At 37.2% G+C, this 1,042,663-nt stretch overlaps 35 protein-coding genes and 7 long non-coding RNA genes across 80 annotated transcripts; 21 read left to right on the forward strand and 21 right to left on the reverse strand.

Moving 5' to 3' along the window:
* Positions 1–637: 637 nt before the first annotated feature.
* Positions 638–27,719, forward strand: LOC123872406 (CCR4-NOT transcription complex subunit 3). Of its 5 annotated transcripts, XM_045916665.1 has the most exons (16): positions 638–996; positions 1,391–1,623; positions 11,855–12,010; positions 12,815–12,994; positions 14,326–14,536; positions 14,980–15,077; positions 15,414–15,553; positions 16,231–16,313; positions 19,945–19,967; positions 20,001–20,060; positions 20,859–21,073; positions 21,360–21,531; positions 22,345–22,500; positions 23,234–23,359; positions 24,076–24,285; positions 24,904–27,719. In XM_045916665.1, the coding sequence occupies exons 1-16, from the start codon at positions 972–974 to the stop codon at positions 25,000–25,002; spliced, it is 2,187 nt and encodes a 728-aa protein (XP_045772621.1). In that variant the 5' UTR covers positions 638–971; the 3' UTR covers positions 25,003–27,719. The 5 variants fall into 5 exon arrangements, with proteins under 5 accessions (XP_045772621.1, XP_045772620.1, XP_045772618.1 ...); XM_045916664.1 differs by having other exon boundaries at positions 19,945–20,060; XM_045916662.1 differs by lacking the exons at positions 19,945–19,967; positions 20,001–20,060 and adding an exon at positions 20,099–20,247.
* A 3,468-nt stretch (positions 27,720–31,187) lies between these two features.
* LOC123872422 (probable ATP-dependent RNA helicase DDX47) lies at positions 31,188–37,081 on the reverse strand. Its single transcript, XM_045916699.1, has 8 exons — positions 36,838–37,081; positions 36,136–36,394; positions 35,322–35,488; positions 34,577–34,813; positions 33,652–33,875; positions 33,098–33,230; positions 32,410–32,538; positions 31,188–31,407 (listed from the first exon to the last, which is right to left on the reverse strand). Exons 1-8 carry the CDS (start codon positions 36,952–36,954, stop codon positions 31,261–31,263), a joined length of 1,413 nt encoding a protein of 470 aa, XP_045772655.1. The 5' UTR covers positions 36,955–37,081; the 3' UTR covers positions 31,188–31,260.
* Positions 37,082–37,341: 260 nt separating this feature from the next.
* LOC123872434 (PHD finger-like domain-containing protein 5A) lies at positions 37,342–38,991 on the forward strand. Its single transcript, XM_045916718.1, has 3 exons — positions 37,342–37,505; positions 37,585–37,775; positions 38,374–38,991. The coding sequence occupies exons 1-3, from the start codon at positions 37,454–37,456 to the stop codon at positions 38,461–38,463; spliced, it is 333 nt and encodes a 110-aa protein (XP_045772674.1). The 5' UTR covers positions 37,342–37,453; the 3' UTR covers positions 38,464–38,991.
* LOC123872411 (kinesin-like protein KIF12) lies at positions 38,874–54,504 on the reverse strand. The gene is made up of 13 exons (XM_045916673.1): positions 54,331–54,504; positions 53,751–53,910; positions 48,078–48,176; positions 47,388–47,541; positions 46,441–46,572; positions 44,204–44,344; positions 43,775–43,916; positions 43,198–43,434; positions 42,844–42,959; positions 42,535–42,639; positions 42,246–42,363; positions 41,472–41,694; positions 38,874–39,957 (listed from the first exon to the last, which is right to left on the reverse strand). Exons 1-13 carry the CDS (start codon positions 54,476–54,478, stop codon positions 39,819–39,821), a joined length of 1,914 nt encoding a protein of 637 aa, XP_045772629.1. The 5' UTR covers positions 54,479–54,504; the 3' UTR covers positions 38,874–39,818.
* A 10,295-nt stretch (positions 54,505–64,799) lies between these two features.
* On the reverse strand, positions 64,800–67,016 carry LOC123872606. Its single transcript, XM_045916986.1, has 2 exons — positions 65,552–67,016; positions 64,800–64,813 (listed from the first exon to the last, which is right to left on the reverse strand). The coding sequence occupies exons 1-2, from the start codon at positions 66,930–66,932 to the stop codon at positions 64,800–64,802; spliced, it is 1,395 nt and encodes a 464-aa protein (XP_045772942.1). The 5' UTR covers positions 66,933–67,016.
* A 3,657-nt stretch (positions 67,017–70,673) lies between these two features.
* On the forward strand, positions 70,674–90,795 carry LOC123872421 (TATA-binding protein-associated factor 2N). 2 transcript variants are annotated; one of them, XM_045916697.1, is made up of 5 exons: positions 70,674–71,020; positions 86,435–87,144; positions 88,684–88,803; positions 89,674–90,048; positions 90,516–90,795. In XM_045916697.1, the coding sequence occupies exons 1-5, from the start codon at positions 71,000–71,002 to the stop codon at positions 90,724–90,726; spliced, it is 1,437 nt and encodes a 478-aa protein (XP_045772653.1). In that variant the 5' UTR covers positions 70,674–70,999; the 3' UTR covers positions 90,727–90,795. The 2 variants fall into 2 exon arrangements, with proteins under 2 accessions (XP_045772653.1, XP_045772654.1); XM_045916698.1 differs by having other exon boundaries at positions 88,690–88,803.
* Positions 90,796–91,876: 1,081 nt separating this feature from the next.
* LOC123872396 (unconventional myosin IC) lies at positions 91,877–152,907 on the forward strand. 6 transcript variants are annotated; one of them, XM_045916636.1, is made up of 22 exons: positions 91,877–92,508; positions 135,476–135,632; positions 135,779–135,894; positions 137,379–137,449; positions 137,974–138,365; positions 139,689–139,901; positions 140,306–140,568; positions 141,010–141,179; positions 141,547–141,701; positions 141,796–141,936; positions 142,175–142,316; positions 142,458–142,575; positions 142,679–142,792; positions 143,160–143,401; positions 143,858–144,127; positions 144,508–144,635; positions 145,016–145,234; positions 145,424–145,524; positions 145,846–145,948; positions 146,539–146,557; positions 147,284–147,291; positions 152,895–152,907. In XM_045916636.1, exons 1-20 carry the CDS (start codon positions 92,246–92,248, stop codon positions 146,551–146,553), a joined length of 3,393 nt encoding a protein of 1,130 aa, XP_045772592.1. In that variant the 5' UTR covers positions 91,877–92,245; the 3' UTR covers positions 146,554–146,557; positions 147,284–147,291; positions 152,895–152,907. The 6 variants fall into 6 exon arrangements, with proteins under 6 accessions (XP_045772592.1, XP_045772590.1, XP_045772591.1 ...); XM_045916635.1 differs by lacking the exons at positions 147,284–147,291; positions 152,895–152,907 and having other exon boundaries at positions 91,884–91,993; positions 92,182–92,508; positions 146,539–146,618; XM_045916634.1 differs by lacking the exons at positions 147,284–147,291; positions 152,895–152,907 and having other exon boundaries at positions 146,539–146,618.
* On the reverse strand, positions 151,937–169,861 carry LOC123872397 (cyclin-dependent kinase 12). 4 transcript variants are annotated; one of them, XM_045916642.1, is made up of 18 exons: positions 169,577–169,861; positions 169,085–169,224; positions 168,412–168,817; positions 163,308–163,462; positions 161,718–161,835; positions 161,185–161,301; positions 160,571–160,694; positions 159,916–160,047; positions 159,349–159,582; positions 158,795–158,962; positions 157,922–158,039; positions 157,236–157,399; positions 156,560–156,679; positions 156,135–156,362; positions 155,392–155,588; positions 154,570–154,774; positions 154,003–154,271; positions 151,937–153,533 (listed from the first exon to the last, which is right to left on the reverse strand). In XM_045916642.1, exons 2-18 carry the CDS (start codon positions 169,176–169,178, stop codon positions 153,299–153,301), a joined length of 3,084 nt encoding a protein of 1,027 aa, XP_045772598.1. In that variant the 5' UTR covers positions 169,179–169,224; positions 169,577–169,861; the 3' UTR covers positions 151,937–153,298. The 4 variants fall into 4 exon arrangements, with proteins under 4 accessions (XP_045772598.1, XP_045772597.1, XP_045772596.1 ...); XM_045916641.1 differs by having other exon boundaries at positions 168,412–168,820; XM_045916640.1 differs by having other exon boundaries at positions 168,412–169,224.
* A 1,174-nt stretch (positions 169,862–171,035) lies between these two features.
* On the forward strand, positions 171,036–183,698 carry LOC123872408. Of its 2 annotated transcripts, XM_045916669.1 has the most exons (9): positions 171,036–171,681; positions 173,607–173,896; positions 174,531–175,373; positions 177,459–177,721; positions 178,375–178,483; positions 180,010–180,123; positions 180,999–181,079; positions 181,749–181,961; positions 182,543–183,698. In XM_045916669.1, exons 1-9 carry the CDS (start codon positions 171,441–171,443, stop codon positions 182,582–182,584), a joined length of 2,196 nt encoding a protein of 731 aa, XP_045772625.1. In that variant the 5' UTR covers positions 171,036–171,440; the 3' UTR covers positions 182,585–183,698. The 2 variants fall into 2 exon arrangements, with proteins under 2 accessions (XP_045772625.1, XP_045772626.1); XM_045916670.1 differs by lacking the exon at positions 180,010–180,123 and having other exon boundaries at positions 182,543–183,697.
* A 9,800-nt stretch (positions 183,699–193,498) lies between these two features.
* Positions 193,499–226,403, reverse strand: LOC123872423 (GATOR complex protein NPRL2). Its single transcript, XM_045916700.1, has 8 exons — positions 225,908–226,403; positions 224,376–224,532; positions 224,074–224,200; positions 217,623–217,759; positions 196,991–197,134; positions 196,570–196,654; positions 196,142–196,311; positions 193,499–195,274 (listed from the first exon to the last, which is right to left on the reverse strand). Exons 1-8 carry the CDS (start codon positions 226,132–226,134, stop codon positions 195,095–195,097), a joined length of 1,227 nt encoding a protein of 408 aa, XP_045772656.1. The 5' UTR covers positions 226,135–226,403; the 3' UTR covers positions 193,499–195,094.
* On the reverse strand, positions 207,585–216,586 carry LOC123872438. Its single transcript, XR_006797475.1, has 3 exons — positions 216,576–216,586; positions 207,847–207,851; positions 207,585–207,637 (listed from the first exon to the last, which is right to left on the reverse strand). It is a non-coding gene; the product is annotated as an uncharacterized LOC123872438 (long non-coding RNA).
* A 1,099-nt stretch (positions 226,404–227,502) lies between the features above and the next one.
* LOC123872431 (phosphopantothenoylcysteine decarboxylase) lies at positions 227,503–230,255 on the forward strand. The gene is made up of 3 exons (XM_045916714.1): positions 227,503–227,704; positions 228,055–228,258; positions 228,523–230,255. Exons 1-3 carry the CDS (start codon positions 227,588–227,590, stop codon positions 228,787–228,789), a joined length of 588 nt encoding a protein of 195 aa, XP_045772670.1. The 5' UTR covers positions 227,503–227,587; the 3' UTR covers positions 228,790–230,255.
* LOC123872400 (formin-like protein) lies at positions 229,612–307,200 on the reverse strand. Of its 3 annotated transcripts, none has more exons than XR_006797472.1 (18): positions 306,803–307,200; positions 252,490–252,660; positions 249,349–249,428; positions 248,772–248,911; positions 248,221–248,444; positions 247,601–247,849; positions 247,295–247,438; positions 246,991–247,107; positions 246,012–246,140; positions 245,611–245,722; positions 245,082–245,437; positions 244,307–244,514; positions 243,000–243,572; positions 242,316–242,479; positions 241,782–241,883; positions 240,977–241,078; positions 237,641–237,784; positions 234,324–234,455 (listed from the first exon to the last, which is right to left on the reverse strand). XR_006797472.1 is itself a non-coding variant. In XM_045916650.1 (18 exons), the coding sequence occupies exons 1-17, from the start codon at positions 306,953–306,955 to the stop codon at positions 238,852–238,854; spliced, it is 3,042 nt and encodes a 1,013-aa protein (XP_045772606.1). In that variant the 5' UTR covers positions 306,956–307,200; the 3' UTR covers positions 234,328–234,455; positions 238,839–238,851. The 3 variants fall into 3 exon arrangements, 2 of the variants coding, with proteins under 2 accessions (XP_045772605.1, XP_045772606.1); XM_045916650.1 differs by lacking the exon at positions 237,641–237,784 and adding an exon at positions 238,839–238,869 and having other exon boundaries at positions 234,328–234,455; XM_045916649.1 differs by lacking the exon at positions 237,641–237,784 and having other exon boundaries at positions 229,612–234,455.
* Positions 307,201–310,494: 3,294 nt separating this feature from the next.
* Positions 310,495–354,937, reverse strand: LOC123872420 (CBP80/20-dependent translation initiation factor). Of its 8 annotated transcripts, none has more exons than XR_006797473.1 (12): positions 354,754–354,937; positions 339,944–340,009; positions 336,827–337,645; positions 335,258–335,339; positions 334,211–334,342; positions 331,063–331,192; positions 315,912–316,062; positions 315,178–315,439; positions 314,070–314,260; positions 313,552–313,746; positions 312,552–312,936; positions 310,495–312,428 (listed from the first exon to the last, which is right to left on the reverse strand). XR_006797473.1 is itself a non-coding variant. In XM_045916692.1 (12 exons), the coding sequence occupies exons 3-12, from the start codon at positions 336,956–336,958 to the stop codon at positions 312,715–312,717; spliced, it is 1,464 nt and encodes a 487-aa protein (XP_045772648.1). In that variant the 5' UTR covers positions 336,959–337,645; positions 339,944–340,009; positions 354,754–354,937; the 3' UTR covers positions 310,495–312,714. The 8 variants fall into 8 exon arrangements, 7 of the variants coding, with proteins under 7 accessions (XP_045772648.1, XP_045772646.1, XP_045772647.1 ...); XM_045916692.1 differs by having other exon boundaries at positions 310,495–312,936; positions 334,211–334,259; positions 334,293–334,342; XM_045916690.1 differs by having other exon boundaries at positions 310,495–312,078; positions 312,673–312,936.
* Positions 316,828–327,762, forward strand: LOC123872439. The gene is made up of 3 exons (XR_006797476.1): positions 316,828–316,838; positions 318,113–318,116; positions 327,663–327,762. It is a non-coding gene; the product is annotated as an uncharacterized LOC123872439 (long non-coding RNA).
* Positions 341,662–344,673, forward strand: LOC123872410. The gene is made up of 2 exons (XM_045916672.1): positions 341,662–343,968; positions 344,066–344,673. Exon 1 carries the CDS (start codon positions 341,662–341,664, stop codon positions 343,822–343,824), a length of 2,163 nt encoding a protein of 720 aa, XP_045772628.1. The 3' UTR covers positions 343,825–343,968; positions 344,066–344,673.
* Positions 354,938–362,347: 7,410 nt separating the features above from the next.
* LOC123872402 (SWI/SNF-related matrix-associated actin-dependent regulator of chromatin subfamily A containing DEAD/H box 1 homolog) lies at positions 362,348–376,534 on the reverse strand. The gene is made up of 15 exons (XM_045916653.1): positions 376,245–376,534; positions 374,791–374,987; positions 373,872–374,185; positions 373,166–373,334; positions 372,641–372,825; positions 371,978–372,171; positions 371,284–371,419; positions 370,798–370,933; positions 369,984–370,121; positions 369,298–369,537; positions 368,513–368,740; positions 367,257–367,468; positions 366,316–366,471; positions 365,626–365,756; positions 362,348–364,954 (listed from the first exon to the last, which is right to left on the reverse strand). Exons 1-15 carry the CDS (start codon positions 376,360–376,362, stop codon positions 364,878–364,880), a joined length of 2,631 nt encoding a protein of 876 aa, XP_045772609.1. The 5' UTR covers positions 376,363–376,534; the 3' UTR covers positions 362,348–364,877.
* Positions 376,535–377,219: 685 nt separating this feature from the next.
* LOC123872418 (palmitoyltransferase ZDHHC8) lies at positions 377,220–409,111 on the forward strand. 2 transcript variants are annotated; one of them, XM_045916685.1, is made up of 9 exons: positions 377,220–377,389; positions 378,817–378,935; positions 384,736–384,893; positions 390,839–391,011; positions 391,651–391,845; positions 393,223–393,397; positions 395,714–395,913; positions 396,749–396,907; positions 402,918–409,111. In XM_045916685.1, the coding sequence occupies exons 1-9, from the start codon at positions 377,298–377,300 to the stop codon at positions 403,288–403,290; spliced, it is 1,644 nt and encodes a 547-aa protein (XP_045772641.1). In that variant the 5' UTR covers positions 377,220–377,297; the 3' UTR covers positions 403,291–409,111. The 2 variants fall into 2 exon arrangements, with proteins under 2 accessions (XP_045772641.1, XP_045772642.1); XM_045916686.1 differs by having other exon boundaries at positions 402,845–403,013.
* A 524-nt stretch (positions 409,112–409,635) lies between these two features.
* Positions 409,636–411,934, forward strand: LOC123872433 (60S ribosomal protein L27). The gene is made up of 3 exons (XM_045916717.1): positions 409,636–409,733; positions 410,082–410,311; positions 411,727–411,934. Exons 2-3 carry the CDS (start codon positions 410,093–410,095, stop codon positions 411,910–411,912), a joined length of 405 nt encoding a protein of 134 aa, XP_045772673.1. The 5' UTR covers positions 409,636–409,733; positions 410,082–410,092; the 3' UTR covers positions 411,913–411,934.
* A 1,040-nt stretch (positions 411,935–412,974) lies between these two features.
* On the reverse strand, positions 412,975–418,594 carry LOC123872424 (dynactin subunit 2). Its single transcript, XM_045916701.1, has 9 exons — positions 418,429–418,594; positions 418,139–418,341; positions 417,520–417,655; positions 417,069–417,175; positions 416,678–416,794; positions 415,695–415,770; positions 414,637–414,795; positions 413,888–413,984; positions 412,975–413,606 (listed from the first exon to the last, which is right to left on the reverse strand). The coding sequence occupies exons 1-9, from the start codon at positions 418,462–418,464 to the stop codon at positions 413,425–413,427; spliced, it is 1,113 nt and encodes a 370-aa protein (XP_045772657.1). The 5' UTR covers positions 418,465–418,594; the 3' UTR covers positions 412,975–413,424.
* A 305-nt stretch (positions 418,595–418,899) lies between these two features.
* Positions 418,900–421,052, forward strand: LOC123872430 (B-cell receptor-associated protein 31). Its single transcript, XM_045916713.1, has one exon. It carries the CDS (start codon positions 419,057–419,059, stop codon positions 419,723–419,725), a length of 669 nt encoding a protein of 222 aa, XP_045772669.1. The 5' UTR covers positions 418,900–419,056; the 3' UTR covers positions 419,726–421,052.
* On the reverse strand, positions 419,895–442,079 carry LOC123872414 (venom carboxylesterase-6-like). Of its 3 annotated transcripts, none has more exons than XM_045916680.1 (11): positions 441,787–442,079; positions 438,967–439,063; positions 436,247–436,432; positions 435,753–435,938; positions 432,158–432,348; positions 431,474–431,642; positions 426,191–426,375; positions 425,593–425,743; positions 424,201–424,324; positions 423,199–423,370; positions 419,895–422,142 (listed from the first exon to the last, which is right to left on the reverse strand). In XM_045916680.1, the coding sequence occupies exons 1-11, from the start codon at positions 442,012–442,014 to the stop codon at positions 422,122–422,124; spliced, it is 1,710 nt and encodes a 569-aa protein (XP_045772636.1). In that variant the 5' UTR covers positions 442,015–442,079; the 3' UTR covers positions 419,895–422,121. The 3 variants fall into 3 exon arrangements, with proteins under 3 accessions (XP_045772636.1, XP_045772634.1, XP_045772635.1); XM_045916678.1 differs by having other exon boundaries at positions 423,142–423,370; XM_045916679.1 differs by lacking the exon at positions 419,895–422,142 and having other exon boundaries at positions 422,611–423,370.
* LOC123872426 lies at positions 426,608–428,484 on the forward strand. The gene is made up of 3 exons (XM_045916703.1): positions 426,608–427,210; positions 427,803–428,108; positions 428,207–428,484. Exons 1-3 carry the CDS (start codon positions 426,755–426,757, stop codon positions 428,387–428,389), a joined length of 945 nt encoding a protein of 314 aa, XP_045772659.1. The 5' UTR covers positions 426,608–426,754; the 3' UTR covers positions 428,390–428,484.
* LOC123872443 lies at positions 428,489–429,085 on the forward strand. Its single transcript, XR_006797479.1, has 2 exons — positions 428,489–428,564; positions 428,919–429,085. It is a non-coding gene; the product is annotated as an uncharacterized LOC123872443 (long non-coding RNA).
* A 21,143-nt stretch (positions 442,080–463,222) lies between the features above and the next one.
* On the forward strand, positions 463,223–481,802 carry LOC123872416 (venom carboxylesterase-6-like). Its single transcript, XM_045916682.1, has 10 exons — positions 463,223–463,804; positions 473,401–473,497; positions 475,888–476,073; positions 476,319–476,504; positions 476,828–477,018; positions 477,636–477,804; positions 478,086–478,270; positions 479,263–479,413; positions 480,101–480,224; positions 481,264–481,802. Exons 1-10 carry the CDS (start codon positions 463,610–463,612, stop codon positions 481,454–481,456), a joined length of 1,677 nt encoding a protein of 558 aa, XP_045772638.1. The 5' UTR covers positions 463,223–463,609; the 3' UTR covers positions 481,457–481,802.
* Positions 481,803–482,490: 688 nt separating this feature from the next.
* LOC123872436 (venom carboxylesterase-6-like) lies at positions 482,491–491,275 on the reverse strand. The gene is made up of 10 exons (XM_045916720.1): positions 491,090–491,275; positions 489,370–489,466; positions 488,631–488,816; positions 488,136–488,321; positions 486,877–487,067; positions 486,284–486,452; positions 485,744–485,928; positions 484,852–485,002; positions 483,498–483,621; positions 482,491–482,719 (listed from the first exon to the last, which is right to left on the reverse strand). Exons 1-10 carry the CDS (start codon positions 491,273–491,275, stop codon positions 482,536–482,538), a joined length of 1,659 nt encoding a protein of 552 aa, XP_045772676.1. The 3' UTR covers positions 482,491–482,535.
* A 5,020-nt stretch (positions 491,276–496,295) lies between these two features.
* On the reverse strand, positions 496,296–506,412 carry LOC123872415 (venom carboxylesterase-6-like). Its single transcript, XM_045916681.1, has 10 exons — positions 506,149–506,412; positions 503,690–503,786; positions 502,856–503,041; positions 502,222–502,407; positions 501,597–501,787; positions 500,275–500,443; positions 499,385–499,569; positions 498,683–498,833; positions 497,379–497,499; positions 496,296–496,650 (listed from the first exon to the last, which is right to left on the reverse strand). The coding sequence occupies exons 1-10, from the start codon at positions 506,344–506,346 to the stop codon at positions 496,455–496,457; spliced, it is 1,680 nt and encodes a 559-aa protein (XP_045772637.1). The 5' UTR covers positions 506,347–506,412; the 3' UTR covers positions 496,296–496,454.
* A 10,800-nt stretch (positions 506,413–517,212) lies between these two features.
* Positions 517,213–617,748, forward strand: LOC123872413 (adenylate cyclase, germination specific-like). Its single transcript, XM_045916677.1, has 15 exons — positions 517,213–517,452; positions 558,805–558,930; positions 577,248–577,383; positions 587,159–587,265; positions 602,768–602,857; positions 607,373–607,402; positions 607,693–607,803; positions 608,490–608,699; positions 609,396–609,542; positions 610,400–610,529; positions 613,253–613,494; positions 613,972–614,066; positions 614,433–614,651; positions 616,523–616,614; positions 617,554–617,748. Exons 2-15 carry the CDS (start codon positions 558,812–558,814, stop codon positions 617,674–617,676), a joined length of 1,851 nt encoding a protein of 616 aa, XP_045772633.1. The 5' UTR covers positions 517,213–517,452; positions 558,805–558,811; the 3' UTR covers positions 617,677–617,748.
* Positions 605,604–614,312, reverse strand: LOC123872440. Its single transcript, XR_006797477.1, has 3 exons — positions 614,264–614,312; positions 606,397–606,399; positions 605,604–605,627 (listed from the first exon to the last, which is right to left on the reverse strand). It is a non-coding gene; the product is annotated as an uncharacterized LOC123872440 (long non-coding RNA).
* Positions 617,749–631,363: 13,615 nt separating the features above from the next.
* Positions 631,364–675,334, reverse strand: LOC123872435. The gene is made up of 15 exons (XM_045916719.1): positions 675,116–675,334; positions 670,319–670,416; positions 667,690–667,824; positions 660,869–660,991; positions 653,254–653,367; positions 652,265–652,390; positions 650,889–651,017; positions 649,191–649,320; positions 643,986–644,108; positions 643,013–643,102; positions 642,093–642,216; positions 641,732–641,820; positions 640,772–640,901; positions 639,631–639,722; positions 631,364–631,947 (listed from the first exon to the last, which is right to left on the reverse strand). The coding sequence occupies exons 1-15, from the start codon at positions 675,332–675,334 to the stop codon at positions 631,789–631,791; spliced, it is 1,881 nt and encodes a 626-aa protein (XP_045772675.1). The 3' UTR covers positions 631,364–631,788.
* Positions 642,365–656,455, forward strand: LOC123872444. The gene is made up of 3 exons (XR_006797480.1): positions 642,365–642,375; positions 644,476–644,485; positions 656,399–656,455. It is a non-coding gene; the product is annotated as an uncharacterized LOC123872444 (long non-coding RNA).
* On the forward strand, positions 668,624–693,184 carry LOC123872445. Its single transcript, XR_006797481.1, has 3 exons — positions 668,624–668,670; positions 674,948–674,952; positions 693,138–693,184. It is a non-coding gene; the product is annotated as an uncharacterized LOC123872445 (long non-coding RNA).
* Positions 693,185–694,013: 829 nt separating this feature from the next.
* Positions 694,014–700,276, reverse strand: LOC123872441. Its single transcript, XR_006797478.1, has 3 exons — positions 698,724–700,276; positions 695,433–695,435; positions 694,014–694,035 (listed from the first exon to the last, which is right to left on the reverse strand). It is a non-coding gene; the product is annotated as an uncharacterized LOC123872441 (long non-coding RNA).
* A 1,561-nt stretch (positions 700,277–701,837) lies between these two features.
* On the reverse strand, positions 701,838–717,197 carry LOC123872419 (membrane-bound alkaline phosphatase-like). Of its 2 annotated transcripts, none has more exons than XM_045916688.1 (10): positions 716,692–717,197; positions 709,032–709,114; positions 708,228–708,401; positions 707,560–707,752; positions 706,600–706,763; positions 704,481–704,814; positions 703,974–704,182; positions 703,610–703,718; positions 702,906–703,108; positions 701,838–702,332 (listed from the first exon to the last, which is right to left on the reverse strand). In XM_045916688.1, exons 1-9 carry the CDS (start codon positions 716,780–716,782, stop codon positions 702,918–702,920), a joined length of 1,548 nt encoding a protein of 515 aa, XP_045772644.1. In that variant the 5' UTR covers positions 716,783–717,197; the 3' UTR covers positions 701,838–702,332; positions 702,906–702,917. The 2 variants fall into 2 exon arrangements, with proteins under 2 accessions (XP_045772644.1, XP_045772643.1); XM_045916687.1 differs by having other exon boundaries at positions 701,838–702,326; positions 702,888–703,108.
* A 5,136-nt stretch (positions 717,198–722,333) lies between these two features.
* LOC123872417 (membrane-bound alkaline phosphatase-like) lies at positions 722,334–758,377 on the reverse strand. 2 transcript variants are annotated; one of them, XM_045916684.1, is made up of 8 exons: positions 758,297–758,377; positions 751,390–751,691; positions 745,629–745,821; positions 741,547–741,716; positions 739,706–739,876; positions 736,870–737,035; positions 723,630–723,950; positions 722,334–723,076 (listed from the first exon to the last, which is right to left on the reverse strand). In XM_045916684.1, the coding sequence occupies exons 1-8, from the start codon at positions 758,346–758,348 to the stop codon at positions 722,793–722,795; spliced, it is 1,659 nt and encodes a 552-aa protein (XP_045772640.1). In that variant the 5' UTR covers positions 758,349–758,377; the 3' UTR covers positions 722,334–722,792. The 2 variants fall into 2 exon arrangements, with proteins under 2 accessions (XP_045772640.1, XP_045772639.1); XM_045916683.1 differs by lacking the exon at positions 758,297–758,377 and adding an exon at positions 755,477–755,615.
* A 5,975-nt stretch (positions 758,378–764,352) lies between these two features.
* Positions 764,353–970,059, reverse strand: LOC123872428 (calmodulin-A-like). 5 transcript variants are annotated; one of them, XM_045916708.1, is made up of 9 exons: positions 970,006–970,059; positions 822,386–822,427; positions 790,644–790,728; positions 790,079–790,263; positions 779,738–779,771; positions 778,380–778,481; positions 772,725–772,860; positions 772,189–772,337; positions 764,353–771,057 (listed from the first exon to the last, which is right to left on the reverse strand). In XM_045916708.1, exons 1-9 carry the CDS (start codon positions 970,042–970,044, stop codon positions 771,026–771,028), a joined length of 804 nt encoding a protein of 267 aa, XP_045772664.1. In that variant the 5' UTR covers positions 970,045–970,059; the 3' UTR covers positions 764,353–771,025. The 5 variants fall into 5 exon arrangements, with proteins under 5 accessions (XP_045772664.1, XP_045772662.1, XP_045772661.1 ...); XM_045916706.1 differs by lacking the exon at positions 970,006–970,059 and adding an exon at positions 835,864–836,171 and having other exon boundaries at positions 822,395–822,427; XM_045916705.1 differs by lacking the exon at positions 970,006–970,059 and adding an exon at positions 835,864–836,171.
* LOC123872432 (troponin C-like) lies at positions 789,860–815,682 on the forward strand. Of its 2 annotated transcripts, XM_045916716.1 has the most exons (8): positions 789,860–789,871; positions 793,978–793,988; positions 804,272–804,281; positions 804,537–804,576; positions 806,697–806,840; positions 810,376–810,492; positions 814,175–814,306; positions 815,515–815,682. In XM_045916716.1, exons 3-8 carry the CDS (start codon positions 804,279–804,281, stop codon positions 815,541–815,543), a joined length of 465 nt encoding a protein of 154 aa, XP_045772672.1. In that variant the 5' UTR covers positions 789,860–789,871; positions 793,978–793,988; positions 804,272–804,278; the 3' UTR covers positions 815,544–815,682. The 2 variants fall into 2 exon arrangements, with proteins under 2 accessions (XP_045772672.1, XP_045772671.1); XM_045916715.1 differs by lacking the exons at positions 789,860–789,871; positions 793,978–793,988 and having other exon boundaries at positions 804,174–804,281.
* LOC123872409 (uncharacterized protein K02A2.6-like) lies at positions 930,548–934,392 on the forward strand. The gene is made up of 2 exons (XM_045916671.1): positions 930,548–931,381; positions 931,686–934,392. The coding sequence occupies exon 2, from the start codon at positions 931,757–931,759 to the stop codon at positions 933,893–933,895; it is 2,139 nt and encodes a 712-aa protein (XP_045772627.1). The 5' UTR covers positions 930,548–931,381; positions 931,686–931,756; the 3' UTR covers positions 933,896–934,392.
* A 12,406-nt stretch (positions 970,060–982,465) lies between the features above and the next one.
* LOC123872395 (von Willebrand factor A domain-containing protein 8) lies at positions 982,466–1,017,619 on the reverse strand. Of its 2 annotated transcripts, XM_045916633.1 has the most exons (24): positions 1,017,285–1,017,619; positions 1,016,860–1,016,983; positions 1,016,298–1,016,433; positions 1,015,674–1,015,841; positions 1,014,967–1,015,131; positions 1,000,692–1,000,850; positions 998,757–999,096; positions 998,051–998,297; positions 996,430–996,570; positions 996,182–996,317; positions 994,787–995,684; positions 994,074–994,279; positions 993,219–993,406; positions 992,282–992,441; positions 991,604–991,759; positions 990,823–990,931; positions 990,205–990,325; positions 989,344–989,524; positions 988,470–988,615; positions 988,227–988,328; positions 987,379–987,493; positions 987,213–987,219; positions 985,992–986,002; positions 982,466–982,476 (listed from the first exon to the last, which is right to left on the reverse strand). In XM_045916633.1, exons 1-21 carry the CDS (start codon positions 1,017,466–1,017,468, stop codon positions 987,385–987,387), a joined length of 4,176 nt encoding a protein of 1,391 aa, XP_045772589.1. In that variant the 5' UTR covers positions 1,017,469–1,017,619; the 3' UTR covers positions 982,466–982,476; positions 985,992–986,002; positions 987,213–987,219; positions 987,379–987,384. The 2 variants fall into 2 exon arrangements, with proteins under 2 accessions (XP_045772589.1, XP_045772588.1); XM_045916632.1 differs by lacking the exons at positions 982,466–982,476; positions 985,992–986,002 and having other exon boundaries at positions 986,811–987,493.
* LOC123872425 lies at positions 1,011,844–1,014,548 on the forward strand. Its single transcript, XM_045916702.1, has 2 exons — positions 1,011,844–1,012,005; positions 1,013,273–1,014,548. The coding sequence occupies exon 2, from the start codon at positions 1,013,391–1,013,393 to the stop codon at positions 1,014,402–1,014,404; it is 1,014 nt and encodes a 337-aa protein (XP_045772658.1). The 5' UTR covers positions 1,011,844–1,012,005; positions 1,013,273–1,013,390; the 3' UTR covers positions 1,014,405–1,014,548.
* A 471-nt stretch (positions 1,017,620–1,018,090) lies between the features above and the next one.
* On the reverse strand, positions 1,018,091–1,033,334 carry LOC123872398 (zinc finger protein 569-like). 5 transcript variants are annotated; one of them, XM_045916645.1, is made up of 10 exons: positions 1,032,657–1,033,334; positions 1,030,575–1,031,841; positions 1,029,778–1,029,996; positions 1,029,280–1,029,446; positions 1,028,728–1,028,887; positions 1,027,893–1,028,086; positions 1,027,010–1,027,110; positions 1,025,224–1,025,346; positions 1,024,193–1,024,347; positions 1,018,091–1,019,292 (listed from the first exon to the last, which is right to left on the reverse strand). In XM_045916645.1, exons 1-10 carry the CDS (start codon positions 1,033,052–1,033,054, stop codon positions 1,018,825–1,018,827), a joined length of 3,252 nt encoding a protein of 1,083 aa, XP_045772601.1. In that variant the 5' UTR covers positions 1,033,055–1,033,334; the 3' UTR covers positions 1,018,091–1,018,824. The 5 variants fall into 5 exon arrangements, with proteins under 5 accessions (XP_045772601.1, XP_045772604.1, XP_045772602.1 ...); XM_045916648.1 differs by lacking the exon at positions 1,018,091–1,019,292 and adding an exon at positions 1,022,628–1,023,829 and having other exon boundaries at positions 1,025,224–1,025,334; positions 1,027,016–1,027,110; positions 1,032,657–1,033,333; XM_045916646.1 differs by lacking the exon at positions 1,018,091–1,019,292 and adding an exon at positions 1,022,628–1,023,829 and having other exon boundaries at positions 1,027,016–1,027,110; positions 1,032,657–1,033,333.
* Positions 1,033,335–1,033,725: 391 nt separating this feature from the next.
* LOC123872394 (arginine-glutamic acid dipeptide repeats protein) lies at positions 1,033,726–1,040,367 on the forward strand. Its single transcript, XM_045916631.1, has one exon. It carries the CDS (start codon positions 1,034,095–1,034,097, stop codon positions 1,039,585–1,039,587), a length of 5,493 nt encoding a protein of 1,830 aa, XP_045772587.1. The 5' UTR covers positions 1,033,726–1,034,094; the 3' UTR covers positions 1,039,588–1,040,367.
* The last annotated feature ends 2,296 nt before the right edge of the window (positions 1,040,368–1,042,663 follow it).

The following is a 1,042,663-nucleotide window of genomic DNA, read 5'->3' on the forward strand; positions in this document are numbered from 1 at the left end:
CGTAGTCACTGGTTTCTATTAACCATATTATATATTTTTATAAATGCAAAAGCTGTCTTCCAGCTTTTTACGAAACTTCCATTATTTACCTAACCGTTTTTAATGAAAGTTGAATTATAGATACCTTTGCTTCCCTTGCTTTCCTAACTTGCATCCCAAGGAAGGGAAGCAAGGGAAGGAGATAGGCTATTTTTGTCCTGGATATTTACAGGACATAGGTACATCATATTTTCAGATTTGTGTTCAGATTTCACTGTGCAAGGTTAGGTCCACGTACAAAGATGAAACTTGAAAGTTGAAACAATCTTTAAGTTAGTGCCATCTGTTGTCAAGTAGTAAAACTATGTCGAAGACTACAGACTACCTACCAAGTTACAGTGCCCTCTATTATCATTTTCTTAAACTAAGTTTACATGCAGATCACAGAGTCACATAGAGTACCGTTATATAAATCTTACATAAAAAATTATACCTAATTACAAAATTAATAAGCTTGCTACAAATAGTAATAAGCTTCATTGAATATTCTATTATTAAGTTATAAAATTTATTAAATACATAGATTATAGAAAATTATCTACTTCCGAACAAAATATGTCATCTTGTTAATTTCTTGTCTATGCTTTGCTCTATTATTTTGCGCCTGCGCATTTGACTGATGGTTTACGCGACGTAAAATCTTATTGTGGAAATTCTGAAGTTTGTTGTTTTAGTGACAACTTATCCATAATTATTTATGAAAGCTTCGCGCTAATTACCATTTCAGGCGCGAGGCAGATTAATTCTGTAGCGGTCAGCCTGGATGCGTTCAGTCACTAACAGTTCGAGCGGTGTACGGTAGCCATCTTGGATTCGAACAAAGCTTCAGATGTGTAGTTTGTCTGTTTATCAATAATTTTTGTGCATTTCACTGTAAATAGTTTGTATGTTTAGGATATGTACGGAACGTTCGTCCACATGTGTAAATAGCTATGGCTGCGACAAGAAAGTTACAAGGTAATTGACAATGTTATCAGGTTAGAGATTGATTGACCCCAACCTATGTAGATACGTGTTCTAGAGTTCTATTGTCCGTTCGCTGAGACCTCGGCTACTCGGCTTGCACTGGTGGCGAGGTGATAATCGTATTGCATTTGAATGTTATTGAACAGTGGACGATATTCGTGAAACTTGACAGTGCGACAGCTCGCTACGTGCTTTCATAAGCAGGTCTTCTTTCACGGTTTTTATAACGTGATATTTCATGAATTTCTAAGGCGAACAGCGCTTGAATATGTATAATAACTTGCATAAACCGTGTTTAGTGCACATAATTGCGTGTTCGGTGGAAAACAACGTTCGTGAAACAGGTTTTTTGAGTGCATTTGTTCAGTGAATATGTTTGTTGCAGGTGAGATAGACAGGTGTTTAAAAAAAGTAACAGAAGGGGTGGAGACGTTCGAGGACATCTGGCAGAAGGTACACAATGCGACGAACAGTAATCAGAAAGAGAAATATGAGGCGGATCTCAAGAAGGAGATTAAAAAGCTTCAGAGGCTACGAGACCAGATCAAGTCATGGATCGCATCGGGCGAGATTAAGGATAAGAGTACACTTTTAGAATATAGGAAACTAATAGAAACGGTGAGTGTTTGCTATTTATTTACTATGTAAAAACTATTTCTATCATTTATTGTTTTTTGTAATTTAAATGATTATGTACTTAAAGCTGTGGCAATTAATGTTTATATGACATTTAATTTAGTTGTCTATATACTCAAAAGAAATCCAGATTAGATTAGGTAGTTTAATCGAGAGAAGGCTTTTGTCCAATTTTTCCACTTTTTTTTACCTCATTTTTATTAAGTACTTCTATTGCCATTTTATACATTCTTTGATTGTAGGCAAATCAGAATTGCATTTCGAATTTCTTTACTGAAACAATGGTATTGTTTACATTTCTATAATCTTGAAATCTGAGTTTAACATATTTAAGTGCTGTTAAAGGCTTGATGGTATGAATGCAATGTAATGAATGACCAAATGAAATGAAATTATAAAAAGGGTTAGGTGAAAGTCAAAATTTATTCGTTGAATTTTGAGGTTGAAATGACCTATTTATGTAAAATATTATATTTTTCATTGAGCTGTGGGCTTATTCCTTTTGTCTACTCTAAAACAGTCACCCTTTGCTGTACAATTCGAAAAGTCTGTCTGTCTATCCACCCTGGCCAGTGAATTTGTCTATTTTTTAGTAAGGGATAGATAGAAATACATGAAACATGTTTCTGAGTATACACCCTCAAGTGACTGCCCAGTGTTCGGCTTGGTGAGCACCAAGGGTGAATAAAAAGAATAAGCTCAAGTGTGCTGCAAGGCTAGTACACTGACAATCACAAATTCAAATTCAAATTATTTTTATTCAATTAAACTTTTAAAAGTGCTTTTGAATCACAATCTCCTCTTGGTTGGTTCTATTGGTTTTTGCAACAAGACTACCATAAATTGAAACAATCAATTGCAATCATAGCTATGTATTAATCACAACTATTGACCAAGCCATGTAGGCAGAAAAATAACTATTTTTGCCAATAAAACACTTAAACTACCAAAGTTCCAATAACACATTGGTTTGAGAAGAAAAAATAAATATTTATTATGTATATCAACGTATATTATAGGTGTAAAGTGAGAAAAATTACTGTTAGTCCAATCATCATCAAATTTTATTGTTATCAACTGATATTGACTACTGGATATAGGTATCTTGTAAGGACTTCTACACACCACTGTTTGCCCCGCCACCATCCAATGGCTTCCTGTGACTCGTTTGACAGTAGCCTTAGTATAATAGGGTATCTTATGATTAAGCTATGATTTCTACCCAACACCCTTATCTTTAACTCAAAGTCATTTATTCAAAATAGATACCATTGCACACTTTTTTCTTGGTTGCCTCTCTTTGATGCTCTTGTAAAGTATTTGAATTGACTAGGTAAGTTTTGAATTTGAATGTAGTCTACATGCTAAGGTAGAACTTAAATTGAAGCATTTCTTGAAGTTACAATCACACATTAGATTTAACTGCAAATATCTAGAAGTACAGATAGGAACAAGATATTCAAATCCCTAACACTTAGTTGTCACTCTGTAGTATAATTTTTGTTTGAATAGAATACTCAGATTGGTCATGAATTGATTGACATCAAAATAGGCTAATGGGAATTCAGTGACTGGTGTTATTTTACTGTTAAGTGCTGCTCTATTTTTGGAGCAAGAAAAAGCTGTTTTGCATGGAAATATTCAATCTTTGTATGAAGACATTGACTATGGATGAGATAGTACGCAAAACTTAAAATTTGATTAAAAAAAAGGTAAAACAAACAACTAAGGTATTCATGTATTGAGAAGTTATCATCATTATCGACTGATAGATGCCCACTGCTGGACACAGGTCTCCTGTAGGAACTCCCTCATACCACAATCCCTCCAGCTGCCTGAATCCAGCAGTTCCCTTCTTTGCTCTGGTTCTCCTATGGATCTCCTCATTTCTGATGTAACACATAGAGAGCTCCAAGTATCTCCATCACCCACTGAGTGAATCCGAGCTTTCTTATGAAGCCCATACTTAGGGACTATGTCTCTGTCCCATATGAAAGTGATCAGTCCTAATTCTTATAGCTATATTAGAACTTTTCCACAATTCCTAATTGTTAAGACATAGTTTTTATATCCGTGCAGGGCAGTAGTATAACAGTAAGTGTTTCATAAATCATAAACCTTCATAACATACCTTAATATATAAAATGTTAAATGTGGAAATCCTTTACATCGCATCACATCCCACTTAACATCTCTATTGAAAAAGCCTTACTTTAATATCCACTAGCCGATGCCCGCGACTTCGTTCGCGTGGATGTAGGTTTTTAAAAATCCTGTGGGTACTCTTTAATTTTCCAGGATAAAAAGTAGCCTATGTGCTAATCCAAGATATTATCTATCTCCTTTCCAAATTTCAGCCAGCCAAATCCGTCTAGTAGTTTTGCGTGAAGGAGTAACAAACATACACACACACATACATACACACAAACTTTCCCCTGTATAATATTAGTGTGATTAGTATACTTAATGAAAAATATATTTTAAACACTTCAATAATAATAATCAATCAATAAATCATTTTTTTTATATTGTAAGTGATTAGCACCATTGCTAATTATATTATTTTCGTTAACATAAAGCTATTACTACGAGGGTTCCAAACGCGCCCTGGTCTGCGAAGAAGGCTAGTAAAACATTAAAAACATTTGGTAAAATGAGAAAGTTAATTTAGTCACACTATCTGTTAGAACTTAGGAGTTCGTATCTGCCTTATCTCTAGTTATTCATGATAAAGATTAGGCATGCATGCATACAAAGTTTATTTCCAAACTGACAATGTAAAAATGCATATTGCACTTCAATCCTGGACGGTTGCCAGATTATACAACTGGTCATAATAATTCACTGAAGTTATGTTACCTATGTCCTTGATCAGTTTGGTTGTTTTGGGCGTTGAGACACCTTGTAGTAAAATTTTATTATCATTTTACTATTCAGAAATTGTAAATACAATATTAAGGTACAACACTTACCTATGGAGTGGAATGGAGGCAAGGAGCAGTGGTGGTGTTATACTCGTAAATCAACTTAAACTCAGCTTTATTTACTTTGATATATGGTTGAAATTAATTTTTTTTAACAATATCTTTATTTGCCATCGGCTTTCTAGCCATAACCAAATTTTGGGTAAGTGTGAGTTTGAAATTTATGAGTTTAGGTGGCATTCCAGTAAATATCCTCCCCTTTCGTGTTGTAGATTATGGATTATGTTCATAACATACTCCAAAACAAAACATATAGAAGATTGGAAAGGCTTGCAGCATGCAGTAGCTGCCACTACTTAAGAAAACTTGTGCTGACTGAGTGACTGACTGACTGACTGATCTATCAATGCCTAAACCAATAGGGAGAGGAAACTTGTTTTAATGATAGGTTCCTTTTATTACATAAGCACTCACCTTTACAGATTTTTTTGAGTAATTGAAACATTTGTTTAAAACAATATAATTTATGCTGTTTATTAGTTATTTTGACTAAAATATACTCATATCAAGCTAAGGACAGCATATTTTAATTTGTCATAAACTTTTTTCTTTTTATTCCTTAATATTTCCTAATGAAGTTATTTAATGAAAAATTTCAAGTGATGTTATAAATAAAAGTTGTGCTAGCAGTAGTTAGAATTAAGATTTTGTAGTTAAAATTTACTAGTTTTAATTAGTTCATTAGGAATTCACAAATGCATTTAAAACTTGCCTCTGTATTTTCTGCAGTTAAAGTATTCTTATCATTTATTTATTGATCTTGTTATCAAAGCCATTGTTTTTGTTCTCATTATAAATATTATACGTAAATGATATTCACTTTTTGTTAATGAAAATAATGAATTTGACTGATACAAGATTTTCTACTACCTACATAAACAATTTTTGGTTTCTGTAAAAAACCATCGCCCCCCTTTTTTATAAGAAATAGCGAGCAAACGAGCAGGCGGGTCACCTAATATTAAGTGATTACCGCCGCCCATGAACATTTGCAGCAGCAGAGGTACCGCCGATGCGTTGCCGGCCTTTCAGGAACTTGTTAGGCCGCCCCTTGAATATCCCCATGATTCCCTTCCCTTTCCTTTGATGGCATTCGCTTACTTATTATCTCTTCTGACAGAGAGAGAGACAGAGGGGATAAGAGTTATGCCATAGAAAAAGGGATCTTTTGTAGGTTAATAATTTATATTAAGATGCAGTGCTGTGTTGCGAGCTGAAATGCATTTTATTGCGTCGTAACGAAGAGTCGCTATTTATTTGAACGTCTTGGGGTGAAATCTATATAGCGTACTTTGACTTTGCTTAGACTTAAGTTTCAGTTAAAACGAGACAGATTTACGCCAGGGGTATAACGCTGTCTCGTTTTAACAGTGACTTAAGTCTGAGCAAAGTCAAAGTGCGCTGTGTAGATCCCAGCCTTAGTGGAATGATTCTTCTGTACCTGAAAGTTGTATGTATGTATTCTGTGTAGCAGTAGGTAGGGTAGGCCATTTCACCATTTTTCCTTACGTGCATGCGACGGGTCTGCCCGCAAAATTCAAATTTAATTTGGTTTTTCGCAATTTGTAAACTAACACGACAAAGCAGACGAAAAACCAAATTAATTTTGAATTTCGCGGGCAGACCCGTCTCATGCACCTTAATGGGCATCCACAGGCAAAACTGATCTCAGAGGGGACCACCAGAGGTCCGCCCAATGTCAAATTAAAATCAACGTTGTACATTTTGTTTGTTAGCTTTGCTAAGAATTGTAGATATTTTTTTGATATTTTTTTTTAATTCTACAAAATATCGCAAAAGTAAAAATAAAATAATACATATATACACATAATACTCTACAACATTTGAGACCTCTATATATGAAGACGCATTTAGTTGGTCCGCTATGCACGTTTGTTATTGCCTTTGATCATCTCGGGTGCCCTTTACGCACATATCAAATAACCTATAAAATCTTTATTGCAACTGAAACGAATAATTAGATCTCAAAATAAGGCGTTTTTGCGTTTATGAACATATTTATGATCGCTTTCGAAACTATTAGCTAAATAACTGAAAACACTTAAACGTTCACGCCTATTCTCGCGTTGCGCACATGTAATTTTTAAAACTTATCAGCTTACCTCACTCGTCACACATTTTTTGACAACAGGCAACGTTCACCGCCTAATAGAGTGTTGCCACTACCAAAAAAATCACTCCGGCCGATTATTTTTATTCTGGAGGTATTAACAACAAATATTTTTTTCTATTACGCACGTGTTAAAATCGAGAGACAAATATATGTTAAAAGATATTGAATAAACGACAAGTACTTAATTCATATACATATTAACATGTAGGTTTATCTATTCTTTCACCAACAGTGCTTAACAATTCATTTCCAATAAACCCATTTTGTATTATTAACCCCCAACCCAAAAAGAGGGGTGTTATAAGTTTGACGTGTGTATCTGTGTGTCTATGGCATCGTAGCTCCTAAACGAATGAAGCGATTTTAATTTAGTTTTTTTTGTTTGAAAGGTGTCTTGATCGAGAGTGTTCCTAGCTATAATCTAAGAAAATCGGTTCAGCCGTTAGTTATCAGCTCTTTTCTAGTTTTCTTATAGTTTTTTTTTGTGTCGGGGGTTTTTTAAATTGAGTTATTTTTGACTTGTGTGAAAGGTCGTTTGCCCTTTTGTATGAAAAGTGAAATCGCGACTTTTTTCAAAAGTGATGCTACGCCTATTTTATAAACCTTACTTCGTTACCCTATTTCAACACAATAATATACAAGATTTATTTACGTATATTCCGATACAAGTAAATACGAGTAAGTGCTCGATACATTTGTTTCGATGCTGAGTACTTTTAGCATCGAATCAAAATTTCTGAACGCATCTGAGTGATCAAAATTCCAATCTCTCACTCGCACGTAAGGTCGTGCGCTTAGACAGAAAGTGATTTTTTCTGTCTACGTGGCACGCGCCGGCACCGCCAGCAGAGTGAGCCGCCATATTGTCAATATACAATATTGACTGCGTTTATGGTTTTGTGAGTGAGTGAGTGAATGGTTCTTATAACTAGCGACCTGCCCCGGTTTTGCACGGGAGAGGAACTATTCCACTATACGTTGTTTTCGGGTAACTTTTACTATTTACCGTGCCGTGATACCCTTCTAGTTAAGCCGTCTGTGTCCTATTCGGGAGGTCGGGGGTTCAATCCTAGGTACGCACCTTTAACTTTTCGTTTCCTTTAATATCACTTGCTTTAACCGTAAACGAAACCATCCTGAGAAGACCTCTCAGTAGTGCGCCGGCGATGGGTTGATAAAAAACAAAAATATTTATTTTGGTACAATATTTTTACATAGAATACATAGCAATTGGGACCATCCCAGTAAGTGCTTAGTATTGCTACTAGTACTTGTGGTAGGCGGCCCCGCCCTTCCATGACATCTCTTACAATTGAAAAAATAATTAGTTTCTAATAGTAGGCAAGTAATACACGATCTCACAATATAAGACTGTAAGGTTATTTTTAAAAACTGATTTAAATTGTCAGAAATGACATAAAATTATTAATTTATCTAATGAAGGTAGTTTAATAAAATCCATAATTGACTCATTCGATGTCGTACGATCTGTAGGTACATAGGAGGCCAACAAGAGTGAATGTGCATAAAACGGGTGTTTTGTTTTGAATGTCTTTATTTTAGTCTCCTTCCGAGATTCGGAGCAATCTATACATATAATAAAACTAGTGTTTCGCTCGGTGCGCGAGCTGCTAAAGCAGCTCGCGTGACGTGGTTAGGTTGAATTTATTTATTAGGATACACAATTCACCCCGAAAACCCCGTAAAACGACACCCATATCGATTTTTTTCTTAAAAAGTGCATGTCCGCCATCTTGGATTTCAAAATAAATGTCATCATCAAAATCAGCACTCTGGAAAACCCTGAAAACGACACCCATATTATTTTTTGTAAAAACGGGGTAGTAAAAGATAATAATTTAGTAGGGTGCGTGGGTGCGCGGACCACTAAAGTGGTCCGCGAGCATGCAGAGTAGACCTTCGGACCCTGATCATCTTTTGATAAGAAACTACTCTTCCATCTTTTATAGCCTCCGAGATAGACACCGACGAAGTTTGTACGGCGGCCATCTTGTTTTTTCAAAATTTTCCACGTTTTCTATTAATCGTTTACTACATTCTTCAAAGATTGTGAGTTTCAACGAAGTCGGTTGGAAAACAAAAGAGTTGCAAAAATCACGTCGGTCGCCATCTTGTTTTTCTGAAATGTCATAATTTTTCCCTACTCATATCACGCATTTAAACATATCTCCCATACATCAATATATCGTTTTCTGTCTCTTTCTAGGAGAATGAGACATTCAATATTCGCCATACATTTTCTATGGGGAAAAAAAATCCGCCATTTTGAATTTTTTTTCTATTCATCGAGTAGACCTTCGGACCCTGATCATCTCTTTATAAGAAACCATACTTCCATCTTTTATACCCTCCGAGCTGGACGCCGGCGAAATTTGTATGGCGGCCATTTTTTCTTCGCCATTTTGAATTTTTTTTCAGCTTTTTGGCAATTGGATGATGTCATGAATGACATTTGGTCGAGCACCCCCCACCTATCTTCAATACCTTGAGCGGACCCTCCACCCGTCTCCGACATCCTCGATCATCAGCTATTTCCAAATTTTTCCTCGATTTTTTTTTTGTTTTCTATACGAAACCATCAGTGAAAAAAAAATTTTTCATACAAAATTTTACAGGAGGAGTTTTTGGGGAAAATCTCGAAAATCTCCCCAAATGTGGCAACACTGTTTACATATTTCGATACTGCTGGTTGAGTCACACAATCGATTGATACATGTCGACTTTCCTAAATGTTGCCAACTGCCTCAAAAACGTGATCAAAATTTCGGAAAATTTGAAGAAAATACAAAATGGCCACCAACTTTTTTTGCAGACGCAAATTCGATAATTTTACAACTTTCTCATTAACAACAGGATATACCGCTCCCGATGACGTTTCAATCTCTCATCTCGCTCGCACCCACGCAAAATGATCGTCCCTGAAAAAAGACCATGTCAAAAATCACTTTTTCTTTGATGAATTCCAGTGTTGCCCGTCTCCGGCAACAAAAATACCCAAATGTCATTTGTACGAGCAAAACACATAATCGCTCATAATCGGATTTTGCACAAAGTCCTTATTTCGATTTTTTACAATTTCCCGAAAATCTTGAAATTTCCCTAAAAATGGGGTAATTTTTTCCAACCGAACTATACCTCGAGTCTATACGTACAACCGCTTCATAGAAACCGAAACGGTCTGACGTCGTCGACTGGGAGAAATTTTAATTTTAAAATTGCGATTTTTCGTACCTTTAACTTAACGGCCGCCATGACAGCCGCCATCTTGAATTTTTAAAAACCACTCCCGTTTTGTCAAAATACAGGATAATTGTGGGCGAAACACGAAAAAATAATTATCCTCGACTTCTCCGTCTTGGATCAGTGGCGCCGCGGTTAGGGATCGAAAAATGAAAATTTTGAAAACTCTCCAGCTCGGCCGCCATTTTGTTTTTCCAATTTTTTCTACCTTTTCTATTAACTGTTTTTTACTTTCCTAAATAGTTGCGAGTTTAAACGAAATCGGTTGGAAAACAACGGAGCTGCAAAAATCACGTCGGCCGCCATCTTGTTTTTCCGAAATGTCATAATTTTTCCCCAGAGGGTTCCCGAAACCGAACACAACTCCCCCACATCATTATATCATTTTCCGTCTCCTTCTAGGAGAACAATTATGTCAATGAGTCAGTGAGTCAGTCAGTGGTAATTGAGCTATATATAGTATAATTATTGTAGAAAAGTGGTGTCTGTACAATGGAAATATATAAAAAAAAAGTAGCAGGGGTTGTTATTATATCCATGTCGAACCCGAAATTGTAATTAATTTTTTTTTTGTCTGTTTGTCTGTTTGTCTGTGTGTTTGTGCACGCTAATATCAGAAACGGCTTATTCGATTTAGATACGGTTTTCACTAATATATTGTAGTAAGCTTCACTTAGCATTTAGTGTTTATTTCATGTCAATCGGTTCATAAATAAAAAAGTTATGTCAATTTAAAGAATCACGGCGCCTCGCGCCTGAGCGTCCGTGGCTATATAAAGCGCGAAAAGTCACTGTTCCACGCGAACGAAGTCGCGGGCACAGCTAGTTATGAATAATCTCGGTGTTTTGATCGTGGAACTGTATAATTAAGGGGCATAAGACGGTTCCGCCCGCGAAATTCAAATTTAATTTGGTTTTTAGCTATTTGTAAACTAATACGACAAGGTAGGCTTATGGCATTTTAATTGCGACAATGGCAGTATCATTCTCACAGGTTTATATAAAAATCTTTACTTGGAAGGGTATCAACTAATTCTCACAAATTAGTCGATACTAAAGCTAATTTCTTAAACTGGACCCTTTCAAGTAAAGATTTTTATATAAACATGTGAGGATGATACTGCCATTGCTTGTCGCAATTAAAATGCCATAAGCCTACGTTGTCGTATTAGTTTACAAATTGCGAAAAACCATATTAAATTTGAATTTCGCAGGCAGACCCGTCACATCCACCTTAAATGTTGTGATAGCAGTCTCACTAACTAATTAATTTATTTGCCATTATTAGTTTTTCTTTAGATTAAAACTCTCAAATAACCTCTACGTGTTGTGATTTGCATCTCTCGCGTAGGTTTTTGGGAGGACATTCCAATAATTCGTTAAATATTTCAACAATACCTGTTTTTTACCCGACTGTGGCAAAGCTAAAAGGAAGGGTTATGATTTTAGCAGTCTATGTATATGTATGTATGTATGTATGTTTGTATTCAAATTCTGTGTGTTCCACCGTAGTGTCTAAACTACTGGACCGATTTTGATGAATGAGGTGTCAATTGATTTGTTGTAAAGGTCCGGGTTTATTGATGTTACATCAAAAAAAGTAGAGGTCTCCAAAAGTTTGTATTGAGTGGGATGTCAAATGAAAGAGGAGGAAATTCTGAGCTCATTAATACAAATGTACAACAACATTGAAATATACCAAGCGACAGAAAAACAATTTTACTCAAATATTTCAGAGTTTATTAAGACGATCACAGTCGGGTTTTAGTTCCCAACTTTATCTTGTCAGAGTGTCGCCTTATATGACATAACAGTATGACTTTTTGTTTTCCAGCAAATGGAAAGGTTCAAAGTGGTAGAGCGCGAAACAAAAACCAAGGCATACTCCAAGGAAGGGCTGGGCGCGGCGCAGAAGCTGGACCCGGCGCAGAAGGAGCGCGAGGAGATGTCCTCGTGGCTCATATCTTCCATTGATGCACTTAACTTACAGGTAACACATATTTTGTATACAAGCAGGCGTTACTTTGCAGAAGTCCCTGATATACAAGGAACCAAAAGCTTAATCACACTATCACACTAATATTATAAAGGCGAAAGTTTGTATGTGTGTGAGTGTGTGTGTGTATGTTTGTTACTCCTTCACGCAAAAACTACTGAACGGATTTGGCTGAAATTCGGAATGGAGATAGATAATATCCTAGATTAGCACATAGGCTACCTTTTATCCCGGAACACTAAAGAGTTCCCACGGGATTTCGATAAACCTAAATCCACGCGGACGAAGTCGCGGGCGTCAGCTAGTATGCTATAATCTGCCAAACCAAAGAAATCTGTATGGTACAATATGCAGCATGCAACATGTCTAATTGCAAAGTAATACATAAGTAGACATTGCAAGGACTACATCTCCTGAAGATGCTCCGGTGTCGGGGCGAAATGTGGTGTTGGGATTTGTGTGGTGCTGTGTGGTGGTGGTGCGTGTGGCTTGCTTGGTGGCTGGCTTTTCCTGCATGTTTATCAGTGGGAGGGCGGGCGGTGCATGTCGTATGCTGCATGTTGCACCATACAGATTTCTTTGGTTTGGCGGATTATAGCAAATTAAGCTTTTGGTTCCTTGTATTTCTTGTATGATTGTATGGTGCGAGTCCAACAGGCCTCTTGGCTGATTTTTCATTATTCAAATCAAATCAAAATCATTTATTTGAAGTATCTTATAAGTAAGTACTTTTGATCGTCTAAATTGTTAGATTTGTAAGATGATATAGTGGTGATATTTATTTGTTTCACATTTCAGATTGATCTTTTTGAATCGGAAGTAGAGTCACTGTTAGTTGGTAAGAAAAAACGTCTTGACAAAGAGAAGCAGGATCGAATGGAGGAGCTCAAGCTAAAGCTGGAAAGGCACAGGTTTCACATCAAGAAGCTGGAGACTTTGCTGAGGATGCTTGACAACATGTCTGTAGAAGTTGAACAGGTTCCCTTTTTTCCACTACATTATTTTTTAATTTAAGAAACTCATGAACATTATCAAAGGTCTCGGCATAGATCTAAAGGAATGAATGCGCAGACGTCCCAGTGGCATGTTGTGACCTGTGACAGACGCACTGACCTCTACCACCTGCTATTGCTGGTCTATTGTTAGAGCAACTTAAATATCGGCATTTGCGCTAATAACAGCACTGAACGTTATATGAGCGTATTCTTATTCGTAACTAAATGTTTGGTGTGTCAACCAACGCGTGGACCTTTTGACATAAAATGTCAATTTTAATTCCCAAAGTGAGCCAGTCATTTTTATGGCTCCCTAGCCCATATCTAGCGTACTTGTATAATACTATGTCCATATCTGTTGGCTATCATACTATCACAGCATACCCGCATTGGTACGTCTTCGTATATGATGTCTTCTTTGAGCGATGTACGCATGCGCTAGTATAGCCAGTATTTTCGCTCATGCCTTTAGAATCTAGATCCATGCCGGTACCTACATAATATAAGACATTCCTTAGATTATTTCTATATCAGTCAATTCCGTCAATCACGATGAATGATTGATAGAGCAGAGAATTATCCAGATATTAACTGTCATGGAAACTTCAGTCATCACATTACATGGTTGGCTATACGTCAAAACTGACAGCAAAACCTATCCTCTAATGATCGTCTAATACTGATGATTATAAGTTAACATTTGTAATGATTGTTACAGTTCTACCACTTTTATAAGTTACGCTGATGTACCTGCGCAGAAATCTTATTTTTGAATGGCTTGAAAATATCTCGACCAATCATAGCGCGCGTCCGTCCGCTATTGGTTGTTTGTTGCCTATGCGCCATATTTTGTTCGCGCGAATTATGAGCGAGATAGCACGAGTCTTTTGTTCTTGTGTTTAAACTTTAACTTCAAGCAATAAGGTCTGTATTTCATTGGTGTACATTCTGGTTTAGTCGGCGTTAGGTTGCGCTTTCCTACGCAGACTAATTTTGCCGATGTGACTTATAAAAGTGGTAGTAGTAATGTCATTTATGTGAATGTCAGAAATTTTTTGATTCTCTGAACTTAACCTAAGATGGTAGCGGGCTAACTTGGAAAGGGTGTGGCAGTTTTTATTACACCCATATCCCTTATCGGTTTCTTCACGGCATCGTATCGGAACGCTAAATCGCTTGGCGGCACGGCTTTGCCGGTAGGGTGGTAGCTAGCCACGGCCGTAGCCTCTGAATTTAGAAATGACCACTATGCTAGGGAGGACGTCGAAATGTAAACACCAACATTACATTATAGTTTATTTATTAAAATTCCAGATAAAAAGAATAAAAGAAGATGTGGAGTACTACATAGTGTCGTCACTAGAACCCGGCTACGAAGAGAACGAATATATCTATGAAGACATCAACGGTTTGGACGAGATAGAGCTGAGTGGAGTCGGCCTGCCTTCCTCCGCAACCACAGACAGCAACAACAGCAATGACTCGCCCGGCTCACCCACTAGCATACTATCAGGTGACTTTAATGGTTCGCTAGTTCCGATATATATCAATCCATACTAATATCCATTCTTACTAACTAATATTATAAACTAACTCATCCCTGCGACTTCGTTCTGGGAATTCGCGGAAAATTGTGCGAACTCTTGGATTTTCCGGGATAAAAAGCAGCCTATGTGTTAATCCGGGGTATAATCTATCTCAATTTTAAATTTTAGCCAAATCCGTCAAGTAGTTTTTGTGTGAAAACTATAACAAATATGCACATACAGACAAACTTTCGTCTTTATAATATTAGTGTGATGCTAAAGTGTATCTGTCAGTCAGCTTTTAAAATGTTATTTTAAGTAATTTAAGTTGGCACATCTATTGTATTCTTTTTTGTTCTAATTAAATAAATAACTAAATGGTTTTAATATTTTTGGTAAAAAAAAAAAAACATTTTTCATTTTCATTTCCTTTTCATTCCAGGAACAAGTCCAATCACCTCCCCAGGATTAGACGCTCTCAATCACACGGCAGACTCCATAGACATAGAGAAGAAGAAGAAAGAAGACCTTACGGCGAAAGTAAGTTCCATCTCACCACTGTCACCAATATACTTATATGTCACACTTTTTATAACCGATTGGAACAGTTGCTTGTTACTTTAAAAAGTAATAAAAGTTGGTAACAATCATTACAATGCCAACTAAGATATTGCGTCAAAACTCTGCAGTGCTGTACCCTGCAGTGCCTGGAGTACGTGCCAGAACTCTGCAGTGTGCGTCAGTACCCTGGAGTATGTTTCCAGTACCCTGCAGTGTGCGTCAGTACCCTGAAGTGTGCGTCAGTACCCTGGAGTGTGCGTCAGTACCCTGCAGTGTGCGTCAGTTATCCTGTAGCTGGTGTGTGATTGGTTGCAGCCGGTGAAGCCGCTAGCGTTGCGAGCGTCGTGCGTCAGCAGCAGCCCCGCCACCGTCAGCAGCAGCTCCTTCCCGCTCGGCCTCAGCCTCAGCTCGCAGCTCAACCTGAACCACTCGCACTCCAACCCGCAGAGCAACAGGTCAGTGTCCCGCTTACCCACTACACGTCATACGCCGCTGTGTCCTGCGCAACTGCGTATCAGCACGAATCCAAGAAATCATAAAATGACACCCGTATCAATTCTTGAAGCAAACCTTTAGACGTTATGTGCTTGAATTCCCGGTAAAATGAGCAAAAATCCACTGCTGGGGAGATACATATTCTCTCACTATCTGTTCCCTTTGTCCTCGTTCCCTTTATGCTCTGGTCGGCACTGTTTACAAAGAGGTCGCCAACACGGTGAACAGTGAACACTCTACTTCCTCAAAGTTAACGTATGAAGAGATTTGCTTCCTCATTTTTAATTCGAACCGCTAGGATATGGAACACCCTTCCAGTATCAGTTTTCTCCATCAATTTTTATATGGGTACCTTCCAGTCGAGAGTGAATTGGTATCTTCTAGGCAAGCTCGCTCCATCTTAGGCTGCATCATCACTTGCCAGCAGGGCTGATTGTAGCAAAGCGCTAGTCTATAAATTAAAAAAAAGAACCCTTCTTTGCTGGTCATTGGATATACTCTGGCTGCCATTGTTCACATAGACAGAGATGAAAATACTGGGTGTTGTGATTCTTAGAGTCCGTTCTCAGTAGTGGGCCGGCGATGGGTTGCTGATGATAAAAGATGAGTGTTGGTAATGATGGTGTTGTTTCCGCAGTATAAACAACACGGGCGCGTCTGGTACGTCTACTCCCATCAAACAGCCCGCACCGCCCTCGCCACACCTGACCAGGCCTAGCGGTGAGTACAAAAAAATAACAATGATACTCATTCAGAGCGTAACCAAATTTTAGAGTATTCGCATCGTTTTATTACCAATGTAATAAGAATAGGACAGACAAACTTAATTTAATTTAGAACTGTCAAAAGCTCGTGAATTTATTTAGGTGTCGCGCTTTCGTTCGCGTGGATATAGGTTTTCAAAAATTTTCTGGGAACTCTTTGATTTCCCGTATAAAAAGTAGCCTATGTGTCAATTCATGGTATAATCTACCTTCATTCTGAATTTCAGCCAAATCCGTCCATTAGTTTTTGGGTGAAAGAGTAACAAACATACGTACACATACATACACGCAAACTATCGCCTTTATAATATTAGCGTATGATATTCAATGCCTAGAACAGTCACCAATCACCAAGTCGGAGAAAAATTGCAATTTCCACTAAGTGTGACTAATAAGTTATATTAGTGTGTATGTTACAAATGCAATTCTTCCGTTCTATAAATCGATTAGTCACACTTCCACGTTTATCAATACAGAATTAGCAATTTGATAGGATATATAATATATTACATATACAAAACGTTATTTTCTGTTATCAGTTATCACTCTCTTGGTAATCATACGTTGTTCTGTTTACACAACAAGTACGCTTATCAAACAATGAATGGTACAATTGTCCCGGCTTACGATTAACTTGCATTGGCAGACCGCCAGTTTTCATACAACAAATCTCACTTACCTTCAAACGAATAACAACCTTGTGTTTACAAAAATAGAGATTAATTCCGTTTAATTTAAAACAGTTAAACGTTCACGTTGCAAAGAATAAATTGGCGCTAACCCAACACGATGACACAGCCACTTCGTTCAGTCGTCAAACCTTATCTGAGTCAAACTCAAACTCGATCTGTGCCTGGAAAATATTAAAAAAAAAAATAACAAAAGAATGCTTTCCCGCGCAAATGTCGGATAAATATGGACGATGGTAAAATCGATTTTTCGGTGTGCATGTTTTGTTTTTTTTTTATTCGCCGCGGCTGTGAGGTGTACTGCGTAGTTTCTATGTGATTCTATGTGAAGTTCAATGCCGATTATGTAATTTTGTTTTTTTTGTTTGTTTGTTTGTGTGTGTGCTAGTGTGAGGGATAGGAATGTGTAAGTAAGTGTGTGTGTAAGTTTATTATTTATTTAGTGAGGTTGGGAAAGGTTGGCCTTAGGTCATGTATTTGGCATGTAAATATAGGTAAATGTAAACGTCATATCTTTTGAATTACTTTTGCGCTTTCTCTAGGGCAAGCACCGGATGTCGGATTGTAATATATAAATGTAACTGGGCATCTATGCATTTTACCCAATATTAATGTGTTAGCCAATCAGAGGCGATTGCGATCATGACATTGTAGGTTAGGTTTGACGTCAATTTAATGTTGCAAAAACTATGTTGCATGTTATAAAAAAATAAAGTATAGTTTTTGTTGTTAATATGGTGATTTGGATAGTACTTATTTGTTTGTAAATATTTTTTTTTTAATTTTCTAGTATTTCTGTAAATGCTTTATTTATTAAAAGTGAAACTATTTATTGTAAGGACTAACTACTATTTAAAAAGTTTTATAAGAATTTCTATCTCTGACCTAAGCGCTATTTGTTTTGTTTATCATTTATCACTACTTTTTTTTAAACTTAACTCATTTATTTAAAGAGTGCAAGTTATAAATTGTTATTTGTCAAAAAAACCCATATAACTTTTGACATAACGGTAACTTATCGGCAGATTAATTATTATTATTTTCGTCCGTTACTTTAGAATGGTGATTTCTTAAGCTTCGTAATTTGTATCATGGTTTTTGAAGTATAAATGATAATGAGAAATATCATTTTTCATGTTAACTGTAACTTTTTAATTTTGAACAACTTATTTTATAAAATTCTGGAAACAGACGTCCGTCCACTGCTGGACATGATCTCTTTTAGGGACTTCCACGCGCCACGGTCTTGCGCCGCATGATTCCAGCGGCTCCCTGCCACTGTTCGATGTCGAAAAATTAATTTTCTGTTACTTTTAAGTTATCGCAAAATAAATAAATATGAAAACAATAAATTGCGGTAACATAGGTATTATTTTACAAGCGACCTCTATCGCGTAGGCGTAGCAAGTAGGAGGAACACCATCTGTTACCTACTCGGTGTCATTGACCTCTCTACTAGTATTGACGGAGTACTATTAGTCACCCTACTGTTTCGCTATATTTAGACACGTGTGATTTGTTTTTACTCTTATAAAACATTACAATGTTTGCTTCCATTGATGTCTGATACAATTTTAGTTAGCAGTAAGTATGTAGTTATTTATCTTTGTGTTACTGCTTTATTGCTTTCTAGGACTCCGTACCCGTTACCCTTGTTACCAAGCCTCCGTTGTCCGTCCGTCTGTTTGTCAGCGGGCTGTATCTCGTAAACCGTAATAGGTAGAGAGGAGTTAAAATGTGTGTTTCTATTGCCGCTATAACAACAAATACTAAAAATTTCAAAATGGCCGCCATGAAAATAAAAAAATATGTTTTTCTTATCCTATCCATTCTTGTCACACCACGCATCCATTTCAACATTCACATTTCGGTCTTTCCCTTTCCTTTTATCGCCCTACATTCGGAGCCATAAAACTAATCTCTCAAAAGCTACTAATTAATTATCCATATTATGTTAAAGTTATGAAATCGTATCAACACAGTGATCGGACGACCTTGCGTCCTTAGTCGGCGTCAAACCTCGTCAGTTCAATGTCAATGTCACCCGCGCGGATTCGCGTTGTTGCTAAAAATACGTTGCACGTGGATGTGTGAATAAATCTAAATAGTAATTTAGAATTTTAGACCAGTGTTACAGGATATTTTCGTGAATAATTTGGGCTAGCGTATGCGACCTTAATGCTAAATGTTCGCTAATTTTATCTACTATTCTATTCTATCCGAATTCAATGTCAAAGCATGAAGTACGCGCGTTTGATGTACGACGCTTACTTCACATCAAACTTGACTAAGTATAATTATACCATTTCACTGACGCTGGCCATACATGATGAAGTTTACCGTCAAGTGTGCATGACATCATGCACACTGATAGTCAAACACCGTCAAGTTTACTGGACGCAGCTTCCAAGTCCGTTGCTAACTTGACGATAAATTTGAACTCGTGAGGCAGGGTGCGGATTGTGGAAGGTTGACATTTGACATAAAAGTCCAGGACCTGTCACCCTCCCATATGAATGTATACCTAATTAAGGTGGATTGGGTGCTACGAATACCCACTTGAAGCAACTACCTACTTATCGCTGTTCCAATTTGACTAACAAATTAGAGGGAGAAATCAAATTTGTCTATCTCTAGCTCTCGCTCGGTCGTCGAAGTGGGATAGTGGATGAGTAGGTATTTGCGTCAAATATGTGTTAAGAGTGCAGTGGGATGGATAAGATCCATAGTATTGTATAGACTCATGCTCTCCCGTAACCCGCAGCCTACGCCACGTTTCAGTCAAGCGGTACCTCCAATACCAATCGCTTGAGGTGCGACGTCGTGTTTGCGTTACGACGTCGCACCGCAAGTATTATGGGAAGGCCCTTAGTAAGGGTGTATTCTGTGTGGGCGCAGAAGTAGTGGAGAATGGTCCGGTCCCGAGTGCGGCGCTGGGCGCGCACGCGCTGGCGCCGCACCTGCCTCCGCCCGCGCTCTCGCTGCTCTCCAGCCACGCGCTGCAGCCCGCGCCCGTGAGTGCTCAGCTTTACGTGACCTTTGTTCCCTTTAGACCACATCTCCGCTCTGCTGCAGTGGCCAGGCGCGCTCAGCGAGGACGTTTCGAGTGTGGGCGCAGAAGTAGTGGAAAATGGTCCGGTCCCGCACCTGCCGCCGCCCGCGCTCGCGCTGCTCTCCAACCACGCGCTGCAACCCGCGCCCGTGAGTGCTCAGCTTTACACGGCTTTTGTTGCCTTCAGACCACATCTCAGCTCCGTTCCAGTGACAAGGCACCCTTAACGAGGGTTTTTCTGTGGGTACACAAGTAGTGAAACGTCCGGTTCCGAGCGAGGCGCTGGGTACACATGCCTTGCAGCCTATGTCCGTGGGTTCTCAGCTTTACATGAACTACACACGTAAATAAACCGTAGGCCTTTCACTCAGGTGTCAGGTAGGATTGCTTGATTTCTTTGCAGTACTAAAGTTGGATGGTATATGGTCATATAAATGCATATGAGCTCAGTAAAGATCGGTAGGTTTAATGCGGTCGACTTACAATGTTGACGCCAACAGGGGTTTTTTTTTCATTTATTAGGTTTACTAGGATGCCTACTATTCAAATTAGCAAGCTTTTATCAAACGTCCAAACGCTCGTTTCATAAGAGAACTTGTATAAAATACATAGATGTGACATACTTTTCTAGTTAAATGCCAAGAATTTCAGAAAATTAATATTTCTTAAGAAATCATTTATTTTTGTCATCTCAATTGCGATTTGATAAATGCGCAAGTTTTGCGATAGATGAATTTAAACTTGATTCATTCCAAATCAGACGTCAAAAAGCGTGTCGGCGACGTCAATCGCGCCGAGCCTCGTCAACACGACGTCGGTCGCGAGCGTCGTCAGCGCCAGCATCGCCAGCATCGCGGCCACGCTGTCCGACGCGCCCTCACCGCTCACGGTCAACGGGCCCACGCACGCGCCGCACGCGGCACACACGACACACACGCCACACACGCCGCACACGCCACAACACATCGTCAACAAGTAAGTGCAATGTAACGAGCGGTACTTCATGTAGATTTTAATTCAATGTATGAAACTGCCTTCCCTTCCAAGTTAGCCCGCTTCCATCTAAGACTGCATCATTACTTACTACCAGGTGAGATCGCTGGGACAGAGTAAAAAATCGTCATTCGCCGATACCTCTTTTAATATTGATCAACTTGATCGCAATCCTTTGTTGCTCAAATTGTTGTTTTTAATCATGCGCTGACACGTCTTATCGGAATCAGTCCCACAGTGTCCGTAATAGTTTGTCTCTGTCACACAGTGGTAGAGTAAGCGAAACGCCGAGTACGCCATCGCTTAATACACTAAACACACTCAACTCGAGCGCGTCGAGCGTTAGCTCTGCGAGCGTGGCGAGCGGGGTGGCGGCCTCGCTCAAAAGCATGGCGCAGGAAGCCGTGCAGCGCGCGGGGCTCGACCACCATCACACGCAGGTATGCACCGTCTCTCTCGCATATTGGCATAATGAGCGAGACGCTGAGCACTCCGTCCGCGTCACCATGAATGTATAGTAAAGGTGGATCGAGTTCTCCCTTCAAGCGAATGCTTATCCCTATTCCAATTGAGCGAGGGTAGAAGCAGGCGTTACTTTACAGAAGTCCATGACATATAAGGAACTATAAGCTGAATTCAGTATAATCCGTCAAAACAGACAAATTTGTATGGTGCAACATGCAGCAAGCGACATGCACCACCCGCCCTCCCACTGCTAAACGTGCAGGAAAAGTATGCATCCAAGCAAGCAATACACCGCCACACCACACAAATCATCTAAAACACTATTTACGTTCAGTGACACGGAAGCATCTTCAGGAAAAATAGACTATAAAGTCTAACTTCAGTAATTGCAATTTTGCTTGCAATCGCATTCTGCGCGCAACTGCCACACAGATTTGTCTGTTTTGACGGATTATATCGAACTATATGGTGCCTGCGAATTCGTCCGCGTAGATTCAGGGTTTTTTAAATCCTGTGGGAACTCTTTAATTTTCCGGGTTAAAAAGTAGCATATGTCCGTCCCCGGGATGTAAGCTGACCCTGTACCAAATTTCATCAAAATCTGTTAAACTGTTGGGCCGTGAAAAGCTAGCAAACAGACAGATAGACAGACACACTTTCGCATATTTATGATATGTATTAAGCCCTTATATACGTATATTTTTAATACTTGACATATATCCCTTAACGATTACTTCCTCAAAGTCTAATTGCTTGTAAATATTACAGGATTGCTTTGAATATTGCAGGAAGACGAGGAAAAGAACGACGCTGTGTTACGGCTACAAGCCGGCTTCACGGTCGGCGGCGCCATCGGCAGCGCGAGGCGCGGCGCGGCGGTGTCGCACGCGAACATACCACCGATACTGGGAGTTGCGCCGCTAGGGCCTCTACCTTTGAATAACGTGAGTATTTGCGCATTAAAGCCCAAATTGGAGTCGCCTTGCTCTTCAAGTTTGTCATTAAATGTTCCAAAAAGTTGGCCATGTTATTTTCTATTGTTTTTGCTTCTCCAAAAACTGGGCCATGTTATTTTCTCCAAATGGTCATGTATGTTTTAGAAATTGGCCATGCTGTTCTGAATATTGGTCCTATTATGTTCTATAAATTGGTCATGTTAAGTTCCAGAAAGTTGGCTGGCGTTGTCACTGTTCTAAAAATCAGTCATGCATATTGGTTTGGAGGCAAGGTCGGTCGGCATATTGTAAAAAAATCTGCTTTGTTCTTCAAGTTGACTGTTTTATGTTCCAGAAAGTTGGCCTTGCTATCTTCTAAATATTGGTCATGCTATTTTTACAAATTGGCTATGCTACTCTAGGAAGTTGGCCATGCTTTTCTCAATATAAATCATGCTATGTTCTACGAATTAGCCATGCTATGTTCTTAAAAGTTGGCCATGGTATGGTTCTACAAAGCCATGATGTTTCAGAACTTGACCATGCTATTTTCTCAAAATTGGTCATGCTGATCTACATTGCCCATGCTGCGCTCTATATATTGGTCATGCTAGGGTATGTTCTACAAATTGGCCATGACTTATTCTACAAATTAGCTGTGAGCAATACTACCATTTGAAGCCTATACTATTTTAAGTGATTAATTGTTAAATTGGTTTTTTTTTTTTTTCAATTGAAACAGGACCACCAAGTGCAATTCCAGATGATGGAGGCCGCGTTCTACCACATGCCACACCCTTCCGACTCGGAGCGCACGAGGGTCTACCTACCCAGGAACATTTGCCAGACACCCGTCTACTACAATCAGGTAACTAACCAACTTTCAGCTTTCGGGACCGTCGTGTACGCTTGTTGTTTTATTTTTGTTCCACCACATGCAATATCAGAATTATTAATGTGTGCGTATTCTCTATGAGTGATATTAGATGAAAATAAAAAAAAAATTTACTAACCAAAAGACAACTTTGTCAATTTTTTCCTTGTCCAGTGGTCCAAATCTACATGAGGATTACCTAATATCTTGTTTTGGGTATCTATCTAATTCGCAATGTAACGTTTACAATAATGGACGCTCGGTTCACTAGATGTTTATTTCGTTAGCGAATCACACCTCAGCGACGTGGTTTTTCATATAAAGAACACGGGAGTGGATCATGTTCTGTTTGAAGACGGCATTCGCGAGTTCAGTTAAAATTGTTCACCCGTGCTGGGAAAATGTATGTCTTGTATTATGTTGGTATGTCGTAATTTTAAATGAGATAGGCGTCCGAAAGGTTTTGTACGATGTTTACCTTCACCGTTAAATAAAGGCTATCACTGCTTTTGTTGACCCTAGTTGTTGGTAAAACAACCTGTATACTGTCCGAGTTTCTTGCTGGTTCTTCTCGGTAGGAAAGGCATTCCGAACCAGTGGTAAATGCTTTTGACGATTCAAAAGAACTTGTAAAAAGTCTAATAATTGAATAAAAATATTTTGATTTTTTTTTGAATTTTGTATGTCTTAGTTAAAAATCTTTTCCTCAGGTGCTGTTACCCCACTCAGACTCGGTGGAGTTTTTCCAGCGGCTGTCGACGGAGACATTATTCTTCGTATTCTACTACATGGAGGGGACGAAGGCGCAGTACCTAGCTGCTAAAGCGCTGAAAAAGCAGAGTTGGCGCTTCCACACAAAGTACATGATGTGGTTCCAGAGGCACGAGGAGCCTAAGGTTATCAATGAGGAGTATGAACAGGTATATTACATTTTTGTAGCAGTGCTCACTACTAGACGCGTGCACTGATTTTAAAGATTTTTGGACCTATAGAACTGCGTGAGCTACTAAATATATTAAACTAATGAAAAAACAATATGCTACCTATTAGATACATGAAAGTCTATGAATTACAGCAAGTGGGGTGTCATTGAATAGGGCTTTTTAAATCATGTTTATTATTTAGGTTCCCTACATCATTTTTATGTTAAAGTACTATTTAGCATTTATGAGGCTTCAAAGTTTGGATTTGATCTCATTCCCTCGTGGCATAGAAATCTAAATGTGTTGACCAATTTTAAGGATTCATATTTCACGCACCACTAGATTTGTCTTAATCTTGCGAATGTCACTTTCGCCTGGGTTTACTACGGCGTACAATTCATTTTATATTTTCAAACTGGAAATGTTTTGTCATAAATATGTCTTTTAACACTTAGCACAAAATATGTAAATGTTACCCAAACAAATTGTCAACTTGCCAAGTGTAAAATGAATAGTTATGATATTATTATTATTTATTCATGATCTTCACATTGACTTTTAGTGGTGTTATTTGGGTTTGTTTTGTTGTGACAAAATGATTATTCGTTGTTTCAGGGCACGTACATATACTTTGACTATGAGAAGTGGGGCCAGCGGAAAAAGGAGGGCTTCACATTTGAGTACAAGTACTTAGAGGATCGCGACTTGAACTGAGCGCGCCGCGACCGAAGCCCCCCCGCCCGACCCGCGCCCCTCCGCTGCCCCCGGCCGGGGCCCCGAAGCTCCGAGGACCGAAGGACCTGCGAAGGCGCCACGAAATTGTGAAATTTCTCCGTCATTCCGTTACCGAGTATTAATTTATAATATTCGCGACCGGTTCGTCCGATCTCTGTGATGATTGATGAACCGACGCCACAATCGCGAGTGACCAAAGTGAAAGTGAAAAGAAAAAAAAGTGAAAGTGAAAAGTGAAAACCAAAAATGAAAAAGTATAAAACTTACAAGTGCTCAACGGTTTCCACCTGTCGGTGTGAAGACTCAGTGCGCGGCAGCCGACCGGAGCCACCGGACCTTTTGTATGATAGTTTCACTCTTCTGGCAGTTTGTTTTTATTGTTGTAAAAGTAAACGTAAGTAACGAATTTGTAAAACGAACGATGATGCGAAAGATATCATGTGATGCAATAAGTATAGTGCGGCCGTGACCGTCGAACCATTGTGATATCGTTATAGGCACCCGGAGCGCGCTCGGATGAGCATTGTGACCCGTAAAGTACCCCCAAAGGCGCTTAGATGATTAGACAAGTTAATGGGATGTGATCGGTGACAAAAATCGCATATTTGCAATGTATGAAGCTCATATTGCTACTAGACCCATCACATTTATATAAAACGTGGTTGTGGGGTTATTGTATGTGCTATGAAAGTTGATTAAACTCAAAATATTTTATGACATGTCAAGATAATATGGTTTAGAAAACATAACCTACTGACGAAAATGCAAGAAACTCAGCAGTAACTCTTTTCAAAGGGCAAAATGTTACAATAGCTATGTCATTGTAACAAATCATATTATCTTATGGTTTAGTCAATTATTTATCATCAAAAGTATAGTGAGCAAGGCCTAAACTATATGTATAGCGCATATGCCTTTTCCAACTTTCATAGCGCATACCATAATATTTTATTGGACTTTTTTAATATCTCTGTTATGTATTAAAAAGTATAGTATATTAGTAAAGTACAGTATAGTAGATCATATTCAACTTAAATGATGTTCTTTAAATTGGAGAATCTCATTTTAATAAGACTTGAATTTCAAAGAGGGTAAAAGGCTTGTTTGAATAAACCAACATGCTATAAATGACATGTATACTTTTAAATCATTTGACTTAATTATTGCAATCAAAATAATTCACTGAATTAAGGCACTAAATGAAATACTTTAATTTAAAAAAAAAATAGTACCCTTAATATATTACTGGTGAGTTTAGTTTTAATTTCATTCATTAAAATCTACCTATTATAAAACACAAAAATTATGTCTAAGTCCATTATGGATTTTAATACCATCCAACTGATGTGTCTTAAACCGGTTTCATTAGAAAGGCAATAATGCGAAGATGGTTTTAGACCACTAAAACAACAATTTTTTAGCATAATGCTGTCCATGTTATTTGAAGTTGGGGCTGTTCTATAATATTGTTAGTAATCTAGTGATTTGGCATCCCACCTTTTTCTAATGGCAGCTTCTTTAAACTTCTCATAAACTACCTTAGGTACAATGGGATATTTTAAAATTATGAATTGAAATATATTTTTACCTATTTTTATTAATATTTATTTAATCATATTTTATAAATATAATTTTACTTACACATGACTCATATAATATACCAAATTTTCTTCTTCCATATAGAACCCTATAATCAGATTTAAAAAAGTCTGTGGCTGCAAAAGCCAACAGCAGATAGATGTATTGAAAAAAAAAAGTAAGTTCCCTATATTTTACTAAGCTTTTTATGTAAGAGCAAAGTAGTTTATTAGAACCATTACTAAGTATATATATATTTATAAATTTTATATTATAATATAAGAGTCCAATAAATTTTATGCTAGTCATAGTATTTCAATGAGGCAGATTAGATTTATCGCTGGGTACAAAATGTATTGTCAAAATATATTCAGTTTTTGGATATATTCCTGTACGCAGTGTTCCGGTCACAAATGTTTAAAAAATCTGAGAGCGCTTTGGGAGAATTGTTTTTTAATCTTGATTATAGCTACTGGATTAGTTTGGAATAACTTTAAGTACTGACTTGGCGGGTACTAGGAAACTATAATCAGACATTAAAGTTTTATATGGAATCAATAAGTTTATGTATAAAATATTGGTTGATTTAATAAATTAAACAAGTACAAAATTTTCAAAGTCAATAAAAAAAAACTGGTCAGGTGCGAGTCTGACTCGCACACAAAGGGTTCTGTACCATCATACAAGAAATTACACTTTTTAATTATTTTTTCAGATTTTTGACTTGCCGAATAATACATGTCTCAATACTTCCAAGAATCCAGGCTGATTGAATATAGAAACACCTGGTTTCTATATTGTTTTTAAATAAATAGTATAAAACAGTCTCCACCTGTATGTCTGTGTATTCACTTATGGCTTCCCTAAACTTAGTAAATTACTATACGGTTTGATCACCACTTGGGCCTGCACAAACAAGGGACTATTGTCTGCGGAGGACAAAAGTTGGGCCTGCACAAACAAAAGTCCTCCACAGACAGGACCTGATCTTTCTTCTTCAGTGTTTCGCCATACCATAATATAAAGAGATACAAGTAGTCCAACACCTTTGATTCATGCTAAATGACAACCACAACTGCTTTGCAACATAGGCCCCTTACTATGCCCATTCCAATTAAGGTTCCATAAAGGTCCATTTGGATTGCCCCTTTGTCTTGCACTTACTTAACTACTCAGCAGTAAAATGTGAAGCCTCAATCAGGTCAATTGGTTGCAAAAAGTACAATGCTTAGATTTAGAAAGACATGTTAGAAAATCAAACTGAAAAATCTTCAGGCATTTTTGGTTAATTGTATTCCTAGTACAAGTCAGTCAGAGCTAACCATAGCTAGGGATCTCCAAGGATGTGTTTTAATTTACTTTTTCACCTCCGATATATAGTATATTTATTAGTACATAAAAGAACTGTGTATCAACATTTAGTGCATTTAAATTGAACAAAATTTGATATGGGATTAAAAAAGTTATACAAGCGTGCATATAATCACTGCCAAATGTGTTTATTTATATTGTGTATTGGAAAAGTAAAATAGGACTGCTTGGAAAACGTACTTATTTATTTTTGTGATATTGTTGTCCGAGTGCTGGTGGGATATTTTAAAATCTGCGAAATTGTAATATAGACTTTATTTTTATTGATGAGAAACATGTACACAGTTTGTTTAGAATCAGTTATGTAATGAAGTGCAATAATTGTAATCTAAATGTTACATTTTATTCCTATTTCCATTTTAACCTAAATGTATTAAAAATATGTAAAGTGGGATACTATCTTATTAAAATCCAGCTGCGCGTGGTGGCTAATATTTTATTATTATACCCACAAACGCGCGCAAACTGACGCTTGGTCACTAAGAGTACCTATTCGTGATTTTTTTATTAAAAATAATACAGATTAATAAATAAAAAAAAATATAAAAAAGAAGATAATGAAAAAATATTTTTGACATTTTTCAGCTTTTCTATTAACAAAAAATAACATTGTATATTATCTGAGTATGATAAATTAGACTTACCAGCCGAATCCTAGCATATTTACGAATTTTATACATAGCAGGTCTACTAAAAATTCATGAAATATGTTTCTATGGATTAGCTGACAGGTCTAGATTGCAATATACAAGTATGATAGAGGTGCTATATGACAGTTTCACATGATAAATACATATTCAAAATTTCCCACCAGCTCTGGCTATACATTGTATAGGGGAGGTGAAAAAGTATAATTATGCGTTGTTCGGTAATCTAGTGGAACGGAATAGTGCTGCCAGATTCACCGCCGATATTATGCGATCAGTAAGAGACGATTGCATTATACACTTTGTACAAATTTAACTTAATTATACAATGAATATTAAACAAAACTATATGCTTATGTTTGCGATGAGGCTGGAAACCACTATGACCAGAATACAAATACATATTCTTACAATATGTTTGGTGTTTGTATTGTTATTTTGGCCATAGATTTGGTCACATTATAATATCTATGCTTCAGTCTGAGTAATGACTAAATTAGCGGAATTCCGCGCCGATTTGCTGTCGCGGAATTCTGCTAGCTTTTTCCCTGGCCTCAAAATTATTTGGTCATGTATCAAGTATAGGTCAAGTATCAAGTATATGTGTATGTTTATTAGTTTTAACATAACTATTGAACTGAATGAATTTGTGGTAATAGACATTTTAAGCATGTCATGTATTTAAGGAATCTGCTTATCGTTTTAATTTAAGTATAAGATTATTTATATGGGATAATTTTTATCTCACATTTTAACTAGGTAGGTATGGCTGAAATGGACATTCTAAGAATGTTAGTAATAATAAACGGAGCCTAAGACTTGATCCTGAATTTTTTTTTAACAAGATCGATTACCACAAACTATTTCTTTAAAAACATTGAATTGTTTTTTTTTTTATCAATATGCATACTTGATATTCTGAGAAATGCAAAATAGGTCTTTGCCAAAGATAAGCATATGTTTTATACATTTGTGCTTATTCGGTTCAAAAATGAACTAAATTGACCAGACAGCATGATTTTTAGTGTGACCAACTTAGTTCGCGAAAAACCGAATGAGCACTAGAGAATATTAAATTTGTACGAGGTTTGAGTCAGGATGACGGCAAGTGAGAGTGTGAAGGTGTAAGTAGAGGCTGGTCGGTGGCCGCGCGGGTGGTTTTGCGCGCGCGGCGGGACGCCTGGGGCAGTGGGTTCGAGTCCGGGCTGGACGGGGGGCGATCTCGTTAATTCCGTGCGTGGTATTGATAGTTTTCATTTTTGTAAAAAGTCTATCGTGAGAGATGAAAAATGGTAAATAATTTAAAAAATTATCTGTACAGTTCTATTTGTATAGAAATAATAAATAATGATTAAAAATTTAAAACCATGTTGTGATTTCTTCTTGTGCTGCTAACAGACGAGCCGACTCTGTTGGCGCCGACAGTCCGACTGAACTCGTTGAATTGCGTATGGTAATGTTGAATGGTCCATAGTTGTTGAACTTGGCCATTGATTCGATATGCAATGAATAAGCATGAAGCTTATCATAAGTATGAAAAGTTTAACTAAAATGGCTATGTGTGTGCTAGAGATTTTTGTATAATCAAATTAAAAACCAGTGTCAAGTCTGACGTAAAAATACGTAGCATGCGTGGCATTACATTATCAACATTGCCATACGATGATGGTGTTGGTCGACTGGTTGGCGCCAACCCGGCTGGCTCGCCTGTTAGCCGCATCAACGCTTAGCTGTAAGTGGTCGGTTTGGAGCGCTGCCCCGTATTGGGGTGGGAGCGTTTCGTCGCATTTCTTTTACTTATTTATTTTTTTTATTTGAAAGAGATGACTGTTTACTTTGTAGAATAAACTGTAAGAAACCATTGAGACATTTTGTTTGCTTGCAAAAAACACTGAATCTCCAAATCTATGAAAAAGCTCACAGTACACTACTCTAGCAGATTTAATTCTAAACTTCTTAGGTAGTTCTATACCGGACTACGGCAAAGCCAAAAGGAAGGGTTATCATTTTAGCAGTTTGTATGTTTATATCAGATTCTGTGTGTTCCACCGTAGCGCCTCAATTACTGCGCCGATTTTGAAGAATGAGGTGCTAACTAATTTGTTATTATGGTCCGGGTGACATAAGCTACATTTTATACGAAAAAAAAAACTTTCCAAGTGCGAGTCGGTTCCGTACTCGGGTTTTTTTTTCGACATTTTGCTTCATAAATCAAAAACTATTATGCATAAAAAGAAATAAAAATCTGTTTTAGAACGTACAGGTGAAGCCCTTTTATATGATATCCCACCCTATAGGTTCTCTTGACAGTGATCCTTTTGAGGTATGGAACCCTAAAAATGACCTGACGGATGTAACATCCAAGAATGGGGGTCTCCCAAAAAATTGTTTGCCATTGTATCGAGTGGGATATCAAAATGAAAGGGGAAAAGTTTATAAATATAGTACAATGTTAACAGCCAAACAATTTTACTATATACAACTAGCGCTATCTATTGGCAGTTCTCGGGTAGTAGTTTGGTTTTAGTGCTTTTCTCGATAAAAGGCGTGAAAATAAAACAATTGACATAATATTACAAATTTCATAATTTATTCAACGTCTTTTACATCAATTTTAATTACCATCAAGTGTATTATTTATTCATCGCCTCTTCTTGCCGCCGTGTCGGGGCTTCCCCTTGCCCTTGATGCGTCGGCGCACGCCGGCCGCCTCCTCCGTGTCGTCGTCCGACTCCGCGCCGCGCTTCTTGCCTTTCGAACCTTTCTTGTCTTCTAGCTCTTTCATTTCCTGTTGAAAAAAGATAAATACATCACACAAATATTTTAAAGGCGAAAGTTTGCGTGTGTGTGTGTGTGTTATTTTTTCACGCAAAAACTACTGGACGGATTTGGCTGAAAGGAATTAATCAATAGATTATACCTTTAAAAAAAAAAAAAAAACATTAGCCATTTTTTAATCATGACTAACATTCCCATTTCCCCTCCAACTAAGCGTAAAGCTTGTGCTAGGAGTGGGTACGACAATAGTGCAACGGGTGGGATTTGAACCGCCGACCTTTCAGTCCGCTCCTATAACCGTTGAGCTATTGAGGCTATACCTTGGATTAAAACATAGCCTACTTTTTCCCCATAAAAATCCATAGTTCCCGTAGGATTTTACATCACGCCGACGAAGTCGCGGGCATGATCTAGTTTAATATACAGCATGAACTTTTGATACGAGCAAATCTCATGTATTTTATACCCTAAATGGCCATACACGATCAAGTTTGCCTTCAAGTTGGCAGCGGACTTAGCGCCATCCAGCAAACTTGACGGTGTATGACTATCAGCGTGCATGATGACTGGCCGCCGCTTCAAGTCCGCCGCAGACTTGACGGTAAGGTAAACTTTTTTTTAATAAAATAGCGAGCAGGCGGGTCACTTGATGTTAAGTGGTTAGTGATCACCGCCGCCAATGAGCGTTTGCCGCACCACAGGTACCGCCGATGCGTTGCTTTCAGGAATTTTTTGGTCCGTCCCATGAATAACTCCACATTGTAATCTAATGGAACACCGCCGATGGGAGTTGATTCTAGTTTGTATGTGCGTGGGAAAAAGTATCTAGCACCACGGGCGGTCGAAATGCACCAGGCACCCAGTTGGTGAGGGTGACATTGCTTGCGGTGGCGTGCGGTGCGGTTGTAGAAAAAGGAGGGTGGAATGAGGCCAAACAACTCTACAGAGACAGAGCTCTTTGGACGGCAGACTCAATTTAATAGGTTCAGCTATAGTATAATGTAAAACTTACAATTTTGGTGAGTCGTTGCGCCTCGGCTACTCTTTCCTGTAGTACCATCACTTCATTCTCTTCCGTTTTGTAGAGCGGGAGTTGTTTGCCGATGAGTTGCTCTATACGCTGGTATAACTCCACATCATACTGTAATAGAATGTTTCAAAAATTATTCGAAACCCGTCATACATTTATTTATTTTATATATTACGTTCAAATCTAGTGAATCTATCTTCTAGACGCGCTCGAATCTAGCGCATCATTGCTTTTTTACCCGACTACGGCAAAGCGAAGTGTTATGATTTTAGCACTCTATTGTATCAGATATTGTATTGTATCAGATACTGTGCGTTCCATCTTAGCGCCTAAATTACTGGGCCGATTTTGATGAATGAGGAGTCAATCGATTCGTCAGTATGATCCGGGTGACATAGGCTATTTATACGTTAAAAATCAACCTGACGGATGTTATAATGCCTGCGACTTCGTCCGCGTGGATTTAGGTTTAAAAACCCCGTGGGAATTCTTTGATATTCCGGGATGAAAAGTAGCCAATGTCAATCTCTAGGTCCAACTATACCCATTACGTCGATCCGTTGCTCTGTTGCGACGTTATTGAAGGACAAAAAACCAACAAACACACTTTCGCATGTGTAATATGGGTAGGTATTGATCGAGGTGTCAGGGTCGGTTTTGGTACACTTGCCTGTGTAACGAATGTAATGGCTTTCCCGGCGCGGCCCGCGCGCGCAGTTCTGCCCACGCGGTGGATGTAGTCTTTACTGTGCAGTGGGATGTCCAGGTTTATTACCACGTCCACATGTGGGATGTCTAGACCTCTGTCAACAAAGTTAACAATATAACCTTTTTATGGATTAACCATTAAATTGATTTTGAAGATAATTGAAAGAAAGAAAAGCTTTGACCAAAGAGATTCAAAGTGGTTTTGATCAAAGTATTTAAATTTTTCTGTGTGTGTGCGTGTGTGTCCCATCTAGTGAAGTTGCTTTCCATCTTAGATTCGTATAGCTTGATTGAAGTTTGTATGAGTGTGAGAAGCGTTAGTGTCAACGTGTGGGAACTTTTTGTGACAACAAAGTCAAAGTCATTTATTCCAATTGGGTACTATTGTACACTTTCTGATTGTCAATGATAATAATTAGTTACGTTAACTTAAAACTAAAGCTACGAGGCTGAGAAGAGCCCACAACAAACTCAGCCGGGTATTCTTTTTTTTTACTTTTAATCAAGCGTACCAACCTGGAAGCGACGTCGGTGCAGATGAGCACGGCCCTGTTCTTGGTCTTGAACTTGTTGAGCGCGGCGAGGCGGCGCTGCTGCGACATCTGGCCGTGCAGCGGCACCGCCGACACGCCCAGCGCGCGCAGCAGCAGCGCCGCGCGCAGCGCGCCCGCGCACGTCGACACGAACACGATGAACGAGTTGCCCGACAGCTCGTTCAGGATGTGCACCAAGTATACATCCTATAACCAAAAACAAATTCGGCTTAAAACAAAATCAAATAACATGTTTCATGTCAAATTGAAGTACATGTCTGCCATCTTGGATTTCGAAATGGACGTAATTTTTATTATCAATGCGCTAAAAATCTCTGAAAAACACAGTTCACTTCTATCAAATAAACATGTCTGCCATCTTGGATTTCAAAATGAACATCAATTTTGTATTCTGAAACTAGAAAAACCTAAGAAACAATGACCACACCTGCAAATATTGATACCTTTCTAACCATTGTTCCTGAACTTAGTCAAGTCACTTTAAAAATATTTATTTTACTAGCTGATGCCCGCGACTTCGCCCGCGTGGATTTAGGTTTTTCGAAATCCCTTGGGAACTCTTTGATTTTCCGAGATAAAAAGTAGCCTATGTGCTAATCCAGGATATTATCTATCTCCATTCCAAATTTCAGTCAAATCCGTCCAGTGGTTTTTGCGTGAAGGAGTAACAAACATACACACACACACACACACACACACATACAAACTTTCGCCTTTATAATATTAGTGTGAAGTGTGATTTAAACATCTTTATTTCTATTCTAATACAATATTACAAATAATAAAAATACAGGATACACTTGAAAACAAAGGAACATCTTATCATTACATCTTATCAAACTTATAGAAATGTAAAATGGAGAATTGCAATGGATTTAAACCCTTACCTTATATTTCACAGGTATAAAAATATAGTACTGCTGCAGTTTCTCCACAGTCTGATACTTGGTTGACACCTCAACTTTGACGGGGTCTTGCAGGGAGGCCCTCTGTAACTTCTGTACTTTCTTGGTCATTGTGGCTGAGAATAGGTAAGTGCGTCGCTCGCGCGGGATCACGCGCAGGATCTTGTCCACTTCCACTTCGAAATCCATGTTCAATATACGATCTGCTTCGTCCATTACCTGGAAATGGATTTCTACTTCAGTTACATAAATATATAAGTATATTTTTTTAATGTTAATATTTGTGGGTAATAAAGAGTTTTAAACACTTGGGTCATATTTGTAGACTGCTATCTTTCTTTTACAGGTTTTGTATCTACCAAGCACAAATCACATAATACTACCTGATTCCTGAGACCTCATCTGTGTGGATTTATTTTTATAAATTCAGTGAGAACTAGGTATAAAAAGTAGCTTATGTCACTCTCCAGGACTTTTAACCATATCCATGCAAAAAAAATTAAGTGCATAATTGAAGGACTAACCATCAAACCAATGAACCAACAAACAAACACAATTTCGCATTTATAATATGGGTAGTGATGCCATGTGATATGAAAATAACATACCTATAGTACAGTCAGCAACAAAGCTTGGTGTGCAAACCTACCTTTGTTGCTGACTGTACAATGTTAGAGTTTATTCGCCTAATCAACCAACTACAATTAATTTTTTTGTTGATACTCACAAGATACTTCAGAGCCTTCAGATTGAAACCCTTAGTATTCTGCAGGTGGTCCACCAGTCTGCCCGGGGTGGCTATGATGATGTGGGGCTTCTTGGACAGTGCGAGGGCCTGGGCTACCATGTCCATGCCTCCCACTATCACTGCACATTTTACCCCTATGCTGGCACCTGACAAATATATTTTTTTTAATCAAATAGTGAATAGGCTGGAAGTTTTAGGGGAGTTTTTTAACTGAAAGAATACTAATATTATAAAATGAGCAAGTGTCTCTGTCAGTCTGCTAGCTTTTCGCACCCCAACCTGTCAACCAATTTTCACAAAATGTAACAATATAAATAGCTTGCATCTCAGGGACAGACATAGGCTCCTTTTTATTCCAATAAATGAAAGGATTCCCACAGAATATTAAAAACCTATATCCCCGCAGGCAAAGCAGCAAGCATCATCTAGTTTTGTATTAATTTTTCTCAAGTAAAAATTATAATTATAAAAGATGCACAGACAAAAATACTTTTGCATATGATTACATAAAGTGAGATAGGAAAAAAATGACAAGTCTAGACTCTGCCAATGGTTCTACAAAATTTACTTAGCAGATTTTAGTCTAAGAAAACATTGCAAGGAACCCTACATAACTTAGAGTTCCCCAAAATGTTCTCAAAGGTGTATGTGTCAATCTAAATAAGCCAATCTGCACTTGTTTTCAGTAATGGACTAGCAATATTTTGATGATGATGATAAAACTTTACCAGCAAAAAACACTCTACTATTAATCGACAAAAGTTTTTTATATTAATTACAAAACAAAACTTACCTAGTGCTTCAAACTGTTCTGATATTTGGAATGCCAATTCTCTCGTAGGTGTCAATACAAGTGCAAAGTATCTTTGTGGGTTTTCTAGCAGGGACTGTAAGATTGGCAGGGCAAAGGCCCCAGTCTTGCCTGACCCTGTCTCAGCAAGTCCTATTATGTCTTTGCCCTGGAGTGCTACAGGTATTGCTTCTTTTTGGATCTTGGATGGATTTTTCCATTTTAATTCTGTGCATGCTTCACACAGTATGTCTACAATTCCCTAAAAATAAACGAAATACAATAAAAAACCTCCTTTATTTGATAACAAGACAGGCCTATCTCACCTGGTGGTTTGTGATGATGCAAACTAAGGTGGAAGTGGGCTAACCTGATAGGGGTCCAAAGTTTTTATATTAGGCCCAACCCCATTAATTTTATTTTGAAAACTTAAAATATTTCAAATAGTTCATAAACATATTTGACAGTGCCCATATGATATGAAAAGTAATTATAGCCAACCCAAGCTTTAACATAATATAATTTAGATCTAGAAATGAAAAGAATCAGTCTAACTCTAAAACGACCATAACCTATAAAAAGGGTTATAAATAGTCTTTTGAAACAATAAATCATCAGTAACTGCATTAAATTCAAAATAGTCTGAAAATTGTAAAGGAAGCAATTTTTATCAATCTTTACCCCAGGATTTGAGGTTAAACTCACCAAATCTTTAAAAGTTACTGTTTCTTCTACATTTTCTTCGGTTTTAGTTTCCTCTTGTTCTTCTTCAGGCCCTGAATCTTGATTAATACTTCCACTTTTATCACTGTCCGCAGTCATGATTTCAGAATTACACAAATATTGGAAGAGTTTTGTTTTTATTTTGCAAAATTGTTTCAAAAATCTACAAATCTACAATTTCCATGCTTGCTGCTGTCGTGCAAACTGCAAAGAAAATAATGAAATATTATAATCACTACGTTACGTTCTGTCGTGCTGCTGCCCATTGTTGTCATCTGTGTTGTCGATGTCAAAAGTACAAAATATACTCTGTGGTCAATGTCAATGGCTCAGACTAATAACCTAGAATTTTTGTAAAACATTCAACTTGATATTTTAATTTTGGTACCATTACATTCTCGGCGAGGCAGGTCGGTAGACTTGTAACTATACAGAATATACTACGAATGGTCTATTCTCTATGGTTGATGTAACCTGTGCTTGATTATTACTCTACTCTATGGTTTTGACTTTTGAGGTTATAGATTCCTATTTTGTTTGTTGATATTGTTAAAATTTCTATTAAATTAAGTTTTTGAATTAATAATCCGAATAAAATATGGCTAAACATCATCCAGATCTTATTTTCTGCAGAAAACAACCTGGCGTTGGTAAGATAGTTTTAAGTTTAACCAATTTAACTCAAAACAGTTTTCAAAGCTGTGTTAAATTATCATTGTTTTATTGCAGCTATCGGTCGTTTATGTGAGAAATGCGATGGTAAATGTGTAATTTGCGACTCGTACGTGCGGCCTTGCACACTGGTCCGTATATGCGACGAATGTAACTACGGCTCATATCAAGGAAGGTGCGTGATTTGCGGAGGTCCCGGCGTCTCGGACGCTTACTATTGTAAAGAATGTACTATACAAGAGAAAGATGTAAGTTTGCTTATATTGTTCGCTTCGTGTAGCTATTGAAATTGAATAGGTCAGCTAAGGATGTTGTCTATTGTTTACACTACTGTACTCTCGTTTCTCTCCTCTGGCAAGGATCAGCAGCAGCATAATAATCTTTTTATTTCAAGCTACTATGGCTCACTTTGTTAGTATACAGAGACACTTAAAAACCTAATGTTAGTACCTAAAAACAATATTTGTAGCAACAGACAGAAATATTACAAAGGTAGGCCACCAACACTTTAACAATGTGTTTAAGCAGTTTAAGTTTATATCCAGTGACTTGCTGGAAATGATCCATCGAATTAAATTAGGACACTTCATATCCCTTCATTATTAAAATGTCTTGCCAACCCTAATGACATTCGGGAGGGGTTAGAGTTTGAACCCTCAAAACCCTATCCCTGCCTGCAGAGTACAGCCATTGATCTAAGCCTTTTCTTAGACCATTTTATAAGAGTGTTATGCTTTATGTTAGTCCTTAAAATGAATATTACTCAACTAATTAACACAGCTCCGTGACTATTCTATTTGTTTCTACTTAAATAACTGTTTACTTATCATTATTTTTTCATTTCAGAGAGATGGATGCCCAAAGATTGTCAATTTGGGAAGCTCAAAGACAGATCTGTTTTACGAGAGAAAGAAATATGGGTTTAGGAGGCACTAGCAGTAACTTATTTACTAATTTACTAACAATAAAATTATAAGACTTTGGGACTCTGTGTTCTCTGGTTTATAAGTGTAATTGTTTGAAGTGAGTGTAACAGTTTGGTATATTTTAATAGTTCTTTGGAAAAATGTAGTTCTGTGTTTAATAGTGAGATAAAGAAATTTCTTGGGTGTACAGTGTACATGAAATTTTAATGATCTAAATTGACTTCCGTTTTAATTGTCTCAGTGTTACTTTAAGTTAAAAAACATTAAACATGTGAAAGTGTGACATGTTTTGGTGAATTTTCATTCATACTGCAGAAAATTAGTTTGATGAATTGTCAAACAAGTGACTCTTCCATAAATTATATGACAAACTCAGTTTGATATGTATTATGGAAAACAGAGTTTTCTACTTGTTTTAAAGTGAATGTTTAGTCAGTGTAAACTCACATTAATAATTTTGAGTTCTATAATCTTGATTGTATATTGACCATAAAATTTCTTTCCACCCTTGGTGACGTTTTGATTTACTGCAACTTGTGAAAAAGGGTAAAGCAATTTTATGGTCTTAGATACTTTTTTTGTCAACTTTAGATGTAACTCGTAAAAGAGATGTTATATAACTTAAAAATTAAGTATTTAGTTTACAAATAAAAGTAAATAAACTAAACATTGTTCTCACATACTTATGAGATCAATATTTAATTTAACTTATTTACTGTTTGTATATGTACAAGTTTGTGTAAAAATAAATTTTTCTGAACTGTATGTTATGTAACATTTTTGGATACAAAATAAAACAAATATTCCATACACACAATTAAGCAGTTTTATTTTAATTTACAAGCACAATTATTCTAAAATTCTATAATTTAAGTATTGTCGATATTTTTCTCTAATTTATTCATGTAAGTACCTACTTACTACAAAAACTAAACAGTGATTTTTAAATAAGTACAAAAAATAAGTTAATAGCACAACCAATTAGGTAATATTTAAGGTAGTTTTACACAAAATGATTTGCACAGCCAATTCATAACAAAATTATTTATTTTTTAATATAACTGATATTTCTGTACCTTGAAGGAGTATTCTGTGGCGTAAGTTAGCCTCTTTTAGTAGTGACTTGCTATTATAAACGCAAAAGTGTGTCAGTTTTTTGGTTAGCCTTAAAATCGCGTCGCAAAGGAGCAACGGAATGACTTGATTTTTTTGCATGGATATAATATTAGTTGAAGACCTAGAGTCCTGGTATAGGTTATTTTTATTGCAGAAAATCAAAAAGTTCTTACGGGATTTATTAAAACCTAAATCCGCATACGGGTGAAGTTGCGGGGATCAGCTAGTTCTCTATAATTTATCGTAAGACTAGCTGCCTCCACTAAACGTACTGCTGTTAGCAGATCTAACATGGTTCGTCCAGACGTCCGCCTCGGGAGCGCTGGCACTGGTGCTGACTTCGGAGTACGCAGCCCTCGCTGGTATTATTGGAGATCGGGTGCAAACGCTGGAAAAGGCAAAACGGGCAAATGAATTTCCTCTTTGCATCGTATTTCTATAGGGTCTCAACTCTCAAGATGCTAGAATGGCGCTTTCGCACCGGATAACGTAGCCTAGGAACATCCCCACTAGATGGGCAGACGACATCAAACGAATCGCAGGGAGCCGCTGGATTCAGGCGGTGCAAGACCGTGGACTGGAAGTCCCTACAAAAGGCATGTCCAGCTGTTAGTAGACGTTTATCGCAGGTTGATAATGATGATGATGATCATATTTCTTATATCTGAGGGATGTGACCCTAATCGATATTCATTAAATAACTATGGTGATAAAGATTTTCTCGGGATAGTAATGCGGTGGGCTCTCAGATCCTGCTGCATAAGCTACAGCCACACCTGCGCGTCATAAACGCGGGATGTATCGGTAGCCTCGTAGGTTTCAGTGCTAATGGTGCCAACCATTAGCACTGAAATTCATAGTCAAGATAGGTTCTTATTTAGGAGACCATTGAGACGACACCGCTATATTCAGTCATTATGCATTGCACAAAGATTGAATATGACGTCATGTCGTCTGAATGGCCCCCTAGATAATCGAATAATGATAAATAGAAGATATCTTGACTATGAATTCCAGTGTTAATACCATGGGAGTCGCCGCGCGGCTGACGTTCCCGCTTCGTAGTCGCTTTGATCGTGCAGATTTGCATGATGCTTAAGTAGGATGGTGCCTTAGCTTGAAAACGATAGGTAGAGTGGAGCAGAAGTTGAATACAAAAAAAAAAATGCACTCAAGTTTGTGCATAATATGGAGCAGTACCCAAACCAATTTAAATAAATATTGTCCGTTTTTAGTAACACGTTTCGTGGTGGGCCAGTTTGTAAGTCCTAGATAAAAAAACCCTAAACTAAAATGTATTAAAAAATGTGATTGTGACAGCAGTGTAAGGATTCCGATCCATATTTAGTGAAAATTTAAATTTTTAACTGTTTCTATTTAGAGTATTTTTTTAAACTTGTGACTGCATGCAGTGTCGGTCATGCACGTTCGTTGCTCCACTGACCTGAAATTCATCAGCTTTGTCCAAATAAAGTCCTATGAAAAAGAAATTTTGAAAACACGCCAATTATACTACGCTTAATTAACTTACACTTAATACTACTTAACATTTCTACTGGACAATAAGTATGTAGGTACCTAGGTACTTAATGACATCTCATTGTAAAAAATGTTTCTGCAAATAAAAATCTTGAATATAAAATTACTGTACTTACTGTAGGAATAAATATAAATTGCTATTTGCTCATAATTTAAGCGATCACAAATTTTGAGCAATTTTATCTACGTAATTTCTAATAAGTATAGTTTTTAGAGATATTTTTGTAAAACGAAGTATAAAAATATACTTATACCCATCACCAAGTAAATAAAGAATGTTACAACATTATTAACTTTAATTTAACATGACCTATAAAGAACTTTCAGAATTTCGCTTAACATTTAACATCAAATTATACTTACGAGTTAACATCCTCGAGTTTCTTTAACAACCGCTCGTTTTCTCTGCTTAGAAGCTCCTGATCCCTCAACAGTTGATCTCTAACGACAAACAGCTCTGTGTTCTCTTGTCTGAGCGCAGAGTTCTCTGACATGTGCAGTTGGACCAGCTCTACCAACTCCTTCTGTGGCAGCTGGTAGAGCTTGTTGGCTTCTATCGGAGGCGGCGTGCCGCGACTCTTTTGACCTGTGACATTAACATTATATTGTAACACTAGCTGTGCCCGCAACTTCGTTCGCGTGGAATAGCTGTCAGCGCGCTTTATATAGCCACGGACGCTCAGGCGCGAGGCGTGTAGTACGTCCTCTGTACGTTAAAAATGTTCGCCGTGATTCTTTAAATTGACATAACTTTTTTATTTATGAACCGATTGACATGAAATAAACACTAAATGTTAAGTGAAGCTTACTACAATATATTAATGAAAACCGTATCTAAATCGAATAAGCCGTTTCTGATATTAGCGTGCACAAACACACAGACAACAGACAAAAAAAAATTAATTACAATTTCGGGTTCGGCATCGATATAATAACAACCCCTGCTACTTTTTTTTTATATATTTCCATTGTACAGACACCACTTTTCTACAATTTTATTATATGTATAGGTTATCGAATTAGGCTAAGTTAGTTTTAGGGCTTCTTGTCAGGCAAGGGCACCATTGGAACCCTGTTATATTTAGTTTTAAGTTGACGTAAAAGTTATCGCCATTAACTTTCTTTTCTTGTACTTACTATAAGAATCAGCATTGTAATCGGAGTGAATTTGTAGAGCTGTCCTCAAATGGTGGTTCTCAGTTTGCAGCGCCTCCACTTCCCTCTTCAAACTCAGTATCAAAGCGTCTCTGGCGTCCTAATGTGTATAAAATTATAATGAATAAAATGTGAATATATTTTCCCAATTAATCTTATCCTAGTATTTATTTATATTAATAGGCAGGGCCGTACATTAATTGGTTAATACGTTTTTTATAACATTAATAACGATTATTTATTTATTATCTACTAATCTACCAATGCTTACCATTTTAACAATAGGCTTGGATTTTATTTTCTTAGCGCGAGCGGCGTATCGCAGCGTGTTGATAGTTTCATTCAAATTGGATTTTGTAGGCGCTATACAAGCAATCTGCAAAACATTTTTTCGTTAGGTACCTTAAAATAAACTAGTGTGAAAAATTAAATTTGGTTGGTAAAAGACTTCCTAGAGATTAGAAACTTATTCTCTCTACACTACTCATATCAATCATCTATTAAACGATTGTTATTTATAAATTAGTGAGTTTCAATTTACATAACCTTTATATCTTGTTTATATCGCTAAAATACTTACCATTAAAGTTACCCCATTTCCAGACAAGCTATCGGCTAACAGCTTTGTAAGCTTGCTGTCCCGGTATGGTATGTGTCCTTTCTTCTTACCGTCGCTTAGTTGTGCTATGCAGTACCCTGAAAAAGCAACATTGAAATAAATAGAAACGTAGTTACGACATGAAACGATAGACTTTCACTGCTAGAAATAAATCTCTTTTAGGGGCTTCCTGCACATACCACGGTCATGCACGTCGCTGCCAGCTAAGTCCGTAGAGTTCATCCTACCGTTTGTTGAGCGCGCAGTACTTACATCACGATGGGTTCTCACGTGAGAGTGAGAAAGAGAGAGTGTGGTGTAAGCAATATCTCTTACCTAACACCATAAGGCTCCTGTTGATATTATTGGCTTCCTCCAGAGTCTTGCCGCTGCTCTTGGTGCGCTTGGTCATCTCGCTACCAGCCAAGTCCACGAAGTTCATCTTGCCATGTGTGGAGCACGTGATATCGCGGTCGGAGCCAACATCGCGACGTATCCTCACGCTGAGTAACGTGTGGGATCGGGACGAGTGGGCGTTCATTGCGTGAGCGCCGACCGCTCGGTTCCGCATCCCTGGGGTAAAAGATGGATGCCTATACTTCGCGTTCACGTGGAAAGCGTGAATGGAGGTGCGATGGCGACTACGTTAATGATTGTAGCTATAGCATCGCAAGATGTAGTCCTTGATCATACTCATACGTTTGATATTTCGTGACAGCAATCGAGCTTAAGTAAAAATACTTTTACATTCGCTGTAACGCGTAAAAATATTCTGTTTCCGTAAAATTCCGTTCAGAAACTTACTCGATATACATATATGCTAGCTGTACAATATGAATTTCAATTAATAACATTAACATGCTGGGAAAAAGAATAATAATCGACATCATACTATACAAATAGTAAGACCTACCCTCCTCTAATACAGCAAAAAGGTCGTCCAGCTCTTCACAATCCACTGTGAAAAGGTTCTCCACGTAAAAACTCCGACTCTCTTTCGACCATCTGACTTGCTGTGGTTTTCTAGCACTACCCGGGTTTAAAAGGTCTATTACCTAGAACATATAACAATGGTGTTATTTTAAGCATGGTATCTCATAAGTGAACGTTCGTAAAAAATTGAAGATGTTAACTTACGAGTAATGTTAAATTTTCTAGAGATTCTTAACTTAATTTTTGAGTATTCTTTTTTAACCCCCGATCCGAAAAAAGGGGTGTAATAAGAGGGATGTGTGTATCTGTGTATCTGTCTGTGGCATTGTAGCGCCTAAACGAATGAACCGATTTTAATTTAGATTTTTTTTTGTTTAGTGTTTAGTTTAGTTTAGTGTTCAAAACCTACCTTCTCATTGTATATTTCCAAAAAGGAAGCTTTCAATATGTAGTGGCAGTCGGGGCGATCGCGGATAAGTTGGTAGAGATACACGAACGACCGCACCACCAGGCCGTGCTCTGGGGAGTACGGGCTTGCTCCACTCTCCACCTAAATGTAAAAAGATGAGAGAATTTGTACCTACTAATGCGTAGTTATTAGGTAGATGGGACGATCTACTGTTTTATGGTTGCGTAAACAAAGGTTATAGTTTCGCCATATCCATCTGTTCCTTCGTCCATCCGCGACTAGCTTATGTAGCCTACTATTACTACTATAGTACTAGAAAGCTGTAATTTGCCATAATAAAGTGGTAAAATAAAATCTTGAAAATAATTGTTTTATGCTACCTCTAGGTACATGTAAAGTGCGCTCGATTTTAATAACATTGTAGTTAAGGGAGTAGCTATACACAGTGAAAATTTAGTGGTTTTAGAGCCCGGGCAATATGAACTACCAAAGCAATACTATCAACTAAAATTGTTTGTTTTGGAAAACTAAGCACTTTAATTATTTGATAAAAAAAATATTTACGCATGCGCTCTGAGTGCAGGTGCCCGCGCCGCTCCGAGTGCAAGCGCCCGCGCCACTCCGGGACAAAGCGACCTACTACTACTGGTTCGCGAATTTTCCCAAATAATAATTTCTTGATTCAATTTTTTTTATTTTAATACTAGGGTTAATATGAATGGTCGAAATGGATAGTACTGCTTGAGGCAATTCACTTCGCCACGGCTCCAAAACCACTAAATTTTCACCGTGTATAACTAAATAATACCTACTCCAATTCCCATACCTCGCTTGCTTCGGTAGTGTAGTAGACCCTAGGTACCGACTCGGTACCTATATGTACTACCTAGTGCTAATTGCCATGACATAGGGATATAATGAAACGTGTTACAACTTACATCACGCGATGTGTTGTTATGCTCGCGACAAATCAAAAAGCCGTTCGCAGCTCGTTCACACAGGCTGCGTAAGCGTAGACGTAGCGCGTACCATTGCGTTGTAATTTATCGAACTGTATGAGACATGGCATACCGCTTGCGTGGCGTGAACGTTCGCGTAGACGTAATGCGTGCAGTTATGTCAACGGATTCACGCGCGTCACTACGCACGTGTCACGTGTGCGTGCTTGGTGTGAATCGGCCTTTAGGTTAGAAAACACGTGGTAGATGCATTTGACGATTCAAAAGTAGATACTTACTTGTAAAAGTTTCATTGGATAAAAGTATTTTGATTTGATTTCTAACTTATATTACTATGTAACTAGGTGTGTTTTAAGCAATTAAATATCACTCGCTTTCACGTTCTCATAATTAATAATTCACCTACTCACTACTCTCACACTACTCTATCCCACACTTTGTGTTTCTCAGAAAATAAGGACCGTCTGGCGGCAGTGGGATCTTGGACCACCAGTTTTCAAGCTGCACTAGGCAAATCTAACATAATGCAAAGCAAAGCATAATGTAGGTAAATAGTAAATACCTACCTACCTATCTACAGTTATGAAGGCACCATCGATCGAATGACCCAGGGAATATAAAATATTTAAATAGACCTTCATAGATCGCGAAATGTATTTGCTTACTCTATATTTTGCAAACCACGGCCTCGTTGGACTAGTGGTTAGCACTTAACAAGTTCGACTGCTGATGACGAGGTCCTGGGTTCGATTCCAGGGGCGGACCAAACATAGCAATTGGGTTTTTCTGACAAGAAATTCTCAGTACCTACTAGCTCAAAGTTACGAAGTATGGAAAGAATCGAGATTAAATAATAAATAATTTATGAATTTTGAGATTTTTAACATATTATCAAACCTTTTTTAAAAACTTGAATCAATAAGTATTTAGTAGGCAATAGAATCTAATTAACACGTACATTAGGTACCTTGATGTACTTGTTGAGAAACTGGCGAACAAAACCGTTAAGGTAATTCGTTTGGTTACACTTCTGAACAAAAACACTGAATAAGTACTAGCCCAAGTAAGGCCTGTGTCCAAAATTTCTGATTTCGATTATTGAATAAAAAGAACTCATTTTCAACACTACTTCAAACTACATCGAAACGGGACAATTATCTACATAATAGTGAAGTTTCAACAGCTTTCATTAAGGTTTAATTGCTCCTGTAAAATTTAACACACCGTGTAAACATCGTTTCGTTCAGCAGCTTTGCTTGTTTTCTAATAAGAACTTACAAGCCCCGGTGGTCCAGTTAAAGTGTGCGTTTTGCCGCTGCCCGTCTGTCCGTAGCAGAAAGCTGTGCAAGAGAAGCCTTCCACCGCCATTTCTAGCAGACGTTTAATGCCACTGTATTCCAAGACATCCTCCTGTGAACATCAATAGAAAATAATGTTTACTATTAACTGAATAGACTTGCCAAAACGACATGTGCAGTCAAAGGCCGTAAGTCGTTTAGCACCTTAATGATCATATTCTCGTGGCACGGTTATGCACATGCGTTAGGTGTGTATGGCGTGTTTATAAAAAAAGGTCATAAGTGCGACAGGTTTTTGATGGAATAGTTTCGCGGAATTGCTACTCGAATTCTGAGGCCGACTGTACCTATAATATCACCTTCATCACCTGGGTGCTTAGTGTACTTCGACCACCCGTTGTCCCAGATCTTTTTTCTACGATGTTCCCACCAGATTTCAGCATGGGGTTATTCAAGGGGTGGATGAATAAAATTACTGAAAAGCCGGCAACGCATTGAAGGTTCTTCTGGTGATGCTACAGAGGGTCCAATTAACTAACTACCAAAAAAGTTTTTGTGGCGTAACTTACCTCATATGAGGGAGCGAGATAAAAGTTTACGCGATAGAAAGAGAGGTGTTAATTAAATCTTGTGTGAGCTGAATTGCACTTTATTGCGTCGGAACCACAGAAATCCAAGTCGGAACTATTTTAGCGTAGTCTTACGGGGTAATTTTTTAGTACTAGGACAGTTATACCCGGCAGGAAATATTGTACATCGACCTTTGGAAAGAGATAGCTGTTTCGTAGAGCGTTGTCACTCTCGTTGAGATCGACAAAATGTCACATAGGTAGGTATGAGTGACAGAGACATCGCTCTATGAAGCCGAAATCCCTTTCTAAAGGTCAATATTATCTGCTGGCTACTGTATATATTCTGTGCTCTAACTTGTGTGGCAGCAGGTTCGAAGACAACGTTGTAGGAGAACAGCTTAGGCTTCTGCGCGAGTGAGATGCCGTTGACGATGATCTGTCCTTTGCCGGGGAACTCCAACATGTCCCGCTCTTGCAGAGATCGCTCCCTCTCGTTTACAGGCCGGACTCTATGAGAAAAAACATACCTAATAATCTAAAAAGAACAATAATTATAAAGCTCAACGGCAGCTTTAGCCGGTTATAACTAGTTGCGGTTGGTAGCAATTGGTTAAACTTAGGTGTATCGGTTGCATTCGACTAAAAAGGCCTACGTTAGAAAATTCGCTTCGTAGACCCTTCATTCACCTTCACCAAATTTCCCCTGCCGAGACCTTTGGTGAAGGTTAATGAAGGCCTTTGGACCTCTCACTGATATTATGACCACTGCGCCAGCATTGTCGTCAAAAAACGGCACTGCAGAAATACTGTTATATGCTTCTTTCATCGTTATTCGTAGACCCCCAATAAATAAATATGCGTAACAACTATCGTGAGTTTCCATTATATGAGGATCCGGCTTCATTCACGTGTTTAGTCGACGTAAGCCCGACTAGTTTCTAACCTATCCGGGGTTCATAGGGACTCAGCTCGCAAGTAAATGCGGTTAAGATGGAGAAGCGGACCACTGTGAAATATTTAATCCTATAAAATGATTAAAGATTACCTCACAACTACGTTAATATTATCTTCTTCCCCATTGAGCGTTATACTGGAACTGGAGCCGTGGTTGCTTCGGTCCAGGCTCCCGGATCTACTGCTTGCACTGAAAGACGTTTTCGCGTTAGATATTCGTTTCGGAACATAAAATAGTTATCATCATCATCATCATCAACCCATCGCCGGCCCACTAGCATGGGTGTCCTCTCAGAATGAGAAGATTTTAGGAAATAGTTCACCACGCTGGCCAAGTTTGCATTGGCAGACTTCACACGCCATTGGGAATCTATACTAATATTATAAAGAGGAAACCTTTGTATTTTTGTATGTTTGTATTGAATAGGCTCAAAAACTACTGGACCGATTTCAAAATTTCTTTTACCATTACTTAGAGGGATTCTTCCGAATCCGTATAGGCTATATTTTATCCCGGAAAATAGAAAAATAAATGTCCACCCGTGCGAAGCCGGGGCGGGTCGCTAGTATTATATAAAGAAAGTTAGAGTTAAGTTAGTATTATATAAAGATAATTTTTCGGGTAAGCGAGAAACACTTATTGAATAAAAACCTCTACAATATTTGACTTACTTACTAAAAAAAATCCTAATGCAATTTTTTTGATTAAAAACCTATCAACAAACGAACTGAAAAACATGAACGTCGATTTACGCCTGGCAAATAAAACCTTCAGCTTTTCTACCTTGTGAAATGAAATTGTTTTTTCCAATACCTTGTGTACTTTCACCCTGTGAAGTCAATTTAGGCGGCCATAGAAAACTTTTGTTCGGAAAGTAATTAGGTACCTACCGGTGGCCATATTTGTTGTTTGTTTTGATGTTAGAGTCAATGTTAAGGGCTGTAATAGAATATTTAACGAGCTAGAACAATTTAGTAAGTATACCTATTTTTCATTTAAGACTAGACGTTAGGTATGTTTAGATACTAAAATAATTGCAATGCATCTTTAAACCAAAATTAAGTTGGTATCTTCTATGTAAACGTGTCCCATCTTAGGCCACATCCTCACTTTCCATAAGGTGTGATTGTGGTCAAAGGTGTGCATCTAATTAATTAACAAAAAGTAGAAGTGAGTCGAGCATTTAGCGATAGTAAGGTAAGTAATTATATTTTTTTACATCTTTCAAAAGTCCTTTTATGATTTATGATTATAATTTTACTACAGGTAGTACCTAATTTTATTTTTGCCAATACGTCCCACCCAGTACCCAATCTCAAATAAAGGTTGTCGCAAGTAATTCGTAGAGTTTGCGTAGACCCTCCGTAGACTGTTGATAAGATTTTTCCCAGGAACGTAATTCGCTTGGATTTAGATGGATTTAGGTTTTTAAAATTCCCTTGGCAACTCATAGATTTTCAGAGATAAAAAATAGCCTTTGCAATTCTCCAGCTCTTTAACTATAGGTATACATGCAAAAAAATTACGTAGATCCGTCGCTCTGATGCGGTGCGATTGAAGGACAAATTAACAAAATCTCACATTTATAATATGGGTAGGAAATTAGGAATACTATAATTTTACTGGCTTATAAAATCTCATCATTCACAGAGTACAAAATTCTCAAAAACCGTAATGTCTACGATATTTCATACGAACCTACGAAAACGGTTCGTTGAATATTCAAACGACTTCCCGCTGTCCGAATGAGTGACAGCTTAACCTCGTAGGTTCCGTTTTCGTTAAAAATGGCGGCCTAATGTCAAGGTCCAATGTAATACTCGGAATGAAGGCAGTCAAAATATTATTCCAATTTATGTTATATTATGTGGAGTAAATTGCAATATAATGCGTAACAAGTGTAAATTAAAAATTTTCATCACCCCCGACCAGTGAAGGTTACAGTAACTAGAAAAGAGCTGATAACTTTCAAAAACTTGGAGTTTTCCAAACATTTTCCAAAACATCATTTTTAAATAAATAATAATGTATATCTAGGCAACGTCCATCTTGACAGCTTGACATTTGTCAATTGACTTAATATTAAGAACCTAACGGTTATGTAACCTTCTTTTCTACAAGAAAACTAGAAAAGAGCTGATAACTCTTAAACGGCTGAACTAATTTTTTAGGATTATAGCTAAGAACACTCTCGATCAAGCCACCTTTCAAACAAAAAAAACTAAATTAAAATCGGTTCATTCGTTTAGGCGCTACGATGCCACAGACAGATACACAGATACACAGATACACAGACACACAGATACACAGATACACAGATACACAGATACACAGACACACAGATACACAGATACACACGTCAAACTTATAACACCCCTCTTTTTTGGTCGGGGGTTAAAAATGAGTTCTCACGCGCCGTTTTAACTTTATGTTTCAAATGTCATGGCAAAAATAGGTTTTTACGTTTTTAGTACTTATTTTAAAGTGAACCCGTACTTTTGACATGACAGTTGACCTTACTTTTGAACTTATCCGGTAGAACAACCAGGCTTTTGAGAGATAAGCAACGGAAACCTCTTGATGAGTAAGAAGATTCTTAGCAATGCCAAATGTCTAAAGTATCTGATTTCTAGGCACGGAGTTCTAACTTTTCGGAGTTATATGTGTTTTAAGCACTCACTAACTTACGATCACTAACGGTGAAGGGAAACATCGTGAGGAAACCTGTATGTCAGAGAGTTCTCAAAGGTTTATGAAGTCTGGTAATCCCACTTGACCAAAGTGGCAGACTATATTATACTCCTGAACATCGGTCTCTTGTAGGAACTTCCACAGTCCACACGCCACGATCTTGCGCCGCCGCCGCCATTCAGCTGCTCCCGTAGACTTGTTTGATGTCATCTGTCTACTTAGTGGGTGCCACGTGGGAGTGGTTTGGAGCGGAGGCGTGGGTACACACCGGGAACGTTGCTAACTGCGAAAAGTTAAAGGATAGAAACTCTTGGGAGCACGCGTAGCGAGCAGCCATAACCGTTGATGTGACCAATCCTTTACCTTGATTGAGTTGTAATTATGATCTAAACCTTTCTCATTCCAAGAGGAGACCCGTGCTCAGTAGTGCGGCCGACGCGGACGATGGGGCTCGAACATGACGATACGGTGTCTCGTAATATAAAGATAATGTAAAGGCTTTGCATCTAGTAAGCAATGGAAAATAGCTCAAGGCTTAGGATGAATAAGTCCCTAGCCTTGGCGTTACCCTACTGGTTTATCAATGGGTTCTACCTATTTATATTCTTTTTCTTTTTTTCTTTCAATAAATTCAATTTAACGTGAATACAACATACCATTGAATTAAAAGCGGCCTCGAGTTTTCTTTAACTTCATAGTAAAAGATATTATTATCTACTCATGCTGTAAAAGTAAGTAAGTAATGATTTGCATAATGGACAGGCAACGTTTAAAAGTGCGGAAAGGACCTGGACAGAAAAAAGGTGATATTCCTACCGACTCAAAACGGCCACAGTAGCCAATCTTAGCGGCACCTTTTTTTTTTTTTATTCACTATAGGCAAGCGCTTGACCACAATCACACCTGATGGAAAGTGATATTGTGGTCTAAGATGGGACGCGCTTACCTATAAGGTGCCTATTCACTCTTGTCTTAAAGATACCCGGATTGTAATTGGTAGGAAACACAGATCGCGGGAGAGTATTCCAAACCTTAGCCATGCGTATGAGGAATGAAGACGCAAAACGTTTCGTGCGTGTAGATGGAATGTCGACGACATAAGGATGGAAACTCGCCCTATGGAACCTACGCCAGATTTCCAATTTTCCAAAAATTCAGAACCGATCTACTAAAAAATAAAGATTATTATCATAATAGTATACCGGCATGGCGTGCCGGCGTCCGGAAAGTGATTCATAATAATTTAGTATTGTGTAAATTACGTTATTATGCGTTGGTCATTTTCACAAGAATTACCGAAATTCGCCCACAGTTGGCGTCAATATCCTGAGTCGACATTTAGGCACAAAAGGCATAAAAAAGCGGGTATGAAAATTATTACAATGTTTAACTTTTATAACAATACCTATATCCACGACTTTTCGCAAAAATGTCTATAGGTACAGTACCTACTCATATATTATATGTACCTATTATATTGTATATTATAAAATACATTTTATATAGTACTATATAGTATTTAGTAGTATAATACGTATTATATAGTATATTATATGTGTAGAGTTTCTCTACGTGATCAAATCAGAAATGAGAAAATTCGGAATTAGCTCAGCGGGTTGCGAAGCTGAAGTGGCAATGGAAGTGTGGACTTGCACAAGTCTTCATAGAGGTGTCAGTGACAATGTACTGTGAGAAGTTTATTTTGGTAGTGGTTAACATTGATTTTGCTTGTGTAAAGTCTATCTATGTCTTTTATTACTTAATATTTTAGTCTTGACTTTTATTTGTATTTAATTTAATTTAATTTAAGGTAATATTCAAACACCAGTTATAGTGGTAAAATGTATAAGGCTCATCAGACATTATTTCAACATATTATTCAACACCTACATTTTGTTGAATAAATCATTGAATTTGAATTTGAAAAATTTGGAGCGCCCCGGTTCAGGCGGTTAAAATCAACCGTAACCTTAACCGCCTGAACAGGAATGACGTGATACCGTCATGATCAACTCAACCCATCGCCGGATCACTACAAAGCACGGGTCTACTCTCAGACTGATAAGGGTTTTGGCCAAAGTCTACCACGCTGGCCAAGTGCGGATTGCCAGACATGATACCGTAGGAGTTAAGTTCAAAAGAGTTAAGCACAAATAAAAATTCGGTACACTGAAATATATCGGTAACACTGAAACAGGCAGTGCCTTTTAAAGTTCCATACCCGCAGAGTGCCAACGGGACCCTGTTACTAAGCCTCCGATGTAAGTCCGTCCGTCCGACGAAACTGAAAAATTTCAAAGTGGCTGCCATGCAAATTAAAAAGTACATAATCTTGTGCGATGGTACGGAACCCTTCGAGTACGAGGCTGACTCGCACGTTTTTGCCAATAATATGACGTGAATTTCACTGGCGACTAGAAAAGTGGTTGGGAAGTGGTCGCGTGTCCCGTCCACGCGAATTGATTGGTGCCATTAAATATTAACTTGGGGCTCTCACTTCACTTCCGTACACACTACACGGTGGAAAGGTTAGGGAGGTGTAATTTGATGAAAGTACATTACCCTCTCAGCCCTAATAAATAGCAAATAACCGGTGGGAGCCTTAGACGACCAGGAAGAGTGTCATAAGTAATGCAGCTAACTTACACTCGTACTCCTACGTTGGAATCCAAGGGTTCCTTATCATCGTACAAGAATAACTCTTTTCTATTTATTTTTAATTTACATGGCAGTCATTTCGATGTTGTGTAGCGGCGATAGATATTTATACCTACACACTCTTTGAAAATTTCAACTCTCTACTTATTGGTAGAGAGTCGTTCATAAGATTCGGCCAACTGGCAGACAGACGGACGGATGGACGGACAGTGGAGATCTAATAACAGGGTCCCGTTGGCACCTTTCGGGTACGGAACCATTAAAATCAACTTACGAATTTTCAGCTTACATCAGCAATTTCCCATTCCTTGTAGGCTCTTTCGGGCCATTACATTTAAAAACACTGAAGTAAGAATACAATAATTTACGATTTCAACAAATTCTTCCTCAAAGAAACCAAGAATAATCGCTTACCTGCCGTTTCTCGATCTGCTCCTAAAACTGTCGGTGTCCTCGCCCCACAGTTTGCCCAGCGCTGGGAGAGCAAGGGAGCTCCCGCCTTTGGACAAACTGCTCGATCCATTCGCACCCGGCTGGTCCGTGCTTCGAGCTTTGCGCGCCTTTATTTCTTTACCTTCGACAAAAAATTTAACATCATGAACTTTCTAATAATATAGTGATCATAAAAAACGACTTTTTCCACGTGGATCTAAAGAAAAAAATGCTGGTTTTGGTACCCCATTCTGCAATTCATGTGGAACAGTCTTAGTTGAACTAAAAGCAAGATACTCACCAACACCAGTAATAGCGGCCAAGGCCTCAGCACTTCAGAATATACCTAGAACTGAACAAGGAAGGCGGAGGTGCCTTCATGGACATCGTTTGCCGGTTCATTGGGAGGAGCGTCAGTAAAACCAGGACAATATACTCACCAGCACCAGTAGTAGTGGCCCAGGCCTTAGCACTGCGGAATATAGACCTGGACAAAGCAGATGGAGGTGCCTTCATGGGCGTCGCTTGCCGGAGTCAGTAAAACCAGGACTAAGATACTCACCAGCACCAGTAGAAGCGGCCAAAGCCTCTGCACTCCGGGATATAGACCTGGACAAGGCAGATGGAGGCGCCTTCATGGGCGTCGCTTGCTGTTTCTGATACCCCTTCCCACGGTTCATGTGGAACAGCTGCAAGTTCTTCAGCGCCATACTTTACACCAAACATTTTATGTTCCGATGGTATAAAGAGCACTTTCTTGGAAGCATACTTCGTTGAAAATTTTTTTTTTGGTTTTTCTGTTTATTTTATTTACATTCACTTGTTTTTGAGAAACTTCTTTACTAATGGACTCAGATTATATTATAGGCCTACTGCACACAGATAAATGCACATATTTAGTATTGAAAAAATAGGTCAAGAGGTCATTAGGAGGTCACTCTTAGAACTCCTGAACGAATGCTGCTCCAACTGTTGATGTCAAGCGATCCGATGTGAATTACGCGTGTGGATGACGTTTTTCTATTTTCAGTACAGAAAAATGTGGCGTTTGCTGCATAATTTATTGATAATTCAGATATATTCGAAACGTAGGTAACTCTTAACAGTTGTTTAGGGCGTAGATAAATCCAACCTAAGAGACAAATTTTTTTCATATTATTCCAATAAACTACTCAATTAATATTGTACTACGATGTAGCATAATTTATAACGAAACAATTACTTCAACCTAAGCTTGTACTCGTAAATGAAAGCCAATGATTGTAGAATTGGTCCGTTTGTCTATTTCAATTCTTGCAAAGTATGATGGAAAAAAATTAAAGATATGAGAATAATATAATATAGAACGGAGATACGCAATTTTATTATAGTTGTAAGTAATTTTGCGTTAACTGTATTGTTTTTGATAACGACTTAATAACGAGTATATAATTTTATAGATGCGGGCTTGCGGTGTTGTGCTTAAATGCCGGAAAAGCCTTTTCAGCCACTATCACTTGTTTGTTGTCTGTAATTATTTTTAGGGATCCGTACTAACGGGAGTCGAAACCCTATTACTAAGCCTCCGTCTGTCCGTCCGTCCGCCTGCCCGTCCGTATGTCTGTTAGCGGACTGTAAGATGTATGTAACAAATAAATCATTTCATAAATAAATCATTTCAAGTATCTCGTGAACCGTAATAACTAGAAAGTTGTAATTTTTCCAGAGTTTAAAATCGTCGTACTTTCGAATCCAGATGACGCTAGAAAGCTGAATTTTCAGGACAAGATTGTCCTTGGCAGACCTTTTTTATAAGACCAAAATTGAGATCAGTCTGTTCAGCGGATGTACTGAGAAAAGTGTAAAAGACACGCTTTCGTATTTATAATTTTAACGTATTTTTAATTGTAAGTGCTATGGATAACATGCCAAGCGATGATAGCCTCCTCTCAGAATGAGAAGGGTTTAGGTAGTCCGAAAAGATAGAGGTCCGGAATTGAGCCCTCACCCCCGAATAGGTGGACTTCTTAATCACTGGCCTATCATCGCTTCTACTCTACCTTATGGCTTTATAGCTATGAAAAGTTTACGAGACAAGACACCATCAATCGATGTCTTTTTTCCATGTGTTAGCCGTCCTATGGGACACGTTTATAAAAACGAATTAATCAACCAATTAAATTATTTTACCGATGTACTACGTTTTTCACTTATTAAAGTATTTAAAATAACCACGAGAATTATTTTTAATGTTAAATATGTGTTAAATAGTTTTTAATTTGACTAATTGCGAATGAAAAAGGCGGGAAAAGCCACAAAATGGCGGGTGATGAGGACGCGCGCGCGGCACTGACTGAATTACTGGCCACTGAATAGTTTCAGGTTTGTTAAAGCATTTCCAACAGGGCTTTTTCAACGATAAAGTATTAGTTTGTGGTAATGGCCCTATATTATGGGGTAGGATTATACGTTCTACCACATCGCGTGCGTTCTTTTAAAAAAAAATTATGATGATGTTTCCGCTAGTGATTTACATGATGCACTGATGCGAGTACGTACTTGATTTAAAGTTGCTGTTAAACATCTAGTACGTAATCTATACATTAAAGAGTACATAAATATGTATTTTATATGAAAGGAAACTATAAGCTTTATACATTTTTCATAGACAGGTTTTCTCTATAAAACATAGACTCCAACTAAGCAAGGATTTTCAAAAATTCCACACTAGTGAAGCCAGTAAAATTCAGCTACTGGTTAATAAAACTGTTCTCATGAACCTTCTTTATGGAGCTTTCCTTCGATTTTATACGTATACCTAGTTTCTGCCTGCGATTTGGACGAAATTTAGTGCAACAAAAATAGTTTGTACCCAGAGACAGACAAAGGCTATTTTATATGTCGGTAAATCAAAGAGTTTCTACGGAACTTTTATAAACCCACACTGGTGAACTCACGTAATAATAGCGCAGGCATAACAACGCACCTGATTTTCGTGAACGCGTATTAAATCACGAAAAGCGCTGAATGGAGTAGAATTACGCGTCGTGAATTATAGAGCAGCATTGTCTTTCACACTTGAGTCGTAATTGTACTGAATTAGTGATGAAGGACAAGGAGTGGACACCACGCGTGGACTGTGGAGGCCACGGTGATTGTATAATCTAAATCTATTTTGAATATTATTTTCATAATCTTTACCGGTGGACTAAGAGCGGTTACGCACTCATCCGATTCGAGTTCGTGAAAAAACGCATCATTATAAATCATTATAAGGTGGGTTCCCAACGAGTCACACTGTTACTCGTTGCAACTTTTTTATCCATTGTAATTCCCAACGAGTCACACTGTTACTCGTTGCAACTTTTTTATCCATTGTAATTCCCAACGAGTCACACTGTTACTCGTTGCAACTTTTTTATCCATTGTAATTCCCAACGAGTCACACTGTTACTCGTTGCAACTTTTTTATCCATTGTAATTCCCAACGAGTCACACTGTTACTCGTTGCAACTTTTTTATCCATTGTAATTCCCAACGAGTCACACTGTTACTCGTTGCAACTTTTTTATCCATTGTAATTCCCAACGAGTCACACTGTTACTCGTTGCAACTTTTTTATCCATTGTAATTCCCAACGAGTCACACTGTTACTCGTTGCAACTTTTTTACCCATTGTAATTCCCAACGAGTCACACTGTTACTCGTTGCAACTTTTTTATCCATTGTAATTCCCAACGAGTCACACTGTTACTCGTTGCAACTTTTTTATCCATTGTAATTCCCAACGAGTCACACTGTTACTCGGGGTGTGACTCGTTGGGAAGATTTATCTTAATTTATTGTGGGTTCCCAACGAGTCACACCAAAACGAGTAAGTGGATGGTGATGATATAATCAATTAATTATGAATTTTTCCTTATCTTCCGATATGAACAAAAAGGAGGGTACAAGAGGTAAGGAGGTAATAGTAAGGGAAATCGGATATCGGAAGTCGGATGTAGCGCGTGAGCTACCATACAAATAGTTCTACGACTACTTCGAAACGTATTTTCACGGACTCGGATCGGATGAGTGCGTAGCCGCCCTAAAACTTTAACTCAAAACTACGGTCTCCTATTCAGGGTGTCCGAAGTTCGATCCCGGGCCACGAAGCTCTAGGTTTAAGCTAAAATCCCGTGGAAAGTCTGTTATTTCCCGGGATAAAATGTAGCCAATGTCACTCTTCAGGCCTTTAACTATATCCAAGCAATAAATCACGCTGTTCCGTTGCTCCGTTGCGGCGCTTTTGAAGGACAAACCAACAAACTTTCGGATTTTTAATAGGTAGTGATACTAGAAATGCTTATTAGTTAGTATAGGTACGGGTACGTATGTATATAATATGTAAGTTGGTATAGAGTTGGTCAGCAATGGCGACAGTTGATAAAATAATTACATGGGTCAATGAACGCCACCCCTATATTTTAGATAGGATAGACTACCCTTTAGAAAAAAAATTTCAAATTACAATTAGATGACGCGATTTTACAAAATCTGTATTGGCGATTGTCTTTTACTTTTTTAGTCTTTTACTTTAACATATGTACGAGTAAAATTACACTTGTAGGTACCTACTTAATAATTTTTATGTATTTATTGTCCATTTCAATGGATTACTACTTATTATATTATATCTATATGTAGCTACAGTTACCTATTACGAAACGAAAACGTCTATGAATGGTTTGGACGTCCAATCGATATTTTAATCGGAATAGTGACGGGCGACATCAATTTGGTGGACGAATATGGAATTGGCTTTATTGCCTTCGTTTTGTCAGTGTGATTTTCCAATAATTAATTATTATTATTGGTTTTACAAAATACAGTAGTCCACCTACTTAATTATACCTAATTGTTATACCTCTTTACCTATTAGCTGCTTACCCTTCCCATCTACCCCAACCAACCCCAACGGACATCGGTGAACTGCAACAGACATGATTTGCTCACTGCCACTTCAGTTTTCTAATTTTCATCACTACTCATACTTATTATTTAAGTAAATAAATAAAGTGTGTTTGTTTATTGGTTTGTTCTTTAATCACATTGCAACGGATCGTGATTTTTTGCTTGATTATAGTTATGCTACTTTTTCCCGTAAAATCAAAGAGTTCCTAGGGGATCAAAAACATGAATCGACGTGGACGAAGCCGCGGGCATCACTAGTAAACAATACATAAAGCGGAATACACATTACGAAATTTGCGGCACGAAATTAGTTTCACGACATTAATTTCATTACCAATTGCAATTTGCACGTGTAAACGCCTGATTTCGTAATGCATGCATTTTACACGTGTCACTAATTTTGTCATGTAAATTCCGCTTAAAGAGTTTGAGTCAACGACCATCAGTGTTTCTATGTCCATTGACCGTTCAGCTAGGAGGTTCAACCATCCGTCATTCGTCCTAACTGCGAATTACGGAGTCGTTATATGCTAATGGCACACTTTATTATAGCGATGCGAAGGACATTATACTTTACATCCTAATTCAATTATATATAGATTTTCGTTAGTAAATAGATAGAACAATTAGGTAAGGTACTAACCACGCTGGTACCTACCTTCCAAACACAACGTAACACCAAAATCAAACTGAATATATTTTTTTTTTTTTTTTTTTTTATTCTTTATTTATTTTAAAGAACTTATATACAATTTGTACATGTCAGTTCTATAGTACTTAAACCTAGATTAAACTAATTAACAATTGACTTAATCAAATTTTTATATAACCTATTACTAATCTACAGGGTTACTGGTAATATGTCGGCAATCCGTTAAGGGGGTGTGGGCGAAGTAATTTGCAACCAAATGACCCCTTATGACCCCTAGGCAAATGTCAACCATTTTCGAGTAATTTGACTTTTTGTGTTTTTTAGAAGAATTTGAGGTATGCAACTTTGAAAATTTATAAAAAAAAAACCAATGCATGAATTTTTTTATTATTATTATTATTTGCTTGCTAACACTTCAATACATAATAATCAACCATAAAATGATACTTATCTTTTATAGTTTTTAAATCACAGCTACAAATCTGTACAAGTTTCATAATTTACGCCAGGTGGTCTGACAAAAATGGTCGATTTATGTAAAAAATTACTGAAGAACTTTATCGGCAGAACACATGAAAAACATGTACAACTTCTCAGCTATCCAACGAGATACAATATGGTACCAGAAATTAGAAATTGGCCGAAAAAAATGCAATTATTGTGAAAAAAATGAAATCGTCTTAAGAATACGAAATAATATCTCAACGTCGAATTTTATGGTAATATTCTTATTTCTTATTTAGGATGAGTAATGAGTTATAAATTAATCTTACAATTCATTTTCGAAGTATAAAACTCTAAAAATAACACTCTAAAAATAATGAGAGTTCCAAGAATGACATTTTTAATCCTTTGTGTGAACACGTGCACCAATCAGCGCTCTCGGATAAGAAGAGCTTAAAAACATTATCTAGTGACTGGATAGAAAAAACAAAGGCATAAATAGCCAGATTTGCCTAACATTTTTCAGAGAATAGGATAATAATTAAAGCACTGGCAAGTACAATAACATTAGGTGAAGGGTGGGATCCTTAACTTATTTAATTGTATTGTATTTATAAATTCTTAGACTTAAAAGATAAGACATTTAAAATGTTTCATAATTTGCGCAAAACTGCAAAAATTTACAGTTTTCTTGTGCCACTCGTACTGTACAGATCATCTCTACCTAAGTTGGTACCTACATCATTGTGAATTTGGAAGTGAATCGACCTGGCTTTTTCTTATGGACTGTTTCTGGCATACTCTGTGATTTGGCTTGTGATAATAATTTGAATGCAGACTCGTATGAGACTTTTTTGAGAGAACATTTATTTGCATTATTAGAAAACGTACCTCTGGAAATAAGAAGAGGAATGAGATTCCAGCACGATAGATGTCCAGCACACTGGAGAATAACAGTTCGGCAATGGTTAGATACTTATTTTCCCAATCGATGGATAGGCAGAGGAGGCCCAATTCCTTGGCCAGCAAGATGTCCAGACCTGACACCTATGGACTATTATGTCTGGGGACATATGAAGAGCCTAGTGTACGATGTCTCACCAGTGCCATCAGTCGAAGAATTGAAAATTAGAATAATAAATGCAGCTAATTCAATAAGAACCAATTTGACAAGTAATGTAGTAAAATCTCAATTAAGAAAAAGAATGCGCCTGTGCATAAGAAATAGAGGGTCACATTTTGAAAATGAACTTTAGAATTTAGTTTTAATGGCTTAGTGTAACTTATCTACGTAATTATTTTAAACTTCCTAAACGATTATTGTAATTTTTGATTGCAGACGATTTCGTCTTTTTAACAATAATTGCATTTTTTTTCGGCCATTTTCTGATTTCTGGTACCATATTGTATCTCGTTGGGTAGCTGAGAAGTTGTACATGTTTTTCATGTGTTCTGCCGATAAAGTTCTTCAGTAATTTTTTACATAAATCGACCATTTTTGTCAGACCACCTGGTGTAAATTATGAAACTTGTACAGATTTGTAGCTGTGATTTGAAAACTATTAAAGATAAGTGTCATTCTATGGTTGATTATTATGTATTGAAGTGTTAGCAAGCAAATAATAATAATAATAAAAAAATTCATGCATTGGTTTTTTTTTTATAAATTTTCAAAGTTGCATACCTCAAATTCTTCTAAAAAACACAAAAAGTCAAATTACTCGAAAATGGTTGACATTTGCCTAGGGGTCATAAGGGGTCATTTGGTTGCAAATTACTTCGCCCACACCCCCTTAACGGATTGCCGACATATTACCAGTAACCCTGTATATTCTATCTCTTAACTTAAAACATTTTATATAGTACCTAATCTATTTTTCGTACTTTTTATATAAAGGTTAAACAGGATTTTAGCCGAAACGGAATCCGGTTCGGCCAAAATACTATTTATGAATCCAACTTCATAGCTTTTAAAATTTAATAGTGACCAGGCATGTTCTCTCAACTCACTATTCTGAACACACTCCATTAACAAATGTTGCATATCTTCTAACTTATCACAAGACAAACAATTTGGTGAGTCTACTTTTTTCATCAAATATGCAAACTTTCTCAATGGAACGTGTCCAGAACGCAATCTCAAAGCAGCAACGATATACGGACGATTCAGTCGGGAATGAGTAAACCAGGGAATAATAGAAGGCAAGTTCTGAACAGTTTTATACCATATTCCTTTTTCAACCGATTTACTATCAAAATGATTTTTCCATAAAACAAAGCAAGATTTTTTAAACTTTGGTAATGTTTCCGAAACAGACGGTGTAATCAATACATCAATGCCGTCTTCTATTGCACACTTCGCCAAATTATCCACATGCTCGTTCCCAACAAGACCAATGTGAGACGGGATCCATTGAATCTTTATGTTCGAACCTCTACATTGAAGGTCATTCAGCATTTTAAGAATAGAAAAAGCTATCACAACACCTCTGTGCCCAGAGGCGCATCGAGCTAAATGCTGAATGGCACTTCGACTATCGGTAAAAATAACTATTTTGCTTTCTTCAATTGTGCTAGCATATTTTAAAGCCTCCAAAATTCCTAACAGTTCTGCGGTCATTATTGAAACATTAGCATTTGTCTTAAACTTGCCATATCTATTATTTTTGCGATCAAAATATGCTGCTCCTGAACCCTGAACAGTTTTAGAACCATCCGTATAAAGCATGTGCCACCCTTTGTACCGAGCATTAAGTTCTTCTAAAATATTAATTTTAATAGCCGAGTCAAATTCTTTTTTAGATGTATTAACACTTAAAAGACTATCCTCTAAAACATTCTTTATTTTAATTTTAGTTGTCCAAACGTCTAAAGAGAAGATTTCAATAGGATTTGATGATGATACAGTTTCATTTTTTAATTCATTGTATACTTTAACAAGCAAAGGTATTTTTTTCCTGTTCCAATATGCACCCTGGCAGAGATAATGTAGTTCATCAAGCAATGACAAGGTTTGATTATTACTGGTAGACTTTGCTTTCAAGCAGTACTTAATACCAAGGTATCTTCTTCTTAGAAATAAAGGAGGAACACCAATTTCAGACTCCATCACATGTATTGGTGTACTTTTAATAAAACTACCCACTATTCTTAATGCTTGATTTTGGATTTTGTCAAATTTTGAAATGTTAACATTAGAACTATTATCGAACAAAAAGCTGCCAAAGTCGAGTCTACTTCTTACGATGGAAATGTACAAACGTCTTAAATGTTTGGGATGAATCCCCCAAGATGGCCCGGCTAATACTTTAAGAAGGTTCAAAAATTTCGCACTTTTCCCGCAAATTTCATTGATGTGTCTTCTCCATCGTAAGGAGCAATCGAGCCAAAATCCTAAATACTTAACACACTCGGTTCTTGTCAATTCTATATCACTTATAGTTAATACAATTTGTTGTCTTCTTAAACCTCTACTAAAAATTACAAAATTAGATTTACCTGCAGACAAACTTAGACCAATATTTTCCAATAAAATAACAATAGTATTTAAAGCTGCTTGTATCTTACTAGCGCAGTCTAGAAGATTATAGCTACTTACATATATCACAAAATCATCTGCGTATTGTGAGATACGTACAGATTGGACCTGTCTACATATATTTGCTGTAACAATATTGAAAAGTAAAGGGGATATAGGATCACCTTGTGCCAAACCTCTATTTGTCCATCTACAAATATACTTCTCAGCATCAGCACCGACTTCGATTTTTAAATGCCTCTCATTAAGAAACTTCCAAAAGTACATACATATTTTTCTACCTACACCAATCTCATCAAGGCTTGTAACTATTTTTTCAACTGTCACGTTATTATACGCATTCTCTACGTCCAAAAAACAAGCCAAAGTGGGATGATTATTTGTATAACCAATCTGTATTTCCGTCACAAGCCGGGCTACATTGTCCAAACAAGATTGAGACCTTCTAAACCCTGTAGTGTTAGGAGTCAAAATTTTATTGCTCTCCACGAACCACTCTATGCGTCTAGATAACATAGTGTGAAAGATTTTGCAAACACATGAGATCAACGAAATAGGTCTAAGCTTTAAACCATCTGCTTTAGGTATTGGTATTATTTTGATATCACGCCATTGGACTGGAATATAGCCAGATGCATATATCATATTAAAAATTTCGAGAAGGTATAATTTAGCTATTTCTGGAATATTATAAATCATTGAATAAGTTATGTTGTCATCGCCAGGGGCGGTATCTTTGGTTTTGGTTAAGCAGTGGTACAATTCATCCAAAGTAAAAATAGATTCCATTAATGAATTTGATGACTCGAACGATGGGCATTTAGACGATACTGAGTCAGGGGAAAGACTACACAACAGTTGTTCATTTTTTTCGGACGAGAAGTAAACCTTAGAACGTTTGTATCCCTTGATCCACCTCATGCGATTGTACATTTCAGGAGCTGACGTCGTTTCATTTATTGAGCTACAAAAATTACACCAACTATTTGAACTAGCTTGTCGAATACGTTTTTTAACCTCCATAATTTTTCCTTCTAATGCAGTAAGATTTCCTGGGGTAGGGTTTTGCCTAAAGTGTTTTAACGCTAATCTGCGCTCAGCAATTGCCTTAGAAATAGATGGATTCCAGTATGGTTTTGGGCGAAATTTAGCTGAAGGATTAGTACAAATTTTTATGTTGGGGATATTTTCATCAGCAGCTTTATTAATGCACTCTAGTAAATTATTATATCTCTGTTGTATACCATTATTATCATTATTATTTTGAAACAAAGTATTCAAATAAAGCTCGACAGAATTACTGTAACCTTTCCAATCAGCTTTTTTAAAATTACGAAGTTTTGTACATCTATAATTATCGCGAAAGTTCATAGAATATTTTATGACTAAATGATCACTCCCCAAATTTTCGTTTGTAACTTTCCATTCAAAATTAATTGCGATATCTGACGAGACAAAAGTAACGTCAGGTGAAGTTTGCTGAAGGTTATTATTCACTAATTTAACCCTGGTTGGACTATTGTCATTGATAGATATGTAACCGTTCTCCAAACAGGAATCAAATAATTGTGTACCTCTAGTATCAACTTTACACGACCAATTTGAATGATGGGCGTTAAAATCGCCAGCTATAATAGTTTTGTGAGAAAATCTAGAAAATAATTCATCCCAGTCTGCTTGAGTGGTACAAACGGTTGAAGGACAATATATTGATATTATATTAATCAAATCTTTGACATTTAATATTTTAATATGTACTATTTCTATACCTGAATTTGAAATAGATATTGGGCATACTTCTATTTTAATAGATTTATGACTTATAATACAAACTCCACCATAACTATCATACCTATCCTTTCTACATATATTATAATCTTTAATACGCAATGCTGAATCTGGTTCTAGCCACGTTTCACTCAGAAGAGCTAAGTGTACCTTTTCCTGATATAATAAACACTCAAACTCGGCCACCTTAGGCTTAATACTTTGTGAGTTCCACTGAACTATATTCAACACAAAATCTTTTAATTTACTCATTTTTAAATAGTGACACTACTTTCTTCAAAATATCTATCTTCTCGAAATATGTAAAAATAAATTTGTAAATAATTTCAAAAATAAACTCCGCAACTGCTACCATCTTTTCTTCTAATTTTCTATTTGACATAATAATTTCTTTCATTTTGTTTAAAAATAGTGCAAGAGTAATTTTACCTTCATATATATTATTCTTACATTCTTTTGATGCTTCATTCTCTGTATGTTGATTGGGTTGCTCTTCATTATCTTGTGAACTCTGCTTAAACCGATCTTCATTTGAGGGTCTTGTCTTTGACTGTTTCTTTTTCTTCTTTTTATTTTTAGACTTTATAGTATTAGCAACAGAACCTTCTTCGTTATTCATATTGTCATCTGTATCAGACTTTTCTGCGTGTACTGTTGCCTCAGTCAACAAAATATCTCGATAAGTCCTTTTCAAAAAATCTGTGCCTTTCATTGTATGATCATCTTGATCAGTACTTTCACACTCACTTCCACTCTTGTCATATTCACTCTTGTCATATTCTTCATTTCTATTTTTGCTATTCCGATGTATCTCAAGAGCTCTTCGGTAAGTACAATTCTCCAAAAGCATTATTCTTCTTATCATTTTTTCTTTTAGGAATATTGGACATGTCTTGTCATTTGCCATGTGATCATTCTTACAATTAACGCATTTATATTCTGTCGTTTCACAATTTTCATGATCTGAACAGCATTTTGGGCATACGATTTTTTTCATTGGACAGAGACGGGTTTGGTGACCAAACCGCCAGCATTTCGCGCATTGAGTTACAGGAAACATATATGCTTTCACTTCAAATCTGCAACCAAACCCATATACGTACGGAGGTAAAGTCTGACTTTTAAAAGATATTCTTACAGTCTCACTATCTATCCATTTTCCGTCCGATAAGCGCTTAAGTCTTTTCACAGCCAATATTTCATGGTCACACTGAAGATTCTCCATCAATTCTTTTTCCTCTTCATCTAAATCAATTTCTTTAATTATGCCATAAGACACATTTATTTCATCCACTAATTGCATCCTATACCCCATATCACTTAACTTCTTATTCTGAATTAATTTCTCTGCATGTTCTTTGCATTCAAACTGTATGAGTACTTTGAATGGACTCCTGAACTTTATTCTAAGAATATTAGTAATATTTTCTGCTCTTAAAAGCTTAGCAAAAGCTATTTGTTTTGGCAAAACTTCTTTAGATGTAATACTCACTTGATACTGTTCTTCTAAGTTACTATTATTCGACTTGTGAAAGTCACTATGTTTTGTGATGTTTCTAGCAAATCGTTTCGAACGTCTAGTACGCACAGTAATAAATCCATCATCTATGTCATTTTCCTCTATTACATCACTGTTCGGCCGTCTTCTTTTTTCTGTTCCTTTCGGCGTAATATTACCCTCCATATACTGTTCGCACTCCATATTTCCGATTACTTCCATACTTGAAATCACATTTAAATTATCGTCTTCCACCCTTGAACATGTTTGAACTTGTTCATCACCGCCTACGTTCTTTCCACAAAACGACATCAACCTATTATTCACTTGAGGGTACCTTGTATAAAAGAATAGGCAAACGGTAAATAAACAAACAAAACGAGCGCTACTGACAGCGTTCGGCGCGCGACTCCTGAATATATTTTATAATCCACCATTGAAATGGACATAAATATTTACAAATACGCTAGATAAGATGTAGGTACATATCATACAAAATGACAGCTATGGACTTAATCGGCGTAATACGTGGTAATATGTTTGTATGTTTGTATTATATCAGCCTGTATGGGTCCACTGCTGGACATAGACCTTTCCAAGAACGCGCCACCAAACACGGACCTTCACCTTCCTCATCCACCCGCTCCCCGTCACCTTCTTCAAGTCATAGGTCCAGCGGGCTGGAGGTCGTCCCACACTACGCTTACCGGTACGCAGTTTCCACTCCAGAATATTGTCTGCACCGGCCTTCGATTTTACGACAGACATGACCTGCCCATTGCCACTTTAGCTTGCTAAAAACCTTTGAGCTATGTCGGCCGCTATTGTTCTTCTGCGGATTTTCTTGTTCTTATCCCTGAGAGTGATACCCAACATAACTCGCCCCACACTTCGGCGGGGAGGGGCAACGCACGCACAACAGACGGAAACGTTTAAGTGCGGAAACCAGCCCAGAGAGAAGAAAGAAAGAAAGAAAGAACTTGCCCCACAGTACGCTGAGTGACTTTTAGTTCATGGACATGGCCAACTGTCAGTGTTCACGTTCTGCTCCATACGTCATATCAGAGGTAGGACACACCCATTGAAGACCTTAAGTCTTAAGGCTTTGCATTATCTATGGAGAAGTAAGTCTTGGAGAAGTGTGTAACTATGTATCTATAATATCTTATTTAAAACTTTGACTCCCTGATCTAATTATTATGCAATGTAACCATAATGTAACGTGGGACATAGGTATAGGTACTTAGGTAGTCACATTGAGCGCAGGTGCGAGGTTCGTACAATGACGTGTTGGTTGCGGTTCGATGCTCGCTTGTTTTTTGGTTCACCTCAGCTCATCTGATTATATTGTGCGTTTCCATTGTTCCACGATACGACGACCTCACTGACGCAGTGGTGAGTCCCGAGTACGATTCTTAGCAGCGGCCAATTGAAGATTTAGAAGTTCTAAATTGTCTCTGATCTGGTGGGGTGGGAGCACAACGGTGCCGCCAAGCGGTTTAGCGTTCCGGTACGATGCCGCATGGAAAGCGATCAGGGGTATTCGGTTTGCACTGCATTTTATTTAGATTACACATTAAAACGCATAAAATCCGCCATTTTGATTTTTTAGGAATTTCACGAGTATATAGTACGTATTTATATATATACCCAGTGACACTGGGACCATTAAGTATTTAGAAGTCGTCTAGTAGTTACGAGCGGACATACATACATATCTACATACAGGTCAAACACATATAACCCCAAAGGAGGGTTATATTTTTCGCCGCAGTTGAATAAAAATTATGGAGCGGCAATTTCTCTTGTAGACCGTATACAGGCCTAATTAACAGGGCTCTCTCCGTCACTCGTTTCATACAATCGTAGTTCCAATTTCATTTGAATATTAAGCAAACAAAGACCATGAAATTTTGCAGACATATTCCAGAAACTAAATATCTGTGTCTGTGGTGTTTTAGATTTTTCTAAAAATATGTAGTTTTAAAATTACAGGGGCTCAAAGATTTGTATGAAAATTTTTAAGACTAACGCGTAACTTTGAAACCGAATATTTTAACAGAAATCTGGAAAACCGCAGACATAGATATTAGTTCCTAGAATATGTGTGCAAAATTTCATGGACTTTGGTTGCTTAATATTCAAATGAAATTGGAACTACGATTGTATGAAACGAGTGACGGAGAGAGCCCTCTGAAGCTACGTAATTAAAAGTATATTTTCAGTTACAAATCTGTATACAGACCATGTTAAAAATTAATTTTATTTACTCATCCTGGGTACATTAATTTGAAGAGAACATAATAATATAGTGGAAACCAGTTCAAACATTACAATAGAGCTTCCTCTTCCTGATTTTTTGTTCTAGCTCGATGCAGCTTCTTTTGCTTTTATATTTACCAATTCACGTCTTAATTTAATTGAATAGGTACCTACTACGTTGAGAATATTGTAACTGACATTTTATACTTACTTAATTTAACTAATAGCGTTGTTAATTTTGTGTAGGAAAATTACGAATTTATAAACCAGTTGATTTATCATAAGTAGAAAAAAAATGAACATAAAATTAAAGATAAAAAAAAATCTACATTACATTTTTCAAGTTTTCAGATTTTCGGTCTCCCACTACTAAAGAAACAGGAAAAACAAGCAACACACACACCGCATAAACTAAATAAAACACACTCAACCTACCTACCGGTCTGCGTTTCATTCCGACACCGGATCATCCTCAGGAGATGCAGACAACACAATGCACAATTGCAAAGCATTTTCTTTGTAACTAATTAAGAAGAAACGTAAAAAAAACTTTTCATCTCAGTGTTTCCTTTACAGTTTCTAAAGCAGATAAATATGCTGTAACTACATTCATATTTAGGTACAGTACAATTGTACAAACAACCACATTTTCAAAAGAAAAACCAGAAGAACACACAATAATTCTATCGCTAAATCAATTTTGTGTTGGCCAACAATAAACAAAAAATTCCCATGAATTAACCTCTAATCTTTACGCGATCAGTTAACAAAAGAATCATGATATTATTCTACGCTTGCCGATGTAAGTACATACCATTAATTCTTACATAGGTGATAACTGATAGGTATGATATTTGTTTACTAACGTGCATATGTACGTGTCTATATATTTGATAGCCGAGTGGTAAAGTACGTCGGCCTCCTATTCGGGAGGGGGAGGACTCGATCCCGGGCTTCCCGGACCTCTAACTTCTTGGAGCTATGTGCGTTTTAAGTAATTGAATATCTTTAACGAGGGTCTGCATGCCTGAGAGTTCTCCATAATGTTCTTAAATGTGAATGAAGTCTCAAGTCAATGCCAATCAACACTGGGCCAGCGGCTTCTCCTTCTGAGAAAAGACCCGTTCTTAGTAGTGGACCGGCGATAGGTAAATCATGATGAACGATGATGGTCTTTAAAAAATTACACGAGAACCCAAAACGTTTTGCTTGCAAGCCAAACGGTGCACCGCTGTGCTTTTTTTCATCCTAAGGGAATTAAGGCTTCTGAGGTATGCAATAAGTAACAGAGACCTCGTATTATATTTTGTGGATAAATATGTAGATTAAAGCCTCCAATTCTATTAAAATAATCATGATAATATTAGTTCTCATTCGTTGGAAAGTAGAATTACAGGCAAAAGGACTCCGTCACCAAAAACGTCAAATACATAGTTGGCATAGGACGATGTACCTATACAGCTGCACACAGCTATAGTTACTCGAAGTTAGAAAAGCTTTTCGGATGATGATCGCCAAACTTCGTTTCGAAAAAGGCACGCGATGATGGTGATAATGTTCGCGTGTTACGCACATTAATACGCCCAAACTCCGTCCGGTCACCTCGTACGAAGCGAAGCGTAAAGGGCCTCAAAACCCATGTACCACCATGCCTCTACCATGTATTTCCCATCCAACCATGAGAAACCTTCAAAATGGCATACAGGCCTCGTGTATGGACAAACAAAAAACAATTGCACTATAATTATTATAAGTGCCGGACGCAAGCGCGGCTGCCCAGTTTGACATACGCAGCCGCAAAACGCGCACCACTTCAGCTAAATCCATTTTTTAAAGTTTATCTTTTTTTTCATCTCTTTAGGCAAAGATCAAACACCATACAGCCTAATCAGTTCGAAATTAAACTTTTTCGATTAAATAAAATCGTGGTTATTTTTTAATGGAAACTCGCAAAGCGTAGATAAAACAATGCATCGGAGTTGACTACACAGGTTGTATGGTATAGTTTATAGTAATTTTATAGTCTAAACGGGTTTGGCATAGGTCAGTGCCTCGCTAAGTGCAGTTTGTCGAGTATCTACACAGAGGATGCGCCAGGCTGTTGCATTTTGATCAAAATGGATCGGTTCACTATATTGGTAAGTACCTACACACAACTAACTAGTATCACACTAATATTATCATGGCATCAGCTAGTTTAACATAAAATGTCCGTTACATGAAGATTATAGATGTGCAAACGAGTTGGAAAAAACAATAAGGGTTTCTTACTTTACTATAGAACTCTAAATGACGCAGACTAAGTAATGTGACTTTTTCGAATCAAGAATCTAATGTTATTAATAAAGGCAACAAACATACATACACACACACCCACACACATACACACAAACTTTCGCCTTTATAATATTAGTGTGAAGTGTGAAGTGTGATGTGATAGTGTGAAGTGTGAAGACTAGCCCGGTTCGGAAAGAATTCTACTGAGAAGAACAGGCAAGAACAGTTGCTCTTTTTAGGGTTCCATAACTCAAGGGGAAAAAAGGATCCCTTAAAGGATCACTTTGTAGTCTGTCTGTCTGTCCGTCCCGTGTCTATCAAGAAAACCCATTCGGTACTTCCTTAAAATCATAAAAGGCAGTTAGGTAGGTACTAGGTACACTGGGTAGGTCTTATAGCACAAGTAAAAGAATAAATCCAAAAATTGGAACTTGTGGTTACATCACAAAAAAATTAAAAGGTGTTCACAAAAAAATTAATTTACTAATTAATTTACTAACTACATTAACTTTGCAGTGGTCTATATAAAAGTGTTAGGTACGTATATCTAGTACGATGGCAGAACCCTTCGTGTGCGAGTCCAACTCGCACTTGACCGTTTTTTAGGGTTCTGTACCTAAAAAGTAAAAACCGAACCCTTATAAGATCACTTTGTTGTCTGTCTGTCTGTCTTTGTTGTCTGTCTGTTTGTCTGTCTGTCTGTCAAGAAACCTATAGGGTACTTCCCGTTGAATCATAAAATTTGGTAGGTAGGTAAATCTTATAGCACAAGTGCAGGAATAAATCTGAAACCCGCGAATTTGTGGTTACATCATTTTTTTTTAATTGTTTTTCAATTTTCAAAGAAAGATAACTATACTTTTGGGTAAGGTCTGACGAAATCACAAACACAATCTTTATGATAAATTATTACACTTTTATTTCATATTTAAATTTATTAACTTTTACATTTGTGTCAAATAAATGTTGTTCCTCTTACGTTAGTATATTTTTGAATGTCGTCGTTTTAAAACCACTCTTACAGGTAACCTCTCCACGTTTATTAGCCACTCCCCTTTTTATCTTATCGTTATCGGCCAATCCAAATTGTACAATGAATAAACTTAGTGACTAATATACAAATCATCAAGCTCGTTTCACAAATCATCTAAGTAATAAAGATGTTTTCATCTTATATATTGATTACAAATATTATCCTTTATTATGCTACAATTCATCAACTAAAAACTATAAGAATTTTATATACAGTACGTTTATCGATCAGATGTTGAACAACTTCAGCCAATCAATGACGCCTTCTAATATGATGTTATGATTTGAGTGGCGCCAACTATGTTTTATAGATAATTAATATGGGCCAAGCTTACAGCTCGGCCATCCTGTTTTAAGCGAGTCTCATCGCTTTTAAAAAAAAATTAAAACTTAAGTAACATGTAAACTTCACAACCAAAATGACAAAGACTTAGTTCCACAAAACAAAAAAAAAATTAAGATAGTAATTAATTAAATTAATATTCTTGCTAACTTAACTAGAAGGAATATACAGTTTTATTGATACATTGGTATTGATTATGATTGCAACTTAATTTTAGAGCACTCGCAGCACCCCTTTCCATCCGATATAATTAGAAAATAGCAGATAAACTCAATTCAATTCCAAACTATTTACCCTCGCAACTTTACCTGCCAGTCTACAGTAGCACTCAAATTTAGCCTTTAATCTAAAATTCATTTTTCTGTTCTCTTCCGCTAATATTAAAATAAAAAGATGCAGACACTCTAAATTTATAAATAATTTTTCAAAAATCATAAAGATATCAAAAATTGCGAGACCAGTAGCAACTAAAGGAGGCCTCAATTTAATCAAAGAAGGTAGGTATATGCATAAAGTCCGAAGCATCAATTATAACTCACAAGCCAATATTTTACAGGAACACTCAATAGAGATTTGGGGATGAGCATGTAAAACTAATTACTAAAAACTACTTTAAAGGGTTTCAAGTATCTCAAAATAAATTGTTAAAAGTTCTGTTCCAACTAGACTCTCCTTCCCACTAAAGAATTATATAAGAAAACTGATGAACTATATTATATAAGTCAATTATACAAATTCAAAATATGTCTATTTGTTAGGAAAATACTATTAAAGTCCGTACATACACGCATCACTTTAAAGCTAAATCTCATAAATATGGTACACAAAACGAACATACCTATTATGCTACAATTACATAAAGCTAGGACTAATTATGGTATGTAAACTACCTAGCTCTACTACATAATGTACTTGCCGAAACTCATACTGGAGGAAAAATCTTTTACAAAGTTTAAAGTTTAATCAAACAGTGTCAAACACCATAGATATCTTAGCTAGATGTAGGTATAGTTTGTTAACGAATATAACGTGTTTTGACTTTTTATATTATTGTATAGTCACCATACCTTTAAAGATTATGTTTTCTTCTATATTTATATTTAGAATCGGGAGCGATTCTTAATATGAATATGTGTAAGTGAACTTCTTGTCCTTTTGATAAAATAAACTCTCTAAACTTAAAGTTAATCGCCGCCAGTTCTCGATTTAAATCACAAAACATTTTCATACACTTTCAACGCAATAGTTTTACGCACATATTTTCTTCTTCCCTTCTTATTGGAAAATCGCGGATTCCGAGCCTTGGCGCGTCTCTCTTCTACCGGGATACATATGTGATTGTCCTTATTTCCCTCCAGATCCAAATTTTTAATGACCCTTATCCTAGGGTTCTTTCCCTCCAGATCCAAATTTTTAATGACCCTTATCCTAGGGTCTACCTCCTTCCTCCTATAGGACTTTTTGTCCATAGCCCGTAACCTCGGGGCTTTCCTTCCTTGGGACTTTGTGTCCCTGACCCATACCTAGTTTTGGGTCTTTCTTTTCCTCATTTATTCATTTCCAACATCCTTGGATCCTGCAAACATAAAACACTTTGAGTAGACCGTTCATTTAATTTTGTTTCATAAGCATCCATCATAATACAATCCGACCTAAGAGAAGTAATTTTACTTGGTAACCTAGAAAACCTATTATCATTATTATAATTTAGTTTTCTCCAGTTCCGTACCCCTCGAAGGGTGCCTACGAGACCCTATTTTCTAAACCTCTGCTCTCCGTCCGTCTGTCCGTCTGCACGTGCGTCACGGCCTGAACCGTGAACGGCGTATCGTGAACCGTGATAGTTAGAGAGTTGAAAGGAACGTGATTACGGATGTATGAAAATCCTATGCCTGGTTGCTTCCAATTCAAACTTTTTCTTTTAATGCAGATTACGCTTCCCATATTTCTTACAATTACCTATTGTTTTTTTTTTTTTTTTTTTTCTAGCAAAATCCACATTCTGAAGTACTAATGGACAATGTTAAACAAACGCCAGGGTACAGTAGTTGCGTCACTTGTGCCTCTTAACCATATAATATCTACATGCAAAAAGAATCTTTGATTTATAATTTCACATGATACTTATATATTTTATTTTAGCCATAATATGCACCATATGGCGTACTTTGTCGTTTCGAGTAACATAAGCAGAACTACCAAATTCGACCCTGGGAACGACACAGTCGCGACTCGCCGCCGAATGATACCTATTAGTTTATCATTAATTCCTTTTCATAGAGAAAAGCGATATCAACATAATAGCAGGAAAAAAAATGAAATAAATATTCCGTTCGATACATCTCTATTCTCTACGACATCAAGATCTCTATCACAAGCTGATCGATCATAAAGATTAGAAGAAAGTAGGTACCTTGTACATTATTTTATATGTTAACCGTAATGACCCGCATCTGTTCGATTTTCCTTTATTCGTTTCGTAAAAGATTCGTCCTCGTACGTCCATCATCATCATCATCGTCATCTACATCGTCATCATCATAAGGTCACTGTTGAACATAAACCTTCCCTAGTAAGCACCACACGTACTGTCCTCAGCCTTCCTCATTCAACCCCTGGTTCCTATTGATACAAACCACTAAACCCCCCCCCCCCCATCAAATGTGTACCTATCTACATCCATCCATCATACCCAAATGCCGTGCTGGTTGATGTGATGAGCGACAAAGTGTTAACCTCTTCAATACCTCATGGAACTGTAGGAATAGCCATGGAAGACCTCCAAACCGAACGTTGATATTTTGTGTAAGTGGTCCCACGAGTCAAAAAAAAATATTCTTGTCCATAAAGGAACAAGCCACGATATAGATTCTTCTATCGGAACTTAAATATTCCAATCACTGCATGTATTCCAACTAATCAGTTTGCTACTGTATATTTGAAGTTGATAATAAATAAAAATGTTAGCTTAATTAAATTCCTATGATAATTCGATTTTTGGTGCATCAACCAGCTTCACCTATTATGTAAAATTAAATATATATATTTTTTTTAAATTACCGGCTGTACATTTTAAACTAACCTAATCAAAATATACTTTCTTACTAATAACTTAATCTTAAAAATTTTCCAGAGGATCCTTCCGCCTCAAATTAACTCAATGATAAAAATGAACAGGAAACTTTAAATGTTGTAAAATCCAGCCAATGCTTCGTACCTTGCCTTATTAATCCAATAGGTACTTCTTTGGATTTTGTCAAAACAAAATACTTTTACTTGTTGAGTGTATAATAAATAAATAATGTAATAAATCAATTAACTGTTAAAGCTAATAACTTTTACAGAAAGCGAACCTCATGATATCTCTTATGAGTTTTAAGCGTAAAATTACCACGCCGAAAACAAAACATGAGCTGACAGTATTCTTATTTGATATACATAATCCAGTAATACTATATCTATCTACATAATTCGTAAATATGTATGTATAGTTTGTAAGTTACTATTTCACTTTATGCTGTTTCAATGCTTTAAGTTATTATTTTTATCTTTGTCTCATTTTTTTAGTTTAGCCTCATTCTATTTTTAAACTTACTATTTCGCTATAATATTTACAAGTAACCTCATCGAAGACTACACGGTCTTCTGATAACCCAACAAGCATTTATCCAACAGCTATCGCTTTCACCCGAACGGAGGTTCCCTGAAATATACTGAGATAACAATACCTAGTTGACACATGGATGTACAAGAGCGGCAACAAGCTATGACCCCCTCTAGTCATAACTATATCTTTATGATTGTAACATTTCAAACGGTGAAAGTATGTATAAACGATTTCGTCCATAGGACATGCGCTCTAAAGAATGTTAATATAATTATCAGCAACTAAAAGCTTGAAGAAACTAATAGGTACAACTTGTCTTTGAAGTATGAAAATATGCACATTTATCAAGTATACCAGTTCATCAAACATTAAAGTACGCATTTATAAAATGATAACTCACTTATTAATCAAGATAACTACCTGTTTATCAAACCTACCCTACCAAATATAAATAACTACTCACCAAATGTAATACTTTATAACTTAAGTAAAAATATGAAACAAATGTGCATCAACCACATACATACACTCTTCAAATTCATCCATTTATCAAAATGTTATATAATATAACCATTCACCAAATCCATTATATACTTTGTTCATTAAATAGCTTAGTCAAACTTTACTCCACTTGCCACGATTGCAAATTTTCCAAAATAGTCAGCCGCAAACATTGCAGCTCATCTCACTTGATAATGCATCCCTCCCTCAGAAAAACAGGCATTAGGAATGTCTTTCCAAGACGCGCGAGAGACAGCCACCGTGGCTTTTCGCGAGATTTAATCCAAATTGAACTAATGCCTAAATAAATGTTTTAATTAGAGGGCGATTGCTTTTGCAACCTCTAACCGTCCAATCAAACACCGAAAGTATTCAATAATCCGAGACGTAAATAAAAAACCCGTCAGAACACCGTATTTATAAAAACAGAGACAAGAAAAAGATTCCTCCTCGCAATGAGATCGCGCGACATCCAACAAGTGAATTATCGACTTTATTACACAACTTATCCTCAACATGTTTTACATCATTTCCTACAATTGAAATCTTTCTATTATAAATACCCTAACTACAACTTCATAATCCAACCAAAAATCACACTAGATTTATCCCTCGGTCCCACATCTTTAATGCTTTTTTTTTCTGTTTCGGTAACTAAAACAAAAAAAATATATATATACTCATGTTATAAAACGTTGTCAAAGCTTTCCTGAACGCGCTAAATAAGCAAAAACATAAAATCAGGCGAAATGCCAGACCAGCCGAAAAACCTTCAATGCTTAATCAGCCTAAAAAAAAAATTATGATCACTATTCATATTATCATGAGATGCTACCGGCGCTCCTAAGCGAAATTTATAAGGCACCGCATTTCGATTTTATCAAACAGACTGATCAATTTCGAGAGCACAACAAACGTGGTTTCCTGAGAGTTTCGTTAACTAAATGCATATCGAAACTGAACTATCGCGAAGCGAGTCAAGCGAGCGTGAAAATTTTTTTAAATATATTTCTGGGATAATGTCATGCCACAAACGCGAGCGTAGTGCAAAGATATTTGCCTAAAATTTCTTTCGTACAACAAAGAAAATAGTATTTTGGTAGTAGGTACTTATAATCGCGCCCTGCCCTAAGGGCAGTACTGTAGGTATATTACCATTAAAAAAAAACTTACTCTAATTTTAATAGAACATTTGCCAGGAATTTAACCCGCCAAGCGATGTTAATCCAATAAAAACAAAATCATATTGCATTTAAATGCGGCAGTACACAGTTAATTGCGTGAATACAGGTAAACAAAAAAAAAAAAAAAACCCCGCTGCCCATATACTATACCTACCTGCTACTCGTAGTACTCAAATTATTGTGCCAGTATTAAAAGTAAATTAGCTGTTATCTAGCGTGGTAGACTACGGCCTAAACCCTTCTCATTCTGTGAGGAGACACTTGTTGCTCAGTAGTGGGCCGGCCATGGGTTGTTCATGGTGAGCTGTTATCAGCAAAGTTATGTTTGAAACTCAAACATTACGCGTTTCAAGTGGTAAAAATAGATAAATGAAAACATTTCTCCTCACTTTTGTAAAAAAAAACACTTATTTATGCACCCCGTATTTTAAAACTATCTGACTACCTACCTACCATAATTTTAAATTTAGTTAAAGAATAACCAGATAAGATAAACCTACTTTTACACCCATTTTAGGATTTATATTTCTCAAAATGCTCAATTTATTAACCCTGGTCACTATTACTTTATTACAACGGATCACCTTCATTTTTATCAATTAACATTTTATATCCCCAATCACTTAGTAACCATTACAAGTAGAGACGGATTATTTCACTGGCAGGCGTAAAACGAAAAGCTATTTCATGTAACTTTTTCTACCTTATCCCAAAGCGGTTTACAAAAAATAATAATTTCACAAAACAACATTCAAGATGCCCAATGAGTGCTGTGTGATAATATCGCGTCACTGTGTGCTAGAAAAAGGAAAACATCTATCTATACAATGAGTGCAGCAAACGATTGAACCTAAATCCAGAACCTACCTTCCGTAAAACAAAACCACTATGTGAAAATAAATCCCTATCGTAACTCTTAACCAAACTAATTCGGCACACGATTACAAGTGTGAAGATTGAAATACCACGTTCCGTGAGATATTCACCTGTGAAATCATTTAATGAGAAATAAAACCCCGGCAGGACATAGTAGATACATCCTGAAAACTATTTAAAAGTAACAATAACGCCCATCATTAAGTAAACCACACTTTTTATATTGTTTAACACTATGTTCACTATCTATTCCATTGTACCCACGATACAGGATAACCTAGTGCGGGTACCACCACACAGACACAGGAAAATTGTACAATACTGTATTTTGTAAATAAACATTTTTCATTTTTCATTGTAAAATAAGCCTTCTAAATACCTCAATGTTATTTAAACCACAATTTGAAGGTCGATCGCATTTGTATAACCAATATACAAGATGAATTATAAACATGTGGGTAATTCTAGGTATCATAACGTTATATAATTTCCATTCCAACTCGGAGCAAAGCTTTCTAACAAAATGATAACTAAATGTAGAACAAACAAAACGAAAACCCACACAAATAAAAAAAAATTACCATTAATAGGTATCAATAAAAATAAAATCATGGAAAGATCCTACCCGTTTATCCAGAAATCCTTTGATGCCATGACTAGGTACTTTGATATATTGAGGCCCAAATATTGGCCTTGTGCTCCAAAATGTCTGTGGTCTACTAGACCTCCACTTCTTTCTCGTTCCTCTGTATATTTCCACTTGTTTCTCTGAGTCGTGAGCGTGACAAGAAAATATTATATTTTCTTGATGTCCCTCTTCTGACCTTTTGGGTAAGGTCTGACGAAATCACAAACACAATCTTTATGATAAATTATTACACTTTTATTTCATATTTAAATTTATTAACTTTTACATTTGTGTCAAATAAATGTTGTTCCTCTTACGTTAGTATATTTTTGAATGTCGTCGTTTTAAAACCACTCTTACAGGTAACCTCTCCACGTTTATTAGCCACTCCCCTTTTTATCTTATCGTTATCGGCCAATCCAAATTGTACAATGAATAAACTTAGTGACTAATATACAAATCATCAAGCTCGTTTCACAAATCATCTAAGTAATAAAGATGTTTTCATCTTATATATTGATTACAAATATTATCCTTTATTATGCTACAATTCATCAACTAAAAACTATAAGAATTTTATATACAGTACGTTTATCGATCAGATGTTGAACAACTTCAGCCAATCAATGACGCCTTCTAATATGATGTTATGATTTGAGTGGCGCCAACTATGTTTTATAGATAATTAATATGGGCCAAGCTTACAATACCAAGTGGGGTATCATATGAAAGGGCTTTACCTGTACATTCTAAAACAGATATTTATTTATTTTTATGTATTTTTTGATTTATTGTGCAAAATGTTGAAAAAATACCCGAGTAATACGGAACCCTCAGTGCGCGAGTCTGACTCGCACTTGTCCGGGTTGTTTAGGTCTACCTAACTTTATTATTATACTGCCTTGTGGGCTGCTGAATCCAAAGCCGAAAATCTGAAACCCTATTAGGTAAAACCCTATTAGGTACAACCCTAGGTGGCTCTTTCAAAATCAATGGGTAGGTACAACAATCTCACTGTTCTCTTAATAAGTATCTAAGTGGGTAGGTATCTTCCGAAATTCATTTTCAAAGTGGTTTCAAAATCATTTTCCTTAAACACGTAGGTATGCATGTAATATTTTATGCATAAATAAGTCTACATTCATCGCCATCATCGCAAAAAATTAAAATATTGTAACACAACATACCTACCACAGGTTCTAGAAACTTTAAATTCTGAAGGTTTTCTGAATAAGAAAGGACGTATAGACTCCTTCCCAATAAAAAAGATTTTTAGAAAATCCACTCTAAATAAGGCGGGGCGGGCTAGCTAGCAGTTATTAACCATAATATAATAAAAAAAAACCGGCCAAGTGCGAGTCAGACTCGTGCACCGTGGGTTCCGTACCGATATGTTTTCCGATATTTTGCACGATAATCAAAAACTATTATGCATAAAAATAAATAAAAATTTGTTTTAGAATGTACTGGTAAAGCCCTATCATAATGATACCCCACTTAGTATAGTTATCTCACTTTGAAAATTGAAAATTCTAATTATTATTTGTTCATGAACATATTTAATTTTTTTTTCCCCTGACACTTTCAGCTTTTATGAAATAACGTAGGTCTAGCACGCGCTGGCTCTCTCTCTATTGCATACCCGTTATTTTTAAAGCGTTTAGCTAACGCCTAATTTAGAATTATTTTGAGAAATCGGGGCTGAATTTCTGGTCTGGTCTGGTGGGAGGCTTCGGCCGTGGCTAGTTAGTGGCACCCTACCGGCAAAGCCGCCAAGCGATTTTACGTTCCGGTACGATGCCGTGTAGAAACCAAAGGAGTATGGGTTTAAGGAAAACTGCCATGCCCTTTCCAGGTTAGCATGCTTCCATCTTAGACTTTATCATCACTTACCACCAGGTGAGATTGCAGGTGAGGTGATCTGAATTTAAAAAAATCAGGTCACCTTTTAACAGGTAACAGAATAGAGACGACGAAGGGTCTTCCCGATCGACCCAAGTCAATCGGGGAACAAAACAGTAGACTAACTTCTTCATCTGAACAGAGATGGCGCTAACAATCTCTTATTTCGCGTTATAATGTCGTTCCTTCAGCGATATACTCGTAATACTGTGGATAAAACCTTGTTGCTATTGTAAATTATCACATTTTGCAAATTGATTTTTTTGGAAAGTAATATGATTCATATATTACTTATAATTGGAAGTCTGACTTTAGGATTCATAGTGGGTAAACTACATATTTATTGATCATGATGATTATCGTCGTCATGAATTCATGATCAACCCATCGGCGGCTCACTACAGAGTACGGGTTTCCTCAGAGTGAGAAAGGTTTAGGCCATAGTCTACCACACTGGCGATGTCACAGAATAATAACCCGCCAAAAACATTTCATGTAAATATGGTTGCCAAGAATCACGTCATGTTCATAATGCTTTCGGCGGACAAATCGGATCTAGAAAGCTTCAAATGAAAATCACAGAATCTCTATTATTGATTAATCTTACATTGAAATGATTGATCTCCAAACATTAATGGCGTCAGAGACATTTAAAGAATGTGCAAACGTCCTGCGCTGACGCAGAACGGTTTTCACCTAGGTAATTTAAATAAAATCTTAAAAATATTAGTCATCTACTCGTACTATTCTTAGGTGTATCTAGATTGGTTCTGAAAGAGAAATGTCAGCTTTGTTAAAAACCGGCCAAGTGCGAGTCAGACTCGCGCACTAAGGGTTCCGTATTCGGATATTTTTTCCGTCATTTTGCACGATAAATTACAAACCATTATGCATAAAAATAAATAAAAATCTGTTTTAGAATATACAGGTATATAATATTATTATGATCTTATATTATTATGATCTTGTTTCATATGATATCTCACTTGGTATAGTTATCTTACTTTGAAAATTGAAACACATTTCAATTTTTTTCTGTGATGTAACCACAAAACGGTTTTCGGATATATTCCTTTACATGTGCTATAACACCTACCTACCTGCCAAATTTCATAATTTTAGGTCAACGGGAAGTGCCCTATAGGTTTCCTTGACAGACACGACGGACGGATGGATGGACGGACGGGCAGACAGACAGACAGACAACAAAGTGATCCTATAAGGGTTCCGTTTTTCCTTTTGAGGCACGGAACCCAAAACAATGTATCACCGTCTGTCAGCTTGTTAATTTTGTTTAGCTTTTACCCAACATGTCGCTTTCACCTGATAGATACTAACATAGATTATTATTATTTTATTATATGTCCTTGAAGTTATATCAGCTCCCTCATTATCGTGCATTTCGTCCAAGGGTTGCTCACGGGCAATTGGTACTTCAATAATTTATCGGCATATGTTTACTATGTTAGGTATGAGAAAACCTGTATGCCGAGACAGTATGGAGACCATAATATAATGTTCTCAAAGGTGTGTGAAGTTTGCCTCTCCGCACTTGGCCAGCATGGTCTGCCAACGCAACGCTGCGCTTTTCAGTGCAAGGTCGCAATTCCAGCATCTTGAGACCCCAATTACTTCTATCGGTTCTTCGAAATATGTGCACCGCCCATTGCCACTTCAGCTTCACAACCCGTCAAACTATGTCTTTTTTTTTTTCTCTCTCGTCTGGCTTTTACAATGATTAGCCAATGTCAAGTTTGTAGTTATTTGTAACAAGTTAGCTAAACTATACAAGTATGGACCCCGTCTGTGCCGGCGCTCGCCGACATACGCACGGCACCCCCTTAGAGCGCTTTCCAGTCAGTTTTAACAAAAAAAAACACTCCAAAAAGCCAGCAAACGCCACCACAGACGAAGTCCAAACTATGTCTGTGACTTTAGTTATTTTACGGATCGCCTCATTTCTAATTTGATTCTGGGATTCCCCAGCGGAAATCTGGACTTCCTACTTATAAAACTGATCACTGTGCCGGGAGGTTGTTCTGCGTTTGTCGAATAACATTATTTATACTAGCTGTGCCCGCGACTTCGTTCGCGTGGAATAGTGACTTTTCGGGCAAAATGTACGTTAAAAATGTTCGCCGTGATTCTTTAAATTGACATAACTTTTTTATTTATGAACCGATTGACATGAAATAAACACTAAATGTTAAGTGAAGCTTCTTCTTCTTCTTCTTCTTTCTTAGCCTTTGTTAATCCATTGTTGGACATAGGCCTCCTCACGTGCACGCCATTCCTCTCGGTGTTGTGCGAGCCTCCTCCAAGTGAAGCTTACTACAATATATTAGTGAAAACCGTATCTAAATCAAATAAGCCGTTTCTGATATTAGCGTGCACAAACACACAGACAAACAGACAAACAGACAAAAAAAAATTAATTACAATTTCGGGTTCGGCATCGATATAATAACAACCCCTGCTACTTTTTTTATATATTTCCATTGTACAGACACCACTTTTCTACAATTTTATTATATGTATAGATGACGTCATGTGTCCTTCAAGTTATACACACATCATTAGGGTTGTGAGTTTGTGACCTCGCAACCGCCTACTCGATCCCATAGCCTTTCATTGTCAATGCAACAATTATAAGTCGATTAGGATTATTACACACGATTACAATTGACTAACACCTACTGGCGTGGTTCGTGTAACTACAAGCCACAGTATCTAGAGTCAAGGCTAACTTTTTAGAATTTGGATCAATAAACAAATACGTAAATATTATCGACAATAGTAGGTAATTTCTATTCTCACCTTGTACTCTACTTTATCTTATGCAATGATTTTCCCTTTTTTACTCCACTGCCCCAAAAAGGTGTGTAATGTTTTCAGGGTTCATGTAGGTATAGATATGTGAGATTCTTTATCATGGCCTGAGAGTTATTCATCATGTTGTCATTTACTTTTTATCCCGGGAAATGAATAAGTTCCTAAGGGATTTTTAAAAACCTATATGTAGGTATATATCCACGCGGATGAAGACGCTGGCATCAGCTATTGTGCAATAATTAAAATAGGAGCGGACTGAAATCCAAAAACTCAAACTTCAAGAAGGAGAACTTCAAAGTTCTTCGAGAAGGCAAACCTCAAAATTCAAACTTCAAACCTAACGGTGTGCTAACCCCACCCGCTGCACTAATAATAATAATTGTCGCACAATTAGTTTGAGGGGAAAGAGGAATATTAGTTATGATAAACAAGGCTAATACATATTCTTTAAAAAAATGTATATTACTAGATGATTTGGGTTTATTTAAAAATGCCGTGGGTTCTCTTTGCTTTTCCGGGATAAAAAGTTGCCGAAGTTAATTATTTCCGGGACGTAAGCTACCTCTGTACCAAATTTCATATAAATCGGTTCAACAGATAGATTCTTAAGAGTCCTGTAGGAACTCTTTGATTTTCCGGGATAAAAATTAGGTTATGTCCGTCCCCTGGATGTAAGCTAACTCTGTACCCATCAAAATCGGTTCAGCGGTTGAGCCGTGAAAACGTAGCAGACAGACAGACAGACAGACACACTTTCGCATTTATAATATTAGTATGGAAGTATGGATAAATATAATATATTTTGCACTTATTGAGCACGACCTCTGTAAACAATAGTATGACGTCACTTATTGTAGTTTAGGGCACTAACAACACTCCTCCAGCAGCCAATCTGGAGGCCTTGACCACTGCGCTGTTGTGAGTTTTTCGACCGTTTTATATTAATTACCTGCATTATTCATACGATAGCTGATTTTTTGTGATTTGTGAAAACCAGGGGCACTATTATGATATAACAATGAACAAAAAGGCGCCTAATTATGGCGCGATTACATTTCGTCGTAGTGTCGACGTGTCTACTTAGATCTAATTTAATGATTTGTAAAGCAAAATTAAGGTTTTATTTGCACGAAACATTCAAATTAAGTCATTCAGCTAATCCATACTAATATTATGAATGCGAAAGTGTGTCTGTCTGTCTGCTACCTTTTCACGGCCCAACAGTGTAACCGATTCTGACGTTTGGTACAGGGTTAACTTATATCCCGGGGACGGACATAGGCTACTTTTTATCCCGGAAAATCAAACAGTTCGCACGGGATCTTTAAAAACCTAAATTCACGCGGACGAAGTCGCGGGCATCCTTTAGTAAGCTTCTTAATATTATAATCACAATAGGTTCTCGTACATGAATTTTAAATTACATAAGTATATAATGAGTTAAAATATATAGATAGGTACATGAAAAAATCCCGGAAGTAAAATAAAACTAGAAGTGATGCACTCACGCAATAACCCAGTGCGATGTAAGATTATAATATCGAGCGATGTACAGATAAAGCAGTAGGTTCAAATACCACCTACCTACCTAACTTAGTACTAGTAGTGCTAGCTTATCAGTTGAAGTCATCAAGAAATTATTACAATTACTATATGATTACTTAAGAGATTTGTAATTATTCTGTCAATATAAGTAACGGACATTATGGCTATTATCACTAACTATTACCCTTACTATGCGTGTGTGCGAAAGTGCGTTTGTTCGTTGGTTTGTCCTTCAATCACGTCGCAACGAGGTAACGGATTAACGTGATTTTTTGCATGGCTATAGTTAGAGACCTGGAGAGATCCCGGGAAATCAATAAGTTCCAATAAGAACGCGGGCATCAGCTAGTACTTACCTTCAGGCAAAAAGGCTCACTCCGCCAAGATGTTGAAACAAAAAGCGGTCTTGTTACGACGTAATAAAGTGCAATTCAGCTTGCATAGCGCTGCGGACTAAAATTAAACAAACACCCCTCTTTCTACTGCGTAAGCTCTTATCACTTTCTTAAGTCTTTCCCTCGCTTTCTTTTATGAGATAAGATTTAGTACGCGAGAGTCGTAGGTAAGCATATTTCTCAGGTCAGGTGACCAAGTGAGCCCAGCCTGGTATTAGGTCTTAGCTCTTAATGACTATTTATTACCTTTGGCCGCAATTACATCTGTCTCATTTAGAGCTAAAACCTAATACCAGCCCGGGCTCACGTGGGCACCTGACCCAAGAATCTTCGCCTAAGGCTACGCACCTTTGAGAGAGGTGGCATTTGTCCATTTATATGTAGGCTACTGTCTTGGAAATATTCTAATGGTAAAATAATTTTGTTCCAGATTTGTATACTAACATGTATTATCCACTGCCAAGGAGAGGGAGAAACCGTTCTATCAGCTGTACTAACACCAGACGAAAAACCTGTACTGCGTCAGGAAAGAAGCTACTACGATCAATATGGCTATGATCGACCGTATGCGAGGCTAGATGATAGGCCTTCAAGATGCGGTCGATGTGATGATGATGAAGACGACGATGATGATGATTATGACAGAGGACGGGGTAGAGATGATGATAGACGTACAAACAGACCTACGTACGGCAGCAGGAATGATAGAAATGATAGGACCGATAGAAATAAGTACGACGATGACGATAACAGAAGATACGATGATAGAAGTGATAGAAACAACAGGAATGGAACTGACGACCATGATGATAAGAAACATGATGATGACAAAGACAGCGATAGACCGCACCGTAGGAGAAACAAGAACAGACATCGATATGATGATCGAAACAGATACAGGCCAGATTATTACGACCAGTTTCTAAGAGATCCATATAGAGATAGATACGATGATCCTTATAGAAGGCCTGCTTATGATCGGTATTACCCTGACAGATATGATGATTATGGAAGAGATGCGTATTACCCTTATTCGGGTTATAGACGGCCGTTGTATGAGGATCGGTATGATCGGGGTAGTGGATATTCAGACGGTTATGGAGGCTATGGACCAGGAGTTGGACGTGCACCTCATGACAGGTGAGATGCTTTTACTGGCACCAACTTAAATGTTAAGTGTAGTTCCGCGGCGATTACCATGTCATTCGCCTCATCTTTGCAGATCGTACTCAAAGCTTCGATTAAATCAGCCAAAAAAAGAAAAACTTTTGACTCACTGACTGACTGACTCATAATTGCCCAGCCTAAATCCTTGGACCTCGAAAGATGTTTTTTTCAGGAAGGTACTCTTTATAAGGATAAGGCCTGATTCTTCGAAATTTCAACGGGATAGAGAATAAAGAAAAATCAAATTTTTGCCTGCGAGCGATCGCAAGTCTTGAATAAGTGCAACAATTTCACTTATATTATTGTAGGCTCGTGTTAAGTGTAGGGCTATTTTAAGTATCTATTTGCACACCTAAAATATTTGTTCTTCAATTTTTCACTAGATCTTGTTCTTGTCACTAGGATCTTGTTTCATTTAATGTATATTTGTATGATTTTCGAAGCGCTAATGCCTTTCTGGGTGATTCATGTGGTTTACTTTATTAACAGTAAAATCATAGGTATTAGGTATAAAAAAAAACTGGCAATTTTCCACCGTTATGTTTCAATTAGGTCACTGAACATCGACCGTACCTATTATTGTCGTGCCAAACACATCAATGCGATTTTCATCGCTTTCCCTCAATCGTTTATACTTGCATGTTTCAATGATGGATTTTGGTTAATCTAACGTAACGGTGTCACATCCTGTGGTGTTTGGAGGCTTATTTTGCTGAGCTTTAGACCTGTTGAAATACAATACAATATCATCCTCATTATTTTCAATATTTCAAAGCTCTTTGATATTAGGTATTATACAGTTATCAATCTTCGGAATGCCTAAGATAACATTTTCTATTTCGGATTTGATTATTATTGAGCCCAATAATTGACAACGGTAGTCTCCAATTTTTGTAAAGTTTGCTAAAATTTAAACTGAAAAATCATTCTACCAAATTTAAACCAAACTGGCATCGGTAGAGTCTTCAATTGCGTTTTTTTTAAGTTTGCCAAAAGTTGAACAATTTCAAATTATATTAGTAGTGAAGATTGAAGATTACTACAATTTGACTGCAATAAATTGTATGTATATTCTCAACAAAGACAAATTACGCCTTACAATGTCCGATTCTAATTCCACCAATTATACAATTTGCTATGAGATTCTTGACACGTTGTATTACATACTTAGGTATTGTTAGCATTAGGTACACAACACATAATTTATTATCATCAAATATCTTTATAATGATGCTTGTTTTGTGTTCGTTGTATTATCTTCTTATATGTATGTTCACTTTATTTGGATTCATAAAATCTATTGCTTCAGCAAGTTTATCCGACATACCTAGGTACATACATTGAAATCTGTTCAGGCATTTAGAAGTTAGAATAAAGAAATTCACATAAATTAACCCTGAAACCACACTTTTATTGGGAACTTGTTTAAAAAGGTAGACCTGGTGACAAGAAAATATCCAAAAAAATATAAGGAAAGTTTTGTTCTGAAAAAAAAAATCTGATAAATTTCAGTTTCAGACCATGGGATGAGACGTACCGAGGTCAAGCAGGTTGGGACTCTGGTGGTCGCGGATACTACTTTGCATCAGGTCGACCGGACTCCACTTCTTGGGGACAGCAGCAATACGCTAGGTAACAATAGATTTTTTTCAATCTGGAGTAGGTACAGGACTGAGGACACCCTTCTCCTAAGCTTGTATCAACATTTTTTTTTTATTCCACTATAAGTTTGCCCTTGACTGCACTCTCACCTGGTTGTAAGTGATGATGGTAGCGGGCTAACCTGTTAGGGGTATGGCAGTTATATTACACCCACACCCCTCGGTTTCTTCGCGACATCGTACCGGAACGCATCGCTTGGTAGCACGTCTTTGTCAGTAGGGTGGCCACCATAACCACGGCCGAAGCCTCCCACCAGATAAAGAACATACAGAGATGGTAATCCAATAGATCCCTCCAGGCTCCGCTTGATTGATAGTTTAGCCAATAATTACTATCAGAAAAAATGTTGAAGAGACATCTTAGTTTTCAATACTATAATATATTACTAGGTGTAACTGTGTTAGTAGTTTCCATAATTTACTGTATGTAGCTGAGTGATATTTATAGGTAGAGATTATTGTTAAATTTACAGGGGGTAGTGGGGTGAACTCCCCAATCTGAACACTGAAACTCCCAAATCATAAAATTCGACATTGCGATACGCAATTGATAGATGTTAGAAGATGAGGAAACTTGCATGCCTGAGAGTTCTCCAAAATGTTCTCAAAGGTGTGTGAAGTCTGCCAATCCGCACTGGGACAGCGTGGTGGATCAGGACCTAAACCTTCTCATTCTGAGAGAAGACTTGTAGTGAGGCGGTAATGGGTTGATCATGATGATGCGAAATTGTAGGTAATATATTATGTAGCAACTTTGCCAATGCAGCCTTGTTATTTTTTACAATTTTTGTTTCTTTTTATTATTAATGAATTAATTTCACTATCGATTTTCATTTTCCAGGCCTGCAACATCTGGCGGTGGATGGCAGAATACCGGTTACTCAACTGGGTATGGTGGAGGATACAGGGATCCTGGATACCAAGGATCCGTGTACGCTGGTACCGCTGGAGGATACGCTGGAGCTGCTAGTGGATACGCTGGTTCCGCTGGAGGATATTCTGGCTCCACCGGAGGATACAGTGGTGCTGCTGGAGGATACAGTGGTGCGGCTGGAGGATACAGTGGTGCAGCTGGAGGATACAGTGGTGCGGCTGGAGGATACAGTGGTGCAGCTGGAGGATATGCGGGGGGATACCAGGATCAGAACTCCGGAGGATACGGCCAGTCCAGTGGCTGGCGTAATGTTGGAGAGAGAAGACCTTATAGAGATCAGAGGTAGGTAATTACGTACCTCATACGTCACAGATTTACAATAATTCGTTTTATCATTCGTAATTTTAACCGAATAAAAATCTGTCAATTTCTTTAATAGTATGTTAATGTTATATTTTCTAAAACAGACATTATCATCATTCTCGTCATCAAACCATCGCCGGCTCACTACAGAGCACGGGTCTCCTTTCAGAATGAAGAGGATTTTGCTGGCTATAATACAGCTTGGCAGATTTCACACACCTTTGAGAACATTATGGAGAACTCTCAGGCCAGCAGGTTTCCTCTCGATGTTTTCCTTCACCGTTAAAGCAAATGATATCTAAATTCTTAAAGCGTACACACTTAACTCCGAAAAGTTAGCGTTATATGCCCGGGATGGAACCCCCGACTTCCAAAATAGGAGGCCGACGTCTTAACCACTAGGATATCACAACTCCAATGTACTAAATATTGTTATTCTTTTTCAGTGGAGTGGCTCACTTAGACACCAAAGTTACGCAAGAACAAGACACCCGTTACGGACAGAACCGCCCGAGCTACCAATCTAATACTTACCCATCACAATCAGGGGCGTACGGACAAACCAGCTCATCTTCTTCAACTCCTGGCACCAGCTATCTGTTCCAGAGAGAGGATGAGGTGGTATCACAGTCTGAAACCACTGTGGCACCGTCTTAGAAGAATCTACAAAACACCCTTGCTCATGAGACTTTAAACGATTATGAAGTTATAGGCATCGATGTATATAGGTAGTACTCTTCTTTCTCTTGCCTTTTCATTCGGGGTGGGCCCCCGCCCTCGTTGTACATAAGCGTTAGGACTTTCTATCTTAGATTGTCCATACTGAATCGCCATCTGGTTGGGGATCTTTCTCTCCCCCTATACTATCTTTTTGACAAGAATTATACATTAGCGTTTTGCCTGAAAATGCACCTGGAATTCCAAGGTGTTTTAAAATTTTAAATTTTATGTTAGACTTGTCTTGTAAATTAGATTGATTTCATCAGCGCGTTTTGGCTTCAGGAGGGCCTATCCATAGATGGTTATAAGATATTGAAGACAGGATAAACTCCGTCATTGATAAAATATTATAAAATATTATGCTCTAAGTACATAGTATCTTTACTTTCTACCTGTAATAAAATAGGAATTTCACAAGTTCTTTTATGTGTAGCAATATTGCGTCAAGTCGGTCTTCAATATTGGGAAAGTTTATGTTGAAACGATTCCAAACGTAATTTTGTATGATTATGTTCTTTGAATAAGTTGTCATGTGATGTATGATGTACAAGTTTTAATTTTAAGAAGTGCCTTTTGATTATTAATAAACTAATTTTTAAGTATTTTTGCTTTTTTAACACAATTTTAGTCTATTATAAAATTAAGCTCTGAGGCAATGGCGATTGATCAGGCATATTTAGCCGAAGAGAGTAAGGTAAGGGAATTCTGCTCAAGTGGCGTTTTCAATGGCAGCTTGTCGGGCGATGGAGATCTGGTCAAGCAAAACCTACAAGAGGTCTATTGAGGCAGACCTTGAAAGAGTGGGACTCTCGTGGAACCATGTCAAGGCAGTAGCCGAAGACATGGAAAACCACTGCTACCGGTCTATGTTCCATGAGGGACTAAAAGGGAATAAAAGGACGTCATCAATATAAGTTATTATTCAAATATCAAGTATAAAACGTAGAAGGTAGGTACGTATCGACCTTGATGATAAAACGCATATTTCTGATATAAGCAAGCAACTGTACAGGCGACGATTGTACCCGAATCCACTTGGCACTTGATGATTTGTAATCAATTGATTCACAGATATCGATCAACAGTGTGAGACATAAAACATATCAAGCAATTAACGATATGATAAAGATTATTTGTTTCTACATCGATTAAAGTCCGACATTTTGCCTTCATATCCTTGTGGGTTTCACGTTGTCTGAGCATAGTGAGAGAATTTCTAAGGAACTTTACTGAAATCCTTTTGAAATTGTTCAAGACTTTTGTTGAATTTTTGTGATAACCTGATCTGTAGTTTCTCTTGTTTTTATTTGTCGCTTCATAATAAATCCAATCCCATCACTTTACATCACTTATATCTTTATGTAGTTCAATAATATAATCTTTAAATTTTAGTTAAAAACAGAGAAAATACGGATAATAAGTGTTTAGTAGTGTTAAAATAGAATATAAAACAAAAATGACTGAAGACTCAGTGCAAGTAGCAGAACCTTCTACAGTTAAAGTTCAAGTTAACCATGTGGAGCCAGCAGTCCATGCTCACGGGCATGGGGAAGTGGAGGTTCGAGTCAATGGGGAAGTCCAAGTGAGCAAGCATGAGGAATCCCCGGCTCAAGCACTTGGAAATGGGGACGCAAATGTTCTAGTCAATGGACATGGTGAGACTTCTCTACATGTTCCTGGGAATAGAGGATCATTGCTTCACCCAGCGACGAAAAAAGCGTAAGTATAGAAGTGTAAATTAAAAATTTTTAACACCCCCGACAAGTGAAGGTTACAGTAACTAGAAAAGAGCTTATAACTTTCAAACGGCTGAACCGATTTTCTTGGATTATAGCTAAGAACACTCTCGATTAAGCTACCTTTCAAACAAAAAAAAAAACTAAATTAAAATCGGTTCATTAGTTTAGGAGCTTCTTCTTCTCTCTGGGCTGGTTTCCGCACTTAAACGTTTCCGTCTGTTGTGCGTGCGTTGCCCCTCCCCGCCGAAGTCACGTGAAACTTATAACACCCCTCTTTTTGAGTCGGTGATTAAAAGTAGATATAATTCAAAAATTCAAGCCAGTCTAAGAATGCGCTGGCTAAACGTCATATAAAGGTAAAACCTGGCTCGATCGCGGTAGAACTATGTATTATTTCGTTAAACTGTGCTATTGCGCAATCATCTCTGATTGGTTGATGCTCGCTTACTATTGGCTAAAAGTGTTGTTTCAACAAGAATACCATAAAATCAGCCAATCACAACCATTGCGATTGTAATAATGATTGATGCAGTTTTCCCGCAATCGAGCAGCGGAGAGCTATAATAATAGGTAGCAGAGTCAAAAAATATAAATACTCAATTATTACCGGGCAAACCTAGGACAATGCTAAGTCGAAGAAAAGTGGGTAGCTATTCAAAAAATTTTGAGTTATACATTTTGTCTAAACTTTAATATTAGGGTACCTTACCTAGGTAGCTAATCGATGCTATAGAAAATTGCAGAGACGAGAAAGTTATTTGGCTTCAAATAAATACCTACTCGTATTTTATTTTTTAGCTCTATGCTGTTTGGAAAAGATATCAAATCTCTCAAATGTTAATTAATTCCTTAAAATTAATTTAGCAATTCCTAATTACCTAATTTAATTGGGTAAGTAGGTAGATAGGTAGGATATTAGGTATGCGCTTACCTAATATAATAGATATTTTGTGCTTATCATAATTATAATTTTATTATACTTTATCATATCTTCGAAAAAGATATCACAGATATCTAGGTAGGTATTTAATAAGTAGGCATTATGAACACGCAAGAGGCAGCTGTTGATGTCTGAGACTGAGCTTCTTTGGACTGCTGTAGGTAATAATAGTCCTGTAAAGCAGGCGTTATTTTGCGGAAGTCCATGATATACAAGGACCAAAAGCTTAATTTGCTATAATCCGCCAAACCAACGTTCTGTATAACTTATAATATATATGCAGTTAATAAAAAAGCAAATAGGAATTATTAGTCACTAGCTGATGCCCGCAGCTTCGCCCGAGTGGATTGGTCAGATCCCCTGCAGCATCAGGATTGAAGAGTTGGAATCCAAATTTTTTATGATACAATGTCGCAAAGTTCCTAAATCGATTAAAAAAGAAATGACGCAAATCGGTTCAGAAATCTCGGAGATTTCGGAGTACATAGGTACAAAAACACAACTCCCTTCTTGAAAGTCGGTTAAAAAAGTAGCCTATGTTACACCCTGGTCAATCCTCTACTTGTATGTGAAAATCCCGTTAAAATCGGTTCAGCCGTTCCGAAGATTAGCCTTTTCAAACAGACAGACAGACAGACAGATAAAAATTTTAAAAACGTGTGATTCAGTTATGGTATCGTTCAAATAACCATATGACCTTAATATGTGGTAGTTATTTCGAAATTACAGACAGACACTCCAATTTTATTTATTAGTATAGATTAGTGTTGAATTATTATGTATTTACATAATTATAGTAGTATGGTATTTCCTCAAAAGTTGTTAGCCCATGTTATTAGTCCTATATTGTAGAGCATCTGTATGGTACGCAGCACCACACAAATTCCAACACCACTCGACGCGCGTTTCGCCCCGACACCGGAGCATCCTCAGGAGATGTAGACAATGTCTAATTGCAAAGACAATTTGCAATGCAATTAATTGCTTTGCAATTAGACATTGTAAGGTCTACATCTCCTGAGGATGCCCCGGTGTCGGGGCGTAACGCGCGTCGAGTGGTGTTGGAATTTGTGTGGTGCTGCGTACCATACAGATTTCGTTGGTTTGGCGGATTATAGCAAATTAAGCTTTTGGTTCCTTGTAATAATAGTCATTATCAACATCAATCGATAGACTTCACAGCTGGACAAAGGTCAAGATAGGTCTCTTGTACTTCCACACGGTCTTGCGCCGCCTGAATTCAGCGGCTCCGCGCGACTCGTCAGATATCGTCTGTCCTTGTGATATCAAAAATTAACTAGGTATTTAAATCCGAACGAAGTCATAGCAATCATATAGCTTTTATTTTATTATCGCTCACGTAAAACCTAGGTTTGGAGTAGATACGTAATCAATAGAGATTCGAGTGTATTATTTACTAGTAATATCGACGTAAAATGCCTTTGATAATTCCCCATTACAGTACTTAAATACTTACATAAACTAATTTTTCCGTATGACTATAAACCCTTATGTGAAGAACTATTGTTAAGATATCTGAAGTGTCTTGAAAAATTTTATCTATCTACGAGTAGGTACTTAATACTTAGGTTCAGTCCTGTTTTTATAGTAGGTTAATAAAGTCGCATCGAATGATATCTTTTGTTAATTTATTAAGTAAGAGTGTTAATAAACTGCGTGTTAAATTATTATTGAAAAATAAAATAAAAAACTGAATAATCAGTGGAAAATTATATTGTTGATGATAAATTGACGAACATATTATTCTTAGATAGGTACGTTACGTACCTAATGGCCGATGAAAGGTTAGTTCAGAAATTAATTTAAATGAATACGTAACATTAGTTAATTATGTATAATTCATCAGGTTTAGCAAAGTGTTAGATTTAATTACTTGGGTTGAGAATAGAACGCACTTTGACATTACTCACTCTTACAGCGTAGCTAAAACTAAAGCAAAGTTGCAAAGTGAAAGTACGTGTACTACCCCCGTTTAGGAATACTTTAAGCTTTTATTCTGAGTTTTGCCTCTATCATAATTCTTCCTGCCTAAAAGGCATTTAAAATGATAAGCATATTTTTTAAATAAGTGTATGTAAAAAAAAGTAAGAGAGTTTTTACTCCACGAATTTTCGACTTGATTTGTGCCCATGCATTACCGTTTACCTCACCAATGCTAATTATGGAGAATATTTATTTGAGAATATTATGGAGAACTCTCAGTCATGCAGGTTTCCTCACGATGTTTTCCTTCACCGTTAAATGTAGGTACATATACTTACTCGTAACTTCCTAAAAGTTAGAGGTGCGTGCCCGGGATCGAACCCCCAACCTCCCGAAAAGGAGGCGGACGTCTTAACCGCGTAGATATCACTGCCTTATTTAATATTATCTGGAATATTATCATCAATAAAGAATTTAAAACCTGTTTCAAAGAAGGTCAATAAAGTTATTCGTAATCAAGACGATAACGCTACTTATCTGAAAATAATCTTGACTATCTGTAAATCATGAATTTGGTTACTACATAAGTAGATAAATTATATTATTTTGATCCGTAAATAGATAATAAACTGGAATTTTCATGAAAATGAGCAATATATTTCATATTTGAAAAATATACTTAGTTTGGAAAATTAACAAAAATCTAAGTAGCAGGCTTTCTGAAAGCACCCATACACTAAAAGCTCTTCATTATCTTAAAGTGTGTGTGGAATCAATCACCAGTGTTTTAACATAATATTATGTATTATTTATCTGCTACTAAATCTTAGTATTTATCGTAGTTCGGACATTTACTGCATCATTAATTATAACTAAAGAATGTCAACGAATTCATCCGCGTGGGATTACGTTGTCCAAAAAATTTAACTCTGATTTTCCGGGATAAAAAGTATTATAATAAAAAATCAGTAAGATCCCACCAAAAACATTTCATGTAATTTTGGTAGCCAAGACCCACAAGTTCATAATGCTTTCATTGTTAAAAAGTAATGAGATCTCTAGTAGAGCCAAGCTCCTAGCAGAGCTCCGATTTGAGCTGCCCATGGAGCTAGTCCCAAGTCAAAAGTATATAGCTCTTAAGTGCTCTTCATTGTACCACATTTATAACAACAAATAACATATATTACTACATAATAAATATAAGTCCTTACTTTACAAACCCTACATCTTGTTAAAAAAGATGGCTTGGCCGTTAAATATTACGCTTACGGGTACAGACCTTGAGGATGCCTTACGGTACGATAGTAGAAAGGTGAAGGACGGACCAGGTCAAACAGTTCTAGGGCGCACTCTGCGAACAAAGTTCCAAACTTTGAAGTTTGGAATTGTCCAGTGCTTCGTCACCAATGAGTCTTCTAGTAGTTTGTAGGATAAATAGGTACTTAATTTATGATCTTGAGAGACGACGATTGACAGAACACAATCATTATAGCTACATCTGCATACATTAAGCTCTGTCTCTAAACTTCAATTTGTATTAATTGAAGATCCATTTGCAGGTTTCAGGGTTGCAGCATTTTAGTCAGGCATTACATTTTTTTACATAAGAAGGACTTTCTCAATCTTAATGCAGTGCATATTATTTTGTGTGTTATATTTTTCAAAGATTTTTGACTTTTGAACCGATTTGTTGATACATCCCTAATTTTTATTATATAGGAACTTTATGTAATGCTTGCTGCTTCACTCAAAGCCAACTCACTTTCGTTCACAATACACTTTTTTAAATTTTCAATAAATGATACTCACGCCTTCATCCGTGTGGGTTAAGGATTTTAAAAATCCCGTGGGAACTCTTTGATTTTTCGGAAAATAAGTAGACTGTCACTCACCAGGTCTTTAACTGCATATATCTATGCAAAAAATGTCGTCGATCCGTTGCTCCGTTGCCGCGTGATTGAAGTTTACAAACACACTTTCGCATGAATGCGTAGTGTATTATATAATATGGGTAATGATTTCTGGTGTGGTGACAACCCTGAATGTTTCGTTGTTATTGACGACTTGATGAGATTGCTTGCGTTTGTATCGGTAATTGAAGACATTTAAGTAGGTTAATGATGATAGCCTATTGGTTAAGACATTGCGGCCGTCGATTCGGGTGGTCGGGGATTCGATCCCGGGCAAGAACCACTAACTTTTGAAATATCACTTGATTTAACGGTGAAGGAAAACATTATGAGGAAACTTGCATGCCTGAGGGTTCTCCACAATGTTTATTTTACCAAAAATCAATTAAAGCAAAGTGACAGAAGGGCTGGCTCATTTTTTGCGCAACGGACCAGACCGGCTGTCTAGCGCGGAAATGCAACCAGTATTTTTGATACCACTCCACGTGGGCATGATTTGTATAGTAATTTTTTTTTTTTTTTTTTTTTTTTTTTTTTTTTTTTTTTTTTTTTTTTTTTTTTAATAAAGAATATTAGCCATGTTAAATGACTAATATTCCCCTTTCCTCTCCAACTAAGCGTCAGGCTTGTGCTAGGAGTAGGTACGACAATAGTGCAACGGGCGGGGTTTGAACCGTCGACCTTTCGGTTTTCAGTCCACCCCTTTACCGGTTGAGCTATTGAGGCTCTAATTAGATAAGTATTTTCAATAAAAAAAGCAAAAAGATAAGAAATGAACAAGGAAGCACTTATTTCTGTAAGAGATCTTTACCATGACTTTTGACAGCGAGGTAGACAATGGCCAAACCTTTCTCATACTGAGAGGAGACCCGTACTTAGTAGTGTGTCGGTGATGGGTTGATCATGATGTTAATGATGATGAAGATTTTTTTTCGAACATTTTTATTGTTTAGTACTATGACAAAGAATAAACAAGTGTAAATTAAAAATTTATAACACCCCCGACGATCCAAAGTATTTGAGTTTTCCAAAACATCATTTTCAAATATTTAATTATGTATTTAGGCAACGTCCATCTTGACAGCTTGACATTTGTCAATTGACATAATATTATGAACCTACCGGTTATCTAACCTTCTTTTCTACAAGAAAACTAGAAAAGAGCTGATAACTCTTAAACGGCTGAACCAATTTTTTTAGATTATAGCTAAGAACACTCTCGATCAAGCCACCTTTCAAAATGTTTAGGCGCTACGATGCCACAGACAGATACACAGATACACACGTCAAACTTATAACACCCCTCTTTTTGGGTCGGGGGTTAAAAATAGACTTAAATTAAAAACAAACGGCGATTTTATCACTACAGAGTGATCTCTTCCAGGCAACCCATACCAGTAGGTAACAGCTTATAGAACTGTAAGACGGGGAGTCGCAATGCAACTTTATACATACATAGCTGTATATAATATGATTAATTAATTATTTAACTTAATAACATGGTGACAGGAATTATAGCGAACGTAAACATATTTTTACATATCAGTGGAGGTTTAATTTTTTAATTTACCTGTTAAAATAATTAAGTAAGTAATTGAAACCATTCGAAACTCACTCATGCTCAGACTCATTTATGTGTATATTATGTATTTTTAAATTTCATGGTCAATACATGTCTTTCATTGAACAGTTGTACAAACATTGTATTCTACTCAAGATGGCGCGCAGATAATATTACCATTAGCGAACACGTTAAGGCTCTTTCCTTGATGCTCTACTTGTCATTCAAAGCAGGTGTGGGTTTAGATGGGGATAATGCTGATTGTCACACTAACAGACATGCCCTGACTTCACTCGGGTGGTACCTATTGGCTATTTCTAAAAATCGCTTCTTATAGTGGAGCTCTACTTTATTAAAAGAACTTTAAAGGTTTAATGTATAATTAATCAATGATTAATTCATTACATATATATTATTTCGACCTACTGTTTTTTTGTTAAAAAAGCGCCGGTAGTTACTCATACGTTTGACTCAAGGGAGGGGACATGACCCTCGTGTATTCCCTTATCGCCCGTTAACTTTATTATTGTTAGACACATAAGTACCTCTACCTGTATGAAAATAATTTTCGCAGAATTTCATAGAATCCTTAGGCTGTTAACCGATACAATCATTTGATTTGCATAGACCAAATGTTTCAAAAACGGGCCATGTGCGAGTCGGACCCGCAGATGAAGGGTTCCGTACCAACGTGGACTATGGACTTTTTAATTTACATGGCCGGTCTTTTTTAATGTTATTTGTTGTTTTAGCGGCAAAGAAAATCACACTCTGCAGTGCAAATTTCTACTCTCTACCTATTACACGGTTCATTAAATAAACACAGTCTTCTGAAAGACGGACAGACAGACAGACGGACAACAGAGGCTTACTAATAGAGTCCAGTTGACTCCCTTCGAGTACGGAATCCTGAAAAAATGACCTTGTCTAATTACGTCTGGGCTCATAAGAAATGGTTTGTGTGGGATCGCTTAACTTTTACATATTTATTTATTACCGAAATTCTTTTAACTCGTATCCCAATGTAGTAAGTACGATTGTCGATAAATTCAGAATGCTGAATAAAGTTGTGAAGCGTAAAGAATAGGACGCGACTTTTCGGAAGAAAACTGTGTCGAACCTCCGCATAGAACCTTCTTGATAAAGAACTTTTAAATGTCCATGTTCCAATTAATGAGTTCTTTAATGTGTCGATGTTGACTGCAATTATTAAATTAAGTAGGATCTTTTTATTCTGATCTGTAATTTCTAATTTGCTTAGGTACCTGAAGTTCAGTAACCAGATCAAAACAAGAGCAAGCTTAGCACTGTGTGCTACAGTGTGACTAGTTGAAAAACAGAAAACGTGAGCGATGACACAATACGAGCTCTCACTTGACCGGTATCGTGTCTGAAGCCAGTTTACCGCCAACGCTTGCAAGGGTTCCATGTCAACCGCCTGGCGTCGTCGGTTACTGGCCGTTAGCGATACGTCAAAAAACATTCCATTTTTAAATTATAGTGACAGCGTGACTCAAAAAAAATACAAAATATTAATCGTTCGGAAATTTGCGTCATAGATTTATTATCAAGTGATAAGAGGTGATAATCGAAATCGATACTGTTTTCTCGATTGACTAAAAGTTTTTGGCAGTTTTTTCGTGAAGTGATGCATCGAGAGGAATGTGCATTGCCGAATGTGTTATAATCGAGTTTTGGCTTGATCGAGGTGAGTGCCTTGCGAATCCACATGCTTGAGGTCGATGACTCAAACTTCGGCACGACTTTATTTTTATAGCCAAGCTTAATTCATTTTGTTCTACGAAAAAGATTCACGAGAAATATTACTACCAACATGTGCTCGTCTTTTTTTTAGTTTTTAGAGTTCCATATCATCACCATCATCATCATCATCATCAGCAGCCTGTAGAAGTGTAGACGTCCACTGTTGGACATAGGCCTTCCCTATAGAGCGCCAACACACCCAGTCCTCAGCCTTCCTCATCCAGCCACTTCCCGCCAGCCGCTTTATATCGTCGGTCCATCGTGCTGGAGGGCGTCCTACACGGTCTCCACTCAAGGACTTTCCGGCTCCAACGGCCATCGCCTCTACGACAGGCATGGCCTGCCCGTTGAACTAGAATCATAAAATTTGCCACGACAGATAGACAGACAGGTAACGAAGTGATCTTATAAGATAAGGGTTACTTTGTTTCTCTGGAGGTACGGAACCCTAAAAAATGAATTGTAGAGAATGAGTGAATGAGTGACTGTATTGGTTCTAGCCTATTATCGTGTGGTATAAGCTTTTAAAAAATCATACTTATCAATAAATCAATCCTGAATTTCAATGGTTTCGGAAAGCTTCAAAGTTTGAATTGGGTCATACGCCATTTTGAGATGATATAAGTAATGCTTGCAACACCGTTAATAAATTCAAAATTAGAGCGAGGTAAATGTACCTAATAAACAATGCAAAAAGCATGAAGGCAAATGCATTAATGAGTTCAGCCTTCTGAAGATAAACAAACTTTTTCGTGCGCTGGTTTTTGGAGTTCCGTAGGTACGAAAAGGGTTAAACGTGCTGTCTGTCTGTCTGTCCGCGTGTCACGGGTCTTTCTCTAGCTCGTAAATATTACCTGATATTTTAGTATTTAATGTAGAACGTTGATCCAAAACGGAATTTTGAATAAGAAATTCAAGGATTTCGAACTACTAATTAATGAAACTGATGAAAAAGGAGCCGGAATTTTTTTCTTACCCGGTAATTTCGTTATATTCAATGTAACATTTATTGTATACTTAAACAACAAATAGGTACTGAAAACAGCGAATCTTAAATTAACTTGTAAGCTGTCACAAAAACAAACGATAATTTTTGCGGTTTTCTTTCAGGGTTCTTTTTTGTTTGTTGTTGAAACATTTCATATAAATGAAATATTTCATATACCCAAAATACATATATTGTTCATAAGTTATAATAATTATGCTCGGAACCCTAAAAGAGCGAGGCCCGACTCCCTCTTGGTCGGTTTTTATATGATATAGATAGGTAGGTACTTTGTCTTTCAAGATCATTAAAGTAAGAACAAAAAATTTTTGCGCGGTCTACGAGTATGTTCAAGATAAAGTCCATGGCCTTGAATGTCATACTTTTTACATTTACGCCAAGTAACAGCTTGGCTATTCAACGCGGAAATGCAGCCAGTAAACTTGGCACCATTCCACGTAGGCATGATTTGTACAGTAATTGGATAAGGCTACAGTTTCAAATACCTACATACATTTAAAAACATGACTGGAGTTGGCGGTAGTCTGTCAATTGTTCACTTTAATTTTCAGGCTAGAACCCAGAGCCGTAAAGGTAGTTAAAAAAAACATTTTATGTTTTATCATATAAAAGCCGCATTTATCATTATTAGGACTAGCTGCGATGTCCCGAAGGAGAGTAATGAGGGTGCAATAATTTGAATTTCGAATATGGATATACCCCTCCCTCCTGGCTCCTAGATAGAATCGCTTTTCCTATAACTAATCACAATACTAAGTTATTTACTGGATGTTGGAAATAAGTATTGGACGAAAAAAAATTGCCACGATGTCATATCTAATATAAATGCGTTCCTTTAAAATCGATTAGTCGCGCGAAAGACGTTTTTAGTTCTACCACTTTAATGATACGTAAAATTAACTCTACCTAGCAAGGCATTCACTTATTTCATTAATAGTGAACATTTTATAATTACAACAATTGGAACTGCAACAAAAGTTCTTAGGGTCAGCGCAAACAGGCTAAATATATTAGAACTGCATGTTTTATGTACTTTGATATTTTACCGTTAAAATTAGCATACTTACTGAAAACAATAACAAGGAGTACCTACTTATATGCGCGTTGCGCTTCGACGCGCAAAAACCTAATTTTTAAAAATCCCGTGGAAACTCTTTGATTTTTTGAGATAAAAAGCAGCCTATGTCACTCTTCAGGTCTTTAACTATACCTATTTAAAAAATCCATCGATGAAAAAATCAAGTCGATCCGTTGCTCCGTTGCGACTTGATTGAAGGACAAACCAACAAAATTACAAACATACACACACTTTCGTATTTATAATAGGTATGAGACATGGGTAGTGAATGTCATACCCACTTAATATCTCCAACTCAAATAAAGTTTAATAATAGTTTAGTTAAATATAATTATTTAAGGAATAAGTTATACTTTAATTACTAATTAAAGTAGGTTACCTATGAATTAAGTACTTGTAGAGCGAAAAAGGAGTCATCATAACCGCGTAAATAACCGCAATTGTCCTAGGGATTTTACCTTATATTAATATTTATTATCATTAAAAGTAAGAACCGCATCATTTGGTTGAAAAATTTGGGACACATTCTTTGTTTATAATATGGTCCAAAATAAAAGAATAATATGGTCCTATATATAAAAGAATAAGAAGACTTATTTCAGAGTGTGTGCCCAAGAACTTTTTGAACTTTTTGCCTGGTACATACAGAAAACAATAGTACAAATACCCATAAATAAACTAAAATAAATATATTACTTAAATTACAATTTTCTACTCATTTCAACCGAGAAAACTACCGCCACTACGTAGCTCTAATAAATAGTGTACTTGTATAACAAAGCCAGCGTGGCGATCTTCTGAGCTGAATTGCATAGAATTTCAATTACTTAATCTAAAAATAATAATTATAGTATGATCTAAAAAACCAAATGCGTGTCTATGGCGCAAAACTGTCCCAAAAAGGGAATCGTCTCAGCGTAATGCTGTGTAGTAGTGTATGTGGGTGCACTACCTCAGTACTGTTTTTAAGGCAACTCCTGAAAGAATTCGCTTGACGTACCGGACTGGTCCGGATTTTCAGCTTGCTTGAGTACTCACCATATTATTTGCTCTGTGTCCTGTCAAAACTAGGACTCAAATCGTACTTTTGACATTGACACCTAGAGCAACTATGGCGATACCTGGCGATACCTTTCTCATGCACTGTATTATGATCAATCACTTATGGTCACCCTACATTATCATGAAGGCAAGAAGTTATTTTAAAGGGCTATCAGCTTACGTGTCGCTAAATAATGTACATTATGATATCACCATGTAGCTTCTGTTTACTATTGATACTTGAACGCTATTGTTTAGGCGGTTTAGGCTATTACGGGCTGGAATTGTTAAGTAGAATTGTATAATGGCGGCTTCTGAGAATACTGAATTTGAGAACTGATCCAGTGTATTCGAGGATTGAGTACGTAGGGCATTTTAAGTAACATATTAATTTTAGGAGGTCGCTCTTTTTAAGAGTAACTCTAACTGCTGAGTTTCTTAGGAGCCGGTAAGGATCTCTTACCGGCTTTTCTCAGTAGAATTTTCCTTCCAAACCGACGGTAGTCTTGACATATTATAGTGACAGGAGTTGTCATCCCATGTAAAACTTGTCTGGTATCTCTAGACTCTTGAGTCTTGAGCAAGACCAACCACATTACTACGTAGGTAAGTTCTTCGCCCGTCACTGACCCCGTGCCTTATCAACCAGAAGCGTGGTCGAGTGAGGAAATAAAAGACGGTCTTTATTGCACACTGCTGCTTTATGACTCAGTTACAACATACGGTACCTCATTATTTTTTATTCATATTTAATAGTTACATATTTATTAGGAAATTTTCGTGGCGTGTCTACCGTGAACCGCGAAATAGATAGTTGACCGAGCGAGACGAGGTCTCTGTGTCTACTTGAATGAAATAAATAAATAAAAGTTTATTCGGCTCAACAAAATCACAAAAAAAAAGAATAAAAATAAACATACAATTCATACACATTATCAACTAAACTTAAAACTAGAAAATACTAAGATCAATATTGTGTCTGTGAGGTAAAAGAGCTCTGCCTCAGCATAATGCATTTATCCGTCCGTCCATCTGTCAGAGCCTTATAACTTCTGACAATCAGCCATTGAACTTCGATCGATTCTTCATCAATCGATTTATTTTCAAGCTCATCGAACTACTTTTCAGGAGAGCTATGTGCATGATAATGAACTAGGTCTTGGTAGATTACTCAAGGCTAACATTATAACCGATGCCCTCCTAAATATACCAGAATCCTTACACGTATTATTATACAAAGAAATGAATCCAGTTTTGGAGTACGTGGTCAAACAAAGGAAAAGCTACAAAAGGTAACAGAACACGCTCCACAAAGATCTCGTATCACATCGTGACGCAACGCATTCTGAATAAGCTTGACGCGAGATTAAGAGGGGTCTCTCCGTCACTCGCTCCATACAAATGTAGTTCCAATTTCATTTGAATATTAAGCAACCAAAGTCCATGAAATTTTGCAGACATATTCTAGAAACTAATATCTATGTCTGTGGTTTTCCAGATTCATGTTAAAATATTCGGTTTCAAAGTTACGCAGTCTTAAAAATTTACATACAAATCTTTGAGCCGCTGTAATTTTAAAACTACATATTTTTAGAAAAATCTAAAACACCACAGACACAGGTGTTAGTTTCTAGAATATGTCTGCAAAATTTCTAATACAACGAAAATGCAGTGACACTGCAACGTTATGTGTTTCTACCTTTATTTATTTCTGAATTCTGACACTCGCCTATTTAGCAACATGAAGTCGAAAAAGAATAACTAAGCAAACTTTTATCCAAATAACAATATTTTTTTTAACTTCTTGTGACTAAGTATTAAAATATAAATACTACTATATATAAGTAATCTATTACTGTATTGTGCATCTTGAACGAATTAAAATAATCCTAGATGTAGATTAAGTACCTACCTATGTAGGCGCATCATGATCTAACAATCTTGTCTTGTGCATTACGAGTATGTTAAATGAATGAGTCAGTAACGCATAAAATTACTTAAATACAAAACATTAGCGTTTTATGAGAACTCATCTGACCTTGGTCAGTGACAAGTCAAAGCTCGGGCGTTACCGAAAACAGCTAAGCGAACCGGCATGGCGTAATGCCGGATGAGTAAGCCCAAGCACGGATTTACGTGCTCGGAAGCTAAATGATTAATCGAAAACATATTTCAGGCTAGATCATGCCTCATGCCCGTGACTTCGTTCGTGTGGATTTAGGTTTTTGAAAATTCCATGGAAACTTTTTAATTTTCAGTGATCATCATCATTGTCAACCAATAGATCAATCTTGCCACGGTCTTGCACCGCCTGAATCCAGCGACTCGTTTAATGTCCTCTGTCCACCTATAGTGGAGGGTCTTCCAATGATACGCTTTCCGGTGCGAGGTCGCCATTCCAGACATTGGGACCCCAACCCAACATCTCTCTGGTTTTTGAACTATGTTCCCCTGCCCATTGCCATTTCAGCTTGAACCCCGTTGAGCTTGAATATTATATCAAAATTACGAAACCGGCACGATTCGAACCTTGCGTCTCAGGGAACCGCGCCTTTGACCGCTAGGTCACGATTCTCGGTCTGACTGATAGCGTCTAAAAACCACTCGTCTTTCGGGTTTCGTACCTGAAAGGTGCCAACGAGGAATCTATTACTAAGCCTCTGCTGTTCGTCCATCTCATGTCTGTCTGTCTGTCTGACAGCGGACTGTATCTCATGAACCATAAGAGGTAGAGAGTTGAAATTTTTATAGAGTGTGCTTCAATTGCCGCTATAACACAAATAATTAAAGCTTCAAATAAGAAAAATTTAAAAGTAAGTGCATAATCTGATTCGTCTTTCCTTCTTATGCGAGTCCACCTCGCACTTGAGCCGTTTTTAATTTTTTGAAGGCTTATTTTAGATACTTAATAAATAAAATGCGGAGTTCCCAATACCCAGTGCGACAACCCACTTGTCACATGTGGGCAGACCTACCTACCTGTACACATAATATGGGTCAGGCATCAGGCGTCAGCCACGCCCGGCCGCACCTTGCCACCAACCCATGACAGGCTTTTATAAACACATCCTTTTGTAGAAATTGTCTTCAATTCAATAAAATATGAGTATTTACCTAACTTCAATGTAGTAAATAATGAAGCCCATACTTGTACCGTAGTTAGTTACTTAGAGGTGTCTACCTACCACGAGATACCTTATACCTATTACCTACCAATACATAGTATATCTCCTTTTTTTTTCTAATATTATTTATTTAGGAAGTAAAACATGTAGTAATAGCAATAGGTATATGCATATCGCTTTCCTAACAACACCTTAATAGATAAGCATAAAGGTGGGAAAGTGGGAAAAAAGTTCATCATACTTCCCATGATTGTTTCTCTCTTGTGTGGGAAACAGGTGGATTAATAATAATAATTGAGAAGAGGAAGTACTTACTATAACTACTAAGCAACCGCCGAGTTTCTTGCTGGTTCTTCTCGGTAGGAACGGCATTCCGAACCAGTGGTAGATTTTTGACGATTCAAAAGAACTTGTAAAAGTTTAATTGAATAAAAACGTTTTGAATTTTTTTGAATAAGGGATCTTAGTTTTAACACCTAAGTTAGAGTACGAGGGTACAAGGTATTTTAATTTACATGGTGGCCATTTTGAAATTTGTACATCTTTTGTTGTTATAGCGGCAATAGGAAATAGAAATTCAGCTTTTTTGCGTCATCCAAACCGAAGCTATGACGGTTCGCAAATAAGTCGAAACGCTTTCAGAAAAGGTACGTAGTGCCCCATCCTTTAGTTTGGCTCGTGTTGACGGGGACAATGCCGTGCCCCCTGATACACACTCTGAAAATTTCGACTCTCTACCTAGTACCTACCTAATCTGTTCATGAGATACATGCCGCTGACAGACAGACGGACGAACGGGCGGAGGGCGAAGATTTAGTGATAAGGTCCCGTTGACACTTAGCACCGTTCGGGTACGGAACCCTAATAAAAACACTCAAACTGAGTAGCCACTATCTTTATCTGAAGTCGACATCACAGAGCATGCCTACATAATAATCGTCAACCCTACATGGAACATTATCCTATTACGATTAGGTAACTTGTTCGCCAATTTACCCTTTATGTCTTGCGGAGGTCAGATAGCAATCTCTGCGCAAAAACCACTGATTCTAGTAAATGTTTTTAGTATGTTAGTCAAACTTTTAACTCATAGGCTCTGCAATGCTGACACAAGTGACCTAAATTCTTGGCGATAACTTCTCTATCCATTAACCTAATGGCAAGTGATTTTACGATACATCGCTGGTGGATCTAACGGTATTCTCAATTTATACTAATTTTTTAACGTTAAAATTTCCAATTTTTTTATATTTTCTTCGGAATAGTATTAGAAATCACGACATGCATTGCCAGACACAGTGTACAGGCAATCCTCTGCCAGACGTTCTTAAAGTTTAAAAGGACGGCAGGTATAGTGAATTGTATAGTACTTTAGTTTTCCTCAGTTTGCTTAAAGGTTAGCATTGGAGAAACGCGTAAGCGACTCAATTTTCCCGGCGCTTTAGACCTTCTGGAGTTAGGTTTTTCAGCCGTATCATTATTTCATTGTCAGTTCGCGGTGACGAGGTCCTATGGGCCGCGTATTGTGCTCTCTATAAATTTTAGCGAAAAGCTACTTGTTTACTTATAAATAAACTAAGGAAAACTAAGGTACAGTACTAGGTAATAAACCGGGTACATTGGGAGCGGTTAGGGAGACGTAACTCGTAATATTGGATTAATTTGGTGTAAGGATTATCATTATCATATTATTATTACAAAAGCAGTTCTCAAATATTTAAAAAATACTATACACAGTTTGAAAATCGAAACTGTAATTTATCTCAAAAAAAATTAATTGTAAGCTTTTGCAATTTAATTTTTTTTAAAGATTTTTTTCGAAAAATGAACGACGGTGGGACGCGATTAGAAGTGGTGTGGTGGTGGTCCTCCTCGATGTTATATTTTTAACCCCCGACCCAAAAAGAGGGGTGTTATAAGTTTGACGTGTGTATCTGTGTATCTGTGTATCTGTGTATCTGTCTGTGGCATCGTAGCGCCTAAATGAATGAACCGATTTTAATTTAGTTTTTTTTGTTTGAAAGGTGGCTTGATCGAGAGTGTTCTTAGCTATAATCTAAAAAAATTGGTTCAGCCGTTTAAGAGTTATCAGCTCTTTTCTAGTTTTATTGTAGAAAAGAAGGTTAGATAACCGTTAGGTTCATAATATTATGTCAATAGACAAATGTCAAGCTATCAAGATGGAGGTTGCCTAAATACATAATTATTTATTCGAAAATGATGTTTTGGAAAACTCAAATACTTTGGATCGTCGGGGGTGTTATAAATTTTTAATTTACACTTGTCAGTAATACCGTATGTCAAAGTTGATAAAGCTTGTTGTCAGAAAGACTCGTCTGCACTCTTCTCCGCCTGTATGCGTCGTGACTCGTGTTATTTACACTGACGCATCGGCTACTGTTTACTTAGCTGAGTTAACCTGAGTCATTCGCATTACAATTTTTCACCAAAGTATAAAGTACCAATCAAGTATTTTATAATAAACTAGCTGATAGTTGACTTCTTCCGCGCCTAATTTTGGAAAAAGAAATAGTTCTATCCCATCACTTTTGGTGGTCAGGTCCCTTGCAGCATCAGAATTGAGAAATTGGAATAAAAAAAAATTATGGGGCAGTGTCGCAAAATTTATCTGTCAATTTAAAAAAACCAGCCAAGTGAGAGTCAGACTCGCACACTGAGGGTTCCGTACTCGGGTATTTTTTCCAACATTTTGCACGATAAATCAAAAACTATCGTGCATAAAAGTAAATAACAATCTGTTTTAAAATATACAGGTAAGTACTTTCATATGATACCCCACTTGGTATAGAATACCCATCTTACTTTGAAAATTGAAGTATTTTTTTTTTCTGCGATGTGACCACAAATTCAAGGTCTTCGGATTTATTCCTTTACAGCGATAGCTTGCATCATGCGCGTGAAGTGGGTACCTATTGATATTAATATGATGCCAGACCATTTTAATAGCTCTGGTTCGAATTACTTTGAATTTTTTGTGAACTGTTGAAAGTTGTTATTTATCAAAAATCAAATCAAAGAAAGTTTTCGACACTATTAAAACATGTTTCTGTAGGATATCCGGCATTACTCATAGATTTACTTTACATTCTGAAAGCACAGTAATAATTTTATTCTAATTAGATTTGTATTCTCACGAGAGTTATAATACCTTAGACTAGAGATCGGTATCAAAAATTTACCTAAAAACCTATAGGTTGTCGACGGACGGACAGAATATAGACACACAGACAGACAGGAAACAAAATGATCCTATAAGCGTTCCTTTATTAACCGACTTCAAAAAAAAGGGGCAGGTTCTCTATTCGACTGTATGTTTTTTTTTGTATTTCCTTTTGAAGTATGGCATCTTAACAAGTGTAAATTAAAAATTTATAACACCCCCGACGATCCGAAGTATTTGAGTTTTCCAAAACATCATTTTCAAATAAATAATTATGTATTTAGGCAACGTCCATCTTGACAGCTTGACATTTGTCTATTGACATAATATTATGAACCTAACGGTTATCTAACCTTCTTTTCTACAAGAAAACTAGAAAAGAGCTGATAACTCTTAAACGGCTGAACCAATTTTTTTAGATTAAAGCTAAGAACACTCTCGATCAAGCCACCTTTCAAACAAAAAAAAACTAAATTAAAATCGGTTCATTCGTTTAGGCGCTACGATGCCACAGACAGATACACAGATACACACGTCAAACTTATAACACCCCTCTTTTTCGGTCGGGGGTTAAAAATTAGAATAAGAACGAATTTTAGCCACGACGGCCAACCTCAATTACGCAGAAAATATTTATGTACATATAAATATAGTATATACCCACTAGCTGATGCCCGCGACTTAGTCCGCGTGAACTCCACTTTCAAACGCCTGTTTTACTCCCTTAGGGGTTGAATTTTCAAAAATCCTTTCTTTACGGATGTCTACGTCATAATCTATATGCATGCCAAATTTCAGCCCATCCAGTAGTTTGAGCTGTGCGTAGATAGATCAGTCAGTCATCTTTTCCTTTTAGATATATTTAGATTTAATATTGAGTCTTTGAAGCCTCAATATAATGACATGCTAACCATAAATGGAGTGCCGAAGGTAAAAACACCCGTCATCTCGTCTTTAAGCGCAGCAATAACCATTAAACAATAAAATATATCGATAGTCGATAGATTATTATCGCAATACATAATCGCTTCGATATGCCGCCGCCGCCGCGCGCCGCTCAATTAGAATACCTACATGGCTCCACTGTTCTCAATCGAATAGGTACGAATATGTTACAAGTAACGGTTTGTATCCCTGATTCGCCAAACTTTGATGTTATTGTTGAATATTTAAACAGTTTTCTCTTTTCCTTTTTGTATTTGGACGACTTCTCTGCAATATGGCGTTGGACAACGAGACCACTCTCCATCGAGTGTTGATGAAATTCAGAAGAAAACCAATACGGAGTATGGTAGCAGGGTGTCTGGCAGGTGTTGCCACGACTCTGTGTCTGGCAATGTCTGTGATTTGTAATGCTATTCTGAAGAAAATATAAAAAAGTACACTTAATACTTTGACGTAAGATTGTTTACGCCTTTTTTACCTGTTATCTCCCAAAGCCACCATGATCCAAACTTCATAGTCACTGATTGTTCTTCTCTGTTTTGGGGGCAATACGCTGAGAAACTTTCAGCTTTTAAAAAATAACAAAGGTCTGGCCCTCTCGGGGTCTCTCTCTATTAGGTATCCTATATCTTTTACAATGGTACGGAACCCATCATGTGCGAGTCCAACTCGCACTTGACTGGTTTTAGTTTTCTTTTTGCAAACGATAGTTCAAAACAAAAAATGTTAAGTAGTTATAGGCACTTAATTAATTAAATATTTAATTGCAATTTAACCTGTATCATTAACCAGTCGGTTCTTTAAGATTGTGATCTACAAAACGATAATATTAGCCAGTAATTTATGACATTACATTAGCAGTCGTTTACTACATAATACATCCGGCCCGGGCTGGGGCACTAAACTGCTAATAAAAGAAAGTCTACAGGCGAAAGTAAATAAACATGTTATCACCCATTAGTCATTTCGGGTGTCTTAATTTGATCGCATATCTCCTACAAGGCTAGGGGACACGTATTGGGCCGTAATAGCTTCAAAAAGCTCTGTGTAACGTAAGCGGCAATATTCTGTCGCTCCGGCCCGGGCTGAGGCACTAAACTGCTAATAAAAGAAAGTCTACAAGCGAAAGTAAATAGACATGTAATCACCTATTAGTCATTTCGGGTGTCTTAATTTGACCGCATACCTCCTACGTGGCTAGGCGATAAGTATTGAGCCGCAATAGCTCCAAAAACCTCTATATAACGTAAGCGGCAATATTCGATATCTTACGCATTTATATGACTTTGCCGACGTCATTTTCTTGCGGCTCTTGCGTTTTTTACGGCTCTTGTGACAGTGTGCGATCACCTTTACTTTACATACCAAAAAGAACAAGGCCAAGGAAAGCTCAACTTAATATTAATATTAAGTTTACATAATTACCATGAGTATTAACTACCATGCTATTAAAATTATTGTTTACGTAAATTTATGTAAATTATGTTGTAACTAGTAAAAGTATTGTACTTATCGGGGTTTTGTTTAGCATGTGAAAGCTATTTTTGAGCTCCCACAGTTAATTTTTGAGGCTATACCTATTATTTTTAACTGCACCTTAATCCATCCGCCTACGTTTACCAAAAGCTCCAATAAACTATATCAATAAGAGTGCGGAGGTGTTTTATTGTTTTATTGACTTGTCTTATTTGAATAATGAGATAAATCATTTAAATTACAAGATTTTTGGGGCTTTGGTCGTTACTATCAATCACGAGTAGGTCTCTACCTACGATAATAAATATGCGGCAGTAGATTGTGTTCGGGTCTAACCACAGAAATCCATATCTATGGGTCTAACTATTGTAGCTACCTAGTAACTCATTAGTAGCTACAATAGTTAGACATCTGTTATTTACCCACATTTTTGTAAAATAAATTTGATTTGATACGTAGGTTTGGTAGGCAGATACCTTAAACACTATGAAAGTAGTTTACAGTTTGGCCAAAAAAGTTTGTTTCGGTAAAAAGTTTACCCTGCTGCTGTTTACTAGGTAGTTTATATAGTTTATAAGGGTTTTATTAAGGTTCCACTTCAGTGCTGAGATATTGAAAACGAAGTTTTCAATATCTCAGCACTGACACCCACTGACAGTGGGAATTTACGTCGCATATTGATTATGGACACAAAAATCCCTACGAATTAAACATTGGTTAAAATTTGATTTTTTCGTACCTGAAGAGCCTACCCTTTCCCATCGATACCTATCTTGTAAACGTGAGTACTGAGTAGGTATAGTCAGGTCCTAGGTCAATCCTCAACATCTGAGATAGGTATTGTCTAAGTTTAAAGTGGATTTCAGTTTTTAAAATTCCGTAGGAACTCTTTGATTTTAAGGGACAAAAAAGCCTATGTGTTAATCCAGGGTATGATCTATCTCCACTTTAAGTTTCAGCCAAATCCGTCTAATAGTTTTTGCGTGAAAGAGTAACAAACATACAGACATACACAGAAACTTTCACATTAGTAATATTAGTGTGAAGTGTGATTAGGTACTTTATTTTTGTTTCCAATGAGCTAAGCTGGTTATTTTCCATGGCAACCATCACGTTTCCCATAAATCGTACATTTGTATACGACTGGTGTGTGACGGCATGTCTTTATTTAGCGGCCGCAGGGTGACTGACTCCAATGCCGCGTTTTTGGTAAGCGGTAAGCACTTGCCACAAATAGCCATGGAAAGTATGGAACGAAGACGTGTCGCAGGGTATATCCATGGCACTGAGTGCCCGAGTGGTTAAATGAGATTATTTAATCCCTTTAATTCAAAAAATAACGGTCGCACGGTAAAATTGTAAGTACAAAAGTTGTACGTCGGGTTTTACCTACTATTCGAACAAGTTACATTTTGTTCATAACAACAATGCTTTCTTTACTTTGACTTAAAAAAAGCGACGCAAGGTACGCCGCAGCCGTGCAATGTTTGAGTCTCCTCACTCATCAGTAGACATAGATCGTTTCACAGTTAGCAAGTGAAAGGATCCATCCTGCCAAAGTTGTATGGTTTTATAAATCAAGATGGTCTATGGTATATGGTATGGTATATGGTTTGTAGATCAACTGTCTATGGTACATATACATGGTCAATATTTAGTGTAGGTACTGTACCTATAGCTATACCTATAGATTAATTACAGGTTTCCGTTCATACTACAATCAGTACGCAGGGATTTCCGTTCTAAAGAGTGAATCTCCCAAAACTTAATAAAGCTTGCTTCCTTTTCTTGGTATTCTTTCTATTTATCATCAAGAACTGAAACCCAAACATCGCGTGTTGGTGGGCAGGCGTTGTCATTAGTCGGGCCGCAAGCACTTCCGCTGTTCGACACTATTATTATACCTATGCGGTATTGTTTTACTTTTACTCCATTGTCTGTTCTGACTTCATCAATTCTAATTGAATTGGAAAGATTGATTGATATTGAGATTGTAGAGAAAATAATACTATTGTGTTGGAGTATCTGCACATTTATCTAGTTTTACAATCGTTAGGTTTTACGCTGGATACCCATTAAGCAGTGGCGTGCAGCTCATAGAGGTATAAAAGAATTGCCTACCCTAGTTGTAATAAATCAACACTTCTTTTCCATTATGACCTGCCAGAAAATAAGTTTATACCTTAATGCTTAACCCTGGCAACCCCTATGCACACCACTGCCATTAGATAATGTCTACAGCTATCGCTTTTTTCAGCAGTAGATTTTTAGGTATCCGTAGTACCTGAAGAGTACCAAGAGGACCTTATTACTAAACCCCCGCTGCCGTTGATGTGAGTTGTGATTGTTGTAGGCCCAGAATCTAATACTAATATTTATTATGTGTGTCTGTCTTCTGCTAGCTTTAAGGCCCATTCGTTTAACCAGGATTAACCGATTTGTTAAAATTTAGTATAGAAATAGTTTGTATCCAGATCTACTTTTCACCCCGGAAAATATTAAAAGTCCCAAGTCCAAGAAGTTGCGAGCATCATCTAATAGCTACCTACTACCTACTTAATAATCCTACGTCGTATACCTATATGTGTATAGCACCTATTTATCGTAACCACTCTTTCCATACTTCCGAAAGGGGTCTTCCTATTATATCAATCACATAGGGGAATGCGTCAACGACGTAGGTACGACGATACGAACGGAACCCGGGCACTGGGTCATTGCCAGCCATCGCGCGAGGATGCGCATTGAATGGAGTATGGACTACGCTCTGCCTGCCATGATGTCACGGCAAGTCCTAGACAAACGGAAGGATGATTAACTAAATAGTATGAGCAATACTGTAATAGGGGAAATAACACAACAAACAAAATATTATTACATTTCATTTCTTTGCATACATTTAGGGGTACAAATACTTAGATGTTATGCTTATGGGTACAGTAACTACAATCATACAAAATAACTTCTTATTCTAATTCATCCATTAACAAAATAAAAATATCCAATTAATCAAAAAAAAAAAACATCAATTAAAATAGCAATAATAAATAGGGCCATGTGACGGGCCTGCCCGCGAAATTCAAATTTAATTTGGTTTTTCGCAATTTTTAAACTAATACGACAACATAGGCTTATGGCATTTTAATTGCAAGAATGGCAGTATCATCCTCACAGGTTTATATGAAAATATTTACTTGAAAAGGTCCAGTTTAAGAAATTAGCTCTAGTATCGACTAATTTGTGAGAATAGTCGATACTAGAGCTAGTTAGAAATTTCGCGGGCAGGCCCGTCGCTTCCACCACATTATAAAATACATATCTATTCTATTGTATGTCATCTAATGTCGATATTATGCTTACTCTCTAATTTTCAATATACATGTATGTATATGCCTAATAATATAAGGTTAAATAGTCTTGAACAAAAAAGAACAAATTAACTGCATAGACTTATGGCAAAGCCGTGACCCTGACCGCCACCCATGAACATTTGTAGCACCAGAGGACGTGGCGCTTTCTTTGGTTCGTTGCGTTGCGGCTTTTCAAGAATTTGTTGATCCGCTTACACGCGAAATACCGCTAAAGGCTACCTAGTAAATTAGATAGGTACCTATTAATCCAAAACTTAAAAATATGTAAGTAGGTACCTACCTTATGTACTTACCTACCTACTACTTACCTACGTATTACTTACTAAGAGTAAAGCTACGTTGAAAGTTTAGACACATTAGAGCATTATTTTTTGCAGCATCGGGGTCTCTCCGTCACTCGCTTCATACAAACGTAGTTCCAATTTCATTTGAATATTAAGCAACCAAAGTCCATGAAATTTTGCAGACATATTCTAGAAACTAATATCTATGTCTGTGGTTTTCCAGATTTCTGTTAATATATTCGTTTTCAAAGTTACGCGGTCTTAAAAATTCACATAGGTACAAATCTTTGAGCCCCTGTAATTTTAAAACTACATATTTTTAGAAAAATCTAAAACACCACAGACACAGATATTACTTTCTAAAATATGTCTGCAAAATTTCATGGACTTGGTTGCTTAATATTCAAATGAAATTGGAACTACGATTGTATGGAGCAAGTGACGGAGAGAGCCCTGTTAATATTTTCTTTTTCGCAAAATCAAAAGTCATTTAGTAAATGCGACCAATTTGCAGTTGCAGCAGCAGACCTACCACACTAAGTGTAAGTACCTATAGGCTATAGCTTTGCCACAGAGTAAGGACATATCTATTCATGTGGCTTTGCTTACCTGTTTACGTCAAGGGAAACGTTCAGGCTAAACATACATAGGTACTTAAACTGTTGCAAGCTGGTTGCAAGTAGGTTAAGCAAGCGGGTAGGTACCTATACGAGTACATCGGGAAAACGGCACACATTTGATATTAGTCACGTATTTACCGCGAAGGTAATGCCCAAGACTGAAGCCGTAGACTGGACGTGGTTAATCTCTTAAAGGTTACGCAAATAAAAATTAGGTACTTTACGTCATGTTAATGACGACCTATTTAATGACCTACGCTTGGCGAAGACAGGTCAAGGTCAAGGTTACCCAACATAACCAGATGCTTCGACAAAATAAGTAGGTACTACAAGTTGTATAAAAGTGTTAATGCACACCGGTAGAGTGGATTTAAAAAAAAATACTTGCCACGTTTATCATGAGTAATGATTAATATTCCGCTATCCCCTCTAAATAAGCGTAGCTTGTGCTAGGTATAAGTGCGACAATAGATTGAAGTTCAACCACCGACCTTTCAAGTTTCAGTCCGCTCTTTTAACTGTTGAGACTTATTGAGGCTTTAAGTTTAATCGAGACGTGGCGACTCTCTTAAATACAATTTAAACTAAGCTTTATTTACTTTAAACATACTACGGAGGGGGCACGCAGCTCGCCTAGGTGCCTATCCTCCATCCCGGAAAATAAAAGAGTTCCTACGGGAGATTTAAAACCTAAATTCATGCGCATCATGTGGGCATCATCTAGTAAAAAATAATATTCCCGTAAGTAACTATATAGGTTCCAATCGTCGAAGGAGCCCCAAAACTTCCGCCTTCACATAATCCCAATTTACGGGAAACCATAAAAAATATGTCAACCATCGCGAAGACGTGTAATGTCACGGTATTTACGAAGATAATGCCAGCGCGGCTGACATTCTGCCAAATACCAGATTTGTTCAGCTTTAGCAGGCTTTAGCGATTTGATCCTTCCTGATGAAATTGCAGGACACAAATACGCGATAGATTGTTTTTTTAAGGTTTACTAGCGATTTTAACATACAAACTTAAAAACTATAACAAATACATAGATTTTTCTATCGTGCACAACGATGTTATGATGTTATATCATTTAAAAAAAGTAAACACTGCATGCAAATTCCGTACAAATACCAAAGTTACAAATAAAATATGGCTGTATGGCTAAAGTAGTAGGGGATTCGCCGGTTCTGCCCCAGGCCCTGGCCCCCTCCCATGCCTCGCTGCCTCAGCCCCCTCCGTGCCTCGGTCAAGATCGAAGCCTAAAAAAAAAAAAAAAAAAAAAAAAAAAAAAAAAAAAAAAAAAAAAAAAAAAAAAAAAAAGGTTTTGGGGTACGCTGAATCGATTGCGCTCACTCCCGACGTCGTATCTCTAACGGTTGCAAAGTTAGCTTTTCGAAAAACTAATCCCTAGTTCGTTATCTAATTGCTTAATCACCTACTAATGACGCTCTATTGTTCGCTGGCTCGTTGCTTCATTCTATGGGTTTTAAAGGAAACGCATGAATCATAACTACTCTTTATTAGCCTTCAAATATTGATTTCATTCATTATCATTCTCTACTGTATTTCCATTGAATAAATCTAAAAAATCTGAACTTGTATAGTAACCCGTAAACATGAAATACAAATACATTATACAATATTCTCCACAAACTGATGTGTAATCATTCTGTATCCGCCTTGTATTATAATGCCATATTCTTGTGTTTCTTTCCAAGAACTGCTTATGATATTTTGGTGGTGCTCGTCCAAATGAATCAAAATATTGTCCAACACCATTTGTGTCTATATATATGGCTATCCAATGCGATCCTGGTTTATAATCGGGGTCTAGATTGCTTATTAAATAGGCGGGTGTTTCAACATAAATCGGTAACCGGTTTGCGGCATACACATTGTCTTGCAGACTTGGGTGGATTCTTCTTAAATATGTCTTTATCCCTATTGTATTCATATTACTTCAATACTACTGATCTTATCGCTGTCGAGGATCATACATGAATGGGACGTAAGACCATGTTATTTCAGATATATTATACATCATCATCATGATCAACCCATCGCCGGCTCACTACAGAGCACGGGTCTCCTCTCAGAATGAGAAGGGTTTTTTGGCCATAGTCTACCACGCTGGCTGAGTGTGGATTGGCAGACTTCGCACACCTTTAAGAACACTATGGAGAACTCTCAAGCATGCAGGTTCCCTCATGATGTTTTCCTTCACCATTAAAACAGTGTTATTTAATTAAGTACTTGAAACGCACAAGACTTCGAAAAGTTAGAGGTGCGTGCCTGGAATTGAACCCCGACCTCCGATTAGAAGGTGAAGGCTATCACAGCATAGTCTTATTAAAAATAATGGTCCATAACTTAAATAAAAACAAAAAATATTTCTTGTATCAGTGTTTTATTACAAACCTTAATAATAATGTAGGTACAAATTATAACTTAATCTATTTACAGAAATTAGGTTTCTTAGCTGCTATAGTCCACGCTTACATTACGATTTTTATCAATTTCAATAACATTGTCAAACTCTGCATATACGATGCAGTTTATCGTTTCAGGAATAGCTGAATCAAAGCGAACTTCTAGCCTCACACTACCGTGCTTTATAAGATTCCAATGACTAGAGTGAGCTGATAAATCAGGAGTTAAATCGAATGCTAAGAGACAATAGCCTTTTGCATATTGTTCCCTAGATATTCCGTTCCCTTCATTTAAAAAATGGATTCCCGTGCCTGAGAATAACGTATGATAGGCTGAACTGAAAGTATTATCATCGAATGATGGTTGCAAAGCTTTTGAAGGTATTTGTTGGCCATCAATATATAAACTAAATGTATTCATATGATAATTTTCAAAGTTGAATGGATTTTTCGTAAGAGTTCCATTAAATGCTGCGTTGTTAACAAATCCGACAATACATCTTTTAGGAACTTGACCAAGAAAAATATTATCGAGTGTTTTACCCTGAACCCCTGAAGGAATTGTTAAAACTTTAACTTCCGCTCGAGTTATTGGATATTTTGCAGTAGTAGATGCTAAAACTTTTTGATGTGCAAGTAATACAGTCAGAGCAAGTAGTACAGGCGCGTGTCGATTAGTCATTATTCATTCCAGGTATTTGAAATTCCGTAGGTCCGTCATTAGAAAATTCCAACAATACATCTTTATCTAGGTAGTTAGCTTATCACGTTCCTTTTGGCTTTGTTTAATAATTGTTACAATCACTAACCACATTTTTGAAATATTGATTACAAAACCTTTTTCGATAATATGCTGTTTAACTAGTTGTTATCGGTGCAAATACATTCTTCACTAACGATAATGGCATTGGTTTTACTATATAAGCTCAAAATAAATAATTTCTGTCATATTTACTACCTCGTTTCTACTGAAGAGTACTGAGAGAGTACAGTTTGACTTTAAATCTATATTGTGTTCATACAAGTGTTTATTAGCAGTGTGTGATTAAGAAGTGTCGTGTGATAAACAATGGAGGTGAGTGTGTAATTTATTTTCTTTTAGTTCCCTTTAAATTAATGTAAATATTTATGATATCAGTATGATAGTTTATTTTTATTGTTACAGAATATATCCTACTCCCCTTGCAATAGTCAAGAAAACAATACATATAAGCAATATTACTTTCCTGCGAATTTGGTAGAAGAAGAAACACAAAATTTGCTCATAGATCATGAAATGCCATCAAAGAAAATGAAAAGGAAATCTGAAAATATAGACATTTTTTTCGAGTCATCCCCAAAAAATAAAAACAAAACTAGTTCAACAGTAGCTCGAGCTAACAAAGATGGCAGTATATCGTATATATCTACGAACTCCAACGATGGTGCGACAGCCACACATCTCATTAAATTAGAGGTGTATGACCTAAAAAAACTAGCCAAAATACCTCAGTCTCAACACTGGAAACATGCTAATGTGAAAATCAAATATTATACAGAAAAGGCTAATGGAAATTTTGCGAACACGAATGAGATAATTTATAATATTACAAAAGAAATCGCAGAAACAGAGGGTTGTAAAAAATACTCATTTAATAATTAATAACTTAATCTATCATTAGTAAACTACCTCACATAAATACTTCACCATAATTTAATTTGTGAGATTAATTCGACGTAACACTTATACAAGCAGTATAAAAACACATTGTAAATCCTATAGTAATGTCAGTAAGCCACCTGGTGCTGTTAATGAATAAGTCTCCCTCTGTAGTCTTATAAACTGTTAGCAATGGAAGATACAATTGACAGCTGTGTTAGCACATTTTTCAACACTTCAATTAATGATGAGGAACTCATTGAGGCTTTAGATTATTTTGACTTACTGGATCCAGCATATGACAATGAATTGTATAATATATGTGAAGCAATTGATTCAATCATGTAAGTATTTAAACATTATTCTTTTTAAAATTATATAATGTGTATTATTGATTGTTTTTATATGCTTCTATTTTTAATTTCTAGCCCAACTAAACAGAAACTTCAAATTGGTGGAGCTTTAAAGCGGTCCAATGATTTCACTGTGAACAACTCTGCGAAAAAAGTGAAATATAATGAGGGAGCCTCAACTTCATCTATTCAACACTCAGAAAATAACTCCACTACACCATCTGCATATTCAGAAGGTAATAAAGTGAAGTGTGATATTTGCAATATTTTTATAACCAAAAGGTATTTTTCTAATCATTTAAAAAGTAATTTACATAAAAATAATCATTTAAAGTCGCACCCATCATTATCGAATGTTTCTGTAATTGATTCAGCTTTTGGACAAAGAATAATAACGTACATGATAAATAGTAAAAATGATGATTTATCGATTTTTAAGACCCCTGAATCATTTTTGAACTCAATAAAAAATGATATTTTATTCCTAGTTCAAGAGTCGATCAAAGAACATACAGTTTTTAAGGTAAACTTCATTTTACACGCAGACTTTATACAACAAACCAAACAATTGACAAATTCATTTGACTTTCAAACATCAAACTATATAGTTTTCCGTGGAGACGATCTAAATATTTTCCTGTCATCATTATGTGACACTTTTAAAAATAAAATTAGTTCTTTTGAAAGAAAAGACAGTGGCTGGAGTTTATCAAACATAAAATGCTTACATATGAATGTAAATAAATTTAACCCGCTTCGTGGTACATCTTATATTGATTTACCTCAAGATATTAGAGCAAAAAAAGCGGTGATAAATGTTAAAAATGCTGATTATATGTGTTTCAAATGGGCATTACTTTCTGCTTTATATCCTCCTGCTAATAACAAAACCGATAGAGTCTTGTCATACAGCATGCATTCAGATAAACTTAAATTTGATGGTATATCATTTCCAGTCAAATTAACGGATATACCTAAAGTTGAAAAGCAAAACAATATAAGTGTGAATGTTTTTGGCTTAGAATATAATAAAGAAAAGAAAAATCATAGTATTGTAGGTCCCCTCTATTTTACAAAATCTCGAAATAGTACTCATGTTAATTTATTATTAATCTCAAATCAAACAAACTCGCATTATTGCTATATTAAAAACATGTCACGACTAGTTAGCAAGCAAATTTCAAACCAAGAACATGCCATTTATTTATGTGATGGGTGTCTTTTACATTTTCCTACACAGGAGAGATTAGAAACCCACCAACAAAATGATTGCGTTCATATCATTACAGAATTACCAAACAGTGAACTATCTAAAAAAAATTGGTTTGGACAACCATCATCAAACAATAAAATAAAGTTTGATAAGTTTAATAAAAAGTTAAGAATACCATTTGTAATATATGCTGATTTCGAAGCGTTTTTAAAACCAATAAATTCATGCTCAAACGATCCCTCTAAACCTTTTACTGAGAATATTCAGAAACACGAAGTGTATAGTTTCGGATATTATATTAAATGTTCATACGATGATAGCCTTTCAAAATATGAAACATACAGCGGTCCAGATTGCACTAAAGTATTCATGGAACGACTCTATGAGGACATAAAACTAATATGCAGAAAAAATAGTTTTCAAAAACGCCCAAACCCTCTAACAAAAGATGATGAAATAACTATTGCAAATTCTCATAACTGTCACATATGCGAATCAAGACTTAATGGAGAATCCATTCTGGACTTTGACTGGCATACTGGAAATCTAAGAGGTGTAGCACATGAATCATGTGTGGAAAAATATCGCGCTCCCCGTCATATTCCTGTAATTTTACATAATCTTAGTAATTATGACGCACATTTCATTGTTCATTCATTAAATTTTACGGAAGGTGAAATCGAAGTAATACCTCAAAATAAAGAAAGATATATTTCGTTTTCAAAAATATTAAATGTTAATAACCAACAGATAAGTTTGAGATTCATAGATTCTTTCAAATTTTTGCCGTGCAGTCTTGATCAATTAGCAAAAAATCTCAATGACGATCAATTTAGATCGTTAAAAAGAAACTTTCCTCATAATGATGACTTTAGTCGTTTAAGAAGAAAAGGTATTTATCCGTATGAATACATGACTTCCATTGAATGTTTAAAATCATCATCACTCCCATCTCAACCTCAATTTTACAATTCGCTGTCTAATTCCCATGTTTCCGATGATGACTATAATCATGCAAAAGATATTTGGAGTCATTTTTCTTGTCAAAACATGTTAGATTATTCGAATCTGTATTTGCAAACGGATGTTTTGTTATTAACGGATATATATGAAAATTTTCGTGATATTTGCATCAAAACATATGGATTAGATCCAGCTCATTATTACACAGCTCCAGGTTTAAGTTGGGATGCCATGCTTAAATATACTCAAATTGAGCTAGAGTTATTGACCGACTATGATAAAATAGCTTTTATTAAAACTGGGATCAGAGGAGGCATATCTCAATGTAGCAATCGTTATGCAAAAGCAAATAATCAGTTTATGGAAGATTATGATAAGGAAAAACCCAAATCGTATCTAACATATCTAGACGCTAATAATCTTTATGGTTGGGCCATGTCCCAGTATCTTCCAACAGGTGGGTTTGAATGGGTAAACACTGAAACAAACTTTAAAGTATCAGACACATCGGATATTGGCTTTATTCTTGAAGTCGATTTGGAGTATCCTAATGAACTTCATGATTTGCATTCCGACTTACCTTTATGCCCTGAAAATCTTCGTATCGGGAATTCTAAAGATATCAAGTTAGTACCCAATCTTAATAATAAAACGAAATATAAAATTCATTATAGAAATCTAAAACAATGTCTTAGTATGGGTATAAAGTTAACTAAAATTCATAGAATATTAAAATTTAACCAAAGTCCTTGGTTACAAACATATATAGATTTAAATACGAATATGCGAACTTTGGCTACTTCAGATTTTGAGAAAGATTTTTACAAATTAATGAACAATTCCGTTTTCGGCAAGACTATGGAAAATATCGAAAAGAGAGTCAATGTTAAAATGTTAACGCATTGGGAAAATCGTGGTAAAGTCTTAGGGGCACAAGACTTAATTGCTAAACCTGAATTCCATAGCTTAGCCGTTTTCAGCGATAACTTGGTAGCAATACAGTTGCGCAGAACCAAATTAACTTATAACAAACCAATTTATTTGGGTTTTTGTATTTTAGACATTTCTAAAACTTTAATGTATGAATTCCATTATAATTATATGATGAAAAAATTTAACAAGAATATTAAGTTATTGTATACAGATACAGATAGTTTAATTTATCAAATTTTTACAGACAATTTTTATGAAGATATAAAATGTGATCTAATTAATTATTTCGATACATCCGATTATCCACAAGATAATATTTACGGCTATCCAAAAATAAATAAAAAAAAGTTAGGATTCTTTAAAGATGAAAATAATGGGAAAATTTTAAGAGAATTCGTAGGATTAAGATCAAAAATGTATGCACTGGATGTGGACCATAAAACTTTTGCAAAAGCAAAAGGAGTAAATAAAAGTGTCACAAAAAATATGACCATGGAAAATTACAGATCGTGTCTACTTGATAAAAAAATTCAGTATTGTAATATGCTAAGATTTCGATCCATCAAACATGCGATTTTCACACAAAACATTAATAAAACTTGTCTGTCGTATAATGACACCAAGCGGTATTTTTTACAAAATGATATTGACACATTAGCTTGGGGTCATTATAAAATTAGTAATAATGAGATATTTTAAGAAATGTAGTGTAAGGAATTTTTAATGTAATTTGATGTGTCTTTAATTTATTTATTTTTTACTTGTAAATATTTTAAGGAATTTTTATTGTAATTTGATGTGTCTTTTATTTTATTTTTTTACTTGTAAATACTATATAGTTTTAAGAAATTGATTTTAACTTTCGTCTTTATATGTATTTTATTACAACTTTCCTCTAGTTCATTTTTTTAAATAGATTAAAAAAAAAAAAATGTTTAATGTGATTTATTTCTTTTTGATTTTTATTTTGTTTCATAGAACTTTTATTCCATTGTATATAATGTATATTAAGTAAAATAAAATGTTATACTGTCACTGAAATGTCTCAGTCTTTTTTTAAACCTTTCAAGTAACACACGTTACAATGTTGTGTTTTATTCATCCATTTACTGCAATCGTAGCTGGTCCAAGTGGTTGTGGAAAATCAAATTTTGTTACAAATTTCATAAAATATGTGAAAGAAATTTGCAGTAGAGACTTTGCTGAAATTACTTGGTGTTATGATGAAATGCAACCACTATATAATTTATCAAATGTTAACTATCATCAAGGAATTCCTGATCTTACAATGTTTGATGGCAAAGATGCTCACCTTGTTATAATTGATGATCTTATGAGAGAATCTGATGGTCGTATTGTAGATATTTTCACTAAAGGTAGTCATCACAGAAACTTAAGTGTTTTTTATATTACTCAAAATTTATTTCATCAGGGAAAAGGACAAAGAGATATATCTTTGAATTCAAGTTACATTATTTATTTTAAAAATCCTCGTGATAAAACACAAATACGATACCTATCAAGACAAGTGTCACCAGAAAATTCAAAATTCATTGAGGATGCCTATAAGGATGCGACAAAAGAAGCACATGGATATTTGATGATTGATCTGAAACAAGATACAAATGACATGTGTCGAATTAAGTCAAAAATATTTCCCTCTGATGAATGTTGCGTCGTATATATCCCACCAAAAGATTATAAATATTTAAAGAATCATCAAATTCCTATCATTTACAAATAATGCATCGAAGCCTAAAGACACATAAAGAGCTGCTACAAGCGTTGCATACACTTAAACCTAAATATCAAAAAGCATTATTAAAATCCTGTGAAGAAGAAGAGATAAATTGCATTTGTGAGTGCATTCACAACGTATTACAAGGTAAAGTTCCACTAGAAGATAGACGAAAGAAAAAGTTAAAAAAATTTAAAAGTATACTTCGCACTTTGGTTCGCAAGGGAAAAAATAAACTAAGAAAAAAGATATTGATTCAAAAAGGAGGAGCATTTTTACCTTTAATTTTGGGTTCTATTTTGAGTGGATTAGTATCATCTATAGTTTAAAATGGAAAATGCTAAAAAAATGTTGCTTGTTGAGCCTAGTTTTATAGAAAAACTAAAGCAGCATACCAATACTGAAAATCCTATGTCCCGATTAGATGCAGAAATGCAAAAGATTTTAAATAGTAATATCGAAGATCGGAAAAAATGTATTTTATATCTACAAATTCTACAAAGATACCTACATTTTACCGAAGGAGAACGACAACCTATCGAGTTGCCAATCATTACTGACAATATAAATGAAACTAAGAGTTATAAAAATAACAACATGGAAAATAAAGACTTAGTATCGTTCGAGTCACCAACAGCTGAAGTGAAGGAAAATAAAAATTCGAATGAACATAGTCAACCACGTTACTCAACAACTCAAATACTAAGTCTTATACCAAAATCATATTTGAAAAAAGGTGAGCTGTTATTAAACTTGATTTCTTTGAGTAAAAATACAATTTATTGGGATGATGATGATGGTACAGTGATAATTAATAATGAAAAAGTCCCTGGAAGTAATATTGTTGATCTAATTAATGATTCGTTGAGACCACTAAAAAAAAGTGATCCAATAGGTTGGGAAAAGTTTGCCAAGGCATTACATGCAATCAAAGTACCATTGACTTACATCGGAAATTCTAAGAGGTCGGATTTTATTCATCAACTTCAGATGAAATCACTCGAAGGGAACTCTACATCTGATGAAAGAACTTTAAATACTCCACAAGGTAGTGGTGATAAATATATTAAAAAAATTAGGAAGAAAATTGATTGGGAAAAATGGACCCCTTATTAGAAATTAATAATATATATTATAATCCAAAACACCCAGCTGGGTTTAGTAGCATTGATAAATTATCAAAGACCATGAAAGGTAAAATGAGTAAAACGGATGTAAAGAAATGGTTACAATCACAAGAAACCTATACTCTTCATAAACCTGTTCACAGAAAGTTTTCTCGAAACAAATACATATTATCAAATCTCAATGAATTATGGCAGGCTGATCTTAGTGATATGAGAACTTATTCGAAATATAATGATGGTTTTAACTATATATTGTGTGTTATTGATGTCTTTAGTAAATATGCTTATGCTAGGTCGATGAAAAAGAAAAACTCTAAAACAATAATCGAATGTTTTGAAAGTATATTTAATGAATCTAATGCGACTCCTACACACATACAATCGGATAAAGGAACTGAGTTTGTTTCTAAAGATGTTAAAAAGTATTTTAAAAGCAAAAATATAAATTATTACACTACAAATAATCCTGATATAAAAGCAAGTATTGTAGAAAGGTTTCAAAGAACTCTGAAATCTAAAATGTGGCGCTATTTTACATACAAAAATACATATAAATACATAGATATTTTACAAGACTTGGTATATTCATATAACCATAGTTTTCATTCTAGTATTAAGATGTGTCCTTGTGATGTTAGTTCTAACAATATAATGACTGTTTGGAGAAATTTATATGATAGAAAAGCAACTAACAAACCATCATCACAAAATTCACTACCTACATTTCATGTTGGTGATAATGTTAGAATTTCAAAATATAAACACATTTTTCAAAAAGGTTATGAATCTAACTGGAGTGATGAAATATTTGTTATATCTTCAATAATAGATAGATCCCCACATGTAGTTTACACATTGAAAGATTTACAAAACGAACCTATAGTTGGAACTTTTTATGAAAAAGAATTACAAAAAGTATTTTATGACCCCTCCTCAAATTATAAAATAGATAAAATCATTAGTTCTCGATACTCCGGCAACAGAAAAGAAGTGTTAGTGAAGTGGAAAGGTTATCCTGATAAATTTAACAGTTGGGTTTTAGAGTCTAATTTAAATCAAATATGATAAAGGAAAACTTTTATTTGACTTTACTTAGTAATAGTTCAATGGAATACTTCCCGGAAAACAAAACAACTATGTTTTCAACGAAGTTACCAAAATCCCTTATATTAGAAGGTGAATGGTTTGTTGGAGTTGTAGAAATTCAATATCCTTGTACGGTATTTACTGTTCAAGAACATGAAAATGTTATTAACACATCTAAATGGGTTTTGATGCCTGATGATGACACACATTCATTAGTGCACTATAAAGGACGGATTCCGGCCATGAACTATGACAGCATTCAACATGTTATAGAAACTTTAAATAGATATACTTTTGAAGAAATAGTATTTCATTATGATGAAATAACCAAACACGTATCAGTATCAATTTTGGATAACTCAATTGACACACTTAAGTTGTCAACCAAATTATGTTTACAACTTGGATTTGAACCAAACAAAAATCTTGCAGTAAATAAAATTGGGAGCTATCCTTCTAATTTAAAATTAGGGTTGCCATCTCAATTGTTTGTTTATTGTGATATAATAGAACCGCAAATTGTGGGGGATGTAATGGCTCCTCTTCTCAGAATTGTACCTTTAGATACGGCAACATATGTATATGGAGCAAATAAAATGCATATTTTCTCACCACCTCACTATTTACCTGTTATGCGGCGGGAGTTTGATACTATTGAAATAGATATAAGGTCAAGCACAGGCAATAAAATCCCATTCCAGTTTGGAACTGTGTGTATTAAACTTCACTTTAGAAAATTATAATGGATCCTTATCAAAAGATAACTTGTCCTTACGAGCAATATTATTCACATCAGGCTGGGTCAGGTATTGGAGTAATTTATAAAGGTGTACCATATCAACGTGGTCATGGTATTGGGAGTTTTCTTGGAGGATTGTTTAGGTCTATTTTACCACTACTCTCTAGTGGTGCTCGAGCTGTAGGAAAAGAAGCATTAAATGCAGGTGTTGGTCTTCTATCGGATATGGTTAGCGCACGACCTTTGGAAGATTCTATCAAAACTCGTCTTAAGGAAGCTAGTTCAAACTTAAAAAGGAAAGTTCATGACAAGATAGACAGAATTAATATGTCTGGCTCAGGATATATAACTAAAAGAAAACGACAATCTTCATTCATTCAACCGCTGACAGCTAAAGTGAAAGCTATTAAAAAATCAAGGCTCAGTCAAAATAAAATAAAAGATATATTTTCTAATTAATTATGTCTTTTTTACATAATCATTCATGTGAGTGTATTAAATCAGAGTTAGATTTGTTTGCTTTGCCATCAACGCAAACAAGTATAGAAAATGGATTATGGATTCATTACAAACCCATTTCATCCCTTGCTGATGATGGACCGATAGAATTTCAAATACCTGGAACGAGCGAAGACTACATAGATTTGTCTCATACGTTGATCCATTTAAAAGCTAAGATAGTGAATCAAGACTTATCAAAACTTAGTTCATCTGCAGTTGTAGCTCCAATTAACAATTGGTTACATTCAGTCTTCAGTCAGCTGGATGTATACTTGAATCAAAAACTCATTTCACCTCCAAACAATACATACGCTTACCGTGCTTACATTGAGACATTATTAAACTATGCGCCAGCAGCAAAAGAATCTCACCTGACTTGCGGTCTTTGGTATGAAGATACTGCGGGGAATATGGATTCAGTAGATGAAAAAAATACAGGTTTTACTAAAAGACAGAGTCTTGCAGCCGAAAGTAAAGAAATAGAAATGATTGGACACTTACATGGTGATATATTCAACCAGGAAAAATTTTTGATTAATGGTGTTGAGATGTGTGTTAAATTAATTCGCTCAAGGGAAACTTTCAGTCTTATGGCTTCTTCAAATGATTTAAAACTTAAAGTGTGTATCACGGATGCAACCCTTATAGTTCGACGCGCGCGGATCAATCCGACTGTATTACTTGCACATCAAAAAGTTTTAGCATCTACTACTGCAAAATATCCAATAACTCGAGCGGAAGTTAAAGTTTTAACAATTCCTTCAGGGGTTCAGGGTAAAACACTCGATAATATTTTTCTTGGTCAAGTTCCTAAAAGATGTATTGTCGGATTTGTTAACAACGCAGCATTTAATGGAACTCTTACGAAAAATCCATTCAACTTTGAAAATTATCATATGAATACATTTAGTTTATATATTGATGGCCAACAAATACCTTCAAAAGCTTTGCAACCATCATTCGATGATAATACTTTCAGTTCAGCCTATCATACGTTATTCTCAGGCACGGGAATCCATTTTTTAAATGAAGGGAACGGAATATCTAGGGAACAATATGCAAAAGGCTATTGTCTCTTAGCATTCGATTTAACTCCTGATTTATCAGCTCACTCTAGTCATTGGAATCTTATAAAGCACGGTAGTGTGAGGCTAGAAGTTCGCTTTGATTCAGCTATTCCTGAAACGATAAACTGCATCGTATATGCAGAGTTTGACAATGTTATTGAAATTGATAAAAATCGTAATGTAAGCGTGGACTATAGCAGCTAAGAAACCTAATTTCTGTAAATAGATTAAGTTATAATTTGTACCTACATTATTATTAAGGTTTGTAATAAAACACTGATACAAGAAATATTTTTTGTTTTTATTTAAGTTATGGACCATTATTTTTAATAAGACTATGCTGTGATAGCCTTCACCTTCTAATCGGAGGTCGGGGTTCAATTCCAGGCACGCACCTCTAACTTTTCGAAGTCTTGTGCGTTTCAAGTACTTAATTAAATAACACTGTTTTAATGGTGAAGGAAAACATCATGAGGGAACCTGCATGCTTGAGAGTTCTCCATAGTGTTCTTAAAGGTGTGCGAAGTCTGCCAATCCACACTCAGCCAGCGTGGTAGACTATGGCCAAAAAACCCTTCTCATTCTGAGAGGAGACCCGTGCTCTGTAGTGAGCCGGCGATGGGTTGATCATGATGATGATGTATAATATATCTGAAATAACATGGTCTTACGTCCCATTCATGTATGATCCTCGACAGCGATAAGATCAGTAGTATTGAAGTAATATGAATACAATAGGGATAAAGACATATTTAAGAAGAATCCACCCAAGTCTGCAAGACAATGTGTATGCCGCAAACCGGTTACCGATTTATGTTGAAACACCCGCCTATTTAATAAGCAATCTAGACCCCGATTATAAACCAGGATCGCATTGGATAGCCATATATATAGACACAAATGGTGTTGGACAATATTTTGATTCATTTGGACGAGCACCACCAAAATATCATAAGCAGTTCTTGGAAAGAAACACAAGAATATGGCATTATAATACAAGGCGGATACAGAATGATTACACATCAGTTTGTGGAGAATATTGTATAATGTATTTGTATTTCATGTTTACGGGTTACTATACAAGTTCAGATTTTTTAGATTTATTCAATGGAAATACAGTAGAGAATGATATATTTTTATGTGAGTTATTTAAATCAATATTTGAAGGCTAATAAAGAGTAGTTATGATTCATGCGTTTCCTTTAAAACCCATAGAATGAAGCAACGAGCCAGCGAACAATAGAGCGTCATTAGTAGGTGATTAAGCAATTAGATAACGAACTAGGGATTAGTTTTTCGAAAAGCTAACTTTGCAACCGTTAGAGATACGACGTCGGGAGTGAGCGCAATCGATTCAGCGTACCCCAAAACCTTTTTTTTTTTTTTTTTTTTTTTTTTTTTTTTTTTTTTTTTTTTTTTTTTTTTTTTTTAGGCTTCGATCTTGACCGAGGCACGGAGGGGGCTGAGGCAGCGAGGCATGGGAGGGGGCCAGGGCCTGGGGCAGAACCGGCGAATCCCCTACTACTGGTACCCATCGCTGGCTCACTACTGAGCACGGGTCTCCTATCAGAATGAGAAGGAACAAGGGTTTTGTCATGAACATATCCACGCTTACCAAGTGCGGATTCATTTCTTCATACCTGTGAAACATTATGGAGAACTCTCAGGCATGCAAGTTTCCTTTACCGATAAAGCAAATGATACTTCTAATAAAAGCCTGAAAAAAATCTACTTGGTGGTAGGGGTCACAGTTCACGACCCTCAGTAATGGAAATACGATGCATAGAGACCGCATAGAGCACCCTTATCAAGCGTTTGCAAAAATACATTTTTATCTTATCCTGGATTCGTAATAAGCTGTTGGACATCCGTCAATGACCACATTATAACAACAGTTACATTGTTTATAGTTCCCAGGCTAGTTAGTGATATTTATATTGTAACGATTATTATTATTCGTACTTTATCAGTATTGCTACTGCAGTACTCTCTCAGTCTCCCTTTGACCACTAAATGGACCCCGTGTTTACAAATAATACATACTTGCAGTACCATAAGTTACTCGTAATTTTCGAAAAGTTATTTCTATGGTATTTTGGAATAGTTTTTGCGATTCATAATTTTCGATGAATAAGTCTCCTGGGATAAAAGTGAAGCCTCGTAGTTCATAAAAAAAATATTAGGTTTTTTGTAGTGTCCAGATTTTAGTTGTTTTTTTTTTTTTGTTATATTAAATAAAAAATAAAAATGGGGTTTGGAGAGGTTAAGGACTATGGGCTGTTGTTTAGGATTTTGCAACAGCGATCTAAGCGGTGAGTAATTAAATCACATTAAACTCAGTAGGTATAATTATGTGAGTTATTAAGTTTTTTACTAGATACGACAACTAAGTAAAAATGTTTCACTTGACTATTTTCAGTTTTTAGAGTTCCGGTTAGGGTTTTAAGGAAAAAAGGAACCCTTGTAGGGTCGCTTCGTTGTCTTTAAAATTAATTAAGTAAATATGTACTTTCTACGGCCCATTGGAGCTATAAAACATACGGCCATATTTATTTTGATGATACTCGCAAAAAAATAAAAACCTTTATCCCCTGCGATATAAAGTGGTTATTCCCGTATAGGTATTCCCGTGTAGGTACCTACTTGTCGTTGACGCAAAGTCTTGAAAAATGCGAAAATCATTGATTTGTTAGTAAATAAAATAAATATAGGTGTACCTAACTACAATTTAATGATTTTTGGATTTCGGAAAAAAAAAATAGATTACTAACCTATTTAACTACATATTATGCAATTTACGCTAATTTTCACAATACCTATTAGTATAATACTAGATAGTAGGTATTATAAACTGGAGATAATTTAAGCAAACTCATAATGTACGGTTTTTTTTGAGTCTTCGTTACTCGAAACATGCTAACCCTGGTCTTAGGAACATAGTTTTATAGACCATTATGCCTAAGTATAATCTCTTTCTGCCATGCTTGGACCGGAATGCTTCATAAATTCAAGTGTGACACGTCAATACAGTAATTATTTCGGCGATATCATATCTATTGTATTAATTTTTCGCTTTCATCCCACGCATAACCTTCCTCGTACGTTATGGTCCGTACATTGTAGGTAGGTATTTATCGCTAAATTAATATGAAAACGATAAGTTTAATCTCCAATTAAATGACGAACTAAACTTGTTATCAGTATTGTAACTGCAGGTGTTCCAAAACTCATTTTCGGACGCCAAAATAACTACTTGTCTGCAATTTTTTTGTTTGATTTTTTGAAGCCAAGCCTAATCTAGCCTTCTAATAGGTACCGATTTTTTGTAAAACTAAGCATGCCTATTTAGTATCGTTTATAATTAATATTCCCATAAACGTTCATGGTGCATGCACTGTAGTTTTTAAGATTCCGTACCCTATTAGTTACTAAGACTCCACCGTCCGTCCGTCCGTCTGTCTGTCACTGAGCTGTATCTCGTGAACCATAATAGGTAGAGACCTGAAATTTTCACAAAATGAGTATTTCTATTGCCGCTATAACAACAAATTCAAGGTTCCCGCCATGAAAATACTTCACTCTTTCTTTTATAAAAAGTTGTCTACCCTGGCTATAAGGTATCACAGAATTCACAGAGTCGATTCCTCATTTGGACTAAGGAAATTCAGGAAACCTAAAAGGTTAAAATGCCAGCCGATAAGAATTATTGCGAGTTTGCAAAGTTAGACTGTTAGCCTAGTTTCAAAATGTATGCATTTATCAACCGGATACATGTTTGAATGTTCTTTGCTTCCAAGTTTCCGAGAATGACGCGATTGTCTCAAAGTAAACCGATGACACAATATGAGCTTTGAATGTTGGTAGCTAATAGCTATGAAATCAAATAGGTATTACAGGTCTATAAACTAACCTAATTCAATGATTTTAGCAAGCAATTTACCCCTTTTCATCCATTAAAAAGTTACGTACTCCATGTCTCTCAACACATATCTGTCATGTCTAAGATATTCATCAGATCACCACCAAAAAACACAATCAGTTGGGTAGTTCTCTCCCATTCTCTCTAGGTCCAAGACAACGGAGCATATTAAAGTCTCAATCTCTCGATTGAGGGATGATGACTACTAGTCAAAGAGTACGTAATCACTACGTTACTACTAGTCAAATCAGCGATTTTTTATGAAACGTCAAAACGCTCGCGCTTGTATGAAATACATAGATGTGACTTCATACACACTTGACGTAATTGGGCGTACTTTTTTAGTTAACAAGTGTAAATAAAAAATTTTCATCACCCCCGACAAATCATTTTCAAATAAATAATTATGTATATCTAGGCAACGTCCATCTTGACAGCTTGACATTTGTCAATTGACACTTGAATATTATGAACCTAAGGGTTATCTAACCTTCTTTTCTACAAGAAAACTAGAAAATAGCTGATAACTTTTAAACGGCTGAACCAATTTTTTTGGATTATAGTTAAGAACACTCTCGATCAAGCCTCCTTTCAAACAAAAAAAAGTAAATTAAAATCGGTTCATTCGTTTAGGCGCTACGATGGCACAGACAGATACACAGATACACAGACACACAGATACACACGTCAAACTTATAACACCCCTCTTTTTGGGTCGGGGGTTAAATAGATAATTTAAAATGGTTAGCAAACTCTCTCTCTTTCTCTATTTATTAATTACCTACTAAGAAAGAATTTATTTTTGACTCCGGCATCATCCTCATTATGTTGGGTGGCAGCAGGTGGTCAAGCAGCAGACTCAATCTAATGTCACCAACCAAAAGCCTGTTACAGATTTCAAAGGATCCTTGCGTAGATGTGCCAGTTTTATCCGTTACTATAGTTGTTGCACTAAGAGTTGTTCCAGACTAATTGTCGGCTTCTCTTGTTTCAGGCTCCTGCGGCCGGAGTCGGTGCAAGGCGTGATGGAGCACGCGCTGCAGCACCGCGACCGCGTCGGCGTGCAGGACTTCGTGCTGCTCGAGGACTACCGCTCCGAGGCCGCCTTCATAGACAACCTTAGGAAGCGCTTCCACGAGAACATCATCTATGTGAGTGCATACAGTGGCACGCAGCTCATAGAGGCTTACACGCACTGCCTACCCGAATTTAAAGTTTGAATTGAGTTCAATTCACATTTTTCATTATTCATTATGAAAACTTCACATTCTTCATTATGAAAATTTACTCTTTGTAGACATATATTGGCAACGTGCTGATCTCCGTGAACCCCTACAAGAATCTGCCCATCTACACAGAGGAAAAGACCAAGCTCTATTACAAGAAAGCCTTTTTCGAAGCTCCACCTCATGTGTAAGTAATGACTGTTTAATTTTAAACTTTTCCACATCCACTATTTTTACAAACCCGTAGTTTTCCGTTATCCTTCGGAAGAATACTGTTCGAAACACATGTTCGGATAGTACTCATCGTAGAACATTTAGAGCTCTTTCGAACGGTTCTTTTATGTAAATACTAGCTAGCTGATGCCCGCAGCTTCGCCCGCGTGGATTGGTCAGGTCCCCTGCAGCATCAGGATTGAGGAGTCGGAATCCAAATTTTTATGGAACAATGTCGCAAAGTTCCTCTATTGATTAAAAAAAATTACGCAAATTGGTTCGGAAATTTCGGAGATATCAGTGCATAGGTAGAAAAACACAACTCCTCCATTTTTTAAAGTCGTTTAAAAAAGTAGCCTACGAGTATGTTACTCCTTGGTTAATCCTCTACTTGTCTGTGAAAGTCCCGTCAAAATAGGTTCAGCCATTCCGAAGATTAGATTGTGGATATCATATGGGTATCCACTATGTACTAAACTGTGAAGAAACTTTAAACAGGCGAAGTCAAAAACAGAGAATTAATTTGCAACATTTGCCAAGTCGCGTACAACAAAACCTACTACAAAATACCAGTAATATCGCACATTAATAAGGCTAAATACAACAATTAATTAATGTTGCTAATCTTATCGCTGTAGTATTAATAAATTAGTATACTCTGCTCATTTATAAATGTCTAATTACACAATAACGAGACTCGAGAGATTAAACAAACGAATTTTGAGTTGTTTAGTTATGTCATGTAAAAAATTAGAAGCCAAAATACCTAATGCAATGGCTAGTCATTTCCCATTTACGCATTATACCCTATACCTAATAGTTTCCTAACAGTAGTACAGAAGGATCACTCCAGAAAAACGTTTATCAAGAATATAAAAAAAATAACGAAGCATTAAAGTTCAATAATTCAACTACAAGAATCATGAAAGTTAATCGTGGTATCCATTGCCTCATGTTTCTTTGAATTGTTCGACACACAATGCTATCAGGTTATCAGCACTCGATAGCGATAATTTGTTGGTCAGTTATCTAAGATAGAGTGCCCATATGTTATTTACTGGGTTTAAAATATTACTAGTTGATGCACGCGACTTTGTTTGCGTAGATTTAGGTTTTTAAAAATCCCGTCGGATCTCTTTAATTTTCCGGGATACAAAGTAAACTATGGTCACTCTCCAGGCCTTTAACTATTACCCATGCAAATGTATCGACTAATTTGTGTGAATAGTCAATACTAGAGCTAATTTCTTAAACTATACCCTTTGAAGTAAAGATTTTTACTATAAACCTGTGAGGATGATACTGCCATTGTCGCAATTAAAATACCATAAGCCTACGTTGTCGTATTAGTTTACAAATTGTGAAAAACCAAATCAAAGAATTTCGCGGGTAGGCCCGTCGCTTCCACCTTAAGGTAAATAGCTGCTGATAATGATTTCAATTTGGCTATCTTTGCAGGTTCGCAATCGCAGATAACGCATACAGATCGCTGGTCTATGAACATAGAGAACAATGTATTCTAATCTCAGGTAAGGTTATCGAGGTCATCTCACCTATAACTCTTTCTTTTAACCTTCCAATAGGTTTAATTACCCGTGAAAAGGCCAAGCAATGAAAAAGATTCATGATATTATCTTCTCATCCGCAATTCTTTTATAACCTTCGAAAGATTAACAATTGGTGATGTTCAAGGCTGCTCAGTAAAAAGCTAAAAGAGAAGAATAAAGATCAAACTATATAGTTGCACGGATGTACCTGCGCAGAAATCTTATTTTTGAATGGCGTGCAAATACCTCAGCCAATCATAGCCCGCGTCCGTCCGCTATTGGTCGTTGCCTACGCGCCTTGTTTTGTACGCATGAATTAGCACGAGCCGCTGTTATTATTGTGTTTAAAATCTTAATATCAAGCAATATGGTCTGTATTTCATTGTTGTACATTCGGTCTGACTCGGTGATCGGTGATTAGCCCTTTTCTGCGCTAACGAATTTGCCGATGCAACTAATAAAAATCGTAAAATACCTAATGTTAAATCTTCCTCATTCTTTCTCAGGTGAATCTGGTTCAGGCAAAACTGAAGCCTCCAAAAAAGTTCTGGAATACATCGCCGCCCGAACAAAACACCTAAGCACTGTGGAAACTGTCAAAGACAAACTACTCCAAAGCAATCCTTTACTCGAAGCCTTCGGTAATGCGAAAACACACAGAAATGACAACTCCAGTAGATTTGGCAAATATATGGACATACAGTTCAACTATGAAGGAGCGCCAGAAGGAGGTCACATCCTCAACTATTTGCTCGAGAAATCGAGGGTTATAAGCCAGATGGCAGGAGAGCGGAACTTCCATATCTTTTATCAGCTGATAGCGGGTGGTGATGAGGAGCTGATGAAGCATTTGAGGCTACAGAACAGACCTGAAGTGTATAAATATACAACTGATCTGGTAAGTTCTAATGTATATTGTAATGGCTAGTAAAATACCTACTTTGTCAAATAATACCTATGATGTCCCAACATATTCAACGGGTCCATTAACAACTTAGGTACAGACACTTTAAGTAATGGTTATGGATGTTGCACAAATCAGTACTCAAACCTCTATGATTAAGATTTTGGTTTAAAGCTTAAGGGTAATAAAGTAACTTTTACCGAATAAAAAAAACCGGTACCTGCAGTCAGACAAGCTTAAAGTTCTTTTGGAGTCTAAGCTACAAATCAGTGAAAATTACTAAATCTACTAGTAAAAAAACAGGCCAAGTGCGAGTCAGACTCGCGCACTGAGGGTTCCGTATTCGGGTATTTTTCCAACATTTTTCGATATAGGAAAATCAGAAACTTACTATACATAAAAATAAATGAAAATCTATTTTAGAATGTACAGGTAAAGCCCTTTCATATGATACCCCACTTGGTATCTTACTTTGAAAATTGAAACATATTTTAGTTTTTTTTTAATGATGTAACCACAAATTCGCGGTTTTCAGATTTACTCCTGTACTTGCGCTATAAGACCTACCTTTCTGCCAAATAATAATTCTATGCCATTTCATAATTCTAGGTCAACGGGACTTTACCCTATAGGTTTCTTGACAGATACGACGGACGGACGGACGGGACGGAAAATTACTTTACAAAACTATTTATAATAAGTATATGTGCGAAATCCTTTATACTCTTGACCTACTAAACATGTAATGATAAACTATGCAGTTCACTTCACATGAGTGCAATTAGATTATTTTGACAGCGAAAGCCACATAAAGCACCCACGTAACTCATGTTTCTTCGTCTTAATTTACAAAATATTGCGGTTTACTAGTTAACCACAATATTTGAAACGAACATTGCCTATTCATTAATAACCCTTCTGAATACCTTGCAAGTAGGTACTCGCATGTTAATTACACATTCTGCATTTCCATTGAACTTTTGAATCTTGAATCTTAGTTCTAATTGCGATCATCAACACTTCAAAATCCTTTCGCTTGGATGTTGGATATTTAATCTTCATCCCGAGAACCTCGAGCTTCGATCAATATCTTTATAGAAGACTTTAATTTGCCATAGGATCAAGTATACAACCCTCGATCCAACAAAATATCATAAACAGAATAGGGCATTGAGAAGAGATTCCTCACTCTGCTGGATCCTTAAGCACATTGAATCCTCCTTCACGCCAAGAGGGAGTCATTTCTTATGATTTTTTAAGACGTTTCATTTCTTATAAAAAACAGTATGTATGTAAAATAAAATATGTTATCTTCAGGTGACACCAGCAAGCCAAAAACTGAATGACGCAGAGCAGTTCCGTACAGTCACAGGAGCAATGAAAGTGATCGAGATAGGAAATGACGAACAGAAGGAAATCTTCGAGATCGTGGCAAGCGTACTGCATCTGGGCAATGTGAAGTTCGTACAGAATGACAAGGGGTATGCGGAAATACTATCGCACGATACGAATAGTTCAAATGTTGCTGAGGTGAGACGATGAGATGATATACCTAAACAATTTCTTGGTGTCCTTTTGGCCTTCATTGTTGGATTTCTACAGAATTCATAGCAAAATCTTTGACTTCCTATTTCTCTTACACTTCTACGATCAATGAATTAATTAATAAATATACTTTTGCACCACAAAATTAATACAGAAAAAACACATACAAAGCTAAATAAAAATATGGGCAAAAATATAGACAACAATTCAATAGAACAATAATTCTAAGTGATTCAAAACTCTCAAAAGCTTATGCTGCTATTGAGCTAATAATCCCCAGTATTATTCTTGAGTCTTATGTTATTCTGAACCAATAAATTCGTATATTTAAAACTCGCAGTGAACCAACACCATTTTTGAAGAGACTAAAAGTACCAAATATCTTACAGCTCCTCAAAGTAAGCTCAAGTAAACTCCGAGAAGCGCTCACAAGCCGCACAATCGAAGCACGAGGAGACGTCGTGACTACCCCTCTAGACCTTGAACAGGCGCAATATGCACGGGATGCCCTCGCGAAGGCTATTTATGACAAGCACTTCAGTTGGCTGGTATCCAGGCTGAATGCCTCCTTGGCGCCTAAACATAAAGACCCGAGAGACTCCGTTATTGGCATCCTGGATATCTATGGATTCGAAATATTCCCAAAGAACAGGTTGGTAACGATAATTTTTTTTAAATCTATGATGCCCGTTTTTACAAATCCAGTGGGAACTCTTTAAATTTTCCGGGATAAAAGCAGCCATAAATCGTAATTGTAATTGTTGAAATATTTTTGGAACGACAGTGGGTCTTAAAATGTAACCTTCAACAACTAATCGCAAATCGCCAATTTGCGATTAGCTCATAATATTATTCCATTAACTAGAGATTAAAATTATATGATTGGATAATTTCAATTCCTCCTACCTTCTTACCTCATACGAACATTTTCATGTTTTCAATTATTTCACTTTTAATTTTTATGATAGTGTTTTATTAAGACCATGAATTTTTTTAAACAATAAAAAAATCCCTTGGAACTATAATAGCCTAGTAGAGCCATGTTCAGTGTATGGGCCGGTGATGGGTTGAGATGATGAACTATTCCTTTCAGTTTTGAACAATTCTGCATCAACTTCTGTAATGAAAAGCTGCAACAGCTCTTCATCCAGCTGACCCTAAAGTCTGAACAAGAAGAATATCTGCGTGAAGGCATCGAGTGGGTACCCGTGGAGTATTTCAACAACATCATCATCTGTGACCTTATAGAGGAGAGACATAGAGGTGCGTCAATACACATAAATTTTGTCATTTTCTTTATAGTTACCTTTACATCCTCAGTCATGGTTTACGCTTATCTAAACTCTCTTCAGATCTATTACTAATTTCAAAAAGCTGTCATTATTCGTTTTGATGGGAATGGCAACTTCACAATTTTTTGTTCCTATCATGTTCCTATACGCTTTTCATTTATTTTAATGTATAAACCGATACTATAACCTCGTCCTTGGTTTGGCCCATAAAATGCATCCTTGTTCTTTACTGAAAATTTTCCTTATTTTCGCCAATTTACTTTAACATCTATAGAACCATTCTTCTAATTCATTTCAAAATTATTTAAACTATTCAAATTATTTTGTCATTGAACCAGGTATAATTTCAATCTTGGATGACGAATGCCTTCGTCCTGGAGACGCTACGGATCTCAGTTTCCTCGAGAAGTTGTCCCAACGTTTGGACGGACACGCGCACTTCAAGTCCCACCAGAAAGTCGACAGCAAAACTCAGAAAATTATGGGAAGGGATGTAAGTTCTTCAAGATTTTTTCTATTATAATAACTAAAATAATGATCCCCCTTCTGAGCTAAAAGTTCCAATTAAATCATTTGGGGTTTTCCAGGAATTCTGCCTCGTTCACTACGCCGGCGAAGTGACATACAATGTGAACACCTTCATAGAGAAGAACAATGACTTGCTATTCCGTGACCTGCAGAGCCTAATGGCGTCAAGCGGGAACAAAATTGCTGGAACTTGCTTTAAGGTAATAATTTTGGTGCAGTTTAAGTTGTGTTAGTTGCGAGACCTTCGATTTCATTTGCAGTAGGGGCAATTTGGAAAATATTTTTTAACTTGTCTCAAGTCTTCTCTGGTGGAAGATTTCAGCTGTGGCTAGTCACCATTATACTAATAAAGATGTTTTCTGACAATTTGATGATATTTCTGAAGTTTTGGTTACCCCCGTCTCATAATGTTTGATAATGGATAGCAATTTATTTCAGGATCTAAACCTAGCATCGAAAAAGCGGCCAGAAACAGCCATAACACAATTCAAGAACTCACTAAATGAGCTTATTAAGATCCTCAGCAGCAAAGAACCATCTTACATCCGCTGCATTAAACCTAATGACTTCAAGGCACCTAGTAAGTTCATTCTTTTAATTCGATATGTGAGTGCTACACCTAACCGATTTTCGGCCATGGTAGTCAATCTCAACGAATAATAGCTAACTACGCGTGAGATAGTATAGTGTTAGCATAGTATAGCTGAATTTTTGTTCGCAGTGTCTTTCGACGACAAATTGGTGTCGCATCAAGTGAAGTACCTTGGCTTGATGGAAAATCTAAGAGTCCGACGCGCTGGCTTCGCCTACCGACGTACCTACGAAGCTTTCCTGGAGAGGTAAGATGATACTTTATTATTTGTCCTTTTCGTTTGTCCCACATCAATTTATTGCAAAAAAATCTCGTGATGCTATACTAATTGTGTTATTCTTATATTCTAGGTACAAGTGCTTAAGCCCAAACACATGGCCCAACTTTAGGGGACCCCCAAGAGAAGGAGTCCAATGCCTAGTCGAAACGCTCAAGTACGAAAAGGAGGAATATAGGATGGGCAAGTAAGTAGACGAATGCAATCTTCAATTTGATATAGAATTTTAAGCAATATTTAGAAAGGAAATGATGAGAGAACTGGCTGAATTCATTGATGGCAAATATTTATGAAAAAAGTTGGACAAGTATTTTTTTAACTATTGCATATTTCATATCATTAACATTAGTAGTCACTGAACTGACGAACAGACCAATAAAGCTCACCATATAATGGATGGATTCCATCTTACCGATTTGGTAAGGCCGTATCATCTTAAAACCTTATTAGCTGACGCCCGCGACTTCGTTCGCGTGGATATGGGTGTTTTAAAAATCCCGTTTGATACCAAAATGAAAGTAAATGAGAACAAAATTCCATTTATTCCATTTCAGCACAAAAATATTCATCCGCTTCCCCAAAACCCTTTTCGACACTGAAGATGCTTACCAGCTCAAGAAAAACGACCTCGCAACCATCATCCAGAGTCGCTGGAGAGGATACTGGCAGAGAAAACAGTATCTGAGGATGCGGGCCGCAGCTATCATCATCCAAAAGTGGATCAGGAGATTCCTGGCACAAAGGCTGAGAGCAAGGAGGAAGAAGGCTGCTGACGTCATAAGAGCTTTCATCAAAGGTGAGTGAGACAATAATTTACAACTTCAATCTTGTATTTATAAAAAAGAAACTGAAGATTATAAACATACAAATCTACCCACTGGGTCTAGAAGCTTGAGACTGCAGGTTGTAGATTTTCTTTGTGACGTAAAACTGACTAAGAAAAAGAAATTTGAGAAATTCCACCCAAGTGAAGCTGGGGCCGGTCAGCTCTCAGCTAGTCTCATATAAAAGGAGAAACTGACTGGCTTATGACAGATCAAAACGCTAGGTACTTAAGATTTTGTATGTAGGTGTTCTCGATAAGAAAAAATAAATCAGAAATTCTATATTCTGCTTGGGCAAGGCCAAGGGCATAAGCCGTCTTTTCTTCTTTGTCAGCCCTTGATTTTCGTCCATCGTTGGTTATTTTGGTACCGATACTGGAGTCAACATAATTATGAATATAATTAATCATTGAAACCAATTCCATCAGGTTTCATCACTCGCAATGGTCCAGAAACACCAGAAAACCGTCGTTTCCTGGGCATTGCAAAGGTCCACTGGCTCAAGCGGCTGTCCACCAGGCTTCCCACAAAACTCCTGGACATGTCCTGGCCACCCTGTCCCGCTACCTGCCAGGAAGCGTCCAGGGAATTGCACAGGCTTCATAGGCTGCATCTAGCGAGGAAGTACCGACTAGCCCTCACTCCTGCTAATAAGAAACAGTTTGAGCTGAAAGTCTTGGCTGAGAAAATCTTTAAAGGTATGAGTTTTATAAAGCCTTTGAGTGCAACAATTTATTATTATGCTGCCGGAAGTAAAGACTGGTTTGGTTTGACCACTGCGGTTGCCACCCATAAAGGTTAGGTAATGATTATATAATGGAGGGTCCGTTTCAGTGGGTGAAAATTGCAAATTACTCAATATTTCCTACTCAAAATCGGATGTCTTTCCGACTTTTATCGGTTAATTTTATAGGTCTAAACGGCTCCCAAAAAGTTTGATATCCTGGATAAAGTGAAGCAGCACTTCACGCTAGTACACGCCTCATAGTTTACCAGGCCTATTCAGCCTGTTCAGGACTACAAAGATATCCTAAGTGACTTATACCACAATAATTTAATAGTTGTTAACGTTGTTTAGGCAAGAAGAATAGCTACCCGAGCAGTATTCGCGAGCGCTTCGTAAACGACCGACTTTCGGAGGATCATCGCGTTTTGAGGAACACCTTCATGGCCTCGCCTTCGTGGCCCACGGGAGAAGAACTGATTGTAAGTTAATTTATATATATAAGGTACTCCTTCTTGACATTCCTCCTCCATAGCAATAAGTCAGTACTTAGTTTTACCAACTTTTTGCCTATCATCATGTCAGTCCGTGGATGCCCATTTTGGATAGGTTTTCTCTAGTGAGCGCCAGTACACTATATCTATTCACGATTTAGCCATGCTAAATCGTGACTGACATTCCCCTTTACCTTCCAAGCGTAAAGCTTGTGCTAGGAGTAGGTACCACAATAGTGTAATGGATGGGATTTGGACCGCTGACCTTTCGGAATCCAGTCCACTCCTCAAACGGTGAGCTACTGAAGCTCTTATTAAAAGGAAGGAGCACATTTTATACCTACTTATAATTTCTTTCTTTGTACCAGTACTCATGCGAAGCTGTAAAGTACGACCGTCGTGGATACAAACCTCGCGAGCGAGCGCTCCTAGCATCGGACAAGGCACTCTACGTCCTTGATGCAGCCAAGAGCAAAACGTACAAGCTCAAACATCGCCTACCTCTCGACGTACTTCGAGTCGTTGTCACCAATGAGACTGACGGGCTCGTGCTCATCAAAATACCACAGGAGCTGAAGAAAGACAAGGTAAGAACAAAAGAGACAGTACAAAGAGTATGTACAAAAGAGACAAGGCCAAAGGCAAGGGAACCGAGAATTAATCAAACTGAAATTCATATTCGTTCTTATTTACATCTTGTTTTCGATTTGAGTCTGACTTGCCAAGCAAGTGAAACCACATCAGCACCATTTTTTGACCAATAATTTTTGTTCCAGGGTGACCTGATAATTTCAGTGTCGCACGTCATCGAAGCTCTCACCATCGTGACGGACTACACCAAAAAGCCTGAGATAATTGAGATTGTCGACACTGGAAGGTAGGTTTCCTTTCAATAATTCAAAAAAATGTTTAAGCTCCGGCTACACGCTCAGTCTTGCCTAAGAGATTGATTTCCTGCATGCGTGTCTACGGCAAAATGTAATCTCGCGCAATTTCAAAACCTGCTAAAGATTGGACTTTGCAGTTCTCGGTGCAGGCAAGACAGAGCGTGTAACCGGAGCGTTATGTCCTGTGCACAGTTTTCCATGGCATCTCACTTTTATTTTAACTTTATGTTCTTCAACTTTCGCCAGAGGGTTTAAGAAGTATAAATTAATGTAGCTATAAGTAATAATATTATTGTCTGTGTTTATTGCAGCATCGTGCATAACCTCGTGAATGGCAAGCAGGGCGGCACCATCGAGGTGACCAACGGGCCGCAGCCCGCCATCCATCGCGCTAAGAGCGGGAACCTACTTGTTGTAAGTTATCTCCTTCTAGAAGATTAATAATAAAGTAAAAGCAGAGAAGCAAAATATTCTTTATTGTACACTAAATAAATTCACATACAAATGTATAACAAAATAGATTTTAGATTCAGAAAATAGCGATCTCTTCCAGGCAACCTTAGGGTAAAGGATGTAATAAAAAAAAGTGGCAGGGAAATACTAGATGAACCCACGACTTCAATCCCGTAAGAACTCTTTGATTTTTCCGGGATAAAAAGTAGCCTATGTTCATCTTGGAATTTAAGATCTCTGTACCAAATATCAAAATTGGTTACAAGAATGCGCCGTGAAAGCAAGCACATAGGCAGACGGACAGATAAACGTTCACATTATAATATCGGTATGGATTACCGTTATTTAACCAGAGATAAACGTCTAAGTCTGGCGATTTTCACGCCGAAGTCGCAAGCTGTTATTTTGCATCAAATCTTAGGCTGTTGCAGATTTACAGCTATAGTATGGTAATTGCAATCACTTCTGACTGGCTGAAACTCTCTCACTATTGCTTAATTGACTAAAATGCATTGTCTGATTATTCTCTCATTATTTTATTTTATTTTCAGGTGGCAACCCCGTGAAGATTATTTTGAAAAAAATCGCTTTAGCTATTTACTGATATTCGCCATAATTCAGTCAATTAAATTAAACAAATATAAAATACGATGATTCCAATTTGTATAGACCTACTATAATTTATTTGAGAATTAATTAAGTGTTATAATTTTTTGAAATACAATTAATAAACATTTTGTGGTTATAATATGAATTATGCTATAGTTGTCTTAATGGCGTTCATTCCATATTAATGTGTCATGGTCAAATGATCTGCAAAAGATGCAACCTCTATCATCACAGCTTCATCTATCATGGAACTTGAATAAAATATTGAGGACATAAGTGTTTCTATTTTATTAGGATGTTTGAATTGCAACACATTTTTTTGAGTTTTGAGACATCATTTTACAACGAGCAAGCTACAACTTATTGCATTTAAAACAATTACATAAAGGATTTACAGCTCATATAAAATCCCTTTTCTAGTAACATTAAGACGATAAACTTTGTTTATTTTATTATTATTGTCTAACAATAATTTTGTGGGACTTCGTCTGTGTTGGTGTTAGCTGGCGGGCGTGCTCTATCTTTTTGGAGTGTTTTTTTGTAAAGCGCTCTAAGGGGGTGCCGTGCGTATGTCGGCGAGCGCTGGCACAGACGGGGTCCATACTTGTATAGTTTAACTAACTTGTTACAAATAACTACAAACTTGACATTGGCTAATCTTTGTAAAGCCAGACCAGAGAGAAAAAAAAAATTGTGTTAAGTAAAGGCTTTACTAATAAACGGTTGCTTAGCGGCTGAATATTTAAAGTACAGAGTCACACCGATTCCTCTCTTTCTGTCATCAGTAATTTAGCATTCGAAAGAACATGACAAAGGACTGTGTAACTGCTGCTATACAACTGCTATACTACGTTTATTAGTAAGGGGATAAAAGTACCTAGGTATAATTAATATTTTTATACGCATTGTTATAAAATATAAAATAATTATTGTGATTAAAATAATGTCTTTTGCTTATAATAGGTACTAATTATTTTTGTAATATAACGATTGACGTACAAAGTACTTAGTAGTTTATGCTATAGAAAGAAATAGTGTATCTACCTACAATAAGAGAAATGTGTCGATTATATATACCTAAAATATATTTTAATATTTTCTACTACTCGTGTAAATTAGTAAGTAATAAGTTTCATTCAATTTATTTATTTTGGCAAGAGAACAAAAGATACAAGATGTGGGACTCGCCGGCCGAGAGTCATTCTACCAGACTACCCACTAAAACTCATCAGCGCTCCTGCACGTTCGCCTGGCCACTGGGTTATGGGACCCAGTCTAAACAACCCAACCCAACCCAACCACCCAAGCAGCAACCCAAGTCTAAAGCAAAGACTACAATATGGTCTAAAGCCTTACAAATGAAATCTTTAACTGGTAACAGGCTTCAAGTTGATAGGTGTTGCCATATTTACTAACGTTCCTAAAAAAAAAAATGAAATCACATTTTAGTCGACACATTTTTTTTGTTAATGTTTAAGCTGAATCGAAGGTGCCTATAAGTGTACGTAGAAGATAGATGTAAAAGCTTAACTTTTGAACAAGTCGAGTGATTTGAATACGCGTCATGAAAGTTGGGAAAAGGGGGAGTCGTTTTTGATCTCCGACAGTAGAATAAAATTACCTAATAAAGAGATCGCCAACTACTTACTACAGTTTCAACTTCTATGACGCGTAAGCAGTAGCAACCAGTCGAGGTTACCAGGGAGCTTGTGACGAACGGAAAGACCGCTTATTTATTGGTATACTTTAAGCTTGGCCATAAATAGAACTAATATACTACAGGCAAGAGTGCCTTATTTGTTATTGATTACGATTATATTATAAGCCAGTTCCTTTGTAGTCACTTTATTGAAATATACGTATTTTGTATAGAAATTGATATTTTTATTTCCTCACCCGAAGCTAAATAAAGCTGTGATAGCCTAGCGGTTAGTAGGACGTCCGCCTCCGTATCGGAGGTCGGGGGTGCAATCCCGGGCACGCACCTCTAACTTTCAGAGTTATGTGTGTTGTAAGTAATTAAATATCACTGTGTTTTAAGTAATTAAATATCACTTGATTTAAGGGGCTAGCGACGGGTCTGCCCGCGAAATTCAAATTTTATTTGGTTTTATTTGGTCCTTTTGGCTTTGCCGTAGTCGGTTAAAAAGCATCGTTTTTGGTGTTTTATTTACTTAGGTATATAGAACTTGAAGAAACTTGCACGTCCGTACGTACCTTTCATAATAATAATAGGTAATTAGATGCAGTCTCATCTCAATATTTCCCCAGGAATTAGGTATTGTCTAAATTCTAAATAATAAAAAAAAGGTTGTATTCGTAATTCATCGTAGTTTATTTAAAAAAAAGTTAGGTACATTTTTTTACAATAATTGTAATATTAATTATATTTATATACAGTAATATGCAACAATCCAGAGTTTGGCTACACACAATGATTCTTCAGTCACAATAAATAAAATAAAGACGTAAACATTTTAACTCACGGCAATGTAATGAGTTTCTTTAAGAATATTAGCCATGTTAAACATAACTTTTTTATTTTTTAAATAAAAATCGTGAGCAAACTAGCAGGCGGGTCACCTGATGTTAAGTGATACCGCCCGCCCATGAACATTTGCAGCACCAGAAAAGCCGCCAAATGCGTTGCCGGCCTTACTAGAATTTGTTGATCTGCCATTGAATAACCCCAAGTTGAAATCTAGTGGGAACCGAAGGGAGTTGGTTCCACAGTTTGTATGTGCGTGCTGCGATCCAGCTGCTTACCTCTACCAGTCCGACAAGGCTCTTTTGGCGCGTGGCCAAAATAACTGCTAAACTGCTAACTGCTGTGGAACTAAAGCCGCCATCTAGAGAAGTGAACTTGTGGATAGTTCGCTGTGTCGGCATAAAGCTACAATAGCGCCCTCACTCAAGTGCCAAAAGAGCCTTGTCGGACTGTACACTCCAATAGTTAAGAGGTAATACAAAAAAAAAATTGTTAGGAAAAAGGTTCGATGTTATCATTCTAAACTCCGGATTATTTTACATCTGGCAACATTACTTAAATCTATATAATACAAAGGATCTCTTGTTCAACGTTTATTAAAATTAAAATATTTATAAAACTCATTTACCTAGAAGAATTTCTGGAAAACTTTTGTGAAAATTAAAGTCTGACCGACAGAAACAAACTAGACATACCCAAATAATACATTTTTAAATCTTGATTTCGAGAAATTCAATTTATCACAATTTTTTGGAAGTAGCATGAATGTGTCTTTGATTTTTGGTATATTACCTAAAAGTTTGTAAAACTTGATACATTAATGATAATCCCTAACCATGGTGGAATACGATAATTTACAGTTAAAATTCAGATCAATTCCCCATGATTTTGGTACAGAATTGTACCAGAACTAAACTGATACGCTAAACCATTCTAGTCATAGATATTCTAGTACATTTTAAAATCAAAATACTAGTGAGACATTTTATCTTGTTATAAATGCTCAAATATTGTCAAAATAAAATAATTGATTTAAATATACCTATTTAAATCAATTATTTTATTTATTCCTTAAAAATGAAAATGATTTAATATTTATGACTACAGATAGTTTAAATGCAAACACTTGTGAGTGACAAAATATCGCTACAATATCTTTTAAAAAATAGAATAATTCTTGGCTTGATAGGTACCTATAGTACGCGACAAGTCGAGATGGCAATCGGAGTGGGGACGTCCCGCACTCCCGCACAGCCCCCGCGCTTGTCCGATGCGGAATAGTGCGGGTGTCCGGGGCGCGCTCGCCTCATACCCCGATTACCATTTCGACCAGTCGCGAACTATACGTATATAACTTTAACTAAGTATATGTATATAAAAAAATTAAAATTGTGACTTAGGTCACTTCTGTATAAAATAAAGGTGAGTAGGGTAAAATAAACCAAGTTTTTTTATATTAGTTTGTTTATATCTGTCAACTATAATAATTAAAATAAAATATAATAGGAAACCGCAAATCCATAAGTCTATTTACATCACAGAACTATCATAATATTATACAGTACCTATATTTTATATCATTGTGATGTATGTAAATAATTATTGCCTTTTATTTAATAAATAATAAAATTGTACTAGCATAAAACACAGTGTAACAAACCATAGAGAGTGGACACAGCCATACAAATATTATGGAATTGTTTGTTAGTTTTTTTTGCTACAACTAATTAATCAATCAAATTAGTAATGGGGGTCAATCTTAGTCAACGTGTGGCACAGGCTCCAAACTTTAAGTTTTCTAACGGCCCAATTGAATGATAATAATAAATCTGTATCTATAATTCGATAGGACTCCATTAAACTCGCATGTGAAAGCTTTTAGATTAGTTATTCATTTCATTTCATTTGTAAATGTCGATTAGTTGCTACTTCAATTAATTGATTATTACATATTTGTCAAAAATTATGTTATTCTTGACCAATAACGATTTTGCAAAGTCGAACAGTCGTTTATCGACAATTTAATTGATTAATTATTTATTTTTGGCCGTCAGACTTTTTAATTTTGAAACTAAAGTTATAACTTGAGTTAGTTTTGGCGTAACTAAAAGCGAAGCTAGGAAGAACTGTATGCATTTTTACACTGTGATAATTCATTAATGTTGCATTGCTCCTGAAATAATTAAAATAGGCAATAAATAACAATTAACAGTACGCGTCACGAATGTTGAAAATTCTGAAGTTACACACACAGTTAGACTGATGGCCAGTTGCATAATAGGCGGTTAAAGTAATAATATTATGATTACTGTTAAACTTTGACGGTCAATAAAAGGCAAAGTGGGTTGCACAATATAGTATTCATACCTTCGTTTATTACTCATGGTAAGATCTATTAATCGATGCGCGATTTATTTACCTTTGCTTAAAGTTACAAGCAAAGTGTATTATCGCACAACTGAGGAACTGCATGATTGAGTTAAAGGTAAAATTTTGATTCAAAATTCCAACCAGACTTGTGCAACCATTTTGCTTAACTGTAACGTAACTTTAACCACCTGTCATGCCCTCGCCTCATAACCGCAAACTAACAACGAAATCATGATTCGAGTAAAAACTGAACTCCAGGTCTAAAGCGCCAGGCAAATCACGTCGCTTACGCGTTTCTAAGAGACGATTTATCTTTTAAGTCAGCTAAGGAAAACTTAAGTATAAATGTTTCTACTTTCGTGACGCGAGCTGTAAAGGCGTAATAAAACCTCCTTATGTTTGGAAGAAATTAGCTTTATATTCACTAAAAATAATATTATTACACAAGAGACATTTCTCTCTGATAATTATAAACATTATTGTTCTTACACCGACAATTATGCTAAATCATTACTATATTTACATGTCTATATATACAAAAAAGCTTCTATTATACAATTTAGTTAGACATGGTGTAGACTATGACTGTTTAGAAACATCCAAACAAACATCTTTTCGTCTTATTTTTCGCTTTGACAATTTGCAACCGAAAGAGCTACAAAAATAACCAAAAAATATGAACAAATGTAAAGCTTGGAAACACCTAAACGGTCAAAGCATAGGTAAGTTGCACCATGCTTTCCTTTGGTTTAAACAAAATAATTTTGGTTCTGTCAACAATTTTTATACAAACACAGTTCATTTTTAATTCATTAAACGATACTTTTTGATTTTTAACATATCATTTGGAAATATGTATAGTGTATATAAACACATTTGAGGAAATGGCTAAAACATTAATTCCATAATCACAGTTTAGCGAACATACAGTTTAAATAACTTGAAGTCGATTTCGCAGGGACGCGAAACGATGGAAACTTTATAATTCTGGAAATTTATCTTTCCAGAATAAGTAGTATCTCAGTAGAATCTGTTTTCCGAACCGTTGGAAGAGGGTGTCTTGACTTATTACAATAAATAATAATGCCTACATGAAATAATTTGAATGTTTATTTTAAATGAAATTTGGTAGTCAAGATACAGGATAATTCGAACCGTCACCTAAAATATTAATAAAATATAATAAATTATTTATATTACTCATTGAGTCTAAATGCAAACTTTTTCAAACAAGATAACAGCGGCAGGTCGTCTATGTGGAGCTGTTTCCGAACTGTATTATTGTTAAACTGTGTTGCATTGTACAACTAACTCATTGGGAAGGCATCTAAAACATGGCATAGCCACAGAATAGTTTCGCGGACGCAAACTATTCTAAAAGTCAAGTTTTGCAAGCAAAGTCTACTAAATTATGATGTAAAACATGATTTTTGAACAAAGTTCAATAATAAATAAGTAAATCATTACCGCGAGCGCAGCGGGCGCAAGATTTTTTCCAAACAGGAGCTTTAAAAAATATCCGTTAGGGGCGCTGTTTTACCCATATATATTATTGACATTTAATGTTAGATCTAATGAACGAGTTTTCAAGCCAGCTACACTTGACACTTCTGCAAGATTTTGTCAATTTGCAACCCTAATCGCTACTCGGTCACAATCTGTCATCTCACACAAAACTGTCATATTGACAGTTTCGTATAAGATGACAGGTTGAGACTGTTGTGCGAGAATCGCTACTTGTCAAAGTCTGGTCTTTTGCATCTCATTGGTCATACTTCATCATAATAAAAACTCTTAAGCACCAAATTTCACTGATAATATCCGTAGTAATACATCTCCAAATACTATTTCACTTGGCCCACGGTCTCTGGGTTAGTCTCTGCGGGCTTGAAGTCAGATTTGTACGGTTCACTCTTATAACTGGAGTCCGACTGGTTGAAGCCGTCCGATTTGTCGTCTTGGTTGAAACCGTAGGGCTTTGGTTTGGACTGCTGTTCCTGCTCCCTTTGTTGCCGACGTCGCTGTTTGGACCACAGCTCGTGGCAGTCTTGCCACGTCGGTAGTTCGGGAGCTGGCATTCTGAAATTTTTTAATCATTACGTCAAATTTTTTTGCCAAATAGTCAAAGAAGGCGTAAAACAAGCAATCTTCGGGAAGTCCTAAGACAGCTCTAATTTTGAAGTTTTTTTTTTAATTTTTGTTTCTTTATATTATTTGAAATTAGAAATCTTTTGAAGAGGGGAAATAATTGTTATCAATAACTGTTAAAACAATATGTATATATTTAGGATATTCAGGAGCGGTAAAACGTTACGATCCCGTTGTGAGATTGTGGAGGACGTCAAATGCCATCAAATAACCCTTAAAAACCGAGGATTAGATAGCGTTTAACCTCCTCTACAACCTTCCACACGGCGCTTGACGTAGTATACCAGTTGATCTTGATCACCACACTGAAAACATAGCTTTGAGCGTATGCACGATGGAATGTAGTGACCGGGTTGACTACAAACTGAGCACTGATGTGTAAATTAAAGACAAGACTCACTGTTCTGGGACAACGTTCTTCAACCACGCGCTCTTCAAGGCCTCTTCAGCGGTGATCCTTTTATCAGGATCGAGTTCCAGCATGCGGTCGAGCAGCGTCAGAGCGGTGGGCGGCATGAAGGCGAACTGTTCTCTCACGCAGCGCTTGTGGAATCGCTTGGGCCGCAGCGTGTGCCAGAGCGGCAGTTTGACTACGTTGGGCCAAACACCGGGCGCGGGCGTGCCGCATACGCGCGAGATCATTTCTAGTTGCATCATCTCTATATTCGCCTGGAAGATTTGTAACACATGATAAAAGGAATATGTGTAGCTTGTTTATTTCTTTAAGAAATAGAGCAAAAATACTTAACGACAGTAGAAGGGAAGTGTCTGCAAATGTGCACATGTTTGTCCTGCCTTGTTGTAAATTGCGTGAAGCGTTAGTTTGCTGATGTTAGAGAACCAATGCGATATAGACAAGCACTACCAACATCGCCCTTCACTTATAATTATTAATAAATCACATACTGCACACGTTTAATTTAGGAGTTACAATTATTTTACGGTATAAGAAAATATGACATCTTACCTGGAAAAGCGGGTGTTTTAGGAACAGCTCCCCTAATATGCAGCCCATAGACCACACATCAACAGCAGGTCCATACCTCTCTTCTCCTAATAACAATTCAGGCGGCCGGTACCATAGGGTGATCACTTTATTCGTGTAAGGCCGCGCCCGGTCTTCAGAAGACCATAGCCTCGCCAGACCAAAGTCACCCAGTTTCACCTCCCCTCTGAAATTATTTTACACAATCATTATTATTTTCAATCCATACTAGTCTGTCTATTTTCTTTTCAGTGAATTAATCTTGATTAAATTTGGCACAGATGTAACTTTTTAACACAGAAAATTATGACGCCCCATGGGAAAGCAGAAAAATTTAAGAACCTAATTCGTAAAGTACGATATCCCAAACGGTATTGTTTGGGATTAATATCATTGATGTTGATGCAATATGGCGGTGTAGTTTAGATGATACCTCAGTTGTAATTAGATGGGAAGTCACTAATCAACTTTGAAGGAATTCAGCCTTTACCTTTTCTCTGTGCTTCAGAGAGCATGTTGAATTTGAACGTTACCTTTTTCCCGTGCTTTAGAGAGCACGTTACATTGTTATTTCCCGTTAGCATCACAATAGAAGGACATTTTTCTGGATTTACAATGAACGAAGCTACAGAAGCTTTGCTTTAATTGCTTTGTACACTATCTCTAAACTAAAATGACAGATCTAAATGTATTGCTATCCCTTTCTTAATGCTTACTTGAAAAAAGGATAGCACTGGATCTATTCCTGTCAAATCAGTTTCGATACTGTGCCAATGGAAACAGCCATGAAATACACACACTCACTTATTATTCATCAGTATATTACTACACTTGATGTCTCGATGTAAGAAGTTCTTTCTATGGCAGTAGGCTAGACCGTCCAGTAGTTGCCTCATTATTGAGGCATTGTGTGACTCTGTGAAGTCCACCATCTTGGATTCTAATAGGCCCATCAAATCATGGTCCATATACTCGAAGACTAGGTAGAATGATCCCTTGTCCTGTAACAAAAAGATGAATAATAGTTTCTAATGAGAACTTTTTTATTAAGACAGAACGGCGAAAGTAACTTAAAATCGCAGTAATTATTATCAATTTATTATACAGGTGTTGATATAAAACTTCATTCACTTTTGCCATTGCTTAACGTGAGCCACTGCTAGTCTAAGCATGACCATAGAGAAGGTCATTGAAGGTCATTGCTATTGACAGATTTTGTCCAAACAACAATTAATGACAAAAACAGTCACTTGGCTTTTGGGAAGTATAAAGTATTATTCGACCCGCCCCAGCTTCACACGGATAGCTTATTACAATTTCATAGGGATCTCTATTTTTTTTTTAACTGTCACTCAGGAATAAAGTAACTCTCTACTGGTGAAAGAATTTTCAAAATCGGTTCAGTGGTTCTGGAGATTACTTCCTACAAACTAACTTAAAAACTTTACCTCTTTATAATATTAGCATAGATTAGGATAAATTCTTATTTTAAAAATTACCAATATACTTTAATGTTACAAAAATTCATATTTTGGTATAAAACAAACCTTTCTAAAGTCCAAAGCATCCTGTTTATCCGTGACAATTTCTCTCAAATTCACGATATTCTTATGGTTGAGCTGCCGTAAGATCTTGATTTCTCTCACAGCTGTGATGGGGAAGCCTTCTTTCTCGTTTTCTAATCTTACTTTTTTTAACGCTACTAGTTGTCCCGTGTTCTTATCTCGCGCTTTGTACACTTGGCCGTAGGTTCCTTCGCCGATTTGCGTTATAACCTAAAAAAAAAACAACAAATGTTTAAGGACAGCACTTTTGGCACACAGACGTAAAGGCGTTAATAAGTTTCTTCCAAACCAAAGTTATCGGAAAATCAAAGCGTTTCCACGGGATATTTAAAAACCTACAATCTTGTTTATACATTGTCAGATTTTCCTCACTTGGTGTAAAATACCCTATTTATCCCAATAATTACCTGGAAGCCATCGACACATTTCTCCCCCCAATCCTTGGCGTGGTGCGTGGGCGTCGCAACGGGAACCACTTTGGAGCCACGCCGCTTCAATATCCGCGGCCTTTTTAGCTTTGAACCCGCCTGAAAATTATAGTGACTTGATTACATAAACCGACCTCCAACCAGCTGGACCGATGAAGGCGGAGGACCGTGTTTGGTGACGCACTCTTGGAAAGGCCTATGTCTAAGCATGGCTATAGCTGATGGAATGGAATGGATGGATAGATAAATGTGTGAATGTATATTGTTGTCATATTTCCGTAAAAATGTGTATTTCAAACTTGCTCATTGTTTTTAGAATGTGTCTACAAAATTTCACTGAGTTCGGTTCAAATATGAACCACACTACTATTGCATGGAAACTTCAAACTACTTTAGGCTAAAAAAAACATTATTGGAAATGAGATTTGTAATATTTAAATTACCATGATGTATCATCACAAATTAGTGATACTTTGCTAATGTTAAGGAAACGTCAATTTTTAACATCAGAAGTGGGATTTTGCTACTTCTAATCTTGAAAATTGTTTTTTAATTAAACTATAGAAAAAAGGGTCTTAAATAGATAAGACCTAGTTAAAATACAGCGTCGCATCGCAGTTTTGTGTTTTGGGCTGTATCATATACTATTACTTACCGAGGCGTCCCTTGATTTCCGATTGCTGAAAACATGTGAATACTGAGGTGCGTGCGAGTGCGGGATGACTGGTGTCGTTACAGTAGAAACTGTGGTTCGCGGCGCGGGCGGTGGCGTGGACCCATCTAATTCATCGCCGCTTAGCTCTTCAGATCCCGGTATAACTGGTATGAAAAGTGGTAAAATTTATATTGGTGCTTGTTTTATCGTATTCTATACTCTAACTTTATTAAAACAAAATGAAATGAAATAGTTTATTTGTTTGAATAAGGGATGTCAAGGTATACAGAGTTGAGCCAACACATTCAGTCAGGAAACCCTGAGATACAAATTTTTTGACAAATTACCATTGTAAATTATTATTGTAAATAGCTGTTGCCCGCGACTCTGTCCGCGTCCCAGGGGAACTGTCTTTTCCCGTGGATTTAACAAAAAAAATATTTCATATGAACCTTATCTTAACAATTACAAACACAACAAATAAAGAATTATCCAATTTGGTCCAGTCGTTATCAAGTTATAGCGCGACCAAGGGGATTCATTTTTAATTTTTATACTATAAGAATTTTACACGTTTGCCATGGTAATGTACAATACACACATAAATGACAAATATAAAAACTCAGTGGGCGTTAACTATTTTGAGTCACAAACCAATCCCAAACAAAACTATGTGAAAATCTCACCAGGTGGCATTGGCAAATTCATAATTCCTGTTCGCTTTGGCTTTTCCGGTTTCTTTACAGGACTAGGTGAAGGCGTGCTGAGTGGGCTGTCATTTGCGAGGGTTTTTAAGTCTTCAACCTGTAAATATATTATTATAAAATTTATAAAATATGTATATAAATTTTAAAAAATATGTATTTTTCTAAATATCTTTGGTTAGTGTAAACTAGTGTTGTTAGCTGCATTGAGACCCAAAAGGAAGACTAGGTAAAACGGCTACTCAATAGATGGTGTGGGGACACGCCATGCCCGGTCCAACAGAAAAAAAAATAGAACTTAATTGGTAGTGTAACACTAACATTAAAGATGGCGGCCTCAAAACAACTGATCTGTTTGGCGACCATGTCCGGCAGAATTGAGTTTTGAAAATTGCTTCCATCCGAAAAATCTGAGTTGTTCACAAATCGCTAAATAAATTTCATTTCAACAGACTGAGTGTGTGGAAATGGGTGTAAATGGGTATATGTGAATATGTGTGGGAGCGTGTAGGTATGCGTGTATGTGTAGCTTTCAAAACAACGTGTGTGTTTGGCGGCATGGGTAGTTTGGGAGCATGAGAGGGTGTGTCTGTGTATGTGAGTGGGGGTGTGTGTGTGTGTGTGCGTAATTTTCAAAACAACAAGTACCTAGCTCTGTCAGGCGGCATGGATATATGGATAGTTTGGGAGCGTGGGTAGTGTGTGAGTGGGTGTGTATGAGTGGGTGTGGGTGTGTATGAGTGTGTATGAGTGGGTGTGGGTGTGTATGAGTGGGTGTGGGTGTGTATGAGTGGGTGTGGGTGTGCGAGTTTGTGTGTAGGTGTGCGTGTGTGTAATTTTCAAACTAACAAGTACCTGTGTGTTAGGCGGCATGGGTAGTTTGGTCAGACTGCGCGGCTTGGGCGGCGCCGGCTGCTGGCTGGCCCCGAACACGGCGTCCACCACGCTGCCCCCTACTTTGGGGAGGGGGGGCAACGTTGGCGACGGTACCACTGGCGGTGGGGTCGACGGTTTTGGGGGAGGCTATAAACGGGGGGATTCTGTTTTAGATAACTGACACACGCAAGCACAGCGAGCACAAAAATATATTATGGTAACTGTACAACGACATTTTTGAAAACAAGCTGAAGTTTAGATACAAGATGTTACAAATGAAATGAAATAAGGCCGAGCGAAAGCGCTTACTTGAAAAAAGAATTGAGAGTAAGAGAATGGAGTGCACCTGTGGTTCCGGCGGCTGCAATGCCGGTTGCGGCGGTTGTATGGCCGCTTCCGGCGGCTGCATTGCCGGTTCCGGCGACTGCACGGCTGTTTCTAGCGCGGATTGGATCCGGCAGTAACTCACCGGATCCGGAGCTAATGTACCAGTTCTAGCACCGTTACCGTACCGGTTAGTTTGTTGTCCGTACCTCTGAACTGTTGCTGTCAGTCACTTCAGCAACCTCTCCGTTGGCAGTGGGCGTGGTCTCATCAGGCGGAGGGTCTTCTGGCGGCGGCGGTGGCGGCGGCGGGACCGGTTGCGGTGGCAACTCAACCGGTTCCGGCACCGGGTTTGACTCGCTATCTGACGGGGGCGGGCACGGCATAGGAATGTCTACTACGTCAGGCTTTGAGTCTATGTTTTCTCCGTTTTCTTTGGACATCTGTGAAAGTGCGAATTTTATAAAACAAATAAATACGGCATATTTTAATAATTTCGCTTACTATAAAAGAGGGAGACATTAAACAGAATAGTCAAAAGCAAATGTTATGAGCCTTATCAGAACTGACTCGAACAAGAGGTCTATCCTGCGGTGCGGGAGGGTGACAGTTGTTACAAGTTGACGAATCACTGAGCCCTCGCGTTACGTCATCACACCCATCCCGCACCGCTCCACTACCGCAGGAACTTACTCTTTCTTTTTTATTTTACCAATTTCAACCTTATGTCAAAGTTGATAATGTTGAGATCACCACGCCATACAAAGATTACTTACTTGCGTTAAACTGTCAACGGTGGCATTTGACAGCTCGTCGATGGTAAATGTTTCAGGATTATATGACATCGAGGCAGTGCTAGACGCGGCGCCTTGCGACTCCTCCTTTTGTTCCAGGATCTCTTGTAGTTTCTAATATACAAATAAAAACACGTTAATATCACTACCCATATTATACATACGCAAGAGTGTTTGTTTATTGGTTCAGTCATTCGATCACGGAGCAATGGATCAACGCGATTTTTTGCATGGATATATGAATCAGGTACCTGGAGAAGGATATGGCTACTTTAAACAAGAACAGGGATGCAATCTGAATTGCTAGGATATGGAACGCCCTTCTGGCATTAATTTTCCCCTCCACTTTTAATATGGATGCCCTTCATGTCAAGAGTGAATAGGCATCTTCTAGGCAAGCGCGCTCCAACTTAGGCTGCATCATCACCTGCTAGCAGGTTTAATTGCAACCAAGCGCTAGTCGTCTATAAATTAAAAAAAAAAGAGACTCATGCTATGGCGCGCTTTGTTCGCGTGTACAAAACATGGCGTAGTCAACAACCAATAGCGGGTGATTGGATATTATGGCGCCATTAATATTTCTGCGCAGGTACATCAGCGTAACTTATGTAAGTGGTAGTATTGTACACAGCATTACCTTGGCACGTTTGTGTTTGTCTTTGACGAGTTCGGCGAACAGGCTCGTATCGCTGATCTTCTCTTTGAAGTCGATCTTACGTTGTAGAGCCGTCGTTGGCGGACTTGGCGATTCGTGTTTACTCCTGCAAAACATATACGGTGTAAACTCTGTATAGTGTTTGTTGTCTGTCTGACTCTCTGTCTGTCTGTCCGTCTGTCGTGTCTGTCAAGAAAACCTATAGGGTACTTCCCGTTGAGCTAGAATCATGAAATTCGGCAAGTAGGTAAGTCTTATAGCAAACCGTGAATTTGTGATTACATCACACAAAAAAAAATTAAAATCTGTTCACGAAAAATTAATTTACTAAATCACATAATAATGAATGTCGCTGTTGTCATTAATTTGTCGTATTGCACATAAAAAATTTAAAATATCTTGTACGATGGTACAGAACCCTTCATGTGCGAGTGCGACTCGCACTTGGCCGTTTGTATTTGTATATTACATCACAAGCGCACTCTGACGTCTTCAAGGCCGAGTGAGGATTGAGATTTTTTTAAATAATTTTATTGCTTCGGGTTACGTAATGGGTCATAATCTAAACTTATATAGGCTATTTCAGTTGTTCGTACCTGTGCCTGTCCCTGGAAGCGTCGGCGTGTCTCTGTCGATGTCTCGGCGGGGACGACGAGCGTCGCCTGCTTCTTGACCTCGTGCGGCGACGTTTGAGAGAGCTGCGACTAGGCGATCTGAAACAGACATTCCTATTAATGAAACTCTATTAAACTTATAACGAAAGCCTATAAAACTGACAATAAAACCCTATGAAACTATTTAAGAAACCATATGAAACTGATAATGAAATCCAATGAAACCCTATGAAATTAATAATAATAATCAAACTTTATTAAACTAATAATGAAAGCCTATAAAACAAATAATGAAATTTTATGAAACTAATAAAGAAATCTTATGCCACTAATAATGAAGTCCAATGAAACTAATAATGAAACTCAGTGCAACTAATAATGAAACTCAATGAAACTATTAATGAAACACAATGCAACTAATGTTCTGTACTGTAATTATTTATAAAAAAGATCATACAATTTTTAACTTACCGACATATTACATGATATTATTGAACAACGAAACTGGGCGTTACCTGATGTGAGGGCGATCTCGATGCCGCTCTCGTTCGCGACTTTTGCGTCGACGCGGGCTGCGTCGACGATGTCGCCGCGGACTGTAATCGCGCGACCGACTTTCGTGCACCGGGGAATCTGGCCAAATTACAAAAAAGTTTTAGTTAAACTATTACAAAAACTGTGCATTTTTTTCAACATTCAAGCTACTTAATTTTTTTAAACTTGTAAGTAACTTTTCAATTTAACCTTAATCACGCATAAATCTGTCATGAATTATTATTATCGATATACGACTTCACTAAGATTGCTTGTGTGCTCAAGTAATAAGGTTTTGACCAATTCAAAACATTATTACTTAAAAATATTACAGACTAGCTGACGCCCGCGACTTCGTCCGCGTGGATTTAGGTTTTTCGAAATCCCGTGGGAACTCTTTGGTTTTCCGGGATAAAAGTAGCCTATGTGCTAATCCAGGATATTATCTATCTCCATTCCGAATTTCAGCCAAATCCGTCCAGTAGTTTTTGCGTGAAGGAGTAACAAACACACACACACACATACAAACTTTCGCCTTTATAATATTATAGTGTAATTGTTCGTATTTGTATGGCTATAAAACCATGGGAAAATTCAGTGCAGTGTTAGAGAAGTAAGTTATGGTAATATATTGTGCATTCAATTGCGTACTGACACCGATACGTAAATAAATCACTTAATAGTCCTCGCACAACATGAGCCTGAATATTTAGTTACATTTTTAGATTTCAATTTGAACAAGAAACACTACTGCTTTTAATAAATTAATAATAAAAAACAACATATTATGGCGTCGGGAACAAGAAATTCTCATTTTAATAATATTTTACTAATAAGGTAGAAGGAAATGACAGATTAAAAAAAACATCCTTTTCCTTTGAGGTATATGCAATATGTAATGTTTCTCTCCGACAAACTACTGGAACACATGTCTACTCCTTGGCGCGTTACTCTATGGAGCTCAGCTGAGATAACCATGACGTTAGCGATATGATGACATATGATGTGGCTCGTGCCAGTAATCGGAGGATGTACCTGTCATCTACATGCCTACTCCTCGACACGTCGCTCTATGGAGCTACCTAAGATAACCATGATATCAGTGGGGATGCGATGTGGCTCATGTTCTAACTCGCGCCGAATGTGCTCATAGTCTAGTCATCTATAAGTCTACTCCTCGTTGCGTCGCTCTACGGAGCTCACCTGAGATAACCATAGACGTCAGCGGACATGCAATGCACTCGCGTGAATAGTCGCGCCAAATGAGCTCAGGCTCGTCATCTAAAAGTCTACTCCTGGGCGCCTTGCTCTACGGAGCTCACCTGAGATAACTATGACGTCAGCGGGCATGCAATGCACTCATGCCAATGGTCGCGTCGAATGTTCTCATAGTCTCATCATCTAAGTCTACTCCCGGGAGCGTCGCTCTATGGAGCTCACCTGAGATAACCATGACGTCAGCGCACATGCGATGCTGCTCGTGCCACTAGTCGCTGCGGCTATTGTACTGATGTGCTCATAGTCTCATTGTCTTCATGTCTTCTCCTCGGCGCATTGCTCTATTAGCTCACCTGAGATAATCATGATGTCAGTGGACATGCGATGTGGCTCGTGCCAGTAGTCGCGTCGACTATGCTCATAGTCATCGTTGTCAGAGTCGATGGTGACAGTTTCATGGTAGGGCGGCGCCAGCGGCGTATGGGGTGTCGTCGACTTTTGCCTCCGCCTAGAGAACATGAATCGATTAACGGATCGAAATAGAAGTCTGACAAGTATGTGCTTGGATCTATTCTTCCTAGAAAATCACTTTTTCTAGAAGGAATAGATGGAAAATACATGACCCTGCGTATGCTGTCGCAACTGGCGGAGTCAGATGAAAAAGCAACACAAACTCAAACTGATAAGCTTACTTTTCAAGCTCTTATAAAGCCTGTGTTGTACTGTAAAAGTTTGAACTGTAGTAAATCCTAAGATTTACAAAAACACTAGAGTAAGAACAGACAAGACTGTGTGGAGTGGAGATAATATGGTTTTTTTACTACAAAGAAATTGAAAGATATTAGGATATAACAGAATCCAAGTTTTAATTATAATAACCATGCTAAAAAAGTTTATCTTTTTCTAACCAAAATACAGAGTATGCTTCTAGAATGTTTATTTTTGTTGAGCTGAACCAATTTTGATGTAATTTTCTGTAATATGGATTAGAAATAAGTACTTATAAAATTACGATACGATATTAAAAAAAAAATAGCACAACAGAAGAAATTACTCCCTGCACTTTAATAATAAAATACAGTGGTTCCCCGTAATCCGGCAAACGTTTTGCAGGGCAGTGTCGAACTACCGAAATTGTCGGATTATAGGCAACTGCCTAAGACCCCATATAGTGGGGAATTTTTTACAAAAGAGTAATATGACAAATTATCTGTAATCTGACAAATTACAGTACCAACGATAAGATTCTGTATTTATAAATATTGTGAAGTACAAATCATACTTCATTACGTAGGTCAAAAGTAAATTCAATAATAATAGACATCTTGGATTGCAGGGGATGCTGGATTAGACAGGTTCCGAATTACCGGGGTCCACTGTATTATAAATGATGATGATGGTAGTGATAATGATGAAGATGATGATGAATGGGCGCCAAGTTGAAGATAGGATCTTCATCTATTGATGATGATATAGAATGTTAAAACATTTAATCATGCATGCATGTTACAAAATGGAACGACTTACCTCATCAAGTCAATACTGAGAGCATGGAAACAAAATGACAGTTTGAACAGGCTGTTAGAAATTATCACACAATAGTACTAATTCTGAGCGCAACTAAATTTTAGAGTATTTGCATCTTTTTCTTACCAATGTAATAAGAAAGGAGATCATTCTAGCTCCATACATTTTTGGGCCTTTTCTGAAAGTGCCGGCCAACGAAAAAAAATGGTACGTATCGTTAGAACTAGCCATTTGGAGTAATAGTTAATATGGCAGAAAAGTTGTAGGATTGCTCTGAACCAAGTTATACAAGGTCGAAGATTCGTCATTTTCATACATTTTATTGATTTCTAAAAGTTCTGGGAAACATAAAATAATGTTAGATATTGCTAGAACTAATAATTTGAAGCAATTGTCATTATGACCCGAAGGCTGTGGGGCCATTATATGTCGTGTTATACAAGTTATACAAAAAATTAATATACTTTGTATAATTAATTGCAACCGATTTTATGATTTTGTTACAGTTCTGATTGTTTTATACGAATTTGAATACACGTACAATTATTTTGACTCCCACGAAGTGCTGGATCAGCTGCAATGTGGACAAAATTCGTTTATACATACCTGAATTGTATGCGGCCTTGTAATACTAGGTGATCTCTTCCAGCCATCTCTCAAACTTCTGCCACTGGGAAGTGGGATATCTCCGGCGAGCTCTGTGATGAATGCACTATTTGGTTATACGTACTGTTCACCATAGTAACTACGGGCTTGCTTCAGTCGATAGCTGCCCAAAGCAACCTGCGTCAATTCTTCTGAGCATCTAGGAAAGTCATTGAATGGAGGATGTTGGCTTCCATAGCCTGGAAATGAGCTCTCCTTCTATTATAATTACATATTGTTTGTGATAACAAGTTCTGCTGAACTGTTTTGTTCACTGCCCGTAATGGATTACGTCAAGAAAATCACGTGCATGCACGCTGTTGTCTATCAGAACATGATAGCCATTCAGCAATGCTGACAAAATCCTGAAATAATCGATCATGTTACTTAATGTCCGGATACAAATCCTGAATAACCCTGAGTAAACAAAAATCTCTTCCAAAGCGGTCGGTAATTATTTACATTATCCAGCAGCAAATGGTAAAAAGTCTAGATTTATTGGCTTCGTCAGTAGTTAGCTGGGTTTTTACTGATGTTTTGTTACTGGCATTTGTGCCACATAACCGCACACCTCAAGAAAGAAAGATTACCTCAAGATTGTTTATGGTATCTCTAAAACCATGGACTAAGATAAAAATCCACTAAAAATCTTCTATATCATTTAAGGTATCATTTAAAATCTAGGCATTGTAAGTTGCTGCAGCGTGTAGATTATTGTTCCATCGCAACAAATATAAAGGCTTTTAGTGGTTTCGGAACTTGTGGTTAGGGTATGATTTTCACTGAAAAAAGTAATTAGTGCTTTTCTGAAGATATATGTACGTGCCTGTATCTGTCTGTACATGCCCTTTATAGATAGCCTTTCTTTCTTGAGGCGTGCGGTTATGTGACACAAATGCTAGAAACAAAACATTTAAATGAAACCCAGCTAATTACTGACCAAACCAATAAATCTAAGCTTGTTACCATTTGCCGCTTGATGGTGGAAGTGATGAACAATTGCTTTAAAAGAGATTTTCGTTTGCTCAGGATTGATCAGAGTGACCGGGCATTAGTAACGTGATCGATTATTTCAGGATCGCGGTAACATCGCTAAACAGCTATCATGTTCTGATAGACAATAACGTGTACTACAGACGTGATTTTCTTGACAAATTCCATGAACTGGTCAATGCGCAAAACAGTTTAGCAGTTTTAGCAGCAGAACTTGTTATCACACACAATAATTATAATAGAAGAAGAGCTCATTTCCAGGCTATGGAAGCCGACATCCTCCGTTCAATGACTTTCCTAGATTCACAGAAGAATCGAGGCAGGTTGCTTTGGGCAGCTATCGACTGAAGCAAGCCCGTAGTTACTATGGTAAACAGTACTTATAACCAAATGGTACATTCATCACAGAGCTCGCCGGAAATATCCCAGTGGCAGAAGTTTGGGAGATGGCTGGATGAAATCACCTAGTATTACAAGGCCGCATACAATCCAGGTATGTATAAACGAATTTTGTCCACATTGCAGCTGATCCAGCACTTCGTGGGAGTCAAAATAATTGTACGTGTATTCAAATTCGTATAAAACAATCAGAACAGTAACAAAATCATAAAATCGGTTACAATTAATTATACAAAGTATATTAATTTTTTGTATAACTTGTATAACACGACATATAATGGCCCCACAGCCTTCGGGCCATAATGACAATTGCTTCAAATCATTAGTTCTAGCAATATCTAACATTATTTTATGTTTCCCAGCACTTTTAGAAATCAATAAAATGTATGAAAATGACGAATCTTCGACCTTGTATAACTTGGTTCAGAGCAATCCTACAACTTTTCTGCCATATTAACTATTACTCCAAATGGCTAGTTCTAACGATCCGTACCATTTTTTTTCGTTGGCCGGCACTTTCAGAAAAGGCCCAAAAATAATGATCTCCTTTTAAAATTCATAATTTTATTGATTCTGAGCACAACTAAATTTTAAAGTATTCACATCCTCTTTCAATCACACTAATATGTTTGTTACTCCTTCACGCAAAAACTACTGGACGGATTTGGCTGAAATTCAGAATGGAGATAGATAATATCCTGGATTAGCACATAGGCTACTTTTTATCCCGGAAAACCAAAGAGTTCCTACGGGATTTCGAAAAACCTAAATCCACGCGGACGAAGTCGCGGGCGTCAGCTAGTAATGTAATATGAAAAGGACAGATACAGTTTGACAGTTTTAAATTTAATTTAGAGCTGTCAAACCTCGGGACTTTAACTGCGAGTTGCAAGCCAAGTTTAAATTTGTAGCCTGCACAGTCTTTAAATGTAAAATTCATATGAAAATTACATAATGGAGGAGGATTACAAATACAAGGATATGACATCCTTTTTTAGCAATATTAAAAAGAAAAAGATACAGATACTCTAAATTTAATTCAGAGAAAAACATCAGAATCAACATCATTATTCATGAACTTTATATCAACTACATAGGTACTCTTAATGTATATGAGGCAGGGAATTCAACTTTATGTATTTTGAAACTTATGGAAAACAATTAGGTCAGGTGCCCAGTTACTTGCCAGTGCAATTAACTCAGTCCACTTGACAGTGCAATTAACTCCCAGTCCACGTGTAGCAAGTCAACTCCTGCAAGTTTTGTATACTAAAAACTTGCAGGAATTGACACTGACATGACATACAATGGCAAATTCTGCAAGTTTTATTGCTAGTGGACAAATAGAGTTAACAGTTAACTTTGAAACATTGTAAAAAAGATGCATGCCTGCACTACTACTCTGCATCAATATGCATTGAGCCTGTGAATATTTTTTTTTTAAAGTACTCCCACTCCTATAATTCACTATCTCTAGACAGTAATTTGACAAAGCACTCTTTGACTTTGCTCACAGTAGTATTGAAATAAGACAGATTAGTGTAGAGACATAAATCTGTCTTGTATTTACGAGTATATTACATCAGACATATCTGTCTCATTTTACCTCTAAGGCTGTTATATAGTGGTAATTTTGATTTTGCTAGACTTAGGGAAGTGTTAAAACAAGAAGGATTTATGTACAGACATAAATTTCTCTGTCTTAAGTCTGAGGGAATTCAAAGTATACTCTATAGAAATCTAAACCTAAGTCTGAGCAAAGACACTGAGCAAAGTCAAGGCGAGCTCTATAAATCTCAGTCTAACTACACAAATGATAAATTATATTATTAAACTTAAATACATTGACATCAATTAATGCCTATTTTAGACGAAAATATAAAGTTTACTTACCTAACGATTGGTGATCTTTCTCTATGTGGCGAGAAGGGTAGTATGGGGTTTTGTAGAGGTGGCTCTCTATGCATTGGCCTGTGCAGGGGTGACAGGTCATGCCTCATCAACGGAGGAGTTGTGGGTGATATGGGAGAGCAGGAACCGTTTCTAAGCGGAGACGAAGCCTTCTCCCATTCACTGATAGGCACATGGGTGTACCGCTGAGGTGTAACTGGCCGCATCGGTGTACCAGCTGGAACATTATCATCTGGAGAAACGCTTTCCAAGCTGGCAGAACGAGACCTATGCTTGGACTTCTTTTTTCTCTTCTTCTTTTCTTTCTTACGCTTTTCCTTCTTCTTCTTATAGTGGAGGTCCTCAAACTCGGGCACAGGATCTTCATATTCCCCGCGCCTCTTCCTTGCTGCTGAAGAAGAATCACGAGTCAGTGCGTATTCCTCCGCAGCCCGACGGCTCGTTGTGGTTACGGATATCTTGTTGTCAAGAAATGTTCGTATGGAATGCGACTTTCTGGTTCTATCCAGATCATCTGCAATGTGCCTGCCTATGGAGCTCGCTTCGCTCTCGATCTCTCCAGCCTCCGGGGCGGAAAGATCCTCCGAACTCACGTCGGAATACTCGACCAGGGGCTTAACCGAGTTAATAGTAGCATATGACTGTTCGTGGGTACCGCTGTGACTCCTGTACTTCTTGTGGGCGCGCTTCTTGTGTTTTTCCTTGTGGTGTTTGCTGTGCCGTTTGTCAGCGCGCTCATACCGCTCCATCGTGCCAGGGCGGCTGCCGCCCAACTTGCTCTTCACATTACATCAACTGGAACAGGCATTATTTAAAAATGATTAAAAACTTACTCGACTTTTTTGATGGATACATCCTGTAGGTAGGTAGGTAGGGACATAGTATATAGGTACCTACCTAAAGGTCATTAGAGTTCACGGATCCAATTATGGTGCGAAATATTTTCAATATTAATTAGATTCTACATTTAACATTCATTTATTGTTTATTGGCAAATATTTTAAATAGTTATAAAAGGTTCAGATAACTTAATCTAAAAATATCCACTTCAAAATCATGAATCGTGCATAAAATTAAATGGACGATAAAACACTCGCAATAAGCCATGCACGCTACAATGTAAATAAAATAAGTAAAAAGAACTTACCTCAATGAAAAACGGACGTGGGTCCGTCGAAGGCACGGTTCTTATTTTTGCAAATTGCTTATTTGGGTTAGATAGTATTTTCTATATTTCGATATTTTAGACGGGCTTTTGCCTCAAATATATAGTAATTCTAGTTATTTATTGCTTTAGCAGCTTTATTTTGCTAATCATGATCATAAATTGCGCATACTTCATGTAATTGAATCGGATTCTTTTTAGTGCAAATTCAAGACGTCGATTTCTAGTCGTCGGCCATTTGCTTTTTCATTTCATTTTAATTTCATCATTTTTGTATAGGGTTGCACAATGCACATGTGTCATACAAAGCAACATCCGATACAATCTGACTTGTGAAAATATCGATATTGGATCATTAATATCGAGAAATTGAAAACATCAAGAATGTGTAAATTGCAATCAATTGTGACTATAGATAACGTCTTAGTCAGTGTTTAGTTATTATGATTTTCAACATTCAATTTCTATACTAATAGTTAATTATAAGAAGAGGTGACTGTTGAATGAGTGAATTAGCTATTTAACTAGACTGCTTTGTGACTTCAACACGTAATCCGATTACAACTCACGAATAAACTAATTCAATCATGAATTACATTGCATCACGTTTTATAAATGTCCCAGTAGTTCGATTTCACAGTTAGTTTGTCATTGTAGGATGACGACAAATTTTTCTATTTGTTCAATCAGCGGCTCTTGAAGGCCATAAACAGCTATCTTTATTTAATTTTGATATTAAAATCTTCCAGCCTCGAATATTATAAAGTTCAGAATCTTACTGTTTTATGAAACTTTCGCACATGCATTCAATGACAGTATGCAGTCCTAACTAGGCCAACCTGATCTAAATCACACTATAACAATTATTATTATTACGTTTTGTAATTTAATAATTACAATTAGAAAAACTATGAATCGATAAAAGTATCGATACTGAATCGCTACTTTCGGATTATGTGGACAACACTCGACTTATAGTTAACTGTCAATGTGACACATATCTGCCATGGATGAAAAAACGCGGTTAATTTAAATTAAACACAGTGTTCTATGTTTTGTTGAAAATAATAGCGAAAATCATTTAAGTTATTAATGGGAAGTTTCTTTTGTGCATAAAATACTTTCTTTATTATTTTAATCTAGACGTTGGTCATAATAAGAAGCTATATCAATGAGCAATATTACAAACCATCAAACAACCTAACCTCCTTAATTTACGCATCCGGCGGAAGTGTTTATTTTGGCGTTAAAATGTTTTTGTAATTTTGTTCAATTTTTGATTAAATACTTACTCATGTACTTATCTTACTTACTTATATAAAAAATCAAATAAAAATATTTTAAATTGTAAGTTTAAAAAGCATTTTTTTCATCTATTATGATTTAGGCCACCATAGATAATAAAATTATGTAAATTCTCCACATGATTTTTTATCTGTGCTTGCGTGTTGCGTCCTCCGCGAGAAGGGATTATTTTCTAAATAAAATTAATTTAAACGTAGAAATTACTCCTCGTAATGTAACTACAAAATGTAAAAGTTAAAGTCGCCTATAGTTTAATATAAAACATTGCTTGTCGTTCCGAAAACCGGTCGTCGACTGCTCAGTTCAGAGGCATCAATCTTTATTCTCACAGTCTCCCAATATGGAAAAGAAATTCCAAATATCTTAATTGCCCGCTTTGTTTGTTGTTCTAATGTGGTTTATGCGAAGATTAACTAAAGTTTTATAAGTGGCTGTGCTTGTTAAAGTGTAATGATGATTGTGTGGATGGTTTCGAAGTCGTTGAACCTTTGTGCGGCGTGCTGACATTGTGAAATTGTGAATCGGAAGTATGTAAATAAACATGAACGATATAGGTATTAAAATAGTGGAATCTCCGAAGGACCGGTTGGCCGAAGTGTCCCCGGCGGAGATTGCCAGTGAGAATGAGGTGGACCCCCTTAGTATTGACGAAGTGAAAGACCCATTATTGATGAATGACAAGCTCGATGGAGACAAGGAAAGCTGTGATGAAGATGCCAAAGAGCCGATAGGCGAGACGAAGAAGGAATGCAACAATCCACAGCCCTTTGAGACTGTCAAAGGTATTATTGTAGAGAGTGGTATATTAGCATTTATAATATTATTAAGATAACACTAACTATAGGTTCCGCATCAATCAATTCCGTGTATCATGAGATATGAATAGAATAGAATGAGATAGAGCAGGGAACTTTTGTCTGGTAAGAGGCTATGGCTGTGGCTAGTTACCACCCTACCGGCAAAACTGTGCCACTAAGTGATGTAGCATTTCAGTATGATGCAGTGTAGAAACTGATAAGTGTGTGGATTTAATAAACCTGCCATACCCCTGTCCCCTTCCAAGTTAGCCCATTTCCATCTTAGACTGCATCATCACTCACCATCAGGAATAATAAAAAAAACTATCCAGATAGTAAAATTGCTAATGCAAAGATCAGTCATGTTCTTTCTTCTTTGGAGCTGTGCAAATCACCTGAGTCCCTGTATCACGTCAACCGTGTACAATCCATATCAGGGGTTCCCAAACCTTTCAGGGCAGGAAACCGCTAATTAGGGCGTCACATTTTATGGAACCTCAAAACAAATGTTTTGAAGACTGACTGCCTCAAGTCAATCAGCGATAATTTTAAAAAAATTTATAAACATATTACCTACCTTTGTTACCGTATGCATTGCATGCAAACTATTGCATGCATTTAATAAACCATTTTCAGCTTTGTATTTTTACTTTTTATTTGTATGTGTGTTTATATTTGTACTTTTTGCCTTATAATGGTGTTAATTCTTTTGTACGTTGTAACTAAATTGAGAGTTCTAAAGTAATACTATCCTTAAACTATAGGGAAAAAATAACACTATTAAGTTTCTGGTTAATTATTACAATATAATTTATACTATACAGTCTAAGTAAAATAAAATGGACAGGTCTAAAGGTACCTATTGCTATCACCCTCGCGATACTCACTACAGAAAATTATAAATAGAAATAGTTTTTTTTAATGCAAAAAAAAACTTAAAGTACTTTTGAATCCTCAATAACACTAGATTTTGAATTATTTAGTGATTTGTACTACAAAATTAGGCACATTATGTACAATCATAGGCACCCTGTAAGCTCTGTTATGTTCTATTCTAACCAGTCATAGAAACTTGTAGTTGCAGTTTTATGATTTTTTTGAGGCAGAGAATTTTTAAATTTACTGGAATACCAGTAGGGTAATTACGGCAACTAATGATTACAGGCATATATTTTTCAAATAGCATTAGAGAATGTGCCCGTAATTATTAGTAGAAAAGTATACCAAACCAATTATAGTCTTTATCAGAGGCTTTGGCGTCGTTTCCAAGGTGAAATTGTGGTGTAATCTACCACCCGTTGTGCCAGATCTTTTATTCCATGGGCATGCAAATTGTTTAACCAACTTCCTTCATAATTTTAAACACCTCAAAAATTGCTGAACCGACACATTTTGAACCAGTGTCTCCTCGGGGCATCGCGCCCAGTGCGCCTTAGACCATTAGATTACTGTTCCATTCAAGTGCATAAATCATTCTTATTATTATGAATGTGAGAGTTTGTTCATTTGTTGGTTTGTCCTTCAATCACGCTGCAAGGAAGCAACAAATCGGCGTGACCTGGAAAGTGACATAAGCTGCCTTTTTTCCCGGAAAATCAGAGAGTCCTCACGGGATTTAAAACTCCTAAATCCACACAGATGAAATCTCAGATATTGGCTAGTTTGATATATGTATTTACATTCAGCACTCAAGTGACTGTTAATGCCATCTAGTAGCGAAACTTTGCAGTTAGCGAAACAATTTTATACAAGCTTTTTAATATGAAATTAGCCTACAGGCAATGCATTATTTTTGAATTAAGTAACATAAACATAAAAAATTATAGCCCCTTAGAGAAAGTTGGTCAAATTCAGTTTATCACTTTTTATTTTTCGAATTTTGTGTCTAAATGCATAGTTTAAAATTACAGATGTGCAGCTAAAGGAAGCAGACAGCCCAGCAACTACACAAGAAGAAAACACAGCAGCTATAGAAACCAATAATGAAACAAGAAAACACGAGGTCACGGAAATCATAAGTGAAAAGGAGACAGAAGATCACTTAGATGTGAAAGAGACAGCTCAAGAAGTGAGTGAAAGTGTGCAGATAGAGGTGAAATTCCCAGCGGGGCCTGATGTGGAGATGACAGAAGTACCAGCAGAGAAAATTGAAAAGGATCTGAAGCCCAATATACAGCCCATAAATGGAGATATTAGTAAGGTAAGTTATATAATGTTATAAAAACTGCCTTTATGATTTAGTTAGGCTAGCATATTCTTTCAAGGAATTCTCAGTAACAGCCTGGATTCCGAAAGTTGTCAGTTTTACCCCCTGAGAGCACATAAAGGGTACACTTTCTACACGCTTCTCCATACAAACATATTACACCTATTATTCTATTCTATGTTGTTCTAGAACTAGATCTTGACTAAGCCATACATCTATTTATCTCTCTAATTTATCTATGCCCTAAAATAATCAATATACTAAAACTGTATTTACTTTAAAAGTTATGACCCTTGAAAAAATTCTGTTTTAGGGAAAATTTTGAGGTTACTTTGCTTAAATAAACTATAAAAACTAGAAAAATTAACAATTTCATGTCACACTTTACTTCATAATAATTTGATATATCTTTAGTTTGTGTAAAAAATGTTTTCTTTTGCCAAAAATAGGGCATAATTCCAAATGTCGATTTGCAATTTTCACTTTGCCGTTTTTAACTAAAAACTCTTGAATCTTAAGCAAAATTAATTCATCTGGCTTCTCTCAGGGTGAGAAGTAGTTAGAAGGAAAGGGAATGTTTAATCTTTTGTTTCATAAATTTCTATTAACTTCCTAAGGTTTTCTGCAGGATGAACAATCTATCAAAAGACGCGCCAGCGAAGAAGTGGACACGGAATCGCCCCTCAAAAAGCTCTGCGCGGAAGTAGAGAAGACCTTCCCTCAACATGACACCATGATAAATGACTACATACAGACGGCTACCAAGAACAACATAGACGAAATACAGAGGCATACTGAACAGCTACTCTCAGAGATACAAACATTAAGGGAACTAGCGCAAAAAAAAGAACATGAATGGAACAATATACTGCACCTAAAAAAAGTTAAAGAAGAAATTTTACTAAGGCTTTTGAGGAGAAAACAAGTGCTGTCATTTGAAAAAAGTGTGGATGTCAATGGTTCAGAACGAACCGACCCCTTTGATTATCTCAACCAAGCGAAAAATTTAGCCATAGACAAGAGCGATGAGATATCTGGATTGTCGATCAAACAGCCTGGATCTATGGTTAATCCTCTAATCCAACCAGTTATGCCTGTAACTTCGCATTTCAATCCTATGTCAGGACTACCTCCTCCTTATGATAAAGCAGCGCACATGCAAGCTATGCCAAAACCAGTGTTTCCTCAAGCGATGATGATGCCTGGTCATATGCCTGGTTTTCCTAGAGACATGAATGGGCAACTTAATAGTTTTGGTCTGCCGATGGGTCGGCAAGGCCCCACGAAGGATGTGAAGTCGATTATAGCGGATTATAGGCAAAGGAACCCCGAAATCACCCCGCGGCGCGGTAGAAGGATGAAGTCCATGATCAACCCTAACATGATGAACACACCCCGGCCTATTGCCCCGAAAATGGACAACATGAACAATCTGAGTAATCTCAATATGCTGTTCAATAATTTGGATATGGTAAGTTATAATTTTTATTTAAGCTATAGCTCACATTCTGTTCCTAATTTTGAACTGTTAGAAGAATTGAGATATTATAATAAATCTTATAAGTAGAATAGTTTTTTGTCAAAGTTTTCCAAAAATCTAGGGCAGAATTGCGATCTTAAGCTACTCTTAGCCGTAATCTATCAGTCTTTTCTCTCATAATTTTGGAAACACATTTATCCATACCAATATTATAAATGCGAAAGTATGTCTGTGTGCTAGCTTTCCACGGCTCAAGTATTATGATGCGTACAGCGCTAGCTTGCATCCCGAGGAAAAACATAAGCTACTTTTTGTCCTGGAAAATCAAATTGTTCTCAAAGTGTTTGTTTGGTGTGATGTTGTTGTTGTGGAATTTTTAAAAACCTAAATTCAAGTGGACGAAGTTGCGGCCATCATCTGCTTAGTACAGAGAAAGCTTGCATCCTGGAGACAACCTATTTTTTATTCCAGAACATCCAAGTCTTCATAGGAGTCTAGCGCAATTGCCTCTGTGTATTGCTTATCCATTGGGCTAAATAAGCGCCAGGTCTTGGGTCACCACTCATCTAACGCGTAGATCAAGTTCTGGGCAATGGCGGACAAATTCGTGTTCAATAACCTTAGAAATAGAAATAGACACAGAAATTCTTTATTTGCGTACCTAATGTATGTTACAAAAGGTGATAGTATATTATTACAAAAGTTCAACACATTAGTCGTAGCAACGTACAAATATTACATCGGGCGCGATGCCATACTTTCCGTCCTGCTCGGCACCCTTTGTCGATTGGGATGCGTCCGAGCGTCTTCCTGCCAATTTCTTATAAAAAGAGTTTGTTCTACACGCTGGCCGCCCCGCAAGACGCACCCGCTCCCATTTGGACCGCACACCTAGGCTCAGATCTATAGAAAGCACTTTGACTTTACTCAGACTTAAGGCACTGTTAAAACGAGACAGCGTTATACCGCTGGCATGAATCTGTCTCGTTTTAACTAGAACTTAAGTCTAAGCAAAGCCAAAGACGCGCTCTATAGATTTCAACCTTAGAGCCTCAAATGCAAGCGCTGCAAAAAACGTATTTATAAATGTATGAGTATTTACGGCCCTAAAGCGTCAGTCCAGTCAGCACCCTCTTTTTAAGAGTAAATATATTAATTTTTTAAAGAATTCAATATTGGAAGTAATGCTTGCATATAAATTGACTAGCTGATGCCTGCGACTTCGTTCGCGTGGATGTAGTTTTTTAAAAATTCCGTAGGAACCCTTTGATTTTCCGGGATAAAAAGTAGCCTATGTGCTAATCCAGAGTATAATCTATCTCCATTCTAAATTTCAGCCCAATCGGTCCAGTAGTTTTAACGTGAAGGAGTAACAAACATACACACACACACACACATACAAACTTTCCCCTTTATAATATTAGTGTGATAACAAGCTCTGGTACAAGTCGTCTAATTGAATTGATGCAACGGCTGAGACACGACCGCAAGAATTGGGTCAAGGATCGGGAGTAATGTAAATTCGACACTCAGATACTATTGAATAACGATATTGCTGTTTTGGTTACTTAGCAACGACAAAATAATTGAATTGTAAGGTAGTATATAAAAAAAACTAAAGATTAACTTTCGATACTACACGATAATTAATCGTAAAATTTTCTAGTATAAATATATAGGTACTTATATTTTACAGTATTTATTTTAAACAAGCTGAGGCCTGCGACTTATCTGTATGGATTTAGGTTTTAAAAATCCTGTAGGACTTTTCCTCAGGATAAAGTTGTATATGTCCAGGATGCATCATGCTACGTCTGTAACAAATATCAAAACTGGTTAAGCAGGTGGGCAGTAAAAAGATAAGAAACAGAAATACTTTTGCATTTATAATATTAGTATGGATGTTATATTTTAATTTAAAGGTCTCTACAAAAACTCTAGAACTTAAGAAAACTGTGATAAACTAAAAACAACATTGAGTATATATTATGCTATAAGTTGAACAGTTCTAAATGAGTTTAAGTATTAGTGTGTACTTCCTTCAACATCGTAAGAATGTATCTTCTCTCTTTCTAGAATCAGAAAGCTATGTTGGAGCGTCTCCAACAAATCCAAGCAGGTGGTCTACCAAATGGTCTCTCCTTCAAAGATGTGCTGGTACAATTCGCCAACATGCAGCAAAGCAATGCTGGTCTCATGCCCAATAGGCCAATGGAGCTGAACCGACCGGAACACCATAGACCTGACTTGAACAGACCAGAGAGAAGAAGAGAGAGGAGCCAAGAAGAAGCCCATATGTCTGTGAAACCACCTGAGAGGGTAGCAACTTCTAGTCCAAGGTTTGTACTACCTTCCAAGGAACTTAGCTTTGTTTTTCCATCCTATTGATCTCAACTAGAGAGCGATCTGTCATGCAACAGTCGCGAGCTGTCATTTTGTACAAAACTGATAACTGTCATGTTGACAAGCAATCGCCAACGTGCAGCAAAGCAATGCTGGTCTCATACCCAACGCTATCTTGCAAATATATTATTATAAATATATTATTGTTGACAATTCAAATCAATTTTTAAAAGTAACCTTACAATTGGCTTAGCTTCGCGGCAGGGCTATTGAGACAAAACTTGAGGTACAGTCGACCAGAATTTTACGTGAACAAAGTAGGTACTTACAAAAAGTTTTTGTCCACATAAACTCTTACAAAGTTCTTTTGGATAATAAAAAATTATATAATCAGTTGTGAAGTCCTGTCGAAAGGAACTAAGGAAACTGTAGTTGTTTCTATAAGTTGTCTGGTTTTAAGCCGTACCAATAACATCTTTGAAATAGAAATCTTTGAAAAGAACAACCACCGAGTTTCTTGCTGGTTCTTCTCGGTAGGAAAGGCATTCTGAACCAGTGACTTTTGACGATTCAAAAGAACTTGTAAAAGCCTAATTGAATAAAAATATTTTGAATTTTGAATTTTTTTGAATTTCCTATTTCTTTTAAGATTGCCGCCTCCGCCCCCGTACCCTGAAATCTCACTGCTGCCGGTCACCACGAGTCAAGACACTTCACAAACTCAGCAAAACTCGTTACTCCACGGCATATTAACCAAGGTATGAAAATATGTATTAAATATTGCAATAGGCACTTTCTTTTTTGTGTATTTTATAACGTCAGATGCTTAATGCTGAATACTGAAGCGCCATTAGAATAGTATAAAATAGAATATTTTTATTCAAAGTGCTTTTGAATTGTGAAAATAAATAATTTACTACATTGAAACTTAAGAGCATCCTTGAAACTGCTCCAGGAAAGTTGGTCCATTATTAGGCTCAATTTACATTGAACTTAATTAATTTATTAATTGGCTCAATGTAAATTAAGCCTAAGAACTCAACTTTGTATATAAGTATACAATTCCTAAAATTACGTGCATTTTTGAAAGGGGATGATTGAAAAATAACGCCTGTGTATGACACGGTCGAAATAACTGTGCACCTTAATGAAATGCGTCGCTCCCACTCTCTCGCTACGTCTGTCGTATTTATCTCTCTTTCGCTTGTATTGTGACGTCACGACTTCAGGTGCACAGTTAATTTGTACACGTTCTACCTACTTAGAGTGTCTTGTGGGCTTGTAAACGCGGAAAATGGCTGTTTTAAATATTATGGGCAGGATAAAAGATTTTCATCTATAGCTATATTAATAAGTATATTGTAGAAATAATGCATTTTAGTATGGTCTGTAATCAATGAATTTCTAAATCATTCGGCTAGGCGCACATGTCCATGACTAGATTGGTTTTAGTAACAACGAAGCACATTAGGGTGAACGCTTTAATAATAGAAACACATTTGCTACACGCGCTTCCATCCCGTTCACTTACAAGTTGCTGACGACGCATTAAATGGCTTTGGGTGAATGTACACGAAACGTCAGCGTGTCGTCACGTCTCTTCAATCTGTAACTCGATTCCGTAAAACCTGCATCAATCATTACAATCGCAATTGTCGTTATTTGCTTTTTTTTGCTCTCTCTCGTCTGGCTTTACACTGACTAGCCAATGTCAAGTTTGTAGTTATTTACAAGTTAGGGAAACTATATGTATAAGTATGGACTTTGTCTGTGCTGGCGCCCGCCGACATACGCGCGGCGCCCCCTTAAAGCGCTTCCCAGTTAGTTCCACCACCAATAAACACCAGCAGAACACAAAAACCGGCCACTTGTAACAAAAAAAAAAACACTCCAAAAGGCACAACACGCGCGCCAGCAAACGCAACCACAGACGAAGTCCTTATTTGCTTTTATGGTATTCTTGTTGCAACAATGCATTGTAGCCAATAGTGAGCGACCGTCATCAGAGGTGATTGCGATCGTCACATTGTTGCTTTCATTCTACCGCAATCGAACTGCGGGTGTGGCAAATCTGTTTCTAACTTTTTCCAGTAATGCCTTTAGTTATTTATAGTTACGATTTTCTAGGAGAACGGTCACTAATGATAATTATATTTTTGCATCAAAAAATCATGCGCGTCTAGCCTTAGTTCCACAACGCCCATAGACTACGCCCATGCCCATGCCGCTTCGCATCGTATTTTAAATTTGGAACTAGCTTGAATGGGTGTTGCCAACCTTCCAGCCGGCGCCCCCCGCGTCTCAGTGTTTCTCGCCGACGTTGGCTAAACTGCTCACGTCACCGGAACGGAAACAGAGTACCAACGCACCACCATTGCCAACTTTCGGTCAGGCCAAGGTACCAACCTCATTGTATGAGATTCAAAACAAATTGGTGTCCTGATTGGCCTCGATCTTTCCAAATTCAAAATTTAGATATAAGTGTTTTTTAATTTGTGACCTATTTTAATTTAAAAAAAGTCAATTGGAGGTCTAAATTGGATGAATGGCTTTTGAAAACGCGAAATATTTCAAATCAAAATTTAGATTTAAGTTAGTTTCAGTTTTTAAGTTAGTTAAGTTTTACTGAACGAATATTTAAATGCGCCATCTTGAATTTTCTAATATTAAAGAATGGCAATACTCATTTTATTTAATTGAACATGGCACTTCATTTTCATACAATTTTATACATTTGCAATATTGTGTAACTATTGAATTTGCATTTGGCATATTTTTGATATAGATCATGACTTGATATTAAACGCTTTCGAAAATAGATTTCATTGTGATTTTCTTAATAATATTATAGTAGGTCTATAGCAATTAAATAAATAGCTATTTTATACATAAGCAAATTTACGTAATTTTATTTCAGTGCGTAAGCAATAAGTATGGTACTACCACTTTTATAACTTACGCCAATATACCTGCGCAAAAATCTTATTTTTGAATGCACGAGTCTTTGAGTCTTTTTGTTTGTTTGAAATCTTAACGCCAAGCAATAAGGTCCGTATTTCATTGGTTTTAGTCAGCGTTAGGTTCTGCGTGAACGAATTTTGCTGATGCGACTTATAAAAGTGATAGTACTGTATCATAATGATTGTGCGGTTTTTTCCGCGGGTATTGATATGAAAAAGAAGGCACTACTGTTTTGCCTGTAAATGTAATAATTTAGTAAGTAATTTAATATTGAATGGGGCAGTAAATGATTGGTTGATCGTAATCGTGTAGAACTGCGGCGAGATCACGATCACGCCGGTGCAGCCGCCGGCACCCGAGCCGCAGACGGAGAAAACTGAGGTGGTGCAGTTGGTGAGTACATTTTACATACTATTTTTTTTTTAATTGGGATGAGGAAAATCCTCATGGATGCCGTCTGGCATGCCTGACTCTAGTGCAGGTGTTGCGCAGTGACCTACGAACTAAAAACCTCTTCCACTCTTCGATAGCTCCGCTCACGGCTTCCCGGTATTGCCCGAAGCATTGCATCACGAAGGCAGCTGTTTTTAGGGTGTGGATTTTTGTCATACGTTTACTCTATTTAAATGGGTTATAATTTTGCCGGCGACTAACAAATTAAAAGGTGCCTAACAATGGCGACTAATAAAATAAACTAGCAGCGTTTTAATTTTTTTTTTGCGACAAATGACTTAAATAGGCAGCTAAAGCTTAGCTTCATAAAAATATAAAAGCGGCGGAATAGAGGCAGCAAATATTTTATTAAGTAAGCAAATGGACATAAATCGTACCCATAAATATTGATTTGGCAACTTATATTGTACTACAGCGACTAGCCATATCGGGGAGGTGGGGAGAAGTGGGAGCAGGTCAGGATAGGTAGGAGATGGGATAGATGAGGGGGGAGATGATGGTTAGTCCGCAACGCTGTATGAGTTAAATTACACTTTATTGCAGAGTGATCCTTCTGTATCTGAAAGATACTAATTAGTATTCTCTGGTAACAATTCCTTGTCTCTATAGGAGGAGGAAGAGAGCGGGGCGTCCGAGGAGTCAGCTGGGTCGGGTGCGTCGGCCGCATCAGCAGCGTCGGGCGGCTCGGGCGCGTCTGGCGGCCGACTGGTCATAGATGAGGGAAGCGAAGACGCGCCCACGTGTCAGGGCTGTCGCTCTCGTCTCGCGCAGTTTGTATGCGCCGGGTGCGCCAACCAGTGGTACTGCTCACGGGACTGCCAGGTACGAGTGCCAACCCTGTTTAATAGCCTGGATGTGATGAAGGAAGCGAAAACGTATCAATATGTCAGGGTTGCCGCTTCTGCCTTGCACGTTTCGTGTGCGGCGTTCGCCAGTCAGTGGCGCTGCTCATGGGACTGCCAGGTACGAGTGCCAACCCTGTTCTATAGCATGGTCATAGATGAAGAAAGCAAAGATGCGCCGACGTGTCAGGGCTGTCGCTCCCGTCTCGCGCAGTTTGTATGCGCAGGGTGTGCTAACCAGTGGTACCTACTGCTCACGGGACTGCAAGATAACAACCCTGTTTTCTCAAATTATTAAAAAAAAAACAAGGTAATGCCATCAACAACATCTCATGGATTTAGATTTTTAAAAACTATTTCCTGAGATAAATGTAATGTCAGTCTCCGGGTTTGAAGCTGTACTTCAAAATCATTTTAAGGATGGACTAGGAAAAGTTAGATTTTGAATTGATTCTGGTTTGGGACGTTTTCCGGAAAATACTTGCATTCTAACTTTTTTGTAATTCTATGATGATATTTTTTTAAATTTTCTGTAATGACAAAATGGACACTCCTTTGCAGGTGGCGGCGTGGGACGACCACTCGGAAATGTGCTCTGGCTGATCATTATAAACTGGAAAATATACTAAAATAGATGATGTAACTTTATTATTACATACTAAGGTTCACAAGGTTCTCCACTTGAAGAATAAATTGTAGTAGTGTCCCTTATGGAGACTACACAGCAAAGGCGCCGGTCCGCCGGCCTAGGTCGCTGGCTTAACATCGTTCGAAAAGGCTGCCGGTTTTGGTCTGTAACCTTCAGAATATACCTATATTGGTATATGGAATCTCTTATTTCTTTTTATATTGTGACTCTTCTGGGTGCCATTAGGCTAGGGACAAATCTAAAGAAGGCACCTATATATGCGCCTATAAGAACGAGCTTTTACGCGCAAAAAAATGCTAATCTGAAACCGCTCTAAGGCTAAGATCTATAGGGCGCACTTTGATTTTGTTCATACTTACGACATTGTTAAAACGAGATAGCGCTATATTGCTGACATAAGTCTGTCTCGTTTTAGCTGAAACTTAAGTCTGAGCCAAGCCAAAGTGCGCTCTATAGATATCTGCTTAGTGAAACCAAAGTAAAATTTCCGCTCAGATTTTCGGATAATGGTTGAAGAGAAATTTCGCGCGTCAAATATTCGATCAGATAATCCCTAGCCTTAGTGTTGTTGGAAAATAGATTATCGAGGGGCTTGTATTACAAATACTATCGGTTTCGATAGGTAGATAGGGACCTATCCTTAGTATTTTGACGAATAAAAAAAAAATATAAATCAACTCGGTCACAAGTTATGAAATACTTTTTTTCAGTATTTTTTATACACCTCCAAATCAATTACTCAAAATTCGGTATTTTTACAAGGTTTTTGTTAAATAAAAGATCAATTAACCATTTTTGGTTGCTTTTTGGTAATATATTCCTAATAATGTGTTATGATATTAGGTCATTCCTTATAGTTGTATATGTATGGTAGATAACTTTATAAGACAAGTTTCTGAGACAGATCTATAGAGCGTTTAAGACTATTTAAGTCTTAAACGCTGGCTAACTACTAACTTTTACATTGAGTAAAATTTCTTCGTGATGCAATAAAAAATAATGAACAAGTGCGAGTCGGACTCGCACACGAAGTGTTCCGTACCATCGTAAAAGGTATACCTAACACTTATATGTAGAACACTGCAAGTTAATGATGGACTGCGCAATCTAGTAAATTAATTTTTTCGTGGACACATTTTAAATTTTTTTTGCGATGTAACCGCAAATTCACGGTTGTTGGTTTTTTTTGTGCTATTAAAGACCTACCTGCCAAATTTCTAACTAAGATTCTAGGTCAACAAAAAGTACTCTATAGATTTTCTTGACAGACACGGACAGACAGACAGACAACAAAGTGATCCTATAAGATTCCCTTTTTTCCTTTTGAGGTACGGAACCCTAAAAACATAAATGGGAATCAAAAAAATAATATCCACGAAAGTTTCCTATGTTGCTACGAAAGTAATATGTAGAATGTCGAGACAAAAATTGAATGGCTACATTTTAGCGCCATCTCTTTCGCTCTAGCTAAAAAATAAGAAGAGAGAAGAAGATATCCTACATTAGAAACATAATAATAATTAATTATTAAGCCTATATAAATGTAAGAATAAGTTTTCGCGTATTATTTAACTTACCAAATATTTTGTGCCTTTCTATGTATGTAAGCTATATTATGATTTTTGATGTACCTATATTATGATTGCGTAATTCAAAACTATGTGGTTAATTCTTTTGTACACGATCTCAATTAAAATGACAGGTCTAAATGTATTGCTGTCACTTTCATAATGCTCCCTGCGGAAAAAGATAGCACTAGAGGTTTAGTTTGGTTTGAGATTGTGTGCAACTGAATAAGCTATGTCTGATTTTATGTTCAGTAGGATTGTCTGTTTGTATAATATCAATGTACACAGAGTAAAGTGGAATCGAGACGCAGCAATTTGATAACAGTTTAAAGTCAACCTTACCTACATAGGCATATGGTTGAATTTGACTCTGCGCTCTGTTTTAGTAAAAAACTTATTAAAAATTTCAAATGTTTCTCCTATTACCCTTCATGATATACAGCCATCTGACAGATAGACAGACAGACGGACAGCGGAGACTTAGTAGTCCTCCTGGCACCCGTCGGGCACGGAACCCTAAAACAAGCTATAATATACATTGATATTGCACAAGCAGCCCTAAATCAAGTTATAGTTAATAGATATCATGTATTCGATAATCGCGAATGACGATCAAAAAAATGCGTGTAAAATCGATTCTCTTTACGCGCGAATCAAATCGATTTACATATTTTGTGTTTAGTGCGTCGATACTCAACCACGTATGTGAAACAATATTTTTCAAATACATGCTTAAGGTAGATTCGTAAGTATATTGTATTATGTGTACATAAATGTATTACTATTTTTTTTTAATAGTTTTTGCAGATCAAGTGGTAAATTGCGGCAAAATGCAAACCTAGCACCAAAGTATATACTTTGGTGCTAGGTAGGTACTTTATAGTGCGTACATATTTAGATCTATGGTTGAAATCTATAGAGCACACGTCGACTTTGCTTAGGCTTAAGTTTCAGTTAAAACGAGACAGATTCATTCCAGCGGTATAACGCTGTCTCGTTTTAACAGTGTCTTAAGTCTGTGCAAAGTCAAACTACGTTCTTTAGATTTTAAGCTTAGACTGCATCATCACTGTCACCAGTTGAGATCGCAGTCAATGGTTAACTTGTAATGGATTGAAAAGAAAATCTTGGATTGAAAAAAAATTACTTATTTGTTATATGTCAAAAATTGTACGGTTTTCTTTGGCAATCAAGAATGTCCTGTCGATAGATTTATTAATCTTTTCAGCCGTAAGACAATAACAGATGTATCAGGCGATCGAAACTGATTGCGATCGTAGCTTTCCAACTTTGGTGCTGGCGTCATCGGTCATTTCCATACAAAATTATTTACTGACGGTTGTGTAAAATACCGCTGGCAGAAGTTTTGTTTGGGGATACAGAATGCGGCAACAACTTTCACGAAAAACTGCAGACCTGACCTTGTCAATAGCGTTGTGAAGGTTGCCGCGAACGCTGGAATGAGGGTAGTCGCAATTTGTATCTTAATTTTATTTGCACTACCCTCATTTTTCTATTAATAGTAAAAATTAACAATGATAACATCGCGTGGTTGTGTATCTACAGTATATAATAGTGGATCAAATGTAACGAATAAAGTAATGAAATAGTATTTATTTTTACAATAGTACATAAATAAAGATATACCCACACTACATTAGACCCTACGATATTGTATTTAGTGGCGATTAAATAAAATTCTAATGTTTTGGTGGTCACTACTTTAAGGTAGAATGACGGTTAGTTTCGAATTACCTTGATTTTTGTTTACTTACATTGGCTTAGTTTAAAGCTTATGAGATCATACATTAGAAAAGATTAACATCGAACTTCTACTATATTTTTCAAAGTTTAAGAAAGAGATAACGGTTTTGTAGAGCGTTGTCTCTATCGTTAAGACCGACAAAACGTCATAGGTAAGAGAGACGACGCTTTTACGAAGTCGAAATCTCTTTCTAAAGGTCGATGTGTAATCTTTCCTGCCCGGTTCTGTGATTTCTTATTAGACATCACTCGTTTATGCAATACTAGCCAATAAAAGCAGTGTGGATGGTGGTCTCCGCATACAGATTTTAGATATCACTACCTACTCGAACTCACACACGTTGCATCGAAGTATCTTACAATACACAAACTAGATCTTCGAAGTTTTCTCTTCGGAGCACTATACAAGCTGAAACTTTAATGGTTGTCTTCCCGCCACAGAACAATTTGCCTTCAGTAGTACTATCGAAACAGTAACTCTGTTTCGATCGAGTAACTTTAAAACAAATGTTTTTTTTAAAATACCTAATTAAAAAAAAATCATCAATTCGAAAGCGTGAGAAACTATAGTAATTCACTAGACATAATGTCGATAGTAGGTAGGTACATCCAGTCGAACCGCACTGCCGATCAAGTGAAAATGTTTAGAGCAAAATAAGCTCTCATACGTAGTGATACGACATAAACTAGCCTGCGCGCACGCGGTATTACTATTGGTTCGAGGTCTCTTTCGAATTTTGTTTTTTCCGATTGTAAATTATGATTGTAATACCTACTATGGTGAAATCATTTCGCTTCCGGAAAACGGCCATTCAAATGTTAACGTGTAAATAAGTTCCAAAATACGATTGCCTATAATTAATTGTACCGTAGACAAGTGATATCTTGATAAGAAGTCTAAGAAACCTTACATAATATTGTAATCCTTGAAAATATCGCTCTTAAGGTAGCTTTGTCTTATTTAAGTAACATGTAAAGTATGTCAATAGAAATATTATATCAAAAACTGCCTATAAATAAAAAAGTTTAATTCTATATTTTTCAAAGTATATGCCTCGCTCGCGTTGTAAAAAAATAGCTCTGTTTATATTATATTGTGCTATATTGAACGGCAATTCTATTTTCATAAATATAACTAATCCTACCTACGTTTAGGGCGGTTACGCACTCATCCGATCCAAGTCCGTGAAAATACGTTCCGAAGTAGTTATAAAACTATTTGTATGGTAGATACACTACATCCAACTTCCGTCATCCGATATCTATCCGTCATCCGTGAGAATATATCGGATGTGCCTCGGATTCAAATCGGACATATGTCGTAGATATGTCAAAGATGTCCGCTGAATAAGCTTGGATTTGGATCAGAGATCGGATAGTGCGTAAGCGATATCCGAATTCGTTCCGTTTTTTTATATCCGTATTTTCATGGATTCAATCCGTATTTCAATTGTTCTGCCTACTTGAATTTACAGATAATTTTTTTTAAATCTTTAATTTAAGGAGTTTTTCCCTTTCGGAACTCGACATCGATCACTCGGTGAGGCAACTACATTTATTAAATTACCAACTTCTTGTACGTTAGAGAGCCCTAGCTCATCCGACAGAGGTTAGGATAGGGCTCCGTTACAGTCGCCAGCCTGGCGAAGCAATGGGAAATCGTGTAAATGCCTCCCATCTCTCAGCCTCGTTACGAACACATTCCACTAATAAGTGGTGTACGTACAGCATAATGATCTTCGGGTAGGTATGTGCAGTCGGGTAAAAATCCTGTTTTCTACGCATGCGCAATATAGCACACAATAAATAAACACCTATCATTCAAGTATTATGTATGTACATACAGACCGTCGCGTTCTATTTTCTATACGCCGTGCCAAAACTTAATTAAGTTTTTATACAGACCAACAGATCAAACAGTATCCTTACAGTTATTATTTTTTCTTCTCAGCTATTGACGCTAATTCGTTTATACACGACCACACTTTATGTACAACCGAATCAGCATCATTGTTTATATCTAAATTATTAAAAAGTTACTAAACTGTTCGTTTAGAAATTTCTAAATGTGTGAAAAAATCATGTGATGGATTTTTTCTTGATTTACTTATAAGTAGTGCGCGCATAAAAAGTAATCCTATTTGAAGTTGCATAAGTCGCTGAAGTTGTTTAGGCGGTCGTAGACTAAATATTGAATGCATAGTACGTATCGTGTTTAGGCTGGACTACTTTTTTTGCGCGCATTTTACCTAACTAGCTAACCTGTTGAACGGCTATTCCGAAAAAAATTGTGTTCCACAGCCATCAAATCAAACATGTTATTATCACAGACCATCAAGTTTGGCCATACCTATATAGGAGTTATATAAGGGGATTGCGCACTACACCCGATCCGAATACGTGAAAATACGTTCCAAAGTAGTCATAGAACTATTTGTATGGTAGCTTATGCACTAGCTCCGACTTCCGTCATCCGTGGGAATATCTCGGATGTGCCTTGGATTCAAATCGGACGTATGACGTAGATATGTTAAAGATGTCCACTGATTAGCTTGGATTTGGATCAGAGATCGGATTGGTTCGTAGGCAAAATCCGAGTTCGGTCCGAGTTTTTATATCCGCATTTTCACAAACTCGGATCGGATGAGTGCGTAACCACCCTAATTAAAGGCTGTCATCAATTTTTTTCTCTCAACAAGTTATCGCTTTTGTGGTTATGCCGTTTCTCCAACCGCAACCTGTAATATTTCATTGTAATCCTTGAAAATCATGAAAATTCCATATTTCATTTGCTGCCATTTGGTTGATTGTTAGGTGCCCTTTTTATGTATTGCTTCTACGTGCCAAACAATACACATTTCTGCCATACCTTACATTTACATACGTGTATACTAGGACATAGGGCAGATTTTTTTTTGATTGATGAATTTAATGTATGTTTGGAAATTTCTAAATCTTTGAACTATACATTAGTACATACATATTTTTGTATTAGATTTCTATGTGCTATGGACGCTTGCTAGAAATTTAGAATTTCGGAAATAAAATTTGATTGATTTTTTAGGCTATTTATTGATGCTAATGACTAAAATCGAATGTTTAAATGAAGTAAAATTAGTCTTTTTAGATTTATAAGGCATGTATGAAAAGTTGTAAAGCTATTAAAGAAATGTAGGCTAAGACATGGCGTCTGTAGCATGCAGTCTTCAAAGCATATTTTTTTTTCTTTTAAACGCTAGTCAAGTGTTTCGTTACCTACATACTGTTTATGTATTTTGTAACTTATATGATGTTATATAAGAATATATTAAATCAGTACTGTCTTTGAGTTTGGAATTTTTATTTCTTGTAAACCCAAGCCAGGTCCCACTGTTACAACCAACGAGTCTTTTTTTTAGGGTTCCGTACCTCAAAAGGAAAAACGGAACCTTTATAGGATCACTTTGTTGTCTGTCTGTCTGTCGTGTCTGTCAAGAAACCTATAGGTGCTTCCCGTTGACCTAGAATCATGAAATTTGGCAGGCATAAGTACAGGAATAAATCTGAAAACCTCGAATTTGTGGTTACATCATTAAAAAAAAAACAAAATGTGTTTTAATTTTCAAAGTAAGATAACTATACCAAGTGGGGTATCATATGAAAGGGCTTTACCTGTACATTCTAAAACAGATTTTTATGCACTATAGTTTTTGATTTATGGTGCAAAATATTGAAAAAATATCAGAGTACGGAACCCTCAGTGCGCGAGTCTGACTCGCACATTTCCGGTTTTTTTTATAACAATCTATTCACTTGCCTAATCGAAATATTTTTTAGTAGGTAGTAAAACAAAAATTGTGCGGTAGGAATAGGCAGGATTGCAGGCTGCATCCCTCTGGCTTTAATGTAATGTTTAAATGTTGCTACTAGATGTCGCTACCAGCTTCAACAATATGAATAATGATAAGACCATGCGTCTACCAGAGGGGTGAAGGTTTAACTCCTGCCGGTTCCGCAATTTTTGATATTGTATCATCATTATGATCAACTCCTCATCGATCCACCACTGGGCACAAGTCTTTCAGGACTAGGCCATAGTCCGCTACGCTGGCCTACTGCGAATTGGCGGACTTTATACACCTTTGAGAGCAATATGGACAACTCTCGCGTATGAAGGTAGGTACCAGGGACTTTAGAGCATCTCTGAAGTATGGCGCGTCACCTACATTATGATTCAAGACAAAGTACCGTCGTAATTTGTATGGGCTCTTCTGTCGCAAAACGGCAAAACGTTATCAGCTCTCGATCTGTTTAGTAGGTATAAGTCGATATGGCAATCGGGGTATGAGGCGCATCTATCCCGCATCGGGGCTTTGCCATCTCGACCCGTCGCAAGCTATAGTTATTTAAAGAAAGGTACACAACGTCGAATAAAAGATGTGTTAGAATTGGTAGAAAATTATGTTTTAATAAATCACTTAAATATATTATTACAAGATATAACAAAATAACATAAACTGACTATATTTACTTTTCAATATAGGTAAATTTTATACAACAATATAATCTCTTATAGAATTTAAACATACAGAATTATATATCTACTTACATTTTGACTTATATTCATAATCTTAGAAATATAAAAGGTAATAAAGACAATAACATACAACAAAGTGTCTACACCTTTGTGGATAACTCGCTATCTTATATTTTATGCGATTCCTTTTTTAAGGCACTAGTTTCTGACTAGTTAGTCACTAAATAATAAGTAATTACAAATATTTACAATAAGTACCTAATTATTACTTACACATTTCCATAACTTTTCGGAACATGATTGCTAATTCGGTTGTGCAAATCTATTCAAAACCCCCGATGGGATGCTTATTCTCGGGTCTATCTGCCCGAATTCCGCGTGACAGACGGATCCAGGATTAGCATCCAGTTCGCGATTCTTTTGATCTAGTATTTGAACTTTACTGGTCGGAGATTCACCCTTGTGGTCTGTGGTACAACGGAATTAGCACCATTGCTTTTACGTCATTTTACATTTTTACGTCATCGGTGGGGGAAAAAATTAAATAGATGTACGCCAACATTTACGCACCTTAAACCAAGTGTCCCTTGACAAGTTTTCTTGCAGAAGTCACTGTCCATTTTTGCAAAAATTGCAGAAGTTGATTTGCTGCGAGTGTTTGCAGTGTAAAAAGCTGATTTCTGCGAGAAATTTCGGCTTATTCAGTTTATCCACAACAGCGAACAGGGTGTATCCTCGGAAACCTTAATGTTCGTCTATCCACCCTGGACTAAAAAATAATAAAGATATAAATTCGTCGTCCGGGATAGATAGACACGCGTTTTTGAGAATACACCCTATCTCTAAATCACTCTATAAACGGAAAAAAACTTGAAATTGAGGAACTTACTAGCCAGGGATATTTGGCAGTTGGCCTTAGCAAATACGCGCCGCATATCAAGTTTTTTAAACTAAAAACTTGCAGAAATTGACATTGACATGATAATGACAGCGAATTCTGCAAGAAAACTTGCCAGTGGATACTTGGCCTTACAATAATACATATAATACATTAAATACATTAAACGTAACATAGCACCTTTACAATATTTATAATTTATTCTATGTACGTACAGTCAGTTGTAAATAGGTACAGAATGAACTATAACTAAGTATGAATATTGAGCAGTTCTTATATTTTAAGTTTATGTGAAATGATTTCGAGAAAAAATATAGTCCTACGAAAACTAAATCGTATTTAAATTCGAAGTAAAAAAGTAATGTTCTAAAAGCTATTTCTATTTTTTTATGGCAGACAGAGCTTTTCCATACACTTAGCTTGATCTAACAAGGTATTAAGTATAATTTTAGCAAGAAACAGTTAAAAATTATTTTGCTATAATCCGCCAACAGGATAAATCTGTATGGTCAAACATGCAGTTACAAGCTAAGCACCGCTTACCTCCCCAACCAAGCAATAAAGTCAAGTTCCCAAGCAAGCACTGCCACCACCATTCCCATGCAACACCACACAAGACTTTTCCACTACTCTCGACGCACGTTTCGCCCCGACACCGGAGCATCCTCAGGAGATTTCGACTTGACAATACAGCATTGTAAAGTCGAAATCTCCTGAGGATGCTCCGGTGTCGGGGCGAAACGTGCGTCGAGAGTAGTGGAAAAGTCTTGTGTGGTGTTGCATGTGAATGGTGGTGGCAGTGCTTGCTTGGGAACTTGGCTTTATTGCTTGGTTGGGGAGGTAAGCGGTGCTTAGCTTGTAACTGCATGTTTGACCATACAGATTTATCCTGTTGGCGGATTATAGCAAAATAATTTTTAACTGTTTCTTGCTAAACATGAACTTCCGCAAAGTAACGCCTGATTCTATCCAATATTATAATTTTGATGACAAGTCCACCTTGATTCTTTGTCGGAGTGATGGAACAATCCGGAGAAATGTCAGGGGGCCAATCGGCTAAAAATATATCAATCATTAAAGGACAGCATCAATGTCAAAACATGGTTTTTGGCCAATCCCATTGGCTAAATACCATGTTTTGACATTGATGCTGTCCTTTAATGATTGATACATTTTTAGCCGATCGCCCTGCTGGTCTGTGTCGTATATTGACTCAAATATAATCCTATTACTTTGTTTGCTTTTATTCGATTACAGTCAACACGAGTAACTTAGCCTGTCGTGGGATGCATCCGATCCGTTAGGGATGATTCACATTAGACAGTGCTGAGCCGGTGGCGATGCGATGCAAAGACGACATTCACCCCATGCAAGACATCTAAATCACAGAGTCCTATACGCCACATCGAACCTCCCGAGATCGAACACGTTAGACCGATAGCTTATGTTATCGACATTTCATCACACTAATATTATAAAGGCGAAAGTTTGTATGTGTGTGTGTGTGTGTGTGTATGTTTGTTACTCCTTCACGCAAAAACTACTGGACGGATTTGGCTGAAATTTGGAATGGAGATAGATAATATCCAGGATTAGCACATAGGCTACTTTTTATCCCGGAAAATCAAAGAGTTCCCACGGGATTTCGAAAAACCTAAATCCACGCGGATGAAGTCGCGGGCATCATCTAGTGATATCGAAAGTTTATGAGCTCGATCGTTCATGACATCGAATGCTTATGAAATTGAAAGTCCCATAAATCGAATTTATAAAATCGAAGCCTTAGCAAATCGACAGGTCGTGATATTGACAACGTTATTAGGGACTAGCTGACGCCTGCGACTTCGTCCGCGTGGATTTAGGTTTTTCGAAATCCCGTGGGAGCTCTTTGATTTTCCGGGATAAAAAGTAGCCTATGTGCTAATCCAGGATATTATCTATCTCCATTCCAAATTTCAGCCAAATCCGTCCAGTAGTTTTTGCGTGAAGGAGTAACAAACATACACGCACACACACACACACACACACACACACACACACACACACACACACACACACACACACACACACACACACACACACACACACACACACACTTTCGCCTTTATAATATTGGTGTGATGTACAAAAATGAAATAGACATGAAATAAAAATTATCGAGAATTGCATAATGATTTTTTTGCATCATGTAAGAGGTACCAAACATAATTTTACTATTTATTCTAACACTCATGTCATTAGTTCTGTTAATTTTGGTTTCCTTACAATACATGAAACAAACTGCGTTTATTTTTAAAATAAAGGTATAATATCATGTCTTTACGAAATCATATAATGCAGAAAACTGTAAAAGTCGCACAGCGTAAGATGCAAAAGGTTGACCGACAAGCCAATAGCACGGCAGCATGGATACTGCTGTCATGCCTCGTAGCTTCAAATAGATCGATATCGGTCGGTTCCGGTCTAGTGTGAATCATCCCTTAATCTTGTTTAGGTACAACAGGTAAATCTAGCAAAACTAAAATATTAGTTCTGTCTGTCTATCTATGTATAAATTTTTATGAAACAGAAAATTAACAATATTTTAACATATTAAGAAAATGTAGTCTATTAAAGTAATGTATTTATGCATTTTTGTACTTGAGGACTTTACAAAGTATTTTAGGTAATGTACGAAAAATATAGTATTCTTTATTTTAATCTTATATTCTATGAATTTCTTAAAACTATGCTAGAATAGTAAATTTTTAGTAAAATTATGTTCTTACGTTTGACATCTATTTTCTAACTAAATTCTTAAGTCTAGAAGTCCGCAAGGACTAGAATAGGTATAGTTTATAAGAAAAAACTTTTATTACGTACGCAGTTACATAATTACGATTATTACTTAGGTACATTAGATATTACGAACTTTCTTAGTGAACACAATTTCAATTTACTAAGAAATTTAAAAAATCAACTATCAAATCCTTGAATAATATAATGGATTGGCATCTTTTATTGGCTTCTGTAGTTAACTAGATAATTATGTCAAAATGTAAATAATCATTTGATCAAATCGCCTCAATAGCGGCATTAAAAACAGTTCGAAAAATTCCAAAGTCCTTATTTGATTGACTCAGCTGAAAACCTAAAAAGATTCATCATACATGCACGACGAAAGTTCTAAAAACCGAAGTACTGATTTGACGAAGTATATGACATGACGTCATCGTTCCTCCAGTCCAGCCAAATCTTGATTAGGAGCACTAGGAGGCAGGGAGGCGTCCCTGGCAGCACAACTCTTCTGTCCACATAAACACTGATTTTTATTCCAGGTTTTAGAATGTGATGTCATACAGTGCGAGCCATCTTTCCACATCCACAAACCTTTAAACAGTCAAGAAATTGCCCCGCTCCTTGGCCTCCGTAGCAGGACAGCATGTTGTGTGACTTCATTCATTAATCTGATTTCACAAAACCTTCGGAACAACTTTCCTCAGTCACTACTCACTGTACACATACATAAAGCTAGTGTCTCTATAAACATGACTTCACTGTCCCTCTCAAGTTGCTACTCGAGCTGCAAGGCGCAGAGGCCTCCCTGGCAGAATAACTCGTGGTTAGACCTCCTTTGATGATGAATGTGACGTCACATAACCTGTGAAACATCTTTCCTCAGTCACTACTCACTATATACAGTCATGAGGCCAGTGTTTCTATAAACACTCACTAGTCCTCATTTGACAATGAATATGACTTCACTGTCCCTCTCGAGTTGCTCCTCGAGTTGCGAGGCGGAGAGGCCTCCCTGGCAGCAGAGCTCGTCGAGGCACACGAGGCCGTTGTAAGTACGCGCTATGTACTGACTATGCTCGCTGCGGAGTGACGCGTTGTCGTTGTGCAGTGTCACTGGGAACTGGAAGGAGGGTACAGTGTTAATATTTTATCATTAAAAATTTAAATCAGCCCTGACAAGTCAAAACCCTTATATTTTTGCATTGTAGTCGGGATCGAGTCCATAAGTAAGTGCAAGTAATGTAAATATCAACTAGATGACTGAGATCCCTACACCAGCTGAGAAAACAGCTGTCAAAGCTTCAAACGGTTGAAGAGATTTTCATCAAACAGCTAAGGCGTTCTCTGTCTCTCGCAATCCGTTTGAAATTTGCGACACCACAGACAGACTCAGATACACAGACACACATGTTCACATATTAAACTTAAAAATCACCCTTTTGCGCGGGGGTTAAAAAATTTGCAAACTATATGCTGTAAGTGGTCATGCCAAAGTAAGTTGTATGTAAATTTATTTATTTATTTATTTTGACCACTTAAAACTATCATTACAGGCTAACCTAATGCGATAGCGAATAAAACGTATTATTTCTAAGGACCAGGGTATGACGAAGGAGTCGAGTAGAGCGGAGATTTTTTGATGGCAACTTAGAGTCAGCTTTATGTACGTTGATGTATGGTTGAAACTTATATACTGAAAACAAAACATGAAGCAGACTCAAGAGAAGGCAAAATAAATTTGAGTTGTTATTAAGAAAGACACGCGCCTCGGTTATACTCGACTCCACTTTTAATAAAAAACAAGTGCGTGCTTGCGCTAGTAATTTTTTCTCGTTTGCGTAGCTTGCAGAGTAGCAGTTGTTGTATTTGCAGATAAAAGGTTAGGGGTTGAAAATTGTATTTTATTTTACTTTTCTAGAACGATTTTCTATAACAAAACCAGGAAACAAAGTCCTCTAGATGTTGACAAGTGTCCTCAACTTCTCACCTTGTACACCCTGCGTATGAGCCCCTCCAGCACGCCGAACAGCACGAGCTTCCTCTCGTTGATGGCGAGCTCCTGCGGACGCATGCGGCGGCACAGGTCGCGCACCGTGCTGCCGTACGACATGCCCGCGTACATGCGGAACAGGTCGCTCACTCGGGGCAGCTGCCGAGCTGTGAGCAAGCGTTTACTAAAAGAATATTTTCTACGTTCAATGGAGAGATTCATGTACGACTAGCTAAGAAGGATAGCAAAATTTTGGGAGCTTGAAGTTGGCTTCCAACCGCCTTGTATGGAAAAAGGTTAAGCCTGGACTATAAGAGAATTGAAAGGTAGCTTCCAATAGTTTTTAATGGAGAAATGTTGACTTAGCGAAGGTGTACGCTGGGCAAATTACTGGCTGTGCGGGTAGAGTCAAATGGGTTACTTACGGGTTCTTGCACAGAATTCCACGCACTGTCGCTGCAGTCCCGCACATCGTGTGAGTTGCCTTAATTTTGGGGTTGCACTGTATACCTGGAACAAGGGATAGTTGCGTAAGTATGTACCTATAAAATCTACTACTCATCACCAAAATTCCCTCCGTATTTCTCGTATGACAATAATCTCAACTTGTTCCAGGAGCCTCTTTTGGCCTTTCGTTGAGTTGCAAGTCGTTGGGCATTGTTATTCCACTTTTGAGGCTCCGTACCCTCATCCCCTCCCTCACTCCCTGAGAGCTGAAGGATGGCTGCTAGCTAAATGATTGTTTTTGGATAAAGCAGTATACATAACGACAAAACGAAGTCTCTTTATTGAGTTCATGGATTCGTTTGTATAGTAATCGTTTGAATTATAGTGACAGCTACTCACAGCACAGTACTGGAAGATGGGCACCAGCGTGACCACGCCGTAGTAGACGAGGTTCTGCACGCACGCTCGCACCAGGCTGATCTCTACGTCCGTCAGCGCGGCGATCTTCGACACGTGGTTGAAACCGTCTATGTATGGCAGGATCTAGAACAAGGAGGAATTTATGAATAGCGACTAGACTGGGCATACTTTGGCAATTTTTTTTTCTCTTAGATATATGTTTATAATAATTTAGTAATTTAATTAGTGTAATTGGATCATGACCGTTCTAATTAAATAATAATAAAAAAATAAAAAAAATAGTGCAGTGAACTTTACACATTAATTGTCATCGCAGTGCGGCACTCCATGTTCATTAATTTCATTGATATCGCACATAATAGTCATCACACTGTGTGGTTGCAAGACAACACTGTGAATGTGTGAAGGGAACAGGTAGCTCAACTCCCGCTCCTTACTCAGCGCGTCCTCTTTTATGAATGTGTAAATAGGCCTTTATGATGTAACTAGCTTATGCCCGTGTATGTTTAAGGTGCATTTACGCACTTTCACATAAGGGGCGCGACAAGATGCGCAAAATCACACATTCGGCTCTGATCTCGTCTCGCATAGCGCTGTTGCGAAGTAATGCGCGTGACGCGCTGTCAGTCGATTACAAAACTGGAAGAGACACACGAGGGCGAATATGTAAATGCACGGTACCAATATCTTAGCACGAAGAGTGTGCTTGGATGTAAGTGTGAAGACGAGAGTCGGTTATTGTGCCCAAAGTGAACAACAACTCAATTTCATATTCGGCACACAAGGGCCTGGTTACCAATCCTTTGTGTAACTACATAACTACTTACTAGGCAAAGGCAAATTTGATCAGCAAATCGGTTTCTTGGACAAGGTTATCGTCAAAGAGTATTAAGTATATGAGCTTTAGGCAGACTTCATGGAAAAACAAAGGATTGGCTTACCTACTTTCCTTTGTTTTACTACCCATGTTAAACAGTTTTATTACACGATTACCCAAAAAAGGAGTGTAGTGTTTTCAGGGTTTATTGTATGTAGGTATGTAATATGTACCTATATTATGAGTTTCTTTACTCCATACTTCTAAATGCCTGAATAGATTTGGATTTATGAAGTATCGTTAAAATCTCGACCCTCGAGTGACTCTGGCTGTAATATTTTTGAAAAAAAAAAAATCTTCAATTATTATTTCACTTAAGCATTCTACTCACAACACTGCTGGCTTCGCTGATTTAGGGTGAAAAAGTGGAGAGGATCCTGGATTGTCTGATCGTGTCTGGGTCATTCTAGGCCAGATTTTAGGTCGGATCCTAGATAATTTTCTAGATCGGCCGGCAAGAGCAGATATGCATCCGATAGCGACAGACCCATATGCAGGGACCAACCTAGATTGCTCCAATCAAGCTGCCTCGTAAATCGGCCCTGCCGCATCATCGTCGTAGTACTCTTTTATGTCGTGAGTAGGATGCTTTAATAAACATATTAAGACCTGATGCAGTGCAAACCACAGTCGGGTTTTTTATTTCGTATTCATTTGTTTGAAATACGATGGAATGAATCGTTTATAGTTAAGTTTGAAAGTGGTTTAAACAAATGCACTGTCAGTCATTTCCTATAGCAGACTATTTTCCATACCAACGATTTACTGGTTTACTCTACTTGATTTTACAGAGGCAAACCTGTTTTGAATCCATTCAACTTCACAATATGCCCAATTCAAATAGTCTTTATACGCTGTATTGCGTCGTTAAGTTTAGAGGCGTAACATTTGAAACATAAAGGCACGCCAAGGGTCAAGTTCGTAACTTAACGTAGATAACGACTTCGCAGTAATATTAATTGCCACAGCGATATATTATCTTAAATTAAAAGACATTAAAACTCGTTAACAAGATTCAAAGTAAACATCATGTAAAGAGCGTCTTACAAATAAAAAACCCGGGAAAGTGCGAGTCTGACTCGCACGCGAAGGGTTCCGTGCCATCGCACAATTTTTTTTAATTTTTTTATGTAAATATATGTAAATTCACGGTTTTCGGATTTTTCCCTTTTTATGTATGAGAACTACCTGCCAAATTTCATGATTCTAGGGCAATGGGAAATATAGATTTAACCCTACAGGTTTCTTGACAGACACAAAAAACAGACAGACAGACAACAAAGTGATGCTAAAAGGGTTATCCTATCTTGTTAAACACCGACAGACAGGCAACCTTGCGCCGATGTTCCAAACTTCGAAGCTTAGAACTGACCAGCGCTTGGTCGCCAATGAGTCTTCTAGCACGACGATCCACCTAACCCAATGCATCAAGCTGATACTTGGCAGAGCCATCTCACAAATGGCTGTAGTACTCTGTCCAAATTCAAATATTTTTATTCAATTAGACTTTTACAAGTTCTTTCGAATCGTCAAAAGCATCTACCACTGGTTCGGAATGCCTTTCCTACCGAGAAGAACCAGCAAGAAACTCGGCGGTTGCTCTTTTCAAAGATTTGATATACAATATTATGCCATGTATAAAAGCAATTGACGTCCCGCGCATTGCTGGAGCGAATTGCAGGTCAAATCCACGCTCTTTTATCATTATTAATCTTCGATTGTATAATATACTTTTCTCAGGAGCATATTTTTAATAGATTTTTTGAACCTTTGTGTCCTGGCGTGAAGTACAATGTTGCCACTTTTTGGCAACCGCATTATGTTCTTGCTAAAAAGTCCACGTCCGGGCGCCGCCAAAAGCCAGGATGGTTAATTCAGCTGGTCGTAAACACCATTCGAGACCAATATGTGGGGTGTATCATGTACATTAATATTTCAACACAAAGATACGTTATAGGTTATTTTCTAGTCCATTTGGAATATTTCCGTTATTTCGGCATTCATAATGTATTTGCATTTATTATTATTATCAACTAAATGTCGTGAGACACTCCGATTTCCTTGACAAATCAAGAGTAGGTACGGTTAACAGAAAAAGTTAACTAGCTGGTAATTATTTCTTGATTGATTTTCATACTAGCTTTTTCCCACAAATTCATCCGCGTGATCAGAGATAAGTAGGTATTCTTGTAATGACTTATTAAGCTGCTCTGACGGGACATAATTTATAGCTATAACATAGCTACTCGTATTTATATGTTGACCGGTTTTTTAACTAATTTATCTACATGCTAAATACATAATACTATACCTATACCAAATAGTTGACGTATAAGTAGGTGTTCTCCATTAAAACTGTAGCTCGATTGCGTAAAACCTGCATCAATCATTATTACAATCGCAATTGTTGTCATTGGCTGAATTTATGGTATTCCTGTTGCAACAATGCATTGTAGCCAATAATGAGCGAGCGTCAACCAATCAGAGGTGATTGCTATCGTGACATTATAGCTGTCATTCTACCGCAATCGAGGGGCTGATTTATGAGTTTCTGTTATAAACTGTTTTTATCATTCGGTCGTAACCAGAAAATATTTCAACAAAAATAAAACTTAAGATATATATTTATTATGTTGATCGTACCTACAATAGCACTTGTAGCACATTGTAGAATCGCCATTCTATAGATAGTTTATTTTAAGTACTGCCTATTCAAAAACAAGCCAATAATATAAGATATTTATTGATATTTCATTTTCCTTGTTTGAATTTGAATATTTAACTTTATATTGCAGTTAAAACGACTTTTAACTTTAAAAACACATTGAAATGTTATATTCGAAAATGTTTGTTTAAAAAAAACTACAACCATATCTCGAACTTTTTGGGGTTATGTATATTTTATGGAATTAAATATCACTTGCTAATCGATGAAAGAAAACATCATAAGGAAACCTGCATATTTGAGGATTCTCCATAATATTCTCAACGGTGTGTGAAGTGTGCCAATCCGCACTTGGTCAGCGTGGTTGCTCACTGTAGCGGCTCGATTGAAGTAGAATGACAGCTACAATGTCTCGATAGCAATTACCTCTGATTGGTTGACGCTCGCTCACTATTGGCTACAATGTATTGCTTGTAATGTTGCGACGAGAACACCATAAATTTAGCCAATAATAACAATTGCGATTGTAATGATGATTGATGCAGGTTTTACGAAATTGACCTACCTACCTACTGCGTTTTTCCAAAACTTAGTCAAAATTCACAGCATTTATGTGAAATTCATAAGTGTGGAAATACACTAAACTATTCCGTGGAAAATAATTAATTAGTTCTACTTAAGTTGTTTTATTTATACACTTTATATAAGTACACAAATAATCTCTGTTTACATTTCTCGATGTACCTACCTACCTACTCACCACTTTGTAATCGTTCCACGTGTACGCTGTAAACTAATACTTGTTCGTACCTACTATTATACCGTAACCCCCCGTCCACACACTGCCCGTGTGGCATGTACAGAAGCGAGGAACGGAGGCAAAGACGTAGTGGACGCATTACTCGCATGTTCCTCGTTCACGCCCATCGCTCCCTATTTTGTTGGTAAGTATGCAATAGCCAGCACGCTGCCACAGTTTCGACGTCCATCGCGTTGCAAAGGCAAGCGACCTAGTGCGGCAGCGTCGCGATTAATTGCGCGAGTATAGCAGTGTGTGGACACACAGTTACGATTACTATGTAGGTACTAGATGCCCGTGATTTCGTCGGGAACCAACGTAGCGTATATATTCGTCTCCGAGATTCCATTACGCACCGTTCGCGTCGCTGAGGACGGCGCCGCATGGGCCGTGAAAAGTGAGCAGGCAGACATACAGACACACTTTCGCATTTATATAATTAAGTATGGATAAGCTGATTAAAAGTTAGGTGGTATAAGGTTGACTTTGACGCCTCTTGCAATATTCTTGTACCTAATTTGTTTGAATGAAAACAATTTCAGCACAAAAAGGAAAAACCAAGAATTGATTTTATTTTACATAAGTATTTATATGGTTACCAAATACATAATAATATTTGCTAATTAAAGTAATTGCCTTGGCTTTATGACAGACAGTTATCATAAAATATTTATTGTACATTTATCAATTCATGCATAATAGTCTGTTCTTACTTCTTATCTTATCAATATGGGTCGTCTATAACAGATATACATACATCTATCTATTTATATTTTACAAGCAAAACTGACTGACACATCAACGTATAGTTTGCGAAAGGTCGACATGGCAATCTAGGGGGAACACCCCGCACAACCGCACAGCGCCCACGCTAACCCGGTGCGGTATACTTAGCGCGGGTGACTGCAGGTGTGCGGCGCTCATATCCCGATTGCCATGTCGACCTGTCGCAAGCTATACAGCTCAAACTACTCGCTCCAGAAACTTAATTTTGCACGTATGACTCATAATTAAAAGCCAAGAGATGCTGATTGAGCTAATTAAGAAAATCTAGTTCTGGGTTTGCGGGACGTGTGACCTAGTTGTGATAACGCATATCAATCGGGTGCAATTGATAAGGAACGTTGACCCAAGTCGGTAACTGAATGGGTGCCAATTTTGGAAATACGATTTGGGCCTTTTCCTTTCCTCCATACCTGGAGAGCAGAAGTTTTTGGTCCCAGTTATTATCACTAATATAATATTATCACTGATAGGTAGATAGGTATAAAAATTACTGTAAAAATCTAAGAATCTATCTCGTTCTCTGAGTCGAGCTGTATGCGGAAGAATCTGGGAACCCACCGAATTATCATCGCAAAAAAAAGGTTTTTTTTTCACAGTTTACTGCGATGTTCTCGTTCTCGCCCGGAAAATAAATATTTCATACACCCAAAATATGACGTTCATAATTATGAACGGAACCCCAAAAAAAAGGACCAGACTCGCATTTGAGTGGTTTTTTAATTTGGTGGCAGCTATTTTGAAATATTTATTATATTTGCTATAACAGTAATAGAAATACTCACTCAGCGAAAATTTCAACTCTACCTATTACGGTTCGTGAGATACATACAGACTGACGGACGGACGGACAGCGGAGGCGTAATAAGGTCCCGTTGTCACCCTTCGGGTATGGATTATGGAAACCTAAAAATAAATTAAATCGTTCTCTCATTTTCACATTATTTTAACGACTTAACGCTTTATTAGCATGAGCAGCTATTCAGAGGATTTTTCACTATAAAACAATTTCATGGCCATCTGACTTTTGAGTTGAGACACCTACTCCCACACTCACGACCTTTTATTGTTGGCCTTCTCTTCCTTGTAACTATTCTGAGCGCTATAATAGGCTTTTTTATGACTTTTAACTTACTTTGGCGTATTTTTTGCAAATATTTTATAACATTTTTATAAATTGCTCAATTTCGCTAGCTGGACACATAGAGGGCATAGAATAATTAAATCAAATAAAAAGGGAAAAATTTTAGTAGGTAGACAACGAACTTACCTACCTTCTTACCTATTTTTTTATTCATAGATTAGTAAAAAAAATTAAGTAGGTAAGTTGATTTGAATCACATAATTTAACTTAAAAAGTTTTTAAGACTTTGCAGACTGTTCACTCTTTTTTAAGTTTTTTATAAACCTTTTTCTTCTGTTCTGCAAATCAATCGTTTCAGTCGTATTGTAGCTAACTAATAGCAATTTCTTGTGGTTAGACAGATATTTCAGAAAATATAACTATTTCCACTTCAATGGAAAAATACATTTTACAATACAAGTAGGTAAAACCCAGCTGTTATACATATCATGCGTAACAAATAAAATCTTTTAAACCAGCTGTTATGCGTAACAAAAATATGTTTATTTTTGATGTCGTAGGATAAAAATGTACGTAGGTACGATTGGATGATTATATCGTGACACTAAATAGAATTTATTAACGTCTGCCTGACCGAATTTCCGCCTTGGAAGCTTATCACAGAGGAGATGACTCAACTACGCAGGATAGGTATACTATAGTAAACAAGTGTGTGCGCCAGGTGCTCTGTCTATTCCCTCACTCTCATAGTCCAATGGGACGGCAAACCGACATGCATGGAGAGAGATCAGGCGTAAGACGACAGTGCTCTCCGAAGCATGAGTTATGGTATATAATTTTTAAATAATTAAATATCAAAAATTGCGAAACCAGGATCTATTGGTCAAGGCATCGGACGCGATTCCCAGAAGATGCAGGTTCGAATCCTGCCAGTCCCGTAATTTTTGATATTTATTTAAAAATATATAGCTTTAGCTTTAAGTGTAGGTAAAACACTATCATCCGTACTAATATTATAAATGCGAAAGTGTGTCTGTCCGTCTGCTAGCTTTTCACGGCCCAACAGTTTAACCGATTTTGATGAACTCTTACTTTCATCTTATTCATAAAGACTTCTTATTCTTACAGAGTTAGCTTACATCCCAGGGAAGGGCATAGGCAACTTTTTATCCCGGAAAATCAAACAGTTCCCACGGGATTTTTAAAAACCAAATCCACGCGGACAAAATCGCGGGCATCATCTAGTTTATTAATATAGTTCTGGCTCCACCTTGAACGCTAATGTATTCAAACTGCATCATGTCAACATAACGTACTTATACTGCATACACGTGGATGTATTAATCTGAGTGTACACGAGGTCTTCATTAGATATGCACGATCACGATCTATTGATCCCTGGATCGATCGATATAGATCATCTGTGAATAATTCGCATTTCACACCTATCGGTGTAAGAATTTTTTACAGCTTATTACAGAGGGACAATATTTAGGTAACCTATTATGGTTCACGAGGTACAGCCTGCTGACGGACAGACAGACAAACAGCGGAGTCTTAGTAATAAGTGTCCCGTTGGCACCCCTCAGGAACGGAACTCTAAAAATACTTCTAATCAGACAGTAGTTTGAAAAAGATGTAGGATAGTGAATAACAAACACATTAATTATAGTTTATATATGCCGTACTATCACATTAGTGGGATGAGATGAAGTGGTTTGTTAAAAATCCCGTTGTTTTCATCGCGCGGTATAAATAGATAGTTAATTCGGGCGAGATTCATTGCGCTCGATCTATATCAGTCGTTTGGACGTTTCGTAATTAGAGCAGGGGTTTTTTATATAAAAAAAACGTAAACACTTTGTAAGCACGTAATATGCAAATGTTTATTTTTTTAAGAGTGCTCTCTTCGGTAGCACGTGGTCATGCGTGAATCCACAGTACTGTGTACCATCAACGTACAATAGGTGTCGCGCGAGTCGTTCAATTACAATATACGTACAATATACATTGCAAGTTGCAACGCATGCCGGGCATTAGCTTCTTACACGGGTGAAACTGACTGATTGATATAACAGCACAGTTTAAACCACTGAGTTCATAAAGTCTGTCGCCACAGGGTCTTCAATCTTTCGTCTGAATACATCCCCAATCGCGCTAACGAAATTTTGTCTACGGAGAGATAACACACTGCACAACAGTAAGGCCGCATTCGCACAAGCGTTAAAATAGCGTTGCGTTAAAGAAAATATAAAGTGCGCGTTAAAAAAGCGCTGAAGTGTGAACAGATACTTGGCAATGCATTTGTTTTATTTGAACGCTTTTTTTAACGGACGTTAAAAAAATTCGCGTGCGAATGAGGCCTTAGGAAATTTCTAACAACACGTCGACGCTTAGACGTCACTGGCAGGCGTCAAATGTTGGTAGTTAGTAATAATGCGTAAAAAACGAGTTCTCACGCGCCATTTTACCTTTATGTGTCAAATATCATGCCAAAAGTACGACTTTCGTCCAGACTTCGTCTGTGTTGGTGTTAGCTGACGGGCGTTGTTCTGCCTTTTTGGAGTGTTTTTTTGTTAACAGGGCTCTCTTCGTCACTCGTTTCATACAATCGTAGTTCCAATTTCATTTGAATATCAAGCAACCAAAGCCCATGAAATTTTGCAGACATATTCTAGAAACTAATATCTGTGTCTGTGGTGTTTTAGATTTTTCTAAAAATATGTAGTTTTAAAATTACAGGGGCTCAAAGATTTGTATGAAATTTTTTAAGACTGCGTAACTTTGAAACCGAATATTTTAACAGAAATCTGGAAAACCACAGACATAGATATTAGTTTCTAGAATATATGTGCAAAATTTCATGGACTTTGGTTGCTTAATATTCAAATGAAATTGGAACTACGATTGTATGAAACGAGTGGAAACGAGTGACGGAGAGAGCCCTCTTAAAACTGACTGGAAAGCGCTCTAAGGGGGTGCCGTGCGTATGTCGGCGAGCGCCGGCACAGACGGGGTCCATACTTGTATAGTTTAACTAACTTGTTACAAATAACTACAAACTTGACATTGGCTAATCTTTGTAAAGCCAGACGAGAGAAAAAAAAGACTTTCGTCCTCATTTTAAAGGTGAACCGTACTTTCGACGTGACAGTTGACCCATAGAGTTAAAATGGCGCGTGAGAAGTCAATTTGTACGGGCTATACATTTGACGCAGGTAGCCCTAAAGTAGCTCTATTTTTCCATGATTTTATGTCACCATAACATAGCCTAATACTTGACATATTAATTATTGTTAACTAGAGGATGCCCGCGGCTTCACCCGCGTGGATTTCGGTTTTTTTTAAATCCCGTAGGAACTCTTCAATTTTCCTAGCCTATGTCCTTCTCCGGGATGTATCCCAAGTCTGTACCACATTTCTTAAAATCGGCTCAGTGGTTGGGTCGTGAAAACGTAGCAGACAGACAGACAGACAGACAGACACAAAGACAGACAGACACACTTTCGCATTTATAATATTAATTAATAATATGGCTTAAGGATCAAACCGAAAGTTCCCTCACTCCCGATAATATATTCATTTGTTCCAAGACCCAACGGCCGGACCAGCTGGCTTCCCCGAGAATAACAACAGTGTCGAAGAAGCTCTTTCCATTGTTACAGTTGTACGCAAATCAACTGCTTCCATACCTAGTTCCATATTCAAAGCAACTTCTGACTGTAAAAACATACCTACTTTGCATAATAAAGTAATAAGATAGACGGTTAGCCGTCCAAATTCTTTTATTATTATCAATTCAATTTACATAATATAGTTATTTATACTTAAATATAATTTTTACGACAGTATCATAACTCCAATAACAGTTGGTATGACGTAGCGTCTGAATAGGTATTAACTTTTAGTAAGTACTATTTTTGTTTTAATGTGAAAGAAATTACGAAACAAAATAGAATTATTTACAGGTAGATAAGTACATATTTCAATTCATTCGATTAGTCCACACTTCGCCAGTGCGGTGGACTATAGCCTAAACCCTTCTCATTCTGATAGGAGGCCTGTGCCCAGTAATGGTTTGCCCATACATTGATGAAGATGATACCAACTTAGTCTTAATTCTGTGATTGGGCGTGAAGCACCCAGCATACCTCGCAAAGCACTCCAATCTGGCGTTCGACAACTAGTCAAGTCAGTATCTTTTTATCAAACGTCAAAACACGCACTTAGTACCTATACCAGCTTCTATGAAATATTGGCACGTGACGTCACAATGATTTGACGTGCTTTAGAGTTATTATTACGCTTAAAACTAACAACGGAAGTGGATTTTACGTATTTTCGTGTGGTATTAATGGTGGGTCCATTTAATAATTCCTAAGAAAGAATTTATTTTTGGCATAGGCAAATACCGTATTCTGCGTAATATAATAACAGCCAATTTGTAACATAATAAACATGTATAACTAGGCTAGGGTTGCCAGGAGTCCAGCTTTAGTTAAACGTGTGGTTTTTTACGATCGAGTCCAGTCAAATATTTACGTATCTGACTTTTGAGCTATCCGTTAGATCTCAGATGAAAAGAAGCCTGAAAAAAAAATACATTTTTATTCAAATAAACTTTTACAAGTGCTTTTGAAAGGTCAGAATAATTTACCACTGGCACTGGTTTGGAATGCCATTCCTACCGAGAATATTTATCACATTCGTTAAAATCACGATAGAACTGATTAATTTTTATGGATTAGTCACGTCCAGCTTTAAAAACTTATGTCCGGCTTTTATATTTTAGGGCCTGGCAGCCCTATGTGTATAACCTAATCCACACATAATTACGTACTATCAAATTAGAAATAATTTGTTTACAAGCCAAAACGTGTTTGAATACGCCTTTATAGATACGATAGCTTTATTCAGTAGTAGGTAGCTCAGTAGGTACTATTTAATTACAATATAAGTAAGTACTATATTTTATTCTATGACAACCACAACAGAAGTTGGTTCAAAAATATAAGCGAAGCGGACGGACAAGCAAAAATAAATCGAAATTATTTTTCTGGTTGGGTGTTTTTATTGCAAAGCTATTTTTCTCGTTGGGTTTTTTACTGCGAGACTAGCTTAGAGCCTACGGCCGTGGAGGCTACGACCGTGACTAGATACCACCCTACCGGCAAAGCCGCACCACCAAGCGATTTGGCGTTCCGGTACGATGCCACGTAAAAACCAAAGGGGTAAGTACGGGTTTAATAAAACTGTCAATTGTCATACCCCTTCCGGGTTAGCCCGCTACCATCTTAGACTGCATCATGATCTACCACCAGGTGAGATTGCAAATAAAAAAACTACCAGTCGTTTGCCGCTTATGTATTAAACCTCTATAAATACAGATCAACCAACGGCGTAGTATATATAAACACTGGCGCCTTACTCAAGGTCTTCGTTCGTACTCAACGCCCATTTAAAGCATTATACATCCATTGTCCAATTTCACAGTTCACACTATTTGCAGATTCGTTGTTTTTATTATATTCAAGTTTTAACTGTAACGAATCGCTAATTAGCAAAATAATTAGATAATTATCATTGAAATAATACGTAGTAATGTTATAATGCGTGTCCGTCTGTGAACTTTACATAGCCCATCTGTTAAATAAACCGATTTTGACAAATTCCCGTAGCCGGTACACCCGCGAACCCCCGGTGGTAGCCGGGAACATATCTATTATCTAGGCTATTTTTATGTCCCGAAAAATCAAGAGCTCCCACAGGATTTTTGAAACTACGTGGATGAAGTCGCAGACATTATCAATTTGATTTGGAGATAACTTGCATCGGAAATGGATATACCTGGATTTTTATCCCGGAAAGTTAAAGAGTTCCCACGGGATTTTCAAAAACCTAAATCAATCAATCTAATAATCTTGAGTAAAAATTATGAAAATTGCTTGAGAGTTCACTTTTACGTACAATATAGAGAACGGCGTAGACCGTTAAGAGGGCTCTCTCCGTCACTCGTTTCATACAATCGTAGTTCCAATTTCATTCGAATATTAAGCGACCAAAGTCCATGAAATTTTGCAGACATATTCTAGAAACTAATATCTATATCTGTGGTTTTCTAGATTTCTGTTAAAATATTCGGTTTCAAAGTTACGCGGTCTTAAAAATTTTCATACAAATATTTGAGCCCCTGTAATTTTAAAACTACATATTTTTAGAAAAATCTAAAACACCACAGACACAGATATTAGTTTCTAGTATATGTCTGCAAAATTTCATGGACTTTGGTTGCTTAATATTCAAATGAAATTGGAACTACGATTGTATGAAACTCTGTTAAAAAGATTTTGTATGAGTAAATGTAAATAAACTATGTACTTTGATCTAGTATATATCACTAGAAACGTTGAAACAGCTAAGCGTAAATAAATACGAAGGTCTAACCTAATTCAAGGCCCATCAGTTATCGAATATTTCGTTTTAATTTAATTTCGTTATAATGTTTAAATCGATTTATTCGATTCCCGATCGTATCTTTTTCTAACTAAATATGCATGCGCTTGACCTGCTATCTCGCCCAAATAGGTGCTGATGCAGAATAAGATGGGACGCGCTTACCTTGCTTTGGAGGTTCCAATATTGTACCTAATTAAAAAACGAAAGCCGAAAGGGCCTTCCATATCCTAACAGAGCGTATTAGAAACGAGGAAGCGAATCGCTTCGTACGAGTCCGTAAAATTTCGACTACAGTACTTATGTAGCTGTAGTGCAGACCTATACGATGCCTTGCGGTCCAGTAGTAAAATGGCGAGGAGGGAACTAGATCAAAATATAGTTCCTTAGCACACTCTCCGAAGTACATCCTGTAGAATACCGACAGACTGGCAACTTTGTGCCGATGCTCTAAGCTTTGGAGCCTAGAATTGACCAGCGCTTGGTCGCTAAGTCGTCTGGCCCGACAATAGGTGGTCCTACATAAAGTAAATAAAAAAGTTTGAATATTTTAGTATGGAGCCTGGCCTGCCTACATATCCACCATTTTCTTTTTTTCAAAATAGCGGCCACCTTTATTAATCAAAAGCTGGCACCAATACAAACACAAGTAGGTCTTGTATGGTTCAAAATCATCGAAAGGGTCATGTATGCTATTAAGTTGTACTGGTGGCTACTGGCTAGACTGTTGTAAGTACTGATGACTCCACAAGTAATGAAAACTGCCATACTCCTTCCAAGTTAGCCCGCTTCCATCTTAGAATGCATTATCACTTACTACCAGGTGAGATAGCAGTCAAGGGCTAACTGGTATCTGATTGAAAAAAAGTACAGTTTTGATAGCTTGTAGGTATCTCGGAAACGTGACACTGTTGAAGATTTTGTCCCATACAATACTTATTTGTATCGATACCAGGTATTGATTGATACAGGTTTTATGTGTGGTCGCTATTTTAGGGGAAAAAGAAAAATGGCGGACTACTTACTAGGCAGGCCAGAATCATCAAAGTACTTTGAATTTGAAATAACATTCGCTGAGACGCAATAGGTCTGCAGGACGAAGGCAGATTTCGTAGCCCTCAGAGACAAAAAAAATCGTAATATTTTTAACGAAACAGTTATTTACGGTTCTGAGATCATTTTAATTTTAAATTCAGATTAGACAAGCATGGAGTGGAGTGACGCACTTGTGGTATTATTATTTACAAAGAATAACATCTCACGATCATCTAGATTCTGTTTGATTCGAATCGATTTGTTCTCACTTTAAATAAAAATAAATAGTTAGTATAGTAAAAGAGGAAAAGTTAATCACAGACCTTTGATTGGCCAACACTCGCTCATTATTGGTTAAAGTGCATTGCTGCAACAAGAATACCAAAAATACAGCCAATCGCAACAATTGAGATTGTAATAATGATTGATGCAGCTTTTCTGGAATCGGCCATCTTGTTTTACTATGGAACCTTATCTCACTATTTTATGAATTTATGGCAGGATTGAGTATGCACATATTGTAAGCAGACCATTTAAAATGATAATTTGCTGAGTGGCAGAAATAGACCGGGTTGTTTTGATGAATAATTCCATGCTTTTGTCATATCAACTAGTACTCACACAGTAAAGGAAAGAAAACTATCATTTCTTATGTAGGTTAGGATAAGCAATATAAATCAGTCGCGGTTTTAGGAAACCAGAATAACTTTGCATGGAAGCAATCTACATTCAGCCCAAGACAATTTAGACGTCTGCGTCGCGTTGTTTACGTAGACTTTTGTATTTCTTTAAACTTTTGCAGTATTTACTTCCTTCTCTACAAATACTAAATACTTATTAACAACTTGAAATTTTAGTGCTACCCTACAAATAAAACACCTGCTAAAATCCTCTTGGTATCGCCTGACAAACCGAGCATAGAATCTGGGACATTCGACGGAGAGATCATCTCTTGATGGTGAAACATTCAAGACCTTCAAGAATCTGGAACGGGTCAAAAATAAAACTATAGGAACAAAACGATCGGCTGACGGTGGTCGTTCAACCGGTCAGTCGGCCCACGTATTTGCTGAGAAAGAACCAATGCATTACGCACTTTTACTGTACTATCAATACTTTGTAATTAGGTGTGGTATAAACTAATAGGGCAAGAAACTTTTCAAGTTCAACTAGCTTGTAAAGTTTTACAAAAGTCTATTTAGGCAGTGTTATATTTACCCACAGAATTTCTATGTACATATTTACTAGCAAGAAGTATTAGGGAAGTAAATAATTCCCGAGGGAACTTCAGGACTATATAAAACACTCTTATACAATCATGGTTGTGTAAAAATTTCAACCCATCGCCTACTTTTCTACGGACAAAAAAAGAAACTGACTAGCTGACATTCCAACATGCAGCTCTATGAGCTCTAACCACTGGGCTTAGTAAAGCTTTAGTACTTTCTCATAATCAGGATATAGATCCTTCCTATAAAGGATTTTGAGAAATTTTTAAAAACTAAATCTAGTAGAGAAAAGGTAATAATCTATTTATATAAAAGGAAAAACTGACTGACTGAATTATCAACAACCAACGTGCTTACAGCTTAAACCATTGGGTCTAGAAAATTGAGATTTAGTATGTAGGTCCTCCTTATAACATAGACCAAAAGGATACAAAGTTCTAATCGAATGAAGCCGGGACGGGTCAGCTATTTAGGGACAATAATGTTAGCTATCTAGACACACACTAGTCACCATACTAGTTACTAGTCACCTGTGTGGCGACATCGCCTCTTGGTCACTTCTATACCAAATCTGAATTCTGTGATTGTCATATTAAACTCGTATACTAAATAAATAAAGACACAAAGGATGATGATAGCATTAATCAGGAATGACGATTGTCGAGTGCCCCACTGGGTACGAAATTGGTCCAGTTAAATTTGGGCGTGTGACCTCGTTCTATACATTGCTATTGATTGAGGTATCTACTTAGCACCTAGGCCGACCTATGATTTTATTAAATTGATCCCATAATGATCCCAAGTCATCATCATCATCATGATCAACCCATCGCCGGCTCACCACTGAGCACGGGTATCCTCTCGGAATGAGAAAGTGTTTGGCCGTAGTCTACACCGCTGGGCAAGTGCGGATTCGCAGACTTCACAAACACAGTGAGGTGTTTGCTGCCTAATGGTTCGATTATTATACACAAAACTAAAATGACAGGTCATTTTCAAACATCAAAATTTCATGCTCACAACTAGATTGTGTATACGGTATACCTAACATACTTTACCGAAGTACCTGTATTTTTTTTCATAACGTTACTAAAATACCGTTACGTTAACATTAAAAATTATCGGTATAAATAATCATAACCATTGCGTTATCTAGATACTATTATTCATACCGGTAAAAGTAACAATAGTTATACCGGTAATACACAGGATATAGATAGAGTTATACCAGTATTTTATACCGGTATTACTCTATCTATATCTATCTAACGATGCCTTGTACAAAGTAGGTAATATCAGCTCCACTCGACGAGCATTTACCGTTACGTAACGATAAAATATAACGTTAAATCATATTGATATGCCACTACTATTCATGTTACTTTTTTAACGAAATTTTGATTGGTTTAAAGTCCTAATTTTAGTAAAGGTAATTGTCTCTGATGGTAATCTTTGGAGTAGACTAAATCGCGTTATTTATAATTATAATAAATTATTCCTGTTTATTGTCATAACGACCTCGTTAAAGCTAGTTTGTTTGTTTTGTTGGCATGTCTGAAAATACAATTTTATCGCAACGGAATAGGGTCAATGAACTTTTTTATCTCCGCGTTCATACCTAAAATCTAGTTTATAGTGTCACTAATGACCACAATACGTAGGTACTATAATAGGAGCTTGTTAAGAGGAGTTTATTCGAAGCGTGCTCCATACAAACGTACTATAATAGAAACTTGTTAAGAGGAGTTTATTGGAAGCGTGCTCCATACAAACGTAGTTTGGTAGTCATTTGAATATTAACCAATCAAATTCAATAAAATTTGGGCACATCATTACATATACCGTTCGGTATACGGTCTCAACAACTCTGTAATTAAGATTACCGAACATTGCAGATGTTGGCGCGCTAACCTACGAAGAGACACGACAGCGCCCGAACATATACAAATAGTATTTGAACTCGTGTTACTTTGAAACTGCACATTTTAAAGGAAATCTGGCACAGATTTTAGTTTCTAAAACGTTTCTACATTAACTTTAAAATGAGAACCAAATTGTAAGCTGGGGAGTGCACTAGTACATCTCTAGTAAGTAGACTTTTAAAGCACATCACCACATAATTAATTATTATTATAAAACCAAGTCCCTCTATCGCTTTGTCTGTCTTTGCGCGTTAGAAACTACTGTAGGCATTTTTATACGGATTATGTCCAGTCCATATCCAAACATAAAATTATAACAAAAGTGGTCCAATTTGATCGGGCATAATTGCACAACCCTGCAGTTTGACTATCCAACATAATATGAGTATCACACTAATCACACTTATCACACTAATATTATAAAGGAGAAAGTTTGTAATATTATAAAGGCGAAAGTTTGTGTGTGTGTGTGTGTGTATGTTTGTTACTCCTTGATGCAAAAACTACTGGACGGATTTGGCTGAAATTCGAAAAGGAGATAGATAATATCCTGGATTAGCACATAGGCTACTTTTTATCCCGGAAAACCAAAGAGTTCCCACGGGATTTCGAAAAACCTAAATCCACGCGGACGAAGTCGCGAGCGTCAGCTAGTCTTTAATAATTCTGAATTTGGTCGTGTGTTAAAAAGAATTACAACTAAATCGATGCATGGCATTACAAATTGTATTTGAAATTAGATAGCTTGCTAATAATTCAATTTAATCTCGTAGGCAAAAACTCATAAGTACATATTTAAAATTTATAAGAAAAAAACAATCATGAATTATTTATTTAATTCTGTAGGCGGTCGGTGTCCCCAATCCGACTGAATTCAAAAGCTTTTGAAATCTTTTTATCTCTGTTAGCTGCTTTATTATTGAATTTTTATCATTTGCAAAATATTCAGGTTTATTACTTTTGTCGAGATAATTAATTACCCGTAGCTTTCTAGAATTAGGTATTCTACTACCGAGGTTAGTGTACATTTTACATTTTTTTATATATTCTTTAGAAATTCTTTAGGAATAGCATTTGTTAATTATCAAAAAAATTCGTCGTTAAAACGGTCATATGTATATTTCTCATATTTTTTCCACTAATACGTGTGATTGGGTACTGACTTGCTGAGCTCAAGATAGATCAGTCATCAGAAGTACCTACTCAGTTTGACCAGCCCAATAAGTTTAAATATATTAGATCTGCCCGTGACGTCTTCCACGGGGATTTAGTTTTTATGAAAATCCCATGGGAACTCTTTAATTTTCCAGGATAAAAATAAGCTTTTGTCACTCTCCAGCTCTTCAACAATACCCATGTAAACACCGATCGAGCGATCCATTGCTCTGTTGCGGCGTGATTGAAGGACCAATGAACACATTTTTGCGTTTATAATATTAGCAGAATCGAATATCGTCGAATACGGCAGCAACTAAATTTGAAGCACCTTTAAAGTTTTAAACCAAGAGATCCATGTACCTAACTGGAGGTAGTTTTACGCCAGCAAATTCTCAAATTGAAGACCTTCTTTTATAAAGGCTGTTAATTTTTTTTGTGCGGATGTTTGAATTCCAACAGAAACGCGTAGGCGTGGCACATAATTGAATTTAATTTAGCAGATTTTTTTCTGCTAAATTAAATTCAATTATCTGCTTTACACATTCTCAAGACCACGAGCAACTAGCTACTCGCTACTAACTAGTTATTCAAATCGTGCCATAAATAATGATTAATGAAGTAAGCAGACCATGACATTCTAGTCCCCCTAGTTGTAGAGATAACGAAAACAAGAAAAATTGAGTATTGTGGGTTCCAATGAGTTAACATCAGCTAAGTGGTAAAAATGCAATAACTGTAAATAACCATCTCAACACATCGCCGGCCCACTATTGAGCCAGGTCTCCTCTCAGGTCAAGGGTTTAAGCCATAGTCGGCCACTCTGGTTAAGTGCGGATTGACAGACTTTACACACCTTTGAGAACAATATGGAGAACTTTCAGTCATGCACGAACGATGTTTTCTCGTTTCGAAGTAATATTTAATCGTTTAAAACGCACATATCACCGCTTCTCTTATCAAACTACTTTGTAAGTACAATTATGTCTATGAAAGATATTTCCATAGTAAATAGTGAGATGTTCACGCTTGGCCGCGGACGCGAACGCAGTCTGTGCGAATTATCGTCGCGTATTCGTTCATGAATTTTAATGGTCGCCTCGCGTGATTGTTTATTACTTGATCGGAATTAATTGTTGCTATGTGCCAGGTGCCTATAGATTTGCAGGATTTTTGACGATCGTTATAGCTTATAATACTGGACAGGCGCGGAAATGCGTCAAGTAACTGGGCGGCGGGCACAACTTATCTCGAATTTACGACAGTTTCACTCATTACATGACGCAGCGTAAATAAATACAGTGAGATAACGCCTTAGTATTTACGGATGAGTTTGCTTTACTCTTAATACAAAACAAAATACAAGAGTACCTACTGATTCTGAGCGCAACAAAATTTCAAAGTATAAATAGTTAATAAGAAAAAGACAGATACACTTAATTTGATACAATCATACTTTGTGACTTTATAAATGCCAGTCTTGAGCCTAGTGTTTAATTTTGTAGAGTAGCACTTAAATTTTGAGTATTTAATTTAAAATTCACTTTGCGTTATTTTAGTACGAAAATTAACGGATGTAGATACCTATATCAAATTTAGTTTAGAGAAACATCAGAATTGACGCTAGTAATGGCAAATTGTTTGCTAAACACGTTTCCACTGGCAGCCGCCTTTGGCCAGAGACAAACCACACGGTAATCCACTACAATGTTCCAATTTCCAAAGTAAAACATTTCTTTGATAGTGTTTATTTATTCATATGTTTCAAGTTTCAACTGAATAAATTGTACCTGTTTATAATAGCTGTGCAAACGATAAATACGAATAAACAGACGTAGAACCATTGATTGCGCTATTGTTTTAAATGACAGCATTTTATAAATACCAACTTACTTGCTAATAATTAATTTACGATATTGCATAGGAGTCATTGCGCTAATCGGTAACTGAATGGGTGGCTCAACTTTGGAGGTCTATGTTTGCCATCGTGCTTCGAAACAGGGACGGTTGCCGTTACTAAATTTTTAAAGTTTAAACTACCACAACATTTCGTTAGGTTTCATATAAAAAGATAATGTTAATAGTAGCGGTATATCAATATGATTTAACCATAGATTTAACATTATAGATTTATCGCATCGAGCTAAGATGCTACTTTGTACTGGCATCGTTAGATAGAGACAGATATAATTACCGGTACAAGCATCGTTACTTTTACCGGTAACAATAATGTGGTCTAGATATCGTTAATACTTAATAGATGTATTGGTATTGTTATTTTTACCCGTCTGTCGCCGTTCTCATAAGAATTTTTTTCTTATTACAACTTGGCTGGACACACGTGCCGTGTGTCTTGATCGTTACTTATTAAATTTAACATAACGGTACTTTGATAACGCTATAAAAATACCGATAAGTCTAACACTAACTACAAACCGTCCTCCCAAATAAGAGTCGAAATCCCGTATTCTTAGTAGTCTTTTGCAGAAGGATCCCATTGGGCTGATATCCCAAAAAACATACTATTATGTGTATGATACAAAAGAGGTCAAGTCTCACGATCCTCGGCAATGAGGAATGCGACGAAGAGAGATAGGTACTTGGCTTACTTGGTTGGTAGTTAGGTCCCACTGGTCAGCGACGAAGGACTGCCGGCTATACAGGAACACGGGAACTTGGTGGTCCTTCACTGGCGCCGGATCGCTGTTGACGCGAACCACTGTTAGATGTGTCGTTGTAGTGCCCACTGTTGACAAACGCAACAATTATTGCATTGTAATTGTCAGAGGATCTGTCTTTCTCAAACTATGACTATCGCTTGCAGCATGGCTCGTGGGGCCTTGGATCTAATACCAGGCTAAGAAGTCGACGCCCTTAGCCAAGTCGGCAGCAGAGACCGATCTACCAGTATTTTTGTAACGTTACCGAAGTTTCGTAATGTTAGCGTTAAAAATAAGGATACTTTTATATCCATTAACGTTATTTAGATACATGCGGTTTTTAAAGTAGCATCTTAGCTCGACGCACATTTACCGTTAACTAACGATAAAATTGGTAAAACGCTAATCACTAGTCACTACTATTCAGTTTTTAATGTAACATAACGAAATATTTTTGACATTGTCTGGTTAATGTGAAGATTACAACTTACGAATCTCAACAATGACGAATACGACCAGAGAGAGAGAGGGAAAATTGAAATACGAGTAGTAGGGAAAAGCATAGCAATATTTAGTAGTAGAAAGGTAGCCAATTAATTAGCCTAAGCCAATCTGCGTTGAACCCGTTTCCCAAAAAAAAAAAAACAATACTCTGTAAATCTCGTCTAATGTAATTCTGCTCGCATAACAACTAAGGAGAAAACATTGTTCGAAAATTGTCTGTTTATTTACTTCAATTTACATAAAGCCTTTGTTTTCCCGGCTTTCAGGGTCTTAACTTTCAAAGCTAACAGATGTTTTCCGAATAACAAAGGCTACACATTGTCTTTATTTCATTTTTAGGGTTCCGTACCCGAAGGCTGCGAACGGCACCCTATTATTAAGCCTCCGCTGTCTGTCCGTCTGCTAGCGGGCTGTATCTCGTGAACCGTGACAAGCAGAGAGTTGGAATTTATAACAACAAAGTGTTATTTCTTGTACCATGGTACGGAACCCTGCATGTAAAAGACCGACTCGCACTTGGCCGACTTTTTATTCACCAATAATAATAGGTATTTATACCTAGACCTAAGAACAATACGGTCTTGTACTGGGACGTGATAATATTTTCAAGCATAATCATTTCTTTTGCTCGAATATGGCATAATTTTATTCAATCATAATATTATGTGTGGGCACTTGAGAGAAGGTTTCTGACACAGTATCATCAACGGTACGAACAATAACATACTAAGTCTTACGCGACTCCTAAAAAATTACAAAGAAAATAAAAGAGATATTGCAACGCATGCCGGGATCTACCTAGCTAGTATCATCATCTTCATCAACCCATCTCTACTGAGTACAGATTTCTTCTCAGAATGATAAGGATGTGGCCATAGCCTACGACGCTACCAAATGCAGATTGGCAAACTTCACACACTTTTGCGAACATTGTAGGGAACTCTTAGGCATGCAGGTTTCCTCACGACGGACGTTCCTTTCTGCACGAACGACAGGCGGGTCGCAGAGAGAGCCGCTGAATTCAGGCGGCGCGGCGTAAGATTGGGGCTTGTGGGAGTCCCTACAAGAGACTTATGTCCAGCAGTGGACGTCTATCGCTTGATAATGATGATGACGCATAGCTAGTATATTACAATTATCTAATACTTAATTCAGTAAGCTATGCTCTGCATAGTTAATCAACATTATTATCTATCTGGATTTGCTATCGCGCTCACTATCAGACGTTTAGGATAGACTTAGGTAGTCAATGCATGTATAATATATCATGTTATCAGAGATAAGATGAGCAACCGCCGAGTTTCTTGCTGGTTCTTCTCGGTATGAAGTAGGAACACATTCCGAACCAGTAGTAAATTATTCTGACGATTTAAAAGCACTTAAGTAAATGTTTACTTGAATAAAAATATATTCTATTCTATTATGTATTGCATGTAATACATATAATGAACGGGAATTAAATAAAAATCTAACTTAGTTATGATAAGAGCTACGTGCCTAGTCCGATTTTTGTCCGAGATCGATTTTATCGGTCAACGGCCGACTGAAACGATGGTGACACATGGTGTTCGAAATTATGCACAACACAATATTAATAAGGTATCCTATGTCTTTAAGTAGGTATATCCTCGCAAAAAATCAGGTCGATCCGTTGCTCCGTTGCGGCTTGATTGCAGGACAAACCTTAGTAGTAGGATATGCCTAACTAAACCGTCTCGCACAATTAGCCCATTATATAATAGCATGCTTCAGTATACAGAAAATTACATACCTAAAACAGATAGTTGTTATCAGTCCGTCTGACCGAATAATAACAGACACTTTTGACAGCTCTGTGAGTGTGGCTATGATAACAGGGTGTTATCAGAATTACACTGGTTTTTGCAGCTCCGCAACAAGATAAACTACCATTAGGTATACCTATTACCTACCGCAGTCTTGCAAAATATTCTCTAATCAGTCTGGTTCGAGATGATAAATTGTTCAAACATTTGCAGTGTCTCGCTACTCTCAGTCTCATCACACTAATATTATAGAGGCGAAAGTTTGTGTGTATGTTTGTTACTCTTGTTGTTATTTATAATAAAATTCCACAGTCAATATTAGACTTGCCTTTACAAAAGTTTAAAAAATCCATTAAAAGTATGCTCCTGGCAAAAGCATATTACACAATCGAAGATTATGTAAATGATAAAAAAGCATGGATTTGACTCGCTCCAGCAATGCGCGGGTCTGCAATTGCTAGAATATTATTGTAAATTGAACAATTGAAAAGAGCAACCGCCGAGTTTCTTGCTGGTTCTTCTCGGTAGGAACAGCATTCCGAACCAGTGGTAAATTATTTGACGATTCAAAAGCACTTGTAAAAGTTTATTTGAATAAAAATCTATTCTATTCTATTCTATTCTACTCTTTCACGCAAAAAGTACTGGACGGATTTGGCTGAAAGGAACGGAGATAGATTATAACCTGGATTGACATATAGGCTACTTTTTATCCCGGAAAGTCAAAGAGTTCCTGCGGGATTTTGAAAAACGTAAATCCACGCAGACGAAGTCGCGGGCATCAGCTACTACCTACATAATATTGATCATCATCATCGCGTCGTCAACCGATAGACGTCCACAGCTGGACATAGATCTCTTGTAGGGATTTCCCACGCCACGGTCTTGCTCCGCCTGCATCCAGCGGCTCCCTGCGACTCGTTTGAGGTCGTGTGGGGACCTCCAACCCGGTACGAGGTCGCCATTGCAGCACCTTGGAACACCATCGTCTTTCGGTTTTTTCGAAATGTATGCCCTGCCAATTGACACTTCAGCTTCGCAGTCCATTCAGTCACTTCAGCTATATCGGTTACTCTAGTCTCGAGTATTGTCTCTTGACTTGTTATAAGCGCCATACATGTAATAAATATTTCTCATAACGACCTATCATATAATTTTTTTTTGCCATCTTTGAAATAGGTTAGTCAACATATGTAGACTGTAACATCTAAAATGGTAGGTAGGTTATTGGAAATATTCGCGATCAATTTATAGAACATTATTATTATTTATCAATATTTATGAACTGGTTACCAGTTATAGGTATAGGTATAGGTACCTAGCAAGTTAAACACTAAATAGAAATACCAAATAGAATTAACATTAAGATTAACACACCAAAGTTGGTATGTATAAACTCGTTTAGTTATGGCTATGTAAGAGCGGTCGAATTAGCACTTATTTCATAGGCAGGGTTACCACACGTCGGAATTTTGCGGTCATATCGGGCTTTTAGGCACTTTGATTCCGTCTACAGAATTTGTTTAAAAATCCTATATAACAACCCTGTAAACAGCTGATCGCGTAAATTAACTCATCAAAAACTTTGTGAATTCGAAGGATCGAAAGAATCTATGGCACTAACTTTAGGTACTACTAATCTCATTTGCCATGTTATATGATTTAGCAAACACTCTGTATAATTTCATTTTAAATCAGGATTTTTGTCAGGACTTTTGAGTTTTACGTCTGGTAACCCTACCGATAGCAGAATAAGGTTATTAGTGTCGCTTAGCGGCCGCCAAAGCAGACGGGAAATTACATCATCACTCCTAATATTCTAATTCGATTTCGCACGCACTTTAAAGATTGCTCGTTTCGGTTACTAAGGTCTTCCAGATTTTGGTATAGGGATGTCAGCAATGAGACCTTGTTGTTTTTTAAAGCATCTATGTTATTCGTAACTTAACTTAATTTTTTTTTTAATTTTTTTTCTTAGAGAATTTTCTTTTGGAGTAAGTTGCTCCGTAAGGCCTCTATTTAAACTTATATTAAATTATTTTGCTAAGGCTTTCTTAACAACCGCAACAGAGACCAACGCGGCATCATAGCGGCAATAGAAATAGAAAATACTTCAATTTCAACTCAAAAAAAAATTCATCTCTCTACCTATTGCGGTTTACGAGATACAGCCCGCTGACAGATAGACAGATGGACGAACAAACAACGTAAGTAGGCATATAACCCTAAAAATCGATTCTGAATAGGATTTTCTAGTAGAAATTTCGATGTCATACCGTACTGGAAAAGAATTTACAATATGTATGTTTTTAATGTACATAACTGCATATGAATATTAACAATTTAAATGATAATATGCGCCGGCGCAGGTTGTTACTGTGCAATCGAGCAATTTACTTCTAATTTTTCAATCAAAGCATATTCAACCTTATGGTGCAGGTATTACTACAATCATAGTTATTAATATAAGTTGGTTTAGAAAACAATAGTTCGGCGTGCATAATTTACGCGTAATTATTTGAGAATAGTGTAAGCACAATATAACTTGTGTTATACAGAATAACTTGGTGATGATTGTACGATGAATAAATAAAATTATCAATAGATATAATATAATACCACAAGATCCATCCTAATGTTTATAAAACAGTGATTGCCTATTAGATGTCAGCCTCCTACTTACAGTCGAAGGTTCCATCCCTCTAACTTTTCGGAGGTATGTATGTTTTATGCAGTTAAATATAATGCACTGTAGATATGCATTTGACGATTCAAAAGTACTAGTAAAAGTTTAATTGAACAAAAAAATATTTTTATTTCATTTATTTACTTGGCTAACATGGAGTTACTAAGAACTTAAGCGATTGGTATGTATCATTAATGCTATTTGAGTTAAAAATATATTAGAAAAAGTCGAGTGAGACAGCCCTATTAATAAAGCGCGGTAAACAACGATACATTAGTTATTTATTTACTTTCATTTCATTTGAGCGGAGAGAATTGTACAAAGAATGTTGATTGAAGAAAATCTACTGGGAATAATATCAAAGCGATTCATTCAATACATTTTCCAATAAACCACTTTCGTTAGGGCTTCTGTTATTGCCAGAATATTCTTTTTCAGTAGTTATGTGAAGAAATTCGCAGAAATTGTAACAAGAGGCACTGAAGGAAGATTGTTACAAATGTAAATTAAAAATTTATAACACCCCCGACAAGTGAAGGTTACAGTAACTAGAAAAGAGCTGATAACTTTCAAACGGCTGAACCGATTTTCTTGGATTATAGCTAAGAACACTCTCGATTTATCGAACACTTTCGAAGATTATAGCTAAGAACAAGCCACCTTTCAAACGAAAATAACTAAATTAAAATCGGTTCATTAGTTTAGGAGCTACGATGCCACAGACAGATACACAGATACACACGTCAAACTTATAACACCCCTTTTTTTGGGTCGGGGGTTAATAAAATGCGCCTAAGAGCCTAACAAGACAGATGTTTATCCTTCACATATACCTGTCTCGTTTTAACTCTGAGGATGCTGGCTTGTCGCTGTTTTACAGGATATATTTTGGACGCTGTCTTCAAGAGCTTTTTTATCTTGTCTCTTCTACACCTTTTTACCACTGTACCGCAAGACACTGGTCAAGTTTCCACCCATATTATGTCGTCGACATTTCTTCTACATGCACAAAACGATCTGTGTCATAATTCCTTATACCTTGACATCAGTTCAGTGTTTTATACCTATTATAATATGAGTATCTTTAAAACGAGTGAATTCTAGGCATCTTCTAGGCAAACTCGCCCATCTAAGGGTGCTTGTATAAAGAAAATTTCCGATACCCACAAGTCGGTACGGGTAAAATAGTCCCATTTATCTTATGAGCTCTGATGTATGAGACAACATAATTCTATTTTACCGGCATCGAGCGGTACCGGACTGCACCGACCTGCCGGTACCGGAAACCAGCTTCTTCATGCAAGCACCCTCAGATTAAATCATCACTTCCCATCAGGTGTGATCATGGTCAAGTGTGTGCTTTAGTAAAAAAAGTCTGGGTAAAGTCAAGGTATGCTCTATAGATTTTAGCCTAATGATAAATTACCTGTAAGCGTGCACATTCGTCTACTGTTGATGTCCTGCATGACCTGGCGCATCAGCCCGCTGAGGTCCTTGGCATCACCAGACAGTGATTGCTTTGACAACCACTCCGTCTCTAGCTCCATTGATAACTGGAAAAAGGATTACCTCAATGGATTATCGCAGATATAGGAGGCCAATTCGATCGAAGACAAATCCATTTTATTTTTTTCATACGAATGTTGCAAATCCGAAAGTATGTCTGTCTGGTAGCTTTTCACTGCCATCAGCATAACTTATAAAATATGTAGGTAGTTCATTACTTACTAAATATTCTGTAAGCTTTTTAACCAGTGGCTCCAAGTGCACAGTCCGTGCCCAGGCATCGCACACAAAGCACAGGTTAAAGTAGTACGCGTTGCGAGCATACTTCTTGTTGTCTATCCGAACAGGAAACCCCAGAACCTTGGATCCTAGCAGTGTGCTGCAACAAAATTAATTATGAAATAAATTAATCAATAATTTATTACTTAAATTAGGTGCTATATTAAAGGCAGACTTTTATCAATTTTACCTAACTTATTTTAATTTACTTAATGGTGTTACCTGATTTTGATGAACTATTGCTCCTGTGATTTTCATTTTTAATATATTTATACTTAAGTCCTTAATATTATTTTACTTATGTACATAATATTAACGCTGGTCGACCAGGTTGACCAATCAACACCTGGAGAGGTCCATTGAAGCAGACCTTAAAAGAGTGGGACTCTTGTGGAACCATGTTAAGACAGCAGCCAAAGATAGGGAGACATGGAAAACAACTGCTGCAGAACTAAGTTCCACAAAGGAATAAAGGATTCCATCATCATCATCACATAATATAAAGCGGTGATATGAATAGTCTAGTGATTAGGATTTTTGCCTCCTATCAATTCTGGGTCTGATCCCGGTTACACATCGCTGACTTTTAAAATTTATGAGCATTTCAAGCAATTACTTCATTAGGTATCATTAATTGCTTTAATGGTAAAAAAAAATCGTGAGATAATACCTGCCTGAGAGTTGTTCTAATGTTCTCAAAGGTGAGTAAAGTCTGACTATCAGCACTTAGTCAGCAATGATGGACTATGGCCTAAGCCTGTGCTCAGTAATGGGCTGGCGCGCGATAGGTTGAAATAATGATGGTGATGATGAAAACCATGAGCCATAAATGAGTATAAAGAGTAAGGAAATACTAAAAAATTACTAAAGAACTTTTATTATAATAGCAGAACAAATTAGTTTAAATAAAGATAATTAAAAATTAACTACAAGTCATTAACTAACTTAAATAATAATTAAGTGGGTACTTAATACCCACTTAGTATTCAGTATTTTTAGAGTAAAAATGCCATTTAATATTTCTTGATTATTTCTTCTCATGACATTTTAACATAGTTTTTGACTGAATAACTAAGTACCTACTTAGACTTACTTACTTTATAAAAAAGTATAAGTTCAGATTTGATAGTTTAGTTTAGAGTGAAGTATAATAGATATTTTATTCATAAAAAACATACGTATACCTACACCTTAAATACCTCCATGTTTTTGGAAGTTAGTTTAAAATAAAATAATTTCAATAATTTCATGATAAGCCCTTGACAGGGTATGAGGACTTGAAGTGCCATTTCTCTTCCAAGTTTGACAACTTCCCTTGTGCAGTTGTTATCTTATAAATAGGAGCTCCTAGGCTCTATTCCCATGGCAATATAGAAATTTATATTTTTTTGTTGGAGGGAAATGTGGAATGTTTCCTAGTAGGTATATAACTCATATGCGACAAGTTCATCATTGTAAAAAAAAATGGTACTTACACAGTCAAAGTGCACCTCTGCAACTGCACTTTAGGAATGATATAATGACTGACTGTATCAAAAATATCTTTAGATATATAGTTCTCGGGGACCTGGCAGGTTATTCTCGGCCCAGCAGTGGGGTGGAACTCGCACAGAAATATACAACGGATGGGACCTTCCTGTCCACAACCCTCGTAATACTTCGAGTTCCCATCCATCACGAAAGAACCCACTTCTTCACACATTAAAACAAAAATTAACACTTAAACTCCCAAAAGTAACCCGTAGCACCCCTTCACTGATTAAACGACGATTTAGGTAATACAACAAAAGAATTTTATTTTTTAAAAGTTGATAAAACACTCGCAAAGTTTAAAAAATACAAAATAGAAACACGCGGCTACTTGCCTCCGCGGAATTTAATAAACTGTCATTTTTTTAGCCTTCTCCATTGTTCAAGTTTGACAGAAAGCGTACTTCCTCAAAAGCATAAGGCTAAGGCCACACTAGGTGCGACGTGTATGCGACGCGATGAAACGTGTGTCTGCACTGCAGGGGCGATAAACCAGCGAATCGCGATTACATTCGTTTTATAAATATACTAATCTATGGTGTAATGAATGGCCGCATAAGGTGGTTAGGATAAGACGTGATGCTCTTACCTAGTAGAGATTGCTGTGTAACATAGTTAGTGTAGTCATACCTAGTGTGAATATAACCAACGATATAAACAATTAATAAATGCACGTTGCTTAAGAGTGAAGCCACACGAGACGTTGCGTTAACGGTGCCGCTTTACATAGAAATCACTGTATTAAGCCACAGGTTGCGTTACGATATTGGACAGTGCCTCACCGCAAGCAAGCGCAACGGACTTGGGACCAGAAAGACGAGGCGGGGAGGGGTAGTGCGTTGCAACGTGAAACTTTTTGCAACTCAGTACCCGTGTGGCACCCAATATTCAAATCCACAACGGTGCGTTGCAGCTTCAATCTAAGTGATGCGTGCGGCAATCTCCACGATACGTATATTTATTTTAGAGCCATGTGTTTTAACGAAATCGTAATTTAGTGCGGCCGCAGCCTAACAAGTGTTGGCCCTCTCACGATAAATCTCACTTCTCAGTGTCACGACAAGAGAACGAAACGACTTTGTATGATTTGATTTAAACATCAATTTTTATTTTCTATTCATTTTAAACATTACTGACAAGTTAATCTTGAAACGCTGCAATCACTTGAAAATTGACTTAGTCTAATTTTGATATTTAAGATTTGTATAATAAGACAACAGTCAAAAAGCTAGAATCCATAGCCAGGGTATAGTAAGAAAAAAAGGACCCAACCACAGACTAATAACGTATGAACAAAAAGCAAAGATAAAAGCAAGGAACATTTATACTCTAGGGAGATAAAAGATTGAAGAGTAAAAAAGAAAATTATACACTGGAAAAAGTCATTACACATAAAAGACATTCAGATGAATCTTTAAAGAAAAAATATTTTATTAAAAGAAACGACTGAACAGGCTTTGCCTACATATACTTCATATAAGAATAATAAAATTCATCTACGACTTACCAGGCTGCATGGTCTACGACCTTTGCCTTTCCTGAAAGGGATAAAAATTAAAACTAACTAACAGGGAAAAAGACAAACGTCAACAAAAATCAAAACTTGTACCAAATTCTATTTTAAAATGACTGCATTTAATTTAATTATCGGGGTAACTGGTAGCGTCGCTACCATAAAGTTGCCTTTACTCGTCCAAAGTTTAATGGATTTGAATTTGACTGCCCAAGGATATCATTTTGAGGTTAGTCTCATGTTTGCTTTATGTGGAAAACATCGTGAGGAAACCGACATGCCTGAGAGTTCTCCATAATGTTCTTAAAGGTGTGTGAAGTCTGCTAGCATGGTACATTATGTCCAAATCCTTCCCATGATGAGAGGAGACCTGTACTCAGTAGTGAGCCAGCAAAGGGCTGATCATGATGATGAATGTTTATTTTTATTGTCACCAAGTCTCCTATAAAAATTAATTTTAATCATCAAGAGATCACAGCTTCGTTTTTGGATTTAATTGTTATTGGAAAACCAAGAAAAAATTACAATTTTCTATTTATGTACTAGTACACCACAGCTAATGAAGGTTTCTTTTTTCAGATAAAAATTGTTTGTACAGAACCTGCCAAGCATTTCTTCAAACAGGCTGACCTGCCAGAATCCTGCTCTGTATTAGATGATGCTACAGAGTGGGATAAATGGAAGGGAAGGGGGGATGAAGTGGTTCATATCGAACTGGGAAAGTGGGCTCATATGATGATTATTGCACCTCTTGATGCTAACACGCTTGCTAAAATATCACAGGTGATTCAAGTTTCAATTATCATATTTATCAATATAGTGGTGTCGATTCGGATGTCATCCTCTAAACTAAATTAAGAGTACCTATCTATATCCTTTTTTTAAAATATTGTTAAAAGAGGATGGAAAATTATAGTGCTGCTCTACAATTTTAAATATGATGCTCAAGACTGATAGGAGGTGGACATTTTAACCGATAGGCTATCATGGTTTACCTACTTTACTTATCCTAAAACTTAGGCCTAAAAATGACTGTTTTTGTTTCAGGGCTTATGTGATAATTTACTTACAAGTACAGTCAGAGCATGGGACATGTCCAAGCCACTATTATTCTGTCCAGCAATGAACACTAGAATGTGGGAGCATCCTATCACTTCCACACAGGTGACAACACTGAAGTGGTGGGGATACGAAGAGGTGCCTCCCACGAGCAAGACTTTGATGTGTGGAGACACAGGTATCGGAGCGATGGCCGAAGTTGATACCATTGTGAAAAGGATCAAATTGATAGCTGATAGTAAACTTGGAATTTGATGTGTGATGCTGATATGCAGGTATACAAGAGATGGCTGAATTTGTTAGTATTGGGAAAAGGATCAAAATAATAGTCGATAGTGATGGTGATATCAGATGGTTCATTTCTGTCTTTCAATTAGCGCCTTTCGAATTGAAATGTCTCAACACAAAATGAATCAAAAGTGCCAAAAGAAATGAAACAATCACTCAAGTGAAGATTTTTTGAATGAACCATCTAATATTAGCTTAAAGGATTATGTTGATAATGAAAGATGGCTTTGATGTGTAACTCTTCACTATTGCATGGGGTTTTCTGAAGTTCATAGTATTGTGAAAAAGGGTCAAGTATGAAAAAGTATATTGAAAAGGATGAATGAAAAGACAAGTTGAGAGACTTGCAAGGGTCGATGCAGGCCGAGCACACTAAATGGAGTTGAGACGACTCAGCGAGTAGTTGCAGCACAGCGAGTAGAATTGCTGAGGGGTATTTAGTGCACGGTAACATGGCTCCGCGTGCGCTTATTGTCTTGAATAATAAATTCCACCATAATGTCACTAATGCCACTTCACTCCGTCCGTGAGCGTTGCGCCTAAGAGATTATTTTGGTTCAGATATATTTGAAATGTATGTAGTTATCAAAGTGTTTTTGTTAGTTTTAATTTTTTTTTATAAATCATCAAAAATGTTATAAATCGACTAATGTATATTATCTTGTGGCCAGATTGTAGAATCATTGTTCATATAAAGTAGTCAAACATTTCATGACAGTCAGGGCCACAAAATACTCCTGATAACATTACTGACACACTGATATTTTGTTTAGAAATAAAACACTTGTGAAAATCGTAAATGTATGTTTATTGCATCACCGAATACTGTTTCTAAGCTAGCATACATGCAATGAACAAAACTCCCATGTACACATCACATACAAAAAACTATACAGTGGAAAACATTACTACAGTAATTATATTATAATGAAACTCTACTTGAATTGAATAATTAGTAATGATTTTTAAAACATACATGTAAAAAAAATTAGACGGAACAGAACATTTATGTCCCAATTTGAATGTGTTGTTGGAAAATATGTTTTTATTTTAGGTCTAATAAATAAATGAAAAATACAGTGCTTTTTTTGAAAGTAGGTAAGTCCATACTTGATTTTTTCCACATGTACATTTTAAAAATGGTTAAAAAATGGTAATTAATTAAAAATTCTTTTAAAGAATTTAATCCTAATAAAGTTAAGGGGGTTACATTTTAAACAAAGTTCAATAATATTATTATAATTTTTATTAAGAATTCAATACTCCATAATTTTTATTTTTCCACAATTGGAGAGCACTTTTTTATTGTTCCAAAACAACCCTGTAGTTTGTAAAATATTAAAATCATCCTGGTTCATGGATTGTACAATTTGTAATTTGTATCGATCAGGATATGTAAATTAATTTGAATAAAAGTGTGTTTGTGAACCTAATATTTTGTATTTGTAACTATATTTGACAATTATCCCTCTGACCAATGATGAATGAGATGAATAATCAGGTAGTCAGATATCCACTTGTGTTTAGACTATTGGTCAGCTTTATAACTTTAATCAATTCATTGCCAAGTGTACTGATTCGCTAGCCAGACACTGAATTAGCCACAGAGCTCATTTGACATTTATTTATTTAATCCATTGCAGGTACGAAAAATATTTTCATATCGCTCAGTATAGAACCAACCACTTGGTGGCTATCATTCAGTGTTAGACTCTGACGAATTAATTACCCTGCAGGGCATCTCTCTCTGACTGACGAAAATAATGATTCAACCCTAATAAAGCTTATGATTGGGGTAATAAATATTATAACCTTTAAAAATTTCCCACTGGAACTGAAGGGAATGAATGATTTGTGAAACATTTTCCATGCAAAAAAAAAAAAAAACAAAAACGCTTAATTAAGATTAAAATAATATATTATTTTATGTAACCATAAATTATATTTATTCGAATGATCATATAAAAATCTAACTGAGAAATATCAAACTGACATTTTAATATTCGATACAATTCTGAATATAACTTTAAAACCTCAAGCTTCTTGAGTTTTATAATATTACGAAACGAAAAAAAAGGAAATAAAATTCTATATTTACAATCAATATTGCAGAAGTTTTAAAATGACAGTGGGCACTTAAAATATTTACAAATGATCAAAAGCAACTGGATATAACAAATAACCAACCCAGATCTGTTGAATGCAATCATCCAAATTATAATCTATTTAAATTATTATTTTATCACTTAATAATTACAATCGTTAAAACTCAACTACTCGTATAAAAACTGCAGATCATTATAAAATGCTTAAGCTATGGAATTTGTCATGTTCTATTTTACAAAATACTCTACAAAAACATAAGCGCGATACCTAAGTTTGTTACGCTGGTCATACACGATCAAGTTTATCGTCAAGTTTGCAGCGGACTTGAACAAGCGTGGATTCACCGTTGTTGGCACGATGGTTATGCCCATAACTCTAATAGACTTGTGACGTCACACCTTCACTGTGTATCGTGTTCGGTGGTGTATGGAACTATATGCTGTACAAAATCTTGGTCCAAGCGTCATACCTACCTATTTTGTATTCATCTCCTTTGTATGAATGCACTAAATCAATCATGAGCGAGTTCATACTCCGACTTGCACTTGGTGGATTTTTGGGTGGCTGTGACCACAACCTTTTTATGAGGGCTGGATCCGTGCCGTGTCTATTCAAGTCCGTCACAAACTTGATCGTATAAGGCCAGCCTTACATAAATTTAATTTCTTGAACTAAAATTATTGTTAGCCGAAAAAAATAAAAATTAAATCGATTCAAAGCAGAGCAAAACTCAGCAACTGAAGAAAAGTTTTGCTTATTTTTACAAGTGCTGTCAAATCGTGAATAAGTATGATGCTACCAGAGTTAAAAAAGAAACTGAAATTACAAATAAAATCTGTATTTTAAATAAAACAAAGTTCGAATTATCGGTACAAAATAAATATTAGATCTAAATTTTGTTTAAAAGAAAATTGAATCCCTTACAATCATCAAAGTTGACATAGCCTATGGTAATACGATTATAAACGTGTAAAAATTACAATGGATACAAATTGGATAAAAATTGTGCGCATATAAAGGCCATTTTATACAATCTAGCGGTACTAAGGGTTTTTTCTACTTAAAACAAATGCCTTGTGTCGTGTCATCCCTTTCGTAAATAGTTTGCGAGATCGAGACGGCAGTATTGTGCAACGCGCAAGAGCAGGTCTAAGGGAAGGATGTGACAGCCTTCTCTTTTCCTCGTTCCGGAAAAGGCATAATATTTTTTTTCGAATAAAAATATTTTGAATTTGAAAACAATAATGTTTAGAATGAAACACTTCATTTCTGATTAAATAGGTAACCTTACTATTAGTTTGCACATCTCGACAACGGTGATAGATTTCGAATATCGAAAGACTATAAGGTCAGACTTTTACAAGTGCTTTGAATCGTCACAATAATTTACCACTGGTTCAGAATGCCGTTCTAAATGTAGCTTTGTTTTAAAGACGTATTTTTACCGATTTCTATTTAAAAAAAAAAAAAAATTAGGTCTATTTTATTGTGACATTATATCACATAATTCGAAATCTACCAATTTCGTCGAATAGTCAACTTGTACTAACTAGCTATAACTAATTTCGTAGCTAAATTGGTTAACAAAGTACATCTTTAGCATTTTTAAATTCGTTATTATTATGGTGAACTTCCCTTACCCTAGATCTGCTCTCAATCGACGCGAACAGACCATTCACTATAACTTGCTCCTTGCCGTCATGTTGGCGCCATTGCTTCTTTATCCTTAAAGTGCAATAGTGCCAACATGACGGCATGGAAAGTTATAGTGAACGGCATGTAAGTGAATCGTAAAAATCCATACAAGCTAAGCCTTTTCCTTGTAAAAAGAAAATACATGTGTATATTTACTTTAGCAAAATATCGTTGTACGTCGTGTTTCGTGGAATGAATAGTGGGCGTATCAAATGGTTCAATGTCTTTTATCAATATTACACTTATATCAAAATACAAACGCTCAAAACGGCAAATTAAGCTACTCACAGACGTAGCGTAGTATATCGTACTTATACTGATATAATATTATAGGTAAGTCTGACGAGCTCTATCCAATAAAAACTACATCACAGCAGTACTTTTAAAACACAAACGAACTGTAGTTATAGTTTTTTTACCTTACAAAGTCCTTTTAGCAATCTTTGTCGGCTACAGTGGTATGCGACCTGTTTTTTCGTATTTTATTCCAGTTGCATGCCCGGTTAAAGTTACTTTACGGTTACCGTTAAGTTTTAACGGCCAATAAAAAGCAGTTGCATAAGTCAATTTTCATATTTTCAAAATGTTGGTCCAAAGGTATTGATAGTTAAAGTTTACGGCGACCGTAGCATAACTTCCACCGTCTGTCATTCAACTGCGCTTAAGTGACCCTCAAAAATTGTAAATTGCAAAGATTTGAATCGATAGATTAGCCCTCTTATTGAATTAAAAAAGTTGAGTGAGCTCACCAACCGAAAGTGTTAGCGACCTTGGCAGGAGAGACAGAGACAACACTAATCTCTCAGCTGACATGTCTTGTTAATAGCGAACAATATGTTTAGACACAGTTATTTTATTTATAAATGCTCTTTAGTAGGAATCACTTACTGGGTTTAGCTTTTTAGCACACTCTAAATTGGGTGTCAAACTATATCTAACGATTTAAATCTTTGGTAAATTGTACACATTCATACAAAACGATTGAGGAGCTGGCGAACCAAAACGGAGTATCATGCGTAAAACATGACTTCTTACGCGCCATTTTTACTTTATGTGTCAAATATGTCAAAAGTATAATTTTTACCCTTATTTTAAAGTTGAACTGTACTTTTGACGTGATATTTGACCCATAAAGTTAAAATGGCGCGTGGTTTTTCGCAATTAGGCAAGGCGCGTAGGTAATTTGTTACTCAATTTTTAATATCGGTAAAATGTCAATACTGTAATCGGCAGCAAATAATACCAACGAAACAATGTTAGGCGTTTACAAAAACAGGCACTCAAACGACGGTTTCATTCTGCTTATCGAACATAGCCCTTGTATACTTCGATATGACTTCATAAGTCGATTTGATCAGTTCACACCGCTCTTCCACTTCGAAATCCGTCGGCGCGACTTTGTACGTGGACGATTTCGGTTTCCTGGCGCTGTTCGCGCAGAAATCCCCATTGGGCAAGTCGATGTTGTCTTCAATGTTGTACACGGAGATGGGTTTCTTGTGTACCATTTCCAAGTCTTTCCTTCTCTTTTTCGTGGTGAAGAACCCGCATTTCGCGTTGATGGACATCACTGCGTTCTGTACGGAGAAATCCAGCTGGTCGCCGGATTCTAGTTCGTATCATACGTCCAGTTCCTCGAGCCCTTTGGACAGCCTGTGCGAGTTGATCCTGCGTCGGTGCGAGCGGCGCACGGCGTCCGCGCGGCGGTAGGGCTCGCTCCGGAGCCCGTGTAGGATGTCTTCCAATGCTCCGTTGTACACTTCGTCCTGGTGAAGGAGTTTCTTTTCGCCGACAGCCTGCGACTTCGTTTTTAATTCGTTGATTACAGCCTCCTGGAAAATTTGACGAGAATTAATTTTACATATTTGAAAATTAGTGTAGTTTTTTTTGCAGTGTAGACGACCGTCAATACTTTGGCATGTCGTTTAGCTCGTACCACTTCGTACAAAGTGTTGTTCCGCGAGGAAAATAGTTTCAATGGGATATTCTGGCTGACTTTTGCACACAATCTCTAAACTGAACTAACTGGTACAATTGCACTGTTTTCATATGCGAAAATAGAAAGGACTACTACTCGGTCAAGCTAAGTTTGCACCTCACGTCGATTACGTCACACTGACGCTTAGGTACGGTATGCGAACCATACTGACGCGACAAGACGACCGCGGGGAGGTGAGCGGGGAAGTGGGAGACGCGCCGCATTCCAATGAGGTGCAAACTTAGCGCGACCGCGTAGTAGATTTAATTTAGTTTAGTTTAGGGATTGTATACAATAGAATAATTATCTTCAATGATTTATTATTATCGGAATGTAGCGGTTTTTTGTTCTAGAAGTTTCGATAGGTGCATAAAATTTTTGACGGTCGTCTTTCAAATTATTTTATTTACGGACGAAAATTCTTTGTACACACAGACACTTTAAGTAAACTGAAATCATACAAGCCTAAAATCATGCCGTCCATTTCCTTAGAGAACATTGCAAAAAGGGTGATATTGATATAATTCTGTCAATTCAGTTTATTTAAAGCTCAGATTGTCATTATTATTAGATGTAAATACAATTCAGTTAGGTACGAAAGCGCACTACAAACAAACACTATAGCTATAGGCCTACCGTTTAACAGAGATGCTTCTAAAGTTGCCTTCAAACTACGGAAATATAATTATTTGTAATTATATTTCCGTAGTTTGAAGGCAACTTTAACAGGGCTCTCTCCGTCACTCGCTTCATACAATCGTAGTTCCAATTTCATTTGAATATTAAGCAACCAAAGTCCATGAAATTTTGCAGACATATTCTAGAAACTAATATCTGTGTCTGTGGTGTTTTAGATTTTTCTAAAAATAAGTACTTTTAAAATTAAAGGGGCTTAAAGATTTGTATGTAAATTTTAAGACCGCGTAACTTTGAAACCGAATATTTTAACAGAAATCTGGAAAACCACAGACATAGATATTAGTTTTTAGAATATGTCTGCAAAATTTCATGGATTTTGGTTGCTTAATATTCAAATGAAATTGGAACTACGTTTGTATGAACCGAGTGACGGAGAGACCCCTCTTAAAGTATAGATACGGCTTGATTGAGACAGGTAGTGGTGTAGGGTGCAGGTTGCGCGTCCTACCTTATGAGCCGTCTCAGTGAAGCGGGATACCTTAGCTATTCTTTATTCTTTCTTTATTTGCATTCATGGCATACTACTCAATAATTGCTACATCAAGAACTGTTTCATCTACAGTCTACACGGTAGGTCTATACGTAGTGTTCCCTCCACAGAAAAACTAAATCATCTACTTTCTCATGCTCAAGACTCTCAAGACTTAAGAAAGAAGAAGAAAAATAACTAAACTATAATTACTTAAAGTTCTTCAACTACGACAATTAAGCGTTATATATAGATACTGTCTTATGTATGAAAAATATATAGCCAGAAAACAGTCAAATAGCATATGACTCTAGGAAAAGTACGTGAGATACGCTTTATAAAAAGACATGCCCTGTTAATTCCATGCATTTTGCAGCGTTCGCAGGAGAAACAACAAAATAATTAGATACTATATTATATAAATAATATAAAACATCAAAACAAAAACAATATACAGCTAAAGCTACGCAGAATTAATAAGTGAAAGTTTGTGATATTTTATCATGTTCTTAGAAACTGGTTTCTTTAATAACATCTTACAATAAATTGGTTCCTAAAATACACTCTGACATTGCTCCTGATTCAATAGAATATTAGGCACATCATAGACCAGCAGAGTGGAGTGGAACCGAGGTGGAACCCTTTTGATAACTTGATTTACTTTTGACGTACAGTTGAAATTAGTAGAATGAAAACAATACATGGAGGAAACTGAAAGCCTTGAGTGTCCCCTAGCAAAATATGCTGCGCCTTGACTCCACTCCACTCTGCAGATGTGTTGCGCCTTCAACTATTGAAATAACTTATAGCAGGACTAAAGCCGATATCTATAGAGAGTACTTTACTCAGGCTTGGGCGAGACCTATACCTACAGCATACCTTGACCGTGTTACTTGACTTTGCTCACACTTACGACAAAATTAAAACGAGATAGACTTATACCTCATACATAGATGTGACCCATTTATATCCGACTTAAGTCTCAGCAACGTCAAAGTGCGCTCTATAGATCTCAGTCTAAAGAAGTGCCGTCTTTTTTACATACCTACTTGCAAACGGAAAGGGACACCACTACTTATCGTCTTTTCTTTGGTGTTGAAAGTTCTCTACAACGAGTATGTATTACAGATAAGTGTTAATTTTATTATTATGTATTTGTTCGAGTGCTAAAAGACTTCAGGACCATGGTGATAACATGCGTCGTTGGCGTGAGGTTTTTAAATAAGCCTTTGGTTGTAAACACCATTGATTTCTTGATCACATCTCTCCATGCGCATTTACCATGTTTTTCTATTCCAATATTAGTCACTTTGCAACATGTTCCAAATTAATTCAATCAAATTATTATTTAATCGGTGTATCACAAAATCTAATTTTAGATTTTGATACTGTGTGCCACAGGGGAGTATTCTAGAACCATTATTTTTTTACTTTTTTATAGTTGATTTATGCAAAAAATAACGAAAGAATCTGTGATTGGTAAGGTACCTAATAATGCTGTGTTGTTATGTTACATAATTCAGTCAAGAAGAAAATAATCAGACATTAATCTGTTGTAAAACTCAAATAATAATGTCTAAGAACTTATTAAACCAAATATGGATGATTATTGGACATTTGTTTAGCTACATAATACACAAGAAAATAAATGATTAACTAAACTATCATTTGATTCCAAGAAAGACAAGGCTAAATCACCTAAACTATAAAGAGGTAGCGTTTACAAGTCAACAAAATTGTATAAGAATAATCTTAAATGGAATTTTACACCGATTAAATAATTTTAAATCCCCTTGGTTAGGAAAACCCGGTTAGTACACACGCACACAACAGAATAGGCCCCCATTTCTTAACAACTTCCAACGACTTACTCCTAGTCGTGTTAGGCCGTGACTTGGCGCTAAGCCGAGACCTAGGCTAAGTGTTGGCTAAGTCTAGGCTAGGTCCGGGCTGTGCCGCAACTGAGACAAGTGTTGCTGCAATAGGCCAGCGCTGACGGCCGCGTAGTTAAACCTCTGCGAGAATTGAGTCTGGTGTTACCATCACCTCTAAGTGTTGATTTATTTATTGATTAATATGGCAACTTTGGAAATCGGCGTCATTTTTATAAAACCAAAGGATCATGGTAAATAGACGGAGTTGAGTCACGTCTTTTTGATAACTATACTAAACTCAGCTTTATTTACTTTTAACAAACCGTTGAAGTTGGTATGAAAACAAAACACCAAGGACGCGTCGTCGCCGTTATGCTAAAGTAAATAAAGCTTAATTTTAGTAGTTATCAAGAAAGACGCCTCAACTCTGTCGGTGTACCTTGCGCCTAAGAATTAGACCAGGGGCAAATTTAGCGAAAAAAGAAAGGCAGAATCTCGCTGAAAATATCCCGTGATCAGTTGACGCGGAGTTTAGGCAACTTAATACAACTGCCACTTTTGTACCAAGTACCAACGTCAAATAATCGTAACAGGATTACCGTTCAGAATTTGTCGCTTACATACTTAGTGGTTGGAAGTTGGAACGGACTTCCGAATTTTCGCTTAATTAGTCTCTGGTCTAAATGAGTGAAAAAACCAAACCATAGTTTTTCATATTGTCATATTATTCATTGTAAAAATAAACAACCGTGAATATACTGTGAATCCGACACCGTTAGTTTAAGGAATCTAAAAAGTTGCTAAAAATATTACATCTTATTCAGTTTTAGGACTATACTTTCCTACTACTATGTACTATGTATCGAAAATGTGAGGAAACTAAATACTTCTTAAATCAAATAAAATAGAATAAATTTTTAACTGTCGTCTATAAAGAAGTCAAAAGAACGAAGCAGGCACAAAATGCAAGTATTTGAAAAATTAGAAGAAACAAGCATTCTTATTAGAAGTATTTATTTTCAAAACAACATTAGAAAATTTGAATAAATACATTAGTAGAATGGTACAACCCAGCGATACTTATAGCTATTAATTTACGATTTAGCTTCAAAGAATTTATTCAAATTGTATGCTCATGTGTCCCAGTAAACCAAATAAAAAGTGAACTTTTGAAAGAATTGTTATATTTAATTACCAATTTTGTTTCGTCAAGCGTTAATTTTGAGCTGAAATTAAAACAGAAAACCGGAAATTAACTAGACGTATTGCTGGGAACTGTAAATTAAATTGAGGCTACAGCTGAGCTTCGAGACACTGAACAAAACCCGTCACTAGAGTTGGCGATAATCTGTCTATTTGTATGGCAAACTACGGAAATTATTGTGATTATTACATAGTGACAATCGCAATTGTTTTAATTGGCTGAATTTACGATATTTTTGTCGCGACTGTGCATTTTAGCCAATAGTTATTTTTTTGGATTATCTTTTGTTTAAAAATTGAACCCTAATAGTTTGCATTAAGGAACATTTCAATATGTTCCTCGATGCAAACTATTAAGATACAATTTTTAATGGAATAACTACACTTATGGCCGATTTTTTTTTAAATCAAACGACTATTTGTGGCTGTCTATACACTTCCCTTTTTTTGCGCGGCTCCGGTGCTCTGCAGTGTGAACGGCTGCTTTACGCAGGCTGAGATCTATAGAGCGCTTTGACTTTGCTAAGACTTAAGACACTGTTAAAACGAGACAGCGTTATACCACTGGTATAAATCTATCTCGTTTTAACTGAATTTTAAGTCTAAACAAGGTTAGAGTGCACTCTATAGATTTCAACCGCAGTCCTTTGTATAACAAATTCTAGGATATATCGCTGTCATGCGATTTGGACACACCAAGTCCATGTTTTTTGTGCTAACTCTTAGTGTCGAGCTTTGATCCAAAAATATAATCGAAACTCTGATCGCAAAATAATGCATCTAAAATCTACTCAAAACGCATGACTCCATTCACCACTGAAGCGTTATGCAGAGCCATTGTTAATCGCAAAATAAACAAAATTGTGTTTATTATTAATTTCAATTGCGTAAAATTCTGTTTACTTTTATTATTTAGTCCTACAGAATTCAAACCTAGCATAAAAGAAAAACAATATTTGAAAAAAAAAAGGTTGTAGAACGTTAATTCAACACTTATTAAATAGAGTGTTCTTTGACTTTACTCAGAGTTAGAACGAGTCAGATTTATGTGAGAGACATAAATCTGTCTCGTTTTAACTGTGTCTTGTCTGAGCAAAGTCAAAGCACGCTCTATAGATCTCAGCCTTTCACTCCGGCTACACGCTCCGTCTTGCCTGCGCAGTTAAAACTGCACTGGCAAGACCATGAACTGCGCAGTCCAATCTTTAGCAGCTAGTGGAACTGCGCGGGGTTCAATCTTGCCAGCCACACGCACGCACTTAACTGCGCAAACTGACTTGTGCAGGTAAGCTTTCACGTAAGACAGAGCGTATAGCCGGAGTTTAAGATCTTGCGTGACTTCGGTATAGGTAACTTTTGTAAAGCCGATAAATAAAAAATAATTACTTTAAAAGCAGTATGCAGTTATTTTATATTTTTCGCAATGTGACTAATTCTGTTGAACACAATCTCTAAATTTACAGATCTAAATCTAGTGCTAGTCTTCTCTACAGGGGGGATTATGAAAGGGATAGCAATACATTTAGATCTGTCATTTTAGTTATGTACAATATAATTAGCCACAGTGTAAAGTGCGCGCAAAACAAGTGTCCAATCTGAAGTCGCAACATGGCGGGTTGCGTAGGTCATTGGCTAAGGAATATAAATAGATACACAAGCACGGCTTAGATCTGTCTTTAGCGCGGCAATTTCAAAAAATATCAGTATGGCAGCCAAAAATTAGTGTGACAGAACAAAAATAAAAAATTCCAAAGTATAGAATTAGAGCATTTTGAGCGCACTGTACAACTAAATTACTTACATATATAGTTCGCGACAGGTCGACATGGCAATCCGCCTCATACCCTAACTACCATGTCCATCAGTCACGTACTATAGTTTTCATTGCGGAAAAGGCTTACAGGCGTTACCTTTTGCTACACAAATAACTCGATTGAGGGCCGATTTTTCAACCGTCAAATAACTTTTATCCGAGGAATAAATTTGACGTATTGACAGATTTCCTATGCAAAAACTGTCGGACACTCAAATTTATTCCTCAGATAAAAGTTATTTGACGATTGAAATAGGCCCTTAGATATATTTTGAAGTGAAAAGTAATATAGGCGCGAATAAAGCAGCGAAGGTTACCTGTTGTTTCTTCTGGCTGAGTTTGGCTTTGTTTGGGTCGAGGTGGTCGGCGTGCGCGGCCGCTTCCAGTCTTCGTCTCTGTTCGTTTTCCATGTCAGCTTGCTGTACACAATACAATATATCATTATTTTTCCACTCTAGCTCTCAGTAAGGTTGATTTCCACTAAAAATATAAACAGCGAATCAACCAATCAAAGAGCAGAATTTTGTTGTCGATTACGATAAGTATGAATACTTTTTCTTACGCAATTGGGGGTCAACCCATTTACTTCTTGTAGAAGTATTTATGGCTTCTAGATTTAAGCTGTGCGTCGTCCGACAGTGTCAGTGTTAGAATGTTATTGAGTAAAAACTGGCCAAATGCGAGTCAGACTCGTGCAACGAGGGTTCCGTACTCGGATATTTATTCCGACATTTTGTACGATAAATCAAAAACTATTATGCATAAAAATACTTAAAAATCTGTTTTAGAATGTACAGTTAAAATCCTTTCGTATGATACCCAATTGGTATCTTACTTTGAAAATTGAAACACATTTTAATATTTTTGTGATGTAACCACAAATTCACGGTTTTCAGCTTACCTGCCAAATTTCATGATTCTAGGTCAACGGGAAATACCCTATAGATTTTCTTGACAGACACGACAGACGGACAGATGAACAAACAGACAGAGGGATAATAAAGTGATCCTCTGAGGGTTCCCTTTTTTCCTTTTGAGGTACGGAACCCTAAAAACTAAAAAAATATTAAAAACAAAGCCATTAAAATACTTAAAATACCTCGTAAATAAAACAAAACACACCTTGAATGCTCTTGTAAACCTTACAAGTAGCGAGAAGAAAGCGTTGGCGTCACAACTGCGTGGCGCCTCGCCGAAATACTCCACGCACGCGGCGAATGAGTCCTGGAAAAAATTCAATTTGTTCATTTTTATTATATAGTTATATAATAAAAATATAAGAAAAAATATATATATATATAAGTTCATTTTTACGTCGCAGAAAAAATGCACTTTATAATAATAGTAGCCTAGTGTCAAAATTTCAAAAAAAAGTAACTAGTAAGTTACTATGAAAAATATTTGTTAAAAAATTAGGTGTTTTTATTTCAGATTTTAAACGCAGATATCTCGAACTCGAAAAACTAGAGCTGATCAAAAACTTCCAGTTATATAATATTTGAACTTAGTATACCATAATATGTAGTCAACATCAGCAAACATTTTCCCGGCAACAGATGCGGTGTAAACTAGTGTCATAGTTTCTTGTTTTGTGTGAAATAAAGTCTTCTATCTATCTGTCTAATATATCTACCTATGATAATAATGTATGCCCACCTGAGCGTGCTTGGTCTCGGCGCGCAACCGCCGCAGCTTGTCGACGGCGTTGGCCACAAAGTCCCTCAGCACGTGCGCCGCGCCGCGCGCCTCCGCTTCGCGCCGCGCCGCTTCCATGCCGCGCTCCAGCTCACACACGTCCGCTACCACGTTCTCCAGAGACACTGTTGTAAACCCAACATCATGTTACAGCAGGTAAAATACTGTTTGTTTAATAGTATTGCCAAATGCTCTCCAAGAAAACGCACCAAACCAACCCCGAAAATGCACTAGATAGTTTTTAATTTGTTAAAAAAAGCGCTGAATTGTTGAAAATAAAATTATTTGAAGGAGCTTGACGATTATGGGATTTCTTTCTCCTTTGAAAAATAAAATTCGGTTGAAATAGCATGCTCGCATACATGACCATATCAGTAAGTAACAGGCACCAATATTGCCAGCCTGGACGATTATTTTAGAGGTGATAATTTGAAGCATAAAAAACAAGAAAAAATAAGATCGCCTAAGGTCAATCGATAAGGGTCAGTGGTTATTTGGTTTTTCAAATGGATTAAGTGATACCTCGTTAAATAGGTATTTCTAAATCATTATGTATGTGGCTTGTATAGTAGTTTTTGGAATCAGATTTTTGACACTAATAAAAACTAACTTAATTTTTCAACAATATGATATTGAATATCTTACCTTGAGCGGCCTTGTCAATGTACATCAGCTCTGTATCGAAGTTCAACAGTTCGGGGAAATTCTGTCGTATCGTCGCCACAATATAATGCAGCAACGACACCCGTTTATCCGTCGACTTTGTATCCATCAACGTATCCAAAGACTGCAGCTTAAACCCATAAGCAGGCCCTCTTTTACTGCTATTCAAGTAGTTCCCAAACGCTAGAATGATTTCTAGAACATTCCTCAACTTCTGGGATGATTTCACTGATGAAGAACCGGAGATAATAGCGTGGATTTGAGGGGTAATCAAATGTATGTTATCGTAGAAATTGCCCATGTAACTCATGATGGATAATTTGGCGGATATTCGCTCAACTTTGGCCAATTGCATGAGGAATTTATCTTCTTCGGTTAGTTGGTTGACGTTTTTCTTCTCTGCTACGTATTCTTTGTAGGCCTTCTGTTCGGCCTCTGTTGGGACCATGCGTTGGAGAATTTCAACGCTTTCGAGAGGTAACTGTTTTAAATCTAGTGTGTGGATGGCTGTGATCACCTTTTCTACTGGCGTGTCGAGTTTTCTTCTTGAAATTGCTGTGAAAAAAATAGATTATTACTTATGGGTGCCAATTTTTAATTGATCTGAGAAATTTTTCAAGTGAATCTATATACTGCTGTCTTTTCAATATCAGGGGAAAAGCCTGTTCAAGAATCAAAATTAAATTAGGAGAAATATAAAATAAGGAGATCAGATTTTTTTTATGCCTTTGGATCTTGGCTTTAATTTTACCAGGAGCTGATAAACTAACAGAATTCATGTGATCATATGCATTCAGTTTTGGGCTTTGATCACTCATGCTCCATTTGCTGGTATGGAACTTACCTATTCATTACACCAGGTGCTAATAAACTAAAAAGAGATTCAAGAAAGTTCTTCAGATACACATGTTTAAGTAAACAACACAATATCAGACCTTAGGAAACTTTTGTTGTGGAACGAAACTATAGGTACAGGCCCAGATGCCTCCGCGATACGGAATTTATTTTCATTGTACCAGGAACCAGTGAACTAATGAGAGGTCCAGAAATAATACTTCGCAACCTGGTAGGAATCTTCGAGTTTATGTTGGGGCTATTTGACCAGACATTGGCAGTTGGCAAATTATGAATTTGTTTGCTTTTACCAAGAACTAATGAAGTAACTTACCAATATTCCATAGCTGTATGTGTTAATTTATTACGGTCGTCCCTTTCATGATGCTCAATACGAATTTTTCTCCCATGTACCAAGAGCTAATAAACTAAGAAGAGGTCCAGAAAAGACTCACCAATATTCCTTAACCGTGCATGCTCGAGTAAGGACACGGTGTCGGGCCTTCGGAACCTCTTGCTGGGGAATGAAGCCAATGTATCGTCCGGTACATGGGCCACCCCTCCCCCCGCACCACCGATGCGGAACTTTTCCTCGAATTCTGCGAAATTGATACGTCTCCGAGGTCGCTCTTCGTCTAGCTCGTTGAATATCGTACCGCGCACCTAATAATAAAATACCAAAAAGAGTTAATGGAGCTAATAAAATTTAGATAAAATTACGAATCGCGGTCATACGTAGCATACGTGGGGAGCATACGTAGTCAAAATTACAAGGGTACGTACGAAGCGATTTGCCTCCTTGTTTCTAATTCGAACCGCTATTCTCCGTTACAATATCTGTCGCTATTTATTTAAACGTCTTTGCGGAGTTAAACTTCTTTACCTGGGAGATACTATTAAGTATTCTTTGCTCAAAGTACGCTTTATAGATCTCAGGCAGATTGTAAAACTTACTTGATTCGGCTTGGGCGCAATCCAGTTGAGCATAGGCAATTTGTACTTGGTGTCCACCTTTCTGTTGATGGATCATCAGAGTTATCACGTCAAAGTAGAGAGTCATGAGCTACGGGACAGGGAATTATAGGGAGAGCAGCGGGGTGGGGGTTGTACAAATACCAACAACGATGGTGGCACCGGCTACGCTGAGCACGGTTTTGCTATTGCAGTGCTCTCACATCAATTTGCTGCAACCTGACTCTGAATAAGGTTATGGAAAATCTATCAACTGACCTGGTTCGGCTTGAGCGCGATCCAGTTGAGCGTGGGCAGTTTGTACTTGGTGTCCACCTTCCTCTTGATGGTCATCGCGTCGGTGTGGTGCGGGGGCAGCATGAGGCCGGGCGCGGGCGGCGCGGGCGGTGCGGGTGGGGCGGGAGGCGGTGGCGCGAGCACGGGCGGCGGCGGCGGAGGGGGTGGGTGGGGCGCGGCGGGCGGCGGGGGCGCGGTGAGGGAGGCGGGGGGCGGCGGCGGCGGGGCGGGGAGGGTGTGCGCGTGTGGGTGCGCGTCGCCGTTGCTGAGCGGAGTGGGCGGTGACACGTGCCCGTTGACTGTGCCGTTGCATAGTGCGTGTGTTGATATAGCACCCACTGAGAAAAACATCAAAAATAAATCAGATCAAACTATTCATGCCAACTCATTTATAACCTATGTTTAAAGCCAATAAATAATTATTACATATCTCATAAAATTAAGACTGAATGTTACGTTATGAGGGATTGAGAGCTCAAATAGTAAAGGCTCGTTAGTACTCAGTACTCACTAGAAGCACCGCGCGGTAGGGATTTGGTGAGAGATTCCAGTTCTTGCACTTTGGACTCCAGCATCGACTGGCGATTTCTGGAGTCCTGCTGCGCTCGTCTAAGAGTGGATACCTATGTAGAAAACAAAATTATTAACTCAGTATTCATGTCACAACTAAATCAATATTTGTCAGAATGAGCTCAATATTTGTTACAATTCATAATAACGCAATATTTGCAAATAATTCAGTATTTGTCACAAATCAATGCAATATTGGTCACAAATAACTCAATATTTGTCACAATAACGCAATACTCCTCACAAATAACTCAATATTTGTCATTAATAACGCAATATTGTCACATATTACTCAATTTATCCAAATTTTACCTAAGACCAATATATAATTTGGTAGTTTACCTCTTCCACGACCTGTCTCCTAGCCTCAGCGAGCTGGTCGCGTTCGTGCCGTACTTGCGCCAGTTCGGCCTCCAGCGTCGCCTGCTTGGCTATCGCTTCCCGCTCCAACGCCGCGAGACGCTCGTGGGCCTGACAACAAATCATTAAGTTAATACAACGATGATTTAAAAACTTAATTTGCTATAATCCGCCAAACCAACGAAGTCTGTATGGTACGCAGCACCACACAAATTCCAACACCACTCGACGCGCGTTTCGCCCTGACACCGGAGCATCCTCAGGAGATGTAGACCTTACAACATGTCTAATTGCAAAGACAATTTGGATGTCAATCATGGACTTCCGCAAAATAACGCCTGCTTCAATAATACATTAAGTTAATGTTGTATAGAAACAGGCGTTACTTTGCGGAAGTCCATATATTTTGAACCAAAAGCTTAATTTGCTATAATCCAGCATATTAAGCAGTTTGCGTATCACATGCTGCATGTTCCAACATACAGATTTGTCTGGTTTAGCGGATTAATAGCAAATTAAGCTTTTAGTTTCTTGTATATCATTAAGTTAAGGCGTCGGCCTCCTCTTCGAGGGGTCGGTGGTACGATCCCAGGGACGACTTTTCTTTTCAGAGTTACGTGCATTTCATGCAACTTATATCATTTGTTTTAACCTGCATGCCTGAGAGTTCTCAATAATGTTCTCAAAGGTGTGTGAAGTCTGCCAATCTGTTCTTGGCCAGTGTGGTAGAATGGCCAAACCCCTTTCTTCTGAAAGGAGACTCGTGCTCGGTAGTGAGCCAGCGATAGGTTGATCATGATGATGATGAGTGCAGTCTTTTTTTACTCAGATACAAGTTGTTAGCCCTTGACTGCAATCTCACCTGGTGGTAAGTGATAATGCAGTCTAAGATGGAAGTGGGCTAACCTGGGAGTTTTTTTATAAAACCCCATACCACTTTGTAGTCACATTAAATACTTACGTGTCCCAACTCGTCCTCCAAGTCATTGACTTTCTCCAGCGCGGCGGTCTTGGTCTCACTGTCCTCCATCAGCGCGGCCACGTCGAACACGTTGTCCAGGTACGCTGAGATTTGGACCTGCTCAAACAAATATTTATTTAAAGACCTCTATTGCATAAAAAGGACGTAAATAATTTACATACAAAAAGTGACCTTATCGCTTATGTCTCGTTTTTACCACACAAACCTACTACTATACTAACGGGTCTTATAAAAGCCTATTTGTCTGAGTTCTATATAATGCCGCAGCAAGACATATCATTACCTGCAAATCTTCGCTCTCACACATCCTCAACCTTTCCAGGTAATCGTCTAACTTGAGCGCCGTGAACTCGTACTGGAGGTGCACCCTGAAGTTCATATCTTCCACCGAATGAACTATTATGTTGACAAACTGCATACACGCCACCTGCGAAACAATATTTCATTCTACATCAGAAGTGGGATGCGTGTATAAAAATAATTATGGTGGTACAGTAGACAATGTTGGTACAGTATTGTCGTTATGAAACATAAGGCAAAATACAAGGACTTGGGTCCTCAACGCAGTCACTTCTGAAATATGACTTACCATAAATTCTATATGAAAGGTATCGTAATTCATGAAGTACTCCATCAACGTGTGAAACCTCCTCGGCTCGCCGACCACTTCTTTGAAGTTGTCGAAGGCGGACAGTATGATCTGATGGCCGCCTTTCACCAGGCAGATGGCTGCAAGCAGTTCCAGCACCAGGGCTTTAGTGCGGAGGGAGTGGTGCACCAGGGACAGAGCTATGCTGTTTATAGCCTCCCTGTGCTGGATCACCATATTGAAGCCATACTGGAAATTAGAATCGAAATTTTTTAATTATTGCAAAAATTAAACCTACACACATTTTATGCCTACAAAATTGATTTGACGCTGCAGTCGGAACCAGCACATCATAAGACAAAGAATTAATACATGCTTGATGATTAGGAAAAGAATTGGTATTCTATAATTCTTCGTAACCGAGTACCATCTGTCAATATAAAGATGGTAAACTGCGCAGAACAACAAAATATGGGATATATTAATAACCCGGGCAAACATAATGAGCCTCCAAAGCTACTTTCTAGGCACGCCCTTCTTTTCAGCTAGTGGCCTTTCGACGCGGAACGGGTCCTTGCCGCCGAGGGTTCCGCTGAGCTCTGTTGTTGTGCATGTCTCACCTTGTTGTTCATGATGGCGCGCATGCACATGATGCACACGTGGATGTCATCGGTGGACGCGCCCATGTTGAGGCGCGCGGCGTGGCGCGTGCGGCGCCGCGCGGCCGCCGGGCTGCCCACCGCCTCCCCGGCCGAGTCCGCGGAGCGGGCCCGCCGCCGCCACGTGGCGCTGAGGGTTCCGCCCAGCTCCGTTGGCGCGCTGCAGTCCGACGTTGTTGTGTTCACTGAAAAACAAATATGTTTCATTGTACATGTAAATTCAAAAGCCCTTGACTACCATCTCACTTTGGTGGGTTGCAAGTTACAATGCAGTCTAAGATGGAAGCGAGGTGTGGTAATCTTATGCGATGCTGTGATTGTTTGTATGAGAGTATCAGGCTGTCAGTCAAAAAGAAAATCAGCGAAACCTCGTGTGACGAACAGCAATTGGCTCGAAAAAAGTTACGAGCATAACCATGACTGCTCTGGCAAGAGTGAAACTAAGAATCAGAAGTAGCATGAAGACTTGTTAAAATTACCCCAAAGATAAGGTTAAAGCTCAATAAGCTCACCCTGGTTGACAGCGTCGGAGGAGTGACTCCTGGCCAGCGCGATTCGCTGCTCGTGCCTCATCATGCTCAGCCTGAAGCTCAGGTAGTCGATCAGCACATCGAGCCCCTGGTTCTGCTCGTTTAGGAATTCCCTCACCCATCTAACGGAACAGAGCAAACTGATGTTATAGCACTTAGTGGCATTCGGATTTCCAATATTTACGATGCAGCATTTTTTGTTGCTTTCGATTTGAAACAAATAAGCAGCCGACTTGGCACATCTATTTTTTGGCTCTAGTACATATTATTGGATCCATGCGTTCGGCGGGTGCCGGCCAAAGTGCTAACTTTGCGTTTGAATTACGCCAAGAGCCTTTGAGTTTGTAAACTTGGTAAGCTGGCCGGTGCAGGCTGTACGAGGAAAGTGTACACCAAGTTGTCCTGTACACGTATCATGCATTGGCCGAGCAAGTTGAGCCAATATGTACTAAGCATTTTGTTAAGGCCCTGATAAACGTTTTTTATAGAGACGGACTTCTTCTTGATATAATAGTAAACGACTGAAAATATCATATAGGAAAATAGTTTGTATACTCACTCTATGTGATTGGTTCGTAATGATATTTCCAAATCCCTAAGAACTTGTGTTGATGTGGAGTCCCCAACCATTTTTCTTTTCTGCAAAAGTAGAAATGGATTTTAAATTAAAGGTTAAAGGGCAAAATTCACGTTTTAAGTATGTACTTTCCTACAGTGCGGGAAGCGAAATGTTGACAGAAAAACCAATAGCACAGGCACCTCTTCCGTCGTGCCTCATGCCACTTCATACTTCCAAACAGGTCAATCAATCAGCCATTGCGCAGGTTCAAGATCAGTTATTTTTATCCAACAACAACAATACAAGCTGAGGCAAGACACTTGAGCAAAGAAATGATGTAGTGGGAATAGGTTGGCGCATCATTGATCCGCCAAAGAGGCCTAAAAATTGATATTACGCAAATAACTTGAGTAATTTATATCGGCAAATAACTGGGCATTCACCCTCTTACTAATATCACAGTTTAACGAAATACTACCAGTTGTTCAACGCCTTTGAAGTCTAGCTGTGCTAATATCTAAACGTACAGCAGTTGTATAGTTAGAAAATATTTAGTCTTCTTCGTTCAATTAATGTCTAATTACCGATGACAGAAAGGGTGAAATCGTTGTGCAACTATTCACGGCCGCTATATACAATGAATACAACCTAAGACAGTTAGCGTATAAACAGTTAGAACTGCTGTCATACAGCAACATTGCAGTCCTATTAAATTACTTATTCGCAACAGTGTACGCAAATCGTGCGGATAAATCACCGAGTGTACACGAATCTAAAGAGCACATCGGACCAGTTTCCATTCAATTCGGTGACGATCACGACTATGCCATATTCACCGCGGATAGTTTTGTTTAGACGTTAATATGGTATAACAAGATTGGCCCACGTCCTTATACAGCCATGGGGCCTTTCATATGCTCTCGTGAACGACGCCCACCACGATTTGCGAATGGTGCAATTAATGAGTGGATTACCTAAGGATAAGGACAGGCCAAATTATTTACTAGCTATCACTACCCATAACATTATAAATGCGAAAGTGTGTTGGTTTGTTGGTTTCTCCTTCTCACACATAACAGAGTAGCGGATCGTTGTCATTTTTTGCAAGGATATAGTTAAGACGTGGCGAGTGAATTCCGCCGATGATTTGATGATGGTGACGATGAAGAGGCTAGCGTCAAATCAAAACAAATGTAATCATTTTTCCAAGAAAATAGTACTTGTAAGAGTAAGTGTAGAAGTTCGATGTAGAAATGTCTCTACGATGAGTCACGGTCGAGTGTGATCGATGTTATTGAAGATTCTCCGTGAGAACGTTAATTACGTTCCGACGCGACGTCCCATTGTTTCCGACGCGACTGTACATATTTAGTAGATAGATAAGTAGGTACAGTCGCGTAGATCATACAGATCAAATGTGTACTTAGCGTTAAGTGTGATTAAGTGTTCATACAAGTTGATTAGATGGTATTAGTGAGGATTAGTCTGCGGCTTTATCCGGGTGACATTCGAGAATTGTATCTTGCGTGTTCATTTGTTCCAAAAGACCGATTTTAATTAAAGATAGAGCCTCATTTAGGTCTGAATATAAAGCTTATCAATTGCGAAACTTATTCCTCAAGGTATAGGGCATAGGCTTACCTCTATAATATGTATTATGCATTGGATTGACCATTCCAAACAAAATATTTGCTGGCTTAGATCGCTTTTGCTCATAATTTAATGGCAAATGTGGTCAATTCTATTGTGAATACTATAGATAGCACTAGATTAAAAACCTGTCAATTACTAACAATAAATAAAAACAGATAAAAATGGAGATTATAATAATACAGAAAACAACTGATTGCTTCAAAAATTTAATCAAAATGTACAGGTAGTGCAAATATTTGCTAGCTAAAACTACTAGAGCTCTACAATCTACAACCAATTCAAACCAAGAAATTGATTTATTTTATTTTAATTAATCAACTTCACGCAGTTCTCTTTGGACTCAATTAACTGATACGCCATATCATTACCAAGAAATTAGTTGCTATTTTTAAACCAATAAATTAAGTTTCTATTTCCGGATTAAACTTTTCCCACAAAGCGAATGTCGAAAAAACGGAATTATATCGAGAATATGAGTACATCTCCTTTTACCTATTTTAAGCGACATATCTAATACAGTCGTCATATCTAATAACCTTAATACAATATAACCATAATCTGAACAAAAAACAACAACATTTCCGAAATTATTTTTTCTGTAAATCCAAATTATTGTTTGTGTTTTTGGTTTAATCATAAAATAAAGGATTGGGCCCAAATGTGGTCGGTCTTCTTTGGAATAGAGATAGATTATACCCTGGATTAAAACATAAACTACTTTTTACGCCGGAAAATCAAACCGTTCCCACGGGATTTTTAAAAAACCCATATCCACGCGAACTGAGTGCGGGCATCAGCTCGTGTACAATAAAATTATCTTCCAAATCTCTTACTGGGAGTGTGTGGACTACGAAATCGTGCAACAATTTTGCATGCAATCTTATCCCTCAATTGTATCCTAGCATTCGCAGTAACCCTAGATTGCGAAACAATACGCAATACATCAGCCGCTCTGCTGCTCTGGCGCGCAATTCCACGGGACAGTAACTAATAGTGTAACCGCAGTAATCCTGAGCAAATCGCTCTGCCCTTTGTTTGTGTTAAACTACGCTTCGCCGGTTCGTTAGATATCTGCTTTTTTTTTAAATTTATAGACTAGCGCTTGTCTGTTATAAAACCTGCTGGCAAGTGATGATGCAGCCTAAGATGGAGTGCGCTTACATAGGAGATGCCTATTCACTTTTGACTTAATCCCTTCGAGTGACTTTCAGCACTTTCTTATGAGCACATAGCAGTTATAAGAGATCATCTATAGACTGACGGTTTACAAAAGTAAACCGTCAGTCCATAGATGATCTCCTCAAAACATCACACTAATATTATAAAGGAGAAAGTTTGTATGTGTGTGGAAAATCAAAGAGTTCCCACGGGAATTTTAATAACCTACATCCACGCGAACGAAGTCGCGGTTATCAGCTAGTTACTGGATAAAGTTTTATAGTGGCTTGATTTGAGGTCAGGGTGTTTGGGTGAGCAGTTTTATCTTACCCTATGACTCCTAGAGGCCTTTGGGTCGAGGTAGGTGCGCAGTTTGTTGAGGTAGTGTGCGGGGGAGTCCTTCGCTTGCACCATGTCCTGGTCGCAGATGATTTCCCACTTCTTCTCCAGATCATAGTTGCGGAGGAGTTTCGCCTTGTCCGGGGGGAGGTCCATTGAGGCCTGGAACAAGAGAAACACAAATTGTAACTTCAATTTGGCAATCTTTCAGGGTTAGCCCCAATAAAATAAAAATGGCGGACAAGAAAATTCAAAATGAAAAGTTTTGTAGAGTTTCAATTGAATATTTTTGGATACGCGTGCACAGGGTTTGATAGCAGAGTAGGTACATTACTCAAGCAGGTACTTTTGCCTACCTATTAAATGTCAGATTATAATCATATTGAGCTATATCAACTAGGGTAAGCAGAGCTTTTATACCTCTATCACCTCCACTCCACTAGTTGAATAGTGCGCCACTGTCAAAAAAATTGCCGATTTACGAAATTTTAGGAAAGGCCTGGGCAAGACATACTCCTACCTAAAAGATTCTTTAGACCATTGTCTAGTTCCTTGACAGACAGACAGATAACGAAGTGATCCTATAAGGATTCCTTTTTTCTCAGGAGATACGGAACCCTAAAAACGATAGATCAATAATAAAGTAACAACAATTTCGTATGCAAATAAGCAACTAAGGGGAATAAGCGTAACGCAATGCGATATGCATAAATTACATTCTTGCAATGCAAACATTGCCCGTAGTGGGCTTGCAGCGTGGGGTATGGACAGCGGGCCGACTTTGAACCAGTTCCTGGCACATGCGGGACTAACGGTTCTCGCTAATGGCGTAGGGCTATCGACGTTATCCATTGATTTATTATATACTAGATTATGCCCGCGACTTCGTCCTCGTGGATTTAGGTTTATCAAGAAACTCTACTTTTGGAGATAAAAAGTTGCCTATGCCAATTTCCGGGACGGAATCTACCTTTATACCGAATTTCATACAAATCGATTGAGAATCTCGTAGGGATTCCTTGATTTTTCCGAGACAAAAAGTGGTCTATGTCCATTACCGCGATGTAAGCTAATTCTGTACCAAGTTTCATCAAAATGGGTTAAACGGATGAGCCGTGAAAACGTAACAGAGATTGCAATTGGCTGCAATTAGATCTGCTGGCAAGTGATGATGCAGCCTAAGAAAGAGCGCGCTTGTCTAGAAGGTACCCATATTCATAAGATTCGGTGAATAGAGCCAGCCCTAGTTAAGAGCGGTGGAAATAGAACCTGAACATCTCAATGCCAGCGATTTCGCATCCGATAAGCCTAATGAGATCGAATGATCTTTGTCATTACAAATTATTGCCGTCGTGTCAATGCCGCGGAGCAAATGGGTGGAGATTCGTTTTGAGATAAAACTAATGGTATCGTATACTAGTTACCTACTCGACTTGTTTGTGTGCTTAATTCTCTTATCTATCTGTAAAAGTTAATAGACAAATAGGCATTTTGGCATTTACAACAATCCGGTGTTTGACAACTAGTCAAATCAGTATCTTTTTATCAAACGTCAAAATACGCGCTTAGTATGCGAGCTTCTATGAGATACGGGTATGTGACGTCAGAATGCTTTGATGTGCTGTAATTTATAGAGATTAACAAAGTACCTAGTAGGTACTTTGTTAATCTCTATAAATTACCTACATGGATTTTACGTATTTTGGAAGACCCTCTATCTAATCATTCCTAAGAAATACTTAATTTATTTTTGACATAGGCAAATACTGTACCTATTAGGTAAATGTATCTAATTATAGATTTATTCAAAATAATCGTTTTTATCGGATTAGTTTTTGCCCGCTACTTCGTCCGCGTGGACTACACAAATTTCAAACTCGTATTTTACCCCCTTAAGGGTTTAATTTTCAAAAATCCTTTCTTAGTGGATCTCTACGTCATAATAGCTATCTCCATGCATTTCAGCCCGATCCGTCCTGAAGTAGTTTGAGCTGTGCGTTGATAGATCAGCCAGTCAGTCAACTTTTCCCTTCATATATTTAGATAGGTGATAGAACAATGCATGGAACAACGCCGTAGCTCGTAAAGTGTGCAACAGTTTGACCTGCAGCTTTCAACAGGGACCTAGACACCTGGCGGCAGGTTATCGAGATGGTCGATGGTTTACACCGCACGTTTTACACCTTGACTTGTTGTGTTGTTGTGGTGGGTGATGTTATTTGCATCTAGACATGCGATACAGGTAAAAACGGCATCAATCATTATTACAATCTCATTGTTGTGATAAGTTGATTTCATGGCATATTCGCTTCAAAAATGCATTTTAGTCAATTTACTGTAGCTGTCATTTTACCTTATCGGGCTGTAGTGGGCTAGATATGGAGATTTTACAAAAGTTTTTAAATTATTTATATTATTTATATTATTATTCTAAATCTGTATAAAGATAATGTTACCTTCTAAACCTCAAATGCAAGGGTATAGTATCGCTCAGCAAAAAATAGAATTAAAGCTAAAGTAAACTTAGCCGATAGAGAAATTTATAATACGAAATTGTTTCCATGCATGTTGAGATTAATGTCACGCAACTAATTTCAATACGCGCGAAATTAGACGTTTACACGTGTAATTGCTTATGAAATTAATGTCATAAAACTAATTTCATGCCACTGAATTCGTAATTTAAACTCGGCTTAAAGCTTCCTGATAATTACAGCGCATCAATTGCTTTCGCAAGTCAACAATCTCCAATCGGGGGCAAAATCTGAATGGAGTAGGCGTTGAATGGGCGATCGCGGCCAGTATTTGCGCTAATCATGCGCCCGGTCGTTCACCTGCGTAGTTTTTACTAAAAACCAGCCAAGTGCGAGTCGGACTCGCACACGAAAGGTTCCGTGGGTAGGTACCACCGTACAAGAAATCACACTAATCACACTAATATTATAAAGGCGAAAGTTTGTATGTATGTGTGTGTGTGTGTGTGTGTGTGTGTGTATGTTTGTTACTCCTTCACGCAAAAACTACTGGACGGATTGGGCTGAAATTTAGAATGGAGATAGATTATACCCTGGATTAGCACATCAGCTACTTTTTATCCCGGAAAATCAAAGAGTTCCCACGGGAATTTTAAAAAACCTACATCCACGCGAACGAAGTCGCGGGTATCAGCTAGTAACACATAATTTTCTGTGATGTAATCAGAAATATACGGTTTTCGGGTTTTTATTCTTGCTATATGACAATTGCTACCTGCCCATGTTTCTAGATCAATCTGAAGTACACTATAGGTATTGTTTCTTTGACGGGTCTTGACAGACACGACAGACAGTCGAAGTGATCCTATAAGGGTTCCTTTTTTTCTCTGGAGATACGGAAACCTAAAAATGGACGTGCAGTATAAAACGTTTTAGGCTACAAGCCTATTAATTACTTACTGTTATCTGATATCGCTTCTTTTAACATCGCGTACGGATTTCATTCAGCAGCTTAGGTTTCTATCGAGTCAATCGTGGGTGGTTTGGCCATTCGAACGGAAGCATCCGAGCATTTCATATACTTAGCTGTCATAGAGAAGCTAGAGCTTCTTCTTTAGACGATATATAATATGTGTGGCTGCTAAAGAGATTAGATGCTCTGAAGATAGTACAGAGTGTGCATACCTTGCAGCCTTAATAAGTGTCCACTTTTAATGACTCGATAAAATTCGGCAATTGGTGGCCAAATCGATAGGGTTCGCATCGGACTAAGATAAATGTTTAATTTTTGTAGGTGTAAGATTTAAAATAAAATGTGAATACGCGCGCCAATATCCTCGATGTCCACGAAAATCACGATCAGTCGGTGAAAAGGCTACCAATATACGGCAATTGGTTCTGTGCGTACTGTCAAAAACCTATCGCACTTATGACCTTTTTCTATAAACACGCAACACACACCTAACGCATGTGCATAACTGTGCCACGCGAATATGACCATTGAGGTGCTTAACGACTTACGGCCTTTGACTGTACATGTTTGCCAAGCTCGGTCACCAAGCATTGGGCTAACATGTATAAGGTGGCTTTAGTTTATGTGCACGCTATACCGCGTAGATAATTAAAAAAAACCTCTGGGTTACGCACACAAAAACGCTTTACCAGTTCTGTATCGGGCACGCACTATCCGCTGTTTGACCAACCTACTCTTTTTTCTTTCTTTTTTTTTATTCGATATAACAAGTTAGCACTAATTGTATGCGATCTCACCTGATAGCAACTACGCAGTCTAAGATAAATGAGAAGCAGCTAACCTGGAAACCCATACTTCTAATTAGTTAGTTTTAACGCGGCCTTTTACCGGAACTCTTAATATATTTATTTTTTTAATAAGGTTTGCTAGCGATTTTTACAAAATATGACACACACATTGCGCATTTGCACACAAATTACATGGTAAATTTATAATTAAAAATAAAAAACAGCCAAAACAACTTATCAAAATAAACAAAACACACAAAAAAGTTCTTGGACGGCTTTACAATAATAGAATTTTTAGAAATTGAATAAGTATCATTTTTGCTTTTCGGTTGTAGGAAAACATCGTGAGGAAACCTGCATACCTGAGATTCCTCCATAATGTTTTCGAAGGTGAAATCTGCCAATCCGTACTGGGCCAGCGTTGTGGACTATGGCCTAACCCTTCTCATAGAGACCTGTACTCAGTAGTGGGTCAGCGATAGATTGATAATGATGACTTATTAAGCCGCTGTGCTAGAGTGACCAACGCAAAAGATCGAGATGGCAATCGGGGTATGAGGCGGGAGGATGTCCGCACAGCGCCCGCGCTCGCCCGCACCTGGTTAGCACGGGGGCTGTGCGGGACATCCCCAACCCGATGGCCATATCAACCTGTCGCGTATTATACTAAGTAAAGAGTATGTAAATCATTTCTTATTTTGAGTGATGAGAAATGATTTCCAAATATTTGAACAAGTACGCAAATAGACTTCTCAAAAAAATACGAAGAAATGGCAACTGTTACGAGCAAACAAACTTGGTTTTGTAGTTTTGTACAGCTAAGCAAATCCTTCAACTTACACAAACTAATATTAGTTAAGTACACCTCTAAGTAACATTGTTTCAAATAACAAGTGTAAATTAAAAATTTATAACACCCCCGACGATCCAAAGTATTTGAGTTTCAGTTTTCCAAAACATCATTTTCAAATAAATAATTATGTATTTAGGCAACGCCCATCTTGACATTTGTCTATTGACATAATATTAAGAACCTAACGGTTATCTAACCTTCTTTTCTACAACAAAACTAGAAAAGAGCTGATAACTCTTAAACGACTGAACCAATTTTTTAGATTATAGCTAAGAACACTCTCGATCAAGCCACCTTTCAAACAAAAAAAACTAAATTAAAATCGGTTCATTCGTTTAGGCGCTACGATGCCACAGACAGATACACAGATACACAGATACACAGACACACAGATACACAGACACACAGATACACAGATACACACGTCAAACTTATAACACCCCTCTTTTTGGGTCGGGGGTTAAAAAGCCATTAATTGAGTTGTTTGACATTGGCATAGTGAACTAGAGTGAGGAAACTCTCGGTTTGATCCTGAATCGACGGTATGCAAAATATTAGGCTATGTGTGACGTGAAATCAAAGAAAACTTGTCTTGTTACAAGTTCCCCAACTGCCGTGAACTGTGCCTATACTGAGGTCGTTGTCTTGAAGATATAGCTGTATGACATGAATATAATCCCAGTCGGGCCTGTCTTTCAATCTCAGCTAATACTCATTGGCGTCGTAAAACTGGAAGCTCGTAAAACGTATCACCTCTGCGTTACTGGCGAGTCGTGACTCCGAGGAGGTAGCCAGTAATAACATTTTGATGGGTATCCCTTATCTTAATCTTCGAGTTTCAATTTTATTTATGAGGTAAACGTAAAATAAAACGCAGGTAATCTGCCTGCTTAATATCTTAATTTAAAGGAGAAATAATAATACTGTCAACCAACCACATGTTTCCAGGCTATATATTAGTTATTTTGCGTTTTTTGTGAAAACAAATTAAATTAAAAATATATAAAACGTATGGTTGAGATTGGTTGAGATTAGTAGTACAAAATACGGCGACTATCCAAAGGGTGCCTGCCTGCTATGCCTAAGCAATTACTAAGTAAAGCTTACTAGTAATTCTTTCTTTTTAAATATTTTAAAAAGTAACAAATTGTAGCGATTTTTGATATTAAAAAATATTATTAATATGTACTAGTAATCTAATGGTCAAACGAAATGTTTAACTCTAATCTTTATTCTAAGCATTGACTCACGACGGATTTAGGTATTTACGAAGCGCCACTCACTCTGAATGAGTTCTTATTTGAAAAAATTACACTATACCTATTTATAGCACTAGGGAGGACATTAATCAGTTATCGATACGTCGACTGGTCGTGTGAGAAGACTTCGTACTATTGTCTGGAAGGATGCAACATAACAAAGCTACTATTATTTGACGTTCATTTAATTGTAGAGAAAAAGGACGGATAAAGACACGATCATACTTTTAAGAATACACAACCGCCATTTTAGAAGTCGGTTAAACATACACCGCGATAGCACAAGACGAGGTGTTGTGAAAATCAAATATCGTGATATTTTCTATGAACAATGTATGTTAAAAATAAAATGGTTTTCAACCTAATTAGGTGTATAATTTATTGAATCTTAGTGAAAAGACACTATTTTTAAGAACATAATATATAAAAAATACGTCTGCCAGTCCGCACTGGGCCAGCATGGTAGACTATGGGCTATGGGCAAACCATTCTCATTCTGAGAGGAAACCCGTGCTAAATAGTGAGCCGACGACGATGTTGATTGTGATGATGAAATGCCACATTAATATCTTCTCAACCACATTCATATTTTACAAGCCTTATATTACCTTTGCCTGAAACTAAGTAACAGTGTAAGAATGTCTAAAAACTCCCTTTTCACTCACTTCTTAAGAGTCTTATGGTTATCTTTATAGTTTTTCTCTATACTACTCATAAAAGCTAAAGTTAATATACTCATAAAAAATTTAATTTATTCAAAAATAAAACATAAATAACTGATGCAATTTATGGCAGCACGGCCATAACAGGTACGTGCTAAAAACTGGTTTTCAAATTAGGTCACAACGTATTACTTAACTACTTATTTAAATTTTAAATACCTATATAAAATACGATTTGTTTGGCAAAGAAAAAAAAAATAAAACCTGTCGACATAAATTATAAAATCAAGTTTTTTTTAAATAATATAATTATAAACGAAGGTCGGTGAGGAGTTAAACAGCATTGTGATCCAATGATAGTCATTGTTGATGAATCACTGAATCAGAGGCAAAAACAAGGAAACACGCGCGATTTGCATTCTAACGACGTATTCAATGCCATTGTTACCATTTACGTAATTGAGCGTCAATTATATAATAGAGCTGCTAGTTAAAGCAGCGCGATTGAAGTAAATAAATAATTGTTTAAAAAAACTTTTTTTTTTTAAACGCTAGGAATATTTATCGTTAGGATTTTATGGCCTTAATTTATAGTCGTCTCACCTTTAGCAAACATCGGAATTAAATTCTTATTGGTTTTTATTGAAGTTTCGTGTTGGTTCTTCTCGGTAAGAAGAGTTATTTCGAACCAGACATTGATAGATTCATTTGACGGTTCCAAAGCACTCGTAAAATTTTATGTGAATAAAAATCCCTTTTTTTATAATACTTAACTAAAATATACCTCCTCGTAACTTATCTTAAACTTATTATCAGTTAAAAACTTCCACCATTTATATCGAAGGTTCAAGAAGTATTTCTTTAATCCTAGAAACGAGAAAGTATTGGTCTTAAGTGCTCTAGAAAGTTTATACGACTGAAGAGGTCGGACCAACATACAGGTTGCAATTAGTTATATTGAAGTGTACACAAAGATGGTCAAAACGGAAGCGGAAGCAGCATAGAGTAAGAGGTCGCAACTCGCAATTACTTAACTGTCGTTAAAATTTATCGCATGCAACTTGTTATCTTTTATATCCCACGGCCATTTCTGAAGACTCATGAGAAATAATAATTTACGAAAAGTAAGACTATCGAAGATGGTGTTAGCAACAAAATTATATGGGCATGCAAAATCGAAAACACTTCAAATTATAAAAAGAAATCTTAGATTTTAGTTTACTTATATAATGCACATAAATATACGTCAGTATGTAACATGTAATACTATTGCATATCATAATTTATAATATAACTGGCACTATCAATGTAGATGTATGTAACTGAATAAGTAAAATTTTATTTTATTTTAGTAAAAAATAGGTAAAATAACTTACGTTGCGTTATCGTACATATTATGTATGTGTATATGTTTACGTAAATGATATAATTATTTATTAACGCCGATAATAACATTAAACGTAATGTATATCGATGAAGATATTGTGCATCACTATCGTTGCTGGTGTGAATCGAACCTACTGTACGTTACCTTTTTTTTTCTTAGAAATTAACTAGTTAGCCCTTGATTGCAATCTCACCTGGTGGTAATAATTGATGATGCAGTTTAAGATGGAAGAGGGCTAACCAGGCAGGTGTATGACATTTTCATTAAACCCATACTACTTTGGTTTCTACACGGCATCGTACCGGAACGCTAAATCGCTTGGCGGTACGGCTTCGCCAGTTGGGTGGTAACTAGCCACAGCCGAAGCCTCCAACCAGACCAGCGCAGAAATTTTGAAATTCCAAACTCCTGCCGGGAATTGAACCCGGGACCTCTCGCGAATAAGACCACAGTGCTTACCATTGCGCCAGCCGTCAAAATTTACAAGGGCGGTCGACTACCTAAATCTTTAATTAAAATCGATAAGTGTATTTGTACATCACTAGCATTACTAGCGTGAATCAGCCCTACCGATAGTCGACCGAATATAGATCGCGGCCTTCGACGGAGTCAAGCGATCCGTCGGAAGGGCGGAAATGATAAAAATACCCTCTATTTTTAGAATAAATATCTACGACGAGATGCTTTAAACGATAACAAATTAACTGCACAAATAGAAGAATTAAAAAATAAAATCAGTTTAGTGGCATGTAAACAAACATCTATCTTATGATTCAAGTCATTAATTTTATATCCATTAACTTCATTTATTCGGATTATTTGCTGTTTGCTTCTTGAATTTGCTGTCTTTGATATCCTCTCGTAATAATAATATTGGTCCAACCAGGGTTAGCCTTATGTTTAGCAAATGTTTAAAACATGTGCAGCCAGCCTTAAAGCAAACAAAATGCAGGAACATTTGACGTTTGCCAGTGACGTCTAAGCCTCTACGTTTTGTTACAAGTGTCGTGAACTGTGTATATTTGATAGATGTCGATTTAGGATCAAAACCTAGAGTTTTCTCACTCTGACATTGGTCCGCACTCGCTGAGCGCATGGTGCTATAGTGTACTAGTCATATTCCTCGTTTCCCCAAAATTTTTAAATTGTTATTAAGTAAAAAAAAAAAACTGTTTTCTCAGTTCGCGTAATAATTATGTCTTTTAAAAACTCCATAAAAAAAATTCGCGTTATGTTACTGTAGCTGCAAATTATGTTCAAGTCATGCCTGAACGTAATTTGCATAGGTAGTAGGTACCTACTGTGACCATCAAAAACACCGCAGTCCGCATTGCAACGTTACGACGGATGTCCTTCAAACGACGTATTGTTGTCTGAGACCCGGTGAACCTATACTCGTATTTAGACTTGAAATGAATTGCTTTCGAGGCCAAAAATCTAAGGGCCCCGGCTCTAATTCCAGGAAGGAAAGTGTATCTCATATCTGGCGGCCACATGTATTGGCATGGAACTATAAAGTCGGTGGCGATCATAATGGACCGGAGACGGTCGAAGTGATACAGGGAGTTCAAGGACCTGCACAGCCTCAAAGAAGAAAGAAGAATGTGAAGGGCCCCATCCTCTCCCACATTAGTCAGCGTGGCAGACTATGGCCTAAACCCTTCTCATTCTGACGTGATCCATGTACTCGAAAATAAAGTGAATTTTGCGTTCACAATTCACTTTATTTTCGAGTAAATAATATTCTCTTATGAATAGAACAAAATAATGCTTATATTGAAAGCTGCATACAAACGATCGCGATCGATTGCTGTATGAGGTCAGGGGTCGGAGGTTCCGACCTGTGGTCCTGGAGTCGCATGTTCAAGTGGAACTCACGACACCACCCGCGGCGTCATGAGATCTATGAGATTAGAAAATATTACTGTAATCATTTAGTGACACTAAACACAAGCTCTTTGCTTAAGCTTAGTGTCACTAAATTAAAAAATTTCTTAGAAATTTTAGAAATAGATTGATGAGTTTCCTTTATCCATATTACTTAATATTATAAATGCGGTCCGTCTATCGGTGTCCTACCTTATCACGGCTCGACCTATATTTGCCGCTGAGAAACCTTAAATCCTGGAGACACAAAACTTTCTATACCGAAATATACTGCAAATGTTGATTGGCGGCGGTAATCACTTAACATTAGGTGACCCGCCTGCTCGTTATTTTTAATTTAAAAAAGCCTTGCTCCAAATAGAGCAAGGATGTTCGAAATTCCCCCATCTACTTACTAATCGCTTCAGTGCTGTTTACGTGATGCGTGACAACCAAATAAATAGACAAACAATTTTAATTTTTATCTTAGTAGAAACTACGCAGACAAAGCCATGAAAATCTGCTAGTGTAGAATAAAGATGGTATTTCACGCCACCCGCCGCGTCACAAGACTGAAATATGAGACCGCTATGCAATATGCACTGCGATTGGTGTTGTTTACATCTTCGCTGTTAAGTATTTAACCGTTATTAGGGCATTACTCGCTTCTGATCATTATCAGGGGCTCTAGTGTACTGTGTAACTCTTCTAGTTAACGTTATCTTCCTCAAATTATCTTACGGGAAAACAATGTGATTGGACGGATGAGATCCATACAATTTTGTCAGATTTATGTGCATTTGACATTATCTTGTCAAGTTATAATGTTATTTGTTCGGCTTATTCCGTTTAAATACACCCAAAGGGCGATTACGCACTGCATCCGATCCGAATCCATGAAAATACGTAGAACTATTTGTATGGTAGCTTACGCACTAGCTCCGACTTCTTTCCGTCATCCGTGAGAATATTTCGGATATGTCTCGGATTCAAAATTCTCTCGTCAATGAATCTAATTTAAAAAAAAAAAAATTACCTTGCGGCCAAATTATAATAGGCAACCAGGCAAAAACGTAGACATAGGTACATAGATGAAGAATAATTGTACACCTATAAGACGGTACATATTATGGGATACATACAACTGGGTGAAATTATCACGCAGCGGGATCTCGAGTTATATAAATCTATAGTCTCTATAGTTTATCTATACTATAGTATCTATAATAGTTGATTGTGCTCTAAGAAATTGATACTGCCTCTTTTGAGTCTTTATACCAAGTTACGATGAGCAATTAAGATTGTATAACAAACTAAACAAACAATTTCACTATATATAGCTATTAGGTATATCTTAAACCAACCGCGTGCAATGTAATTGATGGTGAACACGAATGCACACAAAAAGACTTATTTATCAAATAACTCATATTACGATAGGGATAAAGTTTAAAATAGCAAAGCATTTTGTAGAGTAAAGCTACAAACGCTGGGTTCGTGCAGTGAATTTGTCTCACGCGATGACGTTATTCTCACTTTTTTATCGGTTTGTGTTGCTACTCGATTACACCGATATCAAGAGACCCCAGAGTCTAGACTCTAGGGTTATAAAGAAAGAAGCTTTTTCGATATCTACGAGTAAATTTGCAAAAACTCTTTATAATACACAAATTAGGTATAAACAATACCTACTTAACAGAAGAAAACATTGCACATTATTTACAAATTAGGATACCCTAAAAAAACCGGCCAAGTGCGATCAGACTCGCGCACCGAGGGTTCCGTACTACCGAGTGTGTAGTGTAGGGGCGAACTTGTGAAGGTACTAAAACTCCGAGGTTTTGAAAGTTGAAAATACTAATCGAACGAAGTGATCCTATAAAGGTTCCTTTTTTCCTTTTGAGGTACGGAACAGTAAAAAAATAAGTTTTCAAGTATTTATTGTACGAAGGTACGGAATCTTTCGTGACGAGCTCAACTCGCACTTGACCGGTTTTTCCTATTTTTGGCTCAAAGAGCTTTTTTTGGTTGAGGCGGTTTCTCCACTTGTACTACCGCGGGTCGAATCGCTACCTTTAGTGGATACGAAGATACTTTCTCCCTAAACTTGCGTAATAGTCCATACTACCTAAATAACAAAGAAAAACCAATACGTAATAATGTTTCCGTGAATTGTTTTTTTAATAATCTTAAAAGCCAATCCGCAAACATTGTTATTCATAAACGACTATGGAACGGTTGTTTACCTTCCCCTAGTTTCGATGTACTTAAGGTACCTACTACTTACTCAGCATTATAATTTTACTTCAAGTATTTTCCGTCAGTTTGTTTACATCAATGAATTTCAAAAGTACTAAAACCCTGGGCAGACAAAACGCGTGACGGAATAGCACAGCAGCCGCAGGACGTCTTACATTATACTGAAGGTAAGACTTTTGCGACGTGTCTTTTCATGGAATGTCATGTGGATGCATTTCTTAAGTATTTTATTAATAAAACTACTACTAAACACTCATTTTAAGTTTGTTTATATAATTTATGCACAAGATGAATAAATTAATTTTCTTTATTCGTCCTTTCGCTTTTCATGGAACTTCTTCTAGAAACCGCTTTGGAGTTGCTGCAATTACGAAGAAATTATTTTTTACGTATCAAACAACTGACGAGGTGTTCTAGATGGTGGAACAGTCGATAAAAATCACTTCGAATCACGTGTACATACCACTAACAAGTGTAAATTAAAAATTTATAACACCCAAGTATTTGAGTTTTCCAAAACATCATTATTATTATTTCAAAACATCAAAATAAATAATTATGTATTTAGGCAACGTCCATCTTGACAGCTTGACATTTGTCTATTGACATAATATTATGAAAATAACGGTTATCTAACCTTCTTTTCTACAAGAAAACTAGAAAAGAGCTGATAACTCTTAAACGGCTGAACCAATTTTTTTAGATTATAGCTAAGAACACTCTCGATCAAGCCACCTTTCCAACAAAAAAAACTAAATTAAAATCGGTTCATTCGTTTAGGCGCTACGATGCCACAGACAGATACACAGATACACAGACACACAGATACACACGTCAAACTTATAACACCCCTCTTTTTGGGTCGGGGGTTAAAAAGTCATGAATCATGACAACATAGGTATACTTAGTACCTTCACATTGGCAGTCATTGTGTGTAGTTAGTATTCTGATCAGTCTGATATTACAGGCGGAAACATTACTTAATCAGCTCGCAGCACCATAAACGTGGTAACTAATCTATTCTATAAAAGTCGCCAATTGATGCCGTTCTAATAATGTTTCTAGCCTAATGATTTTTAATTATTTGTAGCCAAATATGTAAGCATAAAGTTGAGTAGCCAAAATGTATGTCTTTTGTAGCAACATTTTTATACAAAAACAATTCTATAGGGTACTTCCCGAATCATGAAATTTGGCAAGTACGAGTAGGTACCTAGGTCTTATAGCACAAGTAAAGGAAAAAATCCGAAAACCGTGAATTTGTGGCTACATCACAAAAAAAATGAAAATGTGTTGTTAAAGCTACCAAGTATGGTATCATATGAAAAGGCTTTATCTGTATGAAAAAATACCCGAGTACGGAACCCTCGTTGCGCGAGTCTGACTCGCACTTGGCCAGTTTTACTATCGCAGCACACGCCACGGAAGCTTTCAGATGAAACGATTTATTCCGACTCAATTCACATTATTTCAATTTTCGTAACGATCTTTAAGTTTTTTTGAAAATATAATATAGCCTACGTCACTCAGGAATAATGCAGCTTTCTACTGGTGAAAGAATTTTCGAAATCTGTTCAGTATTTCTAGCGATCAATTCCTTCAAGAAACTCACAAACTTTAGGTACTTCTTTACAATATTAGTGTGGATTTAGATCAGCGTCTACCTTCGTTTTCCTGAATTTTTATAAATTGCAGTTTTTCAGCAAAGATCAATTTTTCAATTGACACTTTCTTACTCGCCGAATGAAAATACATACTAAAATTTTACAAAACACTAGCTAGGTACATCGATGTTAGAATTATAACTAAGTAGACGACTGCTAAAGTGTCAGATTAATTCCATATTGTTTCAAGGTTCGCTGGAATGGCCAGCAGTACGCGCCTGAATTGAATGATAAATTAGCTTTTGGATCGTGTCCTCTTAATCTTTGAGTCATGAGGTCAAAGTGATGAAGCAACCTTTGTGGTTAGTCATCATGATCGCTGGAAACATTTGAGCTATTAACTATGAAAAGATTAAATCTATTTCATGGTTACAGCGCAAGTAAATCACGTATAAATTATGTAGGTATATTATGTACATAAATTAGCTGAGCGGTCCTGGCATTGCTAGGGTAGATTATCTGAAAATCCTTTCTTAGTAGGCGCATGTAGGAAGAACATGTATATAAAAGGAAAAGCTGACTGATTGATCTATCAAATTATACGCACAGCTCAAACTCATGGACGGATCGGGCTGAAATTTGGCATGCAGATTTATGACGTAAACATCCGCTAAGAAAGGATTTTTGAAAATTCAATCCCTAAGGGGGTAAAATAGGGGTTTGAAATTTGTCTAGTCCATGCGGACGAAGTCGCGGACACATAAGCTAGTTATGATATTAGTTACGATGCAGGTAGATCCGACTCACCTAAACCTAACCTACTCTCGATTTGATGGCACTATGGCTGAGAGGTACAGATCGCACTTTGACTTTGCTCAGACTTAACAGGGCTCTCTCCGTCACTTACTCCATACAATCGTAGTTCTCATTTCATTTGAATATTAAGCAACCAAAGTCCATGAAATTTTGCAGACATAGTCTAGAAACTAATATCTGTGTCTGTGGTGTTTTAGATTTTTCTAAAAATATGTAGTTTTAAAATTACAGGGGCTCAAAGATTTGTATTTTTCTTTAAAAAAAGGCCCAACTTTGTGCTCGTTTTTCTAGACAACGAAGCAATTTAATGAAATTTGGAAAAACCACAGACCTAGAAAATTTAATGAATATTATGTAGTAAAAAAATTATCGTTATATTTTTTATATTGTTATAATTATGTGGGAACTACGAAAACCAGAAATTACACCCAGAAATCTTGAAAATTTCGTGCTGTCTCGATTTGTGCAAGCGGGATGGTGAAGTGCGGGGGACGACACGTGAAACTGACAGAAACGGACAGTCTAAACACACGGGCCACATTTAGACTGCACCCAACTCCAAACTTGTCGATAGGTCTAACTAAATACACTGGTACATTTCAACTTGCGTTAGACGTATGCGTTACCTACTCAGACGTTGCCTGTAGATAAAAATATGTCTCATGTTTGCTGGCAATAGCGCATGCATCAAACCCTGCAAGTTGCAACTCTCTTGCAACCTATTCCTCACGCAATACGCACAGCTTTAATATTATAATTTTTAGGTTTAGGTTTAAAGATATTTATTCTCATAAAGACATAGAAAAGTCATTCACATGAGAACTTAACTCTAAGAATACACTATTCGCCATTTTTTTGCTTAAATAAATAAATAGTACTCATTCAATGCATTTATCGAAGTAACTTGAATTACTCATAATGTGAGCAGCTAACTCAGTTTTAAATGCATTGAATGAGTGTACATTTTTTATCTGTGCCGGTATTTTATTGTAAAGTTTAGCTCCTTCATAGGTAAGGGTTTTTCTGCCATAATTTGTTCTGGTTTTGGGTAGGACAAGGTAACTGGCTCGACGAGTTTTAGTTTTAATTTTTGTAAATGTGATATCTGTGTGAATTGTTTTATTTATAGTTTTTCTAACAAAAATACATGTGTTGTATATATATAACTGATGAACGTTCATAATTTTGGTGTCAATATAAAGTTTTTTAGTTGATGTTCGAAAGGGATATTGGAAAAGAATTTTTATTAATTTGTTTTGAGCAGTTTGCAGATGAGCTAATCTTGTCTTGGCAGCACTTCCCCAGACTTCAATTAAGTATATTAAGTGTGGTTTAATTAGGGTATTATGACAATGACAATGACAATGTATACTATATGTAATGCCATATCACAGGTCACTCTCTGATTTATTGCTAACCATTTACTTCCAAATGCAAAGAAATCTAAGTGTGTTGAATTCACACTGCCCAATACCAGGACCTTAAATGACATAAATTCATTGATAAATAATCATATGTTGAAAATAAAGGAGAACCCCGTGTTTCTCGGTATAATGTTAGATGCAAAGCTTCTATGGAACACCCACATATCAACACTTGATGGTAAACTCAGCTCTGCTGCTTACACTGTTAGAAAAATTCGACAGGTACTGACGTGGAAACTGCAATAAATTGTATGTTTTGCCTATTTTCACTGTATTATGTCTTACGGACTCTTGCTATGAGATAAAGCGGTATATATTGAGAAAAAAATGTATTACAGAAAAGGACAGGACGTGCAATTTATAATTTAAAACCGCGCGCTGCCATACAATAAAAATATAGGGAAATAAGTACCTTATCTATTATCTTATAGTAGCTTCTAAATATATTTACAACTAGCTAATGCCCGCAGCTTCGCTCGCGTGGATTTAGGTTTTTAAAAATCCCGATCCTTTCATTTCCCAGAACAAAAGTTGCCTCTCCGTAATAGCCCGTCCCCGGGATGCAACTTGTTTCTGTATCACGTAAGAATATTTAAACGGATGATCCTTTTCAAATCCCGAGGGATCACCAGGATTTAGGAATGCAATTTCTTACAGCATCAGGGTTGAGGTCAACGACAAAGTGTTTACTTGGTATAGATACCTTCAATATCAATTAATAATCGACACTTTTTAAATCCCATTAGCTTTAGTAGTCAGGTCCCCTGCAACATCAGGGTTGAGAAGTTGGAATCCAAATTTTTTATTGAACAATGTCGCAAACTTTCTTTATCGATTAAAAAAACTAGCCAAAATTACGCAGTTAGGTTACCTGCCAAATTTCATGGTTTTGAGTCAACGGGAAGTACCCTAGAGGTTTTCTTGACACACACGACAGACAGAGAGATAGACAACAAAGTGATCCTATAAGAGTTCCGTTTTTCATTTTGAGGTACGAAACCCTAGAAAACGTAGGATCGGCATTCCGAACCAGTGGTAAATTTTTCTGACCATCCAAAAACACTTTGAAGTTTACCTGAAAGTTTACAGGAATAAAAATTTATCATTGTATTCCATTCCATTTCATTCTATTCCATTCTGTTCAAAGATAAATAGATAATAAAAATATTTGTCACCGAAACAATAATTTACGATACATCGACCAATATCAATTTTACTGATGACAATCTGACTATTACCAAAGTGAACGACTACTATAATATCTATTATATACGACTAACATAATATGTATTATAAATTGTGTGCCGTTTGCATTCTCACTAGGTTCTCATTAAGTTTGCTTTATTTGGTTAAACTTTCTGGCATTTATATTGTTATGACGTTTAATTGGCAAATAGTCTGTTTATTGGCTGAAACTCAAAAATTCAGCCAATCACAACAAAGAAAATATTGTAATAATGATTGATGCAGCTTTCTGTAATTGAAAACAAAATATTTGACATTAACTTGAATGTGACAGTGTTTTCCGAATAGGGTTGCCAGAGGCCCCGTATTTTACTGGTTACCCCGTATTTCAGGATACAGAAACCTGTAATTATGAAAATAAAATACGGGGCAAATAAAACTAAATATTTTTAGGGTTCCGTAACTCAAAAGCAAAAAAGAACTCTTATAGGATCACTTCGTTGTCTGTCAGTCTGTCAGTCTTTCCGTCTGTCCGTCTGTCCATTTGTCCTTCTATCCGTCTGTCATGTGTTCATGAATAAATATTAGTATTTTCAATTTTCAAAGTAAGATAACTACATATATCAAGTGGGTTATCATATGAAAGGGCTTTACCTGTTCATTCTAAAACAGATTTTTATTTATTTTTATGCATATTTTTTTAATGCATAACAGTTTTTGATTTCTCGAGTAAAATGTCGGAAAAAATACCCGAATACGGAACCCTCGGTGCGTGGGTCTGACTCGCACTTGGCCGGCTTTTTACAAATTCAGTAGGAGCTGGCTGGCGAAATCAAACACTGACGTTATGTCCAGTAGAAAGAATATTTTCCTTTTGCGGCAATGCGTAGCCGAAACCCACTCGATATTGATCATGGTCGTAGCCAAGGCGGCGGGGCTTGGTTTGAGGATGTAAGCCTTTTTTTATACAAGTTAGCCCGTGACTTTAATCTATTCTAGTGGTAAGTGATGATGCAGTCTAATTTCTTGGCCGTTAGGGCCATACTAACCATATAACTAGCCATGACCGAAGCCTTCCACCAGACCAGAAATTTTGAAATGGCGACTGCGCCTGGGAAGCCGTCAAAAACCTAAGCCTAAAATAATACTTACACTATTTCTTGCATTTGCTTACCATTTTTTTTTTTGGAAATATATCAAACATTTCGCGCTCACTTCACTCGCGCTTTGAATTTCTATTACTTGGTGTAAACCCCGCAATTTCGTTTGCATGAATTTAGATTTTTAAAAATTCCGTGGGGGATTTTCCGGGATAAAAAGCCGCCAAATAAAAATGTCTGGGATGCAAGTTACCTCTGAATAGTAAGTACCAAAATTTTGGTAAAGAAGATGGGCCGTCAAAGGGTAACAAATAGATAGGCAAATAGATATACTGTCGTATTCGTAATATTAGTATGGATAGGAAGCTTTAAAAATAAAATCTTGCTATGGCTACACTCGTTTCCCTTTCACTTTAATTTTTTCTGTATTGAACCAAAAACACTTACACTCACTGCGCTCGCGCTTTTTTATTGTTGTATTTTATCTCACTGTCAAATTGAAAGGCGAAATTCCACTAACCAGGTAATTAGCCCATAAAGTTGAGCGAATGTTTTTTTCCTCATGACAGGATTCAGTTCCGGCCCTAATAAAACCTCTCCCGCAATCGATTCCTGGCTACGGCCATAGTATTGATACTGTGAAGGTGGAATTACAAATTAAGTGTAATTTTAAGTTGAAATGAGAAGATTGTATGCATGAAATGTATAACATTTTGCTTTACAACACTAAGAGTTTTTAAAAGCTATTTAAATAAATAAATCTTTTATTTAAAACCACATTGCAAACACAGTTCACCAATCAAGATACGGCAACATACAGAGAAAAAATACAAAACTTATAAATAAACTGAAATATCTAAATAGGCTTTCCATGCATTTCAAAGAGAAACACCGCCTATTTCTTCAAATACTTCAAATTTTCAAATTTCTTCAAATCTAAACCCCGTATTTTTGATGGTGGTAGCCTGTAAATCAAAAAGAGCCAGGTGGCAACCCTACTTCGACCTAGACAGAATGAAAAATTGTTTTCATTACTCGGTATGCCTACTGCCATAGTGTGACAGAAAGTGTGACGGTAGTTGTGACCTCTGATTGGCCGACTCTCTTTCACTATTTGCTAAAATTGATGATTGCAACAACAATTTTTTCTTTTTTGTAATCGAAAACAGAACACGGACGTCAAACAGGTTGACTAATTGCAATCATTTCTGACCGGCTAACATTGTTCCGCTAGTGGCTCAAACTCACTGTCGCAGCAAGAACATGGTAAATTCAGCCAATCACAGCAATTTGAAATTTGGTTATCACAAATGTACCGATCTAGGAACCGAGATTGCACGAACCAGGGCAGATAGAGATAAGAACAATAATATCATACGTAGGAAATCGACGGGGGATCGTTGGCAACGATAGCCTTAAGAACGAGACAGCGTTATACCGTTGGCATAAATCTGTCTCTGAAACTTAAGTCTAAGCAAATTCAAAGTTCGCTCTATAGATTTCAACCTATGAAACCAGAAGCCGTAAGGACTTTCAGCATTCGGTATATCTTCAGCATTCAATAGATCTTAGTGGTAGTTGGAATCAAAATCTGACAGAGTATCTACGCAGAGTATCAACTAAGTGGCGGTGCAAATACTTTAAGTTTTGTCACCTGAATATTAATACTAACGACAACTTAAGTACTTTTGTCACAAAGAGAGTGAAGGCACAATGCAGTGTTTTCACTCTGGTTAAAGAGACAAATGACCACAGTTCCGGCGCGCGCGCGGCCAACCATGCGATGAATAGCAGCTCTACTGAATGACTGGAATAAGCACGCGTGATTACCTAAAGTTTCGTAAGGGCACCTCGTTTAATAGGTATTCATCATTGAGGCTTTTCATTTGTTCATATTAAAAGTAACGGTACCTGCCCACTTCTGAGTAAAATTGAAGATTTCGTGCTACGGAAGCAAAGGCTACATCCGGCCTTTCTTCCATGGCCGTAGCATGATTATACTTGCTGACCCAACCCGGCTTCGCGTGGAGGCATTTTCGAAAATGTTTTTAGCATGTGTCTACCTCTACCTTATTGAGAAAACCAATACCGCAATCCTAGATCAAAACTGTTTTAACTCAAAATAAAACACTTTCTAGAATCTAAGAAACACTGTTTTTTTACACAAATGTAAAAAAGGTTTATAACAAGTTTTCGAAAAAAAATTGTGTTTTTGAATAAAATAAAACATATTTATAGTAACGATCCTAGTTCCTAACATATAGGATAATAATATATACATGGTAATTTATTTTAACGATTCAAAATTCAAAAGCACTTGTAAAAGTTTACTTGGATAAAAATATATTCTATAAGTATGTAAATTCTATCCCGTATCGATAATTAATCGAAAAAGCGGTCACAGATTTTTGAATTGAAATAGTTTTGATTTAGAAATGCCATAATTTGTAAAAGTATAGATAGCCAGCCATATTATTATGTCAAAAATCTGAGTTTCGGCTATTCTAGAATTTAGACTCAGCGATTTGAACTGTACGTTGAGAGGTCAATAGATATTTCCTTTTATAATGTATAGATGAAATAATCATTACAACTCATAAGTAACTTGTGTTAAGTAAGCACAAAAAGCGCAATCGTCACCGGAAGCGACAGAGACACGAGGGTCACGGGTTCGACGCCCGTCTCCATAGCACCGCAGCTAATGACTATGTTGTGTACTGTATTCGTAAATAGTTGTACATCTGTTATCGCTTCCTAATGATACGAAATCAATTAAATATTGTTACTGATTAACTTTTGCCACTGTAACTTGTTTTAACGGTGAAGTAAAACGTGAGGAAACTTGCATGCTTGAGAGTTCTCCATAATGTTCTCAAAGGTGTGTGAAATCAATCTTGGCCAGCAAGATGGGCTAACCCTTCTCTTTCTGAGAGGACAGTGTAACAGTTCACGACAGAGGTACCTCGTAACAAAACGTCGAGGCTTCGTCGTCACTGACAAGCGACACTAGCTGATGCCCGCGACTTCGTCCGCGTGGATTTAGGTTTTTCGAAATCCCGTGGGAACTCTTTGATTTTCCGGGAAAAAAAATTAGCCTATGTGTTAATCCAGGATATCATCTATCTCCATTCTGAATTTCAGCCGAATCCGTCCAGTGGTTTTTGCGTGAAAGAGTAACAAACATACACACATACACACATACACACACACACACACACGCACACATACAAACTTTCGCCTTTATAATATTAGTGTGATATGACGGTTAGGTAACCTATGAATGTCTGTCGCGCAGTTTATGTAAACCCAAGATTTCAAGTTCAGAGTCATCATCATTATTAAGAACCGATAGACGTCCACTGCTGGACATAGGTCCTATGTAAGGACTTCCACACAGCAGGAACCAGAAGGCCCAGCGTCTTTTGGACCCCAACGTCTATAGGTTTTTCGAACTGTGTGCCCTGCCCTTCAACTTCGCCACCCGCGGAGCTATGTCGGTTACTCTAGTTCTCCTACAGATCTCCTCATTTCTGATCAGAGTAAGTAAAGACAGTTCAAGACAGTAGGACAAGTTCAGAGTAAGTAAACTTAAATTCACACACTATCCAGTTTCCTTAGTAACATGGCTAGAACTTGGAAGCTTACAATATATGATTGCAGTACAGATTGTTAACGCATTTTATAAGGGCAGTAAAACGTCGAACAAGGCTACCGACTCTACCGGGCGATAAGCCTTATTGTAAAGTACACGGTTGACACCAATCCATAACTAAGAACAACTGATAGCTTCCAATGCTTTAAAGTTTAAGCTTTTACACAGTACGAACATGTAAAATGTAAACATAGTTGCTCGCTTACTTTGGCCATATACAGAGAGGAGTCACATTCTCGTCCCCAAGATTAGTGTTGGAAGGTAAAATTGAAGGCAAAAGGGCTCACTCAGTTCGCCAAACGCAAATGGTTGGACGATAGATTAGGATGGTCGACAGAGCTTTGATACCAAAAGTTAAAAGAGGCTGCTTTTACCAATCACAAACGAAACTGTTTTTCTAATTATTGAATTTCGAATGTTTTTTTGAAAACCTTTGAAATTGAATTTCGAGTGTTTTTGTGATTGGTTGGTATTTGAAATGGTTTACGCCCACTGAGATGTTTGTCTCTATGATTTGTATGGAATTACGTAACAGAGAGAGCGCTTCTTTATAACTTCTTTCCGCGGATAGAGTAAGCTCTAACATACGAGTACATACATACATAGTATATGCATGGTACCGATGCTGGGCCCTAATTAAAACCAAATTGTAACAACATCGTCATGTCATTAGTTCAATGACTGAACATAAGCTACAAAATATCTCATACTTAATTTATCGAAAGATAAATTAACACACGCTTTCTACATCGCGCTAATGGTATTCACATTATCAGGCATATGGATGTGGATGTCGGGGCATGTGGGCAGCGGGTTCGACGCCCGTGCTGCACATAATGGTGCGATTGTCGTCCCCGTTGCCGCCTAACGCCTACCTAAACAGAAATTAGATATTAGATGTCTTTTCTCGGAACAAAAAGCGGTATCGGATAGATTTAGCTTTAATTTATAGGCATTAGGATTGCACCATATTGAATTTTACTGCATTTTCACATGTTACTATGAACGACCTTTTACTGGTTCTCACAAATTCTTTGGGTTGGTCAAATTAACGCAAAAATCGGCAAAAATATTATAATCACAACCAAGAACTTATCAACTGGAAAAGCTTGAAGTCTAACCTTGTACTTAATACCATTTAAAGTCAGATCAAGTGGCGACTGGCGTGTTTGAAGTGTTATGTCATCGGCTGTGGTCATTTCTTTAATTAGGTAGGTACTGCTCTGGTACAAAATAGGGATAGTGACTACTAGTCAAATCAGCGACTTTTTATTAACCTCCGATCCCAAAAAGAGGGGTGTTATAAGTTTGACGTGTGTATCTGTGTATCTGTCTGTGGCATCGTAGCTCCTAAACTAGTGAACCGATTTTAATTTAGTTTTTTTTTTGTTTGAAAGGGGGCTTGATCGAGTGCGTTCTTAGCTATAATCCAAGAAAATCGGTCCAGCCGATTGTCAGTTATCAGCTCTTTTGTAGTTACTGTAACCTTCACTTGTCGGGGGTGTTATAAATTAATTTACACTTTTCAAACGTCAAAACGAGCCTGTATGAAATACATAGATGTAACGTCATAAACATTCGACGTACATAATTTCCCGTACTTTTTTAGTTAAATCGATAGTTTATTAATGGTAAGTAAACTTAAAATTATTTTATTATTTATTTATTATAAGCGTGACACGTGGTCTATCATTAAGTATTAGAAAATTAAAAGTAGTCCCTACAAATTTCTAAATACAACGTGGCTTATCTCTACACATATAATAAAACCTGATTTTGGTATGTACTAAAAACTAAACTACATTTCGTTGCATAATATGATTTTAGTTATTTGACCCTGAAAGTTGACATATTAAAACACATTGCTTTATCTCCATGCCCTATTATTATATTATTTGCGTTTTGAATATAAATTCGTTCAGCGGAAGTAAGTACATATATTGTGCTGATATCATTTTTATTTTATAACGCGCAAAAGCTGATAGATTTAACCATAAAAAGTTGAGGGGCGTTACTGTTTTTAGGGTTCCGTACCTCAAAAGAAAAAAGGGGGCTCTTATAGAATCACTTTGTTATCTGTCTGTCTGCCTGTCCAGAATCCTATAGGGTACTTCCTGTTGACCTAGAATCATGAAATTTGGCAGGTAAGTAGGTCTTATAACACAAGTAAAGGGGAAAATCAGAAAACCGTGAATTTGTGCGTTATTTGTGAAGTTGTGTGTTATAACACTAAAAAAATAAGTCAATTTTGTACGAGGATACGGAACCCTTGGTGTGCGAGTCCGACGCGCACTTGACCGGTTTTTTAGTACATTTAACTATTTTAAACAGCTGACAGAGCTAAAAGGCAAAAGCAATTGACACAAACCAACTTATAACTCTACTTATATAATACTAGGGGATCCCCGCGGCTTCGCCCGCGTGGATTTCGATTTTTTAAATCCCTTAGGAACTCTTTGATTTTCCGGGATAAAAAGTAGCCTATGTCCTTCCCCGGGATGTATCCCAAGTCTGTACCAAATTTCATTAAAATCGGTTCAGCGGTTGGGCCGTGAAAACGTAGCAGACAGACAGACAGACAGACAGACACACTTTCGCATTTATAATATTAGTGTGGATTTGTGTAGAGATGTAGACCCAATAAAAAATAATAAAATTACGTGTCGCACCTTCAAATAAAAAAAAAAACACTATTTTTCTAACAAAACTAAAAAAGCAAGAAAATAATCCCTAATAAGTTTCATCACCCTACGCCCTTAGCTTTATAAGAGCTTGATAGTTACTTACTCATTAGGCACAGCTTTTTCCCATACAACAAGTGAGTAAGAGTATAGAGATAAATGAAAAGAATGCATAACAAGCGTGCTTATAAGACAAAAGATTCATTGTAAAATCTTTTTATCAAGTTTTTACAAAATTCTCTTTCGCTTAGATAGAGTTTTTAGATTAAGTTATTGTCATAATTTTTTTATCACTCACTAGTACTACTGATCTTTTAGAGTAGGTACATAATAGGTATGTATTATAAGCGTACTGTGAGACGGGTCTCCTCTTAGCTCAGAGAAAATATATTATATGTAGGCTTCGATGGCTATACAGTCCACCACACTGGCCCAGTGCGGATTGGCAGATTTCGCCATTGAAAATATGATGTAGAACTCTAAGGCATGCAGGTTTCCTCGCGATATTGATATTTACCTAACTGCGCATGACTCCGAAAAGTGAGAGGTGCGTGCATGCTCAGCAATTTTGTGGGAGGTTAGTATTTTTCCCCCTATAATATCTTACTAATTTTTAGAAGTATCAATAGATTTATAGGTGTTAACGACGTCTGGTAGAAAATGGAGACCAAGGCCTAGGTATCAGACAATAATATCATCATCACCCTGCAAAATTTCAACCCTTTATGGGTCCACGGACAGAAACACTGAGGGAAAGTAACATATTTAAGTACTTAACTATAATGTAGTTAGTGGATTAATCAGATCGAAACTAATTTACAAAGATCGATCAAAAGTTTCCTCCCTAAGTAAAATCACTTCGAAGTGATTCATCTAATTTACATCTTAAGGGATAAATTTACATGTTACATCGCATCTTACATATTAACTTATCTACAAGTTACCATAGATGTTACAGCAGAAGATATAAAACTAACTAAGTTAAAATCCCAAAGTAATATAAAGACAAGCCAATGAAAATGAAGCGATCCTTTTAACTAAGTAGATGTAAATTTAAAATTTTGGGTTCGTTCTGGGTCACCGGATATAAATAGGTAAACAAGTCTCACGGCATAATGACAAAGCAACATAATATTGTCAGTTTCCTATGTATATTAAAGACAAGTATAAATTAAAAATTTTCAACACCCCCGACAAATCATTTTCAAATAAATAATTATGTATATCTAGGCAACGTCCATCTTGACAGCTTGACATTTGTCAATTGACACTTGAATATTATGAACCTAAGGGTTATCTAACCTTCTTTTCAACAAGAAAACTAGAAAATAGCTGATAACTTTTAAACGGCTGAACCAATTTTTTTGGATTATAGCTAAGAACACTCTCGATCAAGCCACCTTTCAAACAAAAAAAAGTAAATTAAAATCGGTTCATTCGTTTAGGCGCTACGATGCCACAGACAGATACACAGATACACAGATACACAGACACACAGATACACACGTCAAACTTATAACACCCCTCTTTTTGGGTCGGGGGTTAAAAAAGGTACATAAAAGACAATAAATATAAAATATCATATTATCACTAGTAGGTATAGTTATTCAAGCAATACTAACTCACACATCTGGCGTGAGGATGAGTCACGTGGTTTCCTGAATGTCATTTTCATTCGCTTCTCAGCTTTCACTGGATAAATATGGATCTGAGTTGCTTATGTTTACTTAAGTAAAAAAGGATTTTAGACGTTGTATAGAAGCAAGCGTTACTTTGCATAAGTGCATGATATACAAGGAACCAAAATCTTAATTTGTTATAAAGCGCTGAAACAGACAAATCTGTATGGTGTAACATGCAGCATGTGATATGCACCCCATTGCTAAACATGCAGGAAAAGACAGTGCTGTATGTTTGTATCCAGATTCTGTGTGTTCCACCGTAGCGCCTAAACTACAGGGCCGATTTTGATGAATGAAGTGTCAATCGATTCGTCGTAAGGGTCCGGATGACATAGGCTACATTTTATACGAAAAAAATTGACCGAACGGTTGTTACATGAAAAAGGTGGGGGTCTCCAATTTTTTTGCTATTGTATCGAGTGAGGTGTCAAATGAAAGAGGAGAAAATTCTGAGTTCATAAATATATATGTACTACAACATTAAAATATACCAAGCGACAGAAAAACAATTTTACTATAATATTTCAGCGTTTATTAAGACGATCGCAGTCGGTTTTAGTTTTTAACTTTATCTTGTTCAATTAACAACTACATTTCTGATAGTAGTTTCCAGATACAGACATAGACATCCGGTGGAGTGGGCTGGGCTGAAACGGCTTTCAGTGTGATACGACCTCATTACTCGTATAGTGTCACTGGCACTGCTCAGTCATTCCGTCACTACTATCAAAAATATCTATAACAATACAAATCGCTCACGCTGTAAGCTCATGCCTTAACAGCTCATCTAAGCAACCCCCGCGGGGTCATCGTCCGGTGCAGTGGACTGGGCTGAAACCCGGCTTTCAGTGCGACACCACTTAGTTACTCGTATGCTCTCACTGCCACTGCTCTTAGCTCTACGCTCCTTCCGTCACCCGTCTGAAATCTACCTCTATTAAGAATTTTTAAAACGAAATTCAAGACCGAAAGTAATTTTATATACATAAAAAAATAAAAAATACTATTAAAAAAAATCATACAGTGAGATTAAAAAATATACTTACTCTACTACTTTATTTTATTAGTACACCCCTTCCACTTTCTTTAATTTTTATTATCTGCTCACCCTAAGGTTGCCTGGCAGAGATCGCTTTTTTATGCGAAAAGGCCGCCTATTGTACAAAAATCTATTTTGTTATTTATACATTTTTATGCCAAGACATAAAAATGTACTATAAATAACAAAATAGATTGTACAATAAAGAATATTTTACTTTTACTTTACTACTCAAATTCTTTCAAGGCAAGAGTGATTAACAATAGTCATCTTCTAGGCAAGCGCGTTATAATCTAGACTTTAAGAGGACAATATTGTGGTGCCACCCATACTTCAATATTATAAATATGGGCGTTCAACTACTGTCCGTTTACAATATACATACTAGCTTTTAGTTCTCGATCACAAAAAGGATACAAAAAGCGCACTTCGCAAAAAGCGACATACGATTCAGCGGTTCAATAAAACAAATAATACCTATATTATGCCACATTTAAATATTATAAATGTAAGCTTTTAACTATGTCTGTCTGTTTATAATATACAAGCTTTCGCCCGCGACTTCTTCCGCATGATCAAATAAATTATAGCCTCTGTATTTATCCCTTGTAATGAATCGCAATTTTTTGAAGCACGCTCGTACCTAAGTCGTACTTAGGTGTTAAAAGGTGCCTACAGCACTAAGGCGGTTAAATTAATGTCAAAATAATTCTGAGCATATTCTATAGAAAAGTTAAAGTAGTAGATTAAAGTCATAATTTCATACATTCTGTTTAAAAAAAGATAACGCTCTAACTTTGATTATATTTAATCAAAAGGATGTGAGTAATGTTAAAGGTCACCAACGTGATACAAAAAACAAGGTTAGTTGATAATATCAACTGCATAACAAAGTTACAGTACTTAACTATAATTAGACAGTACTGCGGAAGCAATTATTATTATTATTACCTACAGACTCATTGTAGAAGAACCTAACGGGTAAGGGCCATAGCAGACACGATGCTTTTAGCATCAGCGATCGACGATTTAGTTGCTTATTGGAACCTCGATGCCATGTTTGAACGCTTCACTCCGCACACATACAATCTCCAGTCGCAGCGATCTAGTTGCAATATTACTTATTACTAGATGATACCCGCGACCAAAAGTAGCTTGTCCTTCCCCAGGATGAAAGCTAAACTATACCAAATTTCATCAAAATCGGTCACACAGATGGGCTGTAGAAAGCTAGCAGACAGACAGACACACTTTTGCATTTATAATATTGTAGTATGGAATTATTGATATGGAAATATTAGATTACAATATAGCGATCAAAGACTGAAAGTTATCAAAACGTGATGCAACACGAAATAATCGTTAAAACACGCGATTTCAACGCAGCGACCGAACACGGCAGAAAGACGTTAAACGCGATGCACGATCAGTGCAGTCGCCAATCGTCGATCGCTGATGCTAAAACCGTAGTTCTGCTATGATCCTAAGATTAAACAGTATTCTAGGGATTATTTATTTATTTATTACCATCTTAGGCACTTCACATGGTTAACGATTCCAAAAATAGCGTTTGAAGTTTAAACCACCCAAGTAGGGTGTTTCAGAACCCCATTTCCAGTAATTGTGTAACTAATATAGCGGTTCCGAGCAAAGATGCGAACAAAAAAACAAACATCCTGCCGAATTCATAGTGGAAGTCAGTACCATTAGTTAAACCCTGGTATCGGAGCAGAGATGTCTCCAGTCAATCAGATTTTTGTTACATGACGTGATAATCTTTCACATAACTTAAGAATTTAATTGGTCTGCTAAACACATCTCCGGCCTCACTTAGGGCGAATTTTCAATCGTCAAATATATTTTATCTGAGGGATAAACTTGAAGGTTCGACAGTTTTTCAATAGGAAATCTGTCAAATTCGAAAATACATGTACATCGAAAATATTTCGCTGTGTCTATCTATAATTGGTGTACAATAAATAATATTTTACTTTTATTTTATGTTCTTCAATTGCTTTTGCTAATTTTATTAGCAGGATCTATCGAAATGATTCTGTAATCATTTGGGTAGGATTATAGCTCAGAAATTGTCGAAGTTGCTCTCGCTAGTCTCTCCCTAGTATAAAGGTTTTATTCCAAGTTCTTGAATAACGTGTTTTGTCTGGTGGGAGGCTTCGGCCGTGGCTAGTGACCAACCTACCGCCAAAGCCGTGCCGCCAAGCGATTTAGTATTCCGGTACGATGCCGGGCACACAAACCAAAGAAGTATGGGTTTATGTGAAAACTGCCATACCCGTTCCAGATGAGATTGCAGTCAAGAGCTAACTTGTATCTAAATACATTAAATACTAGCTGTGCCCGCGACTTCGTTCGCGTGGAATAGTGACTTTTCGCGCTTTATATAGCCACGGACGCTCAGGCGCGAGGCGCCGTGATTCTTTAAATTGACATAACTTTTTTATTTATGAACCGATTGACATGAAATAAACACTAAATGCTAAGTGAAGCTTACTACAATATATTAGTGAAAACCGTATCTAAATCGAATAAGCCGTTTCTGAGATTAGCGTGCACAAACACACAGACAAACAGACAAACAGACAAAAAAAAATAATTACAATTTCGGGTTCGGCATCGATATAATAACAACCCCTGCTACTTTTTTTTTATATATTTCCATTGTACAGACACCACTTTTCTACAATTTTATTATATGTATATATATATATAGATGTCAACATTTTCATAGATGAGTTAACTGACATCATTACAAGTAGCAAGCTGTGTGCCGACTGAAGTACAATGTACATCCTTAAAATAACATCATTTGGCGCCGCTAACGTATTCACCGGCTCCGAGTACGTTGATAAACGCAGCGGGTTATTGGACCCGATGATTACTTGTCTGGAATTGATTTTGACCTATCAGTTAACTAGTCTTCGTAGGTATTGGTTCTGATTGCAACTACATTTTAGAGTATTCGCATCTTTTTCTAAGTAATGTAATAAGAAAAGGACAGAAACACTTAATAAAATTTAGAACTGTCAAACATCGTGAAATTAGGCGCAGTCCGTTTAAATTTTTATAGTAGCACTATTTTATACTATATATTTTAAAATTAATTTTCACTCCTTCTTTAGCAATATTTAAAAAAGTGCAGATACTTTTTTAGTTTTGAGAAAAATAACAGAATTCGACATTACCTCCAAACGCGGACTTTTCTAACTTTTACATTATTTCATTTCCTAACCAAGCCTTCAGCTTGCTAAGAGTGTGTACCTACTGCCTACGAATAAAATATTATTGCTGGTAGGGGTATCAGCCCGAATCTCTATTGACAACATCATTAGAGATATCAGGGGGCACGGCAGTGCCCCCGCCAAGACGAGCCAAACGGCGGCCGGGGCGCTACGTACCTTTTTCTCGAAGTGTTTCGCCGTATTTTCGACCCGTCATAACTTCGGTCTGGATGACGCTAGAAAGCTGAAATTTTCAGTATAAGGTGTCCTCAGCAAATTTACTAAATATACTAAATATCAAATATCTAGCTTTTATGGTTACAGATTTATTGATACCTAAAATACGCCGATTTCGTCCCTCACTGATGATCATCAAAACCTCTACTCAAAACCTCTAAGGTACTTCCCGAAGTCCTAGAAGACTGAAATTTGGTATGTAGACTAGAAATTGACTACAAACTACAGGAAAATTAAGAAATTGGAAATGCCCCCCCTCTACGCCTCTTACGGGTGAAGCAAATCTGTAAAATCTGTCGCTAGAAAGCTGATATTTTCAGGATAAGATGTCCTGGGCAGATTTATTAAACGCATTGAGTATCAATTGTCTAGCTTTTATAGTTTCAGATTTATTGACAGTCAAAACTTCTAGTCTGTAATTCTAGGGTACTTCCCGAAGTCCTAGAAGACTGAAATTTGGTGTGTACACTAGAAATTGCATACAAACTACAGGAAAATTAAGAAATTTAAAAATTTCCCCCTCCACTCCCACGTATGGGGGAAGCAAATTATTTGTAAAGTCTATCGCTAGAATGCTGATATTTTCAGGATAATATGTCCTTGACAGACTTATCAAACGTGCCAAGTATCAATTGTCTACCTGTTATGGTTTCAGATTTATTGCCATTCAAAACCCCTCTAGTCAAAAGTTCTAAAATACTTCCCTAAGTCCTAGAAGACTGAAATTTGGTATGTAGGCTAGAGATTTCATTAAAACAACAGGAAAATAAACTTTTCCCAGTCTGTACATTTAAAAAATGTGTTTCCTGAAGTCCTAAAAGACTGAAATTTGATATATCTGCTTTAAAATTGAGTTGCAAGATTCCACCCAAACAAACATAGTTACATACATTGCAAGAATAAAAGCTTTTAAAAAAAGAGGTAACGATAGAGAGCGGGCCATGAAAATGATGTAGGTACCTACAAAAAATAGATCCAAAAAAAAATCTAGGGCACCTGCCAAAAAGAAATGAAATCCCACCAAAAACATTTCATGTAAAATGTTGCCAAGACTCACAAGTTCATAATGCTTTCACTGTTAAAAAGTGATGAGATCTCTAGTAGAGCCAAGCCCCTAGCTGAGCTTAGAATTGCGCTGCCCATGGGACCTATCCCAAGTCCAAAGTATATAGCTCTTAAATGCTCTTGAGTATATCACATTTATAACAATAAAGAACAAATAACTCTACTTACAAGCTCTGATTTTACAAACCCTAAATCTTGATTAAAAAAGTACGGCTTGGCCGTTTAATGTTCGTGAAAGCATTACATGGCATAACATATTATATTAAGGTCATAAGGAATAGTTTGTTCGACAATTACTAATTTTTATTATACTTCATGATTGTCGCACAAGCTATTCCGGGCTTAAATGTCATATCAGATAAAAGTGCCACGAACATTAAACGGCCAAGCCGTCCTTTTTTAACCAAGATTTAGGGTTTGTAAAATCAGAGCTTGTAAGTAGAGTTATTTGTTCTTTATTGTTATAAATGTGATATACTCAAGAGCATTTAAGAGCTATATACTTTGGACTTGGGATAGGTCCCATGGGCAGCGCAATTCTAAGCTCAGCTAGGGGCTTGGCTCTACTAGAGATCTCATCACTTTTTAACAGTGAAAGCATTATGAACTTGTGAGTCTTGGCAACATTTTACATGAAATGTTTTTGGTGGGATTTAGATTTCACTGAACCCTAAAAGAAAAGTCTTCACACTAGTATTAGTGCTATATCTGTTATACCTACCTGTTATACTCGTATAAAGTCAGTTGTATTCACAATCCAACACTAGCCCTCTAAGACTGTATTTTCCTTTTCACTTTTCATAAGCACATTTTCATACTGTAAAATGTGGATTTTAATGTCATGCTTAAGTAGTTCTATTACAGATTTATTTTAGGTAGTTACTTCGTAGTCGTCGTCAACCGATAGTCCAAAAAAAAGTCCTTTGTAGGGACTTTCACACGGCACGGTTTTGCACCGCCTGAATCCTCGGGGCTCCCTGCGACTCGTTTGATGTTAGTTACTTAGCATGATTAAAATCACGAAAACCTTCAAAAATTACAGTCATTAGCATTTACACAAAAACTATCTTTCCGCTGCCGCCTAAAAACAAAGAGCCGCAGCTTTGAAAGCGCATGCGCAACGCATTGCGCAGTCGCAGCACGGAGGCCACTTCCTTCCCGTCTGCGGGGAATCGAAGCCACTACTCACGAGTTACTATGAACTAGAATACATTGCATTCTTTGTTTACCTCCAGGGAATACCTACTGGGGCTCCATTGCGGTAGAATGACAGCTACAATGTCACGATCGCAGTAACCTTTGATTGGTGACGCTCGCTCACTATTGGCTACAATGCATTATTGCAACAAGAATACTTTAAATTCAGCCAATTACAACAATTGCGATTGTAATTATGATTTGTGCAGGTTTTCCGGGATCGACCTGCCTATTTTTTCTGCCACTACTTAGTTTCTTTGCACCCAATTTGTAGCCAGCTGTTCGATAACGGTAACATGACAGCTACAATGTGACGACCGCAACCATGATTGATTTATTCAGATCTGATCTGATCAATTGCATCACCAAATGCATTATTGCAGTAAAAAATCATTAAATTCAGCCAATCGCAACAATTGGGATTGTAGCAATGATTGATGCAGTTTTCACTTGATTTACCAGCAATAATATGCTGAGTCCTCCTGACTCTAATTTTGACCTCGGCAGCCAATCTTAATGGAGACTATCTGCACAGGACCTAATATGCACAAATTGCACAAAGTGTGTGGAAAAGTTCAGGTTCACTTTCTGACTCCTTGCTCTCTTAGGCCGATGGGATCTATTGAAAATTTCTAGAAGAAAAACTCAATGCCTCTTCGCCCGATCCGAAACTCGAATTCAAAGACTCATAATCCGCATCCGAATAGACTAACCAGACCAACGAGACAGTTACTAACTAAAGCCATAATAAAGTAGGTAACGACCTGACAGACAGATCTCTCCAGGGATCAGTTTTCTATTTATGGTGCTCAATTAACTAGTAACCATATCTTTAGGAACGACCCAAAGGGCCTGCTCTGATTAGTCCACTAAGGTTTATGTAGGATGGAATACTTCCCCCATTCCTTTCTCAAGGGGCTTGACATTAAAATTTAAAACCTGATGCAATGGGAATTAACTCAAATTCTAATTGGAGGGATTGGTTACTAAGTAGAGGCAAAATGTAAGAACTTTCTTGCAAAAGTCTTGCGGCAATTCGTTATTTGACCAAAAGTTACTGAATAGAGTGTATGTAGGACACAATAGAAAAATTTTGGGAAAATGTAAAATATTTTTTTGCAATAGTTATTTTTCGAAAGACCAATATCAAATAAGTACTAGATACTGTTAGTCTGATTCTAATACACAGTCATATTATACTGTGCAGAAAAGTGCTGAAACAAATATCAAGTATATCTCTCGCCTAGTAAAAAGCCTAAAGGCAACGACGCCGACGCATCACGCAACGGCAAGTATTGAAATCATAGGCTCCTATATAACAGCAGGAATAGCGGCAACTGCAATGCTATAACAATCAATATTTCACACAAAGCGATGTAAACAAAACGTTAACTAGATAGTATCGGACGTCGGCGACAATAACTCCAGTTGTGCTTGTACCTCGGAGTTTCGCAACACGTTGACTCACTCGTATTTATGTAAGGACAGACAGACAATTTATAGCATCTATAGACTTATCAACATCTACCTTCAACACTGGTTAGAGCCCGGTTAGTTTGTACAACTGTAGGCTATAGTGTAAATCTGAAATCCTTACTATACCTCGTTCTGGGATATGAGTTTATAGCGCTATCTGTTATATATATTGTATAGAAGTAATAAAAAAAAGTTGAAAAACTATAACCCGACTACAGAAAAATGAGACAACTTGAACCCGACTTGGTAGTAAAATAAACTAAAAAGAAAGACACAAGATAGGTGCTTAGTACTATCGTCTTGAGTAAGATTCAATACAAATGCCGTGGTCGTGCGTGTACACTAAAAATGTCACAGCAAATAAGGTACGGTTGACTTGTCAGCAGCCAACATGTTGGTAGATCTGTCGATGGCTTAAAGACAGACAGACAACTTACCCGCATGATAGACATTATATCAGGAGATAGGTAGACAATAAACGTGTCAATGTTTTTTTAACCCACATCTTGTTACCAGCTACTTTAATTTGAAGTAGATAGGTATATAATCTAATCAGTTTGAAGTACTTACTTACCAATAAGTACATATCTGTCTTTGTTTCATCGAAATCGAGTTGAAAAGGCAAACCAAGCATAGAATATTTATAATACAAACGAATTGACATTTAGACGAACGTGACGAAACTATAAAACTAAAAAACCCTACAAAATTGAAGGTATATTTTTGTCTATTCTTAAGGCGAAACATTATCTGCTGCTCAACTCTGTACCATCTTTTGACTTAAAATGTTTCTCCAAAATAAAGAATTTGGATTTAAAAAATTTAAGTTTTTCCCATACCACATTGCCCTGTGGAAGTCAACTTAGGCAAAAATATCAAAGAGAAAGGCTCAGAATCCTACGACCTTGAACTGTAGTACTAAACTCAAAGACCTATCGAACCTATAAATAACCGTGCGTGTTCCAAGCCACTAACTAATTGTGGACAAAATCGATGAATCAATGAATCGATAACCGGCGCCGTTTGTGCTCGATTAATTCGTGGAACAAAGCACGCTGCCGCATTGAAATCGATATTGACTCAGCCGACGAATATTGGAATCATAATGGCCACTATAATACAGCTAGACATCATTGATGTTAAGTATAGAAAATTAATTCTACGTTATTTTGCACTGTACATACCTATTTAGATATCCTTATAAGAATTTCCATCATTTTTTTTACAATAACTTTTGGTTATAATATTAAATACGACCTATATCAATAAAGGCCATCTATATCAGTCATCGTGGTTAGCTTGCGGTTTTTATTCAATCCGGCTCAGTGTAGGTACCGAAGGCGAAAATTACTGAATCCATGGAACACAGACATATCGATTCAACTGCAGTCCAATAACTTTCCTTTTCATTTTTAAAGCGCTATTGATTAGTGTTAACTTTGTAGCAAACTTAGATACTATTCATTTAGCAAAAATTAGCTTATTCCCACGACTTTGACAGGTACAGCAGCACTTTCTTGACTGGAATTAGAGTAGCTTCCTCAGGGTGCTTCCTTAGGTCGAGGTCAAGGATATGTTAGTTGTAAGGAACCGGAAACTTCTAGAATATGGAACTTTATAACTAAAACGACATGCTATTTGGATTTTTTTTTCTATTCAATAGGAAACCTTTTCTCTGACATATTCAAGTTGCAGTTACATAATGGCTCAATATGAGTTTTTGCTTCATAGTCAATGTGATCTGATCTACCATCGTCCCACATGCGACATTAATTTAAATAAATTTGACACACTTTTACAATTCACCGCGTTCCATATTCACTAAGAACCACATTACAGTTGACCGCATATGACCTAACGTAACCGCTTCCTGCTTAGAACCACTCAGATGTGAAGTGATCTAAAATAGTTGCACTGATTTTGTTGGAGAAATTGTGTTTTGAATGATGGTAAGAGCCGATAGCGATGATGGAACGCTTGCAAATGGAAGAATCTTAACCCACATGATTTAGTTTTGCTATTTAGCTAATTCGGTAGGACCATGATTTTTATCCCGCCTCATAATGATCTACTGTTCACTTCATATGGCCACATATTATCTAGACGCGACATGTCTCCATTGAACGTCTAGTAGTTCAAGGAAGAGTAAATGGCATCACACCACGTGGTAGATCGCCCATGAGATGGGCATACCAAGTGAGGGTTGCGATGGACGTTCCCTTACGTTAGTGCACAAGGAAAGCATGAAGGCAGAGAGGAACAGAGACGCATAGTTAAGCGTAGCACTGCAGTGACGACCAAGACCGGTTGGTCAAGAGCGTAACGACAAAGAAGAAGATATATTATGTAAGGGACTTTAGTTACCTAATGCTTAGAAAATATGGTTTAAGGAAATTCAGCATGAATGCTAAACTTAAGTGAATTTATATTTGGACAGAAAAACATTAAGGCGTAGTCAAGGGTCACGCACGTTTTCCGTTATTAGCAGTTGAAATCTGACAGTATTTTGTAATGCAAGAAAGTATGTATCACTGTACCTAATGAGCGAATAGATGTTTTCACATCAAAAGAGGGTATAAAATGTATTCTAAATTATGTATTCTCTCTCAAAAAGCCCCATTGTTAGTTTTAAGAAATTACCAGGCGGTATATGCAGCGTGTAACATTGGATATGTTACATAACACAAGTGATTAGATAGGGAAGTGAGTAATAGACCTAATTTCAGCTTTCCAATTGCAACACAATTGTTTTCGGGCCAGCCACCGTGACGATACAAATACGGGTGACATTTGTCATATACCCATCCAGGCAGATATTTCGCAAGCCTTTGTCTCGTATAATATGACTATGTCACGGTATAATTTGGAAGAGACAATAGCAAAAGCAACATTTTCAAAAAGTTCATTTTGCAACGTTACCCTGTGCTAAAGTACCAGACCACTGGGTCAAAAAAGTCGTTAAAGTGGTTCATGAGAGTTCTATTTTACGTGTTACTAATACCGACAGATTTTATTTTGTCAGTGTCAATAAAATTGTAATCCATCACGATTCACGAAAAACAATTATTTTCTTCCCTTGCATCGCTGGGTCTCCTTGAGTTATCGCCAAGAAACGTTTCAAGATGAAGTAGATACAACAGAGTTCTAACTCCTATTTCATATAATTCAGCTTTTTTATCAGCAGTTTACCAGGATTCAAAGTGGACTTTGTCAAAATATAAATATCAAAGTGTACTGGTGCAGTTCATGCTAAAGTCTGCTGAATTTTTAGAAATGAACAAAAGTTCTGCGCCTATTCCTAGGCGTGTTGTTCGAAGACGCACCCGTCATTATGTATGCCACTATCTAGTGCAATAAAAGAGCCCGAGGTTTATAGGACACTCCCAAAATTCAGATTATTATAATTGTTGGTACACACGCCATAGTATCATCATTTTATACAATTTGCGTACTGTGGGTCATTCATTGCTAAAGATAACATTGTTTTAATGACAGCATACAGCTGTTTACACGTTAACCTACATTTCTGAACAATTTTTGCACACCTATAGACTATGTTTTGATAGTCTGGAATTGTAGGCATTTATGCGATAAAATACTGGTGTAAAAACTAGCAACTAGGGAAAGAAAAGAAAGAACTTTAGAAAAAAGAGGTACGAATACAAGGTTCTGTTCTTAGAACTAAGCACCCATATAGGTAACTCTTTGATCACTGTATCATCAGCCAAAACATAGTGTAAACTATAAAATCAATCAAGCAAACTCCATTCAAATCTCCACAAAGTAGTTCATATAGTAAAGAGGCTATACGCGTGCGAAGTCAGAAAACGTCAGGCAAATAGTTGGAAATCAAGCTAAAATTTCACTGTTTTAAAATCTAGCCTAGCCCCCTTTCTGTTTGACATGGTTTCACCTGTAGTTTCAATATAATGCCACTTTATTCAAATTGGGTGGGATTTCAAGTGTTAAAACTTAAAAGGTCTACTAGGTCGTTCATCTACATGTAAAAGGATACTAATAAGACAATCAAGTCCGTACATCGGTTTGTTTACGAAACGAAATGAAGGTCGTATGGTTACCTTTTTCAACACCAAATAAGGTAACTGTACCTACATACAAGGAACTGGTCTACCGTCTCGTTGAAAATATATATCGTCTGAAACATGCTACGTGCGTGAGGTTGGAATTTAAATGTCTCAGAGGATCACCTACTTTGTTAATTAATGAAGGTGTTGTGTGCATTATTCAATTAAATTGACAGATGCTCGGTTGATTTTGTTAATCTTGCTGTCTTCTTATGTCATATTCGTAACCTCAGGAATCACTAACCAGATTAACGAGTTCGATTTTTGATCTTACGCTGTCTTTTTACAAGAAGTTTAACATATCAAACTATATTATAAAGGCGAAAGTTTGTTGTGCGTGTGTTTGTTACCCTTTCACACAAAAACTACTGGACGGATTTGGCTGAAATTTTGTATGGAAATAGATTCTTGGACTATTACAAAGGCTACTTTTTATCCCGGCAAATCCAAGTGTTCCCAGGGGATTTAGAAAATCCCAAATCCACGCGGATAAAGTCGCAGGCATCACCTAGTAAATAAATAATTATATAGCTATACCTAATAAAAAGGTAAAGGAAAGCGGCTATTGGGAAAATTGGCGCACTAAATAGTCTGATGTGTCAATTAGCCAACCTGGGGTCTATACGTTGAGAAGTAGCCGAAATATCGCCTATTGATTTTGATTCCTTGTCTAACTGTTATTTCACCTATTCGATAAGGAGGTCCTTTTTTGTATTTCATAGATTTCAAATAACGTTTCTACCTTCATTAAATTTCCGGCATCTGCCATACTATGAGTAATGACTTTTGTGACTTAAATAAAACACACTTCATAGAGTTCTACTCAGAGTGAATGAAAATAAAGCGGAATTGGTCTTCAACTCGTCTTCACACAAGTAAATGCACTTCAAACGGTTCCCAACAAAGGGACGGCATTAAAAGGTCGGTTGGCAGCCACATGTGTCGGTGACGTCAGCATCAGCTGGAGATAGCCTGCGCTTGTTCGTACTAGGGGCGCACGAAATCAACGATACATCGATATTCAATGAAGTTGGATTTTTGTTCAGAAGTGGGATCAAAGTCACACCCACACCTACTATAAGTTCGTACCTACTTTCACAAATATTAATAGAGAACAAATGAACAAAGGGGTCAGTTGATGTTGAATACAGGCCGGCCCGTGAACATTTACACCCTCAGAGAAACTACCAATGCGTTGCCGGCCCTTCAGAAATTAAAAAAAATCGAGGATATTAAAAGGTAGATCTTATAATGGCCTGCGCGTGTTACCACTTGTGGCGGACAAAATCATTGAATGTGAAAATCGATACTTTACAACTGAAAGCCACGTTGAAATAATATTACTTAGTTAATGTAAATTTTTTCAGAAGTGGGATTGCGCAACATAATTTGCCTTAAAAATGATACAGTATGATACGCCGACTATGCTGAATAAATTCTAAGACGTTCAGTTGTAAATTGCCTAAGCTAATGATATTCAATAATTCATTAGTTTGTTTTCTTTCTCAGCACGTATACGTATGGTTGCATCAAAATGTAATATAAATCATCGATCATCGACTCTAACAGCATCGAAAAACGCATCCAATGTAGCACGTTCGTCACCCATCACTAGTTCCGTGCACAGTTAGTTTTCTTACGTCTTTCATTAACAGGCGTTTGACGTAACCCTTTAACTAAGACTAAACGTTTGATATATCACTGAGCTAAAGATCCTTTAGAACACAAAACATTTCATTTATATTCTGTAACTAATGATATGCATGCAAAAATGCAAATAATATATAATAAGTAGGTAATATAGTAGGTAGGTAAGTAAGTAAATATTTGAAACAGCTTAGTACTGCTAGATTTCAGGGATTAGAGGACTCACTTTCAACTACATAGTTACTTAAAATGGTAGCTTATTAAGTATCAGATGGCGAAACCTGTAAAATTCCTAAGCTTATTACGAAAACTTCATTTCTTAACTTTAGCCAACCGGAATCAAAATAGGGAAGACCTTCAAACACAACCGTAAGTTTGCACTGACGAAACATTTACATAAAAACGTGTTGAAAGCTCTGTTTTTAACCCCCGACCCAAAAAGAGGGGTGTTATAAGTTTGACGTGTGTATTTGTGTATCTGTCTGTGGCATCGTAGCTCCTAAACGAATGAACCGATTTTAATTTAGTTTTTATTTGTTTGAAAGGTGGCTTGATCGAGAGTGTTCTTAGCTATAATCGAAGAAAATCGGTTCAGCCGATTGACAGTTATCAGCTCTTTTCTAGTTTTCTTATAGAGGTTTTTGTGTCGGGGTTTTTTTTTTTTTAAATTTTGAGTTATAATTTTTTCGTTTCCATTGTCATATATTTTTGTTGAAGTGGAACTTGTTTGACATTTCATAACCTTCATAGAAATCTTGAAATCTGCCATCAAAGAATTTAATTGATTTTGTGCAGTGCGAACGTGAATTCAACAAAACAAGTTATTGAGATTCATCACATACGACCACCACTTAAACATTAACGTCATGTTAAAGTTTTTTGATGTAAACTCACGGTTACTAATATATTTAATGTTTCATGGTTAATTAAAGTGCCTATTTGTATTTATGAAATCAGTTTATTTTTTGGGGACATTTTTGGGCATGATTTTGCAAGTGCCCTTTTAATTCGATACAAAAATGTCATGTTTGCCGTAGTGTCGATTCTCAAGGCAATTTGGCTTTGCCGCAAAGCTCACTTGACATTTGCTGCAATTTGACACAGTTATGCACACACCATAAAAAGACAACGGGGACAGTCAAATAGGCAAGTAGGTAATACCTTACTATTGGCAATTTACTTTCAAATAAATGCTCGTCTCAGCGTGTTTTTGAAAAGTCTAGATAGATACTTCTTATTTGTTTTTAGGGTTCCGTAACTCAAAAGGAAAAACAGAACCCTTATAGGACCACTTTATTGTCTGTCTGCCTGTCCGTCTCTCTTGTATGTCAAGAAAACCTATAGGGTACTTCCCATTTACCTAGAATCATGAAATTTGGCGGGTAGGTAGGTCTTGGAAGGTAGGTAGCACAAGTAAAGGAAAAAATTCAAAAACCGTGAATTGGTGATTATATATCACAAAAAAATTAAAATGTGTTCATAAAAAGTATTGGTTTTTGATTTACCGTGAAAATGTCGATAAATCTACGAAAGGACTAAAACAATACAATTAAAAAACTAATGATAATGATAGAGTTAATATTTATTGAGGAAAATGCAGATACAAGAGTAGTTATGGCAGAAACGAAATTGAGCCTAATTATAACCTAGCAGGGTAGCTTTTTGTAAACTTTGTGAGTAATCCAGTAAGACGGCACCAAGGAGCGTAACGCGACACTCCGGAATGGCACCAGAGTGTGGGAAGTTGATATAGTATCTAAACTAGTTCCACACGGGAGGTCTGCGAGAGGCATTGTTGTTGTAGAAAGCTTGATATATTCCAATAGTTGACTTCCAATTACTTAAAATTCAAAACATCTTTATGCTTCTTAATAACTATATTAAATTTAAGAAACGCACTATCTCAATTGAATATCAAAATTTCACACTTGAACTATTTGGTGAAACAAAACAAATTGATCTACACGTCCGGTCGATTAGAGAATAACAAGCGTCGGATTAAAAACCTGAAATCACTACACCTGGAGAAAGTGTATTGGCCCGAATTCGAAACATTAACTATTATCGACTTTATGAACTCGAAATGAGATGCGCGTAAAGTACAATCAGCTATAATTTAAGGTGGTTTTAAAGTTTTTAATTCGTGTTCATATAGGTACGCTTCGGCACTCACCTCACCAGATAAAAGCATTATTATTGTTGCCTAGATTTCTTCATAGACTGCCACTATCTAGGTACATAATTAATTAATTAGGAATATACCTAGGCCAGTTCGGGAAGAGATTAGTATTTAAATCGTGAAGATAAGTTTCAGGCTTCAGCAATCGAGCATGTAGAGTCGAGTAGTAAAACTTTAAAATCGGGAAAGCGTGGTACTACACCAAAAGTTAAATAACTAGTGACGTTGTCGTCACCGTATTTTGCCGACCAGAAGTCAAATTCCTTCGAGAAAGGAGGCTGCAATAAAACCAGGAACACGATCTTCAGAAATGAAGGAACGACTCGAGAGATTTAGGTTTTATTCATGTATACGGTGTAGACTGTACATAATTTTGTAGTACATCAACTCGAGCCCGTCAAACGCAGTCAATGACCCGTTTAAGAAGTCACATAATTGAAGCGCACACGTGAAAAAACGATTCAAGAACCCTCTCCGACAAGACGTTAAGCTGACGTGAATCACTACTTAAGAGATAATGAACTGCAAAAAACCGGTCAAGTGCGAGTCGGACTCGCACACGAAGAGTTCTGTACCATTGTACATGATAATGTAATTACTTTTTTATTTTATTTGCATGGCGGTCATTTTGTTATTTTTTGTTTTTATTATTTGTTGTTATAGCGGCAATAGCACTGTCAAAATTTCAACTTTCTGCTTATTATGGTTCATGAGATAAAGAGGTTTTGACAGTTTCCTATAGAAAATCTGTCAAAACATAAAATTTATTCCGCGAATAAAAGTTATTTGACGATTGAAAACTCGACCCTTAGGCGTCATTTACACGAGGGCTTTTTTAACGTCCTTTAAAAAAGCGTCCAAATAGAACAAATGTATTCCTAAGTAACTGTTCAAACGTAAAAAAGCGCTGACGTGTAAACAAACGTGTACTTGGCAATACATATATTTTATTCTATTTGGACGCTGGTTTAACGGACGTTAAAAAAGCTCTCGTCTTTATGAGGCCTTAAACTGTGAAACGCTAGGTCAAAGATGAGCCAAAGGAATCCAACATAACATGCCGTAACGTCTTCAGTCCAGTCCGAGTCCGACGGCCTAGAGCCCTAGACCGTCACGGCGCTTGCGCACGGTCAAGGTTACGAAATGATTCTTAACCACTGACCACTATTAAATACACGCTGGACCTGTGATTGCTACCTGTTTTCGTCGTAAAAAGGAAAAACGTAAACCTTATTGGATCACTTTATTGTCTGTCTGTCTACCTGTCCGTCTGTCGTGAAAAAACCGTGAATTAGTGGTGACATAAGAAAAAAATAAAAGTGTTCATGAACAAATAATTACTATTTTCAATTTTCAAAGTAAGATAGTTATACCACGTGGGGTATCATAATATGAACAGGCCTTACCTGTACATTCTAAAACAGATTAAAACAGATAATTTGTTTTTGATTTATCGTGCAAAATGTCGAAAAAATATTCGAGTCCGGAACCCTCGGTGCGCGAGTTTGACTCACACTTCGCCAGTTTTTTTTAATAAAAATATCAAGCAAACGAGCTGGTGGGCCTCCTTATGGTAACTACCGCCGCCCATGAACATTATTTGCAGCACCAGAGGAACCGCCAATACGTTACCTGCTTTTCAGGAATTTGTTGATAAATTGATTAACCTAATCCGGAATCGAACTTGGAACCTTTTTTACGCAAGGCCACCACGCATCGCTGCGCCAGAGGTCATTAAAATATAGCCTTACTTGAAACTTAACCAAACCATAACGAGTTAACCTTAAACCGCTGTGCCTGTATAATTCTTAAGATAAATCTCGCGGCCGACAACCCTAGGTGCAGTAAGCAATGTGAAGGTAAGTTATTAGTTTTGCATCTCAGTACAAAAACCATGAAGATTTATATTGAATGCTGCATGTAATTTCCTGTAATACTCCGCCGCGCGTGTATCGCTACAGGTTCTATTAATCAAGCACTGGTAGAGCATGGCTAGTGTAACATCGATTTCTGATTTAATCTAACGTAACTACATCATGATCAACCCATCGCCAGCTCACTACTGAACACAGGTCTTCTCTCAGAATAAGAAGGGTTTAGTTTTAGTCTACCATGGCCATGTCCACAATCAATTTTAGACTTGCCTTTACACAAGTTTAAAAAATCTATTAAAAGTATGCTCCTGAAAAAAGCTTATTATACAATCGAAGATTATGTAAATGACAAAAAAGCTTGGATTTGATGCGCTCCAGCAATACATGTACAGTATGGCATATTATTGTAAATTGTACATTTGAAAAGAGCAACCGCCGAGTTTCTTGCTGGTTCTTCTCGGTAGGAACAGCATTCCGAACCAGTGGTAGATTGTTTTGACGATTCAAAAGCACTTGTAAAAGTTTAATTGAATAAAAATAATTTGAATTTGCATGGCCATGGCCACGCTGGCCAATTGCGGATTGGTAGACTGCATAGCTTTGAAAACATTATGGAGAACTCGAGGTTTCCTCACGAAGTTCTCTCAATTTTTTTTTTTTATGAGAAGAGATCACATATCTGCATTTACGACACGACAAAGAAAACGAACCTCAATTAAAGTACAGTTAGTTTATTTATTACCCCAAGAAATATGCGCTGTATTCAGAGTACCCTGATTACTTTTGATAACTTAATTATTACGCCTTGCAACAACCCGTCCCTTATCAGATGTCAATTAAAGAGTATCAAGTGCCTAAGTAAAAAAAACCGGTCAAGTGCGAGTCGGAATCGCACACGGAGGATTCCGCACCAGCATACAAGAAATAACACTTTTTAATTTTTTTAATTTTCATGGCAGCCATTTTGAAATCTTTATTATCTGTTGTTAAAGCGGCAATAGAAATATTGATTCTGTGAAAATTTCAACTCTCTACCTATTACGGTTCACGAGATACAGCCCACTGACAGACAGATGGACGGAAGAAAGAAAGAAAGGATGTAACGGACGGACAGCGGAGGCTTTAGTAAACAGGTCCCGTTGGCACCCTTCCGATATAGAACCCTAAAAACGTGTAACGTAGTATTTTTTTTAGTGGTTAAGTACACCAACGTCATATTTGGTCACCCCAGTGCCGGCACCGGTCCCGCGGCATTCCTGACACCTGCCGCGCATCTACATAACGCGTTCACCGACGTTTTCCAATGCTACAAGAAAACCTTCGCGTTTGCATGTTGAAAATACGATCAAGAGGGCATTTATGAAGTCTATTTTTTCATTAAAGTCAAATCATAGCATCAGTTTTCCCCTTCAATTTTAATGTGAGTACCTTAAAGTCAAGAGCGAATAGGCATCTTCTAGGCAAGCGCGCACCCTTTTAGGCTGCATCATAACCTACAAGTAGGTCTGATTGCAGACAAGCGCTAGTCTATAAATTAAAAAACCTAAGCCACTTGTAAGTCGTCGTGCGTGGAACACCGTGAGGTTTTAGTCGGTAAGAGTCCGACATAACTTTCGTGTCTCTACGGGCGCGGTGCTATCCATGAGGATTATGCCACGAAAATCAAGATAAAAGAACTCTGATCTTGAACATTCGCAATGGATGAATTTTTAACAATACTAGATGATGCCCGCGACTTCGTTCACGAGGATATAGGTTTCTTTAAAATCCCGTAAGAACTTTTTAATTTTCCGGGATAAAAAGTAGCTTATGTACTAATCCAGGATATTATCTACCTCCCTTCCTCAGCCAAATCCGTCTAGTAGTTTTTGCGTGATGGAGTAACAAACGTACACACACACATACGCACAAACTTTCGCCTTAGAAATATTAGTGTGATATTTGAAAGATAAAAGAGACCTATGTTGAACAGTGGACATTCATCAACGCTTACGCCAACAATGTAGCACAACCGTGGAACAAATTCTTCAAGTAATGTTGTACGTAAATAAATTAGTCGTGCTGAATAACCAATCGACAATTCCCAGTTGTCAGTTGTCACTTAAATCCACCATGATATTATCTCTGCAACTACGTGACTCCGTGAACACGGCACGCGTTTATGTCATTAATGCGCTTTTTGCACCAACATCGCAGACATCTAAACGTTTTTGTCGTGATAGACAGGCCAAAGCAACAAGTCTGTCATAGAACAGATACCAAAAGTGGCATGTCGACTGCAGACTTTGGCATCCATTAGACGATAGGCTTTGCTGTCAATTTTGCTACAGCCGTTGCTGCGACTAAGCACGATAACACATTCGCCGAAATGTTCGGCAAAAACAATCCGGATAGCGTCGAAGCTGCTTGTTGTCACTTGATACAAATTAGCGGCCGCGGCGTCCGGAAAATTCCGGCTGAAAATTTCGGTGTATTATTAATAGCAATATTAATAACAATGTAATTTAATTTAATCACTAACATAGTTCATAAGGCCCTGTTACTAATACTATATGGATGAAATGTTCCGAAATAAATGTTTATTATTATTATTACTATCGTGCTAATAGTGCCATTCAAGTGTCAGTCTTGCTTTAACAAAAAAAATGTCCATCGACACTAAACTTGTAAATCTACGAGTATGTCCGATAAAATAGCTGCACGTGAACGGAAGTAATATCGGTTGGATTTATTACAATTTCAATATCTAAATAACAGTTGAGTTCATAATTTTGTTAAGTAGGCTTACTAAAACAGGCGGTGTGAATAATGTTATTGTTAATAGCGGGTCTACTTTTTAAATGTCTATGGCCACGCTAGATTTTCATGATTTTGTGGAGTAAAACGCCGCGCGTCGTCAAGTTGATTGTTTGTTAATGTTTAAGTGCTATAATAATCTGTGTTACGACTTTTAATGGTAACTTTTACTTACTTTCATTTTGTTGCCAACGCGTTTTTATTTCCTACTAGAGTATGCCCACATCTTCGGCCGCGTGAATTTATGTTTTTAAAAATCCCGTGGGAACTCTTTGATTGCCCGGGATAAATAGTCGCTTATGTCACTCTCCAGGTCTTTTTAACTATAGTCATGTAAAAAAAAACATTGATTCATTACAGCGTAGGTACACATTTCTCGCCAAACTAGTGTGGCGGTTTGTTAACGAGTTAGTGCTCTTTAATAACTAATTAACGCTAAACATGCGTCTATTTCCTACAGTACCAAACATAAGCTAACCCTTATAGTAGTAACAGACGATCGAACTGAACCACGAACTGAACCACGACGCGGTTCGCCGTCGTACCAGTTCGATCGTGTGGCGCACGGTACGCCGTACATTATTGGTACGACGACGGCGAACCGCGTCGTGGTTCAGTTCCTGGTTCAGTTCGATCGTCTGTTACTACTATTAACTTAAACATAAAACGTTGAACAAACTTTAGATCAAAGATAAGATAGCAAGCTGAGCATTTTTGAACATCTTCTAAATATGTATAAGGAAAAGGTGACTGACTGATCTATCAATGCACAGCTTAAACTACTGGACGGATCAGGCTGAAATTCGACATGCAGATAGCATTATGAGGTAGACATTTTTAAAATCAACCTTTAAAAGGGCAAAAATAGGGGTTTGTTTGTGTAGTCCACGCGGACAAAGCTGAGGGCATCAGCTGCTAGTAATAAGTAATATAAAGTAGGTACTGGTAGGACATGGGTAGGACAGATTGATAGTGATGGATTGAAAGGAAAGCAGTCGCCTGTGCCCACGATAGCTAATCAGTCGTGTGATCTGCCATGCGTGCTGGTTACCGATGAGCGCCCGCCGCGCCCGTCACACTTGGCTGTCGGCCATCATTGTCTTGTGCTTTCTGATTCCTTTTTGTTGCGCTCACTATATTTTGTAGGGCATTTGTGTCTACTGTATAAATGTATACAAAATCTAAATATGTATAACGAAAAGGTTACATCTAACTGATCTATCAACGCACAGCTCAAGCTACTAGACGGATCGGCCTGTTTGGCATGCAGCTATTATGACGTAGATAGATATCCGTTTGGAAAGGATTTTTGACCCTAAGAGGGCAAAATAGAGGTTTGAAATAGGTGTCGCCCACGATACCACAGATAGTAAAACAAAAGCAATCTAGCATAGAAGCGACAGGCTTTTTGATTCATTTTTGTTACACCCAGAATATTTTGTACGATGCTTGTACTTCATATTTTGAACTCATTATTAGCCGATGCCTGCGACTTCGCCCGCGTGGATTTTGGTTTTTCAAAATCCCGTGGGAAATCTTTGATTTTCCGGGATAAAAATAGCCTATGTGCTAATCCAGGATATTATCTATCTCCATTCCAAATTTCAGCCAAATCCGTCTAGTAGTTTTTGCGTGAAGGAGTAACAATACATACATACACACACACACACACACAAACACACATACACACAAACTTTCGCCTTTATAATTATATAAGTGTGATGATTCTGTGACTATTTTGATGACGACTATTTTAATGACTACAGTAGGTACAGTAGGTAGGTAGTTTAAAAGCAATCTAGCATTTTAGCAACTTTTTATGCACGCCACTAGTCATCAAACAGACGTGGGTGACTTTATTTCAATTGAGATATTAATTAATACCTACGACTTTGTATTTGAATAACTGTAACTAAAAGGTTAAAGCAAAAAGATTAAAAAGCTTTTGCAAATTATTTACTGACTAGATAGGCAATAAGGGGCGATTTTTTAACTGTCAAATAACTTTTATCTGAGGAATAAATTTCACAATTAGACAGATTTTCTATACAAAAATTGTCAGACCTCAAATTTATTCCAGAGATCAAAGTTATCTATTTGAAAAGTTGGGCCCAGTTGTATTAAAGGTGAACCGTAGTTCTAAAATTCGTTCTATGAGTTTTGCAAAAATGCTGATATAATATTTTATACGTACAGCTGTACCTACATAATATATTATGATCACCTAGGTCACCGTGTCTCGTTTTGCGAACCTACCTATCTACAAAGCATGCTCTAACAGTTATATATTGTATTGGTTTTTATACTCGTCTCAATGGAAAGGCTGCACTGAGCGTGTCCAATCAATTATAGCACAGCCATAATAACAACACAAGGTCAATGATTAATAATTCACACTAAATGACTCACATACCCGACACTTGGAAGGAAATACGTAGTTTTTTAAATAACTATTCTATTAAGTGACCTCTGCAAACAGGTCAGTGCATTTTTTCCACAAAACTGTCTATTTAGCATCATATTTTCCTTCTTTAAAAGTAGTATGCTGTGAACATAGACTTATTATATTAGCTGTGAAGTAAGAGCCTAGTGGTTGGCGTTGGCCTCCTATACGTAGGGTTCGGGGTTCGATCCCGGGCCTCTTACTTTTCAGAGTTATGTGTTTTAAAGCAATTATCTAAAATATCATTGGCTTCAATGGAGAAGGAAAACAGTAGGAAACTTACATGCCTGAGTGTTTTCCATAATGTTCTCAAAAGTGTGTGAAGTCTGCCAATCCGCACTTAGCCAGCGTGGTGGACTATGGCCAAACACCTTATTCTCACTTTGAGAGACGCCCCTTAACTAAGGCCGACGATTAATTGATAATTATTATGATGTCTTAGTTATTCAAATGTGTCCTACAATTATACCATCCTTCGATGGTAGGTAGGTTACATCAGACTGCGGTCACGGGTATTGGATATTATTATCATTTACCACAACTCCTTGACCTAACTATGTTTACTACTCCATGACTGCATGGAAGAATTATATTTTTGATCGTTATTCATTGGTCCGTATTCGGGTACCCGAATGACTTCAACCGGTCGCTAGGTTACCCCCCGGTTACCCCGCCAGAAATCGGGTGAACTACAAGCATAACGCATAACTAAGTAGATTCCTGTGGTAGTGGAGTGGTGCGGGAGGGGACTGGTTCGTCAAATTGTCAGAACTGTCACCCCTCCCGCACATTCCACTACCGCAGGAGCTTACTATTTTTATATTTCATAGATATTCCAAATTCGAATGCGGGTGGAAGGCCAGTGCATAACTGAAACTTAATTTATGTACCTATGAGAAAAAGTTATTGGTATAATACAGAAAATCAAATATGTATAGAGCGGTACACCGCCGCTGCCGCGCTCGCCGTCGACCGTCATGCTAGTAGGTAAATAAAGCATAGTTCATCAAGCAAGACGCCTCGCCTCGGTTCCCCATCTTTCTGCCGGTGTGCGTTGTGCCTAAATGTAATACCGCTAACAATGTTTTTTTTACAATGGGAATTTATTTGCATGTGATTAATGAAGTAACAATAGTACCTACTTAACTATTTATTATGTCACTGGGTAAATTCCCAGTAAAATGACTAGTAATTTACAGTGTTTTTTTTCCTTTAAGTAGGTAAGTATAAATGAAGTATAATTACTAGGAATGAACCAATATGGTGCAATAGCACAGAAATAGTGTGGCAGTGGTGCGTTTAATAAGTCCTATGCCACGCTTGTTGAATCCCAGATAGGTAACTAATTAACTATCTAGGTACCTACCTACTGTAAACGTCTTCGATCGAATTCGTCGCGTCGCGCGTCGAGTGTTTGCAAGTTGTACCTACTCTGTTAGAGTAGTAATTTGGTCATACAAAACAAACACGACAATTTGTGACTGGACAGACATGAAGCGTGTTGCAAGTGTCTTTGTAGTTTAATTGCTTAAAATGCACGTCCATCCTTCCATCCATCCATCAGCCTGTAAGCGTCCACTGCTGGACATAGGCCTTTCCAAGAGCGCGCCACCAAACACGGTCCTCCGCCTTCCTCATCCACCCGCTCCCCGCCACCTTCTTCAGGTCATCGGTCTAGCGGGCTGGAGGTCGTCCCATACTGCGCTTACCGGTACGCGGTCTCCACTCCAGAACACGTCTGCCCCAACGGCCGTCGGTTCTGCGACAGACATGGCCTGCCCATTGCCACTTCGGCTTGCTAATCCTTTGAGCTATGTCGGTCGCTTTTGTTCTCCTACGAATTTCCTCGTTCCGGATTTTATCCCTGAGAGTAATACCCAACATAGCTCGCTCCATAGCGCGCTAAGCGACTTTTAGTTTGTGGACGAGGCATCGAAAATGCACGTGTACCTACACAAATGTGAAAAGTTAGAGGTGCATACCTTCCTAGGATCAAACCCTGGATACCCCTGAATTGCCCTAAGATGACTTAACCACTTGACTATTACTGCTTTCCGTACATTATTTAAATTAATAATGAATTTAATATAATGTACGTATAATGTAAACTATCAGTGATTAAAGCCAAGGTCCCTTATTGACCCTATTCTAACAGATCTGTATGTGACGCACATATGACCAACTTGCAGCAATTTACTTATTAATGTCAGAGGGACTCCGACAAGATGACAGTTTTCCTGTTTATGTCTGACCTAAAATTAGATAATGACTAATTTTTATATGTGGTTTGTTTTATTCATTTTATGGCAAACAAAATACACTATTGTATAATTCAAGTAAGTCAATACTTACTCAAGTAAATACCTACTTAAAAGCTTCATTTCTTGTAAGTTTTAATTGAAATAGTAGAGAGAGAGCCAGAGCATGCCACAGCTTTGTTATTTTTAAAAAGCTGAATGTTTCTCTGTAAGTCTGTCCATGACAGTAAGTGAGACAAAGTTACCACTAGGCCAACACCTTTCAATGATACTAACAAATTGTTATGGGTCAATAAGTATGACACATCAAAAAATCAAAGCAATAATACTGCATGCGAACAATAAAGTATTCATGCTAAAAATACTCATGTACTTATTTATAAATATGATTCTACAAACAATTTGAAGATAATGAGGTTTACACAATTTCACAAACACTGCTATATCATTTCCCAAGAAATTCATTCATACAGTGTACAATAATAAGATAAGTAATAGTTAATTTAAACAGGAAACATAACATTCTGCTTATCTAACTGTATGCCTCTGCATTTCCCATTCTAGCAGAATGATATAATATTGTGGAAGTGGGGTGATAAGATATGCCCGGATATTTTGATGAAATAGGGCCAATAGGGACGGAATACTAAGAATTTTGCATATCTAATGATTTAACTACAGGCATAGCACACAACTGAGTAGGTTCCTGTGGTAGTGGAGCAGTATGGGCGGAGTGTGATGACGTGACGCGAGAGCTCAGTGATTCCTCAACTTGGGACAACTGCCACTCTTCTCGCACTACTCCACTAACTGCATTATGCGTTTATATTATATATTATATTATACCATTTGTATATATGTTGCACCATTTATAGCCAAAATATTAATCAATCCTATCTGTAATCCGTCCATAAGTTAGGTAACAACTTTATTTGTTAAAAATTGTATGGTCTATTTTGACAAGTAATAGCATCCACTATCAACAGATTATGGATAGATTGATTGTATTAATTTCGAGCGTTTATAGTGGACCTACTGTTTTACTCGTGTACTCCTTATACATGAAATTGTATATTTACACTAGCTTTTTCCCATGACTGTCTATGATTTTTTCTCAAAGATATTGTTGAATTTGTTGAAAATTTTCTCCAGCAGTCTACATTACATAAAAAACCTACATGCAAAATCTGAAGTATAATGTGTTATATTATGGAAGTGGAGACTTAGGTGATACTGATAAGATATGACGCCAGGATATATATTATGAAATGGGGGGTGAATACCAGATACTAAGAATGTGCACTATTAGATAGTGAACCTAGGGTTTTAAATTTTTACATGTAGGTAGGTTCTAACTTAGTACCTAAAAAGTCATTTTAAATATTATAAAAACTGCTAGTTACTGCTAAATATAATAATCCGAACCAGTGGTAAATAATTTTAACGATTCAAAAGCACTTGTAAAAGTTTAATTGAATAAAAATAATTTGAATTTGAATTTGAATTTGAATTAGAAGTGTTTAGTACTTTGTCTATTCTTCATTATACATACAAAAGTATGTATAAATTGTTTTTTAAAAGTTGTAAAAATTGTTTTTTTTTTCTGTTTTCTTCTTTCTGTATTGTGATCCTTTACATGTGTTTTTGTGTGCAATAAAGTGTTTTATCTATCTATAAATTGCTATAAAATAACTGATAGTGTTATTCTAATTGCAATCAAATAAAGTATATTATAGACAAGATTATATACACAGAATAGTCATTGTCAGTTTTAACGAAGAGATATCTTAATGATTTTAATCGAAAAAATGCAGCAATGATTCATAATTTATTACAATACAGCTCAGAGGGCAAAGACACGACTGGGTGTGTTCCAGACAAAGTAAACAAACATACGAAACTGCTATACGCTTAGTGAGTTATTTGTCAATGTTACATCTATCCATCCATGTACTAAACAAATCAACATTTGATGAAAATACCAAGTTATGCATAATAGCAAAGAAAACAATCGTAGATATTCCAAAATTCATTGTGGCCAGCCGTAAACAATTACACTGTGTTTGTAAACACGGATGCCGGCAAATATTTTGTTGTAACATACCAAAACTTTGATGAATCGGTCCTCCAGTTCGTCCCGATCCGGCATAGGGGGCTTGGTCCGATTCCTAGTCGACGGCTGCCGTACATGGTGGCTTTTGGTGGTCCCGACCGGTCCGTCCAACATCGTCTGATCCCTCGAAGTTATCAAACCCATTTTACACAATAGCTCCACTTAAAGACACCATAAATCACGTTTCAATTGCATCAGGTCATTTTTTATCACAGTAAATAACACATAACACATTCAATGGGTCACAATCACATTATGACGCGAGCGTACGAATCGAAATCGTCAACAAACTAATACAAATTACAAATACCGCACGACGAAAATGCAAACTAAGCACAACCCCACACAAAACGAAATGCGGCTTGCGGCAATTGAGCGAAGTTAGCGCCTTTTTGGCGCATTGCATTTGGCAGTGAAGTGCGTAACAGATGCACAGCCAATAAGGATTCAGCACAGATTAAAGTTTCGAATATGGATGAAGTGCGTTCGGAAACCGGGAAACATAGATATAATCAATATTGTATAGATAATTATTATGTATAATTTATATAAAATACACTTTGAATTAATTTTTAAATAATAAAATCTCACGTTTTTATCCACTGCATCAACCAAAAAACCATTAAAGTGCATGTTTAGCTTTATTTAACTTTTAAAAACTTCATCATGCTTCATTGAAACGGAAGCTGGAAATAGATCATGAATGACTTTCGATAAGGATTTCGGTGCCAAGAATTTGAATTTTTCGAACGAGCATCTTCATATAAATTGTATATAACAATTTATGTTATATATAACAATATTAATATATGTGAATTAAACACTTTATCCCACGAGGGAACTTTCGGTTTGATCCTGAATCGACGGCAAAATATTAGGCTATGGTGAATCACAAAAAAATATGTCTACCCTGCACTCTACCTGCGTTAAGGTGGAAGCGACGGGCCTGCCCGCGAAATTCAAATTTAATTAGATTTTTCGCAATTTGTTAATACGACAACGTAGGCTTATGGTATTTTAATTGCGACAATGGCAGTGTCATCCTCACAGGTTTATATAAAAATAATATTTACTTGAAAGGGTCCAGTTTAAGAAATTAATTCTAGTATCGACTAATTTGTGAGAATAGTTAAAGTGGGGTAAATAAAGCTCCCGTAAGTCTGATAGATAGAATAATAATAATAATCGATGTTCGCAACTTTATCCGCATGGATATAGGTTTCTCAAAATCCTGTGGGAACTCTTTAATTTTTTGTAATAAAAGCCTATGTGAAGCTATCTCTGAATAGACCACATTTAAGCTAAGAAGATGGGCTGTGAAAAGGTAACAAATAGACACACTTTCATAATATGAATTTTATGTACCTACCTAAAATATAGATTATTTAAAAAATTCACGAATACAGGCCTTTCTCAAAATTTTTCCAAGTGAGTGTTAAATTAACTTATTACTACTCAGTATAACCTCAGATTCTATTCCTTGAAATAAAACCCCCATTTTAAACTGCTTAAATTCTTTAGTAACAAGTTTTCTTAGTTTCAAAAAAGGATTTCAAGAGAAAATCCACAACGAATAATTAATTATTTTCTCTTTCACGCATGCATGCTATTTTTTTACCAATGATGAAAATTGTTCGAGAGTACTTTGCTGCTCAATGTGCGTTGACCTAAGGGCATAGGTATAGAACAGAAAATGTTAATGAAACAAAATCCCAGTGCATTATATAATTTATATTTTATTGGTTTCTGCATAATTATAACGTATAGAAAATACAGCTGTATTAGAATATAACTTTATTGCCCGAAGCCATATTAAAGTTTTATTTCCATTTAACATATTTTTATTATAATATTCTAGAAACAAATGTTTTTGTTAGCACCATTTTTTTTATAGTTTTCCATTTTCTTATAAACATTAGGTACACAACCTACTTTTTATATGAATGCATTAATTTGATAAAAGATTGAAGACGGTCTTTTATTATTTTAAATCATTTTAAAACTAAAGCTTAAAATTAACAATTAGTTTTTATTTTCATATAAGTAGATATTGATCACACGACATTCTAAAACTAAACGCGTTTTTCCACGGACCATCACACGACACGACAAAATGTACTAACGACTCCGAGCGATTTAATAATATATGATATAATAATATATCATGATTAGCATATCATTGCTCGCAAGTCGATTGAGAATACTTTTGAGCAATCGGCCGCAAGTATATTCAATAAACCATATTTTTACTTTTATGTATGACGTTTTTCAAACGGCTTTCTGGCTGTGTCATCGCAGACTGATGTTGCTATGTTGCCACGATATTCCTAGCCACTGTTGACTGAAACAATGGTATTATGAAAGAGTCGTGCGATTCAATCAATCAATCAATCAATCAAATTCTTTATTTGCTGAATACTGACAAAAGGTCATAAAATCTAAACAGACAATAATATTATATCCCAACTCTGCTAACTATACAGAGTCGAAAACGATGCTCAAGACGATTTGGTCCAGCTTCAACAGAAAAATAATCAAGTGTTAAGTGTTGTTAAATATTATAATGGTGCACACCGGTCTAACATTGGCCAACATAATGTGGAGTCGTTGGCCTTACAATGAATTTGGATATCATAATGACCAACGAATGTTGTGTGTCATAATTCATGACCCTAACACCAACTCGTATGTTAGATCCAAAGGCGTGTACGCGCGGAAATCTCCAAACTTAGATGCAGTCTTTGGTTAGAAGTTAGAACAAGGAAAATTTAAGAAACTTAAAAAAATATCACAAGCATTTATACATATACGCAAACCTCAGTCAAACTTCTTAGTGTACCTATTTTCTTTTTCTATTTTTTATAGATACAATCTTAAGGCACGTTATAAAAAAAAAAGATACCGACGAATTGAGAACCTCCTCCTTTTTTGGAAGTCGGTTAAAAAGTAAAACTACTTCTAAGATTTAATCTAGGTAGATGAGGCAGTACACCTACTGAAGTAAAATTTTAAATACTTTCAAATTTTGTAAAATCTTAATGAAATTTTAATGAAAATCAAAAGGTAAAAACAAATTATATTGTTGGTTTTATGACGTAAGCACGTTTTTTGCACTCATCTAGACAGTTGCTTATATCATTATAATTTATAACAAAAGAAGCTTTTTTCTAAGAATAATACAATTTATTTTGAAATAAAAATAGTACCAACCTACAAGGTAATCTAGTTACCAATAGTAAAGGCAAAGAGCCTGAACAAAAACATAGGTACTAAATAGGGAACGTAAGGTAACCTATGTGTTATGAAAATGGCAAAAATCTAGGGTTAGTTTTACGACAAAGGCTACAATGCACGATGTACTATGCGCGCAAATCGTACAGTAATGTACACCGCTGATTTGTCAACTACTTATTTTACACGTACTTTGCTTTAATACTTTTAGGCATTATATCGCTCATTGATACAAATCAACATTAAATTAAGAGAAAATTAAATCTAAGTGCCTTGCCTTTACACATGACGACATTTTCACGTGTGTCGAGGTTGCGACTGTCGCGTTCGCAGCGCGTTTAAGTTGCGTCTAACGCGCTTACACGGCGCGCGTGAAAATGTCGTAGTGTGCAGCCTCTCTAATATTATAGCTTCATACTTTCTAAAATATAGGTACCTACTTAACGTTTTTCCAAAACTTTAACGTTAGTTTAATAACTAAAAGATACAAGTAAATTTTCTTCTGCACATATTTAAGGCACAATACTAAAGCTTTGCACACACTGCGATTTTTTGCTGAGAGATTGTAAATTGGGATTGGTCTATCTTCAAAACAGAGACTATGCGGAAAAAACGCAGTGTTCGCTTCGCTTGATATGAGCTTATGGCAACCATTGCCTAAATAAATAATTATTTTTCTGACCTCTAACAGTAGGTAATAAACTAACGCGACACTACGAAAATAACGATTATTCACAACTGAAAACAAAACGGAACAAAACTCTCGCCTAGAAATGCTTGTAACCTCTGTATAGGTATTAAATCCACCAGTGGCGTAACTTTGACATGGCGCGCAAAAGGTCATGGCCCCCGATTAGTGGGGGCCTCGAGGGCCTCGTTAACATTTGGTCAGTTGCTTCATACATTATTCGAATTTTTTAGCTGATAATTTCTTATGACCTAGTTAAGAAGTAGTCGAGTAGTACTCGAAGCGCCTCAAAATAATTTTTCAGGGACTTTAGATGCTTACACTGTTACGCCACGGAAATACACTAACATGCATGAACATTATACACAATATATTAATACACCCCTCCTCCTATTAACTATTACATTTATTAATATTAAAATATGACGAACAGATTATAACTACAGCTCTATAGATAGATAGTCATAATATAATACGCGTATAGGAACTTATAAATTGCCACTATAAAATTTTACAAAATACATTACAATGATTTCAGGTCTATTAACATAAAACTAGGTAGAAACACCAGATAGAAAATATTGACTAAACTAAAACACGGCAATGAACACCTATTATTTGAGGTTAGTTAGTGAATAGGCAATTTTATTTTAAAATACTTTATACTAAACCTCAATAAATTTTAAACAAGTATCAAATACACCTTTTTGAAACTGTAGTTATTATTTAGGTAGGTAGCTGAACGCTGGAAATTCTACAAGCGAACAAATTAATTACTTATTATTACAACAAAGCAATTTCTCTATTTAAAACAATAAATAAAAACATCATAATGTACATAAGACATGTACAATTTTGTTGCATAAATAAAATTATCCTCATAATGTGGGCCCACACCAGTCCAACGTGTTGCACGTGTCAATATTGAACATATTGCAACGCGACAGATTCGAGGACCAACGTAACTCGTTCATATGTTACTCATTGTCTGCAGTTGAACATTAAATCAGAGCAATATTATGATCGAAGGTCGAGCATGTTTTGTTATAGGCCATTTGTCAAATTCAACGATTGAAAGTCAAAAAATGTACATTGGTACCAATTTTGAATAAAAGACTAACTTTGACTTGACTTTGATTATTCTCGTTGGCCCGATGTGCACGCACCTTTAGACTCAATCACTTAATTCAACAGAAACCACTTATTAATTGGCGAAGAATACAAATATAAAGCCGTCACCATCTTTAAAAGTTAAAATATCTAGGCATTTTATTAATTCCCGTATTCTTTACGATATTTTAATTAATATCAATTAAGGGTTTAGTTTAAATAAAACAATTAACTACCTAGGTGTTATTATCAAAATTAAAATGATAACATACCTAAATCGTCTAACGTTACAAGTTACATCAATTACTTAGATTGATCTATAAAATGACCTATAATTTTCACGAACAGACTGTTTGATAAAGAAATATTTTACATCTCTGTGGTGACCCTCAATGTCGGCAAAGCATAGTAGATTAAGTTCTCGAAGGTTCTGGCTTTGCGTAGTACCTAAGTCTAAAAATCTCGTATAGATACGAGAATTTTTGACTATAATCTCGTATTATAGATATGTCAACCACTTCGTAATATTATTATTTCAACAGAGTAACAGCAAAGGATGTTCGATGGAGGAATTTCGTTCTAAGTTAACTAGAGTAATAAAGAGGGAACCATGAGAAAAGTTTCTTCAAGAGGACTAGGAGACGAACATTTGTAAAAATGCGTTGATATGGAACCTTCTAGACCTTTAATTTAGATGGGAGAACTGAGCACAGATGCGACATTAACATCAATCAAAGAAAATTGTGGAAAACCCCTTAATGTTGGCAAAACGATTGAAAACCTTCGTTTTAAACCGAGAACCTTCGTTTTAAGCCAGGTAGAATACCAAACGACCATAAACCTACAACAGTCTGTTCATGAATACAACGTGACTCTACTTGGAGGAGGGGTAGTAGTACAGTACGGCACAACCCGGTAGCTGCCAGCGTGACGCGTGCAGCTCTATTAGTTGCAATAAGGTGCGGCGGATGGAGGGAGCGGCCGCTGTGTTGATGAAGGCATCTCGTACTGCTGAGAGCAGGCGTTCAAGGTCGCCAGGGAGCTGGGTCTCCAGGTCTCGGCCGATGTATGTCAGCACGAAGAACAGGTTTTCCGTCTGAAAGAATGAAAATTATAATACGATATACGATACGATAATAATAAGTACAATACGGTGAAAGATGAGTTTTGTGATCCTGAAGTTGCCATCTTCAACAGTCAACACCAAACTAAATATATTTTAATGCATTGATGAAATTACGTTAATAAAAATTAGTAGAGTTGAGTTTTGCCCTGTATTATCCTTTTAATATCATATAGAGGTCCTTACAGTAGAAAATCCTCAAAGCGTCAACAATCCATCACTAACTTCGCGGTTATGATCTGAATCAGGGAAGGGTTCCCGGTACTTGCTCTTGGCGTGTTCTCGGGGCGCCTTCTAGACATTTTCTCCCCTTTCTATGCCCAAGATGTCACAGCTACAGCGTAACTGCGACGGGGTTCTATCAGGGCTTCCATCTTCCTCCTTACTATCTGCTTCCTTGTGCTCCTCAGTGATTGTAACAGCGTCGTTAATGTATGGGATAGTGAACAAGAACAAACAGAGAATATTTGTAAAACTCACGTTCGACATCCAATTCTGGTTCGGCACTCAGATTGCATGATTAAAACATCCTTGAGTTATCGGAGTAAGAGACTCGAACCAGGAGAAAGATCGGGGTGATATACTCACATCACTAGGCGAAGGCACCGGTTGGCGGATACAGTCTTCACAGCATTTGCATATAAGCGCCAACAGCACATGCCCAGGCGCGCTGTTACCGCGACGTTGGATCGCGCGTCGTCGCAGCTGGCAGTACATTTCCAGCAGAAACGAGAGGAACGCCATAAGGCGAGGTCTTCCTCCGCCCACTATTGTGCCTAGAAGCTGTAAAACCGAGAGAATCGATAAGGGGAAAGCTGTTGAGATGAAAAAACACTGTAAACAAAGAGCAGGACACACATCTAGCAAAATCTTAAAGGCAAACTTTTGAGGAACAGAATAATCTCAATTCTTCCTGAATTTTTCCAACAATTTACAAAAATTGAGGTGTGAGTCTGGTTTACATCTTCTAATAAATTTAAATCTAGACCTTGAATTCAAGATTTCCCTTTGGAGGACTACATTGAGGAGACTCCACGGCGCGAGACACCAGGTGCCCCACTGCGTTCATGAGGTGCCGCGTTTGCGTCAGCATAACATCGCATTACCTTGTCGCGGTCGTGGTACCACTGCTGGCACGTGTTGAGCAGCGACTCGAGGAAGGTCTCGGTCTGCTCGCGCTCCACCACCGCGATGCAACGGCGCGCGGCCGGCAGCGCGTACCGAGGAGACTCCACGGCGCGAGACACCAGGTGCCCCACTGCGTCCATGAGCGTGCGAGCGCATACCGCGTTCGGATCTGAACATTTACGTCAACACAACATCATACATTATACTTAGTGGATCTTTTGATCAAACAGTTCATGGTATATGCTTCGGTAGAATGTCAACGAAATAATTATCATTTGATCAAAATACACAAAAAAACAGCTGAGGATGGCGCAATATTGTAAACAGCCTCAGCCTCACTGGAGGACATAGGGCCTAAAAACAAAATTACTTAGTATTTTTAGTGTCATTTTAACTTTCAACTGTGGTAAGCTAAACCAACATATACAATAGGTAATAAAATTATACTCGAAAGCCGGTAAAAATGTAAGACGTGTCCTTCCCGAAAGAACTCTTTTGTTATCCTGATTCGACAAGGCAGTTTACACTGCACAATTCTGTTAGAGGGCACAGCAGGGCTGCTTTTGGATAAAGCAGTGGTAATCATCGAACAGTCGCTTGCAGAGTTGGATTTTACTAATCCTGAATGGATTGGACCAATAAGTTACCAACAAATGCCCGTTCCTTGCACAAATTCTTTGGACCGGTGCAGGTGTTTTCACAAGATCTGACATACGAAAGCATTGTGCATAGCATAGGTAGGTAAAACATTATTTTACAGTGAGACAGGCAGAAAATTTCGCTACCAATGGTGACCAAGCTAAATACAATTTGGTGCATACGCAACTTATTCATCTCACCAATATCCCTGGCATCATCTTCTGGCAAAAAGGACCCATGGAAACATATTTACAATGAAGAAATATATTCTATTTTACACATTTCACAAGCAAGATTCTGTAAATGTCATGGAAACTAAATTGACCAAAAGAGAAATAAGATACTTAAGCAAACTCTTTACCAGATTTCTACCTCCCATTACACCAATTTCCTTCACCATGTGCTGGAGACGAAAAACAAAAAAGGATTACACACCATTTTTCTCACCTTCCAGTGCCTTGTCAATGCACTCTTGGATCTCTGGCGGAAAATTGCCGAGATCTCCGGCATCGGCGGCCAGACCTAGTGCCGCCATTCCACTGGCAAGAGTATCAGCTGAGGTGAGAGACTTAGAGCGTTTAAGACCAGGCGTAAAGGACTGGGGCCTGATGTTTTTGCCATTGCCGTTTGTCAGAGAGGAAGGCGGCGATTTTTTCTTTTCATTGATGATCTGCTGCGGATGCAGTTTGAAGTGCACGCGTGGTCCAGCCTGGAATAACATCATATCGTGATTTATCAGCATGCAATATCATTTTCTTGATTATTTTCTGGTTTTAGTTACTAATAGTGATCGTTGATCCAATTAGGTATCTATGACAGATGCCAGTAAATATTTACAGTCAGAGTCATCTTGATCTAGCTGGTGATAGTGTTAGGACTGGAGGGAATACCTAGGCAATGGGGATCTTGTAAGGCGACAGTTTCGCCGGTAGTGTGACCTGGAGATACGGTATAAGGGTGTACAATGCTTTTGCATACATTGGATTGCTTGACAAACTACGGGGTTTGGGAATTGAAACTCAACATTTTGCAAATTGAACATTAGATTCATAATGTTCAAAAGTTGAATTCTCATAATTTATGAGAACATTTTGAGCCTGAAGGGTCTACAAAGCTGGTGTGAGGTTAGGTACATGACTAGTAATCACACAGGTTAATAGGGTCCACAACTCCACACTCACCGCAGCGTGCGGCACGTTGCCGCTCGAGGCGCTGGTGAGCAGTGTGTGCGGCGGCATCACGGGCCGGTAGTGCGGCGGCACCTGCGCGTGCAGCACCGCCGACCGCGAGTGCTGCAGCCCTACGCTCCCATAGCCCATGCCCATCGCCGGCCTGGAAACATACACGACAACGGTTTACAAAGGGCATAAAAACCATGGAGTACCATACCCGGCAGTAAAAATTCAACATCGAGCTGAAGCGTTGGTATCCTAGTTAGTCCAGGCGATTTAAGTAAAAGAATAAAACCTCGAAATACTTTAATAACGTAGTTTTGATTTTTGCCACATGTGTACCTACCCCTTATGCTCTTAGAAGTATCTCCTCAAACTGAAGGGGGAACCTGGCATCCTATACGGGTCGCCACCCCTAAAAGATGCCAGGTCCCCCTCAAAATTCGATGATTTTCTTTTTGATTATAACGAATCTTTCCTACCTATAATAGTTTTCATGGAAATTATCCTCCCGAAGAGAAGGCAGACGGAAATTCGGGAGTTCGATCACGGACATACCATAACTTTTCGGAGCTATGTGAGTTTTCATCAATTAAAATATATCACTTGCTTTAACAAGTGTAAATTAAAAATTTTCAACACCCCCGACAAATCATTTTCAAATAAATAATTATGTATATCTAGGCAACGTCCATCTTGACAGCTTGACATTTGTCAATTGACACTTGAATATTATGAACCTAAGGGTTATCTAACCTTCTTTTCTACAAGAAAACTAGAAAATAGCTGATAACTTTTAAACGGTTGAACCAATTTTTTTGGATTATAGCTAAGAACACTCTCGATCAAGCCACCTTTCAAACAAAAAAAAGTAAATTAAAATCGGTTCATTCGTTTAGGCGCTACGATGCCACAGACAGATACACAGATACACACGTCAAACTTATAACACCCCTCTTTTTGGGTCGGGGGTTAAAAATGGAATTCCGTGTGCATTTAATTTTACCCCAACTGTGCATAGAGGTTACACGCACATTTTTTTTAATTAGCGGGCCAATCTAACAACATTATTTTCTCACGATACCATCGCATGACGTTATTGTTTTAGCTTACGAGCAATGAATGTTATCTCTGTCAGACTAGTTAGGTGAAAGATAAGAATCAGCAATTGATGTCTGTTTTTAATTAATCGTCATAGTATCATAATATAGTATGTATAACAATATCACAGATTATTGATATACTTACAGCCTGATAATATAGATAACAGGTTACACAAAATATGAGGTAGGAGGTAGGTATGCTATGTAGTACGAAATAGAGCCATAGAATATTTCGTTGTCTTTGAATGCTACTTGACAAACATCCAAACGGTCCTTTGAGTTCACATAGAAGCAGTTTACAGAAGTTTTTATGAGTTTATTTCCACGATCAGCTGTTTACAGGGTTGTCAAATTGGAGTTTTGAGTAAATTCTTTAAGTCAATCAATCAATCAATCAATTTATTGCAAATTTGGGTTATAAGTCCTCATTTTATATACCTAGTATCTCCCCACTTGACACGCTTCGACTTACGCGGCTCATCATTTTTTTGGTAGTTAACTACGTCTATAGGTAGGTACATAATATTAGTCCTTAACTCAGGTAGCTAATAGTAATGTTACGGACATTATCTAACACCTTGTATATTAAAATAATATACTTAAGTACATATTATTAACATATAGATTATAATATTATTGTCGCATTGAAACCATTACTTACTTTCATAATATTATATTAGCTAACTTCAAATAACTAAAGCAAGTCCTTCATCAAAATATTTCTTCATCGCCGAATTAGGTTCCCAACACAATCGCCCATTTGCCTCAGCCCGCATCGGCTTGCGCAGGGTCCGTGCCCCTACATGGCGAACACTGTGTGACAAGCATATTATATGCACCGTATTATGACAATCGGTATTGTCTACATAGCTTCCTGTGGCCATCTCAACATTTTATTGTACCTATACCTAATTAGATTATAATTGAGGAGCAGGCGAACAAAACGGAGTGATTACACTTTTGAGCAAGATCCTCTTTAAATCTGAACTCATTTCCAAGCAAAAGGGCCTAAAACTGTACTAAAATTAGTCCAAAGTTCATGATTCCGATCACTAAATAAAAACTTGAATTTCCAAGAATCAAAGTTTCATGATTTTATAATACCAGTAAAGTTTCAGAAGTTCATTCGGTTTTTTACTTCTCCTATAGGTACGTTCTATTTCCCCTTTTTTAGCTCCTATTAGATTGTAATTTTACTTCATTTAAATCAGCGTCATCGTCGTCAACCAATAGATGAACACTGTGGGTATCGGACTCTTAAAGGAACTTCCACTCGCCGGGGTCTTGCGCCGCGCCCTCCGTCTGGGTCAACCGCTCCTTGCGATTCATTCACAAATCACAAGTAACTTGACTTCGAAGAATTCGTTATAAAGATGAAGAGGGAGAACGGCACGTTCTATTTCAATTCGTAGCTACGTATAAATTTCGAAAAGATAGACAAAGTGTAGGTACCTAATGTAGCTAAAAACAGTTCCAAAACTAGCATAATTATGTAGAGAAAGGCAGGCAAACAGAAACAATGCTGTACAATATATTAGAGAAAATAAATAATATGATAGCACTTTGCGTAGGCACTAGGCAGTAGGCAGGCGATGAGAGTGGTGATGGCGAGGAGAGAGGCGAGAAATGAGGCCAATTGGCGTGTCCTGTCTGCACTGCACATTCAAACGCATTGCTAAATAAGCGCACATCATGCGTCGTTCAGTCTTTACACTCTGAAAACTTGAATGATGTGATTCTCAATGTGCTCTCTCCATTATCAAAATTAAATGTGAATCAGGGCGGGCTATAATTTTGAATATTTTACTGATCTAATTTGATATCTGTTGGAGTGCCTATATGCAAGGACTTCCGGGCCACAATGTTGAACGGGATCGTATGTGGGGAAGCGGGACTGATCTTCTACACAGACCTCGTCACATCGACGGAGATCTACAACCGGCTATGGAAATCCATGCACGCATGGCACAAAATATGATGAAGCGGTTGGGAGCTAACATAATGGAACCATAGAGGAGGCACGGGATGTGAGAGTGATCTCCAGGCTCTGAGGAAGTGAGTGAATGTGATGGACAAGGATGAGATAAAAAATAGTATATACGGAATCAAGAAGGTGCCCCGCCACGAGAATTACATATAATTATATGTACAAGGAACTGATGGTTCCCTCCCGGGTCCCGACATTCAGTCCTAACTGCGAGGTTGATTGAGCCATGAACGATGGGAGGTGGTGCGTTGATCTAATTTTACAGTCATCAACGTTAAACATTATGACAGGTCAAAACTTTAGCCTTACTTTTTAATCTGCTATCTCACGAATCATTCAAACCTAACGTTGTTATTTTTATTCGGTTTTTCTAACGCTTAAAATATATTTTGTACAAGTCTTAAGGCTTCGACGCGTAGGTAGAACGACACATGTATGAGCCTTGAGGCCACTGTAGGTAACTAAGTAAGCTAAATCCGATATCGAAGGACTTGCTAAAGACATGTATTTTTACCGCGGGAAATACGACACCTTGCGATCGCATTACATATACCTACCTAAGATAGACTGAAGCGAGTCAACGTGATCTAAAGTCGATGTGGCATAGTCAATAATACTGACTGACTGTGAATACGTTCATTCGTAATGTGAAGAGATATTATGATAATGGTTGCCGAAATAATCATAATATAACCAACCTGTATCTACTGTAAACAATTAAAGTCTCAGATAGTAAAATCAACCCGTATAATGCAATGTGAATCGGTTGGAACGCAAACAGCAACTGAAGCTTGTCGTTGCACGCCACGTCCTCGCCCTAGCGCCATCTTTTTCGTCTCGATGGAGGGGGCTCTGACGTCACGACCACAGCATAACCACCAACACCAAGCAACACCGAACGTGAGAACGAGTTGTTGCCAACACGGCCATGCTGCATGGTGCCCGCCCCGGGCACCCCACGAGTCGGGATAAAATTACTGCAAAATAAACAACCGTTAACACCTGATTCACATTACCTACTTGTAAGGATCCTTCCTAACTTCCTAAGGAATATTGCCCATTCATTGTCACTTATCACTTAACAATCATACGACAGCTCGCAACTTAACAAGAGACCTCCACTATGTACTCGTAAGATCCGGGAATATTGTCCATTCGTTATCACTCATCACAACAACAGCTTTCAATTTAAAGAACAAAACAACCGCATCTAAAGGGACTTTGCCACACTTAGGGGACCAGATTTGTCGTAGTTGAAAACCAACTGCACTTAAAGAGCGTTTCGCTCACTTAAATGCAGCAAGTTGGTCAAGACCACTTGCACTTAAAGAATATTTCGCTCACTTAAGCGTACCAAGTTGGTGAAGACCACTTGAAGACCACTTGCACTTAAAGAACATTTCGCTCACTTAAGTGTACCAAGTTCACCTTCAAGTTCCAAACATTATAGAAGACCACTAGAAGACCACTTGCACTTAAAGAGCATTTCGCTCACTTAAGCGTACCAAGTTCACCTTCAAGTTCCAAGCATTATAAAAGACCACTTGAAGACCACTTGCACTTAAAGAGCATTTCACTCACTTAAGCGTACCAAGTTCGCCATCAAGGTCAAGCATCGTAGAAGATCGCTTGAAGACCACTTGCACTTAAAGAGCATTTCACTCACTTAAGCGTACCAAGTTCGCCTTCAAGTTTAAGCATCGTATTCCAATGTGATATTTTATATTCATGGTACAATATTCCAACTAATTAATCTTCCAAAATTTTATCACGGCTCGCTGTATCAATTATGTTGCTATACATACTTAATTTTAAATAGATTACTCAACATAATACACAGGGTAGCCTTGCCAACACGGTTTTTAATACTCCATGAATATTCTTTAAAGAAGCAATGCATTAGCACTCACGATTAAAATCAGATCATACCTCTTTACTAAATCTCAAAATTCTTTACTAAATTCTGAACACATACTCAATGCCATAGCATCGTGCACCCACACAGTGCTCCGACACTATTCATCCACGTATGCAATCACCACACTATCTTTATCTACCGCGCATCCACGCAAGGGATCACCGGTGCCTAGTTCACCATAATACAAGTGATTTGATCTCATAAGAATCATATTTGATCTCATCCATTTTATTTTAACTATCAATGCTTTATTATTATAAACGGATCATTTGATTGTAAAGTTGGTGCTATCAAAGTTAACTTTAAATAATTATTATCATACTAAAACTATCACTTTTTAAACTAATCAATATCTTAACTGCAGTTATATTAATGATTTCACTAGTTCACTGCATTATTAATTACAAGGGTTGGTCACCAAATATAATCTTATAACCCACAAACTATTTTAATTCATGAATTACTCTAGTATCAAACAATAATAATAATTGGTATTTCATATTCCATATATGCAAATATTAAATTACGCTATCTCAAATAATTATTAGGCTAATTAAAAATGATAAACAGAGAGTCATGGATTATGAGCGACACCGATGCATGCCACTGCCAAAACCAAGACTTTCTTTTTAACTCATTCATCTGTCCATTCGCGCAGGGAATTCATCTACTGCCACTGTATGCTATTTAATATTTCTATTCGCACAATATACTCTTACTGTCACTCTTTATTATTTTCGGCCCGTCCTGATTATAGCACAGAATTGCAGCTGAGAGCATAAAAATGTTGCATTTGTCTACCCTCTTATTGTAATCTTTTTAATGAAAATTTCTCAAGTTAATAATACCCACTTAGCTATCCGGACAAGAATATTTCTTTGTTCAACGCAAATGTGAAGCTTTTACCCAAATTTGTAATATTAGGTATTAACTACCAACATAAATCATAGTTATTTTTTTTTAATATTATTCTAATTTGCATTATTAATGATATACTATAACTTTACAAACTAAATAAAGCTTCATTATCATATTATACACACCACAATCCGTAATTATTATTTGTTTTTGAAGCAGGTACCCAACAAATGCAACAAAACTTTTGAATTGAACAGACTAACTACAGGCACTAGTTCTAACTCTGAAGAGAAATATTACTTTCATCGTTACTAGTCTGTCTGTGTCTATTTTATTAAAATATAATGTACAATCCTTTTACCTTCGTTCTAGTTCAATCTAATTGACTTGTACATGTATACAAAACGGTTCTCTGTTTGGATGTACAAAAAATAGCTAAAATGCTTTCAGAGGTCAATGTGTATACGAGTCTACTACTATTACATTACTTTTCTCGGGGATAAACCAAATCGGATCACTCTGTTACATTCCGTCCAAGCAAGTTATTACTCCCTAGTACCCAATAGGTACATACCTATAACCTAAAAATAAATTCGCTTAACGCAATTGAATCAAAAGGAATGTTAACACATTTTTTTTTTATTACCTTTTTGTAATTTTGCTAAAAACCCTTGTATCAACAAAAAAAATCAGCTTTATCTTTAAATAGAAACCTTACGTAAAATTATTCATCTTGTATGCCAAAAGTACGCCCTAATATTATAACGCTCTAGTCAAACATCATATTGTAATGCATGGTAAATTATTTTGACGATTCAAAAGCATTTGTAAAAGTTTACTTGAATTATTATATTATATTCTATTCTTTTATATTATATCATATTCTATTCTAGTCTAGTCTATTCTATTCTATTCTATTGTATATTGAATATTATATCGAAAAGGGGATGCTTATGTCGATGATCACGCAGAATATAAAAAAATAAAACTAAAACTTCATATGTAAATAATCTTTACTGTAATAATTTAAAGTTATTATCTATCTAATTAATTATTTACTTAGGTAGCACTAAGGTAAACCTGTACAGTACTTATTTAAAACTGCAACAAACGCTCTTTTTTTAAATATTTACTGATTTAAATAACCTGTATAGCAATAATAATAGATGAAACAAAAGAAACAATATTTAAACAAAACTAAAAAATGGCTAATCCAAAAATGTTACTACAGTGTGCATGAACTATTGAATGAATATACCTCAATTATACGATAATACGATATAAAAAGATTGTAATAACTTTGTTAACCACTTTTTATTTGTAAGTACTTTTTTTTTTTAAAGTCTGATTAATTATAATAGGACATAATTTGAAAACTCCCATAGTCTTTATTTATATGTGACCTTTTTATTTTATTTTTATTTAATGACCATATAATTAATTCATAATTTTTGCTATTCATATTTCATATTTCATAAGAATTGTAATATTACCTTTGATTATTTACATATGTTTTACTTTGCAACGCCCCAACGGGGTTTCATGTTGTAATATTATGATATTTTTTTATTTATGATGTAAGACATGAATGCAAATAAAGAAAGAATAAAGAATTACCTCTATAAAGATACGAAAATTCTAAATATAAGTCACTCGTACGCGCTTCAAACTTGTATTCCTATCAGGAAAATAATAACAGGATATATACACTCCCAATTATGCTTTAAAAGAAGAACAATTACGAAAACTTCCCTAAAAACTAGTATTGTAAACGTATGGATGTTATTACTTACCCACACAATTATTCAATGTAGATAATATGAAGTACTAAAATGGATACTTGATATCATGTGCGTAAGTACCTACCATTGTAAATGTAAATAGCTGTAATTCCTGATATTTAAAAGGACTGTTATGCTCTTTATTGATAAATAAATGTTTTTAAACTGAAATCCCTTTACTGACGATTTTGATATGCGCGGACAACTACTTCCGGTATCTCTAAACGCCTCGTGACATGTATCAAAAATATACACTTTTTAACCCCATATATTATGTAACATTTACTTACAATTAATATAATAACTTATTATTATAATATTAATATTGACATTTAATTAAGAGACATGTTACCATAGAAATTAATTCACTTTTTGGTCTCATCAGGATTATTTGTACGGATTATTCCTGATGAGTATTAAATATTTGCATGCTTATGAAGTAGAATATGAAGGTCGCTGCTTAGTTATAATTTTTAACTCAACAACTGATATTCAGCAAATAAATAAATTTCATTTCATTTCAGTATACGAGTTCGGGATTGGTTATCATGATTTATATCTGAGCTAACATTTCGCTTGTGAAGTTTGACTAACCTAAGACATTCTTCGATAACATTTTAACTTGTTCGTCACGTATACTACCCACATGTTTAATATTTTTATTATAAAAACTTCTATGTAAATAACAAGCTCAATAGTCACACGTTTTTAAATTATTATCTTCTAAGGACGTATATTACTGATTCTACTATAATAATTGACCCACTATAATTTAAATAATATTTTGTTCGAAAAAAAAAGTTGAGATAAACGTGAATTTAACATTTAGTTCCAAAATAAAATTCGAACAAACTAAAAATTAACCATTTTAAAACATATTCCTTTGAATTTGGAACTAAAAGACAATTGCGTTTACCGATCACTATTCCCACGAGGATCACTTATAGACTGTACGCAATATTAAATCGTGTCAGACTTTTAGCTGATACCTTCAACTTAGTTTAGTAACGAATTATCTCACCTGACTATACAAAAGTTTGAGAATACGATTTAGTAATTTAAACCATATTCACTTAATCTTTAATAATTATTCAAAGTACTCACAGTTTCGGTATCTTTACGAGATACCTTATTACGTTTCCATCGCGGCCGACGGTGTCCTGGCACTTGAAGACCTCTAGGTAGAAAAGTACGTTTGCGTTTCGACCGATTTTTCCTCAAAGCGTAAGTTACTACACACTTCTGATGTAAACAATTAAAGTCTCAGATAGTAAAATCAACCCGTATAATGCAATGTGAATCGGTTGGAACGCAAACAGCAACTGAAGCTTGTCGTTGCACGCCACGTCCTCGCCCTAGCGCCATCTTTTTCGTCTCGATGGAGGGGGCTCTGACGTCACGACCACAGCATAACCACCAACACCAAGCAACACCGAACGTGAGAACGAGTTGTTGCCAACACTACCTACCTACAAAACTCAAGCAATGAATTACTAACGACTGATGGTGATCATAGACTATTCTCGGCTGACATAGTCGAATTTGGTGGCCCATTGGTTTGGCTACCAAATCCGACTATGCCAGCTGATAATGCAAGATTATTGAAGATTTTTTAGGAAAGACACTGATACCTACTGAAATATGGTGTGATGAATAGTCCATAGTTACGTATTACAAAAATAGAGAACCGGTCTTATTTACCGGTTTAATACAACAATTTCCCAAATATCTCCCAAAAATGAAAAATTCAGTAAAACTTTATTTAATCATCATTAAACCTACCTACCTACCTAATACTAAGAAAAAACTACCAATAACTCAGTACAGAGTAGAGCTACTCGACTCTGTACTGAGAAACTGTAGGAAGTATAATACTTATGCCAATGCAAAGAGTGTAACAACCTCAAAGGTAACACAAGAACAGAATGGTAACAGGAGCCCTGGTGAAGAACGTTAAATATTTCCTGAGATAAATAAATTGGATAATCGCACGAATATTTCTTAATACGACGCTGTATGAAGACTTGAAGAGTAAGGAGTGATTCATAAAATGGAGTTTATGAATAGAATGGGCATGTTACGAGAGTGTAGGCGGCAACCTGAGATGAAGATTTGAGATACGAAATGGCACAATGAAAAGTCACTGGTGGAAAATAATATAAACGTATTCCAATTTGTAGGTATCTAGGTAGTAGGTACTTACCTTACTTATGATTCTGTTTATGATTCTATTTATGATTCTGTTATTGTACTGTGATTTGGAATATAGAGCGTTTCAAATCGTTGCGTTGGAGATTTTCATTATCTTATTTTGAATTTGGTGCCTTAGACTTTCTTTACTATAAGTACGTGATATACATTTTGAACAAAAATGGTGATAGGAGATTGCCCCATTCAGCCCTTTTTGAAAGCTAGTTGAAGTAGTTAGATAGGTACACCTAAATACTTAATATAATAGTATGACTCTCTGTTAGAAAATTATACCTACCTATCCTATAATGTATTAAGGAATTACGAATCATAATAATATTTCCACTCCTATAAAGATATGACGCCCATAAAAGTTTATGATTGGCAATGTCAAAAGCTTTAGGTACTGAAGTTCAAAAGCAGATATAAAAAATTATATAAGCTCATAGGTACGTAAGTACATACTACAAACTGCGATGAAAAATTGGCCAAACTTAAAGCACCGTGAATCATGTTTATAAACGGAAAATTGTCCATCCAATGGTGTCCGACCTTGGTTTTTAATGACACCTCAATGACAATAGGTAGGTTACTAATGAATGAGTCGGCATGCTCTACCGAGTCGCACTCGGCTAGATGGGAAAACAAATGAATTTTACATTTAAATGGAGCACTGGCGCAAAATGATAATATCGATGCCATATTCTATGTATTTACCCACTAATACGGTCTGCAATTCAACTAAGTGCTTACTGAAAGTATACCAATTTAACAGCTAATTTATTTAAAGCTTTTCATAGCCAATGCTGAAAAACGGTGCATCCACATAAAAACATAGCTATGTTCAGGGAGTTGCTTTTTGTTTGTTTATTTAACCATTTTATACAGCGACTAAAACTTAAACTCACGTGGTTTTCATCACTATACTCTCTTCTTATTTTTATTCACCTGAGTTCAATACCCTTTGAACGAAAATAAAGTTACTAATAATGACAGGGACCGGAAGCGGCCATCATTTGAATGTTGCCATACTGTTCACGTTGCTACCATCATTTAACTTATTGTGTAATTCAAAAAAATCGGTCATGTGCGAGTCGGACTCGCATTTGAAGGGTTCCGTACCATCGTACAAGCAGTAACACTTGTTAATTTTTTTCATTTTCGTGGCGATCATTTTGAAATTCTTATTGTATGTTGATAAAGCGGTAATAGAAATACATATTCTATGGAAATTTCAACTCTCTACCTATTACGGTTCATGAGGTACAGTCCGCTGAAAGACAGACGGACGAATGGACGGACGGACGGACAGATGCAAATGGAAGAACAGCGGAGGCTTAGTAATAGAGCACCCTTCGGATATGAACCCCTAATAAAATAAAAAAAAATTTTTTGTGATGTTTTGTGATTGATTGATCAACTTTAAACATCGAAAATTCTTTATTTGAACTTGAAGGTAATACCGTTAACGGTTCATTTTAGAATTTCATTTCAAAATCAAATTAGACTAGCCAATGTCCAGCAATTGCTTTTGTATTGACTCACGCGTCAACTATTGTACATCGTCGATGCAACTATGTCAGAAACCTTCCCGCAAGTCCCAACAACAACTGTGCAAAGTTAACGTTATCGGATGAATGGTAACAGGACTTTATGTAGATTTAAACGTAGCTATTGAGGTAGAAGTTTCTAAAGAATTCAATACTCACATATCTGAAGAAGAATATCTTAATCTTCCGCGAACCATTTTGAATCATCCAAATATCGTACAGAAGAAAATGCTTTATCACTTCATCTCACATCAACGTGTAGGTAAATACTATTCAGATAAAGACCGTTTGTTTACTCGACATTCTAACATAATTACATGATTTATACAGATGCCTAATAGTGTTCTGGATCTCTAGGCAAACTTGGCATTAGGTACACGGTAAAATACACCTAAGTTCCATTTCACTTCAAAACATCTTTATTTATAGAATTTTTTACACACTTTACTATTACACAAACGTTATTTTATTTAGAAAACACTTCTCACAAAGTAATTTAGTATGGAGAGCTGAAATATTTATTTCAAAATTTTGTTTTTATTTTTCTCGGGTCAATGAACTGTTTTTTAACACATTCCTATACTATCATTGATTACAATATTAACTGCAACGTTTATCAAGCAATAAGTTTTTATAAAGTTAAAACTTTATTTCAAAGGAAAATTCAAATATTTAATTCAGACTTCTTTCGCGAATCACAGACTTATTAGATATATTCGAAAGATTATTTTAGGTAATAGAATTTTACTATATATACTCCTACACACTTCCCATAGAGTTAGTTTAATTTTCTCGGACGTAATTTTATATTTTTGTTTTTCGCGGGTCAATTTCGTTCGTCTGTATTCGTGGTTTCGTTTGTTTAGATCGCGGCCGCCGCGTCGGTGACTCGGCAAAGCGCGATCGTCTGCCGGGTCTGCCGCGGGCTGGTGTGCGACGCATGCGCAAGGTAACCTGCGCGTCGTGACGTCACGCGATCATCGGGCAGCGTCGACGCGTGCTCACGTCACCGCGACCGAGAACAAAGTGATAACAAAGTAACAACCACAAAGTAGGCCCGCGAACTCACGATTGATATACAGAGTAAGCCCACAAACTCACGAATCACGATTGATACCGGGTACCTAAAAAGAAGCCATTCTCGTGCCACCGAAAGGACAATGACTATCGCATCTTTGAATAGAGCAACCGCCGAGTTTCTTGCTGGTTTTACGGTAGCCTTTCCTACCATGAAAAACCAGCAAGATTCCGAAACAGTGACAGATGCAATTGACGACTCAAAAGTATTTGTAAAAGTTTATTTGAATGAGAAATCTTTGTATTTCCATTCGGGTAGAAAACGCGGATCGCAAATTGCGCGCCCTATTCGCGTCTAAGTGCTTTACTTTTTTTCTGACGGAGAGTAACATAGGCTACTTTTTATTCCGGAAAATCAAATACAAAAGCTTGGCTTTTCAAAAATCCCACGGGATTTTGAAAAGCTCCACGCGGACGAAGTCGTGGGCATCGGCTAGTTTTATATTAAAAGTCGTGAATACACAACGCCGCGCCGACTACGCACCATTGAAATACAATGTACCTAGGTAACTAGGTACTAATGTAGGTAGGTACCGGATTGATCATGAACGGAGACCGCGTAAACTTTTCCAAAGGTTTCTGGTTCAAATACGCTGGACACGTGCCAAAGACGTCGATTACTCGATTCCACTCGATCTCGACATAGTTTTATTCAACTACGCAGTAGAATAGCGAATTCGTTTAATAATATTCTGAAAACTTCGCTTCATTGGGCAGACTTTCCGCTCGACTTCACAGCGAACAAAAGAATGATGTCTTCAGTGGCAATTTATACCGGCCAAATAGCAGTGGCGATCATTTCATTTGATATTGATACAAAACTGTACCTATCTAAGTATAGGTACTAATTCTGATACAATAGCCAGGCGCCCGTTTGCTCCTATCGTCTGAGCGGTCGTTTCTTTGGCGACGGCCCTTGGAGCAGGAAAGTCCTTGACGGGCAGTGGCTGGATGAGGAAGGCTAAGAACCGGGTGTGGTGAACCCTATCCAACAGTGGACTTCCACAGGCTGATGATGATGATGAGCGTTTCTTTTAAGCAGCTGTCTGATTTTTAGCAGCTTTTGTTTTCTATCAAGACGTAAGGGAGCGGCTCGGCCATTCAACTATAAACTGAAGCATTTGAGCATTTCATAGGTCTCAGTAAAGGTCCCTTAGAGAAACTTGGGCTTCTTCTTAGTGCATATACTTATATAGCCATAGATATTATTTGAATTTCTGTGTATATAGCTTAGCTTTTTTTCGCTCACCCTTTAGCTATGCCGTACATATGCTAGAAAGGCAGCCTAAAGAGTGGCTGCGTCATAAAATAAAGTTATTGTCAAGTAGTTTTAGGCTTTACGTTGATAGGTTCAGTCAGTCAGGATAAGTCTTCATGGCTACTTGCAAGGCTCAGTCGCTACTCGAATTTCCACAGCCTCTTTTTTTTAGTCAGATATACAAGTTAGCCCTTGACTGCAATCTCACCTGGTGGTAAGTGATGATGCAGTCTAAGATTTAAGATGAGTATTATTACGTTTGAAGAAGAATGACCGTAGGTGAAGCTTACTAAACAAGTTACCAAGACTGTTTTGACTCTACAAATTAGGTACAATAAGTTACTGTCTATTTAATTTGAAATGACCCAGAAGTAAAAGGAACGTTATTAAAGTTAAAACATACTTAAATCAATAAACTCATATGGTAAACCTAGTCTATTATTGACTCATACTAATGTCAAGGGCGCCGATTCCTATTTACGGCGAGACCGTCGAACATTAACTAATAGTCTACTTAATTATGGAACTCTCGTCCAAACTTACTGCGTCACTAGTAGCAATTATTAGGATGTAATTAATGGCCACGATTTTCAGAGATGTGCACTGTAATTTGCTTTATGCAAAAGATTCAAATTCTTTATTTGCAAATACATTGATCTGCTGAACACAACTCCTCTTTACTTCGCTTCAGTGGATACGCACCCTAATTTGTGCACAACAGAAAACTAAATTGACAAGTCTAGCGATAGACCAACGTTGTCAAAATTGTATGGCCTTTTTAGACAAATAAAAACGTCGCTAAATAACTTATCGACAGATTACGGATAGATATTGTTTATCTTTATTGATTATGTAATTTCGGTCGTGGTTTCTGGTGCGATCCTTTTTCATTATTAATGGGATAGTAATAAAAATAAATATAATAAAATAATAAACCTATCATTTTGTCATTTTAGTTTAGTTTATGCAGGGTCAAAATAAAAATCAATCCTATCTGTAATCTGTCGATAGGTTAATACTATAGCAATGATGTTATTTGTTAAATTTGTTTTTTTCATGTGTTTGTTTTTATAACCAAACCATTAACCAATAACTTAGTAACAAGTTACTTAGTAACAATGGAAAGTCAAAGAAGTCCTGTTTTCAGGACTTTTCTTTGCCTTTCCATTTTTTTTTAAATAAAATATTAGCCATGTTAAATGACTAATATTCCCCTTTCCTCTCCAACTAAGCGTCAGGCTTGTGCTAGGAGTAGGTACGACAATAGTGCAACGGGCGGGGTTTGAACCGTCGACCTTTCGGATTTCAGTCCACTCCTTTACCGGTTGAGCTATTGAGGCTCTATGTTACTAACTTACCGACAGATTATAGATAGATTGATTATTAATTTGGCCGTTAGAGACTGCGTATAGCAAAATTAGCCACATTAATAACTCACCTATTATGCAGGTCAGCGGGCTTGGCCATGGTGAACTCCTTCGCGTGGACATTCAGCTTGTTGGCAGAGCCCTGCGCGCTGGAGACTCCGCCCCCGCCGGCTCCGGCCGCCACGCCGTCTGTGCGGACACCTGGCGGTCAACGTTGGCGTCAAGAGAAGAGATGATAGGAAAGGTTAGAATGGACGTGAGACTCTACGACAGGGAGGTGTGATTGTGATCAAAATGAATGAAAATAGGGTGTGATTGTCATAAAAACGAAATGAAGTATTAAAAGAGAGATTTGTTTGTGATAAAGATAAATGGAAACAAGATGATTGTGACCAAAATGAAATGATTAAAGAGAGTGTGATAGAGAGGGGACGAAGTTATGTGATTGTTTGTGATAAAGGTAAAGAGAAAAAGATGTGATTGTGATCAAAAGGAAGTGAAATATTAATAGAGTATGATAAAAATGAAACGAAGTAATGTTTGTGATAACGATGAATGGTAAGATGTAACAGTGATAGAAAACGAAACAGAGTAATGCAATCGTGATAAAAACAAATCGGAGAAATGTGATTGTTATCAAAACGAAACTGAGTCATGTGATTGTGATCATAATGAAAATTTTTGAAGATAAAAGGTCGGGATTCGTGAAATGTGATAAGTTTAGAATGGCGATGCATTTGGAGAAGGATTGCTGAATGATTGAGTATAAAATAAATAAAGTAATAGCTTGTATTGTTTTGACGGTAGAGCAAAATCAAGGAAAATCTAGGTTTGATAGAAGAAAATATCCAAAATATAAGTAAAATTATATTTTTGTATAACATAATATGTTCCTACTTGTGTTTCTGTTTATTTTAGATTATTTTCTCAATAAAAAATTGTTAATGTTATTAATTGCTTGGAATCTAACTAAATGGCTTCCTACAAACTGAATTAACAAATTACTTATTAGATAAATCATAAACTATTATTTTATCGCCCGAGTGAGAAAATAAGGGTGCTTGTCAACGGAAGTGGAGTGGAGCGAAGAAGTGTTTAGCGGACCAATCACATTATTGAACGATCACGTGATAATTTTATCGATCGCAAAATTTTTATCTACATTTGTACGCTATGTAGCATACCTACATTGTCGCATGTGATCCAGTGTCAGCCTTTAATAATGTGATTTGATCTATTGAACGCAGCTTCGCCTGGCTTTAGTGGACAGACACCCTAATATTTTTTCGAGTCGCGATGCAAAGTGAATCAAACACCATTGATACGTTCATAATATTACTATTATTAATCAAATGCGGTAGTAACTAGTCTACGCAATTGAAATGAGTAAAGTTTTGCACCTCTATTCAAACGTAGAGCCTGTGGTAGAGCTACTTACCGAATTTTTCAAATACGTAAATCTAATATCAACTTTTCTCCAGCCCTTTCAGTCTACTTATATTTTATTTGTATAGGTATTCCGTATTACACCTAATGATGAACAACACAAGAGGCTAACTTCTGCAATGAATCACGTAATAAGTAACACACCTACTTATAATTCTTTATAATAAATTGTATATAATTAGCAAGATTTCATCGCGGAGTCGGTTCTAAATTGACGTGCGTGATGCGGCGCGGCCGTCGTGCTCAAATGAACAAACTTTCATCCAAGATTTACAGCTAAACTACAGGTTAGGGTTGCCAGTGGATACTGCAGCTCGATTGCGGTAGAATGACAGCTACAATGTCCCCTCCTCTCTCGTCTGGCTTTACAAAGATTAGCCAATGTCAAGTTTGTAGTTATTTGTAACAAGTTAGTTAAACTATACAAGTATGGACCCCGTCTGTGCCAGCGCTCGCCGACATACGCACGGCACCCCCTTAGAACGCTTTCCAGTCAACTCCAAAAGGCAGAGCACGCCCGCCAGCTAACACCAACACAGACGAAGTCCAGCTACAATATCACGATCGCAATCACCTCTGATTAGATGACGGTCGCTCACTATTGGCTACAATGCATTGTTGTGTTGCAACAAGAATAACATATTTGGCCAATAACAACAATTGCGATTGTAATAATGATTGATGCAGATTTTACGAAATCGAGCGGCTGTACTCTATCTGTCAGACGTACGGCGGGGAGGAGGAAGATGAGGAAGAAGGAAGTGAGGAGGAAGAGGTGACGAGCGCGGAGGAGGGGAGTGAGAGCGGAAGCGAAGACAGTGAGGAGGAAACAGGAGAGGAACTGGATAACAGGCGAAGGGAATCTCCTGTTACTGTAACGTCTGCCCCAGAAAGGGGAGAGTGACACAGAAACAAAGAGAAGAGATCAAGTAATTTGTAGGGAGTCAAAAAGGTGCCGATAGATTACAGGTGGATTAAAATGTCATATGCCTCATGTCCAGATTGGACTTGGTTTGTGTGCACTATACTTTTTTTTTATTCAGATACAAATTAGCCCTTGACTGCAACCTTGCCTGGTGGAAAGTGATGATGAGTCTACAATGGAAGTGGGCTAAACTGGAAGGGGTATGGGAGATTTCGTTAACCTCACTCATTTCCCTTAGGTTAACTCATTTTCCTTAGGTTTCTACACGGCATCGTACTGCAATGCTAACCTACCTATATTAACCCTCCCGTCATGATTGGCAGCCCTAACTAACGCTGTTCTTCGTTAGCCACACCACAGCAGCGTCTGAAATGAGTGGATTCGATTCGTCTGCCTGTCTAAAGTCTAGACAGTTCCGCAGGCGCTGCTATTTTCATATTATTACTTAGATATTTTATATTACAAATTTATTTAGTGCGATTAAAACTGATCGCCGTTTTACCGGAATAACTCTATTACTTCTGTTATGTAAGCTACTTTAACTTTAACATTTCGCAAAGAAAGAACCTATCAGATGTACTTACGCGAGACTGATATCAACGACAGGAAAAATCTAGACCTTACAAATAATTTACTTTGCCACTATGTCTATCGATATTAAAAATCCGGTGGGAAGTCCGATTTTCTGGGACAATAATCAGCCATTTCTGTACCAAATTCCATCAAAATCGGTAAGCGAATGGATCATGAATAGATGACAGATAGACAATCATAGTACAGTCACTCGTTTGATTTGTACATGACTTGTATCGAATTATAGGTTCGTCTTCTATTCTATTTAAGCAAACCTGATGTTTCCGTCTTAGCTTCAGTGGTGGTAACTTCAGGAACCGAAACAGAAGTGACAGGAACCGGCGACACCGACATAGTCGCGACCTGAACGGCTGGCGACGCCGCCGGTTGCGCGACCGATTGCTTCACTATACACCGAGACATCACTATCCTACACTATGCACTAAAACTAACTAATTATCACTAAACTATATTGTTTCTTATGTTTATCCCGCATTGGTAAAAGGAAACATTCGCTTGACACACGTTGCATCGAACATGCGACTGTCGACTCGTTCCAAATGTGATGTTTTGTTTATTTTTATTTTTGGCGCCAAACGCCCGTGGTGACGGCTGCCAGCATTTCCCGAGGTGCAACGTTTGAGGTTTGCATACGTTTGCCGCGAAGGGAAACTGCTTGAGCCTCAGAATACATAATAGTACAGTGGTACTTGAACTAAGGCCTTTTTTTTTTTTTTTCGAGGGGGAAATCTTCATAAGATACCCACTCGGGTTATGTGGGATTTGTACCCACTAAAACCCCCTCGGTGGCCCTCCTCAGCACATATTGAGAGGCTCCGGGAACTCTGACGAACGTGCGCCGGTGCCTCTCTCGTGCGACGATGAACTAAGGCCCTGGTGTAGACTAAGGGCGATTACGCACTGCATCCGATCCGAATCCGTGAAAATACGTTCCGAAGTAGTCATAGAACTATGTGTATCGTAGCTTACGCACTAGCTCCGACTTCCGTCATCCGAGTTGTTTTCGTCATCCGTGAGAATATCTCGGATGTTCCTCGGATTCAAATCGGACGTAATATGACGTAGATATGTCAAAGATGTCCACTGATTAGCTTAGATTTGGAACAGATATCGCATTAGTTCGAACTAGTATTACCTAAGTTTAGCTGCCAAGCTATAATTAGGTAATACCAGTTAGAGGCCAAGTTTAAGCTAACAGAAGCTTAGATAATACGTCTACTTACTTATTTTCCACGGAATGTAACGTAAAATATAGATAGTTACTACCTACTTAGATAAATAAATAAAAGATGTAGATTCACCTGGAGGTCTATAGATTTCAAGCGTCGGTTTCCCTTTGGCATTAGTCAGGATCATACTCCGCCGTTTCCCATTGTTTGGAAACTGTGAACATAACAAAACGATTTATCATTTTTTTCTCTACCTGTCAGCTGCTTCATAAGAAGGAAATCTTTGATGAAATGAATATATTTTTAACTGATTTTAAATAACTTTTGGCAGACATCATGTATGTAGGTATGGAAAGAAAGTGGTAGATCTGGAAAGAAATCCCATACCTTATATTTTTAAGATGCAGAATTACATAATATGTAACTGCCGCTTATCTTTTTATTCCTAACTATTAACAAGTGTAAATTAAAAATTTATAACAACCCCGACCAGTGAAGGTTACAGTAAGTAGAAAAAAGCTGATAACTTTCAAACGGCTGAACCGATTTTCTTAGATGATAGCTAAGAACACTCTCGATCAAGCCACCTTTCAAACAAAAAAAATTAAATTAAAATCGGTTCATTTGTTTAGGCTCTACGATGCCACAGACAGATACACAGATACACACGTCAAACTTATAACACCCCTCTTTTTGGGTCGGGGGTTAACAATAGCTTTTTAAAACGACTTTTCTTTCACCGAGCAAAGACATGGCTCTACTCTGTGTGCTACTACTATATACTTAAATTTTTATACTTAATACTGTTATAATAATATGTATGGGTACAACTTGCCTGAAATAAAAAACATTTAATTAATCTATTTATTTTATGACTCATTTCTAAACGGTGAATAAATTGGACTATTCGTGAGTGCACTGATGGATCACGATTTATTTTCAGTCCATTGCAAAAGATGGCCGATCTAATAAATATCTGGTAGGTAGGAAGTTGGTATCATCGACTAATTTAAAACTGAAAGAGTGAGTAACCCTGAAAATTACATACATACGTGTATTATAATCAGTGTAGGTATATTCTTTATAAATATTAATTTAATTTTTTTATAAAATAAAAATATCTGCGGAAAATTTCCTGATTTTCATTTATGTTGAGAAAAAGAGATACTAGTTAATTAAATCCTATTACCTACTTATTATATGAAGTTAACATTTAAATTAGATTGTGTTATTTCACAATTATTATCTAAAACGTAAGGTCGTCAGGTTTTGCAAAGTGCGTGTGTAGGTGGATTTTCTCCCACGCTGGTTATTCTCAGGACCTTTATTTATTAAAATACAAAATATTCATATATTACGTAATTTAAAATGGAATGAAAGTAAAATCTGATCTTTCCATTGATATAATAGAACTTAGGTACATCTAGATAGGCCTACCCCTACCTATCTGTTAACCGAATGAAAAGTATTTTCATCAATCAGGATAGGTACCTACATAAACAGACGTAGGACCACATAGGACCGCGAATGGATTTTAAATTTCGCATTTATAATATTAGTATGTAATACTATGGATAGGTTTAAATCATAGACATATTAGTTTTCGCTTAAATCATAGACATACTAGTTTTCGCTACGCTCATATACTATCTCTATGGTTTAAATAAATCACGACACTTGTTAAAAAAATAAATTATGTACCTGGTTATGATGCATATTGTGATGAGACTGTGGCCGTATGAAGCTCCGTTCGCGCATGATAACGCCGGGGGTGGCAAAGTCCTGCACCCTGTAGCTCCTCTGAAGTTCCCCTACCCCTATCTGAGTCTGCATTTTGCCGATTTTTATAACACCACTATTTACAATCGATACTTTTCTTTCTCGACTCGACTGGACGGTTTACGATTTCTTTACTCTTTGGCAATCCCTACGTAAGCTTTTTTTATAATAATTAAAAACTTTAAAAGTTTTTTTTATACATTTTTTTATATTAATTAATAGATTGTCTATCTTCTTTCCTTTAAATATTATAATAATTAAATAAATACACTAGATGAATGACTAGTTTTAGATTAATGAATAGTTACAATAATATGTCGATATTATTTTGGTTAAAAAAAAATATTTACACTAATTAATTAAAAAAAAGAATTGATTAATAAAAAAACAACAATTTTCCTTTTATACACAGGCAATGTACAAAATGCGAAATACACAAACAACAAGGCTTATTACAGTTAATAAATATATCACAATTTTTAATTGTGACGTCACGTTAGAGATCTGTACTGCAGATTATTAATATATGCATATATTTTTTTAATCCTAAGCCCCCAGTCGTGGCCACGGAAAGGGGGTCTGTTTTCGAGGTTTTTCGACTTTTTCAAGAGTGGTGCAGGAGCTATAGCCTGACAGACAGAGCGATTACTATTAATTATGTCGAGGGGCCGAAAAGTGAGAACTTATTCAGCGCCTATCTCGATTCGTTTCGTTGAAGGGGTCTCCTTGAACCCCCTTTATCTGTAACAAACACAAAGTTTTACTTTAAAATGGCAAAAAAAACTTGATAGTAAATGTATCTAAATACTAGATGATACCCGCGAGTTTGTCTGCATGAATTCAGATTTTTTAAAAATCCTGCGGGAACTCTTTGATTTTTCGAAATAAAAATTTGCCTAGGTCCGTTTCCGGGAAGCAATCTATCTCTATACCAACTTTTTTAAGTGCGGAAACCAGCCCAGAGAGAAGAATCTCTTTACCAAATAGATCATGCTCGCGATTTCGTCCACGTGGATTGAGGTATTTTTAAAAATCCCATCGGGAACCCTATGATTTTCCGGGACAAAAAGTAACCTATTTCGTCTCCGAGATGCAACTAACAAAATCGGTTAGACGAATAGGCTATGAAAAGGTAGCAGACATACCGACAGACACACTTTTCCATATTTAAAATATTAGCACATTAGTATGGAATGGATTATTTTACGAGTAATTTTTAGGTTTAGCCTGAAATGCCTCGATAGGACTCGATACGCGCAATCCTCATTTGAATTATCAAACCAGTTTTGCTTTTTTTGCGTCGAAAAATGGTAAAATTACGTTTTATTCGATGCCAAAAGTAGGCAGACCGTACAAATTTCATGAACATCTGTATGTGAATAACAATTTTTAAATATCATAAAGTTATAAGTTTAGTAATTTACAAGTAAGAAGCAAGGTAAGAAGGTATTAAAATGCAATATCAAGCAAGACTGCATATTACATAATTAATGGAGGACCGCCTAAGTTACAAAAGATCGTAATTTAAGATTTTTGGGACCATTGATTAACGACGGAGCCACGCCACCCCTTAGGACTAGATCTCTTTTGTTTTGAAGTTTAGACCCTGGCTTGGGTACATTTAATATTGTTTCAATAATAAATGTACCTAATCAATTAACCTCCCCATTAGGTGAACAGACGAAATCAAACGAGTCGCAGAGAACCGCTGAATGCAAGACCGTTTGACGATGATGATGACAATGAATAAATCGAAAATAATGAATATATAATGTAATTAATCGATATTTTATTTGAATGATTGGATGAGCTAGTTTTTTGCTTCAAATGTTTTTGTATTTTAATATTCAATGCACTATCGACATACCATAAACTCATTACCAGTACTTATCGACTTATGAATATAAATTGGAATAAGTATGCGCTAGAGCAGGGGTCTCCAAACTTTGAAGCCAGGGCCATAATGATTTTGTCAGTATCTTCCAAGGACCAAAACAGTTTAAATGTTTCTGCCCATAAATCTATATTTCTAGCTAGACTAGTCGCAAAGTGCGCGACCTAAGCAAATAAGCGCTTTTTTGCATTTCAATTACTTAACGTTAGGTATTTATTAGTTATTAATATGCTTAAGCTTAGATACCTCAGTTAAGTTTTCTGCGTCATCATTTCTGTGGTTAAGTTTTACCTTGCAAGTAAATAAAAAAGGTAATTATCATTATGTATTTTCTTCTTCAACTTATCACAGCAATAGTAACAACAATAATCGGCTGTCGCGGGCCAGATTGATGACACTAGTTTTAAGCTGTCGCGGGCCGGATCGATGGCACTGGCGGGCCGCATGCGGCCCGCGGGCCATAGTTTGGAGACCCCTGCGCTAGAGCATAGGTACCTACTGTAGACTGTAGAGTCACCTCTGCGTACAGTTAGGCCGATTCGTGCCGGTATCCGTATAGCTGATTCATCAATACGGTTACCATAATCTATGCTATAATGTAGGAAAATTCAAGATAGATTTCACAAAACGGAACTTCATAAATCATAATGATTTTAACGCGTCGTTTCAACGAGATTGTCCTCGAGAGGGGAAGTGCCTACGTAAGTTTTTTTTTGCAACTTTCACTTGTTACCCTGATTTTTTTTTTTCAAAATTTAGTACACGCAGCGGCAATAAGTTTCAGTGCCAGCTTTATTAGGTTTTAAATAGCTGTACTAGGTATTCAGCCATCATTTGCGATTCTGTAATTAGAATATTATTCATGGTGTATGTCTTCGTCAACCAGTAGCCGCTCACTGCTAGACATAGTTTCCACATGCCACGGTTTTTCACCGCCTGAATCCAGCGGCACCCTACGATTCGTCTGATGTCATCTGTCAGTTGTCATCTAGTGAGTAGTACGAGACGCTGTTTACCTTTTTTTTCTCAGCCAATCAAGGGGCAGAAATTGTTAGCGATTACGATAACCATGAATACGTTTTTCTTACACAATTGGGGGCAGGACTTATCCGTGCTATACGGTTATGTGTGTGCAAGCTACTTACCGCTCTCTCGTTGTGCGTCGGCCGTCGTTCTCTGCACTCGAGACTCGTTTACTCGTATTGGATTCACTGCAACAACAGATTATTTTACACATTAAAAAACTGTCATGGTGAATGCTGTGTATAATATGTGGATTGTGGTGTGAATAAATACATAATCTTTATTAAGGTTACAAAATATCAAACTAATGTAAAGCCCTGCCTCGTGAAGAAGTAAAAATTTTGTTATAGAAGGCAGTGTCACTTTTAATAGCATAGGTGGACTGTAAAAGGTACCACTTAGCTAGTTTCAGCATGAAATTGTTTAACCCATGAAAATTCGATTATTATTTTCAACACAAGAGAATCCTGAAATAAGTTATTTTCCTTTGTTGCGTGTTTTGTTTCAAAACAAATTGTTTTTACTCATGAGAAATAAATAATTCGATATATTATCACAAGCAGATTGTAAATATACCTACTTACATACAATTATAAGTATTTGTAGAGTTCTTATTGTTATTATGGTAGAGTCACTGTAACCAAGCAGAAAGAAGCCACACATATTTCCTTAAGGGGTTGAATGTACCCCTGTCTCAGTTTTTCTTACTTTCGTTTTAAGTTTTTACACTGATTTATTTGCAAAATTATGTTATTTATAAGCCACCATATTTTACACTATAAAGAAAGCCTTTGAGTACGTAAATCACGGTGCAATAGGTAAGAAATACCTAGGTGATACTATTGTCTTCAATATACTGTTAAATACTGTCGAGCAACCGTCGAGTAAATAGGTAGGTAGCAACTTTTTCTTTATCTTCGGTCCAATCCAATCGAATCCAATTTAGAATACGTTAACTAGGGTTTACCGTATGTATAACACTTGTAAAGTACCTAAGTACCTATTTACCTACTTAACCAATAACTTGGTCTATAACTTAAAATTTAAAAAACTCCCGACACAATAACCTCTATAAGAAACTAGAAAAGAGCTGATAACTTTCAAACGGCTGGACCGATTTTCTTCGATTATAGCTAAGAACCTCCTGTCCTGTACCTCTTGCATCTAGCAACTGCTCTTGTATCTGACACCGCATATCCACCTATAATGGGGAGGTCTACTGACGCTGTGTTTTCTGGTGTGGGATCGCCATTTTAGCACCTTAGGAGTGGAACTCAACCACAGCCCCAACGTCCATCCGTCCACGGAATTATAAGCTCCGGCCCGTTTTTTCTAGTTTTTAACCGACTTCCAAAAAAGGAGGAGGTTCTCAATTCGTCGGGATCTTTTTTTTTTTTTTTATGTATGTTCCCCGAATACTCAAAGAGCCCTGGACCGATTTGGAAATTTTTTTTTTTATTTGAAAAGGTATACTGTGCAGGTGGTCCCATATAAATTTGGTGAAGATCTGATGAATATCTTCGGAGATGGAGAACAGAACTCCTCAATGGATAAGAGCAAATTGCTCGCGATCACTGTAATAGCTTAGTAAACAGTAGGGTTTTAACTGGGCATACCATATTATAGTACAGTGGGGCCACTAAAAATTGTGAAATAAAAAAATTTCAAAAGAAAAATAAAACCGACTTCAAAAACCAAAAACACTAAAAAGTAGAAAATAATTTTTGTTTAGCTACTCGTGTAATGTACCTAGGTATGAAGTCGGGCGAGCTTCACTCTTGGATTTCTAATTTTGTTTTAATGTGCTCGCTCGACTTCATACGTAGGTACATACTAGCGAATGATCTGGGTTGTAGCCTATACCAGGCGGCTCCTAGACATTCGCTGGTTCGGCTATACGAGGCACCCTTCATGCAACCGGGCGGGTCGGCGGGGTTGCGGATCGCCGGCGTCCTCCAGGACCCTGGACAAGAAGGACTGCTACGGTACCACTCCCAACACCGAGCAGTGTCCAAGTAACCCTTTCCCGTGTTCCCCCAGCCTACTCCTAAACCAAATGTCCTATCATAAAAGTCCCTCAATTAATCCTAAACTCCCGCACACTCCACACTCACTTACACACAGAGACACACACAAACACTACTCAGATAACACACAAACTTTTAAAAAACAAATGGCGGATCTTAAAACTAATTTCGGTCTCCTGGTGGGTAGCGGCTCAGTGCCCAAATCCCACCCTGGCACCCAGGCGACGTCTACCGACGGCGCCCAGGGCCCAGGCTGCCCCACCGTATCAGGAGGGGGCAAAGACCCGCAAACCATCGGTTCGACAATGATGAAAACAACGACCTCGGCTACTAACATGGACATGTCCTCCCTTGCCGAAGCGATCCCTGTGCCTGCCAGCGCAAGCACATGGACGCTTGTGGCCCCCAAGCAAAGACGGAAAAACAAGGGGAACAGGACAGACAGACGGACACGAAAACAAACGGACACACAGGCAGACGAACAGACGGACAAATTGAAAAACAGACCGACGGACGGTAGGGAAAACGGAGGCGGGAAGCGAAAGGAACCCGACTGCCCAAGCGCGGACGCCAGCCACTTGGCCGGAGGAAGCAAAGGTGGAAGCGAGGGACGACCCCCACTAAGTGGCGGCCGGCCTTCTGCGGACACTGGCGCAACCCCTGGCTGTTCCGCAGGCGAACAGGCGAGCGGGCAGGTATCGGCCCCCGATCGCAACCCTAATGCCTCGGGGAAGTCGAGCACCACCACTGTCGGGGCTGGGCAAACCGCAGTCGAGGACAGGGGGAACGATGGTGGTCACACTGACCCCGACGGGAACCCAATCCAGGCGCGGGGCGCAACGGGCCCTGGCGGTTCCAACACCGCTCGACCCCCAACTACAACAACAACAAAAACAACATCCAACAAACCAACAGATAAAACAGACGCAACAAAGACCTTGAACCCACCTAAAGCGAGGGCACGCCCGCGCTTTAGGAAGCGGAACAGGGGACAGACAAAAGACAGACAGGACCCCGGGACGTCATCGAGTCAGACGAACAAGAAAAGAGACAGACTTGACGACACGATTTCACCCAGGGGGGAACACAAACGCGCACGGACTGACGACAGACACACCCGAGATGCGAAGGGCTCCTATGCCACAGCAGCCCAATCGCATCTGAGCGTCGCTGTAACCACCACCCCCAGAGTTGACCTTACCCAAGATGAGGCGAATGCCATTCAGGCCCAGATACAGAAGGCGATTTTCGCGGCCTGTATCGAGCCTCTGGCACCAGGCCAAACCCGATACGCCCCGGCGTTTGAGGGTAAGGCCTTCCTCAGCGAGGGTGTACTAAAAATGTGGTGCCACGATGACCAAGCCTGTAACTGGCTCATAAACGTGGTGCCAAAACTAACATCACCCAGGAGCGGAACAGGGCTCACTGTGATAAAACAGACCGAAATCCCAGTCAGGGTTAGGTCGGGACTTTATGTCCCTGACTACGACGGGGAGATAGGCCAGCTACACCAGGTCCTATCTCACCAAAACCCATGGTACGGAGTGTCACAGTGGACCCTGTTCAGCTACCGTAGAACAACCAGCAGCCCTCCTGGGGTGTTCCTAATATTAGGAATCCCCAATGTAGAGCTGCCAACGATTCTGGCGCGCGGCAGGAAGGTCGCCTATTCCACGGGCTCCATCTACATCAGGTTCTTCACGAGTGAAGGACTGAGTGATGTACCGCCCGGGCATGACTCAGCGCCTGAAACTCGAGAGGAGCCTGATGCGGATCGGGACATGGATGTGGATGGACCAACCGGCCAGCTCCCAGTGACACCTGAGCCTTCCGTGAGTGCTGTCCTAGACAATATCGAGGAAGTGCTGGCGGACTCCCGGATCAATACGAAATCACGGGAGAGGAAGGCGACACACAACGCTCCAGACGCAACAGCCCCCGCCGAACAACCACCGGCGCAGAGGGCGACAAAATAAAAATCATCCAGACCAACCTCCAGCACAAACATCTCGCCACGGCCACGCTACGAAGGCAGCTGGAGGTTGAACCCGAGACCATCGCACTGATCCAGGAGCCGTGGGTCAGGGGTAAAACCATATGCGGTTTCGGAAGCTGCAATGGTAAGATCTTTTCACATTGCAATGACGAAGCACCAAGAACATGCATTTACATTCCGCGCTGCATTACAGCGTCACTACTAACACAATACTGTTCCAGAGATCTGACAGCAGTAAAAATAAAAAATGGAATACAACAGGGCGTGGGACTACCACCAAGACCAGTGGTCCTAGTCTCACTCTACATGCCCATAGAAGACCGAATACCAACAAAAGAACTGGTGGACCTCACAACACATTGTGAGGACAACGACATAGATCTAATTATCTCTGTCGATAGCAACGCACATCACAACCTGTGGGGATGCACAGCCAACAACAAAAGAGGTGAGAATCTCATGGACTTTCTACTAACAACCAACCTAACAATTACTAACAAGGGCACTGAACCGACTTTCGTGTCGAGTAGGTACCAAACCATAATCGATCTAACCTTAGCGTCAACCAGAGCTGCAGACCAAGTAACGAACTGGCATGTCAGCGACGAGCCTTCGCTCTCCGACCACAGGCGGATATGCTATGAGCTAGATCTGATGATAACCCAACACGCACCAAAGAGAAATCCAAGGAAAACTAACAGACTAAAATACAAAACCTTGCTAACGCATCAGATAGGTACAAACAAACCTAACGACATCGACGATATCGACAACATCGAACAAAACGTAAACAAACTAACGGAGTGCATTAAGACAAGTTATGAACAAGCTTGTCCTCTGAAGAAAATCAACACAAATCGACTGCCAAAAAACAGCTGGTGGGGCCCAGATCTGGAAAGAATGAGGAAAAACCTCAGACATCTTTTCAACAGAGCAAAAAACACCAGACAAGAACAAGATTGGGACAACTACAAGGAAGCCCAATACAAATACAACAAACGCGTCAGAGAAAAAGACAAAACCGCGTGGCAAAAGTTTTGTACAAGCATAGAGTCGAACGACACTGCAGCCCGCATACGTAAGATTCTAGCAGACGACAACACCCGCACACTCGGCTCGCTGAGGAAAGCTGACGGAACATACACGAAGGATGACAAAGAAATAAGCGAAACGCTCATTGAAACGCATTTCCCTGGCTGTAGAATAGTAGACTCAGCAGACTGGGAACACAACCTAGGACACCATCCCACAGATGAGGATTGGGATCTTGCTAACAACACAGTCACGCGAGATAGAATCAGCTGGGCTATTGACACCTTTCACCCTTTTAAATCAGGGGGGACCGACAAAATTTTCCCTGCACTTTTACAATGGGGAAAACTTCAACTGACACCATGGCTGGAAATAATATATAAGGCCTGTATAGCATACAAATATATCCCAACAGCCTGGAGAGAAGTAAAGGTAGTCTTTCTACCAAAACCTGGAAAGAGTGACTACACTTTACCAAAGTCCTTCAGGCCTATCAGCCTTACATCATTTCTACTAAAAACACTAGAGAGACTGGTTGATCGGTATCTCAGGGATGGAACCCTAAGACATGTACCCCTACACTCACACCAACATGCTTACAGCACTGGCAAGTCAACGGAAACCGCTCTGCATTCCGTTGTTGGCAAAATTGAACATGATCTAGAAAACAAACTATCAACACTGGGTGTCTTCATTGATATTGAAGGAGCTTTCGACAAGACAACCTTTAATAGCATAGACAGGGCCTTGGGACGATACGGGGCGCCAAGAACTATACGCAGCTGGATAAAAGCATTATTAGAACTAAGAATCATACAACTAGATATCAACGGAGTCACAAAAGGCATAGTAGCGAGAGGCTGCCCTCAAGGAGGTGTCCTATCACCAATCTTGTGGAACCTAGTAGTTGACGACTTGATAAACAAACTAAACACAAGCGGATTTTACACCATTGGTTATGCTGATGATCTCACCATCTTAATCAGTGGAAAACTAGAGAACACATTATATGAAGTCATGCAACGGGCATTGCGCGTAATCGAAAGATGGTGCAATGAAAATGAACTCACCGTAAATCCAAAGAAAACAGAGATGATTCTGTTTACCAACAAAAGGAAAATAGAGCTAACCAAACCACCAACTCTGTTCAACACAAGCCTCAAACTGTCAACTGAGGTAAAATACCTTGGTGTGACTCTGGACAGCAAGCTCAGCTGGAAAAGGCATACAGAAGATAAAATTAATAAATCGCTTACGATACTAAACCAATGTAAACGCATGCTGGGGAAAAAATGGGGGCTTAAACCAAAGATAATAAAGTGGTTATACCTAGCGGTAGTAAGAAGCTCATTAACATACGCCGCTTTGATATGGTGGCCGAGAACTCTTCTTACGACCGCCCAGCAAGAACTACAGAAATTTCAACGACAAGCATGCCTCGCCATTACAGGCTGCATGAGTACCACACCAACAACAGCACTTGAAATCATACTGGGGATCCCGCCCCTACACTTACAAATCAGAGAAGAAGCAACGCTCGCAGCCTTGAGACTGAAAACCTCAGGTCTATGGAAAGAACAGAACACAAGGCACACTAAAATTCTAGTGCAAAGCATAACCAAAGAACCACGCCTGGAGTGGAAATGTGACAGAACCAGGAAACAACACATACTGGACAAACCATACAAAATATATCCAGAGATAAACATAGATACGAAGTCAACACGGGATGCAATAGAAGTGTACACCGATGGATCCAAAACAAAAACTGGCACAGGAGCAGGGGCCTACTGCCAAGAACTAAACATGAAAATAAGTCACGCACTCGGTAAGGACAACTCTGTCTTCCAAGCAGAGTGTGTAGGCATTACAACCGCAGCCATAGCAATGGCAAATCGACAGGTAAAAAACTTTAAGATTAACATTAACTCAGATAGCCAAGCTGTTCTCAAAGCTTTGGCTAAATTCTGGACAACCTCCGAACTCATACAAGACTGCCATAAGGCTCTGGAAACACTCGCCATGTCGAATGATATCACCCTACGGTGGGTCAAAGGACATGATGGGGACCAGGGAAACGAGGCAGCGGACGCATTAGCACGCAAGGCCACGACGCTGAAGGTGACAGGGCCTCAGCCTATTGTACCCATACCCTTCAGTGAGTATAAAACTTGGTTGCATGAACTAACACTTAAGGAGCATTCCCAATTATGGGCAAACGCAACTGACTGCAGGCAAGCCAAAGAGGCTTTCCCTAACATAGATATACGACAAACTAACAAACTACTCCGCCTGGACAAAGGTAAACTTAGGAAGGTGGTGGGACTCATAACAGGGCATAGCCCACTAAACAAACACCTTTTCGTTATAGGTGTTACCGACAGTCCTCTGTGCAGGGCCTGCATGGAGGTCGATGAGACGCCGACACACGTGCTCCTGGAGTGCATGGTCGTGGCAGAACAACGAGAACGCCATTTGGGTTCCCCAACCTCACTCCATGAAGTCCTCGGCAACCTGGGCGGTCTACTTGGCTTCTGGAGCGAGCTTGGATGGCTGGAGTGAAGACTTCGGCGGGGAGGGGCAACGCACGCACAACAGACGGAAACGTTTAAGTGCGGAAACCAGCCCAGAGAGAAGAAGAAGAAGAACTACATAAAGATAGATATCTCAGACTTTGTTCATCGCTCAGATGATCATTTAGCGCTAATTTACCGAGATTTTTCCGAAACAAAAATTAAGTAGAGATAAAATAAATACGTGACTAAATTATATCTCAGGACTACTTTTATAGTAGTTTATTCTGTATTTAATGAAATGAAAATATTATGTTACATTGGGATAGCTGTAAGTATGTAATATTGTTTTTGAAAAGTATGTAAATACCTACCTACTTTATATTTCCACTGTTTAGTAGGTAGGTATGACATTTTTCGAAGGGCATAAATATTTAATTTGGCAAAATCTACTTTTTTCAAAATTAACTAAAAAATGTTGACGGAATAAATCATCATCATATTTTTGGTACTCTAGTGTGGTGTACACTGTACAGGTTGTAGGTAGTTTTAGGTACCTAAATTAGTTTTGGTCCAAAACGTTGTTTTTTGTGCCCAATTTAATTTTAGAGAATGACTTGTAACTAGCAGGCATACAAGATTTAAAACTCAGTTTCCATAAACTACTTTTTTGTCAAAATCCAATTTAGATCTTCTAAGACCATCTCGATTAGGTGCCTACTTAGTTTTTTTATTGCATAGGTACTTTAAAAAAAAATGGAAATTGTTCATAAAGATGGAAACTTTCATGTTGGTATCAAATTAAGTACCTACCTGAATTAAAAAAAAAATACCAACCCAATATTCCCATTTCCCTTCCGCGTAGGTCAACCTGTACAATGAAAAAACAAAATGATCCCAGCCACCAAAATTTTGTTAGTCATCATCAACTAAAATGTTCATAATATGGGAACATAGGTAAAGCTTTTTCACTGATTTCACCTCTAGTAAAGCAGTTAAATTAATCCTAAAAGAAAAATATTAATTATTACTTGTTAGAATTTTTTTTTTTTTTTCAGAATAGGTAAAGCTTGTGAGGACTAATAGCACAGTTTTCTAACAGGTAGGTACTTATTTGTTTTAAAACTGTGACCTCGATAAGGATGTTAAAGATCCTGTCCAGACTTAGGCCTAGGATTAAACCTTAGGCCGAAACCTCGCTATTGCAAATATCCAGTGGATGCAAGACATTCGGATCGGCCTTTGTGAAAATTTCAAAACTGCGCATTGTAGGCGGTGTCATGACATCACCAGTGTTTACCGTCTGATACATACGAACTATGTACATAAATAGTATTCCTATCTATATAACACGGTGATTAACACCTTATTACCCCATCTTTAAAGTTTAATTTCCCTCGGTTGTAGCTGGATTTTAAGACGTTTGTTTGTGCATCTGTGTACACATTGAGATGGCTGGGTTCTAGGTCACTGGGCACGTTCCTCGACTGCCGCAGTCTTTGTTTTGTTGTTAATCGATTTATGAGTTAATCGATAATTTATCTTTGTAATCGATTCCATAATCGGGGAATTTGGGGAAGTACCCTATAAGTTTTCTTGACAGACACGATGGACGGACGAACGGACAGACAGACAGACAGACAGACAGACGGACGGACAGACATACAGACAGACAACAAACTGATCCTATAAGGGTTCCGTTTTTCCTTTTGAGGTACGGAACCCCTTAAAACGGCTATATTTAGGTACGTCTACCTATCACATTACAGTCACCTTTATTTTTATTTATTTTAGTCATCAATAAGATATAAGATTACCCAAGGTTGTGCTGGACTTTAAATAATGCAGTGATTGTAAAATATCTACTTTTGATTTTGAACGGTAGGTACCTAGCTACCTACCTGATATCTTAGTTTTATAAAGTAGGTACTAACTACTAAAACTGTTCGCGTACTGGAAAGAGCGTACATGGCGTACAGCTACAGTCTGGTAGAGTCGAGTAGAGAGAGTAGAGAGAGAGCGAGAGAGAGAGAGAGAGAGAGAGAGAGAGAGAGAGAGAGAGACCACGGCAAAAACCATAATGGACCCGACATCGTACAGATATATAGTTAGGTAGAAAATGGCTCATGAGAGCGAATTTTTCCCGATGGTCTAGCTTTCATTTTGAAGAAAGGTGAAGGCACCTAATAATAATGATAGGAATCTAACTTATTATTATAATGGTGAAAGTTCGTATGTGTGGGTGTGTGTGTGTGTGTGTTTATGTTTATTGCTTTTTCACGCAAAAACTACTGGACAGATTTGGCTAGGAATAGAGATAGAAGACATAGGCTACTTTTTATCTCGAAAGATCAAAGAGTTCACACGGAATTTCAAAAACTAAATCTCGCTGACGCAGTCGCGGGCATCAGCTAGTAATTAATAAACTGACCTCCAGGTGCCTCTAATCTACTGGACCGTCGCGTGTCGACTTCAGAAAGTAGCGGGGAGTGGGTGGATGAGGAAGACGTTGAGCGTTCTCCAAAGGACCATGTCCAGCAGTAGACACATCAGAGGTTCACGATTCTGGTCAGCGCATTTCTCTCGGGGTTTTCGCGAGTTCTCTCGAGACTCGATATCGGAATGACGGGTAGTCATCCTACTTAGTCATTCCTGACGTTGCACGTCGCGCGTGCTACGCTCCTTTTAAGGGTTCCGTAGCCGAAGTCCTATACCTACACATGTGCCTAAAGGGTGCCAACGGGCCCTCATAACTAAGCCTCCGCTGTCCGTCCATCTATCATCGGGATGTATCTCCTTGAACCCTAATAGGTAGAAATTTTTACACAATGTGGATTTCTATTGCCGCTATAACAAGAAATAATAAACATTACAAAATGGCCGCCACTAAAATTTTAAAAAACCGGCCAAGTGCGAGTCAGACTCGTGCACTGAGGGTTCCGTACTCGGGTATTTTTCCAACATTTTGCACAATAAATCAAAAACTACTATACATAAAAATAAATAAATATCTGTTTTAGAATGTACAGGTAGAGCCCTTTCATATGATACACCACTTGGTATAGTTATCTTACTTTGAAAATTGAAACACATTTAAATTTTTTTCTTAATACATATGTTATAACCACAAATTCGTGGTTTTTAGATTTATTCCTGTACTTGTGCTATAAGACCTACCTACCAAACATGATTCTAGGTCAACGGGAAGTACCTTATAGGTTTTCTTGACAGACACGACGGACGGACGGACGGACGGACGGACGGACAGACAGACAGACAACAAAGTGATCCTGTAAGGGTTCCGTTTTTCCTTTTGAGGTACGGAACCCTAAAAAATCTGCACATATTATGTACTTATAGTATAATGTATGTACTTGGTTTGTATTCTGGAGATGGACATAGAATACTTGTTGATGCCCGGAACTTCGTCTACCTAACCTAAATACATATTTAGGTTTTTAAAAATCCCGAGTGATACCTATAGGTACCTAAATTAATGCTACCTAGTACCCTAGGTATTTTGTGGTATTAGTGTTAGTTACCAGATATTACAAGTGATTACAGTAATTTGTTGTGCCGCGTCGGTTTCAGGGGTGAGTGAACTCGTTCAATGGCCTGTATCTTGCATTGCAGCCTCGCAGGTATCTTTTGTTGCCTAAGCTAAAACTAACACTAGAATGTTTCCCAACTTTTGGCATCGTTTTAAAACGCGCAATACTCAGGCATTTTTTCGCACAAAATCAATATTTGGTAGTCGAATCCATTTTATGGTTCCACCTCAACTTTGGAGTTTGACCATTTAGAAATTGCAAGTTAAACAAAACAAACATTTCGTGATTCATATTACCTAAAAACACTTATGTAAATTTTAGATGCCTGCCTACCACCTACTTATGGGACGGACCAACAAATTCCGACGGACGGGTTTGAGTTTTTTGAGTTTGAGATGCGCCGAGGTACCTAACTAACTTCATATTGCTAGGTAATCTATACTAATAAATAAAATTGGAGTGTCTGTCTGTAATTTCGAAATAACTACCTCATATTAAGCTCATATGGTTATTTGAACGATACCAACACTGAATCACACGTTTTTAAAATTTTTGTCTGTCTGTCTGTCTGTCTGTTTGAAAAGGCTAATCTTCGGAACGGCTGGACCGATTTTGATGGGGTTTTCACAGACAAGTAGAGAATTGACCAGGGAGTAACATAGGCTACTTTTTAACCGACTTTCAAAAAGGGAGTTGTGTTTTTCTACCTATGTACACCGAAATCTCCGAGATTTCTGAACCGATTTGCGTCATTTATTTTTTAATCGATAGAGGAACTTCGCGACATTGTTTCATAAAAAATTTGGATTCCGACTCCTCAATCCTGATGCTGCAGGGGATCTGACCAATCCACGCGGGCGAAGCTGCGGGCATCAGCTAGTAAATAAATAAAGTATTAGCAATAGGTAAGTACTAAGTATTAATGTTTATTCCTGTCTTTCAATTTATATTAAAACGAAAATGTTATTTAATGCGAATATTTTAAGTACGTCTGTATCAAAAAAATGCTTATTATGTTTGCGTCTGTACTTAGGTACAAGTATTTTTTCAGTAGGTATTATTTTCGCATACCTACTTATTATGAAAATCGCACGAGCAAGTTATGAAATGGATGAAAAGCGAATTAAATAGTCCATGAAAGCAGTTGAAGCGCAGTCGTGAGCAAGGTTAGTGGCTAATGGAATTCAACACCCACCACTGACTAGTGACTGGATCCATTCATTTACTGACTATATAAAATGCCTGATAAGCGGCGTAATACCTCTTTCAATTGTTTACACGACTCCCCAAAAAAAGGGGTGTAATTTTTCAGGCTTGTAGGTATGAGTTCTTCCATAACTAGATACCAAAACAGATTTGAATGGATCAGAAGCGCCATCGTCCACCACGGTGGTCAATAGCAGATTGGCAGATTTAACATACCTTAGAGAACATAATATGGAGAATTCTCAGGCATGCCGGTTTCTTCACGACTTTTCCTTCATTCAATCAAGCTATATTTAACTAATTGTTGAAAACGGAAATAACTCTCAAAAGCTAGGGATCAAACTTTAGACTCCCGAATAACAGGGCGGAAGTCTTGTTAACCACTAGGCTACTATCGCTATTTGTAATACAAAAGTTTAAACTTATATGTGTACTTATATTATGTATATTATAGATATAGACCGTAAACTATAGCCAAACCCTATTTATTCTGAGAGGAGATCCGTGCTCAGTATTGAACCGGCGACGATAGGTTGACGATGATGATATATAAATCTTAAACCAATTAGAGGTAGAGACAGACCGCGAGGCGATATTATGAGGATTTTGTTCAATCATTGCACAATCAAACGCTCATCTAGTGCGTAGTACGTAGAGGTCGTTGGCTCCCGATATTTCACACCGTGTAAAAGTATTTAGGCCAACGTTGACGGAAGACGAGATATTCTATTTTATAAATCCTTAACCAATTAGCTGGTAGAGACTGACCGCGAGGCGATATGAGGATTTTGTTCAATCATTGCTCAATAAACGCCCATCTAGTGAATACGTAGAGGTCGTTGGCTCCCGATATTTCACCCCGTGTAGAAGTATTTAGGCCAGCGTTGTCGGAAGACGAGATATTCTATTTTATATATCTTAAACCAATTAGCCGATAGAGACTGGCCGCGAGGCATTATGAGGATTTTGGTTCAATCATTGCTCAATAAACGCCCATCTAGTGAATACGTAGAGGTCGTTGGCTCCCGATATTTCACCCCGCGTAGAAGTATTTAGGCCAACGTTGACGGAAGACGAGATATTCTATTTTATAAATCTTAAACCAATTAGCCGGTAGAGACTGGCCGCGAGGCATTATAAGGATTTTGTTCGACAGACTGCAGTCTAGAGTCGGTCACTTTCATTTTACAAGTGAAATTGATTTGCACTTTCCAGTTGTGGAAACACTTCGCCGCCATTAATAAGGTACCGACATAAATTGGTTGGAGGCCGTGATAAAGACATCCACCTCCGATTCGGGAGGTCGGAGGTTCAATCCCGGGTGCGCACCTCTAACTTTTCGGAGCTAATATATGCGTTTCAAGCAAAGGAAATCATAGATATGTAAGGAAATATGCACGCCTGAGGGTTCTCCCTAATGTTCTCAAATGTGTGTGAGGGTATGCCAAACCGCACTTGGCCAGTGTGGTAGAGTTTGGACGGATTTGGCTGGGAATGGAGATAGACTATACTCTGGATTAACGCATAGGCTACTTTTATGCCGGAAAATCAAAAAGTTCCCACGGAATTTTGAAAAGCCTAAATCCACGCGAAAGAAGTCGCGGGCATCATCTAGTTTTACATACTTTTATCAGGTGGTAGGAGTACGAGGCTTCGGTGGCGATGGTTTATACTTAGATTTAAACCAACATGGGGCTGGCATATAGGAAACCTATAAAAGCCCCTTAAAAATATTAGAATAAAAAAAAAACCATCGACGAATGTTCTAAGAATTCCGGTACGATATTAAGTCTATACTAATATTATAAAGAGGTATTTGTTTGTTTGTAATCTCTGAAAAAACTCTGAAACTACCGAACCGATTTGAATAGTTCTTTCACCTGGAAATCTACTTTATCCAGGAGTAACATAGACATAATGTAGTACGTAACGCGGAAGAAGTTGCGGATAAAAGCTAGTATCTAAGTTATAAACCAATAAAATTATAGGTATGCTATACCTACTTTTCTAGATTAGCACGCTTTCAAATTAGACTGCATCATCACTTTTTATCGAGTGAAAAAATCTTATATCGATGCGTCAAAAAATTCAAAGTTTTTACTCGATAAAAGGTATTTCTGTTTGTTTGGTTGCTGTCCGCCATATTGGAATTGTCATGACGTCATAGTCTATGAAACGCAGAACGCTAACACCACCTCATGAATTCAAAATTTCACATGGGTAGTTTGGCAGTTATGACGGAATCGACGCACTGACAAACACACTAAGTATTAATTGGTATTGGTAGCCAGATAAAAGAAAGAAAAGAAAATAAGCACATCGATCATAATGTCTAATGAGCGGAATTTACAGCCACGGCTGCGGATCTTGTCTGCGGAGACTATTAGTTAATACGCAGGAGATACTCTCTATTCCCTCACTCTGGGACGAACGCACATAATATAGGTCAGAGCGGAATCGGCGCGTCAATTTAATTCTACTAGTTGGGAAACTCGCAAAGCGCATAACCACTCCCTCGCTGCTGCATCCAAAAATATCCACCACTATATTTAGAATAGGAAATAGTAACAGTTGTTTCAGTGGGTAAATATTTGCCGGTTGACTTACCAGAATCTTGCGCGTGCGTGGTGCAGTGTTCGTTGGCGGATCCGCGTTTTTATTTCACTGAAATGTTTAGTGCCGCGTCGCCTGTCGCTTGCGCAGACTCCGGTCGTGTGGCGCCCGCCCGGGCGGTGTGCCGACTGCCGCCGCGCGCGCACTCCACACTCCACGCTCCGGCAGCTTTCCCGACCGCCGACACAGTACACACGTACTGTGCAGTGCTGCATAGTGTGTATTCAGTACAGGTATGTTTCACTTTTAACTCTTCCGCGTGGACGTAGGCAGGGTTTGAAATTATCAAGATAAATATGATAATTTATCCCTTGATAATTATCAGATCCGATTATATCAAACAGATATATTATAAGCCTAGCAATCCTTTTTAAACTGGTAAAACATATCAACATAATCAATTACGATAGACGCAAGTCATGATCAACCCATTGCCGGCGCACTACTGAGCACAAGTCTATTTTCAGAGTGAGACGGGTTTAGGCCATAGTCTGCCACGCTGGCCCAATGCGGATTGGTAGACTTCACACACATGCAGGTTTCAACTTTCCTCACGATGTTCTCCTTTTGTGTGTGTGTGATATATTTGCTTAAAACGCACATAACTTAAAAGTTAGAGGTGCGTGCCCGGGATCGAACCCACGACTTCCGATTAGGAACCGGACGTTCTAACGACTAGGCTATCACAGCTTGGGCAGCCGTCATCGAACGAGTCGCAGGGAGGTCTTTAAATATTATATCCATGCAAAAATTTGGTGCTGCAATGGCGCCCTCGCACCGGCAACCGCAGTGTTGACAGACCCTCACTAGGTGGACAGACGTAACCAAACGAGTCGCTGGGATCGTCTGGATGCAGGTGGAGAAAGACCGTGGCACCCTGACCGTAGAACCCTACAAGAGATATTTATGTCCAGCTGTGGACGTCTATCGGTTGATTATAAAGAACTAGAGGATGCCCGCGACTTCGTCCGCGTGGATTTGTTTTTAAAGATCCCGTGGGAACTGTTTGATTTTCCGGGATAAAATGCCTATGTAATTACAGAGACGCAAGCTACCTCGGTACCAAACATACAAATCGGTTAAGCGGATGGGTTTTGGGAATCCTGTGGGAACTCTTTGATTTTCCGGAATAAAGTAGTCAATGTCCATCCCCTGGATATAAGCTAACCCTGTACCAAATTTCGTCAGAATCGGTTAAACTGTTGGGCCGTGAAAAGGTAGCAGACAGACAGACAGACACACTTTCGATTTATAATATTAGTATAGATAGTATGGATTACGCCATCCGTTGCTCTGTTGCAGCGTGATTGAAGGCTAAACTTTCTTTCTGGGCTCAGACTTGAGTTTCAGTTAAAACGAGACAGGTTTATGCCAGCGATATAGGTAACGCTGTCTCGTTTTAACAGTAGGTATCTTAGTCTGAGCAAAGTAAAAGTACGCTCTACAGGGTGTTTGGTAATAAGTATATAATGACGACACGTACCCATGCTACTTTGATCTGATAAACACAATGCTGAAGTATTATGACCAAATAAAATTATAAAAATTTCCATACAAAATTTTAAAAAAATTATGTCAAAGTTTTCATGACCCTAACATGCCCTAACTCACTGAGATCATTGGCCATCTTTAGATAGGCCGAGGCTAACGATCTCAGTAATTTAAGGCACATTAGGGCCATGAAAACTTGGTCATAAAAAAAAAAAATTGTATGGAAATTTTTATAATTTTATTTCGTCATTTTACTTCAGCATTGTATTTATCAGATCAAAGTAGCATGGGTACGTGACGTCATTATATACTAATAACCAAACACCCTGTATAGATCTCAGCCTTAGGGCAGATAAAATAAAAAGACAACTTTTATATAAATTATTATTTATTAATTAAGACATTTTTATGATGATCATCACAATCATAGACTATATAGATCGAAGTCATTCTTTAAAAATAATATAAAGCATGGAAATTAAGTAATATAGCGCGCTATTTGAATGATCTGTTTTACATCAGTATCAACCCTTAGTGTGAGTTTTCGTTTACGAAAATTTATATCGTGCTCTTTCATACATTTACAATCTGCGCTCTTAGCTAAAATTTTGTGACATATAAACCTAGGTACTAGAAAGCCACGAAACCGTTTCAAGTTTTCGACATATTTAAACTCGTACTAAAGGGCCACTTTATAATAGTCTTCTAAAGCAGTAGAATAGCATATTATAAAAAAAAAAATATATTAATTAAACCAAAACTTTTTTTTCGCCACGCAAAAACAATTTTGCGGTATGTACCTTTAACTTAAAGTTTCACGCAAATCATAATAGGTACTACATATTTTATTTTATAAAATGATAAGCAAATTACTCTGATTATAATATCATACTTAATAGCGCTATATTATCGAGAATATTCATATGAAAAAATATTGTTTCTGTTATTTACATATCGACACCTCCCACGTAAGTTGTTGTAAGCCACAAAATTGCAATTTTGCGTTTTTTACATAACAATGTCTATTTTTATCTATTTTATATGTTCAATTAAAAAAAATCCTAAAAATGTTGTTTTTTAAAGTACTTATGAGACGTATAATGTTGTATTTTTCAAACGAGGACGACGTAAAATATCGTATCGACCTTTACAACGTTTTATGTGGGGTGAAGTCGCACGTTTGCACCTCGTATGTAACAGATACAACAGATCACGCCGGACTTCAAATGAAATGTTTGTAACTCAAGACACTGATATGTCACGGTTGTGTTTACATTTTTTTATTTCATTATCGTATTTTAGTAATTTAATAGTGATGCCAAGCTAAACTATTGTATAGATTACATACAACAATTTACGTCGTTGAGGACACCCAAAAACAGTGTTGTATGATGACATACAACCGTTTACGTTGCAGAATTATAATAAATTTTGTGTTAAGTGATACATACAACATTTTACTTCGGCATTTATTTCTCAAAATATTGTTGTATGATTACATGCTATATTTTACGTTGCTATGACATTGTTGTTTTTCTTACATACGACATTGAATACAATAAAACTATGTTAAAATTTAGTTTGATGGCGATGTAAACCTATGCTAGTCAATGAAATAACTACTCGGCTCGTCATACCACTAGGTTACCATATAATTAACAAAAAAATCACTACTATAATATATTATTTCAGAGCCTACTTTTCCAAGAAATAGGTTGGTAGAACCTACCAGGTGGTGGAGTCCAATTTCTTTACAGCCTATCGTCCAAAAATAACAAATATTTTTTATGATTTTAAAGCTCATGGCCAGAAAAAGGCCAGAAATGATACTGTAGTCTTCAGCAGATGCACCTACCTACTGGCAGATCTCTATTGTACAAACACGTGACTTATGGATCTTTAATTTCGTTTTAAAGATACCATAGAGCGGAACAGGAACTCAAAAGTATTCACGAAAGATCTGTCTACTAAACATGGCCTGCTGATACGACAAAAAACTGACAACACCTCATTTCAGCTAACTTGAGCTCTTGAAATAAGTGGACTAGTTCTATGGAAAGTTATACATCACAATACAAAGACTTGTTGAAGATTTGGCTAAAGATCCCAGAGCTAAATTGACGGGACACTATACCCAAGATATCCCAGATGCCAGTTTATACGAGATAAGTATGGCTCTCAAACAACTCAAGGATAAAAATTCGCTCGGTGATATCAGAATCACAGTAGAATTCCTGAAAGCGGGTGGCAAACCAGTACTTAAGGTCTTTCAGCGATTTTCCAATCGCCATGATGGGATTTTCAAACCCGTCATGGCGATAATGCCGTAATAAATAATAAGTAATGGTTTATTTGTTGCAATGTGGGCACAAAAGGTTAGTGAATCTTATATTCAAATTAATCTAGTTTATTGCATAACGAAATTACAAAGTTACAAACATTACTCAAGAAGAGTCATAGACTCATCTCGCTGCTAAGCCATGTCTATAAGCTGTTGTTATCGTAAGTCATTATGAATCATCACAATAATAAGTTCGATGACTTTCAGCATCCCTAACAAGCTTGATTCTGAAAAAGCTTAAGCACTATAGGTCACATTCATAAGCTGCGACATGTTATGCATTATATAACTGAAGGCTATTATAATAATCTGCCTCTTTGCTAAGCGTTTGCAAATTATGAGAAAGTTTTTGATTTGGTGGAAACTGGGGCTGTATTAAGGTCGCTATTGAGATGCTGAAACAACTGCCTGTTCATGCAAATGCTGAAATAGAATCCTGTACGAAAACACCATGTCAGTCGACATATAGGACCAGACTAGGCCAGTCCAATTGCAGTGACAGAGTGCACATTGAGACGTAATTCTCTGAAACTCTTTACCGCTGCTTTGGAAGAAGTCCTTATCTTTAAGCTTGGATTGGAATGAACTTGACATTAACATCAAAAGAAATTCACCTTCGATTTGTCGTTGACATAGTCACTATCGCAGAAACTCTGGGAAACCTCATTAGGTTTCCCAGAGTTTCTATATTTACAGCTCAATGACCTTTGCAAAGTTTCACAACAGATGGGCCTGAAAATGAACATGAGTAAGACGAAAATTATGTCTAATTCTTATGTCTCGGCCCACCCAGTAATCGTTGAGGGCTCTGCACTCGAAATTATAGAAAAGTGTGAGCCTGGAACAGGTACCTGGACCAGGTAGGTAAGTGCAATTTCAAGAAACAGGTCAGCCAACGAATCCGACTCGGCGGCAGCGTACGGAAACTAAATTAGTCTTCGAACAGTGCGTGTTACCAGTGATGACATATTATGGATCCGAGATAATATGGTCACATATTATAATGGGATTCATAAGAAAGTTCAGAGTCACTAAGCGGGCAATTAGAGAGCTATATTTGAAGTTTCTCTACGTGATCGAATCTGGAATGTGGATATCGGTAGGAAAATCAGAGTAACCGGCATAAATGGGTTGCGAAGCTGAAGTTTAAATGGCCGGGGCACATAATTCGAAGGACCCATAGACGTTGAGGTCCCAAGGTGCTGGAACCTCGCACTGTAAGGCGCAGCGTTGACAGACTCCCACTAGGTGCACAGACGACATCAAACGAGTCACAAGGAGCCACTGGATTTAGGTTGTGCAAGACCGTGGCATATAGAAGTCCCTACAAGAGACCTATGTCCAGTAGTGGACATCCATTGGTTGGAAATGATGAATCGGACTACACATACTACATTTTTTTTTAAATTATAAACGACGTACACTGTTGTATTTAACACATACGATGACACTCAACCCGTTTTTTCCAGCGTAATTTGTTGTAAGTATCTTATACAACATTTTACAAAGATGATACACGCCGTAAAATGTTGTATGAACAAAATCTCAGAAATATGAAGTATTTCTATAAATTATCTTTCAGAATATGTTAAAGTACTGTAAACTATAACTAAATACCGAATTTCACAAAAACATATTGAAAAATGGAGCTTTAATTTCAATTTATATCTTTAAAACGCTCTACTGAAAAGTTGTAGTTTTGGGGTTACAACAACTTACGTGGGAGGTGTCGATATATTTTAACACTGTCATACAATATTATTTTATGTAGATTTTGTGTCGCACGGAATTAGTCTACTTTGGTGTTTGGCATAATATTATTATCAATGCGTTTTTTGAGTGCAGTGTGCGCAGTATGATTTAACATCTCGCCAATTTGATAGAATTCGAGTTCTCAGAGTATTACAGAACCAAATATTCTCGATTTAAAGTATAAAATTCAGTGCCACTGATTTTAATTTCGCAAGGTTTCAGCTTGGAGAGCTTTAAAACAAACTGGTTAAGGTTTATTTTACTTTAACGTTGGAATGTTTCGATGCTCGAAATCTATCGACGTTGGTAAGTAAAATCTAACTAAGCCCTAAGGCTGAGATCTATAGAGCGCACTTTGACTTTGCTCAGTCTTAAGATTGAGTTAAAACGAGACAGATTTATGTGACAATACCTCTGTCTCATTTTAACTCTGTCTTAAGTCAGAGCAAAGTTCGCTGTATAGATTTCACCCTTACAAGTCAAGTTGTTACTTATAGTCAATATTCGACTATGCGAATTAACCGCGCGGCTAAAATCGACACATTTAAGGCCTAGCCCGCACAACGACTTTTATTCGCGCGATTTATTTTCTTCGTACGAAATTTCACCTACACGCACTGCGAATGCGGTGAGCGCCATACAACTCCATACTGCACAAAACAATCGCGTGAATTTAACACCGCACTGCGTGTTTGTATCAAATCACACATTTTTTTCCCCGCGCGATTTTAAAAAAAAGTATATTAGCCATTTTTAATCATGACTAACATTCCCATTTCCCCTCCAACTAAGCGTAAAGCTTGTGCCAGGAGTGGGTACGACAATAGTGCAACGGGTGGGGTTTGAACCGCCGACCTTTCGGATTTCAGTCCGCTCCTATAACCGTTGAGCTATTGAGGCTATGGATAGGCAATTTTATATCGCCAGTGCGGGTATCTCCATATGATTGCAAGTGGTACAGAATTGCGAAAAAAACCGCGCGATTTTTATTCGCTGTGCGGGCTAAAAGGAACAAATCAGAACTTGGGTTCGTAAAAGATTTTTTCATAAGGAATGGATAAAGCAACGGATGAAATTAAATTAGCTACTTAATTTTAAACTAAAGCTAAATAAATAAACTAATTAAACGTTAATATTAATTACAATTACTATTCACAGTGGCGCGCATCCCATACAGGCACAAAGGCACCGTAGACCCTTAAAGTTAACATTATTAAAAATTCATCCAAATACATACGTTTCAAATGTGAAGATCGTTGACAAGTTAGGTATATAGGCTCTTGTTAGGTATCAAAATTTATTTAAATAGACTAGCGCTTGGCTGCAATCAGACCTACTGGCAAGTGATGATGCAGCCTAAGATGGAGCGAGCTTGCCTAGAAGACGCTTATTCACTCTTGACTTGAAGGTACAAATATTAAGTGGAGGGGAAAACGGATGCCGGAAGGGCGTTCCATATCCTGGCGGCCTTAATTTTTTTCGCTTGGTTTCATCATCATATCAATTCAACGCCAGACCTCATCTGTGCTTTGATTTCAAAATGAGAAGGGCTTAGGCCATAGTCCACCACGCTGCCCAAGTGCAGATTAGCAGACTTCATACTTTTGGGATCATTATGGATAACTATCAAGCATGCAGATTTGCTTAAGATGTTTTCCTTCACCGTTAAATCAAGTGATATTTGATTTCTTAAAACGCGCGTATCTTCAAAAAATTAAGAGATGCGTGCCCAGGATTAAAGCTAAACTCCGCATCTCGAAGTCTTAACCACTTTTACTTATATTACTGAATTATTTTTTTAGGAAAAACTAGAAAAATATAACAACTACAAAAAGGTAAGCCATAACACTTAAGAAAATCTCAGTAGTTATAAGTTTGACATTTCAAATATGGCGATAGATGGCTTCACATGTGAAACGCATAAACTTACATACTTTCATATTAATTAACATTATCATTCTTAATCATTTGTTTGCGGTAGGTAGTGAAATAAGAATACATAAGAACTAGTTATTAATTTATTTGTTTCACGTAAATATCAGAATTTCTAGTAAAATATTAAAGTAATTTATTACCACTAATTTAATCAATAAGAGTAACTTAAAAAGTAAAACTTTGTCCATACTCATAAGTCCATAACACATTGCACGCCGCAGGTTTTTTTTTATTAATCTTAGAATACAGTGTGTGTGAGATTCAACATCTCATCAACGTTGTTAGAATTCGAAGGTCGAAACACAATAACGTCAAAGCAAAATGGCCCTCAACATGCTTAATTTAAAGTCAAAATTTCAATGCCACTGATTTTAATTTCGCAAATTTTCACATTTGAAAAGGGCGCCCATATACCCGCCATATTGAATTTTTTAAAAATATAGCCAGTGTCACTCAAGATGATGTACGGACCCTATAAATACAACTCTGTGGAAACATTTAGAAGTTATGGTGGAATAATGAAACTCACATACACACAATATTATATGAACCCTGAAAACATCACACTTCTTTTCATGGCAGTATAAACAATTTATTGTTTAATTTATTCAGTTTTTTTATTGAACTATTGAATACTTTGTAATATCACTGTTAAATACATTTTTGCAAGCAATTTTAGTTTCTCTACCTATATCTTACAATAATTCATCACCCATTAGCATATTGTTACTACCATAATGTGATTAATGGAAGGGGTCATAAACTCACCACCCTCAGCATTGAGTAGCACAACATACAAGAGTTTTATACGCAATTTTGCTGAATATATTATTCCCATTCTAAAGAATTATCTAGTCTTTTTTTTTTGTTTATTTTTTATCTTAATATAATATAGGCAATATACAAAATTCCTGTAAAGCGGAATTCACATTACTAAATTAGTGGCACGAAATTAGTTTGACATTAATTGTGTGAAACTAATTTCACGCTTCTAATTTTGTAATGTAAATTCCGCTTAAGGTATAAGTTTTCCTGTTCCAAACAATAAATATAATGGGCGCAAAACAAGTAGTTCAATCGGAAGTTGCAACATGGCTGTTGCGCAGGTCAAAGACTAAAGAGTAATGTGCACTCAAATGCCTCGTTTTCAGATTGTACTACTTGTATCGCGCGCACTGTATTTATGTCAGAAATATCATGTCTTATACATTTAATAATCTCAATAGTAATTTTTAAGGCCAGAAAATATTTTATATATTCCAAGTGCTACTGCGAAAGTGATCAGGGTCAACAGTGGCTCGATTCCGGTAGAATGACAGTTAGAATGTCACAATCGCAATCACCTCTGATTGGTCGACGCTCGCTCACCATTGGCTACAATTCAGTGTTGCAACAAGACCACCATAAATTGAGCTAATCATAACAATTGCGATAGTAATAATGATTGATGCAGTTTTCCGCAATCGACCAGCTGGTTTCCTGACGTCATTTTCACCGAATTCATGTATTTGTAATACTAGACGATGACTTGATCCGCATGGATTTATGTTTTAAAAAATCCCATAGAAACTGATTTTTCAGGATATAAAATAGCCTATGTCTATCCCCAGGATGCAAGCTATTCCTATACCTTTTATCAAAAAGTCAGTTAAATGGATGCACAGTGAAAAGCAAGCAGACAGACATACAGACACACTTTCGGATTTATAATATGTATGGATTAGATAGTGACCATGACTTTATTGACATGGATTTAATTTTTTTGTCATCATTCAATATTGATGACACCTACGGTCACTCATCATATTTTCTTTGGTGTGCTCAGATCAAGAGTAGGCAAAAAGAGAGGTGTATGTATTCTTAGTCACTACTTTAAAAGTCATGATAATCTTGGTCATGACCTGTGTGTTAGGCTGTGCTCACTTTGCATACGTTTTCGTACAAATTCTGTGAGCATGTACGAACATGTACGAACAATCCCAACCCTTTAAGTAGTCATATAATATGTACGATCAACTCGTGTTCAGTGTGAGCATACCCATAGTATGTGAAGAATCAGAATCGTTCGTATCTTTTAATACATATTCGCACGATTGAATTTCGCACGCATACAAAGTGAAGACAGCCTTACTAGTTTATTGAGGTGCATGGATTTCTTAGTTTACGTGCACTTTATTAGTCACTATTTTATTGGTCATGACAATTTTGGTCACTAGCGAGTCATCGGGCGTCATCGTTATACCATAGAGATTGTATAACGATGACGCGCTAGATAGCCCTCTATCATTTGCTGGGTAAACTTAAACCAAAAGCATATTATAGGTGGCGCACTGCATTCTTAATAATTTAGTGTATTCTAACTTTTATGTAGGTACTATTTAAGTCACTTTTTATTCATTCACTAGTCATGACAACTTGGGTCACAACAAGGACATCACCGGTCACTACTCGATGACAATCACATATACAGGCGCACTGTGTTTTTAGTTTACAAGCACTGTTTTGGTCACTATTTAAACGTTAGTCATGACAACTTTGGTCATGACAAGCGTGTCACTGGCCACTATTCGAGGACAATGACACCTTCGGAGGCTCCCTGTCATTGGTTGGGCGCGCATAAACCAAGGGCAGCCGAAAGGAGGCGGACTACATTCTTCTGTTCCGTTGGCTCGTTTTCTGTAAGCAAAATTATTTGAAAATTATAATGCGTAGTTTATTTTTAGGCTTATGGTTGACTGCAATCATACCAAATAGTAGGCAACGACGCTACGAGCCTATAAGATGCATAAAAGTTTTCATATATTGTATTTAGGTGATTTCTTTACAATAACATTAATGTCATACTATCTTGTCTCTTGAAAACGGTCATTGGATGAATACAATCATGCTTAATTAAAAAGCAATGATAAAGTCTAAGTTACTCCAACTTAGACTAGTGTTTGCCTAGAAGATGTCTTGAATTTAAGTTATATGAGGCAGGAAATATAGACTCCAGGAGGGTATAGTAACGTTTCTGATATGAACTGCTAAGGTGTGGAACCTTAGCAGTTCATATCAGAAATGTTGAGCAAAACATGTCATAAGAACTAAGGCACCACAAGTGGGCTTATTATGAAACTAGCCTATGCCCACGCCTATACAAACTTCAAACCGCTTTTTTACCCTCTTAGGGGTTTAATTTTCAAAAAACATTTCTTAGCGGATGTCTACATCATAATAGCTGTCAGCATGCTCAGCCCAAACCCTCAAGTAGTTTGAGTTGTGCGTTGATAGATCAGTCAGTCAGTCAACTTTTCCTTTAATCTATATTAATATATTTAGATAAATATATGCTTTTTAGAACGTACCATCAACCCCAGTGACGTGCTTTTCAAGGTTCAACTTCTCCTGCGCAACTTGGTATATGCCCTCTTCTATAGTGCCCGCACTCAGCAGTCTGTAGATAGTGACGGGTTTGATTTGACCCATTCTATGACATCTGAAATATTTCAATATTAGCTTGTTAACCTCGAAGTTTCATCCAGTCCATCTGTCTGTATGTTTTTTTTCATAAACATTTAAAAAATCCAAACTAATATTATAAATGCAAAAGTGTATGTCTGTTACCTTTAAAAGATCATTTTAGTGATAAGGCCGCCTTTGTAACCTAGCACAATTAATTTCCTGCTTGTTTTTGTTTTTTAAATATGTACTAGTTCTTCAATTATGGAAGCAAGGGATCGACGTGATTTTTTTGCATTGTTATAGTTAAAGACATGAAGAGTAACATATGCTACTTTTTATAGCAGATTTTTTTTTTAAAAACTGAAATCCATGCGGATGAAGTCGCGAGCATCATCGCAATTTCGTCCGCGTGGACTACACTTAAACATTTGTTACCCCCTCAGGGGTTGAATTTTCAAAAATCCTTTCTTAGTAGATGTCATGTACCTGCATGCCAAATTCCAGTCCGGTCCGTCCAGTAGTTTAAGGTATACATTGATAGATCAGTCAGTCATTTACCTTTTCCTGTTATAAATTAAGATAAGACACTTTACCTATCCTCAGCCTGTTTGTCATTGTAAGGGTTGAAATCAATGTCATGTATGATGACAGTGTCCGCGGCGGTGAGGTTGATGCCAAGACCACCCGCTTTGGTCGACAGTAGGAAGACAAAGATGTCCTCATTGTTGTATTGGTCTATTAGCTCTTGTCTGGAACACACAAGTAAAAAAAGTTAAAGAATATAAGTGCATAAATCATAGGTCTGGTCTGGTAGGAGGCTGCGGCCGTGGCTAGTAATCACCCTACCGGCAAAGCCGTGCCGCCAAGCAATTTAGCCAATTTAGAAACCAAAGGGGTATGAGTTTAATGAAAAAAAAAACTGCCACGTCACTTCCGGGTTAACCCGCTTCCATCTTAGACAAGTAGTCAAGAGCTGACTTGTATCTAAATAAATAAAAAACAAATTGAATTGATTGTTTTTTTAGGGTTCTGTACCTCAAAGGAAGAAAGGAACTCTTATAGAATCACTTCGTTATCTGTCAGACGGACACACCTGTGTCTGTCAAGAAAAGGGAATTAAAACATATAGGGTACTTCCCATTGACCTAGAATCATGAAATTTGGCAAGCAGCAATGTCTTATAGCACAAGTAAAGGAAAAATCCCAAAGCTGTGAATTTGTGGTTACATCACAAAAAAGTACAAAATCATGTTCCTGATGACTGCACAATCGGTAATTCCAGGATGTTCAGCATCAACACGCCTGGATCGACTGAAGATCAGCACTCTTAGAGCCTATTCTTTGATAAAAGATGGCGGATACAAAACAGCTGTAACAGAACAGCTGTTTTGTACCCGGCTATCTTCGGCGAATGCAACATTTGAACGTTACTTCCGAGTTAATCTGAAGTTGTGCCTAAAAATTTCAATTTTCAATCTAAAAATTCCAAAAATTTTGGATATAGGTACCTATAAAGTTTATGTCATAAAGTTACCTCTCGTTAACTGCAGTGGTGCCATCGAGCCTCAGGTAGCGATGGTTCCGCAACTGCAGGTAGGGCTCCAGGATGTCCAGCATCATCGTGAACTGACTGAAGATCAGCACCCTGTGCCCCTCGGCCTTCAGTCTGGGCAGCATTTCATCCAGCTTGAGGAACTTTCCCGAGTCTTCTATTAATGGATCTGGTACTGCAAATGCACTTATACACTGAAATAAGAAAGATTTTCATAAGAAACATGGTTCTTTTTTTTTAAAAGAACTAGCGACCCGCCCCGGCTTCGCACGGGTGGCCATTTAGGCAGCGTTCGCGAGAATCGTTAACGTACGGCAGTTTTTTCGACGCCTTACTCCACAATTTTCACTACCACGAAAAATTCTATCTATTTTCCGGGATAAAATATAGCCTATACGGATTCGGAAGAATCCCTCTAAGTAATGGTAAAAGAAATTTTGAAATCGGTCCAGTAGTTTTTGAGCCTATTCAATACAAACATACAAAAATACAAAGGTTTCCTCTTTATAATATTAGTATAGATAATAACCATGCTAATCATGACTAATACTCCCCTTTCCCCTCCAATTAAACATAAAGCTTGTGCCAAGAGTGGGTACGACAATAGTGCAACGGGTGGGGTTTGAACCGCTGACTTTTCGGAATTCAGTTCGCTCAACCATTACGCTATCGAGGCTTTTATGGTGGTGAGTTTAACTCATGAAAGAAACATTGGCAATTTCAGTTCCAAGTGATGCAGTGAGAGAATGAGGCTCCTTCACTGCTAACTTCACTCAAAAATGTAAACCATACTAATGTTATACAAGCGAAAGTGTCTTTGCTATTTTTCTTTGTGGGACACTTTACTTTTGATTTTCCCGGACTTTTTGTCCCGAAAAATCAAAAAGTACCCATGGAATTCTTAAAATCCTAAAACCATGCAAAGTTGCGGTCACCATCTAGTATATCATAAGAGTGTTGATGTACTGAATTAATTTTAGTAAAATTTTGAATTGAAGAAATTTCTACATCACACTAATATTATAAAGGAGAAAATTTGTATGTGTGCGTGTGTGTGTATGTTTGTTACTCCTTCACGCAAAAACCACTGGACGGATTTGGCTGAAATTTGGAATGGGGATAGATAATATCCTGGATTAGCACATAGGCTACTTTTTATCCCGGAAAATCAAAGAGTTCCCACGGGATTTCGAAAAACCTAAATCCACGCGGGCGAAGTCGCGGGCATCGGCTAGTACCTGATATTGCTGGGTGAGCTGATGCATCTGAAAGTCAGACTTGCACATGAGGTCTTCAAACGCATACTGCTCGTTCTTCTCCTTATAGCCGGGGTCCTTTGTCAGTCGGCTGGCTATCTTCCTCGTAGTGTTCTGGTCATAGAAGTATCGCAGGAGCAGAGGGTGGTTGGCCAGTTTACGCATGTCCATCATCATTGACATGCCGTTTTGTTCAGTTGTTGAGTGTATCTATACAAAAATTAAATAAAATTTTTTTTTTTTTTGGAAGAGTCTATATGGCCACAACTGGTCAATCTATAATAAAGATCTGGTCAAGTGCGATTTGAACTCGCACACCAAGGGTTCTGTACCATCGTACAATAAATAAGACTTTATATTTTTTGTAATGTAACCAGATTCGGTTTCGGTTTTCAGATTTTTCCCTTTACTTCTGCTATAAGACATTGCTACCTACCAAATTTCATGATTCTAGGTCAATTGATTCCCTTGAAAGGTCTTGACAGACACGACAGATAGATGACAAAGTGTTACCACTTTGTCATCTTCCTTTTTTTTCTGAATATACAGAACCCTAAAAAAATCAATTTTAAAATTGGTTTCCTACCGCAAACAATTCAAGTTACCTGTACATTCTAAAATAGATTTTATGCATAATGGTTTTTGATATATCATGCAAAATGTTGAAAAAAAAATTTGAGTACTGAACCCTCGGTGCGCGAGTCTGACTCGCACTTGGCCGGTTTTTGATAAATATATTTTTAAAAATGATTTAAATATGAACTTACCGTGCCGTCCTTAGCGGAGAATCCTGCTATGAGATCTTTGTACTGTCTTTGTTGTTTCTCTGACATTGGACATAGCACAGTCTGGTTGGTTTTCTTTGGCAAGTCTTGGAGCACATCAGTCTTTAGTCTCCTCAGTACGAATGGCTTCATGATCCTCTTGGCTTGTGTGATTTGACTCTGTTCAAAGGCTGGTATCTCTTCATCGGTGCTGCCCTCGGCTTTCTTTGTTGTCTTTGCTTTCTACAAAGGAAATTTGCTGTATTTCGTTTAATGATTTCAAATAATAGCATATTTTAGGGCACAAATTGCAATTCACATTCTAGCTGATTGTAGAAATCTCTGAGATATGTATAAGCTGTTGTAGTTTGATGATAGTAAAAAGAATACCCAGCAGAGTTTGTTGTGGGCTCTTCTCAGACCTGGTCGCGTTTGGAACCCTCACAACCTTATCTTACAACTACTACAATGTGACAATCAAAAAGTGTACGATGATACCCAATTTGCATAAAAGATTATGATTTTTTTGATTTTTGTAGTGCACATTATTTCAGTTATAGTTATTACTGGGTAGTTTTGCCTCAAATAAAAAGTTTATTATCGTTAAAATTATTATGTTGATGCACAATGCACTGCAGTCAATTTTAAATAAAATATCATAACTGACAAAAAAAAAAGGAACCACTCACAGCATTTTTCTGGAATAGATTCTTGAGGTCTTCGGTCTTTCCGGAGAACATGTGAGGCATCACAAAGCAGAGCAGGGACATCAGTTCTATAAGATTGTTTTGTAGAGGAGTACCAGTTAACAGCAACCGGTGCTTGGACTGCGAAAAATGGCCATTTAGGTTAATAAATAATCTATACTTATTATAAAAGGTTATAGAAAAAAAAAATATCTATATACTTAAATTAAAATAAAAAACCAATTTAACAATTCTTTTTTTTTCAAAATTTGTACTATCAGGGTAGTACCATGAAGTTTGATAAAGACTTGATGAATAGTTTCTGCAATAGAAGATGGTACTTTTCAACGGGTAACAGCAAATCAATCGCGATCAGTAATAATAGCTTGGTAAAAAGTAGAATCTTAACCGTAATATCATAAATGCGAAAGTGTGTTTGTTTGCTTGTCCTTCCTTGACACACTAACAAAACAACCATCGACTTGATTTTTGGCATATAGTTGACAGGTCAGATAGTAATATAGGCTATTTTTTATCCCGGAAAATCAAAGAGTTCCCACGGGATTTTCAAAAACCTAAATCCACGCGGACAAAGTCGCTGGCATCAGCTAGTAAGCAAATAAGGTTTTTTAGTACAGTCCAACAAAGCTCTCTTGGCACTTGAGTGAGGGCGCTGTTGTAGCTTTATGCCAACACAGCGAACTATATCAAAAAGTGCACTTCTCAAGACGGCGGCTTTAGTTCCGATTTTGGCCACGCGCCAAAAGAGCCTTGTCGGACTGTATATTACTGTGGTAAATGAAAATTGTTTATTAACCTTAATTTTGAGAAGATTATCATATCTTTGTGTGGACATGTTCTTGAGCATGTGCGCCTCGTCGTAGACCACGTAGTGCATGGGCGTTATGCGGAACATCTTACGTTCCTCCGCACAACTGCTCACCATTGTGTACCTGGGAACAGTAAGTTTCGTTTTAATTTTTGTTATTGTGTATTAAAAATTGAACCTTACAGGTTTAAGTTAAGGAACAAAATTAACAAGATAAAGTTAAACAGCACTAAAACCCATGTTGCTCATTGTACTTACTATATTTACAGTCAGCGATCTAAGCGGAAACGTTGCGAAATTAAAATCAATGGTACTGAATTTTCGACTTTAAATTATGTATCTTTAGGGTTCATTTTACTTTGACATTATTTTGTATCGAGTCTCGAATACCATCAAAATTAGTGAAAAGTAAAATCTTATACTGAGGTTACAGTATGCGATGTTCAGCCAAAACAAAAGATGCTGTATACTTACGTAGTAAGGACTATATCGATCTTGTCCAAGCCTCTGGAGTATTCTATCCGAAGTTGTCGCCTCTCCTCGGGGACGCCGTAGTACTTGCTCACGCGTAACGCGGGGCACCAACGGGCCAGCTCACTGCTCCAATTGTCTGAAATCATTTTCCAAAGTTTTGATATAAGGCAGATCTAAATGAAGACAGTGACTGCGTATTCAAGAGAGATCTATTAGAGCTAACTTTGCTCGGACTTAAGACACTGTTAAAACGAGACAGCGTTATACCGTCTGCATAAATCTGTCTCGTTTAAACTGAAACTTAAGTCTGAGCAAAGTCAAAGGGCGCTCTATAGATTTCAACCTTACAGTCTCTTGCCGCGAAATTTGTGAACTGAAAACTTCTTTAGGCGATTTTAAAAAGTAGGTATCATGACCCTTAACAATGAGAAATATGATGCAAAGAGAGTGTCATGATCCTCAACAATGAGAAGTATGATGCAAGGAGACTCTACTCTACTCTATATTAGCTAATGTGTAAGGTATTTTGAGCATATTCAATGTACATTTAAACTATTTAGTGTAGTTTACATTGCTTATGTAAAATATTTGCACGCCATTACATGGCAAGTGTAGTGACACTAAAATAAATTGTAAAATCTATGCTAACCTACATTTGAGCAAATAAATGATTATTATTATTATTATTACTTACCAAGTGTGGAAGCTGGTACGACAATCAAATGCGTGCCCCTCGCCTGCGCGGTTTCCTTCAAATGTGCGAGGAAGGCTATGACCTGGATGGTCTTGCCCAGACCCATTTCATCAGCCAAGATGCCCGATACTCCTTGCTTATGTAACACCGCTAGCCAGTTGAGGCCGATCAGCTGGTATGGGGCTAGTTTTAAGCTGAAAGAAAATAAGATCCATACTAATATTATAACCTAAAGTGCGTCTGTTTGTCTACCTTTCTACTAGCATTTCACAGCCCAAGAGTTTAAGCGATTTTAATGAAATTTCGTACAGAGTTAGCTTACATCCCGGGCAAGGACATAGGCCACTTTTTATCCCGGAAAATCAAAGTTTCCACTCCTGTGGAAGGCCCATCCGTTTAACGGTTAAAATGTTTGGTACAGAGGTAGATTGCATCCTGGAAATTGACATAGGTAACTTTTATTCCAGAAAATCAAAGAGTTCCCACGGGATTTTTAAAACACCTAAATCCACGCAGACGAAGTCGCGGGCATCACCTAGTAAATGATTTTTATTTACAAAAATAATGCTGACATAAGTTTTTGACCACTAACTCCCAAATAAGTAAGAACTGTGTTATGGGAGTTGTGCCTTTCCTGTTACATTTTTGTCCTAACCAACTTACTTAGGATCCAAAATAGCAGGTTGTTTTAACCTGCCCGCGCCCGCAGCGACCGCCGCTTCCAACTGTTGTGCCAGTCCCACGCACTTCTTCATCAGGCGCTGTATGTTGTTTCTGGTGCATAGTAGTTCTTGAGTGGCGTTTAGGAGGTCAGTGCTTAGCATTTTATTGCAGTTGAATTTTTCTACCTGCAAAATAAAGATCTTTGTACCTCAGCCGAATTTATGCATTCTAGTGCAGTCATTAACGTGGCATTGTGGACTGAACAGACATATGTTCAACCTCATCCTCTTTGCCGAGCCTACACAAATCCGTGCCTGGGGGCTTGAGCCCCATTGTGCGGATATGTGTAGGCGCTGTAAAGAGGATGACGAAACTCCCCTATACATCATCTGTCAATGTCAGGCACTAATGCATAAACAAATAGTATTGGACGAGAACTGCAAAACGGATGGCGATCACAATAAATCGGCAACGGTCAACGTGACACATAGCTTGGGATAAAGGGTAAGAAGAAATTATAAGTACCATATCTAGCCATCCTCTGAAAGGTCTCTGTGCGATGATCGCTTCAGCCTTCTTCTGAGAACACCCACTGAGCAGGGACAGCTCATTCATACTGCTTGTGTTAAGGAACTCAAACACTTTCCTTTTGTCTCCGATCAAGTCATCTGTCACTTCGTTGTCAGAGTCATCACTGGAATGAAATTAAGAACATATTTGTTTTAACTTTTTGTTTTACGCACAACAGACGGAAACGTTTAAGTGCGGAAACCAGCCCACAGAGAAGAAAGATATTTGTTTTACTCACTGTACAAATTTCAAAATGTTATAAAAGTGTCTAAGCCTGAGATCTATAAAGCGTGCTTTGACTGTGCTCAGACTTAAGCTTCAGTTAAAAAGAGACGGTTTTATTTCAGCAGTATAGCGTTGTCTCGTTTTAACAGTGTCTTAAGTCTAAGCAAAGTCAAAGTGCACAAGCAGTTTTTGATTGAAAAATATATAGAAAGTGAAGTTATTCTATTGAAAATGTAACCTTAGAGGCGGAATTAAACTATCGCTATTTAATTAGCTAACTAACTAAAGCTGTCTGTTAGCCGCGACAGATACACACAGTGCACATAGTCATTTGGAACGCAGTTTGCTAGAATTCTATCGGACATCTCAGAGCTTAAGGACGGACCAAGGTTACGTCCGCTACAGGACCAACTGGGCCTCGTGAGCTAGGTCTCACCTATCGTACACCCTGTCGTCCTTCCCCTTCCTCACTCCGTAATCGTCATCCTCACTTCCGCTGCTGCCGCGCCGCGCTCGCCCCCCCTTGCCGGCGAGCGTCCTCCTAACCACCAAGCCCTGTCCACTGGACGCACCACTGGTCACGCCACTGGTCACCCGCAACACACTCAACCCATTAGACCGCGCCAGCTGACCGGAGAAACCTGGTCGCGATACCGGATTGCTGGTTTCACTTTCTGGGTCATATTTAAGCAGTTCGTCTCTCGATCTCTCTTCGTTCCAGCCGTGTCTTACGAGTGTGGTTTTTACCAGCTGTAAGCAAAACAATTGTCATAAGGAACTACAGAAGTAACTAAATCATACTGACGACGAAAAAACACGCCACGCGCTTTTCACTAAATGGAACAAGAACTTTTACCCCCCCCCCCCCCCCCCCCCCCCCCATTGTGGCAGAATTTTTTTCACATTCCAAATTATGGAATCAACTCCTTTCAGCGGTATTTCTACTAGATTTTGACATGGGTTTATTCAAGAAGTGGATCAACAAATTCCTGAAAAGCTGACTTCAACCAACTTCTAATAAGAGAGCCTCGATAGCCCAAAGGTTGGGGAGCAGACTGAATTCTGAAAGGTTGCTGGTTCAAACCCCACCTGTTGAACTATTGTTGTACCCACTCCTGGCACAAGCTTTACGCTTAATTGGAGGGGAAAGGGGAGTATTAGTCATGATTAGCATGGCTGATATTCTTTAAAAAAAAATAAAGGACAAGGTTCTCAATTCAGCACACATTTTTAAATATCTTGTCTTAGCACAAAAACTTTAGGCAGTTTAAACAGACAATCAACCTTAAAACAAAACTGAACGATGCCTAAAGTTTTTGTGGTAACATCACTACTGTATATTATGTGACACTTACTAGTGGTGATATATCAGGGAACATCTCCATCATATTCCTGAATCTTCTCTCTTTGACTGCAGTGGTCAGTTCCACAACCACAGTTTGTTTCTTAGCAGGGGACGCCTCATCTGAGTCTGAGTCTTGGACCCTTATGCGCTTGTATACTATTGGTGCATTTCTATTGGTTGTTGGGGCTGGCATCCTTATTATGTGTTCTGATGATATAATACAAACTATTAGTTGCCTAGTTAGATGGTGAGTTAGAAGGAAATGTAATGATGGTAGAAATAAAAAGCTTTTTGGAATTGGAAAGTTACATTATTCCTGAGTAACATATGCTATATTTTATTTTCAAAAAAATTAGAGATCCCTATGAAAATTGTAATAAGCTACCCGTGTAAAGTCAGAGCGGGTCTCTACTAAATGAAAAGTACTTAATACAGAAACTAACAAGCATTAAAATTATCCATTTATAGACTGTTCAACTTTATTCAGAAGAGCAGTATGCAAGCAGTTCTCTGATGTTTCAGATAAGCAAATATTAATATTTAATCAGCTACTCTATTGTAGCTAATTTTGCTGTGCATAATAATCAGTAAACTTGACAGGTCTAAATCTAGTGATATCTTTTTCTGCAGGGAGCATTATGAAAGGGATCGCAAGACATTTAGATTTAGAATTAGAATTTAGATATTAGTTAAGATGACATTGTGTACACCACAGTGCCTAAATTCTGATAGAAATTGTAGAATTGCTAAGTCCAGTTTAAGAAAACTATGCATCTATGAAGATAGATTGCTCCTAGCATCATTAAAGCTGGCTTAAAATATTTTGTTACAGTATTTTATAATAAACATTTCACAATAGAAAAAAATTGTTCAATGGACAGGTTATGGATCAAATTACATAAGATTTTATTTTGTGCAGATCTGAAACTTTAGCTTCTGTGAATAGTTAATTAATAAATTGTAACTTAATTAAGGGCACAAGATTTTAGAGTTTTTCAAAAATATTTTTATCTTAAGTAAATATATTTTAAAAGATTCATAATAAAGAGGTGTAAGTACAGTACATGCCTAACTTAGTTTTTGTGGGAATTTAAAGACGAAAATGGAATGATCTTATAGAACTACAACTAACAATTTTTGAATGTTTTACAAGTTTTAAGTATTCTTATCAATGCATTTATTAGGACACTGAACTCTTAAAATATTTACAGTTCCAGTATAAAACAGAGTGTAATTGTATAAGCAAATTCATAAGTAACAGGTACACATTGTTGCATACAAGAAAAGTAATTCCCATAGCAAGGGAAAGAAATCTCGAGCAAAAACCGGCATGGCAAAAAACAAGAAACCTTGAAACGTGACGAGATGGCATTCGTTAAACGTGGTCATAACTTTTAATCAACTGTGTCCCAGACACGCACTATCAGAATTCTTTTTTATACAAACTTTGGAACGAATACTTACGAGAGCCAGATGGAGATGAGGTCACTGTCAAGGAACTACTGGGTCCAGGTGTAGGTTTCCTTTGGAACCTGTACTGTCTTAGATAACTTATTACACTAGGGCTAGTACTTTCAGACATCGTGTCAAACGATCCTGACCTAATCTACACGAAACTGTTGTTACAAAAATTAGAATTATGTTTATTAATTACGTGAAACTCTTTGTAAAAACTGTAAAATCCTTACACCACACTCCTCAAGCACGAAGACAACACTGCGGCCATTTTTGTCCGCGAGACTAAAAAGAATATTTTTTACCAATAGCAGTGATCTATTATTGACAGAAAACTAATTTAACCAATGAAATTCGAGGTTTTGACGATTTGAAGAAAATAAAATTAAGTTGTTATTCAAATTAACCAATCAGAAAGTTTAAAAATTATAGAATCTAGCTTTGATAGTGATGTGCTAACTTTTAAAATTGAATAAGCTATTGGACTTCGTCTGTGTTGGTGTTAGCTGGCGGGCGTGCTCTGCCTTTTTGGAGTGTTTTTTTTGTTAAACCTGACTGGAAAGCGCTCTAAGGGGGTGCCGTGCGTATGTTGGCGAGCGCCGGCACAGACAGGGTCCATACTTGTATAGTTTAACTAACTTGTTACAAATAACTACAAACTTGACATTGGCTAATCTTTGTAAAGCCAGACGAGAGCGAAAAAATAAATAAATAAGCTATTAGATTATTGGTAGACATGTATAATTTTAAAACCTCGCTAATGGGGGAATTCAAGGATAACTTTTTTATTTTACTTTATTTTTTTAATAATTATTATTCATTAAGTATTATGTAGAGCATGATTTTTAGGATATTTCGGAGATTAAAATGTACAAATTGCTATTTATTTACACAACTCGTATTCAATACATCCTAAATAGCTGTCAAAGTGACTGCCTGCCAGTGCCACTGCCACACAAGACACAACTTTGTCTGTCTGTCAAATTAATAGGCGCGGCCATGTTTGTCTGTAGTGAATAAAATCGAGTTAATTCGCTTTTAGGGAAATAAAATTAACACAATATGCCCAAATGCGACCTAAAAACGAGATACATCCCCGCGACATTCGCCTGGACATTACTTTTGGGCACCACGTCTCTGTTTTTTTATTTTCCGTAAGTATACATTATGTCGATCGGTTGCGATCAGTTTGATATGACAACTTTCACATAAGATTGTAGAATTACTTCTATTTTTATCCTGGGCCTACCTTTGCCCTATTTGACTTCTTGTGTACACTATTTGCTTTCCATGAAATCATGATAAAACACGCTTGTACGATAGTGGCTAATTGTCACTCTGAGGCAGTCATTATTTACACCACAAAGCAAATATATTCCCATTGGAATAAGACTCACGATGTATCATTTATCCCTGTCCTTAAATGTAGCCTTTGCCTAAATTTGTATTCAGTGTGAACAAAAGGTTGAATCAATAGGAATGAATCACTTAAGTTTTACTCCATAGAATCCATGTTAAAAATATTATCACTTGTCACTCATGTCTTGCTTGTACTAAAGAAAATAATGGTTTAATAAAATTGCAGGTGTAATTTCCTTCAATCATATGTTATAATGTACCTTGTTTGAAATTGTATATCATGTATTTGTTATATTATGTGATGTTACAAATACAAATATACAAAGTTCTTGGTCATTATATAAAAGGAAAAGCTAACTGACTGACTGACTGGTCTATCAACACACAGCTCAAACTACTGGATGGATCAGGATGAAATATGGCATGCAGATAGGGATTATGATGTAGATATCTACTATGAAAGGATTTTTGAAAATTCAATCCCTAAAAGTGTAAAACAGGAATTTGAAATTTGTGTAGTCCACAGTTAAAAATAAAAATAAACTACTGTAAAATTCAAATAACAAAATTAAATATACATTTTTCTATGCATTAATGTTTAATTAGTATCAATGCTCACAACTAGCAAATAAACAGCGTATAGTCCACAAAACTATCCTTTCTCTTTGTTAATTTACTTTTGAATAATAAATCAGATTACATTTGCATACTTATAATATTATGATGGTAAAAAGTAGTTTATCATGTAAATTGTAAACTATCACCAGTGTATGAGATGTAAATTCCCTTGATGTTAAATTACAAATTTCCAAGAATCTTCTACAATTTATAAAATGTAAGAAAATAAAGAGGTTTTTTTGCAATGTTACTCTCAAGTGTGAACCACTTTCAATAATGTTTTTCATTACAAATAAAAGTACTTTTTTCTTAACTTTGAGTTAATTTAGTGAATGAAAAAACACTATACAATGCCTGCGACTTTGGCTATGGATATAGGTTTTTTAAAATCTTGCAGGAACTTTTTGTTTTTCCAGGATAAAAAGTAGCTATGTTAATTTAGGTATAAGCTAATTCCATTCTAACCCAAATTGTTTCCATCATATGGAAGTGTAGCTGTACTAAACATTTACTTCACTTAAATATTTTGAGTTACATATTACATATTATGTATTACATTTTGAGTTTTACATATTCTGTGATGTATTTAATGTTTTTGTTTCAGCTGCCAGTATTACCTATACAAACACCCATGGGTTCCTGCATACCAAGGTGTCATAACATTTTTTGTTTTGGCCAATTTTACACTGGCCACTTTCATGGACCCGGGAGTGATACCAAAAGGTAAGGGTATATTATTATTAAGGCCAAGGTTGTAATTGATATTTACATCCGTATCTACGACTTCAGATCGTCTGCATAAATTTTGACATGCATGCATATCATGCATTGCATTGGTATGCATGCATCTGTATCCATCTTTTCGATTTCAAAAGATCCATACTCCATACATCTGGAATCTCATGTACCTGAAAACTTATTTTTTCAAATCCATGTTCCAATTAAATACCAATATTATAAATGCAAAAGTGTGTTTGTCTGCAGTTAAACAGATTTTCATGATAATCGGTACAGAGTTAGCTTATGTTCAAGGGATGGACAGGCTACTTTTTACCCCAGAAAAAGACAGACAGACAAAGAATCAGAGAAATTGTCAAAGGCCCATCCATTTTACCAGTTTATATAAAATTTGGTACAGAGGTAGATTGAGTCCTGGAAATTAACATAGGCAACTTTTTATCCTGGAAAATCAAAGACTTCCAACAGGATTTTTAAAAACGAAGTCGCGGGCATCCTCTAGTTGTAAATATGCCTTTGTATACCTAGGAGTAATGTTTCTTAACCTGTAACATTAGGAGTACGTTATTTTTAAAACAGCAGTGATGAACACACGGCTGGATGGAACTATAAAGCTTTTAACGCCCTTTGCGCCCTGCACTCAACCCGAATCACACTTCACACTAATATTATAAAGGCGAAAGTTTGTATGTGTGTGTGTGTGTGTGTGTGTGTGTGTGTGTGTGTGTGTGTGTGTGTGTGTGTGTGTGTATGTTTGTTACTCCTTCACGCAAAAACTACTGGACGGATTGGGCTGAAATTTAGAATGGAGATAGATTATACCCTTATAGGTCTTATTTATGTGAATATATAACATCGTTTAGTGTAATTATAAACTCGTAACATATCACTAGGTAACGCTAAACAGACCCAGTCCAGTTCAGTCAATGAGTTATTCGTGTTAATATGATCATGTGCAGTAATAGATAAAATATAATAAACTTTTTTTTTACTAGCGCTTTCGTTGAATTGAATTGAAAGGATGTTAAAGAGATTTTAAAGGACGTTACAGAGAGGATTTTTTTCTTGGTGTATACGACTACTGACTCCGTCGCGCTGGCATCACTTGAATGGCACTCAAACGAGAATCACTAGTTGCTTTCGTATAGCGTTGTCCTTGTCCCGCTCGATTGGCTTCGCCCAGACCTTAGCCATGTTCAGTCCTACCGCCTACCCACACATATAAATCGCGTGCAGACAGGCCGGTGTTCCGGTAGTAGTAATGGGTAACTGATTCAGTACGCTTGTACAGAGTGTCAAGGATGTTCTGTTATAGGTGTATGTTGCGCCTAAGAAATTGTACCCAGTTAGCTGCGTATAGTGCATACTACACGCATCTCGCGTGTCACTTAAATAATTCAACGAGCATGGGAGTTCATTAGGTGTGAATATATATTGTGTGGATTAGGTAAGATAACGTTTTGATGACTTTACTTCATGATAGCCTGTTCATACAGATCCTTATTTACCTATGTAGTTGTTTTGTACCTATGCTTATAGTTTCTCTATGTGATCGAATCATAATGAGATCCATGGAGGAACCAGAGTAACAGAGTTCAATGGGTTGCGAAACTGAGGTGACAATTTGCCACGATGCCACCGATGGTGGAAATTGTATGAAGCTATTCGCTCGTATTTTTTCACGAGTGCATCCGGCTTGAGGCTTCATACAATTGTGTATGTCACAAAATTCCGCGGAAATTATCGCGCAGTGAAAATTCGCAGTGCGAGCTAACCCTTAGGCTAAAGGCCTATGAGGCGCGTGGTGGTAAAAGTTTATGTGAGCTTTTCTTTTTACCCGACTAAGTACAGCAAAGCCAAAAGGATGGGTTATTTTTTTAGCAGTCTATGTATGTATGTAGGTTTGTATTTATGTGTGTTTCACAGTAGCGTCTAAACTATTGAGCTGATTTTGATGAATGAGGTGACAATCGATTTGTTATTATGATCCAGGTGACAGGCTACATTTTATATTTAAAAAATCGATCTGACGGATGTTGCATCCAAAAGGGGGGGGGGGGGGGTGTCACTAAAACGATCGAAGGGTATGTAATATCCTATGAGTTTTCGTAACATTTTGTCGTAATATTCAAAGAACTCCGATAGTACTAAAACTTACTTGTCAATACTAAAATGTAGGTTGCTCTAGTCTACATTTACCGCTATCCGAGAAAAAATCGAACCCAATTAATTTGAAAGTTGAGTCTACAGAAAACCTGCACAAAGGGGCAGTGCAAATAAATCAATTTGTCGCATCGACTTATTTTTGCAGCGATTTCAAATTAAAAGCTTTGAAAATGGTGTCTCCGAGGCTACACACATTTCTTTGTTAGTTTTAGGGTTCCGTTTCTCCAAAGAAAAAAAAGTCCTTCCCTTAATGGGTCTTGCCTGTCAAGACCCGTTAAGGGAATCAAAACCAATAGAATTCTTCCTGTTGGCTTAAGGATCATGAAATTTGGCAAGTACCAATGACGTACTTATAGCATAAGTAAAAGGAAGAATCTGAAAATCGTGAATTTCTAGTTACATCACAAAAAAAAAAAAAATTCTCGTACGATGTTACGGAAATCTGACAATACTTAAAACGATTCGCTTTCAGATTGATCCAAATAGCTATCTTGACATTGGCTAAAGCACACTTGAAAACTAATATTAATCTAAAGTTGAAGTTTGTAACTAAATTAGGTACAGTAGGTACGAGATGTACGTGTTCAAACTTTGTGGGAGTCAATTTTCTGCGAGTATGACGTCAGTTTTTATTATATTAACGTACCGTTCATCTAATACATTAGACTGTCTTTAGATTTTTAATTAAAAAGCAAATACGATATATGTAGTAGGTACCGACATACGTTGAGTTAGATATTTGATCTCTTCATTAGAGACACAAGGCTAAGAATACGGACAAACTGTTTCACTTCCTTGTTTTTAATGATGACTAACTGCTAGGTACGCTCACGCTGGTCTAATTGATGTCTTCGCTGCCTGAAAGTCAGTAGACAAAGAAATTCCTTCCTTCAACATTAGTTGTGATTGCAATCTTGTCGCAGAAGTTTTGTCCCTACTAAAGTACGCGACAGGTCGAGATGGCAATCGAGGTATGAGGCGGGGGGACGGTCCGCGCACCTGCACGTCACCCCGCACTATCCCGCTCGGGGTTACCCGGGGGCTGTGCGGGGTAGCCCACCCCGATTGCCATATCGACCTTTCGCATACTCACGTACGTCACCGGCTCACAATAGAGCACAGGTCTCATCTCCGAATGAGAAGGGTTTTGGTCTACCACGCTGGCCTAGTGCAGATTGGCAGACTTTACACACCTTTGGGAACAATACGGTTTCCTCACGATGTTTTCCTTCACCGTAGCAAGTGATATTAAATTGCTTAAAACGCACATAACTCTGACAAGTTAGAACTACGTGTCCGGGATCTAACTCCGGACACCCAACCAGGAGACCGACGCGACGTCTTAACCGCTAAGCATTCGCGTACGTACGTACTACGTACCCATTTTCCGAAACAGAATTGACCTACTGAAATAGGCCCGAGTTATATGAGCATTTAAAAGTCTTGAATAAATCTCCCTTTAATCAAAGTAAAAGAGGTATAATTTATATGCACATATGAATACAGCGACAAAAAAATCGGTCAAGTCTGAGTTGGACTCGCACACGAAGCGTTCCGTACCATCGTATAAGAAACTAGCTTGTGCTCACGACTTCGTCCGCGTGGACTACAATAATTTCAGACCCCTGTTTTACCCCTTTAGGGATTGAGTTTTCAAAAATAATTTCTTAGCGGATGTTTACGTCATAATAGCTGCATGCCAAAGAGCCCGATCCGTTCAGTAGTTTAAGCTGTTCATTGATAGACCAGTCAATCAGGCAGCTTTTCCTTTTATATATAGGTACAGATAACACTTTTTAATTTTTATAACGATGTAACTACAAATTCACGGTTTTTGGATTTTCCGCGTTATAGAAAATTGCTATTACTATACTATTAGTGCCAAACATGGTTATAGGTTAACAGGAAGTACCTATAAGTATAATTGTCTAGAGAGACACGACAGACAGACAACGAAGTGATCCTATAAGTTCCTGTTTTTCTCTGAACTAAGGAACCCTAAAAATGATCTTGAAGTCACGCTCGAGTAAAACTCACCGCGGTCGAATGCAGTTATTAAAACTGTAGGTAGCTGTTGATTGTTTGACATAGTTATTGATTTAGCAAATTGCACTCGCGAATCTCATTTGCATCTTGATTTCATTATTGCAAGCCGCAATGCAAACACTTGGCTCTACCAACGATATAAATGTTTACTAGATGTGGCACTTCTAGGATTGCCTGATGCGTCGTATTTTACGGGTTATCCCGTATTTCAGGGTATGGTAATACAGAAACCCGTTAATGTTAAAATGAAATACGGGGATAATAAGCCCCCGTATTTATTACAAATTCAGCCAGAGCTGGCTGACTAAACGAAACCCTGACGTTTTGTTCAATAGAAAGAATATTCATAATCCCTAACCTAACCTAACCCTTGTAGCCGAAACCGACTCAATATTAATTGCGAGTAAAATGTAATTTTAAGTTAACATACAAAAATTGTTATACATTTGTCTCACAAAAGAGAGCTTTTAAACGCTGTTTCTTCAAACAATAAGTATTTAAAAAAATCTAGATAAAAAAGCACTGACTCATGTAAAAAAAATTAAAACCCGTATTTTTGATGCTGGTAACCCGTAAATTAAGGAGTGGCAGATTGCAACCCCAGGCACTTCTTAGTTCATAGTAACGACATGTTCCAAGAACATTTTTTTCATCACATCACACTTCACATTAATATTAAAAACGCGAAAAGTGTGTGTTTGTAGGTGTGTATGTTTGTTACTCTATCACGTAAAAACTACTGGACGGATTTGGCTGAAATTCAGAATGAAAGTATAGCTTATACTCTGGGTTAACACATAGGCTACTCTTTATGCCGGAAAATCAAAAAGTTTCCATGGGATTTTTAAAAACCTATATCCACGCGAAGAAAGTCGCGGGAATCAGCTAGTATTACTATAGAGCGCCCCATCTAGTGGAACGTTTATATCTATCACTGGTCCCAACAAAATTGTATACACAAGACGATTACACACTGCCTACACACCAATATAAACTTTGTGAGTAAGCCATAAGATTTGTTTTGGGTTGTTAGGGACGTGTCCTTGGTCTGTATGGTGGATTAATTCCTAACTAATGCAGTGAATTCATTAAATCGGTCATGCTATTACCACCATTAGTCGATATGCGTTAAATTTTTTATCGGGAACTGAATAGAAACTGGGGCACGAGCAATCGACTATAAGTCGTTCTTCCTCGCTTATTGACACCCGATAGTTTATTAACTATATTATGTCTGGGTTATTTCAGGACTTATTGCTGCCTATTACCACTATCTGTCATGTAAAGCTACGCCAAATCTTATACTTGCTTCCCACGGTGCGTCCTATTGCGGACAAACGCGGTTCGCGGACCAGCTCGTACCGATGCACCTTGGAAAAGTATCCCGTCACATGCTCTTGTGGCCTTTACTCTGCCTTGAACCATTAATCCTTCAATTAAAATGAGGGAGACAGTAAAATAGGATCTCAAAAGTGCAAAGTTCTCCTGATTCGGTTTAACGAGTGTCCGGTAAAACCACAAATGTGTACATTTGTTGTATACACTTTTCCTATAACTAAATTGTTGTCATCAGCTCCACCTGACGAGGATCGCGAGGACGATTTTCGAGCGCCGCTGTACCGTAGCGTGGAGATCAACGGCATAACCGTGCGCATGAAATGGTGCGTCACGTGCAAGTTCTACCGCCCGCCGCGCTGCAGCCACTGTTCCGTGTGCAACCATTGTATAGAGGTGAGTTCTTTTAATGCAGGTCCTTGCGCCCCTGTATCGCGTCTATATAGTCTTCGATCCATTGTGGTCGCCGCGCGCTGGTAATTCCCCGCCAATCTGGTCTAATGCGGCCAGTAGCTTGGACTTGGACTATCTTCATCTCGAGGTCGTCCACGCGGACCCTTTCGGGTCCCGGGGTGACTGGTCAGGGCGATGGCCCTCTTCAGTGGTGGCTACGCCGCCTGCGACTGCGGGCGGGGCACGGGGTTGGACCACTGGTCTGGGTGTCAATTCCGGATTGTCATGTCCGGTAGTGGCCGCACGGCAGTGCGATCGAGCCCGCGGATGTTCGCGAGCGATCGGCTACTGCGGCGGCGTGGGATGTCCTTGAGGCTAACGCCCGCGGCTCGGCGAGGTCGAGCCCGCCGGCGATGTTCCGGCGAGCGCCCGTCAGCCAGCGGCGGGGAAGCAGTGGTGACTATTCAGGTGGTCAGGTCACGTGGCAGACCTAACTTGTCCGGCGGACGCCGATGGTATGGCGCGATGCCCCGCAGGTGCTGGGCTTGCGCTCCATCAGCGCGCGCGAACATCGAGGTGCTCAGGCGGCGAACGTGGTCGTCGAGGCTCTCCATGCGCAGGTCCCTGGAGATGACCGCGTTCCGTACGAAGCGTGGAGCTCCGGCGATGGTGCGGAGCGCTAGCGACTGCTGCGCCCGCAGCGACTTGCGGTCCGTTTCGCTTAGTAGCGCGTACCAAGCTGGGGCCGCGTAAGTGAGTCGCGTGCGGACGTACGTCTTGTAGACGCACAGCCTCGTACGGAGATGCAGGTGGGACGCCAGCACTGGGCGCAAGAGAGCCCGTGCGGCGCGCGTCTGCGTGACCACGTTCTTCACGTGGGATCGCATCTTGAGTCCCCTATCGATGGTTACCCCCAGGTATTTGGCCGAGGGCGTCCACTCGATGGTCTCTCCTAAGAGCGATACCCGTGGCGGCGGGGCAGTCCGCCCGAAGGATACCGCCTGAGTCTTCGCCACGTTGACCTTCAGCCTCCAGTCATTCAGCCAAGCGGGAAGTGCATCCAGTGCACGCTGCATTTTGATCGCCGCGTGCGGTCCATTGATCGACTTTGTTATGAATGCAGCGTCGTCGGCGTACAACGCCAGCATGGCGTCGCCGACCACTGGGATGTCGTCCGTGTATCTGCCATAGCAGACGGGCGACAGGCAGCTTCCCTGAGGCACACCGGCTCGGATGGGGCGCTCCGTGGACAGGGCGTCTTCAACCGCCACTTGAAAACGTCTGTCTCGCAAAAAGGTGGCCACAGTCTTGACTACTCGACGAGGAGTAGTAGACGTGGACAGCTTGTAGATGAGCCCGGTGTGCCAGACGCGATCGAACGCCTTCTCCATGTCGAGGAATACTGCAATGCACCGCTCTCGCTTGTTCATGGCGGCAGCGAGATGGTGCAGTACCCTCGAGACTTGGAGCGTGGTGGAATGTTCGGCACGGAAACCGAACTGTTCGTCGCGTGGCTGGATGTGAGGCGTGATGTGCAGCAACAGCAACTTCTCGAAGACTTTCGAGGTCGTCGACAGCAGCGTGATGGGACGGTAGCTCCCAGGCTGCATGATGTTTTTCCCCTGCTTCGGTATCATGATGACTCGGCCGAGCTTCCACGACGATGGGAAGTGCCCGGTACGGAGTATCCCGTTGAATAGCCGCGTCAACGTCGCGATTGCTCGCGGGGGTAAGTGACGCAGGGCTTCATTGGTGACTCGATCGGGGCCGGGCGCTTTGCGCAGTTTAGTTCGTCGAATCATCCGAAGGACTTGTCCAGGGGAAAATACGACGGGGTCTTCCGTCGGCGCTATCGGCGACTCGAAGTATGCCTCCAAGTGTCGCTCGATGGTTTCTTCGTGCTGCACATCTGTGGTCGGATTCGGTGAGAACTGCGTCTCCAGGTGGTCCGCGAAGATCTCCGCGCGGTCCTCGGCACGGTAACGTGGGGTTCCGTCACCGGCCAAGAGGGGCCTAATCGGAGGCGGTTTCCCGGAGAGTCGGCGGCAAAGGCGGTGGATGCCAGACCAGTCGTCGCCGGCTCGCTCGATGGCCGTATGCCAAGACTCGTCAGCGATAGTTTGCAACGCTTCCGAGATCTTGGCGGCCAGAGCGTTGAGCCGCGTCTTCATGATCGGGCACCGCTGGTTTTGCCATGTCCGGCGCAGTTTCCTCTTCTCCTCCAGCATCGCTTGGATGTAGGATGGGAGCTGGCGTGGTCTTCGCAAGGCTGCAGCGTCGAGTCTGGACTCTCGAAGCGCGGTGGACATAGTCGCGCTGAGGTCCTCGGCGAGTCGGTCGACGTCTGCAGGGCTCTCCACTCTAAAGGACGGCGAATGCTCGGCCATGTGCTCGGCGAAGATTCGCCAGTCCTGGCGATGCTTTGGCGGAGGGAGAAGGGAAGTCATCGGCGTTGTCTTCAGCGTCAAGAGGACTGGTTGGTGGTCGGAGATGAGATGGTCATCCAATACGTCTAACGTCGGCGTGGCGGACAAGCCACAGGTGACGGCTATGTCGATGACGTCAGGCGTATATGCTGTGGCGTACGGGTAGTGCGTAGGGACCTCTGGCCCCAGCACCACGTACCCGTGGCGGTCTGCATCGTCCAGGAGGCGTCTGCCGTCCGGACACACGTGGTTGGAATTCCACGCCGTGTGTTTCGCGTTGAAGTCCCCGGCGATAATCGTGGGCAGTGGCGAGTCCAGCAAGGTGTGGACGTCAGTCACTGCGAGGCGATTCGTCGGCGGCTTGTAGAAGGCGAACACACGGGTGGGTTGGCGGTCAATGCAGACCTCCACGCCCAGTGCGTAGGTCGTCTGCAGCTGTGGTACTGGCAGCACTTGGTGGATGACATTCCGACGGACCAAAACTGCTAATCCCCGGTAAGCAGTCCCGATCGGCGAGGCGTGGTCCTCCCGGTAGACGTGGTATCCCGAAAAGTTCAACCGGTCTACTGGTCTGAGGTGAGTCTCGTTGATCAGGCCGATGTCCACTCGACGCTGAGACATCAGGTTCTTGAAAAGACGGGCTTTTTGTGACGAAAGCCCGTCGGCATTCCAGAATGCTACACGGAGCTCACTCAGAGCTGCAGAGCTCCATGATGCAAGCAAGGATCAGCGGGGCTGGATCCCGCTGCTCCTGGATTGCCAACAGAACCTGGTGTAGGGTGCCGATGACTTTGGTAAGTCTGGAGTCCAAGTGGCCGGGGGCCGGCTGAGGTGCCGGGCGCGGCGCGCCCTTCCGCTTCGCCTTCGTCTCCCTCGCGGGAGCGGCGACCACGGTGGGCTTGGACTGGGCGGCGGGCGGCGCGGGTGCAGCCGCCGTCGGGCGCTTGGTAGGAGGCTGTGGCGCGGCGGGAGCCGCGGATGCGGCCGCCGTCGGGCGCTTGGCAGAGGGCTGTGGCGCGGCCGGCGCCGTGTCTTGGCGCGGCTGCGCGCGCTTGCCACGTCTGCGGCGGCGCTTGCGGCCCGGTTGCTGCTGTGGCTGGTTGGCGGCAGCCATGAGCGAGCCGGGCGCGTCGGCCTCGGTTGAGGCGGCGGCGGCGGCGCGCGCCGGTGCGGTGCGCGCGACGGTACCCGCCCTGCGGTTCCGCAGCTCCTTGCGGAACACGGGGCAGTTGGCGTTGTTCGCCGTGTGCGCGTCGCCACAGTTGGCGCACGTCGGTGGCTCCTCCTTGGGGCGCGGACAGTCCCTGGCTGCGTGGTTCCCCGCACAGGCCACGCAGACTATGGGTCGGTGACAATTCACCGAGCTGTGCCGCCACTGCTGGCACCTGTGGCATTGGGCGGGCCCCTTTCTGCCACGCCAGGCCTCAATGGTGATGCCGGGCATACAGAGGAGCTCATGCACCTCGTATATGCCCGGTGTGATGTCAGGAGTTCGCTGCAGCTGCGCGAACATGAGGCATCCAGGCCTGCCTGGACGCGCGGGGATCGTCCTCACGTGCTCGGGGACGTATCCGAGTTCGCGCAGCTCTGCCTCGACGAGTTCCGGCTCGGTGTTCGCCGGAAGGCCGCGGATCGCCACCTTGAGGCTCCTCTCAGCCGGCAGCGAATAGCAGAACCAGGAGATTCCGCTGGCGCTCTCCAGCTGCGTAAGGTAGCGCTGGATGGCGCGGAACTCCTGGTCCGACTTTGGTATGAAGCGGACGCCCTTGCCAAATGGGCGTCCGTTGGGAGCATGGCCGAGGAGCCTCTTCAGCTCGCGGAAGTGAGTGGGCCAGTCCGGCAGCACCTCCACGATCAGCGGAGGGTAGCGGGCGGCCTTCGGCTTCGGCGTCTTGCTGGGGTCGACGGTGGCGGCGGCGGCGGCGGGCGCGGGCGCAGGAGCGCGCACTGGAGCGGTGCCCGACGGGGTCGTCTTGGGCCTCTTTGCAGCGGCCGCAGCAGCTGCGTAGGAGGGGCCGGGCTCACTCGCCGGCGCGGTCTCCATGGGTTCCGGAGACAGGGCCGGCATATTTGGCGGAGTGAAGGCCGGTGTTTTCTCTCCTCTCCTTTGCGGCGGAGAGGGAAAACGGCCCACAGCAATGTTGTCCTGTGGGGCCGGGAAGCGCGGCGCGTGCGGCGACGGAGAGAGAGTCGCCGGCGCGGCGGGTTGGAGAGATGCGCGCGGCGCGGCGGTCGGTGTGGCCGCGGACGCGGGCGCGGGTACGGCGCGCGGGGCGGCGCTCACGTCAGCGCGAGACGCGGCCGCTCTCGGGTCGGCGCGGGACGGCGCGGCGACAGGCGGCGCGGCCGCGCGCGGGTCGTGGCGAGGCGCCACGGCGCGGGGCGCGGGAGCGCGCGTGTCGGCGGCGCGCGGATCGGCGACGCGCGGGTCGGCTGAGCTAGCCGGCCAGGCGATGGCCGGCAACGATGAGGCCGGGGAGGAAGGAGCCGGCGAAAGTGCGAGTGGGCTCGCGGCGAAAGATTCTTCGCCGGCGCCCACTGCCGGGCTGTGCAGGGCTGCTGCAGCGCGGGCGGCGAGAGTTGCCTGGCCCGACGCGATGATAGCCTCAAGGGTGTCCGTCGATCGGACGAACACCCTGCGGCGGATGGGGCGCGGGCGCGTCGCGCGGCGTTGCGGAAGCGGCGGTGGCGGCATAATGCACTTACCGCGCGTTACCACCGGCTTCTGAACGCATGCGCACTGCGCGAGTCGCGGGCGCGGAGCGCTGTCGAGCGCTGGGGACGGCGAAAAAGTACGGCAGCGGTCTTGCCTGGCGTGGCCCGAGCTGAAGGCGTCGGCACGTCGACCCCGCCGGCCCGGCTCCCGGGGCTTGCCGCTTGTGGCAGACCGGGAAACCAGACCGGGAAGCACGATCGTGTGGTTCCGAAACGCCTCCTGCTGGACGCAAGTGGTTCGGTCAGGCAAGTCGCGCGATTAAAGACCGAACTGTGAATAACGGGCTCCGAACGCCGGTGCAACTCGTTGCGTGTGCACTCGTCGGCAGACGGGCGAGTCTGACTTGGACTACTAGTGCGCGAGATTCCTAAATAGACTTGTAAACTCAAAAACCCGCAGCTCAATTACGGTAGAATGACAGCTACAATGTCGATTGGTCGACACTCGCTCACTATTGGCTACAATGTATTATCGCAACAAGAGTACCAACCATAAATTCAACCAATCACAACAATTTCGATTGTAATAATGATTGATACAGGTTTTCCGGAATCGACCTACGTCGTCTTTTACTTCAACGACATTTCCACTTGCTATAGGTAATAGAGCATAACTGAGTAGGCTCCTGTGGTAGTGGAGCGGTTCGGGAGAGTGACAGTTGTCACAAGTTGACGAATCACTGAGCTCTCGCGTTACGTCATCACCCTCCGCCCATACTGCTCCACTGCCGCAGGAACCTACTCAGTTAGCGTTATGCCTGAAATACGAACTAGAGACTTTAAAACCTTGTCATTCTATGTTTGCAGACGTTTGATCACCACTGTCCATGGGTGAACAATTGCATCGGGCGGCGGAACTACCGGTTCTTCTTCTTCTTCCTCATATCGCTGTCCATCCACATGCTGAGCATATTCGGCCTCAGCCTCTACTACATCATGAACAACAACAAGACGCTCACGCAGGTTGAGCCTATTGTGTCGTATCCTTTACAAACAACAATTATACTGATTGAAGATTTCGACATTTGACTCATATTTAGTTAATCATAAAAATATGTATATTCTCAAAATGACATTCATATCCGGCTAGAAGGACCATATTAGGGTGAATACTTTTTTTCTTTTCTTTCTGTCTTTATCTGCTCAGGTTTCCGCACTTAAACGTTTCCGTCTATTGTGCGTGCTATACGTATAAGTCGTTACTCTAACCATCCAAGCTCCCTCCAGAAGTCAAGTAGACCGTGGGGTGACTACATATTATCAGGGTTTTTTTTTCAATGCACAACCAATATAAATATATTAAGACGAGCTTAATGCTCGATAATTATCTTTTGAGAGACGTGTGATGTTATGCCATTAGTTAGTAAAATATTTTTTGAATGCACCGCAAATTACATGATCCACACACTATAACACGCGTCAAATCGTGCCGATGCCATCATTCACATTATTTTGGCGCAGTCCTTGCAAGTTCTGATGATGCCAATGAAATTTTTGTAATGAAATCTTAATTAGGTATAGATTGGCTTGATTGGATTGAACTAGAAAACCGAGTTCTTAAATATGTTTCTGTACTTACCGCTGTTTTATTATTACGATCCTGAACTGGAATTACACAGAATGGTGATAATGGGTATAATCGCACTCCTAGCGATACCGATTTTCGGTTTGACGGGCTTCCACATGGTGTTAGTGTCGCGGGGGCGCACCACCAACGAGCAGGTGACGGGCAAGTTCACCGGCGGATACAACCCCTTCTCCAAGGGCTGCTGGTCCAACTGCTGCTACACGCAATTCGGCCCGCAGTATCCCAGGTGAGGATACATTCTATCCTAGATTTCTTTTAGCACTGGACGTAAAAGCCGAAGAATTACAATCCAAAATTTTAGTCTTTATTGGCAATATGGCGTAGGTCTTCTTCCAAGATTTTTTTTCCGAAAAATTTTAAACTACCCGCAACTCTCTAGCCTACAAGCATATCCTACAGGATTGCGGGTTTGAAAGAAATTTAATTTTTCACTTCTTTTAGGTGTCAGCATCACCATTCACACGCGCATCAAACTCATGTAGTGGGAAAGGAGGAATTAAAAGAATCAAAATTAAGAATTCTTCAAGTTTCTTGTTGATTTAAGTGAAAGTTTATTATATTCATTTGTTAAGTAGACATAATTTGCTTACATATTGAATTTTATTAATAGGTTGAAAAACCGACGCATTGCAAATGTCATCTGATGACGAGAACCGACAGGAAACTTGTGTTTCTTTCTTTCCTTAGTGAGTTTCTCAAAGTTTAGACGTAGTTCGTAACTTTGTTACTTCAGTTAACACTTCACACGAGAACATCGTGTGTTGTTTTGTTCTGTTGAACTTTGTATGTTTGTTATTTGACATCGAGTAGAGGAGTTTAGAGTTACTCTGTAATAATGTTTTTGATTTCTTCATCTTTCGTTTGGTGACTTGAATTTTTCCATTTAATAGAATCATGTACTTAGGTCTTGATATCTACGACATCGAAGATGATTAAAACAGGAAACATGCATCAGATCTTAGTTTAAAGTGTTTTCAATTGTTTTATTTTTTAAAAAGAGGAACTAACTAATTTAGGTGTATATTTTAGATTTTCGTTTGTGTTAGAAAGAGCATGTCGCTGACGCGACTGTGATACCCATCACAAAATTGCACAATGCGCCTTAAGAAGTTTTCAAAAGTGCTCCATTTCCAGTGGTTGCCATCCGTTTGTCTGTCTGTCAGTGAGCTGTATCTCATGAACCGTAATAGGTAGAAAGTTGAAATTTTCACAGAGTAAATTTCTATTGCCGCTCTGTCAACAAATAATGAATTTCAAAATGGCAGGTTTAAAAAAAAATATAATTAAAAAGTGCTCTTCTTTCTTGTACGGCGTTCTTTCTTTGTGGTACGGCGGAACCCTTCGTGTGTGAGTCCGACTCATAAAGACCGTTTGTAAGGGTTCCGTACCCACGCGACCCTATTACTAAGTTTGTATGTCCGTCCGTCTGTCAGCGGGCTGTATCCCGTGAACCTTAATATAAATAGAGAGAATAAATTTCAAAATGGCCGCCATGAAAATAAAATAATTAAAAAGTACATAGTGTATTTGGTATGTGGTACGGACTCGCACTTGACTGGTTTTTTCTTATTCTTACATCTAAGACGCTACGTGATGTTTCCAGCCTGGTCCGACCGTCCAAGTACATATACAAGGGCGGCAAGAAGCGGCGCGACGGCGGCGCGGGCGGCGCGGCGATATCCACGATCGCGGCCGACCACCACGCGCAGGTAAAGACGTACACCGCGGACAACGGCACCGCGCACCGCCCGCTCGGCGCGCACGCGCACTACAACAAGGTGAGAGCCAGACCAGCACCGCCAGTGTGTAAACTGTCTAGTATTATAGTGTGTTGTTTGTCTAAGGACCTGTTTCACAACCTCTACATAAACTTTATCTAACTAATAATATATAATTTTTATTTTTTTGAAAGCTGTGCCGCCACACATTACCAGTTATACCTACGGGTTAGGTTATCCCGGCGCCTCTAATACTTGAGCATTAAAGTCAAAAGACCTCAAACAGAATAAGCGCCGGAATAAACTGTGTCATGTGTGGCACGACTCGATATTAAGGTCCCAACTCAGTATAAGTGCTGTATGCCTAGTTTGACGTTAGGACAGTTTTTGTATTGGGAATCTGTCTTTAGCCGTTAGATAAAGTTTATCTAGCGGTTGTGAAGCAGGTCTCAATTCTTATGGTCCAAGATCTCAGGAACGCCAGACGTTACTCATTTTCTAAGAAACTAAATGTGTGGGATAGAGTAGTGTCAATGTATACTTTTTTAATTGATTGCAATCGAGATTGTGATCTCGCTGGTAAGTGATAAGTCTAAGATGGACGCGGGCTAACTTGGAAGGGGTATGGCAGTTTTATCAAACCCCTACCCTTATTGGTTTCTACATTTAATGTATGTATATGTGGTAGCTTGATTGAGCTAACAAATAACATACTTAATCTTACTCATTCGCAACTTTCACGTATGGTACTCAGGGAACTATTTCAATACTTTTTGTAAGCAGCCAGACCAATATTAGGGACCAAATATACACCAAATACAATTAAAATATTTATGTGACTATGTTTGCATCGAGCGGCCCTGGGATCTTGTTCTATTATGTTAGTTTGGTTTTATTAGATGTTAGTATTGTTAGGTGAGTGGTCAGCTAGTAAATGTGTGTAAGTCAATTCATTGAAAGATTTCATAGAATTGTTTTTATTCTATGACAAGTAAACGCTTGACAAGAATTCCATTTTATTTATTGCAGCCTTATATCGCTGTCAAAAATCTGTTTCGTTTAAACTGAAACTTAAGTCTGAACTAAGTCAAAGTATGTTGTATAAATCTTAGATTAAGATGAAAGTGCTTACTTTTACGCGGTATCATAGGGTAATAAGTAATAACCAGTACAAGGAAATATTACTTTAAAGGAGTTATTACCTTATAAATAATTTGGTTCAATATTTTTTGTAGATAAAAAGTAAGGGCTATATTGCTTTCAGTTGGCCGCATATATTAGAATTTCAGTCTCTGCAATTTGCTCATACATTTTGTACTAGACCCCGCAAATATTTGACTGAAATTTGTCGGATCGAACGTACGCAGAGTGAGAGTGACAGATTTTTTTTGGATATTTAAAATTTCTAAAATAAGTCACTTAAGAGAAATTAACTCCTAAGCATTAACAGGCGTTACCAGTATTCAACCGTTAGGACATAGAAAGATTTTTGTACTGCTAATTACAAAAAGTAAAAGTTCACTAAAGAATTTAAGTAATATAATCATTTTGATAGCATTCTTTTATAGAACGTAAGAACGTAAAAATGCTCGAAATCATTTAGACCTCCATTTAAAGTAGTTATCACGCTTGTAGAGCAATCACATACCTTCAATTCACAAATGTCCAGGTTCGAACTTTTTTATATTGACATTGTTTTAACTATTTTAAATGTGAATTGAAGACATGGTATGTCTGGCTCTCTAATAAATTATAATTAATAATAATTTCTATTACGCAAAGTAAATTAAGGCCAAGCAAGAAAAATATAAGTTTGAAATTATTGGTATAAGAAAAGAGCTTGGATGAATGTGTGTAATCCATCCAAGAGAAGGAGGCATTATTTTGCTGACTGGCAAGCAAATTAACATTTATACTATTAATTTACAAGGAATATTCGCGTTTCTGTCAAAAACACTAAAGGTTTTGGTCATAAGGATTTGTTTTACACCAATCTAAAGCATTTCTCTGCCTTTAAAAGCAAGAATGAAGTCCAATAACTACAATGGTAGGACTTTTCTTGGGTCAAGTGGGTGGGTCAAGGTGGATAATAGTGGTGGGCTCCCAAATCCTTTTACATATGACTCGACTAAGAGATCAAAATTTACTCTCTTAGATTTTACTATTATCAGATATTAATAAATAACGTTTGACCGGGTCCAATTAGTATACTCTCCGAGGCACCGAGAAAGCGAAAAGGCCGAATTCGGCCCCGCAAAGTCAGGTATCCATTCAATTACGGACTTGAGTCAATGGAGGTATCTGAAAATAGAATAAACATCTGTTATTGTATGCCAAATTCATCTGTTCGCTATGGCAACTAACGCGTGTTCACAGCTATCCCCCGGCCGGGAAGAACATGAAGGTGAGCTGGAAGGGCCTGGTGCATCTCAGTCCGCGGACTGTGAACCTACGCCGCCGCCCCTGCAGCGCCGGGGGTCCTCCGCAAACCTCTTCCCCCCGGCTGAGCCGCACCATCACCTGCCACCAAGACCGCACCATTATCCGAGGCTCAGTCCGCTTTCTAGAAACACTAGGTAAGAAATAACAAATATCGACAACTCTATTTTATAATTTTTAACCCCCGACCCAAAAAGAGGGGTGTTATAAGTTTGACGTGTGTATCTGTGTATCTGTCTGTGGCATCGTAGCTCCTAAACTAATGAACCGATTTTAATTTAGTTTTTTTTGTTTGAAAGGTGGTTTGATCGAGAGTGTTCTTAGCTATAATCCAAGAAAATCGGTTCAGCCGTTTGAAAGTTATCAGCTCTTTTCTAGTTATAACTGTAACCTACACTTGTCGGGGGTGTTATAAATTTTTAATTTACACTTGTTATGATAGTGTTTTTACCTACACTCAAGGAAATTTCAAGGAAACAACTACTGAGTGAACATACATTATCACAAATTTCGTTACTGGCAGTAAACGATGACGTAGCTTAGTGGTTAGAGCGTCGGGTGCGAACCCAGAAGACGCAGGTTCGATTCCTGCCGGTTTCGAAATTTTTGATATGTATTTAAAAATTATCCACATCTATCTTCAGGTATCAAGTAGAGCTATCATGCTTGCTATTAGTCAGCACAAATTCAAATAAATTTGGATCATATTCTGATCTCGAGGTAAGCCAAATAGGTCTATGAGCAATTTGTCTTATCTATCTTCGGATATCAGTCATTAAGTAATATTATTCATATTAAAGTCAGCATAAATCAAAAAGTCTGTCATATTCGGATATCGACGTAAATCAAATAGATCTATGAGCAATTTTTACAGCTATTTGGCGTGTGGAGTTTGGCAGATATTTTCTCCAGTCTTCGTGTAACTTTTTTTATATATACCATACCTTAGGTTCCTACTTATCTTACTTTCAGTCATGGCGGCACAACTACCTCAGGGTACCGGGTAGTGATGGAGCCACTACGGTACGAGACAGGGTCAAATGGGGGAGCGCGGCCCTCCCCCACGATGCAGCAACGCATCAAAGCTCTTGGTGTGCCCACGCCTTTAGCTGTTACTAGTCCTGTGCGGAGGTATGTATACCCCTCAATACGAGCAATAGAGAGCGGGAATTCAAAGGAGTTGCTAACAGATATTTTATACGTAAGGAGAAATCCCCATAAACTTTCTAAGGATCTACCCTCATTTTTCACAAAAAAAAATCATTTACTTTGTAGTTTTTTTAACTAGATACATTAGCGTTCAAGATTTGTTATAGATTTTGTAGTAGCGTCTTAGTAATATAGTCCGGTGTTAGAAAAAATAGATATAGAATGGATTAGTAGGTAATAGTTCAACGGTTTACCTTTGAATTCCCGCCTGAAAATGTAATAATTGGTAATATAATATTTCTAGCTAATATCAATGTTGGATGTCCACACATCTCAACTTGCTTAGTGTTGGTAGATCAAAATTTTCTAGTGGAATAATTGGTGATAATCAAAATGGAGACTGTTCCCATAGATTAGGTATTTATTTTTCCCACATTCATGGCCTCTTCCCATCGCATTCACACCACTAAAATGTTTTTACGAAACTAAACTTCCTATCCGATATGCATTGCTTATATGTTTTGTTTCTATGAGTGTTAGAGTATTTTTATTTGCATGTAAAATGTTTTGCTTCACATAATGCCATGTCATCCTTTTGGGAACACAACTGTTATGTTTTTTTTCGTTTTCTCACTAATTTCTATGTACATTGGCTTTGTCATAATATTCCGTTGTAAAATATGTTCTATACCTACCAGTTAAAAAAAATTTCTAATATACTATTTTATAACGGAAAGTATGCCGCAGGTTTGCTTTCATGTTAATCACAAAAACATACAAATGATATATTTTATTATATTTAAACATAAAAATCGGGCTAAAAGTACCACACTGGTATTGATTCTAAATTTGAACTAAATTTGAGAGTATTCGCATCTTCTTCGTACCAATGTAATAAGAGAAGGATAGACAAACCTAATTTAACTTAGAACTATCAAACCTTGTGACTTTAGGTGCCAGTCTCTAACCTATTATTTAAATATGTATGTTGCAGTAAAAAGATAGGTACTTTGAATTTAAAATTATTTTTCCGTCCTTTTTAGCAATATTAAAAAGAAAAAGATGCAGATACTCTAAATTTAGTTTAGAGAAAAACATCAGAATCGACGCCAATATGTGAGCAAACTTGTTACAATAATAACATTCAGGTCACTTTACTAGTACACGTTCATACTGGGCACACCTTTTCATTCAAGTAAAAGCAATTTTCAAGATTAATTTCAAAGTTATGCTCAGTTGAATGTCTTCTTTTCGTCGTTTTATGTTTTATGTAAAATTAAAAAATCACTCATATTTGTGTAAAAAAAGTATATATATCTAACCTATACTACATATTGGGGTGGCCACAGAATCAAGAAAGCGCTAATACGTCAACAATTCGTAAAGAACACAAATTACTCGTGATTTCTCATGATACTTTTTATTTTAAGACCAGTCAACTTGAAAAAGTTTCATCTTTTTATTTTAAGAGTAGAATATTCAATCCATAATTCTGTTTCATATTATTGCAATGTCCATGTGACGCCACGTTTGCTTTGTTCCTTTCAACTATTCCCGTCACCTAATTATCAAACTACCCTCCTTACTACAAAACAAATTGATTTCCACATTTTCTTAAAACCTTTCACTACCAAGATGAACAGGGATTTTCGACATCAAGGAAGATGACTAATTTTGTTGTACACAATCTCTAAACTAAAATGACTGGTCTTAATGTAATGCTATCCTTTTCATAATGCTCCTTTCGAAAAAGGATAGCTTTACATTTAGAACTATCAATTTAGAGATTGTGTCCAACAGAACATTTTATATGACTGTCCAAGAAAAGGAGTATAATGTTTTTTTGTAAAACAGATTTGGATATATGGTATTGTTAGAATCTTTACTTCATCCCGAGTGACACTCGCTATTACTTAAGAAGGAAATTTAATATGGCAAAGCATTCATGCTTTATAATATTTTAAATTGCTACCTAATTGTTTGATGATTGAAAAATCGGATCAGATGTTATATCTCTGTTCATTTTATTGTACAGTGACTGGTCTAAAAATAATACGTCCAAAAATGATACGTGTATAATGTTGAATTTGAATGATCTCTATGAACGCTTATATATTTTGTGGTCGTTGAAATTATTGTAATCATTGAATTTACCGCTTACCGCGGCAGATGGACCTAACGCATAGAGCCGACGACGTGTCGACGGTAACTCGTTTGTGTTTGCTTTTGTTTGTGTGTGCGTGCATTTTGGTTTTCCATTTTTTTTTGTGTGTGCGTGTGTGTTGGTGGATTGTGTTATGTTATTGACTAATAATTTTGTTAGGGATGCATTGAAGGATATTTGACCATTCAATGTGATTAATTATCTTGTGCACAATCTCTAAACTAAACTAAATAACAGGTCTAAATGTAGTGGTGTCCTTTTTCGCAGAGAACGTTATGAAAGAGATAACAATATATTTAGACTTTATGGTATGTTAGTTTAGAGCTTGTGTATAGCACAATTAGTCATATCTCGAGATACTCATACCTATAGTACGCGACAGGTCGAGATGGCAATCGGGGTAATTTTATGGTGAAACAATAAAAGATTTATTTATTATTATTATTATTATTATTATTAGAGGGGGGGGGGGGGGGGGGTGTAAGGGGGAGGTGTAGCACATCCTATCTATCGCTATGTTATCCTGTGGTTAACGCGGGCTCTGCGGGTGTGCGAAGCGTCCCCAGCCCGATTGCCATCTCGACATGTCGCGTACTATGGACAAGTACATAATCTTGTAAAGAAAAACTAAATATAACTATAGCAACTAAACTATACTATAGCAACGTTTCCAATTTTTAATAAACATGTTTTGAAACAAAATAATGAGGGTAGTTGTAATAAATTGGATCTTTTAATATTACAACTTAAATTTCTTTTCCACCAACTCATGCTGCGTTGAATAGATTTTCTCAGAATAGTTGCCACGTAGGCTTATAGGATAAGGGGTGCATACTTTTCAATTATGTAGAATATATTTCAACCGTTAAAAAGCAAGCAAATAATTTATTATTATTTTTATTTCAGTGTATGTTCTTTATTTATTATATTACAATTTTGTAAGGCATGGTTTTTGCATATGCACTAGTGGTATCTATCTGTTAATAGTTTTAAAGGCGTTTTACGCCATACTTTTTTGTAGCAATTTTTGATTGGCACGATTTAATTGTAAGCTATAAAAAATCGCACGCTCTATCAATTCAAATCGTTTCTTTGTTGATCGTTTTAAATTAATCGAGTTTTGTTAAATATGATATCTAAGCGACATGCAAATGGATTCCCAAATACCCTAAGATTTGAATGAAATCATTATTAATTGATTTTATTAACAGATGGTTATCAGTGTAAATTCTGCCTAGGCTATTTCTTGCTAGGATAAATTGACGTATTTTCTGGAAAAAAAGGTCCAACGCACAAATAAAACGTTAAAATTGAGATATTATGAACAAACCAACAGGGCGATTATAGTAAAATGATACGTTGCAACGAAATAGTCTCAGGCGGCGTAGATTTCATTCCTCGCTACGCTCATGATTCTACTACGCTCTAAATTCAAAATGACACTCTCGAGGAACATAATATCACTTTGGCCCCTTGTGACACAAAATAAATATCCAGTATAATAATTTCAGTATGATTATCTTGCGGTGCCGGTGTCGTTTTATCATAATCGAACAATCTGTAATTGGTCAGTTTGTGCATAATATTATATCAAGTTGGACTTGATTGTAGGTTGTGGAACGTTTTTCAGAAAATACTTTTAATTATTTTCAATGTTTTAGTAAATTATTCCACACTATCATACGATTTCAATTTTAATTTTGAACCTTTCCCAAAACAATACTAAATGATTGTATGCTGTGGTATCAAATTATATTGATTCTTACTGTCAGATGTAGTCTTTGAGTGATTAAAGTTGCTTGCAGTAACTGTAGGCGATTCAATTTTTTTCGTTAGAATAGGCAGAATTTTCGCGGCTAGAAATGGTACTAAATATGTAAATTTCTATTTTATTTGCAAGCTGTTGTTCCAAAACGGAGCGAGGGCGTTGTACGACGCACTATACTATGGCTGGTATCGGCTACCATCGTATGTCTATGGTCAGGTTGTGATCAGAGACAAGAGACTTGGGGTAATAGGCACTGACAATATTGATATTTTTACACTTTTTTAACTTTGCTGAATTTTCCCGTATTCTACATCTACTTGTTGTAAGTTGTAAGGCATGATTTTTTTGCCTAATTTTGATTGTGTCTTTCTGATGGGGTTATTTTATTCCGATTATGCTTTAAATGGTATACTATTTTTTAGTTTAATATTGTATTTGTATGATGACACTCTTCCAAGTAAACTCTTGTTTTAGAGTTAGAAAAAAAAATAACCTCTTTCATAATGCAAGAGTAACTATAAGTAAGATCTATATGCTACACAGTCAATTCAGGGATCCTAAAGAGATTTTTTCGCTTGTACTTCAAACTTAAAGTCAGATCATGTTTGTTGTGTCTCAATTTTATCTCTGTAAAGAAATTTTTTATGTCAATTTTTTTGTATAAGAACGGTGTTAGGAAATCCTTTCTTCGGCAATGTGTTTAATTTTTTTTATTCTACCGTCTTTTTATTTGTTTTTATTGTACCAGCCATCTTATAATTTCGTCACTCTAGTGCCTATGCTTTATCTCTTTATATCCTGACTAAATAATTTATCAACTTTATTCCAACTTTTGTTTAAAATAATATTTAGTATTTTCGACTGAAAATTAATAACACTATATACTGTTAAATTTTTCTATTGAATAATAAATATTTGGTTTTTTTTTTCGTTTTTGAATCGAATCTATAGATGATAATAATGATCGTTCATTACAAGGATATAAAGCGATAAGGCTTGCAGTAGTTTGTTAGTAGAATAGTGTACAGTTGGCATGGCGTTGGCATGCTCCCCGCAACCGTTGGCCGCTTGTACTCGAACACGTTCAGAACTAGTTGGCTACCGTCGCTTCTATACTCTATCCACGGAGAGAAGTTAGTATAGGGCTCTTTCTGTTACGTGATCCCATACAAATGACGAATACAACTCAGTGCGTGTTAACCATTTTGAGTGACCAACAACTCACAAACGAAACTCTGTTTTCGAATTGAATTTCGAATGTTTTTTTAATAACATAGGTTCTCTAATAGAATAGTACAGAATACACAATTTCGTTTGTGATTGGTTGGTGTTTCAAAAAGATTAACGCCCACTGAGTTTTTTGTCTCTGTCATTTGTATGGAATTAAATAATAGGGAGAACCCTATATTTACCATTGTCCGTGGATAGAGCATAGCATAGGTTTAACAATGTTGGGAATATTAGAGACACGCTTTTGTACATATTATATCGCGGGTAGGTTTAGGAATTATATTTTATAAAATTTTCTTAGTTTTTATCTCGACACGCCCAATCAACAAAGTTGGATCTACAAATTCGCAACTTTACCGGAGGGCAGTTTAAAGTTAAATTGTAGCATAATAACGTGCTCTTAAAGGTTTAAGGATTATGAAATTTGAAATTAGCATTATTATACTAATTTCGAATCCTAACCTTTTAGGATATCATTTAAATGATAGTTACTTTTTTTTGCTGTCAACTACTCTTCTGCAAAGTTGCGAATTTTTAGATCCTACATTGATTGAGCGTGGCGATCTATCGTTCGTCAATCTGGCAACGCCTCGTTTTGACCGGTAGGCCCTTAAAATTAAGGGCAAACGATAAATGCATACGCCTGAACATTGTTCAACCGACGACGCCCGTGTCGGCGGCGACACAGAGGAAGTTCTGAACGCGAGTCGAGGGGTCGACGCTTCCCCCCGCAGCTCCCGTCTCCTTCTGTCCGTAGGCCGTACGATAACGATAGCGAGCGCTCGGACGAGCTCGCGCGATTAAACCCCTGACGTGAGCGCCGCGCACAGGTCCAACCCCGGCACGCCGACGCAGCCGCGCCGCCCCGACTTCATCGGCGTGCGCGCGTCGCCGCAGCGCCGCTTCCTGTCCGAGGGCGAGCTGCTGCGCGACGCGGCCGCGCCGCACGACGTGCGCGAGCTGGCCGCGTCGCCGCAGCGTGGCACCTACCTGTGGGCGGAGCGGCCCGCGCCCGCCGCGCCGGCCGCGCCCGCGCCCTCGCCGCACGCGCGCCGTCGCGCGCCGCCGCCCGCGCCGCGCCCCGCGCGCCCGCTGTCCTTCGTGCGCGCGCTCGAGGTGCAGGACCAGCTGGAGCGCGCGCCGCCGCCCGCGCCACCCGACCGCGCCTCGGTCTACGACTGCAACTACGAGATCTCCGTGTGAGCCCGGCCGGGGCCCGAAGCCCGCCCGACCCGCATTTTGACTCCCTATTTTCGTGATAGGCCAGTTTAAACCCGACCGAGGCCCGCAGCGGCCGGTCATTCCAAAGATTGTTCTCTTCCTACGCGAGTCACGCACAACGGAGCGACGCCGCGCCGAGTGACTGCCCCTATGAGTGTTTACGATTATTTAACATACGTAACGTGTGATTAGTGTTTTATATTTATGTATATTTGGTGAGCGATTCGTAACTTCAAATAACTCATTCGCACCCGGGTTCGCTGTTTATATAGTCCCCTCGGTGTTGTGTTCGGTGGTGTGTGCTTGCGAACGTGAGGTTGTCGTGGCACGGATCGAAGATTGGAAATCGTAGTTTTTTTAAAGCACCTTATCAGAGACAGAAATCGACTGAGTCGCAAAGTTTGCCTCGTCTGCTTTAAGTGATTCGACTGTGCAGCGAAATTATGAAAAATAATAAATCGATTGTTTGCTCGCTTCTTCCTCTTGACGCATTGAACATAAGTAGCGAGCGAAAAATTAACTTTGATGAAAAATTTGTGCCAAATATTCTGTAGAATATTATGTAGGGCAGATTTTAGTCTTTTCCTTAAATTATTTAATGAAACATAAAATCCACACGTTGACGCGTTCAAACCGACCGCATTTAAATGACAAAGATGGCAGTACATAAAATAGTCTTGTAATTTATAGGGCTGTATATTTTGTTATAATAATATTGTATAAATACAAACTTCTTGCAATTGCTTTAAATATTCATACAATAAATCGTAAGCATATAAAAATAAAAAAAACTTATTGACATCATTAGCTCCAATTGCTGGGTCTAGAAACTTGAGTTTTTTGTTGGTTTTTTTTCTATAATGTAGATCCCCCCACTAAGAACATTTTATTAGAAATTGGCCCTGAGCGAAGTCAAGGCGTGTCACCTAGCAATCTATATGTACAAGAATGTATTTTCGAATATGTATAAACAAATAGAATACTGCCTCACAATTTTCAAAAAACAGTTTCTTCTGACCGTAAAAATATTTATTAAGTGCAGAAATAATTTTATTTCCTTACAACATAGTCATGAAGCAAATAATAATTGAAGATCTTTTACTCTACTCCCATTTCTTTTAGAATCTCTAATTTTTTTCGCATGTCTTCATTTACTTTCATTCATGTGACTAAATGTTGACAAAGAATCGGATTACTGACTAAATATAATCGATAAAGTAATGATGTAGCTAGGAAATGTGTAAAAAAATGTAGTTTTTGTAAGAAATACGTATTTAGCCCAGAGTGAGCAATATAGGTTGTTGTTAAAGGGTCATTATAAAATAGAGAAGCAAAATATTAAAAACATGATGAATCAAAAAAAATGTATTCAAAACTACACTAAATTTAAGTGCAGTGCTCTCTTCGATTCTATTTCGAAAAGACAAAAGGTTTGATTTGGCCTTCGCCAGGTATTCATTTATCTACAGCAAAACATTTACTAAATTGACAAAACTAAATTAAGATTAATTCTTCAACCCATTGGCCTACTTGCACCTTAAACTGATTTGGTAAATTTTTTAATGCTGCTACTTATTGACAACCGTATTATACTGTTACTTATTGGCAAAAAACAGTAATGCTTTTGCCAAAAAGTGACAGCATTACAAAATTAAAAAAAAAAGAATATTAGCCATGCTAATCATAACTAGTACTCCCCTTCCCCTCCAATTAAGCGTAAAGCTTGTGCCAGGAGGGGATACGACAATAGTGCAACGGGTGGGGTTTGAACCGCTGACTTTTCGGAATTCAGTCCGCTCCTCAACCGTTGAACTATCGAGGCTTCAATTTAACTAAATGTTCAGGTTGATTCCGGAAAACTTGCATTGAAATCGCAATTGTCATGGTTGACTGAATTTATAGTATTCTTTTTACAACAATATGTCAACCAATCAGACAGAGGTGATTGCGATCGACACACTGTACTGTCAAACCACCGCACTAGGGTCCTAGTTTAACTGCCCTTGTGCAAGTGGGCCTTGAATATAAAATGTATAAAAAATGGGGCACTATACTTAGTTTAGTTTGGGAACGTCAGAATCGACGTCATATTTTTATTGATTTGAATATATGACCCAAGATCTCATCTCTTTCCGAATTTTTACAGCCCATTAAGATATGTACTTAGAGATTTTGTCATGGGATTAAAAAATATCAGAGATTCCCGATTATTATTAAAAGCAAAACGTTTCCAATGAAAGAACGAATTGGGCAATTTAAAACTTAAATAAATTAATGATTAAGACTGGCAACAGAAGATTGTTTTTTGTACTGTATTGCCATTTACAACACGTTTACGACTCACTTAGTATTAAAAAATTTATTAAAATATAACATTGTGGTAAATTGTGTGAGTTGCATTGAATTAAAAATTCGCATTTTCCTGAATGGTTAAGTATAATAATAATTATTATTATAATTTGTGTATATAGGATATTTATTGTGTTTGTCATACCAATAAAATGTACCAAGTCATTAGACGGATAAATAATTTTATTGAATTATTTTACCATAACATAGCACCCTCCGAACTGAAGTGACCTAATCCAAAATTGACACTTTGCAAACCGACTAGTTGAAATGTCACTGTGGCTGAACATAGGGCAATTTTTTGAAAATTATATTCATTGGTAGCTTTTTGTATACTTTTGGCAACTTTCTAGAGAAGTTTCTGTGATTCGACGTGTATTTATTTGAGGTGATATATCTATACGGACGGGATATTGTTTAAAGCCCAGAAGTTTTAGTTAAATATGTGCATATCTTTATTAACTGGATACTGGTGAAGAAAAACATCACGGGCCAACAGCGGAAGTTGTGATTGTCTCATTGCGAAAGAATGATAACCGCAAATCTCTTATGTTCTATTTCTTATAATATTTTGAGTTATGTCACTTTCGTTCTGGAGATGTGACACCATGTGGTTGACATATTGTTAATTTTTTTTAAGTAAACTATAGGTGTAATAGTCTGTTGTAAATATATTATATTTATATCGTTAAATGTTAGGGTTTTGTACAATATAGATATATTAATGTTTTCTAGATTTAGTATGGAACACAAAATATAACTCTTCGTATATATTATATGATATATTTCATCTATAAATGTACAGCTAAATGGTAATATTTCTGTATACCTAGGGAGGATAAGTTTGTAAATAGTTCGTATATAAACATTAAATATATAAGATTTACTATGTATAGTTACTGTTATTAGATGTTACTATTATGTATCTTTAATTCTGTTTACTTTGTATTTATTTACGGTGCCAGTAACTAGTATCGTTTTTATTTCCTCTTATTGACATATCAGTAGTTCTTTTCTTTCTTTTTTTCCAAATTATGGATGAGCGGGTACACGTTATTTCCTAGGTTAATTCCCGTAGTAAATTGTGTTCAGAAGTTGGAATAAAAATTAAAAAAGTGTTCGATTATAATTTAAGAATAGAGTAAATTAAAAATTTGCGGGTAGTTTACTTTTTGCTCGCAGCAGTATTATTTTGGTCTAAATTCTGTAAATACTTTGGACGAGTCACAATTATTGTATTCAATGAAATTTTTTTTTATTATTATTGATGAAGTTTCAGTAAATTGGTGTACCTGCCGACTACCATCATGTTAATTCAATGTTAGGGTGTGTACTTCATAGTGAAAAAGTTTTATTTCTGCCTTTTTTATACGAAACAATTATGTTCAAAATTTACATCTCTGCACTTGCAATATTTGCTTGAACTTTGATGTCAACTAAAATTACCAATTTTCAATACCCGACAAGAAATATTGCACATCGAACTTTAGAAAGAGACAATGGTTTTGTGGAGCGTTGCCTCTGTCGTTGAGACCGATGTAACGTCACATAGGTATGAGTGACAGAGACGACGTTCTACGAAGCAGAAATCTCTTTCTAAAGTACGATGTGCAATATTTCCTGCCAGGCACTGTCGGTCGAATTTGATATACATAATTGTTTCGTAATAATGTTCTATAAGAAAATATCTTTTATTTCCACATTCCGTTTCTCAAGACTTCTAGTATCGATATAAAAACGCCACTGCGTACTTAATTTTATACGCATTTGTTTTTGGAGTAATTGACCAAAATAATTGTATTAATTTTATGTCAAAATAACTTACAATGGGTGTGTACTAACCAGGAGCATTTCACAAAGGAACTCGGTTTTTAAACATTACCTTACAATGGCGCTGTGCCTAACTATACCGAAGGAACAATTCACTTTTGATGAGCAATGTTCGGAGTTGTGTCACTATTCAATATAAAAGTGCGCGATTTGATGCTCAGCTTGAAGTACTCTCAGATATAACGTGTAACGCTCGAAACTCTGACATTACAGACAAATGCTCCTGGTCAGTAGGCGCCTAGTGTATTTACACTATCAGACATGTTGCCATTACTCAAAATTAAAATATCTAGACCAGAAGTTGACATCATCATTGACTTTGAGAATTTACATAATCTTAGTTTATTGTGCTTTTTACTTCCTTGATATTAGGACTATAATATTATATTCATGTTTTTTTATCATAAACTCGACTCTTGATATGGCTTAGAAACTGGTTAAAGTCGTGGGCGGTTTAAGGCTTAGGCTGTTTAGTAGATCAATAATCTAATTTTTATGCTGAATGCCTTGCTTTTAGAAAATCCAAAATACTGCAATGCAAAACCATGATGATATCGGTTCTTGTAAAGTTGATGTCAGGTAAAAATAAGGTAAAAATGTTTGAGCAGTGGGTGATTAATCAATATGTAAAGCGAGGTGTGATTGCTGAGTTGTCTGTGCTGCCGCGCTATTGGTTCATCAGTCAACATTTCGTTTCCCACGCTGTAGGAAAGCCCGACGCTAACTGTGCATTAAACGCTACTATAACATCATAAAAAAGAATTACTTGATCGTTTTAATCCGGTTCGAAGGACCAATATCGTGAATTATGTGTAAGCTGCTAAAACGAGACTTTTTTTCTTAGAACTGGGCGCGACTTTAATCGCTAGCTATTCCCGATTAAAAGCAAAACATATACTGATTGATGTATACAAACTATTTGGTCAACTTTTGAAAAAGTTAAGTATTTTAAGTATGGCTTCATGTTGATTTTTGTACAGTCAGCATCAGGTGAATGTGAGCTGCTAAGATACCTGCTTAAATGCCTACCATATACTTAGGTTTAATTAATGTATAATAGATAGTTTCAAAAACAAAGAGTGATTGTTGAAAAAAAGTTTTTGAAATACATAATAACACTTTCCATCTATAGAAAGATCGTTCTACAAAGTCGTTTAGATAAATGACCTCTGAAGGACGCAATTAAGTGTAATTCAGCTTGAACAGGGCTGCAGCCTAAAATTTAATAAAGACGTCTTTTTCTGTCCTCTAGCTCCACAAGAGATAACAAGTGCCGTCGAAAGACAGGTCATGTGACCTAGTCTCGTTTTATGTATTAAAATGCTTTGGCAGCTCATGTATTTCGTGCTGACTGTACAATTACATGTTCCCTTCTTCATTGTAAAATAAGTTTTTACTTAAGAGTTACGAATGGTAGTTTAGTGTTTTGACATTATAGCTCAAAGTGTGTCTGGAGGAACATCAGCTGCGATAAAGACTAACATGTATAATAGAACCTCCTCAGAATCGTTATGACCTACATGTATGTGACAGTGTTTTATTTTTGTATTTTGATAAAATTTGTGTAAATAATTTTCTTATTTTATTGATATTAAACTCAATTAATCAAGCAGCGTTTGATTTTGTAAGCGATTTTTTATTTATTTTGTACATCCCTTAACCAGTCCTTACTCCTTACTAACAATGTATTCAGTTGTATCAAAGTAAGATTAGGAAAGTCTATGACCTTGTCCAAAAGGAGAATTTGGCGCGTACCCAAGCGTTCAGAAAAATAACGCGCGAGCATTCATGTCGACGCGTTTCCTTTGATTTTTACGTGTACCTTCTCGCGTAAACTGGACGCAAATTGCTGATACTACTCTAGTATATTGAGGCTCGACTTGCGCAAGCGACTTATTCATAGTTTTACCCGTAGAGTTATTAAGTACTAATAGTACACCTGTACCGTGTAGTGTACCTGTACTGTGAAGTACCTGTTCATAGGTCGGTGAGTTTTAAATAATTTTTATTTTTTCCATTTTTCAAACTGCATGTGCTTCCCGCCAGAAAAATAATGACAAGTCTATGGTAACCGTCGCTTATGCACTGTACTCCAATAATAATTTTCGGACTATTCGGTTATCAAGAGACTATACTTTAAATATAATTTTGATGCTGGCAGCACTAGACTTCCAACGTCAATGTCATTCTAGTAGTCTATAACATTTCTTTTGTCTGTGGTCTTTTCTTGTCAACGGGTTTAGAGTGTGAGTTTCGAAAATTTATTGAAAATTATATCTAAATAAATCCGTGGAAATGAGTGAATTTAAAAGTTGAAATGAGGACCAGCCATGGATTTGTTATATTACCATAATATGCAACAAATATTTTTTTCTTTACACCTGGATCTTTACTCACAAGTCTAACCAAAGTTGATGTATTCTATGGAAAAACAATACGTTTTGACACGAAACCTAAGTGTTTGGAATTGTAAAATAAGATTAGGACGTGTTATAGTTACCTGTCGTGCCAATAAATAAAGTGCCTACCCAGTGTAGTAATACGGAAGTTTAAAAATTAAAGTGAGATTTGAAGGTTAGTTTTTGTATTTTCAGATACACCCATCATGGGTAAGATTATGAAGCCTGGGAAGGTGGTGCTGGTCCTAAGCGGCCGGTACGCAGGGCGCAAAGCCATCGTAGTGAAGAACTACGACGAAGGGACGTCTGACAAGCCCTATGGTCATGCGTTCGTCGCTGGTATTGATAGGTATCCACGCAAAGTCCACAAGAGGATGGGCAAGAACAAAATCCACAAGAGATCAAAGATAAAGCCTTTTGTCAAGGTGAGTACAGTTTGGAGGTTATGTTTTGGTGCCTAAACAAGTTGTTTTGTTAGTGATAAAGATGAACATGGTAACTAAACTACCTGCAAGAAGAGTCAAATAATAAACTTATGTTCCTGTTAATGCAATATTTTCTATAACTAATTGGCATTAAAATTACAATTTTAAAATGTGCTTACAATTTGTTATTAATGTTTAACTTTGCATTGTATGTATATTTTGGTGATAATATCTACTGCAGATATGAAATAATGGATGACACCTACTGTCCAAAGAATCAAACCTAACATGCTCAGTGAAAAATTAATGAACATAATAAAATCAGTAGTTGTGATATTCACATAAAAGTTAAACTTATGTATTGACACTTATTTCTAGCATGTTTCTACTATTATTGTAATTAATATGACTTATGTTATACTACTTACTATCCATACTAATGTTACAAATGCGAAAATGTGCCTTTAAACCTGTTCATTTGTTTAACCAATTTTGATGAAATATAATATAGAGATAGCTTTCACCCTGTGCAAAGGACACAATCTTTTTGTCCTGTAAAATCAAAGAGTTTCCATGGCATTTCCACCCAATTTTTAAATGCATATCTAAAATTGCAGGACGAGCAGGATTCCCATGGGATTTTTCAAAACCTAAATCCATACTGATGAAATTATGGGCATCATCTATTTAGTACAGAGATAGCTTATATCCCAGAGATGGATATAGGCTGTATTTTATCCCAGAAAAGTATTAGAGTCCAAGTGGGAGTGGGATTTAAAAAAATCGCAATCTATGTGGACAAAGTTGCAGGCATCATCTAGGCCTCAATCTTTTTGAAAGCTAACATGCAGCAAATATATAAAGAACTCTGACATTGAACTTGCACAGTGGGTGATTTACATACCTGATTAGTGATACAAAGGGATACAGGATGGTGAGGGCAGAGTGAACTAGAGTGAGGAAACTCTTGGTTTGATCCTAAATCGATGATAATATGTCAAATATTAGGCAATGGGTGATGTAAAATACAAAAAAATGATTTTAGGTCAATGGGAAGTATGTACCCTATAGGATATGTAGGGTTTCTTGACGGACACGACGGACGGGCGGACAGACAGACAACAAGACAACAAAGTTCCGTTTTTCGTTTTGAGGTAGGGAACCCTAAAAAATAAGTTACTCATAGGCTACCTAGAGTTATGTTGGATGCCTGCCAGTTATGTTGAAGTGAAGATTTGATGCCTCCCAGTGATGTTGAAGTGAACTTTTGTTATAAGTTCCCTGTTAAGAACTGTGGTAAGAGTACCTGTGTTACAGCCTATTCATCAGTAAACTGTTCATAGGATTGAACCAAACCATATAGCTATGTACAGATGAGAGCTATGTAATCTAAACTTCTTTTCTTTTCCTTCCAGGTAGTAAACTACAACCACCTCATGCCCACACGTTACTCGGTTGACTTCAGCTTTGAGAAGTTCAGCGCAAAAGACCTTAAGGACCCCTCCAAACGCAAGAAGCTGCGCTTCAACACAAGAGTTCGCTTCGAGGAGAGATACAAGAGCGGAAAGAACAAATGGTTCTTCCAGAAGCTTAGGTTCTAAGATAAATAAACTCTAAAAATTACCTATTTTTGTTTTATTTTGAGCTATTTCCATTAAGGTGCATGCGACGGGTCTTCCCGCGAAATTCTTTAATTTGATTTTTCACAATCTGTAAACTAATACGACTAATATCTTCACAGGTTTATATAAAAATATTTTCTTTTAAGGGGCCAGTTTAAAAATCTATTAGTTTTAGTGAAGAAGTTTAGTTACAGTATCGACTAATTTGTGAGTAACTCATTATTTTGACTAATTTCTTAAACTGAACACTTTCAAGTAAAGATTTTTACGTAATCCTGTGTAGAGGATACTGCCATTGTCGGAATTAAAATGCCATAAGCCTACTTTGTCTTATTAATTTACAAATTGCGAAAAACCAAATTAAATTTGAATTTCGCAGGCAGACCCGTCTCATATATATACCTTAACTGCAAAAAGTACGTACGTAAACTCAGTTTTTAGGAATTCCTACATACATGTTTGGCAATAAAAAACTGCTTTTTGCAGTTTAGAACAAGGACTTAGTTACAAGAAGGATGTTGGTGATTTGGCGAAGTTTCCGCAACTTGCCAGTAATTGAACCTGAAATGTTTTTCTTGCAAGGCGAAAATTTATCTCTGCCAATAATATTTATTTTTAAAAAGAAAAAAGGGTCATCAACCTTAAAGCTGACGTGGCGTGGGTTACATGGAATCTTATGGTGCACGCAAAACGAAGCCTAATCCGAGGTGTATGACTGCATTGTACAAAAACGGATCGCAATGTATTTCACTCATACTCAATTGAATTAATCTGCAGCTCGCTCCGGCAATGCGCGGGACTTCAATTACTTTTATACATGGCATAATCTTTGAAAAGAGCAATCGCGGAGTTTCTTGCTGGTTCTCGGTAGGAAAGACAATCTGAACCTGCGGTAGATGCTTTTGACAATTCAAAAGTACTTGTAAAAGTCATTAAATAAAAATATTTTGAATTTTGAATGATCTGCGTAAATGGCCATGTTGCATCTTCAGATTGGACTACTTTTGCACACACTAGGTACCTTCTTGAATAAAACGACCCTTGCTATATAATTGCTTTATTTTTAAATAAATTAATCAAGCAGTCTATGTACCTAAACCTAGCTATCGAATATACTGTAATTATATTCAATTATAGGAAAATTAATTCGTATTTAATATTATGAAAATTGTAGTTAGTCACTTGGTAATGTGTGATTGTGATTACAAGTTAGGTAGTAAAACAGAAAAATATATCAATTTTCGAATTCTCTGGAATAAAATTACAACGAAACATCTTTGAATTAACTAGAAATAAAGAATTGTAGATTCAAGCAGTATGAATAGATTATGACACAAAATTGCTAATATTTTTTATTTTACTATACTGAGAATCTGTTTATTACAATTTCATTTTATATCTAGCAAGTGTATAATCTGTGCTTATATTTTTTAAATAGCAACCCTGAGAGTAAAGTAAAAATTTAAAGCGCGCCTAATATAATCTGTATCATCACGCTGAAGCAAGTTTCGCGATCCTTTCGTCTAACTTCTTAATTTCTTTCTGTAGGCTGTCTATGTTGTGAGCGAAGACCTCTTGAACACCTTGAAGTAATTCCTTGTTGTTTTGAACACCACTTGATATGGTGCTCTGTAAGGTTTCTAGTTCTGTTAGGGACTTGCCAAAGTTGCTAGCTGTAAAAATTAAAAAAAGAAAAAAAAATCAGAAATCACATATTGACACATATAATGACTAGCTAGCTATAATTATAGTAGCTGAAAGTTCACATATATTTTACTATTGTTGTACTTTTAGAAAATTTTAAACGCAAGCAAAAAAATAAAGATTAAAAAAAGGATGAAGGACGAAAAAAAGAAAAAAAAATAAGGCTTGTACAAGAAGTAGGTAGGTCGATTTTCCGATCTCTTCAGCTAGAAGGCTACCAAAACCTACAGTAAAAAAGTCACACATTTACCTTGATTATGAAGAGCTTCGAGCGCCTCCATTCGCTCCAAAATTTCGGAATGCGATACACCATCTATTTGTATTAATAGTTTGTACAATTCCTTCACCTGTAAAGACAAGAAAAAATAAATTTAGAAACATTTGGACCGACATGACGAAACCAAAAAGGTGCTCTTGGTTTTACGAAGGATTTTTTAAAGAGGCTGTTTATTCGATATTCTATCAATAAAAATCACATTAAAAATCTATTTTCTTTCAATCAAAATTACTACTTGCGTAAATTTTGTACTCTCTCATTTCCCTCATTGTCATTCTAAGATACCTGTGTCCAGTGATGGCCGGTGATGGGTATAATGATGTTTCAAGATATTCAGAAAGTCAGCTAGTACTCAATAATAGAAATATTTGTATTCAAATATACTTTTCCTACCTTACAAAGTATCTACTTTTGAATTGACATTTACCACTGGTTCGGAATGCCTTTCCTACCGAGAAGAACCAGCAAGACACTCATAAAAAGAAATAATTTGAGAACTCTAAGAAAAAAATAATTTACAAGTGTGTGTGTGTGTGTGTGTGTGAAAGTGGCGGTGTTCCCACTAGATTACAACATATGGTTTATTCAAGGGGCAGACCAACAAATTCCTGAAAGGCCGCACCTCTGGTGCTACAAATGTTCACGGGTAGTGGTAATCATTTAACATCAGGTGACCCGCCAGCCCGTTCGCTCGCTATTTTGTATAAAAAAAGGAAAGTTACCTTGGCTTCAACTTCAGGGTCCGCAGGTTGGACGGCGGCCTTCAGAGCCTCAACATTAGTGAGGAGAGAGGTGACCCTCGCTTCAGCGGCCGCTAAATCTGCCGGTCGCAACAGTGTGGCTTGGTTAGCGAGAGATGCCGCTGCGCCGCACAGGGTTGCCTGTTCATAAAAACAAAAACTTGTTGCCTGCCATCTATACTAATAAATAAAATTGGAGTGTCTGTCTGTAATTTCGAAATAACTACCACATATTAAAGTCATATGGTTATTTGAACGATACCATAACTGAATCACACATTTTTAAAATTTTTGTCTGTCTGTCTGTCTGTTTGAAAAGGCTAATCTTCGGAACGGCTGAACCAATTTTGACGGGATTTTCACATACAAGTAGAGGATTGACCAGGGTGTAACATAGGCTACTTTTTTAACCGACTTTCAAGAAGGGAGTTGTGTTTTTCTACCTATGTACACCGAAATCTCCGAGATTGCTGAACCGATTTGCATCATTGCTTTTTTAATCGATAGAGGAACTTTGCGACATTGTTTCATAAAAAATTTGGATTCCAACTCCTCAATCCTGATGCTGCAGGGTATCTGACCAATCCACGCGGGCGAAGCTGCGGGCATCAGCTAGTAATACATATATAACAACTTAAAGTTAACATTAATATTTTAAGTAACTCTAACAAGAGATCTCTTTAAAAACTCTACTAACGTGACAGGGTGTTTTGTTGGTTTGTCCTTCAATCACGCTGCAGTGAATCGACATTATTTCTTGCATGGATATAGTGAAAAACCTGGAGTAACATAACCTACTTTTGAAAGTCCCATAGGAACTCTTTGATTTCCAGGATGGATTTCATGATTCTCATGGATTCCAGGATTTCATTCTTATGGGATTTTTAAAAACCTACATCCACACGGACGAAGTCACGGGTATCGTCTAGTATAAGATAAATAGTATCACTGTAGAGGCATGCAACCTCTCAGCCGATGACGTCGGCTGGCTTTACACAGCTGCCAATAGTGACTGATTCATAAAATATGTATTTTAATACCTCTCCAGTGGCAGCTTGGAGTCTTCGAAATGCCTCTTCATCTCTGACACCAGCCGCTTGTTCCAGTTTATGTAACCTAAAAAGTATTGGTATTATTATCATCATCATCATCAGCATCAACAACCGGTAGACACCCACTGACATAGGATATAGGTCTCTTGTAGGGACTTTCACATGCCAGGGTTGGTAAATACCAAATCCTTTTTACCCCTTTGAATATTTAATCTATACTAATATTATAAATGCGAAAGTGTGCCTGTCTGTCTGTCTACTACGCTTTCACGGCTCAACTGCTGAACTGATTTTAATGAAATTTTGTACAGACTTAGGATACATTCCCGGGAAGGACATAGGCTACTTTTTATCCCGGAAAAACAAACAGTACCCGCGGGATTCCTAAATACTCATCCGCTTGATAGATTTGTATGTTTGGTACCGAGATAGCTTGCGTCCCTGTTATTGTCATAGGCAACTTTTTATCCCAGAAAATCAAACAGTTCCCACGGGATCTCTAAAAACCAAATCCACGCGGACGAAGTCGCGGGCATCCTCTAGTCTAAAATAAATTTAATTTAATTAAAGCAAATAAATAAATTGAAATGCAAAATAATAAAAATGTTGCATAAAATAAGAAATTCTTGCTAGTACCAGATAAACTTTAAATCTAAGAAAATAATAAATAGTATATTAAAACACATTAAATTCTGATCACATATAACAGTTCTTTTTTATTTGATTGGTGCCCATTTTGAAATTTAAATTATTTGTTGTTACAGCAGCAATAGAAATACACAAGCTATGAAAATTTCAACTCTACATCTCAGTTAATGAGATACAAGACCACTGACAGACATATGGACAGACAGACAAACAGATAGTGGAGGCTTGGTAATAGGGTCCTGTTGGCACCCTTAAGCCACGGAATCCTAAGAAGATCAGATGTATTAAATGACCCAAAAATGCCAGTACCTAACCCAACTTACCTATGTTCAAGCTGTGCTATTCTCGCAGTCTGTGCCAAGTTAACTTCTGGTTTTAGCTTGAGGCGCGCGGTGACTAGCTCCCCTTGTTTCTTTTTACCATTTGCACTAAGATATTCTCTGCAAATTATTAATACACATATTTTAAATACAAAGGTATCAAAAAAGTAGTTTGGATAACTGCAACGTGTTGCTACTAGATGGATTTGATCCCACCAGTGGGATAGTGAGCGATTGAAGTATTGCACCAAATGGGTTTGATCTCATTACTGTTCTAGCAGCTTCCACATCAGTTCAGGCACCAAGTTTATTTAGACCAGCCGCTTCTTTCTTTTCAATGTTCCCTAACATTCAAAAAAATTTGTGTATTCATCTTCTATGAAATACTTCTTACTTTAATTTTTCAGCTTTTGGATCAATTAGCTCTCCTTCTTCAAGTTTTAGTTCTTCCAGAAGTTTCTTAGTTGTGTTGATCTGTACCGCCAGCTTAGAATGTTCATCCTATGGAAATGAAACAATAATTTTCATATCAGCTGTTACCCTGTATCCATCATAATATTATTATATATATAAATTGTGAAATTATGTTATCAGAATGAAGATGTGTACAAAATTTCTAAACTAAACTTAAATGACAGGTCTATATGTATTGTTATCCCTTTTAAAATGCCCAGAAGAATCAGAAAAAATAGCACTAGACTTAGACCTGTCAAATTAGTTCAAGTTTAGAGATTAAGTACAATAATTAGCTTATCTAGTAAACAGAGAAAAATGAGCATAAAATGGAAGTGGAGAAATAAAGTACGGCTAAAAAAGGTGGGTGTTGGCTATATGATGAAACTTACCTTTTCACTTTCAGTGGCCTTGTTCTGCTGCTCAGTAACCTGTTCCAGCAGTTCAGAGAACTCACACCGCAATCTGTTGTATCGTTCTATAGTTGACTCAGGTTCACCCGCTGCAGCGAGCTCCCATTCACCAGCCCTGTTCAATTATACATCATCATCAACTCATTGCCGGCTCACTACTGAGTACAGGTCTTCTATCTGAATGAGAAGGGTTTGGCCACAGACCTACAAGTATAGCTACAGTGCTACAAGTATACACAAGCCCATAACTGTTGAACTGAATGTGGTAAAATTTATATACTCATATTAAAAGCTAACATGTTAGACACTAGATGCCCTTAAGTTTCTCCTCATGAATTTTGGTTTTTAAAAATCCTATGTGAACTCTTCAATTTTCATGAATAATGTGGCCTGTATCTGGGATGCAAACTTTCTCTGTACAAAATAGATGACACCCGTAACTTCCTGTTTGTTCTAGGTCTATCCCCAGGTTGCACTATCTCTATACAAATTTCATCAAAATGGATTCGAAAAGATGGGCCCTGAAAAGCTAGTAAACAGACAGACAAACTTACATAATATGTATTTATAAAATAAATATGGAATTGGCCCTTCTTACCTGTAACCTATGCGAGTTTTCCTACTTAACCGATCCGAAAAATCAACGTTTCCTGTGAGAAATTTTCCTTTGAACTTGTTAAATGAATCCTTCACAGAAAGATGTAGTTGCTCGATGTATTCATTTTCTTCTTCTTCGTAGGGCTCCGGTTGATCCGCCTCGGGTAAATCACCCGTTTCATAAACATCGGGCTGATCGTACGCCTAAAAATATTAGTTTTTTATACAAAATCGACTAAATACAAAAAATCAATAATAATATTCCCTCTTGTCGTCGCAAAAAACACATACTATGCCTGGGAGATTCTCGTATTTTGGATCTGCCATGATAAACTAATAATATTATGGAATAACTTAATTAACTTAGTTTAAATTAAAGTTTTTTAGGTTTATAGCAAACGTTCACTTTATTTAGAAAAAGATGACGTCATTTGCCGTGTGAGGAACAGAGGAAAAACAAAACGTCATGTACGTCAAAACTGTGTCAAGATCTTTCATAGACTTTTTGAAAGATCTTGACAGCTTTTCGCATCGAGATAAGACCAAAATATAAGAGATAATATTTAATAAGAGAGATTATTATATTATAAGATATTAGTAATCATTATAATTATTGCTTCGTTACAGTGATTTGGATGGTACAATCGATCTAACAACCAACCAACACGACCCATGCGATCCATGACCGGACATCTTGGCGTATCCATAATTTCTTCTAGCTTCTTGGTAGATTCCATAGACAAAGTACACGTCATGTCAAATGACATCTTTGACTTTGACTTTGCACTCCGGCCATGGCCCATGAGTCACCGATATTCTCGAAGTTATAGGTGTTGTTTTTCATCAGAAAACATTCAAAAAGCCAAATCATTCTTCTCGGCATCTTAGTTAACGCTCAAGCAGGACCTAATCAACAAAAATGAGTCTCCAGTGGACCATTATTGCGACATTTTTGTACGCGGAAATTGCGTTCGTGCTATTGTTAGCTTTGCCGATCGCAAGCCCTACGAGATGGAATAAGTTCTTCAAATCTAAGTTTCTCGCTTATGTAAGTGCTCAAGCATCGATTTACTTCGTGGTGCTGATCGCTGTGCTGGTATTATGTCTTCTCGACGCTATTCGGGAGATGCAGAAGTATTCAAATATAGAATCGTCCGACCACCAGCATTTGGACGCCGAGATGCAAGGTAGTATGCGTTTATTCCGCGCTCAAAGGAATTTTTACATCTCCGGCATTGCATTGTTCCTTCTCGTTGTCATTCGTCGTCTGATTCAGATGATTTGCGAGCTAGCCAACCTCTACGCTCAATCAGAAGCTAATTTCCGCCAAGCGCAAAGTGCAACGGTCGCCGCGAGATCTTTGCTCGAAAAACAAGGTGCAGGCGACGAGTTTGCAAAGAAGGACCGCAAAGAGTTAGAAAGTAAAATAGAACTTCTGGAAAAAGAGTTGGCTAGAGAAAAGAAGGATAAAGAGGCTGTAAAATCTCAAGCAGAGAGTTTGAACAAAGAATATGATAGACTTGCAGAAGAGCACAGCAAGTTACAGAAGAAGATTACAGTTGCAGCTGGAGATAAGAAGGATGAATGAATGTAGAAATTAAGTAAATACATTTATTTTTTGCTCTTTTCATCATAATAAAATTATAACTAGTGGTGTGCATAAGGGCAGAGTATTGAATTGTAATTTATCTTTAAATCAAAGAAGCTAATAATGATTACTCGTAATTTATCTTAATATTTTCTATTTTTCTATTCTATTTCTGCCTGAATTATAGGAACGAAAAAAATGGCTTGTATTATTTTAATGGAATTTTAAAGTGTAGGCGAGTGCCTTATTGCTTGTATGAAGTGAATGCCACTGATTATTGCATATATCTATTTTTGTAACCTACATCCATTTGTAAGCTTGTCTAATCACATTGTTGATTAAATTTAATTCATATGCTGATGTAACGCTGTGATTCATTGTTGAATTTCACAATAATGTCCTGATGTTGACTCAAAAAGATTTAATTAACATAAATTATCATTTTAACACATTAGTAATCGGATTATCTGGAATTTTTGTTGTCCTAGGTCAGGGGTTGGAAAGTAATTTTGAACATGATCTAAATACTGTTGAAAACTTTTAGTGAGTTCCAGAAACTGCTTATACTGCTTATTTGTTTTATTTAAACTTAAGTTTCAAAAGAAACATTAAAAATACATATAATTGGCTTACTATAGGTGTTAAAATAATAATTTCATTTCTAAATTTGCACTTTTTGGCAAAGCACACAGCACAGCTTTATAATTTTGTAAAGTGTATTAATTAAAAAAAATACTATTGTCAAATAAAAAAATAGTCTAGTATAAAAAGAATTTATAATTCCATGTAAATTAATTTTATAACTTTTCCAAATATGTGGGTACTTATCAATTTTGTAATAAAACAATGAAACTAACACTAAAAACAGATTTTATTGTCTAGATGTGTTTGTTAGTACTATTTTTTTTATAAAAGTCTGAGTTTGTTGTGTTGGTAATGTTTAAGCAATTTATTTAAATGTGTGTGTTTGAGCATACTTATGTAAATTAGTTTATGTATGTTTACTGTGTAGGTACTTCCATAGCTATTTTTAATGCTAATATTTTTATTTATTTGTTTGGAATTGCTTTTGTATTTTCATTTTTTTTATAAATACCTAAATATAGAGAATTACCTGTTAAAATACATAATAGTTTTCTTTTCAGAATGCATTTTTTTCTTGTTTGTTAAAAAAATACAAAAATTTAGCTTTTTTAAATTTTAAACAGTTGCTTTTATTATTCTAAACTACTAATATTATAGTTATTATAGGGGAAGTGTACCTAATTAAGGATAGGTTTTTCATGGAATGAAATGGTATAAAATAAAATATGTACTAACTTATAAATTGATTTTTATTTCACTAATCATAATAATTATACATGCCACAATTCCTTAAAAAAAATACTAAGATTCTGTGACTTGGAAAATAATGAAAATAATCTAACATCTAAACATTTTTAATAGTGTTTTATAGTAAATGGATATTTCTTAGACACCAAATCAATATAAGATTTCACTTGTCACTCTATTTTTGATATGATTATAATAATATTGTAAAATATGAAATTAGGCTTTCTCAAGCCTTCAAAAAATTACGTTGTAAACATGTTCAAATAGATTTACATAAGTAGGTACTTAATAACAAGTATTCACTGAAGTTTTGCATACATAATTAGGTAAAGTTTCAGAATAACATCACACAAGTTATATGTAGATACTTTGTGCTATCTTAGCTAACTAAATCCTAAAGGGTTACAAAATTAACATTCATGTAGATTCAAATTACTAAACTTAATGATATCATCTAAGAAAATAGGCAGGATCAAGTTAGCTCATTGTTGGGTAGACTTCTTGGCATTGCTAAGAGTTGGTACCTACCTACGTACTTGCCTTTAGGCCGGCCGCATATAATAATTTTACTGGTTTGGTCGTAGGTACGCATCTGATGTTCACAGAGTGTGTGTGACAGAATTTTTTTCGACAAATGATTTATTTCTGATAGGTACTCTACTAACCCAACAATGTAACTTTGATTCTGCCAATTTACTAAGTGCCTAGAATCCAGGGCACAAAATAAATGGCGATGTTAATAAATGCAAAAGTGTGTTTGTTTGTTGGTTTGTCCTTCAATCCCCGCAACGGTGCAACGGAACGATGTGGTTTTTTTCATGGATTAGAGAATAGGCAACTTTTTATCTCGCAAAATAAACAGTTCCCACGGGATTTTTAAAAACTAAATCTACGCGAACGAAGTCGCGGGCATCAGATAGTAACCAACAAGTATTTATTGTCCAGAAGGCCTTGATCTTGAACACAAGACATGAAGTTTGGACAGGAAACGTGCCAGGTCCAGCGGCGTGCATCACAGTTCCTTGTCCAATCTGACGTTCCGTTACCGTCGCGCGTCGCTGCGGTCACTGGCGCGTGTGTGTAGCCTTAATAGAAACGGGTGCGGGTATTAGCAGAAGCATCAGAGCGGTGATAGCCCAGTTTAGATGTCGGCCAGTCCGGAGTGCGGGGTTTGATCCATCCAGGCACTTCTAACTTTTCGGAGTTAGGTATGACGGTGTGCGCTTCGAAAAGATAGAGGTGCGTGCCCGAGATCGAACTCCCGACCTACATGCGTATGAGAGCCGACGACGTAACCACTGGGCTATCAAGTATCATTGCTTTTTGAGTATAGGTACATTCGTCCGCGTGATTTTAGTTTTTTCAAAATCACGTAGGAACTCTTTGATTTTTCGGGGTAAAAGTAGCATATTATGTTAATCCAGGGTATAATATTCTATCTCCATTCCGAATTTAAGTCCAATCCGTTCAGTAGTTTTTGCGTGAAAGAGTAACAAGCATACACACAATCTTTCGCCTTTATAATATTAGTGTAATTTAATTAAATTAAATTCATTTAATTAAATAATTAAGTATAATTACTTTGTATGAATTACAATAAAATAATTACGAATAAAATATTTAGGTAACTACCTATTGCAGAGAATTATAAAAATAGACAAATCTAAGCAAAGGTAAAGACAGTTTCCAAGGTCGTCATCGTAGAATATTGTGATACCTACCTACAGATGCTATGTCCCCTAAATATGTTGCCTGTCTCCAAGTAATCAAATAGGTATCACTTACCTTAACAGTGAAGGGAAAGATCATGAGAAAAACCTTGCATATCTGAGTGTTGTCGTTAATGTTCTCAAAAGTGTGTAAAGTATGAACATAGCCAAAACTCTTCTTATTCCGAGAGGAGATCAGTACCTACAGAGTGATGGGCGACGAGGGGTTGAGATGGTGATACCTACTACTCTTCTTCAGCGGCAATCAGTATTATATAAGGACGGGAACTGTAAAATTATCACAATAGATCGACAACGGTAAAGGGTCTGGAAGAGCCCTGCACAGCCTCCAACATCAAGAAAAAGAAGACCTACCTACACTGTTGAATAATTTTGGTACCAAAAAAACTACAATTCATCTCTTATATTCACACGATAGTTTTCATTCTCGTTGAAGCCGAGGCTGTCCCAGAACGCTCTGTTCCCGAAGTCTGCGCTGGTCTTCATCTCCATGCTCTTAGGTCCGGTTATCTCAAGGTAGTCCAGCTCAGCTTGTCCCGGCCGCACTGGTGACCATTCGGGACCGTTTGGGATTCTTGGAACGCTGGAAAAAGGCGGGTAGTTAGTACTGCGACTGAAAATCAGTTTTTGAATAAAGCTAGAGGAACTACAAGGAAGGAGGAGAAGGAGCTACAAAATCAACCGTCCTGTTTCTAAAACATAGGAATTAAGAAAACTGATGAGTTTTGAATGAGTACCTATTGGTTGTAGCACTGATAGCGTAGAGATGATATTCTCCATATATCTATGATATTCTCACGTCGATCCCCAATTCGGAGGTCCGGGGATGGGGTAAGCAAATATTAATTATAAAATATCGCGAGAAAATCTTTAACAAAAATTTGTTTTACGAAAGTTGTCTATTCATTCGTATTTTTACGATTCGTATTTATGGATTTTTGAGTTAAAAATATGGATCATAATTATACGTAAGCGAATTCGAATTGAATACGAGTGAGTGCACAAACGCTCTAAGTTACCTACATGTTTGCCAATTTGTGCAACAAACATCGTGCAAATTAAATAGTGCGGCGAGCAGGAGAGCTCAGTAAATATTGAGGGAGGCCGAGCATATTATTTCAACGTTATTGTTATTCATCACTCATAACGTAAATGACCGCAATTTTGCCCGGCAGGTCGGAAAATTAAACAATAGAACGCTAACCCTATGAATAGATATAGTTACGAGTAATATTATGAGGTATTATATACCGGCCACCCTAGTCTATATTATTAAAAAGGGGCTTTTGAAAGGTTATCAAATAGAACAAAATTCTTATGTAGCTATAGAAAACCTAAGAAGGTTGAATCTCCGGTCCCCCTCAGATAGCAATTAAACAGCAATAATATTAATTAATTGCTTGTTATTGTTACCCTGTATTGGCATAACTGTAGATCATATCTATAAGAGCTTCTCTCATTTGCTGGTCTGCTGGACGGGGCTGGTCTGATGGGAACTGGACCAGCAGCAGTAGAATATCATCCGCGTGGCTCACCCCTGTAAAATGTAATAGGATTAGCTTGTCAAAGTACCTACCTAACAACTGAGTGGATAGCTTGCTTTTTGATGCGCAAGAAAGGGGGGGCAAACCACTGAACTGGACATATTCAAGTAGGTACCTACCTCGTAGGTAGGTAGGTAGGTACGTTGAGAAGAGTTGAGAGTACCTACGTTGAAAGTTGGACTCTTCCAAACCTCCATACCTGTGTATGCGATACAAAATGACAGATGTTTTTTGCGCCGATTTGAAGCGCCCACGGAGCTCACAGAGAACTAAAATTGACACCTGTTGTCTAATGAATAGGTACTGACAAGGTGTTGATAGATGTCTTCAAGATTTAGTTCCGAGTACGCTCACATGACGCTCATTGCTACTAAGTATATCAGCGCCAAAATTCCAAAAATCAAGTTTAAAAATAGGTCAGCAATCGCAAGTCCAGCGTTCTTGTATTGAGTATAAAGGTCAGTGGGATAAACTGAAATAACAAAGATTTTGTCTGTTTATGGAATGGTTTATAGGATGTAACATATTGCTATGAAGGGTTGTCAGGCGCCCGGCTTTAGCCGGAAATGTTTGTTGTTTGGCTCTGGCTTGAAAATACACGCGTACACCGAGCAGTCATGTAAACGTTCGCCGAGTATTTGGTCAAACACATTGGGTCAATGTGGTCTTGGCTCTAGATTATTATTCCTCCTATTCAGGACGTCCAGGGTTCGATGCCGGGCACACACCTCTTACGCTTCGGAGTTATGTGCGTTTAGCATTTAAATATCACTAGGAAAACACCGCGAGGAAACCTGCATTTTCTCCTTAATTTTGCCAAAGGTGTGTGAAGTTTGCCAATCCGCAATGAGGCAGTGTGGCCGACTTGGCCTAACGCCTTCTCATTCTGAGAGGATGTTCTGTGATACTACACAGTAGTGAGCCGGCGATGGGTTGATGATGATGGTGATAACTGATACCTACTCTACGCCATTTTATCAGTCACAGCCATATCGCAATGCATAATATAATATATTATAATGTCTGTCGGTTCAGTACAGGTAATTATAGCCCGTATAGCGCATAACTGAGTAAGCTCCTGCGGTAGTGGGGCGATACGGGAGAGAATATGATACTCGTAGTAGTCCCAAGTTGACGAATCACTGAGCTCTCGCGTCACGTCATCACACCCCTCCCGCACCGCTCCACTACCGCAGGAACCTACTCAGTTATGCATTATATCTGTAGGTACCATTGTAGGTACCTTATATCAAATTCTTACCATAGTCTATGTTGCTTTGGCTCAATAGATCGGACAAGCTGTTTTCCGCGCGGTAGGAGTAGCGGTAGAGGTACGTCGGTTTACCGGATCTTTGAGCATGTATTTGAGCTAGTTTGCCGACACCCACCAGGAATATGCGATCCCCGAGGGCCTGAGAGAATAAAATGTTCACATTTTAACAGTTTTAACTGCAAAACTTAATACCTAAACAAAATACTTTACAAAAACAATAATAATTAAATATCTGCGAAATATGTGCAAACGAAACAAAATAAACGATATAACGAAATAAACTAAGTAGGGTATATTAGTGCAATAATTTCTCGATTCTCGATTTCATTCCCTGTCACCACTAGGTATATCGTATAAAAACAATTTCGACCATCAAGAGGAGTTTAATTGTACCTACTTTGAATAAATGATTTTGACTTTGACTTTGATTCAATTTTTATTATTTTAAGACAGGGGTCAATAAATATAAATGGTCGAAATAGATAGTAAGGTAATTCACTTAGCCACGGCTCTAAAACCATTAAAATTTCAACTTGTATGTTACTTAACGCCAACTTTTTTTCCTCTTAGACTGTCTATTGCTTACTTGAACAAGTCCCGCGAACGTGTCCTGCCCCACAGGTTTACCACCCAAGTATTTCTCCTTAATCTTTTGGGCAACAGTTGCGCGCAAGTAGAGTGGCAAAGTGTCGTTGTACTCGAAAATATTGCTAGCGAGATGTTCCCATCTTGACTCTAGTTCTGGTAGAATGGTTGGGTCTGTTTGGTATGCTGTAAACAATTATGCCAGTGTAGTTACAATATGTCTTGTCAATGACAGCACTGGACGACACCACTGGGGTTTGGTGTCGTTTTCAATTGTTATTAGTAACAACACCATCGTTAACTATGTTTTTTAGGGTTCCCTACCTCAAAAGGAAAAAGGAACCCTTATAGGATCACTATCGTTGTCTTTATGTCTGTCTCCCTGTCGTGTCTGTCAAGAAACCTATACTTAGTGTACTTCCCAATGACCTACGATCATGGTCAGTTCACATTATTCCAGTCCAGTAATCCAGCGAGTTAATCCAGTCCAGTGCTGGACTGGATTATATCGTCCACATTATTCCAGTCATTCAAAAGCTGTTAGATCGGTAACACTATAGTGACAATGCTTTCAAGAAAGGAGTTTAGAAATTGTTTTAAAACTGTTCAATTATTACTGTTAGAAGAAGTAACTGATGTAGTTGAAGAAGAACTAAAAAGAAAAAAGCGGATTTGGGTGAGAAACTGGATAAGCGAAAGAAATGTAAAAGGAGGCTCAACAATGCTTTTGCAACAGCTGAAATCAGAAGATGCCTATGAATATAGATTGGCAATGAGAATGACAGCAGAAAATTTTGAGGAGTTGTTATCATTAATTTCAAACAATATTCAACGTAACGATACATTATTAAGAGATGCCATACCTGCAAAATTAAAACTAGAAGTCACTCTATCCTTTTTATCTACTGGAAATAGTTACAGAAGCCTCAGTCATCTGTTTCGGTTGCCAAAATCATCTATATCGCAAATCATATCAGAAGTTTGTCAAGAAATAAAAAGGGCATTAAAAGATCACATCAAGGTAACTAATTTTCTTTATTATAATTTCCTCATACTTAACACTATTTCACATTTAAGCTTGATTGAAAGCATTCATAATTATATTGGCGTATTCTGTATCTTCACACAATAAATTAAGTGAATCATCAGTGGCTTGGGTGTCTGTAGTAGATGCTGGACTCATTGAAAATGTATTAGAACTTGGACCAGGCGCTTGTAGTATGTGAGAATAACTCGTATTACTAAATCTCAAATCGTTCAGTCTACATTTTGTTACCACTTTTTGTATTTCTTCTTGGCCTAGGATAGCCTGTTCTGTGGAAAGTTTTCTTAATTGCGTTGCAATGTATTTTCCAAAGATATCAAATTCATCTTCCTCTCTTTCTGAGTTGGAGAAGTCATTTTTGATCTCCTTCATGTTTTTGACAATTGCAGATAACTCTGTTACTTCTTCTTTCGTGGTTCCGGTGCAGAAGTTTCCGGTGTAGGAGTTTCCGGTGTAGGAGTTTCTGGTGTAGGAGTTTCTGGTGCAAAAGCGGAGGGATCGTCATCAGCCCGCACTCTAGATTGAGATTCTGTATTTTCCTGAAAATAAAATTATTATTTTATTACAGGTACCAAGTACGCCACTCGAATGGGGACAAATCGAGAAAGGATTTCGGAATAAGTGGAACTTTCCCCTTTGCTACGGAGCGATTGATGGAAAACATATTAAAATTACGGGCTCCAAGGAGTATGGAAGTGTGAATTTTAATTATAAAAAAGATAATAGCATTGTTTTAATGGCACTTGTAGACCACGATTATTGCTTTACCTATATCAACGTAGGAGCAAATGGAAGTGCATCTGATGGTGGTATTTTCAAAAACTGTTCTATCTATAATCAATTGGAAACTAGCGGCTTTATACCAGAAGGAGGGGTAATTGTAGCTGATGCTGCCTTTCCATTAAAAACATACATGATGAAACCATATCCTGGGCCCAATTTAAGTTTTGAAGAAAAAATATTTAATTACAGATTATCACGTGCCAGACGCATTGTCGAAAATGCTTTTGGAATATTAGCAAACCGATTTCGAGTTTTCGAAAAGGCTATTTCGACAAAGATAGATACTGTGGATCACATTGTATTTGCAGCTTGTTCTCTACACAACTGGTTACGAAAAAAGTCGAGCGCTTATCTAACTACTTGTTCTGTTGACCGCGATGATATTGATACCCACAGTTTGATTGAAGGTATGTGGAGAACTGACGTACGCGGTTTAAACAGTATCACACAGCAAGGCAGTAACCATTCATCGAAAAGAACACAGTATACTAATTATTTTGTGAACGAAGGGAAAGTACCGTGGCAAAATAATATGATTTTTTAAAAAGTAGGTAACTGTAAATTTTATAGTCACTGGTTGTAGACGAAAATTCATTTCAATTTATCATTCATTCTAAATAATCTTAGAATTATATAATTTCATTAATAAATTCTGAATAATTTAATTTCTTAACAAACAAACCTGTACTTTTCTTTTCACCATTGCATTTCTTATAAATGAATTGAACTCGGCGAACCATTTTATCTTCGGCTGGTAAACATCACCACTAGCACCAGAAGTGGAGGATTTTTTAATCTTGTCCAGTTCAAGGTAGTATGTAGATCGCATACTTTTTATTTTATTTTTTACATCTTCTACAGTAAAACCTTCTATTTGCATACCCTCACAAATTTTTTGCAGGGCGGATTGGCGCATGCCTTTGTGTTTATAAAATTCTGAAGTGATATCCCACAGACACACATGTTCTCTATACAAAGAAACAAACAGAAGAGTTTGGTTTTCAGTTAATTTCATTGTTAGGAATTAGCTATAGAACTCCACAAAAAACAACAATGCGTGTTCACTGTAATGGTCAGTTCACATTATTCCAGTCCAGTAATCCAGCGAGTTAATCCAGTCCAGTGCTGGACTGGATTATATCGTCCACATTATTCCAGTCATTCAAAAGCTGTTAGATCGGTAACACTATAGTGACAATGCTTTCAAGAAAGGAGTTTAGATATTGTTTTAAAACTGTTCCAGAAGTGGAGGATTTTTTAATCTTGTCCAGTTCAAGGTAGTATGTAGATCGCATACTTTTTATTTTATTTTTTACATCTTCTACAGTAAAACCTTCTATTTGCATACCCTCACAAATTTTTTGCAGGGCGGATTGGCGCATGCCTTTGTGTTTATAAAATTCTGAAGTGATATCCCACAGACACACATGTTCTCTATACAAAGAAACAAACAGAAGAGTTTGGTTTTCAGTTAATTTCATTGTTAGGAATTAGCTATAGAACTCCACAAAAAACAACAATGCGTGTTCACTGTAAAACGTGTAATCAAGCACTGGATTGGCCGTTCACACTATTCCAGTGGCGCTGGAATGGGCGAGCTGGAATGAAAAATAGACCGTCATTCCAGTCACTGGACTGGATTGATCACTGGAATGGGTACATTCCAGTGCAGGTTCACATTGTTCCAGTAGCATGCCAGCACTGGACTGGAATGCTGGACTGGAATGCTACTGGAATAATGTGAACCGACCATAAAACGTGTAATCAAGCACTGGATTGGCCGTTCACACTATTCCAGTGGCGCTGGAATGGGCGAGCTGGAATGAAAAATAGACCGTCATTCCAGTCACTGGACTGGATTGATCACTGGAATGGGTACATTCCAGTGCAGGTTCACATTGTTCCAGTAGCATTCCAGCACTGGACTGGAATGCTGGACTGGAATGCTACTGGAATAATGTGAACCGACCATAAAATTTGGCACGTACTACGTAGCAATGTATAAAGCATAAGTAAACGAAAAATCGTGAATTTGCGGTTCCGTCACAAAAAATAAATTTTGTATCACACTAATATTATAAAGGCGAAAGTTTGTATGTGTGTGTGTGTGTGTGTGTGTGTGTGTGTGTGTGTGTGTATGTTTGTTACTCCTTCACGCAAAAACTACTGGACGGATTTGGCTGAAATTTAGAATGGAGATAGATAATATCCTGGATTAGCACATAGGCTACTTTTTATCCCAGAAAATCAAAGAATTCCCACGGGATTTCAAAAACCTGATTCCACGCGGGCGAAGTCGCGGGCATCGGCTAGTTCCCGATATATGTATTACTAGCCGATGCCCGCGACTTCGCCCGCGTGGATTTAGGTTTTTTGAAATCCCGTGGGAACTCTTTGATTTTCCGGGATAAAAAGTAGCCTATGTGCTAATCCAGGATATTATCTATCTCCATTCCAAATTTCAGCCAAATCCGTCCAGTAGTTTTTGCGTGAAGGAGTAACAAACATACACACACACACATACACACAAACTTTCGCCTTTATAATATTAGTGTGATATTAGTGTGATCCTGGACACAAGCGACCTGGAGTAAGTTATTTTCTTTGATGAACCTCTGATTTTACGAGGTGTATATGATATAATTCGTTCAAGTTCGCACATCAAAATGACTGTCCGGCATTAATTTGCAAATTTTTAAAACTGGTTTTAGATTTCTGTTACGATGGTGCGGAACTCTTCGTATGCGAGTACGACTCGGACTTGACCGGTTTTTTAAAGTAGAACTTCACTAGTCGAGGGTGGTATCTTACATGAGAGAGTACCAACACATCTGAGAACCATCCTTCAAATCAGATTGAAATTGGTTTATACAGTCGGGAGCTACGATGGTACATACTTTATTAATATAGATAAGTAAAAGGACAAATGCATCAAAAGATCTGTATCCACCACCTGCAAGTGTTTTCCCAATAGGTCGCAAGGAGTGCTACTTCTTTCTTAGGGTATCTCTCACAAAATATCTGCTGTTCTATCTGATCTTTTTCTTCCAAAAGCGTTTCCTTCGAAAGAGAGCACTTTCGTATTCTGATTTTTTATTAAAGGGAAAGCTGAAATGAAACGCTTTTGGAAAGAGAAAATCAGGAGGAAATTCCTCTCAATGCAGTTGTGTATAAATAAAATAAAACTGTGAATAGGAAAAATGCGTTAAAGACGTCTTTATATAGATTCACCTGTACCTAAGCTGTTTATCTTATTCTATAACGTTGCCTAGCAGAGATGGCTATCAAAGAGATAACGCTGTCCTTTGAGTCGTTATTTTCTTATTCTTTACAGGTTGTGATGTATAAATAAAAATTTTCTCTATCCCCGTTACAGGGTAAGGTACGGGGGAAGAGAGTACGACTAATAAAATTATCCAGTAATTTAGCGTCGGGGCTGATGTAAGCAAAACTTACACGCAGCAGGATACAGTCCTTCTTCAGACGTCACGGAAGTTATAAGTGGGAGAGGGTGCATAGCGCCAGCTTGGCTTGCGATGTAAGGATACTGAGACAGAAAGGGATCTCTTGTTCCTGGAGCTTCCACTGTTGGCGTGAACGGAGTGAACCAATGGAGTTTCCAATCCTAAAATGCAAGAAAAGATTTAACGGTGCCTGAAATTTGGTTACTATGTCATATTCAACCCGAACCAAACTTTAGTTCTTAACAGGGCTCCCTCCGTCACTCGTTTCATACAATCGTAGTTCCAATTTCATTTGAATATTAAGCAACCAAAGTCCATGAAATTTTGCGGACATATTCTAGAAACTAATATCTGTGTCTATAGTGTTTTAGATTTTTCTAAAAATATGTAGTTTTACAATTACAGGGGCTCAAAGATTTGTATGTGAATTTTTAAGACCGCGTAACTTTGAAACCGAATATATTAACAGAAATTTGGAAAACCACAGACACAGATATTAGTTTCTAAAATATGTGTGCAAAATTTCATGGACTTTGGTTGCTTAATATTCAAATGAAATTGGAACTACGATTGTATGAAACGAGTGACGGAGAGCGCCCTCTTAATGTTTCTTCTCGGTAGAAACAGTAATTGTAGATTCATATTTTGCAGACAGGTTTTTATTCTATTCACTTACAAACATCTCAATTTGCGCGTTGACTATGACTTCCCCGGGTCGGTATTTGAGGCACTCGGCCATTTCACGAGTGGTGGTGGTAGGACAGCCGACAATGGCGGCCAGTGCTTTGGCCTTCTGCGCAGGTTTGACAGCGTACGTCCATGATGAGAACGCTGAACCACTGAATGCTATGCCTCGGTGGAAAGTACCTGGAAAGACGTTATGAAAATACTTTCTTTGTGGGGGTCTGCGTTATAGAGAAAACCTGCAGACAACATCGCAAGTTTTTAGATCCAGCAGTTTGAGTTGTGTACGTTGATATATAATGTAAGCTTGTGTCATAGTAGTACATACGGAAGGTATAAAGATGATGCTATAATAAGGTAAAGAGCGAGACGATGCATTCTACGTCAGTAAAAGAACCCGTCTTATTCATTTTTCTTCTGGGTTTCGCGAAAACAGCTGTTAATTTGTGAAGACTGCAGTACACAAGTAGGAACATAAGTAAGTCGAGCGCATAATATTATAACTAATCTTTAGTGCCTGCCAATGTGTGAGCGTTGTGTATACCTAGTAATTGCTTAGAAGTATTTGTGTTTATATGAAAGTCGGAAAGTCTATGTTGAAGGGTCGTCTTTACTATGTCGGAGTAAAGTGAACCTCTTTACTAAGAAGATAAATTCTTAAAGCAAACTTAGTGATAAGTCAGTAAGTATTATACATTGATAGCTATACACCGGCGTATCTAGTGAACTATGTATTCTTATTGACCTACATACATCTTTACAAAGCATTAAAGTTTTTATTAGCATAGGGAAACTATGACAATGTAATCTCCATATTATATTTGTCTAGAGGTGATGAGACTAGTCTCGCCATATTAATTACTTAAGAGAGGTACCTAGATAAGGAACATTCAGAGTGCGTCGCTCCCTATTTTCCTGTTTACAGGGTGAACGGACTCTCCACTACGGTCTATGCCTAGTGCCTACCTGTAACGCGAGAGTAAATCCTTGGGCACACAAAACGCGGGACGACAATGTGTCTAATGCCGAGATAATAGAGCGTACTTTAACTTAGCTCAGACTTTACTTTAGAGCTAAAGCGGAATAGCGTTATATGATTATATCATTCCTAGTAATCCCTGCAATCATAGACTGGACAGGAACAGGTCATACCCAGTCGATCTAACGTCTGCCTTGAATATACACAGTAGTCCAAAGAGCCACTAAGGCCAACGAATCAACTGTTTTTTTTTCAACGGTTTAAAGATGCCCTAATATTCATCATCATCATGTCAAACGAAAGAATACTATAACTGTACATAGGCTGGGATTTTCATTAGCCACGATCTTGCGCCGCCTGAATCCAGCGGCTCGCTGCGACTTGCTTGATGTCATCTATCCATTTAGTAGGGGGTCAGTCAACTAGAGCTTGTCTATTTTGAAATGTCGCGCTCCACCACCGCAATTTACACATCACTACTACACAAAATTATGTAGTGAGGCGCGTCATTTCAAAATAGACAAGTTCTACTATAATATTAGGTATGTTTTAATAATAATAATTAGGTATTGTAAGTGAAAGGGGCACAAAAACTTGCAGGTAGGTACATATTACGTGTAAAATTTTTAGATTGTTTTGGATTTTCGCTTTGACTTACGGAACACTAATAAGAAAAGCCTAAGACGAATGACATAATCTATGTGACAAATAGGTTTCGACTCGGCAACCAAGGATAAAAACAGCGTTTAAGCTGGTTTAAGGCTGTATCCAGAAGGTCATTCGAAGGCGCAATTTTGGCACGACGAGATACAGAGTGATAATACTTTTTAGTTTTTCAGGGAAATGCACTTATACAAGTATGCACTAATAAAGAGTAAACGCACTAATAAAACATACACAAGCAATTTCACCCACAATACAGGGTGCCTGGTGCACATGCAAAGTGTAGAACCAGATAGATAGAAAACTTTATTGCACACAAAACATGAAGCAATCAAGAAAAAAAAGAAACCAAAAACAATTGTATGCATAGGCGGCCTTATTGCTGAGAGCAATCTCCACCAGGCAACCTTTGGTTAAAAGTAAAACCAGTTCCCTTGGGCGATGTTCCCTTTAGATTTCAACATCGTTATCTATTGGAAAACCGGATCAACAAATTCCTGGAAAGCCTTCCGATAACGCAATGGCCGTTCCTCTGTTGCTGCAAAAGGGGAGGCAGTAATCATTTAACATCATGTGACACACCTGCTGAAATAAATGATCGATTTTTTGAGATACAAGTTAGCCCTTGACTGCCATCTCACTGGTGGTAAGTGATGGTGCAGTCTAAGATGGAAGTGGGCTAACTTGCAATGGGTAATTGGGTATGGCAGTTTATATCAAAGCCCATACCCCTTTGGTTTCTACACGGCATAGTACCTGAACGCTAAATCGCTTGGCGGCACGGCTTTGTCGGTAGGTTGGTAACTAGCCGCGACCGAAGCCTCCCACCAGATCAACCAGGGATTTAGAAATAGTAAAATTCCAAACCCGGGACCTCACATTATAAGTCCACAGCACTTTCCCAGGGAGGTCGTCAAATCGATCTATGTGTCACAGCCAACAACCTTTCCTGGAACTAAATTTCTGGGTACACGGTAGAGGCACGATTTTTGGCACGTGCGATATCTCACGCCTATCTGAATCTACCCTTAGACAGTAACAAGTCTGGATTTTATTCATGTTATGAAACGAATCACGTGGAGTGCTGTTTTCGATCTCGTTAATTTATTTTATTGTCTAGAAAGTTCCAAAAGTCGTTTTTTTCCTTGATCGATTGATTTAATATCTAGTCTATAGATATCTACCTAACCTACCTATCATTCATGTAACTATTGTGCTTTTATGTTGAATACAATTTGCTAAAGCTTCCAATACTACCTATATTATATGTATATGGAAACGTTAAATTTCAATGAAAGCCTTTGATGAAAATGTAACCTTCGATAAAAATGTAACCTTTGGTGGAAATGTAACCTGCGATGAAAGTGAGGCCTTCCATGAAAATGTAACCTTTGATGAAAATGTAATGTAAGCTTCGATTACATAATATGCCATAGTTTATCATTATTACTATAGTTTTTTAGTTCAGTATCGTAGATATTTAAGAGGAATGTGCAACATCCACGTAAACTCAAGAGAGTTTCAGGATGTCAAGTAGAATCATGTAAAACTAGTCTTTGGTTCAAATAAAGAATTAAAAAAAAATGCCGCCTAATCCATACTAATATTATAAATGCGAAAGTGTGCCTGTCTGTCTGCTACCTTTTCACGGCCAACAGTTTAACCGATTCTGACGAAAGCTACTGGAATAGCTTATATCCCAGGGGCGGACATAGGCTACTTTTTATCCCGGAAAACCAAAGAGTTCCCACGGGATTTCTAAAAACCCATCCGCTAAACCGATTTGTATGTTTATACCGAGGTAGCTTGCGTCCCTGTAATTGGCATAGGTAGGCAACTTTTTATTCCGGAAATCAAACAGTTTCCACGGGATCTTTAAAAACCTAAATCCACGCGGACGAAGTCGCGGGCATCCTCTAGTAAATAATAATAATGATTACTGTACCTTTAGAAAGTGGTGTCAGATATTGGTAGTGCACACTAGCACCCCCAGCTGAGCAGCCAGTGAGAGTGACGCTGTGAGGGTTTCCACCAAACATCATGATGTTATCGTGAATCCACTTCAAGGCCAAGGCCTGATCTTTCAGACCAGCGTTGCCGGGTATCACCTCATCTTCCGTGCTCAGGAAACCTGGCGAAGTAGATGTATTTACAGTAGATTCACTTATTTATTAAGAATATTACAACTAAACTTAAAGCTAGGCTTATCTAATTACTATAAAAATCATACCCGCGTGGAATGGTGCCAAGAAACTGGCTGCATTTCCGCGCTGGACAGCCAGGCTGAACCGTTGCGCAAAAAATGAGGCAGCCCTTCTATCGCCAGATGGAGCTTTTAATTGTGGTGAAATGTGAAATAGGTAAGGCATGCATTGCATTGAATAATTCACACCTTAGATGAATTCGGTGGTAATAGTTAGTCCCTTGATCAAATCTTACCTAAAGGTCCCAATCGATAATTCAACGTCACAAAGACCATATCTCTATCCATCAAATGCACAGCACTGTAACCTCCTCCCCCTCCATACATGAAGGCGCCACCATGGATGAAGATAACCACCGGCATTAAGGCGCCAGCATTTGGGTTTGGAGTGTTGACGTTTATGAAGAGACAGTCTTCGCTACCTGGAAAGAGAAATATAAATGTATAGTGTCATCCTTTTCATGGAATGATTTTCAGGGCTGTCACAAGGAACAAGAAACCTGTTTTAGTACCAGTTTATCTACCTACCCTCCTTATTAGAGTTCCGTACTCGAAAGGTGTCAAGGGACACTATTACTAAGCCTCCGCAATCCGTCCGTCTGTCTGTCCGTTCGTCTGTATGTCTGTCGGCCAGCGGGCTGTATCTCATGAACCGTAATAGGTTCTAAGTGAAACTATATGGAAGCTAGCCGATTTCCTTTCATAAAGTGTGTATCTCTATTGCCGCTATAATAACAAATAATAAAAATTTCGTAATGGTAAATTAAAAAAAATTAAAAAGTACACAGTGATATCTTGTACGATGGTACGAAACACTGTGTGCGAGTACGACTCGCACATGACCGGTTTCTACTACACGTACACCATAAACCTGACTTTGCATTTAGGTGTTTTAAGATGAGTTTATTCGTAGCGCGCTCCAAACAAACGCACTTTGGTTCTTATTTGAAAACTATCCAATTAAACTCGATACTTAGATACCTTCTAGAACAAATTATCCCACTTTTCATTTTTTGATGGTTTGCAAATAAGAATTTGGTTGTCAAGACAAACAAGCTCATACTGCGTTCACTGTTAAAAAGTTATGAGATCTCTAGTAGAGCCAAGCCCCTAGCTGAGCTTCGATTTGTGCTGCCCATGGGACCTATCCCAAGTCCAAAGTATATAGCTTTTAAGTGCTCTTGACCTTATCACAGTTTGTAACAATAAATAACAAATAACTCTACTTACAAGCTCTGATTCTACAAACCCTACATCTTGGTAAAAAAGTATAGCTTGGCCGTTTAGAACAAATTATTTGTGTATGCGGTTATGCTAGATATGAATCCTAATGAGAATCAAACTACGTTTGTATCGAGAGCGTTGGGAAGTGCTGTAGGAAAATTCTCAAATTAACACCTCCGGAGGATGCTCCGGTGTCGGAGTGAAAAGTGCGCCAGTGTGTCTTGGGGGACATATTATTTATTATTGCTCTTATCCTGCATGAAAATAGTGCACTATCTAGATTTATCGCCGCGCCGGCGAACTACTAAGATCGCCTCACAGGTCTCCTCTTGGAATGAGAAGGGCTTAGATATTAGTCCACCACGCTGTTTCCTCACAACATTTTCCTTCAGCGTTAAATCAAGTAATACTTAATTGCTTGAAATGCACATGAAGTTAGACGTACGATCATAGAATCGATCCTCCGACCTTCCAAATAGGAATCAGATTATACCTACTTGTAATTTATTAAACGAGATATATTCATGTAGTTTGTAATTTTAAGTAAATAAAAACAAATTGTTTAATCCCCAAACGAGTCCACAGCGCTACAATTTTGGAAACTGTTCAAAATGCTTGGTAATAATATAATGCAACTACAACCATTCACTTTAATTAATGATTTTTAACGGCTGCACTTCTATAAATTAATTTTCAGAGCTTATTTCTAGTACTCGTATAATTATGTTATTTAAATGATATTACTGAATTTTCCTTCGCCGAAACAGGAAAATCTCCTATGCTATTTCGTAACCTAAATTTTAATAAGAACTCATTTTAGACCAGTTCAAAGCCAGAGTGAATTCCAAGTGCATCTATTTTCCAACAATTGTTCCTGCATTGAGTTGAATAGAAATGCAAAGCATTTTAACAGTTTAAACTCAAACGAAGTGTAGATAACCAGATTGTATCACGTGCATTCCTTTGTAAGGGAACTGGTGCAATTTTATACCATTGTAACGTGGTAGAATTTCACATACTAATGATTATCTACTTTTGCCATCAAAATTATGTTTTATTAAATGCTGCCCACGACTTCGTCCGCGAGGATATCAGTTTTTTAAAAATCCTGTTATAGATGATTTTCCGGGACAAAAAGTGCATATCTGAAAAATGTACATATACCAAAAGATGGGCCGTAAAATTCAGACAGACAGACTTTTGCATTTATAATATAAAAATATGGATTGGTTTGAAATACTTACACAAAGGAAATTATTTAATACTTTTCAGTTCTTTTGAACTTTGGAGTCGATTTACTTTTTAGAAAAATAAGTTTTTTCAAGACCAAGTTTTTTAAAACATAATCATTAGGTATCATTTAGGGTCCAACATAATATTATTATACCATAAGAAAAACGATTGGACGCGTAATAAGACAATATCATAGCGAAATTATGATAAAAGTTATGCGTATTATGTAACGTAAAAATCGTTTCTAAGAACGTGTCGTTTTTTAGTATCTACTTAAACCTTACGCAACGACAGTAAAATTAATGTAGGCTTTTTTACGGTTTCCTTCAAGAAAATTCCTATCACTCACGTAACCGAAGCCTTATCTTGTCCCAAAAAAATAAGGAAATCCAAAGGTAATTGAAGGTTGATTGATATTGAGTATTATTATACTCAACATAATGAGGAAAGTTTTTCTAAATGCGTTTCATAGTAGCCCTAAAACTGTGATACATATTACCTGCAATATTCCTTCGGAAGGGGTCATATTGTAGGCAATCAGATAAAGCTCGCGTGGCATCCCACACTCCTGCCCAGGGTTTCACAGGTTGCGGCTCCTAAAACAATACGGATGGATGAAAAATATGAAAAAAATTACAAAAAAAAATCATATCTCCTAAACTAATATCGCTGAATATACATAGCATAGGGGTTTCAATACCCGTTAATATAAGGTATGTATATTATATTTTTGGACATCACTTCCCCAGCGAACTTTATATAAAAATATATTTTATATGTAGCTGTCATGTTGCCAGATGTTGATGGAGTCTGCCAATCCGCATTGGGCCAGCGTGGCAGACTATGGCCTACACCCTTCTCACTCTAAGAGGTCACCTGTTCTCAGTAGTGGGCCGGTCATGGGTTGATCATGGTGTTGAACGTTGCCAAAGTTCATTTACTCTACAAACAAAGGAATATTGCGTAGATCAATAAATAATTGTTCAATATGTATTTAGGGATCCGATTGTCTTTATCAGTCAACTTATGAGTTATGACTGATAAATTATGTAATAGTAACGAGTCAGTCCCTATACTCTTAGATACCCATCATGTAGATACCAAATAGGCATACTTAGATTTACGCGTGTTATTTTCCTTTGCCTAAAACATATTATTATATTACTAGCGACCCATCCCAGCTTCGCACGGGTAGTTTATTACAAAGGGATCTCTAATTATTTAAAAAAATAATAGGTAGGTATATATACCTACCTATAGGCTATAGCCTATGTCACTCAGGAATAGATAATGTAGTTTTCTACTGGTGAAAGAAATTCTACAGGAAAAAGAATTCAAAATCGGTTCAGTAATTCCAGAGATAATTTCCTACAAAAAAAACTTACAAACCTACCTCTATATAATATTAATTATATTAAGTATATAATATAGGTAATATATTAGTTAGGTACTACATTATTATAAGTTTGACTCCATCTCAAGAATTTGGATAAAATGATAATTGGGGTATTATAATATTAAAATTGCGTATCTACCCAATTTGTGAGTTTTAGAGCTTTTACAGAGCTTCTGTTTGCGACTTAGACTTTTAAAACCCCGTAGGATCTCTTTGTTTGAACTCTGTCCCGGGATAAAAAGTAGCCTAGATAATCACTTTCATAAGCCTGCAAAGTGCGAAAGCCTCGTCAAAATTGGATGAGTCTTACCGAAGATTAGGTCGGACAAACAGAGTAGACACACTGAAAAACAATTGAAAAACAAGGCCATAATCCACTACGCCAGCCAAGTGCGGATTGGCAGACTGATATGACAATAGCCTCACGGATTTGAACCTAAGACCTTTCAGATTTCACTATCTTTAACCGTTGAACTATTCAGGCTTTTAGACTCGAACCTACATTTATATTGTTTCTATATTTATATTGAGGTTTCTGTATATATTGAGGTAGGTACATTCAAAACGATCCATTTTACAATACAATGAAGCAACACAGCACTAATTAAATGTAACTAATTAGCCGTAAAGTGTCAGTTCAAACCAAACTGCACTTTATAGCCTTTACTGCAAATTAACATTTCAACAATATAGGGTCATAACACACGATACTTTTAGCATTGGCGAATAGCGATTTGTTATTATCAAATCGGCTTTGTTCTATGACGATCAAATGATCGCTTTGCAAAGTTAAGGAGGCTCTTCTTACGCGCTTCTTCATACAAACGTATTACGCCTATTATTCTATTATTTGTTATAAAGGGCCTAAAATCAAGCCAGATATCGATTTATCTCTTCATTATCTATGCCCTAAAATAATAAATTTTGCCAAATTATATTTATTATGAAAGTTATGAGCGTTGAAAAACCTCTATTTTAGGCCAAATTTTGAGGCATTTTCGTGCGTAAATAACTATATAAAAAACTAGAAAATTGAAAAATCAACAACGTCATGACACACATACGTTACGCAGGTAGAAATCCAATGGAAATCTAGCATTTTTAAACATTGAATTAGATTTTAAAGAAACACCTATAGGTTTAGACACAGACCCTTGCTAAACTACCCACATAATATTATGTTAGGAAGAATCTGTAGCCCAATTTCAATTCTATTTTGGGTATTTTGCAAATAATTTGAATTAAAAAATAACTCTCATGTTTTCAATTTCATGATATTTCCTATATATGAAAAAACTTTGTTTACATTGTACGCATCTACCACGATACAAAACATACCTACCTACAGTAAAATTATGTACATATTAAATGTGTAGTTAGTCCTTAGTTAGTAATACAAAACAAGAACCTCGACGTCCTTGGTATTATTATGTCTTTGAAGATGAAATTCACGTTAATTAGCTACGTTATATATATTATCCTATCTAGGCACGTGTCCCTTTGTTAACAATATACCTACCGTACGCAACGACTTTATCACCAGCTATTATATCTAAGTATCTAATACTAAATGATGCCAGCGACTTCGTCCACGTGGATTTAGGTGATGAAATTGGATAAAATTTTCTTTGGTTTGTTTATCTATGAAAAATTAAAAAAGGCAAAGTATAGGTACATGCCTGTATTTGCAAAATCCGCACCCATTTGAGCGGATTTTGTAAAAAAAGTTATACTTCCATACCTACTAAAATTATTTATATATTATTACTTGTTCACGGCTCAACCGCTTAAACGTTTGCGGCGAAATTTAGTATTGGTAGAAATAGCTTGCATCCTGGGGGCGGATGTAGAAAACTTTTTATTCTGCAAAATCGATAAGTTTCCACGGTATACGGATACTGTGGTGATCTTTACATCACTTACCCTAAACCTATATTTTCCAACCGGAGGTTTGGCATAGGGTATTCCAAGGAAGCTTGCATAATTCCTTCCGTTTGTGGAAACCTTCCATGTGCCCTGCAAAATACCACTGGCTACACGCACTAAGGGATTCGGCCCTTGACTTTTCACTATGCCAATGAGGAATAAAAACAAAAATAGCCTGAAATACGCCATCTTAATATAGTCTGCGCGTGCGCCGGTCATCGGCATCTGACTGTCACTGAGTTAGGATGACATGTTCTGCCAGGTTATATTTAACCACGGTTAGTTGTGTTGTACTTAATACAGAGTTTGAAGGGTTCCGTAACAAAACAAGTAGCCCTTAAAGAGGTCTCCCACTGTGAATTTTTGCAGCGATTCAGTAGCGCGTTCCGTTAACGTGCGTCTGCGTCTCTACTTTTGGACATTAGTCGCTTTGCAATGCGTGGTAGTAGCGATTCAGTAGCTTTTCACCTTCGTCGTAACGGCGGCCGTGGTCATCATGAAGTGACGTTTTCGGGGGCAGATCATGTTATACGCCTCACGAGCATTCGCCACTTCTCCCTGCTAGCTGATAGTCTGGTACAGTCCTGCACGGCACCGCCCACAGCGGATAATTTGGTCGATCCATTGCGTAGGCGACCTTCCTCGCCCTCTGCTACTCTCCACCTCACTAGCGATACAATCGCATAGTATCGATTCAGCATCGCTTTTCGATTTATCAATCTTTTTATGAGTATTATATTATTATGAGTGCATTCAATATGTCTGATTTCCCGGGACAAAAAGTAGACAAGAGCATATTAATATTCTTCCCTGGGATGCAAGCTATCGCTGGATCTTTAGTCAAAATTTATTATTTCGACCATGAAAAGCTAGCAGACAGACAGACATAACTTTCGCATTTATATTACCTACTTAGTAGAGAGAGAGTAAAATTAACAAGAAAAATAATTTTGTTTCGGATAACTGATTTTGATTACCTCATACAGCTAGGAATTAGCTTAGCTTATTGCCTAGATTATATCTCTTCTTCTATTATGACTGATAACTACGGAACCCTAAGCGTGTTTTTTTTTGACACGCACTTGCTCGTAAAGTCTGATCACTAATATTGTGTCGCTACCCGACTTGTGTTTCTTATTTATATTCCTATTTTATTACAAAAACCCTTGCAAAAACCATAAGAATTATATAATAGTACCTAATTAAAATTATATTTAATTATATTTTATACATAAAATTCTATTTAATTCTTACAATTTAAAACATTTATTTGAGAAACACAGTGTTACATAATAAAAAACAGTAAACAAACACTGTAGTATGAAATAAAAGGAAAATAATGATTACTAGAGGATGCCCGCGACTTCGTCCGCGTGGAGTTCGGTTTTTAATTAATTATTTTATTGATTCCATGGGAACTATTTGATTTTCCGGGATAAAAAATTGCCTATGTCCATCCCCGGGATATACCTAAGCTAACTCTGTACCTTTCATCAAAATCGGTTAAACTGTTGAGCCGTGAAAAGGTAGCAGACAGACAGACAGACACACTTTCGCATTTATAATATTAGTATGGATTAAGTGCGCCTGCGGGTGTAGCGTCGCCATGTTAGTGAACAAACTTCATAAAAAACTATGACTAGATTTAGCGTCATTGCACGCACTAGACCAGTTAGTTATTCTTGTTTAACAGGGCTCTCTCCGTCACTCATTTCCACTCGTTTCATACAATCGTAGTTCCAATTTCATTTCAATATTAAGCAACCAAAGTCCATGAAATTTTGCAGACATATTCTAGAAACTAATATCTGTGTCTGTGGTGTTTTAGATTTTTCTAAAAATATGTAGTTTTAAAATTACAGGGGCTCAAAGATTTGTATGAAAATTTTTAAGACCGCGTAACTTTGAAACCAAATATTTTAACAGAAATCTGGAAAACCACAGATATTAGATATTAGTTTCTAGAATATGTCTGCAAAATTTCATGGACTTTGGTTGCTTAATATTCAAATGAAATTGGAACTACGATTGTATGAAACGAGTGACGGAGAGAGCCCTCTTAACATCAGATTTCGATTTTTTCCCGAGGTTGAACCTGTTTTACTCATAGGCAAAAAATGAAAATCTAACACATTAGGTATTGTAATACGTAGACCTAGGACCTAGGTACGTGTAGTAACTATTTTCAAAGCTATAATTGCAATAAATTCATGAAATACAGCCCATTAGTATCATGCGATACAGCCCGCTGAGAGAAAGACACATACATGGACGGACGGAAGGACAGACGGACAGGCAGCGGAGGCTTAGTAATAAGGTCCCGTTGGCACTCTTCGGGCACGGAACCCTAGAAATGATCGTTTGCGGTTTGTAAACCTATATATCCTAATTTCAAATAGATAATCATTGATAGTAACAATTGAACAATCATCGTTAGTATAACAAGTGTAAATTAAAAATTTTCAACACCCCCGACCAGTGAAGGTTACAGTAACTAGAAAAGAGCTGATAACCTTCAAACGGCTGAACCAATTTTCTTGGACTATTCCGCGCCTACGATCCAAAGTATCTGAGTTTTCCAAAACATCATTTTCAAATAAATAATTATGTATATGTGGGCAATGGGCAACTTCCATCTTGACAGATTGACATTTGTCAATTGATACCTTTGACACTTGAATATTATGATCCTAAGGGTTATCTAACCTTCTTTTCTACAAGAAAACTAGAAAAGAGCTAATAACTTTTAAACGGCTGAACCAATTTTTTTGGATTATAGCTAAGAACACTCTCGATCAAGCCACCTTTCAAACAAAAAAAAGTAAATTTAAATCGGTTCATTCGTTTAGGCGCTACGATGCCACAGACAGATACACAGATACACAGATACACAGACACACAGATACACACGTCAAACTTATAACACGCCTCTTTTTGGGTCGGGGGTTAAAAACCGGTTTTATTACCACACCAAACTATGTATGTAATCCTAATTCAATCTAGCGCCTGGGACTGGAGTAGGCGCAAATATTATAGTATCAATATGGCGTTTGTTAAACAATTGTTGATTATTCTCTTAATTTCCATAGTAAGAAGTCAAAGTGCAGCCCAAGGTCCTAAAGTACGTGTGGCCGACGGTATTTTATAGGGGGTCTGGAAAAATTTGACGAAAGGCAGAACCTTTGTAAGATTTTTCGGAGTACCCTACGCGCAACCGCCGATTGGACAATATAGATTTCGAGTAAGTGTCTCCTCACGATCAACGCATCGCTGTAACTTTCAAACGGTTGAACCGATTTTCTTCAATCATAGCTGAGAATACTCTCGATCAAGTCACCTTTCAAAAAACAACCAAATTAAAATCGGTTCATTCGTTTAGGAGCTACGATGCGATAGACAGATACACAGATACACATGTCAAACTTATAATACCCCTCTTTTTGGGTCAGGGGTTAAGAATAGTTATTGTTAGAGTTCGTTTAGGATAGGGCTAGAAATTTGTGGATGTTACTTTATTGGCTCTGTGAAATCTTAACTGATTTTAAAGCTGATCCGCTCAACTACGCTTGGGTACATCAGAGTTTTTATTTATTTTTAATAAGATACAAGTTAAGCCCTTAACTGCCATCTCACCTGGTGGTTAGTGATGAAACAGTCGAAGCGAGAGGATTTACGTCAAATTCATAAAATGTTGTTTTGAGTCAAAAAAGTACAGGTCGCGTTATAATATTGCTATTTGCAAATTTGCTAATAGCTAAAGCAAACAACCGACGAAGACCATCAAAATACTTTAAAAAGAAACAAGCAAACCAAATATCATAAAAATGCGACGTGAAAACACCAGCGTCACATTTAGGTGCCTACTTAGGCAGATTAGACCTAGGTAGGTAGATAGGATACCTCAGAACCTATTGTATGCAAAAAAACCTGTATGCACGCAAATGAAATTATACGCGTCATCACTTTTTCACATAATAAAACGATTATGTACTGTAATTAATTTAGTATTTGCCGAATGTTAACGGTTCATCGACCTTTTAATAGGTAAATTGATATCAGGAGTAGGGTAATATTGTGTGTTCTAGCTCAAGTCTCTAGATGACGCGGCGCGCCAGCGCGCCGGATCTATAAGACTTAAGCTAGAACACACAATATTTTCACAATAGATATCAGTTACAAGAGAATGATCAGGTTATTGTTACTAACTCATGTAGAAAGATGATTCAATGGTTGATTTAGCACATTCTCAAGTGATGCAACTAGTTACGATACTGAGTTGGAATATTTTATAGAAATTCTATTCTTAAGCATCGATTAGATTATTTAGAATAATTTATATTTTGTACTGGAACCCTTAAGAACCTACCTAATGCAATTAATGTAGCACTCATCTTAAATTTATGTTAAGCAGAGGTTCCGTTTAAGATGGGAGCATGTTAAAGCGGAACAGGTATGTCAGTTTATTAATATAAGTAATTAGTAACCACACTCCTTTATCGTAAAGTCAAAATTCAAGTGTTGCGGTATAAAGGTTCAAACACGATCGTTCAATTATTCAATCATTCATTTATTCATTTATTCAAGTATTCAATTCATGGTAAGTGGTGTGTCAGTTTAAGATGGAAGCATACTAAACCGGAACAGGTACGTTTGTCAGTTTATTAATATAAGTATAATTAGTGACCACACTCCCTTACCGAACATTCAAATGTTGCGGTATAAAGGTTCAAAGACAATCGATCAATCATTCAATCATTCATTCATTCATTTATTCAAGTATTCAATTCATGGTAAGTGGTGTGTCAGTTTAAGATGGAAGCATACTAAACCGGAACAGGTACGTTTGTCAGTTTATTAATATAAGTATAATTAGTAACCACACTCCCTTATCGAAAATTCAAGTGTTGCGGTATAAAGGTTCAAAGACGATCGTTCAATCATTCATTCATTCATTTATTCAAGTATTCAAAACATGGTAAGTGGTGTGTCAGTTTAGGATGGAAAGCATGCTATGCCGGAACAGGTAAGTATGTCGGTATATAAGTATCAATAATAATTACTAACCACACTCTTATAATAGAAGGTTAAAATTCAAGTGTTGTAGTATTAATTTTCATCCAATTCATTCATTCATTCATTCTAGTGTTATGGTATCCCACTAAAGCAAGTGTCCGAGTCAGAGGTGCATGCCTGGGATCGAACCCCTGCCCGACTTATAACCGGAGGCAGCGGGCGTCTTAATCACTATGCTATCATGACTCATAGAGTAGATCGAGTTCGGTTGATAGACCTACTATTCCATAAAATACTTACATTAACACTTTTCTACCTAACTATTTTTGTCGATAAAATCATATTTCATATAAGTAAGTATAAGTACTTTTTATTCTCTAAACAGGCGATATTTTTTATAAAATTATTATTATTAATCGATCCGCTTTTGGTAAGTAACTAATTAAATACTATATTGTAATTTGGCATTACACTATTTCAACTGCTGTAAACATTACCTACATAGTGCATAATATGCATATACTTATCTAATGTAGAAATACAGAACAGACGCCATGAGTGTTAAAAAATAATATCAAAGTAGGTATAGTCGGGATACATCATGTGTTAACTAAAAGTGATTCTTTTCGGTGTCTAATGACTCGTATTGCAGGATTGCATATTTGCAGTTTGCTTCCTAATAGGGAATCCTAAACATGCATGCGGCATCTTATGTATGTGTGTAATAATGAGATCTTTGAATGTCATTCTAATTACTTTTATGTTTAAGAGTCATTATTCTATGCAAATACTATGAACTTTTGACTTTATTGATTGACTATTAGAAGAACCTAAATTCTGTAAGCACTGTTTTCACTGCGCATTTCTTTTGTGAGCACTTCAACGAGCAAACGTTTACTTAATTCACTAAAAAAATCATTTTTTAAATTTCAAATAAGCAGTTGTTTAGCTTCAGTATGTATGTATTTTTTTATTTTTATTTTTTTACATATTTTAATGAAAGAGTTGTTGCATCTACAGAAAAATAATATATTTTTTAATATTAACTTCTTACCTAATAGTATTTTAAAAAGTTACATTAAGTACATACATGTTTAAATTTCATTTCACCAAAAAAATCTTTAATTGTTTCAGAACTAGTTAATAGTATGATGTAACAACATTAAAAAAATGTTTTTTCTATAACAGGGCTTCGAGCTTTAGTAATAATCCTTTTGATTCGGATGACGAATTACCTATAGCTTCAAATTCAACTTCAAAGAGTAAATCACTCAATAAAACGAAGAAATCAAAAAGGCGGCAGTCAGATTCAGAATCTGAACCGGAACCACCTGTAAAGCGTAAGAAAGCGCTTCAAAAAAAGCCTGTCAAGGCTGTACGTCCTTCATGGGAGTCTGAGGTGAGTTATTACACTTTATTTTTACGGTAAATATAATATTATTACAATTGTTTTCAAGAAATATTAGAATTCTGACTGAATATAAGCATCAACTAAACTCTTTGAGAAGATATTAATGGTTTTTTACATCATTATATTTAATTATTTAATTATTAGTTAATATTAGTTTCGCACGTTTGAATATGGAGCCTAAGGTCTAAAGTTCGATTCTTGAGCTGGATCAAATAAATTGTTAGCTTTAGGAGAGGTTTCGCAACTCAACTCTGGGTTGTTGAATTTATTGATGGAAACCTATAAACAATTTATTAATAAACATTTTATTAAGTGAGTTAATATTTTTTAATAACTAAAAATATTATTTTTGTCTTTTCAGTACGAAGAAGAAGTGGTGCAAAAGCTTGAACCACTTAAAAATTTTATCACCAAGAAAATAGCATCAGGGTATTCTACCCAGCGAAAACCAGAGAAATTAATAACGGAAGGCGATTATTACTTAGAACTCCGCATCTATAACGCTGCTGAAGCATCAAAGATAAGCCCGGGTAATCGATGGCGTCACGCCCTTTTTACTTATAAGTCATGTATGGATACCAACTCAGAAATTTGGCAGGCAACGAATCGCTTGGTCGCTGCTGCTAAGGAAGATTTTAAAGGGGTTAAACCTACACTATACCCAGCATGAAAATTTTAACTGTATTTTACTAACTTCAAATAATAAGTACTCTTACTTAGTATAATCTCATAATGACTTTTTGTGATATTTGTAATATAACAGTGCCAAAATACTTTTCACACAAAAAAAGTTATATTCATAAGTCTAATTGTTTACTTCGCACAGAATTCGATAATGTTCAAATAATTGGAACTGCTTTTAAGAACAGAATACTAAGCTATCGCGTATGTCCATCAAAAAAATTTTTGTTACCTGAGCAATTTTTATCTGAAGTTGTAAATACGATATGTAATTTAGTAAAAAGAAGTCTTGAGAAACATAATGCTCTTAAAATAAATTTTGAACTATTTGCGACTTTTACTTTGCCAAAAAATAATGAAAAATCTTTGAAGTCGTTTAATACTAAATATGTACAAATTTTTCAATCCACAAACATAAAAAATATATATTTAGAGTGTGTAAAAAGCCTGCTTAACAAATTATCAGAGTTTGAACATTCAGAATCAGGCTGGTCTTTTGACTCTTTGAATAATTTAGAAGTAAACATTAATAAATACAATCCTTTAAGGACAGGCTCCTATATTCCACTACCAATAAAAATTCTGAAAACTAGATCTTGTGTAAATATTAAAAATAGTGATGATAAGTGTTTTCTGTGGAGTATATTAGCACATATGTATCCCACCAATAAAAACTGTAATAGAGTATCTTCATATCCTCATTATTCAAAAGTTTTAAAAATAGATGGTATGTCGTTTCCACCATCTTTTGAGGATATCACATTATTTGAAAAAAATAATTCTGACATAAGTGTTAATATATACAGTTTAGAAAAAAATGGTGATATTAATGGACCTCTGTACAAAACCAGCAAGCGTAAACTTGTTCATGTTAATTTGCTTTACATTACTAAAAACAATAAAAGACATTTTTGTTTGATAAGAAACTTTGAACGGTTGGTTCATAGTCAACTTACCAAAAATAAGTCTAAAATTTTTTTATGTGAGGAGTGCTTCATTTATTTCAATTCAGAAGAAAAATTATGCAAACATAATTGTGCTAGAATTAAAACTGTTCTTCCAGAGAAAAATAGTAAATTATATTTTGATAATTATGAAAGAACTCAAAGAATACCAATTGTGATTTATGGTGATTTTGAAAGTTTATTAAGAGAATATTCTGATAAAAGTAAATCTGGGCATACTGAAACCATACAGGTTCATGAAGCCACATCTTTCGCGTACTATATTTGTTGTGAGTCTAAACCTGAACTTAATGAACTGGTTTCATACATAGGAGCTAACTGTGCTCAAAAATTTGTAGAAACAATTTCAAATGATGTCAAACGATTACATGCAATTTTGTTAGAAAATAATCCCATGAAACTACTTACTGAAACTGAAAAGAAATGTTTTCATAATGCAAAAGTTTGCTGTATATGTAAACAAAAATTTACATCCACAGATAAAATTGTAGCAGATCATGATCATTTTACAGGGGAATATAGAGGCGCGGCTCACAACATTTGCAACTTGAGTGCAAAGAAATGTCCTTTTATACCTATTATATTTCATAATTTAAGTAATTACGATTGCCATCTTTTTATTAAAGAGTTAGCGAGTATTAACGGTCGTATAAATATTATTCCAAAAAATAAAGAAAAATACATATCGTTCACAAAATTTATATCAGTTGATTCAAAAACTGCTGCTCAATTGAAATTCATCGATTCTTTTAATTTTCTCAGTTGTAGCTTAGATAAATTAGCTAGATCTTTACATCAAGACGACTTCGTAAACTTGCGTAGGTATTACAGTGATCAGTATTTATTTGATTTGATTTGCAGAAAGGGTGTCTACTGCTATGATTATATAGACTCTTTAAAACGTTACGATGAAACTGAGTTACCAAAACGAAAACATTTTTTTAATAAACTTACTGCAGAACTTATTTCGGAAGAAGATTATAAACATGCAATGAAAGTTTGGAAAACTTTTAAAATAAAAAAATTAGGCGAATATACAGATTTATATTTAAAATGTGATGTACTATTACTAGCAGATAGTTTTGAAAAATTCAGGAAAATTAGCTTAGCAACCTATTGCTTAGATCCGTGCTATTAGGTTTCTTCACCTTCTTTAAGTTGGGATGCAATGCTTTTGCATACCAATGTAAAATTAGACCTTATAACTGATGTGGAGATGTATCAAATGATTGAAAAAGGTATACGAGGTGGTCTAGCTCAGTGTTCTTTAAGATATGCTAAAGCTAACAATAAATATATGTCTGACTATGATATCAACAAATTAAGTAGCTTTTTGGTATATTTAGACTGTGTGAACCTGTATGGTTATGCAATGATGATGAAACTTCCTACAAGTAATTTTAAATTTTTGAACAAAGACCAAATTGAGACATTTGAAATTGATTCTATTACTGTTGATAGTAACATTGGTTATATACTTGAAGTAGATCTTAGTTATCCATCTGAAATACATGACGCTCACTCAGATTTACCATTTGCTGCTGAAAAATTTACACCTTTTGGTCATAGAAATGCCAAGCTTATTGCAAATTTATACGACAAATGTTCCTATGTTATTCACTACATCCATTTAAAAGAATGTCTTAAAAACGGTCTAAAATTGTTAAAAATTCATAGAATTCTATCATTTGAACAAAAAGAATTTTTGAAACCATATATTGAATTGAATACCTCTTTGAGGCAAAAAGCAGAGTCTGAATTTGAAGAAGACTTTTTCAAAAAACAAAATAATGCTATTTTTGGTAAAACCATAGAAAATAAAAGAAAACAAGTAAATGTAAAACTTGTTAATACATGGACAGATAAGAATAATAAGACAAACAGGATTATTGGAGCAGAAAAGTATGTAAGTGCGCCTAACTTTAAATGTTTGTCGATATTTACAGATAATTTGGTGGCAATCCAATTAGAACAAACGAAATTAATTTTGGATAGACCAATTTATGTGGGGTTTACTGTTTTAGAGTTAGCTAAAACACATTTATATAACTTTCACTATTCTATAATGAAACCATTATATAAAGAAAATATTGAACTTTGTTATACTGATACTGATAGCTTACTATATCGCATATATACTGATGATTTTTATTCAGACATGAAAAAGAATATTAAGTTTTTCGATACCAGCAATTTTAGCGATAAAAATGTTTACAATATCCCTCAAGCAAATATGAAAATTCCGGGGTTTTTTAAAGATGAGATGGGTGGAGATGTTATTGTTGAATTTGTTGGCTTACGAGCAAAATTGTATTGTATTGAATCACAAAAAATGTCTATTAAAAAGGCAAAAGGAGTGACAACATCTGTTACCAAAAGGTTGGATATAGATAAATACAAAAATGTGTTATACTACAATGAATCAGTCAGAAAGAATATGTGTGTTATTAGATCTAAAAATCATAATGTATATACCCAAAAAATTAATAAGTTAGTTTTAAATAGTGAAGATGATAAAAGACAAATTTTAAAGAAGCAATTTAAAACGTTGCCGTGGGGGCACTACAGTACAATTTTTTAGTTGTTAATTTGTACTAGATTTTATGTTATTCATTACTGTGCAATTTTGATTGTTCATGTATGCATGCAAATATTGAAATAAATATTTACTACTCATCATCACTTACATTTTATTATTTTACCTTTTAGTTTTTTATTTTTATATTTATCGAGATCAATAACTTGAGTTATAGTGATATCATAGCAGGTGATAATGTTTGCTTACTGACCTTTACGTTTGTTTATATAGACCTTCAATTTCAACATTATATCCTTATCACCTTGGTCAAGAAATGAAAATGCAGTAAGCAAACATTAAGCAAAATTAAAAACCTTTACATTTAAGGGAATCGAACCCTTGAAATATTTGAAAAAACTTGATTGTACTACCTAATATTTACATGGAATACGTTAATATTATTAGGTACTTAGTACAATCATAATGTTTTCAATTAATAATTTAAAATTTAAAAAAAAATCAATTTTATTCTTTAAACCACGTTTATTTCATAATATAATGAATTCATGCTACAGCTCCTTACTCTAAAAAACACTATTTTTATAAACAAAAAATATGATGATATTTAAAAATAAGCAAATTACATTTCAACAATAGTTCACATTTATATGGAGTGAGTAATTTTTGACATTATTTTACCTATCAAATTTTCTGTAGCATCCATAACTTCATCGTAATTATCCTTGACTACATACTGTGCACTAACACTAGGAGTATCACCATTTATATTTTCATCTTGTTCTCCTCCATTTAGTCCATAAATATTTATTTTTATTAAATGAAGCCGTCTTCCAGTTGCTTTGCGAATAACATAGGATGTTGATGTAGAAGTCGGGGGTGAAACAGGCTTCAATAGTGATAAACTGCATTTTTTCTTTTTTTTCATCTCCTTACTAGATGCTTGAACTGGTTCTGCTGCTTGTTTTTGAGCTAAATCTTCGCAAAGTCTCTGAAATTCAGTTTCCGCGAACCCGTTTACATCTTGTGCGTAGTAAAAAGGATTTGTTAGATTTTCGTTGGGTAAGATAGGAGTCGACATAATTCTGAAACAAAAAGAAAAATAATTAATAAATAACGGTAAAAAAAATACATGCTTTATTAAAAGTCAGCACATTGTTATAAAATAATTATAATAACTTACCAAGTAAAATACTCGATATTTATTATGATAAAATTATGAGCGCGGCTACTGTTTTCTTCGGGAGCTGTAGCAGGAATGAAGCTTTAATAAATAATAATTAATCTAATACTGTCTTGCGATCTAAAACGATGTAATTTGAGCAAAACGAAAACATAATGCTTTAGTGACACAGCATCACATTCCAAGTTTTTCCCGAGAGCTGTAACAGGAATGAACATGCATCGATAGTAAAATCTTATATAATCTTGTATTCTCAAATGGGTAATTTGAGCAAAGTGAAAACAAATCTTTAGTGACACAGCAACGCATTCCGAGTTTACACGTGTATGGTGTCATTTCTTTAAATTGGTTATTAACATTATGTTACATTTTAGTTATAAAATTATATAGAATATAATGTGAAGACTTTATAACAGGATTTTATCTTTTTTAACAGAAAACACAATGAAGTTGATCAAACAACCAGTAACATTGGAAATTAACAATTTAAATATAGAAGCGTCATCAATCCAAAAAAGGCATAGTTTGCTGTTGCCCGATACGATTCGCTGTATAATATGTGGACCGTCAAATTGTGGCAAAACAAACACAATGTTAAGCTTATTACTACATCAAAATGGACTCAAGTTTCAAAATGTTTACCTATATTCTAAAACAACATTTCAACCAAAATATTGTTTTTTGAATAAAGTTTTAAGCATGGTTCCAGCTGTTAAGCTCTTTACCTTCAAAGATGATAAAGAGGTTATTCCTCCTACTGAAGCCTTGAAAAATTCTGTATTTATTTTTGATGATGTTACTTGCGAGAACCAAGTAAATATCCGAGATTATTTTTCAATGGGTAGACATAAGAACATCGACTGTTTTTATTTGACTCAAACATATTCTAAGATACCAAAACAATTAATTCGAGATAACGTAAATTTTTTAATAATTTTTAAACAAGATGATATAAATTTGAAACACATCTATAACGAACATGTCAACTCTGACATGACTTGGTCAGACTTCAAAAAATTATGTTCAGATATATGGAAAGATCCATACACATGTTTAATAATTAACAAAGATTGTGAATTAAATAACGGTAGATATAGAAAATCTTTCGACGTTTTTGTAAAATTTTGAATGAAATGATTTAAACAGATTGTAATTTAAAATTAGTTTCATTTTAATTTTTACTACATAGTTCAATGGTTGTGTAAAATAATTAAAAAAAGAAATGGAAACAAGTTTGAAAAAAGAGTTAATTAAATCAGTAAAGGCTATTAAAAGTAAAGTAAAAAGATTACGTGATGAAGATGAAGAGTTAGAACTGAGGCGGAAAAAAATATTTAAACCACTGTCTGATCCTTTGAAAGCAATTGTTACACTAAGTAAATATGCTACAAACAAATCTTATCACGAAACTAATTGTAACAACGCAAGTGTTGGAAATAATCAATCGCCTGAAATTCCAAATATAAACTCAAAACAAGATGGTGATATTGAAATTACTCACAACGATAATAACTTTGAAGAAAATCCGAAAAAACAAGAGGAAATGTCTGAACCTTTGGAATTTCTAAATGATGAAGTCAACATTTCCGAAACACTGGCAGACAATGATCTGTTTGGCGAGCAAAGCAATGTATCTATACCATTTGGTATACGTCGCATTAACAAAAAATTGATGATAGGAAATACCCCCGTCAAATTTTCAACTGTAGATGATATGTCTTCAAACAAATTAACTTTTATTACTATTGATGATAAAAGTTATGAACTAACTGCTGGTTTAATAGAACTTTTATTAAGAAATAAACCAAACTTGAATAAAGTAACCGAAAGTGATAAAATCACATATAAAGATATCTTAATTAGTACTAGTGCTCATAAAAGGGATTACAATCCTGCTAATCAAATTAAAGGTGACAAAGGAAAAAAATATTCTCAAATCATCAAACCATTATTTTATGAAAAGGATATGTGTGAAACAAACAAATTAAAGTACGGTGGTAGGCTACCAGTTTTAAAGAAATACAAAACTGATACTGATCTCATCTATTGGGATGATCCTAATGAGTTAATTGAAAGATTAAGATTGATTATTGCGTCCAGAGACGCTGGCAACACTAATCATGATAATGAAATTCTTTCGATTATTGAAGAGTTAAAAGAAGCGGGTATAATAAAAGAATAAAAGAAAGCACATTTATGGAGCGTGTTCAGTATTGATAAGCAGGTTGAACATGAAAGTTGATAAGTTTGGACATCATGTTAATAAGATGCGAAGAATGAAAGGAGTGTTATTAGAATGCGCTTTGAAGTGTACAAACAATAATTTGGATGCTCAGCATAAAAGAGTAAAAAATCTTGCGCAACCGGTAGATTCTAACGATTGTGTAACAAAAGAATACGTTGATGTTTTGGCAGACAATCTTTCAAAAAAAATATCATCAATTAATCAGTTTATTACAGAAATAAATATTAAAGTAAGTAATTTGATCGAAATCACCGAGGCTAGTAAAGTAAAACATGAGCAAAAACAGCGTCGTAAATGAAATACATAAAAATGCAAGAGTAAACTTTCCTCGTCGACATGTTGTCATGAGAGATATAGACGATTTATGGCAAGCTGACTTGATTGATATGAAATCTCTTTCGAAACAAAATTCAGGTTATAAATATATTTTAGTTATAATTGATACATTCTCAAAATATGCTTGGGCATTTCCACTAAAGTTTAAAAATAAAGATCAGGTCTCTAAAGCGTTTGAATCTATATTAAAGAAAGGACGTATTCCAAAAAACCTTCAAACAGATTTTGGAACTGAGTTTTACAACGAAAATTTTAAAAAGATAGTCAAAAAATTTAACATCAATCATTATTCTACATATTCCACTAAAAAAGCTTCTATAGTTGAAAGACTTATAAGAACTTTAAAAAATAAAATGTATAAACAATTCAGTTTCCAAGGAAACTACACTTGGACTAAAGGTGTGCTAGAAGAAATAGTTGAAAATTATAACACCTCTAAACACAGGACGATCGGTTTATCTCCTAACGAAGTTAATGAAAATAATAAGAAACTTATACTTCAAAGATTTAATGTAGGAAAACAGTTAAAAATCCTGAAGAAGAGAAATTTAAAAGTTGGAGATTTTGTGCGCATTAGTAAGTATAAAGGTGTTTTTGAAAAAGGTTATACTCCTAATTGGTCCACCGAAATATTCCAAATTAAAAAAGTACAGAAAACGAATCCTGTTACTTACCTTATAGAAGATGCTAAACATCAGCCAATTTTGGGCTCATTTTATGCAGAAGAACTTCAAAAAACAGAAAATCCTAATGTCTATCTTATTGAAAAAGTTTTAAAAAGAAAAGGAAACAAGATATTTGTAAAGTGGTTAGGATTTCCATCGAGTGAAAATAGTTGGATAGATAGAACGAATATTTTATAACTAACCAGTTCCCAATTTATTTATTGTTATTTAAGTGATAGTATAGTTATTTTTCATTCATTGTAATAAAAGTAATGAAAGAGAGCAGTATTCTGAATTGGTTTATAAATCATTTACCATTTGAACTTCATCTACCTGGATATAATTACTGTGGTGCTGGTACAAAATTGTATAAAAGGCTTGCACGGGGAGATCAAGGTGTAAATAAATTGGATGAATATTGTAAACAACACGATATTGCATACGACTTGTCAACTTCATTAAGTGATCGTCATAAGGCTGATAAAATATTGATGAAAAGGGCTAAGCAACGTGCTTTAGCATCTGATGCAACTTTGGGAGAAAAGATAGCAGCAAATTTAGTTAATAAAGCTATGATAGCTAAATTGTATACCGGGTCGGGACTGACTAGTAAAGCCAACAATTCTAAAACAGTGTCGCCAAAAAAATCCGCTTCAGGCACTGGTTTGAAAAAACACTTTAAACATGTTGTTGCTCATGCAAAAAAGCATGTGCAAAAAATGAAACCCAAATGTAAGAAAATGGCTATAGAATTAGCCATAGCAGCAGCTAAAGAATTGACTAAAGACTCGTCAATAAAACTTCCTCGAATTATACCAATTCCAAAAACTGGTGGAGTACTTCCTTTGATACCTATTTTTGCCGGATTATCTGCTGCGGGTAGCTTAGCTGGTGGTGCTGCAGGAATCGCTAAAGTTATAAATGATTTGAAAGACGCTAAAAAACGTTTTACAGAATTAAAGAGGCATCATGAAAAAATGGAAACCCTCCATATAGGCAAAGGTTTACATATCAAACCGCATAGAGGTAGTTTAGGAATTTACATTTCAAATGAAAAAAACTAAGAGAAAGGCTACCCAAACGAGCGCTCACCAATATTGACATCATCAACCATTCGCAAGACATTCCTTACTTTCGAGGGGTATTTATGAGAGATGAGATGCCAAAACATCCTTTTCGAAAAGAATGTGGTATAGTTAATTTGGATAGCTCCAATAATCCTGGCTCTCATTGGGTAGCCTATGCAAAAGTAAATAATGAAATTCAATACTTTGACAGCTATGGAAATTTAAAACCACCTAAAGAGTTAATTCAATATTTAGGAACTGGTATGAGTTATAATTACAAAAATTTTCAAGGTAGTCATCCTTATAACTGTGGTCATCTATGTATAAAGTTTTTAAGAAGTTTTTGGAATACACAAAATAAAATGTATAAATAGTTCAGTAAAATCAGTAAATTTTTAGTTTACGATCATGTCTGTAACAATCACTATTACCGGGCACAAATCTGTGTTGGAATCATTTTTTCAACCTCCTCTTATTCTCGATGGTGAATATGAATGCGGTTTATTATATTTTTCTGCTCTGAACTCAATACCAAACATAAATCATAGCAATAACATATTTGCATATGGTGATGAATGTAAATATTTAAAAATTCCATATGGTACTTATGATTTATATGACATAAGAGAATATCTTGCGAGTAAGTTAGACAACTGTGAAATTGAAATAAAACCAAATAATAATACTTTAACATGCTCGCTTTTTTGTTCCAAAACTGTACATTTTGACGTAGAAAACAGTTTAGGACGCTTACTTGGTTTCCCAAATGTAAAACTTGAAGCAAATAAATGGCATGAGTCTGTTAATCCAGTTAACATTCTTCCCTTGTCTGTCATCAGGATCGAATGTGATCTTATATTCGGATCATTTAATAATGGGTTTGCATCACATATTATTCATGAATTTATTCCTAACGTTCCTCCAGGATATCGATATATAGAAATTCCAAAAAATATTATTTATCTTCCTGTTAATAAGAGTAATATATCATCCATAACTGTTAAAATCATTGACGAAAACGGTAACAATATTGATTTTAGAGAAGAAAATATCCAACTGAGGCTTCATTTACGTAGAGCAAAATGATAGTGTTTAATAAAACACTTGGATATGAGGTGAAAAGAATCAATCATTTGCCTGCTACTAAAGCGCGTACACGTATTAAAGCAAATCGTAATATTGTAACAAAAAGAAACAAAGATTTTCTCCGATCACTCGGATTCAAAGTATGAATATTCTAAATATTAATAACACCCCAGTATTCGATAATTCTATCGAAAGTTATGAAATCCACACGTACAATCCATACAATAACAGCTTTAAAGAAAATGATGAAATTCGCATTCCAATACATCAGCAAGACATATACATATTACCATGTAATAGTTCAATTTATGTTGAAGGCTTTGCCACAGTGACTGGAAAAGATCAATCGGGGAAAGAAATAAAGAAACCTGTAAATTTTACTAATAACCCTGTTATGTTTCTATTTCAAGACATTAGGTATGAAATGAACGGTATTGAAATAGATCGCGTAAGAAACCCTGGAATAACCACAACATTAAAATCATACATATCGATGAATGAGGGGGATAGCAAAGTCGCAGCATTGTGGGGTTGGCAAATGGATGGTTTTAAAATGACAGAGGGATATTTTAATGCTGTTATACCATTGAATAAAATAATGGGATTTGCCGAGGATTATAATAAAATTATTATAAACTGTAAACATGAACTTATTCTGAATAGAAGTAATAGTAATTTAAATAGTGTAACAATTCACAAGGATGATAATATACATATAGAAGTACGAACAATTCAGTGGCGTGTGCCGCATATAAAAGTTTCGGATCGTGAAAGACTCTCACTACTTAAGTATTTAGAAAAAGACAAACCTATTCAAATAGCATTCAGAAATTGGGATTTATATGAATATCCTTTACTTCCTAAAACTACAAAACATTCGTGGTCAATTAAAACTACTTCTCAACTTGAAAAGCCTCGATATGTTATTTTTGGTCTACAAACTAATAGGAAAAACAGTAAGACTAATGATAGTTCTATATTTGATCATTGCAAATTAACAAATGTAACACTGTTTTTAAATTCACAATATTACCCATACGATTCACTTAATTTGAAATTTGATGAAAATAAATACAGTATATTATACGAAATGTACACTCAATTTCGTCAGTCTTATTATAATCTTCCTGTTGACCCGTTGTTTGATCTGATCACATTTAAAGAAAAGGCACCACTGTTTGTAATTGACTGTTCAAGACAAAACGAGAATTTAAAGACAGGACCTGTAGACGTACGTTTGGAAATTGAAAGTTCGCAAGATATCCCTGATAAAACATCAGCATATTGTCTTATAATAAACGATCGCCTCTTTGAATATAAACCCTTAAGTAATATTGTTCGCAAGTTGTCATGAATGTCATCATTGATGTACAAGGATTCAAGACGGATTCCAATGAGTTTATAGTAAAAGAAATAGCTATATTATGTAATAACCATATCCAGACTTATTTAATCAAGCCACCATACCCATTTTATAATTTAACGAAAACGGAAAGAAAACAAGTTTGTTGGATAGAAAGAAACAGAGGAATACATTGGAAAGAAGGTTTTATTTCATACTTAAACTACAAAAGATATGTAAACATGAATAATTATTTAAATAATAAACGTGTTTATGCTAAAGGTGTAGAAAAAGTGCAGTGGATATCGAAAATGTTTGGTTGCGATAGTGTTTATAATTTGGAAGATAAATCTTGCCCTAGCTTATTAAGTTTGTATGAACAATACGAAACGAATAGTGATGTGTTTAGTTGTTTATACCATCCTTCAATATGTGCATTAAAAAACGTGCTTGTTTTAAGAAAATGGTGTCTCGATAATAAAATTTTCTAAAAAATATATATCTAGTAGTTTTATTTACTTTCCTTTTGTTAAGGGTTGATTAGTAATATAAGTATGACTAGCAAAGTATAGTCAATATTTTTATTAGCTGTTGATTAATACGACTTTAGTTTATTCATGTACATGGTCTAAGGAAGTCATTCCTTTTCAAAAACTCAAAGTAATCATCATAATTATAAACAAATAAAAATGATATTAAAAGTTAATGATTTAGTTGACGTTGTTATTGTAAAATGGAATTTGTGTGGGCTGCATCATGTACATATATTAAACTATAAGGAATACGATGGTATTCTGATATCAACGATCTCAAAGAAATCCAACATTTATTATAAAGGTCTTAAAGTTTCCGCACGCGTATTAAGAATAAATAATAAGTATGTTGACTTGATACCATCAGCTGATTAATGTGTAACTAAAATCGTCTGATTTTCATAAATAACCTTATAAAGCTGAGTCATTAGGATTTATCTGAAATTGACACATTAAAAGTAATTTGTTGAACGATTTAAAATAATCGATTACTTATATAAATCCAAATAATTCTAAAATGAGATGTCAGTAGTGATAAGTAGGCTATCCAAGAATAATATCACCATTGAATCATCTTCGAGGAGTTTCTGACAACCTGATCATTCTCTTGTTACTGATTATATTTAACATCGATCGTGAAATTGGAAGTTGTAGCTCACGTCTATACGATGCGCGGCGCGGCGCAGCTAGACCGCTAGACGCGCCGCGCTTTATCTAGAGACGTGAGCTACAACTCCCAATTTTACCCTACTATCAGGTAACAATTGAATAAATATCATTTGTATAAAACCTGTACTTACACCCTGAACGGTTGATAAATAATAAGACAAGACACAGACTAAGATTTAATATAACATACCTAACTACAGCTCTCCAGATGAAACATATTTACGGTTAAAGAAACTTCATTCTTATTGAAAATTAAAGAATTCACTTACATGGGAAATTTAACAATACCTATACAATATACATAATACATATATGTATAAACATTAGGTAGGTATCTTATCCATGGGGTACCAGCCAGGTAACCTCGCCTGTCCAGTTTGGTGACGGGCGAGGGAGATGTTGAGGATAGGGAATATGGAAAGGGAATTAATTGCCCTTCCCACGAAACCTAGCCCTCGGAAGGACCTGTTATGATGGACACGGGGCGGTCCGTGTGGACACAGTGTGGTCCTCGGGTTGGTTGGCATGCTGTGGTTTCAGCATGCCTCTAACGGTGTTTGGGGACACGTAATGACCCAGTGGTTGATTAGCTGCTCCGGACAACGGGGAATTATCGGTCCCTTGTGCTCCGTCGTCAGCGATGGGATGGAACTTCGTGAGGTTAGTCGGTGGGAATCCGACATAACCGTGGCCGGTGGTATCTACGACAGATTTTCCTCACTAAAAATAAGGTATCTTATCCATAAAGATACTTAGTTTTTCAGACGAAGATATTTACAATACCTACACTTATTTTTCGTTTAAGGTGACATGCAGCCTGGAAAACGAGCAAACAGTACAATTTCTATATTGAATTTAAAGGACGCATGTTATTCAGTGCTTTATTGTACAAAATCTGTAACATTGTATTTTTTAACTAGGGTCATGACTATGTATTCTGAGCTGACGGCTAATGTAACCCTGAGTTGTGAAAGTCGAATGGGTTACAAAAATATCTTTCTATCGGTGTACGTATTTGAATTGATTTTTACGACATTATTATGTGTCCGTTGTTTTTATTTTGATAGAGTGATAAATAATGCAATATTATATCGTTTCTATAATATTATAAATATTTCTTTAGGTATATTAATAAAATTGATACATATTTCATACGGCAAAATGCAAAAGATTTACCACTTTGATGTCAGTAGTGATCGGCATACTTGGCGAAGTTAAGCGAGCTGACCTACCTTTGCATATTCCGTATCTTTGATATTTCCATATTTTTGGCGAAACTCAAAACCTACTTTTCCTGTAAACAGCTTTTTAGATAGAGGATGGCAGAGATATAGATACTTATTGTGGCCTCGCCTGCCAGTAAACCCAAGATTTCAAGCAGAGATAATATTATTATAGAGCAAAAACTTGGTATTTTTAATAATTAAAATAAAATTATTCCGAAGTTTTTGCTTAATAATATTACTTAGTGCTTAGCTTAGTATCTAAGTACCTACCTTTGATTACGTACGAATCCTCATAGGAATTGTCTATAAATTATTTATTATAAGGAATAATGAAATGTAAATAATAACTATTGTGCTAACTACAATAATGATAATTATACTTAGCACTTACTCGATCTCTGGTCTGATAAAAAATATCTACTAAAAAGTAATATATATTTTTTATTGAAAATGTTACACTATTTTAAAGCTTGCCTTAATCATTAGCGTATATAGGCTGCTATAGTTATTTTACGGAAATAATCAGTTTGGCTGCAGCCAAAACTCTTTTCGTAAAATAGGCAATTGTATCGATGCGTTACTTGACATCCCTAGTTAGTACTTGGTTTGTATACCTAAATATAAATACTAATTTATTCAATTTTTGGCCACACTTGAGTAAAATAGACCATAAAATTGTATATTTGTCTCCTTTTCTCTTACGAGTAAAATCGGTATGAGTGAGTGTGTCAAAGTGATAAATAACTTTCATTTTAAAAATATTTCTGCCCCGATCACAGGTGTTATAAAAGGCTTCAGCGCAGTCGTAAATTTTAATCTAGCGCCTGGTTCGGTGCAAGCGCAAACTTTTTAATTTCAAAATATGTTTTTTAAACAACTAACGATTATTTTCTTAGTTGCTATAGTAAGAAGTCAAAGTGTAAGTCAAGGTCCCAAAGTACGTCTGGCCAACGGTGTTTTGCAGGGAATCTGGAGAGTTTCCACAAATGGCAGAAGCTTTGTAAGCTTTTTAGGAGTACCCTACGCCCGGCCGCCGATCGGAAAATATAGATTTCGAGTAAGTAATGATTTGAAATTGAATTTATATTATCAGTGTAACAATTAAGTATTAAGTATAGAATTAAAAGTATTAAGTGCGAACCTCCCTGGCACAGTGGTAAGCGCTGTGGTCTTATTAGTGGAAGGTCCCGGGTTAGATTGCCGACAGGAGCTCAGAATTTTATAATTTCTAAATTTCTGGTCTGGTCTGGTGAAAGGCTTTGGCCGTGGCTAGTTACCGCCTTACCGGCAAAGTGTAACGTGTGGTATTTAGTGTATATAAATATTAAAAGAAAACATATAACTTTAAATCACTGATCTCCTTACGACTAGCGACATCTGTGCGTGGCGGGTGGAACTAGTTCGGCATCTTGGTGTGATTGCTTGTAACAGACATCATAAAAGAATTTATTTATTATTACTAATTATTAATTTACGGTTGTGTAAATATTTGCCTTTTCCTTATAAAAGGATCTATAAAATACATTTGTAAAAATTTCACATGAGTTAGGGAGTTATTTTTAAAACTGACAGGTGGTCAGGAATTTGGGGCCAGAAAAAAAAAAAAGAAAAAGAAAAAGAATTTGGTGTGACAGCTTGTTTTTCGCTTTTCGATTCGCCTTGCAGGAAGATGTCGTAGTTACAAATTTTAAAAATGATAACGATAGTTTAGGCTGGGAGTTTTGCTAAAAATGTTTTAGGATAAAGTTCTACCACGCGGCGGGTGGGTGTCGGCCATCACGATTTGGTGGCGACATGGGTGAAACGTGCGTGTTGTTATGTTGTTGTGATTAAGAATTTTTTGGAATTTAATTGAAATTTAAACAATTTGATAAGAAAATCATCATCATGGTCCCCTAACAACCTTATAATTTTAAAAAACCATGATTGGGTTATAAAATAACGCTGAAATTTGAGAGTTAACACGCGTTTTGCTCGCTTCACGTTTGGATTGAGGAAGCGTGGACCGCCAGTAATCCATAGGAATCTCTTGCATCTTTTACCCTGCTCGTCCGTATGACACACGGCCACAGTCTGCATGAGCCGCGCGTCCGGAGCGAAGCTTGATTTTCGGAACAGGTGCTTTCCTAAGTCTTCAGGAGATTAAGGTGGATTCTCTCCAACATATTAATTTTTTTGGGAAGCTAATTCAACTATTTTTGTATATTGGTTTACATTTATATTAATTGATGGTTTACACTAGATTGTGACATATACGTTCCTAAAATCGTAACTTATCATTAAGACGAGTAACCTAAGATCATAGTGAGGTGCGTTGAATGCGGACAGCACCTTGAGATAGTATAAAGCATCTCTCATGTCTCTGTAACTAGTCGAGTTAACTTTAATTGTAAATCTATAACCAACAACAGAAGAATTAAATAACTATTTCTAAGGTACTCGAGGTTTCAATTTAATAATTATCTTTTTCCACATAAATCCCTGGCTGTACAGAGCTGATTCTGTTAGCGTGTCTAGGTCCTAGCAACGCACCTAGAGTTCCTGAAAGACCTAGGACCTGGATATGTTACAGTGGCGCCCAACGGGTATTAACTATATTTTGTTTTCCCCTGAGTGCTACAGTGGCATTCAACGGGTATAAATTATACTTTATTTTTCTCCTGAGTGTTATAGTGGCACTCAACAACTTTAAAAATTTTCATATTTAAATTATACACTATATATTTTCTCCCGAGTGCTACAGTGGCGCTTTTTGGGTTTTAAAACTTTTGTTTCACACAGGCTACAGTGTTCGTCCTGTAATTTAATTTAAATACTATTATTTGTTTATATTTGTTCAAAAATTAACTTAGTTTTTATGAAATCAGTTCAATACACCCAGGGTTGTCATATGACACATAGTAGTTTGAAAATATTGTAGGTAAACCATCAATTTAAGTGAAATTTAAGGATAATATTGTAATTAATGCTTTCTTTTCAGTGTTACAAATATTTCTTATCAGTTTAAGTTACTAACTGTTTGTTTAATTGTTAACTTAATTGTTATATAATAGTGTATACCATCAATTACTTAACATGGAAAAGTCCAGAGCTATACAATTTCACTCCCTTAGAAAGGATGAATTAGTCTATGAAGTGTCCATACGTGCGGATACTCCTGGAAATACTGTCGATGCCCTCAGAAGACAGATGCGCAAGCTTATTTTAGAATGTCCTTCTGAGGCCATAATAGAAACACCTTTTAAAGCGGATTCCGAATTTCAAATTATAGGTGAAAAATTAGATGAACTAGTAGCTTTGTTAGATAAATGGGATGTGTATAAAGAGAAGGTATCGCTAGCTAGAGCAGAAGCCCTAGCCTACCACCTTTACCATCGATTGAATAGGATTTCAACTGAGGAACCAGCGGTGTTAACAAAAAAGATAGAACTCAAAAGTAGGCTTGATTCATTACTTGAAAAAATTGAAACTCCAACCATTAACGTTTCAGAAACTCCTGCTTCAACTTCATCTTCTGCAGCAATAGTTCATGAATCTTCGCTCTTCGAGTGTTCCAGTGACAAGAATGTAGCCAAATGGAACGTTAAGTTCAACGGCACCACGGATCCTCGCTCATTCATTGAACGGATAGAAGAGTTACAGGGTTGCTACGGGGTTTCGGATGCCAAACTGTTCAGGTCTGCAGCACAGTTATTTAGTGATCAAGCTCTCATTTGGTTCCGAGGATTAAAACATCAGGTATGTACGTGGTCTGATCTTAAAAATCTAATATTGGAGGAATTTGATCCGGTCGATTATGACTATCGTCTACTGGGTGAAATTCGTGCCAGAACACAGGGGGTAGAAGAGCCTACTCATATTTATTTCTCTGTTATGGCTTGTCTGTTTGCTCGCTTAAGGACACAACTATCAGAAGCAGCTAAACTAGAGATTTTATTACATAACATACGCCCAAATTTCTCTCAACAGTTAGCACTAGTTCAAATTGATTCAATTTCACAGTTAAAAGAGAGTTGCAAAAAGATAGAAGCTGCTAGCCAGCGTGCTACATTATTCTCAGAGCCTGGAAAACCAACAAATATTATAACTCCTGAGTTTTCTTATAAGCCCAAGAATAAAACAGTGGCTTTTGTGGATAGTAGGGGCAAAAAGCCTAGTATATCAGAACCAAAAATTCAACAAAATAAGGTTCATGATCAGCAACCTCCAAATAAACAATATTTATGTAGGGAAAATGGTAATAAGAACAATAACCATAAAAATCCAAATCCATCGAATAACTGTTGTCATTGTCCATCAAACAATGTTTCTAAACAGTTTGTTAAACGGAAGGTTCATTGCTTTACTTGTAAAACTCCAGGTTTTACAAAGTTAACTTGCCCAAATTGTAATAAAAATAAGAAAACTGATCCAAAAAACTAAATAACTCGAACTGTAACACTTTAAGTAAAAAAATGTCAAAATTCAAAAATTATGATTCGATTTTTACAGTTCGATTTTCCCCACAAAAAGATGATATTAGGCCATATTTGGAATGTAATATAGGAGATATAAAAGTTTATGGTTTGCTAGATTCTGGCGCATGTATATCTATTCTTGGTAACAACTCTCATACATATTTTATCAAATTGGGTTATAACTTTAACAATTTTATTGATAATTCTTGCACTGTTGCAAATGGAATCCAGTTAGAGTCATTAGGACATATGTATATACCTGTGACTTTCAATAGTAAAACTTGTGCTATTAAATTTTATGTTGTGCCTGCAGTAACTTCAGATTTAATACTAGGATGCGATTTCTGGAAGGCGTTTAATGTAGCCCCAGAAATATTTGAAAATATAGACTATATACGTTCACCTGAAAGCTTTTGCAACACAATAACGACGAAAAACGTACATTCCATTCAACCATTCAATAACTTGAACTTTGATCAAAAAGAAATAGCCAAAGCCATAATAGATAAATACAATGATATTTCATTTGACAAAAAGGGTCTAGGTAGGACATCGTTGATAGAGCATGTGATTGACACAGGAAACTCTGCGCCGGTTCGGGTGAAACAATATCCTATGTCCCCGGACAAAAAGTCAGCTTTACAAGCTGAATTAGACAGAATGCTTGCGCTAGATGTCGTCACTACCAGTGAAAGTCCATGGAATAATCCAGCTATTTTGGTCAAGAAAGCAAATGGTGACTGGAGGTTTTGTCTAGATTGCAGGAAGCTAAATGCTATTACTAAGGGTGACTCTTATGCAATTCCTTACATCCCTCAGATCTTGGACAGCTTGAAAGAAGCAAAGTTCTTATCAACCATAGATTTATCCTCTTCGTTTTGGCAGATCCCTCTGTCAAATAGCTCTCAGGAAAAAACTAGCTTCACCGTCCCAGGTCGCGGGTTATTCAAGTTCAAGGTTATGCCTTTTGGTTTATGCAACGCCCCTGCTCGTCAACAACGACTTATGGACATGTTAATTAACCAAAATTTTTGCAGTGACATTGAAAATGGTTATGTATTTTGTTATATCGACGATATAGTTATTTGCTCGTCGGATTTTTCAACTCACTTGCTATTACTGAACCGAGTTTTGGACAAATTGAAATCGGCTAACTTAACAGTGTCTTTTGACAAATGTGAATTCTTCAGAGAGTCGATCAAATACTTAGGATATGTCGTTGACGAATACGGTTTACGGACAGACCCAGAGAAAATAGCAGCAATCTTAAACTTCCCTACTCCGACAAATGCTCGTGATGTAAAGGTATTTTTAGGTACTTGCTCTTGGTACAGGAGATTTATTCGTAACTTTTCAACTATTGCAGCTCCGCTGAACAAGCTTACCAGCAAAGGAAAAAACGCGCCGAAGTTCCAGTGGACCGACGCCGCAGAGGAAGCCTTCACGGTGCTGAAAAATGCGTTAGTCTCTGCTCCTGTCCTAGCCGTTCCAGACTTTGAAAAGCCTTTCATCGTGCATTGCGACGCATCGTCGTACGGTTTAGGAGGTATGCTGTCTCAGAATATCGATGGTCATGAACATCCGATTGCATACGTAAGTAGGTCCTTGAATAAAAGTGAAAGGAATTATAGCGCTACTGAGCGTGAGGCGTTAGCCGTAATATTCTCAGTAGAAAAATTTCAAGCATATCTAGGTTCTCGAACATTCAAAATCGTAACAGATCATTCATCACTGAAGTGGTTCTTGAATTTAGAAAACCCTTCAGGTAGGTTAGCTCGGTGGGGTTGTCGCCTGTCTCAGTTCAATTTTAAAATCGAACATCGAAAAGGCACCGATAATGTGGTCCCTGATGCCTTATCACGTCTTATGAAGGTAGAGGCCATCCATACGGCTCCATCCACGCCTACAATGAGTATGAGAGATGAATGGTACGATAGAATTTTAAATGGTTGTAGATCTCATCCGACAAACTTTCCAAATTTCATGATTAAAGATAATACTCTTTATCGATTTAGTAAAAGTAAATATAATCTCACTAGTGAATTTGATTGGAAAGAGGTAGTTCCTAAGGGAATGAGATCTAAAATCATTCGAGAAAATCATAGCGAGGCTACAGCAGGTCATTTAGGTATTTTCAAAACACATAGACGTTTATGTCTTAGGTATTTTTGGCCAGGAATGTATAAAGATGTGTTAGAATTTGTGAATGCATGTGATGTATGTAAAGCGTATAAACACTCTACACAGGCAACGCCCGGTTTAATGGGTAAACCGAAGGTTTGTTCGCGACCGTTTCAGGTAGTGTCAGTGGATTTGGTTGGTCCGTTGCCACGATCCCGATCCGGTTACACCTTCCTTTTGGTAATTACGTGTTGCTTTTCGAAATATACACTTCTTTTTCCCTTACGTCGTGCAACTTCAGCCTTGGTGGCTAAACATTTCGAAAATGATGTCGTTTTGGTACATGGGACGCCAGAAACCATAATCCTTGACAATGGCAGCCAAATGACAGGTTCAGAATTCAAAAATGTCATTGCGCGCTACAATATACCAAAACTTCATTATACTCCGAAATACACCCCCCAGGTAAATTTGGTAGAACGTTATAATAAAACCATTATGACGGCTGTCGCGTCTTATGTGGAGGACAACCATCGTTCATGGGATCAAAACCTGAATAAGATTCAATTCGCTATAAATAGTGCAATAAACGAATCCACAGGGTTTTCACCATTTTTCTTGGTTCACGGTCGCGAACCTGTCATAAATGGAAACTTCTATCGGGATACAGATAAAGAATATAGAGTGGGTATGCCACGCGAGGAGTATGCAGGGGAATTTAAAAGTTTGGAAGAGATTTTTGATAAGGTACGTGAAAAATTACATCAAGCACATGCTAAAAATGCATCTCATTATAACCTTAGGCGAAGGAACGCCAAGTTCACAGTTGGAGATCTTGTATGGAAGTCTACGTATACTCAGAGTGACGCTGAAAAATTCAAAATGTCAAAATTAGCTCCGAAGTATGAGAAATGTAGGGTTACAAGAGTTTTATCTCCACTGGTGTATGAATTAGAAAGACTAGATGGTACAAAAATAGGTTCCTGGCATATAAAGGATTTAAAGGTATAAATTGTAACTCAGACATGTTCAATCCCAACCCGTGTGTGAACATTATAAGTGCTCACATACTAAAGTGTAAGGAAGTGGTAAACTTAATTTGGAATAAGTTACTACCAAGTATAAATGCGTGATGAATGAAGTAGCATAATGCAAGGAAAGAGTGAGAGTGATAAATAGAATGCGTGATGTATGTTATAGTATAATGCAAGAGTGATAGGGGTGAGATGGAGGCGGATCGATGACTCATGATTGATCTGAGACAATCAACAAACCTTTCAACCATGGTGTATATATTTCTTCTGAAATACGAATCATATACTCGAAGGTTAGTGATTTTCGTATTTCTCTTTTGCTGTGCATTTTGTTGCACAGAGATTATAGTATTCCTATGTCTTGTTAGCTCATATTGACGCTAGGACCTTGTTCCAGACAATTAGGAAATCAATTTGTCCTTTGCTGTGCTTTGCACAGAGACTATTTTATCCCAGTGTTTTGTTTAGGTCGTATTGATGCTAAGAAGGTATCCACACACTGAGGATAGTCGGTTCTTGTATATACCGAAAAAGTATCCGGAGACTCTGTCTCCTGTATCATAACAGTTATACTGTTTTAGTATATTGTAAGATCAAGCTGCAAAGACCGTAGGCCTAGATGCATTGCTGTATTATTACGTACGCCGTTTACAGTGAATGATGCCAAGGTCCAAGCAACTTCTGGTCGTCCTATAAATAGCAGAATTTGTAGTTGTATAGTTAAATTCCATAGTTATAAAACTAGTATAGTAACATTAGCCTAAAACATTTCAAAACTCCCAGAAATAGAATAGGTAAGATAAATAGAAATAGTTATTGTAGTCTTCTGTTTGTTTAGGAATCAGTGGTTATATATTTTGTTTTTTTTGAATTTCTTTTAATTTCAGTGCTTCATCGTGATCGCTGAGGGCAGCGAGCGGTTCCCCTTCGTTGAACCTTTTTCCGGGGGAGGGGGTATTGTAACGTGTGGTATTTAGTGTATATAAATATTAAAAGAAAACATATAACTTTAAATCACTGATCTCCTTACGACTAGCGACATCTGTGCGTGGCGGGTGGAACTAGTTCGGCATCTTGGTGTGATTGCTTGTAACAGACATCATAAAAGAATTTATTTATTATTACTAATTATTAATTTACGGTTGTGTAAATATTTGCCTTTTCCTTATAAAAGGATCTATAAAATACATTTGTAAAAATTTCACATGAGTTAGGGAGTTATTTTTAAAACTGACAGGTGGTCAGGAATTTGGGGCCAGAAAAAAAAAAAAGAAAAAGAAAAAGAATTTGGTGTGACAGCTTGTTTTTCGCTTTTCGATTCGCCTTGCAGGAAGATGTCGTAGTTACAAATTTTAAAAATGATAACGATAGTTTAGGCTGGGAGTTTTGCTAAAAATGTTTTAGGATAAAGTTCTACCACGCGGCGGGTGGGTGTCGGCCATCACGATTTGGTGGCGACATGGGTGAAACGTGCGTGTTGTTATGTTGTTGTGATTAAGAATTTTTTGGAATTTAATTGAAATTTAAACAATTTGATAAGAAAATCATCATCATGGTCCCCTAACAACCTTATAATTTTAAAAAACCATGATTGGGTTATAAAATAACGCTGAAATTTGAGAGTTAACACGCGTTTTGCTCGCTTCACGTTTGGATTGAGGAAGCGTGGACCGCCAGTAATCCATAGGAATCTCTTGCATCTTTTACCCTGCTCGTCCGTATGACACACGGCCACAGTCTGCATGAGCCGCGCGTCCGGAGCGAAGCTTGATTTTCGGAACAGGTGCTTTCCTAAGTCTTCAGGAGATTAAGGTGGATTCTCTCCAACATATTAATTTTTTTGGGAAGCTAATTCAACTATTTTTGTATATTGGTTTACATTTATATTAATTGATGGTTTACACTAGATTGTGACATATACGTTCCTAAAATCGTAACTTATCATTAAGACGAGTAACCTAAGATCATAGTGAGGTGCGTTGAATGCGGACAGCACCTTGAGATAGTATAAAGCATCTCTCATGTCTCTGTAACTAGTCGAGTTAACTTTAATTGTAAATCTATAACCAACAACAGAAGAATTAAATAACTATTTCTAAGGTACTCGAGGTTTCAATTTAATAATTATCTTTTTCCACATAAATCCCTGGCTGTACAGAGCTGATTCTGTTAGCGTGTCTAGGTCCTAGCAACGCACCTAGAGTTCCTGAAAGACCTAGGACCTGGATATGTTACAAAAGTCGTGCCGAAAAGCGATTTAGCGTTCCGGTACGATGCCGTGAAGAAACCAAAGAGGTATTTGATAAAAACTGCCGTATCCCTTTTCTGGCTAGCTCGGTTCTATTTTAGACTGCATCATCACTTACCACCAGGTGAGATTGCAGTCAAAGGCTAACTTGTAACTGAATAAAAAAACTTAAGTATTATATAACTATGGATAATGACGGCTGCAAAAGTCATAAACTGCGTACCTACTAGCTGTTACACGATTCCTTTGCAATGCGATGACTTTGAAAGTGATCAAAAAATATGTATTTAAGTACCTAACTCCTAAAGCTGTCTGGTGTTATTAATTTATTGGGTCTAGCAAAGAACTTGGTCACAATAATAATTTGGTGTCAATACTTTAAATGACCGAAATGGCCATCATTCACAGCTATGTAACATCTTTATTGTACTTACAATCTTGCAATAAATGAATGGATAAATATGTTTCTAATAGTATAAAAAACATTCCCAAACTTATAAAGGGATATACCAGAACGCTAGCAAAAACTTAGCGTTTTTATTATACTACCTAAACACAATCCAATACCAATAACCTTAATAAGTAAATGAATTGCCTGTAGTTTTAATGATTTAGTATTTTTCAAACTCGCAATGTATAGCGTGCAAAATTCGAGTCAATGTCCCATCTACGACGCGGCATTGACTCCGACTGGTCTACTTACGCAACGTTCATTGACCTCTAGCGTCAGTCAGATGTTTTATTTGCAATATATTGTGAACTTTTAAAATAATTGTTACCGCTTGATTTTTAGGAGCCGCAAGCCGCAAAGCCGTGGCCTGGAGTATGGAATGCCTCAAGAGTACTCTCCGCATGTCTTCAGTACGACCCCGTCCCAGATGAAATCATAGGTAACTTTCATCCTACCTCTTGCTCAGTATCTGTATTATTTTATATATTATCTTAGGGTTCCGTGTCTCAAAAGGTAAAAAGGAACCCTTATCACTTCGTTGTCTGTCAGTCTATCGTGTCTTTAAAGAAAACCGGCTGAGACCACAACACTGCGATGCGACGTCAGGCCTTAAAAATCTATGACGTCGCACAGTGTACTGTGCCCGATGCGGTGCCGCATCGATTTTTATGCACAATAGTTTTTGATTTATCATGCAAAATGCCGAAAAAATACCCGAGTACGAAACCCTCGGTGCGCGAGTCTGACTCGCACTTGGCTGGTTTTTATTTTTTAATAGAATAGAATAGAATAAATTTTTATTCAAATAAACTTTTACAAGTGCTTTTGAATCGTCAAATAATTTACCACTGGTTCGGAATGCCTTTCCTACCGAGAAGAACCAGCAAGAAACTCGGCGGTTGCTCTTTTCAATTGTGCAATTTACAATAATATTCTATACTATACAAGCAATTGCAGACCCGCGCTTTGCTGGAGCGAGTCAAATCCATGCTTTTTTATCATTTACATAATCTTCGATTGTGTAATATGCTTTTGCCAGGAGCATACTTTTAATGGATTTTTTAAACTTTGGTAAAGGCAAGTCTAATATTGACTGTGGAATTTTATTATAAAATATTACACTCATTCCCACAAATGACTTTCCCACTTTTCTGAGGCGGAGCGTAGGAGTTGCGAGCTTATTACGATTTCTAGTTGGCCTGTCATGGAAATCACCGATTTTTTTGTAGCTGAGGATGTTTTGTCGTACAAAAATTATATTATTGTAAATGTATTGAGAAGCTACTGTAAGAATACCTATTTCCTTAAATTTCTCTCGTAGGGAATCGCGCGGTTTTAAATTATAAATTGCGCGTATTGCCCTTTTTTGTAAAACGAAAATTTTTCCAATATCTGCCGCTTTACCCCATAGCAAGATTCCGTAAGACATAATACTGTGAAAATAGGCAAAATATACAATCTTTGCAGTTTCCACGTCAGTTATCTGTCGAATCTTTCTAACAGCGTAAGCAGCAGAGCTGAGTTTGCCAGCAAGTGTTGATATATGGGCGTTCCATTGAAGCTTTGCATCTAAAGTTATCCCCAGGAACACGGTGGTCTCCTCTACTTTCAACATATCATTGTTTATCATTAATAATTTTATGTTATTTGTCGTCTTGGTATTGGGCAGTGCGAATTCGACACATTTGGTTTTCTTTGCATTTAAAAGCAAATTGTTAACAGTAAACCAGTGAGTGACCTGCGATATGGCTCTATTTACATCGTCATAATTATTCTCATTTCTATCTAATTTAAAAATCAAAGACGTATCATCAGCAAATAGTACAATATCGCAAGTATTTTGGACAAAATATGGTAGATCGTTTATATATACCAAGAACATGAAGGGACCTAGGATAGAGCCTTGAGGAACACCCATTAATGAGGCTGATCCGGATGACTTCACATCATTTACACATACTGTTTGTATACGATCACTGAGATAATTCAGATGTAAGTTCACCCTGGACTGCAATCTCATCTGGTGGTAAATGATGATACAGTCTAAGATGGAAGCAGGCTAACCTAGAAGAGGTATGGTAGTTTTTTTAAACCCATACCCCTTTGGTTTCTACATGGCATCGTACCGGAACGCTAAATCGCTTGGCGGCACGGCTTTGCCGGTAGGGTGGTAAATAGCAACAAGGATCTGTTATTATTTGACAAACAATAAATTAGCGCAGGAGGATTACTGGCTTATTTTAGCACCCTGCAATTAAGATAAGCGGCCCAGTGTAAAATAATAATTACTACCTCAAAAGTACATATCTTCAAAATATGCTATCAAGCTTGAGGTCTTCCAAAATACAGAACCTGTGTTACAAGAAATACCTTGAGCCTAAGTGGCAAGCATTGCAATCTATATAAATAGAAAAAGTTTTTATTGAAATGAACTTTTAAAGTACTTTTGTATCGTTGAGTGAATCTACCACTGGTTCGGTATACCCTTCTTACCGACAACCAACAAGAGACTTGGAATTTGCTTAGGCTGTTGTCACTGAGCCAAAGCATCCCCATAAATTAATCATCTTGCTTTATCAGGCAGTGAAGACTGTCTTTGCCAAAACATTCACACACCAAAACCAAAAGCCGATGCCCTCAGAATCTCAATTTGAAATAATTTCAATTTCAGACTAACGTATCTTCAAATGTTACTAAGAAATGGTTTTCACAAAATACAAGACTTGTGTTACAGAAGAAATACCTTGATCCAACATTGCAACCATTGCATCAACTGACATTCACTGGTATCCATTTGTCAAATCACCTAGCGTTTTCTTTTTTTTTCAGGCAGCGAAGACTGTCTTTTTGTAAACATCCACACGCCGAAACCAAAAGCCGATGCCCTGTTACCCGTCGTAATCTTCATCCACGGTGGAGCCTTCATGTACGGAGCTGGAGGAGAATATGATGGTGTCCACATGATGGATAGAGATTTAGTCGTCGTCACAATAAACTATCGTTTAGGACCGCTAGGTAATTTAATTTTACTGCTGCTAATTTAATTCTACATTTAAAAATAAACTAAAATTTAAAATAAACCGAACTTATTGGATCACAGCAGTACCACGTACCATCTTTTTAATGGGTAATCATGAACAGCTATAATAATCTTTTAACATCCGGCGACCCATGTGCTAAAAGATTCAGATTTCAGATTAAAAGAACGTACACTTGAAGAATTGCAGGTGTTAAGACGTGAACAACTCCTTCTTTTTCAGGTTTCCTGAGCACAGGTGATGATCAAATACCAGGCAATATTGGTCTAAAGGATCAGTCCTTCGCCTTGAAGTGGGTTCGGGATAACATTATCAGTTTTGGCGGAAACCCTGACAGCATCACACTCACTGGCTGTTCTGCTGGTAGCGCCAGTGTGCACTATCATTATCTGTCACCGCTTTCTAGAGGTACCAAATCTCAGTTGTCTATTGCCTTCAAGCTTATTCTACGACATATAACTTAAGATACAAAGAGGTTAAAGTTCGTTTCGAGGACAAGCTCAACTGACTGACAGACCAAAGCAGTAGTCAGACTTAAATACTCCACTGCTCCAATCATGAGGACCAGTTACAGCTGGACTCGCATGTCACACGCTTAAACCCGGGAGAAATATCTTGTACCTGGTACCTGTCCTGATCTTTGCTGATCTACGTTGTAGACACGTTGCGTGTTTCAGGTTTATACCTTAATCTGAAGATTATCCCTTTGATTATATTTGTGTATTTCCCAGGTACATTCCACCGAGGAATTGCGTTCAGCGGTTCAGCGTTTTCATCGTGGGCACTTGCTATTAAACCTTTAGAAAAGGCCAAAGAGCTTGCCACAATTGTCGGTTGTCCCACCGCCAATACTGAAGATATGGCTGAGTGCTTAAAGACCAGACCTGGAGAGGTTTTGGTCAACGCCCAAATTCAGATGTTTGTAAGTTTCATATTTTTTATCTCTCTCTCCAGTTATTCCTTCATTTCTGAGGATCGTTGTACTGGTGTTCTTGCAACGTCGTGCGGATTAATTGCTTCCACTGGTTTCTATCGGAGGCTAGTCATATTTTAGGCTAGAAATATTTTTTATACTTCGCTAGAAATCGGAAATTTTTGATCCCTACAATTTTATTGATTGATTGATATTTTTAGATTTGGAAGACCAGGTGTCCTTACCCTAATCGGTATAAAATTATGTGATTATATACGGATTAACAGCGATATTTCCTCTCTTGACCTGAATCTTATTCAACCGAGTTGAAACTTTGTACTTATAACTGGCACTTGAAGATTTCAGACGTTCCGCAAGTAGCATTGCAAAACATGCCGTGCAAGAATCCTCACTATTTTTTTCATATTTTTCTTTTCTAATTTGATACGGTGATAGGTACAGTATTAAATTATCCCGATAGTGCAATGTCTATATGACTTTCAACAATTATTATTAGTCCATACGAATGTGTTTCTATTTATTTCTGATTTCTTTTCTTCTAACCAAAAAAGTCCGTAATCACATTTTTTCAGTTTGAGCTTCTTTAAATTTAGCAAACATTTTAGGACTGGACAGTCAACTGGTTCACTATATTCACTCCAACAGTGGAGGCATCAAATGTGAAGAATCCTTTCCTCACTCAATACCCTTACTTCGCGAGTCAAGCTGGTGCTATGCAGCGATTACCACTTATAACCTCTGTGACTTCTGAAGAAGGATTATATCCTGCTGCAGGTACAAGGGAATTTGTATTTATCTTCTTTGATCTAGCAAGTTTTCAAAATCTAGCCAAGGTCTGCAATAAATCCACTGATTCTGAGATTCCTTTTGAGGCTCATATTTGGCGACCTTGTTTCGGATCCCAAAGTGGTAACACGCACTGTTCGAAGACTTTGGTCTTTTTAGTGAGGAGTTTTGGAATGGAAGCGAGATCGACTGATATACCTTGTCCCAATTAGGGTTCATCATACTTGCTGTATATTGTACTGTCTTTTTGATTGTAATATTTTCTACAGCTTACCAAGAAACCCCGAGCATCTTACCTGAACTGGAGTCAAGATGGGAAGAGCTGGCTAGCACCATTTTCGAGTATAACGACACTTTGCCCCTTAACGAGCGTTACAGAGTCGCTAGAAAGATCAAACAGGAGTACCTAAATGGCAGACCAGTTGGACAGTACACATTTGACGAACTTGTTCAAGTAAGGGATTGCACTTCTTTTTAGACCAAAAATCTTATTTTGAAAAACTTAGGTTCTATTGGGTAATATTATCAGGTGTTTCACTAGTTACTGTGCTCAGTACTCTACGATATCACTGGATTTGTTTAGTAAAATGGTTTCCCAGGAATCAACCATATTCCTGAGAGATATGGCCAACTTAGGTTCTAACTACACTTAGGTTCTCTTGGGCAATTTTATCATTATCAATTAGTGTTTCACCAGACTAGAATCGAAATCTGACCATCTCGACCTCATGCGTCTATCGTACCCTTAGAGTATTTTCGGGAAGAAGAAAGTCGGTCAGTTCGATTTGTCGTTACATTTCATAACCATGCTCAGTATTCTATGATATCACTAGATTAGTTGTTTAGTGAAATTATCTGATTGAGTTGTCGTATTAAACCAGTTTATGCCATTTCACTGCAACATAAATATCTCACAATAGAGAAGCTCACAGTCTTTCGACAGTTTACAATATCACGAGATAGATTGTAATCTGACGGTATTTACAATTTCACGGTGATTTATTACTCTTAATTAAGGTTTTAAGAGGGGTCTCTCCGTCACTCGCTCCATACAAACGTAGTTCGTCTCTCATTGGAATACTAACAAATCATATTCAATGAAATTTTGTAGAAACGTTCCGGGAACTGATATCTATGCCTGTAGTTTTCCAGATTTCCGTTAAAATATTCGGTTTCAAAGTTACGCGGTCTTAAAAATTCACATACAAATCTTTGAGTGCCTGTAATTTTAAAACTTTAATTTAATTTTAAATTAGAAAAATCTAAAACACCACAGACACAGATATTAATTTTTAGAATATGTCTGCAAAATTTCATTGACTTTGGTTGCTTAATATTCAAATGAAATTGGGACTACGATTATATGGAGTAAGTGACGGAGAGAGCCCTGTTAAGACTTTTTGTTTTTAACTCTATTATTATTATGATTTCATTTTATTTCTTCAGGCCCTTGGAGACCGTTTGTTTGTGGTAGGCGTCGGCAAACTTGCTCAAATTCACGCCAAAACGTCTCTTCAACCGACCTATGTGTATCGTTTCTCATACAGCTGGCAATTCAGCTTCTCTAATGTTATGGCTAAAAATTTAAAGAACTATGGTAAGTATAATTATCCCCATATATGTGTTCTATACCAACATAGTAAAGTATAGGTGCAATCAGGCACAGAGGGATCTCTCCGTAACTTGCTCCATATAAAGTAGTTTTGATCTCATTTGAATAGTAACCAATCCAACTCAATGTTTAATAAATAGGTTCGTTCTAGATAGATAGGTTTAATAGATAGGTAGATAGATCTATCCCTATGTTTTCCGTATTAAAGTATTCAGTTTTAAACTTGCATGGTCTGAAGAATTTAATAAAAATCTTTAAAATTGGTTAATTTTACGGAAATCTGGATACCATATATTTTACATAGATTTAGTTTTTAAAACGTGTCTACAAAAGTACATCGTGTTTGATTGGTTAATATTAAAATGAGAACCAAAATACATTTGTATGGAACGAGTGACGGGGAGATTGCCGTTAAGTTCTTCTTTCAGTACCTTCTCCTCTTGGGGGTTGGCAAGCATTTATGCCCTAAACAGTGACTTCAAGCTCATGTTGGATCACTGGCGAAGGTTCCTAAACTAGTGCAATCATCTACAGCCAGGCCTCCGTTCGCAGGCACTTTTTCGTACCTTCTATAATAATATCCTCCAGACATTTAGCTTTCTTTTGGCTAATTTTTTGAACTTTCCCATTATCTTGCAATCAGAAAGGAAAGGATTAAATGTATAATTTCAGGTGTGTGCCATTCAGACGACGTAATCCTTTTCCTGCAATACCTGCCAAACGAAACAAATCGTACGAAAGATATACAGATGAGGGAAGCTCTTCTAGATATGATTTGCAGCTACGCTAGCACTGGGTAGGTTTTTTTAATTCTGATATTTTTAAGGGGCTTATAAAAGCCTATATATGAATATGACTTATATATTATGCCAACCGCATCGGTACAAACAAAATAAAAATCAAAAACTAACAATTTGAGAGAATCACTAACAAATTCATAGGTACACTTTCATTGTCGAAAAGTTCAAAGGTTTATATTATGATACACTTGAAAATACCAATATTCACAAAATATAAGTTTCACACATTAGTGTTTCTCTCATGGGTAGGTTCGAAACCTACCTACAAAAGTCTTGCTGTCCGACAGATTCATAGCGGATTTGTTCTATTCCATTATAAATTAGCTCTTTAGCAATCCTACCTGGTGGTAAGTGATAATATAGTCTAAAATCGAAGCAGGCTAACCTTTAAAGGGTAGGGGTGCCCGTACCACTTATCGCTTTCTACACGGCATAGTACCAGAACACTAAACCGCTTAGCGGTACAGTTTTGCCGGTAGACTGGAAACTACCCACGGCCGTGGCCTTACACTAGACCAGAGACAATTTCTTCTTCTTTTTCTAAACTAATTGCCGGCTCACTAATGTTCTTGGGTCGCCTCTCAGAATAAGAAAGGATTGGCCATAGTCCACGACGCTGGTCAAGTGCGCTGAGGCACTTTAGAAATTAATTATCAATTCCTAAATTGCCCCAGCCGGAAATCGAAGCTGGGACCTCCCACGCACACCGCAGCGCTCACCACTGTGCCAGGGAAAATTGATGGGAAAGCCATGATGGGATAGTTATAATCCTACTTTAAAGTATAAACGCGAAAGTTTGTATGTATGAATGGATGTTTGTTACTCTTTCACGCTAAAACTACTAGACGCATTTGGCTGAAATTTGGAATGGAGATAGACTATAGCTTGAATTAACACATAGGCTATTTTTTATCCCGAAAAATCAATGAGTTCCTACGGATTTTTTTAACCTATATCCGCGGGAACGAAGTCGATATCTACCTACAGCTAAAAATTGTTGGTTTATTAATTCGTGCTTATCTCTTTTGTTATCAGAGTCCCAGAATTTCCGGGCTGTTCCGAATGGTTGACAGTTGTCCCGGGAAAACCTGAATTAGACTACCTCGAGATAGCTGGACCTAGGAACGCGAAGATGAATCGCACAGCAAATTTCGGAAATAAATATTTCTGGGATAGCCTCGACTTCAACGAGAACGAAAACTATCGCGGCAACAGAAGAAGATATTGACTTCCATTCTATATAATAATATTATAAATGCGAAAGTGTGTCTGTCCGTCTGTTTGCAAGCTTTTTATGGCCTATTCACTTAACTGATTTTGACAAAATTTATACAGATATAATATGACGGACATAGGCTACTTTTAGTCTCGGAAAATCAAAGGCTTCCCACGGAATTTTTAAAAAACCTAAATCCACATAGATGAGTTTGCAGGCCTCATCTACTTGGTAGATGGTACCTACTTGCAAATAGATTGAGATAGCATGCATTATGGGATATAGACTACCTATTATATCTCGGGAAATTGATGAGCTCCCCGGGGAATTTTTAAAATGCAAGTTAATAAAATATGTATATTAAATATCATAATTGACTTTAATTTTAACTGTGAACCAGATAACAATAAATACAACAAATGGTGCCTATCGATAATAATAAGCGATCTCTTCCAGGCAAACTAGTATTCGTAGGCAATAAACATGAAACATAAGGAAAATATTTAATTAGATGTTGTAATAATAGGAAAATTGTACGATAGAAAACATGTGCATATAATTTTCCTATTGTTACAACATCTAACTAACGTTTTTCTTGTTTTTTTTGTTTCTTCTTTTATGTCGTACAGCTTTTTACATAGGTAGGTACATACTTTCAAAGAATGGAGTGTACGGTGAGTTCACCGTGTGTTGCCCACGCGTCGTCACCATGTCGTACGTACATTGACCATCAAATGAAATCAAAATCATTATTCAAAGTAAATACTATTTGTACACCTTTTCTTTTTCAGATTTGTTAGATAGATAGATAGATAAAATCTAGCTAGAAGTAATAAAAGTACATTTATATTCTCAATCTTTTATAATTTCTTATCACTTTTATCAAACCTTTCTTTTATAATTTGTAGATACATGTCTTTTTAACCGACTTCTAAAAAAGGAGGAGGTTCTCAATTCGTCGGTTTTTTTTATGTATGTTCCCTGATTACTCATAGACCACTGGACCGATTTGGATTTTTTTTATAAACATAATAACTTAAAAAATAATATTGTAGTGAAATTCCTGAAATTATTAAAGTTGATATCTTCTATTAATTGCTAACGCAGAAGTTTTCATTCTCGTTGAAGCCGAGGTTGTCCCAGAACACTTTGTGTCCGAAGTCTGCGGTTGACTTCATTTCTATGTCATCAGGTCCAGTTATATCCAGGTAGTTCACTTCAGGTTCTCCCGGACTGACTTCCAACCATTCGGGGCCGTCCGTTAGTTCTGGGACTCTGGTAACATAAGAGAAGTCGTTAGCAGAATTTTAATCTAAATAGATAAAGGGAAAGGTGACTGACTGACTGACAGATCTATCAACGCACAGCTCATGGACGGATCAGGCTAGGCATGTAGATAACTATTATGATGTAGACATTCGCTAAAAAAAGATTTTGAAAAATTCAACCACTGGGGGTACAATAGGGGTTTGAAAGGAAGTCACGGATGCCCGTGAAGTTAGTTTTTTATACAATCACGAGCCCTTGACTGCGATCTCTCCTGATGATAAATTACGATGCAGTCTAAGATTTAGTTGGATGACAGACGGTTAAAGTTACGATATAGCTAGCCTAGGGTTAAATTTAGACCAACAGTTATAAAAAGTACTGTGGGTTGCACAAGTTACAATTCACACCTTCATTATTAAGGTAAAATTTTGGTTCAAAGTTAATAAGTCTTACATTATGGAGAACTTTCAGACATGCAGGTTTCTTCACGATGTTTCGTTTCATCGTTAATGTAAGTGATATTTATTTTAAAATGTAGATAAATGAAGATGGAAAAGTTACAGGACTAGGTTATCAGACGTTTGCTTTGTCTAAATGTTGCAGTTAAACGCTGGAGTAAAATGCTCGGAACATGAAGTTGGTGTCATTGGTAGGCGGGAATTTGTCAGTGCGTGAAGCGAAAGGTTGACTGATAACAATAAACCAATGTACGCCACCACTAGTAAATCACCCACTGCGCAGGTTCAATGACATATTACTTTTATCTGACGGCATGTTGACTCACCCAGTGCTAGCAAAACTGTAGATCATGTCAAGGAAAATATCCCTCATCCGTACATCTTCCGGCCTGGTTGCGTCTGGGACTCCATACCGGAAGAACAACATTATGTCGTCTCCGTGGCTTGTACCTGTAATGCATTTTCTTTTTGTTTTCTTAAATAAAAAATAGCCATACTAATCATGACTAATATTCCCCTTTCCCCTCAACTAAGCGTTAAGCTTGTGCTAGGAGTAGGTACGATAATAAGCAAGGGGTGGAATATGAATCGCCGACCTTTTGGAATTCAGTCCGCTCTTCAACGGTTGAGCTATTGATGCTCTTGAAAATATATCGTTTTCTATCAACTACTTTCTGTAGTTTCCGCATAGTTCGCCGGCTGTAGTGTAGATGTGAGGTCGATGGTGTACGTTTTTAACCCCCGACCCAAAAAGAGGGGTGTTATAAGTTTGACGTGTGTATCTGTGTATCTGTGTATCTGTCTGTGGCATCGTAGCGCCTAAACGAATGAACCGATTTTAATTTAGTTTTTTTTGTTTGAAAGGTGGCTTGATCGAGAGTGTTCTTAGCTATAATCCAAAAAAATTGGTTCAGCCGTTTAAGAGTTATCAGCTCTTTTCTAGTTTTCTTGTAGAAAAGAAGGTTAGATAACCGTTAGGTTCATAATATTATGCCAATTGACAAATGTCAAGCTGTCAAGATGGACGTTGCCTAGATACATAATTATTTATTTGAAAATGATGTTTTGGAAAACTCGGATACTTTGGATCGTAGGCGCGGAATAGTCCAAGTCGGGGGTGTTATAAATTTTTAATTTACACTTGTGTAATAAGTTATGGACATACTCCACATTTTTATAAAATGCAAACTTCTTGAAAAACCCTATTATAATGTAAGGGATTTTTGGGGATTAGTTAAATTATAACAAAGCTTGGGAATGAGTTGCTTAAAGTGGATGTGACGGGTCTGCCCGCGAAATTCAAATTTTATTTGGTTTTTCGCAATTTGTAAACTAATACGACAAAGTAGGCTTATGGCATTCTATTTGCGACAATAACAGTATCATCTCCACCTATTCATATACAAATCTTTACTTGAAAGGATCCAGTTTAAGAAATTAGCTCTAGTATCGACTGTAACTCACAAATTAGTCGATACTAGAGCTAATTTCTTAAAATGGACCTTATCAAGTAAAGATGTTTTAAATATAAACATGTGGAAATGATGCTACCATTGTCTGCCCTCAGACCCGTACAGTTTTGATTGGTAGTTCTAATAAGTTTTAAATGATATGACGTTATAATTTTTGGATATTCGAAACCGAGATGTGTAAATTCGTAAAGCCAGCTGCTGGACTTACCATAGTTATTGTCGTTCCCGGCCATTATATTGGTGAGGCTGTATTGCCACCGGTAAGCGAAGCGGTACACATAGGTCGGTGCAAGTGTTTTTTGAGCGTGAATATAAGCGAGCTTCCCATCTCCGTCCTTGAGCAAACGGTCTCCTAGGGCCTTTACAAAATAACAAAGAAATATGATTAGTATATTTTTTTTTTAGTTTCCTCCTTCAATGTTTTTGTTCAACATTCTGATTCGATGCTTTTCCGGTATCCGTGTTTCCTGCCACGTATAACTAAGTACCTTCAAAGCAAGAGTGAATAGGCATCTTCTAGGGAAGAGCGCTCCAACTTAGGCTTCATCGCTGCTTTCCTCAAGGCATGATTGTCGTCAAGTGCAAGCCTATTCTGCAATAATAATAAAATAGGTAGATGCCTCAGCAATTGAAGGTCAAAAGGCGGACTGCTTTATGGTCTTTTTTGTAGGCGTTGAATGGAATGCGTAGAAGTAGACCTGAGGTAATGCGCAATCTGGAGAAAGCAGACGAAGGAGCGCGATAAATGAAAAAAAGACTGTAGATGAGCAAGAACCACAAAGCGGTGCAGGTGTGACTCTCTCATAGAGTCATATTTGTTGTGTTTGCCGTGAGCTTTAGGACCGCTAAGGCATCGCCAAGGTCTGCACTTCTACATCGTCTACTCCTATAGTTAAAATTTTAAGGCCAAGTATGAAGCATAGGATATGGAATGCCCAAGATATCCATTATCCCCGCTCTGGTTCTTTTAAAGGAAGAGTGAATGAGCACCTAGAAGGCAGGAGCGCAATAACCTTACACTGTATCATTTCCTACTGTTTTGTGTGATTGCAGCCAAGCCGATACAAAAAGTGTGTGAAAAAAATGTATCACTTGCTTACTTCAACAAGTCCCGTAAATGTGTCTAGTCCAACTGGTTTGCCGTCTAAGTATTCTTGTCTAATTTTTTCAGCAACACTGGCGCGAAGGTCAACCGGCAGAGTGTCACTATATTTGAAAATGTTGCTTGCCAGGTGTTCCCAATTTGATTCCAGCTCAGTGAGTAGTTCCGGGTTAGCTTGGAAAACTGTGATGTAAAATTTCACCATTAGTTTTTCTTTGGACGATGTTTTGTTAATAGAGATTTTTTGGGATACAAAATATATAATATAATGAAAAAAAATCTCCTGACAATTTTTTTTTATGTACTTATAAAAAGTTTTGGAAATATGAGGTCACAAAACGCTCTCCAGGCCAACTCAAAAATTCCTTATTTTGGTCCAGTTTTGATGTTTCGTGAGATGGAACTAATGTGTGACGTCACATATTTTGACCCATTTGACTATTTCATACAAGCTCCCCATACAACGCGCGTTTTGACGCTGATTTGATTAATTGCTAACATCCCTAACATTATGATGTAGAAGAAGAACTACTCTTACTTGCACCAGGATATAATCCTTCGTAGGCCATCTCGCATGCGATGAGTGGAACAGGTTGCATGGCACCAGCTTCAGTTGCGATGTAAGGGTGCTGAGTGAGGAACGGCTTTTTCGTTCCTGGGGCTTCAGCGGTTGGCGCGAACAAGCTGAACCAATGCTGTGACCACTCCTGAAATATTGTATTGTAGGCATTACTTTACGGTCCATGATATACTTGAGGGATCAAAAGCTTAATTTGCTTTAAATAATGCAAATCTGTTCGGGCATTTAGAAGTTATGGTGGAATAATACATGAACCTTGAAAATATTGCACTCTTTTGAGCATCGTGTAATAAAATTCTAGCTTGCTCCAATTTTCAAACTTAAAGCGTGAGTTATACATAAAAATAAACAAAACTGACAATTTTTTAAAAATGCTGATCGACTGATTTTCATTGTACCGGAACAAAAAGGTCAGGACAGCTGAAGTTGGACAAGTAAATATTTTTCCCAGGATTTTGGGTTTTTAACTGGGACAATATGGGGATACTGTCCCAGTTTAAAAAAAATACACTGTGTAATATTTTTGTGTGAATACTGAATATAAAACTTACAAACATCTGAATTTGGGCAGTGACGATATCTTCTCCGGATTTGTTTTTCAGGCAATTGGCCATTTCGCTAGTGTCAGTAGTAGGACAGCCAATAATAGCGGCGAGAGCTTCGGCCTTCTCTGCTGGTTTAGTATCATACGCCCATGGTACAAACGCTGAACCGCTGGACGCGAAACCTCGGTGGAATGTACCTAGGATGTATGCAAGTGGTACGATCAAAAGAACTCTTGCCACCACATAGATACTCGTATTCCTGCGCTCATTGAACTGGCAGGGATTGGTCGAGATGATAACAAGAGACCTGATTAATGGATTGACGCTGGTTCCCTGAGAACGGGAATGGATGGATCTCAATGTGAGACGCAAGTGCAACGTGCTTTGTCACATTGAGATTGTGTTATATCAGGGAGATAGTATCAGTATAAAAAATAATTATTTCACTGCGGTTAATAGCCTCATCTGGGGAAAGAAAGGCTGGCTATTGTTTGCGCAAAGGATCAGCCTGGCTGTCTAACGTAGGAATGCAGCCAGTATTCTTGGTACCATTCCACGCGGGCATGATTTGTACACTAATAAGGTAAGGCTGTTTGGCGCTGTGGTGAACACAGGTCTTAAAAGTAGGATAATATTTCCGGTTCCCGGAAGGAGCAATTCAATTTTTTTAAGGTGTCTCTGGTCTGAATTCTGAACTAGTTAGTCTGTAGTCATAGTTGATTACCAACAAATATGTACCGCCAAGCGATTTGACGTTCCGGTATGATGGGGTGTGGGTTTAGTTAAACTGCTATACCTCTTCCAAGTTAGCCCGCTTCTTTCCATCATTGCTTCGTCATCAGGGGAGATCGCAGTCAAGCAAGGGCTAACTTGTAATGAAATAAAAAAGAGTTTATAAAGTGAATAGGCATTTTTTAGGCAAACGATCTTAGGCCATATCGGCTCTTCCCATCAATTGTGGCCAAGTGTATGGTGAATAAAAATAATAGGCTCCCGTTGGCACCCTTTGGGTACTGAACCCTAAAAAGATACAGGTCATACAGGTGTTCCATTTCACGAATACCGTTTGGCTATGTTTGTGTGAGTGCACAAGCACATATTGTTATAGTGTGCGTGGGGTTTTGATCGCAACGCGGTTTACTTTACGCACACAAATGCGTTAACGCTTATCGGTACATTCACTACTACAACCAAAGCTGAGTGGTCACCGTGAAATAGAACATCTATAACAAAACACAGTTTACACTTGAGAGTAAGTAAAGTACCTTTAGAAAGCGGTGATAAGTAGTGGTAGTGCACACTTGCAGCGCCAGCTGAAGAGCCCATTAGGGTAATGCTGTAAGGGTCGCCGCCGAATTTGATGATGTTATCCTGAACCCACTTCAAGGCGAAGGACTGATCCTTTAGACCAGTGTTGCCTGGTATCTGATCATCTCCTGTGCTTAGAAAACCTGAAACAGAAAGGCATACCTATTTACGTTGTCTGTCTTACAAGTTGGAAGGAAGGCCATAAATATCTTACTTTTTTGATGTTAATCATTTTCCTGTAATAGAACATCTAACTTTCCTAAACGTAGTCATGAAGCTATATTTGATAAACGAATTTCTTTCTAAAAAAAATTGGATTTTTTTTAAATCTGAAAGCGACCAACTGAGGAAACGAGTCATTATCGCTACCTATGATTGCTCCTTAAAAGAAGGGTACTGCTGTAACTAATCTAGCAGGTTTAGTTTAAAACACTTTTGTAGAACCAACTTACCTAGTGGTCCCAAACGGTAGTTGAATGTGACTACGATCACGTCTCTGTCCATCAAGTGGACAGCATCATACTGTCCACCAGCGCCGTACAGGAAGCCTCCACCGTGAATGAAGACTACCACGGGTAGCAGAGCATCTTCGGATGGGTCCGGTGTGTGGATGTTTAAAAAGAGACAGTCTTCGTTACCTGAAAAGAGAAATTTCAGATTAGCGAACTAGGAAAAGTAGGAACCAGCTGGATAAGAGATTATGACAACCAAGTTGTGATTGGATCATTAGGGAAGATCAACAGTGGATGCAGGCTGATGGGATGATATCAAATTGATTGAACGTTAGATGCATTTTCACGATTCAAAAGTACCTACTTGTAAAAGTTATATATTTTATTTATTTATTATTTAGAATTGGCTGCAGCGTTAGTTCGAATTGGTGGATGCATTGGGTGGATGTAGTTAACTCTGGCTTTAGGCTAAGACTCGTTAAGAAGAGGCAATGGAATTTTTGAAGACTATTTATTCACTTTCTCTCAACAAGAACAAAGAACAAAGAAGTAAATATCAAAAAAAAAAAAACAACAGAAAAAAGTGATTTTGAGCCGCCTAGGCCTACGTAAGTACCAAAACGGTGAAAAAAAAATTAAATGTTTAGCAAATATGGGTTTATTCACTCTGTTATGTTCCTAGTCAATTTTGGGGTGTATTCTAAAGGGGAAGAAGAAGAAAAAATAAAACATTAACTACCTAAGACTGTGTTAGAGAAAGGATCGAATTGCAGACAAGCTGATGGAACTGTTGTGGCATTCTTTACACCTGTCCAGGACTTGATAGCTTGCGGTTCCTGAAAATATAATCAAAATCACACTAATATTATAAAAGCCAAAGTTTGTATTTGTGTATGTACGAGTATGTGTGTATGTATGTGTGTGTGTATGTTTGTTACTCCTTCACGCATTAGGCTGAAATTCAGAATGGAGATAGATAATATTCTGGTATAGCACATAGGCTACTTTTTATAAAAAAAATGCCCGGAAAATCAAAAAGTTCCCACGGGATTTCGAAAAACCTAAATCCACACGGACGAAGTGGCGGGCGTCAGCTAGTGTTACATTAAAACTTAAAACTAGTCTTAACTAGTTATCTCCTGTACAAATCATGTCCGCGTGGAATGGTGCCAAGAATACTGGCTGCATTTTCGCGCTGAACCACCAGGCTAATCTTTTGCGCGAAAAATGAGCCAGCCCTTCTGTTACCAGGCCCGCGGTGAAAAGCTCCATGGCCAAATGGAACAGAAATGTAACTCTCGATAAGACAGGCATACTTCCGCCGCTTACCGTTTTCACCTATTTCTGCTGCGACACCCGGTCTTGATGCTGTATTAAAATTAGCCTTGATACTTTAGCGCCTTAACGGTGAAGTCCGGGAACCCGGAAGTTACCACTTACTACGCCTACAGGGTACCTATACAATTGCGCTCGGGTTGGGAGGTCGTCAAAATGACAAAAATGGAAAGTAGATGAGTATTGGCTCCTTTCCAATTCGGATTACGGAACATTTCAGATTGCCATACAGTGCTTCATCTCTTTTATGATGTTTTCCATCCCAAATCTTCCACCTTTTAAATGTTGAGTGTTCGTTAAGGTCGGTGTTATGTTGGTTTTATATAATACTAGCTGACGCCCGCGACTTCGTCCGCGTGGATTTAGTTTTTTCGAAATCCCGTGGGAACTCTTTGGTTTTCCGGGATAAAAAGTATCCTATGTGCTAATCCAGGATATTATCTATCACAATTCCGAATTCCAGCCAAATCCGTCCTGTAGTTTTTGCGTGAAGGAGTAACAAACATACACACACACACACACACACATACAAACTTTCGCCTTTATAATATTAGTGTGATTTATTATACTTTATTTAATTACTAGTAATGGCCGGGACTTCGTCCGCGTTGATTTAGGTTTTTAAAATCCAGTGGGAACTCTTTGATTTTCTGGGATAGAAAGTAGTCTATAATTACCGTCTCCAAAACGCAAGCTACTCGTATCTTTGTACCAAGTCGACGATGCACGTAATTTCGTTTGTTGATTTTCGGAACCAAACCTTCCTTCCTTTCTCGGGGCATCAAGCATCGGAAAGAATCTCTATACCTTTCCACAAAATCGTTCGAACGTATAGGGTGAAAAGCTAGCAGATAAACAGACAGACAGACTTCCGCTTTTATAATATTAATATGGATTTTATATATTTAGGCAGAAATCCCACTAAAACATAGGCGAGAAATGCATTGTTTAGGTATATCAGAGTTGCTAGATCGTTCATTCGCAAATTCTTGAAAACAGACTTTTCAAGAATTTAAACTCATTGGCGATTCCTCTGGCGCTGTAAATTTTCATGAGCACTTTACAACGGGACTCACATCACCACGTAAAGTACTTATTTTAATCTTTTTCTTAAAAACACTTACTTTAAATTTATTTCTTCCAATCGGCGGCTGGGCGTAGGGTATTCCCAAAAAGCTAGCAAAATTCCTGCCATTTGTCGATACTCTCCAAATTCCCTGCAAACTACCTTTGGATACTTGTACTATGGGATCCTCGCTAGTTACTGCGGTAACTAGGAGTAAAGATAGTAAAAAATTTAACGGCGCCATCTTTAGACAAACCATGCGCGTGAAGCGGACTATGGCGATAAATTGAATTGCGATTGAAAAAAAGCTGCCTTTTTATCCTCTGTAACGCTATAGGTATTATGTGTGTTTACCATATGTTTACACACGTGTGATTCGCTCCGACCTTGCCTAAAACCTATTTTCTTCGTTAAAAAACATTATTATTTAGTTTATTTAGTTTTAGCGTTTAAACTATTGTGAGAGATTTCCATTATTAATAATTTATTATATAAGGATCCGGCTTTACTACGTGTTTAGTCGACATAAGTATGGGGACCTTCACCACATCACACATATTATTTTACACACACGTTCCATTCAGATCACATTCACTCATATATTTCATTTTAATCATAATTTATATATTTTATCGACAATCTTGTCGATATCGGCAAGCGTCGACCATGCGCCCTCACTATAGGCTGCGCAGGCGCATAGAAAATAATGTAACTCGGCGCGCGGCCACTGCATTGACCTAATTCAGTCGCACCTGGCCTCCGACGCGAAGTGCATGTCGCCTTCCGGCCGATACCACGCGGTCGTGACAATACGGTAACCGCGCGCCATAACTGGTGACCCCGACGTGATCAGTGGATCCGAGGATACTGTGAAATCTGAAGGAGGAGAGGAGCATATAACAATACGCAAAAAACGTGCTCACCGCGTGGTTGCTTCGCCGTCGGAATACATAAAAATCCGGATACCACCTTTCTGGCCGGAAGATCCGGAACTATGGTTCGCCCAAATAGAAGGCCAGTTTGAGATTGCAGGAGTGGTGTCTGAAAACACCAAGTTCTTCTACATCACAAGCAGCCTAAGCAACCAGTATTCCAAGGAAGTCAAAGACATAATTACTTCACCGCCGGAATCCAACCGATACACCAAATTAAAAGAGGAGTTGATAAAGCGGCTCTCAGCATCCCGTGATAGGAAGATCCAATAACTCCTCAAACATGAGGAGCTGGGCAACCGGAAGCCATCCCAGTTTTTACGCCACTTGATAGGCTTAGCAGGATCTTCGGTGCCCGAGGACTTCATCAAAAGCATCTGGTGCAGCAGACTGCCCGCCAGCATCCAGACGCTGATAGCATCACAGCCAGCAGGATCTCTCGAGGACCTGGCGGACTTGGCTGACCGCGTATGTGATATCGTCTCGCCAGCACCGCAGGTTTCCACGTCCAGCGCTGCTCCAACAACTTCAGTCCACAGCGTCGAGTCCATGGCATTGGAGATAGCCGAACTGAAGGAAGCAGTCAAAAACTTGACCATGCAGCTGAATAGACGAGATAGACAGCCCCGACGAAGACAAACTGAGCGTTCCACCAGTCGTCGGCGCAACCGCTCTCAATCAAGCTACAGGAAGTACCCAGCTTGTTGGTACCATGCCAAGTTCGGGTCGAATGCGACAAAATGTGTCAAGCCCTGCAACTTCGCCTCGGAAAACCAACAGAGCGGTCGGTAATGGCGGCCGACGACTGCTCACCTACATCACCGGGCCGCCTGTTCATCACCGATTGCAATTCAAAAATCGATTTTTTAGTGGATACAGGTAGTGATGTGTGCGTTTTCCCGCGGAGTGTGTTTTGTGACCGTCGAGCTAAGACGAAGTTTCAACTCACCGCGGCAAACGGTAGTGTAATAGAAACCTACGGGTATGTACATTTAAATCTAAATTTTAATTTGCGCCGGAACTTTACTTGGAGTTTTATCGTAGCCGATGTAACTAGAGCCATTATTGGCGTAGACTTTTTGTGTTATTATAATCTTATTGTTGATGTTAAAAATAAGCGTTTAATCGATAACACAACATCATTGTCAACTATTGTTTTTGTAGATAAGAACGTTACTAATATTAATTCTGTAAAAATTCCGTCTGGCAACACACAATATCATTCCATTCTATCTAAATATCCGGAAATAACACGACCGGCCGGCGCACCTACTATCAAGGTACACAACACACAACACTACATACGCACTACACCTGGCCCCCCGGTATCATGTTCCCCTCGCAGGTTAGCCCCGGACAGATTAAAGATCGCGAAGCAGGAATTCGAGCAAATGCTGAGCAACGGGACGGCACGACCATCCGAGAGCCCCTGGTCATCTCCCCTGCACCTAGCCGCCAAGAAAGACAACGGCTGGCGGCCATGCGGGGACTACAGGCAGCTCAACGCGCGTACCATCCCAGACAAGTACCCGATCAAACACATCCATGACTTCGCTCACAGTATATCTGGATGCAAGGTATTTTCTACTATTGACTTAGTTAAGGCTTATAATCAGATACCAGTGTTTGAAGAGGACATACCGAAAACGGCGATCACAACCCCTTTTGGGCTGTACGAATTCCCCTTCATGACTTTCGGACTCCGAAACGCAGGTCAAACCTTTCAAAGATTCGTAGACGAAATGACCAGAGGGCTTAATTTCTGCTATTGTTATCTAGACGATTTTTTAGTATTTTCTAGGGACGCCACAGAACACGAAAATCATCTAGAACTACTCTTTGAAAGAATGAAAAAATATGGTGTCTTAGTAAACACTTCTAAGTGTGTTTTTGGCGCGTCAGAAGTGCAATTTTTAGGATACCATATTTCTGCTGCCGGTACTAAGCCACTCGAGTCCAAAGTCCAAGCTATTAAGGATTTTCCGAAACCAAAGACGATTAAGTCACTTAGGCGATTTTTAGGCATGATTAATTTTTATCGGCGATTCATACCTAATGCCGCAAAAATTCAAGCCCCATTAAATGCCCTACTCTCTGGTTCAGTTAAACCCTCACATCCGGTGGACTTGACAGGTGACGCCCTAATAGCTTTTGAGGAATCCAAGGACAGTCTTTGTAATGCTGCCTTATTAGCACACCCCGACTGCGAAGCCAAACTCGCTCTTGTCACAGACGCATCTGACTTGGCATTGGGTGCCGTGCTACAGCAATATAAAGACAACGCCTGGCAGCCCCTAGCTTTTTTTTCACGGAAGCTTAGCCCTTCACAGCAAAAGTACTCGCCCTATGACCGCGAGCTACTCGCTATATATGAGGGAATAAAATATTTCCGTCATATGCTCGAGGCTAGGCACTTCATAGTCTATACTGACCATAAACCTTTGTGTTATGCATTCCACACACGGAAGAATAACTGTTCACCGCGTCAGTATAGACACCTGGATTTTATATCCCAGTTCACGAGCGACATTCGTCACATATCCGGCAAGGACAACGTTGTCGCAGACACTTTGTCCCGTGTAGATGGTATACAGAATCCAGTTGATCTCGAAGTGCTAGCCAAAGCACAATCGGAAGATACCGAGCTTTTGCAATTACTGAATGACGAGTCCTCGCTTCGTTTCGCCAAAAGCAAGGAACCCGGAAGCGATGTCGAATTGTATTGCGACGTAAGCACTGGGACACCCAGACTTTTCGTTCCCATGTGCTTACGTAAGCAAGTGTTCGACAGCCTTCACGGTTTAAGTCATCCTGGCGCAAACGCTACCGCTAAACTAATTGCACAGCGATTCGTTTGGCCAGCCATCAGGAAAGACTGCCGAGAATGGTCGCGCACATGTCTGTCTTGCCAGCGCTCCAAGGTTTACCGTCATGTGTCTGCACCTTTAGGCACATTCGAATTACCTCGAACCAGGTTTTCTTTCGTGCATATCGACCTCATCGGCCCACTTCCCTATTCGAACGGTTTCCGTTACTGCTTAACAGCAGTGGACCGCTTTACAAGATGGCCAGAAGTCATTCCTATAGTGGATATCACTGCCGAAACGGTGGCAAAGGCATTGTTGTCAGGCTGGATCGCTAGATATGGCAGCCCATCCTTCATTGTGACGGATAGGGGTGGCCAATTCCAATCAGAATTATTCAGCTACTTGTCCAAGATAGCTGGATTCAAGCACCGTCAAACCACGGCTTATCACCCCGCCTGCAACGGCCTTGTAGAAAGATTCCATCGGCAACTAAAAACCGCTATTACATGCCATGCCGATAGCAACTGGACAGAATCACTACCACTAGTGCTATTGGGCATTCGAAGCGCCTTCAAAGCCGACCTTCAGTGTTCCTCAGCAGAACTCGTCTACGGAGAGCCTTTAAGACTACCAGGCGAATTCTTTGAAAACAACGTGAATACTACAACTGACATTACCGACTTTACAGCCAGAATTCGTTCGTTTTGCCAACGACTGCAACCTTGCCCCGCTTCGCGCCATAGTAAAAACAAGACATTCGTTTATAAGGACCTTGCTACTTCTAGCCACGTATTCATCAGAGAAGATGCGTCAAAGAGTACCTTCCAACCTGCATACTCCGGTCCCTACGAAGTGATGGAAAGAAGCGACAAAGTATTCAAGGTAAGAGTGAAAGGCAAAGAGGTGACAGTTTCGATAGACCGCCTAAAACCGGCCTATATACTGAACACCGATCTGCCTCACACTACATGCCCAGACATCAGTCCCCCAGTTGCGGATAGCTGCCCGGCCTTACCTCGAACAACGAGGTCCGGTAGACGAGTTAAACTCCCAGATTTTTATCGTCCGTAAGTACGGCCTCCCGGGGGGAGTGATATGGGGACCTTCACCACATCACACATATTATTTTACACACACGTTCCATTCAGATCACATTCACTCATATATTTCATTTTAATCATAATTTATATATTTTATCGACAATCTTGTCGATATCGGCAAGCGTCGACCATGCGCCCTCACTATAGGCTGCGCAGGCGCATAGAAAATAATGTAACTCGGCGCGCGGCCACTGCATTGACCTAATTCAGTCGCACCTGGCCTCCGACGCGAAGTGCATGTCGCCTTCCGGCCGATACCACGCGGTCGTGACAATACGGTAACCGCGCGCCATATAAGCTCGACTAGTTTAGTATAAAAGGTATAAAATAATAGATATTCTTAATTTTCATTCTAACTTTTATATTTATATAAGTACAAGTTATATTTTCTTTGGTTTCTTGATATAAGTACATAGGTATTTTTATTTTTTTCAATTTTTTATATTTTTTTAATATAATGAAAAATGGTTATAAATGAGCTTGTTTTTTTGCTGCTATTTCTGGAACTCTGGATGGAGAATCTCAAGAGAAGTGTTATCTTAAGAAAGCACTACTTAGGCACAGAACATGATTTTTGGAAATTATTAAAGTTCATCTCTTATGTTGACACGATAGTTTTCATTCTCGTTGAAGCCAAGGCTGTCCCAGAAGGCCTTGTGTCCGAAATCTGCGCTGGACTTCATCTTCATGTTCTTAGGTCCAGCTATCTCGAGGTAGTCTAATTCAGGTTGTCCCGGTTTGACTGTCAGCCATTCGGGGCCGTTCCGAATTTTTGGGACTCTGGTAACAAAGGAAATTAGCACGGGTTAGTAAAAAGACAATTTTCACCTACATCACACTTCACACTAATATTATAAAGGCGAAAGTTTGTATGTGTGTGTGTGCGTGTGTGTGTGTGTATGTTTGTTACTCCTTCACGCAAAAACTACTGGACGGATTTGGCTGAAATTTGGAATGGAGATAGATAATATCCTGGATTAGCACATATGCTACTTTTTATCCCGGAAAATCAAAGAGTTCCCACAGGATTTCAAAAAACCTAAATCCACGCGGGCGAAGTCGCGGGCATCGGCTAGTATATGATATAAACCTATTCACGCTCTGCCCACGAATTTTTCACTATAAGTAGAAGCGTAGTGAGACGCGGCGAATGCGGACACAAAATTCTAAGCATCAAGTAACTTGAACAACCCGCGATGCCCGGTTTTGTCGCTTTACTTACATTTATACAGCTCTACAGTTTACCGCGCATCTCCGCACTTTTAAGTTCGTGGGTAGGTGGTTGAAATGGATTCGCACTATTAAACAGTTATTCGTAATAGGTAACCAAAACTTAACTGGAGAGCGATTAGGCGCGATTGGGACACTAATCCTATTATTTGAAAGATGTCGATTCAGGATCAAACCGACAGTTTCCTCACTCTAGTACACTCTGCCGTAACCGTAGTATAACTTTGACCACCTGTCATGTAATTGGACCTAAGTAGGGAGTAGGAACGCAAACCTACCCAGTACTAGCGTAGCTGTAAATCATATCTAGAAGCGTTTCCCTCATCCGTATATCCTCAGGGTTTGTTGGGTTCGGCAGGTATTTGTAGACCAGCATAACGTCATCTGCATGGCTCACACCTGAAAAAATATTTTTATTTTGCTTTGATGTATTATTTATGATCATAATCATTGCAACCATCACCAGCCTCACTACCATCACTACTGAGTGCGGGTCTTCTCGTAGAACGACAAAGCCTTAGACCGTAATCAAATATGTCGGTTAAGGGTGGATTAGCAGTTCCACACACCTTTGAAGACATGGAGACAGATGCAGGTTTCCTCACAATGTTTTCCATCACCGTTAATGAAAGAAAGTGATATTTAATTTCCTCATAACTACGAAAAGTTAGAGGGACGTATTTGAATAGTATAAATTATCTTATTGACTTTGCTGATCGCAGATGCGAATAAATCAAGAATAACAATAAGAATAAATTGTATTACATCAACTGTGTAAATTTTTAGGTGTTTTAAGTTTATCAGTTCATAACAGTTTGCTACTTTGTGGCATGCATCATTACGAAAATTGTACCTTTACAAAATTACTATGTTCTGAAAAATCATAAATTGTTATCATGAATATTAATTTAAAAAAAAATTTATTTGAAAAGTCCAAGGTTGAATACTTAAGGTCTGTTTTAGATTGCTGACAGACTGTAGTCCGCGTACCGTAGGTATATCTAGGTTGGTTCTAGTACTGACACGCAGTGTAAACTGCATAGGGAAGCGCAATAGGTCAGCGATTGCGAACTGCACACAAACTGCATTGTACTAGCTACAATGCAGTTTGTAGTTTAAATAATAATAAAATATTAAATGAAAACGTATATTTATACAAATGGCAGACTGAAAATAATTATGTGCACATTGTGCTCATATTAGTGCCAATATTCATATCCATTTTGCTATGAATGTTTTACCAATTCACGGCATAATAACGGGATTGATTTTAACCCTTGACAACCAAGGGACATAAATCCCTAGCCATTGGTATTTTACTTGTACGTAAAAACTAAGCTTCCTAGCTATAATTTTAAAAATAATAATAATATGTTCCTGAAAGTAGTTTTACTTAATTATTTATCTCATAATAACTATTATTTTTATGGTAGGTATATTTTTTAGTGGTGATTCACGAAGTTGCAAGTTGTTTTTGCAAGATCATAACTAGGTATAACGAAATGTATTTATTTAGCTGTTACTGAGTTATTGGTATGGCACAAATAAACGGGAAAGTAAACTAATTAGTAATTACACTTACCATAGTCATTTTCATTCTTGGCCATGATATTAGTTAAGCTGTATTGCCAGCGGTATGAGAAACGGTACACGTAGGTCGGTTCAAGGGACCTTTGGGCGTGGATTTGAGCTAGTTTACCGACGTTCGCCGTAAACAAGCGGTCTCCAAGGGCCTAAAGGAGAGCAATACAATTAGAACAATCGTCAAAGTTGAAAACAGAATTTCAACAAGTGTAAATTAAAAATTTATAACACCCCCGACAAATGAAGGTTACAGTAACTAGCAAAGAGCTGATAACTTTCAAACGGCTGAAACGATTTTCTTGGATTATAGCTAAGAACACTGTCGATCAAGCCACCTTTCAAACAAAAAAAGGTAAATCAAAATCGGTTCATTAGTTTAGGAGCTACGATGACACAGACAGATACACAGATACACAGACATACAGATACACAGATACACACGTCAAACTTATAACACCCCTCTTTTTGGGTCGGGGGTTAAAAAGAGTCTATCAGTCATGATTCAGTTTATAAAAAGGCATGAGGTACCAACAAATTACTGTAAAGTCTGGCTGACTTTCACACACCTTAAATGGCAAACGTGGTTGACTAATGGCCAAATCCTTCTCTTACTGAGAGGAGACCCTTGCTCTGTAGTGAGCCGACGATGATCATGATGATGATTATTGTGTTAAAGTGAATAAAACAATCTCTTGCTTACTTGAACAAGTTCTGCGAATGTGTCCTGCCCCACTGGTCTGCCCTTTAAGTACTGCTGTTTGATCTTTTGGGCGACGATACCACGCTGGTCCAGCGGCAAAGTGTCGTTGTACTCGAAGATGAAGCTAGCCAGCTGTTCCCATCTTGACTCCAGTTCGGGTAGGATTTTCGGGTCTGCTTGGTAAGCTAGAGAAGATGGGCATTATTTACGATTAATATAGCAGTCATTTAGCGGGCGTTGGAGGGAGCTATGCTTGGAGTTATTCTACGTGTTCGAATCAGAATGAGGAGAGTCGTAGAAGAACCTTTAACGTGACCTTTGAAGAACCTTTTGCAGACCTCCTTGGCGCAGTGGCAAGCACTGGGCTAGGAGGTTCCGGGTTTGATTCCTGATGGGGGTAATTTATAAATTTATAATTTCTAAACTGTCCTTGGTTTGGTCTGTTGCCCCCTTGGCCGTGGTTAAGTTACCACCCAATTTGCAAAGCCATGCCGCCAAGTGATTTAGCGTTCCGATACAATGCCGTGTAGAAACTTTTAAGGTTTAATAAAAAACTGCCATACCTCTTTCAAGTTAGCCCATATCTATCTGACTGCATCATCCCTAATTAATCACAGGTGAGATCGCATTAAAATCTTGATTATTCTCTCGGACATTGAAAAATATAATTAATCGAAAACCCGCGGAATCAGAGCACGCTCTCTCTGACTATATTATGGAATTATTAGGTCATGGTGGTATTATGATTAGGTAACCATCGCTCCGTTGAAAAACTTGTTGCTAATCGGTCTATACACACGCAAATTTTATAACTGGCTTGCATCGCACACCTTGTCCAGATTCTAAAAACATGCTAGAACAAAGAAGTACAAATACAGAGTTCTTTATACCTGCAGCAGGATATAATCCCTCTTCAGAAGTCACAGAGGTGATGAGCGGTACTGGCAGCATGGCGCCAGCTTGACTTGCGATGTAAGGGTACTGAGTGAGGAACGGATTCTTCGTTCCTGGTGCCTCCACTGTTGGCGTGAATATGGTGAACCAGTTGACCGTCCAGTCCTAAAATATTTGCTGAATTTTAGGGAGCTCAAAATGAACTTTATAGGCATAACGCTTCTTGCATTAGTGGAGTGGTGTGGGAGAATATGATGATCTGACGCGAGAGCTCAGTGATTCGTCAACTTGTGACCAATGTCAGCCCTCCCGCATCGCTCCACTACTGTAGTAGTATTATTATTATCATCTTAATTATTTATTTTAAATTTTATATATATACATTATGTTTATTTACTTTACTTTATTAGTACACCCCTTCCACTTTCTTTCATTTTTATTATCTCCTCACCCTAAGGTTGCCTGGAAGAGATCGCTATTTTATCGATAAGGCCGCCTTTTGTACATAAATCAATGTTATTTATATATTACTATGTCTTGTTGGTGTACAATAAAGAATATTTTACTTTTACTTTTTTCTTTTACTGCAGGAGCCTACTCAGTTATGCGCTATACTTACTTATAATTGTAATTTTTTTGGTTAGAATAATAATATGGAGAATGGAAATCAGAAACCAATAGAAACTCAACCAGTATGAACTAATATCGTTAATTCATAAGGATATTTGAAATGTGGAATAAAATAAGAAGAAAAGAAACGTTTGAGGTAAAATATTTAGCATTAATTTGGGCTAATCATTTTTGGTCGTGGAATAAATAAAGGAAATATTGTTGCCAATTTGGTTACGTAATCGAATTTCCATAATATTGTTCCGATTTGGATAATCGGGTTTCTACCTTAGATCTAAAAATACCTACTGCCTTTGAAATGGTGCGGATCATTTTCCAATTTCTAACAAAGTTTACAAAAAAATGAATTTAATAGCAACAAGAAACAAAAAAGATTTTTACCACATTTCATTAAGTAGTTATAAGATATTTTAGTAACATAAGTGTAAATTAAAAATTTATAACACCCCCGACAAGTGAAGGTTACAGTAACTAGAAAAGAGCTGATAACTTTCAAACGGCTGAACCGATTTTCTTGGATTATAGCTAAGAACACTCTCGATCAAGTCACCTTTCAAACAAAAAAAAACTAAATTAAAATCTGTTCATTAGTTTAGGAGCTACGATGCCACAGACAGATACACAGATACACACGTTAAACTTATAACACCCCTCTTTTTGGGTCGGGGGTTAAAAATATGAAACTTACAAACATCTGAAGTTGAGCGTTGACCAGAACTTCTCCAGGTCTTGTCTTCAGGCACTCGGCCATATCTCGAGTATTAGCGGTGGAGCAACCAACAATTACGGCAAGAGCTTTGGCCTTTTCCACGGGCTTAATGGAATGTGTCCACGATGAAAACGCTGAACCGCTGAACGCAATTCCTCGGTGGAATGTATCTAGGTGGGGTTAAAAAGTTGATGATACTTAAGTATGTACTCTGACATGCACACAATGTGGTTAAACAGAGAGCCTGGGCAGAGAAGATACTAAGGTTGAAATCTATAGAACGCACATTGACTTTACTTAGACTTAAGTTTCAGTTAAAACGAGACAGATTTATGCCAGCTGTATAGCGCTGTCTCGTTTTAAGTGTCTTAAGTCTGAGCAAAGTCTATATATCTTAGCCTTAGATAACGCTCTAGATATTTTTTACGCTTGTATAAGTAAAATTCGAGTTCAGCTGTTACTCTGATTTTCATTGTAAAAGTTAAAGCAGTAGAGCATTTAAGTCTGACTAGCTCAGCTCTGGTCTGACAAGCAAAATGCTTTTATATCCTTGTTTCCTTTTTAAATATGATCTTAAATATAATAGATAACTAAAATTTGGTACCTCTTGAAAGTGGTGACAGATAGTGATAGTGCACACTAGCACCACCAGCAGAACAGCCGGTGAGTGTGATACTGTCAGGGTTTCCGCCAAACATAATGATGTTATCGCGAACCCACTTCAAGGCGAAGGACTGATCCTTTAGACCAGCGTTGCCTGGTATATGATCGTCCCCTGTGCTCAGGAAACCTGAAAAGAAAGGTAATATTATGTTGACATCTTAGATCCTAAGATTCCTAAAGTGTTATTTTTCACCTAAAAGGCCAGCAATTAATGGGAGCAGCACTACAGAAATCTAAAATGCGTTGCCAGTTTTTAAGGAATTCGTTTCATCCATCAGCCTATATGCGTCCACTGCTGGACATAGGCCTTTCCAAGAGCGCGCCACCAAACACGGTCCTCCGCCTTCCTCATCCACCCGCTCCCCGCCACCTTCTTCAGGTCATCAGTCCAGCGAGCAGGAGGTTACCCACCCAATAAATAACCTTATAGTAAAGTTTAGTGGGTGGTTGGTTATAAAACAGGTTACCTTTCTCAACAGATCACTTGCATTTTGGCAAGGATACTACCTTAACCCTTTCTACTTATTTTTTAACTTTTTTGTAGAACTGGATCAGCATCAGAAAGATGAACTTACCTAGCGGTCCCAAACGATAGTTTACTGTGACAAAGACTACATCTCGGTCCATCATATGGACACTATCATACAGTCCTCCAGCTCCATACATGAAGGCTCCACCGTGGATGAAGATTACCACAGGTAACAGGGCATCGGCTCTTGGTTTCGGCGTGTGGATGTTTACGAAAAGACAGTCTTCGCTGCCTGAAAGAAAAAAGAAAACGCCTAGGTGGTTTGACAAATGGACACCAGCGAGTGTCAGTTGAATGCAATGGTTGCAATATAGGATCAAGGTATTTCCTCCCTAACACAAGTCTTGTAGTTTGAGAAAACTATATCTTAGTAACATTTGAAGATACGTTAGTCTGAAATTGAAACTTTTCCAAACTGAGATTCTGGTTTATCTTTAACTAGCTTGTGTCCGCGACTTCATTCGCATGGACACAACAAATCCCTATTTTACCCCCTCAGCCCGGCTAGCATGGGCAGTAGATAAAAATTATATCCCCCGATTATATCCACTGATGTCATAGAAATGAGTGGGTATAATCGGGGATATAATTTTTATCCACTGCCCATGCTAGCCGGGCAGGAGGTGAATTTTCTTAATTCTTTTCTTAGTGAATGTCTACGTCCACTAATAGCTATCTTGAGCGCTAATTAATAGCTATCTTCAATCCAAATATCAGGCCGATTCGTCCACTTATTCAGTCAGCCAGCTTTTCTTTTTATCTATGTAGATAGATTGAGTGCTAACATAAGCTAGTATTCCTTCCTCGTTAACTTTTGCTGGTCAAATATTATTAAGTTTAAAATAAAACGCTCTTGAGCAGGAGAAAGAAGAAAAGTTACCTATTATTTCATTTCCGGTGGGATCGTACTGAAGACAGGGAGAGAGAACTCTTGTGGCGTCCCATTCTCCTGGCCAGGGCTTTGCAGCTTGCGGCTCCTAGAAAAAAAACAGATTGCTTCATACAATACATGATTCTAGGTCAACGGGAAGTACTCTATAGGTTTTCTTGACAAACACGACGGATGGACAGACAGACAGACAAACAGACAGACACACAGACAGACAACAAAGTGATCCTATAAAGGTTCAGTTTTTGCTTTTGAGGTACGGAACCCTAAAAACATGATCAAATACACTTCTGTGGCAATATACCGATAACCCTGTATTTTTTATTATGTAAATAAACGATGGAGCATTTTTTACAGTTTATCAGTAGGTACCTACACAACTGTTTAATTAACTATAATTATAAATTGTTAGTGACTAATGTAAACAAACTCATATCTCTAATAATATAAGTTATCGCATTGATCCCACATCACCTCCTACTATTTTATCTTAGTCTTATATGCAATAACATAAATTGAACTTAGGTTCAATAACCCATGACATAAAAGTACAGTATACTCGCTCTACAGGTTATGGGTAGCGCATCCGTGTTCCTTACCATAGTTGGGATAAAATATTACAAAGAGGATACACAAGAATTTAATGGTTCCCAGGGAACGGGGACGGGCACTAATGTGGGACGCAACGTGCGTTGACACATTGGCGGCTCCTCATATCAGGGAGACAGCATCAAGACCGGGAGCCGCAGCAGAAATGGCTGAAAACGGCAAGCGGCGCAAGTATGCCTCTCTTATCGAGTGTTACATATTTTCGATTCCGTTTGCCGTGGAGACCCTAGGGCCATGGAGTCTTAGTGCTAAGCATTCTGAAGCCAGTATTCTTGGCACTATTCCACGCGGGCATGATTTGTATAGTCACACTTCACACTAATATTATAAAGGTGAAAGTTTGTATGTGTGTGTATGTTTGTTACTCCTTCATGCAAAAACTACTGGACGGATTTGGCTGAAATTCGGAATGGAGATAGATAATATCCTAGTTTAGCACATAGGCTACTTTTTATCCCGGAAAACCAAAGAGTTCCCACGGGATTTTGAAAAACCTAAATCCACGCGGACGAAGTCGCGGGCGTCAGCTAGTAATTAGATAAGGTTAGCTTTAAGTTTTATAGAAATTAATAGATTTCATTTTGACTTTTATGATGTAGGTGGACAAGTGTCGGCGGTTATCGTTTCAACAAAAGTTAGTTCACTCTGGAGCTGCTGACGCCATCGTCCAATTTTTAGGTTTAGCGTTAATCATGGTGGTATTGAATATACTAACTTTTGCAACCCACCTGTTCATTACACCGGTAATGTTAATATACCACGGTGTCTTGGTGAATCTTAGTTGCCTGGCTGGTTGACAAGGCCAAGGGCGCCAAGTTTTTTTAATGGGTATGCCAGAAGATTATTATACAATGCGACAACAATAATGAAGGATAGAAACAATATGAAGAATAAACGGTTCGTGATGGTTTATAATTGGCACTGGCTCCAAAATTATTGTTATATGACTACATTAACAAATGTATTTGGCAATAAATTAAATAATTTTTTAATGTTTAGTATTTGTGGTTACTTAAGTCGGTTTTATTTTTACCCAACTACGGCAAAGCCAAAATGTAGGGGTTTGATTTTAGCAGTCTATGTATGTATCCAGATTCTGTGTATTCCACCGTAACGCCTAAACTACTGGGCTGATTTTGATGAATGAGGTGTTAATTGATTCGTTATTATGCTCCGGGTGCATGCATGCATTCATATAAAAAAATTGACTGAATGAACGAACATCAAACAAGATAAAGTTGAAAACTAAAACCCGACTGCGATCGTCCTGAAATATTAAAGTAAAATTGTTTTTCTGTCGCTGTTGTTGTATAATTATATTCATGAGCTCAGAATTTTCTCCTCTTTAATTTAAGGATTTTCGGGTCTGCTTGGTAAGCTATAGAAGATGGGCATAATATTATTTACGACTAGAGGATGCCCGCGACTTCGTCCGCGTGGATTTAGGTTTTTCGAAATCCCGTGGGAACTCTTTGGTTTTCCGGGATAAAAAGTAGCCTATGTGCTAATCCAGGATTTTATCTATCTCCATTCCGAATTTCAGCCAAATCCGTCTAGTAGTTTTTGCGTGAAGGAGTAACAAACATACACTTACACACACACACACACACACACACACATACAAACTTTCGCCTTTATAATATTATAGTGTGAAGTGTGATTCATGAGCTCAGAATTTTCTCCTCTTTAATTGGGAATCCCACTCGATAGAATAGCAAAAAAAAAATTTTTTTGGAGACCTCCACGGCTAGTTAGCATTCTCCTTCGGTATAATCTTCAATGATGGTGAACTCACCAAAACAAATAAATCGCAAGGGTCTATGAATAAAATCATAACTTACTCGGAATCTATATTTTCCGATCGGCGGCCGTGCGTATGGTACCCCCAAAAAGCTTGCAAAACTTCTGCCATTTGTTGAAACTCTCCAAGCTCCTTGTAAAATACCGTTGGCGACCCGTACTTTGGGACCTTGGGTTGCACTTTGACTTCCCACTATGGCAACTAACAGAAATAATGAAAATAGTTTTAAGAACGCCATCTTGAAATGAAAATCTGTGCGCGTGCGCCACTCCCTGGCGCCAGATTGAATAACGACTACGTTGGTGCCTTTTATAATCTCTGGGGCACTTAAGTAGTTATAAGTAAAGTAGTGTTCAGGGTTCTAATGATACCGGTTTCATATACTAATGATGTTCGTTGAATAATTGAAGATCAAGTTATCTATTTTAAGGTTGACGAACCGCAAACGAGCCTATTTTTATTTAAATCAATAGTGATCGGAATGTAAACAGTGTTGATGTCTGTTGAATCTCAAGAGAATTCTTTATTTTTCCGAGATAAAAGTATATAAAGTATCGCATGCCTGTCTCCAGAATACAAGCTAAGTATCTATGTCCTAAGTTACAATCGGTCTAATTGTTGAGCCATCGATTTTATTTATTTACTTATTTATTTATTCAGATATATGTTAGCAATTGACAGCAGTCTCACCTGGTAGTAAGGGATGATGCAATCTAACGGAACCCTTCTAGGATTACTTTGTTGTCTGTCCGTCTGTCTGTATGTCCGTCCGTCCGTCCGTCTGTCCGTCCATCTGTCGTGTCTGTCAAGAAAACCTGTAGTATACTTCCCGTTGACCTAAAATTATGAAATTGGGCAGGTAGGTAGCTCTTATAGCACATGTAAAGAAATAAATCCGAAAACCGTGAATTTGTGATTGAAAGATAACTGTATCAAGTGGGGTATCATATGAACAGGCTTTTTACTTGCACATTCTAAAACAGATTTTTATTTATTTTTAAGCATAATAGTTTTTGATTTATCTTGCAAAATGTCGGAAAAAACGCGAGTACGGAACCCTCGGTGCGCGAGTCTGACTCGCACTTGGCTGGTTTTTTTTCTTCAACGTTATTAGGCAAGTGATATCTAATTGCTTAACTCGCACTTAACCGAAATATTAGAGGAGCTTGCCCGATTAACCTACACAAATTAGCAGATATGCGTACGTTAAAAAAAAAGATTCCGACGAATTGAGAACCTGCTCCTTTTCTTGAAGTCGGTTAAAAAGTACACACTAACACTACTCTATCACACACATTTAGTTTCTCAGAAAATAAGACACGTCTGGCGCTAGTGGCATCTTGGACCATTAAGTTAGTTTTGTGAGGGCCCGCATAACCATCGCTAGGTCCAAACTTTCATGCAATTAATGCGATAGACGCAAACCCCTTTCGCTGCTAGTTTAGCTTTGAAGTGGAGGGTAAACTTTAATCTTGAGATTTTGAATATTTTACATCCAATTAGGAGTCTTTTACGCAATGTTTTCCTTTACCGTTAAAGCAAGGGATATTTTACTTTTTTATTTGCCGGGATAAAAGTAGCCTATGTGTTATTACCTGAATTAACACGTAGTCTACTCTCATTATTCTATCTCCATTCCAAATTTCAGCCAAATCCGTCCAGTAGTTTTTGCGTGAAAGAGTAACAAACATAATGCAGTCACACACATACAAACTTTCGCCTTTATAATATAAGTGTGATAACTACTTATAATGTTATACTTCGATCCCTCTCTAAGATATCTGCTTTCCGATTCCCCCATCAAGGAGGCAAAGTTTCGGAACAAAACATAACTTGCTGCTAACTTAGTCCCAGCAAGTTGTAAACAAAACAAGATTAGCATAAGGCACGTAGGGGCAAACTATCAAACTTAATCATAACAATTAACAATAATAACATTATAACAACAGGCAAGTTAATATTCTCGTACCTAGTGCCTATAGGTCAACGAATCTTAAATCTCAATTTTTTTAGAGATCACTTTGTTGTCTGTCTGTCTGCCTGTTTGTCTGTCTTCTGTTCGTCTGTCTGTTGTGTCTGTCAAGAAAACCTATAGGGTACTCTTTCCATTGACCTAGAAATATGAAAGGCAGGCACGTAGTTTTTATAGCACAAGTAAAGGGAAAAATCCGAAAACTGTGAATTGTGGTTACATCACAAAAAAATGTAAAAAGAAAATGTAAAAATTAAAATGTGTTGAACTAAAATTAAGTACCTATTTTAAATTTTCAAAGTAAGATAACTAGTGAGGTATCATAATATGAAAGGGCTTTACTTGCACAATCTAAAACAGTTTTTCATTTATCGTGAAAATACCGTTCCTTCCTCATTATCTTAGAAGTTTACCAATCGAAAAATCCGAAATAATTATGTGTATGACGTGACAATTGACGTATGGAGCGGAGCTAATATGGCGAGTCTTTTTTCAAAATTAACACTTATAATTAATTTTATCTTAATTTTCAGTTTGGTTCGAGCTGGACATAGCATTATTTTTTAAAAACGTAATTTTTTGGAAATTCCCACAATTTTGGCGATAATTGAAATATTACCCCCCTTTTGCAGTTAACTTTTTAGAAATACGACGGGTGACGGCAGTGGTATATAGTCAAAATTTTGCCCAACATGCTGGTTAAGCATAGGAGAGTGAAATATCGCTATATGGCGCATAACAACCTATTGGCACAGTTTTGTTTGGCACAACGTTAAGTTTATTTCACCACAACGCGCAACGTTCACAAAATTAAATAAAACTATGGCCAAATCATAATTTTGCCTCTAGAACTACTAGATAAGTAGGACAAATTATTAATTTAAAAACACCGAGGATCCCACAGGATTAAAAAAAAATATCTAAATCCACTCGGATGAAGTCGCGGGCATCTTCTAGTCCATACTAATATTATAAATGCGAAAGTGTGTCTGTCTGTCTGTCTGCTACGTTTTCACGGTCCAACCGCTGTACCGATTTGAATGAAATTTGGTACAGACATGGGATACATCCCGGGGAAGGACATAGGCTACTTTTTATCCCGGAAAATCAAAGAGTTCCCACGGGATTTTAAATAACCGAAATCCACGCGGGCGAAGCCGCGGGCATCCTCTAGTTAGAAATAAGACACAGTCAGCATCTTAGGCATACAATGATGTAGCAAATATAGCCAGCTGATGATATAGCAAGCAGCTTTTTAAATGCCTTCTTGACCTAACTCGGCCGTATCTAATTGCCCAGCCTAGTTTGAAACTAGAACAAAAATAGTGTTTACACTTTAATGAGGCACTGACTTTCAGACGCATCTTTGTCCATGTGTATCTAGGTTTTTCGGAATTTAGTAGAAACCTTATGTTAATATCTCAGGGCATTGCGTCGAGTTTGGTATCTAACGACTTCTATACTTATCGTGGTAGATTATTTTGACGATTCAAAAGCACTTGTAAAAGTTTAATTGAATAAAAATAATTTGAATTTGAATTTGAATTTATCCTCCATACTAATATTATAAATGCAAAAGTGTGTCTGTCTGTCTGTCTGTCTGCTAGCTTTTCACGGTCCAATAATTTGACCGATTTTGTTGAAATTTGGTACAGAGGTAGCTTGCGTCCCGGAAATTGACATTGCAACTTTTCATCCTGGAAAATCAAAGAGTTCCCCCGGGGTTTTTCAGAATTATCAACTACTCTAGTGCGCGTTTTAACTTGCGTTAAACACATGCGCTAACTAAATAAGAATCCGTCTTGCTGACGTAAGATCGAGATAACGACGCTCATCACAATCTTTTTTTCGTAAGGAAACTCCTAAATAAGCTGGGATAGCCAAGTGGTTGAACGTCCGGCTCCTTATTGGAAGTCGGGGGTTCGATTGCGGGCCCGCACCTCTAACTTTTCAGTTACGTGCGTTTTTAAGAAATTAAATAGCACGTGCTTTAACGGTGAAGAAAAACATCGTGAGAAAACCTGCATACCTGAGAGTTCTCTTTATACTCAAAGGTGTGTGAAGTTTGCCAATCCGCATTGGGCCAGTCTGGCAGACTATGGCCTAAACCTTAACTGAGATACTACGTACTCCCAACAAGCCCCGGAGGCACGCAGGAACGCCAAAGCACGCCAACCAACCCCAGGACTTTAAACCTACCTGAACAAGGCAATATTAGGCCTTTAAATGCAGTCGCGAGAGTTTCTTAACTCAAAGTGAAATCTTAGATCCCTCAGGATAATCTCGTTATAACAAAAAAAGTAATTCCAAGGCAATTCCAAAGTACACGCACCGTGAAAGATATTCAATTTGACTGTAACAATAAAACAAAGATATGTACGTAATGTATAGAAGGGACATTGGTTATTTTACTATTTTACCCTTAAATATTATGATTTCACGATTGAGTTTTGCAAACCTATTTTTTATAAGCAAGAGCCGTCATAGGCACATTTACAGTACAGAAAATGCGCCGAAAATAAATTGTCTCACGTACAACGAACAACTACGTCTAAAAGAAAACAAGGATAAAGAATGAAGAAGATAATGCAAGTAACGTCAGTAGCCTCGGGTACGCCATAAAAAGGCGTGTGACAAGAATGCGTGAGTAGAATAAGAACTCACGTCTATGCTATAGAATTACTGTGACATTTTACATTTCGCCAAAGTTGATAGGATTCGAGCGTCAAAGCACAATAGCGTTAGAATAAAAATGGACGGCAGACGTCGCGTTGGTGAGATATAAAATCTCATACTATCTGACCTCTGTTTACTTCGTCAGCTATTTTCTTCGGTTCGTTCGATGCAGCGAAAAAAATGTTGTTGCATTGGAGGTTCTTGTTTCTAGGTCTTCAAGTGGGTTCTCTTTTGACAGTTCTAAGGTGTAAATAAGGAAGATAGATTTAGTTTTAAATTACCTACTCTGCATTTCAATTTTTTTTTGCTCTCACTGTCTAGGGCTTCCGGTAAAAGTAAATAATAGGTTAAATAAATAAATAAAGTAAACTAGTCAGAAATATGAAATTTCGGTAAACTATGTACCTCTTATAATATTATACTGTATTTAAACAACAAATACTAAAAACAACGATTCGTAAAGTAGTTTGTAAGTTGTGCCCAGAACATAATTATATACGAATCACTAAAAGAGCGAGACTCTACTCGCACTTGGCCGGTTTTTATGTAAATAAGTTGCCAATTGGCTCTTTTTTTGGCATAAATCACGTTTACCGTCTAAAATATATCTTTGCGAAAAAAAAGTAATTTGACCGTATTATCACACCTCACACCTTTGACCTTCTCGTTTCGTTTTCATTACGTTAGCCTTTTTGCTGTCTGGTTTTTATACCTTTTTTTAAAACAAACCGAGGAAACATCTCTTCTCTAAATAGCACATATCAAACAAAGGTGCAATCTGAATTTGTGTGCCTATTCGCTTTTAGTTATAACTTCTCAATGGTTTCTTAATGGTTTAGGTATATTGCGGTTTATATTAATTTTCGGTAGAAACGGCATTCCGAACCAGTGGTAGATTATTTTGACGATTCAAAAGCACTTGTGAAAGTTTATTTGAATAAAAATCTATTCTATTCTATTCTACTTAGGTACGCTTGCTCAGACTGAGAGTTAAAACGAGACAGATTTTTGTCTGAATACTGCCCTCTCATAATTTATTGTGCAGTGGTGACGTCAAGCTTCTATTCTAGGGGTTGAGGGTTCGATTTCGGGCACCTCTAACCTTTCGGAGTTATGTGCGTTATAAGAAATCAAATATCACTTGCTTTAACGGTGAAGGAAAACATCGCGAGGATATTAATAAATGGAAACCTGCATGTCTGAGAGCTCTCCATATTGTGCTCAAAGGTGTGTGAAGGCTGCCAATAAGTAACAAACATGCACACACACACACATACAAACTTTCGCCTTTATAATATTAGTGTGATACAATTTAAAATCAAGTTTTTGATACTTTGTGCTACCCGTGTGAAGTCGGGTCGGGTTCTAAACTAATTTACAAACGTTTTTTGACACGACATTGAATAGAAGTTTGATTGGAATCGATATAAAGTAAATGACGATGGTGAAACTTTTCCGACCTTTTGCCTGTGCGAAGTGCTTTAAGTGCCACCATTAAAACTTTTCAAATTCATTTTCACCAAATGAAGCGTAATATATGAAACTCGGTGATAGCCTAGTGGTTAAGACGTCAGCCTTCTTATTAGCGGGTCGCGGGTTTCGATGCAGGACACGATGATCGAATACTGAAATAACTGTAACTGTAAAGGACATCACACATGGCCGCAAGACTGAAGTACGCCTCAACCGATTTTTAATCGGTCTTGACAAAAGATAGATTTAAGAATAGAATAAGTTGTTTGCACTCTAGAGGTGGACATAGGATATTTTATCACGGAAAACAAAACATCACCATAGGATTTTAAAATATCTCCATCAGAATGAAAGCGTCAGATCAAAAGCAATGATTCAAATGCCATGCTTTAACGATCAAAGAAAATGACGTAAGACAATCTGTATGCCTGAGAGTTCTCCTAAATGTTGAGAACTCTCGAGCTCTCCGGCATGCAGGTTTCCTGTACGTAGCTCGGAAAAGTTAAATGTGCGTGTCTGGGATCGAACCCACATAGGAGGCAGACGTCTTAACCACTAAGCTATCATTGCTTATGATATGATGTTTAAGGTATTTTTAAGGGAGTATACTTCCTATTTGTATGGGAAGGCACTCGCCCCTAAGATACGGGCTCTAGTTTAGGGGCTAGGAGTCTATGAAACTCGCATGTAAAAGTTTTTTGATTAATAAATTTTCAGTTCATTTCATTTTATAATTCCATCTCCAGAGTGCAAACTACTTATTCTATTCTTAATATATCTTTTGTAAATTCAGTCTTGCGGCCATGTGTGATGTCCTTTACAGTCACAGTTACTCAGTATTCGATCCCAGCTTTCTCACTCAATTCAATTTAGCCACGCCATTTCTCTTTAATTTGATCCATTATACCTATTTAGTTTACCTTTTTCCTTATTTGGACATGTCACATGACATGATAACACCTTATGACATTATACTTAGTTTCCTATTTTCCTCCTGGACGAAAATTGGGATATCTAGATTATAGTTGAACTAGATTTATCTTTATTCAATTTGGGGTGCTTGCGCACGTATCCGATCTGACAGTCTGCCAAAATTTGGGGTCTGCCCGCCGACTCATATAATATGGACGCTAAACAGAAAAATATAATATATTGTATCTCCGTGTCGCAACACATGTTATGAAAATATAACACTAGGTTTTTTACAATACTTTTAGATTTTTTAGGGTTCAACCTCAAAAGAAAGAAAGGATAACCTGTGTCTTACGTACCATTCTTATTAAGAAAAATCTGTTTTTGAAAACTTCCACGTTTTTTGCCATAATTCAAAAACTATTTTTTTCGTAATTAACCGCTTCATTTAAAAAAAGAAAAGCATCTATAAATCGACCACATTGTTTTTTTTTTTCAGAAAACAAAGGTTTGGTTTTCCTGCGTATAAGTACTGGGGGTTTGGGTTTTGTAAAACAAATTCCACGCGTACGAAGTCGCGGGCAAAGCTAGTTATGATACAGGTAATAGGTGTATCATGAAGCTAATGTTATGTGTACCTAATAAAGTGGTATTGTATTGGTTTAAAGTAAGTATATCGGTAAACGATCAATTCAGAAGGTAATAGCACAATAGATTTCTACTATTTTATGACTGCTTTTAAGTGATTGGGGAATTCAAGTTAGATAATAGGTAATTGAAATATATATCTAATGGTTCTTATATCATGGGTAATTTAAGTATATAGGTAATGGTTTTATAATAAATTCATAAAATAGGTACCGACATAGCACTATATTTACTAGATGTTTTCTGCGAGCTTTTCCGCATAGATTTAGGTTTTTGAAACTGCTGTGGAATCTGTATGATATGCTGGGATATGTGTTACGCAGGCATAGTCATGCCGCAACGTTTCCGCTGTAGTAATATGTAAATTTTTAGTAACAAAAGTAGGATAAGGAACTGCTGTTTCCTTTCGCTCCCCCTGCAGCCGCCCTAATGTAACTGAGTAAATTCAAATTCAAATTCAAAATATTTTTATTCAATTAGACTTTCACAAGTACTTTTGAACAGGTACTTTTGAATCGTCAAGAGCATCTACCACTGGTTCGGAATGCCTTTCCTACCGAGTAAAGCCTATGTGACTCTATAGTTTTGTAACTACACCTATCTATCTGTGCAAAAATTACATCCGTTGCTCCGTTGCAGCGTGATGGAAGGACAGATCCACAAACGAACACTTACGAAATCGCTGGCATCATCCAATGTTTAACCCCCGACCCAAAAAGAGGGGTGTTATAAGTTTGACGTGTGTATCTGTGTATCTGTCTGTGGCATCGTAGCTCCTAAACTAATGAACCGATTTTAATTTAGTTTTTTTTGTTTGAAAGGTGGCTTGATCGAGAGTGTTCTTAGCTATAATCCAAGAAAATCGGTTCAGCCGTTTGAAAGTTATCAGCTCTTTTCTAGTTACTGTAACCTTCACTTGTCGGGGGTGTTATAAATTTTTAATTTATACTTGCTCTGTTTTAGTAATAGAGTCCATCTATAAATTTGTTGGCCGGTTTTTGCTCAACATTTCTGATACGAACCGCTAAAGTGTGGAATGCTCTTCCGGCGTCTGTGTTTCCTGCCAAGTATAAGTTGAATACCTTCAAGTGCTTCAACGCAACAGTTAATAGACATCTTCTAGGCAAGCACGCTCTCACTTAGTCGTCATCGTTTCTTAGGCATGATTGTTGTCAAGCGGATGCCTATCTCACATTAAAAAAAATGTTCTTAGAAATCCGACTTCAACTTTCATAAAACCATCTCACTAACAGGCCTTGTAACCATAACCTAGACCTATTTACCTAAATAGGGCGGCCATCCATCTCTGCTCGCTGTTGCGTTCGCGAAATACATCGCTGTCAAACTTTGCATCCCTAACGCAAAAGTTTCTCCATGTTTCCTAAAAGATTTGATACTCAATCATTTTGTATTTACCCGTTGAAGAGATTTAAGTGTTTCACAAAGATTAGTCGAAGTTAGAAGTTAGAGATGACTAGCCGATGCCCGCGACTTCACCCGCGTAGATTTAGGTTTTTGAAATCCCGTGGGAATTCTTTGATTTTCCAGGATAAAAGTAGCCTATGTGCTAATCCAGGATATTATCTATCTCCATTCCAAATTTCAGCCAAATCCGTTGAGTAGTTTTTGCGTGAAGGAGTCATAAACATACACACACACTCACAGACACACAAACTTTCGCCTTTATAATATTAAGTGTGAAGTGTGATAGTGTGATTGTGTGATAGTGTGATGCCCACGTCTTCGTTCGCGTTGATTTAGGTTATTAATAATCTCGAGGGAACTTTTACATTTTCTGAGATAGCCCTTGGGATGAAAACTATCTCTGTACTATATTTTGTTTTTAGATCGATTATATTATTGAAATAATTCTGCATAGGCAGTAATATCTCTTCAGTTGCATCTGTTGCATTAGATTGTAATTAATAAGGTTACGATGGGCCTGGCGATTCCATGTCCCACAAAAGTCTCACAAAAATTTAGAGAGATAAAAAAAATTACATTTCGCTAAAACTTCGGTTCATCGGATGGGCCGAGAAAAGGTAATAGACATACAGAGAGATAGGTGAACTGATAGACGGACACAGTTTCGCAAAATAATATTAGTATGGATAACATAAGGGTGTTATTTTGGGAGTGTTTACTGACGCGGGAACGAAACGATTAGACATTGAGTAATTGTATTGTATACAAGCTGATGACTGCGACTTCTCCCGCGTGAATTTAGGATGTTTAGTAATTTTTGGACTATGGCCTAAGGTCATTCTGAGAAGAGCTTAGGCCATAGTCTAGGCTTCAGCTCGGTGGGCCGGCGACGGGTTGATCTTGATTCATGACGAATATTAGTACGGATTATCTAAAAGCGTTATAACTTGACAGTACAGTTTTAGTTATGTTTTGTCCCGGCCACTTTAACAGCCAACAACACGATATTCAACGGCGTTTCCTGTTAAAAGTAGATGTAGCCACCATCAACGTACAACGGCATTCATAATGCCGTTTGGTATTAGACGATTTTAACCCCAATTCAGTTGGCATAAGACGTTCACCGTTCAAGTGTGGCCACTCAGTTTAACGCATTGATTATCGCGATAGTTATGGCGTTGTTGGGCATTGACGTTAACCTTGTAGCCGCAACATTACAGACAGAGAATATAATATAATTTGTAAGAGCAAACTATCTATAATTACAAGTTTTCGCCTTATTGATCACACAAAAAGTAATGCTAGTTCAGCAGAACTCAGATTAGTAAGTATATAAAGGACATATTTAATTAAATGAATGCGTATCAAAAGTAAAAAAATACAGGAGTGTAGGGGTGGCTCCGACATCAATGGGTTGTAGCATGTTTTGTTGTTCATTTTTCACATAGATACGTTTAAAAACACACGTATTATCTGTACCAGAGTGAACTAGATTGAGGAAACTCCTGGAAACTCTCGGTTTGATCCTGAATTGACATCTGTCAAATATTAGGGGTGACCTGAAATCAAAGACACGTAAGTCGTTTCATAGCCTACCTAGCCTACCTAAAGTACAGGTTGAAATGGCAAACGGGGAGGGAATCACACCCGCACATCTCCCACGCTAACCCGATGCGGGTGTGCGGGGCGTCCCCCGCCTCATACCCCGATTGCCATCTCAACCTGTCGCAGACTATACATTTGACGTCTTGTTACAAGCTTCATATGAACTGTGTTGTAGTCTGTACATAAATCTCTACGTGTCCTTATAATGTCTCAATAAAGGTTGACTTGTATTACGCTTAAATAATACAAGACACACATGACACCATAAAGCCTGCTTCAAAATTCCGGCAATGTTTACCGAACGAGGTCCATCACATTCACAATTTCATACGCAGCCCTGGAAGCTGCGCTACGTAGCTAGGCTGTAGGGTGTAAGGCAGTTTTGCCGGGACCTTTGCCTGAGGCGAGCGTTCAACGCACGACTCATTGTCTATGGAAACGAATTCGAAAATCGAACCATTAAATCGAACGTTTAGAAATTGTTTTTCATCTTTATTTCATTTAACTAATTTAAAAAAAATAGTAGTCGTTAAAGTTAAAATTTAAAAATGGAACGGTTTTTTCTTGTGTTCAAAAATAAACTCAAGTTCAGTGCATAGTTTATCAGGAGAGTGCCTAATAATATGTAAATAAGTAAGTATTTTGACGTCTGTTCTTTTTCCCTCGTTACTTTATTCATGAAGGTCTTACTAATACTTCAGTTTTAGAGTTCTTAGTCTGACGTCAACTAATGATAGCTCTACAAAGTCAACTTGGCTTTTCTCAAGGAGACGGGCGTGTTTGTTGTACCTTACTTATTTATTCTATGACAAATTTATACGGAATACCAATTTTTATATGAAGAAGATTGCTATTTAAGATTGAATTAATTTATCTCACAGACCACTAAGCTTAGTGGTTCGTGATTTATCTGTACTCCTTTAGGCACCTACTTACCAATATAAGTTTTTTTTTTTAATTCATTTTCTTGCTTACTTTAGTTATTTAAATAAAATATCTGAAAGCGTGTCTGTTTATTTGTTTGTAACATCTTCGTTTGTAATTTATCTGTACTCCTATAAGCATCTACCAATACAAGTTTTTTTTTTTAGTTTATCAATTCTTTATTACTTTAATTTATAAATTTGGAAGCTAGTCCGTTTATTTGCTTGTAAATTCTATATACTCGTACCTCAATCGATTTCAACGGCTCAGTGGTATATTCTTTTGACGATTCAAAAGCACGTGTAAACGTTTATTTGAATAAAAAATATCTCTTCTTATTTTGCCTCTTCTACAACGTGTTAGGTATTTGAAAAACTTGATTTTTGGGAAAAAAAACATTTACAATGGCTGTAAATTAGTTTCAATTGAGTTTAGCTAATGCAGGGTGGATTCCGTGGGATTAACCGTTCAGTATCATATGAATTGAATGTAAGCCACGAATGTAAGTTTTATCTTTTAATACAGGATAAAATTTATCTTTGAACATTGTTAGTTAAAAATTTCCGAAATTACACGTTATGAGATTATTTAATTACTGAAAATAGGTAGGTAAGTACCTGCCTATATTACCACCTGAAAAAGAAGAGATACCTACATTTTAACCTGGGAGAATAAATCAATTCCACAGCATTTAAAAAATAGTCATTCATGTGACATGTAGCCATTATGAATCAACGGATGCGGAGAGGGTAGGAAGGAGGGAGATGGAGGGGAGAGGGAGGTTATCGTGAGCCACGCTAAGGCTACGTTGGGAGATGGAGGGGAGAGGGAGGTTATCGTGAGCCACGCTAAGGCTACGTTTTACTAAAGTAAACAATTTAATAACGTTCATAGTTTCGCCGCAATTGAAAAGGATCATCTTACCCCCATCTTACCCCATAGATCATCTCGTACATCTTTTCCCTAAAGGCTTTGTTATTATCTATTCTAAAAACCTATAGACGTTGGGGTCCCAAGTCGCTAGAACGGTAGTTACCTACGTAGTTCGTACCTACCATTGACCTAATCTAATTACCTTCCATATTCCAATGCAATTCCTTACAGCATCAGGGTTGAGGAGTTGAGTCCTCAAGTTCAATAAAGTCTTTACTTGGTAGGTAAGGGGTGATACCCCTAGTAAGTTTTTTAAAAAAATCTGAGTCTAAGATAGGTCCATGGAGGTTAGAGAGAAGGAGAACGATCGCTACGCGCTAAAGCATTAGCGCGCCTGTCCCTGAAAATTGGTAGAATTTGAGCCGCGCTGTCGTCGGTAAGGAGTATCTGTGAAGTTAGCTGTTAATGAGTACAAGTAGATGAAGTTAGTTGCATAATGTATAAATTTTCTTCGCGGCATCGGTGAGAAAATAATCGTGCTCCGTAATTTTTTAATTTTTGACAAAAAGAAACATTAAAAAATGGTGAAATATTGTATTGTGCGTGGATGTACAAGTGGTTTAGCATCTGATCGGAAAAATAGAGTGAAAAACAATTTACGTCAATCATCATTATTTAAAGTACCAAAGGTAATATCTTCATAGTAGCACATTGAAATATTGAATGTGTAAAATTAAAATAAAATAAAATTTTCCTTTGAATAATATTATATACACGTATATTAAACGTTGATATATCATTTCAAATTAGCGCACAACAGCCCGCTTTTATTGAGACAACTTAGCGATCGCAGCGCCTCACTTATTTTGTCCGTATTTCGGGGACACTATTTTCTACAGCGATCGTTCTCCTTCTCTCTAACCTCCATGGATAGGTCTATGGATATAGGTAATAAAAAAAAAATGTCTATTCCATTCCTATTGTAGCATTTGCTTTGCACCTCTTACGGCTTTTGCGGCTATTGTAGGTCTTGCGGATCTTTCCAATCTTAATTCTTCTACAGCATCACAAATGAACGAACACAGAACTGTTGTAATGCTGGCATATCTACATTCATATTATTTCTACACTAGCCGATGCCCGCGTGGATTTAGGTTTTTTGAAATCCCATGGGAACTCTTTGATTTTCCGGGATAAAAAGTAGCCTATGTGCTAATCCAGGATATTATCTATCTCCATTCTAAATTTCAGCCAAATCCGTCCAGTAGTTTTTGCGTGAAGGACAACATACACACACATACACACAAACTTTCGCCTTTATAATATTAGTGAGATTATTATTTGCTTACATGGATAAGTGATTACCGCCGCCGCCCATTAAATTCTATATCAGTTAGTCTATTAATAGAGATTTACATAAGAATCTATTAATTTGTAAACATGTTATTTTAAGCTAAAACAACATGTTTACAAATCTAAGTAATTATTATTGAAGTGAAAATTACTTTAGGCGCATTGGGCGAGACGGATGGATTGGCGTAACTTCAAGGTCGCTACACCGATATGCTAATATTAATAGTAATCTGTAGCTATACATAAGTATATCTAACCTGTTGCTTGTATGAAATGCGCGTTCAATAATAATAATTTATTTATATACCTAATAAAAAATATATTTTAAGTTCAACGTTCTCCTCCAGAGTCGTTTGGAGTTTTGAATTTTAAATGAAAGATTTTTGATTTGTGTTCTAAGATCCTCGTCTTTATGAACTCAAATCGTTCAAAATTCTAAATTTATTCACCAGATAAAGTTTATTTGGCGATTGAAAAATATATTCATCGTACCGAACCCTCTTTACGCGAGTTCAACTCGCACTTGCCCGGTGTTTTTTAAGATGTTTCCATCTCTATAATATCCTCAAATAACTATCTCTAAAAATAATGGAATTCAAATAGTAGGCCAAATGTAGGCCAACTGTCTAGTCTTGGCCGTTAACTGGTATCATTTACACGCATAATTTGTTCTTAAAATTCAAGGGCACCACCATACCGAGTTAAATATTTGCAGTATTCAGCCGTAAGACATTTGGTAATGACGCGGGAAAATTTAATGATCAAGAAAATATGTGAAGGCATTTTCAGGCGTTAAGATTTTCATACACAAATAAAACTTACTAATGTTTTTGAAGTCGGTTGATAATTATTGTTACGTAATAATAAATACCGACTTAAAGAAACCGGTCAAGTGCGAGTCAGACTCGCACACGAAGGGTTCCGTACCATTATATCTACCTATACCTAACACTGTGCACGCTTTAATTTTTTTAAGTGGTCATTTTCAATTCGCCATCTTGGTTTTCTATTATTTGGTTTAAAGCGGCAAAAGCAATTATAAACACTCTGTGAAAATTTCAACTCTCTATCAATAGATAGAGAGTTGAAATATAGAGTAGCCATGAAATTTTCACAGAGTGTCTATTAAACGTAATAACGTTACGTGAGATAAAGTTCGTTGACAGACCGACAAACCGATCGACGGACGGACACCAGAGGCTTAGTAGTTTTTTTTTAATTTTTATTATATAACGAAAGTCTGGCCATCACAGAAATAGGTAAGCGAGAAAACTTTTACATAGATAAAAGACCATATTGCAACAAAACAACAAAAAAAACTTTTAGATGTTTAATTCAAATGCAAATACTAATATGAAGGGTAATAACATGCACATTTATATGCAGACAGGGAGCATGGATAATATGCAACGAGCGTGAGCATCCTCACTTACATGTCTAATGCATTAAAAAGTGATAATTTTATTTCTATACTAGGTACTTACTGGAATAGAAAAATACCTACTAGGCATGTTTTTCACATCATTTGGTATTGTTGATTGAACATTTGAAAAGAGCAACCTCCGAGTTTCTTGCTGTTTCTTCTCGGTTAGAACGGAATGACGTCGGTCCCTTGTGCTCCGTCATCAGCAGTGGGATGGAACTTCGTGAGGATTTTAGTCGGCCGGTGGTATCCATGACGAATGTTCCTCACGAAAAAAAAACACGAGCTGCGACCAGAGTTGGTATTGTTTCAAACAAATATATTTAAAACAAGTGATACAAACAACATGTTTTTTTTAATGGATTTTTTGGATTTTTTCAATACTGGCTGCGACACGAAAGCCACCTGGGGAGGGGGGGGGGGGGGGGGGGGGGGCTTCGCTAGCATCGTCACCATAGTTCCGGCATACGGAACTAGGACTAATACTCTCATTTCCCCTTTACTAGGCATGAAGGAAAGTGCTAGAAGTGGGTAATGACTTCTATAGATTGATAACGGGCCGTCTTATTTTGAAGCATGCTCGTAGATGCCATTTTACCCAAAGGTGCTTAAACACCGCGCTATTATCTCTTAGCAGTTTGTTCTGCTACGCAGTGGCGTGCACAAGTTTGAAGCCAGGGTAAGCATTATTTAGGCAGGTACCTATTTTTTGACTAATTAATAAACAATGAACGTTGAGTTAGGTTTCCTAAGGTAAGCAGTGCGTTTATGCATCTATGGCTTGCACGCCACTGCTGCTACGTATATGCGAACTAATTTGTCTTCACTTTTTAGGGTTCCATTCCTGTCTGTCCGTCCATCGTCCATCCGTTTGTCTGTCAGCCGGCTGTAAGGTTGACATAACAACAAATAATAAAATGGCCGCTATGAAACTTAAATAAACTTATAAAAAATTAAAAAACAGGCCAAGTGCTAGTCAGACTTGCGCACCGAGGAATCCGTACTCGGCTATTCTTTCCGACATTTTGCACGATAAGTCGGAAACTATTATGTATAAAAAATAAATAAAAATCTGTTTTAGAATGTACAGGTAAAGCCCTTTCATATAATATCGCACTTGGTATAGTTATGTTACTTTGAAAATTAAAACACATTTTTGTTTTTGTGTGATGTAACAGTTTTCGGATTTATTCCTTTACTTGTGCTATAAGACCTACCTAAGTGCTAATAGGTTTTCTTGACAGACCTGACGGCCGGACGAACGGACGGACAATAAAGTGATCCTATAAGGGTTCCGTTTTTCCTTTTGAGGTACGAAACCCTAAAAAGTATTATTTCTTGTACGACGGTACGGAGCCAGCCGTTATGCGAGTCCAACTCATACCTGAATGATTTTTTGAAATACGAACGTCTATGAGCCTTAGTTTTGAAGTTGATAAATGAAGCTATAACATTAAACCAACAATGAATAAAAATTAAATTAAAAATTTAAAAAACCCCCGACACATAAACCTCTAAAAAGTAAAAAAATAATAGGTAAATATGTATGGGCCCTTTAAGAATAGTATAAATAGTAAAGTTTTATCCAAGCGCTCGTTGCGCCAGGGGACCGCTACCTATGATAAACTATGAAAGTCATCTGTTGTAGAAAGAATAGTTTTTGTAACTTTAGCGGTCCCCCGACGCAACGAGCGCTTGGATAAAACTTTACTATTTATACTATTCTTAAAGGGCCCATACATATTTACCTATTATTTTTTTACTTTTTAGAGGTTTATGTGTCGGGGGTTTTTTAAATTTTTAATTTAATTTTTATTTCACGCTTTTTAAACTTTATTCATAAATTACCGTTTATTTGTGCCATTCTAAAACCCAATTTCTATAATAATATAAATCCAATAAGGCAGCTAATATCTCTTCAAAAGTAACATCAATGTTATGTTAATTATACGTTCCATGAAATCAGGGGGCACGGCAGTGCCCCCGCCAAGACGAGCCAAACGGCGGCCGGGGCGCTACGTAGTACCTTTTTCTCGAAGTGTTTCGCCGTATTTTCGACCCGTCATAACTTCGGTCTGGATGACGCTAGAAAGCTGAAATTTTCAGTATAAGGTGTCCTCAGCAAATTTACCAAATATACTAAGTATCAAATATCTAGCTTTTATGGTTATAGATTTATTGATACCTAAAATACGCCGTTTTCGTCCCTCACTGATGATCATCACAATTCATAGTCTGTAATTCTAGGGTACTTCCAGAAGTCCTAGAAGGCTGAAATTTGGTATGTAGACTAGAAATTGCATACAAACTACAGGAAAATTAAGAAATTGGCAATGCCCCCCCTCTACGCCTCTTATGAGTAAAGCAAATCTGTAAATTCTGTCGCTAGAATTCTGATATTTTCAGGATAAGATGTCCTTGGCAAATTGATTAAACTCATTGAGTATCAATTGTCTAGCTTTTATAGTTTCAGATTTATTGACAGTCAAAACTTCTAGTCTGTAATTCTAGGGTACTTCCCGAAGTCCTAGAAGGCTGAAATTTGGTATGTAGACTAGAAATTGCATACAAACTACAGAAAAATTAAGAAATTGGCAATGCCCCCCCTCTACGACTCTAATGAGTAAAGCAAATCTGTAAATTCTGTCGCTAGAATGCTGATATTTTCAGGATAAGATGTCCTTGGCAAATTGATTAAACTCATTGAGTATCAATTGTCTAGCTTTTATAGTTTCAGATTTATTGACAGTCAAAACTTCTAGTCTGTAATTCTAGGGTACTTCCCGAAGTCCTAGAAGGCTGAAAGTTGGTATGTAGACTAGAAATTGCATACAAACTACAGGAAAATTAAGAAATTGGCAATGCCCCCCCTCTACGACTCTTATGAGTAAAGCAAATCTGTAAATTCTGTCGCTAGAATGCTGATATTTTCAGGATAAGATGTCCTTGGCAAATTGATTAAACTCATTGAGTATCAATTGTCTAGCTTTTATAGTTTCAGATTTATTGACAGTCAAAACTTCTAGTCTGTAATTCTAGGGTACTTCCCGAAGTCCTAGAAGGCTGAAATTTGGTATGTAGACTAGAAATTGCATACAAACTACAGGAAAATTAAGAAATTGGCAATGCCCCCCCTCTACGACTCTTATGGGAAAAGCAAATCTGTAAATTCTGTCGGTAGAATGCTGATATTTTCAGGATAAGATGTCCTTGGCAAATTGATTAAACGCATTGAGTATCAATTGTCTAGCTTTTATAGTTTCAGATTTATTGACAGTCAAAACTTCTAGTCTGTAATTCTAGGGTACTTCCCGAAGTCCTAGAAGGCTGAAATTTGGTGTGTAGACTAGAAATTGCATACAAACTACAGGAAAATTAAGAAATTGGAAATTCCCCTCCTCTACGCCTCTTATGAGTAAAGCAAATCTGTAAATTCTGTCGCTAGAATGCTGATATTTTCAGGAGAAGATGTCTTTGGCAGATTGATTAAACGCATCGAGTATCAATTGTCTAGCTTTTATAGTTTCAGATTTATTGACAGTCAAAACTTCTAGTCTGTAATTCTAGGGTAATTCCCGAAGTCCTAGAAGGCTGAAATTTGGTGTGTAGACTAGAAATTGCATACAAACTACAGAAAAATTGAGAAATTGGAATTTTCCCCCCTCTACGCCTCTTATGAGAAAAGCAAATCTGTAAATTCTGTCGCTAGAATGCTGATATTTTCAGGATAAGATGTCCTTGGCAAATTGATTAAACGCATTGAGTATCAATTGTCTAACTTTTATAGTTTCAGATTTATTGACAGTCAAAACTTCTAGTCTGTAATTCTAGGGTACTTCCCGAAGTCCTAGAAGACTGAAATTTGGCATTAAGTACAAATTTCAAGAATTATGAACAACAGATAAATTAAGAAATCGGGTCCCCCTTCATCCCCTCGTATATGAGATGCATATCTGTAAAATCTGTTGCTCGAATACTAAAGTTTACATGATAAGATGTCCGTGGCAGATTTATCAAACGTACCAAGTATCTGTGTTTCCTGAAGTCCTAAAAGACTGAAATTTGGTATATCTGCTTCAAAATTGAGTTGCAAGATTCCACCCGAACAAATATACTTACATACGAGTACATTGCAAGTTGAATAAAAGCTTTTTAAAAAAGAGGTAACGATAGAGAGTGGGCCATGAAAATGATGTACCTACAAGAAATAGATCCAAAAAAAATTTAGGGCACCTGCCAAAAAGAAATGAAATCCCACCAAAAACATTTCATGTAAAAAGTTAGCCAAGACTCACAAGTTCATAATGTTTTCACTGTTAAAAAGTTATGAGATCTCTAGTAGAGCCAAGCCCCTAGCTGATCTTAGATTTGTGCTGGCCATGGGACCTATCCCAAGTCCAAAGTAATATAGCTCTTAAATGTTCTTGACTATATCACATTTATAACAATAAATAACAAATCACTCTACTTACAAGCTCTGATTCTACAAACCCTATATCTTGGTAAAAAAAGTACGGCTTGGCCGTTTAATGTTCGTAAAACTATTACATGACATAACATATTAAACGTTAAAAGTTATTAAACGGCCAAACCGTACTTTTTTTACCAAGATATAGGGTTTGTAGAATCAGAGCTTGTAAGTAGAGTGATTTGTTATTTATTGTTATAAATGTGATATAGTCAAGAACATTTAAGAGCTATATTACTTTGGACTTGGGATAGGTCCCATGGCCAGCACAAATCTAAGATCAGCTAGGGGCTTGGCTCTACTAGAGATCTCATAACTTTTTAACAGTGAAAACATTATGAACTTGTGAGTCTTGGCTAACTTTTTACATGATATTTTTGACCGAACATCACTAAATCAAGAATTATCTGAATGACTCACATAGTTTAACACGACCAAAACGAAATATCTGTTTCTAACATGTCGTTGCTTTAAAAATGTACCCATTTTACGTAGTCGTATAATAGTTCGCTTTTCAAGATATACCTACGATTAAATTGAAATCGACTTTCACCCGATGAAATAAGGAATAAAGTGGCGTGTATTTCATTTTGTTTGTTATTGCATGTCAAATTTTTATTTGACATAACTTTCAAAAACCGGTCAAGTGCGAGTCTGCCTCACACATGAAGAGTTCCGTACAAGTTTTTTTTTATGTAATGACAATTCAGTTGTCAGATTTTTCTCTTTACTTGGGCCACAGGAGTAGAGTGCTTGGGCTATAAGATATTGCTACCTGCCTTTCATGATTCTACGTAAACGGGAAGTACCCAATTTATAAGTTTTGATACTCTTGAAAGATGACACACAGACAGACAACGAAGTGGTGAAGGAAAACACCGTCAGGAAACCTGCATGCTTGAGAGTTAGCCATAATGCTCCCTCAAAGGTGCGTGAGGTGTGCCAATACGTGCTTGGCCAGTGTGGTAGCTTTCCATTCTGAGAGGAGACTTGTGCTCAGTAGTGAGCCGGCGATGGGTTGATCCTGATGATGATGAATTTTAAACGTATTTTGTCAAAGTAAATAAGCTGAGTTCAAGCAGATAAAATAAAAAGAAGGTGCGCCTAATGCATCATCCAAACCTGCGCGACAAAGCGACTACGATGCGGGAACCTCAGCCGCGCGGAGGGTCATCGCCTCCTACGATATTTAATGGTGCCATGCACACCTACGCGACTACAACAGTCGAGGCTACCTACAACATCTTTTTTTTTTCTACAGATACCTACTGAACCCTAAAAATAGTTTGACTATGGTTTGGGTTTGGGTTGATTGTTCGTGGCCTTTGGTTGACTGTTGGATATTATAATTGAATTGATGATTTCTCGTATAACTGTGATTATAATATTTTATAAATTAGAAACTCCGCGCCTACGATCCAAAGTATCGGAGTTTTCCAAAACATTATTTTCAAATAAATAATTATGTATCTAGGCAACGTCCATCTTGACAACTTGACATTTGCCAATTGACATAATATTATGAACCTCTGTTACAATAGTGAAAGATCCCAGGGCCACCAGCCGTCACGTATTTTCTGACGAACGAAATGTGGACGATTGAGTAGTGTTACTATGTACTAAGAACGCATGCCTACAGACCTGCTAGCTTGCTTAGATGGCCAATTTTCAGGTATCAGGTAATCAAGGTACATAAAAACATTACTTACCTCACGTAAATTCTCCAATTTTTTTAATTTTTAGCAGATTTTTTTTAATATTAATAATTAATTGACATAAGTAAACTATAAGAGAGTGAGAGAGAAGTCAATATATCCTAATACATGTCTTACTCAGTCTCATGCGCGTAGATAATGATGCCCTCGCGCTCAAACCCACAGAGGCATTAAAATTGAATTTAGGGGATGATTGGCCCTCTGGATCGGTCTGTCTTCTTGTAAAAGGTTTTAAAATAGTTGTCTGGTGGACATATATAAAAATGGAGCATCAGAATTTACGTGCAGTTAAGTAATTACTTATTTTGGGAGCCTTAAAGCGTCTGCAAAGCAATACGGCCGACGCGGGAAGTGTCTGGGAGTATCGGCGACATATTTTTAAGGATATTGCCTAAAATATACGTAAAAATCAGTTTGGCGAATTCACGTGAGGTAAGTAATGTTTTTATGTACCTTGATTATCAGATACCTGAAAATTGGCCGTCTAAGCAAGCTAGCACGTAGGCTAGGCATGCTTTCTTAGTACTTACTAACACTACTCAATCGTACATATTTCCTGTGTCAGAAAATACGTAACCTCTGGTGGTCCTGGGATAAAAGTAATAAGAAAACCAGAAAAGAGCTGATAACTTCCAAACGGCTGAACCAATTTTTTTGGATTATAGCTAAGAACACTCTCGATCAAGCCACCTTTCAAACAAAAAAAACTAAATTAAAATCGGTTCATTCGTTTAGGCGCTACGAGGCCACAGACAGATACACAGATACACATATACACAGATACACAGATACACAGATACACAGATACACAGATACACAGACACACAGATACACAGATACACAGATACACAGATACACAGATACACACGTCAAACTTATAACACCCCTCTTTTTGGGTCGGGGGTTAAAAACATATTTTATGAACGATTCAAAAGAGCTCGTTAAATTCCATTTGAATGATCATAATAATTTTCAATTTAATTTGTAATTCATGGAAGTGTACAAAAGGAAGCACTGCCACCCCCGGCACGTTGCGAGTTTGAATTATATTACACCATCACAAAAGGTTTTTGACTTTCGAGTTATCGAGGCTTCATTAAAAATTTTCTAACTTATACAAAAAGTTTATTGTGATGACGGATTATTAATTATACTAGCTTATTCTCGCAACTTCATTCACGTGGACTACACAAATTTGAAGCCCCTATTTTATTCCCTTAGAGGCATAGTTTTCGAAAATCCTTTCTTAGCGGATGTCTACGTCATAATAGCTACCTGCAATATTTTGGAAGCGCCACCCCTTATTTATTCTGAGGCTACCTGCATGCCAAATTTCAACCCGATCCGTCCAGTAGTTTGCGCTGTGCGTTGATAGATCAGTCAGTCAGTCAGTCAATCAGCTTTTCCTTTTATATATAAATTACAAAAGAATTTTTTTTTTTTAATTTTTAGAAAATCGGCATAGGTAGTCCTTTACATAATTTATGCCGTTTGCATCCCAAACAGATTTGTTTTGAAGCAGTTGAATAATTTAATCGAACAAGGAAGTAATAAATTTCTTTCCAAGGTATGGAACCCTCAGTGGGCTAGTTAGACTCGTACCTGCTCGGTTTTATTATTTTTATTAAAACCCGTAAAAAGTTCCAGTTTTATAATCGGCATCTATAATTTTTTTAGGATCGTCATAACTGCGAACGATTTCCCGTGGGCAATTTGCATAATAATTTTCTCCCGAATGAAATTAATGTTACGTCGACACTCCACGTACGTACACGTTCATGTTCATCATCATCATCATCGTCATTGTCAACCGTTAGATGCTGGACCTAGTAGTCTATTTAGGGGTTTTCAAAAAAAAAAAAGAAAAAAAAGTTTTGAAAGAAAGTGCGCCACCTGAATCCAGTGGCTCTCTTGGACTTGTTTGATGTCGTCTGTCCACCTAGTGGAGAGTACCATTCCAGTGTCTTGGGACCCAACGTCTATGGTTTGAAAAACTAGCTATGTTCCCTGCCCATTGTCACTTCAGCTTCGCTACCCGTTGAGCTATGTCGGTTATTCTGGTTCTCCTACGGATTTCCTCATTTCTCATTAATTGACATGAGAGAAAAAGAGACAGAGATAGGAACTAAATCCTTTTTTTCCTTTTAAGTATATTTGGACTTTGTTTTTGGACCCTATGAGCCGGCATTACCCAAACGACCATAGATAATACACTAATACCTAACGACAGATCCACTCTTCACTGCTAAGAAAAATAATTAAAGTTTGTTCTGCCGACTTCTGTCGGTCGTTATAATCCCTCCCCCGTCTTACCCCTTTAACCTCGCGAGGCTGCTTTGTCTAGCCGTCGCCGTCGACCTATGAAGTAGCTATAAGTATATGTCGTAGCGAAATGGCATTAACCAGGGGTTAGCCATATGTCTTAGCGATGTTTAAACGACAACTCAATTGGTGAATTTCACTAAACAAATCTAGTGATATCATAGAATACTGAGCATAGTGTCTGAAATGTAATGACGGATCGAACTGACCGACTTTCTTCTGCATGAAAATATTGTAGGAGTAAGATAGATAAGACTGCATGGTGTTTGTTTGTAATTACAAACATTTTATCAACACGTCTCGTCACAAAACATTTTCCGTGATCAATCCTCATAATATGTATGGCTAATGTTTGGAACTCTTCCGCGTTCTGTGTATTCTACCAATTACAGTCCGGGTATCTTTAAAACTGTGTGAATTGGCATCTTCTAGATAAACGCGTCGCATCTTAGGCCATATCATCATAAAAAAAATGAAATGCTATTTTTTTCTGTCTTTCTAATGGCCTATTAGAGATCTGGGATAAGTGGGCCGTCAAGTAAAATACATAATCGACGAACATGCTACACAGACCATAACAAAGCTTGACTGGTGCATTACAAGAAGCTCACGATGAAGTTTGCTCGTCGAGCATGTACCTGAGTGTGGATCCAGCTTAAGAGTTATTAAAATTAATAAAAGGGAAGCTGAGTAATTGACGGCTACATCATTTCGTAGACTTTGATGAGCGATGAATCAATAATTCAAATCAGCAAAAACTTGGTTTCGAAATGTGCAAATGAATGATGAATTCAAATGAAATGTTAAGCCGTCGGCATTTTATCGTCCATTTCATTCTTGATTCCGAATAGATGAAGCGTTAAAAATGAATCTGAAGGGACTTTTTTGATTACGATCCATCTGATGGCTAACCTAAGATGCTCTTTGTGCACTGCATCCGTTCCGAACCCGATAATTCTCGATCCGAAGTAGCCGTAGTCTATTTGTATGAGGGCTTGTACACTACAGCCGTGAAATATCTTGTGCCTTCATAAGAATAGTACCTAGTACTGCGGTTATATAGTATTGAGAATTCTGAGATTTGAACGGGATGCAGTGCGTAAAGAACTTATGTGACGAACAGCCTAAGGCTGATTAGATGCCCGCGTCTTTGACCGCTTGGGTTAATATTTTCTAAAATCCCGTAGTACATATACTTACACTTTGATTTTCCGGGATAAAAAGTAGCCTATGTCACTCTACAGGTCGTCAACTATATCCATGTAAAAAATCAGGTCCCCCGACCCAAAAAGAGGGGTGTTATAAGTTTGACGTGTGTATCTGTGTATCTGTGTAACTGTGTATTTGTCTGTGGTATCGTAGATCCTAAACGTATGTACTGATTTTTTTTTGTTTGAAAGGTGGCTTGATCGAGAGTGTCTTAGCTATAATCGAAGAAAATCGGTTCAGCCGTTTGAAAGTTGTCAGCTCTTTTCTAGTTTTCTTATAGAGGTTTGTGTTGGGGTTTTTTAAATTTTAATAAATAATTGTAATATAAATCTGAGCAAAGTAAAATTCTAAGTAAATACGAAAAAAATTAATATACTATAATAGATCTCAACCAAATACATACTTGCACACTTGCTTAGATTCATCCACTCATGTAATTTTAACGTTAGTAGTACGTAATAGTTCAACGTCCTAACCCGCCTAATTCTATGCTGTCTCTTAGGTAAGAAAAGCTGTCCTAACTAGTGTATTAGATCCACTTGACGATTCGAAAAGTCAGTATTATTAGATCAGTAAAAGTTTGTTTGAATAGAAAACTCTTTTATTATATCCCTATTTCCTATACTATAGCTGGGAATAGGGAGCCAGAAGGGCATACCCTAATATTTTAGCGGTGCGAATGACCGAGTAAGCGAATCGCTTCGTTTTTCTCCTAATACAATTTTTCAATGAGCAAGAATAGACAACTTCGACAGGAACTGACGTAATTGTATCTGCAAGTTGGTAAATACGTGTGTACCTTTTATCCATCAACTAGGTCATGTCCGTGACTTTGTCCGCGTGGACTACACAAATTCAACCCCTTATTTTACCCTTTAAGGGATGAATTTTAAAAAAATTCTTTCTTAGTAATTGCCCATGTCATAATATCTATCTACATGCCTTTTAGCACGTTCAGTAGCTGGAGCTGTGCGTTGGTAAATCAGTCAGTCAGACACATTTCATTTTATGTATTTAGAAAAGCTAGCTACTATGTCCGTATATATACTTACTAGCCGATGCCCGCGACTTCGCCCGCGTGGATTTAGGTTTTTTGAAATCCCGTGGGAACTCTTTGATTTTCCGGGATAAAAAGTAGCCTATGTGCTAATCCAGGATATTATCTATGCCCATTCTAAATTTCAGCCAAATCCGTCCAGTACTTTTTGCGTGAAGGAGTAACAAACATACACACACACACACACACACACACATACAAACTTTGGCCTTTATAATATTAGTGTGATTCACGTTGGCCCAACGAGATCGGCGAGTGTCAACTAAAGTGTGAACGCTATTTATAACAAATTGCCAAGATTCTTTGATGCAAGGTGTTCGAAAGTTAGCCACTGCTGGCGGCACATAGAAAATGACATCCGACGGCATTACAGTGATCGCAAAACAAGTAGATAGTCCAATCTGAAGTTGCAACATGGCGGTCTGCGCAGGTACAGCCAAGCCCCTGCCATACCGTTTCCAGGTTCCATTCTTCTGATTTTAACCGACTTCGAAAAAAGGAGGAGGTTCTCAATTAGTCGGAATCTTTTTAGACTGCATATTCAGGTCGAATCACAAGCAAGGGCTAGACTAGTTTACCCTGGTTAGACTGTAAACCACCTAAAATTACAGTCAAGTGCGCGCTCGAATAAAAACAAAAACAAAAAACTTTCGACAGAGTGCATTCGCCGAGCGCGAGGCCAACTTGTATTAGGGACATTAACACAGATACCGTACAACTTTTATGGGCTTCAATATTCTATATTATGTCTTTGCTAGAGTTCACTATCTCTTCCTTGCAGCTGCGTCCGTCTATAATTTGGTTCTCTCGGGTATATCTCGGGTTCTGTTGGAATAAAGCCGATATATTACATTTACGAATATATTATCCTCGCGAACGTCGCGTCGTGCGGCGATATTACTTGCCTATTATTCGCGTATTATTCGTACTTTCATAACGTTAACACTGCTTTTGTGCGTGATTTTATCCTGGAAATAGTTTTACAACAATAAGCATCAATAGCTCAACGGTTGAGGAGCGGACTGAATTCCGAAAGGTCGGTGGTTCAAACCCCACCCGTTGCACTGTTATAATTATCGTACCTACTCCTAATACAGCTTTGCGCTTAGGTGGAAGGGAAAGGGGAATATTAGTCATGATTAGCATAGCTAATAATCTTTAAAAAAAATACTTAGTAGATATAATGTAATTGGAAGTTTTTATAGTTTGGATTCCGAAAATATACAAATAAAAACTGATAGCCGCAATTCGTTCGCGTGGATTTGTTTTTTTGAAAATCTCGTGGGAACTCTGAATTTCCGGGATAAAAAGTAGCCTTTCTACACTCTACAGGTCGTTAACTATACTCATGCAAAAATAAGTCGATTCTTTGCTTCGTTGCGACGTGATTAAAGGACAACCCAACAAACAAACAGATTTTCGCATTTATAATAATATGGATAGTGTATAAAATATAATCAGTAGTGGTTTATATTTAAGAATAACTCAAAATTTAAAAAAAAACCCCGACACAAAAACCTCTATAAGAAAACTAGAAAAGAGCTGATAACTTTCAAACGGCTGAATCGATTTGCTTCGATTACTTATAGCTAAGAACACTCTCGATCAAGCCACCTTTTAAACAATACAAAGCTAAATTAAAATCGGTTCATTCGTTTAGGAGCTACGATGCCACAGACAGTTACACAGATACACAGCTATATACACGTCAAACTTATAACATCCCTCTTTTTGGGTCGGGGGTTAATAAAATAGAATAGCTAAATAGATTTGTTTGCTGAACGTACACAATATGTTGAACACATTAAGATTAAGTGTAAGTTGTAAAGTGTCTGCATGCAAAGCTCTTAGACTGCGATTTTATTCTGTAAAACTTATACACGTAGGTATACCAGTATTATAGATGTAAAAGTTTATCTATCGTTTATTTATCAAATACGAATAAAGATACTAAAAGCCCTGTATCACCTAGATACACTACTTTTATTGGCTTTTACGTGGCTTTTCGAGAACTGATATTTATTAGTAGCTTTTGTCCGCGTGGATTAACGTTTTTTAAATTCCGTACATTTTCCCGTGATTTCCGACCCTTTTTCCGAGTTAAAAAATGGCCTAGATCACATTTGCATAGTCCTTTTCATTTGAGAATGCTGGTAAAGTTCGATAAGAGAGCCCGGCGCGCTCTCGGGAAGACCTATGCCCAGCTGTGGACGCAAACTGCCTGATTGATTAATTGAATTCTATGTAGGTGAGCCGTGAGGATATTTACTTGTTCCCAAAACCCAACACCTATTTTTTTGTCATTCTGTCTGTTCGTCCAGGCTACTCTTTGAAATGACACAATGGATAGTCCGGGCGGGCTAGACTTTCGTTATTTCATAAAAGGTGAAAGTTTCATTGCCTATTGTCCCCAACACAGGGAGGAACTGACAATGCAATATGACGTGATTCTTATACTATTCTGAAGAAAATATAAAAAAATACACTTTGTACTTTGACGTAGGAAATTTTACATCTTTGTTACCTGTTATCTCCCAAAGCCACAATGATTCAAACTTCATAGGCGCTGATGGTTTTCGTTCTCGATCGTTTGGTACAAAGAAAGCTTACGTCGGACAAAGGCTACCTACTATTTAACACGGTTTTTTTTTAATTTTCATTATTCCCTTACAAGTTAGCCCTTGACTGCAATCTCACCTGGTGATAAGTGATAATTTGTTTCATTAAACACATTACTTCTTTGGTTTCTTTATGAAATCTTGGACTTGGTTGGACTTTTCACGCTATTTTTAAAAATTTAAATCCAGGCGAAAGAATTTACGTGTACTACCTTACCTAGTACTTACTTACTATTACATAGGTATTACGAAGGCCGTCCCGCTATTAATTTCACTTTACACTGTTCAATCGGAATACTAAATCATTTAGTGGTAAATGGTAATGCTATGCTGGTAGTAGGTAATAATTGGTCGCGGTCGAAACTATGCTGTGTGAACTTTGGACAAGCACCCCACCTGGACCAATTTAATAAAATATCTCTAGGTAGCTATATCTACTGTAATAAATTTACGATGGTCTGTTTAGTTGATTGCTACGATGTCTAATTGAACATCTTGGTTTGCACACAGTCTGTTAGTTATTTATGTCCTACCTTAACTAATATATGCAACATCATATGGATGGATTAAGCTTTTATCAACTTTTAGCTCAAACTGGGTTCAAAAACTAGAGATTTTTCATGAAAGTTTTCTTTATAATATTGGTAGATCTAGGTAGGTAGTCAATAACATCAAATCAGGCGCTATATATACTGCATTATATATGTATGTAGGTATAGCATATAATCAGCCTTTCAAGCATGTTGCATTGCAAATACATTATTCATAGTTCCTCACTAATTACTTACTAATTAAAATATCATTCATTACAGTATCTACGTAAATCGTTATTCTATTACTATGTTCTGATGCTTACAATTTCAATAATTATAAAAAGAGAAGTAACCCTAGACCACAGCTCGCCATTAATGTACAGGCTTCGTTCGTTTGGTTATTCAATTTTTTTTTAATAAAAAAAATGTCTTTTTTTAAATGTTTAGTTTCAAAGTTACACTGCACCAGCTCAAAGATTGGTATGTAATTATATAATTTTCTGTTAAACTTTACTGCGGTAGAGAGGTCGTCGAAAATCTTATCGAAACACCGGTCAAGTGCGAGTAGGACTCTCACACAAGAGGTTCTTTACCACGTATATTATAACTTTACCTATGTACTTTTAATTTTTTTTAATTTGCGTGGTGGTCATTTTGAAATTTGCTATCTTGGTTTTTTATTATTTGTTGATAGAGCGGAAATACTTTGGAAACTTTGAGAAATTTCAACTGTCTACTTATAAAGTTCATGAGATATACCCCGCTGATAGACAGACGGACGGACAGACGGATGAACAGCAGTGGCTGAGTTATAGTGGGCACCCGAAGGGTACGGAGCCCTAAAACTGAATCTTAAGAAATAATAATGTAGTCAAATACCGTGTTGTCAATAACTTTAAGGCTTCACTCTCCAAAAAATCTTAATTAAAGTTTTCCAATTATCTCGAAATAAAATTCTGCTAAAGAAAAATAATTTGTGAGCTACTAATTGACGTTATTCGGGAGAAGTTGAGCTACAGACTCTTTCACACAAAGAAGGAAAATTTAAATAATATCTATTTATATTTTCAAATGGGTATTACTTTCCAGTTTACAAAGGAACAGAGCAGGAAGCAATTACTAAGTTTTACTCACTTATGTTAGTAAATAAGGGCCCACGCAAACAGACTGAGTGAAGTGGAGTCGAATATTATTATTATAGGTAACTACCTACCTATAGTATGCGACAGGTCGAAATTGCAATTGGGGTATGAGGCGGGCAGACATATTAATGTAAATTGAATACTTGAAAAGAGCAACTGCTGAGTTTCTTACTGGTTCTTCTCGGTAGGAACGGCATTCTGAACCAGTGGTAGATAATTTTGACGATTCAAAAGCACTTGTAATAGTTTAATTGAATAAAAATATTTTGAATTGAATTGAATTGGACGCCCCGCACACCCGCACGTCACCCACGCTATCCTAAACTAAAATTGTTATTCTAAAATCTATCGGTTCTTCTAACTGTGCCCCGCCCATTGTCACTTCAGCTTAGCAACCCATTGAGTTATGTCGGTTACCTCGGTTACCTTTATTACTTTAGTAGGTACTTCTACGGATATCTTCATTTAAATTAGAGTAGAGAAACTACTGGATTACTTAGTAGTTAGTTTTAATGAGTATTTAGTATGAAGATAAAGAAATTACTAAAGCGGAATCGATCCATCATCTCTTGTTTGTAAAGCGGATATTCGCGTCCCTGCGTCAGAGAGATAGACAAATAGGTACCGAGATAACAATGTACATTGTCTGATTATCATTTCGAAATAACAGTATACTGGAGAAGAATTCAATACTAATCACTACCCAAGCGAAAGTGTGTTTGTTTTGGTTTGCCTTTCAATCACCTCGCAACGGAGCAACGACGGATCGAAGTGATTTTTTATATATAGGTAGTTATAGATCTGAGTAGTGACAAAGGCTTCTTATCCCGGAAAATCAAAGTGTTCCCATGGGAAAAAGCTTAATACGCAGACTAATTCACGGGCATCATATTATAGCGATGATATAAATGCGAAGGTGTGTCTGCCTGTTATTTAACCACTGCCAATCCGATTTCATCCCGAAGACGACTGGACAAGGGCTGCATTTTATCCCAGAAAATGCGGGATTTTTTAAAACCTAAATCAAGTCATAGGCGCAATGCACACCGGCGCAGTTGAGACGCGGTGACATTCTTGTTAACAACTGAAAAGAATTATGTAGTAAGTACATAATACTTTGGTAATTGTTAACCGTGCAGTGCGTGGCAATTCCAGATACAAATAGTCCAGATAAACAAAAGCGATACGCGCGTCCTTCGTGTTTTGTTTCGCTATACCTACCAGTTATTTCTACGGTATGTCAAAACAGATAAAGCTGAATTTATGTAGTTTTCACAAAGGCTCAGCTCGACTCTACTCTACTGGTGAGCGTTGCGCCTAAAGAGCCGGGCAAAGTACGCCTACGCGTTTCTGCGAGAAGGTTGCTGTGATTTGTTTTTTTTTTTTTAAAGTCTGGTTAGGAAAGAATATTATAGAGAAATGATTCTACCATTATGAAGCCAACCAAATGTAAGATACTCTTGCACAACCAGTGTTCCGTGAAAAAGCTTCTTATCGTGAAGAATAATAGCTAGTTAGGAGTTTTCTAGCTGTTATAGCAACTAGACTGTAGCTGTTAGTTTCGAGTGTGAGAGCATGCTATTGCAATCAACATTTACGAACGTGATTCTCAATAGTTAGAGAGAAACTTCCTGGCTCCACGAAAGACCAGCGCTGTGCTTGCGTTCCCGACACAGGCGCAGAACATGCTGAGTTGAGTTAATTTTGGTACCACAAACCACGCATATTATTTCGAGCAATTATTTATTATTACATCATTATTTTATCTGTACTTTCTTTCATTTTTTAACAAAACAAATACATTTGAAATTATTATTAAATACCTAAAGTTTGCCTTAAAAGTTAAAATGAATAATATAGCAATTTTGTAGTTTCTTACATGGTATATATTTTGTAGTATGGTAAAGTTGATGTTAGCAGATCTGAAATATCGTACAGAGTTTGTCTCCTATTAAAATACTATCCTTACTTTCCGTACTCTGTAGTTAAACTGTAAGCTATTGGCGAATCGAGGCTTTATTTATACCCAGCCCCGCATAATTTGATAATTATCATACCTTATGTTGCAAATTACGGTTGTTACCATAGAAATTTTGTGACGTTATCAAAATGATATTACTTTCAAAGGGTTCGAGTAGGGTATACAAGTTACAACACAATTAGAGGGTATTGTCCGAGCTACACAAAGGTCTTATTATGCTACGGCTACGCGCCTACGACAGCAGCTACGTTATGGAGGCCCTAAAGTCCGAATATACTCGTAGTAACCGTATTGTTAGAAAATATTCCGGAGAGTTAGTGGTAATGAAGTTGGGATCCCGGGTCACTTTATAATAACACAAGATGATGCCCGCGACTTCGTCCGCGTGGATTTAGTTTTTTAAAAATGCCGTGGGAACTCTTTAATTTTCCGAAATAAATAGGCCTATGTCCCTCTCCAGGTCTTTAAAAAAATCACCGCACTGACGAAACGCTGCGACGTGATTGAAGGACAAACTAACAAACCTTTAAACCAATAAACCAACAAACAAACACATTTTCGCATTTATATTTAGGTATGGGTAATGATAATATGGATAGCCAGTTGTGGTATGGGTAGTGACTGTAGGAAAAGTACCCAATGCTATATGAATAAGTAACACGGTATTGGTAAAGGAATTTAATTTTCTTTATAAAACACCAAGGAAAACTTTCTATTGTAAGTTACTTTAGAAGTGGTAGGTACCGTATTTCATTCAATTTCAAGTCGTGAATATTCAAATATTACAACAATGAGAAAATTATTTGAAAACTAACTTTCGTACAGAGAAAATCTAATTGAATGAAATTGCATTTCAACCCACTAAGGATCAACCCTTACAGACAGAGTGGATTCTTAGTTAGGTTAAATGTTTTTATAGACGACCACGGATTGCGTCTAAGTTATTTTAGGTTATTAGTACCTACTCATCAGTTCTCCCTTCCACTTTTAGTATGGGTACCTTCACGTCAAGAGAGAATAGGAATCTTCTAGGCAAGTTTGCTGCATCTTAGGCTGCATCACAACTTGCCAGCAGGTCTGATTCCAGCCAAGCGTAAAAAAAACTGTATTACTAATATACTAGAACATGAAAGATTACATTAGTGATAAGGCTGCCTTTGCACCCTAGCATGTTGTCTATCGTCTTCTTTCTACGTATGAGTAAGTATGTATATTCTATTTTTTTGTAGTTTTATACCTACTACTACCAACTTCTAGCTGCTACTACTGTATTCTATCCAGGAAAGAGTTATCAACCAATCACAGACATCTTTTCAAAAAATCATTCCAAATTCAATTCGAAAACATAGTTTCGTTTGTGATTGGTTGGTTGGTGCCTCAAAATGGTTAAACGCCCAATGTCGTTGTTTTTTTTAAAGAATATTAGCCAAGTTTATCATATTCCCTTTTTCCCCTCCCACTAAGCGCAAAGCTTGTGCTAGGAATAGTTACGATAATAGTGCAACGGGTGGGGTTTGAACCGGCGACTTTCGAATTTCAGTCCATTCCTTTAACCATTGAGCTATTGAGGCTCTAATTTTTATGGGATTACATAACAGAGACAGCCCTATACTAACTTTTTTCCTTGAAAAGAGCATAACAACAGATAGAGGAGATATTGCTCGTCCGAATTTCCCATAAGCTCTTGCGACATACAACGTTCACTTGGAATTTGATTTACCCTTTTCTCTCCATAAAGGGTTGAATTCCGCACGACCCTGGTCACTCATTTGCGACCTCTTCATGTAAATTAAATTGCTCATTAAATTAAGTTAATAACAACTTAACAAGCAATAGAAATTGTTTTCTTTATGCGATTTTTATAGCGTGTGGTTTAAGGAGAGCGAGTGGTTTATGACCTGAATAATTTATCGCAAAACTAGATTATGTGATTAATAAAACACTAAAATCTAATTATAAGGGCTGAAATATCAAAAAAAAATACTCTAGATCTGGTACCGAAGGCACTAAGTTTTCATCATTACCGAGCGGCATCATCTCTCTTTGATATGCGATCAAAGACCACTCAATTTCTTTTGATAACAATGTACGGTCTATTGCTCACTATGAGGGACTCGAAAATGCGCAGCGCTCGCGTATCTGTACGCACCTTTAGAAATCGTCCACACGCCGAATGCGATCAATCAAATTTTCACAGGCATAAGTATATACCTACCAATACCTATGTAATAAGTTCATAACACATTCTACATGCCATTTATCATCATTATTTGATAAATTAATTTGATAAATTATATTTTACTATCACTACATGAAAGCGATAGTTCTAGTGCATGTTTCCGGAAAGGTTCGATAAATAAATCAGGGGACGCAAAGTGGGGTTTATAAACTTTGTTTTGTTCTGCTTAGCAGGGCTCTCTCCGTCACTCGTTTCATACAATCGTAGTTCCAATTTCATTAGAATATTAAGCAACCAAAGTCCATGAAATTTTGCAGACATATTCTAGAAACTAATATCTGTGTCTGTGGTGTTTTATATTTTTCTAAAAATATGTAGTTTTAAAATTACAGGGGCTCAAAGATTTGTATGAAAATTTTAAGACCGCGTAACTTTGAAACCGAATATTTTAACAGAAATCTGGAAAACCACAGACATAGATTTTAGTTTCTAGAATATGTCTGCAAAATTTCATGGACTTTGGTTGCTTAATCACACTAATATTATAAAGGAGAAAGTTTGTATGTGTGTGTGTGTGTATGTTTGTTACTCCTTCACGCAAAAACTACTGGACGGATTGGGCTGAAATTTAGAATGGAGATAGATTATACCCTGGATTAGCACATAGGCTACTTTTTATCCCGGAAAATCAAAGAGTTCCCACGGAAATTTTAAAAACCTACATCCACGCGAACGAAGTCGCGGGTATTCAAATGAAATTGGAACTACGATTGAATGAAACGAGTGACGGAGAGAGCCCTCTTAACTGCGTCCCCAACGGCTGACAATTGGAGTTTGATTTATCTGGAGATTATGTTTCGCCATGATTTCAGGAAAGAGGTGATAGCCTGGTGGTTAAAACGTCGGTCTCCTATTCGGGAGTTCGGGGGTTCAATCCCGGGTACGCACTTCTAACTTGTCGGAGCGATATATATCACCTGCTTTAATAACGGTGTAGGAAACCATCGTGAGAAAATCTGCATGTCTGAGATACTCTCCAAAGGTGTTCTCAAACGTGTGAAATCCTTCTCTTTGTTGGAGCAGACCCGTGCGGCGGCGATGGGATGATGATGATGATGCAATAAGTTTGTAACACATGTTTTAAATAGGTACTAGCTGATACCCGCGACTTCGTTCGCGTGGATGTAGGTTTTTAAAATTCCCGTGGGAACTCTTTGATTTTCCGGGATAAAAAGTAGCCTATGTGCTAATCCAGGGTATAATCTATATCCATCCTAAATTTCAGCCCAATCCGTCCAGTAGTTTAAGCGTGAAGGAGTAACAAACATACACACACACACACTCACATACAAACTTTCTCCTTTATAATATTAGTGTGATGGGGTGTGTCATTTATCATCATTACTTGATAAATTAATATGTTAAATTATTATTACTACATGAAAACGATAATTATTGTACACGTTTCCGGAAAGGTTCGATAAATAATTCAGAGGACGCGAAGTGGGGTTTATAAACTTTGTTTTGTTCTGCTTTAGGGCCGCCCCCAACGGCTGGGTGCTATTGGTGTTTGATTTATCTAGAGATTATGTCTCGCCATGATTTCAGGAATATTTTTTGTGTCAACGTTTTCCTGTTTCGTTAAAGGCTGAACTAAATAAAACGCGCGACGGAAGTACGGTGCGATGGCTACGTATCATCTGAGTTCCTAATATTCATAATCACAGAACTCATACTAATAATCCAAATCTTATAAATACTAAGATTACTGCAAGGGATACTAAATATTGTTTATTAAAAAGTTCAATACACATTTGAAAAAAATGAGTTCGGTTTCTTTTGGGTACGCACACGTAAGTCTCTTTGATTTTCCGCGATAAAAATAGCCTATGTCACTATCCAAATCTTAAACTGATGCGGCGTGATTGAATAACAAACCAAAAAACCAACCAACCAATAACCAATAAACCAACATACAAACACTAATATGGGATGATTCAACTCCTAAGGTCGTAAAATAGAAATTTGAAATTTGTGGAGTCCAAGCGGACGAAGTCGCGAGCATAGCTGGTCAATAAATAATGTTATTGCGTCGTTCGTTGAAAGGCCAAATCCATTCTATGTGCCGTCCCTAAGGTTTTTTCGCGCGTGACGTCTATTTGACCATAGCTTTACCATATAATCTCATAAATACTTTTTGTCACAACTTTTCCCTGCTTCGTTAGTCTACACTTCATCTGGATAAGATAAACCCACGATAAAAATATATCGACAGATTGTAAGCTATCTCTGTGCCAAAGTTTAGGATCGGATCACGTGATCCTAGTCATTAGATATTTATATTTATAAGCTACAAGGGTTCCCAACGTGCCCTTACATTTAAGTTAATCAAAAGGAAAGACTCTCAAAGGCACAATTTTGTACATTTATATTTGTTAATGCGGGCCAAATCTCCTATTAGCGCCCTCCTTATCGCAAGGATCTTCTCAGATACTCCATAACGTGTTAAAAGAAAAATCCCGTCGGGAGGGTCCCGGATATCCGGGGAAAGATCTCCCTGTGAGTAAGCTGCCATCTTCCAAACATGCCTACCCATAATATTATGAATACGAAAGTGTATTTTGTCTGTTGGATTGTCCTTCAATTTCGTCACAACAGAGCAACAGATTGACATGACTTTTGAAGTGAAATCTTCTTTAGTAGGTGTGATATGAAACTTGTTGAAACGTTAAGCGATATAGGATTTAACCTGCGAGAATGAGATATCTAATTAATTATACAGTCTTTCCCATTATTTCATAGTTTAATTCAGTAGGTACCATAAGTCTCTCATCATTTGTTGGAATTTGGAATTGAAAACTTGGAGTCTCTGTAGGTCTATAATATGTAAAATAATATATTATGTAGAGTAAAATGTTACATAATTTTAAAAATTTTGTAATAAGTAAATAAACCCTCAATTTATTTTATTACCGATACACAACATTCACCTCTTTCTCTGGAAGAGTTAAGTTTTCTGAAGGTTTCAGTTCTACCGTGTGTGAACTCCACACATGTTTTTATGCATTGGTATAGTTAAAGATCTGGAGAGTGACATAGGCCGACACACATTTTATCCCGGAAAATCAAAGAGTTTCCACGGGATTTTTAAAAATCTAGATGAAGTCGCTGGCATCATCTAGTTATCTATAAAGAGCCTATATCTATGACATACATCGATCGTCAATGTGCCGAATAAACCACATTGTGTAGATATTGGCACTAAGTCAAAATGCATGGTAATGATTGTGTTATTTATCATCATTATTCGATAATTGATCCATTATCGCCTATTCCTCCTTCAGCAATGGCCCTAACCGCGTCGGCTGACGTACAATAAATCCTTTGTGGGGCTGAGTATACGCTTTTATGACATATTCCCACAGAAAATCGGATTTAAGAGGGCCCTCTCCGTCACTCGTTTCATACAATCGTAGTTCCAATTTCATTTGAATATTAAGCAACCAAAGTCCATGAAATTTTGCAGACATATTCTAGAAACTAATATCCATGTCTGTGGTTTTCCAGATTTCTGTTAAAATATTCGGTTTCAAAGTTACGCGGTCTTAAAAATTTTCATACCAATCTTTGAGCCCCTGTAATTTTAAAACTACATATTTTTAGAAAAATCTAAAAAACCCCAGACACAGATATTAGTTTCTAGAATATGTCTGCAAAATTTCATGGACTTTGGTTGCTTAATATTCAAATGAAATTGGAACTACGATTGTATGAAACGAGTGACGGAGAGAGCCCTGTTAAAGGCTACACTTCTGACGCGCTTCTATTATTCTATTATTTGTTGTTCTAGATTCATAACTAAGCCAGATATCGATTTACCTCATCGATGATTTACCTCTATATCCTAAACATTAAATACAGTAAAATTATATTTATTTTCAAAAATGACCTTTGAAATAATAATTCAATGTTGAATTTACCTACAACAACTCGTAGTACTGAAATCAAAAATTTAAAAACCCTCGCCACAAAACCCTCTAAAAAGCACAACAAAATATGTATATTAGCCCTTAAAGTTAGTAGTTAAGTATAAATTAAAAGTTAGTATAAATATGAATAATAATATTTTGATCTAAGCGTCTTCGCGTCGTTAGACCGTTAAATAAATAGTCTGCGTTACTACACTATAATTATAATAATAATAATAATAATAATTAATTTATTGCAGATACACGTTTTACAATAGGTGGTACAAAAGTTTAAGGTTACAGTGTATTTACCATTATAGTGGTGTGCAATAGGCAACATATTTCATAATTATATTGATTACATGAATGAAAATCAACGGAAATTAGAAATTTATATTGTAACAAAGGAACTACATTAATAAGAACCAAACACATCCAGTCAGGAAATTCTAATATACAAATCCTTGACAAAATAGTTAGTTAAGTAATAACAATAGAAAGACTTGACTATGTTTAAACAACTACGAATATAATGCACAAATCTTAATAAATAAAGTTTTAAAATCAAATCTTAATATTTTTTAGGAGATCATCAACCGCATAAAAATTTTTTTCTTGCAACCATTTTTTTAATTTATAGCTGAATTGTTTAAACGGAAGCATTTTGATCTCCAATGGCAATTTGTTAAAAATTTTTATGCACATAGAGTAACAATTTTTCTGATACAGTGCTGTTTTTGAAATCTTATCAAACACTAATTTATTTTGGTTTCTCAATCCTCTTTTTCCAACATTATCATGCAGAGTTTTGAAAAGGTGATGGTTTATTTTAACAAACTTTGCAACTTCCAAAATGTACATACATGGAAGCGGCAATATCAAATGTTTTTGAAAGACAGGCTTACATGATTGAAAAGGCGGCATATTTAGAATAGCTCGTAGACATTTTTTCTGAACTATAAACGCCTTATTAAAATCGGTTGAATTTCCCCATATAATCAGGCCATAACGGAGCACTGATGACACGTAACCATGGTATGCTGTGAGAGCTGTATTTAAACTAGCAGTCTTTACTAATCGACGTAATACGTATACAAATCTATTTAGTCTATTACATATATTATTTATCTGATATTTCCATGAGCAATGTTGATCAATTTCTATACCTAAAAATCTACAATTTTGTACTTCATTTATTTTATGTCCTTTATAGTTAATATCAAGATTGACATGTCTTTTATTATAATGTCTAAACTGAATAAAATTAGTTTTATCAATGTTGATACATAAATTGTTATGTTCCAACCATTCGATTATTGATTGCACAATATTATTTATGTCAGATTCGAATTTATTTATGTCATTATTATTACATATTAGAAGAATAGAAATATCATCTGCAAATAGAGTCATATTATTATTTGTAATGTCTGGTAAGTCGTTAATATATAAAAGAAAAAGAAGAGGCCCTAGAACTGTGCCTTGTGGTACTCCATACTTATTTGTTTCAAATGATGATTTAAAACTCACTATTTCATTATTTTCATTTAAATTTTCTATTTCCACACACTGTCGTCTACATTTGAGAAAGGACTGTATCCATTCTAGTGCCGGTCCTCTAATGCCAAAATTATCAAGTTTATCCATTAAGAGTTTGTGAGAGACAAAATCAAACGCTTTTGTCATATCAATAAATATAGATATTACAACTTCTTTTTCATCCATACTTTTTATAATTTTACTTACTAAGTTAAAACAGGCTTGCGTTGTTGACTTTTTATTTTGAAAACCATATTGTTCATTTTTTAATATTTTAAATTTGTCTATAACTTCAGTTATGCGTTTATGCATAGCCTTTTCAAAGATTTTTGACATCACTGGGACAAGTGTAATGGGACGATAATTACCTAGTTGCTTTTTATCACCCTTTTTGTGGAGTGGCTTGACCACAGATAATTTTAATGCGTTCGGGAAGCAACCTTGACAGAACGACTGATTTATTAAGTAAGTTAAAACAGGTGCTATTTCTTTTTTGCAGTATTTAATTACTTTTGTCATTATTTCGTCATGCCCAACAGCGTTGGTATTATTTAATGACGTTATAATATTTTCGACCTCTTTAATAGAATATGGTCTTAGAAAAATGGTGCTAGATAAGCGCGTTTTATTAGTATTGTAACACTTTCCGTTGTCCTTATTTGTAAGTTCTATAAAATATTTATTAAAGCTGTCGACAATTTTTTTGGAATTTGTATATGTACGTCCATTTAAGTTTATTTCTTTGATGTAATTTTTGTCAATATTTTTATTTGAATTTTCTTTAATTATATCCCATGACGCTCGGCATTTATTTTTTGAATCTGTCACGTATTTATCATTACAATTTTTTTCGGCAATTCTACAACAGCGCCTGAGGATTTTAGAGTAGGATATATATTTTTTTTTATTATCTTGGGTTTTTTGTTTGTAATATTGACTTTGTAGCAGCCTCTTAGTTTTACAGCACACTTTTAAACCTTTTGTTATCCATTTAGGTCTCGTTATTTTGTTCATGATTTTTATTCTTGTCATTGGGAAACATAAATAATATAATAACGTAAAATTTTTATAGAATTCTTCAAATGCTAGATTAAAATTGGAGTTACTGTATGATTCTGAGAACGATAAGCTAAGTAAATATTTACGAAACATTTCCATATTATTATTTATATTAATATATATTTCCATATTAATATATATATTGCCAGCTAATGATTTTTTTTTTTATTTTTTTTATTATTTAATTAGGACGGATATTTCAGTCCAATTACACTAATTAAATTACACATTCCCATCAGCCCATTTGTCATCTTGAAACAGCTGAAAATATTTTTTTGGATCATAGCGAAGAACACTCTCGATGAAGTCACGTTTCGAACAAAAAACCGGTCAACTGCGAGTTGGACTCGCAAATGAAGGGTTCCGTACCTTCGTACAAGAAATAACACTTTTTTGTGATGTTACTTACTTGTGCTATAAGACATTGCTACCTGCCAAATATCATGATTCTAGGTCAACAGGAAGTACCTACCCAAGTTTCGATTCCCTTGACGGGTCTTGTAAGTCAGGCAACGAAGTGATCCTATAAGGGTTCCTTTATTTTCTCTGAAGATACGGAACCATAAAAATACTGATTTCTATTCATGGACGTAATATTCTATTATAGAGTTCAGTGGTTTTGACATACCTATAATTTTATTAGTGTCTGCCTATATGAAGTAGGCTTACATGAAATGAATGATTTGATTTGACTCTTCGTTCACGCTCCCAGAAAGGCTCGATATTTCCGGGGAGGCTAAATGGGGCCTATAAACTTTGTTTTGTTCTGCTTTATGATTGTCCTCGACGGCAGAAACCTTTGGGAGTTTGAGTTATAAATCTTTTCACGTTTATGGATTACGTTTCGCTGTAATTTCAAAAATATTGAAACACTGTTCTGCGTGCGTCAACATAATATTCTACATCCATACTATCCTTATTGATGATATAAAAGAATGCAAAAGTGTGTCCATTTCACTGTCTGTCTGTTACCTTTAGCGTTGTGTCATCTCAGAAAATCAAAGAGTTTCCACGAAATTTAAAAAAATCTTAATCACCTCAATAAAATTCTAAATAAGTATAACGTATAAGTTTTCAAATAAAAAATTTCGAATAATCCAATATCCACAAACACTAAAAAGTAAAAAATAATTTAATTTATTTCGGAATTGAGTTAATGTTAACTATGTGCTATTAAAACAATTTTTGGAGTCGGTGCCAATTAGCCGCACGAACCGTCTACTCAACATACCTATTATTCGTGACTCCACAGTGGCACATTCCGCAGTCAGGTAACACAGAAACTGACTGACTAATCAATCTAAAGCTCAAACTGCTGAGTTTAGTAACTTGAGCTTTCGCAAGTAGGTAGGTACTCGGGTACAGTATTCCGGATAACGTAGAGCCATGACGGTGGCGAAAATATTTTACGAAATTCCAACAAGAAAAATTGCGGGACTAAGCTATAGTCGCACATAATCCGACTGTCTTTTCTCTGATTGGATATCTTGCGGAGATTTTCCACGCATTAATAGAAATAAACGTGGCAATTATTTATTATTCTCATCGGTAAAGCTCAAGACACATTGACTCAGATTTGAAATGAAATATCGCATCTTCTTTCGTTTAATCTAGGTTTAATCAATGAACCCCCGTCCACTTTAACCCACTTCCACCGTTAAACTACATATTCACGTTTTATCATCAGGTAAGAGTTAGAGGCTCAAGATTTAACTTGTGTCGAATAAATAAAATCACCTTTCTATTATCGTACCGCAAGGCGTCGCCAAGGTATGCACCCGTATAGGGATGCCAGATGCCCCGTACTGTACGGAAAATAAAATACGGGGTAATAATTCACTAATTCAGCCGGAGCTGGCTGGCGAAACCAAACCCTGACGTTTTGTTTTGTAGAAAGAATATTTTCTTTGTGCGGCAATGCGTGGACTAGTAGGTACTTACCCGCGTAGCCGAAACCACTCAAATCTCAATATTGATACTGTGAACTTGTAAAGGTGGAATTACAAGTTGAATGTAATTTTAAGTTAACATGCAACGATTTTCAACCATTTGTTTCACAAAATGCTTTTAAAATTTGTTCCTTCAAACAATAAGTATTGTAGAAAAGCTAGGCTCAACCTGAACAATTAACTGGCAACCCCTTTTATGCCTGTGGCGTCTCTATCGCAATGATTTGCTCTCTGTCAAAAAAAAATTATGTAAATCACTGTCTCTTTAATAAATCTAAAACATGTATTTTTAATGCTGGTAACGCGTAAATCAAGAAGTGGTAGGTGGCAACCCTACACCCGTTAATCGAAATTCCACGAACACGTACGAAGCGATTTGCCTCCTCGTTTTTAATTCGAAACGCTAGGATATGGAACGCCTTTTCAGCATAATTTCCTCTTCAATTTTAATATGGGCGTACCTTCAAGTCAAGAGTAAATGGGCATCTTCTATGCAAGCGCGCTCCATATTAGGCTGCATCATCACTTGCCAACAAGTCTGATTGCGGCCAAGCGCTAGTCTACACAAAAACCGGCCAAGTGCGAGTCAGACTCGCGCACCGAGGGTTCCGTACTCAGGTATTTTCTCCGACATTTTGCAAGGTAAATCAAAAACTATTATGCATAAAGGCAAATAAAAATCTGTTTTAGACTCTACAGGTACTAAGCCCTTTCATATGATACCCCACTTGGTATAGTTATCTTACTTTGAAATTTGAAAAACTAATTTTATTCATGAACACATTTTCATATTTTTTTTTGTGATGTAACCACAAATTCACGGTTTTCGGATTTCTCCCTTTACTTGTGCTGTAAGACCTACGTACCTGCCAAATTTCATGATTCTAGGTCAATAGGAAGAATCCTATAGGTTTTCTTGACACACACGACAGACGGACAGACAGACAGACAGATAGACAACAAAGTGATCCTATAAGAGGTCCTTTTTTCCTTTTGAAGTACGGAACCCGAACGGAAAAAGAATAAAATTTCCCACTGGGTTTGTTTATCATCATTATTAGATATCGATAAAATTGATCCATTACGTCAAAGGGGTCTATAAACTTTGTTTTGCTTGAACGCCGTCCCCAACAACGGCTGGCTGCTATAGGAGTTTGATTTACGTAGAAACCTATGTATCTTTTTACACGACTGCCCAAAAAAAGGAGTGTAATGTTTTTAGAGTACGTGTACATTACGAGTATGTAGAGTTTGATTTACCTACAGCTCAAAATACTGGACGGATCAAGTTGAAAATTGGCACGCAGATAGCTAAGAGCGGGGTTTTTAAATTCAATCCCTAAGGGGGTAAAATAGGGGTTTGAAATTTGTGTAGGCCACGGCGGCAAAGTCGTGGGCATAGGCTAGTACTTTAATAAGGCTTTCACGAAGATTTGATCTTTTATGTATGTAAATTACCAAATTATTGTCAATGTGTGTCAGGTAACATTTTTATAGCTATTGCTTAATTTATGATCCCGGAGTAATAATCGTAAAATGTTAAATATATTCCTAAAAGTAAAGTCATCACTTTTATTATGGTAATACATACATTATTTTATTACTAATACTCTAAGATCATAAATTATAGTAGATACTCGTCTAATATTAATTACTAATGTATAAAATGAGATCATTATGAGTAAACCAAAGCATCGTAGCTCGTAACTGTAACATGGGGTTATTCAAGGGGCGGACCAACAAATTCCTGAAAGGCCGGCAACGTATTGGTGGTTCCTCTGGTGCTGCAAATGTTCATGGGCGGCGGTAGTCACTTGACATCAGGTAACCCACCTGCCGTTTGCTCGCTTTTTTTTATTAAAAAAACGTCTGCACTTTCAACTTTCGATCATTTTGATATTAACCAGTCAACGTCTATGTTTTGTAGATAGGTTATAAAAAGAGGAACTATGTCTGTGGTTTTCCAGTTTTCCTTACTATACTGGCCTTAAAGAAGTCATGAAATAAAATAAATTTAAAAAAAACCTTTCTATACCATCCGTTAAAATATTCCGTTTCAAAGTTACACGGTCTCAAGTATTTGACAACATACAAGTCTTGAATCTAGTTACTTTTACGTAAATCTGGAAAACCACAGATATAGATATTAGTTTCTAGAACGTGTCTACGAAATTATATCGGTTTTGATTGAACAAACAAGAACCCAATCACGCTTATTTGGAGTGCGCTTCCAATAAACTCCTGTTAAAAACTGAACAAACTTAACCAGGGTTTCGTCTCACATTATCACTTAGAACTTACCCAATAAGGGCTGATTTTTAAATCGTCAAATAACTTTTATCTGACGGATAAATTTGAAGTTTTGACATTTTTTATAAAGGAAATCTGTCAAAACGTCAAATTTATTCCCCAGATAAAAATTATTTGATGACTGAAAAATCGGCCCTTAATTTATAAGTATTTTAGTGTTACATTGTCGAAATATCTGATATTAAGTGTCCTCTCACTCACTTAACCTCAATCACAGAATTACAGCAGTTCATTCCCAAGCATATTTTTGTCATTTATTTTTAGGTACGTGCCACTTATACCAGCCGCCCCTAACGAGTCGGGTATTATGCTTACAAAGCGTGTAAACGCAATAAATATTCTCACGTTCGCGGTGTTGAATACCACCCTAAGGAATCGTTATGACATTGGGCCGTCTCATAAATTTTATCGATTAGACAAAACCTTATGTTATCTAACGCTGTAGGGACTTGTATCCACCAAAGCGGAGATAGGCAGAGATGTATTTTGCAGACCACTCAGACTATTAATTAACATTTTTATTTATTTTTATGCACAATCGTTTTTGATTTATCGTGCGAAATTTCGGTAAAAATACCCGAGTACGGAACCCTTGGTGCGCGAGTCTGACTCGCACTTGGCCGCTTTTATCACAAACGGTGTATCATGCCAAGCGAAAACTATACGACCGAAAGTTCAGCCGCCGAACTTTCGGCGACGTAGGTAATTTACACAGGTCTTGGGGATACAAGGTAGATGTTTACAATATTTGAACTCTTCCAGAGATTCTTGTGCAACTTTCAAGTTAAGTAACTGTTCGTAAATCTGTCATTTAGTATGGAGTTGTAAATCAATGGGAGTTACGGTAAAAGCTTCGAGGATACAGAGATTTAGGACACGTATAGTCCGCGACAGGTTGAGATGGCAATCGGGGTAAGCGGCGGGGGGACGGCCCGCACACTCGCACGTCACGCGCGCTCGCCCGCATCGGGTTAGTGCGGGAGCTGTGCGGGTGTGCGGAGCGTTGTCATTTCAATTTCGCGTACAATACGAATATTTGCCCCTTCGTTATTAATTCGAATCGCTAGGATATGGAACGCCTTTCCGGCATCAGTTTTCCCCTTCAATTTTAATATGGGTACCTTCAAGAGTGAATTTAGGCTGCATCATCACTTGACAAGTCTGAATGCAGCCAAGCGCTAGTCTATAACTTAAAAAAAAAGTGTTTAAAATCTGGAGATGCTCGTTTTAAGATAAGCTGTGTCTAAGGAAGGCATAGGGAATAGATAGGTATGTTGTTTATTATACAAATAGCGACGCTCTAGCCGGCGGGGGTTTCGGCAGAATTGGGTTGTTTTGTTTGCTTGTAACACAATACAACATGCATAAAAGAATTTTCTTTTTCTGTCTTTCTTTGATGCTAGGTTATTACCGCTGGCAATAAACATCTGCAGCATCAGAAGAGCTACAAAATATTGAGATGCGGGCCTAACAAATTACTATGGTTATCTTCTTCATAAACTAGCATTTGTCACCGACTTTATCCGTGTATTTAAGGTTTTCAAAAGAGCAACCGCCAAGTTTCTTGGTGGTTCTTCTCCCTAAGAAAGCAATTCCAAACCAGTGGTATATGCACTCGTCGATTCAAACGCAGTTGTAAAAATATATTTGAATGAAAATTTTTCATTTCAATTTTTTTTTCAATCGAAGCGGAATTTATAAATTCAAAATATAGCGAATATAAAATTTGAGGTATGGCCGCCACAGGTTAAAATTGTTTGCTTAGTTTCAGGCGGTACAGAGAACATACAAACAATCACACTGTATACTGATTTAGATCTATTATATTACCGTATCGTCCTAAAAATTGGTTTGTATGGTCGAAGAGCGGAGACATCTAGAGTCTAGACTCTAGACAGTCTAAATATAGACAGAGCATTCCTGTTGGGTCACAGGGACGAGACGGGGCCCTCCCCCGTCTCGTCCCTACCGACCAGCAAAAGTTGGCGGAACAAGGTTAGAAGTGAATCAGTTGTTTGGGAGGTGGGTGCTACGAGTCGTAGCATCTATGTACATACATGCTACGACTCGGTCGTAGAATCGTAAAACGATTTTACGGTTGCTACAGACCGTCCGCGTCGTCGTCGGTCGGCTCATCCGCGAACATCAAAGGCGTCGTCTAACTTTTTGTATTTAGGTTGTGGTAAAATCACTACCCATATTATAAATGAGAAAGTGTTTGTTTGTTAGTACATGGTACATGGATATCCTAGTTGAAAACCTGGAGAGTGACATAGGTTAATTTTTGTTCCGGAAAAGTCAATTTCAACGGGATTTTTGACAGTCTAGATCCACGCGTATACGAGGTCACGGGCAGATCAGTTCATTTTTTATTTCGATGCATGTACAATTAACTTCTCGAAGTTATGTGGGTTTTTAACCAATCAAATATCACTTGCTTTAACGGTGTCAAAAACAATGTCAAGTTTCCATTAGGTGTGGGAAGTCTGCCAATACGGACTGCATGGCAAACTATGGTCTGAACTTCTATCATTTTTAAAGGAGACCAGCGTTCAGTAGTGAGCTGGCAACGATGGGTTGATCATGATGAATGAATTTATATCAAGTAGGTATTCATTTCTTTTCAGAGAATAAAACAGGTAGAATCTGTTTCTTGAAATCTAAATGTTTTGTGAAAAACAACAATCTAGGTCGGCCAATGACCAGATACGAAATACTTACTTATTTTGAAACCGAGTAAGTACTTTAAAAGTATTTTGCAACCCAAATTGAGACAATTCAATTTGAATCTGGTTAAAGTTATTCTCTTGAGGAATAGAGATTTTCGCAAAGGTCTTTAGTCTTTAGACTGAAACGTATCGGAAAATAAGATCTGATGTAAGTAATCCTTGTGAGAGTTTTGCAATGTCTGTCGAATGACGATAAATCGCTTTCTTGATACTTTAGAAGCACTTTACAATACGTATCGCATTTACATTTCAACCAGTGGTTACTTCAATTATTGGGGAAAAAATTCATTCAAAGGCAGACACGAAAATAACTCTCATACGTACTTGCTTCTATGTTTTAGATTTATGAGGCCGAGTCCAGGCTTGGTTTTTTTTGTGTTCCTCGTGACCGGGATCGAACCCTCGACCTTCCAAATAGAAGGCGGACGTCTTAACCACTAGACTATCACAGCACATACGTAAACCTGAGTAAAAATTCTTTCAAGCGTGAAAAATTTATTGCCCGTTTCAGGTCCAATCTTTTAAAAAGCATTCAACAAAGCCATGAATTTATTTTCCTGCGAATTTCACGCAAAAAGTTCCGCGTAACTATCGTGCCAATGAATTTATTTGCAGAATTCCACACAACACGACCGTTCAGAATAAAATATTGCATCACGCGTATTCGTTTGTACATATAAAACTGGAAAAAGTTGGCAATTCGTCAGGTCTTGTCTTGTATCAATTCCCGGGAGAACCAATTCAGAAGGTCCCGAATCAAAGCGTTCTAAATTTACTCTCTTGATCCTTTTAAGGCATAGATAAGGGAGAGGTAAATCGATATCCGGTTTAAGTTTAGGTATATTACAACAAATAATTTGCGTAATACCTTTGTATGGAGAGGCGCGTAAGAGGGGCTACCTTAACGGGCAAGTTTGCAGTGGGTATACTCGATGGTGTAAGGCTATCAGAGGCTAGGTTGTGGTAGAATGACAGCTAAAATATCACGATCGGTATCACTTCTGATTGGTTGACGCTCGCCCACTATTGGCTACAATGCATTGTTGCAACAAGAGTAAATAAATTCAGCCAATCACAACAATTGAGTCTGTCATAATGGTTGATGCAGTTTATCCGCAACCGACCAGCAGTGATACGTACCACTTGACGTATCAGTTGACTGGACACCGCTTCGAGTTCACTGCAAACATTGTTTTGATCGTGTATGGGAAACGACAAGCAATCAAGCGTTAACTTGGCACCGAATGAAAAATATTTAGGGAAAACAAAAATAGTAGTAAGTAAATTGAACTCAATAACTCACAAGTGTAAATTAAAAATTTATAACACCCCCGACAAGTGAAGGTTACAGTAACTAGTCCAAAGTATCAGAGTTTTCAAAACATCATTTTTTAAATAAATAATCATGTATCTAGGCAACGTCGATCTTGACAGCTTGAGATTTGTCAATTGACATAATATTATGAACCTAACGGTTATCTAACCTTCTTTTCTACAAGAAAACTAGAAAAGAGCTGATAACTCTTAAACGGCTGAACCAATTTTTTTAGATTATAGCTAAGAACACTCTCGATCAAGCCACCTTTCAAACAAAAAAAACTAAATTAAAATCGGTTCATTCGTTTAGGCGCTACGATGCCACAGACAGATACACAGATACACAGATACACAGATACACAGATACACAGATACACAGACACACAGATACACAGATACACGCGTCAAACTTATAACACCCCTCTTTTTGGGTCGGGGGTTAAAAATAAAAATATTAGTAGGTAAACTGAACTCAATAACTCAAAATGGAGAAAGATTAACGTTCTTTAAACTGTCACAGGCAATAAATAACGTATGCTGCCAACAGTTCTCGTTTAGCTCGTGGCTGCCAAACTGCGCTGACCGTTGTGTCTATTTCAATATTTACGAGGTATATCATAAAACTACCATTTTTTTTCAGTGAATGAAAGTTATATATATTATATATAAAAATATTTTATTAACCCCCGACCCAAAAAGAGGGACGTTATAGGTTTGACGTGTGTATCTGTGTATCTCCTTAACTAATGAACCGATTTTAATTTAGTTTTTTTTGTTTAAAAGGTGGCTTGATCGAGAGTGTTCTTAACTATAATCCGAGAAAATCGGTTCAGCCGTTTGAAAGTTATCAGCTCTTTTCTAGTTACTGTAACCTTCACTTGTCGGGGGTGTTATAAATTTTTAATTTACATTCTCTTGTCTTCATAGCTTTTAAAGCTACGAGTATCAAACGACATTTTACGTCAGACTAGTGAATTCCTAGAAGAACAGAATTTAATACCCACTTATTTTACAGGAAAAATATAACATGTGACAGACTGTGTACTTAGAGAAATGCTTTCTAGCAAATAGCAATACGATAATAACGTTGTTATTATTGCAGTCTGGATGCTGATAGGTACCAAGTACTCATTCATCTATTTACCATTATATATTTTTCATTTTCAACCATCGTTTTACTGGAAAAATAATAAAACTGGGAAGTAGTCGTACCCGCAAAAGCGTAGGTATACAGCTGTACAAAGTATGTTTGTCTAGCAGTCCGTCCGTTTTGCAATACTTTTGTCCATCTGTCCATCTGCCTATCTGTCAGTCTGTTTGTCACTATACGTTCATGCATCGCCATCGAATTTAAAATCTTTGGGCACTGAAGTTTGTACCTTGAACTAATCTTTAGATCCAATTTACTCTGACGTTATTGAGATGAGAGATACGTTGGTGAGATGACCCTTTGTCATCATTGGAACCCTCGTAGGTTTAGTTTAAGTTATGTAATAATAATAATTATCACCACTAGTTCGTACAAATTTAACAATTTCGACCATCAATTGGAGTACAATTGTACCTACTTTGAATAAATGTTTTTGACTTTGACTTTGACTGAGATATAATATCTCATTTTGAGCACATAGCCTTTATACAATTCTTATACCACAACGAAGTATTACGTAGAAATCCATTCTGTGAGATAATTTGATCTGTATTTTGCTACAAACAAAGCATTGCGCCCCCACTTTTGAGGGGGTAGCTATATTACCTTCTGCTATTACAAACCACAGCCACTGTGTCGTAAAAATATATTTATAGAGTTGACATCGATATGCGCGAGATTTTTATTGATATGTCTATTTCACCGACCACGGTAGAATTGTGAGTTTAGGTAGGTGCTTTCATCTGGAACTCCAAATTCAATCACTTAATGTCTATTAGATTCGGACCCGTAACTCACTCATATAATCTGATTATAGTCGACAAATGACTGATTGCAGATAGCCTAGAAATATCAAAAAAAAAAAAAAAAGGATTCGGAGCAAATTGTCTGAGACAGACAGACAGACAGACCGTCGCGTCCGTCCGTTCGACTGTCAGCGGGCTGTATCTTGTTCTATTTCCGTTCGTTCGTTCGTTGTATAATTTCTACGGAATATGTGTCTCCGTTGTCGCTTTATCAACAAAATATAAAAATCAGAATGGCCGTCATGAAAATTAAGCGTAATAATTTCTTGTTCAGTGGTACGGAACCCTTCGTGTGCAAATCCGACTTGTACTTGGCCGATTGTTTCTGTTTATTCCGTATTTACTCGTCACTGTTGTTTTGTAAAGGTGTGTTAAAGAGTTATTATTATACATAGTTTAGAAGTTTGTGTGTGTTAGGCGTGTTCCTTGATGCTTGAACATCAAAGCCGCAATCAGTCATAACTCAATCTGCTACTTGGCATACACGAGCAGGCTTAATAGGGCTGAGAATTTCATATATCACTGGAATATGTGTGCCTGATGCTTGTCACCTAAATATTAATGTATTAATCGCTTATCTAAATATCTTAACTCATATACCTACCCATATCTTAAAAGATGATCCCCGTGATTTCTTCCGCATAGATATACCTAGGTTTTTTAAAAACATCTTTGTTTTTCTGGGGTAAAAAGTGGCCTATGTCCATTCAAAATTTTAGCTAAATCGGTTTTGTTCTTGTGGAGTGAAGGGGTAACAAACGTCTAAACTTTCACTTCTAAAATGATGCCCATTTTAATTCTTCGATTTTTCGGGATAAATAGTAGCTTTTATCACTCTCGAGGTCTTTAAATCGGTCGGTTTTATTGATGCCAAAAACCACTTCGATCCGTTGCTCTGTTGCGACGTGATTGTAAGACAAACCAAGAAACCAATAAACCCACAAACAAACATAATTTGCATATTAATACAAGTGTAAATTAAAAATTTATAACATCCCCGACAAATGAAGGTTACAATAACTAGAAAAGAGCTGATAACTTTCAAACGGCTCAACCGATTTTCTTGGATTATAGCTAGGAACACTCTCGATCAAACCACCTTTCAATCAAAAAAAAAACTAAATTAAAATCGGTTCATTAGTTTAGGAGCTACGATGCCACAGTCAGATACACAGATGCACACGTCAAAATTATAACACCCCTCTTTTTGAGTCAGGGGTTAAAAATGGGTAGTGATTGTGCCGGATGTCATTTTTGCCACGGACGTATTGTTGTATTTGAACTTGAAGGACATCTCAAAGGATCAGAAACCTAAACAGTACAAATAGTTCAATGACCTAAACTTGGTTTTTCTTTCACAGAACAACAATGACGTCACACGCGCTAAAAGTGGACAACTGGTCGCACTGCACTACACCCTCAGATCGAAACGGTCCACAGCTGGTATCAGTGAAGGTTGGATGCTTCCACATCAACCCTGCTTCTATGTGAGTATACACTGCACACTCTTGTCTACTGAATTAGAAACTGGACTCATGAATGAAGGAACTGGCTGATACACAACCTATCATACTTCACATCACACTTCACACTATCACACTAATATTATAAAGGCGAAAGTTGGTGTGTATGTATGTGTATGTATGTGTGTGTATGTTTGTTACCCTTTCACGCAAAAACTACTGAACGGATTTGGCTGAAATTTGAAATGGAGATAGAAAATACCCCGGATTAGCAAATAGGCTACATTTATCCCGGAAAATCAAAGAGTTCCCACGGGATTTCGAAAATCTAAATCCACGCGGACGAAGTCGCGGGCATCAGCTAGTCACTAATACAATATTATAAACACGGAAGAGTGTTTGTAAGTTCTATAATCACGGAGTACCTAAATCCACGCGGAGAAAGTCGTTAGATATAATATAGTCGCCTACTACTAATGAACGCCGAATCACGCTGAATTGTTCTTGTATTTCATGCAAGATAAAATTACGCTTGAAGAGAGTCACGTCAGCCGGTCGATTGCGGAAAAGTTACATTAATCATAACTACAATCTCAATTGTTGTGGTTGAATTTATGGTATTCTTGCTGCAACAATGCTTTTTAGCCAATAGTGACAGAGTATCGACGCGTATCGGCCAATCAAAAGTGATTGAGATCGCCGCACTAGTTGTCATGTTACCTCAGGCGAACCTCTGGGTCAAAGCAATGATAAGTTGGTTGACATCAAATCAACTAGCTCGAAACTAGTTTAACGCCCGCGCCGGAAGGGCATCCCGCACTCCGCACAGGCCGCACCAGGAAAGTGCGGTTGCCATGTCGACCTGTCGCGTACCAGAAAATAGTTATTCCCAGCTCATAGTTATTTTATTTTTCCAGCGAAATGTTGTTTAAAACAGGTACTTAGCATCCATGCCGCAAGCGATCCTCTAATGGCTTCGAGAGTAATTTATTACATTCCAAGAGAGCATTTTTCCCAGTTATTTATCTTTTTCCTGTGAAATATGTTGCCATATTAAAATCTGTCCTACTAGAGATTCATTGGTGACATTGAGTTTGACCATGGAGGAACAGCTTTATTCAATGCCATGACTCATATTATGTGACAAGCTTAAGTGTATGTTTTCAAGTTTTAGTTTTTTGTCGGTATTAAAGGCATTCCGAACCAGAGGTAGATGGATTTGACGATTCAAAAGTGCATGTAAAAGTTTAATTGAATTGATTTTTATTTTTAAAACATGACAATCGAGTTACATTATTTAGCCATTGGAGGTAATCAAGTTTGCCCTCCCTTACACAATTATAGACTTGTACAGTAACGCTCATGTCTAGTTAGGTAATTTACTTGAAGAGTTCAAAAAAGCGCCAGCTACGTGATTATAAGACTCATTAATCACATAAAATCATATTTATTCTTGCTTTACTGTCGAAAAGATTGTCCTAGTCACTTTTATCATAAGTGATAAAGGTAACGACAAGAACTAATGATACAAAGGAATGATTATATCTCTCTTTTATACTCTTGTTGTATAAGATTTACACTTTAGTTTTCGTCAGGGTTAATTATTTAACTCGAAGGGTGTGTACTCAGGTTTACTCAATTTGCTGTGAGATTGTTGCTCTAGTATAGTAGTAGTAATATAACTCTCTGTACAAAACATAATTTGATAACGTTACAATTTTGTAAAGAAATGGCTGGCTTAGAAAAATTGGTTCGTAAGTATTATTAGAGAATGTTCTGGATTAATTTGATTCGAAAATATTTGTGGCATTTGGGCTCGGTTTGTATACCTAATAAAAGTAATCATATAAAGTGCTCTACAGTGCCTCTACTTTTAAAAAGATAAGTATTTTAGGGTTCTGTAACTGAAGGGTGCCAAAGGGACTCTATTAATAAGCCGACAGCAGACTTTAGTCTATCAGTCTGTCTGTTTGCGGGCTGTATCTCATGAACCGTAAAGGTAGTGAGTTGAAATTTTTACATAGTGTGACGCTATAGTAACAAATAGGTAATAAAAATATCATATTAGCCGGACTACAAATTAAAAACCAATAAAAGTACATAGTGTTATATCTTGTACGATGGAACGGAACCATTCGTGTGTGAGACCTACTCGCACTTGACCGCTGTTTTTGTGTACTTTAGAATAATATTATCCGGGAGAAATCAAGCTTCTATTTCGGTAATAGGGGTCTCTTATTATGTTGTCTAATATCTATAAGTACGTTTTATTACCATTGAGGCTAAGTTTCATTCAAAAGAAATAGAAAAGAAAAAGATGTCTAAGTACATCATATCATAATAACCATCAGGATGCCTTTCAGCCCGAGCAGTCTCATAGTTTGCTAGTCCAATTATAGCTGTGTATTGACAGGTCAGTTAGTAAGTTAGTCAGTCAGCTTATTCCTTTTTTTTTGATTTGTACCAGAAAGTTGTAACATTAAAGAGAAAAAAAAGTGGTGGTGGTTTTTATAGGTTATTTTGATTTTGTGTAATAAACAGATAGCTAAAGCTGTCTCTATTACCTTTAACCACCATCCGTTGAACTCTAAAAATAACAACTCTTTTTTTTTGTTATATTTTAATGACTAATATTCCTCTTTCCTCTCCAACTAAGCGTCAGGCTTGTGATAGGAGTAGGTACAACAATAGTGCAACGGACGGGGTTTGAACCGTCGACCTTTCGGGTTTCAGTCCACTCCTTTACCGGTTGAGCTATTGAGGCTGTAAATGAAGTACATAAAAGCAAAAATTCAGAAAATCCGCTCTACAAAGGCCCAACTGAATACTTTTTCAGTCACATCACGTTGGGTCGCATTTCAAAACTACACAAGTACAAGTTTCCGACTTTATCGGTTCGGCAAATCTGAAAACTTGCTGAAAACGTTCTGATTTTCAATTGATTGATAATATTTATTTTGGCGTTATTTTTAGACTAGTAACCCGTTGACAAACGACCTCAGCAGCGTGTTTGTTGACATTACATACCTACTGTATACGGCACAGTATGAATACATTGGATCCGAGAGACATAAATACATGTAGATTCATAGATTCGAGACATGGTCGCTTCGAGAAATGAAGAGATCTGTAGGAGAACCAGAGTAAATGATATAGCTCAACGGATTGCGAAGCTGAAGTGGCAATAGGCAGGGCACATAGTTATAAGCGAAGAACTGATAGACGTTGAGACGTTGGGACCGCACAGTGTTGCAGTCAAGGGCTAACTTGTATCTGAATAAAATAAAATAAAAACTACGTTTGTATGGAGCGTGTGACGGAGAGTCCTTGAGTTAAGGAGAGTTAAGAATATCCTTGAGTCCCACATTGAGCCTTAAGGATTGCTAAGGAAATCTTATATTCACGAAACGTAAAAAGTGAAGTAAAAAGTAAAAACGGATTAGTAAGAAGGTGATTATTATTTAGGACGAAGTAGGTATCGCATAAAGACCTTTAGAATATATATTTTTTTCAGAGGTAGCCTAACTTCCACAGAGAATTCTAGCTTAGTGGTATGTGTTAGCTTCTTAATATTATTTTTAACCCCCGACCAAAAAAGAGGGGTGTTATAAGTTTGACGTGTGTATTTGTGTATCTGTCTGTGGCATCGTAGCTCCTAAACTAATGAACCGATTTTCAATTTAGTTTTTTTTGTTTGAAAGGTGGCTTGATCGAGAGTGTTCTTAGCTATAATCCAAGAAAATCGGTTCAGCCGTTTGAAAGTTATCAGCTCTTTTCTAGTTATTACTGTAACCTTCACTTGTCGGGGGTGTTATAAATTTTTAATTTACACTTGTAAGGCTTATAAAAGCATGCTGACGGCAGAATATACAATGCATTCTAGTTCGCCGCGGTACAGACTACAGCTCAAAACACACGGGGTTTCAAAATGCTCCCTGTGTTTTGATAATAAAACCATATTCTCTGTTAAAAGCGTTGGCTAAAATGGTAAAATAATACCGACTGAGAGCATGTTATTATTAAATTAACACAACGCTGCCCGCGGGGCATAGTGGGGGAATAATGCAGTGTATACCATTATAATTTGTAACGTAGTAATTTTCTCCAACTTGTACGTTTTTTTTTAAAGGCAGTTTTTTAGCAGAGGTATCTCTGGGGTTTCAACTTGACTATAAACTTGGAGAAATGAGCGATAAACTATTAGGTAAACAAATAGCATAATTAAATTTCCTCTAACTGCGGTGCTTATGAAATTCCTTTAACAAACTTAGTTAACAGGGCTCTCTCCGTCACTTACTCCATACAATCGTAGCCCCAATTTTATTTGAATATTAAGCAACCAAAGTCCATGAAATGGAGACATATTCTAGAAACTAATATCTGTGCCTATGGTGTTTTAGATTATTCTAAAAATATGTAGTTTTAAAATTACAGGGGCTCAAAGATTTACATGTGAATTTTTAAAACCGCGTAACTTTGAAACCGAATATTTTAATGGAAATTAGTTCCCGGAACGTTTCTACAAAATTCGATTGAGTATGATTGGTTAGTATTCCAATGAGAGATGAACTACGTTTGTATGGAGCGAGTGACGGAGAGACCCCTCTTAAACCGTAATACAAGAATGGGAAATTGAACTATATCGAACTATTTACCAATTTAATTAAATATTACGATTTGGATATTGCAAGGGGTTGATACGGACAGATACACAGTTCACACGTCAAACTTATAACACCCCTCTTTTTGAGTCGAGGGTTAAAAACGGGTGAATGGGTAATCATTATAAATCATCCCTAGCGCTTTGATCAGAATAGAGCCATAAAAAAATTAAATTACTAAATAGCTGTGCCAATCATGCTTTACTAGGTAACATTTCTGAAAATCGATTTTCAAAAAAAGCAGAATAATCTCAATCCGGTGTGTTTTGACTAGTTGAGCCACCACGGCTTCACTCCGAGTATGGAACATGTCAATTAGATATAGCTTGAAACATGACGGATCTTCACATTAAACTTTCATACCGTTGGGGTGGAATTTTTAATAATCGCTTTATTTTAAATTCTTTATTTTTACCTAAATCCTGACGGACTTTCATACATTTCAACCCTTATTTAACCCTCTTAGAGCTAAAATTTACAAAAATCCTCCTAGTGCACTCACTTCGGCAAAAAATAATTTAGATTGACAGTGGTGGTTTTTTAGCGGCTTAGGCTGAGCAGTAATATATCAGTCAGTCAGTATTATAAAAGCTCAGTATAAAGAGTGTTAAAAATAAAATTCTGCTTCTAAATACAACATATTTTAAAAATAAAAGCTGCAGGCGACAAGTGTTAGAAAAACTTCACTTGAATTGTTTTCCAACTTAAGTACTTATTTTAGCGGATTTGTAAACTTCTTTTCTTTTTTTTCGAAGTTTAGTCGCTCTTCTCCGAATTTAAATTCCGCGTGGCAACTACAAAGTACTTCGAAAAACCACGCTTCCGAAATTACTTTTAGCAATTCTTTTGTAAATGTGAAGCATACTTAAATCACGCTACGCGACCAAGCCACGGGAGTAAATGCTTGGACACACAACGCGTGTCGTTTTTAGGGTTCCGTATGTCCGTCCGTCTGTCTGTTAGCGAGTTGTAACTCATGAACTGCCTAATAGATAGAGCTAGTTGATAACTGAATATGGATTTCTATAACAATTAAAAACTTTCAAAATGGCAGCCTGAAAATAAAATAAATTGTTATTTCTTGTATAATGCTACGGAACCTTTCGTGTGTCAGTTTGACTTGCATTTGGCCGTGTTTTTCTACCGATAACAATACGGAAATACTTACCTAGAAAGATTTTTATTGCAATGAACTTTTATAAGTGCTTTTAAAACGTCAAGTGAATCTATATCACGCGCTACGTAGGTACTGGTTCGGAATGCCAATCCATGATCACTACCCATATTATAAAACGGAACAATTCTGATTAATAAAATACCTAATTAAACCGACCCTAATTAAAGATCGAAAAGTGATATATAGGTTTAGGTTTAAAGATATTTATTCTCATAAAGAATATATATATATATATATATATATATATATATATATATATATATATATATATATTCTTTATATATATATATATATATATACACATATATACCTACTTATGCTACTTTTTATCCCGGAAAATCAAGTCAAGTCATTAAAAGTTGCTAAAGTTGTGATGAAGGTCTTTGAAGATGAAAACAATAATCTTTTTATAGATGAAAGTAATAATCTTTTATTTTTACTAGATAAAGAAAGACTCAACCTTTGACACTGCACTCTTTTAAAAGTTGTCTGCGAACTGAACGGCCCGCAGGCGCTGTGACTGCTTTGTGGCTTTATCTTTACCTAACATGCCAACGGAGCATGAAATGTAGGTTTTACGTTGAAAGAAAGAAAGATATAAAATAACTTTTATTTAAAAACCGTGCCATGTTACATTCCACAAGATGATGCCTTACTTACGCGTATCTCTAAAAAATCCAAAACTTACGCGAACGAGGGCATGCCTTCGTTTGCGTAAGTTTTGGTTTTTTTTGAAATCCCTTGAGAACTCTTTGATTTTGCTTGATAAAAAGTAGCCGAGGTGCAAGCTCGCTCTCTGTACTAAACAGATTATGCACACAACTTCTTCGGCGTGGATTTAGGGGTTTAAAGCTCGTGGGAACCCTTTGATTTTTCGGGATAAAAAGTAGCTTAGGTACTCTCTTCCCTGGTATACAAGGTATTTCCGTACCATTTTTCGTCAAAATCGGTTAAAGAGATGGGTTGTATAATACCAGTACACACTTAGGTACGCATTTATAATATTAGTAGAGACTAGCTGTGCCCGCGACTTCGTTCGCGTGGAATAGTGACTTTTCGGGCAGCGTGATTCTTTAAATTGACATAACTTTTTTATTTATGAACCGATTGACATGAAATAAACACTAAATGTTAAGTGAAGCTTATTACAATATATTAATGAAAACCGTACCTAAATCGAATAAGCCGTTTCTGATATTAGCTTGCACAAACACACAGACAAACAGACAAAAAAAAATTAATTACAATTTCGGGTTCGGCATCGATATAATAACAACCCCTGCTACTTTTTTTTATATATTTCCATTGTACAGACACCACTTTTCTACATTTTTATAATATGTATATAGATATACTCCACCGCTTGAGTAGGTATTTGAAATGCCCAAATGACAACAAAGTTCACGTTCGTAGTTCACGGCAATTTTGATCCACTAGGGAGCGCTGCAAGTTTTGTAGTTTGCAAACATAGTGAATATTATGCGGGATTTGGGACTCTGAAGTTTAAATAAGATTCTCTATGTTATGCTCACACAATGCTGTGAAATTGTCCAACATGACTTCTAGAAATTCTAGTTTGTAGTACTTATAGGACTGAAGAAGCCGTTCACAATGTCAAGGGGCGTATGACAGCCGCGTTGTTATAGAACCACGCGGCTGTCATACGCGTGCATCGTTGTATTAGACAGTTAATATTATATTCGGTTAATATTAATTTGTCGTGAGCTGTAAAGGTTTACGTGATAGGTTTATCGTAAGGAATTCCACCGCAGCTTGTTCAGCTTGTAGCTAGCGGTGACGTATCTTCATAGAGAATGTCTTCGCGTTTTTACGCGTTGTCGCGTAGCATTAGGTCGTATCGCGTATTGTAAGTATGCTTCTGTATTTTGTTTAACAAAGTAAAGCGCTTTGAAGGGTCTCAATTTATTATAACTTTCACAGCAAGTTTACAACATTTTCTTCCTCTTGCACTTTCCTTGTGTTCAAACTTGGAATATTCTTAGCAGAAGTTTGCAGACTTTTCTATAATAACTGTCATTACTAGAGTACTTCTTTGCCTTACACAAGAAAAATCAAACAGTGGCCAACTGATCTGTGATGTTGATGGTCAAAACCGGCGTTACTAGATACTGGTCCTAGCTAGCATCGTATTTTAATTATCATCATGTATCCCAACGGCTAATAATAGTGCGGTATGTATGATCATTTTTTTTTCATTTACATTATATTCAGACTAATATAACATGTCATACAAAAACGTGTGTTCCTCGATGAGTAATTCAGAAGATACAAAATACAAGAGAGCAGAGACAGTGCCTTACAAAATGTGACCGAATGCGGTAGTTACTTTTTACTTTAGTCTCGTATGTAAAGTATCTACTTCCTTTTTGAATAATAATAATATCATAGTTTTGATCACTGTATGTTAATTTGTCCCAGTATCATTGGTGGTAAATACATGCAATCGAAGCTATTAATTAGTAAAATTTAACCGCGAACTTCAAACAATATTATCATATTTGTGGTGATATATATACTAATGAGTGGCTACAGCGGTTACAGTTTTGATCTATTAATATTTACAATTTACACATCACTAAAAGCAATAAACATTTTCAGAAAAAAACTACATATTCTTAACACTTGGTCACCCCGCTTTCTGGTTGTTTGATCCAATCATCATCATAATTGAGATAATCCATCATTGAGATTTATAAAACTGGGGAGAAGCATTTTAAAGTTACGCGGGCTACATAAAGTCACAAACAAAAATACAAGAAAAAAGACGAAGCTGACCGATGCATTGCAAGTAGTTGAAATGGAGATGGACAGGTCACCTTGCTAGAACGACTGATCAAAGATGGACACTTGCAACTACAACATGGCCTGGTCCTGCAGGAAAAAGACGAGTGGGAAGACCAAGGTCACGCTGGTGTGACGATTTAGTACCCATAGCGGGTAAAAACTGGATTAAAAATGCAAAGGATAGAGTTAAATGGCAGAAACTGGGGGAGGCCTATACCCAATGAGGGATCCTTATCGATAAAATAAATGTATATACACTAACACTAGCATATTATACCTACTAACATTATTTAGACTAAGAAACTAAATTGTAATAGTTAAGATTAGACACAAGGAAAAATTTGTAAGATAAGGAATAAATAAAGGCTTAATAATAATAATTAAATCATTGAGATTAATTATGCTGATTATGATCCGGCTCAATCCCAAACACCTCTCAGAATGGTAAGAGCATACGCCCATAATCGACCATACAGACACCAAGTGCGGATTGGCAGATTAGAACTCTCACGCATGCTGAGTTCCTCACGATGTTTTCCTTACCGCTAAAGCAAGCATCATGGTCAACTCATCATCGGCTCATTACTGAGCATGGATCTCCTCTCAAAATACGAAGAGTTTAGGTCGTAGCTGCTGGCCCCATTTGGCCAGCAGCATTTGTTTTGATTGTCAAAATTCGCACACCTTGAGAGCATTATGGAGAACTCTCAGGTACACAGGTCTCCTCACGATGTTTTCCTTCACTACTAAAGCATACTATTTAATTGAAACGCTCATAACTCTAAAAGTTAGAAGCCCAGGCTTAGGATGGAACCCATGACCCGCCAAATAGAAGGCGGAAGTCGCTAACCACGAGAGTATCACCGCTTTATAGAATATTCGCGGGTAAATATTGGCTTGAACCGTGTAAACCAATATCGAATGCCGTTTTGTCCCGTTACGTGGTGTGAATTCCAATTAGTTGAACAATTATATATTGTTGCGCGGTGCGGTGTTCTGGATAATTCGTGAGCCATATAAATGAAACCTACCGCATAATTGCCCCTCTGGCGTAGTAGTGTGACTACGGCGTTGTTTATTTATTTACCTATTAGATTATGGTCGCGACTTCGTCCACGTGGATTCAGGTTTTTTGAAAAATCCCATGGGAACTTTTTGATTTTCCTGGATTAAAAGTTGATATTATAAGATATAAGCTAACACTGTACCAAATTTCATCAAAATTGGTAAAACTGTTGGACAGTGAAATGCTAGCAGACAGACAGACAGATATATACCCTTTCGCATTTATAATATTTGTAAATCCATACTGGATTTATTGACAGTTGGTCTTGGCCAACTGTTAAATCACGTTTCAGTGCCATAGGTACATCATCACAGGTAGGAGACACTTATTAAAGACTTTCGTTTTTAGGCTTTGGATTACCGACGAATTGAAGATCTTAGTAATTTTCCAAACGCTGCCCAGCCCAGCCTTCTTCTATCAGCTTTCTTGTCGAAGTTGTTTCTCCTAAGTTGTATTACCTGACCTAGCCCCTAGGTAGTTGATTTTTGAGCAACTTTGATACTAACTTTTCGACGGAGACGGATCTCGGAATATGACTTTTATTTTGTCCATGTTCATCTCGAGTTAGCTAGTTTATATTCTATCTACGGAAATAAGTTGGTATGGCGCTCTCTCTACTACCTAATCTCATACAAATGATAGAGACAAAAATCTCAGAAGGCGTTAACCATTTTGAATCACCAACCAATCACAAACTGATCACAAATTCGAATTGACAATGTTTACAAAAACATTCCAAATTCAATTAGAAAACACAGTTTCGTTTGTGATTGGTTGGTGAATCAAAATGGCTAGCACGGATTACCCTTATAGGATCTTTGTTGTCTGTCTGTCTGACCGACTGCCCGTCTGTCGTGTCTGTCAAGAAAACCTATAGGGTACTTCCCGTTGACCTAGAATAATGAAATTTGGCAGGTAGGTAAGTCATATAGCACAAGTAAAGGAAAAAATCCAAAAACCCTGAATTTGTGGTTACATCACAAAAAAAAAATATGTTCATGAACTAATAATTAATTAGTTAGTGTTTTCAAACTTAGATAATTATACCAAGTGGGTATCATATAAAATGATTTTACCTGTACATTCTAAAGCAGATTTTTATTTAATGCATAAAAGTTTTTGATTTATCGTGCAAAATGTCGGAAAAAATACCCGAGTACGGAACCCTCGGTGCGCGAGTCTGACTCGCACTTGACTGGTTTTTGTCTCTATCATTTGTATGGGATAACGTAACAGAGAAAGCGCTATAGTAGAGTATAGTCATAGTTTATTCAGTGCCATGACGTAGGTATCTCTAGTAGGTATATCTAGCAAGCCTAATAAATCTCACCCGTCCGTCATGCATCATGCAACATGCAGCCGACTGATTTACAACTGTGGGGCTTGGAAAATTATTTAGTAGTCTGCTACTGACGTATTAGTGGGCGAAATTCTATTGTATATTTGTTTTTTCGAATTTATGTTGAAAGATCATTGATCAGTCCCAAAAGGATTATTATCAGTTTGCAATTCGTCAAAAAATCGGGTTTGCAACGTTCATTTTCAATCACTGACCTCTACTGATAAAAATACGCTGGATTTGCGATTGGCGGCATTCCGATCCAGTGGTAAATTATTTGACGATTCAAAAGCACTTGTAAAAGTTTAGTTGAATAAAAATCTATTCTATTCTATTGCTGATCCATTTTTAAAGCATCTTGATTTTCGCCATTTTAGTGCTGATTGCAACAATAAGATTGCGATAATAAAATATGTTAGTGATGAGACATCTAGGAACATAGTGTTATTAATTCCTAGTTGGTACGCTCGGAATTATACCGTCATTTTGTATGGCATATATACCTTTTCTAGTCTATCTGTAATCTATAAAAAATTAGTAACTTTTTTGTTACAAGTTGTTCTAATTATTAAAAATCGCTGAACCGGTTTTGATCAAAGGATAGACACAACTTGCATGTTGACGAAAGCTGAGGGGCATAGGACACGTTTTTTCGTGACAACAACGATTTCCCACGGAATTTACAAATTCTAAAGCTATGCAAAAGAACTCTCGGACATCAGCTAGCTAGTGCTAGAAGAATTGCACAACAGACCGTAACATACTACACAGACTAATTTATTCCATACAAACCTTTGTTTCTCTGGAACTAACAAAAGAACTCCTTTACACTAGAATTTATAACAAGTGTAAATTAAAAATTTATAACACCCCCGACAAGTGAAGGTTACAGTAACTAGAAAAGAGCTGATAACTTTCAAACCGCTGAACCGATTTTCTTGGATTATAGCTAAGAACACTCTCGATCAAGCCAGCTTTCAAACAAAAAAAACTAAATTAAAATCGGTTCGTTAGTTTAGGAGCCACAATGTCACAGACAGATACACAGATACACAGACACATAGATACACAGATACACACGTCAAACTTATAACACCCCTCTTTTTGGGTCGGGGGTTAAAAAAACTATTTTTCGGTGCACCATCGCGCGCATTCTTTCACCCAGTCTCTTTTACGAAAGGTTGTTTGTCAGAGATAGCTTTGAGCGATTAGACCACCCATTCTTGCTAACTGTAAGGACATACACACATACACATATCTACAATCTACATAGCTAAATAGCATAGAGGTGCGGCAATTTTTTTTTAACCCCCAACCCAAAAAGAGGGGTGTTATAAGTTTGACGTGTGTATCTGTGTATCTGTGTATCTGTCTGTGGCATCGTAGCGCCTAAACGAATGAACCGATTTTAATTTAGTTTTTTTTGTTTGAAAGGTGGCTTGATCGAGAGTGTTCTTAGCTATAATCTAAAAAAATTGGTTCAGCCGTTTAAGAGTTATCAGCTCTTTTCTAGTTTTCTTGTAGAAAAGAAGGTTAGATAACCGTTAGGTTCATAATATTATGTCAATAGACAAATCAAGCTGTCAAGATGGACGTTGCCTAAATACATAATTATTTATTTGAAAATGATGTTTTGGAAAACTCAAATACTTTGGATCGTCGGGGGTGTTATAAATTTTTAATTTACACTTGTATTCCATAAATCTATCCTCTTCATGATCTTAACCTATTTGCCGCATCGGCCCTTTGCGACTATACTGAGCCAGACTCAGAATAAGAATGGTTCTGCCAAGCACTTAGCCAGTGTAGATCACTGGTCAAGTGCGGATTGGCAGACTTCACACACCTTTGATGACATTGTAGAGAGCTTTCAAGCGTGAAGGTTTCCCACGGTGTTTTCCTTTACCGATTCCTCCGAAATGATAGAGGTGCGTGAACTTAAGTGAGCTTTATTTATTTTAGCATACGGTTGAAGTTCACATACGGATGGGACTCAAAAGGCGTACTATCCACAAGATTTAGATACCAACTACCTACCAATGTTGGTGTAAACAAAACTTTAACTCAACTGTACTAAAAGTTATGAGCTCGTATTCACAATGCTTCAGCAGAAATGCTCGACTTGATTTCCAGTTCTTTCAATTTACTCGTAGAGTTCGAGATTTAGGATTTTGTGTACAATTTTTGTAGTTTGTACAAAATAACTCGCAGATAGATAAAATAAGGTTTCTTACATTTCCTACAGTTACATAATATACAGTAATAAATTGATTAAGTTACCTACATGAATATAATAATTTATCTAAATACTTATATAACAAGTGTACATAAAAAAATTATAAAACCCCCGACAAGTGAAGTTTACACTGTGCTTACAGTAACTAGAAAAGAGCTGATAACTTTCAAACGGCTGAACTGATTTTCTTGGATTATAGCTAAGAACACTCTCGATCAAGCCACCTTTCAAACAAAAAAAAACTAAATTAAAATCAGTTCATTACTTTAGGAGCTACGATGCCACAGACAGATACACAGATATACACGTCAAACTTATAACACCCCTCTTTTTGGGTCGGGGGTTAATAAAAGGAAAAGGTGACGGACTGATCTATCAACGTACAGTTCAAAATAATGGACTTGCCTAAATCCAACGGCTCCCAAAGTTTCGTTTGATGTCATCTGTCCATTTAGTTGCGTTTTCTGGTGCAAGATCGCCAATTCGTCACTGTAGCACCTTGGGATCCGAACGTTGTTCTTCGAACTATTTAGGTATAGTAGGTTGAAATGGCAATCGGGAAGGAAATATCCGCACCGCCAACCCGATGCCGGCGAGCGCGGGTAACGTGCGGGTGTGCGGGGCGTCCCCTCTGCCTCATATCCTGATTGCCATCTCAACCTGTCGCGAATTATATCTGCCCTGCCCATTGTCACTTCAGCTTCACAACCCGTTGACTGAGAGATAATCTGTTCCAATTTAAAATTGCATGTAACACAAGCTTGGGTATTATAGGTATCAAGCTAACAATCTCTCGCCCTCATTTCGCCCGCGTCAAAGTCGGGTCAAGCTCGCAGATATCTCGAGAGAGATGACAAAAAAAGTTTACATCGGTCGCTTTAAGCTTTACAAAAAGTTGGAGTGCTTAAGACTAAAATATTAAGGTTTCAAACTGACAATGTTTAGTCTAATTGGTTCTTACAAATAAATAAATTGATTTCTTTTTCTATGCGTCGTGCATCATCTATATCAATCTAGACCTCGTGTCATATTAGGAAGACAGCGTCAAGACCGGGAGCCGCAACAGAAGTGGCTGAAACCGGCAAGCGGCTCAAGTATGGCTTTCTTATCGAGAGTTAGTTACATTTTTGTTCCGTTTGACGTGGAAACCCTGGAGCCATGAAGTCATTTCATGTGATTCCTCATCTGTTGATAGAAGGGCTGGCTCATTTTTACGCAAAGCATCAGCCTGGCAGTATTTTTTCTACCATTCCACGTGGGCATGATTCGTACATTAGGTAATTAGGTAGATAAGGCTAACTTTAAGTATTATTGCAATATTTTTAATTAAAGAAAAAACCCTCGACCTCAATATTGTCATCAAGCGCAAACCTATCACTCAATAAAAAAAGTTCCAGATTTCATTAGCTTTTAGTATCTAGATAGGTTCGCACCTACAAGATCTTTAGTATAATACAAGTGTAAATTAAAAACCTATAACACCCCTGACAAGTGAAGGTTACAGTAACTAGAAAAGAGCTGATAACTTTCAAACGGCTGAACCGATTTTCTTGGATTATAGCTAAGACACACACTCTCGATCAAGCCACCTTTAAAAAAACTAAATTAAAATTGGTTCATTAGTTTAGGAGCTACGATGCCACAGACAGATACATAGATATACACGCCAAACTTATAACACCCCAGTTTTTGGGTCGGGGGTTAATAAACTGTTTATACTCTAGTGGCAAATAGTAAACGCTTCACCAGTCAATTATGTTCTAACTTGGCATTTGGCAGCCCTATTATGTATTCTATGGCCCCACTAACTAAATCATGAGATGTTGCATGTAAAGTGAAGTCGTTAACGCTAAAGAACAACCACCTAAATATAGACATAATAAATCTATATAGGTAGGTACTAGGTACTGATAATATGGTAATGAACAATCGTGATCTTAATCATGATTAACCCATTGCCGACCTACTGTTGAGCATGCGCCTCCTCTCAGAATGAGAAGGGTTTAGGCCATAGTCTGCCACGCTGGCCAAATACAAATTTGCAGACTTCACACACCTTTGAAAATATTATGGAGAACTCTCGGCATGCATGTTTTCTATCTGCTACTAAATTATGTGCACTACGCCTAACTAGGTATTATTCAACACACCTAGACTCTTTCTCACCAAAGTTTGCCTGGTGGAGATTTCTTTAAGCAATAATGCCGACTTTGCATACAATTATTTTTAAACCCTGACCCAAAAAGAAGAGTGTTATAAGTTTGAGGTGTGTAACTGTGTATCTGGCATCGTAGCTCCTAAATGAATGAACCGATTTTAATTTAGTTTTTTTTGTTTAAAAGGTGGCTTGATCGAGAGTGTTCTTAGCTGCAATTGAAGAAAATCGGTTCAGCTGTTTGAAAGTTATTAGCTCTTTTCTTGTTTTCTTATAGAGGTTTTTGTGTCGGAGGTTTTTTTAATTTTGAGTTATTAGTTTCTCTTTTTCTTGTTTGTACTAAAGTTTTCAATCTATACTATACGAGCAACTTTGTTTGTTTAGTTTCTTAGGCATGACGATGGATGATTTAAGTTGACGGATTAGCTGACTCTAAACATAAAACAAGGAATAAAATGAAACCGTGCTTAGAATTCCCTTAGCCTTGGACACAGAGCTTGATATACAGGTAGTGTTACAATACGATCCGATTAAACTACATTAGGTACGGGTTGATACGTGACCACAATAAATAATGAACATTATAAGGCCTTGTATCCATTTGAGCAGCCTCAGGCCGTGCGTCTTCGACTTGACACGAAAAAATGTCCTCCCAACCGAATTTTCACCCACAGAGGGCAATATTCTTTATTACTCAGATACAAGTTAGCGCTTAACTGCAATCTTACCTGATGGTAAGTGATGGTGCAGTCTAAGATGGAAGCGGGCTAGCCTGGAGCGGGTTTGGCAGTTTTTAGGGTTCCGTACCTCGAAAGGGAAAACGGAACCCTTATAGGATCACTTTGTTGTCTGCCTGTCTGTCTGTCAAGAAACCTATAGGGTACTTCCCGTTGACCTAGAATCATGAAATTTGGTAGGTAGATAGGTCTTATAGCACAAGTACAGGAATAAATCTGAAAATCGCGAATTTGTAGTTACATCATTAAAAAAAAATTAAAATGTGTTTCAATTTTCAAAATAAGATAACTATACGAAGTTGGGTATCATTATGAAAGGGCTTTACCTATACATACTAAAACAGATTTATTTTTATTTTTATGTATAAAAGTTTTTGATTTATCCTTACCATTCCATACCTTTTTGGATTCTAACCGGCATCGTACCGTAACGCTTAATCGCTTGGCGGTACGGCTTTGCCAGTAGGATGGTAACTAACCACGACCGAAAGCCACATTTCATTCTGAAAACTCTGTAAGAGCAAATTTAGCAGATTAACAACTGCAGTGTCACATTATTTACCTTTTGTACACTCAATACCCTGAACTGCAGTGTAGATTTTTCAAGTTGGCGTATCCCAGGAGACCCGCTTTGTTAACCGAGCTTTTGCAATCAGATTTCCTTCTACGATTAGCATTTTTATTGCAGTCAGGTTGCATTCAAAGCGTTTGCGTTTTAGTGTGTGCTTACTAGCATCTTGCATGTCTGTGAGCCAAAATCGAAATATAAAATTGCTTTTCTGTTGCTGGGACTAGTATAATATACAAGGCTTACTTAAACATTATCCTGTGGGTGTGATCTTCTAACTGTAAGCACTAATAATAAGTAATGAACTCGAATAATATCGGTCTGAATATTTTCATTCTGAAAACTCCGTATAGGTAAAAAATTAGCAGATTAACAACTGCAGTGTCACATAATTTAACTTCAGAACACTCAATACCTACTCAGAACTCCAGTGTGGATTTTTAAAGTTAACAAAGCGGGTCTCCTGGGTTACCTACGCCGATCGACCTTATACAATGCGATTTCCTTCTTCGATTAGCATTTTATTGCTGTAAGGTTGCATCGAAAACGTTTAGTATGCGCTTACTTACAATACTGTGGGCTATAATCGAAATATAAACTACTTTTCTATGTTGGTGCTAGTAATAAACGTCTTTGTGTGAGTTTAGAATACAGCTAGACTCAGTCGTTTACCACTCGTGGCTTAGCGGTCATAGCGTCGGGCGCGACCCTCAAATAACGGGTTCGAATCCTGCCGGTTTTACAATTTTTGATATGTATTTGGAAATTTCCTTGAAGTGTAGTTAAAACACTATCATAAAAATTAAAAAAACATTGTGATATAAAGAAAAGATGTTTTTTTTTAGTCCCAGAAAAGCATCGATGCAGAAAAGGTGTATTCGTTCCACTAGTAAAATTCCTTCGAAATCTGATAGAATCGTTCAAATATTGGTTCCCTCGTATATCTAGGATTCTCGTAAATGGGTAGGTCATGTATTATGCAGTTTATTACGTTGACTTGGAGGCGAGAAAATTCAATATGGAGTCAGTCGGTGCACGTTGAGGGACTAAATTAAATTTTCTCCTGTTTACTCAACTACAACACAAAGTACTGCTAAAATTATAGTAATTTAAGCACTCTGTTTGTTATCTGTTTGTTGACTCTTAAAGTTGGGTGTTGTGGCCTAGTTGCGAGCGCGGTTTCTGCAGATTGGGTTGACTAAGCAACGTTGACTCAATGCAGTAACTGGATGGGTGACTGATTTTGGAGGTCCAAAGATCTTTGCATTCCGTCCAGCTTTCCCCGGCTATTAGGTAACACACATACTCAAGCTCACACGATCTCTCTCTCGCTCACACACACACACACAAAAAAAGTCGCTTGCGGAATTTTCGCAAAAGAGAGTTCTCTGTATAATGCCAAAAGACTGCCCATTATTGTGGAAGGAGTACGACCCTCAATGATTATGAAACGGGCAGAGAAAGGGAAAACCATTAAAGCTCTATTAACACACTCAATATTTTTAGCATAGATAAGTACCTATATTAATAATTATAAATAGATAGTAGTTTCAGAAAAGAAATCGTACAAGACTAATGTAGTTTTCTTTGTCATCAGACGCGGTCGACGTCTGTTCCTATTGCAAATGGTGGTGCTATGCTTCGTGCCACATGTGGCGCTGATCCTGCAGAACTGCTCCATCATGGCTCAGCTGTCACAGACCTTCGACTCCTCACTGTATCTGGACAACGAGGTGGGTATAAGCAATAAGTGTATTAGATGTAGTTAGGGTTTCCTACCTCAAAAGGAAAAACGAAACCCTTACCTATAGGATCACTGTGTTGTAGGATAACTTTTTGTTATAGGTAAGTTTCAGGGTTCCTTGCCCGAAGGGTGCCGATGGGATCCTATTACTAAGCTTCCATTGTCTGTCTGTCTGTCGGTCCGTCCGTTGGTCTATTAGCGGCTGTATCTTATGAACCGTAGTAGGAAGAAAGTTGAAATTTGCACAAAGTATGTATTTCTATTGCCGCTATAAAAATAATAATAGAAATTTCAAAATGACTGCCCGTCATATTAAATAAAGTGTTATTTTTATACGATGGTACAGAACCCTTCGTGTGTGAGTCCGACTCGCACTGATCCAGTTTTTTCAAGTTTTTATCTCGTTTATCCTATATAATATTATTTCTTCGATCAGTCCATTCATTAACAATTTGCCAGTTCTATCATAGTTAAGTCCATAATAAAGATCGGCCTAGTGAAACGAATAAGATAGTAGTAATTTTGCTTTATGTGAACCATTACTAGCCTGCCATAGCGTCGGTTATTCTTAAGATCCCCGGTTCCCACTAAGAAAGTATTTTTAGCAATTGCTACGGATTTTAGAATTGCCTTAATCCATACGGATGAAGTCGCGGGATATTTGTATGCTTATATGTAATTTTTTTTCAATTTAAAGACTAGCACATGGTTGCAATCAGACTGAGAGCAAACTTGCTGGCAAGTGATAATGCAGCTTAAGAGGAAGCGCTTGCCAAGAAGATGACTATTCACTCTTGACTTAACTCCATATTAAAATTGGAGGGGAAAACTGGTTTTTTTATTTTATTTTTTATAGGCAAGCGCTTAACCATAATCACACCTGATGGAAAGTGATGACGTGGCCTAAGATGGGACGCGTTTACCTAGCGGAAGATTCCGGAAAGACTTTCCATATTAGCCTAGCGGTTCGAATTAAAAACGAGGAGCCAAATTGCTTCGTAAGTAGTACCTACCTACGTGCCCGTTGAATTTCAACTACGTACATCCGTACGTAGTTGAAATTCAGACCTTATCATACTAATATTATAAAGGCGAAAGTTTGTGTGTATGTGTGTGTATGTTTGTTACTTCTACTCAAAAACTACTGGACAGATTTGGCTGGAATTTGAAATGGAGATAGATAATATGCTAGATTAGCAGATAAGCTATTTATTATCCCAGAAAGTCAAAAAGTTTCCACGGGATTTCTAAAATCCTAAATCCACGCGGACAAAGTCGCGGGCATCAGCTAGTTAGACATATAAAAATCATGATACTTAGGTTGTTGAAAAGCTAAAAAAATGACGTTATTTAAACTTTTATTACCCTCATTGAGAATAATCCTTAGCTCTCAACATGAGATATGAGTTGATACTTAATCTGCGGTAGAAATTGTTCCCATAAAATACGCTTCGCCCATAAAAACTTCAGAGTAAAAGGAGCTTGGTTAGTTATAAAAACAGGATACAAGATCTGTTTGCCGCATCAAGTTCCACGCGTGGGAGTTGATAAATAACCATCGATAATATCGCAAAAGACCTTTGTATAAAAGCTTAAATCAGTCAAAATAGAATATCTATATGGTACAACATGCAGCATGTGGATAGTTACTGCCTACTAAACATAAACGGAAAGTAAGCATCCAAGCATTGCATGCTTCACAACACAAATCTTCCTGTAGATGATGGAATTCCACAAAGAAAGCCTTGCTTCTACCCAATATCCAGCTTTTCTAAATGTCTTTGCTTGTGATGACATTATCCTGAGCAGTTGATGCAATGCAATTAAATTGCTGCGGACGCGATATAATCCAGGATGTTTAATTAGCCAATGAATTTAGCATGCAATGCGGTCAGTACATTTGACATGCGTTCGTTATTTCCAGACGCAAAACATTTACGAGTAGAAATCATACTTCTCACGGGATTTTTACAAAGCCGAAATCCACACATCAAAAGTTGCGGACATCATCTAGTAAAAAATATTTAGACCAGTGGGTCACGTATTTAGACTGACGACATAGTTGCGCATAGCTTCTCCCTCAAGAGGAAGAGGTGCGTTGCTCTTTACTGTGAGCGGGGAGCGTCGTCAAGAGAATTCAATTATTCTAAAAACGTACGCCTGTCTAGCTTTTGTACAAGCATATTTTTACTTTATGTTTAACTAGCGACCCGCTCCGGCTACGCACGGGTAGCTTATTACAATTTTCCCTACGGATCTCTTATTTTTTTGAAAACAAGATATATCCTATGTCAATCAGGAATAACGTAGCTCTTCACTGGTGAACGAATTTTCAAAATCAGTTCAGTAGATCCAGAGATTACTTCCTACAAACAAACTTACAAACTTTACCTCTGTAGACTAGTAGGTATATAGACTATAGATGAAACATACCTTTCAGTGTCAAGAAACGTGCTTGTACTTATGTAGATTTTTAGTATCTAGGTCATCATCTGGATCTAATTCTCACCGGCTCACTACTGAGTACGGGTCTCCTCTCAGAATAATTTAAGGGTTAGCTATAGTAAACCACGCTGACCAAGTGCGAATTGACAGACTTCACACTGCACACACCTTTGAGAATATTATGGAGAGATATGCTATTATGGAGGTTTCGTCACGATGTTTTCGATGTTAAACAAGTGATATTTAATTGCTTAAAACGAACATAACTCTGACAAAATTAAATTAATTTTTTTTAAAAACCCCTTCGGCTGAAAAACTTCTAAAAAGTAAAAAAAAAAACTATTCCGAAACAATCAATGATAACTTCGTTTGACTATTCAATAGCTTTTTGTAAAAGCTTACTTGAATAAAGCGCACCATTCAAAAATAATCTATCTTTTTTTCCGAGTTAAAAGGATAGATACGAAGACGTATTGGACATTGGTCAAGATTAAAAAAAAAAATAAGCTTGTTACTCTTTGAAACTTAGGAACGGAATTTAATAGGGTCATTTTCTTAGAAAAATAGCGTTACGTAAAGAGATTTTCCCTTTAGGCACTTGTCTGACCGCAAACGAGGAAGCGACTAGCTATCGACTATTTACTCGCTCAAGAAATCGATATATGATTTCAGTGTCAATAAAAGAGAGAAATATTTTAATAGTTAATCACTGGCTGTGCTCACTGTCGTCAAGAACTCTCTCTCCACTAGTTTGTCTACTGTTGCAGCGACAAGAGCTAACTTGCTCAACGACATTCTCTTGGCGGTCAAAACGCTCGCACACAAGCAGTTTAAGCAGAGCTTATCGCTTAGACAACAAAGCATCAACAAGTTTTTTTCTGCATTGACTAAGATATGTATCGGTCGATTACCTATATCTAAGCGACCGATGCTAGTAATCGCCTGTCGCACTCGTTCATAGCCCAGCGACAAAACTATTCCAGCTATACACTCGCCTATCATTGTTTGCCAACTGGTTTCTAGTTTTGAGCTCAAAATCACCGCTAATCATCGGTGGTCGGACAAGTGCCTTAAAATGGCCGACGTACAAAAATGTGCTCAAAGAAAGTCGACATTAATTTAATTGACGTTAAAAATCTCCTGTTTTCCTCTCTGGAATTTTCTATTTTAGAAAATTACTTAAATTACTTAACTTCAGGGTTAAGAAGTAAATACACGTAAGTTCTAAATTGGATAAGACGCGTAGCTCGAGCAAGTTATTCAAATTGGCGGCCTTTTTATAGTAGGTATACGTTTTTCAGGTAATATATTTTAAGCTAGCTTATTTAAGTGTTTTAGCTTATTTAAAATCAAACGGAAATAGGTACGATGTGCGACGTGATGAATCTCGCGAGCTACACTTTAAGCAAAACTTGCTACTTTTGGAAGTTTTTTTTTCATCGTGTCTATAATAGTTAGTTACAATTTCCAAAAATGTCTCCTTAATCATCACAAGGAACCAAAAGCTTAATTTGCTATAATCCACCAAACCAAAGAAATCTGTATGGTGCAACATAGCATGCGACATGCACCGCCCGCCCTCCCACTGATAAACATGCAGGAAAAGCCAGCCACCAAGCAAGCCACATGCAATATGCAAGCAAGCAAGCGAGGGCGGGCATTGCATGTCGCATCGTGTTGCACCATACAGATTTCTTTGGTTTGGCGGATTATAGCAAATTAAGCTTTTGATTCCTTGTATATATCATGGACTTCCGCAAAATAACGCCTGCTTCTATACTCCTTAATCATTTTTTCTCCAAATCCCCGGAAACCAAAAAACCGTCAAAATAAAATAAAAAACAAAATATTTGAGTGGACCTCTACTTGCGGTCTGTGTCCCTAGCCTAATAATAATGACTCTTGGCAGCACAAAACTGAGTTGGCGCAAGAATACAGGGCTCATATATTTTCCCCGTTCCAGCTACGTAATTAGAATCCTGAACTTTGTTGTTTAGAAGGTATAGGTACAAGAGCCGTAATATAATGCTCAAACATTTGCCTCGCTTAATTAATACGGGTTAATCAAAAGTCTAAACTTTTTCTAATTAGTACGTCGTAACGCCGTTAACCAGGCTCGAGGCGTACCCCTATTTAGACTTAAGCCGGTTAAGTGCGAGCCGGATTCGCACACAAAGGGTTCCGTACCGTCTACAAATATGCACTTTTTAATTTTATGGGTTTCCGTACCTCCAGAAAGAAAAAGGAACCTTCAGCGATCCTGATTCGTTGTTTGTCTGTCGTGTCTGTCAAGACCATAGAAATAAATAAAATCCAAAATCAATAGTTAAGATCCGTCAAGGGAATCAAAACCTATAGGGTACATCCCGTGTTGACGTAGAATCATGTTTGGCAAGAAGCAATGTCTTTTATTATGTTATATCTTGTCTGATGATAATGAAACTCTGGAATTGAACTCTTGGTGTGCGTGTCTGATTGGCATTTGACCAATTTTTTTAATTAGTATGGCGGCCACTTAAAAAAATATATTATTTTGTTGTTAGGTATAGCGGAAATAGAAATACCCACTGTGAAAATTTTAACTCTCTATTTAAAACAGTTCATGATATACAGCCCGCTGACATAAAAACGGATGGAAAGGCTGACGGACAAACGGATGAACAGCGGAGGCTTAGTAATAGGGTCCCGTTGGCCTTTCGGGTACGGAACCCTAATAAACGGTCGCTACCGGGTATAAAATGGAGTGGAGACGTGTGGCCTAATTGATCGACATAATTAATCGACTGAAACTATTAACTAACGTTGACCTAAGTCGCTGACTAGATTGGTGGCCGACATAGGAGGTCCTAATTTGGCTTTTCCTTTTCGGAAAGGGGTCATGACCCTCAGCTATGAGGAATATGACGCAGAAGATAATTGAAGAATCGGATATAAAGTATATTTTAAAAACTCCGTACTATCCATACTTCCATATTAATCTGTCTGTCTATCTTTTCAAGCCCATCAGTTTAACCGATTTTATGAAATTTGGTACAGAGTTAGCTTAGATAATTCCCAGGGACGGACAAGGCTACTTTTTATCCCGGAAAATCAAAGAGTTCCTAAACCGATTCATATGAATGGTGTGAAAAGGTAGATTGCGTCCCGGAAATTGACAAAAGGCAATTTTTTTAAAAACCTGAATCCACGCGGATGAAGTCGCGAGTATTATCTATTAACTAATATTCTCTTGGATGAATTAGTGTTTAATTCATCCAAGAATATTTTCTACAAATGCTAAAATGGCCGGGGTACCTAGGTAGGTATACTATAACTAACTTCTATAATAGAAAAATACAGTATAGGAATACCCAACCCACCCCTGTGTGGTCGACCGCGATGTTTCAGCCGCAAACGACTAAACGTGGTATTTAGTCTTCCGGAACGATGCCGCGTACAAACTGATAAGGAATTTGGGACTTATTAACAACTAACTGACTAGCTGATGCCCACGACTTCGTCGGCGTGGACTACACAAATTTCGAACCCCTATTTTATTCTCTTAGGAGTTGAATTGACAAAATTCTTTCTTAGCGGATGTCTACGTCGTAATAGCTGCTATCTACAACTCGATCCGTTCAGTGGTTATAGGTCAGCCAGCCAGTCAGTCAGTCAGATTTTTCTTTTATATATTAAGTTTAGACTAGTTAGCATGTGCCTGCGTCGTCTTTCACTTGGGTAAAACTTGGGAAAATCCTGAAGAAATCCTTTGCTATTCCAGGATAAAAAGTAGTCTATGTTCGTCTTCAGGATGCAAGCTATCTTTGTACCAAGAAGACGTTGCCTATAACTTCGTCCACGTGGATTTAGGTCTTTTGAAAGCCCGTGGGAACTCTTTGATTTTGTGTACTGAACACAATGTCTACAATACCTTCCAGGTAACAAGTAAATAGGTATCTTCTAAGTAGGTAAGCGCGCTCCAACTTAGACCTCTTCATTTCTCTGTTTCTCAGGCATGATTGTCGTCAAGCGCAAGCCTAACTCATAATAAAAAAACAAATTATGTATCTTCGCTCCACTCCGCTTAAGTAGATATCGACCCTTATAAAAAAATCGTGAGGTATTAAATATAAATAAACTTTTTATAAAAAAACTGATAAGAACATCGATTTGTCGCTTTATAGGACGCCAATATCGTAAACAGCTTACCGAAATTAATCGAATAAATACCGATATAAATTAATAGGCTTTCGTAGGATTATGATAAAACCAGGCTTTGATCAAAGTTCAACTTTCTGTTTAACTTTGATCAAAGACTGAATAAATTAATCAGTAGGTAATTGGATGTCGACCTTTCTAAATAATATTAAAATTTCTATAGATATTAATAGCCCATATGAATAAAAAATCTAGCTTTAAGTTCTCTGTTTATGCTACGGATATTGAGTATATTATGTGAGGCCATTTTACGGGACATTACATGCTCCAGTAATATGACATTTCTCTGTAAACAGACTGACTCGCGATTCTCGATACGTTTGAAAGAAAGAAAGAAAGAAAGAAAATGTATTTATTTGTTGTTTGACGTTAGCTCGGTTAACGCAGTACTGTGTGCCGAGTGTGAGATCCACAAAATTATTCGAATGACTTCACTACTGCGTTAACCGAGCTAACGTCAAACGCATCGAGAATCGCGAGTCAGCGAGTGTGAGATACCACCGAAGCTAACCAGCCCATACGCGTGTACTCACCGTGAATTGCGTTTATTATTTTTGTAATGTTGGCGTCGTGATATAAACCAACCAAATTTAGAATGAAATTTCTATGAAGTGATTGTATGGAAGCAGCTGTCTATCAAAATTTAACTGGTTATACCTACTGTCTATGTTTATGTTTTGAAATCATCGTCTTTGTAGGTAGGTATAGTATGTACGTCATCATTATGAATTAAAAATGAGTCAAGTGTGAGTCGGACTCGCACTCTAAGGGTTTCGTAGCATCGTACAAGATATTTTAATAATTTTACGTGGAAGACTGTAAGTTAATGACAACAGCGCCATCTATATGTGATTTAGAAAACTGATTATGTTAAGAACACATATTCTTTTAGAGCCTAGAAAAGTAAATTAAAAGTAGTTTTGACTAAAATACCGCCCTGCCATAATTTTTAAATCGTAGTCCTTTAAATTAAACTTGAAAAATGCAAATAAATGTCTTTAAAATTATCTCCTCACTCCACTTTCACTGTAAAAATCTATGCGACAACTTAACTATCGCGTTAGCGTCGTGTTTACTCGATGTACTTCGCGAATTGTCAAAATTTGATACTCGCACTCGCATAGTTCTTGAATCAACCAATCACGTGCGCTCACGTTGTCACTTTCGCATGCGAGTCTGTAAACAATAGTCGGTCCCGAGGACGTAAACAACTCGCACTCACTAATTATGTTTCCCCTTCTTGTCACTAGATGGCGCTGTTTCAATTCCATACAAAACGTAGTTAACTTTTACGCGATCGAATAGGTTAAATATCTCCCACTAGGCACACAGTGTGCCGAGTGGGAGATCCACAAAATTATTCGAATGACTTCACTACTGCGTTAACCGAGCTAACCTCAAACGCATCGAGAATCGCGAGTCAGCGAGTGTGAGATACCACCGAAGCTAACCAGCCCATACGCGTGTACTCACCGTGAATGGCGTTTATTATTTTTGAAATGTTGGCGTCGTGATATAAACCAACCAAATTTAGAATGAAATTTCTATGAAGTGATTGTATGGAAGCAGCTGTCTATCAAAATTTAACTGGTTATATCTACTGTCTATGTTTATGTTTTGAAATCATCGTCTTTGTAGGTAGGTATAGTTTGTACGTCATCATTATGTATTAAAAATGAGTCAAGGGTGAGTCGGACTCGCACTCTAAGGGTTTCGTAGCATCGTACAAGATATTTTAATAATTTTACGTGGAAGACTATAAGTTAATAACAACAGCGCCATCTATATGTGATTTAGAAAACTGATTATGTTTATGAACACATTCTTTTAGAGCCTAGAAAAGTAAATTAAAAGTAGTTTTGACTAAAATACCGCCCTGCCATAATTTTTAAATCGTAGTCCTTTAAATTAAACTTGAAAAATGCAAATAAATGTCTTTAAAATTATCTCCTCACTCAACTTTCACTGTAAAAATCTATGCGACAACTTAACTATCGCGTTAGCGTCGTGTTTACTCGATTTACTTCGCGAATTGTCAAAATTTGATACTCGCACTCGCATAGTTCTTGAATCCACCAATCACGTGCGCTCACGTTGTCACTTTCGCATGCGAGTCGGTAAACAATAGTCGGTCCCGAGGACGTAAAAAACTCGCACTCACAAATTATGTTTCCACTTCTTGTCACTAGATGGCGCTATTTCAATTCCATACAAAACGCAGTTAACTTTTACGCGATCGAATAGGTTAAAAAACTCCGACTAGGCACACTGAAGTCATTCGAATAATTTTGTGAATCTCCCACTCGGCACACAGTTCAGCATAATTAGAGAATATTTGACAGATCGTGGATTCAGTATCAAACCGAGAGTTTCCTCACTCTAGTTCACTCTGCCTACATTTTCTGGTTATGCAACGGCTATTGAGTATGCGTGAGGCCATTTTACGGGACATTACACGCTCTAGTAATATGACATTTCTCTGTGAACAGTTCAGCTTAATTGGAGAACATTCGAGGCGCTCATTGATATGGGTTGGAATCCAACGACATTGGAATTTTAGATATCACATTTTCAGAACTCCACTGTTCAAATCCTATACATCGTTCAAATTTTGCCAATTTACAGGTCGTAATTTTAGCAAATGTACATTGAAATTGCAATGGGTAGCAAAATGGAACGTGCTTCATTCGGCAAATTGAAATTTTAGTAGATACTTACCTACTGCATAATTAGAATTTACAAATTGTAAAATTAGGGTGATTTTGTACGATACCGCCTAGCTTTCAGGGGGCAACTGATAAGGATATTTTAAAATATTTATTCCCGAAAAACCTTTTTTTTTAAATTTTAATCATTAGACATGCTTGAAATATTTTTTTCACTCATCACGTTCGTAAAGTTCTTCTTTATGCTAAGTGTAAGCGGACTAAAAACTGATTATATGCTCTTGGGCATAAAAGAGTTGCATGGCTAATAGTGCCTGAGCCTGGCTATAGGAAGCTAGGCTCAGGCACTATTAATAATAGTTCCGTTCCTATATAAAGTAATTTCGGTCAAGCGTACAGCGTCACGATTAAGATGCTTTTATTAGAATGAATTGAACAGTGGAACACTTGTTGCAGGTAAACAGAACCCTGTCCCTGGGAGAGATGGTCCTCGCGATAGAAGACGAGCGCGTGTACGTCTCCCGGTATCTCTTCGCCGACATGTCCACAGATGACCTGAACATGTAAGTGAGGGTTATCAGTGTTATCACACTTATATTGCAAAGGCGAAAGTTTGTGTCTATTTATGTGTGTTTGTTACTCTTTCGCGCAAAAACTACTTCATAATCATAATAATAATTTATTTATTGCATGGACTAGACGGCTTTGCCTGAAATTTAGAATGGAGATAAATTATACCCTGGATTAACACATAGGCTACTTTTTAACCCGGAAAATTAAAGAGTTCCTACGGATTTTAAAAAAAAACCTAAGTATATCCGCGTGAATGATGTCGCGGGCATCAGTTAGTATAATAATGACCAGTGACCCAAAATATTATGTCATTGCGACGCGAACTGTGAATAAATACTCGGCCGCCCACCAACATGATCATCATTAACCCATTGTAGGTCCACTACTGTGTACTGGTCTCCTCTCAAAATAAGAAGGGCGTAGGCCGTATTCCACTACGTTGTCTACGGCAGACTACACAATTATTGCGTACATAGGTAACTCGAAAAAGTTAGAGGTGCATGTTCTGGATCGAACCTAGTGTGCCTAGTGGGAGATTTTTAACCTATTCGATCGCGTAAAAGTTAACTGCGTTTTGTATGGAATTGAAACAGCGCCATCTTCTTGTCACTAGATGGCGCTGTTTCAATTCCATACAAAACGCAGTTAACTTTTACGCGATCGAATAGGTTAAAAATCTCCCACTAGGCACACAAACCTCCTAATTGGAAGTCACCAATACCTAAGTTAAAATTCTGTAATAGTTAAGAGAAGGAACTACATTAGTAGAACCTTACTCATTGCATAACGAACGAAAGGTGACCTTGACCAAAAGTAATCTTTCTAAGCAACACACTGAAGAAAGTATAACGAAGTGACATAGCCCCAGGTGGTCGTGTATTTTTAGGTCTTTTTTTCTTCAACAAGAAAAGGTTGTTTATTGTTTACTCTCTCAACTTTGGAAAATACTATAAACTCCAAACTTTAGGTATTTTTACATGGGAAAACAAAAAGGTCAGCTTGTACTAATAAGATAAGTAACTACACTTGTATAACAAGCAAAACGTAACCTTGACTACAAGTAATCTCTTCTAGGCGACCCATATCCTGAAGGAAGTATAACAAACTGACATAACGCCAGGTGCTCGGATATTTTTAGGGTATTTTCTCTTCGTAAACAAGAAAAGGTTCTCATTGTTATTCTGTCAACTTTGGATTTAAATACTATTAAACCTCGAATTTTAGGCGTTCCTTACACGGGAAGATAAAAGAGTAAGCTTCAACTCATAAAGAAAACGTAGGTAATAGTGGAACAAATAACAAAGGTGACCTTGACCAAAACTAATCTCTTCCAGGCGACCCATAGTTACTGAGATTATTTTTATCGAACTGATATAATCCCAAGTAATCAAATATTTTAGGGGCTTCCTTCTCATAAATAAGAAGAGATGGCTCATTGTTATTCTCTCAACTCTGGATTTAAATAATCCCCGAACTTAAGGCAATTTTAAAACGGGAAGTTAATTAAAAGAGTCAGCTTGCTCTTATAAATAAAATTTATATTTTCTTTATTAGAGATACATATCATGTACATAACAAATATAAGGTGACCTTGACCAAAAGTAATCTCTTTCAGACGACCGATATACCTACGTGCTGAAAAAAATGTGACAAACTGACATAACCCCAGGTGGTCGAATATTTTTAGGATCCTTTTTCTTCGTAAACAAAAATAGGTTGCTCATTGTCATTAAGTCAACTTTGGAAAATATTAGAAATTCGAAACTATAGGCATTTTTTACACGGAAAGAAAAAAGCCTGCTTGTAGTAATAAAGTAAAGGTATAACACTTGTTTCAAACAAAAGGTGACCTTGACCAAAAGTAATCTCTTCCAGGCGATCCATATACTGAAGGAAATATAACAAACTGACATAAGGCCAGGTGGTCCGATATTTTTATTAGGATCATTTTTCTTCGTAAACAAAAAAAGGTTGCTCATTGTTATACTCTCATCTCGGGGATAAATACTATAAACCCCGTATTTCAGACATTTCGTAGACGAGAACATAAAAAATGAAATTGGCCAGGTGCGTGTTAGACTTTCGCATCGATTGGTTCCGTGGAAGGAAACGTATTTAAAACAGTTATTTTTAAACAGATTTAAGAGTTTTTGAATACCGCTGTGACAGAAAGACGGACAGTTAGGCAGACCCTAACGGGATTCCAAAGATTTAAGTCTAAGTTAGTTTTAAGTTTGCTTACCATTTTAAATTATCGATTTAACTAAAAAGTACGTCAAAAGTCTATGACATCACATCTGTGAATTTCATACAAGCTCCCTTGCTAAGCGAGCGTTTTGACGTTTGACAAAAAGTAGTCAGATTTGACTAGTACTCATCATCCCTATTGGTCATTCTAGTCCAACAATCGGATTATCGTTCATTAGATATCAGTAGGATTCGATCAGCCGTAATCCCCGGTTGATTTAGATTGATTGGGCAATTCTCAGTATGAATGGATGAGCTGATACAAATTGAACTGGATAATTCAATTGGATAATTGTATATGGTATTCTACACCTTTTTTTTGGGTCCGTATCTCCAGAGAAAAAAGGAAACCCTAATAGGATCACTTCGTTGTCTGTTTGTGTGTCTGCCGTGTGTGTCAAGACCCATCAAGGGTATCAAAATGTATTGGGTACCCGTTGACCTAGAATCATGAAATTTGGCCGGTATCAATGTCAGCACGAGTAAAGGATCACTTCGTTGTCTACCTGTCTTGTCTATCAGTCTGGCTGTGTCTGTCATGTCTGACAAGAAAAGGGGCATGGGCAGGTAGGTAGGTGTTAAGTATAGCCTAAGTAAAGGAAAAGATCCGAAAACACTGAATTATTTGTGGTTTTGTAGCGCAAGATACATAGTGTCTATAACAGACTGTTCAAAGATTTACTAGACGATGCACGTGGATGTGGGTTTTTAAAAATCCCGTGGGGACTTAATTTTCTTGGTCAAACATTGCTAAATGGAACGATTGCTGAGAGCTGGCCGTAGTTTTTTTTTTTTAATATTATATAGACTAGCGCTTGGCTGCAATCAGACCTGCTAGCAAGTGATGATGCAGCCTAAGATGGAGCGCGCTTGCCTAGAAGTTGCCTATTCACTCTTGACTTGAAGGTACACATATTATAGGTCGAAGATGTATGGAGTATGGACGAACTTGAACTTTCAAAGGGCAGTTATCAGTCCATTTTACTGCGCTCGAATTCTGTAACGTCATGAGATGTTATACTAAGCCTACTGAATAGCTTTTATGGAGAGAGACACGTGGAACTTCCTCTATTTTGGACAGTGTTTATTAAAGACAAGATTTTCCCTAAACCTTCGTCTGCGTGGAACCTTTTTCCCGGAATTAAAGACTTTATTGGCTTTATACAACAATGTGAGCAATTTTTGTTAATTTATAGACTAGCGCTTGGCTGCAATCAGACCTGCTGGCAAGTGATGATGCAGCCTAAGATGGAGTGCGCTTGCCTAGAAGTCCTATAACACGCATCCAGTAGTTGCATGCTCTCACACGTTTTTTCACTAATTAAATTATTATTCTATTTTTGTACTAGCTCACCCACCCCGGGTTTGCTTGAGTGGAAAATCGGCGAGGGGCTGAATTTTCCACAAATTATGACTGAAACACGTAATTTCTTCATTTTTAACCTAAAGTTTAAATACTTACCAATTTTTGTACGTTAAATTAAAAAAAAGTTACAGAAACTCAAACCATTATAATATGATCTGCAGGTATTTGGTTTTAGTGTACTAAAATAACAGATCTAAATGAATTTGCTATCTTTTTCACAATGTCCTAAAAAATATAGCATTAGGGGGATTGGATGATTTGTGAATTAAGTTTAGAGTTTGTGTACAACAGAGTTAGTTGATAATTTGGGTACATTAAACGTATTTATGTTATATCAACATTTGAAAGATTTAAAAAAATAGCGTAATTTTATGGTAACAAACATCTATACTGAATTTCAGCACTCTGAAATCGTGGAGATTTTTTTACTAAGTATTCGCCCCTTGTAAATTCATGCAAATTGTAAGGGTTACTTCATGTTTGATTAATTTCGAATTAATTCAGGCTCCTAGAATTTTTGAATCTGCAGAAAGGAGGAAACAAACCGAGGATTTTTCGCTTTTATAACTTACAGTGGCGAATAATTACCCGGTACAGATTTTCAGTCGCATTTTTAATAATTTTAAGGGTTCCGTACCTTAAAAGGTTAAACGGAACCCTTATAGGATCATTTTTTTGTCTGTCTGTCTGTCCGTCCATCCGTCCATCGTGTCTGTCAAGAAAACCTATAGGGTACTTCCCGTTGACCTAGAATCATAAAAATTGGCAGGATGGTAGGTCTTATAGCACAAATAAAGGAATAGATCTGAAAACAAATCATTTAGAAAAATTACAGACAGACAAACAGACAGAAAGCAAAGTGATCCTGTAAAGGTTCAATTTTTTCTTTTGAGATAGGGAACCCTAAAAATATTATATTAAGTTGCACTGATTTAGACATGCCAAACAAATAAAACAATAAACTGGGAGATATCCTAAGCGGCATTAATCTTCAATTAGTTCTAATTAAACTTTTGTGTACAATCAAATTACCATCACCGGATTATGGGATTTAGTCACCCTCAAGTTGAGCTGCTGGGGCTTAAGCGAATTGTTACCCAATTTCGAAGTAACAAGACTTCTCCGTTGTAAATTGGAATTTGCAGTCCCTGCTTTCAGCAAATGTACAATTCTTCAGGGTTAGCATGAGATTTTACATTTTGCTAACGTTGTTAAAATTCGAGCATCGAAAAACGTGAACAGTCTTAAGCGAAATGTTAGCCTATTTCGAAGTAACAAGGCTATCGGGTGTAAATTGGAATTTGCAGTCCCTGCTTTCAGCAAATGTACATTTTTTTAGGGTAAGCATGAGATTTTACATTTTGCTAACATTGTTAAAATTCGAGCATCGAAAAACTTGAACAGTTGTTAAAATTCGAGCATCGACAAACTTGAAGAGTCTTAAGCGAAATGTTAGCCTATTTCGAAGTAACAGGGCTTATCGGTTGTAAATTGGAATTTGCAGTCCTTGCTTTCAGCAAATGTACAATTCTTTAGGGTTAGCATGAGATTTTACATTTTGCTGACGTCGTTAAAATTCGAGCATCGAAAAACTTGAACAGTCTTAAGCGAAATGTTAGCTTATTTTGAAGTAACAAGACTTCTCCGTTGTAAATTGGAATTTGCAGTCCGTGCTTTCAGCAAATGTACAATTCTTTTGGGTTAGTATGAGATTTTACATCTCGCTGACACAAATAAATTTCGAGCATCGAAAAACTTTAACATCAAAGCCAATTTCAAGCCAACAATTCTTCTCAGTTGTAAATTGGCGACCCAACTCAACCCAAGTTGGGTTTGAGTCTTAAGGCTCAACGACATCTATAAGTGATTAAAAAAAAAATTTCGTGAGCACATTATAATTTTTTTAATGGCATCTTGATTTTTTTTAAATTAAAACCACAAATTCACGGTTTTTTAATTTTTCCTTTACTTATGATGTAAGTTAAACTCTACCTAAAGGTCAACAGAACTACCATATACGTTTTCTTGACAGACACGACAGACAGACAGACAACAAAGTGATCCTATAAGGGTCCCTTTTTATTTTTGAGGTACGGAACGCTAAAAATCGGTGGTATTGAATGCATGACTTTAAATGATGGAGGGCCCTGGTCCATTTTACTTAGAGGTTTTTGTGTTACGACGCTCGTAATCTATCAACATTGGCGAGATGTAAAACCTCATACTAACCCTACAGCTTTCAACAAATATACAATTCTGTACAAATGGAAATGGAAAAATGTGTTCACATTAAGTGTTTTTCCTGTTTGGTCAATTTGAGAAAACGATCTTTTCTAATACGGAATTCTATTTTATAGGAAAATTGGTGATCCTTTTAAAATGGGGACAGTTTAAAACAACAGCCGATGCTGCTGTGCAAATTGATAAATACTTTTAGTTAATATTATGATAGTGTCCGGATTAACTGAAAAATGAGAATAGGTACAAAAAAATTATACATTTACACACAAAAAAAATAGCCTGAAAAAAATAGCCTCAAAAGGAAAAACGAAACTTTTATAGGATCACTTTGTTGTCTGTCTGTTCGTCTGTTTGTTTGTCGTGTCTGTCAAGAAAACCTATAGAGTACTTCCCGTTGGCCTAGAATTATGAAATTTGGCAAGCAGGTAGATTTTATAGCACAAGTAAAGGAAAAAATCTGAAAAGTGAAAACGTTGAATTTGTGGTTATATCACAAAAAACAAATTGAATGTGTTCATGAACAAATAATTAGTATTTTCAATTTTCAATGTAAGCTAACTATACTAAGTGGGGTAGGTATCTTATGAAAGGGCTTTACCTGTACATTCTAAAAAACATTTTTGTTTATTTTTATTCATAATAGTTTTTGTTTTATCGTGCAAAATGTCGGAAAAAACACCCGAGTACGGAATCCTCGGTGCGCGAGTCTGACTTGCACATGGCCGGTTTTTTCAAACAAAACATATCGATACTAAGGAATGTTCTGTTAGAAAAAACTTTCGCACTAATCAAGGCAAAAATTTGTGCATGCTTGTTACTCTTTTACGCAAAAACTACTTTACGGATTTGGCTGAAATGAATGGAGATTGCTGATACAGGACTTAACACGTAGGCTACCTCTTATCCCGGAAAATCTAAGAGTTCCCGCGGAGACTTTTTTATACTTAAATGTCTTTATTAATATTGAACATTAAAAATATAAACAGAGTTAAGTTCTAGTAACCTGGAACTAACACAAAATATAAAGATCCATACCATTACGTAACTAATGAGAAGGGGTCAGCACCCGCAGCAATGGTGAATAAGAAAGAGAGAGATAAGAAAAACAATTTATGTAACAATCAGCTAAACCATATTTAACATTTCAATCTAATGAAATTGATTCCCTAAATATCTTCATTGATAAGAGAGCTAATAAAGATTAATCAACGGGAGCGTATTGTAACGTAAACACAAATTAGATCATTCAATCTTAGCTCTAATTTCGTTAGTTATAAAGGTTGTTATTCAATAACGTAGCCCGCAAGTGTAATTTTATATTTGCTGCCCACCTTAGATTAGGGCTGTCAAACGTTTCTGAATTATTATGTTACCTGTCTTTGGCTTTAACAAATTCAAAGGTAAAGTGCTGCAATGCCTACGTAATATATATAACGGAGGCCGAGGGTGTTATCAGGTTATCGTGGGCATATTTTCCACTTTTTTATTACTTTGTAGGCGCTTCTGATGATTATTAAGATTGAAGCATGATCTAACCACTAGTAAACCTGGATAATAACTAAGCGGATATGTCAGGATAGCAACCTTTAGATTAACCGAGCCTTCGTGGGCGTACTAACGATATTCTTGGACTATCAAGTGATATTGAACTACCTTCGACTACAACCATGATAACTCTCACTTACTGCATGTCACAACTACCAGCGTAACTAGGAAACCTAACCTAACCTACCTAGACCGGCTCCTCCACGCCTACACCGGTCCCAAACTAACCATCTAACCTAATCACCACAATAACAACTCGTTCAACCACCAGCACCACTTTAAGTAACCACTACTCTAAAACCTACAGTACGACACTCACACACCGTATCTACTGAGAACCTACTCGGACCGAAGCCAGAACAAGAATCAATAGCCAATAGCTACGCTAATATTCTGATAATAAAATGCGAGAGTGAATTCTGAACACAGCAACGCGTGCCGATCAAAATCCAACTCTGACAGTGACAGCTAAACAAATATGGCTGAGTACCTTCACGTAACGTTACTTTTCACGGAGTCTATGACATTAAAACCTCTTTTTAATATTGACTCGACGACACGGCCATTCTGACATGCGTACGTCCTCGTACGCGAAATGTCACAAAGCATGCGAGGACAAAACCATAACCACAAAATCATTATACCGCTCGTCCATCCTGACTAGCAGTTAACTGTCAATGAACATCTTTCTCATTCTAAACCTGGACATCAATGTCCCCTCAACCACTCAACACTAGTGGATCGGACATCAGCGTCCCCTCAGTCACTAAACCTCCGTAAACCAGAAACATTACAATAATTAACGTACAATGCTATTGGTTATGATTCTGACCATCACGGCTTTTTCTAGGGCTCTTTGGCTTGACTAATTCATCACATCTCAACACTTAGGAAGTTGACACAACCAACCTAGGTTAAGGAATCACTTTCAACTGATCATCTGTCTAAAATATAGGCTAACACTGCGAGAAGAACCAAAACCTTATTACAAGAACCTATCTACTGACATGTCGCGACGCGAAATTTAGTTGAACCGATTCTAAACTACAGTTCATATGATTAGAGCGCAATTGCTATTGCAACTCTTATTCAATCATGATCTAAACATTATTCAAAACGAATTTACCACTGGTTCGGAATGCCATAACCTAGCGAGAAGAACCAGCAAGAAACTCGGTGGCGTCTAACTGAGTCATTAAAAACAATTTTTTTTTTTTTTTGGTTGTTATTAAGGATATTTAACTGTAACTGTCGTCCTTAGTACCACGCTGAACGAACCGTGTAATGATAACCTGAGTTCGCAAACCGATGTCGCTCTACAATTCAGTAGTACAACCATCTCATAACAGATGGTGCTTTAAATGATGGCCACTTTAATGTTAGTCTCTGATACGGCCAGAACTGACACGTCACACGTCCCTGTGTGATGCTCGTGTAAAAGAGACAACTTGCTACAATCAAAGGCTCGGCTTTTCCTGATTAACTTTTAGTGAAAGAGTTCATTACGTAACAAAGTACAACGCTAGTGTCAAACAACAAGTTCATTGTTGACATCATACTGCTACAGCTACAATACGAAATTTTCTTTAATTCTCTACAGCATGGTTGGATAAGAGATCAACTCTATCTGATTAGTGAAGACCATCCCAATAGTGAATAGTATCACGTGTCTTAGTCAGCAAAACTATCACCTAAATCGAGCACTAGTAACTCATGCCACCTCCATCGAGTGACGATAAACTTGTCTTTACTATCACCTAAATCGAGCAATAGTAACTCATGCCACCTAAATGGAGTAACGATAAACTTGTCGTTACTATCACCTAAATCGAGCAATAGTAACTCATGCCACCTAAATCGAGTGACGATAAACTTGTCGTTACTATCACCTAAATCGAGCAATAGTAACTCATGCCACCTAAATCGAGTGACGATAAACTTGTCGTTACTATCACCTAAATCGAGCAATAGTAACTCATGCCACCTAAATCGAGTGACGATAAACTTGTCGTTACTATCACCTAAATCGAGCAATAGTAACTCATGCCACCTCCATCGAGTGACGGTAGTCGTTACTAGAAGTAGTAACTCATGCCACCTCCATCGAGTGGTGGTAAACATGCTACACTACACTGCGCATTGCCACAACGGATCGCTACACTACGCCACGCATGCACACATGAGATTGCTATACCACAGTCATGTTCCACTGTCGATCACAACATTTCATTCATTTTCTCACGAATTTAATTGTCGTTCATCAAGTGAAAGGCGACAGAGACCACGTTAAACCGTTTTACTAGGATCTACTAAATGAAACTTAAGTTTTCGGTCGTCCTTGAACGCGGTAATCCTCTGACAAAAGCATCTGATTATTCATCAAGCAATGGAAATAATCGCGATCTATACTCAGTTATCCGTGTCCAAATTCTTAAAATCAATATTCGAATTAGAAATACTACATTCACCAACAATCTTGCATTTTAAAATAAAAAAGTAGGTACCCGCAGTTATCGTAATTGAAAAACTACGTACGTAAAATATCACGACCTTTCATGATATCAAAATGTCAAAACTAATTGTATCAGATGAGTTCATGAAACCAAATTTCTAAACTAACTCCATCAATCGATGACAAACACTGACTCGATATGTGATATTTCGCATTAACACATCACAATCACATCACATCACAAAACAGAGTCATTGATTTACTTGATTGAAAACTCTCGTCTAAATTAGGTCGAAAAACTTTCAACGTTGTAGAATTAAATCGGTTATTCCCACAAAACGACGGTGGTTCGATATTGCTTTGTTTACGTTTCAAAATAGAAAAACACCTTCAATTCCTGTTGCAACATGTTTCGCGAGGTAATATCGGTAGTAAGAGCCAGTTTTTGCAAGCGATAACCAAATCATTTTAAAATAAACAAGCACGTAAGACACACCGCTGTCTTCTCATTATTATTTTCAATGCAGAGGGTACTTTTAATTACCTCGATTAAATTCTTTTAGTCTAAGACTAGTAACTCACTAAATCAATCATCAGACTTCTCTGGAGCCCTAGGGCATCCCACTTCTGATAACGGAGGCCGAGGGTGTTATCAGGTTATCGTGGGCATATTTTCCACTTTTTTATTACTTTGTAGGCGCTTCTGATGATTATTAAGATTGAAGCATGATCTAACCACTAGTAAACCTGGATAATAACTAAGCGGATATGTCAGGATAGCAACCTTTAGATTAACCGAGCCTTCGTGGGCGTACTAACGATATTCTTGGACTATCAAGTGATATTGAACTACCTTCGACTACAACCATGATAACTCTCACTTACTGCATGTCACAACTACCAGCGTAACTAGGAAACCTAACCTAACCTACCTAGACCGGCTCCTCCACGCCTACACCGGTCCCAAACTAACCATCTAACCTAATCACCACAATAACAACTCGTTCAACCACCAGCACCACTTTAAGTAACCACTACTCTAAAACCTACAGTACGACACTCACACACCGTATCTACTGAGAACCTACTCGGACCGAAGCCAGAACAAGAATCAATAGCCAATAGCTACGCTAATATTCTGATAATAAAATGCGAGAGTGAATTCTGAACACAGCAACGCGTGCCGATCAAAATCCAACTCTGACAGTGACAGCTAAACAAATATGGCTGAGTACCTTCACGTAACGTTACTTTTCACGGAGTCTATGACATTAAAACCTCTTTTTAATATTGACTCGACGACATATACATATTAATCAATCATTCAACCTCCTTGTTTTTAAAAGTTTATGACAATGATTTTTTTGTTTCCATTACAAGTTAGCCCTTGATGGTTAGCGATGATTTACTTTAAGATGGTAACGGGTTAACTTAGAAGGGGGGGGGGGGGGGGGGTTTATTACACCCAATCATACCCCTTATTGATCTCCATACGGCATCGTCCCGGAACACTAAATCACTAGACCGGACGCCTTGTTGGAAACTGGACAGACTGGCACGATTCCGATTTTTTTCAAGTATTTGCAATCTGCATGTTTTTCTTTTGAATACCTATATAGAAAAGGACAAAAATGCATTAAACAAAGACTCTAAATTTTTGCACTTTACAAAGTTAAGCAATAGGCTTAATACATTGGTAAGAAAAAGATGCGAATAGTCTAAATGCGATGCGAAAAAGATGCGAATAGTCGCGCTCAGAAACAGTATCATTGTCAGCCTGAATGCTAATCCAAGAAGATAAATAACTTAGATTTGTATAACTTTGACAACCCTTAATTTCGGTTGAGTGTTCACTATGCGGTGCTGGAGTGTGCAAGTCAACAAACGGCAAAATCGTCCGGATTCCCTTACTAGTGAAATGTATATTTTACGACTTATTTGCGTACATTTTTGTTAATAAAACAAGCCCAATATTATAGAATATAATTCATACTTTTTTATTTTATTCCTATTTTCTTATTTTCGAGGAGCTCTCTGAAGGTCGATCATGAATGAAAGATTTCGAAAAATTTCAAAGTGATCATCAGGTATAAGCTGGTTAATAGCATAAGCAATACAGCCAAAAGCTCTTTAAATCAACTTGGAACTTTTAAACCATCTTGAGTAAAGAGATGTCTACGTACTAAGATTTATTCTATTATATGAAAGCGTATAAAATAAAAGCATTGTGCTGTTTTGAGTTTCAAGTGCTTTCAGGATTGTGCGAAATAAGGGCCAATGCACACGCGATTTCGCTTTTCGTAAGCTAGAAGTTGCGAATTTACACAACAGTAAGTATATGTATGTATCCTTAGTATTTCAAGCTATGCACCGATTGCACGTTTTACTTCGCGTATAATACAGACTGTTAGGTACGAAAATAACTTTTAATTCTATCAGCCTGTAAGCCTCTGCTGGTGGACATAGAATATGGAATAGAATTCTCTTTATTGTTACAACTTTCTGGTATTTAACTTGCAAATACATAAATAAAATTAAAATAAATAAATAGGCTTTTCGAAAATCAACGTTATCCTGATCAATGAAGATCCTTTATCAAGTAACATTACACTACAAGTTTATTCTACTAAGAGAGCAGTCACTAAATTCAATCACAAATCATAATACAAAACAATGCTACAATACACAAAACAATGATTACACGGTAAAGGAACAAACCTTAGGCCTCATTCGCACGAGAGCTTTTTTAACGTCCGTTAAAAAAGCGTTAAAATAGAACAAATGTATTCCCAAGTATCTGTTCACACGTCAACGCTGTTTTAACGCGCACTTTGTATTTTCAGCGCAACGCCGGGTTTTAACGCAACGCTTTTTTAACGCTCGTGCGAATTAGGGCTAATTATTATTGTCAACAGGTATAAAATTTAAAAAAAAATAGTGTTAAATTTTTTTTATACAATAAAGGATGGTTATACATTGATCACACAGAAATACACGAACGTTACACAAAAGATATTATAAGAACACTTGAACGTTACACAAAGGATATTTTTAGGTTATGCAAACGTTACATAAATGTTACACAAAGTATAAAAACCTTAATAGAGAGCGCTAGCACGTGTGCTTTGGGCCTAACTAGGTACTTTGGATCATATTATATTGCTAAGTGGAGTTGAAAATCCTGAAGCCTGAGGGTCGATACTCGGTAGGTACTCGTTACCAGATAATGAAACCAAAGACTCCGAAATATTATACCTCCAAATAAAAACAAGCCAAGTCCGGGTCAGACTCCCGCACCAAGGGTTCCGTACTACTCCGTAAGAACTAAAACGGAGAATCACTATAATTATTTCAAATTTTTAGATTGGTAAACTTTGGAGGTAAAGGGGGAGTTGTACGTTATTTTTTTGACATTTTGCAATCAATCGAAAACTATTATGCTTAAAAATAAGGTTTTGGTTCCTTGTATAAAAAAAAAATTCCTTTCGAGGTATGGAACCCTAAAATTGGAATTACCTTAATAGGCTATTAGGTTGGCATGACGAGGAGCCAGGGGGAGGGGGAATATTATATTATTATATACTTCTTTAAATACTTCTTTGAAAAATATGAAAGGCCAATATTATACACTTGTTTATAAGCCTGAAATTTGTTGAACTAATTATTTGATCGTGATGTTACCACAAAATCACGGTTTCGGATTTTTCCTGAAGACATTGCTACTTGCTAAAGGGCTTTGAATATTTTGGCCTACCTAGTAGTCTGCCATTTTTCTTTTTTTTTCCAAAATAGCGGCCACGCATATATCCTGTATTAATCAATAGCTGGCATCAATACATAAACAATTTCAATAGCTCAACCGGTAAAGGAGTGGACTAAAAACCGAAAGGTCGAAGGTTCAAACCCCGCCCGTTGCACTATTGTCGTACCTGCTCCTAGCACAAGCCTGACGCTTAGTTGGAGAGGAAAGGGGAATATTAGTCATTTAACATGGCTAATATTCTTTAAAAAAAAAAATTGTATATTATTATATTTCGGAAATGTGACACTTTGGAAGATTTTGTCTCATTCAATACTTGTTTTGATTGATACCAGCTATTGATTAATTTAGGTTTTAGGTATAGCCACTATTTTGAAAAAAAAAACGGAAATGGAATGGATAATGGAATATTATAAATGCGAAAGTGTGTCAGTCTGTTTGTCTGTCTGTCTGCTACCTTTTCACGGCCCAACAGTTTATCCGATTCTGACGAAATTTGATATAGAGTTAGCTTATATCCCGGGGACGGACATAGGCTACTTTTTATCCCGGAAAATCAAACGTTTCCCGCGGGATTCCTAAAGACCCATCCGCGTAATCGAATTGTATGATATTTGGTTGCGAGGTAGCTTGCGTCCCTGTAATTCACATTGCCAACTTTTTATCCCGGAAAATCACACAGTTCCCACGGGATCTTTAAAAACCTAAATCCACGCGGACGAAGTGGCGGGCATCCTCTAGTAGTCCTATAAAGTGTGTGTGGAGTGAGCCTATAAGGGTTCATTTTTCCTTTTAAGGTACGGAACCGTAAAAATCATTTAAATGAGAGCCCCACGGGGTTTTCGACGGCGATAAACAAAGACTTTTAAAAAGTCGTTTTATATGACTTCATTTAATTATTTATTGCTATTTGAGCGAACCTCAAACTTTATAAGTAGAAACGAAAATAATAATTTCTAATAAAGATTCCATAAAAAGGCTAAAAGTTTTGCGTCGAAAGTCGAAACCCTTGGGAACCTTACAAATATTTTATTTTGCCAAATATTTTTCTTTATTACTGTATTGTACAACCTTTCTGTTGTAAGCGCTGTAGTAATTATAAGAGCCCTCTTATCCCCCTCCCGGGTTTGATTCCCGGCGATGGCTATTTATGATTTATCTAAATTGTCTTTGGTCTGGTGAGAGGCTTCGGTCGTGGCTTATAACCACCCCACAGCCATAGCTATGCCCGCTAGTTTATATTTATTAGATGATTCCAATCGGAATTTGGCCAGCGTCGACTATGGCCTGACTAAACCCTTCTTATTCTAAGAGACCTGTACTCAGTAGTGGGCCGGGCGATGGGTTGAGATGATGACGATATATATTACGTATGCGTAAACCTTGTAAGAATATTATAATGTCGTTTAAATGTTTCCGGCAGAGAAAAGACCCTTGTCAACGAAGTACCTATTCGTTAATCTATCCATGAAAATAATCTAAGTAAACATTTTTTTTAAAATTCAGATACAAGTTGGCCCTTGACTGCAATCTCACCAGGTGGTAAGTGATGATGCAGTCTAAGATGAAAGTGGGCTAACCTGGAAGGGCTTTAGTTTCTACACGCCATCGTACTGGAGTGCTAAATCGCTTGGCGGCACGGTTTTGCCGGTATAGTGGTAACTAGTCACGACCGAAGCCTCCCACCAGACCAGACCAGAGATATAAAAATTATAAAATTCCAAACCCCTACCGGGAATCGAACTTGAGTCCTCCGGATAGTAATATTAAAATCACATGAAGCCCCGTTAGGGCACTGCAATATTTGTAACATAAATCTGTTCTATCAATTGGCTATTACTAGCGTTCCTATCGATATATCTAGGTCTATTTCATTTCCAGAGGTACGCTGGAGCGGGTATTCGTCGTAACGGACCGGTGGCTGGGCGACGAGCAATCGCCCGTGCCAGATCGACTGAAAATGTCATTATAGTGAGTACTTGATCTTATTTATGATATCCCCTAGCGCCCACTCCCGCCAATAAATACACACAGCCTGAAGAAATCAGTCGTGCCACTCTACAGAAAAAATAAACCTTACTCTATCCACGGAGAGAAGTTAGTATAGGGCTCTCTCTGTTACGTAATCACATATCTATACTAATAAATAAAATTGGAGTGTCTGTCTGTAATTTCGAAATAACTACCTCATATTAAGCTCATATGGTTATTTGAACGATACCAACACTGAATCACACGTTTTTAAAATTTTTGTCTGTCTGTCTGTCTGTCTGTCTGTCTGTCTGTCTGTCTGTCTGTCTGTTTGAAAAGGCTAATCTTTGGAACGGCTGAACCGATTTTGACGGGATTTTCACAGACAAGTAGAGGATTGACCAGGGCGTAAAATAGGCTACTTTTTTAACCGACTTTCGAAAAGGGAGTTGTGTTTTTCTACCTATGTACACCGAAATCTCCGAGATTTCTGAACCGATTTGCGTAATTTTTTTTTTAATCGATAGAGGAACTGTGTGACATTGTTTCATAAAAAAATTGGATTCCAACTCCTCAATCCTGATGCTGCAGGGGATCTGGCCAATCCACGCGGGCGAAGCTGCGGGCATCAGCTAGTAAATGATAAAAACAAAAACTCCGTGGGCGTTAGCCATTTTGAGTGGCAAAACAATCACAAAAGAACCTATGTTTTCTGTGCTACTCTATTAGAGAAACTTTTTTTTTTTCAAAAAACATTCGAGATTCACTTTGAAAACTAAGTAAGCTTATGGCTCAAGTTCATACATAGTTCAAGCGATTTATGGTAAGTTTTACAGTGCAATAATATATAAAAGCCCAAATTATATATCACAAGCAACAGTTCCTAAATCTCTATAGTTTAAGAGTGTTATACCTTGCATCACCAGGGAAAAGGAGTTGAACTAGGAGTCTAATCATGAAGACGTACTCGTAGCTCGGTGTTTTCAATATTAATTCGCTATGAATAGTTCCAGAATCAGCATATCTTAGGTGGGCAGCTATTTGCATCAGGGTTAAGGAGTTGGATCCAAAAATTTTACGGATTTAACAGAAACCCACCTCCTTTTTGGAAGTCGCCTAAAAATATAGCTCACTGAAGCAAAAAGTTTCTTCAAAAACGAAATATTTGATACGAACTTTCGCAAAACATACGTAACAAACGTAAACAAACATGTTTTTTTAAAATATATATTATAGTTTTTTACACCTGGAACCATCTTGGGCATTCTCAGAACACCCTGCCAAAGTTTCATCACAATCTGATCAGTGGTTCAGCCGCCCATAGAATACAAACATACAAACATTGATTTTTATTTCTATAGATTGCTAAGATATATACTATTCCGTTTTGGCCGTAAGAAATTACTTTTTTATTTTTCCGAACTACAGTGATTACGTTTAATAGACTATTTTTATGAAGGAGGCTTTACGACCCATTTTAACGCCCACACACGAGTGTTTTATCTAGCATTGTCTAGGAAACCGTTGCAGCCTAAATAAATCAGTCATCTCACAAAATGTTTTGTGTAGGTAGGTAACTTTTATAGAAAAACTTTTTATTTCTGGAATTTAGTGCCTTTTGGGCATTCACCCGTAAATCGGACTGGGAAAAGTTCACTTATCGAAAATCTCTTAACCCTCCTGTGCCCACGAGAATTTATAACACGTACGTATACCCGCGTCGGTCTGTGGGACCGATGTTTCTAGTGCCTGGTTTTATTTATGTTTTACTAGCTTATGCTCGTGACTTCGTCTACGTGGACTACAAAAATTTCAAACCCCCATTTTATCACCTTAGTGAATATCTACGTCGTAAAAACTATATACATGCCAAACAGCTCGATCCGTTCAGTAGTTTGAGCTAAGTAGTAGTTTGAGTAGTTGAGTATAAATCTGTCAATCAGTTAGTCAGTCAGTCACCTCTTACTTTTACTATCTAGATTAGAAAAGATCCTAATTAATTAATAAGAAAGACTTAATAGTTTTGAATAGAAATTAAAAAAAAAGAAAACATTTTTGAGAAATAAAGCAAAAAAAATTTTTTGTCGGTCTGACAGACCAACACATTTGCTGGTGTAGGAGGGTTAAGAGGAGATACTTAAGTCGTGCGCAGTCAATTAAGCCAGTTCTTATCGGGGATTCTTTTTTAATTAAGAAAAAATACTGATTTAAATAAGTTAAAAAGTTTTCGGATAGGTTTATCAAGTGACGTGTTCAAAAGGACGATTACGTTGAATGACAGCTTTTCCTCTTACCTACTCATTGCTATTTTTTGGTCCACCCTAGGATACCACCAGGCCTAAAAACCTGCCAAGTACAAATCGATCCTCACTCTTTTAAGGTTCCGTACATGATTAATTATATTTTGGTAACAGCTTACAAACTATATATCGCTGTTTTCAGTATTTGCTGTTTAAATACAGTTTATGGTACATAATTTGCCGAAATTTCAGATTTCTAACTAGTTTAATTTTTGAAATAGACGGTTGGGCCTTTAATATAGATACCTGTTATCTCTCAAAACCACCGTGATCCAAACTTCATAGTCGCTGATCGTTCCTCCCTGTGCTGGGGACAATACGCAGAGAAATTTTCAGCTTTAATAAAATGACGAAGGTCTGGCACGCGCTGGCTCTCTCTATCCATGCTTCCATACTACCCCATACACTCTACTACTACATATTATAGTGATACTAATAATATAAATGCGAAAGTGTGTCTGTCTGTCTGTCTGTCTGTCTGATAGCTTTACACGGCCCAACAGTTAAACCGATTTTAATGGGAACAAAGTTAGCTTACATCCCCGGGAAGGACATAGGCTACTTTTATCCCGGAAAATCAAAGAGTTTCCTCGGGATTCTTAAATGCCCATCTGTTTAACCGATTTATATTTAAGATACAGAAGTAGCTTGCATACCTACCGGAAATTTATACGGGCAACTTTTCATCCTGGAAAATCAAAGAGTTCCCACGGGATTTTTAAATTCACGCGGATGAAGCCGCGGGCATCATTTAGTATCCTAAAAGCCTAAAAAAATATTTAAATAACTACCTGACATTAATAGAAAAAGTTAAGATGTGGTTAGACTTTTGTTCTGTGGCTTTACTATGAGTTTCAAGTTAACGTTAAATATGTCGTGCACTAGAGCCTACGAGCAATTTGTCGCGACGCGGTTGAGTTCGTTGCCAAGTAGAAACGAATTTATGCCTTCGCCTTACGGTTAATTAACCAACGAATGTTAGTTAAGGATTTAGTTCCGTTTTCCATTAACTGTAATTTGCCTTGTATTTTATAAATAGTCGCTACTTGTGGCTTCGTCTACGCGGAATAATTGTTTTGTTTCTTAGAAGTCTTGCAAAGTTCTCGATTATGTATCCAAAAGCTGACTGACTGACTGGCAGACAAACAGACTGACTGACTGACTAATCTATCCCAATCCAACCCAAGGGGGTTAAAATTTGTGTAGTCTACGTGGACGAAGTCGCAGGATAGTCGCTACTAGCTAGTCACTATAGTAATATATAAATGCGAAAGTGTCTGTCTGTCTACAAGCTTTTCACGACCTATCCGTTTAACTGATGACAAAGGATACCTACCTAAAGAGAATAGCTTCCAAGTTGCAACCTAAGGTCACTTTTTTGTTTCAAAAAATCAAAGAATTTTCAAAGAACCTAAATCCACCTGGAAGTCGCGGGCATCAACTATTTGGTATAGATTATAGAGGTAGCTTGAATCCCAGAGACTTGCATAGGCACTATGCCTGAAAAACAAAGAGCTCTCAAGGGATTAAAGAACCGGTCAAGTGCGAGCCGGACTCGCACGCGAAGTGTTCCGTACCATCGTACAAGATATATATACCTAACACCGTTATTTAGAACTTTGCAAGTTAATAACGGTCTGTGCCATCTACCTATAGATTATTATATATGAATTCGTGAACTTATTTAATTTTTTTTGTGTGATATAACCACAAACTTTCGTTTTTCGGATTTATTCCTTTACTTGTGCTATAAAACCTACCTAACTGCCAAATTTCATGATTCTAGGTCAACGGGAAGTACCCTATAGGTTTTCTTGACAGACGGACAGACGTTATACGGATAGGGGCAGATAGACAGACAACAAAATGATCCTGTAAGGGTTCCGTTTTTCCTTTAGAGGTACGGAACCCTAAAAAACTGAATCTAGCACAGTCTAGTATATTATAAATCAGGGGTTACGGTAGAGACCCCGCTGAGACGAGCCAAACCAAAGGTCGGGGCACTATCTCCTTTTTCTAGAAGCGTTTCGTTGTATTATAGAACCGTCATAGTTTCGATCCGCATGATGCCAGAAAGCTGAAATTTTCAGGATAAGATGTCCCCAGCTAATTTTTCAAACATACTAAGTATCAATTATCTAGCTTTTATGTTTTCTTCCCAAAACAAAATAGCGTAAACGTGAGTTATGAAAATTACCTTTCAAATTACATGCAGCGATTTTCGGGAGGAAGTGTTGCATACATTGTAAGTTATTGGAATTGCCACGTATCTTGCCTATGTTTTTAAGGTTAAATCTTAAATCAGGATTACGAGTAACTATTATGAACGCCCCTAAACTAATTTCAAATAATCACATTCAGAACCTAAATCAACAGTGATTGTGTAAATGAGCGAAATTCTAACAGTTTGTTCGGAGTTTGGGACCATATTATTTTCTCTACCAAATTTTTTTTTTTTTTTGCATTTCAAACTTTACTAATTTCAAGAGAAGCAAGTAAAAATGACGCTACTGATTGTATTATGTTGTATTACAGAATAAAAGCTAAAGAGTCACTGAAGAGGATATCCATCTACCAGCAGATTAATGCTATATTACTCAATTACATGATGAAGAATGTTAAATCTACGAAATCACCGTTATGGAGGTAATTTACTCAAATTTTTTAAATAATTGATTTTAAAAACTATATATCAGATTTGGTATGTTTAGGCATATTTATTTAAATACTTGTTTTAAATATATCAGATTTATCTTGATGTAACGTGGAATGCTAACAAAAAGTCAACGATATCACATTTATCAAAATCCAATCAGTAGTTTGGCAATTTGGATAATTGTAATTACATCTTAAAATTAAAGCTTTGAGCTGTAATCAACGACTGTAGAATAGAAAACATTTTTTTCGCATCGTTAAGTCCTTGTCGGCTTTGCTACGGACGCACGAAAAAACACACTTTTCTAACTTTTCAATAAGATATATTGGAACTATTTTACGCTAGATATTTCCATGATCGTAATTTCTATTACTTTAGTTTTAACTTTTCTACCTTATTTATATTATAAATCATCTAATCATTCAAAGTTGGCAGACTTAACGCTTGCCTCCCAGAGACAGCCAAAGTGAGGCAAGGGGGGATAAAATTTAACTAAACGGCGTCATTGTTGTGAATAACTATTTATGTAAAACACACAGCTTTACTTGGGTGAAATTCTGAAAATCCTTTCTAACAAATTTCAAGCTTCAACCACACGTTGATGTTTTAGTTATTGAGTTTTCCTTTCTAGTACACCTAAAATAAACTTTTCAAAGTGCTTCCAATTAATTTTCAGAAAATTTTTAGCGTGCTATGAACTAGTAAAAACAATGGACGAGCTGTCAATAACGATAGCGCTAGTGAAGTCAGTAGATTTGAAGTTACAAGTCCTGACCCCCTTGCAGCAGCATATGGGGTCAGTCCTGGAGCACATGCAGTCCACTCTTCAGTACCTGGAGGTTGAAGGAGTTGACGATGCCGTAGTATTGAGGGAGATCTTTGATTTGTAAGTTTACTATATATAATATTTTTAACCCCCGACCCAAAAAGAGGGGTGTTATAAGTTTGACGTGTGTATCTGTGTATCTGTGTGTCTGTGTATCTGTCTGTGGCACCGTAGCCCCTAAACTAATGAACCGATTTTAATTTAGTTTTTTTTTGTTTGAAAGGCGGCTTGATCGAGAGTGTTCTTAGCTATAATCCAAGAAAATCGGTTCAGCCGTTTGAAAGTTATCAGCTCTTTTCTAGTTACTGTAACCTTCACTTGTCGGGGGTGTTATAAATTTTTTATTTACACTTGTTAGCTTTTGTTTTTTTTTATTCTTTTAAGAATATCGCTTGGCTTAATTTGTTTTTATTCAATGAGTTCACTAAAGCTGGGGTTTTACTTATTATAATTTCGAAATGAAAAATTACCAATCGTTATACATATGCCTGGTATGACTGAGTAGGCTCCTGTGGCTTCTGCGGTAGTGGAACGGTGTGGGACAGATGTCAGTTGCCACAAGTTGACGAGTCCTATCACGTCATCACGTCATCACATCCTTCCCGCAGTCTCCATTACCAAAGGAACTAAGAAACTTTCGCAGTTATTCGTTATGCCTGTAATACCCAACTCTGTATATGGTTTGGAAATACCCGTTTTAGTTGACTTAGATTTGAGTCCCCTTAATCTATTAACAATAATTATTATTAATTTCAGCTACAAAGCATCTGATTTAATGACATCGAAAGCAAGTGAAATTAATACTAATAAGTCAATGGAAGTGTCGACTAATTACATAAGAGATACGAACTATTATTTAGACAAAATGAAAGACGTACAAATACGCATATGGCATATTGTAAGGTAAGATTTTGGTAACCTATAAAAACTAAGAATGCAGCCATGACAACATAATCAACTAATGATATTTGCAAAAGATATAGACCTTTATCTATATCACACTAATATTATAAAGGCGAAAGTTTGTATGTGTGTGTGTGTGTGTGTGTGTGTGTGTGTGTGTGTATGTTTGTTACTCCTTCACGCTAAAACTACTGGACGGATTGGGCTGAAATTTAGAATGGAGATAGATTATACTCTGGATTAGCACATAGGCTACTTTTTATCCCGGAAAATCAAAGAGTTCCCGCGGGATTTTTAAAAAACTACATCCACGCGAACAAAGTCGCGGGCATCAGCTAGTATGGTATAGACCTTTGCAATTCCACCGTGTCTCGACACTTTAAGCCTGAAGCAGCAGTCCCGGTTATTATCATGAACATCTGATAATAATTACTGTAAAATCCTAAGAGTTGAGATCTCGTGCTCTTAGTCGACTTATGCGGAAGGCTCTCGGAGCCCACCGCATTGTATTCCTAAGAAAACTCCAACCATTTTCTGATTATTATCGGAAAGTCACGACTCCCAGCAATCACTATCATTTTGAGAGAGATACAGACTATAAATTTGAAAATGTGTGTGTTCATTGGTCTGACCTTCATTCTTAACGAATAGGCGTGTTTTTTTTTGCATCTAATCAGTTAAGGACCTGGAGAGTGACTAATAAGCTACCTTTTATCTCGAAAAATCAAAAAAATTCAAAAACCTAAATCCACGCTGATGAAGTCACAGTGAAGGAATTATAAGGCACATAGAACATTTCTGTGTGACCCTTTGTCCTAGGGTCAACTATCATAAAATATCTACATACAACTTTTCAGGGAATCCGCAAGTTCGGAAGTATGGGCTGCGAGGCGGACCCTTGGTTTGGGAGTGGGAGTTCTCTGTGTGGTGCTGTTGGCTTCACCCATACTGATGCTGCTACTGCGGCATACAGTATATACTTTACAGGTCAGTATCTGCTACCTTCGATCAGTAATGCAGTTTTGAAAAAAGCGAGCAAACGAGCAGGCCAGCTAGTGTTAAGTGATTACCGCCGCCCATGAACATTTGCAGCACTAGAGGGGCCAACAATGCGTTGCCGTCCTTTCAGGATTTTTTTTATCCACCCGTTGAATAACCTAGCAACCTAATGTTGTAATCTAGTAGGGACAGCGTCGAAGGGAGTTGGTTTTACAGTAAAAAGAATCTGGCAGAATGGGCAGTCGAAGTGCACCATGTGGTGAGGCTGAAATTGCATACAGTGGCTTGCGGTGCGGTTTTTTTTTAATTCAGATACAAGTTAGCCCTTGACTGCAACCTCACCTGGTAGTAAGTGATTATACAGTCTAAGATGGAAGCGGGTTTACTTGGAATGGGTATGGCAGTTTTTATTAAACCCATGCCCCTTTGCTTTCTACACGGCATCGCGCCGGAACGCCAAATCGCTTCGCAGCACCGCTTTGCGTGTAGGGTGGTAACTAGCCACGACCGAAGCCTCCCACCAGACCAGACTAGAGAGGCAGCAACAGAGTTAGAAATGGCGAGTGATATCTCAAAATGTACGCACTGTAGGTTCATTCAGACAATGCACCGCACCTATTCGACAGTATTGTGTTTTCAACGTACAAATAGCGAGATTTTTATACGATACATTTTCATTCTTGTAACAAGTGTAAATTAAAAATTTATAACACCCCCGACAAGTGAAGGTTACAGTAACTAGAAAAGAGCTGTTAACTTTCAAACGGCTGAACCGATTTTCTTGGATTATAGCTAAGAACACTCTCGATCAAGCCACCTTTGAAACAAAAAAAACTAAATTAAAATCGGTTCATTAGTTTAGGCGCTACGGTGCCACAGACAGATACACAGATACACACGTCAAACTTATAACACCCCTCTTTTGGGTCGGGGGTTAAAAATTATTTCAAATCGGGAATAGATCCATGTTTTGTTTTACTTTATATCCCTTGTTATTCATGAATTTTACATCAAGGGATTGACGTATAAATTACGTAACTTAGAATCTTATTAGGCAATCATTTACTCACCTTTGATTCGAGGGAATTCCTTGAACTTACATCCACATTGGAATACAAATTAGTAATCACTTGAGTCATTACAAATACGAGACCCTTATAATATGCATTTTATATTTAGTTTATACAACAAAAGTATTTTCCCATTTATTGCGTTAAACACAATATTACGTGTTTAGAAGGTCTGAGTAAATGTTACGTGGAACAGTAGAAATTAGTTATTATTTACGTATGTTATGTTTATCATCTACCCATTTTTACTCTAATGTAAAAAACCGGCCAAGTGCGAGTCAGACTCGCGCACCGAGGGTTCCGTACTCGGGTATTTTTTCCGACATTTTCCACGATATATCAAAAACTATCATGCATAAAAATAAATAAAAATCTGTTTTAGAAATCACAGGTAAAGCCCTTTCATATGATACCCCACTTGGTATAGTTATCTTACTATGAAAATTGAAACACATTTTTTATTTAATTATGATGTAACCACAAATTCACGGTTTTCAGATTTATTCCTTTATTTGTGTTATAAAACCTATGTACCTGCCATATGGTTTTAGGTCATCGGGAAGTACCCTATAGGTTTTCTTGACAGACACGACGGACGGACGGACAGACAGACAGACAACAAACTGATCCTATAAGGGTTCCGTTTTTCCTTTTGAGGTACGGTACTGTTTAAATTAAGTATATCAATGTCATTGTCTTTATCAAGTTTTCAGCTTATGGATACGATATGGATTACGATAAGTGCATGCATATCGGCTTTAAAGCTGTTATCCATATGCACCTGTTATGATATTCTATTGAGATTAAAACAATGGCTGTCGATCGACCTATTTTTGTCGACCTATTATTGTTTTGAGTCAACTGAATGCAACTGAAATAAATACAGCAAAAAAACTTTTGCCATTGCACATTCGCTTTAAACTAAATGCCGCGAGATTGAAAAAAATCACCATCAAACATTCATTCAGTCGTATTTCTTTTGTTTGTAGTTTTTGAAACAGCTGCAGCTCCTATTTTGATTGTTTTGAAGCTTTTTCAGAAGTAGATCCGTCCAGTTAAATAACTGGTTGTTAAAATTACGTTTCGGTTACTGTTAAACTTTGACCGCAATAAAGCGTAAGAAACCGTGCGTAGGCAAAGCGAGCAGGAAATCTCCACCCAGATCCAGAATAATACCGCGAACCAAGCGAGTACAATTTTTAATAAGTTTCGTAAGATGAAGCCTTTCATAGATTCAAAAACTGAACAGAAAATAATATAATCATGGAGTATAAGTGTGAGCGAAGCGAGCGTGTTTATTTGTTTTATTGAAAAGATCCTTAGGTATTTAAGGAAATATTAGTGGGTACGTAGTAGTTCAATGCCTTAGATACTCATAAATTTTCATTTGTTGATTCGGCACCCCGTAATCTTTGGAGTCTTAATAAAGCGGTGCTGCACGGCGCGTCGCTTTGTGTTACAATATTCTCTATGCCGTGAAGCGCATCCACCGCATTTTGACGCTTCGTGTCGTGCTGTGCAGTACCGCACAGCGCCACTGTAATGCAGTCCGGTCTTTAGGCGGCCGCCCAACCGCGCCCTACCCAATCACCGCTACTGAACATGATACGATAGTTTAAATTCTAAAATAATGATTTTCAGATATTTACAGAATCTATCGAGCATAGCACCCAACAGCTAATGGCGGAGAAGCAGAAGAGTGACCTCCTGCTGTCCCGCATGCTGCCCATGCCCGTGCTGCGGCGGCTGCGGGCGCAGAGGGCGGTGCCGGCGGAGGCCTTCGACGCGGTCACGATATACTTCAGCGACATAGTCGGCTTCACCAACATAGCCGCGAACAGCACTCCCATGGAGATCATCAATATGCTTAACATGCTTTACAGGTAAAGATAACAGTTTTTTTCAAAGTCTCATAAGCTGATCGTCCAGTGAGCAGCTGACGATCAAGCCAGTTACAGACCAAGAACTCTAAGTTAATTTATCTTAGCTCTCATAGCTCTAGGTTAATTTTTATACCTACTTATTCTGACAACCTCCCTGTCGTAGTGGTAAGTGCCGTGGTCTTATCAGTAGGAGGTCTGGGATCCGATTTTGTATTTTTTTTAATTTCCACTGGTCTGGTCTGGTGGGAGGCTTCGGCCGTGGGAATTTTGATGCGCCGATGAAGCTATGCAAACAACGAACTAAGCTAAGCCCCTCCCACGGCCACTGACACCTCTTTGCACATCCACTCACAACCTTACTCTACCTACGTTACATCAGCTATTAATTTCTTTATTGCTCTCATTTCGCTTTCCATCGTTGCAATTTTTGCTGAACGAAATATGTTAGTCATGTCTGTTTCGTTTAACATTTTCCAGGATGTTCGACGATAAGATAATGCAGTACAACGTGTACAAAGTGGAGACGATCGGCGACGCCTACATGGTGGTTTCAGGATTACCCCAGAGGAATGGTAAGTATGACCTTTTTTCCTTTTTTATGGTTCCGTTGACAAACAGTCGTAATAAAACCCTATCCAGTCTGTTCGTCTGTATGTTACAGCAATTTTGTATCTATGTTAAATAAGTAGGTAGTACATAAAAGCTTAAGTTAAATAAAATGACAAGTATAACTTTTGACTAATATTATAATGGTATGTCTGTCTATTACCTTTTCACGGCCTATCTGCTTAACTGACGTTGACGAAATTTCGTATAGAACTTGCATTCCAGAGACGGACCTAAACTACTTGTATAGAAAATCAATGAGCTCTCACAAGATTTTAAAAAAGGGTTGAATCCACGCGGGCATCATCCTAGTTTAATATTTTATGTTTCAGGTAACCGCCACGTCTCTGAAATAGCGGATATGGCCCTATCTCTGATGCGCAGCGTGAAGGACGCTTGCGTACCGCACCGGCCGGATGAGCCGCTCCGTATACGTGCCGGTATCAACACGGGCTCTTGCGTGGCTGGTGTCGTTGGTGCTACTATGCCGCGGTATTGTCTCTTCGGGGATACTATTAATACCGCAAGTCGAATGGAGAGTACTGGAGAAGGTGAGGTGCAGCTAGAATCACCTACGAACAACTTGAGCAACAAGTGTAAATTAAAAATTTATAACACCCCCGATAAGTGAAGGTTACAGTAACTAGAAAAGAGCTGATAACTTTCAAACGGCTGAACCGATTTTCTTGGATTATAGCTAAGAACACTGTCGATCAAGCCATCTTTCAAACAAAAAAAAACTAAATTAAAATCGGTTCATTAGTTTAGGCGCTACGGTGCCACAGACACAGACACAGATACACAGACACACAGATACACACGGCAAACTTATAGCACCCCTCTTTTTGGGTCGGGGGTCAAAAAGCGACGTAACAGTGAAAACTTGGCACATCGCGAATAATAAACGCTGACTGATTAACCAGTCACGTGCTCCCGCGCTGTAGATGACCTTATCACACCACCTCCGATCCGAAATTGACTACGACGTTTTGCTCAAGCTGTTTGGCGGTCACTGTGGTCACTGTAAGATTTATTTGGACAGTGGAGCGAATATTTCTACGTATGAACTATAGGCGTCGAAGGACGTTTGTCTTGTACTGGCTAGATGAGCCGCTCCGTGAGGTGCCGATGACAACTCGGGCCCGTGAATGACCGGTGTCATTGGCATTACCGTACCGCGGTATTGTTTCTTTGGGGATACTATCAATACTGCTAGTATTTTAGCTACTACTGATATTATACTGCTAGTCTAGTATAAAGAGTAGATAGGTACTGAAGGAGCTGTTGTAATCCTCCCTGGTTTATCACTATATTCATAAGGTCATTGTTGCACGTCTAATCCAGGTTAGTGCTTCCTTACAAGGGTACGCGTTTGTGAGGTAAACTATCTCGAATAGTCCAATCTGCAATTGCAACATGGTGGTCTGCGCAGGTACAGCCGAGAACACAAATCCCGCTGAGATCCGTTTTTGTACACGTTGTAGTTGTACTTCTCGTGTTCAGATTGGACTACTTGTACTACGATCATTGTGTGTTTACTTAATCATTTAAGTCATTATATCACTGACAGACAATTAAATCACTGACAAGTATATATAATGATTTATTATACTTGTGACTGATATTATATTAATGATACAAATACGTCTACTTGGTATATTAACATATAGAAAATGTTGCGCAGCTAGCATTTGAACAGGGTAGATAGTTCAATGTGTTCACTATAAAGTAACTAGCTGATTCGTCCAGCTTCACGCAGGTAGAATTTGATATAAGGAATAGCTTATATCAATCTGGAATAATGTACCTACGTACCTTTCAAACGGTGAAAGAATTTTTGAAATCGGATGAGTAGTTTTGGAGATTTTCTCCTACAAACATACTTACTTACAAACTCTACCTTTTTTAACCCCCGACCCAAAAAGTGGGGTGTTATAAGTTTGACGTGTGTATCTGTGTATCTGTGGGTTTGTGTATCTGTGTATCTGTCTGTGGAATCGTAGCGCCTAAACGAATGAATGGCTTGATCGAGAGTGTTCTTAGCTATAATCCAAGAAAATCGGTTCAGCCGTTTGAAAGTTATCAGATCTTTTCTAGTTACTGTAACCTTCACTTGTCGGGGGTGTTATAAATTTTTAATTTACACTTGTTTCAATATTAGTTACTAACTAGATACTTGTTTTGTTTTCTTTTCATTCCATCACCGGCTCTCTACCGAGCATAAGTCTCTTCGCAGAATGAGAAGCGTTTAGGCCATAGTCAGCCATGCTGGCCACGTGCTGATTGGCAGAATTCGTGTGAATTCTTAAAAACCTTGTGACCTTTGATAACATTATGGAGAACTTTTAGGCAAGCCGGTTTTTTCATCATATTTTCCTTCACCGTTAAAGCAAGTGATATTCATTAAGGTTTTGTATTTCAGCGATGAAAATACACATATCGCAGAGCACAAAGGAGGCCCTGGAGAAGATGGGCAAATACATAATGGAGTCGAGGGGCATCGTCGAAGTGCCGGTGAGAGGATAACGTCACAATCTTCGTCAACCTTCTTGAACTTAGAGGCTCTATCAGGGTTTAGTTCGCTAAGGCTAACCATATACTTAGGCGTTGACACCTAGCAGCAAAACCACTAAAGTTCCGTTATTGTCATTGTCAGTTACTATGAAGCGAAAGGCAGGGCCTTCCATTTCTAGCAGAAATTTTTGTTTTTCCCACGCAATTCCTAAGTTCTCAGGAACTAAAGCAACGCCGAAAGTCTGATTTTTGAGGGTTCCGTACCTCAAAAAGAAAAATGGAACCCTTATAGTGTAAGGTTATTTTTAAAAATTGATTTGAGTTGTCAAAAATAATATAAAATTAATAATTTATCTAATGCAGGTAGATTGATAAAATCGATATTTGGCTCATTCGATGTCATACAATCTGTTGCTAGGAGGCCAACAAGATTGAACTTGCATAAATACGGGTGTTTCGAAGGTTTTAGTTCAGTCTCCTTCTGAGATTCGGAGCGATATCGCATATTTTCGGTATTTGGATTGTGAACTGAATAATTAGATGTTGTGATAGCAATCACGCTCTAATTAAATTATTTATTTTGGCATTAGTTTGTTTAGATTAAAACTCTCGGATAACCTTACACATTAAACTTGTGTTTTTTTGTGTTGGTAAATGAGAGGACATTCCAATAATTTCATAAAAATAATTAAATAATACCTGCTTTTCTGAGTGACGCCAATAATAGGATCACTTTGTTGTCTGTCTGTCTGTCTGTCTGTCCATACGTCCGTCGTGTCTGTCAAGAAAACCTATAGGGTACTTCCCGTTGAATTATAATCGTGAAATTTGGTAGGTAGGTAGGTCTTATAGCACAAAATAAAGGGGCGCAGACTTTTACGATGCCTCGCGGTCCGATAGTAAAATAACGAGAAACTAAATCTATTCTTTTATTTTCAGGGTAAGGGCGAGATGGAGACGTTTTGGCTCGTAGGCAAAGTGGGCCCGGCTCACTTGGAGAGCCCACGTCCTATTCGTCTTCAAGACTACGACCAGAATGTTCTAGAAATGCTCATCAAATAAATTTGCTCACTTCTTTGTATAGTTTGTAAGTAATGTTGATTAATGTGTAGGTAGGTAGTTCAATAAATAGTATTAAAATAAATAAATAAAAGCATTTTTATCGTTTTATTTAGATTGACTTCCGTAGGTTTAATTGATTCATACCTTGTGAAGGATTTTTCAAATACTGCTACGGAACTGAGGAGCTTTGTTATATTAATGCTCTAGAGTCTAGAGTAATTTTTAGGGTTCCGTACCTCAAAAGGAAAAACGGAACCCTCATTGGATCACTTTGTCTAGCCGTCTGTCGTGTCTGTCAAGAATACTACAGGGTATTTCCCGTTGACCAAGAACAATGAAATTTCGCAGGCAGGTAATCTTATAGCACAAGTAAAGAAAAAAAAAATCAAAACCATGATGATTTACATCACAGAAAAAAATAAACTGTGTTTAAATTTTCTAATTAATTTGAAGATAACAATACTAAATGGGGTATCATATGTACATTCTGAAACAGATTTTTCTTTATTATTATGTAAGTATAATAGTTTTTGATTTATCGTGCAAAATGACAGAAAAAATACCCGAGTATGGAACCCTCGGTGCGCGAGTCTGACTCGCACTTGACCGGTTTTTTAAGTTAACGTTAACTGTTCGTTTTGTCATCTAGTATGGACGGATATTTTAAGCATCCAAATCACCTGGCAGCGCAGTTGACAAAACTAAGCTAAACTGTAACTCCGTAGTTAACAATACCGCAGTTCAACATTTCGTTACCTATTTGCGTTCGCGCATTCGTTCTTCCGGTTAAATATAAACTTTGTACGATTGATGTTGGGACTTGCGGAAAGGTTTCTGACTTTATACTATCGGCCTACAACTTCAGCGCATAGCATAAGTGTTAGCTGGTCTTACTTGATAAAATAAAACACTTAATCACTAAATTCTACTTTTATTCGTCATAATGCATGCGAAATAATAATTTCTAAGGCTAAGAAAATAAATAAATGAATAAATTAAGGCCAAAAATAAAGTGCCTTCTTACAACATAATAAACACAGTCAGTCTCAAAGACATAAAACGTAAAAATTGAAATACCAAAAATCAATTATTTACATTTGAAATGAAAATATCCAGAAACAATTGCATTCTAATTGCAATCTATTGAATATAAACTTATTTTAAATTAAATGGGTAAGTACAATAATTGATTTTCATTTTCAAATGATAATAATATTATAATAATAGGCAAAATATTAACCTGACTTCGTCTGTGTTGGTGTTGGCTGGCGGGCGTGCTCTGCCTTTTTGGAGTTTTTTTTTTTTTGTTAACAGGGCTCTCTCCGTCACTCTTTTCATACAATCGTAGTTCCAATTTCATTTGAATATTAAGCAACCAAAGTCCATGAAATTTTGCAGACATATTCTACAAACTAATATCTATGTCTGTGGTTTCCCAGATTTCTGTTAAAATATTCGGTTTCAAAGTTACGCGGTCTTAAAATTTTTCATACAAATCTTTGAGCCCCTGTAATTTTAAAACTACATATTTTTAGAAAAATCTAAAACACCACAGACACAGATATTAGTTTCTAGAATGTCTGCAAAATTTCATGGACTTTGGTTGCTTAATATTCAAATGAAATTGGAACTACGATTGTATGAAACGAGTGACGGAGACAGCTGGAAAGTGCTCTGGGTGCCGTGCGTATGTCGGCGAGCGCCGGCACAGGCGGGGTCCATACTTGTATAGTTTCCATAACTTGTTACAAATAATTACAAACTTGACATTGGCAATTTTTGTAAAGCCAGACGAGAGAGAAAAAAAATATGAATCTTCTTACTACAATCTCACTACAAAATTAAAATAAAATAAATACAAGTAGGTACAGCTATCAACGTGGCCTGCACGTATTCTATTCTATTTATACAAAATACGTTCTATTAACAATAATATACTGTTTACAACATATCTATTAAGTAGTAGTATATAACTTAGGTATAAGGTATAAGTATAGTAAAATATAAGCGCTTAAAGACTCATTAAAACTAAGAACTGATAATAATTGTAACTACCAATTAAATTAATGCAATAAATAAATGCATTCCTGTTAATTGCCTCGAGACACATAGATTATTATTTAAACTTCTCCATCAACACCTCAATTACGAAACTTGTGACTGGTTTAATACAATCGTCGCTATCATTTGAGATTTTTTAGGTGACTAAGTACGTATGTTTCTTTATCTTTACGCAAAGATGGCATACCAACTTTATTGAAGCTATCCATTGGCTGGATTTGTGTCCAAACTGGGAATTTTAGCCAATAAATAACAATATGAGACAGTAAGAAGTTTTACGATTAGTGTGATCATGATTGCAAAGTTTCATAATAAAGGGGCAGATTTCCGTCGCCGCCGGTGAAACCTTGAACAGATCGCAATATGTGATTCATAATTTGGCGTTGTAATAAAAACCCAATTAATAAAGATTGACCTACTAATTATTTAATAAAGAAAATTATCAACAGTTATTTCTAAAAGTTAGAAACCTGTATTACGAAGCTTGTAAGCTGTGTCTTAATAATATTACCACAATATAGGTAATATATTGTTATTGAAGATTTCCGACATGTATCTAAATGGTTGAAAAAAAGTTTCGTAATTAAGGCGCAGACTTACATCAGAATAAATAACATTGTATGAAAATAATTAGTCCTACCAATTTCGTAAAATAACGAACCAAAGTCAATAATCAACCCTAAAAATGATATTATTAATTCCTAAGCAGGTAATTATAAATTTATAGTTATTAAAGTACATACTTTCCTAAAAATAAAATATAATATGGCTAATCTCACATTATGTCATGGCCTTATTACTTTTTACAGTTGAAAAACAAAAAAAAAAAATTACAATAAATTGAGTAATACTGATCTCACTATCATATTATTTTAACCTACTATTTAGTACGTCTATTAAAAATAAAAATTTTAAGAATGAAAAATGAGTATTTACTCGAGAAAAGGAATCAAATAATTCGATTTTACTGGATTACATAAGTTTTTTACCAAGCAGAAATGTGAGAATAAAATTAACATCTTACAAGGCCGCCAGTAGACAGGGGGTTTCCCCAGGTTTGAACAACTTTCGAGTGCACGATTTTGAAACGAGCTATTTTTGTAATTCTAACAATTCATAATATTATATGAGAATAGAGATTAGTCATTGGTTTTAATTTATTCATATTTCGTGAAGATTTTCATTATCTTTTTTTCATATTTTTTAAATAACTCTTGTTACATCTAGTAAATTAATAAATAATAATAATAATTTATAATATTAAAAAAATATGATAAACTAACAGAGTATTTCAAAGCAGGAAATGTAAATTAAGGCAGCTACAAATTTTATTTTGGACCACGTCAATTTAGCATTTCCATCTTGAAACTATTTCTTAAATGAACTAAACGATGGTACTAATTCTGATGGTAACTTAATTTTAGAGTATTCGCATCCTTTTCTTGACAACATGGAGAAAGTTGATTTAATTTAAAACTGTCAAACTTCGTTACTTTAGGTGCTGATCTTGAGAACTGTTTTTTTGTAGAGTAGCACTAAAATTCAAAGTCTTGATTATCCGTTCTTTTTTAGCAATATTAAAAGAGAAAGATGCAGATATTCTAAGTTTATTTTGGAGAACAACATCAGAATCGACACCACTAATCAATTAAAAATAATAATAATAAGCGTATGCGTGCGCTATTATAATTAGCACCTAAGGTTTCAGGGTATCGAACCTGCAACCCTAGCTAAAGCTATAATGAAAGCATCTGAAAAAATCTGATCTTAAAGAGTTCTTTCAAGCTTAATCTTTTCGTAGTCTTGTAGAGTTTTCCGAAATATTGTATTAACTTCTTTTATTATTTTTGTAAATACATTTGTCGTGGTTTCTTTACTTTAGATAGACAAAATCCCAGGAATTCTTCAAGCTTCTTCTGTTCTGAAGAGTTTCTTACTGCATCTCGGTCCGAGCGTCTTTTCGATACAGCTTTAAGAGGATCATTGTCAACGATCCCCCGTCGATTTCCTACGTATGATATTATTGTTCTCATCTCTATCTGCCCTGGTTCGTGTATTCTCGGTTCCTAGATCGGTGCATTTGTGATAACCAATTCTAATTGCTGTGATTGGCTGAATTTACCATGTTCTTGCTGCGACAGTGAGTTTGAGCCACTAGCGGAACAATGTTAGCCGGTCAGAAATGATTGCAATTAGTCAACCTGTATGACGTCCGTGTTCTGTTTTTGATTACAAAAAAGAAAAAATTGTTGTTGCAATCATCAATTTTAGCAAATAGTGAAAGAGAGTCGACCAATCAGAGGTCACAACTACCGTCACACTTTCTGTGAAACTATGGCAGTAGGCTTACCGAGTAATGAAAACAATTTTTCATTCTGTAATGTCATGTGGCAAGTAGGGTTGCCACCTGCCTCTTTTTGATTTACAGGCTACCACCATCAAAAATACGGGGTTTAGATTTGAAGAAATTTAAAAATTTGAAGTATTTGAAGAAATAGGCGGTGGTTCTCTCTGAAATGCATGGAAAGCCTATTTAGATATTTCAGTTTATTTGTAAGTTTTGTATTTTTTCTCTGTATGTTGCCGTGTCTTGATTGGTGAACTGTGTTTGCAATGTGATTTTAAATAAAAGATTTATTTATTTAAATAGCTTTTAAAAACTCTAGTTTTGTAAAGCAAAATGTTATACATTTCATGCATACAATCTTTGCATTTTAACTTAAATTTACATTTAACTTGTAATTCCACCTTCACAGTATCAATACTATGGCCGTAGCCAGGAATCGATTTCGGGAGAGGTTTTATCAGGGCCGGAACTGAATCCTGTCATGAGGAAAATAACATTCGCTCAACTTTATGGGCTAATTACCTGGTTAGTGGAATTTCGCCTTTCAATTTGACAGTGAGATAAAATACAACAATAAAAAAGCGCGAGCGCAGTGAGCGTAAGTGTTTTTGGTTCAATTACAGAAAGAATTAAAGTGAAAGGGAAACGAGTTTAGCCATAGCAAGATTTTATTTTTAAAGCTCCCTATCCATACTAATATTACAAATACGACAGTTTATCTATTTGCCTATCTATTTGTTACCCTTTCACGGCCCATCTTCTTTACCAAAATTTTGGTACTTACTATTCAGAGGTAACTTGCATCCCAGACATAAACTTTTTAGCCCGGAAAATCCCCCACGGAATTTTTAAAACTCTAAATTCATGCAAACGAAATTGCGGGGCTTACACCAAGTAATACAAATTCAAAGCGCGAGTGAAGTGAGCGCGAAATGTTTGATATATTTCCAAAAAAAAATTGGTAAGCAAATGCAAGAAATAGTGTAAGTATTATTTTAGGCTTAGGTTTTTGACGGCTTCCCAGGCGCAGTCGCCATTTCAAAATTTCTGGTCTGGTGGGAGGCTTCGGTCATGGCTAGTTATATGGTTAGTATGGCCCTAACGGCCAAGAAATTAGACTGCATCATCACTTACCACTAGAAAAGATTAAAGTCACGGGCTAACTTGTATAAAAAAAGGCTAACATCCTCAAACCAAGCCCCGCCGCCTTGGCTACGACCATGATCAATATCGAGTGGGTTTCGGCTACGCATTGCCGCAAAAGGAAAATATTCTTTCTACTGGACATAACGTCAGTGTTCGGTTTCGCCAGCCAAGTGCGAGTCAGACTCACGCACCGAGGGTTCCGATTCGGGTATTTTTTTCGACATTTTACACGAGAAATCAAAAACTGTTATGCATTAAAAAAAATATGCATAAAAATAAATAAAAATCTGTTTTAGAATGAACAGGTAAAGCCCTTTCATATGATAACCCACTTGATATATGTAGTTATCTTACTTTGAAAATTGAAAATACTAATATTTGTTCATGAACACATGACAGACGGATAGAAGGACAGATGGACAGACGGACAGACGGAAAGACAGACAGACTGATAGACAACGAAGTGATCCTATAAGAGTTCTTTTTGCTTTTGAGTTACGGAACCCTAAAAATATTTAGTTTTATTTGCCCCGTATTTTATTTTCATAATTACCGGTTTCTCTATCCTGACATACGGGGTAACCAGTAAAATACGGGGCCTTTGGCAACCCTATTCGGAAAACACTGTCACATTCAAGTTAATGTCAAATATTTTGTTTTCAATTACAGAAAGCTGCATCAATCATTATTACAATATTTTCTTTGTTGTGATTGGCTGAATTTTTGAGTTTCAGCCAATAAACAGACTGTTTGCCAATTAAACGTCATAACAATATAAATGCCAGAAAGTTTAACCAAATAAAACAAACTTAATGAGAACCTAGTGAGAATGCAAACGGCACACAATTTATAATACATATTATGTTAGTCGTATATAATAGATATTATAGTAGTCGTTCACTTTGGTAATAGTCAGATTGTCATCAGTAAAATTGATATTGGTCGATGTATCGTAAATTATTGTTTCGGTGACAAATATTTTTATTATCTATTTATCTTTGAACAGAATGGAATAGAATGAAATGGAATACAATGATAAATTTTTATTCCTGTAAACTTTTAGGTAAACTTCAAAGTGTTTTTGGATGGTCAGAAAAATTTACCACTGGTTCGGAATGCCGTTCCTACGTTTTCTAGGGTTTCGTACCTCAAAATGAAAAACGGAACTCTAAGAGCTCCTTCTCAATAAGTCGCAAGCAAGGCGGCAGTAGCAGCGCGACTGTCGCGCGACAGTCGCGCTGTTCAGAAGCGGCAGACTTCCATACTAAAATGAGCAGCGCGACAGCCGCACGACAAGTGATTGACATAGCGGCCGGCAGCGCGGCAGCCGCGCGCGATCAGTCGGCTTCTAACCAGTGTTGCAAGCGCAATACAATTATTATTGATTATGATTATGTATGATGATTATGTATACAATTATTGTATTCAAGAAGACGTAACAATTCACCGAAAGACTTTTTTGACATTCGAACGTAATTAATTTTTTTTTTTATTATTACTACTTTTCAGCACTTTGTATACTGTTATATAATCACTATTTATATGCCGATTTCGAAACAAAGGATCAATCCAGTATTTTTTAATTTTATTATGAACGCGACGTCAATGGCACCGAAGGAGAAGCAACAATAGCAGCAGGAACAATGTTTCCGTTGGAATCCATTATTGAAATGAAGTGTGCCACCCTAAACTAAACAAGTCGCGCTGCTGCCGCACTGCTTGCGACCTAATAAGAAGGCATCGGCGGCTGTCGCGTTGCTGCCGCACTGCTTGCGACCTAATGTGAAGGAGCTCTTATAGGATCACTTTGTTGTCTATCTCTCTGTCTGTCGTGTGTGTCAAGAAAACCTCTAGGGTACTTCCCGTTGACTCAAAACCATGAAATTTGGCAGGTAACCTAACTGCGTAATTTTGGGTAGTTTTTTTAATCGATAAAGAAAGTTTGCGACATTGTTCAATAAAAAATTTGGATTCCAACTCCTCAATCCTGATGTTGCAGGGGACCTGACTACTAAAGCTAATGGGATTTAAAAAGTGTCGATTATTAATTGATATTGAAGGTATCTATACCAAGTAAACACTTTGTCGTTGACCTCAACCCTGATGCTGTAAGAAATTGCATTCCTAAATCCTGGTGATCCCTCGGGATTTGAAAAGGATAATCCGTTTAAATATTCTTACGTGATACAGAAACAAGTTGCATCCCGGGGACGGGCTATTACGGAGAGGCAACTTTTGTTCTGGGAAATGAAAGGATCGGGATTTTTAAAAACCTAAATCCACGCGAGCGAAGCTGCGGGCATTAGCTAGTTGTAAATATATTTAGAAGCTACTATAAGATAATAGATAAGGTACTTATTTCCTTATATTTTTATTGTATGGCAGCGCGCGGTTTTAAATTATAAATTGCACGTCCTGTCCTTTTCTGTAATACATTTTTTTCTCAATATCTACCGCTTTATCTCATAGCAAGAGTCCGTAAGACATAATACAGTGAAAATAGGCAAAATATACAATTTTTGCAGTTTCCACGTCAGTACCTGTCGAATTTTTCTAACAGTGTAAGCAGCAGAGCTGAGTTTACCATCAAGTGTTGATATGTGGGTGTTCCATAGAAGCTTTGCATCTAACATTATACCGAGAAACACGGGGTTCTCCTTTATTTTCAACATATGATTATTTATCAATGAATTTATGTCATTTAAGGTCCTGGTATTGGGCAGTGTGAATTCGACACACTTAGATTTCTTTGCATTTGGAAGTAAATTGTTAGCAATAAATCAGAGAGTGACCTGTGATATGGCATTACATATAGTATACATTGTCAAAAATTATAATATTAAAGCTGTGCGTATTGCGTGAGGAATAGGTTGCAAGAGAGTTGCAACTTGCAGGGTTTGATGCATACGCTATTGCCAGCAAACATGAGACATATTTTTATCTACAGGCAACGTCTGAGTAGGTAACGCATACGTCTAACGCAAGTTGAAATGTATTTAGTTAGACCTATCGACAAGTTTGGAGTCGGGTGCAGTCTAAATGTGGCCCGTGTGTTTAGACTGTCCGTTTCTGTCAGTTTCACGTGTCGTCCCCCGCACTTCACCACCCCGCTTGCACAAATCGAGACAGCACGAAATTTTCAAGATTTCTGGGTGTAATTTCTGGTTTTCGTAGTTCCCACATAATTATAACAATATAAAATATATAACGATAATTTTTTTACTACATAATATTCATTAAATTTTCTAGGTCTGTGGTTTTTCCAAATTTCATTAAATTGCTTCGTTGTCTAGAAAAACGAGCACAAAGTTGGGCCTTTTTTTAAAGAAAAATACAAATCTTTGAGCCCCTGTAATTTTAAAACTACATATTTTTAGAAAAATCTAAAACACCACAGACACAGATATTAGTTTCTAGACTATGTCTGCAAAATTTCATGGACTTTGGTTGCTTAATATTCAAATGAAATGGGAACTACGATTGTATGGAGTAAGTGACGGAGAGAGCTCTGTTAAATTTGCCGACGGAGAACCGTTTGACATGTCAACTATTTTGTCTAATAGCTTACTTATGTTTGAGTTTAGACTTTCTTGTATTATAAGAAACTAGATTCGATCATCAATTGATTTTTTTTTTCTCGAAGTTACTATTTAGGTTTCCAGTGCTTCCAACTCATAATTGAAAATAAATAATACTTCTGAATTATTTTAGGTCTATAATATAATTTCACTTAATTCAGTCTTCTTGGTGTAATTAAGCTATTTTGGTTTGGATTAGGTAACTAGTAATATCGTTTACCATGGTGCCTTTTGCGATTATTTCTTAGTTGTCGATATCTGTAAAAGAAAATATTTATTAAGAAGACGTAGGTACCTAAGTACTTATATATAATATAAAGTTACTACTGACTACTTATCATCGATCATTAATTAAATGATTGTCCACGAATTTCAGGCCAACTTAAGTTTAAATTCTCGTGTTTTTAACCCCCGACCCAAAAAGAGAGGTGTTATAAGTTTGAAGTGTGTATCTGTGTATCTGCCTGTGGCATCGTAGCTTCTAAACTAATGAACCGATTTTAATTTAGTTTTTTGTTAAAAGGTGGCTCGATCGAGAGTGTTCTTAGGTATAATCCAAGAAAATCGGTTCAGCCGTTAGAAAGTTATCAGCTCTTTTCTAGTTACTGTAATCTTCACTTGTCGGGGGTGTTATAAATTTTTAAATTTACACTTGTAGTTTAACAGCTTTTAATTAGGTGCACTGTATTTCAATATACCGTGTTATTTAATTTTACGAGAGTGCCTATCTAATGGGCGTCGTAGACTTAGTACCTAGTTACCAAAGACAATTCTACTGTCAAGGAAATAAAATATATTTAAAGTAGGTAAAATAAGATACTATGTAACCTTGTACAACAACAACAAGTTAATGGGAAGCTATTAAAGTAATCGATATACTTATGTAATATTATAGATTTTATAACTTAACGATGTAGGTACTTGAATGGTATGCTGGATCTAAACTTTACTTAATAAACAAAGAAAACTATTATTATACTACTAGTTATGATAAATCTTACAACTATAATATTATATTGATGATTAGGTATTTATACCTATTTTACTTTTCAACGAAACATAGGAAGTTTCTGCATTGTTATACCTAGTAATTGAAATTTACTAACACTCGAATTTTTACTAAGTAAAGTAATAAAATTCACCAAATGTATATTGATTAATATACATTTTTGATGAAACTATCAACAAAAAAATATAACTATACAAACACTTTTATTAAATACGGTTATTAATGATTTAAATTCTCATTTTTACTATAATAATGAAATTCTTCTACAATCTATCTCCATGTAAAAATTTAAGATGGATTTTATTACTTTAATCATTTTATTATATCTACATATTTATATCAAACGATAATGTAATTTAGTAAACTCGTATTAAGTAGGTACCTACCAGATAGCTTCTACGTAGAGTAGTGATAAAACTTATTACAAAGACTATATTAAATATGTAATAATCAGGTAGGTATCTTCTGAGGCGCTTCTTCTCAGTAAATATATAACTATATTGAATTCCATTTCTAATAGGTATAGGTAATTAATTTCTAAAAAGTGCAGTAAAAATACTTACTCATTTACACTAATGCACTGCACATGAAAAAACACCATATTTCTTCCACATCTATGAACAGGTCCAAATGCTTCACGTTTTTGTCTCATCACAATAGTGTCACTTATCACATTTAATTTATCGTCAATCGATCGATCGATCGGAGAGTTTTCGACCGACAAGGGTTCGATCGAGGGGGTTTCGACCGGTCCCAACGATCTACAATCTACGGGGTAACTAATGGACACGAGCCATAAGCTCAAAATATATATTACAAGGAAAATGGACTTCATTTTACTGATGCGTGTGAACGACTGATGAATTTTTGAAGTGTAGAGACACTTTTATACAAAGCTTGAATCATTGGATGATTAATTCTGTGCGGCAATTTTTGGGGACAGTTTTTCTAGTGCATCCCATATATGGTTAAAATTTCTTTGTTACAAAAAATCAATAAAACAATAAAATATTCAATGAAATAAGTAATTTTTAAATAATGATTCTGATAGGTGTTTACTGATAATTTTAATAAGAATATTTGGAGACAAGTGTAAATAAAAAATTCATAACACCCCCGACAAGTGTATATCACTTCTTTCGTAGTTACTGTAACCTTTACAGTAACTACGAAAGAAGTGATAACTTTCAAACGGCTGAACTGATTTTCTTGGATTATAGCAAGAACACTCTCGATCAAGCCACCTTTCAAACAAAAAAATAATAATTAAAATCGGTTCGTTAGTTTAGGAGCTACGAGGCCACAGACAGATACACAGATACACACGTCAAACTTATAACACCCCTCTTTTTGGGCTGGTGGTTAAAAATGTTTGTTTTTTGCATAACTAGAGTAGAAATTAATAGTAAAAACCTACCTGATAAATTAACAACAGATAATAAAAATAATTAAAAATCTGTTTTAGAATGTACAGGTAAAATTCTTTCATAATATGATACCCCACTTGGTATAGCTTTCTTACCTTGAAAATTTAAACACATTTTAATTTTTGTTTTAATGATGTAACCACAAATTCACCGTTTTTGGATTTATTCCTCTACTTGTGCTATAAGACCTACCTACCTGCCAAATTTCATGATTCTAGGTCAATGGGAAGTACCCTATAGGTTTTCTTGACAGACACGACGGACGGACGGACAGACAGACAGACAGACAGACAACAAAGTGATCCTATAAGGGTTCCGTTTTTCCTTTTGAGGTACGGACCCCTAAAAAACTCTGTAGAGTTAGTATCTTGTGAAAATTACCTACTGGAAATAAAAATCCAAATAATGTCATTAATTATTTATTTCTATCATCAATTACAAAATTTTATTTAATATTATTTATTTTTTACGCATTTTGTTCTTCCTAGCTTACAATAATTTAAAACTTATTTTACTACAACATTCATTAAAATCATTTAGACTTAATTGTTATTATGATTTCTGTTTTAAATAATTAATGCATAACAATAAATATATAACTAACCAGTAAATAACTAAACCCATATTTGAAAATATCCACTTGAGATGTGAAAAGTGTGTTTTTCATTTTCATACATTGAATAGTCTATGTACATTGATCATTAATTTCTATTGTTTAATTCTTTCTAAATCTTCATTTATATTTTAATAGCTTCTGCGGATAGTTAAATATTTCTTAAATTTTTCTTAGTTTCTGAAAAAAGTTTTTGATTTGGAACAGTTTTGGGGTGCGAATTGTTTCATAAAAACCGTGCATTGCGGGGATGGGTCAATCAAATAGTCTTTTTGGCTATTAAAAGTCGAGGTTATCTTCCAAATTCATTTAAAGGATAGTTCATGCTGAAGTGGCAGTGGGCAGGCCATGCCTGTCGTAGAGGCGATGGCCGTTGGAGCCGGAAAGTCCTTGAGTGGACACCGTGTTTAAGCAAGCGTAGTGTGGGACGCCCTCCAGCACGATGGACCGACGATATAAAGCGGCTGGCGGGAAGAAGCTGGATGAGGAAGGCTGAGGACTGCGTGTGCTGGCGCTCTATAGAGAAGGCCTATGCCCAACAGTGGATGTCCACAGGCTGATGATGATGATGATGATAGTTCATGGTTCAATTGAATGTCTGCAGATGATTTACAGACCTTGGGGTCCCAAGGAAGGTCAGCAAACGCGTCATAGGGAGCTGCTGGATTCTGGTGCCGCAAGACCGTGGCGTGTGAATGTCCCTAAGGAGAACTATGTGCGGCTGCGTTCGTCTATCGGTTAGCGATGACGATGACCATGAAGACGAGATGATTCATGAATTAAATGTCATTTAACTCTTTGTACTGTTCAATTGTTTGCGGTTACTAACCGTGGGTAGAGTCCCTAAGATGTCTGCTACAAGCGTATTACCTTAGTCCTAGTTAGGTTCCTTTTTTTTAAGAATTAAACTGCGTAAGTTCAAGAGACTTATCCAGGGGAATTTAACAAACCTTACCCAACATACACGCCAGTGTGTCAGCCAAGTTCCAATAAGTTAGGTCGACTTGCACCAACCTTTTATGCGTTAAAGTTAAATTTCCTATCCCTGTCATTTTTTTGTCAACCCTGGAATTTTGACAAACAGTGCCCAGCATTACTTTAACTAAACTATACCAAGCAGTTTGATGCAAATGTACCGAAGTAGGAATAAAAATGAAATATTCAAATGCCATATTTTGTCAGAAAATGCCGAACATTTTGAAAAATGTTATCTTTTTGAAGTTTGAATGTTTTCTTTTTAAAAGCCAAAACTTTTTAGATCCCAGAAAGATTTTACTGCAACACTCTGGCGTGACCATCATTTTACTGGACTCAATTTTATAGCCATCTACCTTTCAGGACTTTTGATTTAGTTTTATTATGTACCCATTATCCAAATAATTAAAAGAAACTGGGGCGCTTAAGTTTTATGATGCTAAGCTATACACATATGAAAGTGTAGTGTAAGTACCCAAATAAATGATTTGAATTCGGAATAATAATAATAAAATCAGTTGGCAAAAAAAGTGCGATCACTCTGGTAATAGCCTAGTAATTATGCATCCAAAGTTTTTATTCTGAGATCTTTAGAGTATACTCATACTTTGACCTTGCTTACATCGAGTTGTTCTAAACAAATTCAATAAATTAATTGGAGACTTTAATAATACAAGAATTCTATGGAGTCTTGTGACTAAATTAGTTTAATCTACACTTGAATTTGTTTCGAACAACTCAGCGTACGACACACAACGCAGTTAATTAGAACGATCGCTCGAGTTAATTCTAACTATCTGATCTCAGGCTAAGATCTACCCAGCGCACTTTGAATTTGCTCAGACTACAGTTTTAAAACAAGAGAGCATTCGTTGGCATAAATTTAACTCGTTTTAACTGAAACTTAAGTTTGAGCTAAGTCAAAGTAAGCTGTCAGCCTCAGCCTTAGAAATAATTCAATTTTTCTTGGGCTCTGGTTGGTATCTCGGCGAGGAGCGGCCTTGCGAGTGAATCCGGGCGAGGAAGCTAGGCGTGCAGTCCAACGAGGCGGTGGGTCTGACTGGTGATGGACCGTTTCTGCCTTCCAGCCAGTATGTTGTCATCTCACCTTTACCCTGTATAAGAAAGAGACACATGTAAACAAATTCCTGGGGCACCTGACAGAAGCTCAAAAGAAGCTCTCTCATGTGGACAACAATAATAATGTCTTCGTAATTGAATTTCGGCTAGTGCCCATAGAGATTAATCATCTACGCGAGAGATACTATGGTGCTTAAATGTGTGCGTAAACGCAGGTACACTTTCTACTCTAACACTAGAAGATCGATATAAAACAGCAATCCTACGCGACCAGAAAGAAATCAGGCTCAGAAATCATATAAATAGTCTATGGGATCAGAACCGAAAATTTATAATCTCCGACGCACGGGAAAAATTTCATCGCTTACGGCATTGGACGAGAAAACTCTCACCATCAATTTCTAGTGAGCCATGAACCGCACCACACGTATCCTACTTCTACTTGCGTTAAGACACATCAAGAAAAAACAGAAAAGAAAGAAACTACTTGGCGCAAAAACTGAAAAGACCCTGACTGAACGGAAATACGTCGTCGCATCGCAAGCTTGTACGGTGCGCCACCATATCGGAAACTTACACAGTGCATTGTGCGACGTCGTAGATTTTTACGACCCGACGTCGCATCGCAGTGTTGTGGTGTCAGCCAAAGCCAACTTCCTTCACGCTTCGTTAGGGCCTCTAACGCTCTAAAAATGCTCTGCGCTGCGCTCTGCCATATGTGCGCCACATATGGCAGAGCGCAGCGCAGAGCATTTATCACAGTCAAAATATTATCGACATTGTCCTCATTGAAATAATATCTAAAATCAATTATGCATCCGTGCGGATACTCGCGCATCCGCGCGCAGTACCGCGCGTGCTCGCGCCATTCTCTGGTAGAAATTCGCGTAATGTGTCACGCGATTATAGACAATTTCGCTGGCATGGTCTGCGCTACGCTCCGCCATATGTGCGCCGGCCCTTAGTCCGATTGAGTTAGAACTTTGTACGTTTTGTTGATACTTGCTTGATTTGTAACAAAGTATCTACCATCAACGGTGGCACGCGAGTCGCATACTGAACGCATGCCAGGTTTGCTAGTAAAACAAATCTCCCAAAACCCCATCATCTTCATCGGAAAATCCGCAACAGTTTATGATGTCAGGACGTAACCTTGACATTTTCTAGTGACTTAGGGAAAGCAGGCTTAAAACGTCTGCAAATTTTTATCCTGAGTCATAACAATTTGGTACGCGTAAGCTTTTAATTGCATAAGATTACTTGTATGACAAAATATAGAGATGACGTAGACTATCCAAAAAGTATTTCGGAATTTGATACGTTAACCTATTGACCTTGACCACCTCAAGAGATAAATTCTAATCAGACAACGATTTCAAAGTAAAGTATAAAGCATTAAATGAGTCACTCCGAAAAAGAAACCCGGTCAAGTGCGAATGGGAATCGCACACGAAGAGTTCCGTACCATCGTATAAAAAACATTCTTTTTGAGACGTTAGCACAATTTTTCCTTCACATGTGCTATGAGACCTACCTAGCTGCCCATGATTCTAGGTCAACGTGAAGTACCTTATATAAGTATTTATTGACAGACAGACATACAATAAAGCGATCCTATAAAGGTTCCTTTTTTCATTTTGAGAAACGAAACCCTAAAATGATTCCATGAATTTGTATCACACTGACCATAGTTATAAGTAAAAGAGAGTTGCAACGAGCGAAAATTTCTAGAGTAGTGCGTAAAACATAGAAGTCGTTGTAATCAGATTTACATCTATTACATATAATAAAATTGTAGAAAAGTGGTGTCTGTACAATGGAAATATATAAAAAAAAGTAGCAGGGGTTGTTATTATATCGATGCCGAACCCGAAATTGTAATTAATTTTTTTTTGTCTGTTTGTCTGTTTGTCTGTGTGTTTGTGCACGCTAATATCAGAAACGGCTTATTCGATTTAGATACGGTTTTCACTAATAGATTGTAGTAAGCTTCACTTAACATTTAGTGTTTATTTCATGTCAATCGGTTCACAAATAAAAAAGTTATGTCAATTTAAAGAATCACGCTGCCCGAAAAGTCACTATTCCACGCAAACGAAGTCGCGGGCACAGCTAGTCTATTATAAGGATAATACAGTTAAGTAACATGGTGTCTCGTCAAATACGTGGTGGTATTTTACGGTGTACGTTTGGGGTTTTCCGGGTTTTTGAGGCACAATACCCACCTGAATCTTTTACTCTCTTTAATGTGTGTGTGATGTCAAATGAAAGAGGAGAAAATTCTGAGTTCACGAATATATCTAAATGTACAACAATATTAAAATATACCAAGCGACAAAAAACTATTTTACTCTATCCTGATACCCTGTAATAACAAAGCTTTTTCTAGGTTTCTAGGGGCAGTAAAGACAGTATTTATTTTTCAGAGGTTGAAATTATATTTTGTTGGTCTATTTTATGACTCAATCGGGTCAAAGAAGTCAAATATTTAAACAAAATGTCATCTATACTAATATTATAAAGAGGAAACCTTTGTATTTTTGTATTTTTGTATGTTTGTATTGAATAGGCTCAAAAACTACTGGACCGATTTCAAAATTTCTTTTACCATTACTTAGAGGGATTCTTCCGAATCCGTATAGGCTATATTTTATCCCGGAAAATAGAAAAAATAAATGTCCACCCGTGCGAAGCCGGGGCGGGTCGCTAGTACTTAATAGTTTTACATTTTACTATGATTGTAATAGTGTTTAAAACGATACTCAAATCTATCAATGTTCTCGACATGTGCAAATTCGTGCTAAGCCTACTGTAAATTGGCACACCTCGAAAACTTTGGTAACTCATGTAAGTTTTTTAGAGTTTTCGGTAGTGTAGTTTAGTGGAGTTCAGTGATGTGGTGTAGTTACGTAATACATATCTATACATATAATAAAATTGTAGAAAAGTGGTGTCTATACAATGGAAATATATTAAAAAAAAGTAGCAGGGGTTGTTATTATATCGATGCCGAACCCGAAATTGTAATTAATTATTTTTTTGTCTGTTTGTCTGTTTGTCTGTGTGTTTGTGCACGCTAATATCAGAAACGGCTTATTCGATTTAGATACGGTTTTCACTAATATATTGTAGTAAGCTTCACTTAACATTTAGTGTTTATTTCATGTCAATCGGTTCATAAATAAAAAAGTTATGTCAATTTAAACAATCACGCTGCCCGAAAAGTCACTATTCCACGCGAACGAAGTCGCGGGCACAGCTAGTATAATAATATAAGTACTAAAATATAAGTGCATAATATAACTATGTGGTGTAGAGTGGTGTAGTTACATAATAACTACAATATGTGTGTATGTATGTAACTGCATAGGTCAAGATCTAACCGCATAACTTATACGACGAATGACGATGATTATGATAATGATATCAATGTTATTGTTCTAATCATTACCCACCACGTGGTGATTTCTTATGTTACGCTCGCGCTGGGATTTTCCGTATTTAGTGATATTTGCCTCGAGGAATACCTACCTAAGCATTACTCAACCTATGTCAGTCAAATCTATTTTTAGCTCTTCTCAAGAGGAAGTTTAGTGTTTAAATTATAATCTTCAGTAGATCTTATGGATACGGTAAATTACTTAGATGAGTAGGTTTAGTTGGACTTCGTCTGTGTTGGTGTTAGCTGGCGGGCGTGCTCTGCCTTTTTGGAGTGTTTTTTTTTTGTTAAAACTGACTGGAAAGCGCTCTAGGGGGTGCCGTGTGTATGTCAGCGAGCGCCCGCTCAGACGGGGTTCATACTTGTATAGTTTAACTAACTTGTTACAAATAACTACAAACTTGACATTGGCTAATTCAAATTCAAATTCAAAATGTTTTTATTCAATTAGACTTTTACAAGTTCTTTCGAATCGTCAAAAGCATCTACCACTGGTTCGGAATGCCTTTCCTACCGAGAAGAACCAGCAAGAAACTCGGCGGTTGCTCTTTTCAAAGATTTGATATACAATATTATGCCATGTATAAAAGCAATTGAAGTCCTGCGCATTGCTGGAGCGAATCGAAGTTCAAATCCACGCTTTTTTATCATTTACATAATCTTCGATAGTATAATATGCTTTTCTCAAGAGCATATTTTTAATAGATTTTTTGAACCTGTGTAAAGGCAAGTCCAAAATTGACTGAGGAATTTTGTTATAGAAGATTATACCCATTCCCACAAATGACTTTTGGACCTTCCTGAGACGGAGCGTAGGAGTCGCAAGCCTGTTACGGTGTCTAGTCAGCCTGTTGTGTAGATCGCCAACCTTCTTGTAACTAAGAATATTTTGTCTTACAAAAATTATGTTGTTGTAAATATATTGAGAGGCTACGGTAAGGATACCTATTTCCTTAAATTTTTCTCGAAGTGAATCGCGTGGTTTTAAGTTATAAATTGCGCGTATTGCCCTTTTTTGTAATACAAAAATTCTCCCAATATCTGCCGCTCTACCCCATATTAAGATTCCATAAGACATAATACTATGAAAATAAGCAAAATATACTATCTTTGCGGTCTCCACGTCAGTTAATTGTCGAATCTTTCTAACCGCGTAAGCAGCAGAGCTTAGTTTGCCAGCAAGAGTTGATATATGGGTGCCCCATTGCAGCTTCGCATCTAAGGTTATCCCCAAAAATGTAGTAGTCTCTTCTATTTTCAAAATATCATTATTTATCCTTAAATTAATGTTACTTGTGTTCTTGGTATTGGGCAGTGCGAATTCAATACACTTAGTTTTTTTTGCATTTAAAAGTAGATTATTTACAGTAAACCAGTGAGTTACCTGAGATATGGCACCATTTATATCGTCAAAATTGTCCTTATTTCTATCGACTTTAAAAATCAAAGACGTATCGTCAGCAAATAGTACGATATCGCAAATATTTTGGACTACATATGGTAAATCGTTTATGTATACTAAGAACATGAAAGGACCTAGAATAGAGCCTTGAGGAACACCCATTAGTGAGGCTGATCCGGATGACTTCACATCATTCACACATACTGTTTGAATACGATCACTAAGATAGGACGCAATGAGACCAAGCGCAGTGTCTTTGATTCCATAGTGGCTCAATTTAACTAAAAGAGTCTCGTGCTCAACGCAATCAAATGCCTTGGATAAATCACAGAAAATACCAATGGCATTCTGTGACCCCTCCCACGCATTGAATATATGCTTTAACAGCATTGCGGCCGCGTCGGTTGTTGATCGACCTTTAGTGAAGCCATACTCATAGCCATAATCTTTGTAAAGCCAGACGAGAGAGGAAAAAAAAGGGTTTAGTCATTGTGGCTAATTCTATTCTATATCATCTCTAAGCAGGTCACTGACTGGTAAATTATTACAAAGCCCTTTGCAAACAAACTGACAGTTTTAATTTTTTTGTATAAATGGCAATAACTTAATAAGTACTATGTATATATTCAATGTAGGCATAGCATGTGTTAAGGGCATGATAACTTGATAGAATGGACCTGGACGCGATGTCAAGAAACAGGTTTCGTTTAGGAGGGAAGGGTTTGGGAGAAAATGTTCCACTGAGACCATTTTTAGGTGAGCCAGGTTTTAAGGAACCGGGAGAGTATCTAAACCTCAAAAAGAACAAAAGAAACACAAAGAGCTCAAGAAGGAGGAAGCTTCTAACTGTCAACATATACGGTCCACGGTCAGATAGAGTCCTTGAGTTACTGTGAGCACCAGATTGCCCGTTTGAGATTTGCAAGAAATTATGCATCCTGGAGACAAGTGATCTGGGAGTAAGTTATTTTCTTTGATGGACCTCTGATTTTACGAGGTATATGGTGAGAACTGACGCCGACAAGTGCTAAGAAGACCAATACCTATGCAAATAATTTACTTCTTGAATGGAGACCACGTACCGAAACAAGAAACGATGGAAGACAAACATCCCGTGGGTCCGATGACATAACCAAGTTTGCGGGAAAACTTGGAGGAGGCTCGCCCAACGCCTCCGTATCTCAAAAGGAAAAGCGGAACCCTTATAGGATCACTTTGTTGTCTGTCTGTCTGTCCGTCCATCCGTCCATGCGTCGTGTCTGTCAAGAAACCTATAGGGTACTTCCCGTTGACCTAGAATCATTTGGCAGGTAGGTAGGTCTTATAGCACAAGTACAGGAATAAATCTGAAAACCGCGAATTTATGGTCACATTTGTCGCCCATGAACATTTGCAGTACCAGAGGAACCGCCAGTGCGTTGCCGGCGTTTCAGCAGTTTTTTATGTCAACAATGGAAATATAAGGGTTTACAAATCTCGTGAAGATTCCTGGCTGAACATAGAAATCCCTCTATGAGAGCAGTAAACGAGTACGACCTTTGATGGTAATGATAATATTATAAGGTTTGTTTGTAAATAAAATAACTGTTCAGGAAAAAATGTGAAAACCGGTTTAGTTCGATCCGGTTGTATTGGATTCCGACCATTACGCTCGCTGGCGTCGTCGGGTAGGTAACGTGGTGGTAATAAGCAAATTATACGTCTCGCACGTGTTGTAAACCCGACTACTGCGGAAAACCCAGCTTTAGTTTGTGTTTAAAGCGGGAAACGACAATTCTATTTGGGTTCCGTATATTATATTTTTAGGGTTCCGTACCTCAGAAGGAAAAACGGAACCATAAGGGTTCCATTTTTCCTTTTGATGATCACTTTGTTGTCTGTCTGTCTGTCTGTTTGTCCGTCTGTCGTGTCAAGAAACCCCTACTACCCGTTGATCTAGATTCTAGGTCAACGGGTAGTAGGGGTTTTCTAGAATCATGAAATTTGGCAGGTAGGTAGGTAGGTCTTATAGCACAAGTAAAGGAAAACATTAGAAAACCGTGAATTTATGATTACATAAAAATAAACTAATATGTGTTTCAATTTTCAAAGTAAGATAACTAACTATACCAAGTGGGGTATCAAATAAAAAGGCTTTACCTGTGCATTCTAAAGCAGATATTTATTTATTTTTATCATAATAGTTTTTGATTTATCGTGCAAAATGTCGGAAAAAATACCCGACTACGGAACCCTCGGTGCGCGAGTCCGACTCGCGAACTTGACCGGTGGCAGCAGCGGTGAGGATAGGCGAACTTGGCCGGTTTAAAAAAAAAAAGCCATTTGACTTTAAACTTTTGCTGAGGAACCCTAAAATATGATAATGTGGCATATAATAACATCGTTTGCCAACACGTCCAATATAATTGAGCAAAAAAGAAATTACTTGATAATAAAATCGGTTCGCGCGATAAGTTCTTGAAAGCAATTGCAAGAAAAAATGGTTGGTATTTAAATATATTTGTTTGGTTTTTTATGTTAAACACGTGCTTTTAGAATAATTATTTGACCTAGTATGGTAGTTTCTAACCAACCATTGCCTAAGTTGCTTCGTGAGGTTTTTAGTCGGTAGGAGTCCGACATAACCACTGCAAGGATTTTCTTTAAAAAAAAGTATCGGGTTTCTAACATAATTTCATTTTGAAAACCACGCGACCGACTACCCAAAAAAGTAACGTTAGGTACCGTAAGTAATGACCTACCTAACCAAGGTACCATGTACCTAATGACCTTAGGTAATGACTACCCGAGTCTAAGTAATTTTTTCAGGGTTCATGTAGGTATCTAGGTATCCATATTTCTTTATTCCACCATAACTTCTAACTGCCTTCTAATTACCTTTACATCGACGACTCCTCGCGGTGTGGTGATGAATAGGCCAGTCTTGTCCAGAGCTCGCTTCACATCTTCCGATATTTGTATCTTCATTGCTACAATGAAAAAGAAAATCATCACTGGAAAGTTGAATTTTTGTTTGAAAAATGATTTGCGTAGATACGCACTTTATTGCATACCACACAAAACTGTAAGTATGTATAATGAATATAAAACAGAAACACAAGAAGAAGTGGGGTGCTTTCTTTTATTTAGAATCCAAGAGAATAACTTTAAAAACATGGTCTTTATAGTGCTCTCTATCCGACTAGCAGTATGGATTGTATCGCCAAAGAGGCAGTATCGCGGTATCGTCGTATACGCCAGCTACGCACCATCCTGTGTGGATACCGCTCCTCTTGTATTATGCCTAGTGAACAACTTACGTTTGCCAGTGCTTTACATCTGGCTGGCAGTGTTGATTGTATCGCCAAAGAGACAGTATCGCGGTATCTTCATACCCATTATGCCAGCTACGCACGTCTTGTGTGGATACCGCTCCTCATACATACATCTAGCGACTAACTTACGTTCGCCAGTGCTCTCCATCCGACTGGCAGTGTTGATTGTATCGCCAAAGAGACAGTACCGTGGATTTTCGTACTCACTATGCCAGCTACGCACGTCTTGTGTGGATACCGCTCCTCATACATACATCTAGCGACTAACTTACGTTCGCCAGTGCTCTCCATCCGACTGGCGGTGTTGATTGTATCGCCAAAGAGACAGTACCGTGGATTTTCGTACCCACTATGCCTGTTGCGCACGATCTTGTGTGGATATCGTTCCTCATACATAACATCTAGCGATTAACTTACGTTCGCCAGTGTTGTTCGACTGGCAGTGTTGATTGTATCGCCAAAGAGACAGTACCGTGGCATCTTCGTACCCATTATGCCAGCTACGTACGATCCTCTGTAAATACCGCTCCTCATACATAACATCTAGCGACTAACTTACGTTCGCCAGTGCTCTCCATCCGACTGGTAGTGTTGATTGTATCGCCAAAGAGACAGTACCGTGGATTTTCGTACCCACTATGCCAGTTACGCAAGATCATGTGTGGATACCGCTCTTCATACATAACATCTAGCGACTAACTTACGTTCACCAGTGCTCTCCATCCGACTGGCAGTGTTGATTGTATCGCCAAACAGACAGTACCGCGGCATCTTCGTACCCACTATGCCAGCCACGCACGGCCCCGTGTGGATACCACTCCTCATACATAACGCCTAGTGACAAAATAGTAACATTTGCATACTTAGTTATTTATTTGTCGATTTAAAAATAATAATCGACAAATCAATTTTAACTATATTGTTTTTTAACGATATTGTGCGAGAAAACAAAATAAATAGGTATTCTATTCTATTTAAAGTTTAGTATGATTATTGGTAAAATTAGTAATTGTTATGACGAGTTGTTGCTTTGATATAGGCATAGTAGATGACGTGGAATGTAAGCCGAAGGCGTGATCTTTTTAGCCTTCAAAATACAAGCATGATGAACAATAGAAAGCGGTCTTATCATGCAAAGCTGATGATGATGCAGATGGAGTCCTTTTATTCCTAGGGCTGCAACAGTTGTTTTCCATGTCTCCCTATCTTTGGCTGCTGCCTTGCATACTCAGCGGCCTTGGGATTAAAATGACCTCTAAAATGTCTGATAGTGGCTTAGGAGATATAGGAGTTTTGAAGGCAGCCCCTTCACTATGGGCCATCACTCGCATACTCTTAAGTCTTAATACTCCGTCCACACACTGCCCGTGTGGCATGGGAAGGAGCGAGGAACGGAGGCAGAGACGTAGCATGGACGCGTTAATCGCATGTTCCTCGTTCATGCCCATCGCTCTCTATTTTGTCGATAAGTATGCAATAGCGCACAGTTTCGACGTCAATCGCGTTGCAAAGGCAAGCGCATGGCAAGCGACCTAGTGCGCGGCGTCGCGAGCGAGTAGAGCAGTGTGTGGGCGGGGGGTAACTAATGATTAAGGAAACTGTAGCAAATGTTCAAGTTAGATAAGTGATAAGCGTAAACACTGAGACGAATATTACCTAAGTACCTGATCGGGGCGGTGCGGCAGACGGCACATGGACGTCGCCTCCAACAGTTCCAATGCCATACTTGCTATCTCAGTGGCGTGCTTATTACCTGAAAATAAAGAAAAGATACCTACTTTATCATTCCATACTAATATTATGCGATATAATAAAATAATAGCGAAAGTGTGTCTGTCTGTCTGTCTGGTAGCTTTTCACGGCCCATCCGCTTAACAGATTTTGACGAAATTTGGTACAGACATAGCTTGCATCCCGGGGCTACATAGGCTACATTTTAGCCCGGAAAATCGAAGAGTTCCCTTGGGATTTTAAAAACCTAAACCCACGGTTTATATAGGTAATTTAGGTTTAACAAAAACTTACCATTCCTAACAGGAAGCCCAGACGCGACCATGTAGGAGTCTCCAATAGTCTCAATCTTGTACACGTCGTAGCATTCAATTCGCTCGTCGAACAGCTTGTACACGGAGTTCAGGAAGCTTATCACCTGAACAAAATCATCATCATCATCACACCATCAACCCACCGTCGCCCAGTGGGGTGACGGTGGGTTGTGATGTGTCAACGCGGTTTTTTTTCAAGAATTTTGGCAGAACCGTCGAGTTTGCACGTTTCCTCACGATGGTTTCTTTGACCCATAAACCAAGTGATATTATCGCACCTATGGATGGACTTTCGCGCATAATGGTACTGATTCTGTTGGCAACTAAGTATTTCTATTCGCATCCTCTTCTTGCTAATGTAAAATGAAAAGGACAGACACAGTTTGACAGTTTTAAATTTGATTTAGAGCTGTCAAACGTCGCGACTTTAGATGCCAGTCGCGAGCCTATTGTTTAAATTTGTAGTGTGCATGTCCGCCTTTTTTTAGCAATATTAAAACGAGGAGGATGCAGATACTCTAAATTAAGTTTAGAGAAAGACGAAGAAAAGAGAATCAGGGCGATCGTCTGGTAACAGAACGACGTATTTCTATTGCCGCTATAATATAAAAATTCAAAAATGGCTCTCTTAAAATTTTTAAAAAAATTAAAAAGTGTTATTTTTTGTACGTTCTGAACCTTTCGTGTGCGAGTCCGACTCGTACTCAACCGATTTTTTTCTCAATACCAAACTAAAATCTTATTAAAACTAAATAACTAGATTAAATCGTCTATTAAAGTTTAGTCTCCACAGTTACATAATATTGAATCACCAAAGGTAGCATTTCACAAAATTTCACAATATTGTGATGTCAATAAGTTAAGTAGTAGGTACATAGGTGGGAACGTCATCGGGTTTACCTGGTAAGGCGTGGACACGGCCGCGATGGCAGTAAACCCCACTATGTCACTGAAGTACACGGTCACTGACGCAAAGAACTCGGCTGGTACCTGCAAGTCGTTTGTACATTATTTACTAGCTGACACCCGCGACTTTACCCTCGTGAATTTAGGTTTTGAAAAATCCCGCGGGAACTCTTCGACCCATATAATCGAGAGGTTGGTAGTTCCGTGGGAGGTGGAGGATTATTTTCCTCTTTTTTTTAATTTATTTATTTAAAGACACAAAAAAAAATCCTTATATATCTTTCTGCACCGCAGTTTGTTGGCGAGTTACCGCTCAATAATATCATAAGCCATGCTTTATCTAGCCTCTAATGTTAAATATTAAATACATACTTACTTAATACTTTAAAACAGTTTACTAAAGTCAGTCAGCGAAGGAGTCCCTAACCTTTGACCCTTTGCACCTTTGAACCTTTCCTGATCCTTGCAGCTTGCATCTGGACATTACAGTGAAATTAACGCGCGATTTTCTGCTAGATTTATATGATTTCTGCCCTTAAGAGAGCTCTCTCCGTCACTCGTTTCATACAATCGTAGTTCCAATTTCATTTGAATATTAAGCAACCAAAGTCCATGAAATTTTGCAGACATATTCTAGAAACTAATATCTATGTCTGTGGTTTTCCAGATTTCTGTTAAAATATTCGGTTTCAAAGTTACGCGGTCTTAAAAATTTTCATACAAATCTTTGAGCCCCTGTAATTTTAAAACTACATATTTTTAGAAAAATCTAAAACACCACAGACACAGATATTAGTTTCTAGAATATGTCTGCAAAATTTCATGGACTTTGGTTGCTTAGTATTCAAATGAAATTGGAACTACGATTGTATGAAACGAGTGACGGAGAGAGCCCTGTTAAGATCGACTATTTTATCGATACAAATACCTAATAATACCTATACCTCAACAAAAATGTGTAGTTTACCTGTTGAGTCTGTTTTAGTTGTTTAGCGACGCTGGCCGGCAGCATCTGATAAAGCAGAGAATCGCTCAGTTCTTTCTCATACTCCAACTCTCTGGCTTTCTCTGACAAGTTACGCGCGTACACCTGAAAGAAGAAGGACGCAATGACCTTTAATATTATAATTTGTACCCAATTTGATTAACAGCTTTTTTGTTTTTCCGCGTAAACTAATTTCAAACTAATGTGGACCCCACACGCGGGTCCTGCATGTCGATAATGATGGTAATCAAGTACACATTAAGTTGCGATTTGAGACTCCAAAGAAACCCGAACTGTTTATAGAGTTTTTCCTTTTAGAATCAACTAGAAGATGCGCGCAGCTTCGCCCGCGTGGATTTCGGTTTTTTAAAATCCCGTAGGAACTCTTTGATTTTCCGGGATAAAAAGTAGCCTATGTGCTAATCCAGGATATTATCTATCTTCATTCCAAATTTCAGCCAAATCCATTCAGTAGTTATTGCGTGAAAGAGTAACAAACATACACACACACACACACACACACACACATATACAAACTTTCGCCTTTATAAGATTTCCTTAATATATCAATTCCAAAATGTGTAGGTATGTCTTTGCAAGAATTACAAAAGCTGTATCTAATCATTTTTAATTTTTATTTGATCTTAAGTTAGCCCTTGACTGAGTATCTGTGACTGAGTAACAAGTAGGTAGGTAGGCACGGAAACATTTAAAAAGATAAAGTTGAAAACTAAAACCCGACTGCGATCTTCTTAATAAACGCTGAAATATTATAATAAAATTGTTTTTCTGTCGCTTGGTATATTTTAATGTTGTAGTACATTTATATTTATGAACTCAGAATTTTTTCCTGTTTCATATGACACCCCACTCGATACAATAGCGAAATAAAAAAATTTTTGAGACCCCACTTTTTTTTCATGTAACATCCGTTTGGTCAAATTTTTTCGTATAAAATGTAGACAAATTGATTGACATCTCATTCATCAAAATCGGCCCAGTAGATTAGGCGCTACGGTGGAACACACAGAATCTGGATACAAACATACATACCCACATACATACCCACATACATACATGCATAGACTGCTAAAATCATAACCCTTCCTTTTGGTTTTGCCTCAGTCGGTTAAAAACATATTTTCTCTGGACAGGAAAAGGTTGAGAAACACTGACGGTTTTCTCAGTGTTATGGTTAATTCATATTAATGTTGTAACATGTTAAACGTATTAATGTAATTAAATAAATTATGTATTAAGTAAGTCCCGTATGATTTATCAATGGAGTGACGCAAGGCCGTCGGATCAATGACTCTGTTACGTCCGCCGCGTCATTGTTACGTCGCTCCATATCAGAATAATTCTCTACTCTTGACCTTAGCTGACCGTGGAGTCCATTACTGTGATTCATTGGGCAGTAATGCTGTACTGTTTACGTTTTTATCTCTCAAGTGAGGTGACCCGTCGGGAATGTGCGAAAGTTTTTTTTTAATTCCGTTACAAGTCAGCCCTTGACTGCGATCACATCTGTTGGTAAGTGATGATGCTGTCTAAGATGGTAGCGGGCTAACTTGGAATGGGTGTGGATCGGTTTGTACACGGCATCGTACCTGCCGGAATGTTAAATCGCTTGGCGGTACGATTTTGCCGGTAGGGTGGTAACTCGTCACGGCCGTGTTCCAGACTAGTCCACAGTCTATTTAGAAATTATAGCGGGAATCGAACTGGAGACCTCCTATTTATAATAGAATAGCACACCCGCCGGCGACGCCAGGAATATCTTTCATGATAATTTGGAGATTATATTTTTAATTGCGTGTTAGGTTACACAGCCCAGTAGCAGAAAACACAGCGTTAACGGATCCTCCACTAGGTAAACAAAAAACACCAAACGAGTCGCAGGAAGCCGCTGAGTTAAGGCGGTGCAAGACAGTGGTAAATGGAAGTCCCTACAAGAGATCTATGTCCAGCGGACGACGTCTATTGGTTGATGGCGACGATGATGATGTGGCCCAGGTATTCGAGTTTTTGGTTCGTAGGGGCCACGTAAAGCAATTCAATTCAATTTATTTACTTGCAAGAAAGGGCTTTGAGAGTCATTCAATTCAATTCAATTTATTTATTTGCAAGAAAGGGCTTTGAATGTCCCGACGTAAGTATAAAATATATGACGAATATACTCGTACTACGACGAATAATTAGGACAGTAAAATAAAATTGTGGTGAACATTCAAGGATAACAGCGGTTTTTTACGTAAAGTTAGGTACATGAAATTCCTAGCGATCCAATCCTATTGTAGCATTAACAGGGCTCTCTCCGTCACTCGTTTCATACAATCGTAGTTCCAATTTCATTTGAATATTAAGCGACCAAAGTCCATGAAATTTTACAGACATATTCTAGAAACTAATATCTGTGTCTGTGGTGTTTTGTATTTTACTAAAAATGTGTAGTTTTAAAATTACAGGGGCTCAAAGATTTGTATGAAATTTTTTAAGACCGCGTAACTTTGAAACCGAATATTTTAACAGAAATCTGGAAAACCACAGACATAGATATTAGTTTCTAGAATATGTCTGCAAAATTTCATGGACTTTGGTTGCTTAATATTGAAATGAAATTGGAACTACGTTTGTATGAAACGAGTGACGGAGAGAGCCCTCTTAATGAAAAAGGTTGATGCGCACGTTGAATCACTATGTATCGGGAAAAAATGGATATTTCAGACCGTTTGGGGTTTTCCTAAGTTTTTTCTAATTAGTTATTTTGTCATGCAATAATACGAATGCAAGGAAAATTGTGAATAAATTAAACTGACCTACACTGACCCTTGCTGCATGGAATGCATTTTTCTCATGAAACGTTTTCACTAGAATTCGTATCATCTTCATCATGATGATCAACCCATTTCCGGCGCACTACTGAGTACGGGTCTTTTCTCAGAATGAGGAGGGTCTAGGCCATGGTCCGCCACGCTGGCCCAATGCGGATTGGCAGACTTCACACACCTTTGAGAACGTGGAGAACTCTCAGGCATGCAGGTTTTTTCGTTTCAGTTTCATTTCGTTTTCCTCACTAATATTCATATTCTTTGGCCGGGGTCATTGTGGGACCACCCAAGTTTTTTGTAATAATGATATCGAATATAGTTTTGAGGTGCCCGTTTATTACTCGCTACTAATATTACACTAATATTATAAAGGCGAAAGTTTGTATGTGTGTGTGTGTGTGTGTGTGAGTATGTTTGTTACTCTTTCACGCAATAACTACTGAATGGATTTTTTCTGAAATTTGGAATAGAGATAGATAATATCCTGGATTAGCACATAGGCTACTTTTTATCCCGGAAAATCAAAGAGTTCCTACGGGATTTTAAAAAACCGAAATCCGCGCGGGCGAAGCGGCGGGCATCTTCTAGTTAGGTATAAAAAAGTAAAATATGTTAGTTTGTTAGTAGGTAATGTTATAAATTTAGAACATTCTTTAACTGATGAATAGCTACTTTACCCTGAACGTTAGCCTACCTAGGTCACGCGGACACAGTCGCGGAAACTGCTAGTTATAAATATTTATGAGATTAATTGTTGCTATGAGATTAAAATAACCACAGATTTACCATGGGTTTATTTATAGCAGGATATTCATGTGGTATTTCCAAGAATCGCGAGATTCCTGATTAGATGGGATTACGTGTCGATTTCGTAACTTTTTTATTTTATTGATAGTGTTAAAATGTATGCGGTTTATACGATCACACCTGATATTTGTTGATTTAGTCATATTATGATGGATTATACCTACCTAAATAAATGATTAATATGAGCTTTGCCGAACAACTTTTCGGCAGTTTTACACTGAAAGAAATTATCTTCTGACTATACCGAAGATACCTTTCTGGTTCGTCCTTCAAGATTTAGGCCTTTAAAAATCCTTTAAAGACCTAAATCTACCTATATCTAGGTCAATCTTCAGGTTTATAACTATGTCCATGCAAAAAAATCTGATTAGTTAAGTGAATAAAGCACAAACAAACACACTCTCGCATATTATTAGTAGTGATAAGTAGGTTATGTATCAGTCAATTCTTTCAACAATGAGTGAACAAAGAACGATTGATATCGATTGACGAGCATAGTATAATCAACAATAATGTTTTTCATACCTCTCTGAAATAAAATAATAAAAATACTTAAAGTGTATGTCTGTGGTAATGTGTGTATACTGTATATGTATATGTGTGCTATAAGAGAGGATTAAAGGTATTTGTTACTAAAGGATGCCCGCGCGTGGATGTAGGTTTTTGAAGATCCCGTGGGAACTGTTTGGTTTTCCGGGATAAAAAGTTGTCAATAACATGGACGCAAGCTACCTCGGTACCTTTCATACAAATCGGTTGAGCGGATGAATCTTTACTTTAGGAATCTCGTGAGAACTCTCTGATTTTCCGGGATAAAAAGTAGCCTATGTTCGTCCCCGGGATATAAGCTAACTCTGTACCAAATTTCGTCAGAATCGGTTAAACTGTCGAGCCGTGAAAAGGTGGCAGACAGACAGACAGACACACTTTCGCATTTATAATATTAAGTATGGATTAGTATGGTGACAAAGATTTAAGCTATTGATCCTATTAAAAGCCCCATCCGGTGAAGTCAGCCGGATCTGCGCGACGGATGGTCGCTACCCTTGGATAAAGGATCGGATGCGTCATTTGGGCTTTTCTTTCGTCCTCTTAAGTAAGTACCTATTAAGGTTACCTACATTCTTATGAAATGAGAATCTTATTTTTATTACAACCTAAAGTCACCAATGATGCAGCGGTTATATTATGGACAATGTGTTTTAGGAATATTGACGGTTCAAAAGCCACCCATTGCACTATTGTCGTATTTACTCATAGAACTTTTATAGCTATACACATATTAGTTTAAATGCCTCGATGGTCTAGTGGTTAGCATGTTTGGCAATGAATGACGAGGTCCTAGTTCGATTACCGGGTCGGGCTAAAAATAGTTAGGTATTGAGTGTTTTTGTCTAGAATTTCTAAGTATTAAATTAGCCCGGAATTAGAAAGTTGGTGGTGTTTCATCCCCGTGCTTTTGGGAGCATGTAAAGCCACTTTATAGGGTACGCTAGAAGGCAGAAAAGGATATAAGGCAAGAGATTTTGCCATTATACCATAGTCTCACCTGTATAGTATTAACGGCGTTCCTGACCAGTGCTATGATGATGGGGGACACCACACACACAAGGATGAGGATACCAGCACAGGCCGCCTCGCTTCGACGTGCCTCTTGTAAGCTGTGGTTCACGCCCTCTCTATGAAGACGAAAAGATAACATAAAGCTTCAAAGGTCATCAATCAGCCTGTTTGCGTCCACTGCTGGACAAAGGCCTTCTCAAGAGCGCGCTACCACACACGGTTCTACGCCTTTCTCATCCACCCACTTCCCACTACCTTCTTAAGGTCGCCGGTCCAGCGGGTTGGAGTTCCTCCCACAGTGCGCTTGCTGATACGCGGTCTCCACTCCAGAACACGTCTGCCCCAACGGCCAACGGTTCTGCGACAGACATGACCTACCCAGTGCCCACTGCCACTTCAGCTAACTAATTCGTTCAAAGGTACTTTTTAAACTCCGATGCAACTTATCCCTTGTTTGTGATCTCACCTAGTGAGGTCAGACAGACAACATAGTGATCCTATAAGGGTTCCTGTTTTCCTTTTGAGGTACAGAACCCTAAAAATGAGTGAAATTGCTATTACTTAAACGTTTATTGTACATTTTTAACATCTTTAATTTTCTTGGCAGCGAATCGGCAATTCAGTACAAAACCAGATTTTCAGGGCACTTTGTGAGCAGAGCAATTCAAGTCACGTTTCAAATAAAACTCCCAATGTATACTTTATTACTAGGCACCAAAATGAAGCTTTATAGGTTAAATTGGAAGACTGAAAAGATTACTTACTTTAGAAAATTTAAACTCTATTGAATTTTGGAGCTCTACTTTTACTATTGTCCTATGCTTGAATAAAATCTTTTAGTAGTAAACTAGCCGATACCCGTGACTTCGTCCGCGTAGATTTAGGTAGGTTTTCAAAATCCCGTAGGAACTATTTGAATTTACGGGATAAAAAGTAGCCTATGTGTTAATCCAGGGTACAGGTAATCTATCTCCATTCCGAATTTCAGCCAAATCCGTTCAGTAGGTCGTTTTTAACCAACTTCCAAAAAGGAGGAGGCTCTCAATTCGTCGGGATCTTTTTTTTTATGTATGTTCCCCGATTACTCAAAGACCCCTGGACCGATTTGAATTTTTTTGAAATAATTTTGTTTAGCTACACGTGTGATGTACCTAGGTATGAAGTCGGGCGAGCTACAGTCTTGGATTTCTAATTTTATTTTAATATGCTCGCTCGACTTCATACCTAGGTACATTACACGTGTAGCTAAACAAAAAATATTTTTAAGTGTTTTCGGTTTTTGAAGTCGGTTTTATTTTTCTTTTGAATTTTTTTTGTATCAAACATACGCACAGACTTTCGCCTTTATAATATTAATGTTATAAATAGCTGAGTTGACCCTACCTGGAATGTAATCGGTAATCTTCCGGTTACAAGACCACAGAGTTTATTTCAGTTCACCTGGAGATAGTAAAAATATTGTTTTCACAAGTCTGAGAAGAGCCTACAACCAGCTCAGCCAGGTATTTTTGTTTTGGGTGATATTCAAATAATTATATGCTTTAGTAGACAACCTTCAATGGATCTAATAGAAACTGAGTTAGCGAATCACCCCGCTGAAAACAGTGGTCATTAAACCCACACCCCTTTGGTTTCTATACAGGGCATCGTATCGGATCGCTAATCCCGATGACAATAATACTACCTTATGTATTCTCTCAGTTGCTTTTGTACAGCTCTCAATTTTCCAAGTAAAGTGGCGGTCTGGTCGAAGTATTCTATGGCTGCACTGACACTTCCAGCCTGATGCTTGTTGTCCACTATCTGTTGATTCCTGGAAGTCATTTCATTTTATTAAGTGCCTCTAGAAATATTATGTTTCACTTTGTTAAGATTTAAGGTATCAACAATACTGACTTCCGAAAGGTCGGTGGTTCAAAGTTCAAACCCCAACCATTGCACTATTGTCGTAAGCACTCCTGGTACAAGCTTTACGCTTAATTGGAGGGGAAAGGGGAATATTAGTCATGATTAGCATGGCTAATATTCTTTTTAAAAAAAACTATAAACCAAGTATAAAGCTACACCCCAAGAAGTAAATTAGTAGGTAATTAGTTAATATAATGTTTTTTTAAATGCACATGACTCCGGAAAGCTGGAGATCGAACCCCGGTCCCCCCGAATCAAAGGCAAAGGTCTCTCTACTAGGCTATCATGGCTCTGACTATAAACCAAAATACTAGGTACTCCCAGATATAATATTAAAATAAGAAATACTACATACTACGCCTACTATAAAATATAAATGTCGTGCCAATATATTTGGAAAGTTAAACCATTTATATTCTTTTACAGTTAACTCCACGTTAACCCGGTCCTGGGATTACATTTTTGTTGTTCGAGATATTCCCGAATAGCAATAATGTTGCTCACGAATTCAATTTCGTTATTTACAGTCCATTGCAAGATTTCAGCCCGTGCCTTGAATTAATGTGTTTGTTTTCATACACATTATCACATGTAATATGGAAATTATGCCAGCCTTGAGAGTGCGGGTACATTTGTTTTTGAGTAAACAAGCTCGTCAAGGGATATGTGTGTATGGCCCTTGACATATCTCATTAACACTTGTAAGCTTTCACCCAATAAGGCTCAGAGATTGAAAATATAGAAGTAGGTGTATGTTGGGAACCTAATTTGGAACTAATTTAGTTATAAGCTCTTTGATGAAATTTTTTGTCAACAAGTGTAAATTAAAAAATTTATAACACCCCCGACAAGTGAAGGTTACAGTAACTAGAAAAGAGCTGATAACTTTCAAACGGCTGAACCGATTTTCTTGGATTATAGCTAAGAACACTCTCGATCAAGCCACCTTTCAAACAAAAAAAACTAAATTAAAATCGGTTCATTAGTTTAGGAGCTACGATGCCACACAGATACACAGATACACACGTCAAACTTATAACACCCCTCTTTTTGGGTCGGGGGTTAAAAAGAACCATATTCAGAGTATTTTCGAGTAGACCTCTCCTTAGCACCATGTGACTTATGTACCTAAATGATGTTGACACCTCTTACTTTTTCTCCAACACTTGGTATTCGGGGCTGTCCTCCTTAATATCCATATGCAATGGTATGAGCGACGGAACCAGGTTCAGAGTGTTGTCAAGCAGGTCTCTACCTAGCACCATGTGGCTTATGTACCTAAAATAATAGGTAATTTTACTATCTACAGGCATGAAACACTTTGCATCATCATTTCTCATACACATGCCTAAGGTTTGAAATACTCTTCCGCGATCTGTGTTTCCTACCAATAACAATCCGGGTATCTTTAAAACAAGAGTGAATAGGCAGGCATCTTCTAGGTCAACGCGTTCCATCTTAGACCACATAATCACTTTCCATCAGGTGTGATCGTGGTCAAGCGCTTGCTAATAATGAATTTAAAAAAAAAATACTTTGATGAGCTTAAAATTATCTAACGGTTGATCAATGAATGCCAAAAATCACATCACAGATTGATGGATAGACATCATTAATGGCACTGGATAGGTAGTTGATTGATACACAAAAGCCACCAGATTAGATAACTGGATAAGGTCACATAGGACAGAAATATAGCGAGTAGTAAGTACACTGAGGCAGATCTGGGCTCACAAAGAACTGTTTCGCTAATGGCAGTGATAATAATATTTTTTTGTTAATATTTTCTTCAAATCAGTTTTTTCTTTTTTCTTTTTCATCGGATTCTACTGCATAATATGGTTATGTCATGTCACTAGGCAGTGCAAAAATATTAGGTATCTAGCATGTATCTAGATATTTTTTGACGATAATTTTTCCACAAATAAATTAAATCAAACAGGTAGTTCTCAACTATAAGCAGCTATATTTTAGTAACTCAGATTTAAATCCTTAAAAAAAATATATTGTAAAATAGATTTTTTTACGAGCAAAGTCTAATCTTTTCAAATAATATACACTTATAAGAAACCAGTAGCTCATAGCGGTTTTAGTTAACATAAGTGACTCGAATTCTTTGCTCGTAAGTTTACTTGACTTACTTCTCATGCGCCCTTGCTTGTAGATAGCCACGTGCAAAATAATTGATCCCCAAAACTGAAGCTATGCCTTTGCATTCTATACTCCGAAGCAGGTTTTTGAATCCTACCAGATATCTGTAAAAGAAAATTACTTAAATTCCCATTTATTTTATTTTATCCATTTCAGACCACCTCTTATATTAAATCACTAGGCTTTAGACGTTAAATGGGTTAATTAGGTTAGGAATCCTGTGGGAACTCTTTGTTTTTCCGGGATTAAAATTTGTCTTTGTACAATCCTGGGGATGTAGGTACCTAAGCTGGCTCTGTACCAAACATCAAAGTCGGTTAGATAGGTAGATACACAGATAGATAGATTGCCGAAATCATCCTCATCAGTTTTCTCATTCGTAACTTTTAGTGGCGCGTGCGCATATGAAATCATCACCATCAAGCAGTCATATTTGATCTAAGACTTGTCACAATAATTAATACGCGTTGATTACATATGACTAACTTTGTCACTCATGGGTCTCATAGCGTTAACTCGATTAGACGATCGCGAGTGTCTAACTAGCTAGGTACATAAATATATTTGTATGTCTGTGAGTCATGTGGTTCGATACGGGTCACCTATGTACGAGTATGACTCAGTCGGGAACAAGGAAAGGGATACCTATTGTCGTCAAACATAAAAGTATAGATGATGATGATATACTTGTGCTATGCTGATTGGATGTGTAATAGATACTAACCTGTCGCGTAATATACCTATACTAGCCGATGCCCGCGACTTCGGTTTTTCGAAATCCCGTGGGAACTCTTTGATTTTCCGGGATAAAAAGTAGCCTATGTGCTAATCCAGGATATGATCTATCTCCATTCCAACAAACAGCCAAATCCGTCTAGTAGTTTTTGCGTGAAGGAGTAACAAACACACACACACACATACAACCAACTTTCGCCTTTACATATAATATTAGTGTGAAGTGTGATAGTGTGAAGTGTGATTCCAACAGAGATAGAGATAGCCTATATAATGCCAACGGTCGATATTTCTCGACCTTCCTGTAGCAATGGGCGCTGTGGTCTTATAAGCGGAAGGTCCCGGGATATCTACTCATATGTCCCGGGTTCGATTCAATTTCGGAATTGATTATTTTTAAATTGTCTCTGGCTTGGTCTAGTGAGAGGGTTCGGCCAAGTCAAATCATTTAGTCCAATTGGTTTTGGGTACATTTTACACTTTTTGATTGTCAATTGTTGAACTTGTAAGATAATGATGAAATGGTGATAATTAATTACGTTTTAACTTAAAACTAAGCTACGTGGGTTCCAAACGCGCCCAGGTCTGATATTAAGAGCCCACAACAAACTCAGCTGTGGCTAATTATACCACCCTGCCGGCAAAGCTGTGCTGCCAAGCGATTCAGCGTTTCGGTACAATGCGATGTAGAAACCGATAAGGCGTTTGAGAAGACTGACATAAAACTTCCAAGTTAGCTCTCTACCATCTTAGACTGCATAATCACTTACCACAAGATGAGATCACAATCAAAACCTCAGTAACTTGTAATCGAATTAAAGAAAGGAATTGGAAAAACTCATTGCAATTGCTTTGGCGTGTAGAGTGCTTAACGACCACGTTGGTTACATGTTGCATAAAATATTCATTCGTTACCTGCACAAGTAACTAATGGTCACCGGAAGCCAGGTGACACTGCAGATTTGGCAATTTGCCAAATGCCAACTAAAAGTAATTTGGCCGCGTTACCTTGCACGAGTTAGATAGAGCGGCCGTACACGGGCAGTTTAAAGTACTTCATGACTGAACGCTTCAAGCTGTGACTGAATAGCTATACAATCTTCCTTTCAATGTCATGAGACAGCTGATCATTCTAAAATGTAAGTATATGAACCACTCGAGCAGTCGTTTTCGAGCAGTTGACAACCGTCCAACACCGATTGTGACTGCTGTGTAGCTATAAAATAAGATTCACATCTCGCCAACGTTGATAAAATTAATTTTTTTTTTTAAATGGACCACTAACTAATTACAAATGTATGGACTCCATTGAGTCCATACATTTGCAGTTAGCATTCCAATTTTCCAAGCCTTTCGAAATTATAATCAGTAAAATTTTTGACTTTAAAATAAGGAATTTAAGATTCCTTTTACCCTGACGATTTTGTATTTTGACTTCAAATTCCTATCAATATCAGTGAGATCTGAAATCCCATACACCATACTGAGCAGTTGCGACTCGCAACCAGTTCAAGTGATCAGTCAGTGAGTGGGGATGTCAACTGCTCGGGCAGTTGTAGAGTGCTCAATTGTTCGAACAGCCCGTGTACGGCCGCTCTTATCTGGCGAATTTGCTGTCCAGCTTACTACTAATTTGCAATTACGACATATGTAAAGATTTATGACCGAATACTTTATCTCAAAGTACTTAAGGGGAGTTCACCTCAAACTCCCACGAGCGCATTCCATACAAACGTAGTTTGATTCTCATTTGAATACTAACGAATCAAACTCAATGAAATTTCATAGACAGGTTTTAGAAAATGAAATCTGTGTCTGTGGTTTTCCAAGTTCCCGTAAAATAGGCAGGTATATATGTAGTTCTTTTTTTGCTCTCTAGTCTGGCTTTACAAAGATTAGCCAATGTCAAGTTTGTAGTTATTTGTAACAAGTTAGGGAAACTATACAAGTATGGACCCCATCTATGCCGGTGCTCGCTGACACACGCACGGCACCCCCTTAGAGCGCTTTCCAGTCAGTTTTAACAAAAAAAAAACACTCCAAAAAGGCAGAGCACGCCCGCCAGCTAACACCAATACAGACGAAATCCATATGTAGTTTCAAAGTTACACGGGTAACAAGATTTGTAAAACTTTGTATGATTTTTTAAGAATTATTTCAAACTAGCCAATGCCCGCGACTTCGCCCGCGTGGATTTAGGTTTTTCGAAATCTTGTGGGAACTCTTTGATTTTCCGGGATAAAAAGTAGCCTATGTGCTAATCCAGGATATTATCTATCTCCATTCCAAATTTCAGCCAAATCCGTCCAGTAGTTTTTGCGTGAAGGAGTAACAAACATACACACACACACACACACATACAAACTTTCGCTTTTATAATATTAGTGTGAAAAACATTAGGGTCCCTAAGGTGCTCGAATGGTGACCTCACATATGAAGAAGCGCAGCGTTGGAAGATCCACTACTAAGTGGACGGACGTACCTAAAGTCAAAGGAGTCGTACGGAGGCGCTGGATTTAGGCGGCGCAAGACTATGGTAGGTGTCTCTATAAGAAACCTATGTCCAGCAGTGGCTATCGACAATGATAATCATAATGATGATGATATTCACCATCAATACTTTTTTGGATCATAATAGGGATGATGACTATTAGTCAAATTAGTGACTTTTTATCAAACGTCAAAACACTGGCTTAGTAAGGGAGTTTGTATGAACCATGGTATGAACTTCACAAATGTGACGACATAAACATTTGCCATAAGTTGACCCTCTTTTTTAGTTAAATCGATAATTTAAAATGGTAAGAATACTTAAAACTAACAGAAGACGTGGATTTTACGTATTTTGGAAGACCCTCTATTTAATAATTCCTAAGAAATAATTTATTTTTGACAAAGGCATCATCCCAATTGCAGGGTTCTGTGTAAAAATTCCTATTCTTCCCAGTTATTAAAATACCAATCACTCACGCAGTGTCGATAAACTAATCTCCAATTAATCCTAGGATCTAGTTATGATATGACGTAACGGATGAACTATGAAGTAGGTCGACAAGTAGATTATCTCCCTTTGATCCAAGATCTCTATTTAATTAAGTTATGCTTTGTCTTTGTATCGTGTAATTAGATTAGTTGTAGAAAATGTATTGAACGCAAGACTGAAAATACAATGAATATATTCTAATCGGACTTTCACGTTCATCTATTATTCGTTAGGTTTTTTAACCCAGGATCCTAGGAAAACCTACCATCGTATGAGAGCAGTGTTATGCGTGCGTATAGTATACTCAGAGTTAAAACGATTACTAAAACCAGACAAAAGGCTTGTCTTGATAACGTTTAGAACCCATGAAGTATTTTGTCGATAATCATAAAATTATGAACGACTAGAGGATGCCGGCGACTTCGTCCGCGTGGATTTAGGCTTTCAAAGATCCCGTGGGAACTGTTTGATTTTCTGGGATAACAAGTTGCCTATGTTAATTACATGGACGCAAGCTACCTTGGTACCAAATTTCATACAAATCGGTTAAACGGATGGGTCTTTAGGAATCCCGCGGGAACTGTTTGATTTTCCGGGATAAAAAGTAGCCTATGTACGTCCCCGGGATATAAGCTAACTCTGTACCAAATTCCGTCAGAATCGGTTAAACTGTTGGGCCGTGAAAAGGTAGCAGACAGACAGACAGACAGACCCACTTTCGCATCACACTAATATTATAAAGGCGAAAGTTTGTATGTGTGTGTGTGTGTGTGTATGTTTGTTACTCCTTCACGCAAAAACTACTGAACGGATTTGGCTGAAATTTAGAATGGAGATAGATAATATCCTGGATTAGCACATAGGCTACTTTTTATCCCGGAAAATCAAAGAGTTCCCACGGGATTTCAAAAAACCTAAATCCACGCGGGCGAAGTCGCGGGCATCGGCTAGTTTATAATATTAGTATGGAGGATTGTGCTCAATTAATTATTACTGAACGCGAAGCTTTGAATGATCATATTGAAATATCGAGATTTTCGATAGAGTTAAGTTTGGTTTTCTTTCAATTTGCGATTGAATTACTTAAAACACTGTAAACAATAAATTAAAGCGAGAAAATGCTAAATATTCCCAGCGATCGCGTATCGAGGCTAAGCAAAGCCGACAAGCTCGTAACAGCCGCGCAACGGATTTTAAGCTTAGGATGCAGTTATGACGTAACTTCGTGAAACTGGGTCAAAAACATGATTTTATACATCCTAACGAGTCACTGAAATGAACATAATTATACAAGTACCTACGCTGGAAGAGGTGAAGATGTGTGACGTACAAAATGACGGTCATTTTTTGTGGCAATTCGAAGCGCTCCGTCGAGCGTTACTTTGTGTCAAATGGTCCTGTCGTGTTGCCACTTGTCATCAGATGTCGCAACACTAACATTTAGCTATACATCATTCATTATCTGCCTGGTCTGACTCTTCGAGTATAAAAAGGAGAGGCAGACCGGTAGAACGTTGGGCAGATGAAATAGTTAATTTATTTTGTAGGCAGGAGTTGGGTCATTAACGCAGATAGTTGTGGAAAAAATTGAAGAAGCCTACATTCATAGAGGTTGAGTACATTCCTATGACGTTCACTGCTGCTAACAGCGCCAAAATTGTGAAAATCGAGTTTATTTAAAACTGATCGGCAGTTGCAGGTCCAGCGTACTTGAAAGAAGAAATTTAAGATTTAAGCGTTAAGAAATTTCTCCCTTGTGCTATTATTTCATCATTTTTTTAGCTAATTTTCAACTTATTTTAAAGTTTTGTATATCATTATATAGCTGAGAATGTGTAAAAGCTTTGCAAATAATTTGCAGGCCAAAAATTTCTGTAACTTTAAAAAAAAAATAGTATTTTTGCAAAGTAACCCAATAGAAATTATGAAACTGGTACAGTCTTGGATCCCTAACCGGGGAACCTACATAGATTATTTTTATTTTAGTATTCACAATTATTAATTGAGATGTCTAGTACTTAGAAATTAAATAAAAAGTCGGCAATATGCCTTACTTTTTTTTTTAAAGAAACAAATACGTATTTTTCTGAAATCAATCAATAACTCAAAAACGGGCGGTTTTCGCCCATAAGTGTTCAAAGGTCATTTGTAGCATTTGACCTCCTCTACAACTTCTCAAAGAGAAAGTAGCGTTTTTCTGAACTTCGTGTATAAATATCGCACATATGGATAAAAAAATACTAAAAATTATTTCCCCGCTTCAAAACGTTTCTGATTTTAAATAATGTATAAAAAACAAGAATTTAAAAAAAAATCATCAAAATCGGAGCTGTTTCTGAGGACTTCCGACGAAAATGCTTCGTTTACTCCACTATGATACAATTTAGAAATTCAATGCTGTTTAACTTCATTATTCATACTAAAACGCACAGTATAGTATCTACCAATTCGTAAAGTCCTAATAAGATGACATTTCAATTTTATTACATTTTTATGATCTTCGTAAAGCGAATGCTATGTACCTTCAAGTACACAATTTTATGGTCGATATCGAATATCGATATCATATTAAATTGTACTAAAAAGGTGATTTGGATGGAAATATAAGTTGGTACAATTATATGGGCAGGAATCCACAGGTAGGTACCATTCTCTGTACTGATCTATACTAATATTAAAAAGAGGTAAAGTTTATAAGTTGGTTTGTAGGGGGTAATCTCTGGAATTACTGAACCGATTTTGAAAATTATTTCACCAGTAAAATGCTGCATTCTTCCTGTGTATAGTGGAGTGTGGACAGTAATAAGTAATATTCGTCACGTACAATTTTCGTAAACCTTTCGAAAATCATTCAAATTATAAAAGGGAAGGTCCCTAAGTCTAAAATGAATTTCAAGGGAATGTCTTGATTGACTCATCGTCTGGTTACTCATGACCGCAAAGTGATTTATCTTCTAACATATTAAATTTTAAATTGATTTTATATAATCTTGTAATCTATAAAATATTATAAAAATCATTTCAAATGTGGCAGAATCTAAATATTTATAGACTGAGATAGAGATATAAATAGGTACTCGCTAAGCAAGTTTTACATTCCATTGGATCGCAGTGGTTTTAGCTAGCTAGATCTTATTATTGGGGTGACAGGCTTCGGGTCAATTAAAAAAAGTTAATTTTCAAAAAATTAACTTTGTTTTGAACACCTCTACGCCAAAGTCGTAGTCAAAGAAAATCCTGTTTTGTTTGGCGGTCATTTACAGCGGAAGTGACGTTTGAACATTGGGTACTTCCGTCCGAAAAAGTTCTGTGTACAAGTCGTGTCAGAAGTTTAACTTCTAAACAAAGATACGAGTAGCGAGTAGATATTATAAATCTCCAGATAACCAAAGCTCATAATTACAATCGCATTCCAAAAAGTGAAAAAATTTAGTTTGTGGTTGTAGGTGTCCAAAACTCTTTCGAGCATGCTAGAAAATATTCTTCCAGCTTTACCTTGGTTTCTTCTAAGGTTTATAAAGCACTAGTTTATAAAGCACAAGTTTCTAAAATCCCGTGGCAACTCTTTAATTTTCCAGGATAAAAATAATGAATAAATAAAAATTAGCTTATGTGTTAATCCAGGATATAACCTATCTCCATTTCAAACAGCCAGATCGGTTCATTAGTTGTGGTGTGAAGGATTAAAAAGGTGAATTGCGGTTTTTAAGGATCCCACGGGAACTATGGATTTTCACTAAATAAAAAGTAGCCTATGTGCTAATCCAGGGTATAATCTTCATTCCTTTCAGCCAAATCCGTTCAGTAGTTTTTGCGTGAAGGAGTAACAAACATACACATACATACACACAAACTTTCGCCTTTATAAAATTGGTGTGGTATGATACCTCCATATCGTACTGCTGTCGGTATCCTTGATTTCCTTGGTGAGGTGTGTGAGCAACGCTGCGTTGGCGTTCGTGTACCACTCTACAGCCTCCGTCATAGATGTACCCGGGTTTATTTTGGCTCTGTGGAAAAAAGTAAAAATTAATTATATTATAGACTAAGGCTCTTTATGCACTGCATCGTTTTCCGAATTCGTTTTCGAAATTCGAGTTGCAAACTGCTCATAAACTACTTTGGCTATTTAGAATCGACAATTCTTTCCTCCCAGTCGAGTTTTTGTTTTTCTTATGTAAATTTTATCTATCTAAACTTGTTAGTATATGTATTTAGATGTGCTAACCATAGTGCTAACTTTCGTCAAAAGTTGGTGCAGAAATTGGTGCCAACCTAGTAAACAACCCAACAAACTATTTCAGTGCCAACTTACGACGATGGTACAGAACTAGTTTAATTTTTAACCGAAAAAAGTTGAGGTTTTTCTATGAGATTTCCATGAGAACCGAAATCCAAGTTTACCTACGAAATTGCGAGAATCAGCACTTTTTATTATTTATTACAAACTAATTTCTATTTCTATAACTACTCATAATTCAATAGACAATAGACGAGGGTTAAACATTTATCAAACGGAAGTTCCAAATATTAATATAATAACAATTGTAGCGAACTCAGAATAATTGATTCAACTGGCAACGGGAAAACTTACACAGTAATTCCTTGACCTAACTTGACCTATATTTCAGCGATTAAGCGGAAGAATGGTTCGGGGACAACTCTTATTCTCATTTTCCAGTTTCAGAGAACTGATGTGACATTTTTATGTGAGAGAATGGTTTATTGAAACAGAGTCTTACATATTAAGCTACTTTTGGTCCCGGAAAAGCAAAGAATTCCGACGGGATTTAAGAAACTAAATCCCCAAGGACGAAGTTATTTATTCGGATAGGTACAAGTTAGCCCTTGACTGCAATCTCACCTGCAGGTGGTAAGTGATGCAGTCTAAGATGGAAGCAGACTAACTTTGAAGGGTTATGGCAGTTTTGATTATTAAAACCATGCCATATTGGTTTCTACAAGACATCGTATCGGTAGGGTGGTAACTAGCCACGACCAAAGCCTGCCACCAGATCAGACCAGAGAAAATTTCGAAATTATAAAATTCCAAGTTTCCCCTGTCGGGAATCGAACTCGGGTCCGCCGAGCGCTCAGCACTACGCCAAGGAGGTTGACAAAGGTCGATGTGGTGGGCATCATCTAGTTATTATTAGTTAATCTTGAGAAGAAAAGTAGTTATTCAGACAGTTTCTTCTAAGCAAAACCTTCGAAAGCTTATTTTCTTTGTTTACACGAACACGGAGGTACCTGTGGGAAATAACGGCTTTAGATACGATGAATGTTGCATGCAATATGCAAATATCGTCAATTTCGTAAAACGTCTCCTCATTGCCATTGCACCTATTATTCACTCGCTGGTATTACATTAACGTTCGATGCAAATTATATGCGACGACGCGACGCTTCACTTGGCATTTTAGTGACTATATTGACTTTTATTTTTTTGTCAGCAATCTCAAGCTTCTTCGAGAATTTTCTCCATTCGAGTTAAGTAATGGCTTTATTATTATAGTTACTATCAATTAAGTAGTCCTGCTACCTTTTGTTTTATTTTCGACTAGCTTATAATGCTCACGACGTCGTCCGCCTGGACAACACAAATTCCAAACCCCTACTTTACCCCCTTAGGGGTTGAATTTTCAAAAATCATTTTTAGTGGATGTCTACAGCATATTTTTTTAAATACGGTACGCTCGGCGTACCTTACTTAATAAAAAATCGTTGACGTGTGAACATAAACATACATAATTATGTGCAGGAATACATTTGTTCTATTTGGACGCTTTTTAATGGACGTTAAAAAGCTCTCGTGTAAATGAGAGCCACAGATATATTATTATATAATATATGATTCCTCCTACATCAATGATTTCAGCGCAAACATTCGAGCAATACACAGACTAACTATAGGAATTTATAATTTGTAAAAAATAAAGAAGTGGATCAAAGTGCCACTTTCACCACAACACAAATCCAGGTCCTGTATGAAGCTATTTGATCTGAGTCACCCATCAACTCCTGAGAAACATTCGATGACTCAGTCTCATATGAACTCGCGGTCAAACGCTAACAAGTTATGATAATGCAACCGCAAACACCTATTATTTTAGTACAGTTTCACTTTTTATAACATTTTTTGACTTTGTTGATTAATATAATGGCGATTTTGGACTAAGAGCCAGCGAGGGCCAGCCTTTCGCTATTTTATAAAAGCTGAAAGTTTCTCTGCGTATTGTCCCTAACACGGGGAGGAACAATCAGCAACTATGAAGTTTTGATCATGGTGGCTTTGAGAGATATCAGGTAATAAAGGTGTAAAAAACTCTAACGTCAAAGTATAAAGTCTATTTTTTTTTTAATATTTTCTTTGGAATAGTATTAGAAATCACGTCATGTAAATAAAATAATTAAAAATGAAAAACCCAATTTTTTTGACAAAAAAGGTTTAGGGATGATGATGTATCAAAATGTATCTAATGTACCTGTGAGAAGAAAAAAATCACACTAATATTATAAAGGCGAAAGTTTGTATGTGTGTCTCTGTGTGTGTGTGTGTGTGTGTGTATGTTTGTTACCCCTTCACGCAAAAACTACTGGACGGATTTGGCTGAAATTCGGAATGGAGATAGGTAATATCCTGGATTAGCACATAGGCTACTTTTTATCCCGGAAAACCAAAGAGTTCCCACGGGATTTCGAAAAACCTAAATCCACGCGGACGAAGTTGCGGGCGTCAGCTAGTACATAATAAGAATTAAAAATTAAAACCCAATTTTTTGAAGAAAAAGGGTTAGGGATGATGATGAATTTAAATGTATCTAATGTACCTGTGAGAGAAAAAAAGTACATATGATGATAAAATTAAAAATTAAAAACCCAATTTTTTGACGAAAAAAGGTTAGGGATGAAAATGTACTTAGATGGAAAGTGATATTAAATTCGAAACCTCATTAAATACCGCAGTGTTGAGTGGTGGAGTACTAACGAGCATACAAACAGCGTGACCACTGACCACGCCCGATCATTATCCAACAAAGGGTTATTAGAAAAATTCCATAAGCGTGTTCATAGAAATATGACAGTGGTGTCATTTGTACAGTATGAAATTAAGCGTCTGAATTCATTGTGAAAACGATAGTAAAGTAATTAATAACAAGTGCAAATTAATTTATAACACCCCCCACAAGTGAAGGTAACAGTAACTAGATAAGAGCTGATAACTTTCAAACGGCTGAACCGATTTGTTTGAATTATGGCTATGGACACTCTCGATCAAGCCACCTTTCAAACAAAAAAAACTAAATTAAAATCGGTTAATTAATTTAGGAGCTACGATACCACAGACAGATACACAGATACACACGTCAAACTTATAACAACCCTCTTTTTGGGTCGGGGGTTAAAAAGTATAGAAAAACCGACTGTGTTTTGCACTGCATCATTTCTGAGTGTTTAAATCTAAAAAAGATGACTGACTGACTGACTGAGTACAGCTCAAACTACTGGATGGGTCGGTCTGTTTGGCATGTAGATAGATACTATAGACGTAGACATCCGCTAACAAAGGATTTTTGAAAATTCAACTAAGTAGGTATATCAAGTTTTCCTAAGGGTGTAAAATTTGGGTTTGACATTCGTGTAATCCATGCGGACGAAGTAATGAGCAAAAGCTAGTTAAATATAAACTATAAATAATACAAGTGTAAATTAAAAATTTATAACACCCCCGACAAGTGAAGGTTACAGTAACTAGAAAAGAGCTGATAAGTTTCAAACGGCTGAACCGATTTTCTTGGATTATAGCTAAGAACACTCTCGATCAAACCACCTTTCAAACGAAAAAAACTAAATTAAAATCGGTTCATTAGTTTAGGAGCTACGATGCCACAGACAGATACACAGACACACAGATACACAGATACACACGTCAAACTTATAACACCCCTCTTTTTGGGTCGGGGGTTAATAATAATGTATGAACAATAATTTAGATTGATTAAATAAAGTCATTATTGTAATTAAATTGATATTTAATTATAATAATGACTATGATGAATTATACGGATGATAAACAATACCTATACATCATATTAATTTAATATTTGAAATTTACTAAAGTATTGAAAGTTTGTTTAAAAGTAAGTACATGACAGTTTGATGGATGAACTGAGACTGTGATGCACCACTGCTTGTATATAAATTGTTGTACTATTATACGAACAAGAGGTATATATACGAACAGAGGTATTCTTAAAATAAAAGTGTAACAGGATTTATTGCAATATTTTATCGGAGGAAGAGTGCATGTTTTACGCTGAAACTACTAAACGGATTTGAATGCTATTTGGCATATTTATAGCTTACACTCCATTACACTCCGATTATAATATAGGATAGTTTTGTCCCGATAAGGAAATCGCTAAGATAAAAATAAAATTTCGGTTTTCCCTTCGAGACACCTCGGTATATAGGTATTTTAAAATCATTATTAAGTTTCTTATGGCAGTTTAGTATTTAACATTTAAAAAAATAATAGCATTAATTTAGCAACTAAGTAGCATGAATGCGGAACTCAACAGTGACCAGTTTTCAACTTGAAAGTTTACGCTAGGTAATTTCATAACGCGAAAAAATCCCAGGTATAAGTGTGTAGGAATTACAGGTTTATTTAAATCGACGAAGCTTAACATAATCTCTTTCAAGAGCAATAACTTTCAATTTCTTGCAGATGCGAACAAAGTAGTACTTGCTGTAATTAATCTTAGTTTAGCTTCAGTGTATTTTTCCCTGGCTAATCTTTACAAGGTTTGGTGGGTACACACGGGCCAATATTCTTTTAACTAACGCTTCTTAGGTACCTACTCTTTGTCGTTACGCTCTTGACAGAGCGGCCGTGGTCGTCACTACAGTGCTGTGGCACGCTTAGCAATGCGTCTCCATTTTCTCTCTGATGGCTGCCTTCCTTGTTCACTCATGTAAGGAGACGTCCATCGCAACCTTCACTTGGACCCCCTTACTAACGCTACTAGCGCAGATTTTAATCGCAGGCCTAATAAACTCTACTACTCTACTAGTGTAAATTTTTATAATTGAAAACGTGCAAACATCGTAATAATCAGCCGATAATAATATAATAATTACCGATAAAACTTTGTTCATTATTAATTAAAATATCTTACGGCTTAATTAAATGTAATACTTACTTAAGAGCTTTCTTAGTTAAGTGACTGACTTTTGACAATGTGGCTAACTCTAAACGCAATCTCTGAACTTAACTCAAATGACAGATCTAAATGTATTATTGTCCTTTTCATAATTTTCCCTGGGGAAAAGATAGTATTAGAATATTCAATTCGGTTTATGCTGCGTACAGACCGGCCAAACGAACGCCAACGAACGGGTTTCGTTGACCTTCGTTGCTGCAATCTGGACGGCTTAGCGAATGCCAACGATCGCTCGTTGGCGTGTGCCGGCGATCCGAAGCGTGGCGGTAACATCAAAGAAATCGAGCTATTTGATCGAACTCTGTTTGGACGGTCGCCGAAGGCCAACGAACGAACGCTCAGTTGAAGCAAGAGTGCGTAGCGTGTAGACGTCCAATTTGATAATTACTTGGATATTTCTTATCGTTTATTTTTTCTTGTTCTTGCTAACTCGTTTGGTATATAAAACTAGCAATTATAATGATGTCGTCGTCGTCCATGATTAAATTGCGAATGAAAGAGAAAAGAACCGGAATCAAGTGCCAACGAACGTTCGTTCGAGCACTAAATGTATTTGGATGTATTAACGAACTCCAACGAGCGTGCGGAAGCCAACGCTAGCGAACGATAAATATCCATCGTAGGGCGTTCGTTGGGCCGGTCTGTACGCAGCTTTAGAGATTTTGCAAAACAGAATTAGCCACATTTTGTATAAAATGACAAAAATAAGACAACACTCAAACCGCTTTTAGACTTTTGTAGGTACTCGGACTCGAAAAGTGTTTTTTTAAATATTATATACTTAGGTACATATTATTATGATTGTTCTTTTGTTTCTCATATAAACCAACTTATTTCAAAAAAATCGTACGTAGGTTCGCTGTGAAAGTCTATTTTATGTTTTGTAATAAAAAAAAAACATGTCACGTTTGCATGTATAATAAAACAGTTAATGTTTGTAATGTTTACAAGCGAAACGCGTGGAATTTGGGGCCGTGTTTTCAGCTTTTCTTGAGCTTTACCCTGATTTATTGATGTAATCAAGGAAACTTGTACTTTCACAGCTTTCCCAATCAAAGTACCGATAGCTTTGATGAAGTCGCGGGCATAGTGAGGTGCTTATACGAACGCATCGATTCCTCAATAGGATAACGATAATAAGTCCCTAGCCGTAAGTATATTGTATTTTAGATGATTCAGATAATTTAACTTAACTTAACTTTAACATAATTTCCATCTTATTATATTCTTTTAAAATTTATAACTTAGGTATTTTTTCATAGTCCTTAGGTTAGCTATTATATTATATTTTATATTTTACTGTACGACTTATGTTTTATGTTAATGCATGCTGTGACTGCCCGTAAGTGGAGTTGCATAAGAGCCCTAGAATTTAAGGAACAACATGTACTTAATCTAAATGTGTAACTCTGTGGGCGGTACTATAGTAAATAAATAAATAAACGCAAAGAGGGAGGTATAAGATCTTAATCATATTGTACCTGAGATCATAAAGCTCTGCAAGGAAAGCCGGCCCATCCACTGGTTCGACGCGGTTCTTGAAGACCAGCAGGGGTAGCTCGCCCATCTGCTGGACCGCGCTATCCGTGCCGGCAAACCGCTGCGTTAGATTTGACCTGGATAATAAAGTAGCCTTAGTTTTGTAGAGGCAGGCTGGCAAAAAGAGCTGGCACAACGGGTGGTAGAAGTGGTGAAATTGTTTACGGTGACGTGCGGTGCGGTTGTAGAAAAAGGAGGGTGGAATAACCTCAACCTCAGAACACTCCCCCTTATAAGGGCAATAGAACACGCAAAATATGGAGCTTACATTTCTGTAGTCCAGGCTTTCCAACAAGTTGGCTAGTTGGAGATTGTCCACAAGTAAGACAGCGAAAAAAATCAAAAACATACGAGAAGTGTCCACTCCTGGGATCTAGGTCTTCCCGAGAGAATACCAGCAAAATACTGGCAGTAGGCGTAGAAACTAGTGCAAATTAAATGGATTTCACTTTATATCTTTATCAAAATAATATATAACAATATTCGATAGCATACCCTAGATTGTGTCTCCATTGCCATTTTTTCGCCATCTACGTAAAAGCAACCTTGTATTATTGTTATCACTTATCAATAACTTCTTTGCATAACAAGTCGCCCTGTATCTGTTTATCGTCCTAGTTTTCCTCCAACTTTTCGTGTTATACATGAGATACCTATACTTATGTGAGTCTGCCACTTATCTTGATTACTTTTCTCTCTCTCTAGTACAGTTACATAAATTCATGGATGGCTGCACTTTCACATTATTTGTTCCTAAAGACTAATCAGGTGCAAATCAAACGTATTTTTAGGATTCCGTACGAATATATTATACGTAAATAGATACGTTTCATACATACCTACGCTTCTAAAGCCAAATGGGTCACATTTATTAATGCGCTATCTCTTCTACCCTCGTGCGTTTTGTATCTTCTGTCTTACTCGTCAACAAGAACGTATTTTATGAACCATGCAGGGCGTACCATATTATTTTTATTTATGTAGTAAAACTAGAAACTCTTTATTATAATTACATATGCCACAATAATTTTTGGCATTTCTAAAAAGGTGCTTATACTTAGTTAAGAACGTAACTAAAAACCGGTCAAGTACGAATCGCACACGAAGTGTTCCGTACTATTGTACTATATTGTATTATAACACGCGTGTGCAACACTGTAAATTATTATGTAATTTAGTAAAGTAATTCTTTTTTCGTGAACACATTTTTTTTTTGTGTATTTAATCATAATTCTTGGTAATCGTAATTTTAGATCCACATCCCCATTGAATCCCCTTTTATTGACAGACACGGCACGGTCGGTCTGTCTGACCGACTGATAGACAAACAGACAGACAACGAAGAGAACCTAAAAGGGTTCATTTTTTCTTTTGAGGTTCGAAACCCTTTAAAGCATAGCACATCTCTGGTGGAATAGTAGCTTAACCCGCCCGCCCGCTTTATACCAGTGATGTGTAAAACTCATAATATAGCAGGTCGTCTGGCTTTACAAAGATTAGCCAATGTCAAGTTTGTAGTTATTTACAAATTCGGGAAACTATATAAGTATGGACTTTGTCTGTGCCGGCGCTCGCCGACACACGCGCGGCACTTCCTTAGAGCGCTTCCCAGTCAGTTCCACCACCAAAAACACCAGCAAAACACAAAACTCGACCACTTCTAACAAAAAAAAAAACACTCCAAAAAGGCAAAGCACGCGCGCCAGCAAACACCAACACAGACGAAGTCCTATCAACTCTTCACTACTGTACATTGTAAGCTCTTATCCTGACTGGGAGATTGAGCTTTTTATAGAGACTATTTACTTAAAAGTGTTGACGATTAATCGAAGTTGATTTTAACACCCACTTGGCAAGAAGAATAATATAAGCGTACGTAATTTTGTGCTTAGTGGAATCGTAGAGTAAATATAACTTCTGTCTATTCTAAAAGGGGCACCAAGATATTAATGTTTTTGTATCTTTGTATTTATTTACAGATTTTATTTAAGTTAACCAAAACTTTCTATATATATCCGAATTATTAGAGTCAAAAGAAATGCACAACTAGATAGATAGAACACTTTATTGCACACAAAAACACATGTAAAGGAACACAACACAGAAAGAAGAAAAACAGAAAAAACAATTGTGTGCAAAGGCGGCCTTATTGCTTGGAGCAATCTTAACTAGGTAACTAAAGTAGGTATAAGAATCGAGTGATCAATAATCTTGCCGGCTCTACTTTTTAAATATCTATATCCTTGGGTCATAAGGACCAATACTGCCAAATTTTGTTCACGAAACGCCGCCGTAAAAGGTAACTAGGTACCTATAATATGGTAGGTACTAAAATCTAGAGAGTGACATAGGCTACATTTTATAGCAGAAAATCAAAGAGTTTCCACAGGATTTGTAAATTATTCCACGCAGACGAAGTTGCAGGCCTAGAACCTGTTTTATGACAATCTAAAAAGAATAAAATCCCGTGTTAAGCTATACAAGTCTCCGATAACCATATCGGACGATGGCTAGCGAAACATATGTACCTAGTACCTACATTAAAAAATAATCCATCTTTGATGTTCATACCTTAGAGTGCTCCCGTTAGTAAATATGAAGAATGCTACTTCAGATCTCTCTTGCTGTAGCCTTGTGACTAGCTTGCCGAGTTCGGTAGCTCGACTGACCTGGAACAAAAATATAGTTTAACATAGAAAAAACCGTGATAGCCTAGTGGTTATGACGTCTGCCTCATATTCAGCAGGTCAGGAGTTCGATTTCGGGCACGTTTTTCTAATTTTTCAGAGTTATTTACCTTTTTAACGGTGAAAGAAAATATGATGAGGTATTTAAACATCACAGGGTATACCTATTAGTGAACATTTTGCGAAAATAAGTTATCAGTATGATGATTTTTTTTTAATTGTTTATAAAGAATATTAGCCATGCTGATCATGACTAATACTCCCCTTTCCCCTCCAATTAAGCGTAAAGCTTGTCAAGCCAGGAGTGCGACAATAGTGCAACGGGTGGGGTTTGAACCGCCGACCTTTCGGAATTCAGTCCGCTCCTCAACCGTTGAGCTATCGAGGCTCTGTTTAACTATTAAATTCATTCACAATAATTATAATTATTGTTAATGAATAAGTAAGTAAGGCAGAAAAAATCTGAGAGTTGTCGTGGTTAAAGTTACACGAAACCTAGTATTGTGGAATAGTTCCTCTCAATTTATCCATGTAAAGGTGGGCAGGTTGCTAGTATAAAAACAAACAAATATACCTATTTGATTAAATTCGTTCATACAATTAGGTATCTATTAATATCATCGTAAGTAATTAATGAAATATCGGGTTCGACGGCATAAGACAAAGTCGAGACACGAAGGGCAAAGGACGACCTCTGTGCAACCATATCGAGTTACCCAAAGGGGTCAAAGCTGTATGTATGATATGTCGTTAGGAGACCATACTTTTTTTAAAGAATATTACTAGCTAATTTCATCATGATGACTAATATTCCACTTGCCCTTCCAACTAAGCGTAAAGCTTATGGCTAGGAGTAGGTACGACAGTAGTTCAACGGGTGGGGCTTGAAGTGGTGACCTTTCGGATTTCAATCCTCTCTTTTAACCGTTAAGCTATGGAGGTGATTAATTAAATATTAGATTCGACGGCAGAAGACAAAGTCGAGACATGAAGGTCAAAGGACGACCTTTGTGCAACCACATAGAATTACCGAAGGGGTCAAAGCTACTATGTCTGATATTGCGTCGTTAGGAGACCGTATTTGTATAATGGGTATCTTATCTAGGCTATATGGTCCCACTCAAAGATGCCATGGTAATAGAGCGTGTAATAACCGCAAAATGGCTTCAGTCTGACTGGTGTACTTACAAGAACACACACACACACACACACGTGTTTTTTTTTTTTTTTTTAATTTATGGACAGCGCTTGGCTGCAATCAGACCTGCTAGCAATGCTAGCAAAAGCGTACATGACGTTCACTGTAGCTAGTAGCGCGAAAATGGCGATAATCAACTTCCTTCTATTCAAGTCTAGTGTACTTGTATTAGTAGAGGTCAATGGTCGAAGTCAGTTTATAAAAGTAGAAAATCACACTAATATTATAAAGGAGAAAGTTTGTATGTGTGTGTGTGTGTGTGTGTGTGTGTGTATGTTTGTTACTCCTTCACGCAAAAACTACTGGACGGATTGGGCTGAAATTTAGAATGGAGATAGATTATACCCTGGATTAGCACATATAAGCTACTTTTTATCCCGGAAAATCAAAGAGTTCCCACGGGAATTTTAAAAAACCTACATCCACGCGAACGAAGTCGCGGGTATCAGCTAGTAATAGATAAAAATTGATTAAGCTAAATTCTGTGAAGTATTAATATGGGCTTTCTTCTTAAAAGCTTTCAGTTCATAAGCACACCGTTTAAATTTTTATGAGAAAACTTCATAAAGACAGATCAGATAGAGGCAAATACAGATTAATTCGGTCGCCAGAGGCTTCGAAGTGGATAAAATTGATTGGAATTCTTGGATATCTGTTTTCTAAGACAGATGATTCGATTTACAGAGTACCTACTACGTTGATGCACAAGATTTTTTTATTAATATATAAAACACAATTTTCTCTTGTACTTAGTGGTATGGATTTTGGACCAAGCTACTTCTAGTTGACCAATTTTCAATCGAGTTGAAGTATAATAAAATAAATAATATGCCGCAAACTAATTAAACGGTTGAGAATGAGTTGGGCAGAATATTCGATATGTATATAGATGGAACAAAAGCCCCGAAAAAGTTGCTGGACAGTTGAAGTTGCAAGCCGGTGGGTCGTAGATGACGTGGAATAATTCGACAAGAAGCCGGTGGATTGATGGGGTTTAGAAGGATACCTAGGAGGTTTTGAAGTTTGGAACTGGAAAGAAGCTGTCTCTGACAATCTCCATGAGGGCCACTGGACTGTAGAGCTTTGATGATGGGCCAATAAAATCTTAGAAAATGAGTCAGAATAATAAATAATAATAATTAAAAAATAAAAAACACGATTTTCCTACTAAAAATTATTCTTCGACTACTCTACCTAACTATTAAATGACTCCAACGAACTAAAAAGTAAAACATTCACATTGTAGGTATATGAACCCTGAAAATATTGCACTCAGTTTTTTGGCAGTTATGTAATAAAGTGAAATCTATATATCTACCTCACATTTTGGTCGGTCAGACAAATGACATTGGAAAAAGAGCCAGCCTCGTGAATATGCAAATTAAAGCAGCTAAAAATCGGAAAATTCATGTCTCTGTTACATCATTAATCTGTGCCACGTCGCATCGATGCCACGAGAGCTTGACAGCAAATAATTACAATTTTATTGAGGCGGCAGCCATGACAGTGGAAAATATGGTGAGGTTAGGTATTGGAAGGAATATTACGTGTGAATTTCTATGAAGTTAGGATATAAATGTAGTTTTAGCTGATCCCGGTTGTACTCACGTGGTGAGTCAATATCAGCCCGACTACAAGTTGGGTATAGTTTCGAACCCATCTTGGGTCACTTACAATAGTTTAAACGCTAAACTAACCGACCGTTACGAAGTTGCAAATCAATATTGCTCAATGATGTTGATGAAACTATTTAGAAAAACTTTAAAAATATCTATAAATTTCTAAATATTATAGCGACAAGATGATTGTTTCTTGGCGCCGGATCGACGTAATATTTTTAACCGACTTCCAAAAAAGGAGGAGGTTTTCAATTCGTCGGAATCTTTTTTTTTTTTTTCAGGACCTGTATTGATATAAGTTTCCACGTAGGTATATTTCCAGGTACACACTCTTTTGGGTTTGAGTGGGAAAATTCCTTTAAAATAACGTATCGAATTTTTCAAGCGCAGATGAATAAGTAAAAGGTAACCTTAGGCTTGAATAGTGTTAAGCCATTGCATGCAATATAACTTGTAGGCTGCCAGGCAGTGGTTCCCGCGGCAACTGAATGAGGCAAAAGCTTTATAATTTAGGCCTACCTAGTTTGCCTAAACTCAAGAAGTTACAAAGAAATCCTACTTGACATTATAATATATGCGAAAGTGTGTTTGCTTGTTGGTTTGGTTCATCTTTCAATCACGTCGCAATGAAGCAACGGATTGACATGAGTTTTTATACATGGATATAGTTAAAGACCTGAAAAGTTAAACTGGTACTTTTTATACAAAAGTAAAAAAATCTAAATCTAATCTTGTGCTAAAAAAAAATTACAAGACATTTCACCGCGTTTAATAGCCTCATCGGGTGACAGAAGGGCTGGCTCATTTTTTGCGTAACGGATCAACCTGGTAGTCCAGCGTGGAAATGCAGCCAGTATTCTTGGCACCATTCTACCTGAGCATGATTTGTATAGTCCTAATTAAATAAGGCTAGCTTTAAGTTTTACTGTAATACATATTTTCTTAATAAAAAATAATAAAAAAAGTCCTAGGAAATCAATGATTTCCAATGGGATTTTTAAAAATCAAAAACTTTGTGGATGAAATCGCGGGCGTCATGGGAAAATTCCGTTACAATAACGTATCGAATTTTCCAAGCGACCGTGAATAAGTAAATATCACCTCAGGCTTGAATAGTGTAAAGTCAAGCGTGCAATATAGATTGTACGGCTGCCAGGCAATGCTCCCCGCGGCAATTGAATGAGGCAAAAGCTCTATAAGTTGTTTCAGATAAGGCACGGTGTGCACTTTCCGCTCCTTGATCGTAACATTTCTAATATTACCAGGATAAAGCTTGGTGCACAAAAAATATACCCGACTTTAATGACAGACTGGTCTAATGAGTTTCAGAACACACATAGTAAAAGTTCCGGAGCCATGTTAGTTGCTAAAAACTTTGGCGCTCATTATTTCTTAAACTGTGGCTTTCTTTCAAAAATCAATTAAAAGACCTATAGGTATTTAACGAAGTACCACTCGAGGAGCTAAACCAAAAATTTTGGTTTTACCCTTCGCTCGTAAGTTGCTTCATTACAGAATAAAGGATTTCATTACAGAGGCATCGGTTCTTTACTGTCTGCATGCCAGAAATTATCAAGAGGGCAGTTATGAAAATTACTGGACAGTTTCATACTGCTGAATATAAATTAGGTTTTTTACTTTTGTTATTGGTTTGTGTGTGGTACCTACTGGTAATTGGTTGGTGACTTCCTCAAAGATAAAGTTGTATGCACGATGAGAGCCAGGATCGAGATGAACAGCAGGAGGAACAGCCTCCACAGCTGGCAGCTATGATTGCGGAACCAGTGGCGGAACCTAGAGCGGCAACTGCTTCTATCTTCTGACTTTAGCTGTATGGAGGACGCTGGGGATAAAAAGGTCAAACCTGCTCCTCAACATCTGCAACCTCCACGCCATTAGTGAGGCTGTTCCTCAAGGAGAAGGTGGTCTGCACGATGAGAGCCAGGATCGGGATGAAGGGCAGAAGGAGCAGCCTCCACAGCTGGCAGCGCCGACTGCGGCACCAGTGGCGGAACCTGGAGCGGCAGCTGCTTTTGTCTTCTGACTTCAGTTGTGTCGGGGACGCTGGGGATAAAATGATCATACCTGCTCCTCAACATCTGCAACCTCCACGCCATTAGTGAGGCTGTTCCTCAAGGAGAAGGTGGTCTGCACGATGAGAGCCAGGATCGGGATGAAGGGCAGAAGGAGCAGCCTCCACAGCTGGCAGCGCCGACTGCGGCACCAGTGGCGGAACCTGGAGCGGCAGCTGCTTTTGTCTTCTGACTTCAGTTGTGTCGGGGACGCTGGGGATAAAATGATCATACCTGCTCCTCAACATCTGCAACCTCCACGCCATTAGTGAGGCTGTTCCTCAAGGAGAAGGTGGTCTGCACGATGAGAGTCAGGATCGGGATGAAGGGCAGAAGGAGCAGCCTCCACAGCTGGCAGCGCCGACTGCGGCACCAGTGGCGGAACCTGGAGCGGCAGCTGCTTTTGTCTGCTGACTTCAGTTGTGTCGGGGACGCTGGGGATAAAATGATCATACCTGCTCCTCAACATCTGCAACCTCCACGCCATTAGTGAGGCTGTTCCTCAAGGAGAAGGTGGTCTGCACGATGAGAGCCAGGATCGGGATGAAGGGCAGGAGGAGCAGCCTCCACAGCTGGCAGCGCCGACTGCGGCACCAGTGGCGGAACCTGGAGCGGCAGCTGCTTTTGTCTTCTGATTTCAGTTGTGTCGGGGACGCTGGGAATAAAAAGTTACAGTTGAAAATTTACGAAGTCTTAATCTGGAGCACTTAAAAATAATCTATGTGTCGCATCTTATTTTTTTTCCCCCATCAACAATTTTTTTTGTTAAAACTGACTGGAAAGCGCTCTAAGGGGGTGCCGTGCGTGTGTCGGCGAGCGCCGGCACTGACGGGATTCATACTTGTATAGTTTCCCTAAATTGTTACAAATACAAATAACTACAAACTTGACTTTACAAAGATTAGCCAATGCTAATCTTTGTAAAGCCAGACGAGAGAGCAAAAAAAATCATTTTCATGAAAATAAATATTAATTCTAGTTGGTGGAAATTCGGCTTAAGGAAAAGGGATTATTATCAGTGTACACAAACGCGAATACCATAATGATGGATTGTGGTAAACGGCAAAGAGAGCAAATAATAATTTGCGTATGTAAAGAATTTGTATGATGCTTTATACACCAACGCGATTTGAAAGTTGTATTATACTTCCATTTCATGTAAAAGTCTTGGGTAAAAGTATATCAGTCTGACAGACTGTCAGTTACCACGGTGCAACCGATGAACCAACTTTGACGAAACACAGAACAGAGATAGTTTTCATGCTGAAACAGGCATAATATGCGTTTTATGTCGAAAAATCAAAGCATTCCTACAGGATTTTCAGAAAACCTACCTACATAAATATAGCTTCTGAATATTCTTAGGTCTGAAACACACAAGGCATGGCAAAGCGATGCGATAAATATGTGACTAGATCATTAGAACGTAGACTTTGCAATTTGGCATTGTAAGGTCTACATCTGAGGATGCTCCAGTGTCGTGGTGAAACGTGCGTCGAGTGGTGTTGGGATTTGTGTGGTGCTGTGTGGAGCAGCACACAGCACTACACAAATCCCAACACCCACCAAGCTTGGTGGGTGGCTTTTCCTGCATGTTTATCAGTGAGAGGGCGAGCGGTGCATATTGCATGCTGCATGTTGCACCATACAGATTTGTTTGGTTTAGCGGATTATAGCAAATTAAGGATGGACTTCCGTAAAATAACGTCTGCTTCTATACTATTTCTTAAAGCATTACAAATCGTACACGCATACGCGCGCGTTCAGTGTGCAGTCCGTGGTTTCCATAAGTTGCCATTGCGTCGCGTTTTCGTCACGCGGTGTCTGTTTGAAGCTTTACAGATGAAAAACCAATCGAACAGTGAATAAATTGTGAAACTCCGATATTAATATTCATAACTTTGTGCGTAGCTGAGATGAAAACAGTGAGCTGTTAACGAATAGCAAGCAGGCACTAAAATACAGTGTAAATAGAATTTTACGAAACATTTATAAAATAAAATATTTTTTTATGTCTGTCTGTCTACCTACCTATATTTTGCTTAGTAGCGTAATGTGCTAATATTTTAGAGTTTAGACCCTGGGCCTTTGAGCCTGCTGCCAGCTATGAGGATTGCTAGATTGTTCCACATTTCTGGATAATCCCGTGGGAACTCTTTACTTTTCCGGGATAGAAGTAGCCTGTGACATCTCAGGGATGTAACCTATCTCTGTGACCAATTTTGTCAATGTCCGTGAGGCGGATGGGCCGTGAAAAGGTAACAAACTGATAGACTGACAAACTGATGGCCGAACGTTTTCCTTTTTCGTTTAGGTAAATAAAATAACATTATGCTCGAATAATTAAGTTTAAAAGTTAGGTCTAATTTCGGGGCGAACCACCGCCGGTAACATAAACAGCAATCTTTTTAAGAAAACTTATTTGCATAATTGATCAACATTATATTATATTAAAACTCAAACAATTTAAAATCACTAAGGTGATATAATAACTGAGCTACGATAGCTTACGGCTAATTAATAATAATAACAATCAATCTGTCTGTAATTTGTCCATAAATTACTCAGCGACGTTATTTGTCAAGAATTGTATAATGGTCTTTTTGACAAATAACAACGTTGCTAAGTAACTTATCGACAGATTACAGATAGATTTAATTTTGGCCGTGAGACGCAACTGCCACCGGCAGAGTCAAGTTGTAAGTAGTGGAGGTAAATTTTTTGATAAAAATTCTAGCTTTATTTCCTTTGGCATAGTGGCGGCAGCCTTAGCGCGTTTAGACACTTCGCGTCTTTTCCGTGTTTTAATTTAACTAATACAAATTTCAACCATAATGTCAAAGTCAATAAAGCTCAGTTTAATTTGTTATCAATATATTCCTCTAGCGCTTTGGACCTTAAATGTTGTTTACTATACAAATTAGAACTTAATCCCATCGGGAAATCAAGTCGTATGCATAAAATAGCATAAATAGTAAATATTTAACTTGAATGTATTTTTAGCATAAAGAAACTTTGGTCGGATGCCAAAAAATTACAAAGGAGAACGTCCATTTTATTTTTATCACAACGCGACGGATAGTCTGTATAAGTAAGATCTCAATAAAAATGTATTGTAATTTGTAAGCAATGCTTAGATCATTGGGACCATTGATGTTGAAACCAATCAGAGTGGCTAATCTGAACAAAAATTGTATTCTAAGGTTGAGATCTATAGAGCGAACTTTGAATTCACTTAGATTTAAGTTTCAGTTAAAACGAGACAGATTTATACCAGCGGCAGCGGTATAACGCTGTCTCGTTTTATCAGTGTCGTAAGTGTGAGCAAAGTGAAACTGCTCACTATAGATCTCAGCCTATGAGGCTCTCAAAATTAAGATGACCATGGATATCAAGTTTTAAGCAAAACTAGTTGCATCCACGAAAAACTTTTATCATTTTCCGTGACTTCGTTTGCGTGGATTTAGGTTTTTGAAGATCACTCAAAATCCTTTTTCAGGGGGAGGAAGGATTTTGTTACGTTATACAGAGAATATACCTAAGTGCATGTAAAATCTTAAGTTTCTAGACCGAGCATAACCTGTACGTTTTGTCAGTTAGTCAGTTTCTCCTTTTATAATGTGAGCATTAGTTAACTTACAGATAAGAATATTTCAAAACGCACAAACAGACATATTAATTTTATTTATGTCTATAGATGAAAACTTTTAACATTATGACTTAATGTGAGCTATTTTACGCACAAACAGAAATCAAGGTGACCCTATTTTGTTCTTAAAATGCTCGTAAAGTAAAAACATATTTCGATTTGTTAATAAAATAAAATGAACATACCCATTTTATTTGAAAACTTTTTTCACAATGTCACGAAACGTTCCGAATAAACTTTGTTCCCGGGGTAACTAGACCTGCGAGCACCCTGGACGGGGGTTGATTGTGTACTGAATGGAAGGCACGTCTAGGGGTGGTTTACTGGTTTTAATGTTTACGCTTCTCATTTGAAGAAGATCACGACCCCGTTGTGACCTGTAGGTACACGGGTATAATTGAAATTCTTTAATTAAAAGAAAAAAAAAGTGTACCTGCTTAATAATTCTAGGGTATAATTCAAATTCAAATTCAAAATTCAAATCATTTTTATTCAAGTAAACTTTTACAAGTGCTTTCGAATCGTCAAAATAATCTACCACTGGTTCGGAATGCTGTTCCTACCGAGAAGAACCAGCAAGAAACGCACGACTATGTAAGTTGGTATTAAAACGTTTATTTTTGAACTAATCGAGCCTTTTTAACCCGCGACCCAAAAAGAGGGGTGTTATAAGTTTGACGTGTTTATCTGTGTATCTGTGTATTTATCTGTGGCATCGTAGCTCCTAAACTAATGAACCGATTTTAATGTAGTTTGTTTTGTTTGAAAGGTGGCTTGATCGAGAGTGTTTTTAGCTATAATCCAAGAAAATCGGTTCAGCCGTTTGAAAGTTATCAGCTCTTTTCTAGTTACTGTAACATTCACTTCTTGGGGGTGTTGTATATTTTTAATTTACACTTGTTAAGGAGTATTGAGAATGGACCAACGAAATAGGTTACAGAATGAACAGATTTATCATAAATAATGGTGTTTATTTCTCAGCTATTAAAAATACTTTTTATTAGAATGTGGCGAGCGATCCTTTGACCTTCGCTTATTGTCATAAAGTCGGGAACATTGGCCATTGTCATGTCCGGAATATAATTCTTACGGAATTGCCACCAATTCCATGTGTAATATGTTCCGGAATGATGAACTTTAAGCGATTCTAACATTACGTAGATAGATATTTGCACAAACAATATGAAAAATGATTTCATCGGCTGTGTTTGCTTCTGATCAAAATCGAAGCTTCCTTTGTATTATTTTTTATCCTTTTTTTTGTCTGGTAGGAGGCTGCGGCCATGGCTAGTAAACGCTTTAACGGTCAAGTTGTGCCGCCAAGAGACTAAAGGTGCCCACGCACTTGAACTGAACTGCAACTGAACTGCGCGTCGCGGCAGCGCCCCGCACGATATTCTCTCCAGCCGCGACGCGCGGCAGTGACGCGCTACGCGGTACGCGCATCGCGGTTGAAGAGAATATCGTGAGGGGAGATCAAGTGCGTTAGCATCGTTCCGGTACGATGCCGTGTAGAAACCGATAAATAACCCTACCAAGTTAAACCGCTACTATCTTAGACTGCATCACCACTTTACCTACTACCATCAGGTGAGATCGCAGTCAAGGGCTAACTTGTAATGGAATAAAAAAACTATTTTTAGGGTTCCGTTCGTTAACATGACACAGTTTCTTCTGCTTAGAAGCGCCGGGATAACAAACTCTTAGTTAGGTAAAAGATGTAAGTAATAACACAATTTAAGAAATAAACGTTTTTCTTTCTTCTTTCTTGCATCTGAATGAAAAAATGGAATTCTTATGTGTCTGTCTGTCTGTCTGTCTATCTGTCTGTAGAGCACCAGCTGTTTTTATCCACATAGGTACTAGGAGATCGCGACTTCGTCCGCATGGATTAGGTATTTTCAAAAAATCCCGTAAGTAGATTATAAATATAAATACAGTTAAAAGTAATGGTATTTATTTTTAATCAAGATTAATCAAATAAACTACGGCAGAAAAACCAATGTTTTTAGTGTCGCATACTATTTACTTGGGTCTGTTTGTTCAAAGAGGATTAAAAAGTTAATTAAAGTCCCGCTTGATGTTGGACCTTTGCTGACCTCATTGACCTGTATTTTAAATGACATGGATTTGCTCATTACAACGAAGTTTGTTGGTGACTTCAATGTGTACCTACTTACGAGTATTAGATAGGTACTAGCGGCTTCGCACGGGTAGTTTGAGAGGAACTATTTGTCCATCAGTCACATCGCAACGTCGCAACAGGTCAACGTTATTTGCAGGAGAGTGACATAGGCTACTTTTTATTACGGAAAATCAAAGGTCCCCACGGGGGTTTTAAAAATTTAAATCCACGCGCCAAAGTCGCGGCCATCAGCTAGTTTTGTTATATTAGAATAAATAAATAAACTGTAGCTAAGTCTTAACCGATTTAACAACATTCGATACAACTCTTATCGGTTTATCACGGACTAATAAGCAGAAAGGCATGTATCGAGATGACACACACCTTACGATCACCTGTTGAGCATTAATTTCCGGTATACATTTTTGAAAATAAAGCCCTAAATAGACTGAACGTGTTACGGTCGTCTTTCCAGGGTCGCCAGTTACGCTAAGTTTATCAAACGCATCAAAAAAACGCGAGAAGAGGGTGAATGGAGATGCCAAAGATGCAAAATAGCCTTGATAGCTCAATGGTTGAGGAGCGGACTTAATTCCGAAAGGTTGGCGGTACAAACCCCACCCGTTGCACTACTGTCGTACCCACTCCTGGCACAAGCTTTACACTTAATTGGAGGGGAAAGGGGAGTATTAGTCATGATTAGCATGGCTAATATTCTTTAAAAAAAAACACACCCTAGAAAACAGCTGCCTTCCTGACGCAATGCTTCGTGCAATACCTAGGGAAGCCGTGAGTGGAGACATCGAAGAGTGGAGGAGGTTTTTAGTGCGTAGGTCACTGCGAAACACCTGCAATGGAGTCGGGCATGCCAGACGGTATCCATGAAGATTTTCCTCCTTCATTAAAAAAAACCGGCCAAGTGCGAGTCAGACTCGCGCACCGATGGTTCCGTACTCGGGTATTTTTTCCGACATTTTTGACGATAAATTAAAAATTATAATGCATAAAAATATGTTTAAGAATGTACAGATAAAGCCCTTTCATATTATGATACCCCATTTGGTATACCTAGTTATCTTACTTTGAAAATTGAAACACATTAAATTTTTTTTAATGATGTCACCAGAAATTCACGCTTTTTATTTATTTTATTTATTTCTTTACTTGTACTATAAGACCTACCTACCTGCCCATGATTCTAGGACAACGGGAAGTAGGTCTGTACCCTATAGGTTTTCTCGACAGACACGACGGACGGACGGACGAACGTGGCGTGGCTCACTGGCGTCTTTCCACATTTGACGACCTCCCTGGCGTAGAGGTGAAGAGCTGTCTTATAAGTGGGAGGTCCCGGGTTCGATTCCTGGCAGGGACAGTTCCAGCATCCCAACGAGATGGTTCCAGACGACTAGGTAAGGTAGCAAACTAAATTCATTTATTGTATTATATGCTTTTCCGAGCGTGCAATATACTAATATATAATAATATACTATACTTAGTGCCTTCAATTTTAAACTTATTTTACGGTTTAACAACATATATTGTAGATAACGGATACATTTGGTGTTATATATTACATATATTTTATACCTATATTCCATAATTCGTTGTTTTCAACTGCAAATATTTCCACTCAGTTGCATGAAACGTGGTTCCTGAGACCACCTGGCAGACTTCACACACCTTTGAGAACATTATGGAGAAATCTTAGGCATGTAGGTTTTCACGAAGTTTTTCTTCACCGTAAAAGCAAGTGGTATTAATTAGTTACTTAAAACGCACATAACCCTAAAAGTTAGAGGTGCGTAGTCGGGATCGAACCCCCGACCTCCCTAATAAGAGGGTATAACCACAAGACTATCACGACTTTAACAGTTCCTTACTAACTTCTAGGAGCTATTAACTAATACTTCCATAATGTGTTGTGTGTTTCAGGCTTTATCAATAAAATAGCGCCAATAGCTTACCGTATACTTTGTTATAATATTTGAGTCAGGAGCTGTTAGTGTGTTTTTATCACCTGACGGAATGATTTCTTTGCTGTGATGAGTCAGAAGACTGTTACAAAATCAATATAACGAATTATGATAATAAATTATCGATCCATATCCGTGGCGCGTGCTAAAGATAAAGTATAACAAGTATATTGAGGGCTTCATGACAAAAGGGGGTATAGACAGTGCAATTTTACAGGAGAGGCAAAAATATATATAAAATCAATAAATAACTACTAAAACTAGTAAATAAGTACTAAATAAGTACTTGCTGATATAATAAAAGGCTGATAGGGAACTAAAAATGGTCTAACATTTTACTCAAAAGAGACATTCTTTCTCATCTTAGATATGAAAAATAATTCATAGATAACTTTCTAAGATAGTTCACTGTTCAACCGCACCGCACAGCCGAATGTTATGCTCAGAAGTGTCAAAAGGTGCATAAACCCCGTGCCAATATCTATGTAGTCTGTGTCGCTATGCGTATATTTATCACACACACAAGCATACGACTTTGTCATCATTTTATAAAACACAATATTAATGCGTAAGCTTCGCCTGGACTTCGTCTGTGTTGGTGTTGGCTGGCGGGCGTGCTCTGCCTTTTTGCAGTGTTTTTTTTTTTTTTTGTTGAGGCTGACTGGAAAGCGCTCTAAAGAGGTGCCGTGCGTATGTCGGCGGGTGCTGGCACAGACGGGGTCCATACTTGTATAGTTTAACTAACTTGTTACAAATAACTACAAACTTGACATTGGCTAATCTTTGTAAAGCCAAACGAAAGAGAAAAAAAAAAGCTTCGCCTGTCTGGAGTTGTTTAATATCTTTAACTTCAACTAAAAAATAATAACACCCTACTGAAATTCCATGTAATGAATAACCGCCCTGAAATCAAGATTCAAACTTTTCAAATTTTCATTTTAGAAGTATTCCTCATCATTTTTAATGATTCAATTAATTACCCAATTAGTAATTCTCTATGGGTATGCTTAGTCACTTTGAATTTTTTGTGGTTTTATCATTCAAGCCTAATATTATAAATACATATAAGTAGGTATATGGTTTTGGTCAAGCGTACACATTGCACTGAATTCGAATTTTCCTGTAGGATAAACTCATTCATTAGTAACCGCACAATTAAGTGATTAGTAATAATAAAGCGTATACATCTTGATATTATAATAATTACAATTTAATGTGTCCTTTTTAGGGTTTCGTACCCTAAGGAAAAAAGAACCTTTTTTTTTCTCTCTCGTCTGGCTTTACAAAGATTAGCCAATGCCATGTTTGTAGTTATTTGTAACAAGTTAGTTAAACTATACAAGTATGGACCCTGTCTGTGCCGGCGCTCGCCGACACACACACAGCACCCCTTTAGAGCGCTTTCCAGTCAGTTTTAAGAAAAAAAAAACACTCTAAAAAGGCAGAGGACGCCCGCCAGCTAACACCAACAGTAACACAGACGAAGTCGAGTATGTAATCACTACGAAAAAACCAAAAAGAACCTTCTAGGATCACTTTTTTGTTCACTTGACAGACAGACATGTAAACCTGGCTGTCTGTGAAGAGCCGTCAAGTCAATCAATACCTTTAAGGAAGAACCCGTTGACCTAAAATTGTGCAACTTGGCAGGTAGTGTCTTAAGTAAGTTAAGGGAAAAATCCGAAAACCATGAATTTGAAAAGTGTTATTTCTTGTACGATGGTACAAAACCCTTCGTCTGAGAATCCGATTCGCACTTGATCTGGTTTTTTGCATCTACCATTGTACATTGTTCTTACCTGTGTATCAGTGTAAGAGTGAAACATTCGAATGTAAACACAGTGAACTGTATAGGTTTACCAATCGTGTGTGTGACGTAAATTGTAGTTCTTGATGATGTTTTCCGCGACTGTGATGATTTTATTGTAAATTGTTATAGCCATATTTAGAAGCGTATGTGTCGATATTACGTAACCGAACAGTTAAAAACTCATGCCCCGTATCAAATTCACCTACTACAATCAGATGCACTCCTGCATACTTGGAGTGGAATGCCAGTAATAAAGGTACCAAAACTACTACTACTATGATCTCTAGTCTCTACATATCTAAGATTGCTCTATTATGTTCTCCACATATCTAAGATGGCTTTATTATGTTCTCTACATATCTAAGATTGTCCTATTATGTTCTCAACATATCTAAGATTACTTTATTATGTTCTCTACATATCTAACATTGCTTTATTATGTTCTCTACATATCTAACATTGCTTTATTATGTTCTCTACATATCTAACATTGCTTTATTATGTTCTCTACATATCTAACATTGCTTTATTATGTTCTCTACATATCTAACATTGCTTTATTATGTTCTCTACATATCTAACATTGCTTTATTATGTTCTCTACATATCTAACATTGCTTTATTATGTTCTCTACATATCTAACATTGCTTTTTTATGTTCTCTACATATCTAACATTGCTTTATTATGTTCTCTACATATCTAACATTGCTTTATTATGTTCTCTACATATCTAACATTGCTTTATTATGTTCTCTACATATCTAACATTGCCCTATTATGTTCTCCATGTATCTAAGATTGCTTTATTATGTTTCCTACATAATTATCTAACATTATTTAGGTAAATCTTTGAGCCTTTGTAACTTTGAAACTACCCTACACATTTTTACAGAAATCCCGGAAACGACAGATATAGACATTAATTTCTAGAATATGACTAAAAACATTGAATTTCATCAGTAATTAATATTTAAAATATGAGAAACAAAGTACGTTTATTTGGAGCTCACTATATGGATAAACCCTTCTTAAAAATATCGGCCTAGAGAATATCATACCTACAAAAACCTGCCCTTCTTTCCCATAGAGAGTGCCTGTCCATTTACCTTAAGATGAACTTAAGGGTTAAACTTAAGAGTTAACCTATATAACCTATAAAGTCATTGGTAGGAAGAAAAATCCTTTTAAAGCGTTAAGGGGCATGAGACGGGCCTGCCCGCGAAATTCTGACACATTAGTCGATACTAGAGCCAATTTCTTAAACTGGACCCTTTCAAGTAAAGATTTTTATATAAACCTGTGAGGATGATACTGCCATTGTCGCAATTGAAAATGACATAAGCCTATGTTGTCGTATTAGTTTAAAAAAATGTGAAAAACCAAATTAAATTTGAATTTCGCGAGCAGGCCCTTCGCTTGCAACTTAAGCGTGTGTTACCTCTAAAGTAAAGTGTAGCTGAAATCAGCTCTCCATGTTTCTAAAAAACTATATAGCTAAATTAGGGATTAAGAAAATAGAATTGTCTCTTTAATGAGAACCTATTTTGGAAATCATTTTTTTTAAAGGTAAGTAACTAAGTAGGTATATTTTTAACCCCCGACCCAAAAAGAGGGGTGTTATAAGTTTGACGTGTGTATCTGTGTACCTGTATGTGGCATCGTAGCTCCTAAACTAATAACTAATGAACTGATTTTAATTTAGTTTTTTTTTGTTTGAAAGGTGGCTTGATCGAAAGTTTTCTTAGCTATAATCCAAGAAAATCAGTTCAGCTGTTTGAAAGTTGTCAGCTTTTTTCTAGTTACTGTAACCTTCACTTGTCGGGGGTGTTATAAATTTTGAACTTACACTTGTATTTATTAATCTCGTAGCTAACATTTTGAAACATAGTTAACAACTTACGATCGAAATATGTACGAGTATTTTCTGTGATGATTTAAAAATAACCTGCAAAGGACCTACCAAAACCTTCTTCAGAATTTATCCTACAACATTTATTTTATCTTTTAGTTCCTGTACTTACAAATGTTACCTACTAATTAAAATTAAGTTTTAATTTATTAATTACCATCGATCAAGATTTTTCTCCATACAGATTGAAGCACTAATTTGACGCTATAATTTATTTAGGTAAAAATAAACTCTTAAAAAATCTCACGGAGATGATTCACGGTTAGCAATGTTTATATCGATTAAGGCTCCTTCACACTGGCGGAAAAAATAACGAGCAGAGGTTCTTTTAAAAAGGCAACGCTTAAAATCCTTACGTCTAGTTGCATGACAAGCGGTTAAAATTACTTTACGCTTATGGATGGTTAAACTTTGATCACTAATAAATACTGTGTGTAGCCAGAACAGATCGGTATAGGTCGTTAACAAAACTGCTTTAATACAAGCCAAAAAATTATACTGCTTTAATACAAGCCAATGCCAATAACGAATCGACGTCTTTGCGTGAAGTCAAAGGTTTGAAAGTATTTTAATATTATATTAAAACTCTGCCATGCCTAGACGGCCCCCGTCCGCAAGCCGTTTCATAGCGTATTTTTGACACCTGCCAATGTATATGAAGCCTTGCTTGTGTGTATGACATTATGACGATGTGGGAATTGATTTTTAACCACCGACCCAAAAATAGGGGTGTTATAAGTTTGACGTTTGTATCTGTGTATCTATCTGTGGCATCGTAGCTCCTAAACTAATGAACCGATTTTAATTTAGTTTCATTTGTTTGAAAGGTGTCTTGATCGAGAGTGTTCTTAGCTATAATCCAAGAAAATCGGTTCAGTCGTTTGAAAGTTATCAACTCTTTTCTAGTTACTGTAACCTTCACTTGTCGGGGGTGTTATAATTAACTAAACTAAAAATATAATTATGTTAATTTACACTTGTTGAACATTTTGTTCCATACTGCATAACCGTCGTAAACTGTGATATGGTTGACAATCTTTTACTATTGAATAACACCTGAAATCAAAATTTAATCAATTGATAGGTTATTTGTTAAGAAATACCATACAGTTTTTGACAAATAACAACGTTGCTAAGCATCAGAAGAACAAAAGCGACCGACATAGCTCAAAGGATTAGCAAGCTGAAGTGGCAATGGGCAGGTCATGTCTGTCGTAGAACCGACGGCCGATGGGGCAGACGTGTTCTGGAGTGGAGACCGCGTACCGGTAAGCGCAGTGTGGGACGTCCTCCTGCCCGCTGGACCGATGACCTGAAGAAGGTGGCGGGGAGCGGGTGGATGAGGAAGGCGGAGGACCGTGTTTGGTGGCGCGCTCTTGGAAAGGCCTATGTCCAGCAGTGGACGCATACGGGCTGATGGATGAAGCATCTAGAACGCACAATCGTAAAAGAACGCTTAAATTCATCCAATCTTAATGATTGTGATAACCACAAACGTTAGAAAGAGACTGTATATTTTCATGTAGGAGTATAATGCGCCTTAAAATGAAAACTTTAAGGCTCTATAGACCAGAATAAAAATATAAACATTGATGAATCATACATCACATTGGTATATAGTTACTTCACATGACCTTCTCATCTCAGTTGAGCCATTGACCGAATCAAGAGTAGTCAGAATGAAGGCTTGTTTATTCGTTTGTGTCGTAAACATAATCTTTTCGATCGACGCACGATCGATTTCGAACGATGCGATCAGTACGATCGAACGCGATCTAAGTGTTGTTATGAACGAAAATAGCATAAATCTGAGTGCTGCAAGTGTTTTGTTTGGATTGAATCTTTCGAATGACTTTGATATTGATTTGCATAGAACTAAAAAACGTGGCGCTCGTGGAGTATTAATTGCTACTAACTGTGAACGTGGAAAATGCCCTAAATGGATAGGCCCAAGGATTATGATATGCATCCCTTGTCGACATAGGGGGTGAGTTAGCTGTTAAACCAAAATCTATACTTATAAAAGGACTCTCTGATCAATCACAGTTTCGCAGGGTTAAGATTTCTGGGATTCCTTTTTTGGAAGGGCGTCTACGCAGAGAAAGCTTTTAAATAACCATATTACATTATAAAAGAACTATTATCAATCGCAGTTTTGCTAGAGTGAGCTCTCTGAAAATCTTTTCTTTAGGCTGTTGCCTTCGCCGAGGAGGAAGCGGCTAGCTGTCGATTATTTTCTCACTCAAGGAACGTACAATCGAAATAATATGAGTCCGTGCCAATAAATGAGATAAATACATGAATTCTTAATCGTTAACTATGCACACTGCAGGCGACAACTACTGCAACCCGTTCATCGCAGCGACAAGTGTGAAAAATCTCACTCACAATCTGACGCTTGGTGGTCAAAATATTCGCGCAGTTTTAATTACCTGTCAAACTCACACACTCATAGCGAGAAAACTATTCCATCTACATACTCGCGTCTCGTTGCTCGAAAAGTCGTTTCTAGTTTGTAGCTCATCTCGTTTCTCGTTAATCGTCGGCGGTCGGAAAAGTGCCTTAGAGAGCTCTACGGAAATAGTAATATCAAGACCAATACGTCAACAATAATGTCACTCAAATTGTCTACCTATACCTATATGAAATGAAACTGACTCACTGACATCAACGTACCAACTCTAAGAATAGGATATTTGGTGTGGAATAAAAGAAACAACTTATTGGCTTCTGCACTGAATACGATCAGGAAAATATATATATTAGCCAAATTAAATTATTATAACAAGGAAGTAATATGCCCGTTTCCTAGCACAGTTTTGACACGAATAAAAGGAATGACGCTTTTACTTTTAAAACAAAATTATGTTTTAAATATCAAAATAGTTTTTACTATATTTTTATTCATAAAATAAAATAAGATTAATTTTTGTAACTAAACGTTACATAAACCAACACCAACTGCTCAAACTGGTGGATCTTGAAACCATAAGTTTGCATATAGATTTTCTCTACACCTTACAATCCCACTAATAGGTAAATCTTTTAGCTGACTTCCCGCACTTTTGAGAACATTAAAATAACTCTTGTCATCTCGATGTTTTGATATTTGATTGCTTGATAACTCAGAAAAGTTTTCAAAAATCGAGTCTAACGCTAGTGCTAAAAATAATGATAAAATACGAGGTATGATATACTAGAGCGACAATAATGCAAAATCTCAATTTTCTAGACCCAGCAATATGTGCCCCTTAATACACTGCAGCTGTAGTTACGTTGATAAATTATGTCAGTCAGTCAGTTTCTCTTTTCGACAGTATCTGTTTATGGAAAAGCAGTGTGAAAGGCTCTATTAAAGGATAAGGTAAGCGCCGGTGAATCATACACAACGTATAATTATTGCGCGTAGCGGTGCTCACCTCAGTTGTGTCACAGTTCCATCCGAGAACAGTCGAAATGAAGGCGATCTATCTAGTCTGTGTCACGTGCCTGATCTGTTCGATCGATTCGCGATCGATTTCGAACGATGAGATCCGCTCGATCGAAAGTGTTCCCAGTGAAAATAGTTCAAACTTAAGTGCGTCAAGTGAGTTAGGGATTCATTTTGTAAACGAATTGAGAGATTTGCGAAGGACTAAGCGGCAGGTTTTGAATGCAAACAATTGCGCTTCTGGATATTGTCGGAAACGACTTGGAAATATAGTAGTGTGCGTCCATTGCAACCGGTAAGTTTGGGTTTATTTGTCCATTTCGACGTCTCGACTCCTGTAAAGGTTTCAACGGTTCTTAGTTCAAACACCAGGAAAAGTACAAGATACCTACTTTTTATCTCGGAAAACCACGGGATTTTCAATAACTAAACGCGGTAGCGGAAAGAAATTGTTATTAAGTACATATATATAATATTTATATGCTTTTGCCCGTGACTTTGTTTGCGTGATATAATATTATACAACTAACAGGATGATGTAACTAACTATCTATCAGTGACATAATTTTTGAAATCGGATGAGTAGTTTCGGAGATTAGCTCTTACAACCAAACTCAAAAACTTTTTTTTTTCTGTATTTTATTTCCAATCAGTTGAATTTATCAAGAAATAATTATTACAAGTGTAAATTAAAAATTTATAAAACCCCCGACAAGTGAAGATTACAGTAACTAGATAAGAGCTGATAACTTTCAAATGGCTGAACCGATTTTCTTGGATTATAGCTAAGAACACTCTCAATCAAGCCACCTTTCAAAAAAAACTAAATTAAAATCGTTTCATTAGTTTAAGAGATACGATGCCACAGACAGATACACAGATACACACGTCAAACTTATAACACCCCTCTTTTTGGATCGGGGGTTAATAACTGATAAAATAAGCCAAAAGTCTCATAAAATTTATAGCTCTAGGGAATAAATGTAGCTAAATATCGTTTCGGAGATCCCTGCATCTAAAACAAACTTTACTTCTATAGAATATTAGTAATACTAAGTACATTTTTTAAGGCTACGCCAACTTTGTTACATCAATGAAACTACTTACTTACTCGTAAAACTACACAAACACACATTAAAAACAAATTATGCAAGAATCGTTGAAAATAAATAACTAGCTAGCACAAACAGTTCATAATAATAATAAATTAATCAAAGGGTAGAATAAATTAAGCAAACAATGTAGAAAATTTAAACATTTAGTTGTTAGGTATGTTAATTAGTAAGTATTTATAATTATATTGGTGACTGTTTTATTAGGTAGGTATTTAATGATATCATTGTCTATAAAAATGAATTCCTATTATGGGTATTAATTTCTGAGATAAAATCGATAAAAAGTTTGGATAATCTTTATCTGTTATGATTGTTTCGATATGAATCACTGATAGTAACTTCTACAAAATTAATAATGCCAATAGTTTGTTAAATATTCATACTTTCTAAGCGTATCTGATAATTTAAAATGGTTAGAAATTATCTATTTTCTTATGAATATTATGTCATTTTCACAAGAAATGTTTTCGTAAGAAATAGTCGATGAGAATAAGAGGAATAATATACCTACTTTATTCAAGAATTCGTTTGCTATGATTAGGATTTCTGCTACTCAAGGATTAAGTAGTAAAATTAAGTAACTCAAATTAAGTAGGAAGTCCTAATAAGGGAGTAGGTACCTAAGTAGTAAAAAGCTCTCGGGCCCCTGCGCGAAATAAATCCAAAATTGAATCTCCCATCGAAGTTTTCGTATTTGTGCTTATGTTGAAAAATGTTTCTATATGTTCGTCCAACCGATGTGCCCCAAGCCAGTTTCATTAGAAAGGCAGTAATGCGAAGATGGTTTTAGTTTCTTTAGCTGCACGTCCACGCTGGACAGCCAGGCTGATCCTTTCCGCAAAAAATGAGCCGTCCTTCTGTCGAAAAAGGCTTTTAGAGACTTGGAAATGTAAGAGTTACCTAATAATAAGCTTGGTAGAAGGGAAATAACATTTTAGTTGATTAACTTGCAATGACATTTAAAGTGACATTACCATAAAAATTAAATTCTCGGAGAAGGCGGGTAAACTAGTTCAATTAACGGGTTATTCCACTTTAAAACAAGGTGGTTACGATAGTTCACTACTAGCTTAGCTAAACTATATCGAGCTATATTTTGATTTTACGTTTTAGAACAGTCTATGCTAGCTTAGCTTAATTATATCGTACCATTTACCACCGAACCGCAAGACGTCGGGCGAGTTTCCATCCTTATGTCGTCGACATTCCTTCTACGCACGAAACGTTTTGCGTCTTCATTCCTCATACGCATGGCTAAGGTTTGGAATACTCTCCCGCGATCTGTGTTTCCTACCAATTACAATCCGGGTATCTTTAAAACAAGAGTGAATAGGCACCTTCTAGGTAAACGTGTCCCATCTTAGACCACATCATTACTTTCCATCAGGTGTGATTGTGGTCAAGCGCTTGCCTATAGTGAATAAAAAAAAAAGTACTATATTATTATGAGCTTAGGTCTTATGTATAAATCTATGGCTCTTTACTTAAACTAAACAAAAACGCGATATTTAAATGCTATCCTTTTGTGTTGTGTAGTGAAAAGGCTGGCAATATTTATAACTCTGACAACTTATTTTGGTGCAGCACGTTATACCTAAAATATTTTTCGAAAAATTTTATAACATTAGTTGGGTATTAAATAATGTTTCATAGAAGAACAAATAAGAAATAAATATAAATAGATACGTTACATACGAGTTAAATTTAAAGTTTTAAAACTAACGCAAATTGGGTTATATTCGTTGATAGCTAATCTCTTCTACCCTCTTGCGTTTGTATCTTCTGTCTTATTCATCAGCGAAAACGGATTTTATACGCTATGTAATATAAACGTAACATAACTGTGATATAACATCTTTGATTTCATATGTATTTTAAAAATAAAATATAAATGTGTGTTGTTTTGTTTTTTAAGGTAATCAAGAATTAAGCTGGTTTAATAAAAATACCTCTTTGGTGAGTCGGCAACTAGATATAAAAAAAAAAATTAAAAAAATTGCACGATTCCTTTTAACTTACTTTATCTAAGTATTCCTTTCCAATTACAATCCGGGTATCTTTAAAACAAGAGTGAATAGGCACCTTCTAGGTAAACGTGTCCCATCTTAGACCACATCATTACTTTCCATCAGGTGTGATTGTGGTCAAGCGCTTGCCTATAGTGAATAAAAAAAAAAGTACTATATTATTATGAGCTTAAGTCTTATGTATAAATCTATGGCTCTTTACTTAAACTAAACAAAAACGCGATATTTAAATGCTATCCTTTTGTGTTGTGTAGTGAAAAGGCTGGCAATATTTATAACTCTGACAACTTATTTTGGTGCAGCACGTTATACCTAAAATATTTTTCGAAAAATTTTATAACATTAGTTGGGTATTAAATAATGTTTCATAGAAGAACAAATAAGAAATAAATATAAATAGATACGTTACATACGAGTTAAATTTAAAGTTTTAAAACTAACGCAAATTGGGTTATATTCGTTGATAGCTAATCTCTTCTACCCTCTTGCGTTTGTATCTTCTGTCTTATTCATCAGCGAAAACGGATTTTATACGCTATGTAATATAAACGTAACATAACTGTGATATAACATCTTTGATTTCATATGTATTTTAAAAATAAAATATAAATGTGTGTTGTTTTGTTTTTTAAGGTAATCAAGAATTAAGCTGGTTTAATAAAAATACCTCTTTGGTGAGTCGGCAACTAGATATAAAAAAAAAATTAAAAAAATTGCACGATTCCTTTTAACTTACTTTATCTAAGTATTCCTTTAACTATTTGCTAATCTATTTTCTTTTAACTTTCATAAGTTGGGGATAAGTAATAACTTAAGCTGTACATATCTATCGCTTTGCACAATCCGTATATAATCTCCTTTACTTAGCATCCTGCAGTTTGACTTGCATGTATTTAATAAATTAGTATACCTACACTAACATTATTACATTATACACTAACTTTACGAGTAGATAGTAGACGCGTCTATTTGCACTTTCATTTAGCTGTTTCTCTTAAGAGGTCCTTCCATTCTGAGGTGAGGGCAGGGACAACAATTCTCATGCTTAAACAAGGTCATTTGGAGAGGAGTCGTTGTATTCATCCATAAATAAACAAATTTTATTATTATCCCTAAAATACATTCATACGTGATTTATTTTCCATGATTTCCATACAAAATTATCATTCAACAATGTACCAGAAGATATATTTTTTTGCTTTATTTAGTGATGGATGGTCATTTTCGTCTGTTGCCTTAAAATATAACTTTAAAACCATTTATTTAAAAAAATATATGTTCGACTGTATGTCATGACTCACGCGGTAGTTACGAAACCTACATTTTGCGAAACTTTAAAAAAAACAAAATACATTTGCCTATTTTAGTTACACGTCCGTGATTAGAAATTATGTTAAATTTCAACTTAATCGGTCGAGTAAATAGATTTGGTAGAAAGTTGGCTGTGACAGACGGACAGGCAGACAGACACACGAGGGATCCGTTCCGTTTTTTCATAAACGGAACCCTAAAAAATCCTCAGTGAGGTTGTGAAATCAAAATATTCCACTAACTATTAATTTTTCGTATAAGTAAATGAAACTGTTCTCATATTAAACAGACGTGGTGACTGATGACGGTAGGTAATCAATGTAAGGTTATACGGTCTACGTAAGTAACATATCAATTCAAGGTCGATCGTGATTGGTGGTTCGTGTGTAATATAACAGAAGTTAGGTGTTAGTCATCGGTGAGATATAAAATGAACTTGGGTGCACTAAAATTTGTATTAGGATGAGTAAAACATACATACGGAATGTACCTACAGTGATTTATTAACTCTGGATAATTACGTTAAATATTCCATAATGTTCTCAAAGGCGTGTGAAGCCTGCTTATCCACACTTGGCCAGATTATGGCCAAAACCCTTTTAACTCCCGTGCTTCGTAGTGAGCCGGTGACGAGTTAACTCATGGTTAACCAGGATAGTATCCTCTTGACTGAATTTTGACCACGGCAGTCAAACTCTATAGAGTAAGTATAAACTGCGCGGGAGATATCATGGTGCACCAGGATACGCAAACACTCTCTATTTCCTCAATCTCATAGCCAGATGGAACCGAAATCCGACACGACCGGAGAAAGATCAGGCGCAGGACCGACGGCTTTACGTGCTCTCCGGGGCACAGAGGTGAACACCGCCAACTTCTTTACTCCGGGCTAGTACCTACCTAGGTATCTACTGATTTTTTTTTTAAAACACAATACCTAACTTCGGCCTAGTAGTTTTACGAGTAGCTGTGCGTTGGTAGACCAGTCAGTAAATCAGTTAGTCACCTTTTCCTTTTAGGTATATAAAATCTGAATATATATATTCAGATGTTAATTATTATCATCATACGAGTATGCATCAAATTAAGAAAGTCGAATGATCGCCTTTCAAAGTCAGTCAATAAACAATCAGCATTTTACGAATTCGTATCTGATACCTAATTTAAATATCAAACACGACATTCAATTATTATTGAATCAGTTCCAATCATAAACCATGGTCGTAAATCGATTGCAAGAATCGTGACTTTTCCGACAATTGTGGATTTTCTCGGTCAAAAATCTTGGAATTCCAGCACAGTTGGCTTTGTTTATTAGCTTCGATATCTTGTTTCAATATATCTTTGATTGAATACCTAAACTAGCATTTTCCCGCGACTTAGTCGGCGTGGACTTAAAGGTTTAGTTGGCCATTTTTAAAAAAAAAAATATAGACTAGCGCTTGGCTGCAATCAGACCTGCTAGCAAGTGATGATGCAGCCTAAGATGGAGCGCGCTTGCCTAGAAGTTGCCTATTCACTCTTGACTTGAAGGTACCTTATAGCTGGAAGGAAAAACTGATGCCGGAAGGGCGTTGGCTAAGTGCGGATCAACACACCTTTGAAGAACTATTAGGCATGCGGGTTTCCTAACGATATTTTCCTACGCGATAGTTATATTTTAATTGCTTAAAACGCCCAAACTTCTAAAGTTATAGGTCTGTGTCCCAAATAGAAGGCTAATTTCTCTATGCATCTCTAAGGATTTCTATAATAATACTAAATACTTAATTTAGTCCAATGATACGCTACGTTGCTATGTCACTTATATCAAAGTCACTCAATATTATAAACAATACTATATCTCTAAACGATGACAATCTTCGGAGATAGAAAATAGCAGTTTTCCATCAACGTACCTACTTAACTTATACTAATCAACCAGAATCATTACAATAAAAACTTTAAATGTATGAATTAAAGTAGATTATTTGAAATAACAAACAAAATGACTAAAAATATTTAGAAGTTTGAACAGTAGGACGGTATTCTTGCCGAGCCGAGTTTCTTGCTGGTTCTTCTCGGTAGGAAAGGCATTCCGAACCAGTGGTAGATGCATTTGACGATTCAAAAGTACTTGTAAACTTGTAAAAGTTTAATTGAATTTTTAAAAAATGGATTTTTTCAAACATTTTTTAATTTAAACATTTTTTTAAAATTAGATAGGTATTTTTATGTATATCAAGCCCTGAGTACTTTGTCTAGATGGCATGTAAATATTTTTATAAAAGATTTTTTAATAATTTATTGATTATAGTTATTGCAAATGGTGTGAGAGGTGATTAATAATCTTAAATAGGCATATTTACATAACACTAGAGAACATTGGCGCGTGTTATTCATGTTATACAATGGTCGTAAATTAAAACATATTTGTGTTTGTCTGGCGAAGCTGTTTGGTACACACAGTTGTTTAAATATAAAACGTCAAACCAGTATAAATTTCTTGAATAAAGTAGTGACTATCTTCGGTATGCGAGCTATGTCTGTATATATCGTCAAAATTAGTTACACTAATCGGATGGGTTTTTAAAAATCTTGTGGAGACTCTTTGATTTTCCGGGAGACTTCGTATGTGTTGGTGTTAGCTGGCGGGCGTGATCTGCCTTTTTGGAGTGTTTTTTTTTTCGTTAAAACTGACTGGAAAGCGGTCTAAAGGGGTGCCGTGCGTGTGTCGGCGAGCGCCGGCACAGACGGGGTCCATACTTGTATAGTTTAACTAACTTGTTACAAATAACTAAAAAACTTGACATTGGCTAATCTTTGTAAAGCCAGACGAAAGAGGAAAAAAAATATTTCCCGGGACCAAAAGTATCCTACGTCTTTTCCTGGGATTCTCTGTACCAAATTTCGTCTACATCTAAACAGATGAGCCGTGAACAGCTAGCAGACAGATAGACGGACAGACAAACTTTTGCATTTATAATATTAGGATGTACGAGTATAATACCAATTGTTATTTTATTTAATTAGTTGCATTGCAATACTTTTTGGAACTTGCAAGATAATAATAATTTACAAGTGTAAATTAAAAATTTGTAACACCCCCGATAAGTGCAAGTTACAGTAACTAGAAAAGAGCTGATAACTTTCAAACGGCTGAACCGATTTTCTTGGAATAATCCAAGAAAATCGGTTCAGCCGTTTGAAAGTTATCAGCTAAGAACACTCGCGATCAAGCCACCTTTCAAACAAAAAAAAACTAAATTAAAATCGGTTCATTAGTTTAGGAGCTACGATGCCACAGACAGATACACAGATACACACGTCAAACTTATAACACCCCTCTTTTTGGGTGGGGAGTTAAAAACGTTTTATTAAAAGGTGTTATATTATATAGTCTGCATTCAATTTAAGCACGTCAAGGTACTTATCACAAATCAAACAGCTTTCTTCCAACTGATAATACACAATCTTAATTTAAAATCATTATTCAAATATTTAAACTCTCGATTATAGGAAAGATCAAATATTTTAATACTTGCGATAACTTTTTGCATAAAGGTAAGGTAGTGTGTAAAAAAATAAATATCAAGATTTTAATATATGATAGAGACCTCGGAAAAGGAAGCCTTTGCCGTAATAATTATTATTTGAATAGTTACTCGAAGATCTGCCACTGGTAATGATGTAATGAATGACAGGAATGTCATGCTCTACACAGTAATTTCACTTACCATCAAATGAGATTTTTATTTAAATTTGAAACCATAAAAAATAGTTACGTTCTTTTTAAACCGATCCTATTAAGAAAGGGTATATTCGACCAGCATGTAAGTTTTCTCGCGATTTTCTTGATTTCATTACCTTACTAACTATATATTTCCAGAAAAAATAATATGTATATAATATATTTAGATTTAAATAACAGTCATAGTCATAGTCATTATATAGTTAATATTGGCTATATTAACGGTGACTAGGCAATATTCCTCTCTTCCTTTCAACTAAGTAGGTACTTTAGTAGTAAAGGGATACATTAATAACTAAATTTTTCTCTTGTCCACAGATGTCCAAAAGGGCGTTGCTGAAACTACGAGTATTTGAAAAATCTTGGACATTCCTATTTGATAATAGTGTTTCATATTATCAGTACGAGAGAATTAATTGCATCTAGATGACAAAGCAACGTAAAGTGCATCATCACGTACAATATTGTATGAATGAAGAGTGAATTCACAGTATTGTCACCATATTATCCAGATTGAAGAACGGGACTTTCCTATGTCCTATCCATTGTCTTTTCTAATGGACGACCACATAGGCGCACATCTCTTTTCTATGGATGCCCAGTTGGGTTTGTGCTTCGAGTGGTTATGACCAACCCTGCAATTCACCTGAAGTCGTTTGTTCATCTACATAGTTGAATATGACTGACGTTGCAATTTTGCGCTGCATAAACCTCCGTTATTGAGATTTCCAGAATCAACGGACTTAGCGGCGTTACGAAGATTTGGCGTTAAAATCAAAATATAAATTTTAAAATCTCTTACGGCTAAACACACTTTATTAGTCGGAGTATGCCCGACTCCGTGTAGTCCGTTGGCCCCGCTAAGCGTGTCCCCGTTAACGGGTACAGCGGGATTCGAATAAAATTATTAAAAACTTGTCCCGTTGTCCCCGTTCTCTATTCCCGTTCAACGGGAATAAAATTGTTAAAAACTATTTCCGTTTGGTGTATTTTTGGGAAACGGCGCCTTACAAACAACTTTGTAGAAGGATCGCACTGTAAGTTAAATAACGTACCGTCCAGGCTCGTTTCTCAAAGGGCCTCTGCTTGCGACACTATGTCGAACTAATCGGGCATACTTACTCTGACCAATATCGCGTGAGTCAAACCGTAAGAGAATCATATTTTTAATGGATATGAAATTATATGATAGTTTAAACGCTAAAATAAAGTTTCAATTATATCATGGCCATTATTGTAATATTATCTTTGGGTAGGTTGTAAAATAGGTATTTTGCACATCTATTTTTCACATATATACACAAATATATTAATCCTTTATTGGGTAAACTAAACTAAGCCTTCGCCGCTTAATTAACGCCAATAATTAACTATTTTTGGTATTAAAGTAGTTTGGGTAATAAAAGCTTATGAAAAATGATTAATCTATAAGAAAATTTTTGCTCAATATTTGCAATATTATTTAGGTTTTAGGTACGTATAATATGCCCAAAAATCTAAACTTATGGCAATAAAATTGTTCAGTGAGAACTATGTAAATTCAGATAATATAATGTGTTATTTCAAATGACTATTATTATTGAATGTCAATTAAATTGTATATTATGTTCGTATCGTAGATTGTTCGTATTCGATGATATTTTTTACTTTTGTAAACTAATGAAACTCTAACTTGTGACCAATTTGGAGTTTTGTTTTTTTATAGTCTCTATTTTATCTGTGTTATTATTTGTATTAATATAAATATTAGATGAAATAGAATAATTATTTAAAATAGGTAAATAAAACGCTTATAATTTATGTACAATTTTGATAAGGCTGCCTTTCCGCTAGGAATGAGTGAGAAGGCGTACCTAAAGGTGCCCACGCACTCGAACTGCACTGCAGCGGAACTGCGCGTCGCGTCAGCGCCCCGCACGATATTCTCCCCAGCCGCGCCGCGCGGCAGTGACGTACGCGCGTCGCGGCTAGAGAGAATATCGTGCGGGGCGCTGACGCGACGCGCAGTTCCGCTGCAGTGCAGTTCAAGTGCATGGGCACCTTAATGCTTAATTTTTACGACTAATCTTAACTTAGTATAGATAAAGCTATGAAAATGAAGTTTTCCTAGTAGTGGTCCTTTTGCTTTAATTTTGTCGGTTTAGGTGGCATTTGTCGTCCCTAATCCTTGCACATCTTTGATAGAAATGCAGCCTTAACTATCGCATAATATGTTATGGTAGCTACTCTGCGATGTAGTAGTTTGAGGAAGAAATAAATAAATTATAATTAATGTATTTTGGAAAATCATAAAAACAAATAAATTGGGGATGACTTTATGGTCAAACGATTAGCAAAAACGTTTATTTAGCCTTGGCCAGATAATAAATATTAGCATAATCGGTATGGTGTAACTTCCATAATTTACTTTATAATTTATTGTGTAAGAATCCTTGCCATATTTTATAGACTGGTATTATGTAATAAATTACTTATGTATTATTTAAATGTTGATAACCTTTTATTAAATTTCAAGTATATTAAACAAAATTAATGTTTAATTTATAACGCTTTAAAAAATTGATGAAATTGTTGTTTTTAGGAGCAATAGATCCTTTAAACAATAATTGTTACTTAAGATTAGGTAGACTTAAAATTCATAATAAAACAAAGAATTTTAAAAATTATAAGGAAAGAATTAAAAAAACATTGAGTAAGTATTAACAAATGGTGCACTTTATTTGTACAATTACATACTTATTATACTATCCAGTTATATTACATAGTTATATCGGTACATAATATAATATTGGAAACATTAGCACTCAAAATACCTACCTACTGTTCATTATTTTTATAAACTTAATCCACACGAACGAATTCGCGGCGTGATCTAGAATCTAGATAAAATTAGAATTTCAGCTCCGCTACACGATATTCTACATACTGTACCTAGTCGCCATCCCCATATTAACTTTGATAGTTTTTAGAGAATGGCTATTTTTTTTTATAATTTGTCAATGTCATTATAAGTATGTTTGTGAACAATAAAACAATATAAATTTTTATAAAATCTACATAATAATCACTTTATTTCGTAAGTTAAAAAAATTACATTACTAAAATACTTATGAAATAACAATAAATTAGGGTTATTTTAAAACTACGAGTATTTCTCAACATAACTAAAAATAACTAAGTACTTTTACCTAATAAAAAATTATTTACATTTTGTGACTCCAGAATTCCTGAATCAGAGATTATGAAATTAATGTCATCTTGTATTAGGGGTAAAAAGGCCCCTAAACGTAATTCAAAGCATGCACTGGAAAAAAAACATTTTTTATCTAAATTTAAACATAATATTTATAATAATAATCCTACAAGTATTTATTTATTATTTTAAAATACCTATCGTATTAATTTTCATTTATCAGGACTAATGGTACAATACTATAATATTTATTAAACAAAATAACTAAGGCTACTATCGAAAAAAAAATTACTAAAAGATACAAAATAGATAACCTTAACATTAAATATCAAATCTAAAAATTAATTGATTCCATTGCAGCGAGACTACCCGAAATGCTGGCAAAAATCCTTACTTTACAATATAATTAATTCATGCATAATAAATTAATAACACTTTCGTCACACTTAAAATGAATTCAGTAAATCCAAGGTCTATTTACAATACGTGTAATTGATAACAGAACACGGAAACGGGAGAAGGAAAAAGAGTAAGTAGTTTCTAAGATTGTTGGCTTAGAGAATTTAAGGCTAAAGCTGTTTGCACATTAGGTACAGCAAGAGCCACTAAGAGCTAAATGCAGCGCATTTCTCACTAGGTAAGTAAGTACTACTGATGGCGCATCAAAAGTGACTGATGACAGCAGCAAGCGATCGAATGTTTAGCGCATTTTTGTTTTTGGGGCTTTTATTATAGCGTAATAGGTTGGGCTTGACAAAAATCATGCTCAAAAGACAATGATTATGTCTAATTAGGAGCGCGCTTGTCTAGAAGATACCTATTCTCGCTTTGAAGGTATTTAGGTTATACGTGGCAGGAGACACAGACGCAGGAAGGGTATTCGACACCTTAGCGGTTCGTATTAGAAACGTTTCGTGCGAGTGGATTGGATGCCACTTAATTAAGGATGCCAACGTTCACGGTTTCTCGCTGTTCTGTGATAGAATGTTGAAGATGGAACAAAGTTGTAAAGCTCCTGAACACACTCCCCTAAATTATATACGACTAGAGGATGCCCGTGGCTTCTCCCGCGTGGATTTTGGTTTTTATATATATCCCGTAAGAACTCTTTAATTTTCCGGGATAAAAAGCTAGCCTATGTCCTTCCCCGGGATGTAGCCCATGTCTGTACCTTTCATTAAATAGGTTCAGCGGTTGGGCCGTGAAAACGTAGCAGACAGACAGACACACTTTCGCATTTATAATATTAGTATTAGTATGGATGGATAAAAGATCGATAGGCAGGCGACATTGCTAAAAAAATTACCTAGATTTTTATCATAATTTGCACTTGGTAAGTCCTGGGCCTATACAAGAGGCGTACGCTATAGCGTGAGGGATGAAGTTCTGCTCGTAGTTGCCGGTGAACAGATGCGCCCAGGGGCCTTTGGCAAACACCGCCACGTCATCGCCGCCGTGGGTCTCCCGGGCTATCGGCACCATTGATGGGAAGGTGTAGTTCAAGTTATCTGGCAAAAAAATAAAAAGGGGTCTCTCCATCATTCGCTTCATACAAACGTATAAATATTAGTTTCTAGAATATGTCTGCAAAATTTCATGGACTTTGGTTGCTTAGTATTCAAATGAAATTGGAACTACGATTGTATGGAGCAAGTGACGGAGAGAACCCTGTTAACTATATCACCTTAACACATGCACTTAAAAAGAAGACAAAAAGCACTCAAAAACGATACAAGTACAAGTTACCCAGTGAAAAAAATGATATAAGTACCTATACAAACACAAGAGGATAGAAAGTAAAATTGAAAAGCACTCTACATAGATATAAAGATATGCATATATAGTTGTAACTCAACTAAAATCCGAATGGTAAATTGATGGAAGGAACAAATGCGAATGGAATTTGACGATTGAGCCGGTTGGCTTCAAAATGAGATAATTGAAGTAACAATCCATAGTGGTACTTAGCGATTATGATTTTGACAATGTTAATAAAATGAGCAACTTACTCATATCATCCAACATGAGGTTATGTCTCTTGAAGTCTGAATGTGGCTTGTAGCCAGGGCCGTTGGCATAGCTCAGAGTGCTATATGGCAAATTGTCCGAGGCATTATACTGAAAATTAAATAATTAAATGATAAAAATATGGTAGAGTTAGATAAATACAATTAAGTTTAACCCTATCAAAATAATACGGATAACTTCATCATTGTAGAGAGAGATATGAATCTAAGAATACGCTGGTCAAGTGCAGATTGACAGACATCACACACCTTTGGAAACATCGTGGAAAACTCTCTGGCATGATGATCACAATTTTTTCCTTCACCATTGATGCAAATGATATTAAATTGGTTAAACGCGCCTTACCTTAACATTAGCCAGTCCTAATATATCCGATCCTCGTTTACTGTAACCACTGTAGCTCATAGTGTGACTGTGGTCTGATGTCACCACGATGAGCGTGTTATCAGGGTCTACCATTCTCAATGCTGCTTCTACAGCTTTAGCTAGTTCCGCGGTTTCATCCAACGCTTTCTGAGCTTTTGTTTCGTGATGAGCTGTATCGATTCTTCCACCTAAACCGTGATAGTTAGTATTATAGAAAGGAAAAGTGTTTTATTTAAATAATACTCTTTTACAAAGTCAATCCAATCAGACAAATCTTTTAGTTTTAATTCAATTCTACTTTTAATTATCTTTTAGATGGAAAGCAAAGGCGAATAATAGTTACATTTAAAAAATTGAAAACACTTGAAAGCCAGAACATCCAAAAAATGTCCGAGATGATGAAATAGCTACTATTACCATTAAGAGATTGCTTATATGATTTGTTCAGTGATTAATATTTTGTATCTAAATGTTTAAGTCACTTACCTTCAACAAATAGGAAATATCCATTCTGATTTTGTGATAAAATCTCTATAGCTTTTTGGGTCATCTCACTCAGTGAAGGATCATCAATATCAGCTTCGAGGTTGTAAGGCAAATGGTCTGAAGCGAATAGTCCTAATACACTGCCATATTGTTTCTTATCAAGTTTGAGAAGGTCTCTTCTATTCTCAATGTATTTTGGATAGACTCCTTGACTTTCCTTCTTTGCGAGCCATTCTCTTATAAGATTCCTTCCATCTTTTCTGTATCCGAAGTTACCATTGGCGTCTTTGTCCTTTCGAGAATAGAAATTTTTTCTGCCACCTCCAAAAACTACCTGTAAAGATAAGTAAATGGCTTCATTTTTTAAATTTAAATAACTTTCGACTTACAAGTATAGATTGACAAACCAGAGTCAATCATAGTTTCTGCCCCACGGGGGCTGAAACTTTTTTTAGGCTTTGTTTAGGCTGTGCATTGATAGATCAGTCAGTCAGAATAATTCTCCTATCTATTGATAATTTCCTATAATCAAAATCAAAAGTCAATGTGCTAAATTATTAAAGTCCAGCTGCGTTTCAAACAGTTAAAGGTTTTTGAACGTCAATAAAAATATATAAATTGGCTTCCCAAGTTAGAGTTTATTGACTTTAAACCAAAATTTTACCTTTAACCTTAATCATGAAGGTGTGAATACTTATTTATGCAACACACTTTGTTTTTTTTGGTGGTTAATGTCTAACGGTAACCATAACGTAACTTAAACCGCCTGACATGCAACTGACCCTTAACGAATACGTCTTCAAGTTAACGGCACTTAATTGAAAGGCACGGCATGTATAATTTCGTCAAGTCAGAAGCCTAATTTGCAATATCCTCACACTAAAGGCCGTAATCTCGACAGTTTGGAGCATTTTCCCTGAGACTTACATACTAAATACTGTGTTGTAAGTTGCTGCAATGAAATCTGGCACGACAATAATAATTAATTATTGATGAATCACAAAACCAGGAAGTTGAAAGTGAAAATATGGACCTCCTACCTCCTTTTTCATTCAGTATCTCTTTCATGAGCTTCTGGCATCATGCTTTACAAAAACACTCTAGATGCAATATAAACAAGATTGCGTGGAGTCGCGATGATGATATTTTGTTCTTGGCTAGGTACCTAATTTGCAAATACTCGATCTACCGAAAGCGTTCTTGAAACTAATAACTTTACCAGTGGCAGTTAATTTTTTTATCAACCGACCACTTATGGTCCTTTAGAGAGTCTAGACACTTCCTTAAATGTATGACTCCGATAGCCTTCTGTCACGTCACGACACACCACGATACAATTATCTAGGCACTTTAAGCCGATGATCTGAGTTCCGTAATTTTTAACCTTCAGTATTTTGTGACGACTATGATATCACCTGATGATTTATTGATGATGCAGTCTAAGTTTAAATTCGTAAGGAGTCGTCAGCACCCATCCTCTGCCATTCTTAAGTCTGAGAAAATCTCATCATGTAATAATGTACTGAAGGTACGTGTAAGGTACTGAAACGTGGACCTTGACAAACGGCCTCGTCCAAATTCAAAGTCGCTCAACGAGCTATGAGGGAGCTATGTTAGGAGTTTTCCTGAGGGATAAAATTTATAATGAGGAGTAGAACCAAGGTCACTGGCAAAGTCCATACTACATTACATTAGCAAACTAAAGTGGCAGAGGGCTGGCTATGCTTGTCGTAGGGGTGATGGCCGTTGGACCCTAAAAGTCTTAGAGTGGAGACCGCGAATAAGCAAGTGTAATGTGAGGTGCCCTCAACCACGATAGATCGGCGATATAACGGGACTGGTAGGAAGTATAGCTGAATAAAGAAGGGTGAGAACCGAGTGTGCAGGCAGTTATAAGAGAAGGTGCATGTCGAACAGTGACGATCCACATGTTGATGATAATATTATGAAGATAGCATAAATTCTCTCAACAATAGTCTGGCAAATCTATTTATACTCCATTAAAAACCTCCTAGGCCTTCCTGTTCTGAATGAGCGTAGACCGCAGACAGAGATGCGTGAGTGACTCACACGATGGTCACTATACCTGGACTAACACTTGGGACAAACCAACACTTACGTCAATATGACTGCCCACTCGGCCCCGTACGAGCTGACTAGCAATGTCCTCGCAGCGCAGGCCTTGTCTCGGCAGGTCCGCGTCCGCTTCCCACTTCCTATCTGCTGAATGAGCGTAGGCCGCCGCTGGAGAGGCGTGAGTGACTCGCGTGGTCGTCACTATACCTGGAATCCGATGCAAATCAGTATAACTACTTAATTCAATTTGCGTTCCAAATTCTTAGAACTAATCAGGAATCATATCTAATACACATAATTTTATATACTATCTATCACGGCTTAATTATTATTATAAATTATTATGAGTGGGTTATACTGCACACGAGTGTCTATTTAGTTTAGTCAGGCGCAATATGTATAAACTGACATAGCTGATGGAATGAGCCCATATTTTTGTCACTTTTTATCTGATAGATAATATAGATAATTCTAACGACAGACGGGTAGTTCATGAGGTGGTAGAAAAAACGCCAAATACTAAAAAGGAAGAAATATTATCCTCCAATCAGCTCTTCAGGCGCGAGGTTTTGGGACAGGCCTTTCTTGTACACTCCTTTGCACCCATCACATCAAACCAGTGAAGGTATTTTTACTATGTCTTGTCTTTTTGACCCTCGCAATCTCCTCTGTTCACTGCACCACTAAGGCCGAGAGTTCCACTGTTCGCTTTGATTCCTGAGAAGTAAAATCTTACCAGTAGACTTCTTAGCTGTTTGTACCCAGTCTGTTAAGCCAGTGTTGGTATTTTACTATCCCTTGTACTCTTGCAGTCTCCTCGTTTGACAGTGGCAATTTTGAAGTACCTAGACATTCCATGGCATTCCAGTAGACTTTCCAGCTTTTTGTGCCCAGTCCATCAAGCAAGTGATGGGGTATTTTTACTATCTCTTTGGCCATTAGAGTCTCCTCGCTTCACTGCCTCGCCTAAACAAACAGTGCTAATTTTTAAGTAAAATCTTACCAGTAGACTTGCCAGCTCTTTGCGCCCAGTCCATCAGGCCTGTAACAGCATTGTCACTATCCTTTTGGCCCTCGCAGTCTCCTCTCTTCACTGCGCCACTAAGGCCGAGCGTGCCGCTATTCGCTTTGACTCCTGAGAAGTAGGCAGTGCCGCTACACGCTGAATCAGCTACGTTGTGGTCAACGCAATACGTCTGAAAAATAGAAAATCACGATTATTAGTTACTAGAGGATGCCCGCGACTTCGTCCGCGTGGATTTAGGTTTTTAAAGATCCCTTATCCCGATAAAAAGTTGTCAATGTCAATTACAGGGACGCAAGCTACCTCGGTACCAAATATCATACAAATCGGTTAAGCGGATGGGTCTTTATGAATCCCGCGGGAGCTGTTTGATTTTCCGGGATAAAAAGTGGCCTATGTCGCGTCCCCGGGATATAAGCTAACTCTGTACCAAATTTCGTCAGAATCATTGATTTAAAAAGCAATATTTTTTGTTGTTTCAGTTTTTTTTTTTGTTTTTGTTATTTTTTTTGTAATTTTTTTTTAATATTATGTTTTTTTTAATATTTTTTTTTGAAATTTTAATATTATGAGAAAGAGATGTGTAAATAAATGATAGATTACTCCAAATATGTAGTAGGTAAATTGCTACCGTTACAAAATACTACCTTTGCCAATCCAGTAAAAGGGAACGTTTCAAAGCTTAGCTTCAATTCTTCTCCCGTTTGACCATATTTCCTGCCGAGGTACACCCTGGTGGCAGCCAACGTTGGTATGCTCATACCATCTCCAAGGAATAGGATCACGTTCTTAGCGACTTTCGTGTTGAGTGGAGCGTCGAGCTAAAAGAAAGAAAAAAGAAAGGACTAAAAACAAAATAAAAGTTAAAAAAAAAACTTTTTAAAAGTATAAGCTTCATAAGTAAAAAGCTCTTTTTATGGATTGAAATTTGCAACATCATAACAAAATAATAAATTGGCAGTCAGTGCCGACAGAAGTGAAAATACTTGTACCTAAACATTTTTTTTGGATTTTCGAAATAATTGTTGTATCAAAAATTATATAATTTGTAAATCAAAAGCATAAACATTAGTTCCCAAAATCGCCCAATTCGCCTACAGAATTTCACTTCAAAAATTGGCACTCAGTTCTGTCTATAGAAGTGCAGTAAACTTAAAATTGTTAAACGTGTGTTTTTTTCTGGATTTCAAATTAATTGTAGTCTCAAAACTCAAAAAAACAAACTGTTATTTTAATAGTTTTCACTTCTGTATTCAGTCTACACTGAATGCCAATTTTTTTTTATTTGTGATCTAATAGTAAGTATTAAAGATTGTAAGTAGTTAGTATAAAACAGTTGCAGAATTCAAATGAATCTCTACTTAAGTTAGTGTAATGTTCAAACATTTCCACTTTCCAGTTTCAATTATATTAAAATGGTACTTATTATAAAAGTTTAAAAGTGTTTGCACCTTTGTCCGTAGCGTCCATTGCGCCTGGATCTTCCAGTGGTCTTTGTTCTTTTCATCGAATAAAGATCTCGAAGATAGTAGATCTGAAACGCAGTTATTTTAATAATTAACAAGTGTAAATTAATAATTTATAACACCCCCGACAAGTGAAGGTTACAGTAACTAGAAAAGAGCTGATAACTTTCAAACGGCTGAACCGATTTTCTTGAATTATAGCTAAGAACACTCTCGATCTAGCCACCTTTCAAACAAAAAAAAAAAACTAAATTAAAATGGGTTCATTAGTTTAGGAGCTACGATGCCACAGACAGATACACAGATGCACTCGTCAAACTTATAACACCCCTCTATTTGGGTCGGGGGTTAAAAAGACCCGCTCCGGCTTCGCACAGGTAGCTTATTACAATCACACTAATATTATAAAGCCGAAAGTTTGTGTGTGTGTGTGTGTGTGTGTGTGTGTGTGTGTGTGTGTGTGTGTGGTGTGTGTGTGTGTGTGTGTGTGTGTATGTTTGTTACTCCTTCACGCAAAAACTACCAGACAGATTTGGCTGAAATTTGGAATGGAGATAGATAATATCCTGGATTAGCACATAGGCTACTTTTTATCCCGGAAAATCAAAGACTTTCCACGGGATTTCGAAAAACCAAAATCCACGCGGAAGAAGCCGCGGGCATCGGCTAGTTTTCAATAATAATAATCTACAATAAATAATTAATTATTTTTCATACAAAATTGCTGATAATGTAGCTTAAGGGTGAAAGAATTTCTTAAATCAGTTGAGTAGTTTTTGAGTTTCTCCTGCTTTTCTCTAATAATATTAGTTATAGTTTTCGATGAAAACCCTCAGTCGGCTTGATTTCTCCCGACACCTTAAACAATTATTTATTTATCTTCATATTTCAATTACGAGACTAGAAGACCAATGTTTGTTTATTCTAGTTCATTCTGCCGGTGTGCGTTGCCCCTTAGGCATTTTCCGGACGAACTTGTTCAGTAGAGAACCTTCAATCATGGAAGATTAGAGCAAATGGTTTAGGTATTTTTTATAACAGTTAAATCAAATTGCATTGTACTAGTTTTGCTCAAGCGTAACAATGATTCAGAAAAAATACAACAAGTAAACTAACATTGGTGTTTAAAATCTCTTAAAAAATAATTAATTAAGAGCTACCATTTCTTTCATGACCTTTGGGGTAAACCGATTCGATTGACTTATGGAACAAATCAGATCAGAAATGATAAAATCAGAAATGAGGAGATCCTTAGGAGAACCAGAGTAACCAAGTGCGAGTCAGACTCGCGCACCTAGGGTTCCGTACTCGGGTATTTTTTTGACATTCCCATGATAAATTAAAACCATTATGCATAAAAATCTGTTTTAGAATGTACAAGTAAAGCCCTTTCACATGATACCGTTACCATACCATTGAAAATAAATAATTAATTAATTTGCCAATACAACATATTTTTATTGAAAACAATAAACATGCAATTGTTAGTGTAATACATAACTGTTATAGTTGCATGTTTTTGTGCATTGTGCAAAACGTCTAACTCACGATCGACCCCCAAAGAGGGTCAAGTACACTTTCCGTAGGTATATAGCCGCACGTGATAAATAACTGGTTCATACCTACTTTGTAACGGTTATGATTTTCAATTATTCCATTAATAGTCCAGCCTTGCCCTAAGTACGCGTTCAAAGAGTCTAGTAAATACCGTCCTACCTACGATACCTATCCATACTTAATATTATAAATGCGAAAGTGTGTCTGTCTGTCTGTCTGCTACCTTTTCACGGCCCAACAGTGTAACCGATTCTGACGAGTACAGGGTCAGCTTATATCCCGAGGACGGACATAGACTACTTTTTATCCCGGAAAATCAAAGAGTTCCCGCGGGATTCCTAAAGACCCATCCATTTAACCGATTTGTATGTTTGGTACCGAAGCAGCTTGCGTTCCTGTAATCGATATAGGCAACTTTTTATCCCGGAAAATCCAACAGTTCCCACGGGATAGAAAAATTTAAATCCACGCGGACGAAGTCGCGGGCATCCTCTAGTTATCTTATATCTTTTATTTGACAACCACTATGTCGCAGTGGTAACTGTTGTGGTCTTAATCGAACTCGGGACCTCCCACTTATAAAAGTGGGAGGTCCCGAGTTCGATTTCCAGCAGGGGATTAGAATTTTACAATGTCTAATTATCTGGTCTGGTATGGTGGGAGGCTTCGGCCGTGGTTACCACCCTACCGGCAAAGTCATGCCTTTTTTTATTGTATAAAGTGGGATATTTTGATTTTGAGAGAGCAAAAATTCTGAGCTTATAAATGTAAATATACCTAGTACCAAGCGACAAAAAACAATTTTTAACCTCCGACCCAAAAAGAGGGGTGTTATAAGTTTGACATGTGTATCTGTGTATCTCTGTCTGTGGCATCGTAGCGCCTAAACGAATGAACCGATTTTAATTTAGTTTTTTTTGTTTGAAAGGTGACTTGATCGAGAGTGTTCTTAGCTATCATCCAAGAAAATCGATTCAGCCGTTTGAAAGTTATCAGCTTTTTTCTAGTGACTGTAATCTTCACTTGTCGGGGGTGTTATAAATTTTTAATTTACACTTGTAATACATCGATCGCTATCTATCGGAAGTTCTCGGGTAGCAGTCAGATTCCATAAAATGCTGCCGTAAGTGATCAGCTTTTAACTGGCTCTTATAATTAATGCAAAAGTGTAGCTGTTTGTTGGTTTGTCAATCACACCGTAACGGAGCAACAGATCGACGTGATTTTTTTGTATTGTTACACTTCGGTAGTTAAAGACTTACAGAGTGACGATTGCTACTTTTTATCCTGAAACAAAAACTGCCCTGAAGCATTCCGTGCGTCTCGATGGAATGGGATTAAAGAAGCTAAATCCACGTGGACGAAGTTATGGGTATCGACTACGTAGCTTCTATACTAATAAATAAAATTGGAGTGTCTGTCTGTAATTTCGAAATAACTACCTCATATTAAGCTCATATGGTTATTTGAACGATACCATAACTGAATCACACGTTTTTAAAATTTTTGTCTGTCTGTCTGTCTGTCTGTCTGTCTGTCTGTCTGTTTGAAAAGGCTAATCTTTGGAACGGCTGAACCGATTTTGACGGGACTTTCACAGGCAAGTAGAGGATTGACCAGGGCGTAAAATAGGCTACTTTTTTAACCGACTTTCAAAAAGGGAGTTGTGTTTTTCTACCTATGTACACCGAAATCTCCGAGATTTCTGAACCGATTTGCGTCATTTCTTTTTAATCGATAGAGGAACTTTGCGACATTGTTTCATAAAAAATTTGGAGTCCAACTCCTCAATCCTGATGCTGCAGGGGATCTGACCAATCCACGCGGGCGAAGCTGCGGGCATCAGCTAGTTAAAAATAAATAATGATTGTTAAGAGACGGATAGGTACGTACATTATTGGATTGGAACAATCACATAACACGAACAACATAACATGTATAAAAATATTCCCAGAATTTAAACATTGAACAATAAGTAGGTAGGTAAGTACCTACTTAGACACTACTTGATATTATCGAAATGTTAACAAAGCATATTTTACCTTCGTGTTTATTATCTTTATCTTAAATATTTATCTTTAGCTAAATCGTTGTAACTGTCAGTTGTATTGATTTTGATGTTTTTATCTAAACTTTTATAATATTGCTAAAGAGGGCGGAAAATGAATTTTAAATTAAGTAAAGACTCAAAATTGTAAATTAGATTGATAAGCAAATGCAGCCCCGTGCATTGCTGGAGTGAGTCAAATTCATGTTTTTTTTTATTTACATAATCTTCAATTATTGTAAATAATATTATGCTTTCTTAGGAGCAAGGGTACTTTTTTTATTAAACTTATGGTAAGGCAAGTCTAAAATTGATTGTATTATAAAATACTCATTCGCACAAATTCCCGAAGCAGGAAGTACCAAGTAGGTAGGTAGGTACCCTAGGAGTCGTGAGCTTATTAAGATTTCTAGTTTCAAATTCAAAATATTTTATTCAATTAGACTTTTACAAGTTCTTTTGAATCGTCAAAAGCATCTACCACTGGTTCGAAACGCTTTTCCTACCGAGAAGAAGTGAATAGGCATCTTCTAGGCAAACACGTCCCATACCTATTAGACTACATCATCTCTTTCCATCAGGTGAGACTTTTGGTCAAGCGTGTGACCATACAGAAAAATAATAAAATCTATCACCATCTATCGAGTATTAAAAAGTATGGAGCTAAAATGCAAGCAATAATATTTGTACTGATCAATTTTCGTCAAAATCGGCTTAGCGATTAAAACCCGTAAAAAGGGCATAGATAGAAAGCACTTCCGCATTTATAATGATATTATTATGGATATGGATTTATGTACGAGGCTATTAAGTCAATAGTATTTTGTTCCGGTTAAGCTGACATTGAACAAAAAGGGTAAAAGGTCTTAGAATAAGATTAGCTACACGTTCCTAGATAGATAATATTATAATAAGTTACTCTAGAATCTAGATCAAACACCTTTTCTAAACTATCCTTGACAAAAAGTATATATGTATACCTATAACTTATAAAATCATCCCTGAATTTATGAAATTCTAGATAGATGCCTTCGACTTTGTCCGCGTGAATTTAGTTTTAACTAGCTGATGCCCGCAGCTTCGCCCGCGTGGATTGGTCAGATCCCCTGCAGCATCAGGATTGAGGAGTTGGAATCCAATTTTTTTATGAAACAATGTCGCAAAGTTCCTTTATCGATTAAAAAAGAAATGACGCAAATCGGTTCAGAAATCTCGGAGATTTCGGTGTACATAGGTAGAAAAACACAACTCCCTTCTTGAAAGTCGGTTAAAAAAGTAGCCTATGTTACACCCTGGTCAATCCTCTACTTGTATGTGAAAATCCCGTTAAAATCGGTTCAGCCGTTCCGAAGATTAGCCTTTTCAAACAGACAGACAGACAGACAAAAATTTAAAAAACGTGTGATTCAGTTATGGTATCGTTCAAATAACCATATGACCTTAATATGTGGTAGTTATTTCGAAATTACAGACAGACACTCCAATTTTATTTATTAGTATAGATTCCGCGGGGACTTTTTAATTTTCCAGGATAAAAATCGGCGCCATCTCAATAAATCATCAGGAAACCTTGGATGAATAAATACTCAGGATGGTATGCTCCGAAAAGTCAAATGAAGCAGGGCTAACTGTCAGTTGATGAGTATGTGTGCGTTATGGAATGATACCATTCACATATGAAAATTTGCCTATTTTCCTATTTTTCCCTATTTTTCCCTTTCACGATGATTATTATTAATAAATGAGATCTCATTAGATTAGTCTTTATTATAATAGTTACAAATCAATGGATGTTCGATGATAAAAATAATAATAATAATAGATTGCAACGTATTAAAATTTACCTACTCTGTTTTTACATAACTTTGAATTTTACAGTATAGGGCCTCTGGCCCTATTGGAAATCTCTGCTTAACAGGGTGCCCATCACCATATATACCTACTATATAATCTTATCCTGACAGTTAAAAATTAAAAAGTTAAAAAGTCAAATAAAAAAACACAATATATTCACTAAAAATATTTAATAATAATCCAAGTATGTACCAGTTGGCGATTTTGTTTAGCGTAGCTCGCAGGGTTAGTAGACTATTCACTACTTTTGGTGTTATACACCGGGCAAGTTTACATCCTTATATCGTAGATCTCTTACCAAATTACACAAAGCGGCTCTTGGGTAGCGGTTTTTTTTTCTCTAAGCCAAATTCAAAGTTATTTATTCAAAATGGGTTCATATTTTATTTGTCTTGTGTTTTCTGACATTTATGACCTTAAAAAAATATCTAAATAAAGATAAATATTCTAGCTATCCGTATAGCGTCCCATCTTTGACCACATCACGCGTGATGAGTCCTCCGTTCGTCGCTAAGGTTGTTTTGGTAGGTGCCTAATACCTATCATGGACTAACTATAACTAAATAATATTATTAATGTAGTAAGATTTTGATTACCTATTTATTTATTTCTTTATTGCACACACAAACATATACATTTACAAAAAACATAGAAGACAACATGGTACCTAGGTACCTAATTACGTAGGTACTTCATGATAAATTACGTAGGTACCTAGGTACTTCATGATAAATTTGGCATGCTGCTATTATGACGGAGACTGGTATATTAAATGTACTACAATTTAGTAATAAGTTTTGTTTTAGTTAAATTTCAATATCAATTTAAAATCTTTTAATTAACAAAACAGCCCTTTTCGCTTAATTATATTATGATTGTCATCAAAAATAAAATATAAATTTGTCTAAATATAATGAAAAAAAAAATTGCTCATTTTTAGGCAAAATTACCCCATTTATTTTCTGACAACCCTAGACTTCAATTTGAAGTTGTGTAATTTGCACAGCACGATTACGATACGATTTAAAATTAAATTATTTCATTGAAGTGTCAAACAAAAAAATATAATCACTACGTTGTGTCAAATGCGTATCGGAAAGTGTTAAGTGGCCAGTTTCGTAGAATTTATGTTGAGTTTGTGTGCGTGACGTGTAATTACAGAGATTTGGTCGATAGTTGTGCTTCCTTCGTTTGTACGGCGGGGTCACCGGTTGCAGGAAACTAATTATTTCGGGAATCTTTCATATTTTTTGTGATAGAACCACAATTTTACGGTTTTCGGATTTTTCCCTTAACTTGTGCTTGCTACCTGCCAAATTTCATGATTCTAGGTCAACGGGAAGTATTTTCTAGATTTCTTGACAGACACGACAGACAGACAGACAGACCACGAAGTGATCGAATGAATAAGGGTTCCTTTTTCTTTCTGAGATACGAAACCCTAAAAAACAAATTATGCTAATACTTAGGTAGGTAGGCAACTAGGTACTGTGATTTTTATCAGCCTAAACAAAAGTTATTATTATTAGCTTGAAAAACAAATTTCCCTTTGTTCCCATTAGATTTCAACAGAGGTTATTCAAGGGGCGGAACAACAAATTCCTGAAAGGCCGGCATCGCATCAGGAGATCCGCCACCTGACCGTTTGCGTTTGAAAAAAAATAGCGAATTTTTTTAATGTCCGCTACTTCATCCGTGTGGATTCTTTTATATCCCGTGAGAACTCTTTGATTTTCCGGGATAAAAATATCTTAACAGAGTTCTCTCCGTCACTTACTCCATACAATCGTAGTTTAAATTTCATTTGAATATTAAGCAACCAAAGTCCATGAAATTTTGCAGACATATTCTAGAAACTAATATCTGTGCCTGTGCTGTTTTAGATTTTTCTAAAAATATGTAGTTTTAAAATTACAGGGGCTCAAAAATTTGTATGTGAATTTTTAAGACCGCGTAACTTTGAAGCCGAATATTTTAACAGAAATCTGGAAAACCACAGGCATAGATATTAGTTTCTAGAATATGTTTGCAAAATTTCATGGACTTTGGTTGCTTAATATTCAAATGAAATTGGAACTACGTTTGTATGGAGCGAGTGACGGAGAGACCCCTCTCGTCTCCAGGATACAAAACGAACCGTCTGCTCGTTTGCTCGCTATTTATACAAAATAGTATGCTAATACTTACTATCATCTTTATTAGCCAGCAAATTTCGTCCATTTGAATAAACAACACATAACAAAAACAAAAACGTCCTGCATATTTTTAAATTCAACATTGTTTTTTATTGGACACAATAGTTTATTATAATTTTATAAATATAACACCGCACTTTCACACTTTATTTAGACGGGTTTTTTTTTCAAAAATGAAAAATATTATCTAATAATATTTTTGTCATCATTTAATAATTTTTGTTGATTAATTTATTCATTTATTTTATTTGATTAAATAGGTATATCATTATTCACAGTTTGACACCACCACGGTTGTAATGACATTGGCTTGCACGATCTTTTCAACTTATTTAAAACTTCAAGTTATAACAGATACAGATGTGGAGTCGCTCTTGTAAAATATTTTTATTTAATTTTTTTGCTTCTGAGGTTATGATCGATTATTATAATTATATGTTAATTTACATAACGGTAAACTAATCACATCTGATCTGATATTATTTAAATGAACCTATAAAGACTGACACATAGCTACTAGAGTAAGTGTGTATTTTATTGAATTAACTTACGGTAGCTTAAACGCTGAAATATAAATAAATGCAATAATTAATTATTGTTATTTATATTAGTTGCTTTCATAATATTATAAGTTATTTATTACCCGACTACGGAAATGCTACGATTTATGTGTTTTGTTTATTATTATATACTAATATAGTTTACATAATATAATATTATTATCTACTTTTATGTTCAGTTTCCTTACAACTTATAAGTTACTAGATGATGCCCACAACATCGTTTGCGTGGATTTGGTTTTTTTTAATCCCTGGGATCTCTTTGATTTTCCGGGATATGAAATGTCTGTGTCCTCTCCTGAGATATAGCTAACTCTGTACCTTTCATCAAAATCGGTTAACCTGTTGGGCCATGAAAAGCTTGCAGACAGACACACTTTCGCATTTATAATATTATTATGGATAGCCGTTTCAAATGAAGTTTCGTTTAGCCCATTAGTTCTATTTTCATGGACTGTGTACAATGCAATCAAAATAAAATAAGAATTAGGTACTTTTCGCCATAATTAAAACAAAATGATAGCCAATAAATTCATGCCTAGCCAATACCATATTTTAAATAGATTTTATAATAGGTACTAAGACATAGTCAAGTAATGTAGAACAAAGAAACGTTAGATATGCAAATTTTTTCCTTGCCGTACTTTTCAAGCGAAAGGTAACAGGATGAGGTAATTGACGTTCCTATAGTTATCTTGATCATATTTTAAGTTATTAAAAATTTAACATAACTGGACTACAGCCCGTTATTTTTCCGCATTGGTGTTCATAGAGTAGATTAAATAAACTTCAAATACTAAAATCTGCAGCAAAGTTCTGTTTAAAATCTATTTTGTGTTTTTAATTTCTGTTTTCCATCTTTTCCATCAATGACGAAAAAATATACTGCAAGCAATTCTTCTTGTTTTGATTAAGACGGAACTTTCTTAAATACTAAAAATAATGAAAATTCAAAAAAATTCAAAATATTTTTATTCAATTAGACTTTTACAAGTCCTTTTGAATCAATTTAATTAAATTTTAAATAATATTTATAATACTAAAATTTTACCCAAATGCGATTAATTGCATGGCATTAATATTTTGTAGTTTCAATTAAATTAATCGAAGATAAAATTAACAATCAAAATCCAAGTATTAACAGTAGGAGTCTACTATATTATTAAAAATAAGTAGACTGAAGCTATTTTCAAGGTATTCGAAATCTAATAGTGGGCGGCATTGAGTTATTGTAATGGAAGTACCTATTATTAAGTGATTTTTACGTCTGCAAATGAAGGTTACATTATTATGACATTATTTTGAGACGTTATGACACTATCAAGTGTAAGAGACATCAGCTAATGTATCGCTATCTGTTCTTGTTAAATATAATTTTAATAAAGGTTGCCAATTACGATAAATGATAAAACAATTTTTGAATTATTATGTAACATATCATTTCACGGTTATTTTTAAAAGGTACTATATCTATATTTTGTTTTAATGCTACAGTAAATATATCTACATAAAATTATAGCTAATGAAATCATTTTGTAATTGCATGGCTCTTAATTATAATTACATATTGTAAGTAATAAACCAAAATTTATCCGTGTCAGTTTCGGTTAATTAAAAACGCCGTGGGCACTTTTTGATTTTCCGGGATAAAAGTAGTCTATCCCGTTTCCGGGATAAAACTATCTCTGTCACAAACTTCGTCAACATTGGTTAAGTGGATGGGCCATAGAAAGGTAGCAAACAGACAAACAGATACCCTTTCTCATTTATAATATTAGTATAGATTAGTATTTTATCTTATAAGAAGAGATTAATGCGACTGACTGACTGATAGTTCTATCAACGCACAGCTCAAACTAGTCGATAGATCGGGCTGAAATGCAGATAGCTATTATAACATAGACATCCGTTAAGAAAGGGTTTTTGAAAATTCAACACCTAAGGGTAAAATCTAGGCGTTCGAAATTCGTATATTTCACATGGATGAAGACGTGGGCATAAGCTAGTGGATTATTAACCACTTGCGATTACGTGTTACTAAATAATAATTATAATAGTTATTGTATAGAAGCAAGGTTACTTTGCGGAAGTTCATGACATACAAAGAATCAAAAGCTTAATTTGCTATAATCCGCTAAAAAAAGGCAAATCTGTATGGTAGAACATGCAGCATGCCACATGCACCACCCGCCCTTCCACTGCTAAATATGTAGGAAAAGCCAGCCACCAAGCAAGTCTCAAGTACCACCACTCAACACCACACAAAACCACCAGGACACACTCGACGCACGTTTCGCTCCAACACCGAAGCATACTCAGAAGATGTAGACTTTACAATGCACAACTGCAAAGTTTTTAATAAAATATTGCAATAAATTTATAAATGTTAGCTACTCCACGATTCTCTCTGTGCTGTTGTATTTCGGCTGTTACAGTAAACAGTCGTAACACAATGCAATCCCGCGTTCCCCTTTGTCACTTTTATTAGCAAATACAGAATGAATCTACGGTTTTTTGGACACATCTGCGTCTACTCGGTTTTATGGACTCTGATATCTAAAATTATCATCATCATCAACAACACAGAGCTCTTATCAGGATATAAGAATTTTGCCATAGGCTACCTGCCCTAGTGAAGATTGACAAAACAGTTATAGGCCTTGATTGCGATCTTATCTAGTGGTAACTATAGATGTGGTTTATTGGAAGCTGGCAAACTTGAAAGAAGCGTGGTAGTTTTAACTAAACACTTATCCTATCTACACCTAATTGGTTCTAAATCGCAATCACACTAATATTATAAAGGCGAAAGTTTGTATGTGTGTGCGTGTGTGCGTATGTTTGTTACTCCTTCACGCAAAAACTACTGGACGGATTTGGCTGAAATTTGGAATGGAGATAGATAATATCCTGGATTAGCACATAGGCTACTTTTTATCCCGGAAAATCAAAGAGTTCCAACGGGATTTCAAAAACCTAAATCCACGCGAACGAAGTCGCGGGCATCAGCTAGTAATGTAATAATTGTGATCGATCCAAGGACCAAAATTAAATAATTAAACCATTCTTAAATTACCATTAGATTATATTATTACACCATTCTTAAAAACATATATATTAAATGCAGCTAAATCGAATCTTTGTCATTAGATTCATAATAATTATTATTATTGTAAAAATATAGTGAATACGTGCATTGACACATGTACCTATACCTACCTACATCATAACGTATTTTTGCTAATTGCGGGGGTTTAAACGAGGGGATTTCTGCGTAGGGAAAAATATTGGGAGAGTCATCTGCATAAAAATTACCTCCTTCATAGTTTAATATTTAACTTAGTTAGGTATATCTAAGTATTATAAAGTATAGATCGGGAAATGAAAATATGAACCAGTATTTTTCAAATGCCATCTATGTATGTTCCAATGTGTTATAGAGAGAGAGATGTATGTACTTACTTCCTTCTTACGCTACAGTTCACGAATTCTAGGATAGATGGCGTTGCATAATTCTTAACCGAACAGACTTAATTAATTAATTACACTAGCTAATGCCCGCGATTTCATCCACGTTGATTTAAGTTTATAATAATCCTGTGGGAACTCTTTGATTTTTCTGGGTAAAATGTAGCCTTTGTAACTCTCTAGGTCTATATCTATACTCATGCAAAAAAATCACTTTGATGCGTTGCTCCGTTGCGTCGTAATTCAAGAAAAAATATCGGTGGCGCTTTCGATAAAAAAGAAAAAAAATTGAACTTTGAATGAGTTGAAACTCATCACCGCAAGTATTGTGGAATAATAATAATTAATTGCGATGCGACGTCTCATCATAAAATTCTACAAAAACACATTACGACCTGTCGGAATTTACATGGGAATCACCTTTTATTAGGATTTCTGTGGGAATCAAACTGAGGTGCGAAGTCACCCATAGAATTAGAAAACATATTTCTGACATGGCCGCACCTCCTCTGAGGATAAGGTCCTTGCATTTTGCTCATTACCCTTTTTTTATGAAAAAATTTCGTAAAATGACTCCATTTCGGATTAGAAACTCGTTTAAGACTAACTTTATATTGCTATAGGTACTTATTTATGATTAGAGAAGATGGAAATAAAAGATAAACTTATTTACTTACTCATTTAATTTTTCATAATTTATTAAAATAACAAACCAAAGAGCGCTGTCTGTATTAAAAATAAAGGTATTAATCTTATTTATTACCTTTTATTTTGTAGGTCCACTCACGAACTTGATAACTAATTTTCAAGGAAAATAAATAAAACAGAATAAAATATTATGACAAAAAATTACAAAACAATTATTTATAATATAGGTATAAATACTACTAATAAATCTAGTTCGTTCTCCGTTTTCATAATTTAATTATAAGTATTTTAACCGACTACCTACCTAGTATATTTTTAACCCCCGACCCAAAAAGAGGGGTGTTATAAGTTTGACGTGTGTATCTGTGTATCTGTCTGTGACATCGTAGCTCCTAAACTAATGAACCGATTTTAATTTAGTTTCTTTTGTTTGAAATGTGGCTTGATCAAGAGTGTTCTTCGCTATAATCGAAGAAAATCGTTGTTTGAAAGTTATCAGCTCTTTTCTAGTTACTGTAACCTTCACTTGTTGGGTGTGTTATAAATTTTTAATTTACACTAGTATTTCATATTACTAAAAAATAGGTAATCCGCAATATATTCGACATAAAGATAATATTTTTTTTACAATAAATAGGTAAGGTACTACACTTAAATATTAAGGCACAGCCTTTTTGTAGGGAAAATTGTAAATAACTATTTTTTACTAACTAAAAATATATTTAGATAGGTAATAATAATATTATGCTATAAACAACATTAAAACAAATATTATTAATTGTTACATTAGACAGTAGGTAGGTACCTACCTAAATATATTTTTTGTTTTTTTTTTTATGTAATATAATATAAAATTCAACAAACTTAAATTATATACCTAGTCCTAGTAAATTATATAAATATACTTAATATTTACATTTTATACTTTAGTCATTCTTCACCTAGTCAAGTTTAAACAGTTAAATGCAACGCTGTAAAGGAATTTTCAGTTTTGAATCTAGTAATTAAGTATAGCACAAAGTAGAAAAAAAGAATTGGAAAGTAGGTAAGCTTAGTAGTGAAAATATCATGAAAAAGATCGTTCGATTAAAGACAACTAAGTTCAAAATTTTATCATGACTAAATACATAGTAGGTATTATGATAAAACGCACTTTCTACAACATTTTTTAAATATTTTTGTTGCATTTGTCTCGTTTTCTTTCATATTCGTAGCTGCATGAGGACCTTGTTCGCGAGATAAATGCCACCAGAATTTTTAATGGGAGTTTTTATCAATTCAGGTCAGTTGCATATTATAAGGCATCCTTAGCCGCAAAAATTCGACTATTATTCTCAGAATGGCATTCACTTCGAGTGCTTTCAATAAACAAAACCTAAAACTAAAATTAAGTATCTACGCCTCAACAATTCACTACTCAAATATACAGACTACTAATAAATATCACAGCGCACAAGCTTATAACATAATACTTATTTGGTTTAACATTAACCCCGTTGTTACGACGCTTTCTACAGTTTTCATGCTGGTTATTATCATCAAGGCACATAGCATAGGCCATGAGGTGGGGTAAGACGGACTGTTCGTAGCTGGACGTGAAGAGGTGTTGCCAGGGTCCAAAGGCGAAAACTGCGACATCCTCACCTCCGTGGGTCTCAGAGTCCAAGGGGACTAGGCTTGGGTAAGAGTAGTCCAGAGTGCCTGAAGTAAACATATGCTAAAGTTATTTCATTTTACGAAAATTCAATTTCAATTTAAAAAAATTGGTTGTCTGTAAAGTCGGTTTACTGACGATAGTTGAACGTGACAACAAAGGCCGATTGTGCTTCTTTGTCGCTCGTTCCGCGCTCTCGCTTGCACTTCAAGCCTTACATGGAACGCCTCAGAGCGAGGTAACGCCGCATGAGTCATGTTTTTTCGTGGGTGCAGCCGGCTCTATCGAATTATAAGACGTTGTCACGTCAAAAAAACTACGAGACGTTTCACCGGTATTAATAGCTTCATCGGGTGACGAAAGGGCTGGCTCACATTTTGCGCAACGGATCAGCCTAGCTGTCGAGCGCGTAAATGCAGCCAGTATTCTTGGCACCATTCCACGCGAGCATGATTTGTATAGTAATTAGATAAGACTAGCTTTAAGTTCTATTGTAATAGTTGCAATAAAAAAAAAATTCTATTCATTTCTTTGGGTAATCCAAGTAATAATTGTCAATAAGCGTCAAGTTTTTAAGAAAACTTTAAGAACCAAACTTACGGTTGCTAAACTGACTGCTCAAAGTCACATCAATCCTTCCACCTTCATCAATCGACGCTGCTTTGCCATTAGCATAACTTATCGTAGTATAAGGCCTTCCATCGTCCCCCTTTGCTGTGTCCACGACTCCAAGAATATCATTACCCCTTGAGGGATAACCAGCGACTGTCATAGTATGAGCGTGGTCTGACGATACAACTATCAGAGTGTCGTCCTCATTCGTCAGTTCTCTGGCTTTTTTGACTGCTTTAGAGTACTCTACGGTTTCGTCGAGTGCCAGATGAGCGTAGCTGTCGTGGTGTGCGTGGTCTATTCTGCCTCCTGAAATAAAAGAGGAAATATATTTTGACAGTTCCGTATTTCAAAAGGAAAAACAGAACTCTTATAGGATCACTTTGTTGTCTGTCTGTCTGTCCATCTGTCATGTCTGTCAACAAAACTTATAGGCTATAGGGTACTTCCCTCGAACGCTCATTGAAACGCATTTCCCTGACTGTAGAATAGTAGACTCAGCAGACTGGGAACACAACCTAGGAAACCATCCCATAGATGAGGATTGAGATCTTGCTAACAACACAGTCACGCGAGATAGAATCAGCTGGGCTATTGACACCTTTCACCCTTTTGCGAAATTGAGCTTGGATGGCTGGAGTGAAGACTTCGGCGGGGAGGGGCAACACACTGAGATGGCCTTGCCATCCGTCATACGGTTTTATGACTGTCGGAAATTTGAAGCCTTGCTCTTAAAAACAAAAATCTCGCACGAAAAGAAATAAATTAGTTAAGATTCTGAGTAATTGTAGGAAAGGAAGTATAAAAAACAAAAGGGCAAAATAAATTGCTCTAAAGCTAAATTGCGTTAGGGTCGGTCATAAATTAGATAAAAGTCGTAAATTTTAACTTAGAAATCTCTACAAGTGTACAAAATTGTAATCACGTGTTATGCGAGTGGTCTAGGCAAGGCAAGAGCGTGAGAAAGCAAAAGGTACGGCCCATTAAGGGATGTTCGAAATACATTTTATTTTCAGCCAATTAGCCATCAGCCAGGGTAATTCTGTGCGCAAGAGTGAACCAATCAGAAACCGAAATTTCGCTGGTTTTTTTTTCATTTCAGATCATGGGCGTGAACAAAAGATATCCGTGTGGACGTTTTAAGTCTACACTGGGGGACCGAGAGGGACATTCGATTGAGGTCTGGCTCAACGTGCAGTAGAGCCTAACAGTGAATATTAATTAAGTGTAGAAATATATTGCAATTGTATAGTTAATAATAGAAAAATTATAAATAGAATAAAATAGTGTGTATCCGGGCCAGCAGAAGCTGATATATGGTGATGTACTAATTTACATTTAATTTTAAACTAGATTATTTGAAAATCAGTTCCAAAAATCTTGAGTAAAGAATTATTTTACAAACTAAATTAGAGATGATATTATTATTTGGATATTAGGAGGTGTTACAATATTGTGTATAACTATTAGATTTGCATCCAAAATTATAGAAATGGGACATTTCTCTTTGTGGAACTAGGATTCAAATATATCTAGAATAAATAATGAATATATTATAATTTACGCATAATGTGTGTCCTTAAAATTTACTTTATTATAGAAGTAAGAATTATAGATAATATCTCTATTGATTATGTGGGCATGTGTGTATTTTAGATAAAATGGTGTACATAATATTATATAAAGCCGAAAGGGTTTTTTTGTTTGAATATTTGCTTTTCCCTTTCAATAATTAGTATGGCTTAGGAAGCAAATATTCGGCCGGGAATTAATTAATGTAATAAAGTTACTTAATTCCCAGTCTAAATAATAAATTCAGTTTCTCTTCTTTTTTTCTAAATACTCAACTGTATGAGTAAATAAACAATTATTTACCAGAAATAAATGCACTTGGGTATAACTATCATCTTTTATTTGCTATATTTAGATACATTTTCCTAGACATTTAATAATGGAGATTCAATTTGTTTGGAGGCTAGACTATCGTATTGTAATATTAACAAAGCCAAAGATACGAAGAAACCATGTATCGAACTAACTTGAGCTCCAATATTAAGATTTTCTCATATGACCTATTTACCAATCACAATTCCTATTATTAAGTAAAAATTAGGTTAGGTTTTTTTTTCAGCAGTGCACCTATTTATAATACTAGCTCTTATTCAGCATTAAATAGGGAATAAAATTGAATTAGCAGTCTAATGCAGTCTGATGGAATGACACTTGTCGTTACAATTATAGATTTGGTAGAAAAATTACTCAATAGCTAAAATAAGGTGGTGTGCTATAAACTACTAGCTACCGCGGTATAAACATCGTCTTCATCAACATGAACAGCTTTCACCGGCTCACTACTGAGCGCGGACTTCATAGAGAACTCTCGATCAAGTTTACCTTCATCATATGGTATTTTATACCATTATGTGAAATTCTCACGATGGTTTTTCCTTATACTTTTATTATCACAAAACGATTAGTACTAATATACCAAGAATGCTCTCCACTACTAAAGATAATAGGGTTGGCTGGGTTCGAATCCCAGGCTAAAGACACCTTAAAGGGACCTTGTCGAGGATACTTTCGAGTAACAGCTAAATTTCATCTACCTACTAAAATACCCTGAACGAGACAATGGAATACACGCTGCCTCCGGAGGACAGATGGCGAGGCAGGTAGGTACCTTTTTTTTTTATGGTGTACCGATCTTTCCCAAACAGCATTTTAGGTAACATTATCTGTTAAAACCGACGCCAGCTGAATTTGTGAATCACCGAGTTTTTGAATAGATAAAAATACTAGTTTTGCTGTACTTTGTAATTCCTTTGCTTGATATTATATGGTACATGGTTGATTGGTGACGTACCAGCAGCGAGATTCCGGCACAAAGCAAACACGTCATGTCTTTATACAGCTGGACTCTCCGAACTAATAAATTGGCCAATTTATTGACAATCAATCAAACAAATATATAAATATACAAAAATACCATGGTTTTGGGGCGAGCCCAGAGCTCATTGAAAAGAACCTAGGTTTCCGTACCTAGGCAAATTGAAAACGCTTCGCAGCGAAATAGGAGAGTCCAAGTGCTGTGCCCCGATAACAATGCTAAAAGACTGAGATTTCAGTGTAGGGCTCCCCCCGTGCTTGAGGAATGCCGGTTGGTCTCAAACCGATGGCCTAAATAAGGCAAATACACGTATCAACTGATTTTCCACACTAACAGGACGTTCTAAATTAGCAAATCTCTCCACTCATTATATCTATTTTGAGGAGTTGAAATTTTACATTAATTTTTTATAATTCAATCCGTGTAAACCTGTTAGCTGGTCGAGAAGTCTACGTGTTCACCCAACGTACTGTACCAATTAATTACTTGTAAATAACTCATGACTTAAATACCTAGGTGTTTCTATAATTCAGCTGAGTTCATTTCTTATTTTATCTCTTCATAATGCCTAATCTTAACCACTAGTATAGACGATCACACCGTACCATCACAGAAATTTGATGCCGAGTGACCAGGGATCTATGTACGTAATCGAAATAACGATATGACTAGATTTACATTAACATAAAAATAACACAACGTAGAAATTGTGATTGGGTATTTGAGAGAGAAAAATTTATAAACTTACATTGCTATTTATAAATTATAAGTTTTAAGGACACACTGCATGTTGTTTTATATTTATATGTTGTACATTTACATTTATTTATGTATAGGGGGAGCAGGAGAGCAGAAATAAGCTGTATGTCTTATAAATGTAAAATTTACAGGTTTTCAGAAGATACTACAGAGATCGAGCTATTATTCCTTGCTTATTTCTCAGGCTTAATTTTTTTCAAACTCTGAGAATGCATATAATCGAAGCAGACCCAAACATGTGATTGCAATTAGTATCAGTATTATATTAGTATTAAAAATACGGCTTCGCGACTTATGAAAGTTATTCAAATAAAATTTAAAATAGTACCAAAGTAGGTAAAAGAAATAGGGTCAAATTGAAAAAAAAAAAAAGGATGTCTTCAGGTAGAAAAGGACGTAGAACAAAGCAAGTAGGTGCGGGGCAAAGCGATGTTAGTACCGTAGAATCGAGCGAGCAAACAACGACCTTAGGGAATGCTACATTAGAGTTGATTTTGAAAAAAATCACCGAATTCGAAGCAAAATTACAACAGTTAAATTCAAATACCGGTTCAAATGAAATCGCGAGCATTTCTTCACACGAGTCGAACGGGATTAATGAAAATGAAAAATCTGATAGGCAGGGGTCAAATCTTGAAACCGCGAGCACAAGTACATTATCTGAGACCCGGAATTTATATGTTGTACAGCCGTCAGTAACTAAACCAAATTTCGACGGAAAACCATTCACTAACCCCATCGTTTTTCTTAAACGATTAAAGAAATATATAAGGGCGGTAAATGGATTAGATCGCGAAATAGATATAGCGTTAGGTTGCATCTCGGGGCATGCTCGGAAGGTTATGGACTTGTATTCGAAGGGCTGGACTACGTTCGCTGACTTCGAGATTGATTTTAGACGAAATTATTGGACCGAACAAATTCAGGAATCTATAAGATATAAATTGATTAATGCGGTATATTCAAGCGATTCGGGAATGTCGATGTCCGAACATTTTGCTGAGCAAGCAGAATCAATGCAGTCATTAACTATTGCGTTTAGTGAGAGAGATTTGGTCAATTCTATTATGCGACATTATGCTATAGATATACAGCGATTATGGTTTACTAGAACAGAAGAAGTTAACATCATGAACGGAGCGAAATTTCTTCGAAACATAGAGCAAAATATTGTTGAAAAACCTAGGCAAATTACGAGAGGTACTGTTAGTAATAATTACAGAGGTAGACGATACAATGAGTCATCATCGAGACGACCTATTGTAGCAACAATGTCAACAAGAAGTTGGAGAGCTAGGGGAAATTCGACGAGGGGACGCGGCTATCGTGGTCGATTAGGTTCTAGGGTTAACTTTAACAGACCTACGGTATCCGAAACTAAACAAATTAGGCCGGCAATCACGTTCGTAAAAGAGGGCGAGGATCTTACTGTGTCTAAGAATGTGGGGGAGGGTTCATCAAAAAACTAGAATGCCCAACACAAACGAGGTCAAGTCAGTTAGTCTTGTGTGGCACGGGCGTCAGAAAGACCTCAGATCACGAAAGGACAGGTGTAGTCTATAGGATCTTAATTAATAGTGGATGGAAGCCAGGACAGAGTTTGGGGACCGGAGATAAGGGACTTAAGCGGTTATTAAGAGGCGGCGTTGATTATAACGAGTATAGTAGTCAATTTGAAATTAGGAGTATAGGAATCTTATTGGAAAACCAGTTTGAAAATGTAACAGAGTGTAATGAGTTAGGCGTGACTTGTGAAACTTGTATGAGGAGAGGTTTGAATGTGTACACAATGTATCATGAATTAGATGAACAAACCGATGTGAGTGTTGATTATTCTTTACCTAGGTTACCTGAAGTATGTGTTAGATTGTATGGAAGAAGTATGAGTGCACTCATAGATACGGGAAGTCAGATTAGTGGAATAACTAGGGAATTGTACGACTCTATTCTAAGAGAACATGGGACATTGCCAGAGATCGCTATTCCAGCAATTCAAATACAAGGCGCGTTTGGATCGCGAAGTGAAAGCACAAATCGGTTAGTGCTAATAGAGTTTCAGTTAGGTAGTACTTTAGTTGAAGCACCTGTACTAGTTATGCGACGTCTTCCTAGGTCATTGATACTAGGATACGATTGGTTAGAGCGGGTAAAAGGAATAGTGAACTGTAATGGTGAACACACTTTGACTATTGAACATATGGGCGTTAGGTCTTGTGTTAGGCTGAATTCGGACTGCAAAATCGAAAGGTTAGGGGGAGAGACGAACGCAGTCACGATCAATTTAATATTAAATCAAAACTCTAGGCCAGTGGAACAAAGTGTATTAGACATGAATTTAGATAATGAGAAATTTAAGGGATTAAAATTAGATGACGCGAACTTAAGTAATGAACAAAAGGAATTATTACTACCTGTGTTAAACAAACACTGTAAGGTATTTACGGTAGGTTTAGGTTTGACAAACAAGTACGAACACGTTATTGAGCTATTAGACGAAACACCTTTTGTAAAACACAGTTATCCGGTACCTTTGGCGTATAGAGAACAGGTAAAAACCGAATTAGAAGAGTTAGAAAAACTAGGCGTGATCAGACAGGAAGCGACTCCTTACTGTAGTCCTCTCACTTTCACTAAGAAGCGAGATGGATCAATAAGACTCTTATTGGACGCACGAGAGTTGAATAAGAAAATGGTAGGTGACGCGGGCGCGCCTCCACTCACATCTGAGATTTTACAATCCTTTCATGGAGTAAATTATATCAGTTTAATTGATTTGAATAATGCCTATTTTCAAATACCTTTGCATAAAGATTCTAGGAAGTATACTGGGTTCTCGTTCATGGGGAAGACGTATACTTATAATGTTTTACCTCAAGGTTTAAAGACTTCTGTAGCAGGGTTCTCGAGAGCAATGGATTATATCCTAGTAGGAGTACGAGAGTTTTGCGTAAACTATTTAGACGACATAGTCATATTCACTACGGGGGACATAAAGTTACACTTAGAACATTTAGATCGAGTGTTAGATAAATTAGAAACCGCAGGTTTAACTGGAAGATTAGAGAAGTGTCGGTTCTTATGTGTAGAGGTAAAGTTGTTAGGACACATAGTAAATACTAACGGGGTACGTATGGATCCTGAACGGGTTAAAGCCATATTAGACTTCCCTATACCTCGGACTATAAAACAATTACGAGGATTTCTGGGATTAATAAATTATTTCAGAAGATTTATTTCAAAATATAGCGAAGAGGTTAAACCATTGTGTGACCTATTAAAACAAAATACGAAATGGTCATGGACAGAGGAAATTAACGACTGTTTTGAAAGGGTCAAGAAATTGTTTATAGACACGATACTTCTTGTACACCCAGATCCTAAGGGAACTTATTATTTACAAACCGATAGCAGTAATTTGGGGGTTTCGGGTTATGTCTATCAATTGAATGAAGCTGGTGAAGAACAAATATTAGGGTTCTGTAGTAAAGCATTGACAGAGACAGAACGCAAATGGACAGTTACTGAACAAGAACTATGGGCCATCATTTTCAGTTTGTCAAAGTTTGAAACATATTTGAGAGGAGCGAATTTAGTCATTAGGACTGATCATAAAAGTCTGATTTTCTTGCAGACGTGCAAACTATTGAGCGCTAGGATGATACGTTGGGTACATTATATAGGGCGATTTAATTACACAGTCGAACATGTGAAAGGTAAACTAAACATTGTAGCAGACGTATTGTCTCGACATTTAAAGGGGACCACCGATGTATTAACTAACAAGGTCACGGGGCCTGAAATGAATCTATTTAAAACATCATTAGGACGATTAGTGCGGGAGCGATGGAGAGAGATAGGTAGTTATCAAAGTCGCGACAAGACTGCTAGTGAGATAATTAGACGCGTGCAAACAGCAGACACTTCTGAATCAAAGTACTACGTGCTTAAAGAAGGGATTCTTTATAGAAGAGACATAAAAGGGGATATCTTAAGGTTATATGTTCCCGAGAACATACTAAGGGATTTGATAGTTAGCATACATGAAGAAGTAGGTCATTTCGGGCGATACAAGGTTTATGCTCTGATGAAACGTCAATATTATTTCCCAAATATGTCTCGTATAATAGGTCGTGTTGTAAGAGCTTGCGAGGCATGTCAAAAGTCAAAACATGCTTTGGAAACGCACACGGGGCCGATAAAAACTGTAATAGCGAAGGAAATAGGAGAGAGAGTTTTTTGCGATATTTTTGGACCTTTACCGGCAGGACGATTTGGTTTTAAATACATATTCGTAATGCAAGATGCTTATAGTAAGTTAATCAGACTATACCCACTACGCCAGGCTAGTGGGAAGGCTACTTTAACTTGTGTAAAAAAGTTTCATAAGCAGGTCACAATTAAGACATTATGTTCAGACAGAGGCGCGAACTTTACTTCAAAAGTTTTCGAGTTAGGTATTCGCCAACTAGGTATCGAATTAACGCACACATCTGTTAGAAATCCGCGGCCAAATTCGACAGAGAGGGTTAATAAAGAGTTAGGTAGATTATTCAGGACGTATTGCGACAAATCGCATCGTTCATGGGTAGATCTATTATCGGATATAGAAGATTGTTATAATCAGGTAATACATACTACAACGGGATATTCGCCAAACGAGATTATATATGGAAAGCGTACTCTGCTATCGACTGATTTCAACACTGACTCATCGGTGAGGACAGACTTACAGGGTGAACCGTTAGAACAGATTCGACAGCAGGCACGACAAAACATAGATAAGGCGGCCGAAAGTAGACAATTACATTATAACAAAAATCATAAGTTAATACAATTCGAAATCGGAGATTTAGTGAAACTTAAGACTTTTACGAAGTCAGATGCGGATAAAAAGTTGACAAAAAAATTCATGCGCTTATATGAAGGACCGTACATAATAGGGGCAGTTCCATATAATAATGTATATACATTAATAGACGTTCATACTGGTAAAGTTAAGGGTAACTACAATGCCATTCATTTGTTTAGGTACTATGTAGATAAATAGAAAGATAGGTAAAACTAGAGTATTAAAAGGGACAGAAAACAGGTAGTTTGGGGTACACTAAACAAAGAGATACCTGAGTTAAATAGCTATGGTCATGCCCGAGGGTATAATAGATAGGCGTAGGAGGTCAGATACTAGCGTTCTAATACAGATAAGGGGAAAAATAGATTTTGAAACGACTAGCACAGCTGCAGGGACAAAAGGAGCTACGTGTATTAAAAATCTATTTTGGGGGAGCGTGAGATGGCCTTGCCATCCGTCATACGGTTTTATGACTGTCGGAAATTTGAAGCCTTGCTCTTAAAAACAAAAATCTCGCACGAAAAGAAATAAATTAGTTAAGATTCTGAGTAATTGTAGGAAAGGAAGTATAAAAAACAAAAGGGCAAAATAAATTGCTCTAAAGCTAAATTGCGTTAGGGTCGGTCATAAATTAGATAAAAGTCGTAAATTTTAACTTAGAAATCTCTACAAGTGTACAAAATTGTAATCACGTGTTATGCGAGTGGTCTAGGCAAGGCAAGAGCGTGAGAAAGCAAAAGGTACGGCCCATTAAGGGATGTTCGAAATACATTTTATTTTCAGCCAATTAGCCATCAGCCAGGGTAATTCTGTGCGCAAGAGTGAACCAATCAGAAACCGAAATTTCGCTGGTTTTTTTTTCATTTCAGATCATGGGCGTGAACAAAAGATATCCGTGTGGACGTTTTAAGTCTACACTGGGGGACCGAGAGGGACATTCGATTGAGGTCTGGCTCAACGTGCAGTAGAGCCTAACAGTGAATATTAATTAAGTGTAGAAATATATTGCAATTGTATAGTTAATAATAGAAAAATTATAAATAGAATAAAATAGTGTGTATCCGGGCCAGCAGAAGCTGATATATGGTGATGTACTAATTTACATTTAATTTTAAACTAGATTATTTGAAAATCAGTTCCAAAAATCTTGAGTAAAGAATTATTTTACAAACTAAATTAGAGATGATATTATTATTTGGATATTAGGAGGTGTTACAATATTGTGTATAACTATTAGATTTGCATCCAAAATTATAGAAATGGGACATTTCTCTTTGTGGAACTAGGATTCAAATATATCTAGAATAAATAATGAATATATTATAATTTACGCATAATGTGTGTCCTTAAAATTTACTTTATTATAGAAGTAAGAATTATAGATAATATCTCTATTGATTATGTGGGCATGTGTGTATTTTAGATAAAATGGTGTACATAATATTATATAAAGCCGAAAGGGTTTTTTTGTTTGAATATTTGCTTTTCCCTTTCAATAATTAGTATGGCTTAGGAAGCAAATATTCGGCCGGGAATTAATTAATGTAATAAAGTTACTTAATTCCCAGTCTAAATAATAAATTCAGTTTCTCTTCTTTTTTTCTAAATACTCAACTGTATGAGTAAATAAACAATTATTTACCAGAAATAAATGCACTTGGGTATAACTATCATCTTTTATTTGCTATATTTAGATACATTTTCCTAGACATTTAATAATGGAGATTCAATTTGTTTGGAGGCTAGACTATCGTATTGTAATATTAACAAAGCCAAAGATACGAAGAAACCATGTATCGAACTAACTTGAGCTCCAATATTAAGATTTTCTCATATGACCTATTTACCAATCACAATTCCTATTATTAAGTAAAAATTAGGTTAGGTTTTTTTTTCAGCAGTGCACCTATTTATAATACTAGCTCTTATTCAGCATTAAATAGGGAATAAAATTGAATTAGCAGTCTAATGCAGTCTGATGGAATGACACTTGTCGTTACAATTATAGATTTGGTAGAAAAATTACTCAATAGCTAAAATAAGGTGGTGTGCTATAAACTACTAGCTACCGCGGTATAAACATCGTCTTCATCAACATGAACAGCTTTCACCGGCTCACTACTGAGCGCGGACTTCATAGAGAACTCTCGATCAAGTTTACCTTCATCATATGGTATTTTATACCATTATGTGAAATTCTCACGATGGTTTTTCCTTATACTTTTATTATCACAAAACGATTAGTACTAATATACCAAGAATGCTCTCCACTACTAAAGATAATAGGGTTGGCTGGGTTCGAATCCCAGGCTAAAGACACCTTAAAGGGACCTTGTCGAGGATACTTTCGAGTAACAGCTAAATTTCATCTACCTACTAAAATACCCTGAACGAGACAATGGAATACACGCTGCCTCCGGAGGACAGATGGCGAGGCAGGTAGGTACCTTTTTTTTTTATGGTGTACCGATCTTTCCCAAACAGCATTTTAGGTAACATTATCTGTTAAAACCGACGCCAGCTGAATTTGTGAATCACCGAGTTTTTGAATAGATAAAAATACTAGTTTTGCTGTACTTTGTAATTCCTTTGCTTGATATTATATGGTACATGGTTGATTGGTGACGTACCAGCAGCGAGATTCCGGCACAAAGCAAACACGTCATGTCTTTATACAGCTGGACTCTCCGAACTAATAAATTGGCCAATTTATTGACAATCAATCAAACAAATATATAAATATACAAAAATACCATGGTTTTGGGGCGAGCCCAGAGCTCATTGAAAAGAACCTAGGTTTCCGTACCTAGGCAAATTGAAAACGCTTCGCAGCGAAATAGGAGAGTCCAAGTGCTGTGCCCCGATAACAATGCTAAAAGACTGAGATTTCAGTGTAGGGCTCCCCCCGTGCTTGAGGAATGCCGGTTGGTCTCAAACCGATGGCCTAAATAAGGCAAATACACGTATCAACTGATTTTCCACACTAACAGGACGTTCTAAATTAGCAAATCTCTCCACTCATTATATCTATTTTGAGGAGTTGAAATTTTACATTAATTTTTTATAATTCAATCCGTGTAAACCTGTTAGCTGGTCGAGAAGTCTACGTGTTCACCCAACGTACTGTACCAATTAATTACTTGTAAATAACTCATGACTTAAATACCTAGGTGTTTCTATAATTCAGCTGAGTTCATTTCTTATTTTATCTCTTCATAATGCCTAATCTTAACCACTAGTATAGACGATCACACCGTACCATCACAACACGCACAACAGACGGAAACGTTTAAGTGCGGAAACCAGCCCAAAGAGAAGAAGAAGAAGAAGGGTACTTGCCGTTGACCTAGGGTCACGAAATTTGGCAGGTAGGTAAGTCTTATAGCACAAGTAAAGGAAAACATCCGAAAACCGTGAATTTGTGGTTGCATCACAAAAAAAAATTAAAATGAGTTAATGAACAAATATTTAATCTTTAATATTTAATTTCAAAGATTTTAAACTAACTTCTCGACGAGCTACAGCTTTGAAATTTTAAACATACATCGGAGACTGGAAGATAATGCTTTATTAACTTGTTTTATTAGGTGCCTGTTTGTTGGTTTGTTTGTTTTTCTTTGATTTTACTTCTTTCTTTACTATGGTCTATTTGGACTACCCGGCTTTACTGACCTTGGCAGTTAAAAAAAGAGTTTTTAAAGGTTATACGTGTGTGTCTTATACATATCAGTAAATTGTCAAGAAACAAGTAAAACTATAGGGAAACTGCGCAATATTGTGGTTTCTCAATAATTATCCACCGGACAATACTAGTGCTATGCATACGTATAGATCTGATAATACTGAAGGACAAGGTAAAAGGAAAAATGTATTCAAGCGGAAATGAGAATGATAATTATACTGTCAGTTTGCTTTTCCTCGATGATAAAGGAAACGTTGAAAAATACCAAGCCCTAGTTGTTTTTCTTAAGATTAAATAGTTTAAAATTTCGTCATAGTCTAGTTGTTACAATGGACAAGTAAAAGTCAAGGAGAGAATTCAAGTCTCTGATAATCATATTGGAGGATTTCCTGTGAAAAATACCAAGTTTTGAACTAAATGTCAAGGGTTGAAATGCTGAGCACGAGTTAGATTTTCACAAACTCTTTTTCTTTCTTATTCAGATAAAAGTTAGCCCTTGAGTGCAGTCTCAACTGGTGGTAAGTGATGATGCAGTCTAAGATGGAAGCGGGCTAACCTGGAAGGGGTATGGTAGTTTTCATTAAACCCACACTTCTTCGGCTTCGACACGGCATCGTACTGGAACACTAAATTGCTTGGCGGCACGGCTTTGCCAGTAGGGTGGTAACTAGCCACGGCCGAAGCCTCCCATCAATTAAACTTAATCATTATGAAAGGTCATGTTGGGAATAAACCTGTTTATTTGTTTTTATTACAAACCTTAAGCACACGCTTAGATATAAATTGATACACAAACAGTATAAACAACAGAAACTATGTACAGAAAAACGCAGAGATGACCTGTTTATCTCGAGCGATATTCCATACCATGCACAAAAGCAATACGCTTGGAAAGATCTACTGCTACGAGTAGTTCTTTGTTTAACTACATTATTGTAGTTTACTAAGTTTTGCTGGATTACCGAAACTTGCATGAACCTGCAATACTTGCCTTCTCTTTGGGTCACTGAGCAATTAAATGTATTTCTATGCAGTTTAAAATCAAACAAACCTTCCACAAACAAGAAGTATCCCCTGCTACTTCTACTCAGCATCTTGATGGCCACTTCGACCATCTCCTCCAAGGTCGGTTGGTTGCTCGCCTTCAAGTGGTAATCCATGTGATCATCGTGGAACAAGCCCAAAAGGTACTCGGGCAAGTCATCAGAGTTGTACACCTGAAAGTGTGTTGGACACATGAGAAAACTTTTCTAAAGTTGCTTGTTGGTTTTAGGGATAAATCCTATTACAATGTAAAGGATTATTTAAATGATAAGAAAGCTTGAGAATGAGTTGGCAAACAGCTTTGATATAGTTCTAATAAGTATTGATTTTGTTAAGTGGGGATAGTAAAAAAAAGAATAAGTACCCGTCTGAGTTTGTTGTGGGCTGTTCTCAGACTTGGGCGCGTTTGGAATCTTAGTAGCTTTAGTTTTAAGTTAATCAATGATCACAGTTTGCTGACAATCAGAAAGTGTACAATAGTACCCAATTTGAATAAATGACTCTGACTTTGACTAGCTTTGAGAGGCTTGTGACCTATAGTTGCAACAGCACGTCACATCAGTTGATTATTTGGTTATGTGACGTTGACCCAAGTCGGTTACTGGACTGGTGATCGCCTTTAGAGCTCCAAAAGGCTTTCAGTCTGAATTTAGCCTCCGTGTTTCGCAGAGCATGTCAGGCAGTAACTTGCGGTTGTTATCACTAATATCTGACAATATTAGAGCCTCGATAGCTCAACGGTTGAGAAGCGGACTGGATTCCGAGAGGTCGGCGCTTCAAACCCCACCCGTTGCACTAATGTCGTACCCACTCCTGGCACAAGCTTTACGCTTAATTGAAGGGGAAAGGGGAGTAGTAGTCATGATTAGCATGGCTAATATTCTTTTCAAAAAAAAAAAATTAAAAGAGTCAAAACAAAGTAGGTATGTAGGAACTAGGAAGTTCACCCAATTGAGTATATAATATATATAATTCTAATATTATTAATATATGATTAATAAAGTACGACACGACTCAATGCTTGAATGTGAATTATGAATAACGAAATGACCCTGAGGCCTGGCCAAATACTTCCACTGGCAAATATATTAATGCTAAAAAGGAGAAATAACAGATAGGTACTTGGCAGAAATTATAGCAAAAACGTGCTTTATTAGGAACTAAGTACCCTATTTAGTTTATAACGTACGTCGTAGCTACGCGCTCGTTAACAGTGCTTTCTCCGTCACTCGCCTCATACAATCGTAGTTCCAATTTCATTTGAATATTAAGCAACCAAAGTCCATGAAAATTTGCAGACATATTCTAGAAACTAATATCTGTGTCCGTGGTGTTTTAGATTTTTCTAAAAATATGTAGTTTTAAAATTACAGGGGCCCAAAGATTTGTATGTAAATTGTTAAGACCGCGTAACTTTGAAACCGAATATTTTAACAGAAATCTGGAAAACCACAGACATAGATATTTGTTTCTAGAACATGTCTGTAAAATTTCATGGACTTTGGTTGCTTAATATTCAAATGAAATTGGAACTACGTTTGTATGAAGCGAGTGACGGAGAGACCCCTCTTAAACATTAGGTAATTGTTTTCACAGTTGTTGCAAAATTGCCTGTAACTACATATTTTGTTGGTTTGTAGCAAATAGGTACGAGTAGTTACTAACCGATATTTTATTCATATTGTAATGATTCTGTTTATACATCGGCCTTGTCTTAAAAATTTTAACAAGAACACGCGTTTATTTTAAACCTGATGATGATTTTGAACCCATGTAAAAACTGTCAAAACTTCAATTTTGTCATCAACATAATATATTATTTTTTGTGGTAGACAGATATAATTGTAAATATAATAACAGATATAATAACAAGTGTAAATTAAAAAATTATAACACCCCCGACAAGTGAAGGTTACAGTAACTAGAAAAAAACTGATAACTTTCAAACGGCTGAACCGATTTTCTTGGATTATAGCTAAGAACACTCTCGATCAAACCACCTTTCAAACAAAAAAAACTAAATTCAAATCGGTTCATTAGTTTAGGAGCTATGATGCCACAGACAGATACACAGATACACACGTCAAACTTATAACACCCCTCTTTTTGGGTCGGGGGTTAAAAAAGTAATGGAACGGACACAAAGATTAAAGAGACAAACAAGAATGGTTTAGGTACCTATGATTTTAATTTGACCTGATTATTAAAACCTATTAGAATTAAAGGGGACTACGATACCTCTTCCAGGTTAGCTTAGCCCACTTAAATTTTAAATTGCTTTATCCGGGTCACTTATCATCGAAACTCCAAAGGAAGAAAAATATCTTAATATGAGCTCAAGTTCTTTGAGGCACCAATGACTAAAGTTCAAGTAACCTTAATCAATTAAACGATACACGAACGTTGGGGTCCAAACGTGCTAGAATTGTGACCTCAGAATTTGAGGAATTTCCAAAGATATTGGAAGAAGAGCCTACAAGATACCTATATGCAGCAGTGGTTTATCGGTTGTTCACGATAATGAATCTTAATTATTGCCAACTTCTGATAGAAAATGGCACTAACAGAAGAAGAACGTCGTTTCGTACGTGTTCGACATTCCTCGAACACGTACGAAACGATTTGCTTCCTCTTTCCTAATTCGAACCGCTAGGATATGGAACGCCCTTCCGGCGTCAGTTTTCCCTTCTACCTATAATATGGGTACCTTCAAGTCAAGAGTGAATAGGCAACTTCTAGGCAAGCGCGCTCCATCTTAGGCTGCATCATCACTTGCTAGCAGGTCTGATTGCAGCCAAGCGCTAGTCTATATAATTTAAAAAAAAAAAAAAAAGAAGAAATACCTTGAAAAGATCATTTCTGTCAGTAACGTATTGGTGTGTCGCGTTCTTCTTAATCTTGTCTTCGTGCCACAGCTCAGTCAGATCAATTCCGTCAGTTCTTCTCCCCGTGCTGTTGGTCAAAGCCGTTGTCACATTTGGCATGAACTCCCGTCGGCCACCTCCCATTATCACCTGAAATAATACGAAAATCAATTTTGAGAAAACCTTTGACTGAAAACTTCATTTAGTATTTTATAGCTGGTGTCGCTTTATTTGCGTGGATTTTCTCAAAATTCATTTTCTATGGAGTCTACGTTATACAGAGAACCTACGAGTAGGTACATGCAAAATCTCAATTTCTTAGAACCAGCGGCCTGAGCTATATAATAAACCTTCATCAAGCTTTATAGCCTATAATAACATGATATATACCTTTATTTGAATAAATTTTATTCTATTACATAATTTTATACAAAATATGCTTTATTAAATCTAGAACATAATAATTTTTTATTGTTAGGTACCTAAACTATTAGGATAAAATGCGCTTTAAAAATAAAATCGAATAGAGGTAGGTAAATCGTGATTTAATAAAGCCTTTGTTAATTGAAGCGTGCAGTCGTAAACAAGTTTTACTATTGATTGTCGCCGAGTTTTACATAGAAAGATAGAAATAACTCGTGTCCATCAAAGACAAAATTATTGTTTTTCATGGCACGTGAACGTGGAATGCATGAATCATTTCTGTTTTATTACAATTCACAAATGGTTACTTGCGCATTGTTAATATTTACTGTACTCGCAAATGGCTGAGGGTACCCTAGTCCGGTATATTTTTTAGGTTAACGGGAAGTACCCTATATGTTTTCCTGACAGACACGACAGACGGACAGACAGACAAACGGACAGATAGACAGCCAGACAGACGGACAGACAACAAAGTGATCCTATAAGGGTTCCGTTTTTCCTTTTGAGGTACGGAACCCTAAAAACCAATAGACGATGGAGTCCCGAGGTACTAAATGGTGGCCTTGCACCAGAAAGCGTAGTGTTGGAAAACCCCGCCACTAAATCAACAGACGACAAGAAACGAGTCGTAGGGAACCGCTGGATTCAGGCGGCGCAAGACCATGTCATTTGGAAGTCCCTAAGGAGATGTATGTCCAGCGGTGGACGTCTATCGATTAATCATGATATGAGTGTAGAAGAGATCGTAAGTAACGACAGGATGAGATGGGAATCGGGGTATGAGGCGAGGGGGACGCCCCGCACACCCGCACGTCATCCGTGTTGACCCGCAGCGGGTTAGCGCTGGGGTTGTGCGGGGTGGTGCGGGTGTGCGGCCTGGTTGTCATCTCAACCTGTCGCGCACTATAGTATTGTAAGGTTATTTTTAAAAATTGATTTGAATTGTCAACGATAATATAAAATTATTAGTTTATCTAATGCAGGTAGTTTGATAAAATCGATATTTGGCTCATTCGATGTCATACAATCTATTGCTAGGAGGCCAACAAGATTGAACTTGCATAAATACGGGTGTTTTGAAGGTTTTAGTTTAGTCTCCTTTTGAGATTCGGAGTGATATCGCATATTTTCGGTTTTTGGATTGTGAACTGGATAATTAGATGTTGTGAAAGCAATCACGCTCTAATTAAATGATTTATTTTGGCATTAGTTTTTTAGATTAAAACTCTCGGATAACCTGTACACATTGAACTTGTGTTTTTTGTGTTGGTTATGGGAGGACATTCCAATAATTCGATAAAAATATTTAAATAATACCTGCTTTTCTGAGTGACGCCAATAATATACACGTAAGTACATGATGTAAGAAAAAGAAGAGCAAAATAAAACTGTACCTTAAATTGCCTTCCAGGATCACTAGTAACGAGCTGGAAGGCGATATCCCTGCAACCCAAGCTCAGGCATTCATCAGGTACGTCTGCATCGGATTCCCAGTTGCGTTCAGAAGTATGTGCGTACATGCCTGCTGGCGACGCGTGAGTCGCTCGGGTGGTTGTAACGAAACCTGCCAACAAGAATTTGGTTTATCATCATCACCATCAAGAACAACTCATCGCCAGTTCAACACAGAGCACAGCCTACTGATTCGCTAAATCAGTCTGTAACACTGAGTCACCGAGCTTATTTGACATTTTTAATCCATTGAAGGTTTTCTATTAAAATTTATTTTAATATCACTTAGTGAAGCAGCAATGTAGAACCAACTAATGTTAAATGAGCTCGGTGGCTATTATTCAGTGTTAGAGACTGAGTTAGCGAATCACCCAGTAGGTCTCCTCTCAGTATGGGAAGAGTTTGGACATAGCGCCCACCCATCACTGGCAGATTGGCAGACTTCACACACCTTTGATAACAGAGCAGAACTCCGGCATGCGTATGATGTTTTCCGTTATCTTTATAGCCTACATAACTCCGGAAAGTTCAAAGTTCGTGGATCTGAATCGAACCCTCTGACCAACGTCTTTATCATTTTGCTATAACCGCTTTAAAAAGGGAAACTAGCAAAGAAACGTTCGTGGCAATAGACCACAGTCTAGTACCGTGACCTTAAACTTAACTGCTATTGCTGAATACTGGATAGAGTTCTGGTTAATGACGAAAAATTTAATGCTGAAAATCCATTTCATTTTGTAATAGACCAAGAAGATAGCGAATGACGCAAAACAGTCGAAAAAATGAAAATGAATCAAATCTTTTGAATCCAGATTAACAATGGTTGAAAACAATGAACCATTAAATTCCAAAGATGGAAAAAATGCAATCATTAATATTTAAAGCGAGCATCCGATCTTTAATTTATTCGATGGCTATCGAACAACAAGACATTAGTGCTTAATTCGTGAATTGATAATGGCATAACTAAATGTTGACTGCTGTTATACATTGTTGAATATTATTTTTTTATAGAAAAAATAAATTAATAACACGTGTGAACATTTTAACTTGTGAGAAAAAATTTCTGTAGGAATTACACTAGATTTCAACATGGGGTTATTCAAGGGGCGGACTAACAAATTCAGCAACGCATCATAACGCTAACAAAGTATTTACTTTTTAAACGACGTTAAAAAAATTAAAGAGATCGTTAATTTTATATAACTTATGTCGTAAAATGGTTTAAAGGAAGGTGATGACACTTGTAACACAAGTTAAGTATTTCTTTGTACTTTGTACATTAACTAAATACTTAGTTACAAAAGTAGCATTTGTTTAGCATCAGAAATTTTCAAGTTGTAAGCATATTTTTGGAAATAAATTCTGACAGTTACCTCAATCAGCAATCGTAGTAGTCTGGCCATTTGATCGCCTTGCCTTGTTAGTGGTTCAGATGATATTTAAGATTTGTAATTTGAATTTAAAATTAAGTTCCTTTTATTTGTGAAAAAGATGTGATAGCCTAGTGGTTATAATGTCCGCCTCCTAATCGGAGGTCGGGGGTTCGATCCCGGACACGCACCACTAACTTTTCAGTTATGTGCGTTTTAAGCAATTAAATATCACTTGCTTTAACGGTGAAGGAAATCATCGTGAGGAAACCTGCATGCCTGAGAGTTCTCAATGTTCTCAAAGGAGTGTGAAGTCTGCCAATCCGCATTGGATCCAGCGTGGCAGACTATGGCTTTAACCCTTCTCATTCTGAGAAGAGACCCGTACTCAGTAGTGGGGCAGAAATGGGTTGATCACATCAATTTGTGCAATATTAATTTTTATTGACGAAATGAATTGAATTCAATCCGATCAGGGTTTCTATTTTTCCGGTGTCTTATGCCTTAATCTTATTTAAAAAAAAAACTCTGTTACGCAGACGTCACGTGTAACATGTAACAGTAAACAGTAGGTATCATATTATCACGTGTAAGGTACTTAATGACACGATTGCATGCATCCTATACTAGTTCATATCGAAATACGAACATTTTAGATTATGTTTATTGCCTGGCCTAAATAACACAGCTTTGAAGTCTTTGCAGTTTTAAGAGATCTTCAGTTTACAGATGAATCTCAAAGATTAGGTACCTAAATATCTAAATGCAGATCCAAATTATCGGTTTTGAGGAAAAATAAGTACAGAAATAGCTTGCATCGCAGAAACGATCATAAACTTTTCATCCCAGAAAATCAAAGTATTCTTACAGGATTTTTAAACCTAATTCATGCGGATGAAGTTGCAGATCTAGATTCTAATAAAACTTAGGGATAATAACAATTATAAGCAAAGTGACAGCTTGATAAATATTTCATGAGATTCAAATAAAACAGGATTCCTCACGATTTTACTGTTTTCCTTTACGTCAATTTAATCTTAGGTATATACATATTTGCATAGTAATAATATACTTATATACGAGATTACAGAATCAATTATAATTGATTAATTGATAGTCTATGATTTTCAGATTCATTTTCTTGAATAAAAGAATCTTGATCAACCTAATCAATTAGAAGTACATAGTGTAATGTGATAGTAGGTATTACTTTAGAAACGAATAATAAGTTTGACCCAGCAGAATTTTAAATTCAATATTCAAGTCTATAAGACACAAATGCTAAGAATGTTATCATAGTTTAAACTTAAATTGATGATAAAATTATAGTAGCAAATAGAACTGTTAAAACTGACAAAAAGTACAAACAAAATAAATATTGAGTAAAAGTTTAAAACCTAGACGTTTTATCTTTACTATGCAAATGTAAATATTGCTTAGTATTATACCTATCTGAGGATAATTTGTCTAGGCAAACAAACGAAGACAGCCAAAAACTTATCAAATGATAAATAAAGTAGGTAGTACTCTTAGAAAACCATGCATTCAACTAATAGCAACACCAAAACTATTTGTTAAGTTCATTGTTTAATATAATAAAAGTATGATCAAACACAAGCACATAATTTATATTATTGATCGTCTGCCTAACTTCAGTGGACATGTGATCCAATTATGAATATTGTAATAATTATGTATATTGTATACCAATTGATTACGTTCGTTAAGAGGGGTCTCTCGCTCCATACAAACGTAGTTCCAATTTCATTTGAATATTAAGCAACCAAAGTCCATGAAATTTTGCAGACATATTCTAGAAACTAATATCTATGCCTGTGGTTTTCCAGATTTCTGTTAAAATATTCGGTTTCAAAGTAACGCGGTTTTAAAAATTTACATACAAATCTTTGAGCCCCTGTAATTTTAAAACTACATATTTTTAGGAAAATCTAAAACACCAAAGGCACAGATATTAGTTTCTAGAATATGTCTGCAAAATTTCATGGACTTTGGTTGCTTAATATTCAAATAAAATTGGAACTACGATTGTATGGAGTAAACACAGACCATAGTGACGGAGAGAGCCCGGTTAAACAACTTTGATCCAAGGCGATAACTGGATAAGTGAACGAATTTGGAGTTCCAATTTGACGTATTCGTTTCCTTCGCTAAAATCGGCAAATCTAATAGTACACGATATAATATAGTAGACTAGCTGATACCCGCGACTTCGTTCGCGTGGATATATGTTTTTTAAAATTCCCGTGGGAACTCTTTGATTTTCCGGGAAAAAAAGTAGCCTATGTGCTAATCTAGGGTATAATCTATCTTCATTCTAAATTTCAGCCCAATCCGTCCAGTAGTTTTTGCGTGAAAGAGTAACAAACATACACACACACACACACACACACACACACACACACACATACAAACTTTCTCCTGTATAATATTAAGTGTTATGTGATATTCCTAGTCCATATTTTATGCGGAAGGATTTGGGAATCCACAATATTGTCACCCAAAAAACCACCTACTTAAGTGATGAATGGGAAGGGGTCAAGACCCTTATCTGTCAAGGAATATGACGCAGGGAGAGAGAACCTTAATTCTCTTACACTTAAGTTCAGAGCTTTAAAGGTAGGGCAGCTTACCGACATCCAGTCCTTTGTCCAGCGCCCACTGCCCAATAGAAGGAGACCAGTTTTGTTTATACAGCTGGGAGTGGCAAGATCCTCTGGTGACGTTGCCGTCTAGACCAATGACGCCATACTTGGTCTTCACTCCTGATAGGTAGGACGTTGCTGTGCAGGCTGAATCTGGTACTTGAGCATCTATGCAATAAGTCTGTGAAGAAAATAAACTAGGTTAAAAAAGGTTGGCAGACTTCCAATCACACTAATATTATAAAGGCGAAAGTTTGTATGTGTTTGTGTATGTGTGTATGTTTGTTACTCCTTCACGCAAAAACTACTGGACGGATGGGCTGAAATTTAGAATGGAGATAGATTATACTCTGGATTAGCACATAGGCTACTTTTTATCCCGGAAAATCTAAGAGTTCCCACGGAATTCTTAAAAAACCTACATCCACGCGAACGAAGTCGCGGGCATCACATCACACTAATATTATAAAGGCGAAAGTTTGTATGTGTGTGTGTGTGTGTGTGTGTGTATGTTTGTTACTCCTTCACGCAAAAACTACTGGACGGTTTGGGCTGAAATTTAGAATGGACATAGATTATACTCTGGATTAGTACATAGGCTACTTTTTATCCCGGAAAATCTAAGAGTTCCCACGGGAATTTCAAAAAACCTACATCCCGCGTGGATGTAGGTTTTTTTTTTTAGGAACGAAGTCGCGGGCATCAGCTAGTAAGGTAGATAAACGACATCAAACGAGGCGCAGGGAAGATTCAGGCAGCGCAAAACCGCGGCATGTGGAAGTCCCTACGAGAAACGAGACCTGTGTTAGTGTGAACAGTGCCTATGTACAGCAGGTGACCTAGACGTCCTCATCATCCAGCCATCATCGTCGATGGATGACGGTGATGTCAACAACTTAACTATAATCCAGTATGGATTTTTAATATTATAAATGCGAAAGTGTATCTGTCTGTCTGCAACCTTTTCACGACCCAACAGTTAAACCGATTCTGACATTTGGTACAGAGTTAGCTTATATCTCGGGGACGGACATAGGGGACTTTTTATCTCGGAATATGAAAGAGTTTCCACGGGATTCCTAAAGACCCATCCGCTTAACTGATTTTTATGAAATTTGGTACCGAGGTAGCTTGCGTCCCTGTAATTGACATAGGAAATTTTTTATCCCGGAAAATCAAACAGTTCCCAAGGAATCTTTAAAAATCTTAATCCACGTAGACGAAGTTGCGGGCATCCTCTATATATAAACTTACTTCTGAATAATCAAATGGTTGGTTCAAAATGCCTATCTAAATAAATAAAAAATAAATAAATATAAAGTTCGTTACTATCGTAAAATGATCTAATTCTAACGCTATTGATTCTAAGTAGTATTTATATCCAAGTGTTCGTCGCGTCAGGGAACCGCGGGACCGCTAAAAGTTAATAAAATAAAATTATTATACGGAAAAATGATAGTTACTGTTATATGAAAATGGTAGTTATTTACTGCGTTGATAGTTAGTTGATAGAATGATAGTTACTGTAGTTATTTACTTAGATAGTTACTTCACTTCTTATTCGAATGAAGATTTTCATAAGGTTTTGTATGCTGGCCTAGCAGCCATCACTCATTCATTGATACTGTCAAGATCATTGTCTCCTTAACCTTGAAGATGGACACAATAAGCCAAGTGTATTTCCTTCCTACTATTGTTTTAGATGTTTGAACTTATTTACTTGCTTTAATGTTAAATGAGATTTTTTCTGGACCAAAGTTTCCATGATTTGTTTGTTATATTGTTACTAGCTGATGGCCGCGACTTCGTTCGCGTGGAGGTAGGTTTTTAAAATTCCCATGGGAACTCTTTAATTTTCCGGGATAAAAAGTAGCCTATGTGCTAATCCAGGTTATAATCTATCTCCATTCTAAATTTCAGCCCAATCCGTTAAGTAGTTTTTGCGTGAAGGAGTAACAAACATACACACACACATACAAACTTTCTCCTTTATAATATTAGTGTGATGTGATGTGATTAATGGATCAACAATTTGTTCAGCATATGCAAAATTTCAAAAAAGAAAATTCTTTTTGTTTAATTTAAAAATGCAAGTAGTTATAAACTGACCGACATATTATCAACGTAAGTTTAAAATAACTTTTTTCAATTTTTTTTTATAAGTCGCGGTATGATAGATTTTTAATTAGTTTCCAATCACAATATTTACGAATACTATAAAAAGGTACTTAAATATAAAAATTACAAAACAAAAATGTTTTGTTTTGAATGATTTTTTTATACTTGGTTTTATTTTACTAAGTTCTAATTTTTAGTTAGCGAGGTAGGTAATTACTATTCTAACTTTTTCAATCTAGAACAGTTTATTATCTTTGATTGCAATGCACAATTTATTGTAAAATTACTATTTTACGATCTAATAAAAAATCCGAGCGCCGATTTCTGTCTCCTTGTAACAGTTAGTAGTTAGTACCTCATTATGAAATAATTATGCATAAGAAAAGTCATACCTACCTACTCTTGGCAAATCGGACAATATTTTAATCGACTTCTAATAAAATATCAATATTCCAAATTAGTCCGCTACTTTCTTAGACTGCATCATCACTTACCACCAGGTGAGATCGTGGTCAAGGGCTAACTTGTGAAGGAATGAAAAATCCACATAAACGGAGCGGGGTGGAAAACCTGGTTTTTAACAGGGTAGGTCAAAGATTTGACTTAGTGTTACCTTAGGTAGGTACAAAAAACGCAAACGTTTCAAGATCATCAATCAATGGCATGTCAAGTCAAAGAACTCTTCAAGCGGAACACAGTAACAATATGGTTAAGAGACGTGGGTACATGTTGGCCCAACCCACTTGGCCAAAGCATTCGGCAAACATCTGCACTATACATAGCCGCTTGGAGTACAATTGCAGAGTACGGCCAACGCTGACCAGTTTGCAAAGTTTTGTAGGTGTTACACAAACATCAAAGGATCTGGGTGCAATTTTGAAGCGTTTACACATTGGCCAGCACTTGTCGAACGCATTCAGCCAAGATGTTTAAATAGGTGTCACACGGTTGACCGACCGCGGTGGTCATGTCACGTTCAAGGAGACTTGACTGCGCGTAGATTTGTGATATTGATTATGGCGACTGACTGACTGACTGATTTATCAACACACAGCTCAAACTGATGCTGGACGGATCGGGTAGTGGCATGCAGATGGCTATTATGACGTAGATATCTGCTAAAAAAGGGTTTTTGAAAATTCAACCCCTAAGGGGGCAAAATAGGGGGTTGGAATTTGTATAGTCCGCGCGGACGAAGTTGCGAGCATATCTTTGTTACGTTTAAATGCCATAAAAATGAGTCACCGACCGATCACAAACAAACCTATATTTTCCTTCGGTCAGTCATAAAATTTGCATCGGATTTGATACAGCTAAATCAATTCACAAAGGTTCTTAGCACGACATAATTAATCACAATATGTATATCTAATGATGTACCTTGAAACTGTAGCAGCCGCTGTCACAGTTCTGTGGTATTTATAATAGGTATTTGTATTTAATTAAATCTTCTTATTTTATCGCTGGTCTAAGAGTGAGATCTATAGAGCGCACTTTGACTTTGCTCAGACAACAGGGCTCTCTCCGTCACTTACTCCATACAATCGTAGTCCCAATTTCATTTGAATATTAAGCAACCAAAGTCCATGAAATTTTGCAGACATATTCTAGAAACTAATATCTGTGCCTGTGGTGTTTTAGATTTTTCTAAAAATATGTAGTTTTAAAATTACAGGCGCGTAACTTTGAAACCGAATATTTTAACGGAAATCTGGAAAACAACAGGCATAGATATTAGTTCCCGGAACGTTTTACAAAACTCTATTGAGTATGATTGGTTAGTATTCCAATGAGAGACGAACTACGTTTGTATGGAGCGAGTGACGGAGAGACCCCTCTTAAGACACTGTTAAAACGAGACGACGTTATCCCGCTGACATAAATCTGTCTCGTTTTAACTGCAAAACTCTATAGATTTTAAACTAAATCTTTTCTACATAGTATAAAACAAAGTCGCTTCCCTCTGTATGTCTCTCTGTACGCTTAAATCTATTAAACTACGCAACGGTTTTTCATTAATAGATAGACTGATTCAAGAGGAGGGTTTAAATGTATGTATTTTCTTTTAATTTGTACATATTATTAACCCCCGACCCAAAAAGAGGGGTGTTATAAGTTTGACGTGTATATCTGTGTATCTGTCTGTGGCATCGTAGCTCCTAAACTAATGAACCGATTTTAATTTAGTTTTTTTTTGTTTGAAAGGTGGCTTGATCGAGAGTGTTCTTAGCTATAATCCAAGAAAATCGGTTCAGCCGTTTGAAAGTTATTACCTCTTTTCTAATTACTGTAAATTTCACTTGTCGGGGGTGTTATAAATTTTTAATTTACACTTGTTATGACAATTATTGTTTAAGATGTCAGAAGAAATCAGGCCTGCTGAGAGCTGTAATAATAATTTAATAATAGTTCAATAATAATTTAATAATAATAATCTTTATTTTCTTCAGCCTAGCTGAAAATCTGGTTACCAGTTTAAATCAATGTTATACAACCAATGGTATCATTTTAAGTACCTACACTGACCTTTAGGTACCTACTGATGCAACTAAGCGATTCATCAATTTGTATTTTATCTTAATACCTAGCGCAATAAAATACAATGATAATTATTACACATTGTTTTTACGTTTGGCAGCTAACAAAAGATAATTAAAAATACTTAGTATATTATTATGTAATTATTAACAAAAACAAATAAATACCGAATTCAGAACCTTTATATTGGAAGTCGGAAAATAAAACCTTCAATGCAAAACAGTCATCGGAATGCAATCACACTAATATTATAAAGGCGAAAGTTTGTATGTGTGTGTGTGTGTGTGTGTGTGTGTGTGTGTATGTTTGTTACTCCTTCACGCAAAAACTACTGGACGGATGGACTGAAATTTAGAATGGCAATAGATTATACCCTGGATTAGCACATAGGCTACTTTTTATCCCGGAAAATCAAAGAGTTCCCACGGGAATTTTAAAAAACCTACATCCACGCGAACGAAGTCGCGGGTATCAGCTAGTAAATAAATAATTTGGAATTGAAGTGATACCCGTTCAATGTATAGGTAAATAATATAATAGTATAATAGGTACTCATAATAATTGTTCTTGACCACAATCTCACCTTATCGCAAATGATAAAGTAGGTACTAATGTACAATTAATGAAGAGTCAATCAAAACGTGTTCACGTGTAGTTTCAAAACAGAATAATGTTTAAATTTGTAAGTTTTTAGACAAAGGTTTTTAAGTATGTTGGTATACCGTGGTCGTCTCCTTATTAACGGACTTAAAAGAATTAGCATTCTAAGATTTTCTTAATTATCACATTGTTTACTAACAACCTTTCTAGGGCAGCAGAGCAAACCTACCTACTGCACATATTATTGTCCTCGCAAAAGCATACAGGTTGAGTTTTGCATAAATTAAGTTTCTTGCTAGCTCTTCTCGGTAGGAAAAGCATTCCGAACCAGTGGTAGATGCTTTTGACGATTCAAAAGTACTTGTAAAAGTTTAATTTAATAAAAATATTTTGAATTTCGAATTTTCGAATTTTAAATTAAAAAGGTAAATGTTAATGCTCCTGGCCAGTAACTGTACGCCTCATGAAGTAGACCACAAATTCTAAAACTTACCCTAGCCAATCCACTGACAGGAAACTTCTCGAACTCAAGCACGTTATCTTCTCCCAACTCCTTCTTCATCTGCCCTTCAAACGTCCTTGCAGCCATAACAGTTGCCAAGGACATTCCATCACCAATGAACAATATACCATTCTTGGCTTTATTCTTATTCAAAGTCTCCTTCAACTTGGAGTTAAGGACTTGGTGAGCAGATTTTCTCCAGAAGGAACCATATTTTTCTTCCGTCGGTATGTAGACTGGTTTCATGACCGTGTCTAGCACTTTCTTTGGCTTCGGTGTGGATACAACATCTTCTGCAAGAGAAAAAAAAATTCTTAGCGATGACAAGAGTGATGAGAAGAAAACTTCAAACGGAAAAGCGCACTTTGATCTTCATCTTAACAGACATACAGATAGATAGACGTACGAGTGATCCTAAGTGATAACTGATAAGGGTTCCGTTTTTCAAACTGACGCCGGAACCCTAAAAACTTATCAATTCCAATCAAGATTACAAAGGACAAAGGACGAAATTAAGAATGCCCTAAAAAATAAACCCTGTAATTTAAATTCAAGAACTTTTTGAGTGTATTGAGGTTAAGGAAGACTGGGTATTATTCGGTTATATAATATTATGTACTATATGTATGTATGAAGCTATTTACCGACTGGTTTTCCTGATAAATATTATCTGTTATAAATTCTGCAGTTTACTTTAAGTACCAATATGGTGGATATATAGAATGATTAGCCTAATTTAATGTACCTAAGTACTTAGTACTTATTAATTAGCCTGAAATTTTAACTGTTACAAATTCCGCAGTTTACTTTAAATACCAATATGGGGGATATATAGAATAATTATGAGTCTAATTTCATGTATGAAGTATCATCATCATCATCATCATCAGCCAGTGGACATGCACTGTTGGTTATAGGCAAGGGTAAGGCATTCCGAACCAGTGGTAGATGCTTTTGACGATTCGAAAGAACTTGTAAAAGTCTAATTGAATAAAAACATTTTGAATTTGAATTTGAATTTGAATAGGCCTTCCCTATAGAACGCCACCGCGCCCGGTCCTTCCTCATCCAGCCACTTCCTCATCCAGCCACTTCCCGCCAGCCGCTTTATATCGTCGGTCCATCGTGCTGGAGGGCGTCCCACACTACGCCCGAAGTATGAAGTATGACTACTTAGTTAAGTAACCAACGTTGTTTAGATTGCTTAATCTATACACATTAAAAACATATTGTCCTGGATGTCTGACTGAGACTGATTGATCCATCAAAGTACAGCCAAAACCGCTGGAGTCAGTAACGTGAAATTTTGTGCAAAAATTCAGTTTCCCCAAAGTGCGAAAATTCACGTTTGATGAAAAACAACCTGTGAAAATGTATCTGCGCTATTGATCATGATTATTATTCCTAATGTTAAAATAATGTAGCAAGCGATTGTAAGTGCGAAAATTGAATTGAAAATAGAATAATCACTTTCTGTAAAAATTACCCGTGAGCAAAAAAAATCATTTCACCAAACGAAAATAATTGAAAAGTAGCAATAACAGCGGTAAAGGAGTGGACTGCAAACCGAAAGGTCGACGGTTCAAACCCCGCCCGTTGCACTATTGTCGTACCTACTCCTAGCACAAGCCTGACGCTTAGCTGGAGAGGAAAGGGGAATATTAGTCATTTAACATAGCTAATATTCTTTTTTTTTTTTTTAAATAGGTATATCTACTAAAAAGAATTTTATCTTGGATAGTTTAAAAGTATATGATCTTTCCTAGGTCACGTTTTCTCGACGTTAATCGTCACGTATCAGGCTTAATGTAAACTGTAAAGTATTTTTGTCACGCTCTAAAATAATTGATTATAATGTCAAAGATATGGAAATTAAGTAGAAATGTTTCAAGATAAAAACCGGCCAAGTGCGAGTCAGAGTCGCGCACCGAGGGTTCCGTACTCGGGTATTTTTTCCGTCATTTTGCACGATAAATCAAAAACTATTATGCATAAAAATAAATAAAAATCATTTTTAGAATAAACATTAAAGATCTTTCTTATTTGATAATTCAAAATACTTTTCTTTTTTTACCTCAAATTCACGATTTTTGGATTTTTTCCTTTACTTGTGCTATAAGACCTACCTACCTGCCTTTCGTGATTCTAGGTCAACGAGAAGTACTGTAAAGGTTTTTTGACAGACACGACAGACGAACAGATAGACAAACAGATGGACAGACAGGCAGACAAAAAATTGAGCTTATAAGGGTTCCACTTTTCCTTTAGACGTACGGAACCCTAAAAATTAAAACAGCGTAGATGAAAATTATAACAAGACATAATTCTTATCTATCTGACTAGACGCCAGCTTTGCACGGGTGTACGTGGGCTTACCTTTTTCTAGTATCATACTAAAAACTGTAGAATTATGATCAACCCATCACCAGCCCACTACTGATCACGGAACCCTTCTCCGATTGAGAAAGGTTTAGGCCATAGTCTGCCACGCTGACCCAGTGCTAATTCATACATCTTTGAGAACATTATGGAGAATTCTCAGGCATGCCGGTTTCCTCACAATGTTTTCCTTCACAGTTAAAGCAATTTTATTGACTAAAACTCCGAAAAGTAGAGGTGCGTGCCCAGGATCGAACCCCCGACCTCCCCAATAGTAGACCGATGTTTTAACCACTATGCAATCACCGCTCTCATCACTACCCATTTTATAAATGCGAAAGTGTGTTTGTTTGTTGGTTTGTTGGTTTGTCCTTCAATCACGCCGCAACGGAGCAACAGCAACTTGGTTTTTAGATGGATATAGTTGAATACCTGGAGTATTATTACATAGGCTACTTTTTGTCCCAGATATTCAAAAACATAATCTATTTCTATACTACATAATATATACCTACTACAAAGATATTAAATCCCAAGGGATTTTTGATAATCTAGATTTACGCGGATGAAGTCGTGGGCATCAACTAGTAATATTATAAAATGTCTGAAAATAAAACACCTACTAATTGTACTTTTAACTATTGAATCTGTAGGTACAGGACAGTTCTTATTTTGTACTTGAATTTGGTTATAAAATATCTGGACGATAAATGGTCTGCGGTTAAATTGTAGTAATTGGTAAAATCTAGATTATACCAAGTCTAGACTTTGTTAGCACGTCTTTGTCTATTAAGATTAATTTCTAGATACGAATAAAAGAAATGGTGCTACTGTTTTTTAACATGCTGCATTTAAATTCCTAAAGTACATACCCACCTAACATTCTTTTATCTTTATTTACTAAAATAAATAAAAAGTTGTTTCTTATCTTTTAAACTGGTTAATATGTAAATTATTATTGAGTTTTCGCGAAAATTCGATTGCTGAATTTTCTTTTGGCACGCTATTTTGATAAATAAAAGAACTAACCTAATAATAAACGAAATGATAAATAAAAATATACCAAAATCAATCTTTTCGGTTTGGTCCATGATCTCACCCGCGTGGATTTAGGTTTCAAAAATCCCATGAGAACTCTTTGATTTTCCGGGATAAAAAGTAGCCTATGTCACTCTCCAGATCTTCAACTAAATTATCCATGCAAAAAAACACGTTGATACGTTCGTTGCTCCGTTGCGACGTGATTGAAGAACAAAGGAGCAAACAAACACACTTTTACTTTTACAATACGGGTAGTGTACACAGATAAACGAAATTTTTAGGGTTCCATACCCAAAGGGTAAAAACGGAGCCCTATTAATGTCACTCTGCTGTCTGTCTGTCTGTCCGGAATATGTCACGGGTCTCTAGCTCGTAGACGAAATGAGTTACAAACCTGAAATTATGGTATTTTGTGTAAGATGTTGACTCGAACCCAAATATCGAACTAAAATTTCAGTTAAAATATTTTTATATTGTTTAGATTTATAAGAATTAGTTTTTTTACTACCTACCTTGTAGCCCCTTCTAATCAGTAAAAATAAGTTTGGTAACGAGATAGATTTTATTCAATCAATCAATCAATTTATTCCAAATTTGGGTTATATACGGGGGTTATGATTTAATTTTTAAAAAGGAATCCAAAAAGAAATTATGTTACCTCCGGCCGTTAGCGCGATCGTTAACAACACAACAAAAACCTGCGCACGCGTCATCCTGGCCCACGCTGTGTGCGCGGCGTCGCGACACTGTATCAACTGCACTCTGCCTTCATTTTCACTATAGATCACTATCGTGAACGTTATTTGCTTCAATGAATTATAGAACTGCCCCTGTATTATGATACCTTGAGGCGATAGGATGCGATCCTTCCGATTCTTTACTTATTTCAATGCTAGCTGATGCTCACGACTTCATCCGCGAGGATTTATATATTTAAAAATCCCGTGGGAACTCTTTGAGTTTTCGGGATAAAAGCATATGTTACTCTCCATCTTTTCTGTGCCGAAAATCAAGTCGATTGGTTGCTTAGTTAGAGCGTAAAGGAAAGACAAACAAACACACTTTCGCAGTTATAATATTAGTATGATATCTGATTTGATTGGTAGGTACCTAGGTACTATTGGTTGGAAACAATCGACTCTACAATTAGCTACCAAATCAGTCTCACTACCCATATCAGTACCCGTGTCAATCCATCACTAAGTATCCATATAATAATACCTAATTATTAATGCGATAGTGTATTTTGTTTCTCCGTTTGTCCTTGAATCACGATGCATCGAGGCAACGGATCGACGTCATTTTTATATGGATATAGTAAAAGACCTGGAAAGCGGTTTGGGTTACTTTTTATCCTGAACAAGTGTAAATTAAAAATTTTCAACACCCCCGACCAGTGAAGGTTACAGTAACTAGAAAAGAGCTGACAACTTTCAAACGGCTGAACCGATTTTCTTGGACTATTCCGCGCCTACGACCCAAAGTATCTGAGTTTTCCAAAACATCATTTTCAAATAAATAATTATGAATATCTAGGCAACGTCCATCTTGACAGCTTGACATTTGTCAATTGACACTTGAATATTATGAACCTAAGGTTTATCTAACCTTCTTTTCTACAAGAAAACTAGAAAAGAGCTGATAACTTTTAAACGGCTGAACCAATTTTTTTGGATTATAGCTAAGAACATTCTCGATCAAGCCACCTTTCAAACAAAAAAAACTAAATTAAAATTGGTTCATTCGTTTAGGCGCTACGATGCCACAGACAGATACACAGATACACAGACACACAGATACACAGATACACACGTCAAAATTATAACACCCCTCTTTTTGGGTCGGGGGTTAAATATATGATAATGAAACCCGTAACGAATTGCAAACAAAATAAGCTAAGCATTTACCAATTATTTTACCGAAATGAAATCTGTTGCTGAACTACTTTCGATACAATCACACTAATATTATAAAGGCGAAAGTTTGTATGTATGTGTGTGTGTGTGTGTGTGTGTGTGTGTGTGTGTGTGTGTGTGTGTGTGTATGTTTGTTACTCCTTCACGCAAAAACTACTGGACGGATTTGGCTGAAATTTGGAATGGAGATAGATAATATCTTGGATTAGCACATAGGCTACTTTTTATCCCGGAAAATCAAAGAGTTCCCATGGGATTTCAAAAAACCTAAATCCACGCGGGCGAAGTCGCGGGCATCGGCTAGTATGAACTAAATCCGAAAAAGTTAGTTCCGGTTATCTGCAAGCACGCTGATGAATAATAATACATTATGTATTTGGATAGTGGGCATTCGCCTTTCAGTCAAGTTTTCGATTTCTTATGTAATATATAGCGGTAGAAGCATGCAGTCCAAGTCAAAAACTGGTTTCCGAATCCTGAGCGTGTATTTTTGCAAAAGTAATACATACACTGTCAGGATTTTTGTATAATATTAATACCGGAAACCAGCTTCTGTATTTAGCTTATGAAAAACTATAGGAATCCCTTGTTTAACCAGAATAAAAAATGCCTTAAGTACGTTTTTCTCCAAGATACAAGCTTTCTTTGATGCTAAATCCCAAGATTAGTCCGGCAATTGAGACAAGCAAAAGGTAATGAGTGACAGACAGACACATTTTGACACGGATAAGTAGGGATAGGCTTTGAACTCAACTTCTATTGCGTAAAATTCTGATCAGGTATCGTAAGTTTTATATTATTTTATTAATTAAGTAACTGTATGGTATGCGATAGGACCTGGAAACCCACCTTAGCCACCGCATTACTAACCCAAGAAAACCTTCCTTTATGTGATTAATGGGAAACGGGCCATGACTCTTAGAGAGTCAGAAGAAGAAAAAAGATGACACCTAGCAAAGACGTATACGATGCAAATACGACATATATATACCTACTCAAATGCTCTGATACCCGCGACTGCATCAGTGTGGATTTAGGTTTTTGAAAACCTAAATCCACCCTGAACCCTAAACTAAATCCACACCTAAAAATTAGTGAGAGAAAAATTACGTGCTAATCTCCAATCTCAAGTTCCTAGCCGTAAAAAGCCGTGAAAGTTGATATGTCAGTAAGTCAGTTTCTTCTTTTTAACCCCCGACCCAAAAAGAGGGGTGTTATAAGTTTGACGTGTGTATCTGTGTATCTGTCTGTGGCATCGTAGCTCCTAAACAAATGAACCGATTTTAATATAGTTTTCTTTTTTGTTTAAAAGGTGGCTTGATCGAGAGTGCTCTTAGCTATAATCCAAGAAAATCGGTTCAGCCGTTTGAAAGTTATCAGCTGTTTTTCTATTTACTGAAACATTCACTTGTCGGGGGTGTTATAAATTTTTAATTTACACTTGTATAAAGATGATTAAAAAGTTTACCTATAGTTTTATTGATTTAGTTCGAATACCCGATATTCCAGGGTGTGTCCAGAAAAATGGGTCAATATTATACAAGTACATAGTAGGTACATACCATAGATCCCCTGAACTCCGACGATGGATACAAGGAAGAGAATAAATCTCATAGCTGGAAGCCCAGAGGGGCGTGGTCGGAGAGACGTAACCGACTGTGCGTTATCAGTTCCCGCCAAGCTTTATACTCTCTGTACGTAAATGTATAGGTTGATGGGAGAGTTTATTAATTATTATTATTATCCCATCCATATCCATACTAATATTATAAATGCGAATGTGTGTCTGTCTGTCTGTCTGTCTGCTACCTTTTCACGGCCCAACAGCTTAACCGATTCTGACAAAATTTGGTACAGGGTTAGCTTATATCCCGGGGACGGACATAGGCTACTTTTTATCCCGGAAAATCAAAGAGTTCCCACGGGATTCCTAAAGACCCATCCGACTGTATGAAATTTGGTACTGAGGTAGCTTGCGTCCCTGTTATTGACATAGGCAACTTTTTCCCACGGGATCTTTAAAAACCTATATCCGCGTGGACTAAGTCGCGCGCATAAGCTAGTTATTTATTAAGCTAGTTAGTTATAAACGTGAAAGTTTGTATATATGTATGGATGGATGGTTGTTACTCTTTCACGCAAAAACTACTGGACGGATTTGGCTGTTTGGAGTGGAGATAGAATATACCCTGGATTAACACATACTTAGGCTACTTTTTATCCCGGAAAATCAATGAGTTCCTACAGGATTTTTAAAACCTATATCCACGGAAACGAAGTCGCGGGCATTAGCTAGTTATTAATAACTAGAGGATGCCCACGACTTCGTCCGCGTGGATTTTTCAAGATCCTGAAGAAGATCTTCAAGAAGAAGAACATCCTGTATGTGGACCACGCTTAATCACCGTGGGTCACCCGTGGGCCCTCACTGGCATGGCATAAGCCACTGACGGACTCTTTATCAGACAATGATTAGGTAAGTATGTTTTTTTATACAAACAACTTTTCACAACATGCCTAAACATACGATAAAAAGTTTCATCAGAATTTTAGGCCAAAATTAGACGGGACATTCGGATTGATTCAGTTTTAGGGTTCCGTATATCAAAAAAAAACAGAACCCTTATAGGATCACTTTGTTGTCTGTCTGTATGTCCGTCCGGTATCCGGAACCCTTGGTGTACGAGTCTGACTCCCACTTAGCCGGTTTTTTAGAGCATTGACCTATTATAGAGAGAGAGCCTGTGAGGGCCAGTCGAGTAAAAACAGGTGATGATCTATACCGTATATTATACAAATAGGTATGAAAAGATCTCGCGCAGTACCTATGAAATGTGATCACAATAGAGGTTTGATATGAACCACATCCTCCTTACGGTGAATGAAGCCCGCACAATACACTGCGCCACTAGAAAATATTCGAATCAATTTGCTATTCTGAGGAAACTGACCCTGACCGGAATGGATTTGTGGTTCAAGGTTATAGGTACGTTCATCAAGGTACTGTGACACTGAAATCATTACGCGCGAAATGCATTTAGTTACCTCAAAGACACTTTTTCATACAATAAGCCTTTAAAAATCATCACGCTGTAACTAATAAGGTATTTTTAGGGTCCCGTACCGAATATTACCAACAGGGCTCTATTACTAAACCTCCATTGTCTATCCGTCTGTCTGTTAGCGGGCTTTATCTCGTAAATCATAATGGGCAGATAGTTGAAGTTTTCACAGAATGCGTTTCTATTGCCGCTATAAAATAAAAATTCAAAATGGCTGCCATGAAATTAAGAAAATTAAAAAAAGTAAATTTAAATATTCTGTTTCATTTACGTACCTACCTGCCACTCTTAAGACAGTATTCTCCATTTCTGAAACATTTTTTCGCAAAACTAAAGAGTTTTCGTTAAACCCTATGAACAAACTGAGGTCATGATTGCTTGTTAATTTTACTTTTTATTAAAATTTGAACCCCAACTAGAGGTTCTGATCTGAATGGAACACAATATAATTGTCAAAAGCACTGCAGTGCTATTTGAATTACATCATAATTAGTATAAGTTCCCTTGTTCCAATTATTATGAGTCTCATTATTGAATGAAAGACAGAAAATGCTCTCACGTACTGGCCAATGTCGCACAGAACCTTTATTTTCTTGGAAGGGTCGCACGAACAATATGAAAATAAGAAGGCAGTGTTAATCACACTAATATTATAAAGGAGAAAGTTTGTATGTGGGTGTGTGTGTGTGTGTGTGTGTGTGTGTGTGTGTGTGTGTATGTTTGTTACTCCTTCACGCAAAAACTACAGGACGGTTTGGGCTGAAATTTAGAATGGAGATAGATTATACCCTGGATTAGCACATAGGCTACTTTTTATCCCGGAAAATCAAAGAGTTCCCACGGGAATTTTAAAAACCTACATCCACGCGAACGAAGTCGCGGGCATCAGCTAGTTTATTTATTATAATTTTACTATACCTGGAGTTCATCACGTAAAAATAAACGACGCTGTAAAAGCTAGTTATACAGCGCAAATTTCAGGTGACATAGCTCAGCCAATTGCGAAGCTGAAGTGGCAATGGGCAGCGCACATAGTCCAAAAAACCCGGCCAATTGCGAGTCAGACTCGCGCACCGAGGGTTCCGTACTCGGGTATCTTTTCCGACATTTTGCACTACATTATATTATACATAAAACACGACATTATACATAAAAATAAATAAAAATCTGTTTTAGAATGTACAGGTAAAGCCCTTTCATATGATACCCCACTTGGTATAAATTATCTTACTTTGAAAATTGAAACACTTTTTTTTTAATGATGTAACCACAAATTCGCGGTTTTCAGATTTATTCCTGTATTTGTGTTATAATACCTACCTACCTGCCAAATTTCATGATTCTAGGTCAACGGGAAGTACCCTATAGGTTTCTTGACAGACAAGACGGACGGACGGATAACAAAGTGAAATTGATAACAAACACCCCCGACAAGTGAAGGTTACAGTAACTATAAAAGAGCTGATAACTTTCAAACGGCTGAATCGATTTTCTTGGATTATAGCTAAGAACACTCTCGATCAAGCCACCTTTCAAACAAAAAAACTAAATTAAAATCGGTTTATTTTCAATCGTTTAGGAGCTACGATGCCACAGACAGATACACAGATACAGACGTCAAACTTATAACACCCCTCTTTTTGGGTCGGGGGTTAAAAATAGACCAAGCGATAGAAAAACAATTTTACTATAAGTTAATACAACTATCGCTATCTATCGGCAGTTCTCGGGTAGTAGTAGGATTTTAAAGCTGTCTAACTTTATCTTGTGTATTAACACTATATAAAAGAGCTAATCAACAATACCTAGGTAATACCATACCTAGGTACCATACCTAGTTGTATTGTTGATGGTAAGAATCTTGTTTTTGTACCTACTCAGTGGTAAAACTAAGATCAGCAGGTCAAAATACAAAAAGTTCTTACTGATTAATTTGCTTATCACGCACAGTTTAAAAAAAATTCAGATACAAGTTAGCCCTTAACTGCAATCTCACCTGGTGGTGAGTGATGATGCAGCCGATATAACATAAGAGATAATTTTTATTATACGAGTAGGTACATCTACCATTATCTAAACAACTTCTGGGGATTCTCAGCTTCTGGTACAGATAAAAATTTGATAATATTAATTGTTGCCTTAATAGCATGTAATTAGTTGAAAAATGAAAATGTTTATTTAATCAACACTTATCTTTTTAGAACGGGACGTGCCTTCGTTGTTTGTATTGTTGCTTGGTAAGGAAACGGCTTTTTTAAGCTTAAAAAAATGGTCAAGTGCGTGCCAACCTTTGGATAAGCTAGGGTTCCGTAGCAGCTTACAACTTTGTTATTATAGTAGTTATTATTTTGTAAACGGTAGGTTTTTCCAAACATTGTGTAGGAAATTTTATAATGATTATAAAATACCTATTCAACTCGAGTTATCACTCGAGGACACTTCAGGAGTTATTGATTTTTTAATTTTAATTTTAATGTGCGTAACTTTTGTAGCGCGTACAAGTATATTTAACTGTGCTTATACTTCTATATGCAAAATTAATGTAAAGTGTCTAGAACTAGGGGCCTTACTACCATCGCTTAAAGTAGTAATGTTTTATTATTTTTTTGTCATTTTTTTCATATAAAACTTGTGTTAGTCAAGGTGTCAGTCAGTCTATTTTATGATAGTAATAATATATCTAATAAAAAAGGCTTTTTAAGGATAATAAAGTTAACACAAACCAAAATACAAATGACATGAAGGCCTTTCCTTCATTCGGCAATAAACATCGATGTCAATAAAAGATTTTCCTTCATTTAGCAATAAAATGTTTCTGTTTTTAATCATTCCAAATATTTTTCTTTATTATTAACCGACTTCAAAAAAAATAGGAGGTTCTCAATTCATCGGCATTTTTTTAATTCTTTTTTTGCTGCTATGAGAAATGCATACTTTAACTAATTAATTACATAAAAATTCAAATTTAAAAACCTTGTACGGTAGTACGGGACCCTTTGTGTGCGAGTCCGACTCGCACTTGACCGATTTTTTTAGGACACCATAGTTTGACGATAGCTCGATAGTGAAGCAGTAGTTAAAAGAAGTCTTCCTCCGTAATATTCTAGCTATCAATATTATGAGAACCACAACACAGGCGCATGACGCGTGATAGGCGTGTGCTCATCACGGCATTCTATTGGTCCGTGAGTGTGACGTCACTCACTATTATAGTCTAAGAGACACGCTTAAATCGCCAATGTTGATCCTACAATAAAATTATGGTTTTACCGTTATAGGCAAAGAGTCGACGGAAAAAAAATCAATAAATTCGATTATATTGTTAATATCAAGATTAAAGGTTTTCAATTTTAGTATTTTGTGAAACAATGTTAAGTGCAAAAACTTAGTACTTGTATATCTATTGATAGAACAAATTTCCAGGATGCAAACCGATTTTGATAAAATTTGGTCCAGAGGCCTTTCATTAAAATCGGTTCAGACCCAACAGTTTACTCTTGGGTCGTGAAACACAAACACACACACACACACACACACACACACACACACACACACACACATACAAATTTTCTCCTTTATAATATTAATGTAATAAGTATGGATGACATATACAAACCGATGCTACAATAATCCACACTTCATATTATAGGTACTTGCGGAAAAAACTTGTTACCTTACAAAGTTACAAGATTAATCTATCGCTAATAATTTTATTGCAATGCCTAAGTAATTTAATTAAATAAATATTTATCTACACCACACGTCAGAGAAATATCTGCTCGGATTTATACTTCAGCAATAAAAGTAATCTTTAGATTAACGTAATTAACCTACAAAACAATCTTAATAGACTTAGAGCGTTTGTGCACTCATTCGTATTCAGTTCGTATTCGTTTTCGCAAAAATCCATCAATTATGAATCGTTACTATATGATCTATGATCATGATCGTATGGGGATGGGGCCTAAAGGTTCTTTGGTTCACTATTCTACAGCGTGTTTGGTAATTAGTATATAAAGACGACACGTACCCATTCTACTTTGATCTGATAAATACAATACTGAAGTAAAATGACGAAATAAAATTATAAAAATTTCCATAAAAAAATTTAATTTTTTTTTTTATGTCCAAGTTTTCATGGCCCTAACGTGCTCTAACTCACTGAGATCGTTGGCCTCGGCCTATCTAAAGATGGCCAACGATTTCAGTGAGTTAGGGCACGTTAGGGTCATGAAAACGTCGACATAATTTTTTTAAAAATTTTGTATGGAAATTTTTATAATTTTATTTCGTCATCATACTTCAGTATTGTATTTATCAGATCAAAGTAGCATGGGTACGTGTCGTCTTTATATACTAATTACCAAACACCCTGTATATGCGAACGTATTCTAATGCGAATTAGGTACCCACGATACAGAATTACCTAGTTACCTAGTTACCACAGAAAAATTGTACAAGGCTTTGAATTTGGTAAATAAACATTTTTCATTTTTCACTATGAAACCATAAAAACATTGAAAAAGATAGATGTGAATAAGTAAAACTACAACAAATTAATCACATATCAATTTTATTAAAATGTCTTTTCATACCAAGCTTGTATATTCTAGTAAGTACATCAATCTACATCGCGTATTACAATTAGGTACATGTATTTTATAATGGTTCATCACAAATTTTTAACGAAATGTTAGATACTGTTATTGCGAATAATTTGCAGTAACATTTCATTTAAAATTTTAAATTTAAAAAAAAACCGGACGCACTCAAAGATTTGTCTTTTAAGTATGTACTTAAAAAAAGACAAATAACAAAATAACAATAAGAAAAATTAAGCACCTACCTATTTAATAATGGGAAATCATTTTTTTGAAAATTAATTAACAATATCGGTAAATAGATTTATTCATATTTAGAGCATCATATCTAACATCATATTTCATATAATTCATATGTATCTATAACATTGGTTAGAAGTTATAACTTCTAACTGATGCCGCGATTAAACGTGCCAAATTTTATCAAAATCGGTTCAGCAGCAGACAGACAGACACACTTTCACAATTATGGCAATTTGCAAATTACTTATTTATATATTTTTCGTATAAGACAATCAAACTTCTGAATCACACATTTTATTACGTGTAGGATTTCTCCATGATTTCTCTTCATGGCTAGACTAAAAATAAGTATGTCTGCCACTCCGTAAATGACCAGCGTGGTGGACTTTGCCCTTCTTATTCTGGAAAATTCATCCATTCTCAGTAATGGACAGGCGATAATGATAATGATGAATATAGATAAAAGAAAAATTATTTTTAACAAAACTTCAATAAATAGTTCAAGAGACTGTTTGATAAACTCCTGAATTGAAAAAACAAGCAAATACGTTATTGCAACATAGTGGTAGCATAGAATTCTGGTATTGTCCGAAAATCATTTTTGTGCTCGATTATAATTTTCCATTATAACTATTATTAATTCATTAGGTACTCTGTAGTGTTGTTGATAATTTTCAATATAGAGAGAAGTGGGGCAGCTAGATATAAGGGGCACATTGATACACCAAAGATATTTTCATTTTGGATTTGGATTGGACAACGCTAAAACATGCCTTTATACGTGTTGCAAATACAGTGGCAACCTCAGTAACATCCAGTTAGTTTTGTATTTTAATACGTCACTAATTTAGCCTTGAACATCTTGAAAGCAAAAAGCGCTGCTAAAATTTTGCAAACCGTAATAACAGGTTTTTCTTACTCATTTAGAGTATTATTTAACAAAAGTATTAATATCCAAAAATACTTTTCAAGTGTACCTAATCAAGTTTTTTTTCCATTTCTAGTTAATTTCAAAGTGCTCATATTGATGTATTAATCTGCCCCGTCGGTGGGGCAGAATGATACGAAACCCGTATTGTACTTAAAATGGTATAACTTTTTATCTCCTTATTTAACCAGTTTTTTATTAAGTGATATTTAAGACATAAAATGTCATTTTGAATTTTTCTGCCCCACTTCCTCCTAGGTATTATGGTTTTGAAATTACAATATTTTTAAATATGAATATCTCTCTATGCAATTCGTATACAGATATAGAAAAATAATTAATTTATAAACTAATAATATAAACTTCACGTAAATATTCTTTATGATAACAATTTATTTTATAAATAAAATTTTTACTTAATTTATTTATTGCTCGTGATATGCGAAGTGTTTTTACGAATTACGAGTAGACAGTTTCATTAAATGAATTCCAGAAATAGTTTTATTAATATGTTTAATTTGCTGTACTTGTAAAATTGACTTGAACATTTTAATTTATTTTTTGAATTTTATTGTCTTTATTGTACATACACAAATAATAGATATAATTTTGTTGCGGATATTATTATGTCTTTCAAAATCATACTTTGTGATGTTAAATAATTTTTTAAAGGTTTAACATTTTTGTGGTAACTATGCGTAAAATTTAAGTAAAACATAACTTAAATAAAGCAACATTACACTTAGCTAATTAACAATAAAAATTAACGCACCAATTTTTCCATTATGATAATAATATTATTTTGTTTTTTTTTTCTAACAATATTAATCGTCATAACATATTCTATATTTTTTTCATATAAAGAGCATTTATCAACCTTAAAAAAATTAAAACTTTTAAATAACTATCACACGAATAAAATCTCACGTAAAAAATGTTTCTTTCGCTCATCTTGGCCATAATTATTATTTAGAATTATTTTTGATTATTGAAGACAACGACGCAAACGTTGAAGTTATTTGGGAACTTAAAATGCTTATTAAATACTATTTACCCCATTTTATTTTATTATGTACCTATTTATATAAATTGGTATTTTACATAGATAATAAAGTCATTGGATAATAATTTACATCAAGGCGTACTCACCAAGAAAGCGACTGAAACTTGACATTATGTAACTTTGCATCCCGATTAAATTCCATTGTAATTTTTATGCTTTTAAGTTTCAGAGGTTTTCATTTGTAATGCCAATCAATTCATTGACCTACTTAAAATATATTTTATATTCGATTAATTACGTCTTTTACGAATAGGTGATTCCTTTTTGTCTTAATTGTGAAAGAAATAGTAATTTAAGTGAGTATACTTATAATTTTATAGTGTCTAATATTAGAACCATTAATTTATTTACCTAATAAAAATTGAGAAATTAATTTAAAAAATATAACACGGAGAAAGTTTTCAATAATAATAATTATCAGTCATGTTTTTGGTTAAATTCAGAAATATACATATTTTAGATTTAAGCACAACAAAGACGCGCTTGCCATCCCAAAAAATAACAGAATTGTTTGCACACTCGATATTATTATTTTTTAATTAGTTATATTAATGAACTTTACAATAATATACCATTTTTCAGTCAACCTTCGCTGATTGGAAGACTAACGAAAACCATTACACATTCTAAATTTACACAAACACTTCTAAGACTATTTTTATCTAGTGCAAAATAACGCAACAAGTATTCTTTAATAATAATTAATAACATTTTAAATATTATTAGCACACGAGGCCAGTTGATCTGTAAAACCTATTATGATAATATCCAAGATAAAATAAAACCGAACGTTATAATAATAATACAATATGATGATTACAAATTTTTATAGAAATATTTCAGGTTTTTCCATTTATTTTTAATATGGAAAATTAAAGCTGTTAGGTAACAGAAAGGTATCTGAAGAAAAAACTGTATTTAAGTGCGTCATTTTAAACTAGACAATAAGTTTTGACGTATTCTAAATTCTATACATTTACACATAGTTATTCTAGGTTACGGTTACAAAATGTGGACACAACCGTTTTTCTTTAATCTATTAATCTAAGAGCCCAAGAATTATTTCTTCAAAAATCACAAATCTGCAATATTTCATGATTGCGACCAAAACTACGTTAAACAGTTTAAATGTGTTGTATAAACACCCCCCATAAATAGTTCTTGGGTTCTTAGAGTATCTCTCTTTTATAGGTAGCAGCAGTTTTATTAGGGCGCTTACACAATACTGCTGTGCGGTAACACATCGAAGAGCGACGTCACAGCGCAATGCGATGCGATAATGCAACGTTAAAATTTCATCGCATCCGGCATCGTACGACAATACAGATTAAGTTCAGTTTAGTAACTAACTTAATCTGTGTTCTAGCATAGAATGATTAAGTACATGCCAAGTACAGAAGGACCAACCACAAAGACAGATAATTGAAGAAGATTGTTATGAGGTGTTACGTAGCAAAATTAGCTCGCACAGCACTGTGGCGAAAAATTAATAAATGCCTCTCTTTCTATCAAAAAATCTTTTATTTTTCTCTCTTGCTCTCTAAAAAATGCTTATGTCACCGTAGGTAAATAAGATATTTCTCTGAAGTGAACTTGGCCAACAGATTCTAGACACGGACCGCACTACATGTATTGTAGTAGGAATACTTCAACTGACTCTAAGTAAAAAAGAAGAAAATATTGGATGCTTCCATTTTTATCTATTATTATGAACCTGTTCAAAGTGTAGAACAGCTGAAATGACTTAAATATTGCGATACTACATACGATGTGCTATAAATACATCGTTGCAGATTTTGCGATGCGTCATCGCACCATTGTTGTGTAAACGCCCTAAGGTATAGCCCGTAGTACAAGTTTTCAGGTTAAAAACGTGACATCGACATGAAAATGCCCAATAGTGACGTCATTTGATACGACAGCGTCTACACATGTCACGTTATCTAACTTAAAAGTTACACTAAGGCCTACGGTGTAATGGCATTAGGGTTTTAAAAACCTTTCTTTCTCAAAATCACACAAGCTAGCTAGTGCTGAAGTTATCAGTTATCGTTAGAAAGTTTAAATACTTAGGTTAAAATTCCGGCCACACTTTCTGGATTTCATTTTACTCTCTGTTTTATAAGATACCGCTCTGATTCCATTCTATTCATTTTCATTTCATAAATTTTCAATGTCAAAGTTACCTGGCTATGAATTCCACAATATGTTAATAAATGTTTTGTTACATTAATGACACAATTTTACGAGACATTTCATCATGACAGAAGGGCTGGCTAATTTTTGGCGCAAAGATTCGACTAGAATTTTCGACCCTAGATGTTCAGTGAGGAAATACAGCTAGTATTCTTGGCACCATTCCACACGTCCTTTCTCCATATTATCCAGTAATTAGATCAGGCAATGGAAGTTTAATCGTAAAATTTTCAATAATAACAAAAAAAAATCTGCTGTAAAATGTTTACAATGCCTTTGAAAAAACCGCTGAGTGTACTGCCTGCTCTTCTCAGTAGAAACTTATTTGCGTTCGAGTGATGGCGTCATCTTGTCATAAGCGGAAAAAATTGACCTAAATGATTTTTTTATATTTTTAATCAGTCGGTACTCGGTAGGTATTTTCGAACGGTATCCCGGCCGGATTTTTAAACCTATATTTTTGAGTTATTACTGTCTGTACCCATTCCAAAAGTATAGATAGACTTTTGTCAATATGTTACATTCTACAACATGGAATATTCATGATTTTTTATTCTAAGCTCCATATCAAAAGTTTAAGTCGCGCGATTGTTTAGTTACTATTAAGTTTTAGTTCCTCTCATTTTTTATAATATTACCTACTAATTGTTGATTACTGTTTAGACCAGAAGTTAGTTAGTAATTTTATTTTATACTTTTCTGGCACTAGCTCCTGGCCTATTGATTAATTCGACGTTTCATATGAGAATAAGACTATTTGTAAGTATGTAATCCATATTAATATTATGTACTAATATTGTTTTTAACAATAATAATTTTTAAAAATTCATAATAGTGTTGTAACTAAGTGTAACTTAGTATAAGTTTTATTTGGTTAGCTGATATCCACAAAAAAACGTCTTTTTCGCATTATTTTTTTTATTCAGTTCTTTTGGAATAGACATTAATTAGAAAAAATAAATATCATGACGATTGGTCCTATTCTCATCAAGAAATCATTTTAGCTACATTTTTTGACTAAACAATTGTCTTTATTTAAACATCATTTATATTAAAAACGTCAAATTTTTCTCCTACATAATCATAAACAATTTATTCATTAGATATTGTAGTTAATGTGAAACTTTATAGCCGTTTTGACGAGTTATTTAATTTGTTAGCCTAACAAATTTTTATTCTAAATCTAATGTCATTATTTTGAATTAACTATAGATAGGTACATTTTATTCTTATTCATAATGAAACGTTGTCTTGCATTTTACAATCGATGCATTTCACACATTTATTAGAATATTGATATATAAAACGACTATTAAACTCGTCAAAATGGCAAAAAGTTTTACTAGTGATGCCCGTACAAAAGTACGCGTTATTTCAGAGTCCGTTTATAATATTATAATAGAATATTATCAGAAGTTATCATTCACCCCTGCAGTATTTACAGATGGGCATACAAACTGCTTGAAAATTTTGATGGGTTTTTACAAGATTATACAGTCACTCTTGGAACCATGACATATTTTTTATTAGTATAACATATCAATGCAACGCCGAAACTTTGTAAAAAATTATAATATAAACTTAAATTACACAGCTCATCAGCTAGCAATTCTAAAACTAAAAACAACAGATTGCTAGTTATTGTTTTGTTATTCAGTATAGCGATTAGGCATTTGGTCTGCTAGATATAATATTATAGTGTTATGACCGTCGATAAAATAACCATGATTGTGGCAGTTTATCGACAGTGAAAAGTCAATCAGAACAACACTATAGTCATCAAGCACAAAAGTAAATTACAGTGTCGCCATTAAATATTTTATATTAATATCAGAATAAAATATTTGACAAAAACATATTACAATATTATTACTGTAGGCAGAACTTAAAAAAGAGATAATATAAAAGGTACAAGATATCACTTTTTCGATATAAAATTGTACCAAACTGTACCAATCACTATGCGAAGGCCGTTCATACCGCACGTTTACAATTCGTTGGGAGACATTAGGCTTGTTCCATACGCATCTATAAGGGTGCGTTCACACTCCCACAAAGCGTACATCGTGTCCACACGTAAACACTAGCCGTTGTTATGGCAACTATATAAGAGTTTCTTTGCCCCCGAACCTGGTGAGGTCCGAGTAGGGACATTGCCGCGGCGGGGGGCGATCTTTCCTCGGCCTTTGCTCTGCATACTAGTTTTTCGACGTCAGTATTGTTACGAATTCTGAAATATGAAAAAAAATATCTAAAAATCAACTGTAAAAAATGTTTCGATACTATTACGTTTTTCGCTTCACTATGATTTTACTAGCAGAGATACGGCTTATTGTAATGAAGCAAATATTACTGAAAAGAAGAAAGATAAGTGTAAATTAAAAATTTATAACACCCCTGACAAGTGAAGGGTACAGTAATAACTAGAAAAGAGCTGATAACTTTCAGACGGCTGAACCGATTTTCTTGGATTATAGCTAAGAACACTCTCGATCAAGCCACCTTTCAAACAAAAAAAAAACTAAATTAAAATCGGTTCATCAGTTTAGGAGCTACGATGCCACAGACAGATACACAGATACACACGTCAAACTTATAACACCCCTCTTTTTGGGTCGGGGGTTAAAAAGTCAATGCCGTTGAACCGTGCCGTGCCAGTGAAGTTGATTTGAAACGCAAAATTATCCATGCTTTATTCAAATAGTTAGGTACTCTTTTAAAACTGGATTTACTATCTCAAAATCATGGAGTATCATCGTCTTCCTTTATGTGAAATAAATGAAGCAAAAAGTCAAAATTATGTATATCTAATAATCGTAAGCGACGAAATTCTTTTAGATACACACTGCCAACACCAGCAGATTTCATTTTCCCTTTTGAAGAAAACAATCTTAACTACGTACCTACCGTAGTAGTTGATCAGGCCGTTGCCATCAAGGTCTGTTTCACGAATCATGTCATCAACTTCCTTTTTACTTAGTTGCTCCTCTAGAACCAACCTAAGGACCTATCACGCACGTACGCTTAACCAAATAAAACCAACAAGCAAACAAATGTTACAAAGAACTTGCCATCGTAGTTGACCATGCTATCGCCGACAAGGTCTGCTTTGCGGATTATGTTATCAACTGCTGCTCACCCGGGCATGAGCTCCAACCAAAATTATAAATGAAGTGACAAAGACATTACCATCGTAGTTGACAATGCCATCGCCTTCACAGTCTGCTTCGCGGATCATAATATCATCAACTTCTTCACTTAGCCGCTCCTTCAGGCTCGTCATCACGTGGCTACGCTCCGCTGACTAAAGCCAACAATCAAGCCCCACCCAAAATTATAAATGAATTGACAAAGACATTACCATCGTAGTTGACCATGCCATCGCCGTCAAGGTCTGCTTCGCGGATCATGTCATCAACTTCTTCTTCACTCAATCGCTCCCCCAAGTTCGTCATCACGTGTCTAAGCTCTACGGACGATATAAGCCCGTCGTTGTTTTTGTCGAATACCCTGAAATTTTGTAAAGGTTTTCTTATAAAGTGTATTTCTTATTTATCGGACTCCTATCAAAATTTAAAAAAAAAAAAACAAAAACGCACAGAATTCTAAAAATTAGAAGTACGTAAAGGAGTTTCTTAAATTCACATACAAATTAGCGCTTGACTGCAATCTCACCTGGTGGTAAGTGATGATGCAATCCAAGATGGAGGTGGGCTAACCTGGAAGATTGGAAGTTCGAGTCCCGGGTCCACCGAATAAAGCGGAAGTATTTAATGACTAACTACTGGGCTATCACCGGGTCTCGGTTTTTTTAAACTCCCGTAGATACTCCGGGACAAACAGTGGTTTTTCTTTGTGTTTATAATATAAGTATGGAATATCTTTAGTAGGTTTTACCTGAAAGCCTCTCTAAGCTCGTCCTCGCCATCCGCCCCGCGCATCTTCTTCGACATCATCTGAAGGAACTCGTTGAACTCAATCGTACCGTTGCCGTCCTGATCCACTTCCTTCACCATGTCTCGCAGTTCAGTCTCTGTAAAGCAGAATTTTTCATAATTGTAGACGAGGTTGTATACCTGGGGAACACAATCCAACTAAGTATGTCCAATTTTGAGAAAGAGGATAGCCACCGAGTCTAATTCATCTAGACACCGTTTGGGAAGCTTTGAGATGTCTTCTCGTCTGGAATTCCTCAGTGTTGAAGTCCAAGGTTTTGTGAAGGAGGTCCGTAAGAGAACCAGAGTAATTAGCATAGCTCAGCGGATTGGCGATATTAAACTCACTATAACTATAACTTTAACTTTTAGAACTATACTTATTTTATTTAAAAATTAAAAGAAAACCCCTGTTATTTCATAGTCTTAGGCTTACGTCAGCAGTCCCCATTTACTGCTAATTATTTGGGTGTAATTTCCTTGATTTAAATTTCAAACCATTACTTGGCGATCAGTGTTTCTGTTATGTACTAGACGAATATTATGAAATTACTAAACTATGGCATTACCAATATGCTAATATGAAGGTTCGTTCATAAATAGGTAGTATTATTTCAATGACTACCCATTTTCTAAATTGCCTTATTTACGACAGTAAAAAACAGAATTTTGTTACCGCCAGCCGTTTATTTAAGCGCACTGAAAAAAGCCCATTAGAGACTTTTTGTTTTTTAATAATTAATTTTTTGTTGAGGAGGAAGCACACACTTGCTCCGACTACACAATATATAGATACTTAATATTATAAATGCGTAAGTCTGTTTGTCTGTCTGCCAGCTTTTCACGGCTCACTCGTATAACCGATTTTGACGTTTGGTACAGAGGTAGCTTGCATCCCGAAGACGGACCTTTTATCATGCTAAATTAAATATCATCACGACATTTTTAAAGACCCATGCGTTTAACTAATTATTACGTTTGATGTAACGATAGCAACTGGCATCTCAAATAAAGTCATAAAGTACTTTTGTCCTGGAAAATCTTAAAGTTCTCGCGGGTTTTTAAACCCTAAACCCATGTGGATGAAGTCAAAGACATCATCTAATTAAATAAAGCACTATTTTCCATACGAATAGCAGTACTAGGTATTATGTTTTTATTCTTCCCTTTATTTATTTTTGTGAGCAGAAAAGATTTTAAAATAAATAAATTAATAAAGACTAGATGATGCCCACGACTTCGTCCGTGTGGATTTAGGTTCACTAAAAATCCCGTAGAACTCTTGGATTTTCCGAGATAAAAGTTGTCTATATCAATTTCCGGGATGCAAACTACCTCAGTACCAAATTTCATCAAAATCGGTTATACTGTTGGGCCGTGAAAAGCTAGCAGACAGACAGACAGGCAGACAGACAGACACACTTTCGAATTTACAATATTAGTACGGAAGTATGATAATTATATTGCATCAGAAACCTTGTCTTCATTACTTTATACACACAACATTATGTCGGACGACTTGTCGACAGTGTATCTCTACACTAACATAAGCTGGGTAGGGGATACAAGTCCCATCCCATAAATAACGGCGGATTCACATAGGTAGAGTTTAATTTCCAGGGTAGGTCATAAAGAGCTGGATATTATTCCGTTTTACGTAATGTTGTTTTGGACAATGTATTCTACCTATTCGGATAAGTACCTAAATACTGACCAGTGAAAAGTGACCTTTATTAAGGTGATTCTACACTAGGGCGATTATTTTTAACTAGAGGATGCCCGCGACTTCGTCCGCGTGGATTTAGGTTTTTTAAGATCCCGCGGAACTGTTTGATTTTCCGGGATAAAAAGTTGCCTATGTCAATTACAGGGACGCAAGCTACCTCGGTACCAAATTTCATACGAATCGGTTAAGCGGAAGGGTTTTTAGGAATCCCGTGGGAACTCTTTGATTTTCCGGGATAAAAAGTCCTATGTCCGTCCCCGAGATATAAGCTAACCCTGTACTAAATTTCGTCAGAATCGGTTAAACTGTTGGGCCGTGAAAAGGTAGCAGACAGACGACAGACAGACAGACAGACATATTTTCGCATTTATAATATTAAAGTATGGATGTTAGCATTAACCACCGAATATGATACCTCATCCATTGGGTATGAGTTATGACATAGAGATGAGTCCAGTTGCCTCGAGGCCGAAGCCGAACAGGCGCGGCTGCAGGCTAAGTGGGAGGTTCCGAGTTCTATTCCCGGAGATAATTTAGGAATTTACAATTTCCAAATTGTCTCTGGTCTGGTCTGGTACAGAGATAATTAGCATCCCAGAGACGCTACTTTTTATCCCGAAAAAAAATTGTAATTAGGTAATAAATCCCCCAAGATGATAAATATACCTACTTAGCAAGTTCTTGCCCCACTTTCGAATGCCATAAAAAATTAAATGTAGGTAACTACGCCAAATAGATACTTATCCACGCTACGAATTATCTTTTCTTCATACTTTTAGAGCTTTTCTACATTATGTATAAAATATACACACATTTTCTGAATAAACTGTAAGAAAAAGAGACATCTCGTATATTAAAATGTAGAAGGAAAAAAGTGTATTAAGTCGCTATAATGAAAGGGGTCAACATAGGCTGGTCGGCGCTTGATAAAAATTCATGGAAACCCATTCATCGTGAGCCGCAAATTGAAACGTCTAGCGCCCCGTGTATTCATTTATTCATTGGTGGGAATCCAAATATCACTTTCCTGATGATGAATAAATAAAAGCGGCGCTTAGCGGATAAACAGGCTTGTACACATTAGCCTAATGCTCTTCTCTCCCCTTAACCTATGGGCCTCATATAACATCCATACTATACTATAATATTATAAATGCGAAAATGTGTCTGTCCGTCTGTCTGTCTATCTGTCTGTCTGTCTGCTACCTTTTCACGGCCTAACAGTTTAACCGATTCTGACGAAATTTGATTAGCTTATATCCCGGGGACGGACACAGACTACTTTTTATCCCGGAAAATCAAAGAGTTCTCACGGGATTCCTAAAAACCCATCCGCTTAACCGATTTGTATGAAATTTTGTACCAAGGTACTTAGCTTGCGTCCCTGTATTTAACATAGGAATTTTATCTCAAAAAATCAAACAGTTCCCACGGGATCTTTAAAAATCTAAATTCACGCGAACGAAGTCGCGGGCATCCTGTACAAGACTTAGCGATAAACAGCCTTGTACACATTAGCCTAGTGCTCTCGGCGAGACTAGAGACCTACTAACAAAGCTCAGAGTCACTTAGTGCGTCTAACAGACATAGGTCGCATGACGCATGTCGGTTGACGAAGACTTGCTCAGTAGTTGGCATTTGGATATTTGGATTCTAGTTGGACGACGATGGTTACTGTTATAATGAGCCAAAATATAGGATAAAAAAACACACTATCACACTAATGTAATATTATAAGGAGAAAGTTTGTATGTATGTGTGTGTCTGTGTGTGTGGTATGTTTGTTACTCCTTCACGCAAAAACTACTGGACGGATTGGGCTGAAGAATGGAGATAGATTATACCCTGGATAAGCACACAGGCTATTTTTCATCCTGGAAAATCCCACGGAAGAGTTCCCACGGGATTTTTATAAAACCTACATCCACGCGAACGAAGTCGCGGGCATCAGCTAGTATTTAACTAAAATAAAACCTATTAGTGTTTTCACCCGGCATTATAATTATTTGGCAGAACGCACCGGCCGCGTAGCGCTGCGGTTTGAGGTTGCAATCCACATAAATCAAAAATGAATAATTATTTTATATTTATCAGTCTGTGGATTTTATTTATTTAGACATGCACATTGTGAAATCAACTCCCATCGGCGGTGTTATCACTAGATTATAACATGGGGTTATTCATGGGGCGGACCACCAAATTCCTGAAACGCATCGGCGGTTCATCTGGTGCTGCAAATATTCATTGGCGGCGGTAATCACTTAACATCACGTGACCCGCGTGCTCGTTTGCTCGCTATTTTTATTAAAAACTAGCTGTGCCCGCGACTTCGTTCGCGTGGAATAGTGACTTTTCGGGCAGCATATACTCTGTACGTTAAAAATGTTCGCCGTGATTCTTTAAATTGACATAACTTTTTTATTTATGAACCGATTGACATGAAATAAACACTAAATGTTAAATGAAGCTTATTACAATATATTAGTGAAAACCGTATCTAAATCGAATAAGCCGTTTCTGATATTAGCGTGCACAAACACACCGACAAACAGACAAACAGACAAAAAAAATTAATTACAATTTCGGGTTCGGCATCGATATAATAACAACCCCTGCTACTTTTTTTTATATATTTCCATTGTACAGACACCACTTTTCTACAATTTTATTATATGTAGTATAGAAGATTAGAGCTGTAATAACATAGTGGTTAAGACTTCCACCTCCTAATTGGGAGGTGGGGGTTCGATCTCAGGCACGCAATATTCCGGATTAAATATCACTTTCTTTAATCACGAAGAAAAACATCGTGGGGAAATCTGCATGCCTGAGAAACCTAAATGTTTTTTTTTAAATTTAGATTAGCGCTTGGCTGCAATCAGACCTGCTAGCAAGTAATGATGCAGCCTAGAATAAAAGATTTACACTTATCACATAGTTATATTCCTACAATAATTGGATATAGCACGCGTAGGTACCATTACAAAAAAAAAACGATAAAAGAATGATAGGTAGGTTATGATATGATGAGATTTTCTTTGTACGATGCATATAATTATATTATGTTTAACGCAATACATACCTATTCCATCCATAATCTTCTTACGGCTTAACCTTTGAACTGATCTTAATTAAGGGCATAGAGATAAGTAGCTAGCATACCGGAGACAGACTTTATTATCACCCCGACAATATTTCATTCCCAGAGCAGGTATAGATTAGGGATATTATGGATATATAATTTCGGATCCGGATATGGATATGGATATTGGTAAAAAATAATATCGGTTTCGGTTACGGTTATGGATATATTTCGGATTATCCGATAGTTTCGGTTACAGATATTAATTTTTTAAGGAACTGTAAAATGTGAACTGATGAAGGTGTCGCATTCCAGCGGAGTGCACAGTTAATTCGTACGAGTGTAGTATTTAGTTAGACTCCGCCCTATCCGAAACTATCCAAAACTTTTATTACGGATTCAGTTCCGGTTACGGATATTTTTTTATTTCGGATATCCGATAGTTTCGGTTACGGATATGGATATCCATAACAACACTAGTATAGATCGTTACAACCTTTCAACGAATAGTTCCTATGGCGTTATGTTGGCTCTCCTGTCTGTCTAAGTCATTGGCACCATATTGGCATGAGAAGACGCAGATTTTGTTTATTTTCATTTGGTTTTCATTTCATTCATTCAGTTTTTCAAAAATCCTTTCTTAACGGATATTTACGTCATAATAGCTATCTGCATCCCAAACAGATAAGTCAGTCACTCAGCCTTTCCTTTTATTCAAATAGATTATCTCCTGCGTAGTTGGCTAATCTCCGTTAAGTTTTGGCTGCCGTGGACGAAATTCGGTCAGATTAATATTATTGAGTTCTTACCCGACGGTCGCTGTCCCAAAGATCGCATGACGACTCCGAGTTCAGCCATCGTGATCGTCCCGTCCTCGTCCTTGTCGAACAGCATGAAAGCTTCTTTGAATTCTGCAAAAATTTATATTGTACGATTTATTTTATGTAGGTACAATATACTTATTGAAGTTTGTCTGTCTGTTACTTTTTTACGGCCCATTGGTAGAGATACCTACTTAGTTTGTGTCTTCTAGACGGATATGATACTTACTAGATGATTCCCGCGACTTTGTCCGCGTGGATTTAGGTTTTTTGAAAATCCCGTAGGAACTTTTAAATTTTCCGGGATAAAAAGTATAGCGTAGGTATGCAATTTGCGGGATGCAAGCTACCTCTGTACCTTTCATATTAATTGGTTAAACGGATGGGCCTTACTTATAAAATAAGTATACTTATAAAATATGTAGATTTCTGTTGACGACAAATTAAGGGAACTGGTGGTATTTTACTTAATAATTTATGTAACACCTTTTTTGTACTTATAATCTTGCAATAAATGAATGCATCTATATTAATCTATACTAATAAATAAAATTGGAGTGTCTGTCTGTAATTTCGAATAACTACCGCATATTAAGGTCATATGGTTATTTGAATGATACTATAACTGAATCACACGTTTTTAAAATTTTTGTCTGTCTGTCTGTCTGTCTGTCTGTCTGTTTGAAAAGGCTAATCTTGGGAACGGCTGAACCGATTTTAACGGGATTTTCACAGACAAGTAGAAAATTGACCAGGGAGTAACTTTTTTAACCGACTTTCAAAAAGGGAGTTGTGTTTTTCTACCTATGTACACCGAAATCTCCGAGATATCTGAACCGATTTGCGTCATTTCTTTTTTAATCGATAGAGGAACTTTGCGATATTGTTTCATAAAAATTTGAAGTCCAACTCCTCAATCCTGATGCTGCAGGGAATCTGACCAATCCACGCGGGCGAAGCTGCGGGCATCAGCTAGTATGAATATAAGATTCTATCTTCTCAAGGGCAATGTCTCTGAGTGCATTGTACCTATTGCTTAAAGAAGACTTTAAACACGATATCCTTTTGCAACGCAAAAAAGCACGGGATTTACCTATTTAGGATATCAGTAAAAACAATCAGCAATATATTGATACTCTTGCGCCATATGTAGCTTTAATTTTTAATTAGTCTGTAGATTCAGGGTCCTTTCCAAAGCTTATGAAATGTAGTAAATTAAGTTAATCGTGCGTCGCATTGAGCGGACCTTCTGTTAACCCTCTATTTTATGGAAAAAGGCACGTACATGAGACATAATATACTTTCATTACAAATAAAAAACAAAACAGGTTTTAATTTTAACATACCTGCAACTTGTTCCTCGGTAAGGCCATATTCTGACTGAAACAACGACAAAGTAAGAATTAAGTAAAAATAACTAATTATTATTAAATATATAATTATATATGAACAAAGATATGAAATAAATCAGCTTGTATGTATTTTAAAAGTGAAGTCTTCTTCCTAGATATTGGCGCAGAGTTTACGCTTCTTTTGGTCACCTTTGAATGTACTCAAAAAAATCGGTCAAATGCGAGTCAGACTCGCACACAAAGGGTTCGGTACCGTCATAAATTATTCTTGTTGTATTTTAATTTTTTTTTTGTTTACGTGGCAGCCATTTTTAAATTTCTATTATTTGTTGTTGTAGTGGCAATATAAATAGACATTCTGTGAAAATTTCGACTCTCTACTTATTACGGTTCACGAGATACAGCCCGCTGACAGACAAACGGAAAACAGAGGCTTAGTAAAAAGCTCCCGTTGGCACCCTTTGGGTAGGATCCCTAAAAATGGCGGCTCGTTACCAGGGTTGGGTTGGCGCAGGATTACTCTACATTTTTAAAACTAAAAAACACATGACGATAATCCGTGAGTGTTATTTTCTAGTGCATCTATTTTTTAAACAAATGCCTGAGTGGTGGAAGCCGCGGTATCTTATACTTTAAATAAAGAATTGTGTTGCTAGTTTCTTTCTTTCTTTCATTCTTTGAAACGGTTTTTATCATAATAAGTATCAACTTATCAAACGGTAAAATTATCTAAAGATATCATAGAATCTTATTATACGAGCTTTTTTGCATAATGAAGTAGCGTCGAGATTTTCCTAATATTGCTTCAAAGTATCGTTTCATAGTCATAGTCCACAAAAACTATTTCTTCTTCTCTCTCTTAAAACAATTTGCGATTCCGATTGTTAAGTTACGTTGGCCCGAATCAGTAAGTGGATGGGTGGCCGAGTTTAAAATTCCGAATTTGGCCCTTTCGTTTCCTTCGCGCCTCGGAGACAACGTTAACAGGGCTCTCTCCGTCACTCGTTTCATACAATCGTAGTTCCAATTTCATTTGAATATTAAGCAACCAAAGTCCATGAAATTTTGCAGACATATTCTAGAAACTAATAACACTATAATATCCTAAGAGAACTCTAAACGGAGTATAACCCTCACCAATGAGGAGACTACGACTATCTATACATATAATAAAATTGTAGAAAAGTGGTGTCTGTACAATGGAAATATATAAAAAAAAGTAGCAGGGGTTGTTATTATATCGGTGCCGAACCCGAAATTGTAATTAATTTTTTTTTTGTCTGTTTGTCTGTGTGTTTGTGCACGCTAATATCAGAAACGGCTTATTCGATTTAGATACAGTTTTCACTAATATATTGTAGTAACAATCGGTTCAGAAATAAAAAAGTTATGTCAATTAATTCAAAATATGCTGCCCGAAAAGTCACTATTCCACGCGAACGAAGTCGCGGGCACAGCTAGTATAGAAATACAATTTAATACTAACAGAAAATTGCCGTGTAGCCAAATCCGAAGTAACTCTTCGTATTCTTCTGTATTCTTTATTATATCGGTCATCTGTTTTCACAGCTTGCGCCATTTTTGATCAAAACAACTCTTATTTACATTGACAACATAAAGTCTGTTTTTCCTCAAACTTTTATCGATGCTAACTTTTTCCAATAGTCTCGCACAAAAGTTTTCCAAAGCTTGCTTGAAAACAATCCAAAGTTTCAACTTTCAATTCGAACACACTTCACTTGAAAATGGAACACAGTTTCCAGACATCAAACCGCGATTCAAAATTCGAACTTGAATAATTTTCCACAATAATACTTTTGTTTGTTTAATTTGAACCATATTTGAATGATTTCACTTAAAAATGGAACGAGAAGTTTCAATTACGATTCAAAAACTTAATAAACAATCGGATATTTACAATATCATTGTTTAATGTTTACAAATATAACAAATGTTTGAATTCGGAAGCACTTGAAAATGGAACGCGGAATTCCCATCAGCGATTTCACTTTTGTTTATATAAAATCCAAATGCATAGTTTTGGAACACGATTTAAAAATGGAACACAATTCAAACAACAATCGAACACCTATAATAATTCCATCGTGACATTTTTATTAACTTTCAACAACAGAAACACGATTCGATTTTTAAAAAAATGAACATCGACGTGCTCTTTGCCTCGCTGATTAATTTTTTATTGTTGTCGATGACTTTTATTTTTTTTAAAGCGGTAAAGGTCAGCGTTGACACGCGCGGCGACAATGACTGTGACAGCTCGGTTATGTGTAGACTCTATATTTAAATTGGATTTTTGCGCCATAACGACAAACACGCACCACAACACTGTCTATAATGGTGCCAAGATTATACAATATTTCTGGTACGAGAATTATGTGAACTCTGTCGTTTTCTACGTAGTAAATAAATAAAGATTTAAGTATTTGGCTTCAAGAAAGAAAAATAAAAAACCCAATAAAATGTAGGAAACATACATAAGTACATTTTGTAAGGCGACTAGAAAATTACCATATATGTATATTTAGATGATACCTAGATTATCATCATCAAATATCATCAAATACAGATGAATAATCTTTAAATAGATGAAAATAATGAAAAACAAAATAAATATCTCGAGGATAAACTAAGACTCTTGAATTTTAAAAAATCCCTTAAATTAATACAGGTGAATAGAATACTCTTTATTTTGTAATGCTACAAGAAGGGTGAAAAAAAAAAGAAATAACAAAAATAGATAGAAGAAAAAAAATGTGATATAAAATGATTCGTCGTGTGGCCATTGTAGAACGGACAGATAACTCCGTGATCTTGGCACGGCGGGAATCATTTGGAACGAGTCACATTTGGCGGGAAAATTAGGGATACACCCATTGAGATAGTCATAGAGGAACAAAACTCATACAAAGAAATTTTAACAGGGCTCTCTCCGTCACTCGTTTCATACAATCGTAGTTCCAATTTCATTTGAATATTAAGCAACCAAAGTCCATGAAATTTTGCAGACATATTTTAGAAACTAATATCTGTGTCTGTGGTGTTTTAGATTTTTCTAAAAATATGTAGTTTTAAAATTACAGGGGCTCAAAGATTTGTATGAAATTTTTTAAGACCGGGTAACTTTGAAACCGAAAATTTTAACAGAAATCTGGAAAACCACAGACATAGATATTAGTTTCTAGAATATGTCTGCAAAATTTCATGGACTTTGGTTGCTTAATATTCAAATGAAATTGGAACTACGATTGTATGAAACGAGTGACGGAGAGAGCCCTCTTAAGACAAGTGTAAATTAAAAATTTATAACACCCCCGACAAGTGAAGGTTACAGGCACTAGAAAAGAGGTGATAACTTTCAAACGGCTGAACTAATTTTCTTGGATCATAGCTAAGAACACTCTCGATCAAGCCACCTCAAACAAAAAAAAACTAAATTAAAATCAGTTCATTAGTTTAGGAGCTACGATGCCACAGACAGATACACAGTTACACAGATACACAAATACACACATCAAACTTATAACACCCCTTTTTTTGGGTCGGGGGTTAAAAATGAATTTAAAAAACCGGTTAATTGAGAGTCGGACTCGTACACAAAGGGTTCCGTACCATCGTATAAGATGTTAATCTATGTACTTTTAAATTTTTATTAATTCGCATGACGGATATTTGGATTTGTTTTATTATTTCTTTTTGTTATCTATTGTTATAGTGGCCCAAGAAATATACACTCTCTGAAAATTTCAACCGTCTACCTATTACGGTTTAAAAGCCAGCTGACAGACAGACAAATGGACGGACAGACGGATGGAGAGACGCATATACATCGGAAGCTTAGGGTCCCGTTGGCACTCATCGTTTAGAGGACCCTAAAAACAACTTCAGGAGATAATATTATTTATACAGTAGTTAAACACTCGTTGATGCCTGTGACTTCATTCGTATAGTTTTTTCAATCGCGTGGGAACTCTGTACCTGTCACCATCTATCACTAGCATACTTACGTACAGATAGACAGTCAGAAATCGCTAAACACAATATATTTTACTAGTACAATATTAATTTAACTACTTAGTATACGGATTAATTAAACAATTGGGCCATGAAAAGGTAGCGTACAGACAGACTCTTGCATTTATAATATTAGTATTTTAATTATATTGATTGCTAAAAATAGTAATATATTATTGCTCCAAGATCTAAAAACATACATTTTCAGAATGACGATAAGCTCGACTGGTGTCAATTTAGACACCAGTGAGTTGAGTTTTGGGAGACATTGCACGCTCTAATAGTGACATCTCTCTGGAAACACCAATTAATATAGTGAAATAACAAATAATTCCTGTGCATTTTGGTACTCAGTTATTTATGGACCAATTTATACTATTTACCTAGAAGATTGGACATAAACATGTGTCAGACAAAAATCTTGGCTAGTCCCAATAGCTTAGCAATTACGGGCGAACTGGAATTAAAATAGTCGCAAGTTTAAATTCTCTCATTGGACTAACAGCTGAAATTGAAAAGACAGACAGACAGACTGCGAAGTGATCCTATAAGGGTTCCTCTTTTCCTTTTGAGGTAGGTAAGGAACCCTTTTTTTTTTTTTTTTTTTGTTGACGCTGGGGAATGCATTTACGCATTTCCCCCCGGAGGGAGGGTATGTGGGACTCGCCGGCCGAGAGGCGACCGGAATACCCACTAAACCCCAGCGGCGCTACTGCGCGTCGCCTGGCGACTGGGTCACGGGAACGGCCGAAGCAAACAACCGCGACCCAGCCAGCGACGTCTGCCAAGGCAGACCCTCCACCGGGGACCTACTCGGTCCCCATCGACGCACCTCCGGGACGCACCAACGAAGTGCGTCCCCCGACCTTGGGACGCGCACGTCGCCCGCGTCCCATCCTCCGCTTCATCCACTGTGCCCTCTGCTAGTCAGAGGGACACGCGGAGAAACCTCCCCCCCTGCCAGGTCATTAGCCATAGCCAACAATATCTCCGAAGAGAAATTATTAGCCATGTTACCGGGGCGCACCGGCCCGAACACTGCTCTTCCCCTCGGACGCATCCAAAAGGGACCAGCAGCATCCAGGCACACTGGGAGGTTACCTGGCTGGCGCCCCAGTAATTTTATTAATCTAGCTTTATTTGTCGAGAAGTTACTTAGCAATATTTTTGTTTGTCAAAAAATACCATACAATTTTTGACAAACAAAATATTTTATAGATAGCAAGAGATAGCATTGATTATATTAATTTTGGCTGTTAGGAACGTATTCGACCTTTTCAAAATGTTTCAAAGTTCGCGAATCACTAAAAAATGTACATTAATAATATTATTATAAATGCGAAAGTGTAGCTGTCTGTCTGTATTACACGGCCCATTCGCTCAACCGATGTTGACGAAATTTTGTACAGAGATAGATTGCATCTCGGAGAAGACCTAATAAGCTACTTTGGATGAAGAGTATCTACGGGTTTAAAAACCTAAGTCCACGCGGACGAAGTCACGGGCATCATCTTATCCATACTAATAATATTATAAATGCGAAAGTGTGTCTGTCTGCTACCTTTTCACGGCCCAACAATTTAAGCGATTCTGACGAAAGGTACAGGGTTAGCTTATATCCCGGGAACAGACATAGGCTATTTTTTATCCCGGAAAATGAAAGAATTCCCACGGGATTCCTAAAAACCCATCCGCTTAACCGATTTGTATGAAATTTGGTATCGAGGTAGCTTGCGTCCCTGTAATTGACGTAGGCATTTTATCCCGGAAAATCAAGCAGTTCCCACGGATCTTTAAAAGCCTAAATCCACGCGGACGAAGTCGCGGGCATCCTCTAGTATTTTATAAATCAATTTACAATAACAAATAATAAATTAAACAATGATTAATTGTTGAAGCTTGTGGCAATTTACCAAATTTTCGCGTATGTGCTGTATATAGGTAGGTACAAAAATTAAATATTAATTACAATTACATATTTCATGTAATGTACCTACATCTGTGAGCAAAGTCAATGATAATTACATATTGATTCAAGTGCATATTATTATGACGACGTAAAAATGCAACTAAGCATATACAGGCTCGAAGGTCAATCGGAAAACCTCTGTTCTTAAACACACTTAAATAATACCTAGATATATTATTTAGCATTATATACATTTTAGAACTTAGTTTAAACTAGAGGATGCCACGACTTCGTACGCGTGGATTTAGGTTTTTAAAGATCCCGTGGGAACTGTTTGATTTTCCAGTTTACCTAAAACTGTTTGAGTTTCTAGAATATGTCTGCAAAATTTCATGGACTTTAGTTGCTTAATGTTCAAATGAAATTGAAACTACGTTTGTATGGAGCGAGTGACGGAGAGACCCCTCTTAAGACAAATTGATTATTAATTTCGACCTATATAAATAATATCGGTCGATAATATCGGTTAAAATATACATGTATACCTACTGCTAGTTCGGGAATAGTCAACTAATGCCATCTAGAGAGATTTTCCGGCAATAATTTAATCTAAACGATTATACACAGGTGGCTCTTGACCACCGAATGGGCGATCACTGCCTCCAGATTTCCTGCGATCTAGATCATAGGATAAATCTGGTGTTGTAATTCCACGAATAACAACACCAGATTCATCCTAATTAATGCACGACCCACGAATACAAGGTTCCAGCTCCCAAGCCATAAAGCCATATAGCTGGTGAAAGCCGATTAAAAGCACCTGAACTCCCCACGCCATACCCTGGCAAAGAAACCATACCTCGATCATGTCAAGAGGCCCTTGACAAATCCGTATGACCGCTAGGTCTTGACCATTACCCAGGTGTGACGCGAGAAAAAAACTCCGATAAGTTTTTAAGCCATATGTCGGCTAAGACCTGTCTTCTTGGCTTAGGACCTCGAGGTCTTAGGATGTCGGCTTTGAATCCCAGCGCTATGGGCGCTTGCCGCCGCGTGCATGGGGGTAAAGTTGCCTATGTAATATAATATTACATCTCAGTGTGAACAGTGACATTTCAAAGCAGGGTGAGTGGTATTTATATATTATATTATATTTCCGTAGTTTGAAGGCAACTTTAATGTAAAATCCGATAGGTATAGTGGATGCAAAATCTGTAGTCCAATCTGAATCAAATCTCATCTTCATTTTTTTATTCTGTCCATAACTTTTGATATTATATAAGACTGCATCTGTTATATTTTATTTGGTTTTGCCACTTCTGTTTACCTATGATACTTGATTAGCTAAGTAGGTATAGCATGCGACAGGTCGAGATGGCAATCGGCAATGTGCGTAACGTCCCCCGCCTCATGCCCCGATTACCATCTTAACTTGTAGCGGACTATAGATACTAGTTCTAAAAAGGGGGAAGTCAAGTTCCAAGCACACCCGTGCCGTAGCTAGAAAGCACTTATAATTTCTAAGTATAATTTTTTTTTCGCAAAAAAAAGTTATTTTACCAAAGTACGTACCTAATTTTAAAAATTAAACGCAGTAAAACTGCCTCACGCCATAATTTTAATTTTAGCACCATGTTATTGTTGGTCGACGGGCCGTTAAATTTTAGTGTCATTCTCCGAAACTATGTAAAACTGAACTATAAACTAGTTAAGTGATTAAAGAAAGCGGTAGACCGGGAAGCGTTCACGCCTTGTTCAGGGGGCCTCATAAACAGATATAGTAGTCACACTACAGCAAAAGGATTATTCTGGAAAATAATAATTAGACTATTTTTTGGAATAGGTACTCTGTGACTTTCCCATTGATTTTGAAAGAGCCACCCCTGAAATTGATGACAACTGGACCAAGATTATTGCTGGACGATTACGTATGATAGTAAATTTTTTGGCACACATTAAAAAATACGAAAATGTGTTTGTTTGTTAATTGGTTTGTCCTTCAATCATGCTGCAACAGAGCAATGGATCAGCGTGATTTTTTGAGGTATAGGTTTAAATACCTGAAGAGTGACACAGGCTACTTTTTTTTATAGAGATTTTAAAAATCTCAATTCACGCGGACGAAGATGCAGGCATCAGCTTAGTACACCAATAAACTAACAAACCAACAGACAAACATACTTTCGCTTTTATAATGCGGGTAGGGATAGTTACTTAAATTTTAAAAAATTGTCATAAGTAACCTTTTTGACTCACCATCGCCCCTAGATCGTGGTCAATTTAAAATACCTTATCTCTTTTCTACTAGAGTATGTCCGCACATCGTAAATCTATTCTAGAACCGAACAGCTCGTTTCCAAAGTGTCTGAGAAAGATGAAACGGCCGTACGGTTCTCCATGCTAGGGGACTTCGTGAATGAAATTAGACTATTTTAACTACCTACTTATTACAAAGCTACTACACGTACGCTTTCAGTTCACAAGCGTTAGCATGAGTTTCAACGTCTCGGTACCGTTGGTAGAATTTCAGGGACAAAAGATTTTAACGTCAAATTAAAATGGACTTTATCTGCCTTATTTTAAAGCTCTAATTTCTTAATATATTTATTTGCAACCAGCGTTCCGAGCGGAAACCTTGCGAAATAAAAATAAACGGTACAAAATGACTATACATTTATAAAATGCGAACGTGTGTCAGTCTGTCTGCTAGTTTTGCACGGTCTATCTGTATAATCAATTATGACGTTTGGTAAAGATATAGTTTGCGTCCCGGTAGATGATGGGCTCCTTATTATCCGGAAAATTAAAGAGTTCCCAGTTCCCACCGCATTTTTCATAAACCGAAATTAACGCATTTATGAAAAATGAAAATCGTGGGCATCCGTTTTAGGTCCAATTCCTCTTTTTTCCTTGGTTCTTTAAAAATCTCTCTGAGCACCTATCGTTTCTATCAGTAGTAGAAGGAAAGTTCGACAGAAAAACTATATTTCTGGCTAGAATTTGTTTTAATTTATTTATTCCAGTCTGGTTTTGGTTGGTGAATCCATTGTATTTCGACCGTCGAATTCTATTCACGTTGATGTAAAATCTCATACTAACTTTACAGATTCTAGCCCGTTTCACGTGGAATCTAATTCAGTCATTCCATAGTATCAGATTAGGATTAGGAAATTCTAATTTTTCACATTAATTAAAAATTACGTCTTATAGCCGCCATATTAATTTTTAAAAAATATAGCCAGCATCACTCGAGATGCCGCTGACGTAAGGATTCCAACAATATCCATATAATATCCAAATCTGTTCATGCATTTAGAAGCTACGGTGGAATAAAGAAACTCACATACACACCTACATACATTGATGAACCCTGAAAACATTACACTCCTTTTTTTGGGCAGTCGTGTAATTAAAATAAATGGCGTGGATATAATGAAATCAGTTTATAGAAAGCTCAAAGGAGAATCACACTAATTTGCAGACAACGCTAATTTTTCGTTGAATGAATCGATCAAAATCGATAAAAATAAAGAAAATGGCGTAGACGACTATAAAATTAGCCCTAAAAAGCGATTTATGTGAAAAGAACACGGTTTAGGACATTATTTTCAGAGATTTATGTCAAGTAAGGAATAGGTCGTTTTTAGGACAAAGGCCCATAAAAGCAACTACACACTTGCGACAGTGATCCGGAATTCAGTTTTATCACTCCACTTAACCCCGTGTCGTAAACTCTATCGCCTTATGGGGACGCCGATAAGGTGTTTGCTCTAGAATAAAACTACCCGTTTTAATGGCAGATCCATTCCATTCTATCGGCCTGTATGCATACAACTACTGCTGGATATAGGCCTTTCCAAGAGCGCGCCACCAAACACGGTCATCCACCTGCCTCATCCACCCGCTCCCCACTTACTTCTTTAGGTCATTGGTCAAGTGGGCTGGAGGTCATCCCACACTGCGCTTACCGGCACGCGATCTCCACTCCAGAACACGTCTGCCCCATCGGTCGTCGCGTCTGTTCTGCGACAGACATGACCTGCCCATTGCCACTCCAGCTTGCTAATCCTTTGAGCTATGTCGGTCGCTTGTGTCCTTCTGCGAATTTCCTCGTTCCGGATTTTATCCATGAGATATTTTATCCACAGCTGAGCTGAGCTGAGTTCAGTTTGTGGACGAGGCCAACTGTCAGAGTCCACGTTTCCGCTCCATACGTCATCACAGGTAAGACACACTCATTGAAGACTACATTCGAAGACCTGACGTAGCTTTGAAAATGCTTCCCAGCCCAACTGAATTGAACTTAAAACACGGGAATCGAACCATTGCATCTGCAGTCATACATGCTAACCACTAGACCAACGAGGCAGTTTTTTTTAAAGGTTGTTACTCACCAGGTTAATAGTAACAATGAGTTCGTATTGCTGATGTTTGTGGCCCTTCTTCTTCTTCCCTTGCGGCGTTTTGACGCCAGCCGCTGCAGCCGCCGCCGCTGCCTGCTTCGGAGGTGCTGTTTTTGCTGCTCCCTTCTGTGCTGATGGTTTGACAGGAGTTTTTGGACCGCCTTTTGTTGCTGCTCCTGATGAGTTTGAAAAACAATCCAATGTAACAAAAATATAGAAAGACAGGAAGAGAGATCTTTATTTGAGGCATTAGTTAGGTACATGTACAAAAAGAATCTAAATATATAAAAGGAAAGGCTGACTGATGGACTGACTGACTGATCTATCAACGTACGCTCAAACTACTGGACGGATCGGGTTGGCCATGCAGATAGCTGTTATGACATCGACATTTACTAAGAATTTTGAAAATTCAACCCCTAAGGGGGTAAAATAGTGGTTTAAACGGTAGTGAACCGGATTGATGATGATTATGACGATAAATACTAGAAGTCAACTATTGAGAACACGATATAAGAGTTAATACAAGGCAAAATACTATGTGTTTTCACAATACCTTTTTGCCCCGCCGGCATTGCTTTCTGTCCCGAAGCATTCTTTTGATTGACATGCCCGCTGCCGTCCGCTGGCTTATTTCGAGCCTGGAAATAATATACAAATATAAAGAAAATGCAGCAAAAACTGGTAAAAAACTGGCCAAGTGCGAGTTAGACTCGCGCACTGAGGGTTCCGTACTCGGGAATTTATTCCAACATTTTGCACGATAAATCAAAAACTACCATACATAAAAATAAATAAAAATCTGTTTTAGAATGTATACGTAAAACCCTTTCATATGATACCCCACTTGGTATATTTATCTTACTTTGAAAATTGAGACACATTTTTTTTTTAATGATGTAACCGCAAATTCGCGGTTTTCAGATTTATTCCTGTACTTGTGCTATAAGACCTACCTACCTGCCAAATTTCATGATTCTAGGTCAACGGGAAGTACCCTATAGGTTTTCTTGACAGACACGACGGACGGACGGACAGACAGACAGACAGTCAACAAAGTGATCCTATAAGGGTTCCATATTTCCTTTTGAGGTACAGAACCCTAAAAATACAGATTCGATTACTACTTATTGAGAATGTTTATTTACCAAACTTCATGCTATGACCTATGTAAGTATGAGTCGGGAGGCGATGTAGCATGAATCCACCTTTAGCATTCATTTTGTACTGAATGGTTTCATTAGATTTCGCTGAGGGTTTAGAAAATTCAATAAAAGCATGACATTTACTATTTTTGCATGGTCAAATAAATAAGCATATTCGTAGCTTATGGCTTTGAAAGATGTACGTGGAAATGGAAAATAGTAATTCTAAAAGGACTGCATTGACATCTAAGAGCGGTTACGCATTCATCCGATCCGAGTTCGTGAAAATGCGAATATAAAAAACTCGGACCTAATTCGGATGTTACTTAACGAACTAATCCGATCTCTGATCCAAATCCAAGCTATTCAGTTGACATCTTTGACGTCATCTACGTCATAATAATATGACCGATTTGAATCCGAGGCATATCCGAGATATTTTCACGGATGACGGACAGAACTCGGATGACGGAAGTCGGATCTTATGCGTAAGCTACCATACAAATAGTTAGGTATATAATATGACTATTTGAAACGTATTTTTACAAACTCGGATCGGATGAGTACGTAACCAACCTAAGCCTGCATTTATTTGACTCCTGCGCAGATTTTTGTTTCACATCACACTTTCGCAGTCAAGAGTGTAATATGAATGTGATAGTTATCTAGACTAAACTCAATTGGCATGTCTAGTGCTATCCTTTTCCGCATAGGCATTATGAAAATGATAGCAGTAGGAGCCTTTGGGTTTGTATGGTAATTTTTGAAAAATAACAATGTTGATAAATACTTATGGTTAGGTAACAAATAGAGTAAATACTGAAACCCAATATAAAATAGATATCCAAATAGCATTTCAAGTACTTAAGTATTTTAAATGACAATCAGTGTAAATTAGAAATGTATAAGCCCCCGACAAGTAAAGGTCACAGTAACTAGAAAAGAGCTGATAACTTTCAAACGGCTGAACCGATTTTCTTGGACTATAGAACACTCTCGATCAAGCCACCTTTCAAACAAAAAAATAACTAAATTAAAATCGGTTCATTAGTTTAGGAGCTACGATGCCACAAACAGATACACAGATACACACGTCAAACTTATAACACCCCTCTTTTTGGGTCGGGGGTTTCATTAAAATATTAATATCCATAATAAAAAGTTCATTATGAGGTAACAATGTACCGGATCCCATGTTTCATCTCTCTAATAACGCGTGAAGTTTGAAATTTATTGAACCCATTTCCGTTGAGGAATCGCTGGGTTTTCCTCGTTTAATTTTAATTTGGCCATTATTATTATGCTTAAATGCAGGTCGGTGAATTATTTTTTCCTCCCTAAAGAAATATAGGTATAGTTCGCGACAGGTCGACATGGCAATCGAGGTTTAGGTTTAAAGAGTTTATTTCTCAGAAGAACAATGTTCACTTATATGAGAATATAATAAATATAAATATAGATAAAACATCATTTTTAAAGGTACGGTGACTTTATACAATAATAATATTTCAAAACATGCTATATTCTAAGTTAACAAACTATAATATATATCTATCTATTATGTCTGACAGTACTTTTTTAACTCGGCTTCGGTTTACTTAAAAAACCCTCGAGTTACAGAATGGATGTGTTTTTCCGTAATGCCTAATTCTTATAATGGAACAAAAGGTCACAAAGTACCCAAAGCCGTCATTTAACCATTAAATATTAAATGTCCGGCGGTTAAAGTGCCATTAAAACCGAGTTTACTTTTATTGCACAATCAGCTACTAGTTTTAAAGCCTTTAGTACACATTCGTCGCGAAAGCATAGCAGCGAAACCGTTGTAGTTCCGCCATTTATGGTCTACATATCTATATGTATTGCGAATTAGTACCATAGTCATCCTGTTCTAACTATAGATTTGACTATGACTTATGAGTCTATCTCGGCGGTACCAAATTTCATACTACCTAGCAAGGGATATTTTTTCAAAAAAGGCATTTGCAGGCATTTTCACGTCAAAACTTCAAATAAATGCTCACAAATTGAAATTAAAATATTATTTAGGAAGTACCTACAAATTGATGCTAGAAAAAAATAACTAAACCATTTTGAAATCTAAATGCAAGCTAGTTAGGTTTTAAATGGTCAATTGCACTATGTATATTCTATATGTTTAAAATATCTTTCCCATGCGATAACGGTGAAGAGAGTTTCATCAAGGGGAACTTATAATATATTTAACTTATAATATAAATATGTTTATTAAAATTATCAATACTAATATTATAAATGCGAAAGTGTGTCTGTCTGCTACCTTTTCACGGCCCAACAGTTTAACTGATTCTGAAGAAATTTGGTACAGGGTCAGCTTATATCCCGGGCACGGACATAAGCTATAGTTCCCACGGGATCTTTAAAAACCTAAATCCACGCGAACGAAGTCGCGGGCATCAGCTAGTACTTAATATATTTCATGGCGGAGATGTGCTAGGGACTGGACAGGTGTGCTCAGTATGAGATTTTCATTTCTAGATTTTGAAGTTTCGCTAAAAGTGGTGAATATTCGCCTATGAGTAACCATGCATGACCTGACCTGGGCTTGATGCAAGGTAACTGGTTGGTGCGGCGTAAATTATCTGCTTGATCTGTTAAGAATACCATGTTTTTTGGCGGCAGCCTTGGCATACCATACAAATACAAAGACGTTATTATAAAAGATAAAGCGTCTCATATAATAGAAGTTACAAAGTAAAGCTTTAGAAAAATTAAAAATCCAGCGCCTAAAGTGCCATTAAAACCACTAGTTTTTAACCCCCGACCCAAAAAGAGGGGTGTTATAAGTTTGACGTGTGTATCTGTGTATCTGTGTGTTTGTGTGTCTGTGTATCTGTGTATCTGTCTGTGGCATCGTAGCGCCTAAACGAATTAACCGATTTTAATTTAGTTTTTTTTGTTTGAAAGGTGGCTTGATCGAGAGTGTTCTTAGCTATAATCTAAAAAAATTGGTTCAGCCGTTTAAGAGTTATCAGCTCTTTTCTAGTTTTCTTGTAGAAAAGAAGGTTAGATAACCGTTAGGTTCATAATATTATGTCAATAGACAAATGTCAAGCTGTCAAGATGGACGTTGCCTAAATACATAATTATTTATTTGAAAATGATGTTTTGGAAAACTCAAATACTTTGGATCGTCGGGGGTGTTATAAATTTTTAATTTACACTTGTAGTGCTACAATCAACTATACGCTTTTAAACGACGGCCAAAGGCGGTAACAATGTAATGGCGTTCATTAAAATGCACTTAAGTAGCTCCGTTGTTCTCTAAATGCAGTGGTTATTACCTAACGCTTAAATTTTTAATAAAAATGACCTCTGTGGTTTTAAGAATGCGTGCTACCATGATTTTTTAATTGTGTTTGTAGATAGTAATAAATAAAATTAAAAAAAACAACTATTTGTTAAAAATTACTATAACCAAAGTCTAGCTAAGTAAATACTCCTTGTCTATTCCGCGTAGGAACACCCGTAGCTGTATATCCCCTAAAATCTTCTATATACCTTTCGTTAAATCACATCTCGGGAACCAAGCCCCAATTATACGTATGTGTGCTAAATATAATGAGTTATCTAAAACGATACCTGGCATCGACATATTCCATGACTCGGCTATTGCCTTCAAAGAAAAACTCACCGACCATATTTTACCCAAAGCTAACTGACTGTATTTTTAGCACTTAACCTTTGTTTAACTTAGCTATAGTCATTTTATTTTTATTTTTTATAATGTAATTATGTTTCATATACCTTTTATTTAAGTACCTACTTGTATGTATCTATTATATCTGTTAAGTCTATTGTAATATAAAGTTTACTGGCGCTCTACAAAAATGTTGTGGACGCTAGTTATTGATATACATATCGGTCATGTAATAGTATGTAAGTAGTATATAAAATGTTAAATATGTATATTGTTAGCGTCCCTTAAAAAATAAATAAATAAATAAATACTCCACGTAATAAAAAAAAAACCCGAAAAAATATATACACCGATGGTTCTGTTGTCGGTGCTAGACTTTGTTAAGAGTATCAAGTTATTGGCGGCAGTCTTGGCATACTATAATTTAAACACAGAACGTTTATGTTACAAAAAATAAAGCTCCTCTTACAATAGAAGTTGCGAATAAGCCTCACCACTCACCCATTAAAATTAAAATCCAGCAGCTAAAGTATCATTAAAACCACTAGCGTTAGTGCTACAATCAACTATACCTACGCTTTAAAACTACAGCCAAAGGCAGTAACAATGTAATGACGTTCATTAAAGTGCACTTAGCTCCGTTGTTCTCTAAATACAACGGTTATTACCTAACGCTTAAATTTTTAACAACTAATTGTTAAAAATTACTACAACAAAAATCTAGATAAGCGAATTCTCCACTGAATAAAAAACCACGGATAAAATATACACACCGACGATGGGACTCTCAAGGGTTACCCAATCAAACTTGTTGTAATTTCGCATACACGTTTTGAAACTAATATCTAGGTATGTGTGTAGTTCGCCAGATTTTTGTAAAATTAATTATTTTTAAAGTTCGACGAGCTGAAAATTTTGCATATTTATGTAATATTTTTGACCGTATTCGTATAACTTTGAAGCTGAATATTTCCTTATCTACATTGCATTTGATAGGTTATATTCAAATGAGAGCCAAACTACGTTTGTTAGCAGCGCACGACGAATAAACCCCCTTTTAGGTTTTCCATTTAATTATAAGTGCACTTAGCTCCATTGTTCACTTAGTGTTGCTGTTATTAATAACTGCTTCATTAGGTAACTTTCTTATCTGATCTGAACTTATATATTTCCCTACTATTCTTACCTTTTTATATTGTAAATAAATTTTACTCTTTGTAACTTTATATTTAAGTTACGTAAATTATATGTATACAAGATAATTATAATTTTGTTTGGCTTTAATTTAATATATATTGTTTATTTTAAATATTTGCACACTATTTTGAATTTAGTAGAAAGTTATGGCTACTGATTATAAACTCCAACTTTCTTGCAAATAAGTGATTATTTATTTATTTGTTAAGAAAAACTTATATTTAAGTCTACGCAGACTTATAAATGAGTTACGTAGAGACTTTAGAGAGCAAAAGAGTAAAGATTTAACGACAAAACACTTTTGAATTATGGGCAGAGGTGATAACTATGTAATGACGTTCATTTTTAACCCCCGACCCAAAAAGAGGGGTGTTATAAGTTTGACGTGTGTATCTGTGTATCTGTGTGTCTGTGTATCTGTGTATCTGTGTATCTGTGTATCTGTGTATCTGTCTGTGGCATCGTAGCGCCTAAACGAATGAACCGATTTTAATTTACTTTTTTTTGTTTGAAAGGTGGCTTGATCGAGAGTGTTCTTAGCTATAATCTAAAAAAATTGGTTCAGCCGTTTAAGAGTTATCAGCTCTTTTCTAGTTTTCTTGTAGAAAAGAAGGTTAGATAACCGTTAGGTTCATAATATTATGTCAATAGACAAATGTCAAGCTGTCAAGATGGACGTTGCCTAAATACATAATTATTTATTTGAAAATGATGTTTTGGAAAACTCAGATACTTTGGATCGTCGGGGGTGTTATAAATTTTTAATTTACACTTGTTGCAATTTAATTATGAAGTGCACTTCGCTCCATTGTTCACTAAATGCAGCTGTCATTGGTTTGATTTTTGTAAGGTAGGTATTAATTCACATGAAATTTTCACTATAATATAGCAATTAATAGAAGTTTTGACAAGGTTTTAACAACCTATTAAACTACTACGAACTAGCAAGGTATTAGACTTTTATTTGAATTTCTAGCAAAAAGTAAAACATAGTGTCGCTATTACGAAGGATAAAGGTAGGATGAAATAAACTTTTAAATTACATTCGGCTTTTCTTTAGTTTTAAATGGAGTTACCGCACGTTTTTTACACAAAACTAAAAAGTGTTGAAGTTTTACTTTTTCATATAATAAAAACTTGAGGATCTCTGCGACTTCGTTCGTGTGGTTTTAAAAATCCCGTGGGATTTGGAAATCTTGGATTTTCCGGGACAAAAGTAGCTTATCCCCTTCCCAGGGATGCAAGCTATCTCTGTTCCGATTTGGGGTAAACTCCTCCAAACGGATGGGCGGTGAAAAGTAAGGAGACGAACAGACATACCTTCGTATTTATAATAATATGAATGTATGGATTTGGTTTTAAGAGCAAAATACATTTTCAAAAATATTATTCTGTAATCAAAAAATTGTACAGCCTAACATATTCAGTATAACCATAGGTAGTTTTAATAGGTAGATATATTAACGTACCTATTCTCGACGTAATAAGCGACGAGTGTTACAAATAAAGTAACATAACCATTCATTAAATTTATTCGGTTCAAAGCTGTCTCTTTCAGTGGAAATAATTTTCGTGTTTCTTTGGAACAATTCTCTCTGTGTATTTTAATTAGTAGTGAAAAAGCAAAAACATTGTTTTATTTAAATCAAAGCGATTCGTTATATAACATAATATTTATTATACAATAGTTGATGCCCGCGACTTCGTCTGTGTGGATTTAGGTTTCTTAAAAATCCCGTGGAAACTCTTTGATTTCCCGGGATAAAAAGTGGCATTTGTTGGTTTCCGGGATATAAGCTATCTCTGATACCATATTTCATAAATGACTCGGTTAAAGAGATAGGCTTTTAAGAATCCCGTGGGAACTCTTTTATTTTCCGAGATAGAAAGTCAATAAAACTTAAAGCTAGTCTTATCAAATTACTGTACAAATTATGCCCGCGTGGGTAAATTTTGGTTTTTTAATTTTTAGACCAAATTATGGTTAATTAAATTAAATTTACTGATAAAAATTTAGTTAAATTAAATTTTATCCAGTGACGATGTTTGAACATCCTCTATAGTTAACGAATAAACGTCCAAATTTAAGCCTTTTAATTTATGCGGTAAGCTCCGAAACGTGACGCAGATTTCATTGCGGTTAATTGTGTCGCTCATGAAACTCCGTGCAGCGGTTTTGCTTACAAAAGAGAATTAGGCACTTTAGTCGAATTTTAACTGGAACGCAGAGCTTTTAAACAGCTGCTTAGTTGTTCAACGTTGTTAGGCTGTGTATTATAACATCCATACCTCCATACTAATATTATAAATGCGAAAGTGTGTCTGTCTGTCTGCTTGCTAGCTTTTCGGAACTCCGTTTAACCGATTTTGACGAATTTGGTACAAAGATAGCTTGCTTCCCGGGGATGGACATAGGCTAATTTTTATCCTGGAAAATTGCAAAGTTTCAACGGGATATTAAAATACCAAAATCCGTGAGTGAAGCCGCGGACAAAACTTAGTATTGTTTATATAAACTACGAATAATTTATATTTTTGTGGTTTATAAAAGAAAGCACGAACCTAGTAGTTTTACAAATAGAAATTAAAATCCGTCTTCATCATCATATTTTGCACCCATCGCAGCCCACTACAGAGAATTTCGCGTGGTCTAGCGAGAAGTGGTCCAACGTGGTCCAGTATGACCAACGTGTTCCAGTGTAGTCCAGCGTGGTCCAGAGTGGTGACCAAGTGCGGTTCGGCAGACTTTGCACACCTCTTAGAACATTATGTGCAACTCTCTGGCATGCAGGTTTCCTCACGATATTTTACTTCTCGCACACAAAGGGTTCCGTATCACAAAAAATAAGATTTTTTGTTTATTTTTAAATTTTCATGGCTATTTATAAGTTTTTATTATTTGTTGTTATAGCGACAATAGAGATACAAATTCTGTAAGATTTCAACTCTCTACATACTCTGTACCTTACGTTTCACGAGATACAGCCCGCTGACAGATAGACGGACGGACGGACGGATGGACAGCGGAGTCTTAATAATAGGGTTCCGTTGGTCCTTCGGGTATGGAACCCTGAAAAGCAAGTTTCAATCGAAAATGAACGATGAGAAACTCCAATCCCAAGAGGCGCAAAGATAGTTTTTCTCCGATTTGAAAACTTTCATGCCGCCATCATTGAAACCCCCCGGGAAATAAAGAAATATTGGACAAGCAACGAGTTTCTTTACTGATTGTTCTAAGAACTATAACTTTATATAATGTACTAGCTTATGGCCGCCATTCCGTAATCTACCAAGTCAGCAAAGTGTGAGAATTTAGACACCTTTGAGAACGTTATGGAGAAAGACATGCAGGTTTCCTCAGGATGTTTCCTTCATCCTTAAAGCAAGTGATATTTAATTGCTTAAAAATCACATAACTCTTAAAAGTTGACCCTATTTCTGCAGGAGGCTGAACTGTTTTTTTTCAATCATATTAACCATGTTTTTTACTATGGTAAATTATTTTGACGATTCAAAAGCACATGTAAAAATTTACTTAAATAAAAAAAACGATTCTATTCTATGATTACTATAATTCCTCTTTCCTTAAAAAAGTTTTTTTTTTCTTTCTTGCTTTCTTTCTACTCCAACTAAGCGTAAAGCTTGAGCTTGGAGTGATACGATAGTGAGAATAGTGCAACGGGTGGGGTTTGAAACTTTGAACCGCCGACCTTTCAGACTTCAATCCGCTTCTTAACCGTTGAACTATTGAGGCTTTAATCACTAAGCTATCACCGCTTGCTAAAAGCAATAATACCTAGTAAATCTAGGTCACTGGATTATAACTATTTCTGAACACAGTTGTACACGTTTACGCCATAAAATATTCACCCGACTCATTTTCACATAATGATAATGCCATTTTTCTGGCACAATGGAATATTTTCGCCAGCTCGATTTATAAACTGACAGCCGTGCGCTATGACAAAAAAAAAACGCGTAATAACAAACCAGCTATTCTTTCCCCTCGATGCTAAGTCGTTATAAAGCCCTAGAGATCGTGGAAAATACTGAGAACTAGCTTGATAAAAACAATTAATCAATAATCCATACTAATATTATAAATGCGAAAGTGTGTCTGTCTGTCTATCTGCTACCTTTTCACGGTCCAACAGTTTAACCGATTCTGATGGTACAGGGTTAGCTTATATCCCGGGGACGGACATAGGCTACTTATCCTGGAAAACCAAACAGTTCCCACGGGATCTTTAAAAACCTTAATCCACGCGGACGAAGTCGCGGGCATCCTCTAGTTTAACTATTATATCTTAATTCTTTTAAAAATTAAACCCAACTTTCTGAAATAGGCGACTACTTCAGAAAGTTGGGTTTTATTTTTTAATTAATCTTCAATTAATTATAATTATGAAATAGTCTTAAATATAGATTCTTTTGCATAGGAGTCTACTTACAGTAAGGAACGATTGCTACTCTTACGTGAACGGCTATTACCATAATTTATTTTGAGTGATAATAACCGGGACCGAAGACGCGACACGACGGCTATCCAAAGTTTACAGAGGATAGGTAAATTCAGACCTCTGAATTCAGGTATCCAATTGCAAATTATGTAGTCAATTCTATAATATACTCTTTCGATATTAGGCTACACTCAAATGGTTACTCTACTTTGTAAGTATGGAAAACTCAGTATGGTAGACTAGACTAATATTGATGCAATGGCTGCAGAATAAGCCGATCCGAAATACTTGCTAAGTCAAATGAGAAATCATAAAATCACCAACGAATCGACTGTTAAGTATAGTGTAAGTTACAATAATCTATACTAATATTATAAAGAGAAAAGACTTTTTTGTTTATTTGTAATCGAACAACTCTAAAATTACAGAACCGATTTTAATGGGTCTTCCACTATTAAAAAACTACCTTAGCTAGGAGTTTAACACCTGGGTTATAAATTACAAATGTACCGTGGACGAAGTCGCTGACAATAGCTAGTTATTATAACGTAGAAGAATTAAAATACAAGCATTAGAGATTATCAAGCACCTTCCCGAAAATTGCCGCCAGTTATTTAGCTATAATGAAGCTGAACGTGTGAACGATAAATGTTTTTATTGCGAGCGCAATAAATACCGAAATACCGTGAAACTTTACCCGATGAAAACGCGAATTTATTGTTTGATAAAGTATCGCGCGGTCGGCTTTTTAGAAAATATTTTACATACTATGCTTAATGTTACGCACACATTATTGTTTTTCGTTAGTCATCTTAACAAATTCATTTTTTATGTCATGAATTTCAATCGATTGGCTCACGATTGTGGTTTACTTGTTGGTAACATGCTCGTGGAATGTCAGTGAACTGCATATCGCTCACGAGAGGCATATAATTTAGAGTTCGGTACCTCATAAGGAAAAATGGAAGCCTTATAGGAACACTTTATTGTCTGTCTGTCTGTCTGTCCGTCTGTCCGTCTGTCGTGTCTGTCAAGAAAACCTATAGGGTAATTCCCGTTGACCTAGAATCATGAAATTTAGCAGGTAGGTACCTCTAGGTAGCTCTTATAGCACAAGGGAAAAATCCGGAAACCGTGAATTTGTGGTTACAACACAAAAAAAATTAAAATATGTTCATGAACAAATAATAGGATTAGTGTTTTCAAAGTAAGATAACTCGACCAAGTTGGGCATCATAAATGAAAGGGCGTCGCCTGTACATTCTAAAACAGATTTTTATTCATTTTTATGCATAATAGTTTTTAAGTTATCGTGTAAAATGTTGGAAAAAATACCCGAGTACGGAACCTTTGGTGCGCGAGTCTGACTCTCACTTGGCCGGTTATTATCCTGGAAAATCAAAGAGTCCTCACGGGATTTTAAAAACCTAATTCAATGTGAACGAAGTCACGAGAATCATCTAGTATTCAAAATTGTCCCGCAAAATCCACATACATACCTACCTACCTACCTGTTTCGACAAAAATATACACTGTACAAATAGGTGGTTTTATCGCTAAGCACGATCTCTTCCAGGCAACCTTTTTACATAAAAATAAATTTTACATTTTGTATTCGTGCACTTACATAAAATAAGTACACAAAAACTGTTTGTACATTATTTTGTACCCTTACTATTCCCTTTGCGGATATTCAGGAATAAATTATATACTATCCTGTAATTTTACCCTCGGAATATATTGTATATTTTTTAAAAAGGTAAAAACTTTGTCGTGTAAATTTTTGTTTGGAGGCGTCTTTTATTTAATACCTAATAGCTATGTGCCTAATCTTTTTTTTCTCGCTCGTCTGGCTTTACAAAGATTAGCCAACCCTTTACGGATATTCAGGAATAAATTATATACTATCCTGTAATTTTACCCTCGGAATATATTGTATATTTTTTTAAAAAGGTAAAAACTTTTGTCGTGTAAATTTTTGTTTGGAGGCGTCTTTTATTTAATACCTAATAGCTATGTGCCTAATCTTTTTTTTTCTCGCTCGTCTGGCTTTACAAAGATTAGCCAATGTCAAGTTTGTAGTTATTTGTAACAATTTAGTTAAACTATACAATTATGGACCCCGTCTGTGCCGGCGCTCGCCGACACACGCACGGCACCCCCTTAGAGCGCTTTCCAGTCAGTTTTAACAAAAAAAAAAACACTCCAAAAAGGCAGAGCACGCCCGCCAGCTAACACCAACACAGACGAAGTCCGTATGTAATCTTATACTTTACCGTACCTACGCTACTTACGTCACTTTTTCCACAAACAGCATAAAATGAAGTTAATCATTATGTCTTAAATATAAGCTTTTTGAAATCCTTTCTTGATACTATTAATGCGAAAACGTGTCTGTGTGTCTAACCTTTCGGTTCAACCACTAAACAGGTCTTGCCGAAATATTGTATGGAAATGTGCATTCTGGAGGGATACTTCTTATCCGCCACGAGATTTTAAAAATCTAAGTTCACGCGGATGAAATAGAGAATTCAGCTCGTACGAGGATTTTGAATAGAGGACTCTAATCAACACCTTTTGGTTCTTGAGGGCACGTCAATGTTTTAAGCATTTCAATACCATTCATTAAAGACATCTATACTAATATTATAAAGAGGAAACCTTTGTATATTTGTATTTTTGTATTTTTGTATGTTTGTATTGAATAGGCTCAAAAACTACTGGACCGATTTCAAAATTTCTTTTACCATTACTTAGAGGGATTCTTCCGAATCCGTATAGGCTATATTTTATCCCGGAAAATAGATAGAATTTTTCGTGGTAGTGAAAATTGTGGAGTAAGGCGTCGAAAAAACTGCCGTACGTTAACGATTCTCGCGAACGCTGCCTAAATGGTTAGAGATGTATGGTTGACTTCTATAGAAAAGTTGTAGAACTCAATAATGCCTACAAAAAAGTCCGCGATAGTATAAACCAAACATTTATGTTTTAGCCATTATAACCACTTTTCCATAGAACACCCGTGCGAAGCCGGGGCGAGTCGCTAGTATACCTGTATAGAGGATGCCCGCTACCTCGTCTGCGTGGATAGTAGGTTTTTGGGAATCCCGTGCGATCTCTTTGATTATCCGGGATAAAAAGTAGCCTATGTCCGTCCCCGGGATATAAGCTAACCCTGTACCAAATTTTGTCAGAATCGGTTAAACTGTTAGACCGTGAAAAGGTAGCAGACAGAAAGACACAGACAGACAGACAGACACACTTTCGCATTTATAATATTAGTATGGATCAGGTATACCGTATATCGATCATCAGTCACCTACCCATCGGCGGTACTCTACGGGACAGAATTTGAACGGTTTAGGTCATAGCCCACCCCGCTGGCCAAGTGCAGATTGGCAGAATTTAGACACCTTTGAGAACATTATAGAAGAAATACTAAGTATGCAGATTTTCTTGACGTTTTTTTAAAAAACTAAACATTTCAATAAAAAAAAATATTAACTTTTAACATCATTTCAATGACACTCCATACAATGTTTACTCAAGTTTAATTGCTTCGTTTACAGTCCCAAACATTCCTGACACTGCTGGTTTAAATTTCGAACGTGGAACAAGATGGCCAGTTGGTTCTGGCGCGCGCTTTGACGTTCCCGCGCTTTCTAGGCTCTAAAGTTCTAAACTGTGTACGAGGCTATATAAAAAACAAAATGGTGCGATTTTAAATTTTAATTTTTTTACTTTACAGTGATTATGATATCTTAATTTTATTTAAAAAAAATCCTTTCTGGGAAAAAAATTACGTACCTATGCTTCAATTTTCATATTATCGTGAATTTTTTTAATTATTTATTTTATGAATTATCAATTTCTCTATACCTATTAAAAGGTCGAAATTTGATTTTTTTTAAATCATTTTTGCCTTCAACGGGTTTTTGGAATTAAAATTGAGTTTTTCATCTTTGCAGACAACTCAAATTACCCAAATGGATGATGAGCAAATAACAAGTGAGTACTTTCATTTTTTTTTTAATTTTGACTCTTAAATAAGTATCCAATGGCTGCAACTTCATTCAGGTACATAGTTTTTTTTTTTGAAAATATTCTGGCTCTCCAAGAAAATAAATCGCGGATAATTTCAAAAAAAGCATAACTAAAACTGAGAATATGTCCATACAAGCTACCTCTATGCCTTTTGTCAAGTAAGGTAGTGGTTACCATAGACATTTTTCAAATCTACGGTGGTTACGTCGCAAAAAGGTAAAAAGCATAAAGACAAACAGATAGACACACTTACGCATTTAATAGTATGGATTAGCATGTTTAAATAATTGGATAGATATTATTGTAAATTCCTAAGACAGTTATTTTGACCATTTTATTGCTTTCCTATTCCAATTCAATTTATTCAACACTAAAATTAATCTGTCAACTAACAAGATAAAGTTGAAAACTAAAACCCGACTGCGATAGTCTTAATAAACGCTGAAATATTATAGTAAAATTGATTTCCGTCGCTTGGTATATTTTAATGTTGTAGTACAGTATTTCATGAACTCAGAATTTTCTTCTCTTTGATTTGACATCCCACTCGATACAATAGCAAAAATATTTTTGGACAACCCCACTTTTTTTCATGTAACATCCGTTTGGTCAAATTTTTTCGTATAAAATGTAGACAAATTGATTGACACCTCATTCATCAAAATCGGCCCAGTAGTTTAGGCGCTCCGGTGGAACACACAGAATCTGGATACATACATACATACATAGACTGCTAAAATTATATCCCTTCCTTTTGGCTTTGCCGCAGTCGGGTAAAAAATAGAGGTGCGTATCCATGATTAAGCACCCCACCCCCGTACAGAAGGCCGATGTCTTAATCACTAAGCTATCATCGCTGACGAAGCTAATATAAATACCGAGAACTTTTATTGTGTTTGTCATCGCATAAATAGAGCTATGATAATATAAACCGCATGCAAGCGGTCGCTTTCAACTAGAAAATTTAATATCCAACTTCTATTATGAAAGTTTTATTAAAAATACAGTTGAAGTTGTTTTCACTATAACGGTAAAATAGACGGCAATTTTCACTCCGTGCATTAGAAATCGCATTTGCACCTACGAGGCAAATACATCGTATCTTAGAAATTCAATTTCATTTAAGTATTCATTACAATTTGACCACAAATGTACCTTGAATGTGATTTTGAAAAAAGCGAGAAATTCGGAGTGGAGGGTACGGTCAAATGCATCTACCACTGCACTGGTTTTAGTATGCCTTTCCTGCCAAGCTTGCAAGAAACTCGGTTGCGGCGTATGGAAAATCATCAATCAATAAATATTTTAAAACCCTTTGGGAACTCGTAATTTTTCCAGGGCAAAAAATAGCCTATAACCTTCTCCGGGATGCAAATTATTGTACCAAATTACGGCCGGTGAATAGCTAGTACACAGACAAACAGACTCATTTCTGCATTTATAATATTTAATACATGGAATGGATAATGGAAAGGGGTCACGATCTTCAGCAATGAGAATACGATGCAGAGTAATTTTCTACTCACTACTCGGGTATCGATTTTTTAAGTGAATGCGCTACACCGATAGTGTACATAAATCATGTCCAACCGACTAATGACATGACCTAACTTCACAAAGTTAGGGAGCAACCTAACTTTTTGAAGTTAGCTAGCATATAGGTAACCTTATAATTTCTTATATCAACTTTTATTATAAGTGCTTTAAGAATATTATGATCAACTAGCTGATGCCCGCGACTTCGTTCGCGTTGATGTAGGTTTTTTAAAAATCCCGTGGGAACTCTTTGATTTTCCGGGATAAAAAGTAGCCTATGTGCTGATCCAGGGTATAATCTATCTCGATTCTAAATTTCAGCCCAATCCGTCCAGTAGTTTTTGCGTGAAGGAGTAACAAACATACACACACACACACACACACACACACACACAAACATACATACAAACTTTCGCCTTTATAATATTAGTGTGAAGTGTGATATACTCTACATGCCCATACTCATTTGACCAGTTGATGGACAATGTCCTTTTTACCCACGTTCAGTAGTGGGCCGGCAATGATGATGATAAACGTTTTATCCACAGTGCTCCGCCGGGCATTCAGTATGTTCGACTCTAGCAAACAGGGCCGCATCGAGAAGGAGAAAGTTCGGACCATCCTCAACACGATGGTGCACAGCTACGATGACAACGAGCTAGATCAGATCCTAGAAAACGAGGACGTTGATGGTGAGTACACCTAATTTCACAAGGCAATGTTGCGACCGTGCCCATGCGTATGAGATTTGGATAGAAAACAGGGCCGCATCGAGAAAGAAAAGTTAGGACCATCCTGAACAACGAACTGGACCAGTCTACCGATAAGCTAACTTAGAACTCAGTGTCTTAAACTGAATGATACCTACCGAGTTCATCAAACATTTTTTTTTAATCCATTGAAGGTTTTCTATGAAAAAATATTTTTATATTAAGCAAAAAAAAAATTGTTTGGAATGGCTTCGTCTGCCAGAGTGTACAAGAGGAAGGAGCTCTCGTCGTGATCCTGAATCGACATCTGTCAAATATTAGATACTTGATGATTTGAGCACTAGGGTGACGAGAACTGAAGGATTCAATAATTAGTATTTATACTTTTACTTAGTTTTGCTGAGGACAGCTTATCCTGAAAATTTCAGCTTTCTAGTATAATCCAGACCGAAGCTATTACGGTTCGAAAATACGACGAAACGCTTACAGAAAAGGTAGTTAGTGCCCTATCCTTTAGTTTAGCTCGTCTTGGCGGGGGCACTCCCGTGCCCCCTTGTCATCACATCACACTAATATTATAAAGGAGAAAGTTTGTATGTGTGTGTGTGTGTATGTGTGTGTGTGTGTGTGTGTGTGTGTGTGTGTGTGTGTATGTTTGTTACTCCTTCACGCAAAAACTACTGGACGGATTGGTCTGAAATTTAGAATGGAGATAGATTATACCCTGGATTAGCACATAGGCTACTTTTTATCCCGGAAAATCAAAGAGTTGCCACGGGATTTTTAAAAAAACCTACATCCACGCGAACGAAGTTGCGGGCATCAGCTAGTAATATTTAAAACTCTTTACCACTCTGTTGTCTTGATGGCCTATGCCACACCACATCACCCTAGCTTTGACAGGTAAAGCCTCTAAAAACTGTGCTAATGCGTAGTTAGTACATAGGTGGAGGTCGTTAAAGAGTGAGCAACAGCCTAAGGTCTTGAAAGCTCGTAAACACTGATCCGGCTCAAATCGTGGAAATAAAGCAGTTATAACAACACATAAACCCTCGTTGTGATCACCTCAAGGAGCTATTCGGGTAACGTTAACAACATGTCACGCGCACGTCACTAGTCGTCAAAGATGCTATTATTTCACCTCACTTTGATGTTGGTGGGGTATTTTTAGTTACTTGAAAGACTGATATTTTTGCGCAATTTTTTTCGCGAGAAAGGAGTTAAGTAGAGTTCATTATTTATAGAGTTCAGAATGAGAAGGGTTTAATTCATAGTCTACCACGCTTACAAAGTGCGGATTGGCAGACTTAACACACCTTTTTGAGAACATTATGGAGAACTCTCAGACATGCAGGATTCCTCACGATGTTTTTCTTTACCGTTAAAGCTAGTGATATTTATCGATTAAAACGCATATAACTCTGGAACGTTAGAGGTGCGTGTCTGGGGTCAAACATTGGACTTCCCAAATAGAAGGTCCGTTAGGCTATTACTGCTCATGGTAATGGTAATCGACCCTAAAGGTACTCAAGTTATACGAGGTAGGAACAAATCTATAAAAAAGATAGCTGACACATTCAATTCTCGTTGTGATCACCGCAAAGACTGGATGAATTAGAGTGAGAAAACTCCTGGTTTGATCCAGAATCGACAATTTGTCAAATATTAGGTTATGGTGACGTAAAATCGAAGAAAAATAGGGCTACTTGCGTCAAATGTACTAGAACATTTGACGCCTGCCAGTGAAGTCGAATCCTCGACGTTTTGTTAGAGGTTCCCTAACTGTCGTGTCGTAAAGAAGCTATTCGGGAAACGTTAACATGTCACGTGCACATCACTAGTCGTCCAAGATGCTATTATTTCACCTCACTTTGATGTCGCTGGGGTATTTTTAGACATTCTAAGGACCGAAATTACGGCGTAGGACTGGATATTGTTTTTCTTTTTATTATATGTATGAATAGAGAGCGAACGAGGAGACGGATTTGTCAAAATCAAAAGAAACTCATCTATACATTGCACTTCAATCTAAATAAAAGGAAGAGCTGACTGACTGACTGACTTATCAACACATAGCTACTGGGTGGATCGAGCTGAAATTTTGTGCAGCTTGCAAATAGCTATTTTCCTTTTGTTTCTACATGGCATCGTTCCGGAACGCTAAATTGCTTAGCCGGGCAGACCAGAAGTTTAAAAATCATAAAACTCTAAACTTCTGCCGGTAATCGAGCCCGGGACCTCCCACTAATAAGGCCACTGTGCTTTTCGGTATATTTTCAACTGAGTGAAACAGCACTGTTGAACCACCCAATATTAAATAGCTTATTTGATTGTTCATTCGGTCGCTATCATTCAGTTAGTGAATCACCTCGCTGGACATCAATGGTAATCAATAATGAGTTGCAAGCCCCCCAGAAGTTTTTATTCGCAATGACCCAGATTGTACCCAGTTCTACATAGACTTTATTATACCTGCAATTGGATTAAACCCGCTCAGCTATTGAATATGCTAACGGTACTAGAATAATGGACGCATTTAAAATCGGCGACGTTCTGATGCCCGATTCACCCCACTCTCCCCTACCTGCATTGCATACTAAAAGCCCGGTACAGTCCTTTTCACCCAAATCGACTCATTTACATAACGGAAATTTCGCATTAGGGTATTGCATAGGAATATCTATTTGAAACAAGTGTAAATTAAAAATTTATAACACCCCCGACAAGTGACTAGAAAAAAGATGATAACTTTCAAACGGCTGAACCGATTTTTCGATTGGATTATAGCTATGAACATTGAACACTCTCGATCAACCACCTTTCAAACAGAAAAAACAAATTTAAAATCGGTTCATTAGTTTAGGAGCTACGATGCTACAGACAGATACATACGTCAAACTTATAACACCCCTCTTTTTGGGTCGGGGGTTAAATATTACATAAGGTTATGATATTGATAAGTTATTAGGTAATTAAGCACCTCATCATCATTATGATCGTCAACCGATAGAAGTCCACAGCTGGACATAGGTCTCTTATAGAGACTTCCACACGTCATGTTTTGCGACGCCTGGATCACTGGATGGTGACTGCCTCTGGATGGTTCGAAGTCATTTCATTCATTCGGTTCAGGTTCATTTAGTGGGAGGACTTACCACGATGCGTTGCCCAGCGTTGAGATCACCATTCAACCATAGTTCGGTTTTTCGAACTATGTGACCTGCCCATTGCCACTTCAGCTTTGGTACCCGCTGAGCTATCTCAGTTCTCCTACGACGACATGAAACGAGTTCTAGGGATCTGATGTTGTGCCGTGGCGTGTGGAAGTCCCTATATAAATGTGGCGTGGTAAATAAATGTTTTGACGATTCAAAAGCACTTATACTTATTAAGTTTACTTGAATAAAAATATTATATTCTATGTCCAGCAGTGGATAATAATTATAATGACGTTGATGAGATCGCAGTATAGGGTTATCTCGTACCAAATTAAAAAAAAATCTTTACTTATTTGCAGGTTCAGGAAAGCTTAATTTCGACTCGTTTGTCCGAGTAGCAACACATTTCTTAAATGAAGATGACGAAGCGTTGCAGAAGGAACTCAAAGAAGCTTTCAGACTTTACGACAAAGAAGGTAAGCTTTTTTGTACTTCTAAGCACAGTTACGGCATCCGGATCCTCTCGCTGCGAGAGCAGCCTTCTAAGGTGATTTCGTATGGAGCGCGTTACGAATAAAATCCTTTTTATTTAAATTCCATTTAAAAATCCAGTCGCGAACTTGTGTCAACGTTGCAATTAGCGAAATCGATAGACAGCTGTACTCTAACTTCTTTACAAGACTACACATAAATGCAATTGATATGATATATATATTTTTTTATTCACTATAGGTAAGCGCTTGACCACAATCACACCTGATGGAAAGTGATGATGTGGTCTAAGATGGGACGCGTTTATCTAGAAGTGATAAAGTTCGAACTACCGATAAGTAGCGATAGCTCTCTAGATACAATACCAAAAAAAAAAATTTGGAGACCCCCAATTTTTTGGATGTAACATCCGTCAGGCTATGTCAACCGGACCATAATGACGAATTGATTGACGCCTCATTCGTCAAAATCGGCCCAGTAATTTAGGCGCTACTGTGGAACACACAGAATCCGACACATACATACATACATAGACTTCCAAAGTCACAGTAGTCAGGTAGAAACATATTGTCCAATCTGTTGCAAGTTAATTACAAAAAACAATGTGTAGCACTCTTAGAATTCCTTTGAACATTTATTTTTTAAAAAGCGCGTTAATTTAAAACATCGTTACTGTAACTCACTCCCCCAATTTATTAAGTCTTAAATATAGTGAGGTCTACACTATATTGTATAATAAATTGTATCGGACAAAAGAATTTTATACTATTCGACTATAACTTTGAGAATTTTATACTATTTCGAGAAAGAGGTTAGCCGCTAAATCCACCTCGACTGGGCGGCTTTCGGGAAACTTTGAAATGTCTTCTTGTTCAAAATTCCTCTCTGCTTGAAGACCAAAGTCTTCGAACAGTGCGTGCTGCCGGTGATAACATAGGGATCCAAGACATGGTCACCAAATATGAGCCACATAAAAAAAGCTCATTGTCACTCAGAAATAGCTGTGTTTGGCGTTTATCTTCGTGATTAAATCAGAAATGAGGAGATCCGTAGGAGATCCAGCCTAACCGACATAGCTCAATGGATTACGAAGCTGAAGTGGCTGTGTTCTCAGTTAAGATAATTTGTTTAGGTGCATTTTGGCATTAGCTCATAACCGTATATCAGTGAACATTATATAGAGTTGCAAAGCTGGGCCTTTTTTTGTCTCTCGTCTGGCTTTACAAAGATTAGCCAATGTCAAGTTTGTAGTTATTTGTAACAAGTTAGTTAAATAAACTATACAAGTATGGACCCCGTCTGTGCCGGCGCTCGCCGACATACGCACGGCACAACCTTAGAGCACTTTCCAGTCAGTTTTAACAAAAAAAAAACACTCCAAAAAGGCAGAGCACGCCCGCCAGCTAACACCAACACAGACGAAGTCCAAGCTGGGCTTTCAACATTAGGCATACGTCTCCCACATGCTTTTGTCATAATGCGTAGGTAAAAGGTTCCCACTAACAGTATTCTACCACGTACATTTTGTTTCTCAGAAAAAAAGTAACGTTTGGTGGCACTGGGATCTTGGACCATCGTAGTATGTACCTACTAAATTGTATTTGCGGGTTTTATTTGAAGCAGAGCACCCGCTTGCTGTTTGCTGAAAAGTAGGTGTGTTAGTTTTTCATTATTTGATTAAATCAGTGCAGCTGCAGAGTCGCAAACAAAAGTTTCTTCCATTGTACTTACTGAAAAAATACTAGCTTTATAAGTATACTGGTTTTACAGACTAGCTTTTTATTTCGCTAGATAAAAAGTAGGGAACATTTCCTTTTATATAACACTAGCTGACTCGCCCCGGATTCACTTGGGTGGAGTTTTTGAATATCGGTGACAAAGGTTTCTAAAAATTCTGAATCAGTTAATTCCTACTGATTTTTTTATTCATTATAGGCAAGCGCTTGACCATAATCACACCTGATGGAAAGTGATGATGAAGCCAAAGACGTCGCATTTACCTAGATGATCCATATTCACTCTATTTTGAAGATACCCAGATTGTAATTACAAGATTGTAATTACAATTGTAGAAAACACAAATCGCCTTTTTTTATATAGTAACCTTTTCTAAATTTAATTTAAAATAATCTGAATCCATTGCGATAAAATCGCGGTCATCTAGTATTTTACCATCTTCTCTCAAACTACTTAGGTAAGTAAAAGGTGTTAATGGTTCAAGGCTTCACTGAATATTATCAATTTCTGCAACTCCCGGTATGAGATGTAAGTCAAAACAGCAACAGCAAAATAAATAAATATTCGCTTCGATACGATCAATTCCTTGGCGCTTCGCCAGCTGCTCCCCATCTGATTGAAGTTGCGAAAACAGTTGAATTTATCGCGGAGTACTGACAAACTTACTGTCCCCACTTGGCGCCGCTACCAGATACTATGTGAAATCTCAGTTAATGCCCAAACATTCATTTTTAGGGTTCCGTACCCAAATATTATAAAGGCCGGCAACGAATCAGCGGCACCTCTGGTGCTGCAAATGCTCAGGGGCGGCGGTAATCACTTAAGGTCAGGTGAAACGCCTGTTCGTTCGGCAAAGGTGTGCTGATTCGAGGCGCGGGAACTAAAATTGACACTGTATCAAATGGTCTCCGTGCTGAGACTATGTTGAGAGATGTCTTACAGTACATTTAGTTCCGAGTAAGCTCTCATGACGCTCATATTATTATCGCCAAAATGGGGAAAATCAAGTTGCTTAAAAACAGGTCGGCAATCGCAAATCCAGCGTGTGTTAATACAGATCAGTGGCCCATATCTTCATACCTACCTGACGCCGGATTGTTTGTTTGCAATCACTACATACTGACATTTTTATTACGTTCAGTTCGTATTGCATTCAATGCATTAGATTAATAATATATTCTGAGCGTAATAATTTGAATTTATTTCGAAAATCTTGAACATAGTTCACCGTGGCCCAAATACTTGGTACCTAGCTATCTACTTGTGTCTTGAAATTAACTGTGAGTTGATAATATTTATATGATAATATTTCAAGAGAATCGTCTAGTTGTAAATTTTCATATAAATAAAAAAGTGATAACGTTTTTCTCCCAGTAAATTGTAGGCTAATTTTCATAATTTTTAGAAATGTTTGTAGATATAATGAAGAACTACGCTCGTACGTTTTCAAACTTCACATATAAACAATGATCTAGATATATGTAATACTACACACTAGATGGCTCATTTCGAACAAAAAAAAATTGTTAATTTGATGGCCAGAGCAAGACCCAGTGCCATACCATCTTTGACAGCTTCACACTTACATAATTTTTAACCCCCGACCCAAAAATAGGGGTGTTATAAGTTTGACGTGTGTATCTGTGTATCTGTCTGTACTCTGTAGCACTGTAGCTCCTAAACTAATGAACCGATTTTAATTTAGTTTTTTTTTTGTTTGGAAGATGGCTTGATCGAGAGTGTTCTTAGCTATAATCCAAGAAAATCGGTTCAGCTGTTTGAAAGTTATCAGCTCTTTTCTAGTTTCTGTAACCTTCACTTGTCGGGGGTGTTATAAATTTTTAATTTACACTTGTATTTTATTTAAAATAGTCCTTCTATAGGTACTTAATAATAAATGACTGATATAAAAAGTATTAAAATTTTCAGGTAATGGCTACATCCCCACGTCCAGTCTACGAGAAATCCTGGCTGCGTTGGACGACCAGCTGACGCCAGACCAACTCAATGAGATGATTGCTGAGATTGATACTGACGCCTCTGGCACAGTTGATTTCGATGGTATGTATCACTCATCAGGTAATCGTTATACTCTTACGTCCAGTCCACGGGAAATTATTACCACGTAGGACGACCAGCTAATGCCAGACCAACTCAATGAGACAATTGCAAAGATTGATACTGATGCCTCTGGCACAGTTGATTTCGATGGTATGTATCATTCATCAGGTAATCGCTATACTCTTACGTCCAGTCCACGGGAAATTATTACCACGTAGGACGACCAGCTAATGCCAGACCAACTCAATGAGACAATTGCAAAGATTGATACTGATGCCTCTGGCACAGTTGATTTTGATGGTATGTATCACTCATCAGATAATCGCTACATTCTTACGTCTAGTCCACGTGAAATTATTACCACGTAGGACGACCAGCTAATGCCAGACTAACTCAATGAGACGATTGCAAAGATTTATACTGATGCCTCTGGCACAGTCGATCTCGACGGTAGATAATATGTATTATGGGTACATTTCCACGTCCAGTCTACGCAAGATTCTCGCTGCATTGGATGACTAGCTAACGCCAGACTAACTCAATTGTAAAGAGCGATATGACGTTTCTGGCACTATTGCCAATCAAATTGAATATTATTGTAAATTGAACAATTGAAAAGAGCAACCGCCGAGTTTCTTGCTGGTTCTTCTCGGTAGGAACGGCATTCCGAACCAGTGGTAAATTATTTGACGATTCAAAAGCACTTGTAAAAGTTTATTTGAATAAAAATCTATTCTATTCTATTCTATTGATTTTGATGGTGTGTATCACTCATCAGGTAATCGTAACATTCTTACGTCGAATCCACGTGAAATTCTTAGTTGGACAACCAGCTAATGCCAGACCAACTCACTTAAGTGACACACTGCCACTTCAACTTGCTAATAGCCTATGCCATTGGTTCTCCTGCAAATCTCCTCATTTCGGATCTTATTCCTCAGGGAAACTTCTAACATAGACCTCTCCATACCTCACTGAGTGCCTTTGAATTTGTGGACAAGGCCGTTTGTCAGTGTCCACGTTTCAGCACCATAGGTGAGGGCAGGAAAGACAGTGTGAAAATCATAATGGAGCTAAAACTTCTTGAGATGGTCAAATTAATTAAACATAATATATTGTTCGAAAATAGCTGCTGACTAAGGTTTTTTAACGCTATAATAAACTATTGTTTCTTATTTTAATTAAATCTCGTTTTCTATCTTTTACAGAGTTTATGGAGATGATGACCGGCGATTAAGATTGCAACACTTAGTTATAATAAAATTATAAGTTATACCTAAGTTTATAACCCATATCAAACACAGACGTAACCGCATGTTCTAGTCACCGTACATGATTAATTAAATTAAATTCTCCAATTAAACTATTTATCTCAACTAAGTTTTTTTAAATATTTCCTCTCCTTAACACTTAAATTTATTCATAATTAAAATGTTCATAATTAAAAAAAACGGTCAATAATATTATTTATTGATTAATGTATCTGTAATCTGTCTTCAAATTACTTAGCGACGTTATTAGTTCTCTAAAAGACCCAAAGAAATTGAAAGTACTACTTAGTGCCTATCTCATATTAAAAATTATTATTTCTTACACCCATGAAAAGACATTTATTATTTTGACAAATAATAACGTTGCTTTCGGCTGAAATTAAATAATTATTCTATCTGTCGTCTGTCGATATGTTAGTTAGCAATGTTGTTATTTGTCAAAAATTACTGGGCTTTCTTGACGAATAACAACGGGCCTTCTTGACGAATAATAACGTTGCTAAGTAATTTATCGACAGATTACGGATAGATTCCTTAAAGGCCGGCACCGCACCGGCACTGCCTCTGGTGTAGCAAAGGTCCAAATCACTCAACATCAGGTGACTCGCATGCTCGTTTGCTCTCTATTTTATTAAAAAAACAACAAAGTGAAGGGTTCCGTTTTTCCTTTTGAGGTGCGGAACCCTAAAAAGAATTATTTATTGATATTGGCCTAAGTAACTTATCGACAGACAACAGATAGATTGGATATAAACTTCGGCCGTTAGGGTTCAGAAGTACGTCTGCTAACTTTTATTAAAATAAATGAATTTAATTTCTTCGAATAATAGGGGTAAGCACGCTATATCGTCATTAACACCCTTTTTAGTGAATAGAAATGGCTGAGTAAGTATTAAATATGTATAGGTTTACAATAACAATCACAACTTTAAACAGGTACGGGGAGCACGCTATGCCAGATCATTAAATTGACTTTTCTAAATCATAGAATTCAGAATTGGTATAGAAATGGATAAGAAGAGTGAGATTATCATCGCACAGATGTTGTAGTGAATGTAGAAAAATTTGCGCCTCATAAGAAAGTTTGGAAAACAGTTCTTTTTTGACGTGACAACGTCTTATAATTCGATAGAGCCGGCTGCACCCACGAAAAAACATGACTCATGCGGCGTTACCTCGCTCTCAGGCGTTCCATGTAAGGCTTGAAGTGCAAGCGAGAGCGCGGAACGAGCGACAAAGAAGCACAATCGGCCTTTGTTGTCACGTTCAACTATCGTCAGTAAACCGACTTTACAGACAACCAATTTTTTTTACTAAACAATGGCGAGTAAACGAACAGGGGAGTCACCTGATGTTAAGTGATAACCGTTACCCATGAACATCTGCTGCACTATAGGAACCGCAAATGCGTTGTTGGCTTTTCAAGAATTTGACGAATGATGCACCAACGGTGGTCTCCAGGTTAACGGGCCCAATGGCCAAAGGTATTACGCCGAAGGTATTAAACTCAGCAGTAAACTAAACACTCAGTATTCGGTAATAAATTAAATTATTTTTTTACTTTTTAGTGTTTGAGGTTAATTTTTTCAAAAAAAAAAAATAGCCGAGTGTATACCGTCAGGTATAAAATATATAATTAGGTATAGGTGTAGCAGTAATAAATCAACTTTCTTCATTTGAAATTAAATTCTCAAACGAAACGAAGTTCGAATAAGATAAATCACTGATTAGAAAAGTTTTTGACGTGACGATAAATTCCCCTCTTCCTGAAATTGGCAAAACGGAGCGTGGTCCGATTACGGATGATTTTCACCGACTGAATGGCAAATGAGAGGTCTTCAATTCGAATATTAAATGAGAAAGTAACGCAAACATAGGATTTAAAGCTACAGAATATAAGTACGATTCTTGCTTCATTATCCCAAAAACGAATAAGAATTTAGTAGTTAACCCCCGATCCAAAAAGAGGGGTGTTATAAGTTTGACGTGTGTATCTGTGTATCTGTCTGTGGCATCGCAGCTCCTAAACTAATGAACCGATTTTAATTTAGTTTTTTTTTTTGTTTGAAAGGTGGCTTGATCGAGAGTGTTTTTAGCTATAATCCAAGAAAATCGGTTCAGCCGTTTGAAAGTTATCAGCTCTTTTCTAGTTACTGTAAACTTCACTTGTCGGAGGTGTTATAAATTTTTAATTTACACTTGTTTTCTTTTTATGGTTCCATTATTGCGATGTTCTAGCTAGGAAGAGAAATATTTCATATACCCAAAATATCATGTTCATTATGTTCGGAACCCTAAAAGAACGAGGTTCGACTCGCACTTGACCGGTTTTTAATTAGTACATAACTAACTCTCTGATTTATTAAAACATAGTAGGTAGGTATAAATACAAACCAAAACTATTTCTGTCTTCAATTGAAAGTTATTCTAAGTCGGAAGGTACATAATTCAAAGTTGTACCTATGGAGTATAGACGTTGAAAGATGGAACTTTGCACTTAGGCGGCGTGAATTAATTTGAATGAAATTTGTTTTTGGGTCACAAGATGCTATTGACTCCACAATGAATATCTAGGAAATATGCTTGTTGGCCATCAGTCAAAGTTTCTTTTGAATAAAAATCTAGGTAATGCTACGAAGGAATTTTATACAAACCCTCTTGTTTCTTTAACATATTATGTTTGTTTATGGCTTTCTGTAGATCATTATCTTCCGTAAACGTGCTTAATTCATTATTATTTACCTTTGAACATTGAATTATTATGTACCATTACTCAAAGGTTCCAAATAACATAATACTGAATTATCAAATAGACCTTTAATTGAGGCCAATTTAAAAATGATGAACATTTTTTGTAAATCTAATAAGTATGCCAATGTCGAAAGTCTGCGCCACCGTGAAAGATTACGGATGAAATAGGTTTGTAGGTCACAGGACGCAGTTTACATAACTCGCTCTACATACTATCGACTCGTAGATCGTAGCAGCTGTTTATGAGACTGGGATTATTGTTAACGACGCCTTACTAGAGAAAGAGCCTGTGAGGGACAGACCTTCGTTATTTTATAAAAGCCGAAAGTTTCTCTGCGCATCGCCCCCAACACAGGGAGGAACGATCAGCGACTATGAAGTTTGGATCATGGTAACGAACGTGTAAGATCTTTCGTCAAAGTATAAAGTGTTATTTTTTTTATATTTTCTTCTATTATATTAGAAATTAGCTGATGCCCGCGACTTCGTTCGCGTGGATGTAGGTTTTTTAAATTCCCGTGGGAACTCTTTGATTTTTCGGGATAAAAAGTAGCCTATGTGCTAATCCAGGGTATAATCTATTTCCATTCTTAATTTCAGCCCAATCCGTCCAGTGGTTTTTGCGTGAAGGAGTAACAAACATACACACACACACACACACATACAAACTTTCTCCTTTATAATATTAGTGTGAAGTGTGATGTGATGATAAGTGTGATTGCCAGGCACTTATTAACGTGGCAACCCTCAGCAAGACTTTCTTAAAATTTAAGGGGTCTGTCAGGTCTTAGTTACCCCAAGTTAAAAAAGGTGGCTTTAAATAGACAAGCTTTTCGAATGATGATCACCGAACTTCGTTTCGAAGAAGGCACGTGACGAAGATGATGATGGCAAGAGGTCTGGTCCTCACGGCTCTTAGTCCTAGGCTATTGGATTGTAAACTTTTTTATATCCTCTCATTTATCTGCAATCAGTTGGGAGACTATAAGCAGGCTATTTGTGCTTAATTCTTGGTTGAAAGCTAGGAAGCCATTGCTCCAACGTCCATCAAATATCGAGCACATAATTATTAAGTTCGTTTCAATTTTTCACTCCTGGGGCGACTAAACTCACTCTACATATATATACTATCAACTCAAAGATCCAGCAGCTGTTTATGAGACAGGGATTATTGTTAACGATGACATTACTAGGCTATTGGATTATAAGCCGTAAACTTGTTCTTGGGCTTAAGTTTGACAGGTTGATCTCTAAATACGGGACAGGATTAGCTACCATACATTGATAGCTTGAGTAGTTGATAGAACAACACCTTGAGTAGTCGTTAACTGCTCAAGCACTAGACAATTCAACTGTCTAGAGCAGTCGACAGTTCGAGAAGTCAAATGTCTTACAATTGCTTAATAGTGTATGAACAAGAAAGGTAGATTATAATATGTAGTTCTCTATAGGTGGAGCACATTGTTCGAAAAACCCATAGAAATTGGGATCCCTGAGTAGTTGATAGTTGAACAACACCTCTTCGAGCAGTCTCGTTACTGCTCAAGCACTAGACAATTCAACTGTCTAGAGCAGTTGGCAGTTCAAGAAGTTAAATGTCATTAGTGTATGATAATAAAAGGCAGATTATTATAGTTCTCTATAGCAATAGGTGGGTCACATTGTTCGAAGAACCGATAGACCTTGGGGTCCCAAGGTGCTGAGAATACAACCTCTTACCAGAAAGCATAACGTTAACTACAGTCTACATGAAACGAAATGCAGGTGATGATAAAGCCTGGTAGAGCGCACCTGCTAACATTTTATGCCTATTCATTCTTCTTTTGAAGGTATCAGTGTTGAAGCTGTAGGTATTAAAATCCTGAGATTTAAATTATCATCATTATCAACCCATTATGCATCGCTGACCGACGACACGGGTCTCTCAAATCGAGAAGGGATTCGTCCATAGTTCACCACGCTGACCAAGTGCGGATAGGTAGACTTCACACACCACCGATAACATTACGGTGAACTCTCAGATTTCCTCATGATGTTTTCCTTCATTAAAGAGGGGTCTCTCCGTCACTTGCGCCATACAGACGTAGTTCCAATTTCATTTCAATATTAAGCAACCAAAGTCCATGAAATTTTGCAGACATATTATAGAAACTAATATCTGTGCCTGTGGTTATCCAGATTTCTGTTAAAATATTCGGTTTCAAAGTTACGCGGCCTTAAAAATTCACATACAAATCTTTGAGCCCCTGTAGTTTTAAAACTACATATTTTTAGAAAAATCTAAAACACCACAGGCACAGATATTAGTTTCTAGAATATGTCTGCAAAATTTCATGGACTTTTGAAATTGGAACTACGATTTTATGGAGTAAGTGACAGAGAGAGCCGTGTTAAAACGTAATAAAACGTTAGAAGTGCGTACCTGGAATCGAACCCAAGAACTTTTTTTATACCATTACAAGGTAGCCATTGACTGCAATCTTCTGGTGGTAAGCTTGATGGTAAGTGCTGATGCAGTCTGAGATGAAAGCGGACTAACTTGGAAGTGATATATGGCAGTTGTATTAAACCCATAAGTACCCCTTATTACTTTCCATACAGCATCGTACCAGAACGCTTAATTGCTTGGAGGCACGGTTTCGCCGGTAGGATGGTAACTAGCCATAGCCGAAGCCTCCCACCAGGTTCCTATTAGAACTTCTATATAGGAGGACGACATCTTAACCACAGGGTTATCAAGGTGGTTAAAATAACAATGGCTAATGGAAAACACTACGCAACTTATGACAATCGAGGCCACTTTCCATAGGGGAGTAGAATTAATCTCTTCGCATTCCCTTGACCCATTTAAGGGATTTCTTATTCAATGGCGACTCAACCAAAGAATAATAATAAATGTAGTTCTTCATTCATGTAATCTCTATAATATTTTACACGTTTATCTTAAACCTTTGATAAAAATATCTACTCGACTCTTAGATAATGGTGTATTGAACATAATCTCTAAGTAAATTAAATTGACAGGTCTAGAAATAGTGTTATTTTTCAAAATATTTCGATCAAAAAAAGAAAGGTTTTAGACCTCTTAATTTAGTTTTGATATTGTATAAGGTCTAAAATAGCACGAACGCTTATTAAAAGGTACCTACAAGTTTATTTCTTTTATATCTATTTCATTAAATTTTAAATAGAATCTCTTTCATTATATCGTAGTAGGTTATAACTACACAATTTTTTCATCAGGTTTCCTCGTTCAACTTAGAGAAGTTTGCTAGCGCGCTCCCCAGCGCTGGTCCATACATACATAATTTAGTTTTCATTTGAATAAAACCAATAAAACTCAATGTAGATTTTCAAAATTAAAAAAAAAATCGACTTCACATTTCACCGACATATTTTCACCGCGCTCAACAGCCTCATCTGGTGATGGCTGATCAATAGGGCTGACTTATTTTTTGTGCAAAGGATTAGTCTGGCTGTCCAACGCTGAAATGCAGACAGTATTCTTGGCACCATTTCACATGATTTGTATAGTAATTAAAGATAGCTTTAACTTTTCAATAAAAAAATCCAAAAGTATTGTTAAAATCAGTGTGTTTTCTTATATGTATAGTGCTTACCTTACTCAAATTGTTGATTTTGCTACAGCAGATGATAATTGCCTCTACTGCTAATCAAACTACTGTAAAATAGCAAATGACTCGTGAGATAAGATCAATGGCAATGATTTAGGTTACTCTACATGATCTACTTAGCTCACTTCGACAGTATTACTACAAAAGATTTTAAAAATGCTAGAATTCTTCATGACGAAAAATCTAGCATTAAATTACTCACTAGAATTCGTTTTAAATCATATTAGTAATCTGTTCAATATTTTACAAATACAAATCTTACTCCAAATTTACACCAGCTGTAAACATTTTTTCTAAACGGTAAATAAATAGATCGAGTCAATTTCAGAACGAAAATCATTGCCAACGAAAACAACCAACCAAATTAAAAAATCATCGATGTAAATGGCCAGGCGTGATCAAGCGTTACGTACTGTCTTTACCTGACTTACACTCCTAAAGCTACTGGTGCTTGCGCTCCGAGCCTGCAAGAAGAAATTGATCCTATACACCAAGCATAGCAATATACACGACCAAGAAGATTGACATGCTGTACATAGAGCTATTGGAAGGCAAAATGGTCACAAGTGTTAGTACCCACAACGCAATAGTAAGCGTGCGTTAGTGGGTGTGTGTGTTTGTGCGTTTTGATGAAGTTATTTTGTGGAAATAAAAGTTAGACGTACGAAAATATTATAAGTTTTTTCATTTTCATTCCTTTACCAAAGAAAGATGTCACACATATTAAAAATATTATAGGTATTCTCTATCCACGGAAATAAGTTGGTATAAGGCTCTCTCAGTTACGCAATCCAATACAAATGACAGAGACGAAAATCTCAGTTGGCGTTAACCATTTTGAGTTACCAACCAATCACAAACGAAGCTACATATGTTTTCGAATTGAATTTAAAATGTTTTTGAAAACGTTTTTGAATTGAATTTCGATTTTTTTTTAAAACATGGTTGGTGAATTAAAGTGGTTAACACCCACTCAGATTTTTGTCTTTGTCATTTGTATGGGATTACGTAACAGAGAGAGCCCTATACTAACTTCTCTCCGTGGATAGAGTGTAACCAATGATATTAGAAAAAAATCCTTATAATTATCATTGAGTGTAACAGACAATGTCCACTTAGAAGTTGGTGGAGGTTTTAGTTCTAATACTTACTTGAAACAATTGCATACTTATCGCTATCCCACTTCGGCTGCCGAGTGAGAGCGAGAGATTGGATTGCAGTGACTTCTGATCTCTTGCTCTAATTTGTTAGTCGAAGTGGGATCGCAATAAATAGGTATTTGCTTCCAGTAGGTATTAGAAATGGCCAATCCAGGTAGGCATATTTGTAAAGATTCATGGTTGTTTTTCGTTACATTTTCTTGAAAATATAATAAGCTGACAGTATTAACTTTAACCAGAAGGCTATCACCAACTTTTGCATATTCCGAATGGTCTCCAAATATTATATATTTTCTTCCGTAACTTAAATTTTCTCTACAATATAACATTATTTGTAGAAGCAAGTCTCAATTTATTCTGAAATGCCGTCTAAAATTTAAAACGAAAACTCAGTAATAGGATTACGTTGAAAAATGAGGTTGGACATTTTCGATAGCTTCATATCTAGCAAGCGTCACTTACTTTTGAACTGGGGTATCTAGGGGATCTTTGTAAAGATGGAATTTTAAGTCCATGTATTTGCGTTTTAATTATTACGTTTTTTGTTATTTTTATTCGGTTTCTTTTTTCAGAGTTCCGTACCTCAAAAAGAAAAAAGTCTGTCTGTCTGTCGTGTCTATATATTTTATTATAGAAATAGAATATTTTCGTCTAGTATTAAATAAACTTTCCATTATAATGTAGCAACCAGCGCAATCAATTATTTACACAGAATTTTTCTACAACAATTCCCTCTATTACAGAATTTCTGTTACATTTCCGAATAACAAAATATTTCCCTCTATTGAAATTCCCATTATCTGAACGCGTTGGTTCGTTTGTTCGGCACTACAGATAACTACCTCACGGAAAGGCAACTAATGAGGTTTGCGTGAACTTGCATTTTGCGCTTGTATACGTACTAAACATTAATGTTCTGTATAATTTTTCATAATTATGACTCTATTCATTATTCCCTGGTTATTTTCATTAATTCCAACTTCATTTGGTTTATAATTAGTATTTAAAACCTATTTTAAAATGAATATTTAAAATATTGTGTATATTTTTTTTGAATACAAAAAAATAATATACAAATATGCATATAATTATTATGACTCTAAAAACTCTTATTCATCATTTCCTCGCTGATTTAGCCAATTTACAAAAAAAAAATTGTTGTAATTTTTTTAATCTTTCACTATACCATTTCCAAGTCATCAAACACAACTGTACGTGTGTATGCACATGTGTGGCACTAGCATTATAGTGATATACAAAGACGTAGCGAAGCTTTATTGCCCTATTTGCAAGTCTAATGTCCTCTGATAGGACAGCGTTAATATCCAAGCACTGTAATTATCCAATAATTTCAGCTTTCGGGCGCTTTTGTATGACAGTGAGATGATGTATTTGGAGGAGCAAATCACATGTAACATCATCACACTAATATGTTTGTATGTGTGTATGTGTGTGTGTGTGTGTGTGTGTGTGTGTGTGTGTGTGTGTGTGTGTGTGTGTTTGTTACTCCTTCACGCAAAAACTACTGAACGGATTTGGCTGAAATTCGGAATGGAGATAGGTAATATCCTGGATTAGCACATAGGCTACTTTTTATTCCGGAAAACCAAAGAGTTCCCACGGGATTTCGAAAAACCTAAATCCACGCAGACGAAGTCGCGGGCGTCAGCTAGTCATCACTAAAAACCGACTCACAACTGACGGGTCTCCTTTTATAATTAAACGGATTTGGCCATAGTCTACCAAGCTGGCCAAGTGCGGATCGGCAGACTTCACACACCTTTGAGAAATTATGGAGAATTCTCAGGCATGCAGGTTTCCTCAAGATGCCTTTTACAATTAGAGCAACAGCTGATATTTAAGGGCACATAACTCAAAAAAGTTAGTAGTGCGTACCCGGGATCGAACCATCGACAAATAGGAGGCCAATGTCTAACCATTCTTTTTTAATCGCATACATGCCTTAAAAACGTGATCCCCTAATTATTGCAAGGGGATAAAGTTCAGTATCATTAAGCGCTGTGATCAGGCGAATATTAATTTTACAGCTGCAAATGCTCAAAAATAACGCAATTTAGCACGTAGATAAATAGATACATAGATAGATAGAGGGCTTTATTGCACACAAAACAAAACAAAAAAATTAAGTTAAAACAAGAAACTATAAACTTAAAAAAATATCAGCAAAGGCGGCCTTATTGCTCCATCATGGTATCTCCACCAGGCAACCCTTGGTGAAAGGAGAGACTAGGTAGGAGAAAGGTAGGCTCGTAGTGACTGGAAGGAAAAATCTGAAATTCCTCAGGTCAACCAGATGAAAAGATTGTGACTGGAAGTAGAGATAAAACCAGGAGATTGAAAACCTGGTGGCCAAATCTAAAACAAACCGAAATCACTCTAATATTATAAAGGAGAAAGTTTGTATGTGTGTGTGTGTGTGTGTGTGTGTATGTTTGTTACTCCTTCACGCAAAAACTACTGGACGGATTGGGCTGAAATTTAAAATGGAGATAGGTTATACCCTGGATTAGCGCATACGTTACTTTTTATCCCGGAAAATCAAAGAATTCCCACGGGAATTTTAAAAAACCTACATTCACGCGAACGAAGTCGCGGATATCAGCTAGTAAGTAATAAGTCAGTCCAGGCCTAGCGCTAATTTACTGACTAAAATTACGGATGGCATTTCTTGATCCCAGTCATATTGAAGCTAGAGTTGCATGACTAATATAGCAATAATATATCGGGTAAAAGCACATCCAGTGCCAATTTACTGACAAAACGTACAACTGCGATGCATTGCTTGCTCTAGTAATCTTAAATCTCAGTGTTGTCAAGCATTAGTCTGGAACATTCGGCGTCAGTTGGAAATTTCATTAGTGGACAGCGCCGACAATCGTGAACCTATTCTGTAAACGCACAGCCGTGGATTCAGAGCTAACGCAGCGACGACGTGGAACATATTCGGTACTGATTTCATCGTTGAAGTGGATAATTTTATTATGCTAACCGAACTGCAGTTATGGACGATATCAAGTAAGTTACAGGGAGTTATTGGACACGAGCAACAGAAACTCGTGGAGAGTAAAAACAGATCTATGATATCCAGTAGTGAACACTGAAATTCAACTTTGTTTCGTGTAGGAAAACTTGTGTTACTTATGCTACGTCAAAACTCTACCATCAGAAACAGATTCTATTGAGAAGAGAATCGATTGATACAATAACGATGACGTACTGCTTCGTTTTTAGGGTTCCGTAGACAAATGGTAAAAAAACGGAACCCTTATAAATTCGTCATGTCTGTCTGTCTGTCTGTCTGTATGTCCGTCCGTTTGTCACATCCACTTTTTTACGTACGTAGTAGGTACCACAGAATAATTACCTTGGTGTTACGTAGTACCCTTACATATAGGTACACACTGTGGCACGCAAAACTTCAACACATAATATAATCCGGTGTTTGATAACTAGTCAAATAGTAGTCAAATATCTTTTTATCAAACGTCAAAATACGCGCTTAGTATGCGAGCTTTCATAAAATACTAGCATGTGACGTCACAATAATTTGATGTGCTTTTTAATTTAATCGATAATTTAAAATATTACACTTAAAACTAATAAAGGACGTGGGATTTTACGTATTTTGGAAGATCTTCTATAATAATAATCATTGAGAAATAATTTATTTTTGACATAGGCAAGCATTGTAGTATGAAAATACTCGTAGTTCTATATTTTGTTGATATTGTTACAACTTGTATTTTGTGTCTAAATGTTTCTAATGTCTGATTCTATATTCCACATTGCCTGTTCTGAATTCCCTGAAGACATTGCCTGACATTGCCTGAATACGAAGTATTCCCTGCTATTATAGTTTTTTTTTTTTTTTAAATTATATAGACTAGCGCTTGGCTGCAATCAGACCTGCTAGCAAGTGATGATGCAGCCTAAGATGGAGCGCGCTTGCCTAGAAGTTGCCTATTCACTCTTGACTTGAAGGTACCCATATTATAAGTGGAAGGGAAAACTGACGCCGGAAGGGCGTTCCATATCCTAGCGGTTCGAATTAGGAAAGAGGAAGCAAATCGTTTCGTACGTGTTTGAGGAATTTCGACTACGTACGGATGCAGACCTTGACGATGCCTGGCAGTACGATGGTAGAAAGGTGAAGGAGAAACCAGGTCAAAGAGTTCTTGTGCACACTCAGTTTATCATATTCGTAACCGCTATTCGAAATTGTTTAACCATGTAATAATTCATCGTCATTTCTATGACATCTGAAATTGTCACAATACCTTTTGTCCAACTCGTCCCATCCGGTCACGGACCAACCCACATAAGCGTAAAATTCCGGCCATCCCTATCAATAATAATAAACGAGCCATTTTATTGAATGAATGTTCATACGAAATTTATTTAAATAACAGAGCTAATATTTTTTGTGCACAGCATCAACCTGGCTGTTGAAATGGCGCCGGCGAACGGTTCCACACAGGCACGAATTGTACAGTAAATAGATTAGGCTAACTATAATTTTTTTCCTAAAAATATTTATTTCATGCAATCTAAGTCCAACCTCATGATACTTATGAAAAGTCACAACCGAGTACCGATGATTCGGTAAACAATTTCTACTGAGAAGAGCTGGGAAGCTTTATAAAAATATATTTATTTACTTAATATATTTATATTCGAATGCACGAAAATTCGATGGCGGGCGGTACAATAGTTAAAGTATTATTAAATAAATAATTAGTCTTAAATCACTGTGTTCAAAAATTTATAAACCGTGATCCATTTTCATCAAAACCGTAGTATCATTGTTCAGAAATCTGTGAATGTTTATAGTACTAGTAATATGTGAATACCATACCTACAAAAGATTGTTTTTTTTTTTTAATATGGTGATGTGTATTAGATACTTGTGACCATTTTACCAGAACAGCATTAGAGTGTGCAGTAAGGTGCGTATTTAGTTAGGAAAGAAGAGAAGAAAATGTGCAGCATATCTACCTTGTCGGTCTGACACACATAGAACAGTTATCAAATGTCTTTCAAATGCAATATATTTGGAGCTGTACTTGAAACATATAATGCAAGAATTTACTATTTCATTCTACTTTGTCTTCTACTATGATCTCCAAAATAGTTAATCCCATTACCAACTAGGTTGCAATACGTATGACTGATTACGAATTACCATCAAAATCACTCTTATTGACTAAATTTATTTATAATATTTTTAAATCTGAAAAATTTAGTCAATGATGAAATATTTCAGCAAACAATGCCCGCAAAAATCACCATTATTCCATCGAAGTTTACACGTATGAACAAACTAAGTAATGCTAATCTTTTCATTGACTTTTTCCCTTTTGGAGCTAAAGTTTCACCAAGAGTTTCATAAATTCAATCAGTAACGAGAGCTGATTGAAAATATGATCGCAATTTAATATTTGCAATAGTTTTGCAATTTCTTAATTTCTTACCCAGCTCACTGTTTATATAATTTTTCCAATGGAGAAGATAGAAGCCAGAAAACAAATCAACAAATCCAAATACAGCTCCAAGAAACAACAAATATTTATATATATTTAGCAAGCATTTATCACGTGTAAGTAGATAAATAGATTTGGAAAGTGAGTATTTCAGACAAATCGCCAGATTAAAGTGAAGTAGGAGTTTGCAATACCAAGTGACTCTTTATAGAAGAAACGAATAAAAATGTTTATGTAGACTGCAGTCAAATTGAAGCGCGCCGTCCTTTATCTTGCAAGGCAGCCTTATTTGTAAAACTAAAAAAAAATACGCCAAGTATAACTCTTTCTTCAAAAAAAAATTACATAAAATGGTAAAATACCCGTTAAAATTAAGAATAAGAAACCAAAAGTACCTATAACATTAAAAACCAAACGGAATTTATAATAATTAATAATGTTAAACAAATTGCTGATATAGAAATATTATAGTCAAAGTAATAGGTAAAAAGTATAAAATAACTTCTATAGTGATTAGTAACATTAGTAACCGTGTATATGTCGCAGGTATATTATCAAAGGCGTGATAATGCAATCTCACTAGAGATATTATAATTTAACGGTAGATTGTCAATTGACTTCATTTCTTTTTTTTCTCTGTCATCTGGCTTTACAAAGATTAGCCAATGTCAAGTTTGTAGATCAAAAGTAAACTTGCCAGCTTGATGGGCACTTTTGGTCCAGGGGCAACCAGGGGTGGTCTTTTTGACGACTATAACTAATAGGAATATTAATTATTATTTATTATTGGTTATTTATTTACCTAGATTAATTATATTATATATCTATGAATTTTAATTGTTATATGACGTGTGAATTGTGATTAAATTATAAATAATAACTATGCACAAAGTAAACTAAAATTTGAATCTATAAAGAGTCCTTGGAGCTTTCATAAAAGCTACAATATTTTTTCAGTGTAAAGTCACATACACAGTCGTTGTACTAACAAACGATGGTCACAACAATACATCCAGTACATCCGGGACATCCATTGCTCCTAAAGCTGTAAAGCCGACACAGAGACACCGACACTCAGTCAAAGCATTAACATTTAAAGCATTTGCCAAGACAGTCAGCCACATCGATTTTTATATCAACAACAATAAAAGTAGAGATTGTCTATGTTAAAATGATGCACCTCTCACTTCATTTAACTTGATTATAGATTTGATATACCTCTTATGCATCATTAACGGTGTAAGACCATCCAATCATTCTTGTAACCGTCTATCTCGGCATTTAATGTTGTGTATAATAAATACACTTGGACCGATTATTATTATACATACTCGTATTTCCCTATCGGATGCACTTTCAATGTTTTGAGCCTGTTATCGTGAATTTAAAACCTGGATGTCAGTGTTTATCTGGCTTTACTTTTATTTAAGTAGTGTTAGATATGTCGCTCGAAGAGTTCCTGAAATTGAAGGGATTAAAATAAATCAAAACTTCAAGACATTTTTTTTTAATTTTCTTTATTGTATTTTTTGTTTATTTGACACACGTTTCATAAAAAAATGTAATAATAATGAACACAAATTGAGCATGAGATTTAACAGTTTCCAATGAAATGTAAGCCAAAGTAAACAGTTACATAAGTAAACATTTTTACTATACATTTAAAGAAATTATTCCAAAAACCTATACCTACATATTTAGTATTTACTCTACAAGACTGATCATGCCGAATAAAAAATTGACGGGCTGCAAAACTTTGGCTTATGATTTATAGAGCTCGTTGAATTATGCATATAATAAACTTTTGGGCAAAGGGTAGCTTCTATAACCAAATAAACTATAAATGAGAATAAATATTAATAAGGAAACGCTGAAATTCATGTTATACTAGAGTATGCCCGCGGCTTCGCCTTCGTGGATTTCGGTTTTTAAATCCCATAGGAACTCTGTGATTTTTCGGGATAAAAATGTCCTTCCCCGGGATGTATCCCATGTCTGTACCTTTCATTAAAATCGGTTCAGGAGTTGGGCCGTGAAAACGTAGCAGACAGACAGACAGACACTTTCGCATATACCTATAATATTAGTATGGATTTGTTGTTGTGCCAAAATAAATTATCTTATCTTATCTTTTAGAATTATTTCTAAGCTTCGTTGAGGAAAAGGGGAAGAAAATTATTCATACTACTATCTGACACATCTGACATGTCTAAAACACCCGTCCCAGCTCCTGTCAAATTTCAAATATATCATTTCAGATTCGGGTTTGAAAGCGAGGGACACTATTGTTATGTAAATTCGTATTTCATTCCCTCCTTTTGGCATCCAATTTTATTAAATTTACTTATATTGCAAAACTACAACACTTGTGAACTCTTTCCTAAAGGAAAACGCAACAATTACAGGGTACATTTTATTGTTAACTTTTAATTATAATTAATAATAGACTAAATAACTCCTTAATAAACATTCGTTTTGATTAATTTCAATACTATACAGATATAATAATAATATTAAATTATTTATATAACTTACTCTCACGCCCGGTTACAAAATAGATATATATAAAAGCCAAATTAAATTATTTAATAGTCGAAATATGTAAATGTTATTTATAAATTTTCATGTTTTTGAGAGACTGAACTAATGTTAATACTAGGAATGTACCATAATATTATTATTTTTAATATACATTTTATATAAGTATTATACTTATCTTATTGTAGACTTATTTTACTTCAAAGAATACGAAACTTCCGTAGTTTCGATAACATACTATATTACCTATCTGACTACATAGTATAAAGTAACTACTATATAACAACATATACATGCTTTCGAACAGCCTAAGTTTCAAAGTCAGTCTTATGGTTCTTGCGTGATGCACGCACAAATAAATGAACAGTCCAATCTTTTTATATAATACTAGAGACCCACCCCGGCATCGCACGGGTAGCTTATTACGATTTTCGCTGAATCTCTAATAAAAAAATATATAGCATAAGTCACTCAGGAATAATTAAGAATTTTCAAAATCGGTTCATTAGTTCCAGAGATTCCTACAAACAAACTTACAAACTTTACCCTTTTATAATATTAGTGACGGATGGATTGACGATGATGATAATGAGCAAACCCAGGATGGATCAGCTAGTTTTATTTCATTCAAGTAAATCCATCGTCAAAGCCTAGTCAAGATATTATACCAAATCAATTTTCACATAGTTGAATTCGCTCGGAAATCCGTCGTACCATGAACAGCAGGCAGTGAAATGAAAAGTCGCGCTTTTTCAATCTCGACGGTTTTCACCATTTTCCAGGAAAAATGTGTGACGCAAAATAATAAAACGATTCAAAAATCCAATCAGAGAGCGTGTGAAAACGTGCTTTTGATCGGATTTTGAACGTTTTTTTTTAAGCTGACAAGCTTGCCTTTTCCATGATATGAATAGAGCCGTGTCGACCTATATTGTGGACTTTTTTTCAAAATTGAGCTTAGTTTTAAGATACTGCTGGTTAAGTAGTTACGTATTTAATTCAGTAGGTAACTGTATGGATGATCGACTTCGGAAGTCCCTAGTATCTGATAGTAAATAAATAAAATCGTTAAACTCAAATTTAGTCTGAAAAAAGTAGTTTAATCTGGGAGGCTATTAACTTTATACTAGACTAACTAGAGGACTTTATTAACTAAGTAAACCCGTAAAATTAGAAAGGTGATTAATGGCAGTGGTTATAACCGTCAAAATTTAAAGGTTTATAGTAGGCAAATGTGTATACTTCGGCCGCATGAATTTAATGTTATGAAAATCCCGTAGAATTTTTTTGAATTTCCGGAATATTAAGTCGCTATAATTATTATTATCAATTTCCAGGTCTCTAACTATAATTATTCATTCAGAAATAACGTTTATCTCTTGCTCCGTTACAGCGTGATTAAACTTAGATATAAAATAGGTACGATTGTACGCTTTTTGACTGTTAATTGTTCAATTTTTATTATGATATAATGGTGATCAAAACTAACGAGGGTCCCAAATAAGTCTTGGTCTGAGATGAAACCCACAACAATTTTAGCCAAATCTACAAGAGTAAAGGACAAATCTACAAACCAACAAACAAACACTTTACTTTTATAATATTTGTGGCAAAGTTACGTCGAAGCCTTATCATTAAGCTGTATACACAGCACTGCTGCTTGTAGCGAAGCGTAAACCAATTTCCGATGGCTACGGGCCGCACTTCCGGCCGCCATGTTGCCTGGCTGCGGGGAACATATTGTGCACAGATTAAAAACACCCGGAGCGTAAGGGATATTGCAATTTTCTAGCTAGATCATTATACATTTTCTAACAAATCCATTATACGTTTCATTGCTAACTGATGCCCGCGACTTCGACCGCGTGGATTTAGGTTTTTAAAAATCTGGTGAGAACTCTTTGGTTTTCCAGGATAAAAAGTAGTCTCACTGTCTAGGTCTTTAAATATACCTACCCATGCAAAAAACCACGTCGTTTTTCGTATTAAATCTTGGCCACTACTAAATTGGCCTGAATGGGAACTACAAACTACCCCTGCGGTGGAGGAAGCAATTTCCGTCGTCCGTGCACTTCCGACCCCGGTCAGAATTACGTTTATTTACACGCCCACGGCGACGGTTACACGCATGTGGTCACTGCGCGCCTACTGACCTACATTCTTAACCCTTCTCCAGGGTTAAAGCTATCTCTGTCCTCCAGTAGGTGGAGAGATGAGATAAAACGAATCGCAGGGAGCCGCTGGATTCAGGCTAGTCAGCGCAACAGCACGGCCATGGAGTGTGGGGCCCCTAATATAACATATTTTTTTTAAATAAATGACTACTGCATGAAAAGTCTTTCTTTTTTATTTTAGTAACATAGTTTAGTAACATGTTGTAGGAGTAATCTATAATAAAAAAATGTGTTCAGGAGACCGACTACAGCTTGTGATGCAATGTTAGAAAAAGTACTCGATTTTGAGAAAACATCGATGTTTCTAACCGATGCATCGAAAAACATCGATGCACAGCCGCGATGTATTGCATCGAAAAAAACATCGATGTATTTTTTAAGTGGACACCCCTACAACAGACCTATGTTCAGCAGTGGGCGATGGCAATGTCTCTCGGTTGGTCATGATGATAGATAGTACCTAAGTATGGATATTGATTAGTGAGTGTAGATCCATATCATGGGTAACACAGTCTTCACCACCGCTAATGTGAGTTAGCGCGAAGGCAGTGCGGGTGTACGGGACGTCCCCACCCCGATTGCCATGTCGAATAAGTTTGATTTTTTTTTTGCATGAAAGCCTATCACTTAGAATCAAGTGAGCTATTTGGCCTTCTCTTGATACAGTCATTATCATCGACTTGGTAAACAAGACTTAAGAACAGCTTAAATAACGCTTCGGGAGCCCAGGCAAACTCGTTAAACGTATACCTCGTTAACTTCATTTATACATAGCTACGACTTATATGGCGCGGCCAAGTTTGGTAATTCTATGGACGCTTTTACACAGAAGCGTATCATGAAATAAAGAAAAAAATTTTACACATGCGAAGGGTGTTTGTTAGCTTTTCACAGTCCATCCATTTAACCGATATTGATGAAAGGCAAAGAAAGGTAGCGTAGTTAAGGATGTAGGCTATTTTTTCCCCGAAAATCGAAGAATTTCCACGGAAAAACCTGAAAGAAACCGTGTCAAGATTTTGTTAAGACGACGACTATGATCAGCCAAAAGTTTGAGTTTGTAAAGTGATTGATTATATTAAGAATCTATACATTTAGAATTGATCACCATGATCATTATCATTATCAACCAATAGGCATCTAATGCTGGACATATTATGTCTTTTGTAGGGATTTCCACACGTCACGATCTTACGCCACCTGAACCCAGCGGATCCGTGCGACTCATTTGATATCATCTGTCCACATAGTGGAGATGTTTTCCGACGCTACACTTTTCATTACGAGATCACCATCTTAGAACCTTGGGACCCCAATATCTATCGCTTTTTGAAACTATGTGCCCAGCCTATTGCTACTTCTTTTAGTTACTCTGGTTCTTCTATCGATCTCACCATTTCTGATTTGATTTGAGAAACTCCAAGCATAGCACTCCAATGCCCGCTGAGTGATTCTAAGCTTTTTTATGAGTTCCATAGTTTAAATAAATAAATAAAAAATGAAAATCATTCATTTCAACCCTTTCTTTCGATCATATTTTGTTAGGAAAGAAACACACCTTTAAACTTATGTTAGTTATCCTAAGACTATTTATCCAATCTTATAACTATATTTATAACTATATCTAAGTTAAAATTGTTATTACAATAATTTTACAATCAAATCGGTGTAACAGACGCCCGTACTTACAAACGTGACGAGGCTTAATGAGCAATTTCCGTACGAACCAACTAATGAACTGAACTTCATAATACTTTGTATAAACTCGAGTACGATTCAATTTTCTATTTAAAGAACTCATAGTCTAACTTAAATCTCTACCGTTTATTAAATATTTTTTACCAGGTTGATTTTACCAAAAGAGGTATTTCTTCGTAGTTCTTTGTAAAAATAATTGTAGGACAAATGTAAATTACAAATTTATAACACCCCCGACAACTGAAGGTTACAGTAACTAGAAAAGAGCTGATAACTTTCAAACGGCTGAACCGATTTTCTTGGATTATAGCTAAGAACACTCTCGATCAAGCTAACTTTCAAACAAAAAAAAAACTAAATTAAAATCGGTTCCTTGGTTAATGAGATATTGTTCCAGATACACAGATACACACGTCAAACTTATAACACCCCTCTTTTTGGGTCTAAAAAAAAAACTATAAATGCAATTTTTCACTACTTGAAATTACCTACACTTATTATTATTGTCTATGTAATATGTCGATTCTTGCTATCTCAATCTTCTTTTAATTTCGCCTCAGCTTCTTCGAAACTTTCTCGTTATTTCTTCTTGAGACACCATAAAAATCCTTATGGACGTCTAAGTGTAAAATTAAAGAAATCCCACTTCTGATATTCGAATGTGTGATATTTCGTTATTGTAATAGTTTTAATTAAGTATATATTCTAATTTAAAGGTATTTAAGAAAGTTAGATATCAAAACATTATAAATGCTTCAACTCGAATGGACAGTGGGCACTAAGGTTGAGATCACAGATTTATGAAATCATTATTTTAGACTTTCTTTACCTTGCTTCTGTTTCTGGGGTCTCTGAAGTCTTCTTTCGATGCCTTTCGCCTCTTGTCTTTCAAAATCATTCGCGCCGCTGCAAACGCCATCTTGAATTTCTTCTGACGTTTCAGGTGCCACACTTCAAAACACTTTCACATACACTTCACTTTTAGGCAAATTGTGATCACAGTGAATTTCTAAATTGACTAACAATTGATCAAGTGAATTATTTTCAATTAATTAATTAATTTTTAATTATTGCCTGTCATTCGTTGTTTAATTGACAGTAATAAAACTAGATTTTTGATTTTAATTTGTATCACTTTTTTAATTTTTCCGTTTGGTTATAATTCATTCTGGAAAAAAGGTTAAGTTAATATTGTAAAGGGTGGTTCGACATGCTTTTATAAATTTTTGTAACAAGTAGTTTTTTGATATTTTAAAAATATTTGCATTTTGGAACACGATCATTTTGGCGCATTGCTTTTCTTACTTGATTTTTAGGGTTCCGTATCCGAAGGGAGCCTATTACCACGCCTTCGCTGTCTTTCATCTGTCCGTCCGTCTGTTCATCCGTCTGTCTGTCTGTCAAAGAGCTGTATCTAATGAACCGTAATAGATCGAGAGTAAATCTATAAAAACAAATAATATAAAAAATGGCCGCCACGCAAATAAAAAATAATTAAAAACTACATGGTTTTAAATCTTATACGATGGCACGGAACACTTAGTGTGCGAGTCCGACTCGCAATTGACCGGTTTTTTTTAAATAGGTAACTTATCAAAAAATATTGACCCAATACATTTAGTTGGAGTGCTAAAGTAAAACTAATACAATAAAGTCATTTTGTTAGATACACGAAAACTTGGAAAAATGTTATCATCAACATATTTGATACCAACACTATGGAGACAGATTTATCGTGTCCCATACGAAAACTGTTAAGAAAAATAAACCGAATATGCAGCGCATAGAGTCCAAAATCCTGTGTTATTTTGGCTAAACTAGATTAGAAGATGAAATCGTTCGTGTCAAGAATAATGTGATTTATTCTTCACGATTGTTTTCATACAAAAATATGTGAATACACGAGTTTTATTCTGTTATTGAAATATGGACCTTATTGTCATTGAATTTGAGAATAAAATTAAATTATGTTTTCATCGGTTTTCGTAAATCCTTGGCCTAGCCTAGCTATTACCTACCTGAAAATATTTTTACTATGTAAAATATGATAAGTGCCTATAAAAAACAAAACAAAATACGTGTTAACATTTATTGCCTGTGACATCCATAATATTATAAACGCAAAAGTGTGTCTTTATTTAATCGTAAATCTCTCAATATTATGCGTACAAACTTACATAATCATATTGATATGCATATCAGTCTATGTAATAGTTTGCAAGTAAGTATATAGTATAATGTTAAATATGTATATTGTTAGTGTTCCTTAATAAATAAAATAAATAAAACAAATAAATAATCATCGTACGGAACCATCTCCAAGCGAGTCTTACTCGCACTTGTACGGTTTTTTAATTGTAGTGTCTTTGAATAACCACCTGGAGCGGTGCAATATGAATCAACTGGAATAGTGAGAATGACGAAGTCTTAATAAGTATATTTTGTCTGAATTCGCGAATAAAATAACATTAAAGTTTAAAGAGTTCACGAATACCCAGTTTAAATGAAAATTATATTTAAAACGTACAATAATCCATAGTAATTTAAAGCCGAAAATCGACATTTAAAATTCAAAAAGTAAAAACAAATACACATCTCGAGAACCCTTAAGTTAAGCTCACCGTACATTCACAAGAGTCAAGCACATACTGCTCGGTGAAGGACCCTTAACAGACTCTAATTACGTTGCTAAGAAATTATGAACTTTATAATTACTAGGATAGAGTTCATAGATCACGTAGCAGAAGTCATAACTGTTTGCTTTTGCTGGCAAATTGGAATATCTGTGAGCATTTTTTAAACATCATTTCTTGTTATTTTGGCTAAATTATTTATTAATTTTAAGAAAATAATACTACCTAGTTATGCTTGCTACTTCGTCTACGTGAATCTAGGTTTTAGATAAATATTTCATGGGAACTCAGTGACTTTCCGGGATAAAATGTAGGACATGCCCGTCTCCGTGACATGATATACCTAAACCAATTCTGTACCAAAGTTTGGCTTTTCTTAAAATACTTAAGAAAAATGTTTTGTAACTGTAACTTATATTAATAAGCCGAAAATCCACATTTTAAATGCAAAAAAAAAAATTTAAAACAAATATTCAATTTGCAATCCCTCGTACATTCACATACGGCGCGGTGGAGGGTCCTTAACAGACTCTAATTATTACATTGCTAAGGAATTATGAACTTTATAATTATGGTTACAGAACTCGGAGTTTAAGTAGCATTCAAATCATGACTTTCGCTAACAAAATGGAATATTAATTGTGTCATTTTTATTTTTTTAGTTATTTTAACTAGCTTTTAACTACCGGTAGGAATGACATTCCGAACCAGTTTTTCGACATGTTTTTAAAAAAAGTCAAATCATTAATTCAAATTGGGTACTTAGTACTCTTCCTGATTGTCAATGGGGATGATGATTGCTGGTCAAATTAGTGACTTTTTATCAAACGTCAAAACGCTTACTTGGTAAGAGAGCTTGTATGAAATACACAGATAAACGTTCGACGTAATTGGACGTACTTTTAAATCAATAATTATAACTGTTGATAATTAGGTATAATAATTAAAAGTATGTACAATTACGTCAATGGTTAGCAAACTTAACTATAGTAATTTTGGACATTTTAATTTGGTCATAATTATTTATTTCCAAAGAAATACTTAATTTTTGACATATTCAACGTCCCAATTGCTGAATTTGCAATACAATCATGCATGGTGATAATAATAATAATTAATCATTACGTTAACTTAAAACTAAAGCTACATAATGGTGAATACGTGGAAAACAAAATTTTGCTCCAAACGACAAACCACTCCAATTTAGGTTAATTATAAAGTTTAATTTTTTTTTCTTTATTTATTTTGGGAATTTTATACCTCTGTATATGGTTTTATAACAATTTAGCAGACTCGTCGCTAGGGCAGAGTAAAGTGTTTTCTGCAACAATGGGACTTGAGGCTAACATGAGAGCTGAATGAGATAAATTTTAATTCCCTCGTGAACTCTTTATACGTGTTGGACCTAAGTATCCTGCGTGAACTTAAAGGTTTTGTCCCATGAGAGCACAAACCAGACAAGTGCGAGTCAGACTCGCGCACTGAGGGTTCCATACTCGGGTATTTTTTCCAACATTTTGCACGATAAATCAAAAACTATTATACATAAAAATAAATAAAAATCTGTTTTAAGATGTACAGGTAAAGCCCTTTCATATGATACCCAACTTGGTACCTATAGTTATCCACCCTATAGTAACCACAAATTCGCGGTTTTCAGATTTATTCCTGTACTTGTGCTATAAGACCTACCTACCTACCAAATTTCATGATTCTAGGTCAACGGGAAGTACCCTATAGGTTTCTTGACAGACAGACAGACACACAACAAAGTGCTCCTAATAAGGGTTCCGTTTTTCCTTTAGAGGTACGAAACCCTAAAAATAACTTAACAATCATTTAAAGTCAAATAACATGCATTTTAACGTCAATAAACAACCTTATCGTAAACAATGCAAACATCATACAGATACAATGACAGTAACTGGAAATCAATAGGGCGATGTTATGCGTTCAACAATAATTGAAAATTGCTATCTCAATAATTGTACGGGTAAATAATAATAAACATTAATTAATGGTGTAATTACTGATATCACACAGTTTCAGCCCACGTACATATATATACCTACTCAGTAATTTTTGCACAATCAACGTTATAATGAGTTTTGTGTACAAAACCTGCCGCCGATTGATTAAAAAAGATAAAATAACTCCACGGGGTATTTTCTACCTGCCTCCGCAACGCAGAGTGAATATTCTTTTAATTTAAATTTTATTTATTTATAAAATGTAAATAATGTTGTATTAGTGAAAATATTGTATCCATCCCAAAAACCAAGGAAAATAACATATGTAGAGACACGAGAGCCCAAAAATTCTTTCTAGACCTACAATTCAAATAGTTAACATATCATATTACTTAAAATATTAATTAATTTATTTGAAATATTGTAAATTTTTAAATCAGGAAAAAGTTAGATTTTTTTTTTTGTAAAAATCCAGAACTTAATAACGCATTTTTGTCGTCAGCATTGACTAGTCATATTGGTCAGTATAATAATAATAATTAGTGAATAGACATTATACCATTTACGTCTCTTGTAGATAAAAATTTAAACCCTCTCTGTCCATCGATGCATTCATCTTACAACTAAAGCTCAAACAAAAATAAACTGACTAAACTTGTGTAAACTCTTAAAGAATCTTGGACAGTTGAACAATTTACATTATTACAAAAGTAACTTACTCTGGAAGTCAAATAATTGAATGCAAATGTACCGAAACTGTTGAGTAGTAAATAAATTGTTTCTTTACTGTTGAAATTTTAAATTATGAGACAGACACATTTCTGCATTAATAATATTACAAGATGATGCGCGCGACTTCGTCTGCGTGGATTTAGTTTTTTTTTAATCCTGTGGGAACTCTTTGATTTTACAGGATAAAAAGTTGCTAATATCGATTTCCGAAATGCAAGTAACTCTGTACCATTTTCCACATAAATCAGTCAAACAGATGGGCTTTTAAGAATCCCGCGGGAACTCTTTGATTTTCCGGGATAAAAGTAGCTTATGTCCTTCCCCAGGATGTAAGCTAACTCTGAACCAAATTTCATCAAAATCGGTTAAACTGTTGGACCGTGAAAAGGTAGCATACAGACAGATAGACAGACAGACACACTTTCGCTTTTATAATATTATAGTATGGATTAGTATGGAAGTATGGATTTCTGACGACCTTCCTGGCGTAGTGGTGAGAGCTGTGGTCTTATAAATAGGAGGTCTCGGGTTCGATTCCTAGCAGGGGCAATTAGGGAATGTATAATTGTTTCTAAATTGTCTCTGGTCTGGTCTGGTGGGAGGTTTTGGCCGTGGCTAGTTACCCCCTTATTGGCAAAGCCATGCCGCCAAGCGATTTAGCGTTCCGACACGATGCCGCGTAGAAACCGATCAGGGGTAGGTACGGATTTAATGAAACTGCCCTTTCCAAGTTAGCCTGCTTCCATCTGCAAAATCACTTACCACCAGCTGAGATCGTTGTCTAGGGCTAACTTGTATAAGAATTAAAGAAATTAACAAGACACATTTCCGCATTTAAGTTTTCTAGTACTATGTATTTTAGTTTTCTTTAGTTTTCTTTAGTAGTCTTCTGCATAAAGCCATTTTGAAACTAGCTATATTGGCTTTACCCTCATTTCATCGATTGCATTCTAAATAGCACTTGAATTTTTACTTGCTTTTGACTATGACTTTTCTCATGTTATTTTATGTACTAGCGACCCGACCAGGCTTCACACGGGTGGCATGTTACAATTTTAGTAGGGATCTCTAGTTTTTTCGAAAATGTAATATAGCATATTACGTAGGAATAGTGTAGCTTTCTACTGGTAAAAGAATTTTCAAAATCGGTTCAGTAGTTCGAGAGATTACTTCCTACAAACATACTCACAAACTTGACGCAATATGATTTTATCAAAATGCAAGTTGGTATTTAAAAACTAACAGCTATGTACTTAGAGAAACATTTCAAAGTAGAAATGTAGCAAACAAAAATGAACATGGAATGTTGAAATCACCGAGCGTTTTTGATCAAAACAAAAGAAGTTCAAGCGAGCGTTCTAATAGACAGCTTTAAGCCAATCTTTTTTGCTTTTAATGACTTAATAGTCGCTTTTCTTCGGACACGTTTCAACTCTCATCTATAACTTAACTTCTTTTGAACGACTCTGAAAAGCGTACAAAAGGCTTGTTGTTATCTGTGACTTTTCTAACGAAGAATGCACATTTAGAGATTTCTTTAAAACAGTTTTTGTATCAGTACTTTTTTAACCAAGATGTAGGGTTTGTAGAGTCAGAGCTTGTAAGTAGAGTTATTCTTGGGAGGTCACAAGGATCGAGCAGTGGTTACAACGGCCAGAAATAATATCACAATCACATTATGAGTTTGTTTATTGCACATAATAAACCACACATAATTATCGTCAGTAATATCTTTACACAAACTTGAATACAATTAATATTACAAATAAAAGTCTCACACACAGTGCGCGTCATTGGGAGGTTGAGCAGAGAGAGAAAGAGGCGAGGACAAGCCACAGAGTAAGTACATATGTGTGTTACGTTGTATGCATACCACATAAATATTATATTTCTAACACTTCCCCTTATGCATATAACGTAAACAGCAAAAAATAAAAAATTATAAATTACTCTATGACTACAAAAGTATACATTACATTTCTCACCCTGATATATGTCGAACACAAAGCTCATAAATAAACATGTTATGCTTTTTCTTGTCTAGAGGTTTGGTCAACACATCAGCAATCATTTTCTCTGTACACAAATATTTTACAGTCACAAAGTTGCTATTTACAAGGTCCTTTACATAGTGATAACGAATATCAATGTGTTTAGTGCGCTTGTGACAATATTCTTTACACTCTAATAATCTGTGCGCACTTTGATTGTCGTTATACACAGTTATACAGTTCAATTTTAAATTTGTAAAGAGCTCTACCAAGAAATTTCTTACAAAACTTAAGTCTTTACAAACGTCGCTTATCGCTAAATATTCTGCCTCTGTACTAGAGAGTGCTACACACTTTTGTTTACGAGACTCCCAATTTACTACATTTTTACCAAGCTTTATTGCAAACCCTGTATATGACCTACGATCAGTACAATCATTGGCCCAATCTGCATCGGTATAGGCACTCAATACCAATCGATTACTTTTTACATAGAGTAAACCATAGTCAATTGTACCTGCTAAATACCGTAAAACTCTTTTGGCAGCTGACCAATGGCATTTACCAAAACAGTTATTATACTGACTTAATTGACTACAGGTGTAAGCAATATCAGGACGCGTACATACTGACAGGTACATCAAACAACCTAAAAGTTGCCTATAGTTATATACATCATCATTTAATATATCATCTGATTTACATAACTTAAATCCTGATTGCATAGGAGTCGAAACTGGTTTACAGTCTGACATACCAAACCGGGTCAGTACTCTCTTTATATAAACTGACTGGTCTAACTTAAGTACACCTTTTTCTCTATCTCTTCTGACTCTAATTCCAAGATAGCTCTGAATAGGACCTAGGTTTTTAATACTAAATTCATGCTCTAATAAACTCAACAAAACCTTAATATGAGAGCTATCCTTATTATATATCAGGTAAAAGTCATCGACATACAATGCTATAATAATAATTTCCTTTTCTCCCTGGAAATAATACACACATGGTTCACATTTACTTTGTATGAAGTTATTTTTAGTCAACAAGTCATTAACCTTACAATACCACATTCTACTTGCTTGTTTTAACCCGTAAATACTCCTTTTCAAGAGACAAACTTTATTTTTATTTTTGCTATCAGTAAATCCCTCAGGCTGCTCCATAAAAATAGTTTCATTTAGGTTGCCATTCAGAAAAGCCGTATTTACGTCAATATGATCAATATTCAAGTCATATTCATTCGCCAAACTAAACAATAACCTCATAGTGGAGTGGCGTACAACTGGGGAAAAGGTATCAGTATAATCTATCCCTTCTTTTTGTGTGAAGCCCCTTGCTACTAACCTAGCCTTAAATTGCTGAAAATTACCTGAAGCATCACACTTCGCCTTAAACACCCACTTACATTTTACGACACTAGTCACTAGGGCGCTCCACAAGCGTCCATACTTCATTTTCCATCATAGAGTTGTACTCACGCTTCATGGCCTGCACCCACTCGTCGCGGTAAGGACTATCAATCGCCTCTCGATACGACTGTGGCTCGTCAACCAAAACATCCCATGCAAACATAGACAGATCATAGTCATCATACCTTTTAGGTAGAACCGATCGAGTACTACGTATAGGGCGCGAACCTGCAGACACATCTTCCCCTCCAGTCAACGTCGCGCGTGGTGACGTCACAGTATCTTCTACGTCATCATCCGCCGAGCACTCAACAGAGGAGTTGTGTTCGCTACCAGTGTCCCATGTATCTGTGGAAACACAAGAATTATCATTAAAACTTCCATTAGATAATATTTTGTCATCTGAATTAAAATTACTATTTTCCATTAATTTATTATTATCATTGACATTAGACAATTCATTATTAACATTATTATCACTTGATAAATTATATAATAAACTAGAATTCATAAATATTATTTAATTATTATCACAAGAATTGTCATGTCCAAAATTAAAAAATCTCTCTTCCATAAATGTGACATCACGAGACAAAAGCACTTTTCTAGGGTCACAGGGATCTGCCAGTCTATACCCCTTAGTAGTTTCAGAATAACCCACAAAAATGTAAGGTTTACATTTAGGGTCTAACTTCTTACGCTTAACGCCAGGTACCAGCGCATAAGCAAGGCAACCGAACACCCTGAGGTGACCAAGGTCCAATTTAGAACCAGTCCAAACCTCTTCTGGAATCTGTCCGTCCAATGCAGCTGTGGGAGACCTATTTTTAAGATAAACAGCCGTCATTACTGCTTCTCCCCAGAACCGCTGGTCGAGACCAGAATGTTGCAACATGCAACGTACTTTATCCATAAGGGTACGGTTCAACCGTTCTGAAACAGCATTCTGTTGAGGACAATAAGGCACGGTAAGCTGATGCACTATGCCCTGTTCACGTAAAAACCCAGACAAAGTTGAATTTACATACTCGGCCCCATTGTCACTACGAAGACATTTGATTGATAAACCAGTCTGCTTTTCAACCATATTTTTAAATTCTATGAAGCGGCTACATACCTCAGATTTGTTCTTCATCAAGTACACGTAGCTCTTCCTTGAATAATCATCAGTCAGTGTCAGAATATAATTTGCACCACCCCAGCTGCTCACCGGCATGGGCCCACAGACGTCAGAGTGTACAAGCTCCAGAGCCCTGGTTGCACGACTGGCACCACTCTTTGGAAATGGTTTTGCAACCAACTTGCCCTTAAGACAAGCAGCACAATCTGAAAGTGATTCCTCAGCCTGAAACATACAACCATGTTTTAACCTATCTCTAAGAGCAAACATACCTCTAGAGCTGAGATGCCCTAACCGTTGATGCCATAACTGCATTGGCTGCTGATGAGCTGCAACTGCGGCACTCGGTGATTCCTGCTCATTATGAAGGAACAAAGAGTGCTCCTCTTTGTGCAAATACCTATTCCTAACACACCCATTTAATTTAAAAATCCCATTTAAATTACTAGCAGTACTGATAAGTTTATCATCTATGTCAAATATAAAACAACCTCCCGAATTGAACACCACTCTTAGATCTAATTCTATTAACTTACTAACGGATATCAAGTTAGTAGTTAACTGAGGAACATACAAAACATTATTAAGAATAAGTACATTGTCATTTGATTGAATATTCACAGTCCCAACACCTTCACATAACATAGTCTCATTGTTAGCAACAGATACTGACGATGAAGTCCACTTGAGTGACACAAAGAATTCTTTCTTATTACACATGTGTGCAGTGCACCCAGAGTCCACGAACCAATCTTCCTGTCTGTGTTTAGAGAGATATGCGGCTGCCATACATTTATTATCACTGCTACTTTCTGTCACACTGTTTTTCTTTTTATCGCGCTTCAGTTTAAAACAGTTAGATTTTATGTGATTTTCCTTGTGACAGTAGTGACACTTTACTTTTCGTTTTGAAACATAAGCAGCTTCAGATATATTATGTGAATTTGAGCCGTTTTTCCGCAATTCCTCTTGTAGTAGACGAGTTCTCACGACTTCACTCGAGATCTTTGATGTTAGTGAGAACGTAGACAGATTAGACACGAGCGAGTCAAATTCCTGTGGTAGACCGCTCAGTAACAGTTCTGCTACTTCTTCGTCATCTATTTTTCGCCCAATATCGGCCAACTGTTGTACAATGTCAGAAGTGTTGTTTATGTACTTAGTCATGTCGTTGAAGTCTGTGTAGCGTGTACGATGCAGTTCACGCAACAACAAGACACGACGCAAAAGTCCCTTGTCTTCAAAAATGTCCGAAAGGTTGTCCCACGCCTCTTTGGCACTAGATGCGTTTCTGATATGCTGGTACAGGCTAGGTTTAACACTCAAGGAAATGCGCGCCAGCGCACGTTGATCGCGCGCAGCGTCAGTGACCGCGTTTGCAGTAACACAATCCCACAAACCTTCTAGTATTAAAACCATACGAATCGCAAACTTCCAGGCTAAATAGTTCTGGCTGCCTTCCAGCTTCTCAATCGCAGGAAACAAAGACGTCGTCGGCGTGACACGTGAGCCGCCATCTTCGTTTGTAGTGGGAACTTCACCACGGAATGCCATTTTTGTTTCTTCACAATAGATCAGAGTATTTGTTCATTCGTACACGCACGTGCAATCTTCTTAAGCGATCGATCGATATATTTCTCAAACACGTTGTAGTAAATCTCGTAGATTTAGATCTTGGCCCATGACCTCTTGGGAGGTCACAAGGATCGAGCAGTGGTTACAACGGCCAGAAATAATATCACAATCACATTATGAGTTTGTTTATTGCACATAATAAACCACACATAATTATCGTCAGTAATATCTTTACACAAACTTGAATACAATTAATATTACAAATAAAAGTCTCACACACAGTGCGCGTCATTGGGAGGTTGAGCAGAGAGAGAAAGAGGCGAGGACAAGCCACAGAGTAAGTACATATGTGTGTTACGTTGTATGCATACCACATAAATATTATATTTCTAACAGTTATTTGTTATTTATTGTTATAAATGTGATATACTCAAGAGCACTTACGAGCTATATATACTTTGGACTTGGGATAGGTCCCATGGGCAGCGCAAATCTAAGCCCAGCTAGGGGCTTGGCCCTACTAGAGATCTCATAACTTTTTAACAGTGAAAGCATTATGAACTTGTGAGTCTTGGCAATATTTTACATGAAATGTTTTTGGTGGGTTTTATTTTTAACCCCCGACCCAAAAAGAGGGGCGTTATAAGTTTGACGTGTGTATCTGTGTATCTGTGTGTCTGTGTATCTGTGTGTCTGTGTATCTGTGTATCTGTGTATCTGTGTATCTGTGTATCTGTCTGTGGCATCGTAGCGCCTAAACGAATGAACCGATTTTAATTTACTTTTTTTTGTTTGAAAGGTGGCTTGATCGAGAGTGTTCTTAGCTATAATCCAAAAAAATTGGTTCAGCCGTTTAAAAGTTATCAGCTATTTTCTAGTTTTCTTGTAGAAAAGAAGGTTAGATAACCCTTATGTTCATAATATTCAAGTGTCAATTGACAAATGTCAAGCTGTCAAGATGGACGTTGCCTAGATATACATAATTATTTATTTGAAAATGATTTGTCGGGGGTTTTGAAAATTTTAAATTTACACTTGTCTTTTGTTTTAATAAGAACTGGACTGTACCTGGCATGCGTTGTGATGCGACTCATGCGCCACCTTCACTATCAACCGATAGCTGAGTTAGCTAGCCTGAATCCAGCGCCTCCCTTCGACTTATTTGATGTCTATCCACCTAGTGGGAGGTCTTTCAACCCTGCACTTTCTGGCACCTCGGTCGAATATTATAAAGAGTTTGGATGTTGGCTGAAATGATTTGGCAGATGGAGATATACCCTGAATTAACATATAATACAGGTTACTTTCATCCTGGAAAGTCAAAGGGTTCGCGTGGAATTTTCAAAAATCGGATAAGTGCGAGTCGGACTTGCACATGAAGGGTTCCGTACCGTAGTACAAGAAGGAACAAATTCTGTGACAACTTTCTACATATTACGATTCAGGAGATACAGCCGCTGACAGACAGAAAGCGGAGGCTTAAGAATAGGGCGCCGTTGGTACCCTTCGCGTACAGAATTAACCTAAAAAAACTATAGCCACGCGGATGAAGTCGCAGGCATCAACTAGTTTATTATACAAGACAATGCAAGGCTTAAGTCACTGTTTGCTGTATACTGACAAACTTTTGTTCGTACGGGCAGCATTAAGCGAAAGAGACAATTTAAACTTCGTAATTACTGCACTGCAGTTTGACTGTTACTTATGTAAATACTCAGAACTTAAAACGCCTTATTCCAATTCCTCGCTTCTGACTCTTTTCAACCGGCCTCAAAAAATGAGGAGGTTCTCAATTCGTCGGAATCCTAGAATCAAAGAAATCAAAGTGATGTGGGTTTAATAAACACTGCCAAGTTAGCCCGCTTCCATCTTAGTTTGCATCATCACTTACCACCAGGTGAGATTGCGATCAAGGGCTAACTCGTATCTGAATAAAAAAAAAGCGCACTTTGACTTTACTCAGACTCAAATGAGACAGTGTTTTATCGCTAGCATGAGTCCGTCTCGTTTTATAGTTCGTTCACACAGGCTGCGTAAGTGTTGCGTAAGCGTAGACGTAGCGCGTATCATTGCGTTGTAATCTACTGTATGAAACATGGCACACCGCTTGCGTAAAGCGTGGACGTATGCGTAATTCGGTGTGTTAGGTATTTACGCGCGTCACTACGCACGTGTCACGTATACGTGCTTGGTGTGAATCGGCCTTTAGTCAAAACTTAACTCTGAGCAAAGTCAAAGCACGCTCTATAGATCTCAGCTTTAGAGGTGCGTGCCCGAAGTTGAATTCAGGACCTTCCGGATAGGCAACTGACGTCTTACTCTTAACCACTAGGCTCTTAACCACTTGAAGAACAAATAAGTCATAAATAACACAAGAATAGAGTTCCCTGTGCTCATTGGCCTAATAAAGCTTGCCGCCAGCGAGTCTCAGATGCTATAAACCAGATACCTAGTATCTGGAGACGCGCCAGGCGCTGTCATTCGTTAAATGTTAATGTACACCATACCTAATGTCATCAGGTAGGTATGCCGCACAAAGAACTTATCATATTTAGTATAATTTTATTGTCTTTTTTTGAGAGACTATTCTATGTTTAATCGACTTCAAAAAAAGGAGGAGGTTCTCAATTTGTCGGAATCTTTTTTTTTATCTTTACGACATGTAGAAAAGCAAAGCCATAATCAGTGCATATGTATTTGCGCTAATCTCAGAAAGGTTCTTTTTTTTCATGATTTTATTAAATTTACCTCTTTGTTCACCTAATTAATATTTATGTTACCCATGCCAGTTTTCCATTAGTCTCTGAGCTTAGTCATGGATGGACAGAAACACAGACGGACAAACAGATGGGTTGGATATAGTAAATATAGTGCGGCGAAGAAAAGTAAAAAGAAAATTATTTTTAATGTAAACTAGTATTAGATTACAAGAGAGCACTTCCATTAAGGAAAGGGAAAGGTTAAGGGCACTCAACTCGCATCGACACACACCATTAGGTACACACACCTACATTTCCGAATGATGAATGAATGGTGTGAAGGAAGGGTCACTATGAATGGAATTTTCGACGTGATGTGATGTTTCATGTTTATATTTACTTACCCTACTCCAAAGTTACTCTAAAGAACCATGATATCATTTCTATTACTTTATTTGGAACTTATTCATGCCCGCGACTTTGTCCGCATGGACTGCATAAATTGTAAACTCCTATTTTAGCCCCTTAGAGGTTGAATTTTCAAAAATCCTTTCTTATCGGATGTCTACGTCATAATAGCTATCTGAAGCCAAATTTCAGCCCAGATCTGTCCAGTAGTTTGAGCTGTGCACCATCAGTCAGTCAGTCACCTTGTCCTTCTATATACGTATTTAAATTCGTAGATAAAATGTGTTTTCATAGGTAAAACTGATCTTTGACGGATTATTGATTAACGGCCAAAATTAACATCAATCTGTCTGTAATCTGTCGATAAGTTACTCAGCAATGTTGTTATTCGTCAAAAGTCTTTTTGACAAATAACAGCGTTGCTAAGTAACTTATCGACAAGTTAAAGATAGACTGAGCATTAATTTTGGCCGTAAGTGTTTAAGATTAGGCATATGTTAGGAAAATGAAATTTTTTTCGCTCTACTAACTCCATCACTAAACTAGGGTATATGCACAAGTAACAACGTTCCTTACAAAATATTATATCGCTCAACACCAACCATAATATCTCTGACGTTGAATATGGACTTGGCCTGGATAAGGCCCCGTATGAATAGGCCATTCATCAAGGGCTATACTAGATCCGTCAAATCCACTCCTCGATAAAAGCATTTGAAATTCAAATTGATGCTGCCTCGTATCATTTGTGTAAAGAATCATTATTTGCAGTACATATTTTTCTTTTTTTTTTTAAGATTGACTGTCAATTTTAATAATAATCATATTTTCATTAATTTTTGAAAGTACGAGTAGGTATACATAATAACAGCTCGTTCACACAGGCTGCGTAAGCGTAGACGTAGCGCGTACCATTGCGTTGTAATGTATGGAATTGTATGAGACATGGCATACCGCTTGCGTGGCGTGAACGTTCACGTAGACGTATTGCGTGCAGTTATATCTACGGGTTCACGCGCGTCACTACGCGCGTGTCACGTGTACGTGCTGCATACGCAATTGGTGTGAATCGGCCTTTAAGTAGGGTAACTAGGTAAATATATTACGTGTATTAAAGTGGGAACTCCATTTGAGGTTATAAATGGCAGCACGAGTAGGCAAATTACTCGAATTAAAGTGGGAACTCTATTTGAGGTTGACAGAGCAACGTTGAAAGTTCCCTCAGGCGTCTTACAACTTCATACAGCTTAACAGACCCGGCGGGGATCGTAAGACGTCCTTTGTGTACCAAATGTATGTGGACAAAGTTATATGACACGGGCAATAAAATTTCTGTAATCCGCGAGTTACAGTTCCAGGGGAACTGTAATTTTATTTTATATGTAACCGCTTTACACAGAGATGGTACTTTGTAACATATTATATGTTGAATACTTTATATGCCTATTGCCTATATTATTATTATGTGTTTGGGAAAGGGATTCAAAATTTTCGAATTGTCTTATTGTCATGAAGTAACATCAACAAAAAATTATTTCCATATCCCAAAGGATCCTTATTGTATTTCGGGGGTAAAAACAACCGATATTATGTTAACCCGGAGTATTTGCTATATATATCACACACATCCCATCAATTATTATAATAATTTCAGAAGACACTTAGTTAAAATTTTTGTCTACTAACTCTTTTAATATTTACATTCTTTTGTTTATTTCCATGATGATATCATAACATCGATATAATCTAACTATGTATATTTTATTCATCGAAGTGTCATAAAGTCAAGTCAGGCTTAAAGTCTAGTCTATTGGCATATTTTCGTAAACCTACAGAAATTACATAGAAAAGTTCAAATATCACATCACACTAATGTTACAAAGGCGAAAGTTTGTGTGTTGTGTGTATGTGTATGTGTGTGTGTGTGTGTGTGTGTGTGTGTGTGTGTGTGTGTGTGTGTGTGTGTGTGTGTGTGTGTGTGTGTGTGTGTGTGTGTGTGTGTGTGTGTATCTGTGTATCTGTCTGTGGCATCGTAGCGCCTAAACGAATGAACCGATTTTAATTTACTTTTTTTTGTTTGAAAGGTGGCTTGATCGAGAGTGTTCTTAGCTATAATCCAAAAAAATTGGTTCAGCCGTTTAAAAGTTATCAGCTATTTTCTAGTTTTCTTGTAGAAAAGAAGGTTAGATAACCCTTATGTTCATAATATTCAAGTGTCAATTGACAAATGTCAAGCTGTCAAGATGGACGTTGCCTAGATATACATAATTATTTATTTGAAAATGATTTGTCGGGGGTTTTGAAAATTTTAAATTTACACTTGTCTTTTGTTTTAATAAGAACTGGACTGTACCTGGCATGCGTTGTGATGCGACTCATGCGCCACCTTCACTATCAACCGATAGCTGAGTTAGCTAGCCTGAATCCAGCGCCTCCCTTCGACTTATTTGATGTCTATCCACCTAGTGGGAGGTCTTTCAACCCTGCACTTTCTGGCACCTCGGTCGAATATTATAAAGAGTTTGGATGTTGGCTGAAATGATTTGGCAGATGGAGATATACCCTGAATTAACATATAATACAGGTTACTTTCATCCTGGAAAGTCAAAGGGTTCGCGTGGAATTTTCAAAAATCGGATAAGTGCGAGTCGGACTTGCACATGAAGGGTTCCGTACCGTAGTACAAGAAGGAACAAATTCTGTGACAACTTTCTACATATTACGATTCAGGAGATACAGCCGCTGACAGACAGAAAGCGGAGGCTTAAGAATAGGGCGCCGTTGGTACCCTTCGCGTACAGAATTAACCTAAAAAAACTATAGCCACGCGGATGAAGTCGCAGGCATCAACTAGTTTATTATACAAGACAATGCAAGGCTTAAGTCACTGTTTGCTGTATACTGACAAACTTTTGTTCGTACGGGCAGCATTAAGCGAAAGAGACAATTTAAACTTCGTAATTACTGCACTGCAGTTTGACTGTTACTTATGTAAATACTCAGAACTTAAAACGCCTTATTCCAATTCCTCGCTTCTGACTCTTTTCAACCGGCCTCAAAAAATGAGGAGGTTCTCAATTCGTCGGAATCCTAGAATCAAAGAAATCAAAGTGATGTGGGTTTAATAAACACTGCCAAGTTAGCCCGCTTCCATCTTAGTTTGCATCATCACTTACCACCAGGTGAGATTGCGATCAAGGGCTAACTCGTATCTGAATAAAAAAAAAGCGCACTTTGACTTTACTCAGACTCAAATGAGACAGTGTTTTATCGCTAGCATGAGTCCGTCTCGTTTTATAGTTCGTTCACACAGGCTGCGTAAGTGTTGCGTAAGCGTAGACGTAGCGCGTATCATTGCGTTGTAATCTACTGTATGAAACATGGCACACCGCTTGCGTAAAGCGTGGACGTATGCGTAATTCGGTGTGTTAGGTATTTACGCGCGTCACTACGCACGTGTCACGTATACGTGCTTGGTGTGAATCGGCCTTTAGTCAAAACTTAACTCTGAGCAAAGTCAAAGCACGCTCTATAGATCTCAGCTTTAGAGGTGCGTGCCCGAAGTTGAATTCAGGACCTTCCGGATAGGCAACTGACGTCTTACTCTTAACCACTAGGCTCTTAACCACTTGAAGAACAAATAAGTCATAAATAACACAAGAATAGAGTTCCCTGTGCTCATTGGCCTAATAAAGCTTGCCGCCAGCGAGTCTCAGATGCTATAAACCAGATACCTAGTATCTGGAGACGCGCCAGGCGCTGTCATTCGTTAAATGTTAATGTACACCATACCTAATGCCATCAGGTAGGTATGCCGCACAAAGAACTTATCATATTTAGTATAATTTTATTGTCTTTTTTTGAGAGACTATTCTATGTTTAATCGACTTCAAAAAAAGGAGGAGGTTCTCAATTTGTCGGAATCTTTTTTTTTATCTTTACGACATGTAGAAAAGCAAAGCCATAATCAGTGCACATGTATTTGCGCTAATCTCAGAAAGGTTCTTTTTTTTCATGATTTTATTAAATTTACCTCTTTGTTCACCTAATTAATATTTATGTTACCCATGCCAGTTTTCCATTAGTCTCTGAGCTTAGTCATGGATGGACAGAAACACAGACGGACAAACAGATGGGTTGGATATAGTAAATATAGTGCGGCGAAGAAAAGTAAAAAGAAAATTATTTTTAATGTAAACTAGTATTAGATTACAAGAGAGCACTTCCATTAAGGAAAGGGAAAGGTTAAGGGCACTCAACTCGCATCGACACACACCATTAGGTACACACACCTACATTTCCGAATGATGAATGAATGGTGTAAAGGAAGGGTCACTATGAATGGAATTTTCGACGTGATGTGATGTTTCATGTTTATATTTACTTACCCTACTCCAAAGTTACTCTAAAGAACCATGATATCATTTCTATTACTTTATTTGGAACTTATTCATGCCCGCGACTTTGTCCGCATGGACTGCATAAATTGTAAACTCCTATTTTAGCCCCTTAGAGGTTGAATTTTCAAAAATCCTTTCTTATCGGATGTCTACGTCATAATAGCTATCTGAAGCCAAATTTCAGCCCAGATCTGTCCAGTAGTTTGAGCTGTGCACCATCAGTCAGTCAGTCACCTTGTCCTTTTATATATGTATTTAGATTCGTAGATAAAATGTGTTTTCATAGGTAAAACTGATCTTTGACGGATTATTGATTAACGGCCAAAATTAACATCAATCTGTCTGTAATCTGTCGATAAGTTACTTAGCAATGTTGTTATTCGTCAAAAGTCTTTTTGACAAATAACAGCGTTGCTAAGTAACTTATCGACAAGTTAAAGATAGACTGAGCATTAATTTTGGCCGTAAGTGTTTAAGATTAGGCATATGTTAGGAAAATGAAATATTTTTCGCTCTACTAACTCCATCACTAAACGAGGGTAGATATAAGTAAAACGTTCCTTACAAAATATTATATCGCTCAACACCAACCATAATATCTCTGACGTTGAATATGGACTTGGCCTGGATAAGGCCCCGTATGAATAGGCCATTCATCAAGGGCTATTATACTAGATCCGTCAAATCCACTCCTCGATCAAAGCATTTGAAATTCAAATTGATGCTGCCTCATATCATTTGTGTAAAGAATCATTATTTGCAGTACATATTTTTCTTTTTTTTTAAGATTGACTGTCAATTTTAATAATAATCATATTTTCATTAATTTTTGAAAGTACGAGTAGGTATACATAATAACAGCTCGTTCACACAGGCTGCGTAAGCGTAAACATAGCGCGTACCATTTCGTAGTAATGTATGGAATTGTATGAGACATGGCATACCGCTTGCGTGGCGTGAACGTTCACGTAGACGTATTGCGTGCAGTTATATCTACGGATTCACGCGCGTCACTACGCACGTGTACGTGCTGCATACGCAATTGGTGTAAATCGGCCTTTAAGTAGGGTAAGTAGGTAAATATATTAGCGTATTAAAGTGGCAACTCCATTTGAGGTTATAAATGGCAGCACGAGTAGGCAAATTACTCGAATTAAAGTGGGAACTCTATTTGAGGTTGACAGAGCAACGTTGAAAGTTCCCTCAGGCGTCTTACAACTTCATACAGCTTAACAGACCCGGCGGGGATCGTAAGACGTCTTTTGTGTACCAAATGTATGTGGACAAAGTTATATGACACGGGCAATAAAATTTCTGTAATCCGCGAGTTACAGTACCATGGGAACTGTAATTTCGTTTTATACGTAACCGCTTTATACAGAGATGGTACTTTGTAACATTTTATATGTTGAATACTTTATATGCCTATATTATTATTATGTGATTGGGAAAAAGATTCGAAATCTTCGAATTGTCATTGACGGAGGCATAAAGTAACATCAACAAAAAATTCTTTGCCTAGCCCAAACGTTCCTTATTGTTTCGGGATAAAAACAACCGATATATGTAATGAGTATCACATCTCGTCAGTTATAATAATTTAATGTTAAAATTTTTGTCTAGGTCAACTCTTAACATTTACATTTACATTTTTTTGTTTATTTCCATGATGATATCATAACATCGATATAATCTACTATGTAATTATATTTTATTCATCGAAGCGTCATAAAGTCAATTCAGACTTAAAGTCTAGTCTATTGGCATATTCGTGAACCTACAGAAATCTACATGGAAAAGTTCAAATATCACATCACACTAATGTTACAAAGGCGAAAGTTTGTGTGTAGGTATGTGTGTATGTGTGTGTGTGTGTGTATGTTTGTTACTCCTTCACGCAAAAACTACTAAACGGATTTGACTGAAATTTGGAATGGAGATAGACAATATCCTGGATTAGCACACAGGCTACTTTTTATCCCGGAAAATCACAGAATTCCCACGGGATTTTGAAAAACCTAAATCCACGCGGGCGAAGTCGCGGGCATCGGCTAGTAAAGTGACATTTTTGAACTGAAAGTATTTTTAGCTTTATATAAAAATGAGCGAATTCGGCATGATTTATTTTACGCCCGATAAAGCACAGGCGCGGCAGGGTCTTGAGTGAATTAAAATCATACAATTCTTTGAACCGTGGCCCGTACCTGAGAAAAATAAAGTATGAATTATTTCACACCAGGCCCGAGTGCGGATGCCGAAAAGTTGAAAGAATTGCAGTATGAAATTTTATGTAATGTTTTATGCAGTAGGTAATTCGTGCTAGACAGTGCATGAATTACTTAAGGCAGGTTTATATTGAGACAGCGACTGTCGACAGTCACATTCGCCCGCTAACAGCCTCACTGGACGTTTTGTTTATAAGTATTCATTCAGACGTAAGATTTTTCCTATAATATCCATACTCTCGCACTGACGACATGCCTTTAGACTGGGGTCACTCTGAAATACCAGACGCTATTGACAGCGTGTCGTGACGTCACGAAGGATGACCAACATGATTCACAGTCTACTCTGACCACGTTATCTTGAGTTTCATTTTTCTCGAGGCTCTATAGGGATACCGTGAGTCAGGCGGAAGTATTTAGTCGAAAAATAGAGAGGGGCTCTTTTTTCGACAGTGTGGTCTGCCAGCGTTGTACTGGCATGAAAAAGTGTTTACCCAGAGTCAGTCCCGCCAACGCTAGCGCTATCGCCAGTCAGTCTCCATGTAAACCTGCCTTTATGCATACAATGTCTAGCATGATTTACTAAACCATGCTACGACCGTACCCTGTCCAGTTGCAAATGTATTGCCCAGCTGATTCACAACCCACTCTACGTAAAATAAATCATCCTGTAGCTTACAGTATTTCTCGCCTAAAAAATTCTGTACGTATTTCAAGTGAGCACTTACAAAGTGAAAATCGTTAAAAGCAGTAGAGAACCGCAAAAACATTCCGACGCTTCGCTGCTTGGGAAAGAGGGTAAAAAACTTTTAAAAAGCACAAAATCACATTTGCTTCGGTCCGAACGTTTTGGGCTGTGCCCGGTAGATAACTCAACTCAGCTTTCCTGCATTTTTGGCGAAAATAACGAAACCAGAAGTGAAAAAGGGAATGAAATGGAAGAAAGGAAAACTGATTATTTTCTTTGCCAAAATAGTTTTTGGAGTACTCTCTGGCAGTTGTAAATGCTGTAACCATATAAGTTGGAAGCCTAGTACGTTCGAATTTCCCTAAAAATAAAGATGTGCCGCCAAGCGATAAGCATTCTGGTACGATGCCGTGTAGAAAGTGATTAGGTGCAGTCCGTACTAAAATAAAAAAACCGGCCAAGCGCGAGTCCGACTCGCGCTCCGAGGGTTCCGTACTCGGGTATTTTTTTTTACATTTTGCACGATAAATCAAAAACTATTAGGTATAAAAATAAATAAAAATCTGTGTGCCAACTGTAGAAGATGTTACAAAAGTTTTGAAAGCTTGATTCACTTTCGAATATGTCAGGAATCTTTGTTCAAAATGTCTTTTCTTCTCTTTAGGTATAAATCCTTGAGTTTCTTTCCTGGAGTATTGCGTACCTAATATCTTAGAGAAAAACGAATTGTGGTGAATTTTAATTACAAAGATCTAATGACGTGGATAAAGGTTTTAGTTTTGCTTCGAAGGAGCAAGGAGTGTAAAGTCAAAGAGTTCATTTTAGGAGTATAAAGCTGTGATAGCCTAAAGGTTAGAACGTCCGCCTCCTAATCGGAGGTCGAGAGTTCAATCCCGGGCACGCACCACTAACTTTTCAGTTATGTGCGTTTTAAGCAATTAAATATCACTTGCTTTAACGGTGAAGGAAAACATCGTGAGGAAACCTGCATGCCTGAGAGTTCTCCATGTTTTCAAAGGTGTGTCAAGTCTGCCAATCCGCATTGGGCCAGCGTGGCAGACTATGGCCTCAACCCTTCTCTTTCTGAGAAGAGACCCGTACTCAGTAGTGGGGCGGAAATGGGATGATCATGATGATGAAGAAAGAGTTCCTAATAAAAAATTCAAGGTACATTATTGTATGTAAGAATATAAAGGCAGCATTCTTACTAGTTCTTTTTCAGGCTTTATGCTCTCCCGTTCCAGATAACAATTAGTACCTATCCGGTTCTCTTCCGAAGAGAATTTAACGATAAAGAGACAAAAGATTTCTAAATCAATTTCGTTGCATGAGTTTGTTAGGTAAATTTTTGTAATAGGTAAATTTTTCAACAAAAATCGACCCGATGACGCTTTAGGTTTAATTTAATTTATTTAAGTTACCTTTAAGTTATTCTTTACCTAAAATTGTACTGAAAATGGTGTAAAGCCTTCGGATGCGTTTTATAAGAAACAGTTCTTGCGCTCGAGGTGCTAATAAAATGGCTGCCGATGACTTAACAGTTTCTTTAGGATGATAAACGATGCAAAATTATATCGAGAATGAACTCCCTTCTGAGATGGCGATCTCTGTCCGTGATTGATTGTAGACCAGGTAGGTATATATTATTATTAAGTTGATTTCAATCTACGGAACCCTCACCCTACTTTTAAGAGGGCTCTCTCCCTCACTCGTTTCATACAATCGTAGTTCCAATTTCATTTGAATATTAAGCAACCAAAGTCCATGAAATTTTGCAGACATATTCTAGAAACTAATATCTATGTCTGTGGTTTTCTAGATTTCTGTTAAAATATTCGGTTTCAAAGTTACGCGGTCTTAAAAAATTTCATACAAATCTTTGAGCCCCTGTAATTTTAAAACTACATATTTTTAGAAAAATCTAAAACACCACAAACACAGATATTAGTTTCTAGAATATGTCTGTAAAATTTCATGGACTTTGGTTGCTTAATATTCAAATGAAATTGGAACTACGATTGTATGAAACGAGTGGAAACGAGTGACGGAGAGAGCCCTGTTAAATGTCACTGTTCACACTTAGTTGTAATATAATATAACATCTAAGAGTGAACAGTGACATTTAAAAGTAGGGTGAGCGATATTTATATATTATATTATATTTTCGTAGTTTGAAGGCAACTTTACTCTTACAAAGACTTTTCAATACCCTTTTACTGTGCCTCTATTACTTTGTAGAGCATAGAATGAGGAAGTTGTGACGTTAATAAAAACATTAGTAATTTCATTAGACTAAACACGATACTTGTGCAAATATTTATAATTTTATTAAAAGTTTAAGTTCACTCGAACAAAGTAATAAACGTATTTGATTAATTAATTAATACCTCAATTGATGTATTTCATACGCAAATAAACAACTGCACCTAATAATCGTAGAAATACATACTTATAGCTTATTAAATACACTTTGACGTCGACAATTTGAGAGGTAGGGAACCGTTGGCAGCAAATTACGTAGTTTAATTGGCAATTATTCAGGAAACCACAACGCTGCGATGCGAGGCACACTTGCCGAATAGAATGTATGGATCTATTAGCACCAATAGGGATCAACCTACCAGCAATCAACCGCTTGTGACCAACAAGATGTATACATTAAAAAACGAAATCCCTACACCATCTGTAATAATCTGTAGTATAGTGTATTATAGTGTTATATATTAATAAAGTGTGTCTGTCTATCTGTCTGTCTGTCTGCTACCTTTTCACGGCCCAAGAGTTAAACCGATTCTGACGAAAGGTACAGGGTTAGCTTATATCCCGGTAACGGACATAGGCTACTTTTTGTCCCAGAAAATCAAAGAGTTCCCACGGGATTCCTAAAAACCCATCCGTTTAACCGATTTGTATGAAATTTGGTACCGAGGAAGCCTGCGTCCCTGTAATTGACATAGGCATTTTTCCCCGGAAAATCAAATAGTACCCACGGGATCTTTAACAGGGCTCTCTCCGTCACTCATTTCATACAATTGTAGTTCCAATTTCATTTGAATATTAAGCAACCAAAGTCCATGAAATTTTGCAGACATATTTTAGAAACTAATATCTGTGTCTGTGGTGTTTTAGATTTTTCTAAAAATATGTAGTTTTAAAATTACAGGGGCTCAACGATTTGTATGAAAATTTTTAAGACCGCGTAACTTTGAAACCGAATATTTTAACAGAAATCTGGAAAACCACAGACATAGATATTAGTTCTAGAATATGTCTGCAAAATTTCATGGACTTTGGTTGCTTAATATTCAAATGAAATTGGAACTACGATTGTATGAAACGAGTGACGGAGAGAGCCCTCTTAAAAACTTAAATCCACGCAAACGAAGTCGCGGGCATCCTCTAGTAGACAATAATAATTATAATCACACCTCAACAATTCAAGCAAAATCAACATAATTTCTAATTGATCACTTGACCAATTGGCCCAGCAGAATTGGTTATTGCTATATGCCGGTTGTGTTCTATGGATGGATCTAACGATCGCATCAGTCTACGCTAGGTATACCTAGATGTTTATAACTGTATATGCAATGTGCAAGCTCTTATCGACGAAATTCAGAAATTCAACACTTCAATACCTTTTTCTCTGTATGTTGTGAGTCAAAGGTTTTTGATTGCAACTTTATTTCATTGCGGCTTGCCTGCTTTATACCAACTTTATGCACAGTACACATCAGTACCTACTCGAGTAGTTCTTTCTGAACAAACTTTTTTCTTTACTATAAAGCTCCATTATATAATGGAAATTAATTGCGACTACCATCTAGCCTGTTAATATATAGCCTATAGTCTCCACACATATCGAAAAATAAACTTTTTTTTTTAAATTAAATAGGCATGTACATGACTGAAGTCACACCAAATAGTACCTACTTACTCCTACCAGCAAGAAAATTAGAAGAACTAGCAAGAAACTCGGCGATTACTGTTCTACTCACGAAGCCACATTACTGCATAAACAGAAATTGAGAATTGGGTCTCAGATAGCTGTGTCAAAAATAAATTATTATTTCTTAGATAAAATTATGAAATACAGGGTTTTCCGAAATTCGTAAAACCCACGTCTGCTTTTCATTTTAAGTTTGGTAACCATTTTAAATTAGTTATCGATTTAACTAAAAAAGTACGACAAATTAGTCAAATGCTTATGATGTCACTCACATCTGTGTATTTCATAGTCCGAGCTCCCATACTAAGCGAGCGTTTTGAAGTTTGATAAAGACGCTGATTTGACTAATAGTCATCATCCATATATAAAGCCAGAATTTAATCTGACGGGCACAAGCCGCAGGCTTTTTGGTTTAATACTTGTTTTCACTTGTTTTTTACACACAATAATCCGTCATGGAACTTCCGAAAGCCTCTACGAAGGCTGCTCGACGTGAAATTAAAGCCTTTGTGCACCTCGTCACAAGGTAAAAATGTTTGTAATTAAAATTCCTCCATTATGCTCCGGAAAGGTAGATAATTACGAAACTACTATTACCTGTGGAAAAAATTGTTTTACGCTGAGCTCTTGCAGAAATTTTTTGTCAGTGTATAATATTATAATTTTACTTAGAGTACCTACGCGCATTGTGGAATTGTAAATTCAATGCACTTTTACTGACTTCGAGTACGTACATACTTTTCAGAAATTTCGAAAAATAAACCGTATCCATTCTTCTATGTTTCGAAAAATCAAAGAATTCCCACGGGATATTCAAAAACCTAAATCCACGCGGATGTAGATTATGCAGATGTCAAATCACGACATTTTCGCGTCTAAACTATGATACTATAATATAAAAAATTTACCTCAGCGTTGATATCACAAGCTAAACCTTAGTCAAAGTCAAAGTCAAAATCATTTATTCAAAGTGGATACGATTGTACTCCTTTTGATGGTCGAAATTGTTGTATGATATAGTGATGATAATTAATTACGTAACTTAAAACTAAAGCTACGAGGGTTCCGAACGCGCCCAAGTCTGAGAAGAGCCCACAACAAACTCAGCCGGGTATTCTTTTTTTTTATTATCACCACTTTACAAAATACAACTCATTCCCAAGCTTTCGTATCATTTAAATAATCCTTTACATTATAATAGGATTTTCCAATTAGTTTACGTTTTACGAAAACTTTGAACTTATTGACTCATGTAAACTTGAAAAGTCACGCGAGAGCCTGAGGAGCTTTCAAAGGCTACTATACAAAATAATTAACTGTCTTTATAGCCCATTGAAGTGCGATAAACGTATATGTTCGTATATAATACGTTTACCTCACTTCAACCGCGACGCTCCGGGAGGTTTTGTACCGCTTTGCTCAAATCCCTCCGGAGTGCACGATATCCGGTAAGAGGATTTCAAAAAGGTCTTTTTCCGGATCGTAAATTACCCATTTAAGAGGATCCTTAACATTTACCTCAATTTAATTTAATTGTTAATGAAGACTTAGCCATCGTCATGATCATCATGATCAACTCATCGCATCGGCGGTAGTACCTCTGGTGCTGCAAAATGTTCCTAACAACATACTTTCCTTACAGTTAAAAGGTGTGTCTGTGCTTATGTTCAGACACATCTCTTAATTGTAAGGGTTCTTTTGTTTGAGACAAACTATACACGACAGAGTGCGTGTACTGTGCATGAAACCCAACCCAAATACATGTTTATTGTACAATCAACCCTTAATAACGTTTAGGTATTACCTACACAACGAACCTCCTAACCTACGCGTGACAACATAATACCTAGGCCTTGAACATGGGTTCGTTGACCTAAGACGACCTCTGCTACCTTAAGCATCACTTTAATTACATAATTTTTTCACGACTGCCCAAAAAAAGGAGTGTAATCTGTCCAGAGATTAATTTTGTACGTTATTGGTGGATGAAGAAACTCCATATGCGGTGAAAACAAACAAGCTTTTTTGGCAGTCGAGTAAAAAGAAAAAATATTTTTTGGGTGTAATCCATAGCTACTAATAATAATTCATAACTAATATTATAAATGCGAAAGTGTGTCTGTCTGTCTGACTGCCTGTCTGCTAGATTTTCACAGCACATCCGTTGACGTACGTAGGTACTAAATGAAAAGAGGTTTATAAAATGCTATATGATGCCCGCGACTTTATCCGCGTGGATTTAGGTGTAGTTAAATCCCGTGGGAACTCTTTAATTTTCCGGGATATAATATAGCTTATGTATATCCTCGGGATGTAAGCTAACTCTGCACCTTTCATCAAAATTGGTAGAACGATCGGACCGTGAAAACTATCAGACAGACAGACAGACAGATGTACTTTCGCATTTATAATATTAAAGTATGGATTAGTATAGATATGGATTAAATATTAATTACTCTGTGACCCTGATATCCCCTGGTTTAGTGCAGTTTAATCTTTGATCGTGACTGCGAAACTTTGGCGTCTCAGGTGTAAAATGCCGTATTATGAAACAGAGCAAATAAGTCAGAACTTGAAACCCGACCCATTAACGACCCCAACGCGCCTTTGTTAAACTAATGTAAAGACCAAAGTCAAAAGAGTCTTGAAAACTTCTGAACTTTGCGTTAGGTTTACTTACAAACATACTAGAATATTCTTCAAAAACAAAGTAATTAGTAATTCGATTGACCAAAAAATTGCGAATCGTCGGGGGGTCTAGTAAATCACGAGCTAACTAAGATAATTATGAGAAAACTTAACACAAGTTTTAATGTTTAAAATATCGTGAGTGATTTCCTTTATAAGTAGGTATAGATTGTTACGGACGCTACCTATACCTACTCGCGTATTTAGTCGATGTAAGCCCGACTAGTTTCGAGTGGGAGCAGATTTTCGAAGTACATACTAGGCACTTCAAAAATCAAACTGCTTCGAAAAATGAGTAAGTAGGTAAAATACCTTTTCCGGGATTTTTGACAATATTTTTTGAAACGCGAGCGTGTGAGTGTAAAAAGGTAGGTAACAGACAGACCGACACAAAAATGCATTACATTGCATTTAGACATAAATTAGTATGGATAATGCTAGATTTTGGGTCTCGGTAAGGAGATTTTTTCAATTCCGGTCCGGGATTTCTTTCATAGGCACTTTATTGTGCGAAATTATGTAGCTGGTGGTAATAGGTGCTTGTCAAAAATTAGCTTTTACCTATATTATTTGGTACATTAAGACGTATCTAAAACTGAAGTGTCTCGGTTGGTCACGTTTTGCCGACGCTACTCTCGAGTTTTTCGTGGATACAGGCACTTTGCAGTATTGAGGACGTTGCTGACAAAGGATTTCTCACTTATTTTTTAAAACATACTAAGTATACCTAATATTATTAAGTACCAACTGAATCCGCTGTCCATTCGTCCATCCGTCCGTCTGTGTGTTAGCGGGCTGTATCTCGTGAACCATAATAGATAGGTAGAGAACTGATATTTCCACAGAATGTGTATTTCTATTGCCTCTATAACAATAAATACCTAATTCATCCATTAATAAATTTCAAAATGGTCGCTTAGAAAATTTAAAAAATAATTAGAAGTGTTATTTCGCACTTGGCAGGTTTTATTAAAGTCGCAGCCTACCCCATACGAACCGTCTTAGTCAAGTGGTAAACCCTTTGTACTCCCGGCTTCGATCGGGTAAAAGTTCGGATAAACCTTTCATAATTTTTCAATTCTACAGCAAAGCATTGCGAACCTCTGATAAAACCAAAAAGTAGGTCCTACCCGCGTACAATTTATAGCCACGAAGCTAGGATTTATGTCGCCGATTAGTTAAGCGCTTTTTAAACGAGTAGCGCCAGTGGAACACTGGCAGGTAATAGGTGTTGTTAGGAGAACAGTTACACTGGAATTACAGTGATTTACATGTACCAGTGTAGGTACTGAAAAAGTTTCCGTAAAAAAGTTTTTTCCTATACAATCCATTTATTTTTCGATTAGTTGATGACTGCGATTTGCCCGCGTGGTTTTAAAATTGTTTTGAATTTTCCGGACAAAAATAGCCTATGCCCATTCCCGGGAAAATCCCTGGGAACAAATTAACAAGCACGAAGCAATGTGATTTTTGCGTGGGCACAGTCAAAGATGGAGAACGTGACATAGGCTACTTTTTATCCTTGAAAATAGAGTTCTCATGGGATTTTTTAAGACCTAAATGCACGCGGACTAAGTCGAATTGCGGGCATCACCTACGTAGTATACCAATTATAAACATATAACTACCTATAAGAGTTCCTTTTTTCGTTTTGAGATACGGAACCCAAAAAAACGTGATCATGTTTATGTGATTGTGGTATCTGTAGAGACATTACGTTGCCAAAATGCTCATGCTTATCTAAGCAATAGTAAACTTTGGTAGGATTCCAAAAGTTCTCTGTTCGATTTTGTGTGATGGGTGAGTTATTTGGCCTTGTGATACGATAATAATGGGTCTATGGTCTATACGAGGTTATATTTCTTTTCCGCAATTTATGTTTGGAGATCTAGGTAAGTGTACGTTGGCCAAAACTGCGCACGACTGGGGGAGTTGACCGAGATGCAAAAACCATCGCATTCAAAATCAAAAAAATTAATAAAAAAATATGTATGTAATGAAGAATCTAGTGAGAAGAGAGAATCGGAACAAGAAGTAAATAAATACACTATGTCCTTCACCGGGACGTAAGCTACCTCTGTACTGAATTTCGTCAAGAAAAGCTTCCAAACAGACAGTCAGCCACTTATCATTTTACAATATTAAAAAAAGTTAAATGTTTGTAAGTATTCAAAAACCAAAAACCAAGCAACCTCATTCTTACACGTGTAGAAAAATCCCTAATTTACTTATACACGGGCTTTACCGGATTTTAACTGAAGCCTGTCAAATTAGTGAAATATAAAAATGTAGGTACTACACGTTATAACACACATACATTTTCTAATAATAATACATAATTACGTCCATGACACGGACGCTGTTACTATGGGCCTCATAAGAAAGCTCAAAATGGATCGGGCGATGGAGAGATCCATTCTTGGAGGAGATCCTTAAGAGAACCATCCAATCCAGTAACCGACATAGCTCAAAGAGTTGCGAAGCTGAAGTGGGAATGGACAGGGCACGTAGTTCGAAAAACTGATAGATGTTGGGGTCTCAAGGAGCTAGAATGGTGACCTTGCACTGAAAACCGCAGCGGTGGAAGACTCGATGACATCAAACGAGTGACAGGGCGCCGTTGGATTCAGAAGGCGCAAGACAGTGCCATGTGGAAGTGACCACAAGAGACCTAATGCCCAGCAGTGGATGCCTAACGGTTGACAATCATAATAACTTCAGCTCAGCGAGACAGTGTTCGCAAAATACTGGCAGCATTGCCCCTTTGGATGGCTTAAACTAATTCTTTGACCGAGGTTAATAGCCTCATCTGGTGAGGGCTGGCTCATTTTTGCGCAAAGGTTCAGCCTGGCTGTCCAGCGCAGGAATGCAACCCGTATTATTGGCACCATACCTACGATGATTTCTACGATAATAAGATGAAATAATGTAACATTTTCAAAAAAAAAATCTTTGACACCTATGTTGAATTTTTAACCGTTGTTTTACTAGTTTTTATACAGAGTGATATTTATTTATCATTTGATGCATCTTTAGTACGACCACCCTGTTAATGAGTGTTCACTATAATAACATATCACCACAATAATTTCTAGGAAGTGTTGGCGTGATACTGCGCAATTAGCGTACTGTGAAGAGAAAATAAAATGTTCATTTTTTAGAGTAGGTACGTACCGTAGTAAAACAAGGATCCTTTACCATCATCATCATCACCACAGATCATTACCCATTGCCGGCTCACTACAGAGTACGGGTCTCCTGTCAGTATGAGAAGGGTTTGACCATCGTCCACCACGCTGGCTAAGTGCGGATTGGCATACTTCACAAGCTTTGAGAACGTTATGAAGAACTCTCACGCATGTAGGTTACATAAAAATCTTTTCTTGAAGGGGTTCAGTTTAAGAAATTAGCTCTAGTATCGACTGTAACTCACAAATTAGTCGATACTAGAGCTAATTTCTTAAACTAGACTTTATCAAGTAAAGGTTTTTATATAAACACGTGGAAATGATACTGCCATTGTCGCAACTAGAATGCCATAAGCCTAATTTGTCGTATTAGTTTACTAATTGCGAAAAACCAAATAAAATTTGAATTTCGCGGGCAGACCCGTCGCTTGCCCCTTATATTTAGGCTTATAACACACATACCACCGGAAAGTTAGAGGTGCATGCCCGGGATCGAACCCCCAATCTTTAGATCACGCCTTGAAGTTTTTACCCATCACAAATTCACACAACGCGGCTATAGAAATTTTCGCTTCAAAAATGTAAAATTACATAAAAGCATGTGAAAAGTATTACTAAGAATTTAATTTACGGTTAAAAATATTGTAGGATACATAAATAAAATATTAACTGCACTAACTGGTAACTGTAACTAGTAGCTTTAATTGCATACATTTGCAGCTTTGCTGGAACTACACATATTTTACTGCTTCATAATTTTTCCATATATTGCTCATTTTCCGCTTTTCAACATATTGAAGAGTCTTGAACTTAATTTGGCTTATAAAATACTAAATGATGGCTGCAACTTCGTCCGCGTGAATTTAGGTTTTTAAATATTCCAAGGGAACTCTAATGAGCTTATTTTTATGGAAATGTTTTTAAAGATCGAGAAAGTTTAGGCATAGAGTTAAATAATTACTAATTAGCACTCGTAACTTATGTACCTAGTTATTTGCTATTTTTGCCGACTTATTGTCGGGTCGAACATGAATTTTATGTGCTAGCTGTACAACCTCGAGATGGAATACAGACGAAAACTTTAATATTTTGTACCAAAGGAACATCTATTTTCCCACCAATGATAAAAGACCTCAGATATTTCCAAATATAGCTCTTATTTATCGACATTTAAAGACCATATTTGAAATGTGGGGGGTCGTCCTATCCGGTTTCCTTCTATTTCTGGAGAGGATCCAAACACATCAGAAATTCAAGCTTGAGTTAGCAAACGTCCTTGTTGAAAACAGTCTCTAGGTAAACTAAAAATTCTATTAAAAGTTAAAAGGTTGGTTGTTTTAAGAGCTACCTACTTTTAGCCATAAAAATAAGATACATTGTAGAAACTAAAAAAACCGGCCAAGTGCGAGTCAGACTCGCGCACCGAGGGTTCCGTACTCGCGTATTTTTTCCGACTTTTTGCACGATAAATCAAAAACTATTAAGCATAAAAATAAATAAAAATCTGTTTTTGAACGTATACCTACAGATATAGTGGATTTAGGTTTACAAAACAAATATTGCCTTAGCATATTTTTTTAGGTTAACTATTACTATTATTCCATGTACTGTGTTTGCGCCTAGCTTATAGTCCCGAATAAAAGTATATTTATTTATTTTTTATTTATTTATTTCTTGGTTAATGACCTGGAGAGTGGCATAGGCTACTTTTCCCCAGAAAACAAAGAGTTCCCACGGAGATTTGAAAACCTAAATCCAGGCGGGTGAAATTGCGAGCTTCAGCTAGTAGAGCATCACACTAATATTATAAAGGAGAAAGTTTGTATGTGTGTGTGTTCGTGTGTGTGTATGTTTGTTACTCCTTCACGCAAAAACTACTGGACGGATTGGGCTGAAATTTAGAATGGAGATAGATAATACCCTGGATTAGCACATAGGCTACTTTTTCTCCCGGAAAATCAAAGAGTTCCCACGGGAATTTTAAAAAACCTACATCCACGCGAACGAAATCGCGGGCATCAGCTAGTAGGTATATTATACAGGAAATAAAAAGCTATTCGAATACAACATTACCGAACGCATTCCTAAAATAGCTCGGGAATGCATTATTAATAAGGCGGATGCCATGTAGTTGCTACTGTTGGCGCGACTCCAAAACACTTCATATAGAGCTGTACGGTGAGCGGTTGATGAATTGGTTCCACTCATTACATTCGTTTACAAGCTTAGTGGACGAGCAGGTTAAGTAGCCTAATTTGTAGCTGATATATTAATTGCTATAAATCTGAGGCCTTAGCATATTTTTAGAAAGAAAGAAAATGCATTTATTTGTTGTTGGCATCACAGATAACAAGTGTAAATTAAAAATGTATAACACCCCCGACAAGTGGTTACAGTAACTAGAAAAGAGCTGATAACTTTAAAACGGTTGAACCGATTTTCTTGGATTATAGCTAAGAACACTCGATCAAGCCACCTTTCAAACAAAAAAAACTAAATTAAAATCGGTTCATTAGTTTAGGAGCTACGATGCCACAGACACACGTCAAAAAAAAAAACAATGCATACAAATGTACATTTTCATTTGTGACACCACCCCAAATGGGTGTAACGCTCAGCATTATGTCTTGCATCACATGTGTAAACACGCATAAAATTCAGGACGCTGATTTTCAGTTGTGACCCGGTAATTAGATAATTAGGTCAATAAATTAGACTATTAAATAATTGTTATTGCGAAAGTGTGTTTGTGTGTTGGTTTATTGGTGCGCCACCGCACCGAAGCAACGGATTTTTTACACGGAAATTGTTAGAGATGGATAGGCTACTTTTTGTCCTAGAAAGACAAAAAGTTGCCACAGGAATTTATAACGATAAATTCAGTGTGGATGCAAAAGTCACATGCATCATATATTTGCTATAGATTAGTTTGCATCCTGTATACGGATATAGGCTAGGTAGGTACTTTTTATCCCAGAAATCATAGAGTTTCCTTAGGATTTTTCAAAAGCTATATCCTCGTGGATGAAGTTTTGGGCATCATCTATAGTCTAAACATATAAAAGAAAAAGGTGACCGACTGACTGACTGACTGATCTATCAATGCACAACTCAAATCACTGGACAGATCGCGCTGGCATGCAGATATAGCTATTAGACTTCCGCTAAGATTTTTTTTTTTATAAAATTCAACCCCCTTAAGGGGTGAAATAGGAATTTGAAATTTGCGCAGGCCACGCGGACGAAGTCGCGGGCATAAGCTAGTATTCTATAATGCAGCTTGTAATGGCAAATAAAATTGTCTTAGTTTTGCCAGATTCCAGCGAATCGGAAAGCAATTTCTGTCCCAGAGCGCATGTTTGCGACCAACATACCAGTATGACATACATAATATTATATGTTCGGTATATGTAATACATGAACCGCTTCGCTGTACAACCGACTGAATTTGAGGGCGACATTAGGTAGGTATAGAACCGACACAGGGAGGGATAGCAAAATAGATTTAGATGTTATTTTAATTTTTTATTAATAAATTTTTATTTTATTTGTTAGAGATTCTTATTTGACTTATCAATGACCTAAGTGCATAAATTATAAGATACTAGCCGATGCCCGCGACTTCGCCCACATGGATTTAGGTTTTTCGAAATCTTGTGGGAACTCTTTGATTTTCCGGGATAAAAAGTAGCCTATGTGCTAATCCAGGATATTATTTATCTCCATTCCAAATTTCAGCCAAATCCGTCTAGTGGTTTTTGCGTGAAGGAGTAACAAACACACACACACACACACACACACACACACACACACACACACACACACACACACACACACACACACACACACACACACACACACACACACACACACACACACATACATATACACAAACTTTGGCCTTTATAATATTAAGGTGATGATAAATTGGTATTCGAATAAAAAATTGGCAGTCAGTGGGGACTACTAGCTGTAGCTGTTCTCCAACTATGTAACCATTATGACAAGCAATTATTACACCAAATAGATGGGTTAAATAGTTATTTTTGTATCAGCACATTTACTTTTGCTTTACCATTATCAAATACGGCAATTTTTATGTGAAATGTTTTTCAAGGTTTTACTTCCAGAGGTATACCTATTACAGTAGCAAGCGATCTCTGTACCTACTAAATTTCGTCAAAATCGGTTGAATAGATGGACCGTGAAAAGCTTGCAGAGAGACAGACACACTTTTACTTTTCGTATGGAGTATAATGGATATTTCATATGGATAATATTTCGTCAAACGTATTTATATGCGAACGGTACAAGCACAATCAGTTAGGAATTGTCAGCGAACTAAAATTCGCCGTTGTGACAAACGAGTTGTCTCCAGTGACAATGCTCGCGTCGACAATTCTCGGCGACTATGTTCAACTCCAAAATTGTACTTTGCGAAGGAAACTAGGAATCAAACTTGGGCTTGGCAAACTTATAGGTAGAAAATATGTCTGAAGAGGTCTAGAGGTGGCTCTTTTTGATGTTTTTGGAGTCCATGCAATGACTGAAAACGAGATCTCTATAGGTACAAATAAGACAATTAAAAATATCTAAGGATGTACTTAGTCACCACTGATGTGATATTTAAGAAAGGACCTACATAATAATACGCAAAATTACATCTTAGGCTGCATCATCACTTGCCAGCAGGTTGCAGTCAAGCGCTAGTCTATAAATTAAAAAAAAAATGTATTTTTTTAAAAACTTTAACTTTTTTTTAACATCTTTATTGCTTAATACTACAACAAAGAATAAAATACTGGATGGACTTAAAAACAAAGGGCGACATTATAGTGATCCGAGTGATCTCTTCCAGGCACTGTGAGACAGGGAGTCACAATGCAACTATACAATTAAATACATAGTTATACATACACATACACTCTAATAAATACTATAATATATTCATATATATACGTATTTAAATATATATTATTATGTTATGTTTTTAAAATCCAGTTCAAAATGAACCAAACATTTCAATTTCGAACAGGGACATTTTCGTATAGCAATTTACTAAAAATATTAAATTAAAAACACGACACTCCAATGATTCGCGAATTCCGAATTCCCTCCAATATTTCAACTCGTAACTGATATTAAAACGGGAACCGGCGTCGCGTCCAATTATTCTTGTCATCCGCAAGGAATTTCCAATGTACTCTCATTTCGCGGAAATTTTCAGGATTTTAGGAAATATTTCCAACTCCCGCCGGAAATTGGATTTGCTGACCCACTCACACTTTAATTTAATAATTTTTTACTTTGCTCAGTTCGCATTTTAAACCTAGGTATTATGGTAGGCCCTATAGAATTTGAACTACGCTACTCGTGTATTAGAGACAGAACAGAACATTCAAAGCGCACTGAATGTCTATGCAAGCATGTAGGTATTGTATATCCATACTAATATTGTGCGAAAGTGTGTCTGTCTGTCTGTCGGTCTGCTACCTTTTCACGGCCCAACAGTTTAACCGATTCTGACGAAATTCGGTACAGAGTTAGCTTATATCCCGGGGACGGACATAGACAACTTTTTATCCCGGAAAACCAAACAGTTCCCACGGGATCTTCAAAAACCTACATCCACGCGGACGAAGTCGCGGGCATCCTCTAGTTAATGATATTAGGTATGTATCAAGTATTAGCTAGCATATAATAAGTTTGTGACTCTCTACTAAGAACGGGTCTCCACTTAGAATGAAAAGGCGTTGGCAATAGTCCACCACGCTGCCCAAGTGCAGATTGGCAGACTTCACACGCCTTTGAGAACATTATAGAAAACTCTCAGTCATGCAGGTTTTTTCACGATGATTTTCCTCTAGCTTTAAAGCAAGTGATAGAGCAACCGCCGAGTTTCTTGCTGGTTCTTCTCGGTAGGAAAGGCATTCCGAACCAGTGGTAGAAGCTTTTGACGATTCAAAAGAACTTGTAAAAGTCTAATTGAATAATATTTTGAATTTGAATTTGAAAATTGATATTTAATAGCTTAAAACGCACATAATTCCGAAAAGTTGCGAGAGGTGCGTGCCGGGTTTGAACCTCCGACCTCCTTAATAGGATGTGGACGTCTTAACCCCTAGGCTACTGTAGCTCAAAGTATCTATATGCCACAGCGAAATGGCATAAGGCGGGAGTTGACCTTATCCCGGGAGTTAGCTATATCCCTAAGGGATGGCTAACTCCCGGTTTAATGCTATTTCGCTGACACATATACATTTTCGTAATAGAATTTTAAATTTCTTTCTACTAAAACTACGTCAAGCTAAGATAGTTCGCACGAAAAAAAAACTAATTAATTTGACAAAGTAAAAGCTAGTAGGTTCCGCTAACAAACTTGTCATTTGGCACCACGCCTATCCCCACTACACGCTCCACCTTCCACTTGTGTGTCGTCAACTTTGTTGGCTACCCGCCTAAAGGTACCGAAAGATTACATTTTTAACCGACTTCAAAACAAGATAGGTTTAAAGATATTTATTCTCATAAAGACATAGAAAAGTCATTCACATGAGAACTTAACTCTAAGAATACACTATTCGCCATTTTATTGCATAAATAAATAGTACTCATTCAATGGATTTAAGATAAAGTTCGAAACTAAAAACTGATTGATTTTTTGAGATTTCGAAATTGATTTTCTATCGCTTAGTCATACAGTACCGTGAGCTAGCAGAAATGGCTAAAACCAATCAAACCAACCTGACAAGGCCATTTCATCTGATCTGTCATCATTCGTCATGGCTCAATTTTGCGCAAAGAATCAGCCTGACTGTCCAGCGCGAAAATGCAGCCAATATTTTTGGCATCATTCCACATAATATGTCCAGCAGTGGACGTCTATCGTTTGATTAAGTATATTTATATTTTATGAACTCTATTTTTTTATCCAGGAAAATCAAAAAGTGTCCACGGAATTTTCAAAACCTAAATCCACGCGGATTAGTCGCGGATTTCAGCTCGTAAAAATATATGCAAAAATGGAGAAAAGTTGTAGACACCTAGGTGGGAACATTAAGTTGAAGACGAAACTCTTTACTACCCAAGATTCTCTTTAAAAACTTTAAATATTGTTGCACTAAAACCCTTCTAAAACCATAGAAACCATCTTTAAAAATTACTTCAAATAATTATACTTGGAAAAGAGTGCATTAAAAATATTATGATAAGGAGGTGCACGGCGCGATTTGTAATTCAAAAAATTCGGTCAAGTGCGAGTCGACTCGCCCTTCATGGGTTCCGTACCATAAGAAATAACACGTTTTATTTTTTTCATGGCATTTTGAAATTTTAATTAACTGTCTATCAATTACGGTTCATGAGATACAGCCCAATGACGAATGGATGGACAGCGGAGCGTTAGTAATAGGGTCCCGTTGGCATCCTTCGGATACGGAACCCTAGAAATGTTCCCAAACTCGATATTACCACGAGAAATTCCCTCCATATGTTAAAAGCAAATATGAAACTTTTCTCTGGTTTCTTATGACAGAACTTGGTAACTGGGTCGAATTAGTTGACAAGTTGAGTTATTGCAAAAAATATTATGAGGATTTTCGTACATTACGGGTTGCGAGGTAGCTGTAAGCCGACGATTAGCGATAAATGAGTTGAGGTAAAACTAGAAACGAGTTGGCGAGCAACGAGAAGCGAACGTGCAGTTGATAGTAATTATACTTAGTGTATAACAATGGTATAACATGTTAGTGTAGACAGCAATTTAGTTTTGTCGCTGGACTATCATTGAGCGAGTGTGCGAGTGCAACGGGCGAGTAAGCTCGTCATATTAAAATATGCCACATAGGTAGAGACTTAAATCCAAACTCGATTGTCCTGAAATAACATAATATTATGCCATGAGAGTTGCAATGTCCACCTCCCTCCTCCATCATTAGAGACCACAGATAGAGACCCTAAAAAGATACCATAATCAAAATCATTTATTCAAAATAGGTACTATTGTATACTTTTTATTTGTCTGATTTGTTAGATTTCGAAGATGATATAGTGGTGATAATTAATTACGTAAACTCACTTAATCACTTATTGTCATCCAACCTGCACTTTTCGTACAGTTGAAAGTAGCAGAATCTATAAATGTCACCAAAAAACACGAAATATATTACGAAATAAGTCCCAACTTCCAGTTTTATCAAATTATATCCAATTTAATATTAATACTATACGTATTACCAACGCCTAATGGTTTAACATTAATACCTGTTCCTTTTTTGCCACCCTTGGCAAGAAAGTAAAGATAGAGGTTGATAGATTAACGCAGTTTTGGTAATCTCAGTGGTAGATTTATAGCAGGGTGCCGATTACTTCGCCTGATTGTGATCAGTGACATTATAGGGTGATATATGTATTTACTAGCTGATGCCCGCGACTTCGTTCCCGTGGATATATGTTTTTGAAAATCCCATGGGAACTCCTTGATTTTGTATACTCTATCTCCCTTCCAAATTTCAACCAAATCCGTCTAGTAGTTTTTGCGTGAAAGAGTAACAAATATACATCCATACATACATACATACAAACTTTCGCATTTATAATATTAAGAAGGATTCTTTGGAAACTTTTACCCGCTTAGGACTTTGTTCCCCAGGTCCAGTTCCCCCTCACCATTTTATCATCGGAGAGCTGGGTATCATAAAGGTCTACACCCCCCATTATCATCATCATGATAAATCCTTCGCCAGCCCACTACTGAGCACGGGTCTCTCCTCAGAATGAGAAGAGATTAAGCAATAATCCTCCACGCTGGTCTAGTGCGAAGTAGTACCCCTACAAAGTCGTAATTACAGGGACTCGCACGCAGCGATTCGCTTCTTTGTTTCTATCACGCTCTCCTAAAACATAGAATGCCCTTGCGGCTTTCGCTTTCGCCACCAGCTACAATATTGGAACCTTCAAAAGAACAGTGAATAGGTACCTATTCATTTTCTAGACAGGCCGCACCACGTTAAGCTGCATCATCACCTACTATTCGGGGTCACTACAGTCAAGCGCATGCCTATATTGTTAAAAAACCGGCCAAGTGCGAGTTGGATTCGCGCACCGAGGGTTCCGTACTCGGGTATTTTTTTCGGTATTTTGCACGATAAATCAAAATCTATTAGGCATAAGAATACTAAGTCGCGATATACTGGGCGGGAAGGCAAAGCGATCCGCCTTGTTCCATTCTGGAGAGAGGATCAGGTTACGTCGCTGTAGAATGGGGTCCCCTGGCAGTGCTGGGCTGCTACATTTCTCCCAACTCCGGTATTACCGTCTATGAAGCATACCTAGACGAGTTGGCTGCCTGTATCCGCAGATGCTTGCCCCGCCCTTTGATAATACTGGGTGACTTCAACGCGCACTCAAGGGTCTGGGGGGACAAGCGTGATGATCGAAGGGGTGATATCATCCAAGAGTGGGCGGCGGAACTTGACCTTCGTCTTTTAAATCAGGGCTCGACAAGCACTTGTGTGCGGTGGCAGGGGGAGTCGATCGTGGATCTTACATGGGCGACCCCTCCTGCATCACGTATGGTGTCAGGATGGCGGGTTGCAGAAGAAGTGGTCACACTGTCAGATCACCGACACATAGTTTTTGTAGTCTCAGCGGGAACTTCTGGCATCATCGAGCAACAAAATAGCAGCCAATCGCAACGTTGGGCCCTTAAAAAGCTAGACCGCGATTTATTAGTTGCAGCTGCCTGCGTCGAAGCCTGGCCAGAACGAATTCATGGTGTCTTATCCGATCCGGAAGAGGAGGCGTCCTGGTTTCGGGAAACTATGACACGGATATGCAATACATCGATGCCAAGATGTCGGCAGGCCAAAAATCGGGCGGTTTATTGGTGGTCCGAAGACATTGCACATCTGCGCAGAACATGTCTAAGGTCCAGACGCCAATACACTAGGGCCAGAAGAAGACGGAGATCTACAGCTGAAGCAATCGCAACTGCCTACTCCACTTACCGAGAAGCTACAAAACTGCTCCAGATCGCAATTGCAAACGCTAAAGCGCGGAGCTGGAGAGAGCTGCTCGAAGAGCTGGATAGGGACCCATGGGGACGCCCATACAAAATGGTACTGGGCAAACTCAGACCATGGATCCCTCCACTGACCGAAACTCTTGAGCCAAATTTGGTAGAGCGAATAGTCGATGTTCTTTTTCCTAGATCCCAAAACAGCCCCTCCACCATCGCGGCACCGCAAGAAGCCTGGTCAGATGAACTAGATGTCTCGGAAGAAGAACTAAAGCGAGCGGTTAGGCGTCTCGCAACTTGTAATACCGCACCTGGGCCAGATGGCATACCAGGCCGCGCCTGGGTGTTAGCTCTGGAGGTTTTAGAATACAGGTTGAGACACTTATTCAACAGTTGTCTTCAATCAGGCATATTCCCATCCGGGTGGAAGGAAGCGCGGCTAGTTCTTCTTAAAAAGGAAGGTAGACCCATGGAGTCCCCATCAGCTTACCGACCCATATGTCTCTTGGACGAAGTAGGTAAGCTGTTCGAGCGGATTATAGCTGCCCGTCTCAGCGATCATCTATCAAATGTGGGCCCCGACTTGTCCGAAAGTCAGTTTGGTTTCCGGCAGGGCCGATCAACAGTCGATGCGATCCTTTACGTACGCGCCTCTTCGGAACGGGCCCTTAGCAGGGGTGGGGTGGCATTAGCGGTGAGCTTAGATATTGTCAATGCCTTCAACTCACTTCCTTGGGATACTATAAGGAATGCTCTAACTCACCATAACATTCCCGTATACCTGCGCAATATAGTTGGGGCGTACCTATGCGACAGATCAATCACTTACACAGGGCGGAATGGCCGCATGCACAGGAGAGAAGTAAACTGTGGTGTTCCACAGGGTTCCGTATTAGGACCACTTCTGTGGAACCTGGCCTACGACGCAGTTCTTCGTGTCACTGTCCCCTCTGGTATCACCCTAGTCTGCTACGCCGATGACACTATGGTGTTAGCTGAAGGCAACACATTTGAGGAGACATCAAGGCTCGCAGAGGTAGGCGTGGCCTGCGTAGTGGCCAAAATCCATGAGCTTGGACTAAAGATAGCGCCTCATAAAACAGAGGCACTATGGTTCCATGGGCTTCCTAGGCGACTGGAACCACCCAGCTCATCGATTCGAGTAGGCGACGTAGATGTCCAGGTAGGGCAATACCTCAAATATCTGGGTCTTACCTTGGACGGCCGATGGGGATTTGAGGAACATTTCGAGCGCTTAGTCCCTAAAATTCAGAAAGTAGCTGGAGCAATGCATGGTCTGCTGCCTAATCTCGGGGGACCACAAGAAGGAGTTCGCCGACTTTACGCTGAGGTCGTCCGATCGATAGCTCTCTATGGGGCGCCTGTATGGTCGCATAGGCTTTCTGGTGTAAAGCGTCTCAGAGCGAAACTTAATAGCGTACAGCGAAAGATGGCTATAAGGGTTGCGCGTGGATACCGCACCATATCCTTTGAGGCGGCTACTGTACTGGCTCGCTTTCCACCGCTGGATATACTGGCGGACATGGATGCGAGGGTGTACACCCAGACCCGCGCAGTCTTACAGAGGACTGCAGACGGGCCGGACACTGGTACCCTGCGACGGCAAGCGCACCGGCAAGCCTTAGTAAATTGGCGTATACGCTTGGAAGAGGATAGGAACGCACGTCAACGCGTTGTCGGGGCTATTTTACCAAACTTCGAAGCCTGGCTGGGGAGAAAACATGGCAGCTTAACTTTCAGGCTGACACAGGTACTTACCGGACATGGTTGTTTCGGCGAGTACCTGTGTCGGATCGGTCGCGAGGTGACACCGCGGTGTCATCACTGTGGGGAGGTCCGGGACTCCGCTCAGCACACGCTCGAAGAGTGCCCTGCCTGGGAACCTGAGCGGCACATCCTGGTCAGCTACGTTGGGAGAGACCTGTCACCACCTGCTGTCATAGCGGCAATGCTGGAGGACAGTGAAGCATGGAGGGCAGTGGTCTCCTTCTGTGAAGTAGTAATGTGCAAGAAGGAGGCCGCTGAGCGGGACCGCGAGCGAGCCGATCCTTCTCGGAGGCGGAGACATCAGGGCGGCGCTGATCAACGCTCTGATCGTTCCATTCAGTAGTCCCAGGCGCTGGGACCGGGCCGCTGTAGTAGCTGGAGCGGAGCTCTGGCTGGCGACCCTGGAAGGACGACCGCTTGCTGTGGCGCAAGCTGTCGTGGCTACATGCAAAGTGCACGAGGCCAGGGGAGTGCATCTTTCAGGATGAGCCCACTGGGCGTCGCGCAGGGGAGGCACCGGCGCACGTTCGTAAGAGTTCCCGGAGCCTCTTAATATGCGCTGAGGATGGCCATCGAGGGGGTTTTAGTGGGTACAAATCCCACATAACCCGATCTCTCCTCAAAGAGGTAGGGTATCTTGTGAAGATTTCCCCCCCGTCAACAAAAAAAAAAAAAAAAAAAGGCATAAGAATAAATAAAAATCTGTTTTAGGATGCACAAGTAAACCCCTTATGAATATCCCCCCCCCCCCCCATATGAATGATGTGGTATAGTTATCTTATTTTGAAAATTGATACACATTTTAATTTTTTTAATGATGTAACCACACATTCACGGTTTTCAGATTTATTCCTGTACTTGTGCTATAAGACCTACCTACCTGCCAAATTTCATGATTTTAGGTCAACGGGAAGTACCCTATAGGTTTTCTTGACAGACACGACGGACGGACAGACAGACAGACAGACAGACAACAAAGTGATCCTACAAGGGTTCCGTTTTAACTTTTGAAGTCAGGAACCCTAAAAAGTAGCATGACAGGCGGTTAAAGTTATCTACGTTACGATTACCGTTAAGTTTTGGCCGTCAATAAAAAACTAAGTGGGTTGTTCATACCTACCTACTCAATATAAGCTTATACCTGAAAGAGAAACCTGAAAAACCTGCTGTTTGAACACCCTAACTTTAAGTAAGATTAACTTAAAGAAGGATTAAGTAAGTAAATCTCTTTTAACAGTGTTCGTGTCATTTCTAAAAAAGAACAACCAACATTTTGATATTTTCATAAAAATTATTTAGATCGTCTTATTTAGATAAAGATAATAAAAACTTAAAATAAATCATTTTTAGATTCCTACTAAAGATTTCATAATCGCTTTTGTAATTAAAACACGCAGGTTATAAAACTAACTTAACATAGGAAAAATAGCTAGATTTACGAGCAATAATAAATTATGTTTCTTACTTAATTTGAAAATTATAAGGTATGTTAAAAGACGTTTTAGTATAAACAATACGAGTAAAGCTTAAAGTGTTCCATAAATGCAAACGTTTTCATAAACATTAAAAAAAAGAAGTTCCTGAAAAGAGGTTTTGATAAGGAGGTTTTAAGAAAAGAACGTGGTCGAATAAAACCTCCGCAAACCCTTACGTAAGCTGAAAACAAAATCCTTAGCGTATCCGTAACATACTCACATGGACACGATGAATTAAAAATGTGTTTACATTCAATAAATTATCGAACCACCCTTACAAGTAATTAAAAACTAGTAACACCGTTTATTATTGCTTCACGTTTACACTTGGAAGATTGGAATGTTGACAGGTTGACGTAACTTTTGGCGCGTAAGCGTGGGCTTTGTAATCTGTGGTTTGTTTTTCTTTTTCCTTTTTTTTTATTCAGAGACGAGTCGTTTTGTTTCCAGCCAGGCTCGTGTTTTGTTTTGGGGGTTGTAATGTTTACTTGGGGGTTCAGAGGCGTGCGGCCTGGCGGAACACTGCCGGCGGAGTAGACCGTGCATGGTCGGTATTGCGCGCGCATTACTTGGCAATAAAACCTGCGTCAATTTTATTACGTAGGTGTGTAACTTTAAGCTCTTAAGTATTGGGTGCGTTGGGACTATTAATTGGCGGTAAGCCGCTGACCATTTATTTTAAAGGTTCCGGACTTAAAAAGTAAAACGGAACCCTTATAGGATTTCTTCGTTATTTGACTGTCTGCCCGTTTGCCCGTCTGTCGTGTCTGTTTAGAAAACCTATAGGATACTTCCCGTAGACCTAGATCCATGAAATTTGGCAAGTAGGTACGTAGATCTTATAGCATAAGTAAAGGAAGTAATCCGAATACCATGAATTTGTGGTAATAAAAAAATGAAAATGTATTTTCAACTTTCAAAGTAAAATAACTATACCAAGTGGGGTATCATAATATGTACCTATCACCTTTACATTCTAAAACAGTTTTATTTTTATGCATAATAAGTTTTTGATTTATCGTGCAAAATGTCAAAAAAATACCCGAGTAGTAAGAACCCTCGTTGCGCAAATCTGACTCGCACTTGGCCGGTTTTTCAATACTGCCATAAGTGCTTCTTCAGCGCAACAATGATCAGCTGATTAGAAAAGTAATGTTTCAAAACTTTATCTATTTGATCGAAAGAATGAACGAAGTAGATACCTTAAGAAGGAAATTTCTCAGGAGACCCACCGGGCACTGGAGGACGCATGACGACCTCCAGCCTCTATGAATTGCCGTCCTGTGGGTGATGGACGACTGGGGTGCTCTTCACCCGAAACATAGGCAGATCAGGATTTAGCGTGCTGTATTCCAGGTATTTCGTGCGCGCATCTGAGTGGAGACCGCGTTTAAGCAAACGTAGTGTGGGACGCCCTCCAGCACGATGGACCGACGATATAAAGCGGCTGGCGGGAAGTGGCTGGATGAGGAAGGCTGAGGACCGGGTGTGGTGGCGCTCTATAGGGAAGGCCTATGTCCAACAGTGGACGTCCACAGGCTGATGATGATGATGATGATGATCTGAGACGGATTTGGCAGTAGCCATAGCTAGCGATAGTACCTGACTGCTAGTTGCTGGTCAAGACCTGGCAGGTGCGCGGTTAATACTTCTAAGTAAGTGGTACCCGTGCAACCGGCAGTTCATTGAAGGATTGATACAGGCTTTAGTGACTACAACCCCCACAAAACCCCTCCGTTTCCCCTGACGGAGGGGTTTGCGTTAGGCATTTCCTGCTGCTTTATACTGTTTCCGTAGATCAATCAAGGCTGGAAAAAGCCAGAAATTACATTCTAAATCACAGCAAAATCTACCGTTAGAGAAAGGCAAAGAAAAATAATATAGCTTTATCAAAAGGTTCAACCCTTCATCACGGCTCAGGTGATAAAGCCAAAGTTAAACAAACACTCCGCGTCGCGCTAACACCTCGTATAGCTCAATATTTACTCACCGGGCGCTTGCCTATCCTTTGTTATTAAAATTACTCGTATAGACTCGTGAAGGGAAAATCTGTCTTATCCAAACTCCATACTAATATTGTAAATGCGAAAGTGTGTCTGTCTGTCTGTTTATCTGTCTGTCTGTCTGTCTGTCTGCTACCTTTTCACGGCCCAATAGTGTAATCGATTCTGACGGGTACAGGGTTAGCTTATATCCCGGGGACGGACATACGGGCGGGCTACTTTTCTTCCCTGAAAAATTCTTCCTGGAAAATCAAAGAGTTCCCACGGGATCTAAAATCTAAATCCACGCGATGGGCAGACTTCATACGTCTCTGAGAACATTAGTGGTCATCATCATATTATGATGATTATTTTAGAACCTTTCTTGAAGTTGGCTAAGAATAATGTCGCAAAGACATCGAATGCGCTTTTCCAAACAATTCCATTACTGGAGTTAAAATGTTTGCAGTTTCCAATTTACGGACGATTTCAAGAGGAAATTGTACCATTTTCCAATAAGATAGTGTAGAATCTCAACTGCGGGCGATGAAAATATCATTAAGTTAACGAAATTAAAGTACGTGAGCTATTTTTTGTCCATAAAGATCGTTTGTTGATTTCGGACTTTAGTTAGATAGGTATGAAATATGAGTTCAATTCCAAGCATCGAGTGTAACTTTTCAAGTTTTTAAGTTTTTTTATTATTCAGACACAATACAAGTTAGCCCTTGGCTGCGATCTCACCTAATGGTAAGTAATGATGTAGTCTAAGATGGAAGCGGGGTAACTTGGAAGGGGTTATGGCAGTTTCATTAAACCTATACCCCTGATTGGTTTCGATACGGCATGGTACCGGAAGCGCTTGGCGGCGCTGCTTTGCCAATAGGTTCCTAACTAGGCATGGCCAAAGCCTCCCACGAGGTTTGACCAGAGATAATTTAGAAAATATAAACTCCCAAATTGCGCCAGCCGGGAATTGAACCTGGGACCTCCCATTTATAAGGCCACAGCGCTCACCATTGCCGGAAGGTGGTCAAAATAATAAAGTTAATCTATATTTGACAAAATTATATATATGTATGTAGGTATGTAATAAATAATTCTGAATTTATCACGTGCGATTTACTACTTAGAAGCATAATGTTGCATTCTTTACATACCGATACAAAACCACCATAAACTGAACTAAATTATAGTAGGCAATATTGTTAGTTTTGTGTAAATGGAAATGACGCCGAAGTTTTTTTACAGCCTTAAGCATCATCCAAATCTGCGCGACCAAAACCACTGCGAAGCGACACCATCAGTCTTCTGCGGCGCGCGGTCGCCTCCCATGATATAATATTCACTCGCGAGCAAAACTATGAAATCGAATTTGCTACGAGCGATCTTAAAAACTAAATGACTAATGAAGATGAATGAAAATGGTACCATTTTAAAAGCTATATACTGTAAACTTTAAATTAATACCATATTCATTGAAATTTTGCCCGTATTTCAGGAGTCGTCATGGTTTGAGTGAAGGAGAAAGGAAAACTGAAGTTTAAAGTACTCACATAAGTGGCTTACGTAACTAATTTTGCCACAAATTAACTAATGTAAATATACTAAGGGAGTGTTTATATTAGTAAAGTCGTAATCTATTATCTTATCACGTAAGCTACTTGAGTAAAACTTAATGGTGTCATCACGGTCTAATGCCATGCACACTCACGTGATTAAGTTATAGTCGAGTAGGAAAAAACTCCCTAAATGAAAGATTCAAAAAAAATAAACGCCTAGGTGTTCACGTTTAGATTAGTCCATGACGCGCAGGTGTGGCCGTAGATTTACAGATAATATGTGGAAGCTCAGCGTGATGCCAAGGATCCAGGAGCGTTTGCGGTAATGATATGTGCAACCAAAAACCTATATCCACAACAAATATGGCCCAAAAACAAATCCAGCAAGAAAGGTCACTAACCTTTTGGTCTCTGCAACTCTTCCTGGCTCCGGAATCTGCTCCAGGGATGCTGTGGCGGTTTCGGGTTGTATGCGGCCAGAAAATCGGCGTGCGCGCGCGTATGGGAATTATTTTCTTACAGGAGCTCGTCGCAATGACTTCTCGCGTTCAAATATGGCGTCGCGTTAATGGTTATGCGCGGCAGTGCGCAGGCGCGGGTGTTAGCCTAAGCTTAACCCCTAGCGTCATCTATGAATCCAGGAAGGAATTAGCTCAGACGAAGGAAGGCGACCGTTCCTGTAGATATAGTTTTTAAACCATATTTTGCGTTTACTACTAGGTTTCCGTTGCACAACCATACTCCCCGCGTTGACGAAGTCCAACTTACTAGTACTTAATAAATATTATTGCACGAATTTGCGCGAGTAATAAATAATACTAAGTTTAATAATAAAAAATATGATAGCGTGTAAAAATATTATATTTAAATCCGTTAAGCGTGTTAAATTTAACGTATAGTTATTTATTCTACAATTAAAATTACTTAAATAAATTATAATGCGGTTATTGCGTTGGAAGTGGGTAAAGTTTCACAACAGGTCGTTTGAATTCGCCAGATTCAGTTTTAACAAGAGCAACGCGAACCACATTATCAGCCCCTGGATAAACCTTTGTAATTATTCCTAGCGGCCATTGTAAAGGCGGTAAATCATCATGCCCAATTAAAACCACCGTACCTCTCTTAACAGGGTTAGAAGGCGTACACCACTTTTGTCTAACTTGTAAAGTGTGTAAGTATTCTAAGCGCCATTTCTTCCAATAGGACTGAACTAAACTGTCGAGTAGTCTTTTTCTCTTAATTAGGTTAGGGCTTTCGCTAGGTAAAGGAGCAGCCGGAAAATATTGTAGCGGAGTAGACATCAAAAAATGGGCCGGAGTTAGAATTTCCGGATGTGGATCGGACGACATTAAACAAAGCGGGCGAGAGTTTAATATGCTTTCAATTTGCGTTAGCACTGTTATTAACTCTTCGTATGTAAGAAGTTGATTACCGATGACTCGATACAAATGCGTTTTAAAACATTTTATATTACTCTCCCACATATTTCCAAAATGGGGGGCCCGGGGAGGGATATTCTTCCATTCAATGCGATTAATTTGTAATTCTAGATTTAATTTACTTTTATAATCGGAACTATTCAGAAGTGAATACACTTCATCCAACTGCGATTTGGCTTTAAGGAAGGTGCCAGAATTATCGCTGTAAAAACAGGAGATTGGACCTTTGCGACTTAAAAATCTTTTTACAGCCATGAGAAAGCAGTCAGCTGTTAAATCTGACGAAAGTTCAATATGAACGGCTTTCGTCACGAGGCATACGAATAAGCATATGTAAGCTTTCTGCGACTGATAACCGCGGCGACGCGTTGGCGTTATACGGAGTGGACCTGCGTGGTCCACGCCTGTGTGCATAAAGGCTTTCGCTTCTTGCAAACGATGAGAAGGAATATCAGCCATTAATGGTGTAGGATGCACAGGCTTTACTCGAAAACATGTATTACATTTGTGTACTCTAGACCTAATGATTGTCCTAGCGTCTAGTATCCAAAATCGTTGACGAATAAGGGACATTAATAAAGAAGGCCCAGTGTGACAATTGCGCGTATGATAGTGATCAATGATCAAGTTAACCGCGTGATCATGTTTTGGAAGAAGTGCGGGATGTTTAGCCTCGTATGGTAAATCCGATTTAGAAAGCCGACCTCCAATGCGTAAAATGCCGTCATTATCAATAAAAACAGCTAGCCTTTGTAATTTCTTCGAAGGTAATTTTTTATTTTTTAATCGCGTGATTTCATCACTAAAGTGAACCCTTTGGATGTCCTTTATTATTGCGTTTTCAACAAAATTAAGTTTATCGACTTCTCCAGTAGATGGCAGAAGTCGCGCGAAGCGTAATACATAAGAAGCGGAGCGAATAAGTTTATTCCATGAGGAAAAGCGTTGCGATAAAATATATAATATCGGTTGTTCGCATTGAACATCTGTTGTTAATAACGCGGTGGATTTGAATTCAGGTAACTCGTTATCAGTGGTAGGCGAAAAACTATTTATCGGCCATTCCGAAGGCGAGTCGCGGAGCCATTGTGGGCCGTTCCACCAAAGTGGGTGCGAGATTAATTGTGATGGCAAAACACCACGTGATAAACAGTCACTTGGATTCTCGATTCCCGCAACATGATAAAAATGCTGTGGGTTAAGATTTTCTTGACACTGTGCGACGCGGTTGCTAACGAAAGTATTCCACCTATGAGGTGACGATTTTATCCATGACAGCGCTACTGTGGAATCGGAGAACGCATAAATTCCTTCAATCGGAATGCGAGAAGAATAGGTATCTCTTACGATTTTAACTAATTTTGACATTAAAAGCGCGGCGCATAACTCCAATCTAGCGAGTGTCGTTACTTTGGTAGGTGAAACTTTCGATTTTGAGCACAACAAGTTAACGAGTATATTACCGAGAGCATCAGTAACATGTATATAAATCACACAACCATAGCCATTTAAACTAGCATCACTGAAGGCGACTATATTTATTTTGCATCCTTCAGTAATACCCGTATGACGTGGTATTTTTAAACTTGGAAGAATTGAAAAATCGTGGACCAAATCAGAGTATCTTTTGATTATATCTTCAGAAGGAATTTCATCCCAATCGATCCGTTGGAGCCAGAGTTCTTTGATCAACAGTTTAGCATAAAGAATAACTGGCGCGACTAATCCTAAAACATCGAACAATCTAGCAACGAGAGATAAAATTGTGCGTTTCGTGCATTTGTTGTCGATCTTAGAAATGGTCATGCGAAAGACATCTTCACTGGGATCCCAAGACAGACCTAAAACCTTAGTGGTATTGTTACTATCGGTAAAGTTCACCGAAGCGCGATGCGTGTCTGGCAGACTACATAAAAGAGTTGACGAGTTACTTGACCATTTGATCAACTCAAATGAACCCGATTTGAACAAATTAATCAATTCTTGCGACAAGGTTTTAGCGGTTTGATCGTTAGTAGCCGAATGCACAAGGTCATCCATGTATAATTGAGACTCAGCTATTTTTGCTGCCTCCGTGAAACGATTACCTTCGTCCTGGCATAGTTGTCGCACCGAACGCATGGCTAAATACGGACTGGACTTTAGTCCAAACGGGACGCGGTTAAACTGAAAGGTGCGTATTTCTTCATTTTCGTCAAATCTGAAAAGGATCTTTAAGTATTTACGATCTCGCGGCAAAATCTCAATTTGCAAGTACATCTGCTTTATATCTGCAGTCATGGCGACTGGAAATAATCGGAAATTTAACAAAAGTAAAAACAAATCCGCCTGTAAGTTACGTCCAGTATGGAGTACATCATTTAACGATAGGTTCCTATCTGCGGTTTTCGCGGAGGCATCCGTGACGATTCGAACGCGACTCGAACTTTTTTCGGGGCGAATAACAGCGTGGTGCGGAATATAATAGCCCTCATCGGCATTGTTATTGTCCGAGACCTCAGATAAATAACCTCGTTGAATGTATTCCATGATGATTTGATTATAATCATGACGTAACGAAGGGTCAGTCTTAAACTTACGCTCTAGAGCAAGCAAGCGGCGGTGAGCGACGCAACGCGAGTTGCCTAGTTCGGATGCGTTTTGAGAAAAGGGTAAACCGACCGAATATCGGCCACTCTCATCCCGAGAAACTGAAGCGCGGTATAAGTTCTCGCATTCAGTCTCGGCGGGGCTGAGGTGCGTTTTTTCATTAATTTGTTCCAGTTCCCAAAATTTTTGAAGATTTTGTTCTAAATCTTCCAATGCGAGCGCGGTGAATGAATACTCATTAGATTCGCGATCACGAGGCGTATAATCACCCATTAAAACGTATCCTAAAGTCGTTAATAAAGCTGCCGGTGCGGTACTGTTGGATACAATTTTATCACCTAAGTAGATGTGCGGAAATAATTTAGCGCCTAAAATGACGTCAATGTCACCAGGTATATTCCATTTCAAGTCTGCGAGAGGTAAGTCTTTAATATGATTTGTATCACAATTTTCAATAAAGTGCGATGGCAAATTATCGGTAAGACAATCTAAAACTAAAGCCTTGATATAATATTTATTAGCAGGGTACACGCGCGATTCGATGTTCAAATAAACATAGCCATGTATTGGTTGCGATTTTAAACCTATACCTTTAATACATGAGTTAAAAACGGGAGTAATAGGTAAATTAAGCAATTTACAACATTTATAACTGATAATGTTGTTTTGTGAGCCCGTATCCAATAAACAGCGTATCATAAGTTTTTTGTTACTGTTATAATGCTTCGCGTATACTTGTGCAGTGGATAATAAAGCGCTTGAAGCATGCGTAGGTAAAGACGTAGTGAGCGACTGTACACTAGTCAGCGGCGCGGGCGCTGGCGCGGACGCGGGCGTTGCGTCCACGGCTACAGCGGGCGAAACGCTCGTGAACGTGCGGTCGGACGATGATTTTTTATTTATTGTGTCATTATTAATTCTACACAAGCTGGAATGGTGTTTCTTCTTAGCTGGAAGACACCTGACACAAGATGATCGAGATTTACACTTGCTTAGAGTATGAAATAGCGACAAGCAATTTACGCACGCGTTCTTAGCTTTAATAAAGTCGAATCTTGCTTGCGGCGACTCCATCTCCATAAACTTATTGCACTGATATAGATGTTTGTGGGTCTTACTACTACACAATACACATTCGCTGCGCGCAGAAGCGGTAGGCTCGTTTGTATCACATGCAATGAATGACTTGTAGGTACCTCGAGATTTGTCCGATCTATTATTAAAATTGGTAGGTTTATTTGAGCGTTCGAGTACTTTAACTTGAAGTTGAATAAACTCAATGAGTTGCGTGTACGACGGGATCTTAGAATCGTTTGATTGCAATGACATTTCAAAATTTTGTATTGTTTGCGTGTCTATTTTTTTTAAAGCGAAATATAAAAATATAAAATCCGTAAGGTCTGGAATCTCTAACTGCTTTAACGCAGCGATAGATGCGGAGAATTTCTCAATGAATGTATTTAAACTATTAGCGGTATTAGTACAGTTCTTTAATTCAAAAATGTTATTTAGGTAGTGCGTGCCTAATGCTCTTTTATCTTGAAATTTTTTGACTAGACTATCCCATATAATATGATAAGTTTCTCCTGTAGGTACAATACCTGCCGTGAAATATAACGCACCGTGTGACAGTTTACTAATTAAATATTGAACTCGCTGCGAATCCGTCAAATTACTATTATTATGAATATTAGCCTTAAACGACTCATAAAATAAGGGCCAGTTTTCATTTTTTCCGTCAAAACTGGGAATATTTATAGGCGGTAACTTTATTTGTGGCTGTAATTGGCTATCATTGATGCTTGTAGATGTGGAATTATTGCAATTTGACAAGATTTTATTACGAATTCTCTTAACAGGTGCATATAAATCTTCAAAAGCATCAAGAGGCTGATAATTAGGCTGCATTGGTGGGTCTAATTGTAGCGAAATAGTATTTATTTCATCTAATATTGACTCGAACTTTGTTCGTAGGTCATCAACCGTTTCTGACTCACTCATAAACCTTTCATTTTTTTGCGTTTCAAAAGTTGTAATACTTTTAGACATTTCATACAATCTATTCATTCTTTGAAAGATGTTTTCTTTTTTGGAAGTAAGAATATTTAATTTAGACGTTAATTTCTCCATTTTAACGGCACAAAATAACAAAAATAGTTAACAATTAAACTGTTAGCGAATATCTTAAACCAAGATGGCGGCGTACAAAGAACAGAAAATAACGCGTGTCGAGTAACTTACGATGGCAATTTTACGAGTAATTTACGTAAATTGAGTAAATATTAAGATATATTATCGAAATATTTATTAAATGCGTTAATTTTAAATATATTATGAACTTGTGAATAACTTACACAACGCGTTGTCGATTATCTTACGACTACAATTTTACGAGTAAATTACGTAAAATCGCGATAAATATGCGTACTAGAACAATATCCTAGGTTCGAATGGACCATAAAATGGAAGCTCAGCGTGATGCCAAGGATCCAGGAGCGTTTGCGGTAATGATATGTGCAACCAAAAACCTATATCCACAACAAATATGGCCCAAAAACAAATCCAGCAAGAAAGGTCACTAACCTTTTGGTCTCTGCAACTCTTCCTGGCTCCGGAATCTGCTCCAGGGATGCTGTGGCGGTTTCGGGTTGTATGCGGCCAGAAAATCGGCGTGCGCGCGCGTATGGGAATTATTTTCTTACAGGAGCTCGTCGCAATGACTTCTCGCGTTCAAATATGGCGTCGCGTTAATGGTTATGCGCGGCAGTGCGCAGGCGCGGGTGTTAGCCTAAGCTTAACCCCTAGCGTCATCTATGAATCCAGGAAGGAATTAGCTCAGACGAAGGAAGGCGACCGTTCCTGTAGATATAGTTTTTAAACCATATTTTGCGTTTACTACTAGGTTTCCGTTGCACAACCAATATGAAAGAAATACCATTTCGATATCTAACATCAAAGTGCGATGACACGTACCTGAAAATAAAAACAAAAGTGTTATTATTTCAATTAGACCAATAGCTCAACAGTAAAAAGCAGACTCCGAAAGGTCAGCGGTTCAAATCTACCCGTTGCATTATTATCGTACCTAGCTTTCTGTCTGTCCGTCTGTCTTTCTGTCTGTCTGTCTATCTGTCTATCAGCTTGGTGGACGATGGCTTATGCCCTTCTCATTCTGAAAGAAGACCCGTTCTCAATAATGGGCCGACGAAGGGTTGATGATGTTGATTTTAGGGGTCTCCATTTAGTCGGTATTAATAGTTGTATGTGTAGCAAAACGCAAATATGATTATACCTGGATATACCTCTGAGTGCGTAGCTACGAGAGTGCTACGACAAACCTACTTGCAATCATTTTCATTCAATTAATTTTTTTTTTTTTTTTAATTATATAGACTAGCGCTTGGCTGCAATCAGACCTGCTAGCAAGTGATGATGCAGCCTAAGATGGAGCGCGCTTGCCTAGAAGTTGCCTATTCACTCTTGACTTGAAGGTACCCATATTATAGGTGGAAGGGAAAACTGACGCCGGAAGGGCGTTCCATATCCTAGCGGTTCGAATTAGGAAAGAGAAAGCAAATCGTTTCGTACGTGTTCGAGGAATTTCGACTACGTACGGATGCAGACCTTGACGATGCCTGGCAGTACGATGGTAGATTAATTAAAACTATAAGCATAAAAATTGATTAGATTAATTTTATTGCACTAAGATTTTGATATTTTTAAAGTGTTGTTTCGCTGTAGTTTTGTTTTTAAATTAAACTACGTTTAGCGCCATCTATGAGTTACAGCTTGCCTTATTTCAGTAACACGCTTGTTTCAGCTTGAAAATTGCGTTGCAGCTTTCAGGAAAAGCCGTATGCGGTTGTTTACTAAAGTTACCATAGATGGCGGTACACGTACACACGTAGAATTGTTTTGTCGCTTTGTGAAGCTGAAGCTGAAATGTTATTTTTTCCATTGGTATTTGCAAATTCGAGAATATTTCATGAAAAAAAAAAACCAGTTTGAGTCACCAGAAATGGAACTATAAGTACTCATGCAAAAAATTAAGTCGATTGATACGTTGCGACGTGATTGAAAGTCACTCGCTTCCACTCGCTTCATACAATCGTAATTCCAATTTCATTTGAATATTAAGCAACCCAAGTCCATGAAATTTTGCAGACATATTCTAGAAACTAATATCTGTGTCTGTGGTGTTTTAGATTTTTTCTAAAAATATGTAGTTTTAAAATTACAGGGGCTCAAAGATTTGTATGTAAATTTTTAAGACCGCGTAACTTTGAAACCGAATATTTTAACAGAAATCTGGAAAACCACACACATAGATATTAGTTTCTAGAATATGTCTGCAAAATTTCATGGACTTTGGTTGCTTAATATTCAAATGAAATTGGAACTACGTTTGTATGAAGCGAGTGATGGAGAGACCCCTCGATGAAAGGTACGGAGTTAGCTTACATCCCGGGAATGGATATTAGCTACTTTTTATCCCGGAAAATCAAAGAGTTCCCACGGGATTCTTAAAGGTCCATCCGTTTAACCGATTTATATGAAAATTGGTGCAAAGGCAGCTTTCATCCCGCAAATTGACATAATATTATTTATTTTATCCAGAAAAATGAAAAGACTTTCCACGAGATTTTTGAAAAACCTAAATCCATGCGGACGAAGTCGTGGGCATCATCTAGTATGAAATAAGTTCAAATTCATTTCATTTCAAATCGCATCAACGTGACAAAGAATATCCGATACAAAAGCATTGTAAGTGGTTTTTATGAAACAATCTCAGCTATCAAGCCACAAATTGACAAAGGACACAAAGGTCGCCCGTCCGCAGTCCGCAATTTAATTAATTCGCTTTTACTTATCTTGTGGGATGGAAGGTTTGTTTGGTATTCAAATTAAAATGTATCATACTATCGTATAATAATATCGTATCGTAATAATAAATGTATCGTATTTAATTTTGTACTTACTACTTTTTATAACAGAGCCTGTAAGTTTAATCAAATGGAAATTCCTTTATGGAATAGCTTAAACATACCGGCTGCGTAAGCGTAGGCGTAGCGCATACCATTGCGTTGTAATGAACTGTAAATTCAGATTATTAAACTTTCTATAAGCGATGATAGCCTCGTGGTTAAGACGACGGTCTTCCAGTCGTTGCGTGTTCGGAGTTCAATCCCGGGCAGGAACATCTAACTTTTCTGAGTTAAGTATGACTTTATGAGTGGTTTAAACAATTAAATATCACTGGATTTAAGGGTGAAGTAAAACATCGTGAGGTACCCTACAATATGTCTGAAAGTTTTTTTTATTCAGATACAAGTTAGCCCTTGACTGCAATCTCACCTGGTGGTAAGTGATGATGCAGTCTAAGATCGAAGGGGTATAGCAGTTTTTATCACACCTAAGTACATCCCTTTGGTTTCAACACGGCATCATATCGGAACGCTAATACCGGTTTCCATTCCATAATGTTCTTAAAGGTGTGTGAAGTCTACCAATCCGCACTGGGCCAGCGTTACAGACTATGGCCTAAGCCACTCTGAGAGGAGATACACTCAATCATTTCCTCACCTGTCATTCGTAGTGATCGGAAGTGTTATGCGGTTGTGAAATTAGAATAAAACAGTAATTATGGGAAGATGCTCAAAGTGTTCTAAAAGTATTACGAAAAGGAACGTCGGCCTAGAATGCAGCAAGTGTGGTAATTTAGTTCACGCAACTTCTACCTGCGCAGGACTTATAAAGAAACAACTTAGCTCATTAAAAACAGCCGAAAACCTGGAATGGACGTGTAACGACTGTTCGCGAAAGTCACCGAGGAGAGGTTCCTTCGTAACACCAGAAGAAGACACCGAAGACGACGATGACGAAGTAGAATCCAAGAATGAGTATCCGATAAGTATGAAAAAGTTACTAACTGATCTTACTCAAGAAATACACAAAATCATTAAAAAGGAACTAAAAGAAACAAATATTGGGGTACAGTTTTGCAGCGAAAAAGTAGATGAATTTTTAGAATGTATGGAAGCATTCAAGGAAAAAATTAAACACCTGGAAAAGAAAAACTGCGATTTAGATAACAAATACAAGGCAATGGAAAACAAGATGGCGGCACTTCAACAACGTGTAAATGATTTCGAGCAAAAAGAACTATGTCACAATATAGAAATCATAGGAATACCATATGTAGAAAAGGAAGACCTAGGAGAAATCACAAAAACAATAGCCAAAAATCTTAAAACGAACGTAGCGGATGTCAAAAAATGCAAACGTACGACCGGGCCACCCGGAAAGCCCGGCGTACTAAAACTACAAATGCTCGATGAAGACACTAAATTTAAGTGGATAAAGCAAGCTCGTTCTACACACCTAACAGTCGACAACATCATTTCAGGCATACAAACACAAGCTGGCAAGGAAAAAGTGTATATACGAGAGGAGTTAACTAACTACAACAAAGCTCTTTTGTGGCAAACTAAGCAGCATTGTAAAGATAAATACAGATTTGTGTGGTGTAAGGATGGCAAAATCATGGTGCGTAAATCGGAAAACTCTAAAGTCTACATTATTAGAGCCGAAGAAGACCTAATGAATTTATCAAGCAACTGAGAGTGTAACCTAGAAAGTAGGTACCTAAACACTAAAACCTTATATCTGGATGGCTCATATTTCTTTACAAAACAGTATAACGGAACTTTACAACTGTGTTAATATATCTGATTATTTTAAGTATATTCCCCAATGCGTTAACAACCTAACTTTCATTCACTTGAACATTCGTTCTATAATAAAAAACTTTAGTCAATTAGAAATACTTGTAAACAGTTGCACGAGAAATCTCGATGTCATAGTACTAACAGAGGTAGGTATAAGTGACTGTATAAGTTCCATGTTCCAACTGAATGGATATAGCATGCATACAGAATTGCGAAAGGATCGAAAAGGAGGCGGTATAATTGTTTACGTACACAACAAACACAAATTCAATGCACGTACACTTAAAACAAAATATTTTGAATGCATTACAGGTAAATTAATATCTGCTTCGAATCACGTCGTATATCTGTGTGCAATCTATAGACCACCATCGAACAGTATTCCTTATTTTCTAACAGAACTAAGAAGTCTTTTGCGCTCAATGCAAAATTGTGACTTACTTTTGTTAGGTGATATTAATATCAACATCAAAGTGCATAATAACATCCGTACACAATATTTAAACCTAATGTGCGAGAACGGACTTGAGTGTGGGATCTCAGACTACACAAGAATAGACTTCACAAAAGTTAATACTTCGAAAACTTGTATAGATCACATTTTCATGAGGTCTCACACGCAAGATATGTTCTCGGCGGCGATCGGCACCGTACTGGCTGATCACTGCCTCACGGCGATTACTTGTGTCGGGGCGCAAACTATACAGGCTGCTCCTAAATATATATACAGGTATAACAATAAAATAGTTTGGGAAGAATTAAACAAAATAAATTGGAATGAGCTGTATGATATAGGATGTCCTACTGAATTATATAATAATATTAAAACTAAGATTCTTAAATGCTACGAATCTGGGAAATATCAACTACGGGTCAAAAACTCAAAAAGAAGTTCAGAGATTTGGATAAATAGTAGGCTAATTAAACTATGTGAAAATAAAGATAAAAAATTTACTGAATGGAAAAAAGATATAAGCAATAAAGTTTTGAAACTAGAATATACTAAGATAAGAAATAAATGTAATAGTATGGTACAGAAACAAAAAGATAAATATATACAAAAAGATATAAGAGAACATCAAAACGAGCCAAAAAAGTTATGGAAAATTCTTGATGGAATATTGGGAAGAGTGAAGGAATCCCTGGACAGCGTTGTATTAAAAGCATTTGGTGATAGTCACAATACAAAAATTATTGCAAACAACTTTGCCCAGGGGTTTCTCAAAAATATTAAGGATACTCTGCCCCAGTGTCAGAATCCAATATTGGACTCTGAACTGTATAGGCGGCTAGCTAACGTCTCGATTCGATTTAATAAGGCAGAACCTAAGGATATTTACACAATAATAAAAAACATTAAGACACAAAAAGCTCCAGGCATAGATACAGTAAAACCGATAGACATAAAGAATATAGCCGATAAAATAGCGTACTTAATTGCGAAGTTCGTAAATCTAAGCGTGTCCACTGGTCAGTATCCCGACGAATTAAAACTTGGAGTGGTTCGGCCAATATTCAAAAAAGGGTGTAAAAAAGACTATAATAATTACCGCCCTATTACTATATTGCCGGTAATTGACAAAATAGTAGAAAAATATGTAAGTAATCAGATCCACTATTTTTATAAAGAAAATGATATACTCGCAAGCCAACAATATGGCTTCCAACCTAAAAAAAGTACCACCCAACTGCTAGATAAGTTAACGAACCACGTCAATACATGTCTCGACAAAAGAAAACATGTCTTAATGGTATTTATTGATTACAGTAAAGCGTTCGACACTCTACAACATAAAACACTAATTGAGAAACTTAACGATACAGGAATAAGAGGGCCTTTGCTAAGATGGTTTGAGAATTACATGACAGGTCGTGCATATATGGTTCAGGTCGACGGTGAGCGAAGTGACAAAGTTGCTGTCACAGAAGGAACCGCGCAAGGATCCGTACTTGGACCACTGCACTATCTGGCCTACGTTAATGAGCTGAAAAACATAATTACCAAATGTGAGCTTTTTCAGTATGCAGACGATACTTGCATAATAGCCGCTAACAGAAATCTCACAACAGCCATAAAAGATCTTCAGCAAGACTTTAATAACCTTTGCAAATGGTCTCACGATGTTGGACTAGTGCTCAACTCGCAGAAAACAAAGCTATTACACGTACGTTCTAGCTATAACAAAAGTACTGATAAAATACACCTCATATCGCACACTCATGACTGCCTACACTCCCTTCCGCCAACGTGCAATTGCAAGGCCATTGACGAAGTTACAGAACACACTTACCTTGGTTTGGTCCTGGATCATAGATTTAATTGGGATAGACACATTGAGATCGTATGCAACAAACTCAGGACAATTATGGCAAAATTATATTGCTAAAACCAAATTGACATTTAAAACAGCCCTATTATTATACACTGCACTCATGGACAGTGTTTTGTCATACGGTCTTAGTGCGTAAGGACGAACATTCAAAACCTACCTTACTAAAATACATAATATACAAAAACGGACCCTAAAAATGATTTTACCCCCAAACCTTAAAGAAAAATTTAGACAAAATGAGGAAGCAGTATTCAAATTCTGTAAAGTACTACCAATAGAAAAAAAAGTCAAACATACCCTAATTACTCAAAACTACTTTGAATATTATCAAAACTATGTCACACACAGTATTACGACGAGGGCCGTATCGGGACACAAGGTAATTACGACTAAAGCAAACAATTTTTACGGTGAACGAACCACGAATTATCTATTACCAAAATTAATCAACGAATTACCAACTGAAATTAAAACTAAAATTACAAAAAACAATATAAAGTATAAAATCAAGGAATATTTATTAAACACGTCTTCCCTTACGTAAAAAATTCAATAATATATACATAATAACAGAAACCCAATTGCTTACATAAATACACGCACACGTATACTACGCATAGTAATTCATAATTACATTCTATAATGAAACAGTGGGTTTAAATAAAAAGAGCAAATCAGTATAATCGCCCAAATTTATTATATCACTTCACTAAACACACTAATACAAATCGCTCATTTCTTTATTACTATTGTCACTTTGTTACTATTTATATAATTTACACTTTGTTACTATTTATATAATTTACACTTGTTTACACAAATGGACATAGTTTCAGCTTACAATGCGTACGATAGAACAATAATACTATAAATGAAGCTCGCATGGCTTTATATGGCGTTATCCCCACCGAAGGCATTCGGCAGTGGTGGCTGAGCTGCGTTCGGCTGTCAATGGCGCTGGCGTTGATTGGCTGTCATGGCGGCAGTAGGCTATGATTGGCCGTCTTGGCGGTTATTTGCTGTAACAGGCGGTGATTGGCCAGTTGGGCTTGACTCGGATAGTCTGGTTGGCGTTGGCGCGTTGCGATTGGCTGTGTGGCGTTACATTCGGCCGTCCTGAAACAATGAATTGCTCCCGCAATGGGAAAATGCTTGGTTAGCTTTCTGGTAGACAATAGCTCAACAAGGTCTTCGGTTTCAAGTTATTTATCGGAACAGTTAGCACTGTTGGATATAAGAGCCGTAGGCGCTGTGATATGGCTTTAAAGAGTCTGCTCAGGCATGTACAAGCTTCGTAGCCTCGAAACCCCTTAACACTTCGGGTTCTCTTAATGCCTACCAGCTTGGTTACGAAAATGAACCTGAGTAAATGCTATCAGTGTTTACTTCTATCGCAATGCTTGTGGGAACTTGCCACTAAATAACTAAATTCCTTTGTTATAATTAAATGAAATATTAATTTTGTCAGTTACATTATCTAGTTAGCTTTATCCTATCGCTTGCTATCCTTTACCGAGCATTTGCCTTGAGTAACATGGCATCGTGACCTAGGTAAATACCAAATTATGGATATCACATTCATTAAGAGTATTGTCAGTAGTCCAAATAATATCAGTTAACAGTTTGTCCAATCATTTTATTCGCAGTTTCGCTAGGACCTGTGGCACAACGCGTTTAACATAGTCTGGTTAGTGCTTGGCTTGGCTTGACTAGGGACTTGGCTCGTGGTAGTATCATGGAGGTCAAAACATACCTATTAATCAGTCGACACTCGGAAACTCAAAATGTCTACTAGTAAAAGCATTCTTATGGTCACTTTATAAGTTTACTAGTGTTAGCAACACTGGCTAAAATACTGTTTATTATCAGCAACACTGACCAAATTACTATTTTTATATAACTTTTGTGTAATGAAACAAGTGTAGCCACGTCAATACACCTTATTAAATATGTTATTATACCTTTGTCAATATACGTTTCATGACAAGACGTATATTGACAAAGGCAATTATTATTGTCCGGAAGTAGTTGGAGTTTTCTTCGCGAGTCGGGCCAGCCCGCTAAGTCAGTGTATTTTTGTACTCCAATCGAGAAAGTGTGAAGTGGAATATTGTCGAGTGTTAAGGTGTTAAAGTGGCAAATTGTAAAGACAAGTGGTAAAGTATAAGAAATACAGCATTAATTATGAGTAAGTTATGTTTTATTTCACTACTATTAATAATAATAAAATTAAAATCCTGAGATCGCAAAATGTAGGTATCTGTTGGCGCGATCTGAGATAGCGCCAACATTTCAGAAGTGGGTAGAATTAACGCAAAATCCACTAAGATATACAACATTTAAACTTTAAAATTTCTTTTTATCAAAATAAAATAAAATGAAACACACATTTTGTGATTATTTCATTTTGTGATACTAGTTACCAACAAATAAGAACCGTAAACTTGTCATTTATTTTTAAAATACTCATATTTTGTGAAATTGAAATTGATGCTTGTCACGTGACAAATAAAATACCGCATGCTATTCGTTTTTGTTTCAAGTTTTTCTTCTTCTGCAGTGATAAGGCGATGCTAACAGGAGATCGATGAATCATCAAGGCAAATCCTTGATATAATCGACTTCTTGTGGGTATTGCATAAACATTAAAATTAATTCTCATTAGTTTCTCTGAGTGACTTACTCGTACGTCCTCACGGTGATAGTCAAGGAGAATATAGTCGCGTAATGATCAGAAAAATATCAATATCTGTATTTATAGTTCATAATTGAATAAAACTAATATGTTCCACATGCATAGAACCTCATATTTTTTCGAACTTTTACTGCCTCCCGCATCTGGTATGGCTTACAGCGAACCCTCTCGAACAAGATGGTGTCTACGTCTCAGTCCACCGAGATGGTGCGGCATCGCGGAAGGAGGCGAAACGCTCCAGGATCTCGGTGGCCACGCCAGCCGGCGCTCACGCAGCCGTTGCTCGGGCAGCCGCGCCAGCCGGCGCTCACGCAGCTGGCGCTCGGGCAGCCGGTGCCCACACAGCCGGTACTCGCAGCCGGCGTCCATACAGCCGGCGCTCGCAGCCGCGCCAGCCGGTGCTCACGCAGTCGACGCTCAGGCAGGCGCGCCAGCCGGCGCCCGTGCAGCCGGCGCCCACACAGGCGGTGCTTGCAGCCGCGCCAGCCGGCGCTCACGCAGCCGGCGCTCCGGCAGCCGCGCCGCCGGCGCCCACGCAGCCGGCGCCCACACAGCCGGTGCTCGCAGCCGGCGTCCACACAGCCGGCGCTCGCAGCCGCGCCAGCCGGTGCTCACGCAGTCGACGCTCGGGCAGGCGAGCCAGTCGGCGCCCGTGCAGCCGGCGCCCACAGAGGTGGTGCTTGCAGCCGCGCCAGCCGGCGCTCACGCAGCCGGCGCTCGGGCAGCCGCACCAGCCGGCGCCCTTGCAGCCGGCGCCAACACAGCCGGCGCTCGCCGGCCGGCGCTCACGCAGTCGACGCTCGGGCAAGCCGTGCCAGCCGGCGCCCATGCAGCCGGTGCTCGCGCAGCAGCGACAGCCGGCGCCCACACAGCCAGCGCTCGGGCGGCCGCGCCAGCCGACACTCACGCAGCCGGCAGTTGGGCAGCCGTGCCAGACGGTGCCCGTGCAGCTGGCGATCGCAAAAATGAGTCTTTTCTTTTCGAGTATTTTTACGAAACTTTTAGATGCCTTGAAACCTAGGATACGCTCAGATTCTCATCTAGTGGGTGAGAATGGCAAGCTAAATTGTTAACTGTGTTTCTTTCTGACGAAAATTACGATCGGATGCCATGATAACCGATGATAGCTAACCTTTCCCAATTTGGGGATTCGCTGGAGACATTTTACTAGGGTAAAATTGCTTTACTAAATATTTGTCATATGGATTATGACACAAACCGAAGAAAGCGCAGTCCTCAGTTAAAACTATAAATATGCAGTCCAAACAGGGCCTGAAGAGCTCTCGTAGTTGTAACTATAAGCTCGAGGGTCACAAACAGACGGCTCGAGGATCTTGACAGAGCCTTAGTCCAATTTAAAAAAAAAAAAAAACAAATGTGTCACGAACTTTGTGTGAGTGTGTGGCAAGTGTGACGTTGCCACGGAACCAAGCAGTACTAGTACGAGTAAATCATAAAATATATATATATATAATGTTACAACATGAAGCCCCGTCGGGGCGTTCCACAGTATAACATTGGTAATTATAATATGTTACAAGTATTATTTCAATTCTATTAAGTGTTAACATTTATGAAAATCATGAAGTATGAATAACAATTAGTAAATAATCATAAAGTATGACTGACAATTAGTAAGGAACAAGAAGTAAATAAATGAAAATAAAATATGACTTATAAATAAACGTTATAGGAGCGGTCATATCGTTAATCAATCTTAAAAGAACTTAAGTATAAAGAAAAGTACATACATACAAAACCACTATCGTATTATACCCGGTCAGTCAAAGAAAAAAATAACGGTTATGATAGTTTCAATTAATAATCACTTATCGTTTTTTATACTAACATCATAAGACTGTCAGAATAAATCAAATTTCGTTCAAGGCTTTTATTGATTTTGGTAGCGAATGTTGCATAATTAGATATTAAATAAAATCCGTAGTAACTAATATACTGACAAAAATTTGAGAATACTGTGGTACACACAGTAAAATAGTTATATTTGCACCCGTCCAGTGTCGCGTAACACACACAAAAGCATACATATAGCACACGCTTTTCACTTTGATGTAACAGGTAGGCCCACGATTAGAGGTTATGAGTTCAAATCTCTCTTGTACATTGTCTTTGATGTTTTGTTATTTGTAGTTTAAAAAAAAAAACAAAAATGCTAATATCAGCATCGATAAAATGTCTCAAAAAAAACCAATAGAACAGCTGTTAACAAATTAATAGAAAGGGAGTTAGCTTCCGTAATGGAATTGAGATCCCTGTTCTTTTCAGTAAAGCTAATAAAAGTGCCATATGTTACAAGTTAATCGAACAGTTACAGTTATAGACATATTTCTTTCTTTTGTTCTTTTTATTATTTGAATAATTACATAGGTCTAAAGACCTACAAAACAAAGTCAATTCTTACACATATTAAACTTATTATAAACTAAAAGTAAGAAGATAAAAAAGGGGTGTCCGTACTCTTCGATAATATTTATAAATAATTGCTTATGCAGTTTTGCAATACATATGAATTTTATTGAAATGGATGAGCTTTACATTTTATTAACAATATTAACTAAATGAGCCATTGGTGTTATGAATTAACATGATTAAATGAATGAATTAATGAATTAAATAAATAAATCTCTATTGTTTCTAATGTTACACCTAAAAATTAGTTTGAGCTTCTGATGACCAAACTAAGCTTTATTTAACACTGATGCACTTACTATAACTAGAATTTAAAAAAGAAAAAAATATTTTTGAATAATGTAAATGTAGGTTTAACCTTTTTATAACTCTAGTTTTTATCTTTTTTTTAAATCTTAAAATAAATTAATCTTTTTTTTGTCAGCCCTAGCACAGACTACGATCTATTTGCAAATCTTCAAACACCAGTCTCAGTTTTATTTATCTAGTGCTTTGGTCTACAACAATTAGTGTAAAATGTTCTTTTTAATTAAGTCATTAATTAAATAAATAAATAAAAATAAAATAAATAAATAAACCCGTGTTATAGGTAACAGTGCTCTCGCCTTACAGACTAGAACTAGAACAATAAAGAAATTACACAGATAATTTAATTCAAGATTGGGTGACGTTAGACTGTGTACATTTTAATACACATACCTACATCAAACTAGATCACTTTTCTGGAGAGCCCCTCTCTCTATTAGTATGAGATATGAGGATCTCTAATCTCATAAACAATAATTGTGAAATATTTCTGGCTGGACAGTCACTAAAGTGGAACCATTGTATAACCGTTATACAGTTGCACCGTTCACCCTTGCAGACAAATATAAAAGTTTACTTTATGGCAAAACATAACTAATCTTCCTTCATAATATAATTAAGGTTAATTAAATAAATACATATAATACAAAATACAAAATACAAAAATATTTATTTCAGTAAAAAACAAGTTTAAATATATTTTAAATATAACATAGAAATTGGGACCTTCCCAGTAAGGAACTGGTATTAAACTAGTACTTGTAACGGGCGACCCCGCTCTTCCATAACATATTCTGTTACAATTGAAATAAATAAGTAGTTTCTAATAGTAATAAATTATATAGAATCTCTTTAATTTTCAATCTATATTCTAAAAGTTTGGGTATACTGCTCGTATGATACTTACCAATATCATTAAGTGTCGTGTGATGATGAGTAGGTTTTGTCCAAACAAAACAAATATATTTGCAACATCGTTAGATTTTTCATAGTTGTGAGACTTGTTTACGTAGAAGAGACACAAAATCACGGGATACAAAATTATGTCGTAATTTCACGGAATTGCGTCTTAAGTAGGTGCGATATAACGGTAGTTAAATAGTTTTTTGTAATGATTTTCAATTGTCAAAATAATATAAAATTATAAATTTATCTGATGAAGGTAGTTAGATAAAATCGATATTTGGCTTATTCGATCTCATACAATCTATTACTAGGAGGCCAACAATATTGAACTTTCATAAACATGGGTGTTTTGAAGGTTTTGGTTTAGTCTCCATCTGAGATTCGGAGCGATATCGCATATTTTCGGTATTTGTATTGTGGACTGGATAATTAGATGTTGTGATAGCAATCACGCTCTAGTTAAATTATTAATTTTGCCATTATTTTTTTTAAATTAAAACTCTTGAATAAACTCGTCGCATTGAACCTGTGTTTACGTAGGTTTTGGGAGGACATTTCGATAATTCAACAGTATTTAAATAATACCTGCTTTTCTGAGTGTCGCTTGTAATAGGTTAATATTATTGGTTGAGGGCCCTTCTTATGCTGAATGCGTAAGATGAGTATTATATACTTTTACGTATAAGTTTCACCTATATGTGCGTGTTAAGGAATTTAGTTATATCGTTGGTAATATCACACATTCACACGTGGATGCGTGTTGGTATGCCTTGCAAACTTTTGTTGTTTGTACATCCTTATCCCAATAATATAAAACACAAGAAAAAAGTGTTATTATATATGCCCGTTACAGACTTTGAAACCATCCAACCAATGAGCCTGAAATCAGTGTCATTAGAAAGTTAATAATGCGAAGATTGTCGTAGACTACTAAACCAATGCGTAAGGCACATTTCTTCTAGCATAGTACCATACGCCAGGTTATACGCTGGTGTGTTGTAAAAGCACTGCGTTTGTATTAAAGTTGACGAAGCAAAAGTAGAACTGTTCAAAGTGTTGCACATTACAATCGTATACCAGTCATGGTAGGACAGTCCTCAACGGAACAGTCTCATATTGTTATTTAGGATATATGATAGATTGCATATGTCGCAGGATAGTAGTGAAGCTATTTTCAATAGACCACATGAACACTGCTTAATGTCTTCCAGTGAATCCTCAGAAAGGGACCCGTAATTGGCTAAACATCTAATTGAAATAAATATCACAACAGTTGATGAATTAACAATTAAAACGTAATCGTTCATTCGAATCGGATAGTAATTGGATACAAAAGATAGTTCATAATAATATAAAATGCTAAGTAACTAATGGATATGGGTATAGGTTGATGGACAACCCTGGTCCTAAATGAATACATATAGTTCAAAGTTAATGGACAACCCTGGTCCTAAATGAAAATAAAAGGGTCATTCAAAAATATTTTCGTGTTGGAATTAAATGACAATAAGATTAAAGTTTTGTTAAATTTAATAAATGTAACACCAAATGAAAGAGAAGGAACTAGATTTTTATCAATGGAAAACAACTATTTTTAAATGGCAATCACTAACTTTAAATTCGCTTAATCTGGAGCTAAAATTTCAATCATCAAAATTAACTTTGCAGTAACGGATCGTAAATTTTGCTTTCCAGATAGCCTCATAAGAAAAAGTCAGTGAGGGTTAAACCTGGACTCCTCGGTGGCCAATTAACGTCGTCTCGATTACGCTCTTACTGTAGAATTCGAGTCAGTTGACAGGGTTATCGGGATTTATTTCCTGTACGGCAACAGCTTTATTAGGACGCAAGTGTAATGCCTTTTAATAATCGACAAAACTGTGATTTATTCAAATTTAGAGTTTTTGGGACCAAACGCATTAGTCTTATATTAGCTGAGACAGATGGACATATAGTAGACGGTTTTCCCCGTTCTTGAAGTTTTTATGCAACTCGGTTTTTTGGCCAGCATTGTGTTCCCAGTCCCCTCTTGTGGACCCAATTGAATTTGCACTTAGAACATTTTTTTACCAACATTAAATTAAAATATTTTATTGAGATGCCCAGTAAAGATATATATATTTAAATCCTGATCCTTGTAAAAAAAAAAAAAAACCTGTAGACCTTTCCTCACCCTCTGTTACCTGCGTATGACAGACTACAGACAAAACAGAAACGAAAATATTTCTGAATCACCCTTTAAGGGACAGCCCTGGTCCTAGAATAAAATATGCTGGGACAACCCTGGTCCAATATTTATTTTAAGGACCACCATGGTCTGTGACTATGTTTATAGTTAAAATAGAATTTGTTAATTTGAAATTATTAATTAGAGGCCTGGTGGCATACGAACAACGTTGGTCTTAGCATTTAACATTGGACAACCTGGTCCAATATTTATTTCGAGGACAACCATGGTCCATGATTACGTAAATACTTAAAATAGAATTTGTTTATTTGAAATTATTAATTATATTTATAGAAAGTTAGAAATTATTAGTGATACAATAACGTAAATCTGCCATGTTTTGTTGCTTGTCGCTCGAGGTCGACGACCCAATTTGGATGGCCGACTGTTAGCAACACTGGCTAAAATACTGTTTATTATCAGCAACACTGACCAAATTACTATTTTTATATAACTTTTGTGTAATGAAACAAGTGTAGCCACGTCAATACACCTTATTAAATATGTTATTATACCTTTGTCAATATACGTTTCATGACAAGACGTATATTGACAAAGGCAATTATTATTGTCCGGAAGTAGTTGGAGTTTTCTTCGCGAGTCGGGCCAGCCCGCTAAGTCAGTGTATTTTTGTACTCCAATCGAGAAAGTGTGAAGTGGAATATTGTCGAGTGTTAAGGTGTTAAAGTGGCAAATTGTAAAGACAAGTGGTAAAGTATAAGAAATACAGCATTAATTATGAGTAAGTTATGTTTTATTTCACTACTATTAATAATAATAAAATTAAAATCCTGAGATCGCAAAATGTAGGTATCTGTTGGCGCGATCTGAGATAGCGCCAACACTAGGATGTCCAAATAAGGCAAATTATGTATAATATTCTACGAAACTGATCGTTTTTGGCTAATAACAAATTTTGCAAAAACATCTGTAATAATCAAATTGTACCTACACTACTGATGAGCGATATCCTTTCGCTGTCTTACAAAATGGTTTTACAAAATGTGGTCAGTATGAACTCTTCAAAATTCTAATCCAATGCTATTGGTTTGTGATCTAAACTGCAATCTTGCCTACTTTAAAACCACGACGAAACAAAAGAACATTATTTAATTTATAAATTATTATCGTTTTCAGTTGTACTATTTTTCCACGTTTTACTTTAGAGACATTTTTGAAAGAAAAACCGTCAACAGACTGGCTTGTAGAAAAGAATTAAATAGCTTCTTGTGAAGCTGTGAATGCTATTACTCTGACTTGAAAAGGAATCTCACTTAAATCCTTGCAGGGAGATCTCTCAACGAGCAACGAGATGAAAGTACTCCTATCGAAAGTAAAACTTGGCTACCGAAAGTAAAACTTGGCTACCGAAAGTAAAACTTGGCTACCGAAAGTAAAACTTGGCTACCGAAAGTAAAACTTGGCTACCGAAAGTAAAACTTGGCTACCGAAAGTAAAACTTGGCTACCGAAAGTAAAACTGGGCTACCGAAAGTAAAACTTGGCTACCGAAAGTAAAACTTGGCTACCGAAAGTAAAACTTGGCTACCGAAAGTAAAACTTGGCTACCGAAAGTAAAACTTGGCTACCGAAAGTAAGACCTGGCTGTAGAAAGTAAGACCTGGCTGCAGAAAGTAAGACTTGGCTGCAGAAAGTAAGACCTGGCTGCAGAAAGTAAGATTTGGCTGCAGAAAGTAAGACTTGGCTGCAGAAAGTAAGACTTGGCTGCAGAAAGTAAGACTTGGCTGCAGAAAGTAAGACTTGGCTGCAGAAAGTAAGACTTGGCTACTTACTGTCTTCACTTTGGCATCTATGTATTTCCGAAAACAGTTCACGATTGAATTTAGGTAATACAGGATCATCAGTCAAATAACAGTTTTTTATTCCATTCCTATTCCCTACTATGTAAGCTACATGACCAGGCAGGCATACTAACACCAACTGAACTCAAGATATTATGTAAAACGTCAGTCTATCAGCTTAGTGAAAATTCTTACGGTACGTCCGGTCCACCTGACTAACAATGAACGGCACAAAGCTAAATCATGGTTATAATTAAAAGTGCCATTTGAACTTTCTACTTACATTATGATTGGACCGACAATCTTAAGGTAGAATGATGAAATTGACTCGATTGAAAGCTTGTTGGCAAAAGTACGTAACATACATGCTGCCTACAAGCACTACTTTTTTTACTAAAATAACAAAAGCATTATCAAAATCATAAGGATATCTAACTGGTAATAGTCATTATTACGTTTCCTCCAAGTGCCCGATTCTGCCTACATTACACTACCTATTTGTATTTACTCTTTTATACGCTGTGCCACTGGCTTGTATATTATACGAGACAGTTCCAAAGCCGTGAGTAAGATCTACTTACTATGCTCTCAATCATTCAAAGAATGTGATTTAAACTACAAGTTACAACACGTACAGACTTCATAAACACTAACTTTTAGTAAAAATAAAAGAACAGTCATACCATACAGCATAAACGCTTAACAGCGCTTATGTCACCCCAAATAGGCAACAATGCGGCGGCTTATAGATACCCATTGGCTGCAACCCTGCATCGTTAGTGCGCCACGATGTGGTGCCTCGCAGTGACGCGCTCGGCATCAGGCACACAGCACACAGCAAAGCATCAGTGGTGACCATCGTAGGCGATGACGTTTGCACTTCACGAACTCACCAAAAATTCCGAGAAAAGAAAGATAAGCACACTATTATTGTTTGACTACAAGTAGCTCCCAGTCGATTCATAAAGTACGTCTGCCCCTATTATGAAGATCTATATTCATATTATATAAAAATCATACAACCACATGAAAATCAATTTCACAAGAAACTCAAAAGTCAACGTCATAAAATAATTCAATTTTATATTCGAATTGCGATCGCCATGCTATATGCAAAACAGAGTTTGAGCACACTGAAAGTGTTTAGCAACCGATTCTGACGTAAATGATAATATTGTGCCAATAAAAATAATTTATAGGTACCCCACACGTACCCCCTGTTGTCTGTATGACTGCAGCGGGAATATCACCGACGACGCGAAAAATATAACCTTAAAGCTTTATAGTACCTTACACTGACTGACCCTTGTACAAATAAAAACACTAATAGCGTCAAAGCTTGTTTCTTAAAAACTACTGGCTGAGATTCGCGGGTAGTCTGAGAACTATTATTACCATCCGATATACTAGATTTTTTTTTAACTTATTGAATTACTTGTTAACTTATTCGTACCGGTAGCACTTTTATGGTCATAATTTCCGCATAGCAAATAGGTCTTGAAGGCACTAACACACTAAGTGTGTTTTCTAGAATTAAACTGCAAATTCAAATTGCGGATATCTCAGCGAGATACAACGTGATAAGTGGATGGTTGAGCGGGCTTTTACCTAGTTCGATTAAAAGTTGACTAAATCAATTGGTTGCAATCTTAGCATTAGTATTTACCGCCTTTATTTCATCAGTTACATATATACAACACTTTTATTTAAACTATAAATAAAACAATACACACAAATATCACATTTACAAAAATTAAAACTAAAACTCGTTGAGCCAGTTACCTTGTCTTACCCAAAACTAGAACAGATTATGGCAGAGAACCCCTTACCTATGAAGGAGCTTAACTGTACAACAAAATACCCGCACACATGAAAAAATGTACACTCATTCAATCCATAGAAAACTGAATTAGCTGCTCACATTATGAGTAATCCGAATTACTTCAACAAATGCACTGATTGAGTACTTAATTAAATGGCGAATATTGTAAACTTTATTTTCTTAGAATTAAGTTCTCATGTAAATGACTTTTTTTGTCTTTATGAGAATTAAACATCTTTAAACCTAAACTTTTATTTAACGGTCAGATATGCCACAAATTACAGTTATATTTATCTTTAGCTATAACTCAAACCATTCACTATCCGCGAGCGTATAATGACCACCTATCATAACCCGCGTGCCCTAATACTAATGTCATAACCTCAAACAGGGTGTTAGCAATATTAACCTTTCACGGTCATCTCATCAGTAGAGGTTACAAACACGATCAACCTCATTACACTATGCATCAATATCATTAAAAACGGGATTAAAATTTGAAATGGAATAATGGATGGATCATACCTCAGTTATTACGCGTAGAAGTTGAGGGTAGGTTGCCATCGGGCGTAGAAACCATGCACGCTGCAGATGAATGTACCTCCGGTTCAAAACTCTTCTAAGGACCTTCCGGGCCCCAGAAGTGGACGATCTTCATTGTCGCTTGATTTTTACACGATGATTCGTTTCATCCTTGCGGATGAACAAAGTAGCCGGCATGTCTTTGCCGACTCGTTAATTGGCGCGATTATGCATCATAACTTTCTTTATTAATCCCACTTCTGAGATGAAACAGTGGGTTTAAATAAAAAGAGCAAATCAGTATAATCGCCCAAATTTATTATATCACTTCACTAAACACACTAATACAAATCGCTCATTTCTTTATTACTATTGTCACTTTGTTACTATTTATATAATTTACACTTTGTTACTATTTATATAATTTACACTTGTTTACACAAATGGACATAGTTTCAGCTTACAATGCGTACGATAGAACAATAATACTATAAATGAAGCTCGCATGGCTTTATATGGCGTTATCCCCACCGAAGGCATTCGGCAGTGGTGGCTGAGCTGCGTTCGGCTGTCAATGGCGCTGGCGTTGATTGGCTGTCATGGCGGCAGTAGGCTATGATTGGCCGTCTTGGCGGTTATTTGCTGTAACAGGCGGTGATTGGCCAGTTGGGCTTGACTCGGATAGTCTGGTTGGCGTTGGCGCGTTGCGATTGGCTGTGTGGCGTTACATTAAATATCTTATACTACTTATAGTTTTTATCTAATTTTTATCTACATAGAACAGCCTGTATAGTGAATAAGTCCGGTAACGAGTTGGCTAGCATCGCCTCGGTGCCGAGCGCCACAAATACCTACACCTCTGCGCTGCGCTGTTCGTGCGCTGTGCAACCGAGTAGGTACCCTACCTTGCATAATATATTATCTTATACCGACATAATATTGTATTGAGTGTACTGAGTAGTCTCACCCGTATATCATACAGTTAATTTTTAGAGGAATGTGCAGCGCCCAGACAAGTCGCCAAGACTTCAGGGCGCTAAGAATACAATGTAAATAGTTGTAGAATATTTTAAATACAATAAATAAATAAATAAATAAATAGAGGGCCAGCGATGATGATGGCCGCTAATAGTTTTAATTAGATTATTTTTGATTAAGTATGTACCAAACGCGTAGGTATTTATAGGTCTATGGTACCAACTGGCCAAATTATAAAGAATCTAAGAAATTTTCCGACATCTAGCAAGTTTGTTTCATTAAGAGGATCATTGTCAACGATCCCCCGTCGATTTCCTACGTATGATATTATTGTTCTCATCTCTATCTGCCCTGGTTCGTGTATTCTCGGTTCCTAGATCGGTGCATTTGTGATAACCAATTCTAATTGCTGTGATTGGCTGAATTTACCATGTTCTTGCTGCGACAGTGAGTTTGAGCCACTAGCGGAACAATGTTAGCCGGTCAGAAATGATTGCAATTAGTCAACCTGTATGACGTCCGTGTTCTGTTTTTGATTACAAAAAAGAAAAAATTGTTGTTGCAATCATCAATTTTAGCAAATAGTGAAAGAGAGTCGACCAATCAGAGGTCACAACTACCGTCACACTTTCTGTGAAACTATGGCAGTAGGCTTACCGAGTAATGAAAACAATTTTTCATTCTGTAATGTCATGTGGCAAGTAGGGTTGCCACCTGCCTCTTTTTGATTTACAGGCTACCACCATCAAAAATACGGGGTTTAGATTTGAAGAAATTTAAAAATTTGAAGTATTTGAAGAAATAGGCGGTGGTTCTCTCTGAAATGCATGGAAAGCCTATTTAGATATTTCAGTTTATTTGTAAGTTTTGTATTTTTTCTCTGTATGTTGCCGTGTCTTGATTGGTGAACTGTGTTTGCAATGTGATTTTAAATAAAAGATTTATTTATTTAAATAGCTTTTAAAAACTCTAGTTTTGTAAAGCAAAATGTTATACATTTCATGCATACAATCTTTGCATTTTAACTTAAATTTACATTTAACTTGTAATTCCACCTTCACAGTATCAATACTATGGCCGTAGCCAGGAATCGATTTCGGGAGAGGTTTTATCAGGGCCGGAACTGAATCCTGTCATGAGGAAAAAAACATTCGCTCAACTTTATGGGCTAATTACCTGGTTAGTGGAATTTCGCCTTTCAATTTGACAGTGAGATAAAATACAACAATAAAAAAGCGCGAGCGCAGTGAGCGTAAGTGTTTTTGGTTCAATTACAGAAAGAATTAAAGTGAAAGGGAAACGAGTTTAGCCATAGCAAGATTTTATTTTTAAAGCTCCCTATCCATACTAATATTACAAATACGACAGTATATCTATTTGCCTATCTATTTGTTACCCTTTCACGGCCCATCTTCTTTACCAAAATTTTGGTACTTACTATTCAGAGGTAACTTGCATCCCAGAAACGAACATAAGCTTTTAGCCCGGAAAATCCCCCACGGAATTTTTAAAACTCTAAATTCATGCAAACGAAATTGCGGGGCTTACACCAAGTAATACAAATTCAAAGCGCGAGTGAAGTGAGCGCGAAATGTTTGATATATTTCCAAAAAAAAATTGGTAAGCAAATGCAAGAAATAGTGTAAGTATTATTTTAGGCTTAGGTTTTTGACGGCTTCCCAGGCGCAGTCGCCATTTCTAAATTTCTGGTCTGGTGGGAGGCTTCGGTCATGGCTAGTTATATGGTTAGTATGGCCCTAACGGCCAAGAAATTAGACTGCATCATCACTTACCACTAGAAAAGATTAAAGTCACGGGCTAACTTGTATAAAAAAAGGCTAACATCCTCAAACCAAGCCCCGCCGCCTTGGCTACGACCATGATCAATATCGAGTGGGTTTCGGCTACGCATTGCCGCAAAAGGAAAATATTCTTTCTACTGGACATAACGTCAGTGTTCGGTTTCGCCAGCCAAGTGCGAGTCAGACTCACGCACCGAGGGTTCCGATTCGGGTATTTTTTTCGACATTTTACACGAGAAATCAAAAACTGTTATGCATTAAAAAAAATATGCATAAAAATAAATAAAAATCTGTTTTAGAATGAACAGGTAAAGCCCTTTCATATGATAACCCACTTGATATATGTAGTTATCTTACTTTGAAAATTGAAAATACTAATATTTGTTCATGAACACATGACAGACGGATAGAAGGACAGATGGACAGACGGACAGACGGAAAGACTGATAGACTGACAGACAACGAAGTGATCCTATAAGAGTTCTTTTTTGCTTTTGAGTTACGGAACCCTAAAAATATTTAGTTTTATTTGCCCCGTATTTTATTTTCATAATTACCGGTTTCTCTATCCTGACATACGGGGTAACCAGTAAAATACGGGGCCTCTGGCAACCCTATTCGGAAAACACTGTCACATTCAAGTTAATGTCAAATATTTTGTTTTCAATTACAGAAAGCTGCATCAATCATTATTACAATATTTTCTTTGTTGTGATTGGCTGAATTTTTGAGTTTCAGCCAATAAACAGACTGTTTGCCAATTAAACGTCATAACAATATAAATGCCAGAAAGTTTAACCAAATAAAACAAACTTAATGAGAACCTAGTGAGAATGCAAACGGCACACAATTTATAATACATATTATGTTAGTCGTATATAATAGATATTATAGTAGTCGTTCACTTTGGTAATAGTCAGATTGTCATCAGTAAAATTGATATTGGTCGATGTAATGTATCGTAAATTATTGTTTCGGTGACAAATATTTTTATTATCTATTTATCTTTGAACAGAATGGAATAGAATGAAATGGAATGGAATACAATGATAAATTTTTATTCCTGTAAACTTTTAGGTAAACTTCAAAGTGTTTTTGGATGGTCAGAAAAATTTACCACTGGTTCGGAATGCCGTTCCTACGTTTTCTAGGGTTTCGTACCTCAAAATGAAAAACGGAACTCTTATAGGATCACTTTGTTGTCTATCTCTCTGTCTGTCGTGTGTGTCAAGAAAACCTCTAGGGTACTTCCCGTTGACTCAAAACCATGAAATTTGGCAGGTGACCTAACTGCGTAATTTTGGGTAGTTTTTTTAATCGATAAAGAAAGTTTGCGACATTGTTCAATAAAAAATTTGGATTCCAACTCCTCAATCCTGATGTTGCAGGGGACCTGACTACTAAAGCTAATGGGATTTAAAAAGTGTCGATTATTAATTGATATTGAAGGTATCTATACCAAGTAAACACTTTGTCGTTGACCTCAACCCTGATGCTGTAAGAAATTGCATTCCTAAATCCTGGTGATCCCTCGGGATTTGAAAAGGATAATCCGTTTAAATATTCTTACGTGATACAGAAACAAGTTGCATCCCGGGGACGGGCTATTACGGAGAGGCAACTTTTGTTCTGGGAAATGAAAGGATCGGGATTTTTAAAAACCTAAATCCACGCGAGCGAAGCTGCGGGCATTAGCTAGTTGTAAATATGTTTAGAAGCTACTATAAGATAATAGATAAGGTACTTATTTCCTTATATTTTTAATGTATGGCAGCGCGCGGTTTTAAATTATAAATTGCACGTCCTGTCCTTTTCTGTAATACATTTTTTTCTCAATATCTACCGCTTTATCTCATAGCAAGAGTCTGTAAGACATAATACAGTGAAAATAGTCAAAATATACAATTTTTGCAGTTTCCACGTCAGTACCTGTCGAATTTTTCTAACAGTGTAAGCAGCAGAGCTGAGTTTACCATCAAGTGTTGATATGTGGGTGTTCCATAGAAGCTTTGCATCTAACATTATACCGAGAAACACGGGGTTCTCCTTTATTTTCAACATATGATTATTTATCAATGAATTTATGTCATTTAAGGTCCTGGTATTGGGCAGTGTGAATTCAACACACTTAGATTTCTTTGCATTTGGAAGTAAATTGTTAGCAATAAATCAGAGAGTGACCTGTGATATGGCATTACATATAGTATACATTGTCAAAAATTATAATATTAAAGCTGTGCGTATTGCGTGAGGAATAGGTTGCAAGAGAGTTGCAACTTGCAGGGTTTGATGCATGCGCTATTGCCAGCAAACATGAGACATATTTTTATCTACAGGCAACGTCTGAGTAGGTAACGCATACGTCTAACGCAAGTTGAAATGTATTTAGTTAGACCTATCGACAAGTTTGGAGTCGGGTGCAGTCTAAATGTGGCCCGTGTGTTTAGACTGTCCGTTTCTGTCAGTTTCACGTGTCGTCCCCCGCACTTCACCACCCCGCTTGCACAAATCGAGACAGCACGAAATTTTCAAGATTTCTGGGTGTAATTTCTGGTTTTCGTAGTTCCCACATAATTATAACAATATAAAATATATAACGATAATTTTTTTACTACATAATATTCATTAAATTTTCTAGGTCTGTGGTTTTTCCAAATTTCATTAAATTGCTTCGTTGTCTAGAAAAACGAGCACAAAGTTGGGCCTTTTTTTAAAGAAAAATACAAATCTTTGAGCCCCTGTAATTTTAAAACTACATATTTTTAGAAAAATCTAAAACACCACAGACACAGATATTAGTTTCTAGACTATGTCTGCAAAATTTCATGGACTTTGGTTGCTTAATATTCAAATGAAATGGGAACTACGATTGTATGGAGTAAGTGACGGAGAGAGCTCTGTTAAGGATCAAGAAAGGCAATTTACGTTGGCATGTAAGAACAACTTTTCCTTTTAGCTTAGGATGAGCTCAGGTTAATCAAACTGTCTTAACGGCTATAGTTTTGCAATTAATCTTTGAAGAAAGTTTTGTGTGGCGATAAAATTATATCAAGATGTTTACTTAAATAATACTATATCTATCAATCCATACTTAATATTATAAATGCGAAAGTGTGTCTGTCTGTCTGTCGGCTACCTTTTCACGGCCCAATTTGGTACAGGGTTAGCTTATATTTATTTACAATCAATTCAAAAACTCAGCCTAGCAATGATTTCCAAGTTAAGATTCATAAATGTAATAATCTAAGTTCTGTAAACTGTAACTGTCCTGTCCTTAGTAAAGTAAGCACAATCAAATATCTTGGCATAATGTTAGATTGGCGACTCTCGTGGCATCCGCATGTCGAATTTGTAAATGGCAGAATCAGGAAACTTATCTGGATTTTTAAAACTCTGAGGCATGTGACGACGAAAAAATTGTTAACGCAGATTTATGTAACATTGGGTCAATCCATCTTGGGATACTGCATCCCAGTATGGGGTGCAGCTTCAAAAATAAAGTTTCTTGAAGTGGAACGAGGTCAAAGGTCCTTACTGAAAGTAATGTTTTTCAAACCATATAGATTTCCAACTTTAGACCTGTATAGACAAAGTGAATTGCTAACGGTTCGAAAATTGTATATATTATTCTCATTATTGAAAGTGCATAAAAATGTACCTTTTGACACTGACAAACTTAAAAAGACAAGAAGGAACAAGGTTTTATATTCAATTCCAAGTAAAACAAAATTTGCGTCACAGCAATTTAATAGGAAATCGAGTCATCTTTACAACATAGTTAATAATAAATTAAATATTTATCCATTATCATTTCATAATTGCAAAAAAGTTCTTGTTGAGTGGTTGCTTAAATTAAATTATCATGAAACCGAAGATCTGATGCAACAAGTGCATACTTAACAAAAAGTGCACGTACTTTCATGTCCAAAATTTAAATTCACATTTATTTATTTTTAAAGCACTGAGCTTTAAATCCCAAGCACTGTCACGTACCTACACACATCCATGCACACGGTCACACCCACACAAACACCCACCCACCCACCCACCCACCCACACACACACGCACGCACGCACACACACACACACACACACACACGCACACACACACACACACACACACACACACACACACACACACACACACACACATCTTGTATTTAGCAGTAGATTTACTATTTAATTTTATATAACTGTAACTCTAAAATTACCTATTATTGCTTATTTTTTACTCTCATTTGTTTAATAATTAATTTGCTTATTACTTTTAGAAACTACTTATTTATTTCCATTGTAACAGAATATGCTATGGAAGAGCGGGGCCGCCCGCCACAAGTACTAGTTTAATACTAGTCACTTACTGGGACGGTCCCAATTTCTATGTTATATGTAAACTTGTTTTATACCGAAATAAATATTTTTGTATTTTTTTTTTTATATCCCGGGGACGGACATAGGCAATTTTTTATCCCGGAAAATCAAAGAGTTCCCCCGGGATTCTCAAAAACCCATCCGCTTAACCGATTTGTATGAAAGGTACTGAGGTAGCTTGCGTCCCTGTAATTGACATAGGCAACTTTTAATCCCGGAAAATCAAACAGTTCCCACGGGATCTTAAAAAACCTAAATCCACGCGAACGAAGTCGTGGGCATCCTCTATCTAGTAAGGAGATATATCCTAATAAGGAGATAATGGAAAGGGATCACGACCCTCAGTAATGAGGAATACAACCGCAATACGACTATAGAGAGAGAATAAAGAGATAGAGAAGAAAAGAAAATTAGTGTGAATAAACAACAAAAGAACAAAAAATCCAAACCACAAATAATTCTATTTTCTAAATATCTCATTAAGATTTAATCTTACTTCCTCTTTTCAAGGATTGCGTAAGTAAATAAGAAAACCTTAAAAAAGAAAAGGTCCCGAAAATGTTATATGACGCAATGAACCGTAGGAATGTACTCAACATTTATTTTTAGTCGAGTTTCTTTAGTTTGGGATGATTTAGGGATAATTCAGGGATGATTTATGCCACCTTACCAAATTGAAGACGTGGGGTGGACAGGGTAGCTGTATACACAGATACGAACATTAATTTTACATTTTACCTATCCTCCCTCTCTGGCCTCGGGGTTGCATGTGGCTAGAATGGGGCCATGCCACCCTGGCCAGTGACCCTAGGAAGACAACGATTTGGTGTGGCGCAAGCTGTCGTACCATGCAAGTACAGGTCAGGGTCATCTACCAGGATAAGCTCAATGGGAATCACACAAGAGAGACACCGGCGCAAGTTCTTTAGAGTGCCCAGAAGCTCTCAACATGCGCTGAGGATGGCCACCGAGGGATTTTTTTTCTATTCCAATACGAGTTAGCCCCTGACAGGGATCTCACCTGGTGGTGAGTGACGATGCAGTCTAAGCTGGAAGGCTAACTTGGTAGGGTTATGGCAATTTCATTAAACCCATACCCCTGATCAGTACCTGCGTGGAAGTATCGTACTGGAACGTTTTTTTTTTTTTATTAGGACTAACAGACAAAAAGTTCGTTAAATCACATAACGGTAAGGCTTTGCCGATAGGGTGGTAACGAGCCAAGGCATTACCTCCCACAAGATAAAAGAGCCTCAGTAGCTCAACAGTTAAAGGAGTGCACTGAAATTCGAAAGTTGCCGGTTCAAACCCCACCCGTTGCATTATTGTCGTACTTACTCCTACTCGTAGCACAAGCTTTGCGCTTAGTGGGAGGGGAAAACTGGAAGATTAAAAGGGTTTAGTGAGTAGAAACATTAATTACAGGTACTTCTTATTGTCATCAGGTATCTTCAGAAATTATCTTTGTAAATTCGAGATGAAAATTAAATTATAAATGTTTTGTAAATGATGAGTGGGCACGATACCCGCAGGCGGTGACGAGAACTTTGTTTCCGAGATTGTTTTAACGAGGGTACCACTTGAGTCTTATCATTTACATCATTAGGGTGTCATTATCATGTTTCTTAATTATCTGTCTCTCTCTGAGTAATATTCCTCATTGCTGAGTGGAACCTTCCATTTATCATATACTAACTGATGCCCGCGACTTCGGTCCTGTGGATATAGGTTTTTAAAAATCCCGTGGAAACTCATTGATTTCGAGATAAAAAGTATATGCCTTTGTGTTAATCCAGGGTATAATCTATCTCTATTCCGGATTTCAGTCAAATCCATCCAGCAGTTTTTGCGTGAAAGAGTAACAAATATCCATACAAACATACAAACTTTCGCATTTCTAACATTAGTAAGATTAGCTGTAGTAGACATCATCCGCGTGGAGTAAGTTTTTTGAAAATCCCGAAGAAACCTTTGGTTTTCCGGGATAAAGAGTAGCATATTTTGTCACATTCCAGGTCTTAAACTATATCCATGAAGAAAAATCATGTAAATCAGCTGTTGCTCCGTTGCGGCGTGATTGAAGGACAAACCCAATAAACAAACACACTTTCGCATTTATAATATGGGTGTAATGGGTAGTAATTGATGGAAATATTTTTGGGATAATTTAGATCCACGGGAGTTCCCATGGGATTTTTCAATAACTGGTAAGTGTGTATACCTAAGTACAAAAAGCCCTAGATTAATCCGTCTATACATGGAATTGCACGGCGCAGATATAGGACTGTGCAAACCGTTTTTCGATAAATAAATCGCAAGACACGCAGCTCAATAACATAAAAAGAAATGGTAACGTCTACACAAACGAAGAATACAGTATTTTGCTCAAGTTGTGCGTTGATTTGCGAAATCCCGACTTTCTTATCGGATAAATTGTGAGCACCCTTTTTATATCGATGTGGTCTTATGAGATAAGCATAATTCTTATATCATTCGTAAATTCCCTAATTTTCGTGATTCAAGTTTTTTTTTAAATAAATGACAGTAACAGAATAACATTAAGAACGGTTACGCACTGATCCGCTCCGAATCTGTGAATATACGGATACTTATAAAAAACTCAGACCGAATTCGGATATTGCTTACGCGCTAATCCGATCTCTGACCCAAATCCAAGCTAGTTGACACCTTTGACATATTACGTCATAATGTCCGTTTTTAATCCGAGGCACATCCGATATATTGTCACGGATGACGGAGTTATATTATTTTCACGGACTCAGATTGAATGAGTGCGTAATCGCTCTTAAACTGATTTGAATTAAATTGATAATTATCTGACTGTAACGTGGAAACCATCTTGATATAATTAGTAAGTATATATATTTTACAGGTTGTTTTAACAGGGCTCTCTCCGTCACTCGTTTCATACAATCGTAGTTCCAATTTCATTTGAATATTAAGCAACCAAAGTCCATGAAATTTTGCAGACATATACTAGAAACTAATATCTGTGTCTGTGGTGTTTTAGATTTTTCTAAAAATATGTAGTTTTAAAATTACAGGGGCTCAAAGATTTGTATGAAAATTTTTAAGACCGCGTAACTTTGAAACCGAATATTTTAACAGAAATCTGGAAAACCACAGACATAGATATTAGTTTCTAGAATATGTCTGCAAAATTTCATGGACTTTGGTTGCTTAATATTCAAATGAAATTGGAACTACGATTGTATGAAACGAGTGACGGAGGAGCCCTCTTAACGTTTTTATTTTAGTCTCCATTTTCAAACGAGACAATTACTTTCAGTTATTAGATCGTGATAATTAATTCAGAGGTTGCGAAAGCAATCGCTCCCTAATCAAAATGAAAATTTCGACAAGGCTTAGCTGAATTAGATAAATTTTAATTCCCTCGTGAAACCTTTATACGTGTTGGACCTAAGTATCCTGCGTAAACTTATTAAAAAGGCTTTGTCCCATGAGAGCACAAATTAATGACATTAAAATAAATATTTTAATTCCATATAGAAAACTTGTGCCAATTATGATAATATGTGTGTATTAGGAAAGCAGAGTAAAAAATTCTCAAAATCGATTTATTAGTCTGAGATAATAACAGGAATACATTCATATTATAGGTACAGTCAAAGGCCGTAAGTCGTTTAGCACCTTATGATCATATTCTCATGACACGGTTATGCACATGCTTTAGGTGTGTGTGGCGTGTTTATAGAAAAGGTCATAAGTGCGACAGGTTTTTGATGCAATAATTTCACCTTACATACGGGTCAAATACATAGCCTTCTTTTTTTGAAGTCGGTTAAAAAGGTATATAAATACCCGCTTCTGGGACGATGTCAATCATCATCATCATTATCAACCAATTGACGTCCACAGCTGGACATAGGTTTGTCATAGGGACTTCCAAACACCACGGTCGTGCGCCGCCTGAATCCAGCGGCTCCCGAAGTTAATAATAAGTACTAATATAATTAATAGTTCGTGTTGCACCACGAAAAATATTTTTCTTTCCTTTTTTTTCTCTCTCGTCTGGCTTTACAAAGATTAGCCAATGTCAAGTTTATAGTTATTTGTAACAAGTTAGGGAAACTATACAAGTAAGGACCCCGTCTGTGCCGGCGCTCGCCGACAAACGAACGGTACCCCCTTAGAGCGCTTTCCAGTCAGTTTTAACAAAAAAAAAACACTCCAAAAAGGCAGAGCACGCCCGCCAGCTAACACCAACACAGGCGAAGTCCTTAGTTCTATGGTTTATCGCCGTCGCACACATAGAATGTAGCGTGATTTCCGGGCAGTTTGACACGGCATGATATCAGCAGAGATCCAATTTGTCGGCAGAGAGTCTTACTGAGGCTTTGTCATATTAATATCATGGAAAAATTCCCTTTCGCTCCATTTTTAGGGTTTCGCACCTCAAAAGGAAAAACGGAACCCTTATAGGATCACTTTGTTGTCTGTCTGTCGCGTCTGTCAAGAAAACCTATAGGGAACTTCCCGTTGACCTAGAATCATGAGATTTGGCAGGTAGGTAGGTCTTATAGCTCAAGTAAGGGGAAAAATTCGAAAACCGTGAATTTGTGGTTACATCTCAAAAAAAAGTGTTTCAATTTTTCAAAGTAAGATAACTACCTATACTAAGTGGGGTATCATAATATGCAAGGGTTTTGACCCACCGAATACAAATCTGAACTCATTTCCTAGCAAAACGGCCTAACAATACTGAAAGTGAGTCCAAAGTTCAAGATTTCGATCACTGAATACAGACTTGAACTTATTTCTAAACTAACCGGCCTAAAATGGTGCTAAAATTGAGTCCAAAGCTCGTAATTATCAAAATGTTATAACTACAGTAATGTTCCAATACCTTAATTAAGTAATCACTCCTCTTGTAAAATTTTATTTCCCGGAATTATACAGTTTTGTTCTCTAGCTACTCAATTCATATCCTTGATCCTATATCGTCCTTCAGTGTCTTTTGGATTTTCGCCAAGGGGGAATCAGTCTTACGCAATATAAACCTACATATAAATAGTATGCTATGTAATATCCAAGGCAATAAAATAAAGGATTTGTGCGACGCCGAAACTCTAATATAGGACAAACAACAACATAAATAAAAAATATGGATAGCCTTAGATTTTTCCTTATCTCAAAAAGGGTTTTATTGAAAAACGCTTTTTTCTCCGGTAGGTAAATATTTCCGTATATGAGTAGGTATGTTCCAAAACTATCTATCAAATTTTTTATATATTATTTATGTTTTATAAAGAAGAAGTATTACTTTATTATTTTATTTAGAGCCTCGATAGCTCACCGGTTGAGAAGCGGACTGAATTCCGAAAGGTCGGCGGTTCAAACCCCGCCCGTTGCACTATTGTCGTACCCACTCCTGGCTTGACAAGCTTTACGCTTAATTGGAGGGGAAAGGGGAGTATTAGTCATGATCAGCATGGCTAATATTTTTTTATAAAAAAAAAAAATAAGACAGTTAAACATACGAGTTACCTACTTACTGCATAAGGTGAAACTTTGAGTGTACTTTTTTATAATAAGCTTCCAGAAGACATATGGAGATGTCTTTCAATACGAAAGTATTGTAAAGTGGTCAAAGTTTTCGTAAAACGTAAACTGATTGGAAAATCCTATTTTAATGTAAAGGATTATTTAAATGATACGAAAGCTTGGGAATGAGTTGCCAGTCAGCTTTGATAGTTCTAATAAGTTTATATGTGATTTTGTAAAGTAGTGATAATAAAAAAAAAGAATACCCGGCTGAGTTTGTTGTGGGCTCTTCTCAGACTTGGGCGCATTTGGAACCCTCGTAACTTTAGTTTTAAGTTACGTAATTAATTATCACCACCTATATCGTACAAATATAACAATTTCGACCATCAAAAGGAGTACAATTGTACCTACTATACTACTATACTAGGTATTAAATAAATGATTTTGACTTTGAGTTTTTTACTGTGCTTGTATCTTTTCTGTTATTGTGAATTACTAGCTAAACTCATTACTGATGAGAATAAAAAAAAAGTGAATAGGCAACTTCTAGGCAAGCGCGCTCCATCTTAGGCTGCATCATCACTTGCTAGCAGGTCTGATTGCAGCCAAGCGCTAGTCTACATAATTAAAAAAAAAAAAAACCAGCCAAGTGACGGCCAACAGGAAGAACCCAGGTTTTCTTGACTTCAATTTGCACACCGTGATTAGACAATGATCTCTTTTCATTCTTAGAGGAGACGTATGCTTAGTAGAGGGCCTAGTTAGTGATGGATTGATGATAATAATTATTCCTGTCATGATTGATGTGATGAACTCCGAGTAACTCCTAGCTTCCTCAGAGTTTCAACTCAATTAAAATTCCAGTTTCATTCTCAAGAAGAAGTTATAATAAGTAATTACTAGTAGAAATGAGACGTACTTCCGACTTGCATTGTGTTCAAACAAAAGAAAGTCTTATACAAACCAAGCGAGGAGATAGGAAGGAAGATTTATCTGCTTAGTATGAGATTTTTCTTCTCACCCAACGTCGATAGAATTCGAGATCGAAACGTCGAAGTAACAGAATAAATGGTCTTGAGGCTCCTTAATTTAGCCCTAATTCACACGAGCGTTAACAAAGCGTTCCGTTAAAACCCGGGCGTTGCGCTGAACATACAAAGAAAAGCGTTGTCGTGTGAACAGATACTTGGGAATGCATTTGTTCTATTTGAACGCTTTTTTAACGGACGTTAAAATAGCTCTTGTAAGAATGAGGCCTTAAGGCCTTTTTTAGGGTTCCGTATTTTTGTTGTGTCTGTAGGTGAGTCTTTCAAAGCCAGTCAAGGGAATCAAAACCTATCTAAACCTAGAATCATGAAATTTTTCAGGTAACAATATTATTAACGCGTTTTCCACTGTACGACAGTACGAAACCCTTCATGTGTGAGTCCGGTTCTAACTTGACCAGTTTTTTTCTTTAGCGTTTAACTGAAGTGTCTCTAGGACTTCGTCTGTGTTGGTGTTGGCTGGCGGGCGTGCTCTGCCTTTTTGGAGAGTTTTTTTTTGTTAAAACTGACCAGACGAGCGACGAGCCAGACAAGAGAGAGAAAAAAAGTGTCTCGACGCTCGAATTCTATCAACGTTGGTGAGATGTACAACCTCGTACTAAGCACGCTGAACTCCAGTTAGTTTGAAATGTAAATGTTCAAAGTAAACTTCCCTTAGCTCGCAGCGACTCGGCTCGTATTGGAGTGGTAGCGACACTCATTGTGATGTGAAGTAGGAAAATAACAAGTTTCATTTTCAAAACCAACATAACGATACGGAGGATTTGCGAGGAAATCCGATTTATGCATTCATTTTGAGACCTGTGAAATATAAATATACCTACTTGTTTGTAGGTATACCAAATATAAAGCTATGAATCATCATCATTATCAAACGATAGATTCCCACAGCTGGACATAAATCTGTTGTAGCAACTTCCACATGCTCCTTGAGACATGTTTTTGTCATCTGTCCATCTTGTCACTCAGCGGGCGATGGATAAAGATATACTTACTCGGGTTTTTCTACATGATCAAATCAAGAATGAGGAGATCCTTAGAAGAACCGTTGAGCTTTCTCAGTTATTCTGGTCTGCTCTCTCCATTGCTCGCAAACTTACTCTGAGTTTTCCTATCAAACCCATGTCACACTTCACGACAGTTAGGGCCAGGGCACATATTATGGCGGAGCGCAGCGCAGAGCATTTTTCATAGTCAAAATATTATCGACATTGTCCTCATTGAAATAGTATCTAAAATCAATTGTGCATCCGTGCGGATACTCGCGCATCCGAGCGCGTGCTCGCGCATTCTCTCGTAGGAATTTGCGTAATGTGTCACGCGATTAGAAAACTTCACGGACATGCTCTGCGCAGCGCTCCGCCATATGTGCGCCGGCCCTTATGGAACTTCTAACAAAACGTTGAGGCTTCACCTACACTGGCAGGCGTCAAATGTTATCTACATTTGGCTATACAACAGCTAGGTTTCTTTGATCTCACCCCAAGCCTAATATTTGACAGATGTCGATTTCGGGATCAAAGCGAGAGTTTCCCATGACTTTCCTCACTTTAGTTCACTCCTTACACCCATGTCACCGTCTCAGATCCATGTTCCATGGATTGCCAAATCCAACCAATGGAAACCAATGGTACATAATCCATTATTGGCAGCACGAACAGTGCGTGAGACAGACATATCAAAAGCTTATTTCATATCGAGTTGAGATTACCATAATTGGATGTTGGCGAAGCGCCGCCCACCGAATGCATAATACATTAATACAGTATTACATTTCGCATTTCGTATCAGCGGCCTGGCAGGTGCCACGTTGAGTTTGAATTATCATTTATCAAGAGTCAACTTGCTACCTGCTTGGCCTGGAAATATTATTTTTGTATGCGAGTTATGTTATATCACTGAAGAAAGTGTAATAATAATCTTCATAGATATGTATAATATTGTTCAAAGCTCTACCTTGAACCAATTTATATCACTGTCTACGTTAATCTATTCGGTAGTACTAAAATTTGTGTAACGATAATTTCACGTAGAAACCTTGGATAACACTTAAGAAACTTTGAACATAACATGTAAATTAGAGTAGACAGCAAATTATATTTCACACCACGTCTATGTAAAGGTTATCGCACACCATTCGACGAGCCGCAAGAACCGCAAGAGCCTCATTTCTAGTTGACTGCGGCGAAGCCCAAAAGAGGACTACGTATGACGTGTTTGACCTGCATGCATATGTAATATGTATGTCCTTTCCACATGTGATGTGTGGCATAATATACAAAATAAACATTTTTTCTTTCTTCCGTGGCCCTTAAGAATGCCGCTACGAGTTATTTAATTCAAGTGTTTAAGTGCAGGCGGTATGTAGGTAGCTATTACTTGAATTAACGTGCAATCAGCTAGGTACTTTAATGTCTTCACGTAATTGCTTGCTAGCTATTACACTGAAAACTAATTAAAGCTTGGTCGTATAAAAATGACTGCAAAGACGCTCGATGGTATAAAGTTAGTCGCTAAGCGGGTGATATATTGGCGAATAAAACACCTGGTAGGTACGTCAGGGAGCCCACAAGCCAGAGGTATAACAGCTCGTTCATACAGGCTGCGTAAGCGCTGCGTAAGCGTAAATGTAGCGCGTACCATTGCGTTGTAATGTATGAAACTGTACGAAACATGGTACACCGCTTACGTAAAGCGTGGACGAATGCGTAACCCAGTATGTTAGGGGTTTACGCGCGTCATTACGCACGTGTCACGTGTACGTGCTAGGTGTGAATCGGCCTTAATTCGCTAATAGAGCATTCAAAATAAAAACTAGAAGTTTTGCTCGTTGGCTCATTGTGTAAGCTTAAAATCATGGCCCGTGGTAAAAAAGACCGCCCGTAATTAAGCTCTGTAGCGTGCGATGTGCATTGACCTTAACATCGGTACAAATTATTTAATCAAGCATTTAAGTGCAGCCGCTATGTAGTTATTAATTGAATTAACGCGCAATTAGCCAGGTGCTTTAATGTGTTCACGCTTACTAGCAATTCACTGAAACTAATTACTTAGGTATATGCTTAAGGCTGGTTTACGCTGGAGTAACCTATAGGTACGATATGCTACAGATCGAAACATTAATTTTGCGGCTTTAAGCAGCATTAGAACCGTGATAGGTCAGGCGTTTGATCCCGGGCACGCATCTTTAACTTTTTTTATTATTATTCATTCATCAATCACACCTGATAGAAAGTGATGATGTAGCGTAAGATGGGACGCGTTTACCTAGAAGATGCCTGTTCACAATTTTTTTAAAGATACCCGGATTGTAATTGATAGGAAACACAAATCGCGGAAAAGTATTCCAAACATTAGCCAACTTCACTACTTATAAGTTTTCGAATAAATGTGCATTATAGAAGCAGGCGTTATTTTGCGGAAGTCCATGATATACAAGGATGATATAAAAGCTTCATTTGCTATAATCCGCCAAACCAAAGACACCTTTGCAATCAGACATTGTGAGGTCTACATCTCCTGAGGATGCTCCGGTGTCGGGGCGAAACGCGCGTCGAGTGGTGTTGGAATTTGTGTGGTGCTGCGTACCATACAGATTTCGTTGGTTTGGCGGATTATAGCAAATTAAGCTTTTATATCATCCTTGAATAAATGTGCGTTTTAAGCAATATAACTCGCTTTAACGGTGAAGGAAAATGCATGGTTTACAGTTGTGTTACTTGGCCAGTGGGGTGGGCAATGGCTTATTTATTTTTAACCCCCGACCCAAAAAGAGGGGTGTTATAAGTTTGGCGTGTGTATCTGTGTAACTGTCTGTGGTATCGTAGCTCCTAAACGATTGAATATAAACCGATTTTAATTTAGTTTTTTTGTTTGAAAGGTGGCTTGATCGAGAGTGTTCTTAGCTAAAATAATAATCCAAGAAAATTTGAAAGTTATCAGCTCTTTTCTAGTTTTCTTATGGAGGTTTTCGTATCGGGTTTTTTTTTTAATTTTGAGCTGTTATTAGTCTGAGAGGAGGCATGTGCATTTTAGATGACTTGATCACTTAATATCAATGAGATCACACCTGTGTTGCCTTCGAATAAAATAAAATAAAAAGTTTACATAGATACCTATAGTAGAGTTGCTTTTTAATATACCGTGAGCACGACACCGTGACGACACCATTAACTCGGTAATCGGTAATGAAACAAGAGTGTTGGGGGTTCGAGGGGGTGGAAAATTACTAAGCCCGGGGGATTACGGGGTACGCCGATAAACCGGACATTTTTGTTGCTAGACACAGTCTAAGGGCTCTTTCACAATACTTGTGATGCGACGTTGAACCGCAAATATATTGTGGAAGGGTTCGCTATACGTGTAAGTACCTAGGTCCAGTTGCAAGACAGGTGGTTAAAGTTATTCTAACGTACCTACAAAACGTAGGTTTTCGTCATCATCGTGTTACGTGTGCCCTTTTTGAAACGAAGTTTGGTTCGAAAAGCTTCTCTATCGAAGTATTGAACACTAATCCATACTTCCATACTAATATTATAAATGCGAAAGTGTGTCTGTCTTTCTGTCTGTCTGTCTGTCTGTCTGCTACCTTTTCACGGCCCATCAGTTTAACCGATTCTGACGAAAGCTACAGGGTTAGCTTATATCCCGGGGACGGAAATAGGCTACTATTTATCCCGAAAAATCAAATAGTTCCCACGGGATTCCTAAAAATCCATCCGCTTAACCGATTTGTATGAAAAGTACCGAGGTAGCTTGCGTCCCTGTAATTGACATAGGCATTTTATCCCGGAAAATCAAATAGATCCCACGGGATCTTTAAAAACCTAAATCCACGCGGATGAAGTCGCGGGCATCCTCTAGTTTTGAATAAAAATAGTTTTCCTCTCTGTATTTTCTTGTATATCGTGTTTATAAGAGATACTCTAAGCACATGAGTAGATACTCTAAGTTTGTTCATTTTAGCATCGAGCTTTGGCCGTAAAGGATGCATTGAAGAAATGCAGATGACCTGCGCTCATGCATTTCTAAGGAAAGTATGGCCTTTGACCGTAGTACGGTGAAGTACAACATGTACCGACGAATAATGAAACAAGATCGTTCGAGGGGGTGGAAAATTACTAACGCAAAGCCCAGGGGATTACGGGTGCGGCGATAAACCGGACATTTGTCGCTACGACGTTCTACTATCCGTGTGTTTTTCCCTCTGACCTTGCTTTATAATTGCAAGTGTAGAGAATGAACTTGAGTCCCAAATAAGGTAAAGATCATCAAGCCAGACAAGACGTGCAGACAAGCTTAGTGGTTAGGAGTTAGAACTTTGATATCTTATTCGGAAGGTTCGCAGCAGCATCTAAGTCACGCAAAGTCCAACTGGATAAGACTAGAAATTGATCTTTTTTACACATTTGGAATTCTCGTTGCTTTAGTTTGAATTTTGTAATTATCATTATCTTGCAAATTCCACAATTGACACTCAAAAAGATGTAGAGCCCTCAATAGCTCAATAGTTAAGGAGGTATTCCGAAAGATCAATGGTTCAAACCCTACCCGCTGCACTATTGTCTTATTCCTAGCACAAGCTTCAAGCTTAGTTGGAGGGAAAAGAGGAATATGAGACATTAGCTAATATTCTTTTAAACAAGTCTAAATTAAAAATATATAACACACCAGACAAGTGAAGGTTGCAGTAACTAGAAAAGAGCTGATAACTTTCAAACGGCTGAACTGATTTTCTTGGATTATAGCTAAGAATACTCTCGATCAAGCCACCTTTCAAACTAAAAACTAAATTAAAATCGTTTCATTAATTTAGGAGCTACGATGCCACAGACAGATACACAGATACACCCGTCAAACTTATAACACCCCTCTTTTTGGGTCGGGGGTTAAAAAAGTGTACAATGGTATTCAATTTGAATAAATGATTTGGGTTTGATCTAAAAGCGTAGGTACTGGTTTCATAAGAAGGAGGTTAGTAGTCTCTCACAGCGTACAGTGAAAGTAAATATTATGGTACTAACAATAATGAAACAAGATCGTTCGAGGGGGTGGAAAATTACTAACGCTAAGCCCAGGGGATTACGGGTGCGGCGATAAAGCCAGACATGTTGTTGCTAGGAGATATTGTCCTTGTGACCTTGCTACTTGCTAGCACTTTAAGAGGACTCTCTCCGTCATTCGTTTCATACAATCGTAGTTCCAATTTCATTTGAATATTAAGCAACCAAAGTCCATTAAATTTTGCAGACATATTCTAGAAACTAATATCTATGTCTGTGGTTTTCCAGATTTCTGTTAAAATATTCGGTTTCAAAGTTACGCGGTCTTAAAAATTTTCATACAAATCTTTGAGCCCCTGTAATTTTAAAAGTACATATTTTTAGAAAAATCTAAAACACCACAGACACAGATATTAGTTTCTTGAATATGTCTGCAAAATTTCATGGACTTTGGTTGCCTAGTATTCAAATGAAATTGGAACTACGATTGTATGAAACGAGTGACGGAGAGAGCCCTGTTAAAGTCCGTTCTTAATATTCAATCTATATGTGATCTGTGGGCAAAATCCCGCTAAACGACTAGCAAGGACAACGGGACTATACTGTAGTGTAGGATAAGTGCGGGTGTATGAATAAAGCAGTTAGCTACCTACCGCGGTGTTTGATTGACGTATGCAATATTGGCGACGAGTCGGGAGTTAAAACGTGTGAAATAGTAACGTGGTAAAATGCCGTTCGGTAAAATTGAACCGTTTGATCTTTTCGGGGGAAAGTGGTCATTATATGTTCGAAGAGTAGAACAATTTATATTTTTAAATGAAATCAAAAGTACGCATAAAGTGGCCACGTTGGTGACGTTGGTAGGTGAACGCACCTATAATTTAATGTGTGACTTATGTGCACCAAACAAACCTGAAGAGAAAACATTTGAAGAATTAGTAACAATAGTAAAAAACCATTTAGAACCTCAACGTTCAATATACGTGGAGCGGGAAGTGTTTCGACAGCGAAAACAAAAAGCTGGGGAATCCATACTAGAATTTTTGCAGCAGTTAAAGCATTTAGCAACGGAATGTAAGTTTGGGCAAAACCTAGAAGAAAATCTATGTGAACAGTTCCTTACTGGATTACAAAGCACGGATATTAAAGCTAGATTGCTGGTCGAGACTAATTTAACATACAAGAAGGCGGTGGAGCTAGCTCTAGGATTAGAAGCTGCGGAGAAGCATGTGGACAGAGTGAGCGGCCGCAATAGTTTGGGCGGTGCATATTCTGGGGACTTCGGCAGCAACATAGGTGCAGGCGCAGGCAGCGCGGCCGGGCCAGGCGGCGCGGCCGGCTCGAGCGCGGCCGGTGGCAGCGGCGAGGCGGGCGGCGAGGCGCTGCACGCGCTGCGTGGCGGACCAGCAGGCCGGGCCAGGCCGGCGGCCTCTTCGGCAGATAAGTGTCGTTATAAGCAGTATAATTGTGATTTGTGTTTACGTAGAGGGCATTTGAAGGTGATGTGTAAAGCGGCCAACAAAACGGCCGAAAAACGGCATAATTTTATGAGTGATGACTCGGAAAGTGAAATGTACAATATACGGGCGGTTGCAAGCGGAGACAAGCCGTTTTTTATTAATGTTAAAATAGGGAATAAAATACTAAAATGTGAGTTAGATACCGGTAGCAAAATCTCGGCTATTAGTGAAAGATGTTACAATAGTATGTTTTCGAATTATACGATTTTGAAAGATGAAATTAAATTATGCTCATACTCGGGCTCGCGAATTGAACCGATCGGGTTTATATTAGTAGATGCATGTATCGAGGACAATCATCAACAAAACTTACAATTGTACATAATAAAAAATGGGAGTCGTCCCTTGTTAGGTAGGAGTTGGATTCAAAAATTTAAAATAAATGAATTATGCATTAATAACATTTTACAAGAAGATAGTGATAATGAGTATCGCGATCGGTTCATAAACGAGTTAAAGACAGAATATTCTTCGGTATTTACGGACAAGTTGGGCGAATGTAAGAAACAAATTCGTTTACAGCTCACAGATAACAAACCGGTTTTCGTTCGCGCCCGGCCGGTACCTTTAGCATTGCGAAGCGCAGTGGAGAGAGAAATTAAGCGTTTAGAAAAGGAAGGATCGATCTATCCGGTTGAACATTCGGACTATGGCACACCAATAGTTCCAGTTATTAAGCCATCGGGGGATATTAGGTTATGCGGGGACTACAAATCGACTATTAACCCAAAATTAAAAATGGATCATTATCCGTTGCCGCGCATCGAAGAATTATTTGCAGCCTTGAGCGGTGGTCAGGAATATTCTAAAATTGATCTGACGACCGCGTACATGCAAGTACCTCTCCACCCCGAGTCGCAAGCGTGTACTGCGATTTCAACGCACATAGGTACCTACGCTTTCAAACGTACACCTTATGGGTTGAACTGTGTCCCTCAAAAATTCCAAAAAATTATGGAAGAGACTCTTAGAGGTTTACCAAACACGGTTGTCTTTTTAGATGATATTTGCATAACGGGAAAAGATCGCGAAACACATAAAAATAATCTGAGAGCTGTAATCGAAAGATTGGCGACTATGGGCCTAACTGTAAAAATAAATAAATGTAAATTCTTACAAAAAAGTGTGTCATACCTAGGATTTATTATTGATAAACATGGTTTGCATCCGGACATGACAAAAGTGGAGGCTATTGTGAAAGCTCCAACACCGGGAAACGTGACTCAATTGAAAGCTTTTCTAGGCCTAATAAATTACTATGGCAAGTTTGTTCCTAACTTAAGTTCATTGCTACATCCATTATATTCTCTTTTAAAGAAAAATCAGCCATGGAACTGGGATATAAATTGCGAAGACGCATTTATAAACATAAAGAATATTTTAGCAAGCGACAGAGTGTTATGTCATTACGATCCAGCGCTTCCGTTAGTTTTATCAGTAGATAGTAGCTCGTATGGTATAGGGGCAGTTCTGGCGCACGTATTTGCCGACGGAACGGAACGGCCGATCAGCTGCGCGTCTAGAACGCTCGGGGATACAGAGAAGAACTACAGTCAACTAGATAAAGAAGCATTGGCGATAATGTACGGGGTACAAAAACATCACCAATACCTCTTTGGTAGAAAATTTATTTTAAAAACGGACCATAAACCTCTGGTGTATATTTTTGGGCCAAAAGGGGGCATTCCACAAACGGCAGCAAGTCGACTACAACGTTGGGCGGCTAAATTGGCAGCGTATGATTTTGACATCAATTACGTGAAATCAAAATGTAACGGCAATGCGGACGCGTTATCTCGTCTACCATTAGAGGGAAAAAAACACGACAGTCCAGTCAAATCCGAAAATCATTATTTACTATATATGAATGAAACGTTACCGGTAAGTTATAAAGAGATTGCAGTAGAAATAAAAAAAGATAATTTATTGAGTCGAATTTATGGATATATTATGTTCGGATGGCCAGAGAAGTGTAAAGAGGATGAGCAGGCATTTTTTGTGAGGCGCGCAGAGCTGTATATTGATCATGGGTGTATTTTATACAAATACCGATTAATAATTCCTCAAAGTTTACAGGAACGGGTCTTATTTGAAATACATTCAGGACATTTAGGAATTGTAAAAATGAAGTCTATTGCCAGAAATTATGTATATTGGCCTTCTATAGATAAAGATATCGAGTCGGTGGGACAGAAGTGTGAAGCATGTCGAAATGTACGGGACGCTCCTCCTAAAACCACTTTACATCCATGGGAATTTCCGGCGGGACCTTGGAAACGACTACATGCGGACTTTGCTCAATTCCATGGTAAATATTATATCGTCGTAGTCGATGCTTATAGTAAGTGGTTAGAAGTGGAACAAATACGTAGTACCGCGGCGTACGATACCATTAAATTTTTTCGTAGTTTATTTTCTAGATTTGGGCTAATTGACCAACTGGTGACCGACAATGGCCCGCCGTTCCAAAGTGCAGAGTTTAAGGAGTTCTGCAGTAAAAATATAATCAGGCATGTTACATCTTCACCGTATAGACCGCAAGGAAACGGAGCAGCCGAGAATGCGGTTAAAACCGTGAAGAAAACTATTAAAAAGGCGGTGTTAGAAGGGGAAGACATACACGCTAGCTTATGTCGATTTTTATTACAATATAGAAACTGTCCACATGCAACCACAGGAGTAGAACCGGCAGTAGCTCTGTTAGGGAGGCGCCTGCGGAATAGACTAGACGCGATGCGCCCGAGTACATCGAAGATAGTTGCGGATGCACAAAGCAAGCAAATAGAAAGCTCGGGCGGAGTCGTACGAAAATTCGATATCGGAGATAAAATATTAACACGAAATTACTCCACAAAGGACAATAAATGGATCGAAGGGGATATAATAGAAAAAACGGGGCCAGTATCGTACAAAATATTGCTAAACAAAGGAAATATTTGTCGCAGACACACAGATCAAATATTACCACTGAGGAATAGTCGTTTCTCATGGAACGTCGGACCCGGATCAGAACCAGAAAGTACGGAGATAAGTATTACGGATCAATATGTAAACACAAGACCGCGGAGACAAAACCAAAATGCCAAGGAGTCGTATTCACCCGGGAAGGATGTAGAGGAGTCCACAACTCAGTTGGAGTCGCAGGAGTGCGGGGAGCAAACGTCGACCTCGACGCCGTCGCCGCGACCTGGGTGGGTACTATCCCCGACGTCCGAGCTAGACGACGACGGGGGGCGGTCGCCATGTCTAGAATCCCCAGTTGAAATTATGGAAAGACCTAAGAGAGCGTGCCGGCTACGTAAAAAAGAGTGAGAAGTAATGATTAAGAAAAACACTTAACTAAGGATATACATAAAAATATTATACATGCATTAAAAAAAAAAAAAGAAGAAAAATAATAATTAAGGAATAGAAAGCTTCAATTGAGGCAGGTTGATTAATTAGATAAGTGGTACATTTTAGCATTTTTTTTAAATAAGTATTACCTAATATAACTTCTTAGTTACGAGAGATAAGTTAAAAAGTTTGTTTTTGATAAATTTGGTTATATTACAAAATGTACTTAAAAGACTTAATCAATTAGTTCTTAGCAGATAAAATAGAATAGGTTTATTTTTTAACGATTTAAGTGTTTAGTTAGGGGGGAAGGAAAAGCAGATAATTATGGTATACTTAATTAGTAGATGGGTAAGTGTTAAGATGAATTACCTAAGTGTTCCCTATGTAAACCTAGTAAATAAGACTTTTTATAGGAAAGAGATGTGTAGTGTAGGATAAGTGCGGGTGTATGAATAAAGCAGTTAGCTACCTACCGCGGTGTTTGATTGACGTATGCAATATATACCAAGTCAGCAACGTTGTTATTTGTCAAAATTAACATAGATTTTTTGATAGGTAAATTAACAACGTTGCTAGTGGTGAGTTATTCGAAACAAAATCACAAATTTAAGTAATGATTAAACTAATTTAATCATAAGAATTGTACGGAGTCTCGTGATTAGATAAGTTAAATCAACAACTCAGCATCAGTAACTTATTTACTGATTACATAATGAAAACGGATGTAAATATAATATTTGCTTTGTTTTGTTTATCTAGTGGTTAGCATTTTCGCCGGCGAACATAGTCCTGGGGCTGATTGCTAATTCAGACCAAAATTAGGTATTGGGCTTTTCTGTCAAGGAATTTTTAGCACTAGCCCGGAGTAAATTGGTGGTGTTTAATCCTTGTGCCTCGAGGATCACGTAAAGCCATCATTCTTACGTCTGATCACTCTCCGGTCGTGTCGGATTGCCGTCCAATCAGACTATGAGAGTGAGGGTGACTTGTGCACCATAATATCTCCCATGCAGATGGCTAATCTCAGTGGAGATGGCCGCCGTAGTTAAAAAGTTGGAAGGACATTAAATGTATTTGCGTTAAAATAATACGTGTTTGTTATTGTTTATTGCTCCTAAGAGACTATTGATAAACTATCCCGTTTGCGAATTTGTAATTATTATCACATTGCGATAAATTCCATGCTAGCTGGTTATATTGCTACCAATATCTATGTATTTGAGCGAATATACTATAATAGATATAATTTTGGATTATAGCGAATAAAAAATATAACTTCTTTTTTTATCAAATAGGTGATATTAGATCATTAGGTAATTATCAAAATACATTAAAATATTGCAGGTCATAATTAATAATAATAGTTAAAAGTTCACCCCTGGCTAGGCAAAGGTGTCGTCTATCAAACTCGCAGAATTGCCATGCTGAATGGGATGGACAACCTTTGCACCAGGTAGGAGTCGCCTCCTCACTCCAACGGGGGACTTATTTATTAACCCCCGACCCAAAAAGAGGGGTGTTATAAGTTTGACGTGTGTATCTATGTATCTGTGTGTCTGTGTATCTGTGTATCTGTGTATCTGTGTATCTGTGTATCTGTGTATCTGTGTATCTGTGTTTCTGTGTATCTGTCTGTGGCATCGTAGCGCCTAAACGAATGAACCGATTTTAATTTAGTTTTTTTTTGTTTGAAAGGTGGCTTGATCGAGAGTGTTCTTAGCTATAATCTAAAAAAATTGGTTCAGCCGTTTAAGAGTTATCAGCTCTTTTCTAGTTTTCTTGTAGAAAAGAAGGTTAGATAACCGTTAGGTTCATAATATTATGTCAATAGACAAATGTCAAGCTGTCAAGATGGACGTTGCCTAAATACATAATTATTTATTTGAAAATGATGTTTTGGAAAACTCAGATACTTTGGATCGTCGGGGGTGTTATAAATTTTTAATTTACACTTGTTTACCTTTTTTCTTAGCAGCAGATAGCGAATCTAAATCAACGTACAACTATACACGTGTACATTGGATCTACTAACATTGATTTACAATCAAGCATCAATCAAGCCAATGTCCACAAACTTCAGATTTTGCAAGCAGGCAACATAAACTATAATATGAAGAATTTTTAGAAATTCAACTCGAGGGATGCCGGGGTGAGTCCATTAGTTTTCATAGATTTTTGAGTTCTTGACGCACTCCATCCGTCCCAATATGAGAATTCTCGTAGCTGTAGTACAATTCATAATAGGAGTTTTGCACGAAATCCGAATTTCCTTTTCCGAAACCGGAAATATCTCCAATTTGGAGCATTGCTGGACCGAACTAACTACAATACTTGTATGAACGCACGGAATCCAATTCGGGTCCAAGCAAAAATATGCTAGCAACATCCGTCGAAAGGGATGACGACTTTTCAAATTTTTTCGGATCAGATTTAGTGTGAGAGGCGAGAGCCTATGTGTTAAGGGGGGTCTCTCCGTCACTTGCTCCATACAAACGTAGTTCCAATTTCATTTGAATATTAAGCAACCAAAGTCCATGAAATTTTGCAGACATATTCTAGAAACTAATATCTATGCCTGTGATTTTCCAGATTTCTGTTAAAATATTCGGTTTCAAAGTTACGCGGTCTTAAAAATTCACATACAAATCTTTGAGTCCCTGTAATTTTAAAACTACATATTTTTAGAAAAATCTAAAACACCACAGGCACAGATATTAGTTTCTAGAATATGTCTGCAAAACTTTACGAACTTTGGTTGCTTAATATTCAAATGAAATTGGAACTACGATTGTATGGAGTAAGTGACGGAGAGAGCCCTGTTAACAATTTTTACGAACGCCACTTGGCAGTTCTGTTAGATAAAAAATAAAAATGTTTGACACGATAAAAACAAATATACCCGCAGTAAAATGTTATTGGCGGAGTAAAATGTCAATTTCCCTCGCATTAGAGTTTCCGAGGGATGGAGGGTAACAGGGCAGGGGTGAAGGGAAGGGAAGTTGTTTTCTAATAACACGGGAGGCTTTCCGCCCTATAATGAGTTTCTGCTTTGCCGCTTAGGGTACGTTCTCGACATCTGTTTTCTGACCTTTATTTTTGATTGGTTTTTCTACAATCTACGACGATAATAATCGTTGACAGGTTCGTACCAACATAAACTGTGAAGAAAGTGTTCAACGCAAAGCAGCTCTAATGAACAACGTACATCTGCAGAGTAGAATGAAGCACTTTGACTTTACTCAAACAGACAAAGTTAAAAAGAAATAGATTTATGACGAGTACCTAAATTTGCCTCGTTTACAGTGACAGTTAGTCGTATACAGTTTCTTGAACGCAGCCTGTGTTAGATAATAGCTAGGTAATTGAGAAAGTGAAATCAGGAGGTGAGCGTCTACTACAGATAGACAACTGCAGATTCACTCAAAAATTGCACTTGTCTATCTGTCTGTATTTATCCATCTACCAGACTCATAACTCCTGAATTAGTAAACACAAACTTAAAAATAGTATGTAAATCAAAGGCCTAAACCCGATACCTAATTATTTCAAAAGTTTCAAAAATTGTATAGGAGGGTTCCCAAATACGCTCATAATTGTCTTGTAAGGTATCGTTGACGAGAAGATTCTCAAACAAAGCACAAAACTATTTTTAACTGACGTAACTTTTTTTAATAGAAATGGTTCTACAATTTAGTATTCATACCTTCACGATAAAGGTTTAAGGAAAAGTTCTGTCCAACATAAATACTAGTAAGAACAATCTATTTGGTTCAAAGTTGAAACGGTTAAAATTTTAACCGTAACGTAACTTTAACCGCCTGTGATGCAACTGAACCTTAGACTGCACCGTCAATTACCAAAGGTGAAACACAGTCAAGGGCTAACCTTTCAGCAGATTAAAAAACCAACCAGCCAATGAAACTGACCAAGGTTAAACCGAAAATAAATCACCGTAAGTATACCCATACAATATTAGTAAATCGTTACAGGCATGCAATAGTGCATTATACAAAAGCACTTACTTATTCACATCACCTAAAATTGCTGAAATTGCAGCCTGTTTACAGTTATATAAGAGGCAAATTAATGCATCTAAGCACGCAAGCCTGCCTATACCTGTGATATAGGTAAACTGTGTCAATGAAACTAGCTAGAATATTTTACCTAGCTTTTTATAGGACTGTGTAGGTTCGTGTATGTGATTTCTGGGTCCGTAATGGGGTATCCTTAAAATACCGACTGACTATATATTTTTTTTTTTAATTTTTATAAATTTTTTTTTCTAATTTTATTTAACCAGTAACACTCGTTATGATTTAACGATACCCCATACATCCCAATGTTTAGGCATTAGGAAGTTATGGTGGTATAAAAAACTGACATAGGTACACACTTACATGGCCCTTGAAAACATTGCACTCCTTCATTTGGGTAGTCGTGTAAAAAAGAGCAACCGCCGAGTTTCTTGCTGGTTTTTTTGGGTGGGAAGGGGGAACGTACCAGTAATAGATTCATTTGACGATTCGAAAGCACTTGTAAATATTTAGTTGATAAAAAAATATTTCTATTTCTAAAACGACACTCAACTCTTCCAATTTCGTGGGTGATTACAAGCTTGTTCTATAACAATGGCAAGCCCACTCGTCAAAACTACTGAATGAGTTTGATAAGACTTCTTGAACAACTCAAAGTCCCTCAACATCATTACCGGAGTTCGCTCAATAGATAACTTCATTACCGAAGGTCTAAACTTTATAACTCTCCCGCACGGTCCTGTTTAGAGATCCGTAGCAAAATAGGTTTCGTCTAGTATTACGTGCCACATCCATTTAAAATCTAATATCATAAATGCGAAAGTGTGTCTGTCGTCTGTCTGCTAGCTTTTCACGGTTGGCTACTTTTTATGCGGGAAAATCGAAGAGTTCCTACGGGATTTTTAAAAAACCTAAATCCACGCGGATGAAGTCGCGGGCATCATCTAGTATAAATAAAAGACAAGTGTAAATTAAAAATTTATAACACCCCTGACAAGTGAAGGTTCCAGTAACTACAAAAAAGCTGATAACTTTCAAACGGCTGAACCGATTTTTATAGCTAAGAACACTCTCGATCAATCCACCTTTCAAACAAAAAAAAACTAAATTAAAATCGGATACACAGATACACAGATACATACGTCAAACTCATAACACCCCTCTTTTTGGGTCGGGGGTAAAAAAGGTGAATGGCTGATTGATTAATCAACGCACAGCTCAAACTACTGGAGCGGGCTGAAACGTATGCATATAGATAGCTAGCTAAGTATAGTATTAGGTTAACAAAAGATTTTTAACTAAAGGGGTCAAATAGGGTTTCGAAATTTGTATAGTCCACGCGAATGAAGTCGCAGGCATAAGCTAGTAAACAATAAGAGCTGTAAGGTAAAAATTTAGTCAATTCAGAGCGAGAGTAAAAAGGTAGCTCTGTACATTTAATGTGACCCAAAAGCGGTAATTTTTAAGGCTTTTGTTTCTTAGTTTCTCAGAAAATAAGTAATATCTAGCGGCACTGGGATCTTGGACCATAATACCTATCATTGACTAATGCTAACCTATCGTTTAATGGACCCCTTTTTATAAATGAAACCTCTTAATATTTTTTTTCGGAAGTTACCTCAATGTAAAGGTAGGTGCTAACTACATTATCGAAGGCGTGGAGAATAACTCCCACAGTTTATAACTTCCTCGTGGGCCCTTGTTCCTACGAACTTGATTTATTTGATTCCGAAACTTGTACGAATAACACCTGGGAGGCTGGGACTTCAATTTTCCTTTCACTACCTACAATTTTTCCGATACGATTACATAACCTTTACCTACGATACATTTTTCGCATGAAATAATATAAAAGTAATAAAATATTAATAAATAATTGTTGTTTTTGTTGTATATTACTTAAATCGTTTTTAGTAAAAATATTATATATTAAGTATGTACTTATTTATATGTACGAGTATGTGTTTCTTGTTACATTTAACTTCTTATGTACACATTAAGTAAACAATGAATAGTTTTGTATTGTATTATTTTAGCTGGCAGAAATTCAAAAAATGGACGATTTTAAACTAGTCGGACATACTTCAGCAATTTTTTTTTTAAATATTATTTTCATTGCTGACTAAAACAATGGCATACTCAAAAATAAAGCTAGTAAATGATTTTGCGGCAAGGTTTTGGTAGAGCAAACGGGAAAATTAAAAAAACCGAGTCGGCGACGCATACGAAGGATTCCGTACTATCGTAACTTTTAAATTTTACAAAACTCTAATAGCGAACATTTTGAATTTTTTATTATTTGTTGTTAGAGCGGTTTTAGAAATACACATTCCGTGAAAATTTCAAATCTACCTATTACGGTTCACGAGATACAGCCGACTAATAAACAGGCGGATGGACAGACGGACGGACGGTGAGCGGAGGTTTAGTAATAGGGTCCAATTGGCACACTTTGGATACGGAACCCTAAAAATAAGTACTCAAATTCCATGCGGACAAAGTCACGGGCAAAGAGACTATTTCTTTTTTCTTCCTACTCCCACATACCATTATTATTTACTTCAACCAAACCCTTATAAACTATTTTTGCCTCAGATAACGCCCGTCCTACATATTTCCGCCAAGGTCAGATAAAATAGAAAGGAATAGTTTTATGAGGACTCGCCCTCTATGCTGAGGCCATTACGACTTCTTATAGCTTAAGAATTCTAAGAACGTGAGCTGAATTGTCGATGAGTGGGAAGAAAGAAAAACTCCAGAGTCTATTCTAATGATTTCATTTTCATAGATCCTTTCAGGGCTGATTCTTTACACTTATTCAACGTTTTGAATAGAAAAAAAAATAGGGAACGACTCGAATCCTCAGTTACTTGTAAGTTATTTAACGACAAAAAAATCAGTCCTCAGTTAATCAGTTAAAATAATAATTGCCTCTGAATCAATTTTTACACAACTGCCCAAAAAGGAGTGTACCTAGTGTTTTCAGGGTTCATGTAGGTATGTATGTGTGGTATGTACTCATTCATTCATTCATGACTATACATGAGGCCCTATGTTTAATATTAATAGTATGTAAGCTGTGATAACCACCATAACCCCTAAATGTCTGAAAAGATTTGGAGGTGGGTGTATTTAGAATGCTTACAACATCCCGAGTGAAATTATTTAAAAAATTAAAAAAAAAAATCAATATGCCGGCTGTATTATGTACTTATAGTGCCATTTTCAAATGTGAAAATTTTAATTTTTCAATTCGTTTTTTGGCAGGACAGTCGCGTTCTTTAATTTTTTACTAAAACTTGTAGGTAGGTATACCAAACGAAAGAGTGCTCAACCGACATGCTAATTTAAAAAGTACATAATGTTATCTTGTGCGATGCTACGGAACCTTTCAAATACGAGTCCAACTCGCACTTGCCCAGTTTTTGGTGTTAGCCGCTTTCTATCGAAAGTATGACAATACTGTAATGTAGAATCGTGTAAAACTCAAATCTACATATACTTGTCGATTTGTTAATTGAGTGTTTAGTCCATTTTTAACCCCCGACCCAAAAAGACGAGTGTTATAAGTTTGACGTGTGTATCTGTGTATCTGTCTGTGGCATCGTAGCTCCTAAACTAATGAACCGATTTTAATTTAGTTTTTTTTTTGTTTGAAAGGTGGTTTGATCCAGAGTGTTTTTAGCTATAATCCAAGAAAATCGGTTCAGCCGTTTGAAAGTTATCAGCTCCTTTCTAGTTACTGTAACCTTCACTTGTCGGGGGTGTTATAAATTTTTAATTTACACTTGTAATAATACGAAAAAGACATCTGCCCCGGGGCGATTACAATAAAACGGTTTACAATAAAACCCACCGCTGATAATAACTTATACAATGAAAACTTTCTGAATAAGAAAAGATCACTTTCTTTTACATAGGTACAGGTTTCCTTTTTATTTTATTGCTCCAAAAGAAAAATTGTTATTATAGTTGCTAACTACGTAACGAAGTTTCTATTGGGTTTTTATTATTAAGATCACATACTATTTCTCAAGGTAAATAGGTATATTACTCTAGTGATCCGCCCCGGCTTTGCACGGGTAGCTTATTACAATTTTCGTAGGGATCTTTTTAGTGTTCCGTATCTCAAAAAGAAAAACGGATCCCTTGCACTTTGTTGTCTGTCTGTCTGTCAAGAAACCTATAGGGTACTTCCCGTTGACCTAGAATCATGAGCTTTGGCAGGTAGGTAGGTCTTATAGCACAAGTACAGGAATAAATCTGAAAACCCCGAATTTATGGTTAAATCATTTAAAAAAAAATTAAAATGTGTTTTAATTTTCAAAATAAGATAACTATACCAAATGGGGTATCATATGAAAGGGCTTTACCTGTACATTCAAAACATTATTTATTTTTATATATAACAGTTTTTGATTTATCGTGCAAAATGTTGGAAAAAATACCCGAGTACGTAACCCTCAGTGCGCGAGTCTGACTCGCACTTGGCCGGTTTTCTATAAAAATAAAACATGACACTCAGGAATAATGTAGCTTTCTACTGGTGAAAGAATTTTCAAAATCGGTTCAGTAGTTCCAGAGATTATTTCCTACAAACAAACTTACTATTGTTCCAAGATCCCAGAACCGCCAGAAGTTAGTTGTTTTCTGAGAAACAGAATGTATGGTATACAGTAGGTAGTATTAAAATAAAATGACCCGTCTAAGATGGCTAATTTAAAGATACCAGCTGTCTCTTTTATTTACCAGGATAAAATATCGCTGATGTCACTATGTCCAGGTCTTTAAATATAACCATGCAAACAATCACCTGGATCCGTCATTCTGTTATGCGGCGTGATTGAAAGACAATCCAAAAAACCAACACATTTTCGCATGAAGTGGGATAGGAATAGGAAGCTCGGATGCATTCAGTTGAAAGTTTATGTGAAGTGAAAAATGCTTTCAAAATTAATTTCACGCGGCTTCAACGAGCGTGAATGCTTAACCAGATTATTGTTTTAACTTTTTCGCATTCGTTATAGCAATAAGGCAATATTTGCTTAAAAATACAAAGCAGCGCTGATTTTTCGCAGTCAGCAAGGTTAAACTCATAATCTTATTTGACCACGGAATTCAGTATTTAGCTTTTTAGAAACGGTAGAGGAACTTATGCCTCTCACCGCACAGTTTTAGAAATAGGAATAATTATTTTTTTAGACAAATTGACTTTTTACGTAGGTAAACTAGCTGATCTTTCCGGCTTTGTATACATAATACAAAATTATTATATTATAAAATTCGGTAGAAACAACTTCGACAAGGAGGCTGACAGAAGAATCCAGCTGGGCTGGGCAGCATTTTTAAAGCTACGTCAGGTCTTCGAATCGTCGATACCGCAAAGCCTTAAGACTAAGGTCTTCAATGAGTGTGTCCTACCTGTGATGACGTATGGAGCAGAAACGTGGACACTGACAGTTGGCCTCATCCACAAACTAAAAGTCGCTCAGCGCGCTATGGAGCGAGCTATGTTGGGTATTACTCTCAGGGATAAAATCCGGAACGAGGAAATTCGCAGGAGAACAAAAGCGACCGACATAGCTCAGAGGATTAGCAAGCTGAAGTGGCAATGGGCAGGCCATGTCTGTCGCAGAACCGACGGCCGTTGGGGCAGACGTGTTCTGGAGCGGAGACCGCGTACCGGTAAGCGCAGTGTGGGACGACCTCCAGCCCGCTGGACCGATGACCTGAAGAAGGTGGCGGGGAGCGGGTGGATGAGGAAGGCGGAGGACCGTGTTTGGTGGCGCGCTCTTGGAAAGGCCTATGTCCAGCAGTGGGCGCTTACAGGCTGATGGATGGATGGATGGATACATAATACATAGCTAATGTTACTTATGGATAAATCGGTGCAGCGGTACAGATTTTATCAATTACAAACAAAAAACAAATCTTGTCTCTTTATAATATTAGTGTGACTGTAGATCCCTCTTCTACAATCCATATCCATACTATAATATTATAAATGCGAAAGTGTGTCTGTCTATCTGTCTGACTGTCTGCTACCTTTTCACGGTCCAACAGTTTAACCGATTCTGACGAAATTTGGTACAGGGTTAGCTTATATCCATAAGCTAACCCTGTACCAAATTTCGTCGTCGTCGGGGACGGACATAGGCTACTTTTTATCCCGGAAAATCAAAGAGTTCCCACGGGATTCCCAAAAAGCCATCCGCTTAAGCGATTTGTATGAAATTTGGTACTGAGTTACCTTGTGTCCCTGTGATTGACATAGACGGAAAATCAAACAGTTCCCACGAGATCTTGAAAAAACTTAATCCACGCGGACGAAATCGCGGGCATCCTCTAGTTTGAATATAAAAATAGAATATAAACAACTCGTACGGTATTTTTCCTGCTAGCTAGGTCTTTCAAAAGAAAAATAAATATGCGCGATCTAGGCAAACGCACTGCACTTTAGGCTGCATCATCACCTACTAGGTATTTGATGAGCGCAACCTAAGTACAGTTAAAAAATATTTTAGTGGGCTTACGCATTGAGCGTATTGTAAAATAACTTATACCGTTGATAGCGTTTGATAATTAAATAGCGTTTTGTTTTATTTACATTATACAAGGAACCAAAAACTTAATTTGCTATAATCCGCCAAACCAACGAAATCTGTATGGTACGCAGCACCACACAAATTCCGACACCACTCGTTGCAAAGTCTTGCAATTAGACATTGTAAGGTCTACATTTCCTGAAGATGCTCCGGTGTCGGGGCGAAACGCGCGTCGAGTAGTGTAAGAATTTGTGTGGTGCTGCGTACAGATTTCGTTGGTTTGGCGGATTATAGCAAATTAAACTTTTGGTTCCTTGCATATCATAGACTTCCGCAAAATAACGCCTGCTTCTATAATACATTTATTTACATTATTTTAGGTACGAGAGAATTTATTTAATAATATAATATGAGTTAGATACTCAAAATCGCCGAGAACTGTTTTATATTTTTGTAAAGAGCAGCAACTATCAACTCTACCACTGTATTTGAATTCTGTGGCTTAAACTATGGTTGCTAAAGTCAAATATACCTAGCTATGCACTACAATCGTGGGAAACTCAACAACATCCTGAATTAAAGCACTGTTGGCCTGCATAAATGATTATTTAATGTACGTTGCATTTGAGTTGCTCTTTGGCTGAATGTCCACTGGCATTGAAACTTGCAGAAGTTAGCTCTGGCATATCACTTACATGTTTCTTACACTGTGTAAATAAGTACAAGAAACGAGCAACACAGAGTCTTAGGGTGACAAATCAACATCGAGCTATGCTGCGCTGTATTGCGCTGTGCTGTGCTTCTTAAGCTTCGTTTTTTTAACAATCAACATCAAGCTGTGCTGCGCTTTGCTTAGCTCAGTATAAAAGTAATCAGCAGCTCGTGTAGTCGTTTATCTCGTCAAAATTGACTTTATTTTCAAAAAAACGTAAACATTACGACATAGTTGAATCCGATGAAGATGAAAGTGACGAAGAAGCGGATATGGATATTTTATGTGCTCGACACAGCGCGGCTCAGCACGGCAGGTAGCGCGCCTCGCTCGAGACTGCTGCGTTTTTAAACAGAGCGTAGCCTCACACAGCGCAGCACAGCATAGTTTGTTTGTATCCTCATTAAAATATTAGACGAGCGAGTTGACCAAACATAGCGCAGCGCAGTACAGCGCAGCATAGCTCGATGTTGATTTGTCACCCTTAGGGCGATTACGCATTGCATCCAATACAAATCCGTGAAAATACGTTTCGAAGTAGTCATAGAACTATTTGTATGGTAGCTTACGCACTAGCTCCGACTTCCGTCATCCATGAGAATACCTCGGATGTGCCTCAAATTCAAATCGGACATTATGACGTAGATATGTCATAGAAGTCCACTGAATTAGCTTGGATTTGGATCAGAGATCGGATTAGTGCGTAAACAATATCCGATTTCGGTCCGAGTTTTTTACATCCGTATTTTCACGGGCTCGGATCGGATGAGTGCGTAACCCCTTAGCGAGCGAGTTAGCTAAGTAACTAGAATAATAAATGATCCCATCGTGTCCCATGACACGTAACTAATAACCTTGATGTGTCAAACTAACATGTCTGATAGATCATGATCACGCTATCACAATATAATTAACCTAATACCATCAAAATATTGAGGCACTCACGCCATTATGTAGTATATTGGTTGAGTCAATTATTAATTACTAGCCGATGCCCGCGACTTCGCCCGCGTGGATTTAAGTTTTTTGAAATCCCGTGGGAACTCTTTGATTTTCCAGGATAAAAGTAGCCTATGTGCTAATCCAGGATATTATCTATCTCCATTCCAAATTTCAGCCAAATCCGTCCAGTAGTTTTTGCGTGAAGGAGTAACAAACATACACACACACACACACACACACATACAAACTTTCGCCTTTATAATATTATAAGTGTGATATTGGTTGAGTCAATTATTAATTATTTATTCATCAAATTGTTTCATACTATAACACTCTACGGTTTGGAGACTTACTAGATGACGCCTGTGACTTCGTCTGCGTGGATTAAGTTTTTAAACATCCCGTGGGAATTCTTTGATCTTACGGGATAAAAAGTTGCCTATATGTTAGTTTAAGGGACGCAAGCTATTCATATTGAGATGGAAATGGCTGTATCACACGGACAGACAGGGAGATGGACTGGATGAAACTACAATGGTTCATACAGAACCCTAATAACATCAAAAGTGTTAACCTAATTCACCTAACGTACAGTAAGGCCAATCAAATTAAAAGGTTTCCATTTTGCACTTCTCCATACTTTACCAGTCTCTCGTCACTAACACGATTTCAACGCTGCATAGCTTCCAACGGTTCAAAAATAAAACTAGAAAAAATGTGAAAAACTAAAATCTAACTGCTCACTCACCGGTACCTACTCCTATAATAATTAACGAAACTACCTTTCGTTGATGCACGTGCAAAATCCGCTAAGAATAGTTGTTCATAATATTTTCATGCAAAAAAATAAAACTGTAACTGAACGATTAATGCACATTAAATACATTTAAAAAAAAAATCGAATGAATTTTTGCTATCGATAGTTTTAGCGTGAAGCGTGCATAGGCAGACAGACAGATAAAACTAAAAAATATTTATTTTTCTGGAATCTATATCGATAATAATACTTCCTCCGGTTAAAATTTTAAGGTAAGTACAGACATCGTCCAGTTACAGTTTTATTATATAAATAATATTGCATTGTTTATGTTGGACGCTTTGCATAGTGATGTACAAAAAAAAAGATTCCGACGAATTGAGAAACTCCTCCTTTTTTGAAGTCGGTTAAAAATATAATGGCATGCCCACTGAAATATGCAATAGACGTGCGTTTTTTTTTAAATTTTATTTATTCGTAATAGTTTTACATGTCTTTTATATTTTCTTTCTCTGATCTCGTGATCTCTCTGTTTCGTAATCCTCATTGCAGAAGGTCACTACCATGACCATCAAACGAAAAAGTATTTAAAGACCACAAAAGAAAAATCATTTTTCTTTTGTGGTGGAATAAAATGTACGAGTAGCTACGAAATCGTTTAAGTCGCTTTACAATGTAAAACTCATTTAAGAGTAATCCCTTTGCACAAAGTTTAAAACTACTTTTGTAACTTACTTTAAAGTTAGTAACTTTACACAAAGTGAAGTACATAATGGTACCTAACATGAAAGTAAAAGAGCACTACAACAACAACAGTAGTACTAACTGTAAAGAAACAAAATACTTAATGCTTAATGAAAGTGTAAACAGTTTGTGTTTTTAACCCCCGACCAAAAAAGAGGGGTGTTATAAGTTTGACGTGTGTATCTGTGTATCTGTGTGTCTGTGTATCTGTGTATCTGTGTATCTGTCTGTGGCATCGTAGCGCCTAAACGAATGAACCGATTTTAATTTACTTTTTTTTGTTTGAAAGGTGGCTTGATCGAGAGTGTTATTAGCTATAATCCAAAAAAATTGGTTCAGCCGTTTAAGAGTTATCAGCTCTTTTCTAGTTTTCTTGTAGAAAAGAAGGTTAGATAACCGTTAGGTTCATAATATTATGTCAATAGACAAATGTCAAGCTGTCAAGATGGACGTTGCCTAAATACATAATGATTTATTTGAAAATGATGTTTTGGAAAACTCAGATACTTTGGATCGTCGGGGGTGTTATAAATTTTTAATTTACACTTGTTTTTATTTAACTTCAAGTTTTGACTTTTGCGTCTCATCACCTGCCATCTCACCACATATGATCTCACCTGCTAACGTATTATTAATCCATTGAAGGTTTCTACTAATAAATATTTTAATATCACTGTGTGAAGCAGCAATGTACAACCATCCAATGTCAAATGAGCACGGTGGCTATCATTCAGTGTTGAACACTAAGTTAGCGAATCAGTCCGCTGGTGCTGAGAGACAATGCAGTGGTAGGCTGAGCATACCGTCCGTAGAGAGCGTTTCCACAGAGCATACTCTTCCTTTGCTCAGGCTGAAGTGTCAGTTAAAACGAGACAGATTTATGCCAACGATATAACGCTGTCTCGTTTTAACAATGTCAAAGTCAAAGTGCACTCTATAGATCTCAATATTAGACGGGAGCGGTTAATTTGGGTATGGCAGATTGTGTGCGTGTGGTTCCTTTTTTAACCCCCGACCCAAAAAGAGGGGTGTTATAAGTTTGACGTGTGTATCTGTGTATCTGTGTATCTGTGTGTCTGTGTATCTGTGTATCTGTGTATCTGTGTATCTGTGTATCTGTCTGTGGCATCGTAGCGCCTAAACGAATGAACCGATTTTAATTTAGTTTTTTTTGTTTGAAAGGTGGCTTGATCGAGAGTGTTCTTAGCTATAATCTAAAAAAATTGGTTCAGCCGTTTAAGAGTTATCAGCTCTTTTCTAGTTTTCTTGTAGAAAAGAAGGTTAGATAACCGTTAGGTTCATAATATTATGTCAATAGACAAATGTCAAGCTGTCAAGATGGATGTTGCCTAAATACATAATTATTTATTTGAAAATGATGTTTTGGAAAACTCAAATACTTTGGATCGTCGAGGGTGTTATAAATTTTTAATTTACACTTGTTCAAAACTTCAATTTATAGTGTTTTCTTTGAGCATCATCCAAACTTGTGCGACTAAAGCAACTATGAAGCGGGAACGTCAGCCGCGCGCCGGTCACCTTCCACGATAGGTACCTATTATTTTAATGGCGCCATAATATATACCCATGCGACCACTATACCTGCACTATAGATTTACGTCGTGGAAGCTCCCGCATCCAGCGTTCACAACGCGCAGGTGTGGCCGTATATTTATAATACAAAACCCACTGGCAATTAACTTAAACCGTTTGTCCTCCTTGAATTGTCACTCACTCTAACACCCTTTTGGCGCTGCAGTGCTTTACCGCAAAGTAAACAAATTCAAATGAAAAGCTCTACAGCGCTGAATTCGCTTCTACAATGTAAAGCGAGGTGAAACGCTTTTACGACTAATCCTCGTGGGGCGAGAGGTGAACAGTTTTAAGTTCACTTCAAAATGGGTTTTAAAGAATTACTTACCTGCGATAAAACATTTCAGTTTTTACCCGATTACGGCAAAGCCAATTAAGGTTATGATTTTAGCTGTCTATGTATGTATGTATGTTTGAATCCAGATTTTGTGTGTTCGAGCGTAGGGCTTAAAATACTGGGCCGATTTTGATGAATGAGATGTCAATTGATTCATTGTTAAATTACGGGTGAAGAACATGAAAACTAAAAAATGGGTGTCTCCAATAAAATTGTTTTGCTATTGTATCGAGTGGGGTGTCAAACAAAAAAAGGAGAAAATTCTGAGTTCATGAATATGACAAGTGTAAATTAAAAATTTATAACACCCCCGACAAGTGAAGGTTACAGTAACTAGAAAAGAGCTGATAACTTTCAAACGGCTGAACCGATTTTCTTGAATTATAGCTAAGAACACTCTCGATCAAGCCACCTTTCAAACAAAAAAACTAAATTAAAATCGGTTCATTAGTTTAGGAGCTACGATGTCACAGACAGATACACAGATACACACGTCAAACTTATAACACCCCTCTTTTTGGGTCGGGGGTTAATAAATGTACTACAACATTAAAATATACCAAGCGACAGAAAAACAATTTTATCATAATAGTTCACGTGAACGTCCCCCTACCGGGAAAACCGTGCCGCCAAAGGATTTAGCGTTCTGGTACGATACCGTGTACCGGGTAAAGTGAATTTATTTAAAACTAGACGATGCCCGCAGCTTTGCCCGCGTGGATTGGTCAGATCCCCTGCAGCATCAGGATTGAGGTGTTGGAATCCAAATTTTTTATGGAACAATGTTGTAAAGTTCCCTTCACGATATAAAAAAAATTACGCAAATCGGTTCAGAAATCTCGGAGATATTACATAGGTAGAAAAACACAACTCCATTTTTCAAAATTGGTTAAAAAAGTAGCCTATGTTACTCCATGGTTAATCCTCTACTTGTCTGTGAAAGTCCCGTCAAAATAGGTTTAGCCATTCCGAAATTTAGCCCGTTCAAACAGACACGACACTTCAATTTTATTTATTAAGTAGTAGGTATAGATGGAATTTAATACTAATTCTATGCGATCATAATAATTTTTGCGATCATCGTTAAAGCGAAAGTTTGCATTAATCAAAGTTTATTAGTGCTTCACTTCATCCTTTTTTTATTATTCCGTTATTTTAATGAAAATTTAATTACTCTTGAAGTGTTTCATTAAAGTGCCGGTCTTCTTCACTTTTAATGGAAAAGTTGGATTGGAGAAAGCAATTAACGCTGTACTTATACAAAAAAAAACTAGCTAATGCCCCCTACTTCATTCTTGTGGACTACACAAATTTTACCCCTTTAGGGGTTGAATTTCAAAAATCCTTTCTTAGCGAACGTTTACGTCCTAATAGCTATCTAAGATTGAGCTGCGTGTTGATAGACAAGTCAGTCAATCAGTCAGTCCCCTTTTTAACCCCCGACCCAAAAAGAGGGGTGTTATAAGTTTGACGTGTGTATCTGTGTGTCTGTGTATCTGTGTATCTGTGTATCTGTGTATCTGTCTATCTGTCTGTGGCATCGTAGCGCCTAAACGAATAAACCGATTTTAATTTAGTTTTTTTTGTTTGAAAGGTGGCTTGATCGAGAGTGTTCTTAGCTATAATCTAAAAAAATTGGTTCAGCCGTTTAAGAGTTATCAGCTCTTTTCTAGTTTTCTTGTAGAAAAGAAGGTTAGATAACCGTTAGGTTCATAATATTATGTCAATAGACAAATGTCAAGCTGTCAAGATGGACGTTGCCTAAATACATAATTATTTATTTGAAAATGATGTTTTGGAAAACTCAAATACTTTGGATCGTCGGGGGTGTTGTAAATTTTTAATTTACACTTGTTATCTTGTATATATTTAGATTACTTGGAAATATAACAGTTTGACTTGATTGAGGCAGGGTATTAATTTGTTTTGTTATTCTGGTTTCTGGTAACTCTCAAACTACTCATCCATACTGAGAATGAGAAGTGAAGGAATGTGTATTCCATAATACTAATTGCCAATTCATTGCTATTGAAGTTCCATTAGAGTGCATACATTATTTAATCCCGAATGCCCGCTGGACAGGCGCATATACCTTTCTACTGCAAACTCGCGTGATTTGGAAGATTAATGGTTTATCAGACCCACCCCACCGCTGTGTGGTCTAATCCTACTAATATTTTAAAAGCAAATGTTTTGTGATATGTAGGTTGCTTACGAATCGAATTAGAGAAAGGGTGATGCAAAATTATGTAGCTTAAATTAAGAAATATCTTTAAGACATAAGATTTAATTATAATTACTGTTAGTTCGTAAGAAGAGTCGATCATAAGCCTGCGCCAAATAAAGATGTACACTACAATGCCGTCATCCATCACTATTCCAACCAACAAGTTTAATATTTCAGTTTGTATGTATCGATGGATGTATGTATGTTTGTTACTCTTTCACGCAAAAACTACTAAACGAATTTAACTGAAATTTGGAATGGAGATAGATTATACTTTATTAACACAAAGGCTACTTTCATCCTGGAAAATCATTGAGTTCCCACGGGATTTTTAAAAAACTATATCCACGGGAACGAAGTCACGGGTATCAGCTAGTTTACAAATAGTTCTAGAATTTGCCTGATTGCATTACACTGAACTGTATTGTGTTGTACTGAATTTCCATTACATTTTAGCACAGTGTCTGTGGCAGTAAATTGTGAAGGTTTAAGTCAAAGTCAAAGTCAAATACTTTATTCAAAGTAAATAATAGAACTAATTAGTCACTTGTTCTCGTCACTTGTACCATACTCCAACTACACTTTTAACTAATTAATCCGCTGCTACTCGATTAATTTAGCCGCTCCTAATTAACCATGTAGCGTTTTATTTCTTAGCTCATTAGCTGTCGGAATGATATCGACTTTTATCCCGCCTAATCCTAGCTTATGAGGCCCTTAAGATAAATGTACCACTTATATCGTCGAAACGACAGGGCTTAGTGATTGTTATCTTCCCAAAATGAGAGAGAAGAGAATGTGGTATTGAGGTCATTCCATTCATTTATTTGCAAACAAGCATATATGCTCGTACAAATTTTGAACCCCTATTTTACCCCCTAAGGGATTGAATTTTCAAAAATCCTTTCTAAGCAGATGTCTACGTCTATCTGCACGCCAAACAGCCCGATCCGTCCAGTAGTTTGAGCTGTGCGTTGATAGATCAGTCAGAGGAGTTTTGAAAATTCAACCCCTAAAGGGATAAAATAGGGGTTTAAAATGTGTGTAGTGTAGTAAACGAAGTCACGGGCCTAAGCTAGTTATCTAAATAAAGTTTAGTAGACGTAAACCTTTCACAGCCAGTCAGTATAAAATCTAGGACATTGTGTTTGCGCAGTAGGTACTAGATAGGTAAATAGCTACTAGGTACAGTATTCTCAAAGGATGTGGAAGCGATTTGTCTTGCTAATGTCGACGTGGCGCGTTGATATATCGCCTTCAGTGGAATAAAGTAATGGATTATGCTATACATTACATTGCATCAGTGAATCGTTGTCTCCATTAACTGAACAAGATAAAAAACAAAAACCGGCCAAGTGCGAGTCAGACTCGCGCACTGAGGGTACCGTACTCGGGTATTTTTTCCAACATTTTGCATGATAAATCAAAAACTATTTTAAATACATAAAAATAAATAAAAATCTGTTTTAGGATGTACAGGTAAAGCCCTTTAATATGATACCCCACTTGGTATAGTTATCTTATTTTGAAAATTGAAACACATTTTAAATTTTTTTTATGATGTGACCACAAGTTCGCGGTTTTCAGATTTATTCCTGTATTTGTGCTATAAGACCTGCCTACCTGCGAAATATCATGATTCTAGGTCAACGGGAAGTACCCTATAGGTTTCTTGAAAGACAGACAGACAGACAACAAAGTGATCCTATGGGTTCCATTTTTCCTTTCGAGGTACGGAACTCTAAAAACTGGTCAAGACTCGCACACGAAAGGCGTCGTACCATCGTACAAGAAATATCACTTTTAATTTCATTTTTTTCAATCTACGCAGCAGCTATTTTAAAAAATTTAGTATTTGATGTTATAGCGGCAATAGAAATACACATTCTGTGAAAATTTCAACTCTCTACCTATTTCACGAGATACAGCTGGCAGACAGACGGACGGACGGACATCGGAATCTAGTTATAGGGTCCTGTTGGGACCCTTCGGGTACGAAACTTTACAAAACGAGTTGAACCCTAACTTGGACTAAAGCGTACTGAATTAGGAGTCTTCCATACAACTTAATATCACGGCAGACTCATAATCATTTTCTAGGCAGCATCGTACTGGTACGTTAAATCAGAAAGAAAGAAAGAAAGACAATTAGTTTATTCATCTTGTGTGTGCATCAACAAGTGGAGTGAAGACCAGGACAAGTGACGTGAAATCATTTGATGGCATCGCTTCACCGATAGGGTATCCATCTATAGCCGAAGCTTCCCACCAGATCAGATCATATACAATTTAGAAATTCCAAATTCCCAAATTGCCTTTGCTAGGAATCGAACCCAATTAAAAGCGCTCACAGGAAGGTAGTCAAAAATAAAGGTTTACATGGTAGATAAAAAATAATATGTTTCATAAACGTTATCAGTAACCTAAAACCCAAAACGTTATCAGACGCAAAACGAGCGACTTGATGACAAAATAGCCTCTTAAGCATTGTCATCCCTCGTACTTCCAATATGGCGGTACTCCGTAAATGACCGTCCGCTCAGCTTAGTAATATCAACCTTAGGGCGATTACACAGTAGAGTCCAAGCGATACAATACGATGAAAGAGTTTAGTACTGCTCGGACTTCCAACCGTCTGACCTTACCAAGCTATGCGATATAATTTACTAGAGGCATCATATTACCTACAGTTTACATACATCCTGTAAAATGGATCTTATTGATGGTCTTGTTTCCATGCAAACATTGACATTGAATAACTGCCTTCGCGTAGGTACCTACTCTTTGTAAAACCCCTGTCTTTTAACTTTGACTTCCAAATATCCGCGAAATAAATGATAAATCCGCGAAATTGTCTTAAAATACCTTGATTGATAGATCCAATATTATATTTATAATTAATCAATTAATAGTATATTTTTAATGTTCAATACTTTCGTTTTACGTAGATAAACCGAACCTTACTCAAAATATTTTATTCTGATTTCTGTGTTCAGATGATTGGTGGTGGTGTGGGGTACCGGGTTTTTTACGGGTCTTTTATTGCTATAGCATCTTTCATTTAGTGGAGAACTTTTCTTAATGTAGCTCGCATTATGGCTGATAACCTGGACATATTTCAGTGCCATTGCTGCTGTACCGTCTTTATGCGCCGCTTTATGATGATGATATGGAGAAATAGGGTTGTCGAAAAACGATACATCGATATTTTGATTTCGATATATTGATATTTTAATAGCAATATTTCGATAAAATATCTAGTATCGAAAACGTATCAGATACGATATTTTCCCATCACAATTACCGTTGTCGCCACTGCCACAGTTCAGGACAGTTAGGAAACTTACAATAAAACGTCGAGGCTTCACCCTATACTGACACTTGGCAGACGCCAGGTGGGCTATGAAATTACTAAATATCACACTAATATTATAAAGGCGAAAGGTTTTGTGTGTGTGTGAATGCGTGTGCATATGTATGTTTATCACTCCTTCGCGCAAAAGCTACTGGACGGATTTGACTGAAATTTGAAATGGAGATAGATGATATCCTGGATTAGAACATAAGTTATTTTAAATCCCGGAAAATCAAAGAGTTCCCACGGGATTTTGGAAAAACCTATATCCACGCGGATAAAATCCCGGGCATCGGCTAGTCTTTAGTAAGAATTATTATTTCCTGCATCCGTGGATTTCACGTGACCCTTAGCCTAATATTTGACAGATGTCAAAGGATCAAAACCGAGAGTTTCATTATTCTAATTCCCTCTGCCATTGCCCTATACGGCGGCGTACTATTCAGAGCGGTATAAAAATACGATACCCACGACGGCCATGGCCCATACTGTAACTTGTCTATGACTTTATTTGAATATTAATTTGATAATATACGACATTAGAATTTTAGAACCGCCAATCTCTTTTCGATACATCGACAGTGATATTAATCGATACTTTTCGATTCAGACATCCCTATGGAGAAACATAAACTGAGATACGGGTTATTTGTGGCGGTATAAAAGTACAAATATTATAAAAATCGGTGATAAAAGCTTTTTATTACTTGAGGGTTTTTCATTTTATGTTATTAGTTATCTTCAGCTAATGCCCGCGAATTCGTATTTCGTACAAGTTGATATTATAGAATGTTCATTTAAAAAATCGTTTTCACACCACTCGCTCTACAATGCCTGACCTTATCTAATGGTAAAATTAGAATGCGAGTAAGGTACATTCTAGGTATTCTTCTTATATGACCCTTGGGGGCTGGGAACGATACGAACCTATAAAAACGAAAAACGAAAGAGAACTTCCTGCATTTGAGTTTACAATATTAAAGTAACAGGTAGGTAAAGTAACAGGCTATAAATCCACAAACAGTGAAAGCAGTTTGCACCGCAAATAGGCCAAATATAGTAGACCGCATACGTCCCAATCAGCGCATGCCAAAATAATGTGGTAATATTGAATTTTGAAATTTGGTGTTCGTTTTGTCCCTACCTAAGTATTATCAATAATAGCGCCTATAGCTTGTGCCTAGTGATTAAGACGTAGCCTGCTCTTCGGGGGTCGGGGGTTCGACCCCGGGTATGCACCTTTAACTTTTCGGATACGTTTTGAGTAAAAAAATATCACTTCTTTAACGGTGAAGGAAAACATCGAGAGGAAATCTGCATGCCTGATGATTCTCAAAGGTGTAGTCTCACCTTAAAAGTTCATTTGAACAAAAAATCTTTCTATTCTATTGTATTCTATAATATCGGTAAGGATGAATTCCAGAATTCTAGGATTTTACGTTTTCTTTAAAGAAAGAACTAATAAACCATTCAAAAGATAATAATGAGATCCATCTATTGAAGTAAAAGTCATCGGATGGAACAGCAGGTAAAAATTGGCGCGATTTATTTTCTTGAAAAAGGACGCACGTGATGAGAATGGATGGAGAACGGGAAACGGGACAACGGGAAAAAGAAAAATGGGGAGTTTCGAATAGAATAGAGAGACGTGCAGCTGGTTTAGAAATTGTGATCGATAGTTTAGGGCATGTTCTGACAGACGGAATAGATAATAAATATGAAGGTGATAATATTATGCACTCAACCGGAGTGTACCTGGAGCGCAGTTTTGAGAGTGTGTAGCTGAAGCATAATTCACCGGCTACACACTCCAGTCAAAACTGTGTAGGCATGAGTATAATTCTTCTTTTTACTCGACTACGGCAAAGTCAAAAGGAATGGTTATGATTTTAGCAATCTATATGTACTATGTATGTATGAATGTAGGTTTGTATTTGTGTGTTCCACCGTAGCGCTTAGACTATCGATCCGATTTTGATGAATGAGGTATCATTCAATTCATTATTATGGTCCGGGTGACATACTCGTAAGCTACATTTTATATGAAAAAATAGACCTGACGGATGTTACATTCAACAAGTGTAAATTAAAAATTTATAACACCCCCGACAAGTTAAGGTTACAGTAGGTAACTAGAAAAGAGCTGATAACTTTCAAACGGCTGAACCGATTTTCTTGGATTATAGCTAAGAACACTCTCGATCAAGCCACACTTACAAACAAAAAAAAAATTAAATTCGGTTCATTAGTTTAGGAGCTACGATGCCACAGACAGATACACAGATACACACGTCAAACTTATAACACCCCACTTTTTAGGTCGCGGGTTAAATAAATCAAGTGACAGAAAAACAATTTTACTATAGTTATCTATCACCATCTATCAGCAGTTCACGGGTAGTAGTCGGATTTTAGTGCTGTTTAACCTTATGCTTGTAAATATGTATGTGTGTATATTATTCAAGTTAGCCAACTGTAAAAATAAGAAAAACTAAGAAATGTCAAGTTTCTAGGTTGGCAGTAATTTATTTCTTTGTTTGCCGAAATACGAAATAGAGCTTTCGTCTGGGCAGTAAACAAGCGATTGACCTTCTCTGTGCTAAAACACTGTTGTTTTATTAATTGGAATACTGCCCTTGCGTTTCAGAACTGCTACGATTCCAATAAACCAAATTAGAAAAGTTTATCTACCGAGTTATATAAACGGTAGCGAGACAGAACTCAGAATGGGAGAATAGAAACGGTATAGGAGCGTAAGTTTGTCACCACGCAGACATATTGATGTCTCAGACAGATATTATTTGCACAATGCCGTGTGGAGTCGTGTTTCCTCTAATTAAGAGTATCTGCATTCTTTTCTTGTAACATTGTTAAAAAAGACGGAAAAATAATATTTTAAAACCTTACTTTAAACACTATACTCAAGACTGGCACATAAAATAACACAACACCTCGCTCGGTTGTTAAAAACCAACAGACACCATTTCTGTTATTTTATTTCGGATTCTGTGGTGGTACGTATGAAGGAACGATTCCTTGGGGTCGCTTTAGGAAAATAAATTGGATGGAATAAATTTTAGTGCTACATCACATTAAAAATAGGCCGGAAATTATAATATAGATTAAGCAAAATAATAGGAAGCCATGGGCCTCATACTTAGTTAATAATTTTAATAAAATGAAAATGTGAAAGTGTTTTCTCTTACAAACGTTTAAAATTAGAATGAAATTACTAAGGGTTGGGTTTTAACCATGCATATTTACCCTTTTTCATATAATTAAGTTACAAAATAGCTTATAAGTAATTAAAAAAACCCATGTCATAAAGTATTCAAATTAATTAGAAATTTTGTTACTTTAATTATTTTTGCATATGTTTTATTTCTTAATTTGTTAACTTAATTGTGTGGTATTATAAGTAACTATTTCTTATATTAAAAAATATTAATGATATTACTTTTATTAATTTGCTATTAAAATATTGATATTAAAATTTAGATAAGTATTGAGCCGTGGTATTAGAATAGAATAGAATAGAATTAAATTTATTCATTGGATCAACATACAGGTAATACAAAACACGCTTAAAATATAAAACTTAAAATATAAAATATAAAACTTAAAAACTAACTTAACTTAAACATAGTGTTGTGGTACTACTATATTATGTCGTGCCAACGAAAAGGCCCGAACTCAGCTTAATGTTGTGGATACACAATGTACCCACAACGCTGGTATTCTGTTCGGGCCCAAACGAGGGAAGTTCTGGAAGTTCTTGTAATTCAGTAAACTGTTAATCCATACTAATATTATAAATGCGAAGTGTGTCTGTCTGTCTGTCTGTCTGCTACCTTTTCACGGCTCAACAGTTGAACCGATTCTGATGAAATTTGGTATAGAGTTGGCTTATATCCCGGGGATGGATATAGGCTACTTTTTATCCCGGAAAATCAAAGAGTTCCCACGGGATTCCCAAAAACCCATCCGCTAAAGCGATTTGTTTGAAATTTGGTACCGAGGTAGCTTGCGTCCCTGTTATTAACATAGGCTTTTTATTCCGGAAAATCAAACAGTTCCCACTGGATCTTTAAAAACCTAAATCCACGCGGACGAAGTCGCGGGTCTAGTTCAAAATAAAACTAAAATAAAACATGATTAAAAATAAAAAATTGTGATCTCTAACATTATCTATTAGGTGAATGCCAAGTAAAACCGAATTGTCAATAATAATTTATTACTTAAATTACTAAACTAATGTGACTTCGGGGTTGAATTTTCTATCTATCTATTCTATATATGCTATCTCCATACCCAGCCCAATAATCCGTCCAGTAATTTGAACTGTGCGTTGATAGATTAATCAGTCAGTCAGTCATTTAGCTTTTCTTTTCATATACGTTATTAAAGATGGCGGACTATGGATGGAGTAAAAATTTAATTTCAGTCGTCAAAGTAGCTACAACGAGTATAATGAAATAAGGATTGTGAAAGTGATTGATTCATTGGAGAGCGCTCGCAATTCCAATGTTTAATTCCCTTTAAAATGACTTAAATCCTTTTCAATTGTATGGAATCAGTTTCAATGAAATTCAATTTGAAGAAAATGAGTTTTTTAATCTGTCGATAATGAGTTCTTTACGGTGTTTTGCTTATATTCCCCGCTTGTAGCTTATCTGTTTTTACTCGACTACATCAAAGCTAAAAGGAAGGGTTGTTATAATTTTAGCAGTCTATGTATGTATGTATTTAGGTATGTGCCACAGTAGCGCCTAAACTACTGAGCCAATTTTGATAAATGTGTCTAAAAAATCTAGGTATTTCTAAAAATTTTAAGGGTGGACGGGACGCCCATCAATTTTGGAAGCGCCACCCCTGAGACGCCATTTTGAAATTCTTTGAAATTATTTTCTATGCGCGCTCGCGATATTTCCAGTAGAAAAAGCGACCAAATTTTTTTTTTAAATTTCAAGCAACCAATGTTGTCGTAACGTTGGCAGCTACGAAGCGCGTATAGCTCTCCGTAGACGAGACGTAGCACATAAATATATTTAAAATAATTGCATTGCAAAAAAGTCTGTATGCACAAAAAGCTACTTAGCATTCCAGTACCGGTGCGATATCAGCTTATATGGTCTAAAATGCGCAAAAATTCTACATGTATCATCATCATCATTAATACGTCATCGGCTACTACTGAGTACTGAGACAACTCTCAAAATGAGAAAGGTTTGACCATAGTCCACAATGCTGACCAAATGGGGAATATCAGACTCTACACACTTTTGAGAATATTATGGAGAACTCTCCGGTATGCAGGTTTCCTTGTGTTTTCCTTTGCCGTTCAATTTTGGTTTAACCCATGGTTTTATAAATAAAAACTCAGAGCACTGTTTCGACGTCTTTTTACTATGGATTTAGGAGAGACAGAGTATGTATGTATGTATATATATTTATTGCACCGCTAAACACAAATGAGAGGTTACAATAAAAAGAAAACTTAAAATGCAGGTACAAAAAGGGGATTATTATTATTATTAAATTCTTTGTTTGAACCAAAGTCTAGTTTTAAATGATTCCACTTGACGTCCTGAAACTCTCTTGAGTTTATGTGGATGTTGCAATACAGAACTAAAAAACTATAGTTATACAAATCAAAACTGAAATTGTAATAATCTAATGTACTCGTAATTAGGTAATTATAATTGACTTCGTGTTACAAAACCCTCGCAATTTAAGTGGCATCGCACCGCGCAACCGAGCAACCTACTAGCCGACGCGACTCCAAAACGGTTTGTGCATCGCGGAATGCCCAGTTATACAGGTTGTTCCTGAAAAGATTATACTTAAGTGTTATCATTCAAGGATTTAATTCATTAAAATATTTTTTTACAATCCGCTTTATATTTTTATCCCTGATTGATTCTCTTAGAGGTAGTGGTTATCCTATCCTATCGCTAAATAGCGATCTCTTCCAGACAACCTTAACGCTAGGGAGAAAACGTACAAATCGACAGTGTGTGAGTGAGCGACGCAGAAATATATACATTTTAACAATGTAATGTTAAGATACCTAACATACCTATATGTAGTAGGTATATAAATTGTCTTTTCCTCAAGAGTTCTCACATCGTAATAAATATATTGAACAACATAATTTATACACACCAGTGATGCCGTATTAGAGAGTTCTGTTTTCGTAAAACACGAAAAATACATTCCCACCGATTTCGTTCTTCCTACTTCGTTTCAACAAAGAACCGAGTTTTGGGACATTTACGCTTCGAAACACATATTGGGTACAAAGTTTTCACTTTGTTTGAATTTCTCTGTGGTGTGGATTGTTTCACAGCCTTTCTGGCATAACAATGAGACCTTATCACATAAGGAAGGCCCCGGGTTCGATTCCCATTAAGGTTTAATGCCTCACCTGACGGTAAGTAGTACAGTTAATAGAAACTACAAGTGTGAGATTATCACCGGGCAGATTGTGTAGTCGAACATCAGGTTATTGTAAAAACAGACGTACTTGTATAGCCTTACAGTTTAATTTACCTTGATTTGGCTTCTAGATATGTACTGCAAGCTTTCAAAATGTGGATCTACTAGTAAATGCTCAGAATCACCTGGAACAGCGTTACACCGAACTACCTATAAGGCTACATCTCCACATAGAAAAGCATAATTTAGCATACTTAAATAATATACTGAAAAGCTCGCAGATAGCACCAGCAGCAGTAAATAATTTCACTGAAAAACATGTACAGAAACCCAATATTTACGAGTATAAATCTTCCTTGCATACTACCCAGTCAAACCAATTTGCTTAAAAGTTAAAAACTGCGAATGCATGGCGTCAGCTCTAAAATCGAGGTCACCTTCAATGGAATGCATCGACATTGCCGAATAGTTCGCGTAAACTCCAGTGCAACTAACCGACAAAACCGTAAAACCAGCCACTGACTTTGCACGACAGTAAGGGCTTGGTAAAACATAACGTAATAGATGCAACGCGCGTGTAGATATAGTGCGATTTGTAACAAGGCCCTAAAATAAACGCTATACAGTTCATAATAATACCAATAAATAAGACCACCAATAAATAAGACTAGTACAAATCTTGCCAAAACAAATGAGCAAAATAAAAATCGTCCAAAAATAAACCACCGGGTCCATAGTCCATACCAATTTGTTTAAAAGTTAAAAACTGCGAATGCATGGCGTCAGCTCTAGAATCGAGGTCACCATTAACAGAATGCATTAAAACTGTCGAAACCAGCCACTGACTTTATATTATGACACTACTAGCCGATGCCCGCGACTTCGCCCGCGTGGATTTAGGTTTTTCGAAATGCCGTGGGAACTGTTTTTCCGGGATAAAAAGTAGCCTATGTGCTAATCCAGGATATTATCTATCTCCACTCCAAATTTCAGCCAAATCCGTCTAGTAGTTTTTGCGTTAAGGAGTAACAAACATACACACACACATACACACAAACTTTCGCCTTTATAATATCACAGTGTGAAGTATGATAATTCGGTAAAACATTGTTCGATTTAAAAAAAAGTCTAAAAAGATGACCGTCTAGACTACCTGAACTGCCGGAATATAAATTAGGTTCACACTACTCAGATGGGTCATGGAGGTCGTTGAAATATTAAAGTACTTAGAAAACTTTAGTTTAAAAATAGGTAAGTATAAGACATTATCTATCGCTCTTGACTTGTTTGCCCTAACTTTGATTATCATTGTATCGATTTTAATGCATACTTGATTGCTTTTAGTACTTAATGGATGATTCATTTTACTTAAGTCTATCGTGTCGGGGGTTTTTTAAATTTTGAGTCATTCTTGTTTATTTTTAAAAAGGGGGAAAACAAACTCCTGTATTGAAAAGTTCGTTCCAAACATTGAAAGTACTCTTTCCACGTTGTTGTTGTATAAGGATTTTTGAAAGTAACAAAATCTAATATTCCAGCAGGATCTCGGTGTAAACCTAACTTAGAGCCGAGCGTCAGTAATCCAGTCACGTACTGATGGAGCCAGTCGCGACCTTGCTGAGGGGAATGCTCATGGAAACAATTAATTTGTGTATGTGACACAAACGTGTAGCGACACAGATCCGTAGATAAAGAAGCGACACTCACTCCCCCCTGCCAACTTACCGTCTTTAAAGAAATGGCATGGCTACTGGCACTGCCAGTCTACCATGCTGGCACTCGGTTGTCACTCTAGCTCTCGCTTCGAGTGTGTTTGATTCCTCTTGGGAGGTCACAAGGATCGAGCAGTGGTTACAACGGCCAGAAATAATATCACAATCACATTATGAGTTTGTTTATTGCACATAATAAACCACACATAATTATCGTCAGTAATATCTTTACACAAACTTGAATACAATTAATATTACAAATAAAAGTCTCACACACAGTGCGCGTCATTGGGAGGTTGGGCAGAGAGAGAAAGAGACGAGGACAAGCCACAGAGTAAGTACATATGTGTGTTACGTTGTATGCATACCACATAAATATTATATTTCTAACACTTCCCCTTATGCATATAACGTAAACAGCAAAAAATAAAAAAATTATAAATTACTCTATGACTACAAAAGTATACATTACATTTCTCATCCTGATATATGTCGAACACAAAGCTCATAAATAAACATGTTATGCTTTTTCTTGTCTAGAGGTTTGGTCAACACATCAGCAATCATTTTCTCTGTACACAAATATTTTACAGTCACAAAGTTGCTATTTACAAGGTCCTTTACATAGTGATAACGAATATCAATGTGTTTAGTGCGCTTGTGACAATATTCTTTACACTCTAATAATCTGTGCGCACTTTGATTGTCGTTATACACAGTTATACAGTTCAATTTTAAATTTGTAAAGAGCTCTACCAAGAAATTTCTTACAAAACTTAAGTCTTTACAAACGTCGCTTATCGCTAAACATTCTGCCTCTGTACTAGAGAGTGCTACACACTTTTGTTTACGAGACTCCCAATTTACTACATTTTTACCAAGCTTTATCGCAAACCCTGTATATGACCTACGATCAGTACAATCATTGGCCCAATCTGCATCGGTATAGGCACTCAATACCAATCGATTACTTTTTACATAGAGTAAACCATAGTCAATTGTACCTGCTAAATACCGTAAAACTCTTTTGGCAGCTGACCAATGGCATTTACCAAAACAGTTATTATACTGACTTAATTGACTACAGGTGTAAGCAATATCAGGACGCGTACATACTGACAGGTACATCAAACAACCTAAAAGTTGCCTATAGTTATATACATCATCATTTAATATATCATCTGATTTACATAACTTAAATCCTGATTGCATAGGAGTCGAAACTGGTTTACAGTCTGACATACCAAACCGGTTCAGTACTCTCCTTATATAAACTGACTGGTCTAACTTAAGTACACCTTTTTCTCTATCTCTTCTGACTCTAATTCCAAGATAGCTCTGAATAGGACCTAGGTTTTTAATACTAAATTCATGCTCTAATAAACTCAACAAAACCTTAATATGAGAGCTATCCTTATTATATATCAGGTAAAAGTCATCGACATACAATGCTATAATAATAATTTCCTTTTCTCCCTGGAAATAATACACACATGGTTCACATTTACTTTGTATGAAGTTATTTTTAGTCAACAAGTCATTAACCTTACAATACCACATTCTACTTGCTTGTTTTAACCCGTAAATACTCCTTTTCAAGAGACAAACTTTATTTTTATTTTTGCTATCAGTAAATCCCTCAGGCTGCTCCATAAAAATAGTTTCATTTAGGTTGCCATTCAGAAAAGCCGTATTTACGTCAATATGATCAATATTCAAGTCATATTCATTCGCCAAACTAAACAATAACCTCATAGTGGAGTGGCGTACAACTGGGGAAAAGGTATCAGTATAATCTATCCCTTCTTTTTGTGTGAAGCCCCTTGCTACTAACCTAGCCTTAAATTGCTGAAAATTACCTGAAGCATCACACTTCGCCTTAAACACCCACTTACATTTTACGACATTGCAGTCACTAGGGCGCTCCACAAGCGTCCATACTTCATTTTCCATCATAGAGTTGTACTCACGCTTCATGGCCTGCACCCACTCGTCGCGGTAAGGACTATCAATCGCCTCTCGATACGACTGTGGCTCGTCAACCAAAACATCCCTTGCAAACATAGACAGATCATAGTCATCATACCTTTTAGGTAGAACCGATCGAGTACTACGTATAGGGCGCGAACCTGCAGACACATCTTCCCCTCCAGTCAACGTCGCGCGTGGTGACGTCACAGTATCTTCTACGTCATCATCCGCCGAGCACTCAACAGAGGAGTTGTGTTCGCTACCAGTGTCCCATGTATCTGTGGAAACACAAGAATTATCATTAAAACTTCCATTAGATAATATTTTGTCATCTGAATTAAAATTACTATTTTCCATTAATTTATTATTATTATCATTGACATTAGACAATTCATTATTAACATTATTATCACTTGATAAATTATATAATAAACTAGAATTCATAAATATTATTTCATTATTATCACAAGAATTGTCATGTCCAAAATTAAAAAATCTCTCTTCCATAAATGTGACATCACGAGACAAGAGCACTTTTCTAGGGTCACAGGGATCTGCCAGTCTATACCCCTTAGTAGTTTCAGAATAACCCACAAAAATGTAAGGTTTACATTTAGGGTCTAACTTCTTACGCTTAACGCCAGGTACCAGCGCATAAGCAAGGCAACCGAACACCCTGAGGTGACCAAGGTCCAATTTAGAACCAGTCCAAACCTCTTCTGGAATCTGTCCGTCCAATGCAGCTGTGGGAGACCTATTTTTAAGATAAACAGCAGTCATTACTGCTTCTCCCCAGAACCGCTGGTCGAGACCAGAATGTTGCAACATGCAACGTACTTTATCCATAAGGGTACGGTTCAACCGTTCTGAAACAGCATTCTGTTGAGGACAATAAGGCACGGTAAGCTGATGCACTATCCCCTGTTCACGTAAAAACCCAGACAAAGTTGAATTTACATACTCGGTCCCATTGTCACTACGAAGACATTTGATTGATAAACCAGTCTGCTTTTCAACCATATTTTTAAATTCTATGAAGCGGCTACATACCTCAGATTTGTTCTTCATCAAGTACACGTAGCTCTTCCTTGAATAATCATCAGTCAGTGTCAGAATATAATTTGCACCACCCCAGCTGCTCACCGGCATGGGCCCACAGACGTCAGAGTGTACAAGCTCCAGAGCCCTGGTTGCACGACTGGCACCACTCTTTGGAAATGGTTTTGCGACCAACTTGCCCTTAAGACAAGCAGCACAATCTGAAAGTGATTCCTCAGCCTGAAACATACAACCATGTTTTAACCTATCTCTAAGAGCAAACATACCTCTAGAGCTGAGATGCCCTAACCGTTGATGCCATAACTGCATTGGCTGCTGATGAGCTGCAACTGCGGCACTCGGTGATTCCTGCTCATTATGAAGGAACAAAGAGTGCTCCTCTTTGTGCAAATACCTATTCCTAACACACCGATTTAATTTAAAAATCCCATTTAAATTACTAGCAGTACTGATAAGTTTATCATCTATGTCAAATATAAAACAACCTCCCGAATTGAACACCACTCTTAGATCTAATTCTATTAACTTACTAACGGATATCAAATTAGTAGTTAACTGAGGAACATACAAAACATTATTAAGAATAAGTACATTGTCATTTGATTGAATATTCACAGTCCCAACACCTTCACATAACATAGTCTCATTGTTAGCAACAGATACTGACGATGAAGTCGATTTGAGTGACACAAAGAATTCTTTCTTATTACACATGTGTGCAGTGCACCCAGAGTCCACGAACCAATCTTCCTGTCTGTGTTTAGAGAGATATGCGGCTGCCATACATTTATTATCACTGCTACTTTCTGTCACACTGTTTTTCTTTTTATCGCGCTTCAATTTAAAACAGTTAGATTTTATGTGATTTTCCTTGTGACAGTAGTGACACTTTACTTTTCGTTTTGAAATATAAGCAGCTTCAGATATATTATGTGAATTTGAGCCGTTTTTCCGCAATTCCTCTTGTAGTAGACGAGTTCTCACGACTTCACTCGAGATCTTTGATGTTAGTGAGAACGTAGACAGATTAGACACGAGCGAGTCAAATTCCTGTGGTAGACCGCTCAGTAACAGTTCCGCTACTTCTTCGTCATCTATTTTTCGCCCAATATCGGCCAACTGTTGTACAATGTCAGAAGTGTTGTTTATGTACTTACTCATGTCGTTGAAGTCTGTGTAGCGTGTACGATGCAGTTCACGCAACAACAAGACACGACGCAAAAGTCCCTTGTCTTCAAAAATGTCCGAAAGGTTGTCCCACGCCTCTTTGGCACTAGATGCGTTTCTGATATGCTGGTACAGGCTAGGTTTAACACTCAAGGAAATGCGCGCCAGCGCACGTTGATCGCGCGCAGCGTCAGTGACCGCGTTTGCAGTAACACAATCCCACAAACCTTCTAGTATTAAAACCATACGAATCGCAAACTTCCAGGCTAAATAGTTCTGGCTGCCTTCCAGCTTCTCAATCGCAGGAAACAAAGACGTCGTCGGCGTGACACGTGAGCCGCCATCTTCGTTTGTAGTGGGAACTTCACCACGGAATGCCATTTTTGTTTCTTCACAATAGATCAGAGTATTTGTTCATTCGTACACGCACGTGCAATCTTCTTAAGCGATCGATCGATATATTTCTCAAACACGTTGTAAGTAAATCTCGTAGATTTAGATCTTGGCCCATGACCTCTTGGGAGGTCACAAGGATCGAGCAGTGGTTACAACGGCCAGAAATAATATCACAATCACATTATGAGTTTGTTTATTGCACATAATAAACCACACATAATTATCGTCAGTAATATCTTTACACAAACTTGAATACAATTAATATTACAAATAAAAGTCTCACACACAGTGCGCGTCATTGGGAGGTTGGGCAGAGAGAGAAAGAGACGAGGACAAGCCACAGAGTAAGTACATATGTGTGTTACGTTGTATGCATACCACATAAATATTATATTTCTAACAATTCCGATGTAAGTTATTCCACAATATGTTCAAATCACGAAATGTAATATTCCAGCAGGATCTCGGTGTAAAAACTTAGAGCCGAGTTTCAGTATTCCAGTCACGTATTGATAGAGCCAGTAGTGACCTTGTTGAGGGAAATGCTCACGGAAACATGAAATTTGGAAGCGACGCTTGTGTATGGGATGCATACGCGTAGTGACACAGATCCGTAGATAAAGAAGCGACACTCGCTGACCCTGCCAACTTATCGTCACCCGTAATAGAATGGCGGGCGCGACTACTGGCACTACCACGCTGGTACTCGGTTGTCACTCTATCTCTCGCTTCGAGTGTGTTTGATTCCGATATAAGTTATTCCACAATAATATGTTCAAATCACATATAATATTCCAGCAGGATCTTGGTGTAAAAACTTAGAGCCGAGTATCAGTATTCCAGTCACGTATTGATAGAGCCAGTAGATACCATTACCGTGCCAGTAGTGACCTTGCTGAGGGAACTGCTCATAAAAACAAGCCATTTTGAATTGTCGTTAGTTCGTCAGTACTAAGGATAGAACTAGGATAAGGAAGATTATACAGTCTATTTTGTTTACAAGATGCAGATTATGCTAATCCTTCTATACAACTTAATAATATTATAAATGCGAGAGTCAGTCTGCTTGTCTGGTAGTATTCTACGGTCCTTTTTTAAACAGTTTTTGTCGAAATTTGGTAGGTACATAGGAGATAGCTCGCAAACCCGGGGAAGGACATAGGCTACTTGTTTTAAAAAATCAAAGAGTTCATGGGATTTTTAGAAACCTAAATCCACATGGACAAAGTTACGGGCCTCATCTACTTGGTACAGAGATAGTTTGCATCCGGATATTGACATAGATACCTTTTTATCCCGGGAATTCAAAGTTTTTATCCCGGGATTTCTAAACTTAAATCCACGCGGACGAAGTCGTTGGCATCATCTAGTATAGTAATATTTTCACGTCGGCAAAGTTTAATAGGACAACACATAAATCTAATAAAAATTGTATGTATACCTAATATTGACAGGGTTAAAATTACTTTTGTGTAAACCGAATGATCATCATTCATCATTAAGCTCTTATCTACCATCATTGGTATATGTAAGGTTTCTAGTCACGCATTTCTATAGACTTATTTTTTTTTATAAGAATTCTCATACGACACGCAGCAATCAATCATTGAGAACTAAGTTAAGATTATATGAATCAATTTCTTATACTTTAAGAATCCATTTGCTAAATACTTAAGATATGAGCCTGAATTTCTATTTAAATATTTGTATACCGATTTAAATATACAAAAAATAATTTATTTATAAGGGTGTGGTCGGCATAGCGTCAATATATTTTAAAAAGAATTCGCCGACCAACCTGTAGAGCGCAGTTTTGCGGGGGCGAGCGCTACCTGTTACACCAGACCCATAAAGCACAAATATTCGATATACATACTTATCAATATTCAATATTGCTAATATTTATTATTTTTATATAGCCAATATTGTATTTATATAAAAAAATATTTGAAATAAAATACATTGTAATTGCTTAAATCTTTCAAATTTAATAATAGACAATAATGCAACAGTGCGCATTTTTTTTTTTACTTGTAGGATGTTTATTGCCAATATTGGTATTCTTAATATTAAAAAGCTAATATAAGTACTTACCCTTCGCATAACACGCAGAGAAAACGATGACGCCTTCATATTTATTTTTCTAGCAAAACACGGACACCTTAAAAATAAACTCGCCGCTTACGGGCTCTTTTTTAAAATACTTTTAATTTTGCAATATAATAATATTGATTCTTATATTTTAATGTTTAATACAAATAAGCAGACACCGAGTTAAGGACGTATATTGCACAGTTTATTTTTAAAAATATTAATTTAAGTCACGGCTTTAAAACAATAATATAGCGTACAAAATATATGATATATTTAATTTAATTTTTCAAGTATTTATTTATATAAATTATTTTTAAATAGTGTGAAACGAGCGAAGCTCGGGACGGTTTATTCGCGACTGATTACTTACCCTGTAGAAGAGGGGTGAAAAGGACATACGACGGGGCTGAAATCCAAACACCCTACGTACAGACGATGCCAATGGAAAAATAACTCTATTAGCTAAACATTAGATTCAGGTTTAGTTTGAGCAGAACCTTAAATTTTTGAAGGATACCTAGCTCGGTCTCGTTTTCGCTTTCAGCTGGTTGGATGGTACACAGATACAGGATGAATTGAATTTATGCGCTTACCACAGAACGCTTTCCGTACAATCTTTACCACGACATTTTATCTCCAAACGTTATACATCGACGCTTTAGTGTAACATTTAAAAGTATTGACATACAAAAACCGCAATGGAATGTAAATATTTTTTGTCTGTTAGAAAAAAATGTAGAAAATCACATTTAAAGAATTGGTATCATTAAGATCACGAAGGAAAAGGATTCCGTTGGAGCTCGTTTCAGCCTTTGATAATGTCCTTTGAAAGGAAGTATCGTAGGGCAGGAGTACTTTGAAGTGTAACGACAAACAATGCTTGCAATTTACAGTAAACGTAAAAAATATTATTTCTAAATTAATTCTGGTCTGCTCTAGTGAGAGGCTGTGGTCGTGGCTAGTTACTATCCGGGAAAGATGTGCAGCCAACTGCCTATCAATTTTAGCGTACCAGTACGATATGCCGCATAGAAACCGGTTAACTTACATATAATGCGTAAAAACTGAGTTCTCACGCGCCATTTTAACTTTATGTGTGAAATATCATGTGAATAGTATGATTTTAGTCCTCATTTTAAAGGAACTTTTGAGAATATGACCCATAGGGTAAAAATAGAGCTTGAGAAGTTATTTTGTACGGACTATACCTACTTCTTACAAGTTAGCCCACTTCCATTTTAGACTGCATCACCACTTACCACCACGTGAGATTGCAGTCAAGGGCCAACTTGTATTTGAATTAAAAAAACTTAATATTCTAAAATTTATTTTTATTAAAAATTTAAACCTACACCGTACAAGTTACATCTGCAGTCCAATTTAAGATTCGGATCCAGTTTCTTTTAAAAACTTATCTGAATTCTTCGCTTCATTTAACTTTCTATTTGAAGAAGAACCGTTCCGTAGATAGAATAAGATACGGAATCTAATAAAGATTGAAAGGTTCGGGCGGAGTTTTAAATTAAATATTTTGTTGGATTCTACAGACTGTAGCACTGCTGGTCTATAAAGTTTATTCATTAATTTCAGTCTGATAACTGAAGGTCAAGACGCACTGTGGCAGAGTTGAAGTGAAGCAGTGAGTTCTTTATAAAACGTTACAAAGTATTTCTTTTATCTCTATTTGCGTAATGGAGATGAATAAGAGAGAACGTATACGTTGGTTAAAGCAAAAAGAATAAAAGGAGCATGAACAGCATCGCATCTCAGTACTTAGCTAAGTTAGGTACTTACAAAGGTAATTCGTTAGTTTAAGTCTAAACTTAACTCAGTAACTAAACTCAGTAAAACTCAGTGACCTAGTCAGTAACTAAAGGTCAAGACACACTACAGCAGAGTTGAGGCGAAGTGTCGTGTTTTTTCTAAAAGGTACAAAGTCTATTAAATACTGTTAACCTACTGATCGTTTGAAGCAAAGGAAAAGAAGGAGAGCGTCAACTTCATCGTATCTTCACATTATAATCGGTCCAGACTTGAAACTTTGAATCTACGAGGCCAAAGACAGACTAATAATAATTCAACTAAATTTAAAAACCTAAATCCATATGGACGAAGTCGCGGGCATTATCATCATCATGATTAACCCATCACCGGCCCAGAGTCCGCCACGCTGGTCAAATGCGGATTGGTAAACTTCATTTCGAGAACATTATGGAGAATTCTTAAGCATGCAGATTTTCGCATGGTGTTAGAGCAAGTGATACTCGAATAGGAATCGGACGTTATAAGCACTAGGCTAAATATATATAAGCACTAGGTAAAGGAATAAACATTCAAATGTGGGCTTAAAATTGTACACTGTACATATATTTTACAGTGATAACATACAATTGCAAACAACGCGCAGCAAACGAGCTTGCCGTAATCAAGCCACTCGATGGTTGACGTCTCGCTTACCACGCTCTTCAAGCGAACGGCCCATGCGTCTACAGCGCGCGGGCCGCAGTAGGGAGACACCGTACTGCTAGCTGTCATCTTGTGGACAGCAAGCTTCCTGCTGTTAGCTGTTGGTGCGTGGCAACTAGCAGTCACTTCGATTTGAGGCGAAGCCGTGCGTGTTTTGCGCGGGAACGGTGTGGTGTAAGTGAGCTACGACCTTCGACCGCTATCATGCGCGGGCATCAGCCAGTATATTTTATAAATGAAAACCCATCACAACTTTTATCGCAGTGTTTTACAAACGCAAAAGGTCGTGTTGCAGAATCGTGTTTCAAAAGTGTTTGTATTGTGGTATAAAAATAAAACTATTGCAAAGCAAATTCGCGTTCAATCCATTCAATTCGAATTCAAATGAAAAGTCAATATTTTGGTAGGTTGTGTAATTTTCAGTATGTTCGTGTATGCCAAATAGAACATATTATTATTTTATTTTTAACCTCCGACCCAAAAAAAGGGTGTTATAAGTTCGTAAGTAAGCGTGTGTATCTGTGTATCTGTCTGTGGCATCGTAGCTCCTAAACTAATGAACTGATTTTAATTTAGTTTTTTTTTTCGTTTGAAAGGTGGCTTGATCGAGAGTGTTCTTAGCTATAATCCAAGAAAATCGATTTAGCCGTTTGAAAGTTATCAGCTCTTTCCTAGTTTTCTAACCTACTAGTTACTGTAACCTGCACTTGTCGGGGGTGTTATCAATTTTTAATTTACACTTGTGTTGAATGAAATTCTATCGAATTGCTGCTACAACAAAGCTACACGCATTTTGTGACATAGCTGCGTCTACGCTTTCTTGGCGAACGGAACGTGAACGTAGCATGCTACGAATTACGAAATGAATTCGCGTCGCGTAGACGGGGATCACTACCCAATACCCATATCACTACGCATATTATTTATATGCGAAAGTAAGTAATGTTTGTTGGTTTGTCCTTCAATCACGCCGCAACGGAGCAACGGATAGATGTTATTTTGGCATAGATATACATAACTGCTTATTCCCGCGTTTTCGTCCGCGTGGACTACATCCCCTTAGAGGTTGGTATTTTCAAAAATACATATGTCTAAGTCATAATGCCGAATTTCAGCCCAATCTGTCAGTCACTCAGTCAGTCAGCTTTTCCTTTTTTAACCCCCGACCCAAAAAGAGGGGTGTTATAAGTTTGACGTGTGTATCTGTGTATCTGTCGGTGGCATCGTAGCTCCTAAACTAATGAACCGATTTTAATTTAGTTTTAATTTTGTTTGAAAGGTGGCTTGATCGAGAGTGTTCTTAGTTATAATCCAAGAAAATCGGTTCTGCCGTTTGAAAGTTATCAGCTCTTTTCTAGTTACTGTAACCCTCACTTGTCGGGGGTGTTTTAAATTTTTAATTTACACTTGTAATTTTTTATTATATTTAGATAATATACATACAAAACTTACAAAATTTTAAGAAATAAATAAATATACAGCAAGTTAGTTATTCTAATGGTGTAGACGGCTATATTTAAAAAAAAATCATAATGTTTCGTATCAACTATCAATTGCTGTGATAGCCTAGTGGTTAGAACGTCCGCCTACTAATCGGAGGTCGGGGGTTCGATCCCGGGCACGCACCACTAACTTTTCAGTTATGTGCGTTTTAAGCAATTAAATATCACTTGCTTTAACGGTGAAGGAAAACATCGTGAGGAAACCTGTATGCCTGAGAGTTCTCCATGTTCTCAAAGGTGTGTGAAGTCTGCCAATCCGCATTGGGCCAGCGTGGCAGACTATGGCCTAAACCCTTCTCATTCTGAGAAGAGACCCGTACTCAGTAGTGGGGCGGAAATGGGTTGATCGTGATGATGATGATGAACTATCAATTAATTAGTAACTTCACAAATTATATAATACCTGTTAATATAAATGTTAGAAGTAAGGTGTGCTTGTCATTTACTTTATTAATGTGGGACAGAGGGACTACGATAACAGTCATTAAACAGTTATTATTGTATAACAATTTTGCATTAATTTATATTTGTGTAGGCATTTTTAACCGCCGACCCAAAAAGAGGGGTGTTATTAGTTTGACGTCTGTATCTGTGTATCTGTTTGTGGCATCGTAGCTCCTAAAATAATGAACCGATTTTAATTTAGTTTTTTTTTGTTTGAAAGGTGGTGGTGGTGGTGGGAGTGTTCTTAGCTATAATCCAAGAAAGTCGTTTCAGCCGTTTGAAAGTTATCAGCTCTTTTCTAGTTACTGTAACCTTCACTTGTCGGGGGTGTTATAAATCTTTAATTTACACTTGTGTCCGTCTTTCTTTTACTTTACTCGATGATTTAAAATTAACCCGAGTATTTTAAACCTGATTGAACTTTAACATGACTATGTCCGCGTGGATTTAGGATTTTAAAAATCCCATGGGAACTCTTTGATTTTCCGAAATAAAAAGTAGCCTATATATTCTGTCCCCGGGATGTAAGTTAACACTGTACTAAATTTCATTAAAATTGGTTAACTGTTAGTCCGTGAAAACCTAACAGACAGAGAGATAGACACGCTTTTGCATTTATAATATGAATGGTAAAATAGTATGGATAGACAAGTGCTAGACAACAATCACACCTGATGGAAAGTGATGTGGCCTAAGATGGGACGCGTTTACGTCTATCAGGAATGAAATTTATACAGCTCGGGATAATGATTCAGTAGAAAATGAGTTAAATAACGAGGACACGTGAGCCGCTCGTTAGGCACGTCCAACTTATCCAATTAAATATGAAACTTGCATGATTAATCTCGTACATATTACGTTAATTTTGATTTTATTTTAGAAAAGTAATTAGGAAAATGTACCTAATCATTAAATTACTTAAAATGTCCAAAATCTTTTGAGAGTAGATCAGTGCTCAGTAATGAGCCGGCGTTGGGATGAGATGATGATGATAATCACCCATCCCATACTAATATTATAAGTGCTAAAGTGTGTCTGTCTGTCTGTTACATTTTCACGGCTCAATCGCTGAACCAATTTTAATGAAATTTGGTACATAGATAGCTTACTCCCCGGAAATTGACTTCGTCAATTTTTATCCCGGAAAAATAGAGTTCCCACGAGATTTTCACAAACCTATATCCACACGAACGAAGTTGTAGGTATCAGCTGGTAATAAAATAAAAAGGTTTTTAGTGGTTGTTCAATTTATCCCATTGGGGCAAGCAAAGCCGTAGACCATACATCCTGGTAGGTACGAGTATGTCGTAGATATTTTTTCTTGTAGTATTTCAGTTTTTTTAATGTTATACAATCAATCTTATAGCTAGCTTAATCTAAGCATCATTATCCATATAAAATGCGAAAGTGTGTTTGTTTATTGGTTTATTGGTTTGTTGGTTTGTCCTTCAATCACATCGGAACAGAGCAATGGATTGACGTGATTTTTTGCATAGATATAGTTAAAGACCTGGAGAGAGACAAGCTACTTTTTATCCTGGACAACCAAAAAGTTCCCAACGGATTATTAAAATCTAAATTCACGCTGATGAAATCACGGGCATCAGCTAGTATTAAATTAAATAAGTGTTTGACAAAAATAATAAACACAGCAATATTATTGCATTCCCATGTTCACGAGTAATATTTTTTGGTTAATTGCCATAAAAGGCCAACAAAAGCAGCCATCGATCGATAAAATAAATGTTTATCAAAAAGGCTTTCAAACGATTGTATACAGGGTGTTTGGTAATTAGTATATAATGACGACACGTACCCATGCTACTGTGATCTGATAAATACAATGCTGAAGTAAAATGATGAAATAAAATTATACCATACATTTTATTTTTTTCCAAGTTTTCTTGGCGCTAACGTGCCCTAACTCACTGAGATCGCTGGCCATCTTTAGATAGGCCAAGGCCAACGATCTCAAACACCCTGTATAGCAAAGGTAGGGTAAGTATCACTCAATAAAACTTCCACTTCGGCAAAGTATATATAGGTATTTTATACCTATTCCGTTAGCCAACGGTCCTAGCTGAGTGGGAAGGTATTAAGGTAGGCTATAAAGCATGAAATAAACACAACGCGTGACGGCAAGAGTTCACTAAGCGTGCGTACGCGTGTGATTTAATAGATTCTACAGAGTTCATCTACGTCGATTTTTAAAAATCCCATGGGAACATGGTGGGAACCTTTTAATTTTCCGTTGTCTGTCATTTATTATTAGCTAATGCTCGCGCCTTTGACTGCGTGGTATTAAATTTTTAAAATTCCTATTGGATTTTTACAAAACTACGATGGTAGATACTCATTACATGGTATATAATTTATAGCATATACTACTTTTGGATAATGTAGCTTTCTAATGGTGAAAGAATTTATAAAATCGATCCAGTAGTTTCAGAGTTTATCGATTACGAATAAATAAACAAAAAAAATACTCTTTTTTATATTATTTAGTATGGATATGGATATCCACTAAGCCTGCTGAATTAAAATGAAGATTATAGGATTATAGGTCTGCACATAGGTATCTACTGTGCTTTCATGCCGTAAGGAAAAGGTTAGGTTGGCTGCCAGATTGATGACATTTTCTCGGTTCTAACTCAGAACCTATACGGTGGGTTCATTGTTGATTTTATAAACGCCAATTATTATATTAAGTGGGCTCTAAACTCGCGGCGCGAACGGCCGCGAAAGCCCGCGACAACTGCGAATCACGAGTGTAGATGTTGTTCACGCCTTCGCGTTCGCGCTTCGCGCCTTTCCCCGATCAGTGTCGGTTTTTAGTCCGCGACAGGGTTTCGTCCATAGTCACGAACAAGACTGTGAAGATTTGCGAGTGTGGAGGGACACAGTTCACGCGCGGATCGCGGCATACATTCACGGCGTGAAAAAACGGCGCGACTTCATGTGCGAGTGTAGAGCCGGCTTTATAACTTGTAGAAGCCATATTGCTAATTGCTTTCTGTTTGTCATAGCCTTAAAACTACCGTGCAATAAATCGGAACGTGTGCCGGGATTAAGGCAGGGCGACCGCGCCCTCGCTACTGATCCGAGCTTAGAGAACCTTGAACTTTGGTTGAGCATCTTTAGGGTTCCGTACGCCAATGAAGTCCAATCATTAAACCTCGTCCATTCGTTTAACCGTCCGTCGTCTATTAGCGGGATGTATCTCACGAACCATAATGAGCAGAGTAGAAATTTTCATAGTGTAATAATAATTTCAAAATTACCGTGTAGTACAAATAAAAAAAATTAAAAAGAAGTTACATAATCTTGTACGATGGTACGAAACCCTTTGTGTGTGGACCCAACTCACACTTGACCGTTTTTTAAATGAAATAACTACCGGTACCGGTATCGAGTGAATAAAGGATCACACATACTGCTTACCTTCTCCTTTGTCTTGTTCAGAACACGTGTATAACTGGCGTGCAGCTCACAGATGCATAAAAGCATTGTTTAACTGACGTCTTCGCACGGGTAGCTTATCTTTTACAATTTATGTAGGGATGCTTATTTAAAAAAATAAAATATAGCTTAAGTTACTCAGGAATAATGTAGCTTTCTACTGTTGAAAGAATTTTCAAAATCGGTTCAGTAGTTCCAGATATTACCTCCTACCAACAAACTTACAAACTTTACCTCTTTATATAATAGTGTAGATGTATAGAGTAAGTATGTACCTATTAAAATATGGAATAGAATAGAATAGATTTTTATTCAAATGAACTTTTTACAAGTGCTTATGAATCGTCAAAATAATCTACCACAAGACCAGAATGGATCATAACCAGAGTAATGAATGGATCATAAACCTACCTACAAGTTTCCAATTCGATAGGTACCTACTACCGGGGCACAAACCCGAATCATATCACTTACAGCACCAACCATTGCACCAAAGAGCTCGTAGCGATATGCAAATATCATTAGACCCTAATCCCGAATAACCGTTTCGCATCCCGGCCACGTAGAGGGCTAATAAAAATTCCAGCCTCCCAGAGCAAATATCGGACGCAAATATTAACTCTGAGGAAATATTAGTACACAGATACTTCCTAAGACTTTATTATTTTCGATAGCACCCAGTAAAAATAAGAGGTGACGTATACGTTAACAGGGCTCTCTCCGTCACTCGTTTCATACCATCGTAGTTCCAATTTCATTTGAATATTAAGCAACCAAAGTCCATGAAATTTTTCAGACATATTCTAGAAACTAATATCTGTGTCTGTGGTGTTTTAGATTTTTCTAAAAATATGTAGTTTTAAAATTACAGGGGCTCAAAGATTTGTATGAAAATTTTTAAGACCGCGTAACTTTGAAACCCAATATTTTAACAGAAATCTGGAAAACCACAGACATAGATATTAGTTTCTAGAATATGTCTGCAAAATTTCATGGACTTTTGTTGCTTAATATTCAAATGAAATTGGAACTACGATTGTATGAAACGAGTGACGCAGAGAGCCCTCTTAAAGTTGTTTCGTGAGCTAAGCTTGTAGTTAAGTGATTTTTATCTGTGTCCTAAGTGCCTACTTAGTCCATTTTTACACCATGCATAAATGGGAACCTACTCAACTGACGGATAGGTGCTATATATTATACTAATATTATAAATGCGAAAGTGTGTCTGTCTGTCTGTCTACTAGCTTTTCAGGGTCCAACAGTTTAACCGATTTTAATTAAATCGGTTCGTACAGATTTAGTTTACATCCCGTGGAAGGAAATGGGCTACTTTTATCCCGGAAAATTGAAGATTTCCCACGGGATTCTTATAGGTCCATCCGTTTAACCGATTTATATGAAATTTGGTACAGAGGTAGCTTGCATCAGGAAATTGATATGGGCAACTTTTTATCCCGGAAAACCAAAGAGTTCCCACGAGATTTTCAAAAAACCAAATCCACGCTGACAAAATCATAGGCATCAAGTAGGTAATATATAATACACGTGTATTGAGTAAATCTTACTTTCCAAGCGTTTCATTTGTTTTTGTTAACAAAATATAAAGGAAAACCTTCGGAAGTATTCAGCCAGAAAGTTTTTGCCTCTTTGCACACCGTACCGGACGATAAGTGGACTAAATTGTAGATTTATGGTCCCCGACGTCCGCTCCATCCAGGCACGTCTTTCGCAAATTGTTCGCTTAGCACCTTATCATTTAAGAATTATAAACTGTGATAGATGGCCTGTGCTTTGTTTTGATAAAAGCATTCGTCAACAATCTATCGCTGACTCACTACTGAGCACGTCTCAGAATGAGAGGGTTTGTCCACGCAGGCCATGTGCGGTTTTTTTTAAACAAGAATATTAGCCATGCTAATCATGACTAATATTCTCCTTTCCCCTCCAATTAAGCGTAAAGCTTGTGCCAGGAGTGGGTACGACAATAGTGCACGGGTGGGGTTTGAACCGCTGACCTTTGGGAATTCAGTCCGCTCAACCGTTGAGCTATCGAGGCTCTAAACTTTTTTGAGGATTGGCAGACTTCACACATCTTTAAGAACATTAGGTATAACTCTCGGGCATGCAGGTTTTCCTTCACCGTTAAAGCAAGACTCTGAACTCTTTGATTTTCCGGAATAAAAAGTTGCCTATGTCAATTCCCGGGACGCAAGTACCTCTGTACTTTTCATATAAATGAATTAAATGGATGGGCCTTTAAGAATCCCTTGGGAACTCCTTGATTTTCCGGGATAAAAGTAGCCCATGCCCGTTCACGAGACGTATAAGCTAACTCTGTACCCATCAAGAGTGGTTAATTATTGGTATTGGTTGGTAGCTGTGAAAAACTAGCAGACAGACAGACACACTTTAAATAAATAAATAAATAAAATAAATATACTTTTATTCGGGACTATAAAGTTAGGCGCAAACACAGTAAATAGAATGAGAACAGATAAAACATAAAAACTAATAAATTAAACTTAAAAACCTAAATATTTACCTAAAACATAACTTACTGAGCTTTCCATGCATTTCGGCCGAGACGACCACCGCTATTTCGCAGTTCTATAAATAATAAACTTGTACTGCAAAGGCACGGTGATCCTCTGAGCCGAATTGCATGGAATTTCAATGAATCTTATATCTACTTATATTAAATCTAAAAATAAACAATTATAAGATCTAAATAATAGTAAAAAACAGAATGCGTGTCTGTGGCGCCAAACTGTCCCAAAAAGGGAATCGCCTCAGCATAATGCTGTAGTAGTGTACGTGGATACACTACCTCAGCGCTGTTTTTCAGGCAACCCCTGAAAAAAATCAGCTCGACGTCCCGGATCAGTCTAGATATTATTCTGTTTGACCTGTGCGATTGACCTCCCTATGCAAAATTGACTAAGTCCGCAGATAGCCGTAAAATTTACTTCTTTATAATCTCTATCTCCAACTAATTTGTAGATCCAAAGTCTAAGAAACTCCCTGCGCTATTTTTCAGGCTACTTTCCAGAATACCGGATTGATGATAAAACTTTCACAATTTATCTATACATATAATAAAATTGTAGAAAAGTGGTGTCTGTACAATGGAAATATATAAAAAAAAGTAGCAGGGGTTGTTATTATATCGATGCCGAACCCGAAATTGTAATTAATTTTTTTTTTGTCTGTTTGTCTGTTTGTCTGTGTGTTTGTGCACGCTAATCTCAGAAACGGCTTATTCGATTTAGATACGGTTTTCAATAATATATTGTAGTAAGCTTCACTTAGGATTTAGTGTTTATTTCATGTCAATCGGTTCATAAATAAAAAAGTTATGTCAAGTTAAAGAATCACGGCGCCTCGCGCCTGAGCGTCCGTGGCTATATAAAGCGCGAAAAGTCACTATTCCACGCGAACGAAGTCGCGGGCACAGCTAGTAAATATTAAATTAGTACGGTAACTATAGGCGAATGTGGAAGACCGTGTAGAAAGGCCTATGTCCAGCAGTGGACGCATACAGGCGGATGGATTGGATTGAAAGTATAGTCAAAATATAGGCTCAACCGCAACAGTTGGTAGTGGTAGAGACTAATAATATATCTTATTACGAAATTCTGGATCTGCCGTTTCATCCCTCATATTATAACCCTTTGTCAGCACAATTTCCCGGGGATCACACAGACTATGTACAGACGAGAGACATCAATAGCGTCTAAACAATCTGATTTCGCTCGACGCGCAAGCAATCCAATTACAGGGGAATTGCTGATCTGTGTGCAGTTTCTTTTGAATGGAAAATATAAAGATGAAACGCTTTTCCTTTTGAAATCCTGCTTTGATTTAAATTGAGAAGAGAGATGTTCTTTGATAACAAGTGTAAATTAAAAATTTATAACACCCCCGACGATCCAAAGTATTTGAGTTTTCCAAAACATCATTTTCAAATAAATAATTATGTATTTAGGCAATGTCCATCTTGACAGCTTGACATTTGTCTATTGACATAATATTATGAACCTAACGGTTATCTAACCTTCTTTTCTACAAGAAAACTAGGAAAGAGCTGATAACTCTTAAACGGCTGAACCAATTTTTTTAGATTATAGCTAAGAACACTATCGATCAAGCCACCTTTCAAACAAAAAAAACTAAATTAAAATCGGTTCATTCGTTTAGGCGCTACGATGCCACAGACAGATACACAGATACACAGATACACAGATACACAGACACACAGATACACAGATACACAGATACACAGACACACAGATACACACGTCAAACTTATAACACCCCTCTTTTTGGGTCGGGGGTTAAAAATAAGACAAAGTACGCACGAAAAGTTTTAAAAGATGAGAAGGAAAATAAAAAGTCATTATTGCATGAATAAAACGAAACAGAATTACTAGCAAAAGGTCTGAGTAACCTATTGGCGTTATTTAATAAACGGTAGTGTTTTCCCAAAAACTGTCTAAAGCCCTGAGTATTTTAAAATAAGTACTTGCTTATAGTGTGTCTGTCTGTTAGCTTTTCACGGCTAAACAATTCAACCGATTTTCATGTTTGGTACAGAATTAGCCTATATCCCGGAGAAGGACAAAGACTACTTTTTATCCCGGAAAATAAAAGAGTTCCCGCGGGATTTTTAAAAATCCAATCCACGCGAACGAATTCGCATCATTAATCTAGTTCAAAAATAATATACCTACATCTGCGCAGGTATATTGGCGTAACTTATAAAAGCGGTAGACTATACACTGACTGTACTAAAAATCGCTTTGTAACATGTCACATTCCATCCCGTAAAGTCGGTCAGTAGTCAATAGTTCAGTACCCACCTTTACCTAATAGTAGATAGGACAAAGGAACGAGAACAAAGTCGCTTTATTCAAGGATATCGATGAGAAAATCCCTTCGATACTCGGTATGAATAAGTTAATTATAACTTTAGGAATTCAATTAATCTTCACTGAAGTACCACTTGCCGACTAGCGGTACTGAAATGATTATATTTTATGGAAAATTGGTCAAAATATGTGGGTCAGAAAACGTAAGTAGGTATAAGCTAGTATCCTAGCTAAATAATTATTATTAGTTGCTAAATTTTAGCAATTATTATAATTTTATAATACTAGAGGATGCCCGCGACTTCGTCCGCGTGGATTTAGGTTTTTAAAGATCCCGTGGGATCTGTTTGATTTTCCGGGATAAAATGCCTATGACAATTACAGGGACGCAAGCTACCTCGGTACCAAACTTCATACAAATCGGTTAAGCGGGTGGGTTTTTAAGAATCCCGTGGGAACTTTTTGATTTTCCGGGATAAAAAGTAGCCTATGTCCGTCCTCGGGATATAAGCTAACCCTGTACCAAATTTCGCCAGAATCGGTTAAACTGTTGGGCTGTGAAAAGGTAGCAGACAGACAGACAGACAGACAGACAAATAGACAGACAGACAGACAGACTTTCTCATTTATAATATTAAGTAAGGATAGTATGGATTACCTTTATATAAAATTTAGATATATTTTTCAGGCCGACTGAAGGCGGCATGTGCTCCATCAAAAAATTCGCCAAATAAAAGTCTTAAAAAATATTTCCGGAGAAAAACGTTTGGCAGAATGTGAAACAAATAAAAACATACAAAAGGAATATCGTACAAGTCCTTAAAGGCGGCAATAACCATATCGTAGGAGAGTAAGTAATAAGAAAGAGCCGACCAAGGCTGAGACGTGACCTACAGCGTACCTACTTGGCGTTATGGAACGTTACAGGAAAATTCCTTTGTCCCCTTCACTGATTTTATTTTGAACATTACTGTAGATATAAGTTGACTTGTTTTCTCTGCGATTTTTATGCTCCTTGAGTTCATATTCACGTTAGGTTAAGACGGTGTAATTAAGAGAAGGTGGTTCTATGAGGGTTTCTTTCTACCCGACTGCGGCAAAGCCAAAAGGAAGGGTTGTATGTATGTTTGTATCCAGATTCTGTGTGTTCCACCGTAGTGCCTGAACTACTGGGCCGATTTTGATGAATGATTCGTTGTAAAGGTCCGGGTGACAAAGGCTATATTTTATACGAAAAAATTGACCTAATGGATGTTAACATCAAAAAAGTAGAGGTCTCCAAAATTTTTTTTTTGCTATTGTATCGAGTGGGATGTCAAACGAAAGAGGAGAAAATACTGAGCTCATGAATATAAATATAGGAACAGCAACATTAAAGTAGTCGGGTTTTAGTTTTCAACTTTTTTTACTTTTGAGGTATGGAACCCTAAAAATTGATAACAATCAAAGAATTCGCGCTGATTAGACTTCTTCTAATGAATTTTTACAGCCCGCCCTACGCTGTAGGTTGATTGCGGAAAAACTGCAAAAATCATTATTACAATTTCAATATTGATTGGCTGAATTTATGGTATTCTTGTTGCAACAATGCTTTCTAGCCAATAATGAGCGAGTGTCAACAAATCAGATGTGATTGCGATCATGACATCGTATCTGACATATTACTGCAATCGAGCACCTGTTTCTCAAACACATTTTCAATACTGAACGTACTGAACAAGATAAAGTTGAAAACTAAAACCCGATTGCGATCGTCTTAATGAACGCTGAAATATTATAGTAAAATGGTTTTTCTGTCGCTTGGTATACTTTAATGTTGTAGTACATTTATATTTATGAACCCAGAATTTTCTCCTCTTTCATTTGACATCTCACTAGAAACAATAGCAAAAAAAAATTTTTTTGATGTACAATCCGTCAGGTAAATTTTTTTCGTATAAATTATAGCATATGTAACCCGGACCTTTACGACGAATCGATTGACACCTCATTCATCAAAATCAGCCCAGTAGTTTAGGCGCTACGGTGGAACACACAGAATATGGATACAAACATACACACATACATACATAGACTGCTAAAATCATAACCCTTCCTTTTGGTTTTGCCGTAGTCGGGTAAGAAAAGCATAATTATTTTGCGGTCTTGTAAGATATCCTTTATTCACCTACAAGTACATAGTAAAAGTAAATGGTGTGATGGTATAGAATAGATGCAGGTTAAAGAAATAGGTCAAATGCTCCCAAGGGAAGGACCGGTCAAGGAAAGGACGCGGGAGACCGCTGTACAGTGCATTCCTTTGTGATTCTATTACACTTCACATTTTATTGTACTCTAGTCGTTACTTCACGTAAAAGGTCCTATTTCACCTTTAACTAAGGGCTTAGGCTGCTTTTCCACCAGACATGTGCTATGCTACGTTGCTATGGATGCGTTTGATATCCACCAATCATATTCATTGGTGCACATAGCTTAGCACTGATGGAAATGGATTCAACTAAGATATGTTTTTATATGGAAGGATGCGTGCTATGGATGCCTGCTATGGGCCGTCGACAGTGGTGCAGAGCAGAATACCTACAGTATGCGCATCTTTCTCGCGCAGCTACTTTGCGGCGGCGCATCTTCATAGCGCATCTTCCTCGCACAGCTACATAGCTTAGTATTGGTGGAAACGGTCACATATTCGTAGCGTAGATTTCACATCTTCACAGCATAGCTGCATAGCACATCTCTGGTGGGAAGACACCCTAACTCGCACTAGAGGGCGTGGTCTAGTTGTGACTAGGTGCAATAGTGACTACCATTATTATAAAGGGATAGTTTCGACATCAATAAATAGACAGCGAGAGCCAGACCTTCGTTATTTCTACATCTTACCAACGTTGTAAAAAATTCAACGTTTTCAAGAACTTGTAGAAAAATATTATGTGTCCCTTCAATCACACTATTCGTATTATCGTACTAATATTATAAAGGCGAAAGTTTGTGTGTGTGTGTTACTCTTTCACGCAAAAATTACTGAACGGATTTGGCTCAAATCTGGAACGGAGAAAGATTATACCCTGGATTAACACATAGGCTACTTTTTATCCCGGAAAATCAATGATTTCCCACGGAATTTTTAAGAAACCTATATCCACGCGAACGAAGTTGCGGGCATCAGTTAGTAGGATAAATAAAACAAATTTTGCAATGATAAAAATTATATTATTCTATTCCATTTATTTATAAATAATTATTTTACAATATTATAGTCTAGCATTAGTAGGTAACTAATTAATATTATCATAATGTTTGGAAATAACCTCCACAGCCTGGTGAGTATGCCTATAGTCAGACAAGGCTTTTTTGACACTTGAGTGAGGGCGCTGTTGTAGCTTTATGTCGACACAGCGAACTATCAACAAGTGCACAGTTTCTCAATAGCGGCTTTAGTTCCGATTTTGGCCACACAAAGGAGCCTTGTCGGACTGTATACAGTAGAATCTCACTAATCCGGCACTTCAATAAATACCTCCCTTGATGAAATGTTTTTTTTATTTTTATTGTTTTTTTCCATACAATCCAGTAATCCGAACATTTGAATAATCCGGCACCCTCAGGATTTTAATAGTGCCATTGAGTTTTTAATAGCAGGATTAGAGAGATTCTTCTGTACTTACTTATTACTTTAATAACAAAAAATATAATCTCTTGATACCTATTTTTTTATACACCACTAATTTTTAATTACCATTAAAAAGTCTGCTGGATCAGAATTACTATGCTGTAAAATTTAAATCGAGTGTCCTGAAATATACCTACATAAAAATAGCAATCATCATCATGATCAACCTATCGCCCGCCACTATTAAGCAAGAGAGACCCTTGCTCTCAGAATGAGAAGGGCAATAATAGCAATAATCAATTCGGTCAAAATATTGTTAGCATACATGTAAATTGTGACACTGATATGACGTTTCGTTATTTACAGCATAAGTGTAGTGTGTCCATACATTCATTCATATTTTCGAAAATTAAAGTCAAAAAATCCGATTGCACATTTAAGATAGTAAACAATTCCTGTATTCGCTCTTAAAACTTTTATCGTAATTAAAAAGTAGTGGTGTATCCCTACATTAATTTTATAGCTAATCTATGTAAAAAATGTATTAAAAATATAAAATATATTTGGAATAAAATTAAATATTGCACTACTTATTACATTACTTATTGCATTAGGTTTAGCTTATGAATTAGGTATCTGCATGCTTCTTTGTGCAGGTCAAAGTATTTTGTAACAAAAAGTCATCGTAAGTTTTACTGTTTTTTTTTTATTCACTATAGGCAAGCGCTTGACCACAATCACACCTGATGGAAAGTGATGATGTGGTCTAATATGGGACGCGTTTACCTAGAAGGTGCCTATTCACTCTTGTTTTAAAGATACCCGGATTGTAATTGGTAGGAAACACAGATCGCGAACACAACAGAAACACACAGCGAAAACAGATCGATTGTAAAACTAATGCTAAAACTTCTTTATTTTACATTATCTAGTAAATTATTTGGTCCTATATTGACATTACCAGTCAAGTAATTGTACAATTACTATACTTATGAAGAAAGTTGTAGTAAAATTAGCTACTATAGTTACATCAAGAGTTCTGCAAGAGTGAGGAAGCGAATATCTGTTGCATGATCTGCGGTAGTGATGCCACGTCCATACACACGTGAGCGTGGCCGACGGGCAGCTTGCGTAGTAAGCTGCAAAAATAAAATAAAACTAAGCCAAATATCGATTTAGATCTTTATTATCTTTGCAAGATAACGAAATTTAAACAACCCCCGACACAAAAACTTCTAGCTAGAAAAGAGCTGATAATATTCAAACGGCTGAACAGATTTTCTTGGATTATAGCTAAGAACACTCTCGATCAAGCCACCTTTCAAACAAAAAAAAAAAACTAAATCAAAATCAGTTCATTCGTTTAGGAGCTACGGTGCCACAGACTGATACACAGACACACAGATACACACGTCAAACTTATAACACCCCTCTTTTTGGGTCGGGGGTTAAAAACATTACGTGTAACCTTTATGCGTATTTTTGGAAAACGTGTCATGACATGGATTTCTTTATTAAAAACAAGAGCAATACGTGCAATTTATAATTTGAAACCACGGGATTCTCTTCAAGAGGAGAAAATAGGATAACCAATTTATGACTCAAAACAGACTCATTTATGACTATAAAACGTTCCAATTTATGACTCGAAATTAACCCCATTTATGATTCAAAATTAGCCCCATTTATGACTTAAAATCAGCCACAATTATGACTCGAAAAGAGACTCGTTTATCCTTTAAAATCCGCCCCCTTTATGACTCAAAAACAGCCCCAAATAAGACTCAAAATTAGCCCCATTTATGACTCAAAAACACCAAATTGGACTGGATATTACTTGCATACTTGCCAGGGACAAAAAAAATGACTTACGCATTAGCTTCGTCCCCGAGGCTTCCTATAAATATAACATGCGCTTGTACTCTTGGGTCAGACGTTAATATCGTTCCCAGATGCTCCGGTGGAATGCCGTATCTAAAACAATAAAAAGAGTACATATTTTGTTAAAAAACCTGAAATAATTTAATTTCTTATGGTTTGAAGAGTTTATTTTTCTCAAAAGGAACAAAAGTTAACTCACATCAGAAAAAAATCGAAATATAAACTATACCATACCTTCTTAAGTTAGCATCAGAAAGGATCAACACAATGGCTTCATCTGCGTCTTCCTTTGCGAGGGTAGATATTGCATGCTTCGCCGCCGGCAGGGTGTTGTCTCCCGACCAGCAAAACTGCGCGTGCGCGTGCATTGTTCGGATTATCTGTATAAACAACGACACATCGTTATAACTTCATCTTTCTGAGGGTAACTTCGTTAGCGTGATTCAGGTTTTCCAGGAAGTGATTGAAGATACCCGTGGTGCCATCTATACTTTAGTTTTCCTTAGTTTGCTAAAAAGGTAAAAAGTAGCTTTCGCTGAAATGCGTAAAAAACGCACTGTACGCGGCCTATTCGCCCTTTTTACTGCGAACTGACAATGAAATCATGGTTTGGGTGAAGAAGGTCTAAAGCACCGGGCAAATCGCGTCGCTTACATGTTTCTCTGAGATTTCTTCGATTTTGTTTATCTTTTAAGCACACTCAGTTAGAACGGACTCTAAGTACGAATTACGAGTAAGTTGCTTTTCCATCTTAGATTCGAATCGCGTGACTGCTTGCTGTGTGATCCTTTCGTATGGATATGATAAGCGCCATCAATTGTTAACATGTCACGACCGCCAAAAATTAATAAAAAGCTTTTAAGTTTAAGATAAGCTTGTAAGCAAACTGGATGAAAGAAATAGTCCAGGTAGCCAAGCTGTGAGGCCGCCAAATAGAACAGCTGTTTTGAGGTCGCTATCTTTTAAAGAAATGTTTTAAACAGCGCGTAATAAAGGTAACACACACTAATATTTTCATTATCGACCTGATTGCTCTATTGTACTACTGCTTCATTTCCTAAAAACCTAGAAATTGACAGAAAAAGAGAAACAGTAGAGTATATCTCACCTGTAGCCTCTCTTTCTCATTCTCCGGCGGTCTGTCGACTCTGACCAGTTCTAAAGCGTGCTCTTCCCCGGAATGTGCGTACATGTCGTATCTAATACGAGCTTCATAGCCCTTTAGCGCCTCTGTCAATAATACTACTGCCTCCATCGAACGTTCTAGACGACCGTCGTAGGAATTGAATCTGTGAATGGATGGAGGTTTTATTTCTTTGAGTCACACAAATAAGACGGATCTAACAACATAGGAGACCTGCCGTAGTACAGCTACAGTTTAACGATCGCAATCATCTCTGATTGGTTGACACTCTTTTGCTATTGACTAAAATGCACTGTCGCACCAATAACATCAGAAATTCAGCCAATCACAACAATTGAGATTGCAGCAATGAGTGTTTGTTAGCTTCATACGCTGGGGTTGCCTTTAAAAGATCATTTTATTGATGACCTGTGCACCCTAGCAAAGTTTTTTCTTTTATGTTTCTACTAGCTGTTGCCCGCGACTTCGTTCGCGTGGATATAGGTTTTTAACATCCCGTGGAAACTCATTGATTTTCCGGGGTAAAAGTAGCCTATGTGTTAATCCAGGTTATAATCTATCTTTATTCCAAACAGCCAAATCCGTCCAGTAGTTTTTGCATGAAAGAGTAACAAACATACACACATACATACACACTTACACACAAACTTTAAGCTTTATAATATTAGTGTGAAGTGTGATTAGTAAAATTAAATATGTACTGTGTATTGTTCTAATAAAGCTTTAGACTACTAGTACTATGCCTACCAAATTTTAGATTCACTCATATATCCAAAAAACTAGCCCTTCTTCAGGTGCAATTGTGTAAAAAGCAAGTCAGTTCACCTGTACATACTGCCGGAAACATCAAATACTAAACGAAGCCTCTTGGGTTTGTCGGGAGGCGAGCCAGGGGGCGGCTCTTGTTCCGTGCGCCGTCTGTAGATCGACCTCTCACCAGTCAAACCTACAAAACAAAAGTTTATAGTTTTCAGTATAAAAATTCAGTTTGTAATGAAATATGCCAAAAAAACCGGCCAAGTGCAAGTCAGACTCGCGCAGTAAGGGTTCCGTACTCGGGTATTTTTTCCAACATTTTGCACGATAAATCAAAAACTATCATACATAAAAATAAATAAAAATCTGTTTTAAAATTTATTGGTATAGTTATCTTCCACTTGGTATAGTTATCTTACTTTGAAAATTGAAACACATTTCAATTTTTTTGTTAATGATGTGACCACAAAGTCGCGGTTTTCAGATTTATTCCTGTACTTGTGCTATAAGACCTACCTACTTGCCAAATTTCATGATTCTAGGTCAACGGGAAGTCCATCCAATAGGTTTCTTGACAGACACGACGGACAGACGGACGGACAGACAGACAGACAGACAACAAAGTGATCCTATAAGGGTTGCGTTTTTCCTTTTGAGGTACGGAACTCTAAAAAAAAGATAACATACCTTCAATAATTTTGCCGTCGTCCAATTCACCGCTGGTCTGATGCCGACTCCATTGTCTCTCCTTTTTCTTTGCCTGCAATTCCGCTAGTACGCCACGAAGAGCACCTATCTACAATAAGTTAGATGAGTATTTTATACTGACACACAAAGAATAACAAGCCTATAGTGCGATAAATAATAGTCCAAACAACTATAAAATGGTCCAAAACAAATAGTCCAAACAAAGTAGCAACATGGCGGCTTACATACGTCATACATTAAATACACAAGCCCGGTTATGATCTGTTTTTAAGGTTCCGTACCTCAAAGTGAAAAACGGAACCCTTATAGGATCACTTTGTTGACTGTCTGTCTGTCAGTCCGTCTATCTGTTTGTTGTGTCTTTCAAGAAAACCTATAAAGTACTTCCCGTTGGCTTAGAATCATGAAATTTGGCAGGTAGGTAAGTTTTATAACACAAATAAAGGAAAAAATCCAAAAACCGTGAATTTGTCGTTATATCACACAAAAAAAAAACTAAAACGTGTTTACGAAAATTTTTATTCACTAAATCACGTATAGATGGCGCAGACCGTTATTAACTTGCAGAGTTCTACATAAAGGTGTTAGGTATATCTTGTACGATTGTACGGAACCCTTTGTGTGCGAGTCCAACTCGCACTTGACCGGTTATTTTATATAATGCGCAGTTATACGACTCATGTTCAGATTGAACTATTTATTTTACACGCATTAAACCACGGATGTTTGCTAGTAATAAGTAAATAATGAAGGTTCTGACCTGAGGTTGCACAGCCCGTAAAAACTGTCCATATAGTTTGGCATCATATTCACTCATTTTTATCTCTTTCAATCTCTCTTCGAATGCCTTCCTGTTCATCTCACGCGCCGCTTTCTTGACATGCTCCGGTACATCATCCTTTTCAGCATCCGACAGCTGAAACATACGATTCCATATCCATACTAATATAATAAATGCGAAAGTGTGTCTGTCTGTCTGTTTGCTAGCTTTTCACGGTCCAACAGTTTAACCGATTTTAATGAAATTTGGTACAGAGTTAGCTTACATTTTTATTTAGCTCATATACAGAATCACACACAAAAACAAAAAAACAAGAATAAAAATAAAGATACAATTAAACTTGAATATTAATTAAACTTAAAACTAGAAAATACTATTATACTATTGTTGTGTCTGTGAGCTAAAAGGGCTCTGCCTCAGCAAGATGCTGCAGTATTTGACTACTGCAGCGCTGATTTTCAGGCAGACGGCAAAAGACATAGGCTACTTTTTATCCCGGAAAGTCAAAGAGTTGGTTTTCCGGGAAAATTAGCCTGTTTGTTAATCTATGGTATGGTCTATCTCCGTTCTAAATTGCAGCCAAATCCGTCCATAGTTTTTGCGTGAAAGAGTCACATACAAAATTTCTCCTTTTTAAAATTAGTGTGATTAACCCACCTGATGTACATCGTGCCCCTTGTCAAGTCGGTAGGGGCCTCCCTTACCCCCTAAACCAGCCGTGTCCCTGCCCCCGGTACCCCCGGCCCAAGTATTACCACCTACATGGGGTTGATTGTCCGGGTCTTCTTTACCGTGTTTGGGAGACGAAACGTCTTTACTGAAAAATAACAACAAGATTTTGAACGAAATCTTAAGGCTTAAAAGTCTAGGTAATTTTTACTGAAAGGTTAGTCTTTAGCGAGGAAAAGGAAAGATTAAATAGGACAGGACGTACCTGTTCTTCCCTATATCTAATTTTTTATCATTACAAATTAGTACTTGACTGCAATCTCACCTTGCGGTAAGTGATGGTGCAGTCTAAGTGGGAAGCAAGCTAATTTGGAAGGGATATCAAACCCATATTCCCTATCGGTTTCTACATGGCATCGTACCAGAACGCTAAATCGCTTGACGGTACGGCGTTTCCGTAATGTTCTCAGAAGTGTGTGAAACATTGCCAATCCATATTTGGTCAACTTAGTGGACCCTTAATCCTTCTCATTCTAAGAGGAGATCTATGCTCAGTAGTAGACCGGTGATGGGTTGAAATAATGAATCTAGTTGAACAACTAGCTGACGCCCGCGACTTCATCCGCATGGATTTAGGTTTTTCGAAATCCCGTAGGAATTCTTTGATTTTCCGGGATAAAAAGTAGCCTATGTGCTAATCCAGGATATTATCTATCTCCATTCCAAATTTCAGCCAAATCCGTCTAGTAGTTTTTGCGTGAGGGAGTAACAAACATACACACACACACACACATATACACAAACTTTCGCCTTCATAATATTAGTGTGAAGTGTCATTAGTTTGAAGTGTGATAGTGTGAAGTGTGATGTTGCGGGATATAGTTTGCTATTTACAAATAGTCTTCGATTGATAAATTATACTTACCCGCTAGTTCTTTCAATGGTCATCTGTATCTTCTTGAGGGCCTCTTTGGAGCGTCCATCCAATACCCCTTCAGTGGGCAAGCCGCTAGAGTGCAAGACCTCTAATAGCGTATCTGCCATGTCCTTGCTGTAACGATCGAAGTCGAACACGTTTCCTATGGCCGTCGCTAGATCTTCTTCTGGATATTTCTGAAAAAAACTCAGCTGCTAGTTTGCATTTTTGGTATTTATGAGCGTTACATGTTCCATAATGTTGATGTAGTTTGTAAATCCATACTTAATATTATAAATGCGAAAGTGTGTCTGTCTGTCTGTCTGTCTGCTACCTTTTCACGACCCAACAGTTTAACCGATTCTGACGAAATTTCGTACAAGGTTAGCTTATATCTCGGGGACGGACATAGGTTACTTTTTATCCCGGAAAATCAAAGAGTTCCCACAGGATTCCTAAAAACCCATCCACTTAACCGGATTGTATGAAATTTGGTACCGAGGTAGCTTGGATACCCGCGACTTCGTCCGCGTGGATTTAGGTTTTTAAGGACCCGGGAAATCAAACAGTTCCCTGTTTGATTTTCCGGGTTAAAAAGTTGCCTATGTCAATAACAGGGACGCAAGCTATCTCGGTACCATATACAAATCAGTTAAACGGATGGGTTTTTGGGAATCCCGTGGGAACTCTTTGATTTTCCGGGATAAAAAGTAGCCTATGTCCGTCCCCGGGATATAAGCTAACTCTGTACCTTTCGTCAGAATCGGTTAAACTGTTGGGCCCTGAAAAGGTAGCAGACAGACAGATAGACAGACACACTTTCGCATTTATAATATTAGTATGGATTAAGTATGGATAAAATACCTGTAAGTGTTTCACAATGTTAACAAGCTCCCTCGTAGAATACGGATACGTCAACTGCCCCTGATCAGCCATGTTCCTGAGTAAAGCGAACGCTTGTACCAGTTTTTTCATTATATCCTGTGGCACATCCGGCCCATAAGATCGGAGCAATTCTAGCTCGGAATCTATTGAGGGGTTGTCTACTGCGTGGCAGGAGAAAAGGTCGCCTAAAATAAAACAAATCGATCAAAGAAAAAAATCTGAAAAATCAGTTTATTCAGAGCGTGTTACAAACAAAATCGTTGCTTGGTACTCATTCGAATACCATAACCAATCAAAGATACGTTCTCGAAATAACATCTGTGACCTGTGGTTTTCCAGACTTCTTTTCAGAGTGGTTAGTATTCAAACGAGAACCATACTACGTTTGTATGGAAAACGCTGAGAAATTTCTCTTAACTTTTAACTGGAGAAAAAAATACAGGCATAAGAAAATAGACAAGTTAATTTTTTTATTAACATTGACGTGTGGCATTGTAGAACCGAATTATATTGTTGTTTTTTATAAACTCGATTTTTATGACTTTCTAATTATACGTCTTTGAATGGTGAAAATGGAAGACCTCTGATTAGATTCTATGACAAAAGATGGTCAAACACCATCTCGCTAAACTAGCTTTCATTTCAAACAAAATACGAAATATAAAATGTGAACTACTTGAAAGTATACATACCTAATGAGGCAAAGAAATCGTTTCCCAAAAACGGGAACCCAGGTCTATTTGCCAGCACTATCATCCTGAAATCTTCATGCACAGGGATAAAACTAGATACATCGCCTCCAGAACTTTCTATCATGTCCTTCGGAACAATTCTCCTTCCATCACTTAGAATCATTTCCCCGTTTTCAACTAACGTTTTCAGAATACACGTGACATGAGTTGGGGCTTTATCTGCCTCATCCACAACTAATACATGACCATATTTGACAGCTTTGACTAACGGAGAATCTTCGTAAATGACTATACCATCTCTTACAGTGGGTTGTACTGTCAAAGATTGTACTGTAGTGTCTCTATGTAACTGGATGTATTCCCTTGGACGATTCAAAAGCTGTAATAACCTATCTGCTATTTTGTTCTTCCCCACACCTTGGTTCCCGACTAGTAACAAATGGTTTCCAAGCAAAAAATCTTGGAGTAACCACTCGAGTAACCTCATGTGTTGTGGAACATCATAGAATAAAATATCAGGGACTTTAGTTAAGGCATCTGTTTTGAAAATTTCTGTACTTGTGTTTCCGATTGTAAGAACGCCATTTTTGACTGTGCATTTAACTTTTTTCGGATCACGGTTAAATATACCAGATTTTGTGGGAGGATCAATCCCAATTTTTTGGCTAGCACTATCTAACGCCCGTCTGGCTAAATTAGGCAGGAATTTGGCCAGAAAAGTTCTTTGGACTGTTTCGTAGGGTGAATCTATGGGGTACTTGGCCATTCGGCTGGCTATTCGTAATAGTTGTCTGGTTGATAAGGATGAAGAGAGATTTTTTAGAGTATTATCTTCGGAATTTCTTAGCTGGTCGGCCAAATCTATTATTGAGTGTAATGGGTTTGAGATGTCTCCATACTGGAAATAGATTAAAACCGTATAAACAAACAAAATTCACAAAGTGTTTAGAAAAATCAAGTAACCAAAATGATTAAACAAATACTATGGCTTAAAGAGTCAATCCCACTAGAGTTATCGAATCAGAATTCTGCGTTCCAGTCAAAATCGATCAATCAAGAGCAAATAAGTACATTGTTACGTAGTGAAAGAATTGAATCTTGTTAAGTGTTGAGCTTTATTAACATAGATAAATGTTAAAATAGCTGTTAAGTGAAAAATCGTTGACGCAAAAAATAAGCAAGTAGTTGATTAACATGTTTGAACTTTGATGATTGAGTTACACAGTTGACAGTGGAATGCAGAACTCAAAGCTAGCTAACTAACGAACTAGCTGTGGGATTAACGAGTTAAGCGTTGGCAAAATATTATGTTTTGTATTTGTTCTATTTTTAAACCGAACAATGGAGTTTTTTCGAAAATTAATTTTACTAGCTAAAAGAGGGAAAATGTCTTACCAAAGAATTGATGATGAACATTTCCTCACTCTTGCTCAGATTTCTCATTTCGTGAAATAGGAATAAACTGAGTATTTCAGGCGACAACCATTGCTGCCCAGACCCGATCACAGGCGGCTCAGCTAGCGCCACTATTCTGAAACAGGGCAAATAGTAGGGAAAAAATATGGCAAAAAAAATAGGGCCCAAATGTCAGTGAGCCTGGCCTATTTGTATTAAAGGGATCAATCGTTGATATAGAAACTTACCTAAAAGCCGGATGGATTCTCTTCACGCCACTCTCTTCTAACTCTTGCTGTGTGAGGCCAGATGCAAGTAGGTCGTCATATCTGTCGTACCGAAGTAACCTTGTACCGTCGTGCAGTTGCAACTCTCTATCGTGAACTAATCTGTGAAAGAAATGGAACTTTATGTAAAAGAATCGACTATACGATAGTTATAATCTACGATCTTAAGAGATCGTTTGAGGGATATTGTTTGTCTCATACCTGATGATGCCCGCGACTTTGTCCGCGTTTTAAAGGGATTTCTAAATAATTTCAAATTTACCTGACAAAAATTTCGGAACTTGGGGGCGATACACAGGAAATATTTTCTGTGTATCGCACCCCGGTGCCACAATTTTTTATATATTGAATTTTTGATATATATTTAAAATTACTTAAAAACCTAGAAGTGCACGTATAAAATCTAAATATATAAAAGGAAAAGCTGACAGACTGACTGATTGACTGATCTATCATCGCATCGATTGGGCTGAAAAAGAAAGAATTTTTAGAAAATTCAACCCCTAAGGGGGTAAAATATAGGGTTGAAATTTGTGTAGACCACGCAGACGAAGTTGCGGGCGTAACCTAGTTATATACAAAGACATTGAGATTTTTAAAAATCCTGTGGGAATCGGGAAATCTTTGGGGATAAAAAGTAGCTTATTAAAAAGTAACTTCAAAAATAAACGTTTTTTCTTTCTTTCCTTCTTATGGCCCTCGGTCTTTAACTACATCCGTGCAAGAATCACGTCGATCCATTGCTCCATGATTGAATGACAAACCAACAAATAATAATAAAAAATAAACAAACACACTTTTGCATTTGTTATATGGGTAGTGATGTTACTGTGAATTTTATTAACGTGAACCAATCGTGTAGACAAGAAGTAAATGTGATTGATTGATAGAATTGAGGTAGATAAAGAGGGTTGACCTTGCATGCATAAAGTTTGTGTTTGAATAAAAGATCCACTTCCGACCTAGAACAACTTGTTTTTAATAATAATAAGTTTCCAAAACTTTCTTTAGACCTTGAATTGTTTGACATAGATATTAAAGGCATAGAGTTACGAAACTGCACAATAATCCTTAGCAGGTCGACGGCCTTTAATGGCCCAAGATACTGAAGTTAGTGACCCTGCACCAAATCATCGGTTCGGAAAGCAGTTCTAGTAAAAGAAGCCGGCAAGAAGCGACAAGACATCGTTATAAGCCACCGTTAACAATTTCACCCTCATCACCTGGGTGGCCTAGTGCACTTCGACCGCCCGTTGTGCCAGATGCTTTTTTCACGCACATGTGGAATCAACTCCCATCGGCGGTATTCCCACTAGATCACAACATGGGGTTATTCAAGAGCCGAACCAACAAATTCCTGAAATTGCATTGCATTAGCGGTTCCTCTGGTGCTGCAAATGATCTTGGGCGTCGGTAATCACTTAACATCAAGTGACCCACCTGTTCATTTAGCCCACTTTTTTTTTAAATATATACACGATTATAACGACGACATTATAACGCAAGATTTCTGTATAGAGTAGGTTTAGATTCCTCACATTTTGGGATGTATACAGTTTAAAAAGGACTAAAAGAAACTCACCTATGCAAAACAGCCAAAGTACTAGCATGTATTCTATGCAAGCCATCCAATACTGCCAGATGTCCCTTAAGCGCGGCCTCCACTAAGGCTGAATTCCTCCACACTGTGTCTCCATTGTCCAGGGTGGTTCTCTGCTGTATGAGGTCTCTTGCTGTCATATCTTGGTATAGGACTATGGGCTCTATAGTGTAGCCGAGTAGAGATGCCAGTTGGCTAACTAGAAGACTTTTGCCGCAGCCTTTTGGACCTGTAAAACCACGGCTTACATTTTAAAAGTGTTTATAAGGATGGCCGAGACTCTTCTTATGTAAAACTAGGGGATGCCCGCGGCTTCACCCGCGTGGATTTCGATTGTCTTAAATCACGTAGGAACTCTTTGATTTTCCGGGATAAAAAGTAACGTATGTCCTTCCCCGGGATGTATCGTCTGTACCAAATTTCATTGAAATCGGTTCAGCGGTTGGGCCGTGAAAACTTAGCAGACAGACAGACAGACAGACACACTTTCGCATTTATAACATTAAGTATGGATATTTATATCAATGACACTGATACAAACAGCAAGGCGTGGAATGTCCTTTGGATGTCTGTATTTTATGCCACGCACAATTTAAGTACCATCAAAACAAAATTTAATATGCATCTTCTAGCTAACCTAGACCTCGCTATTGCTTTCCATCAGGCACGATTAAAATATAATACTTACCGACAACACAGAAATCTCCAACAGTATGACTAAGCATCAACTCATTCAAAAGCTGAGTCTGGTACTCCGTTTTGACAAACCCTTTCTTCTCGCTTTTGCTCTTTCTCTCACCACATGCCACGGCAAATTGAGACGCTTTCCCATTGATCTCCATATTCACTAAAGCTTGTTTTCCCGTGAACTCTACACCTTTGAGGGTTATGTTCCATTTTGGTTCTGTGTCTATTTTCAGATTGTGTAATACAGCTTCAACATTTTTTATGTGGTCTCTTGATAAAAATATGTTGTATGGATAGAGGATATACAATAGTTTATGGATGGGAATGTCAGGGTTCCTTTCCTGGAAAAAAATATATATTTACAATTTTATACGTCTACTATTGGTTTCTACACGGCATCGTAGCGGAACGTTATATCGCTTGGCGGCACGGCTTTGCTGGTAGGGTGGTAACTAGCCACGGCCGAAGCCTTCAACCAGACCAGACCAGAGACAAATTAGTAAATATAAATTCCTAAAAATAATCGTCGCTGGTTTGTAGAAAGGGCGAATCTATTCGAATTCTATATAAAAAAATGGTTTATTTGCCCTTTCTATAAACCAGCGACGTGTCCCTGCTAGGAATCGATTACGGGACCTCTCACTTATAAGGCTACAGCGCTAACCGCTGCAATAGCGAAGTCATCATACGTTATGTGACAAACATATTGATTATACACATTTCACATAAGAAGCACTTTCAAAAACAAGTGTAAATTAACACCCCCGACAAGTGACAGTAACTAGAAAAGAGCTGATAACTTTCAAACGGCTGAACCGATTTTCTTGGATTATAGCTAAGAACACTCTCAATCAAGTCACCTTTCAAACAAAAAAACTAAATTAAAATCGGTTCATTAGGAGTTACGAAGCTACAGACAGATACACAGATACATACGTCAAACTTATAACACCCCTCTTTTTTGGTCGGGGGTTAAAACAGTCAAATAGACATCTAGAAGCAGTAAAAGGCTCATAAAGAGCGCTCGCGAATATTTTGAACGTCCCCTAGGTGCGTGCGTGCCCTTGGTGTATATTATATTAGGGGGGATACAACGACTTTCACGCGATCTGATCATCTTCTAACTTTACAAGGTCAAGGTACATTAGCTTAAATACATTTTAATGGGTTGTCGGTAAAACTTTTATGTTTTAGCAGTAATTGAAGCTTGCATATTTAACCTTGTACGCAAGTTTGATAACGAATCAAATCATTTCGTTTTCAATCAATGGCCTGTGGAAGTCGCTACAATAGACTACGTCTATCAGTTGAGGACGGCGACGATGATCAGCTATCTAACCCATAGTTCCCGACATGTCAACATGGCAATCAAGGTTAAGTGCGAGTGTGCCATGTCGAGTGTCGACCTGTCGCGAACTATACAACTCATTATGTTTATATCCATTTCACCAGTCATCTAATTGTAGTCAAGCGCAAGTCAAGTAAGAAATTGCATCAAAATTCATGTACTTACTAGCCGATGCCCGCGACTTCGCCCGCGTGCATTTAGGTTTTTTGAAATCCCGTGGGAACTCTTTGATTTTCCGGGATAAAAAGTAGCCTATGTGCTAATCCAGGATATTATCTATCTCCATTCCCACCTAAATCCGTCCAGTAGTGTTTTTGCGTGAAGGAGTAACAAACATACATACACACATACACACACACACACGCACACACACACACACACACACACACATACAAACTTTCACCTTTATAATATTAGTGTGATAGTGATACTCGTACTTATACATAGTGCATAAATTTTCTAAGGTTTTTCATAATGTTCTTCTTGCTCTATGATTTTAAGGGTAAACTGTACTTTTAACATAACAGTTGACACACAAAAATGGTGAGTGCGTTCTCAAAATGTATGCATTATGAACGATGAACTTACCAAAATCAAAGCAGCAGCATACAAATTGTCCACAGGGAAATCTGGCAAGCTTATCTGTTGCAGCTCTGGACTGATGAGCGCATACGCCGCAGACAGGACCTGTTCCAGCTTTTTCGTATCCACTTGAGGGGCGTCATCTTTTAGGGAGGTCAGATGTTCCTTAAAAAAAAATTCTCGTTATGAACTATGGTTGATGTTTTATATTGTTGACTAGAAGATGCCCGCGGCTTCGCCCGCGTGGATTTAGGTTTTTTGAAATCCCGTGGGAACTCTTTGATTTTCCGGGATAAAAAGTAGCCTATGTGCTAATCCAGGATATTATCTATCTCCATTCCAAATTTCAGCCAAATCCATTCAGTAGTTATTGCGTGAAAGAGTAACAAACATACACACACACACACACACACATACATACAAACTTTCGCCTTTATAATATTAGTGTGATAACGGGTACATACCACGATTACCACCGGTGTCCCGTCGTAACTACGACTCATGGAACTGAGTCGAAATATGGGCAATTACAAACACCAAATTATTCGTCTAAATTAATATGTACCCGTTACCTACAATATAAAATGTCGGTAAACCACGAAATGAGGTTAAGATCATTATTGTTGATGTTGTTGAAAAAAAAAAAAATTATTCGAACTCAATCTTTTTAACCCGTGTTTATCATCATCACCATCATTATGAAACAATAGGCGCCCATTTCTGGAAATAGGTCTATTGTAAGGACTCAAACACGCCACAATCTGAACACAGCGGCTCTCCGTGACCCGTTTGATGTCTAGTGGGAATTCTTTCAACCGTGTGTATAGGTTGTAAGAGATTATTTTGATATTCCACGTACATTTGAGGAACAAAATCGACATTTGATGAACGTACGAAGTACTTCGCTTCATATTTTTAACCGACTTCAGAAAAAGGAGGACGTTCTTTATTCGACTGTATGTTTGTTACGCGACAACTCCGCCAAATATGAACCGATTTCGATATTATTATATTTATGTTTGGTAGGTCATACTTCTGAGTTGATCCCATTTTAGTTTGGTGAATGTTCCAAAAAATGTTAATATAGAACTACATTAACTCTTCTATACTTATACATAATATATTCGGTAATGAATTAAATATTTTTTTACTTTTTAGTGTTTTTTTTTTTAAAATAAATACTTTTATAATAATAATAAATGCCTTTCCAGGGTTCTCTATCCCTACCTCCAAAATAGTCCCACCTAAATTCGCTCTACCGTGAGCTGAAAATATCTTTTTCAAAATTTTTTAATTTTTTAAATTTGGAACCACTTTGCCTAGGCTACATTCTAGCTTTGAAGCGTCAAGGTACCTATACCCATTATTTACAAAGGAAGTAGTTAACGCAGTTATTTACAAAGCAGGAAACATAAAGACCTGAATGCAGTTTCTACCATTAGAATAAATAGAAAATGTATACAGTTAGAAGCCATTACATTTGAAATCATCTAGTTGTAATGGATCGCTGGATTTATCACGGTCGTAAAACGAGCTTAGTTCGCTAAACTAAAACTTTTACAGCAAAATTAATTCCGCTTGCCGAAATGATTTTAATCAGGAGTTGTCACGCAATGGGAACAGTGATAATGAAGAACGGGCGTGTTTTTAAAACTTTAATTAGACACCACTAAGTAAAGCTTTTACGCAATTTTAAGGCTTGGGAAGAAACAGACTAAATGGGTATACGATTTGTAATGTTTCTTCTGTATGGTCGTATTCCTAATTGCTGAAAGTCATGACCCCTCTAAGTATAATGATCAGAGAGAAGCCAGATTTGAGACAATTTGAGAAGGCCAAAGGTTTAAACCCGTAAAAACTTCTGTTAGGTATAAAGGACCGTAATACAAAATACCCTTAGAAAGATAGAAGATATTTATGATAGTAAAAGGTGCTAACAAAGCGACGTCAATAAATCCTACAGTATCTCTTTAGTGTAAAACAAACAACACGGCTGTAGCTGAACCCAGCAAGATTTATACTTCGACAGTCTCCAAACTTTACACACGCGAACGCCACAAAATGGCAGAGAATAGTCACTTTATTGACTATATTTCCCCGTTAGTTCATTTTATTGTCATATACAGATTCCACAGTCACTGACAAAATAAACAGATAATAAGTATTATTCGCCAAATTCACAGGTCAATTTAAACCACAGAAACAAATAGGCACTGGAAACTCATAAACCAAAACAATTTTCTAGATTCTTGTGCGCACAAATAACATCCACGCTTCTACACCTTTTCTAATTAACCCTCCCCACAGCACGGAAACAATTCGCCACAATTACACTGCACCGGGGGTAAATCCGACACAGCAGTTATAGTAGGTACCATTTAATTTAGCGTCTTATGAAGCACGGCAAACGAGGGTTAATTTACAACTTGTTTCGTTTTGTGAAACAGCTATTTTTATTTTGTACAGTACTTACTAACACTTTTATAAGTAGCTAACCAAATGTACACCAAAGAAGTATTTCATGCTTGTCTTTAAGATTTTAAATATAACTACAATTACAGATACTAATTTTACTGACCCACCCCACAGCACGGAAACAATTCGCCATTAGTTTGCAAATTGCGAAAAACCAAATTAAGTTTGAATTTCGCGGGCAGACCCGTGTCATGCGCCTTAAATACAAGAAAAACCGAGACTTGTGCCATCTCGACTCGTGCTTTCTCGCTCATAATTCGCGCGTACAAAACATGTCGCGTAGGCGGACCAATAGCGGACGGACGCACGCTATGATTGGCTGAGATATGTTCGCGCCATCTATACTAATAAATAAAATTGGAGTGTCTGTCTGTAATTTCGAAATAACTACCTCATATTAAGCTCATATGGTTATTTGAACGATACCATAACTGAATCACACGTTTTTAAAATTTTTGTCTGTCTGTCTGTCTGTCTGTCTGTCTGTCTGTTTGAAAAGGCTAATCTTTGGAACGGCTGAACCGATTTTGACGGGACTTTCACAGGCAAGTAGAGGATTGACCAGGGCGTAAAATAGGCTACTTTTTTAACCGACTTTCAAAAAGGGAGTTGTGTTTTTCTACCTATGTACACCGAAATCTCCGAGATTTCTGAACCGATTTGCGTCATTTCTTTTTTAATCGATAGAGGAACTTTGCGACATTGTTTCATAAAACATTTGGAGTCCAACTCCTCAATCCTGATGCTGCAGGGGATCTGACCAATCCACGCGGGCGAACCTGCGGGCATCAGCTAGTTTAAAAATAAGATTTCTGCGCAGGTACATCGGCGAAACTAATAAAAGTGGTAGTACTCTACACCCTTATAATTAACCCTCTCCGCAGCACGGAAACAATTTACCACAATTACACGCTCGGGGTAACTCCGACACAGCAATTATCGTACGTAACATTTTCATTTACCGTCTTATGAAGCACGGCAAACGAGGGGCAATTTACAACTTCTTTGAAACAGCTATTTAGTACCTAAGTAGGTAATTTTAAGGTGCCGCACCTCAAAAGGAAAAACGGAACCCTTATAGGATCACCTTGTTGTCTGTCTGTCTGTCTATCTGTCTGTCTGTCTGTCTGTCTGTCCGTCGTGTCTGTCAACAAACCTATAGGGACCCGTTGACCTAGAATCATGAAATTTGGTAGATAGGTAGGTCTTATAGCACAAGGACAGGAATAAATCTGAAAACCGCGAATTTGTGGTTACATCATTAAAAAAAAATTAAAATGTGTTTCAATTTTCAAAATAAGATAACTATACCAAGTGGGGTATCATATAAAAGGACTTTACCTGTATACATCCTAAAACAGATTTTTATGTAAGTATAACAGTTTTTGATTTATTGTGCAAAATGTTGGAAAAAATACCTGAGTACGGAACCCTCAGTGCGCGAGTCTGACTCGCACTTGGCCGGTTTTTTTAAACCGACTACGGCAAAACAAAGGGAATGGTTTGATTTAAACAGAGATACAGAAAATTGACTTACTAGAAATCAATTGGTAACGTTATGTCGTCTGCGTAAAGTACAGAAATCCTTTAGAAGGCTGACTATTTGGTTTTATGATATGGTTCCGAAAGACCGTTTACATTTGCCATTACACAAACTTAAATATTGTGAAAAACACACTTATTAATTCGAGGCAATGATACAATTGATGAATTCCTCAATGACAAAGTTGCGTGGAAGCAACCGGTTAAGGTTTCAGTTGCGCACAAGATAATATACCAAGTGTATTGTTACATATTCTAACTTTTTATAATTTGAAAAGAGCAACTGCTGAATTTCTTGCCAAATCTTCTCAGTAGAATCTACATTCCAGACCGGTGGTAAAGTCACAGAGGCAGCATAAGAGACACTAGTTGGCCTACATGAGATACACAAATTTAGATGTTGATGAAGATAGTGTTTGTCGTAAAAAAAAATATTCTTGCAAAGCGCCTGGAATAGTCTTATTTATGAGATGGCAACTAAAGATATTATTCAAATGAGGCGCTGATATGTGTATGTCGTAACGTAAGACCTTTAACCCTTTCAGTAGCATAGCATTTTCAGAACCCATTCGTTGGTATTGGACAATTCAGTACAAACAAAGCATAGCGCATCCAATAATCGAAAAAAAATCTCTACATCTACTTGTATTTTAAAATCAGTGCAACATTAAAATTGCGTGCAAAACCATACAGGGATGAATAATATAATATGGTCTCTAAAGGTAACATTTTTCTCAAAATACTTTCTATAAAATATGCTAATAGTTCCACTCTTTGACCTATATAATTTTTGTATTAATACAACCTAAATTTATCTTAGATACAAGCAATATGGCTGTCAAAGGGTTAAGTAAGCACAATCTATACTAATAAATAAAATTGGAGTGTCTGTCTGTAATTTCGAAATAACTACCGCATATTAAGCTCATATGGTTATTTGAACGATACCATAACTGAATCACACGTTTTTAAAATTTTTGTCTGTCTGTCTGTCTGTCTGTCTGTCTGTCTGTCTGTCTGTCTGTCTGTCTGTCTGTTTGAAAAGGCTAATCTTTGGAACGGCTGAACCGATTTTGACGGGACTTTCACAGGCAAGTAGAGGATTGACCAGGGCGTAAAATAGGCTACTTTTTTAACCGACTTTCAAAAAGGGAGTTGTGTTTTTCTACCTATGTACACCGAAATCTCCGAGATTTCTGAACCGATTTGCGTCATTTCTTTTTTAATCGATAGAGGAACTTTGCGACATTGTTTCATAAAAAATTTGGAGTCCAACTCCTCAATCCTGATGCTGCAGGGGATCTGACCAATCCACGCGGGCGAAGCTGCGGGCATCAGCTAGTTCTAAATATCATCGATGACCTTAAAGCAGTAAATGTGACCATAAATATTTATTGTATCTACCATCAGTATAGATACTAGAATTCTAGACAATATATTATGTGGAAGTGGGTTACCATGATAAGATCTTGCTACAACTTCCCCCTAAGCTCTACTATTAGATATTCTGAGCCTTAGGGCTAGGCAAGGTCGGGTATTAGTCCGTAGAAAAATCTGGGTCCAAGCAGAAGCTAGGCATTTAACATGTACCTACTGTGCGTAACAAGTGTAAATTAAAAATTTATAAAACCCCCGACAAGTGAAGGTTACAGTAGTTAACTAGAAAAGAGCTGATAACTTTCAAACGGCTGAACTGATTTTCTTGGATTATAGCTAAGAACACTCTCGATCAAGCCACCTTTCTAACAAAAAAAAACGAAATTAAAATCGGTTCATTAGTTTAGGAGCTACGATGCCACAGACATATACACAGATACACACCTCAATCTTTTAACACCCCTCTTTTTGGGTCGGGGGTTAAAAAGGTACCTTGGACGTCATAGTTGACCCATAGAGTTCAAATGGCGCGTGAGAAGTCATTTTGTATGGACTATATGTAGTGTAGGTCATCACACATAGCTAACCTTGATACAAGATTTTGTTGAACTCTCAAGTTACATGCCGTAAAGTTTGTAAACGCACTTAGGTACTTATAGCACGAGTATGTGGAAAACTTGGTGAACTTATTCATCAATATCAAAATAGTTTATTCAAATTCGTTTTACAAGTTCTTTACCAGGGGTTATAAATCTATTTGTTCCACAATTCGCTAGGGCGATATCATTGAGGAGCAGGCTTCAAGAAACTCAATATTTCTATTGTTGGAAGCAAGGGTTATTTTCCGAAAGTCTGTAAGTATCTGTCTGTATTTATTCTAAACTAGCTGATGCCCGCAGCTTCGCCCGCGTGGATTGGTCAGATCCCCTGCAGCATCAGGATTGAGGAGTTGGACTCCAAATTTTTTATGAAACAATGTCGCAAAGTTCCTCTATCGATTAAAAAAGAAATGACGCAAATCGGTTTAGAAATCTCGGAGATTTCGGTGTACATAGGTAGAAAAACACAACTCCCTTTTTGAAAGTCGGTTAAAAAAGTAGCCTATTTTACGCCCTGGTCAATCCTCTACTTGCCTGTGAAAGTCCCGTCAAAATCGGTTCAGCCGTTCCAAAGATTAGCCTTTTCAAACAGACAGACAGACAGACAGACAGACAGACAGACAGACAGACAAAAATTTTATTCTAAATAGATTTTCAGGGGTCCGTACCCGAAGGGTGTCAACAGGGTCTTATTACTCTAAATCTCGATTGTCTATCCGTCTGTCTGTCAATCACCGGGCTGTATCTCATGAACCGTAATATGTAGAGAGTTGAAATTTTCACAGAGTATGTATTTCTATTGCCGCTATAATAAGAATTAATAAGAAAAAATCAAAATGGCCACCATGCAAATTAAAAAAATTAAAAAGTTCACAGTATTATAACTTCTACGATGGTACCCCTTGAACCCTTCGTAAGCGAATCCAACTTGCACTTCACCGGTTTTTATAAAGTCCGCTAAAACAGATATAGGTACCTATACCTGTATTGAAAACAAGCAATAGGTACGTACCGTCACCACGCATTACCACACAGATCTCCAAATCACACTTAACGACTGTTCCACTCCGATACCGGAGCTTCTGACAATGTTGATATCGAGAAAAAAATGCTTCTCAGATCAGTACGCGTTTGGAACCGTCGCTGGTTCGAAAATAGACCCTGTTATCACCATTAGTTTTAAAAAAAATCACCGTCTAAAGGAGTTCTTTAGAGTATTTTATAAGAAAGATTTGAATTTAACTCCGATCCCAAACCTACGAATATAGTTCCAAAATCCAAACACATACCTATTTGTCAAGAAGTTTATACTACTTACTAAGAATAATAGACTGGGAAGGGTTCTATCACTGAAGTAATGGGTTTAGTCTATTGTATCAGTTTTGAATAATAAACAGTTTCAGGGTAATATACATGGTAAAATATAGACAACTTCCCCGATCGCATTCACTGATACTCACCGAGGGCTAAATTCGGAACTTTCCTATTTCCCAAATTTCATTTACAGAGATGTTATCAACTAAATAACTATCAGCGCGAACGTTCTAACGTTTCGTAACTACTCATTTGTGAACATTAAACTTAATAGACTAATGCTGATCGCATATCACCGATGGTTTGTATTTGGACTGCAAGCTGACTGAGAAATATTATTGTACCTAGTTGCCATCTAAGTAACAATATTATAAACGAGAAAGTTTGTAAGTATGTATGTATGGATGTTTGTTACTTTTTCACGCAAAAACTGCAGGACAGGTTTGGCTGAAAATGGGAATGAAGATAGACCCTGAGGCTGGCTGGGCTGAGAATGGGATGAGATAGATTATACCCTGGATTAACACATAGGTCACTTATTGTCACGAAAAATCAATGAATTCCCACGGGGTTTTAAAAAACCTATATTCATTACCTATATTGGGTGGGCTGGAAGGTACGGAAACCTGCCCAGAAAAAAGATGGGCTGGGCGGTGGTGTGCGATCACTATTAAAGGACTTATAGTTCGTGCAAACTAACAGTTTGATGTCCCGAAAATATGCTAAAATCATTGAATTTATAATGGCTCCCGTAGATTCCATCGCGTGCTCCCGTCGGCTCGAATTAAACAGACTGGGAGCTAAAGATGATTTGTTGTAGTGCATTACATTAATCATTAAACAAGTTTTTTAACTTGCGAGTAACTTAAAATGATTTGTGTAGACTGTAGAACCATTAGTCAGTAAAGAACTTTTTTAACTTCATAAAAGCTCTCGACAACAATAACTCTGATTGAAATTGATGATTCAGTCTAATAAGCGCTACATACCTTCAGTTTTAACTCTGCGATTTAACTGTACAGTCCAACTGTACAGATAAATCGTAAGTCCATACAGCCTACACACCTTCAAGCAAAAACGCGCGACCTTTCAGTTTTTATCAATATGGCCTCCAGAGACGACGCTTTAGCGATCGTAGGGCTAATGTGTGTGTTAAATGAAAATAGAAGAAAACAAAAAAATAGAAGAAAAAAATAGAAGAAAACGAGAAAACGAATAAAAAGAACAAAATACGTATTCACTTCACGCTCGCAGCGACAAAACTGACGAAACTGCACAGTTTTCGACTACACACTCTCAGTTATCACTGTACAGTTCTATCTGTACAGATTTATCTATTGATATTTTGATTAGATCTCAGTTAAACTGTACAGTTCAACTGTACGTTCCACACACCTAACGATTTATCTGTACAGCTTGACTGTACAGTTAAATCGCACAGTTAAAACTGAAGGTATGTAGCGCCCATAAAGTACCCAGTGAAGTAGCTAGAGTGCTATTTCAGAAGATGTAGTTATTTTTTAACCCCCGACCCAAAATGAGGGGTGTTATAAGTTTGACGTGTGTATCTGTGTATCTGTCTGTGGCATCGTAGCTCCTAAACGAATGGACCGATTTTTATTTAGTTTTTTTTTGTTTGAAAGGTGGCTTGATCGAGAGTGTTCTTACCTATAATCGAAGAAAATCGGTTCAACCGTTTGAAAGTTATCAGCTCTTTTCTTGTTTACTTATAGAGGTTTTTGTGTCGGGGGTTTTTTTAATTTTAAGTTATAATTAAAAAAAATTATAAACATGACATCCTTTCGTTTACAAATACCTGCATAAGCTCAATTTTGTATATCTCTTGTGTATCATACTATTTGTATAATAAATCTAAAATTCTCTCTCTAAGCTAAACGATTTTTTTTAATTCATTCATTTCTTTCATTCATGTTTCAGGCGTAATTAGAAGTTGATTTTATTAAAACTTTGTTCTGGGCTTAACGTGATTTTCTTTTTTGAGATTTGGTTGGTATTGTATCTTGCTATAGCTAAACGAATTTTTCAAGGTACATAAATAATGTCCCAACTACCCTTAAGTTATGAAGTAGATAAACCAGATTGCTAAACAAAACTTTTTACCTGTGTATTCACGCTATCCAGGACTATTTCATACCGGAAATGACAAAACGTGCTAATCAAACTTTTAATTGTCCTCTTTTTGTGAAAGAAAATATAAAATACATGGGAATGTTGCATGATGTAATTCAGGCGACGCCCGTAAAACTAAAGGTGCGCTCACAATTAAACATGTACAATTACATGACTTCATTAATGATTTTAAGCTTATGTGATAGTTTAACGATATAATATTATAATATTGTAGATAACTACATACCTACTTACTACGATTAATTTGATGATTTTGATTTGTCGATATTTCGACTCAGTTGCATGAGTCGTGGTCACGACGGGACTGCAGTGCTGCGAGAGATGAAATTCGAGCTGTCGTTGATGAAATTCGAAATGTTCAAAGGTGTGTGAAGTCTACCAATTCGCACTGGGTCAACGTGGTGAGCCCACAGCATTTTTTAGGGTTCCGTACCTCAAAAGAAAAAACGGAACCCTTATAGGATGACTTTGTTGTCTGTCTGTCAGTCTGTCTGTCCGTCCGTCCGTCCGTCGTGTCTGTCAAGAAAACTTATAGGGTACTTCCCGTTGACCCAGATTCATGAAATTTGGCAGGCAGGTAGGTCTTATAGCATAAGTAAAGGATCTGAAAACCGCGATTTTGTGGTTACATCACAAAAAAAATTAAAATGTGTTTTAATTTTCAAAGTAAGATAACTATACCAAGTGGGGTATCATATGAAAGGGCCTTACTTGTACATTCTAAAACAGATTTTTATTTATTTTTAATCATAATAGTTTTTGATTTATCGTGCAAAATTTCGGATAAAATACCCGAGTGCGGAACTTTCGGTGGACGAGTCTGACTCGCACTTGACCGGTTTTTTTTATTTTAATAGTAGCGGGTCTACTTCTTAATAGTGGGCCGGCTATGGGTTGAGTTGATGTATAATAAATAAAATAATTACAATATGACCGCGCCCTTAGATCTACAATTCAAGACAAAACTCGGTGTCGTAAAAGCCAAGAACCCAGTCACTCGCTACGCGGTGCTACGACGGAACGTAGACATCGTTTTGTCTTCAAATTCTGTTTACCAGTTGCGATCGATCTCAATTTTTTTTTCAGTAATTTACTGAACTTAAATACAATAAGAACGAATTTTCTAACTTCTGTTCTAGGAAAGACCTGTATTGCTGAAGGTAGTTCCTCAGGGATACAAAGTTTTCTTTTTTGCCACAAATACCACAACACTTTTTAACCCCCGACCCAAAAAGAGGCGTGTTATAAGTTTGACGTGTGTATCTGTGTATCTGTCTGTGGCATCGTAGCTCCTAAACTAATGAACCGATTTTAATTTAGTTTTTTTTTGTTTGAAAGGTGGCTTGATCAAGAGTGTTCTTAGCTATAATCCAAGAAAATTGGTTCAGCCGGTTGAAATCAGCTCTTTTCTAGTTACTGTAACCTTTACTTGTCGAGGGTGTTATAAATTTCCTACTTCGGTGGTCCTTTTGAATTCTATTTTAGTATTCTAATTTACTTCCTTGGGAATTTCTAAAAATCCGGCCTTACTCCTTGTTTACATTATAAAAAAAACCGTTGTACAAAATTTCAGATTTCTAAGTCCCATGGTTTAGGCTGTGTGTTGATAAGTCAGTCAGTGAATTAGGTTATTTATATGAGATCTAAGATCAGTTGATGATGTTAGTGCTTTTGTAGAACCAATTCCTGGTTATTGCCAAGAACATCGATAAGAAGATTTTAGATGAAAGATAAACAATCCGTGGATCAATTTCATGCAACGACATTGTTGAAGAATAATTTCCCGGTACAGAAATAAAATTCAATCTGTTAAAATTGAGTACAAATAAAATGGGTTAAAATTTATCTACGGGAATGCATCAGTGAGTACTTTAGATATATCTACTTTAAATCAATTTTGAATGGTCTCAACATCGCAAGCAATTATTTCTCCCCACTCGGGTACCTGGTGCATCGATCATCCGTTGTGCCAAATCTTTTTTCCACGCATATGCAAACTGTGAAACTAATCCACTTTGGCGGGTGAATTCCTTGAATAGCCGGAACGCATTGGCGGTCCCGGCTATTCAAGTGCTGCAAATGTTCATGGACGGCATTAATCACTTAACATCTGGTGACCCACCAGCTAGTGATATACCTATAATTGCTTAAAACGCACATAGCTCCAAGAAGTTAGAGGTGCGTGCCTTGAATCGAACTTCTGACTTCTAGAACAGAGGGTGGCCGTCTGAACCACTAGGCTATCACGGCATTTCATTAAGTACTCCATTCAAGTAGCAATTAATTACGTTCTTATTACGCGTGACTCGTAAAATTTTCAATTAGGCAGGCGAGGCAAAGCTCAAGGGAAAGGGATAACAAGCAGTAACAAGCAATTAAGTAATGAGTTTCAGGTTAATGAGATTGGTAACCCATTAACATGTTGGGCCTATTGTGTATAGGCCCAAGTTGTATAGTACAATGTTAAAATACACCGAGCGACAGAAAAACAATTTTATCATATCTATCGCTATCTATCGGAAGTTCGCGGGTAGTAGTAGGGTTTAGTGCTGTTTATGTTGCTATAGATTAGCTGTTTTGTATGGCTTCTAGCAAAAGCTGCTTTTAACGTTTTCCACTGATTTCTGTCCTTGGGTATCCTTTGCCCGTGCCGTGATTTTACGCTCTTCTTCCCACCTTTTGTATTTTTACAATCTCTCAGTTACAATTTTATTCTACTTGTCTTGGGTAGTTCTCAGCAAATGAGAATCTCAATAAAGTACACTAATGTTTGCACAAGTGTAAATTAAAAAATTATAACACCCTCGACAAGTGAAGGTTACAGTAACTAGAAAAGAGCTGATAACTTTCAAACGGCAGAACCGATTTTCTTCGATTATAGCTAAGAACACTCTCGATCAAGCCACCTTTTTAACAAAAAAAAAAACGAAATTAAAATCGGTTCATTAGTTTAGGAGCTACGATGCCACGGACAGATACACAGATACACACGTCAAACTTATAACGCCCCTCTTTTTTTGATTTGGTTGGGGTTAAAAAATAAAAATAAAAAATAAAAACTAACCAGCAGGATATGAAGCAACAAATATTCGTGACAAGCACATAATTAATTTCTTCGCTTGCTTTCAGATCGCCGGGCGTTTAACCACGGAATGAAGTAACAATCAATTATGAAGAGGAAAACAAACATTTGCACACATTAACTACCCTCGCGTGTCTAGAAGGGTTAAAGTTTAGCGAGCGTAATATGCCAGCGCGCTGGCAGTCATCCCAGCACCCTATGTACATTAGAACCGTATGGGTGGACGGATTCCGGCACGCTATCCTAACACAAGACGACCCTCATTTTATCAAACTCGCCGCTAAAAGGCGACGACCTAATTCTTCAGCAAGTTACTCAAACACCACAATCACAAGGAGCATTAGAAGCTCGCTTAGCCATCACGAAGATTTAGGAGACTGCTTGAGGAATCTAAACCTTGTCATACGAAAAAGCAGACTCCCAAACAAAACTGTAACGAAACCTGAAATAGAAAAGCTAAACTTATCTGATGTAGAGAATACGGATAACGAAATTATCGTTGAAACAACTCCTCAACCTTTATGCGAGTTGAATAACTTTAGACTTGATATAGAAACTGAAAATATGAGGGTTGTCAAAAGCAATCGTACAGCTAGAAACGATATTAAAGATAACACTGAGTTATCAGATAGAGTACTGCAATGGTTGGACTTAGCTGGGAAAGTTAATCTTCTATCAACAGAGGCTGAAAGGATGACGCAGCCTAGGCATAGCTGGCCGGAAATACAAAGGCGTAATTTGACGAAATCCAAAACAGCAGCGGAGCTAAGAGTGAGGGAAGTTAAAGTCGATACTAAAACAAGTGGGGCTATCGATCGGCAAGAGTATTACATGCCGACATCGGCGAACACGATAGAAAATTACGCGCGACAGTCACGGAACGCGAAAAGCACGCAACGAGACGCGAAGTTTAAGGAAAACAAAAAGGTCAAAGACATGAGAGCTAGTGTGATGGAAACGCGACAGAAAATGGTCTCGGAAAGACATGCTGTAGAGAAACAGTACGCTGAAATGGTCAGCAAGAAATTATTGCCCGATGTAGGGAAACCCAAGAAGCAAGTACATATATTTATGCCTGAGGCACTGACTAAAAAGTTTGGTTCAAACGCGTCTAGTATTACAGAGAGTTTGCTATCGACGAAATGTAATCTTATAGGCTTGAATCAAGCAGCTAAATGAAGTCGTTTAGTATACTACTAATCGATTTCTACTCGGAGGTCCTAGTATAAACTTTTTGGCTAAATTAACGTGAGATGAGCGTTATCGTGAATTTGTCATTTAGTATGGACGTAATTTGTCAACTCCATATAAATCTGCCAGATCTATGTTACTAAAGTGTCACGGTTAAGTATAAGCTGAAAATTCATACTAGAGCCTCTGAATCATCAAATGTCTATAATAATTTTAATGGCTTAATGTATACTTAAATTTCAAATTTTAATGCATATAATGCCCTTTATTACATAAACGCGAAACGTTAACGTAATAATAAAGAAATTATAAATTATGCTTTATTAAATTTAAATTAAATACCAAGTTCAATTGTTTTTTTAGCGTCCGATGTCAAAGGTGTACGCGACAAAGGACGACGTTCACTTGTGGGTGTAGGTTTTTTGTAGGCACTTTCAAACGACAATGTTACGCCGCCTAAATTCAGCGGCTCCCTGCGACGATATCCGTCGATTACGGTAAAGTGATCGCCTTAAAACATATCAAAATACGGAGTAATCTGACCACTTACCCCAAATCCGACAGTAGCGACATCTCTCGCCTGAAACCTGGACCGAAGCGGTGGATCTAAAGGCTGCCCACTGTATTTGGGTACTGGCAACCCTAGCGCGATCACCCGGAAGTTTTCATCTACCCGCACCAGTCGCCATCTTGAAACTTCTTCTGGTCCATGCTCCTAAATAACATTTGATTATTAGTGTCTTTCCACAGCTTCGCTCACGACAGAATTTCAAAAATCCGGTCTTATTCCTTGCTACATTATAATATACATGGCACTGCTGTGCAAGATTTTAGCTTTTTAGTTCTTTAAATTTAAGTTTTTTAACTGACTTCACCCACTGTTGAAAACATTATGGAGAATGCTCAAGCAAATTTTCGCGATATTTTCCTTGACTGTTAAAGCAATTGGTATTTAATAATTTCAAATGCAGAGAACTCTGAAAAGTTAACCAGGATCGAACCCCAGACCTGCAAATAGGAAGCCTTAGCCACTTGGCCCTTTAGGAGCTTCGAAAAGTAGAGGTGCGTTCCCGAGATCAGATCTTGAAACATAGGTATAGTACGTGTCAGGTGGAGATGGTAATCGGGGGTTGAGATAGTGGTGGGATGAGGCGGAGAGACGCCACGTCACGTGGTCACCCCGGTTGCCATCTCAATCTGTCGCGCATAATATGTGAAAATAAAATGTGTAAGTAAATAGAAAAAGGATACACTCACTTCCAACAATTTATCGTATCTTGAGGCTGGTATCAAAAACCTCCCATCTTCCAAGTGCATCTCCCTATTTTCGAGCAAATTGTTCAACACTGGCAACACGTTGCGTTCGGCCTTCTCTATTCCTTCTAGAACTAGGACCCGACCTTCTATCGCCGCTCGCACTGCACTCTTTAAAAAGAATACTAAATCTATACATAATATAAAAGAATAAACTGAGTAACATACAGCTTAAATCACCAGACTTGACAACATATAAATAACCTCTGTATCCATTAGTTGATTCATTATGTAAACCCATTGTCTCACTACTGAGCATGAGTCTCCTTACAGAATGAGAAGGCTTTGGCCAGTCTACCACACAGCCAAAAGATTAGCAAACTTTACACACCTGTGAGAACATTATACGTGCCCTGGCCGATCACTTGATTGGTTTCTTGAGTGTTTTGTGCTTCAGTTTTGTAAGTTATGCTGTTTACAAATTAACCAAAAGTTTGTTTTTAATACATTACATACCATATTTGGTAGGATGAAAATGCGTTTAGATGGGCTGTATCCTATTATTAAGTTACACTAGTAACCTTAGAAACTCTAGAAAGATGTATTTATTTCACTATTTCCAATTACCTGATCAAAATATTTGGCAGTGGAGCTCTGAATCTCTCTTCTCTGCTTAAGATCAGCTTCTGTTGTATCTCTTGATAGAGCCACATATTCTATTTCTCTCTGTGTCAATTCTAAATACTGGAGCGCTACTTTTCTTCTACAGGAAAAATGGAAAATTATAAAATACTTTTACTGTATAATGTTTTTAAAAGAGTAAGCAATAAGTATCACATATTCCAAAAAAAGAAAAATTGCAATATAATTTTGCTCCTGATTATGGTAAGTAATTATTACAACACTAGATGATGCCTAGGATTTTGTCAATGAGGATTTAGGTTCTTTAAAAATCTCATAGGAATTCATTTATTTTCCAGGATAAAAAAGTACCAAGCCTATATCTGTTTCCGCATGACCATGCAAACAGATGGGCTGTGAAAAGCTAAGGGGCAGATTAACAATTACACTTTCGCATTCATAATATTAGCATGCGTAGCTTTTCTAGTGACTCATATTTGCCAGTAGGATGCTAACTAGCCACGGTTGAAGCCTTTCACTGGACAAACATTTATTATTATCTAAGTACCTGCTTGGTCCAGGCCTCCCTAAGAGAAACATATCCTGTCCAAGAATATCCTTTTGCATCATCCATCTTAAGTTCCTGAGAGTACTTTGTGAAAGTGATTTAAGCTGTGAATCTTCTGTTATCACTGAAAACATCTTAATTGTTAATGAATATCTCAAATCAAGAATAAGTAGTTAGTAAGTTATGAAGTACAAGAGCAGATCTGTTTAAAGAAATAGATAATAGTCTTGACTACAACCAGATTACGAGGTTTAAACCATTACAAAGTTTGATACTGTGCAATATTTTTATGCAAAGACAAATTATATTATTTATTATATAGTAAATTAGAATCATAGACCATCATAATTGGCCAAAGCGTAGAATAAAGAAGGTTAAATACATATTAAAAATATTTTGAGGTTATAAGTTTGTTTACAACTTACGATACTTCTTGGGCACATATTCAATCTTTTTCGGCGAACTGATATCCTTGCTCACATTTCCAATGGTTATTTTCCCTTCGCTCGAGTACGCTCTCACAACATTCGAGTTTATTATAGTTTTACGACCATTCAAAATACGTATCAAAACATCGATACGTTTTACCGTTATTGCAGGGTTATACATGATTTCTATTACACAGGAATCACTTAACTTAAATAATATAAGTCACTCAATTCATTATAGTGGATTTATTCGTTTAAAAAATTATAAAAATACTATAAATTGATAAAATAATCAAAGTCCAAAGTCTACTCTACTGTCAAGTGTCAGTGTCATGAACACATGATTTTGACGTACCTAGTTGTCAAAACAGCTGACAAACAACAAGAACGCTTGTGCACTGTACTCAATAACCCGATCCGACAGATCGGTAATCGAATCGGTTATGTTACCATAGCAAGTGCTCTTCTGAATATTTTTGGAGATCCAGTGCAGTGATTTAGTTGCACAAGCACAGCACCCCAGTAGCGATAGTTATCTTACTTTGAAAATTGAAGCACATTTAAATTTTTGTTTTCAGATTTATTCCTTTACTTGTGCTATCAACTATTTCATGTTTTTCATGATTCTAGGTCAACGGAAAGTACCCTTTAGGTTTTCTTGACAGACACGAGACGGACAGACGGACAGACAGACATACAACAAAGTGATCCTATAAGGGTTCTGTTCCTTTGTCTGTCTGTTTCCTTTTGAGGCATGGAACCATAAAAAATGATGAATTTGTTATTAAAATAAAATATTAAAATCAATATGCGAAAACTTTTATTCACCCAACATTAAATTATAAACGAAAGAACTAAATAAAATATTTACAGATACAACGAAAACACTTACAACCATGTGTACATAATATAATATTATCATAATTGCTTACAACCTAAAAATAACATTAAATCCATACTAATATAATATTACAACTTACAAATGCAAAAGTCTATCTGTCTGTATGTTACCTCTCACAGTCCACTTTAACTGATTTTGGCGATTGGTACAAAGATAGCTTGCATCCTGAAGAAGGACAGACATACGCTACTTTCATAAAATCAGAGTTCCCACAGGATTTTTAAAAACCTAAACCCACGCGTAAGAAGTGCGGACGCGTTATTGAGTTTATAACAAAAAAAAATACATTTTACAAATACAATAATATTCTCTATATAAATCATCAATAAAATCTATACAAAAACACTTCCAGAATCAATAGCAGCACTTCAAAATTTGAAATATACTCAAGAAAGAAATACATTTACAATGAATTACACACTTTTTTGTAAAGTAGTTGTGTAATCATATTTTTAATATCAGCCTCTCCCCACCCCCCTTATATTGAACTGTTTTTACTATTTTATTATCAAATTGAGATCATCGAAATTGTTATCTACACCTCCTAAACTTTTTGTCTAATAGCTGTTCATCAGCTTTTTATGTCTATTTCTTTCAGGTGCCATACAAAATGACAGTTATTTGACCCGATTATTCTTAATCTTCATCGATATGTTCGATTTTTACACTAACAAAGTCTGTCGGCTCTAATTCCTCATCACCACTCTGTACTTCTACTTTTATTGGTAGCTCTTTCTCTTTTTCATCATTGCTTTCCTTTTCACTCTCATTAGCTTCAGTTGCATCATTATTTTCATTTTCATTTTCATTTTCATTCTCTTCCTCTGACTCATCTCCTTCATCAGTAGCAGCAGCATTATCAGCCAATTTGGGTTGGTTCGCGAAATTTACAAAGTTGCTAATCAATAAATTGGGGACTTTCATTTTGGGAGGTCCGAATATACTGGTCATGGTTGCTTCGTCGAGGTTAAGTTTGCAATCCCTTGGTTCTATCCGGGTGAAGTAGTCTTTCAAGTCAACCTCTGTGCCCCTAAGGCCGTGTCGTTTACGTAGGTGCCTTATCATTGTTCTCTTTACGGCGTAGGTTTTCGGACAACATTTACACTGGAAATGTTGTCCGAAACCGATTGAAAACCGACTTTTTCGACGTGGATTGTTGAAACCGGTTGAAAAGATACCGGCAATCTGTCTCCTCTAGTGACCCAACTTCCAATAACGCATCTGTTTGGTTAGATGCTTTTGCTGACAAACTTGCTCCACCATTTGTTCCATGCGAATATTCCTGTCCTCATCTAACTCCACTTACTTCCTCAGACACTATGGATGCCCCATTCAGTTTCTTGGAGTTGCAGTGTGTTCTCTCGGACCTTAAAGACTCAACTCCAGGGGAAGATGGTATCCCATATTCCTTTATTGTAAAACTTAACAATAAAGCGAAACACTGCTTTCTTAACATGATAAACAGGTTTCTAGAATCAGGAATCATCCCGGGACCTTGGAAAACGCAAGTAATAATCCCCATTAGGAAACCTGGTAAAGATCCTTCTGACCCAAATGCTTACCGACCGATTGCCCTATCTTCAACTTTGGCCAAAATTATGGAGCACTTGATTAAAAACCGCTTGGAATGGATAATAGAAAGCAGAGGTTTAATTGCCAAGTCTCAATTTGGCTTTAGAAAGGGCCTTGGTACAATGGACAGCCTTGGAGTTCTTTCAACAGACATTCGATTAGCCCTAGCTAAAGGAGAGTACCTTGTGGGTGTATTCCTAGATATTGCAGCAGCATATGATAACGTTCTTCTCCCGGTACTCAGGCAGAAACTGCAACAGCTGAGCATCCCACCGAGATTAACTCAAATAATATGCAATCTTCTCTCATCTAGAACCATTCTGGTGAGAACTAAATCCCTAAATCTTCCCCCCAGAATGGTCTGGAAAGGTCTCCCTCAAGGTTCTGTTCTGAGCCCACTGCTCTACAATATTTACACCTATGATCTTGAAATGTCTGTTGAAAGTTTTTGTAACATCCTGCAATATGCAGATGACATAGCTCTGTACGCCAGCTCCAACTCCATGGACGAAATTTCTACCTGTTTGAACTCTGCTTTGTATTATCTAGGCCAGTGGTTGTCAGATCATGGGCTTACACTGTCAATCGATAAGTGCAAGGCAGTCATCTTCACAAGAAGAAGACAAATTCCAATACCCAATGTTATGTTTGAGGATCAACACATTTCTCTCGCATGCAAAACCAAATTTCTTGGCGTGGTTCTAGACTCCAGGCTGAACGGTGTAGCTCACTCCGACTATGTTACCCGTAAATGTGAAAGCAATATTAATATCCTGCGAGCCTTGTCAGGGGTATGGTGGGGTGCCCACCCTTACACCCAAAAGTTATTATATAACGCCATAATCCGTAGTCATATGGACTATGGATTATTTATTTTAGACCCTATAAATAAGTCGGCTTCAGAAAAATTAAATAAAATTCAATATAAATGCCTAAGGCTCATTCTTGGGGCCATGAAATCTTCTCCCACCAATGTATTGCAAGTTGAATGTGTTGACCCTCCTAGACTTCTACGGGCTCAATATCTCAGTGATCGCTTTATCTGTAAAGTATTACAACTCTCTTCCCATCCTTTATTGGACAAGCTTCATAAGCTTTCCTCCGTCTTAAGGCCAAACCATACCCGTCCATGCCTTTTAAAAAGTTTTGTCAAATATACTCAACTCCCACATCCACTCTACTCTTCTCCCAAACTCCCCTTGTTCTCCTCCTCATTTGCAGGGTTAACATATAACCCACCGATTGCCAGTCTAGGTCTTCATAAAGACACAAGTGAGGCAAATGCAAAATTTAATGAAATACTTCAAAACAACTGGTCCGATTCCTTAGCAATATATACAGATGCCTCCAAGTTATCCAACAATGGTTGTGTTGGTGCTGCCTGCTGGATTCCAAAATACAAGATAGTCCTTCAATACAAATGCCCCCCTGAAACATCGGTATTTACAGGAGAGTCTATTGCTATATTAGAAGCTACCCTTTTTATAGAGTCCCATAACGTACAACAATCAATTATACTGACAGACTCTTTAAGTTGCCTGCAAGCACTTAAAGGAAATCCCTTCCGTAGTAAAGCTCTGATCTCCATCATCTTTAAAATCAAAGAAACTCTATACTCCTGTCATCAAAAAGGTCTCTCTGTTACATTGGCATGGATCCCAGGTCACTCTGGTATAAAAGGTAATGAGAGTGCAGACTCCTATGCAAAGCTCGCCACTGAATCAGGTTCTCTAACATATTTTAAAAATCACTCCCAGGATCTGTGTGCTCTTGCAAAAACTGACCTTATTAATTCTTGGAACACATTGTGGATTGAATCAAAATCGGTTAAAGGTAAATATTATGCTTCTTTGCAATCTGAAATTCCTCGAAGACCGTGGTTCTTTTTTCATCAAAATATGGTTCGTTGGGTTGCTTCAACTATCACCCGGTTACGTATTGGGCACTCTTGCACTCCAGTCCATTTGGCCAAACTGAGAATTAGAGATCACTCTTTGTGCGAATGCGGTTTGGATGAAGGGTCACCCTCCCATATCCTCTTTTCCTGTCCAAGACTTGTATATAAACTTTATGATGTTCTCCCTCCTAAGATCCCTCGTCCCCTAAGTGTTGAATGTCTCTTAATGTTTGTGTTTAGTCCCTATGTAAAATTTTTGTGTAAATATATTAAGTCTAACAAAATAAAATTGTAAATTAATCTATTAAGTTTAAAATATTCTGTATATATTATTGTTTATGTAAGTACATGTACATAATATTTTTTATTTGTGTTGTTGTAGGTTATTTACTAACATCATAACCCATCTAGTCCAGTTACCTACCACAAATCGGACTGGGATTGTCCAGAAAAGACTTGGATGTAAATAAACCGTTCAACCTCCTTTGTGTTTTCTCCAAACAACGCGTCTTTGGCGAAGTGAATTGTGCTGTGTGGCACAACAAAAAGCCACTAAAATAAATAAACAACAACAACAACCCGATCCGACAGATCGGTAATCGAATCGGTTATGTTACCATAGCAAGTGCTCTTCTGAATATTTTTGGAGATCCAGTGCAGTGATTTAGTTGCACAAGCACAGCACCCCAGTAGCGATAGTTATCTTACTTTGAAAATTGAAGCACATTTAAATTTTTGTTTTCAGATTTATTCCTTTACTTGTGCTATCAACTATTTCATGTTTTTCATGATTCTAGGTCAACGGAAAGTACCCTTTAGGTTTTCTTGACAGACACGAGACGGACAGACGGACAGACAGACATACAACAAAGTGATCCTATAAGGGTTCTGTTCCTTTGTCTGTCTGTTTCCTTTTGAGGCATGGAACCATAAAAAATGATGAATTTGTTATTAAAATAAAATATTAAAATCAATATGCGAAAACTTTTATTCACCCAACATTAAATTATAAACGAAAGAACTAAATAAAATATTTACAGATACAACGAAAACACTTACAACCATGTGTACATAATATAATATTATCATAATTGCTTACAACCTAAAAATAACATTAAATCCATACTAATATAATATTACAACTTACAAATGCAAAAGTCTATCTGTCTGTATGTTACCTCTCACAGTCCACTTTAACTGATTTTGGCGATTGGTACAAAGATAGCTTGCATCCTGAAGAAGGACAGACATACGCTACTTTCATAAAATCAGAGTTCCCACAGGATTTTTAAAAACCTAAACCCACGCGTAAGAAGTGCGGACGCGTTATTGAGTTTATAACAAAAAAAAATACATTTTACAAATACAATAATATTCTCTATATAAATCATCAATAAAATCTATACAAAAACACTTCCAGAATCAATAGCAGCACTTCAAAATTTGAAATATACTCAAGAAAGAAATACATTTACAATGAATTACACACTTTTTTGTAAAGTAGTTGTGTAATCATATTTTTAATATCAGCCTCTCCCCACCCCCCTTATATTGAACTGTTTTTACTATTTTATTATCAAATTGAGATCATCGAAATTGTTATCTACACCTCCTAAACTTTTTGTCTAATAGCTGTTCATCAGCTTTTTATGTCTATTTCTTTCAGGTGCCATACAAAATGACAGTTATTTGACCCGATTATTCTTAATCTTCATCGATATGTTCGATTTTTACACTAACAAAGTCTGTCGGCTCTAATTCCTCATCACCACTCTGTACTTCTACTTTTATTGGTAGCTCTTTCTCTTTTTCATCATTGCTTTCCTTTTCACTCTCATTAGCTTCAGTTGCATCATTATTTTCATTTTCATTTTCATTTTCATTCTCTTCCTCTGACTCATCTCCTTCATCAGTAGCAGCAGCATTATCAGCCAATTTGGGTTGGTTCGCGAAATTTACAAAGTTGCTAATCAATAAATTGGGGACTTTCATTTTGGGAGGTCCGAATATACTGGTCATGGTTGCTTCGTCGAGGTTAAGTTTGCAATCCCTTGGTTCTATCCGGGTGAAGTAGTCTTTCAAGTCAACCTCTGTGCCCCTAAGGCCGTGTCGTTTACGTAGGTGCCTTATCATTGTTCTCTTTACGGCGTAGGTTTTCGGACAACATTTACACTGGAAAGAAGATATTGGAATTATAAAGTGTAATTTTTTTATATTTTATTCGGAATAACATTAGGAATCACGTCATGTATTGCAAGACAATTAGTATCGTAGCAACTCCCTGCCAGACACGCGGATCAGCCCCCCGTATGTAAGAAAAAACGTATTCACTATCGTCAAGAAATTCTGCCCTTTGATTGGTTCATTCGCTGTTTACCTTTTTTCACAGCCAATCAAAGGGCAGAATTCCTGCCTGAATTTCTGGGCTGGTCTGACATGCACTGGCTCTCTCTCTATAAGCTACTAACGTGAGTAGAACTTACAAGTGTAATCGCGGCCTTAGATGAAATATCAATATGACACAGAGAATCATACCCGGAATGAATTAATCTTGCTATGAGTAATAACATGGTGCCTCAACCCCGCGGCGCTGGTTAGGAGCTTGTGGCACAGTGGACAAGAGAACTGCGCCCGGGTGTGCATGGTGCGCAAGTGACGGAGCATGTAACGCTCGTCTTGATAGCCTTTATCTGAAAATTGCAGACAAAGAATAATTAATTTTGAACTACTATCCATGGAGAGAAGTTAGTATAGGGCTCTTTCTGTTAGGGCGGTGTGTCATGACGACAGATAACCGTGCAGTTTACTTGTATTTGAATGGAGGTGTTCACATACGGTACGACTAACTGTCGTCCACGACTTTGTTTTTTACTTTGACAACAGATTGTCGTGATAATAGGAACGGCTAGCACGACAGTCGTGAAACGATAAAAAGACGTCACGACTAATCGTGATGACGAACCGAATGGGACGGCATCCAATGGGGACAGCTACGATAGAGTCGTTCCATGTTAAAAAAATCGGCTACATAATATTATACAGGAACATTTAGAAACAAAAGTGGTCCAACGATTAATTAACTGTTACGACATAGTGAGAACGCGCCCTTATGTTACAATAGTGTCGTATCGTATGCACAAGGTACAAAATAAGCTATACTGTAATACTATATCCATACTAATATTATAAATGCGAAAGTGTCTGTCTGCCTGCTAACTTTTCACGGCCCAACAGTTTAACGAACAAACAGGAAAATCAAAGATTTCTCACTGGATTCTTAATCTATGGTACAGAGGTAGTTCGCATCCCGGAAATTGACACAAGCAACTTTTTATCTCGGAAAATCAAAGATTTCCCATGAGATATTTAGAAAATCGTTGTGGACACTTGTCATCGATATACATATCAGTGTATGTAATAGTTTGTAAGTATATTGTATAATGTAAAATATGTATATTATTAATGTTAAAGTAGTAGTAAATAAATAAAATAAAATAAAAACCTAAATCCATGAAAACGAAGTCGCGGGCATAATCTAGTTAGAAGTGATATAATTTCAAGCTTACCACACAAAGGGCACTTGACAATCTGTCTCTTTTCCACGTGGGTCTTCATGTGCTCCCGCAGCGCGCACGCGCTGGTGAACACCTTCGAGCACACTGTGCATGACTCCAGGTCTGAAACAGGCTCTTTACAAATAATAAATTATGGCCTATCAAATTGAAGACCACTTGGGGAAAACAAGGAATGTCAATCCATACTAATATTATAAATGCGAAAGTGTGTCTGTCTGTCTGTCTGCTACCTTTTCACTTTTTATACCGGAAAACCAAACAGTTCCCACGGGATCTTCAAAACCTACATCCACGCGGACTAATTCGCGGGAACCCTCTAGTTTATCATAAATTTAAATAAACTGCAATTCAAAGTACAAAGTTAAATATATGCAATTTTTACCTAATATGCAAGAAAAATTTAATTTTCTTCAAGTAAAATAAATAGGATAAGGGATTTTTAAAACCTAAATCCACGCAAATGAAATCTTGGGAGTTAGTTAGCTATAATATTCTTCTGCAATTAAGAGGATCGTCTAGTTGTAAATTTTCATACAAAAAGCGATAACGTTTTTCTCCCCGTAAATGTAGTCCAATTTTCATAATTTTTAGAAATTTTGTAAATATAATGAAGAACTATGCTCGTACGTTTTAATTTTAAAGAAGTATTGCTTATGTTAAAAGTTACTAGCATCTATATATCCATATTTTGGACCAAAAATCTTTCTAGAGTATTTTTTTTATTTTTTATGTAACTCAACTAAAATACTAAAAAATAAAACGTACGAGACTAGACTAAAGTGTACTGAATCTAATGAGAGCAATATTGTCTAATTTGTAAACGTTTCGGGGGGTGCAAACGTTATTCCCCGAAACAATATTTCAAGAATAAAATGTAGACAAATGACTACTGACTACTATGATAAGTCAAATTTGGAAAAATTTACAACTAGACTATCCTCTTAATAGTACCTAGTTGCATAAATGTAATATATGTTTAATATAAAAGGTGTTAGTAAAATTTTCCTTTTAAGTAAAATAAAACCAAAGAGTTCCTATCGAATTTTTAAAAACCTACAGTAGTTTTCAGGGTTTTTAACCTCAAAAGGTACCCTAGTTTCACTTTGTTGCCTGATCGTCTGTCGTGTCTGTAAAGACCTGTCAAGGCAAACAAAACGTATAAGGTACTTCCCGTTGACCTAGGTCTTAGAATCATGAAATTTTACAGGTAGCAATGTCTTCTGAAATCCGTGAATTTGTGGTTACATCACGAAAAAACCGGCCAAGTGCGCGTCAGACTCGCGCATTGAGGGTTCCATAGTCAGGTATTTTTTCCAACATTTTGCACGATAAATCAAAAATTATGCACAAAAATAAATAAAAATCTGTTTTAGAATGTACAGGTAAAGCCCTTTCATATGATACCCCACTTGGTATAGTTATCTGACTTTGAAAATTGAAACACATTTTAATTTTTTTTTTTAATGATGTAACCAAGAATTCGCGGTTTTCAGATTTATTCCTGTATCTGTGCTAGAAGACCTACCTACTTGCCAAATTTCATGATTCTAGTACAACGGGAAGTACCCTATAGTTTTTTGGACAGACAGACAACGAAGTGATCCTATAAGGGTTCCGTTTTTCCTTTTGAGGTACGGATCCCTAAAATGAAAGTGTTATTTCTTGTACGATGGTACGGAACCCCTCGCGTACGAGGCCGAGTCGCACTTGACCGGTTTTTAATAATATACAGTTAGTAATTAGTAAATAATAATATAGTTAGTAATAATATACTCACTTTCACCTGTATGTTTCCGTATATGGTATGTAAGCTTGGATTTCTGGACAAACGTCTGCCCGCAGTACAAACAAGCGAATGAAGTATCTCTTACATGCGTTCTGAAAGCAAACACGGTATATTAGTAACAGCAAAAAAATCACAATAGTAGGAATACTTATTCTAAAACTAGCTGATGCCCGCGACTTCGTCCGCGTGGATTAAGGTTTTTTAAGATCCCGTGGGAACTGTTTGATTTTCCGGGATAAAAAGTTGCCTATGCCAATTACAGGGACTTAAAGCTACCTCAATACCAAATTTCATACAAATCAGTTAATCGGATGGGTTTTTGGGAATCCCGTGGGAACTCTTTGATTTCCCGGGATAAAAAGTAGCCTGTGTCCGCCCCCGGGATATAAGCCGGAACCAAATTTCGTCAGAATCGGTTAGATTGTTGGGCCGTGAAAAGGTAGCAGACAGACAGACAGATGGATTAGGATCAGATTCATTAATGGATGAAAAATAACACACATGGATGCGTAAGAATGAATGGCAGACTTGGCATGCGCAAAAATGAATGACACATCTGGTATGCGCAAGAATTAATGACATATCAGAATTAATGACATATGTGCGTAAAAATGAGTGACACACATGGCATGCGCAAGAATGAATTCATTCTGTCTTGTATATTGTTTTATATTGTATTTATTGTGGTATGTATCCGTTATCTACAATACAAGATGTCGTTAAACCACGAAATAAGCTTAAAATCATTAGCGCATATCAGGTATGTTATACTTAATACATAATGTTTTAAGAATGATATCAGGTGTTTCACTATTTGGAAGATTTTTTGCAGAATTTTTTTCTTGCATGTACTAGATGGTAAGTTAACACCAACCTGGTATGGGCTGTGCAAGCGCCCTTATCCGCGAAGGCGCGTGGGCAGTGCGTGCAGCGGTAGGGCCGCTCGCCCGTATGGCGGCGCTCGTGTCGCAACATGTTGGAGCGTTGCACGAAGCGCATGGGGCAATACGAGCACGCGTGTCGTGGACCCTCGTGGATTTGTACGTGCTCGCGGTATGAATCCTTTTTCTACGACAGGAAATAAATAAATAAAACGTTAATTTCTAATCATCTTGTTATATTATATATGTAGTAGGTACATAAGTAGTATTTGATTTCAAACAATTTGCGTGCTTATTGGCGTAAAATTGAGTTTTGTGTTGTTATGACTTTAAATTTTTAGGACCCGAACTGGCTTAAGTAATTAGGGCCCTAAGTTGAAGGGGCGTGGTCGTCATTTATTACAAGATCAAAGGTTTAGTACGTGCTCGCGGTGTGAATCCTTTTTCTGTGAGAGAAAATTGAGTTTTTATATTGTTACGACTTTAAGTTTTGAGGACCCGAACTGGCCCTACGTAGTTAGGGTCCTATGTTGAAGGGTTGTGATCGTCATTTACCACGAGGTCAAAGGCGCTGACTAAGACAGACTCGAGGACTAGTTTAGGCCCGCGACTTCGTGGACTAGACACCCGTTTTACCCCTTTAGGGATCGAATTCTCAAAAATGTTTCTTAGCGGATGTCTTTGTCATAATAGCTATCTGCCCTATAGTAGATGTAGATTTCATGATGGATTTCAGCCTGATTAATCCAGTAGTTCGAGCTGTGCGTTACAGATCAGTCAGTTAGTCAGACAGCTTTTCCTTTTACATAATATAGATAAAAAACTCACTGCAAATACTTTCCCACAGTAGTTACAAGTGTAGCTCTGTTTGTTGGGCAGGTGGTCCTGCTTGTGCATGTACAGGGATGACTTGTACTGGAAGGACTTGCCACACTCGTTGCATTCGAATGGGTGACGACCGGGGTGGCAGAGGAGGTAATGGAGTTTCCTGGAACAAATATAATATTATATTGGATAGAACAAATATAATATTATATTGTTTCTTGCTAAATATAATATTATATTTTTTTATTCTGATACAAGTTAGCCATTGAATGCGACCTAACCCAAATAGTAAGTGATGAAGGGTTCCATACCATTGTACAAGAAATAAGTTTTTAATTTTTTTTTAATTTTCATAGCGTCCATTTAGAATTTTATTGTTATAATGGCAATAGAAATACACATTCTGTAAAAGTTTCAACTCTATACCTATTACTATTCATGAGATACAGCCCGCTGACAGACAGATGGACGGACAGCGGAGGCTCAGTATTAGGTTCCCATTAGTATACGGAACCCTAAAAAGAGCCAGCTATCCTTGTTTGGCGTAAAACTCACCTTTCGTCAATAGTTTGCAGAACTTCTTGACACAGCTTGCATTTGAACTTGCCCGGGCCATGCACTTGCGCCATGTGAGTGCTACACGAGCGAGCACTCACAAACTCGCGGCTACATATATTACAGTTCACTGGTTTGTCCGTCTTTGCTGATGGGCCATGGATCATCTGTGGAGGAAGATAAATTAGTTTTTTTGGTCTGGTGGAAGGCTTCGGCCATGGCTAGTTACCACCCTACCGGCAAAGACATGCCACCAAGCGATCTAGTGTTCTGGTATGATGCCGTGAGAAACTAAAGGAGTATGGGTTTAATGAAAACTGCCATGCCCCTTCCAGCTTAGCCCGCTTCCATCTTAGACAGCATCAACACTTACCACCAGGCGAGATTGCAGTCAAGAGCTAACTTGTATCTGAATAAAAAAAGCTTGACACTTTTTCTGTCAAGTGACACATTTTTTTACACATCAAGCAAACTTTACAAAATAAGTATTTAACCTACCTTCACATGTAATTTGAATGACTTTCTGTGACTCAAAGGTTTGAACATACAAGCGTCTAAGGAACAATAAAGTTTTCTGATCTCCGGGTGCTGGTCTTCAAAATGGCTCCTCATTTTATCCACACTAGGCTCCACTGTGCAACAAAGACAGCACTTAATTAAATAGATCGGCTGTTCTTCATTTGAATGGTTTTCTACATGATGGTGAATGTACCATACCTGAAATCAATATACAGACATACATATAACTTCACTTCACTAGGAATCAAATTGACACATGAATGCAGTATGATAACTATAACACATAAGGAATTAAATAAATATGTATGTATGTAATATGTAAATGAGCATGGGTGCATACGTGCGTGCGTAAATATGTACGTGTACTGTACCTACTGCAAAACATTTTCAAAATGGCTGTCAATTTTTTGTGATTAAAAAATGTAGTAAACAATTTGAAGACAACAAGAATATAAAAAAAAAACAATAATCGCAATGCATCATTCACCATAGATTTTGTAGAGTATATAGTGTAACTTGGCGAAATTCTTCTTGACTTGCACAATATTACACTTATGATATTATAACTTTTGATAGATCATAAACATTACCAGCGGGGTGATTCACCTCAGTGTTCAACACTGAGTGATAGCAACCAACTCATTTGACATTTATTTTTAATCCATTGAAGGTTTTCTATGTAAAATTATTTTATGAAGAGAAACCAACCAATATCGAATGAGCTTAGTAAATCACACTGCAGGTAGCATGCAAGATTGTGTATTTGAGATACAAACCTTATCACTAAAAGTTGTAGAACAACTGTCACATTTATAAAATTCATCCTTATATTTAGTGAAGTGCACTCTAGTCTGATGTGTTTCCCTCTCTGTTTCATTCCAAAATAACATCGGGCAGTATTTACATTTAAATCCTAAGTGTGGACTGAAACAGTTGTCAAAATCCAAAGATGTCCAATGCTCGGTCAAATGTGTTCTGCACTGTTCTCTATTGTCAAATTCTTTGTCACAAAACTGACATATCCATAAATCTTCAAAGTCACCTAACTCCTCAGTAATGTGTTTAGTTAACTCTGTATATGTGTCAAAGGTTGTTGCACATACTCTACATGAAAATAAAGGTACAGTTTTAATACTATGCATTTTATTTAAATGTGTTGTAAACGATTGGGCATTTTCGAATTTACTTTTGCAGACAGAGCACTCAATGTCAATATCAATGTCGCCTGTCATCATTCCATACTCTATATGAGAGACTACAGGTACAGTTTTGTTGTTAATATTATTGAGAGACTTGTCTATGTATTCGTGATAGCATTTTGCAAAGAGTATGACTTCTGTGTGGGTTATATCAAAGTCTTCGTCGCCTTGATAGTCTATGGTTTCGTCGTTTTGACTATTCTCATCCTTTTCACTCATTTCATTATCATTTCCTTTTTCTTCTACTTTATCATCTGTGTCACTCTGGTTCTCCTCTTTAACCTCTGGTATTAATACTGTACTTGGTTTGAATTCTACTGGCTCCTGAAACGGTATGAAACTCCTTGATTCTAGATCTACATATCCAAGTCTACCATATTCTTTTAACTGCTGTTGAAGGAAACGATCACTGACTTCCGCTCCATTGACTAAAAAAGGTGTATCTCTCCCTGCTATAATATTTGCCAAACATTTTAAAGTAAAGTGATGAATACCCATAAAATGGCCAAAAAATGTTGTTACACTAAACGGTGATACGTTTTCAGATTTAATGCATAGTAAACAGAGAAATTTATCAGGGTATTCTGAATCTATTTCCCAGAGGAATTCCTCGTCCTTTGAAGCTACGTTTGTCACCCCATGCTTTTGGAATAAATGGGAATTGTAGTCAGCATCAGCGGTGACTCTGAAGTGACATAGGCGGCAATGAACTAGGTTGTGTACAGATTTGAGGTGATTACGTAGTAGCTGTTCGGTTGGGAATGTCTCAACGCATTGCGAGCATGGCCATGGTGAATGAAACTTTTCGTGCTCATACCAGGCTTCTCTGTCTGGCACAAAGTATCTGCAATTAATATTATTAACTCTTATAGTTGCTATAAAAAGGCTATTTCAAATAAATATTGTGTTCTAATTAAGCCTCAAAATTAGTGTAACACTGTAAATCAAGTTGCAGACTACAAACATTTTTGTTTAGAATGGCACATCTAATGTGTAGTACTACATATACTTCTCTCAACAATGTTTATTTATCTCTACACTTGTGCCAATAATGCTATTCAAAATTCAAGAATATTTTTTTGTTTTCACATAAACCCAACTTATGGCTCTTATGCTATAGTAAGATTCTACCACCTGTTCAGAAAGCAGTTCTACTGAGAATAGCTAGCAAGACACTCAGCTGTTAGGCACTGTTTCAATTTTTAGACTCTTGTTTGACATTTAAAAACTTTTAATTGATTTTAATAGTTGTAATATTCATGTAAAGATGAAATAAAATATTAATATAGACTTACCAAACTTATATAGATATACCAAAAAGGGTGGCATGTATACTAAATTGTAAATTTTGCCATAATGATCTACCCGTCGCAGGGCCACAACTGTGCACAGCTCTCCTCTCAGAATGAGAAGGGCATATACAGCAGTCTACCACAGTGGCCATTGGATTGGCCGACTTTACACTGAGAACATTATAGAGAAATCTCAGGCATTTCTCACTGTTTAAGCAATTGATATTTATTTGCACAAAAAGAAGTCTGAAAAATTAGAAGTATGTGCCCAGGATCAAACTCCTAGCTTCCCGAATAAGAGGCAAATGTCTTAATCACTAGTCTATCACTTATTATATAGATAAATAGAATAGTTAAATAGATTTACCTGCAAATCCCACAATAGTCCTTCTTATGATTCAAAGCATAATGTAGAATCATTTTGGACCTATTTATGAACCAGTCAGGGCACAGCAAGCAGCTGTAAGGGCCGGTTGGGTTCAGATCCTTCAAATAAAGCCACACATCAGTGGGCCTAGCTATCACGGGTGGGGCAATGATAGTGTTCAATTTACGATTGATCTTTATAGTAACGCCTAGCTTTTTAAGGGGCGGAGGCTTTTTCTTCTTCTTCTTTTTCTTTTTAGGCACTTCGTAATCACTGTCGGATTCTTCGTATCTGGTCTTAGTTCCAGCCGAATCCTGATCTTCGAACTCTTCAGGGTTTTCCTTTTTAGCTGCCGCCAGAATTGAAAGCGGTTCATCGTCGGACTCGTCAGATGCCATTTTGAAATGGTTATTTAGTTAGTAGCGGCAATTTACGGATTATTAAATAATAAATATTTCATTGATAATCAACTATCAAACAAACTTTACAAAAAAAATGAAATTGATTGATTCACACTTCACAGTGATTTGAAAAAACAGATTGAAAAATCCAAACAAATGTCAAGTCAAATGCAAACATTGCCACCGTCGCCGTCCACAAATACCTGAAAATATTGCCTGAAAACTTATAGAAATCTATTTTATTTTATAATTATTTATGATTTATTATAAAATGATTATAATTATACAATAATCTACAATGTCATTAATGTAATTTTATTACATGTTTTATTTTATTTTACTCAAAAGTCTAGCTCAAGCTCATAGACAAAGTTACTATAGTCTGTATGAAACGTTTCATTTAACAAAAAGCTACAAAGATACTTATTTGACAAATAATCAAATTCATGCCCTTAATTATTTTAGGTACTTATTATTTTTTTGGAATTTATAATGGGAACATCATTGTTTAACTAAATTTATAAATTCAATATTTTAAGAATGATTCATCAACGGATTCCGAATACACGCATTAATTTTAAATCAGATGAGATGCTGAAAATGGAGCGTTTTTTAAAAATGTCCCACCGTGGCAGCCATTTTATAGATACAAAATTGTCTATGGCAAGAGCCAAAGAAAGGTGAAGCTAAACAAAAGGGTAGCATGTAGATAGCATTTATTTAAATAATAGTGAAATATAAGTAAATACTTAAATTTTGCAAGTATTTATGTGATACAACAAAGTGAGATCAATTGTTGTGACAATAGTGCGTCCTGTTAGTCAATAAAATGAAGCACAATGCATCGTGTAATGGTGGCCATTAGGAGTAATAATTATGTATATTGGCATACTTACTGTTTTACGAACCATCAATGATACGTCTTAACTCGAACTGCGGTGTGTGTTTGTGTGAAGTTTTATCTGAACACTATGTATACGAGACTGTTTATATTATGTGAGTGAGACATTTCAACCCAGTGTAAATATAACATTATCATGGCCCAGAACCAAGGGGAGGTTCAAGTGACACCGAACCAACCCGTGAAAGATAAAGATATTTACGCGTGCTTGCCAGACATACGGACCAACGGGCCACTCGGGCCCGACGAACCGTGTCCTGGAGGCGAGGAGTTGAGATGGTTGCCTGCCCAGGCTACCGACCGCGACTTGGTAATGTACTTGAGAGCCGCTCGCTCGATGGCAGCGTTTGCAGGCATGTGTGACGGAGGATCTCCAGATGACGGCTGCGTAGCAGCAAGCCGGGATGATACCACTATCAATGCTTTAGATGTCCTACATGATTCAGGCTATGATCCTGGAAGGGCACTTCAGGCTCTTGTCAAGTGCCCTGTCCCTAAGGGAATTGAGAAAAAGTGGTCCGAGGAGGAATCCAAAAGATTCGTGAAAGGTATCCGGCAATTCGGTAAGAATTTCTATAAAATTAAAAAGGACTTATTACCCCATAAAGACACTTCTGAGCTAGTTGAGTTCTATTATTTGTGGAAAAAGACCCCAGGTGCTAGTAGTAATAGGCCTCATAGGCGTCGTCGCCAGGCCTCCTTGAGAAGAGTAAGAAATACACGGAATTCTCGCGCGGGAACACCCAAGGAGCCAACACCTGAAGCTACACCTACTGTGCCTGAAACAAATGGTTCCAGGCCTTCGCCCAACCCCAAAGAAACAGGAGAAATGAGTTCAGTCACTGAGGATGAAAACTCAGAAGACGACAGTGACTCTAGAGATGCGGGAGACTTGGCAAAAGTTGACAATGGCAGAGTTGACAATCCTGAAGATTCACCGAGTAGAATGAGAACTAGAAATAAATCTAAGGAACAAACTACTCCAAATGGAAAGAAAGGACAAGATGAAAGTGATAATGATGCAAAATCTAAGAAACCTGTTAAGCCAAACCCACAAAGTACAAATAACAATGTACCTACAGAAAAAGTTTTATCATCACCTGTCAGTAAAGAAATTAAAAAGAAAGTTGTGAACGGTAAAGTTGATGTTTCTAAAGTTAAAAAGCGTCTTCCAGATGATACAAAGCCTGAGGGTATTATGGATGGGGATGTCCAAATGAAGAAAAAGAAAGCAGAAGAACCGCCAGAAAGTCCATCAGAGAGCTTAACTAATGATAGCTTTTCTGCAATGGATGAAACTGAAAGTCATGAACCAGAAGCTGAGGCTTGTGACTTCAGTTTTAGTAAACCTGACAAAGAAAATCAAGAGCAAAATAAAGAACCTGAACCTGAGCCTCCTAAGCCCATGGAATCACAGATTAAGGCAGAAATTAATGAACCTACTATTAAAGCAGAAAAAGACACATTGCCTCCATTATTCAAAGTGGTACCTGATAAAGATGACAGGAATGCTTTAGACTTGAAAACAGATTCAAATCAACAAGGCCCTAAGAATCTAGAAAATATGGAGCCTAGACCACTGTCATTATTTTCCAAAACTGAACTTATTATACCCAAAGTTACCCCAATGTCTACAGATGTTATAGAAAAGATTAAAATAAAAGAAGAAATAGATACAGAGGAACAAACACTGAATTTGCAAAAAGATGAATACCCAAAAGATCCACTTGCACACAATTTTTCTGGGCATGTGTTGAGTCAATCCAGCAAACCTCTGAATTTAGAAAACTCAAACTTTTTTGTCAAGGATAATCATATTTATAATCCCAAACTCAGTCATAACATAAAAATTGAAGGAGTTCCAAATAATATTTTTAATCCAGCCAATATGACAAAAGACAATTCAATCATAAGAAATACAAAAGATTTCACAGGGGGTATGATGCCATCGTTTTCATATCCCACAAATGTTAGTTTTGCCAATGATCCTAACAAACATAATCCTCATTTAAATCCATTAAAAACTGTCATAAAATTAGAGCCAAGAGATGAAACAAGTGAGATGAAAAACCAAAACACACCTGAAATATTCACAGCTACCATATCAGCAAACAACAAAGTAGATTCCCCAAGTGCTCCAAGATTAGACTCAATGCAAAGAATTAGCCCATCACCAACAAATCCTCGCGCTTCTTCTCCACCACACATGGAACACCCAGTTACTTCAAATACAGAACCCATTTCTCCTGCAAATGCTCAAGAAATGAAATCTCATGAATCTGATATTGAAGACAAACAGCCTGCTGATTTAAAAACCCAACACACACCTAAAGTTGACAATCAAAACACTCATTTGAGGCAACCACTGTTTCAACCACCGATCAGGCCAGAAAATCATGGAGTTAGGTCTAATGAGGCTTCTAACATTCCTGTATCTGGACAAAATATGCCACCTCCAGCTCTCAGTCAATCATCAATTACAGGCTTATTGCCTCCAGGGCCTCTTATATCAGTTGGAAGTGGATCCAATGTAGGTCCATATGGATTTATGCCAGCCTCATTATATGGGCACCCTGGTCATCCAGGCTTAGATAAACCTGGTTCTATGCCACCATTGATGCAACAAGTACCTCCTTCACATACTCTTACTGGAACAAGTTTGATTTCCCAGCAATCTAACCAAAATGATCCATCCATGCCTCAAGATCTCAAAATTAAACAAGAAGTTCCAGATAACATGCCAGCTAACTTATCAACACAAAATTTATCTGATCCCTTGCAGTCTCTGAAGGAAGTGAAAGTTCCAGGATATCCAATTGGAAGTGCTATAGCACAACACCTGAGTTCAGAGAGAGATAGAGAATCAATGTCAAGTGTAGAAAATAACAGCAGACCACCAAGTCAACCTCAAAATGAAAATACCAGTATGCCTAGTGCATTCCTAGGCCCTCGGATAGAAAGTATAAAGAAAGAACCAGATTTCTTGCACCAACCACATTTAACACCAGTATCGCAAAGTCAAGGTAGTGGGCTAGAGTCTACAAATACTGCTCCTCCTGTGAAGAGTCCACATACACCTACACCGATTAAAAGCCAGCCAAGTCATAATGGGACTCCCAACCACCCCCACCCTTCAGCGACGACATCGCCGTTTTCTAGACATATGACAAGTCCATCGCAGCCCCGACAAATTTCTGCTTCGCCCATTCAGCATACGCCGGTGTCTCACTCGGCTCTTAATTTAATGAATCCCACACCTCTTTCAATACCGGCTACAATGGCTGGTCCAATGATGCATTCTGGCCAGCAACCTGGTCCACACCCGCACCCATTTGCATCACCTTTACACCATCCTCACCACCCCTTGCTTCACCCATCTTCGATATTCCAGCTGTCTGCAGCAGCAGCTGCACATGCAATGCATCCTTACTACCCCCACCCACACCCAGGATATTCTATGCCGTATCCATATCCATATGGACCATTACCGCAGCCTCACCCAATACCACCAATGCACCCTGCAGCAAGTGCACCAGGAAGGCACGACCCAGTGAAACCATCAACTATTGAATCAACAACTATGCTTAGTGCTCATCACAGTACCAGTTCATCTGTAACAACTAGATCTCTGAGGGAAATTTCGGAAAGCTCAGATGATCCAAGAAATCCAAGTGCGACAGAACGTCATCAGCTGCATGAAACTACAATGACACATCATCACTCAACCAGTCACCACAGTGCCGTGCATACAAGTACAGAAAAGCAACCCAGCCATGTTGGAGGAGGGACTAACCATACCCTCTCCATATCTCACTCCACTTCAAGCAGTTCATCACAGTCTATCCAGCATAAAATTAATACGCAACAGAAATCCAGTTCACATTCTAATTCACCTCTTCACTTGTCAGCTAGTGTATCTCAGACAACTAGTAGTTCTGCTAGTGTCAATGTGACTAACAATCACACTCACCATCACTCGCACCACCTCGCTCACCATCCAGAGCGATTATCGCCTGCAGACTCTATGCTTCTGCGTCATCACCCGAAAATGCTGCCCGGAAATCCAAACCACCTAATGATCCAGCCACCATCTATGGGACACCCGGGTTTGAGCTTAGGATTGCCTCCAGGCCCAGGGCCGAGCTCTATTGAAAGTTTACGATTGCACGCTCAAGCTGCGGCCGGCTTGCAAGCATCGCACGGTAGATCGGGCTCTCCCCATCAGCTACCCCACGGTCATCCGCATCTACGTGGACCGCCGCGTCCGATACCTGATGAAAATCCAGAGTTGAAACTGGAAACTCAATCACAACCAGAAGAAGAAGAAATTCCTAGCCCAGCACACATCCCACATGGGCCCAGCCCAGAACCAAAAATTGAAGATACTGAGTGTCACAGATCACAATCTGCGATATTTTTAAGGCATTGGAATCGTGGAGATTATAATTCATGCACGCGTACTGATCTAATATTTAAACCAGTGCCAGAATCTAAGCTCGCTCGAAAACGAGAAGAAAGACTCAGAAAGCAAGCCGAGAGAGACCGAGAGGAAAGAGAGAAAATAGCCCAACAGGCACACAGAAAGATAGCGACGCCAGAAAAACCTGAAACGAAGCCGCCTTCTAGAGGTGCTATTGAGACGATAAGTTCGCCATACGACAGGTTCCCGAGACCACCTGGGTATCCCGACACACCAGCGTTAAGGCAACTGTCAGAATACGCCCGACCACACGCTGGCTTCAGTCCTGGCAACATGCCTCGTCACTGCATGGATCCAATGCTCCAATATCAGCTGAGTTCCATGTACGGCGCTGCAGGCGCACGGGAGCGACTCGAACTGGAGCATCTCGAGCGAGAAAAGAGAGATAGAGAAATAAGGGAGCTGCGGGAACGAGAACTAAACGATCGATTAAAGGAGGAGCTACTTAAAAATAATGTCGGGCCCCGGGCACTAGATCCGCATTGGCTCGAAATGCACAGAAGGTACGGAATGCCGCCACCGCCGCCCCAGGGTGCTATTCCCGTACAATTCGGATTGTATCCGCCCGGCCACGGCCCAGCAGCCCTTTCGCAGTTGGAGCGAGAACGATTGGAACGCCTAGGCATACCGCCTGCGGGGGCAGGCGGGCCCCCGGTGTCCGTGCCGGTCTCGGGTGCTCCGCCTCACCACCCCCATCATCCGCACCCCGGAGTGGCGGCGGCGCAGCTGGAGGCGGCGGAGCGGCTGGCGTTGGCCGCGGACCCCATGGTGCGCCTGCAGATGGCGGGCATCAACCCGGAGTACCACGCGCACACGCACGCCCACACGCACGCGCACTCGCACACGCACCTGCACCTGCACCCGGGGCAACAGGCGGCAGCGCAGGCGCAGCAGGACGCGCTGTCGCTGGGGCTGGGCGCCAACTCACCGTACCGCCCGCTGCCGCACCCCGACCTGCTGAGCCGGCCGTACGCTGAGCAGCTGGCGCAGCAGGCGGCGGCGCACGAGCAGCTGCAGCGCCAGCTGCTGCTGGAGCGCGAGCGCGGCTTCCTGCACCCGGCGCACCACGAGGAGTTCATGCGCCAGCAGCGCGAGCGCGAGCTGAAGGTGCGGGCGCTGGAGGAGGCGGCGCGCGCCTCGCGGCCGTAGGGGCCCGCGCGCCTCCCGCCCGACCCCGCCGTTGTGGTGATCGAGTGAGCTGAGGCGCCCCGCTCGGGGGACTGTGTGTAGAGTACGCCGAGTGTTCACGCGCTAGTGTTACGAGATAGAGAACCAGACGGTTTTATTTTTACGTGTGACGATACCTGTAATTTATATTTATAACTTAAGTATTTAAGTTTTTTTTATAATATTTTTATAGTCGCATGGTCGTGTAGTACGCTTGTTTCCATGCTCAAATTTATTTTGTAATGACTAGTCATAATTAAATTATATTTTGTAGAGAACGGGACGAGAGTCACACGTTATTACGCAGAGTGCTGTTAGACTAAATTATTGTTTTATATTTTAATTAATGAATTACTTAATGATTATTATACAGATAAAGGGTGCTGGTAAACATTCTCTGGAATGGGCCACGCGTCTATTTACCTTACGAAGTAAACCATGCATATGTTCATGACATACTAACAGAGTTATTGTACTTTTGAAGAGATTTAAGATGAACTAGCAACTGTCACTTGCCTTCTATTCGACTTGCCTTTTTCATGTACTTGATCTATCGTGGAGGATCTGTCTTTATTGATATAATATAAAAGGGTTTAAAATACATTGGCCTTGTATTGCTCCCATACATTGAATGAAAGTGAAACAAATTAATTTTTCAAATCAATTGAACTATAAATTGTTTAAAGTTGTAACATATCAATCTTCAAAACTTGTTATGGCAGATCGCAATCACTTTTAGGGTTCCGTATCTCTAGAGAAAAAGAACCGGTCAAGTACGAGTCGGACTCGCACGCGAAGGGTTCCGTACCATCTTACAAGAAGTAAGACTAATTTTTTTTGTGATGTAACAACAGTCTGTCAAGTCACAGTCAGTCAAAGGAATTAAAACCTATAGGGTAGATCTAAAATCGTGGGCAGGTAACAATGTCTTAAGGTGCCCACGCACTCGAACTGAACTGCGCGTCGCGGCAGCGCCCCGCACGATATTCTCTCCAGCCGCGACGCGCGTACCGCGTAGCGCGTCACTGCCGCGCGTTGCGGCTGGAGAGAATATCGTGCGGGGCGCTGCCGCGACGCTCAGTTCAGTTCGAGTGCGTGGGCACCTTTATATATCACAGGAAAAAATTCTAGAGGAATGATAGAGACAAAAAATCTTAGTGGGCGTTAACCATTTTGAGTCAAATGGTTAGTGCCCACTGAAATTTTTGCCTTAATTAGTTGTATGGGTTTACGTACCATAAAGAGTGTTATACTAACTTCTTTTCGCGGATAAGGTACAGGTACGGAACCCTCGGTGCGCCAGTTCGACTCACGCTTGGCCGGTTTTTAACAGTCCGATAGATTGGAAAGGTGTAAATGTCGACCTTGCGCATTGTGAGCATGTTCGATAACGATATAGTAGTAATATAATAAGTATATATATTTTTTTAATTGGTATAACTATAGAGCTCGATTATTATTGTAATTGGCTGTGTTATGACTGTAAATGATTATATTGTATGTTATTAATATTCATTAACAGGGCTCTCTCCGTCACTCGTTTCATACAATCGTAGTTCCAATTTCATTTGAATATTAAGCAACCAAAGTCCATGAAATTTTGCAGACATATTCTAGAAATTAATATCTGTGTCTGTGGTGTTTTAGATTTTTCTAAAAATATGTAGTTTTAAAATTACAGGGGCTCAAAGATTTGTATGAAAATTTTTAAGACCGCGTAACTTTGAAACCGAATATTTTAACAGAAATCTGGAAAACCACAGACATAGATATTAGTTTCTAGAATATGTCTGCAAAATTTCATGGACTTTTGTTGCTTAATATTCAAATGAAATTGGAACTACGATTGTATGAAACGAGTGACGGAGAGAGCCCTCTTAACTACGGTACCTGTAAAAAATATCTGTTTGCTTATTATGTCTGTAATAATATCTATAAATAGACATAATTAGTACTTATCATTATCATTAGAGGGTTTTCAAACGTTGAGCACTCTTGAAAGAAATTTTCCTTAGAGCTCCTTGACATGAGAACTTCTTTATAAAGGTGGGTCCACACCTGATGTTTTCGCCGATCACCTATCATCTTATTATCTAGCTCGCATTTACCTATTAACTATGAATTAATTAAAGTTATACTATCGGTTACCTATCGGCCGCCGTACTTTGTACGTGCCAAATAAGTGATTTATAGTATGAATGTTACAAAGAATTATTAAAGTCAGTTCAGTAGTTTCGGAGTTTATCGATTACAAGTAAACAAACAGATCTTTCCTTGTTACATATATTTTTATAAGTAAAATGTAAATGATAAGTGCTAAAATGTTGAAAAATATATAATGGACTTGCAGATGGTCTATTTAAAGTCTTGTTAAATACAACCAATGCATACAACAATATAAATCATGGGACTATAATGTTAACAGTCATAGCACAGTTCTGTTTAGTTTACGACACATTAATTTTACTGCACACTTATAACCGGAGTAGTAAAATAATGTTTAAGTACAAAGTATATAATACCACCAACTACTTACATTAACGTGTAAAATGTAATAAGTGTATGTTGGCAATAAATAATTTATTACATACGTTTAAAAGCACCACTAAAGATTGAAAATTTTATTATAAAGTTTGTAAATGTGTCATGAAAGTTGAAAAGTTAAGGCTCGGACACACACAACGCGTGACGGAAACGTGTTCAACGTGGGTTTTAAAACGTTGTTATACAAGGAACTGTAAGGGTTAGGGCACAGTTAACAACAGTTAGGGAGCTTCTAACAAAACGTCACTGGCAGGCGTCAAATATTAGTAAATTTGACGCAGGTAACTCTAAAGTAGCCCTATTTTTCTTTCGTTTTACGTCACCATAGTCTAATATTTGACATATCTTCAATTCAGGATCAAACAGATCTGGTTCACTTTGGTAAGGGTGGGAAGTGCAGCGTTTGGCTCAGTAAGTCATGCTTCATACATACATGTGTCCTGAGTTCTGAAGAGACAATATATTATACAGTTCTGATTTTATACAGTTCCTTGTATCAAAAATCGTTTTTGCG

This window comes from Maniola jurtina, chromosome 15 (genome assembly GCF_905333055.1).
Source record: "Maniola jurtina chromosome 15, ilManJurt1.1, whole genome shotgun sequence".
Lineage (NCBI taxonomy): Eukaryota > Metazoa > Arthropoda > Insecta > Lepidoptera > Nymphalidae > Maniola > Maniola jurtina.

Coding starts and splice junctions, on each gene's coding strand:
- LOC123872420 (XM_045916690.1), bottom strand. CDS start 336,958: ATGCAGACTCAGATAGGGGTAGGGGAACTTCAGAGGAGCTACAGGGTG. Junction 335,340..336,826: donor ACAATATGCATCATAACCAG/GTACATAATTTA, acceptor TTATGTTCACAG/TTTCCAAACAATGGGAAACG. Junction 331,193..334,210: donor AGCTAAGACGGAAACATCAG/GTTTGCTTAAAT, acceptor GTTGACCGCCAG/GTGTCCGCACAGACGGCGTG.
- LOC123872397 (XM_045916640.1), bottom strand. CDS start 169,178: ATGGAGCGGTATGAGCGCGCTGACAAACGGCACAGCAAACACCACAAG. Junction 158,963..159,348: donor CTGACAGCAACAGTTCAGAG/GTACGGACAACA, acceptor CCCCGTTTATAG/CCTCCCCCAAAACCGTCGAC. Junction 154,775..155,391: donor AATATACTGATGAATAATAA/GTGAGTGTGTGT, acceptor AAATAATTTCAG/AGGGGAGGTGAAACTGGGTG.
- LOC123872406 (XM_045916662.1), top strand. CDS start 972: ATGGCTGCGACAAGAAAGTTACAAG. Junction 14,537..14,979: donor ACTATCAGGTGACTTTAATG/GTTCGCTAGTTC, acceptor TTTTCATTCCAG/GAACAAGTCCAATCACCTCC. Junction 16,314..20,098: donor ACACCTGACCAGGCCTAGCG/GTGAGTACAAAA, acceptor TGTTCCCTTTAG/ACCACATCTCCGCTCTGCTG.
- LOC123872395 (XM_045916633.1), bottom strand. CDS start 1,017,468: ATGTATAACCCTGCAATAACGGTAAAACGTATCGATGTTTTGATACGT. Junction 994,280..994,786: donor CGATTTCTTTGCCTCATTAG/GTATGTATACTT, acceptor GTTTTATTTTAG/GCGACCTTTTCTCCTGCCAC. Junction 991,760..992,281: donor AGGGGCACGATGTACATCAG/GTGGGTTAATCA, acceptor CGTATGTTTCAG/CTGTCGGATGCTGAAAAGGA.
- LOC123872606 (XM_045916986.1), bottom strand. CDS start 66,932: ATGTCGTTTTGTGGAAAGAACGTAGGCGGTGATGAACAAGTTCAAACA.
- LOC123872414 (XM_045916678.1), bottom strand. CDS start 442,014: ATGCCGATGACCGGCGCACGCGCAGACTATATTAAGATGGCGTATTTC. Junction 439,064..441,786: donor TTGGAAAATATAGGTTTAGG/GTAAGTGATGTA, acceptor GTATTGTTTTAG/GAGCCGCAACCTGTGAAACC. Junction 423,371..424,200: donor TACAGTTATGCCAATACAGG/GTAACAATAACA, acceptor GCCTTTTTCCAG/CGTTCCAAGAATCCCAAACG.
- LOC123872417 (XM_045916683.1), bottom strand. CDS start 755,531: ATGACGCGTGCGCAGGTTTTTGTTGTGTTGTTAACGATCGCGCTAACG. Junction 739,877..741,546: donor ATCCTGGAAGGCAATTTAAG/GTACAGTTTTAT, acceptor GTATTATTTCAG/GTGATAATGGGAGGTGGCCG. Junction 723,077..723,629: donor GAGCAGTCAGTTTAGCAACC/GTAAGTTTGGTT, acceptor TGTTTACTTCAG/GCACTCTGGACTACTCTTAC.
- LOC123872426 (XM_045916703.1), top strand. CDS start 426,755: ATGCTTTCAAGAAAGGAGTTTAGAAATTGTTTTAAAACTGTTCAATTA. Junction 427,211..427,802: donor CATTAAAAGATCACATCAAG/GTAACTAATTTT, acceptor ATTTTATTACAG/GTACCAAGTACGCCACTCGA. Junction 428,109..428,206: donor GCTTTATACCAGAAGGAGGG/GTAATTGTAGCT, acceptor ATTTAATTACAG/ATTATCACGTGCCAGACGCA.
- LOC123872424 (XM_045916701.1), bottom strand. CDS start 418,464: ATGGCAGATCCAAAATACGAGAATCTCCCAGGCATA. Junction 418,342..418,428: donor ACGAGAATCTCCCAGGCATA/GTATGTGTTTTT, acceptor TAATATTTTTAG/GCGTACGATCAGCCCGATGT. Junction 413,607..413,887: donor CGAAGCTCTTCATAATCAAG/GTAAATGTGTGA, acceptor TAATTTTTACAG/CTAGCAACTTTGGCAAGTCC.
- LOC123872408 (XM_045916669.1), top strand. CDS start 171,441: ATGAACGATATAGGTATTAAAATAGTGGAATCTCCGAAGGACCGGTTG. Junction 177,722..178,374: donor GTAGCAACTTCTAGTCCAAG/GTTTGTACTACC, acceptor ATTTCTTTTAAG/ATTGCCGCCTCCGCCCCCGT. Junction 181,080..181,748: donor AAACTGAGGTGGTGCAGTTG/GTGAGTACATTT, acceptor TTGTCTCTATAG/GAGGAGGAAGAGAGCGGGGC.
- LOC123872418 (XM_045916685.1), top strand. CDS start 377,298: ATGCCCAAATGCGACCTAAAAACGAGATACATCCCCGCGACATTCGCC. Junction 378,936..384,735: donor CCCGGGAGTGATACCAAAAG/GTAAGGGTATAT, acceptor TGTTGTCATCAG/CTCCACCTGACGAGGATCGC. Junction 396,908..402,917: donor GTTACTAGTCCTGTGCGGAG/GTATGTATACCC, acceptor CGCCGCGCACAG/GTCCAACCCCGGCACGCCGA.
- LOC123872421 (XM_045916697.1), top strand. CDS start 71,000: ATGGATCGGTTCACTATATTG. Junction 71,021..86,434: donor TGGATCGGTTCACTATATTG/GTAAGTACCTAC, acceptor ATTTTGTTCCAG/ATTTGTATACTAACATGTAT. Junction 90,049..90,515: donor AGACCTTATAGAGATCAGAG/GTAGGTAATTAC, acceptor ATTCTTTTTCAG/TGGAGTGGCTCACTTAGACA.
- LOC123872431 (XM_045916714.1), top strand. CDS start 227,588: ATGACTGCATTTAATTTAATTATCGGGGTAACTGGTAGCGTCGCTACC. Junction 227,705..228,054: donor CCCAAGGATATCATTTTGAG/GTTAGTCTCATG, acceptor TTCTTTTTTCAG/ATAAAAATTGTTTGTACAGA. Junction 228,259..228,522: donor CGCTTGCTAAAATATCACAG/GTGATTCAAGTT, acceptor TTTTTGTTTCAG/GGCTTATGTGATAATTTACT.
- LOC123872411 (XM_045916673.1), bottom strand. CDS start 54,478: ATGGCGCTGAAGAACTTGCAGCTGTTCCACATGAACCGTGGGAAGGGG. Junction 53,911..54,330: donor GGCCGCTTCTACTGGTGCTG/GTGAGTATCTTA, acceptor TTTTTGTCGAAG/GTAAAGAAATAAAGGCGCGC. Junction 48,177..53,750: donor AGCAGATCGAGAAACGGCAG/GTAAGCGATTAT, acceptor AACGTCTTTCAG/TGCAAGCAGTAGATCCGGGA.
- LOC123872434 (XM_045916718.1), top strand. CDS start 37,454: ATGGCTAAACATCATCCAGATCTTATTTTCTGCAGAAAACAACCTGGC. Junction 37,506..37,584: donor CAGAAAACAACCTGGCGTTG/GTAAGATAGTTT, acceptor GTTTTATTGCAG/CTATCGGTCGTTTATGTGAG. Junction 37,776..38,373: donor GTACTATACAAGAGAAAGAT/GTAAGTTTGCTT, acceptor TTTTCATTTCAG/AGAGATGGATGCCCAAAGAT.
- LOC123872398 (XM_045916645.1), bottom strand. CDS start 1,033,054: ATGGCATCTGACGAGTCCGACGATGAACCGCTTTCAATTCTGGCGGCA. Junction 1,029,997..1,030,574: donor CTACAACTTTTAGTGATAAG/GTTTGTATCTCA, acceptor TATTGATTTCAG/GTATGGTACATTCACCATCA. Junction 1,027,111..1,027,892: donor GCTTGCACAGCCCATACCAG/GTTGGTGTTAAC, acceptor GTTTGCTTTCAG/AACGCATGTAAGAGATACTT.
- LOC123872430 (XM_045916713.1), top strand. CDS start 419,057: ATGAGTCTCCAGTGGACCATTATTGCGACATTTTTGTACGCGGAAATT.
- LOC123872423 (XM_045916700.1), bottom strand. CDS start 226,134: ATGTGTGAAGAAGTGGGTTCTTTCGTGATGGATGGGAACTCGAAGTAT. Junction 224,533..225,907: donor CAGAGGTGCACTTTGACTGT/GTAAGTACCATT, acceptor ATTTTGTTGCAG/CACACTGCTAGGATCCAAGG. Junction 197,135..217,622: donor GGGACCTAACTACCAACCAA/GTAAGCCAAGTA, acceptor TCCTTGTTCTAG/ATCCTGCCATACATAGACGG.
- LOC123872433 (XM_045916717.1), top strand. CDS start 410,093: ATGGGTAAGATTATGAAGCCTGGGAAGGTGGTGCTGGTCCTAAGCGGC. Junction 410,312..411,726: donor AGATAAAGCCTTTTGTCAAG/GTGAGTACAGTT, acceptor TTTTCCTTCCAG/GTAGTAAACTACAACCACCT.
- LOC123872400 (XM_045916649.1), bottom strand. CDS start 306,955: ATGGGTTTGATAACTTCGAGGGATCAGACGATGTTGGACGGACCGGTC. Junction 247,850..248,220: donor GCGCCATCATGAACAACAAG/GTGAGACATGCA, acceptor TCTAATTTCCAG/TATGGCTTCAATATGGTGAT. Junction 241,079..241,781: donor GGTTTACAAGAGCATTCAAG/GTGTGTTTTGTT, acceptor TATTGTGTACAG/CAAGCTGACATGGAAAACGA.
- LOC123872413 (XM_045916677.1), top strand. CDS start 558,812: ATGACGTCACACGCGCTAAAAGTGGACAACTGGTCGCACTGCACTACA. Junction 558,931..577,247: donor CACATCAACCCTGCTTCTAT/GTGAGTATACAC, acceptor CTTTGTCATCAG/ACGCGGTCGACGTCTGTTCC. Junction 577,384..587,158: donor CACTGTATCTGGACAACGAG/GTGGGTATAAGC, acceptor CACTTGTTGCAG/GTAAACAGAACCCTGTCCCT.
- LOC123872425 (XM_045916702.1), top strand. CDS start 1,013,391: ATGCCAGCGCGCTGGCAGTCATCCCAGCACCCTATGTACATTAGAACC.
- LOC123872435 (XM_045916719.1), bottom strand. CDS start 675,334: ATGATCATTTTATCCCCAGCGTCCCCGACACAACTGAAGTCAGAAGAC. Junction 670,417..675,115: donor TTGCAGATGTTGAGGAGCAG/GTTTGACCTTTT, acceptor TTTTTGTTCCAG/GTCAGTCGAGCTACCGAACT. Junction 653,368..660,868: donor GACAGCAGTACGATATGGAG/GTATCATACCAC, acceptor TTTCTTTTACAG/ATATCTGGTAGGATTCAAAA.
- LOC123872436 (XM_045916720.1), bottom strand. CDS start 491,275: ATGGCGCCGTTAAATTTTTTACTATCTTTACTCCTAGTTACCGCAGTA. Junction 488,322..488,630: donor CTACCGTTTGGGACCACTAG/GTAAGTTGGTTC, acceptor TTTCTGTTTCAG/GTTTTCTAAGCACAGGAGAT. Junction 487,068..488,135: donor CTTATCACCGCTTTCTAAAG/GTACTTTACTTA, acceptor CATACATCCTAG/GTACATTCCACCGAGGTTTC.
- LOC123872415 (XM_045916681.1), bottom strand. CDS start 506,346: ATGGCGTTCTTAAAACTATTTTCATTATTTCTGTTAGTTGCCATAGTG. Junction 501,788..502,221: donor TCTGTCACCACTTTCAAGAG/GTACCAAATTTT, acceptor AACCCCACCTAG/ATACATTCCACCGAGGAATT. Junction 496,651..497,378: donor TACAGCTACGCTAGTACTGG/GTAGGTTTGCGT, acceptor CTTTGTTACCAG/AGTCCCAAAAATTCGGAACG.
- LOC123872432 (XM_045916716.1), top strand. Junction 804,577..806,696: donor GGATGATGAGCAAATAACAA/GTGAGTACTTTC, acceptor TTTTATCCACAG/TGCTCCGCCGGGCATTCAGT. Junction 806,841..810,375: donor AGAAAACGAGGACGTTGATG/GTGAGTACACCT, acceptor ACTTATTTGCAG/GTTCAGGAAAGCTTAATTTC.
- LOC123872428 (XM_045916705.1), bottom strand. CDS start 835,953: ATGGCGTTTGCAGCGGCGCGAATGATTTTGAAAGACAAGAGGCGAAAG. Junction 822,428..835,863: donor ACCCCAGAAACAGAAGCAAG/GTAAAGAAAGTC, acceptor TTCTTCTTGCAG/GCTCGGAGCGCAAGCACCAG. Junction 772,338..772,724: donor GAGCTTAGAGAGGCTTTCAG/GTAAAACCTACT, acceptor ACAAAATTTCAG/GGTATTCGACAAAAACAACG.
- LOC123872396 (XM_045916636.1), top strand. CDS start 92,246: ATGACTGAAGACTCAGTGCAAGTAGCAGAACCTTCTACAGTTAAAGTT. Junction 137,450..137,973: donor ACAATGTATTCTAATCTCAG/GTAAGGTTATCG, acceptor ATTCTTTCTCAG/GTGAATCTGGTTCAGGCAAA. Junction 145,525..145,845: donor GAGATTGTCGACACTGGAAG/GTAGGTTTCCTT, acceptor TGTTTATTGCAG/CATCGTGCATAACCTCGTGA.
- LOC123872422 (XM_045916699.1), bottom strand. CDS start 36,954: ATGACTGCGGACAGTGATAAAAGTGGAAGTATTAATCAAGATTCAGGG. Junction 36,395..36,837: donor CAGTAACTTTTAAAGATTTG/GTGAGTTTAACC, acceptor GTTTATTTTTAG/GGAATTGTAGACATACTGTG. Junction 31,408..32,409: donor CGCAACGACTCACCAAAATT/GTAAGTTTTACA, acceptor TTTTTTCAACAG/GAAATGAAAGAGCTAGAAGA.
- LOC123872394 (XM_045916631.1), top strand. CDS start 1,034,095: ATGGCCCAGAACCAAGGGGAGGTTCAAGTGACACCGAACCAACCCGTG.
- LOC123872419 (XM_045916688.1), bottom strand. CDS start 716,782: ATGTTGAATTTAAAAATATGCAGGACGTTTTTGTTTTTGTTATGTGTT. Junction 708,402..709,031: donor AATGGACGCTACGGACAAAG/GTGCAAACACTT, acceptor TCTTTCTTTTAG/CTCGACGCTCCACTCAACAC. Junction 704,183..704,480: donor ATATTTCCTATTTGTTGAAG/GTAAGTGACTTA, acceptor ATCACGGTTTAG/GTGGAAGAATCGATACAGCT.
- LOC123872416 (XM_045916682.1), top strand. CDS start 463,610: ATGTTTTTTAAACAACTAACGATTATTTTCTTAGTTGCTATAGTAAGA. Junction 476,505..476,827: donor TCTGTCACCGCTTTCTAGAG/GTACCAAATCTC, acceptor TGTATTTCCCAG/GTACATTCCACCGAGGAATT. Junction 477,019..477,635: donor ACGCCCAAATTCAGATGTTT/GTAAGTTTCATA, acceptor CAAACATTTTAG/GACTGGACAGTCAACTGGTT.
- LOC123872409 (XM_045916671.1), top strand. CDS start 931,757: ATGACAAAAGTGGAGGCTATTGTGAAAGCTCCAACACCGGGAAACGTG.
- LOC123872402 (XM_045916653.1), bottom strand. CDS start 376,362: ATGTCTGAAAGTACTAGCCCTAGTGTAATAAGTTATCTAAGACAGTAC. Junction 374,988..376,244: donor CTCATCTCCATCTGGCTCTC/GTAAGTATTCGT, acceptor TTATATCATCAG/AACACATAATAAGGATGCCA. Junction 372,826..373,165: donor TCAGAGGATGGCTAGATATG/GTACTTATAATT, acceptor TTTATTTTGCAG/GTAGAAAAATTCAACTGCAA.
- LOC123872410 (XM_045916672.1), top strand. CDS start 341,662: ATGATCTGGGTTGTAGCCTATACCAGGCGGCTCCTAGACATTCGCTGG.